This window comes from Thermobia domestica, chromosome 3 (assembly GCF_964235325.1).
Source record: "Thermobia domestica chromosome 3, izTheDome1.hap1.1, whole genome shotgun sequence".
Classification (NCBI taxonomy): domain Eukaryota; kingdom Metazoa; phylum Arthropoda; class Insecta; order Zygentoma; family Lepismatidae; genus Thermobia; species Thermobia domestica.
This window is the reverse complement of record NC_137456.1, coordinates 60502054-61621048: the sequence shown is the minus strand read 5'-3', so window position 1 is coordinate 61621048 and position 1118995 is coordinate 60502054. Positions and strand designations below refer to the sequence as shown.

General features: G+C 35.7%; 17 protein-coding genes and 4 non-coding genes across 33 annotated transcripts; 12 read left to right on the top strand and 9 right to left on the bottom strand.

Moving 5' to 3' along the window:
• Positions 1-1485: 1485 nt before the first annotated feature.
• LOC145680433 (uncharacterized) lies at positions 1486-40497 on the bottom strand. Its single transcript, XM_081750958.1, has 4 exons — positions 40152-40497; positions 29273-29431; positions 19658-19746; positions 1486-5132 (listed from the first exon to the last, which is right to left on the bottom strand). Exons 1-4 carry the CDS (start codon positions 40275-40277, stop codon positions 3902-3904), a joined length of 1605 nt encoding a protein of 534 aa, XP_081607084.1. The 5' UTR covers positions 40278-40497; the 3' UTR covers positions 1486-3901.
• A 7928-nt stretch (positions 40498-48425) lies between these two features.
• Positions 48426-100449, top strand: LOC145680432 (uncharacterized). Of its 3 annotated transcripts, none has more exons than XM_081750957.1 (4): positions 48428-48690; positions 68999-69142; positions 74124-74413; positions 81592-100449. In XM_081750957.1, exons 1-4 carry the CDS (start codon positions 48541-48543, stop codon positions 82736-82738), a joined length of 1731 nt encoding a protein of 576 aa, XP_081607083.1. In that variant the 5' UTR covers positions 48428-48540; the 3' UTR covers positions 82739-100449. The 3 variants fall into 3 exon arrangements, 2 of the variants coding, with proteins under 2 accessions (XP_081607083.1, XP_081607082.1); XM_081750956.1 differs by having other exon boundaries at positions 74121-74413; XR_014130645.1 differs by lacking the exons at positions 68999-69142; positions 74124-74413; positions 81592-100449 and adding an exon at positions 61571-61835 and having other exon boundaries at positions 48426-48690.
• A 34526-nt stretch (positions 100450-134975) lies between these two features.
• Positions 134976-172868, top strand: LOC145680431 (uncharacterized). The gene is made up of 4 exons (XM_081750955.1): positions 134976-135269; positions 147376-147534; positions 148815-149131; positions 171002-172868. The coding sequence occupies exons 1-4, from the start codon at positions 135132-135134 to the stop codon at positions 171876-171878; spliced, it is 1491 nt and encodes a 496-aa protein (XP_081607081.1). The 5' UTR covers positions 134976-135131; the 3' UTR covers positions 171879-172868.
• Positions 172869-185714: 12846 nt separating this feature from the next.
• On the bottom strand, positions 185715-199347 carry LOC145680430 (uncharacterized). Of its 2 annotated transcripts, none has more exons than XM_081750953.1 (3): positions 199120-199347; positions 191950-192351; positions 185715-187819 (listed from the first exon to the last, which is right to left on the bottom strand). In XM_081750953.1, the coding sequence occupies exons 2-3, from the start codon at positions 192309-192311 to the stop codon at positions 186745-186747; spliced, it is 1437 nt and encodes a 478-aa protein (XP_081607079.1). In that variant the 5' UTR covers positions 192312-192351; positions 199120-199347; the 3' UTR covers positions 185715-186744. The 2 variants fall into 2 exon arrangements, with proteins under 2 accessions (XP_081607079.1, XP_081607080.1); XM_081750954.1 differs by having other exon boundaries at positions 185715-189979; positions 199120-199346.
• An 18172-nt stretch (positions 199348-217519) lies between these two features.
• LOC145680429 (juvenile hormone epoxide hydrolase 1-like) lies at positions 217520-271944 on the bottom strand. 3 transcript variants are annotated; one of them, XM_081750950.1, is made up of 7 exons: positions 271856-271944; positions 254708-255167; positions 233711-233890; positions 230999-231540; positions 222678-222877; positions 218410-218644; positions 217520-218032 (listed from the first exon to the last, which is right to left on the bottom strand). In XM_081750950.1, the coding sequence occupies exons 2-7, from the start codon at positions 255155-255157 to the stop codon at positions 217666-217668; spliced, it is 1974 nt and encodes a 657-aa protein (XP_081607076.1). In that variant the 5' UTR covers positions 255158-255167; positions 271856-271944; the 3' UTR covers positions 217520-217665. The 3 variants fall into 3 exon arrangements, with proteins under 3 accessions (XP_081607076.1, XP_081607075.1, XP_081607078.1); XM_081750949.1 differs by having other exon boundaries at positions 271726-271861; XM_081750952.1 differs by lacking the exon at positions 271856-271944 and adding an exon at positions 265972-266068.
• LOC145681804 (uncharacterized) lies at positions 262173-263033 on the bottom strand. The gene has a single exon (XM_081753414.1). The coding sequence runs from the start codon at positions 263031-263033 to the stop codon at positions 262173-262175; it is 861 nt and encodes a 286-aa protein (XP_081609540.1).
• A 12638-nt stretch (positions 271945-284582) lies between the features above and the next one.
• Positions 284583-389441, top strand: mms4 (Methyl methanesulfonate sensitivity 4). 3 transcript variants are annotated; one of them, XM_081750942.1, is made up of 11 exons: positions 284583-284717; positions 291781-292207; positions 309106-309349; positions 315843-316007; positions 320323-320493; positions 326335-326510; positions 342602-342718; positions 346677-346808; positions 368074-368263; positions 374851-374907; positions 389177-389441. In XM_081750942.1, the coding sequence occupies exons 2-11, from the start codon at positions 291789-291791 to the stop codon at positions 389288-389290; spliced, it is 1785 nt and encodes a 594-aa protein (XP_081607068.1). In that variant the 5' UTR covers positions 284583-284717; positions 291781-291788; the 3' UTR covers positions 389291-389441. The 3 variants fall into 3 exon arrangements, with proteins under 3 accessions (XP_081607068.1, XP_081607069.1, XP_081607067.1); XM_081750941.1 differs by having other exon boundaries at positions 284586-284753; XM_081750943.1 differs by lacking the exon at positions 342602-342718 and having other exon boundaries at positions 284584-284753.
• Positions 339724-341088, bottom strand: LOC145681438 (uncharacterized). Its single transcript, XM_081753081.1, has 2 exons — positions 340518-341088; positions 339724-340107 (listed from the first exon to the last, which is right to left on the bottom strand). Exons 1-2 carry the CDS (start codon positions 340707-340709, stop codon positions 339862-339864), a joined length of 438 nt encoding a protein of 145 aa, XP_081609207.1. The 5' UTR covers positions 340710-341088; the 3' UTR covers positions 339724-339861.
• Positions 389442-393786: 4345 nt separating the features above from the next.
• Positions 393787-947326, bottom strand: LOC145680428 (degenerin-like protein unc-105). 2 transcript variants are annotated; one of them, XM_081750948.1, is made up of 7 exons: positions 947030-947326; positions 707465-707526; positions 471097-471228; positions 436560-436710; positions 427580-427780; positions 409431-409579; positions 393787-397472 (listed from the first exon to the last, which is right to left on the bottom strand). In XM_081750948.1, exons 3-7 carry the CDS (start codon positions 471154-471156, stop codon positions 397014-397016), a joined length of 1020 nt encoding a protein of 339 aa, XP_081607074.1. In that variant the 5' UTR covers positions 471157-471228; positions 707465-707526; positions 947030-947326; the 3' UTR covers positions 393787-397013. The 2 variants fall into 2 exon arrangements, 1 of the variants encoding a protein (XP_081607074.1); XR_014130644.1 differs by lacking the exons at positions 393787-397472; positions 409431-409579; positions 427580-427780; ... (1 more) ...; positions 471097-471228; positions 707465-707526 and adding exons at positions 887923-888136; positions 931140-931536 and having other exon boundaries at positions 947030-947281.
• Positions 486765-505069, top strand: LOC145681437 (uncharacterized). Its single transcript, XM_081753080.1, has 2 exons — positions 486765-486898; positions 504354-505069. Exon 2 carries the CDS (start codon positions 504354-504356, stop codon positions 504924-504926), a length of 573 nt encoding a protein of 190 aa, XP_081609206.1. The 5' UTR covers positions 486765-486898; the 3' UTR covers positions 504927-505069.
• LOC145681436 (uncharacterized) lies at positions 536640-542309 on the top strand. Its single transcript, XM_081753079.1, has 2 exons — positions 536640-536730; positions 540336-542309. The coding sequence occupies exons 1-2, from the start codon at positions 536725-536727 to the stop codon at positions 540795-540797; spliced, it is 468 nt and encodes a 155-aa protein (XP_081609205.1). The 5' UTR covers positions 536640-536724; the 3' UTR covers positions 540798-542309.
• Positions 605834-616259, top strand: LOC145681434 (uncharacterized). The gene is made up of 2 exons (XM_081753078.1): positions 605834-605923; positions 615556-616259. The coding sequence occupies exon 2, from the start codon at positions 615556-615558 to the stop codon at positions 616054-616056; it is 501 nt and encodes a 166-aa protein (XP_081609204.1). The 5' UTR covers positions 605834-605923; the 3' UTR covers positions 616057-616259.
• LOC145680424 (uncharacterized) lies at positions 814268-829729 on the top strand. The gene is made up of 5 exons (XM_081750940.1): positions 814268-814395; positions 822312-822400; positions 822816-822898; positions 823451-823550; positions 826254-829729. The coding sequence occupies exon 5, from the start codon at positions 827780-827782 to the stop codon at positions 829727-829729; it is 1950 nt and encodes a 649-aa protein (XP_081607066.1). The 5' UTR covers positions 814268-814395; positions 822312-822400; positions 822816-822898; positions 823451-823550; positions 826254-827779.
• On the top strand, positions 829913-831919 carry LOC145681803 (uncharacterized). Its single transcript, XM_081753413.1, has one exon. It carries the CDS (start codon positions 829913-829915, stop codon positions 831917-831919), a length of 2007 nt encoding a protein of 668 aa, XP_081609539.1.
• On the top strand, positions 889789-982689 carry LOC145680426 (multiple inositol polyphosphate phosphatase 1-like). 4 transcript variants are annotated; one of them, XM_081750944.1, is made up of 10 exons: positions 889789-890228; positions 905738-905916; positions 917007-917141; positions 920492-920667; positions 925631-925756; positions 931452-931602; positions 974349-974446; positions 976109-976218; positions 979910-980116; positions 982231-982688. In XM_081750944.1, the coding sequence occupies exons 2-10, from the start codon at positions 905745-905747 to the stop codon at positions 982397-982399; spliced, it is 1344 nt and encodes a 447-aa protein (XP_081607070.1). In that variant the 5' UTR covers positions 889789-890228; positions 905738-905744; the 3' UTR covers positions 982400-982688. The 4 variants fall into 4 exon arrangements, with proteins under 4 accessions (XP_081607070.1, XP_081607071.1, XP_081607073.1 ...); XM_081750945.1 differs by lacking the exon at positions 889789-890228 and adding an exon at positions 893155-893301 and having other exon boundaries at positions 982231-982689; XM_081750947.1 differs by lacking the exons at positions 889789-890228; positions 905738-905916 and adding an exon at positions 913047-913100 and having other exon boundaries at positions 982231-982689.
• On the top strand, positions 954511-954583 carry TRNAV-AAC (transfer RNA valine (anticodon AAC)). The gene has a single exon. It is a non-coding gene; the product is annotated as a tRNA-Val (tRNA).
• Positions 958559-958632, bottom strand: TRNAN-GUU (transfer RNA asparagine (anticodon GUU)). The gene has a single exon. It is a non-coding gene; the product is annotated as a tRNA-Asn (tRNA).
• TRNAM-CAU (transfer RNA methionine (anticodon CAU)) lies at positions 959563-959634 on the bottom strand. Its single transcript has one exon. It is a non-coding gene; the product is annotated as a tRNA-Met (tRNA).
• TRNAV-CAC (transfer RNA valine (anticodon CAC)) lies at positions 966772-966844 on the bottom strand. The gene has a single exon. It is a non-coding gene; the product is annotated as a tRNA-Val (tRNA).
• Positions 982690-1018807: 36118 nt separating the features above from the next.
• Positions 1018808-1051808, top strand: SerRS (Seryl-tRNA synthetase). Its single transcript, XM_081750939.1, has 10 exons — positions 1018808-1019061; positions 1023812-1023882; positions 1026955-1027197; positions 1030573-1030713; positions 1035699-1035854; positions 1038620-1038841; positions 1040152-1040341; positions 1044436-1044533; positions 1047957-1048086; positions 1051552-1051808. Exons 1-10 carry the CDS (start codon positions 1018926-1018928, stop codon positions 1051683-1051685), a joined length of 1521 nt encoding a protein of 506 aa, XP_081607065.1. The 5' UTR covers positions 1018808-1018925; the 3' UTR covers positions 1051686-1051808.
• Positions 1051809-1067927: 16119 nt separating this feature from the next.
• LOC145680422 (uncharacterized) lies at positions 1067928-1114948 on the top strand. 2 transcript variants are annotated; one of them, XM_081750937.1, is made up of 3 exons: positions 1067928-1068301; positions 1105352-1105631; positions 1110608-1114948. In XM_081750937.1, exons 2-3 carry the CDS (start codon positions 1105407-1105409, stop codon positions 1110857-1110859), a joined length of 477 nt encoding a protein of 158 aa, XP_081607063.1. In that variant the 5' UTR covers positions 1067928-1068301; positions 1105352-1105406; the 3' UTR covers positions 1110860-1114948. The 2 variants fall into 2 exon arrangements, with proteins under 2 accessions (XP_081607063.1, XP_081607064.1); XM_081750938.1 differs by lacking the exon at positions 1067928-1068301 and adding an exon at positions 1091601-1091873.
• The last annotated feature ends 4047 nt before the right edge of the window (positions 1114949-1118995 follow it).

The following is a 1118995-nucleotide window of genomic DNA, read 5'->3' as shown; positions in this document are numbered from 1 at the left end:
TACAGTACTTTTGTGCTAATGCTGAAATGAAAGAACACATTTGGAAGTTAAATTTCTCATATTCGTAATCTTGGCTCGTAGCGACAGATGACGCACAAGCCTAATTTCCAAAATTGTGTCTATACAGCAGAAATCATTCTATGTTCTGGAATATGATACGTGTTTTTTCGTTGTTACCGTACAGTATTTTTGCTGTTGTCTCGTAGACAGTTTTCAACTGCACTGCCAGATTACCAAAGCATTCTGAGATGATAGGAAAACTGGCTGCCTGTGTAAAGGTACATTAAAGTGCGTCGCTACCAGACCGGAGAACTCCAATGTCACTATTATTAGATTGGGCGATGTGCCAAAGATAACTTAGCGCTTTACTCGTGGTCACCTAGATCTCCCAATTTGCGATTTTTAGGGGGGAAGAAAGGCATGTGAAAAACACATTGTACACCGTATGTGTCTCCACTACCAACAATTTTGGGTGAGCTTCAGGATCGCATTCCAACTGGATTTACAACCATTAGTAAGGATACTAGAGCGCGTGTGGGGCGAACTAGATTACCTCATTCGATTGACGAAAGGAAGCCACATCGAACATTTGTAATAGTATGTATAACGGTTTGTATGAAACTTGGGGCAGTTTCTATATATTTTCATGTGTCATTCGTTAATGTTTGTTATTCATTGCTCAATACAGCCTTTTCAAACCCGATGAATCATCTATAATAACCCTGTATATTCAGGCTTGGCTGCTTGAGATAGGTATACATACTACTGAGGTAAGTAAAGTATGTTTTTCAAACACTCTGTATAATATGTTTACGCTGTCCCATGGGTGCCATGAAGGGATCGTTACTATTTACACCTCGAGACCCTCTTATGTGCGAACTATGGTTCATTTCTTAAATACCAATGTATCCCCGTGCAATCGAAGGAAAATAAATGATGACCACTCGTCCTGCTTATCATGTAGACTGTTAGAACTGAACAAAATATCAGAACGAGGAACCATTTATTATCAAGGATATTCTGTCCTAATTTCGTTTTAGTTGGAATTTTAATTGGAAGAAGCTTGTAATTTAATACTAGATTTATAAATAACATAATTCACAATTAAGAATTAATATATTATGGTTGGATGTTATATATTATCAATAGCTGTAACATGTTGGATGTTATATATTATCAATAGATGTAACATGTCATTGCTCATCTTTCTTTAAACAATTTCACGAAGCATAAGTCATTTACTACTAGTAATAAACTTAAATAAAAACCGCACTTGGAAAGGAAGTTATTGTGCAGATTCATAATCTAGTTTTCCTTCCTCGTATTAAATAACAATAGCTCTATTGAAATGTTAAAGGAAAACCTATTACAAATATAAGTTCTGCAATAGTGCAAAATAACATGATTTAAATTAACTAATATATTTGTTCATCAATTTTTTCTCGGGAAAATTAATATTTTAAACATTAAAGAATAATCTGAAAATTGTGAGTAAAATTTAATTTATTGTTAGCATCTGTTTTATTTCGGAAAATGTGACAATATATATAGATATATTTCTGAGATACATTATTTTAATACAATGAACATGACTACGAAAAAAAAAATCTATAATAAAGCATACACACAGGCACACATACGAACACACATACACACAAATAATCACGCATATATCACATATACATTCATTTACGGCCAGATAACACAGTGCAATCATAACAACTGACAATAAGGACCAAAATAAAGTCTTTAACACGTTTTCATAGTTCTTTGAATATTAACGGGAAAAAAAATCGAAAGCTTCGACAAAGTTACAAAAGACAGCGAAATCCTTTAGCCGTTATTTGTCTCAACGATGTTCATGGTTGGCAGCAAGCAAGTGTCTTTCAATAAACAATGAGGATTGGTATAGTAATAAAATTATCGATCGAAATTATCAATTTAATTTTTCTAAGTTTTTTTTAAAAAAAGCAAAGCTTCAGTCTTAAACCCCACAGAATTCAAAACAAAGATTTTAAAATAATAACTGCCAAAAGCAAAGCAATTAATTGATCTCTCAAGCTTTTCTCAAATACACAGATCAGAAAAATCATAGATTGACTTTGCAATGCGGTACTTTGCATAATATACGGATTCTCATAACTGACCAACACGTGAGTCATCATCTCGATCAATAACACAATATTAGATTCTTTCAATTCACGTGTTTGACTAAACGTATCACCACAATAAAAGTATACAGTAGTTGGTAGGATCGCTTTATCCACAAAGATTTCCTTGATTTTTTTTCTTCACTATTCCATTTGGAAGTACGTCTCAGTTTGTACTATCTTTCATTTTATTCTGGATATATTTCAATCCATTATTGCATAAAAAGTGACAAATAAAATAAATTTTTACTTTGGACTTAATTCCCGCAAAGCTTAGGATTTTGCGACATACATGTCTAGTAATAAATTAATAACGAATTTGTTATAAGTTTTCCGAAGTATACATAACGTCCACAGCATAGTGAACATTTCTCAAAATCTTGGTCAGTACTTTTGGATATATTAGGTCTTTCAATTTGTTAGAAATACATAAACCAAGTCTGACTAAAAAGATGCAATTTTTTTTCTCGCACAATTCACTGGTTCAACGCAACATAAACTAGTCTAAGGATTGACATGAGATAAGACTTATGTTAATGACAATTAGAAGAATAGACATTATAGAATATACCATGTAAAACGGTTTAACATTCTTCTCGAGAATCTTGACGAGATTCATAATACAGAAGAACTAGGTCCTGTGTATTTGAAGAAAACTTCTCAAATCAATGCTTGTATTTTTAATAATATTGCTTTCCTGCTCAACCATATAACTATGAATAACAATAATTGTCATTTTTGTGCTACCTACAAATTGTGATCTATAGCCGTATTTTACATCTTTCGTTTTTATATTCATTATTATAAAAGGAAGAAAGAAAGCAGCCTTAGTCATCAAAATCTAAGTTACATCCTTATATTGAGCTGATGACAAAATCATAGAAAATTCCTCACAATGATGACTGAGATCAGTGTGTAAATTGATCTTCCAGATCACGAAGAGAATGTTTCCTTTGTGTAGCTTTGGAAACGTTACACACTGTTAAGCATAAGTCAGGTTCTTTTATTTTGCTCCACTTGAATTGAAATGTAAAATCTCACAGGGCACGTACTTTTTTTTTTATTATTATTATTATTTTGCTTCTCTCTCTAGGATATAATGGGAGTAAAGCATACATCTAACAACATGATAAATTGCAACTTAGAAACTTCCATAAATTTACCTTTGAAACATTGATTACATTATAACTAAAGTACACACGGTTCCTTCTAGCCTGCTTTTCATCCCGCTTTCGTACTATCCAGGAGGCAAAAAAAAGAATTAATCTAAATTCAAGATTTGTTCTTTTACATTTTAGTCATTCTATTACCAGCATATCCTTACGTAATAAAGGTCTTAGATTAGTGAATGAACAATGTGGACCGATATATATATATATACATTATTGAACTTTATATGGGAATCAGTCATAGTATGTCTTCAAAATATTGACATTATTGGTTGATTTAATGCTGATTACGTTCATAAATTGTGATTTTTTTTTAAAAAAAAAAGAAAGGAAAAAGAAGAAAATATTGTCCAACTGAGGATGTACATTTGAATTCATTCAAATTTTATCTAAAATATGTTAAGATTTCTCATGAAATATCAACGTCGAACAACACGATCTACTACATTGTTCAGCGTCTAAGCATTAATTTTTGTTTTTTTATTTTAAGATAATATGCCACTACTTCTAACTTCAAGTGCACCTTACTTCCCGAATTCGTACATTAAAAAAAAGTCTTCATCCAAGCCAATACAATACATATTACAGAAGACCCAAACGTATGGGTCGACCTCTTATTCTGCTGGAATTGAGTTCACGAACTGCTCTTTTAGCCTCGTCTGCATTTTCGAAAGCAACTCTTGCTTCATCAGTGGGTAATCCCCTTTCATTGTATTTTCTAATAACATTCTCTTTTCTCAAATTAAAGTTGCGGAAGAATGATATTATTTCGTTTGTTCCCGCCTTGTAAGGGATATTGGCCATTGAGATAACACAACCTGGTCTTCCAAAATTATCTGCAGTAGGTAATATCTCAATTCCTGGTTGTGTTTTGAGTTTTTTCTCCGCTGGAGGTTCTGTGGATGGGTCTACAGCCGGTGGTGGCTTGTTTGCAGGTGGAACTGGGTTCGGAAGAAGAGAAGCTTTGTTTTCTTGAGCCATTCGATTGTCTGGGTTTGGGAGAAGACCACCTTTCTCTTGAGGGGCTGCCTTTCGAGTGTTAGCTGAAGTTTGAACTGGAGCCTGATTTGCAATGTTAGATCTGTTCATGTCTCTTCTTTCAACCGACTCAGCTGGTTTGGTTGCAACCGTATCTTGTTTGCTCTGCTGCTGTCCTAAGAAACCTGATGAACTCTCGTTTCTAGCAGTAGACTCGTTTCTGTTTTGTTCAGTTGACCCTGACTTCCCTGTAGCGGTTGTAACTGATCCTCTTTCATTTTCTGGATAGGATTTCTCGTTTGACGGATATTCTCTCTTTCTCGACGTTGGAGAAAACTGGCCTCCATCATTTGAACCAAAACGTGTTCTGTCATTTGAGGTTCGTTGTGCTCGTTCATTTAAAGAATATGTATTTTCATTCGAAGGATAGTAGGTTGTCTCATTCGAAGGATAATTTGAAGCAGTATTTTCTTTGTCAGTTGGTCTAGTACCGCCACGTCGTGCCTGCGGAGCGGTTGTCTCTCGTTCATTTGTAACAGGTGCATTCTTTTGATAATCCTCACCTCTAAAATGTCCATTTCTGTCCATCTGCCCTTGGAGTTGATTTCGTCCTCCTGGAACTGAGGGAGACATGCCATGCGACTTCATGTCAGCCTGATGCTGCTGGGGTGGCCCTGGTTCAAACTGCCTCCGCTGCGCCGTATTAACATTTGTAGCCTCTTGTAGCATTCGTTTCTCTTGGTAACCGGATTGCGTTTCTTGCTTTTTCTCGTCCATACGGGGCATCATTTCTCGTCCACGCATCATTTGAGGACTGCGGCCTTCATCGTGGGTGCTGTAATAGGTAACACATACACAAATCTCAGATCAGATAAAGCTTCAGGGAAACAGAACACAAGGACACTTGGGAACAAACTATGGAACTACATCAATTGTATTCCTCCAACAAGCAAAATATGCACCTACTTAAGATAAAAAAAGAAGGGCTAAATCAAGTACTAATCAAGAGAAATTTATACTAAGATAGGTGACTATGTGACAATAAGTATATTATCTTGTAACTGTAAGATTAGAAATGTATTGGTAAAATGTACATGCTGAAAGAAGTTTCGAGATTAGGAACAATACGTTTCTATTTATTCATTACGATATTGATGTTGTTAAATAATTATTAAGTAGAATTATGCAATTGTGATGCGTATAGTGATAGTCTGATTTAGTAGATACAGACACAATCTGGATCTGATACCGAATTAAATATAAGCATCTTGATATGTGAGTTCAAAATGGAATCTGTATTTATGGTTATGATCATGATGAAAGATTCATTTGAAGAAATGAATTTTATTTGTAGTTTCACTAGTTTAAACACTGAAACGTTCTTATTATATGTGATAGTTAAGTCTATTAATATTTGTATAGGATGATTTGTGTCCTTTTATGAAGTTAATACTACAATATCGAAACTGTCATACTTCATTGCTTTTCAAGTGTATAAATATATTTTGCCATAAGTTAGGAACAGAAAATGTAATTAGTTCACAAAATCGAACTGTGACTGAATAAATAAATAAATAAAAATAATTAATGTATGGTAAGCAGAAAACACGTATATTTATAAAGTTGCAATTTTTTATTCACAATAAATTTGGCAGAAAATATATTTTTGAACTGGCATATAATGAAGGCACTGTGGTGTTTCCAGTAAAGTGTACTGTTTTACGAAACATTGGATTCTGACGATTGTGATGGGTAAGATTACATAGAACAGTATGAAAAGATTTTGCATTACAAATGATATCTCATCGAAGAAACAAATAAAACTTTAATATTCATAAATAGTAAAACTTCCTGCCTGATTGAAATATGAAAATGTTTGTGAACTAACACATTTATGCTAGAAAGAATATACAAAATATATCATTACTTTGAAGTGGAAGAGCACAACAACTACCAGAACACAACTTGGGAACAATATCGTCGTTAGCCCCCCCCCCCCTCAAAAACTGATATCTTTAATTAACACCGGTACCTAAAATGATTTTACGAGATCTAAAGATCGCTCCGCTTGTCATCAACTCGCTATCTCAGGAATGAAGCATCAGTCGCCTATGATTCTTACAGATTGTTAAGCGGTTGGTAGATCTCGTAAAATCTTATAATGTACTGATATTACTCAAAATCGAAATTTTTGAGAGGGGCTTACTGGCTATTCCTACGACGATATTTCTATTAACTCGGTTCAATTAGTTTTCGGTATTTCGAGTGAAATAACCAAAAATAATTTACATTTGAAAATGAATTAACGTTAAAGAAATCTGTAATCAAATGAAATTATTAGAAAAGTAGGTATTTTTCATAAAACTGTGGAGCAGACACAAAAATGTGTGAAATTCAACGCCAGGTTTCCGCAGCGTCTATCGCTTAAGCAATATAAACAATTTATAGACAATAATAATAATGCTTCCTTTTTAATTCTTCTAAAAATTGTAGAAGGAATAAACTAGCGAATATATCGACACAAATATAAATGATAAGAAGTTCTAGGAAATGTTAAATACTCCATTGCTACGCTAGGTGTTCGATGGCAACTACGTCTGTCAAACAAAACCTTCTAAAGTCGAAACAATACCTGTTCAATGAAATTTCAAACTCTTATTACATTAGTCCAGGAAGATTAGTTTCATTGATACCAGATAACTTGCAAATACTAGAAGATTTAGGCGATTGCAACCAGTTGAAACAGCAAGTATTTAGACACATGGAAGATTTTGATACTGACGCTAAAGACCAATGTAAGAAAGAGAAATCGCAGTTTTACCTGATAGCTACAAATGTGTAGTATGAGGAACTTTACTGCGTCAGTACTAAACCGAAAGAAACTAGAATGGTTTTAAATGCTGTTGGGATAACCTCCTTTACACACTATGTTTCCAGTATGCTGGGTTTTGCTACAATCCTCTTAATTATGGATAAAGAAGTCGACTATTTATATGAAAATTAGTTCGTTTAGTGAAAAGACTCAGCGCAGTAGAGCGTAAATAAAGGAACAACATCTAACATCTGATGGAGATGAAAAAGAAAACCATGACAAAGAAGCGATGAGCAACTTGACGATGACAATAATACACTTCATTAATTATAATGGAAACTGCGGAAAATATGGACACGAAAAGAGCTCCAGCAATTTCAGAGGAGTATTTCCTGACACTGGATAATTACGTTACATAAAGAAATTAGAAGTGCGGAACCTACTCGGGAGGGAAGGCCGAGACAGTTACTTCTTTAGAATAAAAGAAAGAATAAAGAAATGACGTAGAGTAAAAAATATCTTGTTAAAGCGTAAATATTGGAAGATATTTTTAGATTAGCTATAAACACACATTTGTTTGCTCGTAACCTTGTTTGGCTGTGGTTGAATGATTATTAATTTGCAAAGCAACATTATGTAATTGTGATAAACATAATCCGATGTTAGTAAAAATGACAATAAGGGGTTAGTGCTGTGATAGTGATAACTCGTTTCAACCTGAAATGTTTATGATCATGATGGAGGGATAAGATTTGTGAAAAGAAGTGTTACCCGTCAAGAATAACAATGAAATAACGTTGGTAAATGTGATGAACAGTTGAATATATTGATATTCGTATAATTAATGTACCATAGGTGGAAAGAAGCCATATTTAAGAACAGCAATTTATTTTTCATTTAAAATAGTATTAAGAAAAGATAAAGAAAAAAAAATACAATAAATGATGCCTTAGACAAAGAAATGTCACTTTCCCTTCGCCCGAATTCGATTCTAATTAATATAAAGCTTACAAACTATATTCAGAGATTATCTTTAGATGTCCATGCACTTGAGGATTTTGAAGAGCATTTAAGAAACGTATGCTATTACAAGTTGATATAATCTTTTCTAGAATTTAACTTTCCTTTTAGTATCAAGCCTAAGAGACATAGACTCTTGGTTTGTTTATTTATTTATTTTTACATATTTCTGGGCATTATTGGCATCTACGCCTTTAAGTCCATCACTGATCAGGTGTGACGCGTCCTTCAGCTAGCAACTCATTCAGATAGCACACTATCCGGGGAAGGAAGGCAGGGGAAAAAGTAATGGGGAAGGAAAGAAGCGTCCTGGGACATGGATGCTAGATATCATCTCGGTATTTGCCTGGTGTGAATGAGAAAAATCCAAGAAAAACTTCACTCAGGATGGCTGGCCCGAAAAAGCGGTTACACCTTTTCGGCCGAGTGTCTCCACCGGGAATCGAACCCGGGACCGCTCGCACCAAAGGCGAGAGTGTTAGCAACTACTTTATGCGGGTCACAAGACTCTCGGTTTAATGTAGAATAACATGAAACGAGTCAGTCTCCATTTAGCAATGGAATTCAGGGTGGATTGGCTTAAAAATAGAAGTAATATTTAACTGTTATTGAATGTATAACCCCAATATTAGACTAATTTAAATTAGGGAACTAAACGAAAGCTAATAGGTTGATTGACTGTTTTGGAGTTTAGTGTTCTTTACAGCACCAAGGCTATGAAACGTAGACTAACAGATTAGCATGGGACCCAAACCACACGACCTCTTATCGGGAATAAATCCAGGTCTCAGGCGCAGAAGAAGAGAATGCTGATCATGTGTCTACGAGGGAACTGTTAGGAAACTGAATACAGCGAAAAGGCCTATTTGCTTACAGAGTCAGTTTTTTTTTTTTTTTTTTTCTTTTAAAGGAAAAAATTATGGACTGATTAGCACAGTAACAGCGTACAAGCATGGGAAGTCAAAAACTCAGGTTCCATCCTTGGCCCTTACCTACTTTCTTTGAATTCCATTCAATTCATGCCTATAGAGGATATGATTTAAACTAAAAAAAAAAAAAAAAAGTCGATAGTTATCTCCTTTTTTATAATTCAATCGACATAGAGATATATTCATACAGTACTAGGTTGTCCAGCACAACAGCAGTTGTATTATAATCGATATTCGAACAGTCAAGAACTAATCTCAAATAGTGAAAATACACTGACTGTTCTTATGGATGGAGGACGGCATAGTAGTTAGCACATCGGCACGGTAAACTGGAAAGCCGGATTCCATCTTCGATTTTGAAGCACATTTTTACCGCCATCAACACTGAAAATGTGTAACTGGCCTAAAGATACTGGAAAGGTCATTAGTCAGCGTACCGGCATGGTAAGCTGGAGACCCAGGTTCGATGTCCGGCCTAGATGCTTTTTCATTCTTCGAATTTCATCCGAAGTATTTGTTTTCATTTTCATTGTTATATTTTGTTTCTCAAACCTCTGGAAAAATTTACTTGACATAAGCAAATTGTGAATACCATAATCACAGTCCGCATTTATGTTAATACCACATCATAAAACTAAGATCCACTAGGATACATAAGATCCACACTATCCACAGTAGGAAATTCCATGGAAACAGATCCAGACCTCTCTGGGACTGTACACTTCATCAATTTAAAAAACATGAGCTTCAATTTACATAAGCATCATACGACGGAAGGCCAGAAAATTCTTACCTTAACCGTGGTAGAAATGTATTAGTAATGCAAAAATTTGTACAATGTACGCATCTCACTAATATATGTGTGTTAATTTGTGTCTTTACAGTCCTGTGAAGCTTATTTACAGCCAGGAAACTAGGCGAATGTTGGACAAAATCGATTCGTATTTGAATTTAGCGTCCCTTTCAGTAGCGAGGCTATATGAGACATGGACATACAGTTTAACGTGGGATCCAAACCACAAATTAGTCCCGCCGAGAACTGAACCTGGGTCTCCCACGCCAAAGGCGAGTACGCTAACCACATAGCCATGAGCGAGTTCTTACACAAAAACAAATCTATGATTAGGTTGCTCCATTTTCACGGAAAATCGGCATAACGAAACATGAAGAGATGTCAACCGTATGGTGTAAAGAATGTCCATATTATGACATAGTGAATCGCTGGAGGAGAAAATTCAAGTGGGTCGCATAGATCTACAACGGCTACACACCCAAGCGTGGTGGCAAAAGTTAGCAGCTAGTGCTTGAAGATAGAGGAGTGACTGTTAATTGTTTAGATACGGAATTGAACATTAAGACGGGATCCGTTAAACCATATTACACGATATTCTGCGTATGAGCAAAGTGGCAGCAATGTGGATTTACAACTGTTAAGGCCTTTTCAAAATCAACAATTTAAACAATGTGCACGAAGCATTCTGAACCTATACCACAAGGATAAAGGTGCTTTGTAAAAAGATTAGTGACTATGGATGAATGTCGGAAGTATCACCTTTACTCTGAAACCAATATGACTAACATGGAAACATACCTCATTCCCCACATCAAAAAGAATATAAAGTGCAGCATTTATCCAGCAAGGTTATGTTGTTCATGTTTTGGGCCATAAAGTTGTGATTTTGTCTACTTACAAAAAGGGGCTATATTACAGGAACCTGTTGCAAAAATTACGGGATACTATCAAAACAAAACATGAGATTTGCTCTCGGAAGGTGTGTTGCTACTAGCGGAAATTGCACCAGCACAACTAGAAGCAGAAACAAACATGTTTGTACACCAATGTGGCTATGAATTTTTGCTCCATCCAACATCTTTACCCATCTGGTTCCATTCGATGAAGAAACATTTGCAGGAAAAGAGTTTTGCAGATTATGACGAGGTTATTAATGCAGCGAAAACTTCGTATGACTCCAACTCTGCAGACTTTTATGCAGATGGTATTAACGGGATAGTCCATAGATGTGAGAAATGTAAGGCAATATGAGGTAAATATGTGAAAAAGGATGCGTCAATGAACAAACTGCACATCTCTATCACAGTGAGGGTAACAATTCTCTGGGATCCCCTCGCATGAACACTGTAATTCTGATTGTATGAACAACAGCAGGAATATGGACGAGATTTTCACTCATCTTTTATTTACTCTTTCTCAGACTTATATCTTAAACGTTTCTTTCGGAGTTCAAGCGCTTATATATTGTCCAATAACTCAATTTGATATACAAACCAAGTGAGCATTCACTAGAAATGAAATCCGAACTTTCAGTACAAATGTTTAAATGCTAACCCTCTAGCTATGAGAAGCTCACTATATTCCAATAATTATATGCGACCTACAGAATGAAGTGAAAATGAAAACTGCTACGGAAATGTGTTTAAGCACTCACGAGACAGGAAAATTTGAGCAACAGTACGTTAGAATAAAACAAATCTACGAAACCGAACTCTTTATTATGACAACTTTACCACAGTTTCATCGTGCTAGAGACATGGAGGTCCATTAAGAAAGAAAAAGTAAATAAAAGTGAAATATGTATCATTAGTTCAATTTCTTTTCAATATACTGAGAATTGAACTCATGTAAAATTCGATTATGAAATGGAATTGTACTTTTCTTGTTTTACACATCAAGAGGATGGTGATACAGATATAATCTTACCTCTTCTGAGGGACATGGATGAGTTTTCGGGAAAGATTTTTTTGAATACCTAACATGGTAGATGTAATGAAACGGATAGTTGTGATAGATTAATTGTTCTTAGATGTTCTTGGACATGTGGATGTGGAATATCAGCGCTGCAGAAGTATCGGTCATTGTCTACACGAATCAAGAAAGGAGTTAAAGACAATCTTTAACAATGTAGAAGGCTGGACAGTCAGCGCATCAAAGGATGTAAATTAGGTTGGAAGAGGCGCAACTACCGGATGGTAGAAACTGTGTGTGTTACCTTGTGATTGGATGCTGTAAAGTCAAGCTAGTATCCAATATACGACACTTTTCATCTGGACTTCTGTGAAAGTGTAGGATCTTTCAAGGACCAGCTGTCGTAATAAGGGTGTGGAAGTTGGGGAAGGGGCTTTGGTAAACGATTTCTGGGCAGGTTGGAAAGAATCTTTGGTTTTAAGTGAGGTGCTGAATATGAGATAAGCAAGCTCATTAGTTTATAGGGAACGGAGGTTGGAATGTATAGTTTACATATAAACAAAACCAACCTTTTTCCTTGGCGATCAAGATATGTGTGTGACATTATTCAAGAGATGGACATGCCAATTTTCTTTCTGCTCTCCGTGACGATAGCAAGTAGCTAACCCCTTGTAACAGTCCCAAAATTTGATTTATTGGCAGGCCTCGAATGGCTATAATGCTCTTTTGATTGTTTTACTGCCGATAAGAAAACTTGGTTTTGTTTGTAATTGTACTATACTCAACAAGCAAATTCGGATTAAAGTAAGCAGGTTTTTTTGCTCAACTGAATACGGTTTAAAGGAGTATCCTCAGCCGGAGTGTGCTGACGAGAGAATTTTGAGACGGTAATTGAAGCGCCATTTTGTCAAACTGATAAGGGTTCACTGAATGCCCAAAGCACACAATAGGGAAAGTTTGATGGGTACCTCTGACTCGAGACGTTCATTCTCAAGCCTGACGTAAACATCCAGGAAGGTGACTTTATAACTAAAGAAGGACCAGCGGAATCTGACTGAATAACTTGCTGTTTAAGAACTGCAGGAATTATTCCAGTGCTAGTTTGTCATGAGTACATATTAGAAATATGTCGTCTGAGAATCGAAGCCGAAGGAAAGTGCAAGCTCTTACATTGTATTATTTCAGTCTATGTGATAAAATTTTGACTCAAGTAATTCATTATATACAGAACATTATGCTTTGGTAAAGGCTTAAAACCAGTACAGTTGGAAATAAAATGTATCTATTAAACATCATTATTGTTAGTACGAAAAAGCCGAAAATATTTCTCCCCACCAGATAAAAATACAGAAACATAAAACATCTTACCTTGTTACCCTCTGCAATATTCACATTTACACTTTCTATATACATGGAGGCATAGTGGCTCAGTGGTCGACCTCTGATGTGAGGGGTCCCGGGCCATGTGACTTTGTGGCGGACAAAGTCATATCAGTGAGATTTCTCTGGATTCTCCCGTTTCCACACACATTATTATGCGACCTATGCTTTCACAATCATTCACTTCTGTTAATCATCTGTCTCCTTTAGCCTACACGGCATAATCGTAATATGTACAACAAAGATTTCACTTAATTCTTTTCCATATACACATGATTATCAAAATAATGGAAACATCTGCAGTTTGCAACACATATGTGAGGTGGTAACACAGAAGTTGCGCGTCAGTATCTAGCGCTGTTAGTAGTGTATTAAGTGATCGTATGTAGTTCGTCTGGCGGGTTAGAATGGAGACGTGTTAAAGCGGACAGATGATGATGATGTAAGATACTAAGTCTTTCTGAGTTTCAAAGAGGCTAACGGTGGCCACCACCACACACGCTTTAGGCCAAAGAAGAAAGTGTCGAGAACATGTAAAGTAGACAGCCAATTATTATAAACGCACAGACCCGATGAGCAATCTTTCACCTAATTTCTAACAACAGACCATTTTTATGTATGGTGGACAGCCAAAGAAGTTCACGCTTCGGACTGTCTCCTCTCTACCATGAAACATGACAATATATCTTATGGTTCAGATTTTTCCGGCCAATGACACAATTGTCGAAGACGATGATGCGCCAATTCACACTGCTCGAGCTATTCTATGATCCTCAGAATGAACACTTCCCTTGCCCGACCGATCTCCAGACTTCAACATTACTGAACTCTGTAGTCATTTCTGGAGCTCAGACTCCAGTGCAGAAATCCTCCTCTATCCTCCCTAACAGAGCTATGTGCTGCATTGTATGAGGAATGGTGCACTACGAGACCATGACGACGGAAACAATGTTTATGATTACGTATGAAAAGTTTTATCACACTTCTAAAGATATTTATCAGGCTTATTGTCCAAGGTGATATATAGACTTACAGAACACATGGCAAAATAGCATTGGCGAAGAGTAATAGTGGCCAGATGAGAAACAATTTTCACAGTGCTGATCACCACAAAAACATTGTTGCGAGCAAAACAGTGCCGACAACACTTCGTGCATGGCGGGCACTCAAAGAAGCTTATGCTGTAAAATGTCTCCTCCCTACCGTGAAACCTGGCAACGACTCTGTGATGCTATGGACATGTGTGGAATTTCATGGTATTGCATAGACGTATACAGAACGCATAACTGAAATGACTATGTAGACATTTGTGGCAATCCAAATTGACAATACTCCAATTCAAACTACTAGAGCTGTTGATGCGTGGTTTCATGACCATCGGCATGAACTACATACCTTCCCTAGCCAGTCCAAGTTTTGACTTCAAGACTATTCAATACCTGAGTCAGCTTAGTCAGCTCTGGAGCTCAGATCGGGAGCACACATCTTCCCTCACTATCGTTAACGGAACTGAATGCTGAACTGCATAAGGGATAGTACAATATTCCTGTGGAATACTCTCAATTCTACGACGAATTAGAGCTGTTCCGCCGGCTAACGGCGGTCGCATGCCCTGTTAAGCTGGTCAGTTGCATTTTCGTCAGGTGTTTCCATTATTTTAATAACAATCTGTATTTCGATTACTCTCTGGTCTTGCTATGAATTCGTAGCTGAGGATAAGAACAGCAAAATGTACAGCAGTTTCGTCCTACATGGTAACCAGGTATGTTGGTATTCCATGTGTTTAAGTGTGCTTAATATGAAGCCAGAAACTTCCTTTTCACAGTTTTGCTTCAGGGTAAGGGCGGAGGAATTGTGGTGAAAACTATCATTTTACTCACTTCTAATGCATTCACGATTATAGAATTTTGGCAGGATTTAGCCAAATTTCGTTGATCTGAATTAGCTTCCTAGCTTCCAACTTTTAGTTACTCGAGAATAAGTAATTCGAAACACCGACATTTTACTAATATCATTTAATCGATATCAAACACTGCCTTGTTCAACATTATGTTTCTCTGCTCTAAAGATGTTTAGAGAGGTCTAATCCAATATTCGAACGAAATAGACAGTGATTTAAAGAAAAAAAATTAGTAAATATTACAGAAAATAACAAGGTAAAAATGTTTTAACATTTAAATTTACTACGATAAAATTATTCTGTACAGAACTACTCGTAAGTATTTATCATGTATTAAAACAGTATATTGACATAAGGTTAATTTTTCATTTATATACATACTGATATTAGAATTTAAAATACAATATAAACAACATCAAGAAAATAAAATTTATACACTACAAAATTAACGTTTGGACAGATATGACAAAGCCATATAAGTAATGAAGAATATAATCCCTTCCAATACAGATGAGAAATTTAACAAATGTTAAGTAGTTACAAGAAGAAATTATCGGAATGTTTGTTGGCTGGGTTATTTTCCCATATCAAAGGGCAGCTCCAATATATATACAAACTTATATTATTTAGTGAACCATATTTCCACAATTACTACTTTGGATTAGATTAGATTTCAGTTTAGCGTCCCTTACAGCAGTAAGACTATGTGAGACGTGGACCCACACCTTAACGTGGGATCCGATCATGAGCTCCAGCCGGGAATCGAACCCGGGTCGGTCTCTCGCTCCAAAGGCGCGTACGCTAACCATATAACCACGAGGGAGCTCAACAATTATTACCATCTGCTGTAAAAGAATCATGACCTCCAGCTATCACATATCACTATCACAGATCAGAGGAATGAATTTTTAAAGAACAGAACACAGAAACAACAGTTTGGGCTAAGATTACCATCCCATCACTCGTTTAATGTGGTTTATAGTACGGCCGCTATATCTCTGGTTCTGACAGCTGTGTGAAAAAGAAAGCGAGGGTTGATACTACATTGACACCGTCCCATAAGGCCCAATGAGAGACCGAGCTGTCACCGCGCTGGTATGGAAACCAGATGTTGCTGCCGCTCCGTGTTCTTCCTTTTGTTTTTGTGCATAGTTGAATGAAAAGTGCTTTGAGATTGTGTTCGGTTATTGCGACTTTGAGTTTTTCCCCCTTTCCTTTTTGTGTGTTTGGGTATGCTGTTATGAATATTGTTGTAATTAATTGATGACAATAGCTAGTTCTTCAGAAAGAAAATAGGGGAAAAAAATTAAATTAAATCTTTAACGTCCCGGTTATGCCGGTTAGGCTAAAGGAGACGGTGATAATGAGAAATGAGTGAAATGGTGGAATGAAGAAAGTGGGAGGAAACAGGAGAACCCCGCGAAAATCCACGAGCACGGTGTTTGTCCACCACAAAATCCACATCGCGCGAGCTGGGATCGAACTAGGTACCCCAAGCACCGGAGGTGAACGCTCTACCACTGAGCCACCGCACCCCCCCAAAAAATAGGAGTGTATAAAGGACAAAGAGCGCAATAATGGTGGCCCTCTTCCTGTGACCAGGGTGGTGGATAGAGTGGCTGACGCCCTGCGTGTGGGAAAGTCTACTGGTAAGAACATAGCAAAAGAAAAAAGAAAAATCTTTTTAAAAAGTCGACCCAATGCTAAAACGTCTCTAGATCGTTTTCAGGATAACGCAATAAGCAACAGATCTATCATGATATAAGGGAAAAATTCCCGACTCGCGATAAGCTTCTCAAGTCCTTGAAAGAAGCAGGGCTTTTCGAGGAAGGGAAAAACAAGCTTGAGTGTTGTGTTAAGGCAAATTTGTTTTAGGTGGAAGAAATTCTCTGTAAGAAAAGTTATTATGGAAAGAAGCGATATTGTTGCGGCTCGTTGCAAACTTTTGAGAGTGGTAATGAAAATTGACCCGGAAAACCTAGTATGGCTGGCATGAGTGAACACAGGACACACAAGAAGTAGTGCGTGGTGAGACGATACATCCGAAGGGACAACGAAGACACCTATAGGCAAGGAAAGTCGATTTATTTTGCTTCATGCCGGAACTATGCGCGGATTCGTACCTGAGGCAATGTTGCTTTGTAAATCAAAGAGACTCGTGATTATCACGAGGAAATGAATTCCGCAATTTTCAAAGACTGGGTTGTTAATAGTCTACTTCCAAATGTTAACAAAAATTTGGTAATCGTCCTTAATAATGCGGCTTATCATTCCGTTCAAACGAATAAACATTCAAATACAAACAGCAAAAAGGACATGATGAGGTGACTTGAAAGAAATAATGTTCCTGGAGTATCACCAAATATGAAAAAAGCCGAATTAATGGCATTATTAAAAATCTATAAGCGAAGACAGCCATCATATGAAAACGATGCAATTGCTGAGGCTAATGGGCATACAGTTATTCGACTTCCACCACATCATTGCCATTTTAACACTAATTGAGTTAGTTTGGGGATAGTGACAAATACATGTAGGCAGCGAAGGTAAGTCAGTTACAGAAGTTAATCAATTACTTCGTTATGTTTAATTCTGGCTATTTTGTTTCCTTACACGGAAAGTTTGAAAAATCCATGAACATTCAGCATATATTAAGCAATTCATTTCGATTGTACTTGCTTGCTTTTCTGTTTATGCTTAGTGTGAGGTTAAACCCACGACAAATTGGCAACATTGTTTTGTTCACTTGCAGAACTGTCAGATCCAAAGACGTAATGGCCGTACTATAGGGTTTAGAAATACGTACAGAGCTCTTCCGTCAAGATAATCGAACTGTGCGCAAAAAAACTAGACATCTACATTTATCTATAGCGATGGTTTCATATTTAGCAAATCTGTCATATGGTTTGAGAGGTTTGCACATATAGAAAAGTAATTTACATTACCTTTTATTATTTTTGTTTAAAAATAATTCTCGTTCTCCATGCCACTACAGCCTACAATACAGTCTGGACTTTTCATTCGCTCTAGAATGGACTGTGGTCAGACCAGTGCTCTCAACGTCATTTTAGGCTTCTGAAACAAGGGTGTGCTACTTCTTAATTGAAGTAGTGCCCCTTACCGATCCAACAGGAAAAGATGCCAACAACAGGACTCGAACCAGAAGTCTCATATAACAGAAGCAAATGTACTGTTCAAACAAATGCAGTTTTATTAAAGATGTAATTATGGTGCTGTTTGCATGGGAGTCAATTAGTATAATGGTTGCAAAAATTGGAAAACTCATTTAGCATTCAATCTGAGATGAAGTGAAGGTCAGGAAGCTTCATATGTGTGATAAAGGAATATCGAACCACTACAGGTAAATTTCCATGTATTTCAATGGAAATTTAAAATCACAAGAAACCCAACTAAGTGTAGGAACGCACTTAATCAAGTTAGCTTTCTCTAAACTGCAGGGATCAGAAACTTCAACTGCTAATAATAGAAACTCAGTGTGACGCAACAGCAGTTATTCATACTTGTTTTGTTTCAAAGAAGGCTGCTTTCAAGAACAGAATAGATCTCCAATTGCGAGAAATGATCAATGCCATTAAGATGGAAAAGAACTTTGGTTTCAGGAATCCTTACACAGTAGAATTTCCATCTTTCTTACTCAAAACAAAAGAATGCTTCTTTACAAATAACAATTTCATTTGCTCACGTCATAAATAATAGAAATAACTCTACATTTTAGAGATCGAAAATCATGTTCTTTAATATTTCAAGATATAGTTTCTACCTTTATAAACAAATTTCTGTACCAGCCACCACTAGTGAATTTCAGAATTTCAGAAAGTGGAAGTCAATATTCGGCCCAAACTGAAAACATGTTTCCGGCTCATTCTAGTTATCTTCACCCGAAAAATGTCGTCGAGGAGACTTTCACATCCCAGCATTCACCAGATAGATCATGCCTAGTACTAATTTAGACCCGTTCTTTCTAGAAGGAAGTGCAATTAATGCCTCTTAAAAGAAGCGAATGTAGATGAAGTTAGCTTTTTATCTTTGTAATCAGAAGGTCTCAATCTCGAAGCCTATAGCCGATTACCCTGACCATATTCCCCGTATCACCAAGCCAATGCTAGAAAATATACAGCACTTGTCGACTTCATTCCAAAATTTCTTCCCGTTTTACTTTTTTATTTATTTATTTACTTATTTTCTACATAAAATTGCTTTAGCATCTATTGTTGAAACATCTGAAGAATAATTTTCTCGATTTCGTCTACATTCAGTGACAGCAACGCTCTTCTTTTGTGAGCTCCCTCGTAGTTATATGGTTGGCATTATGGCCTTTGGTGCAGGATATAGGTTCGATTCCTGGAGGAAGCTCATCTAGTTTGGAGTAACACGTTCAGCTGCAGGTTCTGGTCTCATATAGACTTGGTGCTGGAAATAGACGTTAAACTCTAACATAAATAAAAGAGTCAACTTTCTAGAAAAGAAAGTGGCTGCCACTTCAGAATATTAAATTTTCCATATGAAAGCATCCATATCTATTTACACCAACTTTACTAGTTAATATTCTTTTCTGGACGCTACTAAATAGCTTAGAATTAAGAAAGAAACTTACGTTACCAACGACATCAGTGGAACAGGCTTTCGGCGTCCAGCAGGCTCATTCATATAACTTTTCGAATGCATAGGAGAACCAAACGAACGCTGGAAATAAATATTTCAAATTAAAACCTTACATCGCAAAATACGCATAAGTACAATACATCAATCTCTAGAAGAAATACTCATGATCATAAATGAAAAGCATAGAGGAGCAGAAAAGCATCACTGCCTATTACTATGAGTTTTTTTATTTCTTTCTTCGTATGAGTGTACATGAGACCCTTTTATTTTTAAGAAAACCTAAACTAAATTACTCCGACACTACATGATACAAAGAATGTATTTATCTAAGCAGAATAATTTCAAGTGATGCCCATGCTCACTTCGTCGGTCGCTCTATGTACGACGAACACCAATGTCCGAGAACTCACTCTCTAATTGTTTATGTCTAATACTACATTACAACACAGATAATGGTATGAAATATAGTTGGCCAAACAAGTAAGACCTTACCACTAAATTCACCAATTAAAAAAAAAAAAAAAAAAAAAAAAAAAAAAAAAGTACACCAACTATTGCGAAAGGAGTTTTCGTGACAGTTCATGTACTTCCCTCATTATTATTATTATTATTATTATTATTATTATTATTATTATTATTATTATTATTATTATTATTATTAACTTGCACTGGGTGCCTATTTCCATGTGTTTAATTTTTGATAGAATATTTTTTACTTTTCTTAATTCTTTTAAAACTTTCTATATTCTCCTTCATGTTTTAAATCCTTTTTGAATTTTACGCAAGCTGATGAAGGAAGGAGGTTCTCTCGAAAACGCTACTTCTTACATGTTGAAGAAAACTCTGCTATATTTTTTGCGATGAGTATTGGTCTTTTTGCTTGTTTCTCATTAAATATTATCACCGCTCGCAATATTGTGATACCACAAATATTACATTGATATTTAGGAACCACAAAAATATATGCTCATAATCTGAATAAACGTCAGCTCAATAATCGGAATAAGCTACTCTGTAACATTAGTACTTCATATGTTCTGCAACTTTTGAAATGAGTTCTGCAAGAAATGAGGGAATCGATAATGATACGATTTTCATATTTACATTTGTAAAGTTTTTACTATTTTTAATCAGTGAGTGAAACTGGTCTTTCTGCAATTTAGACTTTTAATATTCACCATGATGCATATTTCCAAGATACAATCAAACAGTAATTAACACTTTCACTCCTGTGCTTACATGGATATGCAAAATTCCAGCTTCTTAGCAGTTTACTGCATTTTTAAAAGACGTATATCACGTATTAAAAAAGGTAGGTAAGTATTAAGGATGTACCGATACCACTTTTTCACCGATACCCGATACTGTTGGACACATTTCCGATATATTATCGTTTTAAGAATAATGAAATGTTCAACATTGTAATAGGGTATATTAGATATAAAGCCAAAATGTGACATACGAAGACAAAAAGCAGAATTTCATATTAGGTTCCACACAAAAAAGTATATTTCCTCTAAATTTAATTCAACTCATAAAATGAACTAAAAAGAAGCAAATATTTATTTAGTGTAAACTTAATTTTAAGAGTCAGTGACTGATATTTAGAGTGATAATGTACTTTGATACTTACATTGTATTTACTAGTCTCTATTACATACATATAATCAACAGTACCGACTTTCCAAAATTTATGTAGTGCATATCAATCGCGGGATGTGTTATATGTTTTTAGAGGAGTCTTGATATTTTTGACTGATTTCCTTTTAGTTAAAATCTTTTATGAATACTGCCATAAAGAGCTGTACTGTGATAAAGTAAAATATACCGGTACTATAAGGGTACCGGGACTGCCCTAGCTCAGTCGTTAACACGACTGACATAAACGCACGAGAAATAATGGGTTCAAACCTGGGTCCAGTGTTAGGGATAAGTTACTGCAATGAACATTCTCAACATGCGTAATCGTAACATTAAGTGTATACTTTAAACAACTTACATGATGCACAATCACTGCAATTATTAACGTTACTAAAAAATACCACATACATTCAAATTAAAATAAAAAAAAATCTTCATGAAAACAATTTATTTTAATGGTATTGCAGAAAGAACTGTACAAGGATTTTATTGTGAACATAAACTACAAAATGACTAACTTCCGTGTGTTTGCTTGGTTGCCTTTGCACAAACATATTTGAAACAAACAATTAGACCCCTATATTTTAGAGGTTAGAATTTTTAACTTCCATCTGAATGTTTTAATCGCTTATTATTTTTTTGATAATGACAAGTGAGAAATATTTATTTTATTTTGTTCTATTAATTTTGTGGGTGCGCCACATCTACAAGATTATTTGTGTGGGTGCTGGAGCACCCATCTCTAGTAGGTATGAGAAATATATGGCACATACATGTTTAAACATTCGATTTTAAGATGAATACATTTATTGATATTGTTGCGTGGAACTGCTACAATATTACTTCAACAAATGCTCTTTTACTTACATAAAAAATATTTTACAACAGAAATATAAGTATATAAAGTGCAAAACTTGCTTATTGTTATCATTGAATGAAACTCTAAAAGTTGCACGAAATAAATGCTTTTTGCTTCATGAAAAATGTGCAAAAACCACCAATATGGAAAAACTATGAAAGCCGTTTATACGTAGTTCGCATTTGTCTGGTTCAATCTGATACAGTACTAAACACAAAGAATAACATCACAAGTGAGTAAATAAACAACCTGTATTGAATGTTTCTAAACAAGTCATTAATGTGTATGGTAGTTGTATGTATTTTCTCTTCTAATTAATTTTTTTGATTGTCTTTTGAAAATACCTAAACGGTGATTCCGAGAATGGTAAACTATTATATCAAGAAACTATCAACCTCTCCAGCAAAACTAGAATCACACATAAGATCATCCAAAACATTCGCTGTTTTCTCCATCATTTTCATTCATTTAGACAAAACAAAACAAAAACAAAAACAAAAAAAAAATAATAATAATAATAATAATAAAAATAAAACGATTTTATCAGGAAACATTCAGCGTAGTATTCCACGTTCATCACCGAAGTACCGAAAAAAGTGAACTGACAACATCTTTCAAATTACAAGTGTTCACATTTTCGTTGCTAGATGCCAAGCCAAGCAACGTTTTCTTTCAGGTGCGTGTTCGAGTTAAGTTTTCCGCGGAACAAACAACTGATCACATTCCGATCTGAAGTCTTTTCAGCCTTAGAACAAAGTACAAGTAAACAAAGCGAAACGTATTACTCCGCGGCTCACACGTGCTTCGGTAGCGAGAGACGTGAAGAGCAAGATCGTCTGCTTACTTACTGTCGTCGCATAATTTCCAAAGTGTAAGGCTACAGTTGATATAATTAACGCACTGACACTGACTACTGCTATGTTGGAAATATGTATGTCATTAAATCCTTATATAACGAGTTTGCCTCTATTCCTGTTGTCCTCTTTTGTTTTATAACACGAGACGAAAATGGATTATTGTCACACATCATCGCCATGAAACTCTGCATTCTACAGTAATTATAAATGTGTGGGGTAGGCGCGCGAACGCATACGCATGCGCAGTAAATACCGTATGTCCAAATACGGTACGTGACGTTTGGGCGCGAGTTAAAAAGTCGTTATGTTAGGCGCTGAGTACTAAGTTCGAATCAAGATATCACAAGGTGTCTACTGTAGTGGAAGTCCTTGAATTATACTGGATTTTGTTTTATATACTAGAAATACTGGAATTTCAAAATTATAAAAACTGAATTAACAATTAAATTTTGTAAATTTAAGTTTCAACGAAAGTTAAGTGTGCTTTTTATTTGATAACTTTTCAAGCCAAATGTAAGTAGACCAGACTACATATGACTGACTGCATTACATACATAGTGAGCCTATTCCATTAAAAAACTTAAAGCAGGCCTTCTACTGTAGTTACGCAATAAGTGTGAATGTCAAACACATTTCTAGTGGCTAAATGACCAATATATGTACACTTAACTATTATTTTTCACTTTGAAATCGTTTTTTTTTCTTTCTTTCTTTCGCCACTTTCTTTAATGCAGATTAAATGCTTACAATGGGACGAAAAAAATGTGTGTTAAGTTTTGATTTTTATATTGGAATGTTAATAAAAAAAATGATACCAGAAATACGGCATACTACAGTTCCTAAACTCAATGTGTTAGACATCCATCCTGTATGCGAAATATGTCTTAGACACCATGTATGCAAAATATCTTTCCCTCAACTCGATTAGGATATAGGATTTTTAGATTTCTGGGCTCTCGGCATCTAAGGCCATTTGGCCCGTCACGTTTGAGGGAGCACACTATCCGGGGAAAGGGAAGGAAGAAAGGATTGGGGAAGGAAGGAAGCGGCCTGGACCTATAAATTAGGTACCACCCCGGCATTTGCCTGATGTGAATGAAGAAAACCCAGGAAAACCTCATTCAGGGTGGCTGGCCTGAAAGAGCGTGTTACACTTTTTCGACCGAGTGCCCCCACCGGGAATCGAACCCGGGACCGACGCACCGAAGGCGAGAGTGTTAGCGACTACGCTGAAATCTTTTATTGGTAGTTCTTTATTGGACTTAAGGAAGAGAAGAGTTTGGCAATCGTAATACGAAAGAAAACAAATTTTAATATTCATAAATATGTAATTATTAACTTTCTTTAAAAAAATGCAAAAATTAAAGCAATATGTTTTATTTAACATTAAGAAAATTATTAACAGTTCGTCTGATTCCTTCATTTCCTAGCTTTCTTATATATTACAAAAATTAGATCAACATTAGATCAGAAGTACAAGAATCGTGAACAAGCGAAAAATCAATCCACGACGAGGTTAGGCAACAAATGCCACAAACGCATTAAACTATTTAATTTAGATGAATAAATAAGATAGAGATAGAAAATATACCGATAAATGAGGTGAGATAAAGATAGAAGTATAGGAAATGTATATATCTTGATTGGCGCTTAGTTTTCAGTGCCTAGCTTACTTTATATGTCGTAAATTGTGATTTTTACTATGTACTTCGCGCCCAAACGTCTGGCGCCTAAACGGCTTTGCGCCCAAACGTCCGGCGCCCAAAGAGCAGCGCCAAAACGTCCGCGCCCAAACGTCCTGTCCCGTCCAAATACGGGTGTGGTTGAAATAAAGCTACATATGTTGTTAAATATTGTATATATTGCGTTTATTATCACAAAATGCAGGATAAATTCAGATATCTTTATTTGAAATTATTATTTTAGTAGGGATTATATTGCGGTAGGATACTAGTGCAGTGAGACCAACAACCAATCAATGGTCATTGACCCACTGGTAGTCAGGTGGGTTTGTTTACATCTACTTTTTTCTAAGGCTGGAAAAAGAATAGACTCGGGCTTCGGATAGTTGAATTAGAAAGTTGTCCCGAGTCCTGCTCGGGCTTCAACCAGCTGCATTAAAAAGATACCCCAAAGTCCTGCTCAGACTTCATCCAGTTGCACTAAAAAGGTGTCCCGAATCCTGCTTGGGTTTCCTCCAGTTACATTAAAAAGATACCTTCGACTTAGGTTTGATAGTGTTAAACATTTTTCTAGCTACTTTTTCTAACACGTTTCTAAGAAGAATTTTTCAACAATTTTGACCTACACAACTTAGAAGTGTTAAATATAATGTTATAATTTGTATTTTATTCGAGTCCCGTGATTTTAAAGAGTGAAAAATCTAGAGAAGCCATGAAACTTGAGTTAAAATTTACAAGAGGAAGTTCACGAACGATTTCTTTGTTTTTTTAATATGGAGTATATATCCTATACCACTGATCAGCAAAAATTTATTTACTTATTTATAATAGGTTTCAGACACAGCACTACGCCACTTTACACTGAAACATTTTAACACTTTGATAACATAATAATTGAATAACAATTTGGGCTCAATATGGTACAGCATAACAGTAACACTACAAGAATAGCTTATTTATAGATGATATGAAAGTATACTCATTTGAAAAAACGTCTACAGTTTCTGATAACTGATTATAAGTACTGACAATTCGATTTAGAAGGGACCTTTGGACAATATTAACTCTCGCTGCTCGAGTGTAAAAGAGATCTATAGTATTTAAATTTCTGATTCTTTATTCAGAAATTGCCCATGTGTGGAGCGGACAGTAATCGCGTTTAAGTTGGAAGAGCCAAGTTTGATATAAAAATTCTTCATTAAAAATACGGAATATATGTTTCGCAGTTTTCGAAAATTCCGCTTTCAGGGCTCATAGTGGTCTAGTCTCTTGTAAATAGTTGAAAAGTGACCAAAAACACACGAAAAAGTGATCAAAAAGTGACCAAAATCTCATCATGCCCCTTTTTTCCTTTGTCAATCTCTCTATCGCCTCTCTTTTTGTTTGTTGCTTTGTTTCATCTTTTCTTCTTCTTTTTGAGCTTCCTCCTTTCTTAGGTTTTCTATGTATGCTTTGTAGTTACGGTAAGCAGACTTAATAGATGTAAGAAGCTTCTGAGTAAGTGGAACCACTTCTAGCCTATTTCCGAATTTCTTCATCTGAGACATTATATTTAACTTAGCATTGAGAGTTCTCAAAGCCAAGAAATATTCAAATTTATCACCTACTCTTACGAAGAACATACAAGAAGCATAACACAAGACGAACATAATGAACCACACAAACACACAACGTTCAGCGGAGCGTTAACTATTACGAGAGAAAACTATAAGACTATTATGATAGAAGAAATAATAGACACAGAAGAGTTCTCAACCCCACCTTGAGAGCTGAAGTATCCAACAACCATCCACTGTGCTTTAGAAAGAATAAAAGCTGAAGTGAGAATAAAACTGACTGTTCCACATGTGGCAGCAAGTACTGAAGCTTTCAGAAGAGTAATGAGTAACAAGTTTCTGCCTTTTTCCATTTATTTTTATAATATTTTTCTTAGAAAATTGCCAATGCAAAATATAAATCACACGAAAAAGTCACTCTACCTCCCAAAAAAGTAACTTTTAGTGACCAACTTGAAAAAAAAAGTAACTTTTAGTTAAAAAAAAAAAAGTGACTCGCTATGAGCCCTGCGCTTTTATAAATGGCAATTTCTATAATAATCTACTTTCTGCTTTTATATTCATAAAAATGATCAGTGTGAGGATTCGCCTGAGTGGAAAATGTGAAATTTAGTAGATAAAAGATTCAATGAAATTAAGCAACATGAGTTTCAGCGAGTTCAAAAATTCCTCTTCCTTTGTTCGCTAAGGAAGCAATTTTATGCCAATTTTAAGTTTCTAAAATACTCAAATGAGCATTCGCTAATGTTGATGGTGGTATAAAATTTACTATGATTTCCTCATTATTGAAGTTTTGTTCTAATTTCGCTCTTAAAAGGGAAAAATCGAGACAATTTCGCACTACCTACAATATGTATATATACACTTCAAAATACATTATGTACATTGGGGAAAAATTAAAATCTATTTTTAATTAATAAATTCCACTTCGATAGATAAGAGATTCAAATTATTATTTATTACCCTTTGTTTTGAAACGCTGAGCATATAAGAACGAAATTAGTGTACTCTATATATTTTTACACATAAAACACTAATATCTCATGTCGATTTAGCTAAGTTTCGAAACTCAGAAAAGACATTTCGGGGCGACTTCTAGAAAACTCATTTTGGGAATAAGAATCTTGGATAACAATTCCCACAATAAAGGGAAGAATTTTCGGTTTCTGAACTAAAAAAGCGATTTGACTTGGTCTCAACTTTGACAATACATATTTATAGATATCTCTAAAAATAATGGATTTTGGGATAATAGGGATCGGCTAAAAATTCACTACGATTAGTGAGAATCGAGCGAATCCAACGGTTTTGGATATTAGAAAATAATATGATCGGTTCTGACACAGTAAAAAAGTTATTTAGGGACGATTATGTAAGGACTAACTCCAGTAAAATCCAACTTGCGTCAAGAAGTATTTTGGAAACCAGAAATACTTTCTATACATCTTTGATACACTTTCCATAAATCTTATTCTTCCTGTGCGAAGAATGGGCAATCTGGTGGTTGTGGATTAAACTAAAATAATTAAAAATAGACAATAAAGCAACAAAAATATGAATAAAAATAAAGTAGAGAGAGCTTAATTTTAAAAAAGTATCGTAAAAAATTAAAATAAGCACACCGGACAAAAAGTTAGTCACCCCCGCGCCAGAGCAAGGCTGCGTCGGCAAACAGGTGCAGATGGCGTATTGGTCGAATCACATGGCCAAACGTGCCTACACTGCCTCGAGGCGATCAGAGGGCATTACTGTGGAGTGACACAGAACCGATCGAAGCGGTGTGTGCGGGGCAAGATGGGGAAGAGCGCGGACGTGACGGAGTAGCAAAAAGGGGCAATCGTATTTGGCCGTGTCCATGGCCACACAGTGATGGAAGTTGCCCAGTTTGTTGGTGTTTCGTGGCGGACTGTTCAACGTATCTACAAGCAGTGGTGTAACACACGTGGCCATGAAACTCGACGCCAGAACTGTGGTCGGAAAAAGATTCTCACAGATCGGGCACGAAGACTGGTTGCCAGGCTTGTGAATCGAAATCGCTTCCAAACCCGCCAGGAATTACTGCAGTCCGTGAATGCAGGCCCAGTCCAACCTGTCAGCGAGAGAACACTGCGACGGGAACTGCATGCAATGAACATATGGAGTCGGGTACCTCGCAAAAGGTCACTGCTCACACATGCACATAAAGTTGCTCGTCTACAGTGGGCCAATAATCATCAAACATGGATAGTAGCAGACTGGCGCCGTGTCATATGGTCTGACGAATCACGATTTTGCCTGTATTCGAATGACGCCCGGCGTCGTGTCCACCGACGTCCACATGAAGCATTTCACCCGCAGTGTGTGGAAGGTCGGGTGCAGCGTGGGGGTGGGTCTGTCATGTTTTGGGAGTGTTTTTCGTACTATGGGGTGGGCCCACTTATTGAGGTGTCCGCGAACATGAACCAGCACGTTTATTTGAACATCCCGGACGAGCAGGTGTTGCCCTTCAGTCACTTTCTTCGCGATGACTTTGCTATAGACACCCCCATTTTTCAAGACAACAACAGCAGGGTTCACAGAGCTGGACCCATATGTGACTGGTTTGAGGAACACTCAGGTACGCTACCACACCTCGAATGGCCCGCAAAATCGCCGGATCTCAACCCAATTGAGCATCTGTGGGACCAGTTGGAACAGCGGGTGAAACGTCAACATCAGCATCCCGACGTTTGGCAGAATTGCGTGATCTTATCCTCCGTGAGTGGGTTCAACTGGATGTGACGGCCTTGCAGACCCTTGTGGACTCCCGTCGAAACCGCATCCAGGTGGTTATTCAGGCCAGGGGCGGCGCTACACGGTATTAACGTAAGTACCAAGGAGAGTGACTAATTTTTTGTCCGGGGTGCTTACAAATCAATGTGGCAAAGTTTCTGAACAAAACACAAATCTAACAAACATTTCATTGAACTCAAAAGCTGAAAGCAATATTAAAATAATTTCTTATTTCTTGTACACTAAATTTACGTTTCTTACCTCATATTGTAATTCTCTTAAACATTTCTTTGCAGATGACACGTAATCATACAGAAAATTGGTTGATTTGCGACACATAGCTCGAAACTTGTCGAAATGTTCCAGCTTTTCCATGCACACGTTACAAATATTCTTCGGTAACCCGTCATCAGTCGACACCTAGAAATATACATAATGATTAACATAATTAAATTTATGTATCTACCTGTTTAAGCATCAATGACTCACTCCAGAGTATTTTGAGTTATTTATGAATATAACACGGAAATGCAAAATTTAAATGAATCTTTAAATTAAAGTTCTACGATTAATACATTTTAGACTAAAGGAGATAAATAATGGAAGAATTGGTGGAATGAGAATGTGCCAGGAAACAGAACTCCAAGAAAACCCACAGTTACTATGTTGTCCACACAAATTTAAATGGTTTGGAATCGAACCAGAGATCTCTGAATCAGAGATGAGTGCATCACTGAGCCACCGACCCCGATGTTGGGAGCTGACATTCCTTGTGAGCAATGAATATTAAAAATGCAGCATACACCCTGTTGTTTGAGAGATGCTTACATTACTAGTCTGTGTAAACAGCTTTGCTGTTGTTAATGAAAAAAAGAAAAATGATACAGGATTGGAGTTCAGGTGTACCTGTGTATCCTTATTGTATTAAAATATTTCAGGACAGTTGTACAGTGGAACCTCTCTTAACAGACAGTTTTCAATAACGGACACTTCCATAATATACAGTTTAGTGACCTCTTCATAACACACAGGAATTATTCTTTGTCCCCACGTATTTAAAACATAGAAAATACTTTCTGTACTTTGAAAAGAAATCTGCGGTACGGTACAATAAAGAAATCCTTTTCCTACAAAATGTCTGTTATAAATGAATAACCTCGTGAACCACCACACAGAACAGTTATAGGTTAAAATTATTCTTTGCTCTGTCCACGAGAAATTGGTTTGGTTTCTTCTAGTAACTCTAGAAAATCTTCGATGAGTAAAGGCAGTTGTAGAGAGAAATTCATATGGATGAAATTTGAACGCAGAACTTCTTCCCTTCACTGACACTCACTCCTGTTTCTGTTGCGACTTGCATCTTTCCCTGCAACTTCCAAAATAAAGGAAGAACTGTCGTTTGTTTCACAATAAAATTTCAACAAGGAATATTTCTTCCATCACATTTTCTATAATCCCCCTATACTTCAAACAATTATCGCATATTCTGTGTAATCTAAATCTGTGCAACCTCTCAGTAACGTACGCCTATCCCTTACGGATAAATATTTACCATCAGTGTCCGTTATTCAGAGGTTTCACTGTATTTGATAATGGTAACTGAAGTAATCAAAAACTGCGAGTAATCTCTGACTGAAAGAAAGCTGGAATTTCTTTGTGACACAAAAAGAAAGCTTAAACTACAGCTGAAAAATTTATTATTAATGTTTTTGTTAGTACGTAAGTTACATTTTCAGTATATCAACACAGCCTCATTGAGAGAGCAAGAAGTTACACATTCTTACAAAGAAATACAAGTAACATTTAATAGAACAATAGACATATTGCCTTCTCACTTGTAGTTCAGAAACTATATGATAAAAATAGCACATTAAAGCATGTGCCTAATTTCTTGAATAGGAGAAAATTTGCACATAAATTTCACGATGGACATCATGCAATACTGTAAAATATCACATTTGCATCCTCCTATTCTTTGCTCTTAACAAACTATACAGATACTTATCAATTCAATGGAAACACGTTAGATATCTGCGTTGGCAACAGTCAAGCGTGCCGGGCTGCTGCTGATGACATGTTAGAGCAAACTCCGTACTATGTGAGGACCGGTAGAATGGTAGTGAAATCAGCAGACGGGGTTAGTGTAAAATGATCACCCTTTCTGATTTCCAAAGGGATCAAATTGTTGATGCTTGGTTATGTGATACAAGTATGATGAAGGTGGCGAATTTGTTGGGTGTGTCCTGAGGGACAGGGTCCAACGTGATGACAGCTTACAAACAGTAAAACCACTTTGGCGAAGAGGGACTGTGGTCTGAGGAAAAAAAAAAAAAAAACTCCACTCATGCGTCATGTGTGTCACGCCATGAACAGGTGACATCTATTCACTGCCGTTAATGTTTATTTTCTTCACTAAAACCTTTTCCCCTCCTCTATTGTGTGAAAGAATATTGACGAAAAAAAAAAAAACGACTGGCACCATTCGTCGTAGCTGGCGGGGCGTGAAGCCACGCTTAAATCCCACTCCAGTAAAACGGACAAAGAAAGTGCACGAGATAAAGCATACTGTTGTACCTAGCATGGAAAACATGATTGATAAATGGTGTTATAACAATGCGTTGTGATTGTATGGATTCATAATACATTTCAAATATACACAAAAAATGATCCACATAGTCCTCCCCCTCTCTCTCCACTTTTCTACCTTCGTTTGTTTATTTTACTTTCGTTAAAGAAAAAAGTTTTTCCGAGCAGTGATACGAGGTGCTTTTACTGAAAAAGGGTGCTTTTGCGTCGTAGAAACTTTTCTGGCGGGTGTGTCGGTGGTTGGTTTGGTGAGCAATTTTCACGGTTTTGTGAGCTGTTTATTGGCAGAACTCTTCGGGACTTCTGGAAGGAAGGAAGATGGAATTAGTTTGCCACTCTTATCTAAAAGGAAAGTTATTGATCAGAGATTTTTTAGTTTGTTTAGCGTGGTATTTGCAGCGAAGACTGAAGTGCTGTTTGTAATAATGCGATATCTTTCTTTACTCGACATTCAAAATGCTCTTTTGACACAGACGAGGGGGGAGGGGACAAAATAGATGAAGAATTTGGTACTGAATTTGATGTAGGCGCAGAGAGGAGGAGATGCTGGTGATGTGAAAAATGGAAAAGATTGAAGACTGATCACGGTAGCCAGATTTTCGTGTCCTCGAATGTGCCTCCTTTGGTGGTACACCCAGGGTCAGAAAAGGCTTTCTCCTTCGGGACAGGACATTTGGGCGCGGACGTTTCGGCGCTGTCGTTTGGGCGCGAAGCCGTTTAGGCGCCAGACGTTTGGGCGCGAGGTACATAGTGAAAATCACAATTTACGAAATATAAAGTAAGCTAGGCATTGAAAACTAGGCGCGAATCAAGATATATACATTTCCTACACTTCTATCTTTATTTAACCTCATTTCTCTATCTATTTTCTATCTTATTAATTCATCTAAATTAAATAGTTTAATGCGTTTGTGGCATTTGTTGCCTAACCTCGTCATGGATTGATTTTTCGGTTGTTCACGATTCTTGTACTTCTGATCTAATGTTGATCTAATTTTTGTATTATATAAGAAAGCTAGGAAATGAAGGAATCAGACGAACTGTTAATAATTTTCTTAATTTTAATTAAAACATATTGATTTAATTTTTGTATTCTTTAAAAAAGTTAATAATTACATACTTATGAATATTAAAATTTGCTTTCTTTCGTATTACGTTTGCCAAACTCTTCCTTAAGTCCAATAAAGAACTACCAATAAAAGATTTCCGCGCACTCGAGTTGAGAGAAGTGACCCCGCGTAGCGTAGTCGCTAACGCTCTCGCCTTCGGTGCCCGGTAGGGGCACTCGGTCGAAAAAGTGTAACACGCTCTTTCATGCCGGCCACCCTGAATGAGGTTTTCCTCATTCACACCAGGCAAATGCTGGGGTGGTACCTAATTTATAGGTCCAGGCCGCTTCCTTCCTTCCCCAATCCTTTCTTCCTTTTTTTTTTCGGATAGTGTGCCCTCTCAAACGTGACGGGCTAAATGGCCTTACATGCCGAGAGCCCAGAAATCCAAAAATCCTAAATCCTAATCGAGTTGAGGGAAAGCTGTTAATACAGGGTGTCTAAGACATTGAGTTTAGGAACTGCAGTATGCTGTATTTCTGGTATCACTTTTTTTATTATTATTAACATTCCAATATAAAAATCAAAACTTAACACACTTTTTTTTTTCATCCCATTGTTAGCATGAAAGGAAAAAAAAAGAACGATTTCAAAGTGAAAAATAATAGTTAAGTGTACATATATTGGTCATTTAGCCACTAGAAATGTGTTTGACATTCACACTTATCGCATAACTACAGTAGAAGTCCTGCTTTAAGTTTTTTAATGGAATAGGCTCATTATGTATGTAATGCAGTCAATCATATCTAGTCTGGTTTACTTACCTTTGGCTTGAAAAGTTATCAAATAAAAAGCATACTTAACTTTGGTTGAAACTTAAATTTACAAAATTTAATTGTTAATTAGTTTTTAGAATTTTCAAATTTCAGTATTTCTAGTATGTAAAACAAAATCCAGTATAATTCAAGGACTTCCACTACAGTAAACATCTTGTGATATCTTGATTCGAACTTAGTACTCAGCGCCTAACATAATGACTTTTCAACTCGCGCCCAAACGTCCAGTGTCCAAACGGCGGGGCCCAAACGTCCGCGTCCAAACGGCGGCGCCCAAACGTCACGTACCGTTCTCCTTCGGCCAAATGTACGACCACTTGATCTGTTCTTCAATCTTTTTACCATATGTATCCTCGAGCTTGTAGTGGAACACACGAGTTTCTACATCCATCAGAAACTCCAGAAAGCTAATCCAGGTCCAAGGCAGTATAAAGTCCCAGTATCCGTAGAACTATATGTCTTCTCGCAGTGGGCCTTTGTAGGCGCAACAGATTTCAAAAGTATTGGGCATCGACAGGGCTGGATTACTGTCCCTGGCACAACACCATGCCACGTACTCATCATGTTTATTCTTTGGAATCTGTACCTCGAGGAAAACACGCTGAATCCGGACAGAAATTCCCAGGGTATGACCGCCTCCGGAAATTCAGGCGTTTCTTTGATATAATCAATAATCGATTCATGATACAATACAATCCTACAGAATGTGTATCAGTCGATGAGATTATTGTATTGTACAAATAAAGGATTGCTTTCAAGCAGTATATTCCAAAGAAGCATAAGCGATTTAAAATGATGATATCGAAGTCAATGATGATGTTGGATACTTACAAGATGGAGGTATAACTTGGGAAATTAGCTGACCTGATTCGCATGCAAAACACACGTTCAGTCACTCATAAGTTACCTTTGAGATTGATAAAGGAACTGAAAAATGTCGGACATAAATCTTTATGGACAACTTTTTCAGTTCTTGCATCGTCTATGACGAACTAGTCTTGAGGAATCTGGGCATGTGGGACAGTAGATGAAGGAAATACCACCTAACTTTAGTCCCACACAATTGAGACCAACGGACGGTGAGGCTGTGTCTTTTTATAAATGACTGTCCACCATGTGCTGGAAGGATAAAAAGGAGGTCTACATGCTGACCAATAAGCATCCACCACAAGCTGGCAGAAGCTATTGTGATCAATAGCAATTGTCCCAACAGCCGATAGTTCTGGACTATAACAACTGCATGGTATATATTGACAAAGCTGATCAGATGTGTAATATTTATGGTATGAGGAGAAGAACCACGAACTGGACCACAAAATTCTTCTTCCATTTGCTCGACGTCGTAATCGTCAACTGCTATATAATGTGCGATAATAAGAAGAAAAGATTAGCACATGATCAATTTCAGAAAGAAGTATTGTACCAGTTGTGGAATTTGGAAAGGTTCAGAGTGCAGGTCCTCTCAGGTGAACATGGGAAGCCGGCTGAACATGCTCTCCTGTAATTGTAGAGATGTAAGTTCTATTATGAGAAGGGGATAAGGAAGATGCTGCTATTGATGTATATGAAGTGCGGGTAGTTGTGTTACGGAGATGGCACATGCTAAAGAGAATTTTACAAGAAAGGCGTGTAAAGGAAGTAATTTTTTACGAATGCAACATATGTGTATTACGTTCTATGAAATTTCGTATATTCCAACTAGATTTAATTCTCTCTCTCTTTCTCGTTACTAGAAACAATATCGAACTGGAGCTTGGTAAAAACATTTAGAATACCCACGCACACCATGCAGTACCTCAAGGGCAGACGGGTCATGGGCTGAACATACTGCTGCAACTTCTTTTGCGACAACATATTCGTCCTGAACTCTCGAAAAAGCAATGGCACATTCGGATACAGACTCCCATCACTCTTCATGTCAATGCATAGTGTCACACGATTAACAGTGCGATGGAGCTTCTGCGTCGGTGATAGTGGGAGATGTTATATAACACCTGCCGTATTTACCTTATATGAGCCCGTGTGATTACTACTTTTTCGCCAAAATGAAGGCACCCTTCGCGGGAAACATTACAACAAAATAGAACCCATCATCTGTGCCATACGGCAGTCCCTGTACGGCATGGACAGGGACGCTCTGACCATGTACGACGCCTTTCACGCGTGTAGGAGAAGGTGATAGAGATAAGAAGTGATTACGTTGAAGGACTATAGCAGGTGTTCTGTACACAAAGCCAAGTACACATTATAACAAAGTAGCCATTACTTTTATCCTTTCATGTCTCAAAAAAGCCATGAGACGTGATTAAATAGGCACTTTTTTAACGTTCGACAATTAGGCACCGAGACTAAAGAAGACGTGATGAGATAGATGATGATGGTGAAATGATGACAGTGGGAAAACACAAGAGAACTCCGAGAAAATCCATGCACACTATTTATTCATCAGAAATCCAACTAGGGACTGAAACAGGGACTCTACGCGCCACAGTTGAGCGCTCTACCACTGAGCCACTGCGGTTTCACAGTATGTGTTTAACTATTTAAACTATGAAAGTAAATATACCGCTGACAAAAGTGATGGTTCCAATTAAAAATTTCGGCATTAATAAATATTCAGACGCATTCCTGAGTTAGAAAATGAAATGAATCTTTCAGTTTAACGTCCCACGATTATGCCCTTTAGGCTAAAGGAGACGATAATTAAGGCTAATGAATGATGATGGAAGAATCAGTGGAATGGTAAACTGAGAAAAAACGGTAGTACTCCGAAAAAACTCACGGACATGACGTTGTCCATCACAAACTCAGTTGGCCTAATATCGAACAAGGAACCCGACGCACCAGAGGTAAGCGCTCTACCACTGAGTTACAGTGCCCCCTCCCATTCCTGAGTTAGTGTAGACAGTAAGAACATATTACTGTTACTTTAGCTTCAAACAGCACCCAAGAGATTGCCAAGAGATCCATATTTTAATTCTAAAAGATAAATCGAACCTATATTTACACTGTTCTTAACATTAGTCCACACTGATAACTGTGAGGAATAATTAGAGAAGGTACAACGTCTCTTACTTTCTTTAATTGAAGTATTATAGCTTTTATTTAAGGATAATATATCGTATAACCAATTGTGAATCATCCACTTTCTAGGTTTACACAGGTAATCATGTCACAGATTAGTTTGCTATTCTTTTTCATAGAGATTCTTAATAAACACCCACATACAATTTGTATTAGGCTGAATTTATAATGTCTATGATTCGAATGACATCTATTCTTGTTATTTTATTTATTTCTCTTATTTGCTTTGTCTCATAGACTCTTTCCTGGTAATCTTTACGAAAACCAAAATGTGCAACTTTCTATGACCTACACCTCCTAACAAGACTAAAAGCAGAAGTTATGATCAACACGTTTCTATTGTGAACTTTGACGTCTATTCTAATTGAAAATTTATGTCAGACTATGAAGAAGCAGAAGTGGAGATGAGCGGATCAGCAGATAAGAGATGCTCAATCAATATGCTGCATTGGACTACCAAACATAAGAAACGACCTATAAGACGACCAAATGTCAGGTGAATGGAGGAAATCAGTTGTTTTACTGGAATTACATCGGTATCCGTTCGTGTCAAGTGTACCAGAAAGAAAAAATATTGGATGTTCGATCATTTTATAATTTATTTTGTTTTTGTTTGTCTTCCTACATGATCACAGCGTCCAAAAATAATAATTTTGAATTTTTCAACGTTTAACAGCAGCCATTTTTCTTTAACAACACGTGCTGATTCTTGTGTTTGTAGGAGTTTGTGTTAACTTATATTACGCAGACTTGGTGAACCCTAGCTGATGAAACAAAAACTATTTTCTTCACGAGAGAACGGCTATCTTATCTCTAGCACACATTTAATGAAATTTGTATGCAAAATAGTCTAAATCCACCTAAAGAGTTGACATAGAAATTGACGAATTTGTAATGTTCGAGGGGGTATTACATCAAAAAGAAATATACTCTACAATTTAACTGTCTACTGATGTCTTTTGGTACTATATTAGAAACGAAAAAATAAACACTGGGAGTTGCTTCCTTTACAAGTTACAAGGTTTCATTTTTTAAATTAAAATTTGGACACCCTGTATTTTTGTTGGGATAAAGTTTAAAAATTTGAAGTTTTGATACATAAACAGTCTATCGTATATTATTCTGCCATCTGTAAGCCAAGTACAAGACGCTAAAAATCATTATTTAAGGGAGTTTAAAGAAGTGCTAATCAACACGTGACAGCACACTAATCCCTATCTTTCTAATGTACTTTTAAGCAACAACACACTCGCAAACATTTCATCAAACTGAAGGGATGGATGTTCTGACACTGCCCCAAATCAAATTGAGTCAATCATCAGACGATAATCCACGTACTTTTCTGATATTTTATTTATTTCTGTTAAGAGTATTTCATTATTGAAGGTAGCTATGTTCTTGAAGAATAAAAGAAGTGCACTCTGCAATAAATGAAACAAAAAACAAAAAGTGAACGAACTACCTATCCTCTCATTATCGGCAACGTTCTACATTACTGGTCCCCCTTCCCATTGAGCAGTAATATAAAGACAGAAAACAAAATTAAATATGTAAACTTAAGTACAGAAAGAAACCCACCCAGCTACTAACCTACGTGGAGGACCAGTTATCTAGAACCTTCACCTCATTATCTATTTACCATGTTTTATACAAGGTTTCAAATATTCATTATCTTGAATTTCACTGAATTATCGTGAATATTGTCGCTCCATACAAAATACATTGAGAAGATAGGAGAAACGTCCTGACATCTCTTTAACTTAATTGAGTCTTTACACTCAACTTACCGAAAGTGTTAAAAGAAAGAGCAACAACCAATCAGTTTGGAGGTACGACAGAAAAATCCAATTATTCTAGGAAATGTCACTTTTCCAGTACATTTGGAAAGTACAGGGTGGTCCGAAAGTCTGGTAACACTGCAGTAATGAGGAATATACAGAAATGTAGAGGGGAAACTAATAACAGAGAAGTTGCATCTGAGTCAAATATGGTGAAAGGGGAAAAAATTTGGGTCTGCAGGAAGCAGGCGCGTCAGCGATGAAGGGTTCATATATCGTGCAGAAATACTTCACCGTTGAATACATATGCACTCAACTCATTTTAACATTACCATTTTCATGACGAACTATTCTTAATCAGTAGCCAGGATAAAGTGTGTTGGCATGTGTTTTGCAAATTTTAATGTCCCATGGACATGTATTTGATAGGGTGCTCGCCGTAGTGGCAACGCTTTACATTTAGAAGTTACTAATTTTACGCAATAAAACAACGGATGAACACAAACCAAGAAAAGAGCAAAGAAAGCATGAAAATAAGAAATATTTCTGTGCAGATTTACTGTACGGATTCACATATTTCTAATAATCACAGCACATATTTGTAATAATATTTTAATAGGCCAGTGTCAAAATAATCAAAATGTGCTATGGTCTTACCTATGAGATGTGTATCTACATAAAAATACATTAATAAAAGTCTGACCTCTTAAGCATGGTTTCGCCCGTAAGGTAGCTTGTAAACACAGTGTACAAAAGTGAAGTATCTGAAATCAGTGTGCTAACTCATGACGCGCAACTATAACCGTCAGTGTGTTAAGAAAACCACATAACTGTGAAATTTACGTTAATAATGAGTTATATTGCTTTGGAAAATATATATGCAAGCAATAAAAACATACCAGGATATTACCTACAACGTCTTTAGTAACGTACAAATGCATAATTCAACACATAAGGGGTTTCACTCCAGCAGATGGTTCTTCATTTTTCGAGAAGGAATGAGAACGTGAATATGAGTAATTACTGCCAGTGCACAGGATACTGAAAGTATTGTATGTGTAAATGCGAACTTCCACTATCCTCGTTCATGCGTATACCCCCTCGCTGACGCGCCTTCTCCCTAAAGATGCACCTCCTCGATATCGCTCGGGTCCCCCTGCTGTGTTGCTCTGTCTCGGTTAAATAGCATTCGTGCTTTTTAGTGTCCACCTAACAAAATCGTTCTTATCGTGTACGTACACTGAAACCCTCCCAAAGTGAATCTGTACAGAGAAATGCAAGTCCACCCCCCAAAAGTCAGTGTTTAAGATATAGAGATCGATTTATTGAAAAAATATATGTGCAGTGGACTTATGTATACATCCGTACTTCTGCACCATATTTCTGATTAACAATTAGGAGTGATCAACAGAAATGAAAGAAGAGAAATTCTAAGTAAATTATATTAATAACAAAAATAATATGACGTTGAAAATATGTTACTGTAGGTCTTATCCGGGACCGCCATCTGCGGAAAATTAAAACTATTTACGTTAGTGTACAAAACTATGACATTTAGTTAAGCACCATTATATACCAAACTTAAATGTCACATAACAAAAAACCAATCGGCAATGCCGTCACATATAGAGAAATTCAATTATCACATAGCCTCTCTGTACAAATATCTGTTCATACTCGAAACTTCGCGAGAAAAAAAAAAAAGAGAGAGAGAGAGAGAGAGAGATTTCCTATGCTGGGTGCCGCTACGTACATCACTAACGGAATAGTTTAGACAAAAATTTTAAATAAAAATTAAAATACTTACATGAAGTGACAAGCACTCATAGATTTTATCTGGCAATTCTCGCTGAAAGCCAGTTTCTCCAAAGAGAGGAACCTTCACATTTGTGTTCCCCAAGCAGAATCTACATAAAGTCTGAATTGAATCCATTGCGTCCTTCTTTCACGGCTTCGTTTCTTCGTGTAGTACGCCCGTTCTCAAATAAATAATACTTCTGATCTTTTCCGATACAATTAAAATTTCGCTAAAGGCTCACAACTAAACTCAAAATTACTGTTTGTGCTTACGATTTACGATTATAAACAATCACGCACATAAAGCACAATCCTCCATTTTTACACAAACCGTTCAGTGTTGCAATTGTAAATCCTAAAAATGTATCTTCACGATAAAATTTACAAGTTTACAAGCATATTCAGTAACTTGTCAAAACATTGGAACAAAAAAAAATGTGATAATTGGCTTCATTCCATATCAACTCTAGCAAAATTTCCGAAGCGCAAACATTCAAAAAGCAATAAAAACTGCCATGCGAACTATCACCCAAAAAAAAAAAAAAATTCAAGTCCCGTAGTCTTCACGCAAACTGTTACAGAATGGCATACAATAAGAAAGAGTAATAATAAAAATAGAAAAAATAGTAAAAGAGTAAAAAATAGTAAGAATAATTTCTATGTCATTTGCAGTTAGATCTCTGTTCATATTGACGAGCTGTCGGTAAGAGAAAAAGATACAAATTTATGATTTATTTACAATAATTCAAATCCAATTTCCAGAAAACACAGATCATTTGAATACCCCATTAAACTGAAAATTAGGCCGCACCTCCATTTGATGCGATTGCGAATGTGAATGTGATTCTCCCCAGCACCTGTAAATAAAATGGAATGCCTCGACTAGTTCCAATATGCGAATTGTGAAAACCTACGAAAAATGCGAATGCGAACGACCCCGACCTCCTGGGGTTGTTCGTCCGAATATAGAGTTGTCTGCAGAGTAATTGAGTGCTACGTGAGAGAAGAAAGTTTGTTTTGCGTGAAAGTAGACCGTTGCGAGGTGCGGAGATAAACAAAATAGAAATAAAAATAAAGATGGAAAGAGATGTTCATGCTTTAATAAATTGTGTTTTTGATAAAATTTCACTGTGGAACCAAGCTCATCCTCATTACCACAAACGACACGTAGTTAACAAATTATGGGTAGATGTAAGCAAGGAACTTGGAGTGGAAGGTATATATTATATCAGTACTTAGTACAATCTCCAATTACAAGGAGACATAACAATCCTCAGTAGCAGTACTGTGTTATAAATTGAAATAGTAATACAATGTATAATGTATCTATCTGGCAGTAAGAGATTACCTTATTTTAATGTTTACTTAACTCAGTAACTACGCATCACAATGATGCTGGTATCAGGAATAAAACATAAAAAGTTGGATTTTGTCTTTTATTAACAAAAGGGATGATCATGAGTTAATGGGATGAAAATATGAAAGATCCGGGGTTTCTAAAATGGCAAAAAGGGATAAATTGAATTTCGAAATGCTTTGACCTGAAGGGTCCCGGTATAGATCGATTGTCTCGTTAGCTGGCTAACCGATTGAGACGTCTAAATTATAAACATGCAATGCAAGGTTATGTGTGATTAAATAGAATATTAGCTTCCTTCTTCCTCAAATGAACCTCTTTGAGAACATTTATAATATGATGTTGCTTACTCACGTGTACTGCTCGCTGATGTCCACAGGTACTAGAGGCTTGATGTCACTTTAACTGAACGTTAACGACGCACTAATACTTATTGAAAAACTCGGAGTCGATTATGGGAGTCCTTGGTTGGAACCCGCCTGAGCTGTTTCTTCTTCTTCTCAGGTGCTGCATCGCAGTCTCGAAGATTCCACTCGCTGCTCGGCGCGGGACGTTATGGTCCTGGGTTCGTCCTTGCTGACGGCTGTCCTTGTTGTCTCCTCTACGGTTCTGGACTTTAGGATGGAAGTTCCCCTTGGAGGTCGTCTAGTACTCGACGTCTTCTGAGACTTGGACTTCGCCGGCTCAGCTTCTTGGACTCCGAGTGCCAACGTCTACATCGCTAGGGCTGGGCGTAGGGTCAACTTGAGGGATGCACTGCACAGAGCAGACGGCATTCGTGTTTACTTGGTTGAATGTTCAATTTTAACCTTGTGAAAGTATGTTTTTGTGGGAGATCCGTGTGCTTGTTTCTGAATTTAGGCTGGTTGTTTTCCTGAATAGCTTGTCTATTCTAAAATTACAACACTGTCCGGATGTTTACTGTTTTAAATAAGAAAAGCTAATTTCTTAATAATAAAATTGTTTTAAAATAAACGTATAATTCAGCCCATTCCGGTTGCATATTCACTACAGTATACTTTTTTTAGTTTTGTCTTTAAAATATTAAGGTTTAATTAATATACGAACCGCAACTTTCTATTCAATTTATATTTCCTTTTTGTTACTCAAATAATGATTTTCCGAATACATGCCAATATTGACAAATACATTTGAAATAAAAAAAAACGAATTTCTTTACTCATGGAGAAAATTATCTTAGAAAGTAGGTTGATTCTATTCGGGCACCATTTCTTCTGTAACCGCCTTCCGGATCTTCCCCCTGCTGTCCTACGAACGTGTACCTTCAGGAGATCTGAACTTACCTGGCTAAGACATCAAATAACATTTCCAAAAGGGATTACAGAACTTTTACCGGATCACTCTCTAGTCGCACTAATGAAATGAGCATAAAGTACCGAGAGGATCGGATGTCTCGTCCCGAAATCCTCACGGACATTCAGATGATCTCTCAGACTACGACACACAAACATATCATTCACACATGCAACGAAAACGCATTAAATGAAATGATACTATGTTTATTTATTAAATGCACTATGTGTAAAAAATATGTAGAAGAAAAACAATCACAACACTAAACACTGATATGGGCGTAGTCACTTAACTATTTTCACAAATATATAATTACACTTCACATTTCACGACGTTATAGCCCTTTAAATTTGTATCACACATATATTTGGATGAAATATTATATTTGGGGATTCACCACAAACACTTTTCTCACACCACTAAATAATGAACATTGGGGTTAGCACTATGGGGTAACACTAAAGGTAATCCCACGACGTAAGTTCCTGGCTGCTGCGAGAGGAATCCGTAGAGTTGACAGTAGTATCCAGAAGAACAAACACAAGCAGTCGCAATGTAGTCTATAATTTAGTACATTGGTAGGAAAGGTTTACTAATTATACGCACTGGGTCAGCGGACCCACTAAATGTGGCCTAGCCACTGTACAAAATCCTTGGGTGACTACTAGACGTATGCCCCTTTACTTAATTCTTTAGCGAATTCAACGAACATGTTGGCTATTTTGACTTTGGCAGTTCATTTTAAAATGTGATCAGGTTAAACCACCTGTATGGATATGGAAATTAAATGTTGGAAGAATCTGCTTTATTTCACAGTTCACTGGCCACAATGTAGAAGAAGCGGTGAGAAGTTCGAACACGAGAACGTAGAGATAACAACGGACTGAGCGATATACTTGGCGCCGGTTAGACGTTCTAGCACCTGGTCTGCTCTGGCATGCTAGTATTTCCATAAATAATTGAAGAAAACACTTAATTTAGTTCCAAATAACTATATGATGTGGTCTATGCATATTAATGAGTAAGGAAGAAACACTGAAGATCCAAGCAGTAAAAATACGAGTTTCATACAGTAGTAATTGCCCCACCTGAGGACACTTTTGGCCCCTGGGTCCCTGCCTCAGGACCCATGGTCCCTGGCCCGAGGTCAATGACCTAGGGGTACATAGGACCACCCCCTCTAGATTTTGGCAGGGGTACCATGGCCCACGCCCTAAATTTTGGCAGGGGTACATAGGACAACCCCCCTTAAATTTTGGAAATTGCCACATCTAAAAATTTGATATGGTAGCATAGGACCATAGTATGTACCTCTATTAGTATTGGGGGTCTATGTCGTTTCCTTTCATGGGTAAAAAAATTGCCAAAAATTTAAATTTCGGAGGTTTTTGACCTAATTTATCCCCTTTGATGAGGTGTTATTACCTTATATGGTTATATGGGTGTATACAGGGGTCAATTACCTTTCATAAGACATGGGTATATTAATGCACCCCTTGAAAATTTTGGAAGGGGTACCTTGGCCCACCCCTTAAATTTTGGAAATTACCAAATTTAAACATTTGGTATAATAGTACAGAACCCTAATATGTATTATGATAAATTTGGATGGTCCACCTCGTCCCCTTCTAGGGGTACAAAATTGCCAAAATATAAACGTAAGCAATACGTTGTACCACGTGTTTGGTTTTTTGGCCCAATTTATCCTCTTGGATGAGGTCCTATTATCGTATATGGTTATATGGTTATGTATAGGGGTCTATTCCCTATCATAAGACATAGGTACATTTGTGCACCCCTTTAAAAATTTGGGAGGGGTACCTTGGCCCACCCCTTAAATTTTAGAAATTGCCCAATTTAAACATTTGGTATAATAGTATAGAACCCTAATATATATTATTATAAATTTGCGTGGTCCACCTCATTCCCTTTTAGGGGCACAAAGTTACCAAATTTTACTACAACCTAGTCTGTCTAACTGTCTGTCTGTCTGTGTGTCTGTGTACGTCCTGGGGACCAGACGAGTGGACCGAGCGTTACCAAATTTTGGTCACGGAAACCTTGGTCTAGGCCCCAGACCAAGACGAAGCGTTTCTTTCAAAATTCGAACGAAGAGGGTCTCAGGGGGGCGTTTACCGGGTCATTTAAAAGTAGTAGAAAATCACATATCATAGTATCGAATTCATAGTTTTCGCGGTCGCTGAGATCAATGATGAAACTCCGATCGCATTAACTTCCAAATACACCTCTTTCGGCTGCGGGGTGGGGTTCACGGTGGGGGTGGGGGTTCCGAGACATGTAAAAATAATTCAAAATGACATATTAGTGTCAAATCTAAAGTTTTCGCGGTCGCTCATACTCCCACAGGCGTTGACTTCTAAACCAGGAGGTCTCAGGGGGCGTTTACCAAGATAGTGAAAGTACAGGGTATCCAATATACAATGCAACCCAGAGTTTGGGATAGTGGAACTTTTGAACCGGAAGCGATATACAAACATTGGTTATACCAAAATGAAGCCTTGTTCATGCATATATTTATAAACTAGGAAGCAACGATTGAAGTACACTAGGAACCACACAGTGTTGCCAGATGTAACCAAAGGTGTATTTTATTTTTTTTACAAAACACGTAAATTGGCTCATAACTCATACGTATGGATGTTCTGTCGTTCTTTTTCAGTTTGAATAGTTGGAGTAGCTTTGAAACTATGGAATGGAAAAACGAATTTTTCATTTCCAACGATAACTAATCGGATGAGGCCTCTGTAAGGGGTTACTATGGAAAACGTAGTTTTCATAAATTAATATTCTGAATTGGCAAAAGTGATGTTTCAGTGCATCAAAAGGTGTGTTAAGGATCTGTCTACATTATGCAATTCATGAAAACAATGAAAAACAAACTTTGAAATTATTATGATAAAACTTTTACTTACATGCACCCGGCAACATTGCTATTCATCACGAACTAAATTGTCAGTTCTATGGCACATTCTGGAAGTGTCCCCGTTTTGAATTTGATTCAATGAATAGCAGTGTTGCCAGGTGCATGTAAGTAAAAGTTTTATAACCATAATTTCAAAGGTAATTTTTCATTGTCTTCAGGAATTGCATAATATAGACAGATCCTTAACACCTTTTGATGCACTGAAACATCACCACTGTTGCCAATTCAGAATGTTAATTCATGAAAACCACGTTTTCCATAGTAACCCCTTACAGAGGCCTCATCCGATTAGTTATCGTTGGAAATGAACAATTCTTTTTTCCATTCCAGAGTTTCCAAGCTACTCCAGCTATTCAAACTAAAAAAGAACGACAGAACTTCCATACGTATGAGCTATGAGTCAATTTACGTGTTTTGTAAAAAAAAAAAAAAAAAAGATACACCTTTGGTTACATCTAGCAACACTATGTGGTTCCTAGTGTACTTCAATTGTTGCTTCCTAGTTTAAAAATATATGCATGAACAAGGCTTTATTTTGGTATAACCATTATTTGTGTACCGCTTCCTGTTCAAAAGTTCTACTATCCCAAACTCCGGGTTGCATTGTATATTGGACACCCTGTAGTAGAAAATGACCGATAATTTTTTAATTGTTCAGTTTATTTACATCAAGGATCTTATAAAATAGATATATTTTATAAGATCCTTGGTTTACATAGATAATTTATCTGACTCATGCGAAGAATGGGTATTTCAGCTAGTAAAAGTCTAAACATAAACTTGTAAGAAAATGTGAAATATATTTTATTTAAACTTTGAGGATTTCGTAAATATTGAAAATCAATCACAAAGAAGACTATTAAGAAAGTTGTAAATTAATTCAGGTCAGATGTTACAAGATGTTCATAACAGCTTTTCTCTTTTAAATATTTATATAAAATTTGCTGTGAATAAAGATTAACCTAATCAATACATAATCTTATTTCAGTAGTAAGCTTGATAGTAAGCTTTGCATTTTGAATGTTATTTTATAAGAATTCCTCAGCATACTTGCAATTATGGAAAATCATTTTTTAATTAGCAATAGTAATAAGATTCTCAAGCATTCAAAGACGAACGCGGAATATATCTTCTGTATTATAACTTTGACGATTTATGATAAGTAAGATTGCGTTGGCAAAGAATAATAAATATTAATTTTAATTTTACGTAAAATTTCGTTTTTAGTATTTGTAGGGATATTCTTAACAGGAGCTAAAGTGTTGGCCGAATTTACATAAATTATTACACTTTGTTATTATTATCAGTATATTAATCAGTAAATAGTAAGTAAAAGTGGGGGTTAACATGTTAAAACATAAAATGTAAATCTGCACCTATTTATAAACAGAATATGTGATTATATTGTAATAAATAATATATTAACCGCAATGACTTTATTATATTCGTTCTATAAAGGTAACAAAGAAAATTTTGTCGCTTTTTGTGGAGATCTGTGTTCAATTGGCCCTCTCACCGAGAGTTGAATCCGAATGTAGATGAGGCGAAAGTCAGCTATTGTTGCGGGTATATCCAACATACTACCTGGGTGTGGCAGTTTAGTTGTATCGTGAACTTGCGTAAGGACAGAGTAAACATGAAACCTTCACAGAGCGTCATAAGAGCGCGTATGCTGTACGAATTCAAACTGGGGTCAAACGCCACTGCAGCGGAGCGGAAAATATACCAGGCCTTTGGTAAGGGTGTCGTGACTACGCGGACAGTGCAGCGGTGGTTTAACAAGTTTAAGGACGGTGGCGAATCACTCGAAGACCCACCACGTGCCGGAGGAACAACATATGTACAAATCTTTAGGCAACAATTGAGGCGAACAGTGGCCAGACAAGTGAGGAACTGGGACTATAATTCAGCGTGAGTGGAGAAATCATTCGGCAGCACCTCCACAATTAGGGAAGCACTACAAGTTGGGTCGATGGGTCTCACATGATTTGATTCCGGGTCAGAAGGCAACGCGAGCAGACACCTGTGTCTTTGCTATCTCGTCTGAGAAAGGAGTCATTTCTGGACAGAACTGCTACCAGCTGGTCACAGCATTAATGCAACTGTGTACTGTCAGCAGTTTTTCCGTGTTCAAGAAGAACTCAAAACTCTGGAACACTTCGGAATCGCAAAGGGGTTCTCCAGTTACAGGACGACGCTAAGTCCCATGATACTAGGGTGACCCAGGACAATTCGACGCATTGGATGGGAAACACTTGCATCCGCCTTACTCCCCGGACATTACAGCGTCCGATTATCACCTGTTCCATTCCTTGGAGAATCACCTTAGATTACGCTAGTTCAAATCTCTAGTAGAGGTGTAAAATGCCCTTGATCCCCTTTTCGCTGCACGCCCATCAAGTACTACAGCGATGGAATACATGGCTTTCCAGAACGTGGCGGATGGTCGTGGATGTTGATGGGGACTATTTTTGATCTTCTAGGTACGTCTTAGGTGACATTTCGATGTCCGAAGATGGTGGGTGAAAAGCGGTAGAACTTTCTTGGTTACCTTTATACTTAAATGTACTTTTAGACGTTGATCTCTTGGGTTTCCCTTTATTACGACTTGTAACGAATATTGCTGAACTTGTAAGTTTCGTGAAACAAACAAGACAGGCCTGGCACCACTGGCCCACACTATTGTTTTGAAAATGGCGTTGTTTATCGAGTAGGGGGACAGGGAGGATATGTAAACAAAATATATAAAATGGATAAGAATGGTTTCAAATAGATCACCCAGATATGAGCCGTATGGAAAAACAGAACATTTTGGATATAACTAAGAATCTGTGTAGATTTTGTTTAAACAAGAGTAATATGAAACTTTCTATATTTGAGGAAGGGGTACAGCTAGACCTCCAAAACAAGATATTTATGTGCTTATCACTTGTTGTAAGTATTATGCACGCGTCTATAAAACAAGTGAGATATGTGTGAGTTCAAAGTAATCACTGCAAGGAAAATAAACAATATTTAGTGCAAATTTCGTTGCTGTTCAAATATTGAACGAAGTAAAGATGGATAACCTGACGGTTAAGCCGGTTGTACCTCTATTTTTCAAATAATTTTGAAAGGCTCTTAAGTGATTTGATGCGAGGAATCGATTGGTGTAAATGCAGAATGGCTTTTGTACCGTATCTCCGGACCACTTTGAAAACTAAAAAAAAGCACCAAAATGTACTGCATTCGGTTACATTTTGTTGGATTACATCCATTGCCCTTGTACACGTCTACTTTCTTTAATTGTCGTTCGTTATTCTTATACACTTCCACATAACTAAGACATGATATGTCACAGCCTTGACATAGAGCCGCCATTTCCACATTGCCTTCTACGGTACTATATCATAAGAAATGTACTTTCCGCCTCCACATACGGTGCCGCTTAGAACAATAATAATAATAATAAAAAAAAACTTCACTTTGAGTATTCCACTTACCTCACTTTCACTCATTTATCCTCACAAACTTAAATAAATTCTCCAATTGACCTGGTAAATGTCCTAAAATTGGTCCGGCGATACGGCACTTAACCCATTCAGAATTATTCTTGTAACCATATCCAAGGTCAAGGGTAGGAAAGGCCTACTGTAGTGTTCGTTTCGCATCTGTGGTTTATTGCTTTCGTATCCCTGATATCAGCCGCATATTTTGAGTACTGATGAACACGAAACTGAACTTTGAAATTGGATCATTCACTTTGTGTATAAGAGTCACCTCTAGGAATTGTGTCACACTGAGCCCTTTCCATAAAAGAAAGTGTCCAAATTATTCTATACAACCCTTTCGGGTGTAACGGAAATGGCATGTTAATTAAGCCGGGGCCCAGATATTTACATGGTTCTAGGACACTTAAAAAGTTCGTAACACTAAATCAAATCAGGAAGTTAAATTGTTGAAAAGTTAAAATTGTGGGGGGGGGGGGATCATTGGCAGCCATCGTAACCTCGATCTCTCTATACCCCTCCAAATATCAGAAGTTCTAAATTGTGAGACCATCAAAAATAGATGAATAAGAAACTTCCTTTTTGGCATAAAATTTGCTGGACAATTGTGTTATAAAGGGGTTCCGCTGTGTACAATGTCAAATTATACCAAAGAAGTAAAAGATAGTAGAAGCGAGCTAGAGTAGAGTAGGTTAGAGCTAATCATCCGCAGATGGCACCCTTAGATTAGAGCCACATGAGCCTATTTTCAACGTTGTATTACTGTTTATTTGTTATAAGATTCCGCAGATGGCGACCCCCAATAAGACACACATGACCCTGTTTTCAATGTTGTATTACTACTTATCTGTTATCTTATCTAGAGTTAGTCCTGTTCCATTTCCGGCGTTCGCTTTTCACTGTTAATCACAAATATTTATTTTCATATTTGATTTGCTTTTACCAGATCCGAATGCATACATATAGTATTACAGCGCAATATTATTAGTTCAAAGTTAAAGGTGTTTTCCTTCCTTCTCTTCGAAAGTTTGGTTCCTGAAAAAAAAAAAATAGTGAGAAAAATTAATAAATACTGCTTTTTTCATTTAACATTTTCTTTTTCCACCAAAATTCAAGAAGTTCTTTGTTTTTTTTTTTTTTTTTTTTCATTTCTTTCTCACTTAGTTCCTTTCCATTTATATTAAAGCCTAGCCTCCAAGCTAATTTAACAAAATTCCCTTCCTTTTCCCTGTCAACGTTCCATTTCATGTTTCTCTTATTTTTAGGGTTTCTTCACATTTTAAAAACAAGTTCTAGTGTTTCATCTTCTTTAAAACATAGTTGACATTTTTCGTTCACTTCTTTAATTTTTTTCAATCTTATCCCTGTTTCAAGGCTCCCTTACCTAGCTTTGAAAAGCAAAATGCTCCGTAAATCATTGTCCAAATAATTTATTTCCTCATAACGCTTTTTATATGTGTGGCTTCCTTTCAAACTGCTCTTCTTGACTGCTTCTTCATATCACTTTTCCTGTGCTTTTTCTTTAATTGTTTTTTTCGGTGATTCCCCCCCCCCCAATTTTTATAATTCTCTTCTCTGTGCCAGCGGGTAGTTTGATCGTATTTTCTTTCTAATTTCCTAACTCTCCTAAACCACTTTGTGTTCTACCCTTTTCTCATATGTTTAGTTGCTTCAAGCACAACTTTTACTGATCTTGTTTCTTCCATAAATTTTAGTCTCACAAGATATTTTATTTTACTCATAACTTCTCTTTTTTCAAAATCACTCCATCCCATCTCTCCTGTTATTGTTACATTTGCACGTAATTTATTTGCTCCTAGGGCAAATCTTCATATTTGATTTTATGCTTGTAAAATATTCCTGGTTTTATCCTTTAAAAAATGAAATGAAATCTTACGTCCCACGATTATGCCGGTTAGGCTAAAGGAGACGATGATGATGAGAGATGAATAAAATGGTGAAATGAAGAAAGTGGGAGGAAACGGGAGAACCCCGAGAAAACCCATGAACACGATGTTTGTCCACCACAAAGTCCACTAAATAAAAAAAATCCGTAATAAAAAAAATCCATTTTACGGACTTGCATTAAATAGCCTTTATACATGGCAACACTGCATCAAGTTTGTCACATTTTCGCACCAATTGATAAATGTTGATGCGTATTGCACATATATCCAGGGATTCACTCACAGGAAATATTTTCTGCAACTGAATATTGATTTTCATTTTGTTCATTTTTTATTTTACATTTTTGGTACTTTGTTTCGTTACTATAAAAAAACGTACAAATTCCAACATTGTTCATGATCTTGAAAATAACTACGCAGGACACTCTTACATTTGTTTCAAGTTTCAGGTCTTTATCGTTCCTGGTACAAAAGATACATAACTTTGGGTTGTGCAACTTTACAGACACACTGTTTTAATTTGTAAGGTGCAAGTAAAGAATACGGAGGGAAAGATTGGGAAAAGTTACGAGTAAAACGTATTCACAAAATTTAGAAGGAAAAAACAAATAATGTTAGCCCCATAGCAGAACATGACACGATCTGCGATATGATCACAGAAAATTTGCCGCGCCTGTGCAGAAAAATTGCCAGAGGAGGAAAAAATAGCCAGTAGAAAAGTATAAAAATATGCCTGCTATGTGTAGATGTCTTAAATGGACGGACTGCTCGCATAAATATAGTTTGAGCTGTTTCTTTACGTCGCGTAAAGCGTATTTTTAAGAATCACAAGTGTTTCTTCTGCAGAAAATTTTTGACTTACAAAAGCTCATCGCAGAAAAACAAAGAAAGTTCTGCCATCGGGAATATTAGAATCACTGCCGCGTAATTCTCCATAATTAAAGCACTACACACAGCATACTCATCTAAATATATAACATGGCGTGTCCAAGATACTCCAGACTCATGGCACCATGGCTGAATTCAGTAGTCATATCAGAGACTTTAGTTGTCATTTTTTTTTTCTTCGCAAACAAAGGCCAAGTGAGTATGCCAAACTGGTGACAGGAATTTTCGCACACTGTTGTAATTCCAGGGAATTGTACTGTATATTTCCAAATTCAAAACGAGTTTTCTTTTTTCGGCAACTTCGTACCCAGAAATATGGGATCATCTTGCTTCCGCGACATATGATTTAGAGGTTTTCTTTTGAGAACAGAATCAAGAGCTTGTCTCTTCCTCGTCTACTGCAGAATGTTTGAAGATTTAATGGACCCTTTCAGTGAGAAAGGTTAAAAGAGATATGCGTCTGTTTTGATTTTTAGAGTAATTGTACAATAAGTTCCCAAAATGTTTCCCATTAGCAGTGTGCTGATATTTTGGTAATCCTTTGATTAAAAGAAAATAAAAAATAAAATAGGAACCACCTTGGATTTAGAAATATGTGGTAGATAGTTCCCGCGTCTAGAGACCTTAACTAATATAACATTTCGCTCACAAGTTCCCATGTAATATAATATTACAGAGATATGACAAAAGATTAGAATAATCTTCCCTTCTATCTTTCGTATGCAGTTTCTGATGGTCAGGAGAACTACCTTCTTTCGAACTAGTAATAGAATTAAGGGTTTCGTTGGTTGCTTCGACTTGAGTCCTTTATAGCAGCGAGGTTATGTGAGACGTAGATCTACAGCTTAATGTGAAATCCGAATCACATGAGCTCCCACTGGGAACTGAAGCTAGGTTTCCCTCACCAAAACTCGTACGCTAACGATGTAGCCACAAGGGAGCTCTATGGATGGAAGGTTTGGTAAAACATATAGTGGGAAGGGCGAATTCGTAAAATCTTCGACAAATAACTAACTAAATAACTCTACGGCCTATGGAACCCAAAGGTTCAATGCTGCATTCACAAAAGCTATCCACTGACTTCTATCCTTAGCCATTTACGACAAATACTTTAATCAAATGTAAATTTATAATTAATTATTTATTGCTACTCTCTTTGCGCAAATATTTCTTTTAACAATCGAAAATTACTAAATACGGGATGAAATTCAAAAGTTCCGGTGACTCGACATATATTATTGTATTTTAAATGTATCGAAACTGATGTGTAACTATAATCAAAAATAATTCCCTTGAGCGACGAAGTACCTTTCCGAAGTACTAGTATCTTTCAACTTCCCATAATGCAGTTCGTTCTAAAGTTTTCATATATATATATATAACAAGGAGAAAGCATAGTTTGGTAAATAAACTTCGGGGCCATTTTTTTCAAGGTGATAGTGCATATTTAAAGTGTTCATATTACAAACTGGGAGAGCGCAATGACCTAATATAACACTGAAAAAGCGTCTTAAAGTTTTCGACTCGTCCCTTATGTCGTACGTTGCGCAAGTTTACTAAGTGACGGCGTGGCAGAATCAGTAGCATCTGTGACTCACGTGCCAAGGGTCCCGGGTTCGCTTCCCACTGGAGTCAAATTTTTAGTTTTTTGCTTGAACCAATAAAGTAGCCATTTGTATTTACAAGTAAAATGTTAATTCACCATATGTTTATAATGAATTAAAAGAATAGAAATATTCAAATCAGTTGTAAAATCTTCCAATGTGCCACTTAACTAACAACGAAATGAAATCTATTTCGTAAATATATTGATATCACGAGTTATATTATGGTTACCACAGTCGTTGTGTAAAAAAATGTTGACGCTTCGTGTCTAGTGTTGACAGTGTGAGAATTATAAGGGGGATGAGAAGGAAATCCCCTTTGGTAATACTGGATGTTACTATAATCAAAGAAGATTTCTCCCTTATTCCCCTTGCAATAAGCGGCGAAAATCTCTTTCCAACATTAGGGGGAGGACGGGTAAGACCGTTCCCATATATTTTAAAGCGATGTTCAAAATATTTATATAAAGTTGAAAAACAGTACTGTGCAGGATCATGGGACCAGAGTTGTCTTCAAAATTGGGAGGTGGGCAGATTTGAGGCTTATTCTGGGGGATATTAATTTCACCTCATCTTCCTTTGTGGCAATTGAACACAAATCATCACATTTCTCCCCAAAACTAACATTTCAAATCGGATTATTAGGAGGACAGTCGCTCAGTTTCAAGTTGGAGGAGACATGTTCCCCTCATCCCCCCATGTCTTTGCGCCAGTGCTTGTAATACACACACTGTCAACAGATGTAGACATGAAGCGTCAATAACATTTTTTACACAATGACTGTGGTAACCATAATATACGTAACTCATGATATCAAAATATGTACGATCTAGATTACATTTCGTTGGTAGTTAACATGGAACATCGAAAGATTTTACAACTGATTCGAATATGTCTATTGTTTTAGTTCATTATAAACATATGGTGAATTAACATTTTACTTGTAGATACAAGTGGCTACTTTATTGGTTCAAGCAAAAAACAAAAAAGTTGACTCCAGGAAAATAGAACTCGGGACCCTTGGCACGTGAGTCACAGATGCTACTGATTTTGCCACACAGTCATTTAATAAATTTGCGCAACGTACGACATGTGCAGCGAATCGAAAACTTTAAGACGCCTTTTCTCTGCTATATTAGGCCATTGCGCTCTCCCAGTTTGTAATATGAACACTTTAAATATGCACTATCACCTTGCAAAAAATGGCCCCGAAGTTCATTTACCAAAGTCTGCTTTCTCCTTGTAAGTACAAGTGCTTTACAAATTTCTATTATTTCGTTATTTGTTTTCTAAATACTGAAGTATCCTCTTCTGGGTAGTCCTAAGATAAGAGGATCCACAATAGTTCTAGCGTAGCATTTGAAGAAGTTACTGAAGAAAGTAGCAGAGACTACTTATATGATTTAAAGAAAATTAACTATTTTTATGGATACAAAGTTAGTAATATTTCACCTTACTAAATAATATGAATTAAGCCGCTATCGTGCTTTACAACAGATACTCGCTAAAAGTATCCGAAATTATTTCAACTTTTTATAGGAACAATAAAAGGTTAGCAAAATTTTTATCTCACATGTAACTATTTTAAAGGATGCTTACGCAGGATTTTCTCTCCCTTCCCCCCCCCCCCCACACACACACACAGAGTTCAATACCCCATTCTGTTATAGATTTCCCTGACTGAGTAAATAAAGAGCATCTCCATTCAGTGCATTGTTGACTCCCTACTTTCTTCACCCGTGAGTACCAGGGTCGAAACCCATATCAACCCTGTTACTTACTGGTCATGGAAGTGTCACTGGAGATGCCCTTTTCTGGCAGAGGGAAATTGTTTGACATACTCTGCGATACCACTGAATTAAAAGTTGCAAATCTAACACTTTTTTTTTTTTTTTTTTTTTCCAAATGGCATTACTAGGTTAGGTTCTTACACATTTCAAGTCTACATGTTAAATAAAAACTTGCAATATAAAATTTGTTATTCAGTGTTGCAAACTAAGGTCGCTTACCGCAATCATCCAAATTTTGGTGACCTCTACAGCAGTAATGATGCAAGTGAAACGGACGTGTCAATGCGCATCTAAATTACTTTTGTGTGTAATTCTATAATCATGAGACGACAGTTTTCGGATGAAACGGAAAGAAAGTAACAAGGAATTGAAAATGTAACTTATTAAAAAAGCCTATATTTTGAGAAACTGCTTAGATAAGTATCGCATCCAATTACGTAGACTGTTTTCAATAGATATAAAGATCACATAATGCTGTTTACAGCAATTTGATATCTAAACTATTCTGGAGATATAGTAAAGTTTGCAACATTGCTCAATCGATTCAATTGGGGGGGGGTCGCTCAAGCGACATGAAGTTGTGCCATAGGATGCATATAATTATGTCGTATACGAGACATATTGGAGGTTTAAAAATTCAATCCTTATAAAGCAAATTGTACTTTTTTGCCCTACAAAATGAATTATTTATTATTATTACTAAACTTGCAAATAGCTATTACGAAAATTACCATTTATTGATTTCAAAATAAGTGAGATACCTCTAAATGTGCAGTTGCTGTTCATTTTAAACAGAAAAAATAAGGTTATTAACGAAGTTGGTAATTTTTCAAAGTGCTCTTTCGAGCGTGTGGAACACGAAGGTTATTAACGAAGTTGGTAATTTTTCAAAGTGCTCTTTCGAGCGTTTGGAACACGCTTTCTGTGGTCCTCAACAACCTGAATTAGGCTCTGCATTTCACTTTCTTTCTTTGTGATTGACTCATTGAAATTGGACATAAGAGCCACTGAACGTTCATCAGCATCGTTGACAACCTTAAGTGACTCGACGATTCGTTTGTCCGAGTTACTCCAGTGCTCGGGATCACATTGGAACATGAAATCAATGTCAACTCAAAGAGAAGGTAAGATGCAAAGAGAGGCTGAATTAATCAAATCATGAAGATTCTTTGTTTTCTAAGCCGTGGCAGTCTGTGAGTTTTATGCCTCTTGAACTCCAGTTTTCTTCACAAGCCTTAAGACGATTTATTATTTTCCGTTTGTCCTCGAAAGATAACTTCTCAGAGAACAGTGAGAGTGGAACTAACTCTGCTTCAAGATACCACAAGTGAGTTTAAAACTTGTTCATTGCAGATTCAGACACAGATTTATTCACTATGGCGTATTGTTTGATCTGCTTGAACGGAAGTAAGTCGTTGATGGGGGCATCGCATGTCTTTGGACACGAAATCCATGCTTTCACGTATATGAGACTTGCAAACAAACACACTTCTCGCAGATTTTTTTCCTCTTTGACTGTAAGCTTAAAAATTTCGCGGAAAAGGTATAACTTGAACCTTTCCCATCCAACGAGCCATATGGTAAGCACCTGATGACTTGAAACGGTACTCCTTCTTTAGAAATTCACCAAAGATGAACAGGCAAAGCTCTATCATTTCTTTATAGTCATCACGGGGAACATAGTTATTATCTTCCTTATGTACAAGACAGTTTTGTAGAAACATGACAACTTCATTTTTCAGTGTTCGTACATATGGCATGGTAAGGCGTTCGTCTTCCAGCGCCTTAAAATTATAATGCTTAAGGTTTGGCCAAAACTCCTGGAAACGTTGAAACAGTGGAATATTTGGACCTGTAGTAGGCCCAAACAACGTGTCACATACTTTGGAAATGATCAGTTCGTGGATATGGTGCCTCCAAGCTAAGTAAACAAATTTCTTCCAATATGTTGTTCAAACAGAATGCAGGCACCTCTCATCGTACCTGTATTAGCAGCTGTTGTATCGAAACTCATGGCCAAAATGTCATCCAGCACTTCCCAAAGAACAACAAGTTGGTGCATCGCGTTTGCTTGTGCCTCTCCGGTTCCAGATGGTAGTTTGGCAACACTTAGTATTTTGTTAACGCCAAACCTGTCACAAGTACTGGCAGTCTATCCACAGTTGCTTTTGGATTCATTTTATTTGTTCGATCTTTCATCACCTTACTATCCCAGTGCAAGATTAAGGGGGATTTTTCAGTGTTAGGAAATTCCTCGCATACAGCTTTATCAATGGTTTTCCGATTAGACTCTCGCTTTCGCTTCACCGTGGAACGTGACAGTGTTTCATCGTCGAGATTTTGGTCATCTGCTTTGGTAATCGTTGCCGCAAGTATAGTAAATTTTCTGTCCGAAAGGTTGCTACGACCTAAGGCTGAAAGCAACATCTGAAGAGTTGAGCATGGTTTGAAGGATGCATGATTTTTTAGGTGCATTATCGTCATTACTAATTTCTAGTTCTCCAGATGCTGTTTGACTTTCCTGTAGCTGCTTTCTGTAGTACGTAGGAATTTCAATCTCGTAATCGTTATCATCGTAATCTTCATATTCTTCACTACTATACATGTCGCTTGCAATCACGGGTGACGTACTTGCAGCAGCTTTCAGTCTTTGTTCTTCTTATCGTGTACTCTCTAATTCTTTTTCTTCCCTTTGTCTCGCTCGTTCTTCCCTCCGAGTTAAATCAACATCAACCCCTGCCATCTTCATTTTCCCACAACTTCTCTGACCTCTCAGGAATACTTTATCTTCCTCAATTCTTATCATACGTTCCGCATCTTTGTGGGCAATATCGAAAAGATGATTAAGTTTTTCCGCGAAGTTTCAGAATTTCGACCTTTGTTTTTCTTCAGGAACTTGTACTCTTCGAACAAAGACTTCATCTTAGATACAATGTTCTGTTCGAAAGCCGTTGGGATACGAGCCTTGTTCCAAATACCAATTAGTTCATCGGTGGTTGCCTTCAGACTCCCAAGAACTGTCATTTTTAAAGTTTTATGGTAATGATAGAAAGTTTTTAAAACATTACCTTTCGTAGGAAGAACTAATTCTGATAACTTTTGTTCAGGTTGACCGATTAACCATAAACAGGTTTTCTGTCGAGTAGCCATTGCAGAAAAGTCTAAGAAAACACTTCAAGCGACTTTACTGTTACTTGTACAACAACCGGACATCACAATTAAATGGTATAGAATGTACTGGTTAGTAGATCAAGTTCGTAAAAAACACTTCCCCCTATCTCCACTCACAGGAACTTCCACCCATTTTCTTTAAAATCAGTCGCCTGCGTCTGCTCTCCTCGAACCCTAGACTCAAACTGCATACAATGACGTCAGTACCACTGTTCTAGGACTCTTTATTCAGCATTGTTTTGCTTTGTACTTGTTTCATTGTTGTTAGAGCGATTAAATTTGTTAAAACACTAAGACATTATAGATAATTAACTGTTTGTTTTAAGTTTTATGACAACACATTAATATTAAGGGAGCGATGGACCAAAGCACTAGTACATTTTTTTGTAAAATCTGATATAAATATATATAAAAAAAATCATTACATAATATTACTAATGGATCATATGAAATACAGTGAAGCAATATGCAACAACAAGAATACTAGAAAATCTTTTTGTTCATCTTTTTACTAAACCAGATATCAATTACGACACAGGAAAACCTGATAAACATTGCACTCATAGTGAAAATAGATCAACAGAAACTGCAAGTCAAAATGGGAAATATATTACTTTATTGAAAATTTATAATATTTGTTGTTTATAAATTCTCTTTGGAAAATGAATAACGAATTTATTCCACATTTATAGCATATATTGGTGAAAAACCTGGTGCGCCCATAGAACACTGATAATAGTGAGACAAGACAAGACAAGACAACACTAAGAAATTATAGATTAGAGCGATTAAATTTGTTAAAACACTAAGACATTATAGATAATTAACTGTTTGTTTTAAGTTTTATGACAACACATTAATATTAAGGGAGCGATGGACCTTTCCCTTGGTTTGCGTATTGCTTGTAAAATTCCTTCAACAAGATTAAAAGTGGCGTTTCTGAAAAACTATGGTTGTAGGCGTAAAAATAAGACATCTAAGTCCACGACAGCAAGAAAAATCGAGTTTTATTTATGACAGGTATCGTTCAAAATTGCGCATAAACTTCATTTTCATTTTATGTTCTCCAAAACTGTGGGAGGTGCATAATTAATTAGGTGAAATTTATCCGTATTTTAGACAATACCAATCATAAATATAACTCCGTTTCTCTTTCAGTTGCGGACTTATATTTATGCCTACACTAGAAACGCCATTTCAGACACGTAGCCAGGGGAAGGGGGTATGGACCACCCTTCGAAACCACAAAATGGAAAAATTAAGGAAGAATTAAACAAAAAGAAACGAGAAAAAGAAGAATCAGCGTTAAAAATAAAAAGCTACAGCAAGCGTTTGGTTACTCTTTGTTATGAGCAGCTTTGTGTGCAGGAAACGGGGAGTGTAAGTTAAAAATGGATATTGTTGTAACGCGGTTATTTCATGTTACGGACCCCCTCTCTCCCTATTACGAAATCCTGGCTACTTTAAATGTTTTTTTGGATGAAATTCACAAGCATTGCACAAAACAACGAAAAGGTCAATCACCACTTAAATGTGAATACGTTCAAGATTTCAAATAACAAGTATGGAGCATATTTGATGGCTTTGAGCGACCTCTAAATATTTTTTTACTGCGATGAAATTTTTCATTCAGTATATTTAGACCACATGGATCAAAATTGGCAACTATGCGTTTAGATCAGAGATCTTTTTTTTCTTTTCCATTCTATGCTGGACCACCCTAATATATATATAAGGGTGTTAATGAACTATACCGACAAGAGGTGATTCCTCACATCAAAATAAGAGAAAAAATTCATATGAACCTATGACAAAAAGTACATAGTTTTAGAGCTAGGGCTGTCCAAAATCGCGAAAAAGCCAAATTTTAAGAGGCCCTACTTCGAATTTGGAGACTGTGGATGGTGGTCCTTATCAGCGTAAAGGAAACCAGGCATACACAATCCAAAAGTGCATATTTCTTCAATTGTCAATAAGTGTAAAGGTTATTCCATACAGGTTGTAATTCTCAGATATGTTTTCAATAGAGTTTTCAGATATACCTGATTTCAAGAAGGGTCCAAGTAGGCAGGAGGTAAACTTTGACAACAATGGAGTGCTTCGGAGGGAAGGTAGAAGTGCTAGGAACCAGGAGCTCCATGCTTCTTTGTGTTCGCAATAACTTGTGATGATATATATTTCGTCACAGTATATTTCAAGTTTTCTTCACTTATAAGCGTGAAAGAAAACATCGCACCATGCGTTTTCCCGAGTACGAGAGACCGTGCTGATGACGATCCTTAACGCTTCCGGCATCGCGCTAAAGGATTTCGTGTTCATTGCTATCAAAGCTTATCGCTTGGCTATTTCGAACCAATGGTAGTCAGAGCATATCTCAAAATTCTGTTGATGGCATGTCTGGGAAATTCACCTTGCAGGGAATAATCCGTACACCCATTGAATATTAATGAAATATGCATTTTTGAAATAGGTATGCGTGACTTTACGCTGACAAAAACCATCATCCACAGTCTCTCGAATTCGAAATAGGGCCTCTTGAAATTTGTTTTTTTCGCGATTTTGGACAGCCCTAGCTCTGAAACTATGCAGTTTTCGCCATACATTCATATGAACTTTTTCTCTTATTTTGATGTGAGGAATCACCTTTTAAAGTTTGTCGGTATAGTTCATTAACACCCGGTATATATATATAACTATTTATATTAAATTGAGTAGCATGCTCACTATAAACGAAGACAATAACTAAATACTAGGAAAAAAAAAAAAAACAATCCAATCACAATGCGCCTCATTATGTCTTTAAAGAATAAAGACATTAGTATTATGCTGAGTCCGTGATCTTAGTTAACGTGTATGTAGAAAATTTGATATATTATTATAGATTCACAAGTGTATTTAGTATAGGAAATTTAATTCCTCACAATTGTCATGATTGGGAGTAATAATCACACTTCTTCCTTTTTCAGAATTCTCTGTTTTGTTGATGAAACAAATGATGATCGAACTCCGTGCCACATTTAGTTTTTAACCAAGTGTTGTATATGGACGAAACAGTGCAAACACTACTTGCTGAAATGTAAAAAATTTCCTATTCTACAAGCTTGTTTTTCTTCTATAAAATTTTTGGAAATTCCTTAAAACACATTGTGATTAAATTTTCCTATTTGAAGATTTATTTGGAATTTGTTGTGTAATAGTAAAGACAATAAAAATCGATTACTTTAACTTGTATTTCAATTTTAGTATTTACTACAGTTGCCAGTCATGTGGCCACCTATGATGTAGATTTCCTTTGTCCAGATTGATACCGAACTTTTTGTTCGGATGAAAAAGGACTCAAACACGACTTTGTCTGTGTTCGTGAAGCAAGGACGAGCATCTTAACCCTATGAATCCAATGCCTTCTTTCTTTTTTACGTGGATAAAACTGAAGTAGGTAACTCCTCATTTCTCGGATATCTCGCATGTTCTTTCTTGCTGGGTGAAATATTCCTTTTCGTCATACCTATACTTTGAGCAAGAGCGAAAAATCTCGTAAATTGCTGAAGTGCCCAAATCGTCCTTATAATAATTTTGCATTAAACATTGTTTTCAAAACTAGTCCCTGATTTTACGAGAAAGTTGATGTCGAATTTCGATCCAATATGCAAAGATTTTCTGAGAAATCTGACCGAAGAGGTAAGGAAATCCATATTAAATACATACATATATATATTTAATTATTGTGGAATTTCCAAGCTGCATTTCACCATTTTTCTAGAATGTGAAGATCCTGACTGAAAGAGTAACTAGATGTTGGAAGTACTGATTCTTTGGAGATGATGCAAAAGCTGTAACCGATTCATGGTTGCATGACTTCTTAAGGAGGCGGACTACTAAAATGAAAGAAAAGCTAACAATTTTTCTTTCGCCGGTTTTTCGTAAGTGAAAAGAGATAATGAAATGTAACTTATCACAATAATAGATACACCCGAAAATATGAATCGGAAGACTTTTTAGTGTTTCCATCCATAGAAATTACAGCGTGACCAGAATTTGAATTACAGCGTGACCCCCAAAAATATAGGTTAAGGCAGTGACTAGAAAAATGAACTCAATGATAATTGATGACTTATCATGGTGTCTTGGTTCCTGTTAACTGTTAACTACTTTTTAAATAATATTTGCATTTATTTTGTACTGTTTATTACAAAATAAATATAAATATTATTTAAAAAATAATTAACAAGGTTGAAAAGTAGTTAAAAAGTAGTTAACTAGCATTTATTTCTCCGTAACATTTCACATTTGCTGTGGGAAATGCAAATGTTAAAATTTTGAAATCATTATTTTTTTTATTTATTTATTTATTTTTTTTCCTTTTTGCAACGAACAATGTACTTTTCATTCAAGAGATCAGCCAGGTGTTTTCCAGAGGTTTGATAAGACATGAAATAAAATGAGATCAGTATTGTTATTTTGAATTCCAGAGTGTAATTGGGCAGAAATCTAAACGAACGGTAACATATTCAGAATTACCAAAATTTTTATTTTCGAACTTTTTTGTGTGTACTGATAACGATGCAATTCCATGCCGTCGTACATTCAATTAACTTCTTATTTTTCATTCAAGTTAGTTGCAAATATTTATAGGAGACTGTAAATCGTGAGAAATTCATGTTTTAGATTTTCTCAAGGAGGTAAAAGCGCGTAGAGACTTTCAGTGTTGCTCGAACTGAGTATATTAGCCAAATGAAGTTATCGTACATTAATTATAGATTTTTATACGCCTACTAGTAATATCTTAGTTAAAGGGATTATTACCAACACTGGCAATTTCCAGCTTTACAAGATATTCCAAACCCAACGCTGAGAAAATTTGTACAATTATTCTCAGGACAGTGCATCTGTGTACTCCATTAGAAGAACCTTGTTGTTCTTCATGTGCGAGGGCTACTATTTATATTTTGAGCCTTGGCAACGCTGTTGTTAGGCGCTATTTTTTGTTTGCATTGAAACGTTTGACATTGTTGACTATAGCGTACTTCAAATGTTGTGTCAGTAGCTTTATTTGTGTTGTTTACGTTGACTTGAAGATTGCGTGACAACAGAAAAATGGAATTAACTCGTGAAAATTTTCGCGCGATGATTTATTACGATTTTCGACGTGGATTATTAAGACAAGAGTGCATCGATCAACTTACTTCCACATTTGGCGATGAAGCCCCATCCTTTGCCACTATGAAACGCTGGTATAACGATTTTACACGTGGCCGCCATTCGCTCACTGAAGAAATTGGCGAAGGTCGTCCAAAATCAGTTGTTGTTCAAGAAAACATTGATGCTGTGCAGAACCAAATACTGCAAGATCGTCATGTGACATACTGTGAAATTGAGGCAACCCTAGGTATTAGTTCCACCAGCATATATAAAATATTACATGATCATTTAGCGGTGAGAAAGGTTTGTTCTCGTTGGATCCCACATAATTTGACAAAAACTCAAAAAGAAGTTCTCGTCGATTGGTGCACACAAATGCTTAATAAATACAATGGCGGTGCTTCAAAAGACGTATATAAGATTGTAACAGCTGACGAATCATGGACATATGCATATGAGCCGGAACGTAAACAGCAGTCGACTGTATGGGTGTTTCAAAATGAACCTAATCCAACAAAAGTTGTTCGCGCTCGAATCACATCGAAACAAATAGTTGCCTGTTTTTTCGGGAAAACTGGTCATGTGGCAACTGTGCCTTTAGAGGAACATAGAACGGTCAACTCTGAATGGTACTCACCAATTTGTTTGCCGTAGGTCTTCGGTCAAATACTGAAAACAAACAAGCGCCGTCGGATCACTCTTCATCAAGACAATGCGAACTCTCGCACATCTCGTCCAACAACCGACTATTTGAACACTCAAAAAATTGAATTGATGGGTCATCCGCTGTACAGTCCTGATTTGTCACCCGGTGACGGCTTCTTGTTTCCGAATGTCAAGAATAAATTGCATGGACAACGATTTTCGTCGGCGAAAGAAGCCATTGATGCGTTCAAAAACCATATTATGGAGGTGTCTCAAGAAGATTGAAAAAAATGCTTTGACAGATGTTTCGAACGAATGCAAAAGTGTATGAATGTAAAGGAGAATATTTCGAAAAACAATAAATCAATTTCCAATGACAAATTACTGTTTTTTTATTGTTAGGCTCAAAATCTAAATAGTGGCCCTCGTATTGAATATAGCGCAGTAATGTAATTGAATGCTCTAATATAATGAAAATTCGCTAAAGCGGCAGTTAATGTTTTTCAATTGTAGGAGTTAGGTTGAATTGTTTCCTGCGTTGTTGGCCGGCTGCATGGTGTAAGTTCTCTGTCAAGCTGTTGGTAAGACGGTTGTAATAGCCCAGTCATACATCTTAAAGCCACTTGTGGGCTAGTAGAATTATCATGGCAAGGAATGAAATTCTTCGCAGTCTTGGATAATCACTAATTTTACCTCCGCCAGTGACCCCCCTGAATTATATTCCTTCTCACTTGTGAAGTAAATATCAGTGCCTTTAAGTGTTATTCGAAATGTGAGAATACCAGTGAAAGGCATAATAATAGTGATAAAATTTTAAGTATTTTCATCATCCATACATCGTAATATCGCGTTTAATGCGGGCAAATATTCATGTATTACATTTTCATATATCGTTTGCTGGTAATATACAATAAATATTCACTGTCCAGGTAACGTATTCGAATTTCATTTATAGATTGTTGACATTTCAAGCACCTTCTTCATCGTTGCATATACGACATTTACCGGTTTGGAAAGAAAAAAAAAACTTAGTTTCTTCATATTTTAGGATTATATCTAGTCTTTCCCTATATATTACGATTATTGAAAATGTCCAATTTTCCTACCACTCAGGATATTCTTGAATTTTTTTTCTTTCTTTTAACATACTAGGTTCTCGAACAGAGATTATCTTGACCGAAGTATGTAATAATTACTACTCTTCCAGGCTAGTTTACAAAGCCCTCAGAAGAAAGTTCTTCCACACATTCGCTTTTGTGAGATCCGAATGTGCAGATTCTTTATGCACAAAATAGTGTCATGCTAGCAGAGACCACTTTAAATTAATTTAAAGAAGATTAACTTTTTACGGATACAAGATTAGTAGTATTTCATTTACAGATACAAAATGGTAGTACAAGCGAAGAAGCTTTTTCCTGGATTTGTGATGTATGAAAGTATGATTTCTTGAAAATTTAAATCATGGAAACAAAATTAATATTGTGTTATATGCACTAATGTGTCAAAGATCCCTCTGTCCAGAGTCAAGATAGAACTTACGACCTTGATATATATATACGATACATATAAAGTAATTCAATTGGACAAAGAGACCTTTTAAAAAAGTATCATTAGAAAAAAATTTTAAAAAGAATGAAATTATTTTAAACATGTATTCCTTTTGGTTTGAAAAAGCAAATTTGGTTTACATGTCACCTGTCGCAATATGATTGTCAATTTTTCATCTTTTTGGAATATCCGATCCTAGAAAAGAAACAGAAAAAATTAATTCTACAAGACAATAGCAAGTTGGTTCATTGTTTCTATTTACAAATTCTTATTGCAGAGAAAAGAACTCTTGAACGTATAAGTGTTTCAAATATATTACGTTATCATCATGGTCGAGCAATGGCTATAAGACTAATAATATGATTAATGGTTGAGAGAGCCGTTCATTAGTCTAGAGGTTGCACGTCGGTACGGTAAGCCAGATCCAATGCATTTGTTCACTCTGTATACATAAGCAGTTTATTGAGTGATTCGCTGTTCAAAATCGTTAATTAAGTGCAAGTTAAAGATTGTGAATTGAGTGTTTGCTGTCTTATATTGAAATACTTAGTAAGGATTTTCATTACACATGAGGTTCGGAAGAGAGGAACATACAGATGCTGGTCCATTCCCATAGGAACAAAATGAATTTGTTGCTTACCTAAGATAATCTATCTGCCACCACACACCATCGATCATGCTTGATGTGATGGCCACCGATATGGTCCATAGCCTACATCGCAGTTTCCATTTCAGCAGATTTCGTTACAACAGCACCAGGTGTACATTGCCCCAGTCTTACTTGCAGGCTTTCCAGAGGCTGTTTACTGTGTGAGCTCAACGTGATGAAAGGTACTGTTTGAGAAATCCGAAAGTACAATAATCTATGGGGCTAATACTTGGACTTTCAGCGGGAATATATTCGAAGAATATAGCATGGATAACAGTTTCAGCTGCCATGCATCGGTTAGAAGGCCAGCGATATTTCGGCTGTATGACTTGAAGCGTTATCCTTGCAGCTACACGCGATAGGTGTCTTGCTATACAATGCTAAGCTGGAGATATGACATGTTCTTGTTGATAAGCGGAGTGATTTTACTTTTTTTCGACCTTACCCATGTTGAGCTTTCTACTGTAGCAAAACACAGTAACAACCATAAAACCTTTTAGAAAACTTCATTTGCGTTGACGCACAAAGTTGAATTAGTTTTTTTTCTTTCTTTCTTTCTTCATGAAAACTTCTGTAGGTGATTGCTCGAACTTTTCCACAATCGTTCAGATAGATTCATGTCTCGTTCATTGTTACAACAAATTTCCAGCATTTATCAGCTATATGAAGTGTACAGCCTTATTCCCTGTCTCTTTCGCTCCGTGATATGCTGTGGTGTTACACACATGAACGAGGTGGGCTTGTGAACGGTTTTCAGCCTCATTTTGAGAGATGCGTTGCATAATTCCGTGTTGATTAACCCACGTGTACACATTTGGTCCTAGGACGCTGTGATAATAGATTTTCATATGCCTCCACATCCCTGATCTACTTTAGCATACGTGTTGTGTTTCACTGACGCTTTTGAGTGTAATTTCGTTGGTGATTGGGTAAAGGAGGCTGGTATGCATATTGTTTAATTTTAACTCCAACAGTAGCGTATTCTACCACGGAATCATTGTTCCGACACTGTTCTACTATGCGAGAGATACCAAAGTTTTCATGGAAAAGAGTCATGACGTATTCTTCCCAAAAGTTTTTTTTTTTTTTTTTCGGTTGCATTTTGCCATTTGCCCACAAGAGCACCTTCACTTTTCTACGCAACAGCTGAGAGGCTTATACAATTGAGCGTACAGTTTTGTTGCTCTGCAAAATCCGGTTAGAGAGGTGTCATAATCTGCAAGTTTTCCAGATGAAAACGGATCATTTTCTGTATTACTATCAAGTTTTACTCATTCTGTCACTTTTAACCTACAGTATGGCAGACAGGAAATTTTGTATAGCTTGTTTTTAAGTAGCTGCAAGGTTTCTTTAGGTGTGCGAGGAAAAAGTGAAGAAAACCTCGAAATCGTATGCAGATTTTATGTCTTTTTAATGTTCCCAGGTATAAGAATAGTTTGTAGATATGTATCCTATGATATCAATTAGAGCTAGGAATTTTAGGTGCTGCACTGTTTTTCTGTTAATATCTGCGGCAAATTAGTTCTGTTGGCGCATTTTAATCCTGTAATAATTAAACAAGGAACACCGAACGTGTACGGCATCATATTACTTTTCTTTAGTACATCCCTTTAGGCGAAAGCTATTGAAACTTTGATGTTGCTAAGGAGCGGGCTGCATTAAACATCAATCACAGCAATCACCGATCTGTATGGTTGAGATTTTTTTTTTTTTTTTTTTTTTTTTGTTATTTATTTAGTGATTGGAAACGTATTTTCACTGAAAAAAAAAAATCAGGGATAGCCCGGAAGAACCTCTCTTCATTCTGGGCTTGTGAATTTCATTTAAACGTTAACTTGTTTCTTCTTATAGTTTTCAGGACTGTAACTAATAATATTGTGTTCTTGGACAGAAAGATCTGCAGGATTTTTTTTTTTCAAAGGGGGCAGAATACTGACAGAAGTGAAGTTGCAAATGTACACAATACTTCTTGTAAAATAATTATTATTGAGGCAAATTGCATAATTTTGTTAATTACAGTAAATATATATTAAATTCTGTTGAGATGAGTAAGCAAATTTAATACATTTTGACGCGTATTTCAAACAACATATATCTCTTTTCGAAAATTCGAAGGGGGGAGGGCATGTTCTTGGATTTATCTCAAGACACCTTTAGTACATGAGTGAAATTTTAGCCCTTATATATGTTTTAATTATTTTTGGTTCTGTTTGTATGAATTGATATTTGTACCATTTTTTCAAAAATTTGGCACCTTTCTAAGCCATTTTGCACATTGTTTACTCAAATTTTACAACTAAAATTCTTAGCTCTATTAATGAGTAGATTCATGTGACGGATTTGTTCGCGTCATTAGTTGCACGTATGCCTTGAGTAGGCTGTCTCTGATTTAAGCTGTTTCTATTACTTCCAGGTGTCGAAAGACGATGGCTTGCCGAACTCTATTTGCCATCCATGCGTAGAGAAAGTAATAAAGTTCAGTGAGTTCAAAACTATGTGTCATGTCTCCAATAACTTTTTATGGGACTATCTATCTTCACCAAAAACACAGTTTAAGGTAATGATTTTTCATACATTTGCGAGATATATATATAATGGAAAACAGTATTGTCAATAATAATTATTTTACATTTCTGGAAAATATTTAAAAATTCTGATAGCAATCAAATACTAACTGAAATGAAACATAATAACAAATCAGTTACAGAATCAAATGGCGTAGAAATACAAGAGTTGTTCAAGGTTGACCGGGATTTTCGTACGTAAATAATCGATGAATAGCCGGATCATGATGAAACTTGCGTGTGATGTAATGTATTCCTTCTCGAGTAAGTAGCGCCCGGCATGACCTATTTGGCGCATGCGTAGCAGTTGCACCGAACATGGCGACAAGCAATGTGTCTGTGGCTGTGGAGCAGCGGTGTGTAATCAAATTTCTTGTGAAGGAGAAAGTTGAACCAGCTGATATTTTCAGAAGATTGCAAGCACAGTATGGTGAAGAAACGTTGTCATGGACAAGAGTGTACGAATGGTGTGAACAGTTTCGCGAAGGACGGGAGCTGGTGACAAATGAAGCGCATGGACATATTCGCCCGACTGCATTCACACCAGTGAATATCGCATGTGTTGAGCAAATGATTCTTGAGAACCGGCGAGTAATAGTACTGGATATTGCTGCCGAGGTGAATATCAGTTCGGGAGTGTTGAGACAATCATCCTCGATCACATACGCTTCCGCAAAATCTGTGCAAGGTGGATTCCTCGCCAGCTTACATTTGATCAGAAGTGGACACGCATGATGGTCTGTGAACAGCTGGGAAGTTATTCCCCCTACAGTCCAGATTTAGACCCCAGTGATTATCATTTGTTTGCACCCTTTAAAGACCATCTGGGAAGGAAAAAATTCACGACAGATGAAGCACTACAGAACGATGTCCTCAAGTGGCTACGACAACAACCAAGTTCTTTCTACGCCAAAGGAATCAGGGAGCTGCCACAACGATGGCAACGGTGCCTCGACGCGCTCGGAGAATACTTTGAAAAGTTGACATAGTTTGGTGTTTCTTATGCTATCTATTTATTTGAAGAAATAAAAGTCCCGATCAACCTTGAACGACCCTTGTGTTTAAATGTGTTTTTAGCAAAAATTTTAATCTAGACTTAAGGTATTATGCAAGTAGCCAGGTTATGAATTTCCCATCGCTCACTTCATTAGTAACCATGTCGTAACATATATACCCAATATAACTGAATCTGATGTAATTGAAGCAATTAAAGTGATTAAGGGAAGCACTACTCCTGGTTCTGACAATATCTCTTATTATATAGTTAAAACCTGTAGCACTGAATTGTCAACTGTTCTAACAAATACGTATATTTAATTTATCCCTGAAAAGTGGTGAGTTTCCTTCAATATGGAAACAAGTATACATTGTACCAGTACACAAAACAAGTGATCGTAGAAATATAATATGCTACGGCTAGAAATATATATAGGCTAGTAACATTAGTCAATGCATTTTGCAAGATATTTGAAATTATAAAACGCAGACATTTATATTTTAATATAAAAAATAAAGTAAGTTTCAGCAGGTATCAAAAAGGAAAATCGATTGTAACAAATCTTGTACATTTACCAGTTTTACATATTTAGGACATAAGAATAGACCCTATATCTATAGATATATCAAAGGCTTTTGATTCCATAGAGCTTGAACTTGTTAGTAATAAATTAATGAACATAGGCCTATCTCCTTTGTACGTTCATTGGTTTGTGAGCTACCTTCCAACCAGAAAATTCAAAGTAAAAAATGGTCAAATAACCCCAATAATAGTTGTATAAAGAATGGCATTCCTCAAGGATCTTCTTTGGGACCCCTTTTTTCCCCTATTTATTAATAATCTGCCTGAAAAAATTAAATACTCAAATATTTTATAATATGCCGATGATTTAAATTATGTACAGTAGTAAATAGTGAGTATGGTAATTATTTACTACAGAAAGATTTAGACATTGTTAGTACATGGTGTAGAGACAACTTATTAAAAATAAATATATATATCATATACTAACAAAGCCCAATACCACGTGAGCAAATATGAGGTTAATGGGGAGATATTGCATAAAGCGAACAGATAGAAGATTTTCAATAAATAATTTCTATCTAAGCTGTGACCTTTATCGACATTCCGCTAGGACCCTGGCAATCCTTTCGTAACGAATTTTTGAAAGTTCAGATTTTGAATTCTAGCGGACTACGGTCTTGACTTGTACTTTACAAGGATTATTGTAAATTTTTTTCCTTTGTAACGCATTGTTCTTCCGAGTTTATAAAGACGGCAGCGTGTTAGTAAAAAGTAAAGTGCTCATCAAATAAGTGCAAAGAGTGACGTAATTATAATGTTTGCAGAATATTCTGTAGCCTCACTTTTTCCTTCACAAGACATTATATTAAACACATAAAATGGTGTGGAGATAAACAGGTTCCAGTGAACAGTCAGGATATCGATAAAAGCCACAGCATTAATCGAAATTGTAGCAACATTGAGTAGAAAACTTTATGGTACAAAGATAGTTTGCTGTACTTATGCATTATGTACCCTATAGCTTCAATCAATAAACGAAAGATGAATGTGTAATTTTGTTTATGAACTGTAGATTATGAATGACGATAATTTCTGTGTATTCGTATATTTTAGATTATATCTATATCCAGTGGCGGCGATTGGACGTTAAAAGTGGGGGGGCAAGACATGATCTGAATATTTGTATATCAATGTTAATATACGAATTTCCCTGGTTGAAACTATATATATTAAAAGGCCATTTCAGAAAAGTAGGGGGGCAACTGCCCCCCTTTGCCCCCCTAATCGCCGCCCATGTCTATATCTATCTATCTATACAGGGTGTAACATAAATGTATGTCCAAAAGCGACGAGATGATTGCGGATATCAAAATAAGTAAAAATGTTCCTATAAACATGGGTCCAATGCCGCTTCGTTTCCGAGGTACGGGGTGTTCAAATGTCGAAGAAATGAAATGAAATCTTTTGAGTTTTACGTCCCACGATTATGCCGGTTAGGCTAAAGGAGACGGTGATGATGAGTAATGAATGAAATAGTGGAATGAAGAAAGTGAGAGGAAACGGGAAAACTCCGAGAAAACCCACGCACACGGTGTTTGTCCACCACAAAGTTCACGTGGCGGGGGCTGGGATCGTACCCAGGACCCCAAGCACCAGAGGTGAACGCGCTACCACTGAGTCACCGCGACCCCTGTTCAAATGTCGAGTCCCTCTAATGGCTCACTATAGGAAAGTGAATAGAAATGTTCAGTATTACAGGAATCATACGTATAATCAAATGGAATTATGCCTGTGCAGATATATTTACACTGACATAGAGAATGAAACTAATCAACATTTCAGGTTATTGGGTTGTCAGTATTGCGAACCTGGTGCAAAGTGTTATGTTTTCAAATAGTACTAGAAGTCCACATGTTAGCATATGATTGCTAACATCAAAACGTTCCTTCCGCTTCGTTTTAGAAAGACAAGGCGTCCAAGTGTAAAGTCAATTAACGGCTCACAATAGTAAACAACGGTTCATAGATCACAACTATTACATGTCTCCCAAGATAAGTAATTGAGAAAGGTATTCAATGGAGGTCACATCGTTCGTTTATACCACACATGAACTTCGTAAGACAGTGCCCCATGTTTAGGAAAGTTTTGACATCAGCAATCATATGCTAATGTGTGGACGTCTAGTGCCATTTGAAAACATAACACTTTGTATCAAGTTCGCAACACTGACAACCCAATAACCTCAAATGTCGATTAATTTCATTTTCTATGTTAGTGTAAATATATTTGAACAGCCATAATTCCACTTGATTGTATTATTCCTGTAATATTGAACATTTACACTCACTTTCCCATAGTGAGCCATTGGAGGGACTCGATATTTGAACGTCTTGTATATCGGAAACGAAGCGGCATCGGACCCATGATTATAGGAACACTTTTTCTTGTTTGGATGTCCGCAATCACCTCGTTACTTTTGGACATGCATTTATGTTACACCCTATATATATATATATATATATATATATATATATATACAGTGAAACCTCTCTAAAGCGGACAGCCGTGGGGAATCAATAATTGTCTGCTATAGAGAGGTGTCCGCCTTAGAGAGGTTTTGATATTTTCTTACGTAAATTAGTAAAGAAGGTAATATGCAATTAGTAACAATATTTTTCGATGAATCATGTATTCACGAATATTACCAAAATGTTACTGTAGCTGTGTTGTCCTCTGCTGTCCAATACTCGAGGCACAAGATGGAAATAAGACATTATAGTCCTCTGCACTTTACACTTACGTTTTCAGTATGTCGCTTTAATTTGTGGGTTAATTGCAGTCCAGTAGTCTCTTTTTTGTGACAATATGCGTACCCGCGGGCAAAAACTACCGAACTTGTCTTCTGCTTGGTTAGAGATTCCAGCAGAACAGTAGAATAACGTGTTATTTCAAACGGCGGGCAACTGTCAATCACTTTTGTGTCTAAAACAGCTTGGGTGGGAGTGGAATGCAAGCAAAGGATATGAGAGGGTTGTTAAACAGAAACTCTTCGTCTGGATTGCTGAGTAGACAGTTCAGAAGACAAAATGTCATAATGCTTTCTTGGTGACACATGTATGAATTACTAAAAATGTATTTTTACAATACTTTTCAACTTATTTATAGAGAAAGTGTCCGTAATACGGAGGTAAATAATACCTATAAAGGACAGAAAAGACTGTCCGTGTCCGTACTAGAGAGTGTTCGTTTTAGAGAGGTTTGCCAATATGTTTTATCCTATTACAGTGTTTGGGGATTACAAAATGTGTCCGTTATGGGATGTGTCCGCTTTATAGAAGTGTCCGTTAGTAGAGGTTTCACTGTATATATATATACTCTTATGCTTTATATTTTGTATTTTTTTGTGTCTAAATTACTTTTTGTTTATATGCCTTCATTTTAATCTCAAGCAGTGTGGCAAGGATGCAAGTACGGATAGTCATATTGCATCAAAGCGCCAAAGTACAGAAATTGAATCGGCTAATACCTCTGGAGTAGTTCCATCCGAAACAAGTGAACACTTTCAGAACAACACATCTTACGACAAGGATAAATCTTCATGTGATTCCAAACGTGTAAGTGAAAATTCAGGTAGTGATTCTAGCGAGGAAATGTTGGTGCTAGATGACAAAGTGTTTGACTGTAATAGTCTAAATAGATCAGTAACTGGGAATCCAAAACATGAAGATCGTACAGGAGAAAGGTGAGACTTCTTTCGTTTCTTTTTTTCTTCTTTCTTTTTTAATACATATGATATATCTTAATGTGTATCGTAAATAATTTTAACAATTGTCGTAATATTCTTATTTCCGCAAGAGTAAAATCACCGTGATTACTCGATATTATTTTTTTAGATTATTCGGTTGTAAATATTAAGTAGATTGAAGGTATTGACTATTTGTTTTCTTTGACGTAAAACTAGGTGGATGGTTTGTTGGATTACGTATCAACATGAGCCTAAACAAGGGGTAAAATCATTTTGAAATAATTGGTAGATCAGCTGTAATATTATAATTAATTGTTATTATGAATTTCATGCAAAAGTTCGTCCCGTTTTCGGCGGGGGGCTCGGTGGCTCAGTGGTAGAGCGTTCACCTCCGGTGCTTGGGGTCCCTCGTTCGATCCCAGCTCGCGCCGTGTGGACTTTGTGGTGGACAAACACCGTGCTCGTGGGTTTTCTCGGGGTTCTCCCGTTTCCTCTCACTTTCTTCATTCCACCATCTCACTCATTTCTCATTATCACCGTCTCCTTTAGCCTAACCGGCATAACCGTCTGACGTAAAACTTAAAAATTTCATTTTTTTTTTTTTTTCGTTTTCGGCGCTAGATGGTAGATGGTAGATGGTTTGTAATTTCATGTGTAAAGTGTTGTTGTATGACAAGGAAATTCCATGAATACGCGGGGAAGAAATTGGATGGTTTGATTGTGTTTTTATATTGTGTGCAGCGTGAACAATGGCAGAAAATAAACGGTACTTTGGACTTTTTTTTTTTTTTTTAAGGCAAGAATGTGTCGCAGACGCAAAAGAAATATGTGCTGTAAATGTTTCAGAAAATTTCGTGTAAACAATTCTAATATTAGTAGTACCACATTCCGGCACATTCGGGACGAACGGCCGAGGCTGATGGTAACAAAATATTGGCTTTAATTTAAAGTGATTGGCATAGAACATCTTGAGAGATCAAAGAGAGTTTTGGAATCAACCAGTCAACAGTGTCAAGGTGAATACGTCAGCTTGGAATGGTTTGCATGGTTGATGTATGGGTGCTGCATGAATTTATATATATAAAATAAAAAATGCTAAGCGTAAGAAATCATGGTGTAAGCGTGAGGATGCCCCTTCAACCAGTGCAAAAACAAGGTTACATCTGAAGAAGATTCTGCCATACATTTGGCGGGACTGAAGGGGAATCGTATATTGTATGCTGTTACCTGAAAATCAAACCATTAATTTGGAGAAATACTGTTTACAACTCAGTGAATTAAAGCGAGCAATTGACCAGAAGCGCCCTGAATTAGCCAACAGGAAGTATGTTTTACTCTCATCACGACAATGCTAGATCATACGTGTTTTAGGCTACCCGACACAAACTGTTGTAATTTGACTGGAATGTTTTGGTCCACCTACCGTTTTCCCTGACCTTGCTCCTTCCGACTTTCATTTATTTCGATCTCTTCGAAACAGCTTAAATGGTAAAAATTTCATCTTCGTGAATGATCTGAAAAATCATCTGGATCAGTTCTTTCGCCAGAAACCTCAGAAATTCTATGAACGCAGGCTCATGCAGCTACCGAAGAGAGGTAGAAAAAATCGAATAGAACACCATATACTTTATTGATTAAATCTTATGTTTCAGAAAACAACTGATTCTTCGTTTTGTGCAAAAAATGGAATGAACGTTTGCATCAATCCAATATATCTGTAGTGCTTCGTAATCAAATATAGCACTAACTAACTAATTCTGTGGCCTGTGTTTACAAAAGCGCTCCATTGACTTCTGCCTCTAGCCAATTGGATCCAGTTTCTACTTTGTATTCCTATTTTACGAGGTCTATCTTGTCCTCCATATGCACCTAGTATTCTCATTTTGCGAGGCCTATTTTGTCCTTCCATATGCACCTAGATCCTCTTAATGGTCTTTTTCTGAATTAATTTCGAGTTAAAATTTTGAAAGCGTTCCTACTTTCTTCCATTCTGGTTACATGATCTCCCAGCCTGAACCTCCTAGACTTAATGAACGTAACATTGTTAGATAAACATTATAAATTATACAGTTTCTCGTGGTGAAATGTCCTCCATTTTCCATTCATGTGTATTTTGGGTCCGAATATTCGTTTTAGGATTTTATTCTCGAATATTCTGCGTTCTTCCCCAAAAGTTAGCGACCATGTTTCGCAACCATACAGCACAACAGGCGAGATTATCGTTTTATATATTTTAAGTTTCAAATTCCTCGACAGAATTCGTGACGACAAAAGTTTTCGAACTGAATAATAACACGAATTTCCTGATTTCTCTCAACATTTAATTTCGTCATGGATATAGTTTTGTTCTGTTAACATCGATCCTAGATATCTGAAAGTGTCTACTTTCTCGAAAGTATTATTTCATATCTTGATGCATCCATAATTTGCAGTATTACAATCCTGGCGAATTTACATGTATTTAGTTTTCTCTGTATTTACTTCCAAACCAATGTCCCTGCAAGCGTTTAACAAGATCTCTGGATTTCTTTCTGTTGTTCTCCTATCATTCCGTATCAGATTTACATAATCAGCATACGCCATAACCTAGTAAATACCATCCAACTCTAAGCAGCCCTGGTTGCTATCTTTGATTTTTCTTACAGCGTACTTCAGAACAATGTTGAATAATAATGACGACAATGCATCTCCTTGTTTCAGGTCATTCTCAACGTAAAAACTGGTAGATAAGAATTTCCCTATCCGGACTTTACTTTGGGATTCTTTAAATACATCTTAATTAATCTAAACAGCTTTTTCGGTATCCCAAATTCTGTAGAAATGTTGTACAATATTTTCCTTATAATCGAGTCGTAGACTTTTCTAAAATCATTAAATACTGGGGTACTGTATTTACATTTCTTTTTGAGTATTGGTCAAATGGTAAATATCTGGTCTATAGTTGATCGATTTTGCCTAAATCCGCACTGATGATCTCCAATAATTTCATTTAGCATTTATATATTTCAGCAAATCCAATATTTTGAACCTTTACGGAGTTCATTTTCAGGTTCTTAAAGGAATAAAAAAAAAAAAAATTAAATGAAAGTCAAGATTAAACCTATGTGGATCCATCCTATGTATTTGTAATTCCATTGAATTGAATTCTTTAGAGATCTCATCTTGGAATTTTGTAATATCACCTATTATCTGGCTCCACTCTTATTTGCTCATTTTGCGTTTATTTTTCAGAACAGACTTGTGTTGTGGCTACATGACTAGCCTCTGCATCTTCTTCGTGAGAGACCAGGGTTCAATTGCTGACGGGGAGCTTATGTTGTTCAAATCCTGCGTTTAGCTAACAAAGATGCTTGATAATCGATCTTCGTTTTATGTCGTTGTATAACATCAAAGCTACGCAGGACATAACTTTGGTGCTGTTCGTGAAGTTGCCAACCTTCTCGTATTATACGGAAACGGATACAGTTTTTAAACTTTGCAATTCCCGTCCTTTACCAGTCCATCTTTTTACAATTTCCTTCCAAACACTAGAATTAAACATAAGGAATAATACAAAAGGTGTTGGCGCGAGTCTTGTCTCTAAATATGTTTAGGAGTTTGAAAAAAAAAAAAATGAATATATATATAGAGAGAGCCCAAGGTCTCTTTGAGTATTGAAGGAAGTCCTCTTTCTCGTCTGCTTCCTCTATCGCCCTAAATAATAAAATAAAGCGGGCCGAGAAAACGAGCTAGAACTAAAAGACTCAGGTAATGTGAGCGACAAATTAAAAAGTGAATTAATCGTAAAATATTTTATTTTGACTTCATGATCTCCTTCAATGTAATGTATATGCTATATTCAAACTTGTCTCCGGTCATCTCAATCAACCACTCCGGGCAATTCAATGGGTAGAGTTCTCTACTGTTAGGCCTTCTGCCTCCTGTTAGATCTCTCTAAATAAGACTGAAGTGTAATTCATGAAAATTTCAAGACTTGTAGGGAAGGCAGTCCTCATTCCAGTCCATGCTACTCCCAAGTCTTTATGATATCAGAGAATCTCCTTCAAACTCTCGTGAAAGCGAACACCTAAAGAGTAACTGCCCGAGTCGCTCTCTTAGGCAGTACCGAAGGTACCAGCGAATTCTAAAGGGTATTCTTCATTCAGGATTAGTCTATCCCTTTAAAAAATTAAAAGCGAGCTTTTGAAGAAAGGAAAAAAAAAAAAAGCACCAGATCTCATCACTTAGAGAATTGCATGAGACTATCAAGACCAGCTCGTTCCGCCTGCTCCGTCATTGTTAAAAACTTAAAGGAAAGTTATGCATTTTATTTTCCTAAAGTCTGGTAAAAGAAATTTACTTGTTCCCTTCCCAAAAGGAGAACTGTAATTATCAAACTACGAGGAATACTTCGCCAAAACCCAGCCGAGACAAGAGAGAGAACCTCACGTCTTGGAACCTAACCCATCGGAGTGAAAACTAAAATTGTCCGCAGAGAAAGGAGGACGTTTATTGGATCTGATATACGCGAATTAGTCGATCTCACAACGAACTTTCCCCTCCTTTCCTGTTTAAAAAAGAAAGAAAAGAGAAAAACGAAGCTTCCAACGATGTAAGATGGGGTGACAGGCAGAGTTTTTTCTGTAACTTTCTAAAATGATGATGTATATATATATATATATATATATATATATATATATATATATATATATATATATATATATATATGTAATCGACTCATAGAATATTGTATATAGTAAAAAATATATAATAGACATATAGAATATATAACTAACATATTATACTTCAAAAGAAAGTGCAAGCAAATTACACTAAAATGTCACATCTTTAGAAGGAACCTTGGAACCAAGGAATTTTCCACGTAATTAAATACTGCATATTCATGTGGAATAATTATATTTATATACAAAAAAAAACAAAAAAAAAACAGCTATACACCAAAGGTACTATAACAACTCTTCTAATTTGGTTTTACCTGAGAGCTCGTTTAAAAGAAAAAGAAAAAAAAAGAATATATATTATTTAAATCTCTTTGTCATGTGTATTTGATGTGGGAAGATATTGTGTACGTAATTCGTGTACATTGAGATACACTTAATGTTGAGGTCACTGTTCTTACACTATCGATTAAAATGCACTATCGAGTATATACTAAAGTTCAGACTGCTCCCAAAGATATAAATAAACACTGTTTTAAATAAGAACTCCTGTATTCTACAATCATGTTTTATAACTGTTTGTCATTCATAATAGCTGTTAAGTTCCTAATAAAGTATTATTATTATTATTATTATTATTATTATTATTATTATTATTATTATTATTATTATTATTAATAATAATAATAATAATAATAATAATAATAATAATAATAATAATAATAATAATAATAATAATAATAATAATAATAATTATAATTTGTTCGCCAGGTTGTTACTCACACGAAGATCGAAGCACTTTAAAAAAATCATTTTGCACTTTAGATGCAAATTGTTCTAAAGTTGAGATAAGACCTCTTAATAACCTGATTGTTTATGTAGAAAAGGTTTCTTCCCGTGATATCTTTATGAAAGAACTGCAGATTAAACGATTCTTCTGAACACAGTAACAAAGTGAGTCTCCCATAGACATGGCTTCTTTTCCTCTTAAAGTAATTTATACACTTTAAATAACTGTGGTTAAATTATAATTAAATGTTTTAAGAAATGATTAAATATGTAACAGTATACTACACTAAAACTGAAATTCGTTTATATTTAACTTCGATACATTGTCGTGTTCCTGTAAGAAAACTTGTATGGAGGAGGTACTATTAGAGAAATATGTGAACCAGACCACAAAAAGAAATATACGTATGAGTAATAACCAAATTTAAAAATCATCTAAGAGGGGCAAAAATGGAACGTTCAAATTCTGGATTATTGCAGCCGGAGAACGAAAAGACTGGCGTTATCTGTCCTTTTGTCGTCCTGTTTGAGGAAATGAGCCAGATCATGCAAATGCATATGACCATTTACTGCTATGTATTTTTATTTACTGATTGTGATTAGTATAGATATAGAGATGTCTGTTAGTATGTATGCTGATTCTTCCAAATTCCGTTTTATCTGTATTTAAACGATAACTTTTAACCAGTTTCCTCATGGCTAAATGGTTAGCGTAATCATTTTCTGTGCGGAATATTAGATTTGAATCCCAGTGCTTATGCTGCTTATGTGCTTCAGATACTACTAAAACTGTGGTCCATCTCCCATAGCCCCAATGTTGAAAAAGAACTGTATTTTCAAATGAACGAACAATAGAAATTCGCAGTTCTAATAAGATAATATTCGTAAACATTTCTTTCCCAAGTACTTTGATTGATTGCTTAAAATGTAACTACATTTTCATTACCAAGATTTTATGAGCGGGATCTCCTGCTTAAAATGGGATCCGAACTAAGTACCACCACCGGGTATAGAGCTCGGAACCAGGCATACGGAAATTATATGTGTTAGCCCTTTGGCCATGAAGGAGCGTAAGTACTCCGAACTTAATTTATCTAATTAAGGTTGTGATTAGGTATATATAAATATTTTTAAAGCTCGGATGTAGCTTTGTTATTTTCTTACGTCGCCCATTTGTTCCTTGATTTTAGTTCATCATACAAGAGGAAGTCCGAAAATAAGTTTCCCGTCTAGTTTTTCCCAGGAAAGCGAACAGCCTTGCCCATTCGCCGCCATACAGTCCGGATCTTGCCCCCAATGACTTCCATCTGTTTCTGACTTTGAAGAAGACTCTTGGCGGCAGGCGCTTTCGGAGCAATGCTGAAGTTTCAGAAGCTGTTCGTCCCTTCTTCCGTATGCAGAGCCCTGAATTTTTCGTGGAAGGGTTTTTGAAGCTTATAGAACGGTATGACAAATGTCTCAATGTACGTGGTACTTATGTGGAAAAATAAAGGTACGTCTGATCTTTAATATCACATGCTATTTATGGTCTTGCATCCCCACCTCTGTCCACAGTCACCTGGGGGAAACTTATTTCCGGACTACCCCTCGTATGTCTATATATATATATATATATATATATATATATATATATATATACATTATACGGAATTCTAATTACAGCACTTTGTTCTGGATTTTCCTCGTTCAAATACACATTACTAACGTTGTTTTATTTTGTAATTTCAGCACAAATAATGATAATGGAATCTCCAAAGGTCGTGTGGATGTAGAGACAGTAAAATCGGAAAATACAGAAGACAGTAGTCAAACTGCACCCGCTGTTCCTACCAAGGAAAAGCTCGAAGCAGATGAATATATTTTGACCAACACTAAAAATCCTTCGGTAGACCCCGAAGAAGACAAAACACTAAAGTATCAGTTAAAAGATGCTACGGAACACGACCAGTTATCCAAAGAACATTATCATTTACACGGTAGCAGAGTTGAAGATAAAAAATATGTCTTCAACTTTCATGAAATTGATAGTGAAAAGGAGATACATTATAAGCACGATATTATAAGACCTAAAGTAAAACTTAAAAGGGAACGTAGTTCTAGTGAGAGCGACCACAAGGATTCTTCAGATACCAAACGTAAGTACAGATCCGAGAGAAAACGAGGGAAACGAGAAGCAGATTTGAGTGATGTTTATAGTGAGTATCTTTCAGTTAAGATGTTGTCGCTAGAATGTACAGAACAATGTGTCCGTTCATTCTTCCGAGGCTTATACATCCCAAGAAACGGAGTACAAATGGTCACAGACAAAGAAGGTTTTCGCACTGGTACTATTTTTGTGCGGTTTGCAAAACCAGAAGATGAAAAGTCTGCACTAAATAAAAGCGGAGAAGCGATGCATAATTCAATATATGTGGTAAAACGTGTAAAAGCAACAGAGTATAAGGAATGGATACGTGCTGCTCAATTGTTCAGCACAAAGAAGAGAGACGAGGAATATCGTAACCACAAGAAACAAAATCAGGAAGTTTTACCAGCTTCTAAGGAATCGAATCCAGACGTCCTACGCCAGCTCTATCATACTTTTGTTTGTATCTGTGTAGATGGACTTCCGTATTATATGAAGGAACAAGACGTTATGAAGTTGTTTGATGAATATACGTTGGTTGATGTGGCTTTAGAGAAACAAAGATATTACCATAAAAAACAATTTTACTATAAAGTAAATGCATTCGTACAGTTCAGTACTCATGAAGATGCTTTGAAAGCGTTGCGGAAGAGTCGTGATATAACGAGCATTGGACGACGATGTGTATCTTTTAGTCCAGTAACGATCGAAAAATTACAGAGAATTAAATCTAATAATAATACAAAATGAGGTGTACATTTGTAACTTCCTTATTTTTAAAATTATTCCAGGAATGAAATCCAAACTTTGAAATAGATAATGTATGAAGTGTCCCACCTGGTGGGAAATATGAATATAATAATCGGCATCTTGAATTTAACGGTTTATTATTATTATTATTATTATTATTATTATTATTATTATTATTATTATTATTATTATTATTATTATTATTATTATTGAGATAGGATATTGATATATACCGAGTGCGGATAGAATTCAAATGAAGCAGAAAATCAGGAAACTAATAACAGTGTATGTTTACAATTATCTTTTTTCGTTTAAAAGTTAAAAAGAAACAAAGTTGGAAATTTGTAATTACGGGACATGTTCAGTGTGACATTCTTCCTTTCGAATTTGCTTGTTTTAAGAAAGCTACGTAAATGCGATTAATCATATCAAGGGGAATAATAACTACACAGATCGTGACACACAGGCCTTCATGAAAGTAGTTTCATGAAGGTTCACCGCATAAACCAAGGACTGAAAATGCCTCCACAGCTAAAACTTCAGAAAGTTAGGTCCGATGATCTTAGAGCCCATTCAATGCGCGTGCAACGAGTAATTCAAAAGCTCATTTAGTAGAACTTCGAATACGTTTCTATTTCATTCAAGGAGGATCGAAAGATGGTATTCTGTAAAATATCCACATCACCATTGACGAAAGGTTTTGTGATGCGTGTACTCCAAATGCTTCATATCATTTTCACTCTACTGATTGTTGTGGAAAGGTTAATTTAATCTTAGGGAAGTAACCTTAGGGATTGTGCCTATTCACCTTGCTGTTGATGAGAACAGAATTTGATGTCTAAATAATCCACTCGTGCTTTGTGGCGCAACCTACTCCGCAAATTAACACTCGTTTCTATCCGGCTGTGTTTTGTTTTCTTTCTTCATTCTGTAGGGTAATTGTTACCATGGAAAAAAAAATCTGGGAAATAGATGATTGTCGCCGTACACTCTCATCCTTTTTTCAGAAGAGAGAATCTGTTAAATATTTACACTGACAAAAGTGTTTTATTTTTGTCAATGAAAAAGATAATTATTTTAAATTATCACGCTTCAGTAATTAAATACAATAGTACGAAAATAAATATAATCATTAATCACTGACATTAATATAATATAATCATTAAGGAGAGAGAATAATGTGTGATTCCGTTCACCACAGTGAAATATGAAAAACGAATGTACAAAGTCAAGTTAGATAAATAATATGCTTGTCATTTCTCTCACACCGGAATGGTCTCTCTCTCTCTGACCATTCTTTTTTTTTTTTCCTCAGTAATAATAATTACAATGCAGTATCCGCAAGGTGGATGTTCGGATAATTCAGATTCTTGAGAAAGATTCATTTTGCGATGAGAACTCTTGACAATATTTATGTTACATTCTCCCGTGGTACTAATTTTGCATGTCTACTCCGTAGTCAATAATAGACATTTCCTGTCTTAACCAACAGCACATTGTGGAGAAGGGTCCGTGTTTGAAAGACATGCTATGAATTCTGTTGCGATGGCTCTGGCGGACCTCTGATCACTTAGGACAATCTCTATGCAATATTCCCGTTATAGTTCGTATTGTAAAAAACATTAAAATACAGCCTTAGATTTTCGACTTCGTCCCTGCATAACTTCTGAGCAAGTAAAATAGTTAGAAAATGTGGATGCCGTTGATTGTCTTTTTAAATTCTAGGCTTAATTGGCAGATCACATAACTCCTTCTTCTTTGTAAAAAAATATTAAATAGAATTCTAGATGATGGTCATGACGCTCATAGCCCAACTAGGTAGGCCCATCTTACATTTTAATTTCTCGGAGTTGGATTCGATTCCTGGTGCTTTGTTAGACATAAGAGGCATTTTTGTATTAAATTACAGAAGAACAATTCAGGCGTTTTCTCGCTGGAAGAAAGCAATTTCAAGAAATACTGTTGAATTAAGAAAAACGTAGTTGGGTTGAAGATGAGGGAGAAGGCGACTCAATAATATAACTCACTTCGGTGCAGAGGTTCGATACAACATCCCTCCTACCTTAATTTCACCAATTATATGACCATTACTTTGCAATTTACAGTTCATCTCCTTTAGTCTACAGGACATAACTGCTGGACGTTAAATTAAAGAATTCTTTTCATTTCATATTCGATAGGTTAATATCCCCAATCCTCACTGAATTGCGACCACCTACCTAATACTTTGTTGGTCCACCTTTTGCTAAGAAGGCGGCCTGGACACGGCGTGACACGGATTCTGGTAGTTGCTGATATATATTTCCACTAGGATCTGACCCCATATATTCCGGATGGTATCCCACAGTGACCCCACTGATGTTGGTGCAGGAGTCATGTTGCGAAGAGCTCGTTCCGCAACATCCCATAAATGTTCTATAAGATTAAGATCCGGTAACTTATGAGGCCAATTCATACGCTGCAACTCCGTGGAATGTTCCTTAAGGCAAGCAAGTAGAGTCCTGACGTGGTGTCACCATGCATTGTCGTCCTGGAAAATGCTGTTTTCGTGTGAGTAGAAGTGTTGCATTGTAGAGTGTATGTGATTTTCTAACACCTACAGGTACAAAACGGATGTCTCTCTGTGGTCCATACACACCAACGGTCCCAGTCCATGCCAACAGAAGCATCCACAAACCATACAGCCGCCCCCATTTCCCTGTACAGTACGCATGGTGCACCAGGGATCCATAGCTTCGTGCTGTTGGCGCCAAACATGCACACCCCCGTCCGGGTGATTTAACAAACCAACACATCCTTTTCCAATCATCCATGGTCCAATTAGCGCGTTCCTGTGCCTGAGCGCGACGAAGTCGGCGGTGATGAGTCGTAAGGAGTGGGTGACGAGTGTGTCGTCTACTATGGAACTGCATGCGTGCTAGTGTACGCCGTATAGTTATGTAGGATATGTATGTTCTGCATACACCATTGTGTTTGTCACGTAATTCCCGGACACTGCTGGTTCGTTTAACTGACACGAACTGTTTGACGCGACGTCCGCCCCACGTTTTGAACTTCCGTAACCCCTGTAGTTCCGTCTCTTGGAAACCGTTAGCCCATTTTCTTCCCACAATTCACCTTCACTACCCAGGAACGGGCGCATGCTACAAGTATTGTTGTCTGAATTTTTGACGCACCTATTGATTGGGTACCCACAATCATGCCCTATCAAAATGTGGATAAATCCTGCCCACCTTTCGTTATAATAGTGTGCTGTCTGTCAACATGTAGTCTCGAGTGTGTGCTTTCTGTGCAATACTACCAGTTGGGGTAGTCATGTAATCATCTCGGCTGCTAGTCACACTTTCTTGTGTGGAGGGTAGTAGAAATTCATTGAGCACTTAGTATACGAGTGGCTGCTGGCTGCTAAAGAATTCGTAACCCTACCCAGAAGAAGTACAGATAGAATAATAAAATTATACAGTTTTAAAGAATATATCTGTATGTACAAATACAAATGTTCATATTAACAATGAAATTCTTATTGTGTGTTCCCGGCCCCTAAAGTAACCATGTGTGTCCAATCAGCGAATTTCATGAACATCGAGATCAGAGCTGTCATAAAATTTGTTTTACCAAGGAAAGTCACTGAAGCAACTTCATAAAGAAATCAGTGAAACACTACAGAACTCCGTCGTATGCGGTGCTGAAGAAATGGGTGTCACCGTTTAAACATACCAATTTCTCAACAAATAATGCTTCATGTGTATGAAATTGATGACATTATTCTTGAAATTCGCAGAATTTCACCAAAACGTGTAGTGGAGATTGTAGGCATTTCTCGGGAATGCGTCGGTAGCATAAATCATAATAACTTGAGCATGCGCAAGGTCTCGGCAAAATGGGTTTCCAAAAATAGCAAATCAAAAACATAAAAGAGTGAGGGCATCAAGGGAATTCACCTCCAGTGTTTAACCATAATGCCGACCAATTTCTGTCACGAAACATGGTTGTACCACTACGATCCTGAAACGAAATAACAGTCAATAGAGTGGTAGCACTCAGTTTCTACGTCCTAAGAAGTTCAGGACACAGAAGTCGGCTGAGAAAGTGTTGGCAACATTCTTTCAGGATAAGGATGAAGCCGTAATCATATACTACTTGTTCAGGGGTCAGGGTATTCAATACAAAACTGAAAGACAAATTGAAAGTGTAATGCCCTGGAAAATTGAAAAAAGAATTCTTTTCTTTCAGGATAATGTCCCTGTTCATCGAGCACTATTCACATTGCGTGATCTAAGGTTTATTCCAGTCTCTAGATCATCCTCCTCGATCCGCAAATCTAGCTCTGTCAGACTACTAGTTATTCCACAAACTCGAACAGCACTTGAAAGGACGCTGTTTTGGATCTGATAAGGAGGTGATTAGTGCTACGCAACAGTGGTGCGAGGAGCAGTCTTCAGAATTTTTGAAAAACTGGTTTGCAAAAATTGGAACACCGTGCAAGGAAATGTATTTAACTTCCGGAGAAGAAATAAAGCATGTAGAATAACTGGAAAATTTCATAATTCTACGTGTACCCGCTAGGTTGGGCTACAAACTTTTCGGAGTTCCTTGTGTATATGTAGTATATTTGTGTGTATTGCATACTACAACTTTCTCAATGAGCCCCTTCTTGACTATGGGAATAGGCTATGCGTCTTTAGCGCGGGAGAGCCGGCAGAAGCTCAGGTGATTCGGATCCCACGTTAAGCTGTAAGTCCACGTCTCGTATAGCCTTGCTTCTAAAAGAGATTCAAAATCAAACCGAATCAAAACAATATTCTCAAGCAGAATATCTATCGTAGTTGATTGCGTTCATCCACGATACTTGCCAGATGATTCGGTTAGTGTGGGCTTCAGGAGTGAAGAATGAAAACCTTAAGATGTACCTGAAAGGAACTGAATTTAGAGACACTAATGATGTCAGGAGCTGCAGAGGCATGGTTTGCAGCACAAGACAAAATGTTTTATTATCATGGGATAGAATTGCAGCAGGATCGTTGTATTAAGCGTGTCAAGCTACAAAGCAACTACATTGAATAAAATGCTATCACTGTGTGCCTGGCGTCATGTTTTCACTCCGCGGCCAGAAACTTATCCAACCCTCCTTGAACACAATTAACGTATAATATACTTGCGGAGAGCACTCAATACACTTTCTTATTTCTTAGTCCTGCGGCTGAGTACTGATTACAAAGAATTGTTAAGATAATAGGAGGAAAGCGGTAACAATGAGCAACCAATCAGAAAACGACGACACCTTCGGTTACCATGCAAACAGGAAAAGTGGCAAGATGACAATGTAAAATTACTACACCAATATTGCACTATTGTCATGGGAACAGAGCGGAAACGCCTACCTAAAGCCAGCTGAGATGTAATGACTAGGGAACAGAACTTCATTTGCTAAATAACTCATAAATATTTATTTATGTATGTGCCACAAATTTTGAAAATATGTGATAAGATCAGAAAAATATGTGACAAAAATAAAAATATTTTGTAACAAAAACTTAAATATTATGTGTATTGTAAACATCTTAAAAGTGAGTTTTGAAATGCTTACCTCTCAGTGAGCTATACTTTGGAAACGTTGCAGTTGACCACCATAGTTTTCTCCAAGTTCTCCATTGTAAATTCGTGACGATTATCTCTAAAAAGCATCTTATATTGAAGAGCGCCTCACGTCACAAGAAACAATTCTCGCATATTTGAAACACGAAATTTCACTATCACTGAAATTGACCACATCTTCCTTCACTTCTTCCAAAACACGTATATATATATGTATGTTTGTAAATTTAGACATTAGCACTTATCCGTTAGCTCCAGGAAGTTCTTTCAGTTCCTTTTCTACCATGCGAATTTCACCTACTGAAGCTGACAGTGTGTTTGATGATTCAAGCATTTCTATACAAGAAGAAAGAAAGGACAGGTTTGTTGAAATGAATGCTAACTCGAATTTTACGGAGGAATCTTTTAACAGTTCTTGCAGTTGTATAGACGATGCTTCGTCTTTGTCGAGATCATTTCGACAGATACGAATTGTTCAAAGTTCTGAGCATAATACTCAACGGCATCCAAATGCCCCATCGCGTAACTACAGGAGCGGGTGGAAGAGGAATCCTAGGGCATTTTTGATTAAAAATATTTATTCTTTTAGGTGACTTAATACAAACTTTCTTTCCATTTGAAACTAGTTTATGGACCTTGGGATAAAGAACTTGTATTTTCACATATTCTGTGCAACGCATGAGCCACACAGGTAAGAAGCATCATTTTGAAGTAGCTAACGGCAAGGCCTACTGCAGCTTTTTTCATGTAAGCTGCAGCATCTGTAACAAGAAGAACATTGCTAAATTTTATGCCTTTTGGCCACAATAGCTGCATTGCTTCGCTGAACCTTGCTATCGTTACATGTGTAGCAGCAGATGGCTCGTTACACATAGCAAATAATTTCTCGTCAACACAGTTTCGTCATCATTACTTAGCACTCCTACAATTACGTTTCCCAGTTTTCTACCACTGGATTCTTCAGTTTCGTCCATACATACCCAAATATTTTGATGCGTACATTCCGGGCGAATATGTTGTGAGGTTTGCTTGTAATACCTGTACAAATAAATTTTTCGCAATATTGATTCGTCAGGCGGTTCGAAGTTCATATATTTCACGAGAAAATTTCGTAATTCAAAATTCTTTAATTTGAACAGTGGAATATCTGCGGATTGAAAAGCTTTGAACAAATCCATTGTAAAAGTGAACAATTTTGACGATTCACCAGAACTAGACGCAATTGGTCGATTGATAAATGCCTGTCTCTTGCTCAAACGTGAATCAGGAGCAATATGCTTCTTTCTTTCCAAATGCTGCGTAATTTGTGAACGTTGGTCAGTCACAACAGATTTACCACACGGTTAGCAAAATAGCACTTTGACATCAATTGAAAATACATCTCCATATTCGTCACAGAACTTCTGCAAAGAGATGAAACGCTTGCTTTATTTTAGGCATTTTATAATGCGAGAAAACACACACACACTGTGCTGAGGCACCACTCAGAACACAGTAAACAAAAAGACATGTGAATTCATAACCTTGCAATGTTGTAACTGTCTTGTGGCTGGGTAGAATTTCCTACAACAGGGCCTTACATGTAGATTAAAGTAAGGCGTCGGAAGTCTGCCAGTCAACGTGCTAAAGGACAAAACAAACTTGACACACTTGATGTGAAAGAGTTGTGGGAGAATGAGCATTTTATCTTTCGAAGATTTCGAAGTAGCAGGCATCAATGAGCGATTTTATGTTTTTGAAATGAAATTTCTTAAAATATGCATTTATTTACATGCGGAAAACTGGAAAATATGTGTGTTTTTATGTAAAATAAAATTTCCTGTGGTGACATGAAAGGATATGATCAACATTTTGGCAAAAGAAAGGGCCTCTGTCTCACTGTAGAGAAAAAGCATTTATTTACCTAAAAATCCGTTGCTTAGTAATGAGTATCAAAGTACCCGGCAACGGTTCTTAGCAACAGTAAAGATCAACATAACTTTCAAGTACCATGACGACAGGTCAACCAATCAGAAGTAAAATGACTAGAAAAGTTTTGAGAAAAGAAAAAAAAATAAAATGAGGTGTTTTTACCATATTTGGAAAATAAATTTTGAAATATTAAATGTGACGCTAAATAATTAATAATTATACATTCTTATATGAACTTTTCTACAATATTTTAGAATATGAATATTTTATGAAGATTTAAGAAAAAATAGCCTACATATTAGAAGAAAAATGAATATAGACACCTTAAAACAAAATTATTTAAAAAAATAAATTATCAAGATTACAATTAATTACTTATTTTTATATGAAAATAACATTATTTTACATCGGAAAGTTTATTTTAGAACTTTATCCCTTAATTCAGGGGTCTCGAAACTACGGACCAACACCGGCCCACTACAGTTTATTTTCATTAAATTGTTAAATTTACTAAGTAAATCTTACAAAATAGTATGTTGTTTTTATATGACCAATTAAGAAACAATAATTTATATATTTAATGGAATTAAACATTTTACCTGTGATTAAAGATACTAGATTTATGTTAAGAACTTACAATAAGTGACATACATAGGTAAGTCACAGAATGAAATTAAACATTATAATTACGATTAATAAGATTTATTGGCAATTGTCTGTTTCCACTGACAATTGTTTGTAGTTATGGATCAAAGTTTACTAATGGAAATTATCAGTAGAGACTTCAAATGCTTGTCAATTAACTTGGATCTGTAAATACTTTTTGTATATTTTATTTTGGAGAATGTTTTTTCAAACAGATAGTAGTTCCAAAAGTGGGGAGAATGCCACGAGCACATTTAAGCAACAGATCAAACTGTGAGTGGAAGACTTGTAAAATTCCACCAATAGTAAATTTAAATATTTTTCTTTAAAGATATTGTTATAATGTTATTATTTCCATCTGAAATTCTGGGGCAAGGGCTTCTTTTTCGGCGTTCAAGGGATTTTGAAAATCTTCATGTCGTTTGCAATTGCATCAAAATCTGAAAAACGAAACTCAAAATTTATTTTTCAAGCACCCAAAGCTTCTATTGTAAAATCTACCGGGAATAGAATCTCAGTTTGCTGACTGAATGTTGGCACTATTTTTGGGGGGAGGGGGGGATGAAAGAACTTAATGTGGGTGTATAAGTCAAGCAGAAGCTGGTGTTCTCCTTGTAATTTTCCTAACTTCCGTAAGCATCCATTGTTGTGTAACTCAGCCAGAGAACGATTCTTTTCATTCAAGAAAATGTCGTTTATTGTTCTGAGCTCAAAAAATCGCATTAGAACTCTTTCGCAGCTAAACCAGCGTTCTGCAGTACAATGGGTAAATCATTTTCTCCAATCTCTTCAGTAAACTCCCGGACTTGACAATGATTGAGCACATGTGGTCTGATATAATGAACAGGTGATATGATTGGCTTTAAAAGTTCTGACATACCCAAGCATTTTCCGCACAAAAACTGTTGATAAGTGATACAATGTACGATTAATGGTTTTGAACCCCCATCATTAATTTTTTCCAATGTACGATTAATGGTTTCGAACCACCATCATTTTCTAACAGCATCGTTATTTTTTCCATATGTTTATGCCATAAAACCATTGCTTTCACAGCTCTGAAGAGTAAAGTCCAAAGCACGTTCTCCATCCTCAGTTCAAGATAAGATTTATTTAGGATTTCTAGTAGTGCTTTGTGTTGTAACATGTTTAGAATAATAATAATAGAGAGAGGCTACAGTATTAAATTACCTTAATCAAAATTGTGGAAAGTTGCTCACTATAATTCCTTATTGGGCAAGAGTTTCTTTAACAGTATTAAGTACGACGTGCTGCGTCAGAGTATCGTAAGGTAAGGAGTATGGGCATGCAATAACTCAGTATCCCAGTCCCCTGCGGTACTGAAGTTTAAAGTCGGCGTTGCAATTCGCAACCCAAGCTGCTGGCACATCTCTGTACTCATTAAAGCGACAGCATGCCCAGGGCTGATACCTTCCCTCACTAATCGGAATTGAAAAGCGCCTGATGCAACAACCAGACGAACTGGAAGATTTACACAACTTCTAACTGATACTTGACCATGACAATATTCGAGTGTATTCATCGTTCACACACGCTGGGCGCACAAACACCCGTGGAACTTGAGTGATACTTTCTAGTTCTCGGTGGTGGGGTGAAGTGTCTAACTTAATGCTCGGGACACTCCTGAGTTTTGTCGCTACATAATCCATAAAACCTTCATTATATATGAAAGTAGAATTTGTTGTCCTGAAGCGAGTTGAGCTGATACCTAATGATTCTAACTCATTAATCATTTTTTCTTTATAGCACAATGCTGGTCGCCACCCTAATAAGTTAGGTGTGGGGTAGTTGTGCTCCACTCCGGCTAATGCAGCATTAGCTTCGTCTTCCTCTACCTCACCTACCGCTTCTAGTTCTTCTGGTGGTATATAGTGCAAGGTATCTGGTAGGTCCCAGACATCCTCTTCTCCGATTCCCCTCGTTCCTCTTCTGCAACTTTTCTGTATTGTTAAGGCAGTCACATAAGGTGAGGGAGCATACTCATATCGCAAATGAGTATTCTGGTCTATTCTTCCATAATGGCCCTCCGAGTTCTGGTAGCACAAGATGTGATCTCACTCTATTATGGTCCACGACATCACCAATCGATCGCAAGTAACCTGACACCGCAGCGGGCACCGGGTACTGCTTTGTCGCCATGTCGCTCACCAATCTTGAGGCTGCGGTATGGCGAATCCCTCTGTGCCTGTCAATCTATGCTATTCTGGCCCAGAGGTAGTGATTAAACATATCCGGTTGAACGGATTTCTTGAACATTGTACTACAGTCAGCTATTCGCTGATGTTCCTTCTCGCAAAGTTAAAAAAAAAAAACACTCAAATTGATCCTTTTATATATATATATATATATATATATATATATATATATATATATATATACTATGGATTTGAAACAAGGACTGCTGTTGGGAAGTCCCAGATAGCTGTTATATACGCAGGATCTTCCTTCATCACACTTGGCGGTCCTCGAATCGGCGGTACGTCTCTATCCGATACTCGCGTCCTTCTCGTCACTCCTGTACTTTTGTCTGGAGGCATCTGTCCTCCTCGACTCTTCTTTTGCGACGATCCCCTCATCTTTTTCTGACTTCCTTTAGAACGTCGTTCATCCCCTTGGTTCTTCTGAGCAGACGATGATTTTTCGTCACTCACGCTTGGAATCGCTACTGACGGCGAAGTCTCCGATAACTTCGCGGTCTCCCTTGGGGCTGACATTCTTGCCACTATCCAGTGTTTCCTTCTTTCACATCCTCTTCTCATGAAGCCTCACTTTTGCAATATTTTGCTTTTATTTATGACATTATTGTTTCTTTTTCGTTAAAATTCACTAATGTAAAGTAATCAGTAACTTTCTCACTGACGAATTAAATAGTTCGAAGCACTAAGCCACTGTTGAACTTATACGTTTCGTATTTTCACGCAGAATGAATGCACTGTTGCCAGTGCCTTCTCACAAAGGTGCTCCCAACCACCAACACAACGCAATGGATAACGTAATAGTTAAAAATAGGCATGAAGATCTGTGGTTAAGAATGCAGAGGGAGTAAATTTTCTCTTTGGGTCACATTTTATAACCATATTTGTAGAAGTGAAAGGATATTCTGCGTCGCAAAGATGCACATATACATATACACTTTTGTCTGTTTGCGAAGAGAAATTTCTCAGAGCTGCCTTTGTACGAGGTTTACTTAGAACGTTAAAATTTTTTTAACTAATAATAAATGAGTTTTCCTTTAGTGTTATAAGTTCATCTCTGAGATTCCTTATTTCTTCAGTAGCTACGTAATTTTCACAATCCCATATTACATGTTCAGCTGTTTGGATTTCTTCATATGAACACATTTCGTCATTTTCAATATTTAATCCTTTCAAATGTGTTTTGAAAGGCCCATGTCCCGACAGCGCTTCCATAGTTTTCTTGTTTATTGGTGAAATAAACAGCAATTATTATTATTTATTTCACCAATTTCTTTTCTGACTTTAATAGTTGAAATGTATTCTTTGAGTTTTTCTCCTTTTGATGTGTTGTACCATTCCTCCTGCCATTTTCTTTCTATCAGCATATTTAGTTCATCTTTGTTGTTCGGATTTGTACTTAGAATCTCTATTATTTATGTAGTTTCATTATTTGTTTTCCATCGTTTTATAGCTTCTCTTAATATTTGGTAGTGGATTGGTTCTTCTAGTGCAAACATCTATAAGGATTCTATCGGTAGTATTTTGATTACACGTACGGTTCTAATTAAAACTCCTCTCTGAACTCTGTTTATTTGTTCCCTTCATTTTTTTATTTGCAAATATTCTGTGAGACCAGATGCTGGCACAGTATTTTATTGTCGGTATTATTACCACATTATTGTACGTTTGTAAAGTCTTTTTAGGTATCTTATAGTCTTTTCTTGCAATTGTGAGTATTTTATGTGCTACTTTCTTTCCTTTGTCAGTTACATTTTCGACATGTTTAGCGTAGTTCAGTTTATCGTCAATCCATATTCTTAGATACTTGAATTCTTTTACTCGTTCAATTTTTGGTTTCAAATGTTGGATCTCTTTGTATAGATTGCCCAAATATCGTATATTTAGTTTTATTTCCTGAAAGTTTCAATTTATTTATTTCGCACCATTTTTGAAGTGTAAGACTTGGTTCCCTTTTTTCTCAATTTCGTCTCTTGATCGTGCTGATATGACTTATTGCAGTATCGTCTGCATAGCCGACTACTCCTTCCGTGTCTTCAGTGATTTCCGGTGTTTTTAGGCAGGGTTCGATGACGTGGGCCACATATGGATCCCTGTGGGCATCCCTTTGTTGTGTATGTTGTAATGTTATTTGGTGCCTTGTAAGTGACCTGTCTTTCGTTGCAGTATTCTAACATTAGTTGGTATAGTGATTTATGTATTTTCTGGGGCCTGGGACCTTGCTCCTTCCAGGAGAAACATGTCTACCTGTAACCCAATCTCCGCACAATTTCACAAGAGGCTACATGTTCACCAGACATTCGCCACCCCCATGTTCAATCATCGGATCGCTACATGGAATAACGAATTCGTCACTCTTCATCACAGCTTGCCACTGTTACATTGACTAGGTGCGCCGCTTCGTACACCATGCGAGGCGGCGTTTCGCATTTATTTTTGTAATGTGGAGCTTGTCGAAAGCCCCTCGTCCGTAACAACCGAGTTTTCGGAACTGACGCCGAACAGTCATGCTGCTAGGATTACATCGTGCCCTGGTTGGGAATTCCTATGTGATGGTGGTGATCAATGATTGACAGTTCCCGCCCACACTACCATATTCAACATTCGGTGGTCTCTGGCTGTCAACATGAGCGCTCGCCCCGAACGCTTTGCGATTGTATACGTCCCATCACGTTTCCTTTTGACTATGTCATCCGCTACAGTGAACTTACAGGAGGATATCTCGCGCACTAACTTGTTACACCTGTGGTACCCAATCACTTTACCACAAGTTTCTTGGACCGACCCATTCTGCTGTCTCCTGCACTGTACTATCTGTCGATTTCCCTCTTTTTGCTCACCTCGCTGTAGATGGCAGCATAATGTGGCCTACTATGCACAAGACATATTTCACATGGTGTCCGGGTATATCTGGAATATCTTATTCGGAATTTTGGGAGATTATTATATAGAAACTCTGCAGTGTAAAAGGCTTTCCTGATATATATATATATATATATATATATATATATATATATAGATAGATAGATAGATAGATAGATAGATAGATAGATAGATAGATAGATAGATATAGATATAGATATATATGCATGCTTGTAGAAAGTTTACATGAACATTGTCTGCAAGAGGACTTTGGAAAATGCCATCAAATTTCACGAACATATTCAGAAAGTTCTTATTATTCAAGCGACATTAATATTAGGGCTCCCCACAGAAGGTACGAAGAACACCTCAAAGAATTTGTTTATTTGTGTCTTCAGAATACTGAGACATTAACGATATCATTAATGTATAGGGTGGCCCAAAAGTAGGTATACACCCTTGCATTGATCAAGTATAACATTCTAGTTTATGGGTTTATTTGCTTCGGCTGTTCCAAGCTTAAGATGTAAATAAAAACATATTAAGAACAAATAATAAAGAAACTAAGTCTACCTGATGGATAACAGTAAGAAATTATATAAAATGCAATGAGCTGATCAGTACGGTACTGTATACCTACTTTTGGGCCACCCTGTATAATTATTTTCTGGCACTAGTGTTTATGCCATATTCCAAATACAGAAAGTTGACTCATAATAAGTATTTTTAGTAACAAAGTAAGCTTATAAAAAGGAATAAAAAGAAGAGCGTTCGACGGCAATGGAAATGGTGTAGACTGATTTAAAAAATCGCTTTTTTTTTTCCTAACCTACTCACAAATATAGTGTTCACGGTGTCGCGTGTCAGAAAAAATGTACTTAGTTATGGAAGAGGGAAATCAATATCAGAATTTCAGTGTGAATTACTTATTTAATTCCATATTTTGAAATTCTATTCTTTACTTTCGTGTACGGTTGTTGAGCATTATCTTCATCTTTTCTGTAATAATTTTCAACCTGCCTACCTTGCTCTTCTTCAGATTTAGAGCTAGATAACTTCGATCAAATGAAATTTTTCAGTTGTATAACCCACGATTATGTTCTGTGGGCTGAAGGAGGTATGATCAATAAAAGTGAATAATTGTGAAAAGCTTTGATGGAATTTGACTGCAGGAGGAAACAGGAGAACTCTGACAAAACCCATGGACAAGATGATGTCCACCACAAATTTACATGGTCTGGAATCAAACCAGGAATCCCTTTCACCAGAAGCAAGCGTTCTACTACCATGTCTCAAGAGTTCTTTGATGTTTGCAAAACAGTGACATCATTAAAATGAAGATGGATCGAATATTTCCTGTTTATATGTATATGTCGACGTTTTCTTGGTTCAGACGCCTGTCATCCGTACATACATATGTATATCTTTATATATAGATTCAGAGTCTCCACACACATCGAAGCGTTTTTCGCATGTTCTGAAAACCCAGACATAATTTAATTGACTTCGTGACTAATTAATATAAAATTAGACTGGTTGTTACAGTTGAAATTCAGTGAACTCATGACAACTGTTTAGTACAGAATTAATAAACCACTATATTAGAATATGGTATTTCTAATCGTAATGACTGACAGAACTTGGAGACTTAGGCTACATTTTGCTGCCCTTGCATCTTCATGTGTTTATGGGTTCATGTCGAATTGAGTGATTGAACCATAACATTTGCAGATCTATGATACATAAATGGTTATAGTATGCTTTTTTTTTTTCTATCATAAATAAGTAAAACTTTCAGTCGGAATATCTGATGTGTGAATTTCTTGTGAAGCGGGTGTTATGTCTCGTGAAGTTATCCTATTTTGATAGGTTTATTAAGATAAAAATCATAGCCGTGAAAATATTCAAGAACAAAGGTATAGTTATATAATATAGGCGTAAAAATTGATAGTTGTGCATTAAACGCTTAGAAAGTTATTTATTTTTATTAGTTTACTTATGTAAATTATTTTATTTATTTGTTAATGATAAATGTGATATTTTATTTTCTATAATCATGTACTGTTTTTCAGAACGAAATTTGTAGTTTTCAATGGTATTATTTATTCATTCATTTTATTTCATCTTTATAATCATACATATTGCACGAATTCGTGCGTTGAGCACTAGTATGACATAATTAGAATGTCTAATAAACAGTATTAGTCAATGCAACGAGATTTCGCCTTCAGTGATCTTATATACCATCTATCGCTCGAGTGGGTGATTCACTCAGTTCTTTCGGGTTCAGTTGTTCTTGGAGTGGAGTGGATTTTGAGTTTAACGTCCCGTTCAACAGCAAGGCTATATAAGACTTGAACCTACTGATTAACGTGAAGCCTGAACCATATGAACTCCCGCGTGAACCATATCAGTAGGTCTCGTCTCATGTAGCCTTGCTGCTGAAAGGGACGTTAAACTCAAAATCGACTTAACAAAGGAGCTCTCAGTTTTTCTTGTGAAAAGATTGTGTTGACGCGAAAGCTTCGTTGCATCAATATTTTGATTTTTAATGTAGTATTGTGGTGTAGAGCAGCTCACCTAAAAGGCTTAATCAAAGCCTACAGGATCAAATTGTTCGTTTATTTTAGTCTTTATTAAAAATATTCTAATCTTTATGCTTTATATTTAAACAATTTGTATCCTTTCATATATTTATCTTCAATTCTACATCTCCTGACCAAGTGATCAGGTTCTGTTATTAACTTTGTAACGTATCCAGATAGGTTCAATGATTAATTTTTCATTATTAAAAGATGATAATAGTTAAGTAGGTTATGAACCAATTCATTTCAAATCACCAAGTTTTAAACAAAATTGTTAATTAACTTTTTGATTTTTTTTTATCATGAGTTCCCTATAGCTAGACAGTCACAAAACACTGAAAAAAAAATTATATGTCATAACTTCTTTCTGGCAGCCATTTAAAAATGACAGTTGGGCAAATTGTAATAAAAAACGTGGTGTCCGAAAAGTTTAATTGCCAAGTTATTTTTAAAGATATTAGAATAATTCAGAAACTAGTATGTTCAGCATGAAATGAAGTTTAGATATACATTATTTTAATTTTTCTATCATGCAAGAGAGTCAGTCTCAAACTGTTCATTGTAAAAATTCGGGAAAAGTGTATCAATCGTTAATTTTGAAGACCATTAGTTTTATGAAGGAAAGGAGACTCACAAATGATATGTTATTTGTGTGTTGAATACTTATATATCTACCTTCAGTATAAGTTTTAGTTCTGAGAATGCACTTTTTTTTTTTTTCTAGAGCTGTTCCAAAATGGCCGAAAGCCTTTTAACGTTAGTTTTCTCAGGCCAATATCTAAAAAGGGACTGAATGAAAACAACTGAAAATTTTACAGAATGTTCTTTATACAAATAGGAATATCTCACGAAAAGAATATAACTGAGACTCAACTACATTTAGAGTAATAGTGCAGTGAATTTCAGTGAAAACGCTACACTTCTACACGCTCGTGCAGTGCCAAGGTAGAAAACCAGGGCTTGAAATTATTGCTATTGACATTGGTTGAATGACGTTTAAATCATTACAGACAATAAATGATCAAATATTTCTACTTTTAAATAACAATGGGCAGTGCTAACAGTAGGAAAATAATGTATACCTAAACTTCATTTCATGGTGAACACAACACACTGGTTTTTGAATTATTCTGATATCTTTAAAAAATAGCTTGGCAATTACACTTTCCGGAAACTACGTTTTTATTAAAATCTACCCAACAACCATTTTTAAAAATGACTGCCAGAAGAAACTATGACATATATTTTTTTTAAACAGTGTTTTGTGACTATCTACCTATAAAGAACTTATAAAAAATCAGGAAAATAAAAAATGTTGGCAACATTACCTTGGTGATCTGAAATGGATTGACCCTTATATTATTTAAAGTAATTGCCAACTGCTGAATATAGACTATAATTGTACGAAACGAATTATTACATAAGTATTTATTACATATCGAAATTTGCTTTCATTATTATCAGAATATATTGATGAAACATGATTGTATTCTAGTCCAGAGCAGCGTCTGATTGTAGTGTTAATTATTTAAATTTAGTGACAGATATATATAGAGAGATCATTCACAATATTGATGACTCAACAGTTCATTTGTAAACTACCGCAACATGTAATTTTAATACCTATTTGTAGTATTTTGCTGCGAAAAGTAACTCTCATTCTTTATCCTGCTAAAAGTTTAATAGATAGCCAAATCAAAATCATATACAAAAAGAAACATCTTTCTTTTCTTCTTTTTTTTTTCCAACATCATAACCGAGACGCTGGAAACATTTCTACCTGCGTTGCAACGTGTTCATAAAACACCATTTAACGTGGGCCCAGTGATAGAGCGCTTACTTCTCGTGCGACGGGTCTCTGGTTCGATCTCAAACCATGAGAGTGTGTGGTGAAAAACATCGTCTCCATCGATTTTCTTACGGCTCTTCCATTTTCTCTTCTATCATCATTCACTTTCATTAATCATTGTCTTCTTTAGGATTAGGATTAGGATTTTAAGAGTTCGGCTTCTGTAGATATGCTAGCGTATCATGTATAAGGGATGACGTTCCTCGACGATCACACTGCCCGGGGAATTGGGGAGGAAGAAAGAAAGGACCTGGAATGACATTAGGTACCATCCCGGCATCTGCCTGGTGTGAATGAGGAAAACCTCATTCAAGATGACCGTCCTGAAAAACCTTTTACACTCTTTCGATCGACTGTTCCCACCAGGGACCGCTCGCACTAAATGCAAGAGCGTTAGCGACTACGCTACGTGGGGCCACTCTTCTTTAGCCTAAATGGCTTAATCGTGGGATGTTAAAAGATTTCCTTCTTTATATTATTTTTCTGAGCATGTAACCACCTTCAGACTTTTTTTTTTTTTTTTTAACAGTAAACTTTTTCAACCGAATCGAATCTTTGACTGGTCGTGTATCGCATCAGGGGGCCAAAGATACGAAAATATAAAGGGAACAGATCGTGTAGGGGTTCTGAAGTATCTACCAAACAGTTGAGTGATTTTGTCACGAACATGCGGAGCAACGTAGTGACGAGCATTGTCGCAAAGTACAGTGAAACCTGTCAACTTGGCCACCTGCTTATCTTGGCCTAGTTCGTCTTGAACCTGCATTTTCCCATAAGACATTCGTTACTTACTACTCTATAAGTTGACCACCTGTCTGTCTTGGAAGTTGGCCACACTGAAGCAATGTTTACCCTATGATGATAATGATAAATTTACCTGCGTATCTTGGCCACGAAAAATACAGTTTTGTTATTTTTCTTAACTCTTTTGAATTCCCTTATGAGAGGCAGATGTTCTGTATTTGTAACTGGACACAAAGAAGCATAGATTCGCACGATTTGTTCTTGGAGGTCAATGGCCAGAACACTACCCTCATAAAAGGGTGGTGAAGGAAGATGTGAATAAGAAAAAGCACGTACAGGAATTCAGGAAATGGTTGTACGTATTTGTTTACCCTGTCTGTTTTGGTAAAACCATTAGCTATATCGGCTCCTTTCATCAGTGGGAAGCTTTAGTAATTCCGGAAAATTCTCAAGGTTAATTGTCATTTATTGGTACCTGACTGCATGTCAAAAGGTAGCGGAGGTTTACAGATATGAATTCCCTCAAGATTTTCTCAAAACATCTTTTGCTCCGAGGGAAACACTTCTAGCTCATTAACAAGAGGTAGTTAACTACAATATTAGAATGTGCATATCTGCCAAAAAGAATAAAGCTAATATGTCTAGAATGAACCACCATTCAGTAAGAACTGAAAAGAAGTCATATAAATTGCATATGAATTTCTCAATTCATAACTTAGCTTTTCTTGTTTTCAATCTGAATAACTCAGTGTGCTATAATATTAATTTCAATAATCTGCGTACGTACACTTCTATTTCATGGTTGTTTGTGTTATTGTGTTTTCAATCCGAATAATCCAATGTACCAGACTAGTTTTCAGGGAGAGAAAGGTATGCATATATATTAAACATACTATCAAGAGCGCCGATCCTGGGGGGACCGAGGCTCATGTGGCCCCTATTTTATTTATGAATATACAATATTTGGTATAATTTGTCTTAAAAGCTTCATATATATACACCTCTGCATCTGAATGCCCCCCCCCCCAATTTACAGAGAAATTGGCGCTCTTGCATACTATAGTAATATTTTCTAGTTCTGTATATTTTTATGTATATATTTTTACTGTATATACTGTATATACATTATTTATAAGTAACTGTCGTGCCACTGCTTATTAAAATTTTACTATCAAGTAATACTAGAAATCCTATTCTAAAAATACGCAAATCACACTTATTTTCTGTAAGTTGGCCACTTTTCGATGGAACCGATGGTGGTCAACATAAACATATTTCACTGTAGTCTGACATTCGAAACATTTGGATTTTCACAAATGGAGTGGCTGCAGTCATAGTGGTAGAAGGAGAACGCCTCGCATGTCTCAGAACACTGTAAGTAGTACTTTTTTTAAGCAGGGTTGTTGACTCTGAATTTCTTAGTAGGCGAAGAATTAGATATTCTATACGGGACTGATTTGTTTTGAGAGTGGGGACGCGGTGGCTCAGTGGTAGAGGGTTCACCTCCGGTGCTTGGGGTCCCTGGTTCGATCCCAGCTCGCGCCGTGTGGACTTTGTGGTGGACAAACACCGTGTGCGTGGGTTTTCTCGGGGTTCTCCCGTTTCCTCCCACTTTCTTCATTCCACCATTTCACTCATCTCTCATCATCACCGTCTCCTTTAGCGTAACCGGCATAACCGTGGGACGTAAAAGAAAGATTTTTTTTGTTTGTTTTGAGAGTGCAGAGGAACGCTCAGGACTCGTCATTTGTTACTATACGTTCTAGAGAAAAGGAGTTACTGTACCTTCTCCTTTGTGCCTAATGCAGCAAGTAGACCAAATTTGACGTAAGTCACTGTTCCTTTCGCTCGTCTGTCAAGTTCTGGGAAGCTTGACTTGACGAAAATCCAACTTGCCATGAACTGTACCTTACGAAAGGTTGATGGATCAATATTTGTAGATGAATTGATCAGTCACTTCAAATTGCCTCCTCATTGCTTTTGACAGTGACTGTGGCTGGTGTTATAGGTCCACCGGAGCGATATTGTTTCGGTGTTTGCGTTCAACAGTACACGTTTCTGCCATTTCTTTGTTAATTTAGGTTAGAATTTTACGTTTAGCTTACAGGTATTTAATTATGTTGTCCACTAAAGCGACAGACGATCCAGCTGTAACCATTTCTAGCGTGAACTTGAAACTAAACGCCTGTTACATCCACGTTACAAAGAGAAAACATGTTTGGTTTTAAAATACACTAAAAACTATTTCCAGCACTTATTTTTAGAAAAGATTATTGTCTAAACAATAAAGCAAGAGTCATAAGGAGATAAACTGAAAGTACTTGTATTTACTACAGAGACGTTTGAGTATTTATGATTTTAATATTCTCTCCCCTCAGAGTACGAACTTGAATAAAGATGACAGTAATATTATTGCATATATATATCTAAAAATGTTATGTGTGTATTTTTGAATGGTTGGATATTTATCGGTAAGAATAAGAGAAAAAATAATAAAAAGTAAATTATATGTACTTCTGTATAAATTTTCTATCAATGTAAAGTGAAATAGTAAGTAACAATGAAATATTGTAAGATATTTATAGCGTAAAGAGATTGTTATTAATTTACGTCATTTACATTTGATGTTTATAATATTTCCTTTCAGCGCGTTATCTAGCCGTTTCCTATATTGTTAATAATTATTAAAATAGACCTTTGTGATATGATCATATTGAAGAATAAACGGATGAATATTTTATCACTTTTAGTCTTTTGTATTCAAGCATGTAAATATCAAGAAAAGTTGCATATCGATTGCTGTTTTGAATGTTAAATAACATTTTAAAAAAAAGGAAAGCTTAGGTAACAAAATATTGCTTGACTTTTTAATGTTTATTGATGTGTTTGCTATGTAGTTCACCGCTGGAATTAGTCAGGATATCTTTTTAAGGTAAAAGAATTAGGAAGAATGTTGTTGGTTTACATGGAATTTTTAAATTAGACTGGTTAGTCGATCGCGAATACGTATGAAGTAATTTCTTTCGTTATGTGAAGTCAAAAGATGAAATATTGAAATGATGCCACTACAGAGAATAAATATATAATTCAATTTGCCTTTTAAATGACAACTTTATATTGATGTGTGTATTTTGGATGTCAAGTATTACATTTATGTTATTTATTTCTAATTTGTATCATTCGATAATCCAATCTGTGAATACTTAGTTTTCATTCTTTTTGTTTATAAATGAATTAATTTCATTATAATTAAAATTTAGTAATTATTAACAAACAACGAGACGTGAGTTAGAAAGCCTTATTCAGTATTGTTTTAACTTATTATTACTATAATGTAAGAAGTGCCTGTTTTGAAGTTTTCTTTTCTATTATCGATGTGAACTTAAATGAATGAGAGCTCTACATGAAGTGCATATATGCACAAAAGATATAGAATGCAGTTTGTGTGGAAGTTCTATTAACTGTGAGTTTATATATATTGTAATTTGTGTGAAGATTCTAATCTGTGTGTTTGTATATAAATGTAACATGTAGTAGATGGAATAAACTTTATATAAGAAATGTGTTGTTTATTAAGCAGCTCAAGAGATGGTTATTGTACCACAGATGATGGATGTATTATATTTCGCTATTAAAACAACGAAGCGATCGTGAAGTAAACACTTCAAACTCTGTTTTGATTGGTGTTGGAAACTTGGGTTCGATTTCTGTTAACAGCTTGTATGGTTCTAATAACTTCAGTGTTGAAAAAAACAATCATATACTCCAACTTACTAATCAAACTTCCTTTTACCTATGTGTGTGTGTCATTCTATAAAATACACACGAAGTGTTACATGACAGCTCCATCCGCACAAACCTGTTAAGGTACAGATAGTGCATCATGTATTCTTCACTATCTGCTCCGTAACAGGTAATGGCATAGTATATGTGAAACAAAATAAATGCCTGGAAACCGTAAGGCGGTATTAAATGCATTAATAGTTACGGTATTAAGATTAATTGGTCAGTTCTACGATGTACTCTGACGTTTCAGTTGTAATCCAGATAGCAGGGAAGACTTTGCAGTAGATTTGTAATACAAGTCAGCTGCAAACTACTATTCACCATCAACTGAACTTGGAGCAAATTTATATGCAAGTTTGCATAGGAAATCAGCTACATCTTTATAGCAGCATAGTGAGCGAAACTTGGTAGTTCAGGGCACACTGAACAGCACTCGATTGGCACAATTTTTGCCCTTCAACAGGTACTGTAATTTATTTGGGCATATCACCTGTAAAGATGTAATCTTTTAATGGCAATTTTTTTGTTTTGTTTTTGTTTTAAAACAATTGCAAATCTTTACACTGTATAGATATATTACTGCTAAACAGGGGCGTACGCAGAAGTTCGTCAAGGAAGGGTTAAAGCTCCCAAGTTCAAATAACTACAGGTGTTTGTGTTAATAGCATCTGTTTATTTCTTTTAGTGAACTCTGAAAGTTTCAGGATATAATGTCCTGAACTTTATTTATAAATTTTCGTTACTTTTGGTGAAGAAGTGAGGTTAAGGATTCATAATTCGTACATGATGAATTTTGTAAATATACTACTGAAAAAAATGAAATGAAATGAAATCTTGAAGTTTTACGACCCATGATTATGCCGGTTAAGCTAAAAGAGACAGTGATGATGAGTGATGAATGAAATGGTGGAATGAAGAAAGTGGGAGGAAACGGGAGAACCCCGAGAAAACCCACGCACACGGTGTTTGTCCACCATAAAGTTCACTTATACTACTGAGAAATCAAGTGCAATGTGTATGATAGGAAATCCGTCTGTTCATGGTGGATTACTGGTTTAAATTTTGCTATAGGTAAGACGAACTATTGAAAGACCAATTCAATAAATTGTATTGTTCCGTATAAGTGAATGAATATCACGAAGAAAAATGCTGTCATCCTAGATGAATGAACTGTGGTATAATTTCCTCTTATAAAGAAAAAGATGCTGCTATTACAATTTCATTCATTGAACACTTGCATTCAATTAGAATTAAGTATTTCTCATTATGAAGGTGACAATATCAAAATCTACCTCGTGTTGTAGAAAACTTTTTAAAAGAAAAGTAAAGGTGCGGCAAGGAAAAAGTTGTAAAAAGAGATTCCTACACACAGTGGATCAAGAACGTATGTTTATCTAATTAACAAGTATTACTCGAGTGTATGAGAAAGTTCTAGAAAGGAACGGTTAGGTGTATATTACGTACGGAAAGTGCGAGACAGAAAGAAAGCGATTCGTTTCAGTGTCTGTTAAAGGTAAGTACGTTATCTTAATTTTCTTCAAGAAATTGTTTCAGTCTACCAATGGAAATGTGAATTTTATTTCTAAAGAAGTCTGGTAATTTAACACTAAAGTTTTGGGATTAATTTTGGCAAATATAATGGCTGGGCTATGATAACGTTTTGACAATTTTTCTGCTAGTTCTTACCTGCAAAAATGAAAGTAAACTAATACTTTTTGATTCTTTGTGAATTCAATTTGTGTATGTTTCTTAAATCAAAATATCTCTTAATTCTCACGTATTTTTTTTTATAAATTACTGCGCACAAGTTCTCTTATCTGAGTCAATAACTCTCTTTGAACTTGAATTTGTGGTGTAGTTTTTATTTGAAAACTCAGCAAATGTCCTGGCTTCGTATTCATGCATTAGAAAAATGGAGTGTTTGATCCCTGTTTTGACGAATGTATTGATCGCAAAATTGACCTCAGGCACTAAATATGGCCAACGTGATTTTTTTGCACGTGAAATTTCAAAGAATTTCGATGTGGTAGCGACTTCTATTAATCCAATATCTGAATGATTGTAATTAGGTCAAAACTTAAATTGAAAATCATAGATTTGTGCTAATACTTGAAGGATTTTTTTTTTTTTTTTTTTTTTTTTATATTGTGCACCGGATGCTGGTCCAGCTAAATAACTGAATGCACCGAATCGTAATAAATAATAAACGAAAGTCACGGAACCCGTCTGTTTCATTAGGATTATGAGTTGTTTCTTCTTTGTTAATATTGTGTCGTTTCCAATTGACAGATAATTTTAGCGGAGTGGTTCTTCGCTGTAACAAATGTCGAATTGTAGTTAGTTAGGAAAATCTTATATCTTGGGTATTTTCCTACTTGATCCGATGTGTGTTCAGCGATGTAAAACGTTTTGCGTCAATAAATAATTTAAATTTCTTATTGAGTAAAAAAAAAAGTAGCGAAATTTTATAAGAACGTAGATTAAAATTTGCTGCCCTGTACAGTTTTACATTCCGATTTATTTAGTCGACGACTACAATAGGATGCAACTTTCCCTATGCCTGTTATACAAGCTGCCAATTCGAATGCTTGAGGCATCGGAGTACGCTCTGATTTTCAGGTTACTATTAAAGTAGTGAAGAAATTGTACCTCAGAATATCTTGTTTCAATTTTTCGAAAATTTCGTGTGGAGAATCCTATTTGATTTTAGAATTTTTTGAAACGAAGTAATATAAATGGTTCAATTTTAGTTGTGAAATCTTTATGTGATTTTGTGTATATAAACAGATGCAAAGAAAACTTCTCAAGGTACGTTTCGTAGTAAGTTTTTAAAAGTTCAGATGAACAGAGGTCAGAAGAAAACTCTCAGTGACAAATCTTGCGGAGCATTAAAACGGATTACCACTTAGGACCGTCATGCGACCGGTGCAACAGAAGCAACATCTCGCACACCCTGTGTTGACAATCATAGTCCACTACGAGTTACCAGGAGGTATCAAAAATTTCGTGCAATCATCTAGAAGAAATCCACTGTAGAGATCTCTGACATTATGATGGTATTAGTTCTTCTCTACGTAGTCACCGTGCGTAGCGACATATTTTTGCCATCGGTTCTTCACTTTCTGCAAAGTTCGTTTTGTAAAAGTCTACAGTTAGGCTTTGAAACCACAGTTCAACCACAGGAATGACATCATCCGTACTGTCAAATGGCGTCCTCTGAGTGGAGGCTTCATTTCTGGTAAGAGAAAGAAATCACTTGGTTCTAGGTCCGGTGAATATGGGTAATACTTCATAGCCTAATTTCACTGCCTTTATTATGGATGGATGGCCGGAATGTGCTGGTGCAATGTCTGCCAAAGCAGCACTTGTTTTATGATCAATCCACGACGTTCCTTCTTCGGTTTCTCTCGTAAACTTAGTCAGGAGATGGGAATAATAGGTACTAATTTAATAGTTAGTAGTAATAATTACTAGTGGTAGGTAATCTGTCATGATAACCCCTTCACAGTCCCAGTAAAGAGAAAGCATCACCTTGGCGGCAGACTTCTACTCTACTTTTTAGAGGTCGGAAGGAGGGATGTTTCCATTGTTCGCTCATTTCCTTTGTTTCTGGGTCACAAAGGTAAAACCAACTTTCGTCCATCATCACTGGTCTGCCGAAAATGTCCTCTTTATCCACCTCACAGCAATGCCACATTTCTCTTGCAGCGTCCTCGCGATTTCTCTTCTGGAAAGATGAGAGCAGGCATGGCACCCATAGGCGCCGACACGAAGAAAACACTGGCGGGGGGAAGCTCAACTACCCTAAATAGGAATAATGAATGTAATGTAGGGTTAGTTGGTTGAAAACCAATTGGTTTTAATCAATAGTGGATTTAGACACCTTGTAACCTAATACCCCCTCCCCCCGCTTCGTTCTGGTTAACAGTTTTCATTCGCTTTCTCCCTATTTACGTTCCCCGTTTCTGTGTGCGAATAATGAACTACTGACAGCTCGTCACAATGCAATTGCAGCACTCTCGATTCCCTGTGGGAGAGCATTGAATGACAGTGGGTCGGATTTCAGCTTAAATTGTAGATCCACGTCTCATATAGCCAGTGGCGTAGCACACCTTTGCGGAGCCCTCCCGCAAAGTATAGAGAAGGGGCCCTAGTTGTAAAGCCGATAGAAGTAAGATTGAAGTTTTACTTCTTTAAATCTTTATTCATCGCAAGACTTCAGGGCCCCCTATACGTCGGGCCCCCCCGCACTGCGGGGGTTGCGGGGGCAGCTGCTACGCCACTGCATATAGCCTTGCTGCTGAAAAGATACGATGAATGGTAGTCAAGTCAATTCAACAATTCAGTTGCAACATTTCAGAAACGATAATGGCTAAGAACACACTAAAAGCAATAAATTGTTTAGCATTTTATCGTATAATAGGTTCAGTTAATTTCTGTAAGTACAATAAAACCCCTCAATAACGGACATCAATGGGACATGACTATTTGTTAGTATATTAAAGATGTCTGTAAAAGGGAGTGTTCTTTCCTGTAAGGGGCCGTCCATATATTACGTAACGTTATTTTTGACCAATTTTTACCCCCTCCCTCCCTCTTGTCACACTTCGTAACACAAGGCCGAACCCCTCCGCCCCTTCGTTACATAACACTTTTTGATTTTTGTTTTTTCACCAATTTTGCTTATTATTGGGGTTATTACAATAAAAAAACTATTTTTAATGGTAGAACTTTTTATTACAAAATGCAATGTACATTACAAGGTAGTCATTATGTATTCTTAATATATTTGCAGTGTTTTTCGCCAATAAATCAAAGTACGTATCAGAAAATAGTAGAACCGTAATAATATTTTAAACCCACAAGGTTTTTACCAGTCCTAATTCTTCAAAACTGCATACTGTCATTTTCCCAAGGAGATCCCACCCAACCTTTTAGGTTACTAATGATGACAAGGAGGAAATGTCCGAAACTGCAAGTGAAACAGTATCTAACGAACTGACATCGACCTCTTTTTCAGGGATCCAGGATGCTTCACAGTGGCGTAGTAATAGGGTAGGCAAGGTAGTCATTGCCTACAGTCGCAGGGAGTTTCGGTATATTAAGGGGCGCTCCAGATTTTTAATAAAAAAGAATCAAATTATATAAATAAAGCCCCAGGTTTTCGCGATCTTCCTTCCTGAACATGGCAACGCAACAATAAAAATTCCTGCTCACTTCACTCGCAGTTTATTTCATTTGCGTATCAAATTATTGGCATTACTGTAAACTCGTCAAGGTTATAGCACTATATGATTAAGAAATTAATCCTCCTGTATTAATACGATATCAGTCCTATATTACATATACTGACAAGTAAACCTTACGTTTGGGTGAATCGAGTTGCTGACTGAGACACATATGAGAAAGTAGTACTAAATGTAGTCAGTATTTCAGTGAAGTTGTAGGTGCGAAGCTCCAGGGGTTTAGGAGATACAGCTACCAGAACATCACATGGAAGTACAGAATAGCCTTCATACAGTTGGAGGTAAAAGCCCTGTAAGACCTCTTGTAACGACAAAAGGTGAATAACAAATATATGGGCACATATTAGGACTAGGGGGAAGTCATATAGTAAGGGTATACCTGACGGCGGTCATCTTGAAATCCGCCATTTTGAATTAAGGTTAAGTTTGTAAAATAGGAATAGGGTTATGTGATACATGATTTAAGGCGTAAATTTAATCAGAAGAACAATGGTGACGTTAATTTTGATATACGCGCAACTGGTAAAAAGTTACTGGGAAATTAAATATTGTTGCAGCATATGTATTAGTCCTTTACCCTACCTTGTAAATTTTGTGTTAATGATAATAATTAAATAAAAAGCAGGTGGATAAATATTAGGTCTATGGTGAGCGTTGCCTTGATGGCGGCCATGTTCAAATCCGACATTTTGAATCAGACAAAAGTTTTAAACAAAACACATAACAGTGACACCTTATTAATAGCAAATTTACCATAAATCCAACGGTATAATCATTTTTGCTTTATCATTAACCAGCATTTGTTATCGCATAAACAAGTTGCTAATTTAAGGAAAAGTGACCAAAGTTGAATTGAGTCATAATTGAACTTGGGTCTTTCTTCCAGAAAAGTCCTCAATTAGTACAATCAATATGTAGTTCAGAAAAGAGTGCATGTCTTGCACAAATGCTCTGCTCACAGTGAGCACACCTGACAAAGGCAATCGATTTGAACATGGCCACCATCAAGGCAACTCTTAGCATAGACCTAATATTTATCCACCTGCTTTTTATTTAATTATTATCATTAACACAAAATTTACAAGGTAGGGTAAAGGACTAATACATATGTTGCAACAATATTTAATTTCCCTGTAACTTTTTACCAATTGCGCGTAAATCAAAATAAATGTCACCATTGTTCTTCTGATTAAATTTGCGCCTTAAATCATGTATCACATGATCCTATTCCTATTTTAAAAACTTAACCTTAATTCAAAATGGCGGATTTCAATATGGCCACAGTCAGGTATACCCTTACTATATGACTTTCCCCTAGTCCTAATATGTGCCCATATATTTGTTATTCGCCTTTTGTCGTTACAAGAGGTCTTACAGGGATTTACCTCCAACTGTATGCAGACTATTCTGTACTTAGATGTGATGTTCTGGTAGCTGTATCTCCTAAACCCCTGGAGCTTCGCACCTACAACTTCACTGAAATACTGACCACATTTAGTACTACTTTCTCATATGTGTCTCAGTCAGCAACTCGATTCACCCAAACGTAAGGTTTACTTGTGAGCTCACTAAGTTTAAACAAAATTTCCCTGCGCAACAGGCTTTCAACAATAATGACAAATTCTATAACCTATAAGATCTGGATTAGAACGAATGAAAAGTGTTGCCATGATTATGAGGCACAGCACAATTGCCACGTACTGCAACTACACAGAACCAAGCACAAGCACCAAGTGTCGGGCAACTGTCAGGGCGCCCAAACGAGCACCTCAAACTAAATTTTCGAACGTATTTTCTAATATCCTAACTATACATAAAACTACATGAACTGTCATAAATTAAAGGGGTACTTTCGGTTGACGTGAAAAGCTGAAATTTGGCATGATTGTAGCTTTCCGGGTCTAATACCGACAGGAAAAATTGCCAAAAGGGAACATTTTTAATTTTTAGGTGGTCTAAAGGAGAAATGAAGAATTTCCCCGTTATTTAAATGGAACGCTTTTTTTTTTTATCTGTAATCTCATGTTTTAAGTATTGGAATTAGAACAAAAACTTGAAATTCGATATGTTTGTACATTTTCGTTAGCGTTACCTAAGTAAATCAGTGAAAAGAAACATCTCCAACTTATTTTATGGGAAATTGAAACATTTTCTCCATGTTATTTATATGAGACACCTTCAACACCCCAAAATTATTGAGCACTTCCTGTAGAGCTACAATGAGTAAATTTGACATGATTGTAGTTTTCCGGGACTAACCGACAGAAAAATTTTCAAAAGTGAATATTTTTAATTTTTAGTTCGTCTAAATGGGAGATGAAGAAATTCCCCATGTTACTTAAATGGGCCTTTTTTGGACCTATAATCTCATATTTTAGGTACTTGGAATTGGAATACAAACTTGAAATTCGGTATGTTTGTACGTTTTCGTTAGCGTTACCCAAGTAAACCGTCCAAAATAAAAATTTCCAACTTTAGAGTAGTTTTATGGGGAACTAAAAAATCTTTCCCATGTTATTTATATGGGACGTCCTCTATACCCCAAAATGTTCACGCACTTCCGGCAGGATTAGAATGATGAAATTTGGCATGATTGTAGCTTTCTGGTACTAACCGACAGGAAAATTGTCAAAAGTGAATATTTTTAATTTTTAATGGGTCTAAAGGGAGTAAAGAAATTCCCATGTTTTCTTGAAATACAAAGTCTTATCTTTTTAGATAGTGGAAATAGGAAAAGGAACTTGAAACTAGGTAGAATTGTGGTTTTAAGAGGTGCGATGCCGAGCAAAGGCGTGGGTTTGAGGGTGAAGCCCCCAGCTGGGCAATTCAGGAAATACGAAGAGCAAATGCACGAAATTCACTGTCGATGCAGAGGCTGATGCAGTACATGAGATGCGAGGCCGTAGGCCGAGCAAACGCGGGGGGCTGACGGAGCCCCCGGCTAACCAAAGGCTAGTCACTGTAATAAGATGTAAAATATAGGCTTAAACTAGATGGGGGAGGCAAAAAAAAAAAAAACACTTTGACCGAGTAAAAATTTTGCTCATGAATTGGACATCTCTGATCTGATAAAAGAATTTGCAGAAGTAAAAAATGAGAAACACTTCTGATTTTGTATACAATTTGTTGATTTAAAAAAAAATAGAAAAATGCTTCTAAGCGGTTTCACAATATTTTATAATTATGTAAAATCGTAACATATTATATAGATATATTCATTTGAAATCCTTTTGTTAATACTGGTGGATATATAACTGTTTGTTTACACTATCACTGCAAAAAAAGGTTTGAATTTTACATGAGTATATTTTTAATGAACAGGACACTCTGTCCAGTTTACTTTTAAAAGACATACCACACGATATAAAAAAAGACAAGCGGTCAAAGACATGAAGAATTTTACTCTAGTGTTTTAAAAAAAGACTGAAATTGCAAACATTATTTGTATTGTTATTTTTATGACAACTATTAAAAATGTGAATATTAGGTGATGGGAATCTATATGTAACAAAATAATTTTAAACAAACAGTCTCAGGCGATCACGTATCCTCTCGTGTCATTCAAAATCCATTAAGAGAAAACTAATTATAGTGAGCCTCAGGGTTCAGAATGATGCAATTTTTCAATTATAAAAAGGTACACGACAGAACAGAGAGTCATTCAGGTTCACATTACGTTTCACAGTCAGATTCAGATCTATATCAAAACTCAAAATGATCCTGACTCGAAATATAGATGGACGACAAAGAATGGACATCAATCCTTTTTACTGTAACTTGTATTTTCCATTTTCAAAACGCTTCAAGTTTGATTTCTTGTAATATAGCAAAGCGTCAATTTTAATAGCTATCTCTTTTTATATTATATGATCATTAGATTAACATTTGTAATTGTATGTAAATAAAACATTGTATTTGGCAAAGGGGAAAATAAAAACACTTGCCTTTTGTTCTGAATTCCCTCCAATAGCTTGTTAATCTAATACAGGGCAGACTACTAAATATTTTTTAAAAGCTAACAATTTTCCTTTTGCCCGTTTTTCACAAATGAAGAGACATAATGAAATGTAACTTACCACAATAATAGATAAGGTTATTCTACAACCGAAAATACGAATCGGAAGATCTTCCAGTGTTATCATCCATAGAAATTACAGCGTGAGCAGAACTTGAATTACCCAAAAATCTAGGTTAAGGCAGCAACTAGAAAAAAGAACTCAACGGTAATTGATAACTTATCGTGTTGTCTTTGTTCCTTGTTAACTACTTATTAAATAATATTTGTATTTAGTTTATAATAACTTATTTATTTTGTAATAACTTCTGTAAGTTATTACAAAATAAATTCATTTTTTTTAAAGTAGTTAACAAGGAACAAAGACAACACGATAAGCTATCAATTACCGTTGAGTTCATTTTTCTAGTCGCTGCCTTCACCTAGATTTTGGGGTAATTCAAGTTCTGCTCACACTGTAATTTCTATGAATGGCAACACTTCCGATTCGTATTTTCGGTTGTAGAATAACATTATCTATTATTGTGGTAAGTTACATTTCATTATGTCTTTTCACTTGCGAAAAACGGGCAAAAGAAAAATTGTTAGATTTTAAAAAAATATTTAGTAATCTGCCCCCTTAATAACAGGTGGCAATACTCATCCTTTCAATAAAAAAAACTAACCACTGTATTACCGTATTATTTAAACATTGTGTTGGATAATAACGTGTCCATGTGTTTTCTCCCGTTTCGTATTACATTCTACTAGTTGTTTCATATTAACTTCCATTAATTCATCCTTCGCCTTTAGCTTAAAGGACAGTAACATTGGTCTACAATTAGAAATGTAATTTCACTTACAGAATCGATTGAGAAAAGTCAGTTGAAGAAGTAGGTTGAATAGTTTTAGTTTTGTTTGTTATTTTGTTTGTTACACTATTGTTTTTTACTTTGTTGAATAATTTCAGTTCTTTGTGCTGAATAAAATATGTACAATTAAATAATTCTGTATGTAACAGTTGTAACAGTATATATGTATGTTACAGTTTTGGCTATGTAACAATTGTGTGTTGCAATTGGAATTGAAAGTTTAGACGAGAAAACGGAGGCTCTGAAGAACCTGTTGAGGAAGGAAGGGATTAAAACTTACAGGAAAGGAGGAAACAGAATAATAGACTAAGGAAAGAAGAAAGAAAAGGATATAAAATCAGAAGAGGAAGGAGTAGTGTACCAGGTTAATTGTAAAGAGTGCGATATGAAATACATATGGGAAACAGGAAAGATATTAGAACAAAGGATAAAACAAGATAAGGACGATGCCAGACTAAAAAGAGAGAACAACACAATATATAAACACATTAAAGAAACGGGACATGAGATAGATTGGGAAGGAATAAAAGGATTAGAAAGGTAAAAAAGGAGTGTGATAAGAAAATGGAAGGAAGGTCAGTGGATTAAGAAATATGGGAAGGAGAAGTTGATGAATTGGTCTAGTGGACTTGTGATACATGAATTATGGGTAACGATGATAGACAAAGTAAAAAGAAAGAATTGAAAGGATCAACAAGAGGTATTTATAAAAGCTTGGTAAATTTAGAAACGAAAAATATAATTTTATAAATGCTAGATACAGTAGGTAGAATACGAAATAAATCCATGTTATTTGCTTATTTGAGGGAAGCTAAAAATATATTTAGCAATATTTGTGATAGTGTTGCATGCACATAAAGTTATGTCCCCCACCTACGTGATATCCTTGGGTTTCATCTGTCTGTCAGTGTTTGCAGTGAATTCTACTTACAAATGAAGGTGCATTAACATCATTAAACAAAACTGTTGCAAAAGTAGAATCTGATAAAAATTGTAGATGATATCAAAGTTAAATGAAGTGGGCCTTATGCAGAGTCGTTTCGACGTCTGATTAACACCATACTACGGGGTTGACTAACAGATGGTTATCAAAATTGTATTCAGAGACTCTGATTAGGACGTAGTATTGGACGAAATTAATCACATGTGACCATGGGCGGCGATTAGGGGGGCAAGAGGGAGCAGTTGCCCCCCCACTTTTTTTGACGTGACGCCCTAATTTATAGTTTCATTTGGAAATGTAAACAGGGTGTCCACACAATTTGGAGAAAAATCTCTGACTTTTCCCTTACTTTCCATGACGAAAGTTCCAGATTTCCCTGACCCCCCTGGATAACTTAAAAATATAGAAAAAAGAAAGAAACCCCATCCTCCAGATTCCCCATAGTTGACCTTGTTCTCTTCCGCTACTGTTTCTTTCTTTCAATTTTCTTTCCAAAGGAATGTAAATTTACAAATATGTGCATTAGGGCGATATTGATTAAGCCTACATATTACACAAAATGTAAAGTTACAAACGAAAGTGCGCAGTAACAGAGTACTTAAGATATGAAAAAAATACACATTTTAATACCAATTACACAGCATTATAATATTGCCTATAGTAATGAACAGTTCATACATGATTTTACTGATTATTAAAAAAAAAAAAGTATGTAACATATTTTTGCTAGTGCAGTTGTTAAATGCAACCCATTTAGAAATTTGTTTTCATCCTATCTCGCATAGTTTTCTTCTCATTGATCTGAATATCCTTCTTGTTGTCTCTGCAGTTTCATTTTCTTCTCTTCTTCCTCCAGCTCCTTTAGTTGTTGCTGAATCGTCCGTTTCTCTCTCCTCTTCTCGTCTCCAGCATTTATTTCTCTTTTCTTTTGCAAATACACCTGATATTGTCTCATTGAACTTCTCACTGAATTTATTGATGATCCACCTATTCTCATCACAGAATCATATATGATCCGTTGAGCCACCAGAGATTCTTCTTGTAAGTTCTCAACAATGAGAATTTTATTTATTGTGAAAACACTTTCAAAAATGCGTTTCCGTGAAAGAAGATAAAACACAATTTCATAACTGACCATAAGTCAACGAAGTTCTTCCCATTTCCTAGGACTAAGTAAAAACTCATCAAGTCCAATACCATCTCTGTCATTGGCTATGAATTCATTCGAGTGTTCCTTAAATTCTTCAGTCTGAGCTTTCACTATGAGCTGAAGATACTATTTCTTCGCGTTTTCAGCCACTTGTCCAAATATCCTCTTAGCACCATGCAATTCTTCTAGAACAGCGTCTACCCTTTCGAGCAAATATGCCAGGATGCAGTTAGATGTGTTTCTCGCAGAAAATTAGTTTCAACAACTATATCAGAGAACACTGACTCCCTCAATATCATCATTAAGAACACCACATTTTACATCCAGTAACAGTAAAGAAATCAGTCCTATTTCATAAATTCAGTAATTGAATAATGGACCTAAATCGATTTTTCACTGACTTTCCGACCAATCTGCCATTTCTCTGACTTCACCTGATACATTTTTACTTATCTGACTTTCACTTATTTTCCAGAATGTGGACACCCTGGTAATGGTTTTGTATGTATTACTGTTTCATAGAAAGAAATGGTGCCATATGATATTTGCCGTTGCGTGAGTAAGTATTGGTTATTTGTCTTCCCGTGGAGTTAAGAAAGCTACAGGAATTGCATTTAAAAGCAATTAATATTGCAACTGCATATTTCTTTAAATATCATAGCATATGATTGCATTACTTACTATATTTCATTTTCTAAGAGTAAAAACATTCATTTAATGGCATGTGTGGAATTAAAAGTATAAGTTGTTCATTAATTCCCAGTTTCAATATAACTGCTGCAAAACAAGCGTCATTATTCATTACTATGATTAATATTATCCCTTCTATTTATTTGTTCTGCAAATTTATTAAATAATTTGATCACACAACTTTCCAGACAGAATTGTAAGATGTTCATGAGCAAGAACTCAAATCTCTTCTTATACTTTCGTTGTTTTAGAATATAAAGGGCTAGTACCTACCTCTATTGCTCTTATGAATTTACTTAATAAAATAGAAATACGATATACGGTATTTTAAGTGAAAAAGGATAGTATTCTATTAGTTATACAACCTTTCATCGATGTTAGGAACAACCAGGAAATCTAACACTGATATACAATTGTTCAGATCATGTCTTCCCCCCCCCCCACTTTTAACTTCCAACCGCCGCCACTGCATGCGACTAATTAATCTAGAGCAGAGACTAATCTTTTACACACGATTTAGCGTGCGACACAAAATTTCGAATTTCGTAATTCATATATTTCCAGTTTTACAGACTACGCATACGCTCATCTACTTTTCCGTAGTTGCCACATTTATATTACTCACAGATGCATTGGGGTTCTATACTTTAATTATACCCAAATCATCATTTTAGTTGTACTCATTTGTTTAGTTGGACTCTGAATACCAAAAAATGCACCTTCCTTAGTAAAGAGGTAGTACGCTTACTAACTAGTCTGTGACTAACCTCCGATTAACGAATTCTCTCTAAATACCGCCCATTGTATTTAGGGCCTTAAATCAAAATATTACTTAAGAAACTTTATACTATATTAGATGTTGATGTTTGGAATTTCATGTAGTTTCGGTAAAAGAAATGTAGATACTCCTGTCAATAAAAATGTTTGACTCTAATTATTATTTTGTACATTTTTACTTTTGTTTGTGAGTACGCACTCTTTACTAACATTTATTACTCTAAGAAATTATTTTAGGGTTTTCACTGGGTTTTTCCTTTTGTATAGTGCTTTGATTTAATTCAATATTCATTTATACATTGATCTATTTTAGGTTTATTGATACATTACAAATTTGCAATACGACTGAATAAAATGTACAAAAAACTACACTTTACAATTTATAACGACGGACTTTGAATTGTAGTCGTTAACTAATCGATATTTTTAAACCGTGAAATACAGGTGCAGGTGCTTTCCAAGATAAAACACTTTAATAGCTATGAAAATACAGTAAAACGCTACAATATTATGAACAACACATAGGCTATAAATTTCAATCATTGTTCATATACATACCCTTGCCGTAAGCGTCGGTGGACCACCAATGGGCAACTAGCGACATCTCGCCAAAAATCTGCGGCTCCGCGGTGGCCCCACTTCTGTTTTGAAAATTATACCACCAGCGGCAGAGTCACGACGAAACACCAATGAACAACAAAATTACTTCCCCAAAATATGTTAAATCGCCTATATGCTTAATTTGTTTACACTAAAATGACTATTTTAGTTTCACTACAAACATTCACTACAAGTACTCCGAGGTGGGCACGAACCACCACAACCTTTTGATTACTAGGCACGTGCTCTTCTGACTTGGCCACGGAGGTGATGAAGAAGATGTCGTTTGTAGAGGGACAAATCGTTTAGGTCTTTTTAATTTGGCTAATCTGAGTGCTCCTGTGACCGTGTATATTCGACGATAACCATTTGGAATCAAATAACATCCACTCATTATTTCATGGTTCTCCCATAGTAACTTTCAAATGATCAGCGACAGTTACCACCTAAATTCATACAATTATGCGCACTCATCTCAAGATTTTTCACTTCATGATATAGAGGCAGGGGTTACTCTTGGCCCCTGGATCTCACTTTAGGAACAATTCATCAGGAAAAAATAATGTATAATAATAACCGCATGCACATGACTGGCAATAGTTCGTATTGGTCCCTTCGCGATTCTCCGCGACGATCGAAGGAGCGCGGACCAAAATGAAGTCCTCCTTGCTACGCGGTGGTAACTTCAACACCCCGACTCTGGATATCTCTTTTTCGACTCGACGAAACCCTGCCACCAGTGGCACGCTAGCGGCAATCCTTCGATGCATCGCTATAGTGACGATCGATATTTACCGGCAAGTTGGCCACTAGGTGTTGGCGACGTTTACGGCATGGGGTAACTTCACAAAATTATGTAAGAAAAATAAAAATATATTACCATTTGGCACATAAGGCTCGACAGATTAATCATTTTATACATAGCACATTCTTGTTAATCAATGAAATATACCTTATTAAATGATCACTAAAATTACTCAGTAAAATATTATACAATTAATTCACAGCTCGAAAAGTGTCCCATATTTACAGTTTGATATCTAATCTCGTGGGTACAGTCAGCGACAGAAGTTCTTATCGTTTAAGGAAATTAGTTTCGTAAAGAACTTCTGAATGGAAGAACAATTTGAGTATAGTTTTCAGTAAATTAAAAAGAATTAGATTTTCTGTATGTTCCAGCCATACCACCGCTATTCTCAAAATAAATTTTACCAAACGAAAAAAGAAAAACTTTAGTCGCTGACTGCTTACTATTTCCTGGGTCACACCGAGAGTGGAGGGACGGGTCATAGCACCAAACCAGTAGCAACTCATCTCCTCTCAAGTGTTCTAAGTGCTCCCGTGTGTTCCAAGTGCTCTCAAGTGTTCTCAGTGCCTTCCAGTCTTTTAACTGTTCTTCATGTTAACTAATCACCTTAGTGTTCCTCCTCCCTTCCCCAGCAGTATTCCAATCAACTACTACAGTTGGACATGAATGATTTAAAAAAATTAAAAATATAAAAAGGATATGTTACTGGTTTTGTCAAACAGTTGACGCTTGTATTTTATTAAAAGGAGGATTAATATGTTCTAAAGGTCATGAATAATTTAAAAATTAAAATTTTTATTTAAGGTGCATCACCTGTGAATACAACATTAAAACATATCCAAGAACAAAATAAAATAATAACCGTGTTGTCAGGAAATAGCATGCATATGGAATTTCTGATAAAAATAGAAATACATCATATAAACACTCTCAAGGTGAAGATTTTAACAATATATATATATATATATATATATATATATATATATATATATATATATCTTCTTTTGTATTAATAACAAGTGTACACATATGTTTTTTCAACTTCAAAATAACTTCCAACTAATATAAAAACTGGCAATTTTAAAACAATCTTTATCATTCGCTCCTTCGGAATCATCAACCAGTGAAGCCATATCTAGCATCTTGGTGCTAGATCTAGCATAATTCATACGCATTTAGCATCTAGCATCTTGACTTTAGCATCTTCACCAAATCTAGCATAATTTCATTCTCCCCTCTGGAGAACAGAAACAAAACGAAAATTTGGATGGTTCAACAACCGGAATCCCTTTTAGTTGTAGTGATGGTTGGAGCAATAAAACCAGTAAGTATTTCCGCTGTTGTATTGTTGAATTCACAGAAATGTTCAAAAATTAGCAAAACGTGACCCTGCACAAGATGTTTACTTACCCATAGTTTTACTTCTGTCAACTGAAACCTGAGTGTGTAGTTATCTGGTATGTTTCTGTCCCTTCTCACTTTACAATTTGTGAGGGAAGGGGGTATGAGCTTCAGGGGACCACTATTAAAGCGCTAAAAGAAATGCTTCAGTACTTCAGAAAGCGGCATGTTATATATATATATATATATATATATATATATATATATATATATATATATATATATATATATATATATATATATATATTTCTTAAAATGTTATCCATTCATAAAATATAAATTCTCCCTTCCTCCCCTGATTCTCTTTCCAATACAGAGAACCGATTCTTTAAATGAAGAAAGAACGCTGAACCCTCCCCGAATATGCTAAAAGCAATGATACGTGCAAATGACAAATCTGTAGATGAATCAAATAATGCAGATACATGGAAAGATGATGACGAAGTTTGTTTGAGGATAACAGTGCTTGATGCAGCGTAAGTCCACAAGATGTAAACAGATTTGAAGGGTTCATATTTGTGTACGTGTACGTGTGTATGTGCTTGTTTCTGAGTATTTATACGTGTGCCTTGTAATTGTTATATTAATATCCACTAGATTAAGTGAAAATATAAAATGGATTTGATGGCTGCCATTTCATGTCATCTCGGTAAGTTATTGTTTTTTAAATATTTAGTGATATTAAATTAGATTATAATGTAGCGCCGCTTTCAGGAGCAAAGGTCTACAAGACGCAAACTTACAGCTTAACGTCGGATTTTAAACACATGAGCTCCTGCCGGGAATCAAACTCAGTTCGTAAAAGACGCATACTCTAACCACATAGCAACAGGGAGCTCAACATTTAGTAACATGTATATTAAGTTGTAAAATTGCATTTGTATAACTTCCACTAATATAATCTTAAGAATGTGAAGCCTTTGCTAGGCTCGTTACGTTGTTTAAAACCAAAGCCCATCTCTTATGTGTCAGTTTCGGGTTGGACTGGGGGTGATAGAAATTCGATTTAGATGTAATTATTATGTTTTGTTCAGTAATCTCAGTGTTTGATAAGAATGGGACCCCTGGCTCACGAAAATGTATACGTAATATAGCAAACCACCAAACATAATATAGCAATCATGGAGATGCTCCCCTAGAAAATTTTCTTCGGGCGCCCATGTCTGGAGGTACACTTTTTCGCAACTCAATCGATACGATGTGAATGTATTCAAAGTCTACTGATTTACCCATGAAACTTAAATTTTGTAAAAATATTCTCTAAATACTAACCTGAGGATAACATTCTTTTAAATTGATCGCTAAAGAGGATTTTTTGTTGTTGTTTCCACAAAGTCGTTGTTGTCTGAAGTTTCCATAAATGTTTCCCCAGGCTGTTAACAAGGCAAGTTTGTTTGAGAAACGGGTCCTCCAGGAACTTTATTAGAGAGTACTTAGGGAAGGTATATATATATATATATATATATATATATATATATATATATATATATATATATATATATATATATATATATATATATCTTTAAAATTAGCACGGAAAGATAATTTGAAAATCTGGCATTATTTGCAAAAATCTAGCATAATTCAGGCTCGTGTTTGGCACCATCGCGAGTCTCGTGTGTGGCAACCCTGTCATCAACTAACAATCACATCAGAACAGTTGGAGGTTGATCAACACAACCCTAGGACGACTATGGAAAATCTTCGCAGACTGTGAGTATGCCTTGTGCACTTTATTCTCAAATAACTTTAAGTGTGTAAAGAGAGCACTGAATACTATGTTATAACACGAAAGAACCAAACGACAATTTCCTTATCAATACAAACTCCAAATTGTTGTACTATACTACCTGTATTATATCATTGCTTTTTACTATTTCATATAAATGGTATTGGTTTATTTTCTTGTATTTCTTAATAAATTCTTTCGCATACAAAATGTAACTTGTTTCTAAGAAGACAATCCTCATCCTGAGAGATATGCAAAATGCTTAATCATAATACGTGACAATTAAGTTTAATTTAAGCATCAGTGAAAAGAGGATATAAAACACCATGAAACACACGAAAGAAATTACACTGAGGGGAACCATAAAATGATGCTTATAACATAGTATTCAGTTCTCTCTTTACACATTTAAAGTTATTTGAGAATAAAGTGCACAAGGCATACTCACAGTCTGCGAAGGTTTTCCATAATCGTCCTAGGGTTGTGTTGATCAACCTCCTGCGGTTCTGATGTGATTGTTAATTGATGATTCCGAATGAGCAAATGATAAAGATTGTTTTAAAATTGCCAGTTTTTATATTAGTTTGAAAGTTATTTTGAAGTTGGAAAAACACATGTGTACACTTGTTATTGATACAAAAGAAATTATTATTATTATTATTATTATTATTATTATTATTATTATTATTATTATTATTATTATTATTATTATTATTATTATTATTATTATTATTATTATTTGGTTAAAATCTTCACCTTGCGAGTGTTTATATGATGTATTTCTATTTTTATCAGAAATTCCATATACATATTTTACTATTTCCTGACAACAAGGTTATTATTTTCTTTTGTTCTTGGATCTGTTTTAATGTTGTATTCACAAGTGATGCACCTTAAATAAAAATTTTAATTTTTAAATTATTCATAACCTTTAGAACATATTAGTTCTAACCATACCACGGTTATTCCCAAAATAAATTTTACCAAACGGAAAAAGAACAACTTTAGTCGCTGACTGCTTACTATTTCTCGGGCCATACCGAGAGTGGAGGGACGGGTCATTGCACAAAGCCAGTAGCAACTCAGAAAAATATTCAGAAACAGTGGCGGATCTAGAAGGTAAAAACTGGAGGGGGGAAGCCAATACCCAGACTATAATAGGTATAAATAAACTTTCAAAAATATATAAATAATAGTAGCTTAAATTATTTTGTCACTGAAATACCTTGGGGGCCTAAGCCCCCCGGCCCTGGCCTAGATTCGCCATTGTTCAGAAAGCTAGAAACATGAAAATACCGCTTTTCTCTGTGGAGGGTTGCTAGCTAGAGAGGTGGTGAGGCAATTGCTCGAAAAGGACAGCAATAAACTATTGCAAGACCATATTTCGTACTTGATGTCTCATGCCTCAACGCAAATTGAGAGCACTCTTCACGCACGGTACGTTTGAGTTTCCATATTTTTAAAAATACTGGACAAATGACAAGCAGTAACGATTTTTTGAAAATGTCACCAAAATTTGTCTACGGCGCTCAGTGTCGGTTTTAGGTTTGATTGGGTCCTAAGCTATTGAAAGGGGCCTTTTTAGATCAAGCTTTAGGGGCCCTTTATACGTCAAGTTTTCTTTTGGAACGACAAAAGATTGCCATTTTTTTAGATTTGAATGTATGCTATATGCTAATATAGACATAATGGATATCTAAATGAAAACAATAACCCATTACAAGCAGGGCTGAGAAACGGGGTCTCCATTATAAGCGAGGCTGGATAGAAGGGCCTCATTTCAAGTGAGGCTGATAAATAGAGCCCTATTACTTGCTTCATAAAAGCCTAGCACATAATAATACAAAATACCATTGTTGTATGTGCATTTTATCATATTTGCTTTTTCTTGTTATTTGGAAATTACATTACAATCAGTTTTTTTTTTAAATTTTTGTTCACTCAAGCGAGTGGGGCTCTAAGCCAGTAGCGGTTTCTGACGTAGGGCTACCGGGCTACAGCACGCTTCCTATGTTTGTGTATTTGCGTTAGACTAATTTTAGTTCAAAAAAATTTTCATCTATTCATTTGTTTAAACTGTTCATCAATTAACAAAATACAGAACTTTCCCATGACGATCTTTTTCGAGCGTGGAGCGCGATTACCAGCGCCTTCAGCAGTGTGGAAGTTGTACTAACGAACCGAGCGGGCTGTACTGAATGCATTTTTGCCGATCCCAAACGTTTCAGCATTCTTGCCAATTTGATGTCGAGAACATAATCCAAACAACCCCTGCAGTGCTTCTAACCCGTTCCTACTACTACTACTACAACTACTACTACATTAGCTGTGGATCTATATAGTACAAGAGCAAACGTACTACTACTACTACATTTGCTGTGGATCTATATAGTACAAGGGCAAACTTATTTTAATGAAAGAAGTTTAATGAAAATTTTAAAACAATGATCGTTAAATCACTTTTTGAATATTATTTTTAATCTTATTTTAACGAAAGAAGTGTTATAAACATTTTTAAAAGTAGTAAAAAAACTGTCCGTAGGCAGGATTCGAACCCTCGCCAAAAACATTTTCGTTACTAGCATGTTACGCTAGACCACTTTTTTTTTTTTCAACTTAATGTCAGTACAAGGCAATAAACAAACTAAGGAAGGTAATACAAATGGGCAGATACAAGAAAAGGTACATTATGCAGATAGAACACTAAAAAAAATTGCAAACAACCTATTGCGCATAGCAAAAGGAATTTGGTTTAGTTGAGCATATAAAAACATAATAGCCTATAGGTAGTATGAACAAGTTTCTGAGATTCTACGAACAAGTATAAAACAGTGTTGCCAATCAACCAAGTAACAGCTTGATATTTTGTTCTCGGAAAAAAATTAAAGTCGGGAAAAAGTATAAAGTCTGTTGAAATAGCCGTGGGGGTAGTGCGGCACATGTGGGCCATATAGCGACAGAACTGAGGCCACACCACTGTTGCTTCACCACATTCGGTAAGACGATGTACAATAGTGTCCGTGACATTGCAAGAAGCACAAAGGTCAGAGTCACTAAATCCAAGGGAATGTCGTCGGGATACAGTATCAACAATTTGATGCACCACAATAAACCATACGGATCTTGCACGATAAGTTAAATAAGGAGCATGTAGAACACGCCAGATACGTTGCCAATTATGATGGGGATGCTGAGTAACAATGGTAGGAACAAGAGTACAAGGTTGTCGAAGTACCGAATACAGTCTTTTAACAGTGGGCACTTCGTCTAAATCATGATTTAACAATCGATAACAAATCTCATACAAAACCGGTTTCAGATATGTATATTGAGGCAGCGGCGGCCGCTGAAGGGGAGCCAATGTGCCGTGGCACTACCACAAATAATACAAAAAATAATATAAATATTTTTATCTTACTAAATAACAAACTTTTTAATTTATGCACAATACTTTACTTGCAACGTCATCATTGCTCACGGGAAGCTGGTTTGAGTCGCGCTCAGTGATTGAATACACTCAGAATTACTCGAACGCTAGCAGTACATAGGCCTATCTCTACTCTGTTCGTGCCAAGTTCTCCCGTGCTTTCCCAACTGTTCTAAAAATGGTTTGTGCGCATGCTCGTTAGTTGGAGAGCAGGAGGAAAGTACGGAGAAATAACTAGCGTTTTGTGCCACGATCGAAGGTGGCTCGAAGCGGGAGATTTGTTTCGTCTTATGTTTTGATGCTCTAGGAAATTGGGCTTTGGTTTGGAGTTAAGTCGCCTGGAATTCTAACACGTGACTCCTGATTCACTAGTTCCTATTGCAGTGTTTCCAAACTAGTTACTTATTACATATCAATATCTACCATCTAGATTTGACCCTCCCAAAAATCGATTTGGAGTTTATTTCATTATTGTGTTGTCAACCCAGGTATGATCCCCCCCTGATTGAAACATAAACACATTGTGCGCCTGAGTGTTTGTGGTGTTGAATGTGGTGTGTGTATGTAAATTGTCAATTATATATTTTTGCGAAGGTTTGATGCTGAGTATTTAAGTAGCAGGGGCGGATCCAGAATCGACTTCTGGGGGGGCAAAGTGTTGTCATACTGCTACTTAGAGCTACTTTAACAGCTTCAAACTCTGAGATGGGTTTTATTTATATGTATAAAATAAGAAAGTTTATTCTTCTGGAGGGGGGCGATCGTCCCCCTGGATCCGCCACTGAAGTGTAGTGCTGTTTTATTGTTTTCTCTATATTTGTAACTACTTTCCGTAAAACCAGAACAATACGTTACGATGAATGCGGCAAGTAATTTAGTGAAATATCCGTTTTCATCCCTATCATATGACGACAAACTAACTGGAAGCAGGAAATTTAGGAAAACAAATGCCTAATTTAAAATTGTGTGTTAAGCAAGTGATCCGTAATAAGGAAAGATTGCATCAATTTAACGTGAACATATAAGTGAAAAACAGTTCGAATTTGTGGTTGTGATGTAGCCAATCCTTTATTTTGTTTTCCGTGTGTTGTTTGGGGAAGGGGGATCGCAAGCTGGACAAAATCTGCTTTATGTTTATAATAAGTTAACTGTAGGCACAAACAACTTCATTCTAAATAGCTCCCTCCCTCTCTGTCTCTCTCTCTCTCTCTCTTTATATATATATATATATATATATATATATATATATATATATATATATATATATATATATATATATATATATATATATATATATGTGTGTGTGTGTGTGTGTGTGTGTGTGACTGTAATAAAATAATGTTATTTGTGCCTTTACATGTACTTTTTTTTTTTTTTACGGATATGCGCTTATTTGTTGTGTACGTTTTGGCACTACCATATCATATGCTCACGAGCCGCCACTGTATTGAGGCGGGAGGTGTCCAAGATAGAAAGGTGCTTCTAATGGAACACGGTGTAATAAGTTCATGAGAAGCTGAGTGGTAGGATGATCAGGATGTTCGTGGAGTAAACGTAAACATCGTTGGAGAAATAGGGCTTGGGTCTGCAATTCGACATCTTTCAAATTTAATCCACCTTGTTGGAAATCGTTGCACAAGATTTGGTAGGAAACACGAAAAATCATAGGTTTCCACAAAAAATTACCCACAATTTTCTTAATTTTTGCAAGATGACAGTTAGAAAAAGGCAGGACTTGGGCAATGTAATATAATTGAGATAATCCATACAAACGCACATATTCTAAGCGAGATAAAAGGCTAAGGTTCCGAAAGCGATGTTGGTCAAGAACATAAGTTAGCCGATTCACTGTAAGGCCAACATTATTAGTAATAATGTCCACCACACTGGAACTGAAAGTCACTCCCAAGATTTTAACTGACTGTTGTAACTGACCAATGGAAGTAGTAGTAATAGTGGTTGACTTACCCAGAGGCATAACGTACGTTTTATTAGGGTTAAGCATGGCTCCGGATACTGATTCGTAGAGCCGTATGTGCTTTAGTAAAACGGCGAAGTCAGAGTGACCAGTCGTGAAACATGTTACATCGTCCATAAATGAGTAAACTCGCACAGAAGTATTACATATAGTGACACCATGAAGGGCATGTTGGACATTATATAGAAATGGCCCTAAACTAAGAATAAAAAGTTGACTGCTCAAGGGACCGCCCTGTTGGATGCCATTACTAATGCGGAAGGCAGAACTGAGATATCCATTAATTTTGAGTTTGATTGTCCAATTACAATATAACAGCTTAATCCAATTACAGAAATCATCGCCAAATCCATAGGCTTGAAGACAAGAAAATAAGTATGTATGGTTCACTCGATCAAAAGCATTGGAATAGTCCAAGGCAACTAAGGCCGCAGCACATTGGTCAATATCTTGGTGGTAGGTGATGACGTCACGTATAGCAGCAAGAATATCTTGAGCACGTTTATGTGGTAGACCACCATGTTGAAGAGGCCCAACAAGTTGGGCAAGAACAGTTTGTAATCGGGCACTAATACATCGACTAATTATTTTATAATCGCAGGTGAGTAAAGATATAGGTCTATAGTCCGCCACTGTACGAGGATGAGTCTTCTTCGGAAGTAACACAATGACAGCAGTCCGAGAGGATTCTCCCAAAATGCCTACTTGCAGTACATAATTCACCCATTCAGTAAGCATGGGTCCCATTAAATGAAAAAATGTCTTGTATAACTCTATACCTAGTCCATCTATGCCAGGCGTTTTAGAATTCTGGACTGTGAGGACGGCTTGCTTCACTTCCTCCTGAGAAAATGGTTGAGTGAGCGCTTGTTGTTGTTCCACTGTTAATCTATGCGGCAGATTGGGCAAAGTAGTCAATGGGAGGTGCTGTGACGACATCCTGCATATTGAATAATAGTTGGTAGTGTCGAAGGATGATAGTTTGTATATCAGAAAACTTAGTGACGGATTCTCCATGGTCGTCAGTGATATTTTCAATAAGTTGAGATCTAGAGCGCTGACGCTCGCGCAATACTTGATATACAGACACACACTCATCGGAATCCATGGATAGAGTTTTACTCCGAATATGAATTCCCGCTCGTTGACGACGATGGATTTGTAATAGTTTTGCCTTCACCTCTTTAATGGATGCTATTCGTTTGTCCCCTTGAAGAGCCAGAGTATATAAATTGTGGAGGACACCATAATAAAAATTGTACATTTGATTAAAACCCTGCACCTTATCTTTGCAATAGGAAATAGACATATAACGAATCGTGCGTTTAACATTGTATTCCCAATAGTCAACAATAGTTTTACGAGGAGAACGCCGCTGAACGAGGCGATGCCAGGTATCGGTAAACTCTTGCACATATAGTTGATCCACTAGAATAGATGTATTGAGATACGAGAGACCTCTGCCTCTCGGTATTTTATTAACATTTAACATAATACTTAAATGTGGGAAAAAATGATCAGAAGCACATGTGGGAGAAATTTGCATATCAAGTAGCCCGCGAAGCAAAGGTTGAGAAACAAAAAAAAACAATCTATTCTGGACGAGCTTGTATGCGTAAAAAAAGTAAAACCTGGGGAATCCGGATGTAACGTAAGCCAACAGTCTTTTAACCCAAGGCCTGTTACCAACCTATGTAGAGTAGCACAATAATTGTAGCCCGGAATTTGCTGTGATTGATGTAGGACACAGTTAAAATCACACCCAATGATAAGACCAGCATAATTTCCGGCACATTCCGGAGCAACCACTGTGTCGAAAAATTCATTGCGGGCAGCCCTTTGATTATTCCCCGAAGGGGAATACAAGTTCAAAATTTTGACATCTCCTATCACACCACTAATTAAGCGACCAGATGGATGGTAAAAAATATAGTCAACTGTATACCCTGACGAACAAGAATAGCTGTACCGGTAGCGTTGTAAGTAAAATTATTATAAACATTGTAACCTTGAATATTCACAAAGGATGCAGTACCAACTTCTTGTAAGAAGCAAACATCAATGGAATGACAACGTAAAAAGTCCTGTAAAGCAGTAAATTTAAGAACACTGATAGATTTGTTAAAATTAATTGTTGCAAAATGGAAGGGAAACATAAGATACTGAGTAGAAAAAACTATAAGAATGCACAAACTCCAATATGTAAACAACATCTTGGTGAACGAGAGACAGGTATTATAAGGCGCTCGTATTAATACGAAAACAAAGCACTAAAAACGTAAACACTATGGTTGAGAGGGAACTGCAGAAGTAACCTTGGGAGGTAACTGACCTTCACTTGGTGCTTCTGAAGTAGGCTTAACACTGACTGGAGTAAGTACACGTGAATCACGTGACGGTTGTTTGGTTGTTGACACTTTGCGTTTTTTGTTCCGACCACCTGTGTCTTCAACGTTAGGCAACAATAGCTTATCAGCACACTTTTCACTTGTAGAGTTTTCGGGTTGTAAAGCATTTGAGTTAGGAGACACATCACCACTATTGAGGGGTAGACTTGATGAAGTAACAGAGAGGGGAGGCACAGAATTATGCTGGGAACTCTCCGGAACTTCTGGAGGAGAGGCACTTATATGAATATCGGAACGTGGGGCGATACCACTAGGAATAACAGGGGATACTGCTTGTGAATCCGATGTTCGTAAAGAGGGGAAAAGTTGCACATCTTGTATGTTAGGAACACCTGGTTCAAGTTCGGTCATCTCCACAGCTTCTGAGGCGGCAGGGGAGGGACGAGACGCAGTAGAGCTTGAATACTGAGGAGTTTGAGGTAGAGGTCCTACGAACAACTCAGTCATCTGTAAAGTACTAGACGAATGTCGAGCAGGTAGATTACGGGGTTGGCGTTTATTACAATTACTATATACGTGGGAACTGTTGCCACAGTAGAAGCAAGTAGGGGGCTGACCAGGATACATGACTGTAGCACGATGACCTTGAAATGTCACTTTAGACGGAATATGCTTTTTTAGTCATATACACAACACGAACTCCATTAGACACTGGAAATTGTAATTTATCAGACCATTGTTCATTTATTACTTTAGAAATAGTTCCATAAGGACTTAATGTTGCTTGAATCACTTCGAGACTAAGTTCAATGGGCAACTCTAAAACCCGCACTCGTGTGACATCTTCACTTGCACTGGAAATATGGACGAAACTTTCTGCTCCAGTGGAGTGAGTAAAAATCAACTTCTCAGGTGTTGTACGCAAAAAATTATCATAAGTACTAGGGGCACTGAACTTAACATAAAGACAATAATGTTCGTTGTGCAATTGAATGACTTCAACTTGGTCCAAGATGAGCTTTACTTTCTCGGCAAGCCAAGTATGAACCTCAAGTGGCGTCGGTCGTAAATGGCGTAAACTCTTATCAAACTCAAATTTGACGGTATTTTTACGTATTGTATTCATATTGCACTAATAAACCAGAACACCAACAGAAACTAAACGTTTAGCAAATAGCTCGCTAAACAAACAAAACACTATAGTAATATACTCGCAGAGCACTTTCACACGTCCGCGCAGTAAGACGGCTAGCAGTCGAATAGACCACTCGGCTATGGTAACAACTAATCTACCACTCGGCTACCAAAGCCCACAACAATTTTCGTTTACTTTGTGCTATATGTAGATCATGTCTTGTGATATCGCATCTGTATCGACCAATCAGATCAGAGGATATGCTGAAACGTTTGGGATCCGCAAATATGCGTACTGAATGGAGCCCGCTTGAACTATACAAGCCTATATCTCTAGCATGGAGCAAAGATCTCAATATGCCTTGTCCACTTTCCTTTTTTTTACACCCAGAATAGCTTCCACCGTGCTGTGTTAGGTTGAGCCCGAAGACATTCTGCGCAAGCGCTAAGTATTCCTCTTTCTCGCTTTCTTTTGCTTACTGGCGGCGCTCGCCGCTCGGTTTTGTCTTTTCTCCTCTTTTTTATTTTCTTTAATCCTAAAGGTCCGGGAACCCAGAATTGTCGGGAGTGTATATTAAATGAATTGAACATTTTTGACACAGATTCAGATCGTAGCAGAATTATAGCGCACACATTTAATGGGGCATCGGTAATAAGGGATCAATTAATGACGTACAATCTAAAATTAAAGAACACTTTCCTTTGGCACACTACGTCCATTGTTAACCAATTAAATTTGATAATGGGAAGAACTGCATCTCAAAATCAATCGGCAAGGGTTTTCTTCTGTAGTCTTTCAGGATTTTCCACATTTTTCCTCCTGCTCCCCACAGCGTGTATCTGTTTTTAAAAAAAGTGGCTGTACGACGTATTCCGAGTGGGTCAGCTACTAAATGGAATTTCAAGTCACGAACCGTCAATTCTATCTATGAAAATTAAAATGTTTCGAAAGAGTGCTTTTCAGAACTAGAGAAATCCAACACAGGGAATTCATGTTTTGGTTAGAATTCTTTCACAAAATAATGCCGCATGTGAATATTTTCTATAATCAAATTCAGTGCAGGCCTACCATTAAAGTACAAACAGTACTTAAATATTTAATTGAAGCCATTGAGAAAATTCGGAATGACACAGACAATATTAGAACAAGTGATATTTTTCTTCCAACAGTTGGTAAAACAAATATGGGCGGATTATATCTTGCAGAGTACCCAATGCCAAAGAAGTATGTGATCACATTTCTGCGGATGCGCGAAATAGATGTGAGAAAACAAGCCATTTGGATGCCGCCAAACTTCTGGATTCTGCAAATTTTAGTGATTTTTCCGGAACATTTCTGGACACTGCGGTTGAAAGCTACCCAATGTTAGGTAAGCAGTGACTTCGCACTGAGCTTTTGGTTCTGTCAGCTTATCTTTAAAAACAATTTACAGAACAATTTTAGCGAAATAACAACCCTTTTGCAAATAACAGTGACCATACCAATGTCCACAGCAGAGCCTGAGAGATGCTTTTCGTCTCTAAAGAGAATTAAGACATTTATGAGGAATTTCCGTAGGTCAGGAAGGTTAACTGCCCTTGCCATGCTCTCGATAGAAAAAAGTTTGATCAACAACATGGGTGACTCCAGGGTGATAGAAAAGTTTGCCAACATTAAGAATCGAAGGATGGATATCAACTTCCGCCTTCAGTAGGTAAATACACGTATATATATATATATTGTAGCACGCTTTGTTAATGACAGTACGAGCCGCCACTGCTCTAAGCTATAGCTTGTTTAGCTTATACGTAAAATCGGCATTGGCGGCGCTGCTGTACGAGATAGAAGAGGTTAGTATCGGAGGGCCTTGGCCGCTGTGCCTATAGCTGGTTACGCCACTGATCTTGTATATAAAGTTTTTTTTCTTTCTTTTTGTTCTGCATAGAGAAGGTTCCTAAGGATGGGTTTACATAGCTTTCACATTTAGTCGTTGTTCTGTAAATTAATTTTATTTCTTTTTGGTTCCTATAAAGTTAATTTGAGTGAAAAATCATAGTTGTGAGGGAAATCCTTGAGAGAAACTTTAGACCTATGTACCTGGCATCTCTGGTTTAGCGAATAAGAATGATGTACAGTGTGGCCAATTTAGCGACTTTGTCGCTAGAACTAACGACTTTTGGGAGTGTCTAACGACAAAATTTTTTATTTAGCGCCTAGCGACAAATCTAGCGACATTTTGGAATTCAAATATTTTTTCTATATTTATATTAAAGTATCCAAAATTTTGCAGTTCGTGATACTAATAATTACTTTTACACACTCGGTTGCACTACTGCTATGAGCGACCTACTTCGTTGGATTCATCGCTGCTATGAGGATTATGCCCTTCTTCACTGCGGTTCGGAAATCCGGGAATTTCCCGTATCTAACTAGTGCGTAATACCTGGTAACCTCTTGCATTGCACAGTGCGTACAATGACAGTGACGCTGGAGAACATTGTGCTTTTCTGGTTCAGTGTAGTGCGTGTGATTTATATATTAATTGAACTGCGGTTGTTCTTAATATAAATTATACAGAAATTTCGTGGGGTGAGTGGTGAAGTGTTCCAATACGAAAGCAACATGAATTCCCCAACCCCCCAAAAAAGATAATCGTACTCAATAAGAGGGAATGGGGAAAAGTGATCCAAAATTTTAAGTATTTGCAAACTTTCAATGCTATATTTATTAATTTTGTATTCTTCAAAGCGCATAGTGCAGTATTTTTGTCAAGATGGCAATTTTTTTAAAAGAAAAAGTACTCGAGTCTTCCATTTTATATGAAAAATATTTAAATTATTTTAATTCCTTTGTAAAATTGTATAGCGACTTTTCTAGCGACTTGTCAGAAGGCGTTTAGCGACTTCTAGCGACTTTAGAGTACTAAACTAGCGACATTTCACACTGGCGAGTTGGTAACAGTGATGATGTATTACCAGCTGGCCGCGGGATCATGTGGAAAAGCCGCGAGATTCAAATACACTTGTCACCAGAGTAAATAACAGATTGTTTCACTGCAAAAGAATCAAAGCAGGCAGTGATATATGAAATGCTAGAAGAAATAACAACTCATTGTAGTGTCTAATGGCGAGCAAAATGGACGAATGCCAGAATTTTTGTAGATTCTGTCTCGCTGTTAGTAAGGAAAAGTGTTATATTTTCGGCGGTGAAGGGTTGCGACGATCTCTTCCAGATAAAATAGTTAAATGTTTATCGTTTTTTGTAAGTTCTTTAAAACTTGTGTTTAATTTTCAGTTGACATAATATTCTTTGTGTAGTACAAGGCTATAACAGACAATCTGTAGTAAATGTTTGAGTGTCCATACTCAGAATATTGCGGACTGGAATGTTCCATCGAAACTATTAGATTTAGGTTGGACAGACGTAAAGATACTTCGTTTTGGGTCGTCGAGTGGGAGTTTTTGTAATTTTTGGGTGGTAGTTGTAGTGGCTTTGTTTTCTTTCTTTAATTTTCGGATGGTGGCTGTAGTGACTTTTTTTTTCTGAATATAACTAGTCCAACATTACTTGTAGTTTTCAACAGTGCTATTATATCCCTTTGTTTCATATTTGAACGTTATTCGTTCAGCACAGGGTTCATTTATATATTTAAATACGCCTAATTTATGCATGTACATGGCAGTAATCATAAAGTGATATCAGAAGAAAAGAAATAGAATCCGGGTGGTCTGTAAAAAATAAAGGATTGCACTTAGAATCTCCTTCAACTCGTTTCATGGCTCCAGAACCGAGTACCTTGTTTTTGTCTAAATTGTGATAAAGGTAGAAAACAACAAGTCCTGCGAGGCTTCTAACCCCCTTTGCTCGCTCAGCTATATGTTATGAAGTGACACTGGAGATCTTACATGTGCCAGATTTGGGGAGAAACTACAAGGTACCCAAAATAAATGAAGTTTCAACCGAAAACTTAAGTAGTAATTCTCAGTTAAAGAATTGTACTGTATTAATACCTAACATTTGCCGAATCTGAGTTTTAATAGTACCAGACCACCCGAAATGTATATTGTTCTAGAAACTTGAGCTCCTTCATGACTATATGGTTAGCGTACGCATCTTCGGCGCGGGAGACAGGTTCGATTTCTGGCGGGAGCTATTGTTCGGATTCCACGTTAAGTTGTAGGTTAACGTCTCCTATAGCCTCGCTCCTGAAAGGGACGCTAAACTCGAAGCCAATGTAATCCTAGAAACTAAAGTAGTAGTTCGAATCCCACTTGAGGCAGTGTGTCTCGTTCCTTGTAACTTCGGTTCTGAAATGTTGTTGCAACTCCAAACACTTCAAGCCAGTGAGTCGCGTATTACATCTCACGTTTTGGTTAGGAAGCTTACACGATGAAGCACGGGAGTATTTAGGCACACACATTTGTCAGGTTGTCGGTAAAGAAAGGGCGGTAATATAAAGTAATACGTACCTGGAAAATCAGAACTGATTCCTATCAATAATATAGCCTGTCTCCAACGTGGGATAGAGTACGAATCCCACGAGAACTTAGCAAAACTTGCACGAAGGAAGTCGTTCGGTGGGTGGATCACCTCACGGAGGATTGGAACCGTCGTTCCTGCAGATTGTTATCTAACGAATGGAACAAATGTTAATCTGATTATGTGATGTCCAGGAAATATAGCGGATTCATTAGCATTTCCGAAGTCTGATGGTAGTAACCTTCGAAGGCGATCCACTGGGAATCAAACCCAGATCCCTCAGTTTTATCATCTCACGTCCCTCCCTTTTTTCGTTATGCATACAGAGTGGGGGGCAAAGGGAAAGAAAGGAAATAAAACTAGTTGGTGGGAGTCCAAGACAATAATGAGTGAAACACTTCTTTTTACCCCTTGTTAGAACAAGGATAGAAACGTCTACATATATCTTCTCCAACTGTACAATTTACTTTGATCTCAAAATACACAAAATTTTCAAGGGATCAACAAAACAAGCAATTTCCCTCTCTCATTATACACCTTCACCGTCACCTGATATGTGTGGTGCCAGGGCCTCCTCACAACGCCCATTACTAAAATCCTTCCTCCCGTCAACACACACACACACACACAAAATAACTTAACATCCTCCCACCTTGAGTTGATGGAGAACTCAACATGATCTACTAAAAAAAATCTACTTTTTTTTTTTCAAATAAAGTCTGTGGAACTTTGATATGTGCACTTCTCGATTTTAAGCATGGCAGTTCAGGGTCTAATGGTTTCTCGCGAGGAGCGGCTCCAGAATGAACCACCCGATCTCTCCACAAGTTCTTGTTGCTTAATTCTAACGGATACAAACGTTGCACAGGCCTTGTCAGTTCACCATGGCAGTCTGTAGCTTTCCTAATCTCACAACCCCATATTTACCTGGCCTCAAACGACTCGCGCGAATGGCCAATTAATAAGTTTCGAATTATCACTCCCAACTAGAACAATATTACCAACTGTCACAGACTGGCCGTGTTTTTTTTGTTGGTTTTTTTTCTCGCATTCTGTACAGGTTGGTCCAATATTCACTCCGGAACCTGTTCTTCAGTTCAGTCTCTAAAGTTTGTCTACGCTTCACTCGTTTATTCAAACTATCATGATCCACTGCATCCACATCAGGGACTCCACATTATCCTGCAGGAACATGGAAGGACTCGAACTAAATTTGCTTCATTTCCCTCAACGTAAGTTAAGAGCCTTGAATTTATCACTGATTCGCAGTCACACAAGACAGTAGCTAGTTCCTCGCACGACAAGCAAGCTCGGCCCAACACTTTCTTCAACAAGTCCTTCAAAACCGTAATGATTCGTTCCCACCAAGCATCAGTTGGAGGATTGAACTTCCACTCGATTTGACGTGCTGCACTTTGCTTGATAATTGTGTTCCTTTCCAATCCTTTGAGTGCGTTGGCAGTCCCAACAAAATTGGTACCATTATCACTGTACACCGCGCAACACCTTCCTCGTCTTGCAACAAATCGACGGAGAGCTAAAAGGAAGGGATCCGTCGACAGTGCCGTTACAAGTTCAAAATGCACTGCCCTATACACAGCACAAGTGAAAACACACACCCATGCCTTCTGATTACCCTTGAGAAAAAACGGGCCAGCCGTGTCCACTCCTACCACTTCGAACACTTTTGCATCTCGAACGCGATCTTCGCGAAGCGGCGCGGTTACTGGTTTTACATTTTCCGCAGCATGTTTTTTGCAACTGACGCACTCATTTACCACAGCTCTCACTGTTTTCCTTACGCTTAAAATCCAAAACCGCTCTCTGAGTATATTCAACAAAATTTGTATACCAGCGTGCTGATGTTTCACATGATGATGGTAGATCAGTCGCTTCACAACTTTGTGCTTTGACGGTAACACCATTGGGGTGCGGAAATCCTGTTCATCTTTCCTGTAAACAATTTTTGTCTTCACTCGTATGACATACTTGCTGCCTTTGAAAACTTCTAAACATTTTAGTTTTCCATCCTCTACGCTGATAAAAGATTCTGTTTGGATCAAAAACACAATCTTCTTTTCCGCATCGGAAAATTCTTCACTTGTCAGTTCTCCAAATTGCCTTCGATCGCGTTCGGACCTACAGTTACTCAAGAACCGAAGAATCCAACCCACCATCCGCACAACTTGTTTGTATTTTGAAAACTTCTTGTAGTACCAATCGGCTTCAACAGGCTCCACGTTATTGGTAAGCTAAGTAGTCCGCATCTCGCTTTGGTATTGCTTCTTTGTCTTTGGTCTGGTCGTTGTAGTTTGAACAAGGCCAAGTCTGAATCGGGTATGCCAACCATGCAGGACCCTCCCACAACTGCACTCCTACAAGGTGCTTTGCCCTGCAGCCCCTTGACGGAAGGTCCGCCGGACACTCTGCTCCCATGACATACCCCCAGGATGACGGGAAAAGAAGTCGTCTTATTTCTTGCACTCTATTTCTCACGAAAACAGACCAGTTCTCAGCTCTTAGAATCCAGGCTAAAACAGTGGTTGAATCACTCCAGAAAAAAAACTGCACATCCTTCCAAGAGAAAGTTTCACACACCGACTTAGCTAAACGTCATGACGCTAGCTAAACGCTTAGCTTAGAAAAACGGCAGCAAGCAATTCCAAGCGTGGTATAGTAGTGCTTTTTAAAGGTGCAATGCGAAATTTCACTGCAGACAACCTTACCACCGGGTTTCCTATCCTCAGAAAAGTGACCGCTGCATAAGTGTCTTGACTAGCGTCACAAAAGGTATGAATCGTGTAGTCTTCTACACTTTCGGTAACTCCAATCCATCTAGAAATACTAATATTACGCAAGACCTCTAATTCTCGAAACCATCTTAAAAATTCTTCTTTAAAACTACCACCGACTTCATCATCCCAGCCTATTCCCGATTTTCAGGTCTTCTGTAACATCATTTTGGGATAAACCATAACAGGGGCAGTAATTCCAATCGGCTCAAAAACTTTATGTGCGATCGATAGCATTTCCTTCTTCGTGATAATTTCCAATTCAACGTCTCCCAACTATGCCAAGTTGAAATGTAAAGTATCTGTTCCAACAGAGACCAAGAACTAAAACAGAAGTTGGCTGTTCTTCAAACGAATGTTCCCATCCTCTCAGATTAAAGCCTCCTTGCGCCATCACATCTGTAGCTCCCGATACAAACTTCTACAGCTCGTCTTTGTCCCGAACACTTGCCACTATATTATCAACGTAGGCTAGAAGCTCTTCAGCATTTGTTGGTATCAGTCATTGTCAATATCCAAAACCCTTTTTAAATGGCATTCTATGACGGCCCCTGATATAAACGGATTACACTTCAGCCCAAAAATAACTCGGGCGTGGCGAAACACCTTAATTTTTCCGTCTTCTTCATTTCCCACCAAAGGAACCGTAGATAGTGTCTTCCGCTTTAACACTGATTTTTAGAAACTTTTTTCTATATCGGCAGTCACTCCGATTCTTTTTTCTCGAAATCTTAAAAGAACATCAGGAAATAACTCAGTCAAGTTTGGACTATACTCGAGACACTGATTCAATGAAGGATGGCTCGGTATCTGGAGGATACATCAAATACGGGACGGATGCGGGTAGTAACACGAGTGTCTTTTACTACAGGTCTATAAGGAAGATAGTGCCCACAAGTATTGGAATCATCTGTTGAAACTTCTTCAATAATTCCACTTGTCTGCCATTGAAGCAGAACCTTTTCATAGTCTTCATACAGAACTTCTCTCTTCAGTTTGCGCGTGGTGCTCTTCAATCGTTTTTCAGCCTCGAAATTAGTTGGAAGCGGCAGATGTCCATCGCACCACGGTAAAGAAACTTCACATCGTCCGCATTCCGTAAATTTTACAGAATCGAGAAAACACTGTTTAACGCAAAGTTTGTGTTCTGCTTCCGATTTCTTCTCGACAGGGTTCGTGATACCTATTGAATCTAATTTCCAAAGGTCGGACAGGTCTGCCTCCTTCACAAATAACGAGGTTACCATCAAAACCACATTCGAATCAGCTGTTTCCTCTCGAGACACTCTTCCCATCAGTGTCCAACCCAAATATGTCTCAATTGCAACAAGACCTCACGCGAACTCCACTCGCTGACACGAACTCCATAAATAATTTCCCTGCCACATCAGCCCCAATAAGAACGGCAATCGGTTCATTTGTTTTACCGATATCTGACAAAACGATCTTCTCTTTCAGTTTTATCACCCAAGAGCCATATACGACCGGAGCAACATCCCCACATATGACAGTCTGATCCAAAACGTGAAAATTGCATGTAGAAGTCTTACTGAGATTACCCAGACGTATCTTGTAGCACTTATGATTTTGACGCTCTGTGTTTAAGCCCCGAATAGAGCATGAACAACTGTCTCTTCTTGATGTGCAGTGTACCCCATCTGTTCTACAACACCCTTGAAAATGTATGACTTCTGTGATCCGGTATCAACCAAAACATGCACGCATGTTTCACGTTGATCAGACAGAAGTTTTACTCTTAATGTCTGGAGAAACATTTTCGGGTTCTGAGAAAAATTCGTCATTGCAAAATCACGATTGCCTGACGTGTTAGATGTCTCACTTGATGCTTTTATTCCCCTCCCCCGCAAACAACACATCTCAAATTAGCCTTACCTCCCGTCAACACAAAAAAGTCATTTAACACTTCTTACCGGGAATCGAACTCACTTAGAAGGACATTTATAGAACAAAACTCTTCCCCACCTGTGCACAGCTGTTATCCTAACCTGCACTTCCATACCTCTCCCTCTACACTTTCGGTATGTGCCTTTGCGTTTCGTGAAGTAGAATGAGACCTGCAGGGCTCCCAGCTGTCCTAATTTCCTTTTTTCTTTTTTTCTTTTTTTTCTTTCTTTCTTTCTTTTTTTTTTTTTTTTTTTTTTGCTGTATTTTGGAAATTTCTGTATATTTGTCCTATCTTTTAATTTTGTTCTTTATTTCCTATATTTTTCAGTGACTGAATTATTAAAAATACAAGCCAAGCATTTTTTCTGCTTTCTGTTTTGGGCTATGTTACCCAGCAGTGAAGAAGGAAACATGATGAAGTTGTTGTCAAGCAAAGTGTCGTGTGAGATTTCACACGGAGTCCCTACTTTCTGAAACATATACAAAGAGACATTAGAAAAAGTCAACATACAAGATAAATTTTATGTTTAAAATGATGGGTCATGCAACAGTTGTTGATATGGAGCCAAATCTTCTTGAAGTAATCAATATCAGTGATATCAGAAAAATTATATTCTCATGTTAATGATGGCCTCCATGTGAACAAGAGTTTGTTCCAGTTGATGGATAAATTCGTGAAAGATCTCCAGAACTTCTTTAAATGGGAACATGCAACTTACATGTGGTTCATAATGCATTTGGGGCTGGGTTGCAACTGAACACTTTTTGTGATCTGGTAAACATGCTAGAGCGGGGCGCAAAATTTCCGGTCGCCATTGGCGACTAGAAATTTAGAGATGGCGATCAGTGTTCAGTAGGAATGGTTTGTGCCTAAACTCACAGGGCTGCGCACTTTCTGTTTCGCAGGAAAATAGTTGTCATTGAGTGAGAGAAAACACGGAATGTGAAGTCTCCACAACAAAGATGAAAACTTCGTTATGAGATCCTCAAATTTGCTTCCAATTGTAAAAGTTTGTGCAGTTTTACTTCATGTGAGAGAGGCTTCAGCAGTCCCAACAGAGTTAAGACTGCCTACACGAATTCACGGAAAACTGACACATTGGATGATTTGCTAATCTCCATCAATGGCCCTTCACTTACGGACTTTCATCCGAAAACTGCAATCGACAACTGGTACTTGAGTGCAAAGACAGAGCGTTACACAAACGTGAAGTCTTAAGCAAGATATTTTTTTAACATTATATGAATTGTCCAATTGAAAATTGATTATCCTAAATCTAATTGTCTGGTTTAGAAATTTTATGCCTGATGTAATCTCTTTCTTTGTCAAACCAAAGGCCATTGGGATGGGAGACCTCTCACAAGTTGTACGTGAGAGGTACTGGCAACCATCACTTTTGGATCGGCGAGTGCGTCTAACTTTGAAATTTTGCACCCTGTGCTAGAGGATCTACAATCTTGCTTTCTCCGGTATTCTGCACACAGAGAAGATTTAAGTAAATTAACAGCAGAAGGAGAAAGTATGCTTCCGTATGTCAGCAATCGGTGGATATCTGTAGTTCCATGTTGGTCTAGAATTCTCTCTCTGTGGCCAGTACTAACAGAATATTTTTTGAATTTCCTTCCCAAGCAAAATCAAATCTCATTAGTCAGACAAGAGAATCCGTCACAACTTGAGATCTGTTACATTTGCATACTTACATTTTCTTTTTAGTGTATTCACTTTGTTTGATAAATTCCTTATGATTATGTAAAAACAGGAACCACTTATCCACATTTTGCATGATGAATTAGTTGATCTACTTCAAAGAATAATAGCAAGATTTGTAGTATTTGATCTGTACAATGAAAAAACTGGATCTGATCTTCTGAATATAAAAGTGAAAGAATAAATCTACTGCCAGATAATAAAATTGATGTCGGTGAAGGCGCATGATTGGTATGGAAAGAAGTCGATAAGGTGCAACAACGGTTATTCACATTAAATGTAAAGAAATTCTTCAAAACAGTAACAAGTTACATTCAACAAAGGATGCTGCTAAACAACCGGATTTTGAAACCTAGCCAGATTTTGCATCCTGCTTTTAGATATGCAAAGGAAGAGCAAGATAAGATATTGTCATCTTTTAAAGGATTAGCGTCTTGTGTGCCTCAGGTGTTGACCAGTCAGAAAATTGACAAGTCTGTAAACGAAATGAAAATAAAAATGAATTTTTTTTAGTTTTACGTCCCACGTTTCTATCGGCTAGGCTAAAGGAGGCGGTGATAATGAGAAATTAATGAACTGATGGAATGAAGAAAGTGGGAGGAAACGGGAGAACCCCGGGGAAACCCACGCATACAGTATTTGTCCACTACAAATTTCACTTGGCGCGAATCGGAATCGAACCAGGGACCCCAAGCACCAGAGGTGAACATTTCTTAGTAGTGGCGTCCGTGTAACTAGCGGACCCGCAATGCGAGGGCACATTTAAGTTTCAAAGATTAACTTTCTGATGTTAGAATATTAAAATCCACTTTTCAGGTTTTATATTACTGTATTATACACTTTTTCCTCGGCGTTGTTCTATGGTCTCTGAATATTTTCAGGTTAGCGCTTAGAAAGCCCTTTTAATATACAGCAAACACTCTCTATAGAGGCTGAAATAGCGAAAAAGAGTTTTACCATATCCAGTAATTTTCATCTGAGAGTAGAGATGCAAAAAAGCCGCCTCTTTTGTGAGGTTTCTTTCCACAAAAAGCTATTTAAAAAGAAAAAAAATCCTGAAATGTCCACCATTTTTGGATTTCCTTGTGATTTGTTCAAATAACACTTTTCCTCCCGGTAGTGGATTACACAATTTAAAAAATGCATTACAACATCCAATGTATCGTAAGTTCTATGATCTGTCTGGAACTGGCTATTTTGATTAGTTTTCAAACTGACATTGCACTTCTTGTCAGAAAGTGTTAGTTATACAACCACCATATCCTAAATGTAGTTCTGGTTGTCTAACTATGTATCAAGTATCTGGATGTTATAAGTCTTAATATAAGTTATAAGTTTTGTTGGTTGCCTAAATTCAATCTGGCAGGCAGTTAAAAACAAAGAAACAGACACAAAACATTTTGGGATAAAATCCTGCTTAAATCTCGTGCTTTACTCGGAAAACATTTTCCTGTGAGCTTCAGTAACTTCAGTGTACAAAATATAAACCATAAACTGCTATTCTGAATATAGTTTTAAAATCATTATTCCCAGAATTCCTTGTTTCTTTACAGTTACAGTATATCATGTCAAAAGTTTTGAAATAAGAAACTTGGCATTGAATGTTATACTAACAGCTCTACTAGTAATTCGTTGGATCTAGAAAACTCACTGCGTTCACCGGCTTGGTAATAGTGAGAACAATATCAAACTGGGCATCATCGTCTCGACAAGATAATATGCAATTTTGTGTAATATGAGCAAGTAGTAACTAACTAGATGGACTATCAAGGTCAAAACATTTTATCTGTTGCTGTGTCTTTATGAACGTGGGAAGAAGGGAGTTCTTTTGACATTTTCGCGCGGGGAGACCTATGCATCCTTAATTACGCTGCTGTTTCTTATTGCAGTTTTTATACTAATGGAGGATGCTGAGTCCAGTGGATGCGTACCTATATTTATTTTTAAACGTACGTGTCCTTGAGGTTCCTAAGAAAGTAATCTCAAATTTGGGATATAAATAAATATACATATCCCAAATTTAAGGTCATTTTTTTAGTGACCCTATGGACGGATATGTTTAAAGATATTTTCATTGGATTCAACATCTTCAAATTAGTATATAAAGTCTAATTACAAATGTGCCCAAGCGTGAACACTTTTGCAATTGGCATAAGCAGTACATTAAAGATTCCAAATATGTCATTTTTCTTGTGACCTCTGGGGAAGTTTTGTTTTAAAAATTTTTCATTGGGTTCGTCATCCTCAAATTAGTATATAAAAAAAGCAATTAGATATTTATCCAAGCGTGGGCACTTTTTACTAGTGGCATGGTCCTAGTTTAACGTTCTATGATCATGCACCGAGGCTAAGGGAGACTATGATGATGAGATTGTGAGAGTTTGTCGTCATCGTGTCGTTTAAAACCTGTGTAAGTGAAGATGTTTTAATGGACTTATTAAAAGTTGTAAGTTAATTTCTTTTTAAATTGGGATTTAAAATCCGACTCAAACGGAGTTAACTGTTTGTAAAAGTGTGAGTTACCTAATAAAATATTGCACTCATCAACACATCTTTGGCATTCAACATAATCTGAATTACGTTTGAGGTGAACGCATTACAACTGCTCCTATTAAGTGAGAGACGGTAGAGGAGAGAAATAAGATCTATTTTTCAGAACTATCCACGAGTAATGTAAAATGGTGATTATTAAGTCCAGGAAGACATATTATATCTTCTTCATTTTCTCCACTTCGTAGTTGGACATTATCAACAACTGTATGAATTGGGACATCATCTTGGAAAATACCATGACACCGTCAATAAGAATAGTAAATTATTATTGTTCTCGAGTACAACATCTTTCTGCGTCCATGTGTATATGAAGTCTGTACAGAAACTTATTTGCATATTTTCCACCTTATGCACATGGCTTGTCAAGAGATACAAAATGTTTATAAACGAGAACATTTCACACGCACTACTTACTTAAACAATAGTTTAGCATAACAATTACTAAAATAGTAACATGTAATTTTTAAACATTAGTTCCTTTTATAATATACTTTTTCGACCGACAAACTAATGTTAAATCTCGACCGTCGTACACAAAGATGAGATTGAAGGTATTGTATGTTATAGAACAGGTGATTATGAATATATGTATATAATAATAATATTTTTTTTAACTGCTAATTCGACATTTGATAAAAAATGATTGGCTATTCTAGTATTCTTTGATGTAAGTCTGAATTTAGTGGAAATTTCCTTTACAAAATTCGTGTGTGTAAATGATGAAACTTTGAGAATGTGTGTGCAGGATAATGGTAATATACTGTACTTGGGTGTTGATAGAGTGGTCCAGTACATGTTTAAAAAAAAAAAAAAAAAAAAAAAATAGCATTGAGTATTCTTAATATTTTCTTTGCATAGTAATTACTTCCATAAGTACTTCCTTATCCTGGATCTCTTTCTATCTTATTCCTTTCTTCTACATCCTTTTGTACTACCTCGTGTTATCTCCTTGCTATTCCTTTTGGCAGTTTTCCTCCTATGGTTAAGTGCAGAAACTCCTTAGGTAAACATTGTTATTATACCCTTTCTCTATGACCATATCAACGTATCGTAGATTTCTCTTTCGCGGTTCGTTTCTTGATTAATCATATTTCTAAATCTCTCACTTCTTTTTCGATTTTATTCTGTCTTTTAAACTTCTTGTAACGGAGGCTAGGATGCATATAGTATTTAGATGAAAAAAATCTTACCTTGCAACTTGACATCGATTATGAAGTCAATTTCGGGGCATCTCTTCTCCTTTATCAATGTATCTTCTTCCGCTATGCTACCAGCTACAACAAAGTGATAGAACATGTCCATCCGTGAAAACCCACGCTTAAATAGCGAAAATAATATATATATATATATATATATATATATATATATATATATATAACAAGTTAAGCAACATTTTTAAATATGTTGATTATTGATATAGAAACAGCATCACTTCAGAAGTCGTTAACTAGGCGGTAAGAAGTTTCAACGTCTTGGTTAACAAAAAAAAATCCTTTCGAGATTCGTTAATTGTGAAATGACAGTAGCCCTATTTATTAGAAGAGAAAAACAAAAGAACGTCGTCGTGCATATGGGTAAGTAGATAAATCTGATAGCTTTATCAGAAGGTGTTCACATCTTTTTCCCGTCTAACACCTGTATATCCCCCTTTACTATCAAAGTTATTTTTCCTATGTTCTTACGCTTGTAGGTGTAAGGTCGGCCATACATTGACTTGGAAGTCAGCCAAGCTGAGGCAGAGGATGCGGAGTGAGAGTCATGACTGCATAGGTCGTGTTTCTCAATCACAATGTTGCATTGCTTACAGCACTGAACCTCGATTCAGCTGTCCTGTCCTCTGTTCAAGGTGCGGCCGGCCTAAGTGCTTAAAATTCTACTCTTTAAGAGGAGGAGGTAATTAATACTTTTAAGTTATTTTTAATTTTTTTAGGTTTCAGAAGATGATGGTCTACCAAAATTTGCGTGCTTCTCGTGTGTAGAAAAACTAGAAAGCTTCTATTGCTTTAAATATATGAGTCAAGTATCTAATAATTTTCTGCATGATTATTTATCTTCTACAAACAATCGTCACAAGGATCTACAGTCACAGGTAAGGCAGTGCTTTGTACATTCTGAGTTTCAGATCTACACGTTCTTAAACATTTTATGACGGTTTCAATCATTCATGCTTTGCAATAGTTTGCACCGAGTAAGAAAAGTCTCTGTGAATAACAAGTCTGCATTCTTGAAATCTCAATATTTTAATTGCATTGCAATTTATTTCAGTTTGTCTTTGGCCCCCACAACAACGTTAAAGTCGCCCGTTACAATAACACGTACTACGCTTTTTTTTTTCTCGCTCTGATTTCCTGTATTTTCTCCTGTTTTTTCTCTTTTTCAGTTATGTGTGTAGTAATCTAAACGTATGCCGTATTACCATGATATCCTTCTTTTCTCGTAAGTTTTATTATTACAGGGTCACCATCAAGAAATTCTAATGTCGTGATCTCTTTCAAGCGCTTACCAATGATAATTCGTACATGATTACGGCTGCTTTTTTCATTACTTGAAGGAAATATCCTGTATCCTTTATTTCGGAATTCCTCATTATCTTCCCATCAGCTTATATCATTCTTACCCAATCTAGTTTAGTTTTTCATTTTTTTTCTTTCTTGTAACAAGGTTTGTATGTTGCATACACGCTCTGTGTTGAGTGTATTCAGCTTTGTTGTTGTTTGTCGTTTTCCTTCCAGTTGTCTCGTATATTTTCTTCACCAATAGTCTCGTAAGATATCTCCCTCCCTAAGACCCGAATAGAAGAAAAAATAGTATGGTGGTTTCCTGCTGCTTTCCGTTCTGCATTGTTTCAACCATTAATCATTCTGACCACATCTGTAATTAATGTCTAGTTCCCGTATTAATCAGTGTTGTTACCGCTATTGTGTGAATTATGCATCTTCCAGGACATCTGGTTATATCAGTTTAGATTTGTTCGGTATGATTCACTCTTTTACAGCAGTCTAGCACAACGTTGTACTAAATTCCATTCTAGTGTGCAGCTTCTCGAGATATTAACAGAAGTGTCGACCTTCGGCGAGGATCATTGCTAAAAGTTACTTGATATATTTGTGGAAATAATTATTGCAGACAGAATTGTACCACGTTGTACAGAAGGTATAACTATGAACAAAAATTTGTGAGCAAAGTTGATGGCATATTTTGTGTTATTTTGAAATAATTAGTATATTTACCGTGTAGTTATAGTTTGTCGTTTAAAATATTCTGTAGAGTGTAGTTAGTTTGCACTAGTTTTGCTCATTTTAACGATTTCTAAACTTGTTTTAATCGTACTAGGTATGATGAATGCAGTTATTTCATTCTCAATTTCAGTTTGGTCCCTATGAACAGACCATGAAAAGTAAACCAGAGACAGCGGCAAGTAAAGAAGACCAGTCGAAAAGTACCAGTAACCAAAGTGTAGAATCTCACTCAGAAGCTGGAGCAATGGCTGTTGAACCAAATTGTTCTATTAATGGTGATGCCCAGGATTTTTCCTCATGGGATTGGGAATCATTCACTGATACAAAGGAATTCAGTGAAAGTGGCAAAGTTGGTAGTGAAACATTAGACGTGTCTTGTAAAATACCCAATAATACTTCAGACATCAGTAGCAACCTAGTATCTAATGAACCATTTTCGATTATCAGGTTAGTAGTTCGTGTTTGAATCTTCGCATGTACAGTATTTACTAGTTCGTGCAGTCTTCATAATTTATTATCAGTGGCGTATCCTGAAAATTTATTCATGTTTACTGCAGTGTGTATAGATGTTTTAACATTTTAATGGTACAACAACATTACTAAGTACTTGCTGTATTTAGATATTAACAAACGTCTACATAAAACTGTATTCACAATGTATTTACTAGTTATAAATTAGTTCCATACTACCATAAATATATAAAATGGAATATTTACTGATAGAGTAATAGAGTAAATAACCTACTGTAAACTGTAAAGCCTCTTTCCTTTTACTGTTTACTGTAATCACTTATAATTACTTGAAAATGAACTCCAGTCTTCTTGCTTTTCTTGTAAAACTCTAATAATAGAAATATCCATTGAAGCTTTCCTGGCGTCGTATTGCAAACAGGTCTTCTTGGGTTAGCAGCCAGGTAAATACTACTGTTGTATCTTGCAACATTTCGAGGGCTGACATTGTCCTCATCTTCAGGCAAATATGATGGGACAATACAGTGCGTGGAATATATACTTTATATGTGTGTGATTGGATTTCTGATTGGTGCTTGAAATTGCGGGATATGATTGGTGTCCATGTTTGACTCAGTTGGAATCCTGTCTCTGTTAAGGTTCGTTTTTTCTTGCATGATTGCAACAGCTGCTTTTATCCTTCTGTCCCAAAATCTTGAGCATTTTGCTATTATTTCAGTATCTGTGAATAAAATCTTATGTTTCTGATTGATGCTATGCTCGGCCAGCTCGGATTTTTTCTGGTTGGTTTAATCTGATATAACTGTTGTGTTTTTTGCATTTGGCCTCAATGGTCCGTCCAGTTTGTCCAATGTATATCTTGCCACATTTACATGGGATGCGGTAACCCTAGGTGTTTGAAGGTCTAGATCGTCTTTGACTAGTCGCAGTAAGTTTATTTTATTTTACTTATTTATTTTTGCTGGAGATTTATGTATTGTTCTGATGTACTTGGCGGATAATCTACTAAGCTTTCCAGAAGTTGCTGGTGTAAGAGAGACAGAGTGTGTTCTTCCGTTCCTCATTTGTAGATTTTTCTGTACTGTTTTCCTTGTTAATTTCCTTTGTTCTGGCTCTTTTCAGGGCCATATTTATATCTCTCATTGAATATCCATTCTGGAGCAGCGAAGGTGATCAAGTTCTCCTGTTACAGTCCTTGTCGGAAATGGAGAATGCTTTATGTGCTAAGGTGTTGAGAACTCCAAGCCATTAAGCTTTATGATGGAAACTGTTGGTGTTAAGATATAAATTTGTGTGTTGTTTCCTATATACATACTATGGCCTAGGCTGCTATCGAGCCTTCCGTATACCATGATGTCAAGAAATGTGAGACGACCTTCTTGTTCAACTTCTATCGTAAATTTCTGATGTTGCTTGTTGAGAAACTGAAGGAATTCGTGTAAGGCATTACGTTCATGTGGCCAGATAGTGAAGGTGTCATCAAGATATCTATAGAAATATGTGGATACAAGTGGTGCTTTCTTCAGGCTTCATATTCAAAGTGCTCCATGTAAAAATTGGCTACTGTGTGTGAGAGTGGAGAACCCATGGTGACGCTGTCTGTCTGTTCAAAGTACTGACCACGTTATAGAAAGAAGGTTGAAGTGAGAACATAATGAAAGAGATCCAATAGTTTAGGCTGGAAGTGATTCCCAAGGAGCAGTGTTGTATCCTTGGTCGGAACTCTGGTAAACAGTGAAATCGCGTCGAAGCTGACCATAAAATCAATGGATGAGATCTTCATCGTCTTGAGTCTTTTTGCAAATTGTTGAGTTCTTCACGTGGTGTTCACAATTGCCCACGCATGGTTTGAATAATGTTGTAAGATACTTGGCTAGAGCGTAGGTTGGACTTCCTATTGCACTAACAATTGGCCTCACGAGTATCCCTGCTTTATGTATTTTTGGTAAGCCATGCAATCTCCGCGGTATGGTGCTATGTAGCAGAAGTGGTGGCCAGATGCAAAAAACACAACAGTTACATCAAGATTAAAGCAATCAAAAAAAAAAAAAAAAAAAAAAAAACGAGGTGGTAGAGCATAGCATCAATCAGAAACATAAGATTTTATTCACAGGTACTTAAATAATAGCAAAATGCTCAAGATTTTGGGATAGAAGGATAAAAAAAGCTGTTGCCAGGGTTCTTACAAAATTACTTTTATTATTTTCCCTGACTTTTCCCCGATTTTCAGGTGCAAGACCAACCATTTTCCCTGATCCGAGACATTTAATAAGATAATGGTGTACTGATGATGAATGCCTGTAAAAGCTAAGTAAAGGCTTGGACCAGTTCCGAGCTGGACAGCTCGGTTCAAATGACTATGCATATATACGTATCAAATAATATACGGATAGATTATGCGGTATATATAGTAGGTTATTTTTTAAGTAAATACAAAGCCATCCGCTGAGTTTTGAAGCTATTAACAATAGTCCTACCTACAAATCAATTAAAATATGGGTCGACCATTCGGGGGAAGAACCCAGCCTCTAATGAAAATTTTGGGTGTCTAACAGGGCCTGAGCTCCTAGGTTCCGGCGCCACTGATTGATACGTAATATTACTTCGAAATAAGAACTTGTCCAATTTCATTATTCGTTAAATGACTTTTGAAACTGCTAAATATTGGTATGCAGTAATTTATTTGTAAATATTAAAAATGCAAAATTCGATAACACTCAAACGAGAACCTATCCGTACTAAGCGTATTTTCCCTTAGGTTGTAAATATAACTGAAGGTTCTTGATTTAAATAATATTTGTGAAAATTTACACATTGAGACACAAGGAGAAAAGAGAAGAACATAGTGTCAATAAACAACAATTTAAAAATGCACGAAATTAATGGTTAATATCAAATATAGAACCATTGACAGAATTAAGTCTGTAACTAGTTTTCTCCATTCATTTTCTTTTATTTTCAGGATTACATCATCATTGAATTTCTCCACTGGAGATTATCTATATATATAAAAGAGAACGTACAAAATCCTTTGTCCGCTCATCACGCTAATACGGCTGAACCAATTTCTTTCATTTTTGGGGGGTTATTAGGATTTGGACCCTAGATGGTTTTTATCATATCACTTTAATTTTTAATTACCAGTGTCTTGAGATAATTGACCATTCAAGTGTCCATAACGTACAAATCCTTTGTTATTAGTTCATCATAGGTAAAAATAAACGTATTTATATGCAACCCGCATGACCGTGTCACTCGGCGGGTTAACATAAATGACAGGCGATATACAGCGGAAAATAGCTTGAATCTTCTGTTTAAAATTTTTTAATTGATTTGCTTATTTTTACAGACACTTTTACAATATGCCAGCACCGGGATGACCGCAGCGAAGCGGGGCGGGTTAACATAAATGACAGGCGATATAATGTTAAGATTTACTGCAATCTTCTATGGTTTTTATCATATCACTTGAAAGCGAAAAAGTAAAAATTATCTAAGTAACAAAGTTTATTGCGTTCCGGGGTGACCGCAGCGAAGCGGGGTGAACGCTGCTAGTCTTCGTATAACAGCATTGAACTGGAACTCAGCCTTGTAAATGAAACATTTTAAAAAGTTGTAAATGGCGAGGGGGAGATTCGAACTCGGATCACCGGTTTAGAAAACCACAATGCTAACCACTCACCTGAAGCGTTACTTATTTGGGCGCGATTAAATAAAGAGCCTTTTCTGTTCGCTCAAAACAGTGGCTTGTTAATAGTCATTCAAAACACAGGTATATGTAATTGAGAACTCGGAGGGTATTATATCACTGTATTCACTAAAGTATTAATATTTCAGATTTTTAAAAAAACAAAATACAAAACTCCTTTATTTTGAATTAAATATAATACTCGTAAACAAACTAAAGACGAATCAATTTCTGTGTAGTAATTGTGGTTCAGTGGGCAAGGCGCTTGACCAGTAATCTGAAGGTAATCAATTCGGATCCACGAACGACCAGTACATTTTTTTTTACTTTAGAATTTTCGGTGCCGATTGTATATACTTAGGCCTTAATCCAAAGTGGGATGTTATCATATCCCTTTCATTATAACAATATCTTAAGGGGTAGTGGGATCCGAATTTTTGCGAAAAAAATTGAGTATCTCACAAGCCGTTAAACTTACGGAACTGAAATTCAGTACATTAACTCTTTATTGAAAATGAACAGAACGTCACATAGCATCTTTTAAAATTTTTCTTGATGATGGGGGTGGCACTTTCTATATATGCAAAATTGATAGTGGGTTGGTTTGTAAAAATAACTCAATTCAAACTCAAATTCCAACTCGATTAGTTAGAATTTAACATGATTTTATTACAAATATAAACTCTTTAGTCAATAAAGAAGAGGCCGTGGATCATGTGTCAGAGTTGATGACGATGTTTTGGTGGGTGGTGAGTCTATGTGTGGTGGGTCAGAGTGGGTTACGGTTGGTGGTGGGTCAGAGTGGATCATGTATTTTATCATGACCGAAATCAGTGTGTTTCGTCGTTATCGTAAACGTGTGCAATTTGCTACATACACGAATGTTTTTTGACTTTACAAGTTAGTGGAAACGGCTTTCTTCGCAGAGGAAATACTGTACTAACAATATGACGTCACATGTCTGTCTACAAGCTTGATTCGTTTTGTACGAGAACGTAACGTGGTTAGCAAACAATTCATTAATACATAAGGATCATGCTTAGGGCCTAGTATGGATCATAAATGTGTCTGAAACGATATTGTTTCCTAGGGATTATTCCGAACGTCTTCCCCTATTACTCCTACTGCTAGAAATAATATTTTCGTTCGCCATTTCCAACACGTTCCATATATCCGTTCAACCAAAATTTGTAAATAGGAATTATTCTTTTTTATATTCGTATGTATATTTTGTTAAAATATCAATATAACGCATACATAATCCAAAGTCTTTTATCCAAAGAAAACGTCTTACTATGTATCATGATGAAGACAAATTCTACTTAGTTTCTGTTTAAGCATCCGAAGTCCCGATATTAATATTGCCCAGGAGCTGACACCTTCTTTCTGCCCCCTCGTTTCCTTTCGGACACAAATCATTCGAAAGTATCTCTTATCCTTTCTTTTTCTTTTCCTATTAACTTCACTATGCTTATTTACATTGCAATAGGACGTAATAAAGAGGTCTTAAATCTTCAGTAGTAATAATAATAATTGTATTAACATTTTTAAAGTTGCCCTAAAATTAGACACAACTTACAGATAAGTCGGGATTTCGGGAGTTTGTCCGGACTTCCAGGACACACCTCTGCAACTACGAAAATTTTAAACGAAAGCGTTCCACTATAGTTTCATGTAGAAAGTATTCTACTGTACGTTTTAAGGAAAATAACTGCAATAAAAATAACTGAATATGACTGAATAGTAAGGTATATAATAAACTAACTTTTAGGATATGCAGAAGTAATTATAAAAGCTTTGCTACAAAAATACCTACACATACCATAATAAATTCTATGAGCTCGAAATACAAAGTAACAAAATAGCGTATAAGATTCAGTTTAGAAAACAATTGTTACTTAAAGAATGGACAAACACTATTTCGAGAATCGAGATAAAACGAGAAATGTTTACGATACTTTTCGTCTCGTTTCAATTCCCATCTCCAAAGCGAGACGATCATTTGAGTTAACCTTGTCCTGTCTCGAATGTAAAATGTTAATTCTCGTCTCAATTTTCTTTGTTTTGTTTTAGAAACGAGATGAGAAATTCCTCTTCTCGTGGGGAACACTAAACAAAACCGAAATAGTTTTGCCAAATATCACGTTTCTGGTTACAATGTTATGCCCTGAGTGATAATAAGCTCCTAACTTTTAATCTTCTATGAGATGATAATAGTTATTATTAGTTTATTATTATTAATATTTTTGTTATTCCTAAAGATTTGATAGTTCAAGTATTGAAACATCCGAGTATTCAAATATCTGAAGATAATAGAACATGTGTCATCGCTAATCAAAAGTACTAATAACTATACGTCAGAAGTGCCTAAATGATATGGAGAATTACAACGAAACTTTTGTAGGGACAATACGCAAAAAGGTAGCGGACATGGTTTTTTTTTGTGTGTGGAGAAGTAGTGTTGGGGGCCAAAACCTCTTCCGAAAAAAGTAAATATAAACGCAGAAGTACAGGAATGAGTGGATCGAAGCGAATGAAATTGTGTGTAGATATTGTATATGTAAAATAAGGCAATTCATGTTCCCCAATTGTCCCCTTCCGATTTGCTTTAAATTTGGCACACCAAGAGTAAACAGAAATCGACGCGTGTTTTTGTTTATGCGGAGAAATATTGTAAGAGTTAAAGGCGCCCCCTGAAATACTATAAAATGCGCCATAAGTAGGAAACGGCTAGTGTTAAAATAGTGAACTTTTACCAATAGATAGATGACCTAAAAGTTAGTATCAATACAGCGAATTTCGTTTGTGTCCTGCTGCGTACTCTAGCGTGGTACAGACAGACAAACGAGCAATTGCCACATAAAGAAAAACACGTGTCGATTTATTTTCTGTTTACTTTTGATGTTCCAAATTTGAAGCAAATTGGATGGGGACAATAGGGAAACACGAATTGCATTAATTTTACGTATACAATATCTACACACAATTTCATTCTCCACTCCTTCCTGCACATCTACGATAATACTTGCTTTTTTCGGACGAGGCTTGGCCCCAACACTGCTTCTCCACACAAACTAAAAGTACATGTTCGCTTACTTTTTGCGTATTGCCCCTACAAAAGTTTCGTTGCAATTCTCTATATCCTTTAGGCACTTCTGACTTATAGTTATTAGCCCTTTTGCTAATTCGTAATCAAAGGTTCAAAAGAGTTTGTGCCCCACCACCTGTAGTTTGTTAAAGGAAAATACGAAACACATATTCCCTCATTTTACGGATACAATATCTGGGCACAATTACATTCACTTCAGTCCACTTCTTCTTGCCTTTAGGGCGTCAACTTTCACAATTTTTGATGGGGGCTTTTGCACTCTAAAACAGTTTTTCCGCAGAAAATGAAACAAATATTTGTTTCCTGTTTGCGTATTGGCTCTACATAAAGTTTTGTTGCAACTTTTTGACCTTTGGGCACTTCTGACATACTGTTATTCGCAATTTTGATATTTGATAATCAAAGGTTTTACGGAGTCCGTGCCCAGCCAAATGCTCTTTCCAGGAAAATATGAAACACACATTCCCTTATTTCGGGTCTAGAATATCTGTGCACGGCTTCCTTCGCTTCGTCAGCTTTTTGATTTTCGGGTGTCAAATTTCAAACTTTTGGGTGTTTTCCCCCCCTAAAACCGATTTTTCCGCAGAAAATAAAAAAAATGTATTCCTTTATTTTTTGAGTATTGTCCCTACACAAAGTTTCGTTGCAACTCTTCATGTCCTTTAGGCACTTCTGACATACTGTTATTAACACTTTTGATATTTCGTGATCTTTGCGTTTAATGTTCCACGATTATGCCTGTTAGGTTAAGGAAGACAATGATTAAAGCAAGTGACTTATGGTGGACACATTAGTGGAAGGAGAAAGTAGGAGGAAATTGGAGTGTCCCAAGAAAACCCACGAGCACGATGTTGTCCACCACAAGCTTACTTGCCTTGGGAACGAACCAAGTATCCCACCATCAGATCAGAGTAGGAGTGGATCAGTGGGTCAAGTGCGTCGAGTTTTCTGAGTGGGTCAGTGGGTCTATAGCATGTGACTCACTGCGACCCACAATCCACCATGACCCACTCTGATCTAACGACCCACTCTACTTACTGTACTGTAGACAGTATCTTCTGAACAGTATATTTTTTTCGCCCTCGACCCTAGCCATAGGAACTAAATAATGTTTCTGATTTTTTGCAGTTTGCGATTGTCCAAACTTTCTGGTGTATGTATTGTGTATTATAGTAATAGAAGAAAATTGTCACTTTGTTTGAATGAAAGAAGAAAATTCAAGAAGCAGCTGAGGTTAAATTAATATCATGGCAGTCAAGGTGGAACAAAACGAGTCCTTCCGGGCTTCTAACCCTTCCTACTACCACCACCACCCCACCACTACTACTGCTACAGCTACTACTGCTTATACTATGGATTCGTGTAGCAAAACTGCACGCGTAACGTAAGTAAATCACTTTTTTGAGTATTATTCACCTTATTTTAATGAAAAAAGTTATGACAATTTAAAAAATAAAAAAAATTCCTTGTCCCGGGTTTGAACCTTCCCCGAAAGCAATTATTATATTAGCCCATTGCGCTAGTACACTCGACCACGAAGACCGCCAGTAACAGCGCCTGGATTTCTGCTATATTTATGCTACGTACGAGAAAACGGATAACTAAGCAGAACCGTGTATTTAGCTCCTATGAGTACGGTCGAGCGTGATTTAAAAATATCCCTCTGAACACTGGTGAATTCGTCTATGTTTTACTTTCAAGGCCTCCATTACCCTTCCTTTTTCATTTGTTTCTGTTTACTTATCTCAGATGAGTATCTCTAAGTGAAAAAAGAACTGTAGGTATCTTGATATTGATATTTGTAATTGCAATAATAGCAAAATGGATTTATACTACTACTTGGCTTTCAAGACACACAGCCTGTGAGTTTTCAGAGGAGCTAATTACTGAAAAAATGAACTTTTGAATCACTATAATATATATATTATTATATAAGAAATGGATGTAACTATGCAGAGCCGTAGCTAAGGGGGGGCCAGCGGGGCGCCCGCCCCGGGCGCTGATAGCAAGGGGGCGCCGAACAAGAAAGGAGAAAGAAAAAGTGGTGTTGGACATGAATAAAAGATTAGTCGCCCCCAGAAAGTATTGGCGCCCTATTAGATAAATATTGCTATCGGTTATCAATGAAATACGTAGATTTCTTAAAAATTTTCTTGCTCGCTTCGCTCGCAATCCAAGAGTTTAAATAAGTCACAAGTTTTTACTTATTACTTAAAGAGTTATTATAGATGATTTCTTAATGATATGTGGTATACAAGGTGCCGAGTACTGAGTTATACTGTACGCAGGAGCATTTTCAAAATCAGAAACGAACAAACTCGTGCTCGGCGTTTTGACAGTAATGAGTTTGTTCAGTTCAAAACGTTTTTTCTACCCATTCGGATTAATCAAGACGCACAGTGGGGCCAAAGCACTGAATTCTTGGCAAAAATAAGAATTAGCAACATGAAGCAGAAAATTGAAAGAAAACCAATTAGTTCTGTGTGTGCAGTGGCTACAATAATGTTATTTCGACATTATTTCATCAAAAACATAGAGTTTTACATCATAAAAGGAAATATTCCTTATATTCGCGCCTAATTTATATAACAGATTATATGATTGGCATAAACAAACGCGTGGGCAATATGCTTTGATTTATCAATTTACGATTGGCTTACATTCTTACGCATTAAGGGAAAAAGTTTACTTATTTATTTTACAACTGAAGAGTAATAAAATTGAAGAAAAGTTCTTGCTTCTCAAAATTATTTCAAAGTTGTGGAGGATTCGTTACGACAATGAAGATGCAAGGATGCTTCAATATAAAAATTATCTCATCCCAAGTTCTTGGTATCAGATATATGAAACATATTATGATTTACAAGCATCAGTAACCTGTTCAGGTTGTTTTATATATTGCATCGTCCATTACGTGAGCTCATTTCAGGGCTTGATTGGAACACTCAGAGCTGGAGCGAGCGGAGGCTCATTACAGTTGATTCCAATGTCACTTCTGTGCACGCATCACAAAAAACACAATACTGAATTGATCAATATCATTTTAATATCATTCTACCTTATGGTCCATAGATTGTTTAACAAACATTGGCGTTTCAAAATGTCGCTACCATTAATCAAATATGTTTGACTAGAGTTTAGTTCTGTTGGTGAACGCCAGAGAAGTATGACTAGATGTCGGGTCCTGGGGGCTAAACACCGAACGAGGCCTGGGGGCAAAATTCCCAGAATCGACTTATACTCAACTTTGTCACTGCGTGCATGGGGAACAAACGTCTAATAACCTAACACTTTTTCTCACATTCGTCCCAACTCAATTCAAAGGCAGCATTGCATCCTGAATGCCGTTTTCCGCAAACATTTTCATGCTCTATATTTCCCAAAAGTGCAAATATGTGCAGGTCTTCTCTTTACATACAGTAAGAACAATGTTTCCCCTACAACATATTAAAAATGACAGACATATTATGCCATATTTTCTACTAAAATGCCATTCTATTTTTTGACCATAGTTTATATGCTTTAAGTACCACAGCATTTCCCAAATATGATATTAAGTAGGGGATTATCATAGGAATATGATAATGATATTAGCATCATTCCAAATATGATTATTGACTACACATTACATCAACATTCTAAATATACAAAACGATACATACATGTCGGTCGTGTCACATGTTGACCAGCCACTGAATATCTACACGCAATGTAGGAATAGTCGTATTCAAAGTCAATTTCCTATCTTCTGTCACTAAGCAGCGCCTCTCCGGCTTCGGCGGATAACCAAATTTACACGTCCCATGAGTTCATTGTAAACTGCTATCACTTCTTTTCCTGCACACTATCTTATGTATACACTATTAAGGTTTCATTATAACAAATTATATCGAGTCAATCTTTTACTTCATTTTTCGAGTTTTTGTTAAGAATTGCCTGGTTTGGCCCCAGTGTGCGACGGTGAGAATGAAGGTATGAAAGTGAAAAGAGTGAAGAGAGACATTCAAGCTGCTGTTTGCACGGGAATATTAAAAATAAAGGTAAACGAGGGGAACAATGACATTTTCGAACTTCAAGCAGTTGTAGAATAGGGATTTAAGGGATCAGAACTTAGCCCAATGAAGTTCGAAATTTTCAGACACTAATCACTACCAATGATTTACTTTTAAATTCCATTGACATTTGGAGGAATTTATTGGGGTCATTTTTCCATGAAGTTTTTGTATCGCCATCATATTATTTTGTGCATACGTGTCTAGTTGTGTGATGTTTTTATTTATCTACATACATAAAAAAACAAGTACACACACTCTTTATATATGTACGTGTAAGTGTATTTTAATGTCTTAATTAATAATAAGTACCTTAAATTTGGAACTTTCATTCATTAAGAAATTATGTAATTACTATAATTTCAGACATATGTAGTAGCCAAAGTATATTTTGGATTTTAAGTACAAACATTGAACATATTCTTCACCTTCATCGATCAATATTTAGAAATTCACAAAGAAGGATTCTTCTGAATTGCCATTACATTTCACAAAATATTTCTTACCGTAAAAAGATCGAAATTAAAATGCTATTGATGTGGTCACATACAGAATAAAATTTAAAATTTTACAATTATTACTGGAAATTAATACTGTCACCCATTTCGAACAATTTAAAAGCACATAGTTTTTAATGTATTGAAATTTCATTTCTTATCGATAGTATGAAACGTTGTATCTAGTAGTAATTTTCGAGAACTGTTCTCCTGGTGAATCTGTATACAACCAAAGGCAGGTTTGTCAAGTTTAACAAAAAGTCCAAAATGAGACTCTTGAGAACAGCTCTTATTTGAAAAAGGATACATAATGATCGTTTTTGGTTGTTGCAATGGTCTTCCAAGAAGATTAATAAAACTTCAGTTTAGCATAACAAAAGCTACTTTTCATATATATATATATATAGTATGATTGGTAATTTGCGTGTAGAGGGCGCCGAATTCTACTGCGCCCCGGGCACCGAAATTTCTAGCTACGGCTCTGTAACTATGTGTGCCTGATCATCACGGCCAAATTGTAAAGTCAAATGAAATGACTTTTGGTATATAGTTAGGCTTTAATCCAAAGTGGGATGTTATCATATCACTTTCATTATAATAATATCTTTAGGGGTAGTGGGGATCCGAATTTTTGCGAAAAAAATTGAGTATCTTACAAGCCGTTAAACTTAGAGCTGAAATTCAATATATTAACTCTTTATTGAAAATGAACAGAACGTCGCATAGCATCTTTTAAAATTCTTCTTTATGATGAGTATGGCACTTTCTATATATGCAAAATTGATAGAGAGTTGGTTTGTAAAAGTAACTCAATTCAAACTCAAATTCCAACTCTGATTAGTTAGAATTTAACAACATGATTTTATTACAAGTATAAACTCTTTAGTCAGTAAAGAAGAGGCCGTGGATCATGTGTCAGAGTTGATGACGATGTGTTTTAGTGGGTGGTGAGTCGATGTGTGGTGGGTCAGAGTGGGTCACGGTGAGTGGTGAGTCATAGTGGATCAGGACGGGTGGTGGGTCAAGTTGTTCATTGACCCACGTCATCACTTCCTCAGATAGTTCAGTGGTCGCGGTCCCGTGTTCGATTCCCGGTAGGTGGTCCTTTGAAATTGTATGTCCTCGATGTATCTGTGTTCGTGTCCCTGTCGTTCAAGGTTAATGAAAATAACTGTAAAACAAGTATTATTAAGTATAATAGAGACAAGTTACGGAGATACTTTCGGTGAATTAGAAAAGAAAATGGTCTGAGGCATCAGATTCCAGTTAAGGGGTCGAATTACTCTTAAAACCAGTTTCTCCTGCATGTCCTTGCGTGTTTGTATGTCTATTTTTGTTTTCTAATTTAAAGGCTTTCGACTATAGTATTTTATCATGACCGAAATCAGTGTGTTTCGTCGTTATCGTAAACGTGTGCAATTTGCTACATACATGAATGTTTTTTGACTCTTACTTAGCAGAGCAGTCTTAGCGTAGTGGCATGAGCAGTCGTTTCGTAATGGAGGGGTCCCGGGTTCGATTCTGGCTGCGGTAAGTTGTTTTTATCAAACTACAATATTCATACTTCTGATGTGTAATAAGATGAAAAATACTCAATTTCTTTCGGTCTTACAAGTTAGTGGTTACGGCTTTCTTCGCAGAGGAAATACTGTACTAACAATATGACGTCACATGTCTGTCTACAAGCTTGATTCGTTTTGTACGAGAACGTAACGTGGTTAGCAAACAATTCATGAATACATAAGGATCATGCTTAGGGCCTAGTATGGATCATAAATGTGTCTGAAACGATATTGTTTCCTAGGGATTATTCCGAACGTCTTCCCCTATTACTCCTACTGCTAGAAATAATATTTTCGTTCGCCATTTCCAACACGTTCCATATATCCGTTCAACCAAAATTTGTAAATAGGAATTATTCGTTTTTATATTCGTATGTATATTTTGTTAAAATATCAATATAACGCATACATAATCCAAAGTCTTTTATCCAAAGAAAACGTCTTACTATGTATCATGATGAAGACAAATTCTACTTAGTTTCTGTTTAAGCATCCGAAGTCCCGATATTAATATTGCCCAGGAGCTGACACCTTCTTTCTGCCCCCTCGTTTCCTTTCGGACACAAATCATTCGAAAGTATCTCTTATCTTTTCTTTTTCTTTTCCTATTAACTTCACTATGCTTATTTACATTGCAATAGGACGTAATAAAGAGGTCTTAAATCTTCAGTAGTAATAATAATAATTGTATTAACATTTTTAAAGTTGCCCTAAAATTAGACACAACTTACAGATAAGTCAGGATTTCGGGAGTTTGTCCGGACTTCCAGGACACACCTCTGCAACTACGAAAATTTTAAACGAAAGCGTTCCACTATAGTTTCATGTAGAAAGTATTCTACTGTACGTTTTAAGGAAAATAACTGCAATAAAAGTAACTGAATATGACTGAATAGTAAGGCATGTAATAAACTAACTTTTAGGATATGCAGAAGTAATTATAAAAGCTTTGCTACAAACATATCTACACAGACCATAATAAATTCTATGAGCTCGAAATACAAAGTAACAAAATAGCGTATAAGATTCAGTTTAGAAAACAATTGTTACTTAAAGAATGGACAAACACTATTTCGAGAATCGAGATAAAACGAGAAATGTTTACGATACTTTTCGTCTCGTTTCAATTCCCATCTCCAAAGCGAGACGATCATTTGAGTTAACCTTGTCCTGTCTCGAATGTAAAATGTTAATTCTCGTCTCAATTTTCTTTGTTTTGTTTCAGAAACGAGATGAGAAATTCCTCTTCTCGTGGGCAACACTAAACAAAACCGAAATATTTTTGCTAAATATCACGTTTCTGGTTACAATGTTATGCCCTGAGTGATAATAAGCTCCTAACTTTTAATCTTCTATGAGATGATAATAGTTATTATTAGTTTATTATTATTAATATTTTTGTTATTCCTAAAGATTTGATAGTTCAAGTATTGAAACATCCGAGTATTCAAATATCTGAAGATAATAGAACATGTGTCATCGCTAATCAAAAGTACTAATAACTATACGTCAGAAGTGCCTAAATGATATGGAGAATTACAACGAAACTTTTGTAGGGACAATACGCAAAAAGGAAGCGGACATGGGTTTTTAGTTTGTGTGGAGAAGCAGTGTTGGGGGCCAAGAAAATTCTAAAGTAAAAAAAATGTACTGGTCGTTCGTGGATAAGAGTTGATTACCTTCAGATTATTGGTCAAGCAACTTGACCACTAACCACTATTACTACGCAGTAATTGATTCGTCTTTAGTTCGTTTACGAGCATAATATACGCGCCGTATTTAATTCAAAATAAAGGAGTTTTGTATTTTGTTTTTTTTAAAATCTGAAATGTTAATAATTTAGTGAATACAGTGATATAATACTCTCCGAGTTCTCAATTACATATACCTGTGTTTTGAATTTGACTATTAACAATCCACTGTTTTGACAGAACAGAAAATACTCTTTAATCGCGCCCAAATAAGTAACGCTCTAGGTGAGTGGTTAGCATTGTGGTTTTCTAAACCGGTGATCCGAGTTCGAATCTCCCCCTCGCCATTTACAACTTTTTAAAATGTTTCATTTACAAGGCTGAGCTCCAGTTCAATGCTGCTATACGAAGATAATCTCCAGTGGAGAAATTCAGTGATGATGTAATCCTGAAAATAGAGGAAGAAAAATGAATGGAGAAAACTAGTTACAGACTTAATTCCGTTAATGGTTCTATATTTGATATTAACCGTTAATTTCGTGCATTTTTAAATTGTTGTTTATTGGCACTATATTCTCTTTTCTCCTTGTGTCTCAATGTATAAATTTTCACAAATATTATTTAAATCAAGAACCTTCAGTTATATTTACAACCTAAGGAAATACGCTTAGTTCGGATAGGTTCTCGTTTGAGTGTTTTGTTTGAGTGCTATCGAATTTTGCATTTTTAATATTTACAAATAAATTACTGCATACCAATATTTAGCAGTTTCAAAAGTCATTTAACGAATAATGAAATCGGACTAGTTCTTCTTTCGAAATAATATTACGTATCAATCAGTGGCACCGGAACCTAGGAGCTCAGGCCCTGTTAGACACCCAAAATTTTCATTAGAGGCTGGGCTCTTTCCCCGAATGGTCGACCTATATTTTAATTGATTTGTAGGTAGGACTACTGTTAATAGTTTCTGAACTCAGCGCAAAGCTTTGTGTTTACTTAAAAGAATAACCTAATTCATAAACCGCATAATCTATCCGTATATTAATTGATACGCATAGATCTTATATGTATAGTCACTTGAAGTAAGTTATCTTGTTTATATAATCCCTCACTTAAGTTACTTATAAGATTATTTAAGTCCCCTGACTCTTATCTTCTCATCGGTGCCTCTAAGTCCCCTGACTCTTATCTTCTCATCGGTGCCTCTGGTGTCCGTATGTTTTTTTTTTCTGGTATTGTGATGTTTACTGTGAGTACAAACGTCCAAAGACTCCTTTTTTTTTCATTTCGTCAGCCAGCGTTTCGCTCCACTTCTGCACCAAAATACTCTTTACGATTTCTGCTTTTAACAGGTGGGGGCCATTTCACACTGCTGTTCTAGCTACTACCAGGCGTAATTAATCTTGGAGCGGGCGTTAGTTGGGTTGCCTAAGTCACGGACTTTGTACATCAAGAATTTCTGTGGCCCACTGTACATGAAATAGTGAACTATTTTACTTGAAAAGTTTACATACTATAAATACAACTCCTAAAACTCAAAGAAAATCATATATTTGTAGTGCTTCTTTCAACAAATAATGACTGAATTATTGGCTAATCTTAACAGATAGATAAGAAGGGCAATAGTTTTATTTCTTGAGAAAAATCTCCAGTTTTCCTTCATTTCTAGGTTAAGCACCATTTTCCCTGACTTTTGTCTGACATATGACCTTCGTTTCACTTTCTCTGACTTTTCTGTTTTCCTAGTTTTCTAGATTTGTAAGAAGCCTGTGTTGCAATTACGCAACAAATAACAACAAAACATTAAATTCACTCTGTACTAGACAGAGAAGAACTTCTAGCATATCCTTGCTATTTTGTCCGTGGCGAACAATTTTTTGAGTGTAATGTAGCGAAAGAAGTCAGAAGTCGGTGGTGAATTTCAGCTTTCTGTGTGTGATGCCGAGGTCTTAGTGTTTTGGTTCTGTTTCTTGCTCTGGTGGTGATGTCTTCTGTCGGCGATGGGCGATTGCTGTTGGTCTTGAAGTTGAGCATCCATCTGTGGAATGCATCCATGAAGAGCGTAGAAGTGGGAAGCCTTTGTGCTTAATTAGAAAACATCGATGTGTGTTTCGTGTGTTTGTGAGTGATATTTCTCTTGTTGGGATTGAGTATCAGCTGTGTGCTTAGGTAGTCGAGGGTTTATATTGTTGTGAGCGAGTTTTCTTTAAAACTCGATTTGACTCGAAGCATACATCTTTAAGCTCGACTAGAGAACTCGGCTCGTAAAATTTCCCCCAACTCGACTCGAATTCGGATCGAGTTTCGAGTCGAGTCGAGCCAATTGGAGCTAAATCCTTTGCGTAGTTCCAAGTACTACTCTCTTTAAGTATCCTACATAGACAATATATTTATCAATGATACTACTACTACTACTATAACTAATTATTATTATAACACGTGTATAAACATGAAATATAGGCGGTTTGTATCTGAATATTAAAAATTAGTTGACTGTCGATTTCGGTACTCAAGAAATCTTCAGGAGGCAAGGACATCGGTCACGAGGTAATGGGTTTGAGTTCAGGAGGAGCAAGTATTCGAGCTCGAGCCAAAAATTGTTAAAAGTTATAGAACTCCGGCCAAACATGTTCAAAACTGGTCGATCCGGGTTTAGGGTTGTCAACGGACTCAAGCAGCTCGCTTACAGCTCATTCACTATCGAACCGAAAAGAGAAGTGAGCCGAGCCAACAGCTCATTCACTATCGAACCGAAAAGAGAAGTGAGCCGAGCCAACAGCTCACTCAACCAAGCCAGCTCGAGCCGATGGTTGATCCGAGCCGAACCGAACCGAACCGAGCTGATTGCTTACCCCAAACGAGCCGGTTCGAGCCATTGGCTCAGTTGAGCTGACTCGAACCCAGCCGATGGACACGTTTCAACTGAGCTGGCTCGAGCCTTCGGCTCCAATTGAGCCGAGTCGATGACTTGTCCCTACCGAGCCGGCTGAAGCCATCGCTCAATTGAGCCCAATCGATGGGACATCCAAACGAAGCCAGCTAAAGCTGTTCGCTCAGTTGAACCGAGCCGAACCGGTTGACATCACTATCACTGTTGGGCTTCTGCTTTGGCTAAAAAATTGGACCTTGCAGTTCTCAGCCTTGATGATAAGAACTACAGTATATACTTATACTGGTGCTCACGGCGTCATTAACTTTTTCCGCCACCAACGAATTTCGAGTGCTTTGTTTTACATCTTTTGTGCGTGTTTTGTGCGCATATTCCCACGTTTTGTGCGTCATGGAAGTGAGTTAAAATTGGCCTACAAATATGGCGGAACAAGTTAAATGCTGTTCCGCCACCAACCAATTTCGAGGTCGTTTCCTTCACATCGTTTAGTGTGTGTTTGTACCGTTCTGTTCGCCTATTTCCACGTTTTGAGCATCACCAGAAGTGCATCAAAATGGTCCATCAGGGTGCGAGGAAAAAGAGCCACTGTTCCACCACTATCGAATTTGGAGGTAGTTCTTTTCGCATCGTATAGTGCCTGTTCTGTATCGTTTTGTACGCCTATTTCCACGTTTTGTGCGTCAACAAAAATGGATCAAAATGTCCTACAGATATAGCGGAATAAGTTAATGCTGTTCCGTCACCATCAAATGTTGCGGTCGTTTCCTTCACATTTATTGTGCGTGATTTGTGTCGCTTTGTGCGTCAGTGGAAGTGGGTCAAAAAGGGCCTTGAAAGTTGGATGAAAATCTTTTTCTGTCATATTTGTAGGTCCTCTTTGACCCACTTCCGGTGGCGCACAAAACGTGAAAATATCCGCAAAACGGTACAAAACAGGCACTAAGCAATGCGAAAGAAGCGACCTCGAAACGATACAGGTTGGACAGTGGATAATTTTACTTCCCACATTGAATGTCCATTTTGACCCACTACCATGGATTCACAAAACGTAAAAATATGCTTACAAAACGTTAGAAAACACGCACAAAACGATGTGAAGGAAACGGCCTCGAAATCGTTCCTGATGGAACAGCATTAACTTGTTCCTCCATATTTGTAGGATAACATTGACCCACTTCCGGTGACGCACAAAACATGGAAATAGGCGCACAAAACAGGCACTAAACGATGTGAAAGGAACGACCCCGAAATTCGATAGTGACGCAACAGTGGGTCATTTTCATCCCACCTCGTAGACCCAGTTTGACCGTCTTCCAGTGACGCACAAAACGTCGAAATAGACACACAAAACGATGCAAAACAGGCATTAAACAATGTGAAATTAACGACCTCGAAATTCGATAGTGGCGGAAATCTTGGTCATTTTCGTCCCATCTTGGAAGCCCATTTTGACCCACTTCCGGTGACGCACAAAACGTGGAAATAGGCGCACAAAACCGTACAAAACAGGCTCTAGATGATTCGAAGGAAACGACCTCGAAATTCGTTGGTGGTGCAACAGCATTAACTTGTTCCGAAATATTTGTATGCCCATTTTGACCTACTTCCGATGACGCACAAAACGACGCGAAAGAATGCACCTCGAAATTCGTTGGTGGCGGAACAGTGGGTCATTTTCGGCCCTTTTTGACTCACGTCCGATGACGCACAAAACGTCGAAATGGGCGCACAAAAGAGGCATTAAAGGATGTGAAAAAAACGGCCTGGAAATTTGATAGTGGCAGAATAGTGGATCATTTTTGTCCTATTTTGGAGGCCCATTTTGACCCACTTCCGGTGACAGAAAAAACGTTGACAACCGCATAAAACGCCACAAAACAGGCACTAAATGATGCGAAGGAAACGACCTCGAAATTCGATAGTGGTGGAACAGTGGGTCATTTGCGTCACACCTTGGAGGACCATTTTGACCCACTTCCAGTGACGCACGAAACGTAGAAATAGGCGCACAAAACAGGCACAAGGCGATGTGAAGGAAACTATTTCGAAATTCGTTGGTGGCGAAGCAGCATTAACTTGTTCTGCCATATTTGTAAGCCCATTTTGACCCACCTCCGGTGACGCATAAAACGTAGGAATAGGCGCACAAAATGGCACAAAACAATGCAAAAGAAACCATTTCGAAATTCGTTAGTGGCGCAACAAGTTAATGACATCAGTGCTCACGGTATTTGACGCTGTCTCGTTATAAAAATCTATCGTCGTCTCGCTATCGAGACGAGACGAGATGCGCTAAATGTACCCCTCGAGATGCACTAAAAGTACGAGACAAGATGCACGCCTGTCGTGAGCAGCACTAAAAGTTTTCCACATTACTGCTTACATTTCTCATGGCTTTCGCTTTCTTGTATAATCAGATCATGATTTCAAAACGAGTTAAAGCGAGCTGAACGAGGGAGCCATTTATCAAACTCGTCTCGACACGACTCGACTTCAATTTAGGGAGCTAAAAATAAGCAGAACGTGTCCTAGCATTTTTTAAAAATCTCTTTTATGGGGGAGGGGGGACTTTCTACGTATTGGAAATTGGTAGTGGGTTGATTTGTAAAAATAATAAAAAACAATCTATATTATTTGAGAAACAAATTGATAAACAAAAATACAGTGCTTCGCATTATATATCCAGTGCTTTCTATTATAATAATTGCTGAAGCTTGGGTTTAGCGTTCAGAGCACAAGGAAATCAAGCCGCATAGTTGTGAGAAAAATAGACACAAAATTTGTACTGTAAGCTTAATTACATGGAAGTTTTAAGTTTGTATGATACGCTTAATTATATGAAAAATTTTGTATTTTTTTTTTCTTTCTTTACGTTGGTCTACTTTACCTTGATTTGGGACTTTCAAGTTTTATTCTTTTTTCCACTGAAAAGTATCTATAAATCAACAAGGAAATAATTATCAATGATAATTATAATAAATATATATATATATAATTGAACTTATCGTAGTTTGGTCCATGACAAACACTTTACCATTTCATTTCGTAAAGGTCAGATCCACCGTTATTGTAATAGAGCGGTGCTTGAGCGATTTATCGTAGAAATTCAAACTCCGATGAGTGATAATTTTATAGCCTTGTTTTATTTCAAGTTTAAACTCTTTAGTCAGTAGAGAAGAGGGCACGAATCATGGGGTCAAAGTTGATGACAATGGGTTTTGGTGAGTCTGAGAGTCACAGTGGGTGAGAGTGATTCATGGTTGGTGGTGGGTCACGGTAGGTCGTGGATCAGTCATAGTGGGTCGTGGGTCACGATGGGTGGTGGGTCAGTTGGTAGTGGCTAAAAATTTCATTGACCCACGCCCTCTCTGAACTACAGTGTTGAAAATTAATCAGTGAAAATCAGTTGCAATTGATCAATCAATTGAAAGTAATTGCTGTGGAAAGCAATTGCAATGGAATTAATTGCCAATTAATTTCAATTGCAATTGAATGACTAAATTCAATTGCAATTACTTTCCACTGCAATTACTTTCAATCGATTGATTAATTGCAATTGATTCTCATTTATTAATGACCAACTGCAATTGACCATTACTTACTTCAATTGTTAATTGCAATTAACAATTGAATTTACAGATTAATTGTTAATTCAATTGAAATTTGCCTAACACTGCTAATAATATAATAAATGCATACCGAATAATGATGATAATAAAAATAAAATTCTAACATCACATAAATCAACCGGGGAAAAAAAGTTTCAGCAATAAATTCTTCCCATCGTCAGTGTTCTTTTAAATCTACGTTGCTCGAAGAACTGCATTTTCTCTAGATTTCCTTGCTTTAAAACCTGGACTGTCTTCCCATTTCCAATAAGTAGGCTTAAAGTAAATAAACTTCAACGATTATTCATATGTACATAAAAACGTTAAATCATTTCACACCACTTAGTTCTGAATAGCGTATATCATAGCCTATTAAGAAAAACTTTTTATCAACTCACAACCATTATTTGTACAGGGATGATAATTTATAAAAATGTGGTTCTTAAGCAACATAGGTAAATAATAATAAACTTGCTGCGATGGAGAGAATTTATCGCTGAAACAGTTTGCGATTGTTTTTTTAATCAAATGCCTTAAATAGAATTGAAGTTTTATTATTTTTTTTATTATTATTAATAGAAAATTGATTTAAAATAATGGAACAGCCTGTGCATGATCTTGTCCAGCAGATGTTGAATTTAGATATAAATTCCGTTACAGTAGTTAGTTTGATTTAATTTTTGTTAATTTCAAGTTGTAGGTACTGCTCATGCTTATTCTAATCTTGTGATTTCGTTTATTCTCTGTAGCACTGCCGCCGAAGGTAGTAAAGATCTTAGTAATAACGGAGAATATAATCATAGTCTTCATGAGAAAACACGAAATCCTGTAAGTGTGTCACAGCCAATAGTATTGCAACAGTATTACAACTCCTTTTCGTACAACACAGGAATGATTCCACAGTATTCGCAGTATTGGATTCCCCAGCAGTGTATGTCAGGTGGACAGGGAATAATGGGATATCCTGCCGTTCCTTCTATAAATTGGACATATCCTTATAATCCATTGACACCGCCGTCGTATTCAGGTTCACCTTGGCAAGTACCCCCGCCACAGATTAATAATGTAGGCGTTTCTTCAAATCAGCAGTTAGTAGTACCTTCCTCCATTGAAACAGAACCTGTCACTGAAAAGTCTTGTTGCTCAGAAAACTCGGGATACTCAGGACTGATGAACACGCAAAGCAATATGGAACATTGTGATCAAGTGAATGGGGTATTTCTGAATAAGGAAGACGTTACAAAAAATTATCAAATGAAAGACAATTCTGAAAACATACCATCGTTACTATCTATTAAAGTATGTCCTCCTCCGAACAGTGATAACAATGTAGAAATGATAAAATCTGGAAATCCATATAAGGCAAATAAAAATATCTGGCGACCAGAATGTGTTGTAGTAATGGAAAACGTACACATTGAAACTACAGTAGAGAATATACTTGTGTTTTTCAACGGTTTTAAACTTGTACAAAATAACATTTATTTCGGCTACAGTGAAGATGGTGTGAGAACGGGTAGTGTAAGAGTTGAGTTTCGAAGTCCAGAGGAAGCGAGACGCGCTATAATTGAGCGTAATTTTTGCAGAATAAAAAAGCAAAAGGTTCGACTGACACTTTTGAATTAAGAACAGGTGTTACTGAATTAATATATGAGCCATTATATTGTGAATATCGAAGATTTAGCATGGCAGAACTTCATACATGCTACAATTAACCCATTACAAGGTTATTTAACTTAGCTTTAAATATGTGTATATAGTTCTTGGTATGATGATAAAATGCTTAATAATAATAATTAAGTTTATCAAAGTAATTATGAAGATAATTACTTTATTCAAGTCTGTTAATGCACGACCTTTCAGTATTATTATTGCATTCAGTATTAATGGTGAACGGAAGTTGAGGTAATACCTTTTTATGCACTTTATGTATATTTGTTGTAAATATTATTTCTAAGTAGCATGGATTTAAATATTTGCCTAATAATTGCATTGTGTTAAAAATGTGTCGAAAACTAATGCATTATGAACATGCAAAACATAGAACCAGTGTGACGAATATTTTGTCTACTTTTAATTATCATGTTTCACATATTCCAAAAATGTAATAGATTATTCGTATTGGTACTAATGTGATCGTTACGTAGTTTAATGTATGTATATACACTTGATGTGCCTTATTTATTGTATTAAATCAATAATTGAAAAACTAAATTACTTACCAGAAGTTAGTTGAAAACATAGAAGAATGAACACTATCACAAAACATAAAAGAAGCTGTTTAACTGTTGCTTCATTCAAGGAGTTGCTGCATTGGTCTAATATTTTTCTTGTCTGATAATGTACCAGTAAATGCGCTTATAATACAGATTTCATTGACTACAAATCTTTCAGATGAGAAGCAACACGCAGTAGCCAATAGTACGCGTGCGTCCTAGTGTTTAGCGTTATGTTGCCGGACTGCGGATCTCCTTTCCTTTCTCGCTTATTCTTCATCTAGGAATACGACAAATTAACAGACAGGATTATTCACACCATAAAAAGTGTTGTTCCAATGAAATTTAGAATATCCACTGTCCATGCTGGAAATATAAATATGAACTAATTATCTTTTAATTTATATCATTAGAACTGTTAAAAGCTCGTCCTCTATTTTGTCTTACTATAACCATCGTCTATGATAGTTTGTATTTTGTCGCTATATATTAGTCTGAATCTTAAATTTATTATAACAGGTTACAAATTTTCAGGTTGTTATTCACCATTTCATGAAATCTTCTCTTGTAATTTTTCTATATGTTGTGCAAAGGATCATTCCTAGTCTTCCGTGGTTAGTTTCCTTGTTGGTTTAAAGAGATCTTCCTCCTGAGAATTTCCTTGCTTCAGCACAGATGAATTACACAAACAAAATGAATTCTAAAGCCTCTGATTCTATAGTTTTGGATATTTAGTTTTTGGTTTTCTTCCTATAATGGGGTTGGAACAACTCTTATTTTTTTTTTTTTTATTTATTCATTTATTTTTTTTTTTTTTTTTTTACATTTTCTGTAGCTAACGAAAGCACAATGCTTCTATTTATTTACTAACAAGGCAGGGTAGCCAGGTGCAACACGCCGATTGTGATAAGACTGCACAGACATAAAGAGCATCAAAAAAGAAGCGACACGTATTATATATATATATCGGCTAACAAGGGCATTGAAAGGGTCAAATAGGGGCATAAAAATGGGATCAGAATGAGATTATGTGGAATATAACGAGAACAACAAGAGATATCGGAAAAGTTTAAATGTACGAAATACTACCCATAGTCGACGCATTTCAATGAAGTAGAACGCACCCATGAGAAGAGAGCAGAACATCCGAAAATGGACCAATCAGGTGTACAACATTGTCACAATGTGTTACGGAAATGAGCGAAAAGGGTGATAAGGAGCAGGAAGAAAGAAGAAACGAAAACAGAAAATACATGTTTTTGCTTGGGTGCATATGTTGCCCGTGTGCGAAAGAGACGCAGATTTATCTCAATGCCCGAAGATGGGATAACACGCAGGAAGGATGCAAACTCCGTTCATGTAGACAGCCAGCGAGACAGCACAGCGCGGTGGGTTGCATATATCGCGTAATGAGAACAACGATGAGATGGATGTTGGAAACGAAAATGTGTAGGCAGTAGTAACACAAAAACAAAATTGTTACTATTACTGTTATGTTGCCCGCGTATTTTCGTAGTGATATAATGTTGATACTCATGTGTGGTACTGATATTAATGTTGCTGTTTATCTTACGTATGTGGACCACCTGCTATTACATTCTATTGTGCTAGGAATTTTTGTTCCCATTACCTGATATATGCAACCCACTGCGCAGTACTGTCTCGCTGGCTCCTATACGAACGGCGTTTGGATCCTTCCTGCGTGTTATCCCATCTTCGTGCATTGAGATAAATCTGCGTTTTTTTTTCCGCATATGGGTGATGTATGCACCCAAAGCAAAATCACGTATTTTCTGTTTTCGTTTTTTCTATCTTCCTGCTCCTTATCAGTACACGTGATTGGTCCATTTCCGGATGTTCTGTACTCTTCTCATGGGTGCGTTCTACCTCATTGAAATGCGTCGACTATGGGTAGTATTTCGTACATTTAAACTTTTCCGATATCTCTTCTCGTTCTCGCTATATTCCACATAATCTCATTTTGACCTCATTTTTATGCCCCTATTTGATCCTTTCAATGCATTTGCTGGCCGATATAAAAAAATACGTGTCGCTTCTTTTTCAATGTTCTTTATGTCTGTGCAATCTTATCACAATCGGTGTGTTACATCTGGGTACCCTGCCTTGTAAGAACGAATTAGAGGAAAAGTTATACGAGTAAAAGAAAGAAGCCTTTTTCCCCGCCTAATTGTATCAGCTCTCCGCGTCTCGAAGCAGTAAAGTGCGCTTTAGGCGTAATATGGTACTATTTAGATGCCTGGCGTTTGTTCAGCAACTGAGTTCATATATTCAGTAGAAAGGAAGAGAGAAAGAGGGAAGTGAATGATGAAATATTGAAACGTGAAGGAAAAAATCACATTGTTTATACGGTAAAGAAATGTTTGTTTTAAAATTGTTTTTTCGAAAGAAATAGAACCTTCTATTTTCTTTATTTACATTTCTTGTATTGGATTATACATATGAAAATGTTTGTTTAAAAATACGCAGTTATATATACATCTAGCGAAGAAAGCCCAAGTAATGTTAGTAAGTTATTTTATTTACTATATTCTGATTTGCTGAATTTCATATAGAAGCGAAATGAACAAAAGTTTGAATCAGGATCTACCAGCAGTTGTGCAAGACAGCGTATTCTAAGGTTTCTCACAACTGTTTTATATGGGAAGATTTAAAAGTCTGTATCATGACAACCAGTTGACAGAAACACGCAGTTTGCACGTATGTGTTCATAATCCATTTCTTTATTTGCTAAAAACATCAATATAATAATAGATTTTTTTCAGGTAGCGCATCTAGTATTGACAACTTTCGTAGTGGTGCGAAGTCAGTCTAGACTATCGCCTGCCAGAAATTGACAACCCCGCGTAACTGCGATTGAAGAAAGCAAAGAGCCCGCTCAAGACATGTATCTTATCATTTGAAAATCGCTATAATATATTGTGCTAGTGTTTTTAACTAACTTCAGGTGAGGTTTTTCAGTGCTATCTTCAGTATTATTTTGTTTCAATTAAATGAAAGGTATGTACTTGAAAAATGTTAAGAAGTGATGAGACAACTCTGACAGTCAGTTCCTTGTTAAAAATAATAAAAGTGTTAACTGAATATGACTCTAAATATGTATTCGTTTATAAGTTTGAGTATTCGAAAAATTATTAGAAACTCCAGAAAGGTGAGCGGTCTTTTCTGCGTATAAGGCAGCTTAAGTTTGGTGGCTATTGGAATATCGGCGTGAGTAGAAACTACGGGATGCCATTATTTAACCTACCGTAGTGTCCAGTTGAAGCGTCTCCAAAAAATTCGTCGATGAAGTGCTTAGCCTTAAACTGCTACAAGAAGCATTGTTCAACTTCCTTTAGAACTTATTTCTATCATTTTGTGTAAACGGTGTGATTAAATACAGGAACATCAATTCTGAACATTCTGTAACTCAGATAAATCAGTGATTCTTGACCCAAATCCGTCTAGTATTTAAATGAGGCTGTTAATATTATAGATTCTAATCAACCGTGTAAGTTGTTTCGTAACTTATACATCTTAAGTTGCCGAAACCGTCCAGTAAAAATCTTAAAGATGCAATCAATGGAATTAGTGTTTCCATTCATCATTATAATAATTAAAAAAAAAAAAAAATGTGTCGAAACTTCCATCATTTAAACATTTTTAAATCTGGAATTTCTTAAATGTTAAAACTCAGAGTGTTTTAGGTAGCATGCAATTCCAAGCTGTGTTCAAAGTGTCTCTGTGTAAATGTGTATACTCTTGTTTTGCATGTCATGTTTGATTTATTTTGTTAATAAAGAAATATTTAATAATTTTAAAAGCAATCATTAAAATATTAATACTAATAAAATGGGTTGTATATCAGCAACATTGCAAATATTTTCGTCAGTTTACATGATATACAAAGTAATCAAAAAAGTACTTGCCGTTTTTGACGTCCCATTAATCATGCGCTCACAGAGAAGAAACGAAATGGCGCACGTGCCTGCCAAGCGATCGGGAGTTAGTTTGACAATCGATTATGGAATACAAGCACGTTGCACGCATACAGCAGTCATAGCTCATCCAGTGTCGAAGAGCAGTGGAGATATCGAAGCAGTTCGTTCGCGTGTGTTTGTTGTATGATTTTAAAAGTGGACCTGTCAGCTGCCGCATATGCCAAGCGTTTGGGGGAAATGCCGTGAACGAACGCACCGCCAGACATTGGTTCCAGAAATTCCATTCGGAAGACGTGAACCTTTCGGATGAACCTCGCAGTGGACGACCTGTGTTGGATGACGAGGCCCTGAAAGCAGCCATGGAGGAGGACAGTGGTCTAACGTGTGACGAACTTCCATAAAGGCTCCATGTTTCCGCTGCACCTGAACGGGATAGGGAAATCATACAAGTTAAGCAAGTGGGTACTCCACACATTGTCGGCAGCCAACAAGGAACGAGGAGTGACAGCTTGTTTGTCCTTGTTCCCTAGGTATCTGGACACACCCGTCTTTGATCGCTAGCTCACTGGTGAAGAAAAGTCCTCTATGACACTCCCAAGCGTATCTGAAATTGTTGTCGCCAATTGACCCTGTTCTTCACACTTCAAGATCACCTCTGCATCCACGAATGGTTATGCTCTGTTACGGCGAAATTGTCAGCAAGTGGTGCATTACGAGTTCTACCTGGTCAGACCATCATTGCTGACCTGCACTCTCAGCAAATGCAAAGGGTCATCATGCATTGCAGTAGAAGGAGCCGGCATTGGTGAATCGCAAGTGTGTGCTGCTCCTGCACGATAACGCCAAATCACATATGGCAAAGAGGACCCGGGAGACGGTTCAGCAACTTGGCTGGGAGACACTGCAATGTATCATATTTACCGGACTATGCGCCAACAGATTACCACGGTTTCATTCCCTCGACAACCACCTCCGTGGGAGACCTGCGAAACGCACTCACGGACTTGTTTGCATCCACGACCACCGAGTTTTATCACCAGGCTATTGTGAAGCTGCAAAAACCTTAGCAAAAGGTGTTGGATGATGGAGATCAGTTCGAAACCTAAAGATAGTACCGTCCACTGTATTGCTCTTAATCACTACTCTACAACGGCAAGAACTTTTTTGGTTACCTTTTATATTTGAATAATTTTGTGTAATTTAAATATTTGGCAAATAATTTTGTAGAATAAAATGTTTCAAATAGATGTACTTTGCTATGCTTATAGCATATTCCAAGTACTTTCATAGTAAGTGCTCTCAAACTGATCATAATGAACAAATAGCCACATGGACAAAATTGATTCACAATACTGTCAACTTAATAGTAACTAAAACAATCATATGACGTGGTTGTGTGCAGAAATCATACTTTTACGGAGTAGTAAATGAGTAGCGAATTTGGGAAGTGGGGAAGAAATGGCTTCATTTCTTATCTTTCTTGTGAGTATCTGGAAGATTTCAAGAGTTCTGGGAGTTTATTTCAGTCTTCCTCGTTAGTTTTCTATTTGTCAGAGAGATAATGGTTTCTCGTTACTTGTATATTTATTTACTTGACACTAGTATTGGGGCCTCATCTAGCCATTTTAGAGCTATACTCTTTTCCTCAAGAAAAAGTAAACGAAAACATTATTTCATAAAATACAAACTACAGGAAAATAAATTGAACAGATTAATGCACATTTTTTGTAGTTAAGGAGAACTAGCCTGTGGTAAATTTGTTGAAATTGAAATGGAATAAACAAGGAAAAGAGATTGAATATAAAGGTCATACAAGGATATGCCATAATTGACGTAATTTGGATTTAATATGTATGAAAGTGACTTGGCATTTTGAATATAAGAGAACAAGTCCATTTTATAAGTGACAGGTGCATAGTATATAACAACAAAAAATAAGTTCAAAATGCCAAGTCACCTCCAATGCAATATAAGACAACTCCATAGAATACACTACAACAGGGTTTCTACAGACCTGGGAATTTAGGCAAGAATATAAGTAGTCAGGGAAATTCACCAAATATATAGTATTTTAAGAGTTTAAAAAAAAAACGAAAATAGGCAACAGCATGCTGGTAGTAGGTAAAAAATGTATATTTAAAAATGTTTTTCATTTACTAGGTAAATTGAAATGAGCTGGCCTGTAGCTCGGTTGAGTACCTGACTGCCAATTCAGCGATTCTGATTCAACCCCAGGTGGGTAGGTGTAGTATGCAGTAAATCCCAGAAAACGAATACCGGGGACACGTCTGGGGTCAAACTAATAATAAACCTAAGGCGATACCGTCGTTAGGGAGGTCCAGGCCCATGTAAGGTTGTTGTGCTAAGAGATATTTTAGATAAACTGAGTACGTAGGACGTTTTATTTATGTCTTACTTTGCAACTAAACATTAAATGACAATACTAAAAATCGCCTTAAAGATAAAGGAGAGGTATGTCGGCTATAAAGGAGGAGGAAACGCCAAAAAAATGTCAGTGAAATCAAAATTTGTACAAACCTGTATACCGGTAATTACTGTTACATATTTATATTACTATTTACTAAATGCACATAATTCAACTTCCATTTATACTATTATTTCATTCAGTTATATTTGAAACTTCCAGAGCTCTTTCAATATTCTATTACGACATATCCTTGCATACGACTTTACGCAAAATCCCTGTTTCCTATTAATTCCATTTCAATTATAAAAGCGACTCATCATAGACTAGTTCTACGTAACTAAAATGTGTATATAACAATCTCAAACCATATTTATCAACTCCAAACGATTTGGTATTCAATACAAGGAAAGAGCTGAATAAGAAACGTAATCCATATTCTGTAGCGGAAGCCATCTTCGGGGTAGGTTTAAGGTGTCAAGTTATGACTAGCACATTTTGTTCTAGTACTTTTTATTCTCCGACTCAAGGACGGCTTCTCATTGTAAAGTGGGTTTAGAACATCTGGAAAGTAGATTCAGTATCTCATAAAGATGTGACTTTCTTTCAAGTTGTACGAGCTAATAGCTATAAATAAATAATGGCACGATAAAAATAATAAAATATTTTCGTGAATTAAAACAGTGCAGTGGCCAGATAAATTTTAAAAAATCATTGTAGTAAGAAAGTATCTTTGAGCAACTTTGTTAGCATAGGACGTACTACCAATGCTATTGACAATCATCAATCTAAGTAATGTAGTGCTGCCAATTTTATACATTTATTTTATTTTTTTTAATTGGCACTACAAGTTACCACATATTCAGAATACCTGCATAGTTACGACCGGGTCATCCGATAAGTAACGTTTTCTGACAGCATGAAAAAAACACTGGAAAAATGTCATGAATGAAATTGCCTGGTACCATGTCTTCCCTTATTTCTACAACCTTCTGTCACTTGTCAACCAGGAATTGAGTTCAACCCGATAGAAGTCGGGGGAGTTTGATTGGGAAGAACTCTGACATTGTGTATTGTAATTTTCAGAATCATGCAGTCTCTTCGCATCGATAGTTTTGAAGATGGCGAAATAGACATAAATCTATTGATGCTGGGTTCAGTGAATGTGGTACATAGGAAAGTTTCTCCCATTTAAGTTCTCGAAAACGAACAGATTATTACAAACTATGAGTTCATCCTTTCAAGTGACCAATGCTGTCCATAGCGGTTTCAGCCTGCCGTGTTCGCTTCTTCGGCAATAGTTCAAAATGGACAATACGACACATATTTCACATTATTTTGCGGAGATGGAAGTACCGTTTCGCCATTGTTCCTGCCACAACTTTTTTTTTCCCCACTCAGTTACATAGTTTGTGTTATATTAAATGACCCATTTTTCATCTCCCGTCACCATCCTGTTCAGAACTGTTTCTTTTCTGCCGGTAAAGCAGGGAAATGGAAATGTCCACACGTTGTTGTTGTTGCGGTGTCAACTCACAGAGTAAGCATCTTCCGATTTTCGACATGCAACCAAGATCCACTGATGCCGATGTAAGGTGGAATGGAGTTCGATGGCCAGTTCTGCTGTTTGATGTGAATTGGCTTCAACAGTGCTCATAGAACATCACTGTCCAGTTCAACATATCTCTCTTGTCGTGGCATACCGATGAGGCTGATGTCTCCAGTCCGGGATTTCTGGAACCATCTCGAGGGTTTCTTGCCTAATACGGCGTTGATGGGTGTCGCCGCTGGTCAGCGAACCCGATGAAATCCATATAGCATCGTATGCCGTGTACGATCTTACACGTATATCACAACTTCAACTTGCTGTGAAGCGATCTTATTGCGCACACTGCTGCACTATGAACTGTCCTATCTAGCGATATCAAGGCAACTTCAAGTGTACTTTGTCACTCGCCCGTCATATGACGCACTGTCAGAAAATGACATTACTTATGCAGTATCCCAATTTGTAAGAACAGTTACCGCACTGATGCTGTAAAATAATAATAAGTAATAGGCACGACCACCTATTCGTGCTTGTTCCTATCAAAGTACTTTCCTACACATCCATTCCAATGCTACCGCCATCGCTGCAAGCAGTCCTGCGACGCCTTGTAGAAACCGACTTCCCTCGTTTTAATGAATGTTCTAGATGGTGACATCGTTTCCCTTGTAAGGTGGATGCCAATGTAGGAAACAGAAAATTCACGGAGCTAGATCCGGCGAGTAGGGGAATGGTGTATGACGAGGATGATGTTTTTCGTCACGGATTCTGACAGTTCTTGAAATGTGGCATGAATCATTACCATGGTTCGAATACCACTTTTCATATCCCCAACAGTCTGGTCGCTTACAACATACAGAATCGTGTAACCGTTGTAAGACAGGTTTGTAGACTTCCTTATTGACTTTGGCCACGTTGAACAAATACAGGTTGCGCGATTACGAATGCCCTCCCCCCCCAAAAAAAAAAAATCCATAGCACTTTCACTCCAGGCCGGACTTGTCTGGCCTTTCGGATCTCGGGTATCTAGGCCATTTTCATTGAGATGACATAATCTTAGTTTTGGGGTACCCATAGATACATGATTGATTGGTCCTCTGTGATGATATGGCCAGAAATGTCAGATCATTAACAGCTGCTTCCTCCAAAATGAAATGAAATCTAAGTTTTACGTCCCACAGTTATGCCGGTTAGGCTAAAGGAGACGGTGATGATTAGAGATGAGTGAAATGGTGAATTGAAGAAAGTGGGAGGAAACGGGAGAACCCCGAGAAAACCCACGAGCACGGTGTTTGTCCACCACAAAGTCCACACGGCGCGAGCTTGGACCGAACCGGGGACCCCAAGCACCGGAGGAGAACGCCCTACCATTGAGCCACCGCGCCCCCTGTTGCTTCCTCCAGTTCCCTGCTGGAGGTGACCCGAGTATATGAGAATCTTCGATACAAATTTCGTTTATATACGCTGAATTCTGGGTGTCTGTATAAAATTTAAAGACATGACCCATTGGAAATGTTTAAATCCCCGCAATTCCACGAAAAATCAGTCGGTGTCAGAAATGCACTGATTTGGAGAAGTTTTTTCCCATTCAGATTCACGGGCGGTTGACCAAGACTGAGATCATCGTCCACTCGTCTGCTAGCAGTTTTCCCACAAGGTAAAAAAGCAGGGCTATCGAACTCGAAGATGATTGGGAACGAATGCCTCAAGGCTTTGGTTAAAAGCATTTATTCGATTGCTATCTTATCATTGATTGAAGAATCTATAAAGCAGATAATTACAATTATTATGTTATAACTTTGTGAAATCTCAATTATTATTTATCGGTAATATATTATTGATTGGTATTTTCTTAGTAGATCCCGTCTGCGCTGGAAGGGGAAGTTAAACTCCAACCCGATCCATCAATATGTTCACGTTTGAAAAAGTTTCCGTGAACGTTTATTATTATTAAGTATAAATATCCTGAACCTTTACAAACACAAAGTACATTTCGGTCAGAAATTTGGTCAAGCTCTAAATGTGTTGTGCGAAACGGATGCAGATGATGATAAAATAGAAATTAGAATAGCTGGCCTTGGACAAACACACCCCTCTCGTTATTGACATGAGGTTTAACTAATCACTTATATCAAATTCTCCAAGGGATAGTTTAAAATAATGACATATCTACTATTGAGACTGTATGTATATATTCGACTTTGCTTATTTTGTTTGGATGGTTAGAGTTTAGTATACATTTTCAGCACCGAAGCTATATGAGATATAGACGTAGTTTTAGGCAGATTCCGAACCACTTTAATGGGTTCAAATTTCAAAGCTGTCATGCTAGGAATTAAATCAGAACCTCCTGCAGTAAAGAAGCGCGCCGAAGCTACTATGCCAGTGGGAATGGCTGCAATTATATTATTATTTAATATCATCTCGTGATTTTATTCCGAGAACGAGTGAGCCTTTTACATAACATTTTGACGTATTATATATCCCTTCGTGTATAAGACAAAATCCAAAACAATATGTATATGTAATTAATACTTTAAAATGTTAAACCATAGTATATCTCATTCGTTTAAAAGTTTCTTTTCCATTGTTATGTTTCTAGAATATGATTTTATTTAATTACAGTTCCTACTCATAAGTTTCATAATACATTTTCAAACCAAAGAATGTTAAAACAGAAGTAGCTTCATTGAGATAATAGAATTGTTAAGTTTAAAATTAGAATGTAAAACCATTCTTTAAAATAAATATAAATAATATATATATATATATTATTTTCTAGTTGTGCAAACACTAATTTAGCACGTTTTTCTTTCGTTACCAACAAAATCGACTATCTTTCATGCATTGTATAGTTTTGGTTATCTCAACATTTAAGCCGAGAGAGACTAATCATTGTGCTGGTCTGTGAGGTAGACTTTTTTTTTGTGTGTGTGTGTGTGTGTGTAAATTACATCATTCTAAAATGTTTTCTTCTCTGACCTGTGTGAATCTTTAGAACTAACCATGATATCTTTTTTCTTATTTCATAATTTCACTCTGCAATATATAGTTCTTAGGATTCGAACCTTAGATCTATGGTTTATTACTTCCTTCATTTCCACGCATTTTGACATTGGATTTTTTTTCCGTTTCGGTGAATATCGTTTTGTTGATAGTTCAAATAGATAGACTGTGAGTAAAGCTTAGTAAAGTTCGTCAAAATCCGGTTCCACTTTTATTTACTTTACATATATATGCAAGTCCATCCTTAAATAGAAACATTCAGATTTTACAATGTATACAATTACTTTATGAGAGAAAAAGAATATTTAAGAATTCAAGAACAGTGGCGAAGTGTACTATGAGGGTGTGAGGCCTGTTTTCTATCGTATATTTTCTTTATCTTTGATTTCTTATAAAATAAAGTCAATACTTCAAAATGTCTTTCCTTCAGTAAAAAAAAAAAAAAAAAAGTTGGAAACACTTGAAGATCCTTCTGTCTGAGCCTCACCATCTTGCTAGACAGGCTTACGGGTTATGCTGCTCAGGAAGCAAAGCTATTATCGCTAGGGATTGCGCGCATTCTCGGGAAGATGCGAAGACTCGCCTCTGGGAGTTTAGTTTTAGCGTTGAAGGCATCTTTCATTATTAATATGTTATTAAATGATTTCCTTATGTAGAGTAAGAAGTTTCTGTGTAGAAGTACGTATTTCTATTAGTGATAACTTGTTTAATTTAGGTATATACTCTCAGGAGTTATTCAGATTAGCTGTTTTTTTTTTTTTTCCTAAATGGGGCCTGGTCCATAATAGCTTGTAGAATATAAACCTGATACATTAAACATAGGTATTAATTTACCAAACACTACCGTATAGGATAAAATAATATTTCTGTGTGATTTTAGTTGTTTTCCATTTCATAGAATCAGTGGGGTATTTACGATTTTGTTTCGGGGGCTTTGCTAACTTTATACCTGGAAATGTGAAAATTATATAATATATATAAAACAATTAAAAGTTGCAGTAAAATTTCGATGAGTGTTAAGCCCGGAAGCCACCCCCTTAAATATGCCACTGCTTAAAATACAATATTAAATATCTTGCATGGATTCAAATGAAGTTCACTTGAAATGTTAATGCTCAGAAGGAAGTCATTATTATGTGATGCATTGCAGTATTGTACTTACTTTAAAGTGGGAGATGCAAGTAACAAACGCTTATCCAAGAAATTTGAAGCTAACTGTAAGAATGTACTTTCTTTTTCTCTCCCTCCATTTTCAAGTATGCAGGAAATGAAAACAGCACGTGAAGAGGAAATTTCCCTCATCCCCCTGCAAACCCCAGACAGAAGAAAATATCAACTGCACTTCAAATATTAGTAGTGGAGCTAAATGGGAATATTAGTTTATCGGGCCTACCCTACTTGTGGGATTACGCTTCGCCACTGTTCATGAAAGAATATAAAATATTGTTCCGGGGCTTTGCTAACTTTCGAGGGGAGCTTTGCCTCGAAATGTGAAAATTCTGCAAGGTATTTCATTTACTTTACTATACTAAGTAAGATTTCGGGGGGGGGGGCTTAAGCCCGGAAGCCACCCCCCTAAATACGCCACTGGTTATATCCGTTTTAACTTACAAATCCACAAGTTTGAATTTCCTTTCAGTAGCATATAACATTCTATTTCAACACGAAACCTGAAGTTTCATGGGGGTTTCGATGAATAGATATACCAAGATGCATGAATCAAGGTCAAGAAGTTGTATTTATTTAATAAACTGCAGAGCTAATTCACATTCAAACCATGAACAATTAAGCATAACGGGAAAAGTAGTGGAGGTAAATCAATAAACCCATTTCAAGGTACCATTCCGAAATTCGCTTCGTAAAAGTGAGGAGAAACGAATAAGAAATTAGAATGATCCGCTTAGAGGTTTTAATCCACAACTTACCGATTATGAACCAGAAAACCAAGTATTAGTCTATATCTGCTATGTATTATATTTTTATTTTATTATTTTTTAAAATTGTTTTTCATAGAACTCTTAATTACCTTTGTATATAAAACATTACCATTTATAATGAACTTGGAGTTATTTTCTAAAAAGTGCATTTCTATCAAGATGTCACCGTTATCCCAGATTAGGGAATTTCTTACGTATAAATGTTCAGAATACCATTTTTGATCTTTATGATAATATGCATGATGTTCGTATATGGCTGCATACATATTTGTAATAAGTTCTATTGATAACTGATATGGGTTTAATCTATTGATAACTGAAAGGACGCAGGAATCGTAAATCAAAGTTTGAAATTTACTGTGAAAAATCTTGATTCAGTAATATTGAAAGACAGTTAGATTGTTCAACTATTCTATTTTCCTTAATAATATATCTTGATACATTAACCGCATCACAAAGATACAAAAATATTTCAAATTTGATCATTTTGAACATACAATCCTCACATTTCTTCGAATTACAAAGTATTCTTAACAAATTAGTGTATGAACAAAATCATATTCGCGAACAAGAAGAAAAAGGCCATAACAGAGTAAGTATATTAGAATCCGAAATGTTTTCCGCCACAATTGATGAACAATAATTAACAAAATATGTAAACATTTGTAGGACCAACAGAGAACATGCAACAGAATAAGTATAGTTATAAAATTTGGAACATTTTCCATCAGAAGGAACAACAGAATTAGCAAAATATGTTAAGTTTGTAGCACCGACGATTTTGGTCACTACATTGTGCCATATGTTAATTTCCTAGACAGATATTGCCGTCAAAATAGATATTCTATCTCCAGAAGTGTAAACACCACAACGTCATATACTACGATAACAATTCCTTTTCAAACGGGATATCAAGGATGCAAATAAGCAACAACATTTTACTACCCCAGGAAAGAAACTACTAGCCCACATCCCACAATAGAAATCATTTACTTACCTTCGGTATGATATTTAACACTCGCCCGCACCGATGAACCTGCATTCCTGCATTAATACTGATATTACAAAAGTATTCTCAATTACGAAATATAGTATAAAAAATATACCTTAATTAATCGGGAAATTTAACATTTAAAAATAATATATAGTTTCTTTGAAGTTTACAAAATCACTGATCAAAATTGATAAATATAATTTCGTAAGAATAACTAAGAATTTACTTTGCAGATACTTTTCCATACACTTAAAGTTCACTTAGTGAGCAATACTCCTTTTTACTGTTTTGTTATAATCAGTAATTTTCACAGTATTAATCTCAAAATTTCTAAAGCTGGCATAGAGCAATATAACAAATTAAGATATATTGGTGCAAGTATAGTTTCAGGACAGACAACAATAAATTATTGTATAAATGCAATTTTGGATTATTTTAAGTGTGTCTTAATATGTGATATCAAGCAAGATTTATCATAGAATCCTCTGTCACAAAAGTTGCAATTAAATCGAATTTCTTTAGTATGAATCTTCATGTGTTTTCTTACATTTGCTTTTGTTGACAATGACTTGTAACATACGTCGCACTGAAATAGCCTTTCTGTTGAGTGCGTTGCTCGATGTTCATCCAAAGTGCTTTTTTTAGAAAAACTTATCTTGCAGACTTCACATGTATGGGGTTTTTCTCCCGTGTGAGTCCGAATGTGTTGCTCGAGGTCAGTTTTGTCAAGAAACCTCTTTTCACAATACTCACACCGGAAAGGTTTTTCTTTACCTTGCATAAGGATCTCTGAATGATTCCATAAATGCCTTCGAAGTCCCCCGCTGTTTACGAACGATACATCACAGTAATTACAGGTAAACGGCCTTTCACCAGTGTGTAACCTCACATGGCGAATAATAGAGCGTTTATGAGAGAATTTCATTCCGCAATGATGACATACGAAAATTTCAGCTCTTATCGTTGAATGAGTCTCCAAGTGGCTGACCAGCCTATTTTGTCGGCTGAAACGTCTACCACACTGAGCACACAAAAAGGGCTTTTCTCCCAAGTGTATTTTCACGTGCCGCACAAGAGTTTCCCTTCGTAAAAAGAAACTGCCACAATAATCACATGCAAATCTTTTCTCTTTTACGTGACATACATTATGATTGTTCAGTGATTGTTTTGTTCGAAAAGATTTGTCACACAATCTGCATTTGAAAAGTGTATCACTTGTATGAACAGATGTTAGATGTTTCTTCAGATGATCTTTCTGCACAAAAAACTTTTCACACTCGCCACACTTAAAAGGTTTCTCTCTTTTATGAATTAAATAATGATGTCTAAACTTGTAGGAACTCGTAAAAGCTTTGCCACATACATTACAGACATTCTTCTTGTATGCAACTGCCTTAGATACTTCTGTGGAAACTCTATCTTTATTGCTTTCTTTTATACGACTTATAGTAATTCTATCCTTTGCAGTTTCCTTTGAAATAGAAGGTAAGTGAATACTGTCACTTCTAAAAGAAATAAATATACATATTTTAAATAAAACAATCAGGCTGAAGACTTCATTAACTTCTGAACAGGAGATCAAACACATTGATGCCTCCTTTATTTTAATTCAGAACTTCAAGAATGGTGTTTGAGATCTTACAATCTTGAGCAGTCTACAGTTTTAATAACACAAATTAGAATAATTTAACTTTAAAAAAATAAATAAAATCGGTCCAAATACTGGAAGTGATTTTATACTTCCATTGATTTTACACTTCCTCTCTGCTTTGGTATGCAGTCTATATCAAGGAAGATTTCGGTGTAGCTTAAGAATGATCATGTGAACTTAATGAGAACTCGTTACTTAGGGGCTGTATGAATAGTCTCAATGCTGATCCCCATTTAGAAAATATTAATCTAAAGACTGAAGCGAGATAGTAGAGTGGTGATGGAGGAGGAATTTGTTCCATAAATACGTTGGCGTATGACGGAGCTATGACAACTATCTTCATTAAAAGAGAATGATTGCTTTCAAAAGTGAAACTGTTTTATTAAGAAACAGAACTAATTATGTACTGGATTTTGAAAGTTTGGGGCTTGTATTTGAGAATTCTTCATGGAATCCGAGACCATGGGTGAGTGGAATATAGTGCAAAATGAAATGTGGCATCTACGAAAACAAGACTGTATATCTAGTGATAAAGGTTAGGTAATGGATCGAATAATACGTACGAAGTGATTTGTGTGTTCGAGATATGATGGAAGAACCTATAAAAAGTTGAGATGGTATTTGGGGAAAACTGAAATGTGTTTAGTGGAGATACCAATACTGGAAATGATGGGCCTTCCTAGACTGGGTTTCTTCTGCAGAGATCTATAACAGATGAAACTGAGAATTCGTTGTAGGCCTTCGGAATGGTCGTTTGAGTAATTTACAACCAATGTGGTGAAACCGTTATCTGTGGGGCAGATGATTGGGTCGGAAACCAATACCAAGATCGCCTTGCGTTTTGCGTGTATGATATAATGTACTTCGAGGGGTTCTGGGAAATAGGATCAACATCTTGTTTAGAAATGAAATTGTATATTTGTGTGTGTATGAGGGAGGGGGGGGGGGTAGGAAAGAGAAGGGTTCCTTAAAGGGAGGTCGAAAACATTTTATGTTGAATGGATAACCAAGAAAAAAGCATCGTTAGATTTATCTGAATAGGTGAACACACAGTATTGCCAGTGTAGATTGTGGTCAAAAGAAAGGAAGACGATATGAAATTTTCTTTTATCCCCTATCCCACTACCAACCAACTCGTCCAATTACTCGTTCGACTTCTTCCATCACACTCTCTACTTCTGCCTCTTTAACTTGGTAATAGTATCACATGACTGGACAATTTTGTCAAAATGGCCACCATCTTGGATAAATCCTAAATAGTCAAATAAAAATAAATAAATAAATAAAAAAAGACATATAAGGCATGAAAAAATTTTCAAAAACACATTAGCTATTTCACATCAGCATTCATATTCAATTTACTACTCTTTCTCGTAAGATTCTGGTGGTATTAAATGATATGCTCAACGTGACCGCCATTGTGCATTCTTCGCCTATCCATGCGTCCTGAGGAATCAAAGTCCGGTATATAGCTTGGACACAGCTCCATAGTTCTGTCTTTCAGATTAACAGCATTCCTAACAGTTATGGAATAGACTAGGAACTTGATTGACAATCTTCCAGATAAAAGTATAGTGGAGTTAGAGAAGCGTTTCTCCATTTAATACGACTGCGAGGAACACACCACAGGAAGATATCAGGAATTCAGTATATTGGTAAGATCAGAACATTCCATCCTCCCGAAGTAGTAATATAAAGAGGCAAACGTTCGTTATAGCATTGAACACTTCAAAGAAGCAGCTAGTAAATGTTAAGAATTCTCAATTTAGTAATAGCAAAGTAAGTTTAGGAGATACTACAAGAACCTGTAATTTTTGGAGTATACATTAACGTATTGATTTTATGTTTTAAAGCTCCTTTTCACAATCAACGTTATATGAGTCGAAGACCTGAGACGTATTTCCGTAATTTGTGTTCAAAGAAATGTACATAAACATATGACAACTAGAATAGTAATCTTTTTCGTTGACAAACATTATAAGGGAGGATAAAACAGCCATTTTTGTTTCAATTTCTGAAAGAAGAAAAAATATTAAATCAGATATGGATACTATATGCTTAAAATAAATGACACATATACCAGCCTATAATATTACAGCACTCATGTTTGCGACGGTAAATACAACTTTTTGAACCGCCCGATTGTATTGACACGGGAAATGATATACTCCTATTATATGTACCCTTCCAACAGAAGCCAAACAAGTCTCATTGTCGAGCGTGCTTACCACCAAGGCACGACAGAGACCCGCTGAGAGAGATACTCTCTAATACCTAGCTTGCTATTTCTATTACAATAATTGCAGAGCAAGCAAGGGAGAAATGAAGTATAGTATATATATACTCTTATATCATAAATGCAAGACAAGAAGCGGGGCCGCGGTTGGTCAGTCGTAGAGCATTCACCTCTGGTGCCTGGGGTCCTTGGTTCGATCCTGCCTCGCACTAAGTGAGCTTTGTGGTGGCCAAACACTGTGTACGTGGATTTTCTCGGGGCTCTTCTGTTTCCTCCCACTTTCTTCATTAATTTCTCATAATCACTGTCTCCTTTAGCCTAGCCGACATAAGTGTGGGACATGAAACTTAAACATTTCATTTTTTCATTTGCAAGGTATGAATCGATTCTGAAAACAAGGTAAATGATGGATTAGAGCCATCTGCCACCGTAGCAGATGCTGGCTTCCTTTCTGTTTTTTTAATTAATTTTACTTTTTAAAAAAATCATTACAAGGATACTGTATGTCATACACGATTGATTAAACAGTCCTAATCTTGACCAATCTTAGTATGCTGATAGCCCTTGACGAGCTCAGTATGGATATTGAGTATTATGGTATGCAGTCCCTTATTTCCTGAGTTATGGGTCATCGAAGTTGGGGTTGGACTTAGTCAAATTAAAAAAAAAAAAATCTCGTAATTGCTATTTGGAACAAAAATACATAGAAGAACATTGTTGTTAAACATTAATTTGAGCTATAACAAAATAAATGATGAGAGACAAACTGCAATACAATAGTAACTAAAAGACATCGTGGATTGTCGATCGCTGGATAGGTTTATCTGAATAGTCTTAAAGTTCGTCTCCTATAGTCTTGGTACTGAAAACTGATACTAAATTAAAATCAATCAGACGATTTGTAATCTATGCTCTAACTTTCAAATTTCTGTTAGATTATAGCGACATATACATGTAAGTACTTCTCAACTAAAATGGGTTAATTGCTAAAAAAAAAATTAGAATATAAACTTATTACAACCTGTTACATGCATCAATGAAGAAAATAGTAACTGGAAATAATTCGAGTTGAGTTGATTTTTTGAGTTTAACGTCCTTTTCAGCAGCGAGGCTATATGAGACGGGACCTACTAATTAACGTGGAATCCGAACCACATGGAATCGAACCCGGGTCTCCCACGCTGCAAATAATTCGAGTTAAACTGCTGTAAACATATCTCAATAGAATGCTGTACCATCTTATAATAAGCAAATAAATTCCAAATATTTCAGTGACTCAGACCTCCAATCATTAGGATCACACTCAATCAAATATTTCGTATGCTCCTATAAGCTGAACTAGATAGAAACTATTCAAACAAAGTATTGTGTACATGCTACCTAAGATTTACTTATGAATTGTTAAAATGATTGGCAAATAGTACAAAAGACCGAAAATGAAACGAAATATTTCAGTTTAACGTTCAGATTATGCCCTTTAGGCTAACAGAGATGATGATTAAGCCAAGTGAATGATGATGGAAGATCTGGTGGAATGAGAAAGTAGGAGGAAATGGGAGTGCCTCGAGAAAACCCACGGATATCGCGTTGTCCCCCACAAACTTACTTGACCAAGGATCGAACTAAGGACCCCATGCACCAAAGCTCAGGGCAAGTGCTCTACCATTGAGCCACCGCCCCTCTCCCCCCATAGGAAAGCATGAAATCTATGAAAATAATGATATTCATTTTTATAATTAACTGGTAACCTTGTGGATGGATTATGTTCTTCATTGCCTCGGTCATCCACCACTTTCTCTAAAGTTGTGTGAGTTATTTCTGGAGATTCATCGATGACAAGATCAGAAACATCTTCGTCAATATCTATTTGAAATCTTGATTTCTCATTATAGTGAAAAGGTGACAAAGCTCCAACAGTTAATGATGATCCAGACACACTTGCAACTTCATGGTTTACAACACTTGTATTACTTTCTTCCTTTATATAGGTAGCAGGATTATTATTTGTGTCTTCCAAACAAGGTTTTTGTTCTGATTTTATACGTGAGAGCAAACTAAAACATTCACGTTTTACTAATACTAATGGGCCACTGCGAGCGGTATCTTCCATGACTTCTTAGTCTATATTTGTATATGCTTCAGGAATGAAGCTGAAAAAAAAATCGTAAATATATATTAAAACAGATAGGACCTATATTTAGAAAAGAAGGAAAAAAACATAGAAATAATAAGTAATATCCAGAACTTAACGCCTACAGGAACATAAGTTAATTAGTAATTGTCTTTTCAGTTTTTTCAGAGCAATTAATGAATTCTCGGTAACTAGTGCTGCCATCTTCCGACTCTTAGGAACTGATTAAGGGTTTGCTAAGTTTTAAAAAAACAATGAAATGTACAGGTTTTAAATTTTACAATAAACACCTTATAATATGGCAACTGATGATCGTCACTTCCGTTCTTTTTTTTCTGTTAAAAATGATTAGATGAGTATGAAGCCCCTCTAACAATTTGCTTCACTTTATTTCTTTATCCTGTTTTTTTTTTTTTTCATCTTACACCCCTTTTCCACGTTATTTTCTACTTGATTCTGCCGTCTGTTCCTTGCTCTTTCTCGTAGTAGATTTCCTCCCATTTCGTATGTTTAACCTTTATACACCGGGCAGGGATTTGAACGAAATTGTAGACTCTCATGTTGAGAGCCCTGGTGACCCACTAATTATCACAGTTTAATGATTAATACCTCGTTGGAAAGCATATGGAACACTGATTAAAACGATGTACCACTTGTGGAACTCCAGTTCTATTCGTAGAACAAAATAAAAAAATCTTTAAAAAATATGAAAAAATGGAATCCCTGGCAATCCTTACAGCTACCCTACACTGACAAAATGAAGCTAATGTGCAGGCAATACAGTTCTGACAATAATATTAGAAAATAATAACCACTGATGCAATACAAAGCAAGATAAAAATTCAGAACAAAATTCCTATAAAAACGCCCTGTATATCATTTTCGAAGGGTTATTGCAGATCTTCACGTCGGCTTTAGTGATCCCTTAATTATCACATGGTAATGATAGATACCTCGTTAGAAACCCTATGAATCATATATTTCAACGAAGTAACACTTGTGCAATTCCCACCCTATTAGTTGAGTTGAATTTAACGTCCCTTTCAGCAACGAGGCTATATGATTCCCACCCTATTAGTAGAAGTAGAAACAAAAAATTCTTTTAAAATTTTGGTACTATAAAAATAGAATTAGGGGGCGCTTGCAACCCTTACATTCACCCTCGCTAACACAAAGTGATATAAACATTCAGAACGAAACTCAGAAAAAAAAAAAAAACACCTGCTGACTGTGGAACCGTCGATAGTAGTCTGGAACGCGGAGTGGGACGTTGCAGCCAGTAAAAAAACATCGACAGCGTCTACGGCGTTCGAGTTTGGATGGAATATGTTCCAAGATTTTCCTGGATGGATTGTTTCTGGCTACGCATCCGCGCCCTGGACAAATTGGCGAGTGGGTACCACCTATTTCTCCAGCGCAACCAATCCACGTATGACCTGCTCCCGAAACTCCAAATGTGTCGTTGGAGCGTTGGAATATACTACAAATGAATTCACCAGCACGATGTTGAGATATAGGAACAGCTTCGTCGGCCATTTCCTGGTTCTTCTCGCTGCTGAGACGAATTGGCCATCCGATTGGCCAGATCGACATATCCAATATGCAAGTTGTAGTCCTGTACTTCATCCTGTGACTGCCGGCAACGAAACTTCTGTTATCTTCTCTACTTCTCAACAATCATCTCAACTCCATTACACTGGCTGGCTTTCTACTTTTAGCATAGTTTCTAGACAAGAAATTATGGATGGAAATGAAGTACGTTACTCTTTTCTCCCTACAAACAATTATTGTGAATGTGTATGTGTGTTTGTCAAAGAAAACAGAATGATTCTGTTTTGCTGTAAAAAAAAGTGTAGAATAACAATTCATTCAATTTGACATTCGCTCCCAGCCCAACACCACCCCATAGTATCGCGTTACATGCACACCATTTTTGTTTTCATTATTATCCGTAGAACATACAGAAACAAGAATACAAGAGTTATGTTTCTACACTAATTCAGTAAAAAGATATCTTGTCTTATATGGGACCGTCCAGAAAATAAATGTAATTTAAGTAAAAAAAAAAGTTGGCCAACTTTGCCCCTCCTCTACTCCCCTCCCATCCCCATATAAGCAACAAGACTTTTGCAGGGTATTAGCGTGAAGTGTACTGCTTCATTGCTTCACATAGCGATTTTTATGACTGTACCCGCACGGGGGTATCGCCCCCCTCCCCCTAAAAAAAACTGGTAAAATAAACACGAGCTTTACCCTCTCCGCCGCGGTACCTCCCAAAGACTCGCACCACAACTGCCTGCAAACAAAAGACAAGATTAATATGTCTGGAAAGAAAAGTGTTTGATAAATTGATGGTGACGCCATCAACTGTTTGACCATCACTGTGTTTACCATATATGTAATACATGCAGAGCGGTAAGATGATAAAAGAATGTGCCCACTGAAAATGAGTTTCCTGCCAGCAGACAATAGTTTTTGTGCGGTCAGACACGAGTTGTTTCAATTAAGATAACTTCTGAAATCGTTAAGTTTTATTGAACAAACTCCACATTTTGAAAGATTACGTTTAAATCAAATTGTCTAGTGAGCCAATTAACGTCCACTCACTAACCACGATTTCATCTTTCGCCATATCAGATTTCACTTAAATCAAAGGTGTCTTCTGAACTAATAGAGATTTTGATGTTCTCTGAGAGAGGATAGAGTTGTTAAGACAACGACGTGCATGTATCGTATGTGCCAGCTTAGTTTTATATCAGCGATGCATAGCGAATGGTGATGACATGGTGTTACATTCAGACCACAAGTACAAACAACACACACAGTTTTGGGCTGTGAACTGGATGAACAATGACTAAGTTTCTGGGTTCTAGAAATATTTTCGAAAAAATGTTGCCAACTTAAAGTTTAAAAAATCTGCATTTGCTTTTTAATTTAAATACCCAACACAACAAGCACACTGCATTTACACCAGCAGGCCAGAGTGAGAGCACATACACTTCATTCTAAGGCAAACGTCTACCGATCACTCTCTCTATATATCTATCTCCTATCAAACACCTGCAAACCCTACAACGGTTTCGCAGGTGAAATGGTGAGCAATAAACATGCAAATATGGGAACAAGCAGGGTGCGAAATCGCGGGGGGAACGGGGAATTTCCCCCACTAAAGATTTTATGCATGCATTTTCCCTCCACCAAAATCTGTAGGTGGGGAAGGACAGATGGAAAGCAAATGTCATACATTAATAAAAATGAAAAAAAAAATCATGGTCACACCTTCTAAATAGTGCTAAAATAAATCAGTAGCATGACTATAACTTCCTTATAGGTTATAAGGGGCTTCTATAAGGGAAAAACATTTAGTGCACTGCAGACAAGCGTCTGATACAGGGAGTAATGATAGGGAGTTTGATCAAATAAAGGGGCAGGTAATCCAGGATTTAGTAGATGAAGTGGAAAGAAGGTTTCGTTCAAATGATGTGCTAAAATGCTTTTCAGTGTTTGAAAATAAAGGTCATAATAGCATGAGTAGTTTATACGGTACCATAGACGTAGGGTTTATATAATGCAGTTCAATTATTGGGATTGAATCGTGATACTGCAGTGTCAGAATGGAGAGAGTAAAAGTCAAGTTCTAATTCGGTAAATGATTTTCCAGTTCTTAAAGCCCTAACGAGGAAAGTTAGCTCTGTGCCATTATGAACTAACTGCTCGTGTGAACGTGGATTCAATGTTGCTCATAATATTAAAAGTTCCGAAAGAAACCGTATGTTGATGAGTACTTTGCAATCTTTATTGACAATTCAATTCAATGGACTTAGGGGCGGATCTAGGACAGACTTCTGGGGGGGGGGTTGTAATGCTGCTACTTAGAGCTACTTTTAAGAGCACCAAATTCTGGGATGGGTTTTATTTATATATAAAATAAGCAAGTTTTCTCTTCTGGGGGGCGATCGCCCCCTGGATCCGCCTCTGAATGGGTATCTCCTAAAATTATGGGATGCTGTTAAAATTATGGGGCAAGTGAGTTTCGTCTGACCATCACATGTCCAATTCTCGTTACACACGGAAAGAAAGTGAAGAGGTGAAGTCTAATCTTAAAATGTTTCTCTAACGTTATTGCAAACTATATATTAGGTCTATAAATCATTCACAATCATTCAATACTCGTATTATTGTGGCTTTCCCCACTGGTCTAGTGGCTAGCACACGCGTACCATCTTTGGTGTACGGGGTCCCGGGTTCGATTTCTGGTGGAAGCGCCTCACAAAAATTTGAACGATTACGGTGGTTCGGATTCTACCTTACACTGTAAGTCCACATCTCATAGCCTCGCTGCTGAAATGGAATGCTAAACTTAAATCACCAAATCAATCGTATTATTGTGCTTCTGCTTTCATTTTTTAAAGTTTAGCGTCCTACGAATATCCACCAAGGCTAAGGAAGGCGGTCATGATGAGATAGATGATAATGGTGGATTAAGAAAGTGGAACGAAACGGTAGGACTCTGAGAAAACCCCCATACACAGTGTTTATATACCACAAGCAGAATTTTCCGCGAGTTAGGATCCCATGTACCTGAGGAGAACGCTTTACCACTGAGATAACGCGGCTTTTCGTTGTGCCTTCAAGTATTTGTGTTGAAATAATATCTATTTATAATAATACATTCTTCCTAATAATACGATATAGATACATAGTATTATTTAGACTTACATAGGTGGCCAAATATGTGAGCGACCAAACTGAAACACTAAATACAGTGAAGAATCGTGATTTTCAGAAATAATAAAAAAGAACTATACTCTGGCTCTACAGTTCATGGGACTCTATGGCTGGTCAGGTGGAGCGCTTCAACTTCGTATGTCTAATGCTTGGTTAGCACATCGGTTCTCACGCGCTATTATTTCTGACTTCTAGATCTCACACCACTATTTTCGTGAATGTAGTCCCCCTTATGATGGTACTGTGCTCCCAGGAAGTCTAACCCTGGACCATACGCACCGAAATATATATTAAATGCAGAAGATAAGTGTACTAATTTAGGTTAAATGAATAAATACCATTATTAAAGTATTTTAAATAACAACGACGGCTAGTTTGAACATTTATTATTATTATTATTATTATTATTATTATTATTATTATTATTATACATAAATATTTCAACTTTTTGGAGCTCCCACTTCATGTGTTAAGTACAGTGAGGCATTAGTATGGGCCGCTGAACTTCTTCCCCCCACCATTTTCAAATGATTTCGCACCCTGGGTACAAGTACAAAGATACGTCAGCATAACGAACGCGCATCGAGACAGGAATTCAGAAAATGGTGAAAGGATGTAGAATGGAAGTAAATATATTAGCCCTACGCATTGAAAGATCGCAATAAGTATTTCATAAAAGTGAAGAAGAAATGCGTAACAGACTGCAACGTTTTGACATCAAAAAGGTGAAATATTACAAGTTATATATTTGGTGGTAAAATGGAAAATTAAAAGCAAAGAGTATCTGTCCGAGCACTGTGACAGATGAACTGATCGCAAAAATCAATTATAAGATTCGTGAAAATTGAATTTTACAACAGACGTCTCGTTCGAGTTTCCGCAAATTTCATGGCACTTATTGCATGAAGTTATGATTCAAAACTTGGGCTAACACAAATTTTGTGCAAGATGGGTTTCGAAATTTTAACAGAGGAACACAAAATTCAGCGAATGGCAGTCAGATGCCTATAACAGCGACGGCGATTCCTTTATTGATCGTATCGTTACTGAGAACGAAATTTGAATTAACCATGTTCATTGTGAAGCAAAAGAACACCAGTTCATGGTTGAAACCACAGATTTGTTACTAACCAATGGACGGTGCTGGTGGTTTTGGCTCACTACATTTTAGATGATATACTTTGTAAGAAAAGACAAATTTCTGCAGGCGACAGAATTAAATACAAAGTAATACAGCTGTATTTTAGGTTTACAAGTATAGGATTACTAGTGAAAATCATTACAGGTGCTTTACGACGGTTGTGAGTGTATATGAAAGATGATTCTATTACATTCTATTTTCCGCCGGCAGTGTATTTCTGCACAGTGTACAGAAGCTTTATCGTATGTTTACAAGTGAAGCATTACTAGTATGCAACCATAACAAGTGCAATTGAAACTCTTGTTATTGTCAAAACCCACTTATTTTTACTACCCTCGTTCACGAGCATATTCACCGTCGCTGACGCGTCTAGTCCCTTTGGACGCACCTGACACGGGCCCACCAGCTTTGTCCTGGTCCAACTCGGTTCAGTAGCATCCGAGCTTTTCAGTGGCCACTTAGCACAGTTTGTTTGTTTTTCTGCACTAGTTTTTATGCCATACATCCGGACGCCGTATTTATATGCAAATCGTAACAGAATTTTAATTGTTCAACAATTACTTCTGGCAGCTTCCTAAAATTTATCTATACCGTGAGATATTTTCATGTCGCCCAGTATAAAAGTTTTAGGGGACAATAAGGAAATTAGCAAAAACAACTAGGTCAAAATTTAATGTACATATGCCAGTGTGTTACTTGAAAATGCATATAATAAAAATGTATATTTTATCTTGTCTTCTTTTTATTTCAAAATGTGTTATTTTTCTGGATACTCCTCACATAAGAATTTACATTTTTAGAATAGTGCAAGGTAAAATATCTTGTGCTAGAACGAAGTTATTGTTAGTGGATTGGAAATCAACATTTACACCACATGAAAATATACTTGTAACTCTCATTACTCCGCAAAATACTTACAACTTCGCAGATAACCTTTCTTTGAAGTTGACAATACGAACTGAACCCTGAATGGGGTAAGCAGAAGAAAACTACCAGAAAATAATTCATCGTAAGCGCCAGTTTCAAGTATTGCCAAATTAAAAGAAAATAGGGCTATGCCACTCTATGGGGAAATCACCAGATAGAAATAAGAACTGGCGCATGGGGCCTCCTCCCTCATTGGGCTATCATTCTGTACGGATTAAGCTGCGCAACGCAAAATTTGTTTCTTAGTTTGCGATTAGGGCTATATGTGTAGCGGTTATAATTGAATGTTTCAAATTTCGCGAAATGTTGGGCTCCACTTTTTAAAAATAAAAATTGATACGGGACGAGCCCTCGGTATTCACAAAATGTTGCAACGCAACAGACGAAACAAAAGTAATCCAAAATTTGCTATGGGCAGGCACGTAGCCAGAATTTCGTAATAGGGGGTCCGTGACGAAATACTGTGGTTCGATCATTCTAAACTATTTTACTGGCAACTTATATTGGTTCGTTTAGCTAGGATTTCGTAATGGGGGGGATGAAATGACATACTGTGGTTATACACCAGAGGCTCGATCAATGTAAACTATTTTACTGGCAACATACCCATATTTGTTTCTTAGGACAATAAAATGAGGATGTGTTAGTAAGTATTTTATTAAGAAACTATGAAGAAGTCTCGAATAAAAGAACATAAAAAAAGTATTGAAAAAGATATAGTCTTCCGAAGTCATTCGGACTCGGTTCTTCTTGTTTTCTTTTTCTTATCTTCTATTAATGAGATCTCTTTTGGCAGTAAAGAAACCGCACGAATACGTGCAATATGTATGATCATAAAGACGAAATAAAATGAATATGAATATATAAACTGGATTAGTGTTGCCACAAAATTGAAAATTTATTTAACAAGTGTAACTGGAATCTACGTTGCCAGGCTCATATTATTGGTGATTATGGGCATTTCTTAATTTTTACCTGAGAGACTATCTGATCGAATCGGCTTATCGAACGTCATTTGTAATCCATATGATTAGCATGGACTAGATGAAATTCGGATTGTTTCGTTACAATAATATTAATTTTTTTAACTTGACTCCCCTTTCCTCAACACAAGGATCTCATAAGAAAGATCCTCAACACAAGCTTGTTGTACCTCTTTATTTTTAACGTTGGTTTTTCTTTTACTCGTTCTTTTTTGTTCCATCCTTCTCTAATTTGTTTTCATTTCTGGTTTTGAAGGGGAGGTCTGCCGGACCCACCCCTTGGCTACGTGCCTGCTATGGGACATTTCCATACAAATGTCAACCTGTTATGAAAAAAAATAATACTGCTGGCATGCACATCTGTAATACATCATTTGAAAGCTAATTAGCTAATCAAGATCAAAATAGATTAATTAAATACAATTTGTATTTCACTGTCAAATAATGCTAATTAAACAATAGATTACACTGTTCAACAAATTTTGATCGAAAGTATGTAAATTCTTTGAAATTGTGATTTCTACATTCATTTAAGCATAATATGAAAGAAATGATAATAGAAAAAAATTCTTAGCTCAGGTTGTGAAAAAAAACGCCCTTGTACAACAGTAGCTGTATATATACAAATTTATTAATATTTATAGAACATTTAAGCAAAATCCTTGTAAAAACCTACATTTCACTTTTTTTTATCTATTTCACTGTGATGTGATAAGCTGGGGAGTTAAGAAGTGCCCTAAGGTATAGCTTTCGATACCCTTGTACTTCCTTTTTCAAAATTGCGCAAATACCAGTTTCACAGTGATACAGAAAATAAAGTAACCGTGGTCAAGTTAAACATTAACAATTCCGTAATAAAAATCAGTATTAACATCAAAACATGAAAAATATGTACAAATACGTTTTTGTGCAAGAACTACACTGCAATGTAGACAAAAGTTTCAAGTGATCCCTTGTACAGGATTATGTTTATTTTATTTTGAGCGTCTTCGCTTGGATTGCCTTTTGTTGGTTACATCTGGAGCATCCCTTGCAATAGTCCAACAGTAGTCGGCCAATATGTTAGAACTCCACTTTCCCTCATATCTCTTCTCCATGGCTGCAATATCTTGATGGAAACGCTCACCATGTTCGTCACTTACTGCTCCACAATTTTCGGGAAAGAAGTCTAGATGTGAATGAAGAAAGTGGAGTTTCAGAGACATATTGCAACCAAGATTTTCGTAGCACAATAACAACTTTGCTACCAGTTGTTTGTAATTTGTTGCTCGGTGTCTTCCCAAGAACTGTGAACAAACACTCTTCAAGCTTTCCCACGCAGCTTTCTCCTCACCTTGGAGAATTTCGTCGAACTTGTGATCTTTGAATAGTTGCCTAATCTGTGGCCCTATGAAAACACCTTCTTTAACTTTGGCATCACTTAATCGAGGGAATTGTTCTCTTAGGTACTTATAGGCCTCATCCTCTTGGTTCATGCTCTTAAAAAAACTTCTCATAAGACCTTATTTAATATATAGAGGGGGAAGCAAAATTCGGTTACGATCTACCAGTGGTTCATGCTGCACACTTTTCACTCCTGGATAAAGAGTTTCTCTGGTGCTCCAATCACTTTTGTGGTAATGAGATCAACGATCTTTACTGTCCCATTCACATATAAAGCAAAAATACTTTGTATACCCTAACTGCATACCTAGCAACAGTGCTATTACTTTAAGGTCAACACAAATGAGCCACTGAAAATCGTAATATTTAATGGCTTGAAGTAAACGTTTCAAATTTTCATAAGATTTTTTCATATGAACTGCGTAACCTACAGGAATTGAAGGAAGTTCATTTCCAATATGTAAAAGCACTGCCTTTAAACTCACCTTGGACGAATCTATAAAGAGCCTCCACTCCGTAGGTTCGTAATTAATTTTAAAGTGCCCTCATGAGACCATTTACATATGTACATGCCACAAGTGTGTCTTCCATAGTAAAAAATGAAGTGAACATCTTCTCCCTATTCCGATACACTGAAATATTTACTTTTTCCTGCAATAAATTCCATTCCTTTAAGCGTGACGCTAAAATTTCGGTTTGCTTTTCGAGAGCTCCAAGTCTCTGATTATTTCACTTAGTTCCTCTTGAGTAAGTCTATGTGGTTCACATGGAGGTTCTTCTACAACAAACGTAGGGTCCTTCGAAGTACTTGATTCAGGAGCTTCAACTTCTTGATCATCATCTGAAAAAAGATCGTATTCTTTAGGTGGGTCAGGAACAGGTAGTCCTTCTCCATGTGGAACAGGGCGCATTGCAGAAGGGATGTTAGGATAGATCAAGGCCCGCTTCTTCTTCGTGGAAATTCCCTTCTTGAAGGAAGGAACTATACAAAAATAACAGTCTCTGATGTGGTCGCTTGGCTCCCTCCAAATCATGGGCACTGCAAAAGGCATTGAGCGCCCCTTCCCATTGATCCAATTTCTTAGATTGCTGGCACAAGTGTTACAGACAATGTGGGGTGCCCAAGATTTATCTTGCTCTCCAATTTTACAACCAAAGTAATATTGATAAACTTTTCTTATTAGTGGTGTTATAGTCTGCTTTTGTGAGGAAAATGTCACTTCCCCACACACGTAGCAGAAGCTATCCGCACTGTTTACACAATTTCGCGGCATTTTTGTTTATTCAGATCCTCAAAATGTCACTTGAAATAGTTCCGACAACTATTTAAAAATATACATTCGAAATACCAGTATTTTTGCGTAGTTGTATTTTTATGTCCTGCACTACACAAACGTCACACCCAAAACGCTGATAACTGCACTAAACCTGTATTTTCTAACAATAGCAGAATACTACTGAGATAAGGAACACAATGAAACCAAGCGTTCATATAGTTTCTCCAGTGTTGCCGGATTAGTGTAACATTTTACCCCAAACGAAGCGAATATATTTATTTTTAAAGCGTTATTATTAGACATGCCTGTAAAACGAAAAGTAGAGCTAATATTCGAAAATAACTTTCAAATTCGTAATCATCACCACAAAATCAATAAGAATTAGCTGATTTTTTTCAATTTACATTTTCGTTGTTGAACAGTGTTATCTAAGTTATTAACACAGGCAAATTGCATATTGAGTTATAAACTGATATACCGAGGGATCGACAGCAAGATTTCGACGAAAATACATTTCACTGATGCACTGTGATCAGTATTTCATAAATCAGATAGTAAAACAAATATAGCGACTTATATTAATATCAACCAATCCCTTTCCTATCCGATCTTTCTTCACTGTGGTGTCCCTTAGGGATCTGTCCTTTCACCTCTTCTATATATTTAAATGTCGCCGACATGCCCCCTCTCCCACCAAATGTCTCAGTATACCAATATGCAGATGATACCGCTTTCCTTGCCACATCTAATACTGTTCAAAACATAAATAAAACACTTCAGCAGGCAATTGACGCCTTTACCTCCTGGTGTTCCAAAGGGCGCCTCACCATCAATTCTCTCAAAACACAAGCTCTTATTTTTCTCCCACCTCGTTGCCGCTCACGAATCCATCGCAATCCTTCACTTCTTCACATTAATGTAAATGGCACTTTCATCCGCCCATCATCACAAGTTACCTACCTTGGGATCATCTTTGATTCTAAACTCAGTTGGAAACCCCACCTACAAAAGATTCGATCACAGGCAACGAACCGCTTAAACCTCCTCCGACGGCTAGTGGGCACAACCTGGGGCTTACATACCGACACCGTCATTACGACCTACAAAGTATTCCTCCGACCTGCTCTCACACATGGCCATATCTGCTGGATCTCTGCCCCTGATGAACTATATAATAGACTTGCCATCTCCGAAAGACATGCTCTCCGACTTGCTTATCGTATCAAACTACCAGCACCAACTGCCGACCTCTACCACCGAAAACTTTCCAACAATATTTCCACACTTAGAAACACTTCGCACTAAATATATTACAAAAGTCATTGCGAAAGGAAATCCGATATTCCTAGACACCTTTCAACAGGTTATAATACATGATACGCCCCCACGTCACCAAGCCACTCCTCTCCAACATCTTCTCACTCTATACCATAAGACTCTAGCCGACGATGACCCTCGAAAGGCCGACTTTGCCATCTATCATCCACCTCATCTTAGTCCATGCATTTATCCATCTCTGCACTAGTGTTCCATCAATGTTGCTAGCAGCGGGCTTCATCTGTCTTCATCAGCCCTGTGACGCCCCAGGGCAGAAGATAACCATTCACTCGTCCATACTAACATTACTCTCATGTTTGTGACGTCCACCTGCACTTCACCTCATCTCTCATAAAAAAATAAATAAAATTTTTAAAAAATAAAAATAAAAAATAAAAAGATGCACACAAATAAGAACGAAATAACATAAAATTAAATTATTCCCCAAACCCTCAATGCCCCCTATAAATAAAGACAATCCCCCACACCTACAATCCTCGTCCCGAAGAAAGGGCGTAACCCTTTGACCGGCTTAACCCTTAAAAATATAGCGTGTATAAATATAATTATCTTCCAAATTAAATAAATACTATTTTCATTTGTGCCAAAACGTCAACAAGCAAAATATTTTCTAGCAGCAAAGCAGACATTCTTCGTGGAACCATTGTTTTACAGATGGATTTTGCTGAAAATTTCACCTGTAAAGAGCAGAATGAAATCCAGTCAGCTCACTAGGTTAACAAACAAGTGTCAGTCTTTACAGCTGTGTCGTGGTTCCTGGATGATGATGATCAGCGACAGCAAATGAATTTTTGCTTTTGTTTCGGATTCTTTCAAACACGAAAAATATGCAGTGCATATTTACCTAAAAACAATTCTGCTTTTGAGAATCAGGGTGTATTCTGTGGCATCAACTTTGAAAATCTTCTCTTACGGCGCAGCTATTACCTGACCAGCGAACGAGTACGGGCGGACGGTTTTGGAACTAAAATGCAAGCAGCAGTGTTTCTAACCGGATTACTTGTAATCAATCGCTCATAGTTTGTTTTTGTTCTGTTCGTAATAAACCACTTCACGCATATGCTCAAGTCAGGGGCAGATCCAGGGGTCGGGGCAATTGCCTCTCCCTCAGAATAGGATATTTTTTATTTTAAAAATAAAACCTAAGAATTTTCACCTTTGTATTATAAATATAAAATAAAACCTAAAATAGGTAGACCTTACTTTTTTGTTTTACGTTACAGAAGTCAAATAAAGCAATAAATTTCAAGAAATTACTTACATTGGCGTTCTTGCTCAAAAAAATGTCCACCTTCGAAATCGCAGGTGGCCATTTCTGTTCTAGAAATTGCATACAATAGCTACTTTTCCTTTTCTAAAGTTGCTTTACTTTCTTTTTCTACCTTTTCTTTTCTTTCTTTCTTTTTTTTACAATCTTACCTTGATCTGACTTTGAAAGACCGCCCCTCAAACATTCAGCCTGAATTCGCCCCTGGCTCAAGTTAAGACAAACAGTTTCAAAAGTTATTGAAGTTATTTGCAGAGCATCTTAAGTAATAAGTGAAAAAACTACAAAAAATACACCCTCCATATTAACTTGCGAACAAACTAGCGAGCAGCATTTTACAGGCTACTCCTGTTATATAATTACATCGAATAAAACGTAATCAATTTTTATACAATTTGCTTAATACACGGTAGAAGCTCACTGAATTGTTAATTGTGCTATGTTGTTCTTAAATTGGTAATTTCCATTCATATATCACTATTCACAATACATCTGCATTACTGCAGGAATGGTTCACTACAACCATATAACTTACGGCGTTATTAAACGGAAAGAGATTAGGCTATGCATAACATCCAAACTGCAGCTTTTAAAAAACGTTGGATACACTGCAGAATGAAACTCTTCGCTCCCCTGTCCCGCCGCGCTTGCCGTGAAACTGATGTAAACACAACAGCAGCGCCATCCTCCCAAAACCGCACTGCTATCCTGGTCAGGTAAGGCTAATTTAAGCAGAAGTTCATGTTGGCAGATATAACAAGAATTGCTGAAACATTTGATGTCGTGGAATGGAAGTTTTTTGCAACCTCCCACAAAAAAGGAATACTGTATATGATATAGTAGGTAATGTAAAGGGAATTTGATTGCAAAACGGACCATGTTAAGTGGAAACTCTATTAGAAATGCACATGATTTCATGAAACAAATTGAAAACAGAGTTGAGCATATCAATGTCTTTGAAGCGCCAGTGAATGAAGTTGAAGCTGAGAAAAAAGGATCCTGATGAATTTTAGAAGGATGTGGTGGCCATTCCAAGACTGCATGAGAACCACTTCTCCAAGTTAATGTAATATTGCCAGAGTGAATACCTCAGGTATCATGCATCAGAAAAGTGGATGGAGCACAGGTTTTTACGACACATGCCGTGACAAGACACTTCAGCAATATCTGAGGAAGTATTCCTTCAAGATCATCTTCATTGCGCCGTGTTTTACTATCAGAAATTCTACATCAGCAGAGCTCTCCATTTCAACAAAGATGACTGTGTTGTTCCAATTAAATTCTTGAAGCAGATAGGACAGAGTTTTCGTTGGCCATAAAGTTGAAAATATAGCTCGGCGGTTTGTTTTATGGTCCATTACAATTAGCTGATGCCGGCCTATTTAAAGTGGAAGAATTACAAAATTATATATTTGGAGTCAATATCGTCTCACAGTGTAAGTTTTTAAGCTTATGTGGCCAGTTTTGCGGACTTAATGGAACAGAAATTATATTTTGGGAAACGCTTGGCAATATTCTGTGTCGCGTTGCCTTCTCTTATTATTTATAAACGTACTAGTCAAGACGTAAAACACAACTTATATTTTTTAGCATGGGTCGCCACTTCTTATAAAAAGAAGAAAAATTTACCAAGGAACTAATTTTTCTTCAATCATTCACGTGGTCAGGTTCGTTGTTTCAAAACTTGTGCTATTATAATTTCGTTGTCACAAGACACTTTATATTAAATCTGAACCATAGTCATTGTAAAAAAATACATATATATAGCAGTCATTCCTGAGACAATAAAATATTCAATTTATTTAGCACTTACTGTACAGGTAGAACTGTATGCCGAAAATCTTACCGTAGTTATCAATACACGTAATACTATGCAGCTGTGCTATAATATTTTAAAATGCAGATAAGTCTCTTTAGTATTTATTCAAGAATGATGTAAGGTTAATTCACTATTTTAGCGTCCAGTATATACACAAATGCTATCAAAGTATGTTTATACAAGGAAAACGAAAACAAGCTATAAATTTACTAAATATTGACATATAATAAGGCACAAAACAAATTAACTTGATGAAACTACAACATAGTCCTTTAACAGTTCTTCTCGTTTCTCTTGGGAATAATCAAATATTTTTAAATTTGAAAAATTCTGAATGCCAGCAGCATTTAAGATCCTGCAACATAGCACTATTCTTCATAAGTTTAGCGACCACATACGGTCCTGTGTAAGTACTCATGTATTTGTGTATTCTCTTCTTAAAGAATGACAAAAGTGCATGTATCTTAACCAACACCAAATCTTTTTCTTTGATTATCACTTCCTTTCCTGATGACTTCACCGTGTTTTTGTCCTTTTTAGAATTTATTTCTGACACAACTTCTAGGAAACGATCCTTGCTATCCACATTCTCCTTTTCCTTAGCCCAGGGATAGATAGATTTAAAACGTCCTGAAGCTGAATATGAAAGAAATAGTTCACATGAAGTATACCCCGTGCAGCTATAAAATGAGTTATTTATTAGATCCAGCGCTCTTTTCAATACTTAGTCCAGTGTATGTGATTCTCATGACAATACACTCTGATGATAGTATTTAAGTCTTTATGTTTCCTTTCCACTGAACCATTACACTTTGGATTATAAGGGGATGTCATGATATGCCGCATTTTATATTTTGCACAAAATTCTTTCCACACTTTCGAATTGAACTGAGCTCCTTGATCAGTAATACAACATGCTGGAATAGGATAATGATAGAAATATCTCTTTTCTAATATTGCAACAATTTCTTTCGTCTTCGCTAATTTAGTGGGTAAAAGCAAATGAACCTTGGAAAAACATCCAAAATGGAAAGTATAAAATAGTATCCGGAACTGCCTGGAAGTTTACCAACAATCTCAACAAAAATCTTCTCGTGTGGTTTCTCAGCGGTAATGTGATAGGTTTCTCTAGCTATTTTTCTATTAGTGAACTTAGACGTACCACAATCAAGGCAGTCCTTTGGGCATTTTGCGAAGGCAGACCTCATACCTTTACAATAAAACACTGATTTAGCGAAACCTAGGCATTTTCTTAGTCCCAAATGTCCGTTAACATGTGCCTTTTGGGCCAAATCCTAAATCATCTTACTGGGATCACTAACAACCAATTCTGAGATTTCGGATTTTTTTGATAAATTATACCATCCAAAATTTTAACTTTATCCTGGAACTGTAAATCTGCTGCCAGAGATCTTAGCTTTACACAATAATCATCTGAAGCTTGACATTCTTTTATTTCATCAAAACTTACAAGTGAGTCGTTTTCTTGAGACATGAAGTTTACTAGGTATATTTGAGGTTCCTTTTCTTTGACATCAGGTGGATACCTGCTCAAAATGTCCGGAAATCTGTTTTCTACTCTTGGCAAATGTACGAACTCCAAGTCAAACCTCTGCAGTTTTAGAATTATGCGGGTCGTGCGCGGTATCCAAGTTCTTTAGAGTGAACGCATGCTTTACTCCAGCATTATCGCAATGTCTGATAGCTTTTCTTCTTAATAGATAATATGAAAACTGGTCGCACAAAAATAACACTGCTAGTAGTTGTAACTGAAATATTGATAATGACATCTCGTGGGCTTTAACACGTCTGCTAGCGTAACCAATTGCATTCATTTCTTCTTCTTCATGATGTGAAATATAACAAGCGAGATTTTGGGCAGTGGCATCAGTATAGATATGGAATGTTAGATTAAAATCTGGCAGAGATAACGCAGGAAGTGAACTCAAGATGACTTAATTTGTCGAAAGATTCTAAAGCTTCAGGTGTCCATTCAAATTTATTCACTTTCTTTAATAGATCGTACAAATGTGATGTTAACTCAAAAAAGGTACTGACGAAACGTCTTCTCCATCCAACAAGCCCTAAAAATGTCTTCAAGAGCTTCTTGTTTTTAGGAATTGGAAATTTTCGAATTCCCTCGTTATGTTTAGGATTCACCTGTATGGAATTACCACTTACTACGTGTCCTAAGAACAAAATTTCGGATTTCAAAAATTGACATTTCCTAAAATTCAATGAAAAGTTTCCTGTTCGAAAAATTTTAATACTCTTTCCAAGTGAGAAAAATGACTCTCGTACGAAGTTGAGAAGCACATCACATCATCTAAATAACATGACAAAATCCTTGGTACTAATATCAAAATAATGATTCATAACACGTTGAAAGACTGATCCTGAATATTTTAGTCCCATTGGCATTCGTAAAAAGATGAACTGTCTTCCTAAATAAAGGAAACTAGTACACTGAAATGACTGGGTGAAGAGGAATACCATAGTATGAATCCGTAGAATCCAATGAAGAAAAAATAGTAGACCCTGAAATACGATTTAAAATGTCTGTTATTGGTTCCACCTGTACCCTTGGTGATATGACATTAGTATTCAATTGTCTCAAATCTAATACAGGTCTCACGCTTCCTGATGACTTCTGAACGCAATGTGTTGGATTTTTATAAGGACCAACACATTCTTTCACTACACAAATATCTATCCATTTAGTCAAGGTTTTTTCAAATTCGTCCTGCATATGTTGTAGAATTGGGTAAGATTTACCTACTACTGGCTCATTATTCTTTAACTGAATTTTATACGGCTCTGTCTTAATTTTTCTCGGATACTCACAAAACAACGTACGATATTTCAGCAACAATGATAATTTTGACTTCGTCTCGTTATCCAAGTCATTTCTTTCATGAACATAATTCTCGATTTCTTCGATTTCTTCTTGGGATATTACACCCTCTTCTTCTTGGATCGGATCATGCACTTCTAACTGCCAAAAAGATATATTCATCTAAGTTTACAGTAACTTTTGTTTCATTACAATTCTCGAAGGACAGGATTTTGTTTTTCCAATCTAGCACAGCATTATATCTTTTAATGAATGGAACACCTAGTATCATATCAGTCTTCAGGTTTTTCACCACATACACTGGTGTCTCGAATATCTTACCCTGGATATCTAGATTCAAAAGTTGATAACTTTCACTAAATATTTCTCGTTTCCAGCGAAACCACACAGAACAATATTAGGATCTAGGCGTAATTTGGCGGAAGGATATTTATTCTTTATTTTATTCACAAACAGATAAATTCAGTAAATTTAATTCTGACCCACAATCGATTATGCACTTTATAGGAAGTCCAACTACTTTGCAATCCACAGTAGGAGGATGACACTTCATAATTTCTATCCTACAATTACTTACCTCACTCTCTTCATCGATAACAAAACGTATTTGCAATGTCACGTTTCGACTTCGCGGTACAAGTGGATAATTATCCTGCCAAGGTTTGAAAACTAATTCTGAGGACGATTTTAAAATTTTACTTGACGCACAACCGTTATCCACTGACATCTTATTAACTCGAACTTGTTCCTGACCCTCTTCTTGAATATTTTCAACACTAAAAATAGATCTATCACCATGCAAATTGCTCGTTAAATTGAAACATCTGTTACCTGAAGTATTTTTGAAATTTGAGTACTGCAGGGGACTCAAATTGCAGTCGAAATCGCTCCCTTCTAATGTCGACTGCATGGGAAGTTTTCCTCGCGCGAGTGATGAACAACAGCATCTGTCATTACCGTATTTTTGTTAGGATTTCTCTGAATGGAATCAGCTCCCATGCGATAATTTACACTCCTTTCGCCTTCGTCATTCTCTGGTGAATATTGTACTCTTGGCGACTCATTAGGATACGAATTTAACTCGGGGTCATCACGTCTCCAATTTGAGTTATGATCCCTATTATTATCATTATTATACATCCTTTTCCTACCACGACCATTTCTTCTGAACTTATTATTCCGTTGGCAACGGTAGGGCTTGTAAGAATACTGATAACCTTCACAATCAGAAGTTTCACTGTTTCTATTACCAAAAAAACTGCTCTGTTTGCATCGAAGAATCAATTTTCGTCTTTTTACTCTCTTGAACATTAACATTTCTAACAAAAGCTGTTTTTCTTTGCTTCACACTAGAGGATTGACACTGCAACGTCCGTCTGTGCTTCTAATTCCATCAGATGAGCAATTAGAGATTTCGTATCCTGGCAACCTACTAGTCTTAACAATTTTGACTCCCCTTCTTGTAAACACACGAGTATTAGATCTACTAGCTCTGTTTCATTTACCGTATCGTAAATATTGTAATACTGATTTACAATGTACCATACAAAATCTACCATTCGTGGGAACTTTGTCGTAACGAAGAGCTTCCAACTGTCTTTTCTGTGCACGTTCCAGGCGCGCTGAGAAATACTGCTTTCTAAACTGATAGACAATATCATTGAATGAATTTATTTTTCCTGAAACTGACTTAGGCACGCTGGCGCGGAATGTGTCAACAATCTCTGAATTACTAACAATTTCTCCCTTTCTGACATATTATACAATTCCATGCACTGAACTAGTTCTCTTAGAAGGTTTCGAGCGGCACCTTTCGTAGGATTACCATCATATTTTGGAATCGCGTTTAAATCTCTTAAGGAAAAGCTTGTATTGTTACCATTTTCTCGTTTACTAGACTCTTGAGTTGAATATGGGAACATAGTTCCGTTTCGACTCAAACCAGTGTCGCTTTGATTCATTGGTCGAAAGTAGAAAGGATTGTTAACACTATTACTAAAAATATTTGTATTTGGTTGAAAAGACCTTAAACCAGACCATGCAACAGCAGTTGAACAACCTAACTGGCTCAGTAGTGTTAAAATGATCAAAACTATTAGCATTACTATGAACGTTAGTCGCTTCGGTACCATATACTGTATTTGCTCTTAAGTGGTTCAAGACGCAAACTAAAAGGCGATGTAACATTAATTCGTTCATTGCACGGAGTATTACTAGCTATTGTAGTAACAATATTTGTAGTAGTACAATCCCTGTAACTACTTGCGATGGAAATTTCTTGCACCTCAACTTCAGAATTTCTAGAACTTACAGTATGTTGGCATGGTTTTCGATTATCAATGCAATTACTTTCTGATGTAGCTTTATTTTCACCTAAACTAAAGATTTCCACCTTTTCTAATTCGTTCAAACGTTGGTCTAGATGTTGACTTCTTTGGCTACAAAAATGGATATTTCTTTCAATGCTTTGCTCTATTTCGTTATCGTTAACCTTATTTCCTTCTTCTAATGATTTTACACGTGCATTTAACTGACAAATAATAGATTCGTGTCTCTTCGTATCATTTTCTAAAATCATTAAACTGTCATTCTGTTCTTCTACTTGTGAATCTACTTCTTCACACTTGTTCTTCAAAGTTTCAACATCGTCCTGTACAAGTTCTAGGTCCCTACGAATTTCAACGCAAGTCTCTAGCTGAAAAACCTTTAATTCAACCAGTAACTCAATTATCTTTCTATGAAAATTATCACTTATTGCTCTAACCTGGTTTTCTAACCTTTCACTAAATTCCTTTGCCTGACAGTCTAATCTTTCCTGTTAACACTTTTGACTGATTATTCTGTTTTATCGACATTTTGTTTAATTTTTCTAACAGCATTATAAACTCGACGTTTGAACTGGTTTGATTACTAGCGTTAACAAGATCTTCCGTTTCATTTACTAAGTCACTGCTTACTTTTCGTGTGGTAACGTTTGAAGCGCCATCTATCTAAATTTCTTTACCAGTAACTTAAATTTCCTCCACACTGTTCCCTACAACGTTATCATTACCTGTGATTTTGGTATTACGGCGATCTAAATCCTTTTCTCTATCTGTACGTTTTTACCATACACTCTGAGCAGCTCCATTTTACACTTTTCATTTTTAGTATTTCATATTCCGTATTTGGTATCCCCTGACACCTTAAATAATACCAGCGTTTACGGGTATTACAAGATACACTGTATCTATATTTTCGATTACAACAACTATGTCGAACACTTTCGTCGGAAGAATTTTCTCCACTACTGCTATCGCTAGACATTTTGATATTTACTATTAAATTTCCTTCAGAAGCTCACTTAAAAGTTGTTAACACAAATTGATAATAACCGTACTATTAAAATACTTTTTATCTTGACTTGTTTGCAACGAAACCTAGCAGCCAACGTCTAGAAACAAATATCCTAACTGGGTCGCCATTTATGATGTAATGCAACGGAAATTGTATTTTGGGAAACGCTTGGCAATATTGTGTTGCGTTGCCTTCTCTTATTATTTATAAACGTACTAGCCAAGACGTAAAACACAACTTATATTTTTTTAGCATGGGTCGCCACTTCTTATAAAAAGAAGATAAACTTACCAAGGAACTAATTTTCCTTCAATCATTCACGTGGTCCGTTTCGTTGCTTCAAGACTTGTGCTATTATAATTTCGTTGTCACAAGACACCTTATATTAAATCTGAACCATAGTCATTGTAAAAAATACATATATATAGCAGTCATTCCTGAAGGACAATAAAATATTCAATTTATTTAGCACTTACTGTACAGGTAGAACTGTATGCCGAAAATCTTACTGTAGATAGCAATACACGTAATACTATGCAGTTGTGCTATAATACTTTAAAATGCAGATAAGTCTCTCTAGTATTTTTCGATTTTGTGAACAATACTATTACTTATAAGTGCTAACACCACATTCTAGCACTATAATTATATCAATACCCGTTTGCTTTCAAAATACAACCATGCCGTTTTTTACTATTTTTCCACTTTGCATTTACACTTAGCTTTCGTTCATATCTTTGAAGAATAAAACGCACAAAGAAATGTTGTACTGTAAATATTCCATTTCTTTAAAAGATATACTTATCCTGCTCATCAATTTGTTAATTTCAACAATTATTGTGAGATAAGCAACACACACCAATCTTCTCTACTTTTCTTGCCGCGCAATTCCGGACGGTGAACAGTTCAACTTACTCTCTTTCTTTACAGAAATTCTTTTCAAAAGCACAGCATACAAGTTATAAACACTAACTTTGGCAATTGTAAAGACACTAGTTACACAATCACAAACACACCAAACCAAAAGAGTGAACCATAATCAGAATTACATATAACTTTATTTCATAAAAGTCAGTCCGGAACAAGGCTTATATATTTAATATCTCTGTTACTATAAATTACCTTTATAAAAATATAGTGTAATACTACACATGTCTACTATAAATTGTGATATGGAACATAATCTGATTATAAGTATTCAGAGAATTAAAATGATAAGTTGTTTCCAATTGAAACTAAGATTGCAAAACTGCCAGTCCGGAACAGCAACTTCAATAATTAATTTCTATATAAGTACTGTCATTGTAGAAATTGTATCCAAGTGAAAATGAAGGTCTTGAAATGCCTGATAGCTAAACAAAGTTACAGCATCCTTGAGCTTTTATTTCAGCGAAGATATTAATTGGAAGTGCAACGTGTGTTCCGAACTGTCAGTCCGGAATACCTGGAAATGCCCTATGTCGATTACTTTAAACTAAACCACAACACAAACTTTGCGATAGTCGGCATTATAGTTAAAATTACTTATTGCAGTGCGTTGCGTTGCGATGTGTTAATTTTGTAAATACAGCTACGGAATGATACATGGCCATCTCTAGCGAGGCCTCCCGGGTTCGATTCCCGGTGGGAGCTCATGTGGTTCGGATTCCATGTTAATCAGTAGGTCCACGTCTCATATAGCCTCGCTGCTGAACGGGACGTAAAACTCAAAATCAATCAATCAATCTAGCGAGGCCTCGGGTCTCAGTTTGGCAAAGTGCTGTTCGGTTCGTCGAACCAGGGCCGCCCACAGAGGGGATGTGTGGCGCAAGCTGCGCCATTGAGAAAAATTTTGGGGGGGATTTTACTCTACTTTCGAACTAGCAATTTTACTGTCGAAATAGCATTAAAACACGATTTTGAGAAGCTAATTTTCAAAAATTTTCCAGGGTGAACCCTCGTACCCCCTGCTTCGATACTCGATGAATGAAGTACCGCGCAAATAGCCGTATGAAAGGAAAGGTTGGTTCGTTTTAAGAGAGAAGGGCCGCCCATATGAGGGATGAATGGCGCAAGTTGTGCCATCGAGAAAAAAATTGGGGGGAATAAAAAAATTGGGGAAGAATTTTACTCTAATGTCGAATAAGTAATTTTGCTGTCAGAATAACATTGGAACACGATGCGATTTTTTTTTAAATCTCGAGAATGAATCCCCCTACCCCCTGCTTAGAAACACTATGAATGAAGTACCGCGCAAGTTGCTATATAAAAGGATGGGCTGGTCAGTTTATCGCTTTGTGGATATATCTGGATCAGTCTGGATCAGTGGGTGAAGAAAGGATTCATTAGGCCTTACAGGTGTTTGTTGAATATGTCTGGTTTTCCATACCTAACAATATTATACTAGATACTTCTGTCATTACCAGCAACGAGTTGCTCAGCAGAGAGGATTATGAGTAAAGTAAAGATTGTAAAAAATAGACTAAGAAGCAGCATAGGAGATGTATGGCTCTCCGACATGCTTGTCCTTTCTTCCGAAAAAGACATTTTAGAATGCATTCCCAACAGCGATATTATAGACAAGTTTGCTTTGTCGAATGAGCAACGAAAAAAATTATTACTCTATAAAGAACATCAACGGTAGGTTAATGTCACCACCACGACGAGTAATAATTTAATCCAACAACATCATTCCTGTAAAAAAAAAAAAAAAAAAAAAGTATGAGCGGCCTTAAAAAGAAGTGAAATCACAAAAATGAGCGCCAAGTTCTGGTGAACAACAGTTACAAACACTCAAGGAATCACTTTCAAATTTAGATTTGAAACTTGCCTATGTTGTCTGTTGAAAATTATAAAGTAGTTTGACATAGTTGTGAGCTAGTGGTAACCATACAGGCAACAGCCAAGTTTCAAATCTAAATTCGAAGTGAGCCAGTGAGTGTTTGTAACTGTTGTCCACCAGAACTTGGCGCCTATTTTTGTGATTTCAATTCTTTTTAAGGCCACTCGTACTTGGCTCTTTTACAGGAATGTTTTTTGTTGGATATCACTTCTTTTTGTAGGCTAATTTCGAGGATAACATTTTCTTTTGGTATCAAACTCAATAACTTGTAACTTGCGTCTTACTTTTCATGTACAAGGGAATTATATCAATATTTTGTAAAGAAAAAAATAATACTACTAATTGAAAAAAATACCTGTACCATACACAGTGTGTAGAACTTTTTATACCCTTCAATATCCTTATAGAACATATTTAGTATTGTATACTACCAAGACTACTAATAAAAGTAATGCCATTTTTATAATTACCCTGCCCCTACTACTATTACAAGCATTCTATAATACTACTACAGGAAATAAAAACAACAAAAATAACAATTACTAGTACTATAAAAACTACTGCTACACTGGGCAATTGTTTTTAGAGGACTTGAGTTTTGAGGAGGGAAGAGATTATTAGTTATGGGTGGAGTACGCCATCAGCTTTGGGAGGGATGGGCACCCCTGCCTCGAACCACATATAGAATACGACGTGTATTGCAAGCAGCCTGCAGGAAAATCTTTTTGTGCTTTTGCTGCAATTAGTTTCGTTTGTCAATAGTGTCCATATACATTTTCTGATTATTTTGCCAAACAAATACATAAAGATGATACTTGTTGAAAGAATGCTACTCCATGATGAACAACGAATGGTGGGGAAAACGTACTCGCTCTCAGAAAGGCCTAAACACTACAAATAAAATATTGTTGTGTCTGTTTTTTCTTTAAATAATAATCAACTATGATAGTGAAAGATAAAGCAGATGAAAGATAATAATCCTTTTCATAGAATTCAATATCGAGCTTCAATCTCAATATATCAGTTCGCAATTCCAGTGCTACTAGCTCTTTTATATTTATCCCTTGATTTTCTTTCTACATTTGTTAAAAAAATAAAAAGATTTGTTTCCACCTTCAATGATAGGGAACTTGTTTGTGATAAAGACAAGACTAGTTTTCATATCAAAACTCTGATAACTAAGTAAATGAAACAGTTGTTCGCTACTGTTCGAAAATTGAATTCTTGTATTTGACAACAATCAAGCGATTCATTCATTCATACATATATTAATGTATAAAAGTGGTCAAGATTAAAAAAAAAATAGCAGAAAATTCAGGCTTTTAAAAATAAATTTTAATTCTAAAGGTATCTTAAAAATTAGTACATTTTCAATTAAAGCGTGAAATACACAGAAATATTAACAAAAAACCTATCATAGTTGTATCTTAAAAATCAATCCTCATATAAGTACTATCTTTCATGGCAATATAGTTGGATCCCTTTTAGGTTTTCGTACTGGGTATTTTCTTGTAATTACAGACGCGTCTGCTTTTATGACTTGAATTCTTGCTGTATCACATAACTTGGGCTCCCTTTTCTTGAAATATGAATTGTTTTCTTGTTCTGTGTCTGTATGTGTAGATGACGTATTTCTCACAAGTTGTACGAACTCCCAAATATCGTCCGCTAGTAGCTTGGGTTCCTCAAGGGCTGCAAAATGACCTCCTCTTGGCATATCTGTATATTTAATAAGTTTATTGTAGCGGCGTCGAAGAAATTTTTCAGGCATTGGTGCAATTTCATGAGGAAATATTGCACATGCAGTTGGAACGTTCACCAATAAGCTAAAGAAAGATAAGATATAATTAATATGTTTCAGTGTATGAGACTAAAATCAACTGCACTGTAAAATTTATTTTAACCATTTTTTAAAGATCAGAATCCTACAATCGTAAGCTGGTTAAACATTATGACAAGTATTTGAATTTACATGGCGACTATAATGAAAAATAGAGCACAAATGAACATTTAAGATGTAAGTAAAAGAAAAGCGTATCTATGAGTTTTTTTTTTAATTTACAGCCAAACGGGGGTTATTTTCCAAATTTTCCTCATATTTGTAATTTCATTCATATGAAGTTAGTTAAATTCTAGATAAATAGACAAACAAAAACCAATACTAATTAACGAAAAGATTCAGAAAAGAAGTTGAAATATTTACCTATCAAAATCATATTCAAGAAACTTTCTATTAAAAGTTTCACTGTAAAGTCTCATCGAAGTAGTTATTGAGGATGTAACCCAATAAATCATGATATTATCTAGTAGTGTATCGATATTATAAGATCTTGGCAACCCTCCATCTGTGAGATTCTTAAATGAAGGATTCGTCCATGTAGAAAATTTCTCTAATATATAGGCAGCAAGACCCACTGGTGAATCGGACAAAGCAATACCTGTAATATTTCAACGTCATTTAATCATGAAACCAGTACAGTACATAGAACTCATAGTAAGTATTAAAATTATGTTCATTTGTTTTATCATAGAAATACAGTAACCAAAATAATATTAAATTTCAAAGAAAAGAAAAGAAAAGAAAAGAGAAAATTCTTCTATTCTGTGACAAACCTTACATTCGCAGGAAGAAAAGAATTCAGAAGAGATCCTGAGTAAGGACTAAAGAGCTAAATTAAAATCCTCTAAGAACTTCCAACGATATTGTTTTTTGTTGTTGTTGTTGTTGTTGTTGTTGTTTATGATAAGATCTTTCAACTACAAATAATTAAATCACATTACCACCACAACAAAAATATTACAAGTTAAATATTTAAAACTTTGAGTTTCAAACTTAGAAAGAATGGATGTCAATTCCTGGAAGGATTAATTAAAACTTCCAATATATGGTTACATGTTATATGATCTTTCTTTGCAGTTTTAACACTTATGGGTGTAAATTTGATTGCTGATTGATTGGGAAAAATATTGTTTTCTCTTCTGCTTGAACTTGATATTCTATCTAAAGTTCAATTATCCTACGAATCATTAATTAACTAAAATACACAGTATATAAAGAATTCTATAGTTTTTAACTACCAACTAAAAGTTCTTAAAATATACCCGAAATTTTAAAAATGAGTGCCCTACAAAATTCAGAGAGCTCCTCTACTCTGTCATTGGCTGTAAAGAAAAATAGAAAAAAAGAGATGATTCTAGTATGAGAAAATTGTTTCTCGTCTGTAGATAATGTAAATATTATATTTTAGCAGAGGTATTCATTATGGACTGATTAGAGAACTTTCGAGTTGAAGTTATTACTTAAAAACTATCAAAAAGATTAATCGATAACGTACATATTATCACAGTTAAGTTTGTGAGTCTATATGATATACCTAAGTACATAACAAATGAAACCGAAGTTGTGTGTCGTCTTTTGACGACAAAAAGGCTGAACCAGTTGAAATGAATTTTTAAAGATAGTTGCCACTTGGGTCGATCTGGGTTCTTATCATTTTATTTTGATTGAAATAAATGCCCTAAGAAGTAAAATAGACTTCAAATTGTTTGCCAAAAACAAATTATCTTACGAGTTCATGATATTATGGCAATGATACTAAACATAATAACTGCTTGTTAAAAATAAATGGACATGTGCTCCAGCGATTTCGTAAATTTTGCTTGTAAAGGGGAGAAAGAGGGTAAATTGTACAATATAAGAAAATTATATTTGCAATTTTGTATTCATAAAATCAACAATGTGTGGAAACGGCTGAGAATAATTCGAAATAGTACTTGGCTGGAGCTTGTTTTTTATAATTTCTCCTTAATTGAAATAGGTATCCTAAGGAAGAGGAAGGTAATCAACTTCTTTTCCCCTTAAAAATATAGTATCTCAGCAGAAGTCCTGAAGTTAGCAACTCAGCACATAAACTCCCCATACATCTTTCAGTGTTTTCGAAAATTTCGTTTCTTAAGGAGGGAAAAGGCCAATTTCTGTAACGTTGCAATCTCCGGTTTTGTTTTCATAAAATGCCGAATATAAGGATTTGCTTAAGTTGAAATTGTGAATATAAGTATATAAATACCTTATTAAGAATAAGCTTTGTATTTCAACGTTTTCGGAAATTCCGCTAATAAGGGACTGGGACATTTCTACAATATTCAAATTTCTGATTTTAATTTTATAAAATGGTCAATGTGAGGATTTGCTGGAACTGGAGGATGTGAAATTTAGTATACGATGCTCATTTAGAAATTATCCTATATTAATTCTCTTCTTCTTCTTCTTTTTGGCACAAACAAATGTAGTTAGGGAGAAATAGTTTGATGCATATGTGTAAATGATCTTAATGAGCATTCTTGTTTGTTTCCCAGCGTGCAGAAGCAGTCAGTCACTGGTATACCGCCGATAAATGAGGAGGTGTAACTAAACGGCGTCGGAATTTCATTTTCTGACAAAACGACTAAACTTGGACAACGTTTCTGCATTAAATTTTGTGTCAAGCTTAGAGAATCCCAAATGGGAACGATCTGCAAAATCAAACAGGCCTTCAGGAATAATACCATGAGCATTTCATGGATTAAATGTGGACAATAGATTGAGACTTTCTAGGTCAAACACTATATTCTCTAGTTCGTCTCAGACTCCCTATTCTTTCCCCAAGTTCAAATTGCCTTTGAATGGAACCAAGTTTCAGTCCAAAGAAGGCATCATACAGAACGCAACTGACAAGCTCTGTGCAATCACAAAAGAGGCATTCCAGCTGCTTCCCACAGTGCATCACCAAAGAGGCATCGGCTTCATCCTAGAAGGATTGAAGAATAATAAAAAATGTTAACAGTACAGCTCCGTGACTCATCAAGTGTGCCGGTCACGCACACTGGAGGTAGGTCAAAAAAATATGATGGCCACACCCTCGTCTTGCAGTACCATGGTAACAGGTTGGGCTATGTCTGCATTTTGCATCACCAAATCAATCTGGTATCGAGCAGTAATGGTATGAAGTTCCATTGGATTCACTCCTACTCGTGTCTAATATGCATCGATGAATCTTTCACAAGCAAACTGTATACCGCGGCCGGTTGTGGTCCTTTACTAAAGATATTCGACATGGAGCCACATTCCAATAGTATAAAGTGCGACCGTTTTGGCACATTTCCTCTAGGAGCACGATGTTCCACTGCTCCCTTTTCCGACTCTTTCATGTGATCTCTCTCTAATTGAATACATTTGATCCAACATTGCAGAATACCTCGCGTAACAGACCTCCCTTAGACACAGTTGATTACCTATGGCAATGTGTTCAATGTGTTATGGCAATGTGCATGACTTGGTATATGCCAAGAGGATGTTAAAGCTGTCATCCTCTCTATGTCCCTTAGTGACACAACCATTCACAACACCAGTGGAGCATCCACGCATTAAAAACCTCTGTATTATCTGCTAGAGTCTCTTGGTGCTGTCCTACAAAACGGCAAACATTTTACATCTTTGTCTTAAGATACACATCTGTTTTGTTTGAGGTTGTTATCTCCTTCTTAATTGATTTTAATGTCCAGCAGTGTAAACCTTACTCTAAATCCATCAGACCCTATTTAAGAAACAATTGGATATATTTCTTATGAACAAAAATTAAACCTCTGAATTCGAACATTACAAATCTCTGTTCCCTTGTAAATATTTGTTTAGAAATTACGACATGCTGCGTTATGTATTTTGCGGCACAAAGTCACTAGTTTGTATAACAGTTAGTTCCACGGACTGGTAATTAATAAAATATTCGTGTACGCATGAGAAGTATAAACTTGTGAAATTAGACTTTATTGAAGCTGTATAGACCCCTTACTAGTTTAATAGTTCTAAAAAGTTCATTCATATTTCGAAAAGTTAGCGTGTGAATTTTTCTTGCGGGTACTTCTGGTGAGTGAGAGGATACATGTATTTTTCGGTATGGACTCAGTTGTCTGAAATTACTGGAATTAAGGAGTGGCAAAGTCCAGTCTAGAAAAACTCAAATAATGGCGAGAAAATATGCCAACCTCACAACTATATATATACTGGCGTGAGCTGTAACGTCAGAGAGTTATCAGCCAACTAAAAACACTTACCGTAAGCGAACTGTAACGCCAAGTAACTATCACAAAATAAAAACAATTTGGCGTTCGTGAACTCTAACGCCAGGTAGTTATCACCAAATAGAAAGTATCTGGAGTTCATGAGCTGTAACAACAAAGGGTTATCGTTCAACCAAAGGCGATCTGGCATTCGTGAGCTGTAATGCCAGGGACTTATCACCCAACTAAAAACAGTTTGGCGTTCGTGGGCTATAATGTCAGGGAGTTAAATTAGTAAGTTTGACAAACAAGTCCCAAAATAAAAATCTGTGTAAGAATAAACGACGTCTCTCCATGGCAGGAGCTACCTTTTCCACTTAACAAGTAGAGACTAGCACTTTGGATACGGTACTTCACAGTGATACTTATACTTACCAATAGTGTCCGGTTTCGTTGCTTGTTCATGAACATAACCGGTCTCTTCTAAGAGGAAACCAAATTTTTCATACAGAGGATACAACTTTTTAACATCTTTCATCTCGAAAAACAATCTTGGAAAAATACTAGCCACTAATCGTGCCACTGTGGAACTCTCCGTTTTAATGGAACACATGTTGGAATGAAGACCACGAACACTGAAAAAAAAATCAAGTGTTGTAAATAATTAGTTGAACGAAATTTGAACGTATTACAGTGATTCGGATTTCACTGTAAAATGTAAGTTCGCAACTCATATAGCCTCAGTGCTGAAAAGGAACTTTAATATCTAATAATCAATAAAAATAAGCTAAGTCAAAGACATACTAGTATAGTAGGGTCACAACAGCAGACACACCATTATTTAAAATTACATTTTGGAAAAGTTTATTTAAGAGAACTGTTAAATTTCTCCTCATTAACAAGACGTATTGTCTTTGGGTCACACTTCCAGTCATTCTGATTTCTGTTTTTCCAGCTTCTCTCTCAGTTTCAGAAGGAAAGTGATGAGGTCGTATCTGTAATATTAAGACATTGACCTACCGTAACTTATGGCCAAGATATTCTTTTCATTTTATGTTCACAAAATTTCTGGAAGTTTATACTTTTAAAAAATGAAAAAAAAGACGGAAATTGCATCAGACCTATTGGCTGATTGGGTTGGACTTTAACTTTCCCTTTCAGCGGCAAGGCTATATGAGAACGGAACCTACTGATCATATACCAATATATAATTAAAATGAAGCAAAATAAGTATGAAATAATAATAAAAAAGAAAAAAAACTATTTAATGTGGAATCTGAACCACTACTCGGGTTTGTATCCGAGGCAAATCCCAGAAAACAAACATGAAACTACACGCACATTAGCCACTCGCCCGTACATGTGGTATTGTCACAAAGAATCTAACCCATGACTTCCACGCGATAGGCGTTGAAACTAACCGTTAAACTATTAATCACTTAATTTCCTTTTAAGGGTATTTTGCCCCTATTAAACTCCGTCATTCAGTTCACGGGAATTTTAGTAGTAATTAAATAATAATAATGGAAAATCAGAGAAACTTATATCAGATTCCTTGAATCCTAATTTACTTGACTTCAATCTCTGAAGCCTGCAACTTCTTTCGCCTTATGTTAAGTTCTCGATACTTACGATAAACGATTGAGCACTAGATAGCGTCACTGCATTCTTTTACGCTCTTAGTTTTCCTCCAAATTTATGTATTTATTGATTGATTGATTTGTATTTAAGATCATTTTTTAGTAATGAAGTAGTGAAGTTACATAAAACGAGACCTACAGTTTAAAGCTGCATCTAAACCACTGCAGTGTTTTCGATGCTCTCCCACCCAAAATTATACTCACAAGTAAACCTTACGTTTGGGTGAATCGAGTTGCTGACTGAGACACATATGAGAAAGCAGTACTAAATGTGGTCATTATTTCAATGAAGTTGTAGGTGCGAAGCTCCAGGGGTTTATGAGATACAGCTACCAGAACATCACATGGAAGTACAGAATAGTCTGCATACAGTTGGAGGTAAAAGCCCTGTAAGACCTCTTGTAAAGACTAAAGGTGAATAACAAATATATGGGTACATATTAGGACTAGGGGGAAGTCATGTAGTAAGGGTATACCTGACGGCGGCCATCTTGAAATCCGCCATTTTGAATTAAGGTTAAGTTTTTAAAATAGGAATAGGGTCATGTGATACATGATTTAAGGCGCAAATTTAATCAGAAGAACAATGGTGACGTTAATTTTGATTCACGCGCAATTGGTAAAAAGTTACAGGGAAATTAAATATTGTTGCAGCATATGTATTAGTCCTTTACCCCACCTTGTAAATTTTGTGTTAATGATAATAATTAAATAAAAAGCAGGTGGATAAATATTAGGTCTATGGTAAGAGTTGCCTTTATGGCGGCCATATTCAAATCCGCCATTTTGAATCAGACAAAAGTTTTAAACAAAACACATAACATTGACACCTTATTAATAGCAAATTTTACCATAAATCCAACGGTATAACCATTTTTGCTTTATCATTAACCAGCACAAAATTAAAGGGGAATAGAGTAATGCAATAGATGACTTCGGGCTTGAAGTTAATCAGAAATACAATGGTGGCGTTATACCGTTGGATTTATGGTAAAATTTGCTATTAATAAGGTGTCAATGTTATGCGTTTTGTTTAAAACTTTTGTCTGATTCAAAATGGCGGATTTGAACATGGCCGCCATAAAGGCAACTCTTACCATAGACCTAATATTTATCCACCTGGTTTTTATTTAATTATTATCATTAACACAAAATTTACAAGGTGGGGTAAAGGACTAATACATATGCTGCAACAATATTTAATTTCCCTGTAACTTTTTACCAATTGCGCGTGAATCAAAATTAACGTCACCATTGTTCTTCTGATTAAATTTGCGCCTTAAATCATGTATCACATGACCCTATTCCTATTTTAAAAACTTAACCTTAATTCAAAATGGCGGATTTCAAGATGGCCGCCGTCAGGTATACCCTTACTACATGACTTCCCCCTAGTCCTAATATGTACCCATATATTTGTTATTCACCTTTAGTCTTTACAAGAGGTCTTACAGGGCTTTTACCTCCAACTGTATGCAGACTATTCTATACTTCCATGTGATGTTCTGGTAGCTGTATCTCCTAAACCCTTGGAGCTTCGCACCTACAACTTCACTGAAATACTGACCACATTTAGTACTACTTTCTCATATGTGTCTCAGTCAGCAACTCGATTCACCCAAACGTAAGGTTTACTTGTCAGAAGCATCCTCCAAAGACATGAACATTTTCCAGTTTTTTTGAAAAGTTTTTTAAAACACATAAGAAATATACAGGCCCGCAACTAGAGGGGGGCTAGGGGGCCTGGCCTCCCCTAAACTTTTCGTGGCCCCTCCAGACCTCAATACAAAATGCTATCATTAATACAAAAAAAAAAAAAATAGATATTTGTAAGAGAAGTTTTAAAAACTTGGCCCCCCTAACTTATTCATGCCTCCCAAACCTCTGTGGCTGGTTTCGGGCCTGGAAATGTATGCACCCATTCTTTCCTTTTATCGCTTTATTTTGAAACCATCCGTCTTCTTTAGCCTAAATGACATAATCGTGGTACGTTAAAGACTTCATTTTATTTTTACATACTCGGTCAATACTCCAGCTGGTTCATTTTATTTTTACATACTCGGTCAATACTCCAGCTGGTCGATTTCCAGTAACATCTAAGAATCATGGAAATCATTTTTTAATCTGTAACAGTGTTCAAAGTTGCTATGCCTATTATTGTTTGAAGTAATATTGCGACAAAAGGAGAACTGAAAATTTAATGCCTTATTTCGTTAAACATTTCCTCTGTTACAGAGCTACTTAGGTTATTTTGAATTTTGGTTCAACAAATAGTTTGCAACTTCCAAATAACTTCTTACAATCAAATTTATAAGTTCAATGTAGTTGCTCTTTCTTGTTCATTGACTTACTTCTCTTTCTCTCTATGTCTTCAAATAATCCAATTCCTGCTTTTGCTTATAAAGAAAAGATCTTTGGCACTAATCTGACATTTTCTTTTTTCGTTTCTGTTTATATTTTCATTATTTTTAAATATCACAGGAATGTTATTAATGTACTTGACCACCAATCATTGTGCAATCTTACGCAGTACTTGGATGAAAATAGTTTCAGAACTATTCATGACATCCAGTATTTACCAAAAAATGATCACTGAATTTTGAGACATTGCAAAGGACTTTTCATAACAAAATGAACATGACTAATAAGACTATCACTTGATGAACACTCAGTTAACTATTTCTTAGACTATTATGGTGACCATTTAGAAAATGCTTAGTGCAAAATTTTATTTTTATTTCAAATTCTGTAAGGTACGAGATAAGCCTACCATTTAAAATAGCCATACATTATTATAGAGATCAGTGAACTAAAAGGATACCATTTCACTTGATCTATCATACATTGGCTGGTTCATTTCTGTGCAAGATGAAATTCCAAATTCGTAAACCTAGAACAGCTACCACTCATCTGTTCCGCTCCCGTCTTATTTGCACAAGTTTAACTAGCATTATGGAAACCTAAGCCTTCCAGGTTTTTTTTATTTTAAAAAATGATACAATATCACATACAACGTTATACAAAAGGATGGACAAATTCCTTTATTCCTTAGCAAATTTAAATAAACAAATTGAAGTGTATGAAGCTCTGAATTCCACTATGTTCAATACAGTGGATGGAACAGGTCAAACACACATCTTCCCCTGGCTTTCTCCGTTCTTGCTATATTCGCATCTGCTCGAGTTCACTCGGAATAAAACATTCTTCGCACCACCGCCAATAACTGAATATTGAAGGCGTTGTACCCTTGCAGAATAGATTATATGGAGCTTGAATGCAGTAAAGCAGCGATGGTACTTTTACCTCCCAGAAAATGCAGGGTTTACAGTAATATAAATCTTACTTTGGATGTGCTCAAAAGGGAGGGAACAGTCCATGCTTTCCATGAGGATAGACTGCGCGTCGTAATCTGGAGCTGAACACCACAGACGACTCAGCTATGGATCCCGGCTACTAGGTCAGTAAGAACGGTTTTCTAACTTATCATACTCGTTCGTATAATTTGAATAATGCCACTAGATTTTAAATTTGTTTGGACAATTTAACGTATTATGGTATATCCGATAATATTGCATTCGTCTGCAAATAATACGCAATATTAATACTAATACCGTCTCAGATTCGCTAGTGCTCCTCTCATTTGCAGTTATGTCTGCGGACGCTACTGGCAATGGTGAGGAGACAATACTTCAAATACAGTGTTACCTGCGTACTCAGTAGACTTTTGTAACTTTCTGCATAGAACTCATTCATGTTTCGATTTGTACATTTCAAATAACAAACAGCTGAATGTGTGACTGTAAACCGTGAAAGTTGGCAGCACCGCGAGCAGTTGACGGACCGAACCGCTGAGGATAACTTGTCTCATATAATATGTAATTAGAAACGCAATCACCGCAGATTGTAACTACTACCGGTTGTCTTTCCAGAGGTACACTCCACCATTGATAAAATAACTAATTTAACTGAAAGTAATTATAAAACGCGAAGAACGAACAACCACTTCCGTAACCGCTAAGATAAAAGGGTCTTTATTGTTAGCCTGCTTTACGTTTCAAGTATGAATTAACTACATAATACGGAACATACACTGAAACATTCCACACTGTTCTAACTACTCCATATGGTGTCACAAGTATTGAATTGGGAACATTGCCATTAGAAAGTCTTCTTTCTCACAGTTGACTCAGACTGGTTGTCTGTGCAAATCGGCTCACGAATGCCACCTCACATAATTCGAATTCGATCACTGGATCAGGGGCAAGAATATATGGTTGATCTGGGAAACATAATAGTTACGGTTCGATGGCAAATATACATTTTTATTATTTACATTTAAAAACTTCGGTCATATAAGAAATCCTACGTTTCTTTAATTTTCTTCTGTTCGTCTTGAAATAAATACAGTTAAATCTTTGCAATCCGGCCATGCTGCTTTTCTGGTGAACTTTGTGCTAGTGTGAATGGGGAAGAATATGTCATTTCAGGTTTTTGAACGCTAAGCAGAACGATATGCATCTACGTATAAATGCCTTTGTTTCAGATATATTTCCTAATATTAGGAAATCTTGGTATTCCGACATAACCAGGATCAGAATAAGGTCAAGTGCCCAAATATCGTCCCCCCTCCCATTATATTTTTCGGTTTTCTGGCAAGGTAATTGATTAAAAAAATATGTTGTACCACCTATAGTTAGTATAAACATTGCTTTTAGACAAGTTTTATACACAATGTGGAGAAACTTTGTTTACTGAAGTTATTAATAAAAAGTGTTTAATAAAGTGTCTAAATACCATCCCCCTTTGTTTTCTTAATATAAAGAAGCAGAATGAGGTGAAAAACAGTGAAATGAAAAAATAACTTTTATTTTGTTTTCTATAAGTCTTATTTTGAGAACACGTAAATCGATGCTTCAGTTTAATAAGCGAACTGAAGTCTGAAAACTGTTTATATTGAAAATATAAAGAAAAATGGCAAAGTTTCGTTTAAAAAAATATTAATTTTGGTGCCACGTTCATCATAGAAATCGAGAATCACGTTTCTCCATACAAACAGATAAACTGTTTACTTTCTTCAGATGAAGAACACGCTTCGTGACACCACACAAAATACTTAATGCACCTAATCCACTTTGTCTCCACTTTATTCTGTGAAAAGAGTTTTCTACACATTAGGTAGGTTGCGTCATTGTTGCTGTCTTCCTCATCAGTGGAAACACATTGCACTGCTGTGTCTTCAATGTCACTTTCAGTTGATGAGCTTGAGGAAAGACTTCTCATCCTTTGTCGAAGGCCAATATTCTTCTTCGAAATTTTTCTTTGTTTCTGTATTCAAGATGTAGAGGGTCTAGCAGCAGTAGATGGTTGTTCCTGCTTTTCTTGAACATTACGTTTCCTATGCAATGTAGACTGAACACTGCTTTGTTGGAGTGATTTCTGTTTCTTTTTCTTATCTGATTCCATGATTGTTTCTTTGTGCGATGAACCAGTGACCAACAATGCAGTTCCAGCCCTTTTTGATGTTGAGGGAATGGTCACTGGGACTGCCCTAATATTTTTGGGACTGATGATTTCACGAATATTGGGAATCACATGTTTGTTAGAAAGTGAAATGTTCAAATGCAGTTCTGGCCTGCTTGCTCTTTCCTCCATAGCTATTTCTTGATGGTCTCTTGCCTCCTGTTTCCTTGTAAGAAACCGAGCGCCAGTAAAAATGTCCGGATTGAAAGAGTGAATACCCGTCTTTCTGAAGTCACTTACTGCAATTTCCAACGAAGCAGTACGCAGATATCTCTCTGAAAGAGTGAAGCAACTTGCAATTTGCAAACTATCCGTCCAGAGTGATCTGCAAACCAGTTTTCTATAGCCTGCGCATAACAGGTCTTGAACGGGAACATGAAAGGTGAATTAATTAACTGTAATTTACGCATGGAATGTGGTGGTAAGCAAACAACTAATATTACCACTTCTCGCACACGGTCAACAACTTCAATGCTCCTTGTGTGGGAATGATGACCGTCCAGTATTGAGACTAGTGGACGCATTTTCGAAGATCGCACTGTGCTCCAGCCATGTCAGAAATAATGGTTCAGTGTTCGAACTTGATTCACTGCAACCACCAATAGAACCTAGTGATACTTCATCTAAAACATCCGCCTGCTACTTCTTTTGTAGAAATATCAAAAGAGGTGGCACAAACTGGCCAGCTGGTATTGTTGCCCTTTTCTCAGTAGATGCTAAAAACTTGTGTACCTACTTCTTTCCTTTTGTTGTAACAACTTTAGACGACTTACGCTGCACGACAGATATACCGGTGTCATTCACATTGTACATACGTGTTGGATCAAAATTTATCTTCTGCAATTCACCTTTGAGTATCGCCAAAAATGTTTGAACATTTTCTTTGTTGAACCCTTGTATTCTAGCCAAAGACAAATTCTGTGGTTTTCTCATTGTTAATTCTGGATGTCTCTTCAGATGGAAATCGTAGGGTCCCTTACAGCCTTAATAGCAGCAATCATATCCTCTTCTTTCCACTTCTTGCGGTTCCTCATCTGATAAATGCAAGAAGAATATTTAGGTCGTAATATAGTCCCCGGGATGGTATTCGGAACCTAATAGGGGGACGGAATTCAGGTATACAAACACTGTGAACATGACAGGATTTTTCTTGACAATGATCGCCACTACAGTGTATCCAGTGGTGCTATTCAGCCGGTTCGCACCGGTTCGAGCGAACCGGTTGTTAAACCTATATATATACAGAGAGAGAAAGAACCGGTTGTTAAAAGTTAGAATAGCACCACTGAGTGTATCCGTAGTTTCTAACTTACATATAATACTATAATCTACGGAAAATACTATAACTGATAGAAAACAACATATTCTGAGTGGAGCTTTCACCGTGTGAAGTTGCTATCAAGAATTGTTTTCGGATCGACTAAAATGATAAAAACACTACAATTGCAGTGTAACTGACTTGCACTTGCAGCAGCACTTTCTATCGAAGATAGAGTGGGGGACGGATATCGGGCACTTGACTTTATATACCAAATTAGGGAAAGTTACCTGTATATAACTTTTAGGAATAAGTTAAATAACGAAGAAATTACTCACTCGTTGCTGTAGAGTATGGCCATATAGTCACCAATAACAGCTCCCCAATCACCACCTTGCACAAAGAACTTCTGAAATCCAAGCCGTTTCATCAGCTTTTTCATAATGACTGCAACTTCTGGTGCTCCAAGTCCTTGCTTCGTTGTAGCATCAGAAAACCCGTATCCTGGTAACGAAGGACAAATCACCTCAAAGACAAAATCGACGTCCGGTCTTTTCTTTGTTAACAAAGGAATTATTTCGTAAAATTCTCGTACTGAGCCTGGCCATCCATGCAGCATAAGCAAAGGAATCACAGTGACTGAATCCTTTACATCAGGTTTTACGTGAATATAATGGATCCCCAATCCAGATATATTGGTTTTGAAATGGGGATACTTGTTAAGGTACTCTTCTCTTTCTCGCCAATTATACCGCAATAGCCAGTAGTTTACAACCACTTCCAAATACTCCGTGTTGATTCCGTAATTAAACTTAGCATCTTTCAGAGGAGGAACCATCCGATGCGTTCTTTGAAGCTTCTTTTTAAGGTTATGGAGGATCTGCAAAGAAATCAAATATCAAAGATCAGGTGTTTCCTTATTAAGTTTTTGTAAAATATTGAGCTTTCTTTCAAAATGATCCATTGTAACGTAAAAGTTTTATCACTACGCATTTTACTTATTTATATCTTGATATGAGGCGTTGAGAATGGTCAAAGCTAATTCAACGAAAGCTTGTTTTGTGAAAATGGACTTTGAAGGATCAAAATAAGCATCTATTTATTTTGAAACCGTGTTTGCTAAAAGAAAGTGGAACGACTTCCATTATATGCACGAGAACTGGTTGCCATAGAGCAGTTCGGTATTAGTACTCGAACAACTTAAGTATAATTTCCAAACGTTCAACTTGCACGTAGCTTTTGTTCAGTTCTTCCTTACTACCCGAAACGTCTCATACGTTTTATACTATTTATAAATTTTCTATACAACGTTAGGGGGAATTTAATTATACCCTCTCAAATAATTCATTGAAGAAACATGGAGATACAGAACTTCTTAATGGTGATCGTCTTCTCCTTTAACATACATCGACTGAGCACTGGTTTATGATACGGTCATTTCGCAATTGCGAATACTCTGGCTCGCGCGGACTCAGACTCACTATCGTCAAAGGGCTCGCGCTTACTAACCTCAATGGGGCTCATACTGCCTCAGAGTCACACTCACTGGAGCTCGGGTTCGGTATCCTCAGTGGGGCTTGCACTACCTCGATCTCTTGACTGCTAATGGTTCGGGTTCAAACTCGTTCCTAATCACGTGAACTCATTCTCTAGCTCGCTATCGAATGTTGAGTTCGAGGCCGATTGAGCCCGAGAACTGAACTAGTGTGCTTGGACATCTCGACCATTTCTCATTAATTGACCTTGTTGCCAGGTGATACTAAGCGTGCACTCAAGTAGTATATAGCTATAAGGTCTAGGTAGTCTAGCCTGTCAATTAGTACTTAGAGTTGCCGCGTGATGAGTGAACACCAAAGTTTATTAGTGTTTGATAAAGGTCAGATCATGGGGCCCGAAGGGCTGGCGGCTCGGTTGTGTAAACGGCTGAACTAATATCCATATGTAATGAAGCAGCTATAGTTAAAATGTATTCAAGTTGATATCAACACGGTAAGTAATGAACCATTGAGCTCTACGAAAAGATAAGAGTGACGTAAGTATAAATGCACTTTTACATACATGATAAGACAAAGAAGGTCCTTGCCGTTGTTCTTGTCCTACATTATAGGCTGCGGCTGCAATGCTTTATCCAACCATAAACGTAAACACTCTCCTGCCATTCTTTTTTGGTACTCAAGTACTACTTAGTATTTAAGAAACATTATTTGAGATTAAATAAGTATCAGTCACGTGTACACCAAGGGAAGGAGTTTACTTTGTATGGTGTGATATTTTGTCAAATAATATGGAAACTGGAAGTGGCAGTAGACTTTTACCACTTCCGGCGTTAGTAGAGAGATTATAACGTAAATGAATTGTTTTCACGGGACGCTTAATTGATTTAATAGAACAGCTTTTCGCTATCTATTGCCGTTTTTACTCTATAACGATATACGTTAAAACGGGAATGGTGGATTTCTGCCACTTCTGGTTTGGATAAAGAGTCAAGAAAGAGGATGGTACTTGTTCTTAGAACGCTAAATCAATTCCCAAAAAAGACTTCTCAGTATCTATTACTGTTTTGGCTCTATACGATTCAAATGTTAAAACTGGAAATGGTTCGATGATAGATTACCTACATCTAAGAACTGTGTTCTTAACTTCTGAGCCTCTACATGCTGGCCAAAAGAGATGATAATCTATCAAATAGTTATTGAGACTGTTTGTCTCCTGGAAGGTCGGACACATGGACAGAGAGGGTAAATAGGTGTTTTGGCATATAAGGATATTTTGGTTGGTAAATCAAACTCTTTATGAATAGGAGGTTGTACAATCATCCAACCTAAGGCAGCAACCGCACCTGATATGTAAATTCAGTTATATAACAATTACTCAATAGATGTTAGGTTTTCTGTGAGTACGCATATCATATAGGTTGGATCACTTTTTTGTCCTAAGAATAGCGTTTCTATGTAACATTTATGAACTACTTTTGCCTATGTATTTTTAAGATTATACACATGAAAATTCATCATAGGATAAACCTTAACACGAACATTAATTTAACATACCTTATCAGGGACACTGATTGTAAATTGTTGTATGCATTCTGATTCGTTCTTCTTGATTCCAGGTCCCCACCAAGTATCATTTACTTTAGGTATTACTGGAGTCGGTGGTAGGAAGAAATAGAGTCCTATAGCGCTTAAAATGCCGAAAACAAGGACCAACTTCATTAGAAATCTTCGTTGCTAGAAAATAATTTTAAAAATACGTAAACGTTTTAAAGAGCAACGGAATTATTTTGCTAGAAGACACAAATATGGATATTTCTTGTGATACACTAATATCATTTTGTTGCATATGTTTACTTAGGCCAAAGTTACTGCTTTCTCATCACTTCCTGATATTATTTCAAAATAGTCTTAAGTCTCTAGTGCTTATACTAGCGATGCTGTGCGTTATAGAAAACAAAGGTTTCTTCTTCAATTGGAGATTTCAACGCGAAAACCTTTGCTAGTTCAACTCTTGAGGGAAATCGTCTATATACCTAGGTTTTAAAATGCTAGGTTTATAAGTTTATGACCAAGAAAAGTTTATTTACTTGTGGAAGTTTGTGTGTTTATGGCCAATTCTTTTGACAATGGGACTAACACCGTGTGCATGGGTTTTCTCGGGGTTCTCCCGTTTCCTCCCACTTTCTTCATTCCACCATTTCATTCATTACTCATCATCACAGTCTCTTTTAGCCTAACCGGCATAACGTAAAACTCATTTCATTTCATTTCATTTTTTTCTTTTGACAACGATATCTCGGAAACCGCAAGCTCTAGAAAGATGCTGTTTTCACTGATCGATTGCAAATTTTGTGTAGATTGTTCAGTTCTAATTGATTTTTTTAAATGGTCGTTATTTCTTTATTACATTTTTTAGGAGTACACTGGAAGTATTGAAATTTTAAAAATATCATATCCTACGAGTTATATATCCAACACTCCACATTTGTATACGGAGTTAGTATAGCTTTCTGGTGTTTGTTTCATGGCCAAATGATAATGAAAAATGAAGGATATTCATTTCTCCATTCTAAGATGAATCTTTATTGTTTGGAGTATTTTGTCCAATGAACACCATATATACCTGACGTTGTAATTAATTATGTGTCTAATGTATTTGCTTACCACATATTACAAGAAGAAAGAAAACAATGATCATACATGAATTAGAAACTCCAACCACAAGTAGGCTCAAATCTTGCAAACGGTGCGAGATATTGAAAAAATAATCGAAAAAATCTCCCCTTTATGATACTCCTTACGATTTTTTTTTTATCAAGACACCCTTCACTTGTGTCTATAAAGGCACATGTACCTAGGTACAGATGTTGTGAGGAATGACGAGGAAACTCATGCTCATATGTGAATGATGCGCTGTGTAGAAAGCGCAGGTTCAGCTAGTAGCGATAAAAATCGAACTTTTATAACTAAAGGAATAACGCACTTTATATAGATTAATAATTAGCACATCGAATTACCGTTTATCACTTAGTCTGCAGCTATTAGTGTATGATTTTTATTGATCTGACTTTTCTCAAGATCCGCCATTGTCACCAATTTTAATTCCAAGCAACCAGTAACTCTTAAGCTTCCAAGAAGACACAAATATGTGAAACTTTCCCTGAAACATACTCTTTAATTTGAGTGTAAATTTGTCCCTTTATTCCTGAGCAACGTAAACTAAAAGCAATATCCCACACTGGTAAGCCATAGAAAAAATGGTGGTAATAGTTGTTATGGAAATTCATTTTTTAATAAGATTAGGTGAATCATCGTTTCGACAAATTTTCAATCCCAAATAACAGAAGTAAGTTTCTAATCTCAAAACAAAACACACCCTATACTTTACAAAAATCAGTTTTTTTTTTCGCAAAATTCTCCCGAAACATATACTGTTTTAAAATTGTAGTTTTGGCTAAAATCACTCATACATTGTCCATTGACTTTAAATCCTAGCAGTTATGATTATTGGGAACCACCAGACACAAATATATGCCACGTTCCATCAACTTCGTTATATTTGTTATGAAATTTACCGTGAAGCTTTTTTAAATGAAAAATACGCATTGAGATTAAATTATGAGATATTAATTATACCAAAGCTACGAGAATTGTGAGAAACCCTCATACATATAAACCAAATTGTATGGAAATCGAATATATTTTACGAAAGTTATAGTAGTAGGCCCCCGCGTTGGCCCGAATGACTCATCCTCACTCTCTTTTATGACCGGGGTGAAAGGTCAATGACCTGGCCCGGGGTCAATGACCTAGGGGTACCTAGGACCACCCCCTCTAAATTTTGGCAGGGGTACCTTGGCCCACCCCCTAAATTTTGGCAGGGGTACATAGGACCACCCCCCTTAAATTTCGGAAATTGCCAAATCTAAAAATTGGGTGTGGTAGCCTAGGACCACAGTATGTACCTCTATTAGTATTGGGTGTCTATGTCGTTCCCTTTTATGGGTAAAAAATTGCCAAAAATTCAAATTTCGGGGGTTTTTGACCTAATTTATCCCCTTTGATGAGGTGTTATTACCTTATATAGTTATATGGGCGTATACAGGGGTACATTACCTTTCATAACATATGGGTATATTAATGCACCCCTTGAAAAATTTGGGAGGGGTACCTTGGCCCACCCCTTAAATTTTGGAAATTGCCCAATTTCAACATTGGGTATTATAGTATAGGACCCTAATATGTATTATGATAAATTTGGGTGGTCCACCTCATTCCCTTCTAGGGATACAAAATTGCCAAAACTATAAACGTAAGCAATACGTTATACCACGTGTTTGGTTTTCGGCCTCATTTATCTCCTTGGATGAGGTCCTATTACCTTATATAGTTATATGGGCGTATACAGGGGTCCATTCCCTTTCATAAGACATGGGTATATTAATGCACCCCTTTAAATTTTTGGGAGGGGTACCTTGGCCCACCCCTTAAATTTTGGAAATTGCCCAATTTCAACACTGGGTATTATAGTATAGGACCCTAATATGTATTAGGTTAAATTTGGGCGGTCCACCTCATTCCCTTTTAGGGGTACAAAATTGCTAAAATATAAACGTAAGCAATACGTTATACCACGTGTTTGGTTTTTGGTCGATTTTATCCCCCTTGATGAGGTGTTATTATCCTATATAGTTATATGGTCATGTATAGGGGTCCATTACCTTTCATAAGATATGGGTATATTTGTGCACTCCTTTAAAAATTTGGGAGGGGTACTTTGGCCCACCCCTTAAATTTTGGAAATTGCCCAATTTAAACATTTGGTATTATAGTACCGGATCCTAACATGTATTATGATAAATTTGGGTGGTCCACCTCGTTCCCTTCTAGGGGTACAAAATTGCCAAAATATAAACGTAAGCAATACGTTATACCACGTGTTTGGTTTTTGGTCGATTTTATCCCCTTTGATGAGGTGTTATTATCCTATATAGTTATATGGTCATGTATAGGGGTCCATTACCTTTCATAAGATATGGGTATATTTGTGCACTCCTTTAAAAATTTGGGAGGGGTACTTTGGCCCACCCCTTAAATTTTGGAAATTGCCCAATTTAAACATTTGGTATTATAGTACCGGATCCTAACATGTATTATGATAAATTTGGGTGGTCCACCTCGTTCCCTTCTAGGGGTACAAAATTGTCAAAATATAAACGTAAGCAATACGTTGTACCACGTGTTTGGTCTTTTGGCCCAATTTATCCTCTTGGATGAGGTCCTATTACCTTATATGGTTATATGGTTATGTATAGGGGTCTATTCCCTATCATAAGACATAGGTACATTTGTGCACTCCTTTAAAAATTTGGGAGGGATACTTTGGCCCACCCCTTAAATTTTAGAAATTGCTCATTTTATATATTTGGTATTATAGTACTGGACCCTAATATGTATTATGATAAATTTGGGTGGTCCACCTCGTTCCCTTCTAGGGGTACAAAATTGCCAAAATATAAACGTAAGCAATACGTAGTACCACGTGTTTGGTTTTTTTGTCGATTTTATTTCCTTTGATGAGGTGTTATTATCCTATATAGTTATATGGTCATATATAGGAGTCCATTACCTTTCATAAGATATGGGTATGTTTGTACACTCCTTTAAAAATTTGGGAGGGGTACTTTGGCCCACCCCTTAAATTTTGGAAATTGCCCAATTTAAACATTTGGTATTATAGTACTGGACCCTAACATGTATTATGATAAATTTGGGTGGTCCACCTCGTTCCCTTTTAGGGGTACAAAATTGCCAAAATATAAACGTAAGCATTACGTTGTACCACGTGTTTGGTTTTTGACCTAATTTATTCCTTTGGATGAGGTCCTATTATCTTATATGGTAATGTATAGGTGTTCATTCCCTATCATAAGACATAGGTACATTGATGCACCCCGGGAGGGGATTCGGTATCATAGTACATGACTCAACATGTATTATGATAAATTTGGGTGGTCCACATCGTTCTCTTTTAGGGGTACAAAATTGCTAAAATATAAACATAAGCAATATGTTGTACCATGTGTTTGGTTTTTGGCCCAATTTCTCCCCTTTGAGGAGGTTCTATTACCTTATATGGTTATATGGTCATGTATATAGGTTCATTTCCTATCATAAGATATGGGTACATTGATGCATCCTTTAAAAATTTGGGAGGGGTATCTTGGCTCATCCACTCGGTTTTAGAAATTGTTTAATATAAGCATTTGGTATCATAGTACAAGTCTCCAATATGTACCACTATAAATTTGGATGGTCCACATCGTTCCCTTTTCATAGGTAAAGAACTACCAAAAATCAAATTTCGGAGGTTATTGACCTCTATTTATCATGTTATATGGATATGTACAGAGGTTTATTACCTTTATATGTTTATGTTCCCTTTTAAATTTGGGAATTATCAAATAACAAAATTCGGTAAACGTTTTCTAAGCCCCATTGTAGATGTTGATGTTCCTCTTATGGCCAAATATTCAAAATTTAAATGTTATTGACCGGCTTTATTATTGAATAAGTACAGGATTTATTACTTTTTTCATAAGACACAGGTGTATTTGTGTACCAATCTTAAATTTTGGAAGGGGTACATTTCTTATTGTCGTATCAATAATTGGTAATTGGATAGTATCTCATTCATTGGGTAAATCATTATGATCACGTGATCGGTTATTGACCTATGATGGGATTAGGAGTCCAGGACATTGGTACATTGAAACTTTGTAGGATAATTTGATAATGCGTCATTGGTTTTGATTATTCCCGCCAAATATAAACGTAAGCAAGACGTTGTACCACGTGATTGTCCTTGATGAGGTAGTGTACAGGGATTCATTTCCTTTGTTGTGGTACTTCTTAAGTTTGAGTACACACACACACTTCTAGAAAACAGTTGGTTCTACTCAGGTAAACAATTGACGGACATTATTGACCTTATTGAACATATAATGATATGATTAACTCTAAGACTTAGGTATATCAAGAGAAGTATTCTTTAAATTTGGGAATGGTGATAAACAGAATTTTAACATAAGGTGTGAAATTTGAAACAATACATTGAACTTTAGTCACAGCTCATAGTCTAAGATCATTGGTGGTGATTGATTTGAAATCTGATAGCTAACCTTATTGAATCTTATGACTCATAGACGAAAGGCAATACATGCTACAACACTGACAAAGTTATTGTTAATGCAATTTGATTGGATGATCACTATCTTTCCTGCAATCTGATTGGTTGATCACTATCTTTCGTGCAATCTGATAGGTTGATGAGTTTTAAATCTTTTTCTGCATTCAGTTTTGTTTTAACATTTAAAAAATTTGAAACTTTGGTTTGACATTTTTTCGTTTCCAAATTTTTTGTTTAAAATTTTTTGTTTCGAAATTTTTTGTTTGAAAATTTTGTTTCAAAATTTTGTTTGAAACTTTTCGTTTGAAATTTTTGTTTGAAAAATTTTTGTTCGAAAATTTTGTTTAAAATTTTTTGTTTGTAAATTTTTGTTTCAAAATTTTTTTTTGTTTAAAATTTTTTCGTTTGAAATTTTCCGTTTCCAAAATTTTTTCTGTTTAAAAAATTTTTGTTTGAACAGTTTTGTTTGGAAAATTTTGTTTCAAATTTTTTTTTTGAAAATTTTTGTTTGAAATTTTTTTTTGAAATTTTTGTTTGACATTTTAAAAGTTTGTGCACTCATTAGTAAAGAACTGGAACTGTTTAGAACTAAAACCTCTGGCAACATTGTGGTGCACGTCAGAACATGATAATGCAACGTCGTCAGTTTTGCATCATATATAAGTATCGTTCGAGTTAGTATTCATGATAACGTCATCATGGCTACTTGTCTGCAGTTTCTAAACACGCGTGATGTGATGAAATCATTTACCAAGATTACTGATTTACAACAGAATGTACCTTATAGAATCTTAGCTAGCCAAATGATCCCTACAAAGTTTGGATTAAGAATCGTAGTGAAGCTTGAAAATGATAAGAATATAATTTTACCAGCAAGATATTTACCCATGGAAGCATCAAAACAAGAAGAACTGCTGCGTTTCTTAAATACTGGATCTGTATCTTTATGTTACAAAGGATTCTTGGGTCGAAGTCATCAACTTGAATTTAGTACACAGCCAGATTCGTCAGCAAATCATGAATTCAAACGTCAGCACATTTCTTTCCAATGACGTCAGCTGTAGTTGTATGAATTTGGTTGGTCGGCATGACGTCAGCAACTGTGATGAAATCATGAATTCAAACGTCAGCACATTCCTTACCAATGACGTCAGCAATAACTATAAACCAGCAAATACAGTGTCATCCCACGAAATCATTTGAGCAAGTGCTTTTCAGGAGGAAAGATGTGTACTTCTAACGATAAAGAATTCATCTTCGCAAGCTATTATCCAATAAATATATTTCAAACAAAACATGTGATGATTGGTATCAGTGCTAGAACATTTGAACCTGTGATTCGATTGGGCAAAGCAGAACAATTTGGTGTACAACTGACCTGTGAAGAATGGCAAATATTATGTTCACGAATCGACCAAATGAATGATTATTTTCATGATGAGCTAAATGTGACCATAGTCAAATCATTAGGCTCAAATCATGAAGTGGTGCTGCGTACAGTCCTCGAAGAGAAGATGGTGCTGTTACGTAAGAAGAGTACATTTCATGTCCCTCACAACATGGTGTATCTAACACAAACTGAATGGAACAAATTCATCAGCGTATTTCAGTGCGCGAAACATGCAGTGGAAGTGTGCAACAAAACAAGTATATTCCTGAAAAAGTACTATTTTGAAAAATGTGTTATGCATATTGTACAACATGTATCTAGATATTGTGATGGTTGTCAACATCGTTCTTGGGTGCATAACTGTATTGATAAACAGTTTATTTGTGATCAAATGGACATTTAGTTTCCACCAATTGATATTGCATTAGACCTTAAAAGACTTCAATTGGAATTAAAATTATATGCTAAAGACAAACTAGTGCAAGAAGTTCAAAATACATTGTATCGACAATATCCAGAACCACTATCTGGTATGGATGTATGTGGAGTGTAATAAAATGATCCATTTCAATGAATTGTGTTTTTTCAAGTACAACCCCAGGTTCTGACGTGTACTATTGCACCACAATGTTGTCAAAGGTTTTTGTTCTAAACAGTTCCAGTTCTTTACTAATAAGTGCACAAACTTTTAAAAATGTCAACTCAAACTTTGAAACAAAAATTTCAAACAAAAATCTTTGAAACAAAATTTTGAAACGAAAAAAAATTCAAACAAAAAATTTCAAACGAAAAAAATTCAAACAAAATTTTGAAGCGAAAAAATTTCAAACAAAATTTTGAAACAAAAAATTTCAAACAAAAAAATTGGAAACGAAAAATTTCAAACAAAAAATTTTAAACAAAATTTTCGAACAAAAATTTTTCAAACAAAAATTTCAAACGAAAAGTTTCAAACAAAATTTTGAAACAAAATTTTCAAACAAAAATTTCGAAACAAAAAATTTGGAAACGAAAAAATGTCAAACCAAAGTTTCAAATTTTTTAAATGTTAAAACAAAACTGAATGCAGAAAAAGATTTAAAACTCATCAACCTATCAGATTGCACGAAAGATAGTGATCAACCAATCAGATTGCAGGAAAGATAGTGATCATCCAATCAAATTGCATTAACAATAACTTTGTCAGTGTTGTAGCATGTATTGCCTTTCGTCTATGAGTCATAAGATTCAATAAGGTTAGCTATCAGATTTCAAATCAATCACCACCAATGATCTTAGACTATGAGCTGTGACTAAAGTTCAATGTATTGTTTCAAATTTCACACCTTATGTTAAAATTCTGTTTATCACCATTCCCAAATTTAAAGAATACTTCTCTTGATATACCTAAGTCTTAGAGTTAATCATATCATTATATGTTCAATAAGGTCAATAATGTCCGTCAATTGTTTACCTGAGTAGAACCAACTGTTTTCTAGAAGTGTGTGTGTGTACTCAAACTTAAGAAGTACCACAACAAAGGAAATGAATCCCTGTACACTACCTCATCAAGGACAATCACGTGGTACAACGTCTTGCTTACGTTTATATTTGGCGGGAATAATCAAAACCAATGACGCATTATCAAATTATCCTACAAAGTTTCAATGTACCAATGTCCTGGACTCCTAATCCCATCATAGGTCAATAACCGATCACGTGATCATAATGATTTACCCAATGAATGAGATACTATCCAATTACCAATTATTGATACGACAATAAGAAATGTACCCCTTCCAAAATTTAAGATTGGTACACAAATACACCTGTGTCTTATGAAAAAAGTAATAAATCCTGTACTTATTCAATAATAAAGCCGGTCAATAACATTTAAATTTTGAATATTTGGCCATAAGAGGAACATCAACATCTACAATGGGGCTTAGAAAACGTTTACCGAATTTTGTTATTTGATAATTCCCAAATTTAAAAGGGAACATAAACATATAAAGGTAATAAACCTCTGTACATATCCATATAACATGATAAATAGAGGTCAATAACCTCCGAAATTTGATTTTTGGTAGTTCTTTACCTATGAAAAGGGAACGATGTGGACCATCCAAATTTATAGTGGTACATATTGGAGACTTGTACTATGATACCAAATGCTTATATTAAACAATTTCTAAAACCGAGTGGATGAGCCAAGATACCCCTCCCAAATTTTTAAAGGATGCATCAATGTACCCATATCTTATGATAGGAAATGAACCTATATACATGACCATATAACCATATAAGGTAATAGAACCTCCTCAAAGGGGAGAAATTGGGCCAAAAACCAAACACATGGTACAACATATTGCTTATGTTTATATTTTAGCAATTTTGTACCCCTAAAAGAGAACGATGTGGACCACCCAAATTTATCATAATACATGTTGAGTCATGTACTATGATACCGAATCCCCTCCCGGGGTGCATCAATGTACCTATGTCTTATGATAGGGAATGAACACCTATACATTACCATATAAGATAATAGGACCTCATCCAAAGGAATAAATTAGGTCAAAAACCAAACACGTGGTACAACGTAATGCTTACGTTTATATTTTGGCAATTTTGTACCCCTAAAAGGGAACGAGGTGGACCACCCAAATTTATCATAATACATGTTAGGGTCCAGTACTATAATACCAAATGTTTAAATTGGGCAATTTCCAAAATTTAAGGGGTGGGCCAAAGTACCCCTCCCAAATTTTTAAAGGAGTGTACAAACATACCCATATCTTATGAAAGGTAATGGACTCCTATATATGACCATATAACTATATAGGATAATAACACCTCATCAAAGGAAATAAAATCGACAAAAAAACCAAACACGTGGTACTACGTATTGCTTACGTTTATATTTTGGCAATTTTGTACCCCTAGAAGGGAACGAGGTGGACCACCCAAATTTATCATAATACATATTAGGGTCCAGTACTATAATACCAAATATATAAAATGAGCAATTTCTAAAATTTAAGGGGTGGGCCAAAGTATCCCTCCCAAATTTTTAAAGGAGTGCACAAATGTACCTATGTCTTATGATAGGGAATAGACCCCTATACATAACCATATAACCATATAAGGTAATAGGACCTCATCCAAGAGGATAAATTGGGCCAAAAGACCAAACACGTGGTACAACGTATTGCTTACGTTTATATTTTGACAATTTTGTACCCCTAGAAGGGAACGAGGTGGACCACCCAAATTTATCATAATACATGTTAGGATCCGGTACTATAATACCAAATGTTTAAATTGGGCAATTTCCAAAATTTAAGGGGTGGGCCAAAGTACCCCTCCCAAATTTTTAAAGGAGTGCACAAATATACCCATATCTTATGAAAGGTAATGGACCCCTATACATGACCATATAACTATATAGGATAATAACACCTCATCAAAGGGGATAAAATCGACCAAAAACCAAACACGTGGTATAACGTATTGCTTACGTTTATATTTTGGCAATTTTGTACCCCTAGAAGGGAACGAGGTGGACCACCCAAATTTATCATAATACATGTTAGGATCCGGTACTATAATACCAAATGTTTAAATTGGGCAATTTCCAAAATTTAAGGGGTGGGCCAAAGTACCCCTCCCAAATTTTTAAAGGAGTGCACAAATATACCCATATCTTATGAAAGGTAATGGACCCCTATACATGACCATATAACTATATAGGATAATAACACCTCATCAAAGGGGATAAAATCGACCAAAAACCAAACACGTGGTATAACGTATTGCTTACGTTTATATTTTAGCAATTTTGTACCCCTAAAAGGGAATGAGGTGGACCGCCCAAATTTAACCTAATACATATTAGGGTCCTATACTATAATACCCAGTGTTGAAATTGGGCAATTTCCAAAATTTAAGGGGTGGGCCAAGGTACCCCTCCCAAAAATTTAAAGGGGTGCATTAATATACCCATGTCTTATGAAAGGGAATGGACCCCTGTATACGCCCATATAACTATATAAGGTAATAGGACCTCATCCAAGGAGATAAATGAGGCCGAAAACCAAACACGTGGTATAACGTATTGCTTACGTTTATAGTTTTGGCAATTTTGTACCCCTAGAAGGGAATGAGGTGGACCACCCAAATTTATCATAATACATATTAGGGTCCTATACTATAATACCCAATGTTGAAATTGGGCAATTTCCAAAATTTAAGGGGTGGGCCAAGGTACCCCTCCCAAATTTTTCAAGGGGTGCATTAATATACCCATATGTTATGAAAGGTAATGTACCCCTGTATACGCCCATATAACTATATAAGGTAATAACACCTCATCAAAGGGGATAAATTAGGTCAAAAACCCCCGAAATTTGAATTTTTGGCAATTTTTTACCCATAAAAGGGAACGACATAGACACCCAATACTAATAGAGGTACATACTGTGGTCCTAGGCTACCACACCCAATTTTTAGATTTGGCAATTTCCGAAATTTAAGGGGGGTGGTCCTATGTACCCCTGCCAAAATTTAGGGGGTGGGCCAAGGTACCCCTGCCAAAATTTAGAGGGGGTGGTCCTAGGTACCACTAGGTCATTGACCCCGGGCCAGGTCATTGACCTTTCACCCCGGTCATAAAAGAGAGTGAGGATGAGTCATTCGGGCCAACGCGGGGGCCTACTACTGTTATCATGAAACCCTTTTAATCAGGGGTAATTTTATAGCTTTGTTCTTCATTGATTTTAATTTCATAAAGCGGGAATGTTTGAGAAATCAATTGTATCCAATTCGAGAGTTTCCTTTCTTTCAAAAACTATTGAGGTAGAAATGATTTAAAAGCAGGAGTAAATTCATCTTTCATTTGTCAGATTTAAATCCTAATCAGTGGGTATGATTGAGAAGTCTTGTCCAGCGGTGTGAACTGAGTTTCCGTTGAGATCCAAATGGTTTAGATTTGACATTCAAGCATAGATCCGCGTCTCACATGACTTCAGTGTTCAGAAAGAACGTCAAAATCCAAACAAACAAGAAATATGTTTTTTTATTAAATACATAAACACTGAATAGTGTATATATATATATATATATATATATATATATATATGCACTATTCAGTGCAGTGTATGTGTACAGTGTAAACATATATATATATATGTTTACACTGTACACATACATATTCTAAATACTGTATTCTTCATGTATATATATATATATATATATATATATATATATATATATATATATATATATATATATACAGTGTAGAATATCTATACACTGATATTCTAAACTTAAGCATAGTGATTATTCCAGAACATAGAAAACGAAGAAGAAAATAAATCGCACCAAAGGGAACCATCGTATTACCATATCATCACACCACATATATACCACATAGAACAGGCAACACATGCATATGATAGAACTATGATAGCAAGAGATCACACACCGTAAACCTAAGAAAATGGGCCAGAACTCACATAACACAAAATTACTGTGAGATGAACTGCCGGCATCGGAAACAGGTTAATTCGGGATGTGGTCACCCATGTCTGACATAGGTGTTCTATGCTGAAGATTACGTTGTTGGGGAGCTCTTGGAGCATCTTATTCCACTCCTCGCGAACACTGGCGCAAATCCCGGGGGGACGAGGGAGACATGTCCCCCAATCTTGGACCTGAGGGGGACTGTTCCCCCCAATAATCTGAAGTGAAAAGTGCTTTTCGGGATAAGTGTGATTATTTGTGTCCTACTGCCACAAAGGAATGTAAGATGGAATTGATTTCTCTTGGCTTTTCCATTTTTTTTAAAAAAAAGAATCGTATTCTGTAGTATTTCAAACTGAATTTCGTGCTGTAGTGCGTTTAGTAGTCTCATCAATATGTATTAATTCCACTTCCACTACTTGGACACAAATTGCAATAAATGCCAGAGGAGGATATGGCCCTCTCCTCATGCTGGAAAGTTGTCTCAGCTGTAGGTACGGGCATAAATTCCGGAGAAATGGGCAGACATGTCCCCCCACCCCCAACATTGGAACTGGAGGCTCTCCCAATAATTCGATTTGAGAACTGCTTTTTGCATAGAAGTGTGATGATTTGTGTCCGACTGACACAAAGGAAAGTAAGATGAAATTGGTTTCTCTTGGCTTTTCCACTTTTAATGAAAATGATGGTGTGCGACTGTGTGTGACGTAACCTGATGTGAAATCTTATCTCGCCTAGGCCTTAACATACGAAGAGTATATACAGTATCCAATGTCATTAGAACCCATCTTTTCAGTAAATGCGCATTTTATCTATTTGTAGTATCACCCTAGGCATCTACTCATGCTTCGTAAACTAACTCTATGGCCTATGGAACCCGGATGTTCAACGCCGCGTTCACAAAAGCTCTCCACTGACTTTTATCCGTAGCCAACTGGATCCAGTTTCTACTTCGTATTCCTATCTCTGCGAGATCCATCTTAATATTGTTCTCCCATCTACGCCTTGGTCTTCCTAATGGTCGTTTTCCGATTGGTCTTCCAGTCAAGACTTTGAAAGCGTTTCTACTTTCTTCCATCCGAGCTACATGACCCGCCCACCTAAGCCTCCTAGACTTGATGACCCTAACAATGTTTGGTAATCCGTATAAATTATGTAGTTCCTCGTCGTGAAGTTTCAGCCATTCCCCATTCCCGTTCCTCTTGGGTCCCAATATTCGTCTCAGGAGCTTGTTCTCAAATACTTTCAGTCTATGTTCCTCCCTCAGAGTAAGCGACCATGTTTCGAAACCATACAGAACAACAGCATGATTATCGTTTAATATATTTTAAGCTTCAAATTCCTGGACAGAATTCGCGACGACAAGAGATTTTGAACTGAATAATATCACGAATTCCCTGTTTTTAGTCAACATTTAATTTCTTCGTTAATATAATTTTCGTTTGTTAATATTGATCCTAGATATTTGAAACTATCCACTTTATCAAAAGTATTATTTAAAATTTTAACGCATCCATAATTTGCCGTATTACGGTCCCGACGCACTTCCATGTGTTTAGTTTTCTCTGCACTTACTTCTAAACCCATGTCCCTGCAAGCATTTAATAAGACCTCTGCATTTCTTTCTATTGTTCTCCTATCATCTCTTATTAAATTTACTTCATTAGCGTACGCCATAACCTGGTGAACACCGTTCAACTCTAGGCCCTGGTTACTATCTTTGATTTTCCTTATAGCGTATTCCAGGACAAAGTTGAATAATATTGGCGACAACGCATCTCCTTGTTTCAGGCCATTCTCGACGTGAAAGCTCGTGGACAAAATATTTCCTACCCGGACTTTACTTTGGGATTCATTTAAACATGCCGTCATTAATCTAATTAGCTTGTTCGGTATTCCAAATTCTGTAAGGACGTTGTATAATGTTTCTCTCCTAACTGAGTAGTAAGCCTTTCTAAAATCAATAAATAGTTGATGTACCGGGGTATTGTATTCCCACTTCTTTTCGAGTATTTGGCAATGGTAAATATCTTATCGATAGTTGATCGATTTCGTCTAAATCCGCACAAATGATCCCAAATAATTTCATCTGCCTATGAAGTCAATCTTGCTAATAGAATGTTTGAAAGGATTTTATAGCATGTTGACAGAAGAGAGATGCCTCGATAATTATTACAGTCAGTTTTGTCGCCTTTCTTGTGGATTGAAACAATGATTGATTCTTTCCGCTCTTGCGGCAATTCTTCCTTGTTCCAGATAAAGAGGATGAGTTTGCGTATCTTGTTCCACAATTTTTCGCCTTCAGCTAAAATTAACTCAGTCGAAATTTCGTCTACACCCGGAGATTTGTGTTTCTTTAATTTCTTTATAGCGATTTCTACTTCTATTTGGTTGGGTTCTGGAATATACGGTTCTGCGGTGTGTATCTCCTTTTCTCCACGCACATTAGTTTTTGGCTGCGTGTTAAGCAAATCGTCAAAGAAATCTTTCCATCTATTTAAAATCTTATCTGTATCAGTGAGAACTGTTCCGTCAGCTTTCTTTAATATATAAGAACGAGGTTGATAGCGTTTCTTAAATTCGTTGATCTTTATACATGTCCAGAATGTTTTTATTTTACTATTATCTTCAAGTTCCTTAATTTTAGCTTTCAAAAAATCGCGTTTCTTTGTTCTAAAAGTTTTGGAAGTTTCCCGCCTGATGTCTACGAAATTTTGTGTAGTTATTTCATTCGAATTTTGTAGCCAACGTAATTTTGCCTATTTTCTCTTCTCTGCTAGTTTAACGCATTCCTGGTCGAGCCATGGTTTGTTCCTACGTATTTCCGCGTGTCCCAATTTTTCTTTTGAGAGAGGATGTTTCGTAAGCAAAGAAAAGAATTCAATTGCTGGAATATTTTTCTCCATAATTTTAAGGTTTCTGTTAACTAGAGAGTATATGACAGATTTCTATAACGATTTATGTAATGCTATTGAGATTATCATAATTTTGCTTAAATAAGAGTATTGTTGCGTCATACATCATTGATATTCTATCTTGATAGTTTTGGGGAAGTCATTATTCATATTATTATAAAACAATTTAAACGTGTATCTATGTGGATGATTAATTAGAAACATACCAATTATAAATATGCATGTTTTCAGATATCAGAATGTGTTCACGGCAGTGATTTGTAATACTGATATGCACTACTACTTCATCTACATCGCCTGATATATTCTCTACAACAGGTTCATCTAATAAATCAGATTCATCTACCGTAATATGAGATTCAACTCTCTTCCCTAGAATAAGCCACAAATCTGCCCACCTCCCAATGTTGAAGACAACCAATGGCGTATTTAGGAATTTGTTTCGAGGGTCTATGCCCAATACAAGGAAGGAAGTGGGCAATTGCCCACCTGAGTTTGAGAATAAAATATATTTTAATTTATGCATAAATTGAAGTTATAATGGCAAGAATTGCAGACCGATAAATCCTATATATGATATGATACAAAAATTTAGGAATGAATCTAACACTTTATCCTACTCATACAAGAAAAAGCAAGCATCGTCTTTGCCTACCTAATTTCCCAGCCTAATTATTCTCCCGTTTTGATTTTCTTTAATTCAAACATTTCCTTATTTTAAAAATAACTAAACGATATAATTTCTCCTTTGTTATAACTAAAGTCTCGTCATGTTGATATCCGCGCAAGTTAGTGTGGAACACGTTTCGCTTATCACCTCTTCTTAGTTTTGGTGTTACTGATGACGGCCGACTTGAATCACAACTGACAATGGTCGATAAAGTATGACTGGCGAAGAGACAGAAAGTAACATCAAGAAATACAAACAGAAAAGTAGAAAGGACGAAAGAAAGAACAAACGGACGTAGTTCTTATATGGAATGAAATTTGACGAATACAGTATTATTTCTGAACAAAGAACATAAGAAAATGGAAAGTCAATGACATTCTTAGAAATTGTAAGAAGGATTATTGTTGTACGTGGAATGCGAAAAATAAACAAACTTATTTCGGGGAACTTGAGCCCGACAGCCCCTAAATACGCCACTGAAGACAATTCTGTTACCATGATCCTCCACAGCATTGTTTTTCAACTTCATAAATATGTTGAGCATCGCTTATATATATATATATATATATATATATATATATATATATATATATATATAATATGGGAAAGGTCTTACCCGTCCCCCCCCCAATGTTGAAGACAGATTTGCGCCTATGCTCGCGAAAGAAGTGTAGGGCCTCCTGTGACAGCATTATATTGTCATGTACTTCCATGTGTTCTGGAAGAATGCTGTCACGCTCCATCACTCTCCATAGTGCGTCCCAAGCATATTTAATCGCGTTTAAATCTGAAGATCTCACTGGCCGCTCGATGCTTTGGATGTCTTCCATCGCTAGGTAGTCATCCACCAGGTTGGCACGATGGAAATGGGAATTTTCATCATTATCCATGAGCAATAACCATGGGCCAACTGCACCCCTAAAAAGTCGCATATTGGCATGCAGATCCTCGTCCTTGTACTTCTGGGCAGTGATATATCCCGCATTGAAGATGCTCAGGTCTGAACGACGATCGCTCCAGACCAGTACACCATACCATCATACCGTTCCCTTTCCGCAATGTTCATGGGATGAAACCAGGTTCGCGTCAGAGTAATGTGCAGTAGGAATTGGTCTGGAAATTGTATCTGGATTCATCCTTGAATAGTACATAGTTTCATTCATAGCAATTCCACTGCCGATATTCTGGACATCATTGTAAATGGGCCCATTGTGCGCTGGAGTCAATGGAATCACAGTAAAACATATGTTGCTGATCATGGGCGTATAGAACATTGACATTCAGTCTCCGGTACGCAGTTTGGTGCGTTACTATCACCCCTGAGGTCCACTGATAGTTATACTACGGTATAGCTCGGTTCCGACGCGCAGTTACGGTCAGATATCGGTTCTGTTGTGGAGTTGTCATACGTGGATGATGCAACCAGACCTAAGACTGTGGTCTCCTATGTAGAAAAATTATTTCCAAAACCTGAGCATGACACTTTGTGACTCATTGATGGCTCGTGCTACTGCTGTCTGTGTCCCGATTTGTTCAAAGCACTCGATGAGGTAACCCTTGGCTAACGCATCCAAAAGACATATTTGTGCCATGTTCTTCCTGTGTATTGCGACATTCACCAGGGACAAGCTCGACTTGGCACAGAATCTCTGTTTTACAGTTTTGCGTGCTGGGAGCTTGTGAGTTGAGTTCACCGACTGTATTCCACATGTTAAATGTTTTCTATTCGCACTAGCAGAATTGACGCACATGCTACTGAGAAAGAACTCAAAAAGATTAAGAATAGCCCATATAATTAGTTTGATGAATTCGTATGAAGAGTTAAATATAGAGCTTCTGACGAGTAAGTACATGACAATATAATACTTATATTTTGTAATAAATTATAAAACTAACATAGTATTGGGATAACACACGGAACATATTGCATGTAATCAGAGTCCGGTTTGAATATCACTGCACTAATGGGCTTGAGCCAGGTGATCTCTCTGGCTACGCCACTGATCTAGTCATGGGCGGCAATTAGGGGGGCAAGAGGGGGCAGTTGCCCCCCTACTTTTTTGAAGTGACGCCCAAATTTATATAATTTTATTTGGAAATGTAAACAGGATGTCCACACAATTTGGAGAAAAGATCTCTGACTTTGAATGACGAAAGTTCCAGATTTCCCTGACCCCTGAATAACTTAAAAATACAGAAAAAAGAAAGAAACCCCAGCCTCCACACTCGCCATAGTTGGCCTTGTTTTCTTCCGCTTCTGTTTCTTTCTTTTTTCAATTTTCTTTCCAAAGGAATGTAAATTTACGAACATATGCATTAGGCCGGTATTGATTAGGCCTACATATTACACAAAATGTAAAATTACAAACGAAAGTGTGCAGTATACAGAGTACTTAAGATATGAAAAAAATACACATTATATGCTTACACATTATAATACCAATTAAACAGTATTATAATATTGCCTATAGTAATAAACAGTTCATACATGATTTTACTGATTATTAAAACACACACACACACACACATTATGTAACACATACTTTTGCTGGTGCAGTTGTTAAATGCAACACATTTAGAAATTTGTTTTCATCCTTTCTCGCATAGTTTTCTTCTCATTGATCTGAATATCCTTCTTGTTGCCTCCGCAGTTTAATTTTTTTCTCTTCTTCCTCAATCTCCTTTAGTTGTTGCTGAATCTTCCGTTTCTCTCTCCTCTTCTCGTCCCCAGCATTTATTTCTCTTTTCTTTTCAAAATACACCTGATATTGTCTCATTAAACTTCTCACTGAATTTATCATACCTCTTGTAATTATTAATCCTGATGATCCACATATTCTCATCACAGAATCATATATAATCTGTTGAACCACCAGAGATTATTCTTGTAAATTGTCAACAATGAGCATTTTATTTATTGTGAAACCACTTTCAAAAAATACGTTTCCGTGAAAGAAGATAAAACACAATTTCATAACTGACCATAAACCAACGAAGTTCTTCCCATTTCCTAAGACTAAGTAAAAAACTCATCAAGTCCAATACTATCTCTGTCATTGGCTATGAATTCATTTGAGTGTTCCTTAAATTCTTCAGTTTGAGTTTTCACTGTGAGCTGGAGATATTACTTCGCGTTCTCAGCCACTTGTGCAGATATCCTTGTGACACCATGCAGTTCTTCTAGAACAGCGTCTACTCTTTTGAGCGAATATGCCAAGATGCAGTTAGATATGTTTTTTTTTTTTTTTTCAGAAAATTAGTTCCAACAACTATATCAGAGAACACTGCCTCCCTCAACATCATCATTGAGAACACTACATTTTGCATCCAGTAACAGTAAATAAATCAACCCTATTTCATAAATTGAGTAATTGAACAATGGACTTAAATCGATTTTTTCCTGACTTTCCCAAACCAATCTGCCATTTTCCTGACTTCACCTGATACATTTTTACTTCCCTGACTTTTCCTTGACTTTCACTTATTTTCCAGAATGTGGACACCCTGGTAAAGGTTTTGTATGTATTACTGTTTCATAGGAAAAAAATGCAGCCATATGATATTTGCCGTTGCGTGAGTACGTATTGGATATTTGTCTTCCCGTGGAGTTACGAAAGCTACAGGAATTGCGTTTTAATTGTAATTCAAAGCAATTAATATTGCAATTGCATATTTCCTTAAATGTCATAACATATGCTTGCAGTACTTACTGTATTTCATTTTCTAAGAGTAAAAACATTAATTTAATGGCATGTGTGGAATTAAAAGTATAAGTTGTTCATTAATTCCCAGTTTGAATCAGTAGCGTAGCCAGGATGTGTGTTTGGGGGGGCCCAAGTGCTGTTATAGGTACATATAGAAAAATTACAAACAAAAAAATTTATAAACATAAAAATATATAAAAAATTACAAACATCAAAGTACCAAAGTACATTGTCGGACCTCTTTGGGGGGGGGGCGGCCCCTCCGCCCCCCCCTTCCCTACGCCACTGGTTTGAATATAACTGCTGCAAAACAAGCGTCATTATTCATTACTATGATTAATATTATCCCTTCTATTTATTTGTTTTGCAAATGTATTAAATAATCTGATTACACAATTTTCCAGACAGAATTTTAAGATGTTCATGAGTAAGAACTCAAATCTCTTCTTACGCTTTCGTTGTTTAAGAGTATAAAGGGCTAGGTACCTACATGTATTGCTCTTACGAATTTACTTAATAAAATAGAAATACGATATACGTCATTTTAAGTGAAGAAAAGATAGTATCATATTAGTTATGCAACCTTTCATCAAACATTGTTAGAAACAACCAGAAAATCTAACATTGATATACAATTGTTAAGATCATGTCTTGCCCCCCCACTTTTAATGTCCAACCACCGCCACTGGATCTAGTCATATTCTTTACAGAACCTTTCCTCAAAATTTCTCAATAAATGATACATATGATTTGATATCAAAAGTTTAAACTACGTTTTGTTTAGAGATAAATATAGATTATAGAATTATATACACAATTAGTATGTGCCATAATGTCAACTGTGTGGCAAAATGATAAAAAAAAAAAAAAAAAAAAAACATGCTTAGCGGAATGAAAAGAAGTATGACTGCATGGTGGCTTTTGAGGTGACAGAAAGATGAAATTCCCGAACATGTTGTTAATCTAACACATGCTAAAGAAAATCACATTCAACGCAATGAATTGGATCTATTTTTCTTCCTATTAGCTTTTTCAATGTTTCTGCTCCTATTTCACAGCTTTTAATCAATGATCGCTTGTATTATTTCTTAAAGTATGGCATTCCTTGTGAAACATTTTTATAAGTATTTTGCTAAATAATTTAAGTATTTATTAATATATAGGTCTAATACCGGAGTTACCTCTTCTGAAGTCTCCAGTTCTATTGGAGATTCGGATACATCTTCTTCCGACGGCATCCTATGTTCTAATAGTGTGTGAGTTTCCTCCCGTTCAAATGAAGAACTAGATGTTTCTGATGCCTCTTGTTTAAATGACGAACTAGGTATTTCTCGTTCTGATGGTGAATGAGTCTCTTGTTTAAATGACGAATCAGATATTTCTTGTTTTGATGATGAATGAGCTTCTTGTTCAAATGACGAATCAGCTATTTCTCGTTCTGATGGGTAATGAGTTTCTTCTTCTTCTTCCTCCTCTTCTTCTCCTCCTGATAAAAACTCTTCTGTTCCTCTTCTTTCAGCTAAGTTAAGCATTCCCTGTTGTTTTGGCAAACCTATGGGTACTTGTCCTCGTTCTCCTAGTCTTCTTCTTCTGTCATCTCTTACTGCTTTAATATAGGTTATTTGTTCCATAAACTATTACCTAAAATAAAATGCACTGTAAGTGATATACTTTATATTACATCATAGTATCTGATCACATAAGCGGGGCCGGAATTTGGTAATGTGGGTGCAGGCTGGGAAGAAACAACATATTGTAACATTGTTGGCAGAACGCTCTGCACTATTGAGCCTTAAAATCTCAAAAATAATCCCTAAGTTTTACTTTAAAAAAAAAAAACTAGAAAAACACTGTCCAATCATAGGAAACAATATACAAAATAGATAGGTAGGAAATCTGAAAATCAAAGTTAATGTGGGTGTAGCTGCACATACTGCACCCACTCTGACGCCACCTATGTCTCATCATATTAACTGGTTAACACTATAAACACGCTGTAAATGCATTAGCTCTGAAGTAATGAATTTTTAAATTTCTTTCCATTCCTTGTGTTTGGACTAATAGTTTTTTTGAATATATAAATTGTGACATTTTTTCTTGATTCCACTTGATATACAGAATCATTCTGTTTTGTTATGTTTATTCTCAATATCTTATCTAGCGATGTATATATTGAATGTGGATAATTCAGTAAGTTTATTTCTGAAGCGAAGTGATAAAGTATAAGAAAAAATCCTGGAGCTATTCATTCCATATCGGTTTACGTCAACGCAATGCAAAGCAAAATTTTCGTTTCAGTTTACGATAGTTATAATTCGTATAATCGGTATTATGATTCTCGATATATGTGTGTAGAGAGGTATCTTCAAAATTGTGAAAATTGAGTTATCTAGCTACAGAGAAAGCCCATATTATTCCTCACCGGTATGTATAGAGCAATATCTCTTATTGTCATTGGTTTCTAAGGAATCTAACTTTGAATCTCGCGATAACTATGCAACCATACAGAGATAAACACTTTAAAGTTAGTTTATATCAAAACCTACTGTTTGTAGTTACCTCACTTTATACACCCACACGAGTTTATATTGATTTTATGAATCTACGGTATCATATCAGCAAGGTAAATTTTGCGTTTTATAGTTATCTACCCTCCGCAACTTCTCATCCTTCATTTTTTCGCAGAAAACTCAAGGAGGACAGATATTGTATGAATGAATTCTACTAAACTCATTCGAACTGCATCAAAGGTAACATGGTAGTAGATCTTGACAAGCTTAGTACCTAAATTATCTTTATGGTGTGCAGGGTTTGTAACGTTATTTCTTCCGTTACAATCCCTGATTCCCAATATATATTGAATATTTATAAAGTTCACGAGATTACAATAAATCGCACATCACAGTTATGAACCTTTTTGGATATATATATTTTTCAACATATTTCGTATTTGTCACATTAAGATAATATACATCCAATTCTAACAATTTGGTTCTTCGTTCTATCTTTTTCTAGTTACCATATCAACTAAATGAACAGGTTGTCATAGCAAGGAAAAACAAGAAAAATATCGATATAATACAAAATATTTAAAATTATTTCTTCATATCTTTTTCTTCTTCTTAACAGCTTGTACCATTTAAATATCACTTTTGCCCGTAAATAGAAACAATATTTAGAAGTAGATATAAAACATACATTATCGTTCTATGTATGGCTCCTGAACTATAGGACTTCTTAAATTGATTCCAATTGAAGAAAGAATTCTTGACCGTTAAACATTTCATATATCTGGTTACCTTACTCTTTGAATAACCTTTATATATAAAAATTACAATTCATAAAATAATATATTATTTTCATCTTATCTTAATATCATTCTTATATTTGTCCAATAATCAATTTTATTTTAATTTTATAAAATTATTGATGAGAAAGACATAATCAAAATTTGGTACGTTTGTTGATTATTTAGGTCCTAAATATATTCTTTAATTCATTACCATTTATACTTGTTAACAATAAAGTTGATGTCTTAAAATACAACATGTTTTATTTATTCGGGCATAATTAGCATAAATTTGATAGATAATATTTTGTATTAATGTATAGATGTGGTTGCATAGAATGTGAACGAAGTAAAAATTACAATAAAATCATAATTTTCAAAGTAAAGCAAAACAAAGACTAATCGATATCATACAAAATAATTACACAATAAGGAAATTATTACATTAAGAATTAATCTGAAAACTCGACATTAATATAATTGTCCTTCGAATGAAAAAGGTGATTATTATGATTTAAAGGATTTGAAGCATTATCATATAAGTTTAAAACATTGTTCTTATATACTTACTAATAAATTACTAACGTGGCTTTAAACCATTCCACGTCAACCACGTTTAGGTTAAGTGACATTACCAAATTGTTCGATTAAGTTGCATTCAATGGCACAACCTTAAGTAAGTCCTGTATGTTATTTACTTTGCCAGTTCTTTGGTTCCTATTCTGAAAATTTCTGCCACCTATGTAATTACTACTAAATCTGGGAGTACGTGGAAATTAGATCGATTGTTTACATTATTCGTAAAAGCTGTACGACTATTATTTCTGTTTCTTCTAAAATTAGGTTCGGTCGTATTGTCATTACGAGAAAATCTAACATTACCTCTCGTATTATGATAACAATCTTCTCTCGAACAGGAATATGATTCGCTTGATTTCTGTTATTATTATCTTGTAACCTAGACTGACTCTCATAATTTTGAACTATCATTATTAAATAATTAAAATTAATACACTGTGAAGAGATCAATACTTGCTGTAGCCTAAACGGTAATAATATTCTTATTGATGCAATAATGCGTGATTCCTGCTGATATGGATTGATCTGTTTCAAGTAATTATATGCTGAAATTACAAAATCTGTAAGACTTTTGTCCACTTTAGGACCAAAACGTTGATTTCGAATTTGAGCATCTCGGTCTGCTAACATAAAATCGTTTTCAAAATTTGTTAACAGCGCATTTTTAAAATCTGAATAATTACGCAGACTACCTCTGATCGCTTTATACAATACCGAACAAGGTGGTAACAAAATATGTGGCAATATTTTGGGGAAATTAGCCTTATCTATACCAATTAGTTCACATTCTTCAAATTTTTCTAAAAAGGTAAAGCTGGGATGTTCTCAGATCTACCGCTGAATTTAGTTAAGGATTTTATTTCATTAAATTTCACGCGATTATTAGTACAAAAGTACCTTAGATGTCTAGGTTTTACATGTGTATGGTTCCTTCGACGTGGTCTTCTTTCTTCGTTTTCGATATTAGAGATGGTACCCTATCTTTTAGAATAGCGTTCTGATGAGTTGCTGTCTTCTTCATAAGTCTTGATTCAGTTCTCCTATGTTCCTCATACACTACGTTGAGAGCAGGATCAGGATTACACTTTGTTGTACTGATTTTCTCTTTGATGGTCTGTACCTCTTCTTGCAATCTCCGAATTTGGTTTATAACGACTCACCAAGGGTAGTCGTCAACCTGGTTCGGCTTAGTAAGATATATAAATCTTAAGTGGTAGTATTTGTTTGCATGTAAAAATTATCTTTAATAAGTATATACCATTATTCTCACCTTTTCTATTAGAATGATAACGTCGATGAACGTTGCTAAAATGGTTTATTAGCTGATATACTTTATAATATATTTTCCTTCAAACTGTCAAGCACACAAACTTGCTGACTAGGTATCCATAAACATTTACATAGCAACAACTATCCCATAATAATAATTTTACATATCTTAAAAACATTCTTCTTTTGTTATTATTAAATTAACATTCTATTAAGTATAGTGCACATGTATGAGCACTTTCTGCCCAAGGTACAGGTAATTATTAACCTATCCAAAGTATTTCGTTATAGGTTTGTATGTTCATTGACTTGCATTTCTACTACATCAACGCTACTACTTACCACTGCAAAACTATGGATAATTTGCTCTATCCTATTGTCGGTTATTTTCAATTTGGTATTTATCTGCTGCGTTACTTGCTCCAATTTGAAATCCATCTGCTCTCCTATTTGTAGTTTTACTTGTTCCAATCTGGAATCCATCTGCTCTCCTATTTGTTGTGTCACTTGCTCCAATCTGGAATCCAAATTTTGTGTTACTTGTTCCAATATGGAATCCAATTTGGAATCCACCTGCTGTCCTATTTGTTGTGTTACTTCCTCCAATCTGGTATCCAATTTTTGTGTTACTTGTTCTAATGTGGAATCCAAATTTTGTGTTACTTGTTGCAATTTGGTATCCATTTGTGTCATGGAATACATCTGCTGTCCTAGCTGCCGTAAAAGATCAATCAGATCCGTTGAAGTCTCAGTTGCTGGAATATTGACATCTTCAACTCCTGTACTGGTATTCATTTTAGTTCTTCCATATATTTTCTTTTATACGTAACAAAATGTAATCCATGATGTTGAGATAGTTTACTAAAACTTCTGACTAATCTCAAGGTCTCCCGGGTTTCGGCACCATCTAAATATGTAACGTTAATTCTTCTTTTACAATCAATGATTCTCAGTATATATTGGATATTTATAAAGTTCACGAGATTACAATAAATCACACAACACAGTTATGGACCTTTTTGGATATATATATATATATATATATATCATCATAGGCCTATACCGTATTTGTCACATTAAGATAATATACATCCAATTCTAACAGTTTGGTTCTTCGTTCTATCTTTTTCTAGTTACCATATCAACTAAATGAACAGGTTGTCATAGCAACGAAAAACAAGAAAAATATTTATATAATACAAAATATTTAAAATTATTTCTTTATATCTTTTTTCTTCTTCTTAACAGCTTGTGCCATTTAAATATCACTTTTGACCGTAAATAAAAACAATATTTAGAAGTACATACAAAATATACATTATCGTTGTAGGCTTTGATTGCCGAGTTACAGAATATCAAATTTGGAGTTAATTTTTTGAAAGAGAAACCATCAGCTGATCTCATTCGGTGGTAGAGTTTGACCAGCTAGATAAGCATGCAAATTATTATGGAGTTCACACGGGTTCGGTTTCTGTCCTGGATCATCAAGTTTCGGGTTGGGTATCACAGTAAAAAAAAAAAAAAAAGATTCAACTGAACTACAGATCAACTTCAGTTAGTACGGTGATAGACCTGAACCTTATATAGAAGGTTATAAAATGTCATGGTGTCCACGCCTTTAGTTCCTATGGACCATCACATATGGAATTTAAACTTAGTGAAATTTACGCAACTCTGCTAAAATCAATAAAGGACATCTTTTTTTCACAATTGGAAACTTAACGAGTTCCACTCAGTTAGGATATGACACGATCAAACTCGTGATAATGGTATGCAGAGTTAGAGATAGAATAAAAATGTTGGCCCAAAATGTAGGTAATCTCTGTGGAGTCAGTCTACAGAACTTCACCATGCTATAGCCATTAATTAAGAGAATCCAATGTCCATCAGTAGTCGAAGAGTTCAGCAACTCAGAGACTTTACATAATCTTTCCAATTTCTGCGTTTGGAAGATTTAATCAGATATCCAGCACAAGCACAAAGAATGCGGAACGTTGAACATTCTCGGCAGTTAGCTTTCTGATTAAAATAGGCAAGAGCGCACCGACTAGCCAGAATAGCTTTAGGAATTTCTACAGTCTGCCGTTTAACTCGTTGTTGTGGACTATCTCCCCATATTCTGAAAAGGTGCAGGCAGATAACAGATTGGTCGAACAGTTCCACAGCAGTATGTACGGGAAAGCATTAGGAGATTCAAACTTGTTTTGCTCTCGAAATGTTGGGCAAATATGCATGAAGTTGATGAAGCTGGAAGATTAGAAGGATTGTTATACCCTTCTAGCTCTCTCCTATCCAGATTTCTTTCAGAGTTCTACGATAAATTTGCCAGAGCTCATTCGGTTTTGACACAACGTATCGTATGTGAATTCCTTCGTAGAAAAAGCGTTTAGCGTGCGCGCCTTTGGCCCGGGAGACCCCGGTTCGATTTCCGCGGGAGCTCATGTGGTTCGGATTCCACGTTAATCAGTATGTCCCGTCCAATATAGCATCGCTGCTGAAAGAGATGCTAAACTCAAAATTAACTCAACACTGCAAAAAAAAAAAAAAAAAAAAAAAAAAAAAAAAAAAAAAAAAAAAAAAACAGAAACTACTTTAAGACACAGTAGGACATTGTACACATTACCGACACTCTTTGAACACATCTAGATTATACATATTCACCCCTTGTAGATATTGTGTTGTCCAAGTATGTCCCAGATGTATGTATAAAATGTGCAAAATGCATGTACATTTCGCACATTCTTGAAATGTTCGCCGATACGAAATGTTTTAACATCTCATACTAGATAATGTTTTGGGAGAATGAACGCTTTTTGACACGCGAAGCACACTTTATAAACACACACTTGATATATTTCCTCATCAAGATCTGTATTGAAAGTGTTTTTACGGTGAGTGTAACGTACATTTCCTTTCACTCTTTTTCCGTAATCCCAACAGTACTTGGGTGGGATTAAAACCAGTCAAGAATAAGCGATGAATTTAACCCTGTAATATGTAACGAATACATCTTCCCTTCCTACAGGTCAATGATCTCTTTGATAATAAATTTAGGGAATACTGTATGATGTATATTTTTTGACGCTTCACAACCAGTGGCGGCTGGTGACAATTTATTAGGTAGTGACAGAACTATATTATTATTATTATTATTATTATTATTATTATTATTATTATTATTATTATTATTATTATTATTATTATTATTATTATTATTAGAACATATATAGAATTTCAATTTAATTATAATCGATTGTGCTTACTGGTTCTCTTGCTCCTTTCACTGAAGTTCTATTCTTCTTCATGCCAGTCAGTTATTCAGAAATCAAATTTGGGGAATAAATCTTGAGATGCTCTTATTTAACTAAGTTTGTTATTTATCTTGTTGATAAAAAAGACACATACACACTGATATTGAATAAAACACGAGTACACTGTTTAAAAAGAAACACTTCACTTGCACTGTTTATTCTCTTCGAACTTTCAACTGAACACGTTTGGTTGACTAGTTAAGATGCACGATACTGAAACTCCATGCGACGATTTTTCTTGCTGGAAAAGACGTCGATAATTTTTTTGTTAAAATTATCTATCTCATTATCGAATGTCTTTTCACATAACAACATGCCTAACGCAGTTAATCTTTCCTCTTTCATGGTATTTCTTAGGAAAGTTTTTATTCTGTTCAACATCGAGAAACATCTCTCTGCTTCTGCTGTTGACATTGGCATAGTTATCAATAACTTTAAGAGTTTAACTGTTTCTTGAAACATGTCCCACAATTCATCGTCTATAATGAACATTAAGAATGACACCGCGCCAGACACCGTTCTCAGTTCGCTTTTTAATTTCTTTTCCTCCAAGAAGGGATATTTTTTAACCATCTCACTGAGATAATTATTGAGGAACTCCTTTTTGTAATTGTCAAATTCTTCTACAGCAAATAATCTCGTAGCTACAAGGTGCTCAGTGAAGTGAAATCTAGATTTGATCTCCACTAGGATTGCATCACAAACTTCTAATGCTTGTCTTTTTTTGTCGTTATAGAACGCCTCACTTCGCCATATTTTTGCACATTGTCCGTCTCTTGCAGTTTCTAATTCAGTTTCTACTTCCTGAATAATGTTGTCAAATTGTTCTCTGACTGACTGCATACCAAGTTGAAAATTATGCAGATGTTCTCGAATCTTGACAGGATCAGTACATTTCTTCTGTAGTTGGCTGAAAATAGTTTCTACGTGTGGTATAATCTTGTGGAAAAAAGTCAACCAAAATACGAAATTTTCTTCATTTAATAATAGCTTGTACGCGGAAGCTTGAGTTAAGGTGGTTTGTAATGTTATATCTTCACAGTTTTCTATTGCTAACATAACATCAATTAGATCTTTCCGATACTCGTAAGCTGTATTTACTCCACGAGACTGAAAATTCCACCTGGTGTGAGAAACCCGCGGCAACCCCCAAGCAGTGCATATGAGATCGTGAAATATCGGCTGCTTTCGGACTCTGCGTGACAAGCTTTCGTTGTCACGAGCTAGAAGCAATGGAAAGCCTTTCTCGTACACAGCTGATAGGGCGCGTATATGGTGATACCACTATGCCAAGCAGCATTCAGAAGCAAGGGCCTGGTGACAGTCACCGAAGCAGAGTTGCCACCGCCAGGTCTTTCGCGCTAGGTCTTGCGACTAAATAGATACGGCAGCGGGCAGAAAAAAAGGAAGAAATTCAGAAGCAGTTATGATATTTAACTCGCTTTCTTTTAATATTCTGAATCTTCTACCTCTCAAGGCAGTGACATGTCACGGCGTCACTGCCTCAGAGGCCGCCACTGTTCACAACCATTGACAATCCTTGGATTTAAAATCGATCGAGAACGAGAATGAAATGTATGGTTTAGAAAAGTATGTTCGATGATAAATTTCCCAAATATTATTAGATTTTAACACAAATACAATGTATATGTTTATTGATTCATAATCCCCATCGTTGTATTGAAGTCAATCAAATAATTATCAGGGCTCAGTTACGCCCCCTCCCCCCGAAGATTTAAATGAAAATTCTATAATAATTTTCGTAAAAAAGAAAATATAGTTTGTCGAATACTGTCTTTTTAATTTTGAGAATTCTCAATGTCTTAATTGCTTTCAGTTGTAACGGGCCAATAATGAGGAAGAGCATTTTCCTCAATTTTATATAACATATTTTCCTGAATATTTATTAAACATACTCAGATTTTTATAGAACATTTTGTGTATATTTTGTCGCAGAGTAGAGACTTAGTCCTACAGTTTGGGATCTGACATTTGTGAGAGGGAGGACTTCTCGCTTCAACAATACACAGCATCTCTTGTCCTAAATTTTGCGGCAACCAAATAATCAACACAACACGGTGGGTTGTATATAATTAAGGGTTAAGAACACTATCATAAACTTTTTTCATCATACAGGGTGTACCAAAAAGGATTTTACAGCTTTGAAAACTCATATTGATTTATTCATTTATCTTACAGACATGGTGTTGGTGTCATTTTGCAGCAAAATATATCAAATTTTGACTCACGTAGTACACTAGTTCAGAAACAAGTCACCACAAGCGCTAGCGGTAGTTGCAGAAAGATGGCTGCCTTTACCAGTCCCGAGCGTGCTAATCCAAGTCTGCGACAACTGTGCAACGTAATTTTCGTACAAGTATGGTAAAGATCCTAACAGTAGGCCTACTATTTATCAGTGGCATAAGTGATTTATTGGAACTGGATGTTCGGTAAGACACAACAAATCTTCAGGTCGTTCCCATACGTCTGAACACGTTGTAGAGCAAGTGAGACAAAGCTTTAGGAACAGTCCTACAAAATTAACCCCTCTTGATTTCTTCTTTTGGGGGTTCATCAATAATACTGTGTTTATTCCACCTTTACCGGCTTCTCTAGCAGAGCTCAGAGCTAGGATCTACCTCGCAATTGAATAAGTCACAGCTGATATGCTGCAGCGAGTTTGGCGGGTTCGACTTCAGATGGCCGCACCACCAATGAAAGCCATATTGAACCTCTTTAGGTATAAGGTTAAAAAAGAACGATGTCCTTTGCTAGAAAATGACACTAGAACCATGTCTGTAAGCTAAACTAAATAAATCAATATGAGTTTTCAAAATTGTAAAGTCTTTTTGATACACCCTGTAGTATTGTATACATAGTGCGTTCAGTAAGTTTCTGGGTTACCTCGAAATAATATATTTAACAATGCCAGAAAAAAGTATTACCACATTAGTTCCTACATACACCCGTTTCTGCGCAACACACATTCGGAGTATCAATCGTACAGAGATTCTGGAATGCTCTAGGAAAGTCGTCCACTGAATGCTACTGAGTACCACCGTCAAATTCACTTAAGTCGATGCAACATTCTCAAAATACTCCTCGTTGAGGGTAGATTTGAGCTTAGGAAAGAGCATAATAGTCCTCTGGGGCCATATCAAGAGCATATAAGGGTGTTCAAGGACTACGTCCTTTCTTTTGGACAAAACCTGACGCACAAGTCGGCCAACACGAGTTCACACCAGTTTTCTTGCGATCATTTGTTACCGTAAAAGCTGATAACTACTGAACGACAAGCAAGTGACAAAAAAATCTCATATATACAGGAGATTGGCATTTGTAATTTGATATTAATAATTTGATCAAATTCCATCAAAAGTAAATTTAAAATTGTTGTTACATATTTTGATCATCTTGTTGTTTAGTTTTACTGACAAGGAAGTATGTTTAATATGAAAGGAAGTTGTACTTACAGGTTTCGTGTAAGCTATTATTTATATTCAATTGTCAAACAAACCATGTTCACAATCTCCGATGCTGCTCATTGATAGCGAACACGTGTATTATACGGCTGTTAGTGCTTTCAATAGTTTTATACACACTTATCAGTTATACATATCCAACTGTTCTAATTTTTTCTTATATACTTCATGATGTAAATCTCAACCTTTAATTAACACATATCAAATTACAAATATTACATTTATATAAGCCGCCGAGCTAATTTTATCCGTAACCAGCTAGCTAAATGTGAAATGGAAATGAGGTTTTGTGCATCAGCATAATCATAGCGATCTTGATTTTTCAGGCGAAAATCAAATGCAGAGCGAAAATAAGCTGTAGTTAGATAAACAAAACAAAAAAAAACTGTCCATTTATCTCATGCTATTATGTAGATACAAGACTGAAATTTATTCCAACGAAAATCTTTAAATGATCCACATGAAGAATGACTTTTCAAAGGCATCTACTCTATACAAATAATAAATACACTAACCTTGTATTTGAGGTAATCACAGAACAAGAATAGGCCTACACTAAATGACTCTGTTGCTTATCGTCTTCAAATAAAGCAAGGCTACTGATTACTCTTTAGAGTTATCAAGAAGATAACAGTTTCATAATTTCTAATCAGTCACGACCACCTCTACAACAGACTACATTTGGCATTAGTTGTAAAGCATACTACTTTATTCTCATATCTCTGATGATAGCGCTTAAGTCTATCTCTGACGTGTGGAATCTCTGGTTTGATCCGTGACCAAGTAAGTTTCTGGTAAACAACACCGTGTCCAGGATTTTCTCGGGGTACTGCCCTTTCCTTCCACATTTTTATTCCACCAATTCATTCATTTGGCTTAATCATCATCTGCTTTAGTTTAAAGGGCATAAACGTGAGACGTTAAACTGAAATATTTCATTTTTTTACCATTTCAGGAAGGCGTCGCTTGCTTAGGGCTGATTGGAAAATACAATTTGAATTTTACTCTATTTACTCAGGGCACCTACATTTTACAAGAATAGTACAGAAATGGTGATTTAAGCTTTTAACTGTTGGGACTTAAATATCTTAGTCCAATCTTATTACTTCTGGACAGATGTCGCTCACATTACTAGGGATGAATATTACAGGGGCGTACATAAGGGCCCCGCAGACCCTGCATTGCGGGCCCCCCTACTAGTGAGGTGGGACGTAGAGAAGGGGCCCCACTCCACGCTGTCTGCGGGGTGGCCCCCAAGCCTTTAGTTACGCCACTGGAATATTAGGTAGCTTTCGCTCTGCTCTTATGGTGGAGTGCGGGTTTAACTATCACAATTTTTCTTTGTATTTATGTATTGTGTGTGTGAGCTAGAGAGAAATATTATAAAGATAACCAAGAAAGTTCCGTTGCTTGTTGTGCAGGTCTGTGTTCCATTGACCCTCACACCGTGAGTTGAATGCAAATGGAGATAAGGCAAAGGTCAGTTGTTGGTGTGGGTAAATCCAACATACTACCTGGTTATGGCAGTTCAGTTACACTGTGAACGTGCGTAAGGACAGAGTGAACATGAGACCTTCACAGAACGTCATAAAGGGATGTATGTTGTACGAGTTCAAACTGGGGTCAAACGTTGCTGCACCGAGGCGGAAGATATGCCAGACCTTTGGTGAGGATATCGTGACTACGCGACAGTGCCGTGGTGGTTTAACAAGTTTAAGGACGGTGACGAAACACTCGAAGACGAACCACGTTCCAGAAGACCAACACACGTACAAAATGAAGGTCTTCAGGCAGCAATTGAGACGAACAGTGGCCAGACATGTGAGGAACTGGGACTACAATTCAGTGTGAGTGGAGAAACCAATCTGCAGCATCTCCATCAACTTGGGAAGCACTACAAGTTGGCTCGATGGGTCACATGTCTGGCCCATTGACTGCTTGCGACATCGTGCATCGGAAACTGCTACCAGTTGGTCAGAGAGCCGTATCCAAGAAAAATTCAAAACTCTGAATCGCAAAGGGGTCCTCCTGTTACATTACAACGCTAAACTCCATGTGGCTAGGATGGCCCGGGACACCATTCTACGCCTTGGACGGGAAACACTATTGCATCCGCCATACTTCCCGGACATTGCACTGTCTAATTATCACCTGTTCCATTCCTTGGACAATCACCTTAGAGGACACCAGTTCAATTCCCTAGTAGAGGTGCAAAATGCACTTGATACCTTCTTCGATTCACGGCCAACCAAGTTTTACTGCGATGAAATCCATAGCCTTCCAGAACGTTGGCAGAAGGTCGTCGATGCTGATGAGAACTATTTTTGATCTTCCAGGTACGTCTTAGGTGACATGTCAATGTTCGAAAGTGGTGAGTGGAAAAGCGACAGAACTTTCTTGGTTACCTTTATACATTCAACATTGGGAAATATTTTACTCCTAGTTATAAATTAGTACCTTGGAATATCGTAAAAATGGTGGTCGGAATTCATTTAGATTATTAATAAAATTACGGGTATATGTTAAATTTACTTGAAATAAATTTTGGTTGATTGGATTGGAATTTAGCGTTCCTTGAAGCAACGAGGCTGCGTGAGATGCGCACCTCAACGAGCGATCCGAACCACCTGAGCTCCCGTTCTGAATTGAACTTGCGTTCCTCATTCCAAAGACGTCAAGCAAATGTCGTTTCAATGAGTTTATACACATATATACCATAGATACATGTAAAGTAACTGCATGTATATACGCCAGTGCAGCTAAATACGCCAAGTGTTCAGTATTGGGACGTATCCGACAAAATCCGCTAAAATGCGTCTCCAATATGTGCCACGGTCTTGAACAAGTCCGATTTGATGGATTCTCAGGGAGAGAGCGCTGAGCCTGCCACGCCGTGCAGTGTTGTTTGCTTCGGGAAGGTTCCGTGGAAGGACGTTATTATTTTAATAGAGGTAAGAATCCGTTATTAGTGCCATGCTAACTCAGAACATTGCCGATTGCTTACAGCAATGTACGCCTTATTTCATGTCCGTCTAGAATACTTTGTTTTGTAAGTGTAATTTCAGTATTTGTGAATTGCATGACTACTAAATCAATACGAAGCAAAGTGCAGCGAAATACGCCAGAGCTTGTGCACGACTGACCGCAGAAGACAAAGATGTTTTCATTTGTCCCACATGTTCCATGCTGTCATCAGTGTAGTTTTTCTAAGTCACAGCACAGTGACACTGTTTGTTTATAATATTATAAAACACGAGAAATTCTCATGTAAGCATTACTGTTGTGAATAAAATATATACAATATTGTCAAGTAGCAGAGCTATACATTATATTGTACCAGAATTTTAAATGTATAAGCTGAGAAGTATTAAAATTTTTGCTTCTATGAAAATCTTTTTACATGTCGATTTTGAGGGTAATCCGAAAATTATTCTAATCTCTCTCTTTAGCATGCGATTAGAATTTAAACGTTTACTGAAGTTGTTGACATAACGTATTGCCATTAATTATCCAAATATTCTACTCAAGGATTCAGTTTAGCAAATACTCTGTTGCAGATTGTTATTCCAGACTGGTTACTTTAACTTGTGTTGTAGGTTTAAGAAGAAAGTTTGGAAAGAACTTGGCTTTTCGAGAAAGTGGGGTAACATCAAAACTCTGTAATAAATCCTTATGATTAAAGTAGAAAAATCTTTGCTGTAAATGGCACTTACCACAAAATTAAGTGCGTGATTTTTTTTTCTTAAAAAATAATAATACAATATTTGGCAACGTAAAGAAACACAGAATTTGCTTACTACCAGAGACTATGCACAATGACTACGTGGGTGCTCTGGGGCTCCGGCACTCACATAAATAATCTTGTGGATGCGGCGCACCCACAAGATTTCTAGTTTGAACTCGTTTTCCTTGTGTTTGAACTCGTTCTCCTTGTGTGAACTCGTTCTCCTTGTGTGAACTCGTTCTCCTTGTGTCCAGTCAGTGTTACCGACTGAGCTAGGGCAGCCCCAACTTACCCTTATAGTACTGGCATATTTTACTTTATCACAGCACAGTGTTCATAAAAGATTTTAACTAAAGATAAATCAATCAAATATCGAGACTTCCCTGAAAACATATAGGCTAAACACTTCCCGCCATTGATATACACTCACATAAATTTTGGAAAGTCGGCGCCGTTGCCAGAGACTATTGTTCTAGAAATTATACATATGGGAATAATAATAATATTGCAACATCATTAACTCAGGTACACATAGAACCCAAAATTTCAAAAATATGAATAAAGCTAGCTGTACAGTTGCTTATCAGTTCAGTTGCCACTGGTTTAGGGATCCCAGACATCACGGTTTAGTCGGGACAGTTCCGAATCTGCATCTTTCCCCGAAAATGACTTTTTTAAGTTTAATGTTCTATGGTTACACTCTTTTGGCTAACAGAGATAGATCATAATAAAATGATCTTCAAATTAAAATTGTGTTCTCCAACCAGAAATCAAACCCGAGATCACGTGCACCAAAAACACACACGCTAGCCATTAGCTCAGCAGTACAACTACCCCAATGTTCTAAACCCCAAATGTCTCGTTTTTTTCTAATGATGTTTAAAAAAATCTCATTTATTAGTAATCGATATTCAACTAATAGGAATAATCTCCTCCCTGTTATTCACTTTTGGTGAGTATTGGCCTATTATTTAAGGTAATTAATTCTGATATTTCAGCAAGAAGAAAGTGCATAACTATCACTATGCTCCAAATTTCATGGAGTATTTCGGTTTTTTAGTACGGTGCCTCCTACCCTGATTTAAAAAATTATCGCAAGCTTTGTTAGTGGAATAAAGTGAAAGAAAAATGTTTTTATAATTTGACGGACTATTCTTAATCTGCACCTATATTAAACTACAATCCAGTTCCAGTTCCAGTTCCAGTTACCTCCCTTACGGGAGATTTGTATAAACGAAGTCCGGGCTTAGAGCCCTGGAGACTATTTTACTAATTTAGTTTTAAATGAAAATTGTTTGAAATAAGATTATGTATTAAGATGGCTCGTGCCAAAATGGCCGGATTAGCCTGTTTTAGTTATAATTGTTTACATACTGTTAATGTAATAAGGAAGGATAAGCGGCGCATGATCATATTGAAATTGAATCACAGTAAAATTGTAACTAATAACAAAATTGTCAAAAATATTGAAATGTAAAGGCATTTATTCCGAAGTTGGGCGTCCGCTTCCGCCAAGTTTTTTCGCTGTTATCACCTTTGCACACTTTCTGCAATTTGTTAACTAGGTTCATTAATCCGTGCTCTTCACAAACTTTTAGAAGATCTTGTTCGTTATCAACGTATTGCTTCACAAATGTTAAAACTGTTACTTCATTGCCCTTGTACATTCGCCATGTTGATAACATATATGCTCGTTTCTTTCCCACAATGCAACTGTTTTGTTACCTTGCGCCAAGTAGTTCCCTCCGCTCGCCGTATAGTCCCATGTTTACAACCGCTTATATATAACAAATAAATATATTTTTCGAGACACTTATATATTATCAAGCACACAAACGATCAAATTATCCATATCTTTCCTGTAAATTTTTAAAATTTTGCTGGAAACGGACGCCCAACTTTGGAACTTAACCCAATTGAATAAAACTGAGAGCAAAGCTCCCCAATACTTAGTGTTTACAGCGCCATCTCTTATCCCCACTCTAAAACTACAATAAAGTCAAATTCAATTAAAACAATTATGGGCACGTTACCCACTGGTAAAGAATTAGAAGAGATTTTTCTTTTATAATTTATAATTTCTGACGGCGCTTAGTGCACTAAGAGCATTGAAATTTGGAAATAAAGTTAGAGAGATCTAGAATACATTTGAACCCCAAATCTTCTGGGAGTTAAAGCGTCAGACAATACATTATACAGAACTATGTTAACCCGAAGAAAACTAATTCTGGTTTTCCCTTTCTCAGCAGAGAGCACAGTAGGTCAAATGCATCGACCTCCGTTTGAATCAATATTATTATATTAAATATTTGTAAACAATCATATATTCAGCCGAGGTTTTCATCTAAGAATGTCGGAAAATTAATTGTTGTAGAAACGTTATATTCAAATTTCTATTTGTTTCCGTAATTTTACATTTTTAAATAATTATTGATTTTATTAGTATGTAAAAAAAATTAATAAAAAATTTGTAAGAATAAAAAAAATTCAACAAAAACATTAAAACAGCTATTTCGCATCATTCAATGTATAATGAAAATCTTACCTTTTCCTAAGATTGATAGACAAACGCGTATATGCATTCTTATATATTGCTAGTTTTTAATACTTTTCGCAACAGTTATTTTAGATTTTTTAAAAATAGAAACGACTTCTAAAATCAAAAAAACACTTACACAAATATTTTAACTACTTCGTAAACAGATCCTATAAATAATAACAATTTTACGAATACTTATTTTCTTCTTCGTGACTTTGTATGAAGTGTATATATTTTGAGACGCAGACGTAAGTCCAAGACACTATGTTCGTAAACTTGTAATATAGATGTTTTTTAAAACATATTTATTCGATGATTGCTGAAGATATTCTTGTTTCAATTTTCTTAAATTTATCTGTTATTCTGTACAGAACAACGAAATGGTATGACGTAGCCAATTTCATAGAGAGTCAAATTTCAATTCCGCTTCTATGAGAATAATGAAGTGAGGTTATGTATATAGAGTATTACGGAAGGCAGGGATGTAATGGAGTGTGCAGACGAGTGTACGGCATATATCTACCTAATATATTTATAGTTCACGTATACTTACGTTAAATTTACGAGAAAACGAATGTATATGGGTATGTGCTATACTTTTGAAAAGGGTCTAGCATATACTACCAAAAATTTTAGTATTACATCAATATATGCAGGCAATGCAAGCTAGAGGGTTGAACTACGAATATGTCGTTCAGAAGATGTGGATACTAATTACGGTTCTGAGACACAAAACGGACAGAACCACTTTAATAACATCTTCAACATCCTAAAATATTCTCCAATTTATACAAATATTTCAAAATTGTTCAGATGATATACTTCATCGGATCTTTGCCGCAGATCACTAAAATTCACACGAAATGCATTTGTTCAAATTACTAGTTTTCAACCATCCCGATTAGAATTAGAATTAAAAATCAGAGTTTTGGGCTTTCGGCATCTATAGCCATCTTAGCCCATTGGACAGGAAAACTTAGTGATCGGAAAATTTATATTATTATTATTGTTCATTATATTACACAATGCGAATAATAATAATAATAATAATAATAATAATAATAATAATAATAATAATAATAATAATAATAATAATAATAATAATAATAATAATAATAGTTGAGGTAATGTGTTGTTATTCTTCTTTTCAGAAAACTGTAGAGACACACAAAGAAAGAGGTGTATATTCCATATCCTTTTTAGTTATTCCTTTTTCTAATTATAAATTTAAAGAAGGAAATGAATGAAGAGAATATAAAAATTATTCAGGAAATGTTAGAAGAGATTGAAGAAATTATAGGAGAAGAAATAGAATATGAGGAAAATGAAGAAAGTAAACATACAAAAGATTTATTGAAAGAAATAAATGAGGAAATTGGAGAAAAGGACATGAAAGAAATTATACATAAATAAGATGAAGAAAAAGAAGAAAAGGAGAAGAGAAAAAGTGGACAAAAAGATGTGAAACTTTTTTTGATAAAGAAGGAAACAAAGAGAGTATGATAATTAATGATGACGAAGGGACTGAAGAAATCCTCTTTATATGATAAGAGAATATGATCTTTATATGCTGTAAAGAAGAAGATGAAAGGAAATATCAACTATTATTGAAGACAATAAAAGAAGTTAACGTTGGAAGTGGAGCACAAGAAGAAGAAAGTACGATAAAAAGAGAAGTTCAAGAAGAAGAAAAGACACACAAGGCATAGAAAAGTGGTTAAAAGAAGGGGAAACAGTACAAGTAGAACATCCATAAATAAGAAAAGATGAGGGTGATGAATATCCACCCATTATGGAAATAATAGATGATAAAGATAAAAGGAAGAGCTTGTGTTTCTCATATTCAGATTTATAACATACAGAGAAACCACTAAAAGAAGAAGAAGAAGATATATGCTACACTATCATAAAATTTAAAAGAAAATAATATATCAGTAGTGGACTGTAAAGAACAAGAGTTGTATTGCAAAGAAATAGGATATTGGATTGATAATTTACTTGGAAATCCTGAGAAAGAAGAAGAAGAAATATACCCATCAATAATGGAAATATTATTAGAAGATAACCTCAGAGAAGAACAAGAGGATGAATTTAAAACCTACATGGACTTGAAAGAAGTTAAAACATGCATGGCCCCTTAGTTCTGAAAATTGGAAGAATCTTTTAGAAAACCTTGTTATAATGTTTCTTATATTTCCTTCTGAGTCCCCCTTACCGCGCACTCATTATCATCGTTTCAAGTTATTTAGTTCTCCTAACACGACACTGTCATGTAACAGTTTAGTGAAAATCTATTACATCAGATATTTGCTTAAAATTGTATATTTCCTATATTCTGTTGCGGATATAGTATACGTCAGTGCTCGTCACTTACCGTGGACGCACGAAGTGCAGTCTTTTACAGATTATTCATTGACCATCTAGGAACTTAAAAATGGGGTAACGAAGCGAGTGTCGTTCACTTTCCTGGTGATACGAATATAAAAAAAAACAACATAGGTGTATTCACCTTTGTGATCATACTCCTTGTTTGTTTTGTTTGACGGCGAACGCTCTTCAACTGTTTGAGAGTTGTATGCAGTAGTAGCAGGTCTAGCGTGATTGCTTACCGGTTTTTGTGAAGAAAACGGAAGGTTGGAGGGGTTATTCCGTAGAGGTTTGCGTCAAGGTTTGGGGTCATTCCGTAGACGTTTTTGTGAGCTGAACGCAAAGCGAAGTTTGTTTTTTATTGTTTACTTTCAATTACTGGTAATTTGCATTTTCGGTAATTTTCTTGTGGGCCGTATAACATCCTGCAGTTCTATCCAAAAGTTCCGCCTACGTGGAGTTGCCATTTTTTTTTTTATGGTTCTGCGTACATTGACGTAGCTTGTGCTTTGTGTTCTCCAGGTAGGTGGCAGCACGCTAAAGTAGTATGAGAAAGGAGAGAATAAAATGGGAGTTTCGCGGTGATTGTGAAAGTGTGAACACCTCCGATAGTGAGCTGCTGAAGAGGAAGTGGTTAAAGTGAAAAATATTCATCATACATCATCTACATTCATCACATTTAAACACGAAAACATTTATACACATTTACAATTACTTTACACGGATTCATTTCATCTATATTTCACTTTATTCAATATTTTCACCCCGATCATCTGGGTAACTGGCCCTCTTCTTCCCGCTGGAACTCCTTCCCGCTGGAACCATATTCATACCTAACTAAGACTTTATAATTTTACCTGGATTCGACTAATTACTTCTTTATTTACCTTATCCTATTTGACTAACAATTTATAATTAAAAACATATTTAATACTATATGTAACAGGAAATACGACTAGAAAGTCGACCAGAAAAATGCAAATGGCGGCTTACAACTTAAATATTAAAAAAAAAAATACAATTAGAAGAGAAACAGGTCAACAACACGGGAGAAGACTTGTAGACGGACTTGAGGGACTCGTTTTCCTATAAAAGATGTTTGTTTTCCATTATCTTTTCAATAAAATGTTAAATTACACACCTTACAATTTAAAATTTTCGGGAGGACCTACAATAAGTGGTCCTGTTGGACAATTAGAAGTGATTGTAAAACCTGAAACAACAAATATGTAACGAAACAAAGATTTAACCACCAGAATTGATTAATAATAATGTTGATCGCAATATTTTAACCAAAAGAGAAAGAAAACTAATTAAATGGTATAAAAGGGCTTTTATTTTAAATCATTAAATTAGATTTTATAAGCAATTTATTCAACGTTTTGCAGCATATATAGGACAACTCTTGTAATATCCCAGAATTGCATATGAGCTTCTCAGCGTGCTGTTGTAGTTGCATAGTCAACATCAACCGTCGGGAAATATGTTTACACCCAAAGGACACCCACGAAGGGGTCCACCGGATCCGGACTCTCAAAAAATCTTACTTTTTAAAAAATGATTGTGTTTTGTCTGTACCAGGGTGCACTCATAAAAAGTCCATTTGATCTGGACCGCATGCAATCTTAGTAACTTGACAGACATTTGTGCACTTTCTTAATAAAACTATACTTGCTTTAACAGAGAAATTATTAATGAGCCTGAAAATTTTGATCTTACATTATATCTGTATACTTCCCTTTCTTTAAAAAATAATCTACCTAGTTCTTTAATTTTTTCCTGTGAATATAGGTAAAGTGGGGGAAGTCGTGCGTTCCAGGGAAGTAATGTACCAGGGAACATGGCACCTATAGCCCTCTGAATTTCGTGCCAATTTTGCCTTCCTATCACTGAATTCAGTTTTCTGTACTTCATTTTGGCAACATAAACTAATTGCATATAGAGAGAAACAAGTGAACTAGAAGGCAATATATATTTCTCGCATATTAATTTTTTTCTGACATTTGGAGAGTTTTTCTTGCTACGCATAAGTGGAAGTGACAAGTAAATGCTCCAGCATATTTAAAATACGTAGGTATTGCTTTTACATTCTGATGACTTTATTATGCACTCCCTTCGTTAAATTTACATTAATTTATAAATAGGACGATCCAAGTACCAAAAGGGACAGTAGGGATGGGCACGAGCGGGTTCGAGTGAGTTTTCATTGAAACTCGACTCGACTCGAAACAGACATCTTTGAGCTCGACTCGTGAACTCGGCTCGAAAAATTTTCCCCAACTTGACTCGAACTTGACTGGAGTTTCGAGTCTAGTCGAGCCGAAACGAGCCAAATCGAACCAAATGTGTATAGTTTCAAGTATTTTCTTAGAGTATCCTACATGGTCAATATAATTATTATCAATGATACTACAATAATACCACTTATTATTATTATTATTATTATTATTATTATTATTATTATTATTATTATTATTATTATTATTATTATTATTATTATTATTATAACAACAACACCGTGTGTAAACATGAAAGGTAGGCGGTTTGTATCTGCATACTAAAAACTAGTTAACTGCTGACCTTGGTAGTCGTGAACTCTAGGAGGCAAAAACATCGTTCCTATAGGTTTGAGTTCCTGAGGAGCAAGTATCTGGGCTCAAGCAAAAAATTGTTAAAGTTGGAGGGCACCTATAGCCAGTTCAAAAGTGCTCAGCCCGTGTTTAAAGCTGCCAACGGCTCGAGCGGCTGGGCTTAGAGCTCATTCACTATCGAGCCGAGCCAACAGCTTACCCAACCGAGCCGGCTCGAGCCGGAACGAACTGAGCTCATGGCTCACCCCAACCGAGCCTGCTTGAGCCGAGCCGGTGCCTCATCTCAACCGAACTGGGTCGAGCTGTTTGCTCAGTTGAACCAAGCTGAGCCGGTTGACATCACTACCCAGGTTGGGCTTCTGCTTGGACTCAAAACTTCGACCGTGCAGGTCTCAGCCTTGGTAGTTATGACTACAGTATATACTTATATTGGTGTTAACAACATTTGAGGCTGTCTCATTATAAAATCCCATTGTCGTCCTTTTAATCAAGACGAGAAGAGATGTGAGCAATGTCCCATCTCGAGAGCAACACTAACAAATTCCACATTAATGCTTACATTTCTCATAGCTTTCGCTTCCCAGTCTAATCAGGCAATGATTTCAAAACGAGCTAAACGAGCGAGCCATTTATCAGATTCGACAAAAAATTCGACCTCAAAACAGTGATTCGGCTCGGAACTCGACTCGGGAAAATTACCTTTGACTCGACTCGAATTCGCTTCGAGTTTTGAGTGAAGTCGAGTTTTAGCTCGACTCGTGACCATCCCTAAGGGACACGAATTTTCATGTACCAAGGGACAACACTTTGTATATGATTATAGCTATTTGATGTAGCCCTAAGAAACTTATGAATCTGTATTTTTTTAAACAAATAGATATGCCTAATTCTATACTCACTGCATGCTACTTCAATAAATAATGTGATAAAACTGCAATATTATTTGTTTTATATAACATTATGTTCCTTGTATTTACAAAGTTACTTGACAATGCAAAAATTCCTATTCTATTGAGAATGAGGAAGCAAGCTATGGTTTCTGTAGGGTTGTCCCTCGATACAATAATTTAAGTCCCTTGGTACATGCCCCCCATCCCACCCAGTACCTAGAGACGTCAAAATTGCTCTGGCTCTTGTTGTTGCTGCGATACCCATATAACTTTTATAGTATGAAACTAAAATATCAGGTTATCGGGAACATATTTTTTTAGCATAGCATAGCTTTAGCATAACATAAATATACTGTACTCATTCTTCAAAAGCAAAATATAACAAGTGTTCCTGGGGTGCACGACATGCTACATGGAAATTATTTATCGTTTACTCGGGTGCAGAATAATGTCGCGTCTGTCTTGCAATAATGCATCTCTCCCAACTTTTGACACCCTGCAAAAAAAAAAAAAAAAAAAAAAAAAAAAAAAATCTGGGTGCGAGCCTGGTTACAGTTTATAACTTAAGCATGTAACCACAAATTTCAGTTCATTAATAATAATAATAATAATAATAATAATAATAATAATAATAATAATAATAATAATAATAATAATAATAATAATAATAATAATAATAATAACAATAATAATAATAAGGAAAAAGGTAAAGGAATAACAAACGATATTGAATAGTGACTTTTGAATGGATATTATATGCATGTATGTAGAAGGCAAACAATTACTTGAGTTTAGTAGTTCAAGATTCTTTCTTTCCTTTCTGTTTTTTTAGTGTATCTTAATAATTTGCTTTGAGAATCTCAACTATTCAAACATTATTATGCTATAAATAAAATAATAAAAATAATACTGGTTTATCGTACATAATATAAACAAAAAAACTTACTATATCAATAATGTTAATTACTTGAAACAATACAAAAATAATTTACATTAATGAAGCTATAAAAAAACGCATATAGCGCCAGTTGAGAGGTCACTATACTGCCCACTATCACATTAGTCCAGGGATTTTATTACATCCAGGTACCAGACCATTTTTAAAAAATCGTTGGGCGGACGCGTATAGATACTATTAAATATGTCGAATGCAAGCATTACTAAAATTGTTATGCAAAAATTGAGATAAATTAATAACATTATTTTCATCCAGTAGAAAAATTCTGAGGAGGGCCAGCTTAGCTTCTGGGGGTGTCCGGCCCCCCTGGCCCCTCTCGTTCCGCCTATGACCATACTTAAAACAAAAGGGAATAGAAGTAGGGCGTGGAAGTAGTACGGATAGTAATGATGATTCTAATAGAGTATCTGATGTAATAGAAGAAATAAGAAGGCGGTACAGAAGGTATTACATGATAGGTAGAATGTTAAGAATAAGATTAGCTCCTGTCCCTGAAGATGAGAATCCATTTATAGTCAGTCATACATAATAATCTACATCAACTATTAAATTTCCTTTTTTTTTTTTTTTTTTTTTTTTTAGAAAATGTAGAAGTATATGATCACATTGGGATTACCATTACAAATGAGAGAGGAGGTCACACAGCGTTTTAGGTTTCATTTAGAGAGGCCAGAAATCTATCAGTAGATGTAGTATTGGGAAGTTCTGACCGTGTACTATAATGCAACGCATCCTTCCTCATTACTGAAGATTTTTTTAGTAAACATTCATCATATAAGGATGCCCAGAGGATATGGCTTGCCAAAACAATGAATATTGGATATCAATGACTACATCAAGTTAAAAAGGGGAATTGTTCAAATAAAAAACACTGATATAATGTGTTTAGCACGAGCTATTGTAGTTGCTAGAGGAATACGAGAGCATAAGGGTAAAAATAAAGAAATGCATAAAAATATATCAAAATAAAAATAAATATGTGGTAGACGAAGAGGTGGTTAATCTATGTAAAGCAGCAAAAATGGACTTAACAAATGGTGGAGGAATTCCTCGAATTAAAAAAAATGAACAACATTTAAGTAACTATAAAATCATAAGGTGTTTTCGGTCTCATCAAAAACTAAAATGTAATATTTGTGATACGCGAGTAACATGTGAAGATTGTAAACGAGAATCTTATGGACAATCATGTGCTATGATTACCATAATACACTCTCTTATGATAATGTGTGAGAAAGAGTGGAACTAACGTGTGTGGAGAGACTTTATATCATATTTGCAACGTTATCGCACCTGAAGATCATAAATCTTACATGCAAGTAAATAAGAGATCAAACAAAATAAATGAAAGAATAATAATCCCATGCCGTAAGCGTCGATGGACCACCGATGCACAATTAGCGACATCTCGCCAAAAATTGTCGGCCCCGCAGCGTCAATTCGCGGTGCCCACTCTTCCGTTTTGAAAATTATACCACCAGAGGCAGAGACGCGACGAAACGAAAATGAACAACAAAATTACTCCCCCAAAATATGTTAAATCGCTTATATGCGTAATTTGTTTACAGGCTAATGTTTAGCCTCGTCGCCCCATTTGTCGAGCTAGACATTTTTCTATGCGAGCTTCAGATCAGAGTTTTACCCGTTACCGCCTGCAGTGTGGCAGGCTGAACATTGGTCTTCAATATACGTAAGCGGGAAGTGATCTTCTTTTGTGTGCTTGTTTTCACGTGGCAAAGGAAGATGGCTTCAGGTGAAAACACGGCGATTTCCTCAACTTCTAGGAGGAGAGGTAGGTTTCCGTTTCTATTCTTTCTTCTTCTCAAAACGTTTTCTATCCAACTTTTCGTTGATTACCTAGACTTTCAAAATTAATAATATTTAGTTAAGTAGAGAAGGCATGAGGCATGGTTATGTGGCTACAAAAACATGTATAGCCTGCTGAACATTTGGACACAGTGTGGTTTTTTGAAATACATTTGCAAAATTTTTTTCTAAATATCTTCATTTTTAATTGATTCTAAGATAACTGAAGTAATATTTTCAGGTGGGTCTAACCATTTTTAGACCTAACCTCATAAATACTAATTTGTAATGCCATTTTGGTTCAATGTCAGACTGAAATGCTAAAAAAAAAAAAAAAAAATGAAAATCCTTGTTTTATGCTTCAGTCAGAGTAGAATACTACATTTATTTTCAACATATTTTTTTGTAGATGTGGTGCAAGGTCCTGCGGTTGTAAAAGAACTTGTTAAATCGCTTAGCAAGTGTACTAAGATATATTTTGATTGATATCTCACAAAAATTAATCTTCTTGATTACTTACGTGACAACGTTATATTAGATACTGGAACATGTACAGGGCCGGATTTTCCAATAGGCCCGGTAGGCCCGGGCCTATGGGCGCAAGCTCCCAGGGGGCGCACGGCCGAGAGAAAAAAAATTAAAAAATATCTAGAAATAAAAATAAATAGCCATAACTTAACATATTTTTTGAATTGATTTTAGAAAATCAGGCTAATAAAGCATTTTGATTTTGAAGTTCATTGGAACAAATAATTGTTGGTAAAGTTCACCAATCTTTTGTTAATACATTAACGGTATTTTGTTAAGCCCAGAACCAAGTAAATTCCTCAAAAAACTTGCAATGATAAAATTGCATCGTGGAGTGGTGTTTAGGAAAGTAACTTTAACCAGACTAGGGGGCGGAAAAATTATTGGGCCTAGGGGCGCCAAAATGCTAAATCCGGCCCTGAACATGTATGAGTTCTAATCTGTCTCTCCGTTTCCAGCTGCAAACTGACATGTAAGTTTGAATAAAACAGGACGAGGTTCCTTCAATGATCTTGTGAGGGAAAATGAACTTATAGCAGTTACAAAATGGATGGATAACGGATCCGTTATATTGGCTTCAACATGCCATGGGTCTAAATCACTTGCGTATAACCATCGCTATTGCAAGAAAAAGAAGGAGTACACTCAAATGCACAATGCCCATATGTTGTTAATAAATACAATATCAATTTGATTGGAGTGGACCTAAACAAGAGACTTGTTGCTTTGTACAGAATAAATTCCACAACAAAGAAATGGCCAATAAACGTTTTCTTTCACTTCATAGATTTAGCGTTAGCAAACGTTTGGCTGTCATGCGTGGAAGGGAAAAGGCATTTTGGTATTTCGAAGAAAGGAATCGTCGACTTTTTGGAATTCAGGTTATATGTGTCAGAGAGTTTGGTGTTTAGCAAAGGAAAGAAGCGTAACGGAATTGGACCTGGTAACACAGAACAACCAGCACAGCACAAAAGAGACAGCGTTCAACTTGATTACCCGCCCTTGATGTTAGGATTAGTGGTGCCGAACATCTTCCTGTTGTTTCTACAGGACGAAGAAAACTTTCAACGTTGCAGGAAACCATAGGGTGTTCAAAACCAAGCAGAGTTAGGTGCAGAAAATGTGATGTATTCCTCTGTGTGTAAGAACAACTTAATTGTTTTTTGAATTTCACGAAAAGTAATTGCTAGAAAATGTGTAAGGTGTTACATTGTTATTGGTTAATATATGTAATAGATAAAATAAAATTATAATACGAAAATACAGAAAGTAATGTAAATCTTATGTGAGGAACGCATTATGTACTCACTATATTTACACGAAAATGTACATTTCGAGAATTTTACTCAAACAACAAAAATCTTTCAAGTAACAAAATAAATATTTTGATAACTATACGTACTAGAAAATATATTTAATTTCCATGCTAAAAGCTATAATCGAAAAATTCAAGTAGAACCTAGATGTAATAATAATTACATAAAAAATACAGTGTATTGAAAATAAGAATAGCATAGGCTATTAACTTCGACAGTTTTAAAATTGGCTAGGTATAACTTTGGCAAAAATAATAATGAAGGAATTAAAAACAAAACTTTCGGGGGGTGTATAGCCCCGGATCCTCCCTGGCCACACTATTGCTACAAAAATTAACATAGTTTAAATTTTTTTTAGATTACACCTTTCGTAAACCTCTCGTGATGAAGAGGGAATCCCATAAATTGTGGATGAAATTAAGAAAAAACAGGGCATAAATAAATTTACAAAACAATCCTAGTAAATTTTGAAATAAGACAAACCAATCCTTCGATAATCGAGACGAGAAATACGTCTTCCATAATCGAGACGAGACGAGAAATACGTCTTCCATAATCGAGACGAGACGAGAAATACGTCTTCCATAATCGAGACGAGACAAGAAATACGTCTTCCATAATCGAGACGAGACAAGAAATACGTCTTCCATAATCGAGACGAGACGAGAAAACCTTATTTCTCGTCTCATGAGAAACACTATTTGGAAAGATTGGATATTGTTACAACTCATCTAGCTACCCCGAAAACTATGAGTTCTACAATAATCTTAGTGAGTTTGGACATTTTAATTTTTATCCCAACCATGTGGATGGGGGCTAAGCTTACACTTGAACAGCTTCGGGCGAGTTAGTATTCATCTCAGTGACCCCCAAACTATGAATTCGACAATAACATCAATTATTTTCTATTATTTTTACATATCGACCCACTACCAACTCGTCATATACTAAAAGTGCGCCCTCCCACTAAAAAGAAAAAAAATGAAATTTTTGAGTTTTACGTCCCACGGTTATGCCGGTTAGGCTAAAGGAGGCGGTGATGATGAGTAATGAATGAAATGGTGGAATGAAGAAAGTGGGAGGAAACGGGAGAATCCCGAGAAAACACACGCACACGGTGTTTGTCCACCACAAAGTTCACTTCCACTAAAAAGGGAATCAATACGTAAGCCAGGAACTTTTACTTACGGGGAATGTTCAAAATAAAAGGGGGTGTATTCACAAAGCAATATGTTCTGTAACTCAACTATTAGTGATAATAGCAGGTTTAATGGTATCCTCCCTCTCATCCTTCATTTATACGTATCAATTTGTTTGTTTTTTTTTAAAAAAAAACAACAACTTACACGATTAATTATTCTTCGGAAGGAACTGCGGCACACAGAAGAAAAGGATTAAGCATGTCTATTTTGTTAATTATCTTGATCGAAACTCCGGAACAATGAAATCATGTGTTTTACAAAACCTGACATGAGCATGTGTTTACTTCGTGTTATGAAAGGAAACAGATAAATCAGCAAATCTTTTTTTTTAAATGATGCAATAAACATATTATATTAATTGATGGAATTGGATTTGAAGATAGAATTGGATTCGTTTTCTATCCAGGGGAGGTGTAAAAAAATGAATGTTAGAAGGGTCTAGAATCTGAAGGGAACTATGAAACACGCTAAAATTGCTAGACTGTCTGCTTATTTTTTAAAAATCTCAAATTTCAGCTTTCTAAGTTGAGCGGCTGGTGAGATACTCAATTTTTTTTTCAAAAATTCGGACTCCTTTCCAATCCTCCTTGATATACTATTATATTTAATGTGATATGATAACATCTCAATTAGGATTAGGGGTCTAATATAAACCGAAAATCTTTTCATTCTGCTTTGCCGTTTGGCCATACATAAAATTGGATTACTCACACTATTAAGTTATTTAAGTAAATATATTGTTATAAATAACTACATAAAGTGGCTTGTGTCATTCACTTCCCACTTGTTCTGCAAATAGAGGCAACCGTAGGGTCTGTAACCTTGTTGTATGAGATTATATCATGTATATAGGACAATAGTCTTTCAACCTTTCTGACAGAAAAGTGCACTTTTTGCTACTGGCTATATTGCTTTGACGCGTTTGACGTACTCCTGTTTTATAATCTTCCTAAGATGGAAAAAAAAAAAAGTGAATTTTGAAGAGAATCCATTGCTATCTCTAGGATAGATAATCCTAAAGACAAAGGACAAAGGGTATTTTTCCGTAATAGCTTTGCAATAATTGCGGAGCGTAACGCAACACAAAATATGCACAAATTAACTTAAAGTTAAACGTAGATTTTTGCGTATCGTTGATGAAAACTCGAGCGGAAAAGGGATAAAATATACGTTTCGAAGTTGTCAGCCTGTCACATGCAAGAAGCTAGTCATTTGTTTTATTTAAAATCGCGTGTCGATATTCTTTTGTCACTTAATGTCTACTTCAAATTGTAGAATTTTGGTTCGAAAGTAACGTTTGAAGATGTGTAGTTTATTAGATGATGTTTAAAATATAACATGTGAGATTTATAGCATTTTTCACCATAATTAGTTTGGTAAGAGTTACATAGGAAGTCGTGTGTATAGTTGCTATAAAAATAAGTTTTCTTTCAGGGTTATCATATACTTCCAGCACTCTAATGAATTTTATGCATACCGCGTTTGTAGAAATTTCCCATTAACTATCATACGAACGTAACAAAAATGGGATGGCATTTAGAATCTCTGCTAACTCGTTTCATGGCTCCAGAACCGAGTACCTTGTTTCTGTCTGAATTGTGATAAAGGTAGAAAACAACGAGCCATGCGGGGCTTCCAACCTCCTTTGCTCGTTCTGCTATATTTTTTGAAGTAACACTGGAAATCTTATACGCACCAGATTGGGAGAGAAACTAAAAGCTACCGGATTCACTCTAGCAGGCGGTTCTACCAAGTAGAAAATTTATGGGTGAAATACGACGTGAAACATTTTTCGTGAAGGAATGGGAGTGTGAATATAAGTAATCAGTGTGAGTGAACAGCGTATTGAAATGAATGTTAAGTGATAGTGAAAGTATTGCATGTATAAGGGTGCTTTTCCACCACCCTCGTTTATGCGTATACCCTCCGTCGCTGACGCGCCTGCTCCCTACGGGACGCAACTCCGCCGACGCTCGGGCTTCCTGCTGCACTCCTGCTCCCACTTGGTTAGATAGTATTCGTGTTTCTTTTTTTTAGTGACCGCCTAGCACAAGTTGGTTCGTGTTTTATGCATTGTAGTTTTTATGCGATACATCTACACTGTATTTATACTGAATCGTTCTGAAGTCAGTCTGCAAGTAATGATGGGGCTTCTAATTTAGTGCAGCTCTGCTAAATGAAATACGAAGCTCCATTTCATGCAATAAATCGATTCGTAGGAACTGGTTCCTCGAAGCAGTTCGTTCAATATCACCAGGAACCAATTCTTCACGAGTCGAATCGGTTAGAATTCATGGTTGTTCAGACTATGATATTTCTCCAAATATTTTAAACGTTGCCAGATTCAAATGCTGACAGTTTTAGAACCATGCTAACTTCTCATTTTAACACACTTTTAACACTTTGAGTGCTTGACTCTGAAGTGCTGGCTTTCGGAAGAATGCTGGGCTTTTTTTTTTTTTTTTTTTTTCAACATTTTAAAAACATATATTGCAAAATCTAGAGAAGCTAAAATAATACATGGTGCCTTCCATTTCAACTCGGGCAAAAACATATAAAATTGTACCATCACCATCTCAGATATTGTTGAAACTTTTTTTTATAGCAACTAGACATGTTTTTAAGAGACCCATATTTTTTTGTTTTGTCGAAAAAAAATTTCCCGCCAAGTAATGGGCCATCAAAGACGGGAAGTACAATTTATGAATTGTAGAAGACATGGAAAATGTGGTCAAATTCGGAGCCTCACCATTTGGCTGTGGAGACAGGTAGAGTTATAATCCTTGTTGTGGTATGTATCTAGGGATATAAATAAACTATATTTTATTATAGTTTGGTTTGCGCATGCGTATCTTTTTGTACATAAATTAACAAATGAACGTCAATTTATCTGAAAAGTCGAAGTTTGCAAATTTTTTTCGAGCACTTCCGGTTCGAATTTTAAAATTCTGTTTTCGTGGTTGGTAAGACCTATATACCCGCTTTCCGAAAAAATTTTTGTATCGCTTTTGTGTGCAACCGTTTTGTCGCGAAAAATTCGAGAACTTGTAAAATTTTCAAAAATCGCCATTTTTGAGCGCCATTTTCTCGAAAACACCATCTTCTAAAATTCTGAAATTTTGTCAGATGGTTCAACTTTCCATGAATAATAAACACACCAAATAACATACTCGACCAATGCTTCATGAGTTAACTGCTGCCTTTTAAAGTTAGCGAAGTTTCGTTAACTTTGATGTCACAGTTAGCAACACTGGGAACAATAAAAGTGCAATGATTTGATGATGTTTGTGGTTCACATTCATTAAATGAAGAATAAAAGGTTCTCTGAAATAGTAAAATGAGCCTCCCCCTACTACTCCGTTTTCTTAAACCGAAATAATCTGAGGTGGAAATTACGATTACGAAACGCACAAATTTCAAGTTCACTTACTTAAAATGGTCTTCGGAAACAAAATTTCACTGATTTTTTTAATTTTATTTTATTTTATTTTTATTTATTTATTTATTTATTTACATGGACCAATCATTTGCTTTATTGGCGTCTTCGATAATAGCATGTAACCGTGCAGATGCTCCAATAGGTGTTGGCTCAATCACAACTCGTCCAGGAGTGGATCTAGGAGGAAGAAACTTTTTTATTTTATATATAAATAAAACCTATCTCAGAGTGTGGAGCTCTTAAATGTACCTCTAAGTAGTAGTATTATCCCCTCCCTTCCAGAAGTCCGTCCTGGATCCGCTCCTGCGTAGCACATTCTTGATAGTCACAAATGCTGAAAGTGGTCCATGTGGAAGCATAGACAGCATTTCAACTTCACGTAATTCATGATTTATTCATATTTCTGCTACGCACCACTGGTTATCATACATATATGTATGTAACAAAAGTTCCTTTTTTTTGCAGATTTCTTAAATCTACACTTTGAATTGCAGAAGTTCGATTTTGGGGGAAGCATGAAGTTAGTTCATGGTGACCCGTTACTGCCATAAAAACTTCCGCCATTTTCCGAAAGCCAAAGATGACTTTGTTGAATACCAGTTACCGGTCGCGTACTTTCCCTTTTTTTCTTCCGGAAGTCGTCGAATTCAGTTCCAGACAACAAAACGAGAGTAATACCCGGAGTTAGTATTTGCACTATATTCACGAATTCTGCGGTTTTAGTGGGGGCACGGTGGCTTAGTGGTAGAGCGTTCACCTCCGGTGCTTGGGGTCCCTGGTTCGATCCCAGATCGCGCCGTGTGGGCTTTGTGGTGTACAAACACCGTACTCGTGGGTTTTCTCGGGGTTATCCCGTTTCCTCCCACTTTTTGCATTCCACCATTTCATTCATTTCTCATAATCACCGTCTCCTTTAGCCTAACCGGCATAATCGTGGGACGTAAAACTTAAAGATTTCATGTCATTCTTTTTCTTCTGCGGTTTTAATACTGTATATCTGTTTTTGCCTAAAGTTATGCCGCGTTTCCACATTCTTTACACCTCTCCTTCCCCCCCCCCCTCCTCAATACCGTCGCAGAGACCCTTGCATGGCCGGTTTCACTGCAAAACCACTGCTTTATCGGACCTGTCTGCATCTCGAACATCTGAAAGCGATTTTTAAAGTGGGATGCAGCACCATCAGAAATCACTGACACGGTTTGGGAAATTGTGACACTTATTTTCTCGCATTCAAACCTTTTTCTATAAAATATATTTTCGCATTTCTTCGAGTATTTTTAGAATCTTGTCTATGGCTATGAGTACATGAGCCGAATCGTGTGTTTTATCGTCGTTTATTACAACAAAACTGTCAGTTGTTTCATATACTGGTGGTAACTCTGAATTTCACTTTGCAGAATAACAGTCCAGTTTTCAGCGAAGTCCACATGAAGTAAAATAGAATTTGTATCTTGAAATTTTATACGGTGCTTTTCGGTAGCAATTAATTCTCTTTGGATTTTCTTGATGTCATGAATTACAATTCTTACAGTTAAACCAGCAATGTACGATACGAAAACAGAAAGTGGCACAGTTTTTCAACGAGATTATTGTTTTCCCATATGGCATACGTAACACTTTCATTTTCATCAGGATCAATAATTAAAGACTCCACACTTATTCTTTCCACTCCAGGTCATTCACCACATTCTTGAAGAAGACAGTAGTCATTTTCTACGGATCGTACTACTAAAGGAAATAGGTCACTCGTGACAGCTTCAATACAGGCTGCACCTTTGATTTGTAGCAACGCAGTAGCAGCTAACGTAAAATTTGCACAATACACACGCTTCCCTCGCAGGTTGCGGACTGACCCACTTTAGTCGAATACTGTAAAATTCCGAGTGACCAATTCTTATGTTGGGATTGTTCTGTTTAAAAAGTCAGTAAATTTCTCTGGAACGCGGAAGAAAACGTTTCGATTTTTTTACCTTTTTGTCCTTTTTCGATCACTGTAATGACAATCGCACTTAATTGAGACTTTGTCTGGAGCATTCCAAATCATCACTGAGGTAATAGTTTAGCTTTTTGCAGATCATCAGAATTTATTGGATGGCCATTTCAAGTAAACTTAAAATTTGTGTGTTTCATAATCGTAATTTCCACCTCAGATTATTTCGGTTTAAGAAAACGGAGGAGTAGGGGGAGGCTCATTTTACTATTTCAGAGAACCTTCTTGATCAAAATAATGAATGAAAAAAAAAATAGTCAAGAAAACCTTTTATTCTTCATTTAATGAATATGAACCACAAACATCGTCAAATCATTGCACTTTTATTGTTCCCAGTGTTGCTAACTGACATCAAAGTTAACGAAACTTCGCTAACTTTAAAAGGCAGCAGTTAACTCATGAAGCATTGGTCGAGTATGTTATTTGGTGTGTTTATTATTCATGGAAAGTTGAACCATCTGACAAAATTTCAGAATTTTAGAAGATGGTGTTTTCGAGAAAATGGCGCTCAAAAATGGCGATTTTTGAAAATTTTACAAGTTCTCGAATTTTTCGCGACAAAACGGTTGCACACAGAAGCGATACAATTTTTTTTTTCGGAAAGCGGGTATATAGGTCTTACCAACCGCGAAAACAGAATTTTAAAATTCGAACCGGAAGTGCTCGAAAATATTCGCAAACTTCGACTTTTCAGATAAATTGACGTTCATTTGTTAATTTATGTACAAAAAGATACGCATGCGCAAACCAAACTATAATAAAATATAGTTTATTTATATCCCTAGATACATACCACAACAAGAATTATAATTCTACCTGTCTCCATAGCCGAATGGTAAGGCTCCGAAGTTGACCATTTTCCATGTCTTCTACAATTCATAAATTGTACTCCCCGTCTTTGATGGCCCATTACTTGGCGGGAAAATTTTTTCGACAAAACAAATAATATGGGTCTCTTAAAAAGATGTCTAGTTGCTATAAAAAAAGTTTCAACAATATCTGAGATGGTGATGGTACATGCTCTGCCTGAATTGAAATGGAAGGCACCACATGTGACGTTTGAAAGTTTAGAGCTTGCTCTGTATTCCAATCACAAAACCATTACAAATCACAAATAACGTTAACACTTAGTGCATGGAAAATGGATACGAATATGAGAATTATTATCTTAAGATTACTTACCCGACATATTTGATATTTCCGTTGCTACATAGTCTGAATCATTCTCACAATCGTCGAATAACTCTCCTTGAAACAAATTACTATCACTGTCGCTCAATTCCGCGTCTAAATTGAAGCGTCCGACAGGCTCTTTCTCGCCATTTTGACAGTGAAACAATATGCAAATGGTTTTTGAACCTTGGCGGTAACAAGATATTAATTAGGATCTTCACGCCATCTATTGGCGAAATTCGAAAATGGGAAGTCCAAGAAATATTTTTAAAATGCTAATTCCTTATAATAAACGAGCAAACCAATTGAAATACGTTGGAATCACACCACGTATAAATACCGAATCCGCAGTCTACAAAAGATCAGCTACTCCGTAAAAATAGGGAGTTAGCACTCGAAGTGTTAAATTCGTCAAAACTTAAAATATGCAGTACCAGGCTCGCAACCAGAGAGAGGCTATGGGGGGGCCTGGTCCCCTAAACTTTTGGTGGCCCCTCCAGATCTCAATACAAAATGCTATTATTAATACAAAAAGCACAATTTAGATGTTAGTAGAGAATTTTTGATGACTTGCTTCCCCCCCCCTCCCAACATATACATGCCCTCCCCAAATCTGTGTGGCTGGTTTCTGGCCTGTGCAGTACATAAAATAGTAACAGAAAACCACAGCAAGAACCATCACATTTTCAGACTGCTACAAACGGAACCAAACTATATGCATGAGGAACGTAAGAGACCTCCCAACTCCCCCTATTACAATATTTAAAAAAAAATCAAAAGTATTGTACTCTCCAAACTGTACAAAACTATATATTTGAAAAGAAGAGTCTCCGGCCCAAACCTATTATATATCTTAGAATTAAGGAAGAAACTAGAAATAAATACCTGAGATTTCAGATTGGTGAATATAGTTCTGCATCATGCCTCAAGATTAAATAAATAAATAAATAAAAAGTCCTCAGTGCTACAACCATAACAAATGCGATTATAGCATACATAGTTCACTTTCAGCGGATTACCTCCTACTGTTCATAATAACTTACACCTTTTTCCACATACATTGCAGTTTCTATTGACCTAAAACACAACACTAAAACAGAACCTGTAACTATTAACATCACTGTCGTGTACTAATGTTGGTAAGCGATGTAAATTTAAATCTCTTATTTGTTTTTGGTCAAAACTAACTTCCATGCCATTAGACATGTGCCACCGTAACACAGTTCAAACGAACACGCGAACAATGCACCCGTGAACAAACCACATGATAAACTGGAGGATACTGACGAAAATGGCATCAAATCTTATCCATATTTTCCCACTCAAATAATAAAAAGCATCAACAGTACGACACCATGTTCCACGTGACTTGATAACAGTAATGAACCTAGTGGAACAAATACGTGCCCTGGAACCGGAAACAAAAGAATAAATCACTGAATCGAAGAATCGCGTAAAATGAATGAAATGACCAAAGTAAAAATTTGCCTTACGTAATTTTGATTTTAAATGCTGAAGGTATTCTTTTACCCCTAAACAAGGGAAAAAATCTGAATTAGCAGCGATTGTTTGGAAAGTAATCTAGAGAAAAGGCCTGCTGGGGGGAAAAAATTGAAGTTTGTGAAATATAGTTGCAAAATAAAACATCATGGCGCACCATAGAAGTGACAATATTTGCTCTTTTTGTATGCTTAAAATAAGTTCAGATATTTTTTGCATGTCCTAGGAGTTGACTAACAAATAATATGATTTTTACAGTTGTTAAATGCGATTGTACCTTAAAGATTTATTTATTTTGTAGGTTTTACAATGGATAATAGTATTATTGTAATATCTAGTGAATCAAGCAATCCTTCTTCCCCCTGTACAGCGTTTGAAAAGGATTATGACGATGAAACTGAAAGGGTAGCTAGAGACCCGATAACTACACACAATTTGGAGACCATAAGCATCAAAAGCAGTCCAGTGAAAGACGACTGTGATTATGAATGTCCTGTTGGTAGTCCATCGAGAAACCTTCACGATGAAGACTTCTGGGACAATCACCCAGTGAATGATTACGAAGGTAATAAGTCATCCGAAGAGGATGTAGAAATTAAAGACACAATTTGGAATAAGTATGATGTACCTTCGGCGAAAGTTTCTCCGAATTCAAAAAATATTCGCAGAAGTAATGTATATCATTCATTGTCATCAAGTGAAGATTCAGATAGCGAGACGAAGAATAGGTAAGTTTAAGCACATACGAGGGTAAGTCAAAAATTATCCACAATTTTGACATAACTCTTCTTACATTGTTCATACTGATGACTTCTGGCCTCGCTTGTTTTATTGTTATGCTGTTGTGGTCATGCTATGAAAGTTTGATCCTAATTCCTCCATTTGTCTTCCTTTTGTTGCAGATAAATCATGGTCGCTCCATTAGAAGTTTGCACCAAAGAGGAACAAAAGCTGGATCTCTCCTCGTTGTTCCTCTTTGGTGCAAACTTCTAATGAAGCGACCATGATCTATTTGCAACAAAATGAAAACAAATGGAGGAATTAGGATCAAACTTTCATAGCATAACGATAAAATAAACAAGGACAGCATGAGAAGTATGAGTAACAATATAAGAAGAGTTATGTCAAAATTGCGGATAATTTTTGAGTTACCCTTGTAAATTATTAAGATAAGTAAGTACATGAATTAATATCAGTGTCGATAAAAATATATATGTGAAATAACTGTGTCAACAGTTGGTTTAGTATCTGTAATAGTACGCAAGGAACAGGTGATACTTATTTTGGAATTACCTAAGTGCCTTTAATGTATTTAATGTACTAATGTATTTTTGACATAAATATAAAAACAATTTCATAAACGTACTTACTCATAACCACAGCCTATAATCACTTGATAAAAGGTTGCTCTACAATCTTATCGCTCTCCGGCGACCGTGCTGTGCCATTGCGTGAGTCGTCAAGGTCAGATGCTTGTAGGAAATAGGTACACAAGGTGCGTGGGAAGTCACTATCTGGATTTAAATTGTTATAGTTTTGTAAATTTTGAATGGATTTCCAAAATTGTTGTCTTGTGTCATTCCAGATTTTCTGCGAAACCAGAAGTATAATGGCATTGACGTTAAGCGTGAGAGAGTTATTGACTAACGATGATGGCGGAGAAACTGACATTACGTTTTTGAGGAAATTTTGGAGAGCATTTTTTAACACAAGATTGAGAGAGTCCTTTAATTCTTTCAAATTGCGTGGTTTTGTTCGTTAAGACTTTGTCTCAACTCCATAGAAGAATGTCACATAGCGGGATGAGAGGGTCAGGATTTCTTGCAGGCTATTTATGTGGTCCCCTTTGTCTCAATCAATAGCTTTGGAAATATGGTCCACGTCTCCCATCTGCTACAGACCCAGTTGTCATTAATTTTGAGTGACAATATCTGGTGCGCTAGGGTAAAGTGAAGCATGAGGTCGCACTGGGAGTGAGCGCGATTTTGCCACCATCACTGCACCAGGACTACGGATTTCCTCACTTCAAAACGGGATGCTATTTTGGCGCAACCCTGCATTGTCAGTTTCTTCACTATCTTCATTAGTCACTCGTTCACTCACACACGCTAGATGTCACTGCTGTTGTGCTCCTGGTTTGTCAAGGTACCTAGAATAATGTAAAACAAACAATTTTGAGAGTTCTTTGAAAATTGATAGAACTACAGCCATTTAAAATCAAATAGTGACTTCTCACCCACCCTGTAATAATATGTCATGTTACAGTTTTATTCGATTAGACCTAAAGTTTGCTGTTAATGTATTTTTACTACACTTCCATGGGGTATTCAAAGCGATTTGAGAATACCACCGAAATACTGAATACGGAGTGATTAACACCACAAATCTTGAAAATAGCTTTAAATTAGTAAAGTTACCATTATGTAATATTTTTCAAGTGCTTGTAATATTTTGTGTTCGATATTTTTTTATTTTTCCATTAAAATGATCTCAAAAACTTGACGTCGTAGTATATTCGAGGTCGTACCATATTCAGATCAGGGGCCGCGGTGCCTTCAGGGGTAGGGCGTTCACTTTTGGTGCGTGGGGTTCTTTGTTCGATCCCAGCTCGCGCCAAGTGAGCTTTGTGCTAGATAAACGCCGTGTGTGTGGGTTTTCTCGGTGTTCTCCCATTTCCTCTCATTTTTTTAATTCCACCATTTCCTTCATTTCTCATCATCACCGTCTCCTTTATCATAGCCGACACAAACGTGAGACATAAAACTTAAAGATCTCATTTCATATTCAGACCAAAGCGGTAAATTAAAACCCACCAATTTTTTTTTATTTGTGTTACTACTTCTATGGTTTAGATATTGTTTCCATTTGAATTTTCGTGTTCCATTGTCGCGAAATATATGTGCGTAAGGTCTCGGGTAAGATAACTGGTAGAGGTTTAATTCAAGGGTACAAACGCAGGTAGTGCTGCATATCTTCTATTAAGTGTTAGTTTCACTTCTTGTAGCTTCAGTGTCAAAAACTTCGAATCAATGAAGTACATTTTCAGTTTTTCTATTTTTAACTTATCTTCCAACATATGAATATGCCGCATCCTTTTGCCCGCCCTTATCAGACACGAACAAAGGAATAAAGAATCTGCCTACTAGGATAACATATTTAACATTCGAAAATTTGTTGTAGTATAATTTCACACAAGGAACTTTAGGTAATTCATTCAGAATGGAAATTTTCCTCAATTTCTGCTAAACTAGTCAACTTGTTTAGAAATTAGTTCGCATCATCTTAGAGTGAATTGAAACGAATAAAAGAAGGTACAATTCATTAATATATGATAAATCTAACAGCAGAAATAGAAATTATGTGAAAATACAGGCTTACCATCAAAAATTTTCCAGTATGAAATTGGTTTTTAATAATTTTCTGTAAAATGAAGGGTGATAAAACACCTTCATGTCCATATTCGTCAGTAGCACATAAAATTGACTTACTTCCGTCTACCCTGTATATTCAGCAAATACGGTCTCTCATCGTACTTATTTGAAAATAATAAGTATTTTTGTTTGTTTGCTAGATTCTCTTGAAGATAGATGGAGATCAGATTGGTCGCCAAAACTTAATAAATAATTCTACAGAATCTTTTCCTTCATGTATGAAGTATAGCTCGCGACAAAACATAACCAATTTTTTCCTCGAAGGTCAAGATCTAAGGGTTTACTTGTCCCTACCATAAATCCTTCATTGTAACTAGATTCCGGCGTTGCCGCTCCAACTCAGGTAGAACTGTATAAAGCTCTCAGTATGGCTAACCCCATTACGGTTATCATAGTAGCCCGAGCCCGTGCAGACCTCTAAACACATTATCCCACAGAAATGAGTGCCATAAGTCCAGGCCTTCTAAAGGCTGTTGCGCCAGTTTAGTTATCATTATTATTATTGCTAATAATAATAATGCTAATAATAATAATCTGCCTGTTTATCTGCTCTGCTTGTAAGTATATGATTTCTAACTTTAAGGTATAGTTATAGAGGTCAATATATAATTGATCAGTTTCTTTCTAATGTGATTCGTCACGTTATATAAAAACTGGACACACTACAAATTAGGATACTATACACAGGAAATTAATAATGATAGCTTTATTACTCAGATATTAACCTGCATACATTAATACATATGAGGATTTAGGTACTTAATAGAATGCTTTTTAATCATTTCTTTTTTTTTAAAGAAAGTTTTAAATTGTCATTGTAGACAGATGGTCTGTCGAATAATAATAATAATAATGATGTTTTCCCAGGATATTGAACAAAGTTATCATGTCTTGCAAAATATTTTTGATGGAGACAAAGATCATGTTGTCATCGAGATAGACCAATCGTCCTCAGAAACTGAGGAAAACGAAAACGAGGACATGTTTTGAACTCTTGAAGTGTTAAGTTCCAATTGTTTATTTTATCTATTTATGTGAGAGTAGGAAAAAAGTGATCGATCTGGCTCAACATTAGCCATATGAGGCCAACTCACAAGCCCCTGGGAAAATGACCACCGTGCACCGTGAGCCCACGGTCTTTTACGACATAAAATTTAGGGGTGAATTTAATCCCTTTTATGAGCACTTTTAAGGGGGTGTATTCGTTCTCTTTTATGACCACTTTTAAGGGTGAACTCGTTCCCTTTTACGAGCCCCCCCTGGGAATTGACCACCATACAACGTAAGTCCATGGTCTTTTACGACCTCCATTTTAGGGGTGAACTCGTTCTCTTTTACGACCTCCTCCATCATTTTAAGGGGGTGTATTCGTTCCCTTTTATGATCTCCATTTTAAGGGTGAACTCGTTTTCAACCCCTACGAACACAGAGAAGAGAAAATAACACATAACACTACGTAACACACAGCAGAACAGATAACAGATAAGAATATGAAACATAGAAGGGGTGTATTCGTTCTCTTTTATGAGCATATTTTCCAACCCCTATTTTAAGATAACAGAAATTACATACGATTACGAACACATAGAAGAGCAGATAACACATAAGAGTACCTAACATAACAAAGGTGTATTCATTCCCTTTTATGAGCATATTTTTCAACCCTTATTTTAACATAGCAGAAATTACACTGAGACTATGAACACACAGCACAACAGATAATACATAGCACAGCTAATAAAAGAGCATGGCGTATTTTCCAACCCTTATTTTAAGATAACAGAAATTACGAACACATAGAAGAGCAGATAACACATAACATAGCAAGGGTGTATTCGTTCTCTTTTATGAGCATATTTTTCAACCCCTATTTTAACATATCAGATAACACATAAGATTACGAACACATAACATAGCAGGGGTGAACTCGTTCCCTTTTCCAACCCCTATTTTAACATAGCAGAAATTACACTGAGACTATGAACAGATAATACATAAGAATACGTAACATAGCAAGGGTGTATTCATTCCAACCCCTATGTTAATTACGAACAGATAGAAGAGCACATAAAACTACAACCTCCATTTTAGAGGGTGTATTCATTCATTCTCTTTGATGACCATTTTTTTCCACCCCTAATGAAATTACATAGGAGAGCAGATAATACATAAGATTCGTTCCCTTTTATGAACACTTTCTAGAGGGGTTAACTCGTTCCCTTTTATGATTACTTTTTCAACCCCTATTTGAACATTTTAACATAGCAGAAATGACATAAGCATGTCCTCAAACTACTGACCATCGTGAACAAAGGTCAAACTAAGAAACGAAACAACATATCGAGGCGGTGTTTCCACAATTAGTAATTGGTCATCAAATACTACAAGTTCCAAAATAATGACCATCGAGGTTAAAAATTAAAACACGAAAACGGAGCCACATTTAGTAATTGGTCATCAGGTACTACATGTCCCAAAATTAGTGGCCATCGAGGTCAAAGGTCAACATACTTAAAACCTAATAACACGAAAACTGAGACACATATTGAAGTGCTGTTTCCAAATCTAGTAACTGGTCATCAACTACTACAAGTTCCAAAATTAGTGGCCATCGAGGTCAAAGGTCAACATACTTAAAACCTAATAACTCGACAACTCAGCCACATATTGAGGTGCTGTTTCCAAATCTAGTAACTGGTCATCAACTACTACAAGTTTCAAAAATAGTGGCCATCGAGGTCAAAGGTCAACATACTTAAAACCTAATAACACGAAAACTGAGCCACATATTGAGGTGCTGTTTCCAAATCTAGTAACTGGTCATCAACTACTACAAGTTCCAAAATAATGATCATCGAGGTCAAAGGTCAACATACTTAAAACTTAATAACACGAAAACTGAGCCACATATTGAGATGCTGTTTCCACATTTAGTAATCGGTCACCAACTACTACAAGTTCCAAAATACTGATCATCGAGGTCAAAGGTCAAAATACTTAAAAACCTAATAACTCGAAAATGGAGCCACATATTGAGATGCTCTTTCCACATTTAGTAATTGGTCATCAACTACTACAAGTTCCAAAATAATGACCATCAGGGTCAAAGGTCAAAATACTTAAAACCTAATAACTCGAAAATGGATCCACATACTGAGGTGGTGTTTCCACATTTAGCAAGAGGTCATCAACTAGTACATGTTAAAAAATCATGACCATCGAGGTCAAAGGTCAAAGTACTTAAAACCTAATAACTCAAAAATGGATCCACATATTGAGGTGCTGTTTGCACATTTAGTAATTGGTCATCAACTACTACAAGTTTCAAAATAATGATCATCGAGGTCAAAGGTCAAAAACTCGAAAATGGATCCACATATTGAGGTGCCGTTTCCACATTTAGTAATTGGTTATCAACTACTACAAGTTCCAAAATAATGACCCTCTAGGTCAAAGGTCAAATATTTAAACGCAAATAACCCTTAAACAGAGCAACGTATTGAGGTGCTGTTTTCCACATTTAGTAATAGATCATCAACTAGTACAAGTTCCAAAATAATGACCATCGAGGTCAAAGGTCAAAATACTTAAAACCTAATAACTCGAAAACGGAGCCACATATTGAGATAACGTTTCCTCATTTAGTAAATTTGTGTGATCTATTCAATTTTGTACAAAGCAGAAAAAAGGTGAAGAAGGAATAAATTTGAGAACATAATTTTAACTAGCGCAGAATTTCTGTACCTTTTTAGGCTATTCAAAAGAAAGCAAAGATATGCCATATTAACTAGCTGAGAATTATTTAAGCAAAACGAAGAAAGCGAACATGGACCATTTTACCCAAATTTGGATAGAGTATTTATATTTGTATGAACCAGAAAAAAATGAAGAAGGTCCGTTTTGACTAGTTCAGTATTTCTGTACAATTTTGTACTACCCAAATAATCACAAGAAAATCAAAGAAGGGTCATTTTAACTAGATCAGCATTTTATACCTTTTTGTGCTATTCAAATAATAGAGGGAACAAATTTCAGTGGTCTATTTTATTTTTTGTACCAATCAGAAGAGAAGCAAAGATATGCCATTCTCAGACTTTTATACCATTTTACTACTCAAATAAACAATGAAGTATTTAGTTTTGTACGAACCAGAAAAATTTGATTGGATTATTTCCTTAGGTACCAACTGGAAAAAGTGAAGGGCCATTATTCAAATAAACGAAGGAATACCAGAAAAAAAATAAGTGAAGAATGAATAAAATTTAGGTGGATTATTTTCTTTTGTACCAACTGGAAAAGAGAAGAAGAGCTACTTTAACTAGCTCATTATGTACTGTTTAAGGCAGCGTTTCCCAACCGGTGTGCCGCGAATGGGTCGCTGGTGTGCCGCGAGGAAATCGGAACAAAATTATTAATTCTATAGCAATCAAATTGCAAGACATACAGAAAAAGGTATATTTGTATTTCAAATTACTACTACTTTCATACTGTGTTACTTTTCTGTAGAACATTTTTCTGTACATTTCTAATTTTGAAAAAAAAGTATTTGTTATCATTGTTATGACCATTATTGCTTCTTTATTGTTGCAGACTATTTCGTAACTTGAAATTTTAAAATATTATTCAATTCTTCCGGCAAAGTAAACATGCATACGAATTACCTATATTTGTGTTTTAAAAGTAAAAGAGATTCGTTTGTTCGTTCGTTATTTAGTGATCCTCCTTCTTAATGAAAGGTTGGATACAGTTTTCGAAAAAAAAAGTGTATTTTTAACAACTTGAGCCCTATATCTGATTGTAATTGTTTTCTATTTTTAAATTAAAATGAAAAATAAGCATAATGACTTACCACGGGGAAAAAACAGTGGTCTAGCTTTCTTCTCTGTGAGAAGGATATCAGTAATCAGAAAAAAATACTACAGTATTTTATATTTTCAAATAATAATAATAATAATAATAATAATAATAATAATATGTGTGCCGCGAGAGTTCAAGTTACCCTGAAGTGTGCCGCAAGTTGAAAAAGGTTGGGGAACGCTGGTTTAAGGAAACGAAAATTGACCATTATGTAACTTTTGAACTACTGAAATGTTCTATTTTTGTATCAATCAGAAAAACCCGAAGAAGGATAATTTTAACAAGTTGATAATTTCTGTAACGAAAGAATAATTTCGATGTTCTACTTTTTATACCAACGAGAAAAAAATGAACTAGCTGAATATACGAAATAATAAATTTAAGTGACCTATTCAATTTTGTACCAATGAGAAATAACATTTTAACTGGCTCAGCAAAAGGCGAAGAAGGATTATTTTATATAATTTTACTACTCAAATAAACAATGAAGTATTTAGTTTTGTACCACCAAGAAAAAAAATTGCACCATTTTGGAGTATTCAAATAAACAAAGGAATAAATTTGAGTGACTTATAATTTGTGTCAACTCTAAAATCAATTAAACGAAGTAATGCATTTGAAAAACCGAAGTTGAGTATTTTATAGCATTTTGTATTATTTCAACAAACAAAGGAATAAGCAAAAAAAGGATCATTTTATATCATTTTAAACTAGTCTAATAAACGAAGGCATAAATATGAGTGAGCTATTTAATTTTGTAGCAACCAAAGGATTTTCACGAAAGAACAAAATTGTACTAATCAGAAAAAGCGAAGAAGACCCATTTTAACTAACTGAGAATTTCTGTACCTTTTTGTACTATTTAAACAAACGATGGGGTAAATTTGAGTGACCTGTTTTTTATACTAACTAGAAAAATCGAAGAAGGTACCTTTATACTAGCTCAATGAACGAAAGAACAAATTTGGGTGTTCTACTTTTTTATACCAAACAAGGAAAAACCATTTTAACTTGCTGAGTATTTTATACCATTTTGTACTACTCAAATAAACGAAAGAAAAAGCGAAAAAAGACCTTTTTAACTAGCGCAGAATTTCTGTAACTCAAAAATTAATTTGGATGGAGTAACAAGAAGAAAAGCAAAGATATGTCATTTTAACTATTTAAACAAAACGAAGGGATAAATAATTTAATAGGGATAATGATGATGTAAATTTAATAGGGGATGATAGGAGAACAGTAGAAATAAATGCAGAGATCTTATTAAACGCTTGCAGGGACATGGGTTTAGAAGTAAATGCAGAGAAGACTAAATACATGGAAGTGCGTCGGGACCGTAATACGGCAAATTGTGGATGCGTTAAAATATTGAATAATGCTTTTGATAAAGTGAATACTTTCAAATATTTAGGATCAATATTAACAGACGAAAATCATATTCACGAAGAAATTAAATGTCGACTAAAAGCAGGGAATTCGTGTTACTACTCGGTTCAAAATCTCTTGTCGTCGCGAATTCTGTCGAGGAATTTGAAGCTTAAAATATATAAAACGATAATCATGCCTGTTGTTCTGTATGGTTGCGAAACATGGTCGCTTACTCTGAGGGAAGAACATAGACTGAAAGTATTTGAGAACAGGATCCTGAGAAGAATATTCGGACCCAAGAGGAACGAGAATGGGGAATGGCGGAAGCTTCATAACGAGGAACTACATAGTTTATACGGTTTACCCAACATTGTTAGGGTCGTCAAGTCTAGGAGGCTTAGGTGGGCAGGTCATGTAGCTAGAATGGAAGAAAGTAGAAACGCTTTCAAAGTCTTGACTGGTAGACCCATAGGAAAACGACCACTAGGAAGACCTAGGCGCAGATGGGAGGATAATATTAAGATGGATCTCACAGAGATAGGAATACAAAGTAGAAACTGGATGCAATTAGCTAAGGATAGAAGTCAGTGGAGAGCTTTTGTGAACGCGGCATTGAACCTCCGGGTTCCATAGGCCATAGAGTTAGTTAGTTAGTTAGTTAGAAGGGATAAATATAAGTGATCTATTCCATTTTGTACCAAGGAGAAATGCCATTAACTTAGAATTTCTAGTGCATGTTGTATTATTTAAACAAAACGAAGGGCTAAATTTGAGAAAGCGAACATGAACCATTTTACTCAAATTTGGATGGAGTATTTAGCTTTGTATGAACCAGAAAAAAAAGTAAAGAAGAACCGTTTTAACTAACTCAGATCTTTATACCATTTTGTACCAATCAGAAGAAAATCAAAGAAGGGTCATTTTAACTAGTCAAGCAGAAAAAAGGAAAGAATTAACACTTTGTACTAACCAGAAAAGGAGGAGAAGGATCAGCATTCTATACTTTTCGTGCCATTTATTGGGGTGTCCTATTTCTTTTTTTTTACCAACGAGAACCATTTTTAACTGAGAATTTTATACCTTTTTGAAAAATTTGTATCAAATCGAAAAAAGCAAGGAAATACCATTTTAAATAGCTCAGCATGTTATAGCTTTTTGTGTTTTTGGTCTACCTAATTTCTTGGCCATGTTGTACTATTTAAACAAACAAAGGAATAAATTTGTGTGACCTATTCACTTTTATAGCAAGCAGAAAAAGGAAAGAATAAATTTGAGTGGCTTAAGCAAAGAAGATCAATGGTAACTAGCCTTTTTGTGCTATTAAATTTGAGTGACCTATTGAAGAATGAATAAATTTTGTTTGCAATTAAAAAAAAACGGAGGTCTATTTTATGTACATTTTGTACTACTCAAATTCTACTTTCTGTACCAACCAGAGAAAAACATATACAAAATGTAACACCACAAAGGTATAAAATTCTGAGCTGTTTTCTTCTGATTGTTACAAAAATGAAATAGAGTAATACAAAATGGTATAAAAATACCGAGCTTGTTATAATGAACCTTCATGGTTGGTATAAGTCACACAAATTTATTCCTTCGTTTATTTGAATAACACAAAAAGGTATAGAAATTCTGAGCTTATTCCGTCGTTTGTTTGAGTAGCAGAATATGGTATTTCTTTGTTTTTCTCTGGTTGGTACAGAAAGTAGAATTTGAGTAGTACAAAATGTACATAAAATAGACCTCCGTTTTTTTTAATTGCAAACAAAATTTATTCATTCTTCAATAGGTCACTCAAATTTAATAGCACAAAAAGACTAGTTACCATTGATCATCTTTGCTTAAGCCACTCAAATTTATTCTTTCCTTTTTCTGCTTGCTATAAAAGTGAATAGGTCACACAAATTTATTCCTTTGTTTGTTTAAATAGTACAACATGGCCAAGAAATTAGGTAGACCAAAAACACAAAAAGCTATAACATGCTGACAGTGAGCTATTTAAAATGGTATTTCCTTGCTTTTTTCGATTTGATACAAATTTTTCAAAAAGGTATAAAATTCTAAGTCAGTTAAAAATGGTTCTCGTTGGTAAAAAAAAAGAAATAGGACACCCCAATAAATGGCACGAAAAGTATAGAATGCTGATCCTTCTTCTTTTCTGGTTAGTACAAAGTGTTAATTCTTTCCTTTTTTCTGCTTGACTAGTTAAAATGACCCTTCTTTGATTTTCTTCTGATTGGTACAAAATGGTATAAAGATCTGAGTTAGTTAAAACGGTTCTTCTTTACTTTTTTTTCTGGTTCATACAAAGCTAAATACTCCATCCAAATTTGAGTAAAATGGTTCATGTTCGCTTTCTCAAATTTAGCCCTTCGTTTTGTTTAAATGCAACAATACAACAACACAATAAATGCAACAATGCAACAATAAATAATACAACATGCACTAGAAATTCTAAGTTAATGGCATTTCTCCTTGGTACAAAATGGAATAGATCACTTATATTTATCCCTTCGTTTTGTTTAAATAGTTAAAATGACATATCTTTGCTTTTCTTCTTGTTACTCCATCCAAATTAATTTTTGAGTTACAGAAATTCTGCGCTAGTTAAAAAGGTCTTTTTTCGCTTTTTCTTTCGTTTATTTGAGTAGTACAAAATGGTATAAAATACTCAGCAAGTTAAAATGGTTTTTCCTTGTTTGGTATAAAAAAGTAGAACACCCAAATTTGTTCTTTCGTTCATTGAGCTAGTATAAAGGTACCTTCTTCGATTTTTCTAGTTAGTATAAAAAACAGGTCACTCAAATTTACCCCATCGTTTGTTTAAATAGTACAAAAAGGTACAGAAATTCTCAGTTAGTTAAAATGGGTCTTCTTCGCTTTTTCTGATTAGTACAATTTTGTTCTTTCGTGAAAATCCTTTGGTTGCTACAAAATTAAATAGCTCACTCATATTTATGCCTTCGTTTATTAGACTAGTTTAAAATGATATAAAATGATCCTTTTTTTGCTTATTTCTTTGTTTGTTGAAATAATACAAAATGCTATAAAATACTCAACTTCGGTCTTTCAAATGCATTACTTCATTTAATTGATTTTAGAGTTGACACAAATTATAAGTCACTCAAATTTATTCCTTTGTTTATTTGAATACTCCAAAATGGTGCAATTTTTTTTCTTGGTGGTACAAAACTAAATACTTCATTGTTTATTTGAGTAGTAAAATTATATAAAATAATCCTTCTTCGCCTTTTGCTGAGCCAGTTAAAATGTTATTTCTCATTGGTACAAAATTGAATAGGTCACTTAAATTTATTATTTCGTATATTCAGCTAGTTCATTTTTTTCTCGTTGGTATAAAAAGTAGAACATCGAAATTATTCTTTCGTTACAGAAATAATCAACTTGTTAAAATTATCCTTCTTCGGGTTTTTCTGATTGATACAAAAATAGAACATTTCAGTAGTTCAAAAGTTACATAATGGTCAATTTTCGTTTCCTTAAACAGTACATAATGAGCTAGTTAAAGTAGCTCTTCTTCTCTTTTCCAGTTGGTACAAAAGAAAATAATCCACCTAAATTTTATTCATTCTTCACTTATTTTTTTTCTGGTATTCCTTCGTTTATTTGAATAATGGCCCTTCACGTTTTCCAGTTGGTACCTAAGGAAATAATCCAATCAAATTTTTCTGGTTCGTACAAAACTAAATACTTCATTGTTTATTTGAGTAGTAAAATGGTATAAAAGTCTGAGAATGGCATATCTTTGCTTCTCTTCTGATTGGTACAAAAAATAAAATAGACCACTGAAATTTGTTCCCTCTATTATTTGAATAGCACAAAAAGGTATAAAATGCTGATCTAGTTAAAATGACCCTTCTTTGATTTTCTTGTGATTATTTGGGTAGTACAAAATTGTACAGAAATATTGAACTAGTCAAAACGGACCTTCTTCATTTTTTTCTGGTTCATACAAATATAAATACTCTATCCAAATTTGGGTAAAATGGTCCATGTTCGCTTTCTTCGTTTTGCTTAAATAATTCTCAGCTAGTTAATATGGCATATCTTTGCTTTCTTTTGAATAGCCTAAAAAGGTACAGAAATTCTGCGCTAGTTAAAATTATGTTCTCAAATTTATTCCTTCTTCACCTTTTTTCTGCTTTGTACAAAATTGAATAGATCACACAAATTTACTAAATGAGGAAACGTTATCTCAATATGTGGCTCCGTTTTCGAGTTATTAGGTTTTAAGTATTTTGACCTTTGACCTCGATGGTCATTATTTTGGAACTTGTACTAGTTGATGATCTATTACTAAATGTGGAAAACAGCACCTCAATACGTTGCTCTGTTTAAGGGTTATTTGCGTTTAAATATTTGACCTTTGACCTAGAGGGTCATTATTTTGGAACTTGTAGTAGTTGATAACCAATTACTAAATGTGGAAACGGCACCTCAATATGTGGATCCATTTTCGAGTTTTTGACCTTTGACCTCGATGATCATTATTTTGAAACTTGTAGTAGTTGATGACCAATTACTAAATGTGCAAACAGCACCTCAATATGTGGATCCATTTTTGAGTTATTAGGTTTTAAGTACTTTGACCTTTGACCTGGATGGTCATGATTTTTTAACATGTACTAGTTGATGACCTCTTGCTAAATGTGGAAACACCACCTCAGTATGTGGATCCATTTTCGAGTTATTAGGTTTTAAGTATTTTGACCTTTGACCCTGATGGTCATTATTTTGGAACTTGTAGTAGTTGATGACCAATTACTAAATGTGGAAAGAGCATCTCAATATGTGGCTCCATTTTCGAGTTATTAGGTTTTTAAGTATTTTGACCTTTGACCTCGATGATCAGTATTTTGGAACTTGTAGTAGTTGGTGACCGATTACTAAATGTGGAAACAGCATCTTAATATGTGGCTCAGTTTTCGTGTTATTAAGTTTTAAGTATGTTGACCTTTGACCTCGATGATCATTATTTTGGAACTTGTAGTAGTTGATGACCAGTTACTAGATTTGGAAACAGCACCTCAATATGTGGCTCAGTTTTCGTGTTATTAGGTTTTAAGTATGTTGACCTTTGACCTCGATGGCCACTATTTTTGAAACTTGTAGTAGTTGATGACCAGTTACTAGATTTGGAAACAGCACCTCAATATGTGGCTGAGTTGTCGAGTTATTAGGTTTTAAGTATGTTGACCTTTGACCTCGATGGCCACTAATTTTGGAACTTGTAGTAGTTGATGACCAGTTACTAGATTTGGAAACAGCACTTCAATATGTGTCTCAGTTTTCGTGTTATTAGGTTTTAAGTATGTTGACCTTTGACCTCGATGGCCACTAATTTTGGGACATGTAGTACCTGATGACCAATTACTAAATGTGGCTCCGTTTTCGTGTTTTAATTTTTAACCTCGATGGTCATTATTTTGGAACTTGTAGTATTTGATGACCAATTACTAATTGTGGAAACACCGCCTCGATATGTTGTTTCGTTTCTTAGTTTGACCTTTGTTCACGATGGTCAGTAGTTTGAGGACATGCTTATGTCATTTCTGCTATGTTAAAATGTTCAAATAGGGGTTGAAAAAGTAATCATAAAAGGGAACGAGTTAACCCCTCTAGAAAGTGTTCATAAAAGGGAACGAATCTTATGTATTATCTGCTCTCCTATGTAATTTCATTAGGGGTGGAAAAAAATGGTCATCAAAGAGAATGAATGAATACACCCTCTAAAATGGAGGTTGTAGTTTTATGTGCTCTTCTATCTGTTCGTAATTAACATAGGGGTTGGAATGAATACACCCTTGCTATGTTACGTATTCTTATGTATTATCTGTTCATAGTCTCAGTGTAATTTCTGCTATGTTAAAATAGGGGTTGGAAAAGGGAACGAGTTCACCCCTGCTATGTTATGTGTTCGTAATCTTATGTGTTATCTGATATGTTAAAATAGGGGTTGAAAAATATGCTCATAAAAGAGAACGAATACACCCTTGCTATGTTATGTGTTATCTGCTCTTCTATGTGTTCGTAATTTCTGTTATCTTAAAATAAGGGTTGGAAAATACGCCATGCTCTTTTATTAGCTGTGCTATGTATTATCTGTTGTGCTGTGTGTTCATAGTCTCAGTGTAATTTCTGCTATGTTAAAATAAGGGTTGAAAAATATGCTCATAAAAGGGAATGAATACACCCTTGTTATGTTAGGTACTCTTATGTGTTATCTGCTCTTCTATGTGTTCGTAATCGTATATAATTTCTGTTATCTTAAAATAGGGGTTGGAAAATATGCTCATAAAAGAGAACGAATACACCCCTTCTATGTTTCATATTCTTATCTGTTATCTGTTCTGCTGTGTGTTACGTAGTGTTATGTGTTATCTTCTCTTCTCTGTGTTCGTAGGGGTTGAAAACGAGTTCACCCTTAAAATGGAGATCATAAAAGGGAACGAATACACCCCCTTAAAATGATGGAGGAAGTCGTAAAAGAGAACGAGTTCACCCCTAAAATGGAGGTCGTAAAAGACCATGGACTTACGTTGTATGGTGGTCAATTCCCAGGGGGGGCTCGTAAAAGGGAACGAGTTCACCCCTTAAAAGTGGTCATAAAAGAGAACGAATACACCCCCTTAAAAGTGCTCATAAAAGGGATTAAATTCACCCCTAAATTTTATGTCGTAAAAGACCGTGGGTTCACGGTGCACGGTGGTCATTTTCCCAGGGGCTTGTGAGTTGGCCTCATATGGCTAATGCTGAGCCAGATCGATCACTTTTTTCCTACTTGTGAGAATTTTCAAAATAATGTTCAATCAGGTCTGATATAGTGCTTTATGTGAGATTGATTCTAAGTTGCATGAAGGTCATAAACAAATAATAATAATAATAATAATAATAATAATAATAACGTTTATAAAAGACTAACATTAGTGCATCACGCTAACTTCTAATAGTAAATCACGTTGATGCTCTTTGTAATAATATAATGCAATAATTTAAATTTGAGCATTTATATTTATGTATCCGCAAGTTCGTTGGTCGGCTACCTAAAAAAAATGAAAGAAAAAAGTGAATGCAAACAATTAGAGCTCTTAAGTATTGACTTTAACCTATAATTAGTGCTTGAACTTTTCGGGTAAACTGTACCCGCCCGATACCCATTGCGTTTGGTTTACTCGATCCTTAGACCTGATAAACCCGTTTGACCCGTGTTTGGCCTGTTTGGACCGTTTGAACCGATAGACTCGTTATGAGTTCGCACATGATAATTAGAACAATTTGTGTTATGATAATAAAGTGAAACAACAGATCATTTACAATAATGACAGACTAAGCTTGTTTTCATAAAAACGGGATTATCAGGTCATCCATATTCATAGGGTTCAATCGGGCAAACCCGATTCATATGGGTAAAAATACAATATCGGTCCAACGTGCAGTCCAGTTTCAATTCTATTTTCCTAGCATTACCGCAAATGCACAGTAGCCCAAAATGGCTCGGACGTAAAAACTATCATATTATTATTAGGAGAGAAAATTACTTGTTGAATGACCTGTACGTATTTTATCCCTATTTTAAACGGTTATCCTGGTTTTATCTATCTGCTTATTGGTTTGCAACACTCAGAAAGAATAGTTCGAGACTTCATTGTTTACCCTGGCGACAGGGAGAGCGGCTAAACTTTTGTAATACCGGCAACATCCAACTGGTTGACAAACCGCACGTGGCCGCTAACAACCATATGACACTTTTACTGCTGATAAGAAAATTTGGTTTAGCTTTGAAAACCACTATATTTATGGAACTGAATGGTTTCGTGATGTAAAATACGCAAAACTAATTTTTATTTATAATTTACTTGTTGATACATTCATTACAAGTAACTTCGAAATGTCATTGCTGCTCTGTATATTTGTAAATCCATACCTAATTTACTTTTCTTTGTTAGTGAAACACAGTCATCTAAGTGTACGCTAAAGACAACAGCAACAACAACAGATGATGAAGACTACGCTCTTCCCTCCCCGTCGTCCTTTGGTATCGTCCTGTCTCAAGAAAAAGATGATAATTGTTCATTATCATCATCACAGCGAAGTTTAACTGATAGTGTGGAAAGTCAAAGCCAAACGGATGTAAGTCGTTGTACAACTAAACGCCAGAAGAACGATGCAGATCATGAAGAGGCTGGACAGGTAATTATTATACGTATATTTATAACATATACTAGATAATGCAAGAAAGGTTTTGCTTTAAAAAGAAATTTGAAGGGTATTGTTGAAATTCGTAAACTTTCATCGTACTCATTGTATTTGCTTGATGCATTTTACTAAAAAAAATTAATGATTGTCATGGTTATAAATAATTTGAGCATAGGAAATCCTTCAATAAACTGCGATTTAAAAGGAAAGGCGATTTTGTACATTAGTTTTAAACGCTTTACCTAATTTTGGTTCTTGCGGGTTATCAACTTTTTCGACCACATCTCTCATTTGATAACTTTTTACATAATTTTATCTTTAAATATTAATGGTAGCGATGTTTGTGTATCCATATGTATCAATATCTAAGTACAGTAGACTCTCGACTATCCAACGTAATGTGACTGAAAGACAGGGTGAATAACAGAAAAGCCGGATAGACATAAATTCTATATTTTTTTTACTTCCTGACCTACCCATACCGTTAACACCCTTTTATACTAAAACCTTATTCTCTTATTCATATTTCTGACTTTTTAGTACAAGCCATTATATAAATGTTAGTTGTGTACTCTACTGTATATTTCAAGCACTTACTACGAGAAAAAGGAGGTCCGCAAGAATAAAAAAATATTGTAAGCATTCAAGAAATTATAACGTCTAATTTAAGTGTAGGATACATAAAATGATTACACTGTGCAGTGTGAAATACATACAATTTTTAAAAAAGGTTAACTTAAAACATAGGCCTAATTTATATATATATATATATATATATATATATATATATATATATATATATATATATATATATATATATATATTGTAATATCCCACGTGGTATTGTATACAAACAATAATTTACACTGTATTTACAAACACCACCTCATGGTTTTACGTCAGGATCAAGGATCTTATAAAATAGAGGATCTCCCTTACAACAAAATCTTGAAGCCATACGTCACAGTTTCGCCACCCCTACTCTGCCCACTCCACCCCATAGGATCGCAATGTTTTGAGCCAACAAACATGGCGGAAACGAAAGTAGCCAATCAGACGATGGCGGAAACGAGAGTAGCCAATCAGACGTGCCGATGCTCGGTTGTTTTTTGGCTTCATTATTTAATAGGATGAAGATACATATGGGCAGACCCTCTATTTTATAAGATTCTTGGTCAGGATACTACGCACCACGTGGATTTACTACTACCAGCAGACGACGGATCTCTGGATCCTCCTACGAAACAGACGATGACATTGGAGCAGCAGCGCCACCCCCGGCAAGACGCCTATATAATGAGTCGCAGCCGGCAGTCTGCGCCAGTTCACTGGTGTCCCTCCTACTCACGGAACATTAGGAGTAACCTAACCCCAAGCCTCTAGTCTACCATGGGACTCTTGGCTATTCCTTCCTCCTGGCTTAGCCTGCTACGGGGCTCTGTTGGGAATCCGACCTCAGTTGTTTAGCCTGCTTCGAGGCTCTGTAACTGCTAACCTCCTCACTGCATGCCACGGAGCACTGGGGATTCCTTTACTACTGCTTAGCCTGCCACGGGGCTCTGTAGAGATCTTCTCCTCGGCCTCACAGTCAAGGACTACATAATTTCTAACCTAACAAATTTAGAGGAGAATAACTTTGTAATATTTCATTAAATACTGTTATTTAGTGAATTTTATAATAAAAGCCGGTAGTGGGGGTCAATTCCGGACATACTCATTTTATTTACCTTGCTCTACCTACAACCTATATGAGCCAGAGTTTTACAACATATATAAAATTAACTGTTCATTGATAAACGATTACACAAATGTGAAAACGTAAAAGAGTTAAAACTTAACATTTTTTTGTTTTTGCAAAAGTTCTTGATAGATGCGTGCCCTGTTCCGCAACACAATGTCCCTCCACTTAAGCAAGCAGATGATGCCAACTGGTATGGTCTCCTGCTGAATAATGTACTGGAGCACTGCCCCAGTCGTCTTGAACTCTTTCGAAGGTGGGATGAGAATTTTATTACAGAGGTTTTTTTTCTCGTTTCCTAACTGGTCTGGATAGTCTAAGTCTACTGTATTCATTTACATTGATAACTACGGGTTGGTCGGGGGCCGCGGTGGCTCAATGGTAGAGCGTTCATCTCTGGTGCTTGGGGTCCCGGGTTCGATCCCAGCCCCGCCAAGTGAACTTTGTCGTGAACAAACACCGTGTGCGTGGGTTTTCTCGGGGTTCTCCCGTTTCCTCCCAATTTCTTCATTCCACCATTTCATTCATCACTCATCATCACCGTCTCCTTTAGCCTAACCGGCATAACCGTAGGACGTAAAACTCAAAGATTTCATTTCATGTCATTTCTATGGGTTGGTCGATACTCTTTATTATTCATTCTATCGTAAAATGATGTCCTTAAATATTTGAATTTCTAATTGCATTTATTATACACATTTATTCCTTTATATAATATAGTTACCATAACAATACATAGTTTTCCATAATTATCTTTTTATCTTTGGATTCTACTTTCTCCAACAACACTCATTTAGTACTCTCCTTTTTTTTATTGATTCCAGTCTCAACCTATTTCCAGTATTTTTCAGGAATTAATCTTCATATTAATTTTTACAATTAGTACTCACTTAGTAATGCCCGGCAATTACGTACATTTATACGAATCGCCAACTCGTTGCTCTGCAACTGATTATCAACTAAATCTATGGTTTATAGAGCTCGGAGGTTCAATATCGCATTCACAAAATCTGTCCATTGACTTCTGTGCGTAGCCAACTGGGTCCAGTTTCTACTTTATACTTGCGTTCACCTCCGATGCTTGGGGTCCCTGGTTCGATCCCAGCTCGCGCCGTGTGGATTTTGTGGTGGACAAACACCGTGCTCGTGGGTTTTCTCGGGGTTCTCCCGTTTCCTCCCACTTTCTTCATTCCACCACTTCATTCATTTCTCATAATCACCGTCTCCTTTAGCCTAACCGGCATTTCATTTTTCTACTTTATATTTCTATTTCTGCGAGATTCTGTCCTCTCATCTGCGCCCAGGTCTTCCTAAGATTTTTTTTTCTTTCTTTCTTTTCAGTGGGGTTTTCAGTTTAAATTTTGAAAGCGCTCTTATTTTATTCCACTCTGGCCACGTGACCTGCCCACCTGAGGAGCCTTCTAAACTTAATGGCCCCATCAATGTTAGGTAAACGGTATAAATCATACAGTTCTTCGTTATAAGGTTTTCGCCATTCCCCAATTCCCATGGCTCGTGGGCCCAAATATTCTGCTCAGAATTTTATCCTCAAATACTTCCAGTCTGCGTTCTTCCCTCAGAATAAACGACCATATTTTCGCAACAGCACAACAGGCATAATTATCGTTTTATATGTTTTAAGCGTGAAATTCTTCGACAAAATTTGCAAACAAAAGAGTTTGGACTGAATAATAACGCGAATTCCCTGCTTTCAATCGGCATTTAATTGGACAGGCTTTGATCTAATATTGATCTTAGATATTTGAAAGTATCCACGTTGTCGAATATATTATTTGATATTTTAACGTAGCCGTAATTTGCAGTATTACCGTCACGACAACTGATAATTATGTTCTTTTCGGCACACACACAAATTTATCAAGGATTTAAAACCCAGTTCTTATCCCTAATTACACAGATAAGTACTCTTCACATTTAGTAAACTGTCATCTTGTCATATAATTATGCTTTAATTTTATTGCACAGTTCGAGCCGTAAGTTTTAAAGATCTGATTGTGCGTAGCATGAAAACATCAGCAGTCAGAATTTGTCCCCACTGCCATAAAGACCTATGGACTAAACTTGCCTCTCATGAAAGATTGCAAAGTTAAAAAATAAAAATAAAACGTACAACTGTAAATGGTAAAAAAACAGAAAAGGAAATGTTAAGAAACAGCAGAATTAACGAAGACAATATATATATATATATATATATATACACAGAGCGTTCAAAAAGTCTCTGTATACCTGAATTGTCACATATTCATTCAAAGCAACGAGAAAATTATTTTACTCAAAATTTATTACATTATGGTATAAAAGCACTATATATAGGGCGTAGCATATACACACACATTTTCACAGCAAATGTTGGAAATGCCCTCCATGAGCCTCCAAACATGCTTGCATACGATTCAGCTTTTGACTTTTTGAACGCTCTGTGTATATATATATATATATATATATATATATTAGGTCTTGAAATTAAGGCTCGCCTATTATTAGTGTTATCTAGTGAATCACAATAAAATTATGATATAGAAACCTCATCAAGGTGTGTGTCAAATGGGATTAGGTGAGTCCAGTTGTCATGAAACAAAAAATTGGAATGACTGGGGTGTAATGTCTCTCAAGCGCCTCAGATTTTGTATAGCTGGGCAGTAGTCGTTGCCGAATCCCGACTGGGGATTAGGCGCCATCGCAACATGTCCTATGTGCACGATAGCTTTCATATTCGATGATCTAGCAGGCCAGAGCAGAAGATTTATACCAAGTAGAGAATGTTATGTTGTCCTGATGATATCGAAATGCACCCATCCTCCTTGAAAATGGGTGTTTAGATAAGGTCAGATAGAAGTGACGAAGTTACTAGTCTACAACGCACTAGTCGTAATTCCCTGAATGAGGAGCAGAGGCAAACTAGATGTACGAACAAAAAATATCAGACTTTATTGTTTCCTACATAAACAAATTAAATACGCGCACTGTCCATCGGTAGAGATCCTAAAGGATATTCACGTATCTATGTGAATTTTCGCTCGCTCGCAGACAGTATTAATTGGTAGAAAGCCTTTGATTGTGAACGTATAATGAGTGCCGATCGGATTTTCAATTTGGGCCAAATGACAGAACGACTTGAGCAGTACGTGTACACAAGGTTTTATCAACAGTTTCACGATATTGAAATGGAAATAATTCACAAGATCTAGCAGGTATTTGCGAACGATACCATGAGTATCTCTCGAATCAAGAAATGGTACAACATTTTCAGAGATGACTGCACATCAGTGCAGAGAACCACGTCCACGTAGGACCTCAGCAAGCAGAATAAAGGCTATTATGAAACAAGTGAGGACTTTGTTATATAGAATGGTTGTATGACAGCCCGAAAACTTGCGACTGAAGTGGGAGTAAGCACTGGGTCGGTACATTGAATTTTGGTTTAGTGTTTGGACTTAAAGAGAGTGTCCGCAAAATTCGTGCTGAAGCTGCTAATGATTGGAAGTCGCATGGGACATGCTGAACAGCGCACAAAGTCCTCAATTTCCATAACACCATGATCATTGGTGATGAGTAGGCATCAGATCGATATTCACTAAAAAACAGCAAGATATGCGCTATAAATCACGAAAACATGCACTGAAAATATGCAAATGTGCACTAAAAAGTGTAAATATGCACCAGTCAAAAGCTAAAGTTAAATGAGAAATTTTATTACACCTGAAAGGGAAAAAAGTTATATTACTTAAACTACATATACTTGGGGTATAACTATGGTGCATTATTTTGTTACAATATATAAATATGTAGTTTTCCGTATTTTCTGGCAAAAAAACCTTCTGCGTTTGTCAGTCTAAACATTTCTGTTCATCGAAAATGTTCCTTTGTGTGGCAGGTCGTTAAGGAATAGTATTCTAAAGAAGCAATGTTACTTGACGACAACTGGAAATTCGTGCGTCATTGTTCTCAGGAACACTTTATTTTCATCAGGATATGGGACTTACACAATTAAACGGCAACAGAGATTTCTGTAATATATTTCGTTGTTGGATTTGAGTTGAAACATGTTTCGTACTAAAGTTCGGAAATCATTAAAACGAAGGTGTAAATGAAGTTGTATTAACTTTATTCTGTCACACGGACATAAATCTGGAAAAGTACAGTATTGGAGAGGAAAATCGGTGGGTTGTCCACTGTTAACAGGAGATGAAAAACAATCAAAATATATATGTAATGAAACTGTAATGGAATGTAATTATAGTCTAATCAATTTACATAACGTATGGACAACTCAGATCATACCTTTGTAACTTCAGTGGCGTTCTTCGACATTGTGCAGGTTCCGAGTACCTTGTGACACGTCTGTGTATTGATGATGCCCTTTGCAACAAGATCTCATTCCATTTAGCTAGCAGCGATTGAAGCTCATGTTAATGGACATTAAAATGGCCGTTTCCAGCGCTTCCCAAATATATCCAATGCAGTTTATATATGGATGGCCAGTTCATAATAAATCAAGCAATAATATTATGGTATTTAGCTAGGTCATCTATTGCTATAACAACCTTATGCAGTGCCTAGTTATTAAAATATTCCAAACTTCTTGTGTTGCGAGGTGGGTATATTTATGTGGTTTAATGTTTCACACGTTTTTATATATATTGGAGTTATGCATTGACTTATGGAGTTATGTTGTGTATTTAGTTATTTCCCGTATTGTTTATTGAATCATGATTTCGTCTTCTTAAGAAAAAAAGACGACGGGAGAAGATCTCAGCCGAAGAGAAGGAAAGAAGGAAGGAAGAGCGCTTGAGGTTGAAAGCAGAGAAACTGGAGGAGAAGGCTAGACAAAAAGCTTTGAAGGCTGCAATGGCTGCCGAAAAAAATAGCAAGAAGCCTGGTGAATGTTTAAAGGTACGAATTTTCTTTTTTATGTTTCATTGTTAAAAGAATGTAGTGTATATTATGTATGTTGTATATGTAAAGATACTTACGAGGGTGATTTGGGAAGTAATTTGGTTTGATGTTAAAGAAAACCATTTGAGTTTTTTTCTTATTTATTTTATTTTTTTAGTACCTTATTTTCCAACTTAGTCCACTCGAAATTCAACACACTTGCCCTAACATTTCGCCAGCTTCGCAATTCCTTCGCTGAAATTTTCTTCGGGGCTTTCAAAATACTCGTTTACTTGCTGTACAATTCTTTCATTTCACTCAAATTTTCGTTTTGCCAGGAAAGTTTAGAGTTTCGGGTATAGATGGTAGTTAGATTGCGGATGCAGTTCAAACTTCAAATCTCAGTTGGGCCAACTTTTGCTCAGCGATACGGTTCTTCTCTGCCGTGTGCAGTTCAATATGCAAAATGAATGAACCCGTTGAGTTGAAATGCTTGGCTTCTGCTAACTCGCACTTTCACTCGTTTGTCGGCTAAAGACAAAGCATAGACTTTATCGATGATTTCGGGTATCGCAGCTGAGTTAGGGGCTCTAGGACGGGGGCAGCTTCCGTGTTGGTTTGGCCACTCTTAAATTCATTTACCCAAGGTATATCAGTTTCATAGGGAGGGCATGGGACATCGAATGTAGTTAAAAATCCTCTCATGATCTTCTTTCTGTGTTTTCTTTCCAGAAAATAGAATTGAACAATGAATTAGTCAGAATGACTTGAGGCCGCAGATTGTTTATTCATAGAAAGGGAATTTTATTACCTCATATACAAATGATGTTAGCACTATCACTCGTGTATGCGAACCAGATACATAAGAGGGTATTGAATTGCTAATGAACAATAATTGTATATTGTCAGTGTATTTTGTCCTCTTTATTTTAATGAATATTTTTCAGATTTACCTCCCCTTTGTAGTTAATCCTCCTCTCTAAGTTCCAAAAATATCAAACAAAACACGCTAATGGCCCTAAGTGAAGAGTTGTCAAAGGTTTTTAAGGGGCAAACACTGAAAACAAAATATAATTACCACTGGAATCAAACATTTAAAAAATACGGAATTACCACACTTCTTCGCTACAAAGGGAAGGCAATTTCTGATTATATTAGGTGAATTCTTGCACGCTTCTTGGTTAATAATTTGAAAGTTGAAAATGTATTCCTCTTCTTGTGATGGAGACTTATCTACACTTCCTCGTGGGTTTTCTCGGGGTTCTCCCGTTTTCTCCCACTTTCTTCATTCCACCATTTTCATTCATCTCTCGGGGGGCGCGGTGGCTCAGTGGTAGAGCGTTCACCTCTGGTGCTTGGGGTCCCGGGTTCGATCCCAGCTCCCGCCAAGTGAACTTTGTGGTGGACAAACACCGTGCTCGTGGGTTTTCTCGGGGTTCTCCCGTTTCCTCCCACTTTCTTCATTCCACCATTTCACTCATCTCTCATAATCACCGTCTCCTTTAGCCTAACCGGCATAACCGTGGGACGTAAAACTTAAAGATTTTTCATTTTCATTCATCTCTCATTATCACCGTCTCCTTTAGCCTCACCGGCATAACCATGGGACGTAAAACTTAAAGATTTCATTTCATTTCATTTTTATCTACACTTGGTAATGTTTTTGCTGTTGTCGCGCTTTCGCGTAATCTATCCGCTAAAGAGAGCAGTGTTGCCGAAAACTGTTCGTAAATATGAAGGCTCGGAATTGGTGATTAAGATTGACCTTGCATCAGTATGGAAATTGGTTTCGAAATATAAATTACTGTAGAATGTGATTTGTCAGTTAGAAGAAATAAGTAATTTTAATGTATCATGTTACGACTTGATTTGATTGATACTTAAAATTTGCAATTAATGTATTTTCACTACGCTTCCACGGGGTATTCAGATCGATTTGAATATACAGTGAAACCTCCCTTAACGGACACCTCTCAATAACGGACACTTCTATAATACGGACAGATTTTTTTGTCCCGGCAAAAATATATGTTCTCTTACGGAACAAAACCCTCCCTTTTACGGACACTCTCAGATACGGACGCGGACAGTCCTTTTCTCCCCAAACGTTTGAATAACCTCCTCATAACGGACAGGAATTGTTCTCGGTTCTGCGATATATTACAGTATACAGAAAAGTCTTTTCCCCATAAGTGTATCTCTCGAGTCCAAACTTGGTGAACCATCAAACAGAACAGCTGAACTTGTAATTTTTTCCGCAATAAACTGCTTTCTGGCGGAAATCCTAGAAAATTTTCAATAAGCAATAACACTCATGCAGGGATAGTCGTAAGGCCAGGAATTCTATGCGAAACATCTTCCCTTCCCTAACAAATTTAATCCTTTTCGTCTGGACCTTGCATCTTTACCGACAATTTCATAGATAACAAAACAAACATTGTTTGTTTTACAATAACATTTTCAACGAGCAATGCTACCTCTCTTACTTTTTTTGGAAAAGAAACATTTTTCTTTTACTCATGATACTGGAACAAGTCTGGGTTGGTGTTTTCCCAGCTTCCTTTTTCATTTTCTCTGAAAGGATATTCTTTGTGATTGGGCCTGGGTCAATAAATATGCACCCCCAATAGCTTGCCTTTTCATCCATTCTGTCAACGAAGATTCCGCGCCAGTACACAAACACACACACACACATGTTTCTTCTGCAATCGTACTGAGGATTTTTAGAGGACACTTGCTAATGAGTTTTATTACCGTTGTAGAGGAAAAAGCTTGCCTTTTTCGTTAAACATTGCCCAGCAATAATAGGCTATGATTTAATAGAAATTAATTTCTCCTTCATCCTTCCCAGTAATTCAAATTGTACTAAATAAGACTATTTTCATATTGAATTTTACGTATTTACGTCCACACATAATGTATTTACTGCATACAATTACCCTTATGAGAAATTAAATTTCTGTAAAATTTCTGTAACCTCTCTATAACGGACACCTCTCAGTAACGGACAAAACTTCATGTCCCATTCGTGTCCGTTATTGAGAGGTTTCACTGTATCACCAGAATACTGAATACATAATGATAACCAGCAGAAGGAGAAAGTGCGACAACTACTGGAATTTAATTCTTAAAAGAGCTGTAAATTGTTTAAGTTTCCTATTATATAATACAATAAACTCACGATTATCCGGCTTAGTATGTTGGAAGGGCAGACCGGATAACAAAAAAGTTGGATAAGGCCGAAGTTCTACAATTCTCACTTCCTGCTCCACGCCCTACCAATGAAAGTTCGCTTTTTATACAAAACCCGCTGTTATTCGTACTTTTTGATCCTTAGTGTAGACCAGTTCTTTATAAACATTTGTTATGTAATGCACCGTTTCAAAAATAATACTGCAGAAAAAGTAAGTGAAAGAATAAAAATATTACAGACATTTTAATGTAAGTTTTTACCTGTAATGTCTAATTTAATTGCAGAAAAAATAAAATATTGTACATTGTACCTACATACAATTTAAAATAAACAATACAATAACATAAGAAGTAGGTCTAATTCTTTAAAAAAAAAAATGTTGTAAACTTACTTTAATGTTCATTGATTACACAAGTGTGAAACGGTAGTGCTAAGAAAATCAGAGTCAGAACTTCTACTTTTTAATTTCGAAAAAAAAATGTTGATAAATGAATGCTTCTCCTTGACATCTTTTTTGTGAAAGCGTTATAAGTTGAGTAGATGGTTAAAAAGAAATTCCTTATTTTATTACAAAGACTTTTTTTTTTTAACTAAGCCGGGTAGTCGAGAGTCTAGTGTATTTTCAAAATGTATGTAATATTTTATGCTGGTAATTTAAGTTTTCCATTAAAATCATTTGAAAAACTTGAGATCATGTTATGTTATTAGAGTTCGTACTATTACTCAGGCCAAAATGGTTCATTAAGTATTTGGTCCTGGGAAGTAAGGAATATCATTAACAGGACGCCTAAGGCAGAGAATTCGACTACGAGCATCAAGAAATTCTAGCGGCTATTAAGCATTCGCGTGGTAAGAAGCAAAACATTACTAGGTGTAGGAAGGCTAAAAGATGTGGAAGTCTTCTAAAGTTCCATATTACCGATTGAAGAAGGTGAGATAACACATCAAATGTAATCGGAAATGTTTTCCTTTGAAGTGGGGGTATGAGTGATAGATTTTTAATTTTTGTAATGTGCTCTTTCTACTAAATACGATATGTAAAAAAGTTGGTAATATTAAAGTTGTTTTACATATTCAATTTCACTGCCTTAGGTTTGCCTTACATATTAAATGTAAATCTACTTTCTTTTCTTTTTCTAGTATATCAAAACACAAATAGATCCGAAGCTTCTGACATTAGACTTTGGAGGTGATCTACTAGTTGCCTTACAAACTTGTGGAGTGGCGTACGTGATTCAGCAGCAGCTGATTGAGAATACCATTTCATGGATCAGAGAAATTAATGAATATAAAGTACAGGACGATATGAGGGTATGTGATTTATGTAATTACGGTGTACTGTTTTCTTTGCTTCAGTGTAAAATTTTGGAGTTGTTTTAATGTAATTTTGTTGCCTGTAAGTTTGTGTTACGTAATTTCGAAGATGTTATTTATTTAACGTGTTTCCTTATTCTTCAGAATACTGCAATTATCATTATTGTTTTAATTTTATAATGGGAACAGTAATGCTTCTTCATTTAAATTGAAATTTTGAAAAAGAAACTGCTTGGAAGTACACAGTTTTCCAGGCGAAAAGCAATAGAGAAAGTTCCGTTAATAATAAATAAATAAATATTCGGGCTATTGCATCTCTAATCGTAGAGGTCCTAGCGTTGCCAGTTATGTTTTAGAACTTGCAGATATGTCACACATTTGTGGCTCCGATTCAGCGCGCTTTTGGCGCCTGTTCCTGGCATGTGCAACATTGTGTATTGAGTATTCTTTAGCTTCAGTCTTGAAATATTTAGAGAACAGAAACGTATCGCTTTTGAAATGTAGCGCAAAAGACACAATTTTAAATATATTTAACTTACATTTCTTTAGCGCCCTTTATTACCTTTATTTACAGCTTAATTTTCGATATCTTCCTCTGAGTTCATCACTAGGGAAGATTGTTGTTTAGATGTGTATTAGGTTAGTAATTAAGGATACGATTCAAGCCATATAAAATGACGTGATTATGATGTGGTACTATTTCTACTTTCTTCTTTTCCTCCTGATTAGTGGCAAAAATAGATTAGAAATAAAAGAAAGTAGAAGCAGTACCACATTACATTTAAATTTATGGTATTTCCTCTTTACCTTCTAATCAGTGAAAAGAATGAATTAGGAACGAAAGATAAAAGTAGAAGCAGCAGCACTAAAAGCTACACGTAAGTTTATGGTATTTACTGTAGTTTAGTTACTGACTTAATAGACACCAATTAGGTACCAAATAAAGATCTGTTCGGAATTTTACCTTACAAAGATGTATGTAAAAGTGAGACTACTGAAAAATTAGAAATATTCCCATCAATATCTTGTCTCGTACGCTTGGACAAATCATGGATTCCACAGTGATAGAACTTAGTTTAATCTGAACCAAACAAGTCCTCCAGTGTGTGCGTCACCTCGTCGATGGTGCGAAACCGTCGTCTCCGCAGATGATTTTCTAACGAATGGAACAAATTGCTCCGATATTGTGCAATGTCTCGAAAATATGTATGTTGCATTGGATTTCCACAACCTAGTCGGATAATAGTGTCACTGGTGACATTAAAACAGGTGGCTTCAAGTTATTCTGAAATAAAATAACACCTCTGGATTTACGAGCACTGGTTTCAATGGTTGCGAACCCGATACTCGTAATATCAGCAGTGTATTATATATTATTTTGTCTTGTAGAAACAATAACTATATTTGTATTATTATAGTGTTACTGTTTTATTTTTTATGTTCATTACTTAATATCTGTAATTTCCTAAGAATAATTACGTTAAAGATATATTTTACTCATAATATAATATTTACGTGTTTACCATATTCTAGGAAAATATTTCTAAATTATTATATTGAGGTTATAATTGCTGTATATTTAATAGATTTGGTAGTTTTGAAACTTTTGTACATAACATTTTAACTATTCTATCAGGCTTTGTTTCCACAGTATCAAACTAAACATAACACATTGAACAACGGTATGTAATAAAAATGTATAAAAACACTAACACGTAACAGTTTCAACACGCTAAATGTGTCTTGATCAGACTTCCATTCTTCCTACTTGAGAAGAAGTGGAAGTCTGATGAAGACATAGTTAGCGTGTTGAAACTGTTACATGTTTGTGTTTTTATATATTTTTATCACATAACCTTGATCAGTGTGTTGTGTTACTTTGATAAAATTTTAGTGTTAAATGTCATATTTTAAATTTCCTGTGTCTTTGTAATATGAAACCTATTCATATTCAGTTCCCACCGTATTTCTGGTCCTTCTTTACTTATCATCATCATCAATCAATAAAATTCTCTTTTGTCAGGTTGCCAACCAGCTGTAAAGTTGTGACTTGAAAAATCTCTGTAATCTTATTGTTGCACAGATTGGCTCATCTCTTCTTTCTTTTACCAACACGAGCAGCTTGTTTCTGCTGTTTTATTTATTTATTTATTTATTTTTAATAGAATAAAGTATGTCAAAACCATGTACTAGTTTTACCTGAGTTTTAAATTCGATGAAGAATTGAAATTTTCATGTTAGTGGTAAAGGAGAACTGAAATTTTCATGTTAGTGGTAAAGGAGAACTGAAATTTTCATGTTAGTGGTAAAGGAGAACTGAAATTTTCATGTTAGTGGTAAAGGAGAACTGAAATTTTCATGTTAGTGGTCCTGCAGAAATGAACACACTTAAAATTGAGCATCAAAACTTTGAAAAGAGAGATTAACTATTCATTGGACTGTGTTATTATGAGATGCCATGATAGCTTCCGATCAACTATCCTTTTCCGTGTTTTCATTTGGATTAAAAGTTCTTTTGAGAATATTATAAAACCCATGAAGGATTTGCTCCAGCACAAAATTCCATATTTCGCTTATTGCTGGTGATATTCTGGATAAAGGCCATAGCTACCCTGAAAAATTTTACGGAAACTCTGTAGTTTGAAGGAAGAACCATGGAAGTCAAGGTTTGGATAATCAGTGTGCTGTTTGCTGTTGACTTGTTTATCAAGAAAGTGCTGTGTTTAAAAAGAAATTTCAGAGCCCAAATGAAATACTGCGTTTCATTTGACAAGTGATTTTACACGGGACGTGATGTAATTTATTGTTACTTTTTTAAAAAACAAAAAATCTTCATAGACGCCTTACTATTGCTATAAAGTATACCGTTTCATTGATTGTGTAGCTAGGTGGCAGCAGTTCGCGGGCCATGATACTCGAGCAGTCCACCGAACACACAGGGCAATAACGTTCTGTTGGTGCAAAAGCGGTCTTGGCCACTTAGGAATGGGTCTATCTGTTTTAACCAATAATGACGGCGCTGTGAAGCATCGTAAATAACCTACATATCATCGCACGTTGGCAGTCTATGACCCACTGTTCAGAAGTGGGCTGTTTCTTCGACGAGACAACAAAGAAACAAACACACTACTTCCTGAGCCGTAGTCAACTCATGTACAACATATCGTCTCATTTAATACCGTTTCCATTACTAGTGGAGGTGTTGGCAAACGGTTTCTGGAGTGAAAATTTGTTATCATCCTACTGTCCGCTAATTTACCGCATCCGGCCTACTAAATGAATTGCTTTTTCTTTTAGTTTCAGTAGCATTTGTTTTCAGTATAAACCCGTAATAGGTGTTTGAAGGTTCCCATTTTTGACCTGTTCTTACTGACGTCCTCGTTTAACTGTAGCGACCACTACCGCCAGGGTACAAGAGGAACCACTAGTTATCATGTCGCCTTTCTCTATTTTTTTTCACCAGAAATAGAGGGCGTAGAAAACGTGTGCAGTTCCATTCCGAATAAATCCGACAGAATTTTTTTGAGTTTTAAATAGGCTTTAGCGCTTTGTTATTGATATACTTGGAGGAAAATGCCAGGATTAAGATACTGAAAATTACCCTGTAAGCGAAGAAAATAAAAGACACTGAAGAGAGATAAGAACAACCGTGTTATCTTTAGTTACCGGTACTATTAAAAGCTTGTTCAAATAAATTTTCTCGGGCTTTCATCAGCTGAAAATATTGACTTCCAACTTTTCAAATGCAGACATTGAACTCACATGAACATATAAATAGTGGCTGTGTAAAGGCAGGGCTATGGCAGGACGATTTACCGCCTGTTCGTGTTTGTTCCCTTCAAGCTACTCTCATGCTGCATCTAGACACTGATTCCAACGTTGTCGTCATCGCTGGAAGCAGTCATCGAATATCTTGTGGAATGCATCGGAATTCCCTCCTCGTGTTATCCTGGATGGTATCAGATCGTTTTCTTTTTAAGGTGGATTTCAGTGTAGGAAATAGGAAGAAGTTGCATCTGACTCCGGGGAGGTGAGGAATGTTGTACGATGAGGTATTATCTTCCCTTGATAGAGGTTACGAATATTTTAAGTGCGCTATGCACTTAGAAATCAGATTCACTGGTTACTATTGATTCTTTTTGATAAAAATTGATGATCTAGAGTCTAATCTCAGAGAGAAGAGAAAGCAGTCTAATCTCAGAGAATGATTAATCAATTAAAAAAAAAATCTATCATTCTTTACCTAAATCAAGAGTATCTTCAATCACAAAGAGTGATACTCTTGAAACTTGAGGCAAAGAAAACTTACTTCTGTTTGCATAGACTAACGCAATCATTAATTCCAAGTGAGAGTATGTAATTACAATTTCTGTGTCACTTGTTGTGCACTTCCTAACTTCTCAATACGAGGATGATTTTGACCAAGAAGTCGAACATCACTCCTGAAGTATGACACAGATCATTGTCATGGTGCAAATGCCACTGTTCAGACGCAAATTTTCTATCGTTTGCGACGAACGGTTTCTCATAACGTTGTAACATAACTTCCTTATTGACAGTTTGTCCACGTGGAACAAATTAGCGATGCACGATCCCGAACGTGTCAAGAAAACACAATCAGTAGCAGTTTCACCCGGGATGGAACTTGCCCGGCCTTTTTAGGTCTCTGGAATCCATGTGACTTCCACTGGGACATCATAATCTTAGTTTAGGGAGTCGCACGCGTGTTTCTTCGATGACACTGGCCACGAATGTCAAGTCGTAGGCGGCTGTTTCTTCCAGCTTTCTGCTGATGGTTATACGACTATTCTTCTGGTCTTGTGAGAATCCCCGGCACGAATTTCGTCGATATGTCGCGACCTTTCCGTGTAATATTTTTCGTGACATGAATCGATGAAAATGTTTAACTCGACCGCATGTCATGGATAGTGATTCGACTATCGAATTTCACAGGTGCACTAACTTGGGCAATTTTCTTCTCAGTCAGATTCACGGACGGGCGACCAGGACGGTGTTTTTTCTTCACGGACATTCTTCCAGCTTGGTAACGTGCAAACCACTGAAAGATCGTTATGCGACTCATGACACATCACCGAATACTATTTACAACATTTTGTACGTCTTTGTAGCTGTTTTTCCAAGTTGAAAACAAAATTTAATACAGATTCACTGTTCTTTTCGATCATTCATTCACATTCCTACACGTATCACACAACACAATTCACACAGTCATGTCTCACTAAATATTCGCGATAACGCTGTGACATCATCATGAGATTTTGCTACACGTATTTGTGGTGTGGATTTCAAGATAGAATTAATTTATTTTGAGAAAAAAAATCTGGAAATTAAGTAAATAATCTTTGTTTGTTATTTTTCTCAGGATTCCCACCGACCTGAAAAACCTTTAAAGGTCAGAGAATTCCGCTTACTTGTAAAAAGTCCTAGAAAAGTCAGGGAATTTTAAATAAGAATTTTTACTTCTCGGAACCCATTCTCTTTTTGCCTTATCCGACTGTTTCCTAGGTGATATTTTATAAAATAAATTAGTGTGTTTTGTACATGCATAATAGATGAGGAATCTCGTGAGCGGTGAAAAAATAGTTGCTTTTTTCTTTATATATGGACTTGGAAGTTTGTAAAACATAACCTGGAAAACCTGAAAAGGTCAATGAATTCGTGCTTGCCAAAGTAAGTGGGAACCCTGATTTCTGACATCCAAATTGGATACGCATCGGAGAAACACCGGACACATTACATGTTCTTACATATAAAGATATTTGCTAAAACTCGCCTCTAAATCATGAAAATGCATATTGTCATGACTTTATTTTTCAGGTAGAAACAATTAATAAACACCAGGAAGAAACCGAAGTTCTATTGATTCTTCCATGCAAGAAATTCGTTGAGCTTCTGTACGATCGAGAGCTTAAAGTTTATATCGAATCTATACAGTCCGCATTAAGTGGAAAAAAGATCACAGTTATTATTTATGGACTCGAACAGTATTTCAGGTATTTCGTTACAATCTTATTTGTTCGAAAACCATTTATAGTATTGCTATAGTTGTTATTTTATATTATTGTTAAATTATTAGTTTGTATTAACTCATATTTGTAGAATAATTGTAATTATGAGCAGAGAAAGTAGTGGAATATACCTAGGTACAATGTGGAACCCTTAGTTACTATACGCACGAAAGCCATTAGAATGTGCAATAAGAATATTTTCAACGATATTTATCTGAATTTTCATGATTATCCTGTTTACCTTTTAATTTTGATTTCTTTCCTAAAGAAATGGACAGGGATTGCAATTTATTTAGGATATTTTTAGCTTATTGAATTTTAATGTATTTTTTATTTATTTATTTTTCTTTGCTTGCAGACCCGGGTTAGTTCTCTGTGAAGCCACAAAATTTTTATGTAAACCCAATCGGGAAGGTAATTGATTTAAGAGATATTGAACTCCGCTCTAGAAAGCTAGACATAACAGCAATGGAAGCCGATATGCTGAACACATCACTCACGTAAAATGTCGCCTCCCATAGTCCTTTGATGTCAGTTAAGCCAAGGAGTTGATTAGTTTATAATATTAGTGCAATGTGGAATTAAAAGAAGTGGGGAATGTACTTAATTATGCTAAAGTCCAAGAAGGACTCTTTCCAGTTGTATAATGCTTGTTCATTAAAGTAATATGTAGCAAACACATCGACTAACCACACCATTACTTATGACTTTCTTGACTCGTATCCTACACTTCATAATAATTCGAATTGCTTCTTAACTTTCTTAGGTTGTCATCGTCGAAAATTCTGCGCAGAGGCGAAGCCGAGATCGTGCACGCTAACCATGGGGTTAGATGGAAGTACAGGAATATACGGGAGTACTCAATAATAAAAGTATTCTATGGTTTTACGATGGCTCAGTGGTAGAACACTTAAACTTCTCATTAGAATCCCGATATAGTCATACATTTTTTTTTTTTCACTCATTGTATATAATTGATTTCCCACTTATAGAGGATCTGTTGTAGTACAAAATCATCTATTGCCTCCACTTATCATGTTTAAGGAAGGAAAATATTGATTTATATAAAGGGTCTGTAAACTTATTCTGAAAATTATATTCTCGAATTTGGCAGAATTTCAGTGGTCAATGCACAAGGAATTAAAGTTTTTCCAGGAACACGAACTTTGTGGCGCTCTCTAAAGAGGGCAATGCCATCGCGGACTGACCGCGCACTCTGTGGCGTTTTTGAAAAGTTTTTCAAAATGTCTTAGGAGTAAAAAGCTAAGCGTTGCAATCTTGAAATCTTTCCACCAACACGGTCGAGTGTTGATCAAAAACACATGCGGATTTCTGAAACAACATACATTTCAAAGTAATTTGTTTTCCCACTCCCTCTCCCGTTGTTGGGAAGGAGAACAGGAACCGGTTTCTGGTTTCAAAGCATGTGGTAAAGATTAGGAAGACTGTGTGCGTAAAAGTATATGAATGGCATGCAAATTGTTACGAACTTATGAGTCTTGTATTGTTCCTGTGCTACCACTAACGAGGAGGAGAGTGAGTGAGTCCAACATGCTGTGTCTTGTTCAGAAAATGGTGGTGACTTCAGAATTATTTTCCATTATAAAAGTCTTTCTTCGATGCATAGTGTCTGATAAACATCGTTGCTCTGCGATAGTAGCGTAGCCAGGATGTGTGTTTGGGTGGGGGAAAAGTGCTGTTATAGGTACATATAGAAACATTACAAACAAAAAATATATAAACATAAAAATACATAAAAAATTACAAACATCAAAGTACATTGTCGGACCTCTTTGGGAGGGCCCGGCCCCTCTGGGCCCCCCTTCCCTACGCCACTGCTGTGCGATGATGTACACCACAAAGTAGATGTTATTGGTAGTATTAGTTATAAGAAATACGAAATGAAATGAAATGAAACTTTAACGTCCCACGATTATGCCGGTTAGGCTAAAGGAGACGGTGATAATGAGAAATGAGTGAGATGGTGGAATGAAGAAAGTGGGAGGAAACGGGAGTACTCCGAGAAAATACACGAGCACGGTGTTTGTCCACCACAAAGTTCACACGGCGCGAGCTGGGATCGAACCAGGGACCCCAAGCATCGGAGGTGAACCCTCTACCACTGAGCCACCGCGCCCCCTTATAAGAAAAACGAGTCAAAAAAAACTTTCGATGCACATAGAATTATTGCATATGGAACTAAAACCAATATTTTCATCTTCCAATGTAAATCACATTACACAGAATATCTACCTATATGTGCAATATACACTGTAGGTATGCGCACGAGACAAGATTTATGGCTGTCTCGTCTTGGAAATGTGCTGTAAAAGTGATGTCTCGACTCGAAAAATGTATATTTCTCTACTGGAAGAGCCGTGTCTCGACTCGAATTTTGTCAGGAAAATCTTGTCTCGTCTCGTCTCGTCTCGTGCGTATCCCTAGTGCAATACTTACGTCAAGATGACAAGAATAGCACAGGACCGAAATGCCTGAAGGGCCCAGAGGCGTAGCCAGAAACTCGTCAAGGGGGGATTCACAAAGCATATTCTCTCTCTCTCTCTCTGTCTATATATATATATATATATATATATATATATATATATATATATATATATATCCAAACGCTGTGGGGGTAAGACACCCCAGTCATCTCTACGGGAGTTACAGGGGAATAATAAAAGTAAAGTATGTATGTGTATCCGTATGTATGTATGTAGGGGAGACCGGGGTATTCACGAACACTTAAGCTTTGATTATAAATAACTCCTTTGTTTTTAGAGATAAAACATTAACATTTCTTGTGTATAGAAAGCTTGGAGCTTTTACTTTCTACTAAAATGCAGAGGAAAGTCAAAAATAACATTTTTCAATAAATCAGTGGGATGTTTTAAAAATGTTCATATGTTCGGGATTGCCCCAGTGGTCGGGGTAATCCCGAACATACTGTTTACTTTAAACTTTCCTTTGCGAATGAAGGGAAATGCATTAAAATACATTAAAATTATACTGTAATTTAGTATTTTAAAACTTTAATAGGAATTATAATTACAAACATAACTCAAATTAATGATAAATGTGTCCAGACCTCATTATCTTTGAAATTATTACACATGAAATCAATAAATAATAGGCTAAAGAAATGCAATCTTATGAAATAAATTCAGAAATAACGGTACATTAAGGAAAATATTCATTAAAATGAAAACATTATTTTGAACTGTAGAAATCACATATATACGCATTTATGTTTTCTCTCAAAGACAGTATTCTTTATTAGTCCAGTGTTGAAATGCGGTTAATTGGCTGAACAAAATTAGCTAACTGCTAATGAATGCTACTAGGCTAAATAAATGTGTAAAACACTCTGTGAATCACACACAGAGAAAAAAATGCAGCCTATGATGAAAGATCAGATATGTAAAATAGGATTACTATGAAATAATGAAGAAATAATTCTAATAATAATAAATATAGTAAACTATTCTAATTAACAAAGCTAATAACGCTCAATACCAAGACATGATGTATTTCCCAAACCAATTTCATTAACGTATTACTTACATTTCAATAAGGAAAAACTATTTAAAAATTTTTGATAATTTATTTCACACCATTGGGCAATCCCGAACACTCCAGGTAATGGTGAACATCCTGTCTGTCGTTTCCCCATGAAGTGTCATTTTATTGTTAAAATTGAAACTAATTGTTGACTGCATACTGGCTAGTAAGATTACAAAAAACTAATGCTCAAATATAGGGAAATATATAGTCTTATCTGTAATAATATAGATAAGAGAAGAGCCAAGTTACGTTGCGCAGATTATTGAATCAATTTCATAAGTGAATCGACAAACACAACAAAACATCTTCCTCCTGATAATCCACTCAATTGACTGTCATCAAATGTATGCTACACTTGTTCAGGTCTCTCTGCTAGCATGCAGCAAAATCACCTGTTTTCTTACAAGTTTCCTTCGGTGTAAACTTGGGTGTTCGGCATTACCTCAGTGTTAGAGAATATCCCGGTTTCTCCTATTCAGTCATGATTTCAGGGGGTGGTCCGGGGGAAGTTTCCGTTTTATTCAAGTTTCCCTCTCTCTATATATACATATACGAGGGCAGTCTTGGGAAGTAACGTAACGCAAGTAACGCGTTACTTTTTAAGTAACGTTTCCTAGTAACGCGTTACATTTTTTCCAAAATAACTGTAACGGTAATGCGTTACAAATTTTTAAGTAACGTACCTAGTTTGCGTTACTTTTTTCGCGTTACATTTCGGATGAGTAACTACAATATATTGTATGTATATTTTTTTCGGAAACAAATGTTTCTTTCCTGTAAGTGAATTTCTCAGAATGGAACAATGGAGCATGAACGATGGCAGTGAGTAACTACAATGTATGTATATTTTCTTTTTTCTAAAAAAAAATGTTTCTTTCCTGTAAGTGAATTTCTCAGAATGGAACAATGGAGCATGAACGATGGCAGTGAGTAACTACAATATTTACATAACAAAATATAGTGCCACTTGCTGTTTTTGGAAGATGAGGACAGCCTCAGGGAAATCACGTGTACTGATTGCAAGCACCTGGAAGATTTTGTCTTAGATTTTGACAGTTCCAAATCAATACATTCAGTGAGTGAACTACGAGTGCAATAGTACTGGAAGTCTATTTTACTTTGATTGGTGTTGTTTTTATAAAGATGGAGAACGAAAATATTTTATTGTTCGAACATTTGAAAGAATACTTTTTCTTAAAAGCTGAAGATGATAGTGAACAGAATTTAAAAATAGTGCCCCGGCGGGAAATATTTATCAACAACTAGGGTACCATAATTAACGACATTCAATAAGGAATTAATATGAATAAACTGTGTTCTGATGAGCAGGCCTACTTTGTTGATGTAATGTTGATAGTATGTAATATTAGAGTTCTTTTAGATCAGTTTGCATATTCTAAAGTCCCGTTGATTAGAGTTTGGAACAACTAGTTTTAAAAAGCATGTATCGATTTTAGAGTTATTAGCAAATTTTGATTCACCCCCAGTTCATGTGTTCTCATTTTGTCAGTTGTGTAATGTTTCTCTATATTCTGTATTTTTAATTTTACATAGCAACATTGTTTTTATCATATAATTAGTTTAACAGAATAATAATAAGCAACCATTTTTTCTAACGCATAGGGATGGGCACGAGTCAAGCTAAAACTCGACTCGAATCCAAGTCGAGTTTCGAGTCGAGTCAATAGTAATATTCTCGAGTCGAGTTCCGAGCCGATTCACTGTTTTTGGCGTCGAGTTTCGAGTCGAGTCGAGCTTGATAAATGGCTCGCTCGTTTTAACTCGTTTTGAAACCATGGCCTGATTACACTGGAAAGTGAAAGCCATGAGAAATGTAAGCTAAGCAGCAATATGGAATACTTTTACTGTTGCTCACGAGAGGGGACACTGCTCGCATCTCCTCTCATCTCGATAGCGAGACTACAAGAGATTTTTTATAACAAGCTTAGCTCGGCTCGGCTTAACTGAGCCGATGGCTCGAGCCGGCTCGCTTGGTGTGAACCATCGGCTTGAGCTGGCTTGGTTGGGATGAGCTATCTGCTCGGTTCGACTCAACTTAGTGAAGGGCTCTAGCCGACTTGATTGGGTGAGCTGTTGGCTCAGCTCACTTCTCGGTTTGGGTCGATAGTGAATGAGCTGTGAGCCGATATGCTCGAGTCGTTGACAATTCTAAACCTGGGCCGAGCAGTTTTGAAGATATTTGGCCAGTGCCATATAATTTTTAACAATGTTTGGCTCGAGCCCGAATACTCAACCTAGACCCTCAACCCAAATTCAGAAGCTCGTGAACAATGTCCTTGACTCCTAGACTTCACGACTTCCGAGGTTGGCAATCAACTACTTTTATAGTATTCATATATAAACCGTCTATCTTTCATGTTTATACACAGTGTTGTTAATAATAATAATAATAATAATAATAATAATAATAATAATAATAGCGGTAGTAATAGTAGTACGGAAAACTGAAGTAATAAGATTTTTTCACATATTCAAAGTTTCGGACCTAAAAGTAACGCGTTACTTTCGAAGTAAAGTAACAGTTATTTTTTTAGGCAAGTAACGCGTTACTAACGCGTTACATTTTAAGAGAAAGTAAAATAACTTGTAACGCGTTACATTTTTACAAGTAACTTACCCAACACTGTACGAGGGTCACTACGAAAGTTTTGAGATACGCATTGTTGTGGTACAGTATTTGAATTCCAACAATTGCGTTCGGTAATGGTATCCAGAGCGAAGAAGCGAAGCAAGTTTCAACTTGCCTCGCTTATCGACGTGGCCGTATTGCCTTCACTTGTTTGTTGATGTGAGCAGTATTCGGCTGTCTAGAATGGTGCTCGAAATGGAACATTTTCGGGCAATGATCCTTTACGATTTCAAAAGTGGTTTGAACGAGACACAAAGCCTTGACCACTTGCAGGGAGAATTTGGGGACTTTGCTCCTTCCCATGCTACAATTTTTCGGTGGTTTGGTGAATTCAGAAGAGGCCGGACATCGCTTAAAGATGAAGAGAGAGCTGGACGTCCGGCAACAGCTGTGTCAGATGAAAACATTGCCGCTGTGGAACAAATGATTCGAGAAAATCCTCGAACAACTTTCAAGGACATTGAATCCTGACACAATGATTGGCGCACTCCACTTTGGTTACATAGCGCCCGTACGGAACTCTTTCAATAATTCTTGCATGAACACTTGAGTCCCCATCCGCAATGAATTTCTTATAACGAATGCCATGCATTTCTTCGCTCCTTTGGAAAGCTTCAACTATAATGTCAGCTTCCATTGACGAGGAAGATGAAGACCAATTTTTGTAGCATTTGTGATTGCTTGGCTGTTTTTTCTTAGATTCAGCTGAAGCGCACACTGAATAATATTTTTTCCTCACTCCAACAAATAACAGTTGCTTCGTCGCTTTTCTAACAACGCATGCCTGAAATATAAAAATTAGTTTTCCTATAGACCCTATATTGGAAATATTTTACAATATACAAAGTACAATATTACTCTTCATTACAATTTAACGCAAATGTCTAAAAGAAGAAGAAAAAGTATAAAGAACAGAATGTGTGCGGCTATATACATATTTCTTGTTTTAAAATTATGTGAAACATATTTCACCGTTTTATTGGTTATAATACTCCTTTTAGCACAGGGCTACAGAAGACACATAATTCTTTTAAAATGCCAAACGACTGTCATTTTGGTTTGTTGGATCATGCTGATTCTCACATTTAACTCAGATATTGTACATACTCACTTTTGTGCCAAGTTTGGTTCCGGTCGGTTAAAAAAATGTAAAAATTACGATTTATAAAAAGTTCCACCCGTTGTCCAAGATATATGTAGCGTGTGCAGGAAAAACAGTATGTCAGAAAACAGTACGTTTTTCAGAACATGCTTTTTTCCCCTCTCTGATATATAGTGAAGCACATATACTATAATTTTCAAGACTTGATTATTCAATTCAGGTTTAGAATTAACTTACAAAAATTGGACCAAAGTAGGGAACCAGTTATAGATATCAAACATCGATTTATCTCATTTTGGCGAATTTCTAATATACTCGTTTTCCTCCGTACGCGAGACGTATGCAACTAAATTTTACGCCAAATTTGGTTCTAACCCGTTAAAAATTACGGCAGTTATCTAGTTCTTAAAAAAAAAAAAAAAAAAAAAAAAACATGATATATATCGACCCTCTCAAGAAGGTGGTATTTACTTGGAAAAAATCCTGAGAAAATACACATATCCAAGAGAAATAAATATACCTTTTGGCACACTGCAACAGCAGATGGATTTCTCAGAAAATTTTAAAAACAGACGCTATTTTGAACGTTTCTCGTCAGGTTGTATTTCTTAAAATAGTACGACCGGTGTGAGAATTATCAGGGAGGAAGGAGGGGGGAATCTTCCTGTGCAGGATTAGATAGCTTCCATAAGTTTGAATTTCCTCATGTTAATTTTCTCGGATGTGCACTTTATCTCCTTTGTAAAATGTCCTCGCACACTGAGTCTGGCATGAAGTAAGTATGTATATAATACTGGCCCGTTTTATCGATGTCCCGTATAATTAGCCTACAGGAAGTCAGTCACATACATTTTTCATTGTTTTGTCAAATACACTGACAACAGTTAAGGGGATGTCTACCCACTTGCAAGTGTTTCAGGATCCCTATAAGATGATGTTTTCTTTCTTCCTAATGTTACTCATATTCATTTATTTCCTTCATAGCTTCCTATTGCGAAGGGACAATCTAAAATGTCCCTTATAAATAAACAATAAAAATTAGTTACAGAAATTATTCTGCAAAACTGGATATCATGTTTTCCTTTGAAAATTATTATTATTATTATTATTATTATTATTATTATTATTATTATTATTATTATTATTATTATTATTATTATTATTATTATTATTATTATTATTATTATTATTATTATTATTATTATGATGATGATGATGTCCGTGTCTCAAAAGCCCATGTAGGTAGTAAAGCTTTCCGCGTAACCCCATCACTGAGAAAGTAGCTCAGACTTTACTTTTCAATGTAATACCGAATATGATGGAATCATTTATCTGACCGCGTTTGTGACAGAAACTAGAAAACAGGTCTCTGCTCTGTGGCAGCTGTTTGGACTTCATCGTTTCGCGAGGATCTCCTAAAAATACACAACAAAGAAACCTTTCCTTGAAAGTTACAATGTCAGTGAATAGCTTGTCAAGAGGTCAGCCACCTTCCACCCCAAAAGAGAAGACGCCCTCTTCTCCCCCTCTTCACCTCGTTGAGAAAGGACACCTCCTCAGTAGGTAATAGTTTGTGACGTCACTAAGCATTTATTCCGGGTTTGAAAACAATTTCTTTGTGTCTGACTAGGCCAGAAAAGGAGTTTTCTGTCCCTATTTGTTGAGTGCTGTATATTGAGCAAAGCCTTAGCTAAAACTGTTACTGGAGTGAGGCTGTTTTTATTTGCGTAAAAACCAGCCGAACACTTGTTTCTCCATATCAATGAAATGTTTATACCTATATTATTATTATTATTATTATTATTATTATTATTATTATTATTATTATTATTATTATTATTGACTTCTCTCTAATAGACCTCACATGGATACATTGGTATTAAAAGAATTAGGAAAAATACGAAAACTAGTCCGAAACTGGTATGTAATAAAAGTCATATAATTCTTAACTTTGCAACTTACAGCAGCATGGCGAAAATATTTGGTATTATGGTTCCATATTACAGCTCTAATGAGCAAAGAGAAAGAAAATTATGGTTCTTGTTATATACATACGGTAAAATAGTATGGTGGGAACAATAATAATTTTTATAATATACCAGTATGCTATTACAAGAATTTTCGCACTAGAAGGTGATAGTACCGTATATTTGTAGCACGAATCATAATTTCTTTCTTCGTACTCATATAAAGCTGTAATATCAAACTATAATACTGCATATTTTCGCCAGTTACTAGCGTTTTTGTTAATAATCAGAGTTACATAATTTATTGCTAATTTAAAAATCGCTCCGAAATGAAATGAAATGAAATCTTTGAGTTTTACGTCCCACTGTTATGCCGGTTAGGCTAAAGGAGACGGTGATGATGAGAGATGAGTGAAATGGTGGAATGAAGAAAGTGGGAGGAAACGGTAGAACCCCGAGAAAACCCACGAGCACGGTGTTTGTCCACCACAAAGTTCACTTGGCGGGGGCTGGGATCGAACCCGGAACCCCAAGCACCAGAGGTGAACGCTCTACCACTGAGCCACCGCGCCCCCTCAAAAATCGCTCCGAATCATGGTGGGTGGGAGTTACATCTCCGGAAGTAGTTTCGGATTACGTCTTCAGAAGTACAAATTCTTACTTACAGGTAACTCACACTGGCTCTCTTCGCGTCAGTTGCATAATAAACAGGATATGTAGAGTCTATATGAAGTGATAATAACCACTGTTGTCCAGTTTTGTGAAACTCACGATAATAAACAATGGCATAAATGGAATTAGAAAAATACAGAATTTAGACTAGTGTAAGACGCCGATTGTGATAAGATTGCACAGACATAAAGAACATCGAAAAAGAAGCGACACCTGTTATATATATATATATATATATATATATATATATATATATATATATATATATATATATATATATATATATCGGCCAACAAGCACATTGAAAGTGTCAAATGGGGACATAAAAATGGGGTCAAAATGAGATTATGTGGAATATAGCGAGAACGAGAAGAGATATCAGAAAAGTTTAAATGTACGAAATACTACCCATAGTCGACGCATTTCAATGAGGTAGTAGGCACCCATGAGAAGAGAAAAGAACATCCGAAAATGGACAAATCACGTGCACAACATTGTCACAATGTGTTGCGGAAATGAGCGAAAAGGGTGATAAGGAGCAGGAAGAAAGAAGAAACGAAAACAAAAAATACCTGTTTTTGCTTTGGGTGCATGTTGCCCGTATGCGAAAGAGACGCAGATTTATCTCAATGCCCAAAGATGGGATAACACGCAGGAAGGATGCAAACGCCGTTCATATAGACAGCCAGCGAGACAGCACTGCTTGGTGGGTTGCATATATCGCGTAATGAGAACAACGATGAGATGGATGTTGGAAACGAAAATGTGTGTAGGCAGTAGTAACACAGAAACAAAATTGTTACTATTACTGTTATGTTGTACGCGTATTTTCGTAGTGATGTAATGTTGATATTCATGTGTGGTAATGATATTAATGTTGCTGTTTATCTTACGTATGTGGACCACCTGCGATTACGTTCTACTGTGGTATGAATTTTTGTTTCCATTACCCGGTGTATCACAATCGGTGTGTTACACCTGTGTACTAGGGATGCGCACGAGACAAGATTTGATGCTGTCTCGTAACGAAAATGTGCTGTAAAAGTGATGCCTCGACTCGAAAAATGTATTCTTCTCTATTGGAAGAGCTGTGTCTCGACTCGAATTTTGTCAGGAAAATTCTGTCTCGACTCGCCTCGTGCGCATCCCTACTGGGTACAATGCCTTGTAAGTTAATGGTAGAACAACTTACCACTCCAGACATGGGCGGCGATTAGGGAGGCACGAGGGGGCAGCTGCCCCCCCAGTTTTTTGAAGTGACGTCCTAATTTATATAATTTCATTTGGAAATGTAAACAGGATGTCCACACAATTTGGAGAAAAGATGGACTTTTCCCGTACTTTCCATGACGAAAGTTCCAGATTTCCCTGACCCCTGAATAAGTTAAAAATACAGAAAAAAGAAAGAAACCCCAGCCTCCACACTTCCCATAGTTGGCATTGTTCTCTTCCGCTCCTGTTTTTCTTTTTTTATTTTCTTTCCAAAGGAATGTAAATTTACAAACATATGCATTAGGTCGATATTGATTAGGCCTACATATTACACAAAATGTAAAGTTACAAACGAAAGTGTGCAGTATACAGAGTACTTAAGGTATAAAAAATACACATTATAATACCAATTACACAGCATTATAATATTGCCTATAGTAATAAACAGTTCATACATGATTTTACTGATTATTAAAAAAAAAAAAAAAACACACACACACACACATTATGTAACACATACTTTTGCTGGTGCAGTTTAAATGCAACTCATTTAGAAATTTGTTTTCATACTTTCTCGCATAGTTTTCTTCTCATTGATCTGAATATCCTTGTCTTCGCAGGTTAATTTTCTTTTCTTCCTCCAGCTCCTTTAGTTGTTGCTGAATCTTCCGTTTCTCTCTCCTCTTCTCGTCTCCAGCATTTATTTCTCTTTTCCTTTCCAAATACACCTGATATTGTCTCATTGGACTTCTCACTGAATTTATCATACCTCTTGTAATTGTTAATCCTGATGATCCACCTATTCTCATCACAGAATCATATATGATCCGTTGAGCCACCAGAGATTCTTCTTGTAAGTTCTCAACAATGAGAATTTTATTTATTGTGAAACCACTTTCAAAAAATGCGTTTCCGTGAAAGAAGATAAAACACAATTTCATAACTGACCATAAGTCAACGAAGTTCTTCCCATTTCCTAAGACTAAGTAAAAAACTCATCAAGTCGAATACCATCTCTGTCATTGGCTATGAATTCATTCGAGTGTTCAGTCTGAGCTTTCACTGTGAGCCGGAGATACTATTTCTTCGCGTTCTCAGCCACTTATCCAGATATTCTTTTTGCACCATGCAATTCTTCTAGAACAGCGTCTACCCTTTTGAGCAAATATGCCAGGATGCACTTAGATATGTGTTTCTCGCAGAAAATTAGTTTCAACAACTATATCAGAGAATACTACCGCCTTCAATATCATTATTGAGAACACTACATTTTACATCCAGTAACAGGAAAGAAATCAACCCTATTTCATAAATTGAGTAATTGAACAATGGACCTAAATCGATTTTCCCTGACTTTCCCTGACCAATCTGCCATTTCCCTGACTTAACTTGATACATTCCCTGACCTCTCCCTGACTTTCACTTATTTTCCAGAATGTGGACACCCTAGTAAAGGTTTCGTATGTATTACTGTTCCATAGAAAAATATGGTGCCATATGATATTTGCCGTTGCGTGAATACGTATTGGATATTTGTCTTCCCATGGAGTTAAGAAAGCTACAGGAATTGCGTTTTAATTGCAATTCAAAGCAACTAATATTGCAATTGCATATTTCTTTAAATGTCATAGCATATGGTTGCAGTACTTATTGTATTTCATTTTTTAAGAGTAAAAACATTGATTTAATGGCATGTGTGGAATTAAAAGTATAAGTTGTTCATTAATTCTCAGTTTCAATATAACTTCTGTAAAACAAAGCGTCATTATTCATTACTATGATTAATATTATACCTTCTATTTATTTGTTTTGCAAATTTATTAAATAATCTGATCGCACAATTTTCCAGACAGAATTTTAAGATGTTCATGAGCAAGAACTCAAATCTCTTCTTACACTTTCGTTGTTTAAGACTATAAAGAGCTACTACCTACCTGTATTGCTCTCATGAATTTACTTAATAAAATAGAAATACGATAAGCAAGAACTCAAATCTCTTCTTACACTTTCGTTGTTTAAGACTATAAAGAGCTACTACCTACCTGTATTGCTCTCATGAATTTACTTAATAAAATAGAAATACGATATACAGCATTTTAAGTGAAAAAAGATAGTATCCTATTAGTTATACAACCTTTCATCAAACAGTATTAGAAACAACCAGGAAATCTAACATTGATATACAATTGTTAAGATCATGTCTTGCCCCCCCCCCACTTTTAACGTCCAACCGCCGCCACTGACTCCAGAAACTGCATTATGTCCATGACCATAACTCCTTTCACTCCAGCCACCATCAACGTACACTGTTATGTATGGAACACCATCGGGGTCAACATGTCCCTTCTCGATTGCAATTTGTCTTTCTTTTTCTCCATTTTGTTTCATTTGAGACCATAGACTATCAGCCCAAACCTGTAGACAATTAGAAATAGAAAAATAAGGATGACTTCCTAGCACAAACTTAGTCGAAAGGTTTGTGACATAAATCCAAAATGCGTTGAAGCAATTTTGGTGTCTTTACTGAAAATGTAAAATCAACTACATATAAATAAATACAAATAAATAAATAAATAGAAAAATAATTTAAACTTTGGAACTACAATTCCAGTTTTCCATTATAATTTAAGAAATGTAAGTAATACAGATCTAGAAAGACAATTGCAAACGTAGTAATTATAATAAATTTTGAATGTTCAAATTTACAATGTTGTAGGCCCAAAATAAAGTTTAAGGAAGTATTCTAGTTTTCTCCAGAATGAGTTATTGTTAGAGGGAAATTGTAAGCCTATTCTTATTGCATATCAAACAAATGTATTACTTACCGTTTCTAGGTGCTGTTCAGTTTTACTAAACAGATCATTACTCATGCATGGAATGTTCATTACACTGAGTAGCTCCTGAAGATGGGAATAACCACTTCCAATTGTTAGAGTACCCCAAACTGCACTTTCATTTATTGTCATAACTTTTGACCTGGGAGTTTCTTCAGTTGAATGACTATTTCTCTGTTGCATACCCTGGACTTGAAATTGATATAACTACCGAGACCAACACGTCTTTCTTTGTGATACCGCAATTTCCCTAAAGTGCAGACTTCACGGTGTTTATCTTGTAATGTCATCGACCACCGAAGGACGTGTCCCAGATCAACAATTCTGCGGCCACTTAACTCAGATTTCTTGGTGACTTCCGTTTCAGGCTCGATAACATAGAATGGTTCGATTTCGGTACTGTGGAGGAAAAAGAACTCAATATGAGAATAAGAAACTTTCCCAATTTTATCATAAAGACACAAAATGAAATGTCTATAAATTAATAATCACAATCCGAAATTTAAATTTTAAAATGATTTATTTTTATTACTTAATCTGCTCTTATACCTTCCCTCCATGGGCGCCCTAAGGGGGGACGTGGGCACGGTCCTCTCTTTACTCATGAAAATGTATAATGTATAGACCCAGCATTGCGACCCGGGGTTGCATTTTTCCCCATTCCACCAGCTCCAACTATACGCCCCCCCCCCAGAAAATTTTCTTCGGGAGTCGTTGCCCCCCTCCCCTTGTAACAAAAAATAATCATATCGCAGACCCGCCCTCTCTCCTAATCTGATTACGTAATAACTCCTTTGTACGTACAAAAGTATTCTGTGACAGTCTTTGTATGAACATTTAACTTGTTCATATACAAAGTTACTTTCTTGACAGGACATAGTTCTCAAACAGATATCCGAGTCCGGTGTGAACACACCACTGTCTACATACGATATGTATAACGTAGTGCTGTAATTTTACTACATAGCTGTTCTCAGTAATATAATAAGCATATTATTATTATTATTATTAATTTTTATTATTATTATTATTATTATTATTAGTTTTGAAAGAAACATAATTCTAATCTGCTTTTTTGTGTAGAAAATATATAAACTATTAAGTAAACATCCTTACCTCATATTAAAACTATCTTCCTGCTGAAAACTTCTAGAAGAGCTCGTAGATTCTTCACCGATGTCTTGGTCTGTCCGAAGGCTATTGTCTCCCTGTAGTGGAGTATCTTCCAAATTCTCTGTAACGGCATTTACCGGTACATTATCACATTCAAGTTTTCTTAGTTTCCACGCTAGACGACGTGCTTTAAATTGCTTATTTCTTTTTCTCGTTTTTGACAGTAGTCGTTTCTTTCTAGCCATTATCACGGATAGAAAATCACGCACCACCTTCACAATAGAAAAGAGCAGCAAGTGGTTAGTAACACTGATGCTTTCTACGCTTATGGACGAAGTATGGCTACAGTTCACATGGCGGCGCCACCGTACGACGGGAAATTCAAAATTATCGAATGTTGTAATAAATTCCTACTTTTCTCGAAATACGTACAATTTTAAAAGTAAATAATTATTGCAAAAGAAAGGACAACACTCAGGCTATAGAACTATATATATTAATTCATAAACATATTCACTATCTTAGTGTAACGGAAAGTGAAAAAAGAGTGTTACTTTGCAGCGCGTTGTTTTGCCGAGAATTGTTGTAATTGAATTGCGCACTTCTTCAAAGAAAGTCACATAAAAGTTAAGTAAACAAGAACAAAACTTTGTAAAGTTACTAGATCTCTTAGAGAAAGTGTAGGGAGTAATATGTTTTAGTTTCACTGTTCTTGCTTTATTAGTTTAGTGGAAAAGTAGGAATAGCTTATCGTTAATTAATTGTTAATTATTTCATAATTAATTAATTAATCTTCGGAAAAAATATTTAGAAACGATATAAATATCATCATTATCAGTCTTCCAATAAAAATCAGAAATATTTTCCCATTATTTTACGAAAATCTTGAACGTCGTGTATGCCCTTAAGTACATTTTTACTGAACTACAAAAAAAAATGTAATGTTGTGTTTTAACTTCCAGGTTTCAGAAAGTAGAGAAAAACAGAGAAATGAAGTCCCAGTTGTTACCAGACGAAACATCATCGTCCAGGTCAAAGAAAAAGGATGAGGCACTGGCATCACTTCCTAAAATTTCCAGGTTATGAATGTTTTAAAACTTATCGCCTTATCGTCAACAATAATTAAAAATTAACATATCTTTAAATATTACCTAACATTTCATTAAGAAAAATAACTACCTTATCCGCAGGAAATTGCTGTTAAGTTAGGAACTTTTCCATTTTCTTGCTTTTACTCATATTATGAAACAGTTAATTCGCAGTTATTTGTATGAACAGAGTTTGAGGCTATTAGGAACTTTTCCATTTTCTTGCTTTTACTCATATTATGAAACAGTTAATTCGCAGTTATTTGTATGAACAGAGTTTGAGGCTATTAGGAACTTTTCCATTTTCTTGCTTTTACTCATATTATGAAACAGTTAATTCGCAGTTATTTGTATGAACAGAGTTTGAGGCTATTAGGAACTTTTCCATTTTCTTGCTTTTACTCATATTATGAAACAGTTAATTCGCAGTTATTTGTATGAACAGAGTTTGAGGCTATTAGGAACTTTTCCATTTTCTTGCTTTTACTCATATTATGAAACAGTTAATTCGCAGTTATTTGTATGAACAGAGTTTGAGGCTATATTTCTAGTTACCAATGTCTTCAGCAAACATAACTTAAATCGAGTTCTAAACTTCGGGCTGCGGTGGCTCAGTGGTAGAGCGTTCACCTGTAGTGCATGGGGTCCCAGGTTCAAACCCTGCTCCCGCCAAGTGAACTTTGTGGTGGACAAACACCGTGTGCGTGGGTTTCCTCGGGGTTCTCCTGTTTCCTCCCACTTTCTTCAATCCACCATTTCACTCATTTTTCATCTTCACCGTCTCCTTTAGCCTAACCGACATAACCGTGGGACGTAAAAAACTCAAAAATTTTGATTTCTAAACTTCGTGTGTTTAACGTCGAGTTTTGCTCTGTTCAGGTACGGATATGTCAGAATAATGCAGATGTTAAATATGTTAATCGTGTTGTTTAAAAATATTCTGTTTTAGGTATGAGTAGTAAGTGATAGCCTTTATTTATTACTGTTGCTTTTAAGTTTAACACCTCTTTTAGCACCAAGGATATATGATAGGTGGTCACACAACTTAACGTGGGAGAGTTATATTAGGTTCCAACGAGACATCCGTGTGTGTGTGTATATATATAGATATAGTCACTCTGAGGACCTCTGGCGCTCTGCCTTTATTTGTGTTGTTTGAACGAAATATGAAAGCTGCTGGATAGGTTTCTGCAAATTACTACTACGAGTGACGCTAATGTTTTACTATTATAAAATTCGGAAAAATAGATTTTTCTATTTTTAAGTTATCTGTGCTTATTTGTTTAAAAGTTTTCGTTTCGCAGCAGTTTGAACAAGCAGATTCGTGTGAGAAATGGAAATTTGTCGAGAACACTTTCGGCAATGTTTTTTTATGATTTCAAATGTGGTTTAAGACCGAAACAATGCAGAGCGACTTAGTTTAGCTTTTGAAGATGAAGCACCATCCAGCAGAACTGTGTATAATTGGTTTTCCAAATTCCAGCTTGGGCGTACATTTCTCGGTAATGAATTTCGTTACGATTGTCAATCTACGTCTGTCTTTGTTAGTAAATGTTGATGCTGTGCGTGAAATGATTGAGAAAGACTGGCATGTGACATAGTGAGATTCAGGCATCCCTGAATATTGACATGAAAGCAATTCGTACTATTTTTCATAGTCCGCTGAACGTACGGAAACTTTCAGGGCATTGAATCACATACAACAGTGATCGCCAAACCGTCGTTCACGAGCTACTAGTACCTCGCGGGGACATTTTTGGTAGATCGCGTTAACGCACCGGTTGGCTAACCTTGATTCCTGCAGATTATAGGCAATAAATAAATGTAAGTTTTTTAAGTTGATAGTTCTGTTGGTTGGTAACTCACAGTAGGATTTCAAAACGGTACGGTAGCTTAGAAGCCTCACAAGTTTGACAGCCACTGCTATACAATTTGACCGAAGGTCAACATTAGGCTCGTGTCACTTGATGTAATGAAATACTTAAAATATTCAACCGAGATAAGTCAGATTTGGTGTACTACATCATTACAGGGAACGAAACCTGAATCTATTTACATGAACCCGAAATTGAACAAATCCACTGTTTGGGTGTTTCAAGTGATCCGAAACCAACAAAAGTTGCTTGTTCGAGGAGTGCTGCCAAAAAAAATTCTTGTTTCTTCAGTTATACCGGACATGTAGGAACCGTAGCTTTAGAAGATCGAAGGACTACACATGGTGATTGATATACAACAATTTGTTTGCCAGAGGTCATTAATTGATTGCATAAGATAAACCCGAATCGTCGCGTCGTTCTTCATCTAGACAACGCCAGTTCCCACTCAGCACACCAAACTGTTGATTTTTTGATTAGTAAAAATGTCGAATTAATGACTCATTGTCCGTATTCACCTGATTTATCACCCAATGACTTCTTTTTGTTTCCACATATGAAAAATATGATGCGTTATGAGTGATTTATGTCGTCTGAAACAGCTATTAACACATTCCGAAAAATGGTTTCCTGAGGTATCAACCTCAGAGTGGAAAAGATGCTATCAAAGTTAGTTTGAGCATATGCAAAAGTGTATTGATCTTAGAGGTGAATACTTTGAAAAATAATAAAACTGTTTCCAGAATTCACCTGTCTTTTTTACATATCGATTGCAGAAACTTTTCCAACAGTTTTCTTACTTCTTTTAAAAAAATAAATAAATAAAGCTCTCCAGTTACCCATGCTATAGCGTTTTGCCTAACAACTTACGAAAGTCGCTTCTACCTCAGGCAATTTTGGTCGAATCTCGCTTTTTTATTTTTATTTTTTAAATTTTTATTTATTTATTTATTTATTTATTTATTTTTGGTATCTTTCTCTCCAAGTTTTGACTTTTATGATCTTCAATATCTTGAGGCATATATAGATATAGCTATATTTTCAGCTTGGGACCTAAATTTTAATCTAATCTATGAATTTAATTTGCTTATTTTGTATTATTTTGTTATACACTTTATGCTTTTTACGTAATTATTAGAAAGACATGAAATACAAGGAGAAAATAACATATAGGACGCACAGCATATACAACTAAGATGCATACAAAGTAAATTATTTTCTTTTACCTGTTGATTACTTTATAATTGGTTTACCACTGTATTGTCGATTTTTATTTCAATTCTTGTTGGTTTAATGGCTTATGTTTATCACCCATGTACTTTGTCTCTTTCCTGTGTATTTGATTTCTACCTAAATATTCCAATTTTCTAATTTTGCCAATTTTCTAAAATACGCATACATTAATTTTAATCTCCTGTCTACACATAAATACAGTATAGTAGAGTTAAAATGGGCAAAATGCAAAATAGACAAGAATAAATCATCCTCAAAATACACATGCACACAAACCGACCATAGACAAATAAATAAAAATATATAAAATGGATATACAAACCCAACCAGATCGCTTCCAGGCTGTAGTAAATTCTAAAAAATTGTCTTAACAAAGTTAGAAAACGAAATCAGTTGCTAAGGGTAGCCTTTGCTTACATTTATGTAAAAATACTATTACTGCCTGAACGCTAGCGTAATTTACGTTATTAATGTGGCAGTACCTTGTAAAAAGAACTATGACGTCCATAATTTGTACCCATAATAAAATACAAACTTTGTGTGATCCTACAAAGTTAGCAGAAACAGTGGAATTCACTTTAATGGCAGTACACTTTATGCCTCTTTATTACTAATAATTACTTAACAAATCGTTAAGAGAATTTTGCGAATCTTAAGAAATATTTTACTATTGTTTATAACCGAACTAATAATCTAGGAATTAATTATTTACTACATGCACCCTTATTAGTTACAATTTGAGGTACAGGTGACTTCTTTTTAAGAAAAAGAAAAAGCTTAAAGCCAAGTTTTTTCTTACCTTAACAGTTCATCTGATTGCTTTATATTTTTGTTGTGCTTAGGTCAGACGTGGAAATGTGCTTGGTGGAGTTGCAGCTGCTCTTACATTGTAGTCACAGAATCATTGAATCTTCGCAGGAACTTGCGGAACTTGTTGCTCATTTTACAAAAGCGGTAGCAGAAAAGCCATTCAAGTAAGTCAGTCTTTTTTTATTTTATTTTTTTTAAGAAAGGGTTGATTGTTTGTTTGTTTGTTTGGCGTCCTTTTTCAGGACCGAAGCTAGATAAGACGTGAATCTATAGTTTAAAGTGGAACCTGAACCACCGTAATGCGTTTAAATTTTTCAAGATTGTTTCACCGCGAATCGAACTCGTGACCCCATGCATCAAAGGCGCTAGCCACTAGACCAGCCGGAGGGCTTTTTAGAGGGGAGAATTGTATAATGCGCTCATTTAGAGTTTATATTACGTGTTAACAATTTTCATATTCATTCACTGTTTACTGTTTCTTTGCATCTTACAAAATAATAATAATATTTTCAAGTCAGAATCAAACTTATTGATCAAATTATTAAGTACAATGGACTCTCGGGTCACGAACTTAAGGGGATCTTATACCTTTTACCACTGGTTTCTCAGTCCCCATAAGATAACATGTAAATTTTACTTCATACATATCTAACGAAATATTGTATGTAACAACTTAAAATTTTCCATATTAATAGAGAAAATCAATAGAAATTAAGTAGTTGTTTCAATTTCACGCTTAATGACGTAGATCGCGAGTAATGAACTTTTTTTGGTAACATTGTAGTGGACTAAATATTACATAGTGGTTGAAGGTATCTGCTCCAATTTGGTCTTCACGAACAGATGTGCTGCTGACAGGCAGAATTTCCCTGCCCCTCTCAAGTCCTTTTCCAATGGATGTGGTAGAACGCCCCGGGGTGCCACCCTCATCCTATTTGTTTCCTTCGTTTCTGCAGAGCAGGTAGATTTTCTGGTAAACGCCAGAAAGAAAGAACACGACAATTTGAACTCTCTGCTTCTTACGATTTCCTGCTGCTGCATTAGTTAGTTCCAACTTTATAGTAGCACTGCCTCAACTGTAAAAAAAAATTATACTTTGGGTAGTAGGATCAACAGTTCGATACAGATCATGGCTGAAATTTAGCGTTCTTTTGCAGCACTAAGTTTGTATGAGACATTTACATGAATACAAAATACATAATTCCGTCTAGTCTAGTGACCAGGATTTGAAATTTGTGGCGGGTAGTTACTTCCGCTTCCTGGCAACATTATTCAAATTTTCAGGAAGTAATGAAAAAATCAACTTTACTTCAAGACCCATTTGACAAAAACGATGGACTGAACCCCAGGAACCAAATTGCCTGTGAATAAATATATGTAAGTAACATTTCAAAAACATAGCAGCTCTTCCCGTTGGTATAGTGCCTAGCTCGCACATTTTGGAGCACGGATCTCGGGTTCGATACCCGGTGGAAGAGCCTTGAAATTTCAATGCCTTACTAAGGATACGGATCCCACTGAAGGCTCCGTAATCTCCAGTCTCTTACAACACTGGTACAGAAAAGGAAGCTAAGCTCTAAACCCACAAAGCCAACCAAGCTAATAAAGGACGGACGCAGTAATGTCACCATAATTTAGACTACGTGGGCGATTTTATAATGTTCCAGACTATGATCATAAATATGAGTGGAACTAGGGCTTCGAACATTTCTAGTTCTTGTTACTCGAAAGTAAGTAAGTGTAATATATACACATGGTGTTAGGAAATAACTTTGGTGCACAAACGCGTTATTTCAGAGATATAGTCCGCAGAAAGTTGGTTGTAAGGATACAAAAAAGAAATAACTAGAGAGCGAAATGTTGGATAAGTGATTATTTTCAGCCTAGATTCTAGTGGATATAGGAAGTTGTCAGTTTTCCAGGATTCTCCAGGAAAGGGGTTGCATTTTCTTGTACCTCTAAAAATAAGATTAGTTTCCTGAAGGGTGAAAATTAGGGAGAAAAAAGATTTTCTCGGAAACGTCTCCAACGGATTTTGTTTATGTTTCATACATCAATTGTATTTACAACCCTATACTGTGTTATAAGTTATTTAGAAGAAAAAAAAAGTATTTCAGTCTTGGGATGTTCTTTTCTGACGATTAAAAAAAAAAAAAAAAAAACGGACATTCTGTTTGTAACCAAATAATATAGTGTAACTCATTTGTCCTACAAAGAATCCACGGGTTAGTTTACTCTTGGAAATAAGTTTCGATTTTCTAAAAATCATGACCCAGACAACTCTGTTAAATAAATATTTTATTAATAACCGCAAACCGGTCCAACTCGAGGTCAAAGGTCAACTAGCTCTTTTCGCTCAGAATCAAGACTTTCATTGCAAAAATGTGTAAGCGCTTACGAATTTTATTGAAGATTATATAACCTAATTAATTGTCATTGAATAGCATAATGGAAGGTTTCATAATTCCAGCTTTATCCTAACTTAGCTCTAACCCAATCTATCTTAGGTTCTTATCTATTTCTTAACTGTAGCTGTATGAACCAAATGATCTCTCAGATGTTTACAATTTCTTATCCCTTATTACAAATCTAAAGTAGATTTAACTTCATGCAAATAATTTTATATATTAGTTTCCATAACTCACAATCCCTTGTTCAGACACGCTACTCGGTTCGGCTTAGTCAATCTTGAACAGTGCTGAATGGGCAGACTAGTAAATAATTGGTTTAAAAAATAGAGGCCACGGTTATCCATAAAGTAAAGAAAATGGTTCAAAAACAAGCAGCAGTGCCACGTGTACACCACGCAAAGGAGTTTGGTTTCTATGGTATGATATCTTCACAACTAATATTGAAACTGGAAATTGTAGATTTCTACCACTTCCGGTTTTAGTAGAGATGAAAAAAAGGGAGGGCCCGTTGCCATAGAAACCACCGTTTCCATAACAACGAATCCCGTCACGGCTCGTCAATCTAAAACTGATTGAGGGAAGAAAGAATCTGCAACAAAATGTGATGCACGGAATAAGTCGTGAGTGGGAACCCTTCACCCCTGGTGGGGATATTCATGAAGCTATCAGCTTATGTCTAATTATATTGGACTATAATATCCATTTCTTAATTTCGAACATACTAGGTTCGATCGAAACGAGAAAACTTTTTTATCGGACTTCTAATGAAAATAAAAATCAAATGAATACATGACCGTGTTTATTACATATAGAATTCCCAGTCACGACCCCCTTTTCAGTTTTATTTAAAAATAGAAGATGAAGAAAGGAAAAGGAAGATAGAAGAGGAAAGAGGTAAAGTAAGAAGGTGATAAAGAGGAAACTGTTACTGGATATTTTAAGAAATATGGTAAAGGAAAAGTGAATAATTATCGAATTGGGATCATTTCCAATAGCTATTGGGTGAATGTTTGGTATTAAGGTGATCAAAGGTAGACACATGTTAACCCATACATCCCCGACCTAGATCCATTTAACCCCAACTACCGAATTATCCCAATCTAGCTCTGAGATAGATGAGAAAGTTTAATTTTACCGTTTATTCAATATTTCCAGAAGTTCTAGACTAATATCCAATATTTGAAAAATGAACGACGAAGTTGATGGCATGTTAGAATCGACCACAGAGGAAAAAAAAAATCAGAGTATCACATATTTGTCGAAGATTTTGACTTTCACAGTTCTCCCATGATGATCATTTGTTCAGGCTACTTCAGTCCTTTTTACTTCCTTCATAGAGCCAACTTAAATTAAGTTAGTATTAACATTCAATGAGTTTAATTGCTAGCTACCATTAATTATAATAAGTCACACATATATGTCAAAATAATTTGTGCACTTAATACTAAACCTACATTTCACTCACACACACACATTCATACAGGACAATGTATACTTCAGGTTGTATTTAGTTGAATTAAACTAACCTAACTACATTTCTATAGACATTTATTACATTTCAATAAAGGAAAACTTAGTTTGACATAACAGGAAAAATTTAATACAAGAAAAGAATATTTCATAAGCATGCACAGAAATCCGCTACTTTCAACAAGATCAAATAACACATTTCTCTTTCTAGATATATTAAAAGTTGGATTACATAAAAAAGAATTCGACAAAAAAAAACGAAAGACAGAAAATAAAGGAAAAAAAAAGAAAATTCAAAGGTCAATATATTTAAGATTCAGTGCAATGAATACATATCATTGCGGGCAAAAGAAAGGAAAAAAAATATAATTGGTTAATCATTCTTAAAAAAAAAAAAAAACACTTTAGTAGCATTTTATTGAGTCTCTGTCCCAAGAGGAGACATTTCGACAATTTTATGAGTCTTTGTTCTCACGTCGATGATAACTCTTTTTTCAACTCTCTTTACGCACTGTGATTTGTGTCCATGAGAGTATTTAATTGTTTTTGTTTTAACTATAGACAAATAGTTGCTTCATATACATATATATTTATATTTCTCATTTCGTCACTTGACGCACTTGATATAAAATTTCAAAGTTTATCAAGATTAAAGAAAAATTATCGAATTCAGTCACAGACATTGGGAACATATTTCCATATTCCTGTATTCACATTAAATTATTAACCAAATTTCAGTTCATTGAATTTAAGATCACTATTTTTTTTTCTAGTATAGATCGTGTAGTCAAAGATTCTAGTCACTGAATAGTTAGGTTTCCGATCGTAGGGGAAGGATTTGTTTCATAGTTTACTGATAGAAGGATTCGTTGGAGAGGCACACTGTTTCGTAGCTTACTGATTTCACTATGATCTCGCAAAATAAATTTGGATAAGGATTAGGGTTATTTTTACTTTTCTTACGACCTGCTACTTGTTTTATTTACATGCAGTATTTAACATGATATTCAACTTTAATAGTCACAAACATCAATAACAACTCAACAAAATGTAATTTATTACAATTTACGCGGTAATACTATATATCACAAATAGTTGGTAAATGTCGGGTGTCAAAAATCTATGGCAACCTAAAACAACCAGGGTAAATACCGAGCCCTTTACATACATACTCGCATATATATATATATATATATTCATATTACTCAATATAATAAATTTCACTTTAATATCCATCGTAGTATTTCGTCGACATTTAATATCTACATAACCTTTTTATATTCGATAAGTATTCATATTTTATTGGCTCAAAATAAACAAAAACCCTGACTAACAAAAATTATTATTTTTTTTTTTTATAAGGTTGCGACATTGAACTTTATATGTAAACCCGATAATCAATAATCATTCTCAATTTACTAAAGATCCGCGTATATAAAAAAAAATAGTTGGTATTATTTAATAAGTTGACATAAGAGGTGGAAATACAACAAATAGAGCAGGCACGTAACTTTTAAAACTATGTAAGTACATATATAGATGTATATACAGAAAAAAAATCAATGTTATTCGAAACTAGTGGGCCCAAACTATTAATACATACACACTATATGACCAATCAATAGAAATAAAACCAGAAATCAGTCGTCAATGGGTATAATTTGTACGATCAATGAATAACAAATGTTTTCAGGAATCTGAAAGCATAGTGTACCTTCTCGTCAATTTCTCCCGTGGTGGATTGAATATCGCGAAAATGGTCCTGAGATGTGCTGCAATACCTCCACGAATTGCATCCCTCGATGTCTCAGTTAGTACATACGATCGAAATAAGTGATATGAATATTGTACGTTTTCATGAGTTTCAGAAACCGGGGGGGGGGGGAGGTTAAAAAATTTGAAAAAAAAATCTCGAAGTAATGAAGACAGAGAGAGAGATAGAGAAGAAGGAAGACGAAGAATAGGGGCGCCAAAGACTTAAGTGGGAAATAACTAACGCTACAAAGATAAAAGTCGAATTTCGCTCTCAACAAAATCCATAGCCAAAATATTCTTAACATGCCAAAAGGGTGGTCTACTCAAATACGTAGACTCAAGGAGCGCCCTGCTGCCAAGGATGCAAGTTCTGTGTCCATCAGATCCCAATCCCACAAGAGTTTGGTTGTAAGATTGAAATCCGATCCCCGTATCCGGCCCAAACCAGCAGGGTCCCGAAAATCCTCCGGAAGGTTAGAGACGGCGTTAATTTAGAATTTCAAAAGAAAAAAAAAATCATCTGACCTCTTGGAAACTAGAAGATTCCAGAATAGTAATGAAATTAGAGTAATAGCTAAGATATCCCTAATTAGAATTTGCCAAAATAAAAAAAAAATTAAATAAACTGAATTTTGGATCGGTGATTTCAATAACCAAACATCACCGATGGCTACCCTGCGCAGACATGCCACAGTCTGGGACGTCGTTAATTTCCCTCATCTAATTAAACTAAGAAAAAACATGAAAATACTTAAGGGGACTAGGGGTCGACGTCCGGGTACGCTAATGACATGAATATTAATTTAGTAGCAGTTGATTTAATCGGATAGTCCGAACTGAGTTATATGAACACTGCACAATAAATAAACAAGGTAAGCAACGAAAAAAAAAAAAATCTCGGAGAGGCAATGAATGTTAAATGTACAAATGACCGAAACCTGTACTTTTCGATGATCACAGGAAATAGCAGTTATTTTTCTTAATTATCATTTCTGTCAACCTTTAGAAGTAATTCCCACATGATGCTACCCTATCTATTGAAAGGCTTAAGATCCGGGGCTGTTATTATGAGGTACTTAAATGCGAAGTAACACACAATTCCCAACTACAATTTACTATCCAAGTAACAAACTCGGTGGGATGAATGTACTGGTGTAGAAGTCAAAACGCGAGAGATTTTTTTTTTTTTTAGTAAACGTATTCATATTTTCACTATATAACATACACTAGGCCTATCCATTTAAATATAGGTGTCATATCATCTCATTCATATTATTTTATATCATATTATTAATATATCATTACGTTCATTCATTATCTACTAATTTTCGCGCGAAGTAATATTTTATAGACACCCTATTTCATACATTTTACACGCAGGCCATACACATATTTATATTACACACTAATAAATATATAATTATCACAATCTATCACGCTCAAACTACTACACAATAACATTCATCGAACCACGTACTCCTTGTTTCGAAGCACCCAAATTGTATTTACTTCGCAGGTTTTAAAAAAAAATCATACGTGTATTCACTGAAAGTTAAATTGTCAACGATTAATCTATTTCCAATTTGCTGATAAAACTAAAGCAACAATGGAATTTTTCTACAGCCACGGGAAAAGAGAATTTAATACTACATTTTGAAACAAACAGTAACAGCATATGGGCTTTACTTCTATTAAGAAAATAGGTATTCTTTATTTCAGTAGATATTTCAATTACTACTGGACCTAGCAAGCTGAAATTTTCAGTACAGTAAGATCCCATGCTATCTTATATGAAGGTATACTCATCTGAACCGAAAACCATGTCCACGGGATGTAATTTAGAAATAAATGGCCAAAATCAAACAATCTAGATCACTAAGTTATGCGATGTCGTAATGTCAACAAACAATTGACTACCGAAAACAGACACTATGGCGCTGTGGTGGAGGCATAATTTACCGTGTACTGAAATATATACTTGTACTCATTAATCAGAAATTTAATATTTACTCCGGTTTAGCATACTTCGAGTTAGACAAATGGTACTAAATTAACGCATATTTATACACTGTCCTAACCGAAAATTCACACACTCACACAAAACTACTAACTACATACACCACTGTTAGTACTATACATAAAGACAACTAACTAAACCAAACATGCACCATTTAATTACATGCATGTTGACGAAAAATACTCCCTTGTTGGTATATACAGTTGGCTCTATTTAATTTAGGGGGGCAAAATGAGAAAGGTAACCCTAGGTCCAATTGACCTGACCAATTGTTTACATAATTATTGCCAAAGATTGATGCCCTGGGGGCACCTTAACGAGGTTTATTGAGGGACCCTTCCCCTGAGAGGGGAAAAGGCCCTAAAACAAACTATAACTAACCCATTCCCCCGCTAGAACTGGTTCAATTTGGAAAAGGGGATAGGAGCCCTTTTAAGCTAACTTAAGCTGCCATTATGATTATTTACATTACAACTATCAAACCTACTACGTACATGCAATTACTAAATAAATAATAAAAAATCACATTTACTGTATACACAAACAACATGCACTGAACAGGTCGTAATGTCCCTAATCCCTAACTGAATATATGGTTTGAAAGAAAAAGAAAGTAAAGTCACTATTTCACTTTGTCTATTCTAGTTAGGCAGCAAACATGGCTTCCTAGTAAACAGAAATCCGGAAGCAGATATTTTCCCCTGATTTTACCGTTCTTTGAACAAAAATATATGTTTCTGGCTCCTAAATGATCACACGACGTTTATCAATGAAATTAACTGGATATTACCTTAAGTTCGTTTGAATTTCAGTCCTAATGAAGTCGAAATATGGTGATCACTTCCACAGATAGTGCTTCGTGACGTGTCTTCGATTATTCTGATAACATTGCGCCGAAAAAGCCAGAGGTAGGAGAATTCCTCCAATCAGAACGAAAACTTTAGCCGCGGAAATTACAAAGCAAATAGAAATTTGGCAAATCCAGATATAACCGGATCTGAAAGTGACTATGGACTAGTGAGAGGGGGTGAGGGAAAGATTAGGTACCTGACTAAATTCTACATTGGTCTGAAATTAAGAAAATTTATATCCAATGACGGAACTATGTTTCGGTATGACGTCAGAATGGTAAACCTTGTAACTATTCAACTTATATATCCGAAAATGGGATTTACACTTAATCAAAATATAAATAAAATATATTATTCAGTGGGAATATGGTTACTAATGAAACTTTTCGATTCATTATATTTAATTCGAAGTAAAGAGAGTAAATAAATTGTGTAACTAAACCGAAATTGAATTAAAAAAATTACTAGGTACAGGGTGCGTAAAAAAAAGTTGCCATTACTTTCAACTGTAATGGTACATTACAGTTTTCCCCGGCCCATTAACAAAATTTTGTTAGAATAACAAAATTTTGCTAATTGGGAATACTAACTACTGATGCTTGTTAAGTTAACACACTCATTCATCCCATTCAAACGTTACCAGTCTCACTAGGACAGTATATTATATCTACTTGGGGTATTGCGCGAGTAATTCACTACGTTTATCTTCTGTACAATTGAAAATCTTTAAATTTCGAAAATTGTGAGTTCCGATACTTTTTTTTTTCAGTAGTGTTCATATAGCAATAGAGCGGACAGAAGTTCTAACTGAGAAATCGACAGAGACAATTCGTAAGGCTTCAGCCGTCGACTAGTATATCTAATGACATTAGGCCGCAGTTTCCCGTCTATCACTGCCATTTAATATTGTTCTAGGCTCACCGTTACCACGCACTTGCGAAGGGACTGAATTCTGGGGTCGATTTACATTATTGTTACTATTATTGTTATTATTATTGCCCTGACTATTACCGTTCTCCCTTCTTCCGTACGTCCTGTTAAAATTCCTCCTGATGTTATCGCCCCTATCCGGGTTCGATTCCATGTTGGTACGGTCATAGGGACGATAACTCCGGCGATTGTTGAACATGGGCCGATTCCTGAATAGTCGCCGGCCATTAGTGTTGTTTTCTGAGCCATACCCACTAGGATAACGAGATCCAGCTTGGGTATAACTCAGGAAATCTGTCTGGCAACTTGCCGTTACCTTCGTCTTCGTCGGTTTTAGAATCTTTGCCTGTCGGGCGAAGTATCATTTTGGTGGACCACCAACTTCCTTGCCGCACAAGGCAGCTAAACGTGAGGTGACTTCTCGCACCGTTTGGCACAAGTGGGACGCTATGGCCCGGGACTCATCGGGTGGAAGAGCGTTAACTATAATATCTACCAGTTCGGCCTGAGAGGGATGTTCAGCTATCTGATAATATAGTTCAATGATTTTCCAAGCATAGTCCAAGAGGGACCCATACTTGGAGCGATCATACCGGAGTGATTGTAAGTTTCTCTTTTGGAGCCGCTCGATGTGCTCATTACAATACTCTTCTTTGAAGAGAATCAAAAAATCACTGAACGTCCGGATTTGGTATTTAACCGAGGCAAACCATGCGCCCGAAGCGGCGATCAAACATTTTTCGACTATTTGTAGGCGTTCCCCATCAGTAAGTTTGTACATATCTAGATATTGCTGCAATCTTCGCAGGAAAACTCGAGGTAACCCGTTAGCAATGTTCCCATCGAAAGTGGGAAAACGTTCAATATCCCGGAGGGAAACTTTAGAGCTCATACTATACGGGGCAGGAAAAGAATCTATTGGAATCAACGCGTTATCCTGAGCGGTTGGGGTTGTCACCGGATTTGCCACCGACGGAGTGGTCACCGAACTGAACGCTCCCATATGACCAAGAGAGGTTTTATAATTAGTATTGACCATGTGAGGTTCGAACTTAGGACCCACCACGGCAGTAACCGACGGTCCGGCACATCTCCTTTCCCCTCCTGGCAGCACGCTGTAAGATTATACCATTCCAAAGGTAGAGTGAGCATTTACGCTAGTGACTGTTGTAGTCACAACACTCGACTGCATCGGTACATCGAAATTACTCAACCATGATTTCGAGGTTGGCTGATGCGGGGGACAATACATTGCTGTGTCCCGTGCATCAGGCAACACTTGACTCTTTCCCGGGAGGACGTTACTTGTTTCTGGGAAAATTTTCCCTGGAGAATCGCCATCAGGAAAAGGATAGGAGATATCAGACTTGACGAGTTCCAATTTAGTAATATTCCCCTTAAGACTGTCTACTTCGGTTTGAATTTGACTAATTCTTTGATCAACCGACTCTAGTTTAGTTTCTATTGATAGGTTGGATATTGCAACATTTAATTTACTTATTTCAGCCTGCTGCTGTTCAACCTTTTGTTCGATGTCACAAAATCTTTTGTTTGTGCTCTCAAACCTTACATCTATTTCATTTAATTTTTCATTTGTTTCGTCTCTGAGCTGCTCGGTAGAATGTTGGGCCTGGTATCTAACCTGCTCTAGTTCAGTAGACGTTTGCTCTTTCAATTTGCTAATCGAAGAAGCAAAGTCTAAACAGATCTGGTCAAATTTATTGTTTAGTACCTCGAATCGAGCATCGGTCTCTCGTTTCGAGGTATCAAACTTTTCATTTATTTCACGCCTTAAGTTTTCACTATTCTGGTCTAACTTTTCATTTATCTCACGCCTCATTTCTGCATTCTCACGTCTCAGATCTGCACCATTCTGTTCTATTTTAACTTCCATGTTAGAAAATTTTTCATTCATCATTTCCATCATCTGGCGAATTAATGCAGACGTGTCAGACCCTCCAGATGACATTCCTTCCTTCGGGTTTGCCGTCTGATCCCGAGAATCACTGTGATTTCCATTCTTTTCCTCATCATCGAGGTCAGATATCTCCGCTGGAGATATTTGGCCTCGGTCCTTTTCACAATTCTCACAGTATTTTATTATTTCGCCGGTTTGAACTTTTTCTGCATTTTCAGCAGTATCATCCAAATTGGTGCAAGCAAAGTGGATCCATTTTAGTCCACAACCGGTGCATCTTATTAATCTCCGCGGGGCGCGAGATCTTTTCTCTTTTTCATCTAACGTGCATTGAGTGCACGTGACTTCACATTCGTCCTGTGACAAAACAACTTTTTTATTTGTTGCCATAGCTTTGACACACTTTACAAAAGACAAGATATATATCAAAAATACACATATACTATAAAATACTTATTCGCTATCCAGACAAGTATTATTCATGAATTAAAGGACTCCCATTCTCTTTCCTTCCTTGAAACCCTTCTAGCGTTTAGTTCCAATTTAGAAAAAATTTTGACACTCCTTCTCTTTTTCCCCCTTAGAAAAGGAAACAAAAATGACAAAGCAGCCAACGACTCTACTTGTTTCACTTGACTATAAAATTTCTCTTATTAATTTCAATGTTGTAATCAATTCAACATGCCTTCAACCTCACTCTTTGACATTCTTAAAAAATTTCAGATCTATCGGTCGCCATTTAAACTGAGATCCGTTGCCATGGAAACAAACGTTGCCATGACAAACATTCTTGTCGCGGTTCACCAATTCAAACTGATTGGTATGATAACTGGTATTATTCAATAAGCATTTTCAGATCCGTTACCACAGTAAACATGGTTACCATGGCAACAGTCTTGTCACGTGTCGCCACTCTAAAACTGAAAAAGGGGCCCCGTTGCCATAGAAACCACCGTTTCCATAACAACGAATCCCGTCACGGCTCGTCAATCTAAAACTGATTGAGGGAAGAAAGAATCTGCAACAAAATGTGATGCACGGAATAAGTCGTGAGTGGGAACCCTTCACCCCTGGTGGGGATATTCATGAAGCTATCAGCTTATGTCTAATTATATTGGACTATAATATCCATTTCTTAATTTCGAACATACTAGGTTCGATCGAAACGAGAAAACTTTTTTATCGGACTTCTAATGAAAATAAAAATCAAATGAATACATGACCGTGTTTATTACATATAGAATTCCCAGTCACGACCCCCTTTTCAGTTTTATTTAAAAATAGAAGAAGATGAAGAAAGGAAAAGGAAGATAGAAGAGGAAAGAGGTAAAGTAAGAAGGTGATAAAGAGGAAACTGTTACTGGATATTTTAAGAAATATGGTAAAGGAAAAGTGAATAATTATCGAATTGGGATCATTTCCAATAGCTATTGGGTGAATGTTTGGTATTAAGGTGATCAAAGGTAGACACATGTTAACCCATACATCCCCGACCTAGATCCATTTAACCCCAACTACCGAATTATCCCAATCTAGCTCTGAGATAGATGAGAAAGTTTAATTTTACCGTTTATTCAATATTTCCAGAAGTTCTAGACTAATATCCAATATTTGAAAAATGAACGACGAAGTTGATGGCATGTTAGAATCGACCACAGAGGAAAAAAAAAATCAGAGTATCACATATTTGTCGAAGATTTTGACTTTCACAGTTCTCCCATGATGATCATTTGTTCAGGCTACTTCAGTCCTTTTTACTTCCTTCATAGAGCCAACTTAAATTAAGTTAGTATTAACATTCAATGAGTTTAATTGCTAGCTACCATTAATTATAATAAGTCACACATATATGTCAAAATAATTTGTGCACTTAATACTAAACCTACATTTCACTCACACACACACATTCATACAGGACAATGTATACTTCAGGTTGTATTTAGTTGAATTAAACTAACCTAACTACATTTCTATAGACATTTATTACATTTCAATAAAGGAAAACTTAGTTTGACATAACAGGAAAAATTTAATACAAGAAAAGAATATTTCATAAGCATGCACAGAAATCCGCTACTTTCAACAAGATCAAATAACACATTTCTCTTTCTAGATATATTAAAAGTTGGATTACATAAAAAAGAATTCGACAAAAAAAAAACGAAAGACAGAAAATAAAGGAAAAAAAAAGAAAATTCAAAGGTCAATATATTTAAGATTCAGTGCAATGAATACATATCATTGCGGGCAAAAGAAAGGAAAAAAAATATAATTGGTTAACCATTCTTAAAAAAAAAAAAAAAACACTTTAGTAGCATTTTATTGAGTCTCTGTCCCAAGAGGAGACATTTCGACAATTTTATGAGTCTTTGTTCTCACGTCGATGATAACTCTTTTTTCAACTCTCTTTACGCACTGTGATTTGTGTCCATGAGAGTATTTAATTGTTTTTGTTTTAACTATAGACAAATAGTTGCTTCATATACATATATATTTATATTTCTCATTTCGTCACTTGACGCACTTGATATAAAATTTCAAAGTTTATCAAGATTAAAGAAAAATTATCGAATTCAGTCACAGACATTGGGAACATATTTCCATATTCCTGTATTCACATTAAATTATTAACCAAATTTCAGTTCATTGAATTTAAGATCACTATTTTTTTTTTCTAGTATAGATCGTGTAGTCAAAGATTCTAGTCACTGAATAGTTAGGTTTCCGATCGTAGGGGAAGGATTTGTTTCATAGTTTACTGATAGAAGGATTCGTTGGAGAGGCACACTGTTTCGTAGCTTACTGATTTCACTATGATCTCGCAAAATAAATTTGGATAAGGATTAGGGTTATTTTTACTTTTCTTACGACCTGCTACTTGTTTTATTTACATGCAGTATTTAACGTGATATTCAACTTTAATAGTCACAAACATCAATAACAACTCAACAAAATGTAATTTATTACAATTTACGCGGTAATACTATATATCACAAATAGTTGGTAAATGTCGGGTGTCAAAAATCTATGGCAACCTAAAACAACCAGGGTAAATACCGAGCCCTTTACATACATACTCGCATATATATATATATATATATATTCATATTACTCAATATAATAAATTTCACTTTAATATCCATCGTAGTATTTCGTCGACATTTAATATCTACATAACCTTTTTATATTCGATAAGTATTCATATTTTATTGGCTCAAAATAAACAAAAACCCTGACTAACAAAAATTATTATTTTTTTTTTTATAAGGTTGCGACATTGAACTTTATATGTAAACCCGATAATCAATAATCATTCTCAATTTACTAAAGATCCGCGTATATAAAAAAAAAATAGTTAGTATTATTTAATAAGTTGACATAAGAGGTGGAAATACAACAAATAGAGCAGGCACGTAACTTTTAAAACTATGTAAGTACATATATAGATGTATATACAGAAAAAAAATCAATGTTATTCGAAACTAGTGGGCCCAAACTATTAATACATACACACTATATGACCAATCAATAGAAATAAAACCAGAAATCAGTCGTCAATGGGTATAATTTGTACGATCAATGAATAACAAATGTTTTCAGGAATCTGAAAGCATAGTGTACCTTCTCGTCAATTTCTCCCGTGGTGGATTGAATATCGCGAAAATGGTCCTGAGATGTGCTGCAATACCTCCACGAATTGCATCCCTCGATGTCTCAGTTAGTACATACGATCGAAATAAGTGATATGAATATTGTACGTTTTCATGAGTTTCAGAAACCGGGGGGGGGAGGTTAAAAAATTTGAAAAAAAAAATCTCGAAGTAATGAAGACAGAGAGAGAGATAGAGAAGAAGGAAGACGAAGAATAGGGGCGCCAAAGACTTAAGTGGGAAATAACTAACGCTACAAAGATAAAAGTCGAATTTCGCTCTCAACAAAATCCATAGCCAAAATATTCTTAACATGCCAAAAGGGTGGTCTACTCAAATACGTAGACTCAAGGAGCGCCCTGCTGCCAAGGATGCAAGTTCTGTGTCCATCAGATCCCAATCCCACAAGAGTTTGGTTGTAAGATTGAAATCCGATCCCCGTATCCGGCCCAAACCAGCAGGGTCCCGAAAATCCTCCGGAAGGTTAGAGACGGCGTTAATTTAGAATTTCAAAAGAAAAAAAAATCATCCGACCTCTTGGAAACTAGAAGATTCCAGAATAGTAATGAAATTAGAGTAATAGCTAAGATATCCCTAATTAGAATTTGCCAAAATAAAAAAAAAATTAAATAAACTGAATTTTGGATCGGTGATTTCAATAACCAAACATCACCGATGGCTACCCTGCGCAGACATGCCACAGTCTGGGACGTCGTTAATTTCCCTCATCTAATTAAACTAAGAAAAAACATGAAAATACTTAAGGGGACTAGGGGTCGACGTCCGGGTACGCTAATGACATGAATATTAATTTAGTAGCAGTTGATTTAATCGGATAGTCCGAACTGAGTTATATGAACACTGCACAATAAATAAACAAGGTAAGCAACGAAAAAAAAAAATCTCGGAGAGGCAATGAATGTTAAATGTACAAATGACCGAAACCTGTACTTTTCGATGATCACAGGAAATAGCAGTTATTTTTCTTAATTATCATTTCTGTCAACCTTTAGAAGTAATTCCCACATGATGCTACCCTATCTATTGAAAGGCTTAAGATCCGGGGCTGTTATTATGAGGTACTTAAATGCGAAGTAACACACAATTCCCAACTACAATTTACTATCCAAGTAACAAACTCGGTGGGATGAATGTACTGGTGTAGAAGTCAAAACGCGAGAGATTTTTTTTTTTTTTTTTAGTAAATGTATTCATATTTTCACTATATAACATACACTAGGCCTATCCATTTAAATATAGGTGTCATATCATCTCATTCATATTATTTTATATCATATTATTAATATATCATTACGTTCATTCATTATCTACTAATTTTCGCGCGAAGTAATATTTTATAGACACCCTATTTCATACATTTTACACGCAGGCCATACACATATTTATATTACACACTAATAAATATATAATTATCACAATCTATCACGCTCAAACTACTACACAATAACATTCATCGAACCACGTACTCCTTGTTTCGAAGCACCCAAATTGTATTTACTTCGCAGGTTTTAAAAAAAAATCATACGTGTATTCACTGAAAGTTAAATTGTCAACGATTAATCTATTTCCAATTTGCTGATAAAACTAAAGCAACAATGGAATTTTTCTACAGCCACGGGAAAAGAGAATTTAATACTACATTTTGAAACAAACAGTAACAGCATATGGGCTTTACTTCTATTAAGAAAATAGGTATTCTTTATTTCAGTAGATATTTCAATTACTACTGGACCTAGCAAGCTGAAATTTTCAGTACAGTAAGATCCCATGCTATCTTATATGAAGGTATACTCATCTGAACCGAAAACCATGTCCACGGGATGTAATTTAGAAATAAATGGCCAAAATCAAACAATCTAGATCACTAAGTTATGCGATGTCGTAATGTCAACAAACAATTGACTACCGAAAACAGACACTATGGCGCTGTGGTGGAGGCATAATTTACCGTGTACTGAAATATATACTTGTACTCATTAATCAGAAATTTAATATTTACTCCGGTTTAGCATACTTCGAGTTAGACAAATGGTACTAAATTAACGCATATTTATACACTGTCCTAACCGAAAATTCACACACTCACACAAAACTACTAACTACATACACCACTGTTGGTACTATACATAAAGACAACTAACTAAACCAAACATGCACCATTTAATTACATGCATGTTGACGAAAAATACTCCCTTGTTGGTATATACAGTTGGCTCTATTTAATTTAGGGGGGCAAAATGAGAAAGGTAACCCTAGGTCCAATTGACCTGACCAATTGTTTACATAATTATTGCCAAAGATTGATGCCCTGGGGGCACCTTAACGAGGTTTATTGAGGGACCCTTCCCCTGAGAGGGGAAAAGGCCCTAAAACAAACTATAACTAACCCATTCCCCCGCTAGAACTGGTTCAATTTGGAAAAGGGGATAGGAGCCCTTTTAAGCTAACTTAAGCTGCCATTATGATTATTTACATTACAACTATCAAACCTACTACGTACATGCAATTACTAAATAAATAATAAAAAATCACATTTACTGTATACACAAACAACATGCACTGAACAGGTCGTAATGTCCCTAATCCCTAACTGAATATATGGTTTGAAAGAAAAAGAAAGTAAAGTCACTATTTCACTTTGTCTATTCTAGTTAGGCAGCAAACATGGCTTCCTAGTAAACAGAAATCCGGAAGCAGATATTTTCCCCTGATTTTACCGTTCTTTGAACAAAAATATATGTTTCTGGCTCCTAAATGATCACACGACGTTTATCAATGAAATTAACTGGATATTACCTTAAGTTCGTTTGAATTTCAGTCCTAATGAAGTCGAAATATGGTGATCACTTCCACAGATAGTGCTTCGTGACGTGTCTTCGATTATTCTGATAACATTGCGCCGAAAAAGCCAGAGGTAGGAGAATTCCTCCAATCAGAACGAAAACTTTAGCCGCGGAAATTACAAAGCAAATAGAAATTTGGCAAATCCAGATATAACCGGATCTGAAAGTGACTATGGACTAGTGAGAGGGGGTGAGGGAAAGATTAGGTACCTGACTAAATTCTACATTGGTCTGAAATTAAGAAAATTTATATCCAATGACGGAACTATGTTTCGGTATGACGTCAGAATGGTAAACCTTGTAACTATTCAACTTATATATCCGAAAATGGGATTTACACTTAATCAAAATATAAATAAAATATATTATTCAGTGGGAATATGGTTACTAATGAAACTTTTCGATTCATTATATTTAATTCGAAGTAAAGAGAGTAAATAAATTGTGTAACTAAACCGAAATTGAATTAAAAAAATTACTAGGTACAGGGTGCGTAAAAAAAAGTTGCCATTACTTTCAACTGTAATGGTACATTACAGAGAGACTAGACTAGAGACGAAATAGATTCTTGTGACGCCTAATTGATTGCAGAAAACAGCTTTTGTTGTCTTTTATAGTTTTTATTCTATAGCCATCACCGTTAAAACCGGAAGTGGTTGATTTCCATCTCTTTTGGTTTGAATATAGGCTTAATACTGAAGATAGTAGTTATTTTTAGAACGCTGAATAGAAAGTAAAAAACCGCTTCTCGCTTTTACCATTCCTGTTCTATGGAGATCACTATTGAAACCGAAAGTGGTTAATTTCTATAACTTCAGGTTTCAATTGGAGGTCAAACGAGGAGATGAAAGGTAGACTTGAGACGCTTGAGAGCTACTCGATTGGAGGAAACCGCTTTCATCTATTATTTTTTTCTTTCTTTTTTTTACCGTTTTTGCTCTAGGTAGATCAATATTTATTGAAACCAGAAATTATCGTTAATTTAAATCATTTTCGGTTTTGGTAGAGAGTTAATAATAGAGATTAAATGTATTCTTACAAAGCACAAAAGCGGATCTCACTACATATTACCGTTTTCGATTTATGGTGATCAATGATCAAACCGGAAATGGTTTATTTAAACTCTTCCGGTTTGAGCACATGGTTTTAATAACACACTCAATTCCTGACTCTTGACTCTATATTTTGACCAAATTTGGTGATGATCCAGGAAGTCGTTCTTTTTTTTTTTTTTTTTTTTTTTTTTTTTTTTTTTTTACGGGTATGGTAAATATTTAAAGGAGTTTTGGTAAACCAAACTAGTTATTGAAAAAGGGAAATTTTATTTTTGCCACCCCTGCACACAATTAATTCGTTCTAACCGCAGAAACATCATCTATAATTTTCTGTGATGAATAATATAAAACGAAAAGAAATCTATCCATCCAGACAACAAATCAAATAGGCAAATAAGAAACATTTAGACTTTCTTTGGTTGTACCTAAAACCTAGGTATAGTACTATAGTTGTCAGTGGCAAAGGTGAAAGCCGTTCGGAGATTCTGCCCGCTTGAAGCAACAAAAGATGTAGAAAAGCAGTTGGAAACATATGTTCGATACCGAGGTTTCAAAGATCATTATCTTTGTTCTATAGTTGCCGTCGTAAAGTATTAGGAATTCAGTAGGGAAGTGGGGGGTAGGGGTGGGAACGAAGGCTGCTCAAGACGTAAATGATTATGAAAATGGAGGTGGCAGACACGAGTTTCGCTTCTCAAATTGCCTCAATGCATTCCTCCCCAGCATGTGTTCTTCAAAGAATGTCACCCGTAGTAATTTATGAAGTATGAAAGTGGTCTTTGAATCTTTACCTGCAGTAGTGATTACCTCATTACGGAAGTAATTATTACAATTAATCTAAGTCATTAAGTTTAAAATTGAGATTACTATTTACTGTGTATTGCTCTTTGGCATTCGTGTAGAAAATTGCAAGTTTCTAAGTGCAGTATTTTGTAAGATATTTATGAATTAAATTTTACATGTTACCTTATGGAGATTCTGAAGCCCCTGATGATGGGTAGACATCCCCTTAACTCGTTCTGTAACACCGTTCGTGAACTAAAATTATTATTTTTATTTAAGTTAATGTAAATACAACTAATCCGTTCTGGCCATAAAACCATGTTTCTTTTTTTTAATTAATTACATTTCTAAGTAATTTTTCTGTGATGGAGAATATAGAATTAAATTAACACTATCCTTTTTAAAGACAAATAAGGAGTACTGAATTAAACGAAACAGGGTGAGAGCTAAAAAGCACAAAACATGCACAGATCAAAAAGTATATTTAAAACATAGCACTCTGACAAACAACTTTTACGGCAAACGCGTAAAACCACTACTGTTCGCAAGGAATTGCGGGGGGAAGGGGGTTGTGGTTGTTGTTGATGATGATGATGATGATTATTATTATTATTGTAATCCTTTGATAAAAATATGGAGGGTCATCATGGATTCAGAAATTACATATTTGTATATGCGTCGTATTTCTCTTTATGCTGGTCTGGTAAATTCAACTTGGGATATCAACTTTCAAGTTCCGATTTTTCTAAAGTTGTATATTTCCACATTATAATTTGTTTATTTGTTTAATCCCCTTTTTAGCGCTTCTAATGTTCTTGTTTGGTGTGAATGGTTTTAGGTACGTATCCCTACTGAAATAAAAGTGCGCTAGAAAATTTGGAAGCAAGTAACTGGAGAAAATTGCAGAGATCAGAAATAAATATATCTAACATTTTAAAGCTGTTTACGTTGTATTTTTGTTGAAACACTGTGGTTAACCTCAATCTCGGCTGCTGAAAAGGTTTTAACTATGGTTAAGGTTTACAAGTACGCACATGGTTCTTTTTAGAGAAAATACTAGCTCTCTGAAAGTACTGAAAGTGTCAAATGCTGTTTCCAGTTGGGAATAATTTCCCGTTTTTTTCTTTCATTTCTTTTTGGAGGGGAGGGAAGCTTTTTATTCCTATTCCAAATTTCCTGGTCATCGTGGATTGAGTGTGCGAGAATTTTGACAAAATCAAGTAGTTTGTGCTTTCTCGAGACCCAGACTACGCAGTTGCTATTTCCAAAGCACACCAACGTTTTCAACCAGAGAAGATTCGTGATTGCAAACAGAACTATATTATATCTGATTACGATTATGTAACGGCTGCACTAAAACTTGGAATTTTGGATACAAATAAGAAAAGAATGATGTGCTATCAACCTCCGTGAGGCAATGGTTTAGCCAAAGAAATGTTTGAGATTAGTCTTCAGAAGAATCGATTGTTGTTGAATTGATACGTCCAAACGCCGTGACATTTTGCTATTCTGTTACATCTTTGCTTCAATCTGTCTTGACAAGCTGTTTCGATACTCCGACTGACACACTCACTCTAAGTAAGTGTTGAAATGTGTTAGTGGTGATGGGTCAATCAATGAATATTTTGTTGAGTATAATAAACTTATAAAGCGGATACAAGGTTGAGAAACATTACAATTCCTATTTCCTTCGCGTAACGTAATGTATATTTTCTTTCCTTGTAGACAAATGAGGCAGCAACATGGTTTTAGCTGGTACGCTCCTGGTGATTCCAAAAATTGTGTAAAAATAGATAAAAATGGCAACGGACTGTCACGGTTATGGCAACAACAAATTCAGCAGTTTAAAAGTATTGGATTAGAAGTGGCACAGGCTATCACATCTGTTTACCCGTCACCACAGTCTCTTTTGAAGGTAACGTACAATTTGGTTCGATGGGATATATGCTCGTTTTAAGAATAAATCTAGCTTTATTATATCTATGTATTTATCCTGTTATTATATTCTGATTTCGTATGAAATCATGATTTTGACTATTAAGTTTTTTTTCCGTGCGTTGTGATTGATGGAGGGAACAGAAGAGATCTTAAATATATAGCCATAATAATGTCAGTTTTATAATTAAGTTAATAAATGTACCAGACATTCTTTTTATTAGTTATTATATTTTCTTTTGTTGTTATTGGTTAATAAGGGCATAAGAATAATTTCTTATATCTGTGGGTATATAAGTGTTTTTGTATGATACCGAATATTGCAATATCTAATATCTAATAAAATTATCAAAACTATGAATACGTTAATATCATGTGTCACCACTACATCACAATAAATAAATAACAATATTACTGTCATTTATTAAGTAGAAAATATTTAGTTTACTAAGCGAAATTGTGAATTTTACTGTATTAGAGAAATAGTCCATTAGACTCCCGACTACCCGGCTTAATGTAACGGAAGGGTAGCTGGATAACAAAAAAGCCGGATAGCCGCAGTTCTAAAATTACTGATTTCTTGCTCCACCCATATCATTAAAGACAATTTTTGGACCAAAACCCGATTTTTTTTTTCATATTTTTTTCTCTTAGTGTAGGACTACTTTATAAGTGTTTGTTATGTATTGCACTGAACATTTTAAAAATTTATTACAGAAAACGGAAGTCCAAGGATAAAAATTTTGTATGCATTTTAAAATAAATTTTGTAATGTCCAACTTAATTGCAGGAAACATAAAATAAACAAAATATTAGTGTGAAAGTAGTCCTAATTCGAAAATAAGTGCTTTAATCTTGTCTTTTTACGGTTTATTGATAAATGATTATACAAGTGTGAAAGGATAGGCCTAAATGAGTCAAAACTTAAAGTTTTTAGTTTTTGAACAAGTTCTTGATATATGAATGCTTTTCCTTGTCAAATCGTGTTTTTATGAAGCCATTACAAGTCGAGGAGATCATTCAAAAATTATTACTCGTTTTGTTACGGAGTTCTTTCTTTCTTTCTTTTCTTTTTCTTATCTTTTTTGGAAGTAGGCCAGATAGTCGAGAGTCTATTGTAGTATTAATTTTGAGGTTCATTAATTGATCTAACATCTATTTTTGAGAAATAGGGCTATATGAGACGAGATCCAAGCTTAAAATGAGATCAAAACAACTACTTATGATCCGAGGCTGAAAATGTTCACTGGGCTTGACTTGATTTTGAATGTAAAGTCCCGTTCAGCAGCGAGTCTATATGAGACGTGGACCTACTAATTAACGTGGAATCCGAACCACATGCGCTCCCGCCAGGAATCGAACCCAGGCCTCCCACGCCAAAGGCGCGTACGCTAACCGCTTAGCCACGGATGAGCTTAATGTTCACTGGGATCAAATGTGAGATCCCGAGTATTAACCACTTAAATTGCATTATTTTCGCATGAGAAAAAAATTCTGCAATTACTAACGTTTAACGGAAGAAAAAAAATGTCCAAAGATGAGACATACTGTATACTATAGAAGTTAATTTAGATCGTAGGAAGATTCCCGGCGGTAAGCACCAAAAATATAGAAGTTAAAATGTGTCAGGGAAATCCTTCTCCGCAACTTTACATGTTCCGGATATAGGTTAAACCAAAGATATAGATTTGACGGATGACAGAGTTCTTTCCATATCCTGATACTAAACAAAAATTTGAGTATGGAAAGTAAAAGATAATTCCCAGAAAAACTGCACCAATTATAGAAGGTAGACCGCATCATAAATATGCTCAACGTCAAACATGGTAAGAAAGCAACCTAAGAACTTCATATACATATGCATAGTTATCATGAGGAAAATAGTGCGTAAGAATCAAACTCAGATAAATTTAAAAAAAAAAAAACTCAGTTTAACTTCCCACGATTATGCCCTTTCAGGCTAAGAGAAACGAATGGTTAAGGCAAGTGAATGATAATAGAAGAATTAGTAGAATGAGAATTAGAAGCAAAAGGGAGAACCGAGAAAACCCACGGACACGATATTGTCCAACACAAACTTACTGGGTCGGGATCGAACCAGGGACCCCACACACCAGAGGTAAGCGCTCAACCACTGAGCCACCGTGTCTCCTCAGATAAATTGCAATCAACATAAATTATTTAATAAAGCAGATTTAAAGATTATGCACACAAATGATATATCACTGATACAAGATATACTTTGCGACAATATCATACAAAAATAATAAGCAAGGCTAACGTATGTTGTTCCTGATTAATACTGAGCTGCACAGTGAGTTGGAGGTCGGCTGACGTCTCCCACCAGGTTGCAGTAAGCTTCGAACTTGGCACTTTTTCACTGAAAATACTCTTGAAAGGCTCGAATTATACAGTTTTATTCACGCGTTATCTGCAGGTGCGTTACCATTGGTTAATACTAATCAAGCACCTTTTAGCACCTAACATGGAATCTGCTAAACGTTTTACGAAGTTTCTCTATTGGCCATATGAATAAAGAAAATTGAGAAAAAGCACTTCACTGAGTAAGAATTATTCCAATGCACAGAAATCGTCCCACTAAAATGAAAATAATGTTCATTATAACTTGTAATACCAATTCATAGATCTTATTAACATGAGCAAAATTGTATTCGTGATTGTAAAGGCTCATGTGTATTTTTGAGAAAGTGGAGAAAAAACAGTAAATTTGTAAATGTAGGAGTTGGTACCCTACGAAAACCATGCCACTTTGAATTGAAACTGCCATTGAAATATATCTTCGTTAAGTTCTTCATTATGATACTAGCAAGATAACAATACATAGTATGGCTAATGAAATATAGTCAAAAATTGTCGTTAACCATTAAATTTAATTAAAATATTGCCCAAATATAAGGCATATATCAGTTGATAGATTACATGGAGCTGAACAATGTAATGTTTTAGGGTAAATTTTCGTTTGTACGAGGAACGTTTTTAAAGTAAGGTCCGTTTGGCAGTATCTAACACAGAATGTACTTGAACCTGAACCCACAAAGTGGGGGTGATGTATATATTTCCTGAAAGCTTGGGTCAAGGTAAGATCAAAATCGGTTACCAAAATTGGGGAGGTATCAAGCATTTAGCTTAAGAGCGGCATGTTACTCATTTCTATTAACACCTTTAAGCGTGTCTTAAAATCCGTTGCAACCCCGAAAAATCTGAAACGGTGAGACAGATATGAAAACAGAAAAATATGTCTTTCATCATTTCAAAAGTATAACGTATCAAAGTAAAATAAATTGTCCCAGGGTCCCCCGCAGGGTCCCAGACGGGGTCCAACTCAAAATTTTTAAATAGAAAAGGGGATCAACTTGCACATCATATGAAAGTTGGTGTTAAATAAAAGAAGATAAATCAAGTCACGACTCTCTACTATAGCCTGTGCAAAATAGTGGTGGGTCATAATATCAACACAATCTTCATTGCAAAGTCTATGGCCACTCGTATGAATCTGAAACGATAGAATAGGTGTTGAAACCAAAACAAGAATATGTCATTATTTCAAAAGTATAATGATTCAAAGTAAAAAAAAAATATTCCAGGGTCCCAGACGGGGCCAAACTCAAAATGTTGAAATAGGAAGGGGTTCAAATTTGAGTATCGTTTGAAAGCTTATGTTAAGTGAAAGAAGAGGAAACAAGTCTCGACTCTTGATGAAAAAGTCTATTGCCACTCCTATTAATCTGAAACATTGGGACAGGTGTAAAAATAAAACAAAACAAAACAAAATCTAGAATGTATCAAAGGAAAAAAGAAATATCCCAGTTTCAACTGCAGGATCCCGGACGTGGTCCAACTCAAAAGTTTCAAGTGTCAAAGGGGGTAAATAAGCACATCATGTGAAAGCTCGTGTTAAATGACACAGAATTGGAAATTGGACAAGTCTCGACTGTCGATAAGCATTGTAAAATGGCACGAGTCATTTCCTTTGATACATTCTAGTTTTTGTTTTGTTTTGTTTTGTTTTGTTTTTGCACCTGTCTCACCACTTCAGATTAATAGGAGTAACAATAGACTTTTTCATCAAGAGTCGAGACTTGTTTTCTCTTCTTTCACTTAAAATAAGCTTTCATACGATATTCAACTTGAACCCCTTTCCATTTGAACATTTTGAGTTGGACCCCGTCTAGAACCCTGCGAGGGACCCTGGAATATATATATATATATATATATATATATATATATATATATATATTTTTTTTTTTTTTTTTACTTTGAATCATTATACTTTTGAAATAATGACATATCCGTGTTTTTGTTTCTACACCTATTCCACCGTTTCAGATTCATATGGGTGGCCATAGACTTTGCAATAAAGATTGTGTTCATATTTTGACCCACCGCTATTTTGCACAGGCTTATCGTAGAGAGTCGCGACTTGATTTATCTTCTTTTATTTAACACCAACTTTCTTATGATGTGCAAGTTGACCCCCCCCCCCTTTCCATTTAAAAATTTTGAGTTGGACCCCGTCTGGGACCCTGTGGAGGACCCTGGAACAATTTATTTTACTTTGATACGTTATACTTTTGAAATGATGAAAGACATGTTCTTCTGTTTTCACATCTGTCTCACCGTTTCAGATTTTTCGGGGTTGCAACGGACTTTAAGACACGCTTAAAAGTGTTAATAAATATGAGTAACGTGCTGCCCTCAAGCGGAATGCTTGAGATTTCCCCAATTTTGGTAACCGGTTTTGATCTTACCTTGACCTAAGCTTTCAGGAAATATATACATCACCCTCACTTTGTGGGTTCAAGTTCAAGTACATTCCGTGTAAGTAAAGCCCGAATGTTCGTAATTTTGCGTATGTCCGCTGTGCCCCGGCGTTCTTTGAATATAAATAGATGCCATTTGGAATAGCGTCGGCAGCGTGTGAGTTTTGTGGTGTGTGTGATGGAAAAGTTCAATCAGATCGAGCGGCCCACCACCTGTGAAATGAGTTCTGTAATTCTATTCTTAATTGCAAGAACTGTGACACCAGCAGCAATTTATCTCCAAATCTGTGAGATGTATGGTCCAAATGCCATGAGTAATAGCAAAGTTCGTAAGTGGTAAGACTGTTTAAGAAAGGACGGGAGAATGTTGATGATGAACCATAATCGGACCAACCCTCTGTAATCACTAATGATTTTGTGCTTATGGAAGAGATTAAGATTCATGGAAAGAGACGATTCACCATTTCCACGCTATCAGAGATTATTCCACAAGCTTCACGGTCTGTTCTCTACAAAATTGTGTCGGATGAATTGGTCTGTCAGGATCAGGATTACGAATTAGATTTCTTTGCTTTTGGCATCCATGTTAGCCCGTTACGTATGAGGGATGACTTTTCTCGGCGATCACATTATCCGAGGAAAGGCAAGGAAGGAAGCGGCATGGGATATATATGTTAGGCACTATCCTGCCATTTGCCTGGTATGAATGAGGAAAACCAGAAAAACCTCACTCGAAATGTTGGCCTAAAAAAAAGCTTTAGAACTTTTTCGACCGAGTGTCCCCACCGGAAATTCGCCTCTCAGGCGGAAAACTTTTATGGCATGGGTCTGCGAGTACTTATCTCCCAGTACGACCAATATTTCATCAGCAACGGAAATTATGTTGAAACGTAACTCAAAGGATGTAGAATCTCCTAAAAATGTAATATACTCGAAATGTTTGATAGTTTTATATATATATATATATATATATATATATATATATATATATATATATATATATATATATATATATATATATATATAACTATTATTATAAAACGGTTCTTACTTTAAAAATGTCCACGGCTTGAAAAACCTTTGTTGCAAGTACTCGCCAGCCAAAAGATCTACTAGCCAGATGATTTTGCGGTCACAGTATTTATACAAATAAACAAAAATAACTTTGCAACACAGTAAACATATCAATACATTTTATTTTGTTTATCAGTAAATCTTCTACAAGTAAAAAAAAAAAAAAAAAAAGTGACATCTGCTATTTATCTTGATTTCACGTTTTGATTGATCGGACTTTACGCGCCAAATGTAAAAAAGTATTGCCAGTGATGAGTGGATTTTTCAAGCTCTGAAAATGTCCCTCGTAGTTGGTAATAATTGACCCTTCTTATTTTGCTGGAAGAAATTGTTATTTATTTATGTACTGTATATGTAGTAAAATGTCTGTTAACTACCAGATTGTTTTCCTAACAGCGACTCATATACTCTTTACGCACATACTACTTATAACAAAAGAAAATGCTTTTAGATAATCTTTATGACCCATAATTTGAGGATGAAACTTTAAGATTAGCAGTAATAATAGTACGGAACATAATGTGTTTAATTACTTTCACAAGCGTTAAATCTTTAACTGTATTTTAGAAATTCTCTACCGAATTTTCTTCTTATAACGAAGCAATACCGAGCAATATTTAAGTATACCAAAAATGATACCTGAATTATATAGTGGCTGAATAGTAAATAACCGTAAAATGGTTAAGTGTGATATGAATATTTGTAATTTCAGGCGTATAGGCAGTGTACCAGTACCCAAGAAGCAGAACGTTTGTTACAAAACATACCTGTAAGTCAGCTTCTACTTGCATGCTTAGTTTATCTGTAGATAAATTCAAAATAAGTTTTTATATAGCTGTATATTATTTCTAGATAGATCGTAGATTATTTTGAATAGTAGTCGGAAATCACTGAAGTTTCTCGCGTTACTGCACAACACATATTGCGGTTGGCGATCGTGAAATTGCAGAACAAGGTGGAATTGCATGAGGATAATGTGTCCGTTCACACAAACAAGTCGTCTCTGGCATTCCACAGATTGATGGAGTAGTAATGGGGTTACTTTGCCGAACTTTTTGGCCCCTGGGTCCCTGCCTCAGGACCCATGGTCCCTGGCCGGGGTCAATGACCTAGGGGTACATAGGACCACCCCCTCTAAATTTTGGCAGGGGTACCATGGCCCACCCCCTAAATTTTGGCAGGGGTACATAGGACCACCCCCCTTAAATTTTGGAAATTGCCAAATCTAAAAATTTGGTATGGTAGCCTAGGACCATAGTATGTACCTCTATCAGTATTGGGTGTCTATGTCGTTCCCTTTCATGGGTAAAAAATTGCCAAAAATTCAAATTTCGGGGGTTTTTGACCTAATTTATCCCCTTGGATGAGGTATTATTACCCTATATGGTTGTATGGGCGTATACAGGGGTCCATTACCTTTCATAAGACATGGGTATATTAATGCACCTCTTGAAAAATTTGGGAGGGGTACCTTGGCCCACCCCTTAAATTTTGGAAATTGCCCAATTTCAACATTGGGTATTATAGTACAGGACCCTAATATGTATTATGATAAATTTGGGTGGTCCACCTCATTCCCTTTTAGGGGTACATAGGACCACCCCCCCTTAAATTTTGGAAATTGCCAAATCTAAAAATTTGGTGTGGTAGCCTAGGACCATAGTATGAACCTCTATCAGTATTGGGTGTCTATGTCGTTCCCTTTCATGGATAAAAAATTGCCCAAAATTTAAATTTCGGGGGTTTTTGACCTAATTTATCTCCTTGGATGAGGTATTATTACCTTATATGATTATATGGTCATGTATAGGGGTCCATTACCTATCATAAGACATAGGTACATTTGTGCACCCCTTTAAATTTTTGGGAGGGGTACCTTGGCCCACCCCTTAAATTTTGGAAATTAACCAATTTAAACATTGGGTATTATAGTACAGGACCCTAATATGTATCATGATAAATTTGGGCGGTCCACCTCGTTCCCTTCCAGGGGCACAAAATTGCCAAAATATAAACGTAAGCAATACGTTATACCACGTGTTTGGTTTTTGGTCGATTTTATCCCCTTTGATGAGATGTTATTACCTTATATGGTTATATGGTCATGTATAGGGGTCCATTACCTTTCATAAGATATCGGTATATTTGTACAATCCTTTAAAAATTTGGGAGGGGTACTTTGGCCCACCCCCTTAAATTTTGGAAATTGCCCAATTTAAACATTTGGTATTATAGTACCGGACCTTAACATGTATTATGATAAATTTGGGTGGTCCACCTCGTTCCATTTTAGGGGTACAAAATTGTCAAAATATAAACGTAAGCAATACGTTGTACCACGTGTTTGGTCTTTTAGCCCAATTTATCCTCTTGGATGAGGTTCTATTACCTTATATGGTTATATGGTTATGTATAGGGGTCTATTCCCTATCATAAGACATAGGTACATTTGTGCACTCCTTTAAAAATTTGGGAGGGGTACTTTGGCCCACCCCTTAAATTTTGGAAATTGCTCATTTTATATATTTGGTATTATAGTACTGGACCCTAACATGTATTATTATGATAAATTTGAATGGTTCACCTCGTTCCCTTTTAGGGGTACAAAATTGCCAAAATATAAACGTAAGCAATACGTTGTACCACGTGTTTGGTTTTGACCTAAGTTATCCCCTTGGATGAGGTCCTATTACCTTATATGGTTATATGGTTATGTATAGGGGTCCATTCCCTATCATAAGACATAGGTACATTTGTGCACTCCTTTAAAAATTTGTGAGGGGTACCTTGGCCCACCCCTTAAATTTTAGAAATTGCTCATTTTATATATTTGGTATTATAGTACTGGACCCTAACATGTATTATGATAAATTTGGGTAGTTCACCTTGTTCCCTTTCATGAGTAAAAAAAAAAATGCCAAATTTTACTACAACCACGTGTTTGGTATTTTGGTTCAATTTATCCCCTTGGATGAGGTCCTATTACCTTATATGATTATATGGTTATGTATATTGGTCCATTCCCTATTATAAGACATGGGTATATTGATGCACCCTTTAAAAAATTTGGGAGGGGTATCTTGACTCATCCACTTAGTTTTAGAAATTGATTAATATAAGCATTTGGTATCTTCCTACAGGTCTTCAATATGTACCACTATAAAATTGGATGGTCCACATCGTTCCCTTTCATGGGTAAAGGACTACCAAAAATCAATTTTCGGAGGTTATTGACCCTATTTAATACGTTATATGGTTTATTACCTTTATATGTTTATGTGCCCTTTTAAATTTGGGAATTATCAAATAACAAAATTCGCTAAACGTTTTTCTAGGTCCCATTGGTGTTCCTCTTATGGCCAAATATTCAAAATTTAAAGGTTATTGACCGGCTTTATTACTGAATAACTACAGGATTTATTACTTTTCATAAGACACAGGTGTATTTGTGTACCAATCTTAAATTTTGGGAGGGGTACATTTCTTCTTGTCATATCAATAATTGGTAATTGTTCTTTGGGTAAATCATTGTCAAATATGAGTATGATCACGTGATCAGTTATTAACCTATGATGGGATTAGGAGTCCAGGACATTGGTACATTGAAACTTTGTAGGATAATTTGAGAATGCGTCATTGGTTTTGATTATTCCCGCCAAATATAAACGTAAGCAAGACGTTGTACCACGTGATTGTCCTTGATGAGGTAGTGTACCACTATAAAATTGGATGGTCCACATCGTTCCCTTTCATGGGTAAAGAACTACCAAAAATCAATTTTCGGAGGTTATTGACCCTATTTAATACGTTATATGGTTTATTACCTCTATATGTTTATGTTTTCTTTTAAATTTGGGAATTATCAAATAACAAAATTCGGTAAACGTTTTCTAGGACCCATTGGTATTCCTCTTATGGCCAAATATTCAAAATTTAAAGGTTATTGACCGGCTTTATTATTGAATAAGTACAGGATTTATTACTTTTTCATAAGACACAGGTGTATTTGTGTACCAATCTTAAATTTTGGGAGGGGTACATTTCTTATTGTCATATCAATAATTGGTAATTGTTCTTTGGGTAAATCATTGTGATCACGTGATCAGTTATTGACCTATGATGGGATTAGGAGTCCAGGACATTGGTACATTGAAACTTTGTAGGATAATTTGAGAATGCGTCATTGGTATTGATTATTACAGCCAAATATAAACGTAAGCAATACGATGTACCACGTGATTGACCTTGATGAGGTAATGTACAGGGATACATAGCTAACCTTATTGAATCTTATGACTCATAGTCTTAAGGGAATACATGCTACAACACTGGCAAAGTTATTGTTGATGCAATTTGATTGGTTGATCACTATCTTTCGTGCAATCTGATTGGCTGATCACTATCTTTCGTGCAATCTGATTGGTTGCTGATTTTCAAATCTTTGCTGCATTCAGTTTTATTTTAACATTTAAAAAGTTTGAAACTTTGGTTTGACATTTTTTCGTTTGAAATTTTTCGTTTAAAAATTTTTGTTTCGAAATTTTTTGTTTCAAAATTTTGTTTGAATTTTTTTGTTTCAAAATTTTGTTTGAAAATATTTTGTTTAAAATTTTTTGTCTGTAAATTTTTGTTTCAATTTTTTTGTTTAAAATTTTTCGTTTCCAAAATTTTTTTGTTTCAAGATTTTTGTTTGAAAAAATTTTTCGTTTCCAAATTTTGTTTCAAATTTTTTGTTTGAAAATTTTTTGTTTGAAAATTTTTTTGTTTGAAATTTTTTTGTTGCAAAATTTTGTTTGAAAATTTTTTGTTCGAAATTTTTGTTTTGAAATTTTTTGTTTCCAAATTTGTTTTGTTTAAATTTTTTTGTTTCGAAAGTTTTGTTTGAATTTTTTTGTTTCAAAGTTTGGTTTGACATTTTTTAAAAGTTTGTGCACTCATTAGTAAAGAACCGGAACTGTTAGAACTAAAACCTCTGGCAACATTGTGGTGCAATAGTACACGTCAGAACACGATAATGCAACGTCATCAGTTTTGCATCATATATAAGTATCGTTCGAGTTAGTATTCATAATAACGTCATCATGGCTACTTGTCTGCAGTTTCTAAACACACGTGATGTGATGAAATCATTTACCAAGATTACTGATTTACAACAGAATGTACCTTATAGAATCTTAGCTAGCCAAATGATCCCTACAAAGTTTGGATTAAGAATCGTAGTGAAGCTTGAAAATGATAAGAATATAATTTTACCAGCAAGATATTTACCCATGGAAGCATCAAAACAAGAAGAACTGCTGCGTTTCTTAACCCTTTCAGACCTGGTGGTCACATTTGTGTACATTAAGTTTTAAGCTTAATATAATTACTCTGGAGGATTCTAAATGGCTGGGTTTTTATGTCAGAATTCTTTGAACTTTTCTAAATCACTTTCCACTATTTCTGTGGTGTTTTAATCTGTTGTGAGGAAGCAATGCACATTTCTTGTAGACTACTTACAGGAGTTATCACAATGGACAAAGCTCACCCACGTAGGCTGTTTTATTTTTGGCGGAACAAGCTATTTGCAATAAATTCTCCTTTTGTTTTAGTGATGTATTTTGAGTTTCTAAACTATATAGATCACAATGATGTGTTCGATTAATCCCATTTTTATTTTACATACGTATTTCAACCCTAATGCACGCAAAATGTTTCGTCCATAATTCTCTAAATATGACATCCGCAAACGAATTGACGGTTGTATTTCATTTGTTAAGTCATAAAGAATAATAATTCAAAATAACAATAACACCGGAGAGTAAACAAAAAATCAGGTCTGAAAGGGTTAAATACTGGATCTGTATCTTTATGTTACAAAGGATTCTTGGGTCGAAGTCATCAATTTGAATTTAGTACACAGCCAGATTCGTCAGCAATTGTGATGAAATCATGAATTCAAACGACAGCACATCAGACATAGTTGTATGAATTTGGTTGGTCAGCATGACGTCAGCAACTGTGATGAAATCATGAATTCAAATGTCAGCACATTTCTTTCCAATGACGTCAGCAATAACTATAAATCAACCAATACACTGTCATCCCACGAAATCATTTGAGCAAGTGCTTTTCAGGAGGAAAGATGTGTACTTCTAACGATAAAGAGTTCATCTTCGCAAGCTATTATCCAATAAATATATTTCAAACAAAACATGTGATGATTGGTATCAGTGCTAGAACATTTGAACCAGTAATTCGATTGGGCAAAGCAGAACAATTTGGTGTACAACTGACCTGTGAAGAATGGCACGAATCGACCAAATGAATGATTATTTTCATGATGAGCTAAATGTGACCATAGTCAAATCATTAGGCTCAAATCATGAAGTGGTGATGCGTACAGTCCTCGAAGAGAAGATGGTGCTGTTACGTAAAAAGAGTACATTCCATGTCCATCGCAACATGGTGTATCTAACGGAAACAGAATGGAACAAATTCATCAGCGTATTTCAGTGTGTGAAACATGCAGTGGAAGTGTGCAACAAAACAAGTATATTCCTGAAAAAGTACTATTTTGAAAAATGTGTTATGCATATTGTACAACATGTATCTAGATATTGTGATGGTTGTCAACATCGTTCGTGGGTGCATACCTGTATTGATAAACAGTTTATTTGTGATCAAATGGACATTGAGTTTCCACCAATTGATATTGCAATAGACCTTAAAAGACTTCAATTGGAATTAAAATTATATGCTAAAGACAAACTAGTGCAAGAAGTTCAAAATACATTGTATCGACAATATCCAGAACCACTATCTGGTATGGTTGTATGTGGAGTGTAATAAAATGATCCATTTCAATGAATTGTGTTTTTTCATTTCAAGTACAACCCTATGTTCTGACGTGTACTATTGCACCACAATGTTGCCAGAGGTTTTAGTTCTAACAGTTCCGGTTCTTTACTAATGAGTGCACAAACTTTTAAAAAATGTCAAACCAAACTTTGAAACAAAAAATTTCAAACAAAACTTTCGAAACAAAAAAATTTAAACAAAACAAATTTGGAAACAAAAAATTTCAAAACAAAAATTTCGAACAAAAAATTTTAAACAAAAAATTTTCAAACAAAATTTTGCAACAAAAAAATTTCAAACAAAAAAATTTTCAAACAAAAATTTTCAAACAAAAAATTTGAAACAAAATTTGGAAACGAAAAATTTTTTCAAACAAAAATCTTGAAACAGAAAAAAATTTTGGAAACGAAAAATTTTAAACAAAAAAATTGAAACAAAAATTTACAGACAAAAAATTTTAAACAAAATATTTTCAAACAAAATTTTGAAACAAAAAAATTCAAACAAAATTTTGAAACAAAAAATTTCGAAACAAAAATTTTTAAACGAAAAATTTCAAACGAAAAAATGTCAAACCAAAGTTTCAAACTTTTTAAATGTTAAAATAAAACTGAATGCAGCAAAGATTTGAAAATCAGCAACCAATCAGATTGCACGAAAGATAGTGATCAGCCAATCAGATTGCACGAAAGATAGTGATCAACCAATCAAATTGCATCAACAATAACTTTGCCAGTGTTGTAGCATGTATTCCCTTAAGACTATGAGTCATAAGATTCAATAAGGTTAGCTATGTATCCCTGTACATTACCTCATCAAGGTCAATCACGTGGTACATCGTATTGCTTACGTTTATATTTGGCTGTAATAATCAATACCAATGACGCATTCTCAAATTATCCTACAAAGTTTCAATGTACCAATGTCCTGGACTCCTAATCCCATCATAGGTCAATAACTGATCACGTGATCACAATGATTTACCCAAAGAACAATTACCAATTATTGATATGACAATAAGAAATGTACCCCTCCCAAAATTTAAGATTGGTACACAAATACACCTGTGTCTTATGAAAAAGTAATAAATCCTGTACTTATTCAATAATAAAGCCGGTCAATAACCTTTAAATTTTGAATATTTGGCCATAAGAGGAATACCAATGGGTCCTAGAAAACGTTTACCGAATTTTGTTATTTGATAATTCCCAAATTTAAAAGAAAACATAAACATATAGAGGTAATAAACCATATAACGTATTAAATAGGGTCAATAACCTCCGAAAATTGATTTTTGGTAGTTCTTTACCCATGAAAGGGAACGATGTGGACCATCCAATTTTATAGTGGTACACTACCTCATCAAGGACAATCACGTGGTACAACGTCTTGCTTACGTTTATATTTGGCGGGAATAATCAAAACCAATGACGCATTCTCAAATTATCCTACAAAGTTTCAATGTACCAATGTCCTGGACTCCTAATCCCATCATAGGTTAATAACTGATCACGTGATCATACTCATATTTGACAATGATTTACCCAAAGAACAATTACCAATTATTGATATGACAAGAAGAAATGTACCCCTCCCAAAATTTAAGATTGGTACACAAATACACCTGTGTCTTATGAAAAGTAATAAATCCTGTAGTTATTCAGTAATAAAGCCGGTCAATAACCTTTAAATTTTGAATATTTGGCCATAAGAGGAACACCAATGGGACCTAGAAAAACGTTTAGCGAATTTTGTTATTTGATAATTCCCAAATTTAAAAGGGCACATAAACATATAAAGGTAATAAACCATATAACGTATTAAATAGGGTCAATAACCTCCGAAAATTGATTTTTGGTAGTCCTTTACCCATGAAAGGGAACGATGTGGACCATCCAATTTTATAGTGGTACATATTGAAGACCTGTACGAAGATACCAAATGCTTATATTAATCAATTTCTAAAACTGAGTGGATGAGTCAAGATACCCCTCCCAAATTTTTTAAAGGGTGCATCAATATACCCATGTCTTATAATAGGGAATGGACCAATATACATAACCATATAATCATATAAGGTAATAGGACCTCATCCAAGGGGATAAATTGAACCAAAATACCAAACACGTGGTTGTAGTAAAATTTGGCATTTTTTTTTTTACTCATGAAAGGGAACAAGGTGAACTACCCAAATTTATCATAATACATGTTAGGGTCCAGTACTATAATACCAAATATATAAAATGAGCAATTTCTAAAATTTAAGGGGTGGGCCAAGGTACCCCTCACAAATTTTTAAAGGAGTGCACAAATGTACCTATGTCTTATGATAGGGAATGGACCCCTATACATAACCATATAACCATATAAGGTAATAGGACCTCATCCAAGGGGATAACTTAGGTCAAAACCAAACACGTGGTACAACGTATTGCTTACGTTTATATTTTGGCAATTTTGTACCCCTAAAAGGGAACGAGGTGAACCACTCAAATTTATCATAATAATACATGTTAGGGTCCAGTACTATAATACCAAATATATAAAATGAGCAATTTCCAAAATTTAAGGGGTGGGCCAAAGTACCCCTCCCAAATTTTTAAAGGAGTGCACAAATGTACCTATGTCTTATGATAGGGAATAGACCCCTATACATAACCATATAACCATATAAGGTAATAGAACCTCATCCAAGAGGATAAATTGGGCCAAAAGACCAAATACGTGGTACAACGTATTGCTTACGTTTATATTTTGACAATTTTGTACCCCTAAAATGGAACGAGGTGGACCACCCAAATTTATCATAATACATGTTAAGGTCCGGTACTATAATACCAAATGTTTAAATTGGGCAATTTCCAAAATTTAAGGGGGTGGGCCAAAGTACCCCTCCCAAATTTTTAAAGGATTGTACAAATATACCGATATCTTATGAAAGGTAATGGACCCCTATACATGACCATATAACCATATAAGGTAATAACATCTCATCAAAGGGGATAAAATCGACCAAAAACCAAACACGTGGTATAACGTATTGCTTACGTTTATATTTTGGCAATTTTGTGCCCCTGGAAGGGAACGAGGTGTACCGCCCAAATTTATCATGATACATATTAGGGTCCTGTACTATAATACCCAATGTTTAAATTGGTCAATTTCCAAAATTTAAGGGGTGGGCCAAGGTACCCCTCCCAAAAATTTAAAGGTGTGCACAAATGTACCTATGTCTTATGATAGGTAATGGACCCCTATACATGACCATATAATCATATAAGGTAATAATACCTCATCCAAGGAGATAAATTAGGTCAAAAACCCCCGAAATTTAAATTTTTGGCAATTTTTTATCCATGAAAGGGAACGACATAGACACCCAATACTGATAGAGGTACATACTATGGTCCTAGGCTACCACACCAAATTTTTAGATTTGGCAATTTCCAAAATTTAAGGGGGGGGTGGTCCTATGTACCCCTAAAAGGGAATGAGGTGGACCACCCAAATTTATCATAATACATATTAGGGTCCTGTACTATAATACCCAATGTTGAAATTGGGCAATTTCCAAAATTTAAGGGGTGGGCCAAGGTACCCCTCCCAAATTTTTCAAGGGGTGCATTAATATACACATGTCTTATGAAAGGTAATGGACCCCTGTATACGCCCATACAACCATATAGGGTAATAATACCTCATCCAAGGGGATAAATTAGGTCAAAAACCCCCGAAATTTGAATTTTTGGCAATTTTTTACCCATGAAAGGGAACGACATAGACACCCAATACTGATAGAGGTACATACTATGGTCCTAGGCTACCATACCAAATTTTTAGATTTGGCAATTTCCAAAATTTAAGGGGGGTGGTCCTATGTACCCCTGCCAAAATTTAGGGGGTGGGCCATGGTACCCCTGCCAAAATTTAGAGGGGGTGGTCCTATGTACCCCTAGGTCATTGACCCCGGCCAGGGACCATGGGTCCTGAGGCAGGGACCCAGGGGCCAAAAAGTTCGGCAAAGTAACCCCATTACTACTGATGGAAGCTACGACCGGAATTTGTGCTGTTCCTTTCACCGACTTTCCAGTGAAGTCCCTGGCAGTCAAAGAGACTACTGTGCCTTAGGAATTTTGGAACACCGCCCTTCTTCTTACTGGTGTGCAGTTTCCGCGTCTGAAAAATGTCTCAATAGACTGCAATAAATACCCCTTGTACAATCCGCGGCAAAAAACCTGCAACACGAGGATGTAAGCTGATTGTGAAACTACGCCTAACAGCACAGGGAATGAACATAACGTCTAAGTGGAACGAATCACGCCAAGATAAGCCTCGGTCTCCTCCCGTGTACACTTATTTTGGAGCAAAATACTTCGTCATTTCATAATAAACTTATATGCTCATGTTGCAGGTTTTTTGCCGCGGATTGTACAACTTCATGGAGGTCTTCTCCAGTGGAAACTTTCCTATCAGGCAATTGCCAAAACTATTGGTCGGCCAAAGGAATCTATATTGAAGTATATCAATCGTGTACTATCAGCATGGTCTTTCGATTAGCATTTCTTCTACAAACGTTTAGTCTGTGGCGGTAATTTCATTCAAATCTGTCGATTTGTGTAGGGTATTCTTGGAATGATAATTACATGGTCACGTGACCATCTCGACGCTTCACAACCTTTTCTCTGTTCTTTGATTCTCTTGATGTAATTTCAGAACAAAATTAAGAATATATTCATCTAAAGTGCTATATATGTTCACTTGCTTCCTGTAGAATAACGGAGCGTACAACTACGGTTTTTAAATGTTTGACATTTCGGATATTGCAAAGAAACGTAATATGTTTCACTTTAAATGAAAATGTAAATAAAATTGAATATGTAAGGTTAAGTTTTTGAGATAATGTAAGTCAAGTAATATCGTCACTTCCGCTTTCAACCTGAATGGAAGGCTACGAAACTTACAATTTCGGTTCAATACCAAACAATACCTCTACTACGTAAACAAAGTATGGTGTACGTTTCACTTCACTTTCAAGAAAATACTTTTCGTTACCTTCAGTATCTTTGATCCATTTTTTCTTGAAATTTTCTTTTTCTGAAATTTAACTAAAAATTGCAATTTTCCCTATCATTATAATATTATATATACACATCAATGCAAAACGTAACCCTTGTAAGTTCTATAAATAGCTCGTGCCATCCACGGGAAACAAATTATGCCGTTTCGTTATCTTGAAGAACAGTAAATAATTCTGTGACAGTGTATAATTTTTTATACACTGTGTGTTCATTTGCTTTCATATAGAAGGTCGAGAGAAAGTTACTTAATGTTATAGGAAAGTATAGAATGAGACTTATATAAGAAGAATTGTATTCTTTGTATCTGTTAATATCATGATTATACAGAGGCTGTTTCACGTATGTGTGACCAATTGTTTCCGTGGCACCAGGCGCAACAGTGCTCGATTTGTCTCCCATGGATACGAACCATGGCTCAGCAACATAGTTTCTATTGCAGAAGGCTCCGTTGGAAAACTACGAGGGCTATTTTGTTCCATTTCTCTTTCATAGCTTTTCAAAATCCACTCACAGTTGTCACACTCCTCCTGTCCAAAGCCCTTTTAAGCAGTCCAAATCCACAAAAGTTCATTTGACTTGCATCTGGAGACTTTACAGGTATTTCGTCGAAAAATATGGTCTGTATTTCAGCAACCTCCTTCATGTATCGTAATAGAATGCTGGGGACGTGTTATTTGCCAAACTTGGATTAAATACTTCACAATATTTGGCTGTGAACCTCTTAAACTTAATATGCACATTTATATAATATGTAATTGACGAGTCACTTTCCAAATGTCTCTATATTTATACTGATAGGCAGATGATTCAACTCAATTTTACTAAAACTCATATAATATTCTGTCAAATTATAGTTGCATTTCCAATATCGTAGTATTTCCCAGTACTGAACAAGATAATCAATTAAATAGACAGCTATTATTCAGCCTTCTATATAACTCAAATCCATTACAAATTACGCTAAACAATTCCACCACAGATTAATTCTACATAACTAGATACAATTCCATAACGATTTTCTCCTACCCAATAGGATGATCTTGAAATGTATAATGAAGCTTTTATCTTGATGGAGGAAGACCATGTTGATCCCGTTTTCGTACATTTCTGGTAGCTCCTGCTTGTAGGCCGGCTTCATGATTTTCCCCTGGTAGTACTGTAAGTTGAGTTTGCAGATCTCCACTTGTAAATCTTCAGTTTGCCTTGGTGATTAGTCGCCAGCCACCATAAACTCTTTCGGGAAAGTCTCTTTGCTTGCTCGGACCGACTTCGTGAGTGGCTGCGCGCCTTTGTACCTGTACGTGATTGATGTCTCTTGGTTTGCCGCAGTCGTTAAATACACCCACGCTTCATCTAATGTAGCGATGTACTGCCACCTTTGTTACGAGATGACACTCATATTGCTTGTGTTCCCGTCGGTAGGCATCGGTAAAGTAGTAGTGAACCACTAGCCTTAAACACCTTTTCAAGATTTAGTTGTGGGTGCAGGGTGCGGTTGATAGTTGCCAAAGGCATTTAGATGATTTACCGTCTGTCTTTGGGTCAGGCGATTTTCTTCATTAACAAAATTCTGTGAAGAATGACCCGGCAACGTAGTTTCTTTCTATTGCAGAAATCTCAATTGGAAAGTTATGTAGGGAATGTTATTCCATTCCTGCTGTCCCGGTAACGTAGTCGCAATCCTCTCGCCTTTAATACGAGCTGTTCCGTGTTTGATTCCCAGTGCAGACTCTCAGTCGAAAAGTTGTAAAAGCTTTTTCAGTCCATCCATCCTGAACAAGGTTTTCCTGGGTTTCCTTCATTCACATCAGACAAATGCCGGGATGGTACCTCACATAATGGTCCCACGCCGTTTACTTCCTTCCCAATTCTCTGGGCAGTGTGATCGCCGAGGGACGTCATCTCTCATACGTGACGGGATAACATGGCCATAGATGCCGACAGGCCAGAAATCTAATTTCTGATCCTTCATTCCTCTTGCTAGTATTTTCGGCCCAGCAAGTAAACAAGCACTTGGAAAAGTTATACAACGTACTCCTCCCGAGATTTTCGGCCCAGCGAGGACACTAATATTCTCTCGCAGCTTACACACTGTACTGACAGACGCGCCTGACCGAGGGTGAGCGAGTTCATTGTGCACATGGTGGGAATGAGTCGCGTCTGGTGAAACATACGCTGAACAGCCTTCTGTATTTGTGTACAGAGCCTACTGTGTATGACACAGTGAAAGCTGGTAAATTGGGTACCTCTTGAACTCGTCTTCTAAGTAATTTGGTCACATGTGAAACAGTAGATAGAATTATATACTATCATTACACCATGAGTTGCCCTGTTACATAATTGGGACATATTCTGTCGAACCATGGTGGTTAACTTACGTGGTTTTATTGTGCTGCAATATCGGAATTTGTTTTTTTTTTTTTTTTTTTTTTTTTTCTTGTATCAGAAACAGTCTCTCTGTAAATAGAGCTATGTTTTATGTAATATGCTGTCTGTACTTTGATTTAAAAATGTAGTTGCTTGATTTATAGCAGCTTGATTTAAAAAAAAAAAAAAAAAAAATGCTTAGCCGAATTACGGTTTCTTGGACCAATAGAATCAAAAAATTGTGAGGTACTTGTCATTCAAGGCACTCTGTTACATAAAGATGCTCTATAATGACGTTAATCACATAAAGGAATTGAACATCAGAGTAAGTAACCAAAATAGAAAAATGCTTTCGCGAGGAATTATAAGATACTACGCGCTTGATTCAGAAAATACCAAGAATATTCTAACGCCACGCTGACTAGATGCGTGTGTTCTTGCAAACTATTTGAATACTTTTGTAATGTGCTCATTTTATACGATAATTTTATATACGATATACACTTTGAAAAATTTCTTCTGTTTCTGAGATATTCGAATAATTTGCATGCAGCACTTTTTTCTCTGTATAGAGCATTCTATATCTCCTAAACTGTGCCTTGGATGAGATAGGGTCTCATAGTTTGTTTTGTTTCGATCTTGTTGATCCAAGTAATCATCTTACGTAATAACACGAAATCTGACACGTATTTAAAATCACCCTGTATATTTTTGTGAATATACTCATGAGTCATTGCGTTTCATTAATTGCAGGTACGAAGATCGGCTGGACCTCTCACATCAGTGCGGAGGGTGGGCCCTGAACTTAGTAGGAAAATGTATATATTTTTTACAAGTCAAGATGGAAGCGTTTCGTTGTATAATTAAACTGAAACTTTTTTTTTAATGTACATGAAGGTAGACAATTGTAAATACGAATAATGTGAATACTTGTACATATATTTTATATGAGTATTTTCTTGAATGGAGATAACAAAAACTGTAAAGAATGTTAAATGTAGTGTTCTGTCGGAAAGTAGTTTTTATTTTGTATTTTTATACCTGACCATAAGTTCTGTTCGTGTATTATACAGCACGAATATCTTTGTAATAGTATTTCTTTCTTTTAAAGTATTTTTGTAAATACCGCATGCTCCCGTGATAACATTTGCATTGAAACTAGAAAAAGCATTTCAATTTCAAAAGAGAGCATATAATCGCTCTTATCTTTACTCCTCGTTAGATATGATGGAAACAGAAAGAAAACTTAGATGTATGAGCACGTCATTCCCAACATAGCATCAATCTGCTTCCAAGAAATGAGTGTTGTTTTTATCAAGTTTTATTAGTATTATATATATCTCACTACTTGTGAAGGGTGGAAAAATTATTATGATATTTGTTGACTGAAATAATGTGTTAAAGTAAGTTGATACCTAGGAGAATAATACACAAGGTTTGACAATAAAGTTCCAGGACTGATACTGATACTCTTGCGGTAAACAGTTCCGATAATCTCGTAAATCTCTTCTGTTTACTTCCGTAACTTACAGCTAAACTTAATATTCGTTCTTTGTTTCATGTAAGAATCCATGAGAATACGAACCAGGGAGTCTTCGGTGACTGATGTTTAGAAAGGCACAGGTGCTCTCTTTACCAAATCTTCACATGCCTTGCAAATAAACAAAATTGAATTAATTTCACATGATAAAGAATTTTGTGTCTTAACAGTTACAGAGTGGCACCATCAGTCCTGGAGCGTTATTTTATCAGACCTTATAGTAATATTACTTACGATTTGCAGACTTAAAAACAACAGTCTTTTGTTTTCAAAATCGGAATAGAAAGTTAAGGTGAAACGTGTGAGTGTATGAGCGTAGTATGAGCAAGATAGCGTACGAGAGAAGTTTACTTATTCTTGATTAAAGTAAGCATGCTATGAATTTATCTCAGTATGCATAAATAATTTACTGTTTCCGTTAATCAGTTCCTTTTAAATGATGTGATGTTTCTGTTCTTAATCATGAAAATGACATATAATATCGGGCAGCAAAATCTTGGTTTCCTCTGTATACGTAAGTACATTACTATTTAAGTATCATCACATTTTCCTTTATCTGTTCGTCAGCTGCCATGGTCGATATCTTGGACATTAGCCTGCGATCTTTAAGACCTGCTTGAATTCCGGTTTGAATTTCGCTCAGGACATGAATATCTTGTGGTGTATTTTCACCATATTTAATTCTCATCATTCATTTCTTATCGTCTTCTTTAGTCTAAAGGATAGACTTGTAAGAAATAAAACTCAAAAATAAAATATACTACAATAGTTTCTCTGTGCGATACCTGAGTATTTATATATGTATCCCTTTGACGGTCATGGTAAATATATTAAGCACCGATCTCTTAGGAAGAGCGTTAATCTATTTTCCCAAATACTTGTACTTTTGTGTGCATTGACAAGTATATTTACTATTCCGTGTAACGGTGGTAAATATACTTATCAAAGAACACAAGTACAAGAATTTCGGGAAAACAGATCAATGCTCTTGCGAAGAAATGTGTGGTAAGTATATATACAGGATGAATCATTTATCGTAACGTGCCATTGTGACTTCTAAGCTAATGAACAAAAAAACATTGAAATTTTGTTCGTATGCATTCGAAATCCGTCATATCATAATATTAGTCAATAAAGTACTTTGCATGTGCATTGCCGTCTGTTTCATTTGCATTATTACTCCTGTAGAGGCTATCAAAATTTGAAGGTTTGTGATACTGCAGTGTCCTTAGTTTACAACATTGTATAAGTGTGATAATGTATATTTTCCTTTTACCGTGGGTTTTCTGTGGGTACTCCCGTTTCCTCCCACTTTCTTCATTCCACCATTTCATTCATTTCTCATCATCTCCCTTAGCTTAACCGACATACCCGTGGGACGTAAAACTTAAAGATTTTTTTTTTAACAGTAACATCAGAGTCTCACAAATTTTGAAAATACGAGAATTGTTTACAGTTAGATAAATGACAAGCTCTGTCTGTATATTGTCCAACATAATGCTGTTGTAAAAAAAAAAAAAAAAAAAAAAAAAAAAAAAAAAAAAAAAAAAAAAAAAAAAAGTTCTATTTCATTTAATTAATGCAGTCTGTTTTCTTGAAAAACAAGAATTGCTTTTTGGGATCATAATGAGAATGAAGAATCTAATAATCGAAGTAATTAAATGGAATATTTAAAATCCTTAAATAAATTTGACCATATACCGGTCAGTCATCGTGAGAGCTATACAATGTTTCGAGGTACTTCTTTAATTCAGAAGGATTTAATATCAACAGTAAGTAGGGTTATGATAAATAATATGAGGTCTGAAATATGTGAATCGCCTTTTGTGTCAATTATTATTGATGAAACAACTGGCTGTTCCAATCAGTCAGTTATCTAGTGTTTTGAGATACGTTGATTGTACTGGGAATGCCTAAGAGAGATTTATAAGATTCACGAATGTCAGCTCGGAAAAAACTACTACTAATTTGCTCCAGCGCGTGGAAAATAATGTAGGAGAATCCAGTATCCACAGTAAGTTAATTGCACAGTTGTATGATGGCGCATCAGTAATGATGGGAAACATTAATGGATTGAAAACTAAAGTTCAAGAAAAACATCCTTAAGCTTTATTAGTTAATTGCTACAGCCATATTTTAAATTTAATATTGCAACAACCACTTTTTCCATTCCACATTGTCGCATTTGCTTCAAAACACTTCTCAGCTTTAGCTCCTTTTAATATTAATAATAATTTCCTTTGGGAAGGGAAATAGCTTATTATTTTAATCAAATGTAGATGGAAGAAGTAAATGATCTAGCTATTCTATGATAATTATTTTATTTATTAGTATGGTCATCCTTCATTAAAGTTTAACACACACCTTTTTGGTCTTCCATATCCAGTTCTTTAGTTCGATTCAGTTCATTCCCTTATCAAACTTTCTACTTCTGCATTGAAACTATATAAACTATTTTCTGATAGTAAACAGTTTTCATTTCTTCTTTCTCCTTACCGAGGACAATGTGAAAAAATCTGAGATATTTTGAAGTGAAGTATTTTTAGTATCTAGTATTAACATGTATATATATATATATATATATATATATATATATATATATATATATATATATATATTACAATAATATCCTATGTGATATATATATATTGTAATATCCTATGTGATGTTGTAAACAAACAATCCCACGCATCAGTGTTTACAAACCACCACGTGGTTCGGCAAGAGGATCTCCCACCAGATGGATCTACAGTCACATGCAGACGACGGCTTCTGACCCCTCTCACGGAGCAGAAGACGACATCGGAGCAGCAGCGCCACCGCCACGCAAAGGGCCCTATAAATTAGATGGACGAAGACAGCTCGATACCAGTTTTCTGGTAACCCTCCCCTAGTCTGCTTCGGGACTTTAGGAGTAACCTAACCCCAGGGCCTCTAGTCTGCTACGGGACTACGCTTATCCTTTCTCCTGGCTTAGCCTGCTTCGGGGCTCTGACTGGGAATCCTAACCTCAGCCGCTTAGCCTGCTTCGGGGCTCTGTTGGCCATCTAGCCTACCCACTGCTTGCTTCGGAGCTTTGGGATCTTTATTCTCTCTTTTTTTATGCGTAAAGAACAAGTCATTGTCTGTCATAGGCTTGCTTAATCACTTTGTGCTTTCAGAGTGAATGAGTGTGGGTGTACTCATCTTAAAAGAAATGAATATGGATTACTTTGATATATATTGTAAATGATTAGTAAATGTTTCTGTAAAACACTTTCAGCGAAGTAACAATTTGCATTCGATTTGCTGTTTAGAAGAATAACTCCGAAATAATGTTCTTGTTAAAGATTCTTTGAACGCTGTCAAATCTAGTGAAGTTCAAATTTTGCGTATGCTGAAATAAAATTGTAACCTACTACGCGTGCTTAAAAATTCTTATACTCTTGAAGAAAATAAAAGGAGTACTTGCTGTAAAGAATTATATGGAAAGTATCTTGACCATTTGTATAGCAGACTAAACGAATTAATAAACTTAACATTACTGTTTTAAAATATATTTTTGCACATTTGAGACTTCTAGTCTCGGTCAGAAAACTGTAACATAACATTTAGTATTATTTCTTTGGAGAAATCCGATTTGGAGTTTCTTCATGTATGTACTAGGAACCACATTAAGAATCGCGGCACGTTTCAGTTCTTTAGTTCGAACAATGCATAGTTTATAAAACTAATTGCCTGTTTGTATTTACTTGTTACTAATTTACGTAGTAAAACTAGAGAGGCATATGTATATTTAAAGTGTAGAACTAGCATTGAAATAATAAATGATGCTATATTTTCTACATAAAATATTTATTCCAAAATGTCAATATATCATCAAGGTTGTAACATACAAAATATTACTCTCGTTACATAAAATACTGTACATTATTGCATTTTATAAATAAGCATCTTAACAATTATTGTGTCTTTAAATCTATTTTGTATGGAACCTCGCATGTACCAAAGGATGGTATTCGTTATACATATTATGGATCCTGATTTAAAAATAAAAAGTATGACAATAAGAAATTGTAAATGTTGCAGTACATTTATTTTAGAAACAAATTTTAGTAATAATATAATTTTAATAATATAATAATGGTTGAATTTGCTTTTTGTTCCGTTTTGTAATGTGTGTACAGTCTTGTTCAAAACATTCTGGTCATCTATCTTTTTATGAAAATATTTTTATCTAAATCTGGAAGTAATAGTAACAAATGTAAATGTTAAAATTAAAAATTAGGGAGGCGCATGAGAAAATGATTCAAATTAACAAAAAAAAAAAAAAAAAAATTGTTTATTTACCAATAAATCCTCCTGTGGAGAAACAAAATATTAATCTAAATGTGAATGTTCTTTGGCTGTTTGATGTTTTTATATCAAGACCAAATTTGAATTTCTTTCTTAATAACAGTCTCTGAAAGAGCTAGGCGACCAATTTTATATTGAACACGTATCGTTTCGAATTAATATCTTTTTAAAGTTAAAATCACTACAATATTTGAATGTTAAACATTCCTGACTTTATTTTTCCGTCATTTCAATCAACACACAAAGCTAACAGAGTTGTAATTCGTCCCCATTTTTCATCAGTTGCTCCGTTAAAGCATGCCATTTCGTGTTTTCACAGTATATGTGATCCATTGTTGCTACGGATATCAGTGAATTTTGAGATTTTGTGTTCCTACGTAGCACCGATGTTGTTAACGTGGACTCTGAACTACGACCGGGGCTTGATTGATTGGTTGGTTGATTTGGAGTTTAGCGTCTCGTTCAGCACCGAGGCTATATGAGGTGAGTCTCTGCGTTAACGTGAGATCTGAACCACATAACCTTCCACCGGATACAAACCGTGATCTCCTGCACCCAAGGGCCTACCTCCTGTACGCTAACTATATAGCCACTAGGGAGTGAGTGACCAGAATTTGAATCTGATGTAATTGGCAGTTGCATAGACCATCATGCGAGATCAAACCTCGCAGTACATAGACCGCACTCCACCATACTATCTAGCTTTTAAGAGAGCTGAGTTACAGGACCACAATGCCCATAAAAGTTTGCATATTCATATATAAATTTAACAACCCATTTCACGAATGTATTGCATATTGTCATGAATGGCATGTAGGTCCATATTTACTACGTACAACTTGAAGTTTCTTTTGGTTTGGTTTGATTTGAGTTCAGCAACGAGGCCATAGACGTAGAACTACAGTTTAACATGGAATCCGAACCACTTGAGCTGCCACAGGTCTCCTGCATCAAAAGCTTAAAGTATCTCTTATTTAAAGTAAAGTAAATATAATTGGAACAAAGGAATCCCGAAGCGAGAATAAAAGATTAACTACGTACAAAAAAAAAAAAAAAAAACAACTATGAGCACTTCCACTGAATGCTTTATCAGATAGAGAGGTAAAAAAAAAAAAAAGAATAAGGCTGAGGTAGAGGTAGAAAAAGAGTTGATAAACATCCAGGTGGTGCAGGTCGTGTGATAGTACTACCAGACTGTATGTAATAGAGTTCTTGGATTAAGATAAAACTAATGGGAGGGATAGGTCGGCAAAAAAATGAAAAATTATAAATAACATAAAAATTAACAAAATTATTTATATATTTTTGTCAATCTTTAGTTTTCATTTTCCCCTTATTATACATTTGTTTTCATTCATTTAATCTTCGTTTTCTTGCCTACATACCTCAACCATTAGTTAATTTTCCTACAATAAACTAACAGCATGGTGAGCCATAATGTAATTTTAGTGTTATATAATTATATATCAGGTAATAATAATTATAAGAGATAGCAGTAAGAACTGAGAAGTGTCCAAGTTTGATGCCCTACTTTCCCTCCGCTTCTGATGAAGTATTTTGGCGAAAGAACACTGTAATCTTTGTAGATTAATTGGTTTACTTTTCTGCTAGTAAGTAATTCATTCTGCATTCCCTCTCCAGGATCTTTTGGTTCTAATTATATATACGCAAAATCACTACCGCCAAACTTCGATAGACATTTGTTATTCCGAATGAAAGGAAACTTCTAAAAAGTTCAAAATATCCGTTTTCTAAGCGCCCTAATTCGAAAACCATGGAAGGTCAGCTCAAACAGTTTAAGAAATTAACAGAAACTAATACCAGATCTATTTAAATATTCATTTGTTTGCATATTGTATTTAGAGAGTGTATTTTCGAAGAATAAGTCGAATAACAGCTAGAAACCCTTGTGATACTCAGCCTTACTTGCAAAATGCTTTGTGTAGATACTCCGTAGTTCTCAAACATATTTAGATGGAATTTTGTATTAGTTTCTGTATAATTTCTCAACCCGCTTGTGCTAGGTTTCATCGTGCAAAGGCGTTTTGAAAATTGATTTTTTTGAACTTGCAGCAGCTTCCTTATGTTTTAGAAATCACCAAAGTTCAGTACTGTTTTTCCATGTCATAAATATGAAAAGATACATATTTAATTTCATAAGTCTAAACCAAGACAAGCCAGTGATACGTAAGAATGTCGCCCGGTTCAGCTTACAATTAATACGTCTCGTACGGTACATTTAAATGCTATTAATGTCATAAACTGCGTATGTTAAGAACTCTTATGTTATGCCATTTTAGAAATTATGTATTATTAATTGTTGCTTAAAATTTCTCATGGCTGATATAAAGTATGCTGCAGTCAAGACATGAAGAATTACTCGATTTGTTTATTTGACTAGAGAGAACATTCATCAATCACAAGCCTGAGTCGGATTGTCACCATTATCGTTGTTTCTGATAGTTTTGGTAACCACTTACCATGTTGTCTTAAAAATAAAAACAGTGTAAGATTTTATATCTGATACATCCAAGCGCTTAAAAAGACACACACGTCGCAAATTGATCACATACAACTAAAAAGTACATAAGGTGCCAAACTCGTAACGCGACACTCCGAGTGTTTACGACTTCTCTAATATTTATATCGTCAGTTATCTAAAGTTTTGTGAACACTACGTCATGGTAATTGTTACCACTAACAATTATCTTTCTATTATATGCTTTCGTTCTGTCCTCTGATATTGTTTAATCGTTGTGTTCCTGAATGATCCAGAAACCATTCAACAAATTGCTCCAGTAAGTGCAGAAGACTAAGAACAGACACTCCGAGCAGAAACCCGAGGGAACCTCCAACGTCTGCTAGGAACTGGGAACTATCATAAGCCCAACCTTCTACTAGTTGCTGTACGAGTCCCGAGCCATAATACACTTGCAGTTGACTGTAGGGTTGGTGGAGCTTCACTCGTTCTATCATGTATGTGGTATATTGATTAGTGAAGCATGGTTTGTGGCATTGACAATTTTCAGTGTAATTTCCGAATTGAAGATACCGTACCAGCAGTCTCTTCATGGTTCCATAGTTATGGCAATTAGGGAGATCAAGATCAGGCATCCATGGTCCTTTACAATGAAGGTCTTCTGTTAGTATTTGCCATCGGCACAATTCTTCACACTAAAAATAAAAAGTAAAAAAAACCAGTATTATTTATTATCAATATGTATGGACAAATGTGTTATTACTTTAATCAGTAAATACTTATGCAATAAATAAAACTTCGGTATGAATTTCGTCCTCCGTTTGATTTTTCCGTGGAAAATAAATCACAATAAATAAATAATATATTACACAAGTTCAACCTAACTCATTGGGTCTGAATTAAATTTGACGGTGGTAGACCTTAACCTGCTACACAAACTTGTGAATCTTTGATTCCTAAGTTATACGTAAAATAAAAATCAAATGAAGGACGATTTTTACGACAAGAGTAAGTTTCAACTAGTATTACTTTATGCTATATACATAATAAAAATATATTCAAAACTCCCTTCAAGAAGGTAAGTCAAAGATGTATGATAATGTTTGATTTAATGAACTCTAATGACAATAACGTTTTAGTACAGAAGTTTATATGCTCTTAAGCCAAGTCTGTCATCGCCAGTAAAGATGAGTTCCGAAGGAAACACAACACTTAACTTCCGATTTTACAGATAATATATGTTTTTTTGTGTTATACATTATAAACACTTTAGTGTTATTGAGAAACAATGGTTGACATGAGATATTACATGGAGAAGTATTGGGTTAGCAAGGTAGTATTTCTGCTGTATGTAATTGGTTGGTTGGTTGGATTAGAGTTTAACGCCTCTTTCAACACTGAGACCAAATTAGATATGAACCTACAGCTTAATGTGGTATACGAACCACATACGCTCCTTCTGGGAATTGAACCCGGGTTTCCAGCTCCGAAAGCAAACACGAAGCATGGAGGCTATAGCCATTAATGTGCGCTCTACTGTATGGAAGTGTTTATGGTCCGAAGCAGATATGAGTGTCTAACATTGACATAGCCTAATTTCAGGAACGAAAATGAAATCTTTGAGTTTTACGCCCCACGGTTATGCCGGTCAGGCTAACGGAGACGGTGATGATGAGTAATGAATGAAATGGTGGAAACGGAAGAAGCCGAGGAAACCCACGCACACGGTGTTTGTCCACCACAAAGTTCACTTGGCGGGGGCTGGGATCGAACCCGGGACCCCTAGCACCAGAGGTGAACGCTCTAACACTGAGCCACCGTGGCCCCCAATTTCAGGAACGAATCATGAGAACATGTAGATGACATTTCAGTGAATACTACAGAAACAAAAGTTTACAGATAGGTATAAGCGATTTCATTCGCCACTGTTGATATTATTAATGAACTTGGAAGGCCGCAGTATTATATCAAGAGCGTACATACCATTTCCTCTCAGTTTAAGACATTCGCTGTGTAAAAAATTCTAAAGAATAAAGCTTCTCTGCTGTGGTTTCTCAGAAACAACATATATGATTCGTTACTATATGGTTAGCGGATCCGGGTTCGATTCCCGGTGAGAGCTGTAGGCCCACATCTTATATAATCTCCTCGCTGCAGAAAGGAACGTTAAGCTCGAATCAACGAAACTAATTTTGAAATTGTCTCTAAATAACTTTGACAAACTAAAGAACTGTTGGCAACCCAAAATAGTTCTATCGCAGTTTTATGTGGTGGTACTACAGCGCCCCGTACACTGTTTCGAGGTTTTTTTTTAAAAAAAGTACCATGTTATTGTTTCCTCTCGTAGCCCGCTAGTTTTGAGCGCTACTGTTAAATGGGGATCTCAGTGAGAGAAGGTCAAACATGGGAACTCGAAACAATTAGAAACAAATGCTAGTGAAATAAAAAGAAAGTACTACCATGAGCAAAATAAATGACGCGTCTCTTTATTTTGAAGTTTTTTGAAAATATCTCAGTTTTCTTTATATGTTCGAAATTTCGGAAGGTTTCCCCAGCAGGACAGGTTAATAACAAACCCGTTTTTAATATTTGTGTTAGATATTAGCTTAAAATAAAGAAATTAGAAGCAAAAAACATTAAATCGACAGAAATCTCGAGAATTACCAACTCTGCTAAAGTGGGAAATTTTCAAGAACACGAGGGAATTCTGCATTTCAACACGAAGCAGCGACATCTATGTCATTGAGAGAAATGTGGATTAAATCTACAAACTAAACTTTTAACGAATATTTCTAGTATGTCTTATTATATGCATTATCTGCAAACTCCAAATATATGAATATATGCTAAGTATTAACATAAAGATAGAGCAAATAGTGGAAATTATCTATGGAAGAGGACGAATTGGTAGGACGATCGTAATGAAATATCGTCTTTACCGGAACAGGCTCAGTTCACGTAAAAATCAAATAGCTCAGTTAGTTAAAGCAACGAGTCTGTATGCTGAAGATAGCGGGTTCGATCCCATGGAAATGCCGTTGTCATTTTTATCACTACACTACGGTTATTTTATTTATTTTTTTATGTGGGAAAGAATCAAATTGTAACGTATGTGTAAAACTCATGACGATACCAAAAAAAGAAAAAATGCCGTTGTCGCACTTGCATTAGCGTCCCTAATTTTGTTTGCAAACAGTTTCGTAATTATTTCCCCTGTGCTCACTGCTCACCATATGCTCGCTGGCGCATAACGAATGTTTCCCAGTAAATGTTAATTCTAATTTGGAGAATTTTATAAAGTTTCACAATATTTCTCACTAGATAGTCTTCTATCTACGTGTTTGGATATTTTGATAACAGATGTCCCTATTAAATGTTTAATTTTCCCTAGATGTTTAATTACGGAAAAGTTTTACAATGTATTTGTATTGAATTGAAATTGTTTTGAATTTACTACATAAGGTAAGTAGACCCAAGGAGGAGAACTCAAGTAATTGATATTCTACGTAAAAGCAACCTATTGTAGAATGATGATGCTTCTTACCTTCAGCACATAATCTTTACGTTAGAGAGTCAGACAGAGAAAAATCCTGTTTTTCCTCCTCTGTGACCACCCATCTTAAACCTCTACATATCATTGTTCGTCTCACAAAATTTCGGTGCTCCAAAAACATTCAAATAATAATAATAATAATAATAATAATAATAATAATTCTGAATATGCCATCCTTACATAATGTAAGGATATCTTAGTTTCCTAGTTTAAATCTTAAATATCTTAGTTTAAAATGCTTTCTTTAGTACTTATTTGAGCAACCATGTAGGAGGGGGTACGACTTTTTATTTTGCCCCTCTCATTTCAGTACCCTTCCAACAGAAAGTAATTTTTGATAAGCAGGACAGACAAAATGAATAAGAAATATATTTACAGCATCCTCTCCCCTTTCATGATTGGAATATCACGTAATATTTTTTATTCTACGAAAGATGGCCCTGTGCGGTTAGGGGTAGGTAACTAAAAAAATACCTAATATATAGCGCCCCTTGATTGTAATATTACCGCTTCTTTATTTGTACGAGGGAGCCCCTACACAATCAAGGGTGACAAAAAGAATAGGAAGAGTGTCTATTGATTCCAGTGGTGGATCCAGCACGAACTCCTGGGGGAGGGGAGGGGAAGTGAAACATTCTTTTGATGATGTGAAGCTGTCACAAATTACCACTTAACTAAACTAAACAATAGTGGGGGGAACCGGAACCCAGTCAGTTTAAATTGATGTAAAAGTTTAATTTTTGGCTTCATATTAAAGTTTTTTTTTTCAAATGAGAATTTCAGTCCAAGTGGTCAATGATCAAATCTCGTGGGGCTCTTCAGTGTAGGCTAATACGGCCCCCTTATGAGAAAAGGCAAAATTATTAACATGTTTATAACTTTCGAATTTTTCGTCTATTTTAAAGAAATATTTTGCTTCGTATTAAAGTGTTGGTTCCAAATGACAAATTCAGTCCGAGTGGACAATGATCAAATCTCCGGGGGGGGGGGGGCTCTTCAGTATAGGGGGCTACGGCTCCCTTATGGGAAAAGGCAAAAATATGAAAATGCTTATAACTTCCGAATTTTCCGTCTATTTTAAAGAAATTATTGGCTTCATATTAAAGTCTTGGCTTCAAATGACAATTTCAGTCCGTGTGGACAATGATCAAATCTCGGAGGGCTCCTCGGTGTAGGGGTTTCGGCTTCTTTATGGGACAAGATTCACGTAGTTGATATTGCAAAATTGTTTTATATATATAAGTGGAAACTTGCACCATTTGGTTAATTTTACCTCTTATGTTTTGCAGATTCATATTCCAAGCAATAGTTACTCCGCAGAGCTAAAAGAAGGCACTTACTAGTTTCATTAAAATGAAATGTCTTTTATGGGAGGAGCAGACGAACGAACAGGCACCCAAACGTTGGTTGAGTCGTACGGTTGAAACTCGTTAAGCTCGCTTCAATTATTGTTATTATTATTATTATTATTATTATTATTATTATTATTATTATTATTATTATTAAAGCTTTTTGCTCCTAATTTAGTTATTTTACTTTATTATTTAACGAATATATTGAAAATTGTCAGAGACACGTATGCAGTAATTTATTTCGGAAGGGGTCCGACTTCAATATTAGGATAAATTATAATAAAATTTTAAAAGATAATCCCCAAAATTAGGCTAAATTTACAGAAAAGTTGGGGTTTCAGAGGGGGTCCGGACCCCCTGGACCCACCCCTAAATGCGTCCTTGTTTGTCAGTAACATTTCCTCATTTTGAAACCCTCAAAAACTTCGGATAGACTATATAAAGGAAAACGAGTTATTTTCGATAAAATATCACTTCAAGGAGACGCGACAGTTTTATTGCACATGGTGGTATCCAACGTTCACAAGGGCAAGAATTCCTTCCCTTTTATTCTTTTGCTATTGTGCTGTATCGAAAGGTCAGGTTTGTAACATATTACTCCTACGAACAAGCATGACTGGCAGATAGGAATACTGAACACAACTCCAGAGAAATGCATGCTGAACTTACGTTTATAGCTACGCTTTGGTGATTTGCCCTCAAGGTCAATCGAGTGGTAATTCAGTTCCGTCTCTGTTCTTAAGCCATGTTCGTATTACTTCGAACAGTTTTGATAATGAAAAGCATGCCTCTTAATATAACAGACTTCTTTCGCGTAAGAAATCGAAACTCAGTTGGTCAGAGCAACTAGTCTGTAAGAATTAGGTTGTTAGTTAGTTAGGAGCCCAGTACGAGTAAGGGTTTTTATTACTATTGTTTTTATCTTTTTTATGCGAGGAAAAATCAAATTGTGACATCCCGATATCAAATGTATTTGATTAGGTAGCTTTGTCTTAGCTAAACTTTAAACATCAGTAACTGTCGAAATTATTTCACTAACCGATCACTTACTGAACATTTCAAACACGTCAAACCAGTGGCATAACATGAAGGTTAACCTCTCCTCCGCAGTCCTTAGTTATGCGTCCGTACTTTCAAGGGCCGGGCGACTGCCCGGGGCACCAGAGAAAGAGGGGCACCAAAACGAGCCTCAAAAAGTAAATTTTATAATGTGCTTTCTACTGACGTTTTTGGTTTATATTCTTGTAAAGTAGTGGCAATTATATGATCTTTTTCCATTTCACTATGGAAGAAGAGAGTTTCATAGTACTAAGGGGGCTGTATCGAAAAATTGAGAGATGGCATGTAGAATAAAGAGTGCCGGGAATTAAGTATTGTTTGTTTGTTTGCTTGAGTTTAGCGTTCCACGGTTATGCCTTAATGGGCAAGGGAGATGTGGATACTAATTATAGTGAAATCCGAACCACTTTTATCGTTCAACAGTAATCCACCGGGAATTGGACCCGGTACCACAGAAGGCAGGCGTGCTAGCCACTAGACCAGGGGGGGTGGAGTTGGTATTGTTTATAGCGGGCCATATTCTTTGTGAAGTTTTCCTAGGTAAGGATTTCTTTTTGAAAATGGGTTTAAAACAGGGGCGTCATTTAGGGAGGACAGGGAGGGGCATTGCCCCCCCTGAGTTTGAGATGTATATAGATTTTATCATAAGAATAGTAGTAAATCAGTGAAAAACGCGAAATTTTACTTATATCAAGAGGTCTTGCCCCCCCCCCCCCAAAGCAAAATCTGAAATGACGCTCCTGGTTTAAACTATTAAAAACACTATGATAAAATGTAAAATATAGGCTACTACTAGGGGAAGGGCGCCAAAAAGTCACTTTGCCCGTGTGAAAATTTGGCCTGCTCCGCCCCTGCGTACTTTCTGTATACTTTTTGGCCTTGCAGCTTGTGCGGTCGACACGCCACATTGTTGCGGGGGCGCTATTTACGCCTACCCTTCGAACGTAATTCAATAACGGTTTAAGAAATTCTACCATCAGCGTGGAAACGGGAATATATTTTTCTAATAGTCCCATAGAACTTTCACTCAGAACGCCAGATGCAATTTTTCAGAGTGGGCTCTGGCTAAGTAGAATTAAGATCTGTTTCCTAAGTAAGTTCCTTTCAGAAAGTTTGCTATTTCTTTAACAGTGATGTAAATAAACATACTCATCGTTATTAGCTGGACAAATCCCTCTAGAACAATGATCGGCAAAAGTTATTCTGCCTAATTTTATAAGCGACTCAAGGGTGAAACACTTGTTAACGAAAGCAATGTTGTGTATATACTGCCTTGTTTCTGACAAAATATAAAGTCTTTTGTAATCTTTAAACACTTTTCCTATTCTTTTTGTCACCCTTGGTTGTGTAGGGAAGCCTCGAACAAATAAAGAAGAGGTAATATTACAGTTAAGGGGCGCTATAAATATATTAGGTATTTCTTTTGTTACCTAACCATAACGGCCTGGGGTCGTCTTCAGTAGAATAAAAAATGCTACGTGATATTACATTCACGAAGGAGGAAAGGATGCTCTAAATATATTTCTTATTCATTTTGTCTGCCCTGCTTCTCAGAAATTATATACCTTGTGTTGGAGGGTGCTAAAAACAGAGGAGGGGGAAATAAAACGTCGTTGTAGATTAATTTGAAGCCCCCTCATACATTTTAAATTTTGTGACGTGGTTGCTCAAATTATTACTAAAGAAAGCACTTTAAACTAAGATGTCTGAAGTTACAACATTATGTAATGGTGGCATATTCAGGAATAATAATAATAATAATAATAATAATAATAATAATAATAATAATAATAATAATAATAATAATAATAATAATAATAATAATAATAATAAATATGAATGTCTTTGGAGAGCAGAAATTATGTGACACGAATCATTATAGGTAGAGCTTTAAGATGAGTGGTCATAGGGGAGGAAAAACAGGATTTTTCTCTCTCTGACTCTCTAACGTTAAGATTATGTGCTGAAGGTAAGAAGCATCATCATTCTACAATAGGTTGCTTTTACGTAGAATATCTATTACTTGAGCTCTCCTCCTTCGGGCAACTTTGCTTATGTAGTAAATTCAAAACAATTTCAATTTAAGACAAATATTTATAGAGAAAATTAAACATTTAATAGGGAAATATGTTATCAAAATATCCAAACACGTAGATAGAAGACTATCTAGTGAGAAATTGTGAAACTATAAAATTCTCCAAATTAGAATTAACATTTACTGGAAAACATTCGTTATGCATCAGTGAGCACAGGGGAAATAATTACGAATCTGTTTGCAAACAAAAATTAGAGACACTAATGCAAATGCGACGATATTTTCTCTCTCTTTTTTTTGGTATCGTCATGAGTTTTACACATATGTTACAATTTGATTCTTTCCCACATAAAAAATAAATAAAATAACCTTAGTGATAAAAATGACAAAAGTCCTTCACAGGATTCGAACCGTCTACCTTCGGTATACAAACTCGTTGCTTTATCTAACTGAGCTATTTGCTTTCTTTCGTAAGCTGAACCTGTTCTACAGTAAAGACGATTTTTCATTACGATTGGGCTAACAATTCGTCTTTTTCCATAGGTAATTTCCACTATTTGCTCTATCTATACGTTAATACTTAGTATAGATTCATATATTTGGAGTTCGCTGATAATGCATATAATAAGACATACTAGAAATATTTCGTTAAAATTTTCGTTTGTAGATCTAATCCACGCTTCTCTCACTGACATAGATGTCGCTGCTTCGTGTTGAACTGCAGAATTCCCTCGCGTTCTTGAAAATTTCCCACTTTAGCAGAGTTGGTAATTCTCGAGATTTCTGTCGATTTAATGTTTTTTGCTTCTAATTTCTTTATTTTAAGCTAATATCTAACACAAATATTAAAAACGGGTTTGTTATTAACCTGTCCTGCTGGGGAAACCTTCCGAGATTTCGAACATATAAAGAAAACGGAGATATTTTCAAAAAACTTCAAAATAAAGAGACGCGTCATTTATTTTGCTCATGGTAGTACGTCAGACATTCGATAGAACATGGTAAATTAACGGAAAATAAACTGTTTATCAAATTGAAGAACTGCAGTGAATCCCCCAGATAGCACCATGAATGGACTAATGGGCATTCAAAACCGCTATTAAAAGATGGAAAGACCATTAACGAACAAAAGGAAAATCGGAGAAGATGGAAGCTGCATAGCGTAGCCAAAAATTCATGAAGGGGAAGCTCACATATACGCACATGTATATACACAGTGGTCGAAGTGAGACGGTATGCGGTGGTATACCATACCGCCTCTGGTTCTTCAGTGATGAAGGCATACCGTCTCTGGTTTTTCAATGATTAAAACTTACCGTCACTGGAAAGTAGATGTTAAATACCTTTAATAAATCCATTTTTATACATAGTAATTGGCGAATAGCTTTGCACGTAAAAATTTCATTTCTTATGTAGAAATAATTTTTAAGCTGACAACACCAACATCTTTTTCGTATCTTTTGTTTTTAAAATGAAGTGTCTTCAAAGTGAAAGTCAATATAATACTTAAATAAGGAATTCTTAATCACACTAATAGAGACAAAAAATAAACTAAACATGAGCTGACTAAACAACAGGGACAATAGTTAAATATAATATTTGGGTTGCATCCAAAAGGTGTTCATCTTGTTTATATTTTGATGTGCCATATTGAATTGTTTCTTTCGTATGTATGTGAGTGTCTTCTTGTCTTAATTCATATAAATGTCGTGTTTTGAGCATGAGCGGATTTAGGGGTTGTTTGCTATGGGATCGGAGCTTCCGGGGGTTTGGAATATCCCTCAGTCAAGTGAGGGTCCGGGAGTTTTCCCGCAAGAAATTGTTAAGACAAAATCTCGGTTTTTGAGCATTTTTGTGTACAATTCTCTATATTACAACATAAGAGAATATCCTTTTTATTTTCTCACAAAATTGTTGGCTGGAGATCAAAGTCTCTCCATGTCCCCTCCCCCTCTCCCCGTAACTACAGAGAAGCACACCAATGGTTTCAGTCATTATGTAAATAGAAATGCAATCTTTTAGGCAACATACCCTCATTGCATTTCAACATTTAGATAGCCGGTATGTCGAGTCAAAATCGCAATCAAACATACCGCCTCTGCTTTTTTTTCACTTCGAACACTGTATATACATATATGGTACGAAATTTTGGTCATCATTGGCTACCGAACATTTTGGTTTGGCGACAGAATTTGCATAAATTAGATCTGAACAAGAAAAAATGAAGAGCTTGAAATCTCAGGTCATATCTCCATTATATATCTATATCAACCTATCTCTCTCTCTCTCTCCCTCTCTCTCTCTCTCTCTCTCTCTCTCTCTCTCTATATATATATATATATATATATATATATATATATATATATATATATATATATATATATATATATATATATATATATATAACGGAGCAGCTGAAATGCGTGGGACTAGCTAAGCCACTATAGCCCATCCCCTAAGAATAAAGATAGCTATATTTGGTGGCCGAACTCGGTCAGAGACAGACTCGGCTCGCCTTGTATATAGTTCTTTATTTCTCGTTAACTTCGGCTAGATCTGAACGAAAGTCGTAGGTAATTTATTTCTTGTTAACTACTGGCCGGATTTGAAGGAAGTTTGGTGGACAAGTAGCCCATCGTCTAGGGAATAAAGATCGTTATATTTGATGGCCATGCTTGAATCGTTCAAGAAACATTACAGTTTTCTAGACTTATACTGGCAACACTGGTTTTTCAATAGAAATGGAGAAGCCTTTAATAATATCCAAGTGCAGACTCGCCAAAGCTACCAAGCTGAGTTACGACTCACTTCACTCCGTTACCGTTACAGCCCGTTCTGAGCTTCCCACTTCTCAGCTCCGCGCAACATCTAAAATGAATCGTTTATCGTATGCATGAAAAAGTCAAGTAGTCATTTCAACTCAAACAATGAAAGAAGTAGTAATGCCAGTAGTTTATATTTTAACATCGGTATGGTTGATTTTGTGTAATGAGTGTTTGGTGGCAAAAAAAAAGAAATCTAAGTTTTACGTCCCACAGTTATGCCGGTTAGGCTAAAGGAGACGGTGATAATGAGAAATGAGTGAAATGGTGGAATGAAGAAAGTGGGAGGAAACGGGAGAACCCCGAGAAAACCCACGAGCACAGTGTTTGGTGGCAAAAGAATGACTGAAAATCAACATGAAAAATAGAACAGATTTTGAAATCCAAAACGTTTCACAATATAAAAACCATATGTAAGAAACATAAATAAAAGCAAAGGTATGAATGGTAAATGAAGTCTGTAGCAAATATAAAAGATTATTTTATTGGTCGCTGAATATATATGTATTTAGAAAAAGACTCGCCAAATGTTTCTTGTGGAGTATTACACCGTACAAAGCAGGAAGCGATGTAGATATGGAGAAGAATCGAGTTAGTAAGTGAGAGGAGTGATAAATCAATGAGGAATTGTTACAACTAATAGGAAAAAAAAATAATATTATCGGGGACAATTAGAAAGAGAAATATTAAAAGTAGAAGAGGAAGACAACGACTAATAGTTTGTATTAATTCGAATTCTTTGTACGAAGGTCAAGACAATGAAGTTAGCTGAGGATCATAGTCCATGGAAGCTTTCGAATTTTCTTTAAGTGACGTGTCAATATGGCAGAATACTTAACTTCTACCAACACACGTGGTAAGTTAATGGTCAGCATAGTAATTATGAGAAATTGATAATTACAAAAATAAAGTTGGAAATGGCCAACCGTGCTTTAGCCAACAGTTTGACCCTGCATACCCAATCGCAATTTTACATATTTCGTACAGATATCGTTTGCAATTAAGTTGTGAGGCAAATGCTCTGTAAAGTGTGCGTCCATTTCCAACGTAGGGCCAACGTGTGCAGTTGACTAATCTAGCGTTTCCCACTGTTGGGCCTACTTGTTTGCGCTACTACAGTGATAATGACTTCCTTGCTAGACGTAGAAACCAGTATCTCTTTATTAAGTCCTCATTGCCACTACTTAAGCAAATTCAATTAGGATTACAGGTTTTTATGCTCTGTTGTCTTACCCGCTTTTCCCCATATTCAAAAACCAGAGAGGTAGCGATGGCTCAGTGGTAGAGCGTTCTACCTCTGGTGCATGAGGTCTCTGGTTCGATCCCAGCTCGCGCCAAGTGAACTTATGGTAGATACACACCGTGCGTGTGGGTTTTCTCGAGGTTCTCACGTTTCCTCCCACTTTATTCATTCCAAAATTTCATTCATTTTTCATCATCGTCTCCTTTAGCCTACCTGGCATAATAGTGGAATAAAGCTCAAAGACGTCATTTCATTTAAACCCGTCAACGCCCAGCGTCCCCTGCAGATTACACTACTTTAAAAGAGTCTTCTTGTTCACCAATCGTCTACCAATGGGTCCTAGTGAACCACAGTAGCTCCAGCTACTTACCTATGTATGTTGCATCACCACATAAAAAATGTTTCGAAGTCCACGTATTGTACAAGGAAGAAGACGCCTTTAAATTAGTGTAACCTGTAGGTGACATTGGGCGTTGACGGGTTAACTTTTAAACCAGAGACATCCATCAAACTAATTCTATACTTGGCCACACTTTCAACATTTAGTATCAAAATATTCCATCTAAAAATATTTTTGTTAGCATTTTACCTTTGATTGGCTGTAGTTAGGATCGCTGACACACGGTTCATGTGGATGACTAACGATCCCAAATTGCGTGACACTAACTTTAACCTTCAAAGACTCTCCCAGGGCTAACGAGATCTTCTCTTGGCGACTTGATGATTGAAGAGGGTTCTCTGTAAAATAATAAATGTATGATATACACTCTTTACCGAATATAGTCCAAACAAGTAAATTGAGATCTCTAAGATGGGGTGGGGCGTGACGTTTACATATAAGTACCAGAGTTGGTTGGAATATTTCTTCTTTAAAGAAAATGAATGGATGAACCAGGAAGAAGAGAGAAGTGTCATAAGTATAAAGCTACGAACTGTAAACTATGTATAAATAATACTGCTGATTCGATTAAATTGGTACAGGACAAGATTCACTGTTGTTTCGGCGGCAATAATCTTTCTAGCTGCTTAATGTGAAAACATAGTGCAAGCTATTCATCTTGCAGTTCACTTTTCAACTCACTTGCATAATTGCTCTATGATTCCAGCACTTATAAGCGTTGGCGCCGATTTCTGCAAAACTTCTGGAGGACCCATTCAGGTTTATCAGATATCTAACAAGACATCAATGAGGATTTTAATACAAATGCGTAAACCCAAGGAAAATGAGTGGGGATATGATCTTATCGGCCCCCAGGATCGGTGCCAATGCTTAAGTGTGTCGTGTAACACAAGCGTTCACATTATATGACGTTTTGCTTCAACGCAACGTAAAATATGCGATATTCGGAATAGCTGTTGCATTTTTTGCATAATGACTTTTTGCATTTTTTGCGTTGCATTGCTGTACGTAGAATTTTGGGAAGACTGATACAGAATGACCCCTATAGTCATTAGCTTGCTAGGATCCACGTATATTTACTAGATTCAAACACGTTTGATTTTTCACCAGTAACCTCGCCACTGCAAAAGTCTGGTTGGTTCGTACAGTATCTTCTGCTATTCCTTTGCTATAACAATTTGAAAAACGAGTTTCATTCCACTACTGAGTTGTCACCATTATCACCTATTTCATCATTATTGTCTCCCTTAGTCTTGGTATATAATAATGGGATCATTTTTTTTTAATGGATAAACATTGCTAATAAGCATAGTCCTTAATAAACCTCCACTCTGTGGCATGAGACACAACACATATACCAACAACTGAATATAAATGCTAGGAAAAAGTAGCAGTAGAATGGAAAATTTCTTTATCTGATGTAGTATTTAAATCATACCCAAGTTTTTAAAAAGTAGTCTTCTCTTAAAATTTATAAATAAATTATGTATACCGATTCTATTTAAAATAGTTAAACACACATTTTCTTCAGACATAAATAAATAAATACAGATTACAGAAATACATAATTTGTTCACAAAGCGGGATGAAAAATATTAACATTGTGTTTATGTTGTTTTTTACTTGTTCCTCTTTCAACTCACGATTTTGTCTCTGAAAACGTGAAATGATACAAGTGCAGGATCCACAGTGTCCAAAATTTAGGAAATGTCTTTTGGTCTACTTCTGTACATGACATCTTTGAAATTAAACGTTATAAAATTGGTGAGTATTTGGTTTTTTAATACTACGTAATGTGGCGGCGATGACTGTGCTATCGAACACCTCGATTGACCAAAACAGTTTCAGATTCCTCCCTGTGCTCCAAGGTGGTTACAGAGCCGGTGTATAATGCATCGACGTAATCCACAAAACGATGTGGAGCGCCAATGCAGGAGATAGCAGCAAGTGATATGCTTTCACACGGAGTCAAAAGTCTTGGAGATATCTTCTGTGACAAGACGACACTGCCTTAAACACTGGTTCCCAGAGATCACTGCTTCCAGGATCGAAACGTTCTCTTAAGATGCAATCAACAGACAAAAATGCCAGCTTCTGACTTACGATTACTGGGGCCTTCACTAGCAGTGCAGCTATCATTTTAAATACAGCTGCCTGGTATTACAGAACCGATAGAGTCAAAGGTCGCTCTGCCTTTGGGATGAAGACGGTCCGCATTTTGTGTGTGTGTGTGTGTGTGTTTAACAAAGGTAGTGTTATATTTTTTGCACTTGTCTATACAGTTGTACAATGTAAAGAAGCCGTACGGGTCGATGGTTATCATCCAATGATTAAACTGGGATGGGTGGTAGATAGAAGTGAGGGCTCCCTTATCCCACCCCTACACATTGAATCGAATGTCTTGCGGGGGTTGTCAGAGTCGGCCGCTGTTAGCGTGACTACAGCTCCCCCTGCTTCGGCACTGCATGAAGTTTTGGAACATTGTTGTACCCTGCAGGGATGCACAACAGTCTTCTCCACGCAAGTTATCCTTGGTGTGCACGTGAAAGTGCGCACCCGGAAGAGGCTAACTGGAGAATTGAAACCTAATGTGTTAAAGCTAGACGAACAGTTGAGGAAGAGCGGCTGATGGCTCGTGAGAATGTTCACCTAATCTGGCCTGAGTGCTGATTTCTTAATCAGGGCTTGCGGAAATCATCCCAGGACGTACGTTTGGTTCCATCAGTAGCCATCTCAAGTCTCTGGTCTATCAATGGCTCGTTCGGAAATGCTCGAAACGTCCCCTGTAGAAGCCCTCCTCAGATAAACGATGAGCGCTCTCTAGATTTCCTGATTATTCGGAACCACTTGCAATTCCGGAGGAGTCTATCGAGGGTTCTCAGCTGGACCCTGATACTGCAGCTAAGCCCTCTCCAGTCTCCGACGAGGCTGACATGGTAAGTGGCGATGACTGTGTTTACATCCGATTCTCCTGTTCCTGTTCCTCTTCATCTTCCCCTTCGGCATCTCTCATCCGTTCGTCGGGAACTTCTTCGTTGGAGAGAGGTGCTTATGGAGAGGTTGAGAGGGCTGCCTTGTAACCTTCCCCTCCTTGCCCCTCTCTGTTCCCTTGTTAGCCCTCAGTAGATTTCCCGATGAAAACCACTGGAGGCAAACTTCATCCGAAGATTTTTTTTTTACCGTGTTACTTGCTCGCACAAAGAAACTAATTGGGGCAAAGAGAGAGAGGTAAAGTTTGGGAGAAAAGACGTAGAAGGCGAGTGTAATACTGATAATTAGTTCTTTAGTCACTCAACCTTAAATTATATATGTACGTATATATCTGGAACACAATACTTGCGATATCTCTAACATTTACGCACCTACGTCTCTCAGAATATAACTGACGATTAGTCACTAAAGAGTAATATATAAGTATTATTAATTTTCTAAAAGAATACGAAAGCTAATATTATTAATGAAGTTACTATTTACATTTACGTAAGATAACAAAAAAAAACTAACGAATAGAATGAAATAAAGAAATAGCACAAACTTACCATATATATATATATATATAGATAGATATATTTCAATAAAATGAATATTCTGCAACGTTTACAAATGCGGCAGATGTCTGCACATAGAAACATTAAATACTTCTCAAATTTTATGTACTGTCTCAGGTTATTTAGTTAAAAAAAAGTTTTCTATTTTTTTTACGAAGATCCGTGGGAACGATGACTTTAGCACAATGGATTTTTTTTACACTAATCGCTTTTAGAATGTCTCACTCGTTTTGATGATGCACTGTTTATAAATGTAGTCATATCATCACACAAATGGTGGACACATCTGATAAGTTTTGAAAAATATGCAGTTACACATTCCGGTATTTCACACTATTTATAACGTCTGTAGTTTACTTTTAGAAAATACTCAATTTCGTACAAGTTACAACGTGCTATTCACTTAATTACTGTGTATGTATCACACGTAGTTTCATATTAAACCTGACATTCAACTTCACAGTAATACAACAAAATACTAAGAATAACTGTAAAGGATAATATCTAATAAAAGAGCTACTCAACTCCATTGCAATATGATATAACGAATTTACGATGGATTCCAAAGAAAATCTTTTAGCTAGGAAATAATTCAGCTACTGAGAATAACATATAATTAATACTAATTGAAACTGTTAACAACTTAATTCGCACTATAACTGTGGAAGGAATATCATACGGTTATCAAAATTGTTATCAAGGATAATTATCCGGTCAGACCTTTAAACTTCTTAATACTTCCTAATCTGTGTGTCTGTACTAGCGTCTGCCGTCTTCGGAACCATACTCAACACCATCCTACATGTCAATAATTTCATGAACATATCACCGCTTCAAGCCGCTACTTGAATCTGATTGATTTTTTTCAAGTTGGAAATAACTCACTAATGTTTTTTTATTTAATTTGATTTTTTTGTACTGTTACCAACGATAATAGTCATAAATTTTCCACTTCCAATATCAGTAGTATGCAATATGTAGCATTTCACCGGTCGTTCAGATCTCCTACGTAATACTAAGCGCAATTATTGTATTACTTTGTACTCCTTTTTTTCTCTTCGCTCAAACAATACAGACTACAGAAGAAAAATGCAATATAGAAATTCTTTGAACTAAGCATGACGAAAATATTACTTCAACACTAGCAGCAAATTAAACAGAATATATATATATATATGCAAATCATTATCGTTATTATTTGTTTTAAGCACTATATCATGATAAGGTCGGAGCTTTAGGAACCCCTCAGATTAAATATTCTATAACGTATATGACTTCAAATAGAACAAAACAAATAAACACATTGAAATTTATTTTGTGTCACAAGAAGTAATGGCATTTTTGAGAGCATCAGTAGCATGAGATTGTCGGACAGACGAGAGAGCAGAGCATATACAACGAGAGCTACATTAGGTGGACGAATTTAGTTGGATCTAAGCAAAATACGGTTTGCCCAGTTAACGGGGTAAGCTTAGGTAGTTTTGCATTACATGGTTAGTGGCTTGGCTTTAAAGCTTACTCAGAATTCATTGTTACGGATCTATTACGTAAAACAAAAGGATCTACATTAGCCATCTTTATAACGGAATAAACACACAATAACAATTCTTCAGAATAATTACGCTCTTTGTGAAGCTTATTACACCTATGAAATATCAGGTAATATTTCTCAAAATTCGTATTAAAATAAATTATTCATTAACACAAGCCAATTTATCACATGCTTGCACGTCCAAAGTTTACCAAGCTGAGCCACAATATACGGTGACAAACTTCAATCATAGAAATATAGCAACTTCTCTCGTTAGTTCGATGGCCTGCATAGAATTTTTCAAAATAAATCACTTACTCTTCTTGAAGATTTATATAAATACGTATATTTCTATAGTAAGATATCTTATTTTTATAAAAAAAACAATCCAAAACTTGTTTGAATCACTACTTCTTTTTCGCCACCACACCATGCGCCAAAAACATAAAATGCTTCTGCACATTTTCCTTTTCTTCTTCTTCTTCTTCTTCTACTACTCTGCAAAATCGTCTCTCGTTCTGTCCTGCGCCCTTCAATGCACACTTAGCTTATGATTTTAGATTCTTATATCGTTAGTACGCCTAAAACAATACTTTATAGTTTAGCACTATGCAAACTAGCTTACTACAGATGTAAATTATTTCTAAATTGTTAAATTACTGATTTTCTAAATAATTTGTGGCCAGTAAAATAGCATACATATCTGAGATTCGCAAAATTATACGCAAAGTGTTATGGGGGCCATACAAATCTACATGTGACATGTACGTTACATACTCCCGCCTCTCCATTAAAAATTTAATGGTAATTAAATTTTTCTTAGTCCAAGCTTAAAATTTGTTTATATACTATAATAAAACTTACTTAACATAATGTATACAGTACAGTTTTCTCTTTAATGTTTAGGGTAATGTTTTAACAAATCCTTCCGTTTCTCATCCGTACAATCGAAGATTTTTAAGTTTGGAAAGTTTTCAGTACCAAGAACTTCACCTTGTAATGTGTGTAATAGTGCTCGATTCCTCAATACCTTTACTACTAGATACGGACCTGAATACACATTCATCCATTTAGCAGATTCTTTCTTTACGATAGATGACAAGTAGTGAGTGTGAAGCATGACTAGTTGTCCTTCCTTAAGTTCGACCTGTTGTCTATTACTATTTGCAACACTTTTATCTTTACCGGAAACAATTATATACGGAGTTTTATCTTCCACATGTTCTACGTTCTTGGGCCATGGAAAAGCTTTCCTAAAACTGTCAACACTGGAATAATTCAAAAATGATTCAGCGGGTACTCCATTTATACTAGTGCAATATGAGTGGTTCAAAAGACGTTGGATTTCCACTAAATACCGGTTCCATTTCGTCTGATCCTTTCTACTATATAGACGAATCAACCTATTCAGCTCCTTATGGCTTCTCTCAGTTACTCCATTCGAAGTGGGAGAGTAACTCGAGGTGAGGATATGGCGAATTCCATATTTCTTACAGAAATCCTTCCACATGTTAGAAGTAAACTGTGAACCACGATCTGATACGATTTCTTCTGGATATGGTAATAAATGGAAATATTTCTTCTCGAGGCTCGTGATGATTTCCTTGGTATGAGCAGTTCGCAAAGGGAGAAACGTCACAAAACGTGAGTGTATATCAATTATAGACAGAATATAATGATATCCTTCACTAGGAGGTAACCTCCCTACAATATCTATGCCGAGTTTCACGTGCGGCGCCTCCGATTCAATATGGCATTCTTGTCTAATGATTGCTCGAGTAGAAAACTTTGTTCGTGCACATTCTACACAGCTGTTAATATATCGTTTAAATGTATATCTCTGCTTCCTCCAATAGAAGAACGACTTACAGAACTTCAGACATTTTCGTACTCCAAAATGCCCCATTGGATGTATGGAATTTACTATCTCTTCTATGCAGCTTTCCGGGATTACCAGGAGCCATCGAGAGCTTTTCGGCGGTCGTAAATATAAGAGCTCATTATATAACGTTAACTTATTGTTCGAACTTGTATTTCCCAACTGTTGTTTCAGCTTTAAGCACATGCCATCCTTTTCTTGTTCTCGTTTTATCTTCTCGTAATCAATCTCAGAAAATTGTGACCTCGACAGAAAATTGATGTAATGCACTTCTGGTTCAGCTTCAACATTAGGAGGGCTACGACTCAAAGTATCTGCAACGGTGTTCTCCTTTCCAGGGCAATGATCGAACTTCAAATCAAATTTTTGCAACTTTAACAGAATCCTCCTTGTTCTTGGATCAAGACCTCTTTGAGTGAATGCATTAGTAGCGGCTGCATTATCCGTGTGGACATAGGTCTTTCGTCCTATGATATATTGTTGGAAGTGCTCGCACAAAAATAGTATAGCTAACAACTCAAGCTGTGAGATAGAGAGAGATAACTCATGCGGTTTCACTCGACGGCTTGCATAACCAATGACTCGCTGTTCCTTTTGATCTGTCCTTTTCACCTGTCGGGTATTGTGCTAAATATCCAGCTAGGTTTTCCATGCATGCATCACTATATATATGGAAAGGAAGAGAGAAATCTGGTTGGTCAAGTGCCGGCGGATTACTCATAACTACTCTAAGCTTATAAAACGAATCAAGTGCTTCCTGATCGATTACAAATTTTCGATCCTTTTTTAATAAACCATAGTTTTGTCGTAAGCTCTGCATATTTAGGAATAAATCGATTTCTCCAGTTAACTAATCCCAAAAACCGTCTAAGCTGTTTTCTAGTTTTAGGTATCGGGAAGCATCCTATAGGCTCATTTAATTTAGGGTCTACCTTTATCTCTGTTCCACTCACTATGTGACCCAAAAATTTTATCTCAGTTTTGAAAAATTCACACTTCTTAAAATTTAAAGAAAAGTTAGCCCTTTCAAAAATGTCAAATACTTGTCTTAGATGTTCTAGATGATCAGTCTGTGTAACACTTTTCACAAGTACATCGTCTAAATAGAGAACTACAAAGTCACGAGTTGACTCATCAAAAATTGCGTCATCACATGTTGAAATATGGCTGGAGAACTTTTAAGACCTTGCGGAAGCACCGTTAAGACGTATTGAGAACCCTTATAAATAAAGCTAGTACAATCGTACGAAGCTGGATGAATACTTATTCCACAGTATGCGCTGGAAGCGTCGTAAGTTGAGAACCAGTGAGCCTTCGCCACATGATGAAGCAGATCATTAATCGGCTCTACCTGTACTTGGGGAGCAATAATTTTTTCATTAATAGCCCTCAGGTCCAGTACAGGACGAACTCCTCCAGATGACTTCCTGACTACATGAACTGGATTTTTATACGGTGATAACTTTTTCTTGGCAATACCTAACTTCAACCATTTTTCAAGCTCCGCTTCAAATTCCGCTTGCATATTTTGTGGCACAGGATAGATAGGTTTAACGACTGGCAAATTATCTTTTAATTGTATTCGATATGGAGGCGCTTTAACTCTGCGAGGGTATTCCGAGAACAAACCCCGATATCGCATCAGTATTTTACGGAGTTCTTCTCTAATTTCATCTGGTAGATCATTTCGTGAATTTATATACTCATTAATATCTTCCTCGTTTACATTACAATCAGAATTTAGGGACGATTCGGTGGTAGTCATCCTTTCTGACTTTTCTTCAGATGACATATCTGGCGATGTAGCTTGGCAGAGTACAATTGGGTCACACATAAAAGTCCTTTTTCCCGTTCTTTCTAAATTAATCTCCAAGTCCTCATACGGCACCTTCACTAACATCACACTAGGCTGGTCAGTAGAAACTGTCACAATATTACCATTACTATCTCTCATTGTAATCTTCTTTTCACCTCTATCTAAAATTACTTTAAACTGATCCAAAAATGGACATCCAAGTAGTATATCGACGCGCAGATACTGAATAACAAACATCGTCACTTCGAAAATATGGTCCTGAATACTTAAATTAAACGTCTGTACACCCTTAACTATAAATGTTTCCTTTCCAGCAAACGCTCCCAACTTTAGGTTAGAATATGGTCTCAGCTTCGCTGATGGGAATCGTTTCTTTAGTTTACACCAAACTTCCCAATCCATAAGAGACAGTTCAGATCCGGAATCAATAATACAGGTTAATTGCAGTCCCCCTATATTTCCCTTCACTGTAGGGGAATTTGAGAAATACCTGACCTCGTTTTCCTTCTCAGATTCTTCTTCCTCCACCACAAAATTTACATCAAATCGTACGAATGAACTTGGATTAGACATATCACCTAAAGACTTTTCTTCTAAGTTAAACCTTGGAATATTTATCGGGCCACGAATTTCGTTTACAATGGGGTGTTCAGATTTTCCGCAGTTATCCTCCCCCACTAAACAAGGTAACTGCGGGGCTAGTTTGTTGACTTAGGGATTGTTTCGTCTTCATCACTATGTCTAGGATTTCTAGAATAGTCTCTACTCTGATCGTTCTCGGAACTACCTTGGTTATTGCCACTGTTATTACTTTCAGAGTTATGATTTATATTTCGATTATTAAAGTTATATCCGTAACTATATCCTCTTACTCGTCCACGACCATTTCTCCTATTATATGAACCGTTTCCTCTGTTGTATGAGCCAAATGTTTCATTATTACCTGACTGTGATCTTTGATTATTCCTATTCCAGTGAGGCTGATAATCTCGATTATTTCGATTACCACTAAAACTCTGGTATCCATTATTGTCACTATTACTATTTTGGGGACTTGGTGGTGATCTATTGTTAGTTCGTGTATAAGTCAAAAATTCTGTCTGGCTACCGGTTTCCACTTGCGTTTGAGGCATCTTATTGGTTTTAGTTTGCCGCACAAAAAACCTTTTAGGTCGAGGGCGAGAGTCAATAGAATTCGTTTGTCCTGCTAACGCAGCTATTTTTGCCATTAACTCTTTAACATTTTTGCATAAATGAGAAGCTATAGTCCGGGACTCTTCTGGCGGCAAACTTTTTACTACTAAATCTATAATTTCAGCTTCATCCGGATTATTAACAATTTGGAAATAATCGTCTATCAATCGCCAGGTAAACTCTATCAACGACGAATCCTTCATTTTGTCGTATCGGCGAGATTGTAACTCCCACTTTTGCGCCCGTTCGAGTTGATCATTACAGTACATCTCCCGAAATAACCGTTCAAAATCCGCATAAGACTTAATACTATGTTCGACACTTTTATACCACGCTCGGGCATATGATGTTAATTGCTCTTTTGCGATTTCTAAACGTTCCTCATCGGTTAGTGACGGGTAGTTCGATAAACATCTTTGGAGTTTTTCCAAGAACTCACGAGGTTTTCCTTTTGTAGTATTTCCATCATATGTAGGGAAATAGCTACGGTCACTAATTTTAGGTTTCTTTATTGATACTAACTTGGAGTCAGGTACAGTCACTCTGGGATTCTCATGCGAAATAGAATTAGAAGTAAGATATTTACACGTTACCGTCTGAGTATTGCTATTGGGAGGAGGTTTAATATAATGGCCATTATCGTATACTCCGGGAGTAAATACTCCACATCTTAGGCTTGATTCCGTCGTCTGTGCATTTCCAACTCGCGAATAAAAACTAGGGCTTGGTTGAGAGATGAAAACTCCGCTGGTCATACCTCCAAACAAATAAGGTGCTGACCAGGTGGTATTTACGCCTCCAGTTGTAATAATATTAGTAGTTACACAAGTAGTAGCTGCCTTTGTGGAATTGATGACGGTTGGTGGCTCCCCACTCACGGTCTTGAAGGTCGTTTCATTTATAATCGATTTATCTTGGTTTATTCCTTCATACCTTCTCTTCCGAGAAATTCCTAACTCGCCAGTATCAAGAAGTGTTGGCTTTAACTCAATAGCTATTAGTCGGTTATTAATTTCACTAATATCCTCTGCAGTTTTTCTCTGTATATCATTTAACTTCTGTTGCATTCCCCGCGTAGTGGCATCAATTAATTGTAAATCCATTTCTACCTTCTCAGACTGTTTACGCAACTTGCTGACATCCCCTGTGTAAGAAACCATATTCGATTCGTAAAGTTCAAGCCGAGAAGAAATGCCCTGAACGGTGGTATTTACCTCCCTCAACCCTTCTTGGGTTTGCATGGTCTGCTCCCGTACAGCAGAAACTTTAGCGTCAACTTCATTAACCTGAGTTTCAAAATTTTTAACTTGTTCGTTTACTGCTCCTATTCTTTTCTCTATCGCGCCATTCACGCGCTCGTCTACTTCTTTAATCTGAATCTTGAGATCATCTACTGATGTCGCTAGAGATATAATCTCAGAATTAGCTCTACCTAGACCGTCATTTAAATCCTGCTGTACTAAGTCAATTTTATCGATAGCATTAGTGATACTTCCTACTCTACGACTCATATTATCGAATTTCACCGACATGTTCTCAAACCTATCCTTACAATCGTCCTGTAACCTTTTAAACTGGTTTTCATTGTTTAATTGAACAGCTTGAATCTGACTTTCTAAATTCTCTATCTTACGATCTACATGAGCAGTTACTCCACTTATCGTGTCGTTTATTTTAGTAACCATAGTTTCCATTTGACTGTTTAAGTTAGTCAACCGAGTATCCATTGTTCGATTATTTTGTTGCATCATTACTAATTGTGTCATTAAATCCGACAATGTTATATCCGTATTTTTCTCTTCCGGACGTTTGTCTTTATTGGGTTCGCTTCTCTCGATTGCATGCTCTAAAGTATTCCCATTAGCCGTACTACTTATGTCACTTGTTTCATTTCCCTGATTGGAAATTCCCTTGCTTATCGGTGTCGACTGAGGTTTAAGACCAACACCAATAAAACCATTCGTAATACTCGTATTCCCATTCATCGTACCATTACTAACGGTAACTGATATTGGCGGTTCCTCCCGACAGTACAAACATCGCCACCCCTGATCATTTTGTAATGCTACATTTTGTTCATCTATCTCGGATAAACCCAAGCAATTGAAATGATACCATTCATTATACTGCGTACACTGTACCCAGTACGTGTATAAGTCATTTTCAGTACGGTCACATATGTGACACGGTTTATTTTCAGAGTTATTACTCCCTTTAAAAGTATTAGTCGAATTCGTTGAATCCATCGTTTACAAATTATACTCACACAGTTCAAACAATATAAATGTACCTGTTTGCTTCTTTTCATATAATAGCCTCACCACTAACCATGCAAGCTAACTTCCTAATATTCATTTTGCTCTCTATTTACTCTCGTCTGCTCTCTCACTCTTAGTTTTTTTCTCTTCGAAGACTTCACAATCTTAGTGATTTCCTTTCGAAGACGAAGACATCAGGGTCCTGTCACGGTCGCCATTTTGTAACCTTCCCCTCCTTGCCCCTCTCTGTTCCCTTGTTAGCCCTCAGTAGATTTCCCGATGAAAACCACTGGAGGCAAACTTCATCCGAAGATATTTTTTTTACCGTGTTACTTGCTCGCACAAAGAAACTAATTGGGGCAAAGAGAGAGAGGTAAAGTTTGGGAGAAAAGACGTAGAAGGCGAGTGTAATACTGATAATTAGTTCTTTAGTCACTCAACCTTAAATTATATATGTACGTATATATCTGGAACACAATACTTGCGATATCTCTAACATTTACGCACCTACGTCTCTCAGAATATAACTGACGATTAGTCACTAAAGAGTAATATATAAGTATTATTAATTTTCTAAAAGAATACGAAAGCTAATATTATTAATGAAGTTACTATTTACATTTACGTAAGATAACAAAAAAAAACTAACGAATAGAATGAAATAAAGAAATAGCACAAACTTACCATATATATATATATATTTCAATAAAATGAATATTCTGCAACGTTTACAAATGCGGCAGATGTCTGCATATAGAAACATTAAATCCTCAAATTTTATGTACTGTCTCAGGTTATTTAGTTTAAAAAAAAAGTTTTCTATTTTTTTTTACGAAGATCCGTGGGAACAATGACTTTAGCACAATGGATTTTTTTTACACTAATCGCTTTTAGAATGTCTCACTCGTTTTGATGATGCACTGTTTATAAATGTAGTCATATCATCACACAAATGGTGGACACATCTGATAAGTTTTGAAAAATATGCAGTTACACATTCCGGTATTTCACACTATTTATAACGTCTGTAGTTTACTTTTAGAAAATACTCAATTTCGTACAAGTTACAACGTGCTATTCACTTAATTACTGTGTATGTATCACACGTAGTTTCATATTAAACCTGACATTCAACTTCACAGTAATACAACAAAATACTAAGAATAACTGTAAAGGATAATATCTAATAAAAGAGCTACTCAACTCCATTGCAATATGATATAACGAATTTACGATGGATTCCAAAGAAAATCTTTTAGCTAGGAAATAATTCAGCTACTGAGAATAACATATAATTAATACTAATTGAAACTGTTAACAACTTAATTCGCACTATAACTGTGGAAGGAATATCATACGGTTATCAAAATTGTTATCAAGGATAATTATCCGGTCAGACCTTTAAACTTCTTAATACTTCCTAATCTGTGTGTCTGTACTAGCGTCTGCCGTCTTCGGAACCATACTCAACACCATCCTACATGTCAATAATTTCATGAACATATCACCGCTTCAAGCCGCTACTTGAATCTGATTGATTTTTTTCAAGTTGGAAATAACTCACTAATGTTTTTTTATTTAATTTGATTTTTTTGTACTGTTACCAACGATAATAGTCATAAATTTTCCACTTCCAATATCAGTAGTATGCAATATGTAGCATTTCACCGGTCGTTCAGATCTCCTACGTAATACTAAGCGCAATTATTGTATTACTTTGTACTCCTTTTTTTCTCTTCGCTCAAACAATACAGACTACAGAAGAAAAATGCAATATAGAAATTCTTTGAACTAAGCATGACGAAAATATTACTTCAACACTAGCAGCAAATTAAACAGAATATATATATATATATATGCAAATCATTATCGTTATTATTTGTTTTAAGCACTATATCATGATAAGGTCGGAGCTTTAGGAACCCCTCAGATTAAATATTCTATAACGTATATGACTTCAAATAGAACAAAACAAATAAACACATTGAAATTTATTTTGTGTCACAAGAAGTAATGGCATTTTTGAGAGCATCAGTAGCATGAGATTGTCGGACAGACGAGAGAGCAGAGCATATACAACGAGAGCTACATTAGGTGGACGAATTTAGTTGGATCTAAGCAAAATACGGTTTGCCCAGTTAACGGGGTAAGCTTAGGTAGTTTTGCATTACATGGTTAGTGGCTTGGCTTTAAAGCTTACTCAGAATTCATTGTTACGGATCTATTACGTAAAACAAAAGGATCTACATTAGCCATCTTTATAACGGAATAAACACACAATAACAATTCTTCAGAATAATTACGCTCTTTGTGAAGCTTATTACACCTATGAAATATCAGGTAATATTTCTCAAAATTCGTATTAAAATAAATTATTCATTAACACAAGCCAATTTATCACATGCTTGCACGTCCAAAGTTTACCAAGCTGAGCCACAATATACGGTGACAAACTTCAATCATAGAAATATAGCAACTTCTCTCGTTAGTTCGATGGCCTGCATAGAATTTTTCAAAATAAATCACTTACTCTTCTTGAAGATTTATATAAATACGTATATTTCTATTGTAAGATATCTTATTTTTATAAAAAAAACAATCCAAAACTTGTTTGAATCACTACTTCTTTTTCGCCACCACACCATGCGCCAAAAACATAAAATGCTTCTGCACATTTTCCTTTTCTTCTTCTTCTTCTTCTTCTACTACTCTGCAAAATCGTCTCTCGTTCTGTCCTGCGCCCTTCAATGCACACTTAGCTTATGATTTTAGATTCTTATATCGTTAGTACGCCTAAAACAATGCTTTATAGTTTAGCACTATGCAAACTAGCTTACTACAGATGTAAATTATTTCTAAATTGTTAAATTACTGATTTTCTAAATAATTTGTGGCCAGTAAAATAGCATACATATCTGAGATTCGCAAAATTATACGCAAAGAGTGTTATGGGGGCCATACAAATCTACATATGTGACATGTACGTTACAGCCTGCACCCAATGGGGACCACCCATTTGCAGCAGCTTGATATAGGAAAGTATCATAGAGGCGGCCATGGACGATGACGAAGTCCTACCTAAACTTGTATTTTAAAGCAAATTTTTTAGGTCTCCATCGAGCTTTGGCTGCGGTGAAGATTCTCTAGACCAAGTTCTACCCAGGAAGAAGAAGCGCAGGCAACTGAACGCGCGGGTCTAGAAATCCTTTTGAAAGCTTCGATAGCTAGCCGCCAAGGAGGTGTTAGATGGCTCGAAGATCTTTCAAAGCGTTCTTTACCTGATGCCATGAGGGGCTTCTGGCGTGATCTGTTAGGAAAGGAGTCAGTTCCTTATCCCGAGGAGACAATTCCTTCCAAAAGCCCCCTTCTGAACCATCTGTGGGATCCTGTAACGACCGAGGAAGTTACAGAAGCTCGGCTTAGTCGTGGTACCAGCTCTGGGCTTGATAGTTTAACAGTGAATGAGCTAGAAATTTCAGTCCGAGTCCGCCTCTAGCTGCATAATCTCTTTCTCCTGTTTGGTACTCTGTTAGAGCACCTCAAATTGTCGCGAAAGATTATAATTCCAAAGACAGAGCGTTCTTTAACGCCAACCGACTACAAGCCAATCTTTATTGGGTCTGTATTAACCACCTAGTTTCGTAAGATATTAAGCAGTCCAACTAGTCAAGGCTTCAGTATTCGATAGCAGACATCGGGCATTTTTGCCTGTAGATGGCATCCTGGATAACATCTCAATCCTAGACGTAGTGAGTCTGTTGCGAACCAGCATTTATGACAATATCATATTGCCACACTGGACATCTCCAAAGCCTTTCTTTGACTCTGTGTCGAAGCATGCCATCCTTGCTGCTATCTTCCGCATTGGCGTTCCACTTCCTTTTGTGGATAACGTTGATACGTTATAATTGGCTCTGTGATCATCCTGGAGCACACGGGAACAACCTCTAAAATTATTTTGGTCAGTCGAGGTATTCAACAGGATGACTTCCTCTCCACTATATTCAATCTAATGATCGACTGTGTGCTGTGTGCTGTATCCTCTGAGGTTGAGTTTGATCTCAGCGCATTTGATCTCAACTCCTTAGCCTTCGCAGATTATTTGGTGCTTTTATCATCTACTGTGCCGGGCATGCAGTTGCGGCTGGATACTGCACTGGAAATTCTTTGGAAGAATGGCCTTGAGCTAAGCCTGAAGAAGAACTTGACGGTCTAATTAATTCCGGACGGCAAAGGAGAAAGAAGGAAGGGAATCCTGACGGAGCCAATGTTTCACGTGGAATCCGACCCTCTTCCCGAAACTGGTATTATGAACCACTGATATTAGTTGTAAGTATAATTTACATGTACGAGACGTCAGACGACCAGACTTTCTTCAGTGCTTCATCTTGAAAGCGTAATTGAAACCGCATTTTGAGTTTTTAAGTAGTGTTATAAATTGAGTAATACAGTACCACATTTGTAATGCCCAAGATCTCGACAATTTGGAATCCAAACTCGAGCAAATTTCAACCAGAAATCCGATCACTGCTTTGAAATCCAAAGTTCTAGCACGTTGTGAATACAGACACTACAAACGCAGTTATCTAATATTATCGTGGAAGGTGACTTGTCTTCCAGTTCCAAGAAATAATTTATTTCCTCCTCACCTTCCTCCAGCTTCTAAATGCCCCATCATCATTCTTTTTTAAGGTAAATATAGATTTTTGTACTTTTCACCTAATTAATTTAAATTTCTATTTAAATATTATTAATAAGGTATATTTGTTAATATTTTACCTTAAAATTCAGTGCATATTTACCGTTAAGATCATATTGCTCAAGTTTGTGGGACCTAAGTACAAATGAATCTAATTCCTCTTATCTTAAAAGGAAAAAAAATCCAAGACATCACTGTGAACAGAATAATCTGAATTTCTAGCCAGAACATCAAATATTCCTTTTGCCTACTGCGAGATTCACCGCTCGCGCCCCATCTTAATTGCACTACTAATTGTAATGCCACATTTGACCTTTATATAAATTTTTGTCCAATGATTTTTATTCTTAAGTAATGTAAAATTGCATATTCTTGACTCTACAATAACAAATCCTTTGGTAATTTCAAAATTGCGTGTGCGCTTTATGAAAAAAAGAGGTTTTAATTATTGTACATATCCTTATAATTTGTATGAACCATCGTAATAATATATAAACAGGTATTATATTGCAATTAGTACCCAAGAATTAAAAACTCATTTGTCACGAAGGCATCGACACGAATGCAATTTGGCAAGTACTAATGAAGTTATTATTAGAGCAACTTAGCGGAAATCTGCAAATAATTGTTATTCTTGGAACTGAAAGTATTATTTCAATGTCAATACTTTGATAGTTTTAACATTTTGTTTATTATTTATTTTGAAATCACGCAATTATTTATTTCTCTGGTTAGACCAATGGTAAGTTCGCTCAAAATGGCATATTATTGCGAAATTCCAGTTTTGCAGTCAATTTACTTTTGACTTCTAAAGCGAAAAATCTTTTTTTTTTCTTTTTAGAAAGATTTACTGCATTTTTATTATTTATGCATTAAGTCAGTGGAAATTCTAGAAAATACTTTTATTACGTTTTTTTTCCTAAAACTGTGTGATTTATCTATTTTAGGTAACGCCCTGGGCAAAATGATACACCATTTTGTGTGATTGTTATTATATGTAGCTTTAAGAAATGTTTTTAAAGTAACATAAGTATATTAAAATAATAATTGCACTACAATGAGAATACTGCCTACAGTCGGTGATGATTCCAGGGATGGCCCGGGAGGAAATTCCTTCCCCTCGGAAGATAGGAAATTTCCCCTTGGGTATTTCTCCGATCGTGTTCAACTTCGGTTACCAGTACTTTTGCAGTACTACTGTCACCTCTTGGTTGTTCAAAGTCCCTGTCAGAGGAAATATCCTATAATCGTCACTGTATACTGTTATATGTACCTTTGCTGGGTCCATCACCCGGGAGAAGTTTGATTTACTTTCCACCGCACATTGAATTGTTGGTTTATATTTATTGTGCTATTGCTGAAAAGAAACGTTAAACCCCTAGTCAATTCATTATTTTAAAATGAAATACGTACCAGACCAAATGTCATGAACTTCATGGATGTAGATTTCCCATCCGCGTGGAGAATTGCTGCTTGCATTCTGAGATGAACTATGGTGTCCAGTCAATAAGAGGAAGTACCCATAATCCTCTCCTAACATTATGGGTCCACCAATAGGAAGAAGAGTGAAACATTGTCCGTGGAGGTAGTAATATTGTTTTCTTACTTGAAGATCTGTCAAAAACAAGTAATAGAAATCATTATTTCAAAAAAATGGTTAAGAAATAGAATCATTTAAAACTGCAAGGTGAGTTCGGCTAGTTGATTTATGTTTGTTTTCAAGGAAGCACTTGACAATTCGAGAATATGCTACCATATTAGAATGATCCATAGGGTTTGAGAAAGCCTGTCATTCTGTTAAGAGAAATAAGTCATGCAATATCTTAGAGAAATAGGTCACAAAATTGAAGTAATGGCAACCTTTCATTTGCGAGATTTCAATCTTTATATATATATATTTAATATTCTTATAAATTGTTTTGTAGCCAATTCAATAAGGTGGCTATGCTTAGCTCGTGTAGAATAGTATTATTACTACTATTATATCATGGTTGAAACCATGACGCATGTCCAGAACTACTATTGTAAGATTGTTAAATGTTTTTGCGTTTATCTATTCCAATTGTATCACAATGTTTTAGAGCAATAATTGTTACATTGATCTTACTGTCTATCACACTTCCTCTTTTGATTTCATCTGCAAGGTCCTCATACTTGCTAATCTTTGTACTAGATGTTGTATTATGTGCTGTATGTTGTTACTAAGTGGGACTGCTACATTTGTGAGAGCTACTTCTGTGCCCATTTAATTACAAACTACTTTAATGCAGATAATAGTCATTGTTGGATATGCAATGTATATTTCCGTAGTCGATTCAATATTGTAATGAGATTCATTTTATATACGTATTAGCGCCTTGGGAGAAGACAATGGTGGGTCACATTTTCTGCCTTTCAAGTAAATTGAAAAAGGAAGTTTAACATTTCCACGCAATGCAATGCAATATAATGAATGATTCATACCAATCAAGCCTCCGAAATTTAACTATCTACATACTGTTTTGTGGTTCGATCCCAACCTATTCCACTTAACAACTCAATATCACCAGAAGTATTGTCTTCCTACGAGCCGCTCATATATAGATAAACACAGTGGCGTATTTACGATTTTATTTCGGGGGGCTTTGCTAACTTTCGGGGGGAGGGCTTTGCCTGACAATGTGAAAATTCTGCAAGATATTTAATATTCTTTACTATAGTAAGTAAGGTTTCGGGGAGGGCTTAAGCCCGAAAGCCTCCTCCCCTAAATACGCCACTGGATAAACATATAAATAACCATGTTTGTAAATTAAGTCTCTGTTATAATACAATAAGAGCTATCAGGGGGGAAAAATCTACCAACAGCTAAAGCCTTGTATTAAACTTTATGCAGTATTAAAATATGGTATATATTAGGGTAATAGCAGTAAAAGAGATTTTTTTTTATTTTTTTAAAAAAAACGTGGCCAGGATGATATTCCGGAAAAACTTTTTGCTGATAACTGTTTAAAATTCTTGATATAATACCACTACAAATTTTACGGTATAATATCATAAACTATGACTAGTGTCAGGTAATAAATAGTATATACAGTGGTCGAAGTGAGACGGTATGCTGTGGTATGCCATACTGCCTCTGGTTTTTCAGTGACGAAGGCATGCCATCTCTGTTTTTTCAATAATTAAAACATACCGTCACTGGAAAGATATCTAAATACCTTTAATAAATCCATTTTTATACACTGTAGTTGAGAAATAGCTTTGCACGTGAAAAGATTTTATTTCTTATGTACGAATAATTTCTAACTTGACAACGCCGACATTTTTGTTCTTTTTCCTACATTTTGTTTTTAATATGAGGTATCTTCAAAGAAGTTCACCTAGTTTATATTTTGATGTGCCATATTGAATTGTTTCTTTGTTATGTATGTGTGTGTGTCTTCTTGGCTTAATGCCGTCTTTTGAGTGGCGGGATTGAGGGGTTGTCTGATGTGGGAGCGGACTTTCGGGGGGTTTGGAATATCCTATAGTCGAGTGGGGGAACCTGGAGTTTTCACGCAGGAAATTGTTAATATTCTCATTCGGTTTTTGAGTATTTTTGTAATTCTCTATAAGACAACATAAGGGGATATTTATTTATTTTTTTTTCAGAAAGTTGGCGGGGGATCAAAATCTCTTCATATCCTCCTCCGCCCGTTACTACAGAGAAGCTCTCCAATGGTTATCAGTCATTATGTAAATAGAAATGCAATCTTTTAGGTAACATACCCTCACTGCATTTCAACATTTAGATAGCCGGTATTACGAGTCAAAATCAAACATACCACCTCTGCTTTTTTTCCACTTTGAACACTGAGTATATACAAAGTTCAATTGTAAAAATTTGGAATTAAATAAAGATGTACGTACTTACAATGAATGAACGAAATGAATTTTATATTGGTCAACACAGAAATAACATTTATCAAGACGGTGTAGCAAATAAGAGTAAGAAATTATACATGTTATCCGCTGTAATGAGAAACGGGGAAAATATGGTTAAATTCAAGAAACTACTTAGAAGGTATCTCCTAAAGAACTGTTTTATACTCTTGATAAGTTTTATAATTTTAACTGTAGAACACATAATTATACTCGCTAATTGACCAGTCCAATATCATGAAGGATGAGCCAAGGACACAATAAATTAAATGGAATTAAATATTCAGGCGTTCTTGTAACCTTGAAATGCTCTCTTTAATACAACCCATTCAGTGATGCAATATTAGAATTTTTTATATTATAAGCTCGACCGTTATCAAAAATATAGCGCATGAGTGGCCAATCTTTTATGGTTGGGGGACTACTTTTCATTTTAGAAATCACCTGCGGTCTACTTATTTGTTTACCACGTAGCTAGAGGGAATCATGAGACAAGAACAGTATACACCGCAGCAGTCTACTTATCTATTCACTAATCTGCTAGGGGAAATCATGAAAGAAGAACTGTGATGATGGAAACAGAAAATATGACACAAGTCACCGCAGGCTTTCTCTCACAAAAACCAGCTGCGATTGACGTGTTGTCCACCCCTGATATAATGTATACTCACCCCGTACACAATCGTTCTTTTTTGTAAATTTAAGGTGAATGTACGCTGGAATATAAAAATATTATGTGGATATACTCCAAATACGCCCCATTACATCCCTACATTTCAGAAGGTCGTTTCATCCTTACGGTAATGAATTGCAGGCGTCGCCATAGGCGCTGCATTTGCTTCAGTATCATATCATACACATCACATGTGAAACAGTTATCTACAAGTTAGGAGAGAGTCTCTCATTAGGATTATTCATTAATCACTCGAACAGTGTTTCTTTCAGAAACAATGTTCCGAGAGGGCACCTTAGTATTTTGGGGAGCACTGCTGGTACTATTCTATTTATTATTATATTATAAACTATTATTTTGGTCTCCTCCCGGGGGCACTCTCAGAGCTCCGGGGGAGGGGCAGTGCCTCCCAAAAACATTTCTGAAAGAAACACTACTGCACTCGAAGGAGAGCGGTTGTATCCACCACAGCTGTCATTAACGACTCATCCACTAGAGACCAAGCGCGAGCAAGAATGATCCACAGAGATTGCAGGAGAACAAGCCTCGACTAACTACTTGAAGCAGCCTACGTGACCGTCATGGGAAGACAACAGTGTACTACATACAACAAGTCTTCTAGGAGTAAGTGCTTGGCTATTTGTGAAAGCGTTTCGGATGCGTTACTTCCCGCAGCGAAGGCGACCAAGGTGGCTATTCAGTAATTTTACTTCCGCCAGAGTTATAAAACACACACACACAAACACAGCGCAACCGGGAGGAACAGTACTTTTACAGCGGCCCGACCCCCTATTTTATCACACGTAATATCAAGTCCAACTAAAAATAGTGTGTCTGTCTCAGTGGCGTAAATCGTTACTCACTTGGTGTATTAACTAGAAGGTTGAGGGTTCGATTCAGTTGTAAGCTTTCTTTTCTTTCATTATTTCTAACTTAATCATTCATTATTTGCTTCTATTCGCACTTCACCCTATTGAAAGATGAGGCCAAGAACGTCTCCAAATAACTCTTTACAGTAGCTTCAGGCATTAACTCTCTGTTCAGTTAAACTTTGGTGCTGTGTTGCTACATCTACAAGGACAGATAAAAGAGCACTGTTATGAACTAACTTATTTCTTTGTTTTGAATCGAAATTGTAATATGTTTTGGTTTTCATTCTCTGTTTCCAATAAATAGTTCCCATAAAGAAAGAAATCTGTCTGGAATTTTAGTTTACAATGATTCGTTATGAGGACATGGTGTAATTTCTTAAGTATTTAAATGTAATTTTATATTTATGACGCTTTATATATGGCCATAAAGGGTGTTTCATATATAGGGTATATAGGGTGTTTCAAAACTACACCGACAACATTTGGGAGGTGATTCCTGACACCAAGGCAAGACAAAAAATATAGACTAACCTGGGTGCACAAATGCTTCCTTTCGGAGTTATAGGCTGCCGAAAACATGAAAAAATGAACTTTAAAGGTCCGTAGCTCCAAAACTATGGGGCCTACCGTAGTCGGGTCAAGACTTTACTAAGGAACTAATATGTGCTCTATCCAAAAATGCATGCTTCAGAATTCTGCAGTACTTTCGCAACAATTTTTATAGAAATAGTTAGTGAGTACTTCAGATTATATGCCCGTAACCCAACTGCCTGTACAAAAGTTGTTGCGTAAGTACCTTAGGATTCTGAAACATGTATTTTTGGATAAAGCACATATTAGTTCCTAAGTAAAGTCTTGGCCCGACTACGATAGGTCCCATAGTTTTGGAGCTATGGACCTTTAAATTTCATTTTTCATGTTATCTGCAGCCTATAACTTCGAAAGGAAGCATTTGTGCACCCAGGTTGGTCTGAATTAGTCCTAGAAGCAACAGTCCTAGTCGCGACAGGAATTGTTATCTGTCCGATTCATTTACATTGAGATGATGGAAGATGATATGATTCGCTCTCGTGAAATATGTTTCCCCCTGACGTTATTAGCGTCCGAACAACCTTGCTATGAAAAATGTACGTGCCAGTGATACTGTTTGTCTCTAATGTAAGTGTAAATAAAACTTATTCTGAGTTAGATTTGATATAAAATATATCAAATAACGAAACAACAGGGATATTTCCATGAGAAGCATATTTCCATGCAATTAATTATTGAAAATCCAATTGTAATATCCCCTTTCTTCAAAAGCTCTGCTTTATGTACTTAATTTAATTCAAATGTAATTACTCACTAAGCAAAGCAATAGGCCTATATTTTATTTTGGAAAACTTAAACATGTAAAAGCTTACCAACTATCCACTTTTTACAGATCCTAAGACTCTATGAATAAAATGAAAAACACATTTCAATAATAAAAGACAGCTTTTGAGATCCCTTACATCTGATTGGCTTTTCCCAACCAATCCACCAATTACAATGCAGTGCACTCTAAACAATTCAAAAGATAAACAAAGTATTTAAACTACCTTCCCCTTGTTGTAAACTACCAAAACGTAAACTAATTGCCTAATTCGCCTTTCTCCCTTGTTTTGACTTATACATAAAAGCCTGTCGTATAATAATGAGATATAATCTCTTACAACTAGATGAGTTATTAAGTCCTGCGAGAGATTTGTAACTTGTTTAATAATTTCGTAGGATACAACGTGTTCTTGAAATGAGACCTCAAGGAAAGTAATTTTTTCATAGTACATTTTGTTAGGTTATAATTACACTGCCGTGAAACAAGTTAAAGAAGACGGGACCTTATTCTACTTCCATTATACTAGTATGAACGAATCGGTGACTCACCGGCCAATTAACAGATCGAATCGGTCGCTCATAGGACAGTTAACAGTTCCTGTCGCACGTAAGACTGTCGCAAGTAGGACGACAGCGGTTGGTCTATACTTTTCGTCTTATTTTGGTGTCACGAATCACCTCCCAAACGTTGTCGGTGTTGTTTGCTTGTTTTATAACACCCTATATATACTATATTCAGCCAGTTACGACAGAACAAGTTCCGAAGTTTAGTCACTTGAAACAGATCCCTTTGTGTCAACCGAGCGCATTACAAAGGTGGTAACGTTTTGGATGCGTAGGAGTCAGACCTATAGCTTTTCTTATTTTTGCTAAAGCCATACATATTTTTTGAAAGTGGGGTAACAGCGTCTACCCGCGTTCCCCCTCACTTTTACCCCTGAATCTATTGTATATTTCCTTCGTGTCTGCAGGTAATTTGCATTTCATTTTAAATTAACTGTCCCTATCTTCCTCCGTGAAATATGTTGCCCATCCGATGTTTATGAACATTTTGTATTATATTCCCAAAAACATTAAACAATGAAAAGTTTCAAAAATTATTAGACGTGCATACAATCAGTGACGTCTCCTTTATGAAGAAAAAATAACAATTTAATCTATCTATAGAAAATCACAACAGCACTTTCAAGGTGACTATTTTGGAAGAAAGTAAAAACACATATTTTCTCATTATCAAAAAATCACACAAAGTGCCTTTCTAAATTCCAAAACAGTTCTGTGACAATATAAAAACTAGTGTTTTAAGCAAAAGGATCATTCTACCTACATCTGACAATTGTGAGTTAGGTGTATCGAATTCACGTCGCGCAGGAACTGAGAACGCAGAAAATTCCAAGATGTGGCTACCAGGATTGGCATCCATTACAGGACGTTTGTGAGTATGCTTTGTGTAATCGAATATTACATGACTTAATTTGAGTGAAGGAAGGACCACAAAACATTAAAGGACACACACGAGAGAACCAAGGACTTCCCCTTGGTGCTTTTCTTTCCACTATATTACTTTGTTATATATTATTATCCTGTATATATCATTCGTTTTTATCTCAATATCTTCTTAGGTGATGGTTCTAATAAATATTACAAAATGGAAGACATTTCCTTCTAATTGCCCTTTTAATATAAACTAGTAGCATAGCGTGACAATTTACAAGCATCTTTAAGCTCTTGAAAATTTGGCAACATATTATGGCTCCCCCAGAGGAATCTCTCTCGTGTGATTCTTAGTGTTTGTGTTCCTCTTTTCACACATATAAGGCACTTTTTTGCTTTGTTAACTCCATTGTGGTCATTTCATTTCTCACATTCTCTTGTCATGCCCACGACTCGCAGTCAGGCTTCTTTCATTCCCTTAAACACACCTCAAGTTCAAAATTCCAACAATATGGCAGGCATTTCTTCCATCATTCCCGATATATACAGTGCGTCCAAGGAACAAAGCGCGGATTTATTTTTACAAAATTTTTTGAAGATCGCACTGGTCAATAACTGGGATGACTCAAAATGCATAAAGATTTTCGAAAAGTCCCTTTCTGGACCCGCTCAACATTGGTTCTCCACCCAAAATCTCTCTACCAATCCCTGGTCAACCGTCCAACAAAAATTCCTAAAACAATTTGGCGACGAGCAGGTTCCACGATCTCGAATTCACCGGTATAGGGCTCGAGTTCAACTCCCCAATGAACCACTTTCTCATTACGTTTTCGCAAAGAAATTTCTGGCAGATCAGGCATACACGCAATTAGATTTTCAGGAGTTTCTTTTAGAATGCGTGTCGAGTATGACACCCGAGAACATACGTTGGTTTGGCACTCGCACCATATCTGACTATCCCACATTTATTGATGAGGTTACAACCTTAGAACGCACTCAGCTCATGGCCCAAAAGCGAGAAACGGACTCTTCCTTTTCACGCCAAACTTCAGATGTCCCAACTTCTAGCGCCATTCAAGAACTAACTCATCAAGTTTCACAGTTACAGCTTCATCTCAACACCCTTTCAAATTCTCAACCTACCTCTGTTCATTTCGCTCCTACCCGTTCTCGTTCTCCTAGTCCTCACAATCACAACACCCTCTCTCCTAACCATAAATCCCTTCCCTTTCCACGGTCCCTCTCACCCCATCCGCCGTCCTCCTGTCTCCAACATTCTCATTCCACCAATCCGACCTCTTCTTCTTCTAACTCGTGTACTCATTGCTCCACACACCCATCTCATTGTTGTCAATGTACCGCCTCCTCTCATTGTCAAACTGTCCCTCAGTTTCCCCCAACCCGTAACACTCCACGAAATGATAATAATAACGGCTCTCGTAAAGGCAAGAACAATAAGCGTTTTAATACTAAGCATTCTTCCCAATCCCAAAACGTCTATACTACACAACAGCCAACCATACCCATTCCCCCATATCCATTCTATCATCCCTTTTTTCAATATCCTACCCCTATCCAATCTTCATCCTCTAGACTACGCAGTCTCTATTGACAATCATATGTCTAACACTTCTTTTTCACTATCTTTACGTTCTTATATTCTACACTGCCTTATTTGTCCTTTTATTCTTTTGGCATATTTCGATTGATTTAACTTTCCCTTACTTATTTTTCATATCCTTCTAACCCTTCTAATTTCTCTACCTCTTCATATTTATTTTTAAAATATGCTTCCTAGCTTTGTCGATTTCTCTTCGTAATTCAACATTCAGCTTCTCATATATATATATATATATATTTTTTTTAGCTTTCCTCATAACAATTCTGTTTCTATACCCTTCTTTTCATTAGTTTCTTCATTGTTTCAGTAACCTGTGACTTCTCACGTTTGCTCTAGTCTAATCTCGGTATACTATGATTTCTTCTCCATCTTTTGTTAATTAAAGCTTAAAGTGCTCCAAAGTTTATTGGTAGAGTCAATATTGTCATATGATCATGGGTAAAATACATCGTAAATAAAAATATTTTAATGTGAATTAATTTGAATATTGCGCATTTTAACATTGCTAAATATTATATTGTTCATATGTAAACTTACTATCCTCCTTTTGTCCCAGTCCATAAAGTGCAAACGTTTCGTTCACTTCGTATGTAGCTAAGTTCCACACATCAGATAAGGAGGTGTTCCACCAGGAAAAATCCTTCCAAATGGAGGTCAACTTCATGTTGATCTGTTTCAAGTTAAAAGTCTGCAACATAAAAATAAGTTAATTTTAAAATAGCAATAATAATGTCATTCAGATTTTATATGTATTTCAGTTGGTATATGTTTAATTGTAATTATCATATTTCCTCAAAAATAAAAATTGAAGTTGCGTGTGTTTAAATATGGCACAGTATACAATAGAAGAAATCCAAGGACTTTTTAGGTTTGGGGGTGAATTCAGTTTTCATTCCTGACTGATTTCAAACTAAACATGGGAAATTATGTATATTAAGCAATTTATATATTAGTCCGTTTTAAAAACGTTTTAAAATGAATCATATATAAAGAAGAATATGTTTGTTTGCATGTCGGATTGCTATACAAATCCACATCATTGAACCGTTTAGGACGAATCTTATATGAACTGTCTAAAGCCAGACGGAACTAACTTTTTCGTGGTCTGGAATATTGCTTCTCGAGGAAACAATGACTGCTTCACATGAACTGCTATCATTGGGAAATGGATTCCACGTAACTGCACTTAGTTTGTGTATAAGTTTGGCGTTAATTTTATTCGCTGTGAAATACGCGAAGCGCAAGTGATTTCATCCTTAAACAAAGAAATTGGCAAAAATATAGTTAGTGTACTCTGGTTTCAAACAGCTCAAATAATAATAGAATCATTGAGTGTAATAATTATGATTTGTATTCGTATTTTACATTGATATGAAATAACAAAAGCAAACCATCTTGAAATTATGAGAAAATATACACTTTTCATTTTAAAAAAACGTACACAAAAACCTGAAACGATAATAACCTCCTCGGTCCTTGCGTCCAGCCCGCTGGACCTTTTTTGTTGAGTAGTTGACGCTAAACTATTGTTGAATACGTTGAATCCACGTGTGCAGCTTACTGGATGTCTGTGCTATCTACGTACGAATTGTTGATTTCATTTGTTTCCATCGAAACATGTTACTACTGAAAGAGTAGCCATGGATGACGAAGGTGGTTCTAATGAACAAACTCCGCATGGAAAAAGAGGTAGTGTATCACTATTTATTATTTTTCGGTTGTAAATCTTTGCTTACTCTTTGTTTATAAACCCGAGAACATAATGAAAGTATAAAATATATGAACTAATTCCATTTCAATACTTTTTTGTAAGTTACATTTTCAAGTCCAGCCGACTGCACATCAGGGCTTTATCCTGACCAAACACCATATTTTAGTATTGTTAACGTAAAATTGTCCAAATTTTCTCTAATATTATTTGTGTTCATTCTTGCAATGGTGCGTTCATGTTTCATTGCAAGAAACATGCAATTAAATGTAGTTGAATTAGCTTGTTTCGAAACCAGAAGATTAAAAAGTACTTATCACATTAGCCTATTACTAGGTGAAATATGTATTTCATGTATTTACTTGAACCGATGTAACATGTTATTGATCGACTATTATATTCTTTATTTTAGGGAGGTTACATTTATCAAATTAAGAGATATTACAAGAATTGGGTAAAAGTGAGGTTGATCCTGGGATTTCCGATTATTCTGACGCAGATCCAGATTCGAAAGATTCTGGACAAGACTTAAATACTTCAATGTATTATATTTCTTACCAGGTAACTACAGTAAGCCGGCTAAAATTAATTTTGCACTATAAATTTACTAATGTAATTCTAACATTAACAGGGTGTTTTTTGTGAATTTTATCACTAGTTCGATTCCAAGAAGAGTTATTTGCATCGTATTTAAAAACGAGTAGTTGTTCACATTCTATTTTATGCAATAGTTTCTGCTGGGCTTCTTGTCTGTGCAGAGAAGGGATGATGTTAAACTACAAGCAATTAATAAATGAACACAATCGAATGACAAATAAATAATTTTGGAACTAAATTTTGTATAATAATTTCCAGGTAACCACACTAGGAAGTTTGTTTTGAATAATTATTTTCACCTTTGTTCTTCATTGTTTCTAGACCTCCATTATTTTATTAAATTATTTCTTAACGTTATGTACTATGGGAGTATTACACATAATGAAGTATGTATGCTTCATTAAACTTTATTCAATCACTTGCTGCTACAAAATGTAGGGAACATATTTTAAAGTATCGATAAATAGTATAACATATGAGAAAATAATACTATTGAATTTTGTAGTTCTAAAGATGAGCACAATTACATAACTGAAAATCCAGCTATGCGTTTTAATGTGATTAGTAGTTCTTGATTTAAATTAGCGTTATCGCTCTAATAATTTACTTTATCTTGTTTCAGGAAGACGATTCGGGTTAACATGGAGGAAGAAAATAAGGAAAAGGCACAAAAGAGAACTCAGATGGAAAGTGTCATTTGAAAACTATTTCGCTGACCTTGCAGACGCTGAATTAAACTTGGGCACAACAGAACATGGAATTAATTTGAACAATTTTAGGAGATCGTTGCCGATCAAAAAGTAATAGGAGAATATTGCAGGATCATAAGATGTTGACACCGCTTAGTGCAACTTCTGAGAAGTACAGAAAACTAACTCACGAGCATATAATAACAGGATGCCCTAAGATCACCTTGCTTCAAGATTATTACTGGAAATTCCTGAACGTTCCTACTGTAACACAAATGCCACGCGATAGATTATTCCGAATCCGTAATTATATTCATCTTGTTGATAATTTAACTGTAACAGACGAAAAAAATTAAAGAAATAAACTGTGGAAAGTACAACAAACTTACACGCATTTACAAATAAGTGTATGCAATTTCCATTATCAGAAAATTTGTCCATGGCAAACATGTGATTCCATTCGAGGACAACGTTAATCTGCGCCAAAATATGAAAGGAAAACGCAATCCTTGAATTCTAAAAAGCGCATCCTTATATGGTCACGACAGCGGTCACAGCTATCACCAAACTTGCTTGGGAACTGCTAGACTATCCTCCGTATAACCGCGATCTGTTATCCTGCGACTTCCATCATTTTGGTCCATCAAGGAGCACTTAGGAGTAAAATAATTCACACCAACTACGAAGTTAAAACGTGTGTTCTGAAATAGTTGAAAGATCGTCACAAAGAATTATATGACGCAGGGATACGGGTACCGGTACTCCCACAGCAATGGGCCAAGTCTGTGTGTGTAAACATGGGGAGTACTTTGGAAAATAACGGTATTTGATTCGTATGTTGTGCATTTATGTAACAGAAAAAAAGAAATTCCGCTTACAACTTGAAGGTCCCTTGTATGATAACATATGTAATAAAAGTAGGATAAAGCCCCGAAGTCCAGCTGGCTGGACATGAAATTTCGGGGGGTTAGGGGGGAGGTAGACATTTTATTTTAAAACAATGTGCTTCCTTACCCCTAAACTACTGATAAATCGAAGAGAACCGAAGACTACCAAGAAAAATTTAATCTTGGGACTTAGGAGGAAAATTCAAGACAAGTAAAACTATAAGAATATTATGCTATTACTTAACTAAAGGTTAATTATGTACGTCAGAAGTGAAATTACGCCACATTTTCTCGACTTTTATCGTCAGTGGAAGAAATGACAATAATCAATATGATTGTTCGAATTGAGATAATGTTTAAAACCAGAAATTAAACAACCAAGAGAAAATAAATTGTTAAATAAGAGAGGAATACTTTTATCCGATATGGCAATTAAAGTTAATGAACTGAAATTAAAATAATATTGAGACTGGTATAAAAAATTAAGAAACGTGTTCTTAACGATGTTCAAATTCATCATTTGAAAAATATATTCACAAACACTTTTTGAAGATATGCTACTTTTCCGTTAGACTTTTACGTAACTAATAAATTAACGAACGAATATCCTACGCTCGCGAATATATAATAAACAAATATAAGACTTAAATGTTTACACAAAGTAACACAAAGTACCTTCGTGTAGTCGCCTCAGAGTCAACAGCTTCTTGGTCTCTAGTTGGAATACTGAACATGAATATCGAACAATAAGATGGTGTGTCACTAAAGTATTGCCAGAGTTTCATGACATGGTTTTAAGGAAGCGTTTGACCTTGATCCTGACGCCTCTTCCCCCATTCTTGCACCATGTAAGCCCACAAATGTTCATTTGGGTTCAAGTCTGGAAATAGAGGGGGGCCATTCAATACAAATTAGCTCCGAATATTCACTTAGTCACTCTTGTGTTTTCCGAGAATTATGAACAACACTGTTGTCATGCTTAACTATTTAACCTTCGTAAACTTCCTGCTCGGGAAAATATCCAAGGAAGACGACAATGTGTTTTCCAGGATATCAACGTAAACACTACTGTTTATTCTTTCAGGCACTGAACTCAAATCTCCAAGACCAATGATCATATATTCCAGACGTTTCCTGAGATTCGTTCGGAAATGGAACTTGTGATATTTTGTTCATATATCTAGTTTCATGTGGTCTATACGGTATAATTCTCCGTTGTTGATTAGAAATTTAAACTTTTTCGTCGGTCCAGGTCACTAAGTCAGAATCCGCCTTATGCAAAGTCGTTTTGACGTGTAATTAGCGTCAGTGGCGTAGGGAAGGGGGGGCCCGGAGGGGCCGCCCCCCCAAAGAGGTCTGACAATGTACTTTGGTACTTTGATGTTTGTAATTTTTTATATATTTTTATGTTTATATATTTTTTTGTTTGTAATTTTTCTATATGTGCCTATAACAGCACTTGCCCCCCCCAAACACACATCCTGGCTACGCTACTAGCGTTATACTAAAGGCCTGAATACAGCAGGAAGCATATGTTAGTCGAACTCTTTAGTATGACGCTAGTCGCGTGTCAGAACGATTCTGCATAAGACCCAATATGATTAAGGTTGGATTATATTCTTCTGTTTTCATTACATTCGTCTGAACTACTAATTTTCAGTGAGGAAAGTCTTAATAGTAGCTCTTGAACAGTATAGACCATCCGCTAATAATCTTTTATTTATTGTTTCATGAGAACAACCATACTGCCTGGTTTTATCCTAGCTAACATGATAGACATATGGCGTAAAGGCGTAGTCCTTACTTCTTCAAGTTAGTTTGATCATGAATGGTAGTTGTCACTTTACGCCTCCCACTCCACGGCCGAGATATGAGCCATTCACCATTTTCTTCATATAGTTGAGTCAATTTCTTGACTGTTCTCTTGTAGCATCTCAGAGATCTAAGGAACAGTTTATCCCATTGTTGCTCGACCTATGATTTCGCTTTGTAGTGCAACAGATCGTTTTCCGCAACCTTTTGGCAGACTGCTAGAAGTTTGCGTTGTGACTATCAGAAACGTCAATAAAGTAGATCTTTCTGTTTCAAATGCGCATAACCAGTAAATCTCCATAAGTGATCCTCACAATTCTTTTTATTTATATAATATTGATGAACGAATATGAAATAGAAATATCGATAAGAAATATAATATAACAAATACCATGATCATCAAAAACTTCAATATGCTTAATACGGTACAAAAGTCATTTCGTTCTGTTACTTAATCAAACATACATATTTGTTCACTTTGCTAGCCAATGACCCTAGCCGATTAGACTTAATTACGTTAGACGTTCGGCTGCTGATCAGGTGACGTCCATTGGCAGTTGATTCGAGTTCCACTGGCAATATATATATATATTCGTGTTGGATTGCATTAAGTAGAATTTGAAATAAAGACGAAAAAAGAGATAATAAAAGCAGCATAATTTAATTCTCACTTTTAAAATAAAAATACTAGCATTTGTTTTTAAAATGCATTTTATGGATTACTCTAGAAAATTTTGTCTCATTAGCAGCTCAAAACAGATATAGGTATGACTGTGATTTAAATTTGTTTAATTAAATGATGAAGAACTCCAAGTCTTTTAACTGAACTGATATTTACGTAAATCTGTTTCTCAACCTTGTACTTGGCATTCCTAAGGAGATCATGAAAAGAAAATATGGGCATTGCGAAGAGAGCTGAAAAAGATAAATGTAATTAAGGTATTGTAGCGGAAAAATATATTTCATAAAAAAGTTACTTTGAATTTCTTATTTGTAACGCCTTTGTTGTACTTACTATTTAAATGTGAATGAGTAATAATAATAATAATAATAATAATAATAATAATAATAATAATAATAAAGTTTAATAATTTACTTAAATTGGGCTGCCATTTTAGCAGCTGTAAGGTATATTCCTACAGATGCTGAAAACGAATTTTACTTAAATTAAAAAAATATATTTATTTTCTTTGGCAACGGCAATCTGACTTATCATAAATCATTTAGTAAGAGCTGATCTGAATTGATTCTCAATTTTCTTAATAACTGTCGCTGTAACAGGTTTTCGATAGTTATGTAGTTATCAAATCTCTATTAAAATAAATTTCATATGTTCTTACAAGGTTCTGCTTAGGTGTTTACATACATATGTTATGAAATACGAAATAGTTGTTTTCTGTACATGCAATGTCAAGATACATATCAAATCCAAATTAAAATAATAGCCTTGCATGCCTCCTACACATTTTAAAACACATATCACTACCTCACTGTAATGTTGGCCTCTACATAACTGGAAATTATGTAGTTTGTATTTTATGATTCACATTTGCTTCCTTATAATTATAATTAAACACAATATTATCAAAACATAATTTAACCTGGGTCACTAAGTAAATTATTTATTGTAGCTTTGAAAAATTCAAATTACTAATAAACTCCAATTGACCAAACCAAGAAAAATATTTTAAGATTATATATTTGTGTTACAGTTTCAGCTATGTAACATAGCCTTCCTCAGACACATTATGAGAGAAATATCCAATTTTGACAGCTTATATACAATCTTAATGCAAGACATGCCCACTTTCTCTTTGCAAAACGTCAACTTTTAATTGGCTCAAAAAGTTTTTTTTTTTTTTTTTTGGTATGGTAAATTTGGATCATAAGATTGCATTTGTATCAGAATCAAAATAGGAAGGTAATTCGATCTAAATATTTGTGGGAATTAATTTTATGAACACTAGCAAAGAATCGTTTTAAATAAAAAATATCCATTGAACTGTACCTATTTCATTGAAATTAATTTGCTGTGATTATACAAGTATATGCAATTTGTAAGTAGTATTCTACATAGCAAGACTGATTTAAAGAATTTTGTAATTTCCATGAATTTAAAGTCATTGAATTAAAAGTCAGAATTACATTTGTGTTCACCAAGACTCTTTCATTATAACGAAATATTAATAATTTAAATACCTAGTAAAATATTGTACAGTGCTAGGAAATACTGTCATTTTACTTTGTGAAAGGAGGGGCTAAAAGAAAGCTAACCACAAATCATATTTGATTCCTTTGCCTTGCTTTCAAACTTTCAACTTCTGGCAGTAAAAGTAATTTGCAATGTAATGTTAAAACTACCAAAGGGTAATTTTTAGTTCTAACTTAATTTTGAAGAATTCTCTAAGTCAAATAATTGTTCAGTTTACGGTAATACTCAGGATTTAATGATCCGCAAGTAGATTAAACACGTTGAATGACTGATGGAAGGAAAAGTTTTTTTTTTTAAATAATTACCCAAATAGTTTTATTTAGTAGATTTTCTTCCACAGATTCAGTTCAATACTTCTTTTTAAGCGTTATTAATTACGAAAATTAAATAAGACTGACGTTCATTTGCATAAATTAACCTCAAACTCAGATGTTCCTCAAATGAGGAGTTCACGCGTTTCTTTCTATAGTAACATTACGTTAAAACACATGGGAATGTAAACTTATACAAGACTATGGACATAATCCGCCTATTTTTAATAATTGTCAGATTTAATGATTGTATAGGCTAATATTGAAATTATTTATCCCAATTAAAGATATCGAATATTTTAAATACGATAATACTAAAATGATATAAATTTAAATAATTTAGAAGAATTTCGTAAACATATGTATTTCAATGCGTAGCAGAATTGATTACTAGTATCACTACGCCCATATATAAGATAGTCAAATCGTAACATGAATAACTAATTGCCATAAATGAAAATTTAGTAAAATCGAATAAACACTATTAATATACGAAATTTACAACACATTATGTTAGTATCATTAAAAAATTAACACTGTAGGAAAAATTAAAAATGAGATTCCTACATATTCTGATAGACATATTATTGTTATTACCAGACTTATTGCCAAATACTGCAAAGAACATTAAACAAATAAAGAATAAATAAAAGAACAATAGCAATAAAAAAAAAGGAATGGGCCGGGTGAAAACCTACATATTGAAATATAAGATTTCATCATCATTTAGAAAGGGAGTGATTTCGACTTGGATCTTTAGGTATTCTTTGAAAAGTGGTATATGTATGTAAGGTTTATACACACATACAACTATCAGGAATAAGCAGCTGCAATCAGAAAGCTTATTAGAAACCAAAAATTACTTATTTGAGTCACTGTCAAGAGGATTGATAGACGTTGGTCGTGATACGAAATAGGTTGAGAAAGCCTATAATAGACTATATGATAATTTATGTGTGAGTTTGAAATTGTCTAATATCCATTGGCAAGATTTTAATTTTAGAAATCACTTTTATATAACATTATATCGTAAAAATATTATCAACCCCGAACTTCCGTCTGCGTTAGGTTGATCGATCTTATTTATTTGGAATTTCACGTCCTCCCTTTTTTTTAGCATCAGCCATGAAAGGAGATTTACTTTAAAGTACAATCTGAGATACAATCTGAGTTTTAATTTGAGATAAACACCCTCACCAGAAATCAGTATCACATATGGTAATATTTAGATTATTCCTATTATATTTTTCTCATTCATTTACAAAGAAATTATGATTTTGTTATTTCAAAATGTATAACAAGAAACAAATTAAATATAAGGCTTGTTAAAAAAAAAAAAAAAAAAGACCGAACTTTTGAACTGGCGCGTCAACCGGCACAGGGAGCGCGCTGCGACTACTAAGTGCCCCTATCGATAGGTTCAAAACAGCAAACACTGTTTGCCTCGTTTCGCTATGACTGTTAGTTCCCGAGCTACAGCCTCTGAAGTGAGCACATGCACAATCTGTTCGTCGGATTAGTGACAGTGCAGTGACAATGGAGGAGTTTGAAGAATAACGTGTATATATGTGTGAAATTTTGCTACGAACTTGGCAAAAAATTTCCACTTCAAATCACAACAATAACTTTAACAATATTATAACACAATAATCCATGTATTGACTTTTGGAGCTCGTATGTTCTGGTCACTTTGTAAAGTAATGCAGAAAAGCACTCATACTTCTCTCTCGACAACTCCTTTTACCAATAACAGCATATAAGGGCCTAAACACACAACAGCAAAATCACAAAACAAACGCAGTGACTCGTCAGATAGGTTAGACTTACTTCAAACAATTCATAAATATTTTGTTATGACTTGGAAGGTCACTTGGTATAAATTAGGAAGTTTCCATGAATTGCTGCATAGTATGGATTTATAACGTTCGTCCCTAGCTGTATGAGAATATTCACGGAACGTATAGGCGTCAACTTTCAATCTTTTTAACGGACTTATAAGTAGAGCCTAATGGATATCCCTACATTGAAAAAATAAGTATACATGCAAATATGCACTAAAACGTTACAAAATATACTTAAGAAACATTTTATTGGTTTCAGATTCACTTGTTTACAGTGTTACTACGCACATAAGAAATTTCTACAGTACAGCACTAAGAGCTCTTCAAGGTTTCTGGTATGAGACGCGGTCTATTGTCTGTTAAAATTAGTTTATGTGCCTAAAATGATTTTTCAATATCAACTGAAGTTATTGAACATTATTTGTATTGTATAGTGGCATAGAAAGTTCGGATCATTCATCGGATTTACTGATCCACATGTGCACTGGTCGATGAATTTTGATCTTTTCTAATCTTGGTTTTAAGTTAAGCACAGTATCGAGTTTCTCTTTAACCCATTTTCAGATTCGCCTGGGACAGAGCTTAAAAAGATTGTTTTCTGAAGAACGAGTGGAGGGACGCAGCTTGAGATTTCAGACGTTTAATTGTTTCAAGATTTACCAATATATATATATATATATATATATATATATACGTGAATGAAATCACTATCTTCATAGAGTTATCACTCCCTAATGTTAAAAAAGAAGAAGACAAATACTTTCTTGAGGGACGTCCATTGTATACGAAACTATATATTTAAGACTTAAAAGTAGCCTACTAAAATAATTCGTAACTTCAAATATATTCAGAAATATGCGAGTACTCATAGAGTAAGCACTAACTTTCTAAATATGCATTTCCATACGTGCATACACATTTTTAGAATAATTACAATGTGTCGTATTCTATTTTTTTTTTTTTTTTTAAATCATATAGACCAGATGTTGTCAAACTAAGGAACTCTCCCTCAAATCCGTGAAAGATCATCAAGGGACAAAAACTACTGAAATAAAATGAACTATAAAATATTTTTTAACCGTAAAAGCATCTTTCAAAAATAAAAATATTCACGATTACCTAGACTTTATAGGCTATTTAACAGAACCCAAATTAAACACAGATTTTGTTTTTCCATTTTAAATATGTTTAACGATATTGATTAATGAAAAGAGACATCAAGAATTCTAGGAATGCTCCAAAAATGAATCAAAAGATTGCGATTTTGGCAAAGAATTTTAGGAATAATAGAAAAAATGCATCAAATGATCTTTGCGAATAATTATTTTTTTGGATCAGGGACCACAAAATTTTTGAACGGCTCCTAAATCGAGCTTTCTCCTCTTCCTCCGCCTCCTTCTTCTTCTTCTCCTTATTATTATTATTATTATTATTATTATTATTATTATTATTATTATTATTATTATTATTATTATTATTATTATTATTATTATTATTATTATTATTTTATTATTATTATTATTATTATTATTATTATTATTATTATTATTATTATTATTATTATTATGATTATTATTATTATTATTATTATTATTATTATTATTATTGCAAAAAAAGCACATCATACTGAGTTAAGTGATAGTTTTGGTGTGGCTACACTCTACGTAGTTCTCGAGGTATAAGGCCTACAAGAAAATTATTGCCTGAAATATATTGGATCTTTTGATCCAAAAATATATTAAAATAATTGTGTTCACAATTAAATCTCTCTAACATTTTGACAATAATTTGAACTAAAAATGACTCGTCTTGTAATTTACCGGTATATAAACTAATTTTTATAAACACTTTTTACATTAAAAAAAAAAAACAAAATAACGGCAACAAACTGCAAGCTGTTTAAAGAAATAATTCTACAAAATTAAATTCGCTTGGGAAAATGGGTCATTATATTATTGTTATGTAATATTATATATATTGCATAATGAAGATCATTTATCAACGTTTAAAAGTATGCAAGTTATTACACAATATACTTCAATAACAAATTATATCGTTTAAATGTTATATAACACTCTTCTTGGTCCTCCCGTGACGCGGAAAGATTCTGTTAACCTCTAGACGAAATTAAGCAGGAAATCAAGTCATAAATTTTGTTCTGTATATAATTTTAAAAAAACGAGACAAGCTTTCCGAAAATTGAGACGAGACGAGAAGACGTTATTTCTCGTCTCGTCTCGTCTCGTAGGAAACACTACTTCAATACTAAATATTAAAATTAAGTAGAACAAAATTTACTTTTTACAATGTAAGGACATTAAGAAAAAAATAGTAAAATTAAGCCATTAGAATTTCAGTTCATTTCAAGGAAAACAGAAAAGTGATTCCCCATAGAAATCAATGGGCCAAAAAGCAACGATGGATCAGGTCATTTAATACTGTTCTTTTCTTCTATAGTTTCTCAGATTTCTTTTATACCCATTTGATTTTTTACATTCTTCTTTATACCGATCCAGACGTGGAAGATATGGTGTCCTTGGTTTGATCCAACCTCCCCCAGCGTGGACTTTATGGTGGACAAACGCCGTGTGCATGGGTTTTCTCGGAGTTCTTCAGTTTTCTCCCACTTTTTTCATTCTACTGTTTCGTTCATTTATCATCATCACCGTCTCCCTTAGCCTTGGAGCACAATAGTGGGACGATAAATTAAAAAAGACACAGAAAGAAAGAAAATATAGAAGACTTAGAACTTTTCGTTAATTGTTCGTAATGGCCACGTTTCTGTTACTTTACAAAAGTTAGGATCAAAATTTACAACTATGGAATTTGATTAAATTTAATCTAGTCTTAATTTAAGTAAAATAGAACAGTTAGGAATAGAAAGCAAAAGTTGATAAACTGAAAGCCATTGTTCAATTTTAAGATTCCCCCCTCTTTCCTCTGTCACACTTCATGGCGCTTCTTGTGACACATATACACACTTATTATAACAGTCTCTGAATTCCCTGAGAAAATACAACTTGAAACTCACATAACTGTTTAAAATGAAAATTGTATTTTCATGTGCACAGAAAACGGTATTAATTCTCGCTAAGTATGGCTAGACACACTAATACTACTGGACAAAATCAATAAAACATGTGATCACTAGCTATATGGTTAGATAACGAGCAATAGCGAAACGAACTATGAGCTCAGGGGGCCCAGGCCCCTCCCGAAACTAATCAGGCCTATGTTATACAGCAGCACTGAAGACAAATTTTGGTGAAATTTCCCCCCCCCCCCAAAAAAATCATTATTGCTTGCCATTTGTCCAGAATCTTTAAAAATATGCAAACTCTCTCTCATACACACGCACTGTTCGTGAAGAGTGCTCTTAATCTGCATTGAGGCATGAGATATCATGTGCGAAATATCGTGTTGCGATAGTTTACTGCTATCCTTTTCGAATAAATGGACTTGAAAAGAGGCCGAGAAGATCTGATATTAAACTGTAAATATGAAAACTTCTCAAATTGTGATTTAATTGTAGAATATCGTACTGAATAGCTTTAGGGATAATTTAATGAGGTATATTTTATTAATTAGCAAAAATATGCTATGTATGAAATTGTTAGGTCGAGGTGCAATTGATAGACTTATGTTGTTCACAATATTGTGGCATTTAACTGTATTTTCATTGCTATTAAAGTGTTTAATCTTGGAAAGCGCCTGCACGTGTATCATAGGTATGAAAATTTCGATTAGTTCACGACTACATTTAAAAGTCCATCCTTATGAATTGTAAAGTGTATCTTTTGTTCATTTTATTGAGTAGCAGGGTTGTTTTGTTTAAAACAAACAAATGATTAAAACTTGTTTTAAACAATTGATTTTGTTTAAAACAAATTTTATATACGTTTTAAACATTTTGTTTTAAAGACCTGTATTTTTAAGACTTGTTTTAAAGATATGTTTATTTTTACTTTATTTTATTTTTGTAAATAAATCTGCCAGAGAAAGAAAACTGTCAAAAAGTGCTCTTCATTCAGAAGACTATTTTCTTCCCATGTGAATGCTTTGATTTCTCGTGGCTACATTAGGTCAATGTGGTAATCTACAATTTATTTTGTCTCTTTTTCCTCTTGTTTTTAGCGTTTATTGTATTATCACTTAACTTGCAAGAAGGTATCGTAGTCGAAGATTGGACTACTTGTAGGACTGATATTAAAAATAAATAAAATAATTATCATGGAAACAAAACAAAGAAAAGGTTCTTTGCTAAATTGCGGTTCTGAAATTAAAATATCGCACTCATTCCTTGATACGGTACATGTTGTTTCTCAGTCTCCGTACAAATGGAAGGAGTATGTTTAGTACAATGGGTCCAGAAGCACGTAAAAGAACAAAAAAAAAAAAAAAAAAATTACAGGAGAAATGAATGATGCAAGTACTTAGATGTAACATAACGTAACCAAATCTAACCTAACCTAACATAAACTAACCTAAGCTAATCTGAACTAACCTAAACTAACCTAATATTAGTAGAAATAAGCGAAATTCTATCATTTTTTGGAAAATTATGCGGAACCCCTACTCTAACATAAACTAAACTAAACTAATCTAATCTAAACTAACTTAACCTAACCTAAACTAATCTAACCTACTCTAACAAACCGAATGTGAACAGAAATTACCAAAATTGTAACATTTTTTAGAGGAAAGAGCTGGACCCCTTCTGCTAAACATAGGCCAAATGGAATCGTTTAACGGATGAAAACAGGATATCATTATTAAAGTAAGTTTATTAAAGTAATTCAAACTCCCTCAAATTAGAAAACGACCATACGAGCTTGTTGCAAAACGTATAAGAAAGAAACAATTGGTTTAGTTCAAAGAATGAAGAATCGTTCTGAAAAATGCAATGCTGTGAAAAAAGTGGAAACCCAAACAGCTGGTAGAAGTGTTGATCCGAAAATTGGTTCTGATGATTCTAACGTCAGTGATGTGGTTGAGATGTAACTGAGAACTTCAGGTAAGAATTAATTTCGTATCACCAATACCTTTTTCATTATGTTATAAAAAGTTTATTTCGTCCCTCTCCCACACCTCCGTTGTAAATTTTCTTAAAAACTTTACACCCTGGCATAGCTTGTATGAAGGAACTAGACGAGAAAGCGCAAGGTATGATAGTCATCCGCGTAACTAACCATTAAAGCGTGATACCGGTACTTATTGCCACATTGCTGAATGTAGTGAGCTCCTGGGACGACATGATCTTTCGTCTGTATCTATGCACCACACTACAGGGCAAAATTTTCTGCTTTTAACCTTAAATTTTGGGGGTAGAGGCACCTGATGTCCAAAATTTGCTGTATAGATTTTGACTGCGATCTGACGTAAAATTTCAAAATTAGTGGTTTGTATCTCACTTTAAACAATAAGCCCTGTCTCATATAGCCTTGCTACAGATGTAAAACTGTAATCAATCAAACTAAACAAACTAATTTTACGCGTTTCGAAACAAACTTGGGTTACAAGATAAATTTAGCTCCAACTTAGTTTTTTAAAAATATTTTTAAGTATGGGGTGTTTACAGCACAAGGGATCCAAGTCCATTTTCAGAAAAGTACACTTTTGCTCAGCAAACGTAGTATCTTCGTAGTCAAGAGTCCGAAATAAATGAAACCAAAATCACGTGAAAGGATGTGAGCTAGAGTTTCATAGGACAACCGCTAGACAAAGGTGTTGATGGAACGGAGGAATACGAGGGCTAATTTCCTCCTCCTTGCTCATAAATTTAAGATATTAACATTATATTGTGTATGATGCAGCGCGGGGATGATTAATAAGTGAGGCTCCGAATGCCATAGTCAATGATTCATAATTACGTTAAATAAATGCAGGGTGTATCAAAAAGAATACACCAGCGAAAAACGTCATTTCTTCGCAACCATGAATCCGAAATCAAAGAAAGAAAAACTACGTGACAAGGTGCAATCTAGAGTTTTTATAAGATCGCTGCTAGAGAGGGGCGTCCGTTTAGAGGTCATCCGGCCTCTACCCTGATTTTCAGATTTTGGGGACAGTAACGTAGATTTAAAAATCTTTTGCTGAGCAAAGTCCAACAGAAAAAAATTACAAGTCCTTACACCGAATAAATACGGATTTTGATAAGTTATAATCCATTTCCCTTGGACTTAAGGAGCTATAGGCCTATATTGCTATCTTGTATATTTGTTAGCCCAAGGATTCCAAAGGTGACTCTACTTTCGAGTTTCCGGCCTGCTTAAAATTCTGGAAATTGCGCCTAAGCAACTTTCTAGTTTTGATCGTCTCTACTTCTTCCGCATTTATTTGGTGTAAGGATTTCAAACTTGTTCTGTTGGACTTTGCTTGTCAAAAGATTTCTAAAACTGTCTTACTGCCCCAAAAATCTGAAATTCAGGCTGGGTGTGGTGGCGGATGCGCTCCTGCCCCACTGACACCCTTGTCTAACGGCTGTCATATGAAACTATCCCACGCCCTTTCACGTGGTTTTAGTTACATTTATTTCGGATTCTTGACTGCGAAGATATTACGTTTTGAAATAGAGTTCATTTGTTGAGCAAAACTGAACTTTATTGGGAATGGACTTGGATACATTGTGTTCTGAACGCCCGAAATATTACTTTTCTTCAATAAATTATTGACTTTAAAACAACCAATTACATAGGCTTGCCGAAAGTATTCTAAAGTTAGCACAACATAAAGTGTACTCCGAACATTATTTTTGGAAAACTTACTATTTGAAAATAATTTTATTAGCATCAGTGTTCTGAAAAGGTAATCAAATTTTGCAATTAAAATCCACACGCCTCCACGAAACGCGCGCTTAGTCCCTAAAGGCATAATTAGGAAACTTTCAGAAGCAGTAACTCCGAACCCCATAAGCATTCCGCCAAAGGGCCGCCGTAGGCCCATCGACGTGCGAATGGCGGGCCGGTGGCGGACGCCGCCGCCCGGCCACCTGTTCGATTACACTAATTACGCCTTCGTCCCGCCGGCGGGGTATCCGCCATAATTCCGCTGCTGCCCCGCCTTTAGCCGATACCCAGCTGCTGAAATCCCCCCACGTATTGCCCCATGTGCAAGACGTAATCGGATCTACCGCAAACCACGGCGGATTGCCCCAAAACTTTCTCTTCATGCCGCCTTTAATAATCTACTCTCAATTTTGGCAACAACGTATTGGCACTTAAGCGCTGAAACCTTTATACCAATACATGGTTAAAATACGAAGATGTAACACCATTTTTTTTTTTCAAGAATTCCATTACCATCCAGGGATGGGTGGGTTGTAGAAGGCAATACCTTCCAACCTTCCAAGTATATCTGAAGTATCTCGTAATTGTCAGTGAGAATTTTAATTTTGGAGTTGATTGTTTGCAATGAGCAAAGCTTTAGGCAGTATATTTCATATTTTTGCTAAGTAACAAATAACGTACATGTTCTGCTGTAACCGGTCACGAAAATAGTTTTGTAAGCCAGCTACCTGTTGCTCTTATATCCTAGGTCAGCAGACGTCACCGAGTTCTCTTCTGTTCATATGAAAACCAGAACAAATGACGTTCATCACGCGAAGAATGAAGAATTGTGGGTAATGCAAAGTCGATTCGTTCCCGCCACACGACCGTAAGCAGGGAAAACCGCCACGATCAGTGTATGGTCCGAAGGCCATATCCGTCGCAGTACCGCATTCGCGGTTACCCCGACAAAACCATCATCAGTCCGCCAGTGGTAAGGGCGCCGATTTCTCTGTAAATTTGGGGGGGGCGGGGGAATTCAGATGCAGAAGGTATATATATGAGGATTTTAAGACAAATTGCACTCAAATTATGCCAAATATTGTATATTCAAATATAGAATAGGGTGAGTAGAGTTATACCCATCCATGGACCATTTTTGACCTTGAAAGTACTTATACTCTAGGTACATACTGTCGTTGAAGTAATGAATATTGTAATTACTCTAAGTACTCTCATTGAAGTAATAAATTGAAGTACAAAGGTTCAATTGTAATTGAATTATTACAGTTTTTTTTACCGGTGCTTTAGGTACAATTACTGACATCTAATTATGCTGTACCGGACTGTAGTTTCATTACTTCAGTGGCGCCTGTCTGCGTACGTAATAAAGACCTACATATTTTTGTCCACTTTTCTTTTATATGCGTTCCTTTGTAAAGCATGTTAAAGTGGCAGGATGAATTATTTTGTGATAAAGGTTTAAATATAAAATTAAAAGAAACGGTCGGCTGTGCTTGTACTTTATGTTGATTAATTATTTCTTGTGTACTTTGTAACATTTTGAATGTCTAAACAGAGCTGGCTCATATATAATGATCTTTGCATTTGGTCTTTTAAGGTGATAAGTTGAATGAATTTGTAATGAGGGTGTGAGATAGAATGAATCGGCAGACTTTGTAGTGCTTTGAATTATAGCGACAAATTTAAATAAAACAACGTTAGTTACTGAAAATAAATTGTTTTGGGTTTAAATGAGAAAATAATGCTAATTTAGTTCTGGGTATAGTGGACATTTTAATATAGAGGAAGTAATTAATAATGTAAAGAATTCACGCATGGTTCTTGAAATGTATAATTAATGTCAACCGTTTGCTTTTAAAAGACTTTTTGAATAAATTATGAAACGGAAACGCAATCCTTTAAAGATTAATTGTCTGGGTAAACAGCAGGTAAACTGCAACGTGACCAGAATTCGGAGGGACAAAGAAGAGGAACACAGCGGGACAGAGATCTTCGAGAAGCATCTCGAATGTTCTGAAGGTCACCTGAGGTAATATAAATACGAAAACATTTGCATGACTCATACAATGCGATAAAAGACTTCGGCATCGCTTAACGTTGAGAAAGTACTTCGAAAGAAGAAACAAAATCGACACTTGAAGAGAAAATCATTGGTAAGTACTAACTGTGTATATCATATTTTCCTTTTCTTGTTTCATACTTGTTCATGTTTTCTTTCCATATGGGAAGTGATATTGTAAATGAAATACAAGTAAAACACAGTACTATTTTTTGAATGTATTAGGAAGAATATAGGGGACGGATATGTTTTACCGGGAATCGAACCTGAATTTTCAGGCACTGAAAACCATATGACTCGGTGTACTTTTATGGAATTATGAATTAACTAATGTATAGTGTAATGTAATATATAGGCTACAGGGAATCAAGATTGTTCATTGCACTTGGATTCGAACTTGGATTCCACGAGGGCTCTCCCACGTGAAAAACCGTACGTTAAATTTTTTCCTTGGTGAATTTTTACTATGTAACTAGAAAAACGTATATATTGGAAACAGCGTGTAACGCTGCCGGGAATCGAATCATGATCTTCCGCGCCGAAAACCAAATACAATAAAAAATAGCAAGGAATTTTGGATTGTTTGAACCTCTCCGTCAGGGCTAAACGCAGTTATTATTTTACATATTAAAACAATAGTTGCATAGACACACAGACAGATAAATTTCATAATAAATATGCGATTATTTTCCTGCTCATAGAATCCTAGCATCTCTTCAGAATGTAAGAAGTTAATGTTACATGAAAAGACCATTAAATGATGGGTGAAACTGATTATTTATGTAATATAGTATTAATTGTTTATTATTTTTGTGTGGTATTAACATTTACAGTAGGGGAAAGGAACTGGGTAACCTACACCTGCTTTGAATTTTATCTTTAGTAATATTGAACTGAACATAAGTTTGAATTTTGAATAATATTTTTATGTTTGTTAGCGTATGTCAGTGGTTCCCAACCTTTTTCATTTTGAGGCGCATTTGAAAAAAAAATGTTAACTTTGTGAAATGCAGGAGCTGAATAAAGCTTGGTATGTGATGTTTTAATTGTGATACTTTTGTAATCATTTTATGAGAAAATTTAGATTTTTTCTTATCGTTCCTTGAAGGTACAAATAATCGTATTTGATTTGGAGTTTAGCGTCCCTTTTTAGCACCATAGTCATGTGGGACATGGACCTACTGATTAACGTGGAATCAGAATCCTTGAGCTCCAGCAGGGAATTTAATCCCCACGCCAAAGGCGCGTACGCTAACCACGTAGCCACAAAGAAGATTTATTCGTGTTTAAAACCGTTACGTGAACTAAAATACGGTATATTCACCTCGTGATCTACAGCGGTCGTAAACTAATAGATAGGAATTTTGTGTTGTAAATGGGAGGAGAGTATTTGAAAATGTTATTTTGCTCAAAGTCACGTCTCAGTTTCATTAATTGAATGCCGGACAAGCGCCTTTTGTATGTATAGAGCATATGGTTTTTCACTTTAACGCCTTAGGCTTACACTTCCTGGCTATGAAAGATGCGAAACTAGTTTAAAAAGTAAAACGATTACTATGGTTTATATGAAAGAAGCACCGTGAATCAAACTTGGGCCTGTGTGTACGAAAAGCGCCCATGCTAGCCATTAAATTATCGGAATATATTAGACAGTATGGAGAACAAGAATTAGTACCAAGAATGTAATTTTACGTGCGTATGTGACATACAGGTTGGGACGTTTTTATACTAACATTATCAGTGAGATTATTTTGTTTTGCTAGTATTATATATCTAGATTTTAGGGTAAAGTAGACGGATGAAAGCAAATACTTATAAATAATTGATGAAGGGAAGAAATAATAGTGGTAGAGGGAAACAGACATAATGTTTCTTCGGATGAAAGGAAGACATTTCGTATGAGACATAACCATACTATTTTATCGAGGCATTAGATCATAGATTTTTGGAACAAGAATTTTAGATGGGGATAATGTAAAAGTAATTGTAATATGATACGGTATTAGTTAACGAAGAATTCTCTTCATTGAAATTCTGTGTATGAAATTAGTACACAGTACTAATACTGCGTACTGCAGTGGCTAAAATGAACCGAGAATAATAAGTTGCCTAATATTAATCACGTTGATTGCATGGTTTAAAGGCACTTTTTAAGTATAGAAAACATATTTGTTTCTCGCCGAGCGACTTTGTATGAGAAGTGACTAGTAAGAGGAGATATATATGTAATAACACGTAGTGTACGTCAGGGACAACTTGGTGTCATCTAAACAAGGTAGGTAGCGACACCTTTTTGTTACGGAATATAAGAGATAAACGTTTATTCGGCAGCGCAGGTAAAGACATCTAATAGTGTGATTAATGTACTTATTATTAGAAATAGCCTTATATATATATATATATATATATATATATATATATATATATATATATATATATATATATATATATATATATACTTATATACCGTATTTAAGTTTATGACAAGATTTACTAGCTTTGAAATTCTGTAGGACGTCTTCAAATTTCCTGTACACTAGCGTCATGTTTGCCGTCAGACACGAGGCAGTGCAGATAATAACAACTATTGGCTTAACCTTCCTATTAGAAATTACCGTGACTGAGTTACTGAAACGCCTTGCTGTTACAATAAGGATAGTAGTTTTAATTCGGTAACCATATCTACTGTATAAAAGCTGCCAGTTATGCAGGCAGGGCATATAGTGAAGTCTATTAATGTGATATACAGACTGGGACATGCTGTTCATTATTAGGATAACAACATGGTGCACCGTGGTAAATAGAAAAAAACTGTTTAGAATTTGTCCGACATGCTTGACATATTTTGCATTATCATCAGGGTAACAGAGTTGCCAACTTAGCATAAAGTTTTATCATTTTTTTTGAAACGGCAGGTTATTTTGATGATTGAAATAACTAACTAACTAACTAACTCTATGGCCTATGAAACCCGGAGGTTCAATACCGCGTTCAGAAAAGCTTTCCATTGACTTCTATTCTTAGCTAGCTGCATCCAGTTTCTACTTGGTATTGCAATCTCTGCGAGATCCATTTTAATATTGTCCTCCCATCTGCGCCTAGGTCTTCCTAATGGTCGTTTTCCGAATGGTTTTCCAGTCAAGACTGAAAGCGTTTCTACTTTCTTCCATTCTAGCTACATGACCCGCCCACCTAAGCCTCCTAGACTTAACGACCCTAACAATGTTGGGTAGACCATATAAATTATGTAGTTCCTCGTTATGAAGTTTCCGCCATTCCCCATTCCCGTTCCTCTTGGGTCCGAATATTCGTTTCAGGATCTTGTTCTCAAATACTTTTAGTCTATGTTCTTCCCTCAGAGTAAGTGGCCATGCTTCGCAGCCATACAGATCAACAGGCATAATTATCGTTTTGTATATTTTAAGCTTCAATAAAATTTTTATTAAAAAAATGAACTGAATAACACAAATTCTCTGCTTTTAGTCAACGTTTAATTACTTCGTGAATATGCTTTCGGTTTGATCCTAGATATTTGAGTTTCCACTATGTGGAAAGTATTATTTAATATTTTAACGCATCCATAATTTGCTGTATTCCGGTCCTGACGCACTTCCATGTATTTAGTTTTCTCTGCATTTACTTCTAAACCCATGTCCCTGCAAGTGTTTAATAAGATGATGATTGAAATTAATTGTGAAAAATAAATATATATAAATACATTACTTATGTATGTGATAAGACACAAGTTGCTTTGAAATCACTTATTGTTAGTTAATACAAATGAGAGGAGCTAAGTTAAATAACATGTAACAGTAAGGGAAGTGATGAGTTGTACCTTAAAATCCTTGAATATTAGAACACACTTGGAGTTCGGGAACACTGTGGCACACAGAATTTAGCTTACAAAAGATAGATTGATGTTTTATACATATATGTGTCTATCTGTCCTCTGTGGATACATTTTCTAAAGCGCGACTGTACAATAAAATCTTCAAGTTTTATTCTTACGTTCATGATTTGTGGGACATTTGAGAATTAAAACAAACAGTTGAGGAGCACACACCATCACAAAAACCATTTGATGTATACTAGTATGGAAGCAAGGGGTTCCACGTACTAGGGTTGAGTGCTCTACTATTTAGCAAACACAGCCTCTTCAATTGATCGAAGAAATCGATCCCCTCTTTTCCGTTATTTTTCTTTTGAAATAGGCATAGTAATAATTCTGCTTGCACAATTTTGGAGGGCACTAAATTAAAAATACAGATAGGAGGTATTGTTGAATATACCTTTTTCCCTCTAATATAATTTTTGAACACATATATAATACATGATTATACTAAAAAGCTTCAGATATTTGACTTAATTCACTATATTTTCTATTATTTCAGTTGCATATTACACACTTTTTTACTATAATTCTTGTATGAGCGTTGTCCATTGCAATTACAAATGACTAGATTTTCATACATAGGTAATAATAACATTGCAAACGTGGAATAAAAGCAAGGATAGAAATGGCAAAAGAACCCTTTAGGAGGAAGTTTATTCTGTGTTTCCGTGAATAAAGAGAAATGATTCGTGTGGTATGAAAACAAGTACGTGAAAGAGAGTACAAGGTTGAAACTATGGGTGTGGAGAAGAATGAAGAGAATTAGGTCGCGAACTAGGCAGTTTCAGAGAAGAAACTGTTTGAAAGAAACTATAATAAGAGACTGTATAATGCCAGGGAAAACAGAATGTCATACGCTATATCGTTGCGAAAGTTGACGAGAACAATATGATAGGTTACGGGAAGACGAACGTAGTGAGATGAAAACTTTTATAGTGTGAGATAATTTATATATATAATCGAAAGATGACCAGATCATTGACCCACAATGTTATCAATTGGTCCATAATATATTTGCATAGAGAAATGGAAAGCATTGGTGAACGTTTCGCTAATGTCGAGATCCTTTCTTACTTCTTACCATCTTCATGTAAATTGACATGATATTATACATAGAATATATAAGATCGTTTTACTTTCTCATTCTTTATTCTTTCGTCTTCTTTAATCTTTACTAGTTATGTGTTACTGTGTGAATCTGATATTGAAGATTACGTTCCCTTCTCTGTCTTCGTCTTTCCCAGTTACGTTGATATTGTTGTTTTATTGCGTATCTTGCAAATGTCCTGTCCTGGAATTCCTTTGGAAGCTAATTCCTTCAGTTCTGTGCATTGCACCTCTTTCTTCACATACTCTAATTCTTATGCTTACATATTCGTTTGTTTTCTGATTAGTTGTAGAACAGTTTCGTTTCTTATTAGATAATTCTATTATAATGATTGATTACCTCACTTTATTTTTCCTTGCTCTTTAGCATATCATGAGCATATGAATAGCATTTTAATTGTCTTGTATACCTTTTATTAGGAATATTATTGCTACTATATATATTCTCTTCATGATTACATTTCTATGGTTGAACTTTATAACATTTTAATATATCTTGTATAAATTTGACTGCTATGCTTTTTTCTTTCAACACTATTTCAATGGTAATCTTATAAAATATATGTACTGAAAATAAGAATAGTATATTCTTGTGCAATAATTGTTAGAAAAATTATTACATTAATATATTCTTAGGAGATACATTTATTCATAGAAATGTATCTATATGCTTAAAATGTTTTACTGTTACAGCTCAAAATTGTATTTATTACCACATCTAACATTAATATTGCTATTATTACTACTATTATCTGAATTATGAAAAGTGTTTTACCGAAACATGTGATTGAGTAATTACTACAAAGATAATTATGTTTGGAGTAATCTATATAACATGCTGAAATAAGTCATAATTTAAACAATGAACTAAATAAGGCAATAAACTTGTTTGATAGTCTACTACACACTACAAAGACCAAGAAAATGACTTAAATGTTATTTAAGCGTAAACAATAATTCGATATAATAAAGCTCAGAAATTAAGATAATGTTTTACTTATATATATCTTGCATAATAGTGATAAAATCTAATGACTAAGAGAAAATTAACGATTTCTCATATGGAGAAAAGAGAACATCATTATGATCTAAGGAAGAATCTGTTACATAATTAATTGGAACTTCCAAAACTGCCATGTAATTGCACAAACTATGTATCAGAAACTAGTAGTAATGTTTCTGCTTTCGAATTCATTTCTTCAGTGCTCTTTACTTTAATCAGTTGCAAGATCCTTTCTAAATCTTGAGTAAAACTGAAAGAAATATACTTTGATGATTACACCCAGAACAATACAAAGCAGTGAATTGCAGCTGTATCGATAGTTTGTTTGCCTTTAGCTATAAATGATCCTTTTCATCTTTGTCCATAGGGTTACTAAAGAGTTAAATATGAACATTCTAATCTTAACTGAAAAGAAAGAGAAGAGGATAGACTGTGGAAGAGAACTTAGAAATTTATTTTCGATGATAATTAAAAATTAGGTGGAGACAAATATAGATGATTGTAATTTAAATAGAAGATGAAGTCATAATATAATCTCTGAATCTATTAGTGTTACAATAAATATTCTATTGCTGCATTTTACAACAAGTTTACGTTTCAGCATAGTTTGACTAAATTGATTGGTAAGTATCAGTATTGATACTTTTATTTTGTATAATTTACAAATGAAATATATCAACGGAAAATTGTCAAAAGTGCAAATCCATAGATAAATGATAAAAAATTATATTTTGCTTCCAAGTTACTAGTTTTTCTTAGCGTCTGTAGGAACACTATGAGCTTAAGTCTTAACATTTAACTAAATGTCTTTAATTTAATTCCTAGTCTTTACTGGTTAATTTCTTTCCGAAATAACTATTACATCATTCCAATTCAAGTAATATTCCCAACGTGGTTGCGAACTTAATTATATTCCTATTTTTTTCCGTAATTTCAAAAAACATGAAAACTCTTTCGATTTTGAAGACAATACAAAATTACTTATATTTAAAAAATGAATGTGTTAACTTGCCGATAAGATTTGTCTTAGAACATGTAATGTAGTTAAACTTTTTTGGTTAAAATAGTTTCAAGTATTATTTTCTAAAAATGAAATTTAACAATTTGTCTTTTCATTCAGCTGATTTACAATATTTTTCTTGTTATACTAATTACTATTATTATTTGTTCTTAGTGTCAATTTCTTGTGTGCAATAAAGGTCATAATTTTCTATTTTAACTTTTAACTTTTCTTTTTTTTACTTTTAACATTTTTCTTTTTTCTTTTTATATTTGTTTTGTCTTTTTACCTTTCCTGTTTAAAGTTTTTAACATTTTAGTAGTTACTTTTCGTTTAAACATTTTTCATTTCAACTTTTTAACTTTTCCTATTAAACTTTACATTTTAGTACTCACTTTTCGATTTGAATATTTCACGTTTTAACTTTTGTTTTAACATTTTTCTTTTTTTAACTTCTTGTTTTCAATTATTAAACTTAAAATTTTTAAACTTAATTTTTTTAGTAATTACTGTTTTGTTTGGACATTTTCTCATGTTTTAACTTTTAAAACTTTTTTTACTTTTTTGTCTTTACACTTTGTTTTTCGTTTTCACTTTTTAAGTTTTCTGTTTAAACTTTATAACATTTTTAGTAGTCACTCTTCGTTGTATTACAATATGCGTTAATTTCTCTAAGTGTAATGTGAAAAATTTTTCAGTAACTTTTATTGTTACAACGATGACAAAAATTTTCTACTATCGTTTGTGTAGTCAACTTAGGTCACTACAGTTAGCCATAACTTATATTTTGTTAGTATTAAACTGTTTGTTTTATTTTGGTTGAAGTTCAGTAATCTTTCAATTTATATTTATAAAAGTGTAAAATTTACAATTTTTAATGTACGTTTAATTTTTATTCGTGTAGTCTTTTGTTTATGATAGAGTAAAACATTTTTCTATAAAATCAGAAACATTTTTACGGAAAAACAGATTATAGAGTATTAGAAATACATTTTTTTGTCTTTATAAACACATGAAACTACAAATAAAATGTATTAATCAATTTGAACTATTATTAACTTAAATTGAAAATGCTATTATTATAATTAAATTTAAAAAATGATAAATACTGATTAGGAATATGTAATGTGTTTTTTCTATATTACATATTTATTGTGCATATAACATTTTTACGGGAACGAATACGTTATAATTTATCGGAAACCACGTGTCCGTTTCCCGATACTTTTGTTATCTTCGGTAAACTTCAACTACTTTGACTTATAAACTTTGTATTTAAAACATTACCTTCGGTAATAACTTTCCTTTTTGAAATTTTGTATCTTCGCTTCGTTAATGTTTGTGTTTTGACTTCGGGAATGTTCGGGTTTTCACTTCGGGTATGTTCGGGTTTTGACTTCGGGAATGTTCGGGTTTTGACTTCGGGTATGTTCGGGTTTTGACTTCGGGAATGTTCGGTTATTTTCGGGTTCTTGTGAGAGTATAAAAGAGACACATCTCTGCCGAAATTTCAGTATACGTTTGCTCTTCAAAGTAATATCTACTATTCATTCCCTGTGATATTTTGTAATTCACCGAACATCGAAGTTACCCTTTATCGACAAGTTCAAGAGCATTTCCCGATACTTCAGTCATCCTCGGTAAATAACTCATTTTGTATCGTAAAACTTTCACTGATACTCTGTCAATGTACAGTCTTGTTACGCTTAAACTCAGCTGATACAGTGTTTAGCTTAAATTCTACACGTAAATCAGAAATCTAATATAACAAGATAAAGCAGATACAGTAATTAAGAGAATTGACTTAAATTAGTGTCTGTTAATGTTCTGATTAAACGCTATTATTATGTAGCGACAACAACAAATCATTTGTCTTTTTCTTATTAGATTCCCTGTCGTTATGAGTCATTACTAGTCAAGAGTGAGCCTTTCAGTTCAATATCAAGTATTAATGTAAATTATTGTTTGATATTTTAGACATACATTTCTATTTTGCATCAAATCTTATACTTGATTAAAATTACAAATATTTCCATTTTGTATTAAATATTTCATTTACCAATACTGTTCTAACTTTGTAATTATCATTACGAATTCGAGAAATATTTTGATTAATATAGCATATATTACTCGCTTATCATTTGTTTTGAAATATTGTTCTTAAGTAAGTGATTAATTTATTCTTACAGATGGACCCCATTCGTACAATCAATACCATATTGGATTTCATAGAGGAGCGAGACTACTTTGACGCTGAAGAGGTCTTTTTCTCATGGGAAATTGTGACGCGTTGTCATGCCACTGGTGTTAGAGTTGACAATCTTAAATATTTTAAATTGCGGCGTGCGTTATATATTCACTACTATGAAACTCAAGATGTTGTCCTCAACAGTTGTAAGACGGCAAAAGATATCATTGTTCTCCATGAAGCTGGGTTTTTTAAACATGGAGAAATAAGGGATCAAGCGCGTGAAAAGGTAATGCAATTCATATCGGATGATAAAATTTCTGGTTTAACTCTATCCGACTTCGTTGAATATATGAAGGACACTGTAAATTCATCTAGTCCTACATCAGACACAGTATTTTTTGGTACGATTCCATCAACATCTTCATTGTACGGTACTGGTGGTAAACAATCTGACTTTCATGTTGTCAAAAGTACATCTAAACACTATTCTTACTTTGGTTTACAAGGAAAAGAAGTGACGATTCGGCGTGATAATGAAGGAATCACAGACCCTGAAACGCATATTCGAAACCTATTTGATTTCGTTATAGACAATACCCTTAGTGACGTTGACAATGACACGTATGTAGGCATAACTATTGAAAGTTCTGCTTGTAATCTGAACAAACCCATATACATGTCATGGCGTCCAAAAGCGCAACTGAACCCTGATGTTCTCTTCTCTATAGTAGAAAACACGTTAAACAGTAATGAAGAGTTTCTTTTCGCAAATGAAGTTACTTTCAAAGTACATATCGTTGATCCTCGTGAAGGAAGAGGACGAACACGTGACAATAAGAAATATACCGATTTAATTAATTTCCTAGAACAAAATGTGATACCTATGAAAAAAGATGTGTACTGTCTTCCCAAGAGCATTATTCTTGGGAAGGCTAAAGCCGATCATAATCATAAACAATTATATCGTCTTAAGTCTAACCCAAAACGTTTGTTGAAACAAGCAGTAGATTTGTGTTCCACTGTAGATATAGATATTCTGAATAAGAATGGGTGTACTTTGGATGACGTGAAGAAAATTCAAAATCATCTGTTACCTGAATACCAAATTATAGTCTATGAGAAAAATGCTATGACGCGTGAATTTAATGTATTATATCCCGGAATCCACGCTGGAAAGCAAATTTATATTTTATACGAAGATCAACATTATCAGTTGATTACAAATATCAGATCACTCTTGGGGAAACGAGGATACTGTCATTATTGTTTAGAATCCTATCATCATGCACAAGATCACAAGTGTGCGTACAAATGTACGTATTGTGAAAAATACCATGAAGTGTCTTCCTCAGATAATATGAACCACGAATGTACAGAATATAACAGATTGTTTCCTACTGAAGAATGCTATATAAATCATACAAGTGTAATTGAGAATGGGAAAAGTGTTTGTGATAATGTCATACTTTGTATGGAATGTTGTGTTCTATATGATTTTCGCCGCCGAAAATCTGCACACACATGTGATGAACGATTTTGTAAAACGTGCTATAATCATGTCGAACGAGATCATGTATGTTTTGTTAAAAAAGTAACACCATCTCATGTAAACGCATTTTTGTATATTATATTTGATGTAGAGACGATGTTACTTGATAATAATGAGCGAGATGAACAAGAACATATTGTTACTTTAGTACACGTAATGCATCTTTGTTCAGATTGCAAGAATAAATCCTTAGATGATGCATGCCTACACTGCGGAAATAAAGATGGAAGTCGCGAGTTTTCTTTTAAGAACATGGAAGACTTCATACGTCACGTTCTTATGGATCGGTCCTCCTTTAAATCAATCATAGCATTATCTCATAATGGCAGTAAGTATGATATGATTTTCGCTGCTAAGACGTTAGTCGAAAGTCAAAATCTTTCACCTTCAATAATAGCACAGGGGCACAAAATCATTGAGATGAGATTAGGAAATAAAATTATTTTTAAAGATACTTTCCTGTATATGGGTATCAAATTATCTGCACTCCCATAGACATTAGGCTTAAATCAAAAATTGAAAAAGGGATATTTTCCATACCTATTTAATACAGAGAAAAACCAAAATTATGTAGGAAACATTCCTGAATTACATTACTTTGACCCGGACTCACGTAGTCCGGAAGAACGCAAAGAATTAATGCAATGGCACAAAGAGTGTGTAGATAACAACATGCAGTACGATCTGCAAAAGGAAATGTACGATTACTGCCGGAATGATGTTAAAATCTTAGCAGACGCAGTGATTAAGTTCTCTGATTTAATTGAAGAAAGAACTGGTGGTCTCCAATGCTTTATCTCAGCAAGCACTATTGCAAGTACTTCAATGTTAACTTATCGATCATTGCATTTACCTGAAAATACTATTCCAATTATTCCCCCCCTTGGATTTGATCATCGTGACCGACAAAGCCTAAAAGCGTTACAATGGTTACGATATATGGAACGTACCAGAGGTACAAAAATCGAATATTCCGCAAACGGATTGGAAAGACGGTTCGGTAAATACAAAGTCGATGGGTACGAGAGTGAAACAAACACATTATTTGAATATAATGGTTGCTTTTGGCATGGGTGAAAAATTTGTTATGCTAATCTTCGTCATACAAGTCTTGATTCATCTTCAAATCATCGTACAACCATGCAAGATCGATATGAATCAACGATCACAAAAATTGAGTACTTGAAAAAACGAAAATTTAATGTTATTGAAATATGGGAATGTGAATGGGACGCCAAAGTAAAATCAGACAAAACAATACAAGATTTTATTAAAGATCAATGTGATGATCTGGTTGATCATCTTGTCCCTAAAGAAAGTTTCCATGGTGGCCGTGTAGAATGTTATAAGGCACTGCATGAATGTAATGATGATGAGACTATCTCTTACCTAGATGTCACTAGTCTTTACCCCTGGGTAATGGCTCGTAAACCTCTCCCAATAGGTAAGCCAACAATTTACAAAGGGCCGTTTTTTCCACACGTTGAAAACATTCATGGTTTAGTTAAATGTACTGTTCTTCCACCCTCCGATTTATATTTTCCAATCCTCCCTTACACATGGAATGGAAAATTATTATTTGGTCTATGTCGATCATGCATGGAAGAAAGTAATATTGGACAATGTACACATTGTGAAAGTGATCGCGCCATTACAAGTACCTTTTGTACCCCTGAATTACATAGAGCGATGAAATGCGGATACAAAATACTGAAAATAAAAGAAATTTGGGAATTTGAGCTTATGGGTTCTGAAGATGGGCATTCAAATAGTTTGTTTCGTAATTATATAAACACATTCCTTCAAATGAAGCAGGAAGCTTCAGGCTTTTTTGCAGAATGCACTACAAAAGAAAAACAGGAAGAGTACATTGAAAAATATTTCAGACATAAGGGGATACAGTTAAATTATGAGAACATAGAATACAATCCTGGACTAAGATATATTTCGAAAATATTTTTGAATTCACTGTACGGGAAATGGGGGCAAAGAACAGATCTTACACAATCTGTAATCGTCGATACTCCCGAAAAATTTATGTCGTATCTATATGCACCACAATATGAGGTGCAGTCAGTAATTCCCATAGGAGAAAAACATTTAATTGTAACGTGTAAAGACAGAGAAAATGAAAACAAACCGAACAAATTTTCCAATGTTGTGCTTGCAGCATTCATAACATCATGGGCAAGGCTTAAACTTCACGACCTTCTGACTACCATTGGACCTAACAACGTACTGTACTGTGACACAGATAGTATTATATTTGTTCAACCACGACATGAAAAATCCAAGCTTGCGGTAGGGTCTTACTTAGGAGAATTAACAAACGAAGTTCCACAAGGGTGGGAAATAGACGTCTTTATAGGGTGTGGAGCGAAAAATTATGCTTACAGAATGAAAAATATTCAAACTGGAGAGTTTGATTACGTGTATAAAATTAGAGGAATTACTTTAGATTCTAGGGCACGTCAAGTAATTACCTTTAAGCATTATTATGATTTAGTACAGGAAAAAATTGAAAGTAAAACATTGTTGAATCCACGTAAGATTACTCGTAAACCTGGATTTATTATAGTTACAAAACCTGAAACTAAAATGCATAGAGTAGTAAACAACAAGAGACGACGGTTAAATCCCCACAGTAAAACAGACTATAGAACACTACCCTATGAATACAAAAGTTAAAGTTTTGCTCAGTGAGTTATAATGCATTTATGTACGTGAATTATGATCTATAACCAATGAAAATATAATTTTAGAAAAAAAGGTAAACGTTTGTGATAATGATACCTGTTGATTCAACTTGATAATATTTTGTATATGATATAAAATTACATGGACATTTTCATGTATCAAAATAATGTGTATTGTATTATTTGTTATTATTCCCCAGCTGTATAACAATATTATATAAGTATTATCTTGATTACCTAATGTATGTACCTTAAATTGTACTCATAATGGTAAATGACAAACACATATTGTATAATATTAATTACTAAACTTTAATACACTTCATATACGTATATTATTCAAGATAAGACTCATTGTTTGAATAACTACATATGTAACTTTTTTTTACTTTCTAACAATATAATTTTAATAAAAAAAATTCAGCTTGTAAAATATTGTTTTATTTATTTCAACCTCACAATACTCAATCATTTATATGATTTTTCAAACAATTTATTCTAAGTCTATATACAAATCGAAATGATTCTTCATTAAAAAACCATATTTATGCAAGAGGTCAACATCGCACAAAATAATTGTGGATTTACGTAAAGATCATACAAAATACAAAAACTTCTACCAAATAATTACAAAGAAGAATAATTAATATTTCTTACAAATCAATTTCATATATAAATATAAGAGAGTACAAAGCGGTTAAACTAAGCAGGTTTGACCTTGGTAATGGTGCTCAAATAAGAAAGTTCCGCGCGGCACATCCGGAAAGGGTGAGTATGAAGGGTGAGTAAGTGTCCTTCAGCCGTATATTAATATTAATGGCAAGAGGTTAGTAATTAGCATACTACCGCAACTTTGATTCAAATAAAAGGGTATATTACGGGTACTTATGAACTTCAATTACAGTCCGACAATGAAACTACATACGCGGAATGCTAGGTTATATACAAGTAATGAGAGTGTATATCTTCAAGGTTACATACATACATAAAAAAAAATTGACAGTAATGAAACTGTTAGTACAAAAACTAAATATTTTCAATGTTACATACGCGAAGTAATGAGACTACAGTCCGGTACAGCATAATTACATGTCAGTAATTGTACCTAAAGCACCGGTAAAAAAACTGTAATAATTCAATTACAATTGAACCTTTGTACTTCAATTTATTACTTCAATGAGAGTACTTAGAGTAATTACAATATTCATTACTTCAACGACAGTATGTACCTAGAGTATAAGTACTTTCAAGGTCAAAAATGGTCCATGGATGGGTATAACTCTACTAGGGTGGCCTACATAAGCTTTGGGGGTCCCGGGCCCCCTCGGCCCCCAGGATCGGCGCCCTTGGCCAGTGGCTGCAGTTGTCGACCGACTCGATGTCACGCCTCGTTCCCGTTCGAAATCCGCTTATATACCGCCATAGTAGCAATCGGTCCGACAATGTGCGGCGGACAATTGCTCATGGGGAAATTACTTATTTCAGGGCTAAAATAACAACACAAGCGTTTTTCTGGTAAAATTCTAGCCTTAAAATATGTAACATGACTCTCTTTGATTTGAAATTTCGAATACGAATTAACGATGGCCTCCATGATGCTTAACAGCATCATCAGATGTGTCAGATCACTTCCAAGTTTTATCATTCTCCCTCAACCCGTTCTCAATACACAAGGATGGTGAGGACGTTTGTTTTGCCATAGATTGTGTGAAATCTCTATAGTAGGTAGATTTTAAAATCTACCTAAAAAGCTTATTATAACCAAGAAAGTACTTACGAGAGTCACTGGCAAGAGGATGTAATAACAAGGGATCATGATATGAAATAAGTTGAGAATTACTAATCTATACTGAAATATTCTGCACCCAGCACAGTGTGGCTTTAACCAGGATAAAATAAATGAAAAGGTCTTAGTAAAGAGCAAAAAGTCTTAAACAAGTTGTGTTTAAAGCATGTAAATTATGTTTTAAACTGTTGTGTTTAAAGCATGATTTTGAACCATGAAAATGTGTTTAAAACATTTTGAACATCTTTTTCATATTTTAAACACTTGTTTTTCTGATGCACAAATAGTGGGGTACAAAATACCCCGAAATATGGCTTGGCGGCTAACGTGTTAATCTGTTTTTTTTCTAACTCTGTTGAGGTAGTATTGCAAAGTTGGTGATGTATCAATAAACCTAATAGATCAATGTATAAATGCATATTGAATTAAGTAAAAACACTGTACAAAAGGAAAAAAAAAGCGAAAACCCTAAATTAATTCTTAGAGTAATAAATGTTAGTAAAGAGCTCGTAATCACATGTAAAAATTGTAACCATTAATAATAGGGAATGTAATTTGAATTTAATAATAGGAATAATTTGAATTTTTATTTTAAGGCCTTTTAGCATGTTAATAATAGGAATAATTAAATTTCTTGTAATGAGGAGAATTCAGACTTTAAATTTTGTCCGTATCAGATAGTGCAGCACATCGTTTGCAGACTACTGTACTAGGTAGTCTTGGCCCCTCCCGAAATAAAATCCTGGTTGCGCCACTGGTAACGAGCTATAAAGTTACGTAGGTATGTGAGTGATTAAATCTACTTAAATGAAAAATCTAGCTCACAAAAATATCACTTTTAAATTAAGCTCATTATTCTAAAATTAAATTTGAGATGTGACTATACGGGAGAAAATGCATTGGTGTTAGTTGTAATAAAAATACAGCTTTTTATCTCCATACATACTTGCAACACTTGTTGTTTGTATCCTGGAATTGGACAGACAGTAAGAGCTGGATAGTTCATACTCTTGTTGAAATGGATTCTTGTATGAGTGGCCACCGACGGAGATCTCAATTTGTGCACACATTCCAGCAGCTAGAAGAAATAAAACAAATATTAATTACAAAAGCATCAATTTAATGATTCGGATCGATATGCACTAAAAGAAAGTCAAAATATTCATGCAACTATGCACTAAAAATTGCGTAAATATTCAGTACAGAGATAAATATGCACTAAAATATACAGTAGAGAGATCCAATAATCCTGTTCTATCTTTTATTGAGCAAGTATATTCCATTTCCTAATGATGGTTGGTTGATTGATTTGAATATTAGCATATTAGCATTTCTTTCAGCACCAAGGGTATACCTGTAAAAGATGGACCTACAGCCAGGGCCGGCAAGTTCCGAGGGGCGGCAAAATTTGTCATAACTATATTATTTAAAATAAATATTTTTTGTTGGAAACAGATTTCGTGATAATGGTAGTTAAATTTACTAAGCTGACCTTCTATTTGAATACTGCATTCATAAATCGTGTTTAGGTAGCATTAGTTTAAGGTCATATCGACAGCGCTAAATCTAAGGTCAAATCAATCCCAGCATCAATTGTTTGATTGTTGTCAAATACATGCACTTAATTCTCAAACAGTAGCGAACACTTATTCCATTTAGTTAGTTATCACAGTTTTGATATGAAAACTAGTCTTGTCTTTGTCACAAACAACTTCCTTATCATTGAAAGTGGAAACAAGTTTTTATTATTATTTTTTAAACAAATGTTGAAGGAAAATCAAGAAATAAAGATGAAAGAGCTAGTTGCACTGGAATTCAAACTGATATATTGAGATTGAAGTTCGATATTGAATTCTATAAAAGCGATTACTACCTTTTCGCTGCAGGTGTGTTTGCTTTATCTTTCGCTAACATAATAGATTATTATTTAAAGAAAAAAAAACAGAAACAAGGAGATTATATTTTTAATGTTTAGGCCTTTCTGAGTGCGAATGCTCTTTCTCACTTTTTCGTTGTTCATGATGGGGCAGCACGCTTAAAATCGTGGCTTTTAAGATTCGTTCTTTATGGAGAAAGGGGGCGGTAAATTATACCATTACACGGGGCACAAAATTGCCTAGGGCCGGCCCTGCCTACAGCTTAACATGGTATCTAAGCATCTGGGCTCCCACTGAAAATCAAACCCAGATCTCCTACACCGAAGGCGCGTACGCTAACCATATAGCCACGAAAGAGCTCTATCTGCTAATGTAAATGTGTATGTTCAATCTTCAATGTGAGTGAGTTACAGTACAAGAAATCAATTTATACAATGTATGCAGAGAAACAAATTCAACAGATTGTGATATTATCTTTCTTAAAACAATTGCGGGGCACGGTGGCTCAGTGATAGAGTGTTAACCTGTGGTGTGTGAGGTACCTGGTTCGATCCCGCCCAAGTAATTTGTGGTGTGCAACATCGTGTCTGTGGGGTTACTCAGGATACTCCCGTCTCCTTCGACACTATCATTCCAATAGTAATAATAGTAACAAAAGAGAAAATAAATACATAAATAAATAAATAACAATAAATACTAATAATAGTATCAATAAGAAAATGTATAACTATAACGATAGTAAAAAGAAACAATAAAATATCGGAATTCAACGTTTCAGGCGAACCTTTCCACGTGAGTATCCAACAGGTGGTCTTCCACTATAATCAGATTATTCAAAGAAACTGCAGGTGGATTACGAACAGGTGGTGATTCTATTCTTTTCGGGAAAGTACCATATCATTGAATTGGCGTATATGTTGGCTAAATTTTAGGCCGGCCATATAAGGTGATCGATGAAGAGCTGGAGTTCGCCGAAGACCAACACTAACAGAAACGCGTCGGGTTTTGGGGGGTTCGATAGCCGATGTGACTGGGGTTTGAATTTCTGTACTTTTGTCGGGAATAAGATCACTTTGGGTGGAAACGTCGGATGTCTGAGTTACCGCAGATGGTACGCGTAATCATATGAATTAAACACTGCTTTTTTAAAATATTATACAAATTATTTACAATATTTGGACATTAATCTTTTAACCTCTGAAAGAAGTTTCAGAAAGATCTTAAATATATAAAATGTACAAAATGACCAAACTAGTGGACTTGATTCCCTTGTGCATTGAACGAGTGACCACAAAGTGGACTTGATTCCCTTGTGCATTGAACGCGTGACCACAAAGTGGACTTGATTCCCTTGTGCATTGATCGGTAGTTTCTGCCCATTGCGATTAGTAATAAAGGGGTATATTCTAATAATAAAGCTTAAATAACAGTTAACAATACATTAGTCTTAAGAACAGTTGGTGAAATCGACGTTGGCTCTTTTGTTTAAAAATACGTTAATCTTAACACGCCAGTACTTTCAAGTATTTTCTGATTAATTATGAACTGTTTTAAATGTAATTTAGAATTTGTTTCTTAGAAACAGAAAAAATAATGCTTTCTTTGCAACGTCGAACGTTTACAATTGTAATGCGGAACGAACACATATCATTTAATAACATAAATCAACATGATAATATTTAATTACGGTTTCAACATGTATTCAACAAAAGCATTCTTTTCCTGAAATTGATGATGCAACTACAACGAAAAAAAAAAAGGAAAAAAAAAAACAAGAAGGATTATTCTTATTATACAGTCCGTGTGTAACGTTTTAAGTTTCCGCTTGGAAGTACGGATATTCTTTATCACTTTAACAAGCACACATGAGGCGTTCTTTAGTAATGATTAAATATAAATGACTCGTCTACCAGTAAAGTAGCCTTGAATTTTGAGGCTTTCAGTTTTCACACGATTCACAGCGTTTGTTAAAAATGAATGTTATACACAGCACATTGGTATTCAAAGGTTCTTCCCTGAGAAATATATATATATTTTTTAATATATACATTTCATTTAAACGTTAGCAGTTTTCATGTATTGAATTATAGAATGTATAATTACACTTTGATTAATTGAACTATATAAACATGTTTTAATTGTTTGGTGCTTTTATGTTTTAGATATCGATATTTGTTCAATTTTCTTAGGTCTATTTCAGATTCTTTCAATGTAGGTGTAGGACGAACAAGTCTTTCGATTTGTTATACAAAACATGAGTGTGAAATTTCTGAGCTCATGACCCAAATGTTTCATATACCATAATACTTTGAATGTTTATTATAATTATTATAACCACGTTATTCTCGCATCATTCCGGGGACAATTATCACAAATTCAAATGTTTCCCTTTATTATGATTAGTCTGTTACGCTGCTCTGATTTGATTTTGATTAAAGAGGAATATGCTTAGGACCGAATTTAGAAATGAGAAGCTAGCAGTGAAAATGGCAACACTTTCCTAAACTTTCTGCTATATATGTTTCCGTTTGGGTCTTAAAATAAAGCAGAGTTTTGCAAAAGCAATAGTTTAAGACACTTGTAGTCGATTTTCCGTACGTTGAAGGAAAAGTATTCGCCAAGCAAAACAATATAACATTTCTTAAGTCGGGAAGTAAACATAAGCCAGGAGGAGAGAACATTTTTCCCCTGCACTTTGCGACCTCTTTAAAATATCCTCCTCCATTCTAAGCATCAGCATTGTCAGGGGAAGGGTTGCCAACTTTCCTTAAGAAAAAACCAGGACCGGACAATTAACGTTGGAGCCCTCTCCCTCCCCCCCCCCCCTCGGAGACAACTACATGTACGGCGAGTCGCTGAAAACTGTAAATAATCAGCTGAGTAACACGGACCTGATGAATGCGACACTTTATTACTTTTTTAAAATTTTCTCACCCACTCCTCATCACTAGGTATAAGCAATATATGCAACAAATTCAAACCAAAACAACTGCAATTTATTTAATATAAACAAAGTCTAGAGAGAATATTATATAGATTTTTTAAAATCACAAATGAGTCCATAACATTGTTAAGGAATTACTGACAAAAAGTATTACTAAAACCAAGTCTTTTTTTTTTTTTTTTTGGCTATCATCATACAAAGTCTTTGGTCCAGTTAAATATTAATTAATTTTGAAAATCGATAAACCGGGACAATATGCGTCCCGATGAGTGTCCGGTCGGGACGCGGGACAAATACGTCAGAAATCGGTACAGTCCCGACAGAATAGGGACGGTTGGAAACCCTGGTCAGGAGTAAAGAGTTGTAACATGTCACTTTGAAGAGTTTCAGTGTGGTTGGTTTCAGTGTCCCCCGTCAGAAAATCCTGGATCCGGCTGTGAATATACTCTATTCCGTAATGTTATATGTGTGTCATTTGCAGATTTTTCCCCTTTATTCTTTTTCTTCCATCAGTACACGGTTCTTCCGTCAGTCATCACGGGCGTCGTTAGTGGGGGGGGGACGCGTCCCCCCAGATTTTAGTCAAATATATTTAAAGAAGCTATACTACTTTGTATATATAACTTTTGTCGAAAGAGGATTTTGATTTTGATTCATTTGACTCCCCCAGATTTAAAAACCCAACGTCGCCAGTGATCAGTATTAATATCTCATTTTAAGAACTTAAATTATTCTTTGAAAAATGTCTCAACAAAGAACTAATGATCATGCTATTAGTAAAAAGTGTCCACATTTAGATAAATTTCTAATTGTGCATTTTATACTAATTCAAGAATCCAAAGGAAGTATTCCCAAACATATCCTTCCATGCAGTCAGGATAAGAATTACCGGTACTTCAAAATTGGGATATTTATATTTATTTATTTCCCCAATTTGAGATCACTTTTCTACACATCCCATGGATGGATATATTTAGAAGTAGTTTTATCGGGTTTAGCATCCTTAAAGTACAATTAGAATTGTATCCAAGTATGGGCACTTTTTACTCGTACCATGATCATTAGTTATTATAATATCTTTGAGGAAGATAATTGATATTGCCATATTTTTTATGATTAATGATTATTAAAAGATGCATATATGTTACCTTTCGGATTAAGTCCGTCACTGTTAAATGTATATGTGCATCGTTGTTAGAAATATATGTATCATTGTTAGAAGTATGTGTCCTAAAAACATGTGCTTCACTGTTAGAAGTATGTACTTCATTGTAAGAAATATGTATGTCATTGTTAAAAATAAGTTTATCATTGTTAAAAATATGTGTATCATTGTTAGAAGTATGAGTATCACTGTTAGAAGTATGTATATCACTGTTAGAAATATGTGTATCACTGTTAGAAGTATGTATATAACTGTTAGAAGTATGTGTATCATTGTTAGAAGTATGTGTGTCATTCTTAAAAGTATGTGTATTAATGTTAGAAGTATGTGTATTACTGTTAGAAGTATGTAGTATGTATATTCCTATCGAAAGTATGTGTTTCACTGTTCGAAGTAAGTTTATCACTGTTAGAGGTATGTGTATCATTGTTGAAAGTATGTGTATTACTGTTATATGTGTCATCGTTAGGAGAAGACAGTTAACAAGAGATAGAATCTGCTACGTAACAATGTATTTATTTTTCATATACAGTAAATAAATAAACAATCTGGTCCACAAGAATAAAAACTACCAATTATTATTGGCAATGAACAACATACTTTTTATATTGTTTCTCTAACATCTCCATAAAAATTGTTTCTCTAAATTCAAGACTTCTCGATTTTCACCGCACCAGCATTCAAAGTAGTTTTAATTTTGCTAGGATTTGAAATGCATTGGAACAAAGAGAGAGAAAGGACCACAGGTTACGAATTAGATTTCTGGGCTTTTGTCACCTATGGCTACGTTAGTCCGTCACGTATGAGGAATGATGTTCCTCGGCGATCACACTATCTATAAATTGGGGCAGAAGAAAGAAATGGGAAAGAAAGAAAGCTGTCTCGGACCATTATGTTAGGTACCATCCTGGCATTTTCCTGGTGTGATTGAGGAAAACCTCACTCAGGTTGGCTTATCTGAAAAAGGTTTTACACTTTATCAACCGAGTGTCCCTACTGGGAATTAAACCCGAAATAAGAAAGACGCAAAAAAGGATAACACTTCTTACACAGACCATACCAACGAAACTGAAATAGTTGAACTTTATTTTCGATAGTACTTTCCACTGTCAGTTTTATTCGAAATTGACTTTTGTATGCATTATAGGAAAATACTTAGCAAAAGGCAACATTATCACCATTCCCAAATACAGTAAAAACTGCCTTCAACGAATCCTCTATTAGGTAGACTACATATTGACAGTAGGGTAGCCTTTTCAAACCGAAGAGCAGTACACACAGGAAATTGTAAACAATGGAATTTAGTTAGTCTCATGCAGGAGCGGATCCAGGGGGGCAATCGCACTCCCCCGGAAGAGGAAACTTTCTTATTTTATATATAAATAAAACCCATCCCAGAGTTTGGAGCTCTTAAAAGTAGCTCTAAGTAGCAGTATTACAACCCCCTCCCCAGAAGTCCGTCCTGGATCCGCCCCTGGTCTCATGCAGCACGTTCAAGCGAGAGCGTTCGAGTGTAGACGCCTCTGCCTGGAGTGTTACAACTTTTTGTGTCTCTGTTCGAGCTAGAGGTCTGCACGGACTCGGGCCGAGCCCGCGGACATGGCCCGGCCTGGTGCGTGGGCCGGACTCTGGCCCACAAAGCATACTGTATATCACTTCGGGCTCGGGCCAGGCTTATACAATAAATTTTTAAAAATGAAATGAAATCTTTGAGTCTTACGCCCCACGGTTATGCCGGTTAGGCTAAAGGAGACGGTGATTATGAGAAATGAATGAAATGGTGGAATGAAGAAAGTGGGAGGAAACGGGAGAACTCCGAGAAAACCCACGCACACGGTGTTTGTCCACCACAAAGTTCACTTGGCGGGGGCTGGGATCGAACCCGGGACCCCAAGCACCAGAGGTGAACGCTCTATTACTGAGCCACCGCGGCCCCCAATAAATTTTTAAATATACAGCCATATTTCGCGGGCCTAACTTTGTAAATATACTGTACAATGATATTTATCGGACTGTTCTTTCTGGAGAACTTTTAAAGCACAACTACAAAATTAATTCTTTAATTGCTGTAAATAAAAAGTACAATTTTGCGTTCATTATTAAGTTTCTGTAATTCGAGCTTATTTCGGCCTCATTTGATTATTACACAGGCTCGGGCCTAAAGGTTAAAACATTTCGAACTCGGGTCGGGCCCATTGTAAATTCACGGGTCGGGCCAAAATTTCCGGCCCATGCAGACCTCTAGTTCAAGCAGACTAGAAAAGAGCACGCGGGAAAACAGTGGTTAAGTTTGTTGGAGTTAAACAGCTGACAATTTTGATTTCGTTAACGGGAAATGTTCAGGGTACAAAATAAGCATGTGAAGGCTATTCTGAAATTAGAAGTAAATTAAAACCATTTATCAATCTCTCTCTCTCTGTTTACACATATTGAAATACAGAGAAACAAGTAAGTAAACAACAAACGCATTAGTTTTTCATTATTTATCATGTTGTAAACAAACAAATACATACAAAAAGATTCTTAAATTCTTATGGCTATATTATTACTTACGCGCCTTTGGTGTGATAGATGTGGGTCAGATTCGAAGTACTAGTCCGAAGTAGTACTTCGGATTCAACATTTCATATAGGGATGTTCTCGGTGCTAAAAGAGATCTGGAATTCCAAATCAATCAAGGAACATAACCTGTTCTAAAGTTAACAAAGAAATTCATGGTATAAAAATGGCAATACAATGCGGAATATAGGGGAGTGCTAAAACGTCATTTTCGTTTACGGAGATTATTATTATTCATAATAATCTTTTGTTATGGAAGCCACATTTCTGACTTTGCCTCCTGAATATCACTCCACTCTATATAAATAAAACTGAAAGTTACTATGTTTGTGACTTAATAACTCGAACTATCCAACTGATCTCGATCAGATTTTCAACATAGAAGAGGTTCGGACTTGAGATGGTTTTTATTATTTCACTTTGACGGTACAACGTAGGGGAGGGGGAGGGATAGATATATAAAAATGATCGAAAATAATCGATATTAGTATCGAATCCATAGTTTTCGGGGTTGCTGAGATGAACGGTGACACTTCTGATGATATTTATATCTAAATTCAGCAATTTCGGGAAGGGGAGGGGTATCTTCTATATATATAAAAGAGAACGTACAAAATCCTTTGTCCGCTCATCACGCTAATACGGCTGAACCAATTTCTTTCATTTTTGGGGGGTTATTAGGATTTGGACCCTAGATGGTTTTTATCATATCACTTTAATTTTTAATTACCAGTGTCTTGAGATAATTGACCATTCAAGTGTCCATAACGTACAAATCCTTTGTTATTAGTTCATCATAGGTAAAAATAAACGTATTTATATGCAACCCGCATGACCGTGTCACTCGGCGGGTTAACATAAATGACAGGCGATATACAGCGGAAAATAGCTTGAATCTTCTGTTTAAATTTTTTTAATTGATTTGCTTATTTTTACAGACACTTTTACAATATGCCAGCACCGGGATGACCGCAGCGAAGCGGGGCGGGTTAACATAAATGACAGGCGATATAATGTTAAGATTTACTGCAATCTTCTATGGTTTTTATCATATCACTTGAAAGCGAAAAAGTAAAAATTATCTAAGTAACAAAGTTTATTGCGTTCCGGGGTGACCGCAGCGAAGCGGGGTGAACGCTGCTAGTATATATATATATATATATATATATATATATATATATATATATATATATATATATATATATATATATATATATTGGGGTGTCCCTTATTTTGGATAATTTCGTGTTGCGATACGTATACCCCCCAAATGTATTCAATGTGACCATAAACACGCATTAGTGAAATAGTAGATCTCTACGGGAATGTTAACCCGTGCCGACTTGAGGACAAAATCATGAAATGGCGTTTCCTCATTATAATATAATTTAGAATTTCCAACCGTGATAACGGAGAAGCTAAAAGAGACAGAGAAACGAAACTTTGCACGAAGCAACTAGAGAAAGGGCGACATCTGTTCGTGTATTGACAAACAGCACTGGATGAACAGTGTTGCCAACCCAAGACATTGTGTTTTTGTAAATGGAATGACCTAAATTGAATATCATCATTAGAAGCAACAGTGAAGGTAAAGACAAAAGAGATTGTAAAGGCAGATCAGTGTTGCAAACTTTTCGAGCACTAATGTGTAATATGTGTTGGCGCACACAGGGAGTGAGGTACTAACGTTTTGTACACCTTAAATCAGATATTGATAAGAATTGTTTGCGTTGACTCTAAGTCTAGAAGCATCCGCTGAACAGTGTTGCCATCAACAGAAGAGAGAAATTGAGTTTGGAAGAGATACAATAATTCGGAAAAGGTCACTAGTGCTGTATGCTTTAAAACGTATAATGTAAGGCGGTAGAGGATGAGGAGTAGAACCGTGGTTATGTGAGATCGAATACTGACCGAGATATACGATATCTTGTAAAAACTGACAAGTAAGGTTTGTGAAAGGTTGCAACGCTGCACAGCGGGTTGGAATCCCAACAACCTGTTTAAAATATGAAAACAGCGTTCAATTTGCATGGGTTTATGTACTCGTGAGCTTTTGAGGACGCTGATAACCATGATGAAATCAAGAGAAAAAAAAAACTGCTGCTGTGCAGCGTTGCAACCTTTCACAAACCTTAGCTCTCTGCTTTAACAAGATACCAAATATATCTGTCAGTTCGTGAGTTATCAATTTCACATAACCACGGCTACTCCTCATGCTCTTCTGCCTTGCATTATAGGTTTTAAACCACACAGCACTAGTGACCTTTTCCGAGTTATTGTATCTATTCCAAAATCTATTTCCCCCGTCTGTTGATGGCAACATTGTTCAGCAGGTGCTTCTAGACTTAGAGTCAACGCAAACAATTCTTGTCAATATCTGATTTAAGGTGTACAAAACGTTAGTACCTCACTCCCTGTGTGCGCCAACACATATTACACGTTATTGCTCGAAAAGTTTGCAGCACTGATCTGCCTTTATAATCTCTTTTGTCTTTACTTTCACTGTTGCTTCTAATGATGATATTCAATTTAGGTCATTCCATTTGCTTTGTCTTGGATTGGCAACACTTTTTCTCCCATGCTGTTTGTCAATACACGAACAGATGTCGCCCTTTCTCTAGTTGATTCGTGCCTAAACCTGTCCTTTTTTAGTTTTCCTGTCCCTTTTTAGTTTATCCGTTATCACGGTTGGAAATTCTAAATTATATTATAATGTGAAAACGCCCTTTCATGACTTTGTCGTAAAGTTGACACGGGTTAAGATTCTCGTAGAGAGCTGCTATTTCTCTAATGCGTGTTTATGGTCACATACACAGAGAAAAATCCGTTCTCCGGACAGCGGTATATTGTACAAATATACAGTATCCTCTTGCTCACTATAGAAATCAGTACGGAACATACGATATCCGTATGCTACATAGGCACTGCCTTTAGATGTTACATCATGCCGTTGCAGGATGTCTGACATCTAACAGTTTTCCGTATATCACATGCATATACTTACGTTACCTTCGTCAGCTATATGTTGTATAGGTCCATTTGTATGTGAGATCCTGACCGCCTACATTGTTTCATACAGAAAGTACATATAGATGGGACACTTATACAGAAAGTATTATAAAACATGCATTTTCAGTTATACGTCTGCTGTACGTTAAGTCCAAAAACTACAGGAATTACGCATGTAACCTATCTTTTTAAGTACGCCACCTACAATTTTTTTTCTCAGTGTAGAATACATTTGGGGGTGTGCGTATCGCAACACGAAATTATCCAAAATAAGGGACACCCTAATATATATATATATATATATATATATATATATATATATATATATATATATATATATATATATATATATATATATATATACCCTAATATATATATATAAATGATCGAAAATGAGAACATTTCAGTAATAGTAAAAAGTGACTCGAAACATGTTACTAATTTTTCTTATTTTAACCAAACAAAGCGCGTAATTGAAGCTAGTATTTGTTACAATGCATTGTATACCAGTTAACAGAAAAAAAAAAAAATTCAAGGATGACAAAGGAGCATTCCATGTAAAATCAAACAATGAAATGGCAAAGTCTGACCTGACCATCTTAGATTTTTGTAAAAATTGGTGCACAGCTTTATTACAGTGGGAGATTTAAAAAGTCCCAGATATTACCCCTCTCCTCTTGAAAGTGTCCCCATAAAGGGTGTTCAAAAATGTCAAAAATGGCATTTTTTCCGTTACAGTGATTATCAAAAATTGTCATAAAATGGTTGATATGTGCACTAGAGACATTAGAACAAACACCATTGGAAAGCTTAAAGATTGCTCTATAAGTTGTACTATATTGAAAAACCTACATAACAAAAAATAATACTTCAAAAATTCAAAGTAGAATTTGAATTTCGCACAGAAATGTCTGTGTCAAATTGTTCAAAATTGTCCAGATTGTAGTCTCATATGTGTACTAAAACGCCACAAAGTTGCATTTTGGGCACTCAATGGGATCTGATTCAAAATTGAACATTAAAAAAAATTGCAAGATATTGACCATGTGAATATCTGGTTCAGATTGATAATTTCTCTGTACCTATTTACTAGCAGCATCAAAGGAATATACGTTCAACTTCATTTGAATTTATACAATTATTCACCTTTCGAGTTATTTAGACAGATATTACGTTCCCGAACAGTACTCAATACATGTCATTATAATATATTCCTGTGAGTTAGTATGGATGTTTCTAACTTTATATTGGCAACATTGGTACATGTTATTTTCATTCTTTTGTTTCAGGATTGCTGTTAGAAACATGTGGAACTGCATCATTGATGCAGGAAAAAGAATTTATTGACTAGTTGTTTGTGCTGAAAGTGTGTGAAGTGATTGTGAACAGTGCCAGTGTTTTATAGCACATTTAATACAAATATTGTGATATGGAGGGAAACATATCCCTCCTTTTCACAATAAGTTCTTTTTCCTGTTTCAATAATGCACTTCCACATGTTTGTAACAGCGATCCTGAAACAAAAGAATGAAAATAGCATGTACCAATGTTGCCAATATGGAGTTAGAAACATCCATACTGACTAACAAGAATAATGACTTCTATTGATTACTGTTCGGAAAAGTAATATCTATCTAAATAATTCGAAACGTAATAAATTGTGTAAATTCAAATGAATACATCAAGAAGAAAAAGAAGCAGAATATAAATTCCTTTGATGCTGCAAGTAAATAGCTACAGGCAGGGCCGGCTTTAGGGGGGCGCAAAGGTGCACCTTCACTCCCTTCGTTGTAAATATACACTACCTAAAGTGAGAAGCTAGCAGTGAGTTTTGCAAAATCAATAGTTTAAATCAATTTTCTGAAGATTGAAGGAAAAGAATTCATCGAGAGCAGACACTTAGCATTTCCATAGGAATTCCTCTTTCACATCATAGATGCCTAAAGGCATTTAAAAAACTCAAATTTAATTCAAATGTACTGGTAGTTATTGGTGCACCCTCCTCAGAGAATCCTGGATCCGGCCCTGGTTACAGGCAAATGGTTATCGATCTGAACCAGATATTCACATGGTCAATATCTTACAATGTTTGGTTTATGTTGAATTTTGAATCGGATCTCATTGAGTGCCCACTGAATGCAACTTTGTAGTGTTTTAGTACCATTATGAGATTACAATCTGAACAATTTTGAACAAATTGACACAGACATTTCCGTGCAAAATTCAAATTTTACTTTGAATTTTTGAAGTATTACTTTTTATTATACAGGTGTTTCGATACAGTACAACTTGTAGAGCAATCTTTAAGCTTTTCAATGGTGTTTGTTCCATGTCTCTAGTGCACATATTAACTATTTTATGACAATTTTTGATAATCACTGTAACGGAAAAATTCCATTTTTTTTTGACATTTTTGAACACCCTGTATGGGGACACTTTCAAGAGGAGAGGGGTAATATTTGGGAATTTTTCATCTCCCACAGTAATAAAGCTCTGCACAAATTTTTACAAAAATCTAAGATGGTAAGTCTAAGTCTGATGACTTGTTGATTTGACATGGAATCTTCCCAAACTAATTATGAAAAAGACCAAAGAAGTATATTTGTTTGAAACAAGACAGTTTAGAAATACGTTTGCGTACTTAGGTTTTCATTTTCTTTTGGCCAATGAAAGAGAGAAAAACAATAATTGAAAATTGATAACGAAATGAAATTTCTAGTTTTGCGTTCCTCGTTTATGCTAAAAGACGGGTGATTAATGGATCGATTTGAATTGCTTTCAGTTTAGGATCTCTTTCAGCAGGGAAGTGATATGAGACGTAGACCTACAGCTTAACGAGAGATCCTAACCACAGGGATTACCGCCGGCAATCGAACCAGGTTCTCCCATGCCACAGGTGCGTACTCTAACCACTTAGCTATGAGGGAGCTCGGATGATTAATGAAAGTGAATGATTATGGAAGAATTGATAGATTGATAGTTTGGGAGGAAAGCGAATAACTCCAAGAAAAGCCACAAACCCAATGTTATCCATCAAACATTCACATGGTTTGGGATAGAAACAGGAATCCCTTGCACTAGGGGTGAGAATTAAACTAGCTTTTTTGATTTAAAAAATAAAACTTATTCAACCCTTTCTTATGTTACATCTATGAATTTCTACCGGATTTGACAGTGACATGAGCACAGAAAGGTGGGGGACACTTGGAGGCACGGTGACCGCTGTGTTGTAATCAAGTGAGACATAATGTTAGGTTGGTGATTGTGAAGTGAAGCCGATGGTCTGAAGACCATAGACATTATGAACTGTCTTCAATATTCCTGTATTCGTGCTCCTGTCGTGTCTAGTAATCATGGAAAATACATAAAAGAGAAAATGAGAATCAAAAATATATTTTGCTCAAAAGAAAAATTGTAGAACGCTCACCTGATGCAAGAAATCTCTAGTTCGATCCGAGGCCATATGTGGATCCATCCCGCTTCTCCCCACATTGTCAATCCTCCAAATCTTTCATAATCATGTCCGTCGCTAATCATTCGTCTATGGTAACTTAAGTTTTGATTGAGTTGAGCTTTTCATATATAGATTGTTTTTCTTGAACACTAGTACAAAGTTATGACATGAATGTTGTAGTATTTATGTTACTTGCTACTAATCTGTTCTACGCCAGAAGCATTATCGTAATACTTAAACATTAGCGTGTTTATTAAATTCACACAATTGTTGTTTCGCGTGAGATGGATGTGTATTTAACAATAGTACAAAGAAACAGAATTACGTGGGCCGGATACGGCTCGCAAATATAAATTAATAATGTATGATTTGTTCTTACTTTCTTTTTCTTTTCTTTCTTTTCTTTTTCTTTTTTTTAATTCCAGGTGTAACACGAAGTGTGCAGCTGTCCTCATCGTACACCTGAATCGAAAGTTGACTTTTAACTGTGAGAATATTCTTGTAACATTTTGATTACCAACCCCATATAGATTCCACTCTAATATCGGTCATTTGCGATCATTATAAATATATCTCCCCTCCCCTCCCCTCCCCTAAGCTGCACCGTCAAAGTGATATGACAGAAACTATCTCAGGTCCGAACCTCATCTATGTTGAAAATCTGATCGAGATCGGTTGGGTGGTTCAAGAGATTAAGTTTTATTTATTTTTATATATACCTCCCTCTCCCCTAGGTCCTACCATCAAAATGAAACTTAAAAAACTTTTCAGTTCCGAACCTCATACTTGTTAAAAATTTGATTAACTCTTGGAGTACCAATATATAAATTTTACTTAAATGTCCAAGATGGGGTCAATTTGACCCCATAAGTTTTTGTGACTCTAAGGCCAGCAAAGAGACCAAATGATATTCTATTGTTACAATACATGCAATGAACATTTATTGTAAAGAGGAAAATGCACCACATAAGAGAAACTAACAAAATGAGGTTGGCGCCAAAACTCGCTTGCACGAAAATGCCATGCCCTAAGCGCCATCTACATTTGGCGGAATGAGATTTTGTTTTTCTTCCCTCCTCTCGGAATATGATTGAAAAATCTTTATTCAATGATTGACCAAGATGGGGTCATTTTGACCCTATTTTCCATTTCAGTAAATAAAAGGACAAATTAGAGTTAAAATACATAATCTCTTAAGGCAAAATAAAATTCCGTGAGTAGCGATATCTCCCTCGTCGTACCGCCTCTGATGCAGTGAACCCGTAACCTTGGAATTTTACTTCAAGTTTTGTTTTCGTTTGTAATTTCTGTTATAAAAATGTGAACGTTCCTTGTTACACAATCCTTACACAGACATAATAAACACACAGAACAGCCAAAAATAATAGTAATAACAATGATTAAAAAAGTACATTATATAAAAAATTTCCTGAAACATAATACAATCCAGTAACCTTAACCTTCCTAAGAAGCGACATTGAACTGAAACAGAATTTAGTATAATATTGTAGTGAAACATTTCTCCTTCTTCGCGTAACATCCGTACAATTAAGAATTTAAAGCTTTGGAAGAAGAAAATAGAGGAAGATACCTGTTTGACCTTTAGGTATAGACTTCCTTGAGACAATTTTCGCTTTTCTTTAAACTCCCAACCGTATATAAAGCACTTGGAAACCCTCTGCTGATACAGTTTGAAACATTCTGAACTCCTGCTTCAATTAGGGACAACGTTTGATAAAGGTAAGGCATGAGTTGACTATTTGCTAGCAACATTCATTTAGTCAATACAGGCAGTGTGTATGTTTTGTATTCATTTGCTTCTTGTAAAATGTTTCCAGAATTCTAATAGATTCATTTGCTTCTTGTAAAATGTTTCCAGAATTCTCAAATTTTAAAGACCGGAGAATTTGAAGACTGAGGTTCTCGTCCAGACAGCAAACAGATTTTCTACAGAAAATCTATTTGTTGTAGAATTTTACAACACAATTTAGAATTTACAAATATCTTCTGTATAAACTTCTGGACTTTACAGCTTACGAAAGCTATGGCCAGTAACCCTCTGCTTTCAGTTGAATGATGTGTTGTCGGCATATATTTCTTGTTACCATTTTTTCTGATCATTAGGGGGGCACTTTGGCTCAATGGTACAGCGCTTATCTCTGGTGCGTGGGGTCCCTGGTTCTATCCCCGGACAATCAAGTTTGTGGTAGACAACATCTTGTTCGTGCGTTTTCTCTGAGTTCTCCTCTTTCCTCCCCAACATTCTCATTCCAACAATTCTATAATAACCATTCACTTTCTTTAAACATCCATCATCTTTAACTTGCAAAACAATTGTGCGACGTAAAATTAAATATCTAAATTGTTTCCACAATTTCGTCACAATGTTAACACTGAAGATTGTGACCCCACATCACCAGAAATCGAATCCAGAATCACGTGTGACAAAAGTATACGCGCTAATCATTCAGTTGATTATAACTTGAGCAAATATTATAAGATGCTTGAAATGTTCACATATATTTAGATCCCAGCAAGAAACTTCACAGCTATGAGATTTATGCAGATAACACAAGTATCGGAAACACAGAACAAATCAAAGTAACAATTTCTATTGCAGATAGTAATGGCCTACTCTAATTGTCAGAGGATTTCAAGTAGGAACCATGAAAACATAACAAATATAAAAGTAGTAATATAGCAGCAATAACAAAAGTAGCAAAGTTACCTGATATACATTGAAAACTCAAGTGACACCTTGAAAACTTAAAAATGTTTCTAGACTTTCCTTATATTAGGCTTTCTCAATATATTTCGGGGATACAGTGGGTCAGTGGTAGAGTATTCACCTCTTGTGCGTGAGGTCTCTGGTTCGATCCTAGCTCGCACCAAATGGACCTTGTGCTAAACAAACACCATGTGCGTAGATTTCCTCGGAATTCTTCCGTTTCCTCCCAGTTTCTTCACTCCTCCATTACGTTCATTTCTTATCACCATTGTCTCCTTTAGCCTACAGGCATAAGTGTGAGACGTAAAACTTAAGGATTTCATTTTTTGATTTGGGGAAGGTAGAGGCATTTCAATTGCCATTCCCCAAAATCTGAAATACACATACGTATATTTTAATGAATTTTTTGGTAATATACTAATAAAAATGTGAAACTCTTACATGAGTAGAGCATCTAGAATCACTTTCGCCCCTTCCCCCGCAAACAAGATCTGAAATGGTGCTGCTGTAATAAGGATTTGCTAAATAAAGGACGATTTTTATATTTCAAAATTCTTGAATTTATTACTAATTTCTGTCCTTGATTTTAATTCATGTGATATAAGAGGGATTTCTCAACGTGGGGGGTCGGGACTCCTAGAGTGTCGCGAGAGGAATATTGGAAGTTGCGAATAGGGAGATCATAATTTCAACAGTTAAAAATAGTTCACCTAAAAAAAAATCTGACTACGCTTAACTACAAACTCACTACACAATAAATTTCCACATATGAAGACATTACATTTCAATTTTCAGCTCTCTCCGTTCCACATCTTTAAGTGTTTCATGTTATAGACTATCTATATAGAAAGTATAACTTCGTGCAAATTGATCACGCCCTATTGAAAGATGATGCTGAATTTGAATCGTGTACTCTCCCTCCCCCTATCCTGTCATGAATTCCTATTTATATATAATTTTTTTTTAATACTAAAGGCCTAATTTTATCCCAAATATGGTCCAAATCGGTCAAGCAGATTTTGTTTGGCGACGATGCTAAATTTGAATTTTTATGTACTCTTTTCTATGGTGCTCTCTTGACTCCCGCGCCTATGAATTTCTCAGGCCAAAGGTGTGCTCTTGTATCATGAATATTCAAATTCGATCGAACAGTTTTTGCATGATAGGACCTATTTTTGAATTTGAATTTTGAGCCTCCTCAGTCGCGTGTCTCTTTTGTTTCTCGCGATGAAATGAATACTTATATATATCAAAATAATTTGAATTTTGTCTCTCACATACTCCCCCCCCCTCTTCGTCGTCCTTCAACGCGCCAAAACACCAGTAAAAGTGGATCTGAAAAGGTAAGGGGACGGTAGGTAGCGGTATGACGTCACACCGTCTCCCTGCCTATCTTTGCTCATTGTATTTTTCAAGAACTGGGGGGACCCCGTACATATTTTTTGGAGGTGGGAGGACGGCGCCCCCCGCGTTCCCCCTCACTTCTATCCCTGCGCCAAAGTAAATATAAGTAAATTTAGTAGATGACAAAAACGCCTCGAATCGGTCAGATCGTTCTTGAGTGATGCTAAATTCGACGAATTCACACCATCGTGTGTCTCTCCTTTGTTCACCGCGTCAAGATAAATACATAAACTTGTGGGAAGGATGGTCCAAGTCGAAAACTCCTACATGCTAGGCCGCTAGGTTACCGAAATTTTAATATTGCTAATGCTTTGTAGTATTTTTTTAATTAAAAAAAAACATATTTTATTTCAAATAGAAACACAATTCACACATTAACTTATTTTTTTAATTATCTTAGACTAAGGTGATTTTCTTCCCATTCATTTAACATATTCACAACTTCACGATTGTCGTAGAATATCTATTAACACGTTCGCTGCTGAGAACGCCCATCGGCGTCCAGTACTGAATTCGGTATATGCGCCGGACGCCTCTCGGCGCTTGTCCCTGCAGCTGATTCACTTTCCCGCCAGCGCTAGTGCAGGTATTGCTAGCGCTAGCGGGAAAGTGAATCAGCTGCAGGGACAAGCGCCGAGAGGCGTCCGGCGCATATGCCAAATTCAGTACTGGACGCCGATGGGCGTCCTGAGCAGCGAACGTGTTAAATGTTGTAGTATATCCTAACAATATGTGAAAGTGTCTAATTCGCCAAAAAAAAAAAAAAAGTATAAAATCTAAAAGAAAAAAGCTTGCAATGTGACATACACCTTTGTTTTACCAATAATAAGTTCTAAAATCAAGTTGGGTTTTCATGTAGTTTTTTCATGTAAATTCAACAAATTTTCCCCACTAGACCACTAGGATAAGCCCATGAACTCAAGAGTTCCTGGCGAGGAAAATTAATTAATTGATTAATTGAATATGTAAATTATTTCAATCATACTTGCTTGAGATTCCTATTGCATTCAATAAGTCAAGTTTAAGTTATTAAAAAAGTCACTACAACCATACTTCCTCAAATTGAAACGCGTGATGAAAGCACACGTAATTATTATACATGTGGTAATAAAAAGTCAGGACAAAGTGTCATTCTTAAAAAAAAAAAAAAAAAATCAAAACAGTACTTTTGTCCGAAAAACGGAATAATTCCAATTAATCGGGATGTATAGTCACCCTAGTCGCAAAGGGAAGTAAAGAAGATAATGTAATTAGAATCTAATAACGGGAAAAAAATCTTATTTTGTTAGATATTTTTATTTCCATGATGAAAAGCTGAATATTGAAATTGAAGAAAAGTACAAATACAGCAAAAACTGCATGTTAAAATACAATTCAAATAAATTAAAAGCAGTGTAAAACCTGAGCCTGGTACAATTTCACTAAGCTTCACAAGAGATAAACAGCAATAGTCAAAAGCTTATTGCAAGAGGGAAATTACTTTTGGGGATCGCTCGCAAGAGACTGAGATAAAAAGAAAAAAGTCGTGATACAAAATAGGTTCGGAAAATATGAAATGATTTTTTTTAGTTTAACGTCCCACGATTATGCCTGTTAGGCTAAGGGAGAAGGATGATTAAGGTAAGTGAATGATGATGGAAAAGTCTGGAATGATAATGTGGGAGGAAGCGGGAGTACTCGAGAAGACCCACGGACATAATTTTGTCTACCACAATCTTGCTTGGCCAGGGGGGGGGGGGCTTCCTAGGATATTTCCAACAACTTTCCTTTCTTTCCACTTTTTTTCTTTTTGTATCTTTAGTCAAGATGGAGTTGGCCAATGACCCCGGACTTTTGATACACTCTGTATGTACTGTGACTGTTGTTCTGAAAAACGATTCCTAGATATGGATTTTTCAACAAGATATTTTTTGTGGATATACCAACACTATTGATATTTTATTCTTAGTGCCAACAATTGGTACAGCCAGTCTGTGAAAGGGCGGAGGGAAGCAAGAGGGACAGTTGCTTCCTCCAAGCACTGTTGCAAACCTACTTAGGTAACTCGTTTTGCTGTTATATATCTTATTATGTTATATAGCCTATATGTTTTAAAACAATAAATTCAGTCTTCGTTTACGTGATCAATGACTTAATGTGACGACAAAGCCAGAGCCACAATTATTTTAAAACATTTTTGTTTGATAATGAAATCATTTCGATAAACTGGATTATTTTCGTGGATTTCACAAGAGCTATTTTCGAAATTAATGTTCCCAAACAAAGCTAGTTTGGATTTATTCATATTCAATGGCAGCAACGATGGTCGATTTCTGAGAGAAAGCCGGTTGCAGTTTTAAGGTAACAAATTTCATTAACTTTGGAATTAGCCACCGGAATTAATTTTCAAAATCTTGAGTACAGTTCCTGTTGTTAATTTCTTCAGTGTATTAAGTTTTGCCACGTCCGCTAAAAAGTTTCACGGCTAGACATTTTCGAAACTATGGCCGATTACCTGTAAATATCATAACCTAGTTGCGATGTATAATGGTTATTATCAGTGCAGTAATCCTGAAATTTTCACAGGCATATGTTTTGTGAAGGTATATGATATGGTTGGCATGAAATACGTATATGGCAATGGAGTAGGTATATTTTTTAATGAACAATACAAAACGCTTGTGTTAATAGTTTTATTAAAGTATAAAGGCGGCGATTCTGTTTTATGGACTAAAAGCGTTTTATGCTGTTTTCTTAATGTTACCGTTCTTATGTAAATGAGAATCGTAAATGCGGTCACACAATGCCAAAACGCTTGTTTCTGTTGCCGTGAAGTAAACAGCTCATTTTTGCGTTGTTTGATGCGTTGTTTCTCCATAATTAACAGAAAGATATATTTTACAATTAAATTACAACTTTTAGTCAGAAAGAAAATGTCCATTGGTAATGAAACAAGAAACAAACCGCGTGAAACAGATAGTTAACCACTGTAGTCTATGATGTTGCCTCTACTTCTATGTCAGTCTTTTTAATAGTTCTAGATTAAAATCATATATTAAATTCGCATCTTAAAATTAGCATATTTTCCTGCATGGTATATATATATATATATATATATATATATATATATATATATATATATATATATATATATATATATATATATATATATATATATATATATTATCTACACGTACAAGAAACAAAATTACATTATGCGTTCTATAATATTATCGTTCAATTTCCACTCCTGTTTACGACAGAAATTCAAGGAAAATAAGCCACACTAAAAGCAAACTCGTAAGTATCTAGATTGGTCTTTTGGACTTCGTTATTTTACTGGCTGTCTAGGTTTTTATGACAGCGTCTGTCTGTTCGTCCTGAGATACATTGGCTTTTAGAGGCCATACATTCAACACATCTCAATTAAATTTTAAACTTAAGGTTTTCATGTAATTCCTCAGGGGATATTTTCGAATTTTCTTCCAACTCCTAAAAAATATAAGTAGTTTACTGAAGAGTAAAAATCAATATTTGTTCTTTTCTCAAGAACGGCTCTAACGATTTTGTTTTTTTCATAAATCCATATGTGAATAACAATCCCATCGTGTGGTACAACTGTAAGCCATTTCTCTGTGAAAAATCGAGAAGGGATACTTTACTCATTTTTTTTTCGAATTACTTTCTCAGAAATGACTCAGGCAATTTAGCTCATATCTCATAAATAAATATTTCATTAATAAGTTTGACAATATAGTAACTCATTTGCCCTGAAAATATGTACGAGGCATAGTTTATTCTTGGGAATGAGTTTTCCTGTACAATTTTCTCGACTCAGGTGATTTTTTGTTTATATTTCATTAATATTTCTATAATGTTCCATAAATAACTTACATGAGAATATCCACAAGCGGTAGTTTACTCTTGGAGTGAGTTAAATACTTTTTGAAATGCGATTTCTGCAATTTTGTTATCTTATATACAAATATTTTTATAATAATCCTACTATGTGGTACAGGGGTGCCCACAAGGGGGGGGCTATGACGCAAACTGCGTCATTGAAATATTTGTGGGGTTAAAAATCTATATAAATATGTTTGAGAGGGTGTAAAAATTAATCGAAAAGATTTTTTTCATGGAAGAACACCTACGGATAGACAATTGAGGGGGGTGCGTCATGTACATGAGGGGGGGGGCACCACTGATGTGGTATAAGTTATTTTCTTATGGAAAAGTATACAAGTGGTAGTGAGTTTTCTTTGGGTGAAATCTTCCGAAAACGCCTCGAATTTTGTTCGTATTTCACAAGAAAATTTTACATTAATTACTGCAGCACAAAATGATTTAGTTTAAGGAATCGGAGCGACAAAATTTAGTGTTGTGGGCCCATACCTTTTATTTCTTACCCATCAAAGAGTTGTGTGGCTTGGGCGAACATAATATCAACTACCATTTCTTGTGAAATTGAGTTATTAGGTGAAATAGGTTGGGATTAAACCACATAACAATATGCAGGTAGTTTAATTTCGGAAAAGTACCTGCAGATGGCAGGAGGAGCTTGTTTGATATGTGCCATTGCATTGAATTGCACGGGAACGCTAAACTTTCTTTCTCAATTTACTGGAAAGTTAGCAAATATAATATACCATTATGTTTCCATGAGTCAATACAATTACAAACAAGCTTTTTCTTATTATGGTGTATTAAAGGAAGCACAAGACCAAATGGATTATTCGTGTCTGTGTAATATCTCTTAATTAGATGATTTTCCCCTCGAAGTTTCATTCTCTTGATACAAAATAACAATTTAAACAAATAATATTAAACAACCACTTTAAATACATTCTGAGTTTTATTCCATTGAAATATTCCTGTTAGTTTAGAAGTTATCGGTTTGTAACTTCGGGAGAGAGAATTGCAACATACTGTGTTCTTCACGTACATGACAGTAACTTTAAAAATTGATTTGGAGCTGGATAAAATGGTTTCCCTATTTTCTTTAATGACTTCTAGGATCCAAATGGTTATCATGCATGGTCTATGTACGAGGTATCGATCCCCAGAGTGAGAATTCATGTACTACCATGAGCAAAATAAATGACGCGTCTCTTTATTTTGAAGTTTTTTGAAAATATCTCCGTTTTCTTTATATGTTCGAAATTTCGGAAGGTTTCCCCAGCAGGACAGGTTAATAACAAACCCGTTTTTAATATTTGTGTTAGATATTAGCTTAAAATAAAGAAATTAGAAGCAAAAAACATTAAATCGACAGAAATCTCGAGAATTACCAACTCTGCTAAAGTGGGAAATTTTCAAGAACACGAGGGAATTCTGCAGTTCAACACGAAGCAGCGACATCTATGACATTGAGAGAAATGTGGATTAAATCTACAAACTAAACTTTTAACGAATATTTCTAGTATGTCTTATTATATGCATTATCTGCAAACTCCAAATATATGAATATATGCTAAGTATTAACATAAAGATAGAGCAAATAGTGGAAATTATCTATGGAAAAGGACGAATTGGTAGGACGATCGTAATGAAATATCGTCTTTACCGGAACAGGCTCAGTTCACGTAAAAAAACAAATAGCTCAGTTAGTTAAAGCAACGAGTCTGTATGCTGAAGGTAGCGGGTTCGATTCCCTGGAAGGACCGTTATCATTTTTATCACTACACTACGGTTATTTTTTTTATTTTTTTATTTGGGAAAAATCAAATTGTAACGTATGTGTAAAACTCATGACGATACCAAAAAAAGAAAAAATGCTGTTGTCGCACTTGCAGTAGCGTCCTTAATTTTGTTTGCAAAGTTTCGTAATTATTTCCCCTGTGCTCACTGCTCACCATATGCTCGCTGGCGCATAACGAATGTTTCCCAGTAAATGTTAATTCTAATTTGGAGAATTTTTAAAGTTTCACAATATTTCTCACTAGATAGTCTTCTATCTACGTGTTTGGATATTTTGATAACAGATTTCCCTATTAAATGTTTAATTTTCCCTAGATGTTTAATTACGGAAAAGTTTTACAATGTATTTGTATTGAATTGAAATTGTTTTGAATTTACTACATAAGGTAAGTAGACCGAAGGAGGAGAACTCAAGTAATTGATATTCTACGTAAAAGCAACCTATTGTAGAATGATGATGCTTCTTACCTTCAGCACATAATCTTTACGTTAGAGAGTCAGACAGAGAAAAATCCTGGTTTTTCCTCCTCTATGACCACCCATCTTAAACCTCTACATATCATTGTTCGTCTCACAAAATTTCGGTGCTCCAAAAACATTCAAATAATAATAATAATAATAATAATAATAATAATAATAATAATAATAATAATAATAATAATAATAATCCTGAATATGCCATCCTTACATAATGTAGGATATCTTAGTTTCCTAGTTTAAATCTTAAATATCTTAGTTTAAAATGCTTTCTTTAGTACTTACTTGAGCAACCATGTAGGAGGGGGTACGACTTTTTATTTTGCCCCTCTCATTTCAGTAGCCTTCCAACAGAAAGTAATTTTTGATAAGCAGGACAGACAAAATGAATAAGAAATATATTTACAGCATCCTCTCCCCTTTCATGATTGGAATATCACGTAATATTTTTTATTCTACGAAAGATGGCCCTGTGCGGTTAGGGGTAGGTAACTAAAAAAATACCTAATATATAGCGCCCCTTGATTGTAATATTACCGCTTCTTTATTTGTACGAGGGAGCCCCTACACAATCAAGGGTGACAAAAAGAATAGGAAGAGTGTCTATTGATTCCAGTGGTGGATCCAGCACGAACTCCTGGGGGAGGGGAGGGGAAGTGAAACATTCTTTTGATGATGTGAAGCTGTCACAAATTACCACTTAACTAAACTAAACAATAGTGGGGGGAACCGGAACCCAGTCAATTTAAATTGATGTAAAAGTTTAATTTTTGGCTTCATATTAAAGTTTTGGTTTCAAATGAGAATTTCAGTCCAAGTGGTCAATGATCAAATCTCGTGGGGCTCTTCAGTGTAGGCTAATACGGCCCCCTTATGAGAAAAGGCAAAATTATTAACATGTTTATAACTTTCGAATTTTTCGTCTATTTTAAAGAAATATTTTGCTTCGTATTAAAGTGTTGGTTCCAAATGACAAATTCAGTCCGAGTGGACAATGATCAAATCTCCGGGGGGGTCTTCAGTATAGGGGGCTACGGCTTGCTTATGGGAAAAGGCAAAAATATGAAAATGCTTATAACTTCCGAATTTTCCGTCTATTTTAAAGAAATTATTGGCTTCATATTAAAGTCTTGGCTTCAAATGACAATTTCAGTCCGTGTGGACAATGATCAAATCTCGGAGGGCTCTTCGGTGTAGGGGTTTCGGCTTCTTTATGGGACAAGATTCACGTAGTTGATATTGCAAAATTGTTTTGTATATATAAGTGGAAACTTGCACCATTTGGTTAATTTTACCTCTTATGTTTTGCAGATTCATATTCCAAGCAATAGTTACTTCGCAGAGCTAAAAGAAGGCACTTACTAGTTTCATTAAAATGAAATGTCTTTTATGAGAGGAGCAGACGAACGAACAGGCACCCAAACGTTGGTTGAGTCGTACGGTTGAAACTCGTTTAGCTCGCTTCAATTATTATTATTATTATTATTATTATTATTATTATTATTATTATTATTATTATTATTATTATTATTATTATTAATAATAATAATAATAATAATAATAATAATAATAATAATAATAATAATAATAAAGCATTACAGGGACCTTTGGTGCAGGGGGTTCGTGGCTCGATTCCACTTCGTGCCAAGTGAAATTTGAGGTGGACAAATACCGTGTGCATGGGTATTTGTTTTCTTGAGATTTTCCATTTTCCTCCCGCTTTCTTCATTTCACCATTTCATTCATCATCATTCTCCCTTAGCGTAAGTGCATAATCGTCCAACGTTAAACTAGATATTGCAATTTCAATAATAATAATAATAATAATTAATTCAACTGAAAGAACTGTAATTTATGTGGACAACAATTATCATAAATATGCAACCATTATAAAAACAATGCTTTGAGTTGAAAGATAATCCTTCCCAAGTGTTAACGAATGCGCACGAGATAAGACATGTCTCGAGAAAGAGACAAGACGCGCTTTGTGACATCCAAGATAATACGAGGCAAATGTTTTGGACACGAGATAGCTTGTAAAATGTCTCGTCTTGTCTGGAATGTCTCGAAAACAAAAGTCTAAGTTTTAAAATTATTTTTCAAGATCAATTCTCTCAGAAGTAGTTCTCTGCCTTAAAATTAATAACGACATTTGTGATTTAAAAAAAGATAAACAATGCCTAAAGTTAGTAGTTAACTTTTCGAAAAGAAGCTTCATTAAGGGTGAACCTGAAAGATGTCCACAAACTTCGGGAGGTGATTCGTGACATCAAAAGGAGACAAATGGTCCTCTTGCAGTTTTCGAATTCAACTTCGTTGTCGAGATACAGGGTTGCCAACTGTTCGTGTTTGAGAAACTCACTGGGAATAAATTCAAGTCCAAGAATAAACTACTACTCATATATTTTTCAGGTCAATTGACTTATACCATGTTGTAAGGTCAAATATTTATTTATGAAGTGTGTACAAAATTCGCCAGGGTCTTTTCTGAGAAAATCGTCGAGAAAAAGTCACCTCCAAGAATAAACTACCCCTCGTAAATTTTTCTAAGAGAAATATCTGATACTGCAATATAGGGTTATTAATTAAATATTGATTAATGAAAAATAAACAAAATTGTTAAAACCATTTTTGAGAAAATAGCGTTTTTCGATTTTCGGCTGTTTGTAAACCACATTTATTTTAGGTGGTAGGAAAAATGGAAAAGCTCCTGTAAGAATACTAAGTAAACCCTAAGTTTAAAATTTGGTGTAGATAAGTTGAACGGTATGGCCTCTAGGCGAGTGCATATAAAAGTGTGCCGAACGGACGGACCGGAAGGACGGGTGTCGAAAAGTCACATTTTCGATATGTAGACGCCATGAAACACGTAAATCCGTTGAAATCTGAATTTGATATTATTTTCACAATCACTATATTTTCTTCTCTCTTTTGTCGCTCGAAAAAGAAAAGCCTGAGTTTACCACAAAAAGCTAGGGAGTTTCTAAAAAAATATTCAATTACAGGGCCACCGCACTAAACTTTTTCAATTCAATTTCTTAACTGTGTTAGGCCGCAGTTGTTACTGAAGTGTGTATTTGGATAATACGAATAAAATTATCGTATTATTCAAATACATCGAATGTCAGATTATCGAATAAAAAACTTCGATTGAAGAAAATCCATACTACAAAACTAACTCACACTTTGAGCACATTTTCATTAGACATATAATAGACCAATTAATGCAATCATTGTTTATGAAATATGAAAAAAATCAAATGAGTCACTTTGGGAAAGTCATTCAAAAAGAACACGTCAGGAGTAACCTACCTCTTGTGAATTGTTTCGAACAATGAGTTAAGGTATACTTTTGGTTATTAATGAAATATTTATTTGCGAAATTTGAACAAAATCGCCTGTCGTTCGAGAAAATTGTCGGGGAAAAAACTTTGACCCCAAAAATAAACTATCCGTTGTAATTGTTTTTCATAGAAATGACTTATACTAAAATATAGGGTTATTAATGAAATACTTATTTATGAATTATCAATAAAATTGTCCGAGTAATTTTTGAGAAAATCGTGAGGGAAAAATAACTCCCCGAATAAACTATCTCTTGAGGATTCTTTCAGGGTAAGCGAGTTATTCCATATTACTAGGTTTTTAATGAAATATTTATTTCTGAGTACGAACAAAATTGCTTGACTCATTTTTGAGAAAACGGTGGAGGAAAAACACCCACAGGAGTAAACTACCCCTCGCATATTTTTTCAGGACAAACGAGTTTTGCCATATTGTTCGGTTATTAACGAAATATTTATTTTTGAAATATGAATAAACTCTTTTGAGTCGTTTTTGAGAAAATCGCCCAGACAACACTCCACCAAGAATAAACTACCCCTCGCATTTTTTTAGGACAAACGAGTTATGCCATATTGATAAGTTATTAATGAAATCTTTATTTATGAAATATGAACGAAAACATTTGAGTCCATTTTGAGAAAATCACTGAGAAAAACTCACCCCCTTAGTATAAACTACCCCTTGTAGATTTTTCTCAGATAAATGCCTTATACCACAAAATAGGGTTGCTAATTAAATATTGATTTATAAAAAAAGAAAGAAAACAAGATCGTTAGAGCCAGTTATGAGAAAAGATCTTTTTTTTATTTTCATCGTACAGGAAACTACCCTTGTTTTGGGAGTAGGAGAAATAAAAAAAAAATTTGGAAATACTATAAAAATCTTAAACTAAAATTTGGTGCAGATAAGTTGAACGGTATGGCTTCTAGGCAAGTGCATAGAAAAGTGTAGCGAACGGACGGACGAACTGATGGACATGTATCGAAAAATAACTTTTTCGGTGTTAGGGGCTATAATACATGTAAATTCGTTGAAATGTCAAATTTGATTTTTTTTTCGAACACCATACTTTCTTCTCTCATTTGTCACTTCAAAGTAAAAGGAACTCAGAACTACAGATAAAAGACACCTACTTTTACACATAGACATTTATTGATTTAAAACTGTTTTAGTTTGTGTCATTTCACTTCCAATTGAAAGGTTTTACAATGATTAACGGCATACCAATGACGAGACGGAAGTTTTCAGGAAGTAAATGCATTCAGAAGTCTAGACTGCATTACAGCCTGTTTTTATTTCTGCAATTGTTAACAGCTGTAATTTCGTCCAAACGCTACATGAAATAATTTTTGGTTGACGTCAATGTATTATTATTTTAGTATTGTTCTCTTCAGACTTGGTTGAAGTTTTGTCTTAACGGTTATACATTTTTTCTTTCTTATTTCATCGTTACACATAAGAACAAAATGTTATGGTGGGTGGATAGATTCGAACCTACGAACATTGAGTTTATATTCTTCCAACACTTTACCAATGGACCAAGCTTTGTCTTCACGTTAACGCCCGGTTACAGGGTTTACTAGGATTTAAATAAAATGGCTGGCTGTTAGAATTCCCTGCTCACATATTTCGATAAATAATTTTCATTGCTTCGGAGATACGTAGAGCAATGTTTAGATACACATTTTAGGAGAGTGAATGTTGGTGTATATAATAATTTCATGCCAGGTAAAAGCTAGATAAGTTTCGATAAAATGTTTCATATGTAGTTCTCAGTAATAATCTTGCTGTTCGGAGTGAAGTTCCAAGGTTCAGCATTGCCTAGCAGTTTTTGCTATTAATATCCCTTCTAACAATATTGGCAGTGGACAAAAGTTAGCCCGTGTTGAAGCTTTTTGCTCCTAATTTAGTTATTTTACTTACTTAAGGAATATATTGAAAATTGTCAGCAGGCACGTATGCAGTAATTTATTTCGGGAGAAGTCCGACTTCAATATTAGGATAAATTATAATAAAATTTAAAAGATAATCCTTAAATTTAGGCTAAATTTACAGAGAAGTTGGGATTTCAGAGGGGAGTCCGGACCACCTGGACCCACCCCTAAATGCGTCCTTGTTTGTCAGTAACGTTTCCTCATTTTGAAACCCTCAAAAACTTCGGATATATAAAGGAAAACGAGTTATTTTCGATAAAATATCACTTCAGAAGACGCGACAGTTTTATTGCACTGGTGGTATCCCAAGTTCACAAGGGCAAGAATTCATTAATTTTGATTCTCTGTCATTGTGCTCTATCGAAAGGTTAGGTTTGTAACATATTACTCCTACGAACAAGCATGACTGGCAGATAGGAGTACTGAACACAACTCCAGAGAAATGCATGCTGAACTCTACGCTTGGGTGATTTGCCCTCAAGGTCAATCGAGTGGTAATTCAGTTCCGTCTCTGTTCTTAAGCCATGTTCGTATTACTTCGAACAGTTTTGATAATGAAAAGCATGCCTCTTAATATAACAGACTTCTTTCTCGTAAGAAATCGAAACTCAGTTGGTCAGAGCAACTAGTCTGTAAGAATTAGGTTGTTAGTTAGGAGCCCAGTACGAGTAAGGGTTTTTATTACTATTGTTTTTATCTTTTTTATGTGAGGAAAAATCAAATTGTGACATCGCGATATCAAATGTATTTGATTAGGTAGCTTTGTCTTAGCTAAACTTTAAACATCAGTAACCGTCGAAATTATTTCACCAACTGATCACTTACTGAACATTTCAAACACGTCAAACCAGTGGCATAACATGAAGGTTAACCTCTCCTCCGCAGTCCTTAGTTATGCGTCCGTACTTTCAAGGGCGGACTAAGGGCCGGGCGACTGCCCGGGGCGCCAGAGAAAGAGGGGCACCAAAACGAGCCTCAAAAATAAATTTTATAATGTGCTTTCTACTGACGTTTTTGGTTTATATTCTTGTAAAGTAGAGGCAATTATATGATATTTTTCCATTTCACTATGGAAGAAGAGAGTTTCATAGTGCTAAGGGGGCTGTATCGAAAAATTGAGAGATGGCATGTAGAATAAAGAGTGTTAAATAATAATAATAATAATAATAATAATAATAATAATAATAATAATAATAATAATAATAATAATAATAATAATAATAAATATGAATGTCTTTGGAGAGCCGAAATTATGTGAGACGAACAATGATATGTAGAGGTTTAAGATGGGTGGTCATAGAGGAGGAAAAACCAGGATTTTTCTCTCTCTGACTCTCTAACGTTAAGATTATGTGCTGAAGGTAAGAAGCATCATCATTCTACAATAGGTTGCTTTTACGTAGAATATCTATTACTTGAGCTCCCCTCCTTCGGGCAACTTTGCTTATGTAGTAAATTCAAAACAATTTCAATTTAAGACAAATATTTATAGAGAAAATTAAACATTTAATAGGGAAATCTGTTATCAAAATATCCAAACACGTAGATAGAAGACTATGTAGTGAGAAATATTGTGAAACTATAAAATTCTCCAAATTAGAATTAACATTTACTGGAAAACATTCGTTATGCATCAGTGAGCACAGGGGAAATAATTACGAATCTGTTTGCAAACAAAAATTAGAGACACTAATGCAAATGCGACGATATTTTCTCTCTCTTTTTTTTTTTTTTTTTTTTTGGTATCGTCATGAGTTTTACACATGTTACAATCTGATTCTTTCCCAAATAAAAAATAAATAAAATAACCTTAGTGATAAAAATGACAACAGTACTTCCACGGGATTCGAACCGTCTATCTTCGGTATACAAACTCGTTGCTTTACCTAACTGAGCTATTTGCTCTCTTACGTAAGCTGAACCTGTTCTACAGTAAAGACGATTTTTCATTACGATTGGGCTAACAATTCGTCTTTTTCCATAGGTAATTTCCACTATTTGCACTATCTATACGTTAATACTTAGCATAGATTCATATATTTGGAGTTCGCTGATAATGCATATAATAAGACATACTAGAAATATTTCGTTAAAATTTTCGTTTGTAGATCTAATCCACGCTTCTCTCAATGACATAGATGTCGCTGCTTCGTGTTGAACTGCAGAATTCCCTCGCGTTCTTGAAAATTTCCCACTTTAGCAGAGTTGGTAATTCTCGAGATTTCTGTCGATTTAATGTTTTTTGCTTCTAATTTCTTTATTTTAAGCTAATATCTAACACAAATATTAAAAACGGGTTTGTTATTAACCTGTCCTGCTGGGGAAACCTTCCGAAATTACGAACATATAAAGAAAACGGAGATATTTTCAAAAAACTTCAAAATAAAGAGACGCGTAATTTATTTTGCTCATGGTAGTACTTTACACAAGTTGTTGAACTGTGAATCCACGTCTCTGTACTGGAAAGAAAATTCAAACTCCAAATAAACAAATTAAACCGTATTCGGTTGGGATTAAAGAAGATAAATTTCACAATCTTTCTGTAAATTTGGCGTTTCATTGTGCCAGAGAGATTGGTAGTGCTTGTATTAATAGAATATCACATGGAACACTCAAATAGACAAATTTCGTCACTAAAGCTTGAACTAGAACTTAAATAATTTCCTTTTCATGATCTATTTTAAAATCTTACCAATACTGCAATGTGGCTAACAATTTCCTTCTTATAACAATTTCCCCCAAGTAAGATTTATTATGTATTACAGTGCAGTGCCGTGAAAAATCAGCGCCCGGGACGAGAGTATACAATGGCGCCCCCGTACATATGAGTGAGATCGACAGACCAACCGCGAAGCGTAATAAAATTTTCAAAAATAAACCTTTCTTTTCTTTCATTTTGAGCACATTTTATTACTTTTTTCTTCCATTTTATATATGTGCACATGCATTTTCCTAACATAAGTAACATTTTCCCTCTCTCTTCTTTTGTTTTTTCTCTCCCGAATTTTGCGCTCCCTTACTTCGGCGCCCGGGGCCTTCGCCCCGCTAGGCCTCCTCACGGCACGGTACTGTGTTATTAGAGGATATGGAAGTTTTAGCTTGTTAATATAAATAGTCAGGTTCATACCTAACTAGTGGAGAGGTCCCTATTCTCCGCACGAGGAGAAAAGAATAAGGTTTAATTAATATTACATTTATACTTTCACGGCATATTTTGTGCATTATCGGCAAACCTTGTGCATTACCTACCAGACTAAGACGGTGGCGCGGCGTGAGTTCGACTCGTCCTCTATCCCAATCTCTTTTTTTCTTTGTCAAGTATCAAGATACTCAAAATCACGTTTTATTATTTAAAATGAAGTCTAAATACTAAATTTAATTTCTCGAAATTTAAGAAATTTCGAAATATGGACACGTTATTAAACCACCCCTACATCATTTTATTTCAATCTACGTCAAATGGTTTTATAAACGCTGGAACATGTGTTTAAATAGCATATTTCTAATAAGAATTTTAAATATCAAATGTTATGCCTGTAAGTTTAAAGAATTCCGAAATTATATTTAACTAATGTGCATGTTAACAAACGTTATACCTGTAAGTTCTTATTGGACTATCTTTCTTTTTCAGATGTTCTCCAAACTTGTATTGTTGGTTGCGTTCTCTCTGCCAGCCATCTTGAACGCTGAGCCTATTCATTCAGGTGGAGGAGTGGTATCTTCTGGTGGCGTAGCCGTAGAGCGCACAGGTACTGTATCCACTGGTGTACACCATGGTCCATTGGGCGCAGGACACGTTGTTACTAACACCCAAGGAACCCGAGTGGTGAAAGTCGGTGGTTCTCAAGTAACAGGAGGTATTGGTGCACCTTTGGCTAGTCCAGTAGGAGTTGGCGCTCCTCTCGGAGGACATGGAATTATTCAACCTGGACTCGTTGGTAAACCAGGTTTAGTTGGTCATGGAGTTGGACCAGTTCATCCAGTTGGAGGTGTAGGCCTTCATCATGGAGTTCCTGTCGCCGGAGCAGGTGCTGTGAAGACATCCAGTGTCCAAACTACTCAACAAGTGCATCAACAAGTTGGAACTGCTGGAATTGGAGGCGTTCCAGTTGGTGGAATCGGTGGAGCTGGGCACTCTGTAGCTACCAAGACCATCTCCCAACAGAGCAGTGTTGCCAGTCACGGCGGTACTCTCTACGGCTAAATTCTATTTACATTTGAAACATTTCCTTCATTCCTTCCAATCTGATTTATGTAGCTCCTTCTACTGTCATAATAATGCTTTTTTCTGACTTCGGTGTATGTCTTGATCTTACTTCATAAGTAATAAAGAAATTGAAAACAAAATTCTTTTCTTTCAAATCCGTTCAGCTCTTGAAGGAAGTAACATTAGTAACAATAAATAAATAAATAAATAAATAAAAATAAACGCTACAAACTGAAGGGAGAAACGTTATGAACGTATACAAGAATTCAAGAATTAGTGCACTGCGCTTGGGTCAATTGCCTCAAAATAAAAGTTATTAAAGACAGAAGACATTTATTACATACTAAGCGTTTGGTAAGGTAAATTATAGAATCATATCAAGAAAATATCCTATTATAGGTAACTATACTTAATAACATTTTAGTCTAACAGAGAACAACGATTTATGTTAACATTTAGATTTATGTGACACTTTGTACTAAACACTGAGTTTCCCAGCTAATAATAATAATAATAATAATAATAATAATAATAATAATAATAATAATAATAATAATAATAATAATAATAATTATTATTATTATTATTATTATTATTATTATTATTATTATTATTATTATTATTATTATTATTATTATTATTATTATTATTATTATTATTATTATTATTATTATGCTAGACATAGGAACACTTCCTGAAAATCAATGATCGAATAAAGTACGAGGTATGGCTGATAAGAAACGGACTGGTGGTACAAAACCCTTTATTGGTCATTTTGTACAATAGGAATTATACCCTTCGAAGTACTCCCCTGCACGATCCCTACACCGTTCTATATGAATTTTCGAATCCTGGAAGCAGTGTTACCGGTTAGGGATGTGCACGAGACGAGTCGAGACAGAAATTTCCTATCAAAATTCGAGTCGAAATACAGCTCTTCCAATAGAGAAGAATACATTTTTCGAGTCGAGACACTACTTTTACAGCACATTTTCGAGACGAGACAACCTCAAATCTTGTCTCGTGCGCATCCCTATTACCGGTCGTTTTCGGAAATAATTCTCATGGCATCCGTTACCTTTCTCTTTACAGCTTCTACTATCTCAAATCTGGTTCTTATGAGTGCTGACTTTACATTGCGGAATTAAAAAAAAAAAAAAAAAAAAAAGATATCACGGAGCAACATCTAGGGAATATAACGAATAATCTAACACAAATATCCCGTGTTTGGCCAAAAATATCTTCATTAGCAGTGCTATATGAGCAGAAGCATCATCTCCGTGCAAAATCCATGACTTGTTTGTCCTCAAATAGGTCTTTGTCTCCTTACTCGCTCATGAGGGCGTGTCAGCACATTAAGGTAATAATGTTGTTGATTTACAGTTCCACCCTCGGATATCCAATTAACGTACACGAGCCCACTGATGATGAAAAAAACAATCATCATTGCTTTGGATTTCGATTTGCTTATTCGAGCTTCATTTTGGTGCGCCGAACTCGGGCTTTCCCAACACATTGATTGGCATTTAGTTTTAGGATCGTATGTGAAAAAACCACGATTCGTCACAGATTATCACTCTCTCTAAGAATGTAGGATCTCTTTCAATATTTGTCAAAATGTCAGTGCAAATCTTCATCCGAATGCGGAACGTCCATATCGAGCGTATCGTCTATAATGTCTTCTCATCACTCTTTAAACCGTTCGAACCACTCAAAAACTAAAGTGCATGGTAAACAGTCATCACCGTATACTACCTTTAGCAGAAGGTAAGTTTCTTTCACTGACTTTCCCAATTTAAAAACAAATTTCACATTGATACTAGGTTCCATTTTAACACTTAACAGTTTTTCGACGGAGCATAGATGCATGATAAAGTTACAGCGGAATTGAGCAGCTTGCACCCTGGGAAATCACTCATTCGATAGGCAGGGTATCCTGGTATACATTCATACATCGATTGACATTCATGAGCTCGCTGTTCGCCGAATCATTTTTCTTTTAAGCCACACCTTGTATGATAGTGATGTGCAACATGATATCATTAATTGAATGGTTTTGATGTTTTTATCATAGAAATTCAGTAAGATTTCTTCAAATATTACAATTCATCGGGTAATATTGGTTACATTAAGTTGGGAAAACATCAACAATGATCGTAAGCGACATCAGAAATTTTTGTAAGAGCGCATAATGTGACCATTTACAGTTTCCTCGCTACAAAATTTTCATGCAGTGGCTCAGTGGTAGAGCACTCACTTTTGGTGCGAGAGGCCACAAGTCATGTAGTTTGTTGTGGCCATCTCTTCCGCAGACCTTCTCGAGGCTCTCCTGTTCCTTCCACCTCCATATACAGGGCTAGCATAAATGATTCATTCATTTTGAAAAGGCTACATTTTCAAAAGTATGACACATACACACACGAAAGATATATGAAAAGAATCACAAACTCACCAAATTTATACACCCTCTACAAATGTTCACCAATAAAAAAGACATCGAGTATCGGTATATAAACTTGGTGAGTTTGTGGTTCTTTTCATATATCGTTCATGTGTGTATGTGTCATACTTTTGAAAATGTAGCCTCTTCAAAATGAATGGATCATTTATGCTGTTCCTGTATATCACACAATAGATGCCATAGCGGTCACGGTGGCTAATTGGGAACACCCGATGAGAGTAGTTGAGTAGGTTGACGATCTTAAGGCGAAAAAAAAAATCCATGGGTGTAGGGCATGGGTGGATTTTCAACTGTCCTTAAAGTTTCTGTGTTCATGTCCCAGTCACATTGGATTAAGTAGAAAATAGAATACCAAAATGACCATGGAGCCAATTGTTCCGGTTAGAACGATTTAAAAAAATGATTAGGACGCTCATGTCTTGTTAGATCACAGGCCATGTGAGTTTGTGATGGACAACATCGTTTCCGCAGGTTTTCTCTTGGTTTTCTTATATCCTTCCACATTATCATTCCACCAATTATTTCGTTATCATTCTCATTTATTATTATTCTCTTTCCTTTTGTCTACAGGATAAAATCGTGAGAAGTAAAACTACAAAATTCATTTCATTTCTTATTCCGAGAGATGCCATCGTATTAAATTCTACACTAGCATATAGACCAAAACGATTTCAGGGAGGCTCGGGTTCGATTCCCGGCGGGAGCTCCTGTGGTTTGGATTCCACGTTAATTAGTAGGTCCACGTCTCATATAGCCTCGCTGCTGAAAAGGGACGTTAAACTCAAAATCAACTCAACTCAACTCAAAACCGTTTCAGAAAGCACTAACAAAAAAATATTCATTGCAATAAAGCCATACACACATTGCAACAAAAGATACGTATATGTGAATATACGTATAGGTTTTAAAAAAAGTAATCAACCAGAATCATAATATAGTAGATGAAGAGACAAACCATGTTCATCTAGGAAACTACACTTCAATTGCAAAAAAATCAAACAAGATGAAATCTTCAAGAAGAAATGTACAGTACAGTACCAAAAACAGACAAAATTACAACCATATGTATAAATAGAGTTCCATCCAATCTCACAACTAAAATCGTAAAATTATATACCCCACCAACCTGAGTGTACGATATATACAGTACAATTGAACCGCTTGGGTGCCAAGTGTAACTTCAAAATTGAAATTTGCCTTGAGAGAACTTTGAACTTAAAAATATCATATAAATCGCATAACGAAAAAAATTCATTATCAGTATTAGAAAATAAACTTCATAATTATGTTCTTGGTTGCAATCACAAAATAAATACGAATTTATCAATATACTGAACTACAAAGTTCTCTCCTGAAAAAAAAATCATTTTGGAGATACATCACTTGGCATCCAAGAAGTCCAATTGTATCTTGAAGAGAATTATATGCAATAACCTAATAAAATCAGGATACTACATATCAACTACTTTTGTATCTAATATTATTTGCAAATTGACAGAAAAATACTTACCAAATTCATAGAGCTACGTATATTTACAAGAAAGTTAATAACTAAGTACAAATTAACTATAAACATGCTTTGACCACAATACAATAAATTTGAATATACAGAGTGTTTCAAAACAACATCAACAAATTTTGGGAGTGATTCTTAACATTAGGATAAAACAAAAAGTATAGACCAACCTGGGTGCAGAAATGCTTCCTTTCGGCGCTATGACCAACCGAAAATTTGTCGGAAAAATGTAAAAACAATCATAACTCGAGAACGAAATGTCGGATCGAAGTAGGATGAAAGGGAATGTCCATTAGATTTAGTTGTAAATTCCATTAATGCACAATTCGATGTGGCCTAGTGGCGGCGCAAGGGTGACTCCTAAAGAAACTGAAGAATTCCTGGGATATTTTGTCAAACAAGATGATCAGAAAAATTAACTATTATTAAATACGATATTTCAACAAACAAAATTCGCAGCACGTTGTCCAAGTTAGAATATTATTGTTAGTATTCGAAAGGAGACATTCTTATTCCATAAATTCTTCCATCATCATTCATTTGCCTTAGTTATCGCCTCCCTTAATGTAAAGTGCATTTGCCAGGGGTTGCTGACAGTTTGTCGGTGGTCATCACTAAAAACGTGTGTTTCAGAATCGTTATAAGAAACACAGGGTCTCAGACACTTATAAGTCAATTTTGTATTATATTTACTTTGAAATGTATTTAAGGTTTCTTTTTATATACATGGTATATGAAAGTATAAAATAAAAGAGCCAAATAAACTTTCATGAGCAACCAGGGGTGCCACTATTGTGTTTTAAAACTTATCATTGGGTCTCAGAGACCCATGTTTCCCATCAAAGTGTTAAGGTATTTTTAATACGTTGTATTATTTGTAAGGAAGAAACGATCGTAGCCTTTATAAGGTTGAGAACTACTGTTGTAGGTTGATTCTAAAAAATGCTAAAGGTGCGAATAGCGTATAAAGACATCAATTAGATTCGATTTGCTAGATTTTTAATTTTTTTTTAGAATTACTAAACGTATTACACAGAGAAAAATCCGTTCTCCGGACAGCGGTATATTGTACAAATACAAGCAGCGGTAACCTCTTGCTTACTATAGAAATCAGTACGGAGCATACGTTATCCGTATGCTACATAGGCACTGCCCTTAGATATTACATCATGCCGTTGCAGGATGTCTGACATCTAACAGTTTTCCGTATATCACATACATATACTTAGTTACCTTCGTCAGCTATATGTTATATACGTCCATTTGTATGTGAGATCCTGACCGCCTACATTGTTTCATACGGAAAGTACGTATAGATCAAACACTTATACAGAAAGTATTATAAAACATGCATTTTCAGTTATACGTCTGCTGTACGTTAAGTCCAAAAACTACAGGAATTACGCATGTAACCTATCTTTTTAAGTACGCCACCTACATTTTTTCTCAGTGTAGTAGTTAAGAAATAATTCAGATAGTTTTCTATTGATGGACGGAGGGGAAATTAATTCTACTGTACAATGACTAAGTAAAGAAGCTCATAGCCAGATTGCAAGAACGGGTAGTAGCAGAGCAATGTTTTGAAAAATAGAACAGGTTAACTTCAATTCATATTTGATAAGGTCTAGATATTACTATGTGAGGATATTTATTGAACATTCTTCGTATTTGCATATTTCACATTACGATTTAGCAAGCCTTTTAAAATCATTTCTATAAGAACTACGTACTTAATGATAGTGAACTAAGTTACATAGATTGCTTCAATGAATCAGTAACTATTTTTTAACCTGTAAAGTTTTCAGTGAAAAATATTTTAAATTCGGAAGAAATTGATACAGGAAATCACTGAAAGATTTATAACTGTGACGACGCCAGTTTTAATTTCTTGGGTGGGGGCAAGCGGAAAGACAGAAACATTTTGGGTGACAGCAACTTTATATATATAAAACTATCCATTCCGGTATATAGATATATATATATACCGGAATGGATAGTTTTATATTACTTTACCTATATTACAATGCAATATATCTGCGGGTCCAGGAGTCGTTACCGGGGGCGGACCCTCCATTTGCTATTTCCTTCTGGTGTCGTCATTGATTCATAACTTTTCCCTAATTCAGGGCATCGCAAATAGGGCATCGTATTAGGGCATGAAAAGTGGAAGGGTACCGTGAATGAAACTTCTACTAAGGGAATTTTACAAAAGTAAGACGGAAAAAGATAGTCAGATAACACATGTAATAAAAAAAAGTTAAAAGGTCGTACGATAGGAAGTTCAATAGCAAATTAGTGCAGGAATGTGAACTTACCAAGGATATATTCTATATTTTTTTAAAAAAAAGAAAAAGAAAACGAGAAATAAAGGAAAAAGTGAAATTAGTGTGTTGTTCGTAAAATACAAGGCATTTTTAATAATTACACTCACAAATGCTGCGCTCTCCCATGCAAAGTAATATTTCAATAGTTTCCATAAATAATACCATACACTTAAAGAATGTGTCTGCCGGAGGGACAATTCTTCCTTCCGAGAGTTATTCCGCGCTGGGACAAACCAGATCAAATTTCTCCTTTTTATAAATTCTAACAATGTTCTAACTAGATTAACTATACTATGATTTTTGTTCGCTGACGTAATGTATTTGATTCTATTCAATTTTATTCAGTCAACTTTTGATTGAATACCCCAGAAATTCTTCAGTTTCTTTGGGAATCACCCTTGCGCCGCCCCTGCATCACATCGAATTGTGCATTAATGGAATTTACGACTAAAAATAATGAAATTTTCGTTCCATCTAACATTTTAAACTCGTTGCAAGATTGCAATTTAAGTTACAAAATTTTATTCTAACAGACAGAAAAATAACCTAATAAAGACACTGTAAAAACTGAGTAATAAGGGATATTGATTCCTACAATCAAAAAATAATGTAATAAAAGCGTTATAAAAACCAAGTATTAAGGACTGTTGACTCTGACAAACAGAAAAGAAACGTAATAAGAGCATTGTAGAAACTAAGTAATAAGAATTTACTGTAAGAAACAGAAAAGTAACCTAATAAAAGCATTGAAGAAATTAAGGAATAAGGACTATTGACTTTACAAACAAACAAAAAAATAATAAAAGCATTGTAAATACTAAGTAATAATAGCTATTGATTCTAACAAACAAAAAGGTAACGTATAAAAGCATTGCAGAAAATAAAGTAATAAGGGTTGACTCTAAGAATCAGAAAAGTAAGCGAATAAAAGCATTTTTAAAACTAAGTAATGAGTGTTACTGACCCTAAGAAACAAAAAGTAACATAAAAACATTGTAAAAATTTAATAGTAAGGGATATTGATTCTCACAAAGGCATATATTCCGAAGTTGGGCGTCCGCTTTCGTCAAGTTTTTGCACTGTTATCTCCTTTCCACATTTTCTACAATTTGTTATTAGGTTCATTAATCCGTGCTCTTCACAAACTTTTAAAAAAATTTGCTCGTTATCAATGTATTCCTTCACAAATGTTAAAACTACTAGTTCATTGCCCTTGTACATTCGCCATGTTGGTAACATAAATGCTTGTTTCTTTCCCACAATGCAACTGTTCTATTACCTTGCGCCAAGTAGTTCCCTCCGCTCGCCATATAGTCCCATGTTTATAACCGCTTATATATAACAAATAAACAGATTTTTCGAGAGACTTATATACTATCAAGGACACAAACGATCAAATTATCCATATATTTTCTGTAAATTTTAATAATTTCGCTGGAAACGGACGCCCAACTTTGGAATTTAACCCATAACAAAACACAAAAGTAACGTAATAGAAACATTGTAAACACTCAGTATTGACTCTGACAAGTAAAAAAATAACCTAATGAAAAAACTAAGTAATAAGGGATTGTCTAACAAACAAAAAATAGCCTAATAAAAGCATTGTGAAAGCCAAGTAATAAGTACTATTGACTGACAAACAGAAAAGGAACTCAATAAAAGCACTGTAAAATCTTAGCAATTAGGGCTATTGATTGTAATAAACAAAAATAACGTAATAAAAGCATTGAAAAAACTAAGTATTAAGGAGTACTGATTCTGACAAATGGGAAAGTAATCTAATAAAATCATTGTAAATATAGCTCCGTTTCAACATTGAAGAAAGGATAAGTGATTGTCAAGTATTATACCTGGTCCTTTTCATAATATCGATTATCAATAATTAAAAATTCTTAATTCCGTTTTTAAAAAGTGCCAAGATTAATGCTACATTAAAAAAAAAAAAAAACTTCAAATAATATATTTATTCAGAAGCAGAATGCGGTCCTCACAAGAAAATGTAATTCTTCGTGTCTAGCATCTTGACGTTGATTCTACTTCATATTCTGCATTCTAGGATATTTTATTACATTATTTTTCAACTTTGCTTCATGGCCACATATATTTTTAAACATATGAAATAATTTAGTAAGAGATAATTCTCTTAAATAATTTTCTTTCTTCTTTTCCAATTAACAAGCGGCATGCTCAAATTTAAAGCTGCTGGAAATAATTGTGTCTCCACTGATTAAATGCAGTATACTTCTTAATTATCAGCAAATACAGCTATATATTAATATTGCAGAGTAACAAACTGGTACGGTTTCTTTGTTCGTGTTCGTTATTTTAATTAGTTTCTTTTAGATTTATTTGTTCTTTCTTTAAGAAATGCTTACACAATAATCCTGAAGCAAAGTTTCTTCTCTGTATAATTTAGAATGAACATATAAGTTGTATCTAATATTGAAAAAAATAGAAACTAAGGGATATGAATTGTATGTATATTCAATGTACTGAATGAAAACCGATTTGTGTTTGGGGGGGGGGGGCACAGTGACTTAGTAGGGAGGTAATCAAGCGTTTCCATTATCTCTGATTTGATTTGATTTTGAGTTCAGCGTTCCTTTCTGCAGCGAGGCTATATTAAACGTGGACCTACACCTTAACGTAGGATCCGAACGCTCCCTCCAGAAAACGAACTTGGGTCTCTCACGCCGAAAGGGGCACACTCTGAAATCTTAGCCATGACGGCACTCGTCTGCATTATCCTACAGGATATAATCATAGGTCTTAAAACTAGAAATTTAGTTTCATTTCATTTTCAATTCGTATTTGCGTTCCGATATTGTTATTACCAAGACAACTTAGAGGAAATAGTTTTACTTAAGCATTCTGAGGTAGATATGTGTATTATTATTACTATACGAGGTGAAAGGGAAAATTGTGAGGATATCGTAAAAAATAAGATATTCTTAATTTAGAAAGTGATGTTTGGAGACTATGATAGATTTTTAAAACACGTTTCCTTTGTCTGTTTCTTTCTAAATTATCGTCTTCCACAATGGTTTAGTTCATTAGAAATTCAAAACATTTTTCAGATTGTTTCTCTTACTCAGCAGTGTAGCCAGCAAGTTGTTCTTGAGGGGAGAACTGCCTTTTCCAGAGGAGTGGGCTTTCTACATGCTGAAAGTAAACCCAAAATCTTTCAGATAAACTCCATTTGCGGGGCAAGGGAATCGTTTGGGGTTGGGCTCCCATTTGTCCCCACGTGGCTGCACCCTTGCATTTAGTTCAAGGCAAATGTTGCGTTTGTATATACCTGTAATACAGGCGCTATCTTTAATTTTCTCCCTTATTGTTGTTTGTTGATTATTAATGATTCCAATGATGTTTTGCACAAAGTTACCATATTCTCATATATGACAATACTGACACTTCCATCTTGCTAATTCGTTATATAAACATTAACTTTCGACATAAGAATGATAAGTTTTACCCTTGACTTTCAAGTCTGACACTTTGAAAAATGTGTATGTTGAAGCGTATGGAGAGTAGTTTAACAAGTGTACATTATGTTCTTCTTATTTATATTTTTCAAGATCTAGTCTATTTTTTTTTTTTTAACAATCCCTTCTTTGAATACAAATAAGTAAATATATCTTTACATGAGAAATGTCTGAAATTGAATTGACAATATACTTGAGCTTAGAAAATACGGACAAATGAGGGAATTTAGAAATTTATGCTTACGGAAATTTTTTACCTCGAAAGGCGGATATGTTCTCATAATACCAGACTATCGAAACCCTAATTTTTCTTTGCAGGCTAATTCTGAAAATATGTATGTTAAATGAATAAATAAAATTAACTATCATTGGAGGAATAAGATTTTATTCAATTTTATTGAAGAATAGTGATGATGATTTAAGTGGTTGTCATTAGTAATGCTAGTTTATCAAGAACAACAAATTCTGGAAAAAAAAGTTTAATTAATCTGATTCATGGACGTTTCCTCGTTAGAAGTTAAATACTTCATTCAAGGATATATTTTGGGTTGATATTCAATTATAATTAATCCTTCCTTATATAGTCATACAAGTTCATTTTAATATAAGAAAACTAAATAACTGTGCAATAAGGTCATGTCTCATGCTTCTCTTCGTGGAATCCGGATAAACCGTAGCCACTTTCTTTACAGGATACGTACTTCTAGTTGTAGATTTCTGGCAAGAAATTTCCCAAGGTGATGATATCTAGTTTAACGGTTTTAATGCACATTACTATTTCTTTAAAATCTCATTACTTATAAAGCACGAGCATCTTTGTTCACAACACGAATACGAAATGGATGTAGAAAGTCCTGAGGAAAAGAAATAAGCGGTTTCAATCCAACGAAAGACAATTTTGCTCTGGTATTTAACCAAAATGGTAATTTCTAAATGTAAGAGAAATTCTGACCGACTGACTGATTGACGAACGTTCAGGCCAAACCGCTTAACCTAGAAATTTGAAATTTGTACAGGGCATAGAATTTGTGTTGTAATATCCCACTAACGAAGGATTTTTGAAAATTCGACGAAGTAGGGAGAAAAGAGGGGTGGCAATTATTATCTTAAAATGTCCATATCTCAAAATCTCTGAAATTTCGAGACATGAAATTTGGCATATAGACTTATCATTTACAATAATTAGATACGTGTTTCAGCATTTTTAAATATTTGACAGAAGAGAAGAAAATAGGGTTAGAAGAAAGAAGCGGCGGGGATTCAATTATTATCAAAATGTCCATATTTTGTAATATGTTAGTTAGGGACTTGAGATTTGGTGTTTGGACTTTTAATTTAAAATAATTACTACACGTTTCACCGTCTTTTTGATACTTAAGCTAGAAGGGGGGGAAAAGGGTTCGGGTTGCTCACTAAAGATTCCCACACGAGACGTCTAAATTTTGTGTCTGACTTCCAGTTCGAATGAATTATATATGGGACATAGTGGATAAATTAGAACAAATTATGACCTAATTGTTGTCCGTTTAGATTGATTCTATAGCATTGATAATTTAAGTATGAAATGCCCCCTCCTCCGCCCATTATGACCTGATTATTGGTATTTTTTTATTTTAAAATTATCAACGGGAGGTTGGCATCCAGGCCCGCAAACTAAGGTTTGTGTCATCCGGAGCAAACAAGAAATCCGGTGCCCTCCGAAGTTTGGTAAGAGAAGTGTTAGTTATATTATTGCATAGCAAATTACACTTAAAATAAAACTAATGTTATATTGGTTTGTAATTATGTTAATGCAAATAATCTGTAATACCTTGGAATTCACCTGAAAAGAAACACATCAATACTACTAGCAAGGAACAACTAATTTAAAACTTACGTAACACAGATCAACGAATTTGAATTTTTACACGTATCTAGGCTTTGCATAAAAAAGATTTTTAAAAAATCGATTGCAGTCATCAATTGATCTCCATTACACAAGCTGTTTCTTTTCAATCATAATTATCATCACCATCAAAGAAAGCAATTAAATCTAACATACATACAGGGTATTCATGAACAAACTGCGATGGCAATTCGACGAGAAGTGATTCCTGACATCAAAAGAAGAAAATAGTTCCAATGAACATGTCGAAAAGCCTCTAATGATTGATATCACAACGAAGCATACTACCTAGTTATTTAGAGTGACCAGACGTTTTGATTTTCGCATGACAGTACATCAAGCATAGGATAAAATAGCTTAAATTGTAAGTCATTGTTGCACTGTCAGTTTGCCAATACAATGTCTGTTGGCTCCACTTCGAAACATAGGGAAGATACAGTAGCTGTCCATCTATCATCTATAGATCTGTACTACATCCTACTTTTTGCTTATTAGGTTAAGAGTCAATTCACCGTAAAATTATTAGATAACCAAAAACAAGTTATTTCCTTTTTTGACGTCCCATTTGATGAAGAGCTCACACAGAGAAAATGAAGCGACTCACGCACCGAAAAAGCGATGGTAGTGCACAAGTTGAGCAAGTGTGTACCCCATACATTGTTGGTAACTAATAAGGAACAATAGGAACATGAGTGTCAGCCTGTTTGTCATTGGTGTCTCGGCTCCGCAACACACCCATATTTGATCGAGTGCTCACGAGTAACACTTGTGGGTCCAGTATGATACTCACAAGTGTACCAGACATTGGTTGTCACCACATGATCCTATGCCTCAAAACACCCTTGCAACCACGCAAGATCATGTCTATGTCTGGTAAACTAGTCACTAAGTTATGCGTTACGAGCTCGTACTACTGTATACCTGCAGTCAAAGAAAGTTACAAAGTATGCAACACGCATTGAAGAAAAGGAGCTATCGCAATCGTAATTAGTGAATCGCAAAGATGCACGACAATGCGGACCACACGCGACAAGTACAGCCAGAGATAGCATTCAGCAACTTGGATGGGAGACTGTACCATTCATCATACTCGCCGGACCTAGTAGACCTGGGTACTTGTTTTTACGTCCAAGAATCCCTAATCTATGTAGTCTATAGCTATTTTGGGTGCCCCTTCAACTATGATTAGTGTCGATTCTGTGGCGCTTTAGAACAATAACATAATGTTTAAATTCATATAGTATCCTCGACTTCCATGAATTCTCTAAATAGATCACATAATAGAATATTTTTCCCACTTCTTCCTATAAGGGCTGGATTAACAGTTCTGGCGCCCTAGGCTATACTTACGGAACCACCCCCGAGAAAAGGAGACGGTTCTTGTATTGTACATTACAACAATGAAACTGTCAATTGCTACGTTTACAGGAATTTATTTCGGGAGCGCCCCAAAGCTTTTTTGTGGGTGTCTAAATTCAATATGATTATACATTATTAAAACTTGTAAAATCACTCCTAAAATTACAGTAAACTTGGAGAAGAGTAAGGATTTCGGGAGGAGCTGAACCCATCCTCTGCGTATTCATCGCTAATGCTGTACTTAGTCTCTCATTGTTGAATACACATTTATGCGGCAGGATCACTCGAAAATAGAAAAAAGCATATTATAATCTGTAATCCAGCAACACCCACATAAGAAATTTCTACAATAATAAATTAATTTGTCCTCTAGTATATAAGGCTGGACAGGGGAGCCAAAAACGCCGCCCCAGACTCTAAAGCCTATTCAGTCTAGGCGCTAATCTGTGTTTGCCTAAATTGCGGATTGGAGGGCTTACAAAGTCCGTTACCAGATTTATGTGATACACATACATGAAGAATAAGTCGTTTAAAAAAGCAAAGAACTTCGGTTTGAGATTTTGTTTTGAATCCATATGCAACAGCGAGGTTATGAAAGATTGAATCTTCTATTAAAGCGGAATCCAAAGCATGACTAGCGCTTGAATTCAGTGCAGTTGCATCCATAATGCAAGATGAAGACTCTATGTTGCAGGCCGTTATGTAAGATTAACGGTTCACAGTATAGGCAATTTCCTACCATATAGCTTATTTCGTCTCCAAGAAAGCTGCATTACTGGAGCACACCAGCGGCCCCAACTGCAAAACACTTGGATAAATTAAATCTACAGTAATAAGAAATGAATACGTACTGTTTTCAAAGTATAAACTTTTCGGAAAACTGTGGATATAAAAATAGTTTCTTATTTGAAAGCAACAAGCAGAAACTTTTGGCTTCGTATTAGAAAGAAAAAAAAAATATACATAGTTCATAAAAGGAAATAATAAGGAAAGATGACACACAAGATTAAGATATGATCGTTATTATTATTATTTAATTGTGCTGAAAAGTATCTTATTCTTTTTCGTTATGGTTTCAGCTTCCTTCAAGCAGAGAAGACCAAGTTCCCCTCCCTTCGCTCTTCAACACTTTTAACACCAAGAGCAGAAGTCCATGGATCGGTAGTTCGCGTTGTCTTTCCATTTTGTTAACACTTCATCACCTGTCATTCACAGATGGAAATTACATCTAGCAGTTTAGGCGAAAAGTAAATTCGCATTTGGTCCAATTCAAATAACGCCTCACGATCTTATCAAGGAGGAAATACCGATATTCTCTATACAGGAGGTATAGAAAATCTCACAGTGTTTCTATATTTACACTTTGCGTAAATAAGTGCTACGATATACACGGCTTGGTAACAAATGAAAAATCATACCTAAAATGGCAGATGTGGTTTTTATTGGTGGATTGCAGCTGATAAGGTGTTAGGCAAAATAAGACTCAGGAAAATTGACAAGTAAATCGTACTTTACAGAAGTTAGTATCATATGACACATCGTGTTGTTTACATATTCAAAAAAGAAAAAGTGTTAAACACAAGGTGAAAAAGTAATCATTGCTTACATTTGTGTTCATAAATTGTATTAAAAAGCCATAAGGAAGTGAAATAAGTATCATTAAGTTATGAACGTTTAAACTTCAATGGCGACCAATACCGTGCCTGGAGCAACAATAATTGTTAACGAATTAGCTTTAGCAGGTTGGACTAATTAACGATTCACAAATTATTGCCAGTGCATTTTATTTTGGCACTTATTTAGATCTGTATCTTTACAATAATAGAAATTGAAACTCTCACGTTTTATGGACATTTCACGTTTCAATGATCAAAAATATCATGAAACATGGTTCCACAGTTTTTTTTAAGCTACTCTGAATCAAATTTGGTTGTCAAATTTGCCATTTCATTATTCACACACTTCTATCCACCAATTTATCAATATAGTATAGGCCCTATAGAAAGTATTCTACAATTAAGCCAAAATAAGTTTTTGAGTTTTTCAAACTAAATTGTCTAATACAAGTTATCCCTCCAACGTTTGTCTTCCCTCGATTTTTTTCGTTCTGGAGAAAATATATTTAATTTTCCCATGCAGTATATTATTATTATTATTATTATTATTATTATTATTATTATTATTATTATTATTATTATTATTATTATTATTATTATTATTATTATTATTATTATTATTATTGTTATTAAGAAACAAATAACAACTAAGCAAGATTGCGAATTTCATGGGTACAAATTGACAATGTCCTTTCTAATTCCATCCCAATTTTAGCGTGCAGTGAGTATATCAGGGGCAAGTGCAAACTTAGTGATGATTTCAGGCGATTTCCTCTGGGGGAGATTTCAATACTTAGAGGATAAAAGTACTATTGTGAAAATACAGGTAACTAACAAATGAACACCTTAACCTTTCAAAAATAAACAACAGAGTTCGCAACGCTGACTCAAAACTCAACTTATCCTATAGAAAGTATCATTCTTAATTACCATTTTATCCTAATTCTCTGTTGCACTGGATAAGTAGTAAATCTAACAGACTTCGCGTCTTGTTTCATTCATCAATTGATAAAGACAATCTGTTTCCAGGTTCATAAGAGGGAAACCGTCTACATCATCAACAGCAAGTTGGTGAGAGAGAAATATGTTCGTTGTATACACAAATTCACTACATTACATTAAACACTCTACATTTTCTAAATATTCAATAAAAAATATTTAAAAAACTCTTAAACTCAAATATAAAACATACTTCTGTGTCAAGCAGTTCATTTATATATAGGCTTATACAGTATAAGGGATGGTAAGAAACTATTTGAACAAACTTCGGGAGCTGATTCCCGACACCGAAACCAACAAAATAGTTCTCTGGAACTTTGTTCAGCGAGAGATAATTTCGGCGATATAAGGTGCCGAAAACGTGGGAAAATGAAGTTCAGGGGGCAGTAATTCAAAAACAACGCAACGTAGAGAGTGCGGTTTAAAACATGACACTCGAAGTCATACCTGCTCGATTAAAAAATGTATGTTCCAAACCTCTGTAGGATATGTGCGAGGGATTTTCCAAAGGAACGTAGGATTACTTGCAAGTTTATAGGGTTTTAAACCTCACTCTCTACGTTGCGTTATTTTTGAATTACAGCCTTCTCAAGTTCATTTTCCCACGCTTTCGGCACCTTATATCGCCGAAACTATCCCTCGCTGACCAAATATATATAATTAAGATATACAATACGAGAATGGCAAAATATGTGTGTCTTCATAGCACTAAATATTGTGGTATTTAAGCTGTACCTTCATCCCTATAACAGTAGCATATCGTCATGGTGGAAATACTGTATTATCCAGCAATTATATCTTCTTGATAACCAAAACAATAATGTAACAATTTTTCATGATGTAAAACAACGTAACATTCGTGGTCAACCCATAAGACCCGCAATTCTATAGTTATCGTTATAATCGACAAGTGACCATCACGATACTACTCCAATTTTATGTTAATTTTGGATATAACTTTCTCTCTGATTTTTCATCAATTTATATCAAGACATAATGGTTGTTACGCAAACAGTTCATACCTTTTTTTACACAAGAGAACCTTCCTCTGGTTATGTGGTAATGTGCTCTCTCTGGTTATCTTTTATTCCCGGGAAAACCGGTTTCGATTTCCAGTGGTAACTAATGTGATTGGAATCTGTAGGTTCACGCCTTATATAGCTTACGTGCTGAAAGAAACGCTAACTTCCAAAACCGATGAACTGATATCCGACACAAAATACAGTATCTTTACAAGTTTACCATCAGTAATTTGCCTTTCATGAGTCTAAACTCTTCAATTAAATATTCTCAAGTTACAAAAAAAAAAGAATCAGTGACAGATGTGGACATTCCAATTTTGGATGCGGCTCTTATCTATTAAAATCTTTTCCAGATGCGCACGTGCAGGTGTTACCTGGAATTTCCATGCCTCGATTATGTTGCAACTAGAATTGTCAAAATCTTTCAGTTTAACGTCCCATGATTATGCTTGTTAAGGGAGACGGATGATTAAGGCAAGTGAATGATGATGGAAGAATTGCTAGAATGAGAATGTGGGAGGAAACGGGAAAACCCCGAGAAAACCCACGTATACCATGTTGTCCACCACAAACTTACTTGGCCGGGGATCCCACGCACTAAGCCACTATCCTCCTGCAACCAGAATTGTCAGTCCCAAATGCGGATGCAGCACAGAGGAAGAAGAAAGACAACAAAACACGTTGCTATTGTGCACTGTCGTGAAGAGTAACATTTCATACTTTCAACCAACGCATGAGATTCTTAATTTACAGCTATGAAAATAAGAAAAGTAGGCTTCCCTGTGTGTATTAATTTACATTAGCCAAAAGTTAAAACTTCATATTTCTCTACATCCACATCTGACACTAGCTCATTTTTCCTAACTTCAAAATTTTAATTTTTGCTAGGTTGTAAAAGAATACTTTCTACTATATTGATAACCTGGGTAGAAGTGTGTAAATAATGAATCAGAAAATTTGACTCAAGCAGATTTGATTCAGATTTTTTTTTTTTTAAAGTAAGGAATAATATTGTTAGTCATTGAAATGCGAAATGTCCTTAAAACATGGCTGTTTCAATTTCTATTATTGGAAAGATACAGATCTAAATAGGTACCAAAATAAAATTTATTGTCAGTAATTTGTGAATCATTAATTAGTCCAACCTGCTAAAGCTAATTCGTTCATTATTATTGTCGCTCCAGGCACGGTATTGGTCGCCATTGAAGTTTAAACGTTCATAATTTAATAATGCTCATTTCACTTCCTTATGGCTTTTTAATACAAGTTATGAACACAAGTGTAAGCAATGATTACTTCCCCTTGTTTAAGACACTTAAAAAAAAAAAAAAACTTTTTCTTTTTGTACATGTAAACAACACAATGTGTCTCTTGATGCTAACTTCAGTAAAGTACAATCTACTTGTCAATTCTCCTGATTCTCATTTCGCCCAACACCTTATCAGCTGCAACAATCCACAGATGAAAAACCAGTTGAGAATGCTCCAAGAGCATTGACAGAACGAACTTAAAAAGAATGGAGAAATCGAGCGGGAAGGATAACTGTCATTCTTCCTAGATGTAAATCTTTTTATCCGCACCTTCTCTTTCTCGCAAAAAATAGCAAAATATCATCTCTCTATGACTTACAGTTGTCGAGTTATGGCTGCTTAAATATCTAGAAATTCGAACTTTTTGGGCCAATATCTGGGGAACGGTGGTCAGTTGGCCAGTAGAGAGTTAATCAGTGGCCACCGGTTACTATTTGGTACCAAAATGTTCACCATCCTCTTATATGTTGATCAACACCAATTTGATCTCTCTGTGACTTACAGTTCCCGAGATTTGGCTCCTTAAATCTTCCGAAATTGGAACTATCTTTTGGCCAATATTACGGGAACGGTAAGTCATAGAGAGATAATATTGGTGTTAATCAATACCTAAGAGTATGGTAAACATTTTCGTACCGATATTAATTGATGGCTACTATCCAACTTTCCACTGGCCAAACCAGTGGCCAGTTGCACAGTGGCCACCAGTTACTATTTGGTACCAAAATATTTCCTATCCTCTTAGGTATTGATCAACATCAATATCATCTCTCTACAACTTACGGTTCCTGAGCTATGGCTCCTTAAATATCTAGAAATTGACCATTTTTGGCCAACGGTAAACATTTTGGTTCCGATAGTAATTGGCTTCCACTATCCAACTGGCCATTGGCCAAACCAGTGGCCAGTTGTACAGTGGCCACCGGTTATTATTTGGTACAGTCCGCAGCAAAAAACCTGCAACATGAGCATGTAAGTTTATTGTGAAACAACGAAGTGTTTTGCTCCAAAATAAGTGTGCAGGGGAGGACGCCGAGGTTTCTCCTGGCGAGATTCGTGCCACTTAGTAGTTATATTGATTCCCTGCGCTGTTAGGCGTAGTTTCACAATTAACTTACATGCCCATGTTGCAGGTTTTTTGTTGCGGACTGTACCAAAATATTTACCATCCTTTTAGATATTGATCAACACTAATATGATCTCTCTATGACTTACGGTTCTCGAGATATGGCTCCTTACATCTCTCGAAATCGGCCATTTTTGGCCAATATCTCGGGAACGGTAAGAGTGATGCGAAAAATGTAATCACTTTCTCTGATAGTTTTTGATGCTCTATCGAATGCAGGGTTCAAAATTGAAAAAAAATATACAAATAATGGACAGACAGACACACAGACATAGAGAATTAAGTAACGAACTTTTCAAGTTCGTTGATCACATCTGCCATTTTAGGTATGTTTATCATTTGTTAACAAGCCATTCACTATATATACACGCAAAGTATAGATATAGAAACATTGCGAGATTTTCTATATAGATATAAGAGTATTTTCCTCCTTGATAAGATCGTTAGGCGGTATGAGAATTAGGCGAAATGCGAAGTAAATGGCGGATGTAACTTTCATCTGTGAATGACAGGTGATAAAGTGTTAAACAAAATGGGAAGACATTGCGAACTACCGATCCATGGACTTCTGCTTTTGTTGTTAAAACTGTTGAAGAGGGAACGGAGGGGACTTGGTCTTCTCTCCTTAAAAGGAGTTGAAACCATAACAGAAAAGAATAAGATACTTGTCAGCACACTTAAGTATTAATAATAACGATAATAGCTTAATCTTGTGTGTCATCTTTTCTTATTATTTCCTTTTACAAAGTGTGACCCTGCGTAGCGTAGTCGCTAACGCTCTCGCCTTCAGTGCGAGCGGTCCCGGGTTCGATTTCCGGTGGGGACACTCGGTCGAAAAAGTGTAAAACGCTTTTTCAGGCCATCCACCCTGAATGAGGTTTCCCTGGGTTTTCCTCATTCACACCAGGCAAATGCTGGGGTGGTACCTAACTTATAGGTCCCAGGCCGCTTCCTTCCTTCCCCCACCCTTTCTTCCTTTCCTATCCCCGGATTGTATGCTCGCCGAGGGACGTCATCCCTCAAACGTGACGGGCTAAATGGCCTTAGATGCCGAAAGCCCAGAAATCTAAATCCTAAATCCCCTTTTACAAAGTGTGTATTTTTTCTTTCAAATATGAAGCCCAAAGTTTCTGCCTGTTCCTTTCAAAATAAACAAACACTTTTTCTTTATGTCCACAGCTTTCCGATAAGTTCCATGCTTTGGAAACAGTACCAAGAAACGGACAGATGAACAGCCACTGTATCTTCCCCATGTTGTGAAGTGGAATCAACCGATACTGTGTTAGCAAATTGACACTGCAACAATGACTTAACTAATTTTAGCTGTTTTCTTGTACACTATTCTTGATCCCAGAACGTAAGAAATGGAAAAGCAATTAAGTAAAAAGTTAAGTTCAATAAGGACATTCATCTATTCCATTTATTAGAAAAAGTACTGTCCTGCGAAAATCAAAACATTTTGTCACCCTAATTAACTAGAATGCTTCGTTGTGGTATCAATCATTAGAGCGTTTCTCGACATGGTAATTGGAACTATTTTCTTTCTGTTATTGGCAGAAATAATTTCTCGTCGAATTATCGCTTTGTTCATGAACACCCTGTATGTGTGTCAGAATCTTAATTGCTTTTTTTTCTGATGATTATTATGATTGTAAGAAAAAAACTTCCATAATGGAAATCAATTGACGACATTCTTGTGACTAGTTTAATCGATTTATTCAGAAAAGCAGATTTTTATCCAAAGCCCGGATAAAAAATCAAATTTGTTGAACTGTGTTATGTAAGTTTTAAATCACTGGTTCCTTGCGAATAATATTGATGTGTTTCCTTTCAGGTGAATCCCAAGGTATTATAGGTTATTTGTATTAACATAAGTAAAATCCGATATAACATTAGTTTTATTTAAAGTGTAATTTTTAATATAACAAATTAACACTTCTTTACCAAAGTTTGGGGGCACCGGATGACACAACCCCTAGTTGTAAGTCTGGATGACAACCTCACATTCATAATTTTAAAATTAAAATCTACCCAGCAATTAGGTCGCAATTTGTTCCTATTTGGTTACTATACCTCATAATTTGTTTATTCTTATTTATGTAGAGAGTGTCCTATCCCTTTGAACACGACAACAATCATGGCTTCGTTGAGAACACTACTTTTCTTTCTTCTTGTACGTGCCAAAAATGACCTATCACAAACCAAAACAACTACAAATCGTTGAACGAAATTTATGCAATCACTGCACGCCGTTTCGAAGCACAAAAGTAATAGGGGATACTTCTACATCGATTCTAATCAACCCATACAATTGTGTTTCCCCGTGTTGAAATGACTATAGGAGACGGGTGGGGGTGGGGGCAACTTAACTCTTGCATAATCAATGTTACAGAATCAATCATGCCACCACCAAGAATTAAGTCATAATTTGTTCCAATTTATCCATTATGTCCCATAATATGTTCAAACTTATATTGGGACATATCAAACAATTAAGTGTAAATTTGGGGCATGGACAGAATTTTATGATGCAAATTCAAAAGCCCGTAGGAACTAAATGGTAAGAGGAAATAGAACAAAACATTTACGTGATACCTGTTATGTATAAGAAATTAAATTAAATTAGGTTTTCCCAGGACGTAGAAAGAAACGTCCTCCCTGAGCGTACAAATACAATTGAGCATAACGATTTGATTCGATTCGAGTTTGCTGTCCCTTTCAGCAGCGAGACGTAGAACTCAGTTGAACACAACGTTGCATGTTTCTGAAGGCTGCCAGAATTCCTGATAGCGCCTGGACCTCATCTCATGGCTTCATCTCCTTGGTAATAACCGCGAGTGAATTTCTGATCAACACTGATCCACAACTGCCGGAAATATGAACAAAATCTTTGAAATTTATTGGGTAGAAGAATTATTCATCAGTATTTCTTTCTCAAATTTAAAAATGTATGCAGAAATAAAACGTACTGGCTAAATGTGTGTTTTTTTTTTTTTTTTTTTTTTAAAGAGAATCGTTTACTCTATAAGGCAGTGTGTTTGATCTTTTAAAATTTTATTGATTTTCATGCCTTTTCACAGAATTAAAATATAATGACAAGCGGACAAGACTGAATATTTTTTGACATCATTTGAGTTTTGCATTTAATCGAGATGTTTTTAGATCACCGAAGCTGCTCGTAAGATTTAAGATTTGTGCTTTGTATGGAGAATCAATGTCGAAGTACCATGCGCTGCTGGTTTACGGTCTCAAGAACTGATTACACACCGCTGTGCCAATTGAGTGCGATTAAGAGTGAATAAATTATCTTCACGAATATCCTCGTCAAATGACTAGAGAATTTGGTTAGCAGCTGGAATGTGATATGAAAATTGTGGTGAACCACGTTCACTCAATGTGCAAGGTTCAGAAACCGGCGCTAGGATACCACACACTTCGGGCGGAAGCAACAAAAATCAACGCCGATTTTCTCGCACATCGCTCAACGCTGGTCAAAAACAGTACAAGAAAAGACGCTCGTGCTTTGTAAATAATGAGATTTTTTTTTTAATGTGTATATTACGCTTGGTATTTATTATCAGCTTGGGAAATTTCTTGCCAGATATCTACAATTACAAATATCGTGTAAAGACAGTGGCTATGGTTTATCCGGATTCCACGAACAGAAGAAAAAAGGCATGAAGTTATTGCACTGTTATTTAGTTCCTTACATTAAAGTGAATTTGTACGACTATATAAGGAAGGATTAATTATAACTGGATATCAACCCAAAATATATCCTTGAATGAAGTATTTAACTTCTAACGAGGAAATGTCCATGAATCAGATCAATTAAACTTTTTTTTCTGCAGAATTTGTTGTTCTTGACAAACTAGCATTACTAATCACCACCACTTAAATCATCATCACTACTCTTCAATAAAATTGAATAAAATCTTATTCTCTAATGATAGGTAATTCTATTTATTCATTTAACATAAAAAATTTCAGAATCAGCCTGCGAAGAAAAATAAGGTTACGATAGTCAGGAATTATGAGGACATATCCGCCTTTTGAGATGAAAAATTTCCGTAAACATAAAATTTCTAAATTCCCTCATTTGTCCGTATTTTCTATACTCAAGTATATTGTCAATTCAATTAAAGATTTTCACATGTGAAGATATATTTACCTATTTGTATTCAAAGAAGAAATTGTTAAAAATGATCGGAACTTGAAAAATATAATATAAGTATGAAAATTTAACATTATGCTGTGCAGGTACGTTTATTTAACTACTTTCCATATATTTCAACATACGGATTTTTCATAGTGTCAAAGTTGAGAGTCAAAGTTAAAATTTATCGTTCTTGTATGGAAAGTTAATGTTAATATAACGAGTTAGCCAGATGGAAGTGCCAGCATTGTGACACATTAGAATATGGTAACCCTGCGGAAAACATCATTGGAATCATTAACAACTTTGCGCAAAACATCATTGGAATCAATAATAATGAACAAATAACAATAAGAGAGAAAGTTAAAGATAGGACGTGTATTACAGATCCTAACGCCAAATTTGTCTTGGAGAACTAAAACCAAGGGTGTAGTTACGTGGGGAAAAAATGGGAGCCCTACCCGAAACGATTTCATTGCCCCCCAAATGCAGTTTATCTGAAAGATTTTGAGTTTGCTTTCAGTATGAAAAAGGACCGCTCCAAAGAAAAAGACAGCTCTCCCCTCAAGAAGAACTTGCTGGCTACACCCCTGAGTAAGAGAACCAGTTTTATTTTTTTTAAACTACTATTGAACTAAAAAAAAAAAACGAAAGACGATATTTTAGAAATAAAAAAAAATAATAAAAGAAACTTGTTTTGAAAATCTACCATAATCTCCAAACATCAGTTTCTAAATTGAAGGTATCTTACCTGTTAAGGTATCATCGCAATTTCACCCTTCACCTCTTATAGTAGACTCAATCCTAATACGCGTATTCAGAAAAGAAGACTGATCCAGATATAGATAGCATATAATACTTACACATTATAACAACCCCTCAAATTTAGAATTACGACCCATAGTTGGTACATGCAATATAATATGGCTATGGCCAAAAGTTCATAAATATGGGGGAAAATTTCCAATACCTCAAATTAAAGAAAACCAAGAAGATTTAAGATCAAACATACAGTTACAAGCCGTTCTGTAGTTCAAAAATATAAGAAATGAAATTTCTAGTGTCACGTTCCAAGGTTATGGAATGTAGGCTAAAGAAGACGAAGTAATAAAGAAGTTATGGAAAATTTGGTAGAATGAGAATGTTGGAAGAAGTACAAGAACATGCTATTGTCCATCACAAACTCACAAACCAGGAACCTTTCTACTAGGGTTGGCTGCTGTATCACCTTTTCCCTATATCTATTTACTCATATACCGTAAGACGAGGTTACTTTGTACATCAGGGGTTATTTTGCATAAAATATGAAACGAGCTGCACAGTCCTCTGTCAGTAAAACCATGAACTATAAAGAGAAAATTTCAACTGCCACAGTAAGATAGAACATCTAACTGCATTTTGGCTACAATATTGGCGGTTAACTTCAGTTCCAATTACCGGAAAGGTTTGTTGTTGTAGAGGTATGGAAAACAGGCATTGTAAAGGCAGACAAAATTTGAAAGATATCACTTACAAGAATTTCCGTAAAAGTTAAGCCAGTTTCGTAGAATACTACTGAGTATAAAGGGATTTTGAACAATAGGACTTCACTCAGAAAAGCTTTTTTTTTTTTTTTTTAAGAAATCACTAGATTTCGGGGAGGGGCTCGAAGCTTACACACATAGAATTAACTAATATTAATTAAAAAAGAAAGAAATCATGCAATTTAGGTGAGTTTCAGCCTGAAAGTCCCAAATCCCGTAAATATTCCACTGATTACAGTTGGGATGATATTCTCGGACAACCAAGGCAAATCAGTTCACGGGGATATTTTTCTGTTCCTGAGTATTTTTGTGGGGCATACAAGGTCTGTCCTAAAGGTAATGTTAGTGAATTTATTGTGACACGACTGTACGTCGGAGCGCGGTCTAACCGGTTAAAACTAGTAGTGGGGAACCCAGCTAAGAAGCGCTCCGTCGCTCAGTATGCTCCAAGCATCCGGAGAGTGAGGACGGGCCTGTCCGTGAGGATTGTTTTTTTAATCTTGTGTAAGTGAAAATGTAGCGCTAGTTAGAACAAAAATTTGCGATCTAGTTTTGCTTGAAACTTAGCAAGACCGCTATGAAAAATGTTACTATGATCAAGACTGCTTACAAAGAGCATGCCCTATCAGATCGGCAAGTGTTTCGGTGGTACAAGACCTTTTAGGAATGCCGGGGAGAGGTCGACGACGAGGAGCGCGCCGGACGGCCATCTACGACCACCACGGCTGACAATGTGACACGAGTGAGGGGACTGTTGAACTCAAGATCGACGATTAAGTGTTCGTTTAATAGCCGACATGTTAAACATTCCGAAAACTTATATTCATAAAATCGTTACAAACCATATCGACATGCGGAAGGTGTGCGCAAAAATGGTTACAAAAGTGCTCACTGACGACCAAAGGTCACGCCGCGTTCAGACGTGCCAAGAAAACCTCGATATGTGCAAACGTGATCGAAAATTTTTGGATAACATCATTACAGGTGACGACGATACTTGGGTATTTGAATATGATCCGGAGACCAAAAGGCAATCATCGGAGTGGCACACGCCATCGTCCCCTCGTCCGAAGAAATCCAGGATGAGCAAATCAAAGATCAAGATCATGCTCATCGTGTTTTTTGACATCCACGGACTGGTTCATCACAAATTTGTAGAACCTGGAACCACTGTGAACTCCAAATTTTATGTGTAAGTCCTCAAAAGACTGAAACGCAGGGTTCAATCCCGGACATCGCAGACAACTTGAAGTTGCACCACGATAATGCGCCGGCCCACAGTGCCTTCATCATCACCGACTACCTGGTCAAAGCAGGGGTGCCAACGATCTTCCAGCCTCCGTATTTGGCTCCCTCCGACTTTTTTCTGTTTCCGTGTCTCAAAACACTCCTGAAAGGCAAGCATTTTGGAACAGTGGACAGGATCAAAGCAGCTTGCACCGCAGCATTAAAGGACATTCCGAAGGAGCACTATCGCCACTCATCCGTGAGCTGGAAGTCCCGCTGGAGCCGATGTAACAACGCAAAAGGAGACTATTTTGAAGACTTTTAAACACTTGTAACGATAAATTCAATAAATGATTTTTAATACACTTACTGTCATTACTTTCAGGACAGATCTTGTATGCTAAACTATCAGAATCTGGTTCCTGTGCCGGTGCCAGAAAATACATAATTTTCTTTACAAATATCAATACCTCATACTAAGTACTGGTATCAGCACCATCATTCTAATATCAATATTTGTAGAGTGCATGCAGTTTTGTGTAGGAAGTGAAATGTATAAATAGTGAAGGGGAAACATTGCACCGAGACATTATGTTCGTATGATTATCATATTTTTTTGTATGTTGTGCAAAGTATCCCCACTTATAGGATTACTTTACATTAAAGTTTATATTTCAATAACTATGGTCATATTAAATATTTACTAATACACTTGCACAAATGTTTTCCTTATATATCCAGCTATTATATGTTTAAAATACAGTGTTCTAAATCATTAAGTGTGTAAGTTACACTCGATTTTCTTTAAAATTCCTTAATTCTGGTGCAAAGTAACTCCGTCTTATGGTACTGTATTTCGCAATATAACTTGCAAAAGTGTACATTGTACAGAAGACAGTGAACTCTACCTTTCAAAAGAATATGTTAATATTTAAAAAGAAAAAAAGAAAATGGATGACTGTTAATCATTATAGCTTGATGTTACACTCAAGCACCGTGGCCCTACAATGCAAGAACAATATTGGCATGGGTATTTAGTACCCATGTAAATTTTTTTGTATGTCTGTACACATTTTAGATAGAGTTTATGTCATATTTTTGAAGAAAGAAAAAAACTAGAACAAGAATTAGGAGGGAATACATGAAATGAACTCGATTGACGTTCACTTGAGGTTAAACGTTGGAGTACGAATTGTTTTCTCAATTGGAGAACTCTTTACTAGTGGGGGAAACAGAACAATATATCAATGAAATAACTTGTTGATTTGATTTGATTTGATTGGATCTGAGTTTACCATTCCATTCAGCACCGAAGCTATGAGACATGGACCCTACAGCTTAAGGTGAGATCCGAATCGCATGAGCTGCTGCCAGGAAGAAATGACTTCCTGAGATTTTGTGTTTTGCGCTCTTTCATGGTTATAAAGGACGAGATCTATCATTAACGTGGACTCCGTAACATTTCTCGTGCTTCAACGCGAAGCACTTGTGCAAACAATTATTCAAGATTAACTACCACAGTATGGACCGTTCCCCATCACATTGTATCGCCTCCAAGAGAACTGGATTGCAGAACCACGATAGTAGTGTCATAAATTTTTTTCAGTCTTTGCACGAATTCTATGTTTGCTCATGCATGTAAGTCAATCCGTTGTACTTCGTTCTTTTCCTTCAATGCTGTGACTGCTTCATGTACGAGATTGCAGTTTGTCTCAGCTCTCGAAAAACGGGTCTATTGATTAAGTCTGGGTAACCTCTCACCAAGGAAAGGCATGCCTGGAGGCACTACTAAAGTAGACTATAAGTCTTGTTTTAAAAATCGTGCAGATATGAGCCTATAAATCATTTGTGCTTTCTAAATCTTCTCAGGTCAACAATCGTTTGATTGCTTTGATCAGCTTTCCCCTCTTCACTATTTTAACCCTCCGTGGTCATACTGGGTTCTGATAGACCACAGAGACATTACTTTTAGTTCTGATTTTTTATCCTATTGTGTTTTGAAACGTTTCTCATCTGTGTAAATTCAATTGACAACACTGCCTGTTGTTATGGCTGGTACGCTGCGTTTATCACAGAATAGTAAAAACAACAAAATTTTCAAAAAAAGTATTTAAAATATTAAATAAGACAAAAATGTTTCTGGGATTCATTGTACCCCAGTGGGACTTCCGTGTCACAAAAAATAAGTGTGACCACGGAGGGTTAACCTCGATTCTTCACTTCCATGTACTTTTACGTCCCCAAATCTTGCATTATTTGGTCAGTACAGCTACAGCAGCCTTCCTCTAGGTATTTTTTTCCTTCTGCAACTCCCCTAATAACTAATAGTGAAATACTGCACCTTTTCACACACACAGGTACATGTTCCATTATATAAAATTTGGAGGTTTGGTGCGCAAATCGAGAAACTAGCACAATGAAGAACGTAAGATCTCTTTCCATTAGCCATACGTAAAAGTGCCCATTAAAACTCAAGCTGTGCAGGAATATCGTTTAAATGTCAACTAGGCTATGCAGCATTGAAGAACATACGAATATTAGATTATAATTTAATAGGAGTCAATTCTAAACTTTTCAACAGCCCTTTTTCCAAATTACATATTTTACTTATATTCATTATACCTTATTATATCATCATCTTCCTTGTAAACATATATACGGTAATTCTTATAGTTCCTCATATCATTAAACTCATCTTTCAAAGACTTTCATTCTCCGTTCTTCCTTTTTTCTTATAGTCCATATCTTAGTTCCATACAGTGCCAAATAAAAATTCCTCTTTATTATTTGTATATTTTTGAACAACTCAAAGAGACATATGATCTTGTTTACACACTGGTCTATCCTATTTTGGTTGGTTAAGTGAACTAGTTTTACGTTCTACAATTATACTCTGTAGGATAATGCAGATGAGCTCCGTCATGGATAAGAGATTAGCGTGCGCGCCTTCGGCGTGAGAGACCTAAGTTCGTTTCCAGGTGGGAGCTCATGTGATTCGGATACCAAGTTAAGTTGTAGGTCCATGTTTCATGTAGCCTCGCTGCAGAAAGAATGCTAAACTCAAAATCAAATCAAATCAAATCAAAGATAATGGAGAAGGATGATTATTTAAAGTGAATAATCATAAATAATTGGTGGACGGATAATGTGGGAGGAAACGAAAGAATCTCGAGAAAACTACTGACGCAATGTTGTTCACCATAAATCCACTTGGATTGAGGTCCAACTAGGGACCTCTCACAGCACAGATGAAGGTTCTACCTCCCTACCGAATCACTGTGCCCCCCAAACACAAATCGGTTTTCATTCAGTACATCTCACAACGCTGATGTAAGCTATATAACCTACTAAAATTACTAGTATGCATACAGTGTGTAACAAAAAGGTCGGGACAGTGGAATATCTCAAGAAATTTGCTTGAAATTCAAAAACCACGAAACACGTATCCAATATTTTAAAAAGATCTATTCAACTAACATAAATAAAGTTGCCCTCGCCCTTCCTAACGGGCGGAGGAGGGGGAACTTTAAAATTTTAAGTGGAACCCCCTATTTTTATCGCAGATTCGGATTCTGTATCCCAAAATACGTAACTTTAACTGGAAGTAGTATTTTGTTGTTTTTCTAGATGGCGCTAAAATCACAAAAAAGTGTTAATATGGTCTACGTCACCTGAGGTTGATAATAATCAAAACTTCTCGAGGAATACACGAGAATAGATCTTTAAAGAATTGGACATGTGTTTTGTGATTTCTGAATCTCAAGTGTATTTCTCGAGATACTTCGATTATTATCGACCTCAGTTGACGTACAATCATATTCCCTTTTTTGTGATTATCGCGATATCTAGATAAATAACGAAAAATGCATCCAGTGTACATATTTTTGGTCGCAGAATCCGAATTTGCAATAAAAATAGGGGGTTTCCATTTAAAATTTTAAAGTTGTCCCCTCCTCCCTCCGTTAGGGAAGGGAGGACAACTTCATTTTATGTTAGTTAAATAGATCTTTTTAAAATATTGGAAACGTGTTTTGTGGTTTTTGAATCTCAAGCTAATTTCTTGAGATATTATACTGTCCCGACCTTTTTGTTAAACACTGTATATATTAATGTACGGTGTGTGCGTGTGTGTGTTTTAAGGGCATGTTAATATCAATATCTTTTAATAATGAATCTTTTAAAATTCCATTAATTAAAATTCCAATAATTTTAGATCCGCATTAACAGAAGAAAACACATATTAATTATTATTTTAATAATAATTAAAGGTTTCTAGTAAAGAACTATCCAATTTTCATTGTCATACAAAAGCTAATCAGTGCCATACATTTCATAAAATGTCAGTCATAGGAGCGAAAGCGCAGATTGACACTGCCTTGGATTTCATTCATTAGGCCTGTCCAACCAAAGGCGGATCTAGAACGTGAAAGCTGGGGATCGGGAGAGCCAGAATCCCGACTATGGTAGGTATATCATGAGATTATTACAAACTTCCAAAACTATATAAATAATAGTTTAAAATATTTTTGTTACTAAAAAACTAGGGAGCCTAGACCTCCCCGGCCTCAGACTAGATCCGCCTATGCGTCCAACAATGTTAAACACATATATTTTTTGCAATAAAACGTCTTAGGCTACAGTAATAAATGAAACGAAATGTAAAATGGCAACATTGTTGCCTCTTATTAATAAGATCTTATCTGTTCTGCACGCGCCCGCTTTTGGGACTAACGATTCTGGTTGAAACGTAATCAAAGCGCATGCGAACTCTACCTGCACGTTCGCATATGGGAAAGATTTTAATAGATAAGAGCCACGTCCGCATTTGAGATTGAGAACCCAGGAAAAATGACAAATGAACGTCCACATAATTTTATGGCAAATCACATTAGAAACATGATTTTTTAAAAAATACTTTATCATACTTTTTTAAGTTGAAAAAGATATCACTTAAAAATCTCATTCTGAGCCGAAATATAAACTCGGATAAGACCGAGGTATAAATGGTCCCCTTTACTAGAACCTACAACGGTTTTCCCTATGATTATACAGCATTAACAGTAATTTTATAGAAGATTATGATATATGAAGGAAGGAATCAATGGTTTCTCTCTTTAATTAGATGAGCTACCCTAAATAATCCTGCTGTGCGTCCCTAAAATCTAAGTGGGAACCTGGTGCCTAATTTGTAATTCCAGGAAATATTTAAAGTAAAATTTTCATACCCTTCACTTGGACTGGAATTTTAAGGTTCTTAATTTAAGTAAAAATGGTGGTTAACATCTCCGTGATTCTCTGGAAATCACTAGATCGATCGTCCATTTTTGTGGGCCATGACTGAAGTGAGCAGTGAGTCCTTTAAACGTAAGAGTCTAGGAGATTCCTATTTTTTTTTTTAAATGAAACTTTTTTTTTTTTTGTACTTGTGAGATTATGGCCGTTTGTTGAAACTACGTATTTTTTACAATACCATATCAAATGAAACACGGAAACTTGAACACCGCCTACACACGCTCTGTATCCGTTGCATTTTCCGCCTACTTGCATGCAATTTGCTGGCTATTAGCCAATGATTTACGCGTAATTTAGCCATTAATGAGAAAAGGAAGGAAGAAAAATTAAAGAGCTGACCTTTTTCAATTAGCTTCCCATAAATTAATTACACGTTAAACAACGCCATTCATCGACTATATATATATAAACACGTAAGTCTGCATTTACAAAGTAAAATCAACATTGCTACTGGAACCATTAATCACTCAGCTAACATCAGAAATTAACAAATGAAGGTAAGAGATATTAGATTTTTCAAATATTGATATACAAACCTAGTATTTAGAACACGTTTTTCATATATATACAGTATACAAGTGAAATACGTATAGCCGTAACCCCCCCCCCCCAAAAGCAAAATTCGATTTTCATTTGATTTTGATATTTTTATGTCAAAGACTGGCCTTTAATTACTATTTCAACAGTATTTATTCCATTACATTTTAATTATACTCAATGAACTGATTTAGAATTTTGATTGAAGTTAACTTAAAAACTAGGATTCAGCATTCCATATTTGAATTTTACTTTCTTTTGAAACTATGGCTCAAAATTTAACTACTCATAACTCGGAAACTGAAGGACCTGCACTTCATAGTTTACACGCTTACAGAAGTGGACAAGGTCTATTAGATACCATACCAAATTTGACCCCGATCAGGTAATTCGGTTCAACTCGTAAGATATTATTCTTATAGTGTCTGAATTTTTAGAAAGATATTGAATAATGAAAAAAAGAAAATAATACTAGTAGATAACAAATATGTTACACTGATAGTAAAAATAATTCATTTTATTTAACTACAGTGTGTAATCACTAATTATACATACCGCCTAGCGTATACGTAAAAGAATCCGAAGGTTCACACCCGAATAAATGAATGTCTTTCGTTTGCATTTCTTTCCTGTACCAAACCAATCTAGTTTAGATAGTTATTTTACCCACTTCTCTACTAATACACCATCCTTACCTTCTCCTTGGTCTACCGAAAGGCCTTTTTTCCTTGTACTTCCCAACTAAAACTTGATGAACCAATGGTTTATATCCTTATTGCCTTTCAACCTAGATTTCTAGACTTTATTGTCTATATCAGCGTTTCCCAACCGGTGTGCCGCGGCACAGTGGTGTGCCGCGAATGGGTCGCTGGTGTGCCGCGAGGAAATCGGAACAAAATTATTAATTCTATAGCAATCAGATTGCAAGACATACAGAAAAAAGGTATATTTGTATTTCAAATTACTACTATGAATCTAAAATTTAAAGTTTCATACTGTGTTACTTTTCTGTAGAACATTTTTCTGTACATTTCTAATTTTGAAAAAAAAGTATTTGTTATCATTGTTATGACCATTATTGCTTCTTTATTGTTGCAGACTATTTCGTAACTTGAAATTTTAAAATATTATTCAATCCTTCCGGCAAAGTAAACATGCATACGAATTACCTATATTTGTGTTTTAAAAGTAAAAGAGATTCGTTTGTTCGTTCGTTATTTAGTGATCCTCCTTCTTAATGAAAGGTTGGATACAGTTTTCGAAAAAAAAAAAAAAAAAGTGTATTTTTAACAACTTGAGCCCTATATCTGATTGTAATTGTTTTCTATTTTTAAATTAAAATGAAAAATAAGCATAATGATTTACCACGGGGAAAAAACAGTGGTCTAGCTTTCTTCTCTGTGAGAAGGATGTCAGTAATCAGAAAAAAATACTACAGTATTTTATATTTTCAAATAATAATAATAATAATAATAATAATAATAATAATAATAATAATAATAATAATAATAATAATAATAATAATAATAATAATAATAATAATAATAATAATATGTGTGCCGCGAGAATTCAAGTTACCCTGAAGTGTGCCGCAAGTTGAAAAAGGTTGGGAAACGCTGGTCTATATGATAGACATTCTCTAAACTTCTAAACGATTTTGATTAATTTTGGTAGTTTACGTGAGTAGAACATGGCTTAAGTTTCTATCACATTAGAATTCACAAGAGAGTTCCCTGGAGAGAGAAAATGAAAACGCCCCTAACAACAGCGGTTCAAAACGTGTGTCAAAAATATACATTGTGGATGTTTCAATTACATTTTGGTTGAAATGTTTATCCTGAGGGCGTAAAGGGGTTTAAATAGTTTTCTTACACTTATTTTCCTGGTGCAAAGTACGGGCAATTGAGCTAGTATTTCTTAAGTGAACATTTCGTTATTGTTGGCCAAAAACTGTTCTAACGGTTTTATCCATGGTTTACAAACATTTTATTAACAATTCATAATCCAACATTACACATTTCTTTGGGGAAAATCTCTAAAAGGTGGTTCATTAGTGAGAATGAGTTTTCCGGGACAATTTTCTAGAAATTGTTCCAATGATTTTGATCTACTTCGTAAATATTTGCTAATAACCGTACTATAGTTCTTTTCTTATAGGTACTGTATAGTTCAATTTCCTGTAAACATTCACGAACACTTAACACTTGACCGTGCATTGGGTAATGATGTTAATATTGTTAAGCGTGTCCTTTCATTTACACGCGCTTGTAACTTTGCTCACGTTCTCTGAGTGTTTTTAATCTTTTACTGTTATTTATTTTTTTCCTGCACTTTTCTTTTTTATTCTAATTCCTTCTTTTTCCGCTATTTATTGTTATATATCCCTTTTGTCATTATTAGTAGTATTTATTGTTATTGCTATCTCTATTATTTATTGTAATTGTTCAACGTTACTATTTATTGTTATTGTTCTCTTTTCCTATTTATTATTTAACGTTACTATTTATTTATTGTTCTCTTTTCCTAATTATTGTTAATGTTATTCTATATTTATTAATGTATCTTTCTTTCTATTTTGCACGTTTTTTTTTTTTATCTTTCAATATGTTCGTTTTTAATGTGTATTTAGGGCAGCTCGTGTCAGCGTCGATTTTAATTTTTTTTAAATATACACAAACGCTAGAAGATACAATAAAGAGTAAATATATTTTCTACTATTTGTATTAATGATAGATAATTATTTAACAAATAGCATCAACCACTACTGTAAAAGTAATTTCCTACTTTTATTAATCACTCAAATGTGAATACGTAGCCATTAGAGAGGGAGAGGGCCTACCCCCCAAAAAAACTAAAGCCGCCCCTGGTTTGTGTTTTTAGCAATTGTGTTGATCGGGACGGGAACAAATAGCCCCGATGCTGACGTTCCCATTAAACTTGACTCAATCAATCAGGAAGACTACTTTGAAGAAAACTATTCTAAGAAATTTGTTCATATTTCATAAAATAAAGTTCTTATTAACAATCCTACAGAATGAATTCAACAGATTCACGTTTTAAATAATACCAATAACAAATAAAATTGGCGAATAAATTGTCATACAGACGTCATAGAATTGCTTGAATGTTCTATGATGTGATTCATTTGAACATTTGTGATTGTTTTGCGACATCATTTAGTTGTCAATTGTATCAGAAGGAACATTTTATGTCACGCTGCTATATAAAAAATGCTAGCGGAAAGCCAATGAATAACCATTGAGTTAAAAAAAAATAATTAAATGCACATCAACAGTAGTTTAGAGTAGAATTACCAACTAAACTAAATTTTCTTATAATCAGTAAAACGATCAAAATGCTACACATGGACTATGTAACATTGTTACGGTTAGTGACTTGCCATTATCACCAGGAGGTGTAAGAAGATTAAGTTACTCTACGCTTGAATGTAGTTCGTGACCTTCAAGGTAAAAAGTTTATTTGTGTGTGCTTACTATATTTCAAACGACATTGTGAAATTTGAAAACAATATTTATTGATTATCGGTTTATTATTACCTTTGCAGATGATCTTCCAGTGTCTGGTTTTCTTCATGACCGTCCCTGCTCTTCTTAATGCTTATCCATTCCCGTTTCCATTCCCAACGGAAGGATCATCTCCTTCATCAACTAATGGTGTTCGCCATGGCTCCTTGGGAGACTCCACCTCAAGAGGAAGTGAGGGACTCTCCGGAAGGGAAACTTATTTGGGAAGAGACATCAGCGCTCTATTTCCTGGACCATACCTCTCTCCCAGAATTTATCGTAGTGCTGTGTTTCCTAATCCACCAAACGCAAGACCTCATCGACACGATGTAGATGACCATCATGATGTCCCTGCATCCGCATCTGAAGCATTGAAGGGTCACAGAGTAGATCAAGCAGAAGCTGGAGGATTGGCACCTCCAGTAGGAGTTCCAATTGTCGGTGATGGACAATGTGAAAGACATACTTTCATCTCATCCAGCTCAAGAAATTACTTTACGTAAAACAGGAAACAAGAATATTATTTGCCATTACGAAAGACGTCTCCTAACAACTTTGTTACACTTTCACAAATATTTCAGTGCTATCTATAATAACTTCTTTCTTTTGATAGCATTTTCCTTATTTATTATATTAATTGCTTCTTAAGGACTTAGCTGAACTCAGGCCCGCAACTAGAGGGGGGCTAGGGGGCCTGGCCCCCCTGAACTTTTCGTGGCCCCTTCAGACCTCAATACAAGTGCTATTATTAATACAGAAAAACACAATTTAGATATTTGTAAGAGAATGTTTAATGACTTGACCACCCTAACTTATTCAAGCCTCCCCAAACCTCTGTGGCTGATTTCGGGCCTGCCTAGACTTAATCTGAGACTTAATATTCGTTCATACTTAATTAGGCAACTTCTTTCGATTTCCTACATATATCGTAGTTACTTGCGGTCAATCGTTATTGGAGATAGCATATCTTACTAAAAATAATGAAAATCGGAAAATCATTAAGTGTTCATTTTTCAACTCTACTGTAAAAGAGAGGAAGCAATCCATTGAATTTGTTTCAAAATTTTCAGAAAAATCATGTGAGTTTTTAGGGATGGCATTTCGATCTATTCCACTTTTTTCTTTTCTCTATTGTTTTAAAACAATCTTTCTATTTGCGAAATCGAGAGAATAAATGACAATTTCCGAAAGAAATGAAGTTCGATTTCTTAATAAGACTATTCCATCTGACTGAGAGAAATAAGCAATTTTGGAAAAGTGAAATATATTTTAAAATGAAATAAGTATCACATGACTCGTATCGTCATTTTAAATTCCATAGGAAGATAGGACACCGTGTCTGATATTAAGAGAGTGTTGTTATAATTAACATGCTTGTATGTGACCCATAACAACGGAAGTGAAGTTCGTGCTATTTTTCAAAAATGATTAAGTTTAAAATAAGTAAAATGGTCTTTTCAGGTAACCGGGTTCTCATTTAGTTAAGAAGATTGGTTAATTATGCAAGTTTTTAAAGGATTTAGAACATGAGGTTTCATTTAATTCAACAGACTTTGCAGCTCATTGAAATGCTCTCTCTCTGTTGATACTATTGCCCAACAAATAAATAGGTAAATAAAATAGCTGGTTAAGATGGCACATCACTTTCGTTTCTTTAATTACACAATTTTTTCTATATTTTTCCTATATTTGTCTTTTTGTGCATCATTCTTATGAACGTTTTTATTGTGAAATTTTCTCTCTTGGTGAAAGATCTTTTAAATATATCATCAAACTTCTTAATTCTTTACTTATTTTCAAGGTTGCACCTAGCCATTATTAATAAGCATCAGTGATACATTATGCACTTTATTAATAACAACTCAAAGGCATAATGTACATACTTAACTTTACAATAAATTAAGTAAAAATATTTGTCAGTTAAGTTATACTTAAAGTATTTGTTAATTTATTGTATGTATTAAACTGTTTTAAATTAATTTATTGTAACTAATTTCTTATTTATTTAATAAAAATCCTGAATATTGTATATAATGTTATTTGGAATATTATTTTTAAATAATGTGTCGAGAGATAGATAGAGATATCTCCAGTCGCCAAGTTAACAATCTGAGTTTGGACTCGTAAAGGAAACTCACTCACAATTGCGTGTTCTCCACGATACACCTTCACGCAACCTTGTTCAACAACACAGTTTTGCGGGGGCCACTGGGGCTCAGTGGTAGAGCGTTCACCTCTGGTGCTTGAGGTTCCGAGTTCGATCCCAGCCCCCGCCAAGTGAATTTTGTGGTGGAAAAACACCGTGTGTGTGAGTTTTCTCTGGATTCTCCCGTTTCCTCCCACTTTCTTCATTCCACCATTTCATTCATTATTCATCATCACCGTCTTCTTTAGCTTAACCGGCATAACCGTGGGACGTAAAACTCAAAGATTTCATTTCATTTTTATAAACACAGTTTTGACTGAGCTATTAGGTACTTAAATTATTTTATGAACATTTAAGAACTTGAAATTCGTACGCGTGATTTCAGTTGATCCATTGGTTGCACGAGTAGCTAATACTCCCCTTGAGTTTTAGGTGAAAGTGGTATAATCCTGGGCGCGATTCCAGTACGATTATATTTACAGGAAGGTGTACAAAACGTTATTCTGACTACATTTCCTGGTCTCCCTTCGTTACATAAAGCAAATATTGACACGGTATCTTGCCTCAACTCCAGGTGGCCTTCTCCGGAACATGATAACTAAGGAAAGCCTCTTTCAAACGAATGATGAGCTAAAGTATCAGATGCCTGCACAATCCTACAATGCATTTCGCAACATCTTTACCACTGTCCGTTACACACAATATACAATAGTATTTATCTATTCCGGACCAAGTCTGTTCGACAGATTTTCACGTGTTGTATACATCGCACGTTCATATTTAAAGCCTGTGACAAACATCTAACATTTCAGCTAAACGAATAAAACGCAAGCTCTGACGCGACGTTGCCGAGTGCTAAGGGGTATGGCTATGGCTAAGCAGACGAACTAAGGCGCGATCAGGTGGCAGAGGGTAGACGTGGATGTGTACAAAATAAACGTGGCAATACCGCTGGTCTCTCATTTGCTAGCAGCATTTAAAGGGATCTTGGAGCGCCGCCTTCAAATGCCAAGATGTTTGTCACGCCATTTAGTTCTTTCTGATTTCAATTCGTTTCGTCACAATAGTATTTTCTACAAAAATGAAACAAAGTCTTTAATTTACCGTCCTGCGCTTATGTTCTTTAGGCAATATAAGGTACATAATGAAAGTGAATAACTAAGAAAAGATTGGCGTAATGAGAATGTGGGAGAAAATGGAAGAACTCTGAGGAAAACCACAGACACGATATTGCTCACAACAGACTCAAACGACATGAGAGCGTAGAAGCAATGAATGCATACACCATAGGTGACATCTAAGCTATCGTTCCCGCTGCAATAATAATTTGTAACATGCATACACCTTATTCATTTATAACTAATGCCCATATCTAATCGTTGTTTCCTTAGTACTCACAATAGTAGTATATATTTTAATTCGAAACATCAATGTTAACTTTCGGTTTTTTTTTTTTTTTTTTTTTAGAAAATTTTATAATGTTTCTTCTTTTCTTTGAGCCCCTTGCCCCCCTTCTATTCCATATTAACTGGTATATTTCTTAGTAGAATCTAAGAACTAAAATAGTTGCTAAACCATTTTACCCGACCTTGATTCGACATTTCGATCTCGAGCTTTTCAGCATTATTCCGCCACATTTTCGACGATTACAGTCACTAATTGATGCATTTGTGCATACGGTTTATGATAGATAAGGATGTTTTTTACTTGTCATTTTTACTTTTGATGCTATACCCAAGGAATTTCCTACTTTTTTTTTCGGCCGCCCTTGCCCCACCCCTGCACCTATGTGCTTTAATGGTTTCTACGACTAAAATAATGGATGTCCTTTTTATTTGTCAACTTTTTATAGCTATTTTCAAAATTTTCCACAAATTTTCGACTGGTCATAGAACCGAAAGGAGGCATTTCTGCACCAAGATTGGTCGATACTTTTTTGTCTTATTTTGGTGTCAGGAATTACCCCAAAAAGCTGTTGAAGTTGATTCCGAACACTCTATGTAGAAATATTAGCTGAGTGTTCATTCTTCGCACGGAAAGAATTAGTTTTAATCAAAATATTTGAAAGGGATATTTGAATTCCTTTGCCCCTTTAGGACCCTCACTTCAGGCCCATAGCTTGAACACTAAAGCGGGTCAAGATCATTTGATGGCCTTACTTGAGTTCACCTTTCATCCATCTATACATATCAAGACACAACCAAAAGTTTCAGGAAAGCTAAAGGTGATTGGACAGGAAATGAGCTTCCTTTGCTACCTCCTAGTTAAGGTCTGCCCAGTTAGGTTACGATTCAATCAAAGTAAAGTGATAAAATCTCTGCTCGAGTCAAGTAATAACAATATTCAAAAATTCATTTCAAACGATTCAGCCGTCTTCTCGTTGAAAGGAGACCCATAGTAAGTCGAAACTATAGAAACTGACTGTAGCGTTTAGAAGCGAATTTTCTAAAACTTTAGCATAAGTGTCCAGAGGAAGTGATATACCACCAAGTTTTATCTTTATAACTTGAGAGGCGGGTCTGTGGTAGATCAGTGATAGAGTTCACCTCTGGTGCATTAAGTTCATGGTTCGATCGCAGGTCGCGATAGGTGAGTTTTGTGGTGGACAAAATCGTGTGTGGGGTGTTTTCTCACTTTATTTATTCCATCGTTCCATTCTCATCATCACGTCTCGTTTAGCTTACACGACATACATAAATCTGGAAGATTTAATATAATTTCATTTGTAACTTTATAAGCTCTATTTTGACCTACAATTTGAATCTTCTTTTCCCACATCCCTTAGGATAATAGTATTTTGATTGGTGAAAATAAGGAAAAACAGCTGGAGCCAAGCACTATGTACAGTTTCATTTCAAACTGTTCAGCCTTTTTTTTTTTTTTTTTTTTTTTTTTACCGTGGCACTATAACAGATACAGTAAATTTTATTTATAATTAATTATACCACTTGAAACGCCCGTTGTTTGTACGTGGAGGATAAGGAATATGCAATATATTATATGGAAGGTAAGGAAATGAGTGAAATAAATAAACAAGGAAGACCAACGCCTTTGGTGTTGCCTCTGTCAACATAAGTGTAATAAATAAATAAATAAATAAGTAAATAACGAATAGAAGCGCCTTTGGCGTTCATCTTTTTAATATCAATGCAAAAAAAATAAATACCGAAGAGCAACGCCTTCAATGTTGCCTCTGTCAGTTCCCGGACCAATTGCTATGTTTCTTCTCGCTTAAGCTTGGGCTCAAATGTCATAAGGACTGTCACCAATTAACTTAGCAATCCTGAAAAACTATGGATTCGACACTAATATCGGTCATTTTAGACATGTTACTTTTCATGTCTTCCCAACCCCCATGACGATGGGAGCTGAAGTTGGACTTGAACAGCGTCGGGAGTGTTATTACTTATCTCAGCGATCCCAAAAAACTATGAATTTGATAGTAATATCCAGCGTCCCGAGTATTTATCTCCTTTTATACGTACATTTTGACCCCCAGTAATTCCCTCCCCTATGCCAAAATTCGTAGGTAATTAGATCTGGTGAAGATCTTTCTGTGTACAAAATTTGACAACTCTAGGCCACTCCTTTGTATGCGAAGAGCTGACGACAGATAGGTAGACATGCACACACACACATACACAGATTATTCTCTTATTATTAAAGAAGATAGATAAATTTGCAGGAGTATAAATCTGCACGCAGTTGATAGACAGACGCAAAGAAAATAAAATTGTAGAGGGTATCAAGATACTATTTCCACGAAGAGACGTGATGCTTGCGTCTAGCAGGCCGCAAGAATTAATTTATATAATAACTAGTTGAAATACCCATTCTTCGCATGGGTCAGATAAAATATATATGTAAACAAATTGAACAACGAAAGAAAAAAATATCGGTCTTTTTCTACTACTTTTACCTATCCCGGTAAATGCCTCCTGAGACCCTCTGGTTCGATTTTTTTTTAAAGGCCTCTGGTCCCCAGCCGAATGGAGTGAATTTGGAAGTTAATGCGATCGGAGTTTCACCATTGATCCCAGCGACCGCGAAAACTATGAATTTGACACTAATATCTGTCATTTTCTACTACTTTTAGAACAGCAAAAATTATTCAAGCCCCTCCTATAGAATAGTATTTCGTAAAATTTCATCTTATCTACAGAGTAGGGTACAAGAGGAACATTTCCACAAAATTCGAAAGTTCTAGACCTGGTAGTTTCTGAGATCTGTTGATAAGTGAATCAGGAAGTCAGTGGATTTATTCTTTTATACAGAGTGTTTCAAAACAACACCCACAACGTTTGGGAGGTGATTCCTGATACCAAGATAAGACAAAAAGAATAGATAAACCTGGGTGCACAAATGCTTCCCTTCGGCTTTATAGGCTGCCGAAAACATAAAAAAATGAACTTTAAAGGTCCATAGCTCCAATACTATGGGATCTACCGCAGTCGGGTCAAGACTTCATTTAGGAACTAGTTTGTGTCCTATCCAAATATTCATATTTCAGAATCCTGCGGTACTTCCGCAACAGTTTATTTATTTATTTATTTATTTATTTTTTAGATGTAGTTGGTGAGTACTTCAAATTAGATGTCCGTAGCTAAACTTCATCTATAAAAATTGTTGCGGAAGTACCTCAGGATTCTGAAACTTGGATATTTGGATAGGGCACATACTAGTTCCTAAGTGAAGTCTTGACCTGATTGCGGTAGGTTCCATAGTTTTGGAGCTATGGATCTTTAAATTTCATTTTTTCATGTTTCCGGCAGCCTATAACTCCGAAAGGATGCGCTTGTGCACCCAGGTTGGTCTATACTTTTTGTTTTATCTTAGTGTCAGGAATTACCTCTCAAACGTTGTCGGTGTTGTTCTGAAACACCCTGTATAAAGAGATATAGGTTTCGCTTCGTATTACTTATATTAAGCGCGTATGAATACTTATCTTAAGCGCGACGAAAGTAAACATCATTGTAACACTTTAGCCACTGCAATAGCAACAGCTTGTTTGTAACCAACATGGCTGCGTTCAATGAAATGCACAGCAGATGACATTATGAGGAATAATAAAGTATGTGGGATAAATATTTATAAGTGCTTAGAATTTTGATTTTCTTTTGATTTGATTTGAGTTTAGCGTTCCTTTCAGAGCGAGACTATATGAGATGTGGACCTATAGCTTAACGTGAATCCGAACCACATGAGTTCCCGCTGGGAATCGAACCCGGGAAGTGATTACGAGGGAAACAAAAAAATAAAAGTAATAGGCAAGGAAAAGAAGCATGGTGGATTTGATGTTCGATTTGGCAACTACGCTTCCTAATGAGACAAAAGCATTGGAAAATGACCACCAAAGTAATCAAATGAGGTGTCAAATGTTGCAGGCTTAGTCCCATTTAGAAGATTTTTTTATGGATTGAAATACACGAAGAACAAATGTAATAATATCGAAAACAAGTGGCTGCACTTCTGTTAGTTTAAATTTTATCGGAAAATTAATATTCACAAAACTCTTTTCGTGAAATATTACAGAAAAGATAATATTATACGTTCTACGTTACTTGATCTTCTTTGTCTCCGTCTTTCCCATGTTTATTTGGAGCCGGCGTTCCTGTATTTAACTTTTTCCCCATCGCTGTCCTCTACCCTGGCCGTCCTCTGTTCTCCATTCCCTCCCCCTCAAATCGTTATGTATCTTGTTCTTCCATTTCATCTTGGGTTTTCCCCCTCTTTCTTCTACCTGTTACCTCCAGATTTCCAACATAGTCGTCGTTACTTCGTTTTACATATCCCAGCCATCTTAGCCTCTATTCTTGAAACATTTTACTCCAGGGTCTCAACGCCTCTTATATAATCGTTCCTTATTCTGTCCTTCCTCGTCACACCACACATTCATCTTAACATTCTCATCTTCGTCAATTTATATTCTTTTCTTACAAGGGAGGGTCACTAAGTTGCTCCGCTGAGATCCGAACGAGACAATTTTGTCTGCATTTGATATGTTATGACTAGACAAATCTCAAAGTTATACGTGCCACCAGGCAGGATATGGTGAGTTACAACATATTTTGTCATGTAAAAGCTACAAAAAATTACCTGTCAGAATACTTTGAACCGAGTCATTTGTTCGGAAATGGTTGGGTAAACGGAAAGCCCGGCGAACCCTATCTCATCATTTTCAAGGACAAACTTTTTGGGGTAAAACATTTTGCCCCAAGGTGCCTCTCAGTGTCCCAGACAGGGTCCTACTCAAAATTTTCAAATAACAAAGGGGATTAAGTAGCACATCGTTTGAGAGCTGTTGTTAAATGAAAGTAGATGGAGCAAGTCTCGACTTTCTACGAACACCCTGTTCAAAATGGCGGCGAGTCAAAATGTAAACAAAAGCTTAATTGAAAATCTATGGCCACCTTGTATCCAAGATGGTAGCCTGCATCGAAAGGATAGGTATACCAAACTGCTGAAGCTAGAGAAACTAAATTTGGCATGAATGTGGATCAGTAGGTGACGAAAAGATGCGAAATGTTCAAAAACGCAATGTCATCATCATAGGTATTCTGCCTTTATTGGTAGGTCACTTGCCGCAGCTGAGAAGCTTCCATGCTCCACGGTCCTCCGCTAACCTTTTCGTCTTCGCGTATGATCTTTCTGTTTTAATATCATCCATTAATTGTAGTCTCCTTCGCCCCCTCCCTCTCTTTCCCTCCACCATACCCTCTAGGACATCCCTCATGATACAATCTCTTCTTAGGCAATGTCCCAACCAGTTTCTCTTCCTCTTCCTAATAATATCTAAAAGTGTTCTTTTCTCACCCACCATTTCTAACACTCTCTCATTCGTTTTCCGCTCGACCCAACTAATTCTTTCCATTCTTCTCCACACCCACATTTCGAAGGCTTCCAGTCGATTTTCGTCACCTTTACGTAATGTCCACGTTTCCGCTCCATACAGTACAACACTCCACACAAAGCATTTTATGAGTCTTTTTCTCAACTCTTTGTTCAAGGTCCCACAAAACAGACTTTTCTTTCTTTTAAAGGCTTCTTTCGCCATTCCTATCCTTGCTTTTATTTCACGTTCGCATTTCATGTCATTACTAAGAATACTACCCAGGTATCGCAAACTATTCACTTGTTCTATTTTCTCCCCTCCTACTTTTATATTTGACACAGACCCCTTCGTTCCAATCACCATGGCTTTTGTCTTTCTAACATTTATTTTCATCCGATATTCTTCAAAGCCCTTCCTAATTTTTTCTAACATTTTATTGATTTTCCTTTCAGATTCTGCAACAAGCGCCATATCGTCTGCAAATCTTATACATCTAATCATTCTACCTCCTACCGAAATGCCATCATCATCATGTATGCTCTTTTTCACTATCTCTTCTAGATAGACATTAAATAGTGTTGGCGAGAGGCAGCATCCTTGTCGAACTCCCCTTCCAATTGCACTCTCTTCCGTCAGTTCTTCCCCTATCCTAACAGTTACTTGTTGGTTCATGTATAAGTTTCTTATGAGTTAATTTTTTTCTCTTTCCATTCCAACCCTATCATTGTTAGAACTCCCAACAACAATTCCCAATTCACGCGGTCAAAAGCCTTTTCATATTGAGTTCAAAATGCCGCACTATGTATCGAACGCATGTCCAGCTCAAACCACTGGAGTTGGAGAAGCGAAATGTGGTATTTACGCTTATGGTGTTTATGGTTAATAGCATATATCAACAAAATATCAGATATCATCTGTAATCCAATATGGGTGCCAGCGTGAAAAATGAGTTTGTATATAAATATGCTATTTCTTGGAATATTGTGACAAACCAACAAAGTATGTGCAGCTCGATGTACTGAAATGATTTACACGTTGTTTGGTACTTCTCTCAAATCTTGTAAATGAATGTGCTTTTGTATATTTGGTATTGCTTCAAATATTGCGATCAAACCAACGAATGGCATACAAATGTAACTATCACGAATATGTTACAATAGAGCCCCCAACCTAACTGGTGGAGCAAGTCCTTTATGTATGAAGTACGTATGACAAAATTAGCAAAATACCCGAAGGCATTCAACGTTTGTTTAGTAGTATAAATAGCAAGTCAGAGTTGTGTGTTTATCGCATATTCGTTATATTCACGTAAATGATTTCGAGAGAACCGTAACGAACGTGCATTAGGAACAATATATATATATATATATATATATGTGTTGTTACGGAATGAAATAATAGTTGAAGTGAATCGAAATTCAATTGTTCTTTAGTCTTCCTATTGCTTCTAAATACATAATAGAGAAAAATAGAGATTTAGATTTGTACTGTTATGAATGACATAGGTTTTAAGCGGCCATCTTGGATTTAAGATGGCCATAGATTTTCAATAAAGCTTTCGTTTACATTTTGACCTGCCGCCATTTTGCACAAGGTTGTCATACAAAGTCGAGACTTGCTCCATCTTCTTCCATTTAACAACAACTTTCAAACGATGTGCTACTTAATTCATCTTGCCATTTGAAACTTTTTAGTTGGACTCCACCTGGGACCCTGTGGGGGCCCTGGGACAAGACATTTTAACCTAAATCGTTGTACTTTAAAAATAATGCCACTCTTCCTTTTCTGTTTTCACATTTGTCTCACCGTTTCCAATTTATAGGCCTGGCCACGGACTTTTCAATTAAGTTTTTGTTTACATTTTGACGCGCCATCATTTTGCATAGTAGAGAGTCGAGACTTGCTCCATTTTCTTTTATTTTACAACAGCTTTCAAACGATGTGCTACTTAACCCCCTTGTCATTTGAAAATTTTGAGTTGGACCCCGTCTGGGACTCTGCGGGGGACCATGGGGCAAACTTTTTTTTTATCCCAAAAAGTGTGTCCTTGAATATGATGGGATACATGTTCGCCGAGCTTTTCATTTACCCAACAGTTTCCGAACAAATGACTCGGTTCAAACTATTCTGCCAGATTTGTAGCTTTTACATTAGAAATTACAAAATATGTTGTAACTCACGATATTTCGCCCGGTGGCACATATAACTTTGGGATTCGTCTAGTTACAGCATATAAAATGGAAACACAATTGTCTCGTTCGGATCTCAGCGGAGCCACTTCGTGACCCTCCCTTGTTAGTTCCTTGTGATATCCAACATTTCACTATTGGACATCACTCCCGGTCTTATTACTATTTTATATATGCGGCCTTTTAATTTGCTGCTTACTTTTCTGTCACTTAACATTCCTTTCACGCTTCTTCATTTTAGATTGCATTCTGTGTTGGGTTTCAGAGGTGATGCGGGTTAACGAAAACTTGATCCATGATCCACTGACCCACCACCCACTGGACTCAAACCCACTGTGACCCACTCCAACCTACTAACACTCATCGTCATTAACTCTGACCCATGCTCCACTCACTCTTCTCCTCTGACTAAAGAGCTTACACGTGTAATAAAATAATGCTGTGAAATTATCATTAATCTATGTTTGAATTGCTACGGTGATCGCTCAAGCACCGCTCTGTTACAATACCCGTGGATCTGACCTTTACGATATAAAATAGTAAAGTGTTTGTTATGGGCCATAGTACGATGAATTTCAATTTAATTACCATATATAATTATTTTCTTGTAGAATTACAGATACTTTTTAGTGGAAATAGAATGAAATTTGAAAGTCTAAAATCAAGGTAAGTAGACCAATATAAAGGAAAAAAGTGTAAAATTTTTCATATAATTATGCGTACAATTCAAACTTAAAATTTCCATGTAATTAAGCTTACAATACAAATTTTATGTTTATTTTTCTCACAACTTTATGGGTTGATCGCCTTGTGCTCTGAACGCTCCATAATAAACACAAACTTCAGCAATTAGAAAGCAGTGGATATAAAATGCGAAGCACTGTAGTTTTTGTTTTTCAATTAATTATATTTTAAAAGTGGCTAACAAGGACCACCTAACCTAATTATCCATTTAATTGGTAGATGATAATTCAGATCAGCACATGTAACTGAAGTTTTCGCGAATAAATTCTTAAAATTCTGCTCAATCTTTTAAGTGTGATACAAAAATGTTCCAGAATTCGATTCAGGATGTTTGTTGCTAAACGCTAAGGACAACTCAGAATAGCTAGAAAAAAATTAACATACCATTAGATAAACACAGGGACGTAGCCAGAGTTCTGAGTTTGGGGGGGGGGGCATATTTGCAAATGAAATTATATATATATATATATATATATATATATATATATATATATATATATATATATATATATATATATATATATATATATATATAGGGTGTTTCAAAACAACGCCGACGTTGGGAGGTAATTTCTGACGCAAAGATAGGACAAAAAGTATAGACCAACCTGGGTGCACAAATGCTTCTTTTCGGAGTTATAAGCACTCGAAAACATATTTAAAAAAGAACTAAAGGTCCATAGCTCCGAAACTATGGGACCTACCGTAGTCGGGTCAAGACTTCACTTAGAAACTAATATGTGCCCTATCCAAATATCCAAGTTTCACAATCTTCCGGTACTTCTGCAACAAGGTAGTTGGTGAGTACTTCAAATTATATGTAAGGTGCCAAACTCCTTCTATACAAGTTGTTTCGTGAGTACCTTAGGATTCTGAAACATGTACTTTTGGATAGTGAAATACTACCCGATAGTGTATCTCTTCGGAATACTAACGGAAACCAGAAAACCTTTCATAATACTATTATCTCGCTTTTCTCTGCTCTTTGGTTGATTAAAACATTCTACACCATTTTGTGTGTCAAACTCCAATGCTTCAGTGTAGAGACACAATGAATTTTCTTCTGTTTTAAGTTCTTTTATGGCTCCAACAACCGAACAAATAGATAGCTGGGCGTCTGCTAGGATAATATTTTCTCCTTGTAGAAAATTATTCAGGCCACTAATAATTCCCACAATCTTGCTAAAGCAATCAAGCATGAAACAGTTGCGAATGATTTCAGTTTGTTCGCAATACTTCAGTAGTCTTCTTAGCATTCTTACCCTCTAATGCAGAGATTATAGCTCCATAATTCTTTTTTACAGCGTTCAGTGAACAAATACCGGTATGTGAAGACCAACGAATGTCTGAAAGGCCAGGTATACTGGGTTGCTCCAAACCTAACGCTATCTGAGCTTGCTTTATCGTCTATAAGCTTTTACACAGAGAAACAGTTACGTGCAGTCTGCAATAAATCAAAAAGGTATTTGCTTGTTCGAACGAACACACTTTTACAATTATTAAATATTATTAAATTTAACTGATGCACATAGCAATGGATATACAGTGCGAGGGGATGAGACTTGCGAAATAACTTTTGCACAACACCTATGTGGTCTCTCATAACGCTCGCCTCATCGTAAGCTTACCCAATGCATTTTGAGTCCTTATTAACACCTATAGAAGCCAAAGTTTCGATAATTGTTTTCCTCAAATTTCAAAAAGTGCTCTACCGTTTTAGAATTTTTCACATATCTCACGCAAACACTAAGTTGTTCAGAAACACTAATATCTCGTGTTTCATCAGCTATAACACTGAACTTTCCAGCGGCATTCAGTTCACTTATAATGACATTGATGATTTCCTCGCCGCAGCATATCTTCATTTTGAATTTCTGGGGACAAATAAGTGGTATTCCCTGGCGCTGCATATTCTTTATAAAAGGTTCAAAACGTCGTAACAACTCGAATATTTACTAGAAATTCTCTTTATTTACACTGTTGTCATCTTCATCTTTGCCTCGTAAAGCTAATCCCTGTCGAACTAAATGGATCACAATCGCCACTATACGTTTTAAGCACTCGCGACGGGCAGTTATTACTTCTCTAGATGCGTGGTTTTGTAGATCCAAAATCTCTCCAGTTTCTTTGGACCTCTGAAAATAAGTCATTCACATGAATGTTTTGTTGTGAGGTGCTAGCAATTTCCTTAGCTTCTTCCTTATCAACATTGTCCGAATGAATATTTTCCTCAGCAACAACATGCACCTTATCAGTTTCGCTGAATGTACTCGTCAAGTGTTTCTCAGTCTCGCAGGTATTCAGTCATGTGAAATAAAATATCCAGATTTTATAAACCTCTCCATATTTAACTTAATTTCAAGAACACGTACATAGCAAACTTAACACTGCGCACTCCACATTCAGTACAAAAATAGACTCTTTCCCGCTCAGCCTGTTGCCAGCGCCAGTACATACTGTATAGGGGGTCTAAATAGTTTCTCATCTGTTTCGGCAGAATCGTTGTTAAATATAATAAATATACGAAAGTAAATCTACACTCAATACCTTCTAGTAAAACAATTAAAGTATAAAATACTATGTTGCAAAATTCAGCAATGGGGGAGAGGGATTCTCGTAGCTAGTGTTGCCACGAGACGGGACATTTCTCGTGTCTCGTCTCGTCTCGTCTCGTAAACGAGACGAGACACGAGACGAGACAGAACCCTTTTAGACGAGACACGAGACGAGACAGACTACTTTTCTCGTCTCGAAAACGAGACGAGACACGAGACGAGACGGGACGTCTCGTGAAATGTCTCGTCTCGTCTCGTGTCTCGAAAATCAAAACGCTGGCGGGAATGGACAAGATTGAAATTGCCAGTGGTCATATAGATTGCAAAAGGAAAATCCCCTTTGTGAGAAAACATGTTGAAAAGCCTTCATAGAAAAGTGTCCTCTGTCTATTGAATGAAACAATCGTGATACGTGAGCTTCCAGGAATGTCATCTTTAATCTCTTGTCCCAAATTCTCCTTGCTGTAAACCAAGGATTTCTCATTTTTTTTTTTCATTTCTGGCTGGAATGATGACAAACGAAACAAAGACAGGGAAGATTTTTACAAGGTCAAGAAACCGAACTACCACCACCAGCTATTCAATTTGAAAACTGGGTAAGGTCTATACTCATCACAGGCTGTAGTTGAAAGTTCTGGCTGAGGTGGCAAAAAGAAACAGACAACACTTGTCTTTATTCCCTGGTGGCGCGGCGGTATTCTTTTTACTAAATGAACTGAAAACGGCAATTGAAGTACATCTTGCAACTAAAGTTTTGTCCTCTCTCTCTCTCCCTCCCTCCCTCCCTCCCTCACACACACACACACACACACTTAAAAATACACTTTTACCGTTTTACCAATCGCCCGCTTACAGCAGTCATGTAGAAAAATTCACATCTTCGTTTGGAAGCCGGCGAAGGACAAAGAAAGCAAACATATTGTCGACGAACCCTTCAAATTGTTTGCTTTCAGCAAATTTATGGTACCCCTATAGTAACAATAACCCTGGAGCTGAAGAGGTTTTACAGGGGGGCCTTCCTTTTGTTACGCGGAAATGTTTTATCTGACCAGAGTGCGAAATTGCCCTCTGCTTCTATGTTGGGAGGAGAAGAATACTTCACTTTCCTAGTGAAAAATATTCATTAGGACCTGAATTATCTTCAAAAATGTTTTCTTACAGGCGCATTAAGCCTTTCGAACTTAATAAATGTAAAGAACATTTGGTATGATATTCATGGAACTCCGTTGAAAGCAGAAAATATTATGACAATGATCAAAATTCGAACATTGAAGAACATAATTAACAGAAAAGAAATAGGATACCCAAACCATATTTTTAACCCTGCTATAAAATGTATATCCTATATTTTTACTAATTCCGTACTCCCATGAAAGTAACCTGGCCAGGATATTCTCTCCAAATTTTTCAGACTGAAATCCGTTTATTCCGTACGATTTCGCCCCCTGACACAATACGGAAAAACAAATGCTGTTAAAATCCATACACATGACCCTTCCGGGACTCAACCCATGGCCTTCAAGCCGATGGTCTATCACCGCAGACTGCTCGGTTTGGTATGAAGATGTACGTTGTATGATTACGAATAGATCACGACAATATAACAAACTTTAATCCAAAATGGCCACCCAAAAATCCTTTTTTTTAGACCACAAGCTAATCTGGGTATACTGTCATGAGTTTGTTACACAAACGGGGCAACCACCATATAGGGGCACACACCCCGCGGGTATGGGAAGAGATTTGTACCATGGAGGTGTAGACTGGCCCCAAGCATTCTTTCCTCCGATGTGTCAAATAGAGCTTACTGTGCAGTAACCTATAAAATTTCAATCTAATACTTTCCATTACTCAATAAAATTATTTGGTTCCAAGCCTTTTTAAATATATATATATATATATATATATATATATATATATATATATATATATATATATATATATATATATATATATATATATATATATGTAATAATTGCAACAAATCTAAACATGCTAAAATGGAAAGTAGTTTTTGGATTGGTATGGGTTAACACTGTGAAACCTAAAGGCTGGAATATATGAAATCAAAGTGTACACACACATCTATCTATCTATCTATCTAATATATATATATATATATACCGACACTATAAAGCAAGTGGGCCTCTATATGGTGGTTGGTAGTATACGGTAGTGTCGGGGATGGTGACACCTTTAAATCGGACTTTGCTTGTCGTGAAACATCATTTGACATTAGTGTCTTCATCTTCCACGTACCTATGAGCAATTTACTATATATTCGTGTATTGAAACTGGTAAAACAAATTTCAATGTTTCAAAATGTTAAAAAAAATAAAAATAAATAAAAGGCCAGGGTCGAGAAGCCTCAGACAACTAACAGCAGAGATATATTATCTTGTAAACTATTTGCCCTTACCTTGTCAGCTTATTTGAATTTATTTTTAAGACCTTCAGGCAACTTTGGCCCACTCCGAATAGATGATGATGGGGAAATTAGTGGAATGAAGAAAGTGATAGGATACAAGACCCATTGCGACCCACCACCCACCATGGCCCACTGTGACCCACCACCCACCGTGACCCACTGCGACCCACCACCCACCATGACCCACTGCGACCCACCACCCACCGTGACCCACTGCGACCTACCGACTCAGTATGATCTACCGACCCTCTCTGCTCACTGCATTGTAGAGAGTATCTTCTGAAGACTGGTAAATTTGTCTCCGTTTTACTTTCAAGACCTTCATTTCCCTTTCTTTTCCACTTGTTTCTGTCTACTTCCCTAAGGTGAGTATATCTAAGCAAGTGAAAAAAGAACTTCGGGCACTTTTGGATATTAATATTTTAATAGTAATAATAGCAATAGGACTTACACTACAACTTGGCTTTCAAGACCTGTGGGTTTTTAGAGCTAACTACTGGAAAAAATCACTTTTGAATCACTGTAATATATAAATTATTTATAAAAAAATTGAATGTAACTATGTGTGCCTGATCATCACGGTCAAATTGCAAAGTCAAATGAAATTACTTTTGGTATATAGTTAGGCCTTAAGCCAAATTAGGATGTTATATTGCTTTTATTATAATGCATAATATCCTAAGGAGGTAGTGAGGATCCGAATTTTTGCGAAACAAAATGAGTATTTCGCAAGCCGTTAAACTTACGGAGCTGAAATTAAGTGTATTAACTCTTTATTGAAAATAAACAGAATGTGTCCTAGCATTTTTTAAAATGCTCCTTTATGTGGGGAGGGGGGCGCACTTTCTATACATGGAAAATTGGTAGTGAATTGGTTTGTAAAAAGGATCGAAAACGATCGATGTTATTTCAGAAAAAAAAAATCAGAAACAAAAAATACAGTGCTTGGCTTCATATATAAATTGCTTTCTGCTATAATAATTGCTGAAGCTTATGTTTATTATATGGAGCGCTCACAGCACAGGATAATCAACCCATAAAGTTGTGAGAAAAATAGACATAAAATTTGTAGTGTAAGCTTAATTACACGGAAATTTGAAATTTGGATTGTACGCATAATTGTATGGAAAATATACTTCCTTCCCTTTACGTTGGTCTACTTACTTTGATTTGGAACTTCGAAATTTCATCCTTTTTCCACTGAGAAGTATTGATAATTCAACAAGGAAATAATTATACTATGATAATTTAACTGAAACTCATCGTAATTTGGCACATGGCAAACAGCAGTGTGGTAATTGAAGTTGAAGAAGGAGGGAAATTCCCATTCACCTCTGAATACTTTCCAGAAACCTCGTTCCCTTTCGCTTTCTAGACGGGGGAACGAACTTGGTAATGGTATCAAACCTTCATGTGTAATTACAAAAAATAAATTTATAAACAAATAAGAAATCATCAGTTTAGCGGGCTTTAATTGATAATTTATTCACAAGATTCCCCACAAGCTCAAAGTAGACGAGCTAGTTATTTCTTGGCTGAAGAAATGGACATCATTCCGCTGCGGACGATTTACCACGAAAAAGTTACCAACAGGAAATAAATCCTATTTCAGATTTGTTTTAAGGTGAAAAATTACGAATTACGGAAAATGTATACTTGTATTACTAATGGCTTGTTTGTGTTATTCAACTTTGTACCTACTTTTTAGTAACTCTCTTCTTTGGTTTAGGTAAACTACGTTTCAATAAATATTCATAATAATTGTAATTATGCATATTTGTAACTTAAATTTAACGAATACTCTCTTAGCAAGAATAGCAACAATACTCTCTTAGTACAAGTATATTTTAGGCACACACTAATTTCCCCCCACCTCAAACTGTTTCCTCACTGACAAACACTTTACCTTTTTATATCGTAAAGGTCAGATCCACCGTTATTGTAACAAAGTGGTGCTTGAGCGATTGACTAGAAATTCAAACTCCGATTAGTGACAATGTCAGTCTTGTTTTATTACAAGTGTAAACTCTTTAGTCAGTTCAGAAGAGGCCGTGGATCGTGTTCAGACTTCATGACGATAGATTTTGGTGAGTCAGACTAGATCAAAGTGGATGAGAGTGGTTAATGGTGGGTGGTGGGTCAGAGTGGGTCACCGTGGGTGGTGGGTCAGAGTGGGTCACCGTCGGTGATGGGTCATGGTGGGTCAGAGTGGGTCATGGTGGGTGGTGGGTCAGTGGGTCGTGGGTCACGGTTGGTGGTGGGTCAGTGGGTCGTGGGTCAAGTTTTCATTGACCCACGCCAACTCTGACCGTGACATTTCTTGTCTTGTTTGTTCTGAGTAATAACTTAGTTGTATCTTGATTAGCATGGTGCAGCCTGGTACATTTTACTTTCGTTCCCATGGTATGCTGCTATATTTTTTTACGAGACAAGACGAGACAAAACGAGACAAACGAGACGAGACGAGACGGGACGGGACAGAACCTCTCGAGACGAGACACGAGACGGGACGAGCACGTTTTTTCGAGACGAGACACGAGACGAGACATGCTTTGCACGAGACGAGACGAGACAGCCTGAAGTCTCGTCTCGTCTCGTCTCGTGTCAACACTACTCGTAGCCTTTGAGTCAAATCGACCTTTCAGTTCTGTCTTAGTTGGTTATAAAAAGTGCATTCGTATAGATTTTTAGCCCTTAGCACCTCAAGGCGACTATAAGGCTGGAATCACTCTAAGGGCTGGAACCCCCCCCCCAGTGTTAACGAAAATGACGCCCAGGCCCCAAAGTTACTAATCTTATACTCTTATTACCATTCACTTAACGTTTAAGAAATAGCCTATAAATGGATTTAAAGAAAATAACCTTTTCAAGGCCTTGAAACTAAAATAGACAAATTCATCAGTATTCAGAAGATGCTGCCTGCAATGCACAGAGCAAAGTGGGCCATAGGGGTAGCGGGTCAGAGTGGGTCACGGTGGATGGTGAGTCGCAATGGGTTATGTCCTGTTGACCACGCCTCTCTGACCCACTCACAAATCTTGACCCACGATCCACTCACAAATCTTGACCCACGACCCACTCGTCCACTTCATCTCCGTTGAGTTTTTGCATGGAGTCCATCATTCTGATCGGAGTACAATCCAAGATCTTAAATTTCGAGGTAGGGGTAAGAAGCTCCCATCCTCTGTGTTGAGTGCCACATATTCTGTCTTTCTTCTAGTTATCCTCATGCTTCTCTCTTCTAACCACCTTCATTATTCCAGTTTCTTTTCTGCCCTATCTTTGGATGTTTCACATATAATAAATCATCCTCGAACAGCGTACTTCATGTTAAATATAGAGCGTAAAGCTTTCTTCACCTCTAAAAATTTAAACTAATGCAAAATCTCAGTACCAGTTACCATATGTTTCTGAATCCAAGTGCTCGTTTTCTTTTTACTGTAATTTTGTGCCCAAAAATAATAGGTAGATTTCAGGCCTTCGCAACATATGACGTGTAGTTTTTCTTTACTGAACAGAATCACGAACTCCCATTAAGCTCTTACTTTACTCTCTTTCTCGACTACTGCTTTAGCCTTGAACTTTTACAGATTCAAAAAAAAAAAAAAAAAACTCTTCCGATCTATCTGATATGGCTTTAGCGTAGTTTTAAGTAAGTTCTGAAAATATTACCAGTTTTTGAAGTTGTGATTGTTTTTGATTTAGCAAATGAAATCTTTGAGTTTTACGTCCCACGGTTATGCCGGTTAGGCTAAAGGAGACGGTGATGATGAGTAACGAATGAAGTGGTGGAATGAAGAAAGTGGGAGGAAACGGGAGAACCCCGAGAAAACCCACGCACACGGTGTTTGTCCACCACAAAATTCACTTGGCGGGGGCTGGGATCGAACCCGGGACCCCAAGCACCAGAGGTGAACGCTCTACCACTGAGCCACCGCGGCCCCTTTGACTTAGCAAATAAATATTTGGCATATCAATGATAAATAATACAATTATCATTGTTACATCTAATGGCTTTCGTTCACATTGTGAATTGGAATATTACTATAGGCCTATTATAGGACAATAGGCCTACTATAGGAATATTACTATATTACTTTTACTCGCGGCCTGCCCCCACCCACTTGTTCACTCTCGCTGACCTGGAAGTACTTGGAGTCAATGCTATGTTGCAATTTAACGCATATCGCTGAACTTCCTCAACTAGTTACGCTACACTCTTTTTAATAAGTGGCCAAGTGTTTCCAAGGACATGAAAGCAGGGGCGTCATTTAGGGGGGCAGGGAGGGGCAATTGCCCCCCCCTGCGTTTGAGATTTATACAGATGTTATCAATAAAATAGTAGAAATTGAGTGAAAACTGCGAAATTTTACTTATATCAAGGGATCTTGCTCCCTCCCCAAGCAAAGCAAGCCCCTTGCCCCCTCCCCTCCTCATGCAGAAATGACGCTTCTGCATGAAACCAGAAGCAGCCAATGACCAGTGTTCTGTCTTCTGCTTTAGATAGTGCTACGTGTTTGGAGGTTGATTCATGGAGCGATACGACTATAACAACACAAAGCATATATTGAAAGATCACCATAGCGCTGCTCTTATTTCCGAGCTCCTTTCTTCATACATCTAGTTGTTTTTACACTGCCGCAGTGTTATTTGTACATTGAAAAATTAAAATCTTTCGTTTGTTTTGACATCGGTTCTCTGTCAAACTGGTACCTCTAGGCCTATGTTAACCACAACATTGGACCTTTGATACTAAAATATCATGGTAAAGTGGTAGTCATGCTGGGACTATTTGTCTATGTTAGATTTGAGATGTACTAGCACCATCATTTTTTTCCTATGTGACGTGATTTTAAACAAAATTATAAGGTGTTTTCCGAAAATTTCGTCAGACGAAAACTTATTCTCAAAGAAAATTACTATACGTAGTTGATTTTTTCATCAGAAATTACTTATCCATATATTAGAGTTATTATGAAATGTCTATATATATATATATATATATATATATATATATATATATATATATATATATATATATATATATATATATATATATATATATATATATATATATATATATATATCTATATATATATATATATATATATGAATGAACAAAATCGCCTGGAATAGTTTTTGAGAAAATCATCTGGAAAAACCACCCTAAAGAATAAACTACATTTTTGAAATACTATAGAAATCTTAAGCCGCATTATAGAGTTACACTGAGAAAAAAAAATGTATGTGGCGTACGTAAAAATCGTATGTTATGTTTGTAAATCCTGTAGTTTTTGGACTTAACGTACAGCAAACGTGTAACTGGAAACGCATGTTTTATAATACTTTCTGTATAAGTGTTCCATCTCTACGTACTTTCTGTATGAAACAATACAGGCGGTCACGATGTCACATACAAATGGACGTATATAACATATAGCTGACGAAGGCAACATACATATATGTATGTAATATAAGGAAGACTGTTAGGTATCATACATCTTGCAACGGCATGACGTAATATCTAAGGGCAGTGCCTATGTAGCATACGGATAACGTATACTCCGTACTGATTTCTGTAGTAAGTAGGAGGATTACGTATATTTGTACGATATACCGCTGTCCGGAGAACGGATTTTTCTCAGTGTATTATTGAAATACCTATGTATGAAATACGTACAAAATCACCTGCATCGTATTCTAAAGTCATCCGGAAAATATTCCACCCCCCAAGAATAAACTACTCCTGTAGATGTTATAATGAGATGTTTGTGAAATATGAAAAAAGTTGACTTTGTCGTATTCGATAATGAAATGATTTTTTTCAGTTTTACGTTCCACAGCTATGCTATGTTGGCTAAGGGAGACGGAGATGATGAGAATGAATGAAATGGTGGAATGAAAAAAATGCGGGAGAACGGGAGAATAGCGAGCAAACCCACGCATACAGTGTTTGTCCAGCATAGAGCCTACTCGGTATGAGCTGGGATCGAACCAGGTACTCCGTGCACCACAGAAGAACGTTCTACCACTTTTTTTTTAGAAAAAAAAAGACTGTCTGACTTTTATTTTCTATTTGAATACTCTATCAGAAGCTCTATCAGTAAGCCACTATGGCCCTTGTCGTATTCAAGAAATTCATCCGAAAATTATGTCTGCCTAGAGTAATCTATCCCTTATAGATTTTGCAGGGGAAATTAATTATGCTGTTTTTCAAGGGTTGTTTATGAAATATTTATACTGTATTTGAAATATCATCATAATCACCTGAATTGCTTTTGAGAAAATCGTGCAAAAAGAATTTACCCTTCTGGAGTTTTTCTAAAATAATAATAATAATAATAATAATAATAATAATAATAATAATAATAATAATAATAATAATAATAATAATAATAATAATAATAATTTATACCATATCATAGGGTTGATTTATGAAATATAAATAAACGCGTTAGATCCGTTTTAGAAAATCGCCAATTTTAATTTTCACCCTTGTTTTCAGGAGTAGAAAAAAACTCGAGAAACTCCTTTATAGGTAGATTCTTATAAAAACCTTATTTAAAACATGGACGATATGGCCTCTAGACATACATCAAGGACGGATCAACATCCAAAAATTGTTTTTAGACATGTAGGAGTCGTGGAATGTATAAATCCATTGAAATCTTGATTTCGATTTATTTTTCACTATTATCACATTTTCTTCTGCTACCGTTCCTCGAAAATAAATAAAAAAAGTACAATAAAAGTGATATCAAGGATGAGCATCATATATGGTGCTTAAGACTAGAGAGAAAAATAAGGTGAGCACCACATATGATGCTCATGGCAGTCAACCTGTTGAACTATGAAGAAGTAATTTTCAGCTGCTCGCTAATAAGAATATATGCCATATTAAATCAGAACTGAATTACTTTTTTGAACGTAATCGAAGAAAATTAATTTCTTATTATATTAGTTCAATAAAAAAAAAAACTCCAAAGTATAGAGGAATTTACCTGCCTTAACACGATAATCCTTGAGCGATATGAATTGCAACCAATGGGGATGATTAGATTGTCATAAAGAAAATATATCCTATGTTTTATCAAAGTCGAATAATTTTTACTAAGTTATACTAGTAAATTGTTTTACATATACAGTATAATGTGCAAACTTGCATCATAGGGTGGATTCTTGGTCTTCTTAGTCTCGATTCTTATTCTGATTCTTGATTATAATTCTGGCAACATTGATTTTTAGTCTTGATAGATTGCAACTTCAAACAACAGGGTTATTTCTGAAAATAAAAATGAAATGCAATCTTCAAGTTTTACGTCTAACAGTTATGTCGGCTAGGCTAATAAAGGAGACAGTCATAATGAGAGATGAATGAAATGGTGGAATGAAGGAAGTGCGAGGAAACGGGAGAATCCCGAGAAAACCAACGCATACGGTGTTTGCCCACCACAAAGCTCACTTGGTGCAAGCTGGGATCGAACCAAGGGCCCCCACACACAAGAGGTGAACGCTCTACCACTGAGCCACCGTAGCCTCGGGAATTATTTCTGATGGTGTAAGTAAGGCACATACCAAGTTTAATTAAAACTTGAAGTTTTGCAAGAGTTGTTGTGCAACAGATAGAGAAACACACAAATGCCAATCGAATCTGGCTTCAATTAGTGAAGCTGTGCGTTTTTGGAAGCGAGTGATTACCTTCTCCTCTCTCATTAATTTCAACCCCAACTATACGGATAAATCTTCAACAACTCCAAACAGTAAGGTTTGTGTAAAAAGCTTCAATAAACAATACACCATATCATGTTAAAATTGAATAATTTTTACGGAAGTTATCGTAGATCATATCTTTTTTAAACCACGAGGGAGGTAAGTTCATTTTCACGCTCTCAACTGATTTTAAATCCAAGAAGTGGCAGTGATTCGATGCTTCAAAAAATATGTATCCCATGTTGCATGAAATTCTTACATTTAACCGAAAGATATCGTTGATCACGTTTTTAATCTGAGGGAAAAGGGATGGGAGAAATATATTAGGTGTTAAATTCATCCTTCATTCTTGACTGCTTTTAACCTCGAGTACTGAGGATTACGGAAAAAGTCACTGAAAATATATATTGTATCAAAACTGAATGAGTTTCACGAAAAATGCCGCAGAAGTCGAAAAAATATGGGTGGAGAATAAATGCATTATTTTATTCTTTACTGATTCTTGATCCATGTAGAAGGGATGATTAGGAAACCTCGACCAAAATGTACGACATATTACACCGAAGTTAAGCATTTTTTTAAACGAAAATTATCGTGGAACATTATTCTAATTGGAGAAGGAAATCACCTATCATTGTTAGTAGATTTTACGTCAATCTGTAGGGATGGTCAGAATGCCCTAAGGGTACTATACACTATGTTTCACTACAATCAAATGATTTTTACGTGGTTTATATTAGATATCGGCTTGCATGTATTTGTTCACACTTACAATATAGTGTTTAATTTTATTCTTATTCTTGATAAATCCCAACCCCACATAATAGGATTATTTCCGCTACTATATGTTGAAGGAAGACAGATACCATATTTAATTAAAGTCGGCTGTTTTAGAGAGTTATGGTGGAACAGAGGGACAGACACACAAATACCGATCGAATCCAGTGGTTAAAGATCCACTACGCTCACTTCAATGAAAGCAAACATAGTTTGCAATTAAAAATTTACAGAGAAAATAATGGTACGTTACTGACTCAAACGTTTCTATTTATTTATATAGATTTCTGAACTTTTTAAAATGTTGCTCATGAATATTAAGTGAATAATAAAAACAACAAGTTTTTTTTTTTTTTTTTTTTTTTTTTTTCAGGATTTGTTACTTGCGTGAGGAGTACGCGAGAAGTAATAGATATACTGTATATACGCAGTCAAGTTATAAGCCTATGTGAGGACTATGGAGAAGCTGAGAGGATAGAGTAAGCATAGAGTAAGATTTTGTAAAAATGGGCAACCATAATACAATTTTAATTTAATTCTTGTCCCATAATAAAATCTAATATATTTTGTTATTGTTGTTGTTGTTGTGGCGAATAAAACTGTACGTTTCTTAGTATAAGTCATATAGTACGTAAATTTATTATAGTATGTCATCATTAGATTTTCCGCTGGTATTGGCAGGTCACTTGCAGCAACTGACAAGCTTCCATGCTCCACAGTCTTCCGCTAACCTCTTCGACTTCATGTACGAATTTTCTGTTTTAAAATCGTCCATTAATTGTAGTCTCCTTCGCCCCTTCCTCTTTTACCTTCCACCCATAATCTTTAGCACGTACAGTATCTCATGATGCAGTTCCTTCTTAGTCTATGTCACAACCAGTTTCTCTTCCTCTTCTTAATAATTTCTAAAATTGTTCTTTTCTACCCCACTATTTCTAACATCCTTTCATTCGTTTTCCCGCTCGACCCACCTAATTCGCTCCATTCTTCTCCCCACTCACATTTTGAGAGCTTCTAGTCGTTTCTCATAATTTTTGCGTAATGTCCATACTTCTGACCCATACAATACAATACTCTACACGAAGCATTTTATGAGTCTTTTTCTCAACTCTTTATTCAAAGTCCCACAAAATATTACTTTCTTCCTCCAAAAGGCTTCTTTCACCATTCCTATCCTTGCTTTTATTTTACGTTCATATTTTCATATCATTACTAATAATACTACCTAGGTATCAAAAACTAGTCACTTGTTCTACTTTCTTCCCCTTTACTTCTATATTTGACGCCGATCCCTTCGTTCCAGTCACCATGGCTTTTGTCTTTCTAACGTTTATTTTCATCGCATATTCTTCGTGTATTTCTAAATATAATATTTTCTCACAGTAAACCATTTTCAACACTAAACATAAATGAGAATTTTATGAACAATAATCTGTCCTGTTTGAAATTACAACTTTCTCCAACTGTTTGGAGTTGAAATTATTCAGAGAAAAAGGTGAATTCACCTCATTTTGTGAAAGCATTTCACGATTAAGTTCCTTTTTTTTTTTTTTTAAGTTATGCCTTGGAATCAGAACTTAATCCGTTCCAGAAAACTAGTTCGAATTGCAGGTCTTTTTGATTATTTGTTAAAAGGATAGAAACTGGATTAATTTGTTCTTGAGTCCCATGAGCTCGAATTTTCAAGAAAATTTCATTTATTATTATTATTATTATTATTATTATTATTATTATTATTATTATTATTATTATTATATTATTATTATTATTATTATTATTATTATTATTATTATTATTATTATTATTATATTTGACTAAAATGTAAATTAATAAAATTTAAAACGTGATAACCTTTAAGATAAAAAAAAATAACTAACACGAAAGAGACACAAAAAAAGCACAAAATTAGCTGTAAAAATCACACGAGATGGTTTCACTTTAGCTTCCGATAACAAATTGAATGATAAAGTGCATTAGTCACCCCAGAATGAAAACGTACACAGCAAAAAAAAAAAAAAAAAGTCAGTGGTCCCAGCATAACTACCACTTCAGTTTTTATTTCAAAACCAAAGATCTAGTGTTGCGAGAACATAGCTTGGTGTTACCGATTTAATACAGAGATTGTATTGAGTAGTTTGAAAAATAACACCGTGCTGGTGTAAGAGAACTGTAAGATTGATAGAAGGAACACGGAAATGGGAAGTGTTCCTTGTGCACCACGTTTTTGCTAGTAACACCGTAGCACGAAACGAGATAAGAAATAAGATTTCCTGCTTTCGTCTCGATTATCGGAAAGCCTTTTTGGTCTTTTTTTGTACGTCTATGCCCTGACATTTTCTTAGTCTTATCTAGAAGTTAAGAGGATTCTTCTGTCACGAGAACTCCACAATTATTATTGAAGTGTATTTTGAAATAACTTGCGTATCTTTAAACGTTCATAAACACACTTCTTGTGTTCGTAGAATCAAATTATTGTTTTCATACTATGAAGCACGCAACATTAAAGTAGTGTTTGAGATATAAGGCTACAGTTAACTAGTGTTACTTGTAGGACTAGTAAATGTTTTCGTCGTCTAGAATTAGGAAACGCGATAATTCTTGTCTCCTTTTCCAGACAAGACTAGAATTTTTGGTCTATTCGGCAGCACTAAACGCGATATTGTCCATTACACACTCTCATGGCCCGTGATCGAACTAGGGACTCAAGTGCTGAGCCACCATGCATTTGCAATTATGACTATTAGTTGAACTACAAAGATTATTAAGAGAAATGCGGAAACATATTGAACACCGCCTACACATTTTATGTCTTGATTTTACAAGCCTTGCTTGTCTATAACTTGCTGCTTGTTAGCCAATGAATTACACGTAATTTAACAATAAATAATAAAAGGAAAGAAGGAAGAAGAAAATTAGGGAGGTGACCTTAATCAATTAGCTTTCCATGGGTCAATTTCACGTCAATCAACAACATTCGTCGAGTATATATATAAACGCATAAAATAGCAACTTTAAAAGTAAAATCAATAGCAGTAAATACAAAACATTCAGCTGATACAAAACATTAGTACACGAAGGTAAGTAACATATTTATCTTTCAACCATATTAATATTCTGATATATGCAGAAAAGTATATTTTTCTTGTTTAAAGAATACCAAAAGAAAAGTTTTTTTTTTTTTTTTTCAATGTGAAGTATCAATTGGGACATGCCAAAGTACTTCACGTTCAAGCAGTTACAGACAGTAGGGCCAACCAGGAAAAAGGGCAGGCTAGCCAACTGCCAAACTTGATCAAACGTTACAACTAGCCGCTACGTTGAGCATTAGCTAACCAAATAATTTTCGAACGTTAATTCAACAAACATTTCGTCTGATCGAATTTATAACCTTTTGCGTAATCGTATTTTATGATTGGAGGAAAACTACAAATGGACGGTATGGAATCAAAATCATTGTGTAAAACATTGGCAAATTGTTACTTGGGCAACTCACGCTTTAAGCTACACTAGCCATGTCGACCATTACCGATTTTCTGCAAGGAGGAAATTAATTAAGTTAAATTTCATATTACCACTAGGTCGCACGAGTCGAGTCGAGATTTAAGCCTGTCTAGACTAGTCTCGAAAATATGATTGTCTCGACTCGATAGTTTCTGTCTCTATTCGACTCGAATTCGAGACGAGACGTCTCGAAATTCGAGTCGAGACAAAATATACAAGTTAAAATATACGCACACATCAGCCAGAACATTTTGACTGCCTACCTACTTATCAGTATGTCTACCTTTGACACGGATAACAACGATGACGCGTCTTGGCATGCAGAGAGTTGGCACCACATTTGCACACACACGTCACCTAATTCCCGTAAATTCCGGGGAGGGGGCGATGCGCTCTGACTATCGTTCAATCATATCCCAGATGTGTTCGATTGGGTTCAGATCCGGCGAGTTGTGGGGCCAGCTCATCACTTGGAACTCGTCCCTGTGTTCCTTGAACCACTATCACACAACTGGCGTTGTGACGTGGTGCATTATCTTGTCGAAAAATATCACTACCGTTGGGAAACATGGTCGTTATGAAGGGGTGTACATTGAAGTGAAAGTTGAAGTTCAATATCTCATGAACAATCCTTATTTCTTTTATGTTGATAACCAAAAACCATAACTACTGTATGTAGTTTATTGTTTTATAATTTAGTGTTTACAAAAATCCTTTTAAAAATACCTATCTATAGAAGTGAAAGGTACCTATCTGTACTAGTTCTTGGCATCCAAACAATCCATTTATTGTGATATACTATGTAAAATAGTCTCGTATCATAATATGTGATGTACAAGAAATATTACATTATATATTATCCGTAACGTGGGATATGCTGCAACAGATTAAAGAATCAAATTAGTTGGGGAAGCGAATAATCCAAAAATTATGTAGCCCTATTGCGTTCATGGGAACGACAAGATAATAATTGTAACTGTGCTAAATTACTATAGACTGCCAATTGCTCATTCAGAGAATTTATGGAGTTTACTTTATCGCAATAGTTTTATGCAAACTAGATAATCAAATATTATTATTATTATTATTATTATTATTATTATTATTATTATTATTATTATTATTATTATTATTATTATTATTAAATTAGAAGTACAATCAAATATCATGACATTAATTATTGGTTTTAATTAACTGAATTAAGCTGAAAATTAAATCTTGATCTCGAAAGATTAACTATTAAGTTTATGCGTTCGAGTCGAGTCGACTCGAGATTTAAGAAATGTTTCGACTCGTACGCATCCCTAATTACCACCAAAACACAGTAGGCCCTACTTCTACTTTTTATTTCTTGGAGACATAATTCTTATAAAAATCAACTCTATAAATTAAAATAGATTAAAAGAAAAACAAATAAAATTATTAACAGATAGCAGTGTCACGTGTACATCACTTAAAAGAGTTTGGCTTGTATGTGGTAATATTTTCCCAGTTATTGTTAAAACCAGAGGTGGTAGTAGATTTATAATATTTCCGGTTTAGTAGAGAGATTGGAGTGGGAATTGAAGACATTCTTGAGACTCTTAATGGAGTGCAGAAAATCACTTCTGTTATCATTTCTAATCCATAATGACCAAAGTTAAAACCGGAAGTAGTTAATTTTGTGTAATTTTGGGTTTGAATAAAGTGTTAAGAAATGATAAATCGATTCCCTACCCCCCAAAAAGATTCGCGCTATCAATTATCTGTTTTGCTCTACATAGATCAATATTGAAACCGGAAGTAGTAGTGGATTTCTACTACTTCCGGTTTAAGTGGAGAGTTAAGGATGAAGATGTTGTATATCCTTGTGACGCTTAATTGAATGCACGTAAAAGCTTCTCTCTGTTATTGTTTTCGCTTTATAGTGATCAACATTTAAACCGGAAACTGTTAATTTCTACTACTTCCGGTTTGAATATTGGATCCGGAAAATAACTCGACCCATATCTTTTGTCCCTCCACATCCTGATCAAATTTGGTGATGATTGATCAATTAATCTTGAAATGTTTTGTCTCCCGGACGGATGGACGAACGGGCAAGATAAATAAATAGGCTAAAGGAGTTTAAGTAAACCAAACTCCTTAAAAAAATCTTACGTCCCTTGATTCGCTTCTTTCACAATATGTAGGAGAAACGTTGACATTATTATTTCGTAATTAGTGCAACTAGAGATCAGAATTTTTCTTTTTTCATTTTGATCAATGTTAAAAAAAATCGTATAGTTTTTCTCTTATTCTGTCCAGGCGAATGCTGGGATAAAACTCTTAATATATATAGGCCAATATACACTTCATTTTCGTTATTCGTTCTTTTTTATTTTCAAGGGGGGGCACGGTGACTCACTAATAGAGCGCTTACCTCTCGTACCCAGGGGTCCTTGGTTCGATCCCCGGCAGGATAAATTTGTGATGGACAACATCATGTCCTTGGGTTTTCCCGATGTACTCCCGTTTCCTTCCACTTTCTCATTCCACCAATTACTCCATCATCGTTTACTTGTCTTAATAATCGTATCCCTTAGTCTAAAGGGTATAATCATGGGACGTTAAAATGAAATATTTCAGTTTGAAATATTTTTATTTTCAGTAATATAGGTTTTTCAGTAGCTGAACCTGAAACATATGTAAACAAACAACATAACAATAATACCTTTAAATTTTGACAATTCGTTCAGTACTATAACTTTGAGCTATTTTTTGAATAGTTTCAATATATATCCTCATGCGTACTTTTTGAGGAAATCAACAAAACGAATAGGTAATGATCCTAAAAATCGATGTACGATAAATGCGCCCATTAAGCTTATCATCATGATGTAGCGAGATAACAGTACATAGTTTTGTTAACAAGATATAGCCTATTTTTTATTACTTCTTTTTTTTTAACCATAACATTGTGCAAAATAAGATCAAATGATATATGATATTGAGCTGAACAAAATTAAATGTTCTGATGCGTAGTTTTTGAGAAAATCTAGAAAAAACTAATTTGTATGGTATCTTGTTGATTATCACTAATAACTAATAGTTTCTATTACGTTGGAATACTATCAATTATTTAGAAGATTATTAATTTTTAGAGAAAATGGAGTAGGAAATCAACGCCGGATGTGTGTCACCAAAACGTACCCCAGATGTTCAGTTCCGGGGATTGGATTGGCCAGGGGAGGCGATCAACTTCATCCCGATGTTTCTTAAACCAAAACACAATAATACTCCCATCTGTGTGAATGGGCATATTATCCTCTTGATATATGGATTCCTCATTGATGGAAAACAACTTCTGGACTATAGAATGCATTTGAGCTTCTAAAATTGTAACAAAATCGCGACAGTGGCATGCCCGGTAAACGTCGGCACAGATCTCACTAACAACTAGAAAATACGCTGCGGATCATACGATTCTTTTGGAAACCGCTACACATAAACACGACCCGTGGTTTGAAATAAGGTGAGGGATGACTTATTAAACCATATCACACGTTTCCATTCATCAGCAGTCCATGTTGCATATTCGCAGCACTATTTGCGTCGAACTAACGCATTATCAACGTCGTGCAACCGGTTCCGTCCATATCATGGAACTAGCGGTGCACTGTGATTGTCGACACAGGCAATGGAAGGTACTGTCTGATTTTCTCGATCATTTGCACTGCAGTCGCAAGTTGGTTTTGAGTGACAAGCCGTTTTAATGCTGGTAGAACCAGCCACTGAACTTTTTTTTTTACAACTCTTTATCTTTGTTAATGTGGTTTGCCGTGAATTTTGTAGCTAACATCACCATGAATATTGTCCCTCCCAATACCCCAAACACACTTGCAACGCAACACAGAAGACATATCACACCATACTTCAAATCAGAGACGCTCCCTATATTTTACTATGATTATCTACTCAGTTCACTACACACTCCTGTTCTACTGCTCTCACGTAGCACAGAGTTTGCTCTAACATCACCATCAACAGCAACAGCATTGCACTGCGGTCATCCCTTGACCGTTGCCAGCATACACATTTGATATGTTTCCAACTCTAGGTGTTTCAAAGAAAAGAATTAGTATATATATATATACTAATTCATCATTCATTTTATCATAGATATATATATATATATATATATATATATATATATATATATATATATAGATAGATAGATAGATAGATAGATAGATAGATAGATAGATATGATAAAATTGTATACATTGTTATTTGTCTTCTCCTAGAGTGACACTCGTACTCTTTGTAAGTTCTTATAATATAAATGAAAATAATAAAATAAAAACATCTTGCAATACAGATTTGAATTATTACGTGGTAACGAACAGAACAAGAGCCTGTCGAGACATATCATTGTAATAATTAACAAGGGAGTTTCCTGTTGAAGGATTAGACATAATGCTAAATATCTTTTATTATTAATTAGCAAAGAAAAAAAGAACAGAATTACGAACGCATGAAATGTAGTAAGATTTCAATCTTTACTAAACAAGTTTTCATTTTTTTTTTACTCACGAAATGTAAATCTTGCAACATGAATTAAATATTACGAGGTGACGCGGGGAAACGGAAAAATTTTAATTGAAGTAAAATTCAGGAATATAAACACAGAAAAAATACGTTTAATCATGGAAAGGCATATACAGAATATGCCTTTACCAATGGCATTGACTTTTGCACTTATTTCTTGATGACGACATCGGGAAGATTTGTTAGATCTAGGTCTAGGGAAATCCCTGTAATACTCGATGGATCGGGTCTCGAGGTATGCTAATGATTTCTTCTTCAATCTTTCGTTTCTTGTTCTGTTTCAGTTCAGCGATGGCCGCAGAACGTACGTTGTACAGCATCGTTTGCTGCTTTTGATGTGTTCCCACAGAAAGAAAGCGTAAACACTGAGTTCAGGGGATTTTCGGTGGCTATGTAATTGCCTGTCTTCCACCGAAGACACGTTCAGCTCGACTTAAATGCTCCATTATTATTACTATTCTCTCCAGATAAGTTGATAGGCATTCAAGAACAAACCCCCCTTTTCCTCAACTCTTTGCCATATGCCATTGCAGAAAGGTAAGACAAATCGCTAATTTTGACAGGAGAGGAATTTTTTTTTCATAGTACAATATCGTGAAAAAGCTAATTTCTTTTTACCCTATTTCGTTTGCACCTCATGTTGAGCAGGTACTTCTGTTTCTCTTAACAAATATCAAATACTACCAAGAATTACTATTTTTATTTTTTGTCTTTAAAAGAACTATTGACTATAATTTATTTAATTACTAAAAGTTCGACTTGGGTCGTATTTTTTTTTTTTTAATAGAATTTCTAAAAGTAAGAATTCATTCGTTATAATGTTGATTTCCATGATCTTTCCATTTACCAGTTGAAAGAGATTGTGAAATAAAGCAATCTTGTTGAAATCCTACCTTTCTTCTTTTTTTCTTTTCTTTCGTTCTTGATTTTAAGAAGATCAGATTATAAGACACGAACAAGACCGTGTTGTTTTTTTCTTAACATTTTAAATTCCGCCGTTATCGTGTTAGCGCTCTGATACTTTCCCCATTCCACACAAATTATATTTGCTCTTGTATTGCATATTAATTTGAAATTAGTAAGTACTCATTCAATTCCAATCCCGTCATCGCTTGCAATTCCACCAGTTCACAAACCCAAACAACCGAGAAAACGATATTTAAGTCTACTATTACCCTTAAAAAATGTTACTCACCTTATTAATACAAATAAATGTAATAATCTTTTAAAATGTATACAACTATTATTAAAGTTATAATTAGTTTTTTTTTCTTCATATATTTACAAACATTCTATAACTACGCACGCAGGCGTTGATTGTGGAAAGACGAACACCAAAATTCACATTTATCAGACTGTGTACGTGAGCGTGGTGGAAAGGGAACTTGTTTTCATCTCCTATCAGCTTATCTAGAATCAGTGATGCCAACCTGAAAAGTTACAAAATCCCATTTCGAGAGGCAGAAATATCCATTTTGCTATTGAATTTCCCACGCTATACTAATAACAAAATTTTCTAAAGCTAGAAAACATGAATAGTGAAATCAATGTACACTTATATTAGTCATTTTCTCCAATATACGAGTGAATTATTCAAAAATTCCGATCGTCTACGTTTATCAAGCAGTTTATGAACAATTATTTCCGTAATTGAAAGCGACAGTTGAAGATGCTTATAAAAATAAGTAAAATTTGTTGTGGGTTTAGCATTTCCATCATGATTTTGTGCCATAATCTTCTACTGAGCGTAATAAAACTAGTTAAACTTCATTCTTCAATCATTTCATACGGAACGATTTGGAAATTATAAGTTTCTCTTTTATTTTCACCTGTTGATTTTGACCTTTCTTTCATTTTTTAAATATTAAAGTACAGTTAACGTTCCTTAGCACTTGTTTTTCGAGATTCAGAAATAACTGCATAAATTACTAACATGCATTTTATAGTAACAAAATTTGACAATTAGCGTTAATTTCAAGTTTATTGAAGACTTATTTGTTTACTCCTCGCAAAGACAATTATGTTTGCGTCAATGTTATAGGTATATGAAAAATTCCATAAATCCAGTCAACTTTTACGAAAATTCCCTTTATTCTTTTTCGAGAAATCATTGTCAAAAAATCCCACAATATGGAACTTTTCCCACGAGTTGGCATCATTGTCTGGAATGAACCATAGATGACAAAGCCTTCTCAGTGATGTCGCATCGATCTGGGACAAATGGCGCAGTATAGTGCTTCCAGGGGGGGGATGCAGGACCGACTTCTGGGGGGCGGTGGGTTGTCATACTGCTACTTTTAAGAGCTCCAAACTTTGGAATGGGTTTTATTTATTTATATAAAATAAGAAAGTTTCTTCTTCTGGGAGGGATTGCCCCGATCGCCTCCCTGGATCCGCCCCTGAGTGCTTCTAATATGAGTCCTAGGTTCAAAATTTCCCGTTTCTCTGCGCCACCTACCTTACAGAATAGGAACTACACACACGCACGCGAGATTTAAACTTTTATTTTTTTGCTTTTTTCTTAACTTATTACTCAACTACTTTAAATTATTTTTCTTGTTAAAACTGAGTAAGATAGTTTAACGATTTTCGTTTTCTTCATCTTCTTACCCTTGAGGTGCGATTTGTATCAATAAGTATTTCTTGATTATTCTTGAATTTTCCTAATTTGCTTGCAGTTTTGGGACAATATTCAGGGTTGTTTGCTCTACGAAGAGTAGGATATTACGGCAACAAAAGTAATAGTTGTTTAGTAAGGGTGGGATTTCTGAAACGATTTTCTCAAAACCAGCTTTAATAATTTTGTTCGTATACTTACAAAAAAAAAAAAAAAAAAAAAAAGTATTTCATTAACAACTCCACAACGCAAAATAATTCGATTCCCTCGGAAAATTTCACAAAGTGTAGTTTACTATAAAGACTCAGAAGATTTTTCTGGAAAATAACTCCTAGGTCTTCGTTAATATTTCACAAAATTCTACAATATTTAGCGTTTAACGAAAAATAAAAAGACCAATGATGAATAATATACAGAGTGTTTCAAAACAACACCGACAACGTTTAGAAGGTGATTCGTTGTTTAAATTGTTGCGGAAGTACCGCAGGATTCTGAAACAGATATTTGGATAGGGCACATACTAGTTCCTAAGTGAAGTCTTGACCTGACTACGGTAGGTCCCATAGTTTCGGAGCTACGGACTTTTAAAGTTCATTTTTTCATGTTTTCGGCAGCCTGTAACTCCAAAAGGAAACGCTTGTGCACCCAGGTTGGTCTATACTTTTTGTCTTATCTTGGTGTCAGGAATCACCTCTCATACGTTGTCGGTGTTGTTTTGAAACACCCTGTATATAGTTAGCTCACTCATTTGCTTTCTTGTAACAGTAACATACACACATACACACATTCCTAATAGTGAAAGACATGCTCCTAAAGTTACGAGAATACTAATTGTAAATGTTTCATTATTAACATTACTACAGCAAATAAATATTTGTAAATATAATAAGCGCACCTGAATTTGATACACGGACTCGTGGATTCAATTGCCAGTGGGAGAGCATTGAAAAAAATTACAGGCTCTCGGGTTCCATCTTAAGAGTTATATTTTAGGGTTGTTTAGTGAAATCCTCTGAGAAAATCCTTAAATCATACTTTACTAATATGAATGAGTTTCTCCCACCGATATTTTCTAGGAAATAACTGCATTGATTGTACTTTAATAATTATTTTTATTCAAGCATACAGTGTGGTATAATTAATCTTTCTGTTAAAAACAACAACGAAAAAAAGGAATAAGGAAAGTTACTTTTTCGAAAACAGCTCAAACGATTTTGCTCATGTTTAATAAAAAAATCCAATTCAAAATCTCACAGTCCTTTTGATTTATAATAAAATTCATAAAAGATTGGAAAAAGTTAGTACAGTGCCCACTACTTTTTACTACTTAAATGTTTGACTACATCTGATTTATTTGTTTATTAGTGCTTGACTCGTGACATCACTTATTATAAAGTATTTTAATATTCTTTAGTATTGGCGCAAAGGCTATACCATCTTCGCCATTGTCAACTGCATAAGGAGGAACGCTTCACAGCTGGTAATGCTGGAAGAAAATCAATGAATCATCATCAATGGGTTAAAACTTATATTGACTTAAATAAATAAATACAACATTAAGAACTAAAAAAAATATATTAATTTATTTTAAATGACGTAAAATTTGATTTATTGACTTTCTATTTATTATTACCTTTGCAGATGATCTTCCAGTGTCTGGTTTTCTTCATGACCGTCCCTGCTCTTCTTAATGCTTATCCCTTCCCGTTCCCATTCCCAACGGAAGGATCATCTCCTTCATCAACTAATGGTGTTCGCCATGGCTCCTTGGGAGACTCCATCTCAAGAGGAACTGAGGAACTCTCCGGAAGGGAAACTTACTTGGGAAGAGACATTAGCGCTCTATTTCCTGGACCATACCTCTCTCCCAGAATTTATCGTAGTGCTGTGTTTCCTAATCCACCAAACGCAAGACCTCATCGACACGATGTAGATGACCATCATGATGTCCCTGCATCCGCATCTGAAGCATTGAAGGGTCACAGAGTAGATCAAGCAGAAGCTGGAGGATTGGCACCTCCAGTAGGAGTTCCAATTGTCGGTGATGGACAATGTGAAAGACATACTTTCATCTCATCCAGCTCAAGAAATTACTTTACGTAAAACAGGAATATATTTACCATTTCGAAATATGGCTCCTAACAACTTTGTTATACAGTACTTTCACAAATATTGCAATGTTATTTATGATAACTTCTTTCTTTTAGTCACATTATTTTTATTTATAATATTGATCGCTTGCAAGAATCTAACTGAACTTAACCTCTTTCTTTTTCTCAGAACAGCAATCTTTCGATCGCTTTGACACAGCTTTTCCATTCTTCTCTATCCTGAGTTAGACCAATCATTTTTATGAGCTTTTTCTTATTCACATCTTTAAATTATTTGGTTCATATCGCGGCCTTCCACTAGTTATTTTTTTCCTTCTGCTATTCACTGCGTAGCTAATGGCGTGATTCCTCTATTTCTTATAATATTGTTCTGTTTCTTCTTCTTGAAATATTCACCTTTTTTCTCCTACAAGTTCCAATAGTCTTTCATTTGATATCTTATGCACATATCTAATCTCCAATATTTTTTATAGCATGATATTTCGAAGGCTTTCATTCTCTTTTCTCCTCTTCTCCTAGAGTTTATGCTTTGCTTCCATGTAACTCCACACACCAGCCTTTCTTCAATTCTATGTCGATTGAAAGCTTTTGTTTATTTTCGAATGTCTTCTATGATTTGATATTTGTTCACGTTCACAGTTAAATATCTTCTGATTTCTACTTTCGGATTGAATTATTTTTAAATGAATCGCTATTATAGTTGCCTAGCCTAACTAAACATATCGGATTCAGAAAGAGAAGCTTAAGTGACTGAAGAATTTACCTGTCATTAAGAACTAACATATACTATATTTTGCATTGGTATGTTATAAAATCTGTCAGAAGAGTCACTTAAAAAATTTTCACCTTATTTACTTCAAATTGAACGAGATATTTCTGGAAAATTTCAGTAACCATCAATTTTGTTATTAAGCGAGACATAGAAGTATACTTTCTACGACTTCTCACTTTTATCTGATTGGATAAAGTATCATTCTATTTCTTCTTTTAAAAAATTACAATATTGGTCATGAATATATCGTTTGAAACTTTGTACTTACCTTTGAAATTATGTAAATTTCTGTTCTTTGTTTGAATATTTCTCGATTTAGTTTGTAACTTTACGTTGACTTTACGTGACTACTATTAGTATAGAACTTAATTTATTAGAAAATGATTAATATTTTTCTTTTTCTTTTTCTTTTTTTAAAAGGCTAACGGTTATTCATTTGTCAATCTTAAAAATCATTAAGGTTAAACTTCCTACTCCTACTTAACGAACAGTGTGTCATCTCAGATAAATTTTCTTAAATGACAATGAAGATCATGTGATATTGTTAGAAAAATTCTTGATATTATTTTCAATAAATTCACTTTTCCTATGAACATAATTCCATACATTTTGAAAATTCGACAGGACACCTTAATGAAATAAAACAAATGACAATTTAGAAAAGAAATCACTTTCGATTTCTTAAGACATATTCCATCAAAATCGGAGAAGTGAACAATTATGTAAATAAACTCGAAATACCTTTGAAATGATAAATTATATGACTCATATCACCATTTATTTATTTATTTGTTAAAGTGAGGTGCCAGCACGTGTCTGGTGGTAAAGGTTGGTGTGCTCTTCAAAAGAACAAAACTGGATGCAGTCAATATTTTCCACAAAAAAAGTAATTAAAGTTCAAATGAAAGGGGTAATACAGAAGTTGATTCAGTTATATTGAGCCCAATTTGAATGTACCTCTTAGGAAATGTTTTCCCATCACCAGTTGTGTTCGACCTGCAAGCCACCTATACTGACTATGCCTCGCATCGAAAGTTTCCATTGCAGGAGTCTGCGTTGTAGCTGGACTATGAATATTGCATCCCACTCTCCTTTACAGGCTTTCCACAGGTCGGAGATGATGTGGACTCGACGATGGGACATGCGCAATTTGAAGAGTTCTAAAGCAGAATAGTTCATTGGGCTGGCATTTGGACTCTTGACAGGGATGTCAGAGAAGGTAACTGCCGGCGATAGAATTCCAGCGATGTTTCCGCCATGTGGCTGGATGCCTTGTCTTGGTATAGTTCAACCTGGTTGAAGTCTTGTCCGTACAACGCTGGGATTTCATGCTGGTATATTTCAGTCAGGACATGAGTCTAGTAGTACGCAGCATTAGTTTCGATGTTTCGCTCTGCCTTTCGGAGACGCAACTTGCCCCTATACGATAAACCGACCACAATTATGAACACTTTTGGTAAACGGTTCTGGTTGCTAGCACTTGTGTGATGGGCCCATGACTCTATGTCACATACTTCCGTACAATACAATTCACAATGTCAAGCAAGACCTATACCAAAATTGCACACTTTACACATTTCTACGATGCACGTGGGAAAGGGCCAAAATTAACTCCTACCAGAATGTGTTCAGTTTCGGTGACATCAGGCTATGCTCGACCGCACTGCACTACTGCGTGACTAACCAGATACTGTTGCTTGTCTTGTGACAATCTCACGCCCATGGGTTGCGCAAGCACGGTACAGTTTCACGTTCAATTTGGTTCAATGTAACTGAATCAACAACTATAGTTTTTAAGTGACGCGTGCTGTCAAAGAATAACGATTTGCTACAAAGGGTAATCACAAGTATCCATTGATTCTTATTTACTCAGAAAGATTCATTAATCAAGATAGAGTTTTAGCTTCCTTAGTTTGTTCATTGATAATAACTTTCGTTCCTATCATTACACGACGTTTCCACAATTTTTCTGTCTTCTCTAGTTATTTCCTTTCTATGAATACAGGATTTTTTAAACAATCTTTTTATTTAATTTTTTCCTTGGACGCATAAAATAACCATATTTAAAAAAAAAATTCTAATTAAGTTTTAGATGATAAGGTTACGCTTGTCGATCTTAAAACGTGTACCACTCGTACTTACAATCTATGTACAACAACTTTTTGTAAAATATAATCGTTTTGAAATTAAGATCCTAATGTACTTATCAATTTATTTTGTGATAAACTTGTGTATTCATGTATTAATTTATTTACTGTAACTCGTTTCCGATTTGTTTAATAAAACTCACGGATAATTGACTGTAATGTTATTTTTAAAAAATCTTTATATATATGTCTTCATTTCTCCACTTGAAAAAACGCTACTATGTAACATTCTTATCTGTAACATAATAATAATGATAATAAAAATAGTAATATAAAGTACAATGTTAGATTTTTATTGCTAAAGAAATTTTGAAATGTACTGTAGTGGTAATATTTTGAATTCAACTTGTATATGAAGATTTCTTCATTACACTTCCGCGAACATATGCTTTCTATTTCAATGCTTTCATAAAAGTTAAGAAAGATCCTTTATGTTCTAACTACGAAAGGGCAAAGAAATGAAAAAAAAAAAAAAAAAAAACAGTAAAGTTATAATAATATCCTAGTTAAATAAATTCCACTATTAATTCTCGAAATCAGTATATAGCGAATACTATAAGAACCCATTAAATATACTTACCATAAGAATACCATAAGAAAAATATGGAATGACAACTGAGATGAAAGCAAGAGACTAAAAAATATTGCATCTTCATTGATATGTTAAAGCTACTTCGGACCTTAGTAAAGGCCTTTTAGTGATACCTGGCTATTATTATTAGTATTATTATTATTATTATTATTATTATTATTATTATTATTATTATTATTATTATTAGTAGTAGTAGTAGTAGTAGTAGTAGTAGTAGTAGTAGTAGGAGTAGTAGTAGTAATAGTAATAGTAAAGCAAACATAGGCGAGCTTTTGTCATTTCATTAATTAGTATTTCTGTCTGTCTATTTCACAATTATTGGTTTCGTGTATCTGTACAAGCTAATCAAAAGTGTCATTTAAAAAGTTCGAGGTTTTGAATATGTTACGCTAAAAAAAATTCTCCACCAACCAACAAGAAAAGTTCTTAACCCTAAGAATTGGATATATTTCTAATTGTGTTTTTTTCCTTTTACTAATTTGCAGGTGTTGAATTCAAAGAAACTATTTCAAACTACTTCTGCCTATGAAGTCATGAGAAAAAATAACCTTAAACTTGGGATATTTATATTTATTAACATTCCAGCTTTGAGATTACTTTTCCCGTGACTCCGTGGACGGACACATTTAACAAATAGTTTTATTGGATCCAGCATCTTCAAATTAGTACGAAAAAGCGCAATTAGAAATGTGTGAAGGCTTCGGCACTTTTGTTATTGGCATAAGCGGTATGTCAAAGATGAGGTAGATAAAATGAGACATATATACGGATGGCTTTGATGTGTTGGTTTTGAGGAACTCCGGTTAACAATTCTTGTACCCCTGACACATTTTCTTCAGTCAGGGAGTTCTTCCCAATCTCGTTACCATACCGTGTGCTTTTGGTGCATGAGGTCCCGTGTTCGGTTGCTCGTGGAAGAGCATCAAACACACTGAGATGATTCAGATTCCACTATGAACTGTCCGTTTTGTCCGATATAGCCTCGAGGCTGAGAAAGGATGTTTAATTCAAATAAGACCAATCACTTAGGGATATCTATCGACGACTACTTCTGGCACAGATTTTGTAGTCACAAAGTTGGTATAGTAGTTCTCATTGCCTAGGAATCTCTTCAACACAACGAGATCTAAAAACATCCCACCACTATTGCTGCTCTCATTCCATAGATTGCTACACCTCAAAACGAGAGGTCAGCTGAGTTTGTTCATACAGTGTCAATCGTCCGGTTACTCTAGAATGCTCTCATCACTGTCAGACATAATATCGGTACTTTAAAAATATACTATAAGGATTACAATACATTTTGTTTCCTGAAAATAACTCATATTTACATAAAATATAAGAAATTTCCAATAGCATGCTAATTCTGAATTACCCTATAGTTCTACTCACCAGTGGGAAGGCTGTTGACATTTGTCTAGTGACAAACGCGCACCTTTGGAATATGGGTCCTGGGTCCGATTGCCGATGAGAAAACCTTGAAATTTGATCGTATTATAATGGATCAGATTCTATTTTAAATTTTAAGTCCACGTCTCATATAGCTTCTGTGCTGAAAGGGGCGCTATAGCTCCAGTGCAACAAACACAAGTCAGAGGATGTTGACTCACTACCAAAAACAAAACTGTCCGATAAAGTGAATGACTTATTCCAAAATTGTCCTAAAAAGTCAATGATATAATGCCAAAACTGTCCGATAATGGAAAAGTTATTTTGCCAAAACTGTTCGAAAGTGAATGGGTATTGCCAAAACTGTCCGATAAAGTCAATGATATATTGCCAAAATTGTCCGATAAAGTCAACTTTATATTGCCAAAAATATCCGATAACGTTAATGATATAATGCCAAAACTGTCCAATAAAGTCAATGATATAATGCCAAAACTGTTCGATAAAGTCAGTGATATATTGCCAAAATTGTTCAATAAAGTCAATTATATAATGCCAAAACTGTCCGATAAGGGAAAAGATATTTTGCCAAAACTGTCCGATAAAGTCAATGATATATTGGCAAAATTGTCCGACAAAGTCAACTTTATATTGCCAAAACTGTCTGATAAAGTTAATGATATAATGCCAAAACTTTACGATAAAGTCAATGGTATATTGCCAAAATTGTCCGATAAAGTCAACTTTATATTGCCAAAACTATCCGATAATGCCAATGATATAATGCCAAAAATGTCCGATAAGGTCAGCGATATATTTCCAAAACTGTCCAATAAAGTCAATGATACCTAGATATATTGGCAAAACTGTCCGATAAAGTCAATGATATTATATATTGCCAGAACTGTCTGTAAAATTCAATGATATATTGACAAAATTGTCCGATAAAATCAATGATATATTGCCAAAAATGTCCAATAAAGTTAATGATGTATTGCCAAAACTGTAACACAGATTAAGAATACGTTCTGGTAAGTATTTGCTTTGGCCAGATTTTTGTTTTTATTTAAGTGAAAAAGTTGTTTATATAATCCCTTCTTTATAAAACGAAAAATGTAGTTATATATTTATCTTTCACATGTAATCTAATTAGCCTCATAAAAGAAGGTGACTTTTCTTTTTTGCGAGGTAAAATTGAGTAATTTTTGAAACAAATAATTACTTAAAACATTTAATGTGATAACATATACACACACACACTTCGCAAATTTTTCGAAAACTGGCTTTTAAGATTTTTTAAAAAAATAAGAAAAATCGCAATGCTAATCTTGATTAACAAGTAACTACAGTGTACGGGAGTCCCTCGTGTGATTTTGCAAGTAGTGTCCGAATATTCATTTTTTTATTATTATGAGATTAAATCACAGATTAGATGCTTCGTTAATTCTTAGACGTGCATTAGTGTTATTAATTCGCACTTAATTACATAAAATTTGCAATGCGTATGAAAATGTATTTGATATAGTGTTAATTTTGAAAAAGAAATGAAACATCAAGAAATTAATACACCTTGAATACACCGAAGTGGAAATTGGTCACGATTCATATTCCTTAACACTCCCAGAGGCAGTTACCAAACAACACGAAAACAAATAAGACGTCGTAAAACCATTCTGTAGAGGCCATCCAATGATTTAAATGCAATATAGCTCTTGTAGTGCAACGCACAAGGTGGTGCATTATAAGTGTAATTTACTTGCATGCCTGAAGTTATTTGTTTAATTATTATTCTGTTAGTGTTTCTGTTATTATTCTTTCTAACTACCAGTAATTTTTTACTTATCGTTGTTAATAATGCAAGTTGATCTTATTTTAAATAAGTATTTCTTCGTAATTAGAAAATTAAGCTAATTGTACTGTTGGCCACATCGCCGTAACGTTTTGTGCCATTTACAGAGATTCTAAAAGATAAAGAAAATGAAAAAATATATAATCAACTAGATTTGTGTATATACAAGAAGTAATGAACTAAAATTGAATAAATTGATAATTTAGCATCGCCACCTGAAGAATTAGAGCAGATTGGCGGAATTTTGTCTATTTCTGTGCATTAGGGAACAAGCCTTGCAAAAGATCAATCCGATTTATATTGTTTATTTTACTTAGAACTATATTGTTCGCAACTAAAATTTGTTTGAAGTGGTAAAAGCGATTGTTTATTTAAGAGCGATTGTTCTACATTCCTCTAGGAGGACCCGGTGTCAGTAAACGAAAAATAAATTAACTTAGAGTCTCAAATTAACCAAAATTATAGTATTATTTGGGGTTAAATTCCAAAGTTGGGCATCCGTTTCCAGCAAAATTTTTAAAATTTACAGGAAAGATATTGATAAGTTAATTGTTTGTGTGCTTGATAATATATAAGGGTCTCGAAAAATCTGTTTATTTATTATATATAAGCGGTTATCAACATGAGACTATACGGCGAGCGGAGGGAACTACTTGGCGCAAGGTAACAGAACAGCTGCATTGTGGGAAAGTAACGAGCATTTATGTTATCAACATGGCAAATGTACAAGGGCAATGAAGTGACAGTTTAAACATTTGTGAAGCAATACGTTGATAACGAGCAAAATCTTTTAAAAGTTTGTGAAGAGCACGGATTAATGACCCAAATAACAAATTGCAGAAAATATGCAAAAGAAGATAACAGCGAAAAAACGTGACGAAAGCGGACGCCCAACTTCGGAATAAATGCCATTATTTGCGTCAAATACGTCTATATACCTCGAAGTATTCCCACACGGGTAAAGAAAAAATAAATGTTGATTAAAAGACATGAGAGGAATGTGTTGTCTTGCATTCACGAAGTAATCTAATGTATATATTTAGATATGTCTAAGAAATAGTTAAATTGATTCATGTCAATTTTAATCTTATGATTAGTTTGTTAGTGTATGTATTTAAGCATTATTTTTCATTTTAGGTTATATGTGTTCTGTAAATTAGAATGTCTTGCTTTGAGTTTCTATTATTTTTTGTCTCCTACATGTTACTCTGTCTCGATTTACATGTGTTACCTCGTTGATTTAGTTTGCACAGTACTGGAAATTGTTGACATAGGCTATCTGTCCTAACTCGAAGGATATCAAAGATCTGGACGCTTTAGGACCATTTCACAATAATGTCGCCTGATTTCGTTTCTAGAGTTAGCGAGCTCTGGTGGCGATTTGTATTCTGCTGGTTGGGTGCCATCTGATTTTGTTAGAGCAATGATCGCATGCACTAACAACTAACATACATAAACTGCAACTGTTCCAAAATAAAATAGTAAAGTTGATTACAAATTGCCCAAGGTACACTAGGTTAATCCCACTTCAACATAAATTGAACATCTTGCCCATAAAAGACCTAATAAAAGATATGGCAGCTAAATTTTACGAAAACAAAAATAAGGTTGGAAATAATATACTCAAGCCATTAGGGAACTATGGCATAGGACCATACACAAAACACAAACAACCAAACCAAATCTTGACACAATAAACCTCAGTAACATACTTTCTCAGGTAAAACTTAAATTCAAATAATAAGAATGTTACTCTACTAACCTCCCGTATTTACAACTACTCTCTTAATATAGGCATAATCTTAATACTCTCTTAACTACTCTCTTTAATTTAAATAAAAATTTTAAAAAATCAAAATACAAAATTTAAAATAACCTAAAATAACCAAAAACTATAAAAAAAGATACTAAAAGGAAAAAATACGAAACAATTTTTTAAAATAACAAAATAAGTATATATATATATATATATATATATATATATATATATATATATATATATATATATATATATATATAGGGTGTAAAAAAAGGTACGGCAATATTTCAGGGATGGATTCCTTATGGGTAGACAAGCAAAACAGTTCATATGACCATGCGTCAGGAAATGCATCGCTACAGAGTTATAGCCATTGAGCCGTCTGATGCTGTGGAATAGTCACATTCTGGTCGCCCCTTAATGCGACTCAATTTAAACCGTAATAGCAAACCTCCTAATTAGGCTAGGAAGGTAATTTTAGTATCAAAGTGTTCTTGAAGGATGAAGCTTTCCGTCGATATGTATTTCATGTAAGTGGGGGATACCACAGTGGACGGGGGAGAGTAACTACGTGATGTAAAAAAAAAAAAAGGAGGTAGTTTCCCTCCCCCGTCCGCCGTGGTAGTAAAAATAACTGAAGCTAGCGTTAGCCATACCATTCGACACGATTGCCAATTGTATGTATGTCCTTTTGTCCCTCTGTTCCACGATAATACTCGTAAAACTTACCCAATATTAACGAAACTTAGCATGCCTTCCTTCAATTTCTGGAAATATCCAGATTGTTTGGGATTGTAATCCAAATGGAATAAGGGAATCAAAGGAATACAATTAACCTTAAGTTTCCACTTTGAACATTTCCATAGGCATCAATTTTACAGGAAATTTGCGCAAAATATATCCGAACTTGAGAAAACATATCGTACAGTTTTTTTTTTTTTTTTTTTTTTCAGCGAGAGAATTTCGATAATTCCCATAGCTTAGGATTCCATTTCTAAAATAACATTACGTACAAGGTCTATTCAAATTGGTATCAAGTTTTTCTGACATGTGTATATTACGCATATCTTTCTTAATTTGCATTACTCACATTACCACAGAGAACGAACAAATTTTAGAGTTCTGGTTTGATCTTCTCTTACAATAATAAGCAAATTTACGAGGAACAAATTCACCATTATTGACGATGCGGAGGGGAGGAGATTTTCTGGACTAGGAAGGAATGTGTGCGGGTGCAGAGCAGAGATCTGCACGGGCCGGAATTTTCAGCCCGGGCCGTGAATTTACAATGTGAGGCCCGACCCCAGTCCGAAATATGTCTTAGTATTTAGGCCTGAGCCCGGACTGAGCTCTGTGATAATCAAATGAGCTCGAAATAAGTCCGAACTACAGAAACTTAATTATTAATTCAAAATTGTATTTTTATTTACGGCAATTCGAGGTTTGATTTTGCAGTTGTGTTTTAAAAGTCCTCCAGAAAGAAAGGTGCAATTTGTATCGTTTTACACAATATTTACAAAGTTAGGCCAGAAAAAGTCCGAGAAATATGGTTGTATATTTAAAAATTCACAGCCCGAACCCAGGGGTGTCATTTAGGGGGCAGGGAGGGGCATTTGCCAATCTGAGTTTGATATTTATATATATTTTATCAATAGAATAGTAGTAAGTCAGTGAAAAACGCGAAATTTTATATATATCAAGGGGTTTGTTCCCCCAAGCCAAATCTGAAATGACGCTACTGCCCGAACCCCTCCCGGGCCCGAAGTGATGCATGATTTGTAGGCCCGAGCACGTGCAGACCTCTAGTGCAGAGGCGTTTCAAGTGGTGGGCGACTGCCCACGGCCTTGCATCTTCAGGGACCTCGCAAAGACCAACGAGCCTAAAACGATTTGGCACTCACTTTTGTCGATGCAACAATAGAAACAAATATGAATTCGGACTTATTTACAGAAAAACAATGCATAAGGCTTCAAACTAACTTTTCATCTATTCGTATATATTAGATCGCTAGCTTACGCGACAGGCGGCGAGTTTATTTTAAGATTGCATATAAGTCTTTATCGTTGAGATGAATTGTTTTCGATAAATTTTATTATAATTAGCAATTTTTAAAAAGGGGGGCAGGAAGGACTCGTAAACCTTACTCGCCTTGCTGTGCAGATGGTATGGTCAAAATCAATACTGGATAGTGAAAGTGTAAGTGTAAAGGCTAATATGGAACAGAGAAACAAAAGAGAACTTCTTTAGAAGGGAATTGGGAGGGGAGGGGAGGGGAAGAGAGTACAATACTGTAATACTTGAAATACGTCTTGATCTGTATACTTCAAGAAACTTTTCTTATTAGATTACGCAATTTCTAGTTTCTTACTCCGATTATTCAAATATACAAATGTTCTCAGAGGGAGTGACCGCCCCTCCCTTTAATCCGTCCGTGGTGTCATTCAGTTTTGCTTTTTGCTACTAATTCAAAATGCTTTCCGAAACAAGTTGTCTTCTTGTGACTGCAGGGGGTGGAAGAAACAAACAAACCGTGAAAGGAAGAAAGAAGTGGTTTCGGGCTCTTACAGTCCAGACCATTCTAACCACTGAGAAGTGAGAATCGCAACGTGATTTTTCTGGTAAGAGCGTCCTTTTAAAAGCAGCTAACAAGAAAACAGATGGTCAGCCCTCTCCCCTCTGCTGCATACTTTTTATTCTCTGTTACCAAACTTACTGAAGAATATATTGCAATTAATCTAACGCATGTAACGTAAATTGGAGACCGTGGTTGGATTTATATGTGTCTTGTGTATTTGTATTAAAAATTTCAAGTTATTATCTGCAATGCTTTGTTAGAAATTACCATATTAAATTTTACATGTTATCAAATGGAGAGTTAGAAACCTAAGAGAAGAGGTATCAGATCCCCTTAAGGTGGCAGCTGATTATACGGAGAGAGAGAGAGAGAGAGAGAGAGAGAGAGAGAGAGAGAGAGAAAGTCTCTCCAGACCTAACTGGCAATTACTGCTTCATTATTATTTTTATCTTCTTCTCTGCAACAAATTCACTAATTACATCAATTGGTACCTGTTAGATTTATCTTTCAATCAATTTCCCATAAATTATTAAATTTGTTTGTTTTACTTACTTTATACTTCAAATTAATCTTTTAAATCCATAAACTATTTGGTTTGTTTATAATTTCGATACGAAAAAATATTATTGCTCTTTTAATTTTAATTTTAAGATCATAAGATGCGGACCAAATGTCATATCGTCACATTTCCAAATGTTATGAAATGCGCTGCGGTTCAGCTATATAATTGCAGCCCATTACATAGTAAATATTTGCTTTGGACAGATTTTTTATTTTTATTTAAGTAAAAAAAAAGTTTATACAATCACTTCTTTATAAAGCGAAAAACAATTAAAAGTTTATCTTTCACATGTAAACTAATTAGCCTCATAAAAAAAATGTGATTTTTCTTTTTCTGTGAGTTAAACTTGACTCTCTCTCTCTCTCTCTCTCTCTCTCTCTATATATATATATATATATATATATATATATATATATATATATATATATATATATATATATATTGCAACAAATAGTTACTTAAACAATGTTATAACATACATGTCTCGCGAACTCTGTCGGAACCTGGCTGTTTCGTAATTTAAAAAATTCGCAATGCTTGCTAATCTTGATTAACAAGTAGCTACTATACACGCGAATTCCTCGTCTGGTTTCGCCAAGTAGTGTCGAAATACTAATTTTTCTTTATTATGAGATTAAATCACTCATTAGATGCTTCGTTAATTCTTAGATGTGCATTTAAGATGTTTTTGACTCGCATTTAGTTGCATAAAATTTGCAATGTGAAGGAAGCGTATTTGGTATAATGCTAATTTTGCAAAAGAAATGAAACATCAAGAAATTAATACACCTTGAATGCACCGAAGTGGAAATCAGTCACGATTCATATTCCTCAACACTCCCATAGGCAGTTAGCAAAACAGTTTACACAACACGAAACAAATAAAGTGTCGTGAAACCATTTTATAGAGACGATCCAATGATTTAAATGCAATACAGGTCTTGTATTGCAACTCACAAAGCGGTGCATTACAATTTTTTAATTATTATTTTGTTAGTGTTTCTGTTGTTATTCTTTTTCACTTGTTTTTAATTATTGTATACTTATCTGTAGTTTATCCGTTTGAACTATGATCTGTAACTCATGTTAACTTACATAAATGAAGACCATGGGGGGAAATTAATGATAACCCTCAAAATCGTGAAAAATGAGTGAAACAACCCATGCTGCTTGACGCCGGTGGATCTCTTATCCGTCGAAGAATTACTGAATTTGGTCAACAGATGACAGAGATATGACCAATTCCTTATAGGTTTCTCAATAGCGTTCACTACATACTAGAGACCTGCACGGGCCGAACTTTTCCACAACTATATAATGAAGGGTAAGGGGAAAAAAGGAGGAATGTCACAAAACTGGATTTTCGAGAAAACGGCGTTTTTATATTGTAAACCGCGTAATAAAGAATAGGGTAGTCAAATCTTTTGCCCCGTTTTACATGGACATTTCGACATTTAGGCATGCATGGCATTTACTGTTTAATAGTACTAAGAGTCACCAACAGATAAGACAAAGCACCCAATAAAGCACACATCTGGACATTCCTTGTTTTTTCCCCTTACCCTTCAATGTATTAAAAGCATTAAAAAGTTGTCTGATTGATGCAATATGTCGAGTATTAGTTTCTAGGTTTCTGAATCATTTCCTCTGGATGGACCTAAGATCACGGAAGACCAAATTTGGATTAATCCCCCACCCTTCCTGGATTTTAAGAAAAAGTTCCTTGAGAACTTTCGTCAAAATTATTCGACTTTGTTAGAATATATGGACATTTTCTTCGAGACTTTCCTACAGTCATCAGTGCTTGGGAGTGAAAACTGTCAAGATTGAGCAGTGAGTCTATCCTCCTGATGTGAATAACCCTGGACTTTCTGTTTAAAAATGTATTCAACGATAACTATTGTTTTTAAAAAATGATCCAATATAGTGCATATTTTCCCAACGGAAGAGTCAGCATTTCTTCTCCTCCTCCCGATGTAAAAACATTTCGATATTGCCTATGTAATAGTTATTCCACTTTGTTATAATATTATATATATGTTTATTAAGTCTTGGAGATGAAGTCAGTCAAACGAGCAGTCACTTGCTAATACGGACACCACACTTTTTTTTTTTAAATGTACATTAGTTTTTGTAAAATAAAACCATTCGGTGGTATGTGACATATTTTTTTTTCTGAGAATTTCCAATCTTCTTTATTGAAGGAGCTGAAATGGAATATAATAATGACAGAATGAATCTCGTTCAGAAACTTTACAATTGAAAAGATAAAAAAACCCGAATAAATAAAGTGAAAGGATACAAAAAATACTTTCCCATCCCAATGTAAGTTTTGTTTAATTTTGATAAATAAAATTTTATTTGTTTTATATTATTATTATTATTATTATTATTATTATTATTATTATTATTATTATTATTATTATTATTATTATTATTATTATTATTATTATTATTATTATTATTATTTACGTTTCAAATTACACATATAGGTCTATGGGTACATCAAAATCTTTTAAGTACTTAGGGCCTTTAAGGGTCTCAATCCGGCCCTGTTTGTACTTGATATGAAATGTTCTGTATAAGCTCTTTGTAACTCTTCGTAAGTCACAAAAGCAGATTCGCCAAACTTTACACAAAGTTTGATGGCAGAACATTGCTCAAATTCCATTGTTGGTCCATTTTCGTAATGTACTTCAGAAACACAACTGTAGACACTCTCAACAATCGTATAGCAAATTGAGCAAGTTCAAACTTGTACTGAGTAAACGGCAACTGTTACCTTAACTGCTGTATGAAGATGGAGGGATCAGCGTTGTCGGTTTGTGTTATGTATACTAGCTGAAAGCCCTTTCTTCGCATGGGGGAAATAGGTTTGTGAAAAATACTTGAAAGGTGTGTATGTATGTACGTATGTATGTGTGTGTGTGTGTGTGTGTGTGTGTGAACCCCTGTCTTCCCTTAGGATGTATATTTTAATTAAAATGGGATGATGAGAACCCAGCCCAACCCAAGTGCAAAATATGTTCAGATGTTTCCTGTAATTTGCTCTCCCTCTGCTGTGTCGTTGGGATTACCAGAAAGTTCTACAGAGTTCTATTCGATTACGCTATTCGTTCTTTTCCCTACGTGAAATCCGTTGTGTACGCTACCAAGTTCAGAGACATTAACAACGTTGACCGCAGGATTACTGACTTGTGTGGCAGCATTCCTGAGGACATGCTGGGCAGGGTAATTGATGACTGGCGGCAGCAGCCGATTGCTTAGGAGGAACGGCGCATTGAACAATTGCTGTAAATCGGTTAAAACTTTGCAACCGTTGGTCGTAGAGCCAAAAACATTTCACCACTGGATTCCTGGAAACATTTCAGTCCTATTTGATGTGTCATACGACAGGACGCCCATTTTAAAAAAGTTCCCGCCATTTTAAAATGGCGAGCGACATCTCAAAAGATTTTCCCTCTCAGCTGTTATCATCACTATTTTTTTCTTTTTTTCCCAATTCTCAACAGTTTGAGTTTTATTTGAGTGTTTCCACAATTTCGGATTACCCTGTATATGCTGGAAGGAGAAATGAAATGAAACCTTTGAGTTTTAAGTCCCACGGTTATGCCGGTTAGGCTAAAGGAGACGCTGATGATGAGTAATGAATGAAAATTGTGGATTGAAGAAAGTGGGAGGAAACGGGAGAACCCCGAGGAAACCCACGCACACGATGTTTGTCCACCACAAAGTTAAGTTGGCGGGGGCTGGGATCGAACCCGGCACCCCAAACACCAGAGGTGAACGCTCTACCACTGAGAAACCGCGGCCCCATGATGGAAGGAGGCAGAGATGGAGTGGGTCAGTGGGTCGGTGGATCAGTGGATCAATTGGGTCAAGTTTTCTGAGTGGGTCAGTGGGTCGTGGGCCAACAGCATGTGACCCACTGTGATCCACCACCCACCATGACCCACTGGACCCACCACCCACCATGAGCCACTACGACCACCGACTCAGTATGATCTACCGACCCACTCTGCTCACAGCATTGTAGACAGTATCTTCTGAAGACTGGTAAATTTGACTTCGTTTTACTTTCAAGACCTTCATTTCCCTTCCTTTTCCATTTGTTTCTGTCTACTTACCTGAGGTGAATATACGAGGGTCACTACGAAAGTTTTGAAATGTGAAATAACTTACATACATAAAATCAATTTAACACTTACATTTTCTCAAAGTATTCGCCATTACACTGTACACATTTTTGCATCCTCGAAAACCACTTTTGGAAGCAGTGTTGTCAGTCTTTTTCTTCACGTGTTGAAAGCTCATTCTCGTAAGCCACTATAGCTTCTTCAGGGCTGCAAAATCTCTTCCCACGCATGCGATCTTTGATCCTGGAGAACAGAAAAAAATCACACGGGGCCAGGTTAGGGCTATACGGCGGATGAGACATAAGTTTGACCTCCGTAGATTCTAAAAACTGAATTGTGATGTTGGCCGTGTGTGCGGACGCGTTGCCATGATGAAGCAGGATCCCACGCAATCCTGTTCGTGGACGCCGTTCCCGAAGCTTCTGGAACACTCTTGTTAGGCAAACAGTGGTGTACCACTGAGCAGTAACAGTCCTTTGTTCTTCAAGTGGAACAGTTGCAACATGGCCAGATTTGGAGAAGAAAGTTGCGACCATCTTCTTCCCCACACTTCGCGGTCGCTTCACTTTCGTGGGTGAATTTTCGTCTGAAAAGATCCAAACAGTGAACTGGCGTTTATTTTCAGGGTCAAATTGATATATCCAAGTCTCATCACCAGTAACAATGTCAGAGACGCGTCGAGAATTACCTCCATCAAATCTTGCAAGCATTTCTTCACACCATTCCAGACGCATGCGCTTCTGCTGTTCAGTCAAAGTGTAAGGCACCCAACGAGATGAAACCTTCCTGAGCCGAAGATGATCATGAAGAATTTATGTCACAACCACTGAAAAATTGTAGCACGGGAAGAAGCAAGGTCCCGAAATGCCCCCTGCAAACGGTCAAGGCTTTGTGTCTCGTTCAAACCACTTTTGAAATCGTAAAGGATAATTGCCCGAAAATGTTCCCTTTCGAGCCCCATTCTAGACAGCCGAATACTGCTCACATCAACAAACAAGTGAAGGCGATACGGCCACGCCGATAAACGAGGCGAGTTGAAACTTGCTTCGCTTCTTCGCTCTGGATACCACTACCGAACGCAATTGTTGGAATTCAAAGACTGTGCCACAACAATGCGTATCTCAAAACTTTCGTAGTGACCCTCGTATCTAATCAAATGAAAAAAGAACTTCAGACACTTTTGGATATTGATATTTGTAATTGTAATAATAACAATAGGACTTATACTACTACTTGGCTTTCGAGACCTGTGAGTTTTTAGAGAAGCTAACTACTGAAAAAAAAAATACATTTTTGAATCACTGTAATATATTATTATATAAAAAATTGAATGTAACTATGTGTACCTGATCATCACGGTCAAATTGCAAAGTCAAATGAAATTACTTTTAGTATATAGTTAAGCCTTAATCCAAACTGGGATGTTATATTGCTTTCATTATAATGCATAATATCCTAATATAAGGAGATAGTGAGGATCCGAATTTTTTAGAAAAAAAAATGAGTATCTCGCAAGCCGTTAAATTTACGGAGCTGAAATTCAGTGTATTAACTCTTTATTGAAAATAAACAGAATTTGCCCTAGCATTTTTTAAAATTCTCCTTTATGGGAAGGGGGGGGGCACTTTCTATATATGGAAAATTGATAGTGAGTTGGCTTGTAAAAATGATCGAAAACGATCGATGTTATTTAAGAAAAAAAAATCAGAAACAAAGAATACAGTGCTTGGCTTCATATATCCATTGCTTTCTACTATAATAATTGCTAACGCTTATGTTTATTATATAGAGCGCTTACAGCACAGGACAATCAACCCATAAAGTTGTGAGAAAAATAGGCATAAAATTTGTACAGTAAGCTTAATTACACGGAAATTTTAAGTTTGAATTGTACGCATAATTATATGGAAAATTTTACACTTTTTCCCCCTTTACGTTGGTCTACTTATCTTGATTTGGAACTTTCAAATTTCATCCTTTTTTCACTGAAAATTATCGATAATTCAACAAGGAAATAATTATACTATGATAATTTAATTGAAATTCATCGTAATTTGGCACATGGTAAACAGCCGTGTAGTAATTGATGGGGAAAAAGGAGGGAAATTCCCATTCACCTCTGAACACATTCCAGGAATCTCGTTCCCTTTCGCTTTCTAGACGGGGTAGGGAACTTGGGAATGGCATCAAACCTTCATGTGTAATTACAACAATTAAATTTATAAACAAATAGGAAATCATCAGTTAATCAGGCTTTAATTGATAATTTATGCACAAGATTTCCTATCGAAGGTGTGGTAGAGGTTTCTGTTCTCCATGAGTCGACATTGCCAACTGACATGGTCGATATGGAAAAGATGTTCTATGGTGATAGAGAGGTGATACTTCTTTTGGAGTATTTCAAAACTGACCGAGAAAAATCGTTATCAGACTTAAGTCTAACAAGCTTATTAACAAGCTGCCAACAGATTGTCAATGAGGAGTTGCAGAATCGGGTAGAAGTATTATCAATTTCCACGACAGAGTGCGGACGGGGATTTCCCCTTATGAATTTACAGATGACTGATATTAGAAATAGACTAAATGTTCAAACATTGTCTAACTTGTTGTTCATCAATGTTAATGGCCCACCGCTAGACAAGCTCAAAGTAGACGAGCAAGTTATTTCTTGGCTGAAGGATGGACATTATTCCGCTGCGGATGATTTACCACGACGAAGTTCTGGAGGCCAACAGGAAATAAACCCGATTCCAGAAATGTATATTTGTATTACTAATGGCTTATTTGTGTTATTCAACTTTGTACCTAATTTTTGATAAGTCTCTTCTTTGCTTTAGGTAAACTACTTTGAATAAATATTCATAATAATTGCAATTATGCGTATTTGTAACTTAAATTTGACGTGGTGTGTTAGTGATTACACAAATTACAATTATGAGCATACTTTATGGAGATGCTCTCACATAGGGTAGCCGAGCACCTTTATACACTATGAAAAACTAATTTTTCAAGTTTTATGTGAGAAAAATACTGTGAACTGAGAAACCATAACCTTTTCCATATTGTACGGGGGTATTTTTCCTGCGAATAGAAGTTTCTTTTGGAATGCGTTCAGAAATTAACATTTGCAAGAATACTCTCTTAGTACAAGTATATTTTAGGCACACACTAATTTCCCCCCACCTCGAACTGTTTCAATTTCCACACTGACAAACACTTTACCATTTTATATCGTTAAGATCAGATCCGCCGTTATTGTAACAGAGTGGTGCTTGAGCGATTGACTAGAAATTCAAACTCCGATAAGTAACAATTTTCACAGTCTTGTTTTATTACAAGTGTAAACTTTTTAGTCAGTAGAAGAGAGGCCGTGGATCGTGTTCAGAGTTGATGACGATGGATTTTGGTGAGTCAGAGTAGGTCACAGTGGATGAGAGTGGTTCATGGTGGGTGGTGGGTCACGGTGGGTCAGAGTGAGTCACGATGGATGGTGGGTCATGGTAGGTCAGAGTGGGTCACGGTGGGTGGTGGATCAGTGGTTCGTGGGTCACGGTGGTTGGTTGGTCTGTGGATCGTGTGTCAAGTTTTCATTGACCCACGCCAACTCTGGAAGGAGGTATTAAGTAGTTTCCTGTCTCAGTTCTACCAGGAATAGGAAATAAAATCATTAAATACAAATTACCACCCAAAATTGCTTTTCATATGTTCATATTTAATAACTTCTAGTGAAAACTGATTTTGCAATATTAGCTGAAACTTTGCCAATAAACAAAATTACAGAAATTCATTCCTGACATTCAGAAAGACTGGAAAGCACCGTAGTAGCTATGTGAATAGCATATACGCCTTTGGCGCGGGTGACCCAAGTTCGATTCCTGGCGGGATTTCATGTGGTTCGGATCTCATGTTAACGCATGGAGCCACGTTTCATATGGTGTCACTGCTAAAAGACACGCTAAACTTAAATCCAATCAAAAAAGATTGCTCGTCCAAACTACGAAGAAAATTAAATACAAAGTATTTATTTCGTGGTTGTTCTTAAAATTGCTTACAATTAAAATAATCCTAATAGTATCAAGATATGTTACTTGGTAATAATTTGATGTCAAGAGAAAAGCTTACATAGCAAGCTTAGATTTTAAATATTAATGCATATTATCATATTATCTTTATGCATAAACAAGGTTGAAATGAGTAAATGTTCCTTCCGCCAATTACATTATGACTCATTGGCGTTATTTTACTTATTATAATGACGCCATTATTACAAGCCCACACAGTCTCCGCCTATGCCAATAAAACATTCGAGAACTGCTGTTCTTTCGCAACGCATCAGCACTTCAAATTCACTCATGTAAGCATAACGCGTACGCCCGCTCTCATGCATGGTGGACTAACCACCTCGCGTGTAATTCAGCGAATTTCTTGTATTTTTTCTAACCACATCTTTAAAAAAATCATAATTTCTAAACACACACTACATGAGTACTTTGCCTACCACCAAAGATCTTTTTTCTCATTGAATCTTAGCTCAACGTCCAGTAGACATGCACAAAGCTTAAGCTTCATTGTTGTTTTAGTCCATATGCACGGGGCTAGAGGAAGTATTACTGTCATCTCTTCCGTAGTTTGAGCACTCAACTGTTGATATTTTCAAGGATTCTGAATATATTAGCATTTTTAACACATTTGTCACCTAGGGACAAAATATCCCGCCAATACTTAAAAAATAATGAAACAGAAGACATTATTTTCGTATAATAATTTTGTACAGGCTACACGAATAGGGCTCATTATACGAAAGAAGATATGAACCAAAGTAAATAAAATTTGTTAGGAATAGATGGAAATATAGTTGGGAAAAGTGAAACGAACACAAACCCGGTTTTTGGTTCTTTTATCCTTCCCCGTTGAAATATCACTAAAATGCTAAAACATTAATCGTTTCTCTGATTGCAACAAAATGTTTTGTTTTTCTTCAGCGTCAATTTTTTGCACACATCTAGTTTATTATATATCATTCTCTTTTCAAAAGATACAACTCAATGTGTGCTCCAGTATGTTCTAGACACTGTCTCAAACGAACAGATACATTTGCTACAACCTTCCTCATGACCCAGCAGGAACACCACTTATGATCCCACAGACCTTATTCTCAAGTTCGCCAAGTGATTTGCTGTGATACACTTCTTCCTTAGCCCACCCCTATAAAAAAAAAAATGCATGGAGTGTGGTCTGGACTTTGCGTTGGCCATTCTGTTGGACTCCGGCGACATATCCAGCGTCTTGCGAAACGTTAATCAAGCCATTGTCTTTCAGGAAAGATGTAATGAGGGGGAGCTCCATCTGACATAAATGAGAGTTCATGTGATTCGTACCATCCAGACATTGTAGGCCGTACAAAATTTCCTAACATTTCCAGGTATTTTTTAGCGTTCACAGTGTATCGCAACAGATAGAATTCAACAATAGAAAGAAGTTAATCCACATCACATTGTCACTTTCGGCTTACCCTGCATATTTCAACTGTTTCTTTGGGACCACCTTCTGTCCAATAATGGCCACTATGTCGAACGCTCCTACATGAAATGCAGTTGCATCACTCCATAGAATATTATCGAACAGGTGTGCATGATCTTCATGCCATGCGAGTATAAAATTTAACACGCCTATCGCAACCATCTGGATACAATTTTTGGACATTATGAGGCTTCCGTGAGTAACTCTTCGTGGGGAATTGCACGCATAGAATGCATAGAGAGCATGTAATGTCACTCTTTCTTGCAGCCTGCCTTGTTGATTTTGAAGGGTTTCGCTCGAACATCTCCCTCACTGTGGCCACCTTTTCTTCTGATACCGAAGTCGAGGGCCTACCAGATCTGTTAATGTCCACGACAGTTGCGGTAGTCATTAATTTTCTGTGACAATGTTTAATTGTTTTTACATCCAGAACAGTTTGTCTCCCATGTTGTCCCCTCCACCACCGTTGAACCTAAATTACAGACTGTCACACCTCAAATCTTGCTGCAATTTTGGCTTTCTCCTTAATGCTTAATCGTCCTGTCCTGGCATCTCTGTGGTTTCAAATGAACAATAACAGCTTCTGATTAAATAAAAAAAAAGGAAAATGACAAATTTTAGTCTATAAAACAAGATAACTTTCATTACTATCTACACATAACATCACTAGAAATCCACGATTTAAAATATGGAGTTACTTTCCGCCCACTGTATATATCACACGTAAAAGTATGTCTTTAACTCTTACAACATGTTACTAACTGGAATTTTAGTTTATGTATTATTTGTAATTCCGTGCAACATAATCTATCCATTATATTTTCAAGATTCCCACTCCTCCTGGAAATCCTGAAAAACCTGGAAATGTTCTTGAATTGATTTTGTCTTGGAAACATCCTGGAAATATTCTTGAAAATGCATTGCTGTCCTTGAAATTTACAGAAATACTGAATGGCATATTTTTCATAATTATAATAATTGATTGCTATTTTTTGTTTGCTATTCTTGTTTTTGTGCTGAATAAGAATTTGTCATGATCCTGCATGTGGTCGGTGGGCCTTCTTTCTTCCAACAGGGTGGTTGACTGGAAGAGCTCTCTTCTTCTTTCATACACTAGGCTGTCAACCTGTTCTTGGATAATGTCTTCACTTGTACTTCTCCAGAAATTGAGCTTTGTACCAGTATCAGTCTCCCATAGATTGGTGTATGATAACATTTCTCATAAAGACCTTACTTCATTCAACATCACGAATTGAAAGAGAAAGTCAAGTGCAGAGCAAGAGAAAAGAGGTAAGTGAAAATGTACACCAGCTGCAGAAAAAGGAAAGGAAATTGATGGAAACAAGTGAAGCTTCGGTGACTGAAACAAATCAGCTTGCAAATGAAGCAGAGCAGAAGTCTTGCTTTACTTTACTGATAAAGCCAAATGCTATCCGTAGAGCAGCTTCGCTGAAGAAAAAAGAGATTATGTCTATTGGAAAACTTGTAATATAAGTTCTTCTTCCCTCCCCCCAAATATATCTGTCACACTGTCGCGCAATGAAGATGCCATGTACGAATAATAGATTTTTGTTGTTTGTAAATTTGTTCGGTGCACAATTAAAATGTCATGTAAAAAGAATGAAAATACATGTGCTGGATGTGGCTGGATCCGGTGACTATAAGGGGAGTTGGGAGGCCACAAAAAGAAAAAAAAGACGCTCCGCTTTGTGTATCGCGTTAATATTATACTGCATAAGCTTCTATACTTTTCATTTCGCTGTTGTGAGTTTTGAACCTGCAGCTGCAATCCTGTTATACCTTCCTGTATCGAAGTCCTAGAAAATCAGTGATTTGTCCTGGAAACATCCTGGAAATGTTCTGGATTTTTTTGGGGGGGGGGGGAAGAGAGTGGAAACCCTGTATTTTCCCGTTCAATATTATGATAGTGCAATTTAGTTGTGTATACAAATAATTCTCTGGATCTAGAGAATTCATCGTGTCCACTGTCTGCTCTTTATCTTTCGTATGACCAATTTTATGTGATACTTGAATATTTTTCAAGTTTTTTTTTTTTTTTTTCAAAATACAGTAGTAATGAAATGTTTCTTCGTAGTAAGATGTAAGAAAATTATTTCTTAAAACTATTAATACTGTTATTTCTTAATGCTTTGAGAAAGTCCAACGGTTGTTATTAACAGTATTAATAGTTGAAGACCTGAAGTAAATTTCGATCTAAGTGCCATTTTCTGAAGTTTCGAGTTATAGCCGGAATGATGGTCTATGGGCCAAGCCAGTTTAAATATATTCGGATCTAAGCGCCAAACATGTACGTAGTGATCCAGATCATTGCCAATAGAACGCGTGAGGTGTATGTGGACGGCACAAATTCTCGAGGAAAAACATCATTATCTCAAAACTTCAAATGGCACTTAGATCTTAATTTACTTCAGGTCTTCAGTTGTACGAAATATTTTTCGTGTTTGAGCATTTCTCTAATAGTTTTACGAACAATTCGTTTCAACTATAGAATTCGCTGCGTTCATCGATTAGCCCTTTTTCTTATTGGGATCCTTGGTCTATCTGGGATCCTTGATAATTTCTCAAGCGTTTTTATTTTTTTAACTTTTCGTCAGACTATAGTAACCATTTTTTGTTATAATTAGAAGAGAATGGTGGACTTTACTTTTATTTAGTGCGTTTAGTGCACAAGGAATATATTGCACACACTCTTGGTCATTTTGGATAAATCACACCTCAGCTGTAATACCACCACAATGCCAAGAGATTTTTTAAATATAATACAGACTGAGTAGCCTATTTTTGTTACCCGAATTCACCCAAAGTTTTGTCAGTATTTATGATCTAGAGACCATATATGAGTTATGTCTTTCTTGCAGCTTTGAGCTCTGATAACTCTTTCAAACTTAAAAAAAAATTGAGTTCTGGTGGTATTGAAGCCCAGGTGCGATATTTCATCTTTAACATCCTTATCTGAATTTCTTTTCATAGTTTAAAAGATTCGTGTCCATATATTGTAAAAACTCTTATAGGCTTATTATTATTATTATTATTATTATTATTATTATTATTATTATTATTATTATTATTATTATTATTATTATTATTATTATTATTATTATTATTTAATATTAAGAGCATAACGTGTAATGCAAGAAAGCAATGTTAACTTTTCCAAGCACTTAAGCGTACTGTACAAACTGTATCTCTCTTCTTCTCAACAGTTTTGAGTTTCCCTGTACTTAACCGTACTATACAAACTTAATATCTATTTTTCTCAACATTTTTAGCTTCCCTATGTACTTAAGCGTACCGTACAAACTTTATATCTCTTTTCTTCATCAGTTTTAACTCCCTCGTGTACTTAAGCGTACTGTACAAACTGAACTGAACTGAAATTGAAAAACATAAGAAAAAAGTAACAAATACGAAAATAAAGAAGGTTTACTTTTCAATTTACCATATTCTCTTTAATTGACAATGAGTTCTAAAGTTTCGTTCAGAAGTAAAAATGTTGACTTCTGTTGAAACTATATTGTAATCATGCGCTAGTCTGTAAAACGAGGAGTGCTTAACAATTGATAACCTAGGTGTCGTGTAAGTTAGCAAACTTAAAGAACGAGTTCGCCTCGGAGGAACACGAATGTTAATCTGCGATAATAAGAAAAAATGAAATGAAATCTTTGAGTTTTATGTCCCACGGTTATGCCGGTTAGGCTAAAGGAAACGGTGAGTATGATAAATGAATGAAATGGTGGAATGAAGAAAATGGGAGAACTCCGAGAAAACCCACGCACACGGTGTTTGTCTACCACAAAGTACACTTGGCGGGAGCAGGGTTTGAACCGGGGACCCCATGCACCAGAGGTGAACGCTTTACCACTGAGCCACCGCGGCTCATAGCTCCGGATGAGGTCGATATGATATGATCTGCAAAGGAGAGTTTTTCGTCAAAGACAACACCTACATCTTTTTGAGAAGAAACTCGTTCTACGGGTACATTGTTGATGTATGTCTGAAGAAGTACATTCTTCCTTAAGGAGATTAAGAAAGTGGAACATTTGTTGGGGTTAAAGACAGATTTCACGTTGAGCACCAGTTGCTTAACATGTTTGTGTCAGCTTGCAGTAGAGAAGCATCATCTACGGTGTTAATAACTCTAAAGAGTTTACAATCATCAACAAAAAGCAAAATATTTGATGAAGAGCTTGAGAAGATAATAGGTAAGTCTTCAATGTACCGTAAAAACAAGAGTGGACCCAGCACGCTTACTTCAGACACTCCGGATAAAACGGAACTAAACGGAGACAAGGACCCAGGAAGAGTAACAAGTTGTTCTCTCCATGAAAGATAAGAATCTAGGAAAGAAAAGATCTTGCCATGAATGTTATATCTATTAGAGAACTTGTAAAGCAACTTAGTGTTTATGGTATCAAAGGCCTTAGATATGTCAAAGTAAACTACATCAAACTAAGTGTTAGTCGTGATTGCTTGGGCTGCATGAGTGACTAACACTGATAAATTTGTAAGACACGGACATCTAGGCATAAAACCATGCTGAAAACTGTTTTAAAATGGTTTGATAAAGCTGTATAATCTGTCTTGAGCTATTTTTTCGCAAAGAATAGACACAGAAGAGAGAAGAGAAATTAGTCTGTAGGATGAAACTAGTTTCCTATCTCCACACTTGAAGATAGGTATGATATTGGCAGCCTTCCACAAATTGGAAAAGGCACCTTCAGGTTTATATTTGAAAGTAATATCCAACATTCCGGCACTTTCCAGGTCGAAGTAAAAAGAAATTTTGATTATACCTCAATCAATATTTTTGAGGACCGAATTCGAAATCGAAACCTCTGGATTACATAGCAGGAACGTGAACTACTTGCTTAGCCCTACAATAATAATAATAATAATAATAATAATAATAATAATAATAATAATAATAATAATAATAATAATAAACAAGCTTGATCACATAACCCTATAATTTATTCACTCCCTAACCACTTGCCGGAGAAATAAAAGAGAAGAAGTCTAATCTAAAACAGTAAGAGCATAGACCCCGTTCTTCCATTTGAGAAACAATAATTTCTGATCAACCTGCTCAGGAGACAGAGAACATTGCTAAAAGTTCGAATTCTCTAACAGTTTCGAACGTAAGAAAAAAAACTACCTTAAATGACCTTTTTAAAAACTATTTTCGTAATATATGTAATTGCTAATGCTCGTACAGCACCGGTTTGTAAAAAGATTTCCTTTTTCTCGATTTTCTCAAAAACTTCGCATGAGAATTTATACTTATTTTTACCATTTTGTTTAGATTTCAATGGGATCTATTAGTTGGGGTGTGTCATCTTCGCATTTTTTTAAAATTGTTAAACGTTAATGTATAATTTTTATCAGCATGTAGATTGCAGCAAAATGTTAGGTATTTCATTGTTAATAATAATAATGTAATTCTTTTGTTGTTGTTTAATAATTTGAGACATAATGAATATACAGTATATATTTAATGCAACTGTCTGGGGGTTGCATAAAAAAATAATTTTTTTACATAAATGCAACAGTTTATTTTGAGCGTGGTTGTTCAGCGTATCAGAAGGGCGGACACATTATATTTATGGGCGGGTATAAACGAAAAATATTACCGGAAGAACATGATGAGATAATCAAAAATTTGTAATTAAACGGACATAATACAATTGCATATTTATAATTATATTTTTTCTCCTCGAATCGCTAATTTTGCACTATTTCTTTTAATCACTACTTCAATTGTATACATACAATAGGAGCTATATTTCATAAATAAGAACATATTATTATTACTATTATTATACTTCGTCATTGATGTATGACATAAATGGCTGTAGATATTGATGAGTACAAGCAATTAGTTGATGTGTAATACGCTTCATGCTTCATGGATGATTTGAATGTAATTAAAAAAGGAAGAGATAAATTATTTAAATGAAGATGACCTTTTTTCTTCATACTCATTACTTCCTATGTTGAAAACAAAATTTCACTTTAATTTTATTCGAGAAAGGGTATAAAAATAGTTAGCAACTATGATTTGCGCGCCATAATTTAACCAAAAATTTCAGTGAGTACACACGCCTGACGACGAGGTCAATATAGTAAGGTAATTATTATAAGATAATATTAAGCTTAACGGTGCTTAGTACTAACGCCATTTTTAATGTTTAGCCTATTGATTTATATGGAAAATTATTTTTCTCTTTCCTTGGAATGTTCTAGAATTTTAATTGTTTGATTTTACTGATTACTTTTTCAAGTCTATTTACAGTAAATGTATTTTTACTTCGAGAAAATTAAATTTTAGTTACAAATTATTTTTAACAATCAAATTGAATACATATAAACTTAATATATACTCGGAAACAATACGAACAAACTTTGGAAAACAATTCTTCAAAAGAAAACATTAAAAACACACAAATGAGTTGTTTCGGAGTTTTTGGCCTGCCGAAATTAGAAGGAACACATGACTTGTTAGAGAAATGTCGGGTGAAGGTTCAGTGACTATTTTGAGCTTTTAGGTTTCATTAATGTGTACCAGTTAACTTGAACATCCACAAGACATAGTAGAAAATCTCTGAGGTTTTTCTATAAACGAAAAATGATAAAAATGAGAAACTCAAAACTGGTGCAAATTAAATATCTACCTGTTATATTAATGGAATCTACAAATGCTTAAAATAATCGCGATGTTCTTTTACCCGACAGTTCGTTCTCGAGTTAAGATCATTTTATTTTTTCCGTCCTTTCCAATTTACGGCAGACTGGAACTCCAAAATGACATATCTCTTCAATTACATTGGTCTATGACATTTTTTTTTTTTTTTTTAAGTTTTCTTGTAAGGAATCATTTTCTAAAGTTTGTTATTGTTTCCAAACACCTGTACAATAGAAAATGATTCCTTTCAATGGTGCAGGTAGTCAACACCGTAAAGCTATAGCCTATTGTTTGGATAAGAGATTCCCAAACTTTCTGATTCTTCGCTCCTCTTTTGTCACACAATATTTTCCGCGACACCCTGAATTCTTTTCTTGTTTATATTACAGCATTTACTCAGAAAGGTGCGCCTTGTTCTAGATATGATGTTCTATGGAAGCACAAGAGTTTTTTAGTGTTGACTCAACGGAGTGTAATAGTTGGGGAGATGGTTAAAGTAAGAGGTAGGAGGCTTTGGTTGGGACAGCTAGAAATATAGGCGCTGTATGCTAATAAGCTGCAAGGTTAGGGGAGGAGCCTGGTTAAAAGATCCGGCGACCTAACAATTGATTTGATTTTACAATTTCCCATTTTCGCATTAGTTACTGCACAGATAGTCTTATGTGATTTTATTTTTTCTGAAAATTTCCCTTGAAAATGTTTTTCAACATCACACCGAGGAGAAAATATATAGATTTGATTCAATAAAATTTTCTACAATAGTTGTTACTTTCACTTAATTAATAGTGTTTAGAATTTGAATAAAGCAAACTCAAAACAATAACTTTGGTTATTTCCTTTGTAAATTCAAGGACGATAGAATGCAAAGCTGCACTGATATTAATTATAGTTCAAGAGCTGTATAATTTCTAATAGAACATCGTGTAAGCTATAGTATATATTTTATTAGGTTGTTAGAAAATCAGGAGAAAATAATTATATGAGAAAGCAATTATTAGAAATCAGATACTAGGTAAAAATCCCTATTTCTTGATATTAGATTTTTGATTTGAGTTTAGTGTTCCTTCGAGCAGCGAGGCTATATGAGATACGGACCTAAAAATACAGTTTGACAAGGCGATCCGAACACATGAGCTCCCGCTAGAAATCGAAGCCGGTTCTCCCTTCCCACAGGTACGTGCGAAATTCACATAGCCACAAGGGAGTTAACTTAATATTAGCAATATGATACACATTAAACAATTACAGTAGACTTCCGAGTATCCCGTTCGCGACTACCCGGCCTCAGTACTATCCGACATAGTTTTCTTTATTGTAATTAAATGAGGAAGGCAAGGCGTTGCATTGGTAACATTGCCAAGACATTGGAAGTGGGCGTCTGCTACGATTCTTCTGTTTGTCGTGTGCAAAATACAAGTTCTAACAGGAAATGACCAGCGTTCTGCGTCTTGTTCACTTTTTCGTCAGTGTGTAACGGACCTCAATACAGTACGCTTGCTGCTGTTCCTGATTATAACTGTACAGTACGTACAGTACTGTATTCAAAAATTGTTCTTGGGGTACGCTTAACGTTCATAAAGAAATGGGTTCATAGAACTCCGACCAATGCGCCACATTGGGCCGGATACTCGGGATTCTACTGTATGTTTATTTAAGATGTATAGATGTATATGCTTCAATTTCAGTAACATTTATTTTGCCTATTTCGCTCTATATAGCCTATTTTATTGCTTAAGTACCTATCCAATGCTGCCCTTTCTTTGCATTTTCTTTTAAAATCTGAACTCCATTGGAATATCTGCGTAAACCTCTTGTTTCAAGAAAGGTTTCTGAAAATTTCAAGAACCTTTAAAATAACAGAAACGAGCTTCAGTTACAGTCAATCTCAATCCCGACACAAATCGAAAAAAAAAAAAAAAAAGTTTGACCAAGTAATGTTAGTGAGTCGTTGTAGGCAATAAGGACTTGGACAAACTAAAGACAGCTGAACAAATGCTCAGAGATGAAAATAAACCAAGTGAATTTCATCCACATGTTCTTACTTGTTTTAGATCTGCTCCAATTCCAACCTTGGAAACAGAAAGATTGCTTTGGTATTAAAAAGAAAATATGTTGTACGAGTGAATATATAATTTATCAATTGACAAAGAAAAAAATCTTGATATTGTGGGCAGTCACAATTTAAATTCCTCGTGACGAACTGCCAAAATGTATTAAGTATACTTAATATTTAATGCACTCACTAGAAAATGTTAGTGCTTTATCCTTTTTTCTTTTTTTGACCTCTGTGTGTAAAGTGCTATAAAAATTTGTACAGCCCTGTGCAATGAGAAAGTAACAAAAAAAAAAAAAAACTTTTTTGTTTGTTATGTGAAATGCTCTAAATAATTTTTGCTTGGTACACATGGAAATAATTTCATCCATTTTTGAAAGATAGAGCATAGCCTAAAAGAATAATACAAATTACCTCCTTGTGTTAATAAGAGAGTTGATTCGGGCAACTTTTATCAGAATGTGAACAGAAATGTAAATGAGCTATTGTTGATAACCACAAGAAAGTACTTGGATTTCGTTGATGCATGTTCAACTATAATCAAAACATAATTTTTATTTCTTAATTATAAGCAGTATCTTTCCTAAGATCTTTACTTATTAAAATAAAATACATTTTGTTATGATTGAGATATGAAAATAAGATTAAATTCGGATTTGGTAACTTTTAATTAAAAAATAATTTGTGGAAACATATACTGTCAGTCAACAACAAAGATATCATTATAACTTCATGATTTTTTAATTGCAATAGACATTAAACTGTACTTCGTAACCTCCTCTGCAGTAATTAAAAATGCAATGCAGAAACTTTATGGTATACTCAAAAGAATATAAACGTTAAAAGAAAAAAATTATAAATGCCAGAAATGTCTACATTAGTTTAAATCTATAAAGATTATATTACATTTAGCATAACCCATTATGTTTCGTGCTTTAATACTCGTACATCAACTGACTTTCATCTTAATATGTGAAGGCAAATTTACAGATAAAGCAAGATGCTTTTAATATTGGATTTTAACTTTAATATAAGAACAAGAGTAATAAGTACAGAACTGACATTTAAGTATGTTTTTATGACATACGAGGGTTACCGCAAGAGAAATTGCAACTATTTTTTTAAGCATATTATTTTTATGGAAATAGGAAGGAAGCAAGAAATTCTAAAATATGCAAACAGAAGGTTAGTAACTTCACAAAAGAAATAATCTCTGAACAAAGCAAGTTTACATAATTAAAAATAATAATTCTGTAAAAGTTTCGCCAACTAACTAAATTTCTTGGCTTTATCAAACAGAGTCCAATACAACAGAGAGTTGCCTTTTAATATAACAAAAATCCCTGAGACTGGTTCAGAACGCTGATTGGCTGATCAGAATGTTCTCAGCCGATCAGAATGACAGTTCACAAAGGAGCAACTAAAAACATAAATCCATTTCCTTCTCTGGTCCTGTAGAAACAACTGGACCTAAACAAGTTACAAATTAAGTTTTTTTTTTCAATAACTTGCTTCACTGCTCATTAATTTTAAATTATACGTTCCAATTCATGACACAACCTTGTTCTTTTTCAATACCTCTGGCCTCATCCAACTTTATTATCATCGTCCTTTGTTCTGGGTCTAACACTTCAACTTCATGCCAATTCATGTTATGTCCCGTGTTCCTCACATGCTTATCAATGGCATTTCCTTCTCTTTGTAACCTTACATCATCTTTATGCTGTTTTACGAGTTCTTTCAGTTTTTCACCATGTCAGCAAACACAACAGCTGTCACAATCACTACACCTGATCCTGAAAATAACTACTTCCTTTTTCATCACCTCCTCTTGACTTTCCGTCTTATTTTTTATATGTATCACACCCAACGGTCTCCTACTTCCTTTTCTATATGTTAAAACGTTCTCTATCTTCTTAAGTGCTCTCTTTACTATCTCCGTGCCCTACTCTATTCTCTCTATTTCCCATCAAGATTTCCCTCCTTCCATTTCCTTCCTCCTCCCTCATCCTCTTACATTTTCTCTTCATTTATCTTATTACTGTTTTGTTCTTTTCTTCTTCTTTCCATTTCAAGCTTTTATTTGTCATATCCATTGGTCACCAGCAGCTTGTAAAGTTCCTCTTTGTCCTTTTCCGGTTGCCTTTTATCATAAGCACCCTGGATAACATATTACGAAGTGTGGCCAATCTAAGGATCTTATAGAAAGGGCCTTGGCATAGCAATAGTCTATGCTTGTAGATACCGCGAATATGAGTATTGTATGTTATTGTGATAGTATGCGGCTACTAAGACGTGCATGCTGATGCGGTATTATTTCAGTACAGGTTGAACTATGTGGTGAAGAAGGGATGTGACCGAGTGGCAAAAGGAAACCATTATCTTCGGACGTAAACATGAGCATACCCTGCGCGAGATGGCACAGTTCCCGTGTCCGAATCCACGGTCAATACTGTCCATGCAGAGTGGAGGACGTCTAGCAGAAATCAATCCTCTCCGGAGCAACAGTGACGGGAAACCCATCATATTCAAGGGCGACCGTAGATGTCTGGGGAGATTAGTGACCTCTAAATGGTTCGAAACCTGGCAGGAGCTGCTGCAGGAAAATAATACGGGACTCAGTCGTCAGGTCTCTGAGCGAATACTGCGATGAGAACTGCATGGTGTAGGCATATTTAGTCGCGTTCCAGGTACGCTCCAGGCTGAATGTCATACAGAAGAAAAATCGCGCGTCGTGGGCGAGGGTTCATCTCACTGGACTAGAGGCCAATGGTGATATATCTTCTGGTTAGACTAATGCTGGTTCTTCCCAGGGGCGTCATTTCAGATTTCGTTTGAGGGGGGCAAGAACACCATCGACATAAAGACTTTCACGTTTTGTATTAGTATATTAGTCGACAATCCAAAGTATATGAGGGCAATTGCCCCTCCTGCCTCCCCTAAATGACACCCCTAGTTCTTCCTCTATTCCAATGACGGCCGCTGCAAGATGATCGGATGAGCCGGAGAAGCCTACAAAGCTGAGTGTGTGCAAAATTCTGAATAGAAGGGGGTGGTAGTATCATGTTATGGGGGTGTATTTCGAATGCTGGTGTGGGTCCCTTCATAGAGGTAATCAACCGCATTAAGGCTGAGGATTGCATGTCCATTCTGGGTAGTGAGATGTTGCATTTGTCCAGTTGCTGCGAGATGGTCACATCCTAGAGTTCCAGCATCAAGACGATAATTGCACCGTTCACCGAGCCAGGATCGTGCGGGAACAACTTGCTAAACATGAGGTGGACATCCGACATTTCACCTGGCCCGTGACTTAGCCTGATCTCGGCGTTATAGAGAAAATTTGAGACATGTTGGAACGGGCTGTGAAGACGAGACATCAACATTCCCCGAAGCTGGCCGCTCTGCGGGACCAGTTGTTCAAGGAATGAGCCAAATTGGACTTGAACGTCATCCTCTTCCACGTTCACAGAATACCACATAAAATCAAAGCCGTAATTCGTGCCCGGGTGATGTAACGGCTTATTGAGCAAATGAAGTATGCACTTCATAATTTTTTGTCCAGGGTATACACGAGGATGGCAAAACTTTTTTTTTTTTTTGCTAGTTTCTGTTTTTCACGCCGATAGTTGGTCACACGGACATTTATATGCTGGAAGAAGTTGATAAATGTTTAATTAGATATTTTCTATATTTTACAGTTTATATTTTGTTTTCATTAGTAAACAGGAAATATTGAAATTTAATTCACAATATTGAAATTTTGGTTGCGTTTTGCTATCCTCATCACACATATAAATAATACGACACTTGATTCCACCAGTTCTTTCTAATCATTCGCTTTCGATATTCATTCGTCTCCTAGCCTAAAGGGCATAAACGAATTACATTCAATTAAAGATTCAATTTTTAAAAAGTTTCTGCATTAATACCCGTATATATATTCACTAAATAGCAACACAAAGTTAACTCTTAACTTGCAATGCAGTTATGCTATGTGTTATTTATGATTATCATAGAATGGGATATACACGAGAAGTATTGTAGTTATTGCAATAAGTAACTTTTTTTAATAGAAATTTAGGCATTAATAATTTATATATCAATATATATCATTCAATTTTGTTTAAGATGGAATGGAAAGGATTTACTTTTGGAGAACAATTTTAATGTGTGTAATTTATGTTTAATTATGTTTGTAGAATTGTTGTTTGTAGAATTGTTTTAAGTACTATATCATGACTAGGAATTGACGAATACGAAGTAGGTTTATACATACTTTAGACTTATAATTGTTGGTTTAATAGAAGTTTTGTCAATAGATTACTTTAGTAATAACTTTAATCTTTGGGTTGGATTTACGGTTGGATATGGATTTCATTTATTTATTTATTTGTTTATTTATTGAATTTGCTGTTGGAATGTCACAACTTATGGAATCCAAGTCATTTTGTTTTTTTGACTAATGCTGAGCTTACGTATTTACTGTATTTGTGGTGAAATAGTAGGTAAGTGTACCTACAGGAACATACGTTTATTATCATATTTGTCGGTACATGAACTTACACGACGATTTGTGTATGTTAGATGGCTTTGGTACGTGGAAACAATACAAAAACCCAATTATTAACTTCTTTATAATTCAAAAAGTATGGACATGTAATCCTCAGCCTGAAATGCGGTTGGACACCTCTATGAAGGGACCCACACCAGCACTCGAAATACACCCCCATAACATGGTACTACCACTCCCTTCTATTCAGCATTTATCGCACACTCAGCTTTGTAGGCTTGTCCGGCCCATCCGATCACCTTGCAGCGGCCGTCATTGGAATAGAGGAAGAACTAGGGAGGTCATTTAGGGGAGGCAGGAGGAAGCAATTGCCCCCTCCAAGAGTTTGAAGAATACATATACTTTCGATTGTCTACTAATATACTAATACAAAACGTGAAAGTCTTTATGTCGATGGTGTTCTTGCCCCCTCAAGCGAAATCTGAAATGGCCCCCCTGGGAAGAACCAGCATTAGTCTAACCAGAGGATATATCACCATTGGTCTCTAGTCCAGTGGGGTGAACCCTCGCCCACGACAGGCGATTTTTCTTCTGTATGACATTCAGCCTGGAACATACCTGGAACGCGACTGAATATGCCTACACCATGCAGTTCTCATCGCAGTATTCGCTCAGAGACCTGACGACTAAGTCCTGTATTATTTTCCTGCAGCAGCTCCTGCCAGGTTTCGAACCATTTAGAGCTCACTAATCTCCCCACCCAGACATCTACGGTCGCCCTTGAACATGATGGGTTTCCTGCCACTGTTGCTCCGGAGAGGATTGATTTCCGCTAGACGTCCTCCACTTTGCATGGACAGTATTGACCGTGGATTGGAACATGGGAACTGTGCCATCTCGCGTAAGGTATGCTCATGTTTACGTCCGAAGATAATTGTTTCCTTTTGCCACTCGGTCACATCCCTTCTTCACCAAACAATTCAACATGTACTGAAATAATACCGCATCAGCATGCACGTCTTACCAGCCGCATACTAACACAATAACATACAATACTCATATTCGCGGTATCTACAAGCATGGACTGTTGCTATGCCAAGCCTCTTCTACAAGGTCCCTAGAATGATCAACACTTCGTAACGCTTGTCCTTGTTTAGGGTGGTGCTTGTTTTTCGACTTCCGATTTTTTTTAACTCCCCTAAAATGGTTGTATATCAGCAGCCAAAGTAACCCATTATCAGTAGTGATATTATCAGTAGCTCAATTGATAATATTAAAAACAGATTTAAAAAATGTAGATAGACAGTACTATACTGCCTGTAAACAGTGAATCATGTTCGCAGTGAGGTAGACAACCCAAACGGCCTTATTGGGTTGCAGGTTGCCTATTGTGCAACCAGTGCGAAGAATGTGCACTTATTTATGCCAGTTTTAATAACACCGTTCAACATAGATTTTTAAAATGGAGACATAAGCAGACATTTTTGGATATTTTTAGGGAAATGTACACGAAAATAACAATGAAAAAAGAATACTGGTTCTTGGTTTGAAGTTACAGAGAGAAAAATAGGAGATGCAAAAATAACACTGTTATACAAATTTTAAGAAGTTTTATGTAACGAAGACATTAGCAATTATTCTGGGATAATTGTGCAGTGCTAAACACGAAAATAAAAAGGGACAAACGAGATTGATTCTTGTTTTTCTACTTACAGAGTAAAAAAAAAAAAAGAAAATATTTGTATTTTTGTGTTTTTCATAACGGATCTCCCTATATTTTACAAATTCCATAGTTTTCATTACTACGTATTCCAAGATCTTTATGAGTTATTATGCTAATTTATTGAAAAGGAAATGTAAATAGTATAATATGAAAATAAGTAAAAAAAAAAAAAAAAAAGCGTTTTTGTGAATCAATGAGAAATTCTAGCAACTTTTTGAAATTTTTGAATTTTCTTTCAAAATAAAGTAGCATAAAGTTTTATCACAAAATCAGTTCGAAGATTCAAATACACTTGACTATGAAAAATGTATAAAATTTGTAAACACATTGACACTTCTACCTTAAAAATCGCAAACATCCCCTTATTTTTTCCGTCTATAACTTCAAAACAAGACAAATCTTGGCTCTTTCGTTATCATTTTCATCTTCAGCATCCTAAAATTATCCAACAATGGCTGTTTGATTCTGTTGCATAAAACTTTCTAACTTTTTTAGAATAGTGTAACTAAAGGAAGATAACAGTGAATTAACTTCATCATTGCATGTAAGATGTGTGAACTTTTATTTCACAGAGGAGGAAAAATTGATAAAAGCGTAAGTTATGTTAATTCGTAAAATCCTCTGGATGTAAATTTGAGATTAAATAAAACAAAGGGATATACTATTTCTACTGAGGCAATTGAAATGCTTGCATAGTTGATATTTAAAAGTGTTGTTACATTCATAAATAAATACCTCACTTCTACACAAAATGGAAATGTAAGTTGTTATTTTTTTTGTTATTATTTCAGATGAAATTCAAGTGTTTGTTGGCTTTCTTGATCTCAGTTCCTGCTCTCCTTAACGCCTATCCTTTCCCGTTTCCATCATCTGGTCCAAGCGCCAGTTCTGTTGGAGGACAACAAAGTCATCAACGACCAGCAGTGACGGCCAGAAATCCCGAAGAAAGCCATGACTTCAGTGGAAGTAGTTCACACTTTGACAGAGGATTACAAGAACTTATTGCAAGACTATACGCACCATATCTTACATCTAGAATGTATCGACAAGCTCTGTTTCCTAATCCATCACAGATGAGAACTGCTGATCCTGATGAAGATTTTGATCACCGTTATCATCACGATATCACCACGGCAGCTGGATCTGGAGCAGGGAAAGCTTCCATAGCTCGCGGATCAGATCAAGCTAAAGCTGGAGGATTAGCACCTCCAGTAGGAATTCCAGTAGTCGGTGATGGGCAGTGTGAAAGGCACACTTTCATCTCATCCAGCTCAAGAAATTACTTCTCTTAAACTGGGTAGGATACTCAATATTACATATTACACGAATAGTAATTTTAACTTGTTGCCCAACTGATGATCTGATTTTCAGATAACAGACATAGATCTTTATTTAAAGTGTGGTCACAAATACTGGTGGACTGGTGCTACTATAAATGCCTAAATAACTAATTAACAAATATTTATTATAAGAATATTTATGATTAAAATTACCAAAAGTGTATAAATAAAAAAATATATAATTTCATTTTCGAATTTTCTATTTATTCCATATATTTCAATATTGGGTCTTGTTCAATATTTTTATTCTGCAACAGAAAAAGTAGCTCTAATAAATTAATAATACAAAAAGCATGTGATGTTAAGAAAGAAGATTTGGTTGGCTGGTTACTTTTAATGTTTAGCACCCCTCTCAGCACCAAGGCTATGGGGGACGTGGACCTACAGTTTAACCAAATAAGCTGCCACCGGGAATCGAGACCTGATTTTCCATGCCTATATTGCATACGATAACCATATAACCAAAGGGAACTCATAAAATGAAAAGGTGCAGGCCAGCTTCCATTCATTTAATTAAACTTGAATACTCTAGAATCAATGAATCAATTAGGTTTAGTGTACAAGAGACACAGTTTGAGCCAAAAGTTACAATCAGACGACATTGTGAACGACACCCGAAACGGGAATTTATACATTTCCTTTTACAGACATGCCTGTGAAACCCTTGGTGCATCCTACATAGATTTTTGTGGGTTCTCGTTGTTGATACGAGTGGTGGGCCGTCGACAGCCACGCACACTTGACTGTTGATGGAAAATTTGTCAAGAAGAATGGAACAGATTTGATCTAGCTGTACTTCAACGCAGTTTCCTTCAATTGAAAGTGGTTTGATTTTGAGTTTAGAGTGCCGTTCAGCAGCAAAGCTATAAGGTAATCTGGGGTAACCCCGACACACTAAGTATCTTTTCATCTTCAGACAGCTTCAAGTTATCAGCATCAAAATGATTGCGTACACTGCAATACTTTATGACACTCATCTCATAACTATACTACTTTCGTACCTCAAACGTAATTGTAATCTGTTCAATTTTCCGCAAACGCTAGAGATACGCAATGGCGAGTTTCCCCATCACCAACTTACCTTTTTCTTAGCTGACAATAACTAAATTGAATACCATTTCAGCAAGAAGTCGGAAATTGCTGGATATGGTTGGATCCATTCATTCTAAAGCCGGCATCCATCATAGACTACACAAAAACGTCAAGGATTATAATTTGCTAGAGTTAGAGGTCCAACCATAGACGCAGAAGAATCATTTTCTAAGACTTCGGAAGAATGTTATAAAAAGAATAATTTGTGGGAGAAACTAGGACACATTTTAAAGGTCTTCTATGATTTTAATGTATGTATAAATGTGCTACTTACGTATGCCACTCATATCTTATCTGTATTACTCATTTTTTTACTTATTCCTATTTAAAAGTAGTGTTGTAACTCTCCATAGCAAGTGTCGGAATTCCCCAAATGTGAAGACTACCCCAAATGACCTTATGAGGCGTGGATCTACAGTTTAACGTGGGATCCGAATCACGTGAGCTCATGTCGGGAATCGAACCCGGGTCTTCTACTCCAAAGGCGCGTACACTAACCGCTTAGCCAGGAAGGAGCTCTCAATTGAAATTTAAATGCAGAGTGACAGCTAAGAGACATGCTTGCACATCGAACAAAACTGCTAGTGGCGTCGAGGCATTTCTTAAGCTAATAAGGGTGTCTAATTAGTTACCCTAAATCTGTAATCTGAAACGACCTTCTGTAGACTTTGTTATCCATAAGTTCTAAAGAAACGAATTCGTGTTCTGTTTTGCATGGGCTAATTGATTCTTTCATACAAGAGATGGATTATGACAGCACAGGAGAACTTGAAACGTAGTTAGTTAAGCCCTGTTAACTACAGACCTCATGGTATAGTCATAAACGTAATCATAAATTTCTAAAATTTGAAATAAGATGTAAGTTGATACGTAGAATATAAATTAGCTATAAAACTATAAATTCCCTTAAAGAGAAATCACTCTTAAATTTTATGGGCAACAAGACGTAGCGAAGCGTTAATGCTTCTGACATACCAAGTTTTCTCTCCCCTTTCATTCTGACTTGGTTCCGTTTTGATAACTTTATGTGGTGTAAAGAATCATGGGCGGATTTTTCTGCCGTGATACGTCACGATTTGTTCTTTGATAAGAAACTCTTACGTCAGAGACAAGTAGTCAAGAAAACGATCTGTTTGAATCGAAATATAATTGTAAAACTTACAATTAGATTAATGTTAGATGTCGAAAAGTAGGACCAGTACACTAATCTGCAAAATGTTGAATATAAACGAATGATATTAGATATATCGCATAAATTACGAAAAGAAAAAGTAAAGTTAAGGATATTTTTTAAAGAAAATGTCTTCGTGAACATGTGTGTCCTAGCGCATGAAGCATAGTTACAAGAGTATTGTCAACCTATTATCTAGTCTAGTGATTCTCAATAGATGTGCTAGGATACACTGGTGAGTCACACAGTCTTCTAAGGTGTGTCGCGAAGTTGTAGAATTTAAAAACCATGAAGAATTTAATAATAATGAGTTTAAATCGAGACAGACTGTACCAGTCAACATCTCCAGCGTAACAATAATAGTGCTATATACAGTAATCACAAAAACTACTTGGTTTCACTATTATAATAGATATTATTATTATTATTATTATTATTATTATTATTATTATTATTATTATTATTATTATTATTATTATTATTATTATTATTATTATTATTTATAATAAAAATATCAAACAAGTGTGTTGCGACGGTCTGGATGTTCAATAAAGCGTGTCGTCACTCAAAAAAGGTTGAGAATCACTGCGTCTAGTCTAAAATGGAACGGCTAATAAAGAACGCTGAAAGAGACGATTAACTGATCAAGATGTCCGAAACAGTTCTCAGATACTCCGAAAACAACTGCTATGTCATTACTCGTATGACTTCCACTTAGATTCTCAATTCGCCGCCAATGATATGACAATGATTGCAGAATAACCCGTGCAGCACACTTCTTGGTAGGCCCCATGTAGACTAAATGGTGGACTTGGTTGGGAGTGGGTGACAGAAAAAAATAATTTGAACACTCAACGTAGTTTAAGCGTGTGTTGGTCAACCAATAATTTGCTGCCATTGAACCAACAGTTTAAACTTCACACTTCCAATCGCAATTTTACTTCCTTCATAATGGTTTCGTTGGCAAACGCTCGGCAAAGCGGCCAATGAGAACACAAAGTCGATGTTTGCAGTTAACTAGCCTACCGTATTCCCACTATATGGCCTACCGTCTGTGCTGCTATAAATAATGATAATAACTCATCTCTCCGTTGTTTATAAGATCCCTTTTTGTTGCTCTACATGTTACTGTATTTTTGTTAATGACTGACGTAAGAGATATAGCGGCCTTATGCAGAGTAGTTTTTAGCGCTATATTAAGAGCTTGACTTACGCGTGGTATTAACTTCAGTATTTAAAAATACGTTAGAGAAGATAACGAAAATTTACATCGAAAAAGGCCATCTACTTGTTTTCCTCATGACTGTCCACATACAATAGGGGTTATCAGTACAAGGAAGAATATGTCTCTCTTATCTTGATTTCCTCTAAAAATGTTTGGACAACCCTGCGGAAACGCCGTGGCTGTCTTATTCAACATAAACCGTTATCTTCACTAACGTGTTTCTACATGCGGAAGTTAGCATGACGCGTTAGTCAAGCTATTAATACAACGTTAAGGACGACTATGCATAGAGCCAATAATACATAGGTGTCCTAAATTTAAGCATAATGACTGTTCGAGTACATAGGGCACGGAGATCGTAAAGAAGTCTTACAAAATGCAACCACCATAGAAACATATCACACTAACACGGAAGAGGCCAAACTTGAAGGAAAACATGGCAGGAGGGGTCACACAACACAAACTCAAAACTTGGTACCAAAATACTCATACCACAAAAACACTGTGAGAGGGACTGGCGGAATCGAAAACAGGTTAATATGGGATATGGTAGCCCCGAACAGCCATACATGTCTGACAACGACGTTCTATGCTCAGATCAGGTTCTGGAAGAGCTTATTGGAGTAGCTAACTCCACTCCTCATGTTGACCAGTACAGAGCTCCTAGTGTGTCCTGGAGGCGGCTGCCGGGTTCCAACATATCTTACTAATGCGTCCCATTCATGTTCAATCGGGTGTAGGTCAGGAGGTCGCACTGGTCACTCAATATGTTGGATGTCTTCCGTCTCTAGACATTCTTCTCCCAGTTTGGCTCGGCGGGGACGAGCATTGTCATGCATAAGCAGAAAATGTGGCCCAAGTGCGCCCCTGAAAAGCCACACATGGGCATGTAGAACCTCAACTTTGTACCTCTGGCCGTTGATGAACGAGCTGCGAAGATGTGCAGGTCAGAACTAGGGATGGCCACAAAGTTCCGGTTCCGGCGGAACCGGTTCCTCGAGGAACCGGTTCTCGGAGATCCGGTTTTCAGAACCGGTTCTGGAACCGGTTCCGGACCTGGATCCGAAAACCCGGTTCCAGAACCGGATCTTAAGAACCGGTTCCAGACCTGGATCCGAAAACCCGGTTCCAGAACCGGATCTTAAGAACCGGTTCCAGATCTGGATCTGAAAACCCGGTTCCAGAACCGGATCTTAGGAACCGGTTCCAGATCTGGATCTGAAAACCCGGTTCCAGAACCGGATCTTAGGGACCGGTTCCAGACCTGGATCGGAAAGCCCCCAAAGACCCGTAAAGGAGGCACAAAGTTCACCTTCAAAAATAATGCAAAAAGGACCATGCACTTGTGCCTTCCCCGCCCAGACCCGCTTGTGCCCCCAGAAAAAAAATGTTGGTCCACCAGTGGGTGTTTAGCCAAATGAGTTGGCCAGTTTGCCTGTTTAGCCAATGAGTTTGCCAGTTACCCAGTTTATTTAGCCAAATGAGACAAGCTGCCGCCGCCTGGGGGCCTGCCTGTCGCTTCCACCATTTCATCTAGCATACTGTTCACAGCTTGCCAGCAGCTCGCGTTTAGGTACGGATGGTAACAAAGTTTCGGTTCCAGCGGAACCGGTTCCGCGAGGAACCGGTTCTGTTTTCAGAACCGGTTCCAGACCTGGATCCGAAGAACCGGTTCCAGACCTGGATCCGAAGAACCGGTTCTAGACCTGGATCCGAAGAACCGGTTCCAGACCTGGATCCGAAAAACCGGTTCCGGAACCGGATCTTCCAGAACCGGATCTGTTCAGACCCGAAAACCGGTTCCACCAAGAACCGGTTCTGGCCATCCCTAGTCAGAACGACCATTCACCGTAATGGGTGCACAAACCAGTACTTCACTACCACCATATCGATGCCTTTCCACTATGTTCTTGGGATGTAAGAGAGTTCTCTGTTCGTGCTAGATCATAGTGTGATGGAAATCGCTATGGGAACTGAATCTGCACTTATCTATGAACAGTACGCAGCCCTAATCGTTGGGGGTCCACTGGTGATGCTCCACACCACTGTAAACGAGTCTTTTTGTGTGTCTGAGTCAGTGTAACACATGTTGCTGGTCGTCGGTCATACAGACTACTGGCACTCAGTCTCCGGTACAAAGTATGGCGTGACACTCTCACCCCTGAGGCGGCTGCAAGCCGCAGTCATTGTGTAAAAATGTTTCTGTCCTGACGCGCAGTTACGGACAAGTATCAGACCTGTTGTGGAGTTGTCACTCGTGGATGTCCTCCACCAGACTTACAGTTGATGTCTCCTGTGTCGATAAACTGTTTCCACAACATAGACAAGACACTTGATGGCACATTAACAGTTCTTATTACTGCTGTCTGTGTGTCACCTTTTTCCAAGCGACCGATGATCCGGCCTTTGGTAAATGCATTTAAATGACGTCTTTGTGCCATATTCATTAATCTATTGCCACATTCAACTTAGCAGTACTCTCCACTCATTACAACACTCCACTCACTGCACACACGGAATGCACCTATTTCGAATCCAAGCACTTGTGTTCGCTTTCTTCCCATAGAAGGTCAGGCGGACGTTTGCAACATCAGTTCAATGCTCCTTACAAGCAATACATGCCATCCACCACAATTTCTGTGCTCGCGATTGCCTTCCCGGACTTTACATGCAACTTCTTGCATTATGCTTGAGTTTTGGACACCTATGTATTTATGTTTCCAATATTTTTGCTAAAACCTACGTAAGGAAGCCACGTAATATTAAAACGCCACGTAAAACCCACGTAATATTAACCATACTCACTTTTAAGAATCAGAATAAAACATAAGCAATTGTTTAATGAAAATCGGTACTTGTTTACTAACAAGGAGAAGGCAGACTTTGGTAAGTGAACTTCGAGGCCATTTTTTGCTAAGTGGTAGCGCACACTTAAAGAGTTAATATTACAAACTGTGAGAGCGCAATGGCCAAAAGTAACCGAGAAAAACCGTCTTAAAGTTTTCTACTCGCCACATATATCGTAAGACGAGCAAACTTATCAAGTGACTACCTGGCAGAGTGAGAAGAACCTCAGACTCAAATGCAAAGAGTTCGATTCCCATTCGAGTCAAACTTTTATTTTCGTTTTTTGTTTCAAGCAATAAAGTAGCTATTTGTAACTATAAGTAAAATATTAATTCACCATATGTTTATAATGTATTAAAACAATAGAAATTTTCAATCACATGTAAAATCTTTCAATGTTCTGTTAACTAGCAAGGAAATTTAATCTATTCCATTCGCGCCATGTGGACTTTGTGGTGGACAAACACCGTGCTCGTGGGTTTTCTCGGGGTTCTCCCGTTTCCTCCCACTTTCTTCATTCCACCATATCTCTTATCATCACCGTCTCCTTTAGCCTAACAGGCATAACCGTGGGACGTAAAACTTAAAGATTTCATTTCATTTTTTAAATCTATTCCGTAAATATACTGTTATCAAGAGTTATATTATGGTTACGACAGTCGTGTAATTAAATGTTCTTGACGCTTCGTGTCTACATCTGTTGACAGTGTGCAAATTACAAATTAGTTGAGGGGGACAATCCTCTTTGCTAATACTGGATGTTGCTAAACCAAAGGAGATTTCCTCCTCATTCCCCTTGTAATTCGCACATTGTCAACAGATGTAGACACGAAGCTTCAAGAACATTTTTACACAATGACTGCGGTAACAATAACATTTACGGAAGAGATTAAATTTTGTTCCTAGTTAACATGGACATAGAAAGATTTTACAAGTGATTGAAAATTTCTATTGTTTTAATACATTATAAACATATGGTGAATTAATATTTTACTTATTGTTGCAAATGCCTACTTTATTGGTTGAAGCAAAAAAAAGTTTGACTCGAATGAGAATCGAACCCGGGACCCTTTGCATTTGTCTCAGGTTCTTCTCACTCTGCCACGCAGTCACTTGATAGGTTTGCGCGTCTTACGATATATGCGGCGAGTCGAAAACTTTAAGACGGTTTTTCTTGGTTATTTTTGGCCATTGTGCTCTCCCAGTTTGTAAAATTACCTCTTTATATGTGCACTACCACCTTGCAAAAAATGGCCCTGAAGTTCACTTACCAAAGTCTGCCTTCTCCTTGTAAGTGCTCTCTAAGCTATCAGTGAAATAATCTCTTATCCTCAACTGATTTAAAGTCAAAGTAAAATAAATAAAATAAAAAATAAAAAAGAAACGTAAATTGTCTTTAAACGTATATCTTTTAAAGTTACCATAAAGTGTTCCTTTGTGTTTGTCCGATTTGATGCTCCTACTTGATCCCTTTGTCTGATTCGATCCCTTTGTCATAAAGAGTCCCTTTGTCTCTTTCTGACTTGATCCCTTTGTCATAAAGTGTCCCTTTGTCTCTGTCCGATTTGATCCCTTTGTCATAAAGTGTCCCTTTGTCTCTATCCGACTTGATCCCTTTGTCATAAAGTGTCCCTTTGTCTTAGTCTCGTTTGATCCCTTTGTCATAAAGTGCCCCTTTGCCCTATTTGATCCCTTTGTCATAAAGTGTTTCATTGTCTTTGTCCGATTTGATCCCTAACCACTACCAGCATCATATTCGTATTTCTTTCTTTTCTCGAAGCACAATTTTGTGTTTTGTCAAATATTTATTCTTTGCTTCCTTTTACTCCTCCGTCACTGGACCACAATGCATAAAAAGTTTAGCAAAATCCTACTATGTATAGAGTTTCATAACTATCACGGAAATAGGCTGACTGTTAATAAATTATTGCAAAGACTCGTCCACAGCACGAGCAGATAGGGGCAATGCAGGAGTAAATATTCTTTTTCATCTTAAGAAATAGAGAGCCCCTGTAATATGTTCAATGTTATTAGAGATACAGATAGTTATCAAATTAACATAAACATGTGAAAAAAGTGCAACTTACCATATTAATATTGTGTTGGATCACCTTTTGCTATCAGGTTACAACACTACTAGTTTTCAGTAGATCCCAGAACAGTTCTGCAACAACGTAGAATTGAGTCATAGCGGTAGTGAATGGTAACAAATAGAATATTACACTCAGCTCAATGACAGAGAATAAAAACGGATATCTGCGCCGGATTCGTGTCTCCTAAGCAGACCACACATATTCAATTGACGGGTGTGGTGGGAAAGTAGATAATTCAAAAGAACAAAATTTTTGAATAAAGCGTTTGGTGTTCTAAGTTATTGTGCAAAGTCGCAATTTATAAGTAGCTACTCGATTTTCTCTTTTTAATTAATCTTTATTAAAAGAACTTATTGGCTTAAAATCTTAATATTTATGGCAATTATTAGTTTATTTTGAGGAAAGTCCATCAATAAATAAAAAAGTCCATCAGAAACAAATCAATGTGGGTTAGCAAGTTTTCCGACCACATCCCTCAATTATGTTCAGCTCCAGGGATTAGGTAGGTCCAGGGAGAGTTTAACTTTATCCCGATGTTCCTCATACGTAAGCCTCAACCCACGCGTTATTGCCCGGATAGAACATCTGGACTATAGGAAGTACACGATCCCCTAAAATGGCAACAAAATCGTGTATAGTGACGCTACTGATAAGCGTCAGCACAGGGTTCACTGGAAAACTAGATGTTGTGGCACACAACATCACAGAACAGCACTATGTTTCACTGATGGGCGGATTGATAACTCATCCGAGGATATCACACTTTCTAGCCTCAGTGGCCCATATTCCATATTTGCAGCATTATCAGTGTCGTGGTAAATCGTTATGGTCCTGCCATAAGTGGTTTTGCTCGTGCTACCCGACACCGTATGTCCATGTCATGTAACTATCGGCGGACTGTAATTGTTGAAACAGGCTGTGGGAAGTGTTGAACGAGTTCCCGTCACTTGTACAGCAGAAACATAACGTTTCTGAGAAATAATCCGCTTTAATGTTCGGCGGGGCCTGTCATTAAAGGTTTTCTTCTGACTACTATTCCTCTTCGCCGATGTTTTGTTGTGAGTTTTGTAGACTGTCATCATCTTGGACACCATCTGTCGTGATACCCAACACACTCTCACTTCCGTTACATTAGTATCACATAACCGAGCACCAACAATTTGTTCTCTTTGGAAATCAGAGAAGTTGCCCATTTTACACTGTCACCTTCTGGTCAGTTCTCTGCACACTGCTGTTCTTCTGCAGCTCGGAGTTTGCTCTAATACACCAACAACAACAGTTCGGTGCTGCAGTCGCCATCTGACCGTTGCCAACTCAAATATCTAACGTGTTCTCAACTCTAGTATTTATGTTACTTTGATATCTACCTGTACTTGCATCGCTTATGGAACTATAGACGCAAGCTTATCTTTCTTTCACCATTTTTCGGACGACTTTTTTGAGGTGCAACATTATTATCTTGTGTTGAAGAGCAAAGTTTGATTTTATCTCAAACAGCACTCTTAAGACTTAAAAAAAAAGAATTTTTTAAATAAGTATTTTCATATTAATATGCAATCCAAGAGCAAATACAATCTATGTGGGAAAAATAAAAAAAGAGTTAACATAATAAAAACGTAACTTGAAATGATAAGAAAAACAAAACGTGCCTTGTCCGGCCCTTTTATAAACAGATGTTCTTACATTACAAAGAAGGGGGAAAAGATAAAATTTGAACAGAATTGGTTTCATTTACAACGTCTCTCGACTCTTAAATAAAAGAACCACGAAAATTAATTTTATAACGAATGAGTCCCTGTTCCTAGAAATTAAAGTTTTTAAAAAATACAACTAGAGTCAAACTAAATAATAACCAATACTTCTTTAATCTTTTAAAGTCAAAAATTAAAAACGGTAATTGATAGCGGTTTGGTGGTGACTAAAAGAAACATCTATGCCTTTTCAACATCAGATGCAAGCGAATCAGGATAACAATTTTGATTTTACAGGATACTGTCCGCCTTATGCAGAGTCGTTTTGACGTATGATTAGCGTAATACTAAAGGCATAACTACTGCAGGAAACATATGTTAGTAGAACACATTAGTATGACACTAATCAATCGTCAGAACGACTCTGCATAAGGCCCTGTATCTTTTAAAAGTTCTCCCTCCTGGTCAAGATTAGCTACTTGTTTTCCCCTTTTTGCAATGACAGAGAGGTGGGGAGAAGGGGACTTGGTTTTGATTGCCTATCAGCTTATCTTAAACAAATTAAAGTGACCCCTAAACAAATCCCAAATAAAAGCGTTCCCTACATTACAATTAACATTGAAGATTCTTAAGACAGTCTACTCAGATACTTACCCACTCGTCTGCTTCAACGTCAGCTAACTACTTCAAGACAACTACTTGGTCACTGTAGCCTAAAAGAATTATTTCAACTCCAGAAAAAAAGACGTTTTTCTTCTTTCATATAAAAACAAAAAGCAAAATCACACACCGTTACATTAATTAAGGAAATAGTATCCCTCGTGTGTTAAATTCCTCTTCTTTTTTCTTTTAGATCCGATGTTGAGGCACGTTCGCGACCCTTTTAAAGAATCTTAACCTTACTCCTACTTGACGCCTTGCTTCTTCTTCTTTTTAACCATATACACTTCTAAGCCTTCGTAAGTTTGCTTTAGCATAATGATAGTCATAAAGAAGCTTCATTAGTGAGAGTAAAGGGGCTATTGCACAGAAAACAAAGATCAAGATTTTTTTTTAAATAATTGTTCTTAACGAAAGTTCCTCAATTAAAAATGAAATGTATCATAAAAATATAATTGAAGATGGAACCCCAAGTCGTCTTTTGTGTAATTAAATCATGACTAGGATACAATGAAAGAAAGATGGTATTTTGTTAAAGCTTGTATTTCTATATTCACAACTGTGATTTTTTTCTCTCATTTTCATATTTTCAACAAAATAAGATTTATTATTATTATTATTATTATTATTATTATTATTATTATTATTATTATTATTATTATTATTATTATTATTATTATTATTATTATTATTATTACAATCTCATGAATTATGAGATGGCGACTTAACGGTTCTTTAAAAAAGCCAACAATATATGCAATATCACTCAATTAAAAATCTTCTGGACAACCTTTAATAACTTTCCAAAATGCTTATGCAAATTAACAAAGAATGAAATAATTTCGTAAACAAGTGCTACTGCTTCTAAAGTTTCAACTTGATATATGTTCATAGCTACATGAGCCAGAATCATATATTTATTTAAGTCTTTATATCGTACTAAAGTAATAATCTAAATATACGTAATAAGACTAGCAAATCCCCCTCGCGTGTTACTGTGAACAACATATTGCGTTCTTCCTTCTGCACCTTTCATATAGAAGGAAGGTACATTCGTATAGAAGTCTGTACATTCGAGATCTCTTTAAAAATTCGAACACCTCTAATAAGGCATCTTAGAGAATGATCCACATACTTTTTAATTGCATTCTAGGTCAACCAACTACACAGAGAAAGAAACGTATGTGGAGTACGAAAAAACATGATGTAGGTTACATGCGAAAATCCTGTACTTTTTGGATTTAACGTACGATTATCTATCTATATATATAAAAGAGAACGTACAAAATCCTTTGTCCGCTCATCACGCTAATACGGCTGAACCAATTTCTTTCATTTTTGGGGGGTTATTAGGATTTGGACCCTAGATGGTTTTTATCATATCACTTTAATTTTTAATTACCAGTGTCTTGAGATAATTGACCATTCAAGTGTCCATAACGTACAAATCCTTTGTTATTAGTTCATCATAGGTAAAAATAAACGTATTTATATGCAACCCGCATGACCGTGTCACTCGGCGGGTTAACATAAATGACAGGCGATATACAGCGGAAAATAGCTTGAATCTTCTGTTTAAAATTTTTTAATTGATTTGCTTATTTTTACAGACACTTTTACAATATGCCAGCACCGGGATGACCGCAGCGAAGCGGGGCGGGTTAACATAAATGACAGGCGATATAATGTTAAGATTTACTGCAATCTTCTATGGTTTTTATCATATCACTTGAAAGCGAAAAAGTAAAAATTATCTAAGTAACAAAGTTTATTGCGTTCCGGGGTGACCGCAGCGAAGCGGGGTGAACGCTGCTAGTATTTAATATCTTGCAGCAAACATATAAATGGAAACGTATGTTTTATAATACTTTCCGTACAAGTGTTCCATCTATACGTACTTTCTGTATGAAAGAACAGTATACCGGTATAAGTGTTATATCTATACGTACTTTCCGTATGAAAGAAAGAACAGTATATAAGTGTTCCATCTATACGTACTTTCCGTATGAAAGAAAGAACTGTATATAAGTGTTCCATCTATACGTACTTTCCGTATGAAAGAAAGAACAGTATATAAGTGTTCCATCTATACGTACTTTCCGTATGAAAGAAAGAACAGTATATAAGTGTTCCATCTATACGTACTTTCCGTATGAAAGAAAGAACAGTATATAAGTGTTCCATCTATACGTACTTCCGTATGAAAGAAAGGACAGTATATAAGTGTTCCATCTATACGTACTTTCCGTATGAAAGAAAGAACAGTATATAAGTGTTCCATCTATACGTATTTCCGTATGAAAGAAAGGACAGTATATAAGTGTTCCATCTATACGTACTTTCCGTATGAAAGAAAGAACTGTATATAAGTGTTCCATCTATATATACTTTCCGTATGAAAGAAAGTACTGTATATAAGTGTTCCATCTATAAGTACTTTCCGTATGAAAGAAAGAACTGTATATAAATGTTCCATCTATACGTACTTTCCGTATGAAAGAAAGAACTGTATATAAATGTTCCATTTATACGTACTTTCCGTATGAAAGAAAGAACTGTATATAAATGTTCCATCTATACGTACTTTCCGTATGAAAGAAAGAACGGTATATAAATGTTCCATCTACACGTATATAGGCGGTCAGGATCTCACATACAGATGGACGTATATAACATATAGCTGACGTATGTAACACACACACACACACACACACATATATATATATATATATATATATATATATATATATATATATATATATATATATATATATATATATATAGATATAGATATAGATAGATAGATAGATAGATAGATAGATAGATAGATACTCACGTAATATACGGAAGACTGATATATGTCAGACATTCTGCAGCTGCATGATGTGACATCTAAGCGTAAAAAAGGCGGTGCGTATACCTAGCATATGGATAACTTATGCTTTGTACAGATTTCCGTAGTAAACATGAGGACTCCGTATATTTGTACAATATACCGCTGTCTGGATAACGGATATTTCTCAGTGTAAAAACGCTGAAACATATATGTAATTATTTTAGATGTAAAGTCCAAATACCAAATTTCACGTCTCAAACTTTAAGAGATTAACAGATATGAGCATCTTATTATAATAATTGCCACCTCACCTCTTTTCTTCCCTTCTAGGACAAACATTTTTTGAAAAGCTTAAACTGTGTTACATTATTTTAAACAAAAAATCCAAGTATCTAATTTCATCTCCCAAACGTTAAGGGACTCCGAATTATAGCCATCTTGTAACAATTTTAATCCAGCTCCTTTTTCTACCCATCCCCTTTTCTTCTTTTCTACAGTAAGTATGAAAAACGCTGAAACACATATCTAATTACTTTAAATGAAAAGTTCATATGCCCCCCCTTTCTCGTCGAATTTCCAAAAATCTTTCCTTAGTGGTACTTTAAGTCACAAATCCTATGTCTTGTCTAAATTTCAAGTTTCTAGCTTAAGCACTATAAATTAAAGATTTATTAACAAGATCTGTACAAAGGATTAATATTCTTTAAAGTACTGTCCATGAGCGTCTACATATTTCATCCATCGACTCTTTCATACCCGGTACGCCCGCGCCCCCTCGAAGGTCTCGACGGGAATCTTCTTTAAAGCTGTTACCACAGCCGCTTGGATAGCCTCAGTGCTGTCAAAATTATGTATTTTTTTTAAAAAACTGTGTCTTTCTGAATAACATCTGTGCGTTTGATAAGAAACAAGTTAGTTTCATTTGAGTAATGAGAACCAGTTTTCATAGGATAAACACAGGCCTACTTGGAAAATCGATCGAATATAAACGAACCTATTGTACAGGGTGTTACTACATAACGCGGAGCTATTAGATGTTAGGTCCAAATCATTATGTGACTTCACGCCTTATGATGTTGCCAAGTTCATCATTAAAAAAGTGATACTTTGTATTTGTTTCGAATTCACACACTTTTTTCCACTTTACATATTGCATAGTTTTAAATAATTGTTCCATTCAGAAAAGAGAAATGCATCAGTATTTTTTGAACACTGCATGTTGGTATAAAGCAGGGGCGATTGCGCCCCCTTAGAAGAGAAAACTTATTTTATATATAAATAAAACCCATTCCAAAGTTTGGAGCTCTTAAAAGTAGCTCTAAGTAGCAATATTACTACCCAACGCCCTTCCCACAGAAGTCCGTCCTGGATCCGCCCCTGGTATATAGTGTGTTCATTTATTATGTAGCCAAAGTTCACTGGAGAAATCCTCACACCTAAACAATAAAAAAAGTTCATATGAACATAGGGCGAAAAACGCGTTGTTTCAAAGTTACGAGATGCCGGAATTGAGAAAATTGTAACTGTCTGTCTAAATAACCGTTTCAGAGTTGGGACGTACTGGCACACATGATTTTAGAGAGAGAGAGAGAGAGAGAGAGAGAGAGAGAGAGAGAGGTGGAAGAGCGAAACTATACCGTAGCTCCCTCTATAAAATCCGTTCTGCCGATACGTCCCAACTCCGAAACATGGCTATTTAGATAGATAGCGTACTAGTTCCTCTAATATTTCTTTAACCGCCTTTGATATCTTTCATAGTTTTCGAGCTAGGCAGCCTCAAAGTTACAATTTTCCCGATTTCGGCATCTTGTTAACTTCGAAAAAACGCGTTTATTGCCCTATGTTCATATGATTTTTTTTTTTATTGTTTAGGTGTGAGGATTTCACCAGTGGATTTTGGCTACATAATAAATGAACACTCTTATATTCTACTGTCAACAAAAACGATCGAAAAACGAATCAGTTTGAAACATCATACTAGCAAGTTCTTACGGGTATCGTGTTTCGGGTCAGCTAGTTTTGCTTCGGCTTAACTGAAAGAGACCACCATTATCGGTATATAATACATTTTCTTCCGTTTCTGACGCTTTTAGTGGTTCTAGATCGTAGTGTTTAACGAAGCATGCAGTGTAGGCGTACATATTGCTCGGAAGAAATTTTTTTATGAATATAAAAAACAAAATAAATTAGTGTTAATTTGTTATTCTCCTAAATCAGCACTTGTAATGACTCATTTTTCAAAGCAGCTGCTTACTCAGCTTATGTCATAAACATTTTTTTTTTTTTTTTTTTTTTTTTTAACTCAGGCTTTTAATGCTGATTTACTGTTCCGTAGAGCAGCTAAAACCTTTTAACTACAAATCTTGAGTTAGCAGTGTAGTGTGTCGCTGAAAACACATAGCAAAGGCTTTAATGGATTCATGGGTACAATAAAACATGTACTAATACGTATTGTTATTATGCATAGAATAGTACATATTCATCACGCCATCAGCAGATTACTTCAGGGGCTATTTTCCCAGTAGTGTTAGCAAGTTCTTTGGTTGGTCATTAAAATGTTCTAATAATTTTAATGTATTTGACTTTAATGAGATAAAAATTTCAGTTCCTTGTGTTTTCTCTTGCAGTTAAATTTTAGATACAAATTATCATATGAACGTAAGGCGAATATGTCTATTTTCAGAAAAGTTCAATAAATTATTGTTTGTTTGATTAAAGGCACTTTTCAGTGAAATTATATGAGTCGTGAACTTTGTTCCAAATTATTCACAGTAACAGACATTTAAAATTAACCAATATTTTTTTTTTTTTGAATAAATATATTAACAATCTTGCCTTTAATTTTAAGATTCAATTCTGGTAAGCCAGATATGATCATATGGATAGTTACAAGCATCAATTACATTATTGAGCAGCGTAAGACACATTGATATTGTGGTACAATCAATTTCAGACTGCTCCATTGTATTATTTTTATTAAACTCATAGATATAACAACATGAAGAAATATTTTAATGATTACGCCTGCAAAGAGGGATAACTTCAGCGTAAAATAATGTTATGTTCACGAAACATTTTTAGCCCTCCTCGCTGATGTAGTGGCTACAGGGGCGTCATTTAGGGGGGCAGGGAGGGGCAATGGCCCCCCTAGGTTTGAGATTTATATAGATTTTATCAATAGAATAGTAGTAAGTGAGTGAAAAACGTGAAATTTTACTTTTGTCAAGCGGTCTTGCCCCCCCAAGCAAAATCTGAAATGACGCTCCTGAGTGGATAATGCATGTGCTTTATGTGTGAGACCTAGAACACCAACAAGGCTGTATTGTTGGTATGGTGAGGGCCCATGGGAGCAGACTGCTTAACAGGAAACGTTGCTTTATAATTAAAATGGGACACCTTACCAATGTGGGGCCCAAGCAGCTGGTACGATGGAAAAAAAATCAAGATTTTATAGATTGAAAACGGCCTATTTCTAACAACTTAACTCTTCCCATTTCACTGTATCTATACTCATAACGAAGATAGTCTATGGCCACATACTTTTGACACCCTCCGAATATAGAAAGTATTCACATTGTTTAATAAAGCTCAATGGATGAGTAAAATCCTGTGCGAAAGGTTAGAACCAAATTAACTGTCACTGTTCATTAACAGTACGGAAGATTATAAAATAAATGGTATCTGGAGATAATATTGCAAATATTATTGAGTACAAATGTAGAGAGTAAATCTAAAACTTACTAACCAAACGAATTGAATTTCAGTTTAGCGTGCCTTTCAGCAGTGAGGCTATGTGAGACGTGGACCTACTGATTAACGTGGAATCCGAACCACATGAGCTCCCGCCGGGAATCGAACCCGGGTCACCCACGCCAAAGGCGCGTATGCTAACCGCTTAGCCAGGGAGGAGCTCTACTAACCAAAGGAGTGTCAAAAAGAGTACAAGGGTATACCCTGTATCTACTGTAACCGAACGCTCAGGAAATGAATTCGAATGGAAACAGATCTAAAGGCAGAATATTCATTCGATGATGGGTAACAAGGGAAGATCTAGACAGAACTTTAATAACTGCTGTGACGTCTTCCTTCTTTACGCGTGTATGTATAGTAACGTCGCTTCTACTATCTTATACTTCGCTTCTAAACCTGAAACATAATTCATGAGACACTCACATAATATAAATAAATTTCTTTACTAATCGTCCAGGGTAATTAGTAAACCAATAAACTTAATATTAATACCCAAGGTTCAGGGAATTTTATATAAATCAGGCTTTTCCAAGTAGACTATAGTTTATTCCAAAAAATAAAAAAAAAAGTTATCTTATCGTGGTTAATGATCCTTAATTAAAATTTGATTTCTCTAATCAAAAAAAAAAAATATTCGTTTAGGTACACCTCTAGACCCAGAGGTCCCCACCTATTTAAACCTTAAATTCAGTTTGCTTCAGACCCGAAGCCTTCAGTAAAAAAAAAATATTAACTAAAATTTCGCTAAAAGAGGTTCTGAACATGCGTTTCCGTACAAGCCATCACGAACCTCGAATCTCTAAAGACAGACCCAACATTCTGAGTACTGTCTGGCCTAAAACCCTACTTCAGGTATCGCCCTTTATTGGACAACCCTTAAGGAAATTAGCTAGCTAACAATCTTTAATAAGGAAAGGGGAATTAGGGAATTTCCTTCATTTAGGAATAAAGCACCTTCATTCAGGTTCGGTAGTAGGAATAAAACTCAAAACCAACAGCCTGTCGTCCTCTTATGTGAGGAGTCAGCTGCGAAAAAATCTAATCGGCTAATCAAATACAACTAACCGAGGAGAAAAAAAAATACTTATTCGGCTCGGTTGCCACAGCAACAGCCTTCCCTAAAAATCATAAAGAAAAATTTCTGTAACAGACAGCGCCCAAACGTGGACGTTGCCACAATAGATCTAAAGATCCCTGCTAAAATACGTTACTTTAAAAATTTCTATCCGGGAATCAAACCTATCCATAGACTATAACCCCAAGGACATACAACCAGAACTTAAATATTCTGATTCGTATTCCGCTAAACAAGTCTAAAGGTTGATCCTATACACAGCCATCTCCTTCGGCTGTACCCCTGCTCTGACTTAAAAAGAAAAGTCGCGAAGCAAAACGAGACCCAAGGAGCACGAAAGCTCCTCCCGTAAGAAATTCCGTCTCGACTGTATGAAAGAATCCAGAATCTGCCCCCTCCGTTATTTCCCTTCTTATATACGGATTTTACAGCCTCCCTCACTGTTAAGAAACTGTCGCTCTGCTTAACAGTGTTTCCAAATGAACTAGCTAGCTACCAAACAAACTTTAGCCTAACTTGGAATTATTTTTCTAGAGCTGAAAAGAATAACTTTTAAGATTAACATATATATATCTATATATATATATATATATATATATATATATATATATATATATATATATATATATATATATATATACATTAAACAATACATAAATGTACACAGGAAATATATAAATTTATATAAAGATTAATAGGCATATACCAAATTCTAAGAAGCACAAAAGGGAGAAGTACATTTTCTAAATGTATTTAAGTTCGCTACAAGTAATCTAATCAGTTCTAGTGTTATAATAACTAGGCTTAAGGAATCCAGCAGTTGATCACCATTTTGTGGATACTATCGTAATATTTGCAGTTTATTTCCCAATCGGAATATTTACACTTTATTTCCCAAAGATTTTGTTTTGTATAATCTTCCGATCTTCTAGGTCTACCCAGAAATCTCTTATCTAAAACTTTCTTACTAAAAAACAACACCCGAAATACGACTTTTCCATATAAGCAGCGTGACCTATCTCATCCTCTTCATTCAACATGTCGTACAATATCTGGTAGACAAGGTAGTTCGTTTGAGAATCAACAAAAGAAAATAACTGCAGCAAATAAATCGCAATATTAACTATTTTATAACTTGCTATACATAAATACCAAAGTCACAAGAGTTGTGTAAAATAGTCTAGTACTCCACATGTCCATTATGGCGAATTCCACGAACTTCCTACCTGGTATACAGCAGTCATTCTTTCAGAAAAGTGTTCCAGGGGAGCACACGTAGTCTTCCGGGGGCACTTCTGGTACTATTTTATTTATTATTATATTATAGACGTATTATTTTGGTCTTGTCCTGGGGGCACTCTCAGAGCTCCGGGAGGGCAGTGCCCCCCAATAAAACATGTCTGGAAGAAACACTGGTATACAGTATGTAATACGTGACCTCGAGAATTTCTGCCGTGATTTATAAAAACACTTCTATGATTTTTCGTCTAAGATCTCTACAACTGTTAGTTCTTGATTATAGATTTGTGATTTCATATTCGAAAGTGTTTGTTGGTATCAGGACAGGTAAATTTGAGATCCAACAGATAAACACACGTTTTGTTGAAGAATTCACCCGCGGGAACTGCCTTGTGAGTCGGCGAGCCATCTTGTTGAAAACTGATGCTGTTTAGAAGCAGGTTCGTCATTTGGGAGGGTAGGGGGTAATTAACCCTACATTTGAGAAACACATGCTTTAAAAAAAAATGCTAATTGATTCGATCTAAGATTCTTCCCAGGGAATGACAAATATAACAATTATGCTTCTGCAGCAAAACTTTACTCAGCCAATCCAGCTAAAATCTAATACAAAGATTGGGGCTTAACAGTGCCAGGTCTGAAACAACGCTGTTGAATATAAGTTAAGGGTGTGGTTAATAAATCGCAAAAAAAGTAACATACGTAGATCGCGCCACCTACGTGTGTGACATAAAAAGTTTCCACTATTTTACTGACAAGGAAACATCTTATATTGATAGTAGCGTTGCCCAATCAAACTATGTGCAATCGATAGAGGAGTGAAGAAAAGTGAGGAATCCAAAATTTTTCGGGCCGACACCCAAAATTACAGGAGATACAGAGGAAAGAAGAATCTAGAATGATGTGAAGATAGCAATGCAAAAGATACACTGACACAGAAAGAACTTCAAAATTATTAAAGTAATCAAAATGACATTTAGACAACAGTATAGTAAGCAAACATTGTACCCACAGACATGCTCAATTACATCATATGTAATGCAGTGTTGTCAACCGAGCACAAAATGAAGTTTCGTTAAATGGCACGGAACACAACTTATAACATGTAGAAAATCTAATTATGAGTAGAATCATTCCTGTGAAGTCATGATGTACAATGTTGCCAACATTTGAAGATAGGCCTATATGAATTCCTACATGAATTTCGGATGTAGAAGAGTACATACAGTATCAACATACTGTGGACCGCTTTACCAACAGCAACACTGAAAAATTGACTACCAATAATGTGTGAGGTGATACAATATCACGTGCATCAGAAAAGTGAATCTGTTAATGAATCCAAGAGCATGCATCATTTCAGTTTTATGTGCTGTGTTTGATACTATTCTAATTTTCCACTTGGGCAAACCTGCTTTGACACTGTGCTTCGTCCCTTATTTTCGTACTTCAGTGATTATATTCTTGTTTGTGTCTCATATTTTGGTTTTAACTAGTTTCAATCTTGTACTGTATGTTCTCTTTTACATCCGACATTCATATAGGAATTCATATAGGCCTATCTTCAACCGTTGAGAACACCGTACATCATGACTTTACAGGTATGATTCTACTCATAATTAGATTTTCTACATGTTATAATTTGTGTTCTGTGCCATTTAACAAAACTTCATTTTTTGCTCAGTTGGCAACACTGTATTACATATGATGTTATTCAGCATGTCTGTGGGTACAATGTTTGTTTACTATACTGTTGTCCAAATGTCATTTTAATTACTTTAATTATTTTGAAGTTCTTTCTGTATCAGTGTATCTTTTGCATTGCTACCTTCACATCGTTCTAGATTCTTCTTTCCCCTGTATCTGCTGTTTTTGGGTGTCGACCCGTAAAACTTTGGATTTCTCACTTTTCTTCACTCCTCTATTGAATGCACATTGTTTGATTGGACAACGCTACTATCAATATAAAATGTTCTCTTGTGAGTTGAACGACATATAGAGTAGTACATTTCACGCCTATATTGATCTATATACAGGGGAAAGTAATTTAATGGGGTGAGTTTTTTTTTTCTGGACGATATTCCCAGTAGATTTTGTTCATATTTCATAAATAAGATCCCCCCCCCCCTCCTTGGCAAAATTTGAAGTAATGCTACTGTTTAGAAGACAATGTTGTTCAAACTGTGCTATAAGAAATTGTTTCAACATGTCTAATTAATTGGTAATATTAACGGTCTTTCGCTAGGCATCATAAAATAAAACGGAACTATGAACATGTGGTTAAGAGAAAGATGGTCCTATTCTCAAACTTTTATTTTCCGTATGACCTCAGCAGACTTAATTTCATTCGGGTTACAAACAACGTGCAGGGTATGATGTGGAAAATAAGTTTAATACGAAAATTCTACAAATTCTTCCAGTGTAAACTCAAGCATAAATATTTTTAGATTTACAGTTGATTTGTAGTTAGCTTGTTCAGAAAATTAAATATATAATTGCCCCTAACAGCAGCAGTGAGAGACATAGGTATCTCAGAGCTCAGACTTGTGAAATTTTATGTAGAGAGAACAGATATATATATATATATATATATATATATATATATATATATATATATATATATATATATATATATATATATTTAAAAAAGCCATTTTTTAAAAATCCTTGCTTCAATTCTGGATCGTGCTATATGGATTTTGCAACCCGTCTGATTCAGATAATTATTTATTTATCATCCTATTTTATTTATAATTACTTCCTTTAATCTAAAGGGCATGACATGGAGCATTAAAACTACTTTTAAAAAACTATTATAAATGTTGAGTAGATTAGTAATAATATGCTTTCACAATATTATCTCTTGCTTCTTAGTTCCGCCAACACGTTAATGGAAGGGGAAAGGAAGAAATCACCTCTATACAGAGGTAATTTAGTAAGTCATATCCCAAAGGTGTTGAATTTTATGTAAAATCACAAATGTGTCTTTTACTAAATTGAGCGAATGAATAATTAATACATAATTAACGATGAATATCTCAAACCAGTTGAAAATCTCTCTCTCTTTCACACACACACACACACACACACACACACATATATATATATATATATATATATATATATATATATATATATATATATATATATATATATATATATATATATATATTACATTTCTTAAAGATATGTAAATGCTTTTACTTTCATTAATCATCCGTCTTCGTTAGCCTAATGGGCATAAAACGGTGAAATTAAACTAAAATATTTAATTTTTTCTTTCTTTTCCACGTACATTTCTTGTACCACCGAACAATGGAATAGAATTACGAAAAAAGTTAACTATCGGCAACGGCGCCGATTTCTCTGAACATTTGGGGGGCCCATTCAGATGCAGAAGGTATACCGTATATATGAGAATTTTAAGCCAAATTGCACTCAAATTATGCCAAATATTGTATATTCATAAACACAATAGGGGCCCCACATGAACTTTGGGTGGGCCCGGTCCCCCCAGGATCGGCGCCCTTGACTATCGGAGTGACAACAACTAAACGTATCTTGGCCAGGCATACACAGGCCCATATCCAGGGGAGTCTAGGGAGCCGGGCTCCCTAACTTTTTACTGCCCCCTAAAATTTTCATGATAGGCTTACAAATGAACTATAATAGGGTTGGATCGGTCCCCCCCCCTAACATTTACCGGATCCCCTACATTTTTGGGTTGGCTACCGGCCTAGACAAATGGGAGTAATTCAGAAACATTAATGATAATAATAATAATTTTTAAAAAAAACCCACTCGAGGTTACCAGGCAAGATACCACTTGAGTTGCTTTGTGGAATGGGTCGACGCTGCAGCAACGAAAGCTCCTACAAAAGTGAATTTTCTTCTATATAAAAACAACGTATTTTAGAATGATTATAAACTACTATATCGTGAAATCTGTTTATACATTAGTGTTTGCCTATATGTTGGTAAACCAGCACTTTTTCTCGAAGATTTGTCAACTAATAAACATTCTTTCCATTATGAGTAATGCGGCAATATTAGATAACTTAGTTCAGAAACTGTACTGTATTTAGTGACGCTTGATAGAATTAGCCTACTTAAATAACCATACCGTTAGAGATTTGTAAAATGAAATGAAATCTTTAAGTTTTACGTGCCACGGTTATGCTGCTAGGCTAAAGAAAACGGTGATGATGAGAAATGAATGAAATGGTGGAATAAAAGTGGGATGAAACGGGAGAACGCTGAGAAAACCAACGCAAACAGTGTGTCCACCACAAAGCTCACTTGGCGGGAGCTGGGATCGAACCAAGGACTACATACACCAGAGGTGAACTCTCTACCACTGAGCCCCTAGAGATTTGTTAAATATAAATTACAAAATAATTGGCACCTAGAGACGAGCACAAGACGAGAGAGATGGGGTGGGTCAGTGGGTCAAGTGGGTCAAGTTTTCTGAGTGGGTCAGTGGGTCGTGGGCCAACAGCATGTGACACACTGTGACCCATAACACACCATGACCCACTGCGACCCACCACATACCATGACCCACTGCGACCCACCACCCACCGTGACCTACTGCGACCCACCGACTCAGTATGATCTACCGACTCACTCTGCTCACTGCATTGTAGACAGTATCTTCTGAAGACTGGTAAATTTGTCTTCGTTTTACTTTCAAGACCTTCATTTCCCTTCCTTTTCCACTTGTTTCTGTCTACTTACCTGAGGTGAGTATATCTAACTAAGTGAAAAATGAACTTCAGGCACTTTTGGATATCGATATTTTTAATTGTAATAATAGCAATAAGACTTATACTACTACTTGGCTTTCGAGATCTGTGAGTTTTTAGAGGAGCTAACTATTGGAAAAAATACATTTTTGGATCACTGTAATATATAAATTATTATATAAAAAATTGCTTCATATATCCATTGCTTTCCACTATAATAATTGCTGAAGCTTATGTTTATTATATGGAGCGTTTACACCACAGAGCAATCAACCCATAAAGTTGTGAGAAAAATAGGCATAAAATTTGTACCGTAAGCTTAATTACACGGAAATTTTAAGTTTGGAATGTATGCATAATTATATGAAAAGTATTACACTTTTCCCCCCTTTACGTTGATCTACTTACCTTGATTTGGAACTTTCAAATTTCATCCTTTTTTCCACTGAAAAGTATCGATAATTCAACAAGGAAATAATTATACTATGATAATTTAATTGAAATTCATCGTAATTTGGCCCATGGCAAACAACAGTGTGGTAATTGAAGGGGAAGAAGAAGGGAAATTCCCATTCACCTCTGAACACTTTCCAGGAACCTCGTTCCCTTTCGCTTTCTAGACGGGGTAGGGAACTTGGTAATGGCATCAAACCTTCATGTGTAATTACAAAAATTAAATTTATAAACAAATAAGAAATCATCAGTTTATCAGGCTTTAATTGATAATTTATTCACAAGATTCCTTATCGAAGGCATGGTAGATAAAGTTTCTGTTCTCCATGAATTGACATTGCTAACTGACATGGTCGATATGGAAAAGATGTTGTATGGTGATAGAGAGAGATACTTCTTGCTGACAAGTAAACCTTACGTTTGGGTGAATCGAGTTGCTGACTGAGACACATATGAGAAAGTAGTACTAAGTGTGGTCAGTATTTCAGTGAAGTTTTAGGTGCGAAGCTCCAGGGATTTCGGAGATACAGCTACCAGAACATCACATGCAAGTACAGAATAGTCTTCATACAGTTGGAGGTAAAAACTATGTAGGACCTCTTGTAACGACAAAAGGTGAATAACAAATATATGGGTACATATTAGGACTAGGGGGAAGTCATATAGTAAGGGTATACCTGACGGCGGCCATCTTGAAATCCGCCATTTTGAATTAAGATTAAGTTTTTAAAATAGGAATAGGGTCATGTGATACATGATTTAAGGCGCAAATTTAATCAGAAGAACAATGGTGACGTTAATTTTGATTTACGCGCAATTGGTAAAAAGTTACAGGGAAATTAAATATTGTTGCAGCATATGTATTAGTCCTTTACCCCACATTGTAAATTTTGTGTTAATGATAATAATTAAATAAAAAGCAGGTGAATGAATATTAGGTCTATGGTAAGAGTTGCCTTGATGGCGGCCATGTACAAATCCGCCATTTTGAATCAGACAAAAGTTTTAAACAAAACGCATAACATTGACACCTTATTAATAGCAAATTTTACCATAAATCCAACGGTATAACCATTTTTGCTTTATCATTTACCAGCATTTGTTATCGCATAAACAAGTTGCTAATTTAAGGAAAAAATGACCAAAGTGAAATTGAGTCATAATTGAACTTGGGTCTTTCTTCCAGAAAATCCTCAATTAGTACAATCAATATGTAGTCCAGAAAAGAGTTCATGACTTGCACAAATGCTCTGCTCACAGTGAGCACACCTGACAAAGGCAATCGAGTTACACTTGACACATTTGTCGTTAACAATTCCGTCAAAGCAGTAGTCGTAAGGAGTTATCCATTTAATTTTGTGCTGGTTAATGATAAAGCGAAAATGGTTATGGTAAAATTTGCTATGAATAAGGTGTCAATGTTATGCGTTTTGTTTAAAACTTTTGTTTGATTCAAAATGGCGGATTTGAACATGGCCGCCATCAAGGCAACTCTTACCATAGACCTAATATTCATTCACCTGCTTTTTATTTAATTATTATCATTAACACAAAATTTACAATGTGGGGTAAAGGACTAATACATATGCTGCAACGATATTTAATTTCCCTGTAACTTTTTACCAATTGCGCGTAAATCAAAATTAACGTCACCATTGTTCTTCTGATTAAATTTGGGCCTTAAATCATGTATCACATGACCCTATTCCTATTTTAAAAACTTAACCTTAATTCAAAATGGCGGATTTCAAGATGGCCGCCGTTAAGTATACCCCTACTATATGACTTCTCCCTAGTCCTAATATATACCCATATATTTTTTATTCACCTTTTGTCGTTACAAGAAGTCTTACAGAGCTTTTACCTCCAACTGTATGAAGACTATTCTGTACTTGCATGTGATGTTCTGGTAGCTGTATCTCCTAAACCCCTGGAGCTTCGCACCTAAAACTTCACTGAAATACTGACCACATTTAGTACTACTTTCTCATATGTGTCTCAGTCAGCAACTCGATTCACCCAAACGTAAGGTTTACTTGTGAGTATTTCAAAACTTACCAAGAAAAATCGTTATCAGACTTAAGTCTAACAAGCAGATTGTCGATGAGGAGTTGCAAAAATCGGGTAGAAGTATTATCAATTTCCACGACAGAGTGCAAACGGGGATTTCCCCTTATGAATTTACAGATGACTGATATTAGAAATAGACTAAGTGCTCAAACATTGTCTAACTTGTTGTTCATCAATGTTAGTGGCCCACCGCTAAACAAGCTCGAAATAGACGAGCTAGTTATTTCTTAGCTGAAGGATGGACATCATTCCGCTGCGGATGATTTACCACGAAAAAGTTACCAACAGGAAATAAACCTGATTTCAGATTTGTTTTAAGGTGGAAAATTACGAATTATGGAAAATGTATACTTGTATTACTAATGGCTTATTAGTGTTTTTCAACTTTGTACCTAATTTTTAGTAAGTCTCTTCTTTGCTTTAGGTAAACTACTTTGAATAAATATTCATAATAATTGCAATTATGCATATTTGTAACTTAAATTTAACGTGGTGTTTTAGTGATTACACAAATTACAATTATGAGCATACTTTATGGAGATGCTCTCACATAGGGTACCCGAGCGCCTTTATACACTATGAAAAACTGATTTTTCAAGTTTTTTGTGAGAAAAATACTGTGAATTGAGAAACCATAACCTTTTCCGTATTGTACAGGGGTATTTTCCTGCGAATAGAAGTTTCTTTTGGAATGCGTTCAGAAATTAACACTTGCAAGAATACTCTCTTAGTACACGTATATTTTAGGCACACACTAATTTCCCCTCACCTCGAACTGTTTCAATTTCCTCACTGACAAACACTTTACCATTTTATATCGTAAAGGTCAGATCCACCGTTATTGTAACAGAGTAGTGCTTGAGCGATTGACTAGAAATTCAAACTCCGATTAGTGACAATGTCAGTCTTGTTTTATTACAAGTGTAAACTCTTTAGTCAGTACGGAAGAGGCCGTGGATCGTGTTCAGAGTTGATGACGATGGATTTTGATGAGTCAGAGTAGGTCACAGTGGATGAGAGTGGTTCATGGTGGGTGGTGGGTCACGGTGGGTCATGGTGGGTGGTGGGTCAGAGTGAGTCACGGCGGGTGGTGGGTCAGTGGGTCGTGGGTCAATTTTTCATTGACCCACACCAACTCTGCAAGACGAGACTTAAGACTGTCTCATTTTGTCTCGTAAATATATACTTGCCTCGAATTTCGAGATTTACTTTCCACAAACGCCGGTGTTTTCTATCGTAATACCAGCATTATGAGTAAAGGAGGTGCATGATATCGCAATTTCCATTGTAATAAACTACGTTGCAGCACAGAAACACAAATTCCAACCCTTCCTCCCTGTAAGTTTAATACAGGCAAAGAGACGTAGACGTCGTTTCAACAGCCCAAATGCACTTCATTAAACTGCGTTGGCGTCAGAGCTTTTGACAGGAATGTCATGAATGCTAGTGCATATATATCGGGTGTTCTAAAAATGGTGCCCACGGACAACAGAGTGCTATTCTTCAGGTCAAAATAAAGCGAAAATATTATATACTGGTACACCCCGCGGGGGTTCCTTCAGTCGCTATAGGGAATCAAAAATTTCTTACGTCGCATATTAATTTAGAAACATTTGCATTGCTATACGAATTCATCAAATAGTTATATCAATTGTTACGCTAATAAAGTGGTGCTAGAGTCAACGTGTATCGACTTTAACTGCTATCTGGAAAGAATCGATATAACTGTTTGGTGAATTGGTAGATCTACTCTATAGTTCTTTATCTGCAATGTTGCGTCATAGTACAATTAGTGTGTATAGACGAGGACCCGAAAGAAGGTATGTATATATAGGGTAACTTCGGCAAATAACTCCAGGCGGGTATCAATGCCATTTAAAACCTTCCACAGTTCTACCATGAACACATGGTTCGTAAGGCAATCACTTATGGGTGTGTGATAATGTGGCGCCTGTTGTCTTTGTAGACAAAGAATAGAGGCCAGCCACACGTCAGTAGAGAGAAAACAGTGAACAAGTGTTGATGTGGCAGCCGCGAAGCAGAAGAAACAGCTCGCAGATTTCTAGTGCGTCAAACGAGGTACGCGAATTTTTCTGTAAAAGTAAGATTTTACTATTACTAAAGGTATGCGTTGATAGGACAATATTTGCATAACAGTATGATATAGGTAATATATGCAGGACCACTATTCTTGGTATAGAAAGAATAGTCAAAACAGAGTCTATTGCTTCTGGAAATAACGCCCTATAGCGTTGGGAAATGACGCCACTCTATCTAATCGTTAATTGAAACTAATACTAATGTAAAAGTTTGTTTTTTGTCCAAGTAGCTATGAAATATGAGACGTCAAATTGTTTGTTCATTTTCTTTTCCAGATGGGAAGGAAATGTTAAAGCATATACGGACGAGGTGCTCTGAAAATTATTTACGTCAAGCTATCACGGCCATCGAGCAGTGTATGGCTGCATGTGCGTTTAACATTCCTCGCAGAACGTTAAGAGACTGGGCAAACCGAAAGGACAAAAAGCCCATTGGAAAAATTGGTCGCAGCTCTGTATTGTCACAGGAACTAGAAAAATAATTAAAACAGAGAATAATTCGTTTACGAACAGTAGGATTTGGTTTAATTAGAAAAGATGTTTGTGAGGCCGCGTATAGAATATGTGAAGAAAACGCCATAACTAATCCATTTCGTAGTGGTAGAGCTGGAAAATACTGGTTTCATGCGTTCATGGCAAGACACCCGGATATCGTGAGCAGAAATACGGAAAATTTGAGCTATGTTAGACTCATTCGTTTCAACAGAACTATATTGAACGAATTTTATACGCTACTGAAAAATACACTTAATGCTACGAACTTACGTGACAATCCTGAAATATTTACAACGCAGATGAAACTGGGCTACAGTTAACGTATAACAGGAGCCTAAAATTTCTGGCCAAGAAAGGGAGCAAGCTAATAAATAATGCCACACAAGGCGAAAAAGGTGAAACTGTGAGTGTTATTGTGTACACCAATGCATCCGATTCAAATTGTATCCCTCCAATCATGTTATATAAGGAAAGGTATTTAGAAAAGAGTTTGATGGTGATTTTCCTCCAGGTGGCATCTATGCAATGACACCTGAAGGCTATTTTACAAAGGAAGAATTCGTACATTTCTGGAACATTTCAACAAACACCGGACCCCTGGCCAAGCACTACTTATTGCAGATGGTCATCGCAGTAATCTTGATATTACCATTCTAAATGCTGCTGAGAGCATGGATATTCAACTGCTGTGCTTGCCTGCACATTGCACCCACGAACTTCAACCGCACGCAAGAGCTTTCTCAATTTGTTACAAGTGTACTTGTCTGAAGTTGACAATTATCGACGAACACATCCCGGAAGAACACTTGGGAAACTGCAGTTTCCGAAACTGTTTTTACATATATGGTTCCATTCAGCAACACTTCAGAACGCAATTTCAGGCTTCAGAGCTACAGGCATCTATCCTTTTAACAGAAATGCTATTCTCGATGTCACTTTTGCCCCAAGTGATGACTCAGAGCAAAAGTGACCTTCACCAACACCTCCAAGCACACGACCAGTCTCCATCTATCCTTCAACACTACCGAACCCACTCCATCCAGGAGCTTCTGCCTAGACCTAACATTACTAGGAGCAAATCTCGCAAACCCGTTACCAACAGCTGGCAATGCCACTTCTTCCGGCGCAAAGAAACAAGCATCCTCTGGAAAGAAGAAGGACAGAGACATGTTTTGTGAGGACTGTAGAGGATATTACTATGATTCCAGGGGTCCTAAAACGCGGATTCAGTGTATTGAATTCAAATTTTGGTTTTACGAATCGTGTGATTCTGGCAGCATTGTTAAATGTGGCTTGTGTACGTTGTGTGACGCTGGTTGTGCATTGTTGTCTGACTTCGACGAGTAATACCCCATGTGACTGCAACTGTCATGTTAAGAGGTTGGCAACTATCACAAGAATTATTACCGGTTAACGACATGTACTATGACTATGAGTTTTTTGTTCTAGCAAAGCAGGTGGCACATTGCCAAGAACATTGTTTAGTTGTGTTCAAAATGTTTCGTTACGATTCTAACACATTTCCGTTGTTGTGAAACAAGTGGCGTTATTTGCTGACAAGTCTGGTAATAACACCATCTCATACTCACTCCGATTCTCAGTGCATTGTGGTCGACATTCTGTGTGTAGACCTATATATATATATATATATAGCTTTATTTTGACTTGTACTGTTTTTATTTTCTCATTGTATTATAGCGGAGGGTTTCACTCCCCTTTCCATGTAATTTGCACTGTTTGTAGGTATAAAAACACTTGGATACTAGAACAATATATCGGATTGGTGGCGTTATTTTGACTTGTACAATAGTGCTCTGTTTACCAAAGTTTAAAAGTAATCATAATTGTTGACTATATCTAATTAATCATATTGTGTATTCCCATCTTACTAGTGACGTAATGAAGAGCTTAACGATGATATATTTCAATAATACAGGGTGATTTTTTTTTAAACTCACTGATTTCGTTTGGCTGTAGAATTTCTAATTGAATTGTAATTTTCATGCGGTTTGTTACAAATGATCAAGGAAGGATTGGAGATTTATGGGACTATGTTTACTGGTTTAAATTCATCCGTAGTAATATCGACCACGCCTCAAGAAAAACAGCAAATATTTGACAGTGTACCTTACGATTGGAATGAGGTTTTGGATTTTTGAAGCGAAATTGCAGAATTCAAATTGTTAGTGAGAATACAGAGTAAGTGTTAGTGGTAACACCCATAAATCACATGTTGAATAGCTATAGCCGGTTTCTTGCGACAAACGACAGAGAGATTTCTTGGGCTACCTAAGGAGTCGGTAACTGACATCTTCCACAACATCCATCTGCGGAGTCCGATGCTTTCCTGTCTCACTCAAAAGCGATCCTGTTTGTTTCAATTTATTCACTAGTCACCATATGTCTCTGTCTGGGGCAGAACGTGAAGCATTGTTTCTAAATGCCCTTTGCGTAGCAACAACAGATTCCGTTGTCCAAAAACTCTTAACGATAAACTCATGTTGCTCCAAAGAGTATGTACAATATTCTCACTGTGTTCTGATTATACTCACACAGTTGAACAGAACTTACAGCACAATTCCCAATACAACGGTCCAGTTTCCTGTTTCTTAATGATATTGGCAAGGTTGCCAACCAACGAAGAAAACTCAAATCTCCACGCCACACCTCACCTCATTCCAATTGCAAGGTACACTGGCGAATATTTGCTGGTTTTCTTCAGGTATGGCTGATATTACCCGGATGAATTTAAAGCAGTAAATATAGTTCTATAAATCTTCCATCCTTCCTTGATCATTTGTCAAAAAGAGCATGAAAATTGGAATTCAGTTAGAAATTCTAGACTCCAATGAAATCAGCGAGTTTTAAAAAATCACCCTGCAGTTTCATATTAATAGATGGCATGGTTATCGCACAGAATCATTTCTTAGGATCCTAAGAAATCGCCGTTTCGTCTCCTAAATCGTTTTATCGAAGACTACGCATGAGGATTTACATTCACTCGCCGTTCAATGAAATCTATGGATTGGTATGTGTCTCGTCTTTGGACATTTTTTCTTTCTTTAAATGTCAATAATACTGAAAAATTTGTAGTCACGTTAGTGTGAGGCTTACTCAAACGAGTATACATCATTAATTAGCAAGAACAATCAGTAGGCAACATACAAACAGAATTCTCCAAACACACGTATTCAGATATATTAAATGGGATATTCGTGAAATGGCATGCATAAGAGAAGAAAAACTGTTTTAAAAAATCCTTGAATCATTTTAATCAAATCTGCCAGACTTATAATATGCAGGATACATAAATTAGAACAGCAGGCCGTAACAAATTTAGTATTTTTACATGCGTCAGCCAGCCAAAACAATTCCATTAATACTGTACTTTAAACAAGCTCTTATCTCATTCTTTATCTTGTAATAAATATGTAAATTATGGAATATGATTCATAAGTATTCATTAATTTCAACCATTCATTAATCATTGAAAGCAATGATCAAAATTGAAGTGGTCGAATATATAGGACTGTTTCCCGGAACTGCTTGAAGCTTGTGGTTATCAAGCATTCTCGTATGGAACAGTATCTGATATTATATACAAATATTCCGTAATTTAGGTATTTTTCAAGTAGAGAAAGTCGGTGAATTTTAGGGTGCGGACATTATGTGAGCGTATACAGTATATTTGGGTGTTCCTTACTTTTCGACTTACTAGTTTTTTTTTTTTTTTTTTTTGGCTCGTCTGCTGAAATGGTTCTATATCAGGTCAAAGTGACCCCTGAGAAAAATTCATTCAATGTAATAGTAAATTAATGGTGCCCCATGCGATCTCAAGTTCTGAATGCATTTACAATATACAGTATGAGGCAAAAAATAGTTCATCATGTCTTATCATTAACAATTAATTAGCGTACAAACATCGTTTTGGTTTCATGTATATAACATAGCCTTTCTTACAATCACTTTTGTTTAATAATAATTATTATTATTTTTCTCATTATCTGAAAAGAATACCAAACGGGCGGAATGGTTATGTTATTACATGCTACATATGTAGCTTACATATATAGCCAATGAACACAACTTCTTATCTTAATGAACTGATTTCTTAATAGCTATGAATATTATATACATTGCCGCTTTATTGCCTCTACCTATTCTAGAAATAGTTTCTTACACATGAATATACTCGTCCGTGAAAATTAAAGGGAAATTAAAGCAAGGAAATTCGTCATTAAAGGTCATTAGGATAATTTTCTTCTTAGTAATTATTCCAATATTATTTATGAAAACTTGCACAATATGGAAAGCTTAAAAAAAAGCTACTTTGACTAATTAATATACTTTAACATTAAAATTTTTCATTTACCTATGAGTAAACTGTATAGTGTTTCGTGACATATCTCATTATATTTTGTATTCTTTTATTATCGTGCTAAATAGCAATACAGTTGTTTACGCTACACTTTGGTTGCACCGGTTATTGCCAAATGGGTTCGGCCAGCGAGTATGTTTCATCCGGCCCACGAATAAACATAAAAAGTACACTGGATACGTTTTCATTTTTTTTTCTTTTTAATTCCGTGCAGAACAGGAGGAAAATTGAAATATTTCAGTTTAACGTCCCGTTTTTATGCCCTTTGGGCTAAGGGAAACGGTGAATAGAATGATGATAGAAGAATTGGTGGAATGAGGATATGGGAGGAAATGGAAGTACCCAAGAGAAAACCTACGGGCCCGCTAATACTCTCGCCTTCGGTGCGAACGGTCCCGGGTTCGATTTCCGGTGGGGGCACTCGGTCGAAAATAATAAAAAAACCTTTTTAAGGCCAGTTATCCTGGATAAGGTTTCTCTGGGTTTTCCCCATTCACACGAGGCAAATGGTACCTAACTTATAGGTTCCAGGCCGCTTCCTTCCTTTATTTTTCCCTGATAGTATGCTCGCCGACACACGTCATCCCTCATACGTAACGGGCTAAATGGCCATAGATGCCGAAGGCCTAGAAATCTAAATCCTAAATCCTTTTATGTTGTCCAATACAAACTTACTTGGCCAGGGATAGAACCAGGGACCCAGAGTCCACTTAGCCGCTGTGAGCTACCATCTTAAGAGTCTTCATCCCGGCGAAATTAAAATACCGCTAATTTTACAGTAATTATGTGATACCTTCAAATAGATAAAAGATAATTGAAATATGAAACAAGAGCGCTCTACACAATATTATTTTGCATGAGGTACCGTTACCACAAGTCACCTAGTAGCTTTCCGTTTTCAGCCGTTTAGAAACGCGAAAATAAATGTCGATTTTCAAAATGGCTCGAAATCGAAAGCAGATAAGTGAGTCGTGATAACGGTTTCTCATGTAAAATAATATTGTCTAGGGCGCTCTTGTTCCACATTTCGATTATCTTTTATCTATTTGAAGATATCACGTAATTACTGTAAAATTAGCGGTATTTTAATTTCGCCGCGATGAAGACTCTTAAATGAACGTTTAAGGTATAAAGGGCAATTTAATGGAAATATGTAACGAATGTATGGATGGATTACAATTGTAAATGTGCACCAATTTTTAATTTAAGTTATCTTAATTTAAAAATTTTGACTTAGTATTAAAGAAGTATACTTTATGTTGCAATTTCAGCCACAGTGTTGCTGTTTCAGCTAATTATTTTAAAGCAAACAATAATTCAAGTATACGATTTGCATGCTGATAAGAATAATCATTTAGAAAAAAACAATAACGTGTAAATTCTGACTGACGTTAAATTGCAATTTCAAGATATCTTCTTGTATGCACCGCATATTACAGTGTTAATTTGAAAATACTTACAAACAAATAGTAAGCGGTGGTATGTAAACACTTTTATGCTTCATTCTTTTCAGATGCCAATGCGTGACTGTGCGAAAAAAAAAAAAAAAACGAACATGTAAATTGGACAACACGCCGACACGTGCAAAATTTCTCGCGAAACTATAAAACAGCACGAGTCATATACTCATAAGCTATTAGTATGGTCAAGTCAATTATGATAACTTTTATTCAGTGAAATTTCATGGATAATACACAAGAAAATAGTTATACAATGTGAATTTCAAAATCCACAAAAAAACGTCTAATACACTCGCTACATTTAGACGTCATGTCGGGCAAGGTAATTAAAGAGATACGTGTTGTTTCTTTCGATCATTAGAGTTACCCAAATTATACTTACACGTTAGTTAAAAAAAAAAAAAAAAGATAATTACTCTTAATATTTTTGCAGATTACATTTTAATTTAAATTTGTTTTTAACATAAATTATGGATCGTAAATTCAGTTTTACAAGTATATGCCGCAATAATAACAAAGCAATGTTCAAGAATGCAACTGTAGTCATCTGTCTCACTAGTGGTCTCTTCATTTGCTTTACGCTGAAAAGGTTGGTTAATTGCAAGTCTTGGGTAAGATTTTTTTTTTTCCTATCATACACGACTTTTTAGAATTCAAAATCCAGTTCAGAGTAGAAAAGCCCAATGAGAATGAGCTTTTGACAATGAGGGTGTGTGTGGAAAGGAGAACCTCGAGAAAAAAAAAAGAAACATTAAACTCACACTACCAAAAACTCACATGGTTTGGAATTGAACCAGGATTACTTCGAACCACAAACCAGTAACTACGGTTACTTCGAGCTGTTTAACATTGAGTCACCATAGCCTCCTTTGGCAATGCCTATAGTAACAGTACTTAGGTTATCTGTATACTTTTGTGATTCAAGCTAGTGGTGGGCATAAAATTGAATTTTCGGTTTTTTTGAAAAACCAATTTCTGAAAACTTTCAAAAAATTGGTCCGATTTTTATCAAAAATCAGTTATTGTGTAAAAAGGAACCGGTATCGGAGAAAACCGAAATGTCATTAACATTTTAACCAACATTAATGGAAAAATGAAGTATTTCACTTTGACAGTGCAACGTAGGAGAGGGGGAAGGGGGAATATATATATATATATATATATATATATATATATATATATATATATATATATATATAATTAAGATTAAAATGACTGCCTTAGTGACTTAATAACTTTTGGACCACCATATCGATCTCGATTAAATTTCCAACATAGATGAGGCTCGGATTTGGGATGGCTTTTATCATATTACTTTGACGGTGCAACTTATTGGAAGTGGAGGATATATATATATATATATATATATATATATATATATATATATATATATATATATATATATATACATAACTATCGAAAATGACCGATATTAGTGTTGAATCCATAGTTTTCGGGGCCGCTGAGATGAACAGTGATACTTCTGATGCCGATTAAATCCAAGCCACTAAAAACAAAAATAGCATATTTCACGGGCACCAAGTACGGCTGAAATAACGAGTTGTGAATTTATTTTTCTATTCCAACCCAGAATTTTTCTATTCTATTCTAATTCTTTATATATATATATATATATATATATATATATATATATATAAAATTAAAAATAATAAAGTTATTTTAAATTTTGTTAGTCCATAAGCATACATGTACTCTCGAGACATGGGAGATAAAATTATCTTTTATATTCTGGCAGTGTAACAACCTAGTATTTATTTAAATTAAATTTGAAGTGTTCTTCAAATGAAATGGTCTCACGTAGTCTCAAGGGAGGGCTCCGCGGAACAATTTCTAAGCTACGGATGAACTATTTTTTATATATAATGATAGCAAATTGTCTAAGTAACAATAACTATGAAATACCTTAAAAAGAACAATTGGCTGATAATACTTTGTTGGATTTTTTAAAACAAGAGTGTGAGTTCGACTCCTTCTGGAACTCCTAGGGTTGAGTGTAGTTTTATCCCCACAGTCTTTCTTCTTCTACCACATCTTCTATTATGTCCCACAGTGTACAGTTTCTTATCAAACAATATTCCCCAACCAGCTTTTCTTTCTGTTTTTAACTTCATCCATTATACATTCGTTCTTTTGTCTACTAGTTCCCAGTGCTTCCCCATTTGGCGGGAGATCTTAAGTTGACAAAACCAGAGCACCACACAATATGACGTCACTAAATGCGATAGTAAGTTGAGCAGTGTTTGCAACTGATTTGATGTCAACTTATTAATTTTATACTAGAGTAACAGACCGGTAAAGAAAATAATTTTAAAAATGATTATCTGTTAATGAAGTAATATACTTTAAGAGATATTTGTTTATTTGGATGAAAACATAGTATCTCCACACGCGAAATTTGATGATGTGCTCCGCGAAAGATTTGTTGTCACAAAAAAATTTGGAGATCCACAATATATAATTGACATAAAAATTAATGATAGGTCTAGATCATATTAGTATGTGACAGGCCCGTATCCATGGGGTCTAGGGGGGCGGGCCCCCTCTAAATTTTTACTGGTTCCCTAAAATTTTCACAGTACGCTTGCATATGAACTATAACAGGGTGCAAAATTTCAAAGTCAGACGCACTCGCCAATCCAAAAATAATGGTCGCCAGTATCTCTCACGTACAAATTGAGATGTCCCCCCCCCCCCAAACGGCCTTTGGTTTGACAAAGAAAGACTTCACATTCCGTGTTTTCTCTCACTCAGTGTAACTTATTTTCTTAGGAAACAGAAAATGCGCTGCCCTGTGAGTTCAGGCAGAAACCATTCCTAGTGAACACTGGTCGCCAGTTCTAAATTTCTAGTCGCCAATGGCGACTTGGCGACCGGAAAATTTGTGCGCTGAGCTATAATATGATGATTAACTATAATACGTTTGGATCGGGACCCTCTTCCAAACTTCTACCGGGCTTCCCCTACATTTTTGGGCTGGCTACCAGCCTAGTATGTGATAAGTGACAGGGCCGTAACTTGAGGAGGGAGGGGAAATGCTTTCCCAAGGAAGATACCCGCAGTTCGAGGGGACCCATTTTAAGACAAAATTTTATTACTCCGTATACGATACGAACATGAAATTATAAATGAAGCATCGAATATGTCCACTATATTACATAAACAAAACAACACATAAAAGGCAAATAAAACAAAAATGAGTCGTGGGTCCATTTCAATAAAAAAGTTTACTATTAGGGGCCCTTGTTCCCTTAATTCATTTGTCATGTATGGAACGGGCCCAAAGGTGTAACTAACAACCCGGGCCAATAAAGAGTATGAGAAAGATGGAAAGAGGAAGCCCAAGAATTAGAGAAACAACTTTTTTCTAGGAGCACCAAATACGCGTATTAATGCTTACCCCCCTCCCAAGAAAAAAATATAAGTTACGGCGCTGGATAAATGGATGCAGGTGTAGAATACATGAACATAAAAACAGTAATTTATGATTAAAATGAATGACTGCGTGTGAAAGAGGACTGTACTACTAATTTTTAAAAATTATATAACGTTTACTATATGTAGAAAACGATGGTGCAGTCCTATTTTATGAGTTTGAATTTGCAAAATTTAGGAAAGAAGTATGTAATATATTTCTCGGGTTCTGTAGGATTACGGGGGACCAAAACTACGTAAAAACAAAATGTTTATAGGTGGAATGAGTTCATGTTGCGGAAAGATAATTGATATTGATATGTGAGTAATTTGTGAACTATTACTATTTGCTATTAATTAGAATGGGCGAATACAACGTGCACTGCGGCGTTCTAATCCGACTTCTCTTGCTAGCGCTCGCTCGTCAATATTTATTTATTAATACAAGTCATGGCCATTACCGACATCTATGGCCTTAAGCAAATCACGTTGGAGGGATCACATCCTCGGCGAGCACACAATCACGGTACGGGGGAGGGATATAAGGAACAGATAAGGAAAGAAGCGGCCTGAGGCCTGTAAATTAGATACCATCCCGGCATTTACCTGGTGTGAATGAGGAAATGCCAGGAAACACCTCATTTAGGATAGCTAGCCTGAAAAAGCTGTTACACCTTTTCGACCGACTGACCCTGTCGGAAATCGAGCCCAGGACCAAAGGCGAGAGCATTAGCGACTACTCATGCTCAGCAATACTGTCTGAAACTCTTTAGTTAGTGGTATATTTGGCTTTAGGTAGATTAACCTCAAACAGCAATGATTTTCAACAAAAAATGCTTTCTTCCCGTAATCCGACATATGGCTAGTTTTCAAAGCACATAGAAAAAAAAATGTAGGTAGCGTATTTAAAACGGTAGGTTAGATGCGTAATTCCTGTAGTTTTTGGACTTAACGTACAGCAAACGTATAACTGAAATCGCATGTTTTATAATACTTTCCGTATGTGTTCCATCTATACGTACTTTCCGTATGAAACAATATAGGCGGTCAGGATCTCACATACAAATCGACGCAGAATGTCCATAGTAGAATAGAATATAGCTGCAGAATGTAACATAGGTGATATACGGAAAACTGTTAGATGTCAGACATCCTGCAATGACATGATGTAACATCTAAGGGCGTGCGTATGTGGCATATGCTCCATACTGATTTCTGTAGTAAGCAATAGGATTTCGTATATTTGTACAATATACCGCTGTCCGGAGAATGGATTTTTCTTAGCGTGCAGTTCATAAGCAAGGGCGCCCATGTTGTGGTTTCCAAGGGGGGGCAAGTATAAGCGACGTTTCAAATATAGTTTCAAATTTTGCTGTAAGTAATGTAAAAATTCTATTGGGTTTTCAATTTCCTCTTAGGGCGGCGAACGACCCACCTTTCCCCCCTGATGGGAGCCTTTGTTCATAAGTAATGCAGTTATGTGGGTGCTGAACCTGTGGGTTCAGTATTTCTTGATAAATCCATTAAATGTTGTGCGTGTAATCCACAACGCACACAGATATAGGTGGGAACACAGATATAGGCGTGAATTCATGTCACTTAATGACCTTCCCATTCTAAGGCAGTAATAAATGCGAAAATTGTCGATAAGTGATTCGCCTACTTTGATTTTGCGAATAGTTCGTACTATGTGCGACTTTGTTCATGCTTCGTCTAGGGTATGGTCGACGTCGATAAGCTAATAAAACGAAATACTTCAAAAGTTGAGCCAGTGGGTGCGTAAACGTAAACCTCGTGTAGCTTAGGTATAGGCTGCATAATTACTTTATTACATCAGTTATTAATATGCATCCTTAAATTGGGATTGAGCAGTTCCCGCAGTTCAGATCAACAATACGTGGACAAATTCATATTACTTTGAAACTCACATTTCTTGATGAAAATAGTGTCATCACGCCTTCTAGACTGTACATGTGTTTGCGCATGTCAGTGATCCACCAGGAACAGGTAAAATTCAGGGGCGCTACAAGAGATAATTGTTCAAACATTACATTTTTTTAAAAAAAATTATGGGTGCACACTTAGTAGTAGTAATAGTAGTAATATAGTATAGTAGTAGTAAGGCAGTAATGGTAGGGTAGTAGTTTAGTAGTAGCCAGGCCCGCAACCAGAGGGGGGCAGGTTCCCCTAAACTTTTTGTGGCCCCTCCAGACTTCAATACAAAATTTTATTATTAATACAAAAAAACACAATTTAGATATTTATAAGATAATTTTAATGACTTGGCCCCCCGTAACATATTCACGGCCCTCCCAAACCTTTGTAGCTGGTTTCGGCCCTGGTAGTAGCAATGATAGTAGCCTATAATAATAGGCTAGCAGTAGTAGTAGTAGTAATATAGTAAGGCAGTAATTGTAGTAGTTGAGTAGTAGTAGTAATAATAGTATACTAGTAGTAGTAGAGTAGCAGTAGTTCGGGTTAGGTTAGGGTAGGTTCAGGCAGAGAAAATAGATTTCAAGTCCCTTATGCCTTAGTTTGCGGCCCTGGAATAACGCCCTCACAAAGAGTTTCATAGAAATGAAAGCCACATCTTATTGCTGTATCTATGTTCACAGATGACTTACATATTCTGCGCCTTCATAAATAAATTCCCTAAACATTTGTCTTTTGTTCTGAATTAACACCTTTTACCTGTAAATTGTAATTTTAAAAATGTCTACATATTCTTAATCCCATTTCTGCCACTCCAAAACACTTACTAACCCTACAAGAGTTCATTTGGTGCTAAAAGAAATTGATATGTCATGAATGTCAATACACTTACAAAATAAAACATAACTGAGGAAACCTGAAATTTCAATCTTGATACACGTATCAGTGCGCAGTACGAAATGAGTTTTTTTTTAATCCCGGCGTTCTTCCCGCCTTTGATGGGACAAGCCGCAATTATTTACGCATTATTCAGTGCATTGTTTGCGTATAATCTTGTTCGTTTGTTGAATGTAAAACGCAACTCACACAACCGCCGTAACAACATAATGTTTTTTTTGTCCACCAGTACAAGAACAAATTCCAGGTATGTCTTAAATTATAATCCACCTTGACCAGTGGCGTAGGGAAGGGGGGGGCCCGGAGGGGCCGGGCCCCCCCCAAAGAGGTCCGACGATGTACTTTGGTACTTTGATGTTTGTATTTTTTTATATATTTTTATGTTTATATATCTTTTTGTTTGTATTTTTTCTATATGTACCTATAACAGCACTTGGGCCCCCCCCAAACACACATCCTGGCTACGCTACTGACCTTGACATATTATCTCAGCCGTAATACTGTCAACAGAGCTGCCTTGCTTATGGATACACTGCGTATGAAGTGGTCCAGGGTAGTGACGACATTAAGTGACGTCATGTCCTGTTGCTCTGGTTGTGTCAACTTAAGAACTCCCCCATTTGGCTTCATCTTAATTTTGTCATTTTGTAATTTTCTTCATTATTCTTCTCATTCCGAAAGCTTTTCTTTTTCTTTCTTTCTTTTTTCTTTTCATGTTTCCGTCCTATAGAGCACAAGCTCTACACTGAAGATTCAATGAGTCTTTTTCTCATATTCTTAATTCAAAGACCAACAAATTACACTATTCCTATTAATTGACTCTGTCGCTGTTGTTTTTCTTGTTTGTATTTCATCATACTTTCACTGATAAAGAGTACGTAAGTACCGCAATCTACTCGCCTTCTCACATTTCTTCTACACTTCCCTATTTGATGTAGGCCACTTCGTTTTACTTACCATTGCTTTTGGCTTTCCATTTTTTTCTCCCTAATATGCAACCCATATTCCTCGCAGAACTTGATTCAGTTTTGTAACATCATTTTAATTTTCTGCTAGGTACACAACACGAGAAATATCATTTACAAACTGTATACACCCCTAAACCTTCCTACTATTATCCAAATACCACCTCCTCAATGTAATTCTCCTTCGCTGTCTTTTCTAAACATATTTACATTAAATAAACTTGGTGAATAGCAGCATCCTATGTGAACTCATTCTAGAATTACAGTTACCTAGGTAGTGTTACCCACGAGATGAAAGATTTCTCTTGTCGCCTCGAAAACGACACAAAAGTCAAGGCGGAAAATACAATTAAAAAAAAAAAAAACGAAATACGAGGGCTGTCTAAAAAGTATCCGACTTCTGGCCAGAAAAATAGTTGCGAATACTTGACAGATTTGGGACCCTAATCCCCTTCAAAGTAGGCCCCTTGTGCTTCCACACACTTAGCCCACCGATCCTTCCACTGCTGGAAACACCGCTGGAAGTCTTCTTTTGGAATGTTGTTCAGCTCCGTCGTCGTGTTCCGCATTATGTCTTCTCTACTCTCAAAACGGGATCCCTTCAGAGGCGTCTTCAATTTTGGAAACAACCAGAAGTCACAAGGAGCCAGGTCTGGAGAGTAGGGAGGTTGGCGAACGGTTGTAATTCCATGTTTGGCTAAGAACGTGTGGATCAATTGGGATGAATGTGCTGGGGCGTTGTCATGATGGACGTGCCAGTTCTTCGCTGTTCACATGTCTGGTCTTTTGCGCCGGACTGCGTCACGGAGTCGCCTGAGAACATCTTGATAGTACTCCTTTGTCACTGTTTGTTCTTCCGGTGCGTACTCGTGATGCACAATTCCACGGGCATCGAAGAAAACAGTCAGCAACACCTTGATTTTGCTTCGCACCTGCCGCGCTTTCTTCGGCCTTGGAGAATCGGGATGCTTCCATTGAGACGATTGTTGTTTTGTTTCTGGGTCGTACCCGTACGCCCATGACTCATCTCCAGTTATCACGGTATTCAGATACCCAGGATCAGTGTTGGTGGTGTCCAGAAGGTCCTGTGCAACGTCAAAACGGGTGTCTTTTTGTTCCTGAGACAACAACTTGGGTACAAATTTAGCAGCCATTCGTTTCATGTCCAAATCGTCACGCAAAATTGCATGTGCAGAATCTTTACTCACTCCAACATCTTCTGCAATCTCCCGCACTGTCAAACGGCGATCTGCCATCACCAAATTTCGCACCCGCTCAACAACAGCTGCATTCCGAGCAGTTTGGGGCCTGCCGCTACGCTGCTCACTCTCGACTGATGTGCGGCCATCTTTGAATCAGTTGAACCATTGTTTAATTTGTGTTACACCCATCGCATCTTCTCCGAACACCTGCTGAATCTTACGAATTGTTTGGCTTTGAGAATCACCCAGCCTTTGACAGAATTTGATGCAGTATCTTTGCTCAATTCGTTCAGTCATCTTGCGAGAAACACTAAATCCGACGAACACTACCAACAGCACCTCACTTCGCGACCACCAGCTCACGACTGGCACACGCGAATGCGGTAAAAAAAATTCAAGCATGCGCATTAAGGTTCCTCCTTCCACCGTGCACGGTGGCGCCGCCTGAGAATCACTACTTTTCGTGGAAAAAATTAAGGTCGGATACTTTTTAGACAGGCCTCGTAAAATCCAAACGAAAGGAGGAATTCCACATTCTCGGGGGGCAACAAAAGTTCGTCCAGGTCTTATGTTAGATCTCAAACACTGCTTTAGCATTAATGATTTTTATTTATCAAAGCTATAAATTAATAAAATGGTTCCATGAACAAAATGAAGAGTACTTAGCAGTGTTTAAAGATACGCTAAGTCATCACATTCCAATATGGTTTAATTATTGTTTTATCGCACCCTCCGAGGATCTCTCGTGATGCAGAAATTCTGATAAATTATAGATGAAATTAAGAAAAATTCAGGACATAAATTTCATACACAAATTTACAATACAAGAGAAGATGATAAAAGCTTTTCGAGAATCAAGACAAGATTAGAAAGAATTCTTCGACAATGGAGACAAGACGAGATGAAAAGACCTTGTAGGTCTATCTTGTCTCATCTCGTCTCATGAGGATTATAAACGCTTCTGTAATTTCTTTCCCTGTTCTAATTCTTAACCTTTTAGTTCACGTATGTGTTTTACAAGTAAATTTCATGGTGTTTCCATTACAACCCAATTTTATGTATGATACTTGTCAAAACTTCCCAGTGCAGTTAAAAGCTTAGTTTATGTCAGTCATATATATCTTTGCCTTTTCTACTATAAATCTTTTACTGGTTACTCTAACAAATATAGAATCTCTTCTGAATTTACCTATCCTTAATCCAATGTAGTCCTTTTAAACTTTTTTTTCATTTGTTCTTTTGTATACGATTCTCTTGAAAATTTGAAGCGTAATTTTTGTTATATGCAATCTGAGACTAATAATTCTGGATGATTCTGTAGTCCTAATATACAGTGACTAGATCTCCCTTTTTTAACGGGATTGTCCCTCTTTCAGAAAGTCATCCAGTGTCCCCCAAAAATTCGAAAAGGACGTAAAATGTCCATTAAAAAAAATCTTCTGTTTCTGGCTCATAGTTGCATAGTATACTACTATTTTCTTGTATGGATTTGTATAATGTTTTGAAGGAAAGACCATCTCTTCTACAAGAAGTCCAGTTTCCAAAACAATAAAGAGAAACAAAAATCATTTTGAAAATATGATCCGACATATAAAACACTAAAAGACAGAAAATAATAAAAGTGTTAAAAGCATTATATAATAATAATAAAGCGCTTAAAAGCACAAAATATTCTGATAATATCTATAAAATACTTTTCAAGCTGCGCCAAGCCGATCAGATTATTTTAGATATAGGCCTATAAAATCATAATTTTATGAAGCATTAATACATTTGACTTTTTTTTTTTTTTTTTTTTTGCGCTGCCTACGCTATCCTCTACTGCACAGATTGTTTCTCTCTCTTCTTTCATATCACTGTCCATACTTCCTCGTCGTTCTAAATTCAATTTTCGATCCCATTTTTCTTGATTGATTATAACCAGATTTATACCTTCTCTACTAGAAGATTGCAGTCCGAATTACTGTTCGCTGCTGGCAGTGTCAACATTCCATACACTATTCCTGAAACTTTGCTTCACAAGAATATGATTGATTTGGTAGGCCTACCGTGTTTTATCTTCTGGGCTTTTCCACGTGTATAGCTTTTTTTCTCTTCTCAACCTATGTACGTGTTACCGCCAAATCATGTTGCCTACGTAAGTCCATCAATATCTGGCCCCGTGCTTTCTTCTGCCTAATCCAGAGGATCCTTTCTGATCCTCTATTGTACTATTGTACTCTCTGATCCTGATCTATTGATCTCTGATCTCTGATCTCTGATCAGGATCTCTGATCCTGATCCTGATCCTGATCTGATCCTGATCTATTGTACTCTCTGATCCTTTCCTCACACCGCTGTTCGAAGTCTCCCATTACTAAGGCATTAACCTTATCTCTTCCCTCCTGATTAAATATATCACTAATCTCGCCACATATTACTTCTACGCCACTGCCATCATGGTCGGTTGTTGTCATATACATTAGTATTATAACAATGTCCACTAGATTTGCATTTAATTTACAAACATCAGGTGATCACTACAGCATTGCACTTTGGTTACACTTTTGGCTATTTCACTTCTCGTTGCTATCAAGACATCATTCTCAACCTTAACATCATCCAAGTAGAATATTGTGTAGTTTCCCGACACTATTTCTCCTTTCTCTGACCATCGTTTCAAATCAAACCCACTATGTTTAGTTTACACTTATCTATTTCCACTTCTAAATTTTCATGTTTACCCGCATGTCGTAAAGCTTGTGTGTTACAAGCTCCTATGCTGAAATGAAAGTTATAATCATTTTTCCCTTTAATGATTCTTCCCAAAGAAGTCCTCACACGGAGATCCGAATGTAGGATTATTTTATCTCCGGAATATTTTATCACAAGAAAGAACATCAATATGTATATTTTTCTCCTTCATTACCCTTTAAAGAAATAATGTGGTGATATTCCTATTTCATTTCTACATTTCCATGCCAACCTTGTGATTAATCCGCCCTTTAGGATAGTTTCCCCACCTAAGGACAGAAAGGTTACCTAACATCTACCCGGTGATCCGCTCTCCGAAGAGGCAGTTGGCACTTACAAGGGAACCTTCCGAAAATGATAGTTGCAGTGAAAGACGTGACTTATGCCAATTGAAAGACCTGTATCAGAGATGAGCATTCCCAAAAAATTAGCTGCCCATATCAATAGGTTCAAGAAATATAAGGAGTGGAAGTTCGGGAAACAGCAAGGTTGGACAAGGGGGGAAAAGTGCAACTTCCGCAAAAAAGGGGGGCACGGCAAAATACAATGCTGACAAGTGATGTATAGAAAGAGACTTGCCACAATAGGGAACAAATTAAGGGGATCTCCTACCATCTCCGCTTAGGTTTCTAACTCTCCATTTGATAACATGTAAAATTTAATATGGTAATTTCTAACAAAGTATTGCAGGTAATAACTTGAAATTTTTAATACAAATACACAAGACCCATATAAATCCAACCACGGTCTCCAATTTACGTTACATGCGTTAGATTAATTGCAATATATTCTTCAGTAAGTTTGGCAACAGAGAATAAAAAGTATGCTGCAGAGGGGAGAGGGCTGACCATCTGTTTGCTTGTTAGCTGCTTTTAAAAGGACGCTCTTACCAGAAAAATCACGTTGTGATTCTCACTTCTCAGTGGTTAGAATGGTCTGGACTGGAAGAGCCCAAAACCTCTTCTTTCTTCCTTTCACGGTTTGTTTGTTTCTTCCACCCCCTGCTGTCACAAGAAGACAACTTGTTTCGGAAAGCACTTTGAATTAGTAGCGAAAAGCCAAACTGAATGACACCACGGACGGATTAAAGGGAGGGGCGGTCACTCCCTCCGAGAACATTTGAATACTTCGAATAATCGGAGTAAGAAACTAGAAATTGCGTAATCTAATAAGAAAAGTTTGTTGAAGTATACAAATCAAGACGCATTTTAAGTGTCACAGCATTGTACTCTCATCCCCTCCCCTCCCAATTCCCTTCTGAAGAAGTTCTCTTTTGTTTCTTTGTTCCATATTAGCCTTTACACTTACACTTTCATTATCCAGTATTGATTTTTACCATACCATCTGCACAGAAGGCGAATAAGGTTTACGAGTCCTTCTTGCCCCCTTTTTTAAAAATTGCTAATTATAATAAAATTTATCGAAAACAATTCATCTCAACGATAAAGACTTATACACATTCATTATTGCAATTTTAAAATAAACTCGCCGCCTGTCGCGTATGCTAGCGATCTAATATATACGAATAGATGAAAAGTTAGTTTGAAGCGTATTGTTTTTCTGTAATTAAGTCCGAATTCATATTTGTTTCTATTGTTGCATCGACAAAAGTGAGTGCTAAATCGATTTAGGCTCGTTGGTCTTTGCGAGGTCCCTAAAGATGCAAGGCCGTGGGCAGTCGCCCACCACTTGAAACGCCTCTGCACTAGAGGTCTACACGTGCTCGGGCCTACAAAGAATGTATCACTTCGGGCCCGGGAGGGGTTCGGGCAGTAGCGTCATTTCAGATTTGGCTTGGGGAGCCAAGACCCCTTGATATATGTAAAATTTCGCGTTTTTCACTGATTTACTACTATGCTATTGATAAAATTATATAAATCTCAAACTCGGGAGGGGGGCAAATGCCTCTCCCTGTCCTCCTAAATGACGCCCCTGGGTTCGGGCTGTGAATTTTTAAATATACAACCATATTTCTCGGACTTTTTCGGGCCTAACTTTGTAAATATAGTGTAAAACGATACAAATTGCACCGTTCTTTCTGGAGGACTTTTAAAACACAACTGCAAAATCAAACCTCGAATTGCTGTAAATAAAAATACAATTTTGCATTAATAATTAAGTTTCTGCAATTCGGGCTTATTTCGGGCTCATTTGATTCTCACAGAGCTCAGTCCGGGCTAGGGCCTAAATGCTAAGACATATTTTGGACTCGGGTCGGGCCTCACATTGTAAATTCACAGGCCGGGCCCGGGCTGAAAATTCCGGCCCGTGCAGACCTCTGCTCTGCACCCGCACACATTCCTTCCTAGTCCAGAAAATCTCCTCCCCTCCGCATCGTCAATAATGGTAAATTTGTTCCTCGTATTATTGTAAGAGAAGTTCAAACCAGAAGTCTAAAATTTGTTCGTTCTCTGGGGTAATGTGAGTAATGCAAATTAAGAAAGATATGCGTAATATACAAATGTCAGAAAAACTTGATATCAATTTGAATAACCTTTTACGTAATGTTTATTTTAGAAATAATAAACTTATGCAAGTATATCGAGGCATCTGAAATTTAATGTTAAATAGTGGCGAGTGAGTCAGAAGGGGCGTGCACTATTCAGTTAGTCAAAGAACTCATATATGTAGCTTGAAAACTAATACTATTTAAACCAATATTGAATTAGACAAATTTGATCACTCTGGCCACAGAAAAGGCGTCACCTTCTATGGCCCACCCATCGTATGATGGGAATGAAAGACAGAGGGAAAAAAAGACAAATTTGTAAAAAGTAGGATAACCATAATTGGAAATAGTGCGTGTATTTTTTAAGGAGGAAACCCAGAAGTACATTCTCAATATAATAATAATAATAATAATAATAATAATAATAATAATAATAATAATAATAATAATAATAATAATAATAATAATAATAATAATCTTTCTCACTTCAATCATAGGTTGATGCGCAAGAAGGAAATTTTAAAACTTTTCTCTCCCCTGGGAGAGCTGTTTTATAATTTGATAAGGTCTCTTTTTCGTAACTGCATCTATCCCTGATCGGGCCGCGGTGGGTCAGTGGTAGAGCGTTCACCTCTAATGCATGGCGTCCTTAGTTCGATCTCAGCTCGCACCAAGTGAACTTTGTGGAGGACAAACACCATGTGTGGGGTTTTTCTCGGGGTTCTCCCGTTTCCTTCCACTTTCTGCATTCCAGCATTTCCTTCTTTTCACAACATCACTAGCTCCTTTAACCTACCAGGCATAACTGTGGGACGTAAAACTTATAGATTTTTCTATCCTTGATCTTCCACTTCCTGGTTTTTCTTCTGCCTTTTCCCCTATCAACATGGTGATCCAATCGGAGTGCCGAATAAGATGTCCAAGCATGCTGTTTCTTTTTTTTTCTATTATCTTCATGATCTGTCGTCCTTCATTAGCTTCCTTTAGTACGTCTTCATTCCTTTTCCTTATACAGTATTATTATTATTACACAACCATACAAAATAAATAAAAGTTCTGTGCACTGGACCCCAGGGTATTGATTCGATGTATTTTGGTACCCAGAACCCAAATTTCGAAACTGCAGGACGATTTGACCGTGTCAACTTTGTTTTATGGGCGGAGAACGTAAGTGCTGTTTTACGTTTGCTTATGTTTATCGCCCATTTAAAAAAAATATCACGGTCAATCGTCCTGGGGTTTCGAAATTTGGATTCTGGGTACCAAAATATTTTGAATCCATACCCTGGGGTCTGGTGCACAGAACTTTTATTCTTTTTGTGTAGCTGTGTTATTATTATTATTATTATTATTATTATTATTATTATTATTATTATTATTATTATTATTATTATTATTATTATTATTATTATTATTATTATTTTCCATGCGTACATTTTCTCGAAAATATCCTCCCCCTAAGAGATGATCAACAATTCATTCCTGAATAGTACTCAGCTTCTTTTCCTACTAATGACTATTTAGGAGTTTTTCCTTAGCTGAATCTCGTTATATTGTGTCTCCATTGTACGTAGAATAGGATTCGATTGCCAGTGTAAGCTCACAACTTCCGAAGTTGAGTCAACATCGTGAAAGAAATGGAGAACTATCCGAATAAAGTGGTAGCGATCTCTGGCCAAGAAAGACGAAAGGATTGTTTGATGTCATTGCACTGATCACGATCTTCTAGGTTATGAATGTTTATCAGCTGGCATGTCCAGGCCCCTATGGGCTGTATTGCTGAGTTTAGATTTTAGACTAATAAACAGCTGTCTTTAGAAAATAACCTTGTAACACAAATATGACAGTCATGAGTTCCGAACCATAGTGTCAAGTGGTATAAATCTCACTTGGGTGGTAAAATTTGTTATTAGACATTCGTGGAAATCAACTGCTCTGTTAAAATATTTCAGTTTTCTAACATTGTTATGCCTAATTATTATTAAGCATTAATAATTAATTATTATTAAGAAGAAGCTGAAAATCGAGAAACATGGAAGAAATATTTCAAGGTCCAAACTGAAAATTAAGAAGAAACGAAAAAAATCTCATCAGTCCCAGGACCGGCCAAAAGGCAGAATACTTAATAATAATAATAATAAGAAGAAGAATTTTAAAATTTCGTTCTTGATTATAAGAATACATTATACATTATAAAAGTCGTATACAAAGAAATGTATACATCCTAGAAATAGTATATACATATCAACGAAATACCTTACTACTGTCAAACAACATTTGTACTGTGTATACATTTATATTAATTCTATAGACTGTCACGTCTTTTAATCACGTGGCTCCCCAGCTTGCCTCACAACGATGAGCAAACGCCAATGATCTGAGTATTCTAGTAGGGAATCGAACCTAGAATCACGCGAACAGGAGTCAAAAGTTCTAACCACAATATTATGGAACCCCTTAGTATGACGTTATGCTTGAAATTCAAATGATTCTACCAAAAACAATTATCAACGAAATAGTTTATTACATCTCTAACACATTACATTTATACTGTGCATACATCTATATTAATTACATTATGAAAAGGAGTAGAATGACTATATGCCTAAAATTAAAATGATTCTACAAAAAGCATATTTTTCAACGAAATACCTTCCTATTGTCATGTATACGGGTAATTTTATTCGTGGGTGGAAGGAGGAGTCGCCCGAAGTAAGGAAGAAATACAATACTCTCCTATCTGATAATTGAAATCATGAATAAATTTTATTATTATTATTCTTTCTGTATATGTTCATTTTCGAGTTAATCATTCCATATCGGACTCCCGAAGAAAAAAAAAACTATCGAAACAGCTTATTGACCGTGCTGATAGCGACTACTCCCCGTCACGACACCGTTTTTCAGTTTTGTTAGTGTTAGGAAAAAGAAGAGTGAGAAAGAAGAGTAGCAGAGGGAGGCAGAGAAGAAAAGAAAAAGAGAAAGAATGAAGAAAGATAAAGGATTGGAGGAGAAAGGTTTACTGGATAATTCAGGAAATATAGTAATGAACTTGAATGGTTATTAACGAAGGATCAATTCCGAAGTGATCCGGAAATAGACACATGTCCATAAATACGAGCCTGATCTGGGTCCAGGCGACTGCACAAGAGGGAGTTGCCCAAACCCAGCCCAAGCTAGGTGAAAATGGAATTTAATTGGTTGTAAGGTAATCCTGAATGGTAAATATTAACTATCCAGTCTCTGAACTCCATACTCTGAGATCGACCACACATATGAATTAGCTTGGCGAGACTTCCTTTTTGAAGGAGAGAGTACCAAATTCTTTTCCTCTTTGATTCCTTCATTTTGTCACACTTCTTGCAACACAGATATTATAGCACAACGACAGTAGAATTTCCAGTAAGTGCACTTTGCAGTTCGTTTCAAGACTATTCTAAAACTCAAGGGTCACAAAATCACCCTCCCCTCTTTCCCTTTTCGAAGGAATCTTTCGGGGGGAAAGGTGAAAAATGTGGAAACAATTGGATACAATTACTAAGAACATTTTCCTTCTTCCTTCACAAGTCTCTTGTTTATGGTCATTTCATCTTGTGTGATAAGGCGGACTTCAGAACACAAAATTGCAACGCTCCAGATTCCCTACCCAAATTGTCACGCGGTTCGTATGTCAGTCTTCGAGTTTCTTCAAAGAATGTTACATTATCTGTTATGGGATCTGCAAACGATCTCCATTGTATAACTGCTATCTCGATAGAGGCAGTGGACAAAACTGAGGACAAAGCTGCCCAAAACAAGTTTTTGACAAAAAAAAAAAAAAAAAAAAAAGAAGAAGAAACAGAGACAACATTTGTTTTTAGCCAGAAGCGCTCATAAATCACTACCACGTGACGCGAAGACTATTAGGGCTAGAGGTTCAGCAGAGAGCTCTCAATTCCTGGAGAAATTCTATCCTCTACGTTGCCAAGTGTAAACGGAAGTATACATTATAATTAATCTAAATTGATCTGGGGCATTAAATCAAAAACAGAAACCATGAACATATAGGTATTGCTGTTGGAAAATATCATGGAAAATTTTGAGACGGTAAGTGCAATATCTTGTTAAATATTCACATAGAAATATCTACGTGTTATCTTATAGGGATCCTGAAACACTTGCAAGTGGGTAGACATCCCCTTAAGGACACCAGTGGGGTTAACAGTGTTGCCAACTGCAATGAAAAGTACATGTTTTGCAAAGAGCACTATATGAAGTGAGTGCAATATTCAGTGTCAACCTGTCATGTAGAACATAAGATATGACGTGTATAATCAGTGGTACAATCTAATAAAAGAAATAGAAAAAACAGAAGTACGAAAAATACGGAAAAGACGAAGTTGGGCATAATGCGCCATATTTGATCACGAGCTGTACATATTAGAATGAACAAAACAAGAAAGCACCAACTATGCAGGAAACCGACGTACCTAGAGTCGAAAAGAAAAACAAGTTCCAAAGTTGGCATCACTGGTCATGAAAATCCAGACAATTCTAATATAGTTAGGCCACTCGCTTCACAAAAAGACAATTCCGGCAACAGGCATTAGCCTTCGCATCATTTGAGCATGCTCGTCAACATTGTACGTGCAATTGTTCGATGAGTCAATGGTCCAAACAGAAGATACATTTGCAGTGAGCACAGCGGAATACTGTCAATCCGTCACAGATGGTACAATGATCGCCTGTGAATTTCTCGAAACAGCACTCTAGAGATGTCGGAATCTTTGGTGGTCTTTCTATCACATATCCACACCTGTAGAAAGCAAACATAATCAAAGGCTTGAATAAACACGCCGTAAACTGGTAATGGGTTAAGTTTTGAAGTTTCAGAAAATTCTCGCGGGACCAAATGTTAAAGTGAGTATCTGATAACACAAGCTCTGTAACGTAGCGTACAAAGTTCTTGTATGGTCTAAAAAATTAAATATCAAGTGGTTGTATCAGACCCGTACAAGCAGGAGGGATCAGCTCAACTTTGAAATTCACTCCGGATGGTACATGCTTGTAGAGCAAGTTGGTGTCTTTGTTCGCTGTCCAAGAATCAACAAATAGCACAACATCAGTTAGGTTTCTTTCTGCCAAACTTGGCCAAAACACGTTGGCATAAAACACACTTAAATCACTCTTCGCATGTTTGCGGTTGTATTTGGGAAGGCCTTAATATTCGGAAGAGTTGACAAAAAGCCAAAATGGAAGCCAAAAATATCTGCTCGGTGACAAGAACAACTTGCATTTTTGGCGTTCATTTGGAAACCCGTGTTTCATATAGCAAATGTTTCTTATAGGTGGTGTTGAATCTATTCAAAGAAATATCATCCGCCCCCTGTTCCCATTTGAAATGTTTCTCGAGGGGTCAAACGCAAAGAGATGCTGCGTTTGACCCCTCGAGCCTTATGATGGGGGCCCTGGGGGACTTTCTTCTTACAAACTTTTCTTGGCCCTCGACATGAGTACATTCCTGTGCAATTGGATTTGCAACATCTCTTTTCACTTCGCAGCAATTTGAGATCACAATGTTCGATGCCACACAATATATATTTGTGACGGCCATTTTGAAAACCATGCTTCATATAGCAAATGTTTCCTATAGGTATTGTTGCACATTCCATGATCTATCGAAAGAGGTACCACTCGGTCCCTGTTGCCATTTGAAAGTTTGAAGTTGGCTCCTGGGGCCCTATGATGGGGATCCTGTGGGCACTTGCTTCTTACAGAATTTTATCACCCCCTGAAATTGGCACATTCCTGCACAACTGGATCCGTCACATTTTTGTTCGTTTCGCAAATCTTTCAGGTCACCAAGTTTCGTGGGACACCCTATATTCTCACATACGACCCAACTATGACATAATATTCACTACTTCTATTATCGGTTGTTGGCTCAACCCAACCATTTCATGTTCCCCGACTTGACATTGCCTCAATCACTCCAGCATTGATGCATTCCGAGTAATGCCTGTTGCCGGAATTTTCTTTTTGTGAAGCGAGTGGCCTAACTATATTAGAATCGTCTGGATTTCCATGACCAGTGTTGCCAAATTTGGAACTTGTTTTTCTTTTCGACTCTAGGTACGTCGGTTTCCTGCATAGTTGGTGCTTTCTTGTTTTGTTCATTCTAATATGTACAGCTCGTGATCAAATGTGGCGCATTATGGCCAACTCCGTCTTTTCCGTACTTCTGTTTTTTCTATTTCTTTTATTAGATTGTACCACTGATTATACACGTCATATCTTATGTTCTACATGACAGGTTGACACTGAATATTGCACTCACTTCATATAGTGCTCTTTGCAAAACATGTACTTTTCATTGCAGTTGGCAACACTGTTAACCCCACTGGTGTCCTTAATTTGTTTCCTATTGTGGCAAGTCTCTTTCTATACATCACTTGTTAGCATTGTATTTTGCCGTGCCCCCCTTTTTTGCGGAAGTTGCACTTTTCCCCCCTTGTCCAACCTTGCTGTTTCCCGAACTTCCACTCCTTATATTTCTTGAACCTATTGATATGGGCAGCTAATTTTTTGGGAATGCTCATCTCTGATACAGGTCTTTCAATTGGCATAAGTCACGTCTTTCACTGCAACTATCATTTTCGGAAGGTTCCCTTGTTAGCAGAGGTTGACTTTCACTCTCTCTCCCGGGAGCGAATCAGTCCCTATCTACGTTGGCTGCCTAAAGCATTGCCCACTTTCCCAGGAGAAAGTGTAGGTTCGGATTTTCCCTTAGTTCAGGATAAGACCCGAAAGCATTACTCAAACCTCTCCAGTACTTTTAGAAAGCAAAAATAAAGATAAATAAATAAAAATCTGGTTATTTTCAAAAGATAGAGGTTCCTCACTAAATTAACAGCGACAGAACAACAATATAACAATACTTATGTACGCCCGCCCTCAAAAATATAAATTTTGGGACCCCTAATAATAAAAACTTACAGAAACAAAATCAGTTACAACTAATTGTGGCATATTGCAGCAGACAAGAATGCAAGTTAATGCACTGGTTATCATTACTAAGTTACGGCATCTGTTGGAGTTATTCAATTATTTAGTAGGGGGCCGCGGTGGCTCAGTGGTAGAGCGTTCATCTCTGGTGCTTGGGGTCCTGGGTTCGATCCCAGCCCCCACCAAGTGGACTTTGTGGTGGACAAACACCGCGTGCGTGGGTTTTCTCGGGGTTCTCCCGTTTCCTGCCACTTTCTTCATTCCACCATTTCATTCATTGCTCATCTTCACCGTCTCCTTTAGCCTAACCGGCATAACCGTGGGACGTAAAACTCAAAGATTTCATTTCATTTCATTTTCAATTATTTAGTAGATAAATTATTATTATACATCGGAATCAAACCCGGTTCTCCCTTGCCAAAGGCATGTACACCAACCACAAAGCCACAAAAGTTTCTCAACGAGGTGTTTACATTCTGAAAGCCCCCTTATGTACGCCACTATTCTTAATTTTCTTGCCCACCTCTGGTGCATGGGTCCTTGGTTCGATCCCAACTCGCGCCAAGTGAGCTTTGTGGTGGACAAACACCGTGTGCGTGGATTTTCTCGGAGTTTTTATGTTTCCTCCCACTTTCTTCACTCCACCATTTCACTCATTCCTTATCATCATCGTCTCCTTTAGCCTAGCCGGCATTTAAAAAAAAATCTTGGGACTAATCCAGGATTTCGCATCATGGAATATATTAACACATGTTCTAATTTTTTAAAAGTGCCTTGAAATGTTACGTTCTTATATCAGATCAAAAAGCACCACGAGGTGTCATTTGTTCAGGAGTTCTTCCAAGCCAGACTCAAGTTCACCTATCTAACGTAGGTAGTGGGAACAGTATATCAATCGAACAGGGATAGGACGGCCAGTTCCCCTTTCTTAGTGTTTAAAAATATACACTAAAAATTAGAAATTAAAGAACTGGGATGGGTGGATTGGAGGTACTATAGTTGTCTAATCCTAATTCTCCAATAATTAGCTAATCATACAAATACTACTGCGCATATACCATACAAATGACTTCAATATGAAGGCACTCCTGTAGCGTCGAAAAGCTAGATCTTTCACGCTGTGCTAATAATAATTAGTGTTAGAATTGCAAATTGTTCTTAAAGTGTTAAGACAATTTCAAGTGAAAAAAAAATGTTATTCTCTATACAATTAAAGGGGCTAGGTTTACAGATAACGCAATTTTAGAGGTATTATTACATTTGATAAAATCTTTGAACTTTTTCAAAAACTTTCAACAAACCAAAATAAGTACTAATAATAATAAGAGGATTGTTACGGTTGAGATCATAAAAAAAAAAAAATCAAAATGCATGCAATTTAAGACAAAATGCATATGCATTATTGTTGACGTAAATAATAATGCAGAAATCGTGCAGCTATAAAATAATAACTAATATACTAGTTATTTGCACAATTTCAGTAAAATCCTTAATTATCAACATGCTACAGTATGATTAACTGCTGTGTTGTTTCTTCTAGAATGTGTTGCTTTTCATTTGACATAATATATTCAACTACTAAATATTTTTACTTTCGAGCGAAGATACGAGAAAAAAAAAGACTCCGTGGTTATTTCCCGTCGTGCTGTTTTCCTATTGGTGAATTTCAAACTCCATCTCTGCGAGAAGAGTATCATCACTTCTTCTCATATCTCATCCCCCGTGCTTAAAGGCACACAACTAATCACGAGTGAATCAGCTATGTAGAACTTCTAATACAAAATATTATTTAAAACTTCTACTATTTATAAAAACCCAGTTTCAGTTTGAAGTTCTGTATGTTACTAATTCAGTAACATACAAATAAGCAAATTGTGAGTATATTACCTTGTATTTTCACGCTGAAGAAGATAACTATAGCCTTTTTGTGATAGAATTAAACATGGGTTCCTCTTATAATATGGGCACAACTGGAATATTATATTAGATTAGATTTATTAATCAGTCTGTAGAGAGACCATATTACATATACGTTTGTATATACAAAATGGTATAGAACTCGTCAGTACTTAGAACAGACACAATACTTAGAACAAATACAAGGCTCTTCGTTTTTAACAACTTTGGAAAGGCATATAGGTTAAACCAATTCTACACAAGGACATAATTATCATCTTAAAAGTTTGAATTTAGTCTCTACTCTTGAATTTAGTAGAGAATTTAGATTATTTTTACTTGGGGAGATGTTCCCTCCTGGATAAATTTCCTCGGGCTCCTCCTTGAACGTATTCGTTATCAAATCTATGACGAACTTGCCACCCTGCCTTTATATCGTTGGTTTTTCTTACGTAATGAATAGAATTCTCTTTGTAAGATCGGTTGGTAATCCAAACTTTAGGACATTAATTAGTTTGTTAACTAAGGCTGCAAACAATACCCATTTACGCAAAGGTATTAAATAAAATTATTATCGAAATAGCTTTCGTGTGCTTTTACGTGAAGCTTACATTACAGAATTTAAAAGGATTGCAAAACTGAACTAGGCACTGATTGTCTTGCACTACTAAGGTAAGTAACATTAATTATTACGTATATTTAAATGGTTCAGTAAATCCAATGCATTGATTCTATTATGATACTAAGTAATATTTCAGTATATGTGATATATATATTCTAGCAAATTAGTACACTATAACTTTGTCCTTAGATATTCAAGTAATTGATTATAAACAAATAGACAAAATAGTTTACTTTTTAAAGAAGCTCCAAATTCTGTTACTTTTTTAATTCTTTATTTTATTAGCAACTACGTAGAAACTTGAGAAACATGCATCGTATCTTTCTTTACGCCGTTTCCGTACTGATCGGTGTAGACAGTACGAATAGATGACGTACAAACATGGCAGTTATTGTTTTAAGCGCATGAGTAACAGACCGAAATTCAATCGCAAATTTCGATTAGTTAGAATCAACGCATGAACAAAAGGAAGTGTTTTCCGTAATCAGGTATGCTCTGACACATATTATAGCGCAATACAAAAATGTCAGTGGAAATGTCCATTTCATTTCTCACACTGATCCTAGTGAATCGGGTTGAACGAAGGTAATAGTGTTATGAAATAAGAATAGTGTGGAAATAAATTGAGTACACTCGTACAAGATGTCGGGGAACGGTACATTCTATTGTAATTAACATGTAAAACCCATCTTAGAAATTGCGAAAAGTCAACTGAGGCGCAAAAATTGTCAGACCATGACGTTTGTCACCTGACTTGTCTTTGATCGAGGTCACTGCCCATGTGCGTCGTTTTAACGCAATCATTATAATATTATATTCATCATGTCAATAACTTGTCATATAGACACGCTTCAACCAAAACTATTCACTTGACAGTATTTGTACTTAATTACGCAACATAACTTTTTATTTTTACAGGAATAGGAGTTACGCAATGTTCTCACACATCATTTACATAGCCATTTAATTATAATAGGAAGAGAGAAACGAAGTACAGAAATGACCTTTCGGAAGTCCATTTGCCCAGTATAGTTTCACTTCAATTCATTCCTATAACTTATAAGACAATTAAACTTATTATTCCTATCAGAAACTAAAGTAGATTGATGGAAAGTACACCCACTAGCACTGAGAGATAATTTCTTTCAATAAAGAAGGGTAAGTAAGTATTATTATTATTATTATTATTATTATTATTATTATTATTATTATTATTATTATTATTATTATTATTATTATTATTATTATGCAGTCAATCAATTTTAAAATGGACACTTCATTCCAATAGCTAAGAGTACTTTATAGCGTATTTCACTCTAGTCGATGCAAAACATTTCGCGTTTTCACACCCATGCAAAAATCACACAATGCTACTTCAGACCAAAAGTGTTCAATAAACCTTGCGAGTATCTTCAGCCCCCCTGAATTTTTCAGTTCTCTTTAGGTAACCTAGTTGTTCTGTTCGGACCTTCAGCTCGCAGAACATTGTAGGATATTTAACTTTTTATTATTTATTTATTTTTAGCTTGTCACCAATCCTCCAAACTCCGTAATATATTTATGGAATTATTTAAGGACTTGGTTATACAGGCAAGCAAAAGTGTGTATATAACTACGGTTATTATCGTGACTGTTTATTGTTAAAATTACCGTGAAGTACAGACTGAGACGATTATCGTTTTTACTACGATGTTACGTTCAAAGATAAAGTGATCCTGATTCCTGACGCACTAGTTTAACAGACACTTGGATTTCAACCATTGATCATTGGTATTATGAAGATTGTATCGTCCCGCTGAGAATTCAGCAGTCTTGTGGAATGTCCAGAACACTCAGACCTCAAAGAACGTTTAATACTGCCTAATAATTGTAGTGTGCTTCTGGGTGATAACACTGATTTTAGGGACCAAATTGTTTTTTAATGTTCTCCGAGGCTTTTCTTTACAGCTTTTCTTGGTATGTTTTACAGTGAAATCTGTCTTTGTTGACCACAATAGGTTCCATTGAAAATTGACCAACTTAGACATGTGGTCAACTTACAGAAAATAAATGTGATTGGTTTCTTTTTAGAATGAGATTTCTAGTATTACTTGACTGTAAAATTTTCGGCACATTTGCGCGTTCTCATTTTGTAGTTCTTGTATAGTATCGTCTAGCTCTTATTAATGAACTACAAGTGTTTTCCTCGGAGCAAAAGATGTTTTGAGAAAATCTTAAGGGAATTCATATCTCAAAACCTCAATTACCCTTCGACAAGCCGTCAGGTCAATTACCCTTCGACCAATAGTTGACAATTGAGATGGTTAGCTTTAATCTTGAGAAAGAAGCTGATATAGCTAATGGTTTTACCACATGAATGCAAATAAGCAACAAAATTTTACTCGCCCAAGAATAAAACTACTAGCCCACATCCCACAATAGAAATCATTTACTTACCTTCGATATGATATTAAATACTCGCCCGCACCGATGAACCATTCGCCCCGGGAGAGTGGGCGAGTGGTTATTTGCATCCCTGTTTTACCAAAACAGATAGAGTAAACAAATACATACAACCATTTCCTGAATTCTTGTACGTGCTATTTCTTATTCACATCTTCCTTCACCACCCCTTTATTAGGGTAGTGTTCTGGCCATTGACCTCCAGAAACAAATCATGGGACTCTATGCTTCTTTGTCTCCAGTCACAGATACAGAATATCTGCCTCTCATATGGGAATACAAAAGAGTTAAGAAAAATAACAAAAGTGTATTTTGCGTGACCAAAATATGCAGGTAAATTTATCATTATCATCATGGCGTAAACATTGCTTCAATGCGGCCAACTTCCAAGATAGACCAACTTACAGAGTAATAAGTAACGAATGTCTTATGGAAAAATGCAGGTTCAAGACGAACCAGGCCAGGATGAGCAGGTATCCAACTAAGAGAAGTGGCCAAGTTGACAAGTTTTACTGTATTATTATCACTAGGCCTATTATTTCATTTCTTTTTTATTTATTTTCTGTTTTGTTATTTATTTCTTTAGCTTTCTCACACTCTAATATATTTTTTTATCTTGGATAGTATTTTCTAATGTTGTATTATTATTATTTACTTTATGCTATACCAATATTTTATTTGGTTTTCTCTATTCTAGAGGCCATATTTTTTAACATTGTTTTTATGTTGACAATCCTTTTATAAAAGTTGTTCTCAACCTGGAAGGCGTGAAGAGCGAGCAACGGGAGTACAAGCTACTGACAGAATTAAACTACTGTCTTCATTACAAATACAGGATGTTTCAAAATGAATATGGGCTTATAAGACTTTGCAGTATTTATTACAATTAATTTGTAATTATAAATAATATATCAAATGAAGAACAACCCAAACAGTTTTCCGTTAGAAAATGTTAGTAGCAGAGATGGCGACTAGTAAGCGGAAGGCTTTTGGTGTTTTTCATTTTGGAAAGACAAGAATCTGTAGTTACAGTGCAACTGCCTGTGCAAGAATTTTAAGAAGAGCTTACAACTACATCCTTATTGTTTGCAGTTGCTACAAGCCTTAAAGCCTATATATTACAGTTTACTTTGTGGTGGACAAACACCGTGCTCGTGGGTTTTCTCGGGGTTCTCCCGATTCCTCCCACATTCTTCATTCCACCATTTCATTCATTTCCATAATCACCATCTCCTTTAGCCTAACCGGCATAACCGTGGGACGTAAAACTTAAAAGATTTCATTTTTTTCATATTCACTTTTCAGAAGCTGTGAAAATCAAGTTAAACTGCTGCTAATTGTTCAATGTATTTCAAATGTTTTTCTTTCTTATATTTAATTTCTGTTTCTCATTAAGAAAAGATCGTATTCATAATAATAATTTTATGTAGTAAGAATTCCGAATGTAAAATGAACTCGAGTTATCCGTCAAAAAATAATCTCGCCCCCTTCCCCCACTGTCTTACAATGTTAGTCTTCTGGCTACAGGATTGTGCTATTATTGCAGCAAGCTGTTATCATTATGTGGCATCGTGTGGTCACCTTGGCGTAAATAAACACTGTATCTAAATTGCTCCCCAGCTACTAGAATTACAGTAGCGGTACAAAAGCACAAAATTACGTAACTAAATTACTGCTATTAGTTGCACTATAGTTACTTCACGTAACCATGTCATTGCTATAGTTACTTCAAGTCATTGCTACCTCAGTGTTTTCTCTTCCATTTTCTTCCCTTTCATTGGCATAAAAGTGGTATAACAGTGTTTTCAAGCATATCTCCATATTGTGCAGCATCCAAGGTCCCATCAATGAAAACAAGTCTAATATATATATATATATATATATATATATATATATATATATATATATATATATATATATATATATATATATATATATATATATATATATATATATATTAGAATGGTGTGTCGAATATGGGGCAAATATATATATACACCATTCATTACCTTACCTGCACGTTGCATCTTTGATGCATCTATCCAATTAAGATTTGTATTAGCCCAATACCGGATTTTTTGATTGTTAATCTCACCTGTTACATAGAAATTTGCTTCATCACTAAAAACAATGTTATGAAGAAACACTGGATCACGAACTATCTGGAGCAATGCCTACTCACAAAACTCCATTGGTCTATGAGAATCATCCTCTGACAGTTTTTGTTTCAACTGTAATTTTTAAGGATGCTAGTTTTTCTTTTTTAATATTCTTTGAACACTTTTGACACTAACATTATGTACTTTTGATAGACGTAGCACACACTTCGTAGGATTTTTCACCAATACAACCAACACATCTTCTGATGTCTCGATCAGTTGCATTTCGTGGTCGTCCTGATTTAAGAAGATCATCAACATTTTCCATTGCCCTAAATATTGCAGATTAGTTTTCGTACAGCACTGTGTGTCACCGGCTCGCGATTAGGATGTCGCTCTTTGAAGACGGCTGTCATTATTGCTGAACTGCATCCTCCAGCCAAAACAATAATTTCTATTCTTTCCTCTCGAGTTAGCATTCTGTCCTACCTACACGAAAAGAGTAAAGACACAGTCCGTTCCCGTCTATATAATGTTCCACATATAACAAAATTTAAGTCTAAATGATAACATAATCTATTGTAAGTCCATTCACAACTTCAAACCCGTTGCAGATTAAAGAATAAAAGGTTTACCATAGGATTTCTCTGTACTCTGCAAAATGTTCGGTACTGGGTGAATACAAATCTTAATTAGATAGATGCATCAAAAATGCAACGTGCAGGTAAGGTAATGGTGTGGTGCAGAGTATGGGGCGAAAAATTTATTGGACCTGTTTTCAGTGCTGGGACCTACTGGACCTGTTTTCATTGACGGGGCCTTCGATGCTGCACAATATGGAGATATGCTTGAAAACACTATTATGCCACTTTTGTTGAACGAGGAAGGGTGATTTCATCAATATTAGCAACAAGATGGGGCACTGCTACATTATGGTCGTAATGTAATAGATGGTTCAATGAACACTTTCCCGGTTGTTGGATAGGTCGGCATGGACCAGTTGAGTGGCCAGTAAGGTCTCCCGAACTAACTCCGTTGGAATTCTATCTTTGGAAGCACTTTAAAGCTATTGTCTACCAGTGTAAAGTTAATGACATTGATTACCTGAAAAGTAGAATCTTACGGCCTATGAATAAATATCACCAACTGCGCTTCGCAGAGTGCACAAGCCCTAGGTCGCACGGTTAAGGATTGGCATAGAACAGAACGGTGGGCATATTGAACATGTCATGTGATTGTATTTGTCTTATGTGTGTTAGCTCTCTCTTTCCCTGGTTATTAAAGAATACATAATGTGAGATATCATTTAAATAATCTTTAACAACATCTATGTCAAATTTTAACTTGTTAATAACTACTTCCCAAGTTCAATAAAATTTTAAATCAGTTTGACGGTAGTTTTCGGAATTTTAGAATTTAGAGCTAAATATTTCTGAAAAAATGCATTTTATGAAAAATTGTTTCTCTACAAAAAAAAAATATATATTGTGTTGTCTATGTTCTATAAAACGACAATAAATTTATTTCTTTATGTTCAACCATAGCGAAGATATTGCTATTTTTATCTGGGTATTGTTCATCTGATACTTCCAGCGGCCATTTTCCAATATGGCGGCGAAGGTCACGTGGAATTTCAGGGGACTTTTAGTATGTTGTTTAGAACATCATTCCCAACACCTGTTCCAAGTTTCAGCTTGTTACTAATTTGTTCCTTACTTTTTGGTAATTTGACTGCACTAATAAATCCTCTTAAACATTAGTTGATTAGCAAGATTAACTTCGTGCGCAGGTGAAATTATTGGAGATTATTAGTGTGGATTTAATTGAAATCGATGAACTATCGACCATATATTTACCATTCGACAAATACTCGAAAAGAAATAGGAATGCAATGTCCTGGCACATCAATTATTTATTGATTTTGAAAGTCCTACGATTCGATTAGGAGGGAAACATTCTAACAGAAATTGGAATATTGAAAAAGTTAGTGAGATTAATTAAGATATGTTTAAATGAATCCCAAATCAGGTTCAAGTAGGGAAATTCCTGTTCACAAGCTTTCATGCTGAGACAAGAAGATTCGTTGTCGCCATTATTATTCAACTTTGTTCTGAAATACGCTATAAGGGAAATCAAAGACAGCAATCAGGTCCTACAGTTAGATGATATTTACCAGATTATGACGTTTACTGATGATGTAAATATAATAGGCATGGGCGCCGGAAGGGGAGGGCAGGGTGGGACCCGAGTCCCCCGTGGCTCACGAAAATGTATTAAATTTCTTAAGATTTTCTTAATACAAATTTTAAAAAAAATCCAAACGTAATATGGCAACCAAGGATTTGAGCCACTCTAGAAAATTTTCTTCGGGCGCCCATGCTAATAGGGTATGATAGAACAATAGAAAGAAATATAGATATCTTAACTAACGCTGCAGGGGTATGGACTTAAAAATAAATGCAGAGAAAACTATTTACATGGAAGTTCGTCGGGATCGTAACATTGCAAATTATGGATGCGTCAAAATACTAAATAATACTTTCGACAAAGTGAATACTTAGGATCACTATTCAGACCAAAGCCATAATCACGAAGAAATTTGATGCCGACTGAAAGCAGGGATTTGCTGCTATTATTCAATTAAAATCTTTTATCGTCCCGAATTCTGTCGAGGAATTTGAAGCTTAAATTATATAAAACGACAATCATGCCTGTTGTGCTGTATGTTTGCGAAACATGGTCCTTACTCTGAGTGAAAAACGCAGAGTGAAAGTATTTGAGAAACGAATATTCGGATCCAAGAGGAATGGGAGTGGGGAACGATGGAAACTTCATAACGAGGAAGTGCATAATTTATGCCGTTTACCAAACATTGTTAGGGTCATCAAGTCTAGGAGGATCGGATAGGCAGGTCATGTAGCCAGAATGGAAGAAATTAGGAACGTTTGCAATGTTTTAACTGGAAATCCAGATAGGAAAACGACCATTGGGAAGATCGAGCGCAGATACGAAGATAATATTAAGATAGAACTCACAGAGATAGAAATATAAAGGGAAAACTGAACCTCCTTGAACCTCCTTTGTCCATAGGCCATAGAGCAATATTAAATTGTTGATATATTTAGCATCATCTTGTTTGACAAAAAAATTATTATAGTAACTAAAAACTATTTCCCTAGTAAAGAGGATTTCAAGATTTTCAGTTAGCTATTTACGTTTCTAAAACAATTTTGATGATTTTGATATAAAATGGTGCCCTTTTAGTAGAGTTGTTCACCGCTCTCATTAGTATCCCAGCACCGACATGTTTCCAAATAACAACAATAATACTATTTGTAATATTTGACGGAAGATTCCACATTCAAGTACCAGCAACAACGCGGTCAATTACCTCCATTGTCTAGTGTAACGACAACGATTTGCCTGTCGGGATCGAAATAAGAGGCACCTAAGAGGTGCTGGATAACAGTACCAAATTTGATTGAAATGAAACATTATTTTGATGATACTGAATAGTAGCTATAAGGGCGTTAAAGGGATAGATGATAGAACAAGGATTAACAACTAATTTAGAACAGCCTCATTCTATTTCGAAGTAGTTCCAATCTTCTCCCTCTTACTCTTTGGTGATGACAGACATAGACTTGTAGGTTGAGCCATCCTGAAGATCTCCATGATGAGGACTTGTCCGACAATCGACCATAGCATCGATGTGTTTCCCGTAGTGGTTGAGATCAAAAGACCACGATCAAGCTTTCTCAAGTTTTTTTTTTTTTTGTTTGTTTGTTTGTTTACTTCGACTGTCCCTTTTACGTCATGAAGGAAGTGAAGGTGATGACACTCACAAGATGACATGCACATGGTTAATTACTAAATTGACACAGCCAAAGTACATATATCCTCACATTGAGTCAGGATTACATAGACCAAAACCAGGAAGAAAGCGACTTCCGAGAGCCTAAGTACTACTGCTCAACAACAATACTTCCTTATTGTGTCAATGTCTAAGAGGTTGATGATCGGAGCGAGCGTCGATTCGATGTTGGTGCATGATAATGATTGCTCAGTAAAAACAAACGTATTGAGAAAGCATCTGATTTAAACAAAACTGAATTTCAGCTAACGCGTGTGAGACTTTAGTAATGTGTCGTAGGGGGGAAAAGGTAATGAAAGTGTTACCAATTTTTGTTACAAATCATTTACAAATACAAGGACTTCCTTGTAGTAATATAAACAAGAAAGTATTAGTTATTTCCTTGTAAAATACGATGTCAGCTGGCGATGTCGATGGTCGGTGTAAATAATATCTAAAGATGATGAACTCCAACAGCGAAGCCTCTTATGCTCTCAATAGATGACTGACTGGATTTTGATGTAAATAAAGTTGCCGGTTCTGAATTTGCATCCTGTAACACTAGAAACAGTATGAAAGAATGTGTTTTGTTTACAGCATCTGCCAAACATCACCGCACCTTCCTTAACCGCACGGGACACAGGACAGGCATTTTTGTACACATACAGGTATATCTTCGAGTTTATAAGATATAGAGTTAATTAGAACATTTTCTGGACGATTTCTCTAACAACAAGATTTCACTTTTTAAGTGACCTTTCTTGTTTCTTTCAGACATCAGCCTCTGCCGATTCTATTTGTTTTTAATAAGGCTTTTATTGATTCTATTTAATATAGAACCCATATTAAATATTTAAATTACTCTTACGTTAGCAGAAAATTTTATAAATATGTTTCTAGAAAACCTAAAAAATCTAAATTTAAATATATGCTTGCACAAACAGATATTTAAATTGCCTTAATTTCTTCTCTGTTGCAGATGATTTCTCAGACGTGGTTGCTTGTTATTGTTTTTGTCCGAGCTATTTCGACCGAAGATCGTCTTTATCTGCCTGAAAGAATTTCTTCTGATCCAAGAAGTGGAAGCACAAATTCCGGAAGACTTCCTACTGGAGAACAACAACACAGTTCTATAACACAAGACCAAATGGGAATAAACAAACCAGGAACCAGCATGGTCAATAAAGGTGCTTCAATCTTGCCAGTAGATGTGAAAGAACTTTTGACTGGACCAATAGCAATTCTCCTATCATTAGCTGGTCTTAAACTTAATCCAGCATTTTTTACTGCTAATCCATCGTTACTTTCACAAAATTATCCTCCATCTTCTCAATTTCGTAATTCTGTACCGCTAAACGAACCAAATTCATTGAACACTTATGCCACTCAAACATCACCTCTATTAAACAATATTAAAGATAAAGAAAGCGGTTTTCGAACGAAGTATCCCTTAAAAAGCATGGGTGATACAACTTTTAGAACGAATCAGGTCAGTGCAGCTAGTCAAAACACATTACATTTTCCTGTTGGCATTCCGATTTCCAGACGACCTTTCCAGACGTGTCGAAGAAATGTATTTATCTCATCAAATTCCAGAAACTACTTTTCTTGAAAAAAATTAACTTTCAATAATACTTTTACGAAATTTTTGTATGTTTTTACAATAAATCATTATTTAATACTAAACATCTTATTTTAATCCTCCTTACCTCTTTGTAATAATTATATTTTAGACTAGACAGTTAAGTAAGCGCATCATTCTTGAATCGTCATAGCTAAAATTGAACTGTGTGTACTATGAGCTACCAAAGTGAAACAAAAGTCAAATTTAGGATTTAGAATTTCTGGGCTTTCGGCATCTATGGTCATTTAGCCCATCACGTAAGGGGGATGACGTCCCTCGGTGAGCACCTTATCCGGGGAAAGAAAAGGAAGAAAGAATTGGGGAAGGAAGGAAGCAGCCTTGGACCTACAGGTTAGGAACCAATCCGGCATTTACCTCGTGTGAATGAGGAAAACCCAGGAAATCTTCATTCAGGATGGCTGACCTGAAGAAGCTTTTTACACCTTTTCGATCGAGTGCCCCCACCGGGAAAAGGTCAATTTCTTTCGTGTATTTATTTTACAGCACTGAAGCTATGTGAAACATGAACTTATAGCTTAAAGTGCGCAGTAAAACAAAACGACTGTGTTAATTCAACACAATACCTCTGGGTTGCCGAGTGGTGTTAAATTTTGACACAACCGTTGTGCAACTTCATCGCACTTTGGAGTAAAATGTCAAAATGGTAGTCACTGAATCAAATACCTGTTATGAGTTATTTCAGTAACACACCGTTGGTGTTGTTGGCATAGTTGCCAAAAACTACATTTACGAAACAAAAACTTTTGCTTTCATATTAAACGGATATGACTCCTATGAAAAATAATCAAGTGTGACAATTATTTGCAAGTAGTTAGGAGGAACGAAATATAGTCGGCACTGAAAAGGAGCATAGTGAACATAAGAACTACAGATGGCAGCACTTCTACTCAAGTAAATGTCACAAAAAAATTCATACACGCACAAAATATTTCGTGAAGGATTACAGGAAGTATAATATGTTCTACATTACTTGGTATAAACGTCAAATATATATATTGCGTAAAGTTTTTAGAGCGAAAACCAAAAACTAATACAAATTCTCAATATTAGTTACATAGATATTTATTATGTTCTTGGGACCTATGTGCCTGTTTATCCATTTTTTTTTATTTTCCTGACCACCAACATACGTGCCACGATGGACCACTGGGACACCTAGCAAATGGCGGAACAGCTATTGACATTCGACGTAAGTTACCCAGTGAAACAATTATTAATAAATTCACTGAGCTTTTACCGGGAACATAATATTGTCACAATTTATTCTAACTCCAGGCCTATCACTATAGCAACTGTATATATTCGCCCACATGTCCGCATATATACTTCCTTTTTCACCTACCTGGATACTAATTTCCGCTCCTATATCGTTATGGCTGACATTAACTACCACAGCAGAAATGCTGCCAAAAAATCGTTTCTTTTCCGATTTTATTAAATCTCACACTAACTGTGAAATTTGTTTACTGCTGAGAGCAACTTGTCCATCCTCTAATACAACTCCTGATGTGGGTAATTGCCTCATTTAGTATATTGCCATATCTTGATGTCGTGTTCTAATTCTATTGGTAGCGATCATGATGCTGAGAAGGTATACTTACTTTTCCCTAAATCAAAACTACCACAGGAAGTTCTATGTTCCCGGCTAAATTTAGACCGTGCTAATTGGCTAAAATGCCGCCAGGATATACCCGACACACTAGCAGATATTCAACTTCTGACATTCCTATGTTCGACACAACTTTAATTACCTTACGCAAAGCATTCAAACTAGTGGTGCAAACCATATTCCTGTAACCACAGATAATCTTTACCTGCGTAAACTACCTTCTCAATATATATATCTCGTATTTCTAGCCCTGACAGCGTACAAGGACTACGTACAAACCCGTATTGATGCCACATTATGGTTTGTATAGTTCATACCTTGGTATGGTTCAAAATTACATACGAGTATACAAAAAACACAACCGGATAAAGACAGTAAATTGTTTAGTTATGGAGAGTCATCCAAGCAGGCATTGGAAACATTTCAATCGGCTAATTGGAACGCTGCGAAAGCTGATGCCCCTGCTCAAGTTTTTCAGTTCACCTTTGAGCCAAAACCTTCTTTCCGAGATGGGTCGTCTCTTTGCAGGCGCATTTCCAGGAATCTTCCAACCATCCATCAACCTTCTTGAAATTAACGTGAACCATACTCGGGACGATCAGCGACGCCAATAGTCCACTGGATATTACGGACGTGATACCTCACTAGAAAAACACGGCATCGGGGTTTGATTGCATTACCTACCGCCATATTAAAGAAGATCCTTCTGTTTTACTTCATGTTTTGGCAACACTGCACAATTTTGTCCTCCGAACCGGTTACTATCCACCTGATTGGAAAGTATCTAAAGTGCTCATGTTTCTGAAGCCACATAAAGATAAAACACATCCATCTTCTTATAGGCTCATTCTTCTTACGTCCACACTTGGGAAAATCTTTGAGAGTATCATACTACCCAGTTGTTAGCTCATTATCTTTTACCTAAACACCAAACTAGTTTCCGACCTAAGTATAGTCTCCTCGACAACCTCTTGTGTCTTAGCACTATTATCACGAATCACTATAATAGAGCTGCACACTCATGCCTACTTCTATTCGATCTTGAAAAGGCATTTCATCGCGTGTGGCATAAAGGTCCTATATATGTTACACTTCTTCGCTCTTCCAGCCTCATATATACATATGGTGTACCACTTTCTACGAATCGTCTTGCATATACCTCCATCAACAATAGCTTATCTTTCCCAATTTTTTCTTGTACCTGTGTCCCGCAAGATTCAGCCTTATCTCCATTATTCTATATCTTCTACGTTAGTGACCTGCTTCTCATGCCTAAGCCTATTTATTTAATATACTTCCATGTTTGCAGATGATACTGCATTGCTGGCTTGTTGCAAAACTATGCATTAAATCAACATCTTTCCACAAAAATCCATAGATGCTTTTAGCAACTGGTGCAGTCTATGGAAGTTGAAATAAAATTATACCTAAACCCAGGCCCTAGTAATACTTCCACACAAGAGACGCAATTGATTACGTCGCACTCCATCATTACTTGACATTAACATCCAAGGTGTACCCATCCACCCTAGCACTACTGCTATTTACCTAGGAGTAATCTTTGATGTCAAATTATCTTGGAAACCCCACCTTCTTTCCATCAAGAAGGAAGCCCAAAACCATTTAAATCTATTAAAACGTTAGGTCGGTACTACCTTACACAGATACCGTCCTAAATACTTACAAGGCGTTTCTTCGCCCATGTCTCACTCATGGTCACACTGCAGTTGGGTTAGTGCAAGTGATGTTTTCTACGAGCGCCTACATACTATAGAACTTCATGCTTTGAGTCTCGCCATAAGAATCCGCCAGTAGTTCCACACGTCTTTTATACGCAAGAATAACATTCCCGCACATCACTCGCCATTTGGAATACCTTCGCTCCCGATAAATAGATAAGAAATGGAGAAGTCAGCACCATACGCTTATGGACACTTTATATATTGATTGTAGCCTTTCCACCTCGCCTAAGTATTACTGTTCTACACTGCGGCATCTGCTTTCCATCTATAGCCGGAGGCATCCGGAGCACCTTAACCACCATCTCATCGTTACCTATCATCCATCAGAATTCAATCCGCACATATACTCATCGTTCGGACAACGAGTTTCTTCTAACAAGGACTTCGCCCATGTGCACCATCAGTGTTCAGTAGCCCCAACACAGAGGATAAGCTCATTTCTGAATATTAACACTGCCCTGGCGTCCAAGCACTTCATCTCATTATTCTCTCAATTTTTCAAGTAAACATATCTTCGTTAACTTCAACCTTTTTTACGTCTGATCAATGTTGTCCGCTGTCTGTCTCAGTCCTTACATATTTATCTTCCACATTCATATCTGTTTCAGTTTTGTACACACCTGTTTTACAACAATAATAATTAACCTTTGAATGAATAAAGTGACTTGCTTTTTTATTGTTGTTGAATCCCATAGTCCATAGATGAGTATAAATCATAACTGAAGTTAATATATATCACTTCCGAAGAGGGAGTATAACAGGAAAAAAAGCCTGTTTATCAAGTTTGATATTTTGCCCTAATTCAAAAGCTTCAGTCATTCAACCTTCCTACTTCCTACCTGATGCTCATTCATTTTTTCCTTACACATTGGTTAGTAATATGTTCTCGTGGCCTATATTTCCGTTTTCTGGAGTTCTTCAGGGAATCAGCTCTTAGTTTCTTACTATGCATACTTTATGCTTCAGACGTGTCTACAACTCCGCACAATGTATTTACTTTTCAATATGCTGAGGACACGGCTTTCCTCGCTTTTGACAAAATTGTATGTCAACTGAATGTTGCTCTTCAAACCACACCCTATCATTTCATCACATGGTGCAAGAAATTACAAATTAAAAACACAAGCAGGAGTGTTCTTACCACCTGAAAACATTCCAGAGTTCACAGAAATCCAACTCTCTTACAAGTAACTGTCAATGGGTACCTTGTACACTCTACACCCACTGCTACCTACTTGGAGCAGTCTTCGATTCCAAGCTCACCCGGAAGGTCCATCTGAAGAAACTACCAAATAAGGCTAAAAATCAATTAAGTCTCTCACCTCGATTCTCCGGAATAACTGGAGGCCTACAACCGAACTAGGTTTTACTTGTAAGGCGTTCCTCTGTCCCTTCCTCACTTTTGAACATACCGAATGGTGCAATGCTCCTGCTTTTGACTACGAAAAGCTCTGCACACTAGAGAGAGATACGCTGTTTGCCTAGCCTATCGCCTTACTACCATATCCTATATGGCTCACCTATATGAATACGTCTCCTTTCCGAAAATGACGGAGCATCTCATACAGCTCCGCATTAGGTATATAATTTCTTGCATACTATACACCATCCGCTATTTTTAGAAATTCTTCACTCCGATGCCCTCTCTCATCAATGCCGCATCTCATCGATACAAGCTTTCAGCATTAAATACAGTATATATATATATATATATATATATATATATATATATATATATATATATATATATATATATATATATCTCTATATATCAACAATACACACCTAACTCCGGAAGAACGAGAAATTTACATTTAATTTATTGCCAATCACATTCCCCATCTTTTTCCTTCATAGCACAGAGATTCTCACCATTAACAAGGATTTCCATAATCATATTCTCGCTCAAATTATTCACGCAGCTAAAAACTTTCTCAATTTTCAGCATCACGCCACTTATTCAGGATCCGTTCATGTTCAATTCCAGCTACTTGAAATCTATGTATAAAATGGCGGTTTTCATCTGCAATTGTTTCCTCTAAAACATGGCTTATAATTTATTGTTTCTCACTATCCGTTATTCGCTGCTACATATAATACTATTCGCTAAATTATTTCAGAAAGAGAACATTTCGTCCTTTTCACTTAACGAAATGTATCTTGTTCCGTGTCTCTATTGCTATATCCCAAAATATAACCTATTTCGTCGCGATACTCCATCAGGACAATGTCATTATGGCGGTGGTGCTATTGGTATCAGTGACCGTCTTCCACGCCGGACCATTACCATCCATCATTATAACTTTCAGACAACAGTGGCAACTTTCGAGACTGCACCGTAACTTTCGCAACAACTTATTTCTATCTAGGCAAGGCTCTTACTCATGACTTTTCCTCTTTATAGATACACAGTCTAGGCCTTATACCATAATGGCAGATCCCAACTTCCAAAGCCGGACACAATTAGTTAAACAACAATTTCTTGAGTTTCCAACTGAATAATTTCGCACTTTACCCAGCCATATAAGCAACACAACTCCCGACATCGTTATCAGTTCATCCTTTCCATCTCACTCTATCACAATTACTGTACTTGATTCCATAGGGAGTGACTATGTTTCTAATAAACTCGAATTGCAATGCTCTGCATGTGCACCACAGCCGTTGCCTGCTAAGAAAATACATTAGGATCAGTCAATTGGGACGACTATCAACCTACACTTGATCCTGTAATGACGTTAAACTTACCTACTTTTCAACATGACCTCGATGTTGCAGCATTCGCGCAGTGCGAGATGCAGCACAACATTCCATTTCCACAACTCACATTAATACGCATAAACTTCCGCTTTCCGCATAACTTAACTTCAATATCGAGCAATAGACAACTTAGAGGCTTTACGATTACATGTCCAATATTTGAGGATAACACATTAAATACATCGTAGCCTGCAAAAGACGTCAGATGATACAGCAAGCAAACTGATACATAGAAAGCAAGTGCTCTGTTTATTCCAGATATCTTCACTTACTTTCCTGGTCGATACATACCTGTTCGTCTTCAGTATTTAATCAACCTCGTACAGACCAAACTTCCAACCATCCCATCTACTCTACATACTTTGACAGCAAATAATCACTTACTCAGCCTATAGCACAGGATGATATCTGTACTACTTTAATACGTAAACGCAACACAGGTCTTAGCTTTGATCACATCATATATGTCCTGATTAAACATGCACTTCCATCATTTTGCAGTTCTAGAATAGTATTTGTAACTTCGTCCTTCTCACTGGATTCTTCCTACTTGATTGGAAATACTCAAAAATTCTCTCCCTAAAACCAAAGAAGCCATCTTCTGAAGTACAATTTTCTAGCCCCATCTATTATCTATTTGTCTTTGAAAAATTTTAAATGCATTTTCCTTCGCAAGGGTCTGATCATCTATCACACAACCTTCTCCGCATTCATTTTGGATTCCGCCCTCACTTTAGCACATTTGTTCAATTACTACTCCTCCCCACTGCCATTTACAAAAATTATCGCCCACGCTTAAAACCGCCTTAATTTACTTAATCAATTGATTGGAAACTTTTGCGGTACTCCACACTTATAAAGCTTTTATGCGGAGTATGTTAACGTATAACCATACAGCATGCGTTGCTGCCCCACTAAAATTCTATCAGAAATTGTTAGTTATGGAACATGACGCTTTCCGGTTGGCATACTAAATCAGTTAACCAAGCCCCATCGAGATACTCTACAATCTTCACCTGTGTTTGTCCATCTGGAGCATCTTTGAATACAATAAAATACCAACATATTCGATTAACACCATCCCATGCTACAGGATATTTTGCAGTACGACAGTGACAACGACACTCCGCTCTTATGCCTATACTCAGCTTCAACATTTTATGGCCTTATGTCACCTCCAACAGACACTCTTATCCAGAAAGTATTCATCATTTACCACTCATGGAACCTCAGTATTCATGTTTATCCATCATATGCACAGTAAGACCATGGGGCTCCTCTGTCTCCAGTAATTTCTGAATTGCTTCAATAAAAGAAGATAACCTCATTTGTGTAGTAACATAACCTTGTGGTGTAGCGTTTAGTGCAATTCATGGTCGTTTATTTCTATTTCACACTCTTTTCCGAGTCTAGACCCAGTCTAGTTATGATATATATACTTACTAGTAGGCACTACCTCGAAGGGAGGTCAAAACCCTTTAACCGAGTAGATGGGACTAAAGAAAATACATGCTTAAAATTATAGTATAGATGTACCTATCTAATACATAGGATTTTAAGGCTACATTGATATCTTTGTTATTATTTTCAAACAAATGAACGATTAAGCTGACCACTGACGGATAATACAGGTATTAATGTTAGTATATCAACGGACTCAGTGCTAGCTCGAGTGTTACTGACAGCACATAGTATACATACAAAAATCAGAGCCACACTATTCCTACTTCTACGTTCCTTCGTTCATTCACCTAATTTTGTAACCCGCCGCGGTATTATTTTCATATTGCTCAACAACTTCTCTGCGTAAATCGCTAACGCCAGACTTGTGTTAACCAAAACATTGGATCCTTAGTGTTGAAATAACATGCTAATGTATTAGTAATGCTGAGACCATTGGCCTGTGTTAAAATTGTACAGCATGAATTTTTACGTTCAGAAAAACATTGCTTTTAACGATTTTTCTCCGAAAATCACGCAGGATTTACACTCACCGATACAGTAAATGTTTAATAAACTCAATTAAACCTGTCGATTAAAAGCTGATAATATTGTAGAAATTGAACATCATAGCTATAGCAAATTGAGTCTAAAGATTAATCTAGAATTTGAATTTTTATTGAAGAATTTGAACCTCAACAAAGAGAACCCAGACTCACATATATAAAAAAATATACACATATTAGTACTATGTTGTTGGTTCATAAAGGAATTATCATAATACAAAAATTAATTTTGTCCTTGATTCGGCAAGCACACTGCACTCCATTTTGCAATATACAACTAATAAATTTTAGCCAAGTTTGATTGCAATCATTTTCACTTTGTACAAAACAACTAAAACGTATTTGTAACACCCGTACCAACTTATCAACAAGGTCTTTATGGAATTAACAATATAATAATTATTATTTTATGCTTCACGACATGCACGTAAAGTTACTCAATTGTAACGCAATGTAAAAACATTAATTCCCCATCGCAAAAAGGCAGGCGCAATGCAACTAAGGAATTAATTGGGTACCAGAGCGCCAATGAGGTTAAACAAAATGGCCACTAGCAAACAATGTAATTTTACTCAACTTTTTGTATCATGAGAAAACTACTCTACTTCGTTTTATCACAATTTTAGAATTTTCTAGTTACTGTTTTATTAATAAAGTTTACGCTCATGTAGCAAAACACAAGCTGATTAACATTTGTGTTTAAATGAAATAAATAAATAAATCAGTGCTGCATGATATTAAAAGTTTTTGCTAGGCTTCCGGTTAGAGTTAGAGTTTTTGACTTAAACAACACCAAGTCTATGAAAAACGGAACTCACACACTATTTAGATGGGCTCCAAATCAAGACCAGGGCGAGTGCACACACCATCAGGCAAGAGTAACCGTAATTTAGCACGATTTATATTAAATATACCTTGCTAAATTTATACTGTCTCTAACGGTTCTTTCTATGCACATTTATGACGTCAATCTTGAAAATTTAAATTAATGGAAGATAAAATATTTGTTATATTATTGCTGCTATTAATCTAGTCTTTACTAACATAAAATGGGGGATTTAATTTAGACCTACATCAAATTATAAACCTATGAAACCAATGCTCAAAAAAGGATTCCTGTGTTTCAGTTGTAATTTTCATTAATGAGCAAATATCTAAAAGCAAACGCAGAAGTAATTGAGCTGATACAAACTACAAAATGGAATAAATATCGCTATAAGCTATTCTCAACTAATTATTTCTCTTTAAGACGACTGAACTACTGGATCAACCCACCACTTTGATCACCGTCCTTTCATTTTTATGCATAATTGAATTCCGTATAACAATCATCAATCCATGATCGAAACCCATTGTATGAGTGTTGAACGTATTATAGTGGTTTAAATCTTACTTCAAACTACAGGAATCGTCATGTATAGTTTCATTACTGAAAAAGAAAATAAATACAAATCAATCGATCAATCCTTGTTACGCTCTTCATTTTTTGTTTGTTTCTTTGTAAATAACATTAAATAATATTGCAATAGTGGAAAGTGGGCTTTTTAATACAAAAAAATACTATGGTATGAACTTTATCTCTTTCCATTACCTTTCATATTGCGCCTCACAATCATGACGTCATAAAATGCAGACCCTATTTTTCGGATAATAAGAAAAAATACATTGGAAAAGTCATTAGTTCATTTGTAGATGGCTACCATCTGCGTTACTTTCTAAACTTTTGATATTTACTGTTATTTGCTAACATAAGAAAAGGAGCATAGTGAAGATCTATATGTTGTATAACATCAAATTCTACAGTCATCGAATTATGGAACATTAATAATAATTGGAACATAACAAGCGAACAATGGTAGTAGGCTATGTATTTTATTTCACGCGGAACAAACAACAAAAATTATGCAAATGAAATTGCGCGAACACGCTCAAAACACATCAATTCTATAAGAATAGTTTCTTTAATTACACTTAGAGTGTTTACATACTTTTCCTTTCTAAATGCATTAGTGCTTATTAAGTTTCACTTACAACATTGAGTGTGCTACAGGTATTTTTCTTGCTATTACAGAAGGATGTTCTGTTCATATCGGACCGATTTTAGATTATGCCCCTTATAAGAACCTCGCTCCCACCACAACGGTATTCTATGTTATATATATATATATATATATATATATATATATATATATATATATATATATATATATATATATATATATATATATATATATATATATATATATACCGGTACCGTATATATAAACATTGTGCACTATCATCCAAGATCGAAGTTCCCATTTGAATAAACTTCGGTTAAGCACGGATGTTGGAATTCGGTCCCACCGCTTCGTGCAATTTTGCAGAGTCAAACAAGGGGAAACGGACATCGAAGCTAGAGAAGTATTTTCAACAGCCACTGAAATTCCTTGGGTTGGCATCAGATATCTTAAAATGGAATTACACGAATTCCTAATTAACACCATTTCTTGATTAAAAACGTAGAGATGTTCTGGTGGTATGACTTGAAGCTTTGCCTACATGCATTGAAGCAGTAGACCTGGTTGGCGTCCACATTGTACAATTGCGGGAGGCCGATCTGAAAGATAGATGTTATAATAGATTCCTGGAAGTATATTTCGATCATTTCCACATTTTCATCAACCTTGAGTACCTATAGATTCCATGCATAATTGAATTCCGTATAACAACCATAAGCCCATGCGGAAACTTTCCCGGCAGTAGTGATAAAGCCGCAGCAGACCTTGGCATTGTTATCATGCTATGTCAGCGCCCGAATGTAATTACCAGCAATGAGATGGAGGTACCTGTATATTACATCCATTATAATGACTATGTGCTGCTTAGAACCCAGCAGGTGCTTTTCATACTGTTTCCTGCTGTTCATTTTTCGTTCAGCAAGGTGGAGCGGCAGCATCTGGTGTACGGACACAACCTGAGTCGGAGTGCTTACAACGCCTGTGCTCACAGTTTGAAGATCTCAAATTAACCCTAAATCATTGGCACATCGCACATTGGGGCAGTGGATTTTCCTCACACGCCAATCGACGGATTCCCTGTAGCATTGCGGGTGTCAGTTTCCTTGAAGCCTACTTTTTGTTGCTTCTCGTGAGCATTCTGTTTCGCCATGGGCTCCTGGTTTGAGTAATGGACCACAATAACTTTCGCAATTGACTTGACGTCAGGTTAGCCAGGATTTTTCAAATGTTAATAACGTTGTTAGTTGCGCTGCACAAACATTAAAACTAGAGCACATATAAGCGCAAATGAAGCACAAACGATTAATGTCTTTAAATATGTGTCATCTTAAAATCTTAAAAAAAATATCCCGGCCTTGACGTGAAGTTAACCGGGATTTTTGAAATGTGAATAACGTCGTTAGTTTCATTGCACAAACATTAAAACTAGAGCATATTTCAGCACAAACGATTAATGTCTTTAAATATGTGCCATCTTAAAATGTTCCGGCCAACTTGACGGATATAAAATAATTATTGTGTATTGCAGTAGAGACAATTTCAACAATTATTCTATTCGTTTTAGTAATATTTCTAGACTTTGAATATTCACACTAAAAGTATCACTAATTACGGATGATAATTCAAAACAAATGTCTATTCTAATAGCACTAGTGCATATTACAAAAATAAAATTAATCATTCTCCATAACTTTATTAAAATAAAAACACAAAATTTGTAACAATTCAAATCTTTCTTTACAGCACATTGAAAATTAAAATTCATTAAAATTTGTGCAAAAACGTTGAAACTGAAGTATCATAATTTATTTATTTATTTTGTTTTCTATTGTATTAAAATTTTGTACATCAGGAAGTACGGCAAACACTTTTCTACCTAGGGGCGGCCAAACATCAAATCCTGCCGCTTCCTCCCATTGGACATGTTATGAATACAAAATCGGAACTTAGAATATTATAGGAGAGATATTCACCTCACTCAACCCCGTTTCTTAGATCCGAAATTTTTTGAAAATGATGAGACACATGCTCACTTATTTTTCAATGAGAAGCTGATATGTTAGAGAGAGTTTTAACTTTATTCTTAGCTAAAAATTTGAACGTCCTACCCTTTTTCTATTTGGGTACATATTTCAGTCAAAATGAAATGGAAAAAGAACAAAAAAGCTAGGTTTAAAAAATGCATTTCAAATGGTACAGCTGTTTTCTCAATAATTGAGGACATGTAATCTCCTTTTCATTTTTATGTATAGATATTTCAATATTTCAAATGATATACCATAAAATGCTTCCTTAACCAGCAATTTCAAAAGTTTACTTTTTTTTTTCTTTCTTAAAGAGTATATGACAAAGGGTTCTTTCAGTACGTTAGTAGTAGTACATTTTCCTTTTTTTTTTTTAACTTTGAAGATTATGCATAGGAACAACACGCAACATAGCTCTGTCCGTGTATTTATGCACTATAGGAAACTACATAAAGCAATTTCGAGATTCAAAATAAATTTCCTTTTTAACGTATTGCAAAACATAGTTGCATAATTAAGGAAGTTATTCTGCGTATAGTAATTAAGCCTCTTATCTACTAAAAATGTTCTACATAGACGGGCAACAATTTTCGTAAATGATCGCATAATGATTCCAGTCTATTTCAGGAATATTGTTGTTTACGATTTTATATTAATGTATAATGGCATTTAAGATGTAACATAGAGTAGAGCATACGGTTAGCTTCATGATAACATGGCTGTAGAACTAACGACTGCGAATATACATGCTTCGTGAAGCAAAGTAACGAATGTACTCTGCATAGAGTTCTAATGCAAAGTTAATGCTATCTTCTTATTTTCTTCTCCCTCGTTTTGTGCAATTCAAAAGTACTCTTAATTTGCATACTTGTGTATACTAGTGAAGTGCGTTGACGCATGAAAATTGGTAATTTACGTTTACACGCAATGAACGTGTAAACAATGTGAAGAACGTAGACGAGGTAAATAACTAGTATATGATAAAACTTCTCTAACAGAAGTATGAAATTGTTTCTTAATATCTTAAGAATCCTTATCAAATTAAAAGATTCATATTTTACTAGGCAGCCTTCGTGACAAGCCTGAGAAAGCGAAGGTAGACTAACAGCAGAAAGGGTTAGGTTGCTATTTGCTGCATAAAGCATATAGTACTTCGTATTTGTTTCCGTATTATTACTTCGTTTCCGAATATTACATAACCATGCACTATTTCCTTATATTACTTTTACTTTGTGAATAATTAGGTTGGTGTGAATAAAATATTCAACCTCGAGATCGTCCTTTACAGTGTCCAAAAAATGAAGACCACAATACTTGGTTAATTAAAATAGTCATCACACACATTTCTGATATTGCTCATCCAACGACTGGACTCCGTAGTGAAAGAAATTTGAAGTTCGCGATACGAAGAAGTTCTCAATCACACGTTGCACTGCCCGATTATTAGAGAAGATCTATCCTTCTAAGAAGGATCGAACAGTGTTGATAGACCTGACAATTAAAAAGTTGCGAGGGCGTGTTCCAAAAGTAGTAGATTTGAAGTATTTTGTACCCAAACATAAAAATGAACTATTTTGCAACTAGGTACTTTTATTGATTTATATTGAAGCTGGAAATACGTCACATTCAGAGTGGCAACGGTCAAGTATGGACTTCAGCGGTGGTATTGGTCTCTCTATAAATATAGGTCTAGTAGTTATTTTCTTCTAAATGTTACTATCTCTCATATAACTTCCGAGGTTCTTGAAGAAATGGAATAATTTTGATCTATGTTATCTTTCATAATCTATATTATAAAATTGAAAGTTACTATGTGTGTGACTCTTAATCTCTTGATCCACCCGACCAATCTCGATCAAATTTTCAACATTCATGAGGTTCAAAAATGGGAGTATTTTTATCATTTCACTTTAACGGTAGAACTTAGGGGAAGGGAAGGAGGGGGAGTTATAAAAAATAAAACTTAGCACCTCTTGAACCTAACGATAAATCTCAAATTTTCAACATAGATGAGGTTCGTTCCTGGGATTTTTTTTTATGATTTCACTTTGACGGTAGATCTTCAGAGAGGGCTAGGGGAGGAGGGAAAATATAAGAAATTAATTAAAACTTAATAACTCTTGAATCACCAGACCGATCTCGATCAAACTTTCAACATAGATAAGGTTCGGGCCTGGGATGTTTACGTCATTTCACTTTTACGGTGCAACGTAGGGGAGGAGGTGGAGGGATATATATATATATATATATATATATATATATATATATATATATATATATATATATATATATATATATATATATATACGAGGCGTATCCGGAAAGAAAGTACCGTTTCGCATTCCCGCCGCTGCTGCGCTGCAATCGGAATTCCGCGCATGCGCTCTAGTCGTCCTTGTTCGTCTGCTCTTAACTGACGCCATTTTGGTTGCTTTACGTAGTGTTGTCTGTTTACAGTGCAAGTTTAAGGCTCGGTTCAGACGTGCAGAAAAGTCTGTTGCGGGCCCGCAACAGACTCTCAGCAGACTCGTGCGGGCGTCAAAGATCAACCAGTTCAGACGTGCAGAAAAATCTGCTGCGGGCCCGCAGCAGACTCGTGCGGGCGTCTCAGCCCAACCACTTCACATAGACATAGAAAACAGCTAATTTTATTTTCAGCTGCAGTTGAATGAAGATGGAAATTGAAAGAAGAAAACGTGCTTTTTTTTTAATACTTAGCCAATAAAATCCTCTGGAAGAAACAGAGACGATACTGGGTTCATCCGTATATAAGCTCACGACTGCTTAAAGGTGAATTTTCTTCCATGTTTATTGATTTGCGCAATGACGAAGAAAAGACCTTTAATTATTTTCGCATGAACATCACTTCATTTGATGAACTCTTATCGAAAATAAGTGATAAAATTACAGCAGAAGATACTTTCATGAGACTTGCGATACCACCAATTGAAATGTTGGCTGTTACATTAATGAGTTGATTTTGATTTTTAACATCCCGTTCAGCAGCGAGGCTATATGAGACGTGGACCTACTGATTAACGTGGAATCCGAACCACATGAGCTCCCAACGAGAATCAAACCCGCGCCTCCCACGCCAAAGGCGGGTACGCTAACCGCTTAGCCACGGAGGAGCTCTGGGTGTTACATTAAGGTAAGTTAATTATGTTAACTAATTATCGTTTGTAAGAGCACAGAAAGTTATACATTCGGAGACCTATTCATAGACATTTTCAGACGTTATTAGCGGCCACTGGCGTAGTTTAACAATTGCGTGACTAATTTCGATTTTTTGACATAGTTGGTGGCTTTAAATTAAAAATGAGACATTTATTTGAGACTTCCCGAATATCCCGCTCAAGAGAGGGCGTTTCAATAATAGTAAAATTTCCCTTTATTTATTCACAAATTACCGAATGTGAGGATTCGCTTCAGTTAGAGATCTAAAATTCGGCATGTAAACTCATATTAAAAATAATGGAGCACAGGTTTCAGCGTCTTTAAAAATTTTCTCTTGAAGGGAAGATGGGAGATTTCTATAGTAGTGGGGTCCGGTGGCTCAGTGATAGAGTGTTCACCTCTGGTTCGATCCCCGCTTGCGTCAAGTGAGCTTTGTGGTGCGTGAAGCACCGTGTGCGTGAGTTTTCTCGGGGTTCTCCCGTTTCCTCCCACTTTATTCATTCCACCATTTCATTCATTTATCATCATCATCATTATTTCCTTTAGTCCACCCGGTATAATCGTGCGACGTAAAACTCAAGGATTTCATTTCATTCCTATAGTAGTGACATTTCCCGTTATATATTGAGAAAGTATAGGACTTGCTTAGATTGAAGATGTGAAATTCTTAATGTGAACTCTTAAATAAAAATAATGGATTTAGTGTTTCCGAACAATCCATTTCTAAGATGAGAAAAAGGAAACATTTTTATAATTGTGACATTTAACGATAGAAGGTTTTGAGGAAATCCCCAATACGTGTAGCACACCAAAAGGAGGCAACGCAGCAAACGGAAGCAGAAACAGATGGGCTGATTATTTTGTAAGCGACATAGGTAGAGTTCCATGGCAAGACAACTTTGTTTAAGTTGTTCTTTATGTAAGAAAACATTCAGCTGTTATCTCTAGAATAACAACGACGTGCACAATATTATCAATTGCACGAGAAACAAAAATATTTCTGTTACATCTCGAGCATGCTTTTTATATTTTTTAACCACATGAGTATCCTGATGTTCAACAATTTTCGTGTTAACTCTTTTTTTTTTTTTTTTTTTAATTTAGTACATTATCAAATAAAGACAACAATTGTCAGCCGAAAAACGATCTTTTATTTCTTTCTTTTCTGTTCTGCTATTATGTTGATGGTTGTTTTGGACTTTAGCGTCCCTTTTGAGCACAGAAGCTATATAATACGTGACCTCGACCCAAGAGCGCCAATGTTGTGGTTTTCAAGGAGGGGGGGGGGCAAATATAAGCGACTTTTCAAATATAGTTTCATTTTTTGGTGCAACTAATGTAAAAATTCTATTGGGTTTTCGATATTCCCAAGTACAATTTCCTCTTAGGGGGAGGGGGAAACGCCCCACCTCGCCCCCCTGATGGGCGCCCTTGCCTTGACCTAAAGTATAATGCAACGTACGTTATAAACAGTCGGTTCATTCCGGAGTGAGTGACAAGAAATCTCATCAAAGAAACTGCATTAACAATAAAGGCTTTTTCCCCAAGCGTATTTGTTGTCTATTGTTATCACAAAAAAAAAAAAAAAAAAAGTATTCATAGCGTCTCTGCTGGAAAGGGACGCTAAACGAAAATCAAATGTAAACACTACATGAATATTAGATTTTCACATTGAAAAGTAATAATAATACATACCAATGCTATTTTTTTTCCTTCTGTTTTTTCATTAGATTTCTCACATGAGGTTTCACACACCTTATTCTATGCATCCCGTTTTTAATTTCTATCCTTATACATTTCGCACTTTAAATTCCATATCTCGTGATATTTTTGTATTTCGTTAATGAATAGTTCTTCATTCAGTTCTTCGCTTTCCATTTCTGTGGGCGCGGGAAAGTCTGCACGTGTGGCTTGCCTCATTGCCAGCAATGGTTTTCCGACCCGCAACACCTGTGCGGACTCGCTGCGAGCCAGCAGTCCTCGCAACTCAATTTTTGCCCGTTGCGGGCCCGCAGCAGAGTCGTGCGGGAAAGTCTGCACGTGTGGCATGAATGATAAGAACCAATGTATTTCCGGCTCGCGCGGGTCCGCAACAGAGTTTTCTGTTGCGGGCCCGCAACAGACTTTTCTGCACGTCTGAACCGAGACTAAAATGTCTAAGACAATTGACGATCCCGCCAACTGTGAGATTCGTTCGGTAATTCAATTTTTAAACGCAAACAATGTGAAACCGACAGAAATTCATCGTCAAATTAAAGATGTTTATGGTGAAAACGCAATGACTGATGGAATGGTGAGAAAGTGGGTAAGGATGTTTAATGAGGGTCGAACTAATGTCCGGACTAATAATGTTTAATGAGCTCCGGAGTGATCGGCCTATTGTTGTCAACGATTACTTGGTGAGCAAAATCGATGAAAAAATCCGTAGAAACCGACGTTTTACTATGACTGCTTTCAGGCGAATTCCCGACGAAGTGAAACTCGCTGTGCAGCAATGGTTCTCATCACTGGCGGCATATAGTGTCAAACTCACTGGCGGCATCATTCTATGAGGAAGGACTAGATAAGTTGATTCACCGCTACGACAAGTGCCTCAACAACGGTGGAAACTATGTGGAAAAGTAGTGTAAGATATGCTCTATCTTGTGACAATAATTTTTTTCAAAAAAACATGTTTACTATATTTTTTTCAAAACGGTACTTACTTTCCGGATATGCCTTGTATGTACGCGTAAAAAAATGAAAGTGACCGTCTTTGAGACTTCATCACCCTTAAACTAACCGATCAATATTAATCAAATTTTCAACATGGAAGAAGTTCGGACCTGGGGTGGTTTTTATCATATCACTTTGACGGTAGAAGTTGGAGGGGAGGGAAGGGGAGGGAAGGAGAGAGATATATAAAAATAAATAAAAATAACTCTTGAACCACCCCAACAATCTCGATCAAATTTTCCACATAGATGAGATTCGGGCCTGGAAAGTTTTTTTTTTTTTTTTTTTTTTTTTTTGTATTTTCACTTTGATGGTAGAACTTAGGGGAGGGAGGACAGGAGATTTATGTATAAAGATAAATAAAACTTAGCTCTTGAACCACCTAACCGATCTCAATCAAATTCTAAACTTAGATGACGTTCGGGCCTGGGATAATTTTTATCATTTAAGTTTGACGGTGCAACGTAAGGAAGGTGGAGGGAGGGAGAGATATATATGTAAAAAATAAAAATAAAAGTGACTGTCTTTGTGACTTCATCACTCTTGAACCACCCCTCCGATCTTGATCAAATTTTCAACATAGATGAGGTTCTGGCCTGAGATGTATTTTTATCATTTCACTTTGACGGTATGACTTAGGGGAGGGGGAGGGAAGGGATATATATATATAAACTTAATGATTCTTTCAATAAGCTGATCGCTCTCGATCAAATTTTCAACCTAGATGAAGTTCGAACCTGGGATGATTTCTGTCATATCATCTTGACGGTGTAACTTAAGGGAGGAGGAGGAGAGAGACATTTCAAAATCATCGAAAGTGGCCAATATTACTGTCGAATCTATAGTTTTCTGGGTTGCTGAGATGAACATTACACTTCCGATGCTGCTCAAATCCAAATTCAGCCCCGCAGCTTACGAGAGGGAGAGAGGGAGATATATAAAAAATGGGTCAAAATTACGAATATCAGTGCCGAATTAATAGTTTTCGGGGTCGCTGAGATGAACAATGATACTTCCAATGTCGTGTTCTGCAACATGGGAGGGGAGGGGAAATATATAAAAATCATTGAGCATGATTGATGTCAAAGAGTGCTTTAGTAACTAATAGTAAAAAGTGACTGATTAACGAAATATGTTCCAATTTTTTCTTAATTTAACCCATCGAAGCGGGTAAATGATGCTAGTATATTTATATAAATCATTCAGTTCTGTTAAAACTTTTTTGTAAATATCTCTGGCACAGGTGGTCGTGGGTTCGATTCCCGGAGGGAAAGCATAAAAAGAATAATTTCACAACCATTCACTTTCATTAATCAACCGTCTCCTTTTAGACTAAAGGACACAGACGTGAAATGTTAAACTAAAAATTTTCATTTCATTAGAAATTGTAAATATAATGCTTCTAATACGCATGTACATTAGCACATTAGCATAGTACATTAGTAAAAGAAATAAACTTAAGAGTTACAATACTAACCAATTTTCATATGAAAAGGAAAGAATTAGACTCTAAACTTTAAATAATTAAGACTTTAGTTAAGGAATAGCCCAAATCGTTGCTTCCAAAAACAAATACTTCTTTTCTTTGAGTGGTAGTCTTAACCTTAGAGTTTATTTAGAGTCAAATCTAATTTTCATTTTAGTGGTATAAGTTTACGAACTAGGTTCACTTGTAAACAATTGTATGTGAAGAATTGAGTCTTGATGTAAACAATCATGTCTGTGAATTCGTCTTATGCGCTGATGACAACTTTCCTTGCATAATAGAATTCATTACAGAAAGCTGGCACAAACATAGTTCTTACTTCCTAAATTCCGAAATTCGTTCTGAAGTTCTGGAACCTGGACTCGGAAAAGTTTTATTACAGCATGTGGTTTTACGTCACGTCCACAAGCATTTAGATTATCAACCTCAGCAAAGATCTTGATACAAAATCTTAGGTAATTATAAAAATGAAGTCCAGTGGTACTCAGAAAAGAAACGAAACAAGATCTATGTCCATTGTCATGACGAACATAACTAAAGTTCTGCACTCTTCGTTTATCAGACTTTGATTTAAACAATATTCATTTCAAATTTAACATCGCCGAAACGGAAGGTGTTCGACATAATCGTTGCAGGACTAGTAAAGGATTACTAGCCATCATTACTTCGTCTCTGAGATAATAATCTGTCGCCAATCAAGACTACATCAGGATTGGAGTCGAACAATAATCAAAAGCACGAAAACTGGAATATTCATCATCATCAGGATCTACCAATTATATGTCAGAGAAATCTGTTGTGTTAGGCTTTTCCCAGTGCATAAGACAATTCACTAACAAACACTTAAATTCGCACTCTAAATTAATCTCTATTAAAACTCTTTTAAATTTATGAAGTTTCATTGTTGTAGGCCTACTTCTTGCATAGGCTCCAACTTAGAATGTATGTAGAACTAAGATAAATCTCGTATCTCAGTATGGCGGAGAACTGGAGTTCTCGATTCCGAATTTATAGAGAGAAAGTAGTATTCAAAGTTCGCAGCACGATGGAAGCTTGTTGCGTGGCTTACGCCACTGTTCGATCCCAGAAAAAAAATAGTTCTACAGTGCTTAAGTATAGTTATTTCAACAGCTCTAGCCAATAACTCTCAACAAAGTTGGAGAATACCTACTATGAGGCTTACAGATTTTTATTTTTATCGGTCTCAAGACAATTTCAACCTGCAAGTACAGATATTTTAAAACCCAAACCCGCCCACCTTTGATTGGTGACTAAGAAATTTTAAGATGGTTTAGAATATTAAACCCAGAGATACTAATATTAAGAGAATTGTAATTAAATTATTTACTAGTAACTAGAAGTAAGTTAGATCATAACAGCACTATGAATATTGCTAAAATTTTGCATTACCCAATTGTGAGAAGTGATGGTAAACAAGCGAGGCCTGAATAAAAAATCAGGTACTTTAAGTTGCATGCTTGTGTATTAGATAATTTGATAGATTAATCTCCGAAATACAACAATTCGGTTGAAAATGAAATCAGGGAAAAAATTATTCAATAGATCTAAGCAGTTTGCAGTTGAAATTACAACTAGAGATATAGGCATTACAATCAAATTTGAGCGCAAAATAAAATTTCTAGGGACACTGAGAAATCTTGTGGAATTTTAGAATCTGGTATAATGTTCTCAGTTAAAGGAAATGACAGTAGCTATAGTTGCTATTTTTAGAGCTGAAATATACCAGAACACACTTTAGATAAGTAGTTTCAGATACATAGTTCGAGATTCCATTTCGAACCTACCTATCAGATAGCAGATGCTGTAGGAACATTCATGAGATGGCACGAACGATCAAATTTCTCAATATCACCTGAAATGATTCTCTTAAGATTTATCAGTTTATGCACATATCTTTAAGAAAAATTCAATCTCGGATGTTTTCTTAAAAATTAAGTTAAAGAAAAATTAGAATTTGAAACCTAGGATCGTTATATTATGTGTATATAGTGCATATAGATTAAGGAATATTTTATTTTTTTATTTCATTATCACTTAAAGGATTATCATAGTTTAAAGGATTGCTTTTAAACAAGAAGTAATTTTCTCATAACTGACTATAACAGCTTTATGCTGAATTCGTCTACTTCAATATCAATGACCAGACAAAGAATGTATGATTAAGGCATAGTTTCTAACAAAACAAAGGAATGATGGGAAAAGGGAAGCAAACGGAGCAGCTCAGCTGAAATGCTTCTTTATGTCTTCATGGCATACAAAACTGAGAAGAAAATTTAATTTTAAAATAAAGTAGAGCGGCAATAACAACTTGGTCAGGAAGGTAGATTTATGCATTTTAAGACATGAATAAAACTAAGAATTTATTAAATACTGAATAATATACAGGTTGGTATACGAGTATATTGACTAGGAATAAGTTTAGAAAATGATAGAAATGCAATACCAAGGTTATGAAGAACTTAAATCTTGTTTTCGTGTTTTGATTTGGCCAGCGAGTCGAGACACTGGAGCTCCAAAACCTCCATCGTGATTAGACTAAATCCTAATCTTCCCATTTTTGAAAATCAAAACGTAAAAATACCGGAACAAACACGATTTCGTAATGATAATATTCATTAGTTGAATCTTCAAAATTTTAGAGAAATTAAAACCTGGACAAGTTAGGAAAATATTTTTCATAGAAAGGAGAAACTAGTTTGGAAAGAAACAAACATTTATATTTTTAGCAAAAGGAAATTAAAGAGTCCAATAGGTCATTTCCGATTGCTTTACTGAAACATATTAATATTTTTAAAATACAGTCAGTCTTCGGCAACAACTTCACTGAGAGGTCGCTGAAGTACAGCGCCCATAAGGGATAAAAAGCCTTATTTGATCGTTCGTAAAGCGTGTGGATTTTTTTTTTTAAATCCGTTCATTTAATGTTATGATTTGCTATCATGTTCTCAGTTAAAGCAAAAGACAGCATAGTTGCTATTTTTAGAGCTGGAGTAGATCAGAACACACTAGATAAGTGGTTTCAGATACATAGTTCGAGATTCAATTTCGAACCTACCTATGAGATAGCAGATGTTGTAGGAACATTCATGAGATGCCACGAACGATCAGATTTCTCAATTAGTCAGTATCTATGGAAATATGAAATTAATTATTGATGAACAAATTTTTTATATTTAAGAATTACTCCTCAAAGCGTTCGAATAAAATAGTAAGTTATTTTACTATTACATTAGTTTTACTATTTCATAATATAATAAATAGATAAATATGAATTTTAACCATGTACTCACGTACTACGGACAAACATACATATAAAACTCGACAATGAATCCTAGACATAGAAAGTATTTACCTGAAAAGAGAAACATAATTACAAGGTTAGACAACAATCAACGGATTTTACTATATTACAACTTACATACTAGATAAGTTATTTATTCCTATTAAGTGTATGATAATCAATGCAGTAATATACTAGTACACGAATACGGAACTAAGTTTACTCGTAAACAATTGTATGTGAAGAATGTAATAAAGATGTAAGCATTCTGATATATAATCATGTCTGTGAATTAGTCTCCTGCGCTGATGATAGCTTCACTTATATAATAGAACTCACTACAGAAAGCTGGCACAGACCCTTCTTACTTCATACTTCCTAAATGAGGGAATTTGTTCTGAACTTCTGGAACCCGGACTTGGAAAAGTTTTATTACAGTGCAAGGCTTTACGTTACGTCCACGAGCTTTTTGATTACCAAGCTCAGCAAAGATCCTGATATAAAATTGTAGGTAGCCTCATTTTAAAGATGGAATCCAATTGTACTCAGAAAGGAAATGACACAAGACCGTTCTCATCATGGACCTAACTAAAGTTCTGTACTCTTAGTTTATCAGACCTCGATTTAAACAGTCTTCATTTCAAGTTTAAATGGAAGGTACTCAAGACAGGACTCGTAAAGGATCGCTAGCCACCATAGCTTCGTCTCTGAGATAATAATCCGCCACCAATCAAGATTAAATCAGGATTGGGGCTGAACCAGGGACGGCTTTAGGATTTTAATTTGGGTTAGGCCCGCTTCCTCGCTTATGGATACGTATACACCTTTGATTGATTAATGACAGTAGGAAATTACTTTTACAGTAGTGGTTGATGCTATTTGTTAAGCAATTATCTATAATTAATATAAATAGTAGAAAATATATTTACTTTTTATTGTATATTTTAGTGTTTATATACTTTTAAAATTTTGGAGTAGGCCCGTGCCTACGCGGTCTACTCTCTAAAGCCGCCACTAAGCTGGACAATAATCAAAAGCACGTTACTGGAATATTCATCATCATCAGGTCTACCAGGTTTGTGTTAGAGAAAGCTATTTGTGTTACGCTTTTCTCAATGTGTAAGACAACTCACTAACAGATACTTAAAATCACACTCTGAATTAAACTCTATGAAAACTATTTAAATTTGATTTATGATATTTCATTGTTGTATTTCTCGCAAACATCCCAACTTAGTACCTAGAACTAGGATAAATCTCATACCTCAGCAGTATGTATGTTCGAATTGGAATGTGGGTTATGAATGAATATCGCTCCAGGTAGCAATAAGTGTACTACAGATATGTTCAAATTATTAGAGTCAACATTCAGTTGAGCTCCTCCTTGGCTAAGCGGTTAGCGTACGCACCTTTGGCACGTGAGACCCGAGTTCGATTCCCGGAAGTGTGTATATCTAAATTGGAAACAAAAAATGAAATGGAATACTTACAAGAAAATTATCTCTTACACAAAAATTAATATTTCTTATGAAATCCCTTTTTCTTTATTAAGTCTTTTATCCTTTGTGGCATCCTATGTACGAGTTTAGCACATTTTGCCTTCAATTCAGCATCGTGACACCACAAATTATTGATCTCCTTGATCAATTGAAGTTTGGTTCTAATGTGCTTTTTCTCTAGCTTTTCTTTCATGAAGCTCCAAAAGTTTTCAATCGGGTTCATATCAGGACTAGTGCCTGGCCACGGAAGAACACTAATTTCGTTGTCCTCGAAGAATTTTGTCACAGCTTTGGCCCGGCGATATGGGGGGCTCCACTATGCATAAAGATGAATTGTACGTCCTCAAACCAGAGTGCAGTCTGGGAAAGCAGTTCTTCTTGAAGAACTTGTAGGTATTGGTCGTGCTTCATTGTCCTCTCTACTATATACAGTCTTCCAGGCCCGAAGACAGAGATCACACTCCAGACCATGACTGAAGTAGGATGCTTCACGGTTTATCAAAGACATTCCAACTTGAATTCCTCCCAGGTCAACGTCGCACATACACAAAGATACATGATTCATCACTGAAACACACTATTCTCCAATCATCAGCAATCCAATATTCTAGGCCTCGTGGCCATTCGAGTCGCTTCTTTGCCATGATTGGAGTAGACTCTAATTTTTGTTTTCTTTCTTGACCATGTGCTTTTATTCCCTCGACACAAAGAATCCTTCGAACACTTTCAGGCCAAATGTCTGCGCTATACTCAGCCATTTTTATGCTTGAGTCTATTAGAAGTTGCACTTCTGTTTCCCAGAGCCAATCTTTTTAGTTTTCTGATACCTCTTAGCGATAGCTTTGGTTTTCGCCCACACTTCCCAGCCCTATTTTGGCTCTTGTTCACTTCAACAGAGATTCTACTCACAGATTTTGGTTCTACCATTGAACCACCGCAGCCTTTAAAACATTTCAATAGTAAAAGCCAGTTTTTGAGATCCCTTACATTTGATTGGCTATTCCCAACCCATCCCACCAATTACAATGCAGTACACTCTAAACAATCCAAAAACTTAACAAACCCTACAAACTACCTCCCGCCTTGTTGTAAGCTACCAAAACGTAAACTAATTGCTTAATTAGCCTTTCCCCTTGTTTTGATTTAACATAAAAGTTTGTCCTGTAGCAATCTGATATAATCCCTTATAGCTGTTTGAACTGTTAAGTCGTACGAGAGATTTGTAACTTGTGTAATAATTTCTTCGGATACACTGTGTTTTTGAAATGAGACATTTAGGAACGTAAATTTTTCATAGTACATTTTGTTAGGTTCTAAATCACACTAGCGTGAAACAAGTTAAAGAAGAGGGAACCTTATCTTCTATTATCTTAGTATGAACGAATTGGTGACTCATAGGCCAGTTAACAGATCGGATCGGACGCTCATAGGACAGTTAACAGTCCCTGTCGCACCTAAGACTGTCGCAAATAGGACGACGCCATACTTTATTACTAATCTTACAATAAGAAATGATACATATGTTTTGGAGAAGCCCAGTAAGTTTATAAAACTTTATCCACATATTCTCTATTGTAACTAAATGTTTCGGCAATTACCCAATACTATGACAAGATTGATTTATTATTTATTTATTTATTTATTTTTAAAGATTTGCGTTCTTCTGCAGTATCTATGCTATATAAGTCGTGAACTTACAGTTTAAGCTTTAACGTGGAATTCGAACCACTGTAATGTGGTTTATTATATCTCTAACATAATAATAATAAAAAGAAACGGCATCGTCAAAAATGAGATTATTTTTAAAATCTTGAAAACTGAATTTGACAAAAGAATAAGAAGAAAGAATGAAAAAGATCAAAACTGTGATTAATCATAAAATTTTCTTCCCTTCTGTACATTTTTCAAAATTATTGTTAATTTTCACAGTTATTCCTGGAAACGAACAGATTATTTCCATACATAGTTTTATGATCTGCTTCGAACCAGCTAAACAAGAAAATTAAGAGCTAATTATGATTCATTTTAAAAGCACCTCTTCGCGCTACAGCATCACATGTTTTCAAGCAAAAACTATAAAATATAATGTTCTGAGGCATTCACTTTTTTTTTCTTCTGAATGTTAAATTAAAACACTTTAATGACAATAAAGTATTATTTCTTCGCAAAATGATTGCGAAAATGTTATGTTAAAAAACGAAGTCTACGTGTTTGCAAATTATTTTCAAAGTTATTATATGTTATGCGTGGGTAGACAAGTAATGTACCTGTACATAAAAGTGAGAAAATAATTAAGGAATGTGCAAAATCAGTTGCTATTTGAAGCATAAAATATTTTTTTCTGTATTTCTGGTTTTCTTCTTCTTCTTTTTTTTTTTACTTGCAAATATTTTCGCAAAATCTTTGTAGCATGTAATGGCAAAAGGCATAAAAGTAGATCTGGAATGATTACGAAAGCGAAACGTAACCAGTCAGATTAATGAAAAGGTGAATTTAGTCTATTTTTACAACACAAATCCATTAATAAAATACACACTAAAAGATGGTTAACAAAGCAAGAACAGTGAAACAGCTAAAAACGGAGAATACAATTTCACTTAAATTTAATTATTTATACTTCAAAAGAGATAATCCATGCTCAACTGCTTATAATAGTATATCAAGATGCGAAAAGCTGCTTATGTTTAACTTTTTCTTGCACGGATATGATTTTGTAGGAAATAAATGTGTTTATATATATATATATATATATATATATATATATTCTTACTCATAACAAATGAATATTCATTGTAGACCTATCGTTCAGTGTTCTGCCTCAAGAAAGCTTCTCGACTATTTAAATAAATGTGTTAATGGGGCAATGGCGACGCCAGAGAGAGAAAAAAGGAGGAAAGCATCCGTCCCTGGTTGCTACGTCTGCGCTGCCCACACATATTGTATTACAATGTAGGACAAGCAATATAAAACAACCCTTTTCGGTATACAGAAAATAGAAGTCCCCGAAAATTTTCTCTCCCCCTCAGCGTCCCATCCCAAGAATGCTCTACTATTGACCCACTGCACCCCCTTTGAGCTTCTTTGCAGTGTAATGCTTGGAGCGTTATATTTCTTTATCATAGAGTTGTTTGAAGTATCCGAAATTTAATCGACTAGAACGTTGATGATAATATGTCGTGTTTAAAGAGGAAAAGAACTCACACGTTGCTTTTGCCACTAGACAGTAGACAATGGTAGTGCTTTTTGTTCAGTACTTAGTATAAATTATAAAGACAGACCACTTCCAAAAGGTTCTGATAGTACTTTCATAACGAAAGGTTTCACAAATTGAAATCCAAGAGATAAACTTTTATAACATGAACAAAGCGAAACTCATAATAAGGCTCTTAGTAAGGTAGTCGTGATTGCGAGGCAAAAAGAATGATGGAGCAATGTACACTTGTGTCCAAAATTGTTGTCGCATGTCTTTAGAAATTACATAAATAGAAATAACTCTCTTTCTTGTGATAGAAAATGTCATATTTCTTCTTCGAAATAAGCAGAAAAACAAAACACATATTTCCAAAAAATATTTCAATAAAAAATTAAGAAATAAGCAAGTTATAATTAAAAAAAAGAAATCTCCGAAACTTTCATTGGAAAATTCTAAGTTCCATTTTCGTAAACGTGGCAAACGCGCAGCGAAATTTACAAAGAGGGAGGGAATTTTATGCTTTGTTAGAAATACAACGTAAATCTGTCATAAGGTTAGTTACTATACATGTGGCACAGCTCTAACAATCATTGCTATTAAGCATTTTACATTTAAACAAAGGACTAAATAGAAATAAGCTACAAAATGTGCGAAGCGATCAGGCATTTTGTGTTAGTGGTTTCGTTACCTGCGTCTGCCAAGGTGCATTTCTTACCCTGCCTTTGTAGAGTAGTTGGTTAAAGCTTCTTCTTTACATACTTTATTTTTCCACGATCATCACTTCGAATCCCATACCCTATAGTAACTTTTTTCTTTTCTTTTCTTTTCTTTTAAGGAAAGCTTGATTCTGTGAATTCCTTAAGGAATAATGTTTTGTTCTAATAATGCTCCTTAGTGTAGCCAAACCCAAACTATCACATAACTCAGTGTAATGTGCTTATTCCGTCGAAAATACGAACACTTGATTTAGGGACCATTCAAAAATTTTGTGCCCTTGATTCAGAAATTAATTCTTGGCCAAGATCGCAATCTTTTGATTCATTTTTTGGATCATTCCTAAAATTCTTCTTTTATTTTTACGTTTCGACGATATAGTCAAGGTTGATTTCATTTACGCAATATACTAGTTGAAATGCCGGTTCTTGTCACGGGAAGATTAGATGTATGGAACCTATTTGAAAGGTATATTTGGGGACTCTTCCCCTATTAGGATGCCTCTATGAATTAAAGTGAGATGATAAAAACTCAGGTAGACGCAAGTCACAAATTCATTTTAAACGATGTAACCATTTTCACATTTTGGTTATTTTATGAACGGACTATGGGAAACTAGAATAATATGGAAATTGATATCCTCATACCCATAAATCAAAATGTTCGAAAGCGCTGGGACTCATACTAGCTTAGATTTAATAAGGAACTTATATACTGAGTTTCATCTGTTAAACATGAGTGATTTCCAAGATATATTTTTGGCATACATTTTGAATATCTCTAATCTTCTAGCAAACATATTTTAATGAAGGTAACATGATAATAGCTAAGCATAGTTAGCACTGTCTTCCACCTCAATGTTTTATTCATTTATTTATTTATTTTACTTTAATAAGGACGGACACATATACTAAGGAGGGCAACATGATCCAAAGTATACATAAAAATAAAGTATCTTACGAGATCTTTAAGTTAAGAATATGAAAGTCATCGTATATATTCCTAATTTAAAATATATAGGCACTCGTTCTAGTATTTTGAACAATTCCGTTTTCACGTAGGGAAGAAGCAATTTCTACCATGACTTTTTTCGCATTCGAATACAATAGTCTCATCATGATAGGAAAATTTCTTAAGTGTTTAAATTGAAGTTATGAACAGTTAACTCGACATTGCTTTTGTCATGTCAATTTCATTAAAATGCTCTAGGGGGATAGTCGGTTTAAAAATTATGCAAAAAAAAAAAAAAAATATATATATATATATATAGTATATCACGAACCCCAAATGATTGGAATATGGAATCTGGTATATAAACTCTTTGTTAAAACTCGATGGACACAAGAGCCAAAGTTTTCGAAAATTTCGCTTTTAGGAGGAAGCGCATTATTCCTTTATGTTTTCTCAATAAACAGTATAAAATTGCATCGATATTTTCTGTTTCACCACGAAAAACGACTCAACCATTTGAAATGAATTTGTGCACATAGTAAGCACTTGAGTCGAGCTTAGTTTTCATCAGTTCACTTTAATTCAAATATGCATTCTGAGAGGAGGAAGAAGGTCCAAACAACCTTCAAAATATTTTTCAAATAAAACTACTTTTCCCGTACAATGAACGGACATCTTTGCTATTAAAGAAATAAATGTAGAAATTAGACGTTTTTCTCTGAAGCAATCAGATGCAGGTTAAAACACAAGCGCGAAATGCACCCTTGATATACCTATAGATTACAGCCTACTCTTTCCTAGCGATGGCCAAAATTTTTCGCGATTCGGAATCCGGAAAATTTATTTTCCGGAATCGGTAAGTTTACTTTCCGTATTTCGGAAAAATTTCGATGTCTGAATAATTCCGGAATTTAGAAATATTCCGGATTTCGGAAAAAATACGAAATTTTTCCGACATCGGGATTTTACTGAAATCCGGAATTTTTCCGAATTCCGATTTTTTTCCAAAATCGGAATTTTCCGAAATCTAGAATGTTTCCGATTTTACTTTCCGGATTCCGGGAAGCAAAAATTCTGGAATTGGCCATCGCTATTTCCTATTTCAGTTGTACTTATTTTACCGGTAAATTGTATACATCCCTACATTAAATAGGATTTATTGTTACGAAGAAAATTAAAAATGAATGAAATAGGATCTATATGTGATTTAAAGTGGTTCAGGTATATATAATTTAAAGGAATTTTGCGTTTACTTGCGGCTAAGGGGTATCCTTGTGAAAGGAATGGGGGCTTTTTGGATTCGATTCAGGCCGGTAGCCAGCCCAAAAATGTAAAGGAGTTCCGGCTGAAGTTAGGGGAGGCCCAATCCAACCATATTATAGTTCATCACCATATTATAGTTCATTTGCAAGCCTACCGTGAAACTTTTAGGGGGCAGCTAAAATTTAGGGAGGACCGGCCCCCCTAGACCCCCTGGATACGGGCCTGATTCGATTATCGGTGAATGTGTATTTGTTCAAATTAAACGCTAGTCTGTAAGTCTACGTCTTATATAACCTCGGTGCTGTAAGAAGTATTCTAGATGTCATTGAATGAAACTGAGGGATATACATATATACTGTTACTAGTTCTGAAGTTAAGTGTGTTTGGTTATTGAAACGCCTAGAGAATACAAGTTACATTATGCACATTCAAAGGTAAAGCTGAAAGAAAACGCCTCTGGCTGTGATTCGTGTGATACTGTAGGGCTATTAAGTAAGGACTCAATTCACACTACCAAATATCTGATATGACAACCAATCAAAATTCGATAAAATGGAGTTCGTGTCTAGTAAATGCCACGTAATACATGGGATTTCTTTTAGATAGACATTCACTTACATTTGAGTGGTAGGCGTCATGGAGGAAGCAAGAATTCGTTTCATAACGCTTCTTGACGAAGGTTACAGCGCTAAGCAAGCCGCGGAACATGTAGGCATTCATCCTAGAACAGGTCAGCGGTGGGCACACAGATATCGTGTTACCGGGGAAACAATTCGTCGTCGTAGTAATGGGAGACGGCGAGTTACCACAAGCGAGCAAGGCCGTCGTCTGGTTGAACAAGCCAAGGAAACTCCCCCATTCAAATTCGCGTCAACTGCGACAAGCCGCTGACTTTCCTGGATCACGTCAAACAGCTATTAGGCGACTCAGGAAGGCTAATATCTTCGCTCGGCGTGCAGCCATTAAGGAATTTCTTTCTGCGGAACACATCAGACGACGACGTCAATTTGCAGATGAAAATATGCATCGGAACTGGACAAGTGTCATTTTCAGCGATGAATGTATATTTTCTTCTGCAAATGATGGACCAGTCTATGTCTTTCGTGAGAGAGATTCCAGGTTCGATCCTCGATACATATGGCACAAGCGTTCCAGCGGACGCATATCAGTGGCTGTCTGGGGCTGGATCTCTGCAGATGGATTTGGATATCTTCACAGGATTGATGGGCGTCTTACAGGTGCGCAGTATAAGTTCATCTTGGAGAATATTATGCTGCCATCTGTTCGCGAACGTTATCCTGAGGGAGCAATCCACTTTCAACACGATCGGTCACCTGTCCATATGTCACGAGTTGTCCAAGAGTGGCTGGCAGAGGATGTAGAGGTAATCAATTGGCCTCCACGCGGAGCAGATCTTAACCCAATAGAAAATGTCTGGGCAGAGGTAAAGAGGTGTTTGAGGGAGAAATGGGCTAATGAAGTTCCTAGAAATTCCAATGGCCTCTGGGATTCGGTCGTTAATGCTTGGGAAGATCTTGCTACGAATGGCACGGGCTATGTCCGTCGAATAATAGAAAGAATGTCTCGTCGAATGTTAGCGGTTGTTGAAGCAGGTGGTCATTGGACATCATTTAGTTTCAAACAGCCCTTTTAAGGGCTACATTTCATCCATAAAATGTTATGTGAATATGTGATTAAGCATGCAGAAAAAATTGTGATGCAATCATCGAAATATATTTTTTAAAAAATTAATCTTTCGTTGAGTGGGATTCGATCTCACAACACTCAGTACGTAAAGCCGAAATGCTACCTCTACTCTAGCCTCTCACTAGCGGTTACGCCTACCAATTCCTTGCACAATTGCTGCCAAACCGCCAAAATTTCATACGTAACATTCCTTCGTAATTAAAAATTATATACAAGAGAGATACCTTATTACTACCATTGTTTGGCATTATTCAGAAGACGTCTCTTGCATTGAAAACATAGGACTTCATTATTGACTGATAAAAAAGGAAAATGCAATAGTCGAAAATTGTATTTTCTTTGCAAGTGATTTAAAGCAAATTCGTATTCATAACCAAACTTGAAATGGAGATGGGTTGAGTTGACTTTAAGTTTAACGTCCCGTTCCGTAAACAATTATTTATTATTTTCTGCGAGAGTTAATTTAATTATGTTCCCTCTTCAAAATAGTGTTAAATAATAAATAATAATTTAACAATAGAACAATGCTTAATCCCGCACCCCTTAGCAGTTAATACACTCTAGAGCAGCCTAATCACCAGATAGCTAAGGACTCTCTTCCTATAACTTTTACAGTATAAACTCTCAAGCTGATATAACATCTATAACAAGAGTTATACATCATATTAAATTAGAAATAAGTGTGGTTATAATAATTGCTTGTTACGTCAGAAAGAAGTTTCTTTGATTAGTATCATAGGTATTAATCTATGTATTTTCGTGTACAGAAAATAAATAAAGAATTACGCTAGGAAGCCAATTAACTCGTTAGACAAGAAACTCTGGTATTTTCGTCACTTAGAATATAGACGTCCTCAGATTTCTGAATTAAGAATTACAATTAGGAATCCATCAAAGTATTTTGAATTTGTTTAAAATTGTCTCAATGCTCAACGAATTATTTTTCAATTTAAAGTTTTGAATACAAATCTAAAGATAACACTGCTTTTTTTACTTTCTTGTGCACTCTCCTTACGAACAATTGTTCGACATATTTCACATAGTACGGCAAAGTACTAGGTATCCTCTGTAATCCATAATGTGTACGAAGTATAGATTTGAAGTCATCCTTTGTCTGAATGAAATTCTATTCAGAAATATTTCGCTAAAACGTAAATTATGACTACCACCTCAGCAGATATGTCTACAAGATTAGAAACAAAAATCAGTATTCGGTGAAAGCACTGTTTCTTTCAGAATTTATGTTCCGGGTGGGGGGGCACACTCACAAGAGAAGGCAGACTTTGGTAAGTGAACTTCGGGGCCACATTTTGCGAGTTGTTAATGCACATTTAAAGATTAAATATTGCAAACTGGGAGAGCGCAATGGCCAAAAATAACGGAGAAAAACAGTCTTAAATTTTTCTACTCGCTGCATAAATTATACGACACATTTACCAAGTGTCGGCGTGGCAAAGTGAGGAAAATCTTTGACTCATGCGTAAAGGGTTCCGAATTCAATTTCTGTTCGAGTCATACATTTTTTTTTGTTTCAACCAATAAAGTAGCCATTTGTAACTATAAGTAAAATATTAATTCATTATATGTTTATAATGAATAAAACAATAGAAATTTTCAAATCACTTGTAAAATCTTTCAATGTTCCATTTTAACTACGGTAGAAACAAAATTTAATCTATTCCGTAAATATTATTGTTACCGCAGTCGTTGCGTAAAAAATGTTCTTGACGCTTCGTGTTTACATCTGTAGACAGTGTGCGAATTACAAGGGGAATGAGGAGGAAATCTCCTTTGGTTATAGCAACATCCAGTAGTAGCAAAGGGGATTTCCCCCTCAACTCCTTTGTAATTCGTACATTGTCAACATATGTAGGCACGAAGCGTCAAGAACATTTATTACACGACTGTCGTAACCAGTGGCGTATTTATTAAGGGCGCTTCCGGGCTTAAGCCCCCCGAAATATTATTTACTATATTAAAGTAAATGAAATATCTTCGAGAATTTTCACATTTCCAGGACTAAAGTTGGCAAAGCCCTCCCTCCGAAATAAAATCGCAAATATGCCACTGGTCGTAACCATAATATAACTCGTGATATCAGAATATTTACGGAATAGATTAAATTTGGTTTGCCAGTTAACATGGAACATTGAAAGATTTTACAAGTGATTTGAAAATTTCTATTGTTTTATTCATTATAAACTTACGATGAATTAATATTTTACTTATAGTTACAAATGCCTACTTTATTGGTTGAAGAAAGAAAACAGATGTGTGACTTAAACAGGAATCAAACCTGGGCCACTTTACACACGAGTTACAGATTTTACTCACTCTGCCACACCGTCAATTGGTAATTTCGTACGTCGTACGATATATGCGGCGAGTAGAAAACTTTAAGACGGTTTTTCTCCGTTATTTTTGGCCATTGCGCTCTCCCAGTTTGTAATATTAACTCTTTAAATGTGCACTACCACCTCCCAAAAAATGGCTCCGAAGTTCACTTACCAAACTCTGCCTTCTCCTTGTCAGTATTACGGGAAGGGGGGACACTGTCAGAGCTTGTCCGGAAGAAGCACTGGGTGAAAGATAACGTGTTAAGTATGAAGCGTTTAAGATCAATCCTTCAAACACTACTGAAGGGGGATTTCTAACTTAATTTCATACATATACCTTAAAATAAAAGATTTCAACTATAATTGCCACTTTAAAAACTTCATTTCAGAGAATGACTATGAGAAACAATAAGGTCACTGTAAAATACATTATAAAACACACACACTCAAGACTCTATCTACCTTCAAAATGACATTTCCAAAAGTTCAAACGCAACTAAATAGGTTTTTTAGACCTGAAAAAGTTAACCATTCTGAAGTTCATGCAAATATTTAATCTTTCTTCCGAAATAAACTCTTTCAAGTCACCTCCGATTGGGATTTCTCCTTGAAGTGAAAACTGTTCCTTCGTGATTATAAGGTTCACGTACGCCTTTTCGACGCAAAAGATCCAGTTCGGATTCCCGGTGAGAGCGCATGTGTTTTGGAACCCACATTAAGCTGTAGATCTACGTCTCGTATAGCCTCAGTGCTCGAAGAGACGACTAACTCAAGATCAGCCATCAAACCGAAAACTTATTCACGTCGCCTTTTCACCCTCATCAAAGAGTATTAAGCGTTTTTTTTTTTTTTTTTTTTTTTTTTAAATATTACATTTACAATCAAACAAACTAACTTGGAGTGCTGTCTTTAAAAATATTTAATTTTAATTTCACATATATATTAGACAACTTCGCATAAAATGATACTTGTAGATCTTCATATTGACCAACACTTTTTTAAATCGCCAATTGATATATATTTTTATATTATATTAATTATTTCAACTACATTTACGTATAACTTGCAGTGCATATGTAGAGTAAACAAAAAAAGCAATCCTATTATGGTCATTTTTATGCAACAAAACATTGAATGATGATATTAAAATATTCTGCATTGAATTAGAAGAAATTTTCGATAAAATAATTTTGATACTTTCATACTTGTTTATGTAGTAATGTAACGATTTATCACAGCATTGTGTACAAAAGGAATTAACAAATGTAGTTACTTTTTCTAGAATATTTAAATTAATTTGTACTGCAAAATTATACAACAAATATAGTAGCACAATAAATAGGAAAACTTTTATTAAAGTTTCATTTTCAGGTTGTGACAATCAAGTTCCTTCTTTTTATTGAAATCTTGCTAATTGTAATATTTGATAAATATAAAAGTTTGAATTATACTTGCTTTGAATTGTAGGGTATATTCAAATTGAATAGCATTAAATTAGTAATATTGAGAAATATTTCTTGGATTAAAAGAGATTGTTGAGTTGAGTTTAACGTCCCGTTCAGCGGCGAGACCATATAAGACGTGGACTTACTGATTAACGTGAAATTCGAACCACATGAGCTCCCAAAGGGAATCGAACCCGGGCCTCCCACGCTGGATTAAAAGAGAGTTGTTTAACAAAATATCACTAACAAAATGTGAACATAATAATAAATAAAAAAAACTAGTATGCCGGATTTGAACTGCTGATCATCACCAAACGTGAACATTTAGTGAATGCACACTAATTGATTGCTCCACGATTACTAGTTTATTAAATATACCTCGATAACACATATAAACAAATTATACGAAAAGGGGTGGTTGCTTCATTTTTTAGTTTATTTAAATGGTTTTCTGAACATAATTAGCAGTGTCGTTTTGTCAATGTTTTGTTAAAATTTGCATCCTAGGGGGGAAATGGAATTTTAAAATTTAACCTATAAATAAAGTATCTCCAAAGTCCCTCATGTTATATAGATGAAGTTTGATATATAAACTCTTCACTAAAATCGGTGTAATCGGTGTAATCGGTGTGATCGGTGTAATCGAGTTTTCGAATATTCAGCATCTACAGGAAAAGGTATAAAGGTAATTTATATAATACTTTCTCAACATATAAATATGAATCGAAGTTTTCTGTCTCCTGATCATAGGTAAACGCTGAACTATGTAAAACGAATTTTTGAAAATCAGAATCACTTGGCTAGAGTTGAGTTGATTTTGAGTTTAAAGTCCCTTTCAACAGCGAGGCTATATGAGACGCGACCTACTGATTAATGTGGAATTCGAGCCACATGAGCTCCCTCCGGGAATCGAACCCAGGTCTCCCACGCTAAATCATTTGGCTAGAGTCGTGATTTCACCACCTCACTGTCGCCAAAATATATATCCTAAAGCGGAAGGAGATTCAAAATACATGATAAAATAGTGTATCCTGCAAGTCCGTCATTAGGGACTTGAATCTACTTATATAAATTCGTCAATGAAGTAAGTGAAGACTTATTCCAGCGTTTAGGATAGCTTGGCTTCTAAAAGGAGAAAGAGCAATTTGTAAAAATTAAGTTGATGTTGATTGCCTCATTACCACGTACTGATGATATCAGGGGGTAGCACAGGAGCACATTTTCTCCTGGTACCAATAAAATTCTTACCACTCCCGTCCAAACTTCCGAAGAAACCAGTACTTTTGCAGTGCTACTTTTACCCTGTGTATTGAAATTCTCCCCCGGGAGAAATAGTTTGTACTCATCACTTTCATCACGGATAATGACTTCGAAGATAGTCGAATCAGTTTTCTTTTTTATCATATTGCTTTCATTAGAATCGGTATCCTAAGGGAGAAATCGGCTCCAAATTTGTGATAAAAAATATAGTATCTTCCGAAACTCTTAAAATAGGCAGATTAAATTTTGTTTATAAACTCCTTTTGAAAAGTAAGATGACACTTGTCCCAATAGAGGAGTATGACCCACATGCGAAATTCTTGGCCATCCTTTGTATAGCCATGGTTTAGCCCCTTCGTGATAAAAAAAAAAAACGAAAGTATTGTTTTATTAAAATTAATGATATGTTGATTAAGTTTTATTAAAGTTTCATTTTCGCGTTATGACAATGAAGCTGCTACTTTTTGTAAAACTCTTGATAATTTTAACACGTTTAAAGGCAAAAATTTGAATTGTTTGCCCATATTTAAATTACTAACATAAAAAGAATAATATCAAATACCTTTTATTAATGGAAGAGAGTTGTATAACGAAATCTCGCGAACAAAATTTTAAAAATACTGTAGGTACGGAGCTGGAACTAATGATCATCGAAAAAAATGGGGGGCACTAAATCATGCTTTAACAAATCACCCTACTACTTGTTGGAAAACACTATAACGAATAGAGAGAACAAGCGTTTCTTAAAAAAAAAAAAAAAAAAAAAAAAAGACTGTAGGGTATGTGATTTGTACTGATGGTTATGGAAAAATAAAGTATAAAGAGCAAGCGCTAAATAACTACTCTACAAAGGTAAGTTAAGAGAGAACTACTTCGCAGACGCATATAAGAAAGCCACTAACACAAAATGCATGATCGTTTCGCATATTTTGTAGCTTATTTCTGTTTATTCCTTTGTTTACATGTAAAATGCTTAATATCATTATTAGAGCTATTCCATATGTATAGTTGAGTTAGTTGATTTTAGTTTAGCGTCCCTTTCAGCAGCGAGGCTATATGAGACGTGGACCTACTGATTAACGTGGAATCCGAACCACATGAGCTCCCGCCGGGAATCGAACCCGGGTCTCCCACCCATATGTATAGTAATTAACATTATGACAGATGTACTTTGCATTTTTAACAATTTCTGAACATGAATCTTTGAACCTTATGCGCTCTGAAAGGAGATTCAAGTAGAGATCTTAAAGATAAAACATGTCTAAAATATCAAAAGTGAACTTGACTCCCTCGTGCACTGAATGTGCCAGTTTTCAGTTAAAGATCAATTCACACATAGTGTATCATGCCCATGTCATTCCCCTGCCATGATCCGTCCGTGTCACTGCCGTGACCATTCACACATATCATGCCGTTCTGTAGCGTGCCACTATTTCTTTCTACATCCTTTCCCTTGGTTCGGATCAACTTGGTGTCCCTTCGTGTGCTACGAAGAAAACCGAAGGATCGCGGCCGACACAGTTTCTCTTCAAGCTATCGAGTAAGAGTGATTGAATTATATAATTGTATTTTATTTATTTATTTATTTACTAAACACATTTCCGATATAGCAAAAATACCATTATTTTTGTAAAATGTTCATTATTTTCATGAAACAGAGAGAATTTTCTACTTGGCTTTAGAACTATCCCTACTAATTTTTAATCGACATCTAATAGTTTACGTTCATTATTTGTCTATTACCTGCATATTACTTGCAGAAACTATGCGGAGTAAATGTTTTATTTAATTACTGTTTTACGAAAGTTTAGTCATGTGTTAATTAAAATTCCACTATTTGTAAGTTTCTCATTTCGGTTATGAAAATGGTTATAAATGAAGCTTCCGCTTTTTATAAAATTCTCGACAGTTTTAATGTTTTTAAAGACATAATTTTAAATTATTTGGAAATATTCAAATAAACTAGAATGAAGAGAATAATACTAACGAGCATTATTAGAACAAAACATTGTTCCTTAAGGAATTCACAGAATCAAGCTTTCCTAAAAAAAAAGAAAAAAAGAAAAGAAAAAAATTACTATAGGGTATGGGATTCGAAGTGATGATCGTGGAAAAATAAAGTATGTAAAGAAGAAGCTTTAACCAACTACTCTACAAAGGCAGGGTAAGGAACGCACCTTGGCAGACGCAGGTAACGAAACCACTAACACAAAATGCCTGATCGCTTCGCACATTTTGTAGCTTATTTCTATTTAGTCCTTTGTTTAAATGTAAAATGCTTAATAGCAATGATTGTTAGAGCTGTGCCACATGTATAGTAACTAACCTTATGACAGATTTACGTTGTATTTCTAACAAAGCATAAAATTCCCTCCCTCTTTGTAAATTTCGCTGCGCGTTTGCCACGTTTACGAAAATGGAACTTAGAATTTTTCGATGAAAGTTTCGGAGATTTCTTTTTTTTAATTATAACTTGCTTATTTCTTAATTTTTTATTGAAATATTTTTTGGAAATATGTGTATTGTTTTTCTGCTTATTTCGAAGAAGAAATATGACATTTTCTATCACAAGAAAGAGAGTTATTTCTATTTATGTAATTTCTAAAGACATGCGACAACAATTTTGGACATAAGTGTACTTCTATATATTCGATGTTATACGCACAATCTGAAAAAAAAAAAAGAAAGAAAAAGAAAGAAAGAAAATTTCAAATTGAGGGACTGAGCGCAACAATGATCTAACCCACATTTTTAAAAATGGAGAAAAATTAAGTTAAACACATCTGTTTTTTCGTACAGTATACCAAAAGCAGTATATCAAATGGTTGAATGTGTCATACATTGTAGATATATACATTGTATATACAAAAAAACACATGTTTTTAACTTGATTTTTCTCCACTTTTAAAAATGTGGGTTAGACCACTGTTGCGCTCACCCCCTCAATTGTAAAGTGACTTTCTAATGGTAGCATATTTCATGTTCAAGAACGAAATTTCCCGTACAACAAAGTGTAAACTTCTCATCTAATTTACTGCACAGTTGGATCATAGTGACCAAATAGTGACATGGTTACTTTCCACATTTTTAATGGACTCCCCCCTAGAACTTCAGATTCCCCCCTCCAAAACCGAGGAGACTGGATAAAACACTGCAGAATTATATAAGAATAATGAAAATAATCTTTTAAATTTTTATAACCACGGATTACTGATATTTTGGTTTTAGCTAGTTCGAATCGTGTACTGTATGTACTCTTCTACATCCAAGATTCATATAGAAATTCATATAGGCCTATCCTCAACTTTGGCAACTCTGTACATCACGACTTCACAGGTATGGTTCTACTCATAATTAGATTTGCTAGATGTTATAATTTGTTTTCCGTGCCATTTAACAAAACTTCATTTTGTGCTCCATTGGCAACACTGCATTGCATTTGATGTTATTAAGCATGTCTGTGGGTACAATGTTTGCTTACTATACTGTTGTGTAAATGTCATTTTGATTACTTTAATCATTTTGAAGTTTTTTTTTTTTCTGTGTCAATATATCTTTTGCATTGGTATCTTCACATGATTCTAGATCTTTCTTTCCTCTGTATCTGCTGTGTTTCTGGGTGTCGGCCCGTAAAACTGGATTTCTCACCTTTTTTTTAAACTCCTCTATCGATTGCACATTGTTCGATTGGGCAATGCTACTATCAATATAAGATGTTCCCTTTAAGTTTCGACTTCAGATCAGAGACAACACGACTTTATCATTGTACTATTCCTATAGTGATGAGTTATCATCGTAATCGGCATTCTCACATCCTGCAGGAGGGCATCTCCGCAGAAAATCCATTCAACAACAATAGCAAAAGTAAGACATCATCAGAGCTCATACTGTGTTGCTCAGTAAGGAACTATGTGGAATCTTACGGTCATAATTGAATCACCTACACATGCACCATCTCTCTCCATGAAAAATCTAAACACAGACTAAGCTTTGTTTAAAGGATCTCGGCAAAAAATCGTGAAATCGTAAGGTATTTTACTGTAATTAGATTGGTTGATACTGTATTTACTTCTCTTTACTTGCATGTTCTGTATGTGCAATAGCAATGAAAATGTGCAATAACAAAATATCAATAAAATATACATAATACAACATTCACGTAATTTGGATTACAATAGCAAAAATGTAAGAACTCTGTCCTTCATGCATGTAGTATATACTTGCAAATATCACATATTAACTATTGTAAATAGCACAGTGTCGAAAGAAAAACTTAAAATAAAGAAATTCTGCTTCAAAGACAATTTTTATACTTTATCTCTAGCGGCCGCTGAATCCGTATTAGAAACCATTTATTTATTTATTTATTTATTTATTTTATCTTTTCCAGAGTTTGCTCCATAAGATCAATATTGGAACCAGAAATGATTCATTTCTGCTTCTTGTAAACGGAGCGATAAAGAAAGATATTGAGACTTTTTTTTTGGGCCACTGATTTGATTTAAAAAGAAACACGCTTCTCACAATCTCTTGTCACCTGTAGACAGAGACGTACGAATGAACATAGACTTGAGTAAGACATTTCATTCATAACATAATTTGGAAGTCATTCTTAGTGTTGACATTCAGTCTTAGTGTTCTTAAAAGTGACATTCATTCTTAGTGTTGCCTAGAAATTTCCGAACCATCTCAAAAACGAGACGAGAAGTACATTTTTAAATCCGAGACGAGACGATAGATTTCTTGAGTTTTGAGCGCAAGACTATTTAACCCAAATCTTAGATGTGAAACACTATTTTAGTGTTACATGATCCGTAGTAAAAAAAATTATCCAATGGTTAGCATCTTGGAATGTGCTATTTGCAGACGACATCATGCTCGTGAGTGAGAGACCAAGGCTGCACTGCAAGAGAAATTAGATACCTTGGAAGGAGGAAATTAGATAGGACAAGAAATAATAATCAACCAATCAGGTGATGCATTTGAAATATTTCAGTTAAGATTTGATAGCAAGATCCAAAACTTATGCAGGGACTTGATTCACAAGTTCATGGACAGTTAAACGATGGTTTGTAAGAACTACAGCCTGAATTGACTCATGTAACTCATCTGTTGATGTAGGTCATCTAATCCTCGAATCTCCAGCAGCCGAAGTTCTGCATACCACTGCGTGCAGCTGACACAACCAGTTCTGTGTCCATGGTTAAGCGTTTGGAGGATTTTTGAAGTTATACGCAAAATTTTACGCGCACACGTAGTTCTTCTAACTCTATTGTTGGTTGGTCAATTCTCCGACGAACAGCTTAAGCACGAACGCACTCCAAAGGGTGTAGCAGTGTAACTCGACAACTAACAATTAAAGCATAACTTGGAACGCGAACTAAGGTAAGATCTTGCTAAGTACACCTGGTAAACGTAGCACGCCATCTCTAGCTATTGTTGCGCTATTTACGAAGGCCTTTTTTTTTTTTTTTTTTGACAGATCTCATATGACATTTAATGAGTGATATATACAAAAAAAATTGCAATGAATACTTAGATTGTAACGACGTATATAATGTTCTACTTGGGGACACTTGGAAATGATACACATTAAAGAAAAGAACATTAATTGTGTGACGTAAGTGGAAATTCTTAACGTTATAATTAAAAACAATATTTTTTCCATTATACACGTGTTTACTACTCAAGGACATCACTGTCAAAAGGTTATTATGTGTAAGATGGAATATTTAATAACATTATAGGAGATAAATTACTGTAATTTAAATACACTACCTTGTTTGAAGTTACCTATGTTATTATCGTTGACTGGAAATTCATGGACAATACATGAGAATAGTTTTTACTTGATAAAGGGTGTGAAGAAACCAGGAGAACGAACTTCGAGAAATTATTCACTAGGTGTTCTGGGTGTACGCTAAACACCGCTTGACTAGTGCGGCGTTGCCAGGTAGTGTCGAGTGTTTACTGGTGCCAGATAATAAAGGAAGTAATCATGGAAGTTTGCTGGGATACTTACTGGAGAAATTAGTTTCCACCCTTACCGCAATTCACAGCTAAGTTCCGCTTCTCGAACTCCAACGCTAGAATCTAGGAATTAAACGTACAAATTTGGCAAGAACGCATTATGGCGTTCTGCGCAAGTTTCTTCTCAAAATCTATTTCCTTAAATGTAAATTAATAATTAAATAAAATGTGAAACATTACACGAAAAACGGTCAAACAATATATCTATTTCGTATTAAGATCGTTGCTTTAAAGTACTTTACACATTCAAATAAACATTTCATAAAATTGAGCACTTCTAGCAACATCTAACAGCAAGTGCCATCTTGTGTGCTCATTGTTAAACTAAAAAAAATATTTTCCGTTTTTCGACATCGAAAGACACAACCAAATGAATTAGTGTCTTCTGTCGTAGTTGAAACATAACTTTATCTTATAGCACAATATTTATAATATGTAACGTTTCATTGTGCAGTAGTTAAGGGAATGAGGTAAAATATGTACTGACTTCCGGGTGATGATCCACCTTAACTCGGAAGAGACAGAAAAATCTAATAGATATGGGTCGAAAAACATGTTCTTACGTACACACAAAGTGTGTGCATACACATCCCAGATTCAGAATGACTGGAAATACGTAAAATCAATGAGGTATGAATATCACGTTCATGGCCTAATTGCACTGGCACAAATCCGAACATGTCCCCCCTCAATCTTGGAACTGGGGGAACTATCCCCCTCAATAATCTGGTTTGAAATGTGTTTTGCGGGGAGAAATGTGATTATTTGTGTCCGACTACTACGAAGGAAAGAAATGAAATTGATGTCAGTTGACTTATTTAATTTTAACTATCTCATCTACATCGCCTCTATATAATATACAACAGGTTCACCTCAGAATCATATTCATCTAGCCTAATAAGAGTCTCATCTCATCCCTCCCGGAATAAGCCTTAAATCTGCCCGCATCTCAATTTTGAAGACAACTCTGCTCCCCTGATCCTCCACTGCATTGTTTTTCAACTTCACAAATATTTTGAACATCGTTTAAAAAAAATGGGAACGATCTTACCCAGTCCCCCCGTCCTCAATGTCGACAGATTTGCGCCGATGCCTAATTATATGAGGGGAAAAAATCAACAGAATCGTGAAGACTTCTAAATCCCCAAATGTATGGCCTCCAGAATTCGTTGATGTCAAATTATAATAGATTTAAGCTTAAGTTACCTGGAAACAGTGATTAATGACCATCAACAAACATGAAAATCACATCGACAGTCTGGGTTTTTGTCTCTAGTTTGGGAGCATTCGAGTAGATTGGAACTTGCCTGGCTTGTGGTTATAAAATACATATTTTCATAACATGGAATGAAAGACTGATATACTATACACAATGATCATATTTATAACTAAGGTCCGTATTATACCGTAAGATATTTCTCATACTATTGAATGCAATCAATTTAAGATATTTAGGTTAAACATTCGTTTGAATTTCACGGGAAATATATCTATCTTAACGGGAGCAGGAAGATTCGGTGTAGGAAAACTTGGTGTAAGAAAATTCGGTGCACGGAATACTCGGTGTGGGGAATGCTTGGTTCTTGTTCTTGTTCAGGTAACCTCACACAGAAGTTGTACAAAGGAGGAGGTGCGTTCCGTAGTATCTAAGTCCGCTATGGCCCTGGAGTTGTTAAAAGATAATAAATAGGTTAAGCTCTGCTAAAGACTTTCCATAATGTGCAGTTGTGACTCCTTGCGTCCAGTAAAAATCCTTGAAGAAATGTTAGATGTAAAGAATGATTCGTTGTAGTAGACCCTAGGATCCATTAGAAACTTAACTTTGTGGATAAAGGAGTGTATTAGTTTTAACTTTTAAGTTCAAACTTTGTGTGGAAGTACTTTTACTGTTTGCTGTAAGGATTTTTTAAAAATGTGAAATAATTTGAATTCGAGATTTCGACGGATTTTAACGTTTCATGACCCCTACATGATGAGCAATTAATTAGTTTTTCGATGTCTGTCCGTGTGATTTAGCAAAGCGACCATCGCTACCAATCGGCATTCAATTTGAAACTTTAGTTTTATGCTGTTTTAGATGTCTTCTAAACTTCTCTAGTTCCAAAAATAAATGTAGGTTACTGGAGAAGTAAAGTTAAAAGTTGCAGGAGTTTCAACACTCACTTCGTGGCAGCCATCCATGAATATGGAGATAGATGGATGTCCTGAAAAGAGAACAGGACGTTAGCGACCTTCCAAATTGAACGGTTACATGGAGGTGACTCCCATAATGGTAAGAAAAAATACAAATGCACCACTTCCAGATTGCAGTCGTTTGCAACCACTTTTGGAAATGGGAACATTTTTCAATATTTGAGAGGAGTGGCCTTCATTTTGACAAATAATTTTGAATCTCGCATTTGTTAGGTATATATTATCCATAGCGTATATTGTAGGTATTTTTAATAAATATTTGAGTGAACTCGTTATTTTTATTTATTATTTTAAGTTTTGTTTCTATTATTATCTCAGTACTATTTTTACAACTATTATCTGATAAAACCATCCCACAAAGACTTTTTTGATCAATATATTTTTGCATACTATATATGTATATGTGTTGTATGGTGTACTATATTGGAAAGTGTTTTTAGTTGTTTCTATAAATTCTGTTTCTATAACTATTCTCTGAACTTACAGTTGTGATTGTTTTATTTCTGAAAAAAGTGTCAGATTCATTGCGTAATGAAAACAAATTATAATAATCCCTCACAAAAGACATGTAAGAGATATCCGACCCCAATGGAAAAAATAAATTTCATTTTCTTGAAATACGTAATAACATTTTATTCGGTGTTTTTATTTTAGCGTTTTCGTTTTCACAATATGAAATTTTATAAGTTAACGTAAGCGATAATATACAATATGTATTACACCGAATCCATCTTACACCTAACTTTCTCCACACCGAATTTTCTGTACACCGAATTTTCCTGTACCAAGTTTCCTTGCACCGAAGCTTCCTATATCTCCATCTTAACCAAAAAATGTGTATCTCAAACAATTTCAGAAAGATAATGGTATTTCATATTTTACTTTTGAGTAAACTGCAAAAGAAAATTCAACATTCTTACCCAATGCAATGCAATGACACATACTTCTCCTGCTATCTGCAGGTATATTTCCGAACTTAAATTACCTACTACTGTTCTGTGTTCCAATCCCAACAGCTCAGTATTAGAGCTCTTACCTCAGATACACGGGGTCACTGGTTCGATCTCCAGACAAATAAGTTTGTGGTGGACCACATTGTGTCTGGGGATTTTCTCTGGATACTCTTGTTTGCTCCTGTGTTCAAATTCCACCAATTCTTCTATATTCAGTCACTTGCCTTAATCACCCGTCTCCCTTAGTGTAAAGCGTATAATCGTGGGGCGTTAAACAAATATTTTTCAATTCCATCCCATTCCCCCTAATAACTCAATTTGACCGGAAGTGGGCCTTCCTACCATTCATTATATTTCCCCGAGCCGCTCGATTATATTTTAAACAACTGCATTGGCTTACAAGCCAATATATAGAAGGGGAAAAAAACGAGGAATGTGATTAACCTGTAAAAATGGTCTAAATCTCGCATTTCCAAGTGGTCAAATGCTTCCAATCGAGCACTTCAGGACTTTTCGTTATCTGTTACTGTTTTCGTTGTATGGCGATAAACTTTGAAACCGGAAATGCTTAATTTGAACCTCCTCCGGTTCGAATAGAGGGTTAACGTAGAAGAGGAAGCCTACCTACCCTTGGGACGCTGAATCGATTGCAAAAATAAATAAATAAATAAGATAAAATAAAAAAACTCAATATCTCTGGTAGTATTTGCTCCCATATCTGTCGACAGACGGAAGGACGGATAAAGCCCTTCTTTAATACTTTCAACACTTAATGCATAGCATACTTTGGAAGTCTAAAAATAATCAAATTAAAATTTAAAAATCTCTAGTTGCTATTGATCAAAAATGCATAAATAAACCTGTTATCAAACGTGCATTTGAAGGATAAGAAAGTAAATGATGAAATAGTTAATTAGCTATGTGGTAAATATAGTGTATACTTATTATAAAAGTTTACTTTTTAAAAATACCAAAGAAAGACGTTATCGTAATAGGGAAACTTACTAGTTATTGGCAGCAGTAGCAGTAATTGCAATGCAGGTAAAAATGAAATGAATCATTTAGTTCATCAACTCCTTGATTGTGTCTTATATGCTAACGAATGCAGATGACAATGTGTAAGTCAATGATTGTGGAGTAATTAGTAGAAGGAAATGTGGAAGAAACCACAGGAATACCGACAAAACTCATGCATACAATGTTGGGTAGTGTTGTGTTACGGGACGATACGAGACGGAATTTCCTTGACGACGAAAAGCTAATCCAATAGAAGGAAATATGCTTTTCGGGACGAAATATCACTTTCTCGACAGCTTTTCGGAACGAGACAGCTCTAAATCCGATCTCTTTGGCAACAATATGGTTAGGTAGTGTTTGTAGTAGTAAAGATTGTACGGGCTCGGAAGAGTCGCGGCTATGAAGCCATGTTGACTTTATCACTTGAATTGTTCTGATATTGATTCAAAAGTTAGAGCATGAGCTGTAACCAAAATGGCCCGGAAATGAGGCCGAATACCGTGCTCTACGGTTCATTCAACGAACCTTCTGATCCCGACGTAAGCATTAGGGATGCGCTCGAGTCGAGTCGAGTCGAGATTTAAGCCTGTCTCGACTCGTCTCGAGAAAATGTTGTCTCGACTCGTGTCTCGACTCGAAAATATGGTGCTGTCTCGACTCGTGTCTCGACTCGACAGTCTGTGTCTCGACTCGACTCGAATTCGAGTCGAGACGTCTCGAAATTCGAGTCGGGACAAAATATACGAGTTAAAATATACACACACATCAGCAAGACCATTATGACTACCTACCTAATTGTTAGTATGTCCAACTTTTGGCACGAATAACAACGGCAACGCGTCTTGGCATGGTCGCAATGTTCCTCGGTGGGTCGCTGGAGAGAGTTGGCACCACATATGCACACACAGGTCATCTAATTTCCGTAAATTCCGGGGAGGGGGTGATGCATCCTCACGTTACGTTCAATCACATCCCAGATGTGATCGATTGGGTTCAGATCCGGAGAGTTTGGGGGCCAGCACATCACTTGGAACTCGCTCCTGTGGTCCTCGAACCACTCCATCACACTCCTGGCCTTGTGACATGGTGCATTATTTTGTCGAAAAATTCCACTACCGATGGAAAACATGGCCGTCATGAAGGGGGTGTACGTAGTCTGCAAGCAGCGTGCAACACCTCGGCCGTCATGGTGCTTTGCTCGAGCTCCACTGGACACATGGATGCTCAACTGAATGTTCCCTAGATAATAATTAAGCCGCAGCCAGTTTGTCTCCGTCCCGCAGTACAGATGTCAAGGAGCTGTTCCTTTTGAACACGACGGATTCACACCCTCACATCGTCATGATGAAGAAGATATCGGGATTCATCAGACAATGCAATGCTCTGCCATTGTGCCAAGGTCTAGTGGTGATGGTCACGTGTTCATTTCAGTTATAGTTGCCGATGTCGTGGTGTTAACATTCGCCATCGTTAGGAGTGTTCGGTGCACTGTGTGTTCAGACTAGTGTTGTGAAGGCCTGTGATAAAAACGGAAATTTTGGGTAAAAACAGTTTTTTTTTTTTTACTGTTTTCCCGAGCTGGGGAAAAACGGAAAATTTGGGTATGATCAGAATCATCATTCTTGTTAATCACAGAATCATTTTAGTTAATATGTTAAATCAAACATATATTTCATAGAGATATCTTCCTTGTTCTATGTAAAATTCCGGAAATTTTGAAACCATTAGAAAAAATTATTTGTTCGGAAATATTGGCAAAAACAGGAAAATGTAGTTTAAAAACTATTTGTTGGCCTGATGCTAGTGATCTTACTTGCTGTAACATGTCTGCAACATATACAGTGGGAAGTATAAAATCCGAACTAATTGGGACCACAGGTATTCGGTTTTTCAAATTGTTCGGATTTTCGAAAATGACCAAGAAAATGTCTTTTAGGCTTACATATACTGTACGGTATGTTCTTCTATCGATACAGTGGTTATTCAGTACATACAGTAATTACAATACCGTACGTAAGGCTACTTACATTTAATGTTTCTGAAGAACTTGCTTGTACTGAGGCACACTTAAAAGTTATAGGCCTAAGAAAAAATAAAAATAAAAATACATGACAAACAATTACATATAAATGAACTTTTGTAAAAACACTGACTTCACATAACGTCGATGGACACGCTATTGTTTGTTTATCGCTAGCGTTAAGACAAAATGTAAAAACCTTCTAGGGACCGCGTTCGGATTTTTGACGTTAAGATTATCGACGTCCTAGTGTATATACAATGTATTTCGCTAACGGAAAAATACTTAGAGGAACAGGTTTTAATTCTACTTTACACACATATACCGCACAAGTGAGTAAATTTGAGCAGCGAGAAATATATTAAATGAAACTTCCGTTAGTTATTACAGACTAGCAGAATATCCGTTCTTCGCACGGGGAGAATGCGTTTCATTTTTGGACACAAAGGGCACCAGAACTGTCACCAATGAACTTGTGGAGCCCCAAAACTATGAATTTGACATTCATATCGATAATTTTCAATTATCTTTACATGTCACCATCCTCCTTAGAGTACTAATGGGGCTGAATTTGTGGATTTAAACGGCATCTTCTGTTCATCTTAGCGAGTATGGATTCGAGGCCATTTTCGATCATATATATATATATATATACAGAGGCGGATCCAAGAGGGCTATGGCCTCCCCCTTCACACTCAAATATACACTGCATAAAACGGGCTTCAATCCTGCTTTACACTGGATAAAACTGCAAACTATGGTCTAGCCCCTCCCTTGATCATATTCTGGATCCGCCACTATATATATATATATATATATATATATATATATATATATATATATATATATATATATATATATATATATATATATATATATATATATATATACAGTGGACTCTTTTTAATTCGAAGTCCAAGGGGACACGAAAAAACTTGGAATTATCCAAAATTCGAATTATCCAACAACATTCATTTTCACATATAGGTCTATAACAACAAACAAACCAAAGTACTGTGCATCAAAAATATATTCATATGGTCTAGACTTTACCTTTAAACAGCTTATTATTTGCGTGATTGAATACCGCAAACTAAGAAACGACATTGACTCCACATAATTCAAACTACGTGTACAATGAAAAATATATTTACTTACAACATTACACCATACACTGAATAGTCCAAACAATTTGAATATTCTGTTCTCACTTTTAAGAAGTCGTAAGCCTCATTTGCTTAAATTTGATTGTTTTTGTACGGTCAATAAATCTTGAATTTCATGTATTGCGTGGAATACGATATTAATAACATTTGGTTGACTTTATCAATAATTCGTCTTAAATTTTCAACCAATTCTGAAACAAGATGAAATTGGCACACGTTCTCTATCTTTTCTTCTTCCCCAACTCACCTTCATCTTTATCATTACATAGATTTTCTATTTATATTTTGTATTAATCTTCCCTATGGCTGCATCTGGATAACTGAAAACACGTTAAAACTGTATTTCTCTCTTTACATCTGTCCAATATTAAAAATTTTCAACTGTATTTACTTCGAATTATCCAAAACATAGGTTCAAAAGTTCGATATATCCACGATTTTTTACTATTGTTTTCAATACAGTTTTCAAGGGGAATGGACTTCTGTTCGAATTATCCAATATTTCGAATTATCCAAGTTCGAATTAACGAGACTCCACTGTATATATATATATATACTGTATATAATGCTCAAAAAAATTAGGGGTTCAGCTGAAATATCACACAAGACCTTAAGATAGTGTATGAATAAGCTTGTGTTTGACTCATATTATCATACAAGAAGGAATGCTTTAAGATACACTAGAAAAATGGGGCACATACTGGTGTTGGGGTACGGAAAACCTTGTTCACATGGCTCATGACACAAGACGGTTATGTGTGCACCTCTCGAACTGCTCACAAACAGGCAAGGCAACAACACTGATTGTTAGTTAATATGTCATATGATCACTTCGAATAGCCAACAGGGCCTCGCGTGGCCTGGATTCAATCAGATTATCGATGAGTTCTTGGGGGATGTTGTGCCACTCATCCAGAAGTGCGACTTCCAGCTCTGGAATGGTTGTTGGATTTACTGGCCTAGCAGCAATTCGTCTGCCAAGCATTATCCAGACATGCTCAATTGGAACGAGATCCGGAGAGCATGCTGGCCACTTCATCCGAGCGATACCCTCAGCATCCAGCATCTCATCCACTAACCGAGCTATGTGAGGACGAGTATTGTCATCCATAAAAAGGAACGAATCACCAATGGCACCAGCATAAGGAAGAACAAAAGAGTTTTCGTGATCTCATCCCTATATCTGACAGCCGTCAAAGAGCCATTTCGGATTATGTGGAGCTCAGTACGCCCACCAATGCTGATTCCTGCCTACACCATCAGTACACCACCATGATACTGGGATGTTTCTGTCACAAACATGGGATTGTGTCGTGTTCCACACTCTCTCCAGATGAGAACACGTCGATTATCAGGCTCTACACTGAATCAAGACTCGTCAGAGAACAAAACATTGCCCCATTCATTGCGTCCCCACCCACGATGTTCCTCCGCCTACGCTCTTTGATCAACACAGTGTCGTGCAGTTAATGGGACACACACCATAGGCCTACGTGCGTAGAGACCACCTTCTCGAAGGCGATTGCGGACCGTTTGAGTAGATACTGTGCGTCCTGTTGTTGTTCGGAAGGCTCGCGGCAGCAGAGTTGTATTCTGACGCCGGTTTCGACGGGCTGTTAACAAGAGATAACGATCGTCTCTGGCTTTGGTTGCTAGTGGACGGCCCTGTCCTTGTCTTCTTTGAACACTTCCAGTTGTTTGAAATCGATTCCACAATCGGGAAATCACACTCTGTGCCACTCTTATGGCATGTGCCACCTCCCGCCATGACTGACCAGCTTCCAACGTCATTGAGGGCCGCGGTGGCTCAGTGGTAGAGCGTTCACCTCTGGTGCTTGGGGTCCCGGGTTCGATCCCAGCCCCTGCCAAGTGAACTTTGTGGTGTACAAACACCGTGTGCGTGTGTTTTCTCGGGGTTCTCCCGTTTCCTCCCACTTTCTTCATTCCACCCTTTCACTCATCTCTCATCATCACCGTCTCCTTTAGCCTAACCGGCATAACCGTGGGACGCAAAACTTAAAGATTTTTTCCCGGCCCGCATACAATTATAGCTTAATTTGCAAATCATCGCAAATAGAAGTGTCACCATCGATATTAGTGACCGCGAAAACTATGGATTTGACACTAATATCGGCCATTTTGGATTACTTTTACATGTCTCGGTATCCGACCCCCCCCCCCTCCGGTGACCACCGGCCCGAATATGGTGAATTTGTAAGTTAATGTGATCAGAGTTTCAGCATTGATTTCAGCGACCGCGAAAACTGAATTCGACAGTAATATTGGCCATTTTCTACCATTTTTACATGTCCCTGTAAGCGCACCCTGAGACCCCCTGGTTCGAATTTTGAAAAAAAAAAGATACGTCTTGATCTGGGGCCTGGGCCAGGGTACCCCTGACTAAAATTTGGTAACTCTCGGTTCACTCGTCTGGTCCCCAGGCTGCATACAGACAGACAAACACAAACAAACTATTTATTTTATTTATATTAGACTAGATAGATTCTTGCAAATTATGCCAGATTTTCATATTATCTTTCCGAACTAATTTTGAAGACCCGCTCCTACTTATCTTTATATATATATATACAGTATATATATATTTATATCTATCTATATCTATATATGTATATAACAAACGCAGGAATTACACCCTAAATAACGCTCCTGGAGGACCCCTTTCTCAAAAAAATTGCTGGGGAAACACTTGTAGAAACTTCAGTTTTCGTGCCAGACGATTACCGAGACCTGATGAAAAAAAAAAAACTCCTTTAGCGATCGAATTAAAAAAAAAATAGTTCTCCTCAGGTTAGTATTCACTAAGAATATTGTTATAAAATTTAAATTTTATGGGTAAATCAGTAGACTTTGAATACATCTACATCGTATCCACTGAGTTGCGAAATTGTGTACCTCCAGATATGGGCGGTCGAAGAAACTTTTCTAGGGGGCATCTTCAATATTTGCTATATTAGTCTTGCATTTAATGTGCATGGTTTGTTATATTACGTATACGTGAGCCAGGGAGGTTCATTCTTATCAAACACGGAGATTATGAACGAGCAGATCTACTGTACAAAATATAATAAAAACATCTCTTTCGGATTTCTATCATCCTGCAGTCCAACCCCGAGACGGAAACATAAGAGATAGGCTTTTTGTTTTTAAACAAGATAACGTGCCTAGCGAATGCTTTACATTGTGAAGATTATATTAGTGAAAATTAAACGAATATAATTTTACAACTTAATATACATATCACTAAATGTTGAGCTCCCCGTTGCTATGTGGTTAGCGTATGCGCCTTTCTCGAACGAGGTTTGATTCATGGTAGGAGCTCATGTGTTTCAAATCCGACGTTAAACTGTACGTTCACGTCTTGTAGAGCTTTGCTCCTGAAAACGACGCTAAACTATAATCTAATTTAATAGTACTAAATATTAAAAAATAATGACTTACCAAGGTGACATCAATTTGGCAGTCATCAAATCCATTTTATACTTTCACTTAATCCAGTGGATACTAATATAACAATTACAAGACACACGCGCATATAAATACTCAGAAACAAGTACATACACTCGTACACATACACAAATATGAACCCTTCAAATCTATTTACATGTGGTGGACTGCGCTGCATCAAGCACTGTTATCTTCATCATCATCTTCTCATGTATCTGCATTATTTGATTCATCCACAGATTTTTTTATTTGTACGCATCATTCATTTTTGCATTTTCGGGAGGGTTCAGGGTTCTTTCTTCATTTAAAGAGTCGGTTCTCTGTATTGGAAAGAGAATCAGGGGAGGAAGGGGGAATTTATACTTTAAGAATGGATAACATTTTAAGAAATATATACAAAACATGCCGCTTCCGACGCAGCACTGAAGCATTTCTTTTAGCGGTCACACTCTCTCCCCTCTCAAGTTGTAAAGTGAGAAGGGACTGAAACATCCCAGACACTCAGGGTTCAGTTGACAATAATAAAACTATGGGTAAGTAAACATCTTGTACAGAGTCACGTTTTGCTTATTTTTCAACATTTCTGTGAATTCAACAATACAACAGCGGAAATACTAACTGGTTTTATTACTCTAACCATCGCTTTAACTAAGGGATAATTCCCAACGGTCAGTGAGCCATCTAAATTTTCGTTCTTTTTCTGTTCTCCAGAGGAAAGAATGAGATTTTGCCAAGATGCTAAAGTCAAGATGTTATATGCTAAATGGGAGTGAATTATGCTAGATCTAGTACCAAGATGCTAGATATGGCTTCACTGGCAGGCTTCGATATCTACAGAACTTTCTGCCAAAGCATAAAAAAAGAAAAACAATAGCACAATAATTTCGATAACATGTGTGGTCCTTCGGTAGGCTACACATCTGGTAAGAAGCTCATCCCAAAGAGTAGTTTGGACAAAAGACTCGTAGCCGGCTTGTATAGATAATTGAATTCAAATATTCAAGTATCCATTTACTGAATGCTCATATCGTGTATGCATGCATTTGTATGCATTATTTAATCTATATATATAAAAGAGAACGTACAAAATCCTTTGTCCGCTCATCACGCTAATACGGCTGAACCAATTTCTTTCATTTTTGGGGGGTTATTAGGATTTGGACCCTAGATGGTTTTTATCATATCACTTTAATTTTTAATTACCAGTGTCTTGAGATAATTGACCATTCAAGTGTCCATAACGTACAAATCCTTTGTTATTAGTTCATCATAGGTAAAAATAAACGTATTTATATGCAACCCGCATGACCGTGTCACTCGGCGGGTTAACATAAATGACAGGCGATATACAGCGGAAAATAGCTTGAATCTTCTGTTTAAAATTTTTTAATTGATTTGCTTATTTTTACAGACACTTTTACAATATGCCAGCACCGGGATGACCGCAGCGAAGCGGGGCGGGTTAATATAAATGACAGGCGATATAATGTTAAGATTTACTGCAATCTTCTATGGTTTTTATCATATCACTTGAAAGCGAAAAAGTAAAAATTATCTAAGTAACAAAGTTTATTGCGTTCCGGGGTGACCGCAGCGAAGCGGGGTGAACGCTGCTAGTAAATAAATAAAGTACACACACAATGAATTATGTCAGTGATAAACGGTGTTTATTGAAAAAAAACTCTCTCCAAACAATGAAGATTAATCTTAAGACTGGAGAAATAGTTATCCTTCGTTTTCATTATCATTTGGCCATGAAACAAACGTCTGACAGATATACAACCCCTATATACAACTATGTGATGTTGGAATATATAACTCGTAGGGTATGATGCTTTACTTTTTCAGAAATTTCAGTACTTCTAGTGAAATGAAATCTTTAGTTTTACGTCCCACGATTATGGCGGTTAGGCTAAAGGAGACGGTGATGATGAGAAATGAATGAAATGGTGGAATGAAGAAAGTGGAAGGAAATGGGAAAACCCTGAGAAAACCCACGAGCATGGTGTTTGTCCACCACAAAGTCCACACGGCGCGATCTGGGATCGAACCAGGGACCCCATGCACCGGAAGTGAACGCCCTACCACTGAGTCACCGCGCCCCCACAGTACTTCTTGTGTACCCCTATAAATGTAATAAAGAACTAATGGCCATGTTTTTTTAATATAAAAATATTCAATTAGAACTGGACAATTTAAATAAAATTTGGAATCGACAAATGAAAACGGCACGTTTCTATCACTTGTGGGTTCGAGATCTCATTGTTGAAAGGATTGGAGACAAACATATAAACTTTTCTGTGAGGAGAAACATATACGCGTAAATCTAGTATTTTAAAATGAAATGAAATGAAATCTTTGAGTTTTACGTCCCACGGTTATGCCGGTTAGGCTAAAGGAGACGGTGATGATGAGTGATGAATGAAATGGTGGAATGAAGAAAGTAGGAGAAAACGGGAGAACCCGGAGAAAACCCACGCACACGGTGTATCTAGTATTTTAATATATAGATAATAATTGGAATAGTTTTATTTCACTCGAGTGCTATTTTTTTAATATTCGCAATATTGAAATTTTTGAACTTAAATTTTTCGCGTGTTTGAAAAAAAAAGAAGAGATATCATTACTAGTAAAATTAACCTAATACAAACATATTTATCTTTTCAATTTTTCCGGAAAATCGAAAAAAAACCGTTTTTAAAGAAAAAAACAGGTTCAAAATTTCTGGAAATTTGACAACGCTAGTTCAGACACACTTGTACTTTGCCCAGCATTAAACTCTGATCTTAGTTCCGACGCAGTTCGCCGCCTGTTCTGTTTTACCAGTCTGCCCAGCCTACGACGTTCGACATCTGTAATGAGGTGGGGCACCCAACCCCTCGACATTTGTACGTCTTTTCCCCTTGGTTTCGCAACTTGCTGAAGACAATCACCATAGCACTCCTCGAACACCTGACAAGTCCTGCAGTTTCCGAAATTCTCGTGCCGAGTGTTTCTGATCGAGCACTTTCTTCAAAATAATATTAAAAATTATAGAAAAATTTTCGAGACATTCGAGTCGAGTCGAGATTTTTACCAGCTGTCTTGACTCGACTCGAGTCTCGACTCGAAAATTCGAGTCGAGAAATGCGTTTGTCTCGACTCGTCTCGAATTTTACAAAGTGTGTCTCGACTCGAATCTCGACTCGAGACGAGTCGAGATTCGAGACATGCATTGCAGAGTGGTATTACTCCGCCAGTCATCGGATGATTGGCTATCGGCCAACGCTTCTTTCAAAAGCACATGCTTGTACCCTGTCGATATTTTACATATTCTTCGCACACGGCCATATTGTAAACTATGATTCACGCGTAAGGTGGGTCAAAGCCCCTTCTACCCATCCGTAGTGTTGTTTCTGTTAACAACAACATTGAAAAATAGCTTACTTAACAATGGACTATTTTCTTCTGCCTCATTGGATGTTCCAAGGCTCTTTAACCAATAAAATGAAACAATCACCACGTTTATTTGTTTACATGAGGTACTAAACGTTCCATGAATAAACTATAAGTAAAATTGTTAACATAAAAAATGGTGCCAGACATGTATAAATTATTCTAAGGAACTAACTGATTGTAAGAAAATAAAAAATGCATAAAGTAAAAGTGTGTTAAACATTAAAAATGAAAAATGAGAGTTTTAAACTCATGTACCAGTGATGCCAATTTGGCCTATTTCTGGCTAAATCTCGCATATTTGGAGACGCGTTTAGGTATATAAATTTAAGAAATGCTCATAGCCTTAAATACAGCTTATTTTTATGAAACTCTTTGCCATTTTTGGCCTTGTTTATTAGCTGTCTAAAAAATAAGTCTTATCTATCATTATATACAATCGTATTAATTGATTTTTTTTAAAGACAGATGTTTTATTACACAACAAACCCTTGTCTTTTATTCTTATTTTGTCTCTCCACCACACAGATTTACGGCTACTGAACAGGTACTTTTTAACTTAGAATCAATTTTAATGTCGCCCCGTAACCAGGAGGGTAAAAGTGCGGGGAACGCGGGGAGACGCCGTCCCCTCACTTCCAGAAAATATCTGTGGCTTCCTGGCGTCCCCCACTTTCTAACAAATTACAATGGACAAAGATAGGCACTGGGGACGGCGTAACGCCATGCGTCCCCCTATCTTTTCAGATCCACTTTTACCCCTGCCCGTAACGGTCCCGTTTACTACTTTTTAATTATTTTAATTTCGCATTTCGTTGAAAGAATGAGTTTTCTAATACAAATTTAGTAGTTGTTCGGTTCTCCAAGCCACGGAAATGGTTTTAGTTTATTAAAGGCAGGATATCTAATTAAAGGGGAGAGTGTTGTACCTAGAGTGTAACGTACCTTGGAACATTTGTAATTTCTGGTAGGCGCTGCAGCCTGTAAGCGTTCTGTGATACTATGTAGAGAGGAAGATACCAGATGTGACTGCAGTGTGTTTGTCTGTGCCATTGCGGTCTTGAGAGGTAATACAAATTTTAAGCTGTCATTTGCAAATATTTTCGTAGTGACATTATTGTGATTTAGTATAAAGCGTTGATGAATTTACTACAATCAACAACATAGTCCTCGTTTTCAGCGTTTCTTGATAAGAACAATATACTACTTTCTCCTTTCTGTAGTTGTAACTTATGTTTGAAAACAAAATTTCTCAAACATGACGTCCTGTTGTACCAAGGAACACAAACACATGATAAACCTTGGAACATGCTCCTAAGTACATCAGTACATATATTTTTTGTTATTTTATTGCAGATCACAATATACGAAGTAAATCTGGGGTAAAGACGGTGCCTGTCGACCCGGAAGTCATGAAAAAAGCTATTGAAGCTGTTAACAGTTGAACCTAGTACGAAGATTTTAATTAGGGAATCCTGCAAAGTAGCTACGCTACGCTTTCTAGGAGTTTGTCCAAGTTCGAGAAATCTGGCGTACAGAGCTACAAATGTGCTACAAATTTTCATGTGATGCGGGTGTTTAGTCTTCAAGAAGAAAATCTATTGGTGGAATACATTTTTAAAAAAGTTGCAAAATGAGCTATGGTTTGTCAAAAAAAAAAAAAATGGTGTAAGACTATTGGTATATAAATATGCACTTGCAAATGGTAAGAAAATTCCTGACACTTGGAACGTGTAGAAAAAGGCTAGGGAACAATGGATGCGTGGTTTCATGGGAAGACACGGCAACGAATTGTAGATAAGAAAACCCGAAACCCACGAGTTTGGCTCGTTCAGCAAGCTTCAGCAAAGCAAATGTTGACTGCTTTTTCAAAAATCTTGAGGATGTGCATAACCGTTTCGGACTCATTTCCCAGAGGAGGGGTCTTTTCCTTTGTTTTCTGATGATAACGAAGATAGTGCGGATGAAGAGTGCATATACTGCAGACAGCTTTATAGGGAAGATAAAGGCGGAGAACAACAAAAAAAAGTTTGATCAGATGGACCAAAAAATAGATGTTCATGACCAAATCATTTGGTCAATATAGCGCCAACAAAACGTTTGGTCACCAGTACGAAATCATTTGGTTACGATTTGTTTGGTTGCAGGAACCTAGTATTTGGTTACCACTACCAAATATGCATTTGGTAATTTTAACCAAATAAATAGGATTTGGTTGGGAATACCAAAAATTTGGTTAAAATAATCCAATTTTTTTTCTTGGAACTAAATAATTTGGTTGTAAATATTAAACCTGCATTTAGTGAATTTGACTAAAACATTTGGTAGCAATTACCAAATACTGTTGGTATAGGTATTAAACTGAAAATAATACGGGAGTTATCGCAAAAGTCATGGGAACTTTTTTTCCAACAAAAATGGTAACAAAGCAAGAAATTCTTAAGCATGCAAATGGAAAGTTAGTACATAGGATATGTAAATATTACGTATAGGTTGGATGAAAATACACAACCCATAATACCTTTTTTAAGGTTTACATCATTTTTTAAAGCACAACCAAGAAAACTTTAAAGCAAACAGTCATCAATCGTGTGCAATTCATGGAACGTTTCCACTTATCTCAAACCATCTGCCTTAAATGATTCCCACCGGCGAAAAGCCCTAACGGAACCTCCACAAAATGAAATGAAATCTTCCAGGTTTACGTCCCACAGTTATGCCGGCTAGGCTAAAAGAGACGGCGCTGATGAGAAACGAATGAAATGGGTGAAACATGGGGCGAGTGACACCTCAATCAATATATCTTTAAAAACTAAAAAGCATTGTGGCAAAACATTTTTCATATCGGTCACCGTATTCAAAATGGCCGCCAAGATATGTTACCTGTATCAGATAAACGTCCAGTATCACTAATATGGAAACGGTTGAACATAAAGGAACAAAAAAAAGAAAAAAAAACTCAAATAGGAAATGCCATTGGGTAAATCTTATAATGTTGTCGCGGTGTCCCCCAAGGCCACCTTTTATGGGGACCCAGGGCCCAACTTGGAACTTTTAAACGAAAATATGGGTCAAGTGATACCTCGTTCGATAGCTCTCCATACACTAAACAGCGTTGCGGTAAAAGATTGTTCATATGGGTCACCGTTTTCAAAATGGCCGCCAAGACATGGTGCCTGTATCAGATAAAACGTCCAGTACCACTAATATGAAAACGGTTGGAGATAAATGAACAGAATTAAACTCGTATAGGGTATTTATCATTCCACGCCTCGAGAATAATGCAACAGAGGCGATGATTAGAGTAAAAGTGCTATAATGCAAAAGAGGAAATCTAATTCTAAAAAAATATCTTTCCGATCTACCTCCGTAAGTGGGTGAAGCGGGAATGAATGGTAAAATCTCAAATGAGAATCCCACTTTCACCTGCAATAGGTACCGTTTATCTGAAACACTTGTGTGTACAAGTGACTGGTACTGTAATGAACCAATATTGTGCAGACGGCTTTTGAGCAAAACCAACGTTTGTACACATTGTTCTAAAATTGCATTGTTCGATAATTTTTTTCGCTTTTCAGTTGATTCACTTTTGCACAAATCATTGCCTGCAATCAAAATGGAAGGTACGATTTAATAAGCATTTTAACTACTATTTCCCGTTACAGACATCTATTTCTTATAAAAAGGCATTTCCGATAATTTTGTTGTTTAGATACAATTTGCAAAAACTAAGGTTCTCATTTGCAATTTCACCGTTCCTTCCCGTCCTGCTTCACCCACTTTTGGAGGAGGTTGGAACGATGATTTTCTATTAATTAGATTTCCGCCCTTTGCATTATACAATTTTACTCTAATCATTTTCTCCTCTGTTGCAAAATTCTAGAGCCGTGGAATGATAAATACCCTCTGTGATTTCCTATTCTGTTCATTTATCTCCAACCGTTTTCATATTAGTGATACAGACGTTTTATCTGATATAAGCACCATGTCTTGGCGGCAATTTTGAAAACGGCCACCTATATGAACAATCTTTTACCACAACGCTGTTTAGTGTATTGAAGATCCATCGAATAAGGTACCACTTGACCCATATTTCCGTTTAAAATTATTAAGTTGGGCCTGGGCCCCTAGGGGCACCGCGACAACATCATAAGATTTACCCAATGGCATTTCCTATTTGAGTTTTTTTTTTATTCATTTATGTTCAACCATTTTCATATTAGTGGTACTGCACGTTTATCTGATACAGGTAACATACCTTAGCGACCATTTTGAATACGGTAACCGATATGAAGAATGCCACAACGCTTTTTAGTTTGGCAAACGAGGTTTCTTTTTAAAATGTTAAAGTTGGGACCCAAGCCCCCATGAAGAGCGGCCCTAGGGAGCACCGCAACATCACCGTTCGATTGCCCCATGGTATTTCTTATTTGAATTTTGGTTCAGTTCATTTCAACCACTTTCCAGATGTTTCCGTGATATATATATATATATATATATATATATATATATATATATATATATATATATATATATATATATTGTTGTTAGGAATTAGTATTAGTATCATGCATTTGTATTGTAATCTTCGATGGAACGTAACGAAAGTGGATATGACAACCGTCATTCTCCAATACTTTTGCATGGAATGTCTTAAAAGAGTTGTTTCTCGATTCGTGTTTTTTTTTTTTTTTTTTTTAAATGCCAGCGTTGTTATTAAGTTCCTTCCCGCTTATTTTTTTTGAGATTATCAAGTCATTGTATAAATCACTTCCATAGAGTAATAAACTTCCCTACATTCCATGCACTTTACAGTCATAAAATTTGACAATTAGCATTTAATTTCACGTTTATTGAAGAGTCATTAGTCTACTTCCCGTCCATAGAGAATTTTGCTGACATCCATGAAACAAACGTATGAAAAATCCCATCATATGCTACCAATTTCTACGAAAATTCCCTTTATCCCTTTTTTGAGAAACTATCGTCAAAAATCACACAAAATGGGATTTTTCCGACGGGTTGGCATCACTGATGTGGGTTGCCTATGAATAATATGCCTATGGTTAAACTTTTTAAAAAAAGTTTCAGAGTTAATCGTAATTTCACGGTATATCTCATTAGTCATAATGTGTACCGTCATCTTCCTAACGTCATAATGAAGAGCTTCATGATAATATACTGCAGGATTAGTTCACCTTACTAGATAAACCGAGGTTGTTGTACGGTATCATTCTTGTTAAAAGATTACACAAAAATGAGTTTTTCTCGATTTTCTGAAAAATTACGCATGACTTTTTCCACTTATCCCTATTATACTGTTCAACTGGATTAGATCTAACGAGGAGGCGCGGTGACTCAGTGGTAGAGCTTTGTGTATGGGGTCTTTGGTTCGATCCGAGCTCGCGCCAAGCGAACTTCGTGTGCACAAACACTGTTTGCGTGGGTTTTATCGTGGTTCTTCCAATTTCTTCATTCCACCATTCCATTCATTTCTCATCATCACCGTCCCCTTTAGCCTAGCCAGCATAACTGTGGGACGTAGAACTTAAAGATTTCATTTCATTTTTATCGATTGTTACATGTACTAATATGTATGTATGGACATGTACCATACGTATAACTTTGGATAAAATCTTTCCCGCTAAACGTTAGTATTATAGAATTAGAACGAGCAAGCAAACAATATTAAAAGTCTGCACAAAGTATCACGTAAACACAAATCGCATCTCCATTAATCATATATATCATACTGGCAAGATAATTATTATGTTGTTTATCTCTTCCGCCTGTCTCTTAGGATGTATTTAGTACTTCCTTCACAAGTTTTAATACTTATGACGTTTTAGAAGTTCATGTTTGTCTAGGTTTCCTTAAGGATTTCATACCAGACATTCAACACATATTTTATAAGTAATGATGGGAAATTTGTGTTTACTTCACATTTTATTTACCACGCTTCATAATTTTGAGTGATGTGCAAATAACTTGGAACGTTGGATCTTGCGCATAAGAATTCAAACGTGGCAAAATAATATATATAACAGCTTATAGAATTTCATATATCCTGTTTGAGTAAATATCTTTCCAACATACTCTGACAATGATGTTTTCGTAGTAAGGATTTCCAGTATATTTTTGTCTTTCTCTTTGGAATATACGAAATATATTACTGCGTTAGTGTACTGACAAGTGAGTAGAGACGGCCGTTTTGGATTGAGCTCGCTCTCAGTCGGGCTCATATCTATTACACACATTCTCACTTCAGCTCCTGGCCTCAACTCGAAAACAGAGTTGGCGTGGGTCAATGAAAACTTGACCTACGACCCACTGACCCACGACCCACCATGACCCACTCTGACCCACGACCCACCATGACCCACTCTGATCCACGATCAACCATGACCCACCACTCACGGTGACCCACTCTGACCCACCACCCACCGTGACCCACTCTGACCCACCGTGACCCACCACCCACCATGAACCACCCTCATCCACTGTGACCTATTCTGACTCACCAAAATCCATTGTCATCAACTCTGAACACGATCCACGGCCTCTTCTGTACTGACTAAAGAGTTTACACTTGTAATAAGACTGTGAAATTTTGACTAATCGGAGTTTGAATTTCTAGTCAATCGCTCAAGCACCACTCTGTTACAATAACGGTGGATCTGACCTTTATGATATAAAATGGTAAAGTGTTTGTCAGTGAGGAAATTGAAACAATTCGAGGTGGGGGGAAATTAATGTGTGGCTAAAATATACTTGTACTAAGAGAGTATTCTTGCAAGTGTTAATTTCTGAACGCATTTCACAAGAAACTTCTATTCGCAGGAAAATACCCCTGTACAATATGGAAAAGGTTATGATTTCTCAGTTCACAGTATTTTTCTCACAAAAAACTTGAAAAATCAGTTTTTCATAGTTTATAAAGGTGCTCGGGTACCCCATGTGACAGCATCTCCATAAAGTATGCTGTAATTGTGTAATCACTAAAACACTATGTTAGTTACAAATATGCATACAAATATGCATATACATTTAAGTTACAAATATGCATAATTGCAATTATTATGAATATTTATTCAAAGTAGTTTACCTAAAGCATAGAAGAGACTTACTAAAAAATACGTACAAAGTTGAATAACACAAATAAGCCATTACTAATACAAGTATACATTTTCCGTAACTCGTAATTTTCCACCTTAAAACAAACCTGAAATCGGGTTTATTTCCTGTTGGTAACTTTTTCGTGGTAAATCGTCCGCGGCGGAATGATGTCCATCCTTCAGTCAAGAAATAACTAGCTCGTGTACTTTGAGCTTGTCTAGCGGTGGGCCATTAACATTGATGAACAACAAGTTAGACAATGTTTGAGCACTTAGTCTATTTCTAATATCAGTCATCTGTAAATTCATAAGGGGAAATCCCCGTTCGCAATCTGTCGTGGAAATTGATAATACTTCTACCCGATTTCTGCAACCCCTCATCGACAATCTGCTTGTTAGATTTAAGTCCGATAACGATTTTTCTTAGTCAGTTTTGAAATACTCAGTAAGAAGTATAATCTCTCTATCACCATACAACATCTTTTGCATATCGACCATGTCAGTTGGCAATGTCGACTCATGGAAAACAGAAACTTCATCTACCACGCCTTCGATAGGGAATCTTGTGAATAAATTATCCATTAAAGCCTGATAAATTGATTATTTCTTACTTGTTTATAAATTTAATTTTTGCAATTACACATGAAGGTTTGATGCCATTACCAAGTTCCCTCCCCCGTCTAGAAAGCGAAAGGGAACGAGGTTCCTGGAGTGTTCAGAGGTGAATGGGAATTTCCCTCCTTCTTCCCCTTCAATTACTACACTGTTGTTTGCCATGTGCCAAATTACGATGAATTTAAATTAAATTATCATAGTATAATTATTTCCTTGTTGAATTATCAATACTTTTCAGTGGAAAAAAGGATGAAATTTGAAAGTTTCAAATCAAGGTAAGTAGACCAACGTAAAGAGAAAAAAGTGTAAAATTTTCCATATAATTATGCGTACAATCCAAACTTAAAATTTCCGTGTAATTAGGCTTACAGTACAAATTTTATGCCTATTTTAGTCACAAGTTTTTGGGTTGACTGCCCTGTGCCGTAAGCGCTCCATATAATAAACATAAACTTCAGCAATTATTATAGTAGAAAGCAATGGATATATGAAGCCAAGCACTGTATTTTTTGCTTCTGATTTTTTTTCTTCAATAACATCGATCGTTTTCGATCATTTTTACAAACCAACTAACTACCAATTTTCCATATATAGAAAGTGCCCCCCCCCCCCATAAAGGAGAATTTTAAAAAATGCTATTACACATTCTTTTTATTTTCAGTAAAGAATTAATACACTGAATCTCAGCTCCGTAAGCTTAACGGCGTGCGAGATACTCAATTTTTTTTTCGCAAAAATTCGGATAATCACTACCTCCTTAGCATATCATGCATTATAATGAAAGCAATATAACATCCCAGTTTGGATTAAGGCCTAAGTATATACCAAAAGTCGTTTCATTTGACTTTGCAATTTGACCGTGATGATCAGGCACACATAGTTACATTCAATTTTTTATATAATAATTTATATATTACAGTGATTCAAAAATGTATTTTTTCCAGTAGTTAGCTCCTCTAAAAACTCACAGGTTTCGAAAGCCAAGTAGTAGTATAAGTCCTATTGCTATTATTACTATTAAAAATATCAATATCCAAAAGTCCTAAAATTCTTTTTTCATTTGGTTAGATATACTCACCTCAGGTAAGTATACAGAAACAAGTGGAAAAGGAAGGGAAATGAAGGTCTTGAAAGTAAAACGAAGACAAATTTACCAGTCTTCAGAAGATACTGTCTACAATGCAGTGAGCAAAGAGGGTCGGTAAATCATACTGAGTCGGTGGGTCGCAATGGGTCATGGTGGGTGGTGGGTCGCAGTGGGTCACATACTGTTGACCCACTGACCCACCGACCCACTGACCCACTCCATCTCTGCTCGAAAAGTATATCTGTCTCTAAAAAATGTAGCATTTGTCCCGTTTTATGCAAGTGAAAGATGTATCTAAATAACAAACCCATGTAACAAAGAGGTAATAATTGAACTGAAATTTCCTAAGATAAATAATAGTTGTATTTAGTTTGTAATAAACAAAATAGTTTTAATATACAGTTATTAAAACTAAATAATAATGTTAATTAAAAAGTAGTTCACAAGAAACCAAAACAACATGATACGTAATCAAATGCAGTTGAGTTCATTCCTCTATTCGCTGTCTTATTTAGGGAAATTGTTTTTCTGGCAACACTGTAATTTCTATGGATTGCAACACTGAACATTCTTCAGGTTCATATTTTCTGTTGTAGAATAGCATTATCTATGATTGTGGTAACTTGCATTTCATTATCTCCTTTCACTGATGAACAATCAAGCAAAAGAAAATGGTAAATTTCGTATTATTTTTAGTAAGGCAGGCTCTTAAACATGATTTATAATTCAGCAGTTGCTTGTTTGCTGAACAAACTTCATCATTTCTTTCCTTTTTCATAAGTATCGAATTACTTGACCCCGCCCTGTAACAAAGAGAAAGATGAAGTGAGCTCTGATATCAGGGTGCTGATAAGAACGAAGGTAAGCATAAAAGTCAGAGGTTGCTAATTTAGCGCACTTAGCAATCCTAACCACATTCTTTTCACTTCCAGCTATTTTATAGCAATTTTCATATTCATTCTTACGTTTCTAAAGATGTAGTCGTTGTAGGTAAATTGTATGTATGTAGATGAAATTTAAACGACAAATTTCTTAACGCTAATGTTATGTTATATTACAATATAAATGTATTCGGTATTGTTAAAGTAAAAAGGAACTAATTTATATACTGACTTGTTTCTCATTTCTCATGATTTTTAAAAAGCCGGAACCTGTCCCGTTTTCAGCTGAAAATTTTATGGTCACCCTATCCAAAACGTGTTTCTATTTCAACGTAAAGCTATTCTTACGTATGCCACATAAGCAGCATACGAGATTTTGCACCGTCATATTACAGCCATCTATTCAGGCTTTCGCTCACATTTGCATTTTCATTCAGAATTTAACAATCATGAACAGAATGGACAGGAACAGAAATAAAATACTCGTCTATTTTCTATTTGCTATATCCGCTCACTTAAAATTAAACGGCGTGACAAACATCTTGGCATTTGAAGGCGGCGCTCCAAGTTCCCTTTAAATGCTGCTAGCAAATGAGAGGCCTGTGGTATTGCCATGTTTATTTTGTACACATTCACTTCAGTCTATTCCCTGCCACCTGATCGCGCTGTGGTTCGTCTGCTTAGCCAATTCATAGTCGCACCCCTTTACCACTTGGCAACGTCGCGTCAGAGCTTGAGTTTTATTCGTTTAGCTGAAATGCCAAGATGTTTGTCACAGGCTTTAATAGAGTTTTGGTCGAAACCATGACATCCTCTCACAAAGTCGATTGCATTGCACTTAAAAAAAATCTTAAAAGCGTTAGAGCGCTTTTACTTCCTGCATTATCACCTGCTTCGTTCCGGTCTACCTCATGATCGAACCTCTCTTATTATCAAACATTCATCATTATCTTGTCGTCATATTACACCTCCATATCCTGATCAATACTCTGAACACGTCATCACAATAGTATACTTCCTAGCCTTTACTCTCACTGTGGCAACCACCTATGTACGCTCCACTCAACCATTGCCTTATTATTTTTTTTTTTTAATCTACCTAAATCTTAACTTTAAAACTTATATTGTCTTAGCAATATTGCCACACAACAACAGCGTTTCCAAGACTTTCTGCAAAACATCTGCAATTCTTGTATACCTTTACTACACTATATACGGCCTGAGACTAACACCACATCTGATGTCGTTATAGTCAGTAATCTGTTAACTAAAATTAAAATGAACTTAAAATTGATTACATTAGTTATTCTTAACCGTTTTAAGCAAAATTACTAATGAGTTTGTGTATTTCTCGCTATTTTCTCAGTTTCCATCAGTTTTGATCAAAGTAATAGAAATGATTCGCATACTTGACTTCTCAATCCTAGTCAATTTCTAGTGTTCAATATTATTACCACTTCACGTGTAGTAATTAGTAGTAGTATTAAGTAGTGCGAGATTTAAACAAGGATTCAATAATAGCTATAAAATGTTCTAGTAAGCTTCATCCTAGTCTGGTGAATAATGCATTTTTCATTTTTGATTGATAGATCTGTTTTCATGAGTGTAGCATAAACCGTTTAACTGTAGTGAAAGAGTGGTGAGTAAGAAAGAACGATTTATAGACACCGTTGAGTAGACCCAATAAACTGTTTAAATATTAATTCAGGTTGTCCAAGTTGTTAATATATATGCATATAATGATCTATCCCAGGTCTAAGCATAAATTCATCAAGTGTATTTCTGTGTTACCATTTCCCTGAAACATTTCAGTTCATCAGGTAACAACAGCATTCCAGCCAGAAAGGAAAAAGCGCAATCTATGACACGAATGTAATGATTTCACGGTCATGACAGACAAATTTTCTGGGATTTGACTAATGATTCAATTTCACAATCGATAGAGTAATAAATCTATTGAACCAAAATAGGTTCGAATTTGACGAAACATCGCAGAACGCAGTGAGTGCAAGCGCCATTCACAACGACCTATTTCCTTCATATTTAATTAAGAAGGGTGTCCAGTTTACGCTTCTTTTACATTTATTACTTAGTTGGTGCCAGCAGGAGTTTACGACCTCCATATTTACAAAGCCTTTATGAGAACTACTTTAACTTATAGACATACAGCTTGGGTCACAGCCCCCAACAAATTTTATAAACAATTGTTTACAATGGAGCGACATGCTTTCAGATTGGTCTATCGAATCGACGTACCAAACCCAACCACGGTTCTTTATTATCTCATAGATTTTCCACGATTGCTAACTCATCTAGAACAGTTTCGCATTCGCTATTCCGAAACGGTTTGGCTTACAACACTCGATATTCAGTGCATGACACTCCGCTCCAAAATTAGCTCACATGGTACTAATTGCAAATGAATCCTGCAACTCGAGACCTACAAGTGTTTGGCATATGAAGGGTGTGAGGCAAGAACATGGTAACCCACAATTTTACTATTTCAAGAAATTAGATATTTTCTGCTGCACAATTCATTTTCAAAGTCGGAAAGCTGATCTTTCACATAAAACTATACATGAAGGCTTAAACAGACAAGGTTAAACAAAGCAGTATGCGTTGCTCTTTATCGGGTGCTGCAAAACGCAGCAATTTAAAAATTGTGGGTTACAATGTTCTTGCCTCACACCCTTCATATATCATCCACGCTATCTATGATCTTACTTATCCATCACATGCACAGTAATTACCAACTTACATGGGAGCCTCTCCTGTCTACATCAGTTCCTGAATAGCCCCAGGAACTGAAGAACCTTATGTTGTGACGTCCAGTACAATTCGTCCTCATAACATTATCTGATCTTTTCTAAAATAATTATTTTTTTTTGAATTATTATTCTTGTTACTGATTGTCTTATTGTTATTTTCACGCACTTGCTCTTCATGCACTGACACATTAATTATATTATTTTTCTCATTTCATAATTATTTCTAATCGCCTCCATGCACATGTTATCTTTATGTTATTATTATTATTATTTTGTTTGAATTATGTTTGCAACATGTTCAAGTTTACTTCTACTGTATATATGTTCATTACTTTAAAATAATGAATGAACAAAGGAAAAATCCCTTAGACTAACCACAATTTTACAGCCTCTGCAATACAAATGCAACACTTCCCCGAACAAAGGGTGCATTTTTTTAAACGGGTACACGATATCATGGTAAATTATCATTACACGTTATTTCTACATAGCTTTCTTTAGTAGTACGCATAATTATATTACTGATAAGACGTTAAATAAAATGATAGTAACAACCCAAAATTAGTTACGCATTTGAATCTACATACAAGAATGTTCATTTATCGTTAATTACACTGGACACATAAATATATTTCAAAATAAACACTAAACCACGAACTTGAAATAAAATCTTCATACATGAAATTAAACCTATAGTTTCAACTTTCCATGATTAGACCATATTTTAATTAACAGATATAGAAGAAAAGTGAAATGAATGGGTAAGAAAAAATAGGAGTTTTCATCCTGCACAAGTATTTGGGCCCAATCTTCCCAAATATACCATTCTCTCTTCCACCCAAAAAAAAAAAAAAAGAAAAAAAAAGTGTGCTAGTAGAGGAAACCAGAGTTGGTTGTAACAAAACCGAGTTAATTTGCTTTGTAGACTAAATTTATTCATTTTCGAGACCCTTTGCCGTTCTCAAAAGCATCATTATGGCATAATTTGGTGGGTCCCATGCCAAAACGGACAAACTATATTTGTGAGGAAATTGAGATTAAACGACATTGTGTGAACTAAGAGTTTTACCATGCAAGAATGAACTAAGTCTGTAGCTCCTTTAGTTTGCCAAGAGATGGAGTAAATTGTTGCGACGAGTGAGTTCTGTGTGGAGAAATAAAATTTTCAGTTCTCAACACAAACCTCATTCTATCTCAATTTGATCAAAAATGTAGTTAGTCCGTTTTAGCATTAACCCTTTACCGGCCGAATTATTTAACAACATCCAAAAGATTTCTTTTTGCATTTATACGATATAATTTTGTTCGTAGAAACTAAAAAATAATCATTTTGAAAAGAAAATGAGTGCAGAGGTGCTGACTCTTGAAAGGAAGTCCGTACGTTCAAGAATTCACGAAGAAACACAGCAAATCCACCACTAACATCACGTCAAATGTTATGACGTAGTTTGTGACTTCAAATACACAATAGCCGGTAGAGGGTTCCTCAATTAAAGTTCGCTGACGTTTTCATCTTGTTGAGAGTGGTCCCGGCTTCAATTGAAGAGCTTGATGTAATAAGGGCGTAAGCGAATTTACGCCCGTTTTGCATCAAACGCATTTATGGCTCTTGCCATGCTTGTTTAGTCTCCTGGTTACATTTCAATTCAATATCGGAATAAAATGCTGAATATTACATTGTTTTATGTAAGCAAAAAAATACTACTTAAATTTTCAACATCGTTTTTCTCCTACAGCACGTTTCAGACTTACGCCCTTATATATCGTGTTTTCCATTTATGACATATTTAGTCAGGGGCGTCATTCAGGAAGAGGAGGGGTGAAGTTACCTTCTCTGAGTTTATTAAATACAGACTTTTTAAAAATAAATTGTATACTGATATACTAATAAAAAAATGTGAAATTCTTATGTCGCTGGACAGTCTTTCCTCGCTTGGCAAAATCTGAAATGACCCTACTCTATTTAATTTTAACACACATACTGCATAATATGTAGAATATATGTGATGAAAGTGCTTTCATATGTAGTCTTAACTTGCAAGTTTTCCTTCTAGCGGAAAAATTCATCGTTCATTAGCTTTTAGCAAATCTTTACGTATTATAAGTTCACATTTACACTGCATTTACTTAACATAAGGTCCAAACCCACGCTTGATGACCTATGGACCGGGAACCAAATATCTCTAATTGTCCAAATTAGAAATGAAAGTAGACCATGATGAGCTCAATAGTGATGCGAAATATTTTGATGTGTAGACTTTTTGGTTTCTGTGCATCAAGTTTGGGATTTGGATTTTCAGTTAGTCACAAAGTAAGTCCAAATCCAAACCAATAACCAGGAAATAAAAGACCTGCACATCATAATGTTTTATATTCGCACTATAAGTTCTTCAAGATCTACTTCCAAGATAAGATTAGATGAAGATCCGGTGAGTCCCGCCTGGCATGTCTAAAGAGCAAGTAACAAACTACAGGGTGTTTTAAAATGAATATCGGGGTTTTAAGGCTTTGTAGTAGAATATTTATTACATTTAACGTACAATTATAAATAGTACATCAAATGAAAGAACAACTCAAACAATACATGAAAAGTATTCAGTACAACAATAGAACATCAATGAAAGATCAAAGGTTTTTCTACATGTGTTCAATGTGAGCACCATTCGTCACACGGCACACATCGAATCGATAGGCGAGCTCTTCCCAAACCTTGATCAATGTGTTTGGTGTAATTGATGCAACAGCTACTTGGACCCTCTTTCTTAAATTCCAAAGTCTACTAAAAATTCTCCACACAGACATTACTGGAATTGCTAATTCACGCCTAGCCTTCCGAATTGATTTTTTGTGGCTATGCGTGAAAGACTCTCTCACTCGTTCAACACGTTCTTCAGTCAAGGGCGCCGATTTCTCTGTGAATTGGGGGGAGGGGGGCAGATGCAGAAGGCATATATGAGGATTTTAAGACAAATTGCATTCAAATTATACCAAATATTGTATATTCTTAAATACAATAAGGGGGGCCACATCAGCTTTGGAGGGCCCGGACCCCCTCAGCCCCCTAGGATCGGCGCCCTTGTCTTCAGTCACTCTTGGTCATCAAGTACTATTCCCTTTGCACAGACACCCGGTGTTTTCAAAATGATGATACCATCTACGGATGTTATCTCATGGTGGATTAAGCACGTTGCACTGTAACTAAACTCAGTCTTTGCAAAATGTTAAAACACAAAAAGCTTTCTCCTCACTAGTCGCCATCTTTGCTATTTTCACTTTCTAACGGCAGACAGAGGAAACAGTACATGTACACGCGTGTGTACAAAACTGTTTGAGTTGCTCTTTCATTTGATGTATTATTTCTAATTGTGAGTTAATTATAATAAATACTACAAAGTCTTAAATCTCCGATATCCATTTTGAAATACGTTGTACTTTGAAAGATTTGAATTATTAAAAAAAAAAAAAGTTTTGATAGTAATAACTCGACAGTCAAGGGCCTTCATGTGTTACATCTGAACTAAATAGTAGTAGAAGCACAGCAGCAGGGATTTAAAATAATGTGTTGTGCAGTTTTGGTTAAATTTGAGTTTTGATTTAATCAGAAAATAAGTCCAAAACCTCATTTTGATGGACAATAGTTCGTGAAACAAAGCTCTGCACACAATGATATTGCATGTGCTTACTAAGCCCATAAAGGCTTAGCACCATTCCAAATTTAGTCGTACACGATATACCGGCATATGTTTAAATAGGGGAAAAATTCAAAGGAAAGACACACATCGAAACATAAAGAATGAACCTTTTGCTGACGAAATTTAATATTAAAATTATACTTTACTTATTTATTTATTTATTTATTGTCGTGATACATATTGCGTTCTCAGAACTTTGTAAAAACGCACCAGCATCACCAATGACAGGAACACTGCAACAAAAGGCCACACGCATCAAAACAATTAAATACACGCAAAACACAACATGCGTTGCGACATGCCCACGCAAAAATTTTATAGTCTATCACACACTTAAATACGCGTAGACGGAAATACCAAAGTGTATATACAAGAATAATTACCGGTAGCGAATCAATAGAGTGAATATAACGTAATTACTTGAAAATAAAAAAGTCGGGATAGGGGCCATCGAACTAGACTTTCGTGTACCGTAATGCTCCAGGTATGACATAAACACTTATTTATGAAATATGAACCAAATTAGAATAGGGATTTACTGAAAACTTCGTCCTAAGAAAACTTACGCCAAGAGTAACTACCGCTTGTGATATCATTTTTAATGAGAAATAACTTCTGCCACTTTTGCCACATTGTTTAGTTAGATTGGAGTTCAGCGTCCCTTTTAACAACGAGATGATATAGGATGTGGGCCTAAAGCTTAACATGGAATCCCAAATTACATGAGCTCCCATCGTTAAGATAGATTGAAGGGCTACCAATGAAATACTTATTTATGAAATATGAATAAACTTCCCTGAGTAGTTTTTGACGAAATCGTCGCAAAAATAAATTCACTCCAATAGTAATCTACGCGTCGTGGGTTCTTTCATGAGAAATCATTTACACCAAATGACAAGGTTGTTAATTAAAAGTTTGTTTATGAAATAATAGCAGAATGAACGTTCTTCACACAGGGAGAATACGTTTCATTTTGGACATAAAGGACACCAACTGTCACCAATCAACTTAGGGACCTAAAAACCTATGAATTCGACGCTGATATCGGTCATTTTCAATTATTTTTACATGTTATCATCTCCTCTTACAGTACTCATGGGAGCTGTACTTATATTTAAACGGCATTGGAAGTGCCACTGTTCATCTTAGCGACCCCGAATACTATTCATTAAACACTAATATCTGTCATTTTCGATCATTTTATATACCGTATAACTTCCTCCCCCAAGTTGCGTGGCTGAATTTGGATTTAAACTACATCAGCAGTGTCACTGTTCATCTCAGAGACCCCGAAACCTATAGATTCGACACTAACATCGGCCATTATCGATATATATATATATATATATATATATATATATCCCCCTCCCCTCCCCGAAGGTGCACCACCAAAGTGAAATGATAAAAAGAAAAAAAAAGAAAAACATCCCAGGTCCGAATCTCATCTATGTTGAAAATTTGATCGAGACCAGTAGAGTGGTTCAAGAGTTATTAAATCACAAGCATAGTCACTTTTATATTTATTTATATAGATAGATAAATAAAATTGAATTTCTAGTTTTTGACAATAGCCTATCTTTCAAAAAAAAAAAATGCTCACCCCTAGAGTAAACTAACCTTTGTACACTTTTCCTTGATAAATAACTTCAGCCATACCATAAATTTGTTAATTTAATATTGATTTATAAATTATAAACAAAATCGTTAGAATTGTTTATGAGAACTTCACAAGTTTTGTTCCTCACCCTCCAGTAAACTGCCCTAGGAAGGAAATTCAAAAGGTAGGAAGGAGATTCAAAAATGGATGCCTGAAGAATCTTATGAAAAGCATTAATTTAAAATTTGGTTCGGATATTTGTGACGGTATGGCCACTAGGTACCGTATATGATACATACATCCGGATAAGCATATAAAACTCAAGTTTTCGATATGTATGAATCATGAAACATGTAAATTCATTGAAATGTTGATTTTTTTTTCCACTAATTGTACTTCCTTCTCTCCTATCGGTGCTTGGAAGTAAAACGACAATATTCATATGAATAGGTTAGCAAATCGTATAATAGATTCATCTAAATTTCCCATATCTTGAGGACGTTGGCGTAGCTCAGATATTTTGGTGAGAACGGGGAGCATGAATTCTTACTTCTGAGAATTGAAAGAATCTCTCAATAACCATAGTTTCAACCTGTAGTTGGCCTCCCCTAGCTATGCCTATACTTGAGGAAACCCACGATACGTAAATATGTTAATTGACATTCAACCACTGGAAATGTAATTAGTAAATAGTAATTAATATTCCCGACCTTTCTCAGTGTTCATTCTTTGTCCTATGAATACAATTATGCAATATGCAACGCGTTATACTTGTTTCCTTGGTATTCTGTAGTTTCACTTTTTTTTTTTCGTGTTGATGGTGTAACTATATAAATTAAATAGCAAAACAAGGACATTTTTGAATCAGAAGTGAGTTAGAACTTAATCCAGGAGAACACGCCTCATTTTGTAAATACGGGAGTCGAAAATAAGGTAATTTAGTAGTTATATGTAGTTTATTTATTGATTGATCAATTTTACGTATGACCAGTTTCACTAAACACCATTATCTAAATTTAATGTGGGTTAAGCTACTTTGTGGACGCTTCCGATACATTTTATTCCAAGGTTAAGCATAATGATGTTTCAAGTAATCAATTAAAGTTAAACGGCTCTCCTGTAATCTGTTTCACAGAAGGTCTTCTAATTGTTCTGTAGAATCAATAATAATAAAAAATAAAACTATTAGTTCAATTATATGCATTATACAAATCTACTCGTGGGTATAGTTGTATAGAATATCCCAATTTGAACTGAACTCATAAAAATATCACTCGTGACTCGGTGCACTTTTACGTAACCCTGTTCAACAACATTCTGCCTCCTGGCTGACTAGAAACCTTACTCTGTTTTCTGAACATATACAGGTTGGCCTAAAAATAGGTATATAGTACCGTAGTGATCAGCTCATTGTATTTTATATCATTTCTAATTGTTATCCATCAGGTAGACTTAGTTTCTTTATTATTTGTTCTTAATGTATTTTTACTTACATCTTAAGCTTGGAAGATCCGAAGCAAAAAAACCCATAAACTAGAATGTTATACTTGATCAATGCAGGGGTGCATACCTACTTTTGGGCCACCCTGTATTTAGTTTGTGGCATTTATGGAGCTTGACCGCGGTCCACTCATTGATTGCAATATAGAAGATAGTTTTCGAGCAGACCTATTTATATAATCGAATATTTCAATAGCACTAATTCAAAACAAGTAATGAATTGAAACCAACTGAAGCAAAAAAAAAATAATGAAACTGTGTGTGAATTAAACATGAAATTATGAACCTTCATAACCTATTTATGAAACTACTTATAAACATTTACCAGTGGTGCCCACTCCCCCTCATGTCCATGACGCACCCCCCCTTGATTGTCTATCCGTAGGTGTTCTTCCATGAAAAAAAAATCTTTTCGATTAATTTTTACACTCCCTCAAACATATTTATATAGATTTTTACCCCCCCCAAATATTTCAATGACGCAGTTTGCGTCATAGCCCCCCCTGTGGGCACCCCTGCATTTACAAGGATATACTTTGCACAGCTTCCCATCACATTTTTTATATGTTTTAGTACTAACGTATTTATTTGTTAGAGAGAAACAGTCATTTTATTTATTTATTTATTTATTTATTTTTGTTTATTTGTTGAAATTTAGGGTCAATTTCCAGCACCAAGGCAATATAAGACAATTTTTAAGGTAGAATCCGAACCACCCTAATGCGTTCAAATTTTTTAATGTTTTTCCATCGAGATTCGAACCCGGAACTAATTGCATCAAAGGCGTAGGCGCTAACAACTCCACTAGAAAGAAAGTTGAAACAGTTTAATTCAGTGGATCTCAACCGATATGTCGCGACATACTGGTGTGTCATACAGTCCCCTAAGGCAGTGCTATTCAACATTTTTTTTTTCTCGCGTACCCCTAGACACAATTCGCCATCCAATTGTGCACCCCTAAAGCTCTTTAAAAGAAATTAAATCGAAATGAACTTATTAAACTTAATACTCGTGTTCTATTGATTGAAAAGGGGGCAAATAGAGATACAAAAAAAAAAATCAGTGTGCCAATCAAAAGACTATTTACAGGAGGATAAAGTGCACATCCGAAAAAATTAAAATGGGAAATTTCAAAACGTATGGGAGACATCCAGTTCTACTGAGGAGGATTTTCCCCTAAACCTTCCTGATAATTCGTACACTGAGGACAATGTTAAAAACTCAAAAACTAAAAACAACTTTACATAAGTCACAAATTGACAAGTTATAGAATTTCATTAGCAGTGAACTGTCAACAGACATTTCCAGCAGACCCCCAGAAGCAGCATTACGTACCCCCAGAAACATCTTCGCTTATCCCCAGGTGTACGCGTACCACCGGTTAAATAGCACTACCCTAAGGTGTGTCGCGAAATTTTAAAATTTAAAAATCATGAAGCATTTAATAATAATTAGTTAAAATCAAGCTGATTTAATTAAACGATGGCAAATGAAGAAGACGTTTCAAGTGTTCTTTCGTTCGCACACTTATTTTTAATACCGTTATTATGTTCTTTTTACAGATGAAGAAATAAATTATTCCCAAGGGGGAAAAAAAGTAGAAAAATTATTTCCTTTAATTATAGTCATATGAAGAAGTTCAAAAGCACTTTTTTGTTTATGATATGCAAATCAGAAAGGAATGCATCAATACTGTTCCGTGAAATTGAGGAACGAAATAGCAGATAAACGATAAGAAATTACCCAAAAATATAGTTTGTTTCGCAGAGTAACATGTGTTAAAGTAATTAACAGTTTGTACTGACGAAACAATACTATGTAATGTGTGTTGACTAAAGATTTTAGCCACTGTAAAATAATGGGCCTTATTTAACGAAGCTTGGTGAAACTTCTCGATAGTCATCAAATGATTGTGTTCTCTAATTTTCGAGGCAAATTTAATATAATGATAGTTTTTAACTTCTTTATATAACTTATAAACATTATATAACTTAGGTTACGGAACAACCCAATTGCACTCATTTTTAAGAAGTTCACTTTACCAAAACTCCTTGATACAGTGCGTTCAAAAAAGTCGCTCAACAGTGGATGTAAGTATTACCTATCTGATGAGTTTCGTGTGTTTGTTTTGTGGAGTAGCTGATGTGTGTTTATATGCTGTTATTGTTTGAAAAAGTTGTTCGGGAAAGAAGATATGAGTGTTTTTCTATTTTAATTTAGAGGGTGGCCAAAACATACGAGCACTAAAAGTCAATACACACAGTCCATTTATTGGTTTTGTTGTATTATAATATTGTTAACGTGATCCTTGTGATTTGAAGTAGAAAATGGAATCGAAAATTTAAAAAATCCGCACACAAAGTAATGCATTCCGATATTAGAAGGTGTTAAAACTTTGTTAAAAAGAAAGAAAAAGTGGACTTATATTCAATTTAATAAAACAATAGACACAACTGCTTCTGCGGTAGACAGAAGTGTGAAGGTTGTTATTGAAATTGGTATATTTTATTCAAATACTATGCATTAATCCACGCTGTAGACCAGTGGCGTAAGGAAGAGGTTGACGCGGTTAAGCCTACTTCCTGTCATATCAAACAGGAACATATCAAAAATTGATTCTGCTAATATGGAGTACATATATTCTATTTGTGATCCCCGATAATACCACTTTCCTTGTAACTTATTACAAGTATTGTGCTGTCATGTTAAATGAAACTCCTTTTAACTTTACTTAAAGAGTTTAACAAATTGGTTATGTACTGAATTCTCTTCTTCCGGGGCAAGTGGCTCTTTTTCGTCAGCATAAGCATCAAAATGTACCATCTGCGTGTACAAGTAATAACATTAAAAAAGAAACAGGTCGCTCAAGCTTCTTTTCGTTTTAATTTATTGACCCTCTTAGCTGAATTGTTAACGCAGACGACGTCGCAGTGCGTCTCTGGTTCTACTTCTAATTGGACCACTAACATTTTCTGGTGTTGGCCCATCATCATGAAGTGCTGTGGTAACTCAGTGGTAGAGACTCCCCATCTGGTGTGTGAGGCCCTTGGTTTGATATTAGCTTGCGTCATATGGGCCTTGTGGGAAACAACCACCATTGCGTGTTTCTTTGTGTGTGTGTGTGTGTGTGTGTGTGTGTGTGTGTGTGTGTGTGTGTGTGTGTGTGTGTGTTCTCCCGTTTCCTCTAATCTTTTTCATTTTCGTTCATTATCATTGAAATAAGTAGTAAATTTCTACAAAAAAATTGAAGGTCACACAACTATTTCCTATAAAAGGAAAACGTCTCAGTTTATGGTTTTAAAATTATTCTGATAATTTATTTGCAACTTCAAAACTTCACTATTTCAATTTCATTACTGAAAAATAGGGCAAGGGCCGTCCCGTAACAATAGTTAGATATGAGTATCAATATTTGTGCGTTTCTAAGTAATATGTTGTGACGATTTAATTGCAACTTGAACTATATTGTTTCAATTCAATTACTTGAATATGGACAGTGATGGTACTGAACATAAACGTGCTTTGGTGTTTTACTATTACGACAAGCGCCGTAATCATATTTGAGCATTAATGTTTGTGTACCCGTAAGTTAATTGCTGAAGGACACTTTTTAAAATATACATGTTTAAAAAATGATTATTACAACTTTTAATTAAAGACAATTTTAACGTATAACGTACAGCGAGCCGAAGGCTTGGGAAGGGTTAACTATAGTTATTTTAATATCGAAATTGAAACTACTCACCTCGATAAATCTGATACTTTCAAATACTATCAAACATCTCCTTCTACACTAATAACAACAACTGGAAAATAGTTTTTAGATTCAGATAATACAATATATCACAGACTTAAAGTTTCTTATTCTCTCTCTCTCTCTCTCTCTCTCCTTCCCTATTTTGGGCTTCAATTTTCTCCTGGAGTGAAATATAACTGGAAAGTTAACATACTGTAATAAATATAAGTTTTACAAGTGTAAGAAGAAAGCTGCGATTAGGAAGCTTTAACTCTTTCTAGATTTTTCCTACGACGAAAATGCGGTAGACCATCATATGTAGCTGAAAGAAGGGAATATGAGATGTTTTAATTTATGCCTTTAAAATATAAGGGCACGAACTGAGAAAAGAAATACGAGACTTTAAAAAAATAAATGATCGAGCAACCAAAAACAGCACTTACCGGTTAGATTACTTCAATTGAACTCATCATTGTGGATAAAAGTAGTTTTGTTTTCTTTTATAAAACTGTATCAAACCTAGCCTATTGTGCACACAAGTTGAATTGACATTTGATCTCACGTAGACCAATGCATTCACAGCAGTGATGCCAACATTGCCATATGTAAATGCACTTCGAGTGATGAACGAGAAACTTTTATTCTGATACGCAAATGAGTATTGTATGGAATGCTTTACCGAGGCTATTTGTGAAACAACCGTGGTCTTTACTCCGATTTTACTCCCTTCTACCCCGTAATTTCTTATTGTGGCTCTTACTTCACTGTGACATGTAAATTATATCAATTTTGCGGATTCCCTGTTGCTTCAAATTGTATTGTTTACAGCGTTCAATTAGTCTGAAATTCGGATAACAAAATATTCAGACAAAAAAAAAAAAAAAAAAGTGAGATTTTAGACCATCACTCTGTTCCGGGATTCAAAATCCATCGAACGCAATACTCTATATAACCAGGATAATTCTAAATAGGGCAAAGCACGCTAAACTAGAGTTCGTATGTTTTATCTTGGCACGCTTCCCGCCAGTGCACTTTGTTGGCTTTTAAACTACTTTGTGCTAGCACTCACGTGAACGTTTTAATCCAATAGATGTCTTATTGGCTTTGTCGTGTAGATGACGTTAGTTGTCAGCCAGCCCATCAATGAGGTTATTGCTATTTGGCGGGTATTTGAAGTGCTTACTTGCCACACACGAACAAGTGTGTTACAGTGATTTGTGAGTGGTGTAGCGTTTTGCTGTTTCCTAGCGTATTGTAACTCACAACTTGCTCGTGGCAAGAACGCGTTGCGGACAGATCTATTTTTTAGGCGGGAAGTGTGCCAAGATAAAACAAACGTACTCTGAAGAAGAACAAAGTATAGCTTTTCAGTTATATATGTATTTAGATTTAATAGAATCCTCTAACTACGTGCTGTGGCGCTCTGGAAAACAGTAGTTAGCTTACAATGGTGCTGCGAAATATTCAATGGAATGATGTATGTTTTACATACAAAAGCCCTCCTCACTGAACTAGTGGCTAGACATTTTATGAACTACAAGTCGCATGAAACAATGAGTTCCTTGCGTGAAATGTTCTTTGAGTCAGACATTAAGGTATTGATATTTGGTATGCTGAATCCTAGATTTGGTACTTGGAGGGACCAAAATGTGATTTAAAATTACACACAAAATGCCAATCAATGTTAGGTTGACTTACGTGCATTACATAATCTATTTGTGTCATGCAATCATTCGGAAACACAATTATGATGTATAAACAAACATAAATTATGACAGACCCGTAGAAATGGAGGACCTAGAACTTACAGTGCCCCCCCCCCCATTTTTCTTTACTCCCCTTTAAAACAGAACGTTGTACAGAATGTTAAAATTAAAGCAAAACTAGTTATGAAATTCGTGCAGTTTCATTTATGACTATTATTCAATTTAGTACACTTTACTCATTCGGGCGTTAAATGATAAACGTCTAGCTTGATACACTAAGCATCTCCCTTTGGCCTTTTCATATTCTAAGAACATTAAACTTAAGTACCCTATTATTGGACCATGGCAAACATCAAAGATGCATTTCCAGAGAATAATTGCATTAAGATACAGAACGTTAATTGCAAACACATGAAGTACAGAGCAGACTCGTAGCTTCAGTCTGGCCAAAGGACGGCCATCTTCAACTAGGCTGACCAGACGTACTGATTTTCGCAGTACAGTTTTTCAAAGAACCGTCCTGCGTGTTGCAAAGACATTTAGAAAATCGAGAAATGTCCTTCTCTTTTAAAGTATTCTGTGAAATGACCTGATTTAACTTATTTGCAATACCTTAATGTTTTGTTCTTTATTCACAACATTTCGAATCACAAGCACTCTTTTTATGAATGAGAAACCGCTATGTTTTTCAATACTCCTCAGAAAGAAAATAATCAACCAACCACTGTCATTTTACTGAGAACAACTGTTTTTGTTGAGATATCGGTAAGCCATCTTCGTATTTCAAGTTACGACAGTGATGCCAACCAAGTTAAGCAGAAGTTCCCTCGTGTCGTCCAAATTTCCCACATTACTTAAAATAATCCCACGCTCCAAAAATCGTTAAAAAATAAAAAAAAAATAAAAAGAAAGTATTTAAGGACATAATAAACCACAAGCACGGATAATAATTACCTGTATAATGAATTATAATACAAATGAAATTATTGGGTTATATTATTATTTGATTATGATACAAATTAATTTGATTCGCTCATTAGCGACTTGTGGTGCGGAGTATTTTCGCTTCCTTCAGTTGTTATTTGTCTAAATAGATCAATTGTCTAAATACAGCCTGCGAGAACTCTACAGTTTAATTGGGCCTTTTTTTTTTTTATGCCTCCAAGACGGAAATGTGTCCTAAATTCAGAACTACAATCTCTCTACCCATTTATTAAGAGAGGAAAGACAGATAGTAATGTAGCCTACTACATGTGAAAAATGTTCTGCTCAGTCTTCCATTCCCAACACTGAAAAATCTAAAATAGAACGTCATCTAAAAGCGAAGGAACGTTAAGTCGGCGGTCATGCAGATGCTTCCAGTGCAATGGTTTCTATATTTTTTCGAAGCAAGGATTTCGAACAAGTCACAACTGCTAGTAGCAGCGTTTCGTACAGTAACACGTAACAGTCATTTCGTTCAACAGACTGTGGTTCTTAGGTCATCAAGAAATGCTTCGAACCCCAGTATTCTTGTGTAAGGACAAAATCTGAAGCTATTGTAGTGAATGTGATTAGCCGTTACGCGATTTCAGAAATCCATTCCATATTCCCAAGTATGTGATATTCTGTAACTTCAGTGTGTGCAGTCCTGCCACAAATGCTCCAACTGATAGAGAGTGTTTGCTATAAGAATAATTTGTGGATTGATGGGAAATCTCAATTAAAAGCCGAATCTCTTAAAACACCTAGTAATAAGCGAATTTAACTATAATTGTACCTGTAGTGAATTTCATGACCTGTTTTTGCAAAACAGCAAGTTACTGCGCGCTGTACATACAAACGAAAAATATCACACCAAACACTTTACTGCTATTTATTTCCTGGTTGGTAAACAGATGTCACATATTAATGATAATAATTTGTTAACATTTTTGGAAAATATCAATAGTGATGGATAAATAACTATTAAGACCAATCGCAGTTTTATGTTTCATGAACATATTTAAGTTTCCTTTTTCATTAAAGTTCATTCAGTGCGGATTTAGACGAAATCGATCAACTATCGACCAAATATTTACCATTCGCCAAATACTCGAAAAAAGTGGGAATACAATACCCCGGTACATCAACTATTTATTGATTTTAGAAAGGCGTACGACTCGGTTGGGAGAGAAACATTATACAACGTTCTTACAGAACTTGGAATACCGAGCAAGCTAATTAGATTAATTAAGATATGTTTAAATGAATCCCAAACTAAAGTCCGGGTAGGAAAATTTTTGTCCCCGACCTTTCACGTCGAGAATGGCCTGAAACAAGGATATGCGTTGTCGCCACTATTATTTAACTTTGTTCTGGAATACGCCATAAGGAAAATCAAAGATAGCAACCAGGGCCTAGAGTTGAACGGTATTCACCAGGTTATGGCATATGCCGATGATGTAAATTTAATAGGGAACGATAGGAGAGAAATAGAAAGAAATGCAGAGATCTTATTAAACGCTTGCAGGGACATGGGCTTAGAAGTAAATGCAGAGAAAACTAAATACATGTAAATTATGGATGCGTTAAAATATTAAATACTACTTTTGATAAAGTGGATAATTTCAAATATCTAGGATCAGTATTAACAGAGGAAAATCATATTCACAAAGAAATTAAATGTCGACTAAAAGCAGGGAATTCGTGTTACTACTCGGTTCAAAATCTCTTGTCGTCGTGAATTCTATCGCGGAATCTGAAGCTTAAAATATACAAAACGATAATCATGCCTGTTGTTCTGTATGGTTGCGAAACATGGTCACTTACTCTGATGGAAGAACATAGACTGAAAGTATTTGAGAACAAGATCCTGAGACGAATATTCGGACCCACGAGGAACGGGAATGGGGAATGGCGGAAACTTCATAACGAGGAACTACATAATTTATACGGTTTACCCAACATTGTTAGGGTCATCTAGTCTAGGAGGCTTAGGTGGGCGGGTCATGTAGCTAGAATGGAAGAATGTAGAAACGCTTTCAAAGTCTTGACTGGAAGATTAATCGGAAAACGACCATTAGGAAGACCTAGGCGCAGATGGGAGGACAATATTAAGATGGATCTAGCAGAGATTGGACTACAAAGTAGAAACTGGATGCAGTTAGCTAAGGATAGAAGTCAGTGGAGAGCTTTTGTGAACACGGCATTGAACCTCCGGGTTTCATAGGCCATAGAGTTAGTTAGTTAGTTAGTTAGTTTTTCCATTAAAGTTACTCCTTTATGTTACTCCATCAAATTGTTTTAAATTGTTTCATCAATCTTGAAGTTGTCATTCATGGAAGTATTTGGAATTGTGTTGAATTCCTTCAATAGTTTTGTTGAGTAATTTCTTTTAAACAAAAGTGACCAGATTTGAGGCTGTCTCGTCTCGAAAATGTACGTGATGTCTCCAGGGCTGGATTAACCCATCTGGAGGCCCGGGGCTAGAATAAATAAGTGGCTCCTGCTGACTTTTCTGTGAAAGTACAGTAGGAAAGCTAAGGGAGTATGTTTCGTATTTTTGGTCATATTTTCTTTTATGATGATGATTGTAGATGATTTATCTTCATGATTCTTTCTAGGTAGCCAGCTGAGATTTTGATCAGAGTGGAGGCCCGAGACTATTGGCCCCCTAAGCCCCTCCTTTAATCTGGCCCTGGATGTTTCGACTAGAAAAATGTATATTTCTGTATTGAAAGAGCTGTGTCGTAACTCGAATTTTGTCAGGAAAATCCTGTCTCGTCTCGTCTCCTACGCATCCCTACGCGTATTGCCGACGCAGTAACCTATCATATAGTATTATGCTTGTGTCCTACTTTTCGCTTGTCAGAATCTGGTCAACCTATCTTCAACGCTTCATTGAAAGTTTCATTTGTTTAGATAATTATATGCTTAAAAAAATAAGCTTTCATGGATGTAAGTTGGAAAAGTTTTGTTTCAAATTCCATAAATAATAAATAAATAGTTATGGTGTTTCTTGATATAGCTCAATCATTGTTAATGTATGCCCCTCTAAGAAATCGGCCTGTCAGCTGGCCTGTCCTGAACTATAATGTGATTACTCATATATGTTTGTGTTATGTGGTAATATGTTCATGTGTAATTGCTAGTGTCGCCACGAGACGAGACGAGACGAGACGAGACGAGACTTTAGGCTGTCTCGTCTCGTCTCGTGCAAAGTATGTCTCGTCTCGTGTCTCGTCTCGAAAAAGTGCTCGTCCCGTCTCGTGTCTCGTCTCGAGATGTTCTGTCCCGTCTCGTCTCGTTTTGTCTCGTAAAAAATATAGCAGCATACCATGGGAACGAAAGTAAAATGTAACAGGCTGCACCATGCTAATCAAAATACAACTAAGTTACAAGTATTACCCAGAACACACAAGACAAGAAGTGTCACGGTAGCTACACCGTGAAGACTTCATCTCTGGTGTATGTGGTACTCGGTTCGATCTCGGTTAGTGCCATGTGAGCTTTGTGGTGGACAAACATTGAATGTGTGTGGGGACCGCGGTGGCTCAGTGGTAGAGTGTTCACCTCTGGTGCTTGGGGTCTTGGGTTCGATCCCAGCCCCCGATAAGTGAACTTTGTGGTGGACAAACCCACCGTGTGCGTGGGTTTTCTAGGAGTTCTCCTGTTTCTTCCCACTTTCTTCATTCCACCATTTCATTCATTACTCATCATCACTGTCTCCTTTAGCCTAACCGGCATAAGCGTGGGACGTAAAACTCAAAGATTTCATTTCATTTCATTTCATTTTTCGAATGTGTGTATTTTCTCGAAGTTGTCTAGTATCCTACCTTTTTCTTCATTCCACTAATTTTCCAATCATCATCCATTCGGCCAAAGTTGCCTAAAGGTCTTAAAAATAAATTCAAATAAGCTCACAAGGCAAGGACAAATAGTTTACAAGATAATATATCTCTGCTGTTAGTTGTCTGAGGCTTCTCGACCCTGGATTTTTTTTTTTTTTTTTTTTTTTTTACATTCTCAAACATTGAAATTTGTTTCACCAGTTTCAATACACAAATACACAGTAAATTGCTCATTCAAGTAAATTGCTATATATATCTCGAGAGAGAGAGAATGGGAGAGAGATAGATGGAAAGATATATAGATAAATAGAGAGATAGATATGTGTGTACACTTTGATTTCATATATTCCAGCCTTTAGGTTTCACAGTGTTAACCCATACCAATCCAAAAACTACTTTCCATTTTAGCATGTTTAGATTTGTTGCAATAATTTTTTTTTAAAGGCTCGAAACCAAATAATTTTATTGAGTAATGGAAAGTATTTGATTGAAATTTTTTTATGTTACTGCACAGTAAGCTCTAGTGCCATAGTAATGGGAGCTGAACGACACATCGGATGAAAGAATGCTTGGGGCCACTCTTCACCTCCATGGTTCAAATCTGTTCATATAACCGCGGGTGTGTGATACTATGTGGTGGTTGCCCCGTTTGTGTAACAAACTCATGGCAATACACCCAGATTAGCTAGTGGTCTAAAAAAAGTTGATTTTTGGGTGGCCATTTTGGATTAAAGTTTCTTATATTGTCGTGATCTATTCTCAATCATACAACGTACATCTTTATACCAAGCCGAGCGGTCTGCGGCGATAGACCATCGGCTTGAAGGCCCCGGGTTGAGTCGCGGAAGGGTCATATGTATGGATTTTAACAGCATTTGTTTTTTCGTATTGTGTGAGGGGGGGAATAGTACGGGATAAAAGGATTTCAGTCTGAAAAAATTGGAGAGAATATCCTCCCCAGGATACTTTTATGGGAGTAAGGAATTAGTAAAAATATAGGATATACACTTTATAGCAGGTTTAAAAATATGGTTTGGGTATCCTATTTCTTTTCTGTTAATTATGTTCTTCAATGTTCGAATTTTGATCATTCTCATGATATTTTCTGCTTTCAACGGAGTTCCATGAATATTATACCAAATGTTCTTTACACTCTGCAAGAAACCATTTCTGAAGATAATTCAGGTCCTAATGAATATTATTCACTAGGAAAGGGTAGTATTCCCCTCCTCTCAACATGCAAGCAGAGGGCAATTTCGCACTCTGGTCAGATCAAACATTTCTGCATAACAAAACGAAGGTCCCCCTATAAAACCTTTTCACCTAAAGTGTTATTATTAGTATCATAAATTTGCTGAAAGCAAACAATTTGAAGGGTTCGTCGATAATATCTCTGCTTTCTTTGTCCTTTGCCCGCCTTCCAAACGAAGAGGTGAATTTTACAACATGACTACTGTATAATAAGCGAGCTATTGGTAAAATGGTAAAAGTGTGTTTTTATGTGTATGTGTTTGAGAGAGAGAGAGACAGAGAGAGAGAGGACAAAATTTTAGTTGCAAGATGACATACTTCATTGCCGATTTCGGTTCATATAGCATAAAGAATACCGCCACCAGAGAATAAAGACAAGTGTTGTCTGTTCTGTTCTCTTCCGCCATCTCAGCCAGAACTTTCAACTACAGCCTGTAATGAGTGTAGACCTTACCCAGTTTTCAAATTGAATAGATGGTGGCGGTAGTTCGGTTTCTTGACCTTGTAAAAATCTTCCCTGACTTTGATTTTGTCTTTCATCATTGCAGCCAGAAATGAAAAAAATGAGAATTCCTCAGTTTACAGCAAGGGGAATTGGGGACAAGACATTAAGGATGATATTCCTGGAAGCTCACGTATCACGATTTTTTCATTCAATAGACAGGGACACTTTTCTATGAAGGCTTTTTCAACATGTTTTCTCACAAAGGGGATTTTCCTTTTGCAATCTATATGACCACTGGCAATTTCAATCTTGGCCATTCCCGCCAGCGTTTTGATTTTCGAGACACGAGACGAGACGAGACATTTCATGAGACGTCCCGTCTCGTCTCGTTTTCGAGACGGGACAAGTAGACTGTCTCGTCTCATGTCTCGTCTAAAAGTGTTGTCTCGTCTCGTGGCAACACTAGTAATTGCATCATCATGCGTCGCAACATTTCCCTGATGAAAGTTAACATTTCACTTGATGTGTGGTAATAGCGCGCGCTGCATTGTCATTGGTTCATGTGGAATGTCATATTTGGCTACCGAGTAGCAAAATTATAATGTGCATACTATTAAGAATATTGTTACATTTTTCTATTTATCCATTTGATTATGGCAAATTAAAAAGTAAATAATAATAATAATAATAATAATAATAATAATAATAATAATAATAATAATAATAATAATAATAATAATAATAATAATAATAATAATAATAATGTAAATTTCAAAAGTTGAATGAACGAAAAAAAACATTAACATTTTTTTTGTTCTTCTTTCAGAGAATGATTTTCAGGATTATCTTGACTCTTATTATCACCATTTCGTTACTTTTAAGTGTTGACTCTTCACATCCGGAAACAACACATAACCAAAATGTTAACAATACACATATCCAGGACAGTCCGTATCCTTCAACAGACTTCAAACATTCTTCTTCAGATCGAGCAGAAGAGACTTCGGACGATCCAGCTTGGTCCGTTTTGAGACGACTTTTCTTTCCTGACATAGGTCATACATCGCACAGTGATGGAGTTTCTGAATTTCAGCTTGGTCTTCCTGTAGCTCAAAATCCAGCACTGAACACTCAAAACTCTCGTCACTCAGATCAAAGAAGAACTGGAGCAAGATACTCACCTGTAAGTGTCTCTCCAGAATTGGTAGACACTAGTAGACAAGCTGCAGCAACCAAGCTGGCCGCTCAACAGAATACTGCTTCCAGTTATGCTGGAATTCCGTATGTGTACCCAGCACAAAAATGTGAAAGACATACATTCATTTCTTCCAATTCAAGGAACTATTTCTCATGAAAAAGAAAAGATTGTTGTATCTTGTTTTGTGAAGTTATTATTTTTAATTTTTGTTCTGTTCCTATATAAAATAATACTGTATTATTTATTAAATTATGTGCATTTATTAGTGAGATGCTATGTTAAAGAAATAAAAAAAAACTGAAGTTGTGTGCGAGATTTAGTTTGTTGCTTTCCGCCAATGCATTTGGTTGGACTTGTATGTAATTTCTGTTAGAACAGGAGTATAAATATATTCTAATTCAATAAATTCCTGACTATTAGATGCAAGGACTCTTGGAGAAATAAATAAATAAAATATAGTTCTTTTCTACGGTTAGACTTGTGAATTTTAATTTTAATGATGAGCTATTCTGATTATAATACATAAAATTTCATCACTATATTCTGAAGAGAACAAGTAAGCAAAAATTTTAGAATAAAATAAAATTACTCCTTCGATAGAAAAAAATTAAGGTATAGTGTTGGATGCTGTGGGTTTTCTTCTCCATTGACTTACTTGTAGAGTATTCGAATAATATTCAATATTCAATAAAAGGAACTAACAGTGTTAGTAATTAATATTGTAGTTGGATTTTATTCCACGAAATTATCGTTTACTATTTATATATAAAGTAAAAAAATATATTTCTTCAGGTCGTTAAATTTCGAAGAAGAGAGAGTTAAAACGCTATGAATAAGTTTGTTTTTTAATTGTTATTATTATTTCAAACATGTTGGCACGCTGCATCGGTAAAGAAAGAAGAAATTCTGTGAACAATAAACTTTTTCTATCGTGTTGAATTAGCTTTTTAATTTTCTAAACTGAACTAAAAGGTTCTAATAGAATATCTGAAACTCACTGCAAAGTTTTTCTCTTACGAAATAATTTTACGCACACACAAACACACTAAAAAAAAAAAGTTTTGTATAATTTTCGTTTGTTTATAGTATTATTTTCTTTCTTGCCTGCAATGTTGAATTTATGCAACTTTTAAAACACACCTGACAAGATGCATAACTCTCGGACACTAATACGGTGGCTAAGCAACCGAAACAATACGGTTGTCAGTCAGTGGTTACAATCAGAGAACAACATTGATAGCGTTGTCGATTATTTTACAGGCAATGCATATACTGGATCTATGATTACAGGTACACCGACAGTAATTGCTTATTATATTCTCCTACCTCATTCTCTCTCCTCCTTTCCTCATTGTGTTTCTCTCTGTCAATATTCTTAGTTTGGGGGAAACCCCTGATCGAGGTTTCGTAGGTAAATTTAGAAAAAAGGGAAAACGGTTTTCTTCGATACAATATAAAATTCCCGAGAAATTGTGGCGCTGACTGACCAATATACGAATACTTAAGTTTTTCTTTGTTCTTCAGAAATAAATCAGCACAACGCGGTGGCTCAGTGGTAGAGCGTTCACCTCTGGTTCTTGGGGTCCCGGGTTCAAACCCTGCTCCCGCCAAGTGAACTTTGTGGTGGACAAACACCGTGTGTGTGGGTTTTCTCGGGGTTCTCCCGTTTCCTCCCACTTTCTTCATTCCACCATTTCATTCATTTCTCATAATCACCGTCTCCTTTAGCCTAACCGGCATAACTGTGGGACGTAAAATTCAAAGATTTCATTTCATTTCATAAATCAGCACAATAGCAATAGTGTGTTTGTGTGCATGTGTTTAAAGTACCATAATTTGCACTCATTGTTGACTGAGTGTATTTGTGTATTTTTTTGTATAAAAAAGTGAAGGAAAAAGTAAAAAGAAATAGAAGCAAATGAACAAAACAAACGCAGTTGCACTTTTTTTTTACTGCAATTAAATTAATCTTATCACATAACTTGTATCATAGGAAAACAGACCTGCACGGGCCGAATTTTTCGGCCCGAGTCCAGTCCAGCTCGAATATACCTAGGCCCGGCAAGCACGGACCCGAAAGTTTTGGAGATTTTCGCTCCGAGCCCGGCCCGGCCCAATAAGTTTTTTAAAGTTCTTGGCTTAAGCCCGGCCCAGGCCCGATAAATTTTAAAAGTTTTTGGCCCGACCCCGGCCCGATAATTTTTTATAAAAAAATTAACTCGAGCCCCAATCTTTCTCAAAATTTAGTATTAAACTAACCCTCAGAAACATTTTCTAAACTCTGGTTCACTACTTGACGCTTGTCTCCCGAATGGTATCATTGCCTCCTAGAACTTTGCCTATCATCGAGAGAACAAAAACTCCATTTTCTGTAACAAAAATCTAACTTAATTGATTTTTTAGCATAAAGTGAAGATGGCAATATTGTTTAGCGACAGGCAAAACTTTCCCACCCCTTCTTGTCATATTTTGGGTTCAGTGAAGGTGAAGGTCAGAGCTCAATTTACCGCGCAATGCCTGCAATCCTCAGTAGCGAAAGTGGAGCCGCTAAGCAACACAAACTGTAAATAGTTATTGCATTCTTTGTAACATTTTTCACGGGCACACTTCTTGAACGTTTGCCTTTATTCCAATTATCGTTTAACGAAAGTCAATAATTATTAAAGAATTGCAATTAATCGGCCCCAGCCCGGCCCGACCCGAAGAGAAATCAGTGTCGGCCCGTGCAGGTCTCTACATAGGAATTGGACACTCAACACAATAAGGAAAATTTGATTTAAAAAAGTGAAAATTTTGCGTCAATCGAAGTAAATTTTCTTAAGTAAACTTACGAACACTGTTCTCTGTTTTTCTCAGATGTAATAGAGCCGTGCTACTACGCTAACATCAGCCAGATAGAAATGACAGCTCTTCGACTATTTACTCTGATTCTCTTTTATATTCTAGGTGTCTGATTAACGAAAACTTATAATGGTTATTACTCAAAAAGGAAGTAACAAAAACTTTTTTTCGTTACTACAATAACTATAGTAAGAAGAAGGAGGAGAATCAAATTATAACAATGTTTTTCTTTTTATGTGTTCACTTCGCGAATGTGTTTTAGATCCATTACTCACTTCACAGTCAGTACACTCGCTACTTCGTTTCGTGAAGTCCCTTACATCCGGCGTCAGACACGCAATCATAATGCTCGTCTTAATGTTGCATCTCAAAACCATTACCTAGTACAATGTAGGCAGCAAACGTAATAAATTCAAAGCTATATTAGACCGTTATTTTATGAAAACTTGGGGTCGTTTGGACATCATTTAATATTAATTGGGCTTTTTTTAATGGTTACTTTGATCTGATATGGAACCATTTTAGTGAGTGAGACTCAAAAAAACCCGAAAGTTGAAAAACAAAGACCATTTTAGTACAATGTGCTGTGTAAGACAGTACTTTAGTATTCAAGTAGCAATTTATTGGTCTTTAAATAACGTAAGTGCATTTTTACTTAACGTACAGTACCTAGTCGTTTATATTATATGAGGTTTCTGAAAGGTCTTAATGAAATAGATGTTCGGAAAGTAGACATCGAGGTATAGCTACAACTTGATGTTGAATGAGTCTATATATCACCATTAATTTTGGCTAGGATATACATGCTCAAAAGTTAGGAATATACGAGAAGCATACTGAAAGTTGTGAGCAACATTTTTTCACAATCGTAATCTTGATTTGTAAGTGAAACCAAGTATAGGCCTATCATCTCAACCTACAGACCTTTCTTTCACTTTTCCACATAGTATCTGTTTTTCTGTATACATTTTTCTCATCGTTCTTTGTTTTAAAATACCTTTGCGATAGAATTCCGTTCCAACTGCCCGTAGACACTGACGCACGCTTGCCGAATATCCTTCAGTGTCTCGTAGCGATGGCTTCGCATCTGTTCCTTCACAAAATCGAAAAGATGGTAGTTGGAGGGTTCCATGTCAGGTCTATAGGGAGGATGTGGAAGTGTTTCCCACATAAATCTCCTGAGATTTATACTGTTCCAGTGACACGTACAGTATGCGTACGCGCATTATCCTGTTGAAGAATGATCTTCTTTCCAGGACGTTTATCATAAAAGGCACGACGGAGCTTTAAAAGTATTTGGATGTAGCGAGCAGAATTTATGGTTTGTCCAGGCCCAAGAAAGTCAACCAGAATGCAACCCTGTGCATCCCAGAAGACTCTCCCCATAACTTTCCCTACCAATTGCACTGTCTTCGCTTTCTTCTTCGGTGGCGAATTCAAGTGGTTTCATTCCATACTCTGTCGTTTTGTTTCAGGTTCATAATGATAGAACCAGCTTTCATCTCCAGTCACAATATTCTTCAAAAAGTCATCACCTTCATGTCGAAATCTCTGAAGAAGGGTTTGGGGAATGGTTACTCTATGATGTTTGTGGTCTTCGGTTAATAAACGTGGGGCCCACGGGCACAAACCTTCCGATAACCTAAGCTGTAAATCATTTCTTGCACCGCACTATGTCCAACACCAAGTTTTGCAGCGATTTCATCCACAGTGATACACCTATCTCTCCCAATCAACTCATCAAACCTTTGTTGCGTTCCGTGGAGGCAGTTCGAGGACGCCCGCTGCGAGGCTTTTCTTCAACCCTCGTGTTTCCATCTTTAAAATGTTTCACCCACCTCCTAATACTGCTGGCACCCATGCACAGATCTGCATAGACACGCTGCAGTCTGCGGTGAATTTCAGAAGCAGATTGGCCCTGTTTAACAAGGAATTCAATCACAGCAGGCTGTCGAAACGAAACATCGCTGCCCTTCATTTTGGAAATCCTGCCTGTGGACACGTGCTAGCAACAAACAACGTTAATGTCTGGAAAGAAAGAAAAGTCTGTAGATCGAGATGATAAACTTGCTTCAGTTAGAACTAAAGATTACGATTGTAAAAACATGTTGCTCACGATTTCCAATATGTCCCTTGTAGTTCATTGATGGTGGTGAAATTTAAAGCTGATGTGATAGAAATCAACCATTTTCCTTATTTACATTGTTCACCATAGAGCAAAATTGGTAATAGATAGCAAAAGGCGGTTTTCTGCAATCAATTAAGCGTCCCAAGAATACATTTCATCTCCATCCTTAACTCTGTACTAAAACCGGAAGTGATAGAAACCAACTATAATTTTCTGTTTCCACATTGAGCTACATAGAGCAAAATAATAAGAGAGAACGATACCTTTTTTTTTTTTTAATCGATTAAGCTTCTAAGAATTGGTACAATCTGTTTATCTAAAGTTTTTTCAGCCTTTGAACAAAGTAGACGTAAACAAAGCGAAATGTATTACTCCGCGGCTCACATGTGCTTCGGCAGCGAAAGACGTGAACAGCAAGATCGTCTGCTAGCTTAATGTCGTCGCATAATTTTCAAAGTGTAAGGCTCAGTTGGTTGTTAAATAATAAACACACTGACACTGATTACTGCTATGTTGGAAATCTGTATTTTCTTAAATCTTTATATTAAACGAGATTGCCTCTGTTCTTGTTGTCCTCTTTTGTGTTTTATAGCATGAGACGAAGATGGATTATTGTCACTCACCGTCGCCATGAAACTCTGTATTCTACAATTTCAAATGAGCGGAGTCGGCTCGCGAATTCATACGCATGCGCAGTAAATATTATATGTCCAAGTTGGGTGAACTTGAAATAAAGCTACATCTGTTGTTAAATATTACATTTACTGCGTTTCTTATCACACAAAATAAAGGATAAATCCGGATATTTTTATTCAAATCAATATTTTAGTAGGAATTATATTGCGGTAGGATACTAGTGTAGTGATATCAATAACCAATTACTAGTCATCGACCCATTGGTAGTCAGGTGGGTTTGTTTACATCTACGTACTTTTTTCTAAGGATGGAAAGAGAATAACTGCATATTCAAACCGGAAGTGGTAGAAATCAATCCTTTTTTTTAAGTTGCTCGCCATAGAAAAAAGTAATAGAAGCAAGAAGAGTTTTTTTTTTTCTGAAACTAATTAAACGTGCCAAAAATATACTCGTATTCCCTCTCCACTCTAATGTCTTTATTAAAACTGAAAGTGGTAGAAATCAACTAGTGCTAGCACTCTGGTTTCAATATTGAGAAAATATTACTTCATACAATCCCAACTCCTTCGCGTGGTGTACACGTGACATTGCTACTTACTATATATGGACTTTTAGGTACAGTAAGGTATAGTATGTTTGATTCTATTAGTTAGTTAAATGGTTTATACTTTTATTGTATAATAATGGTAGGTTTAAATTCTTGTCATTGTTGCGTCTGTATTATCGAAATTAACTTGGCAACGAATTCTCTGTTTTGAAATATGCTTAATATCAACACTTAATAGGAAGAAAAGTACTAATTATTGTTAAGTTACGGAGTAATCCCCTTTTTGGAGAAAGCAGATGCACTAAACTTGTTCAAAATAATATACAGTAGTATCTTCTCGCTATACGAGTCAGTAATCCTCATATCGAACGAATGTTTAGTGTAATGAAAGTTTTGTGATCAGGTGATGTCCACAGATGTCCGCAGAACTTGCAATAGGTGAAATGTATATAAAATACTATTCACATTTGAACATCATCAAGAATATGGTTATGAAAAATAGTTTTTCTTCAGCAGCGAGAAGCTCGAAAAGTATGAAACGTAAGTTAGACGTATGTTATCACTAATGTTTGTTTATTTTCATTAATTTAGTAGTTGTGATGGTAGATGTTTGTTACATGTGTTAGGGTACGGTTTTATCGAAATTTTTCTATTTTATCCTTCCTTTCTCCTTCTTCAAAAGCAAAACAAGCACATTACTTTATTGTAACCTGGTGATATCGCTCAGTAAATCAAGCATCATATCTCCTTTCCTTTACCAAAAAAAAAAAAAAAATCTAACCTGTTTGTTATTTGAAGTGGCCGATCAAGTGGACAGCACGTTGATTGGCTACTCTCTCTCACACACACACACATACACACAAGCACATACACAACAGTTCTGCATGCTAAGTGACGTTTAATGTAGGGTTTCAGACGATCTCTTTATTGCAAATGTGTTGTTACTTACTACCTGAGCTGCAAAGAACTCTTTAAATGTTTCTACTGCCAATTCTGAATTGCCTTTGAGCGAGAAAAATTGATCGGTAAACACGGCGTAAACGTGCTGTTCTATGAAGGATGAATGGTGATTTCGAGATAGTAAAATTGAAAAGCGAAGAATGAAATAGGAAAATCACGGTATGAGCGTACCCTTAGATGAAACGGTTGTAAAAACATGCAAACAAAAAAAATCTTGTTTAAAATTTGTATGCCCAATTACATAAATGCTACTAATCTCCTGGTAGTGTTGCTAATTTACTAATGTTCCTAACAAATCTGGAGTGTTTAATGCTTGTTATGTTGGGAAACTTTTGGTCTGGTGACATGAGAAAATATAGTTGGTGTTGAATCACTTTTGGTGGAGATTTAGTGGATTTTTTTTGTATTGGCCTGGTCGCCTGATATATATGCAAGCAGTCTTGCTCACCAAGCGCGCCTCCTCTGTTACACAAAGCACGATTCAGCGACTCGGAATATTCAAACATTATTCAGATATATTGATATAGACGAAATGTCACAGTTATTACTAGAGGCAAACCTAGTAATTCCTCTTTAAAACTTCAGCTCCCACATACAAATGAAAGATTGACCTTAAGCGACCTCCGTTATGATTCTGATACTGAGCAGCATGGAGGCAAATCATGCTTTTAAAAATGCGTCATTCTATTCTATAAGTTGTGTGTACGAAGCTTGGGGGTTAGTAATTAAATTTAGAGTTTTGAAAGATGGGTCTAAATTGTTTCGAAAGAAAAATGTGAGATTAGCTTAACTCTCGAGTCACTATCAGACAGTCTTCTCGAATTTTTGGTGTTCAATCACTTACAATCACATTTATGCAATTTATAATTATGTAATAGAAATTTTAACCTCCTCCGTAGCAAATTTACGTTTTCTTTTTACACTCATTGAACGAAACTGTACAGTATACTGTACATAGTTTTCAACTATTTGTTTTAACAATGAAAACCACTGAACAGTCACTCAAATGCATTTGTGCTCATTTAATTCCAATGTTCAGTGTTCATTGAAGATTGTTTGTGCATAGAGAGTGTTGCTGCTTGTTCGTCTATCATTGAACTACTAATGTGGCACTGTTTGTGCTTTGTGAAAATTTTGCTTTTCTTGTGTTTTAAAACTGTGTTTCTATTGGGTAAACAGCAGGCATGTAGCCAGGATTTCGTGAAGGGGGGGAGGGGTCCGTGACATGAAATACTGTGGTCATCACAACAGGGGCTCGATCATTCTAAACTATTTTACTGGAACATATATTGGTTAGTTCAGCCAGGATTTCGTAACGGGGGGAGGGAAGCATGACATGAAATTTTGAATGCCCAGGAGCTCGATCAATCTGAACTACTTTACTATCAACATATATTGGTTTGTTAGGACAATAAAATGAGAATATGCTGCTAAGTATTTTAATAACAAACTATGAAGAAATCTCGAGTAAAATAATCAAAAAAACCGTGCTGAAAAAGATTTTACAATATTTACATCCTTCCTCTGTTCATTCAAATATAATAATTTTCCTTTCATTATGACCCCAACTATTATAAAAAGTACATATTCACTATTATAAAAAGTACATACAAAATAATGTCTTGTAAAATATTTTACAATATCTGCGGTCCTTTCTCTGTTGAATCAAATGTTAGCAGAACTTTTTTTCCATATAAATTTTTGTTTTTATTATTCCGTCAACTACTATCTGTTTCAAATGACAGGTTAAAGGAGCAGTAGAAAATTGTTTTTGAAATAACATGTTTGATACTGCAAGGATGCGATAACGAAAATTTATGATAAAATATGTCCACGTTGTTACACAACGGTACTATACTTTCGGAAGCTTCACATCTCCCTTGAAATTCCCCTGACTAGTAGCAGAAATTCTGAGAATTCCGTAACTCTTCTAGAAATTCTGAGAATTCCGTAACTTTTCTAGAAATTTCAAATTCCCTGACTCTTCCAGGATATCTCGCTCACCTCGTCACAATGTATTTCAAGTAATACAAATCTCCTCATAAGAAAGAGTAACCAAAAGCTTCCTGACTTTTAAAAATTTTTTAATGCGATCCTTCTTTTTCTCATTTCATTTTTTCATCCTTCCTTATTTTTTTTCATTTCTGGTCTCGAAGGGGGCTCTGGATCCCCCAGGCCTACCCTTGGCTACGTGCCTGATAAACAGGGATTATCAAAATAAACAATTGCTCGTTTGTGTATTGCAGGAGACTAATTGTGAATATTATATGCCAAATAACACTCATATTATTGTACACCCTCCATTCCAAAAGAAACCGAACGTTTAAAAAAAAACAAAAAAGCAATGTACATTTTGGAACAAATCATTTTTATTAATCAATGTATTCCCCTTCTGCATCGATACACATATTTGCACGCTCCAACAAGTTGTCAAACGACTTCTCCATGTCCTTTATTGGAATGGTCTTTAGGACGGCGGTCGTCGCCTTCTCAATGGCATCAATCGATGCGTGCCACTTTCCTTTCATCGCCAAATGCAGTTTCGGGAACAGATAGAAATCGCACGGAGCGAGATCTGGTGAATAGGGCGGATGATGCAACCGAATAATGTGATTTTTGACCAAAAATTCAGTTACAAGTCGCGAACGATGTGATGGTGCATTATCGTCCAAAAGAGTCCAACTACCGATTTCGCGATATTCGGGCCGAATACGACGAATTCTTGCCAGCAAACGCTTCATGACGCCCAAGTAAAACTCTCCAGTGACTGTCTGGCCGGGCTGAACAAATTCTTTGTGGATAATTCCTTTTGAATCGTAAAAACAAATCAGCATCACCTTAACTTTTGACTTCACCAAGCGACTTTTTTTGGGTGTTCCTTCATCCGGCGCTCTCCATTCAGCACTTTGCCGCTTTGTTTCGGGCTCATATTCAAAACACCACGTCTCGTCACCAGTTACAATCGATTTCAAGAAGTTTCGATCCTGCCGAGCACTTTTAACGATGTCTTTGCAATGCGCAAGTCGATCAACTTTTTGGTCTTCGGTGAGTTTGTGTGGTACAAACCGCGAATTAACCTTCTTAAGGCCCAAAACTTCAGTCAAAATGCGGTATGCGGTTGTTTGAGGAATGCCTAATTCCATTTCAATAACTTTCACCGACGATTTTTTGTTATGTTCGATGAATTCACGCACTTTTTCGATGTTTTCTTCCGATAACCCGGTTCTGGGACGGCCTGATCTTTCGTCATCATCCAGCGTCTCTCTACCCGATTTGAATCGCCTGAACCACTCGTAAACTTGCGTACGGGATAGACACTCATCACCATATGCAGTTTGTGGCATTTGCTGCATTTCACTAAAAGTTTTACCCAGTTTAACACAAAACTCAATTGCAGCTCGTTGTTTGAAACTCATTTTCCGACCGATGTACACAACACACTGACAGTTGAAACGCAATAACTTTGTTGCCGTGCATCCAAATGTCATGACATTTATACCAGTTGTCAATGAGGAACTACGCCATCTACCGGTAAAATATTACAACAGATGGCACTAGTGGTACTATTTGTTTTCTAAAGTTCGGTTTCTTTTGGAATGGAGGGTGTATTTGCGTTATTTTATTTGAGAAAAAACATGTACAGTATACTGTACAATTTACCTTAGTTCCGTGGAGAAGTTCTACTCCGTGTAGTGTATTTTTTGTTGGATTCTGGTTGCAACGCAGATCAAAATGAAAAAAAAAATCTTTCAGTTTTATGTCCCACAATTATGCCGGTTATGTTAAATTGAGGAAATGGTCAAGTGAAAAAGGGAGGAAACGGGAGAACCGCGAGAAAACCCAGGCACACGGTGTTTCTCCACCACAAAGTTCACTGAAGAAGTGTAAAAGAGGACAAAGTAGAAAATCTTCCTACGCATGATGGTCGGCATGAACCAACCCGTTGCAAATATCAGACATACGGAAAGTTCAGGTCTCACTTTCTTTGTCAAAAATACCAGTACATTTGTGTTTAAACCAAAAAAGAAATTGCTTCCATGAATTCCACCAAAAGTGATTTCTTATGGTGCATAATCACAAAAGAGACCTTTCTATAGTATACTTTTTCATACTCGAAAATCTACTACAGTGTTCTGAAATTGGTCAATTTATGTGTACTATACACAAATGCTACAGGGAAAATGTACACTCATGTCCGAAATTATTGTCGCATGTCTATAAATATGTTGTCGTAGGAATATAATTTGATAACGATTTCGCACCGTGTTTCCTATAATGTCAATATGTTCATAATCGGCAAAGACATGTATGTGGAAAATTTCATGTTAAAAGAACAGTAAATAAAAACAATAAAAAAAATAAAACTTTCTTGTCTATTTAGCAACATTTTGTTTTAGTCGTTCTAATGTTCGTATTTGTAATTCTTTTCCCATGAAATTTACCACAAATATACATTTCCTGATTATACAGATAGTATCAGTATTAAAAGTACCTTTCAAAGTGATTATCAAATTATATTCTTAAAGGAAGACAGTTATAGATATGTGACAATAATTTTGGACATGAGTGTACATTATAGTGTACATTTTGAAAAATAAATGTAGATGTATATATTTTTAAAATTTTCACTATAAAGTGCCTTAAGGGTCCAAAATAAATGTTGATGACCAATAATTATAATTTTATCTCAACTAAATCGATAAGTGTCCCTAAAGCATACCTAAGTTTAATGTATTCTATAGTACACTAATGTCCCAAATGATTGTCGCATATCTATAACTGTATTCTTGTAAGAATAAGAATATAATTTGATAATGATTTTGCAGGCTACTTTTAACACTGATACTATGTGTACAATCGGGAACTGTATATTTGTGGTAAAATTCATAGGAAAAGAATTATAAATAAGAAAATTAGAATGAGTAAAACAAAATATTGCTAAATGGACAAGAAAGTTTTATTTTCGTTTTATCGTTCTTATTTACTGCTCTTTTGACATGAAATTTGCCACATACATGTCTTTGCAGATTATACACATACTAACATTGTAAGAAATACCGGGCGAATTCGTTATCAAATTGTATTCCTACAACATATTTATAGACATGCGACAATAATTATGGACATGAGTGTACAGTATACTGTACAAATCAGGGGCGGATTCAGGGGGGGCGATCGGGGGGATCACCCCCCAGAAGAGGAAACTTTCTTATTTTATATATATATAAATAAAACCCATCCCAAAGTTTGAAGCCCTTAAAAGTAACAGTATGACAACCCACCGCTCCCCCAGAAGTCGGTCCTGGATCCGCCCCTGGTACAAATCCACTAAGGAGGTTAATAAACCAGAGATATCTCTTGTGAGAAAATTTGCCATTTTTTCATTCTTCAATCTGGTAGAATTTCTAGTGATGTTTAATTTTTTTTAGAAGTAATTTGGTAGTTTTAAGTCTTTGCTCTAATGGGAAAACGCGCTAATATTTTGACAACACTGTCTTCGGGTTTCCCTTAAGTTTAACCTGATAACCCTGCCTTCGCGTGTTGGATGCTTTACGTTACAAGAAACATACAAAACTGATGTTTATAACTATATTGTAGTTCATGAAAGCATTAATAGGTGGCAGTACCTTACGCGTCACAGTCTGATGCTAACATACGTGCATTTATCGTTCCTTACGTTCAAGTTCAAAGTATTATAAACTTTTGCAATTGTTTATTCCTTTTCTGCCATAATTATGTAAAACCTGATCTAGAATTCGTATAGGCAAACAATTTGCTAGTAAATAACTTTAAAGCGAAAACTAATACCATTCTAGAGAAAACGCTCTAGTTTGTTGTGCTTCCGGTTGCGATATATATACTGTATAGAATGTCTATACCATCATCAGATTTTGGTGGAGAAAAATATGGTTAGCATGATTAAAAACTGGAGTTATCGGACATACTCTTTAAGACAGTGGTTCCCAACCGGTGTGTCGCGCAGTCTCATAAGAGGTCATGAAATTTTAGAGTTTAAAAATCATAGAACATTTAATATACAGGGTGAGTGAGACTCAATTAAGCAGTTTTGAATAACTGTTGTTTTTATTGAGAAATGCATCACATGTTGCAATGGTTATAGAAATGGCTACAAAATGGTTTAGTTAATTTCAAAAATGGAATCACACACACATAGCTAATCGATTTTCAACAAAGTGGTTGACCTGGGAACCACCTAACTCAATACAGGCTTACAGACGCACAATAACATTTTCACAGGCTTTCTTGCACACACTCACCGGAACATTGTTGAACACCTGAACGATCACTTTATGCAGATGTTCCTCACTGCTAATAGGATTAGCATACATTTTGCTTTTGAGGTGACCACAAAGGAAAAAGTCAGGTGAGATTATGTCGGATGATCTGGCTGGCCACGGCCAATCCAGAGTTGAGGAAAAACTTGCAAGAACGCCCGAACAATTTTGGTGTAGTGTGGCGGGGCTCTATCTTGCTGCCACTCTTGAAAGTTCTGTCACTTAACGAAGTTCTGGGCGACTAACTTCAAAACTCCGCAGAAACTTGGCCACGAAATGCCCAGCAGGGCAGACAAATGGGGTAAACTTCAATTTGTGATCAGATGATGCCATTCCGCAGCAATACGTGCTTGTGTCTCCGCAGTTCGCACAGTTCTGGATTGGCCAGGGTGCTTGGAATTTAAAGCACAGGCAGTTTCATCAAACTGTTTGTTTATTTCAACCATTGTGTTTCTGTAGATTGCTGGTAGTCCAAACTCTCCCATCATCATACGCTGAACTTCTGATACTTTGTTAGTAACAGAGAAAAAGTGCACATATTTTACAACACTGCTCGGTGTACTGAGTAAGCAATAATTGTCCTCGTTCCCAGCATACTGTACGATGGTGCCATCTATCGACAACAAAAGTTACTCCCTCATTTTTCGTATGTTCTTAGACTGATTGGTTGTTAATGATCAAAAAGTGCCTAATTGTGTCTAGCCCACCCAGTAGTGAGACAGACTATACTAGTCAACCCTTGTAGCTGTAGCAACAATGCGCAATACTATATACAGTTACTACTTTATAGAAACTTACACTCTTACACATATTTCCCAGATTTAACGCCTTTATTAAAAAAAAAAAAAAACTCAAGTTAAGAAAAAAAATTAAAGACGAAGTAATTAACCCTAAAGTTGAAATGAAATGAAATGAAATCTTTGAGTTCAACGTCCCAGGCTAAAGGAGGCGGTGATGATGAGAAATGAATGAAATGGTGGAATGAAGAAAGTGGGAGGAAACGGGAGATCCCCGAGAAAACCCACGAGCACGGTGTTTGTCCACCACAAAGTCCACACGGCGCGAGATCGAACCAGGGACCCCAAGCACCGGAGGTGAACGCTCTACCACTGAACCACCGCGCTTAAAGTTGATATGACGAATGTGTTCGTATTGCACACTTGTTATTTTCAGCGGCCACTAGGAATGTGTCTGTCCACGACCTACATCCACTACATCGTGAGGCTAACAAACTACATGTTTGCGATTTCTACCACTGTGTTAAATCAAATCGAGCACTAGCAGAAGGTACCTATTGGATGCACTTTTTCTTTTATTTATTTTTTTCGTTTTCTAAGTCTAATTTCAGTAGTTTATCTCACTAGGATCTCCTTGTGTTCGGTGCCGGTTACATTCTGGAGTAACTGGAATTCCCCAACAACAGTTCATATTTAAGTTTACTGTCTTCAGACATACAACATGCACTGAGAAAAATGATTCGGTTGACATTGACCCTATTGATGCATATTTTAACCCAACCAGGTGGCTAAAACTGCTCTGGCCCAAATAGGGTCAAAGCGTTTAGTTAAATTGGGTTGAAATAAATTCAACCCAATGTAAGAGTCCAACCCAACGGCCCAATTGGTGTAAAATCGCATAACCAGTTAATACGTTTAACCCAACTTGGTGTACAATATGACCCAACAAAGTATAAATTCCATTGACCAAACGTATAGTTAAAAGTGAACATGCATAGGATAAGAAATTACCACATTGTGGGGTTGCTTAGAGAAGAGAGGGAGTACAAATAACCCAACAATGAGGTAAAATTGACCACTGTGGAATTAAAACATGAAATAAAGGGTTAAAAGAGTAAAGGTCACATTAACCATTACGGGATTTAACACAACATATGGTTAATGTTAAACCATCAGTTGGTTACAAAGATAACCCAACACTACACAACCCTCGAGGTTTTTTTTTTTTTTTTTTCATAGACTGGTGGGTAGTAACAGTACTTTACTTAATTGAATTGGAAAGTGATAGACATCAATTTAAGTAAAACACTTGTTGATTGCTGAAGAACTTGGAACCAATGGGTGTAAAGAAACGGCCACTAGAGGGTTTCGCCCTCTCTCTTGGCCAGGGGTGTGGGAGCATCAATTATTCTTTATTAAACTCATAGTTGGTTAAGGAGCTGTGAAACAATTATTGTTATTATACACTAACAAAAAATCAAAAAATAAAGATATTAAACAACAATAACATTAATAATATATCTATAATAACAAACTAGTAATGAAAGGTGCACATAGAAAAAGATAACAAAAAGGTGCGGAAAAAACTGAAACTAATGAATAACGTAGAAAATGCATAAATGGATAAATGATGATGAGTGAGGTGTTCGTAACGCCATAACACAACATATAGATGTTAGTACAAACAAATGCAGATTAATCTTCTGTCCTGGGGCGTCTCAGGACTGATGAGAAACATGGGGTAAGCCCAGATTAGTGTTGTAGAGAGACAAGTGATATGATGGAAAAATATGTGGAAGATGTTGACGGATGAGTTGGTGACGGAAAAAGATGGCATGGTGGTGATCTGCTGGAAGGGTGCGGAGGTATATGGAAAGCAAAACTCTGAGTGGTGTATAGCAGTACTTAGATTGAGATTCTTGTTGTAAATCAGTAAATATGGTGTCAAGAAAAATATCTTTACGATCATGGAGACTGGTTCGCGTGTTGAAATTTTATTTAACACCAAGGATATCGCCTTCCGAGCATATCTGTGTATATTTTCATTTTTCACAGCCAGTAAGTAGTTATTTCAAAGCTTTTCGCCGTATATTTGGCATTTGTGCGAAGCAACAAATAACGTTCTATGTTTTCTGTAATTGCCCACAATAATCGTTTTTTAACTTGTGAATAGTTTGACAACAATTACACGAGTAACAGTTGTGCCATCTGTTATTCTTAAATACTAGGACATAACAATAACAGATAAGGAAAAAAAAAATTACAGCACTGCTATTCATGCATTGTGGCTTCGATGCAATGATTTTTTTTTTTTCTTTTTGGAGCTATTTTCTTCCTCTGTAGCTTTCCGCTTGAGCCGGAGCTAACGTTGCTATTGTAATCGTGCTCTGTCAAGATATGACTGTGTATACCTGTAATTTCGACTAAATAGACAGTAAATAGGAAACATGTGTTGTAATTTTTGTAGTACTAAATTGTCCACGTAGTCTAAATGAGCTTCCTTTAGACTATGTTTCACGCATCATGACAATTTCCGTTAACCAGGTATGACACAAGTCTTGGTTTAAAATACTCTACACCAGTGGTTCTCAAAGTGGGGTCCGCGGTATCAATCCTAACACAGAACAAGAACAGCTATTGGAATATCCTGCAATACTTCATAGAAAAACGTTTTCAAAGAACTTTGTAGCTTATGGTTGCGTGTGCGCTGAGTATGAAGAGTTGTCTAAAAAGACATTGCAACATTTGATGCCTTTCCCTACCACTTATTTATGTGAGCAGTATTATTCTGCTCTTTGCAGTATTAAAACCTTTAAACGAATCTTCTTGACGTAAAATCGGACCTAAGATTGATGGTGACAAAATGTATTCCAGACTTCAATGCAATTATGGAAAAACATAAAAAATTTCATTCCTCATATTAGTGACCCCACATTTGAGAACTGTTTATCAAGTGGATTTCCGTGGGAAAAAAAAATGATCTTCAGTCTTGAAAGTTACTTTATTTTCAATTGTAACAATCACTTATCAATCATGTTTCCAATTTTCAGTAGGAAACAATCATGTATCTTCAAAATAAATTACTTATTGCATTATTTTTCTTGTTCTCTTTCTTGTCAGTGGTAATTCTAATTTAGTATTTTTTTTTAATATGTGAAATTTCAGATAGGATTGCAAGGAGGTCCGCAGATCACTTTCCGAATGAACAGGGGTCCGCGTTATCGGAAAGTTTGAGAACCACTGCTCTACAGTGACATATAGCCATTTTGTTGATCCAACGGTTAATGCAGTTGGGTTGGAAGTGACCACCCATCGTTCCCAAACAACCCAATTTGGTTTGCAAGTTTTTATCCACACCGTGTGGTCACGGTTCAACCCAATCATTTTTCTCAGTGTGTGCTTTTGGAAAGTGATAGAAACTTCCCACTTCACGGTCTTGCCTTTAAAAGGTTAGAAAATTATAACGTTCTAATAATACCCGATCTCCGTATTCTCTTTCATGAATTTACGAAAACTTCTGGTTCAATGTAAGAGATGTATCGTACCCAGGGGAAATTACGTTGAAAAGCTCTATCTTTATATCTTCTTTTCCTTAGTTGGGCATCAAGTAGCAACTTAATCACTTTTCGTAATATTGAGGGCGAAATTTAAAACATGATTTTCTGTAGTACTTGCTCTTTATATTATACAGGGAGTCCATAAAGTCCTGCAGGAAAGTAAAACTCTCTAACTTGGAAACTACGTAATGTATTAACAAATACTTTTTGGTGTACTTACAGAAAGGATCAAAGTTTTGTTTCAGCTAGTTAAGATTCATCGCCAAACCTCCAATTGTGCACCATTCACGTCCAAACACTCTTGCAGTCTTTTTGGGAAACCAAGAATTGCATGTAGGCGGTGCGCCCATCTGGAATGTTCAAATTCACATAAGTTATTTTGTTCTTGAGATCGTACAGATTAGCTGGCTTCTGCGAATACACCTTGGTCTTCACGTGTCCCCACAGCCAGTAATCACAAGGCGATAAATCTGGTGATCTTGCAGGCCAAGGTGTGCGTCCTCTTCGGCCAATCCATCTCTCCTTAAATTCTTCGTTAAGAAACTGTCGAACTTGAAGGGCATAGTGCGGCGGTGCCCCATCCTGTTGCATGTGGACCTCATTAAGGATGCCTAACCTAGTAAGTTCTGGCAAAAGGAATGTCTGTATCATGTTCATATAATTGTTACCATTTACCGTCTCTTCCTCGAAGAAAAAAAAGGGCCTATAATGTGGTCCATTACACTTTTCCCGACACATGAAATGTGGCTTCTCTGAAAACAGAAATCGAGACAGAAGGTCACCATCTTCTTGTAAGCGGGTAAGCATTGACTCACAGAATTCCATTCTCATGTCAGTCTTCCTCTATCAGCTCGTGGACAAATTTTAACTTATAGGGCGGACCTTTCAATTCTTTCGTACGATCTTGTGTAATGTTGACTTCGGTATTCCCAGTTCCAATGACCTAAATTTAAGCGACTTCATTGAACTCCTGGCTACGCTGTCCTGCAACATGTGAATCACATCGTCACTCGTTCCTGGCCTTCCACTGCGTGGAAAATCTGACACACTTCCCGTTTTTTGATCTTTTCGTACCTTGATACTCGTTTCTGCTGGGGGTGTTTTCCCATACGTTGTTTGGAACTTTCGCCGCACTGAAATGCAAGATTTTAATTCCGCAAACCACAAAACACATTGTACCTTTTCTTTTATAGACGCCATCTTAAATCACGTGATTACCAGCGCAAACGTCATCGAGCATTGTGGCCAGAACAAAACTTTAAACTTCCCTTCTTCCAACCCTAAAAATGTATACACTTAAACGTAACGGTTTACAAGTTATAGAGCTTTACTTTCCTGCATGACTTTATGGACTCCCTGTACATTTCACTATTGTTTACAAAATATTAATATTTCATACTTTTCGGTCCTGAAGGACACATTTTCAATCATTACACTACTGTGCTAGTTAATTACAAGAAAATGAGCCCTTTGAGTATGCCTGGAAGCAAAATCTGAATGAGATTTAAAAAAAAAAAAGTTATCTATTGATTATGTAAATTAATCACGAGATGATATTCTAAATAAAACAACAATCAGAAATCTTGTGGAAGATATCGAAATATCTAGCACGCCTTAAAAGCGGTTTATTGCACTTCAAACAAGCGAAAGATCCAAACACAACAGTAACAACATCGTCTCAATTTTTCATGATGAATAAGCGAAACTTCTGTCGTAATGCTAAATATGTATCTTGGAATGTCGATGTAATAAATAGCAAAATATTATGTTCTGCAATATTTCACTATGATGAAAAATATGACTTTGCTTTTGTCTAAGAAGCTCATTTAAAACAAGGTATGAGTTGTAAAACTACAAATTTTTAAGAATGGATTGAACATTAAGTTCCAGAACCAATTCAAGAAATAAAAATTCCAAAATTAAATTTAAATTTACTCGGAGCTGTAACAATAAAAACTTATCTGAACAAGACAAAATACATTCTAATTTCTGCGTATAGAATTCTTATTCACAGCAATGCAATATAATTATATTATATCTGCACATTTTTTTTTAATTGTGCGGGGGGAAGGATATCTTAATAATAGGATATATCAGTGCAAAGCACCAGGTTTGGAATGCGAGGAATCATAATGCAATTGGAAATAGTTTCTTTACACTGTTAGATGAACTAGCTATTAAAATAGAAGCACCAACTCAAAGGCTGCTGCTGGACCTGCTGTTTTGGATATAATTATTAGTAAAAATGTGGTTATTGTAAAATGACTATACGAGAAAAATAAATTTAGACTCTGATTATGTGCTTTTCGATTAAAATCGCTTCGTCAAAACAAATATAAACATACTAAAATTGCTTTACAAAATTTTAAAATGAAACAATGATTGCTAATAACGAATATAAATTCAAATGAGAAACTAGAAGACATAATTGGAAATCTAAACATAGAGATTCTGAGAGCTTGGAATATTGGTACAAAAAACCAGAAGATTTTTTTTTTTAATATGAGATTCATTGCTATTAAATATTAACAGACACTGCAGGAAAACATGGCAGAAAACAAGAATCCCAGAATTTAAGATTTACGGGCTTAGATAAGAAGATTACGAAAGATAAAACTAGAAAACATAAGAAATCAAGAATGGAAATATCAATTAAGTGAAGCTGCAAAAAATCCAAATGACTTTTGGAAAACAATTTATAAAGAAAAATTCCATAGACACGTCTACACCAATAGATAATACGTATATGAAGACAAAATTAAATATCCGCAACCAGTCTACAAGACAGCATTTTAAAGTTTAAAAAATCAACAAACAGGCTTTGATGAAATATTAAAACAAGATATTACCCAGGTAACATTTTCTAAAAATAAGATCAATATAAAACTAGAAGTAAATACATCAACCCGGATTATTAGAAGACTGAATATGGAAAAGAACTAGAATATGACCCGAAAACAAATAAAATAATTGAATGCCTACCAATAATAACTCCTAAAACTAATAGATAAGATTACAAACTATATACTAAGAAATTGTTACTACCCAAGATACCAGAAGGTAGGAAAATAGTTGTTTTGATAAAGCTATAGAAAGATCCCAAGAAACCTCTTTGTTCCACTACAGTATTTTAATATTTTCTGCTGTGTGCCCTTATTCTTTGATCAACGAACCATTTTGATCAATGAATTTAAGAAGGGTATCAACCTCGCTTTTATATATTAAAGAAAGCCGACGGAACAATTCTCACTGATACAGATAGCATCTTGAATAGATGGAAGGACTTCTTTGACGATTCGCTTAACACGCAGCTAAAAGCTAATTTCCGTAAAGAAGGGAAAATCCACACAGCAGAACCATCTATTCCAGAGTCTAACCGAACAGAAGTAGAAATCGCAATAAACAAATTAAAGAAACACAAATCTCGGAGTGTAGGCGAAATTCCGGCTGAGTTACTTTTAGCTAGGGGCGAAAAATTGTGGAGCAAGATACACAAACTTATTCTCCTTTTTTTGGAACAAGGAGGAATTACTACAAGAATGGAAAGAATCAATCATTGTTCCAATTCACAAGAGTCCACAAAATTGATTGTAATAATTATCGAGGAATTTCTCTTCTGTTAAAATCCTATAAAAGTCTCTCAAATATTCTGTTAGCAAGATTGGCCCCATACGATGAAATTATTGAAGGTTACCAGTGAGGATTTAGGAGACATCGATCAACTATCCACCAAAAATTTACCATTCGATAAATACTCGAAAAGAAATGGGAATGCAATACCCCGGTATGTCAATTATTTATTGATTTTAGAAAGGCATACAACTCTGTTAGGAGGAGAACAATATTCTTACAGGATTTGGAATACCGAAAAAGCTAGTTAGATTAATTAAGATATGTTTAAATGAATCTCAATGTAAAGTCCGAGTAGGAAAATTCTTGTCCATGAGTCTTCTCGTCGAGAATCGCTTGAAATAAGGACATGTGTTGTCTCCATTATTATTCAACTTTGTTCTACGCTATAAGGAAAATCAAAGACATCAATCAGGGCCTAGAGCTGAATGAATTCATCAGCTTATGGCGTGTGTTGATGATATAAAATTAATAGAGGATGATAGAAGAATAATAGACAGAAATGCAGAGGTCTTATTAAGTGCTTGAAGGACATGGTTTAGAAGTAAATGCAGAGAAAACTAAATACATGGGAGCTCGACGCGTTAAAATATCAAATAATACTTTCGATAAAGTGAATACTTTCAAATATCTAGGATTAATATTAAAAAAAAAAAAAAAAAAAACATTCACGAAGAAATTAAATGTCGACTAAAAGCATGGAATTCGTGTTATTATTCAGTTCAAAATCTTTTGTAGTCGCCAATTCTGTCGAGAAATTTGAAGCTTAAAATATATAAAACGATAATCATGCCTGTTGTGCTGTATGGTCGCGAAACGTGGTCGCTCACTCAGAGGGAAGAACGTAGACTGAAGGTGTTTGAAAGCAAAATCCTGAATCGAATATTCGGACCCAGGAGGAACGGGAATGGGGAATGGCCGAAACTTCATAACGAGGAACTGCATATTATATACCGTTTACCATACATTGTTATGATCATCAAGTCTAGGGGATTCAGGTGGGCAGGTTATGTAGCCAGAATGGTAGAAAATAAGAACAATTTCAAATTCTTAACTGAAAGACCAACCGGGAAACGACCATTAGGACGGGCGCAGATGGGAGGACAATATGAAGATGGATCTCGCTGAAATACGAATATAAAGTACCAGGTGGATGCAGTTGGCTAAGGACAGAAGTCAATGGAGAGTTATTGTGAACGCGGCATTGAACCTCCGGGTTCCATAGGCCATAGTGTTAGTTTTTTTTTTAAATTAACAGTTGCTAGTTTTCATATAAATTAATAGTACTTTGTGTTTTTCTGTACTGCTTAACAGAAGAAAATTGTAATTTAATTGAAATGTACTGTGTATTATCAACTTTTTAAAATGTATTTTAATAGTGGACCTTGAAAAGGTGTGCCATAATATTTGCCGGTACTCTATGACCTGTGTAAAAGGAGCTACAGCTGTTACAGATTCCTCTGTTAAATGAGAAGTTCAGAGCACGACGGAATCTAGTCCAATTACCAAAGACGTAAGAAAAAGAGACAAAGTTTATACGATACACTTAAGGAGGCAGGCTACTAAATATTTTTGAAAAGCTAACAAATTTTCTTTTGCCCGTTTTTCGTAAGTGAAAAGAGATAATGAAATGTAGCTTACCACAGTAATAGATAATGTTATTCTACACCCGAAAATACGAAACCGAAGAATTATCAGTATTGCCATCCATAGAAATTATATTGTGTCCAGAATTTGAATTACCCAGAAATCTAGGTTAAGACAGCGACTAGAAAAATGAACTCAATGGAAATTGATTACTTATCATGTTGTCTTGGCTCCTTGTTAACCACTTTTTAAATAATATTTGTACTTATTTTGTAATAACTTACATAAGCTATTGCAAAATAAAAAAAATATTACAAAATAAATACAAATATTATTTAAAAAGTGGTTAACAAGGAACCAAGACAACATGATAAGTAATCAACTACTGTTGAGTTCATTTCTACCGTTCTAGTCGCTTCCTTAACCTAGATTTTTGGGTACTTCAAATTCTGGACACAATATAATTTCTATGGATGGCAACACTGATAATTCTTCGGTTTCGTATTATCGGATGTAGAATAACATTATCTATTACCGTAGTAAGCTACATTTCATTACCTCTTTTCACTTACGAAAAACGGTCAAAAGAAAATTTGTTAGCTTTTCAAAAATATTTAGTAGTCTGTCCCCTTAAGTAAATTGAAAAGTTAACTGTTTTTCCCGTTATACGAGTTTTTTTTACAGTATTTGGACATGGATCTTTTAAGCTCTGAAAGAAGTTCGAGAAACAGATCTTGAAAACAGTGGCGTATTTAAGGGGGAGGGAGCATCCGGGCTTAATCCCCCCGAAATTTTATTTACTGGATTAAAGTAAATGAAATATCTTGCAAAATTTTTATATTTCCAGGAATAAAGTTAGCAGAGCCCCACCCCCGAAACAAAATCGTGAAAACGCCACTGCTTGAAGATGAAATATGTCCACAATGACCAAAAGTGGATTTGCTTTCCTTATGAATTGATCGTATCAAATAATAAACAAATAAATAAACAATTCTACGGTGTTCCTTGATGTTTTTGTCCTCAGTCCGACTAACAAACCAGGCTGTTTATAAGCCTAAACAAAAAACATTTTTATAAATGTTTAGTTTAAGTTAAATGGTTGTCATGCTGATCATAAGAAAAATGGTGTGCCCTTGCACTATTAACTGTCGAGAGAGATCGACTGCGATAGTAACATAACAAACTGAAAACTACCTCTTCAGAATGTATATTGAGATCCAAATATATTGTCAAACTGTCTTGTTGAGCTTTTTTTTCCATATGGCTTGCTATTATAATTTAAATCATGATTATTTTAATATCAACCATATTAATGTCCTACTTCCTACAGTATTATAATTTTTAATGACAGTATATTTGGCTGTAATACGTTCTAATTCCACTAAGACGTCTCAATAATATAAAAATGGATGTAGATTTACAGTTTAGCGTTTAATTCGAACTGAATGGTCTGCCGTGAAGAATAGAACCTAAGTATCTTACAAAGTCGATAACACTAACGATGTAACAATGATAGGGGCCTTTATATTTAGTATTATGCATGCTATTGTGGCATATCTTGTAGGATAACGAGGCTACCGGCGGTAGCCCTAGAACTTTATAAAATAAAGTTAACATTACATTTTAACATCTTTAACATTATCTTCTTTTAATGGTGCAAGTTTCTGTATACTTTCAAAAACATGAATACGTACTAAAATATAGCCGTTATGAACTTTGTACAGGATAGCTCGAGAGAGTAATGCTCCCGGAAGTATGAACGAAATACACGGTTCTGATTTATTTGGCGTTATCCATGTCTTGCCACGTAGCATTAATATAGCAGAAATCAAACGCTTACTGCTGTCGGCCTTTGTGGCTTGTGTCGGCTACGTGCTAGCAACGGAAATCGCGTGGGTTCAAACCCGGCAGGAGTAGTAGTAGTAGGAGGAGGAGGAGGTGTAGAAACGGGTTAGAAGCCCCGCAGGACTCGTTATGTTCCACCTTGACCCCCATGATATCAATTTTGTGACCAACGTGAAACAGCTGGCTAAAATAGCGCGCGAAAAAAACGTACTTCCGGGAGCATTACTCTCCCGAGCGAGTCGTCTTTGTATGCCGTCTGTCTCGCTTTCTTACGAGATTCGCAACGTTGTAGAAACGGCTCTAGTGTTTACAGCAAGAATTGTATCACTTGTACGTATTCATAATAGTGTACTAATGAGTTGGCAGGCAAGCCCAGTTGCCTCTGAAGTTACAGACGTGTTCAAATTATTAGACTCACGCTCGAAGAATGCAAAATTGAAGTAGAAGACCTAATTTCAGAGTTCTAGAACATTTAATTTAATAGTTAAACCACCAATATAGGATCCTTCATTTGTTTACTGTACAGTTGAAATCTTGACGTCACCGTTGAACAACAGATGGTATTAGCGGGGGAGGGGGGATCTGAAAGTAGTGTTTCAGCTGTAGATACCTATTGTGGTTCCTATCAACAAGTTACAGTCTGAAGTGTTATGAAGTTAACAACATTCAAATCGTTCAACAGTTCGAATCGGCCAGTTTAAAATGATCGTAACATGTTTCGTGTATCAATCTTTTAATCTTTGTAGTCCTGTAATTGTAGCATAATAGGAAAAGCAAAAAAACTTTCTCCGTAAAATGGAAGTTTACAAAATACTTCTGGTGGAAATAAGGTATAGACTGCAATACATTGCTAGTAGAGTTGGGATAGAACAAAAATCTGTGAGTAGAACCTCTGTTGAAATGAACAAGAGCCAAAATAGGGTTGGGAAGTGTGCGCGAAAACCAAAGCTATCGCTAAGAAGTATCAGAAAACTAAAAAGATTGGCTCTGGGAACAGAAGTGCAACTTTTAATAGACTTAAGCATTAAAATGGCTGAGTATGACGCAGACATTTGGCCTGAAAGCGTTCGAAGAATTCTTTGTGTCGAGGGAATAAAAGCACACGGTCAAGAAAGAAAACTAGACTCTACTCCAATAATGGCAAAGAAGCGCCTCGAATGGGCACGAGGCCTAGAATATTGGACTGTTGACGATTGGAGAATAGTGTGTTTCAGTGATGAATCATATATCTTTGTGTCTGATGAATGCCCACAATAGGTGAGACGTTGACTTGGGAGGAATTCAAGTTGGAATGTCTTCAATAAACCGTGAAGCATCCTACTTCAGTCATGGTCTGGAGTGGGATCTCTGTCTTCGGGCCTGGAAGACTGTATATAGTAGAGAGAACAATGAAGCACGACCAATACCTACAAGTTCTTCAAGAAGAACTGCTTTCCCAGACTGCACTCTGGTTTGGTGGCATACAATTCATCTTTATGCATGATGGAGCTCCATGCCACCGGGCCAAAGCTGTGACAAAATTCTTCGAGGACAACGAAATTAGTGTTCTTCCGTGACCAGGCACTAGTCCTGATATGAACCCCATTGAAAACTTTTGGAGCTTCATGAAAGAAAAGCTAGAGAAGAAGCATATTAGAACCAAACTTCAATTGATCAAGGAGATCAACAATTTGTGATATCACGATGCTGAATTGAAGGCAAAATGTGCTAAACTCGTACATAGGATGCCACAAAGAATAAAAGACTTAATAAAGAAAAAGGGATTTCATAAGAAATATTAATCTTTGTGTGAGAGATAATTTTCTTGTAAGTATTCCATTTCATTTTTTGTTTCCAACGCGGATATACACACTTTATAGTAATTATATTTGAATGTTACGTACGTATTTGTTTTACTAATATTGAAACGCATATGCCACACCCACTAGAAATTAAGACAGAGTTGGACTAAGTAGTAATTTAGACTAAGTTCGAACGTATTTTCTCACGAAATATTGTAAGAACAGTAAAATATTCAGAAACTGATTGTCGAACCTAATAATTTGAACACGTCTGTATAACTTTCCGTGGGTGTGAACTGATGTATTCGTTACCGAGTTGACATTCAATGAGGAAATGAAATACTACAAAGCAAAGTTACACATTTTTTTTATTATTATTATTTTTGGGAGCATTTTTGTTATAGAATAGAGTGATTACAAAACAAACTTGTTTTAAGTAAAAAAAAAAAAAAAAAGGACAATAACTGTGGATATAAGGTTAAATATCAAAACCGGAATATTTTATTCAGTGTTGCAAACTAATGAAGGACAAAGTGAAGTTGATTTGTTTCAGCATTGGGAGAAATATTGACTGCAGTGGTGATTTTAGGGAGTAACTCGGGGAATATTTCCCCAGGAGCTACGATATTTCCACCGGGAATATCTCCGATCGTGCTCAACGTAGATTACCAGCAGTGTTGGGCAAAATCAATTGAAATCAATTGCAATTGATCAATCAATTGAAAGTAATTGCTCTGAAAATCAATTGCAATTGATTTCAATTTGTAATTGACAATTAATTTCAATTGCAATTGAATTCAATCATAAAATTTGCAATTAAATTTTCGTCAATTGTTAATTGTTAATTGGTCACCAGGCAATTGAAACTTTTAATTGTTAATTGTCAATTCCAAAGGGTGCAATTGAAACATTCAATTGTTAATTGCAATTGACAATTGAAACTTGTAATTGTTAATTGTAATTGTTAATTGCAATTGAAATCAGCAATTAAAACTGAAGATAATAAGATGTGTGTATATTGTATTGTCCACTTGTTACTGTTTTACATATTTCAAATAAGGTACTTATAAGAAATTCTGGATACCTACCATCCCTTTTCCCCCTGGGAAGAAAGCCGTCAAACTAAGTATTTTTTAAATATTTTATGTTTATGGTTCTATCCCCCTCGAAAGAACTCTATATGCCCGTCATGCATACAATAGGAATGAACACGAGCGAGTTTTCTTTAAAACTCGACTCGACTCGAAGCAGACATCTTTGAGTTCGACTCGAGATCTCGGCTCGAAAAATTTCCCCCAACTCGACTCGAATTCGGATCGAGTTTCCAGTCGAGTCGAGCCAATTCGGGCTAAATCCTTTGTGTAGTTCCAAGTACTACTATCTTCAAGTATCCTACATAGACAATATAATTATCAATGATACTACTACTATAACTAATTATTATTATAACACCGTGTACATGTATAAACATGGAATATAGGCGGTTTGTATCGGAATACTAAAAATTAGTTAACTGTCGATCTCGGTAGTCAAGAAATCTTCAGGAGGCAAGGACATCGGTCACGAGGTTCTTGGTTTGAGTTCAGGAGGAGCAAGTATTCGGGCTAGAGCCAAAAATTGCTAGAAGTTATGGGACTCCAGCCAAACATGTTTAAAACTGCTCGACCCGGGTTTAGGGTTGTCAACGACTCAAGCGGCTCGCTCACAGCTCATTCACTTATCGAGCCAAACCGAGAAGTGAGCCGAGCCAACAGCTCATCCAATCGAGCCAGCTCGAGCCGAAGGCTCACACGAGCCGAACCGAACCGAGCTGATTGCTTACCCCAACCGAGCCGGTTCGAGCCATTGGCTTAGTTAAGCTAACTCGAATCCAGCCTATGGACTCGTTTCAACGGAGCTGGTTCGAGCCATTGGCTCCAATCGAGCCGAGTCGATAACTCGTCTTTACCGAGCCGGTTCAAGCCATTGGCTCAATTGAGCCCAGTCGATGGGTAATCCCAACCAAGCCAGCTCAAGCTGTACGCTCAGTTGAACCGAGCCGGGCCGGTTGACATCATCACTATTCCGGTTGGGCTTCTACTTTGGCTAAAAAATTGGACCGTGCAGTTCTCAGCCTTGATGGTAAGAACTACAAAAAATGATATGAAATCTTTAGTTTTACGTCCCACGTTTATGCCGGTTAGGCTAAAGGAGACGGTGATGATGGGAAATGAATGAAATGAAGAAAGTGGGAGGAAACGGGAGAACCCCGAGAAAATCCACGAGCACGGTGTTTGTCCACCACAAAGTCCAAACTGCGCGAGCTGGGATCGAACCAGGGACCTCAAGCACCGGAGGTGAACGTTCTACCACTGACCCACCGCGCCCCCTGGTAACAACTACAGTATATACTGTACTTATATTGGTGCTCACGGCGTCATTAACCTTTTTCACCACCAACGAATTTCGAGGTACTTTGTTTTGCATCTTTTGTGCGTGTTTTGTGTCGCTTTGTGCGCCTATTCCCACATGTTGTGCATCACGGAAGTGGGTCAAAATGGGTCTACAAATATGGCGGAACAAATTATTGCTCTTCCGCCACCAATGAATTTCGAGTTCGTTTCCTTCACATCGTTTTGTGCCGTTTTGTGCGTCTACTTCCGTTTTGTGTGTCATGGGAAGTGGGTTAAAATGAGTCCCCAAGGTGGGACGAAAATGACCAAGAGTTCCGCCACTATTAAATCTCGAGGTCGTTAATTTCACATCGCGTACCCTTTAGTGCGTCTATTTCGACGTTTTGTGCGTCACTTGAAGACGGTCAAAATGGGCCTCAAAGGTGGGACGAAATTGACCCACTGCTCCGCCACTACCGAATTTTAAGGTTCTTCCTTTCTCATCGACTAGTGAATGTGTCGTGCCGTTTCGTGCCCACATTTCCACGTTTTGTGCGTCACCGGAAGTGGGTCAAAATGGGCTTCCAAGATGGGACGAAAATGACCAAGAGTTCCGCTTCTATCGAATTTCGAGGTCGTTAATTTCACACCGCGTACTCTTTTGTGCGGCTATTTCGACGTTTTGTGCGTCACTGGAAGACGGTCAAAATGGCCTCGAAGGTGGGACGAAAATGACCCACTTCTCCGCCACTACCGAATTTCGAGGTCCTTCCTTTTGCATCGACTACTGAATTTTCGTGCTGTTTCGTGCCCCCATTTCCACGTTTTGTGCGTCACCAGAAGTGGGTCAAAATGGGCTTCCAAGATGGGACGAAAATGACCAAGAGTTCCGCTTCTATCGAATTTCGAGGTCGTTAATTTCACACCGCGTACCCTTTTGTGCGGCTATTTCGACGTTTTGCGCGTCACTGGAAGACGGTCAAAATGGCCTCGAAGGTGGGACGAAAATGACCCACTTCTCCGCCACTACCGAATTTCGAAGTCCTTCCTTTTGCATCGACTACTGAATTTTCGTGCTGTTTCGTGCTCCCATTTCCACGTTTTGTGCGTCACCAGAAGTGGGTCAAAATGGGCTTCCAAGATGGGTCGAAAATGACCCACTGTTCCGCCACTATCGAATTTCGAGGTCGTTAATTTCACATCGCGTACCATTTTGTGCGCGTATTTCGACGTTTTGTGCGTCACTGGAAGACGGTCAAAATGGGCCTCGAATGTGGGACGAAAATGACCCACTGCTCCGCCACTACCAAATTTCGTGGTCCTTCCTTTCGCATCGACTAGTGAATGTTTTGTGCCGTTTCGTGCCCTTATTTCCACGTTTTGCGCGTCACCAGCAGTGTGTCAAAATGGGCCTCCAAAGTGTGACCAAAATGACCCATTGTTCCAACACTATCGAATTTCTAGGTCGTTTCTTTCGCATCGTTTAGTGCCCTTTCTTTTAAAGTTTTCTGCGCCTATTTCTCGTCTTGTGCATCACCCGAGGTGAGTTAAACGGGGCTTTAAAGTGGGAGTTAAATGGCTCACTGTTCCGCCACTATCGAATTTCGGGGTTGGTTCTTTCGCATCGTTTAGTGTGTATTTTGTACCGTTCTGTTCGCCTACTTCCACGTTTTGAGCATCACCAGAAATGCGTCAAAATGGTCCATCAATGTCTGAGGAAATAAAGCCATTGTTCCGCCACTATCGAATTTGGAGTTTCTTTCGCATCGTATAGTGCCTGCTTTGTACTGTTTTGTGCTCCTATTTCCACTTTAGTGCGACAACGAAAATGGGTCAAAAGGGCCTACAAGTATAGCGGAATAACATAATGCTGTTCCGTCACCATCGAATGTCGAGGTCGTTTTCTTCACATTTTTTTATGCATGATTTGTGTCGCTTTGTGCATCAGTGGGAGAGGGTCAAAATGGACCTTGAAAGTGGAATGGATACGTCTTTTTCTGCCATATTGGTAGGTCGTCTTTGACCCACTTTTGTTGGCCTACAAAACGTGAAAATATGCGCAGAAACGGTAAAAACATGCACTAAACAAGCGACCTTGAAATTCGATACTGGTGGGAGAGTGGATCATGTTTCTTCCCACTTTGAATGCCCATTTTGACCCACTACCATTGATTCACAAAACGTGGAAATAGGCTTACAAAACGGTAGAAAACACGCACAAGATGATGTGAAGGAAATGACCTCGAAATCGTTCCTGACGGAACAGCATTAACTTGTTCCGCCATATTTGTAGGATAACATTGACCCATTTCCGGTGACGCAGAAAACGAGGAAATAGGCGCACAAAACGACACAAAAAATTTCCATGTAATTAAGCTAAATTTCCATTTAAGTTTGTAAGCTTAATTATATGGAAAATTTTATAATTTTTCCTTTACGTTGGTCTACTTTACGTTGATTTGGGACTTTTAAATTTTATTCAGTTTTCCACTGAAAAGTATATATAATTCAACAAGGAAATAATTATTAATTATAATTATTATCTATATAATTGAATTCATTGTAATTTGTTCCATAACAAACACTTTACCATTTCGTACTAGCTGTTATGCCCGTTCTTCGCATGGATCAGATAAAATATCAATGTAAACGAACTGAACAACGGGAGAACAATTTAAAAAATTTCTAAAATTGGATATATTTTGTGTGAATATATATCCAACAACCGTTTCCGTACATTTGTTTTCATTGGGAAGGCCGATGGGGGCTGAATTTGAACGTATACACTATCGGGGGTGTCACTATACGTCTGAGCAACCCCAAATAAATATGGTTTCGACACAAATTCTACTACTTTTACATGTCCCGGTGAACCACCCCTGAGACCCCCTTGGTACGTATTGTGAAAAAATCTCCTCTGGCTCCCACCAACCCCCAACCAATACCGCGAAAACTATGAATGTGATACTAACATCTGCCATTTTCTACTACTTTTTACATATGCCGGTAAAAGTCCCTATAATCCTCTGGTTCCAATTTTGAAAAAAAAATGCCTCTGGCCCACAGCCGATGGGGGTTGTATTTGGAAGTCATCGCCTGTGGAAGTATCACCATTCATCTCAGCGACAGCGAAAACTATGGATTTGACACTAATATCGGTCACTTTCCATTATTTTTACATGTCTCGCAATTCCCCACCCCCAGTGACTCCCGGCCCGCATACAATGGTGGGTAAATTTGAAAATCATCGCTAATGAAAGTATCATCATTGATCTCAGCCACCGCGAAAACTACGGATTTGACATCGGTCATTGTGGATTATTTTTACATGTCTCGTGATCCGCTTTATAATGCCCCCTTTCTTAGCTGATGGGGGCTAAATATGAAAGTAAAAGCGGTATTGAGTTTCACCATTGAGCTAAGCTATCCCGAAAACTATGGATTTGACATTAATATCGGTCATTTTCGATTATTTTTACATGTCTCGGAATTCCCCCCTCTGGTGACCCAAGGCCCGCATACAACGGTGGATGAATTTGAAAGTCATCGCTAATGGTAGTGTCGCCATTGATATGAGCAACCGCGAAAACCATGGATTTGACACTAATATCGGTCATTTTGGATTACTTTTACGTTTCGGTATCCCCTTCTCGTTGACCCACGGCCCGCAGCCGAATACGGTGAATTTGGAAGTTAATGCGATCGGAGTTTCACCATTGATCTCAGCGACAGCGAAAACTATGAAATCGACACTGATATCGTTCTACTTTTACATGTCCCGGTAAACGCCCCCCTGAGACCCCCTGCTTCGAATTTTGTTGAAAACGCTTTGCCTTGGTGTGGGACCTGGACCAAGGTATCTTTGACCAAAATTTGGTAACTCTCGGTCGACTTTTCTGGTCCCCAGGCCGGTCCCGGTAAACGTCCCCTGGAGACCCCCTAGTAAGGAATTTAAAAAAATCTCTCCGTCTTGGTCTGGGGCCTAGACCAAGCTACCCGTGACCAAATTTTGAAAAGTTTCGGTCCACTCGTCTCTTCCACAGGCCGCACAAAGATAGACAGACAGACACACGAACAAACTCTATTTTATTTATATTAGAAAGGTCAGATCCGCCGTTATTGTATTAGTGCGGTGCTTGAGCGATTGACCGTAGAAATTCAAACTCCGATGAGTGATAATTTTATAGGCTTGTTTTATTACAAGTTTAAACTCTTTAGTCAGTAGAGAAGAGGGCGTGAATCATGGGTCAGAGTTGATGACAATGGGTTTTGGTGGGTCTGTGGGTCACAGTGGGTAAGAGTGGTTTATGATGGGTGGTGGGTCAGAGTGGGTCACGGTGGGTCGTGGGTCACGACGGGTGGTGAGTCAATTGGTCGTGGCTAAAATTTTCATTGCCCCACGCCCTCTCTGAACTACAGTGTTGAAAATTAATCAGTGAAAATCAATTGCAATTGATCAATCAATTGAAAGTAATTGCTGTGGAAATCAATTGCAATTGAATCAATTGCCAATTAATTTCAATTGCAATTGAATTACAGAATTCAATTGCAATTACTTTCCACTACAATTACTTTCAATCAATTGATCAATTGCAATTGATTCTCCTTTTTCAATGGCCAACTGCAATTAACAATTAACCATTACTTATTTCAATTGTTAATTGCAATTAACAATTAAATTTACAGATTAATTGTTAATTGTTAATTCAATTGAAATTTGCCCAACACTGATTACCAGTACCTCCGCAGAAGTATTTTCACTTCCAATGCACTGAAAGTCTCCCCGGAGGAAAATCTGAAGTAACTACTGGTTGTATGATATACTACGTACTACGTTGTATGGTTCTTGAGGAAAGTCATATCTGCAAAATGAGCATTTACCGCAACAAGTTAAAAGTTAACTAGACAGAGGTATGATAGCGCTACAGCGGAAACATTAATGCTGCAAACTAAAATTAATAAAAACATCCCATTACTCATGTGTTCATTATTACATATATTTTATGTATTATTATTATTATTATTATTATTATTATTATTATTATTATTATTATTATTATTACTCAATTAGTACTACTACTACTGCTAATAATAATAATAATAATATTTATTATGAAGATTAATGGTAGCAGAATGCATCAAACCAGTATACGCCACTGTCAAATTGAATGACAATTGTGAAGAATTGTATGATTTGTGATACTCAGTGTATAATTAAGAAATAAACCAATATTCCACATGACAAAGTTTCCAATATTCTGTAAGATTTCCTCCATATTGAATTTCTGTACAATTCTACTGAAAACTCGTAAATTACGAGGAACATCCAAGAACTGCTTCTTTCAACCACTTGACGTGATGATATTATGATATTCACTATTACTTTTCCCTATAATCTTGCAGGAAGTCGACAAATGTTTGAATCTCACCCACAACACCTGATTGCCTGTAAAAAAAAAATAATAAAAAAAAAAGAGGCTGGCTACCGGCCTGCCACTATCATTATCATTACTACAACTAAATACATACTATACCGACCTAATTAAGAATAACACAAAACACTAGTGATTATAGAAGCCTACCTTATTAATTTTTTTTTTTTTTTTTTTGGGAACTGCTCTCTGCTGAAGAGAACTCTTGTTTTCCTGAATCGTTCCGTAGAAAAGTGTCAAATCATTTTCATATGAATAAAAATTTCAGATTCCTGTTTCTACCACTGATCATTAAGCTTTCATTATACTAAACACTCATTTGACAAGTGCATTACTGACTAGAATAGCGAGATCACACTATTTTCAAAATTGTTGATGCATCTGCTTTTTCAAATAATTTAAAACAATTATTATATCCTTCCTATCAAGTGTTAATAGCATAGACTTCAAAGTAGAGAACTTAAGCTCATTTCCGTCAAAACTTATTTTAAATTCCTTCCTCACCTCTGTGAAAATACTTAATGAAAACAGTTTTGGCGCCTCGCCATAGTACCGGCGCAACAATGAAAATAATTTAAACCTAGCCGTTTCTTAACAATAAAATTATAATCCTCGTAAATAACTAAACTTATACAACTATAGTCATGTCGCTGTATGAACCGTCTTCCAATTACGTAGCACCACCATCCAAAACAGAAGACAGTGTCAGAATGTGTGCTTGTCGTTGATTGCTGATGAGTTAGTGCCCTTGAAATCACTCTGTTGTTGCCACGGCATGCCAATAAGCAAAACCTGTACAGCCGTAACTGATTGGGGAAATCCACTGTGTGCGCTAAATTGCAACATAGCATTAACTCTACGTGTTTCCAGGTCAAAGAGAGTAAGTGGGCTGGGCCATGTCACGAGTAACAGCGGCAGTGGTATAAATACATCAACATATTATAATGCATAAATGGCATAGATTCAGTGATTAATTATGCATAAACACCGTGTGCGTGGGTTTTCTCTGGGTTCTCCCGTTTCCTCCCACTTTCTTCATTCCACCATTTCATTCATTACTCATCATCACCGTCTCCTCTAGCCTAACCGGCATAACCGTGGGACGTAAAACTCAAAGATTTCATTTCATTTTAATTATGCATAATTTAATAATTGAACCCGAATATTTAGTTCATTGTCGCGTAGACACGTTGAATGTACTCGAACTTGGACTCCAGCAGCGCCCACAGATTTGCCAATCGTATGTTTTCTTTGGGACTTTGTCCTGAAGAATTAAAATGTCATGTTAGAATTTTCCATGTCTCTGATTTGGTGGGCTCAGAAACTTTTGGTATAAGTTGGGCTTGTCTCTATAGAGCTGATAGAGAACAAGGAGTACACTTTCAATATCCCATTGATGACTGAAGGAATCGCCTTCCCTGCAAGGTGAGTCCACGAAATATTTTGGTGTTTGGTAAGGATGAGTGATATTTCATCTGAAGCTCAATATAATGGACTCCAGTTTCGCCCTTCTTAACAACTTTGCATTAAAATACTGTTAAGTTGTGGAAGAATTACCTAATTGACTGCTGTAAGCAGTGTTCGACGTGGCAAAAAAAAAGCAGAGGCTTTATTACGACGTGGCTCATAGGTTTTATTATGATTTTGACTCAAAATACCTGTTATTTAAATATTGTCTTGATCACTGAAAAACCAGAGACGGTTTGTCCTCCTTACTGAAAAATCAGAGGCGGTATGGCCAGGGTTGGGTAATTACGCGTAAAAAAAGGTTCTCTACGTGACGTGTAAAATACGCGTAAAAAACGCGTAATTTACGTAAAATACGTAAAGTACGTAAAAAATTAGAAACAGGTCTTCAAATTAAAAGAAAACGTTCTACGCGCTGAGCATTAAAAATTCTTTCTAAAATTGTATGGAATCTAGCTGGATTTTGCAAAACAATCCGTAAGCATAAACTGGGAATTTTGTATTGGCTTTGTAAAGTAGCATTGTATAATAAGGTTTGCACGCGTGACTGTTCAAAACCCATTTCATCATGTTTCATGTTTTAAACCCTCTGTAATCGAGAAAAGTTTTATGCCAGAGAAGCCATGGAAGAAGCTATTGTGCAATATAACAACAATGGTAAGCCTTCGTGGTCTCTATTTGTGACGACTTTCTGCAATGTCTGAGAAAAGCATCACGAACAAGTAGGGGAGTTTCTGTTGGAAAACCTCGGCTCTTCAGGAATAACTAGCTACCAGCAATATCGGGGAAAATGTGGAAATTTTGAAGAACTTATGAAGAAGGGAATTACAACACCACGCACATTCTGGTATTTCGCTACTCGGTAACATAAGGAGTTGTCGGAATTTGCTATGAAGTTACTGAACATCCTAGCATCTTCAGCGCAAATTGAAAGACTTTTTCTTAAATTGGTCCTTTGTCCATAACGTCACAAGAAACCGGCTCAGCTTCGAACGTTCGAAGAAACTACTTCAAATATACTACACCCTCAAATTACAAGACCACTGAAGTTATGAATATTAGTGTGATTAAGAGTATTGTGTTCGAATTGTACTAAACTATAATGGAAATGGCATGTAACATTTTTTTAGAATTAAAATAATGACTGTTTTAAATGAAATGATATACGCAGTTTTATTGGAACCAAGTGAAATATATTCAGTATTCGAACTAGGAAGAAAGACAAAGTGTTTCTTTCAAAAAAAAAAAAAATGTTCAAATGATAGTCAAGTGCTAAGGGAAGTAATATATTTAGTGTTGTTGTTGCACTTGGAAGAAAAGAGCAAAATAAATGAGTTCATTCCGAAAAATTTAGTATAATGTTCTGTTGGGTACTTTTGTATTTTTTCAGTTGTGTGTTTAAAATGAGAATCTAATAACTTTTACATCGAAAATTCAATATGTCCCAGTGCTAAGTGAAGTGGTAGGCTTATACATAGTATCGTTCGGACGTGGAAGAAAAAGAAATCAGTTTATTCTAAAATTTCATTATTTCAATATTCTTATCAGTACTTTTCGTATCAGTTATGTTTGTGTTAGTGTGTAATATGAAGGTGAAATGAGCCTAACAGTCAATCTCTTTTTCTTTTCTAATAGAAGTTTCAAAGTATACTGAAATGTTTCGAGTTTTATATTAAAAGCTGCAAAGGTATAACAATAAATTGTTATAATCAAAAGGTTACTTGATACTTTCAAACACATCCGAACCAACACATATTTTTAATGTGTGTGCTTATATGTTGGGTGGTTGTGCTTGGGTGTGCGCTAATAGGTGGAAAGTAGTAGTGGGCCGGCGAGGGGCTATCCAAAATTATCTTTCATTACTATGATTTGGCATGAAATCATTACTTTTAAATATAATGTTTAGAAGATAATAATGTTTTAATGCTTAAATCAGAAAACTAAGCTTACAATATAACCGACTATTCAAAATGATCTTAGTTTTAATGAAAGAAATATAGATTTCTACGTCTGCGTAAAAAACTGGTTTTCTACATGACGTATATTACTAGTAAATTACGCGTAATTTACGTAAAATACGTAACAAGTAAATTACCTTGCCAACCCTGGGTATGGCATAGTAGTTATATCTGACAATTGTCGGGATTTTCAGAATGTTGCCTGTAATGAGAATAATTACAGTGATTCTTTTTTCCCCTAAATAGGTAAATTTTCCTTATTTTTTAAGGATTTTTTAGTGATTTTTTGCAGTGTTGCACCGAAAAGTAACTAGATTTTCGATAATTTTCGTATGTAATGTAATTATTGTTCCCTTTTATGACTTATTTTAAGTACACTTCAATTAGTTTTTTCAATTGAAGTAATGACTGCAATTATTTTGGATTGATAAAGCGTGTTAGATGGTGCCGCTGGCGCCATTACTGTCTAACCGTAGTGCGAGTTCCCTTTATACTTTTGCCGCCCGTCCACTTTGTATATTACCGACTGCCGTACTGTATTGAACGTTAGCTTTCCGCTGGCGCCATTATTGTCGCGAGTTTTTAACCCCGCCCACTTTGTATATCCACCGCTTGGTAGCCGTGGACGCTAATGGTATTTTGCGGCACACTTTGTATGTTGCCCGATACTTTAACTTAACTAGGAAGATAAGTTACCTTTGATATTACCATTGATGTTCTTTGACGTAGCACTTCGATGATACATGAACCGCACAGACCGTTTATAAACTGGTCTTATGATTCCGGAGTTTTTTTTAAATTTTTAATTATTTGTAGAATGAACTTGATTTTTTCCGAACAACTTAGAATTATTTATTGTTATAATAACATTTTAATATATTATAGTAACTTTTAGTTTTCTTTGCGGAAAGAAAATTAAAGACAAACCAGCTATGCATCTTTCTTTGTGTGTTAATACTTTCAAAGATAAATTTTTCTTTGCGTATAAGGAGCTGGCGACATCATGTGGCAGATTTTTGTACTACAATGAGTCGGAGAATGAGACAAGATATATGACCTGTTTGAAATGAACCCTTAGCAATAGGTTTTGGTGTGATTGAAGCGGGATATTCGTTGTTATTGGAAATTTGGAACTCAGCCTTGAAAGCATGTGGAACATATTTATTTTTAAAATGTCATTTACCTCTAAATGAAATACAGCTTGTTGAAATATTATTTTTGATGGTTGTGTCTATTCTGATGTACACAAGAACTATAAAGTATTTTTGAAATGAGGACGGTTGACGAGTTATAAATGTAGACAATATTTGATTAATAGCCACAGCTGTTGAAATAAATACATGCTTTGATTTCTACTGCTATTTTTTGAACCTCTATGGGACTTTCTCCTATAGATGATATTATCTGCAGTGATGGCCCAATGAGTGATATTATCTAAAAGAACCACTTTATGGCGACTCTTTAGATATTTTGAGATTTACTTATGTGAAGATATTTATGTCTGCAAGTCGGCTCTAACTGTATCAATAGACGATTTGAAAGGAATGGCCACTAAAGGTTACTTTGATGGAATGCTAGTTAAGGAAAGAAAGTGCGATGTATACTGACGTCGTTATTTACAGGGGTTATTGCCATGTAATCAGTAAACGGTTTCCACAATTTTCTCTTTTAAGTGCAATCTTATTTTGGAATAACATGCTGGCTAGAAATGAAATAAATAAATTGGTTAACTGAATGCTTAACCCAAAAACTAGGACAAGGCAGGAGACTGACCCCTCATTTATTATATCTGATGAAAAATACATGAGGAAATCAGATTTTATCTTTTTTTTTAAAAAAAATAAGCATAATGGTAGAAAGTTGTAAGATATTTGTAACTAATCATAGATAGGAGAAGGGAGGGTAGGTAAATGAACTTATGCTTTGACGGAATTGAAGGACTTTATAAATACATGACCGACCATAGCCGTTTTATTATTTGTCTAGTACTGCGCTTGGTATAGAGAAGATTTATTGTGTGGTCGTATTAGAATTTATTGGTGTACTAGTTTGGTGTTTGATTTCTGCAGATAGGTGTATTGACATTGAAGATTGTTTCAGCGCTTATGCAGAATTAAGGTAAGAAAACTTTAGCTAATTTTATACATAGAAAATATAGAATTAAATATTGCAAAGATTGATTAATTCATGAAATTGATATTTCGTTTTTAAACTTTGTTTTATTGAAAGAGATTTGTTTTATTATGTTGATTGTACTTAAGTGTGAGTTTATAGGCCTGTTCAGCACCGATTTTTTTTTAAATGAAACGAACAACCTTTGAAGAATGTAAACAATGGAAAGCAGAGTTGAATACTGCTTTGTAGGAATAAAAGAATTAATTGCCGAAGGCGCATATGCTAAAAAGTTTAGCAGTAAAGAAGCTCTATTATTATTATTATTATTATTATTATTATTATTATTATTATTATTATTATTATTATTATTATTATTATTATTATTATTATTATTATTATTATTATTATTGAGTTGGAATTTTGCGCATCTTGAGCTCGATTTCAAACTTTGTTTTTTGTTTTGGAGATTTTTCTATTTCATTATTATGCAGTACAGAATTAGAATCAAAGCTTTAGGAAACGTTATTTGTTGAAGTGATTTATTGGAGTTTAGTAGTGTGAAATGCGTATTTATCACATTGATGTTTAAGGTTTTCTAACTAGGAATCAATTTGAGATTATACATAAAGAGAGAGAATCCTTCGTTCAGCAAAGAAGATGAACTGTAAGAACATTAACTTATTTGGTTGTTTTCAGTCCCTTTTATCATCATTACGTTTGTTTTCCTTATTTTGTAATATGACCATTAAATTGTGATGTCAAGTCTAGTGAATTACATTTAGGATGTTTCCTTATAGTCATCGAATACTAAACTTTTTATTGTTGATTTCACATACCGATAGTATCAAGTACTGACTTTATATGAAATGGGGCATTGCCAATGTTACAGGAATTGCTGCGTGACAGAATAATTAAGTTTAAAGGGTTTGAATTCTAAAATTTTGTGAGTATTCACCGAGTTGGTAGCAGTAAAAAATAAAGAGTGTCCAGCTGGGGGACAAGTCATGAGATGTAATTGTAGAATAATTTCCATTAACATCTAGATGCTTTACGCCGCATAATGAGAGGAGGCTACGCTTATTGACCGTACTGTTATTTTTTTATATTAGCCTTGTAATTGAATTTTATTTTCCCAGTTAGATCTTTAGGATTATGACTCATCGAAAATGTACTTTTTCAGTTTTACGGTTATTGAGTAAAATTACGTTTAAAGTCCAAGATAATACATAGAGTTCATTTAGAACTGTGGGTATATGAAGCATAGCTTAGCGTTGCTTCCCCATTGGTGGGTCTCCCACAACTAGGGCGTGTACATTAATTGATTAGTAAGGAACAAGCTTTATTATTACTTTTAACAGCTAGGCTATAGGAGACACGGACCTATATTTTATTATTATATTCCTGAACCACAGGAAGTAACATGGGGGACCTCCACCGTGCTAAAGCCGTATATGATACTCCGAGAAAACCTTAATACTTTATAGATGTTATTTCTTTTGGACGCATATAAAATTAAATTTTATGGGGAGCAGCTTAAATGAAAGTAGAAATCGCGTAGAGCGAAATAACAGTTTTTTTTAATTTATTGGATGTCATAGAAAATTTAGAGTGAAGCAAAGCGAATAGATTCATAACTGATGTAATAGCGTAATACAGTTAATATTGACACTTAAGGACATTGGAAGAGTGTATGAATTAAGTTATTACTTTTTAATGGGTGGCGAAACATAAGTTTCAAAGTTATGGCTATTTGAGACATGAACCTCCAACGATGTAATTATATGAGGCATATATTATTGAATTAATAGCGCCGCTTTGTTTGGTTTGAGATTCTCAAGACTGTTAGTAATTTTAAAAACGGACGGCACACATGGGTTTTTAAAGTTTGGAGAACAAATTTAAAGAATTCTCTCACTTTGTTTACTGCATTATATTGTTTAAGTTACTCCGGGAAAAACTTGCACTTATAATGATCTGAGGAATAATTCCGACTTTTTGCAATTATAGTTGTTAAGTTATGAGGAAAATGGTGGTTATTTTGATCCATTAAAATAGATAGAACCTCGAAAAAAATCTAGGGACATTGTTATAATGCCCTAACTTGCCTTTGAAGTAAGCACTCTATCACTGATTTTCCCCACAATTAAAGAAATATAGGAAATATTTTGGTATGAGCACAATTGATTAATACTAAGACTATATAAAGGAGTAGTTGTACTGATTTGCTATTTAGATTAATTACACTGTATTTTAGTTTGTAGATTACATTTTTTTATTAAGAAATAATGATGATTACAGGGTCCGTAGACACAATTTTTGATACAACGAGCTATAGTACTCTTGAATTTTGTTTGTAGCGTACTATTTGAGTTTATTGAAACTAGTATTTCCCGAAACTAAATTTGATTTGTACCTGATTGAGTTTCAATATTATTGGAAACATAATTTTATATCAGAATCATCAAATTAGCTATTAGTTCCGTATTTATGTAAAATAAGTTGAACAGTATACATAAATTGTGTTTTTTCACAGTCTTGTTTACAGTAATATTTGAATATTAGCGTACCCGATTTGTTTTATATCTATTTCCGTTTGATAATACAAATGAGAAATTGTTTAGATGGACAAAATTTTTTAAATGAAATTTCTTAATTAACAAATAGAGTCTTTAACTTCCTTAAAATATTTGATGCCGTTGAGAAATGTTGTAGCACTCCTCAATACTTGTAAGGTTGATTAGTCGGATGTTCAGGACAATACTCAGAAATACGTATAGAATTGGAAATGAGAATTTTAGATTTCCAGGCTTCCTTGGATAATGACTTATTTGAGGACATGCCGAGACTTGTATATTTTGACATTTAAAATGCTTAGCGTACAGCGGGTTTAACTATACAGGGAAGAAATACATATAGTTTAGGGAACGATACCAAACATATTTAATAGAAAAGTGCCTGAAATGTTATGTAACTAGATAAGCACTTATGTACCGCTGGGTTGCATACAACCAGGGATACTACCATATCTCAACTTATTCTTTGAAATTTACTATTATTATAAGACGACATATTTTAGTTTAGCGTCCCGCAATTATGACTTTCGAAAAATACTCACCAATTTTCTTTCAAATGTAAGCCAAAGGCGGGGTGGGGTCCCACCACAATTTATATAAGATTTAAAAACTGTTATGAAATTACTTGACCGGACATGGACACTAAGACCGGACACTAGGATTGGGGCAGAGGGAAATTTTGTATGTACTTGTTAAAGAATTAGTATCTTTCAGTGTATGGTGATTATGAGAAAATGAAAAAATGAAATGAAATTTTTGAATCCCACGGTTATGCCGGTTAGGCTAAAGGAGACGGTGAAGATGAGAGATGAATGAAAAAGGTGGAATGAAGAATGTGGGAGGAAACGGGAGAACCCCGAGAAAAAAACCCATGGACACGATGTTGTCCACCACAAAGTTCACTTGGTGGGAGCAGGGTTTGAACCCGGGACCCCAAACACCGGAGGTGAACGCTCTACCACTGAGCCCTTATGAGAAATGAATTTTTATATTGATTTGCTTTACAAAAAAGCTGTTGAAAAAGTATATAAAAAGTGGAAGGAAACCCACGATTACGATGATTGTTCACTACAATTTATACAAAACACTTGTTTTTTTGTCATGAGAACGCCACAGGATTTGTTGAACCAAGAATTTCTAGCACTGGCCCCCCACAATTTTACTATTGAGTATGGCATAAATTCGAGTTAAATGGACGCAATTTTAACTATAAGTAGGATACGTGTTTAATTAGAAGATTTCAATATAATCAGAGGCGAAAGAACTGTACGCTGTTAATATTCGTGAAAGTATAGGGAGTAGTCAATATGAATAATAGAAGCAGAAACATTTGTTTCAGTTTAATGTGAATACTATTGTTCAAGACACTGACACATGCGAAACTAAGAAAAAAATCGGTTCATTATTTGTCCAGCTTATATTTGCAGATAGGGCCAAGTTATTGATATTGTTAGAAAATATAGCTGATATATTGTAAAGACTCATTTTCAAGCTTACCAATAATAATGATTAAATTTAGGCATCCCTTTTTTTTCTTATAAATAGTCACTAATTTAGCAAAGTAGAATTGCTTACCCTGGAACCCTACATTAGATAAATGTTTACCCAATGAGAGTCTACGTATATGGAAACTTATTGTATATGTAACAGAAAGTATCTAATTTAAAGTAAATCTGTATTAGTTGAGGCCGTTACATATGTATTTACCTTGGGTTCTTAAGTAACTAAGTTTTGAAGTACAGATACTTTATATATGTAAAAACACATGATTGTTGAAACTACATGAACTCGTATTATTACTACAACTATTGCTACTCCCACTACCACTACTACTTCTACTACTATCGCTACTAGCGACTACTAGTATTACCACTGTCGCCGCCACTAGTGCCATTACTATTTTACCCGTACTATTATTGCTACTACTACCCCCCTACTACTAGTACTACTATTGCTACTCCCGCTACTACTACTATTACTAATACCGACTACTAGTACTGGTATCACTACTGCTACTAATACTCTATCAGCACTACCACTACTACTACTACTACTACTACTACTACTACCACCACTACTACTACTACTACTAGTACCACAACTTTACTACTATTACCAACTACTAGTATTACCACTGTCGCCGCAAGTAGTGCCGTTAGTATTCTACCACTGCTACTATTACTACCCTACTACTAGTACTAGTACTATTGCTACTCCCACTACTACTACTACTACTACTACTACTACTACCGACTACTAGTATTGCCATCACTACTGCTACTAATACTCTATCAGCACTACCACTGCTACTACTACTACCACCTGTACTACTACTACTACTATTACTACAACCTTTACTACTATTACAGACTAGTATTATCACTGTTAGCCACTACTGTTATTAGTATTCTACCACTACTACTACTACTACTACTAGTATTATCATTGCCACAATTACTACTGCTACTAATACTCTATTAGTACTACCACTGCTACTACTGCTGCTAATACTCTATTAGTACTACCACTGCTACTACTGCTGCTACTAATAATTTATTAGTACTACCATTGCTACTTCCGCTACTACTACTATTACTACTACTACTATTGCTTGCATGTGAACTATTGAGTATCGGCTACTACTTGTTGTTTTGTGGTTATTTCTTTTGTTCCGCTTGTAATCTAACCTTCTTTCTTCTACTATCATGTAAACTTTTGCATGTATGCCTCTTTTTTTCTTTCTTTGCCTGTATGCCCTTTTCTAACCAAAGTTTCTTTTCTTTGTGTTTTTCTCTAACTATTTTTACCTATTTTGTTTTATGTGGAATGCTATTAGATTTCTATTTCACCTTTTGTACTATTTGTACCTATTTCTATTTTACTCTTTCCTTGATCGGCTTTTAAATTGTCCCTTTTTTTTCTTGGTTTATCTCTATTGAATATTTCTCTTTTTTAGGTATGTCTATCTCTTTTTATAGAATAATATGATGAAGTAGATAAAAACTAAGTAAAGTTCCTTTAACAAGCCATCTCTTACAGATTAGTATCTTCTTTTGCTTGAGTCTGACGAATTTCTATGTAACCTGTCCTAACCTAAGCTATTCCAATTTATTGTGTGCTACCCTAATTTTGATGGGCTTCCAATTTTACATAAATTACATTCTGGTCCGCTCTTTCTTTGGTTTTCCCTACTATGCTTTAGCTAACATATTCTTGCTTTTGCCCACCCGCCTTTACTTGTTATGTAATATATCTGTCCTTTGTTTTCATGGTATGAATTGCTAAATATTTTCTTTCTGTTTATTGTACTACATGATTTCCTCTTTTACTTTGCTGCCGCTACTTTTATTCCTGTTGTTATTGTACTTTTTAATGTGAACTAAATTTAATTTATTGTATTTGTGCTTTGCCTCATTCGTCAATACTTAATAAATGCCAATACGGTCATGATCTGAATAATTTGTTTTGAATTAATTTAAAACTTTAAGATCTTGTCCGCAGCTAAGCTTTAACTAACTTTATGGAACCCGGAGGTTCACAGAAGCTCTCCACTGACTTCTATTCTTGCATCAATTTTTACTTTGTATTCCAATCTCTGCGAGATCCATCTTAATATTCTCCTCCCATCTGCGCCTAGGTCTTCCTAATGGTTGTTTTCCGACTGGTCTTCCAGTCAAGAGTTTCAAAGCGTTCTTCCATTCTAGCTACATGACTTGCCCGCCAAGACTTGACGATCCTAACAATGTTGGGTAAAATCGTATAAATTATGTAGTTCCGCCATTCCCCATTTCCGAGGACTGAATATTCGTCTTAGGATCTTGTTTTCAAATACTTTTTTGTTTATGTTCTTCCCTCAGAGTAAGTGACAGTGTTTTGCAGCCATACAGAACAACAACTAAGCTTTAAATGTTTCCTAAACTCTAAACTTAAGCTCATGTCCTGCTTTTTACTTGCTAACTAATTAGTTCGCTACTTCTTAATTAATGCTAAACCAGTATGATGCTTTTAACTATTGCATACTCAAGTTTGTTCCTATCCTAAACTAAGCTTAAGCTATTTGAAAAGTTTTCTGTCTCCCTGTTTGCTATTATATGTTTGTTACCAATTCTATTGTTAGATGTGTCTTAAAATTTCCAATTGTGCTCCTCTTTGTAGATGATTTTAAGACTGGTGTATGGGTTCCTTATTGTGCTAGCATTATATATTTCTTAAATTGGTTGTTTGCTATTCTATTGTGTTTAGTATTTTCCTTGCTTGGTTTTTTTTCTGCTATTTGGTGCTAGCACTACTAGTGGAATTTCTTAACCTGTTTGAGTATTATTCTATTGTGTTTAGTATTTTTTTCTTGATTGGCTTCTACTGGTATTTACTATTATTAGCATTACTAGAAGAATTTCTTAACTTGCTTGAGTACTATTCTATTGTGTTTAGTATTTTTTCTTGCTTGGCTTCTACTGCTATTTACTATTATTAGCACTACTACTTGTATTTTTTCAAGATGTTTGTCTGTTATTCTATTATATCTTCTTTAACCTAACCCAAACTATTAGACATTAGCTATCATATGTCTTTTATTTTTCTGTATATAGCAGAAGCTTTCTGTTTGTGTATAATCCAAATTTGTTGTTTTGTCTTTATGCATGTTTTCTTTTTATGCCTGCCATTGTTCTTTCTTTGTATTGATTTTTTTGTACTCTGTTTTCGTAGACGTTTTTAATAAATGTATCTTTTAGGTTTCTCGTAACTTATCAAAACTCCATTGACATCTTCTGTATAACTTTTATTGCCACCTCTTCCTAGTATCTTAGTATTGATATTTGAAAATTTAATTCTAACAGAACCAAATGATTTATACATATTTCAGAAATATATATCTTTAGATATACTCAATATCATGTTCTTCTATCTTATATTAGGCATACCATATAGTATACTAACATATAAGATAGATATAGATATATAGTTATAGATATATTGGTATTGTAAATATAGATATAGATATAGTTATGGATAGATATAGATATATCTCTAATGTAAATATAGATATATATTGTTTTAGATATAGATAGATATAGTTATAGATAGATATAGATAGTTATGGGTATATATAGTTATAGTTATAGATATAGATATATAACTAATGTAAATATAGATATATTGTTATAGATAGAAATAGATATAGTTATAGATAGATATAGATATAGATATAGATATGTATATAGTTATAGATAGATATAGATATAGTTATAGATATAGATATATCTATAATGTAAATATAGATATCTAGTTAGGAATAAGGTTTTATACTACAACATATGCTCTAACACATGTTATGTTATATTTTAGGTTACCATTATTACTGGTGTAGTAGTACAAAGTATCGAGAAGTACCAACCAAAAGTACCAGAGGAGCAAGATATTTTCTGCTACCAAAGGTATTTTTTATTCCTTTGTACTAAAATAGATCAATTATGTTGGTGCAAGAATATTATTGAAAATAATACGAAATAGTGAAATAAGAATTTTTTTTGTAAGTTCACACTGTAAGTGTTCGAGTAATTTATTACGAGAATATAAAATAAAAAGCGCTCAAATTAAAGTTAACAAAGAGTTTGCACCGCAAACGATCGAATAAATAATTAATATTTCGGAATGTAATTCCTCTGAGCTTCTTATGGAAGCGATCCATTACTAAAATTACGACTTTCTATAAGAAATTTTTTGTAAGTTCACACTGTAAGTGTTCTGAGCTTGTGTACCAAGCGAAATAATAAAAAAGATACAAACCAATTAAAAAATGATTAGGAAAATAAATTACAAGTGTTACTTAGTAATGTTTCATTGTTTCAGGGCAACTAATTGGAGGCAGCTAATTGGAGTAAAAGTGGCAGCGGAATTCAGAATTCCAAAGTATCAAAGTTCACAGAAGTAAAGTAAGTATCATTGACAACTTACATAATAGTTTGTACTTAAGAAATTTTTTGTAAGTTCACAGCGTAGCTGCTTTTACGAGTATGCTCTGGCATACGAACCAATAAAAATAAGAAGCAATCGGTAAAAGATAAGAAATTTTTTGTAAGTTTCGCAGCGTAGCTGCTTTGAGCTTGTGTAGCATGCAGATTACTTTGAAAGAATTATTTTGCATCAGTTATTTTTGAAAGCGTGCATTATTTTGTAACATGCAGATTACTTTGAAAGAATTATTTTGCATCACTTATTTTTGAGAACATGCATTTGTTTTGCGTAACGTTTTTTGTTAACAAATGTTAAATTTTTTCTTGCATACACCTTTTTGAATTTTTTTTTGTTCACAATATACATGTAAGTTTTTTTTCAGCATGCAGTTTTGTTAACACCTCTTAAATTTTTGTAGCACGCAACATAGTTAAATTTTTGCAAATTAATTTCTACAGTTTAGTAATACACATTTTCAAATTTTTATAATGTTTCATGTAAAGTAATATTGTCTTTCTTTATTATTACAGCATTCAAGTGTTTCATCCTCAACTGTGAGTTTAGCACTTCTCATATTTTATTTGACATCTAAGAACATTTAGATAAGGATTTCCTGTCTTTCCAGCGGCGGTAAGTGTTTATATACATTTTTTTGTTAAACTTTAAAACTTGTTAATAAATAGAAAACTATTTTGTTACTTACATAAATGAACTAATAAAAACAATATTTTTAATCTAATGAAACTATAATATAAAGAGTATATAATTAAAGACAAATAATTTTAGTAAATTAACTTTACATGTGTTTAAGTACACAAACTTAATGAATATTTTAAGAACATGTAAAATTATATTTTCGTTTGCAACTCATTTAAATTTTAATTACTTTTTTTGCATTTTTTTGTTTTGCAAAAAGTTTCATGTAAACATATAAAGAATTGCATTGCAAGAATTTAATGTCAATTGAAAATAAAACAATAACGTTTACAATTAATTTATAAAAACAAAATTAACAAACTTTCATGAACGTGTGCAGAAAATAATTTTTTTTCAAAACATTTTTTATTTTCAAAGTTACACTTTTTGTTTACAAACTGCATTTTTTTAATTTTAAAATTGCATCTTTGTTTTTTTAACTTGCATTTTTATTTTTGAAAATTGTATTTTCATTTTCGTAAATTGAATTTTTAATTTTGATAGTTACATCTTCGTTTTTTAAACTTGTATTTTTTAATTTTGTATAATGTAAATACGTATAACAATTTTAAAGTATCGGCACAAGTAAATTAGAAATATGAAAAGTTTTTACTAATACATTTTTCATTTTATCAGTTCGAATATAAATGGCTATCAAAGTAGAAGATACAAATATTATGAACACTTACTTAATGACAACTAACATTACAAGTGAATAATATTTTTAGTAATAAATAAATAAATTATGCGTTACAAAATACATTAAAACAGAATTTAGAAAATTGTATTATAAAAAACTACATTATCAGAAAAATATTTAATGTGCGTGTTACTTTTGTTTACTTATACAGTTTATGCTACTTTACAATTTTAATTCGTACGCTTCCTATGAAGTGAAACTCTGAACAATCTATGATTCTAATTATTTTATTCGTTCACATGTATAACATGTTCGAACAATATGTGAGTGTACTAAAATAAACTCTGACCAACTTTGTTGGGATCCAATAAATAATTGTGTGAAAAATAGTTGTTAAATGTTTCGAAACTTGTTAAAAGTTGTGAACTGGTAAATAATTTGTTTAAAGTAAATGTGCTTTTTTCCTAACCATTCTTCTTTTTCGTATTTGGTTTCAAGTTCGTTTATTCTCTGCTATTTTTATACTATTGCTATTCTATTAATTTCTTTGTTGTTGTGTTATGTTTTGTTGGTTGGCCTTTAACTTTGATTTGTAGCAATTAACTATCCTAATGCTATCTTTTGCTATTCTTTGTTGAATAGAACTGCATTATCTTTAAAATCTGGTATTTCTATGCGGTCGTTTGTTTAATAATAATTGGGTTAATTAAATATGGTTTTCCTAACCTATGTGTATTAATTCAGTATATTCTTTAAATCTCTGCTATATTGTTTGTCTGATAAAGTTCTGATGATTTGGGTCATAAACTATTCTAAAACCTTTTTTTCTAACCTTGTTTCTTATTTGATTTTTGCTAAATTATTTCTTCTTTGATATGTTTTGCTTACTATGTTATTTTTATTAATTTGTGTTTCTGTTTATTACTACTGGGATTTTTTTTATTAACAATGTTATTTTGAAAATGATTGTGATTTTTATTCATTGGAATGTTCACATCAGATATGTTCATTTTTTCAAATATGAAAATATTAATGTTCGTGAACAATAAATATTCGGAAACATTCGATTAAGTTCGGGAAACTTAGAGAATGTCACATGACTTTAAATAATACATGTTTGTAAAATAGCATTATTACTTTAGAAAATATTTTGTGATTTAATACGTCTGGGTACGAAATTACAAACTAAATTATCTGGGTACGAGATTACAAACTGAACACGATTGGGTACGAGACTAAAGTAAGTGTATCTGGGTACGAGATTACAAGCTAAATGCATTTGGGTACGAGATTACATTTCCGAAAGTATAAATAGAGCGCAGCAAGCCGCGGCGAATCAGTATAGAAGACGTTCCTGTTTGTACGTTGTGTGCTGCAATTGCAAAACAGTTAGATAAATATTACAGGATTTTGTCATTTAGTGTTATCGGAAACTGAGTGGATTTGCTGGTTCTGTAAAACTGAAAATCTTACGGAGTTATAGTTATCAGAATCTGTCGATAAACATTTAATTATATTTTCAATAAAAAGTGTTAGTATAGGATTGATATTTTTCGGCAATCTTCGGCAAACTTCGGAAAATTTCGTTAATGTTCGGAAAACTTCGTGTGATATTTACAATATTTTCGTGTATATAAGACAGGTAAAATTGAGCGGTCAGTTAGTAGTGAAGAATTATTGAAATTGTGAAGACGTTCCTGGTTTATACTACGTGGTGCAATTAGCCTGAAGAGAATTTTATTACGGCAAATTGTAAACAGGTGATAGCGGAAACTAGTGAAGAATTTACCGATAAACTTAGAAATATATCTTCGGTGAACTGAAAGAAAAGTTACGGGAAGATCTATTATTATAGTTAACGGCAAATATTAGTGCTATTACCGATAAACTTTCAAGTGTATTGTCGGTAAACTTAAAACTGAATTTGTGATTTACAATTATCGATGTGCGATCAGTAAAATACTGGGAATTTAACTTGAATATATATTTGATTACAGATGACACATATGGCATTAATTAACGAAGCTGAAGAACTTATTGATTTACTTCACCGATTTGGATATGCTGCCCCCGAAGTGGTATATTATACCTGGAAGCGTTTGGTAGATACTTATCATTCCAAGGGTGCGCGTGTACCCACTGAAAAATACAGTGAAACCTGTCTATGTTGGCCACCATCGGTTCCATCGAAAAGTGGCCAACTTAGACAGGTGGCCAACTTACAGAAATTAAGTGTGATTTGTGTATTTTTAGAATAGGATTTCTAGTATTACTCGATTGTAAAATTTTAATAAGCAGTGACACGACAGCTATTTGTAAATATTGTATATAGAATATTCATAAAAATATACAGTACTAGAAAACATTACTATAGTATGCGAGAGCGCAATTTCTCTGTAAATTTGGGGGGGGGCATTCAGATGCAAAAGGTATATATATATGAAGATTTTAAGACAAATTGCACTCAAATTATACCAAATATTGTATACTCATAAATAAAATAGGGGCCACATTAGCTTTGAGGGCCCGGGCCCCCTCGGTTCCCCCAGGATCGGTGCTCTTGATAGTATGTTTAATTTATAGGCATACCTTTCTCTTCCTGAAAACTAGTCTGGTACATTGGATTATTCGGATTGAAAACACAATAACACAAACAACCATGAAATAGAAGTGTATGTACGCAGTTTATTGAAATTGATATTAAAGCACACTGAGTTAGATTGAAAACAAGAAAAGCTAAGTTATAAATTGAGAAATTCATATGCAATTTATATGACTTCTTTTCAGTTGTTACTGAATGGTGGTTCATTCTAGACATATTTGCTTTATTCTTTTTGGCAGATATCCACATTCTAATATTGTAGTTAACTACCTCTTGTTAATGAGCTAGAAGTGTTTCCCTCGGAGCAGATGTTTTGAGAAAATCTTGAGGGAATTCATACCTCAAAAACTCCGCTACCTTTTGATATGAAGTCAGGTGCCAATAAATGACAATTGAGCTTTAACCTTGAGAATTTTCCGGAATTACTAAAGCTTCCCACTGATGAAAGGAGCCGATATAGCTAATGGTTTTACCAAAACAGACAGGATAAACAAATACGTACAACCATTTCCTGAATTCCTGTACGTGCTTTTTCTTATTCACACCTTCCTTCACCACCCTTTTATGAGGGTAGTGTTCTGGCCATTAACCTCAAAGAACAAATCGTGCGAATCTATGCTTCTTGTGTCCAGTCACAAATACAGAACATCTGCCTCTCATATGGGAATTGGAAAGAGTTAAGAAAAATAACAAAACTGTATTTTTCGTGGCCAAGATACGCAGGTAAATTTATCATTATCATCATAGGGTAAACATTGCTTCAGTGTGGCCAACTTGCAAGATAGACAGGTGGCCAACTTACAGACTAGTAAGTACCGAATGTCTAATGGCAAAATGCAGGTTCAAGACTAACCAGGCCAAGATAAGCAGGTGGCCAACTTAGAGAGGTGGCCAAGTTCACAGATTTCACTGTACTATCAAATGCTAATTGCCTTACTAAAACATTTTGATGGAAGACAGGATGTAATTTTGGAGGGATGCATATCAGCTGCCGATATTACAGACCTTTATCAGGCAGGATTTTTCCGCAAAGATGATATAAAAAAGCAGGCTTGTGAAAAGCTCAACCAGTTGATATCATCTGGTAAAACAGATGGCTTATCTGTTGAGATCGCTCGTAAGCTATTAGGTAAACCTCTAAACTTAGCAGGACCAAGCTCTGAGAGTTCCGGGGAACCTATGAACTTACCAGGACCATGTTCTGTAAGTTCGGGGGAAGTACCTAATGCAATGATTGGTATGGGTGCGCCACAATTTGAAATTGTAGGTAAAAGTCAACGTCATTATGCATATTATGTCATTAAGGGGAGGGAAATAAGTATTAAGTGTACAACCGAAAATGAAATAAAAAACCCTGAATCCTATATCCGGGCATTATTTGATTTTGTAATAAATCAAGCACTAAGTGATGTTGATGAAAATGCCCGGGTAGGAATAACAATTGAGAGCTCAGCTTCAAAGTTGAATAAGCCTCTGTATGTCTCGTGGAGACGTAAATCGGAATTGAACTCGGAGGTCCTCTTCTCCGTGATAGAGAACACCCTCAATTCAAATGAGGATTATTTATTCGGAGGTAATGTGACTTTTAAGGTCCATTATGTTAACCTTCGCAAAGGAAGAGGTAAGAATCGAACCAGGACTAAGCAAAAATATCTTCCATTAACAGAGTTTTTGGAAGAAAAAGTAGTTCCCATAGAGAAGGACGTGTACTGCCTCCCCAAGAGTGTAATTCTGGGGATGGCAAGGGCCGATCAAAATCGTTCACAAATGTATGAGTTGAAAAAAAATCCGAAGCGGTTACTTAAAAAAGCTGATATTTTGTGCAATAATTTGGGAATTGAAGCCGAAAAAAATAAGGGATGTACATTGGAAGACGCTAAAAAGATACAGAACTATCTTGCACCTAAGTACCAAATCATTGTGTATGAAAGGAACCTTGAAACACGTGAATTTAATGTGATATATCCAGGAATTAAAGGTGGTAAACAAATATTCGTATTGTATGAAGACGGTCATTACCAACTAATTGAAAGCATGCGCAAACTTTTGGGAACTGAAGGTTATTGTAAATCATGTTTGAAAGGATATAATAACAAAGGGATTTACCACAAGTGTGAGCTTAAGTGTAGATTTTGCGAAAAATATCATGAAGCAGATAATAATGAAATTAAGTGTGAATGTAATGATTGTCATAGGTTATTTCCAACGAGTGAGTGTTATGATAATCACAAAAGTGTAAATAAAGGAGGCAAAAGTATATGTGATTATGTGAAGGTGTGTAGCGATTGTGATGTTATGTTTGATTTACGTCGTAGGAAATCTGAACATAAATGTGATGAACGTTTATGTAAATCATGCTATAAGCATGTTGAACGTGACCACGTATGTTATGTGCAGAACCAGCGTCTTACCAGGGTGGAAAAGTATTCATACATTGTGTTTGATGTAGAGACTATGCTGCTAGATACAAATACTGAGGGAGAGCAAGAACATGTTGTTTCTTTAGTGTGTTCAATGACTGTTTGTTATGCATGCAAGGGTAAATCATTTGATGATTCATGTCCTGTATGTGGGGATGAAAATGGAAATCGCGAGTTTTCTTTCAAGAGCATTGATGCGTTTATTAGTTATACACTAAAGGCTCATTGTGCTTTTGAGGAAACTATTGTGCTTTCGCATAATGGATCGAAATTTGATATGTTCTTCGCAATTAGAAGTCTCATTAAATCTCAGCATCTTTCTCCAACAGTTACAATGACAGGACAAAAAATTATCGAGTTGCGGATCGGGAATAAACTTGTTTTCAGAGATACCTATCTTTATATGGGAGTCCGGCTGTCTGACTTAACAAAAACTTTAGGCCTTAATTAAAATTTAAAGAAGGGAGATTTCCCGTATTTGTTTAATATTCCGGCTAATCAAAATTATGTAGGTCCAATCCCTGATATTAAGTATTTTGATCCCGATAGTAGAAGTCCTGAAAATAGACAGCAATTGTACGCCTGGTACCAACAACGTACTTTAACTGGCGAGCAGTATGATCTGCAAAAGGAGATGCTAGATTATTGCCGCAACGACGTGAGAATTCTAACGGAAGCCGTTGTCAAATTTTCCGATCTGATTGAAGAGAAAACTGGTGGTATCCAGTGTTTCATTTCTGCAGGAACCATAGCCAGTCTTGCTATGTTGGTGTACTGTACCTTGTATTTACCAAAAGACTTAATCCCTGTAATTCCTCCTCTTGGCTTTGATTACCGTGACCGTCAAAGTGTGAAAGCATTACAGTGGTTGCGGTATTTAAAGAAAACAAGAGGAACTGAAATTCAGTATACTGGAAATGGTGGGGAAAAGAAATTTGGAAAATATAAAGTTGATGGTTATGAACCAAGCAGTAATACTGTGTATGAGTTCCTGGGTTGTTTTTGGCATGGTTGTCTCAGCTGTTACCCTGAATTGCGTCATAAGCAACTTGACTCTACCCCGCATCAATCTACATCCATGCAAGAACGATTTGAGTCTACCACTATTAAGGCTAATTATCTGCGTAAACGTGGTCTCAACGTTGTTGAAATGTGGGAATGTAATTGGGACAATCAAGTGAAGAAAGACAAATCCATACAAGAGTTCATTCGAACTCAATGTGCGGATATTGTCGATCATTTGATCCCCAAGGAAGGATTTAATGGTGGCCGAACCGAATGTTTTAAAGCTCTACATGAATGTAGCAGTGATGAAAGTATTGCGTACCTGGATGTAACTAGTCTCTACCCCTGGGTAATGGCGCGTAAGCCGTTGCCAGTAGGTAAGCCAAAAATACATAGGGGGCCGGACTTCCCAGATGTGGGAAGTATTCATGGTATGGTTAAATGTACCGTTTTGCCTCCAACTGATTTGTATTTTCCGGTCCTGCCATACGTTGCGAGAGGCCGATTACTTTTCGGACTCTGCCGTACATGTATGGAGGAGGAAAATATCAACAATTGTTTGCATTGCGAAAGGGATCGTGCCATTACTGGCACATTCTGCACCCCTGAATTGCATAAGGCTATACAGTGTGGCTATAAAATACTCGCCATTAAAGAAATATGGGAATTTGAACTCGTAGGTTCGGAGGATTGTAATGAGCGTAGTTTATTCCGTGACTACGTGAATTCTTTCCTCCAAATGAAGCAGGAAGCGTCTGGTTTTCCTGATTCATGCCACACTCAAGGAGACGAGGAAAAATATATTATGGAGTATTTTGTCCACGAGGGCATACAGTTAAATCATAACAGTATCAGGAGGAACCCGGGACTGAGGTATATCTCCAAGATATTCCTCAACTCATTATATGGAAAATGGGGGCAGCGAACAGATCTTCCGCAATCGAAAATTGTTGATGATCCAGAAACATTTTTGACCTACTTACTGTCAGCGCAATATGAGGTGCAAACAGTGTCACACATTGGTGAACGTCATCTCATTATCATATATAAAGACATCGAAAATGAAAACAAGCCCTGGAAATTTTCGAATGTCGTACTTGCCGCGTTTATTACATCTTGGGCAAGGCTAAAACTCTATGATCTCTTGACGGCCGTAGGGCCTGAAGCTGTATTATATTGTGACACGGACAGTATTATGTATGTCCAAAGACGAAATGATAAGCCCAAGCTTACCACTGGTTCCTACTTGGGTGAGCTAACTGATGAAATACCAAATGGGTGGGAAATTGACATGTTTATAGGTTTGGGACCAAAAAATTATAGCTACCGTATGAAAGAAATTGGGACGGGAAAAATAGATTATGTTTATAAAATTAGGGGGATCACATTAGATAGTAGAACTCGGGAAAAAATCACGTTTGATCATTTTTTTAATTTAGTCCGCGGAAAAATTGAAAAAAAGGAGTTAAACAATCCAGGTAGGGTAGTTCGTAAGCCGGGGTTTATCATTGTATCACGACCAGAGACAAAAACACATCAACAAGTCAATAACAAAAGACGCAGACTTAACCCGACTGATGAAACAGATTATACAAGTATACCATATGGATATAGAAGTTCTAGTCTTGTCCTGTGATGAGTGATTGGTTGAATGTATATGTACATTGTGTAAATATTCCCAGTGCGTTAATCTTTTATATAATTTACCAATGGTATGAGTGAAGGTAAATAAATATGGCAATCATACATTGCGCTCCTCCTGGATATACCATATTACATTCTTTACAGTATAGGGTTTCTTTCTATAACTCACAAGTACTGAATATTATATCATCTTTATAACATATCTGCACTCCTCACACCGCACCCCCCATTTGTAAATAATATATTATATACAATTTGTAAATAGATTTTTTCATATATTCTAAATAGTTTTTTATATTTTGCGAATTTTCATGTTTTAAATATTTTTTATATATTGTAAATATTTTTTATATATTGTAAATATATTTTTTTCATATTGTAAATAGATTTTTATATATTGTAAATTGTTCGTATGTTGCAAATAGATTTTTATATATTGTAAATATATTTTATATATTGTAAATAGATTTTTTATATTGTAAGTAGTTTTTTATATAGTGTAAATATATTTTTTTCATATTGTAAATAGAATTTTATATATTGTAAATAGATTTTATATATTGTAAATAGATTTTTTTCATACAACGTAAATACCATATTTCAAATATTAAATTATTTTTATTAATCAAGTACAAAGAATCAATAGAACATTGTATATATCACTATATTCAAACACTTGTTATATATTTTTACAATTTTTATTTTTATTATATATCTACATTTTTATTTTCATTATATACATTTTCATTTTATTATATTTACATTTTTTTATTTTTTATTATATATAACATTTTGTCATTATTTTTACAATAAAATTTTTTTAAACTATATTCATGCCTTTAATTTCTACATCCTATAAAATTAAAAAGGTACTTAATACAAATAGTATGTGTATTCTGTATAAGATAAAGAAAGAATACATATGCTTCATATACTATTATATAAAGTTATTTGCGTACATTATACTAAAGTATGTGTATTCTGTATTAGATAAAGGAAGAATACATATGCTTCATATGTATAAAAATAGAATATTAATAAAGGCACAATATTTATACTTTTCATAAAATTACAATATCAAATTCATATATTCACTCAATGAATTATTATTTTATTAAGTTTAATAATAATCTGAATCAAAAAGTCAACCGAGGTTATAAATATATCCTAAAACATAAAATTACAAAATGTGGTATCGCAATATTTGTTTGTTCACTCAACAAGTTCTTTTACGTCATAAAAAGATTGTCATCATCAATGAACCACCAACCGCAACCAGGAAATAGGCAGCAGCGGAATATTATCAAAGGTAAGTAAACTTTCTCTTCTTACTTAAGTTAAAATATTGGATAAACATACAAAGTGTGCCGCAAAATACCATTAGCGTCCACGGCTACCAAGCGGTGGATATACAAAGTGGGCGGGGTTAAAAACTCGCGACAATAATGGCGCCAGCGGAAAGCTAACGTTCAATACAGTACGGCAGTCGGTAATATACAAAGTGGACGGGCGGCAAAAGTATAAAGGGAACTCGCACTACGGTCAGACAGTAATGGCGCCAGCGGCACCATCTAACACGCTTTATCAATCCAAAATAATTGCAGTCATTACTTCAATTGAAAAAACTAATTGAAGTGTACTTAAAATAAGTCATAAAAGGGAACAATAATTACATTACATACGAAAATTATCGAAAATCTAGTTACTTTTCGGTGCAACACTGCAAAAAATCACTAAAAAATCCTTAAAAAATAAGGAAAATTTACCTATTTAGGGGAAAAAAGAATCACTGTAATTATTCTCATTACAGGCAACATTCTGAAAATCCCGACAATTGTCAGATATAACTACTTGGCATACCACCGCATACCGTCTCACGACTACTGGCTGTGTCTTGCATGACACTGTTTCTGTTCATTTTATGGTATGAACAGCGTCCAACTACAACTTGTTTTACTGAGATTAAATTTTCAATTAAACTGGAATCAACTTTGTGCAAATAATTCGTATCTGCTGGTACTGTAATTGTCTTCCGTCGCTCACTTTGAATCACCTCTCTCTCTCTCTCTCTCTCTCTTTTTTTTTTAACACTATTAATGTTTTCAGTATAAATGTTAACAGACGTCCAGAACAGTCTGCATTATCAAACCAGCACCTTCCAGAGAGAAAGTTCACGGTGTCATTTTTAATTGTGGACTTCGGAGGAGATATTATCATCTACTGTCTCTAATGGAAGCAGATTACAAGCGCCAAATAGTAAATACGTGACTCTAGAAAATCCGCTATAGAAACCACAGGACATACATGCCACTGGTCATTGACTCCAACGAACATTGCAGCTACATCTTTCATAGAAATCAATAGTATAAGCCACATTCACTTTCGGCCATGGCCACCACCAGCGGTAGCAGATACCTCACGAAGAAAGTTGAAAGTTTGTTAGACAAACTACTGGTCAGAGCAGCCACTGATGCCACCGGTCATAGACATCAACGGACACTGAAGCCACATACGAACAATAATGTCAGGCTATTTTTCATACAAACTATAAGTAGTAGTTTTCAAGCTTCCCAATCACTGAAAACTACTCTATGAGTGGTTTAATATAACACTAGTGCTAGTAGAATGAAAACCATTGGAGAGCTTCTTTGTTGTAACGGGGGTGGTTATGGAGATATTTTAATCTCCCCAAAAAAAACTTTCTGGAAAAAAATCCTCTTATGTTGTATTATAGAGAATTATACACGAAAATGCTCAAAAACCGAATCAGAATATCAACAATTTCATGCGAGAGAACTCCAGGTTCCCCCACTCACTGTAGGCTATTTCAAATCCCCGGAAGGTCTATTCCCACAGCCGACAACCCGTAAATCAGTCCATGCTCAAAACGCGGCATATGTATGCATTAAGACAAGAAGACACACACACACACATACATAACAAGAAATAACTCGTATGGCACATCAAAATACAAACTATGTAGGTGAACTTCTTTGAAGACACTTCATTTTAAAAACGAAAGATAGGAAAAAGATAACAAAAATGTCGGTATTGTCAACTTAGAAATTATTTCTACATAAAAATAAGTTTTTTTTACGTGCAAAGTTTTCGTCAATTACCGCGTATAAAAGTGGATTTATTAAAGGTACTTAGCATCTATTTTCCAGTAACGGTATGTTTTATTTATTGAAAAACCAGAGACGGTATGCATTCATCACTGAAAAACCAGAGGCGGTATGGCATACTACCGCATACCGTCTCACTTCGACCACTGTAGATAGCAATCCAGAAACCAAATTCAAGCAAGCGAAGCACGGGCGCACATTGCAAAGCCCTGCAAACCCAGGCCCGAAGACGACTCGGCCCGGTCCGGCTGAATCTGAATTGTGCCGGCCCGAAACATCCCGAATCTCGAGCCAGGCGGAGTATGCATGTAGTAATTAAGCAATAAGAAAAGAAAAGCTGAGATAATATTTTACATGTAAAACATAAAATATTAATCAATATAACACTTCACAATTAATTATAGTTAATGACAAATAGAATTAAATAGAAGCCGTTATAGTTCCTGCCAACGAAAAAAAAAAAGACTTCTTTCTCTTTCGTACACGTTGATCTTTGGTATGTCGTGTGTCGTCTCTGACTTACCGGTTAGATCTATCCGTACCATGTCAACTTCGGTACAATGACATATTGTCCAATCTCTAAATGTTGGAAATTATTTAATGAAATTTAACTTACTAATGCTGTAGAAATTCTGATTGAAAAATTCGAAAATGTACCTTGAGACTTTTTCTTTTCATCTTCAGTTTTATTCTGAAAGATACGACATCGCTTGTTGCTCACTTGATAATATATATTACTGTATAAGATCGTGCAGCCGTCACAATACGAGGAATTTTAAAATATTCATGAAAATTAAGTTAAAATAAATAAATAAACATAAAACGTATTCTAAAAAAATGGGCTAAGTCGACGAGATTGCATATTACTTGTGTTTTTTTTTTTTTTTTCAAGTAGTTCTTTAATTGCCTCATAACGGTAATTTAATACTGAATATGTCGTGCAGCAGTATTAATCAAACATACAACAATTTTAATGGCTCTGATACTGTATTTTTTTTTCATTCTACAAATGTTAATACTAATAAACTAAGAAATAAACGCATTCGGGATGCAAAGTTGAAGTGAACTGAAGAACGCTGTTTACCGACATCATCGTACAAGTGTGTTCAATTTATCTCAACCCGTCACTGTTTCGTTCGATCAGAAATGGATGAAAAGTATTCTATCTATTGATAGCAATGGTAAGTATATATGTGACAGTTTTATGACCACATACCTCACGTATGTGAATTATCATGTCCAGGGTGTCTACAGGTCATGAAAATTAAGAAAGTAAAGGAAAAGTCAAGAAATCGAACACTAGGTCAAGAATGTCAAGAAAAGTCAAGAAATGGCACGATAGGTCAAGCATTTGTGTTTTGTATCCCAGTGATGATATACATCGAGACTGGAAATTTTGGCTGCGACCAGTGGAGGCTGACAAATTCAAACAGGGGCGTCATTTAGGGGGAGCAGGAGGGATCAATTGCCCCCCCCCCAAGAGTTGGATGAATACATACTTTAATCAATTGTTTACTAAGTCTTATGTCAATGGTGCTCTTGTCCCCAACAAGCGAAGTCTGAAATGACGCTCCTGAATTCAACGCTTTTTGCAATGTGTGTGTAAGACTAAATTTGATGTAACATGCAGTGGTTCAGAATCTGTAAGGACTCATGAAAAAAGAAAACGACACTCAAAACTCGTTGGTGCTCTCATTAGTCTCAGCTAAACTTCACTAGTGTCGCTCCAGTTCCACTAGTGCAGCAAAATGGTTCTGAATCAGCTCCACCAGTGCAACGAACTCCTTGTTTGTCAGTTCCACCACTTAAGCAAACTGCCTCTACATCATTTTCATGTGCTTCAGTTCCTTTGTAACTGGCAACTGAAATGAGCAAACTGTGAAATGAATGAAATTTTTGAGTTTTACGTCCCAGCTTATGTTGGTTAGGCTAAAGGAGACGGTGACAGGGGCGGATCCAGAACCGACTTCTGGGGGGGGCGGTGGGTTGTCATACTGCTACTTTTAAGGGCTCCAAACTTTGGGATGGGTCTTATTTATATATATAAAATAAGAAGTTTCTTCTTCTGGGGGGGCGATCGCCCCGATCGCCCACCCCCCTGGATCCGCCCCTGGACGGTGATGATGAGTAATGAAAGAAATGATGGAATGAAGAAAGTGGAATGAAACGGAAGAACCCAGAGGAAACCCACGCACACGGTGTTTGTCCACCACAAAGTTCACTTCGCGGGGGCTAGGATCGAACCCGGGACCCCAAGCACCAGAGGTGAACAACAAACTGTGAATGTACCATCTGGAGTCTTACCTTCTTATTTTGGAAGAACGTCTCAAGGTACTGTTCATGAACACACGTCTCATAACACACTAAACAATTTTCTTATAAAGGATGATGTCACAAAAGTTGAGATTTTGTGGGCTCTATATAAAGTAATGAGCCATTCTTCGAGCAAAAGTAGTGGTAATACAACAGACTTGTTTGCACTTACGTTCCATGGTAACATAATTGCAATAAGATGCACAAGATACAAAAAGTTTCGTATGTTGTTACATACGGGCTTGGTCCACTTTTTCAGAATAAGCTTGTTGGTGAAGTAAAGAAGAAAAACTTTTTTTTATATATAGCCTCCTTTGATAAGAGCTTAAATAAAAAAGCTCAGAGATGTCAGATGGGTTTTGTTATTAGGTTTTGCGATGACGAATCAAACACAGTGTCAAGTAGGTATTAGGCATCGGAATTTCCTTGTCGTGGTACAGCAAATGAATTGATGGATAGTTTCACTAGGGGGTATTTCAAAACTGAGGTTGTCACTTGAAAGTGTTATGTAAGTTGCAACGGATGCTGCAAATTAGATGTGCAGTCTTTATTAATTACAATATGTTGCTAAGACAAAAGTGTAAAATACCTTTAACTTTCATCTTAACCGGCCATTGGTAAGGGATTAAGAAAAATACCCTAAATACTATAGTACCTGGCCAAAAACAAAAATTCGTAAAAAGCCAAGAGAAGTCAAGAAAAGGTCAAGAAATTTGGTTTCTCAAAACTTGTAGACATCCTGATATCCTTCGCTTCTATTCGTTATTATTTTGCAAAGTTTGGCCATGTTATTCCAAAGGATGCGTGGGACAGTTTTTTGGCCACGAATTCTCAAGGAGATAACCGGTTATAACCATCTCATTCTTAAACGATCAACAGCTTCATCAATATCACTGTACAAAATTTGTCTAAATATATATCTCAAACTGCTCCTGTCTAAATCGATCAGAAAGGAATGGAAATGTATGCAATCTCGCAATGCAAAGCTTATGGAACAGTTTTTTCGGCCAACATTCCTCAAATACATGATTGACCATAACAATCTCGCTGTGAAACTTTTTCACTATCACTACTATCGTATCGAACAACATTTGAATGATATAGCTAAAACAGTGTTGGGGAAAGCAGCTTACGGAGGACGAGCTAAGTTCAATTAAAAATTTGATATTTAATTTCTAACTTTCATTCTGACTCATAAAAAGAGTTAGTGGCTACAAGGAACTCGAAGAGTGCAATGAAATGAAATCTTTAAGTTTTACGTCCCACGTTTAATCCGGCTAGGTTAAAGGAGACAGTGATGATGAGAAATTAATGATGTGGGAGGGAACAGGAGAATCCCGAGAAAACCTACGTACACAGTGTTTTTCCACCACAAAGGTCACTTCGCACGAGCTGGGATCGAACGAAGGACCCCATACACCAGAAGCGAACGCTCTACCACTGAGCCACCGCGGCCCTGTACAACGAACTCGAGAACAATACAATGTAACGAACATTTCCATTTTCTTTTTATAAGGGCGATACAACAAAATTATGTTCGATAATTTTAAACTATGAATTATACAATTAAAACATGCTATAAAACACAAAGTAGTAACCTATAATCATCAAATTAATAGCTAATAAACTGTAATGAATCTATATTACTTTTAATTACTACTAATACATAATTCATTTTCTTTAATCGAGTAGAAACTTAAAAACAAGGAAGAGAACAGGAAAAGGAAAATAGCGTGAAGGTCGTTTCATAGCAGATGCAGACTGTAACAACAACAACAACAACAACAACAACATAATAATAATAATAATAATAATAATAATAATAATAATAATAATAATAATAATAATAATAATAATAATAATAATAATAATAATAATAATAATAATAATAAAATAATATCTCATGAATTACACAATCAACATTCCACTGCTGAATAAAAATATACAATGCTAAATTAAGGTTAATGCATATACCACAAACAATAAGTTTACATATACGAATACGTACATTTTATTCAAACTATTCTTAAAGTTTCTCGACTTGTATGAAATATTCATATACATGTAAGCAAAAGTTTTTAAAATCAGAACTTATTGCTTGTAAAAGAGCAGGGCTGGGCTGGCTCACCCTGCTCCCTGCTCTTTATGCCCCCAGAATAACTATTTAGTAACGAAAATAAAATGAATAAGTTTTCCTGAAAATTTTACATCAATTTCCTGGAATAACACAAAATAATTTACATATTTTTTAAAAAATCTTTTTTAGAAGTAACTTTTCAAGACACGTGTAAGGCTTGTTAACCTAGAGGTGCAGCTATTTTGTCGGACGTCGTGACTGTCTTCTGTAATCAAACATCAAACTAAAACAGCACTTTTTTTTCCAAGTATCTATATTTCAAAATTATATCTTATGCTATTAGTTCCCGACATAAGCAAAGGAACCTTTTAGTTTCTCTTCATATTTATTTGTAAGCAAGTAGCCCATCATCTAAGGAATACATAAAGATCGCTGAAATAGAAGCAGCCAGGGATAGGATAGGCTCGGCAAGAAAGTCTATGATAAAGAATTAAATTTAATGATTTTTTTTAAAAGCAAGAATTCTATGGATCCTTGAATATAGGGTTCAGCAAAAGTTACCAAATATTTTAGGTGATATTAGATACAGTTTCACCGGATGAGAAACACGAGAAATTTACCTCTTCTAAAATGTTTGTAGATATCTATATAGTATTTGAGGGCTAGAAATGTTAAGTGATTTTTTTTTTACAAAAAAAGTACTAAAATATTCCAAATTAAAATTTTACTGAGCAAATGAAAGGCACTGCCTATAAAAACAATTACAGATCTGTGGAAAATAATTAAGAAAAGTTCCTCCTAACAAACCTATGTAGGTTGAGGTTATATAAAAGTAAATAATGTGAATATTTTCAAAGCTATAATGAATAAGGTACAAATTAAAGTAATTCCGATCCTGAAAAGATGGGTGAACAAGTGAAAGAATAGGAGAAGGAAGGAGATATCTAGGAAATAACAGATAATATTTTTAGGAAAGTGTTTGAAGCAGAATACTACGCCAAAAGGACAGCAGATGGTTAACAAGGGAGTAGTGTGTCAATCAGTGAGATACAAGAACTTGATTAAGAAAAACGAAAAACAGCTCATTTGGGACACACTAAGAAGAACCAAAAGATAACGTGGCTGTTGAAGGCGGAAAGTCTTACAAGTATATATATTTGGTACTGTGGTCAATTTTGTTCTACTAAAAAAAAAAATCTATTATGAATCACGTGATTGGAGATGTGACGGATTTTTTTTTTTTTTTTTTTTACAAGAATTTTAGGAAAATGGTCCAAACTGGATCAAAATATTGCGGTCGAATAATTAGTTTTTGTATTAGGAGCTACAAAATTTTTTGAACGGCCCCTAAATCGAATTTCCGTATTTTCTACGGAACAAGCACATCATACTGAGTTAAGTCATAGTGTGGAGAACTATATGTAGTTCTCCAGATATAAGGCATACAAGAAAATTTTCGATTGAAGTTTACTGGATCTTCGATCAGGGGCCACAAAATTTGTGAACGGACCCTAAATCGAGTTTTCGTATTTTCTACGGAATAAGCACATCATACTGAGTTAAGTCATGGTGTGGGTTTGGCTAAGTCATATGTATTTCTCCAGACATAAAGCGTACAAGAAAATCTTTGATTGAAATATACTGGATCTTCGATCAGGAGTCAGAAATTTTTTGAACGGCACCTAAATCGAGTTTTCGTATTTTCTACGGAATAAGCATATCATACTGAATTAAGTGATGGTGTGGGTTTTGCTACACTATATGTAGTTCTCCATATATATAAGGCATACAAGAAAATTTTTGATTGAAATATATTGGATCTTGTATTAGGGGCTACAAACTTTTTGAACGGCCCTTAAATCAAGTTTTCGTATTTTCTACGGAATAAGCACATCATACTGAGTTAAGTGATAGTTTGAGTTTGGTTACACTATATGTAGTTCTCCAGATATAAAGCGTACAGGAAAATTTTTGATTGAAATATACTGGATCTTTTGATCCAAAAAGAAAAAGAAAGAAATAAGAAACAGGAAGAAAAATTAAAATGAAATATCTACTTTCCATCCTACGATTATTATACGCTATAAGTTGAAGGAGACAGATGATTTGAAAGTGAATAATCATCAAGGGCGCCCATGTTGTGGTTTCCAAGGGGGGGAGGCAAGTATAAGCGACGTTTCAAATATAGTTTCAAATTTTGCTGTAACTAATGTAAAAATTCTATTGGGTTTTCAATTTTCCCAAGTACAATTTTCTCTTAGGGGGGCTAGCGCCCCACCTTGCCCCCCCTGATGGGCGCCTTTGATGATCATAAAACGATCGGTGCAATGATAACGTGAGAGGAAACAAGAGAACCCCTGTGAAAACCCAATCCATCACAAAATTACATAAACTGAGATCAAACCAGGGAATCTTCGCACCAGAAGTGAGATCTGTGCCAGTGAGCCAAGAATAAGAAATTTTGTATGAACGATGTTAAAAAAAGAATAAGGCGGAAATATCTTAATTTTCAACAAGCTGTCTATCAATAATTTACACTAATGTGTACATTTTAAGCACATGAAAGATTTTTTTTATAATTAAAATACTTCGTAGTGTAATAAGTTTTCGAACCCTAAAATTTATGCTACGCTATTCCATTGAACCATAGTTATCATGAATTCTTCCTAGAAAGCCTATGAAATGAAATCTTTGAGTTTAACGTCCCACGATTATGCCCTTGATGCTAAGGGAGACAATGATTAAAGCAAGTTAATGATGATGGAAGAATTGGTGGAATGATAAAGTGGGAGGAAAGGGGAGTACCCCGGGAAAACCCACGGACACGATGTTGTTCACCACAAACTTATTTGCCCGGGGATCGAACTCGAGACCCCATACACCAGGGGTAAGAGCTATATCACTGAGCCACCGTGCTGCCTTAAAAACCTTATAATCATCATTACTAACACGTTTGGACTTCGGGATTGTACCTTGAATCATAGTCAGAAGCAACTTCTTCCTCAATCACAGAGACATGACAGAGAAAATAATTCTTATAAGAGGAAGATTTGAGACCTTCAGATATTATGAAACATATTACGATTCCAAAGGAAACATATGTTCTTAAATTTTTATTAATAACAAAATAATTATTATAAAGAACAATGCAGGAACCTAGCAGTCTAAATGAAGTTACCTTTATTAAACAGACGTAACTTTCTGCGTAGCATGCATGTTCATCGAAGTACGGCATTTACAATGCAAAATATGTAATAATAACACACATACGAGATATCGCCAAATATTTTTCAAGGTAGTATCTAACAGCCCGTATCGCAATTTCTTGTTCATCGCCCGGCAATTATGCAACATTTCATGCTCCACGGCAAAATTATTTTAAAACTTAAACGAAATTACCACAAATAATATAAACTATATATGTATATTAGGCAATCGACCTTTGTCAATAATTACTTCCTCAATTCAATTTCTTTCTTGCATGAAATTGTATATATAAGCTTAATAGACGATATTTTTTTTATCAGTGCAATTATTACTGTTTGTATACATACTAGTCTACAGGTTCTGGAAAATTTTTAAAGGTAATTTCATTCATTAAGGTATAGAGATACAAAAGTAAGTCATGTAGTACTTGTAAAGGTTAATATTGTAAATGTTAATTTTCAACAAACTTAAAAAGTTCTAACAAAAGAGACACTGACCAAAGCTTAAAACCCACTTTATTTTAAATTATAATTTGTTAAATCAATCAATCCAAAGCAATGAATAGTCTTACTATTAAAAACTTCGTTACTGATTTCTCTATGTCTGTGTGTGTGTATGTGTGTGTGTGTGCTATTTGCAAATTTTTCACTTTTGAGCCCTCCATTCGATAGAGTATCAAAAACTATCTCAAAGAAGTGATGGAATTTTTCGCGTCACTCTTACCATTCCTGAGATATTGGCCAAAACAATTCCTATTTCGGAGATTTAAGGAGCCATATCTCGGGAATTGTAAGTCATAGAGAGATGATATCGGTAGTGAACATTTTGGTACCAAATAGTAACCGGTAGCTCCTGGCCAACTGGCCACCGTTCCCCAGATATTGGCCAAAAAAAAGTTTGGATTTCGGGAGATTTAAGAAGCCATATCTCGGGAACCGTAAGTCATACAGGAATCATATTGATGTCGATCGATACTTAAGAGGATGGCAAACATTTTGGAACCAAATAGTAACAAGTGGCCACTGGCCAACTGACCATTGTTCCCAGATATTGGCCCAAAAAGTTAGGATTTCGGGAGATTTAAGGAGCCATATTACGGGAACCATAAGTCATAGAGAGATGATATTTTGCGAATTTTTCAATTTTAAGCCCTTCAATTTGAGATGTGTCTTCGTAAAACAACATATCGTAGAACGTTTTAACAGCACTCTTAAACAAAACATATGGAAAAAAACTTAGTACTCAAGGAAATTATAAATAGATAGATATATTACAAGAATTGTTTAATGAGTATAATAATAAAGTACATAGAACAATTGGCATAAAGTCTGTAGACGTTAATCAGAAAAATTTAATTCTTTCAAAGTTCGTTCCGGCAATGCTCTTAGTGCATTCTCAACTGGTTAAACTTGCGAACTATGCTTTTTGCATAAATAAAAGAAGTTAAAAAAAAGATCCAGTCAGCGTCCCAAGAATAGGTTCCGTCTTCTCCTTTGACCCTTCATTCACACAGGAAGTGGTAGAAATAGGGCATTTCCGGTTGTAACGTTGTTTGTCATTGAAGAAAAACGGTAATACATACCTACAAACGGTTTTCTTTATATCAATTCAGCGTCTCAAGAATATATTATGTTTTCTTTGGAGTAATAATTTTAAGAGATAGAGATAATATTTTGATTTTTTTTAAACTTAAGAGATAGATTCAGTGTCCGAAGAACAGGTTTCACTCTAACCTTCCGCCTCTACGCAACCGGAAGTTATAGCTATATCATTTCCGGTTTCAGTATTGATTTTCATTGTTTGAAAAACTAGCGTAATTTTAAAACGCTAACTGAAATAAAAATTTTCAGTTTTACGACCCATGTTATGCCGTGTGTTCTACATGAGACGATGATGATGAGAATGAATAAAATGGTGCAATGAAGGAAGTGGGAGGAAACGGGAGAGCCCTGAGAAAGCACACACACACACACACATGGTGTCTCTCCACCACATAGCTGGGATCGAACTAGAAACCGCACGGACCAGAACTGAACGCTTCATCACCGAGTCACCGCGCCCCTACAGTGTGAAATGAAGTTCACTTCTTAGAAAAAAAAAAGTCAACCTTTTCATCCATTAATTCATCTTAACGTGCAGAAACTCAGAAGTCATACTTTTTAACATATCGATACCAAATTTGAACTTAATGTTTTATGGTACTTCCTAGAATAATAAGTAGATCCAGTTTCTTTCTACAGCCAACAATATGGGTAGTTTATCAAATTCCAAAGAAATTTCTAATAATATTGTTTATTTATTTCATAAATAAATAGGTAGTTTATTAAAACTGTTGAGTGCCTGCGTGATTTGCCATTTACGTGCGATTTGCCTTTAAATCAATCAGGCCACTGATTTAAATGGTAAAATATTCTTTCCCTTTTTTAGACAAGTGAGTTTCGTTTCAAATGTGAAGCTACGGTAGACTTTCAAACTATATGACTTCAATACAGAAACTGAAAGTATATCTATAAATTTTGGTTGCAAAACAGGAATAAGATCAAAGATATAACATGTTCCTCAGACGCTGAATCCACATCAAAAAGCCATTATGACCTATCTGTTCGCGTATTTCTTTATAAAGATTAATATTGAAACCGGAAGTACTAGTAAATTTGTATCATCTCAATTTTAGTAGAGATATGCGGCTGAAGATAGTATCCTTTCTTCAAATGTTGAATCGATTAGAAAAAAAAATACTAATCGCTATCTATTACCATATTTGTACTATGCAGATCAACATTGAAACCGGAAGTCGTTAATTACTACCACGTCTCAGTTTGAATAGAGAATTAACGGAAGAAATGAAAGCTACTCTTGGGACGGTGAATGAATTAAAAAAGACCGTTTGTTGCTTTCATTTTTGTTTGTTTGTTTGTTTGTTTGTTTTACTCTGTGGGAATCAACATTGAAAGCGGAAATAGGTAATTTCTACTCTTTACAGCTCAAATAGAGGGATAACGGAATACATGGAATTTTTTGTTGGGAGGCTGAATCGATTTCCAAAAGAAATCTTGTCCCTATCTCTTACCGTGTTTGTTCTATGCAGATCAAAAAATGAAATGAAATCTTTAAGTTTTACGTCCCACGCTTATGCCGGTTAGGCTAAAGGAGACGGTGATGATAAGGAATAAAATGGTGGAATGAAGAAAGTGGGATGAAACGGGAGAACCCCTAGAAAACCCACGAGCACGGTGTTTGTCCACAACAAAGTCCACACGGCGCGAGCTGGGATCGAACCAGGGACACCAAGCACCGAAAGTGAACACTCTACCACTGAGCCACCGCGCCCCCGTATGCAGATCACTATTAAAACCGGAAGTAGTAGTAAATTTCCGGTTTTAGTAAAGATATGTGAAGAAGATAATTCTTTTCTTCTGACGCTGAATCGATTCGGAAGAGCAGCTTGTCGCTGTGTATTACCATTTTGCTGTATGACAATCAACGCCGAAAGCGAAAATAGTTAATTTTTAATCTTTACAGCTTGAATACAGGGATAACAGAATAGATGAACTTCTTGTTGGAACGCTAAATAAATTTAAAAAAAAATAGCTTGTTGCTTCTATAACCGTTTTGTTTTATGTCGATCAAGGTTGAAACCGGAAATGTTTCCTATTGTTACTGCCTCTAATTTGAATATAGGGTTAACGGATGAGATAGAACATGCTCTTCCAATGCCAAATCGACTCTTAAATACCGCTTCTCAATATGACTTACCTTTCCTACTCTGATATCTGTCAACAGACGGACCGAAGGATGGTTAGACAGACGGACATAGCCGTTATATATGACTTCCGATGCTTATGCATGGCATAATTTGGAAGTTAAGTAAATGGAAAATTTAAAAGTTAGATTTTACTTGATACTTCCTCAAATCTATTTCAATCTATGCAAAAAAAAAATAAAATAAAATAAATAAAATGTATGATACACCTTTTTTTAATACTTATAAACTTATAGAAATTCATTTCTATAAAGCAGGGAGATTTAAATAGAATTCAAGAAGATAATATGTGAAGTCAAATTTTTGAAATCTCGAGTTACTTCCAGGGGAAAATATACAGTACATTCCAATACAAATCAATTGCCTGAAAAATAAAGACGGTGTAGATAAAAAAAAAAATAGGTTAAAATTACATATGCCAGGCAGATTTTTAAAAAATCCCTCGAAAAATTATCTATTTTCCTCTGGAAATCATAAAAATTTACAAAGTCTGGTAGGTCTAAGAACGACATTCTCTAAATCCAAAACACCCTTAATTTTTGTGTTTATGTTTCAGTGTATATATATATATATATATATATATATATATAGAGAGAGAGAGAGAGAGAGATACAAACATTAGCTACAATGCTCGTTCATCACGTAGGAAGAAAAGGTTTACAGAAAGTTTGAATCCTTTTCCCCCGTAGGATAAGCATTTCAATTTTAAAAAAAATATTACCCCTGTTGTGTACGCAATCAACATTGTTTTACAATAAGAAGTGTTGCCTAATCTGTTGTAAAGACGTAAATCAAGTCTCAGTTCCTTCTAAGGGTGTTAGGGGTGTCTTACCCCCACAGTATTTTTTTTTTCAGTTTGCAAGTCATATGTATACTAAGTTCGTTTGAAATTGCTCCAGGCGTTCCGGTCATGCTGAAAAATCCACCCATCCATATACTGTAGATATGTATTCATTTCTCTCAGAAACCCAGAGAAGAGGGGAGGATACTAGTTTTGAGGATGACTAGGATGTGCTAATGACAAGTTAGGTGCCAAGCCAAACAGATTAATCACACTCAGACTCTATGGCCTATGGAACCCGAAGGTTCAATGCCGCGTTCACAAAAGCTCGTCATTGACTTCTATCCTTAACCAACTGGATCCAGTTTCTACTTTCTATTCCTATTTCTGCCAAACAGATTAACGTGTAATAAAATATATAATACTAATAAATATACTAATAAAACATATTATATTAGGGAATAATATATTTGGTTTGGCATATATTTCATTTTTTTATTGATAATAGTAACATTTAAGCGTTTTTTAAAAATATTTTTCCCGTTTAGATCTTTCAAAATTATTTTCTCCTTTTCTAGCCGTTTCTTTAAGTCAATTCAATATATTTTGAAAAAAGTTTTTTTTTTTTAATTTTTTGAACTGAACGAGAATTTTAATGGTTAAGCTGCACTGATTTCTTCTTCAGGTCAAGTTAAACGATCCTTGCTTTATCAAAATGCACTAGTATTATACCTGCACTTGAATTAAATTAGGTTATTATTAAAATTTAAAAATTATATATTGCATAATTTAATTTTCATAAAACAATTAATATTTTAATAAATTTGAAGACGAAACCAGTAAAATCAAATTATTATAAATCCAGCTTGATTCAAGTCAAAGAGAAGAATTACTTTCTCATATGAACTAATGTGTTAAGAGCCAAAGGAAGTCAAGGTATCAAGATCCTTAAATATGCCACCATGCAGTAAGTTCTGACAGACAACCAGGAAAATGTCATATGCTCAAACATTATTATTATTATTTAGCAAAATTCAAGGGTGCAGAAACGGGAAGGAAGACGGATATTCTACGGCCCTAAAGTTTGACGGAGGACACAGCATCTTCTTGTTCAAGTATACTTTTTAAATATATTTTATCGATACATTTGTTATTCTTAAATGTCGGACGCAGTGGCTCAGTGGTAGAACCCTCAACTCTGCTGCTTAGTGACCCTGGTTCTATTCCTAGCTCTCACCAAATTAGTATTGAGGTAGACAAATATCGTGTGGATTTTCTCGGGTTTCTCCTGTTTCCTCCAACTTCCTTCATTCCCATTAAATTCCCTGAGCCTCGGAGCGTAATCCTAGGACGTTAAATTTAAAAAATCTCAATTATAAAGAATTAAAAAGACTGATATGATTCATCTAAAGGAATCTAGTCTAATCTAAGTTTCTTTTACCTTTCTTACTCTCTGTGTAATAAAATTTCGCCCCAACTACTTTCTCAAGAATATTTAAAACAATGATTTTTGTCTCGCAAGATTATCGAGTTGAAGAAATTTTGGTTTGTTACTGTTCTTGCACCTGGTTTTATTTTTTCCTATTGTACTCCTAAAATATACTACAAGTTGTTCTCGTTTTTTCTCGAAATCACTAAAATGTAACATACATCGTTGTTCGGCAGGGTGCATCAATTAATGAAAGATTTTATTAACAATTATTAAAGAACAAGCTCCTATTTTAATATACACTGAGTAATGTAGGATGTTATTGATTGCATTATTTTTCTTAGAAATAGTTCGATATCTTTCCGCTACTTCTTTAATCAGTTTTTTTAAGTGCCATAAATGTCATTAAAAACAGCTGCAAAATTACAATAATTTGTGACGTAGTTCGTTTATTTATTTATTTATTTTCTCTTAATGTAGTTGGATGATTTGCTTGTATTCTTGATATATAATTTTAGTTGTTAATCTTGAGAACTTAAAGAAAGAGTGAACTCCAATCAAGATAAACCAGAAACAATAGTGATAATTGACCATGTATTATACGTCACTAACAAGCATCTCTCAGATATGTGGATACAACAGGGTGTCTATAAAGTCTTTATTCAATTTCAAAGTGTTACGGTTTAAAAATGGCAAATCATATTTGAATGACACGTGGGCTTATGTGGTTTAGATCCCACGTTAAGCTGTAAATCCATGTCTCATAGCCTATAGCATCGGAACTGAACAACACACTATAAACTCCAAATGAGACACGTGAGCTTACAATTCGGAAGAGGAACTGTTCAGATATTGTTTGGTTGGAGGGAGATGTCGCTAGTGTGCAAGAGAAATGTATGTTAATGATATCTCCCCCTTCTGCCGACCATCGGTCAACTCTCCAACTCCTGTCAGTGTTTAAGGTATGAGAAGAATTCAATTATCAACTTGGTGTATGCTGTGCAGCCGAAGGAAGTCTCATTTAACATTTGTGAACTGGGAACTTGATGTAGCTACGAATTTGTATTGCTTTCGTAAAGCAATAGAGCACTTTCAAAAAAGATTAGGTATATGTGCATATGTGCATTTTAATAAAAAAAAATGAAATGAAATATTTGAGTTTTACGTCCCACGATTATGCCGGTTAGGCTAAAGGAGACGGTGATGATGAGAAATGAACGAAACGGTGGAATGAAGAAAGTGGGAGGAAACGGGAGTACCCCGAGAAAACCCACGAGCACGGTGTTTGTCCACCACAAAGTCCACACGGCGCGAGCTGGGATCGAACCAACGCTCTACCACTGAGCCACCGCATTTTAATCAAATACTATTAGCCGTTTTCAAGCTATAACACTTCAACTCACAAGTCAGATGAAGACTTTAGAAACACCTTGTGTAGCATCTAATATGTGGTCATTCGAATAGAACTATAGTCTCTATTATCTCCCCGGTATGACTAAGAAATATCAAAGAAACAATAAAATTTTCCTAATCGTACTCAGAATCTCCGAGTTTTAAGCAGGGTACTCTAGTTGCTATCAAGTTTGCCATTTTATTACTTGATGTATAATATAAAAATCATTAATTGCTGCAGAAATTCAGTGAGATTTTGTTTTCTCTTCCTGTAGATGAGTTTCACTGTCTTGTTCGTTTTTGCCATCTGTGCACCATGTATTCTGAGAGCAGACCCTCTTTACCCAGGAGGTGTTCTGTCTTCTGGACAAGGCGTAACTGTTGAACAACGCACAGGTTCTGTCTCCGCTGGCCTGCAGCATGGACCGTATGGAGCCGGACATGTAATTACTAATAGCCAAGGAAGTAAAATCATAACTGCTGGAGGTGGTTCGCAATTTGCTGGAGGAATTGGATCTCATTTGGGTGGAGGTATTGGATCACATATAGTTTCACCAATGGCTGTGCCAATCAAAGTACCATATGCTGGACATGGATACTTTCGACCTATTCTATTCGCCAAACCAGCTTTAGTTCCTGTTCACCCAGTGTCTGGTGGTCTTCATCACGGAACCGGTGCAGTGAAGACTTCATTTCAGACAACTCAGCAAGTGCAACAAATTGGAGGAGCCGGAGCAGTTGGATCTCACTTGGGCTTTCCCATTGGAGGAATCGGTGGAAGTGGACAAACAGTATCTAAGACCATCTCTCAACAAAGCAGTGTTGCTGGTCACGCAGGATTAGGATCCCATCTTTATGGGTAACCAATTACTGTGTATGTCACCTACATTTGTTGTAACATTTAACTGTTATTTATTGACTTCTATGTTATAGAAAATTATCACTATTTAATTAATATTATTCTATTTATATAGATATTTGTGTGCATGTTTCAGGGAATTTTTTGTTACTTTTAGACTTCATATTAATATACAAATAAAGGCATTTTATGCAACCAAAACTTGAAATTAGATTTATCATGCAGCAGTGTTAGGTGTATCATTTAAATAAACGCCTTTAAAGCTCCAGGTTCCACGGAAACCTCGGCGAATAAATGTCAGGATTTTGCCATTTTAACAAAGTGGAGAGCACAATCTCCAGGAAGAGGCATTGCCAGGTTTACTTCCAGAAAATTCCGAGGAGTAGGTAAAATCAAGATGTGAGAGAGGCTGTAGGATACTATTTCCTAAATCATGTGCTCTGTACAATCAGCGACAAAAGTTCTTAGCATTTGCTAAACTTTGTTTTGGGAATAAAGGTGGAACGTATAGTTTTACCGAGTTTCAAAGCTGCAACGTACAGAAAAATTACATTTCTTTTTAAATTTACTGAAAACTGTACTCAAATTGTTCTTCCATTCTGAAGTTATTTACGAAACTAATTTTATCAAACGGAAAAAAAACTTTTGTCACTGACTGTACAAGAGTGATAAGTAATAGTAGTTTAATTTATCTTACACGTATTTGCTCCGGCCACGCGAAAGTATACCTGGAAGAAACACACTGGCCATTGTACACTTTATCATGTATTTAGAGAAGCAATATAATTTCGATTATGATGAGCAGTCAATTTACGAATCCCTTCCCACTGAATTAACCATGATGTCAGATCCTGTATTGAAATTATAAAAGAACAAGTGAGTTTCGTTTCACGCTGTGAAACTATGGTACACTTCCAAACTGTGAGAAATCAATACTCAAACTTGAAGTAGTACAGCTATAACTACTGGTTGTAAGAGAGGAATAAGATCAAAGATAGAGTTTGTTCTTCAAACACTGAATCCATATCAAAAACCTATTATTTGCTATCTCTTACCATTTTTGCTCTATGGGAATCACTATTGAAATCGGAAGTACTACTAAAGTTCAGCTACTTCCGGTTTTGGTAGAATATTGCAGGTGTTGATGACATGTTCCCCCATAGCAGAACATGCCGCGATCTACGATGTGATCGCAGAAAATTTGCCGAGCTCGTGCAGAAAAGTTGCCAGAGGAAAGAAAAATAACCAACAGAAAAGTATAAAAACATGCCTACTATGTGTAAATGTCTTAAATGCACGGAGGACTCATATAAACATAGTTCGAACTGTTTTTTACGTGGCGTAAAGTGCATTTGTAACAATTACAAGTGTTTCTTCTGCAGGTTTTTTTTTTTTTTTTTCAAAATTCCTGCAGAAAATTTTTGACTTATAAAGGCTCATCGCAGAAAGACAAAGAAACTTCTGCCATCGGGGTATGTTCTCTTGAGACGCTGAAAATGGTTGAAAAAACAACTTGGTTCGACGCCGATCAATGTAGAAACAGGAAATTGTTGATTCCTACCACTTTCGGTTTGAATAGATCATTAATGGAGGAAATGGAACCTATTCTCGATATGTTGAATCGATTGCAGAAAACTACATTTTGATATCTTCTACCATTTTTGCTCTATGAAAATCAGTATTGAAATGGAGGTACTAGTAATTTCAACCACTTCTGCTTTCGATACAGTACTGTTGGTTGTGATTATATGTTCTTTCGAGACGCTGAATAGATTGCAAAAAAAAAAAAATGTTGCTATCTATTAACGTTTCTGTTGTATGGCGATCAACGTTGAAACCGGAAATGGTTGATTTCTACCACTTCCGGTTTGAATACAGGGTTAACGGAGAAAATGGAACATATTTCTGGGACGCTGAACCGATTGCAAAATATCGCTTCTCGATACCTCTTGCCGTGTTTGATCTGATACCTGTCGTCAGATAGACAGACGGATGGACGAGCGAACATACCCTGTTCTATAAGATTTTCGACACTTACGCAAAACATAGTTTGGAAGTCTAAAAAAAATAGAAAAGGAAGAAAAGAAACTGTCGTGTACTCTAATGTCAGAGAAAGGCAAAACTTCTACCATGGTTTCTGACAGGCTCACACCAAGAATATTTGGTTGGTTGGGTTACAACTATGTCTATATAATGCTGAGTCATTCCTATTATACACCCAAAAGCACAGAAGAAAATTATAAAAGTAGATTACTTTTAGAAGAAAAGAAGGAGTACACAGTAAAAAATGATTGTGTTAATTCAACTCAATTTTAACACAGGGCAGTGGTTCCAGCGTGACTACCACTATGCGGTGTTAGTTCAACACATACTCTGAGGTGTTGGCGTTTAACACAGGGGGTATGTTACGTCTTTAACACACAACCGGTGTTGAGCCTCGCCGTAAGCGTTAATGAACCACAAAATTACTCCCCCAAAATATGTTAAATCGCCGATATGCGTAATGTGTTTACATTATGCTGAGTCTTAAAAAAAAAAACACTTTAAACAAGTAAAAAAAAAATCTATTCCAGTGGCGGAGGGGCACGAACGACCAAGCTTTCAATTACTAGCCGCGTGCTCTTCCGACTTGGTCACGGAGGCAATGAAGGAAACGTCGCTTGTAGAGGGATAAATTGTTGAAGTCTTTTGAATTTGGCTAATCAGAGTGCTTCATTAAGCCGCGTATATTCGACGATAACCGTTCGGGATAAGATAAAATATGCTCGCCATGTAGACCTAATTTTATAACAAAATGACGACTGTCTATTTACTTTATTTTATAGCTCTTCCATATTCACTTTCAAATGATCGGCGCCAGTTGCCATCTAATAAAGTTGATGCGTTTGTTGCTTCTAGTACACAATCGCTTAGAAAAAGAAGCAATAAATGCATCAAATGTGGGAGATGAATTTAGAACACGTAAATGGCACATGCTTAGCACATCTTGTGCTGTTAGGGTTTTTTCAGAAATATTATGTAAAACAATTGAAAACACATCGCGCGGTTTGCATTTTGAAATTTTGCGTATACCTGGATTTGTTTAAGTTTCTTTCTACTGTGTTTGTCTCTAGCTTCAATTCATAAGCCTTTATAATTAGATGCCCAACATATTTGGCAATCACGCAGAAAGCAACACCGAGGATTCTACATTTGTGTTAACACACAGGCTGTGTGTCATTTCAACTACCGGCATTTGACACACAACTCCAAATGGAGAGTGAGTTGTTCTAACCACTTGTTTGTGTTATATTTTAACACAATCGTGTTAACACATAGGCATGTCGTTGAAATAACACAACGATTTTTTACAGTGTACAGAAGAAGTGGAAAATCAAACCTTTAGGCATGGGGATATTTGAATGGGGGCTGTTGCTCCCCCTACAACCATTTTCTCACAGAAAAGAAAACAACCGTATTCCATTGGTGGTTTTAGCGGGTAGGCCGAGTAGGCATGTGCCTACCAAAAAAAAAATTGAAAAACGTAAACGCTAAAAAATACAATAAAGAGTAAATATATTTTCCACAATTTATATTAATGGTAGATAATTATTTAACAAATATCATCAACCACTACTGTAAAAGTAATTTCCAATTGCCATTAATCAATCAAATGTGTAAATGTATCCATAAGTGAGGGAGCGAGCCTACCCAAAATTGTAATCCTAAAGCCGCCCCTGCCGTATTCCTTAATTTTCTATCAAGTATGTGCATATACCTTTTTCTGCAAAGTATTTGTGTCTTTTTGGAGATTTCGAGCTTTTTGAAAATACTTCGGAAGGGGATTAAGCCACTTGAAATCGTTTCCCTGCAGAAACGAAAAAAAATATGGGTCACTTGATTTTATGTCTAGTATCTACTTGCAAAATTTCATTGAAATTAGCGTGCAACATTTTGCGAATCTTCCATATTAGCCACTACCTCGGATATTCTCAGAATCGACGATTGGTTTGTATTCGTATAAAGGAATTAATTATATAGAACATGTACAGTACGTACTTCGAAATTTCCGTATACTTCGAAACAGAATTAGCAAACTGTGAAATTTCTGTTTTACATTCATTCATTTAAGATTTCTCAGTTTCTCACTCATTCAAATGACACATTATGATTAACCTTATTTTGCGAAGTACAGAGAACAAATGAAAAACATTTTTTTTCGCAACCCTATATGTAAACTGGAAAACAATAACATAGTTAATTGGATTTTGCTTCACCCTGTATTTTGTGTGCCTGAATGCACAGTAGTTTGTGGTTTTCCAAAATTATGCAATTATGGAGGAATAGAAAATTTGAAGGGAGAAAACTTTACACCTTACCTCTCGAATATAAAACTCCCACCTGTTTCCGTTGTCTATTTTCGGGATAGTTAAAAAAAATTGAGATCTGTAGATAATTCACTACTCGAAACAGTAAAACTACAGTCGCGGCACTTCCCGAGTTTGTATACAGGGTAGCTTCCTTCCCTGAAGCGTAAAACTTGCCATATGTAGAAGGAAACCATCTGAAAATAACGTACTATCTCGACAGATAGTTCACAACTAAAACTCAGATCAGATCAGACACATTATGATCTATCTCGCTTTTCAGGCTTTTATAATCAATCCACTCTAGAATAACAGAATTTTCTTATAAAAATCCACCTCTAATAAAACCGGTGCAACTAGACGAATAAAGAGTGCCACAGTGTGTTTACTAAGTATATAATTTGAGGTGCACAAAACACCATTGAAATGCAGTATCATACCTGGAAGAAGAGTACCGTGGTACATGCTGCTACAACAACATATCTAACCATCTTCTTTCGCCATTGGCCAGTGTTCCACGAGGATCGCGTAGTACTCCAACAACGAAATTTATTTTCAAAAACAGTAGATCTCTTTGATTTTGTCAGAAGTCGGTCGTGCAAAAGATGAAATTTACAGCGTTTTGGTCGCAAAATAGTACTCTCGTCTTGGCGCGAATAATATGTTGTCATTCCACCACATTTTCTAACATCATCGAACGTTAAGCGTGTGTTAGCTCGAGAAAACCCGACAACAGCAACCATGTTCCAGTTGCTCTTGTGATTATTGCATGTTACTTTTATTTTACCGCATATTCTTTTGTTTTAGCATGCATGAAAGGTTTCATCGTCACTCAAAGTATGCAGAGGATTGCGTTGGAATACCTTGTAATTTAATAAAATAACGTCTAACTTTCTTCCTTACTAGGCATTCCAAGGATGGTACGGAAGCAGGTCTCTAAAAATCCCACTTAAATATTTGTAACTTTCGAAGAAACTCAGATGTTACCTAAGGTTTATTCATCAGCTGACAGAGAATTCACCCCTCCCTCCCCATATCTCCTTCTTCAAACTTCCCCAGGACTTTATCCCCTAGTTTCCCCACACGTGCCACTTGAGGGCGCATGCGCAATAATTTTCTTTTTTTCATTTTTCCAATCTTTTATATAAAAGTGTTACCTCCCTTTTTCCCCTTCTGGGTGGCCTAATATCTTTCACCCTTGTGACACACTCCACGAATGGGCTGGTGTATGACAGTTTGATATGAATTATGTACGCATGAGCGAATCTTTTTTTTTTTTCAGTTACGTACGATCGATGCCAGGTGGTGGTAAATAGTAAGAAAGAAAACACGCAACCCTCATTTGCTAACAAGATTTCCAACACTGATACAACACGAATATTCAACTCGATTCTTTTTCCCCTTTCTTTATAAGGGGTGCTAAATCACTTAATTCATTCCACACTCATTTTTGTTTTAACAGGTCGATAGGGAGAATTACAACCTATTACCCTACATCGTGCTGGTTTAAATCGAGATATTGCATGTCAGATATTTCAAGTTAACGTGTCAAATTACATTTCAACATAATACACATCACTCGTTGAAATAGAGAATAAGGCTTATGCGGTGAAATTATTATTATTATTATTATTATTATTATTATTATTATTATTATTATTATTATTATTATTATTATTATTTCAACATTGATTCTATCCAATCAGCTGATACGACAAATTATTCTACACCTCAATTACCGTATAAGTAAAGGATAAGTAGATTTTTGTTCCATCCAATCAGGTGAGTTATCCCCCAAGAACTTGAGCGCAACCCCTAAATTTACCATAATGACCCCAAATTTATTATGCTGTCCCCACAAATGTACCTTTCCCCTTAAATATACCATTCTCCTCTTTGATTGTACCCTTTTGAATGAAAAATTGTTCCCCCAAATAATCTCATGGCCGCAACCTAGGCCATAAAACCCATCTATGTGCACCCTACATCCAAATAATAACGGCAACTCGACGTACTACGGAATTCTATGGTAAATGCAAGGCATTGTTTGAATATAAGTTTATATCAGCTAGGCACACACATATGGTATACTATACTTAAGTTATGCTTAGCACAAGAGCATTTGGTGGTATGACTGCAAGAAAAGTAGAGTATAGCTATGCTGAATTAGTCTGGGTTCATCTGCACGACCAGGGCTTAAGTTAGACTACTTACAAATGCCATCAGATAACATAGGTTAGCTGAGTGCAAAATTCTGTACGATGGACTCTGAGTACGATGCACTTTTCAAAGTAGACTCCAATTTTACTTGTTTCCTTTTATTGCTAAATGGATAACATGCGTATTTTCTGTTCTCGTATTCCCGAGTTCGATTCCTAATCGGGTAGTTGCATCTGATAAAAACCCGACGCAGTAGGTCAAGTCTCATATAGTATCGGTGCTAATAATAAACCTTAAACTTTAATGAATCAATCCAGTTTCACTAGTGGTCGTTGCAAGCTACAATTACACATATTTCCCCAGCGGTATAGAGACAATTATCTCGCATAACTTGCTAAAAGAATAGCCCAGAGTCTAAAGCGTATTGTCTTTGATTTTATTATAGTAAAATAACGCACAGTCAGGGGCAGCAATTAGGCGGGGGGCAGGTAACCCTCCTTTTTTGGAGTGACTCCTTAATGTATATAGTTTCATTTGGAAATGGATTTTTTTTATATGTAATACTGGTTCATAGAAAAAGATGGTGTCATATAATAGTCTATTTGCCGTTGCATGAATACGTACTGGTTATTTGTCTTTCCATGGAGTTAAGAAAGCTACAGAAATTGCCTTTTTAATTGCAGTTCAAAACAATTAATATTCCAATTGCCTATTTCTTTAAATTTCGTAGCATATTCTTGTAGTATTTGCAGCCTTTCATTTTCTAAGATGGCATGTGTGGAATTAAAAATATAAGTGGTTCTTTAATCCCCAGTTTCAAATTACTTCTACAAAACAAGCCTCATTATTTATTAGTATGATTAGCATTATCCTTTCTATTTATTTGTTTTGCAAATTTGTTATTAAATAATTTGATCACACAATTTTCTAGACAGGATTTTAAGATGTTTATGAGCAAGGAATCAAATCTCTTCTTACACTTTCGTTGTTTAGGAATACAAAGGGCTAGTACCTACTTGCGTTGCTCTTGTCAATTTACTTAATAAAGTGTGAAATGTGATATACGCTATTTTAACTGAAAAAGATAGTATCCTATTAGTTAAACAATCTTTCGTCAAAGTGTTAGAAACAACTAGGAAAACTAAGATTGATATACAAATATTCAGATCATATCTTGCCTCCCACTTTTAACGTCCAATCGCCACTGCATACAGTTATAGTGAACATGGAAATAGGTCTATTACTTTAGCCTCTACATTACTCAAAAGGCTGGAGAAAATAATTTGTTATCATCAATAATCAACCGCATATCACAAACACTTGCAAAGGAATGTCCAAAGAAAGATACAAGTTTGGTAGAAAATTAGCTCAAATTAAGTATACCTATTCCAGCATCAACTTCGGAATCAAATGCTACTACTTCCTGTTGACATTAATTCACGAAACTTTACTGCAAAATACTAAATATTTGAACTTTAAAAAATAAAATTCACGGGTAAGTAGATATCAAAATATGTAAACTAAAATGTCGTTGCCCTGGAAAGAAGTAGTAATAAAGCTGAAATTATTTCGAATAATAATAATAATAAAAATACATTCAAATAAAAGCCAATATGTAAAAGTTCGTTTCCTGAGATGATTCAAATAGGTTGAAAGCTTTTTCTTTTAATGTACTACAAGAAAAGAGAAAAAGAGAATCTCTTTCCATCTCAACAGATCGAAGACACCTTTCAAGAAGAAATCAATGAGTCGAACGAACTTCCACGTGTGCGTATACTGATCACAAAGACACAGGCAAATGTCCCCTTACACTAATACACGTACACACTAGTAGCATAAAGAGCGACCCAATTTCAAAGTAGGTCTTTGTCAAGTTCAGTGTTGCCGAGTGCTTAATATTAAAATAGGTAAAAATGAGTTTTAAATTTTACAAATGTAACAAAAGACTTTGCAGTTAGTTCGTAATGGTCATTGTAAACGAAAGGTAAATGATACTGTATTGAAAGTTTAATGAAACCAACATTACAAATGGTCATTGTCCTTTATTTTCAGAAACAATTGGGTCAGAGCAGTAAACGCAATGTAATTCTTTTGGCCAACTAACACTTATTGAGCTGAGCGAAGCGAAGCTCTTATACTCGGGTTAGCCGTTTGGTTGTCCGCGAACTCCTCCTAGACCGTTTGGCCGATCTCAACCAAACTTAGCACGCTGATAGAGTATGTCGTGCTGAGTGACAACATAGGTCGAAATCAAAAATCCGATGTACCATCGAGGAATAATCACCGAAAAACGCTTCCTCCTAGACCGTTTGGCCGATCTCAAGAAAACTTAGCACGCTGATAGAGTATGTCGTGCTGAGTGACAACATAGGTCGAAATCAAAAATCCGATGTACCATCGAGGAATAATCACCGAAAAACGCTTGCATAGACTTAACATGGGGAAAAAGTTTTCACGCGATTTTTTTGTCAACAATTAAAAATGGCATTTATTATTGCATAATGTCCAGGAATGATTACGTAGTTTAAGCTCGCTCAGCTCATTTCATTGCAATCGGGTACATCCATTGCATTCCTAGTTTAATGTAGTGTCAATGTTATAGTGGACGCCAAATTATTCTTCCTAATCCACTCCCAAATTCATTGTTATTCTATTATCAAGAAGAGGCACAGTTGAGCGGGAATTGTGAAGCTTGTTAAATTATAACAGGACTGCCAAGACCCAAATCATATCAGTGTCCAATAAATTTATTATTTTTTGTTATATTCTATTTTTTTCACGTTCAATGATATCTTCTGTAGATTAAAACAGAAGTTGAGAAATAGATAAATAATGATAATAAAAGAAATGGTGTATGCATCTTTGTTGATAATAGCTTGAAAGCATTGGAAATAGATGTTAATAAATTTACTTGTGATTTTGACTTTGAAGCTGTAACCATCAATTTGCCAGGTGTTAACCTTTGTATATATGCATTTCTAGGTCGCCATCTGGCATATTTACTGTTTGAAAAAGATGGTCATCTTTTGTGATATAAATGCAAATTGGTTAGTGGAAGCAAAAAAGAAATCTGACCTACGCGATTTATCGAATGTATACAATCTTCAAGGTCTAGTGGATGTACTGACACTCATAATAAAAGTGCTCTAGATCAGTTTATCATTACTTTAAACCAATTTGTCTATAAGCTCGAAGTACTTAATCATATCTAAAACAGAATGTAAGTTTAAATTTCTTTGAAACTTTCTTACACTATTTCAATATGACTTTTCCAGAAGTTACACATAAGATCCGAATGTCATCCACTAACCCGTGATTAACTAAAGGTATACAAATTTCTTTAAAAAATAACATATTTAAATATAATAGATTACTCAAAATAAATAAGTCAGTTCCTAACAAGTTTCGCAATTATATTTTTAAGGATAGAAAAACATACAGAAGAATAATTAAAGTAGCTAAATTACTATCCAATAGTTCCACTATACTTAAATCTACTAATAAAGCTAAAATTACGTGGAAAATCTTAAATAGTGGAGCAATCAACAAAAAGAGATTTTGATTATATGAAGGTTGGGGATGAAATTATTAAAAACCCTAAACTGATTGCAGATGTCTTCAACAATTATTTTTTAATAACCTACAATTACCTAATAACACACAAGCGAGTAATGATGACACGATGAAACTATCAATACGCTCATATATTTTCTTTATAATTCCAGTGACAATAGAGGAGTTATGGAAAATACTAAGTAGATTGTCAAATTCAGGATCTTCAGGTTTTTATGAAATTCCGGTGACTGTTGCTAAATTTTGTTTTCCTTTTATTGTAGATCATCTCGGTTGGACAGGAGGTATGATATAAGTAATTATCACTCAGTCTCCATTCTCTCTATGTTTTCATTTTTTTTTTTTTTTTTTTTTGAATATGTAAAGAAGTCAAGACTGCAATTTTTTGAAGGCATGTAATTTATTATCACCATCACAACATGGCTTCAAAGATAAGAAAAGTATTGAAACAACCTTGTTTGATTTCATGTCTAATATGGCTTTTTGAATTTAAAAAAAAAAAACAGTATGTTATTGGCCTATTCATCGACCTATCTAAAGCTTTTGATACCATTGACCATGCTATTCTTTTGAGTAAGTTGTACGCTTATGGTATCAGAGGTATAGCTCACAACTGGTTTCTTTCTTATTTATCCAGTAGACAAAAACCAGTACAGATATCATAATTGATTGCAGATGGGGTTCAAACAACTTGTTCTTCTTCATCAAGAGTAGTCAGAGGTGTCCTCCAAGCTTTCATTTTGGATCCTATTCTTTTCCTGCTATATATGAATGATTTGGTAGAATATATATATCCTATTTCAAGAATGACATAACTAAAAAATCGACCTTACTGGCTTATGGGCAGAAAATGAAAGTTAATCTTTATGTCTATCTCTGGTAAAAATTTCAGAGATGTGCTTCCAAAACTTTGTGTTAGGGAGCACGTGTGTCGTTCTTACGCCAAGTCTTTTTTAATGCGTTTCAAAACTGTCAAACGCTTTTCCTGATAATTTAGAAATTTTGAGTTATGTCATTCTTGAAATAAATAGGCGAATCCAGCAAAACGTATTCTATACGCTGATGATATCAGTATGATTTTATCAGGAAAACTAATTGAAGAAATCGAGAGGAAATCTGCTAATTTTACAGACAAATTGGTCAAGTGGTTAACAGCGAAGAGATTAATTATAAATCATGATAAATCGATTCTCTTACATTTTCATTTTCCAGGAAAACCGCGTATATCACTTAGAATAAAATATCTTCTCATTTCCTCCAATGTTCTTGCAGAACAAATTTTAGGTATAACCATAAGTGACGATCTCTCATGGTCTGCTCACATTTCCACTTTAAACAAGAAGCTAAGTAGTGTTTTGCCTTACATAAACTGCAAGGTACGGTGCCTAGAGAAGCACTTCGTAGCCTTTACTACGCCAAGATAAAAAAAAAAAAAAAGAAAGAGACTCAGTTTTGCATATATATAAAGATTTTTCATTTTGGAGCACTCTGTTATTCGCGGATGAAAGCAAATTTAATTTGTTCCGCTCAGATGGTCAATGCTATATCTGGCGGAAACCTAATGAATAACTCCGAGAACGTAATCTACCATCCATAATGGTTTGAGGTAGTATGTCCGATGCTGGTCCAGGTAAACTCTGTGTAATCGATGGAATTATGGACCAGCTTAAGTATTTAAACAATCTGAAGCAAAATTTGGTATAAAGTGCTGAAACATTGGGAATAAAACAGAACTTCCAGTACTACCATGGTAACGGTCCCAAGCACAAAGTACTCAATGTGCGTTTGTGGCTCCTGTATAATTGTCCGCATGTGCTGGAAACCCCTCCGCAATCTCCTGATATTAACGTTATTGAGCACTTGCAGGATCATTTGGAAAACGTTTTTTAAAAAATCATATTATTAGAACAAAGGAAGACTTGGAATCAGCACTTCAGAGTGAATGGACAAAAATTGACCCTTCCTTCTGCAAAAAGCTTGTAAAATCCATGCTCGGAAGATTGAAAGCCATCGTGAAAAATAAAGGATTGCCAACAAAATATGAAAAATATGTCATAACTTTCTAAACTTTTGATACAAATTAAGTGTCCGAGTTCTTTTTTGAAATGGATTTAAGCTATGGTTTCACTTTTGTACTTTTTATAGTCTTGAAATTGAGTTTTGTTATTGCTGTTTCTATTTTCCATAAGTAAATAATATAGAGTAATTAAAATATATTAGCTTTTCTCTGAAGCATACTCTTGGAATGTTTATTCTCTCTTAGAATGTGTAAGTAGATATGTATCCAACTTCTTTATTGAAATACTGTATGTACAATTATTATACAGTTACTACACGTTTTTTACATTAACATTTTTAAGGCGTACCGTATCGGATAGGTGCTGACTGCCATGGGTGCTGACTGCCACAGCCAATTATTGGTGCTGACTGCCACGACTTATTCTGATTACCGATAACAAGGTGCTGACTGCCACGACGGCGTGCTGACTGCCACGAGCCTGGAGAAAAGTGGGCAGTAGCTCCCCCCCCCCGCTTTAAGTTACAAAGTTACAAGTCACTAGGTGGAACGACATAAGCTTTGATGTTTATAAAGGGATTATTTTTTTCCGTTATACGTGTAATTTGAATATTTCGTTGTTTATATTAATTGTTTCATTGTATTATTTAATGGATCGAGTACTGTAAAGAAAAAAAATGATATGTTTATATTCACTCTAATAATGTTTTTTAAACTCTTGCAAATCTTTTAATAATTTTTGTATTAAGAGAAACCAAAACTCGAGAATTGTGTTATATCATTTGAGTTTAAAATGGAGTTTACAACGTCACAGAGAGGAAAACCCGTTTTAATGCACCATGGCTTCCAGTATCATTTCCAAAGAGAGATTGAAGACGGTAGTGTATGGGTAAGGCAAATGATTTGACTTTTTATTTTCGTTTTTATTCTCAATATTTATTTTTTCTAATTTGTTTCAAACATGTTTGAGAATATTTAGAACAAAAACACTCTTGAAAAGCCTAACAGACCATTGGAATTGACCAAGGACTTGTCCTGGAAGAGGGTAACAGTCCAATGGTATTGTGGATAGAGTGTGCTTTCAATATCTTTTAAACTTGTTTCATAACTTTTAGAACAGTTTAAGATAATTTCCATTCCAAGTATTAAGAAAAAAAAAACTCTTGAAAAACCTAACAGACCATTAGAATTGACCAAGGACTTGTCTTGGAAAAGGGTAACAGTCCAATGGTATTGTGGATAGAGTGTGTTTTCAATATCTTTTGAACTTGTTTCATAACTTTTAGAACAGTTTAAGATAATTTCCATTCCTAGTATTAAAAAAAAAAAACTCTTGAAAAACCTAACAGACCATTGGAATTGACCAAGGACTTGTCCTGGAAGAGGATAACAATCCAATGGTATTGTGGATAGAGTGTGTTTTCAATATCTTTTGAACTTGTTTCATAACTTTTAGAACAGTTTAAGATAATTTCCATTCCAAGTATTAAGAAAAAAAAACTCTTGAAAAACCTAACAGACCATTGGAATTGACCAATGACTTGTCCTGGAAGAGGGTAACAGTCCAATGGTATTGTGGATAGAGTGTATTTTGAATATTTTTTAAAACTTGTTTTAAACATGTTTTCGACATTTTAGTATTTTTGGTTCTTTTCAGCTGTGTGTGAAAAGAAAGAAGATGGGATGTCCAGGTAAAGTTAAAACTGAAAACGACATTGCACCAAGTCTGCTGAGTAATCACACTTGCACGCCAGATCTCGCAGCTTGCGAAGTAAGAATACGACTTGCAAACTGTAAGAAAAGGGCCCGAGAGGATGTTCTAACACCTGTGTGTGAAATTTTTAGAGAAGAGATGTCTGTTCCTATAAACCAGGGACTGGATCTTGTTACTACAATTCCATTGTATAGTCAAAGGAAGGGTTATTTAAACAATGCTAGGAGAACGATGCTGGGTATAAAGCAAAACAATTCCACATCTAAAGAGCTAGATTTTCCGGAGGATCTTCTTCGCTTCGAAGATGGAATTTCCTTTCTGCAATATGATAAATTGCAACAGGATAAAAGGATTTTATGTTTTGGATATGATGGTCTGAGGCCAGCGCTGAGGGGCAGCCAGCAGTGGTTTTTGGATGGAACTTTCAAGAGCTGCTCGAAATAATTTGCGCAGCTGTACACAGTTCATGCTGACATAGGGAGTTCAAATTATAATACATCAATCGTACCAGTTTTGTACGCACTGCTCCCTGACAAAACAGAAAATACATACAGAGACCTGTTTTCCTTTGTTAGAAGTTGGTCTGAACAACACGATCCTAGTGTGTTGAAAGTGGACTTCGAAAGTGCAGCTATCAATGCATTAAATTCTGTATTTCCAAATTCACAGGTATCTGGCTGCAACTTTCACTTTAACCAAAGCATTTGACGGAAAGTGCAGGATATAGGTTTGGTGAGCGACTACCTGCACAATGAAGAAGTGCGTCTCCACATCCGTATGTGTGCATCACTGGCACTTATACCTATTGAATTTGTTGATGATAGTTGGTTGCTTATCATGGAGCAGTGCCCACGTGGAGAAAAAGTTGAAGCCTTCAATGATTACTTCACGCAACAATGGCTAGAAAGCCCTACCATTCCTGTCAAGAGTTTGAACTGCAGCGGCCAGAGGCACCGCACGAACAATGGTGTGGAAGGATGGTACCATCGGCTAAACAATGCAATTTCCAAGAACTCCCCACATGTTTTCACACTGCTCAAGACCCTAAAGGAAGATGCAAAATCAAATTATTTTACTTACAACAAAGTTAAATTACAAGTTCCAGCGAAGAAGAGGAAGCTAGCCTACACAAAAGTTGACGACAGGGACCAAGTAATTCTACAAGATTTGCAAATCCATGGTAACTTGCGAAAATGTCTTAGAAGTTTGGGCTACATACATAAATTAGAGTAGTCGTCAGTGTATATTAGAGTCATTTTTGTAATGATTTTTATATATCAGTATAAGCCAGTATATATTAGAGGCATTTTTGTAATGATTTTTATATATCAGTATAAGCCAGTATATATTAGAGGCATTTTTGTAATGATTTTTATATATCAGTATAAGTCAGTATATATCAGTATAAGCCAGTATATATTAGAGGCATTTTTGTAATTATTTTTATTTTCTTTTTTACTTCACGACGTAGTATTGAACAAGTCTCCTGGACGACGTGCGTACTGAAGAAAGCAACTGACAAGGTTCCTATCGGAGCCGCCTGAACGTATGGATTAAATGTGGTGTTAAAATTCATCGCGTTTCTTTCATGCTTCTTGGCGTCCGGTAACGTTACGTCTAGCAACTTTCTCTCAGGATCGTGGCAGTCAGCACGCCGTCGTGGCAGTCAGCACCTTGTTATCGGTAATCAGAACAAGTCGTGGCAGTCAGCACCAATAATTGGCTGTGGCAGTCAGCACCCGTGGCAGTCAGCACCCCACCACCGTATCAGTTTGCAGGAATATTATTGATCTGTACATAGCGTTGCCATATTTCAAAAATGAAAATCCGGAACGCTACTAAATTACGGGAATCTTTGAAATGCTTAAAATGAAAAGAAGTATTATATACTAATTTACCATCTTCCATTAGATTAGATTGTTCCAAGTATTACGTAATCACATTATTAGTCATTTTAGCAGACCTTCTCCTCCCGAATTAAGCAAATGTAAGCAGATGATTTACCGCCCCCCTGGTAAGCATTTTTTTTTTTTAATTTCTCAGGGTCTGTTATGTTTCAGAGTCAGTTTTCCCCCACCTCATAAGCTTCTATTTGAAAGAAAAATAAAGATACTCCAACATTTTCCCATTGTTGTCTGTTCAGATTTATTAATGAAAACAATTATTTTTCTTCTTGAATCCGCAGCGGAAAATTACCAAAAATATTCAGGGATTATTGATTAATACATATCAGAAGGAAGATGCAGATTGAAACAGAGTACAAAAGATAGCAATAAAACTAAAAAGTAAAACCTTCTAGTAGTCCCTGCCTCAAGGAAACGAATGCTTCGTTCAATGTCAAAGTAGTTAAATCGTGAACTTAATTAAATCCATATTTTATGTATTCAAGTTTTTTTCTCAACTTTTGAATTGCCGTACTCAGAAGTTGAAGAGAATTATTATATACTTAATCCTGTGAAAAAAAAAAAAGTAAGCTGTAATTTCCCTTCCTTTCTTCTTCGCTGAAATCCGTGACATTTAAGTGTCCTGAGAAATATTTTCGGACCTGGACATGCACCAAGATAATAACACACTGGGATGAATTAAGGGATGCTGGTGTAGTTTTGGCGCACCACATTTTGGAAGATTTACAGACAAAATTGAATACTTTACCTGAAAATACATACTTATAAGGAACAAATTTCTGCAGGGAACAAAATAAAATACAAAGTAATATAGCTGTATTTTAGGTTTACAAGTAGGATTGGTAGTGTAAAATCATTACAAGTGCTTTAAGAAGGATAAAATAAGTGAGTGCATATGAAAGATGACTTCGTTAGATGCTATTTTCCACCGGAGGTGTATTTCTGCATAGTGTACACAAGTTGTATTTTATGTTCATAAGTGGAGCGTTACTACAGGGTGGCGCGTATTGTATCTACCAGTTGCAGTTGGCAACCCTGATCAAATGCGCGTACGAATGCTGCGCATGCTTACGGCACTGAATAGCAGGGCCTCTGGCAATTAGTTTACCATGGAGCGGTGGTCTGTGCAGACGCGAATTGCGGCGGTGGAAGCCTTTATCCGAACCGGTTCTGTCAGTGAGGCTCAGCGGGCACTGCGACGAAACAGTGATGATCGCCATGTTGCTATACCCGAGAGACACAGTATTCTGAGATGGGTGAGACAGTGGCGGGCCACAGGTAGTGTTGTGAACCGGAAATCACCAGGTCGTGGACGAAGTGTTCGAACAAATGTAAACTTGGAACGAGTGCGCGTAGCGATGGAACGCAGTCCCAAACGTTCAGCACGGCAACATGCACGAACATTACATTTGACACGACGTTCATTGGGTCGTTTGCTGGGTGATTTGAAATTCCATCCGTATAAACTGCAGGTGGTACAAGAGTTGAGAGCCATTGATAAGGAAAACAGACTCAATAACTGCCAGAACATTCTTGAGTTGATTAACCGAGATCCACTGTTCCTCCAACAACTTTTGATGTCCGATGAAGCAATCTTCCACCTGACTGGGTATGTTAATAAGCAAAACTTCCGGTATTGGTCTCAGGAGAATCCTCGTTCATTACATGAAAAGCCTCAAGGTAGCCCAAAAGTTGTGGTATGGTGTGCAGTTGGAATGTGTGGCATTATTGGTCCCTATTTTTTTGAGGATGACGCCGGACATGCAACAACTGTAAATTCCGACCGCTACTGCCATATGTTACAGACGTTTCTCATTCCGGAATTGCAGGAAAGGGGTGTGATCAATAACGTTTATTTCCAGCAAGACGGTGCTACGGCACACACGGCACGCCAAAGTATGTCTATACTCAGAGAAACATTTCCAAACCGCGTGATATCCCGATTTGGCGATGTCTCATGGCCATCCCGTTCCCCAGATTTAACAGCTCCTGATTACTTCCTCTGGGGATATGTTAAGGAAAGGGTCTTTGCCAATCGCGTGAAGACAATTGACGAACTGAAGACTGCCATTCGTCATGTGATAAGTTCCATTCCACAGGATACGTTAATGCGTGTGATGAATGCCTTCCCACGTCGCCTGCAGCAGTGCATCCAGGAAAAAGGCGGGCATTTACAGGACGTTATTTTTAAAGTTTAGTGAGCTCCTTCGACAAGTGTTGTACAGTGTACAAATTGCCAGTCCATATACTTATATTCCATAACAGTTTTGCATTAAAACTTGCATAACACACCTTTGTATTTTCATTTGAAGTTGGTAGATACAATACGCGCCACCCAGTGCAATTGAAAGTAGTATCATTGCCAAAACCCACTTCTTTCCACTACCCTCGCTTATTAGTATACACGCCATCGCTGACTCGCCAGAGCGCGGGCACACCAGCTTCGCCCTCCTTTAGCTCGGTTAGATAGCATTCGTGCATTTTAGTGCCCAGGTAGCACAGATTGGCTTGTGTTTCTTGAACTGTAGTTTTTATGTCATACATTCGGAAGCTGCATTCATACGTAAATCATAAAAGAATTATAATTTTTCAGCAATTACTTCTGGTAGCCTTCTTGAATTTTATCTGTGCTAAGTGAGATATTTTCATGTCGCCACCCCGCTCGTCTTTTAGGGAACAATAAGAAGGAAATTAGTGAAGAATTATGTTTAGGCTACAATTATTTCGAATAGTGCACCAAAAGTAAACTTGCACGGATTAAGAACTTAAGAGAGAAAAATGAAATTAAATAATAGCGTAAAGTAGACGACAGCTCATAAAACTGCACGCCATGCTACTTACATAATGATTAAACAAAAATGATACTTCCCTGTTATTCTTGAAACTGTAAATAAATAAATACAATTTGAAAATTTGGTGTCAGTTTCCTACACTTAAAATTACAAATTACACATTATTCTTCCACAAACAGTACGCCACAATATTTTTTTTTCTTTTTTCTTAATGCATGAGCTCGTAATTTATGGGAATTAGATTTTAGACACAAGTTAAAGTTATCTAAATAACAATTATATTCATTTATTTTTCTAGGATTGAGTATAGCCCGCTCCCCCCAGTGATTTTTAACTAATCATAGTGATTCTAACGATTCATATTAGTTCATAATGAGTCGGAATCGCATGTTATAAAGATTTAAAATGTAAATCTTGTGGTAAGGAAGATTTAGTATAAGTAGTAGTAGTAGTAGTAGTAGTGGTAGTTAGTAGGAATAGTAGTAGTAGTAGTAGTAGTAGTAGTAGTAGAAATGGGTTAGAAGCCCCGCAGGGGTTGGTTGGGTTCTGTTCTCAATATAAGTAGTAGTAGTAGTAGTAGTAGTAGTAGTAATAGTAGTAGTACCAGTAGTAGTAGTAGTAGCAGCAGCAGTAGTAGTAGAAGTAGTAGTAGTAGTACCAGTAGTAGTAGTATAAGTAGCAGCAGCAGCAGTAGTAGTAGTAGTAGTACTAGTAGTAGTAGTAGTATAGTAGTAGTAGCAATAGCAGTAGTAGTGACTTTTCCAGTTCCGGTGACAAAGAACTGGGGGGAGCGGGCTATACACAAGCCTTTTTCTAGATTTTAAAATGTTTCAACTACACCAACAATCATTCCACCACTTCAAATTTTGGAATGTCAAATATTCTGTTATTACATAAACAGGGACGCACGCAGGAGGTGGGTCCTGGAGGTCCGGACCCCTCCTGAAATTTCGACTTTTCTGTAAATTTAGCCTAGTTTTAGGGGTATTTTTTAGGAATTTTAATATAAAATATCCTTATATTGAGGTTTGAACCCCCCCTGAAATAAATTCCTGTGTACGCTACTGTACATAAAGTATGTTTAAATTATCTTTCCAAAATATTATTTTATCTTTTCTGACTGAGAATAAAATAATTTATGTACTTTGTTTGCCAAAAATAGTAATAAATTAAAAAAAGCAGAAGATAGTTCTATGGATTCTATAGAACAGTGCTATTCAACCTTTTTTTTTTCTCGCGTACCCCTAGACACAATTCGCCATGCAATTATGTATTCCTGAAACTGTTTAAAAGAAATTACATCGAAGTGAACTTATTAAGCTTAATATACATGTTCTGTTGGTTAAAAAGGGGGACAAATAGAGACCCAACAAAAGGGCAATCAGTGTGCCAATCAGTGGCAGCTAATGTTAGCGTTGCAGCGTTGCGCAACGACCAAAGTATTTCAAGAGAAAATATTATTATCAATAGTAGTAAAGAACAGAAAAAAATACTTTTTAATACTCGCATATACACACTTTAAATAACATATTTTTTACTTCTGTAACTGTCCGTTCCGTTAATCCGTTTTAAAAAGCGAAAAATAAACCGTCACAGAGTCTCTAATTTATATTGTGTTGCAGCGAGCATACAACGACCAGATTCCTTCAGCGCGGCAATTGGAGCAAATGTTAAGTCTCCTTTCCCCTATCTCAGAAGTTAAAGGGACTGGTCGTTGCAGTGCTTCTGCAACACAGCACGGTTTCCAGTGAACGAGAAGCTTTTTCGCGCTAAATAAGATTTCTGGATTTTCTTTCACTAGCAATTAACAAATGGAATTTGTTTTTATGCATTCATATTTTTAAATTACGGAACTATACTGAAGCAAATCAATATAATGATAATTAAAAAAAGTGATAGCAGAATTACAAAATAAGAAAGAAAATATCTAATAGAGGAGAAAACAAATGAAAGTAGACCGGCATTTACAAGTTAATTCTTAGCTTATATTGATAATGAAGGCTTCTTCTACAGTAATTTGTAAATCAAATATTAATAAGTCAATATGTAGAATCGCTCCCCCCCCCCTCTGTGGATAGTATTTTAGTATAAACATATTTCTTTTATAAAATATGTACATTTTATACTCTTGATAATTTCCACATAAAACTGTATGATGGGGAACGTCACACTGAATTTGGGACTAGTTAGCAATGCTCAGGGGCGTATCCACGAGGGGGGTCCACCGGGTCCGGAACACTAAAGAAGATAATTCGAATTCATGAATGGAAAGTTACATATCCCTTATTATAGACAACCAACAGTTTTTGTTAAGTGAAGATTGCATTGATCACTTTTTGAAATGAAATGAAATTTTCCAGTTTAACGTCTCACGCTTATGACCGTTAGGCCAAGGAAGACGATGATAAAGCAAGTGAATGTTGATGGAAGATTTGGTGGAATAAGAATGTGGGAGGAAAGGGGAGTACCCCGAGAAAACCCACTAACACAACGTTGTCCACCACAAACTTATGTGGTCAGGAATCGAACCAGAGATCCTACGCACCACAGGTAAGCGCTCTACAACTTCTTTTTTAACTTGCTTATCTACTTATTACTACTTTCTACTTTTACTGGCTTTTTACTTCTTTAACTCGCTTTATCAGTAACCTTGAACGACAGGGACACGAACACAGAAACATCGAGGACAGTTACAATTCCAGAGGCTGTCCTACTGGGAATCGAACCCGGGACCCTGTACACCAAAGGCACACTTGCTAGCCACTAGACCAGCAATGAGAGCTAAACCACTGAACCATCGTGCCCCCTTCATCACTTCTTGTACGAAATTTAACATTACAGAATGTTCGATCATCGATGTGGAATAGATGGTGGAATATTTCAACGACCTCTGTTGTGGAACTGTTGAAGGAGTGTTTTAAACACAGCCTTGTACGGAGGGGGCGAGTGTACTTAAATAAACCTCGTTTGCACTTAATTTGTCAAATAAGTCATCCAATACCTAATCATAGACTTAGATTATATTTAGGGAGTCCTTTTTGTTTTCGTGTCTCTGAAAAGCGTTTGATAACGTCCGCTACAGACGGGCTGGCATAAACAACACTGCTAACAGTTCTGTTGAGGACTGCTGTGCTTTATAAACCGCATTTGTGTTAATTTATCAAGTAATTCATTCTATGTATTACTGCAATTTAATGAGAATTCAGTTTGAAAATGGCTTCTTTTTATTTCATATTATTATCATTATTATCGTTGTTATTTGCGCCTCTGAAGAAAAATTAATTTAAAATAGCCTTTTCTAAAGAGTTAATCATCAGTGTCATCCAGTGTGTGACTAATGCTTAGCATTGAATCAATTCGTTAAGGGCGTGTGATAAATTATTTGAAGATGTTTTCAACACATTTTCTAATGTTGAGAAAAGAAAGATCAAGCTTTTTTTTTTCATTTACTTCAATAATACCGCACTCAAATAAATACTACATTAGTATATTTTGTCGGAGCAGAAGGTAGATAATAACAGTGGAAATTGGTAAAGAATGGATGGTGCGTAATCAGTAGCGTCAGAGATTTATTTTTTAGGTGATCCAAAACTTTTCAGGGGACATAAATACAATATGAGGATAAAATTTATTAACATTTGTAAAATTGTCCGTAAAATTAGACTAAATTTACAGAAAGGTCGAGATTTCGAGAGGGAAGGTTAGGACCCCAGGACTCACCCCTTGGGTACGTCCCTGAGTAGCGTCATGTCAGACTTTGCCATCTGAGGGAACATGCTCCACCAATATAAAAAAAATGAAATGACATCTTTCCGTTTAACGTCGTACGATTTTGCCCTTTAGGCTGAGAAAGACGATGATTAAACCAAATGAATAATGATGGAAGCCTTTGGTGGAATGAGAAAGTGGGAGGAAACGGGAATACACCAAGAAAACCTACGGACACGATGTTGTCCACCACAAACTTACTTGGCCGGGGATCAAACCAAGAAATCCACGCACCAAAGGTAAGCACTCTACCAACTGAGCCACCGTGCCTGCTACCAACATAAAGAGTTTCATGTATTATTATTATTATTATTATTATTATTATTATTATTATTATTATTATTATTATTATTATTATTACTATGTTAGTATACAATCAACTATAAAGTATGAATTTCTCAAACTCAGGGAAGGGGGCAATTCACCTCTATCCTACTTAGATGACGGTCATATGTGTACTGCTCAACCTTCTATTCTACCTAGGTAGACTGTCGAAAAGAATTTCTTATTACTTCTTTCGAATTTGAGAGAAAAATGGGCCGATTAATATTCGGCAGTTATAACTACAGTATATTAAATTGTTACCGTACTAAAATTAAGAAAACTTCTCCTAATATAGGCCTATACAGACGCTTCTGAAAACGTTCGAAAGCGTCTGATAGCTATCAAGATATTAGTAATGCACACATCAAACAAATAATAAAATGTTATGAAGAATTGTATGTATGTGAGTTTATTCACCTCATCTCCCCCCTTTTTTTTTATTTATCTAACCATCTGTCATTAATTAAGATCTAATGACCGAACTTTTTTTTTTATAACAAGTAATAATAGCAAGAAAATGGGAGTACGTTTTCTTTATGATTCTTTTATTGCCTTGACAAGTCTTTTCAGTTTTTACTCACAACCTGTCACAGAAGTTCACTATTCCATGTGACTTAAATTGATCGAATCAAAAACCCGTCGTCGTTAACTAGGTTATAAAACGGGGTTTCTCAGGTCATTTGCGTTTGCCACGTGTCCAATAACAACCCCCTGCTTCAATCTTTCTCCCCTCTTTCTCTCTCCTTCCCGATTGGTCAAGGTCGAAAGTAAGGTCAAGGTTTTTCCAATGATTACACGTGGAGGACAAGGACAGGGGTAGAAACCAATGACACTCACCTTCATTTGTTCGTCAGACAACTGTGACAACAGTTTATTGTTAGAACTGGGATATTATGTGCATGTAGCGTATAGTACATACATGCACTATCTTCAGAATCTAATAAATTATGAAAGTGAATATTGTCACTGACAAGAGAGAAATTGAAGACAAAATCATGTACTGTAAAATCTCATTTTCTTCATTATAGTTGGTGAAATATTTGTATTCAAATTTCTTCTACTGTACCGTAGAAAATGTGACAACATTTTCACTCTGAATGCTGCTTATTCTAGCTTCCGTACTGTCGTATACATAAAAATATACAGAAAAATATGCATAAAAATAAAATTTAACCAAAGGGAACGCTTATTATTATTGCTAATGTGTGCATGGCCACCCGCAGCGGGAGACAGTTGCCCTTACTGGATTTTCAAAGGATGTTCCATTCTTGGAAGTACAAATATACTAATTTGCTTACTCACATATTTATATTAAATGCTGTAGTACTATAATTTATGAACTGTGGTTAATAAGGATACAAGCGTAAATAACGTGTTGTTTAATGAGGTAATTACGTGCACGCCTGCATCAAAGTGTATGGATTCGCGACAACCTTGTCTGTCGGTCTTTTTACCCCTTCTAAAAAATCCTGCAGGCGTCTAGGAGCGTCATTTGGGGAAGGTAGGAAGGGGTAATTGCTCCCCTCTGAGTTTGCAACATCTATACTATTTAATCGATTAAATACTAATTTTAAAAAATTCAATTCTTATATGGGTTCAGAATTCCCCTCCTCCTTTCCTGGCAAAATCTGAAATGGGTGTCCCTAGATTTGTGTTACAGTTAAGGTAATATACCGTTTTCTTCATTACATATGAATTTCCTCGTGGCTAAGGCGGTTAGCGTACGCGCCTTTGGCGTGGGAGATCTGGGTTCGATTCCCGGCGGAAGCCCATCTGGTTCAGCAGTGCCATGCAATGGAAAATCATCTCCCATGGCGAAAGTATATTACGGTGCCCCATACATGTGAGTGACGTCGATTTTGAGTACTTTTAATTCCTTTTCCGTACTTTTCCTTTATTCCTTACTTCGACACCCAGGGCTGTCGCCCCGCTCGCCCTCCCCAAGGCACGGCACTGTGCTTCAGATCCCCTATTAAGCTGAAGGGCCACGTCTCATCTAGCTTCGATTCTGCAAGGAATGCTAAACTTAAAAATCAAACCGAAATATGTTTAGGCCTTTCCATCCATTGTTAATTATAGAACTTACAACGTCTTTCCGGCAGGACGTAAGTCGTAAAAATCCTACCATGTTTGTCTATAAATTAGAATGCTTTGTGTACTTCAGCAGGACAGAAAGTTCTCCTGGTGGAAAATGCATGAACTCTAGTTTTAGCGCAGAACGAAATCATGTTCGCACGACTGGCAGGACGCGGCTCTGTACAAAAGTCCTGCCGAAAAAGCCTTCCGGAAGGACGTAGGCTTGTATACGTTCTATCATTAAGGGGTAGGCATTGCTCACTTCTCACGGACTTACGGCGATCAATCCGTGCGTCATTTCTGGGGTACGCCCTAGCCTCTTTCTCACTCATGTTCCTCTTTCTATCCGTATTTGATTGCGAAATTACCGTCACAAACGGATGCCAACTTGACGTCAACCACTAACCTGGAAGACCAGGATTTTTTGTTGAATTTTGCTCCCTTACTTTAAAAATACTACTATTACTAAAATTTACCAAATTACTTTTAATATTACAAAACTACTACTAAAAGTTACAGAACTGCTATTAAATTTACTGATCCATTTCTAGAAGTAACCGAACTACTGTCTTACTTTAAATAGGTCTATATATTTATGCTTCTTTTTTTTTTATCCATATTAACTTTATTTTTCTATATATTATATAGTATTATATTTAATCTGTAATTTCATTTCAATATAGTTATTAATATCTCTTTTGTTTCATTTACAGGTTAGTCGACTTCCACTACATTAGTAGATGAGAGTTTCCAGATGGAGTAAAATGCATGGAAAATATTGAACCTTTAGAAAACTTAATTTTATAAAACTATCATTATTCTACTGCTGAATATTAACTGAGTTCATCCAATCACAAAATTCCAACCATATTCCTTCAACTTGATATATTCCATTCAGTGTTGCCACACTCGGTACAATTGTACCAAATTCAGCCCTTTTTGTCATTCATCGGCCCGCTGGTACCACGCTGGCATTTTCAGCCCCTTTCGTGAAAAATTTGGTACAATTCTACCCAATTCAGCACCATTTAACAAATACATTTTCAAAAGTGTTAGTAAGACCTTTCCTACATCTCATGTTACCCATACTGCGTGTTGGACTCTTAAAAAATGCTGTTGAACATTCATTCCGTGACGTTGCACCGCATAACGCTACGAACGTTTTGTGGAATATTCGTAATTCAAACTATACTGGGGAAACAAATGATGCTAGATCAGTGGCGGCGTTTGGACGTTAAAAGTGGGGGAGCAAGACTTGATGGAAGGTTGTATAACTAACAGGATACTATCTTTTTTTTTTGTTAAAATACCGTATATCGTATTTCATATTTTAATAAGTAAATTGACAAGACCAACCCAAGTAGGTACTAGCCCTTTGTACTCTTAAACAGAGATTTGATTCCTTGCTCATGAACATCTTAAAATACAAAGCGGCTGATTAATATATTGAATCCTTGTAAGAAGTGAAAGTATGCTGAAATTGTTGTGTTTCAATAGGTTAATTTTTGGGTTATTTTCCGTGGTAATTAAAACGCAATTTCTGCATCTTTCTGAACTCCACGGGAGGATAACCATCACGTACTCACGCAACGGCGAATATTATATGGTATCCTTTTTTCTATGAACCAGTAATACATATAAAACTTTACATTTCCAAATGAAACTATATACATAAATGGGTTACATCAAAAAAGTGGGGGGCAATTGCCCCCCTAATCGCCGCCTATGTGCTAGATGGGCTCATCCGCGCCGCTCATGGAGACGAGAAAGAGGCAGTGTTGTGGAAATTTTAACCTGAAATAATAATAATAATAATAATAATAATAATAATAATAATAATAATAATAATAATAATAATATAATAATAATAATAATAATAATAATAATGTTATAGTTAAGGAGCCGTACTTCCCATTTACGGAAGGACAAGAAACGCCATACTTTCAGGAATTATTCATTGACTATCTAGGATGTTAAAAAGTAGGTAATACTGAGACTATAAAAGTAGGTAGACTGAGTTCTTGCCCTTGTATATAAGGGTGTTTTTCTAGGAAAATCTGTTTTTTTTTTATATATATATCGTATGGGAATAATAATGTGCTCTTGTACTTAGTGAATGACTATGTGGGGGGATTTGAAAACATATATCGCATGTCCCGTGCACGTGGATACTTCTTACTGTTGCACTACGTAGAAAAATGATTCTATTTGGTGTACAAGTAGTAATAGTACACAGAAGAAACGGAGATCACGCTGTATTCTCACTCCATGTTGGAGTGTGAATACATGATCTGGGTTTGTTGTGTGTTCTATTACCACTTATACATGATATAGAATCATTTCTGTAGGTAGTGCAACAGTAAGATGTATCCTCGTGCACGGGAGATGGGGAGGAGGAGTGTTATAGAACTTCACCCCTTTTAGTTTCGTGTTATACAGCCATGTATTACACTGCTATAAAGTAATGATGAATTCAGCCCTTTTTGTTTCAATTTGGTACTATTTTTGGTAATAGTATACATGAGAACCCCCTGTCTTCCGTGCGCGAGGATACTTCATATTATATATTTATACGTTACCAAATTAAATCACTGCGTTGTCTTCATTATATGTGCTTAACATTCTATTTTTACTTTCTAGAATAAATTTTGTTGATTTCGATTCGAAAAATGTTAAATATTTTTAAATTTATATCATGATGCAGACCAAAATCCTTGTTGCATATAATGTAATGCGCTATAGCATATAAAGTACAAGGGCAAATAGGTACGTTCTTTCTTATTTTCGTATCAGTGGATAAGTAAATGAAAGTGGGTTTGTTACCCCCTTTCTAAGTTCGTAGATACTCAATGAATAATCCCTAAAAGTTGAGCGTCCAGCTTCTTCTGGAACTCAGACGGTCTTACGTATACTATATCCCTATTTTTCAGCCCACTCCAGAGCTGGGACTGTGGCAACACTGATTCCATTTAGTTTTAGGTGACAGATGGTTTAAGGGGACAGAGAGTCTCTCCTGGCCTAAACTTGAAATAAATTTTCGATTATTATTTCTTATTTTCTGCCACACCAACAAATAAATATATCTATATATTTTACCTGTAAATATTTTTCTTCAAAACACTTTTAATCTGTTATAAACTTCAGGAACTCTGTAGAAACTATTAAATTATCTTAATATACTATCCTTTAGATCACAGATTTAAAACGATACGTTGTTGTGTTACATCATTTCCATTAGAAAAAGTTTCCTTGTCTTATAGTTTGCATCATGAGATACAGACCGAATCACTTGTTACCTACATCAACTTAAATTGTTTTCAAGATTTTAAAATTCATATCCAGTACAACATAAACTATTTCAGAATTAGAAAGTAGTCAAATGACCAACACAAAACAAACAAAAACAACTAAATGATTAACACAATACATAACAAATAACATGAAGTCATTTCTATGATACTCACATATAGAATTACTGTAATGCGTTATGGTATAGGTATTCAATAGTGGAGCATTACAAGTTGGAGTAAAAAAGTTTGTAATACTTTATTTCTACATTTTTTAAAAACTCGCTTCAGCTAGTTCTTTTTTACGTTTTCTTTGGCGAAACTGAAAGCCACTTGGCTTTCTTGACATAATAATAATAATAACCGACTGAGCCTGATTTACGAACATAAAATTTGATGAATACTAACTTTCATTAATCACTTAGCTAATTTTAGATAGAGCGAAATGCAGTTTGATTATATTGTCATAAGTCAGGTAGTTACCACCACTGTTGATAACCATGTGTATTGTTTTATAATTTGGCTTACTGAACCACATGAAACATTACTATGCAGTCAAATCGTCCGCATGTGAAATAATTACCTTACAAACGTATGTATTTTATATTGTTACATAATTTGACCAATCTTTTTTTATATATATAGAAAGAGAATTATTATGCTACCTTATTAAAGCATGAATGCACGAAGTTAATCAGAGGTTGTATGAAATATATCAATAAATATTCATAAGGAAAAAAATGTTTATGAGAGTCAATTTACATGTGTACAAATGATATAATAAAAGCTTATATATATGCAATAATATAGTAATAAATACGTAACGCAACTATGTACATCCAGTTACGCAAATGAGAGTAACAATGGTGGATGATTAATTTACAAGTTGTTTAATTATTTTAACGTGGTTTAAAATTTTTAAAAATCGTATTCTATTATTAATATCCTTAATTTGCTGTTAGGTATCATATTAGTGAAACATAACAGACGAACCAAATTTGAGCTTTCCAGGCTATCGTTTGGGGGCAGGATTTACAAATAACTCCCTCTCGTGGCTGCACCCACAACTGGATTTAATATTTAGCCACTCCTAGGAGTTTGCCACCCCTCACCCCGACCGTATACAACTTTAATGTAAGCAGCGTTGCAAGTCTTGCAAAATTCTGGTACATAACGTAGCTGTATTTATTACAGTACAATGAAAGCAGGTTAATACAGTATTCAAAGAATAGACCCTCATGTTGAACTGCCTGTTCGATACCACGTCTTGTCCTTAGAGGCAAAGTCAGTCACTGCTGTTTCCATTTCTACCCTCTGCTGGTTGGTGAAAGATTCTGATTTCAGAAAGTGCACAATAGATCGAAACAGTTGGTGTTCCGAAGGAGCAAAGTCAGGAATATACGATGGATGTGACACCAGTTCAATTATCAAGTTCCTGAATGTTTTTTTTTTAGCGTTTTTAAGCCGAGTGCGGTTTTGGGTTATCCTGTATGTAGCAAGCCGCGCATTCAGTTTACCAAAGCAGGATATTTTGGGGTGTAATACAGCGTACATCCGCTCCAGCTGTTCGTAATGAAGGTCGGTATTGATGTTACCACTGTTAGGAATAAACTTAAAATGAATTATCATCTCGTAATTCCACCGCACACAGAGAATGACTTTAAGCTAGAAACGGTCCTGTTTGACGTAAGTTGGAATTTGTTCAACCGCTGATTTTGCATATTCGGATTTTTTTTTAAAAAAATAACCAATTTTCGTCGCATGTGACAGGAAACGCACATAATGTGAGTTTTGAAGCAGTCGTCGGCACACATCCACTCTCCTCTGGGCCTGAGCTGAAGTCAACTCATGCGGCACAATGTAGCAACTCCTGATAGTTTCCTCGAGTTCGTGTACATGATGCTACAGTAGACTGGACACGCTAAGTTGATTTGACCATCCATCGTGTGCTGGTGGGTAGATTTTCCTCAATGGTATGTCATATAACCTGAGAATCAGTTATTCTATGGAGACTGGGCCTTAGCTGGACTTCGATTTCCACAATCTGCACCAAATTTATGGAATCAACGAGTTACTGTCTGTGGTTCACTGCAGCTTCCCCTTTTGTGTGACAAAGGTTTTGAGTTCCTGTCACAGTGTTATGCCTGAGTTCGAACTCACACACTAACACTAACATATCAGAATTTGTTGAGTATTCATGGTCAGTGTCACTAAAAACTGACTGAAGATACTGACGGAGGGAGGCCTTTGTTTAATAGTCCGCTTGACACACTGTCTCTTGGACCAACTTGATCTTGTACTTACGGTGTATACGTGCGATTGCTGTTAGAGTTGTGGAAATATTGCAAGATTTATGACTCACCTTTGTAAATAAAATAAACCTATATTATTCATCCCTTTGTTTCAACGTTTTTATATAAATTTTAATGAATTTTTATTTTGAATCTGTTGCAAAGAAGCATTTAAATTGTTATTTTTTTTATTAGGTTACAGAGAATGATTAGTTTTATTTTTACGATATACATTAACGCAATAAGAAAAGAAGTTCGTTTACAATTTTCGTCCGTAATATGGTGAATATTCAAACATAAAAAATATCTTAAACGAACAGAAAATTGTTCTGGTTGTCGAAATGAATATTTCTACGCTAATATAAAACGGTTATTTGAAGTTCGACAAATAAAATAACTTTTCTTTCAATTCTACCCTTTTTTTTTTTTATCCACCGTGAAATCATAAAAGTAAATGAAATAGGAGAAAAGGGTTATTATGACAGAGGATTAGAAATTAGGTTTCTGGACTTTCGGCATCTATGGCCATGTTAGCTCACACAGGTGAGGGATGACATCCTTTGGTGATCACATTTCCCTAGGAATTGGAGAAGAAGAAAGAAATGGGGGGGGGGAAACAGAAGCCGGCCCATTGGACACCATTGTGTGAGGTTTCATCCCGTCAGTTGCTTTGTGTGAATGAGAAAAGCCCATAAAACCTGACTCAGTATGACTGGCCTGAAAAATCTTTTACACTTTTTCGACCAAGTGTCCGCATCGGTAATCGAACCAGGGACAGCTCGCACCAAAGGCGAGACATTATGAAACAGTATAAGGAAATTGGTTTATTATTTTAATTAGGTCTATTATTATTATTATTATTATTATTATTATTATTATTATTATTATTATTATTATTATTATTATTATTATTATTATTATTATTATTATTCAACTTTTGCCATTTTTCTTCTTGCTTATTAAATTTTCGTCCAACGTGCGCCCCTAGGTTTGGACTAGTGGGCCTAGCGGTAGATCCGGGCCTGACTATATCTCTGACTTTCATGGACTACAAAAGTCAGAAATCTTAAAAACAAGCACCAAATTGCAATCTAAAATTACAGACCACGAAGCATGGTAGGCCAGATATATTTTGCTTGAGTGATGTATAATCAGCCCATTCACTAACATCCTGTTTCTTCTGCTTTCAATACTTCAGTTAATAACCATTCTAATTCAAGTAGTCCTGTATCTTCCTCACAATGGTGAATCAAATTTATAAATACTTTAAATTGGCGTTGGAGTCGGGGACCACGCATTACAAACACACAAATGCTAACCATGGCAAATAGGTGCCCAAGCTGTTTGTTTTTCTTTTTTCAGGTATAGATGTAAAATTAATGAATAAGCCTGAGTATAATATTATTATTTCCAGAGTTTCCCCGCAGCTCTACAATATGCTGGCGGGATGCCATGGTTCAATTCCCGGTAGGAGCTCACGTGGTTTGAATCCCACGTTAAGCTGTAGGTTCACTTCTCATATAGCCTGAGAGACGCTGCTGAAGAGAGACGTTAAAATTCAAACCAACAATAATTATTTTTCATTATATTTATTACTAGTTGAATCATGGGCGCCCGAAAAAAAAATTCTAGGAAGGTGCTCTAATCCCTGTTTGCTGTATTACGTTTGGTATTTTTTATTTGTATTAAGAAAATCTTCAGAAATTTAATACAATTTCGTGAGCCAGAGAGGGACCCGGACCCCACTCTGCCCTTCCTTTCGAGCGCCCATGAGCTGAATATATCCATTCTTCGCAAGGGGCAGAAAATATCTATGTAAACAAACTGAACGAAAAAATATAGGTCATTTTTCTACTTTTACGTATCCCGGTAAACGCCCATGAGACCCCCTGGTTTGATTTTTAAAAAAAAACGCCTCTGGCCTCCAGTCAATGAGGGCTGTATTTGGAAGTCAATGCCTATTGGAATATCACCATTCATCTCAGCGACCGCAAAAACTATGGATTTGACACTAATATCGCTAATTTTGGATTATTTTTACGTTTCGGCAACCCTCCGATGAACCCAGACCCGCAGCCGAATGGGGTGAATGCAATCGGAGTTTCACCATTAATCTCAGTGACCTCGAAAACTATAGATTTGACACTAATATCAGTCATTTTGGATAATTTTTACATGTCTCGGTAACCCCCCTCCCGCAGGTGACTGCTGGCCCGCATACAATGGTAGCTGAATTTACAAGTCATTGCTAATAGAAGTGTCACCATTGATCTCAGCGACCGCGAAAACTATGGATTTAACACTAATATCGGTCATTTTGGATTATTTTTACATTTCTCGGTATTCCCTTACTCGGTGACCCCCGGCCCGCAGCCGAATAGGGTGAATTTGGAAGTTAATGCGATGCGAGATTCACCATTGATTTCAGCGACCCCGAAAACTATGAATTAGACACTAATATCGGTTATTTTCTACTACTTTTACATGTCCCTGTCAACGCCTCCCTGAGACTCCTCTGGTTCGAATTTTGACAGAAACGCTTCGCCTTGGTCTGGGGCCTGGACCAAGATATCCGTGACCAAAATTTTGTAACTTTCGGTCAACTTGTCTGGTCCCCAGCCCGGTCCCGGTAAACGCCCCTGGTTTGAAATTAAATAATAAAAAACGCTTCGTCTTGATCTGCAATATATATATATATATATATATATATATATATATATATATATATATATATATATATATATATATATATATATATATATATATATATATATATATATATATATACAGGGTGTGTCAAAATTAAGAGTCCATGTACAATACAGAGGGGCCTAAAATTGATCAAATACGAGGTTCCTCGCTCCTCATTTTGGGGGAGGGGGTATACGTGAAATTTTCAAATGGGATCATAGGTCGAGTGATACCTCGTTCGAAAGAGCTTGGAAAATTGAACATTTTTTTTCTAGGAAACTATTTTTGATATGGGGCACCGTTTTCAATATGTGCCCCAAAAATCGTCCTGTATAAGATGAAATTTCCAGTACTTATAAATCAGAAACGGTTGAGTAGAAAACGATGAAACAAAAAATGAAAAAGGAAAAAGCCATGGGGAACGTGAAATGGTGTTGTCGCGGTGTCCCCAGGGCCCCTTCATGGGGGCCCCGGGACTAACTTGAAAATTTCAAATGATAATATATGTCGAGTGATGCCTTATTTGATAGATCGTGAAAAGCCAAACAGCTTAGTACAAAATTTGTTTTGATTTCGGGCAAGCCTGTTTCAAAATGGCCGCCGAAATGGTTCCACGTTCAGATACAAAGCGCAGTGTTCAAATTGGTGTTACAAGCCAATATCCTGCGAACTATGCATCAAATAAGAAAAGTGTTAAGAGTCAATGTACAATACAGACGGCCTAAAATATGGGTGAAAAACGAGGTTCCCCCGCCTCCCATTTTGAAGCTAGGGGTGAACTGTCAAATGGCAACATAGGGCGAGCGATACCTTCTTCGGTAGATCGTGAAATACCAAACAGCTTAGTACAAAAGTTTCGGCGGACATTTTGAAACAGGCTTGCCCGAAATCAAAACAAATTTTGTACTAAGCTGTTTGGTTTTCCACGATCTATCAAACAAGGTATCACCCGACTTATATTCCCGTTTGAAATTTTGAAGTTCGTCTCGGTGCCCCATGATTGGGGTCCTGGGGACACCGTGAGAACACTATTCCACGTTGCCTATGGCTTTTTCCTTTTTCATTTTTTGTTTCATCTTTTTGTACTTAACCGTTTCTGATTTATAAGTACTGGAAATTTTATCCGATACAGGACGATTTTATGGGCCCATCTTGGAAACGGTGCCCCATATCAGAAATTGTTTCGTACAAAAATTGTTCAATTTTCCAAACTTTTTCGAACGAAGTATCACTCGACCTATGTTCCCATTTGAAAATTTCACGTACACTCCCCTCCCCCCAAAATGGGGAACGGGGGAACCTCGTATTTGACCCATATTTTAGGTCCCTCTATCGTACATTGAATCTTAACATTTTTCTTACTTGATGTATAGTTCGCGAGATATTGGCTTATAACACTTATTTTGACACACCCTGTATATATATAATCGCAGTCGCATTTCTTCCGTGTCCGCCAAAAATATTGTTTTCTCGTTTTGTGCATTTTATAGGTTGTTCATTGTGGCCACCCCGAGAAAACTGATGCCAAATACAGTGGTGCCCTCCCCCCTCATGTCCATGACGCACCCCCCCCCCCTCAATTGACTATTCGTAGGTGTTCTTCCATGAAAAAAATCTTTTCGATTAATATTTACACACCTTCAAAACATATTTATATAGATTTTACCCCCCCAATATTTCGATGACGCAGTTTGCGTCATAGCCCCCCCCCCTTGTGGGCACCCCTGCCAAATATGAATCAGTATGAACTTTCGTTTTTCATAAAGATTGCTGCTTGTAAATAAGTGTTTCGTTGGATAGGCAAACTCCCGGATAAAGGGCTGTTCACATAAACCTTCATCCACTGACACAGTAACGGCAACAAAGTTCGCTTTAATGTATTTTGAGTAAGTACATATAGGCAGGGTTAACATATGGAGTTTTAAAGATAGTTTCTGCTTGAGCTGTTGACCACACACTTCGCAACAATAGCGTTTCTCACCTGTGTGCCCTAATAAGTGTTTTAAATAAGATTTTGTAATAAATCCAATGCCACACGTTTCGTAAGTATACAGTATCTAAGACGAGTGAGTTAAAACGTGTGAGGTCAAATTGGATTTAAGAGGAAAGCATGTGTCATACTGCCAACAACATTATACGGCTTCCGTCCAGTATGTGATCTCAAGTGCCTCTTTAATTCACATTGTGTAGAAAATGTTTTCTTGCTAGTGATGGGTAAATTCCCAGGAAGATATTTTTCGGGAAGTTTTCCTGGAAACTCCCAAAATGTGATTTTTTCCGGGAATTTATGTATAATCACAAAGAAAATTGCATTCTATTACTATTTTATGATTTCAAAGCTGAATTCGTTTTTCTGTCACTGTATATTATCACTGTTGTCTTCAGAGGATTCTTTAAAATGTATATTCTGAACGGTATTATGTTATTTTATTAATATTTTATTATATTTAGAGAGTACGTATACAGGTATATTTACTTACAATACCTTCTATGCAAGTAAATATGTGGTAAAAATGTCATAGTAAGTCCAGATATTGTTAAACCACTAAACAGTTTAAATTTATATATAAGTAGATTTTCTAAACTTGACTCTACTACTGATATTATGAACATACTAAATTTTTAAATGTTATAAATAAATTAGGTTTGGTATGAGCCCGAAGACACGTCTCACCATTTTATCAACATTTGCGCATAAATATTTATTTCCACAATATGCAACATACTGACTTATCTTTATAATTTTTCACGTAACATTGCCACACACGACCTTTCTTCCTACCTATTTCTCGAAATTTCGTGCATTAATTCACATGTAAGAGAAGTTCGAGTACTTCTTCAGAAATTCGAGTCAGAGACAGGAGACAAACCGACGTCTATTATTAACGGTGATTCGGGGTGTATTGATAATAGTACTTCATCTTTATTTCTACATAATGTCTACATTATTTTACAAACTGGTCCTTTTCACCATTAGCAAATTAGTACTTTGCTACTTTTTAGTGCAAATGAAAATGGAACTTAAAAAATCATATTATTAGTTATATAAAGTACTGTCAACGAATTTTATTTTTTTAACCTCCAAATTATTTAAAACCTAAAAGAAAATCTTAATAAATGAAAATAAAGTAATTGGTCACATGGTTCTTATAATTTGGAAGATAAAGTAAAGAAATAGAAATAAATTCCTTCCCGGGAATTTATATGCCAGGGAATAAACCCGGGAATATTCCCATTTTTTTATTTTCCTTCCCACCGGGAATATTCCCACTGCCCATCACTAGGCAGGTGCGCGCACCTAGATTTTTTTTTCTTCTGAGGGGTCCAAATTTTGCAGGGTTCCATATTACAAGACACTACGTATATAAAGTATTGAACTGATGTTATTCTACACCCGAAAACACAATAACTAGCTAATTGTTAAGTACTGCCACCTATATTCTTAGAAAAATGATAAAACTAGATTGCTTTATTTTTTATTTATTTTTTTAAAAAAAGAGTACAAATAAAGCGTAAGATCAAAATCTTTAGTCTACATCAATCATTTCTCTGCAAAACAAGGATAGTTTTATTGAGAAAGTGTCCAAAATGTCGAGTTACCAAGCTTTAGGAGGAGGGTCCGGACCGTGTGTATGAATTCATAGGAAACCGATTTTTTTTTTATCTAAATGGAAAAGAGCTTTCACATTCGGATAAGTCCTCATCTCTGGTGCGTAAAGTCTTGGTTCAATCCAATTCAATCCAAATAAGTTTTGTGGCGGACAATCACCATGTGCAGGGCCGGATTTACCACTAGACCTGGGCCTAAGGACGCAATGTCCGTAGGGACCCACGTTGGACGAAAACTTAATAAGTAAAAACGAAAAAAAAAATACAAAAGTTGTATAATAATAATAATAAACGTTTTTAAAACGCTCTATAATTAGAATTTGTTATTGGTGGTTGAATCTGAACTCTTGTGTTGGTGTTCGGCATGCTCTCGCGTAGCGCTCCTGCGCATGCGCTCACTTGTCAGTACACCAACCTATCACCATACCAAAATTAATTAAAATGTGTAGAAAAATGTATAAACAAAGGTATGCATAAAATAACTTTATTTTTACAAAAATCTATTGTGTTACAAATTTGTACATCGGGAAGAGGGGAGGCAAATACCATACCTTCCTATCTTGAGGCGGAAAAACAATAAATCCGCCAAGACCGTGTGTGTAGGCTTTCTCGGAGTATTCCGTTTTTTCCCACTTTCTTCACTCCACCACATCGTTCATTATCAGCATTGCCGTCTCCCTTAACCTTGGAGCATAATCGTCTACCGTTAAACTAAAAACGAAAGAAGTAAAAAAGCTTTCAGGTTCCTGAAATAGTTTGCAAATAGTGACAGTTTAGTACGTTTAAACTCACACACGTTTATGCGGTATTACAGCATATAAGTAATTTTTACATATTGTCCCCTAAATTAAGCTATCTTCCGGAATATTTTATAGGTGTGTGCGGGAACTGCACTGGGACACTTGGGGAATTTGACGTTACGAAGCTATTCTGAGCATATGCCTGAAAGAGCTACTGCTAATAATAATAATAATAATAATAATAATAATAATAATAATAATAATAATAATAATAATAATAATAATAATAATAATAATAATAATAATATATTATTATTATTATTATTATTATTATTATTATTATTATTATTATTATTATTATTATTATTATTATTATTTCTAATAATGTATAATATCCCATGAAGTGTGCTTGAAAGCGCACGAAAACAGCCTAACCATTACTTCTGAGTTTTTTTTTTTTTTTTTTCATTCTTCAATTTGCACACAAACTGAAAAGAAGCAGTAAAATATGCGTACAACTATTTATTTTTCTGATATTCAAATACAGTTGCTTCTGTGATCCGTTAACCTTTCAAGTTGACGGTTGTTGGTTGTTTTACAGTTTTTTTTTTTCACTCAAAATTAGCATAATGTGTCATTTTCTTACTTCCATCTTAGAGCTAGCTTCACACATATTAATTTTAGAAGAGTTTTCATTATATTAATGTTTATCTTCATGATTACAAGAGTTTTCGCATGCATTCATTGAATAAAGATGAATTGTTTTAGTTTTACGTCCTACGATTACGTCCTCCGTGTAGGCTAAAGGAGATGATGATGATGATGAGAATGAAGGAAATGTTAGAATGAAGAAAATGGAAGGAAAGGAGAGAACCCCCCATTGAGGAAACAGAAGGAGAAAAAGTTTTTCAGTTTTTGAATTACATTTAGCAAATTTATTTCGGTCTCTGTTCGTAATAGCTTTAATCGGTCATACACCGCTGGTTCACGTTCTTGATTCGCATTTGGGTTCAAATCCCATGGCCGTTTGTATTGATTGAATCCCCTACTTCAACTTAAACTTTTAGATGTTTAATGATAATTACCCCAGATAATTATCTATTATCCTAAAAAGATGTTTCCTGTCCACAAACTAGTTCTGTATGGTTTGAAGTGTACATTTTAATATATGAAAAAAAAAATATTTTTATCTAATAGATTGTATTTGAGTCAGGGGCGTCATTTGGGGATGACAAGGGACAATTGTCCTCCACCTGAGTTTTAGAAGTCCATACTTTTTAATCGATTGTATACTACTATAATAATAATAATAAAACGAAATGTTTGTGTCGGTGAGGCATGTTATTTTACCCTGGCAAATCTGAAATGATGCTACTGATTTGATATTATCGTAATGTTAATCATAACAAACGTATTATCTTGTTATAGTATATTTTTTATTCCTGATTATTATGCTGTCTTGAAATTACTGGGGGAAGATGTCCACCGACAAAGAATTTCATGTTTTTATTACTGTATTAATATACATAAAAAAAACTGCGTGTCTCAAACTCAGGGTCAATTGGCCCTCTTGCCCTTCCCAAGTGACATCCTTGCTTAAAGTGATGTTCAAGCAATTAACGGTGGGCGCTCACTCTTGCAAAAAGAATTTACACCTGTGACAATATAAGAAAAGATTGCCTGGAAATCCTGATGCAACTCGCCAGAATTACGTCCTACTTTATAGAAGGCTGGTAATAATTTGCAACCGACAGTTTTGTCGGTATGTGTGTAGAGACCCTAATGTGAACCCTAACCGTTGATTAGTTTTGCAGACATTCGTAATCGAGTAGGGGTAGAGACACTGACTATTCAACGGTTTAAAAGCGAAGCTATCCTATTTTAATCGCGAAGCGATAAAACGTTGTAGGTTGTTATATCAACATATTTTACTTGATAACACAAATAGATAGCTAACACAAGGAAACACTTTTAATAAATTTTTATAGTAGTTGGCAGTGGTGCTTGAGTGGATAGCCTAAAGAAAATTCATGAGTTTTAGGTGATGCCAGCGAAACTAGAAGGTAATAAGTATGATAATCATTGTTCGTTATTTAAACAGCTTCATGTATTCATACAAATACATAGAAGTATTTCGAACTAACTCAGTGTCTTCTTCACGTTGTTCGTGCAAGCTTAAAGGTGTTTTTGTTTACAACATAGTTTGTTTACAATATAGCATGCTGGAAAGAGAAGTGCAAGGGAACATTTTTAAAAAATCTCAATAACATTAAATAAGAGCAAAATAAATAAAATTTTTGGCATATTTTTGCGAGTTTCACCTATACATGAGTTGTTAATTCAATGTCAAATGCTCCGCTTAAATTTCTGTAGGTTATATGAATTTAAGTTAGCAGAGGTTTAAAGTTAGTTTAGTTGTATTTTGCAAGTGAAGGTGATAGTATACATGAAAACCCCCTGATCTGCGTTTCTTCTGTGTTCTATTACCACTTCTACATGAAATACCTTAAATTTTCTACATAGTACAATAGTAAGAAGTATCCATGTGCACAAGACATGCGATATACGTTAAATCCCCCCCCCCCACACACATAGTCATAGATAAAGCACAACGTCACTACACATGCAAATATAAAGTACGTTCTTTTTTATTTTAGTATCAGTTGATAAGTAAATAAAAGTCGCTTTGTTACCCCCTTTGTAAGTTCGTACATGCTCAATGAATAATCCCTAAAAGTATGAGCGTCCTGCTTCTTCGGGAACTGATGCAGCTTCATGTATACTATATCCCAATCCTTAACATGCTGAATTCACTCTGCGGGACAAAGGCCAAACCTAATTTGCTGCCCACGTTTACATAAGCATACATGAATTCATGAGTTATGTAGTTCTTTAATCACGGAATACACTACTGCTACCTTACGATTTTTTTTCTTAAGGAGGAGTTGCATTCGTGGGTGCAGATTTACTTTAGAAAAGGTCAACTGGCCACTAAAACAAGAAGTGTATCTAACCCGAATAAGGACAGGGCGGTTGTGCGTCCGTAGGGAGCAGTCGTATCTGCGATGGTGGGTATGCGTGTAAAAGAAAAATAGTGAAAACGCACTGGATTCTTATGGCTTAATTTGAAAGAGCTTTTGCAGTCTTGTATCGTTACTGATCATGACCTAACACACTGTATTTACGTAGGAATTCAGTTCAGCATGGCTTCCTTTTGGAGTATAACGTAGTAAAAAAGCATACACTTTGGTTCACATTTCTGTAACATGAGTACGAATGTGACATCTCCATACCTTTTGATTACTTATGCATTAGATACAGAGTATTTCTTTAATTTTAAAATTCTTGTGATTCCTTAAAATAGGACTTCAAACTTAACTTTTGTGTATATTATATCGCATGAGGATTGAACCACGAAGGTGATCAGATCAGTCCGGTAACTCTCCTCCCTGAAATTTTATAACCCGTTTAAATAATACATTTGTGGTTTGTCTGCACAAAAATTGCAGTCCGAAGAGTACACCCCGATTCGGGTTCCGTCCAGTCGTCGTAGCTCGATACGCATTTATAAACTTTCTTACTAAAACGATACTTGCTTTAGCAGAGAAGTGATTGATGTAGCCAAAACATTTGTTCTTAACACTACATCTACTTTTTTCTTCGTGCATGTACCACCCGAAATAAATGTTTAAAAAATATAATTCTTTCACTAGTTTCCTTCTTAAATTCAAAACGTTTGCGCTTAGCGACATGACAATATCCCACATTGACAAATTGAGTTAAATGGAGAGACAGGAAATAATTGTTGAAAAACTACAGTTCTTTTGTTATTTGCATATAAATACAGCGTCCAAACTTGTCTTAAAAATCACTAAAACAAGACGAATACTCTGTAACTGAGTCAGAGCAGGGCAAAGTTGGCCTAAGTTGGCCTGCGCGGGGGTGCGTCGAAGGAAGTGGACGTGTCAGCGACGGTGGGTATACGGGTAAGCAAAGGTACGTAGTGAAAAAAAGGGTTTTCGCAGGAATACAAGTTCTTATAGCACTAGTAATGATTTCATACTAGTAACTTTTCAGTTTAAGTTTCATTATGTCCATTAGGCTAAGGGAACGATAATTAAATCAAAGCGAATGATGATGGAATAATTGGTGGAATGAGTATGTGGGAGAAAACGGGAGTACTCCGAGAAAACCTACGATTCACACTAGTTACGGTACACTTGTAAACAGAAACTACAACTCTTGTACTCTGTGCACAAATACTCTGCTGGCGGAAAATAGTATGCAATACAATCATGTTCTACATGTGCCCACATATTTTAACCGTCGCAAAGCACTTGTAGCGATTTTACAAAAGTATCCATACACTTGTAAACATACAATACAGTTGTTTTGCTTACTAGTTAATTCTGTTTCTTCCTTATAAACATGTCTTTCTACGCAGATTTTGAATTTTATCTGTAAATTTTGCAAAAATTTGGTGTGTCTAAACTTGACCAGCACCCTTATATATATGCACGTACTTCAAACTCACTCATCGTTTCCGTCGGTGTAGAATACCACCAGTTCAGTACTACATAGCTGTAGTGTTTTGTAAAGAAATAATAAACACTTCTGACCAGAGTATATACACTTGTTTATTAAAAACTAAATTCTAGTGTAACAGTTTCGACAACGTTACACTAGAATTTAGTTTTTAATAAACAAGTGTATATACTCTGGTCAGAAGTGTTTATTATTTCTTTAGTGAGTTCCAGAGTCGTGATGGATAGAGTGTTTTGTAGTATTGAACCCTCTCCCAACTTGGCTCCCCTTTCAATAAAAATTTGTGGGTATGCGCGGGTATTCTGTTAGTACCGAATCGAATGGTCTAATGTAGAAATCATCCCCATAGACGATAAAATAGATTAAATATTAAACACGAAAGATTTTTTTTTTTCTAATTTATAATAGAAAAATGAAATGAAATTTTTCAGTTTAACAACTATGCCCTTTTAGGCTAAGGGACAGGATGCTTCAGACAAATGAATGATAATGGGAGAATTAGTGGAATAAGAATGTAAGAGGAGAGAAGACCCATGGACACGATGTCCACCACTAATTTACTTGCCGGGAATTGAACCAAGAACCCCTGAGGTAAGCGCTCCACGACTGAACCACCGTGTTCCGCCTAATTTTGTAATAGAAATGTTATACAGATAAAAGTTTAAAGATTTGCACAGAGCGACATGGCGCTGCCCCTATTATTATATCAGATGAAGCTAAAGGTGGGCATTGCGCTTCTGAAGAGTTTTTGTTGCAACAAATAGGGCTCTTGAATGAAATATTAGGGCATCTATATTAATTAATCTAACAGGGATTATATTTTAATTTCTTTTGTGGTCATAACTCCATTCTATCACGGTGCTAACTTTAAACTGTTTGGACAAATGGTGTACACAAATTTGAGCCACAAAATTTCCCTACTTTAATACAAGAAACATAAGTACTCAATGATCTTAACTGTAAACTAGTAAATATAAAATAGTTTTCATTTTAAAAGCATAATATAGTGAAAAATTCTAAAATTTACATTTTTTCCAAACCTTCCTTTTTTTTTAAAAAAAAAATCAGGGAAAAACTTTTTTCTACCCAAATTTTCCGTTCTTTTTCCAGGCCTTCATAACACCAATTGGGAACTAGAAAAATGGCTATGAATGTAGTGTTTCTTTCAGAATTGCCACTTAATACTAACTGTTGAACAAATGCTTTGCTTTCTACGCTGTTCACGAAGGAAAATCGTATTTCATGATAATAATGTTTAGTTATAAAAACAATAAGTTTAAATTGAACTGAAAATTGTCTTAGCCTTTTTTGTTGTAGCCACAACCTTGAATCTCTGAAGACGAATTTTTCTCGACAGAGAGCTGTACAATGAGCTAAGTAACAAACTTAATGTACTTGCAAACCCTGCACCCGAATTTGATAGATTTATTTCATTTCATAAAAGTTATTAATCCCTTAAATCGATTTTGTAAAGCTTAGATATATCTAAATTGCTTTTTGCATTCGCAGCTGATAGGCTTACATCATTTAATAGAATTCGTTTATGATAAGTTTTCAAGACAAATTACAATCAAGAATTATTCGCTTTAAACTATTTGATTCTAAAGAAACTCAAGTATGTGTATATAACAATGAAATTTTACAATAATCTACTAAGAAACGCAGTCAATAATAAATTCTTTTTCACACTTAACCGTTATGCTTCTTGAAGACAGGTACTACCATGAGCAAAATAAATGACGCGTCTCTTTATTTTGAAGTTTTTTGAAAATATCTCCGTTTTCTTTATATGTTCGAAATTTCGGAAGGTTTCCCCAGCAGGACAGGTTAATAACAAACCCGTTTTTAATATTTGTGTTAGATATTAGCTTAAAATAAAGAAATTAGAAGCAAAAAACATTAAATCGACAGAAATCTCGAGAATTACCAACTCTGCTAAAGTGGGAAATTTTCAAGAACACGAGGGAATTCTGCATTTCAACACGAAGCAGCGACATCTATGTCATTGAGAGAAATGTGGATTAAATCTACAAACTAAACTTTTAACGAATATTTCTAGTATGTCTTATTATATGCATTATCTGCAAACTCCAAATATTTGAATATATGCTAAGTATTAACATAAAGATAGAGCAAATAGTGGAAATTATCTATGGAAAAGGACGAATTGGTAGGACGATCGTAATGAAATATCGTCTTTACCGGAACAGGTTCAGTTCACGTAAAAAAACAAATAGCTCAGTTAGTTAAAGCAACGAGTCTGTATGCTGAAGGTAGCGGGTTCGATCCCGTGGAAGTGCCGTTATCGTTTTTATCACTACACTACGGTTATTTTTTATTTTTTTATTTGGGAAAGAATCAAATTGTAACGTATGTGTAAAACTCATGACGATACCAAAAAAAGAAAAAATGCTGTTGTCGCACTTGCATTAGCGTCCCTAATTTTGTTTGCAAACAGTTTCGTAATTATTTCCCCTGTGCTCACTGCTCACCATATGCTCGCTGGCGCATAACGAATGTTTCCCAGTAAATGTTAATTCTAATTTGGAGAATTTTATAAAGTTTCACAATATTTCTCACTAGATAGTCTTCTATCTACGTGTTTGGATATTTTGATAACAGATTTCCCTATTAAATGTTTAATTTTCCCTAGATGTTTAATTACGGAAAAGTTTTACAATGTATTTGTATTGAATTGAAATTGTTTTGAATTTACTACATAAGGTAAGTAGACCGAAGGAGGAGAACTCAAGTAATTGATATTCTACGTAAAAGCAACCTATTGTAGAATGATGATGCTTCTTACCTTCAGCACATAATCTTTACGTTAGAGAGTCAGACAGAGAAAAATCCTGGTTTTTCCTCCTCTATGACCACCCATCTTAAACCTCTACATATCATTGTTCGTCTCACAAAATTTCGGTGCTCCAAAGCATTCAAATAATAATAATAATAATAATCCTGAATATGCCATTTTTACATAATGTAGGATATCTTAGTTTCCTAGTTTAAATCTTAAATATCTTAGTTTAAAACGCTTTCTTTAGTACTTATTTGAGCAACCATGTAGGAGGGGGTACTACTTTTTATTTTGCCCCTCTCATTTCAGTAGCCTTCCAACAGAAAGTAATTTTTGATAAGCAGGACAGACAAAATTAATAAGAAATATATTTACAGCATCCTCTCCCCTTTCATGATTGGAATATCACGTAATATTTTTTTTTCTACGAAAGATGGCCCTGTGCGGTTAGGGGTAGGTAACTAAAAAAATACCTAATATATAGCGCCCCTTGATTGTAATATTACCTCTTCTTTATTTGTACGAGGGAGCCCCTGCACAATCAAGGGTGACAAAAAGAATAGGAAGAGTGTCTATTGATTCCAGTGGTGGATCCAGCACGAACTCCTGGGGGAGGGGAGGGGAAGTGAAACATTCTTTTGATGATGTGAAGCTGTCACAAATTACCAGTTAACTAAACTAAACAATAGTGGGGGAACTGAAACCCAGTCAGTTTAAATTGATGTAAAAGTTTAATTTTTGGATTCATATTAAAGTTTTGGTTTCAAATGAGAATTTCAGTCCAAGTGGTCAATGATCAAATCTCGTGGGGCTCTTCAGTGTAGGCTAATACGGCCCCCTTATGAGAAAAGGCAAAATTATTAACATGTTTATAACTTTCGAATTTTTCGTCTATTTTAAAGAAATATTTTGCTTCGTATTAAAGTGTTGGTTCCAAATGACAAACTCAGTCCGAGTGGACAATGATCAAATCTCCGGGGGGGGGGGTCTTCAGTATAGGGGGCTACGGCTCCCTTATGGGAAAAGGCAAAAATATGAAAATGCTTATAACTTCCGAATTTTCCGTCTATTTTAAAGAAATTATTGGCTTCATATTAAAGTCTTGGCTTCAAATGACAATTTCAGTCCGTGTGGACAATGATCAAATCTCGGAGGGCTCTTCGGTGTAGGGGTTTCAGCTTCTTTATGGGACAAGATTCACGTAGTTGATATTGCAAAATTGTTTTGTATATATAAGTGGAAACTTGCACCATTTGGTTAATTTTACCTCTTATGTTTTGCAGATTCATATTCCAAGCAATAGTTACTTCGCAGAGCTAAAAGAAGGCACTTACTAGTTTCATTAAAATGAAATGTCTTTTATGAGAGGAGCAGACGAACGAACAGGCACCCAAACGTTGGTTGAGTCGTACGGTTGAAACTCGTTAAGCTCGCTTCAATTATTATTATTATTATTATTATTATTATTATTAATAATAATAATAATAATAATAATAATAAAGCATTGCAGGGACCTTTGGTGCAGGGGTCCGTGGCTCGATTCCACTTCGTGCCAAGTGAAATTTGAGGTGGACAAATACCGTGTGCATGGGTATGTGTTTTCTTGAGATTTTCCATTTTCCTCTCACTTTCTTCATTTCACCATTTCATTCATCATCATTCTCCCTTAGCGTAGGTGCATAATCGTCCAACGTTAAACTAGATATTGCAATTTCAATAATAATAATAATAAAAATTAATTCAACTGAAAGGACTGTAATTTATGTGGACAGCAATTATCATAAATATGCAACCATTATAAAAACAATGCTTTGAGTAGAAAGATAATCCTTCCCAAGTGTTAACGAATGCGCACGAGATAAGACATGTCTCGAGAAAGAGACAAGACGCGCTTTGTGACATCCAAGATAATACGAGGCAAATGTTTTGGACACGAGATAGCTTGTAAAATGTCTCGTCTTGTCTGGAATGTATCGAAAACAAAAGTCTAAGTTTTAAACTTATTTTTCAAGATCTATTCTCTCAGATGTAGTTCTCTGCCTTAAAATTAATAACGACATTTGTGATTTAAAAAAAGATAAACAATGCCTAAAGTTAATAGTTAACTTTTCGAAAAGAAGCTTCATTAAGGGTGAACCTGAAAGATGTCCACAAACTTCCGGAGGTGATTCGTGACATCAAAAGGAGACAACTGGTCCTCTTGCAGTTTTCGAATTCAGCTTCGTTGTCGAGATACAGGGTTGCCAACTGGTCGTGTTTGAGAAACTCACTGGGAATAAATTCAAGTCCAAGAATAAACTACTACTCATATATTTTTCAGGTCAATTGACTTATACCATGTTGTAAGGTCAAATATTTATTTATGAAGTGTGTACAAAATTCGCCAGGGTCTTTTCTGAGAAAATCGTCGAGAAAAAGTCACCTCCAAGAATAAACTACCCCTCGTAAATTTTTCTAAGAGAAATATCTGATACTGCAATATAGGGTTGTTAATTAAATATTGATTAATGAAAAATAAACAAAATTGTTAAAACCATTTTTGAGAAAATAGCGTTTTTCGATTTTCGGCTGTTTGTAAACCATACTTATTTTAGGTGGTAGGAAAAAATGGAAAAGCTCCTGTAAGAATACTAAGTAAACCCTAAGTTTAAAATTTGGTGTAGATAAGTTGAACGGTATGGCCTCTAGGCGAGTGCATATAAAAGTGTGCCGAACGGACGGACCGGAAGGACGGGTGTCGAAAAGTCATATTTTCGGTATGTAGACGCCATGAAACATGTAAATCCGTTGAAATCTGAATTTGATATTATTTTCACAATCACTATATTTTCTTCTCTCTTTTGTCGCTCGAAAAAGAAAAGCCTGAGTTTACCACAAAAAGCTAGGGAGTTTCTCAAAAAATATTCAATTACAGGGCCACCGCACTAAACTTTTTCAATTCAATTTCTTAACTGTGTTAGGCCGCAGTTGTTACTGAAGTGTGTATTTGGATAATACGAATAAAATTATCGTATTATTCAAATACATCGAATGTCAGATTATCGAATAAAAAACTTCGATTGAAGAAAATCCATACTACAAAACTAACTCACACTTTGAGCACATTTTCATTAGACATATAATAGACCAATTAATGCAATCATTGTTTATGAAAGATGAAAAAAATCAAATGAGTCACTTTGTGAAAGTCGTTCAAAAAGAACACGTCAGGAGTAACCTACCTCTTGTGAATTGTTTCGAACAATGAGTTAAGATATACTTTTGGTTATTAATGAAATATTTATTTGCGAAATTTGAACAAAATCGCCTGTCGCTCGAGAAAATTGTCGGGGAAAAAACCTTGACCCCAAAAATAAACTATCCGTTGTAATTGTTTTTTATAGAAATGACTTATACTAAAATATAGGGTTATTAATGAAATACTTATTTATGAATTATCAATAAAATTGTCCGAGTAATTTTTGAGAAAATCGTGAGGGAAAAATAACTCCCCGAATAAACTATCTCTTGAGGATTCTTTCAGCGTAAGCGAGTTATTCCATATTACTAGGTTTTTAATGAAATATTTATTTCTGAGTACGAACAAAATTGCTTGACTCATTTTTGAGAAAACCGTGGAGGAAAAACACCCCCAAGAGTAAACTACCCCTCGCATATTTTTTCAGGACAAACGAGTTTTGCCATATTGTTCGGTTATTAACGAAATATTTATTTTTGAAATATGAATAAACTCTTTTGAGTCGTTTTTGAGAAAATCGCCCAGACAACACTCCACCAAGAATAAACTACCCCTCGCATTTTTTTAGGACAAACGAGTTATGCCATATTGATAAGTTATTAATGAAATCTTTATTTATGAAATATGAACGAAAACATTTGAGTCCATTTTGAGAAAATCACTGAGAAAAAACTCACCCCCTTAGTATAAACTACCCCTTGTAGATTTTTCTCAGATAAATGCCTTATACCACAAAATAGGGTTGCTAATTAAATATTGATTTATAAAAAAAGAAAGAAAACAAGATCGTTAGAGCCAGTTATGAGAAAATATCTTTTTTTTATTTTCATCGTACAGGAAACTACCCTTGTTTTGGGAGTAGGAGGGAAATAAAAAAAACTATAGGAAATACTATGAAAATCTTAAACTAAAATTTGGTGCAGATAAGTTGAACATACCGTAAATTTTTCAACTAATTTACGATATGATCAAGTATGGCTTCTAGGCGAGGTATGGCTTCAGGTATGGCTTCTAGGCGAGTGCACAGAAAAGTGTAGCGAACGGACGGACGAACTGATGGACATGTATCGAAAAATAACTTTTTCGGTGTTAGGGGCTATAATACGTGTAAATTCGTTGAAATCTCAAATTTGATTTTTTTTTCGAACACCATACTTTCTTCTCTCATTTGTCACTTCAAAGTAAAAGGAACTCAGAACTACAGATAAAAGACACCTACTTTTACACATAGACATTTATTGATTTAAAACTGTTTTAGTTTGTGTCATTTCACTTCCAATTGAAAGGTTTTACAATGATTAACGGCATACCAATGACGAGACGGAAGTTTTCAGGAAGTAAATGCATTCAGAAGTCTAGACTGCATTACAGCCTGTTTTTATTTCTGCAATTGTTAACAGCTGTAATTTCGTCCAAACGCTACATGAAATAATTTTTAGTTGACGTCATTGTATTACTATTTTAGTATTGTTCTCTTCAGACTTGGTTGAAGTTTTGTCTTAACGGTTATACATTTTTTCTTTCTTATTTCATCGTTACACATAAGAACAAAATGTTATGGTGAGTGGATAGATTCGAACCTACGAACATTGAGTTTATATTCTTCCAACACTTTACCAATGGACCAAGCTTTGTCTTCACGTTAACGCCCGGTTACAGGGTGTACTACGATTTAAACAGTTCCAAGGTTCAGCATTGCCTAGCAGTTTTTGCTATTAATATCCCTTCTAACAATATTGGCAGTGGACAAAAGTTAGCCCGTGTTGAAGCTTTTTGCTCCTAATTTAGTTATTTTACTTATTTAAGGAATATATTGAAAATTGTCAGCAGGCACGTATGCAGTAATTTATTTCGGGAGAAGTCCGACTTCAATATTAGGATAAATTATAATAAAATTTAAAAGATAATCCTTAAATTTAGGCTAAATTTACAGAGAAGTTGGGATTTCAGAGGGGAGTTCGGACCACCTGGACCCACCCCTAAATGCGTCCTTGTTTGTCAGTAACGTTTCCTCATTTTGAAACCCTCAAAAACTTCGGATATATAAAGGAAAACGAGTTATTTTCGATAAAATATCACTTCAGAAGACGCGACAGTTTTATTGCACATGGTGGTATCCCAAGTTCACAAGGGCAAGAATTCATTAATTTTGATTCTCTGTCATTGTGCTCTATCGAAAGGTTAGGTTTGGAACATATTACTCCTAAGAACAAGCATGACTGGCAGATAGGAATACTGAACACAACTCCAGAGAAATGCATGCTCCACTTACGTTTATAGCTACGCTTTGGTGATTTGCCCTCAAGGTCAATCGAGTGGTAATTCAGTTCCGTCCCTGTTCTTAAGCCATGTTCGTATTACTTCGAACAGTTTTGATAATGAAAAGCATGCCTCTTAATATAACAGACTTCTTTCTCGTAAGAAATCGAAACTCAGTTGGTCAGAGCAACTAGTCTGTAAGAATTAGGTTGTTAGTTAGTTAGGAGCCCAGTACGAGTAAGGGTTTTTATTACTATTGTTTTTATCTTTTTTATGTGAGGAAAAATCAAATTGTGACATCGCGATATCAAATGTATTTGATTAGGTAGCTTTGTCTTAGCTAAACTTTAAACATCACTAACCGTCGAAATTATTTCACCAACTGATCACTTACTGAACATTTCAAACACGTCAAACCAGTGGCATAACATGAAGGTTAACCTCTCCTCCGCAGTCTTTAGTTATGCGTCCGTACTTTCAAGGGCGGACTAAGGGCCGGGCGACTGCCCGGGGCGCCAGAGAAAGAGGGGCACCAAAACGAGTCTCAAAAAGTAAATTTTATAATGTGCTTTCTACTGACGTTTTTGGTTTATATTCTTGTAAAGTAGTGGCAATTATATGATCTTTTTCCATTTCACTATGGAAGAAGAGAGTTTCATAGTACTAAGGGGGCTGTATCGAAAAATTGAGAGATGGCATGTAGAATAAAGAGTGCCGGGAATTAAGTATTGTTTGTTTGTTTGCTTGAGTTTAGCGTTCCACGGTTATGCCTTAATGGGCAAGGGAGATGTGGATACTAATTATAGTGGAATCCGAACCACTTTTATCGTTCAACAGTAATCCACCGGGAATTGGACCCGGTACCACAGAAGGCAGGCGTGCTAGCCACTAGACCAGGGGGGGTGGAGTTGGTATTGTTTATAGCGGGCCATATTCTTTGTGAACTTTTCCTAGGTAATGGATTTCTTTTTGAAAATGGGTTTAAAACAGGGGCGTCATTTAGGGAGGGCAGGGAGGGGCATTTGCCCCCCGTGAGTTTGAGATGTATATTTTTTACTTATATCGCGAAATTTTACTTATATCAAGAGGTCTTGCCCCCCCCCCCCCAAAAGCAAAATCTGAAATGACGCTCCTGGTTTAAACTATTAAAAACACTATGATAAAATGTAAAATATAGGCTACTACTAGGGGAAGGGCGCCAAAAAGTCACTTTGCCCGTGTGAAAATTTGGCCTGCTCCGCCCCTGCGTACTTTCTGTATATTTTTTGGCCTTGCAGCTTGTGCGGTCCCCACGCCACATTGTTGCGGGGGCGCTATTTACGCCTACCCTTCGAACGTAATTCAATAACTGTTTAAGAAATTCTACCATCAGCGTGAAAACGGGAATATATTTTTCTAATAGTCCCATAGAACTTTCACTCAGAATGCCAGATGCAATTTTTCAGAGTGGGCTCTGGCTAAGTAGAAGGAAGATCTGTTTCCTAAGTAAGTTCCTTTCAGAAAGTTTGCTATTTCTTTAACAGTGATGTAAATAAATATACTTATCGTTATTAGCTCGACACCAAACCATCCTGGACAAATCCCTCTAGAACAATGATCGGCAAAAGTTATTCTGCATAATTTTATAAGCGACTCAAGGGTGAAACACTTGTTAACGAAAGCAATGTTGTGTATATACTGCCTTGTTTCTGACAAAATATAAAGTCTTTTGTAATCTTTAGACACTTTTCCTATTCTTTTTGTCACCCTTGGTTGTGTAAGGAAGCCTCGAACAAATAAAGAAGAGGTAATATTACAGATAAGGGGCGCTATAAATATATTAGGTATTTCTTTTGTTACCTAACCATAACGGCCAAGGGTCGTCTTCAGTAGAATAAAAAATGCTACGTGATATTACATTCACGAAGGAGGAAAGGATGCTCTAAATATATTTCTTATTCATTTTGTCTGCCCTGCTTCTCAGAAATTATATACCTTCTGTTGGAGGGTGCTGAAAAGAGAGGAGGGGAAATAAAACGTCGTGCCCCCTCATACATTTTAAATTTTGTGACGTGGTTGCTCAAATTATTACTAAAGAAAGTACTTTAAACTAAGATGTGTAAAGTTACAACATTATGTAAGGGTGGCATATTCATTAATAATAATAATAATAATAATAATAAATATGAATGTCTTTGGAGAGCCGAAATTATGTGAGACGAACAATGATATGTAGAGGTTTAAGATGGGTGGTCATAGAGGAGGAAAAACCAGGATTTTTCTCTCTCTGACTCTCTAACGTTAAGATTATGTGCTGAAGGTAAGAAGCATCATCATTCTACAATAGGTTGGTTTTACGTAGAATATCTATTACTTGAGCTCCCCTCCTTCGGGCAACTTTGCTTATGTAGTAAATTCAAAACAATTTCAATTTAAGACAAATATTTATAGAGAAAATTAAACATTTAATAGGGAAATCTGTTATCAATATATCCAAACACGTAGATAGAAGACTATCTAGTGAGAAACATTGTGAAACTATAAAATTCTCCAAATTAGAATTAACATTTACTGGAAAACATTCGTTATGCATCAGTGAGCACAGGGGAAATAATTACGAATCTGTTTGCAAACAAAAATTAGAGACACTAATGCAAATGCGACGATATTTTCTCTTTTTTTTTTTTTTTTTTTTGGTATCGTCATGAGTTTTACACATATGTTACAATTTGATTCTTTCCCAAATAAAAAATAAATAAAATAACCTTAGTCATAAAAATGACAACAGTACTTCCACGGGATTCGAACCGTCTACCTTCGATATACAAACTCGTTGCCTTACCTAACTGAGCTATTTGCTCTCTTACGTAAGCTGAACCTGTTCTACAGTAAAGACGATTTTTCATTACGATTGGGCTAACAATTCGTCTTTTTCCATAGGTAATTTCCACTATTTGCACTATCTATACGTTAATACTTAGCATAGATTCATATATTTGGAGTTCGCTGATAATGCATATATAAGACATACTAGAAATATTTCGTTAAAATTTTCGTTTGTAGATCTAATCCACGCTTCTCTCAATGACATAGATGTCGCTGCTTCGTGTTGAACTGCAGAATTCCCTCGCGTTCTTGAAAATTTCCCACTTTAGCAGAGTTGGTAATTCTCGAGATTTCTGTCGATTTAATGTTTTTTGCTTCTAATTTCTTTATTTTAAGCTAATATCTAACACAAATATTAAAAACGGGTTTGTTATTAACCTGTCCTGCTGGGGAAACCTTCCGAAATTTCGAACATATAAAGAAAACGGAGATATTTTCAAAAAACTTCAAAATAAAGAGACGCGTCATTTATTTTGCTCATGGTAGTACATTGCATATACGTCTATAGTGTTAAAAAAAAAAAAAAAAAAAACTGCTCAGATCTTACCAATCCTACGCAAAAATGTGTAACTTGAAAGATATTTACTTAGGCAGAAGTTGACACATTTTAATCCAATTGTTAAATAGATAAGTAGAATCTTGCTTAGTTGCTTTCGTATGTAAGAGTTTCCCAGTATAGTTTCAGACAGTTATTCTGTGGTCTTGTTCATTAGGGTAATTCTGTGCTCTTGTTTATCGGGGTAAATCACATGAAGATCGAATCACTTTGTAAACATATTTTGTACTTAAAGTTTGTGATCAAGGCTACAGCATAAGTGGCTAAAACCAACTAGGAAAACTTTTAGAGGTGCAGTCACTGAATTGGTGTGTTCATTATCTTCTTAATAATCATATGTATAAGAAATACGAACAAGGAAAACAAAAAAGTTCCATTCTTTACTGTTAAAAGAAGAAAAGCAAGTAGTTTTCAAAATGTTTAAGATGTTTATGCATTATGTCTGTCGTCAGAGACTGCGAGGCGAGTGTAAAAAATTTAAATAACTGCTCCGTACGTTCTTGAAGTAACTGTAAAATTCTTTTATGTCAAAGCTCTATATTATGTGTAATAAATTATTGCTTTTTACCCACAATAAAACAAGACAAGGAAAAGGGCAAGAAAAGGAAAAGAGAGCGATAGAGAGAGATCTAGTACTATGCCACATGTGCGTCGTGAAAATTGACATACAACTGGACCTCTCTCGTATATTTTCCTTGCTTTTCGTTCGTCTTTCGTCTACATTTCGTCAATAATTCATTAGAGACTTGAAAGCTAAGTGTTTGTACGTAGTTACTTCAGTATGTTTGTATTTTTAACAATCATCTTTTAAATGTCTTACGTTAAAATAATTACGTTACTGCTTCTAACCTGTATTATGATTGTATTATATTGTTTCGGCAATCACGTCACCTTCACGATAACTTAGAGAAACTCACATGTAGCTTTTGTCTTTTCTTAGGATAACAGCTTTGACTTTTTACACAGAGTTATTCAAACTTTGGAATATTGCTTTTGTTTTCAGCCTATTTAAATAACTATTAAAAGATATAATTTCGTCCACAATTTAAGAAAGTTTGAAAAATACAGCAAAAATTGAAGATGTCATTTTTGGAAGAGACAAGAGTTACATGTGAGTTAGTGTGAGCTATGGGTGAAGGCGATAGTGTTAGCTGACACAACGTAGTACAATGTAGTTGCAGTAAATATTTATCTTCTACAAATTACGTATATCTTTAAATAAACATTTGTATATTTGTTATTTTGACATGTAGATTATATTTTGGATGATAGTTCCTCTAATATATATATATATATTTAATAATTGCAGAATTAACATGGATTTCAAAATCTGGATAATTGTGTTTTTCCTGAATTTGCCTGTCCAGTCGTACGTCTCAGATACAAAATACTGTACGAGTAAAGAAAATAATGCTGAACGGTATCTAGCTACGAAGACTCCATATAGAGTTAACATGAATCTGAACGATTCCAAAATTACATATCCAGGTAAGTCCGCCTTCCCTTCTTTTTTTAATAATAAGTAAACAAGACAAAGTACAATTTACCCCTAATACTCACTGCAAAAGATATACCTTTTGCTGTGAGTATTAGGCATTTTGCTTTTCTCATTAAATAGCATCGCCGCTCGCAATATTGTGATACAATTTACCACTTTCCCTAGTTGCAGTCAGTTGTATTTTTCAACCTATTGTGCTATTACAACCATTTACTGTAGAATATTTGAGTAATTACCAAATGAAATATATGAAGAACATCGAACTATGAATAACGAATATTATACTTTGCATAGTCTAATCAAATATCTTAATTGTAAGAGCATAGCGTAATATTTAAGAAGTATAAAAGTTATAAACCCGTTATTGAAAGAATACTTTTGATAAATGTGTCGTCCTTTACGTAGTAATCGTTTTCGGAATTTGTACGTCTTGCTGTGCCCCCATGTAGCGTAGTCGCTAACCTTCTCGCTTCTAGTGCGAGCGGTCTCAGGTTCGATTCCTGGTGGGGACATTTGGTTGAAAAAGTGTACAAGCTTTTTCAGTCAAGCCAGCCTGAGTGAGGTTTTCCTCATTCATACCAGGCAAATACCGGGATGGTACGTAACATACAGGTTCCAGGCCGCTTCCTTCCTTTCCCAACCCTTTCTCCCTTCCCTTTCCTCGAATAGTGCGATCCCCGTGGGACGTCATCCCTCATATGTGACGGGCTAACATGGCCATAGATGCCGAAAGCTCAGAAAATCTAAAAATCCTAAATCTTATACATCTTGCCGTTTTTGTGATTCAAATAGCAAATTGTAGAATTACGAATTGGTTATGTTACGGCCTACTATTTTCGAATGATTCTCAGTCTTCTCAGAAACAAGTTCTTTGAATATTTGTTTTTGCTTTCACAGTAACTAGTTCTTACTGTGAGAAATAGCGTAGCAAAATGAAACTAGTTTCTGAAATATAATACCCAGATTATTATTATCCAAATTTGCTTCTGCAGAGAACATGTATGATTTCTGTAGCAAGCCAATTTTAAGAAAGATACGTGTTGTAAATGGTTGCACTTGCAAGAACCATTTTTCATCCAAGAAATTGTTTAAGAATTGGTAAAATCGAGTATGAAACCTAAATCCGATTTAAATACTCGCTGTCGCCAAATATCTACTTGGCCTGATCATACACTATTAATACACAGGTAATGACAGATTATATATTCAGGGTGTTAATGAGCTATACCGACAAACTTTAAGAGGTGATTCCTCACATCAAAATAAGAAAAAAAGTTCATATAAACCTATGGCGAAAACTGCATAGTTTCAGGGCTAGGGCTGTCCGAAATCACGAAAAAGCCAAATTTCAAGATTCCTTATTTCAAATCCGAGAGACTTTGGATGGTGGTCCTTATCAGCGTAAAGGAAGTCACGCATACGAAATACAAAAATGCATATTTAATTAATGCTCAATGGGTGTACGGATTATTCCCTGCAGGGTGAAATTCCCAGACGTGCCATCAACCGAATTTTGAGATATGCTCTGATTTTATGATTGGTCTAAAGTAGGCAACGATAACCCTTGATAGCAGTGAACACAGAATCCTTTAGAAATTTCAGTACTATTTATTTATTTATTCTATATTTATGTTATTTATTTATTTATTCTTTCCGTTATTATTTATTTATTTAGTATTCATATTTAAGAGTTATTTTGTAAATTAGATATGTATATATATGGTGTCAACAGGGGAAAAAAGGGAATTAGCATATTTTTTCTGTTTTATATTATGGTTTTGTGATTGAAGGAGATTGGCTGAAGTAGCCTGTGGTAGCCAATCAGCATTCAGGAATTATTTCGCTTCTCTTATATACAGGGTGTTAATGAACTATACCGACAAACTTTCAAGAGGTGATTCCTCATATCAAAATATGGACCTATGAAGAAAAGTGCATAGGTTCAGAGCTAGGGCTGTCTAAAATCGCGAAAAAGCAAAATTTCAAGAGGCCCTATTTCGAATTCGAGAGACTATGGATGGTGGTCCTTATCAGCGTAAAGGAAGCCACGCATACACAATCCAAATGTGCATATTTCATCAATTGTGTAAAGGTTGTTCCCTATAGGGTGTAATTCTCAGATATGTTTTCAATAGAGTTTTCAGATATACCCTGAACTCTGATTTCAAGAAGGGTCCAAAGTAGGCAGGAGGTAACCCTTGACAACAATGGATATCCAGTGCTTTGGAGGGAAGGCGGAAGTGCTAGGAACCGGCAGCTCCATGTTTCTTTGTGTTTGCAATAACGTGTGATGATATGTATTTCGTCACGGTATATTTCACGTTTTCTTCACTTATAAGCGTGAAAGAAAACATCGCACCATGCGTTTTCCCGAGTACGAGAGACCGTGTTGCTGCAATTAACATATTCAATCCTTAAAGCTTCTTAACAATTTATTCCACAGTTTGTCAGTTTTAAGTCCTGAATTGCAGTTCATGATCCTATCACCTTCTAATTCAATGAATCTTGCTTCTTTCTATTTCTTAATTAACCTTCTCTCCTCTTGGCCCAGCACCTTCACTTCACTCCAATTCATTGAATGTCCCATGTCTTTCATGTGCTTATAGATTGCATTTCAGTCTCTCTCCAACCTAACGTCGTGCTTATGTTCCCGTACAGCTTCCCTAAGCCTAACCGCTTTCCCATTTCCCCAATATAGCACATATCACACTCACTGCACTGGATTTTATATATTACTCCTTCTTTCTCCATCATTCTTTCCACTTCTTCTCCCCTCTTTCTTCGCTTCTCCCTTATCACTTCTAGTATGAAACTTTCATGAAAAAGGGAAATTCAGTATGCAAATGTGACATATGTCTACGCAGAAGATTTGAATACTCACCCATTCAAATAACTTCATATATAGTCCAGGAACTTTAGCATTTTTCTTCGGAAAAATTAGAAGCCAAGGTTTTTCTTCACAAACACGTTCATTAGGTCATTCTAAATGACATATCAAAAGTCCCCGACTTTCTGATGTACGCTTCCCCTTTTTTCAGGTGGTGGAAGTGGGGGAGGAAAACGCAATTTAAAATACATTCAAATTCAGCTTATTTGCATGTTAACCTAAATATTCCGAATAAAAAAACAAAAATTACCTGGAACGCTTAGCACATTGGCTCGTAATTGTTTCACAGGAAGTCCCAAAGAATATCGGGTCGGGTTTCGGAAATATGACGTCATCAAAATGGCCGACACCAGAATTTGTAGTCTTTTGTGGGAATGGTTATAACTTTCCGCAGAATAGTGATAAAACCGTCGCTTTTGTTTCAGATTGGAGATAATTAATTACCAAATGTACGGAATGAAACGTGCTGTCTGCATTATTAATTTCTTTCGAGATACAATAACAAAAATAACTAGTTTTTGAGTACTTGGTTTTAAGTGTAAATGCAAATAACTCAGTAATCATAAAATATTTCAAAATATATCTTCAAACAATGGTTGTAGGGCATTATAAAGCCTTTCCAACGGTACCTGTACCTGCATTTTTTTGTATTTTGAAATATAAGGAAGGTATATTGGTTTATTTAATAGACCGACTCTTGTAAAGACAATATAAGCCTACTTTTTAAAAAAAAAATTGAAAAAAATGGATATAAGATTCAATATCGCATTAGAATCCGTAAGTCACACACTTCCCAGACACAGATACAAAAATGAGGATTTACAACGTTCGGCGATAGATTCTTATCGTTTGTAGAATGAGAAATGTAAAAGTCAGAGTAATAATGAACAAGAAATGTAAACTATTCAACTCACCTGAAATGGTTTACTTATTGAGTTCCTTTGCTGATTGATAAATAATAATTGTAATTATAGCATGTCCACCTGGTTTGGGACATGCTATAATTACAATTATTATTTATCAATCAGCAAAGGAAGTCAATAAGTGTTCGGCCTCTATTTCTTCGGCGTCCATGAATATTTCACGTTCAGAGATTCCTTCCATTGGAGTGACATTCAAACAGGATTATCTGTGACAATTTGCACAAGCAAGAGAGCAGAACAGAACCAGCTTTCGACATCCACACACATTGCCTTATCTTTTAAATCATGAACCGAAAATCATTTTAAAGGGTCGGTGGAGCAGGTGGCTGCGTTGATCGAATTGGTACTAACAAATTGTCTTTCATAACCCAACCCCACTTCTCAGGATTTAGTTGGTTTCCGAGCCATGTTTGTACGTGGTAATAAACCCGAAACAAATGTTGTGCTGCAGCTGAAGTCGGTGGTATGGCTTTTAAATCGACAGACTTATTTCTCTTTACGGATTTGGTGAAATAATGATAACGGTAATCATTTAGTGAAATGTCATTTGCAGATGCACCGTATAAACCCCCTGAAAAAACTGTATGCCATTTTCAGTTATTTCTGGATGGGAAACATTACTTCGGTTAAAAATTTCTACGACATGTTTTAAATCTTGACGTTTTTGTAATAATTTCAAACAAGCTGATTTCCCCTTCTGAAAAGTGGCAGATGTTCCATCACAGCCTAAAAAAGCATGTAGAAATAAAATGTGATTTTTGAATACACCTTCTAAACTCCTTGATGAGTAAATCTTCTGCTCTGTCTTTCCTTTTAGTGGCTTCAAGAAAAAAATTTCTAAATTCGGCAGAGATCGACTGTCATGATTACTAACAAATGAATATCCTCACCAACAATAACTGTAGAATTAGAATTAATTTTTGATATCGTGAGTGCGGTTTCTACAATGAGGGCATCAGCATCATTCTCTGCTTGTTTGACATCAATGTTGGCAGCCTTGAATTTATCAGTGAGCAAACCAATCTACCTACTTTTGTTGTTTGCATTGGTGAGAAAGTTTTCTTGGCTCGTAGTCGCAACCATGTTTCCGTCAAATATAATTGCTTTGATGCTGCTTTCGAGCACCGTCGAAGTTGCTCCATGCCTTTTACATTTTTCTGAGGATTACTATATCCATCAAATACGACGACAGTGTTTTCACCGGTGTTTTTCCGTATATGCCACATATTTATCACAAATATCCATGAAAGAATCGTTTTGACGCCACACCATTCGATGAAGAAGGAACCCTCCATCAACGACGTAGTTTGCGTTTCCGAGATCAGGATGAACATTGTTCGGGTTGAAGATGTTGAATAAGGATGATTTCTTCGTTTTTCTCATTCCAGTTGCATCAAAAAGAGCCATTGGGTAAGGATCCAGTTCGAAATTTAAACATGCTCGAAGGTCATCATTTGATCTTTTTATTACGCTGAATCGTTGAAACAACAGCAGTGGATCGACAGGCACAGTAACATCATGTACCGTAAAGTGACTGTTCACTGTTTGAAGAGAAAGAACCCTATCAGTACGAGAATATTTTACGTCATGAAAATTGTCACCAACTTTTCTTTCCATCATGGTTGCTCCAATGTTCAGTGCATCGTAGCAGTTTATCTTCTCCACATTACTTGTAACTCCTGTTGCTATACACATGATCATTTGTACATTTGGGAAAGGGTTGTGGGCACTGAACCACTCTGATACTTTCCTAACATCTTCTTGGTCCCGTTTGATTCGAGATTCTCGTGCATCTACGTGCTGTTCTCCACTTGCAAACGAAATCCCACAAAAGTTTTCTAGTCCTTCAGAAATGTTGCTCGCACTTAACAAACCAACAACAAACTTAGTTAAAACATTATTTTTTGTACTTCTTCCATGCACAAAGCCTCCTCGTATCTTTGAAGACTTCATGAGTGACTGTTCTATTACCATATCTCTTGGAGTTCCACTAAAAATTTATCTGATCGCTTAACAGTGAAAAAGTCTGCAGTAAATTTTCTATAGATGTCTCCATCCATTATGTTCTCCAACTTTACCATGTCTTGTACAAACAAGTTGGCACTTTTAGCGTACAAAAAATGTCCTGCGGCGTGGAAATACGGAATCATCCTCTTCACTGCAGACAAATATGCTTTCCAGTCACCCATTTTCTCTGCCCTAATAAACTCTTTGAGGATTAACACCATATCTAAATACTGGTCACATAATTGTGCAGTTGGACCTCTCTCTTTTAGTTGGTTTAGTTACAAAAAATGCAAGTGCAGATACCGTTGGAAAGGCTTTATAATGTTCTACAACCTTTATTAGAAGATATATTTTGAAATATTTTATGATTACTGAGTTATTTGCGTTTACACTTAAAACCAGGTACTCAAAAACTACTTTTTTTGTTATTTTATCTCGAAAGAAATTAATAATGCAGACAGTACGTTTCATTCCGTACATTTGGTAATTAATTATCTTCAATCTGAAACAAAAACGACGGTTTTACCACTATTCTGCGGAAAGTTATAACCATTCCCACAAAAGACTACAAATTCTGGTGTCGGCCATTTTGATGACGTCATATTTCCGAAACCCGACCCGATATTCTTTGGGACTTCCTGTGAAACATTTACGAGCCAATGTGCTAAGCGTTCCCGGTAAATTTTGTTTTTTTATTCGGAATATTTAGGTTGACATGCAAATAAGCTGAATTTGAATGTATTTTAAATTGTGTTTTCCTCCCCCACTTCCACCCCCCGAAAAAAGGGGAAGCGTACATCAGAAAGTCGGGGACTTTTGATATGTCATTTAGAATGACCTAATGAACGTGTTTGTGAAGAAAAATCTTGGCTTCTAATTTTTCCGAAGAAACACCAATTTTTTGACTAAAGTTCCTGGACTAATAGAAGCAAAGGGAATAACACAAGTAGGACAAATAATTTTATTGACGATCTGCAAGACAGTGATGAAAATAGTGGAAATTCAAATATTTGAATATGGGAACTAAATGATACAAATACAGATCGAAATAACAAATGTCTCAATTATGCCGATGTGAAAAATATTTTGTACAAGATGGCTGGTGATATGGAAAATTATTTGAAGAGGTCATTGACCTTAAAAGCGAAATAAATATTCCGAAAACGAAAACACAAATAAACGTGATCAAATACAGCGATTCTAAACTGAATTGTGTGCTGAAGTCATCAATGATAAAAGAGCTATAACAAACAATAGCAGCCAACACTGTGAATCATCGTTCCCAGGTTTTGATACTAACACTAACAAATATAGGTCAGTGTCTCAACTACAATCTAGAGCTATCAGTGGTCCAAGGGTAAGTAAGCTTCCATAAGCGAAAGCAGTAGTGAAGAGCCCAGCAAAATACAAAGAATCCTACCACGAGGTCTAGAATGGTTCAAAGGAGAAAGACAAATACACTCTTAAACTCACTGGGAAGCCAACGAACAGTAGGCTTTGTTTGTGACAAAATCCGACTTAGGAGTCAAGTGCGAAAAAATAACGAATTTTGGGAAAGATAAAACTGATACAGATGTTGTGAAATGTGTTAAATTTAAAATCCAGGTATGATACATATTCATCATTTTATTTAAGTGTTAACGATTATGATTACAACAAAGAAGTAAACAATGAAAACTTGTGGCTAGAAAAGGTTATTATTTACAAAATTTCGGGGAAAGTTGAACGAAGAAAAACAATGTTCAGTAGTAGAAGCAAATTGTTGACGTAATAGTTTAATCAGTGCAAATGAACATCAGTTAATGTCGCTAGAAGGAGGGGTTGAGTTAAGTTGATTTTGAGTTTAACGTCCCGTTCAACAGCGAGGCTATACGAGACGTGAACCTACTGATTAACGCAGAATCCGAAACATATGAGTTCCCGCTGGGATTCGAACCCAGGCCTCCAACATCAAAGGCATGTACGTTAACCGCTTAGCCATGAAGGATCTCGCTAGAAGGAGGGGATCAAAGCTCAAAATGAGTAATATAAATCATAATATTAAGTGAAATAAGCACAAAGATTTATTTATCTACTATCAAAATGTTTCAGGCCGTAATACTAAAATACCGAAATTTGCAGAACAACTGAACACTATAGACTGTGATGTCCTACTGTTTAGTGAATCTTGCTTCCAATTCAGGAAGAACGTGTCTAGGGATCACAATATAGTTAGGGGTTTAGACACTTCCCAGAGGGAAATAGGAAAAGGTTATATTGCACTTTTAAAGAAACACGTACAGTGTGTACCACTTAATTTTGCACCATAGAGGCTACATGAGTGAAGTTAATAATTCCAAATAATGTACCTACAATATTAGATTTGCATTATTTCCCTCAATATATATCTGTAGAATTGAAGATTAACTATATTGAAATTATTGCTCTCGCCGTAATTCGTTTCAGATAACCTGATAGGTAATGAACAAACAAACTCACTTTTCTCCCACTTATTTGCCATTCCAGAAGGGAAAAACAAGGTGCTGACCTTGACAGGAAGGGAAACTTTAAAAAATACAGTATCGTGTAAAAAGTAAACTTTTATCTTAATTTTGAAAGAGCATTGCTGTTCCTTTCAGCTACTAACAGATCTCGCACGAACGAACCATTGAAATTTTGCCATTTCTCTTTTATTTTTAATGTGAAAACTTCGTTTATAAGAGGGCCGGACGAGACACGTTTTGTTTTTCTTGTCATTTCAAGTTCCGTCGTCATCATGTTAAAGCTTTGGTGCTTTCCCCGTACAGATTGTATTTGCTTTTGGATTGCGTATTAACATGAAATTATTGTTTGAATACAGTTAGTACACATCAAATTCTCAACTCTGTCATTGCTTTCAATTCCAATATCACTTCCCAACCCCGACTACTGACAAAACGACAACTGTTCACCTAAATTTACTATTATACTAAAAAGCTTGTTACTTATCTCACTAATACAGATAAATGTTATAAAGTATTTTAAAATGTGTGTGAAGCTATTTTGAAAGTTATAAATAATTCTTTAGATATATTTAAACACATTTGATACCTCTGCGTGTGGAAATTGATGGTGGAAAGAACAACACAAATTTTGACGTTCATTAGGCCATTTGCGTGAGAGTGGCGGGAAGAAAAACTTTATTTGGTCTCTTATTAGCTTATCTGGAATGAACGATAGTGACTTGAACATTCCTATAATAGAATGGGAGAAGTTAAAAAACCTCGTTAAAGATAGTTAACACATTAAACTTAAGACAGTGGAACAGTATGACAGTAATCAAATGAAGGTATTGGATTTATTATTAACCAATATTGACAGTACCAACTTTTTTAGATAATGCATAAACTTTACTAAAAATTAATACATATTATTACCTTTAAACTTAGAGGAAGATAATATATTTCCAAAATCAGGTTATAATGCAAAAAGTGAGGAAATATACCAGTACAGTTTTCGTGAAGCTAATTTCGAACAGTTATTGTGTATAGAGCTGTACATATTGTTAGTACAAGACGGAATTTACTTTAATGCTCCACAAAATGTAAATAATATATGTGTGTCTGTATAATAGTATATACAAGAAGTTACAGGGAAATATGTCAAAAATTAGATTTCGAAACAATAAATAATCTATTAAACACTAGAAAACTTAATAGGCTTAGAAATAAGAATAGAAAATTTCACATCAAATATAAGCAAACTAAGATGTTTCAATTTTACATTAAAATTTCTGAAGTAGGAAAACTGGTCAAGAGAAAATATTTTGAGTTAAAAAGAAGTACTACAACAATTTGGAGATTAATAAATAACACTACTTTTTTCTGGCTTATTTTAACTAGTCCCCCCCCCCCCCAAAAAAAAAAAATGGAAATGTGTTATTTGTATAGATCATAATTTTATTGATGATAGGAGAGAAACGTTTTGAAGATGAATGTATTAAGAGTAGTGTAGAAGTAGAATCCAGGTCTGCGCCTAGTAGGTATGCCCATAATTTAATAGATACACCAGAAATAACGGAACGTGGTTTAATGAAATGATTAGAAAAGAAATGAAACCTCCTAGTGCTATAGGACCTAATTAACAAATCTCAAAGTTGTATAATGTTTCACTTCAATATGCAGGATTTCCTAACGATTAGAAAGAAACATATTGTGCCAGTTGTGAAGCAGGTGATAAACATGATCCGAAAAGCTATAAGACCTATTACCTTAATCAATGTATACAGTAAAATATTCGAATGTACAAAGTGGGGCAGAAAAGACGGACTTAAATTATTGTTTAAGTAGGAATTGAGTGTTTTTATTATTATTATTTTTAATCATCAAAATGTCAATAGGATAGGTTTACTGATTGGAGTATTTACTAACAGTTTCCAGGATAGAAGATTAGATAATACGAACCAAAATGCCTTAGAAAAGGGTGAAAAATTCATTTAGGAGGTATCACTTAGAGAAGATAGGCAATGAGATTATAAGTTTGCAGTTAGACTATTAAAATACTTACATACACGCCACTATGAGAGGAACACTAATATTCAGGATCACTTTAAATTGTTCTATTACTAACTTCTTTTAAAATGTAGTATAAATCATAACGTCATAACTATTTTCCTTGTCTAGCTAGTTACAAATTCTATAAGCTTAATTTGCTATATTCTTGACAATTTTATGATTTCTCTGTAATTTAAACATATTATATAGACACATTACAATGGAAAAGAACTCTCTGAAATTCATTCGTGGAGAAAAAAAAGTTGGTTTTCTATATATATATATATATATATATATATATATATATACCGGTATATGTCTTTCTGTATAAGTACTTCATCCGTTATTAAGAGAGAGCTAAGTATCAGTGATTTTTTGAACTATTCATTACTTTTAATTGTTAATTTAGCTGTGCTTTTCTCTTGTTTCGAAAATACTTATTCTTCATTTGAACCAACCAATGCGTAGAATGTCAGTGAAAGTTCAAAAAATTCATAATTAGTATTTGCAGTAGGTTTTTACCAAACGCTAGTACCAGTGTGCGTTTTGAAAATCATAAACAGAATACTTCGTCCAGCTTCGTTACTGAACAAAATCTACAGTAGTGATCGTGACTACCAAATTACACTCGAGCAATCTATTTAAGTGCCTGGATTTAGTTTTTTGAGGGTGTTTACACGTCATTATAAAGAAACACATTGCAATTTCGAATTTATCTAGAAATTACCGCTAATGTATGAAAATAATTGTAGGTTGTCAAGCGAAGCAAATTTGGTTAGCTGTTCGTCATGGGTCGCGTTTACCAGGAATCAAGATGATCGGAAAGATGAAGAATGATCTTCCTGTTCTACGAGATCAAATACTGGAGAATCATGAACAAGAAAGAGGTAATTACTGAACATCTATTTATTTTATTAATATGGTTTATTGTCGTGCAGTTTTTTTTTTTTTTATTATTTGTTTGTTTGCTTGTTAAATAGGTGATTTCGGCATCCCATAACTTAACTTCTCTCCAGAAAACCTAATTGTAATCAGGGGCAAGAAATGAAAGGAGAAGCGCTCAAAGCTGTAAATTAAAGATCTCTAGCACAGTTTTCTTCGTGTGATTATTCCAGCACCAATCAGGATGATCATTACCTGAAATTTAGAGATTTTAGTTTATATACAGGACGTCTGCTGATTAAGAAAACCTAGATCTGGAATTAACGAGATTGCCTGGATTTTTTAAACTTTTGCAAGTGGTCTTGAACGCTAATTTTTCTTATGGAAATCTACTAATGCTGTATACTTTTCAACTGCCTTTCTGATAGGTATATATATATATATATATATATGTGTATGTATATATATATATATATACATACACATATATATATATATATGTATATATATATATATATATATATATATATATTAACATTTCTTGACAAGCCTTTTGGCCGTTATTTATATCTCCCTTTTTTCATATTTATAATGACTTCTTAATGAAAGGACTTATTTATATCATGTATGCATCTTCCAAAAGTACAGTTTTAGTGAGATACAGTAAACAATTCTTTTTACTTGAAAGTAGAAATAAAGATTAACTTGTAGTAAATGTTAGATGAAACATTAAGAAAGAAAAAAAAATATAGCATTTCTTAATAAATATTTAATAGTTTCTTTGGTTTATCTTTATATTTGTTACTGTCGTCGTGGGAATTTGTTACTTTCATCGTGCAAATTCTTGGGTAAGATAAGACTATGAACAAACCAAGCAATTCGAGTGGTGGTTTGATAAAACAACTCATTTAGAAAGCTTTCTAAAGGTAGGATTGTCAATAATGTATTAGTTTAAAAGGAAAATTACGTATCATGTAAGAGTAAATTTAAGAGATTAATATAAGAGTTTTTTTTAAAAAAAAAAAAAAAAAAAGAGATTAGTTTACTATCATGTTAAGATATGTTCTTATTTTATAGTGGGTCCACATTTTATCTCATAAAACTATAGCTTAAATTTCAAAATAATCAAGTGAAATCTGGCATTTTATTTAAAATTAGGTATAATATTTATACAAGGGTTTATAAATATTACCGTACTGCCATTAAATTAAGAGTTTACTGTATTTAACGAATGTATTTACGGTCATTGATGTATGTGATATGAAAGAAGGATAACGAAAATATAAGAAGTCTCACTTCCTTTGCCGCATGTAATAAAAGAACCTCGTATATGTAAAAGTTACTATGTTTAAACTCTGGACTAAAATCATACTCTGTATTGATAGCTACCTGTAATAGATTTATGTTTATGTATTGTAAGGATCCCCACCTTTCAATATGTATTACTTCTTCGAGTACATGTTATAGCTATAATCACGTGCTATTGTTTATCAACACGATTACAAGCATACAATACAAGGAAGAAACAGGAAGACACGAAGCCGGCCCGGAGGTAACCGAAGATGGACGAACTGCCCAGAAGTCACCCATAAGAGAGGACCAGGAAAGGGCCAAACTATCAGTTTACAACTGATCAACTAACCTACAACATCTGTTCCTGAGATCGCATTGAACAATGGAGTAATCTGATCCTACCTTATCCCTGATAGCCGAATAGGGAGAAGTAGATTCCTAATTACAACCCACCTCCGAGGGCCGCATTGGTCGAGGGAAGTTCCTTACAAACCGTCTCGTAGTCCGTACGGACTAAGGAGATTCCTTAATAACACCCTGGAGGCTGCTTTGTGCAAGGGGATTCCCGTACATATCTAACTTAAAACCTTCATCATGCGAAGCCACTTTACGTTTGCTAAGGACTTACTCAGAAGCACTTTATTTTGTGTTTTATAAAGAAATTTTGCAAACTGTTCTGTAGAGAATTACTTTTATAATAAAACTGATGAATGGTTAGTCCCGGACTATTATTGACTCTATCAAAAGGACAATTCAGTATAGTCTGGTGTGGAAGAAGAGAATGCATTGTTTCAATGAATTATTAGGTAGAAACCAGAAGACGAGTAAAGATACCTGAAAAAGAATTATTAGTTCATATAGGTTTAAAGAGTGCACTTTTAAGTCATGTACGCAAATATTTCTTTTGTGTTTTCGTCAGTGTCTGAAATACTGGAATACATTGATTTTTATAAATTTGGTTAGTGTTACACCTAAAATATGAATAGTCTGACATCTTCACGTGCCGAAAATATCGAGAGAGATCAAGGACAAAATTGATCACCACAGGAACATATATATATAGTAAACACATATACAGGGTGATTCAAAACAATACCGACAACGTTTAGCAGGTGATTCCTGACACCAAGGTAAGACAAAAAGTATAGACCAACGTGGATGCACAAATGCTTCCTTTCGGAGTTATAGGCTGCCGAAAACATGATAAAATGAACTTTAAAAGTCCATAGTTCCAATACTATGGGACCTACCCTAGTCGTGTCAAGACTTCACTTAAGAACTAGTATGTGCCCTATCCAAATATCAGAATCCTCCGGTACTTCTGCAACAGTTTTTACAGAGGTAGTTGGTGAGTACTTCAAATTATATGCCCTTGGCCGAACTCCCTCTATAAAAATTGTTGCATGAGTACCGCAGGATTCTGAAACATGTATGTTTGGATAGGGCTCATATTAGTTCCTAAGTGAAGTCCTGACCAATTACGGTAGGTCCCATAGTTTTGGAGCTATGGACCTTTACAGTTCATTTTTTATGTTTTTGGTAGCCTATAACTCCGAAAGGAAGCATTTGTGCACCCAGGCTGGCCTATACTTTATGTCTTATCTTGTTGTCAGGAATCACTTCCCAAATGTTGTCGATGTTGTTTTGAAACACCCTATACAATATACACATCTATACTGTATAAAAATATATAGTTAAATTTCTCGGGAATAAGATATATCTGTGTACACAGTATAATCAAATTTTGAAGAACTTCGAAATACTTTTACTCAGTTGTTATGTCCAATAATATTCCGCGTGATGTGTTTTGTGGGTAATTTATAAATATGTGTTGTTATTCAATAAATAAGAGTTTTGATATTCCATCCTTGTTTATTTGACTGACAATTGAAACGCTCTGACTGCATTATCTTCAGATTTGTATTCGAGGACTTATACAATTATTGTGGTATTATATAGTATTAGCAAATAACGGATGATAAAATCAAAACTCTTATATATTGAATTATAAACACCTCCGTGAAAATTATACGGAATGTTTAAGTGTTGTTATTGTTTATAGGTTCTTTGTGTAATGAAGAGCTAGACCGTTTAAGACAATGGTCTCCCCAGTTCGAGGAATCAGATCAAAAATTTCTTACTCATGAAGGTGAAGAGGAGATGATATTCTTAGCCGAGAGATTTCAAGACAGATTTCCAGATCTTTTGCAGCAGGAGTACCATAATAACTCATTCAAAGTAAGTTTATATAATTCTTCTCGAGCGTAAGTTTATATATTTATTTAGTTGTTGTTGAATTTCTGTCACAGAAATGCATATAACGTGTATTATCCATTATTTAAATGTTGTAAATCAAAGATCGTAGGTTTCACAATAAGTTGAAACACTCAACTGAGGCATGCTGTCAAATAGTATCGTGTAAATTAATTCAAAACAGAATGTAATGCTATACTGCTGTATATTCTTTTTAAACGTATGTGCTTGTTATCTAATCTTTTGTTTTTACCATAATTCGGAAAAATACATGAGTTTGTTTATAACCAAGTTCGAATATAAAAAAAACTCATTGTGTTGGTCCCTTGAAATTCGTTATAAGTGGGCTGCACCGTAATATTTCGTAAATGATACTGAGAGTACAATCCTAAATAGCAATTTTCTTACTTCGTTTGATTTTTTTAAACATCACAAGAATAGTTTGTATTGTATACAATCGATGAGATTAAGTACAAACCTCGCCCAGTAATTTGGGAACCAACAATTTGCCTAATATTTTATTTCATATACCTACTGAGTTTGTCAAGGTCTACCTCATTTCAAATATAGTCAGGTGATAGGCCATCGAAGTTTGATTTTTTTTTTTTTTTTTCCTTCGACTTCTCGGTGGGGACGCTCGGTCGAAAAAGTGTAAAGTTTTTTTCTAAGCCAGTCATCCTGAGTAAGATTTTCCTCATTCATACCAGACAAATGCTGGTACGGTACTTCCCATAATGATCTCAGACCGCTTCCGTTCTTCCTCCCCAATTCACTAGGCAATATGATCACCGAGGGACATCGTCTCTCATAAGAACGGGCTACCATGACCATAGATATCGAAAACCCATACAGTCGATGATAACCCTTTACTCAGTCCAATTTTCGCAAGAAGAAATTCACTAATTGCTATTTCGACGTGAATGATGGAACTCTTCCGATCTTTACTAAATTTGGTGTAGTGGTAGGTCCTGATGAGCTGAGTACTCATGTGGAACCTTATTTTGTATAGATATTTGGTTCTCAAGTTATTAGTCATCGAAGTGGGATTTTTTGAGTAAGCTCAAATCCTAAATTTGATGAACAATACCTCGGAAACTAAAACTGTGTATATCATAATATCTGACATGCCTACTGGATTTATCAAGAGCTACAGCTATTTCTAATTTAGTCAAGTGGAGATCTTTGGTTCTGAGTTATAGACCATCAAAGTTGGTGTTCAGACGTAATAAACGTGTTACAAACGGGTAAATGTTATATAATACATTAGAGGTAATTTTGAGTTTAACGTCCCGTTCAGCAGCGAGGCTATATGAGAATAATACATTAGAGTTTTCATGTTATCTACGCAAACCGTATACAAAATAAAAGTTTTTACATACCTTGCGTTAATTTAATGCTGTTTTTCCTGATAATTTCGCTTCCTTTAATCTAGAAGCATCCTCAGAGAAAAGTTAACTCTTGAAAATAAATCCAGTTGTGAATTCGCATTGTTTCCTTTCCTGTCTTCTTCCGTGTATTAATGGATACTCACTACATACTGACTCCTCACTACAAAATTCTCAAACACTTGTTGCACACTATTAAAAAGGTATTTACAGGTCTGTGTATGATAATTGTACAAAAACGCTTACGAAAAATAACGATTCTTCATTTACACCACCATGAATCATAGTAGGCAGTCCCTATAGTGAATTTTTGTTTCTTGCTATTATATGAGAAAATACTGAAAAGATTTTTTTTTAAATAAGAAAACTAGTGTTTTTTAAATGTTAATCGTTTCTTATGCAAAATTTGTGGCGTAACCTAAGTTACTGATACGAATCCAGCTTTCATCTAAAAGTCCTTGATCAAGATTTAACTAGGACAAAGGTGCCAGAATTGTGATCAAAGTTTATTGTTAAATATATGCAATGTGTACTTATAATTAAAATTTGCCAAAAATTAATGGACTTTTTTTTTTTCCGGCAGTAAGTAAACTTATTAGTTAAGTCGCTAATTGCAATTGCAATAAAGCGAATATACGCATAAAGTTCATAAACATCATTTATTGGAGACATTTGAAGAAAACTTTTCTGTAAAGAAGAAGGACTTGTCTTACATACATTAATACATGTAGTAGTACGTACAGTATGTCTTGTTTGAAATACGGGTACTAAACTTGTACCCTGAAAAAAATGGTTATTTTTCGAAAGAAATAAGAAAAAAATAAGTAATCTCTTCCGAATTAAACTTCGAAGAATTGTCTTGATAAATTCTTTACACCACGTACCTCGTATCAGAGAATTACACGGCGTTGGTTGCCGATTAACCATACAGTCTATAATAACTTTAAAAAAAATCAATAATAACCGACTTCAATAAAAGCGCTAAAAGATACAAAGTAGTAAAAGCTGTAAAAAGCAGAAAATAATAATAATAACATTCTTAAAAGCAGAAAGTAATTCATTACCATTATTTGTAAAAATTTTGAAGTGTGTACCAACCAAACAAATTAATGCCTAATATAAATTAGTCTGGATCGTAATTTTATGAGCTGCTAATTTGTTTGACTTGGCACACACTTCAAAACTTTTACAAATAATGGTAATGAATTACCTTCTGCTTTTAATAATTTTATTATTATTATTTTCTGCTTTTCAGAGCTTGTACTATTTTGTACCTTTTAACGCTTTTGTTGAAGTCGGTTATTATTATTATTAAAAAGGTTATTATTTTCTTCTTTTTAGTGCGTTCTTGATGTCGATTATTTTTCTTTTAAGTTTATTTAATTTTTCCAGTTTTTTCGTTACCACAGAACATTAACTTTTTATAAAGTGAGTCGGCGTATGAAACATGCGTGACCATATATATATATATACAAGATCCATTCAATAAATAACCGGAAAAGTTGTATAAAAATTAGAAAATTTCAACAAAGTTTGTGCTTCTTTGTTATTATTTGGTGGTGTCCTAGAACTATCATCAGATGGGCCTGGCAACATGTGTCTCGCGAACGGGATGCTGGGAATCAGTGAAACAAGATGGCGGTACTCTTACAGGTTTGCACCAACGTGGAGCAGCAGAGTGCCATTAGATTTCTGTTAGCTGAAGGGTTGAAACTAATCGAAATTCACCTCGAACGGCAGTGCAATATGATGAAAATTGTTTGAGTTGAACACAAGTAAACGAGTGGCAGATAAGTTCAAATGGGATGTAACAAGTGTTGAGATTCGCCAGGTCCAGGACGCTTTGTGTGTTCAATCACGGAGAACAACATTGCAAGAGTTGGTGAGTTGATACGGGAAAACAGGCGTATAACGGTGAGTGATATTGCAGCAAAGATAAACATTAGTGTCGGATCAGCCCACCATATTGTTCATAACGTACTGATGTTCAAGATTGATTCCAACGCCTTCAGCTAACAGAAATCTAATGACACTCTGTTGCTGCACGTTGGTACGTACTTGCAAGGATGCCGCTATCTTGTTTTAACGATTCCCAACATCCCGTTCGCGAGGTAGGCGTGCCTGGCCTATCTGATAATACTCCTAGGACAGCACTAAAAAAATAACAAAGAAGCACAAATTTCGTCGAAGTTTTGGAATTTTCATACAACTTTTCTAGTTATTATTGAATGGACCTTGTATAGGTCTACGCGTTACGGAGTTATACGTGAACATACACGGTATCAACGCTGTTGAAGAGCTTCATGATCTAATTCCTAAACTTCCATTAGATTAGGATAAAATTTGTATGAAATCAGCAAGAAAGTAAACTTTTTGAAACTAAAAATGAATAATCAAAATCGGTACATCTGTATTGAAGTTGTGTGTAAACATGTGCCCAATGAAGTGAATTAGTTATATTAACACTGTCAGGCGTTACCTAATATAACCCATTTTATGTACCTACTATAATGTTTCCCTATCCTCCCGCAACAGCATGAAAACCTTCCATTATAACTATTCCATCACTTCTTTTCTCTCTCTATCTCTTAATTTCTTTTCTCTTCAGTCGCTGGTTGGTTGGTTGGTTCAGAGAGATGCGGAAGAGAGAATAGAAAATCAGTTAATTATCACCTCATTCCAAGATGACGCGGACCTGGGCGCTTGACGGCTAATTTTATGTTAATTTTTCATTTCTTCATCCTTTTTTCCGCCCGTGTCTGATGAAGCATTTAGCGAAACTTTTGTACTTTTTTTTTTTTTTTTTTTTTTAATATTGTGACTGTTTTTACTGTTTTCTGGAAAGTTATATGCATTTAATACGGGTGTATCTGCACAGTCACGCAAGTGCACTGCGCCCGTCACGTGCTCGGTAAGCTACATAGTAGAATTCTCAAAAAAAAAAAAAAAAAAAAAAAAAAGCTTTCCAGTTGTAACAATGCCATTTTACGCTTCTGTTTATCAACCGTCGTTTGTACTTTAGTCATTAGTTCTATATCCTCTTTAAATAACTTGTCATACTATAACATAATAAAACTTGTATTGTGATTGACTAAACTAAAGTATTTCTTTGTGTTCGACTGTTCACAGATTGTGTTCTAGGTATGTTTATTGGAAATTGCAGTCATTTGATCATTCTGTTTCTTGTTATCTGTAATATGCGTAATATTATTTTCATATAAAGCATCAAAGATTTTCTCTTTTAGTTTAACCAATTGGATCCTTAGTGCGTATAAAGGAGGACATGATTAAAATATTTCTCTCTTTGTTGAAAAAATAAATAAATAAATAAATAAAATAAGGAAAGGTACCTCTCCTGAAAAGCTTGCATACGGTTACTCCTTCACTGAAACTATTTTTCTTAATTTAGACAAAAATACAAAATGTTTTCCATTTCTTCCTTGCACTTTGGCAGTTTTTAATATAAATTAGTAGAATTCCATTTCATCCGTAATTAGACGTTTGTCTTCCTATTAAAAGATCCTTATTAAATTTCGCTTTCTGTTCTTTTTAATCTTTTCCAGTTTCGTTATACATTCACACAGCGTTGTAAAGAAAGTGCTCGTTCCTTTTCTATTGGATTATTTGGCAAGAAAGTTAGTCGTTACGTATGGTTTCCAGAGCCTATGAAATACGATCCAGTACTCAGGGTAAGCATAGTAAATACGCATTATTTTTATAATCAGAGACTTACCTTGTAAGCGTCGGTATTTTATAAATTAACTTTTGGAATTGTTTTTCTTATACACGTAACTCTTCAGTTTTATTTTTTCCATTTATTCAAGGTGATAAATCGGAATGTTAGTTCAAGAATAATTTGTAAACTCATTGTTTTATATTTACTGCGTCTAATATTTAACATACTATTAAGTGTACTGTTTCCGTATTCCATGAATCTTTCTTTGTAGAATTGTGGAAGGGAAAATTCTGAGAAGTAAGATTGATTACTCGTGAGTCGACCGGATCTGCGGAGAAAGGTGTCAGGTAACATTGAAATGTTACAATTAATAGTACATCAAATATTAAATGCATTAAATATAGAACAGTAAGTTTACCTATTATTATTATAAACGTGCGTCAATTCATATCCATAAATAATTGTTAGCTCCAGAAGTTTTAAGTTTGTACTACAAGGTGTAATGTGATTGCAGAGTGGAAGTTTTTCACCACCATTGATAAAGATGGAAGTCATTTGTAGAAACAGTATGGTTATTTATAAAATATCGACTCTTACAAAGTAAGTTTTTGATTATAATTTTCAGTTATGCATCCACTGATCTCTTTGGACAAATACATTCTATTTATTTTTATTTTTACCTTTCATATTGTAGTTATAATTTGTTTGAAATCTACGGTATTGTAGCAAGATAAAACAGAATAGATCAAATGTATTCAAAAGAAAGAAGAGAAGAAAGAAAAATGTTCATCCTATTAAGTACGAAGTTCAGAGATGCAAGAATTTGAAAAAAAAAATAAATAAATAAATAAATAACAAAACTTTTTATTTCCATGACTTTTTTGCCTTGGAAATGTTTAGTTTTTTGAAATATTTCAATTTTAAAGAGGAAATAAAAAGTACCTTCTACCCTTAATTTACCCATTATTTGGGGGGCCGCGGTGGCTCAGTGGTAGAGCGTTCCACTTTATCTCTCTGTGGTAGGGCTCTGGTGCTTGGGGTCCCGGGTTCGATCCCAGCCCCCGCCAAGTGAACTTTGTGGTGGACAAACACCGTGTGCGTGGGTTTTCTCGGGGTTCTCCCGTTTCCTCCCACTTTCTTCATTCCACCACTTCATTCATTAATCATTATCACCGTCTCCTTTAGCCTAACCGGCATAACCGTGGGACGTAAAACTCAAAGATTTCATTTCATTTCATTTACCCATTATTTAAAAAAATAATAATAGATTTTCAAGAATAAAGAGAAATCAGTCAGTTGTTAGGAAAGTAAAAGGGTAAATTGATGGATACAGTGGGTTCTTTACTAGGTCTATAAACAATTCGCTAAAAGTATAGTAATGCATATTAATACTAATTGTTGCACTAATAAATTTTACTTTCTTACTAAAAAGATCAGCCAAAAGTGTTAAAAGATCAACTATGTTCTCAATATCTGTACTGAAAATGTAATGTAATGTAATAATATTTCACGGAATTATCATTTACAGTTTACGCATAAGCTAAGACTTCAGTTAGTAGTATATTTTAGGTCCTAAATGTAGTAGTATAATTAGCATATTGTGATTTTAAAATGGGGCGAGAAGTGTTTCAATATAGGGCACAGTTCAATAATTGAAGTAGTCCTGACAAGGTCATGATTGTCAGTTGTTTGTTAACACAAATAAGAAATGTCGGTAGTACTGAGCACTTAAATAAAGTAATGGTTGGGTTGTGCAACTAAAATTAGTAATTGTCTATCAAATAAGACTTAAGATATGCATAACTGTAGTGGCAAGTATATTAAGTGTTACCACATGTGGATGACTCATCTGGTGGATCTTAGGTTATGGAAAAACTTTAGAGCCCATTTATTGAGATCGTTAAAATTCGAGGAGAAGGAAGTTAACTCTAAATTCGAGGAGAAGAAAGTTAACTCTAAATTCGAGGAGGAGAAGGAAGTTAACTCTAATTTCGATGAGAGGAAAGTTAACTCTAAATTCGAGAAGGAGGAAGTTAACTCTATTCTCAGGTTTTCTGTTTCAAACATATTGACATAATATAACAAGAAGAAAGAAGAAATTATGTGAATAACTAACCTTTACTGCCATTTTAAATTCATATCACACCCAAAATGACCGTTCATGTCTTTAATTTTACAAACTGAATTCATATTAGGTTCTTTTACCGGTAGTAGAATATCGAAAGCTTATAGTAGAGTGTTTCTCGAACTGAGAACGAGATGTAAATGTGATTTTATTAAAAATGAAAATGGTTTTACATCTTGTTCATGGCATATATTCTTACCTGCCCGTTTGAATGTAGGCAAATGAAAAATCACATATGACAAGACGTACACTTTCAAGCACTTATAAGGCGGTTAGGTAGCCAAGACTCCCGCAGTAATAGAGTAGGTTGGTGTAACTTTCCTTGTATGCAAATAACGCTGTGTCAGTTTGAAAATCTCCGAAGATTTTATCCAGATATCCAGATCCAAATTTAACAAAGGACTCACAGGTAGTGAATGTTGAATGTACATTTCGTAAATTTTTCAAGAGAGCTGTTTTAAAGCATGGACAGAGCGGGTTCTTCCTTATACGGGATTTCTTAATCGTTTGGAAAATGGGATCAAGCTGGTACTTTTGCACTGGTGTTATACTATTAGTAAGATGACACCTTTAGCTGTTTGAAGGGACAAATATCTCAAAATCATGTAGTTTGGACATAGTGTGTTTTTCCCTTGTACCAGGCACGTAGCCAAAGGGAAAGGGTCCGGGGCCCCGGACCCCCCTTCGAAGCCAGAAATGAAACAAAAAGAAGAATCAGCATTAAAAATAAAAAGATACAGCAAGCTTTTGGTTATTCTTTCTTATGAGAGATTTGTATTAGTTGTAATACATGGTGGCGAATGAGCAGAATATCCTGGAAAAGTTAGGGAATTTGAAATTTCTAGAAAAGTTACAAAATTCTTAGAATTTCTGCTACTAGTCAGGAAAATTTCAAGCCTTCGAAAGCATAGTGCCGTTCTGTAACAGTGTGAACATTTTTAATCATAATTTTTCGTCATCCCTCCTCTACAGTATCGAACATGTTATTTCAGAAACAGTTTTCTACTGCTCCTTTAACCTGTCATTTGGAACAGACAGTAGTTGACGCAATTATATATATAAAAAAGTGGAAAGAAAGTTCTGTTAACATTGACTCAACAGAAAAAGGAACGCAGATATTGTAAAATATTGTACAAGACATTATTGAATATGTACTTCTTATAATAGTGAATATGTACTTTTTGTAATAGTTGAGGTCATAATGAAAGGAAAATTGTTATATTTGAGTGAACAGAGGAAGGAACATAAATATTGTAAAATCAAATTTCATCATCCTCATTTTATTGTCCTAACAAACAGTGTATTTGTTAGGATGTATATGCTGTCAGTAAAGCCAGTAAAGTACAATATATGTTGCCAATAAAAGAGTTTAGATTGAGATCCTGGGCCTTCAGAATTTCATGTCTCGCTCTCTCGCTCGCACCCCTATTACGAAATCTTGGCTAAATGGACCAACATATGTTCCAGTAAAACACTTTAGAATGATCGAACTCCTGATGTAATGACCATAATATTTCATGTCACGCCCCCCATCCCTTTCCGAAATCCTGGCTACGTGCCTGCTTATACCCTTCATATATATATCAGCACTATACAGAAATGGTTCATATTTTCATGCTGAAACCGTGGAACTCAGTTTGGAAATGTAAATGAAATTTGTAAATGTGCTGTAGATGTGGTTTCTGTAGGCAGATAGTTTTGTCAATTTGTTCTAAGCGATTTTAGAAAAGGGAAAGTTAAATAGACCTAATGCTAAAACATTAACGTTCACTTGCACTGATAATTGTGTGTGTATAATAATACTTCTTAAAGAATTGTAGCACCTACGTCTTTAGATGTGCTTGCAAAGTAATAATAGTCTTGGTGTATAAAAAATTATCCAATTTCCAATAAAACAGACTCATATTTTGTCAATGACAACTCATCACGCCATAACATTGACAGTATATATGAACAAATTGAACAAATAATTTTGAAAAACTTGATTGTTTTAAAAGTGTTACTTTTTAATTTGTGATTTGGAACATCGTTATCACGAAAGTTAGCAATCTTAACTTTAGCTAGATAATTGTTTCTCTGCATGTTAATAAACGATATACAAAATAACTTTATCACTAACATAACAAATACTTCCTTTTGCTATCAAATTTCTACAGATGAATCTAAAAATAAGACTGACACTGAATGGGTATGGTAAATCGTTTATCGGAAGTTTCTGCTACTGATAATTTTTTCCTAGAAATCGAAAAACTAGGATTTCTTCATTACTATTTGGATTGAAATACAGAGATTGTTTTCCAAATATAGTAACGATTTTCACAAGCAATATTAGCATCACCTAACGCGAAGTGAATGCGTCACGAATCTTATAGATACATTAGACCTCAGTTTATCCATGATAGGTGTGGTGAGCATTTGTGTTGAAGAATGCCAGAGAAGACCGACTCCAACAACAAGGTTTCATAATAGCGCTTTTCGATCCCACTAGTGCCATAATGGACATGTCTGAGAAATGTGGACGCACAGTGTTAAAATGGTGTAGCGGGTGTTGTGAAAGGAGCAGGGGAGCCGAGAAGTGCGGTGATTTCTGTAAATTAGAAATAATCCATCCTCGTTCGGTTACGATCCGTACACGCAGTGCTTACTCTCATCATAGGGACGAGCCCAGGTACACAGAGATTTATTGCAAACCGTGTTTTAACTTTCCCCAAGACAGTTCACATCATAATTTGTCGTGATCTGGGGTTTGAGAGGAACGTATTCAGAAAGTCTTGTCAAAACGTATTACAGAGCGTGACACCAATTGTCGATGGCTCTGCGACCACCAGATAGTGGGTGACAGGTAGAAATAGTTATCACATTGCATGAGACATTTGTGCACTTCAGTGATTGTAACAAACCGCGTGCAATTTTCTAAGAAGCAGGAGTCTAGCATGCCGATTATGATATTAGACTTCCGAGGGCAGTAGCGTGAATGTAGGGAAAGTTTTGGCAAGGCATTCATGATAGTTACTGGTCTCTGCTACAATGGAAAGTTAAAGATACATGGTGTGGTTAAAAATTCCAAAGTGAATATTAGACTAACATCCTGACCAATTTATTCGCATGGCATTCCTCTTCTGTATGAATGTGAGACAAATTGCGTATGACTGAATTAAGACAAGTAATCCAGCCATACCTCTCTTTCTTCAACAAGTGAAAGAAGAAACTGACGTTTCCTTCACCTACATTCCAGTGAGATCTCTAGATGCTTCACCAATGACTATTTTACCTTCGGTCTTCTCAAACGGGACTTGGCGCAGCGGAGACCTCGGTTCTTAACGAGGTGGAAAGTCTGTGAATAGAAGTGATTGCGACTGGACGTGTCTACACTACTTGTCAGCTTCCTCCAATAGAAACATTGATACGAGGCGACAGCCATAAGATATGGCCACCTAATAGAGAGCAATCGTGATGGTGGCGTCATGAAATTTTATAAGGTAGGTGCACCTTGAGATCGTCACTATAGATAGGAAATAAACTCTGTAGAACATCTGTGGAAAATGTGTATGAAATAAAAATATCTCTTTGTTTCTTTCATTAGTTTTACAAGTTGTGCACTCGTTGGATTCGGGAAGTAGATAAGAATCCGTCCGCTATTAAGGAAAAGCTTAGATTCCTCGAAGGTCCTGAAATGAGAGAAACAATTGCTGCTGTTAGTTCACGTTTGGGTTTTCAACAGAAGCTGGAATTCGGTAAGTATAGAAATAATGTAACTCTCAAAATAACTAGACTTACACAATTATAATTTAAAAAAAAAAAAAAAAAAAAACTCTAAGATGCGTGGAACAAAACATATTAACTTTAACTTAATAAGTTATTTCACTTTTTTTCTCTCTCCTCAATCAAAGCATTGACGGATAATATAGATAAAATAAATTTTATATAATATCTGTTTAGTAGCACAGTAACTTCCCGTCTTACGTCAATTCGCAATTACATAATAAGTCTCGGAAATTACACATGTTAATGTGTGTGAATATGTTCGTGACATTTGCAACTTTGAGACTCATTGTACTATACAATGACATATCGTCGTCGTTCAGGCAGAAGTTACTCCAAAAAATTACTGATGGAGTTAGACACTTCTTCCAGTACTAGTTTGATATGGCAGTTGAAATACTTATTGTTCTAATTTTGCCAGGACAGATGTAACAGGTGAAATTGTGACGCTAGACCTGGCTACCCTTATCGTTACAGTGTCACCTGCTACACCTAGCCTGACATTAGTAAAGCATCATATATTTCGCCTTACATATCATCTTCCTACAGAAAGAAGTGCCTAATTCCATCTGTAATTTTTGGAGTTAGTGATTTCATCTTAAACGACGATGATATGTAACGTACATTTTTATACGTTCGTGGTTTATATCGAAGTAAATACTACTGCATGATGTTTCATTTATATAAAAAATACTGTGTAATATACATATGTATATACAGAATCGTGCAAAACCTACCTACTGACTTAAAGTGTAAATAACTACTGAATGAAAAAAATATGAAGTCCTTATTTAAATTTTACTTACGATTACATATTGTTCCATTTATATTACATCATTTTAGTTTCATCATGTGTCCCCCAACTTCAATGATTTTATGCATTTAATAATAATAATAATATATATATATTTATATATTTAAAAAAAGTTGACTCCCTGGTACACGTAAGATGTCGCGTATCTTTCTGCAGATGTTATAATTGAACCACAGAGAAAATTACTTTTAAACTTGGTAAGTAAGTTTTGCGCCACCCTGTACATATAATAATAATAATAATAATAATAAGTATTGCAGTTTCGTACAAAGTTACACTTAAACAATTTACAAATTCGATTTACGTAAAATTCATGTTACATAAAAATTTACGGAACGCATAACATAGGCTAACTGAGGATGGTTGCTGTAGTTTACACGTTCTACATTGTCCTTTCTTGGTACCGTCCAGATATTCTGTTCTTTTCCACATTCGTTTCTCTCTTCAACTGTTCCTTCCATTCTAAGGGTCGAGTGAAATTACCATTCGTGCTATATTTTCGTTCTGTATCGTGAACGAAAGGAATTTCTTTTCATTTACTGCTTTTAATACGTCTGTGTTATTTCTTTTTCTCATGGATATGTGCAGCATTCTTCAGTACCATATCGTGAATGCCTTCAATTTTCTTTGTTTTTCGAAGCGTTCATGTTTCTGACACATACTGATCAACACTTCATACAAAGCTCTCAATAAATCATCGCTGTTTCGAGGTGTTGTTTCTTTAGGTTCAGAATACCCGTGTGCGCTATGCTACTTTCAGCGAATTTCTTCAGAGATATCTTGTTAGATATATATGGCTAACAAGACATCTTTACTTCTTGGATTTTGTAACCGTAGGGCAAAATTCTTCTTTCTTTTTAACCAGTTTTCGTGCTTTTGAAGATGTTTATTTTTAATATACTGCTACTACTAAAACAACAACAACAACAACAACAACAACAACAACAACAACAACAACAACAACAACAACAACAACAACAACAACTACAACTACTACTACTACTACTACTACTACTACTACTACTACTACTACAACAACTACTACTACTACTACTACTACTACTACTACTACTACTACTACTACTACTACTACTACTACTACTACTACTATTATTATTATTATTATTATTATTATTATTATTATTATTATTATTATTATTATTATTATTATTATTATTATTATAGTGAAACACTAAGTGAATATCAGAATTTAACAGAAGTAGGAGTCCATTCAAGGGAACACAGTAGTGTACTAGTTAGAACGGTTAGACTCATGTCCGCGTGGTCCCGGGTTCGATTCCCGGTCGGTTCTTTCCAATTTTAGGCGTCCACCCAGCGTCGTGAGGCAAACTGGGGAGTGAAAACAAGACGGGACGGCCACTAGGTCTAGAAACCTCCTGATATGCCTGTTATGAACAGGGCGTTGCAGCGCGCTGACCACGTGCCGGTCGCTAACAGATGGCGCTGGAGCAGTCTAAGGCTCACAAGATGGGCTGTTACGCATTTTTTGTTTGTTTGTTTGTTTGTTTTGTTTTTAAGAGTCAATTCAAGATAAAGGTCTGTCCTGAAAGTCTAGCGTGGTCCTGAAAGTCTAGCGTGAACGTCAGAGCGTGGTCTAACTGGTTCAAAGTGGTAGTGGGGGAACCCAGCTAAGCAGTGCTCCGTCGCTCAGTGAGCTCGGAGCATCCGGAGAGTGAGGACGGGCCTGTCCGTGAGGGCTGCTGTTTTTTTGTGCAAGTGAAAATGCAGCGCTCGTTAGAACAAAGATTTGCGATCTAGTTTTGCTTGAAACTTATGATCAAAACTACTTACAAAAAACATGCCCTGTCAGATTGGCAAGTGTTTCGGTGGCACAAGGTCTTTTTGGAAGGCCGGGAAGAGGTCAACGACGAGGACAGTGCCGGACGACCATCCACGACCACGACGGCTGACAATGTGACGCGAATGAGGGAACTGTAGAACTCAGATCGACGATTAAGTGTTTGTTTAATAGCCGACATGTTAAATATTCCGAAAACTCAGGTTCATGAAATTGTTACAAACCATATAAGCATGCGCAAGGTGTGCGCAAAAATGATTCCAAAAGTGCTCACTGACGATCAAAAGTCATGTTACGTTGAAAGTCACGCCGCAGTCTTAATTATGGAAACAGTTTCTGTTAGCGGTCTTGCCAAATTCCACGCAAAACTTGATCGCAAATCTTTGTTCTAACGAGCGCTTCATTTTCACGTGCACAAGATCAAAAATTAACCCTCACGGACAGGCCCATCCTCACTCTCCGGATGCTCAGAGCACACTGAGCGACGGAGCGCTGCTTAGCTGGGTTCCCCCACTACCACTTGGAACCAGTTAGACCGCGCTCCGACGTACAGTCGCGTCACAGTAAATTCACTGACATTACTTTTAGGACAGACCTTGTATTCCTATTTCTGTTAAGACGGGGTAAGGTCTCCAATGTTTGTTATACAAGGGTGTGTCCAAAAGTTTCAGGACTGAATCTATAAAATGAAAATTTTTTACCTTTGAAGTTAAATTCCTCCATCAGCTTCAAAGTAATCCCCTTTTTGCATTAATAAAGCGGTCCGATCGTTTCTGCCATGCTTGGAAGCATTTCTGGAAGTCTTTTTTTGGAATAGTGTCAAGTACCCGCTGCGATTCTTCTTGAATTTCTGGAATGGTGTCGAATCTTCGCCACTTCATCCGAAGCTTCGGCTTGGGGAAAAGAAAAAAGTCACAGGGGCCAGGTCAGGTGAGAAAGTGGGATGGGGAACCACTGTCATGTTGTTAGTCAAAAACTGAGTCACTTTAAAGGACCGGTGTGCAGGTGCATTGTTATGGTGGAGAATGAGGTTACCGTTATGCCATTTCTGTGGACTTTTCCGACGCACATTTTAACGCAACTTTCTTAGGACATCACAGTAGAAGTCAGCATTGACCGTGCTTCCATGTGGGACAAATTCCCGGTGTACGATCCCCTCTTGGTCATAGAAACAAATGAGCTTCGTCTTCAATTTGCTTCTTTCCATGCGTGCTTTTTAGGTCTTGGAGACCCAAGACTCTTCCATTGAGAAAACTGCAGTTTAGTTTCTGGGTCGTAAGCATAAACGATGCTTTCATCGCCTGTAATGACGTTGACAAGGATTTGACATAGAATTTGATGCACACCCTTTGTTCTTCAACTTCCGCCATACCGTTGAGATCAAAAAAAAATCGCAGACGGCTAATGCAACACACACACGAAAACACGTGCAACATTCAAACGCTTCCACTTCAAACCACGCTACTCGGCACACTGGCTCACAAGACACCACCGCAACACATCCTAGCGGGAAACTCGTGAACTGCAATTGGTTTGCATGTTATGGGCACTATCCTGAAATTCATGGATACGCCTACGTATAATCAAGTAAATTAACTTAGACAACATATCTTTCCTGTGGAGACGTTCGATTAGCCGTTTTTCATCCGCTATTTATCCACTTTAGGTTTACAGATAATCGTAACTTGCAATCTACGAATAATCATTTATCAAGACTTGCAAATAAATATGATTAAACACCACTTTAAATAAAACAAGACATGCTACAAATGCTTTTAGAGAATTATAGTTATGTGTTAATATGTATTTAAAAGTTAAAGTTATAACCAGTGTACGAGGATCTAATAACTTGGTAATCACTCCTTGTATATTATACTATTCCTTTAGAAAAGTTATTTGAAGTTTTTTCCAGTAACGGTCAATATGCTTTAACACAAGAACTGCAAACTATGCTATAGTATGCAAGTGTGATTTTAATACAGTTCTATTGAAAACAAATTACCTCATTTACCTAATGAGAAGAAAAGCTAATGCTGTTAGTGAATGATATAGGAATTTTAGATATAGTGAGTAGAATGTAAATATTGGTTATCAGAAAGAAAATAATGAAAAAAGTCTTATATAAACATGAAAATATTTACATAAATGTTCCTTTATTATGCCCTTTACGATGTCGTCCACCACGAATTTTCATATCTTAGGATTGAACCAGAGATCCTTTCGCACCAGAGATATGAGCGCTCTACTATATATATGGAATGTGTGGCAGTTTTTAGTTCCTGTTCAATCATTTTTTTTTCGGTCGTAGATCGCTTCAATTTCCTTCTTTGCTTCGAAGCTAATTCTGTTGCCATCCCTGTTTCACATCCGCTGATACCTTAATGGAATCTAGGATCAAAATAATCACTTCGTTCTCGAGCTATGACCTTGTATTTTATCGTTTCAGCCAATTTTCGGTGAGCTATAGCTCTAAAATGACGCGTTTGCGCACACCGATGTTGGTCTGCATTTTTTTCTCATAGTTTCATATGAGGATTTATTTCCTAGAAGTGTTATTGTTTGTGCTGAACATTCTGCATATAACCTAAGTCAATTTACTGGTTAACAAAATCATCCATTGCTGTTATGACAATGTAATGATGGAGTTCAACTCCACTTCCTCCAACAAAATAATAAATCATATGGTTGGTAAAGTTATTTTGCCTCCTGTGATATGATTCGAAAATAGCATCAAAAGACACAACTTGCTTATAATTGATCAATTGTATGAATGTATTTCAAGATTGAATCGTATTTTATTATTTGTAGCATCAACGTATTCAGCTCTGTTTTATCTTTCTTTTTATACTGTTAATTTATCACACGTTGTTTTCATATAATAATATGGATTAGTATTGTTCTTCTACGTTTTACTGTATAAATAAATAAATAAAACTTTTTGCTAGTATAGTTTAGTTAAATGTGCAAAGTCAATATTTTGGAAGTTTATTGAAAATTGGCAAGTATATGCAATTGAACCTAGCCTTCTATTGGCTTAGAAATGAATCAAAGTTAACACTTCAATTCGAGTCGGGTGCAAAAATAATTTAAATCGAGATATTGTTTAAAGAATGAAATTAAGTGTGTACTTTGTAAAGTTATTGACTAAATCGTTTACGATGATACTGCCTAAGTTCAAACATGATTTATGTAACCCATTCTTGATTTCAAAGATGGTGAATATATTTTATTTCCATCTAAAAATTGTAAAGAAGTTTGTTTGCAAAGATCAATAACAACTTTTATAAAGCATATATTTTAATGTAAAGGAACTTTTAGATTAAAAAAAAAAAAAGTCCTGGTATACTAGTGAAATTAGCGATAGAGTATTATACTTGATTATGATTATATAGATTTCCTTAAATGAAGTATTATTGTATAACGTGTCTGCTGGGCAGAGTTTACACAAAGGTTAAGTATTTATTAAACGTTTGCAGGTTCTGTCTCCCACATTGAAGATATTTGATTGGAAGTTAGAAGGCTTCAGTATAAACTACCACACATGAGAACAGTTCTGTGATTTGTATGCCGAAGAAAAGTCCAAGATGAAGAAAATATACTGCTGTTTCTTGGACAAACATGAGTAACTATGACATTTCATCATTCACACTGCATTCCTTTTGGGTCATTCACATCTGTACCCCTGTATAAAATTAGTGTCATTTACAGGAATTACAGAGGTTCAAAGGAAGACACTAAAACCAAATCAAGTGCAAAGGAAAGTGCAGCAGAAGCGTATAAAGTGTTTTATCATTTTATAACAATTCCAGAAGTGTTTGAAGTGTTTATAGTGTTAAGAGATTACCGGAAATACTTGGTGATTACATTTTCGTTTCTAAAAAAAAAAAAATTCAAGACCGTAAAAGGGCTCCAGTATAAGTTACCACACACGAGAAGAATCTTGATTTGTTACTACAGTGTCTTCAAAATCACGCAATCCCCAAACTTTGGAGCGTCAGAACTTTTGAAACATAAGTGCAAATGAAATAAAACTTCCATCTGAGGAAGGTCTGTCTGTGTAGATATTTTTGACATATAAACCATGGGGAGGGTGTTCGATATTTGTCATCACGATATATTTATTTATATATTTATCTATATTTATTTTCAAAAACATGAACAATGACGAATAAGAGGTGTGACATTGTTTGTGGACAAATGGGTAGGCTGGGTTGGAATGTATCATTCTGAAAGACTACTGCCCATAAAACAATATCACTAGACCATTCTTAAATTTCCACCTTTAATTATCTTTGGCAACGTTACTGTTGAATTCTACAGGGCGTCCGGAAAGTCGCTTAACCCGAGCTTTGGAGCATCAGCTGTGGAACTTCTGAACCGTAAGTGCGAATGAAATTAAACTGCCACCCTAGGAAAATCTATCCGTGTATATATTTTTGAGATATAAATCATAGGGATTGGGTTCGACATTACTTCTCACAAATGCCAGAAACACACAAAGGTGATAGAGACGAGTATGGAATTGTTTATGGACAAATGGGAATGTTAATGAGTAGGCTGGGTGAGAATGTGTCTATGTTGACACTAAGTGCAGACATCTCACGACCGCGATAATGACATGCCGTAAAATATACCTGTTTTCTTGCAATACTGACGGTATCAGACGGTGTCAACACATGTGGCTGGCCATGAACTATGGTAAAGATAGACTTACAAACGAACAAGAAACTTGCAAATCATTAAAAGAAAAGTAATACTCTACCTACCCGTGACAACTCTAAAGAACTTATTATTGTGAAAGGACGTGGTGTTCATGCTGTTCTTTGGGAAGTGTGTTTGTGTTGTTTTCGTCAAGAGTGAAGTTCTTTGTTGCTGAAAATTAGTCTTCATTGATTTATTTCGGGACACTATTGCGTTGCGTAACGAGTCGTATTCATCTGTTCGGGAATAAATGGCGGTAAGGTTTCCTAATGCTAGGTTACCTAATAAAGCAACGATCTCTCGACTTGTGAAAAGTGTCGCGAAATATCAGTCAATGAAAGATCAGGAACGAGACGACCTTCTATTGTCTCACAGGAAGTTCTATAGACGTCGTCAATCAGAAATCGTTAGCATTCCTTCAGAAGTCTATGATTTAACTTGCATTAAATTTAGATTAAGGGGAACAACAGATCATAATCTCATTCACGTGTTGAAATTTTATTCTTATTAAACCCAAATTGTGCAAGACTTGAAAGACGTGGATTCCAAATTAGCAAGAATGAACTATTGTTGCTAGTTCAAAACATTCCTTCTCGTTCCATAAAGGAGTAGAAGTATTACATGGTATTGGTTTAGTGACAATCTTCATGTGTTACATGACCAAGAGCTTCACACACAGAAAATATGTGTTTGGTGTGCTGTTTCCGGGCGCCGCAATTTTTTTTTTTAAATGCAACAGTGGGTGACACAGTATACGGCGATTTCATCACCCAATTTGTTTCTTTACTGGGAAAAGAGGAGCGGCACTGCTGGTTTTAAACTGGATGGGTGACATGTCGCATGTCGAATGAAACATTGGCCAGTTTGTGGGAATTCTTCGGTGATCATATTATTTCGAAGGATCTGTAAATCCATGCTTCTCGAACTTGATATCCTCAGATTTGTTCCTTTGCGATATACAGAGTGATCCTAAAGTAGGTATACAGACCTACATATATAAAACATACAGGACTTTATACCTACTTTTGGGCCATTCTGTATAAAGGGGTCAGTATGTGTAAAAATTCCGTACGAACATTAACAACACTATCATGGACGTCGGCTTTCCACCCTTCGTAAGGTACTCAGAAATATGGTGAAACGGCAATTTGTGTTTCGAGACATTTTCAACATAGATTGTAAGCTGTTCGGGAGACGCACTACAGAGTAATCAGCTCTTCAGTGTTGTCAAGGTTAGGTAGATTACGTACTAACTTTTCCTTAATGATTTGCAAGTTTCTTGTTTGTAACAGTATATCTGTAGCATAGTTAGTAGTATGCTATATGTGTTGATATCGTCTAGTATCGTCAGTGTTGCTATATTACGCCATAATGCCGGAAAACAGTTTTTTTTTTTTCCGGCACATCATTATCATGACGTGGGATATCTACACTTGGTGCCAATATGTCGTTCTTGTTTTAGAACGATACACTTCCGCTCAGCTTACTCATGAACATCCCCATTTGTCCACAGATAATTCCACAGTTGTCTCCTATTCGTGACTTCATATTTCGTGAAAAAAAAAAAATCTCCTTCGTATGTTTCTGGCATTTGTGAGGACAAAATAATGAACCTCCTTCTCATAGTTTATATCTCAAAAGTATCTACACGGATAGGCCTTCCCTGGGTGGAAGTTTAATTTTGCACTTACGATTCAAAAGTTCTGATGTGCTAAATGTCGGATTGCGCGACTTTCCGGACGCTCTAGAATTAAAGTGTAACTTGGCCAAAGATAATTAATTGTGGAAACTTAAGAACAATCTATTGGTATTGGTTTATAAAGAATAGTTTGCTAAAGCTTGGAAATTATCTAAAAACATATCAAGTTTTGATTTAATATGGACTTAGAACGTAAACACTTTATGAACCATAAGACAAATATGTTTGAACAGTTAGGTTTCTTGTAACAGTTTGTATTGAGGCAAAAAGAGTTTTTAAGAAATAAATCGTATATATGTATGCATTTTGTTAATATTGATGCTTAGGAATAAGTTCTCTATTTGTGTCTCTGTTGACATTGAATATTTATATTCATAACACTCAAATTTATGAATATGTATGTTATTAATAGAGATTGAGCATGGACTATTGTGAGGTTCATGTCAAAGTTTTGTGTACAGTTTATTGTAGTTAATGATACAGGGGTAGATTGCGATCCATAATGACAATTTTGACATGTATCTACCTCAAGAAATCCCATAACGCACCACCACTTATGATGCTCTGTTTGGTGACTCTGAACCCACCTGTCATCGAAATTTCCATTGAAAGAGTCTAGTGAATCAGTAGTAGAGCGCTCAGTTCTCATGCGAGGGGTCCTCGGTTTGATTCCAGGCACGATTAGTTTGTGGTGGACTACTTCGTGTCTGTGGGGTTTTCTCGGGATTCCTCCGTTTCCTCACACATTCTCTTCAATTATTTCATAATCATTTATATTCTTTAATCATTCGTTTCGTCTTCTTTAGCCTACGGGACATAAGTACGTTAAATCTGAAGTTGGATTTTTTTTTTTTTTTTTTTAATTTTGTAGTTCGATGCGCATGAAAGAAACATTAATATTCCGAGAAGAACTTCATTAATCTTTTATGGCATACCGTAGGAGGAGCTGTTGTAGGCAGGAAGTGTTACAATATTATTAACAAGCACAACTAAGAATAATCTGCCAGTTGTTCTATCAATCTAATTACATTCCCATCGGGTTCTTAGATACATGTTAAATCAGGTAACATCTCCAAATAATTTTGTAACTAATACCAAGGGAAAGATTCAAGCAGTTCTGTACCAGATAACGCAATATTCTACACACATATATACTAGACATGGATGTGCAGGGTTAACCAAATACTAACACTTAAATAATAGCAAAAACAAACTTAGAAGCTTAGCTATATCTTTATCCTCAGTAATTCTCTTTGACTGACACACATAACAAATATTGTCCACCACGTCAAGTGCTATAGGAACATAATACCAAATAATAAACAGTACTTTAATATGAATCAGCCTCTTATCTCTATAAATAACATCTCTCCTTAATGTATCTATTGTCCTATATCAGTTAGACCATTGAAATATAAAGGATTCTCTTTTGATCATACGGCCTCAACCATCCGAATATCCAATAAGAAACGTTTTTTTCCGTGACAACGGGATCAGCCTTCATACTTACATTTTTAACCTTTTCCCATATTTAACCACTTTCATCCACAACAGTAGCCACGCTATTCAATTGTGTATATTGGATATTCATCTACTACTGAACAGTTTAATATAAAGAAGGAAATCTCCCTTCAAAATACTGAAACACTACAGTCACTTTTCTTGATCATTACTGCAATATGTATAAATTAAACTCTCTATGTTAAGCCGCGAGCATCTATGGCCGGGTAGCTAGGGCGCACATTCAGTTGAGAGATATGTAGTCGGCGCATCGGCTCCCAATGCCATTATTTCTGATCTTCTAGGCCTCTTAATTCAAATACCACTTTTCAATTGCCCCCTTCTGCTAATTTAACATCAAAATTTCTGTGCAGCCAGTGGGATTTGAGCTCGAGACCACATGGCTACACACAAACACTTACACAATTTCCATATAAAAAAAGATGAAGTCGTGACTGACTGAACAACGCCTAAGGCAAATTGATTAAAACTAGAAAATTGAAATTTCGACAGTACAAAGGATTTCTGACAAAGGTACCACTAAGAAAGGATATTTTGAAATTTGACCGAAAGGAAGCGGGAGTAGCAGTTATTATAATATTTCCATAGTTCGGATTCCAAGGATACAGACATGAAATTTTATATTTGAACTTGTAATTTAAAATGATTAAACTCGTGCGTCAGCATTTTTTCTTTCTTTTTATGTAGAAGGAAAGTAAAAAGGATTAGAAATTCGAAGTAAAAGGAGTGAAATTGGGTTTCAGTTATAATAAGATGCTAATATATCGAAATCTCGTTTGGTATTTGGGTATTTGGACTTTATGCCTGTTTCAGCGTTTTTTTGGTGTTTGATCTAGAAGGGACGAACAAAGGGGTGGAAGTGGTTTACTAAGATGTCCATATGAGGTATTCAAACTTCGTGCGTGGGGGATACGGTGGCTCAGTGGTAGAGCGCTTTCCTCTGGTGTGTGGGGTCCCTGGTTCGATTCCCGACCAAGTAAGTTTGTGGTGGACAACATCGTATTCGGGGTTCTCCCGTTTTCTCCTAGATTCTCATTCCACCAATTCTTCCATCATCATTCACTTGCATCAATCATTCGTCTCCCTTAGCCTAACGGACATAATCAGTGGTCAAAGTGAGACGGTATGCGGTGGTATGCCATACCGCTTCTGGGTTTTCAGTAATGAGGACATACCATCTCTGGTTTTTCAGTGACCAAGACAATATTTAAATAGCTGGTATGCTGAGTCAAAATCATAGTAAACTATACCGCCTCTGCTTTTCCCCCACTTCGAACACTGGACATAATCCTGCGACGTTCAAACGAATGCTATTTAAAAGACGGAGAAAGAAGAACAAAAAATATTGCCTGCAATAATACACTAGGGCATTTGGTAGTTATTACATAAAATAAAACTAATCTTTTGAGAGCCGAGAAAGCTTTAACTAAAACATGTTCTGATTCATGTTGAGTAGCAGATGCTTTTATGGACATTATACATCTAAGTACTAGCTGCGCTAATATCACAGTGCATATTTAGTTTACTAGAACGAGGCTTGCACTGACCTGTTCCCATACACAGAACTTTGAAATGGCCCTTGTATTAGTATGATTTTAAACAATCGGGTATATGTTAACAAACAGAATACATCACTTACTATGACTGTTGAAAAAGATTTTTATGAATCCTGTATAATTAATTTATCTGTTGGAAGCTCTGCTAGGAATAAGCAAGACAGGGGAAGAGTTTTAAATTGAAAAAAATGAAATGAAATCTTAGAGTTTTACGTCCCACGGTTATGCCGGTTAGGCTAAAGGAGACGATGATAATGAGTAATGAATGAAATGGTGGAATGAAGAAAGTGGGAGGAAACGGGAGAACCCCGAGAAAACCCACGCACACGGTGTTTGTCCACCACAAAGTCCACTTGGCGGGGGCTGGGATTGAACCCGGGACCCCAAGCACCAGAGGTGAACGCTCTACCACTGAGTCACCGCGGCCCCTTGAGTTTTAAATTGAATCGACATAAATAATAGAGTATTGTGCATCCGGTTTCTTAACCTGAGAACATATCTCGACGTTTTAAATATGAAATCGAGTTTACTAAATAGAAAGACTTACGCTAAGAAGAAACATATATTTCAAGGAAATCCTAACTGATACTTCTGTTTTTACTAATTAGTCCAAGAGAACCCTTTCATGTTAGCTCTATCCCTGATAAAATTTCCCATACATATAAGAATATAATGGAGCAAAAAAAAAAAAAAAATGTAAGGTGTAAACAATTAGCACATTAGAAAAGCTAAAACATGTAAATCGCCTAATGTATTTGTCAAAAATTGTATATAGCTAGGCGGATTGCTCTAATTTAAGTTTCATATATTTTCCTTGTGTTCCAATGAATGAACTTATACATAGATATTTCTGTCGTGAGCGCAAAATCAAGAGCAGCAATTCTCAGTATAAAAAATGGATTTATTTAATCAGATCCTATTCACTGTGAGGGAAATCGATATTTTTAGTGTATCGGAAGCTACACTTGCCAAATTTCTGAAGCTCCAAATCGGGACATTGTTAACACCAATATTTTATCAAAAATTCTCGTGATAAATTTTCAATTTAACAATAAACATCGACAATGAAAATTTATAGCGCACGTTTTTCAAAATTATAATATAGTATTTATTCTTACACTACTCAGAATTCAAACTAACTTATACTACATAATTATTAGTATGCACAAAGACAGTATTTGGATTTGTAGTATCAATAATAATAATAATGCAGAAATCAATCTGAGGTATTTTAATCTCAAAGTTTATTGTTCAGTAGATCAAATTCTGTGTTATAATTTCTCAAGCAATTCAGTTTCTCTTAAGACTCGTTTTTGCTGAAATATATACTATGGAAAAGCAATCTTTAGAAAACCAAATTTAACAACTGACTAGTTTCACATCCAATTTGTTAAGATTGCCAGATCGTAGATCTAAGATGTCACTAGACCACTAGAAGTTGTTACATAACTTTGCGACTAGAAACTAAGTTTATCCATCTGACCGGGACTAAACTAGTGGTGGGCACAAAAACCGGTTTTTCGATTTTTAGTAAAACCGAAACCGGTTTTGAAAATTAAAAAAAACTTTTCCCCCTAAACCGGTTTGGTTTTTCACCGAAACCGGTTTTGGTTTTCTCCAAAAACCGGTTCAGTTTTTCACCGGATCCGGTTTCGGTTTTCCGCAAAACCGGTTCTGGTTTTTCAAAATTGGTCCTTTTTCTGACCAGAATAGTGTTTCCTTGTTCTTCGGAAACCGATTCCGTTTCCACAGAAATAGTTTGATGTGTTTTCCAAAAGTTTTCACTGATACCAGTTTTGGTGAAAACCGAAACCGGTTTTGGAGAAAACCGAAATGTCGGTTTTTCAAATTTCGGTTTTTCTAGAAACCGGTTTTGCCCATCCCTAGACTAAATACGAAACCATCCGGGACGACCCCTCAAAATTGGGATGTCTGGCAAGCCTATTGGAAGCAGTGTGTATGAAATATACTATAGATAGTGCTTACTATAATTCAGGATAGTTTTATTATTCTAAATTATTTAATATGAATTAGCTATACAAGCCTACATTATTGTGGTAAATAAATAAGTAAAATAAGAATTTATCGAATTCTCTTTCGGCAGAAAAATAGAACTGTGTGCGTTTTGAGATATCTTTCTTTATCAAACAGATAATACTTTTTTAAAGGAATATTTTACTTAAAAGAAAAAAATTATTTAGTTTCTTATGAAGATGTGTTCTGAGCGTAATATTCCTTCCTAAATTAAATACTTTTTTTCAAACAATTCAAACTGCAGATAATTTCGGAGCCAAAATTACGATAGAGTAAAAATTTATATTACTTGCAGGGCACCTAGGTGTAGAAGAGTCAAACTATTACCTGGATTTTTTAAAATTAATTAAAATTGTATAGTTGATTAACATAGTCCTTCGTTGTTAGCAAGAATATTTAACGATGTTAATGAGCCATAATAAATTTTGAAAGTCGAGATAATATTTTAAGTCTCCTGTGTTTAGTTCAAAAGTAACTTAGATTCTTATCCCATTGAAGTGTTCGACTCAAAAAAGAGCTAACTTATCATACCATTTGAAAGGATGAAACATTTACGAATATTAAATTTGGTTTTATATGCCAATCGCAATGTATTAGAAAATCTCTTATATTCTGTGTGGGATTCGTTTAAACAAAGTGTTTTACTGTTACCAACTATTGAGGAATAATGAGACCGTATGTGAACAGTACTTCAAAGAGTCTCTCACTTATCCATCTATGTACCAAACGATAAATTATATTTTCAGCATCAATCAAATGTTGTAATTTCGTTTGTTCGTGGTTGACAAGCCCCATATCTTTACAGTTATGATCAAAATATTCCTTTAATACTACAGCCAAAGGAAACTAATGAAACACACTAAATTATATTTTGCCTAGGGGCGTATCCAGGGGAGGGGGGCAATCGCCCCCCCCCACCAAAAGAGGAAACTTTCTTATTTTATATATAAATAAAACCCATCCCAGAGTTTGGAGCTCTTAAAAGTAGCAGTATTACAACCTTCCCTGAAGTCTGTCCTGGATCCGCCCCTGAGTTTACCTGTGTACAAACTTTACCGTCCAGTACTGAAATAGGATATTGTTTGAACGAAAGGCGTTTGCAAACTGATTTTAACTAAAATTGTTACATAACTTCATCATCTACTGTGGTCTACACGGAAAGGAGTCAGTGTCATGCGAATTGTATTCCTTTACTCATTCCCTGCTTCTTAAAATGTCTTTCATGCATGAGCGTACAAGAAAAATGAGAACTTACTGGTTCCCCTACTAATGGAATTGCAATTTCCAAACACAATAAGTCTTGGTTGAATTTTTCTCCATCAGTCGAAACACTTAAATTATCCTCAGTAGGCAGCTAAAGCACTCTTCTCTCTGTCCAAATTACCCAATCGACGCATTGTTATCATCATGGATAACACGCACACTCTTGTCATAGTATTGACTCACTATTTGGCCTGATTCGTTGTAAATTTCTTCCGAAGTCCACTCAAACAAAGCGTACATCTTATCTATGCATTCCTTCATTATCCGTTCATCGTTTGATGAATTGTACAAGGAAAAACATGTATTCCTTTTTACATACTTTTTTTTTTTTAACACAATGGTTCAGTTCTTAGAACCTTAATTTTAACCCATTTTCTGACGTCATAAAATGATGCTATTTTGCACAGCGACATAACTCGGGCGACAATACAGTATTCCATTGTTACGTTTATGTATTTATATATTGTCTATGACTAATTAAGAATAATTTTTAAACCTCTTCCTCAGGTAGACCATAGTGTCACAAGACATGGAGCCTCAGCAAACGTGTAGGAAATAAAACAAACAAAATTCGATAACGATAGAAAATGCATTTAATTATGACTAAAAAATAGAAAATAAAATTAAAAAATTTTTAAAAACATTCTTTTTAAAAAATATTTAACAAACAAAATAAAAGAAATTGTAGTGAAAAGTGAAAAGAAGTATGTTTTCAAGAAAATTACTTTTAAGAAAATTTTCTATTTATGCATGACTAAAGAGAAAAGAGAAAACTTGAAGGGGTTAATCATTTCAAGTATCTGGAAAGTATTTTCATGACAGACGCTTACTGCATCAAAGAGATCAGATCAAGAATTGCCATAGCCAAAGAAACACTCAACAAGGAAAATCACTCTTAACTATCAAGCTTAATATTTGACTAAGAAAGAAGTTGATCAAGTGCTATATATGGAGCATTAGACTTTGTGGTTTAGAGACTTGGACATTGTGGAAGTTAGAGAAGAAATATTTAGAGCGCTTCTAAATGTTGTGTTGGAAGAAGATGGAAAAGATAAAATGGACAGAGAGTAAAAAACGAAAATGTTTTAAAACGAATAGGAGAGAAGAGGGCACTTTTAGTCAGTATCCTTCGTAAGGCCAATTGGATTGGACAAATCTGGCGAAGAAATTGTCTTTTTTATACCTCCATAGAAGAAAAGATGGAAGGAAAGCGAGGCGTAAGAAGAAGACAAGCACATCTGATCGCTGATTTGAAAAATACAAGAAAATATTGAGAGTTAAAAGAGGAAGCTGAAGACCGAGAAATCTGGAAGAATCATTTCCAGGCCTAAACTTAAAATAAAAATGAAAAATTCATTAGTCCCAGAACCTGCCAAAAAGAAGCATACTTAATAATAATAATAATAATAATAATAAAGCATGGAGAGCGCTGTCATATTCAATCAATTTATAAATACATTTCTCATACGTCAGATTTGAAGAATTTATCAAGTGATTGTTTATGAGAGAGCTGTCCATGCTTTTCTTTTTGGTCGCGCATAAATATGTTTTTAAGTAATTTTCTTGAAAACACAATTACCTAACTTTTTAATTTATAGTACGATTTGTTTCATTTTGATTCTTAATTTTTTTAAAGAAAACATTTTTCTAATTTTTTTAAAATCTTATTTTTAAAAAAATCTTTTTTAAAAAAATACGTTTTTATTTTATTTTTTTCTTTCATAGTTTGGAACTGTTGTGAGATTTAAGTATTTAATTTTAAAAAATACATTATTGATGGTAAATATAGTCGGCTTGCTATAGGACAGAGATGTTCAAATTAGCGACTTGTGCCTGAGTTCAATATTTGAACACAAATCCGTGATTGATCTTAGAGACTATGAGTAGATAGCGAACCAGAAGAGCCCAAGTCCAAGGGAGCGAGAGATCGAGACAGCGGAACTCATTAAGATTAGTAATCCCGAACCGTATTGAAAATTGTAATGCTGAATCCGCACGAACCCCGATTACAAATTGGTCATTAATGCTAATAGAAGGGCGCTATAACTTAATGGTACAGTGTTCTCCTCTGGTCTGAAGGTTCCATGGTTCGATCTTACTTCGTGCCAGTTTAGTGGACATCATCATATGCGTGTTTTTTCTCGAGATTCTCCCTCGTCTTCATACAACGAATTCTTTCACCTGCGTTTATCGTATTTCTACTTTATTCTACTGAGAATAACTATAGATGTTCCAGTATTACTTAGTCACAGCAATGATTATTGTGTATTGTTCAGTTGCTAGCAAATTTTATTTCCATGCCATAATTTTAGCTTGTCAGTAACTTTCAAACGAATGAATCACTTTGAGAATACTTGTTAGGAACATACCGAAAGGTATATTCGGTCTCATTGTATCTACATCAAATAAAACTACGTAAATTGATCCTGTTTAATTATTGTTATTGACAAAAAAGAATGTTATGGGATATATGTGCACCGGTACTTTCGGTGGCGACTGCACATAAGTTTACGAAAAAAGTGTGAATGAAATATATCAGTTGGGTGCTTGTATATACATACAGCCAAGTGTGTAAGTGTGTCTTCTTAAAAGGTAAAGAGTTACTACTGTTGATTGAGATGGCAATTGGTGAACGGTAAGGTAATATAAGCGTCAAACATTGAACTTCATTATAGGCGCATAAACAAGTGAGTTGTTCCTTTAACAAATATTCGAGTCCTTTGTAGTACATTTTAATAATCGATAGAGTTTTTCGCTTTGAGATACTTAGGCTTCACTATGTTTCAGTGGCGGACGAAACGGGGTTTCAGTGTTTACTGTCCCTTAAGCAAGATATTGCTTAAAGATAAATATTTACCACATTAAGATATGTATACCTAGGTACAAGCACTTGAATTAGCCTCTGAGTTACTTCTTTATACGTCTTTCCTCCCGCATGATCCGAAGCTGAGCCTTATGTGTCAAAAAGTTAAATAATTTTAAAACTATATATATATATATATATATGTTGTTATGTTGTAGCCTAATAGAAGTGTAAAATTTATTCAGATAGGCAAATTTATAATAAAAAATACGAGGACTTTTTTTCGACCTTCGCTAAGGCACCAGAGAAGAATCATATGAGATAACGAAACGAGGACAAGACAAAAGTGTTTATTGGATATCGATACTGTAACACATATATATATCTGTGTTACAGTTTCGACTACGTAACATAGCCTTCCTCAGACACAAAAGCGATTAAAAGTTACAGGAAAGGAGGAAAGAGGATAATAGACTTAGTGAGAGAGAAAGGAAAGAATGAGTAGTGTACTGGTTAATTGTAAAAAGTGCAATATGAGGTCAGGAAAGTGATTAGAACAAAGGATAAAACAACATAAGGACGATGCCAGACTAAAAAGAGAACAACGCAATATATAAACGCGTTAAAGAAACGGGACATGAGATAGATTGGGAAGGAATAAAAGGATTAGAAAAGGTAAAAAAGGAGTGTGATAAGAAAATGGAAAGAAACTCAGTGGATTAAGAAATATGGGAAGGAGAAGTTGATGAATTGTCTAGTTGACTTGTGATACGTGAATTATGGGAAAAGATGATAGACAAAATAGAAAGAATTAAAAATATTAACGCGAACTATTAGGACAGGTGGAGAAGAGCAGGTGGACAGTAGCGAACAGAAAGTGTAAGTGACAAACACCTAATTAAGAGTTCTTAAAAGTTTCATAACAAGTGTTAAAGGTTGTAAGCAGGTGTGCAAAAGAGAGAAAGCGACATCTAATTAAAAATTTCTATTTTAGAACCAATTAAAAGTTTACGTTTTGTAAAGAGAAAGCGGGCGTGTCTTGCATTCAGATTGTATATAAGCAGTCAAAATGGGATATTTCTCTCATAACGTGTCTGAGGAAGGCTATGTTACGTAGCCGAAATTGTAACAGACATATACTCTTCATATCTATATCTCTATCTATCTATCTATCTATATCTATCTATCTATCTATCTATCTATATATATATATATATATATATACACTGCTTTAGATAGAATGTCATTCAATCATTGTTAAGTAGCGAGCTTTAAGTCATATCGAATGCAATCGAATTGCCCGCCATGTGTAATTCGAATTTTCAAGTTACTGTCGGCAAAATTTCAGGGATCTCAGCAGGCAATTCAGAAATCGTAATTTACGCCTTTCACGAACCACATGATTTACGCCTTCAGCAAGGACGTTTGCTGCCATAAGTTCTCCACCCTTGGCCGCCCTCGTCGTCTTTCTTGAAACTCTCTGCACAGTCATCACTAGAGAGAGCGAGGCATCAGTATGACCTCCTTTACTGGGCGGCTATTCAAAACATTCGCAAAGCATTTTTATTGCGTATGCGTTCGGTTGGAATACGCTGATCATGTATTTAAAAGTGGATGACTAATCACAATGCACTGCAAACGCGAAAGCAATAAAAAACGCGCAGAAAACGTTGGCTTGAGTGTATTTGGTGCATTTCGAAACAATAGACTACCTGCTGTTTAAAAGATGTCTAAAGGAAGGAACAAAAGGAAAGATGTGTTACCAGGCAAAGAGATTTTAGCAAGAAACTCTGCTATTATAAACCTGGACCTGGAAAAAAAAAGACTTGGAAACCCTAACTGGCTCACAGTATGATTTATAACTCTGGCGAAAGTAAAATTACCAAGTAGCTATTTAGGTCGCAGTCGCTGCGGGGGTTAAAGAACGCATCGAAAACGAATTCTCGAATAGCCATACACTTAAACTCTGCTGAGTCGTGCGCGCAGCCATCACTAGAGAGAGAGAGACGATATTCTCTCTACTAAAACCGGAAGTGATATAAATGTACTACTTCCACTTTCAATATTAATTGAGAAAATAGACGCCATATGAACCAAACTTCTTCATGTAGTGTACACATGACACTGCTACTTGTTATTTACTGTATTTTGAGTGCTATAATGTGTAGATATGTTTCTTTCATGCAAATGAAAATTATAAAAAGTAGTACAGAAAGTGCAAATGAAAAGAATAAAAATAGTACATAAAGTGCAAATGAAAAGTATAAAAAAATACAAAAAGTACAAATGAAAAATATAAAAATAGTAAAAAAAAATGAAATAGTATAAAAAGCATGGGCACTTTTACCATTGAATAAACGGTCCTTCAAAGACTTCAAATTTGAGATTATTTTTGTCGTGATGCTATGTACGGGTAAGTTTTAAAAGAGTTGTTTGGATTCAGCGTTTTCAGATTAGTATAAAAAAAACGCTATTAAGAATGTATCCTGGCATGAACACTTTTTATAGTTCGACATATTCCAATGTTCGTTCAGAAATGAAACATCCTCTCATAGAACACGGGGTGGTCAAGTCCTCCCCCAAAATCAGTACTACATTTAAATGTGGCCTAACCTCTAATACTCTTCTTTTAAACAATGTCGAATGCACAGAAATTTGAAATCTATATTATAAAATTGAAAGTGGCTATGTTCGTGACTCATTAATCTCTTGAGCCGACCGACCGATCTCGATCAAATTTTCAACGTAGATGTGGTTCTGGCCTGCGAGTGTTTTTATCTATTTACTTTGACGGTAGAACTTAGGGTTGGGGGAGGGGGGGACAGAAAAAATAAATAAAACTTAATGACTCTTGAACCACTCGACCGATCTTGATCAAATTTTCATTGTAGATGAGGTTCGAGACTGGCATGATTTTTATCATTTTACTTTGACGGAGCAACGTAGGGGAGGGGATGGAGGGTAAGATATACAAAAATCAATAAATATAAAAATAAAAATGACTATGTTCGTGAATTAATAACTTTTGAACTACCCGATCGATCTCAATCAAATTTTCAACATATGTGAAGTTCAAACCTGAGGTGTTTTTTATCATTCCGCTTTGACAGTTGATCTTAGGGGAGGGGAGGAGACGGGGAGAAATCTATAAAAATAAATAAAACTTAATAACTCTTGAACCACCCGACCGATCTCGATCAAACTTTCAACATGGATAAGGTTCGGGCCTGGGATGTTTTCTCATTTCACTTTTACAGTGCAACGAATGGGGGGGGGGGAGGGAGAGGGAGATGTACGTGGAAAAAGTAAAAATAAAAGTGACTGTCTTTGTGACTTCATCACGTTTAAACCACCCGACCGATCTTAACCAAATTTTCAACATAGATGAGGTTCGGCCCTGGGATGGTATTTATCTATTCACTTTGACGATAGAGCTTATGGGAGGAGGTAGTAAGAGGGAGAGATATATAAAAATAAATAAAACTTAATAACTCTTGAACCACCAGACCGATCTCGATCAAATTTTCAACCTAGATGAAGTTTAAACCTGAGATGATTTTTGTCATATCACTTTGACGATGCAACTTAATGGAAGGGAAATACATTTACAAATGATCGAAAATGACCGATATTAGTGTCGAATCTATCGTTTTTGAGGTCGCTGAGATGAACAGTGACACTTCTGATGCCATTTAAATCCTAATTCAGCCCCGCAAAAATTGTGGGAGGATGACCAATATCAGTGTCGAATTCAGTTTTCGGGGTCGCTGAGATAAACAATGACACTTCCGATGCTGTGCTCCACAACATGGGCAGGGGAGGAGGATATATAAAAATCATCGAAAATAACCGATACCAGAGAGCATTTTAGTAATACTAAAAACTGACTGACTAACGGAACATGTTACTATTTTTTCTTAATTTAACCCAGCGAAGCGGGTAATTTATGCTAGTACAAAATAACTTGACAAGGTTGTGCTTGTAGTGAAAAATGTTCATAAGCCTATTTTGCAAGTCAATAGTTCCTTTTGTTTTGAGTTACTTTTTCAAGATACACCTGAAAGATATTGGTACCAAGTGCCTTTCGTTTACCCCAGTGGCGTAGGACACTTTTGCGGCCCCCCCCGCAAAGTATAGAGAAGGGGCCCCACTTGTAAAGCCGACAGAAGTAAGGTTGAAGTTCTACTTTTTTAAAACGTTATTCATCGCAAGACTTCGGGGCCCCCTATACCTCGGGGCCCCCCCGCACTGCGGGGGTTGCGGGGGCAGCTGCTACGCCACTGGTTTACCCTTTTATTCTTTTCTCAGTCCACAATATCGTTCATCCATTTTAATTGCTGTAAAGATCACTTCAGAAGACGTCGAACTAATAATTTCATTATAATTCAATTTTAAAAATTTGGCAGTTATGAAGGGGCACCAAATTCTATAAAAATTGAACCATTACGTAAGTTTTCACCCCGTAGATTGTACCGATAAAAGTTTAATTGTAACACCTATTTGATTTCTCTTAAAAGCCACTGCTTAAAAAGAACGCAGTAATATTTTTCGTATGGATCGGGGCAATAGCATATGGCAATAGATAAGTTTCGGACTCAAGAGGTGTTAAATGCGCTTGCGTGCAGAACCACTAGTTTGGCTTTCGAACTGTAAGACGCATTCGTCACGAAGTGCTCATGGTGTAGTGGTTATCACATCCGCCTAACACGCGGAAGGTCCCAGGTTCGATCCCTGGTGAGCACATTTGTGTTTTTTAAAATTTTATGTACTATACTTGAAATGAGTAATAAAAGCATAGTGACTTCACGATTTACCTATTATCATTAAAATTAAAGACTTTCGAAGACTCCTCTAATTATGAGAGAAGCCCTTCTACATCAGCTGACAAGCGCGAAAAGAGCATCAAGCAGACTTAATAGACACAGGCCGGTAGCCAGCCCAAAAATTTAGGGGAGCCCGATCCAACCATATTATAGTTGATTTGCAAGCCTACCGTAAAATTTTTAGAGGGGGCCAGCAAAAATTTAGGAGGGGGCGGCCCCGTAGATACGGGCCTGAATAGACATATTAAAAGCGTTCTTTCTTTCTGAATGCTTCCATGTGGCTTTGCCCAATAGCACCAACTTCTGTATAACTTTGGGGAAGGGGAGGCCATTTACTTGTGTTTTGCCTTTAAACTACGGAGGTAGATGCTCTAACCTATAAACTACGAGATATTTTGTATTCAAAATACCCTGTTTCTTGTCTTAACTACGAATATTTCGATTTCGAAATGATACTACAATAACTTTTTTAACACGTTTTGTTTCATGCGTCTTCAATAAATAGGAGTGAAGAAATGGACTTCTTTATAAACCCTTACGAAAACGCTTTAAATGTAGTTTAAAGGTTAAAGGTAAATTACATCCGTAGTTTAACGGTTAGTTCTCAGATATTCAAACATACATTTTGAGAAACCTCCAGTTTCAAAATTAATTGGGAAAATATCACGCCATACAAATCAAACTTCTTCACGTAGTGTGCACGTGACATTGCTACTTGTTCTTTTCTTATGTATATTTAATCAGTGTATAATCATACATTAAATATTTATATATATAAGGTACCGACAAACAATGACGTACGCAGGAATTTATTTCGGGAGGGTCTAAACCGTTTCGGGGGTTCTAAATACAATTTATGGCTAAATTCTATGAAAATTTCTAAAATTGCCCCTAAAAGTAGACATTTACAAAAAAAAAAAAAAAAAAGGTTGGGATTTCGGGTGGGTCCGGACCCCCAGGACCCACCCCCTGCGTACACCCCTGCCGACAAAGTAACTATGCAGTGGAAATGATAGATGAATGAAATTTAAAATGGTGTTTACGGCGGTGCAGTTTTCTCTACAAGAAATGTTAGAAATGTCCTTCTTCAGCCTGAAGATACGCTGCATATTTGTAATCACTTTTCGGAGGAAAAATTACGAAGAAACTGCCATTTCATTTCCAGCTGTTTATTTACTGCAACCCTCAATAGCTTTGCGTATTTTTAGAATTATTTACTATTCTAATAATTCGTATTCTATTGCTAATAGAATACCACTTCCAGCTCTCTTTACATTTGTGTAATTTAAGCACCCCGGACAAAAAATTCGTCACCCCCGCTCGAGAGCAAGGCTGCGTTGGCAAACAGGTACAGATTGCGTATTTGCCGAATCACATGGCCAAACGTGCATACCCTGCCACGAGGCGATCAGAGGGCATTACTGTGGAGTGACACAAAACCGATCGAAGCGGTGTGTGTGCGGCAAGATGGGGAAGAGCGCGAACGTGACAGAGTGGCAAAAAGGGGCAATCGTGTTTGGTCGTGCCCATGGCCACACAGCGATAGAAGTTGCCCAATTTGTTGGTGTTTCGCTGCGGACTGTTCAACGTGTCTACAAGCAGTTGTGTAACACACGTGGCCATGAAATATAACGCCAGAACTGTGGTCGGAAAAAGATCCTCACAGGTCGGGCCCGAAGACGGCTTTCCATTCTTGTGAATCGAAATCGGTTCCAAACCTGCCAGGAATTACTGCAGTCCGTGAATGCAGGCCCAGTCCAACCTGTCAGCGAGAGAACATTGCGACAGGAACTACATGCAATGAGTATATGGAATCGGGTGTCTCACAAAAGGGCACTGCTCACACATGCACATAAAGTGCTCGTCTGCAGTGGGCCAATAATCATCAAACATGGACAGTAGCAGACTGGCTCCGTGTCATATGGTCTGACGAATCACGATTTTGCCTGTATTCGAATGACGCCCGGCGTCACCTGTCCACCGACAGCCACATGAAGCATTTCACTTTCATTGTGTGGCAGGTCAGGTGCAGGCCGGGGGTGGGTCTGTCATTTCTGGGGGTGTTTTTCGTACTATGGGGTGGGCACACTCATTGAGGTGTCTACGAACATGAACCAGCACGTTTATTTTAACATCCTGGTGTTGCCCTTCAGTCACTTTCTTCGCGATGACTTTGCTATAGACACCCCTATTTTTCAAGACGACAACAGCAGGGTTCACAGAGCTGGACCCATATGTGATTGGTTTGAGGAACACTCAGGTACGCTACCACACCTCGAATGGCCCGCAAAATTGCCGGATCTCAACCCAATTGAGCATCTGTGGGACCAGTTGGAACAGCGAGTGAAATGTCGACATCAGCATCCCGACGTTTGGCAGAATTGCGTGATCTTATCCTCCGTGAGTGGGTTCAACTGGATGTGACGGCCTTGCATACCCTTGTGAACTCCCTTCCCGACCGCATCCAGGCGGTTATCCAGGCCAGGGGCGGCGCTACATGGTATTAACGTAAGTACCAAGAGGGTGACTAATTTTTTGTCCGGGAGCTTATAATGAATAATTTTCCTTTGCATTACGAGGTAGTGCACTGTGATCTAGAAAGCCAGCAGTGGTGATACAATCTGATCTGTACTGATAAAACATTACCTAACGAAAGATCATAGTTCTTTCAATCTAAGAGTTGTACACAAGGAAGTTTTTTTTTTCTTTTAATTTGTGATACGAAGCAAAGATTTTTAGCAGTTCGTGTTTCTATCCTGTAGTCTGAACTTGTAATTTTTCTATTCATACGCATGAAACAATTTGGCAAGGTCGTTAAAAATTCAGTATGTTGAATATACTTTAAATATGTTTGCTAGAAACCATAAATTATTTCTTCTGTTCTGAGCGTTCTCAATAACCAAAGAATTTGCAGGGGGTTTTCCAATCACGAGGATAAATGTCACTGTTTCTTGTAGATTATGGGAACCAGTGTTTCTTTCAGAAAAAAAAAATGTTTCGGGGGGGGGCAACTTAGTATTCGGAGAAGCACATATTATTTTCATGCGGTTTCGAACTCCTCCGGAGAACACTTTCAGAGCTCCGGGGCCCAGTGAGCCCCAAAAACATTTCTGAAGAAACACTGATGGGAGCGCGTAGCAAACGTCGAAGTGATAATTTGGAACGTTATATAAGGATATTTGGAACGGCTTTGGAAGAGAGTGTGAGCGATAATATTCTTATAATGCTTTTGGACATTTTCAATAGTTCCATGGAAATAAAAATCTCATGGAGCTCCCTGAAATGAAATTAAACTAACATGCAATGAATGGTAGTTGATTTACATAACTATAAATATGGCTTTCATGTTTTGATTTTATTTTATGAACTACAGTATTTAGATTTGACTAACACGAGTCTGTTTAACATTATTGGGATACATAATTAAGTTATAGCTATTTCTGTGCCATTTTAATGTATATGTTCAGTACTAACATTATCAAAAACCTGGACTTACGGCAGTGCTGCTGATTTTTGTATATTTTGTAGGGGGGGGGGATTTATGGCATGTGTGTTTAATTGTTATGTATGCAAACATAGATTCAAGCAAATATATCCAAGCAAACTTGAGGGCAGGGGGAGCTCTCGTCCCCAAGGATCGGCGCCCATAGGTTTATCAAGGCGCCTGAACTGTATATCTCATCTATAATATGACTTGGGTGTGTTACACTTGTAAGATTAAACGAACAAACAAACAAACAAAAAAAAAAAAAAAAAAAAGAAGAAGCCTAATCGAATCAGAATCACTAGTTCATTTAGGAAAATAAGGTGGTAGAATAACTCAATTACAGCTATATTATTTGCTTCTCATTAAGTTTATGTTCATTATAATACGACTATGGATATCTAAAATTCTCGCCCCCGGGTGGGCTCGAACCACCAACCTTTCGGTTAACAGCCGAACGCGCTAGCCGATTGCGCCACGGAGGCCTGTGATCTTGTAGCCAGATAGCGCTGTAGCTGAGTACTTGAGTAAGTGTATGTTGACGTCATTTCAATTTTGCGAAACGCGAAAGTGAAAAAGTGAATTTCAAAGTGTATATACGTGTAAATCTGCCATACTCTTATGATATACACTACGTTGTAGCTCAAGACGATAAACCTAAGTAAATTTGGTATATTTCGGCGGTGAAATTGTTCTATTAAAAAAAGGAAAGTGTTTCCAGAATTTCGTATTGAAGATGGAATCAAAACTTCTTGAACACAGTGAACTACCTTCGTAACAAAAAGAAAAGAAATAATAAAACTATTTCTTTGCAAAATAAGCAAAGATGGGGGATTAGCATGTATTTTCTGAATTATGTTATCTCTCTCTAAGAAGTCTACAAGTAATCTTTTCTGTGGGTACCTAAAATTAGAATATACTGTGCAATTGTTTCATAAACTATACAAAATCATTAGTGCATTTAATGTTAAGTAAATTCAGTTAGTTCAGTAGTAGGCTCTATAGAGAATTGTGTAACAACAATAGCGAAATGTATAAAATTATTATATAAGCATAAGACAATCTTTTGTCAATGTTCTCTCTATGTATTAATTATTCCGAAAAATTAGTTAATGTGCCTTATATGAATCTCAGAGGCATAGTAACATAATATTATATGAAAAACAAAAGGTATTATCTTGAAAGCACAAAATTAAAAGCTAATCTATCGGACATTATGTCTACTTCAGTAGTGTAGAAGGAGCATATACCCCACCAATGGACGTTTTAAGGAATTCCATTCATAACTTGCAGAAAGAATGACGTAATATTTTTATATGGTTAAAAAAAAAAAGACTGAAATCGTATGAAATTTATTAGCATGTGTATTTATGTGATATATCAGAACTGAGAAAATAAAAACTAAAAAGTTGTGTTAGCAGAGCGTGGTTTCGATCCACGGACCTCTGGGTTATGGGCCCAGCACGCTTCCACTGCGCCACTCTGCTACGACGACCCACCTGGCTGCAATCGTATTATGAAGCGTACTTGGTGAATGATTCATGAATTAACCGCCATTTTAATAGTACAACACGGAGAAAATACCATGGTTTATATTTAGTCAGAGTGTTAAGAGTATATTATTGGTTATAAAGTCAATTTTAGCTTAAGAAGCAATTTCTTTATTACTCCAATAGCAAAAAACAAGCGAATAAAGAGAGAAAGAAGAAGAATCATGTATGAAAATCTTAGCCTTACAAATGTATGATGAATTCTTCCTTCATATTACATGATGCTATAACATATATTTTAACACTTCTCCTTGCTCAAATACGTGGAAACATTACTGGTTAACATATTTATTATGTTAACATTTCGAAAAAGCTTTAGATCTGCTACCAGATCAGTTGTTTATATTAAATATGTATTATCGTGACAGCATGTTTCATTCGTCTATATAAAAATCTTTGAGCATTGTGATTATTATCATACAAAGTAATTTGAGAACTAAATTCCCATATCTCACCTTAAAAAATATTGATGAACTTTGTCTCTTTCGTTCCATCTCCTACATTATAGTAATTCTGCTTCAATACTAGATTTTTTTTTTTTTTTTTTTTTTTTGTTTCCTAACTTTATAACAAAATTTGAGTATGGTTTTCTATCGGTTCATCATCAGCCCAGAAATATGCAAGTGCTTTTTTTTTTTTTTTTTTTTTTTTTTTTTTTGCTGCTAAACAGTGTTTTGTCAAAGCAATTATTGAATTGACTTAGGTTACTACAAGCAGGGGCAGCGATTCGGGGGACAAGAGGGCAGTTGCCCCCTACTTTTTTGAAGTGACCCCTTAATGTATACAGTTTCATTTGAAAATATAAAGTTTTTGTATGTATTACTGGCTCATAGAAAGAAATGGCGCCACATGCCGTTGCGTGAGTACGTATTGGTTATTTATCTTCCTGTGTAGTTAAGAAAGCTACAGAAATTGCATTTTAATTCCAATTCAAAGCAATTAATATTGCAATTGCGTATTTCTTTAAATGTCGTAGTATTTAACTTATAAATGCTTGTAGTATTTATTGTCTTTCATTTTCTAGAGTAGTAACATACATTTAACGCCATGTGTAGAATTAAAAATATAAGTTGTTCAGTTTCCCAATTTCAATGTAACTTCTACGAAACAAGCCTCATTATTCATTACTATGATTATTATTATCCTTTCTATTTATTTGTTTTGTAACTTTGTTATTAAATAATCCGATTACACAGTTTTCCAGATAGAATTTTAAGATACTCATGAGCATGGAATCAAATCCCTTCTTACACCTTCGTTGTTTAAGAGTACAAAGGGCTAGTACCTACTTGCGTTGCACTCGTTAATTTACTTAATAAAATGTGAAATACGATATACAATATTTTGACTGAAAAAAGATAGTATCCTATTAATTATACAACCTTTCGTCATACAAATGGTTAGAAAGAACCAGGAAAATTAACACTGATATAAAAACATTCAGATCATGTCTTGCCCCCCACTTTTAACGTCCAGTCGCCGCCACTGACTACAAGCACCCAATATCTGGCCTTTTACATACCGAAAGATACGTTAAACACCCTATTAGTTTCTGATACGGATATTTTCTTTCACATGTACGATGTTCTAGCTTTTTCCAATGTTAGATTTACTTCCATCGGTATGGAAACAAATTTCAATGTCAAGTTAAACTTAAAACTGACAAATTCTTTCTGTGATAGGATCAAACCAAAGTCAGAGCTGGATTAACCCATGTGGAGGGCCGGGGCTGAAAAAAAAAATGTGGCCCCTGCTCACTTCGCCATATATATTTCTGTGAAAGTACAGTAGGAAAGTTAGACGTGAATATGTTTCATATTTTGTGTCGTATTTTATCTTATGATGATGATTTATTTTTTTATGATTCTTTTTAAACAATCAGTTGAGATTTTGATGAGAGTGGAGGCCCGAGGCTACAGCCCCTAGAGACCTGCACAAGCCGGGCCTGGTCCGAGGCCCGAAGCCCGGCCCGGCCCGCGGGCCGGGCTTGGGCGGGCCGACTCTGTTATATCTTTGCGCCGGGCCGGGCTTGGGCGGGCCGACACTGTTATTTCTTTGGGCCGGGCCGGGCTTGGGCTGGCCGACACTGATTTCTCTTCAGGTCGGGCCGGGCTGGGGCCGATCAATTGCAATTCTTTAATAATTATTGACTTCCGTTAAACGATAATTGGAATAAAGCCAAACATTGAAGAAGTGTGTCCGTGAAAAATATTACAAAGAATGCAATAGCTATTTACAGTTTGTGTTGCTTAGCGGCTCCACTTTCACTATAGAGGATTGCAGGCATTATGCGGTAAATTGAGCTCTGATTGCCTGTCGCTAAACAATATTGCCATTTTCACTTTATGCTAAAAATCAATTAAGTTAGATTTTTGTTACAGGGAATGCAGTTTTTGTTCTCTCAATGACAGGCAAAGTTCTAGCAGGCAATGGTACCATTCGGAAGGCAAGCGTCATGTTGTGAACCAAAGTTTAAAAAATGTTTCTGAGGGTTAGGTCAAATTTAGTACTAAATTTTGAGAAAGATTCGGGCTCGAGCTATTTTTAAAAACAAAATATCGGGCCGGGGTCGGGCCAAAAACTTTTAAAATTTATCGGGCCCGGGCCGGGCTTGGGCCAAGAATTTTGAAAAACTTATCGGGCCGGGCCGGGCTTGGGCCGAAAATCTCCAAAATTTTTCGGGCCCGGGCTGGGCCGGGCCTAGGTACGTTCGGGCTGGATTGGGCTCGGGCCGAAAAAATCGGCCCGTGCAGGTCTCTAACAGCCCCCTAAGCCCTTTCCTTAATCCGGCCCTGATCAAGGTCCCTTTTTTCTCTTTCTGTCTGTGTCTACTTTTATACCAAGACAATTCTTTAGAGGTCCTAGGACTTTTATATCAAAGTTACGTCGCATGATAAGCACTGTATTGTGTATAAAATTTACGTATTTGTAAAAGTTAAAAAAGAAAAAAAGTGCTATGCTTGTTAAGATAATGATATCTGTTAAACCTATCTCTTTACTTGACAGCTCATTTCAAATGAAAAACCGGAAATCGTCAAGTAGCCAAACATCCTTCACGTTCATAGAATTAAGTTGTGTAGATTTATGTTTTATCCCACTTCTTAAACTTCAAACACTAAAATATGATGAGTAAATATAATAATAATAATAATAATAATAATAATAATAATAATAATAATAATAATAATAATAATAATATACTAATAATAATATGGTCTTCTCAGACCGGCAGCCAACCAAAGAAATTGGGGAGGGGAATAAATATATTAGAGGAACACAAGTCGTTAAAACTTCTCAATCTCTATATCCATAATAACTCTGATCTTATATCCGTGATAATCATAATTATCATTATAACTCTATCAGTAATCAAATAATACATTAAAATGCCATGTTTCTTAGTTTCTGGCCAATTTCTTTCAACAATTAGATCTCGATAACCATAAGCTCCAGAAACGTGGTATTCTCTCCAGCGTTGCCAGATCTAACATAATGATGCTAGATCTAGCATAATTTGCATGTCTTTAGCATCTAGCATCTTGCTTTTAGCATCCTGCCCAAATCTAGCATAATTTCAGCAAGTTTATCAAAAAGTCGTAAAACCTGGAGATGAGAAAGAAGTTGGTCGTTGGAAGAAAAAGAACAGCAGAAATGTATCCTCTTCCATTGATTCATACACTCGGTAAACCATACAGCCAGTCTTATTTTCCGAAGTGTTAGAAACGGCTTTGGGCCTTTTTGGGCTTTTTTTTTTTTTTTTTTTTTTTTTGTGGCTCCACCCAGGGTTTTCTACTCCTTTAACTGCGAGGCATGGGCGGAGCTATGGGGGCCATTCTTTCCCCAACTTTTTGACAACTTCACCATCTTTATTTCCGACTTCATGACCATCTTTATTCCTGAAAGAAAAGGTCCGAGACCGACCAAACATCTCCCCCCCCCCCCCCAGCAGACAATTCCCAACTCCCGCTTATGCTGCGAGGTAATTTTCTTTCAAAATATGTAAACAAACATTTTGCATTCATTTATACGATATATACGCCATTGAGTCTGACAACGACTGCACTAGTTAAGTTGAGTTAAACCTTTGGTACGTGAAGTATTGAGTTCTATCCACGCATTCTTGCGCTCTGCGTATTTTAAGTTACGTTATCGTATCTCAACTTCATTTTTTTTTTCCCTTTAAAACTCCTGAATTAGTAATTATGAGGATTTAGCGTAATTTGACCCAATCTAGCATAATTTCGATCAGGTTTTGGAATAATTCGGAGCTGTGAGTCTGGCAACGCTGATTCTCTCTGATTGGTTCCAAATTATGTGTAGAGTGCCAATTTTCATTCAAATTATAAAAGAAAAAACCGTGCTGTAATTTTCTATTTAACTTTTTGGGTTCATTTTTAATTCCATAAGATTAACATTATCGCTAGGCGGCTAGGGCGTTGCTAAGGTTCATGTCCTTACGTTAGGCAACCAGTAGAAGAGCTAGGTATTGCGGATTGACGGATGTAGTCTGGTTTCTGTCTGCCGTCTCCCCAATTTTTACCTTCTAGATCCGCCACTGCTTCCGTCCTTCACTTGTGTCTGTGTCCTTTTGCACCAGAGGCGAGCGCTCTACCTCTTTCCCCTCTTTTTTTTCTTTTACTGGTTCTTTTCGTGCTCTGGTAATACTTTCTTTTGTGTGTGTGTCTCATGACTGTCAGACTCGACAGGACTAGAACACAGAAATATCGACGACGTTTTAAAACGCTCAAGTTCTTCAGAGGGGCTCGGAAAACCGCAATGATCCCGAACCACGTGATTCGAAATCGAACGCTCGAGACTACGGGGCTGGTATCATTGGCGAGCGCTGAACCTCTGTGTCACTGGCCAGGCCCGTATCCACGGGGGGCTAGGGTGGGTCAGGCCCCCTAAGTTTTTACTGCCCCCCTAAAATTTTCACGGTAGGCTTGCAAATGAACTATAATATGGTGATGAACTATAATATGGTTGGGTCCCTCCCCCTACATTCTATCGCCCCCCTATATTTTCGGGCTGGCTACCGGCCTGTCACTGGCGTCAATTGCTTTCCCTGAGTTAATGCATTTTAGTTAAAAAGTGTAATGATATACGAATGAAAAACGCAAAAATCTGCTTACTTTGGAGTCTTTCCCTCCCCTCCCCCTAAGGTAAACTTGAAATACGCTGCCGCTCTGTGCCTTCACACGGAAATACAGTAATAGCACACAAAAGTATATCGGACCTTCAAAAGGAAGTTTTTATTGCTATTTATTTTGCAAAAAGGAAGGGGCGCACAATACTGAGGGACCTCCTCAACAAATTGCAGACCTGGGACGAAAATAATTTCGCAGCAAACAATATGAGCATTCCATATCAAGCACTAATAAATTATTTTGCACCAACTTTGGTTTCGTCATATCAATGATATCCCACTATGAGTGCACTTTATAGGGTACAGTCGAGAAAATGCCTTACAAAGTAATATTGAATCATCTATAAATATTTTGAATCCCAAGATTGAATTAGAAAGAGTAAATTTGTTACTTTCCCTGAAGGATCTAACTCTTTCATCGATAGCGCAGGGTCTGGAGCGACTGTCCCACTTGACAGCCGTGACAGTATATTGTATAATCTTACCAAAACCAGGTTTTGTTAGTCAACCTGCACGACTGTAATGTAATAGCACTCTTCCGTAGTAGGGTCATCCATAAGGAGGGGAAATATCGACGAATGGAAGTGTGAGAAATTATATTCTTAAAGTTTTCTTCTATTTTCAGCTGTGATATTTTCAAGTCGAAATTCCCAGCAGTGGCAAAATAATAATAATTTTTCTAGAGATTAAGTTAAATAAAATTCGATTTTAAAAATAATAATATTGATTTAACGAATTTCTGAACACTCTTTGGTGACAAGAATAAAATTTAGTTGAGTTATAATACGAGAATTTAGTGACTTTTGAAGTGTTGGCTATTTTCATAAAATCAGAGTTAGCAACAGTGGAAGCAGTAAAATTTGTCTGGGATCTATGCACAGCCGTGCTCGGCTATATATTCCTATCCTATCCTATATATATATTCCTATCCGCTGGCAATTGAGAAACAAAGGTATTTATACCAATACTGCCTTGAAAAAATGTAACCCTTTTGGTTCACTTCCTAGCTAGTTCCTACACTTCTCCCCGCAGACACACACAGAGAACGTCTCAACGTTAGTCGAGATTAGCCGGTTTTGGCATTTGATTTGTTTCCTCCCTAACTCCGTTCTTTTCGTAAATATACTCTGTATGTGTTTCGTGCAGTTCCATTTACTGATTATAGTCATCCAACTTCACTTGCTACATTTTATTTGTGATGTCATTGGGGAGTTCACCAAAAAATGCGTGTGAAATTTTTCTGAAAAAAATTGTATTTTTCTTATCTGTCACTCGTACGTAGCTATTTTCTGAATTTCATCATCTCATATTTTCTAAAATTCCTTAAAATTAACTTGGAATAAAGCATTTTTGCAGATATTTACATTTTACTGTCTGTGTTAGCATTATAATAACGCATTGTGGTTTGGGGTGGCTAAGCTGCTTCGAACTCTCCATCACATCTGGCTGGGATTTGCATCCTCTCGAACCAAAAATGAAAAATGATGAATTATGGTGTGCTGAGTATATCGGATCCCGTTTGCAGTTTTTCTGGCATAGTAGATATCGTGGTTTGCAGTGTACCTTTCCCAATAGCTCAGAGATGCTAGTTTAACATTTAATATATGCTTTTACCTCTTGGAGAATCATTCAAATCCGTGCATCGAAGACACAAAAGATTTCTTCCTTTGCGTTTTTAGTACTTGAATTTCTTGCAGGTGAGTTTAACTTGTCATTTATTACAGATAAAGATATTACAAATTGAAATTATTGTTAAACCAGACCTATATTGAGAAATTATTATAAAGAGCCGTAGCGTACGATCTTAAAATCATTTTCGGAGTGCAGAAGTATCTGTAAGCTAATTTTGGTTCTTAGTAAACTTTTTGTAATAGAGTTACAAGTAAGTGTAATGTAGCTTTTATAAAATACAATAAAAAAAAATCAGTTGTTTCCGCCCGGGATCGAACCGGGGACCTTGCGCGTGTGAGGCGCACGTGATAACCACTACACTACGGAAACTTGCTTGGTTGTGACCCCGTACAGCTAGAAACGGTGCTAGCAGCACTAGTGCAGGAGAGGGTGTAACCTTTGTAATGTAAGGATCGCTACCGAGTCATGATAGAATTCATGAAGGGGTACGATAAGAAAAAGAGCGTTTCCTATGTTTAGACAGAATGAAAATCGGTTACACAGTTTCACGTCTTTTATGTGTTACATTTACCAAATGACATGACTAATATGCAATTTACTGGAAGTGCAAAAGTAAACTTATTTTTGTTCACATAGAGTTTCACTAATTTTAAATTTTCCTGGTTTTCCGTGATCCATTGATAGTTTGTATAATAAAATTGCTCTTGGATTTCTCTTCTAGCAGATAATGTATTAGCCTATATTAATTTTATTTATTTATTTTTAAAATCAATTTTCTATGTAGTAACTCGACCCTATCTGTATTTTTATGTTTTTTTAATAAGTTTAATAATACAATATAATCAGGGATAAAAGTGAGGGGAAAGGCGAGAGGACTTCGTCGCCCCACTTCCAAAAAATATCTATGATGTTCCCCCACTTCCTAAAAAAAATACAATGGGAAAAGATAGGCACGGGGGACGCCATTACGTCACCCGTTCCCTTACATTTTCAAATCCATTTTTACCCCTGAATACAATTAGCATAAGAACTTTTTTAATAGCAATTTGTATATGCTAATAAATAAGACTCCTGTAATGAAACTATTAGAACCTTTATATTGTTAATTTCATTCGTTTGTTAAAATAAATCATAACTATATTATACGAGTTAATTAAACATTTTTTTTTCATAATTGTTACGAAAGACGACAGTTAACTTATGATCGAGTATTATCACTAAATAATTGATTTGATGGTTTCTGTCTTCCTTTCTAAAGTATAACCATCTTACACCCTAAGCAAAAGAAATCCATCTTTCTCTTTTGTAGCGGTGCCGTAAGACTTATTTAATTTTCCACTATTTGTGCTGAAATTGTTTGTGCATGTTAAAAGATTAACAGTTGAGTTTACAAATGAAGCCTATGAGAGCCGTACGACTTGAATCTTTCAATGGAATCCAAAATATTAACATTTCTGCACGTATCAACCTTTCCGCTTATATTCTGCCTTCATGTCTCCCCGGCGTTCGTGAAACAACATGGGGTAAGGCTGTTACATTGTACAGTACCCCCATAGAGCCGCCCGTGTTGATCGCTGTTATTGTTTACTTATTATATGTGTACTCTAAATATGAACGTTTAGTCTATATTGAGTGTGTTTTTTATTCTTAAAAAAGCCCCTACTGTACCGGTACGTATGTCATCGCTCGTTTCAATTTTTTTTATTTTTATTTTTTTATTTTTATTTTTTTTATTTTTTTTATTTTTTATTATTATTATTATTATTATTTTTTTTTTTTTTGTCGATAGGAAAATGAACAGGTGTTATATAACCGGTGTCAGCGAGAAGGATTAGCATTATAAATTAGATTTCTAGGCTTTCTGCAGCTGGTCATGTTAGCCCGTCACACTAATGAAGGATGACGTCCCTCGGCGATCACAATATCAGGGGAATTGTAGAGGAAAGGAATAGGGAAGGAACGGCCAGGGACAATTATGCTAGGCACTATCCTAGCATTTGTCTGGTGTGAATGAGGAAAGCCTTACTCAGGATGGCTGACCTAAAAAAAAAATACTTTTTCGACCGAGTTTTCCCATGTCAGCGGAAAGGAAGAGGCTGCCAGGTTGAAAATTCGCTTGATTTTCATGATTCAGCATTCCGTGATTTCTTTGTAGAAGAAAAAGCGGTCTCAGAAACGGGTGGTACCTGATAAAAGTGGGTAATCTGGTAAATCCTAGATTAAGAAGAGGATATAGTCTATGGTATATGTTGCTACGAGACAGGGGTAAAAGTGGGTCTGAAAAGGTAGGGGGACGGCAGGTAGCGCCATGACGTCACGCCGTCCCCCTGCCTATCTTTACCCATTGTAATGTCTTAGGAACTGGGGGACGCCGTACGTATTATTTGGAGATGGGGGACGGCGTTTCCCGCGTTCCCCCGCACTTTTACCCCTGCTACGAGGGCATTTCAAAAAGTTTCCGTCCTGACATTAAAATATCGCGCAAGACGTTCGTGACATGTAGTGCCATGTATGGAAGAAATAATTCACCAGTTTCAACTGTCTAGCAGGACGCAGACATTTTTACATTTTGAATCGGTCGCTGTACGTTGAGCGTGATCACTGCATGACATTGCTCCAGTCCACACGACTGTTGACAAGACTAGTGTTGCCACGAGACGAGACATTTCTCGTGTCCCGTCTTGTCTCGTCTCGTCTCGTAAACAAGACGAGACACGATACGAGACAGAACCCTTTTAGACGAGACACGAGACGAGACAGACTACTTGTCCCGTCTCGAAAACCTGAATTATCTTCAGAAATGGTTTCTTGCAGAGTGCAAAGAACATTTGGAATAATATTCATGGAACTCCGTTGAAAGCAGAAAATATCATGAGAATGATCAAAATTCGAACATTGAAGAACATAATTAACAGAAAAGAAATAGGATACCCAAACCATATTTTTAAACCTGCTATAAAATGTATATCCTATATTTTTACTAATTCCTTACGCCTCGTGAAATGTCTCGTCTCGTCTCGTGTCTCGAAAATCAAAACGCTGGCGGGAATGGCCAAGATTGAAATTGCCAGTGGTCATATAGATTGCAAAAAGGAAAATTCCCTTTCTGAGAAAACATGTTGAAAAGCCTTCATAGAAAAGTGTCCTCTGTCTATTGAATGAAACAATCGTGATACGTGAGATTCCAGGAATATCATCCTTAATGTCTTGTCCCCAATTCCCCTTGCTGTAAACTGAGGAATTCTCATTTTTTTCATTTCTGGCTGGAATGATGACAAACAAAATCAAAGACAGGAAAGATTTTTACAAGGTCAAGAAACCGAACTACCACCACCATCTATTCAATTTGAAAACTGGGTAAGGTCTACACTCATTACAGGCTGTAGTTGAAAGTTCTGGCTGAGATGACGGAAGAGAACAGAACAGACTACACTTGTCTTTATTCTCTGGTGGTGGTATTCTTTTTGCTATATGAACCGAAAACGGCGATTGAAGTATGTCATCTTGCACTAAAATTTTTTCTTCTCTCTCTCTCTCTCTCTCTCTCTCTCACTCACTCACACACACACATACACATAAAAACACACTTTTACCATTTTACCAATCGCTCGCTTATTATACAGCAGTCATGTTGTAAAATTCACCTCTTCGTTTGGAAGGCGGGCAAAGGACAAAGAAAGCAAATATATTGTTGACGAACCCTTCAAATTGTTTGCTTTCAACAAATTTATGATACTAATAATGACACTTTAGGTGAAGAGGTTTTACAGGGAGACCTTCGTTTTGTTACGCGGAAATGTTTGATCTGACCAGAGTGCGAAATTGCCCTGTGCCTTCATGTTGAGAGGAGGGGAATACTTCCCTTTCCTAGTGAATAATATTCATTAGGACCTGAATTATCTTCAGAAATGGTTTCTTGCAGAGTGCAAAGAACATTTGGAATAATATTTATGGAACTCCGTTGAAAGCAGAAAATATCATGAAAATGATCAAAATTCGAACATTGAAGAACATAATTAACAGAAAAGAAATAGGATACCCAAACTATATTTTTAAACCTGCTATAAGATGTATATCCTATATTTTTACTAATTCCTTACTCCCATGAAAGTATCCTGGGGAGGATATTCTCTCCAATTTTCTCAGACTGAAATCCTTTTATCCCGTACTATTTCCCCCCTGACACAATACGAAAAAAGGGGCCGAGGTGGCTCAGTGGTAGAGCGTTCACCTCCGGTGCTTGGGGTCCCTGGTTCGATCCCAGCCCGCGCCGTGTGGACTTTGTGGTGGACAAACACCGTGCTCGTGGGTTTTCTCGGGGTTCTCCCGTTTCCTCCCAGTTTCTTCATTCCACCATTTCACTCATTTCTCATTATCACCGTCTCCTTTAGCCTCACCGGCATAACCGTGGGACGTTAAACTTAAAGATTTCATTTCATTTATAATACGAAAAAACAAATGCTGTTAAAATCCATACATATGACCCTTCCGGGACTCAACCCGGGGCCTTCAAGCCAATGGTCTATCGCCGCAGACCGCTCGGCTTGGTATGAAGATGTACGTTGTATGATTGCGAATAGATCACGACAATATAAGAAACTTTAATCCAAAATGGCCACCCAAAAATCAACTTTTTTTTAGACCACTAGCTAATCTGGGTGTACTATCATGAGTTTGTTACACAAACGGGACAACCACCACATAGTAGCACACACCCCGCGGTTATGGAAACAGATTTGAACCATGGAGGTGAAGACTGGCCCAAAGCATTCGTCCGATGTGTCGTTCAGCTCCCATTACTATGTGTACTCCCGGCACTTTAAGTAGAGCTTACTGTGCAGTAACATATAAAATTTCAATCAAATACTTTCCATTACTTAATAAAATTATTTGGTTCCGAGCCTTTTTTTAAAAAAAATAATTGCAACAAATCTAAACATGCTAAAATGGAAAGTAGTTTTTGGATTGGTATGGGTTAACACTGTGAAACCTAAAGGCTGGAATATATGAAATCAAAGTGTACTCATATATCTATCTCTCTATTTATCTATATATCTTTCCATCTCTCTCTCTCTCTCCTCTCTCTCTCTCTCTCTCTCTCTCTCTCTCTCTCTCTCTCTCTCTCTATATATATATATATATATATATATATATATATATATATATATATATATATATATATATATATATATATATATATATATATATATATATGTACAGACACTATAAAGCAAGTGGGCTGATGTATACTATAGTGTCGGGGATGGTGACACCTTTACATCGAACTTTCCTTGTCGTGTAAACATTATTTGACATTAGTGTCTTTATCTTCCACGTACCTATGAGCAATTTACTGTATATTCGTGTATTGAAACTGGTGAAACAAATTTCAATGTTTCAGAATGTTTAAAAAAAAAAAAAAAAAGCCAGGGTCGAGAAACCTCAGACAACTAACAGCAGAAATATATTATCTTGTAAACTATTTGTCCTTGCCTTGTGAGCTTATTTGAATTTATTTTTAAGACCTTTAGGCAACTTTGGCCGAATGGATGATGATGGGAAAATTAGTGGAATGAAGAAAGTGGTAGGATACTAGACAACTTCGAGAAAACACACACATTCGAAAAATGAAATGAACTCTTCGAGTTTTACGTCCCACGTTTATGCCGGTTAGGCTAAAGGAGACAGTGATGATGAGTAATGAATGAAATGGTGGAATGAAGAAAGTGGCAGGAAACGGAAGAACCCCGAGAAAACCCACGCACACGGTGTTTGTCCACCACAAAGTTCACTTGGCGGGGGCTGGGATCAAACCCGAGACCCCAAGCACCAGAGGTGAACGCTCTACCACTGAGCCACCGCGGTCCCCACATACATTCAATGTTTGTCCACCACAAAGCTCACGTGGCACTAACCGAGATCGAACCGAGTACCACATACAGCAGAGATGAAGGCTTCACGGTGTAGCTACCGTGACATTTCTTGTCTTGTGAGTTCTGGGTAATACTTGTAACTTGAATTGAATTGAATTTTAGTTTAGCGTCCCTTTCAGCAGCGAGGCTATGTGAGACGTGGACCTACTGATTAACGTGGAATCCGAACCACATGAGCTCCCGCCGGGAATCGAACCCGGGTCTCCCGTACTTGTAACTTAGTTGTATCTTGATTAGCATGGTGCAGCCTGCTACATTTTACTTTCGTTCCCATGGTATGCTGCTATACTTTTTACGAGACAAGACGAGAGAAAACGAGACAAACGAGACGAGACGGGACAGAACCTCTCGAGACGAGACACGAACGGGACGAGCACATTATTTCGAGACGAGACGAAACAGCCTGAAGTCTCGTCTCGTCTCGTCTCGTGGCAACACTAGACAAGACTACAGTGCCAAATCTGGGCTGTATATTGGGTGTTGAATCTCCTCGAAGCTACAGTTTTTCATTGATTCAAATGATTCTCTGTAACGAATTGACGCTGCTAGATGGTTAAACTGATGCATTATTTCCTCCATAGATGGCACTATATGCCATGAACGGTTTATCACCAGATCCGGCATAATGTCCAGTTTCAGGCCGGAAATTTTTGAAAATGCCCTTGATCACGTTTCTTGTTACAAACTCCAAATTACCCAGGATATAACATTTAAGAACTGTGGTTTTATTCCGTTGCTGCTGCATGATTTCAGCAAATTCAACCTATCTATTCCAGTGGTTCTCAACCGGTGTGCCGCAACATACTGGTGTGTCACGCACCCACATAGGGAGTATCCCAATATTTTAAAATATAAAAATCATTACACATTAATTAATTAGTTAAAATCATTTTTGATATAGACTGTGTACCAGTCAATGTCTCCGTCTGCAGCAACACTGCTTAGTAGTACATAGAGTCGCTACTTCATAGAAATTTATGGTCTTACACTACTAAAATTTGTATTATTATCTATTATATAAAAGAGAACGCACAAATCCTTTGTTAGCTCATCACGCTAATACGGCTGAACCAATTTCTTTTATTTTTGGGGGATTATTAGGATTTGGACCCTAGATGGTTTTTATCATATCACTTTAATTTTTAATTACCAGTGTCTTGAGATAATTGACCATTCAAGTGTCCATAACGTACAAATCCTTTGTTAGTTCATCATAGGTATAAAAATAAACGTATGTATATGCAACCCGCATGACCGTGTCACTCGGCGGGTTAACATAAATGACAGGCGCTATAATGTTAACATTAATGCAATCTTCTATGGTTTTTATCATATCAATTGAAAGCGAAAAAGTAAAAATTATCTAAGTAACAAAGTTTATTGCGTTCCGGGGTGACCGCAGCGAAGCGGGGCGGGTTAACATAAATGACAGGCGATATAATGTTAACATTTACTGCAATCTTCTATGGTTTTTATCATATCACTTGAAAGCGAAAAAGTAAAAATTATCTAAGTAACAAAGTTTATTGCGTTCCGGGGTGACCGCAGCGAAGCGGGGTGAACGCTGCTAGTTATTAATAATAAAAATCATGTTAGAGTGTTGCAGTCTCAGGGCGTTCAGTAAAATGTCTCAGTCAAAAAAAAAGGTTCACAATCATGATCTAGTCCAAAAAAGAAATGTGTTCACTATCTCAATTATCAGAACCTAAAAGTTTGCACTATGTTGTATATTGTTATATATCTTGCTAAGGAAACAAAATTATCTTCCAGGTTTGAATAACGAATGTCTATAGATTTTGTAAAATTCATTTTGTATGGATTACTCCAACATTTTCTCTTCTAGAAATTTTGCAAATTGAACAACGCGTGCAAGTACATAGAGATAATAGTTTGTAGTTTTGAAATCTTAATTTTAAATTTTCTCTCTTTTATTCTTTCAGATGTAATACATTCATTGTATACGACGTGTTCGTTTGAGACAGCCAATAGTCGCCATATATCACCGTGGTGTGCTGCATTCTCTGAACGAGATCTTCAGGTATAGTTCATTCTCATTTTTATAGACTACTAGCCCGTTCTTCGTACGAGAAACATAAGATTTAATGACTATAAAATTAGAAATTTGAATATTGTAAAAAAATTGGCCACTTTCTCCTTTTTGAAGCAAAACTTTTGGAAGCACTAGAACCCATCTTTGCTCGTTTTAATGAAGAGATCATGTGCAAAATTTCAAACGTCCAACTTAAGTGAATCTTCACATTCAGCATTTTCTGAATAAAGATTAGGAATCTCTTCCCTTTCCCCCCATCTAGAAGCGGAATATTCGAAATCATTGGAACACAACCTGCTTTGTTAAATTTCCAAACTATGCTATGCATAAGTGTCGGAGTCTTGTATAGAATGACACTGTTCGTCCCTCTGCCAACAGGTATCAGAGCGTACACTAAGTTCTGGCGTTGTGCAATGTCTTATTAAAAAAAAAAAAAAAAAAAAAAAATCCGATCCTCTGAATACGTGTTATCTTGAAATTTGGGTATAATTATTATTGCATGGGAATAAACACAATAGTAGAAAACTATTGTGCCATGGTGATAACATCAGTTAATAGCTCAGATTATGATTACTAAACGCCAAACGTAGAGATGCAAAATATGGGGATGAAAACTGATGTCCTGCACGGAAATTAACGGTCCTGCACGTTATGTTTGAATGTAAAAAAAATTCAAATGATTTAATTTTGTTAAAAAAAAAGTCACTAGTTTGAAAGGCTAGGTGAAAATAGTAAGGTTATGAGAATGAAGGATGAATAGAGTCTGTGTAATTCCTGGGTGACTGGCGTCGTTCTCGTCGTCTGGAATGACTCATGTTTCTTTCCGGCGTCTTCCACTCTCTGGACGGTAACTGGAGAGATTAGAGGTAGTTGACAACTGGAACAAATCCTATCAAACTGCTAGGAGCGTTGAATCAAATCTGCCATGAACATAGTTCTTCATCTCTGCCAAAGTGTTTCTGAGGTATTGAACCTTCAGAATGGCATTTCAAAAGATATGGAACTGGATTGTCTCCAATGGTAGGGTCCTTATTTACACGATCTTGCACCTAGCAAATCTTCATGATGAATACCTCTTGTGAACGTGACCTCTATGGTTTCGTTTAGTCAAAAAACGATTACTCTTGCTAGGGATGCGCACGAGACGAGTCGAGACAGAATTTTCTTGACAAAATTCGAGTCGAAACACGGCTCTTCCAATAGAAAAGTATACATTTTTCGAGTCGAGACATCACTTTTACAGCACATTTTCGAGACGAGACAGCCACAAATCTTGTCTCGTGCGCATCCCTAACTCTTGCGATCAATGAACGAGGAAGATCTTGGCTAGGCGGAAAGAAATTCAGTTCAGGAAGCAAGGATAACTAGTCTGACATTTATTGGTAGCTTTTGTAATGGAAATAAGGAAATACATGGTTACTTGAGCTGTCTGAAAATGTACAATATGAATAAGAGTTTTGTCTCGATTGAACTGAAGATTTCATTAACTCTAATAAAATTTACTTGTAGAATGAAAATAAACTGATTAAGTGATTATTATTGAATTTAACAATTTGTAACAGAAATTCACATAACTAAGGGTCACTTTACACTATAGTGTAAACAATTTTCTGTATGGGACATTTCATGAAGGACATTTTTGTTTAACAGGTTATGGAATATAATGAAGATTTAGAATATTATTACATAGATGGGTATGGACATGATATAAATTATCAGCAAGCATGTCCAATTATAGAAGACGTTGTTTCTTACTTTAGGTAAGTATATTTATCTTTTATTAAAAATCTGTACTCATTAACAACTAGCAATATGTTTAAAGATGAACAGTAAAAAAAGGGTTGTGTTAATTCAACTCAATTTTAACACAGTGCAGTGGTTCCAGCATGACTACCAGTATGCGCTGTTAATGAAACATATCCCGCGGTGTTGACGTTTAACACAGGGGGTGTGTTACATTTTTAACACACAACCGATGTTGAGTGGTGTTAAATTCGGATATGTGTTAGTATTTTCGGTGTTGATTCGACACTATGTCAGGGTCAGTTGTGTGGGGAAAAGTGTTGAGTGTTATTTTGTAGCGCTGTTGCACCAACACGAAAATGTAAGACAGTGTGTAGTGTGTTAATTATTTTGTGTTAATATTACACCATGTGAAGGATCAATATAACACAGTTCCTGTGTTATTTCAACATCATTTTATCATTATTTCAACATACAATCTGTGTCATAATTCAAAGTCAAAGCCTTATAAGTAACACCATTTCGGTGTTAATTCAACACTCCCTGCGTTAAAGTTCAAGCTCAGACCACCAGACTAACACCGTTTTTTGGTATTAATTCAACTCCACTTCTGTCTTACTACGACACCTATTTATGTGTTGAAATAACTCAGTGTGCGGTGTTGATGGAACCATTTTTCTGTATTCGAAAAGCTTGTTGTGTGCATGCTTAAATTCTAATTTTAAAATATGAATTGTAAACTACAGAACACTTCATTTAAAAGATCTTCATAAACTTTTTTTTGTCGTCCTCCCCTACATTTATTGTGAAATATTTCTTGATGGTGCGAAACACAACTTTCACCAACATCTTGTTCAAAAATGATAGGAAACTTTTATCTGTATCCTTATAGTATGTTTGCCTCTTAATCGTGTTTCTACTTGTTTTCCGCCATTTTAAAAACAAGTCCCCGATGTTGATTGGTGAGTTCTAGTGCAGTGTAGAAGTGACACAGTAATACGGTGTTGTTTCTTGCTGTTGACATATTTCTTCAGAAACATTATATAAAACAATTGGTAACATATCGCGCGGTTTGCACGTTGAAATTTTGCGAATACCTAGATTTGTTTAAGTATTTCTTTCTACTATGTTTGTCTGTAGCTTCAGTACATAAGCCTTTATAATTAGATGCCCAACATATTTGGCAATCACGCAGAAAACAACACCGAAGATTCTACACTTGTGTTAATTTAACACACATGCTGTGTGTCATTTCAACTACCGGAACATGACACACAAGTCCAAATGAAGAGTGAGTTGTTCTAACTATCTGTTTGTGTTATATTTTAACACAATCGTGTTAACACATAGGCATGTCGTTGAAATAATACAACGATTTTTTACAGTGTGAGTGTAAAAGCTCGTATATTCCCAATAGATTGCAACACGTTATCGCTGTTTTTTTAATGTATTTTGTGTGGAGCTACAGTATTCAAAATACTAGCACAATCAGATTCAAAAGGTCAATATTCAAACGTTCAGAGCAAATATATATAAATAAAAATGAAAAAATAAAAATAAAAATGCTTAATAACTCTTGAACCACTCGACCGATCTTGATCAAACCTTCAACATAGATAAACTTCGGCTCTGGGATGGTTTTTATCATTTCACTTTAACGGTGCAACTCAGAGGAGGGGGAATATATAAAAATGATCTAAAATGACCGATATTAGTGTCGAATCCATAGTTTTCGGGGCCGCTTAGATGAACAGTGATACTTCTGATGCTGTTTAAATCCAAATTCAGCCATATATATATATATATATATATATATATATATATATATATATATATATATATATATATATATATATATATATATTGATCGAAAATGGCCGATATTAATGTCGAATCCATAGTTTTCAAGGTCGCGAGACGAACAGTGACACTTCCGATACAGTTTAAATCCAAATTCAGGCCCCTTTAGTACTCCAAAGGAGAGATGGTAACATGTAAAAATAATTTTAAATGACTGGTATTAGTGTCGAATTCATAGTTTTTGGGTGCCTAAGTTAATTGGTGACAGTTTTGCTGCCTTTTATGTCCAAAATGAAACGTATTTTTGCCGTGCGAAGAACGGGCATTCTGCTAGTTGAATATAATACTTGAATTATTTTGTTCGTGCACTTTTTAATAATTTTTCTTTATTCATTGTAGAGTACACTTAATTTTACTGTTCACAGCTCACTTTCAGCAATGTAACACTCTCAACAGAGAAATGAAACAAAGCATTTTTAAAAAATCACGGATTTTTCTCTGATTAGTAATTCAATTTTTGTTTTAGGGCAAAGTTTGAATATTGACTTCTTGAATTTGACTTGAAATATTTTGAATATTGTTGCTCCATACAAAGTACATTAGAAAGGTAAGGGGCTAGTGCTGGCATCTATTGTTTATTAATGCTCCTTTAAACCTATCTTAACCCTACAATGCATGATTTTTTAATTTTCTGTGAAAAAATAGTTTTGCAAGAAAGAACAAAAATGAGTAACGGAAGTATATGCGGAAACTGTGGAATTACGACTAGCTTCGGACTCGAACATTCCCAATCTGGTTCAACATACATTAGCAACCACATACCTTTATGTGGGAAAGCACAGATTATTTACCACTATGACCCATATCTGTCCCATTATGCATTGTAGGGTTAAGAGAAATCTAGCAGGAAAAAGTCAATTCTTAATACATGGTTCAATTAGAAAGCAAATAACATTTTTAATAAAAATGATATACTACCCTCTTATCAAACGGATAGTAATTTATCAATATTTCCAGTTCGAATACTGGTTAATAGTTAATGATTCCAGCATAACTGGATTTGCAGACAATATCTGAAAGTGTAATTAATAATAATAACACTATGACCTTTTCGAGTAGTCCATATGACGTGTACTGAACTGGGTGATACGTGGATTCTCTATGATATTATTTCTAGCTCTCTTAACTTAGTGATATTTATTGCGCCGTAGCTCCCCAATTGCCTTCTAGTGTTAGGTCAACACCAGAAATTCTGAGCCTTACGCAGAGTCGTTTTGACGTATGATTAGCGTCAAGGGCGCCGATTTCTCTGTAGCTTTGGGGGAGAGGTCATTCATAAAAAATGCATAAAACAATACAGTATATAACAAGAGAAAATACATATAAAAATACATATTCATAAAAACACAGTGAGGCCCACGTAAGCTTTGGGGAGCCCGGGTCCCCCGGCCCCCCAGGATCGGCGCTCTTGATTAGCGTCATACTAAAAGCCTGACTACTGCAGGAAACATTTGTTAGTCGAACTCTGTAGTGAGTCACTAATCACGCGTCAGAACGACTTTGCATAAGGACTATGTCTAGGACGCTAACGCTTATGAGTATGATCATGGATTCCACATCAATCTTGAAAGATTCTGTCTTTGTAATTGATATTATTGTTTCAGAAGAGGGTTTTCATAGATTTATTCTGATTATGAGATTTGCTCTGTGTATGTGTGTTATTGTCCAACCAAAAATCCGAGATTTCTAGACCACAGCCAAGCCCAATCTGTTCGAAAGTATAAGGATTTAGGAATGGATTCTGCTGGTTTGTGCTATATATAGAATTATGAAGTGATCTTCATCTCTGGTCGGATAGTATAAAATTTCAATTGTTTTTAAATTTATTTTATTTTATTTTTTTTATAGAAAAACGGAGTACCAAAATGGCAGCTACCCCAATGGAATATTCTACTTCACCCACTCAGGAACGTTATTGAAAGTTCTTTCCCATCTTGGGCTCTATAAAGACGATTCACCGCTGTTGCATAACAATTTCAACAAGATGAGAAATCGACAGTGGAAAGTCAGTCGAATTAATGCCTTTGGCAATAATCTGGCATTTGTTCTTTTCCAGTAAGTAGTCATTTTGTTCTTCTGTCATGAACCAGTCACATGTGCTTGTCTAGGATGTTATTAAGTATTTTATTCTGCTTATTTGATAGATGGATATAAAGTATCATTCCCGTTGGCGATGGCGTGAAATAATTCCAAAACGTACTAAAGCAGTTGAGTTTTGAGTACATATAATAAGTATAATACTATCCACATAAGCTTCAAAAATGCAAGTGTATTATTATTATTATTATTATTATTATTATTATTATTATTATTATTATTATTAATAATAATAATAATAATAATAATAATAATAATAATAATAATAATAATAATAATAATAATAATAATAATAGAGTTCCTTCGTGGCTAAGCGGTTAGCGTACGCGCCTTTGACGTGGGAGACCCGGGTTCGATTCTCGACGGGAGCTCATTTGGTTCAGATTCCACGTTAATAAGTTGATTCACGTCTCATTTAGCCTCGTTGCTGAACGGGACGTTAAACTCACAATCAACCCAATAATAATAACTATAATAATTATTATATGGGCCTATTTGAATTTGTGAGTTTCATATTGTGTAGCATAATTCGCTGTTAAACGTGCGAATTACTAGATCATATTATTGCTATAAAGAGTTGCTTTTGTCAATACAAGAATCTGTAGATCATACCGTAAACTCTTTTTTTACGAATCGCCATGACAAATCTGCAATCTTGACAACACTGAACTTAATACAACCAACTGTAGGCTAGCAAACTTGCGAGGTGAAGCGCGATTCACTTCTTTTAAAGATATATATATATATATATATATATATATAACATCGCACTCCATATTGGCTAGTCATCTTACATCATATACCTCGGAATAAATTAATATGATTATTGATATTAATATCAATAATATAGTTATTGAGAAATATTATACATAGATGACTTACAATTCACATACTGAGCAACAAATTCACGGTTAAACGATAAGAGGCAAACCACGTATTAAAGACTTATAAATATTAAGAATACTTTTTTTTTCTTTTGGAAGAATATGACAAGAAACCTTATCAAATGCCGTAGCGAAATCAAAGCAGACTGTATCCATTTGACCTTTATCTAGAGACACAGGAGTAACGAAAGTTAGAAATGTATGTAAGTTCAATTCAGTTGATTTACCCTTTATAAAGTTATATTGTTTGGAAACAGTGCAATAATGAACATAGTTGTATAGATTATAAAAAGGGGCCATGGGTGGCTCAGTGGTAGTTGATCCTCGGCCAAGTAAATTTATGATGAGCAACATGGTGTCCCTGAATTTTCTCAGGGTACTTCCGTTTTCTTCCACTTGCTCATTCCACCACTTCTTCCATCATCATCGTCTCCTTTAGCCTAAAGGGCATAATCCTTTGACATTAAAGTAAAAGGTTTTCAGATTATAAAGACTCGCTCCTGCGTCAGACATCGAGCAGTTGGACATGACTGATGTTAGTAAGAATATATCATTGAGTATACTATTTTTCTTTTTCTTGTTGGGAACGGTGGTTCAGTGGCAGAGGGCTCACTTCTAGTGCATGGTGTCCTTGATTCGATCCCCGGCCAAGCAAGCTTGTGATGGAAACGATCTTTTCTGATTTCGTAACTTGTTTTCATTCGACAACTTCGTGTCTGTGGGTTTTCTCGGGGTAGTCCCGTTTCCTCTAACATTCTCATTCCACTGATGTGGATTGTCTTAGTCATCCGTCTTCCTTACCCTAAAGAGCACAATCGTGGGAGGGGCCGCGGTGGCTCAGTGGTAGAGCGTTCACCTCTGGTGCTTGGGTTCCCGGGTTCCATCCCAGCCCCCGCCAAGTGAACCTTGTGGCGGACAAAAACCGTGTGCATGGGTTTTCTCGGGGTTCTCCCGTTTCCTCCCACTTTCTTTATTCCACCATTTCATTCATTACTCATCATCGCCGTTTCCTTTAGCCTAACCGGCATAACCGTGGGACGTAAAACTCAAAGATTTCATTTCATTTTTTCACAACCGTGGGACGTTTAACTAAGGCATTTCATTTTTCTTCTTCTTCTTCTTCTTTTTTAATGTTTGTTGTTATTGATACTTCCGAAGGGTTTTAATAATAACTACTTTTGTTTCCAGCTGTGGCAATGAATACTACGTATGGACTGCACATCAAGAAAGACCAGTGATTCTACCTGGATGCACTCAGGAACTGTGTTCACTTAAGAAGTTTATGAAGACTTTTAACAATAGCATAACGAATTGTAATTTCCAAGAAATGTGTAGCTTACCGAAGCCATTTGCATAGTATAGCCAACAGAACAATATTACTAGTCATGATTACAGTTAAAGAAGAAAATACCCTTTAGTTACCAGTTAGTAGGTTCATTTCTGTTTCTCGTAGTTCAAATCCCAATGAACAAATTATAAAAGTAATCTTCATGTTAATACTTTAAAAAGAGTAGTGGATGGTAGTTTTTAGTATTTTTAAACTTTTTTTATTTTTTAAATATGAAATGAAATGAATATCTTTTATACTGAATAACTACAATTCTTTATAAAACACAAATATAGAAAATGCAATCGAATAAATTATTTTTCAAATATTTTGTAGTTTTATTTTTTTTGATTTACAAACTTCAATGTCAGTTCTTTTGTTCAATTTCTGTGTGTACGTATACAGGGTCTCCCATTCCCTATCGCTTCCATTGCTTTTCCTTATAACTCAACCAGTGCACAACGGAATCAAGTCAATTTTTTGGTCATTTTGGAAATATTGTCTGAGGTCTCTTTCAGAGCTTAAAATCTCATGTTCAGATGTAAATAACACTTATAATTTTAAAGAAAAAATGTTGACTTTGCCATGTAGACCCTACTTAAAGGTATCGTACGCGTCTCTTTTTCATCTTCTTTGGTGAATATAGTTGCTTGATTCGCTGGTACCTCAAACCAAGGTTCGTACTACGGCTCTGAACACCACATTTGGACGCGATGTTTCATGATAGCAGAGGTATTCACCAGCTTCCGAAACACATGCCTGACAGCAGTCAGGCTACTACTTTGATCTTATCTATGTTATAGAAAGCGCGTCCAGACGATAACAAGTCGGGAGACTTTGAATTTAGCACAATGAAGCCATCAGAAAGTTTGTGGTCCCTTTGGAAGAAGAAAAAACTAAACGTTGCCATACGTAGTGCCTTCCTTTCCCTCTCCCCCTTTCCTCTCTTCCATCCATGTGTCTAACAATGTGTGTGTGTGTGTGTGTGTGTGTGTATTTGTGTGTGTGTGTGTGTGTATGGGTGAGGTTATGTTAAAGAAAAAGGATCATTGAAAAAGATTTGGGAAACAGTTTGAGTTCAGTTTATTGCCTGTCAGTTACTTTTCAACGGAGAGAAAAACCAAACAGGACAGTATGAAAAGAAACCGCACATGTGGGCGGCATCTCTTTGTGAGCAAGTGGCTGCCTTTAAACTGAGGCTACTATATATGATGTCTCGCTCTGTAAACCATTCGGAAAGACAAAAGACAACAAGAAACTGCTTTGCTATACTCAATAGCATAGCGAGGAGCGGGCACATTCCGTAAAGGTTTGCGTTTTTCTGTTTGACACAATGTACAGTACTTGGAGAAAAATCCAACAATTAGACATGGCGACTAAACCAGGTTATTCCAAAAGAAAGAACAGATTTAATGAACGATGCTATTTCGATCAAATTTTCAACGTAGATGAGGTTCGGGCCTGGGATGTTTACAAGGGCGCCGATCCTGTCCCCCCCCCCCCAAGCTCATCTGGGCTCCCTATTGTTTTTATGAATATACAATGTTTAGCATAATTTGAATGCAATTTTCCTTAAAATCCTCATATATATACCTTCTGCATCTGAATGCCCCCCTCCCCCAAATTTACAGAGAAATCGGCGCCGTTGGATGTTTTGTATCACTTCACTTTGACGGTTCAACTTAGGAGAGGGGAGGGGTGTACTATATAAAAATGATCGGAAATGACCGAAATTAGTGCCGAATTCATAATTTTTGGGGTCGCTGAGATGAACAGTGACACTTCTGATGCTGTTTAAATCCAAATTCAGCCCCGCTACTTGGGGCGGGGAGATATAAAAAATGATTGAAAATTACCTTTATTGGTGCCGAATCCATAGTTTTCGGGGTGAGTGAGGTGAACAAATGCCGTTTAAATCCAAATTCAACCCCGAAACTTGGGGGAAGGGGGGTAATATAAAAAAAGACCGAAAATGACCGATATCAGAGGGCGCTTCAAGAATAGTAAAAAGTGAGAGATTAACGGAACATATAACTAATTTTTCTTATTTTAACCCAACGAAGCGGGTAATTGACCCTAATGATAATATGGTGTATATTACCTTTAGTATCACCCCACTGCTTGTGTTTGAAATCGGTCAAGAATAAGGAGTGAATATGTCCTTAACTTTCTTGTTTGGTGTCGAGATCAGTCTAGGATAAGGGGGAATCAGTCAGCCCATCTTTCGTTTTTTTTTAAAAAAATGAAAATTCCGTAGGTTTTCTTGGAAGCTTAGTTATACCCTAATAACATAGAGAATAAATCAAAGGGATGGCAAACCGTAGGTTATCCAACTGTCAACATTGGGCCTATGTTGTAATATACTACTTTGCAGAGCATTTGCCAGCCAATTTAACTGCCTATGCAACCACCACGAAAGAGATAAAATTGTGAGCGAAAGGAAATGAAATCTTTTAGTTTAACTTTCCACGATTATGAATTTAGGACAGAATGGCAGGAGGACAAAATGGCAGGGGACATAATGGCAGGAAATAAAGGCAGGAGGACAAAATGGCAGCGGACGAAATGGCAGGAGGACTAAATGGCAGCGGACAAAATGGCAGGAGGACGAAATGGCAGGAGGACAGAATGGCAGGAAGTTAATTTGGCAAAAATTATAACTTCTAGGGCTCGTATTTTTAGGTTTTACCTATTGTGTTTGTTAGTAGGTAACGGTTCTCGATTTATTCATTTCTACCTCAAATGTCCAAAGCATATAAATACAGTTAAATTGAACCAAGAGCGTAAACGAGGGTAAATATCAGTTATCCATGTCTTAACTTTTTTCTTAAATTTATTTCTTTTTAACCATCTTCCGATTGATATCTTGGTTTTATAATAATTCTAAGCAGTACAACTTTTATTTATGACGAAAAAATTTTCCCGTGGACTCCCTCTGAATTTCTCTCAGGGTCTAGCTACCATGTGACAAAGAATTAAATCTACTAACTGCTTTCACACACAATACAATTTTGAAACTTGGGAGCCTAGTGGTATCTTTGTGTCTATAGTATGTAATCATTCTGATACGTTATTCTCTTGAGCATCTTAATGGTATTTGTCGTTTGACTTTAAAAGACTGAGTTAAGCTTGCAAGTACAAGTTGCCTATAGTTAAGACATATCAAGTGTACGATCTTGTTTAATAAAACCTGTCCCTCCCCTCCTCTATCTGAAAAGCCCTATATTGTTATTCACATATGAAATTCAAAGACAAAGGCAATCGTCTTTATCCAGTCATATTTTTATTTCAAGTGTAAGTATAAAAATGTGCTACGCATGGTTGCAAGAGGCTAGTTTTATATATATATATATATATATATATATATATATATATATATATATATATATATATATATATATATATATATATATATATACTGAACTTAGGTACCTGATATTAGAATTAATTTTCTTCATTAATTGATGTAAGAAGCGGGCGGGTGATTTTCAACCAATTATTTTATCACTGGTATCTATGAGCAACGAGATAACAACAGTGGAAGACAAACTTCGTTCTTCTCAAACTTGATACTTTGAAAAACTTATGAAAGTAGTTTCGTTATCCAAATACATATTCAATCAAATCAGTTTCAGAAGTAGCATTAATCTTATAATAACGTAATGGCTGTAAGAGTTACCCTGAAAATGTATTTTGTATGTTTTCTTTTTTTTTTTTTTTTCGTAATTCAGAGATTTTTTCCTGAATTTCACTGGAGTTATGAGAGACCTTAAATTATCAGGCATTCCACTTTAATCGCTCCCCTTTCATCCCCAATGCGATATTGGGTATATTTACAGCTTATGGGGCGTTTACACTTAGTCGATTTGCGTTCGATTCAGTTGAATTGACGTCACTTTCAACTTAATCGACCGTGTAAACGGGACTTCAACTTAATCGCTTGTTGATCGAAGGCGACTAATTGACTGGCAACTGAATTGAAAGACGTTCTATTTTCTGTGGTTGAAATAATTGAACACATCCATTGATCTGATTCGGCCTAGTTGCTTCGATTTAGTGGCAAATGCAGCGAGTCGATTTAGTCGTGCGACTAAATCGTTTTAGTCATGCGACTAAATCGACCAAGTGTAAACGCCCCATTAGTGCAGCTTAAAGGAATCATGATCGTGCATATTTGGTTTCTAACTTGCTTGCTCATAGCGTTGCCCTCGAGACGAGATGAGACTTCAGGTTTTGTCGTCTCGTGTCGTAAATGTTTGTAAAAGTCTCGTCTCTTTTTGTAAATTTATGTACAAAATGTGTCCTAGTTTCCGTCTTAGTTTCATGTAGAATTTATCAGAATTCTTCCAGGTTACGACGAGTCCACGAAAGATTGATATAACGACACTTAAATCATATTTATTAGTGAAGTAAATTGTGTAATGACTTGCGTATCTTTAAACGTTGATAAATGATCTTTCTTGTGTTCATACTATTACCATATCAAATTGCATATGACATATATACAATTAATCATATGACATATATACAATTAATCGGGTCTAGGAAAATTCGGTGTAGGAAATTTCGGTGTAGGAAAATTCAGTGTAAGAAAACTCGGTGTAGGAAAATTCGGTGTACAGAAAATACGGTGTACGGAAAACTCAGTGTGGGGGAATTCAGGTGTAAGGTAGATTCGGTGTAATACATATTGAATATTACCACTTACGATAATTTACGACACTTCATATTGTGAAAACGAAAACCATAAAATGTAACGAATAAAATGCTATTACCTATTTCAAGAAAAGCAAATATTATATTATTATTATTATTATTATTATTATTATTATTATTATTATTATTATTATTATTATTATTATTATTATTATTATTATTATTATTATTTTGCCTTGAGTCCAATATCTGTTTCATGTCTATTGCGGGGTATTACTATGAACTACTTTTCATCACACAATGAATCTGATACTTTTCGTCAGAAATAAAACAATTACAACTATAAGTTCAGAGAATAGTTATAGAAACAACTAAAAGCACCACTTTGCCTCACGTTCTGCCTCAGACAGAAACATAATATTCTTGCTGTACTGTACTGTGGGGTTACAACCACAGTTATTTGCTCAATTATCAGTTCTTTACTGAAAGAATGTGGGGATAGCACTTCGCATGGCAAGAGAGAAAGTACGTGGGGATCTGAGCAGTACAGCGCTGAAGTAATTAATTGGGGATGAGTGAAATGAAATGCATGTTTTCTAATAGAAGAAATCACAGAGACGCAAAGGTTAGGAAAGGAAAGGGTTTACTGTACCTCAGCCATTTCGATGTGATGAGCCTCTTCAAATATTGGGTGAAGCCTTATCCTCCAATCCGTTGAGTGGTTCCGTCTGGTATCGATCTTGGACCTCACGTTCGAGAGTGAAGAACCTCTCGATCTCAGGGCAACAGCTCCCAGATGTCCTGGCCTCTTTGGAATGACACCTCTGTCATGCAATGGATGGTGAGGGCCCAGGCGTGCCGACCGTCTCTCAATTGCTGTTACGACGACTCTTCTGAATAGGGTCCAAAGTGTGTTTCTGGCGGCTCCTGTCACACTTCTCACCTCGAGGGTTCCGTGTCCCCTGGTTTTGTTCTACTTCCTAGCTTTCGCTTCTTCCTGGTGCTCCGCACGTGGATGACTAGCTCATCATAATTATCTTGGTCAATAGGGAAGTTTAATTGCTGAAACGGCGTGGCTGAGTTTGTTTTGGTGAAGTTACGGAAACTAGGAAGAGAATGGTAAGCATGAATTTGTATTGGGATGAGGTGACAACATAGGGAAGTCTCTTCTTTATTATTTAATAATTACAATTTCTTGTTTGAAAAACAAAATAACTACATACAGGGAGAATTCAAAATAGGCGCTTAGTCTGATATCCTCTACACTCCCTGCTCTATTTCTCCACGACGATTTTGAAAAAAATTCGGAGTGTTCTCCTGGAGAAGAGTGTTGATGACCCAAAGATGCTATAGTAATTCTCCAATGTCCTTAAGATGGCGGTCAGGTATGAATTAATTATAATATGTTGTCGAAGGTTGCCCTCTGGCGGACGCTCCCATTACTACGTAGAAACTGAAGATGTAGAAGGATAGAATTCAAGGTTGCGCTGATTCAGATTTTTTTTTTTTTTTTTACATGAAAGAAAAATAAAACGAATTAGTTTATAGTACATCAGGAAGTGTGGTCTTATGCAATCTTAATGGGAGGTAAGTGTAATAATTTTAATATGGATTATTAATATAGATTATGGCTGAGATACAAGTGAGGGGTTAAGTGGGAAGGAAAAAAATGACATTTGAAAGAAAAATTAATTGTAACTTGTTTATATACAATAATTATATGATTCCTTAACCAAATTGTGATATATAAAATAAATATATGAATATATGTAATATAATAAGATAAATTATAAATAATAAATAACATATAAGATAAATAATATATATATTATACATATGCAAAGTAAAATCTCTCTAAGTTTAGGTATTCGTAAAAGTTTGTGTTAGTTAAAATTGATATTCGTGGGAGTGTTAGAATATGGGAGGATACAATTAGATTAACTAATTTGGTTAGTAGCATTTCCTCTACTAAGTGCCTGAAAAGTCCGATATACCGCGGACTACTCGGTAACGGTATATGAAGAGTAGCACTATTCCAGATTAGTTAAATGACTGGGATACCACGAGATAAAATACGTTACACATAAGGGATGTAATTGTTTAAATACGATGCTGAGATATTTCTCGGAGTGAGTTCTAGCGTGGAGTGATGCAAGTCCTCGCGTGTTTCTGTTGAGGCGTTGTTTCTAGCAGTAGCAGGCAAAAATCTTGGAAAAGTACGATGAAGAGATGATGGTTTCTTTTGTAATAATCGGAAGATTTTTATTAACACAAATAACATGAGAACTAGGGTTATAAAGATGAGCAGGTCAGTAATTCCTAAAAAGCTTTGAAACGGTGAATAGAAATGATGCCTATTTCTACAATGAAATATAGATTTGAAGCAGTATTCCTGTGTTTACTTCTTAACTTCATGGTGAAGAGCTATGAGCAATAATAAAACAATATTAAAATTATCTACTATATACAGCACTAGAAACATTTGAGTGCTTCTTTCCCTTATTTCGTCTAATATGTACATATATTTTTTTTAATTATTTATTTCCATGTTACTTGAAGGTTCACTGACAGTGAAAAAAAACGACCAACAAAAAGGTCAAGAAAGAATATGAAACATATTCAAAGAACACTTGCCATGCAACCCACTACTCATACACAATAAATAATACTCAAAATAAAAGGATTATGAAAATATCCCACAGAAACTAAAAAGTAGTTTCAAAATTATTAAAAATAGAGTATCAATACTTCACTATACATTACTAACGTATCGTAATAATAAGATTAGCTTATTTACTCATATGCTCAAGCTCACTTTTTTTTTTTTTTTTTTTTTTTTTTTTTTTTTTTTTACACCACAGGAAAATATTCATGCATCAAATGTTCATAGATTCGTTTATTCTGTACATCGTAAACACAAAATATAATTTTATCTATGGAATCCAAATTTTCCTCCAAGAAATTTCTCACAGTTCTTAAGGCTATGTGACATGCTGGTGTTTTAGGATATAAAAATGCACCTGTTGAAATGGTGGGCAATGCAACTGTACGAAAATCATTGTTTAAAACACTAAATAAGATTTTCTCGTAACAAGACTGTAATGATTTGCTATTTTCACCTTTAGGTCCACAAGTGTGTATTACGTGTTTAGCTGGAAGATTGAAGCCTTCTGTAATTATGCACGAACCTTCTTTTAATTTCCCAATGCGTGCACATTCTTGAGTTAATTGTGGCCCTGCTGCTAAGTTTATTGCCCTGTCTGCGCCCCCTATGGGTAATAAATCCGTGTTGCTTGGGTTTACAATGGCATCACCCTGGAGTTCTACAATGCTTCCATGGTACAAAGCTACTTTAGAATTGATCTCAGTGTTCACACCAAATTTTGAAGGAACTTTAGGTGCATTATGTAGCGTACGTCTGGCTGTGACATCCCACGCCGGTAAATGGAGCATAGAAATGGCATTAACGATATTGAGGCACGTGTAATTGTCAGTTTGATCATCTTTTTCTTCCTTTCCCTCTTTCCTTCCAGTGAATTCAATAATAAATCTAGATGTTGGTAAGCCTGTTTCCTCTTCATCATTCCGTGGAGACAGCTGATTCCGTCCCTCCTCATCTTCTGTGCAGTTCTCCTCAGGGGGTACGTTCTCTCCTTGAATAGCTGAGTCTCTGGCTTCAATATCGTCACTGGTGGGAGGCTTCTTGCGTTGATGGTCGTGATCTCCTAACTCGTCCAGAGGCGACGGAGGGTAATATTTCTTAAGACGGTCAACCGTAATGGAGTCTATCTTCTGTCTTCCTGTGCCAGTAGTGAATTTAACGAAGTAACTATTTTCGTTATTCTTGCCCTGTATCTCACCTGGTCCAATGTATTTCCCAGTGAAAGCACGTGTCTGGCCCCGTTTCATGTTATCTACATATATCCAAACAAGATCTCCCTTCTGAAATTGCACTTGTTTATGACGCTTGTCATATGATTTCGCAGAAGTTTGGAACCTTTTGAATAATTTTTCAGCAGCCTGCTCTCGAATATCATTAAGATGAGATAGCCTGACTGCGTTGTCTTGAAATTGACACTGTGTGTCAAACATAGCTTGATGTATTAACCTTGGTTTGAAACCATGGAGTAATTCAAAACTGGAGTATCCCATACTTGTGTTAATAGAAATATTATGGCTGAATGTAACCTTGGGAAGTAACTCCACCCAGTTTCCTGAATTATCTGGGTCAATGTTGAGCTTCAATTTTTGTTCCAAATTACGTATTGTTACCTCAGCAAGCCCAATAGAAAAATGTGCTTTCACGTCTGCAAATTTCAACGTAACACCACAAATATTGCACAATTCCTTAAATATGGCGCTTGTAAAAGCAGCTGCCCTGTCTAGGCAGAGTTCATAAAATAACCCATATTTTAAAATGACGTCATTAAAAAGGAATGATGCCAAAGTATTGGCAGTGGTGTCTGGAATACTAGCTGTTATACAAAATCTTGTGGCTTCATCCACACAGACCACAAAATATTTGTGTTTCAAAATATTGTTAGTGCAATAAGGCCCAGCTACGTCCAAATAAAGCCGGTAAAAGGGCATAACACTAGGGTGAGTTTGCAGCTTACCATAACTCAAACCAACTCTTTTCTTTAACATTTGGCAGTGAAGACATTCTCTACAGCGTCTATATACAAAGCGTTTCATGTCAGGAAAATATACAGTGTTAACTAATAATTTATATGTTTTACTAAAAGCAGAGTGATTGGCTCCCAAAATCTCCTCATGACACTTCTTAAAAACTGTTTCCCGCAATGACAAAGGAATGGCAAGCAAGTAGTTCATACCCATAGGTGTTTTGTTTTTTCTGTAAAGAATGTTATTGCGCAATTCATAACAGGAAGCTTGTCTTTCATACTGATTGTCTTTAGATTTGCCCTCAAGCCAGTCAATAATGTGCTTAAGAACATTATCTTTTCTCTGAGCTTCGCTAATATTAATATCGGTGTTATCTTCCAGAAAAAAAACACAGGGGTCCTCTGAACTTAACTTTTCATCTTCGAGATCTCTTTTATTGGAAGCAAAACGACTGATATTATCGGCTTCTATATTGGCGGTTCCTGAGACATGGGATATTGTAAAGTCAAATTGTTCTAGTTGAGAAAGCCACCGAGCTAGCTTGCCACTAACATTTTTAGATTGTTTCAGAAATGTGATCGCTCTACAGTCTGTTTTTAGAAAAAAATGTCTTCCGATGAGCCAGTAACGAAAAGAACGTAGTGCATATAGCACCCCAAGAAGCTCAATCTCATATATTGAGTAATTTTTTTCTGTGGCGTTTAGAGACCGGGAACAATACCCAATAGGAACTAATTCACTGTTAGGGTTATCATCAATTGGTTGCTTAGCAACCGCCCCCACCCCAGATTTACATCCATCCGTGTACAAAAATAATGGTCTGTTGGGGTGATAGTTCATTAAAGTTGGTGAATTTATGATTGCTTCTTTGAGTTTTTCAAAAGCATCCTGTTGTGGCTTTTTCCAGCTATATGTAGCATCACGCTTAAGTAATTGTAAGAGAGGAGCTGAAATTTCACTGAAATTCTTTACAAAGCGTCTCACGAAACTACAAGTGCCGAAAAATGATTTGAGTTGTTTTTTAGTTTTTGGACGTTTGTAACATTTTATAGTGTCAATCACTTTGTCAGAAACAGAAATACCATATTTATTTACTTTATGTCCAAGAACAACTACAGAAGTCTGTGCAAACTTGGTTTTCTTTGGAGACAATTTTAAACCTCGCTTGCGAAAAGCATCAAAAAGTAATGTGCATAATTCTAACATTTCCGGTATGGTGTCAGCTACTATAAAATAGTCATCTAGATAATTCAATATATGGGGCGATGGAATATCGGCTAATGTCAGTTTTATGAGCCGGTTCAACGCCGCAGAAGAACAAAGTAATCCCTGGGGAACCACATTATAATGAAAGGAACCCTCTCCCGGAACAGAGAATGCTGTGATTGGTTTGCTATCTTCTGTAATGCGGATTTGGAAGAAGGCATCTTTTTGGTCACACATTGTAATATATTTCTTTCCAGAAACACGATTTAACACGTCCTCCATGCTAGGAATCGGAAAGGAATCCACCTTACAGTTTACATTTACAGCCCGAAAATCAGAAACAAAACGATAATCACCTGTTCGTTTTTTAACTAAGAGAATAGGTGAGTTCCATGGGGATATAGTTCTCGAAATGATCCCTCTTTGTAATAAATTATCCAGCTGTTTTTTAACTACAGCGCGCAAATGGTACGGTATAGGTAGGGCTGGTTTACAAATGGGCGTGTGGTCTTTGAGCTGGATCTGATATTCATAATCCTTAGCAAATGAAAAATCTTGGTCGTGCCACATGAAAATATCACTATAACGATAAGCGAGATCATAAAATTTCTCTTTATCACTTTCAGAAAGTTCGGGGTTAACCTGAATTTGTGACCTGTCAAACAGTTTTCTTTTTTCTAAAATTTCCGGTGACAATTCCTCCTGAATTTGACCTACTAGATAAGCAGAGTCTTCCTCTGATATTTCTTCAAATTCTTCGGCTAACCCTATTTCTTGACCCTCGTTTAACGTTATGTCTTTAACAGTAGGATTCGTAATCCATACACAAGGCTGAGATGGTGACAACACACAAGAAGGAATAAAAATTTCTAATTTATTCTGCAAAGAAATATTTGGCACTAAAAGATTCTTATTCCCTCCTATGTCATAACGTTTAGTGAGAGAAACTCGAGTATGCGTTTTCGCTGGAAGCACTATGCGTTCAGAAAGTGTGTAAATAGCTTTAGAAAGAGACGCTAATTTCTCTTTTAAAGTTTCAGAAATTACACCCTCATTGTTATTACGTGGAAGCTGGTTTACAGGTGGTTTCCCAAATCTATTAACTGAAAAAATATTGTTTTGAAAATCCAGGAAAACATTGTGGGATGTTAAGAAATCCTGACCAAGCAAAGGCTTAAATGGAAACCGAGGAATTATTCTGAACGGATGCGTAAAGCTCTTTTTTCCTATGTAGAAACGCAAAAAAACAATATGAGATACTTCAATTGTGTTGCCCGTCACTCCCTTTAATTTTGTAGTAATTGCTATTTTCTTTGCTCCTTTAGGAACTAAATTTTCAGGGAGACAAGAAACTTGTGATCCTGAGTCGATTAACAATGGAGTGTACACGCTCCCTGCTCTAATATTAATGTATGGGAGTTCTGATTCCTTGAATATAGGGACTTGTAACACAGAATGACGAATAGTTGTGTCCCGACCAACTATTCCGTTTCTTCGTTTAAAAATGCGCGACAATCTCGGGCTATATGATTTAATCCTTGGCAGCGCCAACAGACAATAGGAGAACGTGGTGGTTTAGAAGTTCCCACAGCGGGGCTTGAACCCTGGTCACTCGAGTTATTGTCAATCGCGTTACCCCTGTCACTATTACTCCCTTGATTTTGAGCATAATTGTTGTAGTAGCGAACTTGGTTTCCCCCTCTACCTCGGCCTCTTCTTCCTCTGTTATTACCACGAAAAGATGAACTTGCATTTCCTGTGTTTGTCGATTGACCTTGATTTGCAGTGAGAGACGTAATATTTAAAGAAAGTTTCTCTAACTGTTGCTGTATTTGCTGCAGTGCATTGGAGTCAGGGACCTGAGAGTTTACATGCGCGTCAGCATTTTTCTGAGCAGAAATTTTCTCAACAGCTCTGGACTGTGTGGTAGGCTGAGAGCAAGAATGCGTATTCATCGGGTCAACATTCGTATTACTAGAAACTAATGAAGACTGCAATATTGACGAATTACGCTTAATGTATTTCTCGATGGTTTTCCGTTCTAATAAGATCTTTGTTTTTTCCTCAGTTATTAAGTCTGATATCAGTTTTTCAACTGAATCATATTCCTTACGAATTACGGCCCTAAAATACTCAGGTTGCAAACCTTCTATGATTAATTGTGTTTGTTTCGCTGGGGGGGCTTGAGGGTCTACCCTCAAAATGAGGTTGAGTTTAGAATAAACATAATCAGATATGCTCTCAGTTTCTCCTTGTTCGCGAGCACGCATTTCACTTTCTGTCAACTGAGGCATGGTGTTGCTCCCAAAAGCTTCTATTAATTTCGCTTTGAACTCATCGTAAGTCCAATTAGCAAATTCGGGTTTTTTGGAAGTATTGTCCATCCAAAATTCAGCCGGACCCTTCATCAATGTACATAGTATTAGCTTTTTTCTTATGCCTGTCCAATTATTGATGGAGGCAATAGCCTCGTATTTCTGCAAATACCGCCTGATGTCTTCTCCTAATTTAGCATAAAATGGTTCGGGCCTCACTATCGTATGAATCGAGGTCAATGAACCTTCTACATTCTCACTATTATTCTGGGCCATGTTTAAACTGTCCGGTGTGAAAGAATAAGAAATACTTGAAACTGGGGTAGATAAATGCAAATTGTCTTTAAGATTGGTATAAAAATTTCTAGTAACTGGAATGGCAATCGGTGATGAACAAATTATGGGTTCAAAGTACTGCGTAGTGGAAATATCGTTTAGATCATCAAAAGGTTGTAGATACTGTTCAGCTAATAATCGAAACATGCAGAAAATGCTAAGTAAACATGCATATAAAATCAGTGTCAACACAACATACTTAAAGTTAAAATAAACCCAATCTTTGCGTCAATTCAAAAAAAATAATAATAATAAATAATAAGAAAGACATGGTTTGATGTAACAGAATTGTAATAAAAAATGATACGATAAAAATCGATGGATTGACGTTAATTTAAAAGTCTTATGGTTCGGAATTTATAATAACAATGTCTCACAGAAGCTGCATTTCTATATTAGGAGAAAAAAAATTCCTAAATGCTAGGCAAAGGCCTCAAAAATCTTCACAAAGTGAAGGACCACATCTCCACCATCTTGCTGTACTGTACTGTGGGGTTACAACCACAGTTATTTGCTCAATTATCAGTTCTTTACTGAAAGAATGTGGGGATAGCACTTCGCATGGCAAGAGAGAAAGTACGTGGGGATCTGAGCAGTACAGCGCTGAAGTAATTAATTGGGGATGAGTGAAATGAAATGCATGTTTTCTAATAGAAGAAATCACAGAGACGCAAAGGTTAGGAAAGGAAAGGGTTTACTGTACCTCAGCCATTTCGATGTGATGAGCCTCTTCAAATATTGGGTGAAGCCTTATCCTCCAATCCGTTGAGTGGTTCCGTCTGGTATCGATCTTGGACCTCACGTTCGAGAGTGAAGAACCTCTCGATCTCAGGGCAACAGCTCCCAGATGTCCTGGCCTCTTTGGAATGACACCTCTGTCATGCAATGGATGGTGAGGGCCCAGGCGTGCCGACTGTCTCTCAATTGCTGTTACGACGACTCTTCTGAATAGGGTCCAAAGTGTGTTTCTGGCGGCTCCTGTCACACTTCTCACCTCGAGGGTTCCGTGTCCCCTGGTTTTGTTCTACTTCCTAGCTTTCGCTTCTTCCTGGTGCTCCGCACGTGGATGACTAGCTCATCATAATTATCTTGGTCAATAGGGAAGTTTAATTGCTGAAACGGCGTGGCTGAGTTTGTTTTGGTGAAGTTACGGAAACTAGGAAGAGAATGGTAAGCATGAATTTGTATTGGGATGAGGTGACAACATAGGGAAGTCTCTTCTTTATTATTTAATAATTACAATTTCTTGTTTGAAAAACAAAATAACTACATACAGGGAGAATTCAAAATAGGCGCTTAGTCTGATATCCTCTACAATATGGTTGTTAGTGAATAAATTGCAAGAAACAGGATCGCTTCTGAGGAAGACAGGAAAGGATCGGACCTCGCTGGCGGATGTTGTGGAAGATGTCAGTTACCGACTCTAAGCAGAGGCGGATCCAGGGGGGAAGCGATCGCCCCCCCAGAAGAGGTACCTTTCTTATTTTATATATATAAATAAAACCCATACCAAAGTTTGAAGCCCTTAAAAGTAGCAGTATGACAACCCCCGCCCCCCCGCCAGAAGTCGGTCCTGGATCCGCCCCTGACTCTAAGTGACCCAAGAATTCTCTATTCAACATGTGATTTATGTGTGTTACCACTAACACTTAATTTGTATTCTTCAATTTCGCTTCAAATATCCAATATCTCATTCGAACTGTAACTTACAATGGCGAATATTTGCTGTTTTTCTTGCGGCCTGCTCTATATTACCCCAGATGAATTTAAACCAGTAAACGTAGTCCCATAAATCTCCCATTCTTCCTTGATGATTTGCAGTAAACCGCATGAAAATCGGACTTCAGTTAGAAATTCTAGAGCCAAATGAAATCCGTGAGTTTTAAAAGAATCACTCTGTATATACATACGTAAGATGCAAAAAATATATTGATCAAAAAAGTCTTAGTGGAAAGGGCAATATAAAGCAGGATAGTTTTATCAGATAATAGTTGTACAAATAGTTGACTTCTCATCCAATCAGACACTTTAGTTTGTTTGCCATAAGTTAAGGTAAACAAGTACTGCAACCCTATTGACTCCTTATTGACTTCTCCAATCAGCCATAGATACTTTAGTTGAGGCATTTATTTTTACACCTTTGAGTAACATAAACAAACAATGTCATTTTTGAAGAATTTAGATTTAAATATTCATTTATAAAATAGACATAAAATCGTCAGAACATTTTTGAAAAATCTACAATTTTCAACTTTACCCATCCAGTAACCTACATTTGTTTAGAAGTAGAAAATTCTAGGAGGCATCCTCCAAAACAGCATAAGAACTTAAGTTTTAAATTAAATGCCGATTGGTAGCGATGGTCGCTTCGCTAAATCACACGAACGGACTTCGAAAAACAAATTTCTCGTCATGTAAGGGCCATAAAATGTTAAAATCCGTCGAAATCTAGAATTCAAATAATTTCAGGAACACAATTCAATATAAAGCAATATAAAGTAGACAGTAAACAGTAAAAATGATAGTAGACAGTAAAAGTACTTCTACACAAAATTTGAACTTCAAACAAATACGCTCATTTATCCTCAAAGTTGAGTTTTTAATAAATCCTACGGCCTACTACAACGAATCTTTCCTTACACCTAACATTCCCCACACCGAGTTTTCCGTACACCGAATTTTCCTACACCGAATTTTCCTGCTTCCCAATTAATCATATCCTATATTTTGAAAACGGAAGATCCTATGTCTACCGAAAGTTCTAGTGTTTCTTGTGAGTACTCTACAATTTGTTTCCTCCGATGATTTTTGCCCCGAGCTTCCCTTGAATTTGTCCCTATGCATATTTTATAGACTTAAAAATATTAGAGACAGTCACCAGAAAATAATGAGTACACATTCTACATATCCTCTCGTCAAAAACTTCGGAACGAGTCGAATCGACCAATTTTAATTCGTTTTCTTTCCCACAGAAAGTATCTGATTCTTTGTACAATACCGAGGTTAGCTTATTCGCAAGTTAATATGGAGGATTTTTTTTTTTTTTTTTTTTTTTTTTTTTTTGCTTGTTACTTAAAATGTTTTGCAAGTAACTTCAATAACTTTTGAAACTGTTTGTCTTCACTTGAGCATATATAGATCACAGTGAGAAATAAAGATAAAAGCTACTTCCTTCTAGTAATACCCGAAAACATCTTAAATAATATATATAAAAAAGAAAACAACTAAAACTAATTTCTTTCATTAAGACACTGTTGGTATGAATAGAAAGCTTGCAATAGTAAGGTGTTTGTAGACGACTGTCAATTAGAATTGAAATATTATTAGCAGTTCGAATTTTGGAGCATAATGAATAAATCGAAAATTTATGTTGAAATCTTCATTTATCAAGCAAGAAACACAATAGTTCAAACCCGACAATTCAAATTAACTTCCTGCCATTCTGTCCTCCTGCCATTTCGTCCGCCTGCCATTTTGTCCCCTGCCATTTCGTCCGCCTGCCATTTCGTCCTCTGCCATTTTGTCCTCCTGCCATTATTTCCTGCCATTATGTCCCCTGCCATTTTGTCCTCCTGCCATTCTGTCCGTTCCTCACGATTATGCCCTTAAGGCTAAGAGAGATGGATGATTAAAGCAAGTAAATGATAATGGATAAATTAGTGTAATGAGAAAGTGGAAGTACTCCGAGAAAATCCGCTGACATGATGTTACCTACCACAAGCTTACTTGGCCGGGTGTTGAACCAGGAACTTCACGCACTAGAGGCAAGCGCTCTACCGTTATATATATATATATATATATATATATATATATATATATATATATATATATATATATATATATATATAAAGCTTCCACTTTCACATTTTCTCTGTGCCGTACCCAGTGGCGGCGGTTGGACGTTAAAAGTGGGGGGGGGGCAAGACATGATCTGAGCAATTGTATATGAATGTTAGATTTCCTGGTTGTTTCTAACACTGTTTGATGAAAGGTTGTATAACTACTAGGATATTATCTTTTTTCACTTAAAATACCGCATATCGTATTTCTATTTTATTAAGTATCCTAAATTCATAAGAGTAATACAGGTAGGTACTAGCCCTTTATACTCTTAAACAACGAAAGTGTAAGAAGAGATGTGAGTTCTTGCTCATGAACATCTTAAAATTGTCTGGAAAATTGTGTGATCAGATTATTTAATAAATTTGCAAAACAAATAAATAGAAGGGATAATATTAATAATAGTAATGAACAATAACGCTTGTTTTGCAGAAGTTATATTGAAACTGGGAATTAATGAACAACTTATACTTTTAATTCCACACATGCCATTAAATGAATGTATTTTCTCTTAGAAAATGAAATACAGTAAGTACTGCAAGCATATGCTATGGCATTTAAAGAAATATGCAATTCCAATATTAATTGCTTTGAACTGCAATTAAAACGCAATTCCTGTAGCTTTCCAGGGAAGACAAATAACCAATACGTACTCACGCAACGGTAAATATCATATGGCACCATTTGTTTTTTCTATGAAACAGTAATACTGTACATACAAAACCTTTACCAGGGTGTCCACATCCTGGAAAATAAGTGAAAGTCAGGGAAGTAAAAATGTATCAGGTGAAGTCAGGGAAATGGCAGATTGGTCAGGGAAAGTCAGGAAAAAATCGATTTAGGTCCATTGTTCAATTACTGAATTTATGATTTCTTTACTGTTACTGAATGCAAAATGTGGTGTTCTCAATGATAATATTGAGGGAGTCAGTGTTTTCTGATATAGTTGTTGAAACTAATTTTCTGCGAGAAACACATCTAACTGCATCCAGGCATATTTGCTCAAAAAGGTAGACGCTGTTCTAGAAGAATTGCATGATGCCGAGATGATATCTGGACAAGTGGCTGAGAACGCGAAGAAGCAGCATCTCCAGCTCACAGTGAAAGCTCAGATTGAAAAATTTAAGGAACACTCGAATGAATTCATAGCCAATGACAGAGATGGTATTTGACTGATGAGTGTTTTTTACTCAGTCTTAGGAAATGGGAAGAACTTCTTTGACTTATGTTCAGTTATGAAATTGTGTTTTATCTTCTTTCACGGAAACGCATTTTTTGAAAGTGGTTTTACAATAAATAAAATTCTCATTGTTAACAACTTACAAGAAGAATCTCTGGTGGCTCAACGGATCATGTATGATTCTGTGATGGGAATAGGTGGGTAATCAGGATTAATAATTACAAAAAGTATGATAAATTCAGTGAGAAGTTCAATGAGACAATATCAGGTGTATTTTGAAAAGAAAAGAGAAATAAATGCTGGAGACGAGAAGAGGAGAGAGAAACGGAAGATTCAGCAACAACTAAAGGAGCTGGAGGAAGAAGGGAAGAAAATTAAACTGCAGAGACAACAAGAAGGATATTCAGATCAATTAGAAGGAAACTATGCGAGAAAGGATGAAAACAAATTTCTAAATGGGTTGCATTTAACAACTGCACAAGCAAAAGTAATGTGTGTGTATTACATATTTTTTTTTTAATAATCAGTAAAATCATGTATGAACTGTTTATTACTATAGGCAATATTATAATGCTGTGTAATTGGTATTATAATGTGTAAGCATATAATGTGTAATTTTTTTCCATATCTTAAGTACTCTGTATAGTGGATACTTTCGTTTGTAACTTTACATTTTGTGAAATATGTAGGCCTGATCAATATTGGCCTATTGCACATGTTGTAAATTTACATTCGTTTGGAAAGAAAATTGAAAAAAGAAAGAAACAGAAGTGGAAGAGAACAAGGACAACTATGGGGAGTGTGGAGGCTGGGGATTCTTTTTTTTTTTCTATATTTTTAAGTTATTCAGGGGTCAGGGAAATATGGAACTTTCGTCATGGAAAGTCAGGGAAAAGTCAGAGATCTTTTCTCCAAATTGTGTGGACACCCTGTTTACATTTCCAAATCAAACTATATAAATTGGTCGTCACTTCAAAAAAGTGGGGGGCAACTGCCCCCTCTTGCCCCCCCCCTAATCGCCGCCCATGGCCGTACCAGTGTTGAGGGCTACAGGACTCGACAGGAATACGAACGCATAAACATTGAGAGTAGTTAAAATTCCACCCTTCCTACTACGAGAGAATCGAGCCCCCAATGGGTTTTACCTCACGATCGTCACTCTAACACCTCAGACTGCTCCACTACACTCACCGGCAAACCACTGACCCACCATGCCCCTGATTGGGAATAGTGCAAAGTTAAAGGTTGGATAAATTACTGCAAGTTGTTTGGCTAACATATGCTTAAACTATTTTGAGTCGACGTATTTTCAATTTAATTTTCATTATTAACAATTCAAATTATGTCACCCATTAGCCTACGAAGTGTATTGGTAGCTTATCAGTGGGATGGGCAACGAGCGCCTCAGTGGTTTCTGTTTTCCCCCAGACATGTAGACCTCCTAAGAATTAAAGCTGGCATCATCATTGATTCTTATCGATTACTGGTTAAATGTTTCTGTATTTAAACTCCAACTTAAAATCTATCGCTCAGTTTTGTAGTGTATGACACTGCTATATTTGCTATACGACTAATTTGATATCGAGCTATTCAGAGGAAAACACAGAAATATTTGTACGTTAGAGCAATGAACGTCTTTAAAGAAAATCAAATAAAAAAATAGTAATATCATACTCGAAGTCTTTATAGAATCAATGCTTGAATCTTCATAAACGATAAAAAAAAAAAAAAAAAAAGAAACCATAAACTCATATGTGTATCGACCGCTCGTCTCTATTTAAAAGGATTGTGCTGCCATCTACCTGTGGCGCAGTAAAACACTTGCATGACAGGGATAGGAACTGTTCATATAATGTAGCTTCCCGCCCTCTGTTAGCAATTCAGCGAAGTAATTACTTTCGTACTGCACAAATCGTAGTAGTGCTTCCCTCTAGTCTGCATTCGTTAAATATCGCGTTCTCTATTTACCAAGTTCGAACAAGAAGATAAATACAGTCAATGGATAAAGGCGAGAGAGAAAAATAAATTAATCTAATGGAAATAAATGCGGAAGATCAGTACAGAATAAAAAGAAGGAAACTTTATGTTCCTAGTTTCTGCAGTGTAATATATTGTAATTACAGTATAGAAGCTTGCTTCAATATACGTGTTTATGCCTAGCATCTAAAATACATAGGCCTCGGAACAAATTCAGAAGCCTACTTTTCCTTTCGAAAGTTAAAGGGAAAGGAGAAATTTACCAATCTCTGACTTTTTTTTCTTCTCATACAAAAATAAATGAACTCCGGCCCCCCTAACTTCTACCGCCCCCATGCATTTTTGGGCTGGCTACCGGCTCAGGAGTACTATCTTCTTCCACCAAAACGAGAACATTTTGTGTTTGACAACGTCAAGACTGTACCCAGGGGGTAAATGGGAGCCCGGGCCCCCGAGCGACTTCCTGGCCTTCTTAAATGAAATTAATTTTGAGTTCAGCGTTCCTTTCAGTAGCGAGGCTATATGAGATTAATGTGGAATCCGAACCACATAAGCTCTCGCCGGGAATCCGAACCCTGGTCTCTCATGCCGAAGGCGCATATGATAACCCAGTGGCGGTTATAGAAGGTAAAGACTGGAGTGGGCAGCCAGATCCAATTATGATATTATATCAGGAGTTTACTATAAACTTTTAAAAACATATAAATAATATCTTAAATTATTTTTGTCACTCAAAAAACTGGCGGCCCAGGCACCCCCGGCTCCGAGCTAAATCCACCACTCTGCTAATCGCTTAACCACGAAAGGAGCTCCGTCCCTAAATTTAGTTCGACAGTTTGGTGTCTATCTAAACATTTTTACTAGGATAAATGACGAATGCTCATAATAGAACAAATAGAAGTGTCCAATAAGAGAAGAATAAGATTTAAATCAACATAAAACGGGAAACTTGAGCATTGTAAAAAAAAAAAAATCCCTTTTAGAAGCGGAATTGTCGAAAACGTCGCAATACATGTTTACTTATTTTTTTATTATTTGTTTATGTATCGAATTTCACGCCTATGACTTAAACGAATGACTCACATTAAGCATTTTCTAAATAAAGAATCGACCATTTTAATACTGGAAATGCGTCTTCTTGAGGAGCCGAAGTTTTGTAAAGGCAGAAACACGTTTTTGATTAATTGTAGTTAGAAGTTTATGTACCAGACTTCTTACCTCCAACTTAAAAACGAATACTCACATAAAGTTTTTCTGTGTAAAGAATCATAAATGTCAATACTATAGAAATTGTTTACTTTCCCCATTAGAAGCTAAATTGTAGAAACATACAGGGTGGCCCAAAAGTAGGTATACACCCCTGCATTGATCAAATATAACATTCTAGCTTATGGGTTTATTTACCACGGCTATTCTGAGTTTAAGATATAAGTAAAAAGGCTTTAAGAACAAATAATAAAGAAACTAAGTCTATCTTATGGATAACAATAAGAAATTATATAAAAAGCAATGAATTGATCAGTACCGGGCTGCCCCATAGCAAAACATGTCGCGATCTGCGATGTGATCGCAGAAAATTTGTCGCGTCTGTGCAGAAAAATTGCCAGAGAGAAAGAAAAAAATAGTCAACAGAAAAGTATAAAAACAGGACTGCTATGTGTAGGTGTCTTAAATGCACGGACGACTCGCATGAATATAGTTTGAACTTTTTTTTTACGTTGCGTAAAGTGTATTTTTAACAATCACAAGTGTTTCTTCTGCTGAAACTGACGATTGATGTTATTTTCTATTTTCTTTACAAAACGAAAGTGACATCATGTCAAGGAGATTATGACATTTATGTAATTGACTTACCTAGTGGGAAAATGTGAATACTCGATCTGGACATTATCGGACTTTGAAGTGTATTGCAATCCATCCATCTAGTCAAACTTTAGCTTCTGCTGTTTGGGCGGGCAAGTGCGTGTTTGGGACCTTGCAGAATTGATGAGACAATTTGACTTCTCTGTCGGAATTTCGACGCAAGTTCTATGCAGTTGAAAAATAAAACGTGTTTTTTTGTGTGTTTATTCACATCGTATAGTTCAAAATACTTGATCTTGACTTTTTATTTTGGAATTTCTGCAGAAAATTTTTGACTTACAAAAGCTCATTGCAGAAAGACAAAGAAAGTTCTGCCATCGGTTCGGGCTGTATACCTACTTTTGGGCCACCTTGTATATTCTCTTATTTTTAGTTATGCTTTAAATGCCAATTCCACTCCTCTAACTTGAGTAAATCCTCACATTTGGCAGTTTCACAATGAATAGTTGAAATTTGGAAGATAGAAATTGCCCTTTTTTCACTATTTAAGAGCGGAATTTTCAAAAACCGCTGAAACATAAGTTCAGTTATCTTTAATGGGAAACTTATATGTGAAGTTCTATCTCTGGAAAAAAGATTTGAACCCTGTTTACATCTCTCTTAGGATATGTATTTATAAAACCCTTTCTTGTATCTTGTTTTCGTGGCGAGCGAGTTCCCTGTCCAAAATTTTATGTTTCTAGCAATAGCAGTATAAGGCCTTTTATGTTGATAAGCGAGTCACTTTTATATAATAGTATAGATAGGAAAGGGAAAAATTCTAAACTGCGCCAACATTATACTATTATGAACTTTCCAAATGCAATAATTAGTACAATACTTATCAGTATATACTCAGAAATATGTCTACAGCCAGTGGCGGATTACCAAATAGGCCCACTAGGCACGTGCCTAGGGGCGGCAACTCTTGAGGGCGGCAAATCATTTCTCCAGAATATAAAAATGTCTTACGTACGCAGTAACAATTTAGAGCTTTGAAACAAATGTTTCAAATCAATGGTTTGTAACACTTTCGCTTCATACGGAAGAAACCTTGGTGTATTGTATATATCATATGTGTTATCGAGATGTTCCGTCTGCTCTGCTTCCTTCAGATTCGAATTGAGGCGTCAATCACTTTGTTTTTTAATCTGTGCTGTGACTTTTATCGCTTGCAATGACAATAATGCAAGCCGCCCACCCAATCTTGCTGTTTTGTTTTTGTAAATAAACCGTTGATTTGTCACCACCATTCTGAAACCAATGGCCAGGCGACAAAGAAGACTGATTGCTTGAAACTCGCATAGTCGCATTGCCTGTACAATGTCAGTCTTTTTTAAAATATATATATAAAATACAGAGCGAAAGAAAATACAGTCGGTCATTTTTTAAATTGCTGTTAAGTGAGTTAGTGCATCTTTCGCATGGGCCTAAAAAGTGGTTGTTTTTTTTAACCGTGTTATTAATCTACTCGGAGATACTTCTGTTATATGCAGACGAGTATTGGCGCTTTGCAATAAATAATTACGCAGATATCTAATTCGATGTAACTAGTTTTTGCCTTACCGTATTTTTCAGGTGCATTCAGTTGGTTGTTAGTGCGTTTGCGATTTGGTGTTTTTTTTTTTTTTTTTCAGCGTGAAGGAGAAGCAACCTTAAAGAAAATGCTTTTTACACTGGATACATTTTTTAGGCGAACTGAACAAGTGATTTCCGAAAGCAGCTCAGTAACTGATATGGAAGCGGTTACATCGGGTGAACTCTGTGAAACGAAAAATGTTGACAATATTGTGGGTTTAGTGTATGAAGAAAGTACACTTAAAGTAGTGTCTCCTCAGTTCGTAGGAATTAGTGATTGTGACAGTGAGAGTGCAAATTTCGTTAGTGACGATCGTGCCGAGTGGTGTCTGAAATATTCTACAATTGACATTCTTCTAAGACACGGAATTAATCAGAATACTGAAAACGATATTTCTAAATTGCAGAGATTCATATTAGGCCAGACAAGATTCTTAAATAAGAGTGATTTCTTTGTTTGTTTGTTTTGTTTTCGTAAACTTGTGAATTGCGAATCGATTTTGCGGAATTATGTGGTATATTTGTGTTGCACTGGCGCCGTGTACTGTGCATCATGTAGGTTGTTCAAAGGCAAAACAAAGATAGAAACTCAGGGCATTTCAGACTGGAAAAACATTTCAAATATTCTAGCATCACATGAAAATTCTGGACACAAAAACTGCGTACAATGCAGAAATGCAGAAACCTGTTGGGACCTTGGAGAACCATCTTCAATCACATATTCAGAAGTCACAGTGTAAGAAGAGTTTTTTCTGTCGTAAAGAAGTTGACAAGTCGCGGGCTTCCTTTACGTAGTCACGAAGAAAAATTCAATTCTCTGAACAACGCGCAATACATGATGTCTTTAGAGCTTATTTCCGAGTTTGATCCATTTCTAGCAGAAGACATTGAATGGTTTGGAAGTCCGGGGAAAGGTCATAAAAGCTACTTGCCTTCAACAATTTTTGATGAAGTTATTGAACTACTTGCTGATAGAGTGAGAAAAGAAATTATTAAAGACATAAAACAAAGTAAATATTTCTCCGTAATAATTGATTCAACTCCAGATATTTCGCATACTGATCAGTTATCTTATGTGTTAAGATACGTGAATAAAGAGGGTAAACTTGTTAAACGGTTTCTTTCGTTTCTGTCAAATCCAAGTCACAAGTCTGAAAATCTAGCCGAAGCTGTAATAGATATTTTGACCAGACATTCTATTGACCTTACTAATTGCAGAGGTCAGTCGTACGACAATGCCAGCAATATGTCAGGGACATATACAGGTTTACAGGCTCGAATTAAAGCAATCAATTCTAAAGCGTATTATGTGCCCTGCTCAGCTTATTCTTTGAATTTGGTCGGAAGTAGTGCAGCAAGCAGTTGTAGGGTAGCATGTGCTTTTTTCAATATGCTTCAAAATATTTACATTTTTTAGTTCAACAAAAGGCTGGAACTTACTTGCTTCTTTCATATATATCCAGGAACGAAAACACTAAAAATCTTTATCACAGACATGTTGCTCAGCACGAGAGGAGGATGAAAACTGGGATAGTGTAATTCAGACCCTTACTCATGTAAGCGATGATCCTTTTGAGAAAACTCTAGTTCGAAATTAGGCCTTATCCCTCTTGAAACAACTAAATAGGGTGGAAACTGTTTTCATGATCACTTTGGAATGATATACTGAAGAGATTCCAGAGTGTCACCGTGAAATTACAAAGTGTCAACATAGATTTAACAATAGTACATGTTCAATCACTTGTAAACTTTATAACTTCTCTTCGTGACATGTTCGACTCTTATGAGCAAAAATCCATGGAGAAAACTGATATGGATTACGAGCGTAGTTATAAAAGGTTTAGAAAACGTAACATTCAAGCCTACGAAGTAAGAGACAATGAGATTGTTCTAGCAGGAAGACAAACATTTAAAGTTGAGGTGTTTCTTCCTATTCTTGATAAATTGCACGTTGAATTAATTAGAAGAAAGGAAAACTATAAAATAATGTCTGACCACTTCATGTTTCTAAGTAAGTTTCTGCAAAGTTCTTGTGTCATTTCGGAGCCCGCAGCCAACCTTCAGGCTGTATATAAAACTGATCTCGAATCAACGTTATCAAATGAATGTGTATATTTTGCGGGACTTTTGAAAACGAGAGAAATCTGTGACGCACCAGCAGAAATGCTAGCATTTATATGGAAAGAAATGTTGCAATCTGTGTTTCCAAATATGGAGATTGCATTAAGAATAATTTGCGTACTACTGTAACAAACTGTTCAGCTGAACGTTCGTTTTCGGCTCTAAAAAGACTGAAGACTTATATCCGTTCAACGATGTAAGTTATCTATTCCTCATATCGAAGCACACATCTTGACTGATGGATACATCAACTTTGAAGAACTTATACACGAGTTTGTAGCAATCAAAGTGAGGCAGAAGCACCTTCATTTATTACTCGTGAATTTAATTTTTCAATACATTACATAATTTTATGTATAGCACATAAATAAAATGAATTGTTTGTACTGGGACTATTGCTTTTATTATTGATTTTTATACTTCGCTTCTTATTTCACTAATTTTATATTAGCCTTAAAATACTTCAAATACTATTTTTCTTTTGAGAAGGGCGCACATTAAGTTTGTGCCTAAGGCGCCGACGAAGCTTAATCCGCCACTGTCTACAGCAGATTTCAGATGAGAAGCGGCATGGCCTTGAGTTGGCTTTACGCGGCGTCCAATTGGCTTTGAGCGGTGTTGACAATTCGCGACAAGCAGTTCTGCACGCTGACTTCTCGCGCTACTGCGAATCTTGACAATAGCAGAGGCGCTTATTAGAAATATTGTATTAGCACATTAACTGCTCACTTTACGAAGTAGAGAAAAGAATTACGAACACATACGTGAAAACTACATCTTTTTATGATAACTGGTTGTCATGATACACGCTTTGAAAGGTTTCCATATAAAACAATTAGTAAAACGAGCGTTGAGTCCCGTCTAATTTCCAGTGGATTTTTCTTCGATTTGGAAATGGAACTCAACTTTTATTAAAGGATAATCAGGGATGTAACCTACAGGTTGTTCTAGGGGAACATTACATTCAGGGGGAGGAAAGCTTTTCACACATTAAAAACAGAACAAATGACCTCTTTCAGAATATGAAAGCATTTTAACTCACCATGTATACTATACACATATTATGTTTTCTCGATGCTACCTTAACAAAAGACGGATCTTAACAGTACTGAAGTTGAAAAGCAGATTGTAAGAGATAAATCAATAAGCTATTCATAAGAAAACAAATGCTGTTTCTAGCAGTCTGTTTATCCGACTTTGTGTTTATGTAGGTTAAAATACTAAAAGGAAAAAACTCGAAAAAATATCAACTCAGATATTATTATGCAATAATATAGTAGTGAGAGATCCTGGGGGGACTGAAAGAGCCAGGGCCCCTCATTTTATTTGTAAATGTGCAATATTAGGCATAATTTGAATGCAATTTGTCTTAAAATCATCATATATGCTTTCTGCATCTGAATGCACCCCCTCCCCAATTTACAGAGAAATCAGCGTCCTTGTAATTAGGTACAGTAACTGTATTGATGATGTTTTCTTTTTTTAAAAATCTTATTTTATTATAAACGTTCCTAATTTGCATTAACTATTAAATAAGTTTACTAAACATATACTAGATGAACCTCATTTCGGGGCTGGAAATAGTTTGGAAAGTCAAGGCCCTCTTTTCCCCCGTTTCTACACCCTTGAGAATAGTAAGCGATCGAATTAAATAACAAGCCTCTGCAATTTGATTCATATATATATATATATATATATATATATATATATATATATATATATATATATATATATATATATATATATATATATATATATATATATATATATATATATTCGATTCCCGGCGGGAGCTCATGTGGAAGAACAGAAGGTATGGGACATTCGTAATATTGTTTTGAAATTGCCTTCATGCAAGATTCTTCCTTATTCGACAGAAGAAACGCAGTATGTTTTTTTTTTTCTTCGTTTCAATACCTTACGTATGTGTGGCCAATTACGTACTCTTTCTTTACTCCTCTAGCAGGGATGCAAAAGCACCAGGCGTCTGAGTGGTGTCATAAATTATTGTAACACAAAACAAACTCGACCATATCGTGTTGCTTACGAATCAGATGGATTGTTGATGTGAGACCTACATCAAGTATAAGAGTATGTTATTATAGGAACAGACATGGAAGCAAAGGAGCTGATTGTGTGTGTAGGAACGCAAATTCTCTTCTTCTAGCATAAACAGAATTCATCAGTATCTAGATTGCTTTCTTTCGTGGTAGTTCATTTGTTCTCCAAAATTATAGTTGACAATGTCTTTAAGGAAACCGAGTACAAGTGCTGAATTTTCTTAAAAAAAAAAAAAAAAAAAAAAAGTGCTACGAAGTGAAGCTCGAAGAATAATTTTTTGTGTTTACAATTTTTGGAACTCATAATAAAAAATTTACAAGAGTCAGATTCAGACAATGGCGAAATATTAATTGACATAGACGATAGTGAAAGTAGTGTTGAAGACGAACGTTTAGCAGTTCCACTGGAATAAGTTAATAGGTAGGTTATTCAGTTGCTATATATACTTCTAGGATACACAGCCAAAATCTTTGAGTTTGCTGGAATAGTATATTTACATTGTGAATAATGTTGCCAATGTATGTGTAATAATCTCAACTAGAGGAAGAGCGAGAAGGGAAAGGGGAGTCCGAAATCCGGCAACACCGCGCGGAATATCGCACAGCATTGGCTACTGCCCGTGATGCTTTACATCTGAAAAACACAATAGGCAACAGCAATGTGACGTCATCGGCTGGAATGTGGACTGTTGTGACACGATATGTAGTATTTTATTCCAGTACACAGAGGCGAGGCAAATTGCGGGTAAGACAGATAAGATGGCAGTTGCATTCTTTTCAATTATTTTGAAATACTGATGAATTTTCCTAAGAAGTAATACATTATGCTTCCTGACGCTACAGCTGTGAAAGACTGGATGATGAGTGGCCAGCAAATCGGTTCTCAAGTGCCATTATTTCTGGCTTTCTGAATCGAAGTTCGCTACCTCTTAATTCAGGTAGCTCCCCAATTGCCTAATGATATTGCGTCAAAACCAGAAAGCTTTACTTCTCCCAGTGAGAATAGAACCAGGGACTATTCACGCCGAGGTCGTCCATGGGACAATACAGCTAAACCAAAGCTAAATAATAATAATAATAATAATAATAATAATAATAATAATAATAATAATAATAATAAAACATCCATTTTGTTTTTTTAAATCATCTCTTTATTTGCATCCGCAGATGGTAAATTTTGATGTCTATGGTAACGAAAAACAGTCGAAGAAGATTAGAACCACAGTAACAAATTTGCTGAAATTTTGTATAGGGTTAAGAATATACCTTATGGAAAGAGTGGAGTGTTGTTTGTCAGGATCTCGTTAGCCACAACTCGATTTCAGTAGTAGTGGTAGAAATTCAGTGGTAGAGCGTTCACCTCTGGTGTATGGGGTCACTGATTCGATCCCAGCTGGCGCCAAGTGGATTTTGTGGTAGACAAACACCATGCGTGGGGTGTTTTAGTGGGGTTCTCCCGTTTGCTCCCGCTTTCGTCATTCCACCGTTTCATTCATTTCTCATCATCACCCGCAGAGGCGTCATTTCAGACCGCTTGAGGGGGGCTAGACACATTAGAGCAAGAGCAAGAGTATATTAGTAAACATCGATTAAAGTATATGTATTCTTCAAACCCTGGGAGGGGGGCAATTGCTCCCTCCTGCCCTCCCTAAATGACGCCCCTGCATCACCGTCTCCTTTAGCCTAGCCGGCTTAACTGTGGGACGTAAAACTTAAAAAATTCATTTTGGAAGGTTGTAAGGAGTTTGGTTTACCAAATTTTGTTTATACATTTACTAAGTGTGTTCGTTTGGTCGGGAGATAAAAACCTCAAGAACTATGTGATAAATCATTATCGATGTTGGCCACAATATAGAGGATCAAAAGCCAAGAATCGCCTTCATTGATGGAGGTAATTTTCAAACCGGAAGCGATACAAATAAACCATTTCTGGGTATGTTTATCACTATAGAGCAAAAACTGAAATACAAGGTGTGAAATGAAAAACTGAACTCCATAGTTCCAATACTATGGGATCTACCGTAGTCGGGTCAAGACTTCACTTAGGAGCTATTAAGTGGGTTATCCAAGAAATAATGATTCAGAATCCTGTGGCACTCACGCAACAATTTTTACAGAGGGAGTTTGGTTACGGGCATTTAATTTGTAGCACTCACCAACCATCTGCATAAAAGTGGTTGTGAAAGTAGCGCACGATTCTGAAACATGGATATTTGTGTAGGACACATACAAGTTCCTAAGTGAAGTCTTGACCTGACTACGGTAGGTCCCATGGTATTGGAACTATGGACCTTTAAAGTTCTTTTTTTTTTTTTTTTTTCATGTTTTCGGCAGCCTATAGCTCCGAAAGGAAGCATTTGTGCACCCAGGTTGGTCTATACTTTTTGTATTATCTTGGTGTCAGGAATCATCTCCCAAACGTTGTCGGTGTTGTTTTGAAACACCTTGTATATAGCGATAAAATCTTTCCGGCAGTCGGTTAAGCGCTCAAGAATAAATTTAATCCCAACCTAAACTATCTACTATAAGCGAAAATGATAGAAATTCCCTGCTTCTTCAGGTTTCGATGTTAATTGACAAAATATCACGCAATACAAACCACACTCCTTCACATGATGTACACATGACACTGTTACTTGTTTTTCTGAATAAAATTTGTTGCATTTACATTTATTATTTCACCATTTAAAAGTGAAGGTGTTCATATCCTTGTTTGACTTAAACTTGGGAAGTCTTTTATAGTACTGATATGTTTGTCCGTCCATCTGTCTGTCGATCACCGTCTCCTTTAGCCTAACCGGCATAAGCGTGGGACGTAAAACTCAAAGATTTCCATCTGTCTGTCGACAAGTATCAGAACAAAATCAGGCAGATAGCGAGAAGGAATTTTTGTTGCAGTCGATCCAGCATCCCAAGAATCAGGGTTAGCTTTACGTTATGTGTAACAGGTGCATTTGCACGGCGCGGAAAAATCTGTCATAATTACATTGTTTAAAATAGATATTTCTTGTTGGAAACAGACTTCATGATGATCGTAGCTAAATTTACCTAGCTGAGTACTACATTCATAAATCATATTTAGGTCACATTAGTTTAAGGACACCTGGACAGTGCTAAAGCAAATGGTCAAATAAATCCCAGCATGAATTACTTGATTGTTGTCAAATATTAAGAACTCAATTTTTCAACAGTAGCGAACACCTGTTCCATTTAGTTAGTTACCACAGATTTGATAGTGTTGTTGGAAACAAGTTTTTTAAAAAATAGCAGATGTAGAAGGAAAATCAAGAAATAAAGATAAAAGAGCTAGCTGCACTGGAATTGCAAACTGATATATTGAGATTGAAGCTCGATATTAAATTCTATAACAATGATTACCATTTTTCCTTTGCAGAAAAAACAGACACAACGAGATTGGATCTGTAGTGTTTAGGTCTTTCTGTGTGCGAGTGCCTTTTCCCTCCCCTTCGTTGTCCATGATGGTTTAGCATTTTAAGATCGTGGCTTTTAAGATTTGTTCGTTCTGTAGAAAGCGATAAGACAAATGATGCCATTGCACAGGGCGAAAAATTGCCTAGGGCCGCCCCTGCCAACAATAGATTCCATTTCCTCCTCCATTACCTATTCAAACCGGAAGTGGTAGTAATCTTCCATTTCCGATTTCAACGTTAAATCACCATACAACAAAACCTGTGAGGGACAGGGAGGACCTGTTTTCTTTTAATCAATTTAGTGTCACAAGAATGCAGGGTGGCACAAAAGTAGGTATACTCACCAGCATCGATCAAGTATTACATTTTAATTTATTAAGATAATGAATGTATTTGTTTTGGTTTGTTCCGAGCTTAAGATATCAGTGAAAATAAATTAAGAACAGATAAGGAAGAAACTAAGTCAATACATGTATGAATAACAATAGTAACTTATATAGAATGTCATGACCGATCAGTATGGGACTGTATACCTACTTTTGGGCACTGTATATCCCATTCCCACCTTCGTCTCCCTACTAAAACTAGGATGAAAATTAATATTTCCTGTTTCACCAGTAATCACTATACGAGGGAGGACCCAAAAGAAACCGGACTTTCGTTCTAAAAAAAAAAAGTATTTTTTACATTTTTAAACAAAATTCTTTCAGTCTCTTTCAAAGTACTCTCCATTAAATGCGATTCCTTTCTCCCATCTTCTTTCCCACTGTTTGAAGCACCTCTGGAACTCTGGAACTTTTATATCGTCCAATGCGCTCTGCGAAGTTCTTTTTACAGCCTCTACACATTTTCCTTTTAGATTTTGTTTAATTCTCGGAAAATGTCATCATGTTCGTCAAAAAGTTTGGATCACTTTCAATCTGATTTTTCAAGTCCTGGCTCAAATTCACAAGAATGGTCAGATCCTGTGTGAGCAGGCGAGAAACAAACTTAGCGGCAACATGTCTCATTTGCAAAACCTCACGCTGGCACAAGCTCCAACTCACTCCTGCCTGTTTTAAAATATCGTTGATCATGAAACGACGATCCTCGGTGATTTTGGGGCAGATTTGTTCGATGTTTTCGTCGTTTCGAAATGATGAAGAGCACCCAGCACGAGCATGATCTTCAACAGTGTTCGAAACGAAAAAAAAAAAAAAAAAAACAGAGCCGGTATCTTTTATTATGATTTTCACTCAACATACCTGTTATTTAAATATTGTCTTGATCAGTAGCGTAGCCAGGATGTGTGTTTGGGGGAGCAAGTGCTGTTATAGGTACATATAGAAAAATTACAAACAAAAATATATAAACCTAAAAATATATAAAAAAATTATAAACATCAAAATACCAAAGTATATTGTCGGACCTCTTTGGGGGGGGCGGCCCCTTTGGGCCCCAATTCCCTACGCCACTGGTCTTGATCACTGAAAAACCAAAGGCATACCACCGCATACCATCTCACTTCGACCAATGCTTCAACACTCATCTCACCACACTTAAAGCGCCCAAACCACTCAAAAAATTGTGTGCGGTTCATAGTATCCTTCTTGAAAGCTTGTTGAAGCATTTGGTAAATATTCGTTTCCGATTTTCCAAGTAGGAGGCAAACACACTCCTTGTTCCTTTGAATCTGCCATAACGATTTCGCAGGCGGCAAACGAGAACAGTTGAGAAAAACAATAATATGGTCAAACGTTAACCTCCTACGCAGACGCCGCTTGGCCAACTGATCTGGGAAGGTCTCTACTAGACCCACCTAGCAGGAGAACTCTCTACTACGCCTAGAAACGGCAGCGCTCTTACAATCCTGTTTCTTTTGGGTCCCTCCTCGTAGTAAATAAACTGTAACATACAGTAGAATTCTTTGATATGGTTTAAAAGCTCAAGGATAGTTCCATCTCCAAATTTATTTCTTCATAATAAACGGAAATGGTAGAAATGTAGTACTACTAGTTCCAATATTGTTTATGATCACATAGACTAAAAAAATTCTATGTGCTATGTCGATTATCGCCAGTAGCGTTACTGGAATTTTTCTCAGGGGGGGGGGGGCAATGAAGGGCCCAAGAAAATTTTAAGAGGGCCATCTTATTTTTTTCATATATATATATATATATATATATATATATATATATATATATATATATATATATATATGTGTGTGTGTGTGTGTGTGTTTTCAAGGTGAATGTTTTCATCTTTGTTGTTCATAATTTTACTCTTTTACGGTGAAAATGTATGAATGTACTACTTCAAACTACTAGGATATATTAATACAATTGATTTCCAATATAAGTAGTAATTTAATCTTCTAATTTAATTAAATAACTTAAGTAAGTAGTTAGTAGTAAGCATTTAAAGTATGTGTGGCTGGTTGATTTAAGTGGAAGCAGAGAAATACACCTTTACAGGTCAAGAAAATAACTTACAGGGTCATGCCTCTACTTAAAAGAGGATCTTTCTATTTTTGTGGGCAGCAGCAAACTTATCAACAACTTCTTCTAGATCTAACGATTTAGCAATTTTCTTCAATATAAAGTAATCCTAAGTTTTTCAACCTATCATCAGTCATTGAATTGCCTATATGTCTTTAATCTTTTCAAACATGAGAATGACCTTTCACAAGTAGCACTAGAAATTGATAAAGTCACAGAGATGATATCTATTTTGTAGGTTTCAAGGAATGCGTTTTTGTAGACGCAAAGATTAACGAAATTCACCAAGGAATCAACTTTGGTTTTCTCTCGTCTTCATACAACTTAATTGTGTTTGGGACGATTTTGAGTTTACATTTAAATATTTCCAGATCACTTTCATAATACTGAGCCATATACTCCACAATGTTGTAATTTAGAAAGTTTTCACCTCTTGGATGTAGAGTGGTGATTGATCTAATGATTTTGCTGCATGATCCAAAGCGTTTTTCCGTCTCAGTGATTGCTTTATCAATAGTAGGCAGAAAAATGTCTCTTAGTATATTATCTTTAGAAAATTCGTGTTCTGCCTCCAATGAAGGAAGAGATTCATCCAAAATGAATTTGTGATATTTCGATGGCGAATGTCTAGTTCATTTCCACGAGGAACCCCTATATTCTATCTGCTTCCGGCTCTAGAATTTCAGGACCATTTTCTTTGCATATCCACAAATATTCTTGATAAATTTGTTCGAATGTTGTTCGTTGAGTCATATTCTCCAGACCACATTTTCGACAGCGTTTGAACTAGTGAATCTACAAGAATCAAACCTTCCGACATGTCTGCATCTACTTAAAATAAGGCGAAGCTCAAAGTTACAGCATGGCAGCAGTCATATTAAATTTTACCCGAAAACATTCCATCTCGTATAGATGACATTTATTTCCCGGATGGAATGATGGAAATAAATAATTATCACACGTTCCAGATTTGGTTTAATACCGCAAAATAATATAAATAGTTGTTTGGTAGATAAACTGTATTAATAATAATAATAATAATAAAGTAAAATGTGATGTACGAGGAAAAAAGTGCTTACGAGACAAACGTCGCACAGAAACAGGAACTGAACTCTAACAGGACAGTGATTTGCCGTTCCACCCCACTTTTTAATTATAAGCCTTGCTCTTGAAGCTTAAGTTTCACTTTAAAGTAAACTGCCAATAATTATCATGTATTCTTAATATTACAGAAAAATGTCAAAATTTCACGCTCTAAAAAAGGGTAGCCTAATCAGTGACGAAACTAGACATTTGGTGCCAAGGGCAAATTTTGCGATTAGTACCCCTTTCATCTATGTACATCTACACCAATAAACACACATATTAGTTTGCTGGCGCCCGGGCAACTGCCCCGGTTCCAGAATCTTGTTTTGATCTGGCCGTAGTTCAATTACGTTTGGTTACTTTTACCCTTGAGCTCTAAAACTGAGTAATGAATATGCCTTTACGTTACGAAATGGTAAAGTGAGCACTCTTTGAAGCAAAAAGAGGAAATATGTTTTTCTTTCCCTAATATCAAACAGTGTTAGAACAGACATTTAAATCGGGACTCCTTACAGCAAAAGAAGTATACGTGGTCCTTTTCCTTTCTTTCGTTTGTTTACCTTCACTACTTTTTAGAATTTGACGTGAATTCAAATACACAAACACTTCACACCCACACCGAATGGCGAAAGCTCAGCGGTAGAACATCAGCTTAAGATTCGGAAGATTGTGTGATTGATCCCTCGTGGATAAATATTTCAACTGAGGAGATTACCAAGATTCTTCCTCGGTGGCCCTATTGACTAATTTCCCTTATTTCTATCCTCTGAGTCTCGGATGTTTCAAAGCCTTAAAATAAATTCAAATGTAGTTGAAATAACGCTACTATCCTTTATTCGATGCTAAATTAATATTGTAAGTTTTGAGATTAGATTTGAAGGAGGAGCATGGACTAATCGATGGAAATTAATTACTTAGTGTACGAAGACTTCTTTCGTCCAACATGAGTGTAAAGTTCTACTGCAGTGCATGCTATTTGTAAGTAAGCATATCTTATTTTAGTATGACTTTTAACATTGAAGCAAATCAGAATTCAGACTGATTTTGCTTTTTTTTCTTTGTCGAAAACAAAGAAGACAACCAGATAAGGGACAGAGGTTAAAAGGAACGTTCAGATGCTGAGGTCAATGCATGCACCTTACAGATTTCGATAAATTAGATCTTGCTGTACTACAAACAAAAAGGAGCCTGAAGATTTTTGCTCGGAACGCAGACTATTGCAACATACGATATTCTGCAGTTGGTAACTCTGTTGTCGAGATATGTTTCGGTAGTAATTTAACTTGCGGCCACTATTAACTCACCGTTTGTCGACCTATAGCAGTATCACTCTGTGTGGGGGGGCCGCTAGGGGGGCCAAGATTTTGAGCAAGGGGGCCAGGCCCACCCTTGGCTCCGCCACTGATTATCGCAAACTAAGGAGCTTAGTACGTGCGGGTGTGCATCAACACTACGCAAAATAGGCATTTTGGTGTGCGATAATCGGTATAACATTTTCAATTGCTTGTTCCATCTTTTGTGTTGCATTGCTATCCTCAAAATTTTGTGATGAGTTGTACGATTACCTTCTAAATCGCTAATTTTGCCTTGTATTAACGCAAACCTTGATGACATATACCGTAATGAGCTATGTATGGCAATCGTTGGTATTTTTTGTTCATACATTCTGAGAAGCAAAGCATAAACTGCAGTGATGTGTACTGCTACTTGGCAAGGGAAAGTTGAGCAACGTGGGCCGGTGCGCTTGTCTCTTGTCACTTGCAGTGTGCGGACTGAAGTATAAGAGATTGTGTGGCAAAAAACAAGAAGTTAATTAGCTGTCAGTATGGTTCTTGATTTAGATTTATTTCGTTCCGACAAAGGAGGGAATCCAGACGAACTTCGTAACAATCAAAAGAAACGGTTTAAGGATGTTTCGTTGGTGGATACAGTAGTAGAAAAAGATCAATTTTGGAGGCAGTGTGAGTAGAATATATTAGCTTTAACCGTAACATAATTTCTATAAACTTTTATTTACTTTCAGACAACGTAACTAGACGTGATTAAATTATATATTTTAGCTCATTAGGTTATATATTTTATTATTTATAATAACTATAATGAGTTTAAAACTTAACGTTGCTGTTACACAAGATTGCATCATTCCTAACTAGTACCAACATATTGCAGACGAATTACCTGATGCCAATGCCAGGGTTGGCAAAAACCATGGTTTTTATTAAAAAAACCAAAAAAAAAGTTTTTTTTTGGTTTAAACCAGGTTTTTATGGTTTAAATGATTTGCTCTATATATTCATATCATATATGGACAGAAGTAAGTTTGTTTCGCCTTGATGTTATTATGCATCAACAGGGTTATGATGGAAGGGGTCACATAAGCTTAAAGCGGAATAAAAACCGCTTCTCGAGTTACATCCGAGAGAAATTGTCCTCCATTTGAACTCAGAACCAGGACTAGTTGGCCACAAATGCGATACGTCTGCCGACTCACTCACGAAGGAATCCTGATGATAAAAAAAAAAAAAAAAAAAAAAAAAATACGTTGAACTGATCTTTACATGCTTCTTAATATAACTGTCAAGAGTCATTTCAGAAGGACAAAAATATAAACAGTTGCACAAGTGAAACCATTACACAGAATTACATATGAACAATTTCAAAGTACTACGGAGTACAGAAGAACTAATTTAGTTCAAGTTAGTTAACAACGACTTTTATTGGTCCAAATTAAAGAAATACACCGACTTAATCTGCAAATCAATAAGAAAAGTGAATAAAGATACGTATTATTTGAGTCCACTTTGACTCAAACTCATTTATACATAGATAGATACCAAAGATACTTATTTCACTAAATGCCTCTCGTGGGGTCTGTATGACCCCCCCCCCCCACTCACACACAAAAAGTACGGCATTTTCGATGTATTTTATCAATAGTAAACATTGAAACGAAACAATATTTAGAATTTTTCTTCGATTGCAATTACATAACAATAATAACAACTACAAAAAAATCACAAAATAAACATTTATAAACTTGTAAAAAAAAAGTTGCTTTTGTAGTATAATCTTTTTGAATAATGAATGGGGAATTTAGGTCTGAATATAATACGAATAATATACGGGAGTGAAACGTGATAACCCACAAATGTGTGTTCATCAAGATTTTACAAACACACTTTTGCAGCATTTTTTTGTTTTTTGGTTTAAACCAGTTGGTTTTTTTGAAAAAGCCAGCTGGTTTAAACCAGCCAACCCTGGCCAATGCCAAGTAATGTGAGAGACCAAAATATCCATTTTTTTGGTTTGTGTTATAATATTAACCCAGCTTATAAAACACAGGTTAGGAGTTTAAGTCGATTTACATTGTGCAAGTAATTATGGCAAAGCTTGATGGAATTTAACCCGATGTCAGTGACTATAGGTAGGCAAAAATGCAGTTTAACCAAATCTTTGGAATAATAAGAGATTCTTCATAAAAAAAAACTTCGGTGGCAATATTGTTTGAATATTTTATTATCTTGATTACATCTAAATCACTAATGCCCTTCATGAAAAATCGTTACAAGTTATCTGGGATATGAAGCTGCATCAGTTCCCGAAGGAGCAGGACGCTCATACTTTTAGGGATTATTCATTGAGTATGTACGAACTTACGAAGGGGGTAACAAAGCGACTTTTATTTACTTATCGACTGATACGAAAATAAAAAAGAACGTACCTGTTCTCTATATCTGCATGTGTAGTGCCCTTGTACTTTATCTATGACTATGTGTGTGTAGGGGAATTTAATGCATATCGCATGTCTTGTGCACATGGATACTTCTTACTATTGCACTACGTAGAAAATTTATGGTATTTCATATAGAAGTGGTAATAGAACACAGAAGAAATGCAGATCAGAAGGTTCTCATGTATACTATTACCAATCATCAAATAATTACTTTTACGTGCAGATCAACGATGACTCCGCATAATGGTAATGACTATGTAATATATATTCCGTTATGTACAAAATCGATTCTTAGTGATTTTACAGCTCATTCCATTATGGATTTTCGTGCAGATCTAATTTCTGGGACTGTGCATGAATTTGTGGTATATATATATATATATATATATTTCTTATCAGGAGAGTTGCAGTCCTGTGTTGAGATTCACTTTAGGAGGGCTTAACCGCTATGGATATAAAGCGTGCAGACATATACCACAAAAACAATGGGAAGGTCAGCAGTTAATCTGTGTTTGGTGATCACTAAAAGCAAGAAGTGTATCTAAGCGAGTCAGTAAAGCTGGTGGAATGGCGCGGACATGCATCCTTAGGAATCAGGCGCGTCAGCGACGTTAGATATGCGTGTAATCAAGGATAGTGGAAACACCTTGTGTTCCTTTAATCACTTGATCCTTTATTTGTCAGGCAGCTTTATTGTTATAGGTCATGCATGATTTAACCATTGCATTGACATAAAAATTCGCTTTATTATTGCGTCCTTATGAATTATTACGTGGGTAAAAGCATACAGTTAGATGTAAGGTTCCCATATATTTTGATTGTTTACATATTCCCCTTTTGAAATAACAATTAATATTGCTTCTTTGAATTTTACAAATCTACGGTCCCATAAATTGGATCTGCATCTCGATTTTACATTTTTACTAGGTATGCCCAGGCCCATACAAGGGGATTGTGGTATCCTCGGGAAATGTGGGAGCTTGACAAAAAGCTCCTAAGCAGAGAGCTAAGGCAGGCAAATAGTGCAAAATGCAAGAGGTGCGCTGTTTATAGTCAATATGACTTAAAATACCGTAGAAAGTATATTGCGAGTAGCACGGAAATACAGGTCTCTGAAATGACTGCTCTTTAAAGTAATTGTTCCTTAAGGTGGATTAGATTGTATCATCAATCATGGCATAGGGTTATCTATTAAAATTTTTGTAGGTTTGAAATCCGCTGTAGTGGATCAGTGGATCGTTACCTGTGATTTAAAACTTCGTCAGATGGATTTATCGTATGAATTTTCGTTACACTGCTACTATTTTATCATCCTCTAGTTCAGTAAAAATTCTGAGGATTAATCTTGGTTGTAAAAATGTATTAGAAACCCAGAAAAACAAAATATTGCAGAGGATTTAAGACGTACTCACAAGTAAACAACAATTTTAATATTCTAAAGATAAATTAGTGCGTTAGCATGCTATCTTTGACATGCTGTTTCTACTTTATTACCGTACTTCGAAGATGTAAGTTCTCACAGAAACTTCGGCAATTACGGTGCTATATGAGATGTACACCAAGATAAGTCCAAGTCCCTTGAATGTTATTCTTTAATTATCAATCAGTCGTAATTTAGTATGAACCGTCACTTTGAGTTTTTCTTCTCAAGCGTGAAGACACAAAGCCTTAATAGTTGCAAATGTGGCTCTTCGTATAACTGTTGCGAGTTTTTCCTCGTTGGGGGTTCTCCCAGTTTCTTCACTATTTCGTGTATCTTCTATTCTCAGCCTTTAAGCATACTCGTGGGACATTAAATTAAATAACAACAAAATAGTAACCCCTTAGTCACTTCTAGAATCAAAAGACCCTCTTTAAGGCTATATTTCTAAAAATAGTTTTATATATATGATGTATTAATTAATAATTCTTAAATAAATGAATCGTATAAAGAGTCTTACCAATGAAGAGCATACACAAATTGCAATTAAAAAATATAAGAATATACGGCCGTACTTCACGGATCAAATCAAAACTATATGAAATATAGCACACATGAAAAAGAAAATAAAAGGTGAGGTTAAAAATAAAATTCATTTTTGCGTGTAACGTGAAAATTATTGTGTTCTTGATTGACTTGACTTGACTTTATTACTTGATTGACTTGACTTGACTTTATTACTTGATTGACTTGAATTTTGCAAAGAAATATGTGATTAAGTTCCGGTAGATCATAAAAAGAAATCGAATTTAGAAGACTAATACCAAACTTACTCAAAGCGAGCATGTCCTTGCATGTAGAAGTCCACTTTGCAAAGGAGGTTGTGAAATGTAATCACTCGCCTCTTTATATTATGATTTTTGGGAGTACTGCTAATAATAGAATTTCTGAAAGCAAATATGAAGCAGTTAGCTTTTCTAGAGTAGCAGGATAAACGACAAAAAGCTTACGTTCCAGTATTTCTTCGAATAATTGTATCTGCTAGATATTATACTGTTAAATCAATAGCAAAATCATTGATGGTATGTAACGGAAGCAAGATCAAAAATCCCTTTAGAATTTATTTATATCATACATTTATACAGATACAATGTATAAAAGCCAAATGTGACCTCTCAATTATGATTCTATTAACGATGTGTTTATATGAATGTATTGGTACGGAATAATAAGTTGGAAGTTTTGGTTTGGCAGTTATATTGTGTGTATATTTTTAGTCCAGGAAGTTAGCATCTATTTGGAAGCTTCCATAAATTTTAAAATCTTATTATTGGATTAAAGTAAATAATGTAGCAAAAAGGTTTTAACATATGTAAGCTTTTTATGATGATGAATGAAGCTGCCGACATATTTTGGAACTTAACTTGAAAGGTTATATATCAGACAAGTTTTCGCGAAAAGTTTTCAGTTATAATTACTAAGTAGAAGTATTGAAGTATTTTGATCTTTTACATTTGTAAATATTATTTTGACGTAGTTCATTTTTTTCCTCTTTCAGTACGACATAAAGCTGATGGATGGAATAAACTCAAGAATTTGTGTAGCAAGGAAATTGGAGTAAAAATGAAGGTATCTACAATTCTAGTTCGTTTCTATATCTTTGACACATATATAGAAGTTTATGTTTAAAGAGGAGTTATGAGATATATGGCTTTTTTGCAGAGTAATGTCCGGATAAGTTAATAATAAAACTTATTGCACCTATTTATCATATTAAAATTTTCAGCAACCTTCTGTAGTTTCCTCGCTCACAATTTACGGAGAAAAAGTTAATATCAAAACAAAAGTCGCATTCCTAATAATGAATATTACTAAAAATAGTCAGAGTTAGCAAAACCCATGTTTTTTATTGAAAAAACCAGAAAATCAGCTTTTTTGGTTTAAACCTTTTTTTTGGGGGGGGGGGAGTTACTTTTTTTTTATTTTTTTAATAATTTGCTCTATGTATTTATATTACTTATGGACAGAAATAAGTTTGTTTTTCCTTGGTGTCATTATACAACAATCGGGTTACGTTGGAAGGGGTTACATAAGCTTAAAGCGAAATCCAAACTGCTTCTCGGCTTACTTCCGAGAGAAATTGTCCTCTATTTGAACTCGAAACTAGGATTAACTGGCGATACGTCTGCCGACTCACTCACGAAGGACTCCTGATAAAAATACATCGTACTGATCTTTACATACTTGTTAGTATAATTGTCAAGAGCCATTTGAGAAGGACAAAAAAATAAACAGTTGCATAAGTGAAACCATTATACAGAATTACATAGGGACAATTTCAAAATACTGCAGAGTACAGAAGAACTAATTTAGTCCAAGTTATTTTATTACGACTTTTATTAGCCCAAGTTAAAGAAATACGACGACTTAATTTGCATATCAGCAAGGAAAGTTAATAAAGATACGAATTACTTGAATTCAGTTTGGTTCTGACCCATTTATACATAAATAGATACCAAGGATACTTCTGATTTCAATAAATGTCTCTGGTGGGGTTTTGTATGACCCCCCCCCCCCCCAAAAAAAAGTACGGCACTTCGATGTATTTTACCAACAGTAAAAATTATTAAAACGAAACAATATTCAGAATTTTTCTTTGATTGCAATTACATAACAATAATAACAAACTATAAAAAAATCACAAAAGAAACATTCATAAAGTTATAAAAAGAAGAAAAATTGCTTTTGTAGCATAATCTCTTTGAGTACTGAATGGGGAATTTAAGTCTGAATATAATTCGAATAATATACGGACGTGAAACGTGATAACCCACAAATGAGTGTTCATCAAGATTTTACGAACACTTACACTTTTACGAACATTTTTCGTTTTTTGGTTTAAACCAGCCAACCCTGAAAAGAGTAATGAATATTACTAAACTGATGCATGATTATAACTATTAATTTGATTATTCGCCGAGTTCCATTAAAGATACGCAGTACACTTGTATGTTTATAATAACTATAAATGGATTCCAGTGATTCTACTTACAGATTTATGCAATTCCTGAATATCAGTTTTATTTCCGAGCTTTCAACTTCCGCTTAGTCTTGGTCACGGAGGAAACATGAGAAGGAAAAATAAAAAGAACGAACTTAGCCAGAGTACGTTTACCTTGTCAAATTTAAAATCGTGCGTCAAATGAGAACGTGGGTTGCAATATGGCAGGGTTAATTTGCATATTCTCTGGTTCATTGATGGAAGGTTGCCAACTCGTGTAGTTGATTTTATTATGCCAAATTATGACTCAAGTTATTGTTATGCAAACTGCTTCCTATTCATCAAATTTATGTTTACGGGCACGTTTAGGGGTGAAAGTAGTGTTTTCCTCTGAATAGCTCGATATCAGAACAATCATATAGGAAATATAGCGGTGCCATGTACTGCAGAACGGAGAGAAAGCAATTGGAATTGGAGTGAAAACAATTAGTGAGGCGGCCCGTACCTTTCATTTTAGATTATTATTGTTTTTCTTTTTTTACTTTTATTTCATTATTTTCGCACATCTCGTAGTATGTTGTATCTTCAGGTTTTTTAAAAGTATAAACCGAAAGGAATGAAGTTTTAATTTAAATTTTGCCGATGAAAATATTTCAAGGAACAGCGAATTGGTAAAAGTTCTAGTTTGAATATTTGTACAGAGTCTGAGAAATAATTTCAGTTGCAGTATGTAAATGTTGAAATAGAGTAATGTTTTTTCGTTCCTATGCCGAATAAAATAACGTGAATTGCAAAAACAAAACAGGCGTGGCACATCAATAAAATAAGTTTTAATTTTAATAATATTAATTTCTTTTGTGAATTATTTTCTTGTTTTGAAGGCAGGTGGAAGGAAAATAACACTAACATTACTGTGATATTTACACAGCGGTGAGCGTATTTTGTGATATTTACATAATTGTATTATTATACTGCGTTTATTTAAGTACATTTTTGTTCTAGAAAACTTCCGATGATAAAATAGTACCAATTCTACACCAATTGTGATCGATTTATTTACATAGGTATATCTTGTATGGGGATGGGGTTAGTGGTGTGTCCACATGACCACTGGGTGTTTTTTTAAATGGTGTTAACCTGTTCGAGAAAACCAAAGCAAAGTGAATTGAAAAATTGCATGTAGTTTTCTAAAGTATTTAGTACTTTCAATATTCAAAACTCTCTAAAGTGTTCGACTGTCTTAATTAGTAGGCTTAAAAGCTAGCAAAAGACCCTATCTCATTTAGTCAACTTTTAGAAACCATTATTATTATTATTAGTTACAGAACACAGATATTAAGATATTGTTAACAAAACATGTAAACGTACTATTTTTACTAAGATTCCAACACGTATCTTGTATAAATTACGTTGATAAAAATTAAACGACGAAAAAACGCACTCTTTAATATATGCAAAATTTTTAAACACTAACCATCAAACAGCTACTACTTTTCCACAATGTATCCAGGTCAATAATGCCAGATCAAATTTATACCTAAATGTATTTCTTACGCAAACTCCTAATTGTGTGTTCTTAATGTATTATATCTGTTATTTGAAATATTTATCTGTTATTTGAAATATTTATAACTGGTTTCACATTAGTATAGTATATCTTAAGCATATTATTCTTTATTAATAAGATCATCATTTTCCAGAATAAGGAACCCGTAGGTGATGATGAAAGCATTCCTGATGACATTGCAAGCAACCTAGATCAGCTGACGTCGGATATCCTGAAGAGCTTAACAGTGACTAAAATCAAACGCTTGCGAACATTAATTGATGAAGCCATAGAGAGGAACAATCAGGAATTGCTGAAAACAGAAAGGGAACGCAATGAAGCGTGGAGGGAAGTGTCCAACATATTGCATGAATCCGTTCCCATTAGCGATGATGAGGTATGATACATTTTTCTTTAATTCTAGGCTATGACATATTAGGATGTGAAAAACTTAATTTCTATTACCTAGTTAACTATCACCATTTAAAATGTTGTTGTTCTTTTCTTATAATACGTTAAATTGCAATGCGACAGATGTACAATATCAAGGGATATTTATCCAATCCACACTTTTTATTTATTTTTAATATTTTATTTTATTTTATTTTTTTTTTAATGTTTCTCAGATACTTTATTGCAATTGTAATCATTACAATTTATGTAAATTTTTTTTCTTTTTTTCAAATTATATATATGTATTGTAACAACAAAGCAATTTTTGCCTAATTATTTACATTAAAATTTAACAATTAATAATTATATCTTAATCTTTTTGCAAGGTAAGCGTTTCAGTTTGTTTTAACATAAATAACGGAACGCATATATTCTGATCTCCTCATTTTCTGTTTATTAATTTATACGTCATGAATTGAATTCTTTTGTAATAGTAAAGTAAATTTGTAAAGATAGTATAAAGGTAAACAAGTACACACTACAATAATAATAAAGCAGTGCCTAAAAATGGATCTATTAATCTATGCCACTCTCACAAGTAAACCTTACGTTTGGGTGAATCGAGTTGCTGACAGAGACACATATGAGAAAGTAGTACTAAATGTGGTCAGTATTTCAGTGAAATTGTAGGTGCGAAGCTCCAGGGGTTTAGGAGATACAGCTACCAGAACATCACATGGAAGTACAGAATAGTCTTCATACAGTTGGAGGAAAAAGCTCTGTAAGACCTCTTGTAACGACGAAAGGTGAATAACAAATATACGGGTACATATTAGGACTAGGGGGAAGTCATATAGTAAGGGTATACCTGACGGCGGCTATCTTGAAATCCGACATTTTGAATTAAGGTTAATTTTTAAAATAGGAATAGGGTCATGTGATACATGATTTAAGGCGCAAATTTAATCAGAAGAACAATGGTGACGTTAATTTTGATTTACGCGCAATTGGTAAAAAGTTACATTTAAGTTAAATATTGTTGCAGCATATGTATTAGTCCTTTACCCCACCTTGTAAATTTTGTGTTAATGATAATTAAATAAAAAGCAGGTGGATAAATATGGTAAGAGTTGCCTTGGCGGCCATGTTCAAATCCGCCATTTTGAATTAGACAAAAGTTTTAAACAAAACGCATAACAGTGACACCGTATTAATAGCAAATTTTACCATAAATCCAACGGTATAACCATTTTTGCTTTACCATTATCCAGCACAAAATTAAATGGGAATAGAGTAATGCAATAGATGACTTCGGGCTAGAAGTTAATCAGAAATACAATGGTGGCGTTACAATGTTAGTTGTTTGATGCTGTACTTGCACGCCATTGCGTTGTTTTCCTTTTATTCTGTTCACATCTATTTCTCGCTCGCTCTTTTCCTCACTGTACTATTGCTCACCTTGTCTTCTAGCCCGAAGTCATCTATTGCATTACTCTATTCCCATTTAATTTTGTGCTGGTTAATGATAAAGCAAAAATGGTTATACCGTTGGATTTATGGTAAAATTTGCTATTAATAAGGTATCAATGTTATGCGTTTTGTTTAAAACTTGTCTAATTCAAAATGGCGGATTTGAACATGGCCGCCAAGGCAACTCTTACCATATTTATCCACCTGCTTTTTATTTAATTATCATTAACACAAAATTTACAAGGTGGGGTAAAGGACTAATACATATGCTGCAACAATATTTAACTTAAATGTAACTTTTTACCAATTGCGCGTAAATCAAAATTAACGTCACCATTGTTCTTCTGATTAAATTTGCGCCTTAAATCATGTATCACATGACCCTATTCCTATTTTAAAAACTTAACCTTAATTCAAAATGTCGGATTTCAAAACGGCCGCCGTCAGGTATACCCTTACTATATGACTTCCCCCTAGTCCTAATATGTACCCGTATATTTGTTATTCACCTTTTGTCATTACAAGAGGTCTTACAGGGCTTTTACCTCCAACTGTATGAAGACTATTCTGTACTTCCATGTGATGTTCTGGTAGCTGTATCTCCTAAACCCCTGGAGCTTCGCACCTACAACTTCACTGAAATACTGACCGCATTTAGTACTACTTTCTCATATGTGTCTCAGTCAGCAACTCGATTCACCCAAACGTAAGATTTACTTGTCAGTCTACACTTGCACCACCAAGATGTTATTAATTGTACGATTTAGGTGAACCTAACTTTCTTTTTCTGTCGGACCGAACCTTTTAGAATTGAAAGTACAGTTGACTAGAAAAGCTTCTCTCAATTGAAGCAGATAATGTATTGCTTTGATTCAGAGTGGGCATCTATGTTATTTTAATTATTGTATCATTTCTCAGAGAACTGCAGCTAGTTTTTAAATTATCAATTGTTGAAATGATTGATTTTGGATATAAAACTTAAAATATTAAAAGAAAAATTGCCTCTGACAGCATTAGGAGGAGGTTTGGTTTTCTTGTAATTACACTATGTCCATAATCAATTGATTTTTTACATTTCAAGCTAATTTTTCATTAATACAGTTGTTTACTTCCATAGGCATTTTCAGTTATATATATTGCTCTACCTTTTCCTGTATAAGTGGAACAAGGTTCTTAAAGGTATGGAACAATAGTTTGTTCACAATGAAAGAAAAAACGCAACAAGTGCTTTGATTATATTGCTGTTCTAAAAAACAAATTATTAATTATATTAAGCGTGTGTGATGCTAGACTAATAATTTTCATCTTTCATTGATTTTTCTGTAAAAAATGAAGAATATTATATGTCGTACGAATTCAGCTGAACTCATCCGATTTGGATCAAACTTTCCACGATGATAGATCTTGAATTACTGTATAAGTGTGTGAAAATTAGGATGTGCAGGTTTTTGGTTCCCAAATTATGGGCCATCAAATTTCAGGTTTAGACTTAGTGAAATGAAAACAATTTTAATAAAAGATTTGCTTTAAAAAATCAAGAATAGAGGACATTTTTTTTTCCGCAGTACACTTGCCTTTGTTTTCATTTAACTTTTGATGACACTTGCCAACAATTAATGAGAGGAACACGGTGGCTTAGTAGTAGAGTGCTTACCTCTGATGCGTGGGTTTCCTGGTTCGATTCCCGGCCAGGTAAGTTTGTGGTGGATGACATCGTGTCCGTGTATTTTCTCAGGGTACTCCCGTTCACTTTCACATTTTCATTTCACCAATTCATCATTATTCACTTGCTTTAATCATCCGTCTCTTAGCCTAAAGGGCATAATCATGGGATGTTAAACTTAGATTTCATTTCATTTTTTCGGACATTTAATTTTAAGCCAGTATTGATTTTTGTTTTCTGTTCCAGGACAACAACGCAGTTATGAGAACGCACGGTGACTGTGAGGTGAGAAAGAAGTATTCTCATGTAGATTTAATTTACATGATTGATGGAGTGGATACGGAAAGGGGCACTGTAACTGCTGGAGGACGAGGATACTTCTTGGTGGTAAGAGAATTGTATGAATTCAGTTAGTATTAAAGGTTCGTTTAAAAAGTTCAGGAATATAATGACCAGTCGTCTTAAAGAAATCAGGTTTTTTTATATATAGAATAGTTTGTTTCAATGTAATATACCCTGTATTGACCTTATTAGATTGATATTTGGAAACAACAACGCTGAAACTAATCTAGTAGAAAACAAATGGACTGGACTAACCACGTTATCAGGGTGTCTATCGGTCACGAAAGTCATGAAAAAGTCACGAAATCAGAAAACGGTCATGAAAGTCAAGAAAAAGTCACGAAATTTAGCTTTTGGGTCACGAATTTTTTTTATCTGTACAAATATAAGAACAGACTGGAAAATTTTGTTCTATAAAACGTCAAAATTCACCACCAAAAATATCTTTACGATGAGCTTTAGACGCTACTAAATCGCAGGCAAAGTATTCTTCTATCGCATGCATGAAAATTCGGCCTAATTTGCACCCAAATTCGCTCTTGAGAATGAAAAAGTCACGAAATTTCATATTGACTGGTTATTCATATTGAAAACTACATTAAGCACGTATATTCACGGTGTGAACTAAGGGACACTGTGTCTCAGTGCTAGAGCGCTTACTTCTGGTGCGTGGGGTCCCTGGTTCGGTCCCAGGCCAAATAAGTTTGAGGTGTACAACATCGTGTCGTGTTTTTTCCCGGGGTACTCTGGTTTCCTTCCACATTCTAGTTCCACCAGTTCTTCCCATCATCAGTATTAAGTCATCCGTCTCATTTAGCCTCAAGAGCATAATCATGGGACGTTAAACTGGAAGATTTCATTTCATTTTTTCAGTGTGAAATGCTCGTAACATTTTTAAAATTCTGAAACTTTCCAGGAAAATATCTCCCAGTTTACGAGATATTACGTAGATCCGAATAAAAAATCAGGAAACGGAGATAAAATACGATTGTTAGGAAGGCTGTATAAGTATCACAGAAAGGAATCTAAAAAATAAGGGCCAAACATAGGTATGCAAAAGCAGAACACTTAGTTCATTTTTTTTTCTGGAAGTCTTGAAAAGAAATACAGTATTTTAGATACAAGAATTTTATTTGGAGCAAAATATGAGTCGAAAATTTAAAATTCGTTTATAATCTTAAAGCACTCTAAACTTAGGACAGTCGAGCATTTGCTAAATAGCAAATGGAAGACATAAAATACAGCGGATAAAGGCACATCAAAAAACACACACAGGACTGGCAGCCTTCAATTATCAAATTAAAGAAAAGAGAAAAGAAAAGCAATTTGATAATAAGTGAACATTAGTAATTGCACAGAACTTCTGTTCTGATGCCTCTTTCCGGGAAGGGAGAGAGGTTGCAGTGCTCTTCCTTAATGAAACCGTTCCATTTTTATAATCCATGAAATTCTTATTTCTTCAGTTTTTATTTTCCACATCTAGGATTGTGAGAAGTATCCCAAAGCAAAGCCTGCAATTGCCAGTATTGTTGAGGAACTGGAATTTGATATGTGTAAGACGATTGAAATTATACGAAGTACATATGCAATCAACATTAGGATTCAAAGAATTGCCAGTTTCCTCCAAATTTCCAGTATATTTTGTCGGGACGTAATTCAATAAAGTTTAAGGAATCACTGTTCAAATTTGTCCACAAGACAAGTTGAATAGAAAAATCACAGAAAAATTCTTGCACTTTTAATCATTTTGTTTTGTTCGTTGTAAAGTATAGTTAATAGTAATCTTCAGAAAACATAATTTCAATAACAAAGCTAAAAAAAAAAAAAAAAAAAAAAAAGTTATTATTTAGATCTGTTTTGGGCGAAGTTCCAACATCCAACGCTAGAAATTGATTGACTTGTTGCGAATGTTGTCGCTTCCTACAAAGTAGGTTAGAACGGTAGAGAAAATGTACTCAGGGGTACACATTGACTTAAGTCCCTTCCCACAATATGATCTTCGTATTGCCCGCTTGTTCTCCATAGTGGTAATTAAATGGTAATTAAAGAGTAGTACGTAAATTTTATCGATATTTATTTTCTCTTGCTTTTCCTAATGGGAATACCTTAAGAAAACAACGTGAAGATCATTTTGTGGGGAAGGACTTTAGCCACTGTATAACCCTGAGGATAAATGGTCATGTGTTCCACTCGAAATATTGCAGGAAAACAGGGTAGAAAAAAATCTTTTTTTTTTTTATTTAAATCGATTTTTTTGATTTAAATCAAATCTTTCTCCTCGTATAATACACGTCGCGAACTGAAGAAAAAGCATTACGAATTAGTATTAAATGCCAATTATTCCATTTAAGTGAAAGTATTGGGGTTGAATTTTGAATTAATCTCCAATTGTTAACCTATATCAATCTCAAACCATGTTTTTTAACAATTTTAAATTATGGCTTTTTTTTTTTCCTTCAAATTTTGATCCCCTCTGGACTCACCTGTGTTAACGCACAGATCTTAAAATCAACTGGGAAATACTAAGAGTACTAAATGTGTGTAGAAAATTTCAAGCTTCTATCTTGAATATTAAGGGCGGGAAAAATATTTAACAATGAGCTAAGAACATCCCCACAATACCCCAGATGACCCGGATGTAATAGAAAAGTTTCCTCAGACATCGCTATTTATCCTAGAATCATGATTTGTACATTATTCTCTTCAGAATAAAACAGAGTTTCAAACAATACCATTCAAATGTCTCCATCGTGTAGGCCAGTGGTTCTCCAACTTGTTGTGACCGCGGCCCATATTAAATATTAAAACTATTTTGTGGCCCAGCTACTTTTATTCAAATACATATCGTGATGAATTCCAAACCAATTAAATTTTGAAAGTCATATTTCTAATTTTTCCATAGAAAGGTAACTCAGAGCTAACAATATTCCCAACGCAATTCCCTACCCCGTGACAGATTTTGACTCGCCCATTCTCTTTCCATCCTAATCCAGCATCTCTACTGATTGTACAATCAAGAAAGAATTTTTCCGTTGACAAAATTTCTTTTCCTAATAACTAAACAAAAAATAACCTATTAGAGTACCGCTTTTGGCAAGTTATTAAGTTATAACTAATCTAAGAATAGCAACAAGAAGATCCAAATTAATAATTTGTTCCCGAGTTATTGACAAAAGAAAATTTGTCAACTATCAGAAACTTTCTTTCCTATGTGTACAACAAGGCAGGGCTCCGAGCAATCACTTACTCTTCACCTCATTAACAAACGCTTCGAATTTTCGTTTCCTGAATGGTACTTACTTTATAACACATGTTTCTGTATCAAAATAAAATTTTCATACTTAATTTCTCCAACCCACGAAAGCACGGAACGCAACCCACACTTTGAGAAACACTGGTGTAGGCTATCCGGGCCTGGAAAATCACGAAAATAGAGATTTTCTGTTAAGATTTTTTTTTTTTTTTTTTTTTTTTAACTTTTTACCCCTCTGTACCGCCTCTGTTTAAAGACAAAGATCTGAAAAATACTAAGGGATGCAGTGAATGAGTGTTCAAAATTTCAAACTTCTAGATGCAAAAGTAAGTCCGCGAAAAATACTATTCCCAGATTCCCGTATAAAACAGGTAACAGTTTCTTGAGACATCCCTATTTATCCTAAGATCATGGTTCTTACATCATTCTCTTCAGAATAGAACAGCCTTTCAGATGGTACCATTCATATGTCTCCATCTTAGGCGCGAAAATCGCGAAGAAAGCTATTTTTTGTTAAAAATATCCATTTTTTAAAATTTTTGCCCCTCTGGAGCCCCCTGTTTTCACGCAGAGATCTTAAATCATCTGAAAAATACTAAGGGTGCACTGGACGAGTGTGCAGAATTTCAGTGTTCTGAATGCAGAACGTAGGCCCGCCAAAAAATAATAAAAATAGGCACAACATTTTTTTTTTAAATTTATGACGCCATCACATCCTATGTCTCGGCGCAGAGGCGTGAAAGCATATGTAACGTGCTCTACGATGCCTTCAGTCCTGGAAAAAAAAAAAGTAAGAAGCTTTATTGGTACTTTTTTAATCGAATAATGAAGATTTCATCCTATCACCTAAAAATAGGTGATATAATTTAAAAGCTTAAGCCTTAAGGAAAAAGTACAGCAACGCTTATCAAAGTGACACTTTTTTTTCCCACAAAAGTTACTGATATTTGGCAGAGGCATATTTTTAAGGAAATTGTAAGTAGCTTGCGGCACGAAATACATAAATTTTACCTAAAGTTATAAAAAAAAAAAAAAAAAAAAAAATCGGAGAGGGGTAGGACACTTCTAAATACGTCCTATTATCTGGGAACAAATATATAGACGCGCACACAAAAGAATCTTCGTCTTAAATGTCGATGGGGATTTCCTAGTTGGAATAGTTAACGATTTACAATATAAGCCCTGTGTTATGAAGAGAAGAAAACAGGATTATCCTGTTACTCGTTCTAAACGGGATTTTCCGTAATCATCCTCTGCATGACACTTGTTTTCATACTATGCTGTACATACTGTACATTTGAGTCTTCATTGTATTATGATTATCATCTATAATCGAAATAACAGTGTAGAAACGGAACTTATTTTCACTTTAAATTATTTCGGAATTTGATTTAAATCAGCGATTTTTATTTAAAAAATCAAATGATTTAAATCAGGCTGATTTAAATCAATCCACCCTGCAAGAAAACTTGAAAAAAATATTATTAAGTAAGTAATTTGTAGATATTACAATGTGCTCCATACTCTTGATATGTAAAGTAGAAGTACTTGCATTGAAATAGGCTTTGGATGAGTATTAAACAGGTTCAGGCTAATCATTAGCCCATTCGACAAGAAAATAAAGTTTCTGTTTTTTAGTGTGTTCAACTTATCTTGAAATGAGAACATAAATTTATGGCTCTTTATGTAGGTACATAATTTAAAGATTTTTTTGTTGTGTTCAATAATTATTAGAATTGATCTTAATTATACATTTGTATCTTTTGTAAATATGTAGGGACCTGCTGTCTTTCTCAGTCAAGCTCTTATTCAACTTGCGCTGAAGATTCTGTTTAAGAAGGGCTACAAGCCGTTGTATACGCCATTCTTCATGCGAAAGGAGGTGATGCAGGAAGTAGCACAGCTCTCTCAATTTGATGAGGAACTCTATAAGGTACGTACGTCATTTCAGTTTTATAGTAAATGCATATGCACCTTATTCATGTTGTCTGCTCGAGAAAATTCGGAATTAACAAGTCAATTAGAGTGAAGTTTTCGATAACACAGAGACAATTATTGCAATCAAATCTGTAGTAAAATATGCTGTTAAAATAATAATACTCCCTTATCCTGATATTTTTAGCAGCTTAAAACTGCTTCTACATGACTCCAGTATCTCTTTTATTCCCCCTAAGAACTTAAAAATTAATTTGAGGGATAGAATAGCATTTTTGCTGAATTCAGCCCATCAGATTTTTGCGAAACGATATTAGATGGATTAAATTAATGTAGGTATGCCGAAGACTAATACAAGTCAAATGCAGAGCAAGGTAATTTAAGTGAAAGTTAGGATTTTTCAATTAAAAATTTTATTAAGGTACAAAAAATATAAAAGTTCATACCTATCGAACACCTAAATTAGTGTCCAGCAACATTCCATTGTTCCACTTCATGTAGTTTGAATCCCACGGTGAGCTGTAGGCTCAAGTCTTATTTAACCTTAATGCTGAATAGGAACAGTAAACACCAAACCAACAACCAACTTTTCGGAAATTTTGTCTTCGAGGATTTTAAGAGCTTATCATGTTTACATACATAATTACTCATTGATGGTATAAACTAGGAACATAAAAAAATAAATAAATAAATAAAATAAAATAAATAATAATAAAAAAAAACTTTAAGGAAATTTCTCCAAACAAACTATCTGTCAGTAGTAAGCACAAGATCAGAAGAATGGAAGAAAATGTGTCTATTACGTACCACAAAGTTTTGTGATGATTCATAATGTTTTCGTAGTTTTTTAAGAAATAAATATACTTTAGCTGTTAGTTTGCGTTGCCGTTTTATCTATGTCATATCAGTCACACATGTTTTCTGCAAAACATCGTCGCTAGTAGAAAGATTTGTCTATGAATCGTATTTTGTCAGAATCAAGAAATCAAACGTAAAAATAGTCTTGACAAACATGGAGACTGTATCATTAATCTTCGACAAATTGCAGATTAAGAAACATGCTTCAGGGTAATATATATATATATGAAGTGTAAAAATGCACGCCTGGACCACGATTCGAATCTGGCCTTGAGCTTCCCGTGCCGATGCATTATCACTACGCTTCTTAGTTCGCTGTATGAACCAATATATCACTCTTAAAGCCGCTCAACAACTTAAGACCACATGAACTATATTACAACTCCTCGTTGTGCTTGGACAGTCCAGTGTCTACGTTACGTAAACATCTTTGTCGGTTGAAATATTATATAGAGTGTTCCTGGAATAAACCGACAAAATTTGCGTACTTGTTCGGGACGTCAGTACAAGAAAAAGTAATCTGCGATTTTGGTCGGAAACCTCTAATTACGGAGATGGGAGCAGTTTAAAGTAATTAGTAGAATCGATAGTAGGGTGGCTACACTGAATGAAACAAACGACAAACAGGACCTCAATACAAAAAAAATAGTTTACCTGCGACTTTGATCCGAAATTCCTGATTACGGAGATGAGGCAATTGTAAGGGTTTTTTTTTGCTAATTCACGCTATAGGATACATATTACTAAATCGAAATTAAACACCACCCTTGTATCCCTAAAAATGTTATTTTAAGTTATTTCAAACCTTCTTAGGGTTTTCATCAGTAATTTTTCTCCCGCTGCTGTGTTCATTGTTGATTATTAATCCACGTGTGGGACATTCTTGAAGTACCAAAATTAATGAAGAAAAACTCAATTTTTTTGTTTAGTTAACAGAACTTCGCACATCTTCTCTTTAGGTCTTCCATTCTAGAAAAAAGAATTATAAGCATTTAACTTGTATAAATATCACTGACAAAGCAGGCCACCATTAACAATATAGAAAATTTATTTAATGTTCTTCCCACGAAACTTCGCATAAATATTTACATAAACATTTTTCCACTATCCGCGAAAGCAATTAAAAAGAACTCCTTCCCATTAAAAAAAAAAAAATCCTTTGTTAATTAATGAAAAAGATTACAACTGAAATATTAAAACTTATTTTTCATGCATAGCAGTAGAGTACATTTTTAAAATTCGTTCTCTTGTGCGAAAGGGTATGGAAGCGTTTATTTATTTATTTTTCATTACTTACTGTCCATTATTATTGTATAGGAACTATAGGAACTAATATTGAAACGGAAACTGTGCTATTTTTTTACTGCTTTCGGTTTGCAGTAGAAAAATAGGGGCTGACATAAAATTACTCGTAAAAGATACTGAAATGTTTAAAAAAAATCGCTATGGCGATCAATGTTAAATCCGGAAATCGCAAATTTCCACCACTTTTCGATTTGGATAGATAGATGATGGTCAAGATGAAAGTTATTCTTCGGACGTTGAATCCATATGGAAAATTCTTTCTCATAGCTAGTAGCAGTTTGCTGTATGGAGATTAATACTGAAACCGGAAGTCATGGACTTCTGCCACTTCTGGTTTTGATATCTTCCGGTTCCGAATTCCAAAAAACCGGTTCTTGATATCTTACCGTTTTCATGTAATACCTGTCGACAGCCGTTCTATGCATAGTTTGAAAGTTCAAAAACGCAGAACGATTTGTATACAATAGAAGTTATCAACAGTACGTGACTTGTGACAGTTGGACGTTATGATTACTTGTAAAATTACTTCAAAATGCTGATAGTTTTAGTTGTATTCAGTGAATACTTAGGTCAGAAGAAACTTTTTGTTTTGATTTGCAGGTAGTTGGTAAGGGAAGTGAAAAGGCGGAGGAAAGAGAAGTAGAAGAGAAGTACTTAATAGCTACCTCGGAGCAACCAATCGCATCATTCCATAGGAACGAATGGATTGCCGAACAAGCCTTGCCAATTCGTTATGCGGGATTCTCAACATGTTTTAGACAGGAAGTTGGATCCCATGGACGAGACACTCGGGGGATTTTCCGAGTCCATCAGTTCGAAAAGGTAAATCTTTAGTTTCAAGAGTTTCAAGTTACAAAATTATATATATATATATATATATATATATATATATATATATATATATATATATATATATATATATTATGGAAGCATTTTTGATAATGTCTTAATAACTATATCGTACCCTATATATTTTTATAATAAATGCATCTTTTTGATTTACCAGTACTTGTTTCCCGCGAGCTGTAATAAAATAGGAACCAATACGAGTATACATGATGGGATATATTGTGTAGTTCATTGTGCGATCGGATCAGCGTTTATTTTAATTTTTTGCTCCCGGTATGTTTTGACATTTTAATTTAATACCAGTTCATGCGGATCTAATTTGACAACTGCCCACAGATAAATGAGTAAAGGGACATTTGTGGCTCAGTGGTAGAGCGCTACTTCTGGGGCGTGGTGTCCCTAATTCAATCTCAGCTCTCGCCAAATGGACTTTGTGATTGATAAACACTATGTCTCGTGGTTCTCCTTTCAAAACTTTCGCTTCTGAGAGGGGATGGGACAGTTATAATATTGTTTCTTTCTGCTATCCATATTCACACCTTTGAATCGAATGAAATGAATTTTGAAGATATTTATTACCTGCAGCGACTATAAATAAAAAGCTTAGTACTCATCGCAGACCAAAATATTCATCTAAGAAGTACTTTCGATAAATATTTCCATTCTTAACTCAACAGTTTGAAAAAGAAAATTTTAAAATGGGAAAGAAACATGGATAGGTAAGAAGTCAGATTAAAAGAAGTAAAAAATATAAGTAAACCACTTCTTGTCAAAGAAAATTTTGTACACATGTTTGTTCACGGCGATGAGTACTAAGCTTTTTATTTATAGTTGTTTCTAAATATAATCACTGCTTGCAATATACAGTGATATTTTATTGCTTATCTCGAACGAGGTTTTTAATTAAGTCAATTTAATTAAAATGCATCTCCACAAAAGAGGAAGGAGTTAAAATTTGACAAAAATAGAGTATCTTAGAAGCATTTCATATTAAGGAGATGAAACTCAGAGTATAAATTCTCTATTAAACATGTTCCAGTGTTTTCAAAAATCCCATTTCCAAGGGGAAAAAGAGTATAAGAACTACTGCATAAAATAACTATATAACTTCTTTTATTTTACCTGTGCAGTACCATGCACTTAATCAGCTAGAATTTTTACTTTTAAAGCATTCATGATTTTTTTGTCATTACTTCCTGATTTTCTCTCTTATGCAGCAGCTATCAGCCTAGAAGTTTGTAGTGGTATATTTCATCCTTCCTTTACGTGTCTTTTTCCCATAGGTGGAGCAGTTTTGTATAACTTCACCTCATGATAATAAGTCGTGGGAAATGTTTGATGAGATGATAGCAAATGCTGAAGAGTTCTGTAAGCTGCTGGGAATTTCTTATCGTATCGTAAACATTGTCTCGGGAGCCTTGAATAACGCTGCTGCGAAGAAATTTGATTTAGAAGCTTGGTATCCAGGTTCTGGTAAGTAAAGATTACTTTGTTTATACAAAGATATTATAGAATTGGTTGATTGACGGGTTTAATGGGACATCAGTGCCGAGGTTTGTCCCTGACACTAAGAGGCCAATGGTTTTTATAACGGCTCGTAAAATAAAAATGTCCAAAAATATATAAAACTAATATAAGACTAGTGATATAATGTATATAAGTTAGAACTGAAATCATAAAGATACTGAATGTTTAAAAGTGACTGTAAGTTGAAGAAAAAAAGGGCAGTAAGATATTAGGATTAGCTTTCTGTGCTTTCGACAGCTGTGGCCATTTTATCCCGTCACGTTTTAGGGATGACGTCCCTCGTCGATCACTGCCTGAGAAACTATAAAGGAAGAAAGAATGGGGAAGCGGTCTGGGACCTTATGTTAGGAACCATCCCGGCATTTGTGTGGTATGAATGAGAAAAACTCTCAGAATGACTATCCTAAAAAAAAAAAAAAAAAAAAAAAAAAATCACATTCGATCGAGTGTTTCCACTGGAAATCGAACCCAGGACCGCTCGCACCACAGGAGACGAATACCAAGAGCGTAGTGAGAATTGTTGCTTAAGTTTCCAGACCGAAATTACATTATTTCCCCCCAATGTTGAAAACTCCAAATACTCTGGGATTTCTGAAAAACATAAGTTAATCGTGTGATATTTAACAAATTCTGCTTTGATTAGTCATCGATACTCAACTAATATGAATGATTTGCTCTCTCTGTGTTTTGGTGCTTATTAACCTATTACGTAATTAACTGATAGTTCGGCGCAAAGCAGGTGCATAACTATAAATATAGTGTACATTTTCATAGCGTATCCCGGTTTTTAGTTTGAAAAATCTTGTAGCCCCATACTATCATCCATCAGGGAACATTTAAGACATAGCTAATTAACCATCTCATCATTTACTTTAGCATGCCTCAAATTAACGTGTAATAATAGATTTATTCCGTGACAAATATTTTACTTTGAATTCCATTATCTATCTATCTATCATATATATATATATATATATATATATATATATATATATATATATATATATATATATATATAAAACAGCAAAGACCTCCGTATCATAATATTCCATATGTTTACGAAGCTCGTCAAGGCCACATCAAGGTGTATCCAGATCGGTTGAGTTGGGTTGAACTCGTAGGATATGCGAGGGTAATTCGGAAAGTTACCACCCTTTGTGGCGTTGCGCTGGTAATAGTGGGCAGAAAGCCATCGGTGTTACATCACACAATCCGTGATTCAGTAAGCTTCCAGCTGTGCCAATGAGAGCATTGTTCGGCCGTGAGTGTGCTGATTAATGTCACAATGTTTGCTACCATAGAAAATCTCGCCAAATGTGAAGTACGCCGAAGGATAACATTTATTTCGGGAAAAATGTTACAGACATTCGTCGTGAATTGTGTACCGAAATATGACTTGGAGGTGTTGTGCGTCAGTAGATCAAATTTCTAAACGTAGTAAGAACAAACATTCATGACAGTGTTTATCCTCAACAGTGCTCTGTTAATACAAGATATTCTAATCCAATTCAAATGGAGCATGTTTGGTCATTCCACATACAGCCCTGTCTTGGCTCCTCCGGACTTTCATCTGTTCACTCGCGTTAAGAAGTGGCTTGGCACAACATTTCGCTGATGATGTTCAAATGCTATAAAAGGTTGGTTGAATTCCCAGGCGATCGAGTTTTATGCGGAAGGGTTTGTAAGTTGCTGAGACATTATAACAAGTGCTTGAATTTACATTACGAGTACCGTATTTGCGTGAATAGAGGACACACTTTTTTTCCCTAAAGTTTGGAGTGAGAAATCTTGATGTGGCCTGTAATCGAGATTTTCTCCCCTCAGATCATAAATCGCCAATTTCAAAATGACATGTTCACGTATCTTGTGAGTTGAAATTAATACCATTAGAAGTTACTGCAGTTACTTTTGTAAACCATCAAAGACTTAAGTAACAGAAAAACTTGTTCGTAAAAAATTCGACCGTCATTGAATACCAGTAACATCTTACACTGGCATAAAAAGCACTTGTACAGTGTACACTTAATTCTTTTATTATATAGGAAACCAAGAAAGTTCTGTCCCTTTTTCACCCACCACCTTCGAACGTCGATATGTCACCTAAAACATACCAGGAAGATCAAAAATAGTCGCTTTCAGCATCGACGATCTTCTGCCAACGTTCTGGAAGGCTGTGGATTCCATCGCGGTAGAGCTTGGTGGGCCGTGAAGCGAAGAAGGTATCAAACGCATTTTGCATCTCTACTAGGGATTTGAACTGGCGTCCTCTAAGATGATTGTCCAAGGAATGGAACAGGTGATAATCAGACGGTGCAATGTCCGGATAATATGGCAGATACAATAGTGTTATCCAACGCGTAAAATAGTGTCCCGGTCATCCTAACCATGTGGGGTTTAGCGTTGTCCTGTAACAGGAGGACCCCTTTGTGATTCAGAAGTGCTGGCTCCAGAATTTTGATTTTTTTCTTGAACACTGCTCAACTGCTGATAGTACATAGTTGCATTGATGCTCTGATCAGCTGGTAGCAGTTCCCAATGCACGATGCCGCGAGCAGTCCACCACACACTCAGGACCTTCTTCTGATGCAGTGCTGGTTTCGGCTGTTTTGGAACCAGTTCATAGGATGCTAATCAATGATGACGGCGCCGTGGTGCTTCATCAGACTTATCAGGACCCACGTCAACATCCTGTCCAGAAATGGCTTCCTTTTTCAGACATGACAGCAAAGAAACACAAGTGTCTGCTCGCGTTGTCTTCTGGCCCAGAGTCAAATAATGTGGGACCCATCGAGCCAACTTGCAATGCTTCCCAAGTTGATGGAGGTGCTGCCGAATGGTTTATCCACTCACATTGAATTGTAGTCCCAGTTCCTTACATGTCTAGCCACTGTGCCCCTCAATTGCTGCGTACGTATGTTTATTTTGTACATGTGTTGGTCTTTCGGCACGTGGTGAGTGTTTCGTCACCGTCCTTAACCCTTTGACTACCAACGGGACACATGTGTTCCATGGGAATAATTCAAACATAGTTGGGATTTTTTTAGAAACTTCTAAAAAAAAATCTCCCATCCCTTCAGATGTGACTAGGAGACTGTTTAGTTTCCAAAACTGTGTACAGATATCAGGAATATCTCACATTAAAGGAATATCTCACATTTATCGTACATGTACATATAAAAGAATATTCACATTAAAAATTTGGTAGTCAAAGGGTTAAACTTGTTAAACCACCGTCGCACTGTCCACGTAGTCATGACGCCCTCACCAAAAGCCTGGTATATCATCCGCCCCGTTGCAGCGGCTTTTGACTCCAGTTTGACCTCGTATAGCATACACCCTTATGACACTCTGTGGAGATCCAATATTCACTCTGTCCTTACACAAGTTCACGGTGTAACTGAACTGCCACAACCAGGTAGTATGTTGGATATACCCACACCAACAAGTGACCTTCGCTTTATCTCCATTCGTTTTCAACTCTCGGTGTGAGGGCCAATTGAGAACACAGACCTCCGCAAAAAGCGACAGAACTTTCTTGTTAGCTTTATAACAGGAATACCTATCTTTGTTATACAGTATATTTATATACAGTGGCTGTTCTTGAAAAAAGAAAAGCAACTTTGTTTCGCAAAGCTGTCAGCTTGGTTGTACCCACCCAAATCAGGCACAGTCACTTCCCACCATATTACTTCGGGTGTAAATAAATAAATAAATAAATAAATAAATAAAAGGTAAAATATGTCATTGATTTTAAAAATATATAAATTGAAGTTCCAAAAATTAGAAACAGACTGGAAAAGAGGAATGACAAATGAAATTGCTTTTATACACCACTTGCCTACTTGCCTATATATATATATATATATATAAAATTAAGTCTGTGGTAATCAGTAGATGCCAGATGCTTATACATTATCATTTTTATAATTTAAGGGTATGATCATTATTATAATTCATAGATTGTGCTAGGGTAATTCATTGTAATGTATTAAACAAATGAACAAGAATAATATTTAAAACATTATTTTTTTCTTTTCCAGGTGCTTTTAGGGAATTGGTCTCGTGTAGTAACTGCCTTGATTATCAATCCAGAAATCTCTTAATTAGATATGGACAGACAAAAAAGATGAACACGCAGGTATGATTTTATTTGCATTATTGCTTCATAGAAATTATTTTGCATCCCATTCTATATGAAACTATCTCGGTAGTTTCGTATTAATGCTACTCCCAAATTAAACTAAGAGGACTATTTAATTTGTAGAAAAGATACCAGAACAGGAGAGAGAGATAGCTTGATATAGTTCAGTTACTTAACTCTTTTTCTCCCTCCTCCTCTAATTTAGAAAGAAAAAAATCATTGTCAGGATATTTTGAAACATAAGTTATGAATCAGATGTTATTTGTTTACTGCTTGTTATCTTTAGAAGTGATTACCAGTGAGCACAGAAAATCTTCCTTGTCTGCTTTTCACCTTTAATATATCTATATACCTGTGGGTACATGAACGTACGCTATCGCAGCCACAAAGGTTCAGTTGCATATGCTCTTCAGCAATCATATCTTGTCATACATTTTACAAGCTACTGTACTTAACAAGTGAACTGTACAGATACTATACTGCACTTAACCTTCTTTAAAACAGACCCATAGCAAACCACTGAAAATTATTTCAATAACATCAGTCAGTTATGGCTCATTTTCAAACAACAAACATACCGACTAGAAACATTACATGATAACGTATTTCAGTTGTTTTTACAACATCTCAACACTTTGTACAATAAAGTATATCAAACACATACCTAAAATCTTGTTAACTGACCGACCCCAACATTCTCCCGGGCATTGGCGAAAGGAAACAAGAGAAAACAAAATTCTATCGACCGTAGCTCAATAGGTTTTCTTAAACTATCTCTACAGAGTTTTTCTTTTCTTCTCTAGGCTTCTTAACCTTTGTTCCAATTCCGTAATTTTGTTGCTCATCTCTTGTACCTACTGATCCCTATCCATGAGTTCTATAATCATTCCACCTGCTTTACGCGAAACACCGGTTCTTCTTCTTTACCATTTTCTTTACTTAAACTATTCCGTTTACCTTTTTCTCGATGCTTTTTTCGTCTTTTAACTCTTTCATTGATTTGCTGCTTTTAACTCTCTAGAACTACTACTACTTCTGAGTTAGTAAATAACCTATACTTATTAATACAGTCAATAACCTATACTTATTAATACAACTCTTCACTTTTGACCTTCGCTATTCAATTTTATATATTGTGGAATCTAGTCCAAAACTGGTTTCCTTGAATGGAAGTCCCTTGTCTACTTTGCTGTGACTAACTCTTACACCTTCTGACGCTGTTTTTAAATCTGATAAATCATCGTCTGCTGCTTGACAGTCCATTACTTCAATCCTCAGATTTGGCAAGTTGTCTTCCACCGATTAGTAATTTAATGTTTCGATAGTAAAAACATGATGACGATCTGCTACGCTTTCGATTGTGAGACTTCTGGACCTACACTCTTATCATTACATTCTCTTGCATTGTCGTTAGTCTTCAAAGCCTTCCATCTTTAAAAGCTTGTTGCTGCCTCCAGTGATCGCAATACATAGGCTGGTGCAAAATGTGAAACAATGCTTGCTATGAGCTGGACACTTTTCTGAGAGGTGTTTTTTTTAATTTCATGTCTCACTTCCCCTGACTTGTAGATCCGGATGACGACGAATATTTATAGCGTAGACTCATACTTCTTGGTGAACTAGCCAATTTGATGTGTATGCTGTTTTGTTTAAATCTGACTATTTTTTTTTTTTTCTTGCAATTGCCAAATCACCAAATCACGCTTTTTGAATTCCTAAAATATCTACACATGAAGTTATTTTCCGCCTAGTTTTTCCATACCCTGCAGCGTAGCTTTATGCATAGATCCCTTTCGTAATACTTCCCCATTTTATTTGGATGTGTAGAAAGATAAATGGCGTACCAAATAGTATTTGTTTACTATTTAACTTGTTACCCTTAGAAGTGACTACCAATAAACATAGAAACTCTTCCTTGTGTACTTTCCACCTTTAATATATCCATATACCTCTGGGTACATGAACATACTATCGCAACCACAAAGGTTCAGTTGCATATACTCTTCAGTAATCTTATCTTGTCTGTTTGAATGAACTTAGCCACCCATGATTCATTTTCAAACAACAAACATATATTCATTATAAACATTACATACATCTCATCACTTTGCACTTTGTCGAATAATACATATCTAACACATAACTAAAAAAAGCTTGTCCTCTTATTCCAATGTTAACTGATCCCCTCCCCCAACATATATGTTGTTTTATATAGAATGAATTGATTGTATTTGATCAGTATCTCTTAAAATTAAGCATGTATCAGTTAATATACTCATTATTTATTTTTTTTGTTTCTTCCGAAGGAATTTTCTTTTGAATCTGGAATTTTAAACTCATCATCATCATAGGTATTCTGCCTTTATTGGCAGGTCACTTGCCGCAGCTGAGAAGCTTCCATGCTCCACGGTCCTCCGCTAACCTCTTCGTCTTCGCGTATGATCGTTCTGTTTTAATATCATCCATTAATTGTAGTCTCCTTCGCCCCCTCCCTCTCTTTCCCGCCACCACACCTTCTAGGACGTCCCTCATGATACAATCTCTTCTTAGGCAATGTCCCAACCAGTTTCTCTTCCTCTTCCTAATACTATCTAAAAGTGTTCTTTTCTCACCCACCATTTCTAACACTCTCTCATTCGTTTTCCGCTCGACCCAACTAATTCTTTCCATTCTTCTCCACACCCACATTTCGAAGGCTTCCAGTCGATTTTCGTCACCTTAACGTAATGTCCATGTTTCCGCCCCATACAGTACAACACTCCACTCAACACTCCGAGTCTTTTCTCAACTCTTTATTCAAAGTCCCACAAAACAGGCTTTTCTTCCTCCTAAGGCTTCTTTCGCCATTCCTATCCTTGTTTTTATTTCACGTTCGCACTTCATGTCATTACTAAGAATACTACCCAGGTATCGGAAACTATTCACTTGTTCTATTTTCTCCCCTCCTACTTTTATATTTGACACAAACCCCTTCGTTCCAATCACCATGGCTTTTGTCTTTCTAACATTTATTTTCATCCCATATTCTTCAAAGCCCGTCTTCAGGTTTTCTAACATTTTATTGATTTTCTTTTCCGATTCTGAAAGAAGCGCCATATCGTCTGCAAATTTTATGCATCTAATCATTCTACCTCCTACCGAAATACCTAACCTTAAAAATTTCAAACTCTCTACATTTGATAAGCAAATCGTCATATTATAATTTCCTGTTGTAATTATTTCAATTTATACATATTTCCATCGATTGAGTATTGGTTGTATTCGAAGGTCTTAAATTTCGGTCATTTTTTTGTTCGTTCTTAGTACAAAGTATGTGACAAATTTAATAATCTATGTTCGATGATATTTGAAATTCGTAATGTGTGCATCTTATCGTATCGATGTTAAAAAATGCTTTTTTCTCTCTTTTTTTTTTTTCAGACTGAATACGTGCATATGCTAAATGCTACAATGTGCGCAACGACGCGTGTAATTTGTGTTTTGTTGGAAGCTAATCAAACAGAAACTGGAATAAAAGTCCCAGAAGCTTTGCAGCCTTATATGCCAGATCGTACGTATATTCTTCTAGCTTTACTACATAACATTATGAAGTGGAATCTCTTAATAACAAACAACTATGGAATAGGATGATTTGTTCGTAAATGAAAAATATCCGTTGCAGAGAGGTTACACAAATTTAGATTACTCGTAGCTCGTGTGTTAATTGTACGTAGTACACACTAAATATAGGGAAACATCAAAATATTTCATCTGCGGTCATTCCACGTCACTTCAGTCAGGGGCTGACATCCACCTGTCATAAAGTGGAATGAAAATCCATGTGCTTTATGTGGTTTTTGATGCTGAATCCAAAACCGCAAACCATTTGAAAATCGGTCCACTGGTTCTGGATTTATGGACCTTTGCAATTGAAGCCTGCAACGTGAGAAATAGTAGTCGCGACAGCTAAGAACACATTGAAAGAGGGTTTAACTTTCTTCAAAGTTAACGTAGAAACATGCACTTCTTTTTGTTTGTTTCCTCTATAAAGTTACTTTACAGATACAAAAGTTATTCTTGAAACGGTAGAAGGAAAAGCGAAAATCATCAGTAAATTAAAAATAAAAATAATAATAATAATAAAAAGCTCCTAACATTGTAATTGCAAGAAATCATTAGTCCCCATCTCAATTTGCATGAAATTTTGTGTGAAGAACTGTAGCAAAATATCAAGTCAATAGAGAGAGAAACAAAAAGTGATAGGCATAAGAACCATTAAAAAATAAATTTGTGACGAGTTGAAAATATGCCACATGATGCCAAGCCTAATTTATCCTATAACTGGTATCAGTAAAAGCATCCTGTAAATACCTCCTCAGGGAATGTTCCAGACCAAGGACGAACATTCAAGATAGTTCCAGACAAAAGAAGAATATTCTTGGTAGTTCCAGACAAGGTAAATACACATCCTACCTATAGAGTTCCAGATAAACGTTGTACTCAAATGTTCCAGACAACAGTTAATTTCGAATGTTATATAAAGTTCAAGAAGGTTCTGTACAGATAAAGAAGAAAGACAAAGAACCAAGTCACCACATGTAATATTGTCAATCCCACGAGGAGGTATTTATTGGATATGTTGCTTGCTACGGTTCTTCACGCATTTCATGCAAATTGAGATGGGAGCTGATCAGTTCTTCCAATTACAATGGTAGACGTTTTTTACCTGCAGTTTTTAAATTTACTGATGATTTTCTCTTTTCCTTCTACCGTTGCACAATGTTAGACGTTTTTTACCTGCAGTTTTTTAAATTTACTGATTTTCTCTTTTCCTTCTACCGTTGCAAGAATAAGTTGTGTATAGGTAAAGTATCTTTATAAAGGAAACAAACAAAAAGAAGTTCATGTTTCTACGTTAACTCTGAAGAAAAGTATACCCTCTTTTCAATATGCCCTTCGCTCTCGCGTATATTTTTCACGTTGCAGGCTTCAATTTCAAAGGTCAATAAGGCTAGAACCAATGGACCGATTTTCAACCAGTTTGGAGTTTTGAATTCAGCATAAAAAATTACGTAAGCACAAATTTTCATTCCATTCTGCGACAGGTGGGTGTCAAATGTGACAAATTGTGGCTGAAGCGACGTGCAATGACCCATTGGGAATTTTAAAAATTGGGTGAGGAGAGAAATGTTTCTCGTTGAAATGTTACCGCAAAGCTAATAACGTTTTTCCTTGATATTTGAAGCTAAAAAAAAATTGGAAGCGCCAAAGAGAAAGAGAAGTGAATTTTTCAGAGGAAAGAATAAATTCAGCGTATAATTGCCCATACGACGGGATCTCTACGATCATTTTTATTAATTGAAGATTTCCTAGGATATCAACTAGAAAGTAAATTATTCTGGACAGAGAAAAGAATGTTAGGTTCAGGTGCAACTGTTGTGTGTATGATAGTTCACCGGGTCATTCACGTATTACAGACATCTTATGAAGAGGCTGCTAAAACGGGAAAGGGGGGGGGGGGAGAGAAGAAGGTTGTCCATGTCCGTATCTGAGAATCTGTAAAAGGGCTCTGGCCCTTGGTAATGCATCTATTTTTGCCGGGATAAAAAAAAAAAGAAAAAAAGAAAAAAAAACTCTCCTTATAATGGAGGTTTTACTGTAATGTAATTTCTTACAAATCGAATAAATCTCTCTTAAAATTTTATGTCAAGCTATAATAAAATTTTCCCGCCATATTTCTATTCCTTTCGGTTTCGTATTCAAAATCCAAGTCCAATCTCCTTTGTTTTCGCAGCATTTATAAATCTAATGAGCTGGTTGCTCTTTCCTATTTCAATATAAAATCCTTAGTTCATCTTCCATTCTTGTTAGGATCGGAATATCATTTGTGTAGACACATATGTACGTTTTAGTTCTATTGGTTGTATTGCTATAAGCAATACTAGTACTGAATAAGGTGGAGATTATATCCCGCCATGCTTAACTCCCTTTTAATACAGGATCTCTTTTCCTCTTGTATATTCTCTTTTGTCATAATATAGTCCCAAGTTATCTTGTCTAGCTGCATAAGTTCTCTTGAAATTTTAAAATATTCGAGAACAAGTAGTAATTTTCTTCTGTTCATATTATCAAACATAATATCTACATCGATGAACATAGTATCTAGTTCTATTTCCTCATTCGTAGCACTTACGTATTTTTTGCTTCATCACAACAACTGGCTGGTCTGTTATGCTTCTATTTATTTGAAATCCAGTTTAGTATCATATTTAATAATTATTTATTTAAGTAAAATAGTACACTAGTTGCACCTGTAGATTATGATCTCCATTGGAATTGCGTTAGAATATTAATCAGCCTTACCAAGGCGGTTTTAAAATTCGCATATTTGCGCTTCACTCCTTTCTTCAAGCTGTACGAATTTACTTCCAACTAAAAATGGAAGGTAAGAAAGTAATGATGCAGTAACTCCAAGTCTTATGTTCTAATTTGAGATTAAAAATCTTCCGTTTGGCGTAAGAGACCCGGGTTCGATTCCCAGCGGAAGTTCGTGTAGTTCGGATCCCACGATAAGCTGTAGGTCCATATCTCATATAGCCTTGCTGCTGTAATTAAATTTAAAAAAAGATCTTCCTATGTGCTCTACCATTTTAAATTTTTTATATTTATTTATTTAGTAGATTTTAGGCAAAAAAGAATTTGAAAATTATAGTAAATAACCCAGGTGCTACTAAATTAACTGTTCTCAAATTTTCTATAGACCAGAAATCTGGGTTCCTGGTTTGACAAAATTTCTGTACTATATAAAAGCTCTACAACTATATTCAGTAATATCTCTACCTGGTGTATAAAGGTTAAAAGTTACCAAGGGCATATCAAGATAAATGATCCACCTTGTATTCTTTTTTTCAAATATTTTATTTGTCCTTGAAAACTTTAATTACTGGTTTCTTTCTACAGATGACCTGTTTCTTTGCTTTAAAAACTATCTTCAACAATTTTTCTGTTAATTGTTATATATTTTTGTTTGTTTCAGAATATAAAGATGAAATTCCATTTGTGAAGCCAGCTCCTATTGATGAAATTGAAACGAAGAAACAGCGAAAACAACAAGAAGGCCAGAAGAAAGCGACTGGTGGAAAGGGTGATGAGAAGAGCAAGGAGGAATGAAGATAAAAATCAATTTAGTATCCGACAGCTTTTATTCCAGCTTTATTTATATTGTTCGGTTGTTATTTATTTTGTACATACTGCCAATGCGGTTATGAGGAATATATACAATTTTAAAAGTTACCGTGGTGAATTATTTCTAGACTTTGCAGGAAACATTTTATCAGTAAGCGAATAGGAAGAAAGAAGGGAATTGCTTGAAATAATTAGGTACTAAAACACAGCTTATATTTGCACAAAATTCTAATAAACTGGCGGGTGGTACTTTTAGAGATGGATCAAAACTGTACAAGATTTGACCAAGTTCCAGAACTGATGCTGGTACCTAGAAAGCTGGAAGTTACTAGAGCAAAGCGCGGTGAGCAATATTCAATGTATTCTCCGCTTTTCTCAATTCACTGATTTACTCGTGTCTCGAAGGCTCTAAAGCTGGTTTTGATTTCATTCTCTGGAATGCTGTTGAGTTGTGCCATCACGAGTGTCCAAGATACCCTGAACAACCGTGAAATGCCGTCCTTTCAGTGTCAGTTTAAATTTGGGGAATAGGAAGAAGTTGCGTGAACCAAGTCCGAGGAACAAGGGGGAAGGATGAGTTTAGGAACCCAACTCGTAGCTAAGAACTAAATCACAATTACTGCTGAGGACGAGCATTATTCGATGAACTAGCTGCCATGTTTTCGCAGGTGTGGTCTTTCATGCGGTTAAGTCATTTCAGCAAGCGATCAAGAACGCGATGAAAGGGACAGCTGATCGCTACACCCTCAGGAACCCATTCCTTATGAATCATTCCTTGATTGAAAAAAAAAAAAAAAAGTTTTAAAGCAAAACTTAATGTAGTGCTATGTAAACCACGATCCATGACAGTGGGAACTAGAATGTCTTTGGTGACCGATGTTTAGAATGGCACAGGTATTATCTTCACCAAATCTTCGCTGCACTTCAAAACAAGCATATCATAGCACTAATATCATGATAAGCAAGTTTCTGTTATTAGCAGTTAACAGAGAATCAGTATCAGTTCCTTGGAGCTTTATGGTTAAAACTTGTATGTGTCGCAGAATCATCTTTTGTCAGTACGTTAGATGCAAATTAATCGATTTGAGTGCAATCTTTCTGTATTTAAGGTGAATCAGCGCATAAACGTTGCACGAATAAAAAGGCGTATACACCTTATGGAACGAAATAGTATTCAGTAAATTCTTACTTTTATAATTATCGGAGCACAATAAACGTAAAAGAAGCACATATTCTGGATTCCGAGTGTAGAAAATTACTGTCTGTACTGTTTGTGTACATACTGTAAGATATTCATCCATCAGAAGTTCTATATAATGGATAAATGGGAGTGGTAAATACGAAAGTATAAAGCATTAATTTACAAAGCTATATGAAAAAAAAAAAAAAAAATTACCATGTTGCAAAATTCACACTAAAATCACACTCAAGACTATTAGTTCTCGGGTATGTATCCGGAGATTTGAATAGGTATAAAGTTCATATGTTCATTGTTAAAGTAAGTCACTTGAACTCCGTTAAAAATAAATTCAATAAAAGTTCAACATTGCCATTCTCTGCTGTGTTATAGGTTTGCGGAACATAATCAATTCGAATTTTCGCTACCTTTACTGGCATCTTTGTCAAGACGAGTAATGGTATTAAATGTTTAATGCAGTGTTTTTGTTGACGGCACATTTTACTGAACTCCCATGACATCGCAATACAGGTTAGAATTGAGCATTGTTGCAAGTATTGACTGGCGAACATTGTTGTAAGCATTGACTGGCATTGTCCTTCTCAAAATTGATTTTAACTTTTCGATTGAAGTTTCAGCAACGAGACTGTATGAGACATGCATTCACAGTTTAAGGTGGACTCCAAACTACCAATCGCATTCAGTGTTCTTCCACCGAGAGTCGAATCCTAGTCCAAGTGTACCAAAGGGACGCACGCTGGCCACAAGACCAGCGTAGAGGGCTATTTTAATTTATTGTGGTAAAAAGAAAGTGCGCTGAATGAAATCTAAACTAATATGCTCTCTTGATGGCATAAAATTTATTTTTTAAATTTTGCGACACACTGCATAGGGTTGCGGAGCTCGTTCGTGGCTAAGAGTTAGCGTATGTCCCTTTGGCGTGGGAGACTCAGATTCAATTTCCGGCGTTAACTCATGGGTTCGGATTCCACGTTAATCAGTAGGTCCCGTCTCATATAGCCTCGCTGTTGAAACGGGCGTTAAACTCAAAACCAACTCAACTCCATAGGGTTGCACGACACCGGTTAGAAAAAGCTGGGTTAATGTGCCAAGACACAAGAAAGAAAAAGGTTCTGTAAGACGGGGTTACTTTGCACAAGATTTAAGAAATTTCAAAGAAAATCGAATGTAACTTACAAACGTAATGATTTAGGACATTGTATTTTAAATATATAAAGCTAGATATAGAAGGAAAACATTAGTGCAAGTTCGTTAATAAACATTCAGTATAACCATAGTTATTGAAATATAAACTTTGGTGCAAAGTAACCCCATAGGTGGGATTACTTTGCACAACATACAAAAAAGTATCTTCAACATACGAACATAGTTTCTGTGCAAGGTTTTCCCTTCAGTATTTATACATTTCACTTCCTACACAAAACTGCATGCAGGATACAAATATTGATATTAGAATGAGAGTACCGGTATCGATACTTAGTATGAATTACCAATATTTGTAAAGAAAATTATGTATTTTCTGGTACCGGCCCAAGAACCACATTCTAATAGTTTAACATATATCCCACAATAATGCCAACTCAGGACCAGAAAAAAAAAAATCCCCGTGAACTGATTTGCCTTGGTTATTCCTTATGTCCAAGAATATCATCCCAACCGTAATTAGTGGAAGATTTAGGGGGTTTGGGACTTTCAGGTTGAAGCCCACACAAATTGCATGATTTCTTTTTAAAAGAATCTAATGTTAGTCACTCCTATCGTATAAGCTTCAACCCCCTCCTCCCCAAAGTCGAGTGATTTCTAAAAAAACAAACAAACAACAAACAAAAAAGAAAGAAAAAGAATCCTTTGTGAGTGAAGCCCCTCTCAAACTATTTTTCTGTATCCGCCATTGTTTATAATTTATTTTCCAACAAGAAATTCATTCCGGCATCTACCTAAATAGAAAATTTAAATAAATTGGAATGCAGCAGGTTCCAGTACTAATAATTTTCTATCTAAGTGGTATTTTGGACCGGTACAAAGTAATCCCGGGTAGAGGCTTAAACCGACTTTTCTCAGTTTTACTTTTTTTGTGACCTGAGATCGTTTCACATTTCAATTTCAACTATCGTATCAAAGTCCCATTATACACAGTAGTATTCTACGAAACTGACTTAACTTTGACGGAGATACTTGTAGGTGATATCTTTCAAATTTTAGCGGCCTTTACAGTGACTGCTGTCCATACCTCCCAACAAAACAAAACCTCCGTGTAATTAGGACTGATGTTAACCACCAACATTGTAGCCAAAATACAGTTAGATATTCTATCTTACGGTGGCAGTTGAAACTTCCTCTTTACAGTTCATGGTTTTACCGACAGAGGACTGTGAAAGTATTTCATTGTGCAAAGTAACTCCATTTTACGGTATCAGTAATGTTGTTCGAACTTCTATACACCCTTTCAACCGTGTCACCAATCATAAAAAAAGTGCTTCTACTTATAAGATATTACACTGTAGAGATCCATACTTTAAGCCTTAAAATGCTTGCATTTATATGTTAACGCTCTACATAGTTGTTACGTGTATAGTTAATTCTCATTCACCCTTTGCCCACTAGTCCACTTTTCGTAATTGTCTTGAAAATATTGCCATTGAAGGCAGCGAAAATCTGATCATTGATGATTGTTTTATAACTCTGTATTATAGGAAAGAACTAGGTGGATATTGTGAGTTTATAAAAATAGATATCTCATTAATAAAGAAAGTTCGACAAAATCATAAAAAAGTAAACAATTCACTTCGTACATAGCATGTGCGAGATTTTTTACAGGTTTACAGTGTTTACACGTTGGTCTTGGAAATTTGACTGATGGTAAAGTTAAAGAAACTGTTGATATTTGCGTGATAAGTCTGTCGACGAGTTGAATTATTAGTGAAGTTGTTGGATGTGTTGTGAATAATGTACGAAAAAAATTTGTACATAAATTATGACAATGAAATTTTTTGCTGGAAAAGACAAGTGTGGTCGTCTTTTTTAAAAGCAGAATAAAAATAAAATCCCAGTGAAGATGTTTATTTTTATTGCGGATATCCTTTCGCTCAGGTTTGACAGCATATTCATGTTTAGTAAAACATATGATCAGAGTTGACCTTTTTTTCTCTCTCTTGGAAACGGACAAGATTACGGGAATTTCGACTGTACCTGTGTAAGTTGAGTTAGGTGACCTATGTTTAAGGATATTTCCGGATCATGACTCGATCTTTATTTCTTCCATATTATATCGACGCCACATCTTATAGATGTTAAAGGTGGTCGCGTAGGGTAGCAAAGACGAGAATTTTCCCATAAGTGTAAATTATAATAGGTTCTTGAAACCTATTTATATTTGAAAGGTGACATTCGATGTTCAGAACCCCCAGGTAAGTTCTAGATGTGCGCAGGCGTGGGAGACCCGGGTTCGATTCCCGGCGGGAGCTCATGTTCGGATTCCACGTTAATCAGTAGGTCCACGTCTCATATAGCCTCGCTGCTGAACGGGACGTTAAACTCAAAATCAATCAATCTAGATGTACGAAGTTGTCCTCTTTCGCCGAATACTTTTTTTCACGATCCAGTCCGCATGAACATTCTGGAGATGTAGTACAGGCATCCATATTGCTGTAGCAAATATGATGTGCATCGCGGATTTTCTCACGAATAGAAAAGCTGTTTCAAGAAGCGTCATAGAAGAAAGTTAAGTGGAATCAGGTCGAATGATCTTGGTTATCTGCTCAATTCCAATCAATGGATGATATTCCAGTCAATTCCATATTCCATACCACGCCCTTATTTTCGAATCAATGTTTTCCTTGAGTAAGTTGTGATGGTTTGTGTCACTCTAATATGGTGGTTCTGACGATTTATCTCTATATTTATCTACAAATGTGTATTGTCAGAAAACAAAATGTGTGTGAACGAGGGATTCTGTTAGTATTCGCATAACGCTCAGATACGGAATTCAACCCATGTGCTCGGCTCATCTAGTTTCTGATATATGTATATCGTTTGCTGATGTCACATACAGACATCCTATATGAGTTTGCAGAATCTTCACAATGGATGCCTGACTGACCACTTACTTCGTAGATTGACGGCAGTGCTTCTCGGTAAACTTTTGGCAAAGTTTGCCAGGACAACGGTGCCCGACCACCAGCTGGCTCTGAAAACTATGATCTCCCAAGCCAAACAGCCTACAGCATCTAACCAACTCACGTCCGAACTGTTCTGTGATCTCTTGGGATAGGTTACATGTTTTATTAAGACGAATACTATAACATGTTCAGAATGTATCATGGTGCAATGTTGAGGTTTTTATTATTATAGTTTAATGTCCCACGATTATGCACCAAGGCTAAGGGAGACTGTGATGAGATGGATAATAATGGTGGAATAAAGAAATTGGGAGGAACGGGAAAACTTCAAGAAAACCCACGAACCGATACTTGCCAACCATAAAGTTCTCTTTACAAGAGCTGGGATTAAACCAGGGACCCCACGCACCGGAGGCAAACGCACTACCACTGAGTCACTGCGACCCCAATGTTGGAACAGTATTTTAGCTAATGAAGTCTTAACTCTGTGTGAAAAATCTTACGACATCTCTCTTATCATTCGATTACAAATTTCGAATATTTTTCTCTTCTTCCTCTATATTCTTAAAAAAACGCAATAAGTAGATTATCTAACTTTGAAGTCTATTTCGCTATATATTCTTGAACTTGACAGTCCTTTAAAATCGCAATTTCTTTCTCATTTACTAAGTTTTGTTATTTAATGCCCAAAGTACACAGCTTTTACTTTCTGTGTTAGCTGCATTTTGCTCATTTCCATCCCTAGTATGTATATTGTGATAGTGGTTTTCTCTTCCTTTCATTGAATTTTACCTCCATATACGTTATTTAAATTTCTGTGCTTCCTGTTGTCACCTTTACGTTCATTGCATATTTCCCTGTCTTTGTTGGATATCACTTCTTATTTCGCCGCAGTTCAACTTTTATTTTACATTCTTAGTGCAGGTTTGTTTCCATACTTTTCTTCGCCTAGGTTTGCGAAGTATCTTCTACAAGTCATGTTTCTTAACTGTGATACCGCTTTGATGATACCGTATCTTATTCATAAAGTTTAAAATATTCCCCAACTTGTTAGTTCCTGAATCTACTAATATACTTTCAACTAATATACGTACTTTTCTTCGACATTTCAAACAAATCTGCTTTCTTAATCATCCTTAAACCTTTCAGTATCTAACTAGTCTCCTACTTTCTTTTCTATATATATTCAGGGCTCCCAGCTGTCCTATTTTTTCCTATATTTTGGAAATTTGTATATATTTGTATATTGTCCTATATTTTAATCTTGTCCTGTATTTCCTATATTTTGGAAATTTGTGTATATTTGTCGTATATATGTCCTATATTTTAATCTTGTCTTGTATTTCCTATATTTTTCAGTGGTTGAATTATGAAAAATACAAACCAAGGACAGTTTCAGTGATGATTTAAATTGCTACATATTAGCAATATGCTAAGTAAGCCATAGCATTTTTTTAAGGGACTAGTTACTAATCCTCACTATTATTTTTTTTAATTTGCTCTTATCCTCCTGTCCAGTTTTTTTTTTTTTTTTTTTTTTTTTTTTTTTTTTTTTTTGTGTGTGTGTGCGTGTGTGTGTGTGTTTGTGTGTTTGTTTTCCTATGTGCTTATTCTTCCCCAATGAAGCTTAGCTGTGGAACCTTACCATTCTCCAGTCTCTTATAACGCAAGCTGTGTTAGCATTTTCTTTCAGCAGTGTAGGCTAGGCATTGAGTATGTTGGTATTCACCAACATATCCCAACGTCTTCCAATATTGCTGTACATTATATGCAGGGTTCCTACGCGTCCTGGAAAACCTGGAAATAAAAGTGTTTCGTGGAAACGTCCTGAAAGTCATGGAAAACAGAAAAATTGTGAAAATCCTGGAAATTATTTATGAAGTGGAATTGCCCTGAAATTTAGTTTGTATAACAATTGTTGAAATGTATATATATATATATATTTCGCAGGGCTATGAAGAATAAAATGCTGTTACATTATTTATTTTAGAGGGAAATACGTTGATCAAATAATTCAATATTTAATTAGATTAAAATATTTCATTACACAGTTGTTATTTTTTTTAATAATAAACGTTGCTTCGTTCAGTCATTTGTTCTTTTTAGATCAAGTTATTTAGGTAGCAAAGCTAATATGAACCAGTTAATATATCAAGTCATTTATTTCAATCAATTTCTTTTTTGCAATGCAATATAGCAGGTCTAGTAAGTTTAAAAAGTAAAATGTTATATATATATATACTCTTATTTTGTATTAATCTAAATCTTGCTTCAGGTTGCCCATTGGAATGAAGGGTGGCGCCTTTTCTTACAATACATTTTTTTCTGTGCTTCAGAGCATAATATTCTAATGTATAAACCACTGTCCTATATTTTTTCAATCGCCTGCTGGGAGGCCTGTATATTTCTTACTGTTAGTCAACTCAGAATTGTGATCTGGAAATCCTTACGTTTTTTTTTTCCTTTTACCATTGGCGTTCAATATCTTTGTTTGGATAGCAAGATAGCAATTATGTACTTTAATATTATTTATTAATTGTAGTCTTTTTCTACCTCTCTTGTTTTACTCCAATAATACCACGATATTCAGAAAACAATTCCTTCTCAGAAGACAAGTTTCATATAAATATTTACACAGTGTAGTACATTACTACTTAGAACAATTATAATGTTTGTTTTCCTCCTTTCTTTACTTCTTCTGTATAAGAACTTTCAGGCTTCAACCATTTCCACTTCTACACAAAATTTTGAAGGATACGCGCCCCCCTTGTCCCTCCACCAGAGACACGCGTGGAGAAAAACTATTGTCAAGATGGGTGCCGCATTCGTTAAAATAATCAAAAAAGCATTCACAATGAAACTTTCCCAATATTTGCGTCGTTTTCAAAGGAATAAAACTGATTTTATGCGTCGATTTATAACTAAAGATGAAACCTGGGTTTTCCACTATGGTCCTGAATTGTAACAACAAATTACAGAGTGGACTTGAGTCTGGTTATTCAGTTCCAAAGCAACCGTAGTGGTCAAGATCGTCAAAGAAGGTCATGGCATCAATTTTTGGTGATACGGAAGGAATTTTGTTAAAGAATGAGTCAGAAAAAACTTGGCCGCTTTCCTCCCGCCATATTTTCTAGTATATAAGATGAACATTGGCAGCACTGTGCATAAGCAAGGACAGACTGTCGATCTTACTTACGAATAGATTGTCAGTTTTGAAGTGCGCGTGGTGTGGTAAAGAACGATGAGTCAGTTAGAAAAACCAAAACTAATTGTGAACAAATACCTCGAAAATCCAGGTATGTCCTTAAATAAATTAAGCAAACTCGTAAAGTACCCTCGGTCTACTGTGCAAAATGTAATTAAAAAGTACACACAAGATTTAACTGTTGAAAGAAAACTTGGCTCAGGTAGAAAACCGGGGACTAGCCAACCGAAGCTGGAGAAAAGGGTTACTGCATTGCTGCGTCAGAATCCGAAATTATTGGAAAGAGCAGCTGCTGGTGTGGTCAAAGCGTCCCAATCTACAGTGCACAGGATTAAAGCAAGGAAAGGTTTACGATCTCTCAAAGTGCAAAAGGTACCTAACCGAGACGAAAAGCAACAACTGACGGCAAAATCCAGAGCAAGAAAACTCTATGATCAGTACCTTACTAAATAGGAATGTTGCATTATGGACGACGAAACCTATTGTGTCGCTGATTTCAGTCAAACTCCCGGAAAGGAGTACTACGTGGCACTGAAGAGGGGAGATGTGCAGGATAAATTTAAACAACGGAAGGCATCCAAATATCCCAAAAAATATTTGATTTGGCAAGCTATTTGTTCATGCGGTATAAAAAGAAAGGCATTCATCACAACAGAGATAATTAACGGCGAAATTTATACGAAGGAGTGTTTACAAAAACGCTTGTATCCATTTGTGATGTCACACAGTAACTGTTTTTTTGGCCAGACCTTGCTACCTCTCACTACTCTAAAGCAGCCACTGATTGTTATAAAGAAAAGGGTATCGTCGCAGTTCGAAGAGAGGCAAATCCACCAAATTGCCCTGAACTTAAGCCAATTGAAAAATATTGGGCCCACATTAAAAGAACATTGAAAACATCAAAAGTGAAGGCGGCTGACTTGAAAACTTTTCATCGCAAGTGGACTGCAGCTGCCAATCAAATAACAGAAGATGATGTGCGAACTCTTATGAAGCGGATTAAAAGTAATGTATGAGCATTTTCCATAATTAGTTCTTTATGATATCTTTTGTGTTTATTATTATTATTATTATTATTATTATTATTATTATTATTATTATTATTATTATTATTATTATTATTATTTTACTTTATAGTCAACTAAAGTATTAAAACGATCTTTCTTTTCATTTCTTTACCTACTTTTTTGGTCAAAGTTACTGGCCAAGTTTTTTCTGACTCATTCTTTAATTGACTACCTTCAAACCGGTAGAACAATAACAGGAAAGTATTAATCAAATCTTTCCCATTAGCTAGTTGCAAAAAGTCTGGAGAAAAGATCTGGTTTAGCGAAGGGAAAAAAAATCATTTTTTCTTGTAGACAAATGCACCAGCTCACAAAGATGTTATTGCAATGGGCAAATTAAAGAAGTTGTGGAGCATCCACCATATTCACCAGGTCACTCAGAATTTTATGTTTCCAAACCTCACAAAACCCTACGTGGCAAGCGTTTATTATTAAATGAAGACGTTACAGCAACTGTAAATGAGTATTTTCAAGTCTTCAGGGAAATCACTTCAGAGACGATGTAAATGAACTGGAAAATAGCTGGACAAAATGTATTGAGCTTAAGGGAAAATGTACTGCATGATAAAAGTATTTTGACGCATTAATTTATATATATATATATATATATATATATATATATATATATATATATATATATATAGAGAGAGAGAGAGAGAGAGAGAGAGGCTATGTTGTTTCTGAATGACCGGGTAGAGGATATTCGGGTACTATTTCCGCAAAGAGACGTGATGTCTATTAATGCGGCCCTGTATTCTTAAGTACACGAATTAATGTAAAGAATAGTTTTGTTTCGTATTACGGCAAATGTTCACTACTAAGCTCCCTCATGGGTAAGCGATTAGCATACACATCTTTGGCGTGGGAACTCACGTGGTTTGAATCCCATGTTAAACTGTAGGTCCACGTCTCATAGTTTCGCTACTGAAAGAGACGCTAAACTCAAACTAAGTGTTCACTATTAGTTAAATCAGATCATTGTACACATATTTTTTTATGGAATGGGTATATCGAATTTATTAATGCGCAATTTATAATTATTTTAAGCGCGACGTAAGTAAACGAAATTATAACTACCTTAGCAACTTCTCTGGAAACGGTTTGTAACCAATATGACTTCGCCCAGTGAAATTTGTAGCAGACTACTTTATCAGGACATTGTCAAGTCATGTAGAGTAAATTTATTAATTCAGGGAACACTCACAGAGTTTCAGTAAGTTTGATCCCCGCTAGACTTCTGCAACTTCATGCAAATTTTGGAGCTTCCTCATAGATATATGATTAGCAAACGCGTATTCGGTTTGTACGAGGGTTCAATTCTTTGTAGGTGCATGTATGATTCAGAGTCGGCGTTAAACAGTAGGACTGCGTCCTAGTGAAGTTAAAAGCCTGACCACCAATTTTCATGCTATAAACCTGAAGGGACTTCGAGATATGGCCATCCAATACTAACAATTCTAACCCCACCTTTTTCTTCCCTTCTAGGGCAAATATCAAAAGACGGTGAAACATGTGTCTAATTATTTTTAAATGAAGTTCAAAAACCGAATTTGAGGTCTCTAACATAAAGGCCCAAAGGGGTATTCCCAGAGCTGGTAAAAATTTAAGCATCTTAGGAACCACTTTGACCCCCTCTTATCTTTATTCAGTTTTAAAAACCAATACATTCATTTAAACTAACACACATTATATATACAAAAACAATAGTAAAATGCAATGGTACTTCGTAAAAGAAATTTGTATAGTAATAGGTATATGTATAACTCTATTCAGTTCCCTTCTCTCTCTTACTACCTTCGTTCTGACTGTTACTTCTGTTACAACACATATCATACAACCTTTTAATACTTAAGAGATTCCGATATATGGCCATCTTATTACAATTATTGTAAACCCCACCCTTTTTTCCCCGCGTCTTTTTGCATTGTAGGGGAAATATTAAAAAAAAAAAAAAAAACGCTGAAACAAGTCACTAATTCAAATGGAAAGTCCAAATAGGACAATTCTTGCCTCCAAACTTAAGTAATTTCAGGATACAATCATAATGTACCCAAACATTTTTTTCTTCCCGACTTTTTTGCTTCCCTTATTTTAACCCTTTGTGAATGCAAAAATGGACAAGCATCCAAGCTTACGATTATGTATTGAGTGGTTTGACAAATTAAAAGTAACTCAAGCTTACGAACCATACTTATCTCTCCAGATGTATTTATATACTACACCATCATCAACGGAACGATCGGCTGTTTATATGCAAAGCCCACCTCTAAAGGGTTAAATGGAAAGTCAATTTAAACTTACCTTTTTTCTCTTCTTCTGAGATTCGAAGATAATAATTGCCAATCCCAAATCACCCCTTCCTCATCGAATTTTGAAAAATCCTTCCTTGGGGGTACCTTACGTCACAAATTATATGCTTTTCATATCACAAACATATCAATTTTAAGGGATTTCCAGATATCTCCATCTTATTATAACAACTACGACCCTCACTCTTTTTCTTCCCTTCTAAGGAAAATTAAAAAAAAAAAACTATCACGTCTTTAATTAACATTCCGCATACAATGGTAGCTGAATTTGAGTCATCGCTAATGGAAGTGTAACCATTGATCTCAGCGACCACGAAAACTATGAATTCGACACTAATATCGGTCATTTTCTACTACCTTTGCATCCCGGTAAATGCTCCCCTGAGACCTCCCTTGTTCGAAATTTGAAAAAAAAAAAAAAAAAAATACGCTTCGTCTCGGTCTGGGGCTTGGACCAAGGTACTCGTGGCCCAAATTTGGTAACTCTCGGTCCACTCGTCTGGTCCCCAGGTCGTACACAGACAGACTAAAACTCTTTTATTTTATCTATATTAGATTAGTCTACCCTTTTTGTCCCTGCCTTTTTCTTCCCTTATGTAGCAAATACATTAAAAAAAAAAAAAAACAGTGAAACACGTCTAATTATTTTAAATGAAAAGTCAACATTTCGAATTTCTTGTCTCTAAACTTAAGAGATTCCGAGATATAGACACCTTATTATAATAATAGTAATTCCTACCACTTTTTCTTTCTCATCCCATTTTCTTCCCTTCTAGGTCAATTATTTTTAAAAAATGCTGAAAGATGTGTCTTTTTTTTTTTTTAAGTGAGAAGTCCATAAAGCAAATTTCATGTCTCTAATATTCAGAGATTCTGAGATATGGATAATTTAAGACAATAATTACCACTCCTCTTTCCTCCTCCCCCGTCGAATTAAAAAAAAATCCTTAATGAGACCCTTACATCACAAGTTCTATGCCTTGTCCAAATTTCAAATTTCTAGCTTAAGCGGTTTGGCATGGGTATTGATCAATCGGTGACTAAGCCAGGATTTGTTCTCTTACATATAGAGATTAAAAGTCTAATACTAACTTTCATGTCTGGGATTTCGAGGGATGACTACTTTAATACCACAATTATTGTAACCCCATTCTTTTTTCTTCCCTTGTAGAGGAAATATTTTTAAAAAAATGCTAAAACACGTCTTTAACTACTGTATCTTAAATGAAAAGCATAAATACTAATTTTCATACGTTTAACCTTAACGAATTTTGAGAAATGACTATTCCGTTATAACAATTGTAATCCAGCCATTTTCTTCCCGATCGTTTTGCTCCCTTGTGGGGTATATATTAAAAATCGGTAAAAATCTGTGTCTAATTATTTTAACCCTTTAGGGACGCAAAAGAATGGACTTTCTGAAAAACACCCAAGCTTACGATTGGGAGTTAAGTGACTTATTTGACAAGTTAAATGTAACTGAGGATTATAAACCACACTTATTATCTCTGCCTAGAAGTTGTATTTACATACCACACCCCTCATCAACGGAACGATTGCCTGTGTTTATGTGCCAAGCCCTTCTCTAAAGGCTTACAATGGGAAGTTCATATAAACAACATATTTCATGACTCTACCCTTCAGAGATTCGGAGATAGGGACATTTTACTGTAATAATTCCCAATCCGAAATCACCCTTTCCCCGTTGAATATTGAAAAGTCCTTGCTTAGAAATTCCATACGTCGCAAATCATATACTTCTCATATCCCGAACAGGGGCGCAGTGGCTCAGTGGTAGAGCGTTCACGTCCGGTGCTTGGGGTCCCTGGTTCGATCCCAGCTCGCGCCGTGTGGACTTTGTGGTGGACCAACACCGTGCTCGTGGGTTTTCTCGGAGTTCTTCCGTTTCCTCCCACTTTCTTCATTCCACCATTTCATTCATTTCTCATGATCACCGCCTCCTTTAGCCTAACCGGCATAACCGTGGGACGTAAAACTAAAGATTTCATTTCATTTTCATATCCCGAACATCTCTAATCTTAATAGATTTCGAGATATGGCTATTTTCTCATAACAATTCCAACCCTACCTTTTTTCTACCCGGATTTTTGTTCCCTTCTGAAAAACATCAAAAACTCTGAAATATGTTTTTAATTATTTAAAAGAAAACGCATAACAACCTATTTTGATGCCTCTAACCTTAAGGGATTTCGAGATATGACTATCTTATTTTAACAATTGCAACCCTACTCCTTTTTGCTTCTCGCCTCTTTCTTCCCTCATAAGGAAAATATAAAAAAATGCTGAAACGAATCTTTAATTATCTGAAATGAAAAGCCTAAACTCCAATTTTCATGGCTCTAACCTTAACGAATTTCCAGATATGGCCCTCCGATTTCAATATTTTTAACATGTTTTAATTCCCGCCTTTTCTTCGCTTTAAGAACAAATATCAAAAAAGAAAAGTTAAACCGTATCTTATTATTTTAAATGAGAAGTTGATATGCAAATTTCGTGTCTAACATTTAGAGACTCTGAGATATGGACATTTTAAGATAATAATTACCACTCCTTTTACCTCTTTTCCCGTCGAATTTCCAAAAACCCTTTCTTAATGGGACCTAACATCACAAATCCTATGCTCTATAGACATTTCAAGTTTCTAGCCTAAGCGGTTTGGCCTGAGCGTTGATCAAGTCAGTCAGTCAGAACTATACTTTCATATAGAGTGAGATCAAAAGCCTAATACCAACTTTCATGTCTAACTTTCGAGATACGACCATCTTATTACAGGAGTTATTGTAGTCCCTACCTTTTTCTTTCCTTCTAAGAAAACATTAAAAAGCGCTGAAATGCGTTTTTATTTAACCTGTCTCTTCTTACCGGTTTTCGAGATATGGCCATGTTATTTTAACAATTACAACTCCCACTCTTTTTCTTCCCTTCTAGAGGAAATATGATACGTTGAAACACGTCTTTCGTTAACTATTTATTAAAATGCTAGATTTATATGTTTGTCTCCAAAGAAATGTTTACATGTTTCTCTCCAATCCGTTCGACAATGAGATCCCGAAAACCACAAGTTCTAGAAACGTGACGAAACGTCGATTGCACATTTTGTATAGATTGTCCGCTTCTAATTGAATATTTAAAAAATGTGCCTGTTATTTCTTTATTACATTTTTAGGGGTACACTGGAAGTGTTGACATTTTAAAAAAGTAAATCACCATATCCTAAGTTATACATTCCAACACAACATAGTTGTATACAGGGGTTGTATATCTCTCAGGCGTTTGTTTTATGGTCAAATGATAATGAAAAACGAAGGCTAACCATTTCTTTAGGCTAAGATGAATCTTTATTGTTTGGAATATTTTACCCAATGAACACCATATATATCACTGACATTGTAATTAATTGTGTGTATAATGTATTTGCTGATTACATACTGCTTATTACAAAACGAAAGAAAACACAATTTTCCGCAGGTTCAGCTAGTTTTAAATTAAAAGCCTTTTCATGCGTCTAACCTTAAGGGATTTCGAGATATGGCGATCCTCATTTAACAATTGGAACCAGACTCCTTTTTTTATTCTCTTGTACGGGAAATATTAAAAAAATGGTTGAAGATGTCTTTAATTGTTTTAATTGAGAAGCCTAAATATCAAGTTTCATGTTTGTAACCTTTAGGAGATTCCGAAATATGGACATCTTATTATAATAATTGTAATTCCCACCCTTTTCGCTTTCTTACCTCCTTTTCTTCCCTTCTAGATCAAATATGTTTTTATAACGCTCAGAAACATCTAATTGTTTTAAATGAAAAGTCCATATGTCAAATTTCATACCAATAACATTCAGAGATTCAGAAGTATGGACATTTTAAGATAATAATCGCCATCCCTGTTCTTCCCCTCTCCCTCTGTTTACCGCCGAATTTCCAAAAATTCTTCCTTAGTGGCAGCTTACATCATAAATCCTATGCTCTGTTCAAATTTCAAGTTTCTAGCTTAAGTAGTTTGACCTGGGTGTTGATCAATCAGTCAATCAAGACTTTTTTTTTAAATAGAGATTTTTTTATTGTTTATCTTAACTCTCAATATGCTTTATGTTTATATAAGGAAAATAGTTCGATTTCTTTAGCCTTGCAATTTCACTTTTCTATACTCTCAATTTTGTATGCCATCAGTATTGCCAAGTAGTACTTTACGTTTAGTATGTTGGCATGCGTACTAGTGGTTTGACTTACATCATAATGTAAACAATCGTCTTGAGTTTGCAGATACGGTAAACTTCGGGTGAACATCGTTTCGTCTCTGTTTTTTGCAAAAGCAAACAGAAGAAGCGAATGGAGGAACCTTATAACCAGCTCTTTCTCAGCAATAGTGGGATATTTATAGCACAGAAACTTGTTTATATCCGGGATAAGTGTACCAGGACTGGCAGCAGCCCCACTATGGTGTTTGAACACGTGAACATCGCCAACTTTTCATATTATGTTCTGTCGTGCACAAGTAATGTGGCTAAAAGAACAATTCTTGTGTCTATATGGTGAATAATTTAATTTTAATATTCTATATGGTTTTCGCTCCAGCAAGGACAATGTACAAGAGTAATCTGTTTCTTCACCACGTTAAACATTAAAATGACATTCAGTGGTGCCACCTGTCTACAGTTACTCACAAACAAGATGTTTCAACAAGGTCAGTGATAAATGAATTATCTGATTATTCTTAGATTGCAATACCGACATTGATTTATTGTCTATAGTAAGGTAGTTGTAGCTTGATTTTTAATTAATATATGTTTTTTTTTTTAAAAAAATCACTAAAATTAAGTTAATAGAAGCACAGGAAAAGTTCGCTGTATTGTAAAAGTAAAAAAAAAAAAAAAAATGCGTATAAACTAATGTTAAAGGTATGTCTAACAAGGAATACTTCTCAGCTGCAATTCGGGTTTTGAAAATATGAAAAATGAATTTATTCGATCTCTTGAAAGTGTAACTTTTTCTCAACTGGAAAATCCTAATAGTTATATATAACAAAACTATGGTCGAACAGGAATTGCAGAAAAATATTTTACATAAAACCAATTTTCTTCGAGTACATGTGACAAATCAGTTAGGAACTTGCGTGTCATGATTTCAGGTTCTTCACAAACAGTTTCTCTTTCAGACATGGTTTTTGGGAGGCACTGTCCCCCCGGAGATCTGAGAGTGCCCCCCGGAGGAGACCAAAATGATACGTCTATAATATAAATATAAATAAAATAATACTGGCAGTGCCCCCCCCCCCGGAATACTAAGTGTGCCCTCGGAACATTTTTTTCTGAAAGAACGACTGTTCACAAATGCTGTCATCAAGGTTCTAAGTAATGCAGTATTGCCAAATTAGTAGAGAATTATTTTTTCCTAAATGAAACTGTCTATTTACTGTATCGTCAGAATACATACTTAGCATCCAATACAATGTGTCCTACACGTAACAACATTGTAAACTGTGACAGAAGCGAGGGGGAGTGGCACTAATTGCTCAAACCCTGACTACAGATTTTTTTTTAAAAAAAAACGTAATATTTGGTGATTAACCTTGATATGAACGATTTCGTAGAGCATCATCCTAACCTCACTTATCTAAACATTACTAATATATATATATATATATATAAATCATTCCAATCATGTAAATAATAATCCCAAAAATTGATGGTAGACACTGATCATATAAAATACGTATCGTTTTCTAAATCTACTTGATTGATGTGGTTCTTGAATGCATTATCTTTTCCTTTGGCTATTATTTGTCTGTATCCATCTTTCTTTTCCAACTCTGCATAAGCGTCGTCTATGATCTCTGAGTTTTACTTTCGCCACAGCTCTTTCGATCTTATTTTCTGGTTTTCGTGCCGTCTTGTCTTCCATGTTATATGTTTCATCCCATATTTTCGTAATCTCTTCCTTGTACCTCATTGCTGTCTTTTCCTGATGTTTTTCCCAGCACTACTCCGACTTTGCTCGGTATGACTATTCAATTTCTACTATTGTTGCACGTAACTAGTTTTATTTGTAGCAGAACCTTTTCCTTGAACTCGTTTCTTAGGTTTTCTTCGTTTAATCTCACTGTTTTATCATTTGGTCTCTCTGTCGTGTGTGCTCCACTTATTTGTTCACTATTATACCATAATCGACTATAAACAATCTATGCTATGAGGCAACATTTTCTCTATTTATCACTTTACTGTCCTTAGCTTCCTTTAGACATTTTTTGCAGCACATAATATAATTGATCTGAGAGCTTTTTACCCCACTATTGTAAAATATAAGCCGGCTGTTTGGCTTCTCGAAATAGGTGTTAACTACAGTTAGGTTGAATGTAATTGCGTGGTCTATTTTCCTTTCACTTTCTGCGTTCTTTTCTTCAAAGCTCCGCTTTCTCATCACCAGGCTCGTAGCCAGGATTTCGTAATAGGAGGGGGTCCGAGACATGAAATACTGTGGTTATCACACCAGAGTTCGATTATTCTAAACTATTTTATTGGTAACATACATTGGTTCGTTTAGTCTGGATTTCGTAATGGAAAGGGAAGGCAGTGTGACATGAAATATTGTGGTTATCACACCAGAGACTTGATCAATCTAAATTATTTTACTGGCAACACACATTGCTTTGTTAGGGCAAGAAATTGAGGACATGTTAGTAAGTATTTTAGTAACAAACTATGAAGAAATCTCGAATAAAAGAATATTAAAAAGATTTTACAATATTTATATTCCTTCTTCTGTTCATTCAAATATAACAATTTTCCTTTCATTACGACCTCAACTATTATATATATAAAAAAGTACGTATCCAATAATGTAAAATATTTTATAATATCTGCGTTCCTTTCTCTGTTGAATCAAATGCTAACAAAACTTTCTTTTCGACATAACTTTTTGTTTCTATTATTCCGTCAACTACTGTCTGTTCCAAATGACAAGTTAAAAGAGCAGTTGAAAACCGTTTCTGAAATAACATGTTTAATACCCTACAAAGAAGCGATGATGAAAATATTTTTTTTTCGCTTTTATTTTTAACGCTGATTCTTCCTATTTCACGTTTCTTTTTGTTTCATCCTTCCTTATTTTTTTTTTAAATTTCTGGTCTTGAAGGGGGGTCCCGACCCCCCTTGGCTATGTGCCTACCATCACTCTTTATCCCTCTTCTTTGCTCTTTTCTATATGTCCATTTAGGCCACCTTCAACAATTAACCTTTCGTTCTCAAGTACTTCTATTAACATCTGGTCTAGTTCTATCTAAAAACTTGCTTTTCTTTTTCTTTGCATCCTACTTGAAGGGCATGGACATATAGCATAGTCACCAAATTATCCCCTAACTTCAGCTTAACTCTCATAATTCTATCGCTCTTCCTTACTTCATCCTTTAGCTTCATTGCCACAGTTCCAAGTTCATTCTTCTCTCTTACATTTGCTCCACTCCATTATAGAAAAAATTGTATCATTCGCCGATCTATCTTGTTCTATTATGTCTCAATTTAATAGGAAAGGAAGTGTTTTACTTAGACGTGCAGTACGATCTCGTCAGTTCTTGTAGCTCGATGTAACGTAAATAAAATTAAGAAGTTGGGGATTTAGAACTAACAAGCCGTCCCAGGATTTTGTAAATTAAAATCTTTAGACCAGAGGTAATGGATCCGTGACCTGGGTTGCTTTACAAAACGAAATAGAGTATTTTTCAATAGCTAACAGATTGTGATGTAAGAAGGTGAAAGAGGGTTGAAGAGTAAGGGATGATTTTTGGGATAGGTAAAATTTCTACACAACACTTGCCTAGAACATTGGACGACCCTCCGTCGGTGACTCTCTTGGTGTTTTGTCATTCTCCATCAGGAACATGAAATCCAGGTTCCAGAATCCAGGTGATGGGCGGCCAGACGGCTCGAGTATAACTCGGTAGAGAAGCAACGAAATCCGAATAAACTTATATCGGAAAACGGCACGACTCATGAATGTTTCTTAATAACGATATCATTCATGTTGTCGACCAAATAATACACAAATTAACACCTTATCCACGAAGACTTGATTAAGTTCTAGAAATCTGAATTAAAAGTCGTGGAGTGTTTCTCTTTGCATTCTCGTCGAAAGTTGACTTCGTCTACTCTCTCCCCCGACGTATTCTCTCCCCTGTAGTTTTGTTTGAATGCCTCGATCCTTGAATTACCAGTTGAATGAATCGGCAGCAGGCTGATGAAATCCAAAACGTCTAGATTGATGTAAAATAAAGTGATCTTTAGGAATGTGGACAAAGAAACAATCTACATATTTAATCATTAAGAAATGTATAAAAGAAAAGAATCGACACAAAATATAATCTTTCTGAACATCAGTAGCGTATATTTTTTTGATGACTTGGGTTACCACTAACCTTTATAATACCTGGACATTAATAATAATAATAATAATAATAATAATAATAATAATAATAATAATAATAATAATAATAATAATAATAATAATAATAATAATAATAATTTGAATTTATTGATAGTAAAGACCACAGCCGAAGCCAAAATGGTCATAATGTACAATAATATAATGAAAAATTACAAAAGAAATAAAAATAAAACAAAATAAATAAATTAAAATACATCAAATCATCTAGACCAAATACAAAATAAAAGATTAGCACAGGAGCTTGATACAAGCTAAATTGTAAAGTAAAGTTACAAGATAACCTCAATTAAATAGCTATTGAATCGACCATAATGTATTATTAAGAAGTAAAATATAATGAACATAATTAAAATGAACAAATTACAAAAAAATATATAAGAACACACATAAATAGATATAACAAGGTACATAAAACAAAGCCAATAAGAATCCAATAGACAATATACCAAACCATGGTGAATTTTATATATTTACTAAGTAAAAGATTCCAAATATTGTTTTTTAAGTAAAGAAAAATTCGGACCAAAAAGATCAATTTTGGGAGATTTTTTATTTATATTGTCAACACTAAAAAATAGTGGAGAACCAAATCGGCAGGCCCTAGAATTATGCGGAGGAACTTTAATATATAAATATTCAATTAAATTCAGTCTAGCATATATTATATCATGAATAAATCTTATTTGTCTTAGATTTCTCCTAACTTCAAGAACTAGTAAACCAAGCTTAGCAAGAATCTCCCTATTAGTCATCTCATGTAATTTGAATTTATATTTTAGCCAAGCCAAGAAAAAAATCCGGACTGACTCGAGAACTTGAGGGATACTAGTAAGATTACGATTCCAAATTAAACTAGCAAATTCCAAATGGGATCGAACATAAGCACAATATAGGATTTTACATGTTGCAATGTCTTTAAAATCTTTGGCAACTCATTTGATAAGTCCCAGATTCCTTCTAGCTTTAGATACGACGGTAGAAACATGACGATCAAATAATAACTTGAAAACTTTAGAGCATACCTTTTATCAAGTAGATAAATATGATTTGCTCATTAGAAAGACTTGTTTTTCTTATTAGTTATACGGAAAAAGGATCGTACGTTTCTACCTTCATGTGCCGCGTAAAGTGTAATTATATTTTACTTTGGATAGGTGGTTACCCATCAGAGTAAATGAAAGTTGTGCAAAAGAACGCTGAAAAATATGATTAGCCAATGAAGGAGCTCAATTTGTAAGAGCCTTCGCAACGTAACGCAAATAAGCAACATGTAATTATAACAGATATGGCCACTATCACAACATACTGTAAAACAAAATTTGTTTTGCGTTGACGCAAACTGCTACTGAAAAGGGCTCACGATGTCCGAGACAATTCCAAGCGACTCCCAAAATGCGCTGTCATTACTTGTGTAACTTCCCTTTACCCTTCGCGCACACTCAAGAAACCAATTACTCTGTAGGCAACTGGTGCTACCTGGCAGTCCGTTGTAAGCTGCAGTTGGAGGTGGAGCCAAGAATGCGCTGATAACTACACGATTCTTGCTGAAAGGAAAGGTAGGTTTCTGCTATGTTGCCAAGTCGAAGATCTCTTAAGAAGCGAGACAGACTCCGTGCAAAGAAACTAGTGGGTGTTTCTAAATTTATGAAGTTCTCAGAAACTTGTATCATTGAAAGAAGTTACTAAAGTATAAAATTATCAATATAAAATTAGTTTTTGTTATAATACCTTTATTTCGTGATATTCTAGGGCTAACTCGGTATCCTCGGTAGCCCACAAAATATGCCACTGCTGAACATGTAAAGGAACCGTAAGTTGCGCAGAAAGAAATGGAAATTAAAATATAATTTTAACATTGATCGGATATTGAAAATTCATGTCCATGATTTCAAATATATAATGTTTGTTGTTTTCACACAATTTTAGTCTAAATGTAACATGTCTAAAACTTTATTATTATTATTATTATTATTATTATTATTATTATTATTATTATTATTATTATTATTATTATTATTATTATTATTATTATTATTTCACATTATTCATCGTGCTAGACACAGTATGTTCACAGTAGTTGTTTGGCAGCTGTACACAAAAGAACACCAATCGTGTGTTACTAAAATGACTCCTTGCTGCCCTTCCAGAGTTAAATATTTGATTTAACTACTACCATTCACCACTAACCACTACCATTATTTGATTTAACCACTAACAATTTACTCCAAAATATGATGGAGTTGAAGTAGTACCAGATATATGTCAAAATGTAACACAACTGGTGTAACACAGAGTAATTGTATTAAGTTAACTTAGCCATTTTTACTGCATACATTAGGCCCTACATGCCTTCTCTCGCAATCAGTACCGTGCCGTATAGGTAGAGGGGAAAGCACTGCTTTTCCACGGCACGGCACTGCTCGCAATGTGTTCCGAGCACTACTTTGTTCTCTCTAGTTGCAGCGTATGTTCAGGGTCACATAATGGCAGACATCAACGGCAGTTGTGATATCATTTGTGAAGAATTTAAAGCGCTGTACGCATTGATTACTAAAGGAGGCGAAGGCGAGAATCAGCCAAACGTCTATTTAATGGCTATTCCATATCAACAACTGGTACCCATAGGGCCTACAACAGGGATTTAGTTGCAACAACCTCACAAAGGATGAGACTGACTGTTTTTGGATAACTAGTTTCCCGGTCATTTGATAGGTTGGAGGAGCTCCTATAGACCATCAAGTGGCCATTGGTCCCCAGATCTAACGCTTCCTTGATTTTTTTTTTTAATTTTGGAGATATTTGAAACTTCTTGTATCTGAGATAAAAATCAGTAACTTCCTACATCTCATTCGAAGTAACTTGAACGCCTATGATTCTGTGGGTCCACAAGTGTTACAACGTGTTTAGGAAGACTCGACGAAAAAGTTGATATTACGTATCCAGGAACTGTGTTGTATTGAGCCCATCCTACAGGATGCCATTTTCTCAGTTCCATAAATATTAACTTTTACATGAGTACAGTCACCTATGAAACAATTTCGGATTTGTGTTGTGGTTTTAAAAAAAGCCTCCAAAAATATCACATGATCCCTTTTCCATTTAAAATTTTGAGTCTGAATTCAATATGGCGGGCTTCAATATGGCTGTTATTATGATACTACAGATGAGGTTTCATCCTTATTCCCCCTTTCCTACGATATGATCTCATTATCTCCAGCTGCTTTTGAAATTACAATGGTGTGTTCAGACGTCTGCCTATCTCTATAAATCCGTAAAGGCAACACAAAAACAGAATAGCCTCTGATAGAAGTCTTCCTCCCACTTTAAATTTCGCCAACAAGTCGAGCTAAAAATATTTTCAAGGTGTTTAGTCGGTTTGTTTTTCCACGATGATCACCAGCGTCCTACTTAACACCAGTACAAGGTTGAGTTTCATAATAAACACGGATTTTTGGATAAATAAAAAGGAATATGTACACTCATGTTCAAAATTATTGTCGCATGTCTATAAATATGTTATTCTAGGAATATAATTTGATAACGAATTCGCCCGGTATTTTTTATAATGTTATTATGTGTATAATCGGCAAAGACATGTATGTGGCAAATTTCATGTCAAAAAAGCAGTATAAAAGAACATAAAACGAAAATAAAACTTTCTTGTCCATTTAGCAACATTTTGTTTCACTCATTCTAATTTTTGTATTTATAATTTTTTTTCCTATGAAATTTACCACAAATATACATTATACATATAGTATCAGTATTAAAAGTACCCTGCAAAATCATTATCAAATTATATTCTTACAAGAAGACAATTATAGATATGCTACAATAATTTTGAACATGAGTGTACATACTTAGATACAACTGAGATCCTTATGATATACCCATATCAAACTGTAAAGAAAGAAGACAGGATGCAACATATTCCATGGTGCACAGATTGATGAAAGGAAAATCTTGGTATTTTTTTTCTTTAGTCTCTCAGAAAATATTTGTATACACAAATACACAACATAAACAAAGGCGGAGAAAGGACTTCTCAAAATGATTTTTTCTATTTTAAAAAGAGCTAAAAAAAATTGAAGAAAAAACACGAAAGCATGCACTATATTTTTTCTTTTTTCTAAATAGAATTACTTTTAATATTTTTTAAAGATTCAGAAAACATAGGTAAGTGATGCATATTCTCATCTTGAAACCAGTAGATAGCTGGAATTTCTGACTGATGCTTTTTTCAGGATTTTCGCCACTTTACCAAAGTAATGTTGCCGTAATACCTTTTAACATATGCTCACTTCCTCCTTGTTATGGTTTCTATTGTAAAATGGATTGAACACTTGTATCTAGAACTTATATCTAGAACTATTAAAAGGGAAAGAGGTACAAAGGGGTGAGGGGTGAGGTGGGAAGGGGTGAAAGTTGTTCAAAGGGATAAGCATTGGGGGTTGGAAGGGCTGACATGTAAAAATAATCGAAAACGACCGACATTAGTGTCTCATCATCATCATCATCATCATCATAGGTATTCTGCCCTTACTGGCAGGTCACTTGCACCAGCTGAGAAGCTACCATGCTCCACGGTCCTCCGCTAACCTCTTCGTCTTCAAGTATGATCTTTCTGTTTTTATATCATCCATTAATTGTAGTCTCCTTCACCCCCTCCCTCTCTTTCCTGCCACCATACCCTCTAGGACGTCCCTCATGATACAATTTCTTCTTAGGCAATGTCCCAACCATTTTCTCTTCATCTTCTTAACAATATCTAAAAGTGTTCTTTTCTCCCCCACCATTTCTAACACCCACTCATTCGTTTTCCGCTCGACCCAACTAATTCTTTCCATCCTTCTCCACACCCGCATTTCGAATGCTTCCAGTCGTTTTTCATCACTTTTACGCAATGTCCAAGTTTCCGCCCCATACAGTACAACACTCCACACGAAGCATTTTATGAGTCTTTTTCTCAACTCTCTATTCAAGGTCCCACAAAACAGACTTTTCTTCCTCCTAAATGCTTCTTTCACCATTCCTATCCTTGCTTTTATTTCACGTTCGCACTTCATGTTGTTACTAAGAATACTACCCAGATATCGAAAACTATTCACTTGTTCTATTTGCTCCCCTCCCACTTTTATATTTGACACAGACCTCTTCGTTCCAATCAACATGGCTTTTGTCTTTCTAACATTTATTTTCATCCCATATTTTTCAAAGCCATTCTCAGGTTTTCTAACATTTTATTGATTTCCTTTTGAGATTCTGCAACAAGCACCGCCAAATATCGTCTGCAAATCTTATGCATTTAATTATTCTACCTCCTACCGAAATGTCATCATCAACATGTAAACTCTTTTCCACTATCTCTTCTAGATAGACATTAAATAGTGTTGGCGAAAGGGAGCATCCTTGTCGAACTCCCCTTCCAATTGCACTCTCTTCCGTCAATTCTTCCCCTATCCTAACACTTACTTGTTGGTTCATGTATAAGTTACTTATGAGTCTTCGATCTTTCCATTCCAACCCTATCTTATTTAGAACTCCCAACAACAATTCCCAATTCACTCGGTCAAAAGCCTTTTCAAGATCAATAAATACAACATACACCTCTTTCCCCTTTTCTATAAATCTTTCACCGATCGCTCTTAATAATCCAATAGCATCTCTTGTGCCCTTACCTTTTATGAACCCGAACTGATCCTTCTCAACTTCTTCATTTGTTCTTCTATATAACCTTCTGTTCAGTATTCGGAGCAAAATTTTAGCTGCATGAGATATGAGACTAATAGTTCTATAATTCTCATATCTCTTTGGGTTCGATTTCTTAGCCATCGGTATCATGGCCGTCTTCTGGAAGTCTTTTGGCCAGTTCATCATTTTTGGGGTCGCTGAAATGAAAAGTGACACTTCCGATGCCGTTTAAGTCCAAATTTATCCCCTATCGGCTTGAGGTGGGTGTAAAGAGGGGGTGACATCACGAATTTTTATAATCACCTTTCATTGTAATTCGTATTCCAAAGGGGGAAGGGGTTCAAATAATTTCTATAAACCTACTCCCACTGTTCGAAGAAAGAACGTTTCAGGAGGTTTAAAATATTAAAAACAATGTTTAAACGTGAAAAAAGAGAACATTTTACTCTATCTAGTTCTCTTGCAATAAGGAATGAAAATCAATTACGTATATATAATGTAACAATCTCAAGTGAAGTTTTAAAAACAATTCAAAGAAGATAAAGTACCCATTTGTGATGATATACAATCATTATTAATAACAATGATAAGCTATATAGATAACAAGGATTTAAGTCTGCACCTGGCAAAATGTAAAAACCTCAATTTAATGGAGTGAGTGAGAGCGAGAAAATATAGTCTAATAATTATTTAAACCTATAGCTTCTATTAATCTTTTGTGATGCATAAGTATTGATAAATGACTGCTAGGAGACTCTTTATTACTATATATGTTCAGTAAGATTATGTTCAGATTTCATATGTGTAAGAATCTAGAGAAGAGTCTATAAATAGACTGATGAAAGTGTGTGTATGATTGTGGAGTAGATTTCCAGAACTGATCGAAATGCCGGAAGAAGTGGAAATCGGAGGGAGAGACGTTGGGAGAATTAGTAGGTGAAGAATAGTTTTATACTGAAAATTTTGGAGAGTCTGGACTGTTCTTCGAGCTTCATGTGGACGTGAATTATTGTGCAACAGGAGAATACCGTGTCTCTTGACCATTGCTGGATACTTTTGGACAAACTTGCCGTACATTCGATGGAGTTAAACCTTGTTACCATCCGCAGTTTTGGCTTTATTCCGACGGAGAAAAACATGATAAATCACCCTCACCATAGATCATCATACCAAAAACAACACATTCTGCTGATTTTGGAAACATCCTGGACGTTGGTCACAATCCAACAACTGTCTTGACCGTTTGCGAAATCCATCCTTAATCAGAAGTAGTAATCCGGAAACCTTTCTGGGTATTCCATACACTCAAAGAACTTCATGCTTCCAGGTGGAAATTCTTGTTGGAAGGTGTCAACTTACGTAGCACCCATGTGTCTATGTTCTCCACCTTATAGGGAGTGCAGAGCCGTTGAACGACAATGCTGGCTAGCTTACTTGCACTTGCATGAACAAACTTGGTGTTGGTCTATGCCCATGGGGTTCTTTAATTGTTGTGTCAGACACGAAATTCCACAAACCAACGACATACGGTGCATTCATTCCGCACTTCTGGCCCAAATGCATGGTTTGTGTTTTTCGCAGCTAAATGTGGAGAATCTTCCAACTTGTGCAAATCACTCTACCCAATTGTGAGCAAATCACTTTACCCAATTGTGTGTTCTCTATGATGCACTTTCAAATGACCCTGTTGATCAACCAACACATGCAATATGTGTAAAATTAGTGTACTATTTATACATTGTTTGTTCAAATTATAGTGAATGCTCAAAATGTCATCAACGAACCTCAATGCAGAGTTCACATTGACGAATTAATGACTGCCAGACTGTGTTAGATAAGTTTGGATCCTCTGCGATGTTAGTACCGCAATGATAATGCAAGATGCCAATTCTCGGGAGAAGGACTGGCTTCCTCGTATACAATATTTTTGACAGATTCCCAGTCCCACAGAAAGAAATCAATAGGAGAGAAGCAGGGAGGTCGTGGTATACAAGAAAATAGGACCCATACGCCCAATCCATCAATTTTCAATGATGTCATTGAGATGTTCGCAAGTACAGATGCTCCATCGAGTTGAAAATACATTGGATGGTGGATTACCAGAGATCAGCGTTGCCAGATTCACAGCTCGAAATTATTCCAAAACCTGATCGAAATTATGTTAGATTCGGTCAAATTATGCTAGATTCTCATAATTACTAATTCAAATGTTTTTTAAAGAAAAAAAAACGGAGTTGAGTTACGATAACGTAACTTAAAACACGCAGAGCGCAAGAATGCGAGAATAGAACTCAATACTTCACGCACCAAATCTTTAACTCAACTAAACTAGTGCAGTCGTTGCCAGATTCACAGCTTGGAATTATTCTGAATAATTTTTCATTTAAAGAGCATGAAAAGCTTGTCTTCTAAGAATAAAGAAAGAAAAATATGTCGTATAAATGAATGCAAAGTGTTCGTTTACATATTTTGAAAGAAAATGACTTTGCAGTCAAAGGATTAGAAAGCCCTGGGTGGAGCTTAAAAATAGCAAAAATGCATCTCTGGGGCGGACTGGGTCAAACACATGGCGAAAGGTGTTTTATCTTAACGTCAAGAAGCTACCGTCTCCACTAAAACTCGTTTTCTAACTCATTTTCAGAAAAAAAAATGTTTTTACTCCCACGCCCCTTCTCTAAAGGCATCGGTAAAGGGATGATCTGCCGTTTCAAACTTGCGTCGAACAATAAAACTCCCTGTATAGTTTACCGACTGTACGAATCAATGGGAGAGGATACATTTTTGCCGTTCTTTTTTTCCCACGACCAACTTCTTTCTCATCTCCAGATTTTGCGGCTCTTTTTATAAACTTGCTGAAATTATACTAGATTTGGACAGGATGCTAAAAGCAAGATGCTAGATGCTAAAGATATGCAAATTATGCTAGATCTGGCACCGCTGCCAGAGATACATATTCTAACAATTTCGGTAGTGTGTCAGATAAAAAGTGTCTGTACCAAGATACACTCAGAGAAGATGGTAATATTCAACTTGCTCCCTTTCACAACCTCTATGATTACATTCCATGATATTGTTCACCATAAACTCCCATGATATGAAATCGAAACAGGGAACTCACACACTAGAAGTGACACCTAAGCCATCGTGCCTCCAAGAATAATAATTTATTATATGCATACACCTTACTAATTTATCACTAATGTACATCTCCTATCGTAGTCATCCTACTTATTCACAGTAGTGGTAAATATAAGGTTGATTAGAAAGTATTGAACGTTTGGAGATCAAAATTAAAAATAGATATATTGCTATTTTGAAAGTAATGTTATGAAACCACATATGCACCATTTTATTCGATGATCTTTCGTTTTCCGGGCAAAACCATAATCCCTTCGCTTTAGAACTTACGTGATTTCATTGTGATATGCGGTTTTCACAGGTCTCTTTTGAAAGTAATTTAACCATATTCGAGAGTTCTGCAGAGACAGAAACAAATGATATTCGACGGGGCCAGGTCGGGGTTATACGGTGGATGAATTAAAATCTCCCAGACAAGTTCTATAAGTTTCTGACATGCTGTTAGAGCGTCTGGTGTTGAAATAACGTAGTATGTGACTCCCTTTTTATTGACCTGTTTCGGACGTTTCCTTTGAAGTACTAGGTGCACAAATAGAAGTAGAGCTTATCATTCTGCCCAGCGACAGCAGCTCGTTATACATGACCCCCTTCCAATTGCGTAGCATAACCTTCCTGGGCGTCAGTGTGGGCTTTACCATAGACTGTGGAACTTTCACTTCGACTATGATCCTTTTTCGCGCATTGATGTCATAGGTTATGTACTTTTCATCAGTAGAGATTCACAGATAGAAATTCGACCGAGTAAAATGTTTTTGAGTCAGATCATGTGGCACCGAAACGCCGAGCTTATTCTTGTAGCCAATTAACCTCTAAATAATTTAAATCTATTTGGTGATGAATGTTTACGTCATTGACGATATGACTGCTTACGTGCCGGTCTTGCTCGATTTTTGCCAGAATATCACGCATTTTTTTTCTGTGATTGGTCGCCCATTTGACACCGAAATTTTCAGTGACAGCGATTGAACCATCTTTAAGCTGTTGCTTTATAATACATATTCCTTCATGGTCCTGCGGAGCCTTTGAGCATTTATCGAAATAAAATTGTAAAATGTAGCACAGTTTAGCGGAAAGTTAACTCATCATCACGGTACAATATCTTACGTCTGATTATAAGGATTCCAACACGTTTCGCACATCTATTAGCTTCAACCGTCAGCCGTCAAATGACATTAACCGAACCAGCTGCACTTCATATACTTTTCGATTTACGACACTAATGCCACCTCGCGATAAAAAGAATCACCACTATTTAGGTGGCCTGATATTTTTTAATCGAAACACAATGTTAATTATTTCGGATTTATCTTTGTTGTATCTGTTGTTCTTTTAAAACCTCATAAACTTCTCTATAGATTAATCCTTGTGTTGCAACTCTTCTACATCCACTAATACATTAGTGCAAGCTAAAGATGAAAATAATTGCTAAGCCTTTTTATTCAATCTTGATCCGACATTTTCGTTCTCGAACTATGGTCCTTTTTAGCATCGTTCTCCCAAATTTTCGAGGGGCTAAGCTGCGAATTGATGCACTTATTTATTTATTGGACACCTATTACAGGAAAAGAATATTCCCATTTACAATAGGCTTACATAATTACAAGCTTTATAAATATTAAGACGCACAACAAAAAGAAGAAAAATAAAATAAACATGCAATTAACAGTACAAACATGAGTAAACACAAGAGATATATTTGTATTAATTCCTCCAATAAGATATGCAAATATACAACCCTTCACGACATTTCTGCACCCATGTTTACCTATTTTATTTTATGTCTTCGTATAAGGAATCATTTCCTATTTTTTTTCATGTCTTCGTGCAAGGAATCATTTCCCTAAGTTCTTTGTTGTTATTTCCGTACACTCTCTCCTTTTTGTGCCGAAGTTTAGCAAGTCTATAGACTCCTCTGCACCCAGCCCTTGGGTCTCATATAGCCTATCATGCATGGAACTGGTTGCTCTTTACTCTCTGCTTTTAATTTTGTAGAATACCCGAGGACTTTCCAAATTTTCTTTGTGAGCTACCCGTGCGCCGACTCAGCATTACATCCACTTGTGTATTAATAACATTTATGATTAAAATAATTAATATCCCTTTTACTCGACTTTGATCCGACATTCTGTTCTCGAGTTAAGGCTTTTTACTTATATTTCCGATGAATTTTCGACTGACCATAGAGCACAAAGCAGACACCCAGTATGGACTATATGCTTTTTGTTTTATTTCGGTGTCAGGAATCACTTTCGAAACGTTGATGGTGTTGTTTTCGAACACACATCTCTATCTCTCTCTCTCTATCAGGTGAAATAGGTTGTGATCGAACCAGAAAAGAGTATGTAGGTAGCTTTATTTCGGAAGTATACCTTAAGAAGGCATATTTCGTACGTATCATTGCATTAAACTGCATGGCAATGATGACTAGTAGTAGTGCGTTTATAAAGTAAATGTGCTGTACAAGAAAAGTCTGTAGCTAAAGAAAAGCTGTCACAGATATGGTAGGACAATTTCATTAGTGAATAGCTTATCCCGGGGTGAATAGTGGCGGATAAGGATCCCCCAGCCATAAACTGCTTAAGACAGCTAGATGCTTACATAAACCCGTCATTGAATTACTTTGTATGTCTTTACGTTTCTTTTTTATTTGTATATCATATATTATTATATATGTGCAAGTATATGACAAGAAGATATTTATAGGTTAGTGGGTCTTATTAGATTATAATGTTATTCCGTCCGTTATTCCACACGATAACTCTTGAACGAAAGCGAATTTTAGATTTTTATTTATTTTATTTTATTTTATTTTATTTTTATTTTTATTTTATTTATTTATTTTATTTTATTTTATTTTATTTATTTATTTTTTGCAATAGACAGCTGGAGCGATTTATCTAATCCCACTTCGTTAATGGAGTCTATCCGTTCACTAATGAATTTAACGTGCTGTATTAAAAAAAATCCACGTATTCCTGAGCGTATATGCAACCTGTACAACAGCAAAGAATTGTTGGTTGCCTATAGTAAAAGGATAAGTAGCTTTTCTTACTGCAAGAAAATCCATTAGACTTTAGTTTCGTGTAATCTTCTTGACTGCCTTTACTAGGGTTGATTTGCTCCCGGTGTAAGCGTATGGGCCTCATAGTTTCACCCCAAGTGTATGTATGTATATGTGCGTGTGTATGGCACTTTATTTCTCGGTACTTACTGGCCAGATTTAAATAAAATTTAGTGGGCAAATACCCATGGCCAGGTAAATAAAATTGTTATGTTTGATGGCCGGGCTTGGCTCGGCTCTTTTATATTTGATACTTTATTTCTCGGCAGCTTCTTAAAGTGTACCGTGCTGTATCATTATAACAACTATTAAATTATTTACAAATGTACGATTCGTATAATGTATTATTTACAAATTGCGTTCATTTTATATAGAATATTCCGTTAATATTCTAGGAGCAGGACTGTTTTAAGATAACGATGAACCCGGTAGCTTTCGAGGGACCCTGCACCTGCTTTTTACGAGATTTCATTGAAGAGAAACCAAATAAAATACCAGTGTTCGACACGGACCAGTTAATATAGGCCTATCACATAGCCGTAATACTATGTGATGAAAGTAATTTATGATTATACTATAAGGAAGAACTTACAATTACGATCACTCCACTTTCTCATACATGATGGATATGGAATCAGTATAGAAACCAAATATAGGTGATATGATCTTAATCACAAAACAAGTAGACTGTGTCATCATTAACAAAACTTACACTTATATGCATAGCAGTGGTGTAGGCAGCAAGTTCTAGGGGGCATGACTTTTTCAGAGGGAGCCGGGATATTTACATACTAAAAGCTATGAAAAGTCTATATATCCAGTATGGGCGTGGAGACTGCATGAAGTTAGAATTACGTTGTAAGAAATGTACGAAAAAGCTATTCGTAAGGAAATAAAAACTGCTCATGGAAGTGCATTTGTTTGCATTTTTTGGGTATAAATAGTATACCAGTAATAATAATAATAATAATAATAATAATAATAATAATAATAATAATAATAATAATAATAATAATAATAATAATAATATGAAACTCAGCCACTGCTCCAATAATATACTAACAGATTTACAACTAAGAGTATGTCCACCCAATTAGGCAATGAGAGTACGAAGTAGATTAATGATTTCAGTTGTTTTAGTTATTTTAACGTATTGACATGGTTTAAATCTTTTTTAAAAAAATATTTTACATTCTCTTTTAAACATTCTGCATTTTCTATGAATTTTAAGTAAGTTTAATAAATATATAACAGACGAATTTCATGTGGAGGGCTAGACTTCCTGTTTGTCCCCACTCCCGTGGCTACACCTCTGATGAACAATAAACATTAATTTTCAGTAATTCCTAATGTGAAAACAGCTATGAGAATTTTTCTTTAGAATGAAAGGACTAAAAAAAATGAATTAAGGACCAGTATGCCACAATCAGGATTAAACTAGTTAAGTTTAATGAGCATTGAATATAAGATATTTCAAAATATGAACTTTGATTACCTTAATACATGATTTTCCACATCCTTTCCTCCCTGTTCGTTTAAAACATTTCTAGGTAGGATTGAATTAATACCTTATTGGGTCCCCAATAGGAAGAGAAAACTAAGTTCTCTATCATATTTAATAATGTTCAATAAAATAATAGTAATAAAATATATATTAATAGTAATATTTAATAATAGTAATAAAATATATATCAATCAATTTTGAAGTTCCAAATAAATCTAGGGATGCACTGAAAGCGATATTCGGAACAAAAATATCCCTAACTCAAAAATTCACTCCTTGCTACCTATATGCTTTCGCATAACAAAGTAAACATAATAATATGACTTTTCTACATTATAATTTTTTTATTGTACAAAAGCAAGGACAAATATGCTAAATAAATCAGAAACATGCAGGATGAATGCTACTTGCAATACAGTAGATTTTAGAAATGACAAAAATGAAATGAAATTTTAAGTTTTACGTCCCACGGTTATGTCGGCTAGGCTAAAGGAGACGGTGATTATGAAAAATGAACGAAAATGGTGGAATGAAGAAAGCTGAAGTGGAATGAGGAAACGGGAGAGCTTCGAGGAAACCCATGCACACGGTGTTTGTCCACCACTAAGTTCACTTTAGAAACGACAAGTACCGTAATAAATATTTATGATGACTGCCTTACAAGGTTTAAAAATGAAATTGTGAATACATTATATCATGAAAGATGAGTACTGTAATTGGTTATAGAAAGGGATTTGTTGTGTTCTCTTTCAATAAGTAAATAAATAAATTATAATAGTTATTTTGTTGTTGGGAACCATAGAGATGGGAAGGAGTAAATTTGTGTGTTATCAACGAACTTAAAAAGTTTGTTACTGAATTCTGTGTGTCTATGTATGTGTGTGTCTGCTTTATTAGCGAATTTTTCAACTTTGAACCCGCCATTCGATAGAGCGTCAAAAGAAGTAATGGAATTTTTCGTGTCACTCTTACTGTTCCCGAGATATTGACCAAAAAAGTTACGATTTCGAGAGGTTTACGGTAACTAGCCATATCTCGGGAACCGTAAGTCATAGAGAGATCATATTGGTGTTGATCAATACCTAAAAAGAAGATTACATTTTGATTCTAAATAGTAACCGGTAGTCACTGCCAACTGGCCACCGTTCCCCAGATATTAGCCAAAAAAAATTCGGATTTCGAGAGATTTAAGGAGCTATATCTCGGGAACTGTAAGTCATAGAGAGAGGATATTTTGCGAATTTTTCAATTTTGAATATGTGTCTTCGTAAAACAACGTATAATAGAACGTTTTAACAGAACTCTTAAACAAGACATGTGTAAAAAATTTAGAACTCAATAAAATTATAAATGGATAGATATATGTATATTACAAGACTTGTTTAATGAGTATAATAATAAAGTACATAGAACAATTGAGAGGTTAATTTGGATAAGGGCGTAACTAGCAATTCTTCAATTTTTCAGGAGAGCAGAAAAACAAACGCCCTTATCCAATTAATCAACGTATTCACACGATATTTTTGGAGACAAGCGTTCTCTACGGAGCAGAGATATTACCTTAACACCACTTAGACACATGCGGACATGCTCAAGCTTTCAAAAAATATGTATATCTCATTTTATCGGAAATAGGTCGATACGCCCTTGCCCAAATTACCCCTTCAGTTGTTATAAAACCTATAGAAGCTAATGAGAAAAAATAATTGTTTTTAAGTTCGTTCTGGCAATGCTCTTGGAGCATTCTCAACTGGTTTTTGTTTTGAATATCTCTTTCTCATCCATCAAAAATTTACCTGAAATTTTAAAATTGATTTGTATACTTTTGAATGTTATAAAATATGATAGACCTCAGTCTTCTCTTCCCGCCTGGGGCATAAGAAGGTATTGATTCGACCTTCGTAGTAATGATTTCAGGAATACTCCAGAAAGAGAATGATAATGTAAACTAGCTGCACGGTATTTTTATGCTGCTGTAATTCTTGAGTTTTCTTGTAAAAACCTTTCTACACATAATTCTGTCTCTCAAAAAAAAAAAAAAAAAAAAATCTTTACTTTCCAGCTCAATTTGGTGAAACGTAGCTATCACTTGGATCTTAAAAAAAAATCTCCTGTTGATTTCAAATCTACCAAAGCATCAAACGAAACTGGAATATAACTGCGTATTCCTTCCACGCGATTCTATCATATCATAATGTCTGCAAAGTCAAATTGAATCCAAGGGACTTCATGTAATGCGATAAAAAGAAAACTTTCCCATTGTCTTGGGTATGTTAGTTAGGTGTCCTTGATTTTATTATCTCATTATCAACCGTTTATTACTTTCTTTGCAGAATATTTCACGTTGTCATCTCTCGTGTGTGTTTGCACAGTACAATGGTTGCCAATCTCAACGGAAACTTACTAATTTTGTACAATAATAGTCAACATGAATTTCCTCAAAATAAACCTGTTGAGAATTCTGCAGGAACATTGTCAGAACGAACCTAAAAACAATGATTTTTTTTCTTATTAACTTCTACAAGTTTTATACCAATTGTTCTATGTACTTTATTATTATACTCATTAAACAATTCTTGTAATATATCTATTAATTTATAATTTCCTTGAGTACTAAACATTTTCCACACGTTTTGTTTAAGAGTTCTGTTAAAACGTTCTATACGATATGTTGTTTTACGAAGGTACATCCTCAAAATGGAGGGCTCGATGTTGGAAAATTCGCAAATTATCATCTCTCTATGACTTACAGTTCCCGAGATATGGCTTCTTAAATCTCCCGAAATCGGAACTTTTTTGGACAATATCTCAGGAATGGTAAGAGTGGCGCGAAAAATTCCACCACTTCTTTGGGATAGTTTTTGATGCTTTATGGAATGGAGAGCTCAAAATTAAAAAAAAAATGAAAACAACACACATATACACACACACACACACAGAGAGAGAGAGAGAGAGAGAGATGGAGAATTCAGTAACGAACTTTTTAAGTTCGTTGAATATGCATAGGGTTTGTCATTAATAATGAGAATTTGAAGGTTATGAACAACCACATTCATTTTTTTTTATCTTAGTCTATTGATTTTTACAGTAAAATAATTTATTTTCTCTATGAAATTAATACATACTTTGTAAACCTACTTATTTTCTTGTAAATTAACAAATAACTTTGCACGTAAATTTAACCATATTGCTAAGTTTATATGTTTGTGGCCAAGAAAAGTTTATATGTTTGTGGTCAATTCTTTTGACAATGAGATGTTGAAAACCACAAGTGCTAGAAACGTGCCGTTTTCGCTGGTCGATTTCTAATTTTGTGTACATTTCTAAGTTTTTATTCATTTTTTTTAAAAAAAAAAACTTGCCTTATTTTTCTATTCTACATTTTTGACGTCGTTTTGGCCCTATTAGTTTGTTATTATCCCACTTGGACGTTAAGGTTGATATCATTATGAAAGGCAACCAGCAGAGGAGCTATGTATAGCGGGTTGATGGACATTTCAGGCGCTTTGCTTTAATTTGAATGACAAAACCTATTGCAAGCTGGCAACTTCGAAGCCTTATGGACCTACAATGAGGCGTACTCGAATATAGAATTATAAGAAAAAAAATGCATTCGGTATCATCTATCGCTTATTCAAGTTTGCCATAAACTCACCCCAACATTCTATATATTAAAATACTACATTTATATTTTTATTTATAGCAATTCACTCCCTTTGAAAATCTTCCTGTCCTTTACTTGTATCCGTAAAGAGACTTCCACAGATATAGTGACAAGTGGAAAGGAGATTCACGCTTATATTAGAACTGTGCGCTGTGTAAATAGCACAAGTTCAGCTAGTAAATTTATTAAAAACAAGAAAAACCTAAAATTTAATGGCCATTAAGTATAAAATAATACCATTAAAGAGCTCCGTCGCGATTATATTAGCGTACGTGCCTGTGGCGTGGGAGACCCGAGTTGGATTCCTGGCGTTAACTCATGTGGTTCAAATCTCACTTTAAGCTGTAGGTTCACGTTTCATATAACGTTACTGCTGAAAGAGACGCTAAGCTTCAACCTTTGCAAGAAATACAATTTAAAATCTCGATTCATTGCAAAGAAGAAAGCAAAGCTCCCTCATTTTAAATCAATGTAATGTATGGTAAACAAATTGCAGGAAAACATCACTAAACTTTGAGAAGTGATTCCTTATACTAACTGAAAGAAAAATATTTTAATGAACGCTCTTAACAGTGAGATAGGTTGCCTTTCCTTAAGAAACAGAAAACAACTCAAATCAAATCTTTAAAAAATTTGTTTGCTGATTGTTCGCTTTCTTAGATACCCTCTGGTGCGTGGGGTCCTTGGTTCGATCCCCGATCAAGTAAGTTTGTGATTGACAACATCGTTTCCATGAGTTTTCTCCCGTCTCCTCCCACATTCTCATTCCACTATTCTTCTATCATCATTTGCTTGCTTTAATCATCCGTCTCCCTTAGCCTAAAGGACATAATCGTATGATGTTAAACTGAAATATTTCATTTAATTTTTTTCCCTTTGATACCTCGACCAGATTGTGGTAATTCTATTGTTTTGTTATTTTAGACCTCTACATTGAAAAAACAATAAAATAAATTAAGATCTCATAGCCTAGGAATTGGAGATAGCCTGATGAAAAAGGCACTGTAAAAGAACTTTATTACTTAGGAATAAAGCGATAATAGGTGCAAAAAGATGTAAAATCCAGAATAGTTGAATGTGAAAGGCAATCGAAGAAAAAACAGAAGTATCTAACCGAAAATAAATCTACATAATAGTGAAGAAAATGCTAATAAAAGCATATGTATAGAATATGAAGCATGAATTATAGAAGAAGAAAACCGAAGAGTGGAAGCATTTGAAATAAGGTGCCGTACAAGAATGTTGAAAATTAGATGACGTATAAGGTGTGAAATGAGTGTGTAGGAAATGGTAGGAGAAAAATATTATATTAAGGACTGTGTTGAAAAAAAAAAAAAGAGGTAGGATGATTGGACGTATTAGGATACAGGGAGGAATCAGGAAACGACAGAAGGAAAAAATACCCATAGGAAGGCCGCGATTGAAATGTACAAACTAAATAATACAAGACGTAGAGAAAATAGCTACAAGGAAATGAGAAGTCTGATTCTGGATAAAGTTGAGTGGAAAACCACATCAAAACAATCAATATTGCTAACACACACACACACACACACACACAAAAAAAGAAGATATTAATTCAGTAATTGCATGGATAAAAATCACTGTAGTCTCTACGATAGGATTCATTGAACGGAACATGTTTCGTCCAATAGCAATCCATCAATTATTCCTCTGGATCAAGGTTGTACTAGGAAAAATAATTGAGGGTATATACTACTACTACTACTACTACTACTACTACTACTACTACTACTACTACTACTACTACTACTACTACTACTACTACTACTACTACTACTACTTAATAATAATAATAATAATAATAATAATAATAATAATAATAATAATAATAATAATAATAATAATAATAATAATAATAATGGTAATTTTAATCATTCTTACCATTGTGTTCGGTTACCACCCAAGTTCCCTCTAAGTTTCCCAATAGAACATAATCATATGAAAGTTGGTATTTAGCTTCTAATTTAAAACAATTAAAGGCATGTTTCCACTTTTTTAATGTTTTATTTAGAAAAAGAAAAAGGGGTGAAAGAAAGATAGTGGGGTTGTAATTCTTAAAATAATATAACCAAATCTCGAAATCTCTTACAACTAGAGATATTTTAGGGATATGAGTAGTGTGAGGCCGTAGGCCGAGGAAATATAGGAATCTGGGGCGAAGTCCCCAGCTAGCAGGAGGCTAGTTCCATGCAAAAGTAGCTTTTCTACAGTTTGATGTGGCTGAAGATCCTGGCGGCTGTCGGCTTTTCTTCTACCTTCAGACGGTCCTGACTACAGATACTACTAAGAAGATAGTTCTCTTAACGGTTTTAAAATTATTAAACTTGTTATTTTAAGATAAATAAATCAATAAATAAATGAAACTAAACTATGATAGTCTGACTAGCAGGAGATGGCAACATTCTCAAGCTCACTTCGTCTAACAGACGGAATAACTACAGAATCAGACACTGCATGAAGATTGAATCAACGCAACAACAAATCAAGATATTCTTATACATACATGTATCAGTGAAACCAATATTTTTAAAATTCAATATCTCATCATTTAAGTACTTAGAGAACTGCACTGTTCACGTTATTATCTTCTGATGACATTGTTATAATCACTAAGCACAAGGAAAGACAATTTTACGCTTATAAAATATGGCAGAAGTAAGTTAAAACCAATACTCCACAGAAATTGTGCTTCAAAAATTTGTTCAAGATGCACTTGTATTTACTTCTGCTTTCTGCTGGTAAGTTATAATCTTTTGTTTACATTTGTACCTACTCTCATCTTGAACGTGGAAAATTCAGCGTTTAAGTAAACTTTTTTTTCAATTTCATAATTTGTCAATTTCGTAATTAATCAAAAGTGACAGATCTCTACACATATTTGCATTTAAAAGTTGCTAGCTTAAAAACATCCGTTAAATTTTACAGCATATATTCACGTATCTTCAAATAAGTAAATACAAATAACAGGTAATGCTGAAATATTACAAACCAATGCTTTCGTACTCACTTTTTTTTTTCTTTCTTTAAACGTACGTGTAGACCCTATGCTTCGAGGTTAAGGAAAATGGATGGTGATGATCATAATTAATGAAACGGTGGAATCAAGAAAGCGTGAATGAACGAAAGAACCCCGAGAAAACGCGTTGTCCGTCCACTTCAAAGCTCATTTGAGGACAGCTAGGGACTTCGCACCAGAGGACGGGTCCGGCTCTAGTTAATTTGCCACCGCATGCAATAGCATAATTTACCGCCACCTTCTTCAGAAAGAACAAATCTTAAAAAGCTACGATTTTAAGTATCTTACCCCATCATGAACAAGGAAGGAAAGGAAAAGACACTCGCACTCAAAAAGGCCTAAATACTACAGATACAATCTCGTTGTGTCTTTTTTCTTTAAATAGTAATCTATTATGTTAGTGAAGGATAAAACAAACACATCTGTAGAGGAAAGATGGTAATCATTTTTATAAAATTCAATATTGAGCTTCAGTTTCAATATATCAGTTTGCAATTCCAGTGCAATTAGCTCTTTTATCTTTGTTTCTTGATTTTTCTTGTACATCTGTTAAAAAAAATATTTTAAAAACTTGTTTCCACCTTCAATGATAAGGAACTTGTTTGTGGCAAAGACAAAACTAGTTTTCATATCAAAACCGATAACTAGATCGAACAGGTGTTCGCTACTATGAATGTAGTATTCAAATAGAAGTTCAGCTTAGTAAATTTAACTACCATCATCTTGAAGTCTGTTTCCAACAAGAAATATTTACTTTAAATAATATACTATAGTTATGACAGATTTTTCCGCCCTGTGTAAATGCACGTGTTGCACATATAGTAGAGCCGGCCCTGCCAGAGGTGGGTGCACTACCAGTGAACTACCGCATTGTATTCATAAAATATTGTAGTCTAAAATAGCCAACACATTCATGTTCCTTGCTAATGAAAATTTTAAAACATTAAAGCTAGTATGTCACTTTACAAGAATCTTGTAGCTGTCATTAAAAAATCCTACAACCTGATCTTTCTACACATTACAACTTTCTGAAAACAAAAAAAGATATCTCCACACCATGCAATACTGCACTCTAGTGGACAAATAGTGAACCTCCATATTAAAAGCATGTATTTTGGCGCGCTTCCCCTCCCCGTCCAAAAGAATCTGTCGTTTCGGAAGCAGCAAAACTTTTATTTTCTTCTTTATGTCAGCGGAGAGCGATAGCAGGTAGCAAGCAAGACGACCCAGAGAGATGCAAATGGTTTGACTCCTTGCAAGATGAAAAAAAAAAAAAGTTGTATGTCCCTTTCAAGACTATTTACATGGAGAAATATTGTAGGGTTGCAAGATTGTTTTCATGACAGTTACAAGATTTCTGTAAGGTGGCAACCTCGCTTAATTGAAGCGAGCTTCTGCACCATTCGACTTAAGTTGCATTTGTTTGTCCGTCCGTCCGTATATACAACAATTTATCCGATTTTACTAAAATTTCGTTTGTTTTCTCTCAGGCTTCAAAAATACGGTAATTATATCGTGTTGAACTCGAGGATGAGACGTGAATTAATCCTCGACGTTAAGAAAATATTTCAAGGTAACACTTGTTTTTTTCTTCCTAAATCTAATTTTCCTTAAACAGACAAGCTTAAAAATAGGGTTGAAATTAGTTAAGGGCAAAGTGGTGCAATCCCTCCTAATGAAATAAATAAATAAATAATAGACTCTGGTAATGTCACTAAAGAGGATCACGCGAACTATTTGCATATATGAGATATGGATAGACACCGTTAGTCATCGTTACCCCTTAATAACGGATTATCTGCATTAACTTACTCGGTTCAAGTAATTGCTCTATCTATTGCAAAAGCAGAATTCAAAAAATAGTTTACATATATGGGATATGGGCTAGGATAGCCACCGTTAAACTCGCCGTTATCCGTTAATTTATTGCATTAACGAACTCGGCAAAGATAAATCGCTCTACTTGTTGCAAAAATAAATAAATAAAATAAAAATGTGATTACATGTATAGGACATGGGCTAGATATTTACCGTTAAAGTTGCTATTATACGCTAATACGGTAACGCATAGTTTCTCAACCTGGGGGTCGCGAAGATAAACGAAAGAGATAAATATGATTAGAATCTAATCCCGGAAAATATTTTTAAATATTATTTTGAATTTTCTTTTGACAGGCATACATACTGTTAAGAACAACAAAAAATAGGTTCTACTAAACATTTTCAACAGGCGTAGAATTGTTTAAAAATCAACTTAAATGAAAGAGATACGATATGAAACTAATGAGAACTACATATTGAAATACCAGAAAAATACAAATGCAACAAAACCTGCATAAATTAAAAATGAAAGCTAATAAGATGCCTAAGCATGGTGTGGTTTCACTAGTGCAGCAATGTCCGGCTCAATCTTGGTGACGCACATTATCAAATCATTTAAAATACTCAATAACTTTTCTAATAACTGTCCAAGTTTATTTTAACCAAAATTGGAAATCACTTTATTTTTTATCGTATGACCCAAAATTAAGGGAGTTACGAAATTTTAAAATTTTCAAAGGCCTCCATTTTGAAACAGTATGACGGATCGGATGCGGTATTTGCAATATGAATGAAGCGACCAAATTTGGTTTTAATCCACTCACTTTTAGGGAAGTTACTGTATCTACTATATGCAAGAAATGAATTCTACTATTACAGAAATAGATGGAGATCTCCGCAATAGGTATATTAAAAATCCCACATAAGCTTATAAGCTTATTACAAACCAGAAATTATTAGGGGGTCGCTGGCCAGAGGATGTGATAAAATGGGGGTCGTGATACGAATTAGGTTGAGAACCACAGCGTTAACGTATGGACTCCATTAACGAATTTGTTATTCTTTATTTTATTTTAAATTACATAATCTGAAAATATGCTGGGTGTCGTTATTCGGAGTTGTGTACGAATGAAGAACTTGTCGTCAATCTCTGTAAAATGTAAAATAAATTTTGTTGGGTCGTTCTCTATAACTTCACCTACTCAATGATAGGTGAAAAATCACGGCTCTTTTTGCCTAAAATAGCTATCAGACTTCCGGAGATTTTATTTAGTTAAATATTAGACCGCGTATAACAGTACACGACCATAACGGTACAACTATAGATTATAATAGAAAATAGGAAAAGAAAGTGAAGCTAATAAGAAGAAAGAAGAAGGGAAAGGAGAGACTAGAATAACTTCTTGAAGAATGGTTCATTAGAAAAGATAATAGGTAAAGAAACAATAAGAGAAAGAATTACGAGAAAGGTGTAAAGGGAAAAATAGTTAAAGGAAAGAAGAGTGAAGAAAAAGGTATCAGAATAATTATTGAAATATAGTTAAAGGCTTGTGATGCGTTGTGCATGGTGTTGACTTATCAATCTTTGCGTAGAATAACAAAGGAAAAAATCCATCTATGAACCTGTTGCAACTAGACACATGCTAATATATACAATGAAAAATCTAAATACGAAATTCCATGTCTTTAACCTTCAGCGATTCCGAGATATGGATATTTTAAAATTAATAATTGCCACCCCTTTTTCTCCTTCTCCATCGAATTTTCAAAAATCCTTCCTTAGTGGTATCTTACGTCACAAGTTCTGCATACTGTTCTAAGTTCCCAGCTTAAGCAGTTTGGGCTGGGCGTTGATCAGTCAGTCAGTCATTCAGGTTATTTATATAGAGAGATTACGTATTTAGCAATTTAATCTCAACCAAAATATAAATTCATTCCCTTGTCGTTGATTGATGTAAACTCCAAACAAGAGACTTCTTGAGAAGGCTTGAGAACAGCACGCATCCTATGATTTATGAAAATTTGTTTATTCATAGAAAATATATATTTAAACATTTTTGCTTCAAAATGAATAGAATTAATCCCATTGGTTTTAAATGACTTCAATCCCAAACATTAAGTCAAATCTTAGACGAGACTCACAATATGTTTTATAAGAATGAAGAATTATTTTGTGGAATGTAACTTTAAAAATTCAAGTGCGGGCTAAATGGTGAGCAGAGTTACTGTGATCACTAAATTCATCTCTCATACTAAATTTACGATGATGATTAGTAAATTTAGTATGAGGGATTAATTCCACTCTTTACAAATACAGTTTCTGTCAGGCTCGGGGCATCAGATCCAGTGTGGGAATCAGCACCAAACCGACTAAATTAATTCCCTTGACGTTGACCAGTGTCAACCTCAAGCAGTGGGAATTTAACATTTGAAAGAAAATACTCACCATATTGCAACAATTTTATTGAAAATATCTTAATTAAAAAAATACACTTAGTATGTTTTTGTTTCTTTTCGAGATGGGATGACTCACTCTATTCTGACTAATTTTAATCCGAAACAAAAGGATTTAGTAAGTCTTTACTCTTAAAATAGTAATAATAACTTTATTGCATACTGGAAATTATAGACTTATCTGTCCAATTACAATTTCCATAGAGTAGAAGTAAAAATATACAAATGGTGAAAATAAACATAATGTAAAATTGAATACAATTAAAACATGCACAAAAAAGATACAGAAATCAATATAACTCAAATAATACATAAGTACACACACACACACACACACACACACACACACACACATATATATATATATATCGGGTGTTGCAAAATAAGTGTTACAACGCTTGGGAGGTGACTCCTGCCACTGAGACAAGAAAAAAAGTTCTCTTGAACTTTCCGCTATCGGACATAGTTTCGGATCTACAACGTGCCGAAAGCGTGGGAAAATGACTTTTGGACGCCAATAGTTCGGAAACTATCCAACGTAAAGAGAGCGAGTAAAAAATTCACTGAAGAAGTCATACCTGCTGTATTGAATTTTCCATGTTTCACAATCCTATCATGCACGCTCAAGGGATTCCCCAAAGGAACGTAGGGTTTCCCAGATAATCCGCCAAATGAAAATTGGTCTAAATTGATATGAATTGATAGGGTTTCTACCAGGTAACAATAATTCGTTTGTATTAAGTCGATATCTGAAACAAATACAAAATGGCGGACACCTTCTTGCCCGTTGTGTGTGGTTGCATAATCGCCAGGTACCGATGCTGGCCAACAGTGACGTTCTGAGTATTAAGTGTATCGAATTTGTACTCAAATGCTCTATAAAGACATCTGGAGTGTCGGTAAAGCACAACAGATGAAGCAGGGTGATCACATGTGTGGAAATACTTAACGAAAAATGCCCAGAAAAAATGCACTCATACTAAGTAAACGTGAGTTCAAAGGGTTGGAAATGTAAGGATTAGCGTAAAGAACATGAAAGCCATTGCCAATTCACCAATAATATTCCCTTAAACCGATGCAATATGATATGCACGGTTGCATACCAATAAGGATGCAACAACTGAGGCCAAGTTGAAATTGTGCAAGGGGACTCACAAAGAAACTGGGTAAACTAAAGGAATGTCACTAGTGGGATCGCATGATCGATATTGAAATGTGGCCAATGTGTGTGTTGATATCGACATGTAGTTAATGGACAAATGTCAACATGTCCCACTACTGCTGGGACACCATCTCATGTGGAAAAACTAGGAAAATAACGTTGTACATTCTGCTATTACATCTGGTGCACTTTTTGGTAGAACGTAACTAGAACACGATTGTATCAATGACTCTCTTTGTTTGGGACATTGTCCCACAGTCGACACATATAAAAATAAATCTCTTAATCCATGGTTCAAATTCTGATAGAGCATGAAAATAACAAACTTGTATAATGTCCCACGTTTTCTGGGACATATGACGTACTCAAAATATAGGAAAATACCTCCAGAAATTCGTGTCTTATACACAGTACACATGCCAATACAAAGATGAAAATGAACCAATTTAGCACACATAACACTACAGCTGGAACACCATACATATGGAAAATAAAACGACATGAGAAATAGAAAGAAACGTCTTAAAACTTTGATTGTTTACAACTGTGCAGTAGGAGTAATAACATGAAACACACAAGCATGTCGGGAGGCTGTACAAGAGCGCTTACCAAACAAAGTGGGTACTCCTCAAAGAAATGAATACAGAGAAAGTGAGGCTTCCTCGAGCCTCAGGGCTAGAGCGCTCGCTTTCGGTCGCGTGGTCGCAGTTTCCAATCCCACGGCCTTAGATTCAAGACCCGAGTAGTTATTTTCTTATTTTTCGCACGTGGGACTGTGTCCCCGCAGTAGTGGGACATGTTGACATTTGTCCATTAACTACATGTCGATATCAACACACACATTGGCCACATTTCAATATTGACCATGCGATCCCACTAGTGACATTCCTTTAGTTTACCCAGTTTCTTTGTGAGTCCCCTTGCACAATTTCAACTTGGCCTCAGTTGTTGCATCCTTATTGGTATGCAACCGTGCATATCATATTGCATCGGTTTAAGGGAATATTATTGGTGAATTGGCATTGGCGTTAATGTTCTTGACGCTAATCCTTACATTTCCGACGCTTTGAACTCACGTTTATTGAGTATGAGTGCATTTCTGGGCATTTTTCGTTAAGTGTTTCCATACATGTGAATCACCCTGCTTCATCTGTTATGCTCTACCGACACTCCAGATGTCTTTCTAGAGCATTTGAGTACAAATTCGCTACAATTAATACTCAGAACGTCACTGTTGGCCAGCATCCGTTCCTGGCGATTATGCAACCACACACAACGGGCATAAAGGTGTCCACCATTTTGTATTTGTTCCAGATATCGACTTAGGACAAACGAATTATTGTTACCTGGTAGAAAGCCTATCAATTCATATCCATTTAACCAAGTTTCATTTGGCAGATTATCCGGGACTCCCTACGTTCCTTTGGGGAATCCCTTGCGCGTGCACGGTAGGATTGTGAAACATGCAAAATTCAATAGAGCAGGTATGACTTCTTCAGTGAATTTTTTACCCGCCCCCTTTATGTTGGATAGTTTCCGAACTATTGGCGTCCGAAAGTCATTTTCCCACGCTTTCGGCACCTTATAGATCTGAAACTATGTCCGATAGCAGAAAGTTGAAGAGAACTTTTTTTCTTGTCTCAGTGGCAGGAGTCACCTCCCAAGAGTTGTAACACTTATTTTGCAACACCCGATATATACAGGGTGGTCGTGCATGAATGTCGGAAAATTCGGGAGATGAATCTACAGGTAAAAACAAGCAAAAAATGTCATATGAACATTGGGTGAATGCGGCTTCGTTTGGACGCTAGAGGCGTCTGAAATGTCACCTTCCGAGGCGGCAATTTGCAATATCTCAAGAACGGAGAGAAATACGAATGTCGGGTCAAAACATATCAAAGGAAACCCCATCCTAAGAATCCAATTATGCATAAGTAATGGCGAAACAGTGGCGGCGCTAGAGGGGGCACAAAGAAAGTGAATGAAACATGGAGAAAAGTGAACAATTTACACTGAAAAATTGTAGGAGGGGATGTTACTTGGAACATGCAACAACAAATGTTAATGAACAAAGGCAACAACGGCTAGTCTGTAGGGACATTATGGGAGGCGGATTGTAGGAATACAGTATCTTTGTAATGGTGAGAAATAGGAATGTCGGGTCAAAAGATATCAAAGGAAATCCCATCCGAAGAATCGAATTATGTATAAGTGATGGCGAAACAGTGGCGGCGCCAGGGGGAGCAACCAGGAAACAAGGAATACAACTCTAGGTGTACTGTATGATACATGTCCGATGACAGAGGGCGTATAGCTACAATAGGTGGAACAAGGGGGCGTGCAGAGCGTCGCGTAGTAGAGTTAGTTATAGTAGTAGTGAAAGCGTGGGTAACGAAAGCTTTCGCATCGAAGGTGCAGAGGACAGCGCACAGTTCATTCGTACTGAATGGGGCAATGACAGTAACAGCACAAGCGTTTTACTGCTACACTCTACAGGCAGGGCAGTGATCCATGTGTATGTGAATGTGGTTACTTTGTGTCGTGTGAAGCAGTGTTGATGTTGACAAGCGCGGGACGGACAAGTGCTATGTGTAATGCACCACAATGAATAGGGTAGTATACACTAACGCCGAAATGGCAGATATGCATTTGATGTACGGCTTAGCGGAAGGTAATGCAAAAGAAGCACGTAGGTTATATGCGGAACGCTACCCAGATCGACAAATTCCAGCACCGGGGATGTTTATTCGTATTCATCAGCGATTACGGGACACTGGGTCATTCCTTCCCAACACAGACATTCCGAGACGATGACGCGTTCGAACACCCCCACTGGAAGAGAGGGTACTCCGGTATGTGACACGGAACCCGAGTATTAGTACCCGACGAATAGCAAGGCAGGAACAAGTTTCGCATCAAGTCGTGCTAAGCATCTTGCATAGTAATAATCTCAGAACATACCACGTACAACGAACGCATGCGTTATACGATGGTGACTATGAAACCCGACGACGTTTCTGTCGTTGGTTATACCGCCGCTGCCGTGTATCACCAGCCTTTCTAAGACAGGTATTGTTCTCGGATGAGGCATTATTCACACGGGATGGTATCACAAATTTCCACAATGACCATCGATGGGCACTCAACAACCCGCATGCGATTGTAGAGACGAAGCATAATCAGCGTTTCCAATTGCATGTATGGGCTGGTACTATTGGCGAGAACGTTGTGGGACTACACTTCTTACCACAGCGATTGAACGCAATATCGTATCTCCAGTTTCTGACTCAGAACCTACCTATTCTACTTGAAGATGTGCCACTGAGGACACGACAGTGTATGTGGTTTATGCATGATGGCGCCCCTGCCCACTCACACCATTCACACCATTCTTGCATATCTGAACAAAACATATCCACGCTGGTGGATTGGTCGTGGTGGAAGACAAGTATGGCCCCCACGTTCACCCGACCTGAATACCCTAGATTTTTTCCTGTGGGGTTACGTGAAGAGCTCGTGTATACACGGCCCCTGCATGATGTTGAAGATCTTTGCCAGCGTGTATGTGATGCATTTGCCACATTACGGCAAACGCCAGCGATATTGGCACCAGTCAGAGAATCCTTACGCCATCGTATAACTGTCTGTCTCGAAGAGCAAGGAGGACATATTGAACAGCTGCTATAGAATGGCATTATGTTGACCATGGTAAGTACAATACCTCTTGTTTTTACAGTACACTGGGTCTCATCTTCCATACGTGTTTTTTACGATCTGCACGTGTCATCACTAAAAGTGTTTAACAGTTTCTTTGCAGCTCCCATGCGCCGCCACTGTTCCGCAGTACGTATGCATAATTGGATTCTTCGGATGGGATTTCCTTTGATATCTTTTCACCCGACGTTCCTATTTCTCTCCGTTAAAATGATACTGTATTTCAACATTCCACCTCTCATAGTGTCCCTACAGTGTAGCCATTGTTGCCTTTGTTCATTAACATTTGTTGCCGCATGTTCCATATAACATCCGCTCCTACAGTTTGTCAGTGTAAATTGTTCACCTTTCTCCGCATTTCATTCACTTTCTTTATGCTTCCCCTGGCGCCACCACTGTTTCGCCATCACTTATACATAATTGGATTCTTCGGATGGAATTTCCTTTGATATCTTTTGACCGACATTCCTATTTCTCACCATTACAAAGATACTGTATTCCTACAATCCGCCTCCCATAATGTCCCTACAGATTAGCCGTTGTTGCCTTTGTTCATTAACATTTGTTGTTGCATGTTCCAAGTAACATTCCCTCCTACAATTTTTCAGTGTAAATTGTTCACTTTTCTCCATGTTTCATTCACTTTCTTTGTGCCCCCTCTAGCGCCGCCACTGTTTCGCCATTACTTATGCATAATTGGATTCCTAGGATGGGGTTTTCTTTGATATGTTTTGACCGACATTCGTATTTCTCTCCGTTCTTGAGAAATTGCAAATTTCCGCCTCGGAAAGTGACATTTCAGACGCCTCTAGCGTCCAAACGAAGCCGCATTCACCCAATGTTCATATGACATTTTTTGCTTGTTTTTACCTATAGAATCATTTCCCGAATTTTCCGACATTCATGCACGACCACCCTGTATATATATATATATATATATATTTACTCAGAAAGGTAATATTCTAAGCTGCTTATAAAATAAGTATACAAATGCCTTTGAATAACACTGAAATTATGTTCAAAAATATCAATAATATTAGGAAGATCATTGGCCATTGTCAGAGTTTTTTTTTTTTTTTTTTTTTTTTTATGGGTACATTATTGAGCCAGTGAATAGGTCTAACTAGGTACATTAGCGAAGTGTTCCCTAGGGATTCGCATAAAATTGATTCAAATGCAAAGTTCTCCGCCGCCCAATGTGTATTTTACCAATTTTAGCGGCCCATAGCGGTAATTTGCATATTTATAGTCTTCATACAGCATCAAACACTACTATAATGCTCGAACACAAAATTGCTTTTAGTTTCTTTAGGTCTAGCTGGACATGAATATGGGCATATCTAAAACATATTGGATCAAATACTGTTTCTCTCATATATGTTACCCTCTTTGCCGCTATCTTGGATCCGCCATATTGGATTCAACTTTCGTTTTTTTCAAATGGGAATAGATGCAAGTGCTACATCAAATTCATGTACAGTTTTCTCGGAAATTCACTGGTGTAGTGAATTTTAGCGTAGCTTGTACCGTTTGGAGGGTATTGGATGTTAAATCCCTCCAGGCACTTCCCGAATGGACATTGCAGAGTAATATCAGTTACGCTTGCGCTTTTGATGTTGACAAATCAAAACAATTTGTAACTGGAAAAAATACTGTAGGTATAAACAAACTCTTTGCAACATTGATGTCATAATTCTTATTACATTTCTGTGAGCGATTTTATTACTTCCATGTTATACAATAACAAGGAAGTATTATATTACGGTCAAAATGCCTAATGTAAATCCAGATACGACGAGATATGGATGATTGACTATGTGTCTGTTGTACGTTCAGAGAATATTTCGTCAACAATAAATCACCTAAAACATTACATATACACACGGGGCCCTGCACAACTTTCTATTTGGTTCAGTATTCCTGAAGTGCCTGACATTTAATATGCAATACCTCGCAAACGGTACAAGCTGCGGTAAAATTCACTACAACAATGAATTTCCGAGGAAATTGTACATGAATTTGATGTCACTTGCACTTATTTTCATTTGAAAAACCGAAAGTTGAATCCAATATAGTAGATCCAAGATGCCGGCCGGGATGGGTAACATGTGTCAGAGAAACAGTACTTGATCCAATTTGTTTTGCATATACCCACATTCATGTCCAGTTACATCTAAAGAAACTAAAAGCAATTTTTATACTCGAACGTTATGATTGAATGATTGAATTCCTTACATATGAAGGACCATAAATATGCAAATTACCGGTATGGGCCGCTAAAATTGGTACAATACATACTGGGCTGCAGAGCACTTTGCATTTGAATCAATTTTACACGAATCCCGAGGGGACACTTCGCGAACATACCTTGTAAGAATTTTGGAATTTTTTTTATAATAGCTAAATGCATGCAAAATTACCATTCACAATAAATTCAAATTATCACGAAGAATTGAGTGCAACATTTTAACATCCACAATAATCCTTCTTTCAGACAACTTCAACATACCCAATGATAATCTAACTTCATCTAAAGAAATAATAATAATAATAATAATAATAATAATAATAATAATAATAATAATAATAATAATAATAATAATAATAATAATAATAAAAGGCTAGTCATAATAAACTGAAGATTTTTTTTTTTATGAAATTTATTGTGGAATATGTTCCTTTTAAAGTTGGAGCATGGGGTATGTGTTCCTTGTTTATCGATTTGAACCGAGTTGATTGGAGAAGCTTTATAGGAAACTAGCAGCGTTCACCCCGCTTCGCTGCGGTCACCCCGGAACGCAATAAACTTTGTTACTTAGATAATTTTTACTTTTTCGCTTTCAAGTGATATGATAAAAACCATAGAAGATTGCAGTAAATGTTAACATTATATCGCCTGTCATTTATGTTAACCCGCCCCGCTTCGCTGCGGTCACCCCCGAACGCAATAAACTTTGTTACTTAGATAATTTTTACTTTTTCGCTTTCAAGTGATATGATAAAAACCATTATAACGCCTGTCATTTATGTTAACCCGCCGAGTGACACGGTCATGCGGGTTGCATATAAATACGTTTATTTTTATACCTATGATGAACTAACAAAGGATTTGTACGTAATGGACACCTGAATGGTCAATTATCTCAAGACACTGGTAATTGAAAATTAAAGTGATATGATAAAAACCATCTAGGGTCCAAATCCTAATAACCCCCCAAAAATAAAAGAAATTGGTTCAGCCGTATTAGCGTGATGAGCGGACAAAGGATTTGTACGTTCTCTTTTATATATATAGAAGATATTCACCGTTTGATATCAAAATCAAATTATTTCAATATCATATTAGTTACTATGAGGAAAATTACACTCATGAGATTACCCGTTATCCATGACTGAAAAAATATACCCATCCATTTTTGCGGCCCAATAGAAAATATACAAATTCATATTGCGTCAAAATCGAACAATTTTAGCAAAATGATAGTGTCGAAATCTTTTTGATATTGCAATACGTACTGATGCAAGTTTGCAACATACTATTGATTTTACTCCTTTATTCTTAAGGTATTTGAATCCCAAACAATATATTTAATTCCTATTATAGAAGGAAAGGAGATAGACTACCAAATTTCATTTAAATGAGTAGAATATCGAAAAATGAAATGAAATCTTTGAGTTTTACGTCCCACGGTTGTGCCGGTTAGGCTAAAGGTGACGGTGATGATGAGTAATGAATGAAATGGTGGAATGAAGAAAGTGGGAGGAAGCGGGAGAACCCCGATCCACCACAAAGTTCACTTGGTGGGGGCTGGGATCGAACCCGGGACCCCAAGCACCAGAGGTGAAGGCTCTACCACTGAGCTATCGCGGCCCCGAGTAGAATATCGAATTACCTTTCTCCACCATATACTGTATTTGAGTCAAGACATTACGTATTATTATTATTATTATTATTATTATTATTATTATTATTATTATTATTATTATTATTATTATTATTATTATTATTATTATTATTATTATTACACTAATTTTTGTTCTTGTTTCAGGCAACTCCAAGATGCTGTTGAATTTTAGGTGAGGAGAAGTTGATCATAATGCACGATGCTGTTTTACCGGCGACGCCTTCAAGAGCAACCACTCAAATGGCAATTGAACTGTTTGCTGAGAATTTTCACCATTTCATGTGCTGTTCTGGCTCTGACAGTGTTGGTGGATATCGTAGGCTTCGTTTACGTGGCTCTTCTCACAAGTGTTCTGGCCATTGTGTTCTTCTTCATCTACGTGCTTTGGTACTTCACTGCACATCCGCAGCCGAGGCAGGATCAGGTGAGAAATTTGTGTAGGTCTTTCTATTGTACGTAGAGCAGGGGCGGCCAAACGTTTTGATTCATTGATTTTACTTCGATCTGCCTGTCTGCAATTCTCATTGGTATTGTACCGTCATTTCTCTTAATTTACTTTTAGGAGGGAAGTCGGTATAGGGTCTATATATATACAAAGTAGAGTAATGCTTTTCCAAACGAGACATTCAGAGTACACAAGGGAATCAAATCTAATTACAAAAGTTGGGGGAAAAGTCATAATGTTTATACGATACCCTTAAGTACATGGCAAAGTTAACACTACTTTTTACATTATGAGTTCTTTTTATTTTTTTAAATAATATTTTAATATGATAATCTTTTATGATCTGTAATGAGCTTCAAACACAGATCTTAAAGATGAAATATAAATATTCAGAATGACCAAGAAGAGCACTTGATTCCATTGTGTACTGAACGCGTCAAAATCAAACCAAACCAAACGTTTTACAGGCAACACATTCATCTTTTGACATAACAAAGAAGAAATAGTGTTCCCATTTTTCATGGAAATGGTATAGTTTTCGTCCATTTATTCGAGATCATTTTACTTTAATTTCAATTCACTTTTTAAAAAGGCGATTGATGTGTAAGATTTCCTTTCAAATAATATAATCTTTCCTAAATAGTTTTGCGATCTACCCAATAATCCGGGGCCGCGGTGGCTCAGTGGTAGAGCGTTCACCTCTGGTGCTTGGGGTCCCGGGTTCGATCCCAGCCCCCGCCAAGTGAACCTTGTGGTGGACAAACACCGTGTGCGTGGGTTTTCTCGGGGTTCTCCCGTTTCCTCCCACTTTCTTCATTCCAACATTTTATTCATCACTCATCATCACCGTTTCCTTTAGCCTAACCGGCATAACCGTGGGACGTAAAACTCAAAGATTTCATTTCATTTCTTTCATGTTTTACCCAATAATCAGCGGCTATCGACTGTTTGGCCAGCCCTGTTGTTGAGGAACCATTTGAACAATTCTTTGTGTTGATAATTTTATTGGTATTATGCAAATAATAATTGAGTATCTACAGGCCAATATTTATATGTATGATATATAGTAGCCAGAATTGAGGAGATATAAGGACAATTTCCTCCATATTTTCCCCTCTTACTATCTCCTCTTAGCACCATGCCTTTTCCATCACGAGATGTTAAAATAAATAATGCTTTAACTATTATCATTGATCTGATATTTCAGCTGATTGGCATTTACGCTCTTTGCCAACAATGATGCTACCCTAAAAGTAAAACACTTAGTAGGTTAATCCTGTGGCTCCCAATTGGTGTGGCGCGAAATTTTGGAAGTTAAAAATTATGAAGCAGAATTAAAATCAATCTTGAGACAGACTGCAGCAGTCAACGCCTCCAGCTGCAGCAATAATGCTCAGTATTGGCACATGGAGTCACCACTTTATATATATATATATATATATATATATATATATATATATATAATTACATTATTGTAATTTATTTGATTATTAATAAAAAGAGATACAAGTGTGTCGCGACGTCGTTCGTTGGCGTTCACTAAAGTGTGTCGTTAGCCAAAAAAGGTTGGAAACCACTATGTTAATTGGTCGGTTGATTACGAATCGATAATAGCAAAAATAAAATTAAAAAATACGCTGGCCCAACGTAGTTTAAAGTGAATTTTGGCCTGCCAACAATTAACCGACATAACTATCCAACAGCTTTAACGCCATACTTCCAATCGCAATTTTACTTGTGAATTATGTTGAGAATCAAGTTGGTTGGCAAATAGTTGGCAAAGCAGTCCATTAAAACGTAGGGCCAACGTTAACATTTGGCTAGCCTCACACTTCCCCCTATTGGACTCACTGTATACGCTGCTATAGGATGTATAAGACGAGACTTACAGAATAAAGTGGGATCTGAACCACTGTAACACATTTGATACTCTTCCAATGAAAATCGAACCTATAACCTCGCACACCAAAGACACAATTAGTAGCCACGAGCCATTCAATAGGGCGATCATCGTTTTAATAGCTCTCATCATTATTTTAGTGTATAACCGTATTCATCGTATGACATCGCTGTAATTTAACAATGGCGGCACGTTTGGCAGTCAAACGTTGTAATTTTAAGAATTTTGATGTGGTTAAAGTTTCATTAGAAATATTCTATGATTTTGTTTTATTTTAGTTTTATTTTATTTTATTTTATTTATTTTTATTTTTTATTTTATTTTATTTTATTTTATTTTTTTTTGGAAGCGGGGATAAATTTTAGGTGATTGAGAGTTGTCACTTTAGCATGCATAATGAACTATCATGGTATAATTTTATTCATTTAATTGCATTTATAACCGGCGTAAATTTTATTCACTACAGTGTGTGAAAAACAGAATTACGAAACTTTCACACGATAGCATCATCTCGTGATGTATAAAAAACAAAACACTGGAGAAGGATGAGTGTACTTATGGCTCCCAGACTGAAATGTGAGTTAGGGTGTCTGTTACAACAATACCATAATAATAAAAAAACCTCTCTAGTCTATGGTATTTCTTTCTTCTTTTCTCTTCAATTCGCTTTCCCGCACCTTGGTTTAATTTCACGCACTACGGCACTGCAATCGGATCAAGAAATGCTGCGAAAAATCTTATACGAAATAGAGCCAAGTTCTATCTCCGAGAAATGTCATTGCATGAAAAATGCTTTATAACATTTACTGTTTCACACGATAGGGTAACGATGATAGGATTTTTGCTAGAAATCATACAGTAAACGCTTGCATCAAAGGGCGTTAGAGCGGATAATGCTACTGGAATGAGTATAAAGATTATTCTGTAAGGTGTCATCTATGTTAAGAATATTTAATTACATTTAATATTTGTTTTCGAGGAAAACACAGTTTATGAATCCTTTATCTAGGAACATTTTTTAAAAGTTTTTGTGCTAATTCCTGGTTATTCCCTAAAGAAGAAACATTTCAGACAAATAGAATAGGCAGGAGAAACATCTCATTTGAATCTTGCAGTTTAGAAGGATATAAGAGATAAATACGCCCAAGGGCGCCCATGTTGTGGTTTCCAAGGAGGGGGCAAGTATAAGCGACATTTCAAATATAGTTTCAAATTTTGCTGTAACTAATGTAAAAATTCTATTGGGTTTTCTATATTCCCAAATATAATTTCCTCTTAGGGGGGCCGAGCGCCCCACCTTGCCCCCCCTGATGGGCGCCCTTGAATACGCCATAAATAGTAGGCCTATTTTCTGTTTGTTGCTTCCCCAGCTTCAAATGACATTTCCTAAACTAAATTTTTCAGATTTCTCATCTGAGTTTTTGATTATGATCTAGAAGGTTTTGACATATTTTAAATTTGGATAACTTGAGCACTTGAGAGCATATAGTAATACTGAGCAGTGACTGATACTTATTCAAAGAATATGATAAGATTCCACTAAGGATTATATAGCCTGTCATCTAAATGTATACTGGAGCCCAGTAAGCCTAAAGCCAATACCAACTTAAATAAGTTAATTCTTGTAACACTTACGTATTTATTGGCTCACATGAGAACTACATTTGCTATAACATATATAAATATTGATATCTGGAATAGCCTCATGCTCTTACCACAAATGATCCGATATTTCTGACAAAGGTAGACCACAGTCTGTCAATTCCTATTTACATAAAAAATATCTGTGAATCTATTCCATTGTCGACCCACCTCGCACGGAGTACATGATAAATTCAGAAAACACATTTGGACCTCGACATAATAATTATCTCCAACAGAAACAAGCAACGGTAAATATTTACCTTAGTTGACCATGACCGTCTTTTTTCATAAATATACCAAAGAAATAGTAAAAAAAAAAAAAAAAAAAAAAAAAAGAAACTGAATTTTCATACGATACAATGTATTTAGAGTTAAAATAAACTATCTTTGTTATATGGGTACTAGGTTTATCATCGCGATGACATTCCACTTAAATATAACAAAACAAATTTTGGCGAATATAATATTTAAAGGATCAGCAAGACATAGAAACGGATATTTTGTAAAAAGTAAGTTGATAAATAGTTTCATAAACAAATCGGGAACTTCGAATTAATAATATAGTGTAATGTACGCGTACTTTATTGTGTTAGTCCTACATATTATAACTAGCTGAAATGCCCGTTCCTTCGCATGGGAAGAATAAGTATGGAATATATAGACCCCTATATATGGAAGAAATATTGCTTTCTCCCTTAGGTAACGTAATGAAAATTAGAATGTAATTTATTTTTGGTATAAATTTTTGAACTCCGTACCCATGCACTTAAAATACGCTTTTAATCAAAGTGACGTAAAAAAAAAAAAAAAAAAAACAGTTTGAGGTAGATACTAACTACATTACAAAATTCATTTCAAATTGTTCGGCAGTTTCCCAAAATTCAATCACAAACATCAGACAATGTATTTTTCAATGTGACGGAAATCATACAAAATGCTCCCTACCACTCTTAAAATAAGAATTTTCAGAAACGCTGTAGCAAATTAGATCTGGCCAAAAATGTAGCTCACTGAAACTCTAAACTAAGCTTCTATCAAAGCATGCTTTTGAAATATCAAGAATATGATACATTAATTATAGTAAAATGGTCACTATGCAAGGGCACCGATTCCGGGGTGGAAGCAGAGGCCTACCCAAACCTCATGTGAGTCCCCTCATTGTATTTGTGAATAGAACAATATTTAACATAATTTGAATGCAATTTGTCTTAAAAATCCTCATACGTGTCTTCTGCATCTGAATGCCCCCCCCCCAAATTTACACAGAAATCGGCGCCCTTGTCTTTATGTACAGTCACGAACATTAATAAATAGAGGTTGGAGCCATAAGAAATAATGGCTTCAGCCTCCATTTATTAATGTTCGTGACTACAATATTATTGCCTTCTAATGGATTATTCTTATTTCGTAGGATTCCAACAATCCAACTGGAACAACTCTCACAACAGTTCCAGGTGCTGCGACAGAAGAGGAAGAACCTCTGGAAGTTGTGACAGTGAATTCTGACAATGTCCCTGCCCCTCCGTATATCTATGTCCCTCCACCGGCGATATTCCGCCATTACACACCGCCTCCAAGCTATGATGAAGCGACTTGGGATACCAAAGTTGAGACGGAGACGAACGAATCTACAACTGACCGTACTACCTCCAATAACACTTGAATGATTATTATTTCTAACTGCTATTACAATTACATCTCTTTATGAGACATTGATAAAACAATAAAGTTATTTGTCTATTAACACGGTGTCTCTTTAAGAGAAATATTTGATCAGTGGCTTTTTCAAGTGTATGAGTGAAAAGTTATATTTGATAGTTAAGTTTTCTACAATAGGCCGTAGTTGTAAGTTTTATTTTCAAGGTAAGTCAATTGGCAGCACCATAAATAATATCGCATTGACTAGTATAGTACGAGGCCTATAAATAAAGTAATAAGACAACTCACATCCAACTCACAACTCACAAATTAGCAACACTGCGCGTCTTCCTTCCGTCCTCATAGCGCACACGCGTCATCTCATGTAGCCTCAGTGTGTGACAAGTCCATCGTGTTAACAAGTGCTGTGGGAGAGCTCGTGCTGTGAAATGAATTGTGCCGCATCATAAAAGTGAGCGAACAATGTTACGCGCAACACTGTGCCATCATATGTTCTGCTTCAAACTTGGATACAACATGGCCGCCAAGACTATGTACGAAATCAGACAAGTCTACGACCATGCTGCTTTGTCGCAATCTCAAGTGTTTGACTGACTCAAGAGATTTTTGGAAGGCCGGGAATTAGTGGAGGATGATCTCTGGTCTGGAACGCCCAGAAATGATGCAAATGAGGAAAGAATTTGAGACTTAGTGTGGACTTGCCGTCGGTTAACTATGAGAATAATAACAGGCGAACTCAGTTTGAACCATACGACTGTCTATCAGATTTTGAACAATTAACTGGAGATCAGAAAACTGTAAAAAAAAAAAAAAAAACTATTACAGAAAAATCTCACTCCTGAATAAAATCACAAGGAAGACGTGTGCCATGACATTTTGGAGCGAATCAAGAATGACTCAGATGCTATAAAAGAATGTCATCACAAGTGACGAGACTTCGATCTTTGAGTATTATTTCGAAATCAAACGACAAAGTCACACTCAGAATTCACCACAGATAAAAAAAAGAGCGATGAGCAAGTCTAGAATCAAAGCCATGCTTATTTGAATTTCTTTTGACAGTAGAATCATTATCCGTAAACAATTCGTACCTCAAGGGCGAACGGTCAACATATGTACATTTTTACTGTTAAGTTTTCGAATGGCTCGAAAATGAGTCTTTGACGTGCAGCAAGACATCTCAAATACCTAGATGTTGCATCAGGATCATGCTCCTTGTGACACAGCGTTTTCGGTTGCGGAGTTTTGACACGGAAAAACATTCCTGTCATTCCTCAGCCTCCGTATTCATCAGACTTGAGTCCCTGTGACTTCTTTCTTTTTCCAATTGTGAAAACATACCTCAAAGGCCATCATTACTGGTGACGGAAAATATTAAATTGGCTGTTACCAATCAGCTGAAGACGCTATCTCGCTTTCTCAGTTCCAGCATTGTTATGCAAACTGGAAACAATGTCTTCATCACTGTATAGCTTCCCAAAGGAACAATTTTGAAGGCGACAGAGTGCAAGTGTTAATAAAAGATGAGCTCCGAAAGTGTCTCATTACTTCATTTACAGACCTCGTTTATGCTAGACTTTCCGTCAGGGGCGTCATTTAGGGGGGGCAGGAGGGGGCAATTGCCCCCCCCAAGAGTTTGAGAATACATATACTTTAATAAATGGCCTACTAATATACTAGTACAAAACGTGAAAGTCTTATGTCGGTGGTGCTCTTGCCCCCCCCAAGCGAAGTCTGAAATGACGCCCCTGCTTTCCGTACCGGCCTGCTGCACATCCCCATGTGTATCCCATTACATTTTAGAATTAAAAAAAAAAAAAAAAATATGCCGTCCAGAAAACATTTTAAGTCTAGACCCTATATTATATATTTTTTAATACCATAAAGCCCTTAATAACAAGTTACAAACAATTTAAGTCAGTCGTCATGTCGTGAGTATTCAGTCAGTCAAAAAAGAAAAAGAGGGGAAGAACTGGTATATCCTATACTCAAAGTCTAATTAACTACGATGCGGGTATTCAGTCAGTCAAAAAAGAAAAGGTTGTGAAGAACTGGTATATGCTATACTCTTAAGTTTAATTAACTATATCTTGAAAATAAATTTAACTAAATTCTTAAGGTTAGTTGTAGGCTTAAAGAGGGGAACGATAAAAAAAGAGGAAGTAAATAGTAGTGAAAGAATTTATAAAATTGATTATTACCGTTGAAGGAATTACAAGTACAAATCGAAAATCAGTAACATGAAGTTGTCTACGAAAACACACCTAATCTGGGCTTAAGTTTATGACCGTAATAACAGAGAAAAAGGCCTTATCAGTAACCAACTTTGTCTAAAATTTCATGTGATTGCAAGTAAGATATAATCTTTAGAAATATTCAGTGGTGGATATAGGCCTCCCAGTTTTTTCAGTGACAAAATAATTTAAGTTATTATTTATATATTTTTTTTGAAAGTTTATATATACCTATCATAGTCTGGGTACTGGCTGCGCATCCCCCAGTTTTTACCTTCTAGATCCGCCACTGAAAACATTGTTTTATAATCTTAGCTTTCTTGGATAATACTGTCACCTGATTTCAATTCCATATATTTTTTACACGGGGAACTTGGAACTGAAGTGTATATGGTAGATTTACTCTGGAAATACGGTAAACGAAGTATTTCCAGGAAGAACACCAAAACAATTGCAGTTCTGCTGCCTCACATGTTTATAAGAAACATGGTCTAACGTTTGAGGAGGAATCGTGTTAAGAATGGTGACGGGTATGTGGATTACGTTTAACATTAACGTAAGGTACTATAATATTTTTTAGTTTTTCATTAGCAAAACGTAATTTAATGTTACCAATCGCTTTATTCGTAACATAAGTACAAAGCAGTCTATCAGTGCTTTAATAAAGTGCAACCGCTGCTTTCCCAAACCACCAATCTTTACTGGTAGAAGGTAAAAAAGGGAGATGAAGACTATGGTCAATATTCAGGAGCAGAGATGGTCATCCTCCCTCATTTTGCCCTCATGAGGGCCGCCCTCACCCTCACCTCACCCTCATTTTAGTAGTTGAGGGTGAGGGCGTTGGAGGGTGAGGGTGTTAAAGTAATTGAGGGTGAGTGTGAGGGAGGTTGTGTGAGGGCGTCAATGGAGGGTGAATGTGAGGGCGTCAATGGAGGGTGAGTGTGAAGGCATCAATGGAGGGTGAGTGTGAGGGCGTCAATGGAGAGTAAGTGTGAGGGAGGGTATGTGAGGGCGTCAATGGAGGTTGAGTGTGAGGGAGGGTGAGGGGAGGGCGTCAATGGAGGGTGAGTGTGATTGAGGGTGAAGGTGAGGGGCGTCAATTGAGGGTGAGAGTGAGGGATGGTTAGGAAAAATGACCATCTCTGTTCAGGAGAGCAATTTTTCGCCAAAACAAATAAATTAACGGAGATCACAATGCTTGGGAGCTCCCAAGTTACGAGAAGAGACCTGCTAACGATGTCACATAGTTATTACTAGGGCGACCATAAAGCATAAAAAGCAGTAAAGGCATAATGAAATTTTCCACCTATGGTTGGCACCATACATGTGATTTTGACAATTTTATACCTATACCCAAATTTGCTAATCTTATAAGCATAATAAAGCATAATTTACAGAAATAAAGCATAAAGCATAATGCTTAATGCTTTTTATTCCAGAACCTTGTGTCTGTGTACAACAAAGAAAAATACATTAAATTATTTTGTTCCAAAGCAAGAATTACCAACAAAGGCTGCTATCAATGCCGCAAACGATGGGAATCAACTGCCAATTGCCTTTGCGCGTAACAATGGAAAGTTCGAATTCCTCCTCTCTTCGCACCTTGATGCAATTTTGTATCACCGTACCTTGATGCACCATATTGATGTAATTTTAGTGGGGAAAATTAATAGTTTCATATACATTTTTAATGCTTGTGTAATGGAAAGGAGTAATATAAAACAAATATGTAATAGAAATGGGTAAAAATTAAATATAACTCAAAGAACAGCATATTAAGACATAATTTAGAAAAAAGCATAATAAAGCATAATGTAATGAAAAATAAAGCATAATATACAGCCGTATAAAGCATAAAGTTGGTTGCTCTATTATTATTATCTGTGTATTAAAGATTTTTTTTCTAACAACGTTCAGCACTTAATGTTCTTCACGTGTGATAATGCCAATAGGATATTCGTTTAACGGGTGTTGAATATGAACTAACTTTGTTTCTGGATCAAAATATCCAATATCTAGTATGATGTGCTTATTCTGTAGAAAATACGAAAACTTGATTTAGGGGACGTTAAAAATGTTGTGGCCCCTGATCCAAAAATGCATCAAAAGATCCAATATATTTCAATCAAAATTTTTCTTGTAGGCCTTATATCTGGAGAACTACATATAGTGTAACAAAACCCAAACTATCAGTTAACTCAGTACAGTGGCGGATCCAAGGGGAGAGGCGATCGGAGCGATCGCCCCCTTCCCCAGAAGAGGAAACTTTCTTATTTTATATACATAAATAAAACCCATCCCAGAGTTTGGAACTCTTAAAAGTAGCTCTAAGTAGCAGTATTACAACCCACTGCTCCCCTCCCAGAAGTCCGTTCTGGATCCGCCCCTGACTCAGTATGATGTGCTTATTCCGTAGAAAATACGAAAACTCGATTTAGGGAGCGTTCAAAAATTTTGTGGCTCCTGATCCAAAAACTAATTCTTGACCAAGATCACAATCTTTTGATCCATTTTTTGAATCATTAATACAATTCTTGTTTCAAGCAATTCAAGTATCAGCGTGCGCGGTAGTGTACTCAAGCAAGTTCCAACCTCGTTGCAAGCTAGCTTTACACGAACGATCACATGGATTGAAATGGTCACTTTCAAGATATCACTGATTAGTGACTAATAATGTCTTCTTCTTTTGCGCTACAGTCTATTGTGGGCTAGGGCATCCTGAACAACACTTCGCCATTGGATCCTGTCCCTAGCTCTGCCTTTCCATTTCCGAATACCCATTACACGAAGGTCTTCCCCAACGTCTTTTAACCATCTCCTCCTGGATCGTCCTCTCGCTCTCTTTCTTCCGAATATATTTTGGCTGATCATTATGACATGCCCTATCCACCTGATTCTGTGTGACTTTGCTATGCGTACTATGTTTTCATCTGGTCTATTTCATGATTGTATCTTTGTCTACATGTGTCATCATCGTTCTTAATTAGCACGAAAATTCTTCTTAAAATTTTCCTTTCAAATATTAACAGCTGTTTACGGATCTGCATGTGAATTTCCATGCTTCAATTACATATGCAAAATATCAAATCTTAAGTGTAAGGCACCAGCATGAGAATTGAGATATAAACCACCACAAACTGCTTTTTTTCGTAGCTGACTCACTGACTGGGTGACTGACATAAATGTTTGGTATGTTCCTGACTGGCTAGAAATACGAAATTTTGCAAATTAATAGAAGGTAACATATAAATCTCCAGAAAATCCCAACATTTTGGATACCACTGCTAGAGGGGTAAAACGCCATCAACTCCCCAGGCTAGCTCTGTATAGGGAGAAATAATACTTTTCAACAAGACATAGCTGGCTAAACAATATTATCGAGTTACTGAAAGGTGGCCTCTGACAGATAGCTGTACATGTTGTAAACAAAACGACAGGGAGGATTGTTCGCCAATCACAGCAGTATTCTTTCACTGTTGCTAGGGAATGAAGGTCACAGTTCGCGCTGTTGCCGGTAGTTGAGACGACTTTTTAAATGTCTTAAGTTTGTCGCCAGAGTTGCTGTCTCTGTTGCGGAGCCTCTGGCAACAGCGCCTCCAATACTCCACGTGCTCTACCCAACTGTCAGATGCCACCTTTCCTTGCGCATACAGTAATGTCAGCAATACCAAATTACAAACAGTTACTAGCAGTGGCGAAGGGTACTATGAGGCTCTGAGGCTGGGCCTACCCTGTTTTCTACCGTATATTTTCTTTATCCTTGGTTTCTTATAAATAGTCAATACTTCAACATTTTGGTTTTTTTGGTAAAAAAAATAGTAGGTTGGAAACACTTGAAGGCCCTTCTGTCTGAGCCTCACCAGCTCGCTAGACAGGCTTACGGTCTATGCTGCTCAGAGAGCAAAGCTATTATCGCTGAGATTGCACGCATTCTTGGGAAGGTGTGAAAGCTCGCCTCTGTGAGTTTAGTTTTAGCGTTGAAAGTATCTTTCAATGCTAATATGTTATAAAATGATTTCCTTGACACACAGTAAAAAGCTTCTACGTAGAATTATGTATTTCTATTAGTGATAACTTTTTAATTTAGGAGTATATACCAGGAATTATTCACAGAAGCTGCGTTTTCCTATATGAGACCTCGTCCATAACAGCTTGTAGGATATAAGTCTGATACATTAAACATATGTACAAATTTACCAAACGCTATCGTACAGGATAAAATAATAATATTTGTGTGTAATTTTAATTGAGTTTGCCATTTCATAGAATCAGTGGGGTATTTATGATTTTGTTTCGGGGGACTTTGCTTGTTCCGGGAGAGGCTTTGCTAACTTTATTATTGGACATGTAAAAATTGTGCAATATATATAAAACAATAAAAATTTCGGTGAGTGCTTATGCCCGAAAGCACACCCTTAAATATGCCACTACGCAGAATACAATATAAAATATCTTGCATTGATTCATATGAAGTTCCTTCTGAGCATTAACATTTGTAGTGAAGTCATTTTCACGTAATGCATTAATTCAATAGAGTATTGTGCTTACTTTAAGGGGGGAGATGCAAATAACAAACGCTTGTCCAAGAAATGTGACAGTTAACAGTAAGAATTTACTTTCTTTTTCTCTCCTTCCATTTTCAAATATACAGGACATAAAAACAGCAAGTGAGGAGGAAATTCCCCTAATCTCCCCTACAAATCCCAGAAAGAAGAAAATATGAACTGCATTTCAAAATATTTGTAGTGGAGCTAAATGGGAATATTCCATTGATACATATTACGTGTTTTCCTCATGTAAATATTTGTTGCATAATAATAATAATAATAATAATAATAATAATAATAATAATAATAATAATAATAATAATAATAATAATAATAATAATAATAATAATAATATATATTTGCTAGCTTTTGTTTACCTCGATCAGGAAAATAGAATTCTGACTATAATTTTAAACATTTTATGATACATTACTGTTATTTGTGTTATTAGTTTGTTGGGCCTACTCTACTTGGGGGATTACGCTTCGCCACTGGTTACTAGCAGGCCCATATTAAAGGTGGAGCGATTGCTCCAGGGCCCCGTAACTAAGAGCGACCCGAAAATTTTCAAAAATTACTGAAAACATATTTTCAAACCCCGATACTACAAAACGTACAGAAAGTTCTAATATCCCAATCTTCCGTGTCAAGAAGAAAGTCCAGTTTCAAACTAATACAAGAAAAGTAAGGTTATGTTATCAAAACTGCCAAATTCTTTAGTGAAGGTAAGTTATGATATTGATTGTGCCAAATTCTTGAAATAAATATTCTCATTGTGAAATTATTTGAAGAATCCTCTACCTAGGGAGTGTGGCAACAGAAGAACGAGTAAGCGTGAATTTAAAAAAAGATTGATATTAGTGTCGAATTCATAGTTTTCGGGTTCATTGAGATGAATACTGACACTCTCAATGCTATTTAAATCCAAGTTTAGCAACATCGGCATGTGGAGTGAAAAGAAGTGAATAATAAAGTGACCAAAATGATTGAGCTTAGAGTCGAATTCATATTTTCCTGGGTCGGAAAAACGGCTGACCTGTTTGAAATTACTTTTGTAACATAGTACCTGTCTGTAAATGGCCCTTTGAGAAGTTGAAATTGGACAACCATCTTTCGTCGTTTCTAGTCACATTCTCTTCTATCCATTGCATTGCTTTATGCACTTGCGATTTCAGTGGAGATAATAATAATAATAATAATAATAATAATAATAATAATAATAATAATAATAATAATAATAATAATAATAATAATAATAATGATAATAATAATATCGATTTGAATAAAGAGCGTATTGTAGAGAGGTAGGGCTTTCAAAATTTATGCTAAAAATAGAGTATCGTATGGATTTTTATCATT

Coding starts and splice junctions, on each gene's coding strand:
- LOC145681434 (XM_081753078.1), top strand. CDS start 615,556: ATGAAATTCAAGTGTTTGTTGGCTTTCTTGATCTCAGTTCCTGCTCTC.
- LOC145680429 (XM_081750950.1), bottom strand. CDS start 255,157: ATGGAACAAATAACCTATATTAAAGCAGTAAGAGATGACAGAAGAAGA. Junction 231,541..233,710: donor CAATCAGTGTCCCTGATAAG/GTATGTTAAATT, acceptor ATTTCTTTGCAG/ATCCTCCATAACCTTAAAAA. Junction 218,645..222,677: donor AACGAAACCGGACACTATTG/GTAAGTATAAGT, acceptor GAAATATTACAG/GTATTGCTTTGTCCGATTCA.
- LOC145681804 (XM_081753414.1), bottom strand. CDS start 263,033: ATGTTAGCAATAGAAAACTGTGAAGATATAACATTACAAACCACCTTA.
- SerRS (XM_081750939.1), top strand. CDS start 1,018,926: ATGGTTCTTGATTTAGATTTATTTCGTTCCGACAAAGGAGGGAATCCA. Junction 1,040,342..1,044,435: donor AGCTTGGTATCCAGGTTCTG/GTAAGTAAAGAT, acceptor TTTCTTTTCCAG/GTGCTTTTAGGGAATTGGTC. Junction 1,044,534..1,047,956: donor CAAAAAAGATGAACACGCAG/GTATGATTTTAT, acceptor TTTTTTTTTCAG/ACTGAATACGTGCATATGCT.
- LOC145680424 (XM_081750940.1), top strand. CDS start 827,780: ATGCTAATTGCCTTACTAAAACATTTTGATGGAAGACAGGATGTAATT.
- LOC145680422 (XM_081750937.1), top strand. CDS start 1,105,407: ATGCTGTTTTACCGGCGACGCCTTCAAGAGCAACCACTCAAATGGCAA. Junction 1,105,632..1,110,607: donor CGCAGCCGAGGCAGGATCAG/GTGAGAAATTTG, acceptor CTTATTTCGTAG/GATTCCAACAATCCAACTGG.
- mms4 (XM_081750942.1), top strand. CDS start 291,789: ATGGATAATAGTATTATTGTAATATCTAGTGAATCAAGCAATCCTTCT. Junction 346,809..368,073: donor GTAGCAGAAAAGCCATTCAA/GTAAGTCAGTCT, acceptor CTTTCCTTGTAG/ACAAATGAGGCAGCAACATG. Junction 368,264..374,850: donor CACCACAGTCTCTTTTGAAG/GTAACGTACAAT, acceptor TTGTAATTTCAG/GCGTATAGGCAGTGTACCAG.
- LOC145680428 (XM_081750948.1), bottom strand. CDS start 471,156: ATGAACTATCCAGCTCTTACTGTCTGTCCAATTCCAGGATACAAACAA. Junction 436,711..471,096: donor ACAAACAACAAGTGTTGCAA/GTATGTATGGAG, acceptor TTTATGTTGCAG/ACTTTTAACTTGAAACAGAT. Junction 409,580..427,579: donor AGTTCATGACATTTGGTCTG/GTACGTATTTCA, acceptor ATTATTTTACAG/AGAACCCTCTTCAATCATCA.
- LOC145681437 (XM_081753080.1), top strand. CDS start 504,354: ATGTTCTCCAAACTTGTATTGTTGGTTGCGTTCTCTCTGCCAGCCATC.
- LOC145681438 (XM_081753081.1), bottom strand. CDS start 340,709: ATGCAACAGAGAAATAGTCATTCAACTGAAGAAACTCCCAGGTCAAAA. Junction 340,108..340,517: donor CTGAACAGCACCTAGAAACG/GTAAGTAATACA, acceptor AATTGTCTACAG/GTTTGGGCTGATAGTCTATG.
- LOC145681803 (XM_081753413.1), top strand. CDS start 829,913: ATGCTAGATTATTGCCGCAACGACGTGAGAATTCTAACGGAAGCCGTT.
- LOC145680432 (XM_081750956.1), top strand. CDS start 48,541: ATGAGCCGTATGGAAAAACAGAACATTTTGGATATAACTAAGAATCTG. Junction 69,143..74,120: donor CACCAAAAACACAGTTTAAG/GTAATGATTTTT, acceptor TTTAATCTCAAG/CAGTGTGGCAAGGATGCAAG. Junction 74,414..81,591: donor GAAGATCGTACAGGAGAAAG/GTGAGACTTCTT, acceptor TTGTAATTTCAG/CACAAATAATGATAATGGAA.
- LOC145680433 (XM_081750958.1), bottom strand. CDS start 40,277: ATGGATTCAATTCAGACTTTATGTAGATTCTGCTTGGGGAACACAAAT. Junction 29,432..40,151: donor ATGAGTGCTTGTCACTTCAT/GTAAGTATTTTA, acceptor GTATATTTCTAG/GTGTCGACTGATGACGGGTT. Junction 19,747..29,272: donor TAAGAGAATTACAATATGAG/GTAAGAAACGTA, acceptor ATTTATTTCCAG/CGTTCGTTTGGTTCTCCTAT.
- LOC145680431 (XM_081750955.1), top strand. CDS start 135,132: ATGGCGAGCAAAATGGACGAATGCCAGAATTTTTGTAGATTCTGTCTC. Junction 147,535..148,814: donor ACAAGGATCTACAGTCACAG/GTAAGGCAGTGC, acceptor TCTCAATTTCAG/TTTGGTCCCTATGAACAGAC. Junction 149,132..171,001: donor GAACCATTTTCGATTATCAG/GTTAGTAGTTCG, acceptor TATTCTCTGTAG/CACTGCCGCCGAAGGTAGTA.
- LOC145680426 (XM_081750945.1), top strand. CDS start 905,745: ATGGATTTCAAAATCTGGATAATTGTGTTTTTCCTGAATTTGCCTGTC. Junction 925,757..931,451: donor AATACGATCCAGTACTCAGG/GTAAGCATAGTA, acceptor TTCTTTCATTAG/TTTTACAAGTTGTGCACTCG. Junction 974,447..976,108: donor TCTCTGAACGAGATCTTCAG/GTATAGTTCATT, acceptor TTTGTTTAACAG/GTTATGGAATATAATGAAGA.
- LOC145680430 (XM_081750953.1), bottom strand. CDS start 192,311: ATGGAAGATACCGCTCGCAGTGGCCCATTAGTATTAGTAAAACGTGAA. Junction 187,820..191,949: donor GAACATAATCCATCCACAAG/GTTACCAGTTAA, acceptor TATTTCTTTTAG/AAGTGACAGTATTCACTTAC.